Source organism: Mustela putorius, unplaced genomic scaffold (assembly GCF_011764305.1).
Source record: "Mustela putorius furo isolate JIRA1106 unplaced genomic scaffold, ASM1176430v1.1 tig00000145_pilon_pilon_pilon, whole genome shotgun sequence".
NCBI classification, from domain to species: domain Eukaryota; kingdom Metazoa; phylum Chordata; class Mammalia; order Carnivora; family Mustelidae; genus Mustela; species Mustela putorius.
In genome coordinates, this window is record NW_025421294.1 from 23,680,585 (window position 1) to 24,739,659 (window position 1,059,075).

General features: G+C 43.8%; 1 protein-coding gene, 4 long non-coding RNA genes and 1 pseudogene across 6 annotated transcripts; 3 read left to right on the forward strand and 3 right to left on the reverse strand.

The window, feature by feature from the left end:
* Positions 1-37,597: 37,597 nt before the first annotated feature.
* Positions 37,598-43,679, forward strand: LOC123390828. Its single transcript, XR_006605437.1, has 4 exons — positions 37,598-37,681; positions 38,445-38,553; positions 42,365-42,560; positions 43,641-43,679. It is a non-coding gene; the product is annotated as an uncharacterized LOC123390828 (long non-coding RNA).
* A 42,860-nt stretch (positions 43,680-86,539) lies between these two features.
* SPOCK1 (SPARC (osteonectin), cwcv and kazal like domains proteoglycan 1) lies at positions 86,540-586,542 on the forward strand. Of its 2 annotated transcripts, XM_045075472.1 has the most exons (12): positions 86,540-86,715; positions 87,350-87,535; positions 314,061-314,069; positions 320,154-320,199; positions 436,350-436,464; positions 459,377-459,503; positions 505,146-505,260; positions 566,880-566,996; positions 570,456-570,677; positions 575,791-575,853; positions 582,220-582,357; positions 583,006-586,542. In XM_045075472.1, the coding sequence occupies exons 2-12, from the start codon at positions 87,350-87,352 to the stop codon at positions 583,194-583,196; spliced, it is 1,329 nt and encodes a 442-aa protein (XP_044931407.1). In that variant the 5' UTR covers positions 86,540-86,715; the 3' UTR covers positions 583,197-586,542. The 2 variants fall into 2 exon arrangements, with proteins under 2 accessions (XP_044931407.1, XP_004744965.1); XM_004744908.3 differs by lacking the exon at positions 314,061-314,069.
* Positions 586,543-623,914: 37,372 nt separating this feature from the next.
* On the reverse strand, positions 623,915-625,987 carry LOC106005091. The gene is made up of 3 exons (XR_001178246.2): positions 625,786-625,987; positions 625,483-625,593; positions 623,915-623,962 (listed from the first exon to the last, which is right to left on the reverse strand). It is a non-coding gene; the product is annotated as an uncharacterized LOC106005091 (long non-coding RNA).
* A 166,075-nt stretch (positions 625,988-792,062) lies between these two features.
* On the reverse strand, positions 792,063-798,649 carry LOC123390829. Its single transcript, XR_006605438.1, has 3 exons — positions 798,458-798,649; positions 795,606-796,032; positions 792,063-792,193 (listed from the first exon to the last, which is right to left on the reverse strand). It is a non-coding gene; the product is annotated as an uncharacterized LOC123390829 (long non-coding RNA).
* A 17,412-nt stretch (positions 798,650-816,061) lies between these two features.
* Positions 816,062-830,534, reverse strand: LOC106005059. Its single transcript, XR_001178208.2, has 3 exons — positions 830,413-830,534; positions 828,077-828,290; positions 816,062-816,144 (listed from the first exon to the last, which is right to left on the reverse strand). It is a non-coding gene; the product is annotated as an uncharacterized LOC106005059 (long non-coding RNA).
* A 35,220-nt stretch (positions 830,535-865,754) lies between these two features.
* LOC123390848 lies at positions 865,755-865,856 on the forward strand (annotated as a pseudogene).
* The last annotated feature ends 193,219 nt before the right edge of the window (positions 865,857-1,059,075 follow it).

Below are 1,059,075 nucleotides of genomic sequence, written 5' to 3' on the forward strand. Positions count from 1 at the left end.
TCAATGTGATGGTATTGGAGGGGGGTCTTTGACAGATGATTAGGTCATAGAGAGGAGCCCTCATGACTGGGAAGAGTATCCTTATAATAAGAGGCCAAAGAACTAGCTCAGTCTTTTTCAGCTGTATGAGGATACAGTAAGAAGTTAACAGTCTAAATCCTGGAAAAGAGCCTTCACCAGAACATGGCAATGCTAGCACCTGATCTCAGATTTCCAGCCTTCAGAACTGTGAGAAATGAATTTCTGTGGTTTGTAAGCCACCCGGTCTATGGTACTTTGTTACAGCAACCTTGACTGCTGAAGACATCACCAAATTCTAAGCAATCCACTAATCTACTTTCTGTCTCTTTATTTGTCTGCTCTGACATTTCATGTAAATAAAGTCATATGATCAATGATATGTAGTAAGGTTTTTTTTTTTTCACTTTGCCTAATGTCTTCAACATCCATTCATGTTGTAACACATATCTGTACCTCATTCTTTTTTATGGCTGAATAATATTCCACTGTTTAGGTATACAACATTTTGCATACACATTCATGAGAGGATGGACATGTAGACTTCCACCTTTTGGCTGTTATGAATAATCCTGCTATAAATATTCATACAAATTTTTGGGTAGAAAAGTATTTTCATTTCTCTTGGGTATACACCTAGGAGTGGAATTGCTGGCTCAAATATTAAATCTAGGTATAACTTCTTTGAGAAACTTCTAGACTGTTTTTTAAAGCAGCTGTGCCATTTTATATTCCCACCAACAGTGTATGAGATTTCCAGTTTCTTCATATCCTTACCAACACTTCTTATTATTTGACTTTTTTATTACAGCCATTCTAGTGGATGTGAAGTGGTTTCAATTTGCATTTCTTGATAAAAATGATGTTAAACATCCTTTTAATGTGCTTATTGGCCATTTCTTTATCTTTCTTGGAGAAATGTCTCTTCAAATTTTTGGATCATTTTAAAATTAGGTTATCTGTATTTAAATTTTTTTTTATTTTTTTTTAATTAACATATAATGTATTATTAGCCCCAGGGGTACAGGTCTGTGAATTGCCAGGTTTACACACTTCACAGAACTCACCATAGCACATACCTTCCCCAATGTCCATAACCCCAAGGTTATCTCTATTTTTATTATTGAGTGTAATTATGTTTATATAGTTTAGATGCAAGTCTTAATAAGATATGATTTGCAGATATTTTCTACCATTCTGTGGATTGTCTTTCACTTTCTGGGCAGTGTCTTTTGAAGCAAAAGAGTTTTTAATTTTGAGGAAGGGTTCGATTTACCTATTTTTTTTCTTTTTTTTTGTTTATGCTCTTTGTGCCATACCTAAGAATCCATCATCAAATCCAGGGTCATCGAGATTTATTATTGCATTTTCATCTAAGTGTTTTGTAGTTTTTGCTTTTACATTTAGGTCTTTTTTCCATTTTGAGTTCATTTTTGTATGTGGTCTGAGATAAGAGTTCAACTCCATTCTTTTCCTTTGGCTATCCAGTTGTCCCAGTAGCATTTGTTGGAAAGAGTATTATTAGATACTTGTTGAAAATCAATTGACCATAAATGTATGGATTTACTTTTAGACTCTCAGTTCTAATCCATTAATCTATATGTCCATCCATAAGCCAGTACTACATGGACTTGATTACTAAAGATTTGTACTAAATTTTATTACTCTTATTCCTAAGTATTCTACTATTTTTGATGTTGTTATAAGTGAAATTGTGTTCTCAATTTCATTTTCAGATTGTTTATTTTTAGTATGTAAAAATACAATTAGATTTCTGTATATTGATCTTGAACTCTGCAATCTTATTGAACTTATTTACTAGTTCTAGTAGTTTTTTTAGTGGATTCCTTAGGATTTTCTATATACAAGATCATATCATCTGTGAATAGAGATAGTTTAACTTCTGCCTTTCCAACATAGGTGTCTTCTATTTATATCATTTTCTTGCCAAATTGCCATAGCTAGAACATTTGGTACAATGCTCTGTGAAAGTGGTAGGGTGGACATCCTTCTGGTTGTTGTTGTTGTTTTTGTAATGCTAACTTGTTGCTGTTTTATTAACATAATGTATTATTTGCCCCAAGGGTACAGTCCTGTGAATCATCAGACTTACACATTTTATAGCACTCACCATAGGACATACCCTCCCCAGTGTCCATAACCCAGCCACCCTATCTCTACCTCCCAAGCCCCAGCAACACTCAGTTTGTTTCATGAGATTAAAGACTCTTATGGTTTGTTTCCTTCTGACCCCATCTTGTTTCCTTTTTTCCCTTCCCTGTCCCCCATGACCCCATGCCCTGCCTCTCAAACTCCTCATATCAGAGAGATCATATGATAATTGTCTTTCTCTGATTGACATATTTCACTTAGCATGATACCCTCTAATTCCATTAATATCATTGATGATGGCAAGAGTTTGTTTCTTTTGATGGCTGCATAGGATTCCATTGTATATATATTTATCACACCTTTTTAAAAAAATAAACATATAATATATTTTTATCCCCAGGGGTACAGGTCTGTGAATCACCAGGTTTACACATGTCACAGCACTCATCATAGCACATACCCTCCCCAATGTCCATATCCCCACCACCCTCTCCTGTCCCCTCCCCCCAGCAACCTTCAGTCTGTTTTTTGAGATTGAGTCTTTTATGGTTTGTCTCCCTCCCGACCCCATCTTCTTTCATCTTTCTTTTCCTACCCCCCAAGCCTCCCCACATTGCATCTCTACTTCCTCATATCAGGGAGATCATATGATAGTTGTCTTTCTCTGATTGACTTGTTTCACTCAGCACAATACCCTCTAGTTCCATCCATGTTGTCACAAATGGCAAGATTTCATTTCTTTTGATGGCTGAATAGTATTACATTGTATATATATACTACTTCTTCTTTATCCATTCATCTGTTGATGGACATCTAGGTTCTTTCCATAGTTTGACTATTGTGAACATTGCTGCTATAAACATTTGGGTGCATGTGCCCCTTCGGAGCACCACGTTTGTATCTTTAGGATATATACCCAGTAGTGCAATGGCTAGGTCATAGGGTAGCTCTATTTTCAGTTTTTTGAGGAACCCCCACACTGTTTTCCAGAATGGTTACACCAGTTTGCATTCCCATCAACAGTGAAACAGAGTTCCCCTCTCTCCGCATCCTCGCCAGCATCTGTCATTTCTTGGCTTGTTAATTTTAGCCATTCTGACTGGTGTGAGGTGGTATCTCATTGTGGTTTTGATTTGTATTTCCCTGATGCCAAGTGATTATGGAGCATTTTTTCATGTGTCTGTTGGCCATCTGGATGTCTTCTTTGCAGCAATGTCTGTTCATGTCCTCTGCCCATTTCTTGATTGGATTATTTGTTCTTTGGGTGTTGAGTTTGCTAAGCTCTTTATAGATTTTGGATACTAGCCCTTTATCTGATATGTTGTTTGCAAATATCTTCTCCCATTCTGTCAGTTGTCTTTTGGTTTTGTTAACTGTTTCCTTTGCTGTGCAAAAGCTTTTGATCTTGATGAAATCCCAATAGTTCATTTTTGCTTTTGCTTCCCTTGCCTTTGGCGATGTTCCTAGGAAGAAGTTGCTGCAGTTGAGGTCAAAGAGGTTGCTGCCTGTGTTCTCCTTGAGGATTTTGGTGGATTCCTGTCTCACATTGTAGTTCTTCATCCATGTTGAATCTATTTTCATGTGTAGTGTAAGGAAATGGTCCAGTTTCATTTTTCTGCACGTGGCTGTCCAATTTTCCCAGCACCATTTGTTGAAGAGGCTGTCTTTTTTCCATTGCACATTCCTTCCAGCTTTGTCGAAGATTAGTTGACCATAGAGTTGAGGGTCTATTTCTGGGCTCTCTATTCTGTTCCATTGATCTATGTGTCTGTTTTGGTGCCAGTACCGTACTGTCTTGATGATGACAGCTTTGTACTAGAGCTTGAAGTCTGGAATTGTGATGCCACCAACTTTGGCTTTCTTTTTCAACATTCCTTTGGCTATTCAAGGTCTTTTCTGGTTCCATATAAATTTAGGATTATTTGTTCCATTTCTTTGAAAAAAATGGATGGGATTTTGATAGGGATTGCATTAAATGTGTAGATTGCTTTAGGTAGAATAGACGTTTTCACAGTATTTGTTCTTCCAATCCATGAGCATGGAACATTTTTCCATTTCTTTGTGTATTCATCAATTTCTTTTGTGAGTACTTCCTAGTTTTCTGAGTACAGATTCTCTACCTTTTGGGTTGGGTTTATTCCCAGGTATCTTATGGTTTTGGGTGTAATCGTAAATGGGATTGACTCCTTAATTTCTCATTCTTTCATCTTGCTGTTGGTGTATAGAAATTCAGCTGATTCCTGTGCATTGACTTTATATCCTGACACTTTACTAAATTCCTGTACAAGTTCTAGCAGTTTTGGAGTGGACTGTTTGGGTTTTCTACATATAGTATCATATCATCTGCAAAGAGTGATAGTTTGACTTCTTTGCCAATTTGGATGCTTTTAATTTCTTTATGTTGTTTGATTCCTGAGGCTAGGACTTCTAGCACTATGTTGAATTGCAGTGGTGATGATGGACATCCCTGCCGTGTTCCTGACCTTAGCCGAAAAGCTTTCAGTTTTTCTCCATTGAGAATGATATTTGCAGTGGGTTTTTCATAGATGGCTTTGATAATATTGAGGTATGTGCCCTCTATCCCTACACTTTGAAGAGTTTTAATCAGGAAGGGATGCTGCACTTTGTCAAATGCTTTTTCAGCACCTATTGAGAGTACCATATGGTTCTTGTTCTTTCTTTTATTAATGTATTGTATGACATTGATTGATTTGTGGATGTTGAACCAACCTTGCAGCCCTGGAATAAATCCCACTTGGTTGTGGTGAATAATCCTTTTAATGTACTGTTGGATCCTATTGGCCAGTATTTTGGTGAGAATTTTTGCATCTGTGTTTATCAAGGATATTGGTCTGTAATTCTCTTTTTTGATGGGATCCTTGGATGGTTTGGGGATCAAGGTGATGCTGGCCTCATAAAATGAGTTTGGAAGTTTTCCTTCCATTTATATTTTTTGGAACAGTTTCAGGAGAATAGGTAATAATTCTTCTTTAAATGTTTGGTAGAATTCCCCTGGGAAGCCATCTGGCCCTGGACTTTTGTTATTTCGGAGATTTTTTTTTTAAAGATTTTATTTATTTATTTGACAGATCACAAGTAGGCAGAGAGGCAGGCAGAGAGAGAGAGAGAGAGAGAGGAGGAAGCAGGCTCCCTGCTGAGCAGAGAGCTTGATGCAGAGCTCGATCCCAGGACCCTGGGATCATGACCTGAGCCGAAGGCAGAGGCTTTAACCCACTGAGCCACCTCAGTTTGGAGATTTTTGATGACTGTTCAATCTCCTTACTGGTTATGGGTCTGTTCGGGTTTTCAGTTTCTTCCTGGTTCAGTTGTGGTAGTTTATATGTCTCTAGAAATGTATCTATTTCTTCCAGATTGTCGAATTTGTTGGCATAGAGTTGCTCATAGTATGTTCTTATAATTGTTTGTATTTCTTTGGTGTTGGTTGTGATCTCTCCTCTTTCATTCATGATTTTACTTATTTGGGTCCTTTCTCTGTTCTTTTTGATATGTCTGGCCAGGAGTTTGTCAATCTTATTAATTCTTTCAAAGAACCAACTCCTGGTTTTGTTGATTTGTTCTATTGTTTTTTTGGTTTCTATTTCATTAATCTCTGCTCTGATCTTTATGATTTCTCTTCTCCTGCTGGGTTTAGGCTTTCTTTGTTGTTCTTTCTCTAGCTCCTTTAGGTGTAAGGTTAGGTTGTATATTTGAGACCTTTCTTGTTTCTTGAGAAAGGCTTGTCCCGCTATTTATTTTCCTCCCAGGACTGCCTTTGTTGTGTTCCACAGATTTTGAACCATTGTGTTTTCATTATCATTTGTTGCCATGAATTTTTTCAATTCTTCTTTAATTTCCTGGTTGACCCATTCATTTTTTAGAACGATGCTGGTTAGTCTCCATGTATTTGGGTTCTTTCCAAATTTCCTCTTGTGATGGAATTCTAGCTTCAGAGCATTGTGGTCTGAAAATATGCAGGGAATGATCCCAATCTTTTGATACCAGTTAAGACCTGATTTATGACCCAGGATGTGGTCTATGCTGGAGAATGTCCCCTGTGCACTAGAGAAGAATGTGTATTCTGTTATTTTGGGATGAAATGTTCTGAATATATTTGTGATGTCCATCTGGTCCAGTGTGTCATTTAAGGTCTTTATTTCCTTTTTAATCTTTTGCTTGGATGATCTATCTATTTCAATGAGGGGGGTGTTAAAGTCCCCTACAATTATTGTATTATTGTTGATATGTTTCTTTGGTTTTGTTATTAATTGGTTTATATAGTTGGCTGCTCCCATGTTAGGGCCATAGATATTTAAAATTGTTAGGTCTTCTTGTTGGACAGACCCTTTGAGTATGATATAGTGTCCTTCCTCATCTCTTATTATAGTCTTTGGCTTAAAATCGAATTGATCTGATATAAGGATTGCCACCCCAGCTTTCTTCTGATGTCTATTAGCATGGTACACTGTTTTCCACCCCGTCACTTTAAATCTGGAGGTGTCTTCGGGTCTAAAATGAATTTATTGTAGGCAGCGTATTGATGGGTTTTTTTGTTTTTTATCCATTCTGATACCCTGTGTCTTTTGATTGGGGCATTTAGCCCATTAACATTCAGGGTAACCTTTGAGAGATATGAATTTAGTGCCATTGTATTGCCTGTAAGGTGACTATTACTGTATATTGTCTCTGTTTATTTCTGATCTACTACTTTTAGGGTCTCTCTTTGCTTAGAGGACCCCTTTCAATATTTCCTGTAGAGATGGTTTGGTGTTTGCAAATTCTTTCAGTTTTTGTTTGTCCTGGAAGCTTTTTATCTCTCCTACTATTTTCAATGATAGCCTAGCTGGATATAGTATTCTTGGCTGCATGTTTTTCTCGTTTAGTGCTCTGAATATATCATGCCAGTTCTTTCTGGCCTGCCAGGTCTCTGTGGATAAGTCCGCTGCCAATCCAATGTTTTTACCCTTGTATGTTACAGACTTCTTTTCCCGGACTTCTTTCAGGATTTTCTATTTGTCGCTAAGACTTGTAAATTTTACTATCATGTGACAGGATGTGGACCTATTTTTATTGATTTTGAGGGGCGTTCTTTGCATCTCCTGGATTTTGATGTTTGTTCCCTTTGACATATTAGGGAAATTCTCTACAATAATTCTCTCCAATATACCTTCTGCTCCCCTCTCTCTTTCATCTTCTTCTGGAATCCCAATTATTCTAATGTTTTGTCGTCTTATGGTGTCACTTATCTCTCAAATTCTCTCCTCGTGGTCCAGTATTTGTTTGTCTCCTTTTGCTCAGGTTCTTTATTCTCTGTCATTTGGTCTTGTATGTCACTAATTCTTTCTTCTGCCTCATTTATCCTAGCAGTAAGAGCTTCCATTTTTGATTGCACCTCATTAATAGCTTTTTAAATTTCAACTTGATTAGATTTTAGTTCTTTTATTTCTCCAGAAAGGGCTTTCATCTCTCCGGAGAGGGTTTCTCTAATATCTTCTATGCCTTTTTCGAGCCCAGCAAGAATCTTGAGAATCGACATTCTGAACTCTAGATCCATCATATTACCAATGTCTGTATTGATTAGGTCTCCAGCCTTCGGTACTGCCTCTTGTTCTTTTTTTTTTGTGGTGAGTTTTTCCACCTTGTCATTTTGTACAGATAAGATTTGCTTTCTCCTCCTCTGGAATTCCACTGTTCTCCTTGGTAAGTGAAGTTGGTCTTGGCTGTGTTTCTTGTTGATCTTCTTGGGGAGGGGTCTGTTGTAGTGATTCTCAAGTGTCTTTGCCAGAGGTGGAATTGCCCCACCCTCATCAGGGGCCGGGCTAAGTAATCCGCTCAGGTTTGCTTTCAGGAGCTTTTGTTCCCTGAACACTTTCTGTAGAGTTCCAGAGGATGGGAATGATAATGGCGGCCTCCCAATCTCTGGCCCGGAGGAGCCGAGAGCTCGGGGTACCACTCCTCAGTGCATCCTCAGAGAAAAGCGCCCAATCACTCCCGTCTCCCTGGCCCCTGGTCAAGCTTGGAGAAAAGCACTCAATCGATTGCGCTTGGAGAAGAGTGCTCAGTGGCTTCCGTCTCCCTGGCCTCCGGCCACACTCCGAGCTCACCCAACCTGTCCCCGGTTCAAGGTAACCCTGAGCTGAGAGCTCACTCCTCGGCTTTGTTGCTGTAGCCGGCTTCCCCACTCTAATACCTATGAGCTCTGCGACACTCAGACACCCCCAGTCCTTCTGTGACCCCACGGGACCTGGGTTACGCGGACCCCACGTGGGCTTCCCCTCGGTTTAGCCTCTGGAGTGATGTCCCTCAGCAGAACAGACTTTTAAAAGTCCTGATTTTGTGCTCCATTCCTCCGCCGCTCGCCGGGAGCTGACCCCTCCCGCTGCGGTCTATCTTCCTGTCGCTTTGGATTCACTTCTCCGCAGGTCCAACCTTTCAGAAAGTGATCAATTTTCTGTTTCTAGAATTGTTGCTCTTCTTCTCTTTGATTTCCCATTGGATTTGTAGGTGTTTGCAATGGTTAGATAAGCTATCTAGCTGATCTCCTGCTACCTGATGTCATCTCAGCCTGCTACTTCTCCGCCCTCTTGACTTCTCCCCTCATCACACCTTCTTTATCCATGTATCTGTTGATGGACATCTAGGTTCTTTACATAGTAGTTTGGCTATTGTGGACATTGCTGCTATAAACATTGGGATGCATGTGTCCCTTTGGATCACTACATTTGTATCCTTAGGGTAAATGCCCAGTAGTGTGATTACTGGGTAATCATAGGGTAGCTCTATTTTCAACTTTTTGAGGAAGCTCCATACTGTTTTCCAGAGTGGCTGCACCAGCTTGCATTCCCACCAACAGCATAGGAGGGTTCCCCTTTCTCCATATTCTCGCCAACATCTGTTATTTCCTGACTTGTTAATTTTAGCCATTCTGACTGGTGTAAGGTGGTATCTCATTGTGGTTTTGATTTGTATTTCCCTGATGCCGAGTGATGTTAAGCACTTTTTCATGTGTCTTTTGGCCATTTGGGATGTCTTCTTTGCCAAAATGTCTGTTCATGTCTCTGTCCATTTCTTGATCAGATTATTTGTTCTTTTGGTGTTGAGTTTGATAAGTTCTTTATAGATTTTGGATACTAGCCCTTTAGAGTAGAGCTCTGGAGGACGGGAATGAAAATGGCAGTCTCTCAATCTCTGGCCTGGAGGAGTTGAGAGCTCGGGGCCCCACTCTTCAGTGTGTCTTCGGAGAAAAGCGCTCAGTCACTCCTGTCTCCCTGGTCTCCGGTCGCGCTCTGTGCTCACCCGGCCTGTGACCAAGCGTTTCTGTCTCTGGTACATAGTCCCGTTTGGGGTCTCCAAACCCAGCAGATTCCTGCTGTGCTGCTCCTCTGGTGGAAGAAGGAGGAGGTCTCATGGATTTGCTGCTTTTGGAGTCCCTGCCTGAAGAGCAGTGGTCTGATTGTGCCTTGGATCACGGTTTAAGGTAACCCCAAGGTGAGACCCTTTCCTCGGCTCCGTCTCTGTAGCTGGCTTCCCCACTCTGATACATGGGAGCTCTGTCATACTCAGACACCCCCGGTATTTCTGTGACACCATGGATCCTGAGACCACGTTGTCCCCACTAGGGCTCCCCCCCAACCCTTAACCTCTGGAGTGATGTCCCTCAGTGGAGCAGACTTCTAAAAGTTCTGATTTTGTGCTCCACTGCTCCATTGCTTGCTGGGAGCCTCCCCTCTTCCCAAGGTCCCTCGTCCTATCACTTTTGATTGACTTCTCCACACATCGTACCTTCCAGAAAGTGGTTGATTTTCTGTTCCTAGAACTGCTGCTCTTCTTCTCTTCTATGTCCTGTTGAGTTTGTAGCTGTTCAGAATGGTTTGATAACTATCTAGCTGAATTCCTAGGACCTGATGATATTTCAGTCTGCTACTGCTCCCACGTCTTGCTCCTCCCCCCTTCTGTTGTTTTTGATCTTAGGGGGAAAACATCTAGTTTTTGTATCATCTAGTATGATGTTAGGTGTGGGTTTTTGTAAATGTCTTTTGTCTTGTTAAAGAGATTTCATTCTGTTCCTAGTTTATTAAGGTTTTTACTATGAAATAGTGTTGGATTTTATCAAATGTTTATCTGCATCTACAGAGATCATCTTGTGGCTCTTATGTTTTGGGTTTTTTGTTTGTTTTTTTGTTTCCTATTGGTGTAGTATAACAATTGATTTTAAAATAGTGAATATCTTCTTTGTCTCTTTCTCATATTTTCCACCTTATTATGGCACTTATACTTTATTGTAATCTGTGTCTCGCCCCCAGAATATGAGCCTGATGAAGGTTGAGACTGCATAGTATAATAGATTCTTGACTTTATGGGAGATCTTTGTAGATTCTGAAATACATGAATCCCCTCCCTTCAAAATGCCCCTGAGAAAAAAGGAGAGAAAAACTAAGTTGAATTAAAATGTATATTCTGGATAATCAGTGGAACTTGGGAAATGCCTTTTTCTTATATACCAGTCTACAAGAAAAAATTCAGCTTTCAGCCTCAGCAAAACAACAAATCATGAGACTTTCAGGATCACTCTTAAATTCAAGGGTCACTCTGGAATAACATAACCATCCAATTCCCTAGGGCCATAGATTAGTAGTGTTCATCCCTGTAGTACCTGGCATGTAGTGGGAGGGAAAAAACGTTTGTTTATTTCCTTAGGATTCTGTACCCTGTACTAGGTGTTAGATTTGATGCTGAGATTATAGGAATACATGATATATGGTCCTTTACCTCAAGGAGTTCAGAGTCAATAGGAGTAGAGATGATTAAAATACAGGGTGAAAGTCCTATAGTGGTGTAAGCACAGGGGAGGGGAGAGGATGAAGTTTCCTGTAGCAGGTGAGGTCTGAGCTTTCTCACCACTTCTACTGCCATCTCTGCCACATTACCATCACCTATCTCTTAGAATAATGTAGGTCACCAAATGACCTGTCTGTTCCTACTTTGCTGCACAGGCAGTCCATTCTTAATAGAATGCCCAGAGTGTTCCTTATATCTCCCTTCTATTCTCTTCTACTCATAGACCGCACTGACTGCCAGTCTTTCCAGAGTTAAAGCCCAAGTTGCTGCCATGGTACACAAGTTTCTACCTGATCTGGCTCTCTACTGTCTTTCTGATCTCTTCTCCTCCCTTCACTCCTATAACACAGTTGTACACACTCTGATCATCCCATAGGTCTCCTAACACATCAAACTCATGATTCTTTCACTTAGGGTATTTGAATTTGTGGTTTCCTCTTCCTGGAATGCTCTTCCCAGGTTTCACTCCCTCACTCTCTTCAGGGCTCTGCTCAAAGCTCTTGGTAGCAAGGCTTTCTCTGACTACTGTACATAAGTTGGGAGACTCCATTTTCACTGTTCCCTCTCCACCTGAGCCTGCTTTGTTTTTCTCTATATCACTTAGTTATTTATTTGTTTATTGTCTGTCTTCCCCATTGAGTTAGATATTTTGGCCCATTTTATTCATTCTTATTGCCTCCATTGCCTGATATGCTTCCTGGAATATAGTAGGTGCTCATTAAATAATTTCAGATCCAATTAATGAAGGGTAACTAGGAGTGACTTGGAAGAAGTGATCTGGGATATGAGGTAGATGGGGGAGTTTATTGAATTGAATGATGAATTTCCCCATGTGTGGGGTTTTGGTTTTTGACGAGATGGTTGCTTAATCCCATTTTGTTCTGAAATAGCATAAAAAATGGAAATGTTGAAGCCCCAAATGGACCAATGGTCCATGTGGATGACACTGACAGTTATTAGCAGTCCAAGGGTGGAAGGATGACTGAACGTTGGTGGCACCAAAACACATTGCCAGGCAATGAATAAGGTTCCTGAGACCACAGCTGAATCATGGTTGCTAACCAGCAAAGTTTTGTTAGACACTTAGTTCTCTCATCCCAAGAACAGCCTCTGCACCAAATCTCAAAGCTCAAAGTTAATAAGAGTCATCTGCAGCATAATGTATTATTAATAACTACTGTTTATTGAGTGTTTCCCTTGTGCCATGCTCAGTGCTGGGAACTTCATAATGTTCTTTCTTATAATCCCCTGAAGTAAGCACTGTTGTCATCTCCATTTTACATATAATAAACCAGGTGCTCAAAAAAGTTGATAACTTGCCTAGGGCCATGTGGCTGTTAAGTGGCTGAGCCAGTAAATTTTAATTTTAGTCTACTAGAGTCTAGAAGCCATGTTCTTGGCCACATTGTATTTCCCCCAGATCAACCACCTGTAACAAATATTTTACCTCTTAGGGCAAGAACACGTCTCTCCAGTTTCCCTACTTTTCTGCTTTTGGAAATGAGGCTTGGGACATTCCAAAAGCGGGTGTGTGTTTAACCACAGCTCTGATAGGGTTATGCAGGCCTAGACTCTCTTCTAACTGTATTAGCTGTGATTTAACCTACAATATCATCATAACTCAATTAGGGAAGTTATTAGCAGTGCAAAGGACAGGGAAGATAGAGAAGATTACTTCTAAGAATAAATACATTTTTGCCTAGGAAATGTATTTTCTTTAATAATTTTGGGACTCCAGTTTCCATACACTTTATTGAAAGGAGCCCAATACATATTGGGAAGAGAATTTGGAATAGCCCAAGTTCTCTTGGGGAAGGAGCAGGGAGGTGTGTAATAAAGTGTGATGGTGAGTTTCCTGTTATTCTCTTGTAGAGAACTAGAAGGCTAGACAGAAGGGTGTGGGCTTCATAAAAAGAGAAGCAGGCCACAGGTGGTTGTAGGTTTTTCAGAGGGTTTTCAGACATTGTTTGCAGTTCAGATAATAATGGATTCTTCCTTTTGGGGGCTGATGTTTCATTTTAGGGGCAGTTGGGGATAGGAACTCAGACCACAGAGACTGTTCTAGGGATTAAGAAAACAGGTATTTTCAGAAGAAGCCCTGGTGTAATTTCTGGCTGGATTACATCATGGGCAATATTGCAACCTCCCCGGATTATGTCAAGGGACAGTATGTGCCACCTCTTGATGATGTCATGGATGGCACTCAGAGACCCCTTGGTGTGCAGCACAGTGGGAAGCATTGTGGAAAGTTGTGGCATCCAAAGTTAGAGGAGCCATTCATGAGAGACCTATCATCTTACAGCTTGTGTAAATCCCTCCACATATGTCATCCTGTGATAACATCTGCTTCATGGGGTGGTCCTCAGCATCTGAGACTAGAAGGGAACCCTGGGAATTTTAGGAAAGTTAGAACATTGTCTAGCTTTCTTGGCATTGCCTCTAAACCTCTTTAAGGCAAGGAAAATGCTCAGAATTGTTGTGAGGCAAAAATGAGTTTATGTAGTCTATTACTACATAATAGTTGTCAGCAGGTTTAACAAAATGAGTTTTGTGAAGAGAGGCATGATATTTTGGTTTCCAATTCAGATTGTTACTCTTGTGTCTTGTGCTGGGGTTGTACTCTGCTGGTCATGCAAGTTCCAAGGCAAGTCTGACCAACTCAAGCTCATTAACATTATCAGGCAACATGATACAGGATGTGTGTGTGTACACACTTGTTTAGAAGGCACTTGGAGGGAATCAATGTCCTTGAGATTCTCTGAGACTACTTTACTGCCTCTACATGGCATAGGTACCCTACAACAAGGGGAGATCTGTCTCAATTCTGAGCTACTTACCTTCAGAATGTCCCACCTCACACCCCAGACTTAGCTGTTCACGCTCCTGGCTCATCCCTACCTTTCTTTAATTTGAATTTGAGTTTTGTTCCTTCATTCAGTGTCTTAATTGAGTTTCCCCTAGGAATGAGTTTCCTTAGTCCACTGGAATTTGTTAACTCTTTAAAAAACATTTGTTCATTTGCTTTTATTTATTTTATTTGTTTTAATTTTTAATCCCCTCAAATCAAAACACAGCTTTTATTACAACTTTAAAATATCACAGATAAGTCTGAAGAATCATCCAGCATCTTGCTGTTTCTAAAGCTGGACAACTTAAATCTTACTCATCAGCTTGATGAAGTATTCCTTTTTCAGAAACTTCTATACCATCCCCAAATTTTAAAATATCCTTATTTTTAACTGTTGTGGCTTACTCAGTCAAAGCTGCCAAGTTTGATACAAGTTTGCTGTCATTTTCTTTAAGAATTAACTCATTTTGATGCACCTGGGTAGTACAGTCAGTTGATGATCTGATTTCTGGTTTCAGCTCAGGTCATGATCTCAGGGTCATGAGATCAACTCCCATCAGGCTCTGTGCTCAGTGCAGAATGTTTCAGACTCTCTTTCCTTCTCCCTCTGCTCCTCCCCTCTTCTCCACTTTCTCTCTCTCTTCCCCCCAAATAAACAAATAAATCTTTAAAAAAAAACAAACAAACAAGCCTCATCTTTCTGGACTTGAGATACTGCACAAACAATACCTGGGCTCATCTGAACTCTTCAAATGTATTTTTCATCCAAAAAATTTCAGATTTCATCAAGAGAAACATCATCCTGAGTAACAAACAACATTGCTGAGAAAGTAAGCATATACACAGTTCTCATCTTGTAAGGGAAGCCCTTGAAATGTTCTTGATCATGTTCTATATGTGACTCCCAATTCCTTTCCATTTCCCTACCATTTGTCCACTCAGTGCCTCTTGTATTTCTTTTACAGGAGACTGAGTTCTCCATTGACATGACTGAAGGCCTTCTGTAGGTTCCTTTGGGGCCCTTCACCATAACAGTGTGTCCCTTCAGAGGGATATTGGCATTTTCTGTAATGGCGACCATCTGATGGCTAAGAATGGTCTTCGTTCTTGCAGAAGATGCAGCAAAGAGTATTTTTAAATTTTTAATTGAAGTATAGTTGATATAGTATTAGATTAGCTTTAGGTGTATAACATTCTGATTCAACAGTTACACATACTATGAAATGCTCAACATATAAGTGTATTACAATATTATTGACTATATTCCATATGCTGTACTTTTCTTGAAGAAAGATTATCTGACAAACCATTAATAGTGAATAGTTGGGGGAAATTGGAAGGGGAGGTGAACCATGAGAGACTATGGACTCTGAAAAACAATCTGAGGGTTTTGAAGGGGGGGGTGGGAGGTCGGGGTACCAGGTGGTGGGTATTATAGAGGGCACGGATTGCATGGAGCACTGGGTGTGGTGCAAAAATAATGAATACTGTTATGCTGAAAATAAAAAATAAATTAAAAAAATATGAATAGTGGCTACTTAGTGTGTTCTAATAGGTGCTTTATGGAGACAATGTCTTACTCCATGGAATGACTCTAAAGATGGCTACTGTAGTCACTTGGCAGGCCTGGAGTCCAGGTCCATGGTCTCCCAAATGTGGACAGAAAGATCTGGCTGGAGGAGCCATGGGAACAGGAGGGAAGAATGAGGAATGTGGGAAGGAGGAAAACTCCATTCTGTGGGGGAGCAGGGGAGATCATGGAGAGAATACTATTGTGCAGGAAATGTTGGACCCTGTGTATGTATCTCAAGTTAGTTAGGAGAACAGATTAAGCTGCGTTGGTGTCAAAATAGCTGGGGTGGGGAATCAACCTTAATAGTAGGTTGCAGATGAAAGAAAATGAAATGGGAAAGAAATGAGGAGCATTTAAAAGAAGACAATCAGGCTGGATGGAATGGTTAGAAGAGGGTAGAACAGAGCATTTGAAAAATTAAGAAATTGGGATGGGATAGCATATGTAATTCTGATGAGCAGGAGGAAGAGAGACTAGCCTCATGTTTCCTTAGCCTCAGTGTCTGTCATGTTCAAGGCATTGAGTGGCTAGGGGAGAGGAGAGAGGAGACAAGAGAAAGGGGGTGGTAAGCAACTTTTGGGGGGACTCACCCAGGAAGAACAATTTCAGGTGGGTAGGCTGTACTGTGCCCATGCTCAGTCTCTGCTCTGCTACTCCCTGTGGTTCTGCCCTCAGTTTCCCTCTTCTCATTCCTTGCAGTGAGACATCTGGTCCTTCCATTGCTCTCAAGACTTTCATTGCTATCCCTTAGAGGATGGTTTGCACATGCAAGACTGTAGCACATGCGCATTTCCTGAATGCTCTAGCTTCTCCCTGCTCCGTGCTGCACTGTCTCAACTGCCACATCTACAAGGGACTCTCGGGGTACCTGGGTGGCTCAGTGGGTTAAGCCTCTGCCTTCGGCTCAGGTCATGATCTCAAGGTCCTTGGATCAAGCCCCGCATCGCGTTCTCTGCTAGGCAGGGAGCCTGCCTCTCTCTCTGCCTGCCTCTCTGCCTACTTGTGATCTCTCTCTCTCTGTCAAATAAATAAATAAAATCTTAAAAAAAAAAAAAACACAAAACGCTCCTCTCCCAAAGCTTCCCCAACATGCTTCCCTTCTGATGTTCCCCATCTCAGCATGGGGTACCATCATCCACCCAGTCACCTTAAGCCAGAAGAGTGAGACTCTTTTTGATCCTTCCTCCCATCATTCATTGCATTCTGTTGACTCTATGTTCTACGTATATCTCAGATCAGCTTGACATGTCTCTTTACCTCCCTGTCACTGTCTTGGTTGCCACTTACCTGAACAACTGCAGTAGCCCCACGGTTATTCTGCTCCATTCTCTCTACCTGTCAATCATTCCCCATGCAGCAACCTGAGAGCTCCTTCCAGAGCAAACCTAATCATGTTACTTCCTTTCCCCAAACCTCTCAATGTTCCTTTGCTGTCCTGGTATCCTACTGCTGCATAAAAATCCTACTCCAAAACTTAGTGGCATAAAATAACAGCCATTTTATTATATCTCATAAATTGTCAGGAATTCAGGCAGGGGTGAGTTGAGGGAGTCATCAGAGGTCACTTGGTGGTGTTCAGCTGGTAGTAGGTTGGTCTAAAGTCCAAGACGGTTTCACTCACATATGTGGCATTTTGGTTGGGAGGGCCAGCAGGCTGGGATTAGCTGGGGCTGTCAGGAGGAGCACCTACATGTAACCCCTCCAGTGTGGTAGTTTTAGGAATTTGATATTCTTACATGGTGGCTCATGGCTTGAAGCATGAGAGTTCCAATGAACAAGGTGGAAGCTGCATGTTGTTTCATGGCTTAGGCTCAGAAGTCATATGGCATCTTTTCAATAGTACTACAATAGCAGTTACAGGCCTACCATCTTTCAAGGGCAGGGGACAAAGACCCTGCTTTTCAGTGGGAGGAATGCAGCATGTCTTCTGAGGACAGCTTCTGTAGTATGGCTTGTGTGGGTCTTCATGGCTGGGTACTGCTGGCCTCCTCTCTGCTCATCATTTCCTAACTCACTGCATTTTTTGCTCCAAGGTTTCAGCTATCCTTAGCAACTTATAACTCTTTGAGTAGGCTGGGCTTTCTTCCGTTGTTAGAGTCTTCTATGCTTAGAATGGCCTTCTTGCCCCTTCTTCATCTGACAAACTGTTATTTCCCTTCAAGTCTTAGCTTAAGTGCTGCTTCCTGCCAGAGGCCTTCCATGAATCTGTTAGTCTAAGTTAGTTGGCTTCCCACATGGTCAAATAATACTCATTACAGAGTATTCTGAGTCATTAGAGAACAAGACTGTATCCTTTTTATCTTTTTATCTTTGGGATCTAACACAAGTCCTGTGACATATTAATTGCTCAACAGATGTTTATTGAATCCCTTAGTCTCTGTGGACCTCAGTTTCCCCACTTGTAAATTGGAACATTTGGTAAACATTGGGATGGAAAGTAGGTTTATCCAACGTGCTGTTGTTTCACTGCATTGCTTTCTTAGCATAGAGTTGTAAAGGATTCTGAATCTACAACTGGAATCAGTAAGAAAGATGGTGATCCATTGGTGATGTCTGCCATGGGCACAGTATAGGAAAGTGGGGGCTTATATGCAGTGCACTTGGCATGACTAGATTAGATCAACTCCAAGTCTTCTCCAACTTTAAAGGACTCAGAACTCTCCTTAGTACCATCTATTTCTTATCTACTTAGACTCCCAGACTGTAAGAGCTAGAAGTTTCCCATGGGATCACTCAGTCCAATAGTCTCGTTACATAGATGAGAACTAAGGCTCAGAGGGAAAGTGATTCACTTGAAGTCAGAACCTGAGTCCAGGTTCCAATCTAATAGAATTAATTAATTTGCATTCATAGAGGCAGAACAGGTATAGAATTCAGTACATAAGATAGACGCTAATCCCAGCTCAGTGTTAATTTCCTTCCTTGTCTCCTCTGAGGTTTCAAGCATCTTGGCAATAGAACAACCTGATTGTGAGTCCTGGGCATACTTACTAGCTATATGTTCTGGAAGAAATTACTTGACTTTTCTGAACTTCAGTTTCCCTTTCCATACAATGAGGGTAATAGTAATATCTGTCTATCTATATTATATACTGAAATAATATATCTATTATTTCATTCTATCTATCACATCTATCTTATAAATGAAATTTATCTATTTCTATCATACAAATGAAATAATATAGGAGAACTATCTCCCTATCTATCATATAAATGAAATAATACAGGGAGAAGTCCTTCAATTGTTTCTGGAACATAGTGAGGACTCATATGTTAACTATAATTGGTAGTAGTGTTAGTATTTTGACTGCTATTGTCACAAGGCTTTTACATGGCTTAATCCTTGGACCTAGCACAGAGGCCTGAGCAGCATGGGGCACAAGGTACGGGACAGAGGTTATCTGAATTCTCAGGGCTGACTTGAGACTTTGTTAAGGAAAATCTGAAGTGTCCCATTTTCCAACCAGGAGGCTTTGAAAGCGAACTCAGTGACAAATTGTGACTTGTGCCCAGGAAATGTCTCTAGACCACTATGGGAATAGCGACATTTTCAATCAGGATTTCTATAGGGGAGAAAAGGAAGCTCATCTAACAGGCCAGGTGCTTTATCAGATCTAAATAGTTTGGTCTACTGCAAAGAGAGGGAAGAAATGGTAAAAGTCAAGAGAAAGCAACTGACTTCAGGTTTTATATATATATGTGTATATGTATACACACATATATACACATCCCCCACACTATATATATATATACACATATATATATATATGTATATATATATACATACTCACAAACACACATATATATGCACAGATATATATGCTTCAGATTATATATATGCACACACACACATATATATACAAACACACATAGACACACATATATATATACATACGTCAGACTATCCATATATATGTATAGTATATACATGTATGTATGTGGGTATATATATATGGATAGTCTTCAGTGTGTGTATATGTGTGTGTGTGTTTGTATATATATATATATATATATTTATATATATCTACATAATTTTTTTAACCTATTAGGACCAGAGTCCTCTAGGGTTTGGGAGTTTGTCTCTAAGTATTGAATAGTAATGAGTTAAGGTGAGCTAATTTTGAAATTTAAAAAAATAAATACTTTGAAAAAAAAATCAGTAGCAGGTGATTGTTGCACCAACACCGTGGTGAGGATCTGGGGAGTGGCAGGGATGGTTAGGTGTTGATCTAATTTCTGGAGGGCTAATGCATGAGGCTCTCCAGGCAACAATGACAAATTCACTTCTAATCATCTCCATATTAAATTTATTACCAAGAAGAGGGACACTTCTCTCTCTTCAATTTCATATGAATGTGATTAACATAGATATAAAAAAAGTTAAAGGAAAGAGAATTTGATTTGAACTTCGGTCTATTTCAGAGTGAAAATTAAGATGTTTTTGTAAGGTTTTCAGGGATAAGTTTCGAGGGATTCTAAATTGCGATTGAAGCAATTCTATCTTGTACTTTGCCTCCCTCCCTTTCCCCTTTCCTGGGGGCTTATGTCTGTTGAGAATGGAGCAAAAGGAAGAGAGAGATAAACCAGCAGAGTGCAAGGAGGATGCTATGCTGGGGATGGGGAAGAAAACTGCGTTGCCAGCATTGCAGCGTGAAGAATTTCAGGCTCATGTAGATGAAAAATGAACTCCTCTGTTGGCAGTGAGTTCTTTATCAACATGAGATTGGGGCTCTGAATTTGGGACAAGAGAATTGGATCAAGGAGCAAGGAGGAGGATCTGTAGAAAAATTACAAAGCTGGTGGTCAGCAGTTGGATTCAGTGCTGACATGTAATGGGCTGTAATTCCCCTGACAGTCGTCTGGGCTGGGACACCTCCGAATCCTTCGCTTCTTCCTATATCTCTCTGTCACCTTCTGATTCAAATATTTAAGATTCAAAGACTGAGAGCTTGGAGAGTCCTCTATGGACATATGCACCTGGAACAATCCCCTCTCTCCTAAGATTGTCACCCTCAATATAATGATTCGGGGGAATAGTGAAGAAAAAAAGAGGGCAGTAACTGGGGGCTACCTTGACTTTGGGAGTGAAGGCACCTGTAGATTTCAAGTTACATCTTGAAAACAGACTGTGCTTTGTAGCTCTCATCCCATAGTGTTTTAGATTTATTTTGTATAAGAGATGATTTCATCGAGTACACTTACAAATTTATTTCCTTCTTTAAGGAAGGGCTTTCTTTGAACATGATCTACCATTAGCAAGTAATGAAAGAAACAGATCCTTGGTTTGGCCATAAACAGTAGAAAACAGGGCAATTAAAGGGATATGTTTAATTGGGAAATTGACCCAAAGCCCAGTTTAGCGGCATCATCTAGACCAGACAAGGCCAGGCTGACAACAGCAGCAGTCTGCCTGCTTCAGGAGTTGGGGACAGAGCTTGCTTGATTAAGATGTTTCCCAGGAAATGGAATTAAGCCTAATGATTTCCAATGGAAGGGACTGCTAATTGGGAAGGCAATACTGCTTAATTGGGACACCTGCAGGTAATTAAAGGCTCCTTTTTGATGGCCTTCTCTATACTTACGACTCTAGGAGGTTAAGACAATGTGGAGAATACAGGTGCTCTCAGCCCCTATACCATATCTCTCCCTTGACCATCTGCCCAAGGTCATGCAACTCGGTCATCTTTCTACTCCTTGGAAAACAGTGCTTTGAGGGAGGTCTTCCAGGGACCTCAGGAACTTGGGTGAGTATAGGCATCCCGAGGTAAGCTGCTGTCTGGGAGTTTTCTGAGCTCCCTGGAAATGGGAGAAGGCTCCAAGGGAACATGGCAGTTCCCAGAAGAGGCCCAGATTCCAGAGACCTCTGTATCATGTTACTCTGGCTGAATGGGATTTAAGGTTGAAGATGTCACCTTCTATGGAGACATGCAGGCCCAGCCCCTTGTGGGCAGGGAGTCCTGGTAGAAAATACTCTGGATCTTTGACATCAGCCACAACAACTTCTTTCAAGATATATCTCCAAAGGCAAAGGAAACAAAAGCGAAAATGAATTTTTGGGTTTTCATCAAGATCAAAAGCTTCTGCACAGCAAAGGAAACAGTGAACAAAACAAAGAGGCAACCCACTGAATGAGAGAAGATATTTACAAATGACAATACAGACAAACAGCTGATATCCAGGATATATAAAGAACTCCTCAAACTCAACACACACAAAACAGATAATCATGTCAAAAAATGGGCAGAAGACATGAACAGACACTTCTCCAAGGACGACATACAAATGGCTCCCAGACAGATGAAAAAAATGTTCATCATCACTAACCATCAGGGAGATGCAAATCAAAACCACATTGAGACACCACCTTATACCACTTAGAATGGCCAAAATTAACAAGACAGTAAACAACTTGTGTTGGAGAGGATGTGGAGAAAGGGGAACCACCATCTTACACTGTTGTTGGGAATGCAAGTTGGTGCAGCCACTTTGGAAAACAGTGTGGAGATTCCTTAAGAAATTAAAAATAGAGCTTCCCTATGATCCTGCAATTGCAATACTGGATATTTACCCCAAAGATACAGATGTAGTGAAAAGAAGGGCCATCTATACCCCAGTGTTCATAGTAGCAATGGCCATAGTCACCAAACTGTGGAAAGAACCAAGATGCCCTTCAATGGACAAATGAATAAGGAAGATGTGGTCCATATACAATATGGATGAATACCCAACTTTTTGTATCAACATGGACAGGACTGGAAGAGATTATGCTGAGTGAACTAAGTCAAGCAGAGAGAGTCAATTATCATATGGTTTCACTTATTTGTGGAGCATAAGAAATTACATGGAGGACATGGGGAGATGGAGAGGAGAAGGGAGTTGGGGGAAATTGGAGGGGGAGATGAACCATGAGAGACTGTGGACTCTGAAAAACAATCTGAGGGTTTTGGAGGGGTGGGGGTTTGGGAGGTTGGTGAGCCTGGTGGTGGATATTATGGAGGGCATGTATTGCATGGAGCACTGGATGTGGTGCATAAACAATGAATTCTGGAACACTGAAAAGAAATTTTTAAAAACTTAAAAAAAAGAAAAAGAAAATACTCTGGATTAGAAGTTGAGTAAATTGAAACTGATGTCTAGATCCAAGTCTACTGTCAACTGGCATTGTGAATCTTATCTCTTTAGACCTCAGTTTTTTCAACTATAAACAGGAATGATTTAACCATAATTCTGGACAATGCAAAGATCCTTTCATTCTACAGACTGGAGAGAGGACTGGTGAAGGATGAAATTTTAGCCTATGTTCTAAGTGACTAGTGGAGTAGACCAACACTTGTCATTTGGTGTTACATGTCCTACTGGTCAACAGAAGAGGGGATCAGTTATCAGAGAAGATCAGAGAAGACTTCAGAAAGAACATTTTTTAAAAAAGATTTATTTATTGGTGTGTGAGGGAGAGGGAGAGACAGAGTGGTGGCGGGGGGCAGAGGGAGAAGGAGAAAATCTCCAGCAGACTCTCCACTGAGCATGGAGGCTGACATGAATCTTGATCTCACGACCCTGGTGTCGTGACCTGAGCTGAAACCAAGAGTTGGACACTCAACTAAATGAGGCACCCAGACACCTCAGAGGGACATAATATTTAGGTGACTATTTTGAGAGAAGTTTTATGAATGGATGTGGCAGAGGAAGAAAGCATTCCAGGAAGGGAGAATAGCATACACAAAGGTACAGGCATGAAAACCTTGTGGCACATCCTGGGAGTTGTCGCTGGTTGTATGGTTCTGTCAAGTGGGAAGGAGGTGCATTATGGGGGAAGACAAGAATAGGGCAGAGGGGAAACTGGGATGGGGGGGGGTGGTCATGAGTGACAGATCACAAAAAGCCGTGCATGTTACTTTAGGCAGCTTGTTGGACTTCCTTTAACAGGCAGTGGTTGGTTGTTGAAGAGTGTTCACTCCGGGAGAGACATGGCCACAGCTGAGTTTGAGAAGAGCCACTCTAATGGATGTGTAGTCCCAGTCTGGGAGCTGGGTAGGAGGGGCAAGCCTTGAGATGGACACTGCTCGGATAGTCCAGAACACAGATGGCCAGTCCCTATGTTCGGCAAAGGCCATGGTAAGTGAGAAGATGGAACAAATTGAGTTTGTGTCATCGATTGCTTTGTTTGCTGATGTTTAAATTTGTAAGCTTTGGAGAGCTCTGGAATCACAAGCTTCACCTAACCCTTGCTTCCCTTTCAGCCAAAGGCCTCTTGTTCAAAGTTCAAAGGCCTCTTTGCCTGTTCTAACACCTTGCTGTCCAGAAAGTGGCTTTTGGGACCCACCTTTTCACAGGAAACTTTGGCAAGTCTTGGGACTCCCCACCCAATGTCGTCAAACAAGAGGTGTGATATAGGGCACGAACTGGGGCCTCTGACTTCCCCACGAGGCTTTGGTAAGAGAGCTCAGGCAATACACACCAACCCAGCTCAGCTTGGTTGAGTTGCAAACTCAACTCAGCTCAGCTTGAGTTGCAGTGGATTTGGGAAAACAAAAAACAAAAAACAAAAAAACACCTGATAGAAAGTCAGTGGGGATAGGGGAGCACAGAGATGAGCCAGAGCTGGTGGTGACCAGCCACCCATCACTGTGACCACCATTCCATGTTCTCTTTTTCATACCTGGCACTTTTGGTAACGGGCACAGTATTCATGCCTCAATGGGTAAGGCAGGGTCCCGTTTTCAGTTTTTCTGAAAAGCTCTTCCCAGGGATTGGGTCAACTTACAGGCTCAGAACGGGTTGTTGGTGCCAATGCAGACTCTCGAGACCAAAGCTATTACCTTCTCTGCCCCATCAAAAAAGCATCTCCAGTGTTCAAGTTTTTTGAAGTGTTCAGCTAAGATTCTCTGAAGAGTGCTTCTGTGAAAAGCCCATGCAGAGTCCGAGTTAATGGGGATGAGGTAAACTAGATGGGGGATTTCTTGCTTTTTGGTCTGAAAAAGCAGAGAGATCTATCCCTCCTTCTTTTCACTCTGACTGCCCTGACTTCTGGGTCACTGTTTTAGCAGGGAATTCCTCTGAAGGAGTTTAAAATATGGAAAAAGTATTGTGTGGTACATTTTCATGATTCTCATTCCAGTGTGAAGTTCATTTCCTTTCACATCATTTGTTTCCTTCTGAAATCCTGAGTTCCTTAGAATTGGAGTCTGATAGGGGCTTTTCCTGTTTGTGGAATCACAGGTTGACCCGCCTTTTCTCTACAGCCTTCTGAGGGCAGAAGCTATGTTTTTTTTCCCCAGGAAAATGGAGCTGGGATATGGAAATGTCCCTAGGCAGACTGAAGACCACAGCAGTTCTTTAGGACAAGCTTTCCTACTGACCACATGAGCCCAATCTCACTGGTGTTGTGGGAGAGTTAAGTTTTATTATTGTGGTATATAATTGATGGATGAATAAATAAACTTATTTTATTCTAGGGAAGTGTTCCTCCAAAGTAAAAAGAAGGGACTATGCTATAAAGTTTATGCCCAGGCATCTTCCTCAGACCATAGAAGGTGGTGTCCTGCATTAATAAGTAATTCCCTACTGTGCTCAGGAGGAAATTCAACCCTCTTTCTGTGGCCTGTCTGGTATGGCATAATCCAGCCTTTGTGGTTCTCTGGGCTCATCTTGTTCTGCTGTCCATTTTGGCTGGCTGTGTCAGCTGGACTAACTGCTTCTCCCAGTCTTCCATGTGCCCTGGCACAGAGGAGGTGCTTAACAATTATTTTTTAAGGAAATAAATGACTGATTTTTTCCTTTTAGTTCAGTTAGCAGCCCATTTGAGCAGAGCCAGGAAGCATTAGCTGCAATGCAGATAGCCTAACAGCTATGGTCACAATGCTTCTAGAACTTTCCTGCATCTATTCTATAGAGGCAATCAGAGTAAGGCAAAGAGGCTCATGCCAGAGCTTTGATATTTCTGACTCAGTAGTCTTCCTGCTTTTGCTCTTCCCATCCTCTTTGGGTCCTGAAAATGTCCTTGGTATTTTCTTTTGTTCTTGTAGGGTTGGGGGTCTGATGGGCTAGGAGCCAGGGTGGGGAGGGAGGAAGGTGGAAATTTTTTGGCCAGAATGGAGGCCCACAGAGCAGTTTTCTTAGCAGGATGTCTGTTAATGAAATATCTAGAGCCAGTTGTGAGAGGTTATTAATCTCAATTAAACCTGATTAGGACATGATTGGATTTGGGCTGAGACTGGCCAAGTCAAGCCAGTCCACTTGACAGTCTATGCAGCAGCAGGCTTGTCTCATACCAGCTGGCATCCACATCCATACAGAAGGAGAGCCTTTGGCATCGCTGGGAAGAAGGGTCCAGGTGCCGTGAATATTCAGATCCCCAGCCCCAGGGGCTTCACAGATTAATGGGGCCTAACTGGAATTTCTGGGAATAAGGTGAAGAAATGGGAACTGAAGTTAACCTACCTTTTTTTTTTTTTTTTTAACATATACTGTATTAGTAGCAACAGGGGTACAGGTCTGTGAATCATCAGGCTTACACATTTCACAGCACTCACCATAGCATATACCCTCCCCAATATCAATAACCCAACCACCCTCTCCCTACCCCCCTACTCCCCCACCCCCAGCAACCATCAGTTTGTTTTGTGAGATTAAGAGTCTCTTTTGGTTTGTCTCCCTCCCGATCCCATCTTATTTCATTTTTTCCTTCCCTATCCCCCAAACCTGCCACTTTACCTCTCAAATTCCTCATATCAGGGAGATCATATGATAATTGTCTTTCTCACTTGACTTATTTCGCCCAGGATAATACCCTCTAGTTCCATCCATGTCATTGCAAATGGCAAGATTTCATTTCTTTTGATGGCTGCATAGTATTCCATTGTGTGTGTGTGTGTGTGTGTGTGTGTGTGTGTGTGTGTATCACCTCTTCTTTATCCATTCATCTGTTGGTGGACATCTAGGTTCTTTCCTTCGTTCGGCTATTGTGGACATTGCTGTTATAAACATTCTGGTGCACATGCTCCTTTGGATCACTACATTTGTATTTTTAGGGTAAATACCCAGTAGTGTGATTGCTGGGTCATAGAGTAGTTCTATTTTCAACTGTTTGAGGAAGCTCCATACTGTTTTCCAGAGTAGCTGCACCAGCTTGCATTCCCAACAACAGCATAGGAGGGTTCCCCTTTCTCCGCATCCTCACCAGCATCAGTCATTTCCTGACTTAGCCATTCTGACTGGTATGAGCTGGTATCTCACTGTGGTTTTGATTTGTATTTTCCTGATGCCGAGTGATGGTGAGCACTTTTTCGTGTGTCTGTTGGTCATCTGCATGTCTTCTTTGCAGAAATGTCTGTTCATGTCCTCTGCCCATTTCTTGATTGGATTATTTGTTCTCTGGGTGTTGAGTTTGCTAAGTTCTTTATAGATTTTGGATACTAGCCCTTTATCTGATATGTCATTTGCAAATATCTTCTCCCATTCTGTCAGTTGTCTTTTGGTTTTGTTGACTGTTTCCTTTGCTGCACAAAAGTTTTTAATCTTGATGATGTCCCAATAATTCATTTTTGCCCTTGCTTCCCTTGCCTTTGGTGATGTTTCTAGGAAGAAGTTGCTGCAGCTGAGGTTGAAGCTCTGTATTCTCCTCAAGGATTTTGATGGATTCCTGTCTCACATTGAGGTTTTTCATCCATTTTGAGTCTCTTTTTGTGTGTGGTGTAAGGAAATGATCCAGTTTCATTCTTCTGCATGTGGCTATCCAATTTTTCCAACACCATTTGTTGAAGAGACTGTCTTTTTTCCATTGGACATTCTGTCCTGCTTTGTCGAAGATTAGTTGACCATGGAGTTGAGGGTCTATTTCTGGGTTCTCTATTCTGTTCCATTGATCTATATGTCTGTTTTTGTGCCAGTACCATACTGTCTTGATGATGACAGCTTTGTACTAGAGCTTGCGGTCTGGAATTGTGATGCCACCAACTCTGGCTTTCTTTTTCAACATTCCTATGGCTGTTTGAGGTCTTTTCTGGTTCCATATAAATTTTAGGATTATTTCTTTGAAAAAAATGGATGGTATTTTGACAGGGATTGCATTAAATGTGTAGATTGCTTTAGGTAGCATGACATTTTCACAATATTCGTTCTTCCAATCCATGAGCATGGGAAAATTTTCCATTTCTTTGTGTCTTCCTCAATTTCCTTCATGACTACTTTCTAGTTTTCTGAGTACAGATTCTTTGCCTCTTTGGCTAGGTTTATTCCCAGGTATCTTATGGTTTTGGGTGTAATCGTAAATGGGATTGACTCCTTAATTTCTCTTTCTTTCATCTTGCTGTTGGTGTATAGAAATGCAGCTGATTTCTGTGCATTAATTTTATACCATGACAATTTACTGAATTCCTGTATGAGTTCTAGTAGTTTTGGAGTGGAGTCTTTTGGGTTTTTCACATAAAGTATTATATCATCTGAAAAAAGTGATGGTTTGACTTCTTCATTGATGATTTGCATGCCTTTAATTTTTTTGTTGTTGTTGTTGTTTGATTGCTGAGGCTAGGACTTCTAGTACTATGCTGAATAGCAGTGGTGATAATGGACATCCCTGCCATGTTCCTGACCTTAGGGGAAAAGCTCTCACTTTTTCTCCATTGAGAATGATATTTGTTGTGGGTTTTTCATAGATGGCTTTGATGATATTGAGGTATGTACTTTCTCTCCCTAAACTTTGAAGAGTTTTGATGAAGAATGGATACTGTACTTTGTCAAATGCTTTTTCAGCATATATTGAGAGTATCATATGGTTCTTGTTCTTTTTTTATTAATGTATTGTATCACATTGATTGATTTGCAGATGTTGAACCAACCTTGCAGCCCTGGAATATATCCCATTTGGTCATGGTGAATAATCCTTTTAATGTACTGTTAGATCCTATTGGCTAGTATTTTGGTGTGAATTTTTGCCTCTGTGTTCATCAAGAATATGGGTTTATGATTCTCCTTTTTGATTAGGTCTTTGTCTTATTTTGGGATCAAGGTAATGCTGGCCTCATAAAATGAGTTTGGATGTTCTCCTTCCATTTCTATTTTTTGGAACAGTTTCAGGAGAATAGGTAATAATTCTTCTTTAAGCGTTTGGTAGAATTCCCTTGGGAAGTTGTCTGGCCCTGGGCTCTTGTTTGTTGGGAGGTTTTTGATGACTGTTTTAATCTCCTTACTGGTTATGGGTCTGTTCAAGTTTTCTATATTTCCCTGTTTCAGTTTTGATAGTTTCTATGTCTCTAGGAATGCATCCATTTCTTCCAGGGATTGTCAAATTTGCTGGTGTATAGTTACTCTTAATGTGTTCTTGTAATTGTTTGTATTTCTTTGGTGTTGGTTGTGATCTCTTCTCTTTCATTCATGATTTTATTTGTTTGGATCCTTTCTTTTTTCTGTTTGAAAAGTCTGGCCAAGAGCTCATCAATCTTATTAATTCTTTCAAAAAACCAGTTCCTAGTTTTGTTGATTTGTTCTATTGTTTGTTTCTATTTCATTGATTTCTGCTCTGATCTTTGTTATTTCTCTTCTCCTGCTGGGTTCAGGCTTTCTTTGCTATTCTTTCTCCATCTTCTTTAGGTGTAGGGTTAGGTTGTATATTTGAGACCTTTCTTGTTTCTTGAGAAAGTCTTGTATTGCTATACATTTACCTCTCAGGACTGCATTTGCTGTGTCCCACAGATTTTGAACAGTTGTTTTCATTATCATTTGTTGCCATGAATTTTTTCAATTCTTCTTTAATTTCCTCATTGAGCCATTCATTCTTTAGTAGGATGCTCTTTAGACTCCATGTATTTGGGTACTTTCCAAATTTCCTCTTGTGATTGAGTCCTAGCTTCAGAGTACTGTGGTCTGAAAATATGCAGGGAATGATCTCAGTCTTTTGGTACTGGTTGAGACCTGATTTGTGACTCAGGATGTGATCTATTCTGGAGAATGTTCCATGTGCACTAGAGAGGAATGTGTATTCTGTTGCTTTGGGATGGAATGTTCTGAATATATCTGTGATGTCCTTCTGGTCCAGTGTGTCATTTAAGGCTTTTATTTCTTTGTTGATCTTTTGCTTGGATGATCTGTCCATTTCAATGAGGGGGGTGTTAAAGTCTCCTAAAATTATTGTATTATTGTTGATATGTTTCTTTGATTTTGATATTAATTGGTTTATATAGTTGACTGCTCCCATGTTAGGGGCATAGGTATTTAAACTTGTTAGATCTTCTTGTTGGACAGACCGTTTGAGTATGATAAAGCATCCTTCCTCATCTCTTATTATAGTCTTTGGCTTAAAATCTAATTTATCTGATATAAGGATTGCCAGCTTTCTTTTGATGTTCATTAGTATGGTAAATTGTTTCCATCCCCTCACTTTAAATCTGGAGGTGTGTTTGTGTCTAAAATGAGTTTTTTGTAGACAGCATATTGATTTTTTTCCCATTCTGATACCCTGTGTCTTTTGATTGGAGCATTTAGCATATTTACATTCAGGGTAACTATTGAAAGATAAGAATTTAGTGCCATTGTATTGCCTGTAAGGTGGCTGTTACTGTATATTGTCTCTGTTCCTTTCTTGTCTACTACTTTTAGGCTCTCTCTTTGCTTAGAGGACCCCTTTCAATATTTCCTGTAGGGCTGGTTTGGTGTTTACAAATTCTTTTAATTTTTGTTTGTTGTGGAAGATTTTTATCTCTCCTTCTATTTTCAATGATAGCCTAGCTGGATATAATATTCTTGGCTGCATACTTTTCTCATTTAGTGCTCTAATATACCATGCCAGTTCTTTCTGGCCTATCAGGTCCCTGTGGATAAGTCTTCTGCCAATGTAATATTTTTACCATTGTATGGTATAGACTTCTTGTCCCGGGCTGCTTTCAGGATTTTCTTTGTCACTAAGACTTGTAAGTTTTACTATTAGATTATAGGGTGTGGACCTATTTTTATTGATTTTGAGGGGGGATCTCTGTTCTTCCTGGAATTTGATGCTTCTTTGCCATATTAGGGAAATCCTCTATAATAATTCACTCCAATATACCTTCTGCCCTCCTCTCTCTTTCTTCTTCTGGGATCAGAATTATTCTAATATTGTTTTGTCTTGTGGTATCACTTATCTCTCAAATTCTCCCCTTGTGGTCCAGTAATTGTTTGTCTCTCTTTTGCTTGGCTTCTTTATTCTCCATCATTTGGTCTTCTATAACACTAATTTTCTTTTCTGCCTCATTTATTCTAGCAGTAAGAGTCTCCATTTTTGATTGCACCTCATTAATAGCTTTTTAAATTTCAGCTTGGTCAGATTTTAGTTCTTTTATTTCTCCAGACAGGGTTTCTCTAATATCTTCCATGCCTTTTTTGAGCACAGCTAGCATCTTGAGAATTTTCATTCTGAACTCTGGATCTGATATGTTACCAAGTCCCTATAAATTAGGTCCCTAGCCTTCAGTACTGCCTCTTGTTCTTTTTCTGTAGTGAGTTTTTCTGTCTTGTCATTTTATCCAGATAAGAACATATGAATGAGAGAATAAAATACTATAAGGGTGGCAAAGACCCCAGAAAAATGTTCATTAACCAAATAAGTTGAGACCCCAAATAAGGGACAGAAGAAAGGGGGTAAAAAGTATTTTTAAAAAATTAAAAAGAAATATATATATGTATATATGACTGGTGAATAGAACAGAGCCATCCGCTTGATTTTGGGTATATTTTGATCTCTTAGAAGAAAGTACCACCCAAAATTTTAAAGAGAGAAAAACTTATATATATACAAAAATAAGGGTAAACACAATGGAGGGATGGAATATGACTGTAAGGATGAAAATTTTTAAAAAATTCTAAAAACGGAATTGGTAAAATAAGTTGGTTGGAAAAAGAAAGTGGAGAGAATTTGCTCAGGCTGGAGACTAGAACAAACCCTGTGCTAGATTTAAGGTATATTTTGATCTATTAGAAGAAATTATATCCCAAAAAATTTTTAGAAGAAAAAACCCTACATGTATACAAAAATTAAAGTTAGTTACAATGAAGGATAAAATATTACTATAATGATAAATGTTTAAAAAGATTTTTTTGAAAGGTATTGTTAAGATAAACGAGTTAAAAAACATTAAAAGAGGAAAAGTTAAACAAATTAGGATAAGAAAAAATAAAATTAAAAAAATTTAATTAATTTTGCAGAACTAAAGAATCATGGGGGAAAGCCATGAATTCCATGCTTTGCTTTCCCCTCCTCTGGAATTCCACTGTTCTCCTTGATCAGTGAGCTTGGTCTTGGGTGAATGCTCTTGCTGATCTTTTGTGGGAGGGGCCTATTGCAGTGATTCTCAAATGTCTTTGCCTGAGGTGGAATTACACCACCCTTGCCAAGGTCAGGGCTAAGTAATCTGCTCAGGTTCACTCTGGGGAGCTTTTGTTTCCTGAACACTTTCCACTTTCTGGTAGAGCTCTGGAGGATGGGAATGAAGATGGCAGCCTCCCAGTCTTCCACTCTGAGGAGCTGAGAGCTTGGGGCCCCACTCCTCAGTGCGCCCTCGGAGATAAGCGCTCAATCACTCCTATCTTCCTGGTCTCTGACCAAGGTCCGAGCTCACCCAGCCTGTGACTGAGTGTTTCTGTCTCTGGCACATGCCCTCTTTGGAGTCTCTAAACCCAGCAGATCCTGCTGCTCTGTTTTTCGGCGGATGAAGGTCTGTCTCCCCGGATATGCCACCTGTGGGGTCCCTACTCAAAGAGCAGTGGCCTGATTGTGCCACAGATCATAGTTTAAGGTAATCCTGAGCTAAGAGCTCACTCCTCAGCTCCATCTCTGTAGCTGGCTTCCCCGCTCTGATACCTATGAGCTCTGCTAAACTCAGACAGCCCTGATCCTTCTGTGACCCAACAGGACCTGAGACCACACTGCACCCATGAGGGCTCCACCCCCACTTATACTCTGGAGCAATGTCCCTCAGTGGATCAGACTTTTAAAAGTTTGAATTTTGTGCTCCGTTGTTCCACTGCTTGCTGGGACCCAGCGTCTCACCCTGCGGTCTATCTCCCTGTCGCTTCAGATTCACTTCTCCACATGTCCTACCTTTCAGAAAGTGGTCAATTTTCTGTTTCCAGAATTGCTGCTCTTCTTCTCTTCAATCTCCTGTTGGGTTTGTAGGTGTTCAGAATGGTTTGATAACTATCTAGCTGAACTCCTGTGACCTGATGTCATCTCAGTCTGCTACTTTTCTGCCATTTTGACTCCTCCTCCTGAAGTTAACTTTACTTTTATGTCTAATATGCATGATGTCCCTGAATCCAGAGCCTAACTAGATTAACTTCTTCAGAAAATAAAACTTTGATTTCCTTAGGGTGGGTAGAGTTAGTCAACTGGTTGTTTGGGGGCTGTAACCACATTTTGCAGCAAAATACTTCAATATTTTGACTTCCAATAAATCTTCCCATTTTCTGCTTCATGCCTTCATGCTTTCTACTTTCTGCTTTTTGTGGTATTTAGAAACTTGAGTCCTGAAGCTGTTCTGGGGTTCTGTGTTGAGGTGAGAGAGAAAGGGATTAGTTTATGTGTCATAGATATCTCCATTTTGTGGGCATATTGGTAGTAGCTTTCTTGGCCCTATTGTGCAAGTCACCAATCCTCCATCCATTTTCTGTCTTCTCAAAATTTGTGGAAATTTTTCATTTACTAATTATTCTTTTAGCATTCTTTTTTCCTTTGGATAGTTATACTTTTTAAAAAATCACTATTATTTTAGTGAGTTTTCAGAAGGAGAAAACATAAATCCTTGTGGTCATTTGGTCATACTTAACTTAAAGTCTTATATGTTTTTCTTCTTTTTAAAAATTAAATACATAGTGGTTGGCTTACATCCACTGAGTATTGTTGGGAATAAAGAAGTACTGATTTTAGTCCACCAAACAACTCTCACCTTTTTCTAATTATACAGAATTTATTTGTATTTTTTCCTCTAACAATAGCCTTTTGGTTTCCCACTTGTAATCTAATATTTGAGTATTTAAAAAAATATTTTCTTTATTTATTTGACACAAGTATTTATTTGATCACAAGTAGGCAGAGAGGCGGGGGGGGGGAAGCAGGCTTCCCACTGAGCAGAGAGCCCAATGCGGGGCTTGACCTGAGCCAAAGACAGAGGTCCAATCCATTGAGTCACTCAGGTGCCCCTATATTTGAGTATTTAAAAAATAAGGACACACGTACAAATGTAGGAAACCTTCCCAAACATAACTGTTGTTTAGGGAACAAGACTATCCAGTGATAGCTTGAAGTGTTTCCCATCAGTTAAGACAGTCCAAACTGGGAGTACAGGGCAGTTTAGAGTTAACAATGCATAAGGTACAAAAGTCACATATATGGACATTGAGGACTCTTAAGTGATAACAGGAGTTCAAAAATGAGGTTGGCCTTGAGCTTCTTTCTCACTACCTGCCTTCGCTCCCAGTATATCTGTATAATTCCAGCATCCCCACTAGCTGAAGCTGTTTTCATCCTTCTGCTGGGAGACCTTCCTTCTTTATCCTGGGCAGGGCCAATTTCTCCTTACATACTTGGCCCTCGCTTTCTTTCTAAACCCTCTTGTGGTGGTTTCTAAATGCTCTTCTGTGAACTGGTGCTGAGCTGTGACAGAATTTCACCAGTCTAGAAAAATTAGAAAAGGAAAGACATGTAACCCTATGTGTGTCTGTGCATTGTTGAGTATATACATGGTGTGAAGTTTCAGTTCTTTTTTCTTGGTAAGGATACTAATATCCTTTATTCTTATTAAATAACAGTGAAGTGGTTTTCTTTTACAAAATGATTATGATAGTAGATGGTGGTCAAATAGATGTGTACTTGGCAAAATAACAGGTTGGAAGCACCAGAAGCTGAGCTCCAAATTAGGGGACTGTTGTGATACACAAGAGAAATTGTTCCAATAAACCATCAGTGTACTTAGTCATATCCTCTCCACTTACGTTTTGCCTTTCTTTCTTTCTTTCTTTCCTCTTTCTTAAAGATTTTATTTATTTATTTGACAGAGAGACACAGCAAGAGAGGGAACACAGGCAGGGGCAGTGGGAGGGGGAGAGGCAGGCTTCCCGCCGAGTAGGGAGCTCAATGCGGGGTTCCATCCCAGGACCCTGGGATCATGACCTGAGCTGAAGGCAGATGCTTAATGACTCAGCCACCCAGGTACCCCTAGCTTTTGCCTTTCTTAAAGCACATGGCTCTGTCATGAGTTTCTATTCCTGAACTGCTCATGTAGAGTCCTTAGAAGACAGTATATACTTGGTAATTAATGAGTGCACTGGTCACATTCCATGGCTAGTGGGTCAGGCTCAAGAGCTTGCTCTCAGAAGGCTATTGTTCCTAGTCTGGGACTCAGGCCTTCACATTAATGCCATAATTGCCTGTTTTGTGCTGAGGTTCTTCTCTGTCCTCCCACCCCACCTGCAGCTTTCACAGGGCAGCAAGGTCAAAGCTTGGCAGCCTCACAGGCCTCAAAATTCTTCCAGCATTTCCTCCTCCTTCCCCCTCGGTATAACATGCATCCTCCCCTTGCTTCTCCCACTGATCCCCTTCAGGGATCCTATTTGATTCATCAACACAGCCTTCCTCGCTTTTGGCAACTAGCCTGGTGCCTGGAACATAGTAGGCACTTAGTGTTTTGTAGAATGAATTGTAAATAATCATGTCTAAAAATTTCATAATGTGTATATAATTTGCAAGTTCCTCCATGTTTTTGCCCTGTACTAAAAACAAACAAATGAACATCGGGTATCTTGAAAAGCATCAGTCTTCAGGAATTCGTGGATAGCTTTATGAATCTCTTAAAATTATATGCAAAATTTTGGGTATGTTTTGTGTATGTGTACATTTTTCTGGGGGTAGAATTTTCTTTGTTTTTTAAAAAAGATTTATTTATTTATTTAGAGATTGAGAGTGCAAGTGGGGGGAGGGGCAGGGAGAGAGGGAGAGGAGCAGACTCTGTGTTGGGCTCAGAACCTGTTGCAGGGCTTGATCTCAAGACCACTGAGATCATGACCCGAGCCAAAATTAAGAGTCAGATGCTTAACTGACTGAGCCACCCAGATACACCTCTGGAGAAGAGTTTTCAGTGCTATACCTTTAAAAGTTTAAGAACCACCAAGAACATGAGGTTTGGAGCTAAGTACAAATACATCTGAATGTACATTCTAAGATGGGACACTCCATAGGTTTTGGGTTTTTTTTTTTTTTTTTTGACACTACATCATTCTTTTTTAATATAATTTTTTTATTTTTTTATAAACATATATTTTTATCCCCAGGGGTACAGGTCTGTGAATCACCAGGTTTACACACTTCACAGCACTCACCAAAACACATACCCTCCCCAATGTCCATAATACCACCCCCTTCTCCCAAACCCCCTCCCCGCAGCAACCCTCAGTTTGTTTTGTGAGATTAAGAGTCACTTATGTTTGTCTCCCTCCCAATCCCATCTTCCTTCATTTATTCTTCTCGTACCCACTTAAGCCCCCATGTTGCATCACCACTTCCTCATATTAGGGAGATCATATGATAGTTGTCTTTCTCCGCTTGACTTATTTCGCTAAGCATGATATGCTCTAGTTCCATCCACGTTGTCGCAAATGGCAAGATTTCATTTCTTTTGATGGCTGCATAGTATTCCATTGTGTATATATACCACATCTTCTTGATCCATTCATCTGTTGATGGACATCTAGGTTCTTTCCATAGTTTGGCTATTGTAGACATTGCTGCTATAAACATTCGAGTACACGTGCCCCTTTGGATCACTACGTTTGTATCTTTAGGGTAAATGCCCAATAGTGCAATTGCTGGGTCATAGGGCAGTTCTATTTTCAACATTTTGAGGAACCTCCATGCTGTTTTCCAGAGAGGTTGCACCAGCTTGCATTCCCACCAACAGTGTAGGAGGGTTCCCCTTTCTCCGCATCCTCGCCAGCATCTGTCATTTCCTGACTTGTTGATTTTAGCCATTCTGACTGGTGTGAGGTGATATCGCATTGTGGTTTTGATTTGTATTTCCCTGATGCTGAGTGATATGGAGCACTTTTTCATGTGTCTGTTGGCCATCTGGATGTCTTCTTTGCAGAAATGTCTGCTCATGTCCTCTGCCCATTTCTTGATTGGATTATTTGTTCTTTGGGTGTTGAGTTTGCTAAGTTCTTTATAGATTCTGGACACTAGTCCTTTATCTGATATGTCGTTTGCAAATATCTTCTCCCATTCTTTCAGTTGTCTTTTGATTTTGTTTTGGGTTTTTTAATCCAAAAAACTTTTGGTCTTTGATTACTGGAAACCAATCCTGAAATCTTAGATTCGGAGTCACTAAATTCCGTGCATGAGTCTGAAACTCCAGGTGACTCAAAGAGATTTCTAGGTTAATAAGTAACTGGATTGGAGAGAGCATTTTGTTTCACAAACATGATCATAATTGGTTCTTATTTACTTTTAAATTATAAATGATTATTCAGTAGTTTTTTCCCCCTCCTTTTTAAACAAGCTCTTGAAAACATTGCTTTAATGAAAAATAAAACTTAAAAGCAGCTGTAGTGTTGGTATGTAATGCGTGAAGTATAATTAAGAGTTATAATTATTCCCAATTAGGCATTTGGCATGCCAAAGTAGGGACCCCAATCAACTCAACCCAGGCAAGGGAGCATAGGGCCTGAGGCAGGGACAAGGTACAGGGTGGGGAGGAGTTCACTTTGGGGCTCCTGATCATCCAATTGAAGAGATCTGGGCATGGGATGGGCACCTAGGGTTTGATTCCAACCTTCCCAGGATCTGGGAGTAAAGAAAGCTCTGTACAGGGGAAGATGTTTCTCAACAATGTGTCCCTGAAGACTTCTGAATCTTATCTACTTTAAAGCAGACCGACACCCTGAAAAAAAAACTTCTTCCTCATATGACAATGTATCTCATTTGAAGGCAGAGCAGGGGCCTGTATTCCCTTCCCCTATAGCCGCCCGAAGCCTCATGACCTGGTGTAATTTCTAGGTTGATAGGGTTCCGCATTGCCATAATTTTGTGCTGCCTCACCAATACCCATTTTCCCCATGGCCCTATTAGAAACCTTTACAGTCCCTACCATTTTTCACAGTTAAAATTACCAGACTTCCATAACCCCATGGTCCTATTATTTGTTCATCAATGAAGCTTAGCTGCAACTTGTTGCCATGGCCCTAGCATTGAAAGCAGTGAGTGGTATCTGGAACATTTAGCTTAATGGGCTGGTCCTCCTGATGGTGTGATTTCCTCTTGAGTCCTCCTTCAGCAACTGGTAATATTGATGCCTGGGTCAGGGTGGCCGTAGGAGGGGTATCTGAGGAATGGCACACCTAGTAGATCTGTTAGTTGGGGATGTAGGTTGAGTTATGGTAAAATATGGCTGGAAATTCCCTTCCTACCAGCTCACAACAGTGGACTCTGACACTTAAGTTTTATCTCCCAGTGTGGGCTAGGATGGGCTCACTGGAGGATTCTAAAAAGAAACCTGGCCAGAGTTGGGCTTTGGTCAAGCATCCTATTTGTGGGGGTCGATAGGTGGGGAGAACATGGAAACAGAAAGATGTGTGGAGACCACTGCTACAGCCCAGGGGAACGCGACAGCGGCAAACTGACAGGGAGCCAAGGAAGTGGTGGGGTCATGAGGTAGAGTGTGGGGAGTGGCCACACGGGAGACTGGGTGCCCAGCAGCATGGTTTGGGGGAGTGTGGAGGGAGGGAGGGACTGGTCAGTGACGTTGAGGATGGGATATCTTGAACTTAGATAAGTGGAAGCATTAAGCAGGGGAGTGGGGATGTTGGGGGTGAGAGGAAGGAGAGAATGAGTTTGGGGTGAGTCCTTTTACTTGAGAGAATGTCCTTTTGGAAGTGTCCAGCTGGCAAGGGGAATAGGGGAGCTGGGTGAGAGAGCCGAGTGGCCATAGAAGGGTACTAGGGACCAAGTCAGTTACAGGGATGCAGGGATGCTCTGTGAACCCAGAGCCGGAAAAGAGCCAGGAGAAAAGTGGTCCTACTGTGATACCTAATGGCTTTCCTTAGATCTTCATCCTGAATGTCTGGCAAAGCTGTGAGTTGCATCTCTTCTCTCTTGGGCTGTGAGAGGAAGCACCTGGGCTGGTTGGGAGGCTCTGACTCTGGAACTGGGCAGGTAGGAGTCCTGATCCCTTCTTTTCCACTTCCAGCTCTTGACACTGGCTAATTGACTGAACCTTCTGAAGGTTCAGTTTCCTTATCTGTAAAATTGGATAATAATAGGACCTTCCTCTTCAGTTGATATAACAAATATTTACCTCTTAGGTACTGTGAGCAGGGCTCCACCATGACCAATGAAATCAAGTTCTGGGAGGACCAGTGTGAGCAGATGCTCAGGCATTGGTATATTTTTTAAGGCATCCCGTCTGATTCTAATGTACAGCCAAGGTTGAAAACAACTGAATCAGCAAAAGAAAGGGGGGAATAGGGAAGAGAAGGGAAATCCAAGCAGAAAGAAAGGCACGTGAGAAATCTCAGACGGACGGAAGGGGAAGGCAATTTGGACAGACAGCAGAAATCGGTTTAGTGTATTGTTACACAAACTGTAGTTCATGATTTGCTAGTGGAGCATGGAACCAACTTAGCATGTCATGACCAGCTTTAAAAAGAAACAGAATAAGATGGGATTGGAAACATCGGGGCTCATGGTACATATTAAGGATCAGGGTTTCTTGAAACTTGTGTTTCAGAAACCTGTGTGGGTGTGTGCGCTGGGGCTCCTGCACAACGTACTCTTTGTCACGGGCACATGCTTCTGAGCAACACTGGTTCAGATGGGTTGAGTGTTGTGAGTGGGCCGAGATGGCGGGACTATAGGGCACTCAGACTTGGTCTCTAGGGCAGTGTGGGGGCATTGGGAGGGTGTGCAGGGGAGAGGACATTTGAATGACCCCTCCTCTGCAGTATGGGCTGTATGCCAGAGGAGCTGAGGCTGTCCCTGTGGGTCCCTGAGAGAGGTGGTCAGCAGCCTGGGAGACACCAGGCCGCACTGCTGAGCCTTGACCTCTGACCTCACCTTTTCTACTTGCTTCTTCCAGGGCAGGTCCCTGGGTCTCTAGTCAGGGTGCAGATGGTCCCCTCAGGCCCAGTCACAGAGCTTAATTCGGGACCTCAGTAGTGTTTGCCTCTCTTGTTTCCATCTGGGGAGCTCAACTTCGCTTCAGTGATTCAAGCAGGGGAGAGGGAGGCCTTGCCATCTTCCTTGAACTGAGGCACTGTTCGGGTTTCCTGTTCCTCTGCATGCAAAAATACCAGGATGTACAAAACTAATGCTTTGAGAGAAAATTTCCTTTGAGCTGATATCAAACATAGATGTTGGGCCTGAAGGGGATGTTCAGAAAGTTGTGGTTTGGAAAACACTCCATTTTATCTCCGTGAAGGCTGGGTACTCCATGGGGTTCCTCTTAGGGGTAGGGTCTAACTGGGTCTTACTGGTGCTGGAAGCTCAGGTTAGGGGTGGGAGCCACCAGAGTGAGCCTTTCTCCCACATGTCCCACTGGGGCCAGGACGTGGCTGGGATGGGGAGGAAGATGAGTGCTGGTAGCTTGGCAGGGAAGCCCCTCCTCCCGGGCCCTGCCTTTTACCTCAGCCACCCTGGCCTTAAGCCCTTTGTGCCTGTTCGTCGACTGCTAGGAACCCTCCCCCTCCGATCTTCCCAAGTGTCTCTGCTCAAATGTCACCCTTTCTGCAGGTGACCATCTAGATAAGTTTTCTTCCAACACGCTTTCATTTTCTCCTCTTGCTTTACTTCTATTTAGCTGCATCAATCCCTACCTGAAATGATTCATTCATCAGTTTTTGGTTGGTTTTCTCCCCTAACTAGAGGGCAGGCTCCATGAAGGCAGGGGCCGTGTCTGTCCATGGCTCCCTAGCTCCCTGCTGTATCTTTTGTGCTAGAGCCCTTGCAGGCTGTGTGGTACATGGCAGCTGGGGCCTTGCGAACACTTCTTCAGTGAATGAACAGTAGAGTGGCCCTCACTTTTTCCCAAAGATTTTTTACTTATTTATTTGACAGAAAATGAGAGAGAAAGCACAAGAGAGCACAAGCAAGGGGAGCAGCAGGCAGAGGGAGAAGCAGGCTCCCCGCTGCAGGGAGCCCGATGCAGGGGCTCGATCCCAGGACCCCAGGATCATGACCTGAGCCGAAGGCAGACGCTTAACCTGCTGAGCTACGGCCCCCGATGGACAGACTTCTTCATTCTTCATTCAGTCATGTCCCAGGTTTATTTCTTGCTGATGAAGGGGGTTTGTGAAACTTGCTTCGAGTCCTGGGGCTCTTGTGGGGGACCACCACCTGCATTGTGACATAGCATGGCCTTCTTACTGGGGCCAGAACTCTGCTCAGTGGGGGCTTCTTTGGGGGCTTCTAGGTGGCCTTTTGGTGGTTTGTCCTGGGAAACTGACAGCAAGTCTCCACATATCTACTGAGACCAATAGGGAAACCATATCCAAAGAACCACTGCGGTTCCATCAGCAAGCCTCTTTTACCAGTCCCAGATCTGGGACACGCACACCTTCCATTCTCTGCTCCTAGAGCCTGTTTTGCAACCTCCACCCACATGCTCTCAATGCCTCCCTCCTCTGCACCGAGGGTGAGAGCCCACACACTGTTTCTTTCCCCCCCCCCTGTGTCATTTATTGAGCTAGATTTGAGGCCAGTGGAAATTTCTTTGCACAAACTCAGGTGGGTAAGTGTCTTACATTCGGTAAATTGGAGCCCCTGTCCTACTGGTCTGGTGGGAACTGAGTCTCAGTCACTGCTGGGTGCTCCTCTCCTCCGGAGAGTGTCAGGGGTCCAAGGCTCAGGCAGTGCCAAGGGTTTGGAAATGCACTGCGCATTGGCCCATCCCCCAGCCACATGGTTCCCCAGGTCCACATTCTTGCTGTTTCTTTGCTGTGCTTAGAGCTCGAGGCTAATGTCCAGACTACTGCATGAGGGTGGCTCTTCCAGCAGAGGGCCCACCACATGTGTGCTTACGAAGAGAAGTAGGAGACTTTGTCCCACCTTGAGGGACCAGCTTGTTTAGCTTCCAGTCACTCGGGTCCCCATGTAAAAAGGATAAGCAATAACTTGAGGCAGCAGGTTAAGAGTAACATTCACCAAGGATTCCTGCTCTTGGGAGGAAACAGTGGGATGGCTGGAGAGAGGGTGGAGGGCTCCCTGGAGGAAGTGATGGTGCACCAGCATCTGGAAAGTGGGCTGATTTGAGAGTTCGTTTTGGGGAGAAATTTATCTCCATTCCAGTACAATGCCTGGCTGGCCAATGCCATGGCCCATAGCAGCTGGATTTGCTGGAAGAAAGAGCCACCATGAACTCTTGAACTCTGAAGGACTTGAGAAAATACGCTGTTTCTGCAGCAGCATTCTTCCTGCCGTTGCCAGGCAGGATTGGCAAAGTTGTATTTGGGCTGCGGCAAGTGCCCGGTTGAAATTGCCTCTTTATCTAATGGTGTGGGGCTTGGAAATGGAATATAACAGGTTCATCTGCCACAGGCCCCAGCAGCTCCTCAGCTGTCACCCCTAGCTCTGCTCCTGCTGCAAAGGGGCCACATAGGAATCCAGCCCCAGAGCAAGTGAATCTGGAGTCCATTGAGATGGCGGGTGCTTTTTATAGCTTTCAGTGGGTTTTGAGTGGTGCACAGAATTGACAAAAACAACAACAACAAAAAACCACACACACAAAAAACCCACCTCTTAAGTAAGCAACAACTTCACTGGACGCAGCATTTTGAAAAGGATTCAATTCCATTTAAGTGATGGTATTTTTGAGTATTTTGCATGTTCCGTACCCCTGTCTTCCCTTTTATTTTCTGTAGCAAAAGCACAAATGTGAATTAAAATTGCCTGGGAAAATCCAGGCATAAATATTAAAACGTTCGGCTGCTGGTTAAGGGGAATTTATGTCCGCATTTTCTCTTTGTTGCAGGAACGTGTTTTTATTTTCCGTGGAAGTTGTTATTCCAGGCTTCAGAAAATGTGTTTCGTGGTGCTTTCCCCCACCCTCTTTGGCAGTCCCTGTGTCCATCAACTCTGTGCCTACCTCCCTGTCTGGTGGTGTGGAAACAAGACCAGCATCTACAAAGCAGTGGGGGTCACACTCCAGGGCCCACAGGGCCCAGCAGGTAAATCAGGGAGGGGGAGGGAGTCAAGAGGCCTAGGATGAACTGAAGAGGATGTGTGCATTTGGAGAGATAGACACCTGTGCCAGTTCATGGTTGCCCCGGAAATGAAGACCCAAGGTGGCCACGTCCCCTGAGTTTTCAAGAGAATCTGGATTCCAGATTTTAAGATGAAATTTCCTGACTCTTAAATGTAGACAGCGAAAAACAACCCAGTTGTGTGGATTGAGTTAAACCAACATGCCAGATCCTGCCCAGAGGCTGTTGATGGTCAGGTTCTCCTGGCCCAACATAGGCTAGGCTTCCCTCCCTGTGTGAGGGAGTTCTCTCTGGTCACAGACCTGCTGGGCCTTGGGCTGTCTCTTCCAGTGATAGTTTTTGAGTCAAAGAGTAACCAGATCCACAAGGGGGAAGAGCCTTGGCTGGAGATGCATGGGACCAGAAACTCTCTTTGCACTCTGCAACTTCTGGGGCCGGGTGACCTTAAGAAACCATGGTTCTCAGTTTCTCTATTCTTTGAAATGAGGACAACTGTATCAGGACCACCCACTGGGTTTCTCATGAGACAAAAAGGATAGCATCAGCATTCATGATTTGAACAGTGTAAATGCTGATGGGTGCTCTTACTTCATGTGACCAGCATAGGGATGGGGTGGTGGTGGTGAAGAAAACATGAACTTGAAGAGGAAATTCTGCTCCACACCTGCCTGGGTTCCAGACTGGTTTTTCATTCTGGCATAAGCCTAAGGTCAGGGAGCCTTGGGGGCTTTCTGTGCACAACTGATTGGCATGATTTCCATAGACCCTGGAGGAAGGGCAGCATTGAGGCAAGTGGGAAGCAAAGCCTGGGCACAGCAGACCCCCTTCACATAATGGCTCAGAGCAGTTTTGAAAAATTGGGGTTTACTGGTTTGTTGAAATAGAATATTTAAAAACAGAAGTGGTATTCGTATCATGTTTCCCAAACTGGTGTTCCCAGGCACCCACCCCATTCTCTTTAGGATGTTGAAAGGAATGAGGAGAGGATCTCAGACTCAGGGAAAGGGAAACATAGGATTAAAGTTAGATGTTTCTTTCTTGCAGGACTCCTCCAAGTTAAAAATAATACGCCAGTGCATATTGTGAGGTGAGTGTACAGTGTTTCTCAAACCTGTGTTTACTGAGCACCGGTTAACAGTTCCTTAAGACACAGTTTGGGAAATGCTGACCTAGGTCGGCAGATCCTTCCTTCACTCCACCTGAGTTTTTGGTATGTTACCTGAGTAGTGCAAGACACAGGAGACGGAATGGTGAAGCAAAGCCAATCTAGTTTTGGCCCTGCCCTCGTGATGTTGACCATCTCGTTAATCACCCACTGATGTTAATCAAGTAAGCATGCACGTGGTATAAAGTTGTCATAGGAGAGATGTGTGTTGCTGTTGGGGGTGTGCCCCTCTCTGGAATGACCTGGAGGGAGGGAGGAAGGCTTGAGGGAGCTGTGAAGTATCCAGAGGCACTAAGCAGCTGGATGGGCCCTGAGCCATGGCTGTGGACACTTCCCAGATGCAGAGAGCAACCAGTGTGACCATAGATCTGGGGGTGAAGGCTCATGGGGGTGTCTGATGGAGGTGAGGGTGGGGGAAGCACAAGGGCCTCCTTCAGCCAGGGCTTGCTACGGCTATGGCCTGGCATGACTGGGGGCATATGTGCCCCAGGCAAGTTCGCCCTGTCCCACCCTAGGTTACAGGAGGCTCACACAGGCTGAGCACATGGAATGATGAATAAACGCCGAATGCCTGGGGGAGTACTTCATTTCTAGCTGCTGTGTCTGGTCCTTGACCTGTGGCTGCTGTCAGCTTGCCATGCAGATGTCTTGTGTCCCCCGGAAGGAGGCTGTTGCCTGCTGGCAAACTCATGCTGGGACCCCAGTGGGTGGCTCAGTGCACAGTAAGGTTCTCCTTGTTCTTGTTTGCCCTGGAATCAAGAATTTGTTGATTGTGCTTCCCTGGTGGCTAAGGCTCTTCCCAGTTTCATGCTCCTTGGAATGTACGCCCATCCAGCACAGCCTCACTGCCTACCGCATATTCACGATTCACACAGTAAATGTTTATTGAGGGTTATATGTGGGGCATGAAGGTAGAGGGACAAACGAGGCAGCCAAGACCCCCTGCTCCCATCGGGCTGTCCTTTAGGCAGGGTGGTGGGCAGGGTTGGGGGACAGGCAGCTGAACAAGATCGATAAGCCTTATAAGTGTGGGAGCATCTGCCCAGGATGAGAGAAGAGAATGGTCACTGTTCAGGGGCATGGCTCAGTCATGGGGCTGGAGAATGGGTGTGGGGCTGGCAAGGACACCTTGTACAATCTCCACTTTTCCTGGCTCCCCTGGAGAGGCTTCCCTAGAGTTTGTTGGGGGGGGTGGTCCTGAGCAACCTTGGTCATCAGTGCATTTGTATTTTTTGCTCAGAGCACACCAGTTCCCAGGCACACCAGACCAAGCTGAGTGTGTGTCAGCTACCGCTTAGAGGAGAGGGGGTGACACTTGAGATGGCGGAAGGTACAGGAAGTAATCACTGCAAACTCTCTGAGCACACGTCCTCCTAAGAAGCCTCTGCCTGGATGCCCTGAGCCCTGTGCCAATGAAATGATAGAATTGCCGTGGCAAGGGACAGTTTTTTCATTTAACAAGAGGAATGGGGGTAGTGGGAATACATCGGCTGCAGTGACCTTTTACGGTAGGCAGAGATATGCCAGTGTGGAAACAATTATCTCAAGTGCCCGTGGGTACCAGCTTCCTGTTGATAACATGTGGTGCTAATTACCTTGACGAATTCAGGACAGATGTTGGTGCCTGGAATTAATTGGCCAGCAGCGGGGCCGAGGCTGGCTCAGGACCAGGAGCCAAGGTGGGGCAGCTCCGCCTTCTCACTTCCCCTCTCGCACCTGCAGGTGTGGTTTCTCACCTCCTCCAGTCACTGTGCTCACTGCCCTCTCCTAACCTTTTCAAGGGAAACCAAAGCGTGATTGGCTGACTGTTCACCTCTCTCTGTTTATAGCCTTCTAGAGCTGCAGGGGAGGAATAGGATGCCAGTTAATCAAAACACTCTGTGTGGAAAAGGTCAGCGTGGTGGGGCTCCTACTATATATTTTCCCAGAATGGGAGGTATTAACATTCTGCCTCTGTGTTCCTGCCAGTACGGCCCAACTTGAACCATGTGGTCAGGAAATTGCTTCAGTGCTGCGGATCCCTGATGGCCATGATTTTAATTAGAGAGAGTCGTGTGCCAAGTGCGATCACAGTCTTCCATCCTCTTATTAGACATGTTATCTGGAAGGTGGACAGTGACCCTGGGGCAGGCTCTGTCCTTCCCTGATGCAAGTGCTTTCCTCTGAGCTCTACACTTGGGTCTTTCACTGCAACTCCTTACGAGTGTAAATACTTATGACAATATCAATTAACCTTTGTCTGGGGCTGCTGTGTGCCGGGCCCTGTGCTGAACATTCCACATGCATCATTTCATTTAACCCCCTAACAACTTAATGAGGTTTATTGTGCCCCTTTCACAGAAAGGTAAGCCAATGTTCAGAAAGGTCAACCAGCATAGTCATGGCACCCAGGTAGTCCATGGGATGCAAGACTTGAACTCAGGGAGTGAATCTCTGGAGCCACCTTTTTGTCACCCTTTCTTCCACCAGAACCTGAGTTCCAAAAGGAGACAGTGCTTGTCTTGTTCACCTCCACAGGTTAGCTGCTAATGGAAGCTAAGTCCTTGGGGGTTGGAGGGGGGAAACTCAGTCAATGTTTGTTAAGTGAATAAAGGATCTTAAACCCCAAGCCTTGCTTGGGTGTGAGCAGAAAAGGTGGGTATGAGGCTGAGGGTCAGGGCTGAATGCATCTGCTGTGTGTTTTGTAGACATAGTCTGGAGGGTTGGAGTGTAGGAGGGTGTTTTTGAAAATTTTTAAAAATTTAAATTCAATTTAATTAACCTATAGTGTATTGTAGTTTCAGGGGTAGAACTCAGTGATTCATCAGTTGCAAAGAACACCCAGTGCTCATTACATCACGTGCCCTCCTTAATGCCCATCACCCAGTTACCCCATCCCCCCACCCACCTTCCCTTCAGGAGAGTTTCCCACTCCAGCAGGATGAAAAGGAAGTGGCTTCCCTTACTCAAGGGAAACTCACTTCTGCAGAATGGAAAAATCGTTGTCATGGAAGGTAGTGGATACTGTGGGTCATTTGGTATTGTTTCCTTATTTTCCAAAATCTTTCATTTCTAATGCTCTAGTCCATAATAGGTAGCTAAACAGGAGGGAAGAAAACTCTAGACATAGCCATTCACCTTTGAGGGGATCCTTAGAGAATCCTGTGTTCCGTGTGAGTAGGAACATGTTTGTGCATGTTTGTATGCATGTTTGTGCGTGTACTTGTGAGTGTGTGTGTCTGTTGGTGGGAGTAAGTATCTTCATTACTGAACTTAGCACGATGAATTTTCTCCAGTGAGTGGCTCTCATTTTCACCAGAGAAAGCTCTTTCCTTTGGAAAAAATTAAATTGTACAAACAAAACAGAGAAGCATGAAGGCTAAAGTAAAATCACTTGAAAATGTACCACCTAGAGCTAACTGGTAAATCATTTGGTGAATATCCTTTCAACATTTGTGTGTGTGTACAGTATAATTTTACAGAGTAAAATACTGTAACTACTATTTTGCAACCTGCTAGTTTCCCTCCAGTGACTATTGTGGAGATCTTTCCATGTCAATGAATGTGGTGCCACATTATTCTTTTTAATGGCTATATAGCGCTCTGTTGTATGGCTGTTTCATGATTAATTTAACCTGTCCCTTATGATGTACATTTATCCACTTTCAGATGGCACTATAATTATCCATTTAATCACCTGTCCCTCCCTGTAGACTGTGAGCTTGTTGAAAGCAGGGACATTTCTGAATCCACATGTATCCAATAGGTGGATGGATGGATGGGTGGGTGAGTGAGGAGAAGAGGAGGTTTGGTGTTTTGTTTTGTCGTTGCTGTGGCTTGTTTCAGGCTCAACCCATGTTCAGAATGACAACCTATTAACCTACGGCTGGTGAGGGCATTTTAGTGATTATAGTGCTCGATGTTGACTGTTCTTTTGGTGTCATGAGTTTAAATCCTGGTGCAGCAAGGAAGTATTTCTGACACTGATCAGATTAAATTCTAATCGTTTTGAAGCAAAGTCCTTGGGTTTCTCAACACTGTGGGTTACTCTGCATGCAGTTAGAGCCTCTTTTCTGCTCTTCCCTTCCAGAGCCACACTGGCTGCACAGGGGAGATGTCTCTTACGCATTTAGGGAAACGGCAGTCGGCTTTTTTGGGGGAACTGGGGGGGCAGTGTCAAGCTTAATGGTTCCCCCCACTCCTCTTGTCTTTCCTTTCAGTTATGAGCTGGATGCCTTAGCCGCATTCCAGGGGGATAAAATGTGCTAAAAAAAAAAAAAAGGGATAAAATAAAACCCCCTTCAAGGTCATTAACTGAAAAAAAAAAAAGTTAAAATTCTAGATGCCTTCTTCTGGGGAGAGTGAAAGATGTTAATGTGGAGTTTTTAACCCAGAGTGCACCACTAGGAGACGTAAGGATTTCTTCACTGTGTCTGCTAATCCTTCGGAATAGTATCCAGGACTTTGCATTATATGCATACATATGATACATACATATATATATATATATATATATATATATATATAATATGCATTATATGTATACATGTATGCCTATATATATGCATATATTTTATGTTTCCATTATAATTTTTAAGCACATGTATTTTTCTGGACATGGGGTTCATAGCTCTTGTCAGATTCTTGCAGGGTTTCAAGACCTCAAATAGGTTTGGAACTTTTAAGTACCTGAACCTTGCTTTCTTCCTCTGTAATAGGGAGCAATAGCTTTCAGAGTTGTGTAAAGGCTGGAAAAGTAAGATAATTAAAGTACCTGGCCCAGGTATATAGCAAATGGCTACTATTACAGGTGTTCTCAGAGTAATTTTTCTTATCATGGGTGACTGTCCATCCCAACATTGCTGTGTGGATGTGGAATGGGCCATGAACAGAGGTGTGCAATAGGTGCCTTGCTCTTGTGAGGTCGTAGTCCCACAGACCAGAGAGAGGGGGAGGAGGGCTCAAAGACCCGTTAGGGGCTGTCTCACTGTCTGGGTGTGAGCCAGGCAGTGCTGGGGCTGAAAGAAGAGAAAAACAAAGCAGGAAATGCCCATTAGGGCTTGGTGACTGGGAATAAAGTTGAGACAGGAGTCAGGAGGACTCTGAGGGTCTGGCTCCCTCTGAGAAGGACAATTTTGCTAACGGACATAGATATTGGGTAGTTGTGGGGCAGAAACCAGATTTACAGGAAGGGTTAGTTTACCTACCACTGAGCATGAGGCTATAAGGGCCGTATGAGTGGACATAAGATAGCAGGAAATATAGATCTTGGAGATGTAATCACTTTGGACCCTCTTAACTCTTTATTTGCATGAATTGAAATTGATGGGGCTTTGGAGAATGTGGCTGAAAGGAGCTCACTTCTTGTGGCCAGAGCTCCTGAAGCAGTGTGAGAAGGGGAAGACAGGGAGGTGGAGAGGATGCTCTAGTGTCTGATCCCAGCCCATCCCTAAACTTGTTGGTGATCTTAGGGATGGAGGCTGAATTTGTTGTTTTCGCAAAGGACCCCATGAGCCATGGAAGTGCTGGGGAATGCTCTGGTGTCCACGTGACAGAGTGATGTAGGTCAGGCAGGGGACATTCTCCATGTGGGTATGGAAGGTGGTAGCTCTGAAAACACTGGGGGCATCAGGAGAGAGTGCTTTGGGCATGGACGTTGGCATGGATCCATGTGTTCATGATGGGTGCTGTCATCAACAGGGGTGAAGCTTTCTTGTTGTAACATGAGAGGAGGACATTGATAAGGCAAAGAAGAGATGTGGTAGGTCCTCCACACTAGCCACAGATGACAGTCTCAGGGATTGTTAGGGAATGGCTGTTTTTTGATGTCATGAGTTTAAATATTGGTGCCATAAGGAAGTATTTGTGACACTGATCGGATTAAATTCTGATCTTTTTGAAGCAAAGTCCTTGAGTTTCTTAACCCAAGGTTTTGTGGGGTCGGCTGTTGAACATCTCTGTTTTATTTTTCTGTTCAGTTGTTGTATTCTTCAGTTATGTGACTTCTGTTTGGTACTTTTTAATATTTTCTGTCTCTGTTGAAGTTCTCATTGTGTCCATCTACTACCCTCCTGAGTTTGGTGAGCATCATTGTGACCATTACTTTAAACTCTTTATCAGGTACATTACTTACCTCCACTTCATTTGGGTTTATTTCTGGGTTTGATCTTGTCCTTTCATTTGGAACATATTCCTCTATTTCTTCATCTTACTTTTCTTCATCTCTCTCTCTCTGTGTCTCTCATTCGTTGATATAACAATGTCAGTTTAGAAAGAACGGCCTTGTATGGACAATGAATTTATCTTTCAACCTTCCTCTCATTCTTGATGATCTCTTAGACCTTTGTGATTGTCTCAGCAGCCTGATTTATTCCTGATAGGTCCCAGTTGTTGAGGTTGTACCAAGCCTTATCTGTTCCAAAGGGAAGGATCTCACACAGCACCTACTTTCAGGATGATTTGGAGCTAGACCCTCAGGCAGCAGCTTTCAAGGTATGTAAGTTTATATTGTCTTATGGGGTCACAGTTATAATCCCTGCTGGATTCTAGACCAGGTGATTTGGAGGTATCTCCTTGGTGAAAGTTGCCAAACTGGGGCTCCAGACAAGTGTAGGAGTTCCTTCTGGGATGTACTGGTGAGCTGTAGTGAGGCCAAGCAGAGCACAAAGCTGGTGTTCTCCTGGCCAACATTCCCTGAGAGCTTCTGCATAGCCTCTGGTTGTGTGGCCAATCTGAATCCTGTCCCTCAGGCTAAAACTCTAGGACAAGTAAATAGGCCTTTTTCATAGGAAGACTAGGGCTGGGTTTCAGTCAGCCTTCTGGGCCACACTCTGGTGATGGTGGTCTGCCATGAAATGTCTCTCCAATTGTTTCAGTCCTGTGAGGTACAGCATCACAGGCCACAGAGCCAGGCATTCAAAGGGCATTGCCACTGTGGGCTGTGTATGCCTTCTGGTTTTAGCAGAGCCATGTGGGAGCCTGGGGTTAAATGGCAGCCGTGGAGCCTCAGGAACATGGGTGGGTAGGGCAAGGCTGCCTTCTTCAGGGGGACTATGGGAGAGCATGGGGGAGGGACAAGCCTGCCAGCTCCTAGCTAGCAGGTACCTCTATCAAGGTAGAGAGTGTGCAAAAATGGCACCCAACTGGGCCTCCCTCCACAGAGAAAGCCCTCTCAGACTCCTGTGTCTCTGACAGATGCTTGAAGATTTGCAAATAAATCTCTCTCGCATATGATGTAGGCGCTTTCCAAGCTGCTGCTTTTCTGCTGGGTCCTGGGGTGAGTAAGCTCGGGTACATGCCCTTTAAGAGTGGACTTGGCAGTTCTCCACAGCCTGTTGGTCTCCTGGACATAAGTCCTCTTGGTTTTCAGAACCAGATGTTTGGATGGATCTTCTCTCCAGTGTTGGCCCTAAGGGTTAGGGTGCCTGATGTGGGGTACCAACCCCTCACTCCTCAAGGACAAACCCTGTGTTTGTGAGTGACCTCCCAATTATGAGTGGCTGCTCTGAGGTTGGGCTAGTCAGCGAGACTACATCTCTCCCTATCTCAATGTGGCTCTTTGGTTCTTTGTAGTTATGTAACTCTTTAGCTTGTTTTTAGGTCTTTCTCAGAAGGAATTGTTCCGTGTGTAGCTTGATTTGGAGGCGAGTTCAGGATTTTCCTACATCACCACATTGAACCCTTCCATAATGTCTCCAGGGCATTTTTGACCTGCAGGAAGTTTTGAAAGTTCTATGGTGAAATCAATTTGGCATTTGCTTTATGTTTTCCCATTTTCCCAATGTACAACTTTTAATTCTGGAAAAGTTGGTATCAAGCTTCTTAAGATGTCTTATTAAACAAGAGTGGATGAGCCCGTTGGGTGGGTCTGTGAGATTTGTCTACACAGCACTGTGTGCGAGTCTGGTGACAAGTGTTTCAGCCCATTGAGATCATTGCTTCCCAAGTTTATTGTGTTGAAGAACTCTCTTTAAGGTAAAAATCACTGTGGACCTCCATGTGATAGTGATTATACTTTTAAGGTCTGTTCAAGGAGATCATATAATGACCAAAAACCATAAATTCAGTTACTTTTTAATATGAATTTGCATTGTACTAATCACCGAGTACTTACATACATTAGAGAAATAGTGCGCATAGTGCGCATATATGTGTGAAGCATGTATTCGGTCTACAAATTTTGGTGTGCTTGTGGAGGCTCCATTCCCTGTAATAATTTTAAGATCTCCCTGATTTGAAAATCCCAAGTGAGGTCCACATCTTACTAGGTCTTTTGTTTGTGTTGAAACCCGTGCCTCCCTCTACAGTTTCTTTACGTGGGAATTGTGAGAATGTGGACTTGGAGCTTTTGGGAAGCCTGAATTTGGGGTTAGTGGAAATATTACCAGGCTTTTAAGATATGTTGTCTTCAATCCATCTTTCTTGATTTTGAAGGAGTATGTTATTCAAGTGGGAGTGGGTGAAAAAGACATTAATGGTACTCCCTCAGCCATTTTCTTTCCACATGGATGTGTCTTTGCCCGTAATAATCAGCAAATGGCTTCTCCGGGTCCCTTTGTCGTTTCTTCTCGGGGAACTCAGAGGGCGCCTGCTTAAATGAGATAACGTACATGAAGCACCTAGCACAGGGCCTGGCCTACAGTTCATGGTCTTCGAATCTTTATTCTCCTCCTTCCAGCTCTGATAGCAGGTTCCAAGCTCACTTGCAAATGTAGCCTGGATCCCACAGCAAATATGTTTTGGCTTAGCGATGAGTCCACTCAAAAGAAGGGAGAGAATTACTTAAATTATTGAAACACCTTAATCCATAAGCTCACATAAATATTGTTTTGAACTAATAGTTTTATGCTCTTGGGCTTCTGTGTTCCATCATATTGGTGGTTAATGTCTCTTGCTGTCCCGTACTTAAAAAATTCAGGCTTTTTTGAAATTTTCTTTTGTGTTAAACTTGCAATGGAGTATTGGATTCCTTGGTTCATTTTTTAAAAAGCCTTTTATCAAAATGTTAAGCTTGGCTAATTTGCATAAAATATTTCCTCCGCAATTTACTCTCTATTACTTTTGAAACGCAAATTGCTTCTGCTGCAGCGTGGGGCTGTTGTAATGGCACTCTAGCTATCAGAGCTTTCGATTCCAGGGATGAACAAGTCTCAGGTTTGAAGCTCAAGGAAATAAATTGGAATCTTGCCTACTCTCACTCCCTTGGGTGATCTGAGCTCATCGGGAGAAGAAAAGGAAGAAAAGAGAGCAGGGGTTGCGAAGAAAGGGTTCAAAGGCCTGGCTGAGGCATGTAGAGGTGTGTGGTTGAAAGCTGGCTTATGGCTGTGTGCTCCTGCAGGCTCAGAGAGTGGAAGAGGGAGGAAGAAAAGCCTTGGGGCCTCTCCACAAAGAGGCTCAGTTACAGCAAATCTAATGGGCATAGAAAGCCAGGTTCTTCTGCCTAAAACCTAGCTCTCATCCTACCATTCCATTTACTGCCTCCCCACCGACCCAGAATCAATTCAACATTCACATAGGGAGCTGGTGGACTTCAGCACTGAAGGAAAGAGACAGACTTAAGTGCACTGGGCATGATTTTGGGAAACTAGAGGCCAAGAGACTCTGCTGGCAACAGAGACTCAGGGTCACACCCCTGCAACCTGGGCGTTGACACCTCCATGCAGGGCAGGGGAGTGGAGCCTTTTTTTTTTTTTTTTTAATTTTAATTTATTTTTAAAATTTATTTTCAGTGTTCCAGAATTCATTGTTTATGCACCACACCCTGTGCTCCATATAACACGTGTCCTCCATAATACCCACCACCAGGCTCACCCAACCTCCCACCCCACTCCCCACCAAAACCCTCAGTTAGTTTCTCAGAGTCCACAGTCTCTCATGGTTTCTCTCCCCGCTCCAATTTCCTCCAACTCCCTTCTTCTCCTCTCCTTTTTGCCCTCAGTAACAGGCTCCCATTAAGGTAAAGCTGCTCAGCCTCCAATAATAGCAGATGGGCAGGCCAGGCTGCTAGCAGGCGGCTGCTGGCTCCTCATACTCCCTTTTCTTAGAAAGGGAAAGACTCACAGGAAAGAGGGAGGGCTTCCTTTGGGGAGGGGTCTTCCCTCTGCACAGAAGAATCTCTTTCCCTGACTTGCCCTAGTCTTTTCTCTGAGAGCTCAGAGGAAGCTAATGTTAGTAGGAGTAAATGAATGTATTTGCAATTGAAAGGTGGGATTCGTGTGCAAGGAGATGGGGTTATATTTAGACCCGTGTAATTAAAGATCCATTTATGTCTGAGCATCCTTAAACAGACAAATATAAAACTCATGAATACCAAATTCTATTTGGGTAACTGGCTGGAAGCACACACGCTCACACATACATACTGTGAGCCCTGCCTCGGTCTGTGCAAGTAGAAGAGAAAAGCCACCGCAGTCTCAACTTGGGTCATCACTGAGGGCTACAATAAAAAAAAAAAAAAAAAAAAAAAAAAAAAACACCAACTTTGTATTTTTGTCTCTTTCCACTCTCTCTGATTTAGAAAGTCTCTTTCCCTGTTGCAGCACAAAACTCTAGATGATTCTAGTTTGATACCTACAAGAGAGAGACTAGCATTTCTTCTGGGTTACTTTTCACCTGGGACTCAAGTAGATGTGTTTCTATGAGAAATGATTTCTATGAGATCAATGATTTGAACCTGTGATGTAATAAAAAATACATTTGATCTTTGTCCCTGGTTATGACATAGAGCTCTGAAAACCCTTGAAATTGCCTGCGGGACAGTGTCTTGTGTTATTCTTTTTTTTTTTTTTTACATTTTATTTTATTTTTATTGTGTTATGTTAGTCACCATAAAATACATCATTAGTTTTTGATGCAGTCTTCCAATATTCATTGTTAAGGTTCTGCACAACAAAGGAAACAGTGAACAAAACAAACAGACAACCCATGGAATGGGAGAAGATATTCACAAATGACACTACAGACAAAGGGCTGATATCCAGGATCTATAAAGAACTCCTCAAGCTCAACAGACACAAAACAGATAATCATGTCAAGAAATGGGCAGAAGACATGAACAGACACTTCTCAAAGGAAGACATACAAATGGCTAACAAACACATGAAAAAGTGTTCATCATCACTAGCCATCAGGGAAATTTAAATCAAAACCACACTGAGATACCACCTTACACCAGTCTTGCATTATTCATAATTAGCTCCTTGTAGCCACATGTGTGTTTGTGCTAGTGAGGTGACTTCTGGGACCCTAGATAGCTTCAGGATGGGGACTAGTAGCCTGAGGAAGCAGCCATATGGTTAGAGGGTTAGAACTCTGAGTACCCTCCCTGATCCTTAGGTAGAGAAGAGGGGCTGGAGGTTCAGTGATTTAATCACATGCCTACTTAATGAAATCTCTATAAAAACTCCTGAAATAAAGGATTCAGAGAGCTTCTGGGTTGGTGAATGCATCAGGATGTATTCTATAGAATAAGGTGTAAGCTATAGAACTGCTGTGTCCTTTGCTTTGCCCAAAGAGGGCATAGAAGGTCCATGCCCTTCCCTCCATACCCTCCCCTATGCATTTCTTACATTTGGCTGTTCCTGAATTGTAGTCTTTATAGTACTCTGGTAATGGTAAGTAAAGGGCTTTCCGGAGTTCTGTGAATCATTCTAGTGAATTATTGAACCTGAGGAGGGGGTCGTGGGAATCTCTAGTTTACAGCTTCTTGGTTAGAAGTGTGGGTGGTCTGGGATTTGTGACTGAGCCCTTTAACTTGCAGGATCTGATGCTAACTCCTGGTAGTGAGTGTCAGAACTGAATTGAGTTACAGGATACCCAGTTGGTATCTGGGGAGTTTGGAGAATTGGTTGGTGTGAGAAAAACCCTTGATCACTTTGGGGTCCAAGTATGGCTAGTAAAAACAGCTCAGCACCTATTGAAAAACAATTTGTTTTCACTTAAAATACTTCAAAAAGAAGAAAAATAAAACCAATTCCCAATCAAAATCCCTGCTAGCATAGAAACTAGAAAAAGTTTCCATTTTCAATGACTTAGTGAGAGAAAAGCCACTGGTAGCCAACTTTCTGCATCCTATATCACATCAGAGATAATCATGTGAAATTACTGCAGTCATGTTATTTCCCAAAAACGTGGGCACAAGCTTGTCTTTGGATTTCAAATGCACTGGCGTTGAACTGCTGTGTCCTTTGCTATAGAATCCAGGAAAGGTCCCTTTCCCCTTCTCCCTCCCTCCACTGAATTACGCACTCTTCTCTCCTCTCCTGTCTGATGTTCGTACCCCCTATGATGCAGCATCTGAAGGTGAAAGAAAGCATTCAGGGGAATCATGACTCTGACTGTCATTCTACACCACAGAGGGGACTGCACGGGAGAGTAGACATGCTGGGGAATGTGGGGCAAGTGGCCAAGTCATCCTAGAGATTTCTTATCAAGGACCTGGATGGAGATAGAGAGGGTCTGCTCATCAACTCATAGATGAGAAAGATAGGAAGAATGACCAATATGTTGAGTGACAGATTTAGAAATCAGAGAGATCTTGACTGGATGGAGGCCAAGTCTGAAATCCAATGAAGCAAGTGCTAAGGGAGTAAAGGTAAGGTCTAAAATACCAAGGGTACAGACACAGCATGGGGAAAGGAAGGACTTGGTCAGTGGGGCTATAACCTGAGGTTTTAGCCAATTGTGAATACATTCTGAGTCAACAGTGGGATGTGGGGTTCAGGAAAGCCTGTGATCTTGGGCAGTGTTCTTAGAGGCATGATGGCTACAGTGAGGGAGCTGATAGGCTCTCTCTGTTGTGGTCTGGTCACTCTGGAGCGTCCTACTCACATCTGGACCTCCCACTGACAACTTCACCGACAGAAGGTATGTGTGAGAAGAGGGCCCTAGTGGAGGAACTGGAGGTCATACCACTGAGAAGAAAAGAAATCAGACTTTTTTTTGATCTAAGAAATAGAAGGGTTCTTGTATTCTTACAGGCTTTGTGGGACTGCCCAGTGAAGGAGAGATTTGACCTTGTTCTGGGTAGTCTAATGCAGGGGATGGCAAACCAAGGTCTGTTGCCTGCTTTTATAAATAAAATTTTACTGGAAACAGCCATAGCCATTCCATATATTGTCTATGGTTCCTTTGTGCTCCAATAGCAGGGTTAAATTGTTCCCAAAGAAACTGTGTGGTCCGCAAAACCTATTTGCTATCTGGTCCTTAAAAAAAAAAAAAAGGGTGCTGACCTCTGCATGGGAATAGGGCCTTGTTTGGAAGATTTGATGGTGAACTCTGTGAGAAGGCTACTTTTATACAATGAAAGGAAGAAATTGAAGGTATTAGTTGAAGGTTAGAATTGAGTTACTTTTTTGGTGGTATTGATTTATAGGTGATTAAATGTTAGTAGGTGTTGGGGCTTGAGTGGCTCTTGACCCCTTTCCAGTTTTGGAAGTGTCTGCTTTACTGCCTTGTGACATGACTTAAATTACTGTAGGTTTATTTTCTGACATATTTCAAATATGTCTCACCTTTACCCTTCCTTACACTGTTCGCTCTCCTTGTGAGCAGGACTCACATTCTGCTCTCCTGCTCCTGGTATAGCTAATTTAAGTCTTCCCTAAACTCTCTCCAAGTGTGTTTATAATGAAAGCTCCAAGAGGGCTTCCTCTTAGAAGAGTTTCACCTACGAGGATGTCTAAAGGCAGGCATTTCAAAGGCAGTATTATAACAAAAATCTTGAAATGTGACATGGACTAGAAATCGTAAAGGCCTTGGAGCCAGACAATCTTGGGTTTGACTATCATTTCTACTACAGTTTTAGAAAAGTTTCTTTCCTGCCTTCCTCCCTCCCTCCCTCCTTTCTTCCTCTGAATGTGTATTGAGTACCTGATTTGGGCCAGGCACTACTTAAGGCACTCTCAATGTATCATTGAACAAAGGAGTAAAAATTTCTGCCAGTGTGGCATGGAGAGTCTTTTGGAGGAGACAGGTAATAAATAATAAACAAGATAAATTGGAAATAATACCATATGTTAGAAGGTGATAAGTGGTCTGCCAGGAGAAAAAGCAGAGAAGGGTAAGGGTATTGGGGAGCTGGGGCTTGCAGTCTTGGTCGGGACAGGCCTCATTGAGAAAGTGTAATTTAATGGAAGACTAGAAGGGGGTGAAAGAATCACCACCCAGATCTCCAGAGAGGCTCAAGTTCGTATGGTGGGAAGTGCTGAGGGAAGAGTGAGGAGGCCTCAGTGGAGGGGCAGGAGGGAAAGCAGAGGGAGGCAATCAGGGAAGTAATGGGGTGGGAAAGAAGGTAGGAAGCAGATCATCCAAGACCTTTGGAAAGATTTTGGCTTTACTTGTAGGGACATGGGAAGCCATTGCAGGAACGTATCTCTTGAACAAAGGAGTGTCCAGAACTGACTTTTGATTTAAAAGGATCCTCTGGCTGCCAGTTGAGACTGGACCACAGAGACTTGTATTAGTTTTCTGTGGCTGCCCCAGCATATGGCCACACACTGGGTATCTTACATCAAGAATGCATCCTCCGACACTTCTGGAGTCAAGGTGTTGGTGGGGTTGCGTTTCCCTCTACATTCTAGGACAGTATCTGTTTTTGCTGCTTCCAGCTCCTGGTGGCTCCAAGCATTCCTTGGCTTGTGGCTGCATAACTCCGGTCTCTTGGAGTTCTTTTCACATGGCTTTACCTTCTCTTCTCTCCGCTATCTCCCAAATCTCCCTCTCCCTTAATCTTATAAAGACACCTGCCATTGGATTTAGGCCCTACCTACATAAATCCAGGATGACCTCATGTAGAGATCTTTAACTCATCTGCAAAGACACCTTTTCTACGTAAGGACTCATTCACAGCTTCTGGGGATTATGACATGTCTTTTGTGGGAGCATCCAATACATCTGCAGGGGGCAAGGGCAGAAGCAAGGAGACTGGGTAAGAGGCTTTTGCAGCAATCCATGCAGGGGATGCTAATGGTTTAGCTAGGGTGGTACCAGAGGAAATGGCGAAAAGCCAGAAAGGTCGGATGATACATGGGACATCAGCCTGGAGAAGAGTCAGGATGATTTCAGGTTTCTCATGTTTGTAAATTTGAAAGAATGGAGTCACCTTCCATGGGGTTGGCAAAGGCTGGTGGTAGAGCAGGTATTTTTTCTCTTGTTTTAGCTGGTTGGTTGGTTAGCTGTTTTAATTTTAGTAGGGGGTGCAGATCCAGAGTTGAGTTTTTGGCATGTAAGTTTCAAGTGTGTTGGACATTCATGTGGAGGTATGAAGCAGGCAGTGGTATTTATAGGTCTGGCAATGAAGGGAGACATCCAGATGGGGGATATGAGTTTGGGAACTGTTGGTGTAAGGAAGACATATAAAACCACCAGGTGAAGTTTCTTCACCTCAAGGAATAAGGATCCAAGTATGGGGGAAATTGTGTGGAATCAAATCTGTCTGTGGAGGACAATTTGATAGTCCATGGGATAAGACACGTATGTCTTATTACTGCTGGACCAGCAGCACTGGCATTGTCTGGGAACGTGGTAGAAATGTGGACTCTCACACCTCACCCTGAACCATTGAATCAGAATCTGCATTTTAAAAGATTCCAGGTGATTTGAACTCACATGAAGTCCGAGATGTGCTGGTCTCATTGGTGTAATAACTGACCTCACTTGAGGTGTTTCTGGCATGGGTTTAATTTAGATTTTCTGGGAATACTCACTTAGCATACCTACTGGGGTAAAACAAAAAAATCAGGAAACACTCCAGAAGCAAGGGCCAAACTTTTGTTCTAGGGACGTTCAAGTGTCTTCATTGTTACATTTTGAAAAGGATCCCTCCCCTGCCCCCAGCCTCCTCTCCATCGGTCCTACAGGTTGCATCAGCTTCAGAGGAAAGCAGGTGTGTGAGGACAGACCTGTGAGGTGAGAAGTGATCCTGCTTGTTCACCTACCTCCTTGATTCCATTCTGTTCACAGTAAGGCTTCCTTATACTAGTGCTTCTTCTCAACCCTTAAGGATCTGGGGGTCCTTCAGGTGAGCAGAGTAATTTTCTTAATAGATAAAATGTGATTTCTCAAAAACTCTTAAAACATGTGTTTTAGAAAGCAAATTTACCTCCCCCCACCACAGCTACAACCTCCCCCAGCCCCGATCAATGAGGTGTATGCCAGAATAATGGGTAAATCTTATGTGTGTGAATGGACTTATTTCAAATGCTCTCTTGGGAGAAGCTGGCTCACAGCCCGAGGACAGAGGTGCTGAAATAATTCACTTGAACCCATGATTTAAGAAATCCACTTTCCAATATTTGATTTATGAAGGTTTTAAAAATAGATATGTCTTGCTTTATGTAGTAGATGCATTTCAGAAGACTTGTCCTTAACTATAACTTGTAGAAATCAGGTTGTATTTCCCCCACTCACCTTTGTGATAATTTCAGAGAGACTTTGCCCTCTTTGCTCAGTGAGGCACAAACAGAACTCATCCTAGCATGGGAGTAAGGGGACCACCTGTCCCAATTTGCCCATGACTGAGGGATTTCTCAAGCTGAGGGCCCGCCCTTTTTTAAAAATAGATTTTATTTTTTAGAGCAGCTTTAATTTCACCGACAGCATAATTCAGCAGAAAGTACAGAGAGTTCCAATACACTTCCTGCCCCCACACATCCACAGCCTCCCGCACTTTCAGCAACCCTCCCCAGAGTGGTGCATTCATTACCACTGATGAACCTCCACAGACAAATCATTATCATGACCAGAGATGGTGGTTTCTATCAGTGCTCACTCTGGTGTTATATGTTCTACGGGTTTGGACAAGTATGACATGGATCCAAAGTTAGAGTATCACACAGAATAGCTTTAGTGCCCTAAGCACGTCCTTTGTGCGCCATCTTGTCATCCCCCACCCCGCCCTGCCCCGCAACCCTGGCAACACTGATATTTTTACTGTCTTCCTAGCCTTGCCTTTTCCAGAATGTCTTAGAGTTGGAATCACACACTGTGTAGCCTTTTCATACTGGCTTCTTTCACTTAGTAATGTGCACTTAAGGTTCTTCTATGCCTTTTCATGGCCTGATAGCTCAGTTCTTTTTAGTGCTGAATCACATTCTGCGATCTGGATGGACCACACATTATTTTTCCTTTCATCTATGGAAGGACATCATGGTTGCTTCCCCATTTGGCCACGATGAATAAATCTTCCATCACCGTCCTTGTGCAGGCTTCATGGGGATGAAGTTTTCAGCTCTTTTGAGTAAATCCCAAAGAGTGCAACTGCTGGATCGCATGTGAAGAGTATCTTTATTTTGTGAGAAACTGCCGTCCTGACTTTCAGAGTGACTACCATTTCGCATCCCCACCAGCCATGAATGAGCATTCCTGGTACTCCATATCCGTGCCAGTATTTGGTGTTGATAGTGTTCCAGGTTTTGGACATTCTAATAGGTGTGTAGTGGTATTTCACTGAATTGACTTATAATTCCTAATGACACATGATGGGGAACATCTTTTCATAGGTTGACTTGCTGTCTTTATATCTTTATATATCTATATATCTCAGGCAAAGTCCTGAATGGACAGTGTGGTATCTGTTCAGGACTTTGCCTGAACTTGTTTTAAAATTTTTTATTTGTTTATTAATATATAATGTATTATTAGCCCCAGGGGTACATTGTGTGAATCACCAGGTTTATACACTTCACAGCACTCACCATAGCATACACCTTCCCCAATGTCCATAACCCAACCACCCTCTCCCTACCTCCCTCCCCCTGGCAGCCATCATGTTTTGTTTTGTGAGATTAGAGTCTCTTCTTGTTTGTCTCCCTCCCAATCCCATCCTGTTTCATTTATTCTTTTCCTACCCCCCAACCCCCCCACATTGCCTCTCAACTTCCTTTGCCTAAACTTTTAAACTGTTTGTTCTTGTACTGTTGAGTTTGGAGAGTTCTTTTTATATTTTGGACAACAGTCCTTTGTCAGATGGATCTTTCACCAAATGATGTGTAAGGTGATTCTTGATATAGTTGGATTAATATCTACAATATTTGTTTTCTGTTTGTGGCTTTTGTTCTTTATTTCTGTTTTTGCCTACCCCTCTTTTTTTTTTTTTTTTCCTGTCTGTGGTTTTAACTGAGCATTTTATATGATTCCATTTACTGTTCTTTTTAGCCTATTCATTATACTTCTCTTTTTTACTGTTTTTTAGTGGTTGTTCCTAGTGTTCGTAATATATGTGTATAACTAATCTAAGTTCACTTTCCAAAAATATTATACTGTCTCGTGAGTAGTGTTAGTACTTTGTGTAACAAAATACTTCTCTATCTCCCTGTCCTTCCCATGCATCACTGCTGTCACTCATTTCACTTATACATAAAGTTACAATCCTTGAATAATATCCAACATAATCATTGACAATTATTATTTTGAATAAGCTATTATCTGTTAGATCAATAAAGAATAAGAAAAATAAAGTTTTTAATTGTACTTTCATTTTTTATTTCTCTAATACTTTTCCTCTCTTTAAGTAAGATCCAAGTTTCAGGGCACCTGGGTGGCTCAGTTGGTTAAGCATCTGCCTTCAGCTCAGGTCATGATCCCCAGGTCCTGATTGAGCCCTGCATCGGGCTCCCTGCTCCCTGCTCAGTGGGGAGTCTGCTTCTCCCTAAATAAATAAAAAAGTTTTTTTTTTTAAAAAAGAAGTAGATCCAAGCTTCTGGCCTATAAGGTTTTTCCTCTTTCTGAAGAGTTTCTTTTAACATTTCTAACAAGGAAGGTCTATTAGTGGTTAGTTCTCTCAGTTTTTGTTTCTCTAAGCAAGTTTTTATTTTTCTTTCACGTTTGAAGGATAATTTTGTACAAAATAGAATTCTAGGTTGTTTTTTTTCTCTCAATACTAAATATTTCACTCCATTCTCTTCCTGTTTAAATGGTTTCTGAGGAGAGGTCAGATTTAATTCTTACCTTAGTTCCTCTCCAGATAAGGTGTTTTAGTTCTTCTGGCTTCTGGCTTCTTTCAGAATTTTTTCTTTATCCTTGGTATTCTTCAGTTTGAAGATGGCATACCTAGGTATAGTTTTTTGGGGCATTTTCCATGGTTGGTGGTTTCCAAGCTTCCTGAGTTTGAGGCAAATTCTCAATCATAATTGCTACACATACTCCAAACTGTTCTGTTCTCTCTTTTCCTTTTGGTATTCCCCATTACATGTATGTTCTACTTTTTGGAGTTGTCCTACAGTTCTTGGCTATTCTGTTCCATTTTTTCCCCCCAGTCTTTTTTTGTCTTTGCTTTTTTAGTTTTGGAAGTTTCCATTGACATATCCCCAAGCTCAGAGATTCTTTCCTTAGCCATATCCAGTCTAGTAACAAGTCCTTAAAAGGGATTTTTTATTTCTGGTACAGTGTTTTTGATCTCTAGCATTTCGTTTTGATTCTTTCTTAGAATTTCCATTTCTCTGCTTACATTACCCATCTGTTCTTGCATGTCTTTTTCCATTAGAGCCCTTAGCATATAATCATAGTTAAAAAAAAAAAATCCTGATGTGATAATTCCAACATTTCTGCCTATCTGACTCTGGTTCTAATACTTGTTCAGTCTCTTCAAATTGTGTTTTCTGCATTTTAGTACGCCTTATCATTTTTTTCCCTGATAGCCAGACATGACGTACTGGGTCAAAGGAACTATGATAAATACCCGTCTAGTGGTTCAGCGGTAAGGTATAGGGGGAGTCCTACCATCCTATCCATGTCTAGGTCCCAGTCTTTTAGTGAGCTTATATCCTGGAGCTGTGTACTTTATAGTGCTTTGTAGAATCCCCCCCACCCCGTTTTCCGTGGGGCAGACTGGCTAGAGGTGACTGAGTAATGTATTTACCTTTCTCCCTGTGGAAGTCTGGAGTAGACTGTTTCTAGGTATTTCCCTCCCCCAGTCCCATTGGGCTCTGATAAAACCTCACTAGTTTAGATTCTAGTTAACTACTAAGTTCTAGTGAACTCGTTTCTCTTGTGGGCAGGCCTTGTTGAAAAGAATGGAATGTTCTGGTGTATTTCAATTTTATTTTATTTTTTCTTATTCTCTTGCTAGAAGCTTGGGGGAATTTTTCTTCCATCTTCACTGTGAGAACCTGGTTGGTCTCCAGGAAATGAAACTCACAAGCGTGTGAGGACCTCCTGTGACTGGGGCCCCTGCAGTTTTTAACCCTCAGAACCATCCGTAATCCATCAACTACAGTTCAGGTTTTCCTATCCCTGCCCTGGCTCCTGCAGAGCTTTCTTCTTATAGGTTTCTCGTTCAGTAGGTTGGGATTTTCTGTATCAGCCTGGCTGTCTCTCTGATGTTGAGGGTAGTAGTTTTCTGTGCCCTCACTTCTCTGAGGGATTTAAGAAAATTTGGTGATTTTTCAGTTCATTCTGCTTTTTACTTACTGTTAGGCCAGAGGGACAAATTCCAACCCCTTACATGCCAGACCAGCGGGGGGATGTTAGAGGAAGGCCTTCTAATATTAAAGTGAGCACCGTTCTGGGCAAACAAGGACGGATGGTCAGCCAACTTGGGAGTCAAGAGATCTGGGAGCTTGTTCTGGTTGTGGTGAATCCCCTTGGACATGATGTTCAGTGGTTTGGAGCCTCAGTTTCCTCTCATGCAGAATGAGAGAAGGTGCAATGTGGACTTATTTCCAGTTCCTTTTTCATTTCTCACAATCTCATTTCTTTATGCTGGATGTTCTTAAGGCAAGGCATTTCTGGACTTAAACTAATGGAGTCTCCTTGCTGGGAGATGAAACCAAAATTCTCTTGTTAACTCTCTCTTTTTTTTTTTTTTGGACTCAGGCTAATCTTGGTTTGGGAGACACAGTAATGCGTCAGTTTTAAAAAAGGCCTTCCCTGCTGCTTTCACCCATTATGATGTTTGTCACACAGCAGGGAGTTTTCTCCCTTTGGCACCATCTATTTGAAAACAGAACATTTGGTCCTTGTTAAGGATGGACTTAGACTCTTCTCTCCCTTTTGGTTGAATTTGCCTCAAAGTGTCCAGAGTTGAAGTCGGAGTGAGGTGGAGGCGTGCTGTGAAGGCCTGGCCCAGTCTCTGAGCCTAGGACACCATTCTTACAGGACAGCCCTGGTTTCTTTCTTTTCAAATACTTTCAGTCCCTACTTCTCCAGTTATTCCATGGTCCTTGATTTGCCCGGCAACATAATCAGAAACATTAAGCACATCATCATCTTCCAAAGTCCTCAGCATAGAAATAGCTAAGACAGTTTTTATGAAATTGTAATGTGCCCACTTGAACACAAACCTTAATTTCCTGAAGTCTAGTTCTAGTTTGAAGAATTGCCTGATTTATTCTAAAATTGAATTTTGCTGTCAGAGAAGCTGCCAATACTTACTACCAGGGTTGTTATTTTTCTTTACATATTTTAGTCTTAGCTCTTGAGTCTAAAAAGCTCTCTCCCTCCTTCCCTTCCAAGAGTTGAGTTTCAACTGCGTGACCAGATTGTACAATTTTACATGAGTTTAAGGCTTTGTAGAGAAATGGAAGGTGCTGCTAACTCATTGTTTCTTTTTGCAAATGACGGATTTTCTGGCGGCAAATAGACATAGGGCAAGGTTAAACAATTCCAGAAAGTAGAAAGTAGGAAGAGCATTAAGAGATCTCTTGCTTCAACTCTCTGTCCATTGGCAGAACTGTATTCAAGCCATTCTGACAGAAAAGGGTCAGTGTCACAGTGTCCTTTGGGAATCATTTCATTCCCAAGAGGTTATTGTAGAAGGTCTTTAATTTCAAGCCAATTCAGTCAACAACTATGGAGGACAACATTTATATAATAGGTGTGGTTTCAAGTACTTGGGGTATAGCAGTGTGAAAAAATAAACAGGTGAATAAATTAAAAAAAAATCAGGGATATGTACCATAAAGAAAATAAAACCGGGACACGTGTAGAGTTGCTTAGAGGCCAATACAACTTGAGAGAGAATGGGCAAGGATGGGTTGGTTAGCTAAATAGTGATAATTTAAGATGAGATCTTAATGATGACCATTTCCATTCTGTCCTATATAGATACCTGGGAACCAGCTGAGGTTTCTCAGTTGGGCAGCCACAATGTAGTGTGGTCAAATATCCATTACCCCACCTAGATAAGTGTACATGTCTTATTTTCTTAAAAGAAACTTTGTGAAGTAACTGTCATTTCCATTTCACATGTAAGAACACATATTCTGAAGCCCTCAGTGTCCTTGTGCCTCAGGACTCCTATATTTTCTTATTCATTTTGATTTCAAACATTGAGATCTCTTTTCCTTTGCTCATTTCTTTCCTTTGTTCAAGGTCATAGAGATAATGAAAGGAACTGGCTTTTTCCTACATGTTGGCTATTTGACCTTGGGTCAGCCATCTTTGGGACCAGTTTCCCAACTGTAGATGAAGAAAGTACCTTTAAGAGACCTCATAAACTTCAAATATTTTAAGTTTGAAGTTTGTATTTATGTGCCCCGTTCAGGCCTGTCAGAAGCAGGATGTTTGAAAGGGACTCTCTGGCTTACTTTATGAGTTGTCTTCTCCAGGGGTGATGGTAAAATGGGAGGCCATTTCTTCTCCTGTGGGCCTGAACGGAAAAATCACAGAATGCTCTAAGTTCCTTGCTGAGGTCCTGCTAGCCTAATTTGGAGTGTTTGTCTTTTTGGTGACCACACATTTTATCTGGTCCTTGTAATAAATAGGTATCCATACTTTATGTCTCCCTTTGCTACCATCATCATTATCGGGGGTTTAACACTGAACTATTAGGTTGTTTATTAAAGGTGATGAGTAAAAAAATTCTTTGTTCATTTCTCAAAAAGTAGGTCAAACATAGAAGAATCTGCTATCGTGTTATTTAATCTTCAGATATTAACTCCCATCTATTTTACAACCTCCCCTAGGGAGTCTGCAATGAGAAGGGGTGTTTCATAGCTTGCAATTTGTGTTTGATGATCTCTGCTTCATTAAATTGGAACAGAATCCATCATTAGATCTTCTAATAGATGTTTAACAACACACCATCTATTAAGACTTTTTGTTACAGTTTCTCTTTGAGACACCTAAATAGTCAGAGAGAGATCAAGGATTCCAAGCTCTGTTTTAGCCTTTTCCCACTCAAATACCCTGAAGATTTCTGGGACTGTTTACAGTATATGTGAGAAGACTCACCCCTCTGCCACAGAGCAGTAGCTCTGCCTCAGGAGACTTGTAACTTCTCCACTCCTTTCCCCTTTTTTGGAGGGGGTGTGTTGTGGTAATGACTTAAATTTTTTTTTATTGAGATAAAATGCATATAACATAATATTTAACATATAACCATTTTTAAGTATATAGTTTATTGGTATTAAATACATTCCCATTGTGCAGCCATAATGACCATCCATCTCCAGAACACTTTTCATCTTATAAATCTGAAACTTTATATGCATTACATTGTAACTCCCCATTCCATTTCCCTCCAGCCCCTGGCTGCCATCATTCTACTTTCTGTTGCTACCGTAACTGAACCAAACAGGAGTTCATTCACCTGATGCACAGCAAGCCAGTAAAAAGTGATACTGACCTTTTGCAAAAGGGAAGGAGGGCTATTGATTGGTATGGTGCTACATAGGAGAACAAAGAGCCAGAGCTCAAAAGTCCTGAACTCTCTGGTGGCTTTCAAGTGAGGGTTTTTAGGGACAAAATTTGGGGGAGGTGGGTCTCCTGAGAAGGTAGATACCATTTGTTGGGTACCTATGAGGTCATGTTAGCAGATGTCACTTGATCCTTTCTGGATTCCAGCTTTGTCTAGTCCCCTGGATGTCTCTGTTCCATCTCAAGATACTTGGAATCCCAAAACTATTTTTATTTGTCATGTTAGAGATTTCATTAGTTACATCTGGTGATGATATCTCTAGGGCAGTGCTGATTAACTACTTCTCCTACAGGTTCCCTTGAATGAGACACAGAATTCATATCCTTTTGGGTCTAGGCCTATGTGGTCCTTGGCTGGTCTGGTTGAGTCTGGGGGTGATATGACTTATAGTCTTTATTATTCCATCTGAACTGACAAGGTGGATACCAGCTTCACTATAATTTTGACTGTTCTAGATACCTCATATAAGTGGGATCATATTTGTCTTTTTGTGACTGGTTCATTTCACTTAACACAGTGTCCCCAAGTTTCATCCATTATGTAGCGTGTATCAGAATTTCTTTCCTTTTAAAGGCTGAATAATATTCCATGGTATGTCTATTTTGTTTATTCATTCATCTGTCAATGGACACTTGGATTGCTTCCATCTTATGGCTATTGTGAATAATGTCACTCTGAACGTGGAAGTACAAGGATCTGTTTGAGTCCCTGCTTTCAATTTTTTATTTATTCAGAAGTGGATTTGCTAGGTCATATGATACTTGTATTTTTAATGTTGGGGGGAGACACCATACTATTTTTCATAGTGGCTGCACCATTTTACTAAATTTATATATAATTATTTTTATCATTTCAATTTAGTAATATGTGATTCATTCTATATTCAAAAATTTTATAGAAAAGTTTCCTTTACCTTAAAATATTCTTTGTAACTTTCTTTTTTTATCCTTGTCAGATCTTCTTTTGGAGTTATCTCTGACTTGTCTTTTGTTTCCATATCCAACATCCAAATCATGAAGAAACAGCGTCATCTTTGTCTTCAAAACATATCCAGAATTCTAATCTACTTCTTACCACTGTACTCTCTTTGCCAGTGTATTCTCCCCACAGCAGCCAGAGCAGTCCTTCTAAAACTTAATCAGATCATGTCACTCATTTGAAACTCTTCTAAGGCTTTTCTCATTTCATAAAATCCACACACCTCTCAAAGTTCTCAGGATCCTGCCTGTCCTTCTGAACTCACGTCCTTTCTCTCCCTTAGCTCTTCCCACAGCCACACGCATCTTCCTACTGTTCTTTGAACACACAGGTGTACCATTCCTCCATGCTTAGCACTAAAGGGATCTTCTCCTTGGAGCAACCCCACTTGCATCACCTACTTGACAGAAGCTCTAAGGCTTGTTTCTCCTTTTCTTACTCTGCTCACAAGTCACCTTCTCAAAAAGGGCTTTCTGGATGACCCTACTTAAACATTTAAAACATCGCCTTCTCATTCTCCCCCTGTTCTCTTACTTGATTTTCTTCTTAGTCTTTATTTCCACTGTCACATTTGTCTGTCTTCTTCTACTGGAATATAAGCTCTATGAGTAATAGAACCTTGTCTGTTTGGTCAATTCTATATCACAGAACCCTACAAAGGGCCTCGCATATATAGGTATTCCTTTATAGCTGTTCTTCGATGCATGCTTGTATCTGCGTTTTCACATAGTAGTGATAAGTTTTTGAAAGATAAGCCTATGCAGTCAAATTTCCCTATTTTTTAAAAAAAGATTTTATTTATTTATTTATTTTTTATTTTTATTTTTTTTGAGAGAGAGCATGAGCAGGTGTGGGCAAGGGGCAGAGGGAGAAGCAGGCTCTCCGCTGAGCAAGTAGCCTGGTAAGGGACTCCATCCTAGGACCCTGGGATCATGACCTGAGGCGAAGGCAGACAGACGCTTAACTGACTGAGCCACCTAAGTGCCCAGATTTCCCTATTTCTAAAATGAGTTCTATTTTAATTACATTGGGCACTTGACTTAATCTGAGCCTCAGTTTCCTCATCTGAAAAGTGGGGATGAAATAATAATACCTATTTTATGGAATTGTAGTTGAGGATTCAATGATATAATTCATGTAATATGCTTTTCATGGTAAATGATCAAAGTTATTTTGTTGTAACTGATGTTATTCTTTTGTCCCCCCCCCCTTTTTTTTTGCTTGATCTTGTTTCATGTACAAAATAATGAATATAAATTTTGAGGACTACACAATCTCCCTCCTAGTGATCTAGAGCACTTGGCTTGGCCATTCCCCAGGTGGATGTTTCTAGGCTTTTCCCTTCATTATAAATAGTGCTGTGGTGAGCCCCTTTAATATATGTTGGAAATCCATACTTTTTATTTATCATTACTCCTTGGGAGATAGTCTTTTACTTGGATTCATGGGTGAAAGATGTAGTAGTGATCATTGCAGACACAAGGCCCTCAGCATCTCTCTAGTCATACAAGCTCAACAAAGGTGTTTCCGCTTGGGCCCCTTCTGGTTAAACTGGAAGGTGATGAAGGATAAGAGTTTCTGTGGAGGAACATGACACATTGGAAAAGGAGGGACTTTTTGCCTAGCCAGACCTGGGTTAGAATTATGGTGCCAATAATCCTAGCTGTAGGGTCTCAGCCAAATAGCCTAATCTTTTGGATTCCTTGTTGCACCAAGGAGACTAAAATCATGGACCTCAGAGCACTGCTGTGGGGATTGGACAAGCAGAAGTATGTCTAGTACTGGCACATAGTAGCTACACAGACGTTTGCTGGCAATGTTGCTATTGTTCCTGGTTTGCAGGCAGGTGGTCTCTATCTCATAGGAGGTTGGCTCATGGAAGAAGGTGAATAAAATGTTAAGATTGAATGATTACATTGTAACTTGACTTGATTAAAATTCTACGGCAGAAAAAAACCCCTCCCTTTCTCTCTCTCTTTTTTAAAAAAAAATTATTTATTTTTTTCAGCATAATAGTATTCATTGCTTTTGCACCACACCCAGTGCTCCATGCAATCTGTGCCCTCTCTAATACCCACCACCTGGTTTCCCCAAAGCACCCCCCCCTTTCTCTTTTAGCATAATCCTTCCATATGTGGCCCAAGAGCTAGAGCCTGTGTCTTTAGTTTCCTTTCCCAAGACTGCCGAGCTCATTGTGACTGGCATGAAAACACAGGTCATGGCAACCCAGCTGCCTCTCCTGTTAGAATGAACTTCCCAATTTAACCCCATAATGACCATGCAGGGCTTTGTCTCCCCAGCTTGCTATCCCTTTTTTCATTTGTTTTCGAGCTTAGAGAAAATTCAAAGTTTGAGTTTTAGAGGTTTCAAATGTGTGACACTTGGGGAAAAGGGTAGGTGGAACACCTGATTGCTCTGGGAAGAGGTGAGATTTGTACATGTTATCGAGATGCGAGATGAGAGGGAAGGCCAGGAAAGTGAGAGAGAGGGTAATTAGAAAAATTACAAAGACAGGATTATTCGTAATGGCATAATAGTAACTGAGTTTAGAGACAGATCTGGGTGCTGAAATTTCAAATGAAAGTTTTTTTGGTGGCTGGGAAATCTTTATTTTAAATTTATTACATTAGTAAATACTAGAAGCCCAATTACAGCCGACTTTAGTAAGGAAGGAAGGAGAGAAGGAAGGAAGGAAGGAGAGAAGGAAGGAAGGAAGGTAGGAAGGTAGGTAGGTGTTGACAAAGGTACCTGGTTTCTCAGTCTTTTCCTCTTTTAGCTCTGCTTTTCTGCCTTTTGGTCTCATTTAGGATCTCATCCAATATAACAGGAAGTTTGGCACCACTAACTCTGGGCTTACCTTAAATCAACTTTAGTGTCATCTATGAAAGAATGAGCCCTTCTCTTTCTTAGTAGTTCAAACAGAAGCCCTAGAATAGAGCCTTGTTGGCCAGGTTGGGGTCAATGCCCTTCCCGAACCTTCCAAAACTGTGGCCAGGGGAATTACATGCTACTGGGGCAAGCTGGAGTCATATGGCCTCCTAGGCTGCAGTGCCTGCTGCCCTCTGGGATCATATTGGTCAAGAGTAGTTAAGAGGTGCTGCCTCAAGGAAAATCAGGGCATATTTACAGAGGAAAGGGAAAAGAATCCTGGGCCGGCTACAGGGTTCCGCTCCATTTATTATGTGCTGATTTTACTCACTTGAACATTTACTCTGTGCAAATGAAAGGGTGCTCCATGAATGGCTTGTGTCGGATGAAACACCCAATCTTCATAGGAATATAATTATAATGTATCACCTTTTATAATTTTCCTACAGCCTTTGTGCACACCACAAATAGTGGAATTGTACATGACTATTGAATTTGAGTTCAATAAAGGATTTGTACCACCTGAATTACACCTCTATACACAAGATAGGATACATTAACTTAATTACTGCTGGACTCAATAACATAGGCCATTGCCCTGGGAATTTATCTTGTGTTGTACTCAGAGAGAGAAACTGGTCATCATTTCAAAAGGCAGTCAATTTCCAATTATCCATGTTAATGGAAGAACACAGCATGTGGAAACTTTAAATAGAGTTTCCTTTTGGCTTAAGGAGTAGATATGATTTTTTTTTATTTTTCTACCTGAGTTACTTGTTTTGCTTGGACTTAGGTAACACTAGAAAAAGTTTGCATTATCTTGGTCTATACGTTTTTCCCTTGGTTTATTTTTTGGATTTTATTTTTTGGATGTTTATTTTTTAATTTTTTCACTTTGAACTAATTTTAGACTTATAGGAGGGTTGCAAAAATAGTACAGAGAGCTTTCTTATATCTGTTATCTAGCTTACTACCTTAATGATGACATCATACAGAACCATAGTACAAAACCAGGAAACTAACATTGGTAAAATACTATGAATCAACTATAGACTTAATTTGAATTTCACCAGTTTTCTACCATTGTCTTCTTTCTACTCCAGAATCCCACATTTGCTTGTTATTTGTCTTTAGTCTCCTATAATTTTGAACGGTTCCTCAGTTTTTCTTATTTTTCACGATCTTACACTTCTGAAGAATACTGATGAATTATTTTGTAGAATGTCCCTCAATTTGGGTTTGACTAATGTGTTCTCATCTTTGGAATGGGGTTATGCATTTTTTTTTGAAAGAATACCAAAGGAATTAGTTATTTTCTTCTTGTGCATCATATCAAAAGGTCATAGATTATGGTGTTGATATATTGTCCATTACTGATGATGTTGTCTTTCTTCGCTTGCTTAAATGGTTTCCACTGGGTGTTTCCACTGTAAAGTTCCTGTTTTCCTTTTGTAATAAATATCTTGAGGGAGATGCTTAGAGACTAATTATTTTCTCTTCAAATTTCAACCTATTCATTTTACCATCCATCAGTAGATCTTGTCTGCAACAATGATTACCGCGGTGTTGGACTGATACTGATTTTCTACTTCCCTCTTTCCTTATACATTTATTAATTGGAATTCTACTATAAGGAAGAGCTATCCATGCTCACCATTAATTAATTAACTAATTAATTAATTCTAGCAGTATGGACTCCTGGACATCTATATTATTATTTTATGGTTTAAATCCAATACAGCAATTATTTATTCTGTTTCCAAAATTTTTCCAGCTTTGGCCATTATTATGAGCTCCTCCAGTTTGGATCCTGTTCTTTTGATAAGCTCACATCTTTTTGAACACTTACTTTCTGGCACTACAAAATATGCCAAGCTCATCTTATTTTTCCTGCTGTAGCCCAGTAATCAATAACTTCTCAAGGGGCCCTGGTTACTTTTATTAAAGAATAGTATTTAGAAACCAAGACATGGGCACTAGGTATGCTCATTACTAGTAGGATATAGTTGTACTAGACTCTTGTAGTAGCTGGGGCTAGGAATGTGTGTGTGTGTGTGTATGTGTGTGCTAATATATGCATGTGCATACATCTATAGTTCTTGCACAACAGGTGGATGAATGTAGTGGCCTTGGTCACAGAGATGAAGGCTATACATAGTTACAATAACATGGGTTCCCTTTCCCTAAGGGAAGTTTAGCTGCTGCTAAGTCAGCTTAGCTACTGTGAGGGCTGAATGTTGACCTACCAGAGGCAACGATTGCCAAACCTTGTATTTCAGATCTCTTCCGACTTGGAATGGGCAACGTTTCATTCTGACTGGGACTGACAGATAATCTGCCTTCAGATTTGCCTTTCCAGCATGCCTTGTCTCAGCCAGCACCACTAGCAGATGTAAGGATCAAATCAGTGTTTGATACACTTAGAGGGAATAACACATAGCATTGCCTTGGATCAGGAAACTATTTTATAGCAAAGGAGGTATGGCAATGAGTACATAACCATGGGATCCTCTGATCGTTTTGGATACAGCACCATCCTGAAGCTGCTGGCCTTATTAAGGATCAGAACAATCTCTTAAAGGTGTAGCTGAAGTATTAATTTAGAGGTGACACGGGCAAGGATGGGGTAACAGTCTCTAGATTGAGTATACATCTTCAACCAAATGCCATTCGATGGTGTCATGTCCCTAGCAGAGAGGACACACAGGTCTGAGAATCAAGGATGGTAAGAAGGAGCATCTTTGTTCATCATCACTCTCATTGACCCATCTGGAGAATTTGTACACTTCCTATCTTGAAGTCGAGATCCTATGTTCCAGATGGGTATGCTTCCACTTCAGTACATGGTAGGTGTTCCACTAAAGTATGGGTGCTCCCTTGTCACTTTGGGCTCCCCACCTCACACCAGAAGACCAACACAAAATGGAACAATTGATCTTCACCATCATGAGGAGGTGGGACTTTGGTACATGGTGGTGGTAAGGAGATGCCCATTTTGCATCACATGATCCCCTATGGTCCCTTGGCACTTCCATGGCACATTTAAATCATAGCTTTAAATGGGCAATGCTAGCAGTTACAGCCTGGAAAAGGTACAGTGATCTGGGGCTCAGACTGTTCATGGATGAGGGTCTGGGTTGCCCCAACAGGTGAGTCACCTAGGTTAGCAGAAGGACTAGACAAAGGGAGGGGAAGGACAATAATCAGTCATAACTTCAAGACCAAGTGCAGCAAAACCCAAGTAACCCTTCCCTTGTGTGATTTCCCAGAGACTATAACCTGTAAGAATCCTGGAGAAGTTGGGTGAATGGAGCAAATTTAACATGAGGAGCAGTGGACAGCAGTATGTCCAGGAGTCCATACTGCTAGAATTAATTAATTACCTAATTAATTAATGGTGAGCATGGATAGCTCTTCCTTATAGTAGAATTCCAAATAATAAATGTATAAGGAAAAAAACTTACCTTTTTTTCCCAGTCATTCGAAAAAAATAAATTCAACTTAGTCAACACACAGTGTAGTATTGGTCTCAGGAGTAGAAATTAGTGATTCATCACTAACATATAATACCCAGTGCTCATCCCAACAAGTGCCCTCCTCAATGCCCATCATCTGTTTTGCCCACCCCCCCACCCACCTCCCCTCCAGCAACCCTCAGTTTGTTCTCTATATTTAGGAGTCTCTTATGGTTTGAATTCCTCTCTGTTTTTATCTTTTTTTTTTTAAAGAGAGAGAGCCCTGCAGGGAGAAGGTCAGAAGGAGATGGGGAGGGAGAATCTTAAGCAGGCTCCACTCCCAGTGTGGAGCCTGATGGGGGAATTGATCTCTTGACTCTGAGATCATAACCTGAGCTGAAATCAAGTGTTGGATACTTAGCCAATTGAGCCATATATATATAGTATATAAATATAAATATATATATGTATATATATACACACATATAAAATGTATGTATTGTATATATACAACATCATCATCTTTATCCATTCATCAGTCAATGGACATTTTCCATAATTTGATTATTGTTGATAGTGCTGCTATAAACATTGGGGTGCATGCACCCCTTCTAATCAGCACAATATATCCTTTGGATAAATACCTAGTAGTGTAGTTGCTGGGTCATAGGGTAGTTCTATTTTTAACTTTTTGAGGAACCTCCATACTGTTTGCCAGAGTGGCTGCACCAGCTTGCATTCCCACCAACAGTGTAAGAGTGTTCCCCTTTCTCTACATCCTTGCCAACATCTGTTGTATCCTGACTTGTTGATTTTAGCCATTCTGCTCAGTGTGAGGTGGTATCTCATGCTTTTGATTTGTGTTTCCCTGATATGAGTGATGGTGAGCATCTTTTTATGTGTCTGTTAGTTATCTGGATATCTTCTTTGGAAAATTGTGTATTCATGCCTTCTGCCCATTACTTAACTGGATTATTTATTTTTTGGGTATTGAATTTGATTAGTTCTTTATAGATTTTGGATACTAACCTTTTATCTACTATGTCATTTGCGAATATCTTCTCTCATTCCACTGGTTGCCTTTTAGTTTTGTTGATTGTTTCCTTTCTTGTGCAGAAGATTTTTATTTTGTTGAGGTCCCAGTTGTTCATTTTTGCTTTTGTTTCCTTTGCCTCTGCAGACATGTCTCATAAGATGTTGCTGTGGCCGAGGTCAAAGAGGTTGCTGCCTGCTTTCTCTTCGTGGATTTTGGTGGCTCCCTCTCTTACATCTAGGTCCTTCATCCATTTCAAATTTATTTTTGTGTATGGTGTAAGAAAGTGTTCCAGTTTCATTCATCTGCATTTCAGGAGACTTACCCTTGGCAGGGATGTCTGAATTGGTTATATACCCTCATCCCTCACACCTCTGCTAGTCAGCAGTCAGTGCCATGGGGAAATGAAAGACCAGGCCCTCATAGGACACCAACATGAGGGTGCAACCCTGTTGCAAAGCTCCCATGGATCCAGGCTAAAATTCTTCTCCAGATTTGCTCCCCTTATCTTCACAGCACTCTCTCAATAATCACTTTCTCAGGAATCCTTGCCTCAGACTGCTTCTGTGGAACTGACCTCAGATAACACTGACAGGTTATTTTTATTTGGTTAATGTCATATGTTCCTGGCAGTTTGACATTTCCAAATAACCTAATTTAATGGTCACATATTATTTTTTTTAAAAATTTTTATTTAAATTCAATTTATTTAACATATAGTGTGTTATTAGCTTCAGGGGTAGAATTTAATGATTCATCAGTTGCATATGACACCCAATGCTCACTCCATCACATGCCCTCCTTAATGCCCATCACCCAGTTACCCCATTTCCCCTCCACCTCCCTTCCAGTGACCCTCAGTTTGTTTACTGAAGTTAAGAATCTCTTATGGTTTTCCTCCCTTTCTGTTTTCATCTTATTTTATCTTTCATTCCCTTCCTCTATGTTCATCTGTTTTGTTTCTTGAATTTCATGTATGAGTTGCTGACAAATCTTTGTAGGTTCTCTTAGTTATCTTACTAGGTTAAATTCCTATGGGTCTAGTTGAAAGGTCAAAGGTCACAAACACTATGGGTCAAGTTGAAAGGTCAAAGGTCACAAACACTTTGTGACTCTTAAAATACGTGTCAGGAACTCGGCCTCCAGGAGCATTGTGCCCTGGAGGGTGTGCCTCATAGTTTATGAGCCCACAGACAGTTTGGAAAGAAGACTTTTCCTCATATCTGTCAACCAGAAAATAATGAATAAAGACATCTTTGCAAATTTGATAGGTTGTTCTTTTTTTAATGTGCATTATTTTGGTTACTACGCAGTTGACTCATACAATTTGGCCATTTCTCTATCTTTGGTGAATTGTCGGTTCAAAGCCTTTGCCCATTTTCTCATTGATTTATTCTTTGCTTCACTGATTTGTTTGAAGTCTCTTTTTAATGGATTCAAAGTATATGGAAACTTCTATTGTTAATGTCAATGGTACCTCACACCTCCTCAGAGTTGAATGCTGGAGTAGAGGCACTATAGCCCTCTTCCTTCACTTTAGGAGAGCAGAAATGGAGTCCTGGGGACATGCAGGAAAATAGGCATTAATTGGGCCTCATGGAGCACTTGGGTGATGTAAACAGTTAAGCATCCAACTCTTGGTTTTGGCTCAGGTCATGGGTCATGAGATAGAGTCCCATGTTGGGCTCCATGCTCAGCACCAAGAGTGCTTGAGGTTATTTCCCCTTCTTTTCCCTCCCCTTCTGTTCCTCCTCCTCCTTGGGCTCTCTCTCTCTCTCTCTCAAATAAATAAATAAATAAATAATAAAATCTTTTAAAAAAAATTGGACCACATGGTGTGCCTGGGTGGCTCAGTGGGTTAAAGCCCCTGCCTTCAGCTCAGGTCATGGTCTCAGGGTCCTGGGATCGGGCCCCACATCAGGCTCTCTGCTCAGTGGGGAGCCTGCTTCCTTCTCTCTCTCTCTCTCTTTCTCTCTCTGTGCCTGCCTCTCTGCCTACTTGTGATCTCTCTCTGTCAAAAACAAATAAATTAAAAAAAATTTTAAAGAAATTGGACCACACAACCAATCTAATTCTCTTTCTACTACCTTCATTAGAACATGAGGGCTGACAAGAGTCAACACCATAGCAAAACTCTTGGCCAACCCCTGATGTTAAAGAGGAGAGAGGGGTGAGGAGTGAGGTTCTCCTTTTGCTTATGAACACTCATTTAAAGTTAATTGAGCAGGTGTGGTTCAAAGCACTGTTTGCCTATATTATCATCCCCAGATCCTTATAGGTATGTGCTATCATTACCTACATATCACAAATAAGGAAATAGAAGCAGAGAGGGAGTGAAAAACTTGTGGCAATCGTAGAGGGACAGAGCTGAGATCCAAACTCAGGTCTCTCTAAGTCTAGGGTATATGTTCCTCTTACAGGATATACTATTTATGCTACACTTCCACACTGAGATATCTTTGGAAGAAGGGGAAGAACACTGCCCACAGTTCTGCCTTAACATAGTCACTGCTAGCCTGGGTGTTTACTTGTTTTTTCTACCTTCTTTCCTGCTGAAATCCTTCTGGACATCCAATTCTACAACTTGATTTTTGCTTTTATTACACCATGTGTCTCCATATTGCTTCATAGGTTTCATAGCCATCCTTTTAATGACCTGTGTAATATTCCTTTGTTGGGCACTCACTAACTTTCTAAATTTGGTCTTCTCCCACTGAAAATCTTGGGAGAGCTTCTCAGGACCCCTGCTGTCTCCCCTACAGTTCTCCTTGGCTTGATAACTCCATTTTCGCTTCATGCCTTGAGTGAAATGATACAAATTTAACTTGCAAATTGCCTAAGGATGTCTTTCATAGTTGTAGGCAACTGTAAATTATAGGCGAATCTATGTGTAGTCAGGCAAATTCTTCCCAACACTTTGACTTTAAAGAAAAATCTACTGGAGAGGAGTGTGTAAGTGATTAAAATTTTTACTCTGAGTCTGTGTTTCTCAGTTTCTAAAGGGGTGAATGCACCTGCTTGTGTGAGCCGCATATGTGAGACTTTAATAAGAAATCACACGATAAGCTGTAAAGCATCTTATAGGAACAGCACTGACACTGACATATCATATTTATAGTGTTTCCCATGCATAGACATTAGGCAAGTTTTACATCCCTCTTAACCCTCCTCACAGCCCTATAAAGAAGGTAAACCATTATTTTCTTCATTTTACAGGCAAACAAATGGGGCCAGAGGGATTAATCAGTTAGTCTTTGAGTCCAGAGCTCGTAGGAGGCTGAGATGATGTTTGAACCAGGGTTCATTAGAGCTTCCAGGCTGTGTGTAGTTACCACAGTGATGGAGGTCTGTGTCATCCCACTGATGCACTAAGGCCTTCTGGCACTGTCTCGCCTTGAGATGATGCCTTCATAGCACTTTTCATTCCTGGGGGCTTGAGCCCGTTCAGTTTTAGAGGGGTGGTCTTTGCTGACCCATCTGTATTCCATCTGGGGAGTTTGGGTAGGAAATATTTATGGGAAGTTTGGTTTTGGTTCAAGCCAGTTGCTGAATGGTCTTAAAAATCTTTTCCAGTTAGTTCATGTTCCATTAAGACAGTTAATGCTCAGACTCCTCTGGGGACACAGCAGACTAGTCTGGTTCATTTCTTTATGTTTCTAAGGCCCACTTGGCTCTGCGTGGCTTCTCCAGCTCCATGTTTGCTCTCTCATCTCCATTTCAGCTTGAAAGATTCTTGGAGAGCTCCCTCCATGAAGAACTGCATTTTTGTGCTCAGTCTTGAGATCCTTGCTGAGCTGGGGCCCCTTTCCCCAGCCCTTTTTCTCTGGCGGACCACCAAGCTCTCTGTTGACTTCGTACGCCCTGGCCTCCACCTCTGCAAGGGGTGAACCTGCAGGATCCCCAAGCAAAAGCACTTCTAAAGGCAAAATTCCGATGTAGACCCTGAGAGGGAGGGAGGTCCCTGCCAGCCCACCATGAATCTTTGTATTGTGTATTAAGGCCGAGGCCAACATGTGGGTGCTTTTCTTATCTTTAAATGAACACAAAGTTAATGAGAAAAAAAGGGAGCTTAGATGGCTTTTCTGGGAGGAGAAAAGATAATTATCTTCAAGTCTCTAAGGGCTTGTTATTCAGTCCAGAGATGAGGTATCTTCCTATTTCCCATCTCAGAGCATAGTGTAAGGGGAAATGAGTGAGGCTGTCCCATCTCTAAGTGTAGAGAGGGACTTAGCCACAGTGCCTGGGATCAGATCCCTTATAATCCTGAGCAAGTTATTTAACCTCTGCAGGTCCTCTTGATAACCCTCTGATGTGGGCACTGCATTATTTTATTGATGAATGCTGTTCTAACTTCTCTGAAATGGGATGCATCTGACAGCTGATGGGGTCTTACAACCTCCAAGGATTGTTTTAGCTACTGAAGAGTTGGGAAAATATTCTAGGCAGAAGGGTGTCAGATTTTGGGGGACCTGTAAAAGCATAGAGGAATCAAACAGAGATGAATTCTCTCCAGCTGGCCCAAGCAAGCATGCCTCCAGGGCTGCAAACCAGCATTGAGGTCTTCCCTGTGAGAATAAGCTCCATGAGGGCAAGGCCTGTAACTGTCCCATTCAACTGTTGTGTCCCAAGGGTCCTCTAGCCTGGCGCTAAGGTTCTGCTCCATAGCTGATTGTTTAATGATGAAATGAGGATTCTGAGGTGGCCTCTCCATCCCCAGTGACTTTTCACAGATGCATCCATCCTTGGAAGTCTTTGACCTGCAATCGTTGGACACCTGATGAGATTCTCCCTGCAGGACCACAGAACTGGGTCAAGACAGCACCTTACTCTGTTTCACCAGGCATGCTGTAAGCAAGCAGCCATCACTTTCTGATGTAGAGATGTGGATGAGGACCACACATGGGACCCTGGCGCCCAAATGCTAATTTACACTCCATGCTGGTGAGCTTATATCCTCTTTGTGGATCCTGAGTCACGTTGAGCCCTTTGGCACCATGTTCAAGGAGCCCCCATTGTCAGTGCTTCCTGAAGTGCAGACAGTCAAGTCATTAATAATGAGCATGATTTCCCATTTTAACATCTTGCTGACTAGACTATACACTTCAGGGAACGGCCGCTAAACTTTATGAGAACAACAGATATTGTGTATAAGTGAATTAGGAACAGCCCATTTACATGAAAAGGTGACTTTTTACTTGTGTGAGTTTTCATGTAGGAGATGAGGGAAATGCAGAGGGCAGAGAGGGAAATGGTGGTGGTGAGGCTGAGTGCTATGGTGGGTCAGAAGGAACCTTCGACATCACGTAGTGCCTGGTTCAAATCCTGGCTCTTCTGTTTACTCACTGAGGGATCCTGGATGAGTGGTGACACAACTCTGGGACTCAGTGTCTCCATCTGGGAAATGGGGCGTACTTTATAGGAAGTTGTGAACATTATATAACACATGGGATTGTAGGATCTGTGATATGTCCGGTGTACATCAGCAAATGTTTCTAGTATTTTTTTTTTCTCTGTGGGCAGGACTTTGGCTCCTTCTGCTTTGTCCCCAGGTAGTTGCTTGGCCATTAGTCTTTTCTGAGGGCTATTTTCATTTCTTTGTGAGGTATTCATTTGCTTAAAATCAGTTTCTCCCAGGCTGGGTTGCCCGTGCACAATGGCTCTGCATGGTGGGAAAGAGAGCAAGACAGTATGTGTGTGGGGTGGGAATGGCCATGGGGGCTGCAGGGAGATGGAGTGAGCCTGGCTCGGCTGGATACATATAATCAATAGGAGAAATGGACATCTTCATGAAAGTTATAGGTCCTGCTGGGTGAACTCTTTTCAGTGGTGCCAAGAAATGTGCCTATTTCATTTTTCCTCTTTTTGGGGCCACGATCTGTTCACCCTCAAAGCAGCAGCCAGCCTGGGAATGGAGTGGTCATGTCATCCCTCATTGATCCCAGCTTCCATCGATGGAGGGTTTGGGGGTGAAGACACCGACAGAAACCTGGGGGCTCCTTTGCTTTTGAGAAGGGAAGGAAATAAATCCATTGAGCCATAAGCATTCACTGACTCAGTATTTATTGTGTACCTCCTGGGTACCAGATGCTTTTTTTAAGCACAGTGGGGTCAACAGCAAACAAGACAGATATGCCAGACCCTTGTGCCCTGAAGGTCTGGTGGGGGATGGACATTTGACAGCTGCGAAGAGTGCAGTGAGGACGCTAGGGTCAGGAGAGCCTTTTCTGAGGACTTTGTGTGAAGCCATAATTAATCAGAAGGGTGAGCAGGGGCTGGCTAGGAGAAGGGGAGCATCTAGGCTGTAGGCCCTGAAGTGGAGGGGATTGGGGGGCAGAAAATCAGAGGGAAAGGAGAAATGGGCTATGTGGGACCAAGGAGGCTGGCAGGGTCCAGGCTTAGCAGGGTGCAGAGGGAGTCTCGGTTAGGGGCTTGATCCTCATCCTGGCAGCATGGGCAGGCCAGTAAAGGAGAGAGATGTGGTCACGTTTCCACTGAGAGAGGGCTGTTCTGGTGCCCGTAGAGAGAGTGAATCACACATGTCCAGCGGAGAGACGAAGACCCTTGTCGGGGGCTCCATGCGGTGCAGATGAAAGGTGGTGGGGGAGTAGATTCTAGAGGTGTAGCAGTGGGCAGAGTGGGTGTAACCAGAAATACCGCCGAGGGGGACTTGGCATATTGGTGATTTGCTGAAAGTGGGGGCTCAGAAGGGGGTCGGAGTGACACTGGCATTTGGGTTGGTGCTGGTTTTCCTGAGGTAGGCACACAGGTGGAGAGCGGGTTTAACGAGGAGGCAAGGCTGAGTCATTTCAATTTGGACACGCCGAATTCAAAGTGGCGGCGAGATGCCACATAGGAGCGAGATAGGAGGCTGCAGCTAAACATTAATCTGGGTTGATGACAAGGTGAGTATCGCAGGCGCCTCTTTTATCCCATGGAGCCCAATGGGTGGTTCTCATTGCAGCCAGCCGAGCACCCTGGAGTGGGGGCTACACTTAGAACTTCCCACTCTGAGACCTGCCTTCCTCCTGTGACCTTCAGCAATTCGTCTAACCTTTCTCTGCTCCCCTCTCCTCAGCATAGAACGGTGATGATTATGTCTGCTTCAGACTCTCCAGGAGCACGTGTCTGAGGCTCCATTAAACTGAAAATAAAACACGTGGAGCACTTTGGAAAGAAGAACTATGTTAAAACAAGGAGTTATTATAGTCGTGCGTCAGCCAATGAAAAGCAGAAATACAGCCCCAAGGCTCAGTATTGATTTTGGTCCCGAGTACTTCCCGCAGCCGAATAAATCTGACATTTCTGCCCTCAAGAGCTGGCAGTGTTCATGGCAGGTCTCCAGCTTCCAGCCTCCTTGCCCCTGTTCCAAGGTTACGTCCTTTCTCGGCTCCGGCCAGATTCAGCGCCCCCACACCTGCCCGTGGTGCTCTGGCTGCCCTGCCCACCCCAGTGGGTGGTTCCCGGGAAGGTTCCAGTTGTGCACTTGGAGATGGGCCAAGAGCAGATGCCCTCTGATTAAATGGGGGACAGGCCCTGCCAGAAAGGCAGAGCTTGGATCGGTAGAACGAAGGATTTAAGGGCTACCAAAGGAAACGCCTCTAGACAGTTTCCAAACTTTGGAATGCATGAAGGGCGATGGAATGTGCTTCATTCAGTCATACATTCATTCATTCATGGATAAGTATTTATTGAGTGTACATTGACTGCCAGGCTCTGAGATAAGCCTGGGGGATACAGGAGTAAAAAAGATGCTATGTATGTCCTTCTGGAATTAACCTTCGGACTGGAAAAGAGACAAAGGAACCAAATACTTTTACGGGACAACCAGGTGCAAGGCCTAGAGAGTGGTGATGCGCTGGGCTGGGGAGGGCCTGTTTTTAGATGCGGTGGTCAGGGAAGTTCTCCCTGAGGGGGTGTGACACGGAGTTGAGCTGGGAAGTGCAGGGAGAGTGCATCCCAGGCCAAGCGCCTGGCCAGTGCTGAGTACCTGGGGTGAAAGCATGCTTGCATTGTGTGCAAGACCATGGCAAGGAGTACTGCGAGAATCCAGGGACTGGGAGGGAGGAGAGGGGTCAGGTGGTAGAGGCCTTCCTCAGTCCTGGGAAAGAGTTTGGGGTTTTGTTTTCATGTCATGATGAACCATTGAATAGTTTTTCCAAGGGAATGATTTCTGTTAGGAAGCGATTATCCTGCATGGATAATGGATTGGAGGGGAAAGCAGAGAATCGGGGAAGACTAAGGGAGAAGCCAGTGTGGTCCTCCAGGTAAGCAGCAGTGGCTGCGGACGCCTGGGGTGCCATGTGGGTGGAGCAAAGTGGATGGGCTGGAGGGGTGGTGGGCAGTAGAACAGGTCAGCTCACTTGAGAGGAGGTGAGGAGCAAGGACAAATAAAGGACAGAAGATTTCTCCCAGGTTTCTGGCCTTCACAGTCATGTATATGGAATTATATTTACTGTAGTAGGGAGCTCTCAGAGCACAGGTTCACAGAGGGAAATCTAGACTCCTGGTTTCATCCAGTCCAGTCTGACATACTCATAGGGCATTGGAAGAGATGTCAAGTACAAAATTGGATGTACAGCTGGAAGTCACCAGACACTTTGGGGCTGGAAATGCAACTGCCGAATCTCAGGGCAGGACTGGATGGGGACACCCAGGGACACAGTGTAGACAGAGTAGAGGGCCCAGGCCTGAGCCCTGAAAATGACCGGTGGGCGTGCCCAGCAGGGAGTGGCAGAGCCAGCTGGGCTGATGCCACAGGAGCCTCTAGGAACCTCTCGGAGGCCAAGAAGGGGAGGACTGAGGTCTCCCACTCAGTGTGATGACTTGGAGGAGGTTGCGGATGGTGACAAGTCACTTCAGTTAGTCAGTGAGGATGAAAAGCACATGAGAGTGGGCGGGAAAAAAAGTAAGAACTGGAGCTGAGGAGGCAGAATGACATTTGGGGACAACTCTTTGGAGAAGTTTTGCTGTCAAATTGGGCAGAGAAATGGCGAAGTGGCTGTTTGGTTGGGTTTCTCTGAGAACTAAGAAACGCTCTCTCCATCATTTCTAAACCTCTCTCCGACTCTGATGCAGCCAGGACAGGATCCTGAAATACCGAACATCTTTCCATAATAAAATAAACCGCGGATGCCATGGGGCCCCCAATACATAGCTGTGCCTCCACTCCTTTTTCTCCCTCTGATGAATGCTTCTAGGAACGTAAATCAGCCAGAGCAATGTTGGGATAAGCATCTGCTACTTTTTAGGAAGCATCACAATCCAATTTCCACACTTGAAATGACATGGAATCAAATTTGTTGCGGCATGACCTGTAATTGACCACACCATGCAGGTTGGGGAATGTTGGCCGAGTGTGGTCCCTGACCACAGCTGGGTGCCATTCATTCATTCATTCATTCACTCCTTCATCACTTATTTTCTGAGTCTTGCTGTGTGTCAGGAGCATGGCTCTGAGGAGTGGGGGCAGAGAAGAATGAGCCAAACATGGCCTCTGTCCTCCCCTTGTTACAGCCAGGTGGGGAGCACAGACGTGGATAAGGGATTTTAAGGGCAGTGAGCTGACAACTGGACAAATGTGTTCTCAAGGAGGGCCTCACTTAGCAAGTCTTGGCTAAGAGTCTTAGCAAGCGTTACTCAGAAGATGTCAGGATGTATAGGCTACAGAGGTGAATTAATGAAGCCAGTGTTGGCCTGAGTGTGGACCGTGGCCCAGGCAGGAGTGAGCACCCCGTGCGGCGGGGGGAGCCTATTTCCACTAGGGTCTGCACCAAGACCAACCTATCCAAGTCAGGGAAGGATGAAAGTGTAGCACCAGAGGCAGCCAGAGCAGGGACAGATGTGCAGGGTCTGGGGGCTTCACTCAGAGTTTGGTTTTCATCACGAAAGCACCACAAATGGTTTTAAGTGTGTTTGTGTTGACAGAAGAGAGGAGAAGGTATCACTCAGATGTCTGAGGAATGGGGTGTGGTTGTACAAGAGAAAGGTAGCAGGTGAGTGTCACCTGTATGCACACAGGGCACTGCATTAATTCCTTTCCAGCCCTATTTGACCAGGCCCTGGAAACCAGATGGTGGGGGAGGGGGAGGTCAGGTTCAGCCCCACTCCTTCCTTCCCTCCAAGCCTGATCTAGTTTTCCTCTTTCTCCTTCCTGTCCTCGAGGAAAATCCAACAGGCTGGTGCCAGGGCCAGTTCTCAAGGGATGGGAACAGAAGCAGACATGGGTTTCTCTGCAGAAGAACACGAAAAGATACGCACAGGTCCACCGTGGGGAAAGAAGGGCGTAGACATTATAGAAATGGAGGTCAGACGGACTGTTTTAAGGCACTGACAGATGTGGGCAGAGTCATGGGGCATGGAAGTGTAGAGAAGCAAATGGGCACACGACCAGGAAAGGCCAGGGCAGAAATTCACTCATCTGGGAGGAAGGGGGAGGGGAGGAGGGGGAGGGGAGGAGGGGGAAGGGGACGGGGTGCCTTCCTAAGGAATGCTGATTCAGCAGGTCTGGAGGAATCTGCATTTATAAGAAGGCCTCTCCTCCCCCCGACCTAGGTGAGTCTGACCTGGGTGGCCGGGACGACCTTCCTTTTGAGAATGTCTATACGCTGGCTGGCTTCTCGGCCTTGTATCCTCACTCGTCTCCGCCCGCCGTCAGCAGCCTGAGCCTGAAAACTGGTTTCAGCCTGGCCTTGAGCTATGGATAACCATGTCCCAGGCTCCCGGCCCAGGGGCTGCGCGGCTGTCGGGCGGGCGGCACGGCAGCGCGCGGCCGCCAGGGGTCGCCAGAGGCCTCGGCTCGTGCGCTCGGGCTCCTCCGCCCGCGGTCGCCGCGCCCGAGCGAGCCGGAGAGCGAGCGGAGCCAGAGCGCTGCGGGCTCACAAAGCTGCCGGACGCGCGGCGGCGGGTGGCAGGAGCGTAGGAGAGCGAGCCGGCAGATCAGCCTCCTCCGCGACCGCGCCACGCGAGCTCGAGCAACTCGGACGCGGGCACCCGGGCCGGCCCCCACGGTACGTGCCCCGCGGAACCCCGCGCCCCAACTTGGGGTAGTTGGGACCTCCCCGCGACCACCGGGAGGTTGGCAGGGTCAGGGCCTGGGGGTATCTCCGCGCGCCCCTCGTGCCGAGGCGGCAGGGCGGGCGAGGGGGACACCCACCCCCGCCGCGAGTACATCCTCCCCGCACCCCGCGCGCGGTTCAGCCGGAGCCTGGGCTGCTGCTCCGAGCCCGGTTCTCCCCGCTCCCTACCCCGGAGCTCTAGGCACCGTCTGTGGGAGTGCGGCTTGCGGATCCCGGGCTCCCGGTTTTTAGGGAGGGGTGCTGAAAACCCCGATCTGAGAGTAGCGGTCTGTGGGGCACCCGGAGAATAGGCGACAGGGGTCCTCTGTAGTTTGGTAGCAGCCCCTAATTTGTGACGCAGCCTCTTCATTTGAAACTAAGCCCCCCATTCGTGAGAAGGGTCCCCGGGTCTCTAGATCCGCGACAGGCGCCCCGGGTGTGCGGGGGATGACCGTTTCCCCGCAGTGAGAGCCCCAGTCCCTACAGCCCGGGCGGGTCGCCGAGGCGCCGAGAGCCGGGTGCAGCGCGAGGGGCTCGCCTGGCCCTGCCCTCCCGCCTCACGCCCCGGCGTGTCCCCTGCCCGCAGATGCCAGCGATCGCCGTGCTGGCGGCGGCGGCCGCGGCGTGGTGCTTCCTCCAGGTGGAGAGCCGGCACCTGGACGCGCTGGCGGGCGGCGCGGGCCCCAACAACGGCAATTTCCTAGACAATGACCAGTGGCTGAGCACCGTCTCCCAGTACGACCGGGACAAGTACTGGAACCGCTTTCGAGACGTGAGTACCGCTGCTGCTGCCGGGCCCTGCGGGGGCCGGGGAGCCTCTCAGAGACCGGGGGCCTCTGGGGCGGGGTGGAGCGGGCATTGATGCAGACCTGCTCATCGCAGTTCGTTGGTCGGGGTTCCGAGGCTGCCTCTTGCGGGAGACGAACTTTAAAGACAACTTCGAAGGCTTGATGTTCTTTGCCTGCGACCTGTGGTCCAGGTGTGTGTTATCATAGGACTCGGGGAGGAGACTGACTAACAGAATTTGAACAGAGAGAGGCTTCCTCAGGCTCTCAGTCCCCGTCATGTTCATGGTTGACTTTACCGAGGGCCCTAGAGAACCTTCCTGGGGCAGCAGTGATTTAGACAGACTCTAGGCTGTGCCAGAAGATTCCATGCTACAGATGTTAGGCTTGGGGCTGAGCTCAGCTGATGTGTTAGAGACAGGTGTTCTAGGAGCTTTGGAGGGTCGTGGCCATGGGCCTCATCCAATGTTGACAGTACTAGTGTGGGGGAGGTGTGGTGGTTTTGACCCTCGGTGTCTTAGGGGAAAGGGAGTAGATCGACTGTTCATGGGGTTGGTCTCCTGCCCTCTGGGGGAGCCCCGGCAGGCACATCTGCTGCCTGTTTCTGTCCCCAAGGCTGGCTGCTGCTCCACAGGTATGTCCCAGAGGATGCAGGACAAGAAACAGTGGCACAGTGTTTCCAGCAGATGGCAACCCCCTTCCCCCTGCCCCAGGTGCTATGGGGGCTGCTGACAGCTCTTCTAGAGGCTCTCCCAGGTAGCTGGGGCCTCGCTCTTGGAGGGGACTGGGAGAGAACTTGTATGACACTTAACATGATGGTTTCCTGCCCTTCAGAGAGATCTGCCCCAGGAGTCCCTGTTCTTGTCACCAGGCTCTTTTAGGTGAGAGATGTGCGGGGATCTCCCTCCCTTTCCTGGATTTGTCTAGCCCTATTTCTGGTAGCCTCACACCTTTGCAGGGGAAAAGTCTGAGGAAGTCCAGTGAATCCAGATATTTGCTTGTACTTGTAAAGAGCATCTCTCCGGGTCTCATCCCTGAGGAGCAGGTGTGCCCACAGTCTCCAGTGAGGGCTTCTCCCTCCTCTCTCTGTTCCTCTTCCTCCCCTCTTTAGTTGACTGTGGGCTGCTTCTCTTTGAAATGTGCTTTCAAACACTTTCAATGAACTTTCACAATAATTTTGAGCTTGGCTTAGGCAGCAGACTTCCTCTTTGCTTTCCCCAACCACGAGATGCCTGACACACCTCTCACTGTTCCTGACCTGCTCTGTTAACCATCTTGCATCCCCTTTCTGTTCCTTTCGGAAGAGTCCTGTGATGACTTTTTTTGCCTTAGGCTGAAAAAGATGCTGAACTGCCCCAAAGGCGCCCCCCAAAGAAGGCTTCATTCGCGGACTCAACAGGGTAGAAATAATTTTGCATTTTAAAATGTATTTTATCATTCCATTTTGGATAGAGTGGTGGGACAAGGCAGTTGCTTACTTCAGCTAGAGGTGGAAGAATTGGGCCGGATGTAGAGGAGAAGGCACACCTTTGTTAATGCCTTGGTTAGATTGGCACCTGGGTCAGATTGAAAACACCTGTGCTCGCTGGCCTTCACGGTGTGGAAAGGTTTACTGTGCTTTTGTGTGTGCTCAAAAGTTTCTACTCTTGGTGTATCATAAGTATGGCATTATTCTTATTTCCCATTAAGCTTTAACTTTTTGTAAGTTGAGCTTTCTCTATTTCTCATCTTGCTTGCAAATGGTGACATTTTTTTATCCTTGGTTCAGTGTTGTCCCGAACCTGATGAATCAGGAAGCTCACCTGGGGTGTTTGTTAAATTCTAGCACACAGACTCCTCTCCTGGAAAGCCTGATTCCCTACTTCCAAAATGACTGCTGGAAAACTCTGTTTTAAACGAACATTCTAGGAAATTCTTACGATATTTAGGAAAGACTGCCTTAACTATTGTAGAAATGTCTGAAACTTAATAAGAGAAATGCTTCTGTGTTCAAAGCATTCTTGAAATCATTTTGTTTCTGGAGAATTTTTTGTTGTTTCTGGAGAATTTTAGATGTTAAGATTTTTATGAGTATATATTCTTTTAAAATGATCATTTTATCCAGCATACCATTTAAAAACATCTCAAAATGTTGAGAAAGTCCCAGACAGGTTTTATCATCAACCATTTTATATGCTTCATGGGGTCTTGTGATACCAGCTGTGGCTAGTAACCTCTTCAAAGTTGTGAAACTCAAACTAGACACTCCTTGGCTCCACCTTAAAGCATCTTCATTGGGTCATTTACTCGGAGTAACCACAAAGCCTCTGTTCTCTGGGACCAGGCCACAAAGGTTGGTTGCTCTACAGACTGGATGTTCAGTAGACAGTGGATGAAGACCCAGCAAATGGGGCAGTTGCCCAGCCAGCCTGATTGTTTGCACTAAGCCAGTTCTTGCTTAAGGCTGACAAAGCTTGCTTCTCTGCTAGTGTTTTAGTTGTTTTGTTGAGGCCTCTGATAACTTACAGAGAGTGTGTCCTGAGATTACTGTTATGATGCTTGTCAATATTTGAAAGTCATTGTGAAAAAAAGCTTGTTGCCTCCAGGGAGAGAGATTTGTTTTAAATTTGTTAAATTTTTCTCTTTTAAAGGCTTATTTGTTTTTCTGAGAGAGAGAGAGAGAGAGAGAGAGAAGGAAAGAGAGAGAGGAGAGGCAGAGGGAGAGAGAGAATCCCAAGCAGACTCCCACTGAGCACCGAGCCCGATGCAAGGCTTGATCTCACGACCTCAAGATTATTACCTGAGTTGAAATCAAAAGTTGGCTGCTCAACCAAACGAACTACCCAGGCACTTGGGGAAGAAAGATTGAGAAGTGATTTTTGGTCTTGTGAAACTGAAAATGAGGTCCTAAAGTCTCCTTTTAGAATGTTGATCATATGCTTTGGTGATGGTTATTGGGCTTACTTGGAAATGGAAATGATGGGTTGGCTGTGTGCTCCCTGCTCTCCTGCATTGAGTGTCCTGTGGCATTGCCAGCGATGACCTAGAGCCACTACGTAGCACTTTGAGGTGATCCTGTTGCTCTAGGTACACACTTAATCACTGTCTCCTTGACAGAAACAAAACTTTCAGAACTACTCCATGGCTTGTTGCTGGAATGAGGGATCCAGGAGAAACAGAACAATGTTGAGATGTTGGGAGATGTTTGCTCCTAAATGTAATTAGTGGTCTGTTTGGTCATCATTCTTTTATCAAGATGAGCTATTGGATGGTTTAGTCAGATAGAGACTGGGATTTTTGCACAAATACAGTATTGCACAGGAGAAGACGAAGAAGGCAGGTGTTTGTATTAAGTTGTACAATAATTTCCAGTTTTCTACGGTTATACATTTAACTTCTCTGTGGTTTGAGATAGAGGGGTCAAGAGGCTATAGTCATTCTCTAGATTTTTCCTCAGTGTGATTTTGCTTTTCATAGTCATTCCTCTAAGGAAATTTTCCTCTGTTCATTTTTACATTTATTTGCACATTCATTCCCACACCTATCTGACTGGCTAGTATGTGCTAGGCAGCGTGGGCTGTAAGCATGCACAAGATAAATAATGTGATTTCTTTTCTCAGTAACCTCTTGTCTACTGGAGGAAATACTTGAAGGTTTTCATGCATTTCTATCTTACTTTTTAATTTTTTTTTTTGAGAAGTTTTTTCTTATAACAGTCATACATTCTGGTTGAAATTAAAAAATGAAAATATTGCCGAAGTAGGTAATACCTGATGTTAACCAACCACATTGTTTAAGGCCCTTTACATATATTACCTCATTTAAAATTCATAACCATCCTAGGGGAGAAGTACTATTATCGACCGTTATCGACTTCAACTGGGAGGTTGAGGCTGTTGCCCCAAGTTACACAGCTGGGCTGTGGAAGAGCCTGGACTGGACCCAGGCAGTCTGATTCCAGATTCTTGCTGTGTTTTGCAGTCAGTCAAGAGTGGAGTGGATTTAGGGTGTGAGGCTTCTTTGTTATCATGTTATAAGTCTTTCGTACTTCCTGTCTGAGGGCCATCAGTGAAGAATCTTAGTTTGAGGCAAACTGGAACAGAAGCCAGGTAGATACGGCTTACTGTAGGGGTCACATCAGGGCTTATCTTCTGCTAATAATGAGCTTCTGATGTGATTAAAATAATATTGTTGCTTACACCAAACATGACATTTTCTTTCTTATGCACACATGAAACTAGACTTGACATTTAACTCCAGGATAATTACCTTGAGCAGGCCTGAAGAATCAGAAATGTTGTCTTGGCTGGCATTTATCTTAGTCTGGAGTGACCTGAGTTTGTAATTCTAATGAGACCATAAGGACCAGCCTGCATTCTTTCTCCTCTTGGTGCATACTCTGGGGGATTTGGTGGTCTCTGTAGCAGAACTGGGGAGTCAGTGAGTGTCTGATCTGCTCCTTTGATCTTAACATCTCAGCTGTCATGAGTTTCAAGGGCAAATGGGGCTTATTGATAGAATAGTGGCTGGCTCTGTCAGTGGAGTTGGTGACAAGAGAGGTGGTATGGCTTAGTGTATCAGTCATTAATCTGTCACCACAGAAACTCGGCTTGTAATAGAGAGTAGCAGAAAATCATTTTGATTAAACAGGTTCAAGGAGACTTAAATGAGTTTGTGATCCTGATTCTCTTTAATGAACCTGCTGTCTTAAATCCCCTATACTAAATGACCACTGGTAGAAATAATTATTTCAAAGGAATCATTGTAAAGGGACCGTTTGGGAGTCTGTAGGCCTGAGACCATTCTCGTGTTTTCCGTCTTTACCTTCAGTTTGTCCTTGCCAGAGAAAACCTAGTTCTTGCCTGGCGAGGGTGGGAGAGCTTCCTGCCTCAGTCGACCTTTCTGGGCTGAGTTCCCTGCCTCTCCCGGTCCTCCCCCAGTGCTGCCCTGTACTGCTTCTGCTGAACTGGATTGCTGAGAAGATACTCCTTTCCTGTAGACTGATGAAATTATTTCCCAAAGCAAGAAGTGTCCCAAATGGATCATGGGGCCCGTTACTCCCCTAGAGGAGTAGGACGTAATTATGAGCTCAACTCTTTTATCTTGCTTGGAGAGAGACAGTAATGTTAGTAATAAAATATTTTATAATTGATCATATCTTATTTACCTAATATAGTGTGTTTCAGACCAAACACACTCAGTATCTAAACTTGAACACTTTGAGGATGACACTTTTTACTTTTTTTCTGGTGAGGTGACTGTAGATGTTCCTCAGGAAATTCCTCAGACCCAGGCACACCGCAGATGGATCTCCTCTCCCCAGATGAGGTAACTACAAACAAAATAAATTTCCCTAAGGGATTAAACAGTATCAAGGTAACAAGTATCTTCTTACTCTATTTCATCTAATATAAGATGCCATTACTTTTAAAATGCACCGTTTTTGTGTACTTCTAAGAAAGAAGACAGTGCCCAGAATGAAGAATTTAATAGACCCTTGGGTAAACCTAGGTCCTCAGAGGACTGCCCACTCACTGTAAAGGTAAACAAGAAATGAACCCGCCGTGCAGAAAAAGGAGCATTGGGAGGTGACTTGCCTGTCTCCACCTTGGCCCTCGTGGAGGGAAAAAATAATGCCCCTGTCATTTGAGCAGGCTGACTCAAGGCTTCCAATCGTGCGGCCTCCCAAACCTTGGTTAATTAAACCCAAGGTAGTCAGATTACTTGTCCTCTCTGAATCCTTGACTTTCCGTTCGTTAAGTGGGGATAGTAACCCTCTTATTGGTGAGAACTCTAGATTTCAAGTAACTGAAATCCAGTTCAGGCTGGCTTCAGGGGAGAAGAAAACCTCCTTTGTAACTGAAGATACTACTGATAAGCTATGCCTTTAGGTCAGGTTGGATCCAGACACTCAGCTTACCCGTAGGACTTGGGTGTCTGTGCTCATTCTTCTCCCCTCCCACACCCCCCAGTCTTTGGGCTCTCTTTCCCCCTATGTTGGTTTTATTCTCAGGCTCATTAATTCCATGTGGTAGCTCATGGCAAGTACAAATTTATATCATCATAAAGTTTTTATATCTCAGCAGTGCCAACAAAATTCCCAGAATTGAGACTTGTCAGATTTAGCCGTTTTATATACCCATCCCCAGTCAACAATTCTGGACAGTTGGGTAGAATATGCTAATTGTCCAGGCCTGGGATGGATGTGGGGCTAAAGTGGTGGTGGGGCTTCATTGAATCCCATGGTGCAAAGGAGGGTGGAGTGGTAGCTCCTTAAGGGGACAGGGTTATCCAGTATGTTAACCAGCCTTACGGGGCTGCTATGGAGAATAAACTGGCTAATGCCTGGGAAGCTCTTAGCAAAGTGTATGGTTAATAAAGGCTGAAAAGGTGGAGGCTATTTTTTTTTTTTTTATGTTAACAACAGCTCCTATAACACTTAATGTATTATTCCTCAATTTTAGTTGTATATATTTATATTTTAGCTTTTAAAATCACTGGATGCCTCCAGACGTCAGAGCCCAAGTCTTATTGTGCTTGGCACAATAAGTGTAGTAGGTGGTCAGTAAGCATTGTGTTGTAGGTGGTCAGTAAGCATTGTGTTGACTCACGTTTTTTCCTAAGCACACCTCTTGCTGTATCCCTGGGAAAGAAAGCTTATAGGAGAATTGCAGACATGTGCTTTTAGTTTTGGTAGTTTTGGGTAGGTAGGCATGATTCTACATCATACATTTTTGGGGGTTTCTAATCTCTATCTTTAAGCTTGGGCTTTACAACTTTATAACCCTTTTCAGGATACCCTGTGGTATAGAATTTGGTATTCCCAGACCTTTACCGTTAAGCTCAGCACAGAAAGCTGCTCAGTGAATGAATGAATGAATGAATGAGTGAATGAGTGATTCGGGATCAGGACTTTCCACATCTCCAGGATGGGGACAAGTTGTTTTTTTAGAGGGCGGGCTCCAGTAAGTCATGCTAGCTTTGGACATGTGTCTCATTCTTTTAGTAGCTGGTAGTGATTATGGGTACCAACAGATGGAGTGCTGTTGAGAGTCAGGGGGAACTGAAAAAGAAACGCAACCCCTGCACGAGTGGGACACAGCTCTTTGAAACTGAGTCCTGTTGTAGGGAAGAGCTCGCTCTTTGACCTGAGTTCACCTTGCGGTCTTGCCAAGTATAAGCTTGGGTCTTTGGCCAGAGTGTCACTTTCCTCATCTATATAAAATCGAGGGATCATATCTACTTGTTGGGTTTGGGGGAGGCTGAGATCGTGACACAAAGAGCAAAATAAGATGCTCATGATCTTTGGGTGGCGGGTATACCGGCTCCTCTGATTTGCTTTCTGAGGGTCACTTGTCTTCTGCCCTGTGAGGGAAATGTTGGCACACAGCTCCAGGTGTTGTTTACTGTCTCATGTCTTCAAGAAATGTTGGGGAGATTTCGCCCATTATCATTTAGCCTGTCTGCATTCCTTGCCAGTCTGGAAGGCTGTGAGAGGTTCCATATGATCTGTTCTCTGCTAATTTCCAGTTTCAGCTTCTGGCACAGAAGACTTTGCCATGTATTTCCCATCATCACTGGACCTCCTGAAACTGGCAACTCATCATGATGGGTATGAGAGGGTTTTGTGCCCAGCTGTGCCTGAAATCTGAGTTATGTGAAGGGCTCCCCAGGGAGCCCTGTTTTGCCAGCTCAGCCCTAATCAGAATCACTTTGAATGTTAAGCTCTGATGTCCAGCCCGTCTCAAAAGGTATAAAACTCATCTCGTCCTACAGACAGATAGATCCAGGCTGGCTTTAGGGTGGGTGGGGTTCTGCATTACTGTCCTTGAGGAAGTTCCTCCAGGGTCTAGCAAATGTTGCTTGTTGGAGTTCGGGAGTCCCCAAACTCCTGGTTTGGCCTCAAAACCAACAGGAATATACTGGTATGGTTGGCCAGGCCTTTCTTCCTTTTCTACTCAGGCCTCTCTCTCTGATCTCAATCAGACAGAGATCACGACAGGCTCTCAGGGGAGCTATAATTTACTAAAGGCAGAGCAGGTTAGCTGCGATTTAGGAAAACCCAAGCAGTCAAAAATCACTACTGTGGGCCATGATGGTTTGTTGGTGCAAAATCGTTCTCCAAATGCCAGCTCTGCACCAGGCCTTTGCTGGGTGCTTAGTGAAGAAGACAGAGGAGGTTTGTGCCCTCCAGGGGTTTACTATCTAGCAAACAGATAAACAGTCAAAAGATAATCACATAGGTACAGGGGCACCTGGGTAGCTCAGTAGGTTAAAGCCTCTGCTTTCGTCTCAGGTCATAATCCCAGCGTCCTGGGATCGAGCCCCAAATCGGGCTCTCTGCTTGGCGGGGAGCCTACTTCCTTTCCTCTCTTTCTGCCTGCCTCTCTGCCTGCTTGTGATCTCTGTCTGTCAAATAGGTAAATAAAATAAAAACGATAATCACGTAGGTACAATAGACAGAAGTGCTACAAGGTAGAGGTATAGATGCTTAGAGACTAGGTGAAGGGGAGGGAAAGGCACTAGTGAACACGTTTGGTCAGGGAAGCCCTCCCTGGGGAAGCCACTGGAGCTAACAGGTGGCAGATGACAGGAGCGAGCCAGGTGAGAAAATGTGCTTGTGTTCCAGGCAGCAAGTGGGAAGAGCAAGTCCCAAGGTCTTGTGATGAGTGGGAAGGACTCTGATGTGTCTCCATTAGATGTGTTTGCTCTGGAATTCTGTTAAACAGCAAGCTCTCTCCTAGTTTATTTAAAAAACTCACTTTGCCCATTTTCACCTCAGCTCCTATTTTGGGGGCAGGGGCATGAGTCGCCTGGGACAAATGAGGTATGCAGATGGACCAAGTACGCGGAAGGATGGCCTATTCTTTTCTTCCCCCCATCTCTGCCAGCTTTAGCAGCCTTCTCTGGTGGGAAAGTATCCATCCCCCTGCTTTGCCTCCCCCTTTCAGAAAGGCCTTCCTCTTCTAGGGTCTGCAACCCTTGAACTTCTCCGTCCCTCTGTGGTCCAGTGTCCTGGGCTATAGAGCTCCTACAGTTTCCACTGCTGTTTAAAAATAAAGGTGCCATGGAGTTTCTGGATGGAGTGATGATTTATGAAGTATTTATTTCAGAAATGAGAATGCCCTCCCCCATTCCTTCCTCCTGCCATCACTGCTGAGAACCAACTGGGTACCAGGCTTGGAGACTAAAGATGAGAACCAAGATTACCACCCTCAAGAGTCACACTTTAGCAGGGGAGATGGAAAAACACACAGTTCCTTTAGCACCACGTCAAGGGCTGAATAGAGTGGGTGCGTTTCATAACCCCTCTGTCTGGGTCCTCTCAGCGTCCTTCCAATAGAGATGAGGGTAATGGTTTCTTTTTGGGAAGGAGGAAAGAGGTATTGACAAACCAGTGATGTGAGTTTTTGGAGATTCTTCTGGAAGGGTACTGCTAAAGTCCACAGTAACTTGATTGGGCTGCTTTTCTTATGATGCTATACAAATATGTCCCTCAGGAAACTCTCTCTCTTGATCCTTTAAATAAGCTTGTTTTTATATTTGGCATACTGGGGAAGGGAAGGAAAGACATATTATACCACTATTTGTAAGAATTTGCAAACTCTTCCGTGTCCCACCGTGGAGGGCACTGTCAGCATTCCCCAGTGTAATTATGTGCCGGGAGAGCAGGCATTTATGCAAAGCCCATCAGTGCCTGTGATTGGAGCGGGGAAACAGAACTTAGTGCAGGCGTTTCAGACAATCTTTGCACAGATGAAACAGACAGAAAACAAATATGCAGCGAGTATAAGCCTCCACTCTTTCTGTCCCACTGTTGACATGGCCTCGCTCTCAGTTCTAAAAATGTCCAGGCCAAGGCAAAAAGAGAAAATGAGTGAGTGAGGTGCTAGAGTGGTGCTAGAGTGAGGTGCTAGAGTGGTGGTTTTTATACTCACGGCTCTGTAATCTTGAAACATCACTAATGCTCTCTCTTCTTTAAACTGTAGCTCTCTGGGCACCTGAGTAGCTCAGCCGGTTAAGCGGCTGCCTTCTGCTCAGGTCATGATCCCAGGGTCTTGGGATCAAGCCCTGCATTGGGCTCCCTGCTCAGTGGGGAGCTTTCTTCTCCCTCTACCGCTCCCTCTGCTTGTGCTCTCTCAAATGAATAAATAAAATCTTAAACAAAACAAAACAAAACAAAAGCCCTGTAGATTTCAGTCTCTGTGTCCAGAGCCTAGTCTTCAGTAGGTCGAAGGTGACACCCAGGAAGCTGCATTTTAAATAAGCAGTCGGGATAATTCTGATGCAGGTAGTTTTTGGACTGTATTTCCAGAAAAATCCTGGAGAATTATTATTCATCCTAAATAGCTGACATGATAAGATCCAATGAATAGTAACATTTTAAACAAAATGAGCATTTTGTGTAGTAGGAAATTATTATGGGTGCAGTGTTTTTCCCTTTGGCCAACAGAGCTACCTTTAATACCAATAGAAAGAAAGGTCTTGCTTTCCAGAGTGTGTGTCTGTGTATTCTCAGCAGCAGGCATTGTTAGGAGGTGTTCCTGGAGCAGAATAACATTTGACACTTGACTGGCTACTAGGGACACTTGTGTACATGAATATGGTGAAATTGATGTGGGGGCCTTTTACAAGAGAAACTCTTTTGGATGTCATCTCAACAAATCTTCCTATCTCTGGCGGGGCCTGAACCCAGCCAACTCTGGGCTAACTTTGCATATGTTTTATGCACAGATGACCTGAAGTAACTTGACTCTGACCCTGAATTTAGTTTACAGAGAAATGGGTATTGACGCTTAAGTGGTGCCGAGAGTATGTAATGAACAAGGAATTTTGAGGATCATCAAGGCATGGTGGTACTTCTTGTTCTGAAGCCATTCCGTTGCCCACTGAACCAAATCTCAAACTTTGCTTTACCCCATGTTGCTGAATTTCCTACAATTACTGGTACCTAAAATTGATAAAACCATTGCCAGGAGGGAGAAAATAGTTAACAGATAATAACTGAACAGATTTGTGTGGCTGTTTGGGGTCTTTCCATAACCCCGTTGTTAAGGGATGGTTGGGTAGTTTCCATGTCTTTTTATGGTCCTTAATATGCTGATTCCTTTGTGGCTTCAGTGGGCATGACCGGCAGGTTAGTGTCCAGAACTTTCATTAGGCTGAGGCATCACTTCCAACATCTGGACCAGCTGGTCTTAGTGTGACTCTGGATCTCATCTTCAGCCTTTGACCAGCCTACTTGAATCAAGACCTATGTGATTTTCAGTGAAGGAGAGCATAAAAGTGTTATCCGTAGTAGAGATAAAATACTGCTGTTTTTACTAGTGTGAAATAAATTGTGTGATTTTTCTTTATATGACAAGGTTGATGGTTTAAAAATTTCTCCTATCTCAGAAAGACCTTTGCATAGGTTTTTATTGTTTTGTTTCTTTCCATTGTCATCCTTGACCTAGATCTTGCCTTTCTAGTGACTAGGTGCTGGTACTCAGATTCAGTAGTTCTCTTTATTCACACATTCCTACATTCCTAGCACAGATGCTTATTAGCCAGGCTGCTCTAAACCATGCTGGCAATTTAGGATGTAGCAGGGAGCCAAACAAAGGTGACTCCTATCCTCTGAAATCTTTAGACTGCTTGTCTGAGATCAAGTGAAGAATAAGGGGTGCTTGTCAACCTGTTGGGGGTTATTCCACAAAGGAAGAGCTATGATCCACAAAGGAACCAGAGCAGTCCTGGCCTGCTGGACATTCAGGGGCATTGTGACGGGAGCCATGATTCTGTGGGAAAGTCGCACCAGCCTTCATCTCTCAATCTATCTGGCGGTCAGGCCACTTGAGTTCACCTCAACTCTTACACTTATGGGGTGCCTCTGATGTTCTGCATAAGTTTAAGGACCCACCTGCTGCCAATAGAAGGGTGTTGGTCTGTGTAGTCAAGGTGAAACATGTAGATGAGAGAGGACTTGACATGTACGAATGCTGAAGTTCGGTGTTGAGCCTTGTCTGTCCTCTAGGTCAAGGTCTGGATTGGTAAAGAGTATGTTTTACTGGAGTATAACATATATAGGGCAAAGGGTGCCAGTCATGAAGGTATTACCGCTTGATGTACTTTCATCAAGTAAACACACCTGTACAAACTTCAACCCGATCAAGAGACAGAATCTCCTCAGCATCTTAGAAGTCCGTTTTGTGTCCCTTGCTGTTGCTGCCTGTCCCTGTCCCAAGCAGGAACTGTCCTGACTTCTAATACTGTAGATTAGTTTTGTTTATAATGAAATTATAAGGATGTCTTTCTAGGTCTGGCTTCTTTTGCTGAACATCAGATTTATGATAGATTGTTGTGTGTTGCTGTACTTTGTTCATTCTCATTGTTGTGTGAATAGTCCACAATTTATTCCCCTGTTCTATTTTTTTGGTCTTTATTTAATTTTAATTCCAATATAGTTAACATACAGTGTTATATTAGTTTTAGGTGTACAATATAGTGATTCAACAATTCTATGCATTTTACTCGGTACTTATTAAGGTAAGTAGACTCTTCATCCCCTTCACCTATTTCACCCATTCCCCCTTCCATCTCTCCTCTGGCAACCATCAGATTGTTCTCTATAATGGAGAGTCTGTTGCTTTGTCTGTTTTTTTCTCTGTTTCTTTAATTCCCTATATGGAGGAAAACTGTATTGTATTTGTCTTTCTCTGACTGATTTATTTCATTTAGCATTATGCCATTCCTATGTATTCTTGTTGTTGCAAATGACAAGATGCCTTTCTTTTTCATGGCTAATATTCATTCCAGTGTGTGTGTGTGTGTGTGTGTGTGTGTGTACACCACATATTCTTTATTCATTCATCTAATTAATGGACACTTGGTTTGCTTCCATAATTTGGCTATTGTCAATAATCCTGCAGTGAACATAGATGTGCATATATCTTTTTGAATTCATGCTTTTGTATTACTTGGGTAAATAGTAGTGGAATTACTGGATCATATGGTAATTCTATTTTTAATTTTTTTAGTCTTTTTTTTTTTTTAGATTTTATTTATTCATGAGTGACAGAGAGAGGAGAGGGAGGCAGAGGCATAGGGAGAAGCACCAATGCAGGGCTTGATCCCAAAACCCCAAGATCACAACCTAAGCCAAACACAGAGGCTTAACTGATTGAGCCACCTAGGCATCCAGTTTTTAATTTTTTGAGGAACTTCTGTACTGTTTTTCATAGTGGCTTCATCAGTTTGAATTACCACCCATTGTGCATGAGGACTGCTTTTTTTCCATATCCTCACCAACACTTGTTTCTTGTGTTTCTGATTTTTGCCATTCTGGATTGGATTATTTGTGTTTGTGTTGAGTTGTATAAATTCTTAATATATTTTAGATACTGTTTATCTGATATGTCATTTGCAAATATCTTCTCCTTTCATTCGATTGCCTTGTAGTTTTGTTGGTTTCTTTGCTGTGCAGAAGCTTTCTATTTTGATGACATCCCAATAGCTTATTTGCTTTTATTTCCCTTGCCTCCGGAGACATATCTAGAAAAATGTGCTATAGCCAATGTCAGAGAAATTACTGTCTGTGCTCTTTTGAGAATTTTTATGGTTTCAAGTCTCATATCTGAGTTCTGAATCCATTTTGAGTTTATTTTGTGTGTGGTGTAAGAAAGTGGTCCAGTTTCATTCTTTTGCACGTTGCTGTGCAGTTTTCCCATCATCATTTGTTGAAGGGATGGTCTTTTCCCTATCGCATATTCTTGCCTCCTTTGTCGAAAATTAATTGACCATATAATCATGGGCTTATTTTTGGGTTCTCTGTTTTGTTCTGTAGACCTATGTGTTTGTTTTTGTGCCAGTACCATACTGTTTTGATGGGTATAGCTTTGTAGCATATCTTGAAATCTGGGATTATGATACCTCCAAATTTGTTTTTCTTTTTCAAGATTGCTTTGGCTATTTGGGGTCTTTTTGTGGTTTTGTACAAATTTTGGGGTGGTTTTTTTCTAGTTATGTGAAAAACGGTGTTAGTATTTTGGTATAGATTGGGTTAAATCTGTAGATTGGTTTGGGTAGTGTAGCTATTTTAAGACTTTTTGTTCTCCCAAATTGGGAGAAATAATAATCAAGACATTAAATATCTTTCTATTTGTGCGTGTCATGTTTAATGTCTTTTATCAGTGTCCTGCAGTTTTCAGAGTATAGGTCTTTAACCTCGTGGTTAAGTTTATTTCTAGATATTTTATTATTTTTTGGTACAATTGTAAATGACATTGTATTCTTAATCTTTCTGGTACTTCATTATTAGTATAGAGAAATGCATTGATTTTGTATCCTCTGACCTTAATGAATTCATTTATAAATTCTAGTTGCTTTTTGGTAGAGTCTTTAAGCATCCTGTCCTCTGCAAATTGTGAAAATTTTAGTCCTTCCTTACCAGTTTGGATGTGTTTTATTTATTTTTCTTATCTGATGGTTGTGGTCAGGACTTCCAATACTGTGTGGAATAAATGTAGTAAGAATGGACATCCCTCTCTTGTTCCTGACCTTAGGGGGAAAACTCTTCAGTTTTTCCCCAGTAAGTCTGATGTTAGTTGTGGGTTTTTCATATATGGCCTTTATTATGTTTTGTTATGTTCCCTCTAGACTTACTTTGTTGAAGGTTTTTATCTTGAGTGGGTATTCTACTTTGTCACATGCTTTTTCAGCATCTGTTGAAATGATCATATGGTTATTTTTTTATCCTTTCTCTTGTGATGTATCATGTTGATTGATTTGAGAATATTGAACCATCCTTGCAAACCAGGAATAAATCCCACATGATCATGGTGAATGATTTTTTAAAATGTATTGTTGAATTCAGTTTGATAATATTTTGCCGAGGATTTCTGCATCTATCTTCGTCAGGGACATTGGCCTGTAGTTTTATCTGGTTTTGGTCTCAGGATAATGCTGGCATCCTAGAATGAATTCAGAAGATTTCCCTCCTCTTCTATTTTTTTTTTTAATAGTTCAAGAAGAATGAGTCTTAAGTCTTCTTTAAATGTTGGATAGAATTTACCTGTAAAGCCGTCTCATCCTAGACTTTTATTTGTTGGGAGTTTTTTGATTACTGATTCTATCATTGCTGGTATTTTTTGTGTTTAAATTTTTTGTTTCTTTCTGCTTCAGTTTTGGGAGGTTTTAGGTTTCTGGGGGATTTATCCATTTCTTGTAGGTTTTCCAGTTTCTTGGCATATAATTTTTCATAATATTCTCTTCTAATCCTTTATTTCTGTGGTATGAGTTGTTATTTCTCCTGTTTCATTTTTCATCTTGTTTGAGACTTCTTTTTTTATGAGTCAGCAAAAGGTTTATCAGTTTTGTTGATCTTCTTATAGTAAGTACCAGTTCCTGGTTTCATGGATAAATTCTTTTTTTTAGATTTTTTTGTTTCATTTACTTCTGTTCTCATCTTCATTATTTCCTTCCTTCTGCTGGCTTTGTGGTTTGTTTTTTCTTTTTCTAGCTCCTTTAGGTGTAAAGTTAAGTAGTTTATTTGAGATTTTTCTTGCTTCCGAAGGTAGGCCTTTATTGCCATAAACTTCCCTCTTTTTTTTTTTTTTTTAAAGATTTTATTTATTTATTTGACAGAGAGAAATCACAAGTAGTCGGAGAGGCAGGCAGAGAGAGAGAGACGGAAGCAGGCTCCCCGCTGAGCAGAGAGCCCGACGCGGGACCCGATCCCAGGACCCTGAGATCACAACCTGAGCCGAAGGCAGCGGCTCAACCCACCGAGCCACCCAGGCGCCCCATAAACTTCCCTCTTAAAACAGCTTTTGCCACAGCCTAAGGATTTTGGATTGTTGTGTTTTCATTTTCTTTTGTCTCTGTGTATTTTTTGATTTCCTCTTTGATATCTTGGTTGACCCCTTCATTGTTTAGTAGCATGGTATTTGTGCTCATTCCAGATTTATTTATTTATTTATTTATTGTGGCTGATTTCTAGTTTCAGAGTGTTGTGTCACGAAAGGTACATGATATGACTTCAGCCTTTTTTAATTTGTTGGGGGTTGTTTTGTGGCCTAATATGTGATCTGTTCTGGAGCATATTTCACATGCACTTGAAAAAAATGTGTATCCTCCTGTTTTAGGATGAAATGTTCTGAGTAATCTGTTAGAACCATCTGGTCCAGTGTGTCACTGAAAGCCACTGTTTGCTTAGTGATTTTCTGTTTAGATGATCTGTCCGTTGATACACGTGGGCTATTAAAGTCCTCTACTGTTAATTGTATTACTACTGATTACTTCCTTTGTTTGTTATTAGCTGCTTTATGTATTTTGGTGCTCTCATGTTGGGTACATAAATATTTACAATTATTAGATCTTGTTGGATTGTTCCCTTTATATGGTGTCCTTCTTATAGTTTTTGTCTTAAGGTCTTTTATCCCCCAATATCAGTACTGCTACCCCAGCTTTCTTTGCCCTTCCATTTGCATGGTAAGTGCTTTACCTTCCCTTCATTTTCCAGCTGCATGTGTCTTTAGGTCTGAAATGAGTCTCTTGTAGGCAGTCTTGCCTTTTCATCCATTCTATCACCCTATTTCTTTTGATTAGAGTAATTATTGATAGGTATTATATTCAAAGTACTTACTGATAGGTATGTACTTACTGCCATTTTGTTTTCTTTATGGTTGTCTCTGTGGTTCTTCTCTGTTCCTTTCTTCTCCTGCTTTGTTGTCTCATGGTTTGCTGGCTTTCTTCAGTGATATACTCAGATTCCTTTATCTTTTTTTAAAACTTTAATTCCAATATAGATAACATACAGTGTTAAATTAGTCTTAGGTCTACAGTATAGTGATTCACTGATTCCATGTATCACTCAGTACTCATCAGGAAGAGTATACTCTTACTTCCCTTAACCTATTGTACTCATTTCCTTACCCACCTCCCCACTGGTACCCATCAGTGCTCAGTAGGTAAAAGTGTATTTTTTGGTTTCTCTTTTCCCCCTTTGTTCCTTTCTCTTAATATTTTGCATAAGTGTTACTGGTTTTTGGTTACCATTAGGTTTGGTGTAACATCTTATGTATGTAGCAGCCTATTTTAAGTTGATGGTTGCTTAAATTTAAACCTATTCTTTACTACTCTCCGCAACCCACATTTTAGCTATATGGTGTCATCCTTTACATTGTTTTATTATTATTTTGTGAATCCCTTGACTGATTTCCATAGATACACTTAATGATTTCTACTTTTGTTACTCCTACTTAAGGTCTTTCTTTTCCACTCAAAGAGTCCTCTTAATATTTCTTATAGGGCTAGTGTAGTGATCATTAATTCCTTTAACTTTTGTTTATCTGAGAAACTCTTTATTTCTCTTTCTATTCTGAATAATAGCCTTGCTGGATAGAGTGTTTTTTGCAGCAGGCTGTTTTCTTACAGTATTTTGAATATATCCTGCCACTCCCTTCTGGCCTGCAAAGTTTTTGCTGAAAAATCTGCTCATGGCTTAAGGAGTTTCCCATGTAGGTAACTGTTTTCTTTTCTCTTGCTGCTTTTATTTTATTTTTTTAAAAAAGATTTTATTTATTTATTTGACAGAGAGATCACAAGTAGGCAGAGAGGCAGACAGAGAGAGAGGGGAAGCAGGCTCCCTGCTGAACAAAGAGCTGATGCAGGGCTTGATCCCAGGACCCTGAGATCATGACCTGAGCTGAAGACAGAGACTTAACCCACTGAGCCATCCAGGGAGGCACCCCCTCTTGCTGCTTTTAAGATCCTCTCCTTTTTGACATTTTTAATTACTATGTGTCTTGGTGTGGATCTCCATGGCTTGATTTTATTGGGGACCATATGTGACTCCTGGACCTGGATTTCTGTTTCCTTCCCCAGATTCAGAAAGTTCACAGTTATTACATCTTCAGATAAATCATCTGCCCCCTTTAGTCTCTCTTCTCCTGGGTTCCCTGTAATGCAAATGCTATTACAGTTGTTGGTGTTGCTGGTTTCCCTAAATCTCTTTTCATTTTTTTATTATTAATTTTATTCTCTCTACTGCTCAACTTGATTGCGTTATATTACTCTGTCCTCCAGGTCACTGATTCATTCTTTTGCTTCCTCTAGTCTACTGTTCTCTCTGATGGGTTTCCAATTTCAATTAAGTTCTTAATCTCTGATAGGTTCTTTTTTGTGTTTTCACTCTTTTTGTTAAGGGGTCTCACTGAGGCCTTCCACTCTTTTCACAAGTCTAGTGAGTATCTTTATGACCACCATGTTAAATCCCCTATCAGGCATATTACTTATCTTCATTTCCTTTAGGTCTCTTGCTGTGATCTTATCCTTTTCTTTCATTTGGAACATATTCCTCTGTCTCCTCATTTTCCAGATCTCTGTTTTAATAAAGTTAGGAAATTCAGCTATATCTCCTGCCCTTGAAAATAATGACCTTACAAAGAACAGGTCCAGTAGTATCCTGTAGCACAATGTTCCCTGTTTACCAGAATCTGGCACTTAAGGAATGTTTCCTTTGTGTGTTGCATATGCCCTATTGTTGTGGTTGAGCCGCTTTTGCCTTCACTTGTGGGCCATGGCTCTCTTTGCCTGTTGTGGGCAGGGTTTGGTTCCTCTGTTGTTAGTGGGCCACTCTGGAGCCACCTTGGGTTTGAGTTGAGTCAGACCAGATGTATGGCAGAGCTGTAGTAACACCAGACTGCAGTGCCCTGAGATGCCTTTGGTGGTGGGTGGAGCCTGCAGTCAAGACCAGATATCTGCTCCCAGTCCACTGCTGGGGCTGCAGTTGGCCTGGTGTGTGCAGCTATCTTTGGATGGACTACAGCCAGGGACATTTTAGAGGGGGCAGGTCTGCAGGAGAACATGGGGGTGGGGCACCCTCTATTAGCAGAGTTTGCACAGGTCTGCTGTGGGAGGGGACCTGGAGCTGAGGCATAGCTAGAGGGTCATGTACAGAAAAGAATGCAGGGGCATGGTGCACTGTGGTTACAAGGACTCAATGTATTGGCTGTGGGAGGGGACCTGCAGTGGCAGGGAACAGAAGCAGACTGGTTGGAGGAGGCAGATCTGTAGAAGCTGGTCATGTTAAATGGAGATGTTAGATGTCACTGTGCTAATTCTCACAGATGTCTAGGCCTGGGAGCATGGGGGGAGGGGGTCAGGAAGAGAAATGGCCCTCACTCTGAGATTAGTAAATCTTCCTGTATTTCTCCTGTATAAACCAAGCATTTTAATTTTTTTAATTTTTATTTTATTTTATTTTTATTTTTATTATTTTTAAAGATTTTATTTATTTATTTGACAGAGACCACAAGTAGGCAGAGAGGCAGAGAGAGAGGGGGAAGCAGGTTCCCTGCTAAGCAGAGAGCCCGATGCAGGGCTCAATCCCAGGACCCTGAGACCATGACCTGAGCCGAAGGCAGAGGCTTAACCCACTGAGCCACCCAGGCGCCCTTTTATTATTTTTATATTTTTTAAAGATTTTACTTATTTATTTGACAGAGATCACAAGTAGGCAGACAGGCAGGCAGAGAGAGAGAGAGGAGGAAGCAGGCTCCCTGTCAAGCAGAGAGCCCAATGTGGGACTCGATCCCATCATCCTGAGATCATGATCTGAGCTGAAGGCAGAGGCTTAACCCACTGAGCCACCCAGGCGCCCAACCAGGCGTTTTGAAAACTGCTCTTCTATGCTGTATCTCTGTGGGGCTGTTTCTTGTCCTCTTTCTTTCTTTCTTTCTTTCTTTCAAGTAGGCTTCATATTCCATGAGGGGCTGGGACTCATGACTCTGAGGTTAAAAGTTGCATGCTCTACTGGCTGAGCCAGCCAAACACTCCGTTGTGCTATCTCTTTACAGGTGGGGACTCAGTCTCCTGTCACCCTCCCAGCTCTCCCAGAGCAAACCTGACTTTTAAAGTTCCATGGATTAAGCACAGCTTACTATGAAAGCCTGCGGAATGCAGCCCCTCTGGTTTTCAAAGCCAAATATAATGGGGATTCTCCATGTCTGGAGTGGCTGAGGTGTCTGTTTTTCTGTCCACTCAACTGCAGTGATCCTCCCTCCCCAGGCAGTCCTGCATGTTCATTTAGTTCCTAGCTATGTCTCTGCTCTTCCTCCCTCTTCGATGTGGCCTCTTGTTTACATTTAGCTGTGGAGAGTTTATTCTGCTAGTCTTTGAGTGGTTTTCTGGGTTATTTACACTGATACGTGTATTATCTAGTTAAATCCATAGGATGAGGTGACGTTATGATCCTCCTACTCCACCATCTTTCCCAGAAGTTTCTGCCAGTTCTATTATTGAAGGACCTTTCAGTAATTTCCATATTTTGGTTCTTATATAAAGCACCTTTTTGGGAATGTCTTTTGGTGAATCTATGTGTGCCTTTTTTACAGGTACATACTGATATGTAGAATCCATTGGTTATAATAAGACAGGTGAGCATTGTACTTTCAAGTTTTCCTAAGTAGTTATTCCAACTATTCTCTTCTACTCTTTTACCAATACAACATTTTTGCTTTATTGACAGAGAAATTAAAAAACAAACTCACTCAACTATCTAACTTGTACACTTAATTCAACAAACTGCATTGAGCATCTATTATATTTTTAGGTACTTGTCTACCCTTATTAAGCCTGTATTCTAGATGGAGGTAGAAATAATGCTGAGAATAAGACACAACAGCACAACTTTGTAAGTGCTACAGACAAAATAAGAGGGTATAATGGGGGAAAGGATAGTCTCTTTAATAAGTAGTATTGGGAAAACTGGATATTCATATGAAGAAGAATGAAATTGGACACATATATTATACCACTCACAAAAATTAACTTAAAACAGATTAAAGGTTTATTTTTTTTTTAAAGATTTAATTTTTAAATAATCTCTACACCTGTCATGGGGCTTGAACTCCCAACCCTGAGATCAAGAGCTGCATGCTGTACTGACTGAACCAGCCAGGAGCCCCTAAAGGTGTAAATGTGAGACTTGAAACCATAAAACTCCTAGAAGAAAACATATGGAAAAAACTCCTTGACATTGGTCTTGCCAATGATTTGTTTGTATATAGACCAAAAATACAAGCAACAACATAAAAAATAAACAAGTGAGATTACATCACACTTTAAAAAACCCTTGCACAGCAAAAGAAACAATCAACAAAATGAAAAGGCCATTTACAAAATGGGAGGAAATATTAGCAAACTATGTATCTTATAAGGGTTATTATACAGAATATGGAAAGAGCTCATACAACTCAATAGCAAAATACAAAGTGATTTCAAAATGGGCAAATGGGCAAAAGACCTGGACATACATTTTTCCAAAGAAGATACATAAGTGGACAACAGGTATATGAAATGCTCAACATCATAATCATCAGGGAGATCTGAGACAAAATCTCAGTGATATTTCATCTCATGTTTGTTCGAATGGCTATTGTAAATGAAATAAGGGATAACATGTGTTGGCAAGGATGTAGAAAAAAGGGAACGCTTGTACACTATTGGTGGAAATGTAAATTGGTGCAGCCACTATGGAGGGTCCCCCCCAAATTGAAAATCCAACTACCATATGATCTAGGAATGTTATTTCTGGGTATATATCCTAAGGAAATGATTACTGTCCTGAAGAGATATCTGTGCTCCCACATTCACTGCAGTATTGTTCATAGTAACCAAGACAGGGAAACTGACAAAATGTCCTTTGACAGATGAATGGCAAAGAGAATACATGCATACACACATACATACATACATACATATATGGGTTTACCATTATTCTTTTGACTTTTATTATTTTTTAAGATTTTATTTATTTATTTGAGAGAGGAGAGGGAAGGAGCAGAGGGAGAAGGAGAAGCAGACTTCCTGCTGAGGAGGGAGCCAGATAACGTACTTGATCCCAAACCCTGAGATCATGACCTGAGGCAAAGGCAGATGGCTTAACCATCTGAGCCACTCAGGTATCCCAGTTTACGATTATTCTTTTGACTTTAAATTGTTCTTACCCCATTGTAAAGAAATAGATGATTTAAAAAGAGAATTTAGAAGATACTCAAAAAGAAATAAATCACTTCCTTCCCATATGCAATCTTTGTTAACATTTTTTGTGAGGAGGGATCTGTTTGCTTTTTTTTTTTCAGAAGACTTTTTAATGCCAAAATGTTTATTTTCATGGTTAATGTCATATGATTTGGTGTTCTCTCTCTCTGTTTTCATTTAATGACATGGCATAAACATTTTAGTATCGTATGATGGTATTCTTTGTAAATGACATTTTAATGGTGTATATTAGTCTGGTGAACAGTACGATATAACAAACTACAGTACCTGACAATAGACAATTGGTGGTTTCTATTTTTCCTTATTGTCTGTGATCACATGATGAATATTTTGGGCTTGTGAGCCTTTCTACAGTTAGAATTTATTTCCTTGTGATTTAGTCCCAGAAGTAGAAATATGTGGTATTAGTGGCATGTGCATTTCAAAGCCCACTGATGGATGTTACCACGTTGTAGTGGTTCTACCCCCAGAACAATAGAATGTATGTTTTACTGCACCCTTGCCAGCATTGGCTATTAGTGAGTTTTGGGGTAAAGAAGAAGGATATGATAGAGATGTGCCATGCCAAGGTAGGTGCGGTTACTGAATTAGTGCTGGGAAGTTGATGCTTACCAGGAGTCCTGACTGGGAGGAATGTTTCTCTGATACCCTCTTGACTGTGTCAGGGAAACAGATGTGAGAGCCCAGCAGCTCACCCAGAATTGGGGAACATAAAGCCGTTGCCCTTTCTCACATTTGTACCTGGCCTTGTAAATGCTGTACAGAGCCCATTCTCTGAAGAGCCCTTCATTGTGGAGCTATTAATGAATCCTAGCCTCGTTCGTAATTAGGAACAGAAGCAGATGCTCCAAGCCAGATTTCAAGTCAAATTGCTGCTTTTGGATCCCCTGCTGCTGGTACGATGTATAGATACTTTAATGTGCTCGTGGTGGAGGAGGGTGAGAAGAGATCATTAAAAACCAAGTCCATCCCCACCACGGTGGTAAAGTGGTTTCTCCTGTCGAATACAGACAAGGCCTGAGCCCACATCTCCATCTTCATTTGTGTTCAAGACATCTGCCTGATTTTCATTAGCCAATATTTCCTCCCACTGCTCTCACCACGGGCCTGTCTGGTGCACTCAGCTCAGAGTAGGCAGGGAGAGGAGTTCCCCTGGCTGCTGTCTCAGCATCATGAATAAGATGAAAACACAACAGTTCTCTGGATCTGTCAGCAACTGGGGAGCTCTCTCCAGGCGTCGACAAGTGATTTCCATGCAGGGAGGGTTTTGCCCCCAGGGGACATTTGGCAAGGTCTAGAGATATTTCTGGTTGCCACAGCTAGGGAGGGTGGGGGGAGATGCTATTGGCATCTTGTGTGTAGAGGCAAGGGAAGCTGCCAGACATCCCACCATGTAGAGGACAGCCCCTCTCGCCTGAAATGTCTACAGTGCCACGGTTGAGAAATGCTGGCCTAGAGATGTGGTTGCTCCTTTTTTTTTTTTTTTTTTTTTTTTTTTTTTTTTTTAAAAAGATTTATTTATTAGAGAGAGAACAAGCAGAGGGTAGGGGGAGAAGGAGAGAGAAACTTAAGCAAACTCCGTGATGAGCACAGAACCCGACACGGGCCTCAGTCTCACAACCCCAAGATCACGACCTGAGCTGAAATCAAAAGTTGGACACATAACCGACTGCACTTCCCCAGCGCCCCATGGTTGCTCCTTTTATGATGACTTTTTCCCACCAATTTTGTCAAGAAACAATTGACATACCATATGTACTGAGTAAGTTTAAGACCTACAGCCTGATGGTCTGATTTACAGATTTTGTGATGTGATGACCGTGGTAGGTTCAGGTAATACGCATCTTTTCATATATATAAAATGAAAAGAAGAGAAGAAAGGAAAAAAGGGAAAAAAAGTCTTGTGATGAGAGCTCTTACGATTTACTCCCTTAACAACTTTCCTGTATCCCACACAGCCCTGTTAACTGTAGTGACTTATGTCATAGTTATATCCCTAGGACTTAATGATCTTATACAGCTGGAAGTTTGTGCTTTTGGACCACCTTCTTCCATTACTCCCCCTGTCCCAGCTTCCTGTAACTACAGATCTGATTTTTCTTTTTCCTCTGGTTTTGTTTAAGATTCCAAAATAAGCAGGATCATACAGGGTTTATTTTTCTCTGCCTGACATATTTCACTTAGTATAATGCCTTCACGGTCCACCCATGTTGTCTCAGGTGGTAGAATTTATTGTTTTTTAAAGGCTGAGTAATATTAAATTGTTTAGATAGATAACACAACTTCTTTACCCATTTATCCATCAGTGGGCACGTGGGCTGTCTCGTGTCTTGGCTATTGTCAATAATGCTGCAATGAACATGGAGGTGCAGATAGCTTTCCAAGTTAGTGGTTTTGTTTCCTTGGCTTGTATTCCCAGAACTGAAATTATTGGATCATATGGCAATTCTGTTTTTTTTTAAAGGTTTTATTTATTTACTTCACAGAGAGAGACAGAGAGATCACGAGTAGGTAGAGAGGCAGGCAGAGGGGGAGGGGGAAGTAGGTCTCCTGATGAGAGAGAGCTAGATGCAGGGCTCAGTCCCAGGATCCTGGGATCATCACCTGAGCTGAAGGCAGAGGCTTAACCCACTGAACCACCCAGGTGCCCTGGCAATTCTGTTTTTAATTAGGGTTCACCATAGTGTTTTCCATAGTGGCTGCACCAATTTACAGTCCTATCAGTAGTGCAGAAGGTTCTCTTTCCTCTACATTCATGCCAGCATTTATCTCTTGTCTTGCTGATTATGGCCATTCTAGTGATAAATCATTGTGGTTTTAATGTGTATTTCCCTAATGACTAGTGATGCTGAACATCTTTACCATGTACCCTTTGGCCTGTCATCTATCTTTTTTGGAGAAATGTCTAGTTAGGTCTTTGCCCAGTTTTTAATTGGGTTGTTTGTTGTTTTTGCTATTGAGTTCTTTATGTATTTTAGGTATTATCCCCTTATCAGGTAGATTGTAAATATTTTTCCCATTCCATAGGTTGTCTTTCATGTTTTTGATGGTTTCTTTTACTGTGCAGAAGCTTTTTAGTGTGACGAAGTCCTACTTGTCTGTTTTTGATTTTGTTGCTTATCCTTGAGGTGACCAATAAAAAAGGAATCATTGCTAAGACTGATGTCAATATGTTTTTTCATACAAGTTTTATAGTTTCTGCTCTTACATTTAAGTTTCTGATTTATTTCAAGTTAGTTTTGTGAATGTTGTAAGGTATAGGTCCAGTTTCATTCTTTCTCATGTGAATGTCCAGTTTTCCCACATTGTCTTCTATATACTGAGCATCGTTGGCTCCCTTATCAAATATTACTTGCCCGTTTATGGTTGGGTTCATTTGTGGGCTCTCATTTCTGTCCCACGGTCTGTTCATCTGTTTTTATGTCAGTACTGTACTGTTGAATGACTATAGTTTTATGATGTAGCTTGAAATCAGAAAGTATAGTGCCTTCTGCTTTGTTCTTTTTTCTTAGAATTTCTTTGGTTATTCAGGGTCTTTTGTGGTTCTACATAAATTTTAGGAGTGTTCTTCCCACTTCTGTGAAAAATTCCATTGGAATCTTGATAGGGATTACATTGAATCTATAGATGGCTTTTTGTAGTATTGACATTTTAACAGTATGAATTACTCAAATCCATGAACACAGGATATTTTTCCATTTGTGTTTTCTTTAGTTTCTTTTATTGTCTTATAGTTTTCAGAAGAGAGATCTTTCACATCCTTAGTTAATTTTATTCCTATTTTTATTGTTTTTGATGGTATTATAAATGGGATTGATTTTTACAAATTTTTAAGTCAAATTTTAAATTTTCCCAGAAAATTCTTTGTTCGTATATAAAAGCAGTATTTATTTTTGTATGTTAATTTTGTTTTCTGCAACTAAACTGAGCTCATTCATCATTCTAACAGTTTGTAGGTTGAGACTTTGGGATTTGTATATAGAAAATCATTTAATCTGCAAATGGAGATAATTTTACTTCTTCCTCTCCAGTTCTGATACATTTTATTTTTATTACCTGATTGCTTTGCTGGACTTCCAGTACTACAAGGACTGTCTTGTTCCTGATCTTAGAGGAAAGGTTTCAACCATTCACCATGGAGTATGATTTTACCTGTGGGCTTGTCATATATAAACTTTATTATGTTGAGATACGTCCTTTCTGTACTTAATCTGTTAAGAATTTGTATCATGAATGGATGTTGAATTTTGTCAGTTACTTTTTGTTTGTCAGTTGAAGTGATAATATGGTTATTTTCTCTTATTCTATTAATGTGATATGTCATAGTCATTGATTTGTTTATATTGAAACATCCTTGCAGCCTAGGGTTAAGTCCCATTTGATCATGGTGGATGGTCCTTTTAATATGCCGTGGAATTTAGTTTGCTAATATTTTATTGAAAATTTTTGCTTCTGTATTCATCTAAGATATTGGCCTGTAGTTTTGTTTTCCATTACCATCCTTTTCTGGTTTTGGTATTAACATGATGCTGGCCTTGTGAAAGGCATTTTAGAGTGTTCCTTCTTTTTCAATTTTTTTGAAGAGTTTGAGAAGGATTGGCATTAATTCTACTTAAATACTTAGTAAAATTCACAGCTGAAGCATCCAGCCCTGGGGCTTTCTTGGTTGAGGGGAGATTTTGCTTACTGATTCAGTCTCCTAAGTAGTAATTGATCTATTCAGATTTTCTCTGTTACAAGTTGTATGTTTCTAAGAATTTTTTTTAAAGATTTTATTTATTTGAGAGAGGGAGAGAGTGAGTGAGCATGAGGGATGAAGAGAGGGGCAAAGGGGAAGGGAGAAGTAGACTTCCCTCTAAGTGGGGAGCCTATACGGGGCTTGATTATGACCTGAGCTGAAGACAGACACTTAACCTACTGAGCCACTGAGGCACCCCATCAAGAATTTTTACATTTTTTCTAGATTGTCTAGTTTGTTGGCATGTGGTTTTTCACAGTAGCCTATTATGGTTCTTTGAACTTCTGTGGTATCACTTGTAATGTCTTATTTTTTGCTTGTAATTTTGTTTATTTGGATCCTTTCTCTTTTTTCCTTGGCTATTCTAGGTAAAAGTTTGACAATTTTGTTTATCTTTTGAATGATTCAGCTTTTCATTTCTTTAATCTTCTCTGTTGATTTTCTGTTCTCTTTTCATTTCTGCTCTGATTTTTATTATTTTCTCTCCTCTGCTTACTTTGGGCTTAGTTTGTTCTTTTTTTACTTAAAGTATAGAGTTATTTTTTTTGGGGGGGTGGGGTGGGTCTTATATCTTAATGTAGGCATGTTTGCTATGAACTTCTCTCTTAGAATTGTTTTTGCGGATTCTATAGGTTCTGGTATGTTGTGTTGACATTTTTGTTTTTCTCAAAATTTTATTTCTCCTTTATATTTTGATCTATTGATTGTTTACAAGAATATTGTGTAATTTCCATGTTTTTTTTTTTTAATTTCCCAGTTTTCTTGTTGAATTCTGGTTTAAAGCTGTTGGGTCAAAGAAGATACTTTGTATGACTTCAGTCTTGAATTTGCTAAGATTTGTTTTGTGGCTTAGTATATGGTCTATCATAGAAAAAGTTCATGTACATTTGAGAAGACTGTGTATTCTTCTGTCGTTGGATAAGATGTTCTGTATATGTCTGTTAGGTCCATTTCATCTATAATGTTCAAATCTGCTGTTAACTTATTGATATTTTGTCTAAATGGTCTATCCGTTGAGAGTAGGGTATTAAAATTCCCCACTATTATTGCATTATTTTTTATTTCTCATTTTAGCTCTGTTAGCTTTTGGTTGATGTATTTAGGTGCTCTTATGGACATATAAATATTTACAATTCTTATATCTTCTTGATGTATTAACTCCTTTATAATATAATGACTATCTTTGTCTCTATCATTTTCAGCTTAAATTCTATTTTGTCTAATACAAGTATGGGTACCCTTGCTTTTTTTAAGTAACCATTTGCTTGAAATATCTTTTTTCATCCCTTTGCTCCCAGTCTATATACGTCTTTAATGCTAAAGTGAGTTTCTTGTGGGCAGCATATTGTTGAGCCTTGTTTCGTTTTGTTTTTTAATCCATGCCGCCATTCTATCTTTAATTGGAGAATTTTATTTGTTTACATTTAAAATAGTTCTAGATAGGTAAAGAGCTACTATTGTCATTTTATTCTTTGTTTTCTGATTGTTACGTACATTTGTTATGACTTGTTTCTTATTCTTTTGTCTTGTGTTCTAATGTGTTTTGGTATCATTATGCTTTGACTTCCTTTTCTTTTATTTTAATTCTTTTGTGTATTTACTAAAAGATTTTCCTTTGTGGTTACCACGAGGCTTACCTGAAATACCTGAAACATATCACACCCTATTCTATTTTATTTTTAAAGATTTTATTTATTTATATGAGGGAGAAACAGAGAGCATGTGGGATTGCACAAGTGGGAAGGAGTCCAGAGGGAGAGAACTCTGTGCTGAGCAGGGATCCCAGTGTGGGGCTTGATCCCAGGACCCTGGGATCATGACCTGAGCTGAAGGCAGACACTTAACCTGCTGAGCCACCCGGGCGCCCCACACTCTATTTTAAACTGGTAACAACTTACATTTAATAATATTGTTATTTCTTCTTCCCATCACCTTTTAGGTTATTGCTGTTAGAATTTACATGTTTTTTATATTGTGTTACTAATAACAGTATTCTAGTTAGGGTTATTTTTGCTCCTTCTAAAAATTTTTAAAACTAGAATTGTAAGTGAATATGCACCCCTATTACCAAACTGTAGAGTCTAACAAAGACTATATGTGGCCTTACCAGTGAAATTTATGCTACCTTCTCCTGTTTATTTTTTATTTTTTATTTTTAAAGATTTTATTTATTTATTTGACAGACAGAGATCACAAGTAGGCAGAGAAGGAGAGAGGAGGAAGCAGGCTTGCTGCGAGCAGAGAGCCCGATGTGGAGCTTGATCCCAGGACCCTGAGATCATGACCTGAGCTGAAGGCAGAGGCTTTAAACCTCTGAGCCACGGAGGCGCCCCCCTTCTCCTGTTTTTTATGTTAGTGTTCTTCGACTTCCACTCAAAGAACTCCCTATATATCTCATGTAAGGCAGGTTTAGTGGTAGTGAATTCCCTCAGCTTTTATTTGTTATGGAAGTCTTTTACCTCCTTCGTTTCTGAAGGAGAGTTTTGCTGGGTATGGAATTCTTGCTTTACAATAACTTTTTAAAAAAATTTAAATTCAGTTGGCCTACATATAGTAATCATTAATTTCAGATGTAGTGTTCAGTAATTTATCAGTTGTGTGTAACACCCAGTGCTCATCGCATCATGTGCCCTCCCTAAAGTCCATCACCCAGATACCCCATCCCCCACCCACCTCCCTTCTAGCAGCCCTCAGTTTGTTTCCTGTAGTTAAGAGTCATGGTTTTTCTTCCTCTCTGATGACTCCCCATTCAATTTTTTCTCTTTTCCCCATGGTCATCTATGCTGTTTCTTATATTCCACATATGAGTGAAACCATATGATTACTGTCTTTTACAGTTACTTTATTTCAATATTTTGAAATGTCTCTCCATTCTCTCCTGACTTGAACAGTTACTGTTGAGAAATCCATTGAAAGTCTTATGGGGATTCCTTTGTGTGTAACTTTTCTCTTTGCCTAGTCTTAAAGTTCTTTGTTTTTGACACTTGACAATTCAGTTATAATGTACCTTGGTGTTGGCTTAATCAGAGTCATTGTATTTGGGATCCTTTTGGCCTTTTGGATTTGGATGTCCATTTCTTTCCAGGTTTGGGAAGTTTTCAGCCTTTTTGCTTTAATAGACATTTTATCCCTTTCTCTCTTACCTTTCTGGAATTCCCATAATGCAAATATTGTTTCTTTTCATTATGTCTCATAATCCCTGCAGGCATTTTTCACTCTTTGTCATTCATTTCAAAATTTTGCTCCTCTGACTAGGTAAGTTCTAATATTTTTATTTTTTTGTATCACTAATTCCCTCTTCTGCATGTTCGAGTCTACTTTTGAAACTGTGTTGAATTCTTTACTTCAGTTATTTATTGTTCAACTATAGGATTATATTTGGTCTCTTTTGAAAGTTGCTATTTCCTTGTTGAACTTCTCACTTTGTCCATGTATTGTTTCCATCATTTTGTTTAATTGTCTGCATGTGTTTTCCTGTATTCCTGTAATTGCCTAAACTTCCTTAAGAAGATTATTCTGAATTCTTTGTCTGACAGTTAATAGATCTCCATTTCCTGAGAGTCACTTATTAGAGTTTTATTAGTTTCCTTAGGTAGTGTCATATTTACCTGATTTTTTTTGTGATCCCTGATTCCTTATATTGGTATCTGTGCATTTGAGTGACTTCCTCTTCCAGACGTTGGAGACCCTTCTTCACTGATCAACTCACTGTGGGTTTACAAGTGTTTCTGCTTTGGCAGGTGGGGCTTACTATTATGATCTAGTTTTGGGCAAGACAACTGTTTAAGCTCTGAGGACAGGGTTGGGAGGGTATGCACCTAGGAAAAATTTGCTAGAACTGCTGACTAGAACTGCTGACAGTGGATAGGAACACTGTAAGGCTGTATGGTGGCTCTGTTGTTGCATGAATTCTCTGGTCAGGCTTAGTTGACGGTTGGGTCTTGGTACAAGTCAGCAGGGTGGGACCAATGCCTGTACAGCTTGTTGTTTGGAGGCGCAAATCAAACCAGAGTGTGCACTGAATTTCCTGGGCAGGTGAGGCCATTAGTTTTGTTCTGTAGGTGGGGAAAGCCACTTGCTGTGGTTTCTCTTCAAGTGCCGCTCTATGTAGAGCTATTAAATAGGCTACATGCCTTCCTCTGTGCTCTGGCTTAGGTTCTTTGGTGGGACAGGCTGAAAACTATATTCAGTAATGAGCAGGGTTATGAATTAGATTCCCTGCCTGGATGCAGCAGGAGAAGCTGCTCTAAACCAGTAAAACTCTTTGTTGTCTTAACTCAAGCTGACCCATACTCCAAGTTTGATAGCTGAACAGGGCCACTGCCTGCCCCTATCAAGATCAAGCACTGCTGGTCCTCACAACCTGCAGGAGTTGTTACCTTCCCTTATGGTCAGATGGGGCCAAAAGATACTCTTCAAAGTGGTTGGAGCTTTGTATCAGCATCCATGCTAGGAAGGGGGACAGGCCACTTGAGGCTACTCTCAAGTTCCTGAAGAGGCTCTCTGGTTGGGAGGGGTTGGTTTGGCAGTGAATTAATCCCCATCCCTGTGCATAGCACAGTAATATTCTATGCCTGGAATTGGTTTGTATCTGAGGGCAACCAGCTCTGCTTCCTACCTCTTGGCTCAAGTGGTCCTGGGCCACATAATTTCCTGGAGTTGTCTCCAGTCCTTCTGATCAGAAGTAGCTAGAAGTTGTTATCCACAGTGGGCAGGGCCATAATTCCATTCCTTGCCTGAGTATGGGAAAACCAGGTCTAGGGCTGCAAAATTTCTCATTTGAGAGTCTGAATCAGGTATATCTGCACCCCACCATATTTCCTGGTCAGAGTGCACCCCTAGTGTGGTTGTATTGATGAGCAAAACTGCTGGTTGGGACTACTTGGGTACCGAAGGTATGAATTTGGTCTTCCAGGGTCAATGTACTGATGTTTGCAGGTCTCTCCCTCCTTCTCCATTAGAGTCAGGTTCCCAGTCATGGAAACTTTCAGGTTCCCCTACAATATATGTGGAGTGAGTTCAGAATGGGAGCACTCACAAAGTGACCCCAGCGCTACAAGTGGGTTCTGGTATCCCCTGTGGGCTCCTTTTTCCCTTTGGAGGAACTGGAGGCTCAGAGGAGACCTCTTTTCTTGGTGTTGCTCTGGCCTGGGAGAGGGGCATTGTGTTCAGTGTGTATCTCTCCTCTTCTCTTACCTTCTAATGGTCTTGGTCTCTTGGTGGAGGGCATGCTTCAGTTTCCTCCTCATATTCTGGGATTCTCTTGGTGGTGTCTTATTCTTGAGTAGTTGTTCGTTGTTTTCATGAAGGGGAGCAAAGACAGGAATGATTTGTTTTGCTATCTTGGTGACATCACTCCCTGATAATGTAATGTTTTTTAATGTAAGTTGTAGTATAGCTAGATGAAGTTGAGCATGAGGGGCATATGATGAACCTTTCTCTCCATTGCTCATTTAAGAAATAAATCTACCAGGTACTGTCGTAGGCTCTGGGGTATAGTCATAAATGAAATATACAAAATTTTATGTCCTCATAGACTGTACATTCTAAGGCATAAACTCCTCTTGTTCTAGTTAGATTTGACTTTTCCAGAGCCAAGAGAAGAGGGGATCAATCAAATAAATACATTATATTTTACATCCTCAGGAAATGTGATGCATTATTGTAGTCAATCAGGTATAATAGAGATCCTACAATTTTTATTATTTTTGCCAGGATAAACAGCCATGGGGAATTTTTGTGTGAGACGTGGATTTACCTGTGAGTCACCATAAATTGGCTGCACTGTGAATCAGAGGGGCTGTTTGATTTTGTTTCCCCGAGGAGTGGGAAAATTCAGTATAAAAATATTTCTGTTCCCTAAAAGAAGTGACAGTCTCCAGATGGATGGCCTGGTTACTTTCCCTTGGATCTTGTTTCACCACACATCCTGGGGAGTAGCCATTATTTTCAACAAGATGATCTCTGTTCACAGCTCACTTCTTTTTCACATCCTCTACAGCAGATTTTAATGACCTACTCCTTTATTCCATAGCACTGATGGCCAGTGCCACGTGGCTCTCTCCTGGCTTATGCATTCCTCAGGTTGAGTTCTTGTTCTGTCTGTTGGAGACACACCTGGATTGTGAGCTCCTGCCTTCCAGGACCTAGGCTGATGAATTCTCGTCTCTCCGAGGCTGCTGGATGTACAGTACATATTTAAGGTTGTACTGGGAGCCTTTTCTTTTATGCAGTGTAATTGTAGCACTCTTCCTTGCAGTGGGAAAGGGGACACAGTCCACAAGAAGGTGGTTGAGTTGTCAGCTTCCCAGTGGATATCCTGTGAAGCCTTTGCTTCGGATTTCAGTGGGTTTGAGTCCACACTGAGTTCATATTGTTGTGGAGTTGGGGACAGTGATGTACTGTGTCTGTTTGGCTATTTCTGTAGCTTCTGTTCATGTATGTGAAGACTTAGTTCAGGATTATGGGGTGTACCATGCGTCCTGTCCCATGGAAATGCCCTTGGGCATTTTACTGTGTCCCTTTCCCCCCCCGTAAAGACCAATCTTCTATTTTTCCTTTACTCTGCATCTGTCTTCAATCCTCACCACTTACTGCCCCTAACATCTAGCATGGATTGCTATCTCCGCCCTGTTTGGTCTCATTCCTAGGAATGAGAAATCAGGCATGGGCAGAAGTATGGAGAAAAGGTCGTGTTTTTGTGAGAGTCTCAAAGACCCTTTCCACTTGGAAGATTAACTTCCTGTCAGCATAACTCCCGTGTGATGCTAAACCAAGCTGCTAAGCTCTTTCTCCTTTCTAGCCTTGAGGTCAAAAGTTCCACTGAATTCTGGGCCATACTTTAGGAGGAAGGAAGGAAAGAGAAGAAGACCTCTATTGTTACAGCTCTGTTCTCCTTCCCACAGCTCTGGAAGACAACTTTGTGGTGTTTATATAGACCTGTAGCTAACTTGGCCACTCTGTTCGTAGTTCTCTAACATGTGGCCTTCATACCCAAACTTATTTTCTACAGTGGCTTTTTCAGGTACTTTTCTCTCCTCTACACAGAGTTAGTATTTATGTGAGCTGTTTTCATAGCCCACAGAACCGGCCCGCAGAGTAGCTAAACCTTTGCAGAGATGACGACTGTTGATACATAGGCAGGAAACTCGGTTGTTCAGTGGATAAGGGGAGCAGGTTAAGAATCACTTTTCTCCTGTTATGTGGATCAAGTAAATTTTTGAGTTTGAGAGAGATTATATCATCTTAATTATTGAATGCCTTTGTGCTAGGCATGGTGCCAGACTCAGGAAGGTGGAAACTCAGGACTACATCTTGGCCCTAAGGAGCTGGTGCTCTACTTGAATAAACAATTACATAGGGGTCTCTGTGGCATTGTCTGTGGCTCACATAAATGCTTGGGTTCCATGGGGCCACAGCTTTGTTTACAGTTCCATTCACAGGTGCGCAGTCCTTCCCAGCCTGCAGAGGATTTCAAAAGGAATTCCAGTTTTCCCTTCTATCCTTCAGCACATGTTAAACAAGACCTAATTAGAACACACAGCTACAGTTCTCAAAAGCTGTATTCTCGTCTTTCTCATTCTTTGGGTCCCTGTGTTACTCAGGAGTCTTTTATATGACAGTACCTACCAGAAACCTCTCCTTTTCCTGCCTCTTCTCCCAGTAATTTGTTTTATAGTTAGTTAGACCTAGTCTTTCCCAGCTAAGAGCTCTGCAGCGTCCTCTGGCTTCTTAGGTTGTTTTCCTACCCCTCATGACGCCTAGGCTGAGAAAAGACAAAATTGTTCTGTAGAGGGTAGGTGGTGGATCGAACAGAGTGGGAAGTTGGAGAACCTTTACCCGTTCACAAATCGGCTCTTTGTGCCTGTGGTCCCTGTTTTGGCTTTTCACTGTACACCCTTCTCATGGTAATAGTTGAGTTCTAATCTACTTCCCTCAGATACATTATTTTCAGATATCTTAATCTTTTCACTCTCCCTGTAGGGTGTACCTTCTTTGTGCAGAGAAAAACAACTTCATCTCAAAGAGAAGCAGGAAGCCCACATAATAGGATTAACGTGCTATGGTTGGTAGGGCTGATTAGAACTGATTATTTTGGGGCAGTATTGATTGTCTTTTGTGAATTATTTTAGTAGTGTGTGTGTGTGTGTGTGTGTGTGTGTGTGTGTTTTAAGGAGAGCAAATGTGAACAGCTGCAGTTTTCTGAGACCAGTCATAAACACATGTCCTTGTTTATCAAACATGTATGAGCAACCAGCTTATTGAGGAATTTCAGTTTGGGAAATAAACATGAGGCAACTTTGTTTATTTTTAATTTCTGCTTTCTCTGAATAACATCTTGAAGGAGATTCCATAGTCTCCCATCATTTGGGGCTTTAAAACTACATCCCATGGACATGAAAACTTCAATCTCCTATCAGATTTGAAGAATCTTTTCCTCTTCTCCTGCACAGTATAGACTTGCAGCTTTGCTGATTTAGTAGTCCTCTTCCTCCCAGGCTGGGTGTCAAGGTGGGACTTTTTGGAGGGCCAGGCAGGGGACCTGCCTATTACATAATTTCCCCCCATGTGGTGGCTTCACCCAGATCAGCAGTTTTTTTTCTCCCCTTTTTATCAGTGAAGATGAGTTAGATTATACTGTGGTAACAACTTTAAAAATCATTCTTCTGTCTTAAAACAAGGACTGCTTATTTTTCCCTTATGCTGTACATCTCTTATGGGTTGGTAGGGGCTCTGATTTTTGTTGTCCTGAGGACAACAGGCTGATGAGGACTCCATCTCCATGCTTTCAGAGTCATTGTGCTGCAGAGCCTGCATTAGCAAGTCACTGCATCTGTTTAGATGAGCCACCATTCTTTTTTTCTTGAGTTGCATGGCCAAACTCCACTTCCAGCGGGCGTTTGAGGGTAATCATACCATGTACTTGGAAAGAGAAGTCCTATATTTGGTCATCAATAATATTCCAGGAGCATGTTCTCCTAGACATCTGTATCATATCCTTATGCTAATAAGACCATTTACTTTGTAGGGTGTCTCCATGGAGAGATACATACACCATGGTGCTAGAGCTGCTTTCTGTGTTGTTCGTCCTCTACACTCTCATCACTTTGCTTTCCTAAACACTGGGGACAGATGCTTCCCTAATGCTACGGCTTCTTTAGGTTTGGCCAGTCCTCTTGAGTTTTCTTCTCCCTGTTAAGTTAGTCCTAGGAGAGACTAGCAAACCCACTGCCTGGGAAAATTTTCATTTGGGGAAACAAATATTCTCCTCTTGTAGGTACCCCAATTTTTAGCTGTTTTCCTATAACACCCCTAAAATTTATACCTGAATGGGGGCATACACACGACTGGGGGAACCTGTTGAACATTGTATTTTCCAGAAGATTGATGACCATATGTCCTAAGGAGAAGGTGAGGGCCTATACAAGGTATTGGTAGCATCAGCTCTGCCCACTTCTAAAACCCTCTCTAGGTAGGTGTTGTTTTTGAACATCTGGAAGCTTATTACCACCCCAAGCCCTGTTTTGTTTTTTTTTTTTCCTAGAATATATAGGAATTTGATTCCCACTTTGGGTCTTAGTCAAATTTCCTGGAGAGCAATGTAAGTCCCACTGAAACAAACACTTTAGATACAAGGGGCCTAACCCTTTGCTTGACAACATAGTGGTTCTTTGGTAAATAGGAGATTGAACTAATATATACTAATTTAAAAATCCTCTAGACTTGCAACTTGTCTTGGTTAACCCTGAGACCTCTGCTGAATACAAATTTCATTTTTTGTTGTTAACGAGGGGCTTGAGAGAGAGTTTAATTAAAAAAAAAAAGATTTTATCGAGTCATTCAGTTTATGTTCCATTTAAAGTGAAACCAGTGATTATTTCAAATCTGAGCATCCTTGATCTATGTGGGACTTGGATGTAATTTTTTTCTTTAATGCAGTGATTTCTTCCCTCTTTGGGATACTGATGCCAGTCATATCCTTGGAGACTTTGGGTGTAGCCACACGGGGTTGGGGTTCAGACCCTTCTGTTTGGTTTATCTGCTCTGTTGGTGGATGACTCTAGCTCAGTCATCTTCGCTCTCGCAGTAATAATCAGAGCTAGTGTCTAGTGAGACAGTGTGTGCTAGGTGCTGTTCTGTGGCAGCCTCGTTACCATTTTGCTTTATCTGTCCTCCTTCTGTGTATGTGTATACTCACACATATACTCAAGCTGTTGTACTGAGCTCTCTACACATAGCTCATTTCATCTTTAGTACTCTCCTAGAGATAGATCCCTGAGGAGCCTGGGGCTCGGACTGAGTAACAGACTTGCCATGTAGGAGAGCTAATGGAAAGCAGGAGAGAGCTTCACATCTGGATTGGACTCCAACCCTTCATTCCTGAGCGTGCTGGGCATCTGTTGGAAATAAATCTCATTCTGTCTGCTGGCTTGGCAGCCAGCAAGCTGACAGAAAGTGGGATTTTCAGCGGTGTTCCTTGAAGACCGCATCCTTCCTCCCAGAGTCACGAGGACGTGCTGATAGGTGTGCGCTGCTTCTGTCAGCTTCTTACAGCAGTCTTTAGCTTCAGGTGCCGCCTGAGCTGACATGTGGAGCTGAGCAAGGGGTGCTCTGTGGAGATGAAGCCATGTTGCCCCCCTCAAGTGTGATCATTCCTTGGGGAGTGAGTGGGGAAAACATCATCACGGTCCAGTGGATGTTGACCTACTCTGGTGTAGAGCGGCTCATATGGGTTGCTGGCAGGCTGACAGGTTTGTTTTTGAAATCCTAGCCAGTGAGCTGGTTCCCAGTCACCCAGCCCCCACAAGTTATACTGAGAAATGTTCCACAAGCTCCCCAAACTCTGAGTATCCTGCAAGTCTCTGCCTAGCCTTGACGTTGATAGGAAAGGTATCTGGATTATACCTTTCTGGAAGCTTTCCACACAGAGCTTTTCCGCCCCTATTTACAAAAATGAATTTACTACTTAAAAAAAAATTATAGCCATAAAATAAAGCTCATATTTTTGTAGAAGTTAAAGCAAATAAATAGAAGGAAGAAAAAGTACATGCAATTTCATAGAAGCTATGTTGGTTTATGCCTTTTTATACCTACATGTTTATAATTTTAAATGAAATCACATCATAGATGTGCCCTTTTCATTTAAAAATGCTGATAAACATCTTTCTTTCTCTTGGCATATACTTTGACTGTATTTTCCTAATATCCCTTTGGATTGGATATTCCATAATTTATTTAAATAAGCTTTTGTTGTTTGCTTTCACGTTTGGGCTATTTTCCATTTTTCCCTAGTGTAACAATGTTGTGATGAACATTTTTGGTGATTAAATATTTGTTTATCTTTACCATTATTCCCTCAGCATAAATTTTAGAAAAAGAATTGCTGAACTGCTAGGAAACAAGAATGTGAAAAATTTTAAGACTCTTGACATGTTCTTTTGGACTCCACACATCTCTCCCCATTCTGCCAAGATGACCATCTTTTGTCATCCCAGGATGTCACTGATACTTCTAGAAAGAGATGAGGGCCTCTCTTAAACAGTTCCCAGTTTCCTTCATTGACCTATTCCTTCTACTTTCTAGTTTCTGGTTTTCTTTTCTAAAAACAGTATTCACTTTTTGGTATAGATAATACATAGTTATGGTTCCAAATATTTAAAAAGATATTTATATATTTCAGAATGAGAGGGAGAGAGACCATGCATGCATAATGGGGGCGGGAGGGGCAAAGGCAGAGAACCTCAAGCAGACTCCCTGCTGAGTGCAAAGCTAAGGTGGGACTCAATTCCAGGACTCAGGAGATGATGACCAGACCTGAAACCAAGAGGTGAACCACTGAGCCACCGGGGCATCCCCCCCACCCAGATATTTGAAGAATGCCCATTGAATACCTTTGCTTCCAGCTCTGTCCCTTATGTGCCCTGTTTCGTTTCCTGTTCCCCTTTGCTACCTGCCTCAGGTAACTGCTGTTAATAATTTCTTGTATATCATTCCCCAAATTCCATGTGTATATACAAGTTAATAAAGTTGTGTAGTTTATCCTATTTCACCCATTCTTGAAACCAAGGTGGGATTCTGTATACGTTTTTCTCTATCTGGACTTATTTGATGTGAAATATTCAGGAGGGTCTTTGGACGTATTAGAACAGAGAACTTCTCCCTTCTTTACTTTTTTTTTTTTAAGAGGGAGTGGGTAGGGGCAGAGTGTGGGGGAAAGAGAATCTTAAGCAGGCTCCATGCCCACTATGGTACCTAGTGTGAGGCTCGATCTCACAACCTTGAGATGATGACCGAGCTAAGATCAAGAGTCGGACACTTAACCCACTGCGCCATCCAGGCGCTCCCTTCCTTCTTTACTTTCAAGACAACTTTAACTTATGTATTTCCTACAAGTGAAATGATACCCCACATTTGAAATACTAAAATTATTTGCCATTAATACAAAAATGTTATCCAGTGTACATAAAAATTTCTTCTAGAAATATCATATGTAACTTTTTTTTACTCCAGAATCTAGGCAGATATTGAGTATTGATTTTGGTTGTAATGTTTCTTTTGTCTAGAAAAGAGTACCGCCACCTTTTTTTCGAAGGGGGTTTCCTTTCAGGACACTGATGTATTTGAAGAATTGAGGCCATTGTTGAGCTTAAGGTCCCGCAGTCTGTTTTTGTCTAATAGCTTCTTCATGATTCCATTCAGACTAGACATTTTGGCCCTGAGACCTCATGTGTGATATTCTGTACTTCCCACTGTATCATGTAAGGCTCCCAATGCCAATTTAGGGGTGATTACTTTGATGGTTTAAGGTGGTGTCTACCAGATCCCTTATTGCAAAAGCACCCTCTGCCCTTTGTATTTAATAATCTGTGGGGTTAATTTTGAGACCTTGTGAATATCCTGTTTTTTCTTTTTCAAGATTTTATTTATTTATTTATTTGACATGGAGAGAAAGAGAGATCACAAGTAGGCAGAGAGGCAGGCAGAGAGAGAGGGGGAAGCAGGCTCCCTGCTGAGCAGAGAGCCCGATGTGGGGCTCGATCACAGAACCCTAAGATCATGACCTGAACTGAAGGCAGAGGTTTAACCCACTGAGCCACCCAGGCACCTGTGAATATCTTGTTCTTAAAAACATTTTACACAATGGCCCTTGCCTGTATTATTACTACATTGGTGATAGCAAAGTAATCATTTTCCATTAAGTATGCTTTCTACATTTTTTTTTTTTTAGCTAGTATTTTCCAGTAAAAAAAGAACTTCATTACTCTTCAACCTTTTTAGTACCCTGGCACTCTGGACATGTGGATTTTTAACAAAATCCGTAAAGTATGAGTTAGTGTGTTGTCATCATTATTCTTCTTGATTCTTTCTTTCTTTCTTTTTTTTTTTAAAGATTTTATTTATTTATTTGACAGGCAGAGATCACAAGTAGGCAGAGAGGCAGGTAGAGAGAGGGTGGGGGGGAAGCAGGCTCCTTGCTGAGCAGAGAGTCCGATGCGGGGCTCGATCCCAGAACCCTGGGATCAGGACTGGAGCTGAAGGCTTAGGCTTTAACCCACTGAGCCACCCAGGTGACCCTATTTCTCTTGATTCTTAAATTGTCACAGGTTTGACAGTGTGAAACACTAAACGTCTGCTTTTATGTTTTTTTGGACACTCCCTTGCTTTCTGGCATAATGAGGTATCCCAGGGATATCTTGTATTTCTCCCTTTCTACTCCTGGAATCAGACATTTATTCAAAGAGTTCTGGTTCCTTCTTATGAGAACTGGTATTTAGAAACCTGAATTTGGGTGTTGGGTGTGCTTATTGGTACTGGGTCTTGTCATTACTTTTATACCCGTTAGTGCATGCAGTTTAGGAATGGAGTAAATTATTAGCTAATACTGATACTTTTGTTGTAAATCTCACAACATGCTACTAGATACCATAAATCTCTATTATTCCTAGAATGAGACCCCTGGTTCTTATCAATACAACTCATTTATTTTATCCTCTTGTATACACAAAAGAATCTAGGAATTATAGTACCATTGCTAGTACTCACAACAAGTTTTCTAAGTAAAGTTGAGTATTACTTTGCAGTTTTTCTTTTGTAAACCTTAGACCATGTGCCACCAAGAGTTTATAGTCAGAGTCATGTATGCAAAATTACTTGAATGGATTTTTATTTTCTAAGTGATTTTGGTACCATTTTATTTTTATTTTTTTAAAGACTTTATTTGACAGAGAGAGCAAGAGAACACAGGTAGGGAGGGCGGGGAGGAAGAGGGAGAAGAGACTCCCTCCTGAGCAGGGGGCCTGATGTGGGGCTGGATCCCAGAACCCTGAGATCATGACCTGAGCCAAAGGCAGACACTTAACCCACTGAGCCACCCACGCACCCCATTTTGTTACCATTTTAACATGCATTTAGGTTTATTACTGTTCATACTGAACTTCAGTCTTACATCTTGTGTCATTTTAAAATTTATTTATTGAAAATATAAAATATTTACATGTTTAAAATCAAGACTATATAAGTAGATCTATTTAGTAATCTTACTTCCTATTGCCATACTTTCCTCTGTCACATGTATGTTCTATAGGTAACCTTTTTCATTAGAGAAATAAGTGTATGTTTATATTTCTTCTTTTTTCATGTGTGTGTGTGTATCATATGTACTTTTGCACTTTGCTTTTGGCATTTAATAATATATGCTGAAAGGAGCCCGCAGTGGTTCATAAGGATCTTTCTTATTCTTTAATAAGGGTGCAGAGTTTGTCCCATTGTATGGTTTTATAGTAGTTTTTTCAGCCAGCTTCCTGGGAAGGGGCACTTAGATTGTTTCAACATTTTTTTTGCATATGCACGATGCAAGCGAATAACTTTTTGTGTCCGTAGTTTCATGCTGTTGGGGTTACATCACTGGGGTAGATTCCTAGAACTGGGATTGCTGGGTCAGAGTGAAAGCATTTGCAATTGTATTAGATATTATTAAATCCCCCCTCCATGGGTTTAAAGCATTTTGCATTCCAACCAGTGACATGTCAGCCTGGCTGACAGACTATGGGATGAAGCTTTTGGATTTTCACAACCATGCCAGGTAAGAAATGGTATTATGGTGTCGTTTTAATTTGCATTTTTCTTACGGCAGGTGAAGTTGGGCATCTTTCTGTATATTTTGTGTGTCTCTTTTTGTGGACTGCTTATGAATTTTGCCCACTTTTCTCTTGGGTCCTCATTATTTTTTAAGTTGCATAGTATTTCACTGTCTGCATATACTTTATTTACCTAGCCTCCTGGTTGGTGGAAACTGGAGTTGTTTTTATGTTTTGCTATTAATGACAGTGCTGTAATGAATGATGTTAGGAATGCTTCACTCACGTGCAGCTCCGTCTGCATGTTAAATCTCAGAAGTAGATTGGCTTGGTCAAAGGGTTTATGTGCTAGGGAGGTGAATAGGTATTGCCAAATTTTGTGCCCTTGTAATGGGTGGCCCTACTTAACACCCCCAGCAGCAGCGTATGTGAGTGCCTCTTTCCTCCCAGCTGGTGAGCCTTCTGGGTTGGTGCCTTTCTAATTTTTGTCCTGATAGAGAAACATGAAATCTCAGTGAAGTGTTAATTTGCACTGAGCATTTCTCTTATACTTGAGATACTTGTTTTTCTTTGTCTACATTATGGTCTCCTACAACATTCTTTTAAGCCCCCCCCCCATTGTTGTTGTTGTTGTTGTTGTTGTTGTTTTCCTGGCAGATGGTAATAAGGATGTTGAAAGGAAAAATTGCATGACTGGGTTACCATCACCTGCTCAACCAGGAATTCTGCCTCTGGGAAATTGCAACCCCAGAGAGAGCCATTCCAGAAGTATCCCCCTTCCTAAGGTCCCCTCCAAACACGCATATGGTCTGTTAGCAGTGCTTGAGGTCAGCGCCCTGATGTCATGTCCTCCCATGAATTCATGAACCCGAGTCCTTGGTCTGCTGCTCTCCAGCAGAATTCCTTGGTAGAGAGAGAGCCTGACTCTAGGACTGCCCCTGGCCAAGTGGGGGGATGTTTTGATCACTCCTCTCTGCTCATCCTCGTCAGTTTCAGGCTCCCCTTCTCCAGCACAACCTATCTGGGCTAAGTAACTTGGCCCCATTGTTTTCCATACCCTCAGGGCATGCGGACAGGTGATTCCCTCTGTGCTGATGGCCAAGCAGCAGAGTTTCCCGGAGCCCCTTGTGCCCAGCTGGCTCTGTGTCTCTCGAGGTGGAAGGAGTGCTGAACTCCCTCCCTTTCTGAGGAGAAGCCCCTTCCCTTACTGCTGCCAACTCTGCCTAACCCCCTCCCCCTCTGTCCTGTTGTCTGATCTGCTGATCTTTAGCTTTTCAGTGACTGAACCAAGTAGGTGCTATGAACATTTGCCTTTTTAGAGATGAGGAGGCTGCCCAAGCCCTCACAGCTATTAGGTGAAGAAGCAAGAAAGAACACACATAATTTGACTTTGGGAAATATTCTGACTTGGTGGGGAACAAGCAAAATCTCCAATAGTAACTATGTGAAAAATATTTTGGATTTCTTGAGCATATATTATGTGAAGAGGTTGGTGTAAGATTGCCCTGTGGGCTTGTGGAGACCTCAGCCTGGGCTGGAGATTTGGGCAGAGCTGAGCCTGGCACGAAGTCCAGTGTGGTTAGGGGAAGCAGTGGTTGGTAACCACGGCCAGTGTGCACTGAGCATTTACTCTGTGTCCAGTGTTGGGGGGGAGCCCTGTGTGTGCTTATCTCACACATGCCCACAGCATTCTAATGGAGAAGGAACGATTTCACTCCAATTTACATATGTGAGGAGACTGAGGCTCAGAATATTAACTGAATTGCGCAAGGACAGACAGCAGTTCCCTGGAGTGCGGTGATTCAGACCTGGGTTGTCCCTCTCCAGACACATGTGTTCTTCACTGTCCTGCTGCACCACTGGAGACATGCCACCAGGCCTCAAGGTAGTTTCCTCCAGGCACGTTCTTTCTTCAGGTATTAGAGGGAGGGAAGCCAGGATCTGTGGCCATTCATGTTGGTGATGGACTGGACCAGCGGCTTTTATAAGGTTGATTTCTTTCTTTTTTTATTTTTTTTAAGATTTTATTTATTTATTTGACCGACAGAGATCACAAGTAGGCAGAGAGGCAGGCAGAGAGAGAGGAAGGGAAGCAGGCTCCCCACTGAGCAGAGAGCCCGATGTGGGGCTCCATCCCAGTACCCTGGGATCATGACCTGAGCCAAAGGCAGAGGCTTAACCCACTGAGCCACCCAGGCACCCCAGGCCGATTTCTTTTCCGCCTCTTGTGAGCCTCTTAACTGGGGCCATCCCCAAATGGTGCTGACGCCATGGCTCTTGGGTGGCAAGAGCTACCAGACTCCTGTCAGGGCCTGCTAAGGCCTCGGGAGCAGCATGCTCAGCAGCTGTGCTTCAAAAAGTTTGGTTGCCTTCCCCGGGCACTGTCACAGCAGGGGGACAACTGTGCCATACGCACTGTTCCTGTGAGCCAAATAGCGTTGCACTTCTCTCAGATGGGCCAGTGTGGGGCTGGCTGGCTTGGTTGACTTCTTGTGATCATAGTACCCTGCATTTTTCTCTAAATTTTTCTCAGTCCATCAGCAAAAAATTGAAAGCCTATGTCCTTGCTGTCCCAGGGAGATAGAGTATCTCTGCCCTTGTGGAATGCATTGTTTAGCTGAAGGTATGTCCACAAATCCTTCCACAAAGAAATGGTCATATGGGACAGGAGTCCCAAAAGGAACCATGGGAAGGGTCATATGACAGTGCCCAGGTGGGTGCCAAGAACATCTTGCAGGCCATTTGTGCTTTTGAGTGGGGCAGGAAAGGGTCAATGTTGTCTGGAATCTTCTTAAAGGAAGTGAGACTTTCAAGTGTGTGGGATAAGTTGCAGTGGAGCAGCATATGGGGGTGGAACATTCTGGGGCTTCATGGCTAACATCTGGATTCCAGGTAGAGTGTCCAGATTGTGCTGCTCTGAAGGCCTTTCTCCCCCATCCCTCCCATGACACAGGTGGTTGTGCAGTGTGATTGGGTGGTGGGCAGTACTGCCACCATGACACAGCTCATTGTGCCAAGGGTGGCCAGTGGAGGGAAAGCGCTTTCTGTCCAGTTCTCCCTCATCTTCGGCCCATGGCCGTGACTCAGCCTCCTGATAAGACAATTCTGAGCCAGCAAGAGCATTTACTTAAGGAGAAAGGGAAGTGTATAGCATAGTCTTTCCAAAGTACATGGCACAGAACCTTAATCAATGAGAGAAATGATTCCCTAGAGAAGTAAATCATATCCTCCTTTTAGATGCTCACAATTCACATTAGTTTTTTAAGGCTGTGAGAAGTCCTATAGTAAAGAAGACTATTTAATTTTTCAACCCATTATTTCGCAAACTTATTGACCATGAGACCTTCTAACATTTTTCTTTTGGGGCATAATTCTTATTAATATCCAGCAGAACCATTTCTGTGGGGTTTTCTTTGAAAATCTTTGGAAATGCTAAGATCATATATTTCTGAAAGATTTCCATCTTAAAAGCACTTAGATGTGAAAAGCTCTTCTGCTTAAAATTTTAGCTCCCAGCTCTGCAAGGCCTTGGTAACAAGGAGTCAGTCCTGGCAGGTGCTAGAAAGCTAAAGTTTTAGTACATATTTGTTTCTAGTCTCAAGTTAAAATGTGAAGTTCCTTGAGGGCAGCATTGGAGCCTTAACCTCCTTTGGGTCAACTCCACAGCTTGTTGAGCACTGACCACATAGTAGCTACTCAATAATGACTTGCTAATTACTTGATTGAAGATGTTTGCTAAATGCCAAAGAGTTAATTACTTGAGGCTGGAATCCAGTACTTTTAACTTATAGCCAGAGGCTCATTTTGCTAGCCAAAAAACTCTAATGTAGGGTCTCCCAGTCTCCTGCTGTTTCCCATAGCTACCTTAAAGCTTACTCAACTCTTTCATTATGCTATTTTCTCCTGGCCCACCCTTCTTGACTCCCTTTCTCCACATTATCACGGAGGAAGCTGTGATGATCACGTGGTTGACCAGACGACCAGCTGGAGATTTTGTGTGTGTGTGTGTGTGTGTGTCCCTTCTCTCTCAGTTTTATCCCACTATACCTCATTGCTCCAGAAGAACATGCAATTTGGATCCCCTCTGCTTTGTTCTGCCTGTAGGCTTTACTTTGGCAATTCTATCCTGATGTTAAGTCTGTGGGGAGTGCAGCTGGGAGCATGCTGTTACCAGGGCTAGCTAACAGTTGGCATTCAACTTTTGAGTGCAATAAACATGTGTCACCTACTCCCAAAGCTTAATTATGTTCTTATGTATGGATTGACTATGACAGTGTAATATGGGTTTTCATAGCATCGATAGGAAAGATGGCCTTTTGTCAACAGGATTACAATGTCGGTTCTTTATCATAAGTAGCTCAGCTCGGGTTAGCATGAAAATAATGAAAATCTACTAATTTCCTCTCTGGTACAAATGTATTGGATTTTGGACTTATTGAAATGTGTCCTTCTGTGGCTGTTTGACACTTGAACTTGCAGCTTGCTAGTAAGCAAGAGAGGGCATTGAACAGAATTTGAATGCCCTGGAGGAAAGTTCTTTATTTAACTCCCCACTGGGCTGCAGCTGTTTCTGGGTCTGTTTTCTAACCTTGGGAATCAACAGAAAAGCAGCTTTATTTTTGAGTGTTTCGGTCTACCTCCTTCATGGATCAGCATTTCTGTGTTCTCTTTAACTCCAGGAGTCATTTAGCAGCATTATTTATGGAAAAATTGATTGAATTTAATGAAATGGAATGAGAAGGAGTCTTCATCGTTCTAACTGAGTGCTTTTCAGTTAGCAGTAATCTTTTGGAATAAGATCTGATTTTGGTTAAGGGTAGTGTGTCTTAGTTTGGATGCCTGTCTTCATGGACCAACCATTAAAACAACCCTATGCCCCCAAGACACTGCAGGTTTGAAGGTCTGGAAGATTGAGACCATCATGGGTTTTATTCACTGTTTATGCGGTGGTTTGTAAATCTAACTCAAACCATGAAGGACCAACATATCTGAATCGTGTTTTCTGAATTTAATGTAGCTGAGAATAGGAGTCAGTCAGAAACTTCCCTGTTTAGTCCTGCTTGACACCCTTCTGCCTCCACCACTCTGTTTATTGAGCCTAGCATGTGCAGGGTATGTCTGGCCTCACAGCCTTCCTGTGGTCCATTCCTTTGTGTCTGGATGTCTCTTCTCTTGCCTGGCCCTGCCTTTTGCCTGGTGAAATCTATCTTATCCTTTATGTCTCAGCCTGGCTCTCTTCTTCAGGGAAGCCCTCATGAGTTCTGAGCGGATCCCATTCTTCCTACAGTTTTACACAATGTCTTCCTCCTCATGGACCTTGTCAACTGTAATTCAATCATAGTTTATTTCTTTAATGTCTGTTTCCCCCACCAGAGTATCAGCTTCATGAGAGCAAAGGCATGTCTCTGTTCTATATTTTAGTCTCAGGGTACTTGATATGGAATAAATATTCAAATATTTGTTGAAGGAAGGAAAAAAAGAGTTACAAACTCATTGTGAAGATTTTGTCTTTTTCACCTTGCACTAGAGCCTGAAGATGACCTTTAATAATCCCCACCTCCTGGTATTCTTGCCCTTGTGTAATCCACCCCCCCTCCCCTGAGTGTAGGCTGGACCTAGAGACTAATTTCTGACAAATGGAATATTGCAAAGGTATAGGATGCTACTTCTGAAATTTGGTTACAAAGAGATGTAGCTTCTGTCTTGTGTGCTCTCTCTTACCCTGATTGCTTGCTCTGGTGGAAGCCCTGTTGTAAGCTGCCCAGTGGGAGGCCTAGGCCATGTGGTGAGGAACTGAGGGAGGCTTCTCATTGCCACCTAGGGAAGAACTAAGTCCCTCAGTCCATTTGCCCTTGAGGAACTGGATCCTGACAACTACCATGTGAGTGAACTGGAGAGGGGATCCTCTCTCATTTGAGCCTTCAGATGAGATGTCAGCCAATAGCCTGACTGCAGCCTTGGAGAAATTTGGAGGCAGAGGCACTGAACCCAAGAGCACTTGGGTTCCTGACTCACAGAAGCTGTGAGATCTACATGCTTGTTTTTTAAGGCACTGAGTCTTGGGGTGATTTGTTATACAGCCATCGCTAATGATTGCATGAATTTCTATTAGTTTATTAGCTAATATTCATGATAATAATGGGAACTTAATACATATCAGGTCTTGTGCTAAATAAACACTTATTATGTACACTTTTATCTTCTCCTCACATTAACTCTGTGCTGGAGGTTCTACTATTATCTCCTGTTACCAGATGAGACAAGTGAGGCTAAGAGATACTGAGTAACTTGTTCAAGGTCTTGGGAGAGTGCTGGTAGTGTGTGTAATCCTGGAGCCTTTGCCACAGGTAGAATATAACCTGTAGTGACTTTGGGCTCCTTCCTCACCTAAAGATTAGGAGTCCTGGCTGTGTGGATTTCTGGGACTCAGTGCAGTGGGGTGTGAGACTGTTCAGTATGAGGACTTGGGCGGTGGCTCATCTTGGACCCTGTCTCTTTAAGGAACTGGATTCAAGCCCCTTTAGGAGAGATCCAGCTGTCATTTTATTTACACATGCCCTTTTAATGCTCTGTGAATTAGCATGCTTAATGTGGAAGCCCACTTCTCTTGTATCTAAGAATAAAATCCAATCAGGAACAGAAAAGATGGTGGCTTTTGGAATAAAATGAACAGCGACCACTGTGATTACAGCTTGTTTTTCAACTTATGCAAGATGAAATTAAATTGAGTAATTGTTTGCCCGTATAACCACATGACTCTGTGGCAGATAGTGGCATTGTGAATATTTTAACCAGTAATAAAGTCTTTTAAGCTTATGTTCTATTTTATTTATCTATAGATCTAAAAATGCAACAGAACAGAATGCAAGATGTCTAAGAGAAAAGGTTAGTGTTGTGTAAGATCACCATGGATTTAGATTCTGAAGTTCCAGGACCTTTTCCTGGGAATTAATTTTTGGTGCAGAATGTTTCTAAGCCCTGAATTCTGGAGTTCGTGTTCTTCCCAAGATATTTGAAGACCAGGTTTGTTTGTTTGTTTGTTTGTTTTTGGTCCTCTGGTATGCCTGTGTATCTGTTGCCTCAGGATTGATTTTTGCCAACTTCTTGAGTACTGTGGAATTGCATCATAATTGCTAATTCAAAGAGATTCGCTTTGAGTGATGGACAAATAACCAAGCATGTACAGACTGCAAATAATTGTTGGGTATAAAACATATACTAGGCATGTTACTATATGAAGTGTTGCTTCAGATAAGACCTTATATTCTGGAAACATACTATGTCTCTTTTAGTAAAAACCTCTGACAGTTCAACAGAACTTTTCCAGATAAACAGGAATCAAACTGGGGCTCTTATGAAAAGATCATTTTATAATTTATCAAAAGTATAAGCTTGTACATTGGTCTTCATGTTGTTATGAAAAGAAATTTGGATGGAACTGGGATGTTATATTCCAAGCTCTACGTTGCCCACAATGTTCAGCTGTCATGATTTGAATCTCTCTTCAGCTGTCATGAATTTGGCAGCCTTTTGATGTTGGGATTACTTTCCATTCTCAATGAGATCACAAGTGAATTAAGTAAGTATGTTTAATTGGGTAGTCTCTTTAACTCTCTAAATTTGGAGAATTATGTTTATTTATATTAGTAGCTTACATTTTCCTCATGGAAGTATTTTATGAATGTAATCCAGTTGATGGCCTGGGTGCTTATTACTTATACCGTCTCTTTCAGACATGAATCCTAGGTTTTGGTATTACCTGCTATCTCCCTTTTTTCCACGGGCTTCCAGAACACTGTTCTCTCATGATTTTCTTACATGGCCTCCTTGGTTCTCTCTGACTCTTTTTGTGTAGGTCCTGTTCTTCCTCCCAGACTTTCATATTGGTGATGCCTCAGCGTTCTGTCCTCAGGCTGTTTCTTTCTTTGTCAATCTCCCCTGCATAATTTCATTCAGCAGGGAAGTCTTCACAACCACATTAACCTCACACTCCGAGTATCTGTCTCCAGCCCCAGGATGGAGATTCAAGACATGGCTGATCCAGTGGTGCAGTGATGTCTCTACTTGGAGGGCCTCTCTTTGATACAGTTCACACTCAAGTCTGTGTAAAGTGGGGTTTCTTTTCTTCTTCTTCTTGTTGTGAGTGGTATTGCTATTTATCTAGCCACTCAAGTCTGTGGGCTGGTTCTATTATTCCTGGTTGTGTTCTTTCTCACCCCATACCTGAGCCTGCCCCTCATACCCCCAGTGCTCTAAAGGCATCTTTTCTTCCCTGGCTTCCTGTCACTGTCTTAATTCAGCCCCCCACTCCCTAATTTCTTTCTACATCATTTTCGAGCCACCTTCTCTCTGGCTTCCAGCTCCATATTTCTGAAACCTAAATCTGGTCTTGTCCCGTCCCTGCTTAAAATGCCTCAGTGGCTCCCTGTTGTCCTCAAGATCAAGCCCAGATTCTTCCTGTTGGCCACAAGGCTTCTCTGTGATTTGGTTCTTGCTCACCCCTGTAATATCGTCTTTTGTGATTCCTGAATCAGACCCCATATCAGGTTACTCATAGTTTCCCAGACCTGATGTGTCATTTCTTGCCAGGGTGCCTTGACCATGCTCTTCCTTTTACCTAGTAGTTTTCAGCATCTTCCCCCCAGGAGACATTTGTCAGTGTCTGAAGACACTTTTGGTTATCACAACAGGAGGCAGATGCTACCAGCATCTAGTGGGTGGAGGGCAGGGATGCCACTCAACTTCCTACAAAGCATAGGGCAGCCCCACAATGATTGAATTAACTGGCCCAAAATGTCAAGAGTATTGACATGGAGAAACATGACCAAGCCACTTGGTGAACTTTTACTTTGTCCCAGGTCAAGCACAGTCAACCTCTTAAGACTTTGACCAGCTCCGCAACCTTGGATAAGCGACTTAAGTTCTCTGTGTCTCGATTTTTCATCTGTAAAATGCAAGTAATAATATGTCTATCTCATATGTATGTTGTGAAGATTAAGGGAGTGAAGTGTATGTTAGAACAGGATGGATCATAGTAATTACTCAGTATATCTTCCTTGCTGATATCATCATCATCATTATTATGTGATCTCTGTAAATTTTTTGTTATTTTTGACCAACCACTGAAGCACAGTTGATCACTCCTTCCTATGTCACACCTAGACTGTGAGTACCTTGAGGAAACGATCTGGAACTTGTTCATTGCTACATTGCAATGCCTAACATAAATTAGGCACCTAATGAGTGTTTGCTATGTGAATGAATGAATGATTCCATTTGCATATATTTTTATGTTATAAATTCAGCTCTTCACTAATGTAAAAATCAACAAAAGGCTAGCTCTATTAAGCAGTAGCTTCATAAGTGTTAGCTATTACTGTTAATATATAATTGTTAATGTAATTTAAATTTATATAATAACAAAAATATCTGCTGATTGGATTTTTAATTTTCAAACAGTTTTTTTTCCCACTGCAATGTTTTGATGTCACCCCTTCAATTATCAGTGAATTTCCCCCCATAAAAGTTTTTCCATGTCACGTGGCATTTTTCTATTGGGTGCTGGAGAGAGCCCCTGTCTCCTGCTTTGAACTGCTTTGATGGGAGTATAGGGTAAGACAGTTGTTAGTTACCTGACTGAACTGTTGGAGTGCTAACCTCTGGAAAGATCGAGTGGAGGTTCAGAGTGTAAGTAGGGTTTTATCACACTGTGAAGGCTCTTATCATGGGAAATTATCAAACTTCAGGCCAGAGACACTTTTGCCTTCATGGGAAAATCTTTTCTCAACCTGGAAAACTCCCATCCATTCTTCGTGAATCATTTCAGTGTCCAGTTATAGATTCTGCCAATGTTGCGCATCTAATTGGTGTTAGGCCCTGTTGGAGGCCCTAAGGAAGCAATAGTGAACAAAACAGTTTACGTTCTTGGCTACATATAGCTACTATTCTGATGAAGGAGTAAGCAGTAAGCAATTGAACATAGCAGATCATTTCTGAGGGTGATGACTACTGATGGGGGAAGTCTTATTAGATGGGCGGGGGGGGGCGGTCAGGGAAGCCCTTTGAGAAAAGGACATTGGAGCCAGGCATGGGGGGATGTGGGCATAGACCTTGCCAAGCCAAAGGAACAGCAAATGCAAAGGCCTTGAAGCTGGAACGGATTTGCCATTCTTAGTCAAGTTTTCCCTTTCTTCGGTGAGTTTTTGGTTTCCTATTTGGCTATTAATCTTCTTGGTTCAACTCTCTGAAATTTTATGAAGCACATTGCATTGTGAATTAGAGGTAGGCATGCTCCTTCCCATCCCTGCTCCTTTGCAAACTCTCTTAAACTTTCAAGAATACCGTATCTGAAATGAGAGCAATTAAGGGCCGCAGCCAGCATGTATGAAGGGCCTGCTTTACAGTGGTAGACGTTATTCTAAGTCCTCTGCAGGTGTTCGCACGTTTAAAACAGGAGTTTCATGGGGTTGACATCCCTGCAATCCTTACTTTTCAGATGAGGAAACTGAGTCTCAACCTAAGTCACTTGCCCTGGGTCATTACAGCTGGGAAGCCCCTGAGCTGGGGTTCTGAGCCAGGCGTTTGGACTGCAAATCTGCCCCTTGAATCCTCCAGGGTCCCAGTGCCTTGGCTCACGGGAGAGCTTCCAACCTGAGGGGCCCTCTGTCACCTAAGTGTGTGACCAGCAGCCTTGTCTTTGTCCAGCTGCAGAGGCCCCAACAACTTCACTGGCTGGAGGTGCCAGCCTCTGGCTGCCACCAGAGCAAGAGGAGGCCCAGTGGACATGGCTGCTGTCTTCTGGGCCTTTCTGCATCCTTGTGGCTGAGGAGAAACGAGCCAGTGGAGGAAGTAACCATCCAAAGAGGGAAGTTTTTTGTTTTTTGTTTTTTGTTTTTTTGTCTTAAAGATTTTATTTATTTATTTGAGACAGAGAGCACAAGCAGGGAGGGTCAGAGAAAGAGGGAGAAGCAGACTTCCCTGCTGAGCAGGGATCCGGATGCAGGGTTCCATCCCAGGACCTGAGATCATGACCTGAGCTGAAAGCAGATGCGTAACCGACTGAGCCACCCAGGCGCCTCTGCCCTGGAAGAAGTTTTAAAATAACAAATTCCATCAGCACAAAATAAGAGAAACAAAAGTGAGTGCCCAGGGCTAGCACAGATGTGAGTGCAGGGGGCAGAGCACGGGGCCCTCTAGGACCTTTCCATACCTCTCACGTCTGCCTCAAGAGCCGAAGAGCATTCCCTAGTGGGGGTCCCTTGCCTCAGTGGGCCAAGGGTCTTGCTTCCCATTCTGCCCCCATCTCTCTGAGCCTCTGTTCCTTCATCTGCAAAATGCTAATGATGCCAGCCCTGGCCTCGCAGGGAGTTTGAGGATTCTGGGAGACAGTGAGATATGAGGGTGCTTTATGTGTGATCAAATGCCACAGACATGGTCACAGTTGTTATTATTAGATCACAGACAGGTTTGCCGGAAGAGGTGTCTGAATTATCTGAAGGTTTCATTTATTGTCTTTCCGCCTTGTTAGTCCCACTAAGTGAGGCTTGGCTCCGTTTCACTCTTGCTAGGTTAGGATGAAATTTTCTTAAAAGGCAGCTTTTCCTAAAGCCTCATTAGAGCCCAGACATGGGGACAGAACAAAGACGCCACCAGAGAGCTCATTGCCGTGACTTGCATGACTTCAGCCTGGGTCTTCCAGGCTCTCTCACTTCTGTCGCAGGTGGATGCCTGAGCTCTTACCCCTCTCTTGCCTGGCTTTCATTCCACAGTGAGGGGAGTTTTATTGCCAGGGATATCATGTTTCAAGGGACTCTCCCCTAAAAGCCACTTCGTTAATGAAGGCATTTCTGGAAGTTTCTTTTCTCAGTGACGGTATATTGAACAAGTTCCCTACTGCTTTCCCCCATTTGATGTGAACACACACAATGCCCAGCTGCCAACATTTTAGATGCAGATGGTTAAAAAAAACAAAACAAAACACAAAAACTAGAAACTCTAAGGCTCTAGTCTCTTGAAGATGTGCCTCACAGCCTTTAACAGATTTTCTACTCAGGGGGATGGGATTTCATGGATCTTTAAGGCATGGATTGGTTCATTAATTATTTCACTTATTTGACAGATATTTTTGGACCACCAATGGGCCAGGCACCTTTATAGACACGGGAGAGACAGAAGTGAACGAGATGGAAGAAGGTCCCTGCTCCTCCAGATTTTGCCTTGTAATAGGGATGGACTACAGAGAAAACACTTAGCTCAGTTAGATTTCTGATAGATCTAAGTGCAAATAAGAAGATGGGGCCATGGAGGGTGGCAGGGAAATGAAAGAGGTGAAGGGGTCGAGGAGGTGCAAACTCCAGTTACAGGGGAAGTGAGTTATGGGGAGGAGAAGTACAGCATAGGTGATATTGTCAATAATACTGGAATAATGGCACATGGGTGACAGAGGGCAACTCTGCTTCCCATGGTGAGCATTTCATGATGTATATTAATATCAAGTCACTGTGTGTTGTGGCCCTGAGACTAACAGAACATTGGCAACTCTACTTCAGTAAGAGCAATTTAAAAAGATGGTGTGGTGTGGTGTGGTGAGGTGGTTGGTGGGCAGGTGAGATGTACCTCTTGTGTGGGCAGAAAGCTTGGAGTGATCAGGAAGCTCTTCTAAAAAGGGAGGAAAGCTGAGCGGAGGCAGCTGAGTTAAGATGTGAGGAAAGACATGCTTAGGTGGAGGAGTAGTGAGTGTGGTGGCCCAGAGGTGGGAAAGAATGTGGCACAGTTGAGGAATGAAAAGAAGAATATATGGAGTATATCAAGTGGGCAGATGTGTGGTGAGATTGCCAGGCAAGGCTTTGCAGATCATGCAGAACCCCTTGGCTGGTATAAGGAATTGAATTTTATTTGAAATTAAAGATGACTTTCTCCTCAAGTTCAAGTGCAACAGGTAGAAACCCACAGAATAAACTTGCCTGGAGAGTCTTTATGACCCTGTGTTACGAGCCTCTGTGTGGGACGCGGTCATTATTGTCCTCCCTGTGTCTGCAGGATCTGCCTAGACCCTTAGTCCAGTGGCTGAATGAACAAATTGAATGGGGCACATGGGGAGGGGTAGGGATTAGCTGCTGAGCTCTATTCTTTTGTTCCTGTCTGTCCCTTGTGAGTCCATTAGACAGGTAGATTCTTGACTTGTCCTTGACCTGGAAGAGTCTCTTTAGGCGCTTGCCTCCAAGAGGCTGACGACTCTTCCAGGAGCATGGATAAACAGAGAGGGCAGGAGGTTCAGAAGAATCATAGTCCATAACCTTCTCAGTCCTGTCTATACAGGAGTCAGGCATCTTGGACTTCTGGAACCTTCACCCATTCTCCAGTATAGGCTTCCCCTACTCTACACCATCTGCCAGGCTGCTCCATATTTATCTTCTATATTGTCTTTAAATGTACCTGCTCAGGTGCTTTCAAAGACTGCCCACTCCTGATGAATTAAATCCACACTTCTTAGCCTGACCTTCAAGACCCTTTATAATCTAATCCTACTGATTCATCCTTCTCATGCTCCTGCAGATTCTCTCCTCTACCAGATTTATTTATGTGCAGTCTCTAAATACTGCTTGTGCTTTCTGCCCTCCTGCACTCCTGCTTGCCAAGCCCCCCTTGCAGCATACCTTGTCCTAACACCCCAGGTGGACTATGAACTTTCACTTCCAAACCTACTCTTCCAGGAAGCTTTTCTCAAAGATATTTTGCTTTATATTTGCTTTAATTCTCAAAGATATTTTGTATACCTATGGTGGTGCAAGTGCTTACAGTTTTCCCCTGCAATAACTCACCAGGTGGTTATTTTTCCTTTGTGTTTCTCCCAGTATACCATCAGCTCCTGAAGGGAGCAGGGGCCTTAGTGTTGATGTTGATAAAAACCTCAGGGATGATAAGAATCTGGGAATGAGCTGGAAGCCACACACATCTTCAGGTCTGGGTGGAAGTATGTTCCAGATGAAACAGTCCCCAAAGAGGGGGCAGCATCATTTAAATTTGCAGGCAGTCTTGGTTAGCTCTATAGAGAGTTTGCCAAAGGAATCCCTTGCTGACATGTCTCCTCAGAACTCTGGCTGTGAGGAATGATGTTTTATTTTCCCTATAGCTTTGAATTAGCTTGCGTCTCTGTGTAGAGTACAAGGACATCTTGTTCTTGGGACCACCTTTTCACCGATGAGGAACCCCACCCCCCTACCCCCCGGGCTTTGGAGTTTGGAGGCGCCCATTTTCATCTGAGAAGGAAAGTCAGTCAGGTCTAGGGTTGGTGGGGCCTGGTCCCAGGGACAGTCTTGTTGTTTCCAGCATTTATTTGAAAAATGTTGTCTCAGACTTCAAAGAGCTTCCCCTGCCCTTGAATTTGGTAATGAGTCGTGTGTTAGTTCCTAGGAAGCCACATGGCTTAAACGTCCACACCCGCTTGCCTTGAGTTGGAGGAGGGCCCTGCTTGTTCAGCAGGTGGTCCGCAGCCTGCTCATTCAACCCAAGGGCTTTTAACCCAGGGCTGCCTTCTCCGAGCTGCTCACTCACTCCTAACTGTGTGTCAGTTTAGACTTTATCTAAATTCCAATCCATGCCAGAACCATGAGGGATACACACTCTTGCCACTTTGTGTGTTTTCTCTTTCCCTGTGACTCGACATCATTTCAAATAAGCACGACCAAGCTTGTGGTCTACACTTAGGGATTCAGAAGGTGGTAAAGCTGTCCAAGTCAGCTTCCTCTCCTCCTCATTTTGGAACGTGTTCCTGTAGCAGGGGGACTGATTGGTGTATTTTTGTTTGATGGTCGAGTGCTTCCCTTCTGTCCACAGGTCACATGAGTTTCCTCCAAGGGACAATATGATGTACTCAAGAATGCTAGATGCTGGGGCACCTGGGTCGCTCAGTTGGTTAAGCGGCTGCCTTCGGCTTGGTCCTGGGATCGAGCCCCGCATCGGGCTTCCTGCTCGGTGGAGAGCCTGCTTCTCTTTCTCCCTCTGCTTACTGCTCTGCTTACTTGCGGTCTCTCTCTGTCAAATAAATAAATAAAATCATTAAAAAAAAAGAATGCTAGATGCTTCCCCATTTTTACTGGGAAAAGCTGAGAATCAAGAACGTGAGCTCTTACCCCAGGAGAAATTTCGGTGGAGGAAATCAGATATTTGAAGAACAGAAATATTTCAATTTCATGGCATAAACTCCTATCATGGAAACTTGACAGAAGGCCAGATTCACGGACTTTTTTCAGAATGGCTTATTTTGCAAAGTTAAGGCATCCAGGGCCCAAAGATTTTGCCCCAAGCAATACTTAATTTTTTCTGTGGTTTTTTTTTTTTTTAATGTTTTCTCTTGTTACAAAGTAATATATATTCGCTGTGGGAAATCTAGAAGAATATGCAACTCCTTCTTTTTTTTTTTTTTTTTTTTTTTTGCCTTTTAATCCCCTGAGTCTCTTCCATGCTGATGAGGAGACTGTGATCTGGAAGCCATTTTTGGAAATGATGACCTTGTGGCTTCTTGTGGAATGTTTTGCTGGCCCAGTGCATATGTCTCAAATCTCCAGTAAAGTGTGTCCATTGACATAGATGCTTTGCCAGGTACCAGTTCACCCACAGCCTGTTCTTTCTGAAATGTACTGCCCTGAGCTATCAGTGAGGGTTGAGCCCAGTCTAGAATGAGGCATCACTGGAATGATGATGCTTAGTCCCCAAAGAAACCATGTCTCCTTAGAACCCAGGTCAGCATTTCTCTAAGTACCTGCCTATGTTTTTGGCAATGCACAGATTACTACTGTATCCTTCTTCATTTTCAGTAACCACTGAACAGGAGTGAGTTGTTCCTGTGGGTTATCTCATCTTGTGTCCTTTGGTTTATCCCCCACACACAGCTCCCACTTGGTTTAGAACTGAAGGAGATTTATGTTGTTTGAGGAACAAATTCCTCTTTTGGTTTTTCTGAGATCATTAGAAAAGCCAGCACATTTCTGTTGAAATGACAGGGATATGGTAGTACTGAGTGTGTCCTTTTTAATCTGTGCCTCTCTAATGTCTTCCACACTTTTTAGCACATAGTAGGTACTTACACCCAAGACTTGGCTAATTAGATTTTCTGAATTAAGTGCTCACACAAAACTTATTGGTTAATTTCCTTGATACAGGGCTTTCATCACTGCATGATGACTTTAGCAACATTGTCTAGAGGGAATAGTCATTCCAGGGTATGAGGTTTGAGTAGCTTTTTGATTCTTGGTATGGTTTTAATAGTCTCCGAGTGGTATTGAGTTGAACACCAGGAACTGCTCATACTCTCCCGCTGTCCCAACACTGACATGAAACATTTGTCTCCTGAGCCTAGGAACATTGTATTCTGCTCAAACTCATCCTGCATGGTTAGACTTTATCTAAATTCCAATCCATGCCAGAACAGTTTCCACTTCATATCATTCTGCTCCAACCCATTCATGTCTATTTTCTCTTTGATCTTCCTCTGAAAAATTCATGGAGACCTCTGCAGGTATCTGGTCATGTGTGGGGTTTTGCTCAGAATCAGCCATATGTGAAACTCTTCCTTGATAGTGAAGCCTCATCTTACCTAGTGATTTCCCCGTCAGTGAGTTGCTCTCCAATTTCAATTTCCTCTCTCCTGGATATCAAGCTAAACTGAGAAGCCCTAGACCATTAAGTGGGATGAGCACTGGAAGACACTGTGACCGAACTACTTGCAGCCTTGTTTCATATTTATTGAATAGTCTCTTGAAACAAAGGTTAATATACCCACTAGCAGATGTGCAGTAGTTGGTGGTGTGTGTTAACAATGAATTTCTTCCATAGATGTTAAGCTATATTATATTGAAGTAACATACTGGTATCATTATTATAGTCTCAGATAAAATTTGTACAAATTTCCCACTGTATTTAAGTGGTCTGTTATTTTTTGCACTCCATGGTATCCATTACAGACTTCTGTTTTAGTTCCTATAGATCATCATTTTACTGGTTATGGATTTTTGCCACCATCATTCATTATTAGCTCCTTGAGGACAAGAGCAGTCTCTTTTCATATCATTCCCAGGGATGATAATTATGCCAGAACATAATTTCTGCTCATTGAAAGTTTGTTGATTGAAAAATTCATCAAAAGCCTTAAGCTGGTCAGAAGATGGGTGATTGGATATGAAGATAGTATTTGGGTTGAGGTGTTACTGAGATTCTTTTTTTTTTTTTTTAAGATTTTATTTATTTATTTCACAGACAGAGATCACAAGTAGGCAGAGTGGCAGGCAGAGAGAGAGGAGGGGAAGCAGGCTCACCACTGACAGAGAGGCCCATGTGGGGCTCTATCCCAGGACCCTGGGATCATGATCTGAGCCGAAGGCAGAGGCTTAACCCACTGAGCCACCCAGGCGCCCCTCTTTTCACATTCATATAGCTGGAGACTCAGAAGGAAGGTATAAGGGGTGCATTGCATCTCAGTTTACCAGAAGGGGGGGAAGAACTCATTCTATCAGCAAATATTAAAAGATATACAAGTGGCTACATAAATTGTGATGCATGAATTATTGGTTATGTTAGTTTTATAGTACTATAATATATTTTTCCCTCTTATCAAAATGAGAGCTAAGAACATTGCATTGGGCAGTCTTACCTGATGTCAGTCTTGTCTCCTGATAAGTGGTAAGGAGTATCTGAAGATTAGGGGAAGCAGCTAAGCGCCAGGGAGCAGTCATGATAAAGGACCATGCATAGTTACCAGGGTTTCTCAGGCTCAGCCCATGTGACTGATATGGTATATTAAATTAGACTGGGAAAATAAATTAATACCTGAATTCCAAGCTGTGAACATAGTTGGTGGTTGGCAGAAAGAAGTGATCCCATTTTAATTAATTAATTAATTAATTCATTTATTTTAGAGGGGGTATGCAGGATGGGGCAGAGTAAGAGGGGCAGAGAATCCTAAGCAGCAGGATTGGAGAGAGAAGCACCACAGAGAAGAGGAAGAGGGGAGAGAGAATCCTAAGCATGAGGTGTGGAGAGAATCCACACCCATTGTGGAGCCTGACATGGGGCTTGATTTCATGACCCTGAGCCTAGATCCAGAGTGGGAGGCTTAACCGACTGAGCTACCCAGGCACCCCAGGAGTGGTGCTGTTTTAAGTACAGATCCTGAAGCTTCTCAGACTTTGGGTCTGCAGGTCTTAAAGATGAGGAGCAACCTATTGTGGACCATGTGGACACACACATCCATGAACAAATGGTTTCTACCATTCAGAACTTTTCAGGACTATGACATTGGCTGCCATTTCTCTAATATTATCTATATTTAGACTCCATAAAGCAGCTCTTCTTCCCATATACCCTGTTAGGCCAGCATGGCCCCTGTCTCCTAGGAGACATGTTGGATATTCTGAGAGCAGCTAACTTGGTTTGATTCAGGCAGATTTGGTGTCTGTAGTGCTGCCCTGGAAACAAAGCCATCTGTAAAGCAGGATCCTTCTTTCTTGATGAGTTACTGTGGGACAAGTCCCTTCACCTCTTCTAGTATCATAGCCCTCTCATTTGAAGAAAATAACTTCTTTATTGTCCTTAAAATAAAGTGAAATCTGTCAGTAGACCCAGATCTTTCAAGGAAAGATGCTCTGGAAGATGATAGTGAAACAGTGTTATGGTGATGAAAAATGGGTACGTTCTCTTGTGTAAGGCACAAAGTCTGTTGTTAATTCTTCACAACTTGCCTTCATTTCTTCTTAGTTCCCAGTTGAATGAACTTACTGTACAAGGATTTGGGAACTGAACATGCATCTGAAGAAGCCCTTTTAGGACAATGTATGTCTGGTTGGTGTTAAATTTAATTTGGAAAAAAGAGTACATTTTCTTATATATTATTTTCTCTGGGTTAAAAAAGAGGAACAGATAGATTTCTGCTTTATTTTCAAGTGTTCCAAATTACATGTGACAGCTTTTCAAAAAGCTGGTATCTAAAGGCAAAAAAAAAAAAAAAACAAACACTCTTTGCATATATATGATTTGACAGCATCCTTGGCCTGGAATTGAGAAGATCTGTCATTTATTGCTGTAATTCAGCAATTGTGATTAATTGTTCAAGGGCCTTCATTGTACTTTGCCAAAACAAAATTAAGGGAAAACAACATTCTCATCATGCAAATCATGTAACTTTCATGTTTATTAATGCTTCCATGGAGGAATCAATATCCACTTTTCATTGAAAGTACTAATCACTGTGAACCCCTCTCAAACATTGCTGAGTGAAATCATTTTGAATTTCTTTAGTGGACTCCCTTCATTACCCCAGAAAGTTAAATCCCCCCACCCCTTCAGCAGGCTGTTGAGATGCTTGTGTGGATTTATGGAGTTGTGACATTTTCTTCAGAGTCTATTGGTCATTTAAAAGATATTTTAAAAAAATTTTTCTTAACTAGGCTCCATGCCCAATGTGGGGCTTGAACTCATGATCTTGAGATTAAGAGTCATATGCTCTACTGACTGAGCCATCCAGGCACCTTGGTCATATAAAAGAGATTTTCAGTGCTCTTTCATGTGATTGTTACTGAACCACATCTAAGCAACAGCTGCCTGATCCTCTGAATGTGTTTTCCACTCTCCTGGGTATTTTGGAGGGCCTTTGTAGTCAACTCAGAGTCTACCCTGCTGGTACCAGAGTTGGGATAGAAACAGCTGCCCTCTTAGACCTGGCTTTCTGTCGGTTACCAAGCACTCATCCAGGCCAAGGTTTTGCTTGTCAGATAAGCTGGTCTCAAGTTGTGCAGACTGGGCCACATTGATAGAGACAAAATGATGTTATTTTTGTTCTGTGAGGATTTATATTCACTCTTCTCATCTACTCTTTCCTTGACTATAGTGGATGGCCTCAGAGGTTTTGTGTTTCTTACATTTTTTTCCCCCTGATCCTGGTTAATGCTCTTCTCTGCTTGCTTGTGACATCTTCATGCATCATAATATTTACTGTTGGGTAGCAAGGTATATGTTTGTGTTAATTCATGCACACACAGCTAAATTTAGTTTAGAGAAGTGAAATCCTGAGGGTGAGAGGATACCACCGCAGTCACAATAGATCAAAGATATTGATACATTTCTTTCTTTCTTTCCTTCTTTTTCTTTCTTTCTTTCTTTCTTTCTTTCTTTTTTTTTTTTTTTTTGTTTTTACTTTATGTTGTCTTCCAACAAGACAGGGCAAAATGAAAGACACAATGACATCTCCATTCCTTGTCTCTCCTTAATTACATCATTGGTGTGATGTAGAGATTCGTGACTCTGTGTCTTCTTGGAACTGTCCATGGTGCTGATAAACTTACTGTAAACCAGTGAGCAAAAACACAGCTTCAGACGAAATGAAACCTTTTGCTTCTAGAGCATAAAGCTTTAGATTCTCATGGCTAGGTTTGTTTGTTTAAGATTTTATTTATTCATTTGAGAGAGAGTGAGAGAGAGCGTGAGAGGGGAGAAAGTTAGAGGGAGAAGGAGACTCCCCATGGAACTGGGAGACTGATGTGGGACTTGATCCCAGGACTCTGGGATCATGACCTGAGCCGAAGGCAGTTGCTTAACCAACTGAGCCACCCAGGCACCCCTCATGGCTAGGTTTTGTCATACTGAAACAAGTAGAGAATCCAAGATAGTTATTGTACTGGTTTGAGTCAAAATAATGGTTTTAGCTTACAGTACATTGATATCTTGGGCCTCTTATTCTTAGGTATTAGGAGAGTTCCTCACTTGTGGGCTGTTTTTGGTAGATACGGCTCATGTTTTCATTTTTTCTTTCTTGTAGCTACCCCAGAGGATCACAGAGAGCACACAGGGAATTGACAATTATTTTTAATGAGAGGTGTATGTGAAGCAGTTTCTCATTCTGAATTCCCTGCACTGCTTTTTAGTGGAATCGGGGGGCTTGGGGATGTGTTTCTGGAGCTGTTTGCATTGACAGTGAATTCCATAATCACTTTCTGGCAGGACCAAATACGCTCTGGTTTTGAGTTTTATTTCAGAAGCATGCCTTATTTTGCTTAGCAAAACAACTACTTATGACATTTGAGGCATACAGAAGCCTGCTGATATTTGTCTTTGGTTTGAAAGAAGGTGAAGAACACAGTAAGGTGGAAAGGGATTTAAAAAGTCAAATAATATCCATCTTCTCTTTTCCTAAAACTCAGATTCATAGGCTTGAAGGTATCCTGGATTCATAAGCTACTAGTGTCCTAGAAGATTGTCAGGAAACAAGGGAAAGCTTCTTTTACACCCACATCTCTGTAGTACTTTGATAGCAGTACCATGATCAAAAGTGGAACGTATAGTTGAGTATATATATACACACATATAACTGAGTATATACCTATTATATAATAATCATCTATATCTATATCTATATCTATATCTATCTTTCTATCTATCTATCTATATATCTTATATCTGGACCTTCATAGAGCTAACAGTGCAGTAGAGAAAACAGACATAGGCTAAATAATGGCCATGTAGCCAGAGAATGAAACTTTGTGTTTTCATCTGAAATACTAGTCATAACAATACAAATACCACTGTCAGAAGTATGCCCAGGGAATTTGTTGTTGCTATTTTTCCACAAAGAACTACTATATGTGTACTGAATGGGGCATGTTAGCCATGCACATTACAGTCTCAATTATTAGGATGTCTGTTAGATACATCCAAATTAAAAAGGGGGGTTCTTCCAAAGTTACTGTGTTACAAACCTCGACTCAAATCTACTTTTACTGTTTTCCAAATGGCGGTACAGAATAGCCAACTCAAATGGGAGGAAGCATAACTAAATCATTTGGGATTCAATGAGTCCCACCCTTTCAAACTGACGGTTCCATAATAACTTGGCAAAGCAGACTATTTTTATTTATTTTCCTCTTTGCAACAGTAAGCCCTCAGAATTGGTACAAAAATATATTTTCTTGGCAAAAAGCTCTTCTAATCACAATACTATTGTGAAAAAACACACAGCACATGGTGGTAACACATACTAAAAATGTCGATCATTTGATTTCGGTTTATTTTACAAAACACATTTTTAAGATTCTCTGTTGGTTCATGGACTAAAATGGGCAATTATTATTATATTTGAAATTACCCTAATCTGTAGAAGTAGAAAACATACATGCATATTTACTGAGCTAAACCATTACAGGGCTCACTGAAGGAAACTCATATAAATGGATGAAGCAAGAAACTGGATTCTGCTGGTACCATTTTGTACAAACCAGAATTAATGTTCTGTGATAGGATTAAGACTTCAAATGGAGTTATAAAATGTATGTGCAAGGCCAGACACAGTCTGAATGAGCTAAATTCACTTTTTTATTTCTACATATCAAGGGAGAGAGGTTTACCAAGATGATGCTTGTTAAATATTCAAATGAGAACCAGATCTCAGTGGGTGTTGGAGGGAAAGCACATTAGCTGGATTAGTAAAGATTTTTCATTTTACACTGAGGTAGATTTCAAGAGTCTGTTTATGCCTAATGAAATTCCTCTGTGTTTATTGTCACTAAAAAAAGAAGGAGAAAAGGAGGTGACAGATGTCCTGCAAAATTGAGTACGTTGTAAAAAGTATCACGATGGCAGGGAGTTCACCCTGCAAAGGCTCTAACTGGAGCTTGGGGCAACACTGCAAATGTGCGTTGTGAGAAATCACTTAAAAAAAGAAATTCTTCCTTGTGCTGGAGTGCTGGGGGTAGGCAGAGCTGGAATGGATCAGGCATGGATTCTGACTGCAGGGAGCAGGCAGTATCATAAGGATGGTATGTAAATCAGGAAGAGGGCAGCATTCTGTTGTAGAATAAGAATCAAGGAGAGAGAGAGGGGACCCGGCTTCTGGCCTGTGGCTTTCCTAAAAGATTTAACAATCCTGGGCAGGGTGAGTCTCTTCCTAGACGGGTCCAGGGTGAGGCTTATCAGCAGCTTCAGAACAACAGAGCTGCTGCCTTGGGAGAGTGAGGCTCTTGGAGGGGCTTTGAGCAGGAGGGCGCTCTGATTATACTTGCTTTGGTGGCATTAATCCACCACAGGCAGGCAGAGTAGATGAGTGATAGAAGGGCCTAGAGGAGGGGAGACTAGCTTTCAGGGAGGGGTATTTTGTGAGGCCAGGTGTGGGAGAGAGAGGTGGGGCAGCCACAGTGGGGATGGAGAGGGGATACGGACGCACGATATAAATAGAACTAAAAGTGCCTGGCAGGTTTCCATGTGATGGCTCATGAGCAAGAGGGTGTCCAATTCCAGACCCAGGTCATGGGGAAGATAGCAGGGCCATTATCAGGAATAGGAAGAGCTGGTTTGGGAGAAAAGCTGAAAGTCGTGAAACAGGGAGCTGTGTATGTGATTTGCAGTGGCTGGTGAAACATTGAAACTTGCCGCCTCTTCACAAATTAAGAAGAAGTTAAAAATGGTGACAGCAGAGTATGTTTCTTTCAAGCCTGGGACCCTGTATGAATGGTCACTAGCCATGAGGGTAGCCTTGGTTGAATTGGGGGTGCCAGAGTGCCTGTGTCCCCCACACCCTTCCTGAGTACCTGCCCCAGTGCCTGGGAAAGCTTGAGCAAAGGACCAGGGCGGACTTGCCTGCAGTGCTGCAGGGTCAGGACCGAGGCCGAGGGGTGAGAACCACAGCAGTCCAGGAGTGGAACTGAACCCTTTCTGTCCCACTTGTTCGTGATAGGCTCATTATCCAATGTGATCAATTCCTCAGAATAGGTTAGGAGTCCACGATCCTCCCATATTTGCCTCAGTTGAAATTTAAATGAAAACTCTAGAAGTGGAGGCTTTTTAGAAGGCGCCCAGCATCTTTGCTCTCTCCACGAATCTTGCACTCCCCAGGTGGATGGCTTGAGGATTCCCTGGGCCTCCTGGGAAGCAGATACTAACATTGGTTTTGTTTTTGTTTTTTAATGCCTACTATGCTTCTGTTAGACCACCTATTCATGAATGCTGCCTTATTGAATCCTTTGATATGAGCATATTACCCTATTCTACTGTCAGGAAAACGGAGGTATAGAGAGGCAATCTACTAAAACCCGATAGCCAGTGGCCAGCAGAGCCCTTCTTTCCCTGTGGTGCTGTCCTTTTTTGTTGGCCATGAAAAAACACAGGCTGCTCAAGATTTGTTTAGAAGTTGTGGCAGGAGATACCTGGGTGGCTCAGTCAGATACACGTCTGCCTTTGGCTCAGGTCCTGGGATCAAGTCCTGCATTGGGCTCCCTCTCAGTGGGCAGTCTGCTTCTCTATCTCCCTCTGCTTGTGCTCTCTCTCTCTCTAACAAATAAATAGTCTTTAAAAAAAATAAAAGTTGTGGCGAAACTCATGTGAAAAGCATCTTCTGAGGGAACTGGCTGGTTTTTGGATGCAGGGCCAAGAGGAGAAGCTGAGAACTTCGTGGAGTTGGAAACTCAGTCAGGTGGCCCAGTTGGGGGGGAGGGGCAGTGTTATGCTGGAGGACACGGGTTCCTTTTTTTGTCTGACTAGGCACAAGTTTTGAGCCTTTGGGTTGGTTGAGGAGAAATCGTTTTCTTCTGTGTATTCATGATGAGCCAGTTGATGGGATGGGGAGCGGCAATAGGTCATTCAGATGTTCTGGGGACCAAAGCCAAGCCTCTTCTTCCTGGCTTCTTAGCCATTCCAATGCAGGGCCTGAGGGAGGGGGGTGATGGAGAGGTTCTGGAAGGGGTGTGGGCCCCTGAGTGGAAAGGGCTGTCTCCTCTCCCCTGGCACCCAGGTGACAAGTCGGTGGAAATAGTCTCAATCCACATTCCAGCTGCATGTCAGGTCAAACTTCCTCCTCCCCCTACTCCCCACCCCCCACCCCACAAGGCCATGGCTTTTCTGAAAAGAGGCTCTCTTTGATCTGGAGGAGGAGCACGAGGAGGGGCTGGGAAGTCAAACAGCTGAGGAGTGCAGGCAGTGTTTGTACAAGGTCTGCTAAGCTCATGATGTCACAACAACAGAGAACCTGCTTGTTTTGGAATCCGAAATCCATCACTGAATTAATTCTAAATTAGTGGTTCAAACTGACTGACAGGAAAAACACGCCCATAAGGATATTGCTGTTTAAAAACTGAAAGTTCAAGGAACTCTTAGTTGTCAAATTTCAAAACAGGTCTGTTTTCTTTTTCCACTCACACGTGAACTCAGTTGTATTCCAGCCATGCTTGGTGGCTATGCCTGGTGGGAAGGGGACTTCTCATCCCTGCGCTCCTGAGCCCAGGCACACTGTGGCTCAGCTGGTCTCTGTCAGTGCTGGGGATCTCACGGTTTACACGTGGTAGTGGATTTCTTCCATCCTAATTACCTCCCCTTGGGGGATCTGCTTTAACTGCCAGGTTTCTAATCAAATAATGTTAGAGAGAAGGGGCTGGACGCTGTCTGCTCTCAAGGGGGACCACCTCTGTCTGGCACTAATGTGAGGTCAGGGGTAGTTCTTTTTCAGGTGCTCGTAAACTTGGGCTTATTTTTTAAATACCTGTGCTTAAGGTTTACTTGATATTAAAGACTGAATGTGAACAGTAGGGTAAACCAGGCATCAGGCTGCAGGGCTCTTGAGCCTAGCCAGATTATATTCTATCCTTTGGAGTTATTAATGTTGCTGGCTGGCCTTACGGAGGTGTGTGGAGTTTATTTAGGACTTTTCTTGCAGGCATAGATTGAATTCTCATCATTTCTTCCAGTGCTTGTCATGCCACTCAGGTGTGGGCAGTCGGCCTGAATGGACAAGTAGGGTTGGCGTAGTGAGCCGGTCCCGCCCCTGGATCTTGGCTCCTGCATAGCTGGGGTGGAGGGGTATGTGTCCTCTGGGGGGTGATTTCTGTAACTGCATGTGCTTGCCAAGCTTTGCTTATGTTATCTCTCTATATTAGAAGATGCATCTGATGTAATGAAATACCAATTTATTTTAAACAACTCTGAATTACTAGTGGCTTGTCATCCTACTTTTTTTTTCTTAGATTTTTTTTTGTTGTTGTCCTTGTTGGAAGGAGTCTCCTTATACAAACAGACACCAGGTGGGGAACTGCTGGTTGAGGGAAAGACTATGGTCCCTGCCACTAGGTCGTGGGCTGGCTGGTGGATGGCATGTTTCTGGTATCACTGTGACCTCCCCAGCGTGCAGATAGTCTTCTAGCTGATGGAAGACCTTTCTCAGTTGTTGCCCTCCTTTTCTCCATGGTAGATAAGAAGGAATGGTAGTTCATATGAGAAAATAGTAAGTGAATTTTTCAATTGACCTTTTAGTTTGGAACAGTTGATGAGATTCTGCTTAGAGGAGTCATGGCCACACTTTACACACCCGTGTTCATGGCAGCATTATTCACAGTAACCAGGAGGTGGAGTCAGCCTGGTGTTTACCGATCGATGAATAGATTAAAAAATGTGGCATATCCATATAATGGAATATTAATCAGCCTTAAAAAGGAAGGAAATTCTGGCCCAGGCTGCAACCTGGAGGGACTGTGAGGACATTTTCTTTCTTTCTTTCTTTTTTTTTTTTTAATTTTTTATTTTTTATAAACATATAATATATTTTTATCCCCAGGGGTACAGGTTAGGTTTACACACTTCACAGCACTGTGAGGACATTTTCTAAGCAAAAAAAAAAAAATCCTGGTCACAAAAAAGATAAGTGCTGTATGATTCTGCTCAAGTGAAGTACCCAGAGGAGACGCATTCGTAGAGACAGGTAGTATAGAATGGCGGTTCTTAGGAACTGGGGGCAGGGGACACAGGGACTAGTTGTTGAATGGGTATAGGGTTTCAGCTTTGCAATGAAAAGGTTCCAGAGATTGTTACCCAAACAGTGTGAGTAGACTTCATAGCACTGAACCTTACACTTAAGAATGGTTAAGATGGGACTCTCTGGGTGGCTCTGTCGGTTAAGTGTCTGCCTTCAGCCCGAATTATGATCCTGGAGTCCTGGGATGGAGTCCTGCATCAGGTTCCCTGCTCAGCGGGGAGCCCACTTCTCCCTCTGCTTGTGCTCGCTCACTCTTGTTCTCTCACTGACAAATAAATAAAAAATCTTAAAAAAAAAAGGGTTAAGATGGCAGATTTTATGTTCCTTTTTTTGTTTTGTTTTGTTTTGCTTTTTTCTTTTGAACCACAATTTTAAAAAATACCATCACCTTTGGTGTCTCTAAGCCATGTTGACTTATGTGGGCCTTTCTTCTTGGCCCCCGTGTTGGCACGTTCTCAATTTTCTCTTACCTGTGCATCTCACATACCTTCCTCCTGTGGGAGTTCCTCAGAATCCAGGTTACACTGACTTTGGGATGGCTAACCGTGGCACCCTACAGAGACCAAAGGGGATGCTGCCTTCCCTTTGGGGTCCCTCCTGTGGTGGTTGCTGCTCTTCATCTCTGGGTATCTGTGATCTGTTTCTTCCTGGCCCAGCTGTCCTCTGGAGAGCCAAACAGTGTGTTGTTTTCTGCAGCTGCATTGATGAGTTGTGTCATTGTTTTGGTTTAATTGCAGTCGCTCTGCTGTTAACAAATTTATACAAAGTATATCAGGAAGAAAGTCTTTGGTACTTCCTTCTCCCCAACAGATAGAATGTTTTTTTTCCCCCTGCATCATTTGAGTTTTTTGGTTTTTTTTTTTTTTTTTAAACTGCTAATAAATGCCTGGCACTGGTTTTTTGTGTGATATTTAAGTCCATAGGGATATTGTGGAGCCTGTGTCTACATAATTTAATGCAGAACATAGAATTTTAGTGCTGGCTGGGATCTCTGAGACTTTGTATTGCAGCTTTCTCATTTGATAAAGGAGGGATTTGGGGTCCTTATTAGGGAAGTGGTAATGGTGGAGCCAGAACTAGGTCTCGGTCCCAGATTGTCTTGTCAGCTCCTTCTCTTCCTTGAGGCACCCTCTTGGAATTTAAAATGGTCCAAAGGCCATTCATTTCGGAGCATATTTCTATTAGCTCGAAGTGATTGTGTGCTGAGTCTGTCAGTGGCGAGAAGTGGTCATTACCGTGCTTCAAGTCCTGTGTGGGACACCTTCCTTCTTCCCAGGAGAGGTACTTCTGATGCTGTGTGCGAAAGTCAGCATTTGAACTTAATGCTTCCAAAGGGCCAGCTCTTAGAGGATGGCTGAACTAAATCATTTTGAAAATGGAAAACTTGCAGAACATGAAAAAATTCACCCTTGAATTAACCTTTCTCAAGAAATAATGTTTGCATTCACCCTTGACTCCCTCTTACCTTTACTTACTCTGACACGCAGAACGTTCTTCGCAGACCTCGTGAGTTTCTTCTTAAGAGTTGATAATACTTCCTGAGACTCAGAGGAAGCCTCTAGCCCAGGCCCAGCGTGCAGGAGGGGCCCTTTAAGTCTGGTCGTACAGAATTCAAGTAGTTGGTTGACAGAGTTGAGGAAAAGGTGTGACTACAGATAAAACACAGCTACCTTAAGTGATGTGAATAGTGTTTTGTAACTAGAGAAATTGAACCCTGTAGGGCTTCCTGGAGGAGGTGAGATTTGGTCTCAGTTCTGAAAAACGGGCCGAAAATTGAGGAAGACGACTCTAGCAGAGGAAAAAACAGCTTACTTAGGGGGAAGGGAATACGGAGAGAGGAGAGGGAAAAGTAAACTGTCCAGGGTGGAGGTAGGAAGCAGACTTTCTTCGTGGAATATTTCCAGAACTCACAGTGAGCTCTGTCATTTCCCCCTCACTTCCCACCATTTATACAAGTGAGACCCTCAGTGGCTACTCTGTTGTGAAGCCTGCTCCATGGTATCTGTCGTAAACTGAGCTGGAGATGGGCCCTGAACCCAGGCTGGGCTACTCGGAGTCCCTTTCCTGGGCTGTGGACTGGGAGCTGGGAAGGGAATTTGCATCACTGGATCTGTGTCATGGCAGCTGGAAGGCTGTTACCTGTCTGGATGTCAGAGAAGGCAGAGGAGGATCATTAGCAGAGGGAGAGAAAAGCTGTGAGAATGAGTAGGGTGACTTTCCACTCGCTGAGACCTAGCCCTGTCCTCAGGCCTGGCTGCAACCTTGTGTGCCTGCATCGTTCCTGTGCTTACATTGTAGATACTCCTTTTCTCCCGAGCTCAACTCTGAGCTCGACTGAGGCTGGCTCGGTTATTTGGACCTAAAAAGGTGTTAAGGAATAGAGGGAGAAGAGCTAGAGTTCTGGTTCCATCTCACAAGGTTCTTGGGGAGGTCTGGATTTGAGCTCCTTGGAGGCCTGCTCAGTGATTGGTCCCAATGTGCCTGGGTCAACTTGTCACCTCTGCTGTGACTCAGTGCCCACATCTCATCTGGACTCAGCACCAAGATAGAGGCTCATGGTTTGGATGCTTACATACTTGTTGGGTGAATCTGCATGTTCCTGTACCAGACATCACTGTCAGATGCGGCTGGAATCCAGCAGGAGCACACAGGTGGAGCCCATGTGACAAGGGCTCTGCAAGTGCTGTGTGTCAGGCCTTGGAGGGGAGAGAGGGTGGGAAGGCCTTAGTGTATTGGTGAGGGGGAGCAGGGAGCATATCATAGAGGAAATGTCATGGGAGGGGCAGTGCAGGAACTTGTGTCACAGACACTGGGGACAGAGGTAATAGGGCACACCAGGTCAGAGAGACGATGACCCTTGGGAAGAGGTTGGGAATGTCCACAAAGTCAGAGTAGTGGTGTTTGAGAGGCCACGGGAGCCAAGGTTGTTAGCATAGGCAGGACATGGATCATGGATCATGAAGGGCCTTTTAGGCCTGGCCAAGGGTGACCACCCTCAATTTCCTGGAATGGTCCCTGTTCATTCCTCTTAAACCATACAATTATGAGCAGTGGGCCAGGGTTGATAATAAGTGATGTGCTGATACATTTATCTTACTCATAGTTGTTGGGACCCACTGTAGGATTTTCAACATCAGAGAGACAGGGTGAGATTTCAAGTCAGGTGGATGATTCAGGAGGTGGTGGGGAGGTTGGCAGGGCCAGAGCAGTGGTGAAGGCCTGCAGAAGGCAGCGGTAATGGAGTTGGCCAGGAGAGCACTCATGGCAGAAGCAGTCAGAATGTACAGTCTGTGGCATTAGATGAACCTGTGGCTGTCTATTTAGGGGACTCTTAAAGGTCACTGAGTAAGAGCAGGCTTAGCGGGGTGTTTTTGGACGGGTGGCTTGAGAGCCCTGGGGAAGCCAGAGAAGAAGTTGAGCAAGGAGCTGGAAAAAACGGGCTGGAGTCTGGAAGAGAGGACTGGGCTACAGGCAGCCATGTGAGAGTCATTAGGCTGTGGGTGATTGTCTAGGAACAGCGAGTGTTGAAGAAGGAAAGGAAGTCAAAGATGACACTTTTAAGGAGAAGGATGGGGGGGAACCCTGAGTCTACAAAGAGCACTAAGAAGGACTAGCAGCACAGGTAGGAGGAAATCTAAGGGCTTGGCCAGAGGAGCCGTTACTTTAATTGGGGTCTCGTATGATCGAGGCACCACGCTGAAATCTTCTTGTATCTCACTCTCTACACCTGCACCAACAGACCTCTTGGCAGACTTGTCTTTTTTCAAAGCCAGGGTTCTTTTCCACCCTGGAAATGAACTTGTGGTTGTGGCAGGGATGGAGACACCAGAGTCCAGAAAACCCTTCTCCTTCAGGTGACCTCAGTGACTTGGGCAGATGTCAGGTGCAGGGAACTTGACCGTTGCAGGTGCACGTCTCCGGGGGGCCACTGCCTCCTTCCTCCCCTGGCCCCACTCTGCAGGCCCCATCAAGGAGACCTGGGCAAGGAGGCTGTTGAAAATGGAACAGGGGAAACAATGCCAGTGATTTAATTGCATCATGAATTGTGGCCAGAAGAGGAGCCTAGCAACAAACTCATTTTCTGTTGGGCACAAGACACAGAGGACCTACTATAATTAGTTCTGTTTTTTTATTTTCCTTGTTGGCAAGTGCCTCTTTATTTATTTTTTCTTCCTTGAGTGTACATGATGGATCAGCTTTTATCTAAGGTCCTGGTGTTAGAATTGTCTCCTGTTGTTATAAATTGTTTGTGCTGGTCCTCAGTTTGCATGTGTGTGGGTGCATGGCCATGTCTGACATTCAGTGAGCACCTATGGCCTGCAAGGTAATGGACTTGAGTTTCGTGCATGTCTTTTTATTTACCTCTTAGCACAACCCTGTGAGTTAGGTCATATTACCATCTTTGTTGTTCTGGTGGAAAAGTGGTCCTGAGGGAGAGAACAGGTTGTCCAGGATCCCATGGCTAGGAAGTGGCAGACTGGGGATTTGAACCCAGTTCATGCTGACCTTCCCCAGTTACTCTGTACCTCTTGTCTTATTTGTTGTGGGCTGGCATCTCTGTCAGTCAGAGCCTCCTTGGCTTTTTTTGACCCTAAACTATGATGCTCCTTGAGGACCCCAGAGGACTAGCAAGGCTGTTGCAGAAGTAACTGACTGAATGGCCCAAAAGAATTACAGCAGTCTGTGCAGAGGCCTGACTCTGGCAGGAGTAGCTGCAGCTGAGGAGTAGTGGGTCACACTGGTGGGAGTAGCCACAGCCGAGAAGAAGTGAGTCACACTGGTGGGAGTAGCTACAGCCAAGGAGTAGCAGGTCACACTGGCGGGAGTAGCCATAGCTGAGGAGTAGCTGGTCACACTCTGCAAGAACATCATCTGTGGGCAAGCGCACCATACTGGGGCTTTGTTGGTTTGCTTCTTTAGAGGAGGAGCGAGCTTATTTCTGAGACTCAGGGAATTATGATGCCATTTAAGTACCCTGTGGCCTGTAGGAGCAGTTCTGGGTTGGGGGAGGGGTCTGCTTTCTGGCCCTGCTGGGAGCTCTGCACCTGCCTAGTTGTGAATAGGTAACTGCGCATCCCCAGAGACCTGGAGAGAGTGTCCTACTAAAAGCCAACGTCTTAACCCCTGGAGACATTTTCTTTGTTTGAGGCCTCTTGCTTATGGATTTTCTGTTGTCACCGGGGCAGTTCTGTGCTCTCTTGCTAATGAATTATCCAGGAGTCAATGACCCATGCACAGTGGATTGGCGTTTGCCATCTCTGCAGTGTAAGACACAGCTGCCTGCTCTGTGTGACCGGAACCGAGGTCAGAGCCTCCGAGGTGATTACAAAGCTATACCATTAGCCATTTTCCCATTTCCTTCCTGTACGGGGGTAGTCCTGCAAATAGGCCTTTGCTCACTGGCCTGTGGTGAGCAGTGGTTTAAGCCTGGCAGGCAGCTAAGACTGCTGATTGGATTTATCTTCCTAAGTAGTGTGATTTGATCAAAGTTGGGATCGCAGACTTTGGGAGCTGAAAAGAACCTTGGTCCAATCCCTTTAACTTGCAGCGAGAAAACACACAGGCTAGAGAAAGGAGGTAATTTCCATGGCAATGTCTTGAGACCAAGAGCCAAGACAGCCCTTTACCACATACCCCTGGTTTTGGGGCTGGGCCCTTCAAATATCTCATTGGCATACATTTCTAAGGCTGGTCCTGTTGCCCGATGAAATTGGAAAAGGAGATTAGGAAGAGATTGGTGAAACCTCCTGAGTCTTCAGTGGACATTGGGTGGGCTCCTTCTCAGACGCTGATGTTGAACATTTGATTTTCTCCCCTACTTCTTTCCAGATTTGCAGGGATAGTTTTGATGAGGGCTCCCCTACTTGCAGCCCTGTGCACGAAGATCAGTTGTCATGTTAGAAAACTCCCTTGCTCTTCAGGTTATTAAAGAACTATTAGTGCCCCCCGACAGGCATGTAATAAATGAAGCCTCCCAAGGCTCGGAGAGCAGTAATAAGTGCCTCATTTGCACCCAAGGATTCGCTTGCTCGCTCAGCGGGATCTGGGTCAATAGACATCATTTTCATAAGTCATTTATCTTTCTTTTTCCACATTAGACAGGCATATATATATATATATATATTTTTTTTTTTTCCTGGAATTTGCTTTTGGGGCAATGGGCATTTGGGAAAAAGTAAAACTGGCAGATTGTAAGAATAAAGCTGGAATCAAATTTAGGTATGAAATGTAAAATGTAACTTCCAGGAAACCGAAGCATGTACGATTTCCATTTATATCAGCACTTCACTGTGATGAGGTTTAGATTCAGAATTGAATTCTGAGTCTTGTAAGATGATTGCTCATAAGGAAAGGTGCAGTTAGGCCTTCTGGATGGTACTCAGGGAGGCTGGAGCGGGCATTTGAGAAAGATGGTGAACAGCCAGTGGTAGAGGTTAACATCTAATATAATCAGACGATTCCATGTATCTGAGCCCTGTTACCCGACCCTTCCTAATGATCTGGATTTGGCTTTTTGATGAATACTATTCCAAAGCTAGGTGTACATATTCTTCCGTATCGTTACATTCTCAAGCCATGTAAACTCACTCTCTCTTTCTGTATGAACAGAATTGTCTCCCCCATCCCAAATTGTGATGTTGAAGCCCTACCTTCCAGTGTGACTATACTTGGAGATAGGGCTTTAGAAAGTGATTGCAGTTATATGAGGCCGTAAGGGTGGGATACTAATTCAGTAGCATTGGTTACCATAGAAAAAGAGGAAGAGAAATCTCTCTGTTTCTTTCTGCCACATGAGCACAGAGTGAGAAGGCAGCCATTTGCAACCCAGGAAAATGGTCTCACCAAAACCCACCCCTGCTGGCACCTCAGATTCAACTTCCGGGCCTCCAGAACCATGAGCAAATAAATTTCTATTGCCTAAGGCACTCAGGCTGTTTAAAGGTCTTTTAAAACAATATTTAATTTTGGGGTGCCTGGGTGGCTCAGTCAGTTAAGCATCTGCCTTTGGCTCAGGTCATGATCCCAGGGTCTGGGGCTCCCTGCTCAGTGGGGAGCCTGCTTTTCCCGCTTCCTCTGCTGCTCCCCTTGCTTGTGCTCTCACTCTCTCTCTCTCTCTTATCAAATAAAGAAATAAGATCTTTAAAATATACTTAATTTTTAAAATATTCAAAGAGAGTTTTTAAGGAGGCTCCAAACCCAGCCTGGAGCTCAAGGTGTGGCTCAAACCCATGACCCTAACATCAAGAGTCAAACACTCAATCAACTGAGCCGCCCAAATGTCCCCCAGTTTTTTTTTTTTTTAAATTTAATTTCAGTGTAACAGAATTCATTGTTTATGCACCATACCCTGTGCTCCATGGAATACCTGCTCTCTGCAGTACCCACCACCAGACTCCCCCAACCTCCCAGTTTTAAAAATGGTTCCCCCCCGTGTGGGGTTCAGACTTACAACTCTGAGATCAGGAGTTGCAGGCTCTCCCAACTGAGCATCCACATGTCCCCAGGCTATTGTCCTTTGTGGCAGCCTGAGCTGACTAATCCTTTGTCCTCCTTCTGTTTCTTTTTCCTTCTTTCCATGTTATTTCATGGCAGCAGCTTGAACTTAATGTGTATTAGTTTCCTTTGTTTGCTTATAGGTGATTGGTTAGGCAGCCTTGACGGCATCTGTCCTGGAACTAATGTTGGAGGGCGTGGCCAGCTTGCCAGGTGGCTCAGGAAAATCTGTGTAAGCCAGGACGGAGCTCATTCACCTGCGGGGAGGGGTCACGTGGTAATTCGGCACCATTAAAAAGTGGATAATACATTCACATTGTTCAACAAGGTCTATGTGAAGAATTTTCTTTTCTCCCTGTCCCCCATCTGTCCAGTTCCTCTCTTGGCTTCCCAGGTCCCTATTTTTATTAGTTTGTGCATACCTGTGTGTGTACCCATCCTTCCAGGGTTCCCAAGCTGAAGAAGGAAAAGCAAAAAGTTGTTTATATCTTATCTTTAAAAAAAAATAAGATAGGTTGTTATACTATTTTGTCTAGCTTTCTTTTCTTTTCTTTTCGTTTCTTTTCTTTCTTTTTCTTTTTCTTTTTTTTTAAACTTCTCAATGTATCTTAGATTTCCATATCAACACGTGGAGAATATCATCATTCTTTTTTATGGTTGCCTAGTGTCCCATCTTAGGAATATACTATAATCGAACCATGTAGCAAACCATGTTTACTTTTCTTTCCTCCATAACTAACTATTTTCTCTGGTCCTAAGGATTGTATTTCCTTTTGTAATTGCTTGGTTTTATATATATTTATTACTGATTTAACCTCTGGACCATTCCAAGGGGCAGATCTCCTCCGAAGATATTCAGGGGCATCTGGATTTCCATCAGTTCCCTTTTTCTGGCCGCTCTCTCCTGGGCCCCGGGGTCCGTGGTCACTCCGGACGGCTCTCCTCTGGGTCCTGGTGCCGACCTTTCTTCCTGACCTCGGGCGCTGCGCTTGGGGATTCACTGCATTTGTCTCCCATTCCTGTCTTTTTAGTTCCTGCGTTAGGTCCTGGCATTGTTTGCATTCACCTCCCTGGCCAGTGAGAACACTTTCCAGTAGTTGCCTGAGAAAGGCAGTGAGGTCTTGAAGGAGTACAGATGTCCCCTCATGCATTCGTGGTAGCGCGGCTAGATACACAGTTCTAAGTTGGAAATACTTCCAGAATTTTGAAGACAAGTCTCGACTGTCTTTGGTTCCTCCTGAGAAGTCCAGGCCTGAGTCCTGCTACTTTCTATGGTGCTCATTTCCTTTTCCCTCTTTCTATATTTGTCGGACTTAACTTACCCCTAAGTATTTTATTGATCTATCTATCTATTTATTTATTTTTTTAGATTTTATTTTTTTATTTGACAGCCAGAGATCACAAGTAGGCAGAGAGGTGGGCAGAGAGAGAGAGGAGGTGAAGCAGGCTCCTCGCTGAGCAGAGAGCCCCATGCAGAACTGGATCCTAGAACCTGGGATCACGACCGGAGCCGAAGGCAGGGGCTTTAACCAGTGAGCCACCCAGGTGCCCCACCCCCAAGTATGTTAAGATTTCATTTTGCTGTGCATTAATCTGTGCTGATTTTTGTTTTTTATCTGGGTAGAGGGCCCTTTAAATCTGGAAATTCCTGTTTTTCTACTCTGGGAAATATTTTGAATTCTTTTCTAAAATTGTTTTGAATGATTTTCATTTTCCCTTTATTATGCAACTCTTAATATTCAAACTTATGTTTCTAATTAAGTAACCTTCTATCTTCTATTTTCTGTCTTTTTGCTCTGGTTTCCAGGACATTTTCTCAAGTTCATTGTCCAATTACCTGTTGACTTTTTTTTTTTTTTGTGAATGCATACACATAAACTTAACTTACTTTCTTTTTTTAAAGGTTTTATTTATTTATTTGAGAGAGTGAGAGACAGCCAAAGAAAGCATGAGCAGCGGAGAGGGAGAATCAGGCTCCCCGCTGAGCAGGGAGCCCAATATGGGGCTCGATCCCAGGACCCTGAGATCATGACCTGAACTGAAGGCAGAGGCTTAACTGACTGAGCCATCCAGGTGCCCCTGAACTTAACTTTCTAATTTTTTATTTTTTAATTTTTTTTTTTTTATTTTCCAGGTAGTCTTTTGTTGTACCATGCTGTTCATTTCAGGGTGAGAGTTTCCTTACCTATCTTTCTGAGGATATTAATGGTAATTATTTTCAAGTTGTTTTCCCCTCCTTGTGGAGTCAATTTTCTTCCAAGTTCATCACTTTCTCCCCGCCATTATGGTCTTTGTCTTTGGTGTTCAAGGTTTTCCTCCAGTGTTTCACTCAGTAGTTGGCTCACCTATAAGAGGGACTACAAAGCTGGAGCCCGTGGTGTGTGGGTATGGCTCGTTGACATTGAATCTTTCTGTAGGGTGATCTGCCTAGCTGTTTGATTAAGAATTAATATTGGTGAGCACCTGGGTGGCTTAGTCATTAAGTGTCTGCCTTTGACTCAGGTCAAGATCCCAGGGTCCTGGGATCGAGCCCCACATCGGGCTCCCTGCTTGGTGTGAAGTCTGCTTCTCCCTCTCCCACTCCCCCTGCTTGTATTCCTTCTCTTGCTGTCTCTCTCTCTATCAAAAAAAGGAAATAAAATCTTAAAAAAAAGGAAAAAAGAATTAATATTCGTATCTTCAGGTCTTCCCTCTTGGGTTCCTTGTGCTGTCCAGAGAAGACTCACAGCCTTTCCTGCCTAGAAGGTGAAGATGGGACTGCCAGTGCTTCTTGAAGCCAGTGGAGATGAGAGGGCTGGGTGTGTGTTGGGGGGTTATCTCAGTATCCCCCTTTGTTTGCTTATCTCCCTTATTTTATGTGGGGCACACTAGCCTTTGACCTGTGCCTGGGGTCCTTTGATGAAGAGATCTTCTCTTATCCCCTGTCCTATGAATAAATCTCCTGTGTTTTGCCTGGGGAGAGAAGGCACAGTGCTTAGCTCTGTAGAGTGGCAGATAGCATTTGGGGGCCTTATTGCTTTTTTTTTTTTTTAATGTTATATTAGTCACCATACAGTACATCATTAGTTTTTGATGTAGTGTTCCATGATTCATTGTTTGCGTATAACACCCAGTGCTCCTACCCATCACAGGGGTCACCCATCCCCCTACCCCCTCCCCTCTAAAATCCTCAGTTTGATTTCTGGAATACATAGTCTCTTGTGGTTTGTCTCCCACTCCAATAGCCCCCCTTCATTTTCCCCTTCCTTCTCCTAAGGAAGCATGTCCTCCATGTTATTCCTTATGTTCCATAAGTAAGTGAAACCATATGATAACTGACTCTCTCAGCTTGACTTATTTCACTCAGCATAATCTCCATCAGTCTCATCTCCATCAGTTACATCTGTTGATGTAAAAGTTGGGTATTCATCCTTTTGGATGGCTGAGTAATATTCCATTATATGTATGGACTACATCTTCTTTATCCGTTCATCTGTTGAAGGGCATCTCAGCCCTTTCCACAGTTAGGCTATTATGGACATTGCTGCTATGAACTTTGGGGTGCATGTGCCCCTTCTTTTCACTACATCTCTATCTTTGGGTAAATACCCAGGAGTGCAATTGCAGGGTCATAGTGAAGCTCTATTTTTAATTTCTTAAGGAATCTCCACACTGTTCTCCAAAGTGGCTGCACCAACTTGCATTCCCACCAGCGGTGTACGAGGGTTCCCCTTTCTCCACATCCTCTCCAACACACGTTGTTTACTGTTTTATTAATTTTGGCCATTCTAACTGGTGTAAGGTGGTATCTCTATGTGGTTTTGATTTGAATCTCCCTGATGGCTAGTGATGATGAACATTTTTTCATGTGTCTGTTAGCCATTTGTATGTCTTCCTTGGAGAAGTGTCTGTTCATGTCTTCTGCCCACTTTTTGACATGATTATCTGTTTTGTGTGTGTTGAGTTTGAGGAGTTCTTTATAGATCCTGGATATCAGCCCTTTGTCTGTATTGTCATTTGCTAATATCTTTTTCCGTTCTGTGGGTTGCCTCTTTGTTTTGCTGACTGTTTCCTTTGCTGTGCAAAGGTTTTTATCTGATTGCTTCTTGATTAGAACTTCAGCGAATCCTTCTTACTTTAGACTCTGATCCCCTGTCTCTGGAGGACCTTAATAACATGAAATAGTGTGTTTTATTAATTCAAAGAGTGTCTTGAATTTGTCTACTCTTGTCCCTATCGCTGCTCTAGGGCAGCCATCATTGTCTCCTGCTGCGACCAGTGCAGGAGCCTCCCAGCTGCTGGTCTCTGTCCTTGTCTGTTTCTCTCCTAACCCCTCCTTCTTTATTATGCTCTTAAAAAAAAAAAAAAAAGCTTATAATGTATTCAGCCTTATAAAGGCAGGAAATCCTGACACATGCTACAACATGGATAAACCTTGAGGACATTTTGCTAAGTGAAATAAGCCAGCCCCCAAGATTCAAATGCTACGTGATTCCACTGCGATGAGGTATCTAGAGCAGTCAAAGTCACAGAAATGAAAGTAGAATGGCAGTTGCCAGGAGCTCAGAGGAGAGGAGAGTAGGGCAGTGTTATTTAATGGGTACAGAGTTTCAGTTCTGCCAGATGAAAAGGTTCCAGGTGTTGGTTGCCGAGCAGTGTGAATCTAAGTAACACTATATACAGTACACCTAAAAATAGTTAAGATGATAAATTTTATGTTAGATATATTTTACCATAGTTTTCAAACAGCTTAAAATGACTACAAGCTTTTTTTTTTTTTTTTTTTAATTTTTGTTTTTGGTTGGGGGGGGATGGTGATGGTTGCAAACCTCTTGGTTCTATATACCATAGCATTGTGCCCTTGAAATGGATCACCTGTCTGGCCTGTGGCCGGTATCACAGTAAAACTGTTCTCTCTCTTACCTCACATCACCTTTGTAATATCCCTCAGGGCTGACAATAGCCTGACTCCGTTCCAAAGGCCAGTGCCATTCTGTTCAAAGCTGAAGTTCACAAGAAAGACCTTGGCATGGTTGTGCCCACCTCCGGAGATGGCAGCAAGAGCAGGAGTGTGGGAAAATGTAGTTTAAGGGACAGAACTACTACCAGAGCTAGGTGGATCAATATTTGAAGACGATTTCTTTTTTTGTTGTTTTTTTTCTTAAGATTTTATTTATTTATTCGACAGAGAGAGATTACAAGTAGGCAGAGAGGCAGGCAGAGAGAGAGGAGGAAGCAGGCTCCCTGCTGAGTAGAGGGCCCGATGCGGGACTCGATCCCAGGACCCTGAGATCATGACCTGAGCCGAAGGCAGCGGCTTAACCCACTGAGCCACCCAGGCGCCCCTGAAGACGATTTCTTATTCTTTGAGAATCTCAAGTGGGCACTGAGCATGAGAGAAGCATCGGGAGTCTGCTACGGGGCCTCGCTCACCCCGGTCTTCTCTACTACCAGGGCCTCTGTAGCCATTTGTTACCATCCATTCATTCGCTCATCCATTCATTTCTTCATTCTCTTCATTTATTCCTGAACTGTTGAGCCTCTCTGTCAGGCCCTGGAGAGACAAGCAGATCTTTCACAGGCTGTGTTGAAATTTCGGCATGTCATTTCAGACTTCCCTTGCTCAGTGCGGTTTACTTGGAGTAAAAATACGTAAGACATAGGAATAACATGACAAGAAATGCTGCAGAATCCATATGAAGAAAATCACAAAAATTTATTGACTGACAGAAAAGAAGACTCGAATAAATGGAAGTATGTGCTGCCAGTTTCTCTCAGTGTGATAAAGATGTCAGTTCTTTCCAAAATAATGTGTCATTTCACCCCATTCCAATCACTGTCTCAGCTGGGGACTTCTTTCTTTCTTTTTTTGGGAATGTGTCAAATTATTCTCAAATTCTTAAAGAAGAAGCTGGCTGGAATTGCCAGAAAGTTTAGAAAACGATGTATAATCGGAGATTTGCATTTCCAGATTTAGAATGTACCCAAACTACGCTCATGAAGACCATGTGGTTATTAGTGTAGGAATCTAGTGTTGGATGGAACAGAAGAGTCTAGACACGGAGTCTGTTAACCAAAGAGGGTTTTAGCGTGTGATGAAGGTGAGAGATGAATTATTTGATGACTTCTAAAGTAACCACTTGGAAAGAAAATAGAATCCAGCCTTTCCTCACACAATATACCAAAACAAATTTTAGTTTTCTTAAAGGGTTAAATACAAAAGTTGCCATCATAAAAATAAAGCTAGGAAAAATTGTGAGTCTCTTAATACCAGTCAACAGGAGTGAGATTTCAAAGGAGGAAAATGACTGATGACTATACATAAAATGAACATCTCTAGAAGTTAAAAAACTTGCCCAAAGGAAAAAAAATGCTGATAAAATATCCTGGAAAAATATTTTTTTCCAGAGGATTTTGTCAATGTACAAATGCATAAGAATAATACTAAAGCCCTCCTGGGAAAATTGATAAAGGGTATAAACTGGCAGTTAACAGAAAAGGAAGCGCCAACAACTAGTAAACCTGAAATACTTGTCAGCTGTTCAACCCCAATCCCTTTAAAGAAATACATTTGAAGGGCACCTAGGTGGCAGTTGCCTTCAGCTTAGGTCATGATCCCCAGGTCCTGGGATGGAGCCCCATGTCAGCTCCCTGCTCAGCTGGGAGTCTGCTTCTCCCTCTGTCCCCTGCAAAACTTTGTGTGTGTGTGTGTGTGTGTGTGTGTGCACGTGTGCATGTGTGTGCACTTAAATCTGACAAAAACATTAGATATAATGGTCTTTGTGTGTTCAATAAGAGAATCATGTTTTAAAAGAAACTTTAAAGACCCTAATGTTAATTGTAATGTTAATGGAAATGGGACAAAATAGCAGAAATAGTAAAACAAGGAGAAATGTATGAAAGAAAACTGGTCAGGCATGCACTGAAAGTCAAATAATGCATTTGGAAAGAAAAAAGCTATTCATCGACTCTGTTGGTAGAAATGTAGATTGATATATAACTTTTAGTTAAAACAATTTGGCTGGTCTTATCAGCAACCTTGAAAAGTGAGTGTACAGGGTTCTAAAAGTGAGTTTATGAGAATCCCTCCTCAGGAATAAAAGATGTATATACAGGTTTACACATGTGGATGTAAGTCTGTTTATTGATAAAAGCTTAAATGTGGGAAGAAGCTGGAAATCCAGAAAGAACAGATTATTTAAAGAAATCATGTTAAAAGTGCTTGAGAGAATAACAATGAAACGAGATGTAAAGATTATAAATACAACATGGTCATGTTGTGATAAAAAATAGATGTGTTTAGAAAATACTTCGGAAAGAAAGGGGCCAAAGTTTTATATGTGGTTGGCGAGATTGTTGGCAGCTTTAATTTTTTTTGGTACCTTTGGGTGTTCTCTCTTTTTTCTTCTTTGAGCAGTTCTTAGTTTTTTAATAATCACAAGCTTGTCCACAAGGAACACTTAGTATTTAAACAGGCAGTTCGTTGGTATTTCAAGACTTGTAGAACCTCTCAATGCTGTTAATATTTGATTTTTAACATTCTTAAAAAATGGAGGAAGGACTTCTCTTTCTGTCATTTGAGGATTTCTACCTGTTTCCTTGAGTCCTGATTGAGTTTGGATGTAAGACATGAAAGGTAAGTGGTGGGGGAGTTTCCATTTATCCTGGAGAGCTGTTGAAGATCATTGGAATGAGGGATGTGTTTTAGGAGTCGAAGTAAATTCTATTGTGAAGGACTGAAGATCAATATAGAAATGTCTCTCTCTCTTTTTTTTTTTTTTTTCAAGTGACAGTTGAGGGAGAAAGATAGATCATTACTCACTGCCTATTTGGAGGCTGTTCACGAACTGCTTTTAAAAACCAGTGCATGGTTCAGCAACTTTGCCATTTCTTTAGTTGGCCAGTTTCGGTGGATCTATTTAATTAGATTTCAACACGGCATCTGTAGCCCCAGTAAATTCAGATAATTAAGCTTCATGATTTCTTGTGTGTTATAAATGTCACTAAAATTCCTGTTGCAGAACAGATCATTTTTTTGGTAATTGCAATTTCTGTCATGAATTGTTTCATCACTTATAGCGATCAGAACTTTGAAATAATTTCTTAAAATTGGACCCAATTGAATAATTTTTTTTTGCATTGAATCTCCTTATCCATTTTTCTGCTTTTATTCCTCAATTATTTGGGCTTACTTACTTGCTTTGAATGTAGAGAAGGACATGGGCAGATAGTCTCAAGAAGCCAGATGACCAGATTTGGAGTTGGGCTGGGAGGAAGGTGGGGCTGGTGTTCCTTCAGGGTGGTAGCCTGTTCTGTCTGGTGGGATCTCATCTGGAAGCATGCATAATAAGGGTTTCTGGGGGCCAGCACTGGCCTTTGGTGTCCATCAGTAACTGAAGTTTTTTTCGAGTGTTTGTTGTGGCTCCTCATTCTCTTTAGAAGTAGACCAGGCAGTAGAAGTAGATCAGGCAATACAGAAGGAGGTTGTGGCAGCTGAGTGGGACCTCAGGAAACCTTTGCTAGTCATTTGGAGGGTCCCTGCAGATGCCGCTGGTCACTGAGTGAGTTAGCAATTATTGAGAACTTGGGGTATGCTTAGAATAGTCTTCAGTGCCGTGACTACAGACACATAACTTAATCTCCTGCCCTCTGTGAAGCAGAGGTATGACTTTCTTGCCTGGCATTTGGGGCTTCTTCATCTGGCTTTCATCTTCCCTGCTCATCCTAGTGCCCAGTTCTCTCCAACTGCATGGGATGGTCTGCCATCTTGGCTCATGTTACTGTTATTGCTAGCTGGAAATGGCTTTAAAACCCCTTGTTTCTGTAATACATTGCTCATTCCTCAAGTCCAGCTCCCATGCCATCTCTCCTTTGAAACATTTCTCAGATTCCAAAGCCATGAGCAGTGGCTCTGATCTCTGAAGATGCTGCATTTTTTTCTCTCACTCTCTGGAACAAGTGTTACATTCTACCCTGGGTTGTGGCTCTTGGTTGAAATCTTTTTGCCTTCCTCAGGGCAGGAAACCAATGGACTCATGTTTAGTTTCCTAGAGAGACAAGTGATTGTGCGTGTTGGTTCCACAGATGAAGTATTCTGTGGATATATTGATCTGGGACAAATTCACGTGGGGGCAAGGACTACAGGGATGGTGGTCAGCTTGACAAGCTATGGGCGTGGTGTAGTCTGACAAGCGATTAATTCACTAACACCTCTTTTTATTCTATTTAATTTCTAAAATAATTAAAAAATTATCTTTTATTAGTTAAAATTGTTTTTTAAAAATTGTGGTAAAATATACACAACATAAAATTACCATTTTAACTGTTTGTAAGTATGTAGTTCAGTGATGTTAACTATACCCACATTAAGAGAAGCCATCTCACCATCCATCTCTAGAGATTTTTGTTCATCTTATAAAATGGAGATACTGTTTCTCTCTCCTCCCTGCCCCCGACAGTTACCATTCTACTTTCTGTCTCAATGAATTTGACAATGTACCTTATATAGAAAGAATCATGTAGTGTTTGTCCTTTTGTGATGGGCTCATTGCACTGAGTATAATGTCTTCAGGTTTGATCCATACTGTAGCAGGCATCAGAATTTCTTTCTTTCTTTTTTTTTTTTTAATAATTTTTAAAAATTTTTTATTTATTTATTTTTTTATAAACATGTATTTTTATCCCCAGGGGTACAAGTCTGTGAATCACCAGGTTTACACACTTCACAGCACTCACCAAAGCACATACCCTCCCCAATGTCCATAATCCTACCCCCCCCTTCTCCCAACCCCCCTCCCTCCAGCAACCCTCAGTTTGTTTTGTAAGATTAAGAGTCACTTATGGTTTGTCTCCCTCCCAATCCCATCTTGTTTCATTGATTCTTCTCCTACCCACTTAAGCCCCCATGTTGCATCACCACTTCCTCCTATCAGGGAGATCATATGATAGTTGTCTTTCTCTGCTTGACTTACCTGGCAGGGGAGATACCATGATCACGAATTTCTTTTTTAAGGCTGAATGATATTCCATTGTACACACATCACATTATGCTTACTCAGTTATCTGTTGATGGACACTTGGGTTGCTTCCATATCTGGCTCTTGTGAATAATGCTACCATCAGCGTGGGTGGGCAAGTACCCTTTCAAGTCCCTGCTTTCATTTCGTTTGGTTATGTACCCAGAAGTGATTGCTGCATCATAAGGTAACCTTGTACCTCATTTTTTGAGGAACTGCCCCATTGTTTTCCATAGTGCTATACCCTTCTACATTCTCACCAGCAGTTGTACAGTTCTCATTTTATAGAAGATGGAAAAAACTGGGGGCATCTGGGTGGCTGAGTGGGTTAAGCCTCTGCCTTCAGCTTGGGTCATGATCTCAAGGTCTTGGGATCGATAGCCACATCAGGCTCTCTGCTCAGTGGGGGGCCTGCTTCTCTCCCTCTCTCTCTCTCTGTCTGCCTCTCTGCCTGCTTGTGATCTCTCTCTCTCTCTCAAATAAATAAAATCTTTTAAAAAAAAGATGGAAAAAACTGGGGGTACCTGGGTGGCTCAGTGAGTTAAGCCTCTGCCTTCGGCTCAGGTCATGATCTCAGGGTCCTGGGATCAAGCCCCACATTGGGCTCTCTGCTTAGCAGGGAGCCTGCTTCCTCCCCCCACCATCTGCCCCTCTGCCTCTTGTGATCTCTCTCTCTCTGTCAAATAAATAAATAAATAAAGTCTTACAAAAAAAGAAGAAGATGGAAAAAAACTGAACACTGAGGAATTAAGTAACTTGTCCAGACTTGTGTAGTGAGGAAGGGACTGCACTGGTACCTAAGCCCGTGTGCCTCATTCAAAGGCATGTGCTCAGTCATGACCCAAGCTATGCATTTTAGGCCTGTGTGGCTGCAGGTAACAGAAAGACTCTCCTACAGTGTTGTCAACACCCAGGCCTTTGTCTTTCCTAGTTAATGAATGGCCTTGAAGGGATATAGCTGATCTCATTGGCTCTGTTCTCAGTGGCTCTGCACTAGCAATGAGAGTGCCTCTGGTTCTTTCCCTTTGGACTTCCTCATTGCCTCCTGTTGGCAAGATGGCTGCTACAGCTCCAAACATTACATCTCTGTGATGTGAAGATGGTGGGAAGGAACAAGGACCAAGGCAGCTGGAAGCGTCTTTCCTTGAAATCAGAGAAAAAGCTGTCCCAGATTCTTAGAGACATGATATGGCTGGAACTAGGTTGGATGATGACCCCTCACTAGAAGGGAGGCTGGCAAGTGTCTTTGTGAGAGGCTGTATGGAAAAGAGGGCTTTGCAATGGCTCTTGGGCAGCTGCTCAGCAGTCTGCCACACTCTTTGCTAGAGAAATTCAGGATTTGTTCCACCCACTTAGAATCCTAAAGCTAAAATGTAGGTAATTAAGCAATTCAGCCTAATTTTAACTGGTAACACATTTTGTTAAATTCTTCTCAGACCAAGAAAGGCATATACAATGCTAATAAAAGTGCCAGGAATGATGGGCTAAAGGTTTCATTGAAATCACTTAGTAGATTGTAAAGTGCTTTACAAGTATAGTTCACTGGACTGTGAGCTTCCCAGAGTAGAGGCTGTGTCTCATCATTGCTGAGTCCCCAGCGCCTCACACAGGGCCTAAAACACCATGGGTTGAGGGGGGGAAAGTAGGTGATTACAGGATTGGCTGTACCATCACTGTAATATGCCCGTGGTGACAAGCTTCCAGGACACAGCTTTCCTGCATGAGGCTGAGGCTGTCCAGACATGGACCGAGTCTGAGCTAGGCTGTGGGTTTGGCTCTTTCGCCAATGTCAGAATAGAGCTGTTGGTATATTCAATAATAATGCTTTCAGTACATTGAAATGAAAATTTAAATTCCTCATAAACACCTAGCTATGAAAACTGGAAGCCAGAAAACCAGAAGCTAGCGCTGGCAGGATCCCGGAAGCCAGCACTGCCATCTTGTTAAGCTGGATCACCTGTCACGTGGCTCTGTGTGCCCGATGTTGAACAGCCGTGATAGTGTGGTAAGAGCAGTGTCATGTGTTAATCATCATTGATCCCTGTTTGTTGCTGCATGGTGGGGGGCGGGAGCGCACAGTAACTGCTCATCACAGAATGCTTTCTTACCTTCTAAGGACAGGACTATTCTGGCCTGCTGAGGGCTGACACACAGGAAGCGGACAGCCTTCACAAGCTGTTCTCCAAAGAGCTCCATCCCTGGAGAGCTCATGTGTGCCAGAGCCTGTGACCACCACAGCAGGACATTGCCTAGTCTAATTTCTACCACTGCCCTGTGAGCTTTAAGTGGCAGATCCAGGAGTTGAACACAGATCTTTGGGGTTTATGCTGTCCTTTGGATAACTAAGTGGATCGATCTCTTGGGGCTGGAGTAATGTAGGCGTTGGTGTGGGCCAGGGATTCAACTGAAGATTAGTAGTCTAGGGTTTAAACCGTGGCTCTGACAAAAATTGCAGGACTTTGGGAAGGCCCCTTCCCATCTCTGGGTCTCTGTCTCTTCATCTCTTACACAGGAAGACTGAATTTATGGCGTCATCTGAGACTTTGCAAGGGCTGGCTGGGCGCCAGGGGTGTCATGGGCCCTGAGGATATGGCACTGAACAGCAGAGCACATTCCTGCCTTTCTGGAGTTTACGGTCCAGGGGAGGAGACAGCTATGAAACAGTTACCCAAATACATATTTAATTATAGTCATGTGAGTGCTACTTAGGAAAAGTACAATATAATGGGATTATAGGCATTTCACATTCATCTAGTTATTTAGATTATATAATCTAGTTACAGTCATTATTTTGGATCCAAAGCGCAGTATAATGTGTATGGTATGTAATGAGAAATCCAGTGTAATGGCATGGGGCTGGGGGTGGGCTTGAAGGGCTTCACTGAGCAAACTGTGCCTTAGGCAGAGATGAAGCATACGTAGGAGCAAGGACAGGCAACGGGGTGACATGCTCACCATGGGCTCCCAGAGACAGAACGCCCTGAGAGAGTTAGAATCCTGTGACATTTCAGGGAATGAAAGGAGGAGGCCAATCTGGAAATAGAAGGAGAAAAGCAAAAAGACCCCCGGAAATGTAGGCAGGGACCAGAGATCATTATGGTATTGTGAATACCCCATGTAGATTTCTATTTATCTTAAGAATAAAAGCAAACCACTCCAGGTTTTAAGTAGAGAGTGCCATGATCACATCTAAGTGGTTAAAAGGTCCTTTTTGGTGCAGTGTGGAAAGTAGATTGGAGGGAACAGGAATAGATTGGTACCTCCGGGATGGGAGGGGATTTGTGTAGTCCTTCTGAGAAGGTTGCCGCTGGCTTGGGTTCTGTGGTATTGTTGTAGAAGGATGGGAGTTGAAGGCCTTGAGACATGCTCAGGAAGTAGAATCTATAGGATTTGATGTTTTAGCCCAAGGTGGTGGAATCAGGGAGAAAAGTTGTGGATGGCTCCTACAGTTCTGATTGGTCACTGATTGGGGATGGGTGGTGGTAGGTTAGGGAACAGTGATGAAAGTCAGAAGGAGAATCAGAAGGCTGGGAGCAGGTCACTGAGGGGATGACTCCATTGAACAGGAGGGGATTACTCCTCTCTCTTTCTCTTTTTTTAAAATTTAGTTTTATTTTTTCAAAGTTCCAAGATTCATTGTTTATGCACCACACCCAGTGCTCCATGCAATATGTGCCCTCCTTAATACCCACCACCAGGTTCACCCCCCCACCACCAGGTTCACCCACCCCCCCACCTCGTTACCCTTTAAAACCCTCAGTTTGTTTCTCAGAGTCCACAGTCTCTCATGGTTCGTCTCCCCCTCTGATTTCCCCCAACTCACTTTTCTCCATCTCCCAATGTCTTCCGTGTTGTTCCTTATGCTCCACAAGTAAGCGAAACCATATGATAATGTCTTTCACTCAGCATAATCACCTCCAGTCCCATCCATGTTGATACAAAAGTTGGGTATTCATCCTTTCTGATGGAGGCACAATACTCCATTGTAGATATGGACCATATCTTCTTTATCCATTCATCTCTTGAAGGACATCTTGGCTCTTTCCGAAGTTTGGTGACTGTGCCATTGCTGCTATGAACATTGCGGTACAGACAACCCTTCTTTTTACTACAACTGTATCTTTGGAGTAAATACCCAGTAGTGCAATTGCAGGGTCATAGGCCTATTTTTAATTTTTTAAGGAATCTCCACACTGGATTAATCCTCTCTTAAAGTGCATTTGAACAAACAAAGGCACAGAACTCCCATTTAGTAAGTGGACAGAGCCTCCACATTTTTCAAGGAGGCATATAGAATGAGAACAGATGATACAGCCAGAGCAAAGTGATCCTAGATCCCATGCATCCCCACAAACCAGAGGTGCGTGCTGGAGGAGTTGAGGCAGTTGCAAGGAAGGATGGTGTGGGGACAGGAGATCATGAGGCCATTGTTCATGGCCGGCTGTGACAGGCTCCCTGCCTTTATATTTTCCCCACCTCACTTTGCTCCTGAGTCACAGATGTGATTGTGTGTTAGATTCCTCTTGCCTCACCCCTCTGAAGGCTCTCTGTTATCTCAAGGACGAAGCCTCCCATCTCACTTGTCACTTCTGTCACTGCCTCTCCACTTTCTCTCTCAGCTGCGGATGCAAACCCATTTGTAAGGTGAATCTGCCCAAGGTAGGAAAGAGGTCAGTATGTGTGGTTGTGGTCGCAGGGAGTAGGGGGTGGCAGGTCATGACTGGGCATGTCCATCCCTTTGACAGAAATGGAGAACTTCTGTGCTCCTCAGTTTGGACACAAGCTAGGGAGGTTGCTCCTGGCACAGCCATCATTTAGAGCCTGGAACCTGGAATGTGTCCAGCGTGATGTGATTTGCTCAATAGTCCAGGGATTGCCTTTTATGGTGGTTTAAGTTGTTCTGGGTTCTGAGGTGGTTAGAGGTGGCAATGAGACCACAGTTTAGAGTAGCCTTGTTCTGGTGGGCATCTTACTTCATTGGGGGTCCTTGGCCATCAAACTCTGGCCAGACCTTCGTGAGAAAACAAGGGAGACAACAGCTATATCTATACCTGTATCTTTGGTTTGTTCCTAACACTGGCACTCCTTATTTCTTATCTTAGAGTAAACCAAAGAAACAACCTGTTTTCCTGGGGGCCTTGGCAAGACTTGTGAGCACAGTCCACACTGCTTTGGGGCTGCAGAATCCCAGGGCCTTCCATACTTCAGCAGTGAACACACCGTGGTGATTATGGTGATTGTAGCTACTGTAAGATACAAATTCCCCAGTCTCTGCTACCCAGTCATCCAGGGACCCAGGCTATCAGCAGATTTACTAGTTTTAACCTGTGTCTGCTGGCAAATAGGGAAAGAGACAGCATGGAGACTACATACCCACTTCTTTTAGCCATTCAATCTGGAAAGGATGTATATTACTTCTACTTCATTAGTTAGGATTAGTAATGTGGTCCTACCTAGATGCAAAGCGGGCTGGAGAATGAAGTCCACAGTCTTGGCAGCTGCTTAACAAAACTTCTTATGTAAGAAAGGTGAACGATTATTTAAGTTATTGGAGTAGAAATATCCTTAGACTATAGGAGGGTTGTCACTGTTAGAAACATTCCTTGAAAACATGCCTCTGTCTTGGCTGTCATTCCGTACTTGCAAGGCAAACTTCTGATTGGTAGTGGTCTTCTGGGAGTTCCTTCTCAGGGAGAAGGGACCTCCTTGTGTGGATGGCAGACTCTTGATCATGGCTATTCCTGTTGTATATAAATACATAGCTGGACACTTGAAGTTCTCAATTGGTCTTACGTTTGTTCAGAAGCATTGAGTTACTACTTAAGCTCATCTGCATGGCATAACTGAAGACCAGAGTTTGCTTTGGGTCACTTTTTGAAGCTCAGCCAGAAAAAGCTGTTATTTCTTTTGTAGCTGTGATTTGATACCCAGGGAGAATACCATGTCTCAGTAAGGATTCCTGAAAGGCTGTGCATGCAGGCCGCGTGTCCAGAATTCTCATTACCTCCTCTCCATTTGAGAGTGGATAGTCAATAATCTATTACTGAATGGATTGCAGTTGGTAAATAAAAAGGTTATGCTATGGTATATAGAGATTAAAAACAATAATAAAACAACAGCAATGATGATAGGCAGCTAGCATTCACTGAGTACTCATACTGGCCAGGTAATTTAAGTGCACGGTACTTTATAAACTAGCTATTGTTGTCATCTCTGTTTTATGGATGTGAAAACTTGGGCAGTTCTGAAGTGGTATCAGAGATGTGGCTAAGTCAGGGTTAAAGATGTGGCTGCTGGGTCTAACATGTGACTTCTGCAGAACCCCTGGGTTAGAATGAGTTGGTGGGAATCTAGGAAAATGACAGGAGTGGAATTTTCTGATCCTCATCAGTTTTATTTATTTATTTATTTATTTGACAGAGAGAAATCACAAGCAGATGGAGAGGCAGGCAGAGAGAGAGAGGGAAGCAGGCTCTCCGCTGAGCAGAGAGCCCGATGTGGGACTCGATCCTAGGACTCTGAGATCATGACCCGAGCCGAAGGCAGCGGCTTAACCCACTGAGCCACCCAGGCATCCCTGATCCTCATCAGTTTAATGATTTTTGAGCATATTCTGGTTCTTTTAGCGGCCTTTTTGTTGTCATTCTAGAGTGTACCCTCAACAATATAGAAAATGGAATATGTACCCTAAAAGGGGTTTGAGGATTTTTGGAATTTAATCTGAAGCAGCTATAGCTAGTAGGAAATGTCTTGAAAGTGTCTTTCCAAAATCTTAACCAGGCATATGAATATTGCTTTCTCTTCTATAATATCACATGACTATTTTTTTACCATAGAAGCATTTTATTCATGTTGTATTTCCATGTAGAATTAATTGATGCTCCAGAAAATATACACCATGTTATTTTGTGGCTTGCTGTGCTCCTTGGTAAGATGCAGGACACTGCTAGGGCTTGAGAAGCTTCAACACTTGGTTGGGTAATATAGAAGTTACAAATGTGTTATCAGCCTTCAAGAACTGGGATGTGAACATGGCTGCCTGGGCAAGCCTGGGTACCACTCAGGGCCGTATTGTACTGTGATTCATCAACATTATGAGAACTGCTGTTTGCTTCCAGAAATGCAAACTATATTTCTGGTTTTGGAGATGAATTTGGCAGCAGAATACCAGGTCATTCTCTTTTGCAGCGCAGGTTGGAAAGGTTGTTTGCACAGTGACACAGATGGGAAGATACACATGGGACCAGGAAATTTTATGCAGTGGGTTATATTTGTGTTGAGTGTTTCTTCTGTGTCTTTGGCATCATAGTCTTTTGCCATACCAATGGCTTTATGGGACTCTGGAAAATAAACAACCAAGGCAGATCAATAAGTACATTAGTAATAAATGTGTCTTCACTTGGTAAGGCCATCCATTGTGCTAAGCCCAATCTTAAGTGTTGGTTTAAAATATTAGCCTTGTGAAAGCATTCTAGAAATAGTCAATAGAAATAAGAGGCAGCCAGCATGTTTATATCTGTAAGTGTGATTTTTCATACTTATGAATGTAAACAGACCTTTTGGTAGACTTTTAGAATAGAAAGTCCATACTGATAACAGGGAAGACTGCCTTTTAAAAATCAATTTTATTGAGTAATAATTTTCATGCAGTATGATTCACCAATTTTAAATGTACAGTTTCACTTTTAACAAATGTATACACCTATGTAAATACCACCACAATTAAGATTTAGAACATTTCCATTACTGTAAGTTTCTTCTGGTCCCTTTGCAATTAGTTCCCTATCCCAAGGAGATCTGATCTACTTTGTCACTGTGCATGAGTTTCACCATATAAATGAAATCATACAGTACATAATCTTTGAGTCTGGCTTCTTAGTATCATCTTTTTAAGATTTGGTCATATTATTTTGCATATAATAATTCATTATTTTTTATTGATGATTAGTATTAGTATTCCATTGTGTGTATATAACATTATTTGCTCATCCATTCACCTGTTGATGGACATTTGGTTTGTTCCCAGCTTGGGACTTAGGCTCTTTGAAACAGCTTATGAGGCAAATGAAGAAACAAGTCAGAGGCTGGGAGAATATATTTCTATCTATATATCTATAGCTATAGCTATATCATTTATATCTATATTTATATGTATGTGCATGTGTGTGTGTGTGTGTGTGTGTGTGCATACATATATATGTTTATGACAGAAGACTTGGATATGGAATATATAAAGAAATATAACTTTAAATATAATAAATTTAGGGGCGCCTGGGTGGCTCAGTGGGTTAAAGCCTCTGCCTTTGACTCACGTCATGATCCCAGGGTCCCGGGATCAAGCCCCACATCAGGCTCTCTGCTGGGCAGGGAGCCTGCCTCCCCCCCACCCCCTGCTCTGCCTGCCTCTCTGCCTACTTGTGATCTCTGTCAAATAAATAAAATATTTTAAAAAATAAAATAATAATAATAAATTTATAATAATAAGAAAACCCAGTTAGGAAGTGGACAAAATATTTGAACAAAATTTCATAAAAGAAGGTCAACAGATAGGCAGTGAGCATATGAAAAGATCAAAACCATTAGACATCATGGAAATGTACATTAAAGACATAATAATACACTGTTTCATGTTCATTACATGGGATAACATTTAAAGGACTGTCAGTGCCTGGTGTTGGTGAGGTATGAAATACCAAAACACTGATGGAGTGCTGTCAGTGGTGTAAAATGGTAAAATGACTTTGGGAAAATATTTGGCAGTTTCTTACTCATGTTATTTTTGATAGCCTTTTAATTTTTTTCAATGAGTTATAGGTTGCTTCTTCCACTGTATATTTTATTTATACCAGTTTCATAGTTCTTGAGGGAGAATAATAGATTTTCTGGAGTCCTGAGTTTTGTTATCTTTGAACAGTGTTATACAAAGCTGCTGTTTTGCTCTTCTGCTTAACTCACAACAATATCAGAGAAGGCAATACCATACAGGTATGAGCTAAAAAGTTAAAACATATTTTCAACAAGATAATTAGTGTAAGGAAAGCAATTAATTAAATATATATATATATTAAACAGGGTGGATTCTGACAGCCCATGTAGTTACTATTTCCAGAGCTCTTTGTGTGTGTCTTTGTATAGGTCTGTCTTTCCATTTGATGTAGCCTTCCTTCTGCCTGAAGTATTGCTTTTAACATTTCTTGTATTCCACGGCTGCTGGTGAGGAATTCTTATAGCTTTTGTTTGTCTGAAAAATTCTTTATTTCAGCTTCATTTCTGAAAGTCATTTTTGTCAGATATAGAAGTCTAGGTTGATGGGTTTTTTTTTCCTTTCATTACTTTAAAGATGTTGCTTCTTTATCTTTTTGTTTGTGTTGTTTCCCTGAAGAAATTTATTTTTTGCTTTTCCCTTGTTCTTCTATAGCAGAAGACATCCTCTTTTCCTATGGCTACTTTTGAGATCTTCTATTTACCATTGGTTTTGTGCAGTTGATTATGATGTGCCTTTAGTTTTCTTCCTGTTACTTGTGCTTGAAGTTCATGCAGGTTCTTGGATCTGTGGGTTTACAGTTCTTATCTGCATAGGTTTTTAAGAGTGAACAAGGTGACCTGAGATTTTATAGTGTTTGGAAGTATGTGATTTATCAGGGTTACCAAGGTAACACTGAAGTGGGCTAGCTAATGAGTTTTTCTTTCATTTGAATTAGTGGATGTGGCTTAGCAGAAGTTTTTCTTTTTTTCTGGAAATAGGTGAATTTGCTTCCAGACTCTGGGTTATGAAAATAAGGGCCTTTAATTTTGATTCATTTGGGCACTTGACCAGTTAGCCAGTTAAGGATTCCCAATTGTGACTTTCTGGCTCAGTGCTTATTGAGTAGAGCTTCTGGGATGTGATGAATGGCTTGTCTGGACCAGAGAATTCCTCTTTACCCCATAGGGGAATCCATACATCCATACATCCACTTTTCTTTACAATGGAGGGAGAAGGTAGGACCTAGCTGCCACCTTGATTCCATCCTAAGGGGACCTTTCTTCTACCTTTGGTGCATGTCATTCCCCCTGAATCTGTGAACTTAATAGTTTTTCCTTCTGCTAGTAACATTCAATAGCCATGTAAACACATGGGGTGGAAACCTCATGCTCTTTCAGAAATCCATTTTAAAAGCCAACCCAGGGAGTTCTTGGTAGCACTGATTCAACTCAGAACTGCCTGTGTGTAATAGGCAGGGACTGCCTATTGTTGTAATAGGAAGGGACTGCCTTTTATCATAGGAATCTCAAACACTGGGGTCCTTCTCTATCTATGTCACCTTCTTTCCTAGTCCAAGAATTATTCATAAATCTCTATTTACATACCTATCCTGAAATACCTTTTTTCTTTACCTACTTGAAATTTGACCTAACCCCCCCTCCCCACAATGGCTCAAATCCTCTAAGTAGGGCTTAAAAATGTCATCCTCTATCTCTTCTTCTGGTTTACTTATAGCTGTGCTAGTCCAAATCTGAATGCTTTTCTTGTCCTAATTGAATGTTCATTTGTGGATTCAGGCCAAATTCAGAATCAAGGAGGTCTGTGGTAGAACAGACTTTGATCAGCAAAACTACAGCACATGGGGGATAGGTTGTAAAATCCTCCAGTTAGTGCAAGGGGGAGAAAGACTAGGATCATCTATGACTCTATTTAGCACCAGAATATGCAGCATTTGACATTCTGGGCCGTAGGGGGTTAAAATATGAAGTCTTGGAAATATTTTCTAACACCTCCAGGAACACAGAGTGCTTATTTCAGGAATTACTGAAAATGTAAATCTCTGTTGTTTTCTTTTCCCAGTGATGTAATTGATAGCTAGACACATGGTCACATCCCAATTTAATAAAATTCCTCCAGCAATAAATCATGACCAGAAGGGTATTTTCAGTGTTTTGCCACCAGCAAGAGAATGTCTTGCACTTAATATAGGGAAATGTAAAGAGAGCAAAGCATTGCCTTTTCTTTGGGTTTTAAAATCATTAATAAAGATGTCTTTACTCTCGAAGGAAAGGGTGGTGAGCAGTCACATTTTTATTATTCTACTGAATAAGGGAATTTACCCAGCACATAAATTAGCAAATACATTTTCTCCCTGCAGCACATGTTGACATTTTCCTACAGATGGCTTGGCAGAAGGGGAAACGAGAGAGGTGGTTAGTGACAGGGGACAGGCATGTTTGGTCACTGTCTCATACCTCTCAGAGACACTGGCCTGCGTGCCCCTCTCACCCAGCCAGTGGGCTTGCTGGGAGCAGGAGGGTCCAGTGTTGCAGGCACTGTTGGGAAGGGCGGACAGGGGATAGGAAAGAAGTCACATCTGCCTGACCCCTTAGAATGGATTTTCCCCTCTTCTATACTAAATGTGTTTATATCATTATGAGTTGGAGAAAAGATTTTCTCTATTTTCTTTCCATTTGGAATCATTTCTCATAGTTTGTGTATGATGATCTTTTCTTGAACTGTCCATTAGTTGGGGATGGGCTATTGACCTATACAAGTGCTCTCATTTTGGTTTAAGACAGATTGGAGGCAGGAGAAGACATGAGTGGAGCAGGGGTGCTCTCAAAAAAAGACGAGTGCTGTGTTGATTGAATACAGCCTCTTGTCATCCATACACTGTTGGACCCTGGTGACCAGGAAGCTGGTGGTTGGTGGAACAGGTAGGGGCTCAGTGTGAGTTGTTTGGTGTTTCAGGATTGTCCAGGGTAAATGTTTATTCACGTATTTGGGACTGAAGTCTGTTGAGAGGCAGAAGATTTCCATATAGACTGTAAGATCTGGGTGTGGTACAGCTCCCGCCAAAGGTGGTAGTTACAGAGAAGCCACAGCTGTAGCTCAGGTCTCCGTGGGGGTCTGTGATTTGTGCTGGGGTGGGATTGGAGCTCATTCCTGGAGCTGGGAATGAGGAGGTGTGGAAAAGAAGAACCTTTAGGAAGGCAGCTGGAGCTACCCAGGTAAGTGAATTTCAATCCCCTCCATCTATCCACTCACCCACTAATTATCAACTTCTTAAGATGTTCAGTATCAAAGTCCCTTTTGAAATAGGAGAAGTTATGGATTATAGTGTATGTTTGGTTTTTGCTTATGACTTTTTCCCACTTGTCACAAATGAAAGAGAATTACTGTTTTCCTGTGCATTTTTATTTTATTTTTTTGACAGTTCATGATCAGATGAAGTGGAATCCTGGGGAAAAACTGAGGATACAGTAGGAGTGCTTTATGCTGGCCCCTGGGAAGCAGTGTAGTCTGTATTCAGCAGGATTGCATGGGAAGAGCTTTCAGTTAATGTCCTCAATTATGAGATGACATAATAGTAGTCATCTGTCCATCAAAGGGTTCAGTGAGATGACAACTGTAATTTCTTGGTACAGCACCCCCCCCCCAAAGTGAACTCTTAAGATTTCATAAAAATAGAATCCCACCATACACATTGTATTCAAAAGTAACTCCTTACCACTTGCCATTACATTTTGGACAGCTTTGTGTGTTAGAACATGCAGACCCAGGCACATGATCAGAGTTTACTTGGACTCTCTTTTCCAAATTTTCTGTTGAATGAAATCGAGTTGCCCTGCCCACCTATTCCCCCCACCCCTACAGGACCCCGGAGGACATTCTTGTATGTGTATGTCAACCTACTCACCACGCTCTTCCCCAGGAGGACCTCTCTCCATCTCTTACTTGAGGCCTGTTAGAAGACAGCACGCTCTCCCTGCCTTGGGTCACAGACCCTGATGGACACTCCACCGATGTTCCCAGGCTTCCCCTGAGGATTTGGAGTCATTCTGTCCTCTTTCTGTGCTCAGAGGCTCTCACTGAGCTAGCAGGGTTTCCTCCTGTGGGCCTGCGACTTCTCTTCTCCAGGCAGAGACCTGAGCTTTCTCCCGTGCTCCTGGTTAAAACAAAGTGGACAGCCATGCAGCTGGTTCATCTCTTAATGTCAAAAGTGGCACATTTTCGTTCCAAAAGCTCTCCCCACACATACTTATTGGCCCCGAGTCACCTTTTATCAGGCCTGTCGGCTACAGGTTGGAACCCCAGCTCATTTTTCACTCTGGCCCAACTTCTCTGTGGCCACTGGATGTTCAGTTTGGAGCCCGGCACCCAGTGGGCAGAGACTGGATGACAGCACCATCTGGAGCCCAGACACTTGTCGTGAGGTCCTGAGGCTCCATGGGCCTTCAGGTGCACCCCTGTGCTCTGACGAATTAGCAGTATCTTCTGAGCTGAGTGGGCCTGCGGTCCTGGACAATGAGGTCACTGTTGCATTGGGCTCCCGCACTCCGTCTTCATGACATGTGGTTTATTTCCCTCAACCTTTAGTTGCTGGGGAGGATTGTTTATCTTGGGGGTCATCTGGAGTCCGAGGGCTCTGCCTCAGAGTCCCGGGGTGCCTCTCATCCACATTCCTCTTTCTCCGTGGTGGCTATGTCAGGCACTCAACTTCTTTACTGTGGGGGTGAGGACTGGACACAACAGGGGAAATTCATATTCAATACTTGTTTTCTTTTCTTTCTTTCTTTTTTTTTTTTTAAAATCTAAATAGCGCTCCCCCCCCCCCCCCCGGAGAGGATTAAAGCCGTGGGATGAAGTGAGACTTTAGTGTTCTGGGGAATTGTCACTATCTGTTGCAGTTTGGGGTGTCCTCATTTACATGACTAGATCTGTGCCATGCCTGTGTCAGGCCCGCAGAACCTGATACGTGGTCATCGTGACTGACCCTGCAGGCCCCAGCCCACAGGCCCCCGTGGGAAGTCTTAGCTAAAATCCCTATCTGGGTTAACTAGCTCTTCCAGCTGCTCACATGCCACCTGTCTCTAGTGGCTTGTGTCCCCCACTGGACTTTGAGGACATGGAACACACGGGGTCCTCAAGTAGGGCCCAGAACTGTGCCTGGTCCCTAGGAGCATGCTGGGTAAAGTCCTTCCTGCTGGAATCCATGCTGCCACTGGTATTGGCAAGCATGGGAATTTGTGGCTTGACCCTGGGTTTTATCGAAAGCCAGATGCTAGAAAACATCCTTTCCTGTGGTCCCCAGACTTGGTGTGCTCCTTGGTGAAGCTTGTTCTTCTCAAGGTAGCATTTCTGCCTTTCCCACTATGTGTACCTGTCCTTCCCACCTCTAGTCCTTCAGCTCATTGCAGCCTCCCGCTCCACACAGACCTATAAGAAGAGAATGCCACTGTCCCGTGTGCGTGGGATAGCTCTGACTGTTACCTGGCTAGTGCCCGCTCGGGAGCTGGAGTGGCACACTCCCCTCCTGCCTCGAGCCCTGCTCAGGGCTGTGAACACCAGAGTCAGCACCCCTCCCACTCACCTGTTCTTTGCATCGTGCCCTAGACTGCGTGGGCCTTTGTCTCTATGTAATACTTACTGGCTCTGTTAAAATGCAGTGATGTCTCCTTGGCCAATTATCCAATGGGCACAAAACGGAACTTGTTGGGAATAATGAAACTAATAACAGATTTTGACAGCAGTGATCCGTGCAGCCACTGAGATGGTTATCAAAATGCAGACTTTTCCCTGCTTCCTGCAGCCAGCCTGCTTGTATCATCTTACAAAGGCCCGGTTGTCCCGATAAACCTCCCTGGCCATCAATTCCCAAAGTCTGGTTCCCCTGAACATCTTGATCAGTGCTTAAAATTAATTATCATCACGAACAAGTGAAATGATACCCCGGGAAGATCTTCTCAAACACCAGCGGGTGCCGTGGTGGAGCTGCCAGATAAGGGGAAATAGATCTGCTGGAAGGTGTCGTAATAAACCAGGCGAACACCTTGATTAAGTGTCTGTGAACACACAGTATCAGGAGCATGATAATAAGGGTATAAAATGGGAAGCGTGGAGAGGTAATAAGGTCTTGGTGTAGAGATGGAAGATGTGGTAAAGCCAATGGAAGACGTTCTCAGGGTGCGGGAAAGCTGGTCATGTGATGGCCCGAGCAGGCTGCTTCCAGTCGTCCGTTGCCCTGCCGTCTGCTGCCCTGCTGTCCACGTTGGCTTCGCTTTAGCATCCTTCCTTCTCCCCCAGTGCTTAGCCCGGGGCCCAAAATGCATGGGGTGCCTGCCCAATGCTGAACTGAGCTAAACTGAATGTTCACTGGGCCACAGGCTCCCCAAGGGCCAGACATCTAGTATTTAGTAGATGCTGAAGGACTGAGTCATTGCGGTGTTTGAATGTGTAGTCTTCCAATCTAACAGAAGAACCTCAAAAAGCAAGACGGAACTGACTTTGCCAACCCAGTAATTGCTGCTACAACAGCTAGCCTTCCATGAGCACCTGCTATATATCTCTTACCCATGTAATACTTACTGTGTGCTGAGTGTGTCTGTGCCTCCTCTCAACCCTCGCAAGAACTCGAGGAGTTGAGTACTGTCATTAAAACATTTTACAGAAGGGGAGGCAGAGTCTTGTACACATAGGACATGAGCAGATCTGAGATTTGACCTGGGCCCTGCGCAGAATCCCTTGGCTACACTGCCTTTTCCTCTGGCCTGCCGCCCAGTCCCATATTGGTTTGGGAGCCCCATGCCAGTGTCTGGGTGCAGCCTCCCTCTCCACCTGTGTTCTGTTCCTGGATTTAGGATTTCCCTGAACTCATGGATTCTGTTCAGTTCTCTTTTGGATTTCAGGGCCCGTGTGCCACCTGTGAAGGGCATAGCAGGGCTCAAACATACCCATTTGTTGCATCAGCAGTACAGTATCCTTCCAGGCTGTGAATGAAGAAAGGGAAAATCATCTTGGAGGATGGGGGAATTTGGGGACCACATCTGGCAGTTCTTGGATGCTGTTGACAGTGGGTGATCAGGACGCTTTGGAGAAAGTATGATGACCTGGGGTTCCCTCAGACTTAGAAGTTCCCACTCAGGGCCTAGAGGGCTGTATTCACAGCTCTGTATCTGGGGAAGGGGTTGAGAAGCAGATGGGACTGACCTTGATACAGTGCCCTCTGGGCATCAGCATCAGACACAGCATGGGGCCTGTCCTCCCACCTACCCAGGGAGATAGTGAAGTTACCCTCCCATTTTACAGTCAAGGAAGCTGAGCCTCAGAGAGGCTAAGAACCACTGTCAAAACTGCACAGTAAGTAGTAGAGCTGGGACGTCCCCCAGTCCGTTTCCTACTGGAATACATGTTCTTTCCTTGATATACCATTTCACTTTCCCAGGGAATCAGTCCTTGGGGGAGGCTTGTGTCCTCTTCCACAACATAAAACTGGAGACTCACTGCGCTGCAAATGACCTTAGAAGTCCTGCAGTCTTAAAAAAGAACATTAATGGGAGTCCAGAGATGATGTCTTCTCTATGTGGTGGCCACATCTGGTAGCTTAAGATGTTTCTCTCTCTCTCCTATACTTTTCCTCAAGGACAGATTGGAATTAAAGACCAGTTCTTTATCCTTGAGAAGGTGGGCAAGGATTGATGGGCTTCACGGTCAGGAATCCTTAGGAGGTAACATATTCCAGAGGTGGAGCTCACAAAATGTTAATGTCACGGCAAAGTCGTGTGGTTTTTCTTGTCTTTTTTTGTCTTTGACATCAGTGGGGTGAGGATCGTGGTGGGGCCTTTTGAGAACAAGATCAGAGAGTCATCCCTGAGTCTGGGACTGTGTCTCTCTCTTCGTTCCTCATCTCCACTCTCTTCCATCTGGTTGGTCAGACCATTCTATCACAGTGGACTCGGGGAGGCCTGGACCCTTTGCTGAGTGCTGGGAACATGGCAGTGAATGACAGAGAGAGGCTTTGGTCCTTATGGGACCTACCATCTAAGAGGTCAAATAAATAAATAAATCATGTGTTTTCAGATGATAATAAGTGCTAGGAAGGTAATAAATCAGGATACAGTGAAACAACCTTTCAGGGAGATGAAACAGTGTTTGCAAAGGTTCCAAGGTGGTGAGAGTTGGGCCTCTGGAGGGGAGCAGCAAGGAGCAGAATGAGTGAGAGACAAGGGGGAGAAGGGCCAAGCAGGCACAGACCCTATAGAACCTTGTGGCTTGGCAGTGGCCTTTTGGAGGCCATTCTCTGCATGGGGGAAACACGAATGGGTTTTAACTTAGGGAGTGATGTAACCTGATGTATGTCTCCAAATATTCTTAACATTCCTTGCTCCATTTTACTCAAAGCTGGTGGGTGTACAATGGACTGTTTTTTTCTCAGAGCAGAAGGACTTGGGATCCGGTTTTGTGTTAGGAGAATGAAGATCTTTGTGTTAGCCTGGTGATAGGAATTCTCTGTGTGGTCTAGCCAGGATCAGTGTTTTTTTATTTTGGGGTCTGGATTCACAGAAGTAGTGCTCTGTGCTTTTCTGGTCATCTGTTTTCCTCAAGGATCTTGAGGAAGAGAGGAAGATGGGCCCAGGCAGGATTGAAGCATCCCTGGGTCTGGGGCACCTGGGTGGCTCAGTCAGTTGAACGTCTGACCCATGGTTTTGGCTCAGGTCATGAACTCAGACTCATGAGATTGAGCCCCGTGTCAGGCTCCAAAAGCAACACAGTCTGCTTGTCTCTCTCCCTCTGCTCTTCCTCCTGCTTACTCACTCTCTCCAAAATAATAATAATAATAATAATAATAATAATAATAATAAAAGCACCACAGGGTCACCATCTAATGGGCTCACTGAATACTTCCCTAATATAATCACCACTTCCCCTTTTGGGTACACCCAGCCAGTTAATGACTACAAGAACCTGGGGGTCCTAGGTCCCAGGTGTCCCAGGTGACATCCTGCCCTTGGGTTCAGCCTGTCAGTGCTGCCCTTTCCCTGTCTCCTGTCTCTTCCCAAGTGTCTCCGCAGTTGTGAAGTATGGCTTAAAGTAAAGCATAGTGTTGTCACCTTTCCCCAGAGGGGGAAAAAAAAAGATCATTTCCTTTAAAATTGCCCATTCTCCTCGGACAGGAGTTGGTTTACAGTGACAGCTATGGACTTGAAGTATAGATCTTATATCTCTTTTTTCCAGACCATGAAATTATGTCCTGTTCCAGTACATATCTCATGGATAGAATTAAGCTGTTAATTCTCTCTAAGTTTGTTTTAACCATTTTAGGCAGGATCCCAGGATGCTCTTCATGTCTCACAGTGTGAAAGGATGAGACTGTAGTCCGAGACCCAGCTCTGCTACTTCCTAGCTCTTTGGCCTTCGGCAAATTACTTTTTCCCACGCACTTCCTTGTTCTCAATATAAAATTGATATGATAACTGAATTAATAGTACCATATATGCACACTTAGGCTTCTGAAGCACTGACTTAAGTAATTCATTTAATCCTCTTAAGAGACCTACTTGGGGATTACTATTGGCAGTGACTGTTTTATTTCCATTTTGCAGAGGCATATATTGAGGTACAGTTCAGTTGTTGGCCCACAGTCACTCCGCTGGAAAGTAGAAGAGCTGGGATAGAGAGCCAGAGTCTGTGCTCTGAGCACCTAGGCAAGCTCCTTGTGGCTCCCCCCTTAGAGACTTTCAGTGGAAAATGCATGCGTTGTCCTTATCATAGTGCCAGACACGTAGTTGGTGCCCTTCCCATCTGTCTGCCTGTAATTCTGAAGAGTTGTCCTCTTGGAGGCCTTCTAAATAGAAAGATAGAAGCTTTGAATCCAAATGGGCTTTCTGTTCATGGCGACAGTCCCTTGGCACCCAGTGCTCAAGACGGATTGCAGGCTGAGCAGGTAGGCGTCGAGTTGTCAGGAAACTGGTGTTCTGCCATGCCCCCCGGTCACATGGTCTGCCTTCAGGATTGTGGACACACCTGCCTGGCCTTCCTGCTCTTGGGGAGGTCCTCTCTCACTGACTCACACCTCATCCTCAGAATTAATACCTTCTTCCAGATGTCTTTAACACCTACGGGGGCTGGCGTCCGCATGGAGTGCCAGGGGTTGATGCTGCTTTTGTGTGCGACTGTCTAGCAAGCAAGCCTCTGCCTTTGTAGATGCCTGGCTCCTGGGCTATGAGGTTTTGTCAGCATCGAGTCCGCTCTGTAGGATGCTGGGCTCCTTCAGCGAGGAGCCCACGACCTCTTATTTTACCTCCCTGGAACTATGGACCTTCTCCTGTCAGTGGGACCAGGATGGGAGCCTGAGAGCAGCAGCTCACCCGGAATGCTGAATTGAGGGTGATGGAGTCAGGCTTGCCTGGTCCTGAAGACTTCTGTGTCTTCTCTCTGCTCAGCTGTCAGGGCCAGATGGTGAATAGAGCTGAGTTCGGGGCTCGGCCATTGCAGGAAGCCTATAGGGTAACTCTGTGAGGCTGCAGGGTTCATCCACGACACAGCTGTGGGCTCCTTGCTTGGTTTTCTAAGCCTCAGTAAAGACAGGTCCTCTCAAATTAGGCCTTAAAATGCATTTGGTGTGACTGGGAAAGGAATTAGCCAACCTGCCCTTTTCTTTGAGCTCTGCAGTCTGCGTCTTACAGCAGACTGGTCCCTCTTGGTCCTTCTGGTTGGGTAGCCGGCAGGAGGGGGGACAGTGTGCAGCCTCAGAGAAGCAGGAGCACCCCCTTTTGACCCAGCGGGGGCAGGACAGCCTGTAGGCTTGTTCATGGTGAGCGGGGTGTCTGGTGGAGCTTGTCCCTCTCTGTGGCTCGGAGAGGACCTTGGTTTCTGCCTGGAGGAAAGGGCATGGGGCAGCAGTTGCCCTTTGTGCCTTCTGCCTCCTGCCCAGGCCCTTCTCCCACAAAGCACACCTCCAGCTTCTCTCCCCTTTCAGACACTTAATAACTTGTGGTTCAGCTGATTTATGAGGCTAAGATAAGCTCATTATGCGAGGTGTCAGTAATTATGTGAATTGATGAGGAGGTTTCCCTGTTCCTCCCCTTGGATGCTTGCAAAATCATTTCAGGTGGATTTTGCATTCTTGACCTAAACAGTGATGAATTTAGACATTAGCTTCTTTCAGCTTGGGATAGCTTCTGCTCTGCTTCCATTACTTTGTAACAAGCTCTGTCTCGTGTGGGGTTTCTGATGATGGAGTTTTCCTGCACCGTGAGGGACAAAGGCTCCCGCATCTTTGACGAGCTTGTGTCATCTTTATTTTCCTAATTATTAATTATTAAGAGCGTTCACCTGGAAGGAGTTCAGCCTGGCAGCTCCTGTTGTAAAGGCTTGCTGCATTCAGAGACGGGTTCGGAGTGAGCGGCGGTATGTTCTTAAGGATAAAAAAAACCGTAAGCCTCTAGGAAACAAACTTTGTGGATCGTCCTGACATAGTATAACTCATCACATGTGTGTTGGCTCGCTTTTCAAAGATTAAACTATCAGTACGCGTGCATCAGCTGTGACAAACCCAGGCGTTTGTCAAATCCAAAAGGTGGATTTTACCTTCAGCTCAGGTCATGATCCCAGGGTCTTGGGATGGAGCCCTGGGTGGGACTCCCTGCTCATCAGGAAGCCTGCTTCTCCCTCTCCCCTCTCTTTGTGCTGTCTCTCTCTCTCAAATAAAAAAAATAAAATCCTTTCAAAAAAAAAAAAAGAAAAAAAATATGAGATGTCCCCCCAAACCCCACAGATTTGGTTTTCCTATTGTGGAAAATCCTCAGACATAGCCATTTGGCTCCCAGTGCCCTGTGGAGACAGGTGGCTGGTCAGCGGCCACCCCTTCTCACGGGGCGCTCGTGCGCTATCTAGTTGGCCTCCACGTGAACCTGGTCGACCTTGTCAATTCAGTTCATCAGTTTGACTCCAGCTGGCATTTGAGTGTGTGGCTGCAGGAGCAGGGGCGTGAGCACTGGTCTGCTGGCTGACTGACTCCTCACCTCCGCGGCACCCATCCTGGCCATCATTAACATCTCTCTTCTGAAGAGCGCACATGCCTTCCACCTGCTCTGCCTGCGTCCCCAGTGGCAACCTCCCTGTTCTGCAGTCGTGTCCTTGTACAACACATCAGAACGTTTCACTCCTCTGCTCAAATCCTGGCTAAGGTTCCCCGTGTGTCTTGGAGGAAAATCCAGAGCACTCTGTGTCCTGCACCCCCATCATGATCCGGCTTCCTGCAGCTTCTCTGATCTCCTCTCTCCCTGGGAGCTCTGTCCCTTGATAACTGCTCGGCTCACTCCCTCACTTCCTGCAGGTCTTGGGTCAAGTCCCACCATATCAGTGAGGCCTCCCCACATCACCTGATTTATTACTCTAACCCATTTCCACCACACTTCGTGTGTTTTTCATCCCCACCCACCTGGCTCTACGTTTTCATTTTTGTGTAGTACTTACTCCCTTCCAGCACGTTCAGTGCTCTCTTTATCACATGCATTGCTTGCCTCTTCTCTCTGCTGGAATGTGAATTTGACAGTGACAGAGATCTTTGTTTTGTTCACCATTTTATCCCAGGCATCTAGAACAGTGGCTGGCACTTCATAGACATCCGTAAATGTCTGTTGTTGGATATAGTTGGGAAATCACAGAGTGTTTTTTTTAAACATCAAGGTGATTGAATTTAAAGAGGATGGAAATGGGGAGCTGTTTTCGTACCCCTGTCTATACTTCCCAGAAGGTAAGCTCCCCAGAGGAACCGGCAGTGTGGGTGCTGTCCAGCCTGCCATGGGAGGGCCGAGGTTCCAGAACTTTCCCTGGAGCTTGATCCCTGCGTGGCCCTCTTGCTCCTTTCTCTTTTCCTCTGTCATTGAGGATATAGTGGTAGCCTGTTTTATGTCACATGGAGCCGAGAAGAAATGGGGAAGAGGTAAGAAGAAGAAGGGACACGTGTAGTGGCTGTTGTTCTGAAGTGACCTTGCTGTGTGACCCCAGGTGCGGCGCTGACCTTCCGTGTGAACAAGTACAGAGTGAGCCCGTTGTTTCTGATCTGCCTTGAGGGCGGGCACCGCTCGTCCATGCTGCGGACTGATACTTCTAAGGAGGGCTCAAGCCGCACCACAGGAGTTCACGTTTAGGGGAACATCTCAGTGAACTTGCTTGTGCCTCTCAACTTGTCCTATAAGGCTCAGAACTATTTCCAAAATCAGGACTGCAGCTATAAAAAAATAGACTTCTCTTATTTTTCGTATTTTTCTTATTATTTTGTATATTAGAAATCACTTTTTGAGCTCCTTTCCCCCCTTCACTCAGTGAAGAACAGCATGCTTTTGGAGCCCCTGCCTTATGCAGCCCCAGATTTCATGTTGCTGGGAGAACCAAGATCTGACTTCCTGGGGCTGCTTTTGGGGAGCCCCCATATCTGCCCTGTGGTGTCTAATGTTGTCGATCACATTTTCACCTCCCTTCCTACTCAGTAAGAGAAGATTAATTACAGTGAAATAGGAAGTAACACAGGCCAAACATCACCTCGGCCAAGTGGCATGAAATACACCTTATCCTCACTCCAGATGGTTGTCAATAAAAAGTGACATTTAAAAACGCTGACTAAATTCAAACCTATGAAATGCTTCCTTCTATAATTTAAATTCATTTTAGGGGAGATGCACAAGCCTGTTTTGCTATTATGTCTATAAGCATATTAATCTCACGAGAACTAGCTTATCTGCAATGGTCGTACATTTTCCTAAAAGCTTTTTAGAGAGAAACCGAACAGCTTCTACTGAAACAAATGAAGACCCACCTCTGAGTGGGGGGAACTAGAGTAAACGGGCCTATCTTCTCCCAGACACGCAGTGTTGGACTTGTAACCCCTCTTCCCTGGCTTTCTGGTGTTGACTTCAAGGTGGAATCTTCAGGAACAGGCGGGACTCTTTGCAGCTCCTTGGGAGGGACAGAGAAATTCCTCTAAGAGAACAGTAATAAAGGACCCCCTTTTTCCCAGAGAGACCTGAGGCCTGAGTCTCGCGATCTCAGATGGAATGCAAGCCTTTCTGGACTAAAGACCCCTTTAACTTTCTTCTAAAAGAAAGAGGTGCTGGGGGGCGCCTGGCTCAGTGGGTTAAGCCTCTGCCTTCGGCTCAGGTCATGATCCCAGGGTCTTGAGATGGAGCCCATGTAGGGCTCTCTGCTCAGCAGGGAGCCTGCTTCCTTCTCTTTCTCCTCCTGCCTTTCTGCCTAAATATGGTCTCTCTCTCTCTTTCTGTGTCAAATAAATAAATAAAATTGTAAAAAAAAAAAAAAAAAAAAAAAAGAAGGAGGTGCTGGGATCCTGGGATTCACAGGGTGGCAGGGGACTGTGCATGCACTGTGTGGGGAGAAGGGCATGGAGAGTGTGCACACCTATACACACAGGGGCTATGGCAAGCAGGCTTTTCTTGGAGTTAGCTGTGTCGGCTGGGGTAAGTTACATAGCCTCTGGAAGCCTCCATTTCCCAGCTTCTGATGAGAATGCGAGTAGTGCCTCCTGCAAAGCATCATTGTTAGGACTCAGTCCGGCGTTGTAGGTAAAGCCCGCACATGGCTAGCACTTAATAAATCTTAGCCTTTATTGGCTATCATTTTTTAAATTAGCTATCATTTTGCCAAGTTTCCCCAATCCCCCAGCTTGCATCTGTTCCTTATGCTTGTTGGAACAGTGCAAAGAGACACTGATGCATTATTGCTTTTCCTCTGGTTACAGTGTTTCTCTGAGTGGGACTTGGTACACACCTCCCCTCTTGTTCTAGTTCACCGGAACCATCAGGGATGGCCTCTGGTTCTTGGCCTCTCAACTATGTTGGGTTTGGTGCAAGGATGCCTGGCAGCCTCAGTTGGAGACAGGCTCTCTCTTTGCTCTGCCCCAATATCTATCTATTGATTCTGGTTCCAGCTAAGTAGGTCGTTCATGGGTGAGCTGGGGAGGGATTTCACAGTGGGTGCTCTGCTGGTAAGTGTGTGAGTGGCAGTGGAAGAACGTTCCGTTGGGCAGTGGACTTTCTTCTCTTTGATCTGCCCTTTTCTTTCCTCCTTGCCAGCTGTTCTTGGCACCATTCGTGTTTGGGTGTGTGCCCGTGTAGCACCTAGCTCCTTGGCTGGGAGCAGTGCTTGCCTTCTCAAGAGCCATCTTAAGTCCCAAGGGCTGTGCCAAGGGCCTGGTAAGGAGCCTCTGGATGACCACCATGGTGTCACCCTACCATACTCTCTGTGTGACCCCAAAGACAAGTTATGTTAAAACCTCTTCCTCTTGATCCCTCCAAATAGGAGTAAGATATTCTAATTCCAAGGCTCCCCTTTCTAAAAAATGCAGTGTATGTTGCAGATTTGCTCTTCTGGGTAGATAGAGAGTGTGGACGAGCAGAGAACAGGCATCTCTTGGGCACTGGTGAGTGGTCAGGACTCCGCCTAGCTTCCTTGTAGGACTCACTGGTCTCCTTGTCCATTTGTGAATCTTCCTGTCCCAAGCTGGCTTGATCCTCTTCCCATTGGAGGCTCCAGGAGTAATGAGAGTCTCTCCTGGAGTCATTCACACATGTCACCGGGTCTGCAGGGGCTGGTGGGCGTTATGGTGGCCTAGCTAGGTGCAGCCTCTGGCTGTGGGGACAGGCAGTAAGAATGGTTCCTTACTGGAGCTGCACTTAGCACACTGTTGTCTTCTGCCCTATGACCTGGTGATTACCCCACTGTCCAGTGCTTCAGGGTCCCTGGTCGCAGCTTTGGAATGCCACGGTGAGGGCAAGAAAACCTCAGTCATCTTAAAGTCTGTGAGTAGAACCCAGGCCTTTGACGATGAGTTGCCTTATGCAAGCTGAGTGGATGAAACTTGCTTCAGGACAGTTGTGAGAGCCTGAAGACTAATTATGTTATTTTCAGGGACTGTTGACCTCTGAGAGGGTGAGTCCAGCAAAGAAGTTAAACTCTCCTGGAGTGTGCAAGCCTTGTGGTTTCTTATTCTTTATGGAGAAAAAATCTTGCTCTTGAAAATAAACATAAAATTCATTAATTTATGAAATATATTTTATAAATATATATATAGAAATTTTAAGTATATAAATATATAAATTAAATATATAAAGGCTGACTTGTCCCTATGTGAACCTTCCGTCTACAGTTGGTGAGGACTCGGTGCAGATGGTCTGTCTGGTCTGCCCCCAAGACCCCGTTTGGCTGTGAGCTGTTGTGGTGTGGACCTCTGCAGGCAGGAAGTATTTTTTAATAATGGAAACAGCCACAGATTTTTTTTTTTTTTTTTCCGTAACCCCGCAGTGAAGAACTGGGGCTCTGAATTCTCCCTGGTAGGTCTGCTGGAATTAAATGAGCTCTTGCTTGTGAAAATTTGCTTTACATATTGCCCAGCTCTCAGTAAGTATTAGCTCTAACGGTTACACTATAGAGTCTTTCCGTGATGTCCTGACTCCTGGCATATTTCAAACATTTTCTGGCATTATTGTCACCATCCTGCGTGGGCTTCTGTGACTTAGAAAAAGAGAACTTTCAAGAAAAATAAAAAGCTTAGTTAAATATAAATGGTAACTACCCATCTCCGAGGGGACATACATATTCTTGCCTTCCATTGTGCGTTTTTCAGGATCATGTCATTGATACACAGATGGTCCTACTCTACCCAATTCCTTTGGCTAAGACCCCTGGCCATCTTGGGGTCTTCCAGATGTCTGCAGTGTCGGACTGTTGGGAAATCAAATGGCTTTGTCCACAGTATAACTCCTGGGTAAGTCTCTCTGCCCTGTCTAGGGACGCCAGGTACGGCAGGCTGGTGGTACGGTCACAGTTTTTTTCTCGCTGCTTATTCATTTTCAGGAATAAACAGGTGCTATAGTGTTAGATTTTATCGATCACTTAACTAGGAAGAAATTATGGAAATATTATCCATAAAATTGCAGTAAAACCCTGTTAATCTGCCAAATTCCCAAATTAGCGAATCAATTAGATTTGTTGAGTATTTGTTTAGCTGTGGTTTCCTGGTGACTCCTGCTTTATTTACTCTCATAATTTCCCTAAAGATTTGTTTCTGTCTTCCTGAGAGAAGAATGTGTTCTGCATATCCTATCAGAAGCTGCTAGAAGGGCTAGGGGCAGAGAGATAAATTCAGCAAATATTTCAGATTTGTTACTGTATTTTCGTCAGCCGTACAAGTTAATGATCCAAGGCCAGATACATTGCTTAATGGCAGGCACAGCCGGGCTATGTTCTGCTTTTCCTTGGGTGGGGGCAGGGAGGCACAGACTGATGGCAGTTCGGGTTTCTCTGGCCTGGTCCCGGGGTGATGGGGACCTGCCTCTTGACACTTTCTCTTGGACTGAGTATAGTCTCTGGGCACCAGTTATTTCAGAGGCACAAATTATTGCCATTCTGCTACCTTGTCCCAACCCATCAGCTAACAAGGCTGCCTCGCTGAGGTATGCACGTACCTGGAAAGGGCTGGCAGGCAGGCCAGCCTCGTTGTAAGTCTTGTCAGCTTGCAGAACAGTCCTGTATGTGGGTGATAGAGGCAGTCATCAATACAGTGTGCACTGGTCGGGGGGGGGGGGCTCTGGTGTCCTACGCAGTCTCCCTAGGCCACTGGAGAGGGGCCCTACCATTGGCATCCCAATAATTAATCTTTCTTCTTCTGGGCTCTGATGATTCTCCTTTGTTTAGGAAATGCCCTTTAAACATTCACTTGATAAATATTTATTGATCACACATTTGCTGTGTGGTGGATGTGGAACTAGCCACCATGCATGGGAAGGTAGGCGTGTCCAGGAAGGCTTCATGGAGGAGATTGTTTCTAAACTGAGTCTTGAAGAATGGATAAAGGAGCCAAGGGAAGGGATTCACACAGATTAACTCAGTTGGGCCCCTCAGACCCTGAGTAGTGGGCATTAATGGCATTCCTCTTTGATGGAGGAAGAACTGACCCTCAGAGAGGGTAAGTAATTTGCCCAAGATCAAGAACTGGTTTGTGAATTTAGGAAGTCTCTCCAGAGCCCCCACTCTGAAAGTCACTGGAACTCAACAGTAGACAGGCAGGCAGAACCCACCATCTGACCCATCATTAACAAAGGAAAGAAGAAGGCATTAGTGAAGACCAAGAGAGCATTGAATACATCTCACCTCCTTCAGGGTTGGTTTTGTGAAGGGAAGGAAGTTGGGGTGCGGAGAAAGAGTGTCTTGATCCCCTTCCTGAAGGAGTAAATGATTCAGCTAGTAAAGGCCAAGAAAGCTCTAGTTGATAGGAATAGTAACCATGGCCACATGTACAGCCAGATGTTGATCTCCTGGGGATAACGATGTGAGCCACCTTTAACCACTGGCATCAACTCACTGACCATGTGAGGACACCGTCCTCAACTACGGAGAAGGGATGGACATTGCTCTCATGGACTCTTGGACCAATCCTTGCTGGGTGGGATGCCACTGTAATTCTAGAGATCATAGGACATCCATGGAGCTTCCTTCACCCCCTCTCTGAGGGAGTTCTTTGACCTGGTATCCTGGAAAGAGCATGGAGCAGGATTTTGAGCTTCTAGATCAACAGACTAAAAACCTCCATTCTCATCCTGCCTCTATTGCTCACTTACTGGGTGACCTTGGGCCCCTTGCTCAACAGTTCTGGGCCTGTCTCTTTATTGGTCAAATGAAAGCAATACCTCAAGGTAAGGAGATGTTGATGGTTGTGAAAGCATTTTGGAATTTTAAAGTATAAAAGTTCATGTTCTTTGAGGAGTATGTTCTTACTGTTCTGTTTTCTCGTTCTGCTGGGTAGAAGGGAGGTAACTCACCACTGAGATGCCTTGTCTTGGGTGAATCCATGCAGCTGCATTATGAGGCCAGATGAGACACTTCATATGCCTGGGATGGATAAGTGTGTTATGTTGGAGGAGTGTTGAACCTGTCTCTCTCTCTTGCTTGTCGATAAAGTAAGGAGACCAAGCTGTCCTTTGCAGGATCACTATGGAAAATGTGATGACGCATGAAAGGCTCTGGAAGCAGCGTTGGTGCCTGGAGAATGTCAGAAGTGCTCCTCCCCCAGCCCGTGACCCACCAACCCCCCCCCCCCCCACCTCCCGCCCCCACTCCCTGCCGTCCAACGTAGTTGTGCTCATGCTCACAGGTAGCTGCTGGTGCCGCTGCAGGAGCGGACCTCCGCTCTCACGTCTAGTCCCATGTCTCCCAGACTTGTGGGTGCCTCTCTTCCTGGTTTCAGCCACGTTCTTCAACCCCTGAATTTATTAAAATTTTTGTTCTTTAAATCAGTTTCCCTTTCTCTCCAATTTCGTCTTAAATAATGATGGATCTGAAATGACAGGTTTGATACATAGAACATAAATTACTTAATGAAAAAATTTTGTGTGCTTCCCAAATCCCCTGCAGTGTACGTGCCACACTTTGAGAAACGATGTGCTCATCGGATGTTTCTGAGATCCCTTCATGCTTGCTGCAAGTGTTTTCTCTGATATTTCTCGAGAAATACTGGAGGCATTCTGGAGGTTGTTTGGTGAAGGGAACATTTTTATGTGAGGAACTCTGAGGCGTAGAACGGGCTTGATTGCTGGGCACATTTTTTATCTGAGTGCAGTGTGAGGAATCAAACTGGCTGAATTGAGATCCAGTTTGGTGTTATTTGGGTCCTGAGGTTTGAAAGCCCCATCTCTGCAGATAGCGAGACCCGGAGGTTTGAGGCAAGGTAGTCCTTGACAAAAGCAGAGTATTATAGACTGCGCAGAAATGTAACCTGGGTTGGAGAGACTTTCAAAGCTCTGATTGGGTGCCACTTGCATGAAATCACAGGTTTCAGGCTGGTGCTGGGGGGCCTGGATCTTTCTGGGAGCAAACTAAGGGAGTAACCTTAGCTTGGCATTCCGATTCAGGCTCTTCACAGGCAGTGCACACCCAGGATAGAATTGCACCCTGGCGGGGTGCCTGGGTGGCTTAGTCATTAAGCGTCTGCCTTTGGCTCAGGCCATGATCCCAGAGTCCTGGTATCACACCCCACATGGGGTTCCCTGCTCCGTGGGAAGTCTGCTTCTCCCTCTCCCCCTCCCCCTGCTTGTGCTCCCTCTCTTGCTCTCTCTGTCAAATAAATAAGTAAAATCTTAAAAAAAAAAAAAAAAAAAAAGAATTGCACCCTGGCTAGCAGCATCCTTGGGATCGGCATCCTTGCATCCTCTATTCACATCTAGGCAGTGCTGTCTGAAGGCCTTGCAGGGGCTGAACTTGAGCCTCTTCCAAGCTGCACTGCAGGAATGTGATTTCTGCTCCGTCAACCACCTCCTCTCATCACAGCCTGTTTTCACTGTGCGCACACAGTGTAGCAGCTGCCTGTAATTTGGCTGTAGATGGGTGATTATTGTAGGTATTAAATGCCGTCGGTTGGGAAGGAGTCGCCAGGCACAGATCTCATGTTGGTGGGAGGAGAGAGACACGCAGGTCTGGACCGGGTAGCCTCCTGTTTACCACTTTGCTTACTGACTGCGACCCGCTCATCCCAGACCAATGAAAATGCATCCTGTTTGTCGTGACTGCGCTCTCCTTCTCTTGTGAAGAGAGAAATGTGGTTTTAATTCCAGAGATCAGATGGGATGACTTGTGTTCATACGGCCGATAAATCATTTCAAAGAAAATTACTTTGGCATGCCTGACATTTGTATGGATTGCTTATGAATTAAAGGAATGAATTCCCGGCATGTCAGAAATATTTTACCATTACAAAAAATTGTGGTCTGCGGAAAACAAAATTCAATAAAGCTATAAAGCGGTCTGACCATCTTTCTGAGCTGCAGAAATGCAGCATTCTGGGACCTTGTCATGGACAGTAGCACGCAGCAAGGTGGACAGTCTATAAGAAGAGAGGACTCAGGCTAGGAATGAGGAGGTCTGAGCTCTGGCCCCAGGTCTGCCCACTGACCACCATTTGTCACTGGGCAGAAGTCATGTCATCTTGCTGGAGCTCAGCTTAGCTGGGTTATTGACTCTACTGGAATATCTGATACAAGCTTTGCCCTCTCCTTAGAAAACAGGAACACAGCCAGAAAGCATTTTTCACACAATGCCCAGACTCGGAGCCTCTCTTGAAGCTCATCAGTGAGACGGGCTCTGTCACCTGGTTCAGTGCAGTGGACATGAATTGAGCCCTTTTTGGATGGGAGACAAGCGGGACAGATGAGTGGGTACAAAGATGAGTGAGGCACATAGACAGTCTCTGAAGGGCGGCCATTCACAAGGGCAAGGCGTCCTTGCCGGTGATGGCCGGGGACGGCGCTGGCACCAGCACCGGAGAAGGAGGCTGAATTTCAGTCTGATTCTTGCCTAGTGGTGAGTTCTCATTCTGCCTTTTGTCATCCCAGACAGTCCCCTGTGCCTTAGTTTCTTCATATGTACAATAAGGTCAAGGACTCTAGGACTTGGTTTTTTAATTCTCTCAGGGTGACATGAAACATTATGTTTCGGTGATCTGACATCTCTACACACAGCGAAACGATCTCCCTAAGAAGTCTGGTTACCATCTGTCTTCATACAGAGTTAGAAAAAAAAATTTTTGGAAGCTTTTAAGATTGACTTCCTTAGCACTTTTCATATTTGCCGTACAGTGTTTTTAACTGTGGACTCCATGCTGCATGTTACCTCCCCGTGACTGACTTATTTCACAGCTGGAGGTTTGTACCTCCCCATCCTAGGACATTCTGCTTTTCTGAATTATTTTTCAGAATTGAGAGGAGTAGATGTACTCCTGTGTTCATCTGTTTATTTATTTTTTTTAAAGATTTTATTTATTTGACAGAGAGAGATCACAAGTAGGCAGAAAGGCAGGCAGAGAGGGAGAGAGGAGGAAGCAGGCTCCCCGCTGAGCAGAGAGCCCGATGCAGGACTCCATCCCAGGACCCTGGGGTCATGACCTGAGACGAAGGCAGAGGCCTCAACACACTGAGCCATCCAGGCGCCCCCGTGTTCATCTGTTTAAAGATTTTATTTATTTGCGAGAGAACGGGGGAGAGAGCACAAGCAGGGAGAAGGACAAAGGGAGAAGGAGAAGCAGACTCCCCACTGAGCAGGCAGCCCAATGTGGGGCTCAGTCCCAAGACTGTGAGATCATGACCTGAGCCAAAGGCAGATGCTTAATGGACGGAGCCACCCAGGAGCCCCTTCTGTATTCATTTTTAAGAGTTTAGCCATCTACTCATGGTAAAAAGATCTCTGCCAACAAAAAAGCAAACACAAGTGTAAGAAGGGTTGGGAGTGCACACTGAGAGTATAGAGAAAGAAGGTATTACTCCAGGTTCTCCTGATGGGGAAAGCCTGTGCTCTGAATCCAGGGACCTTCACCTTGAAGAATTTATTGCTTTATTATATAACTCATCATGTTAATTGTGGAAAAATAGAAAATACTGTTTATTAAAAAAAAAAAACAAAACTAAAACCTATGTCATTGGTCATCGAAGCAGCTGGGGATGACTGCTTCTGATAATTTGTTATAAAATCTTTAGGCCTTTGGATGCGTGCACACCGGGGAAATCCACTTATTTATTCATCTAACAGTATTTATTCAATGTCTACAAGCATTCCTGGCTTTCTGTTAGGCACTTAAGTCTAAAATGGTAAACAAAGCAGGTGTGGTTCCTTAAGGACATATTCCTTCAGCCTGGAAGACAGTTACATAAATAAATAGTTGCATTTGCCACTTTCTATGAACGTAAGCATGCACACACACACGTATGCACACATACACTCACTCTCACCTGGAACAGTGTATGTTCTTTGTTATTGCTTTGCTTTGGGTCAGTTACCCCATCATACACTATAAGCTTTTCTCCATGTTGGTCAATGCATGCGTCGGTTACTGTTGCCTGTTAGACAACCACAGAGCATCACTGACGTACAACAGTAAATCTTCATGTCTGGAGATGGGGGGGTAGAGTTTTCTTGGCTGGTCTTGCTGGCATGTCTGTGGGTCCTCTCGCTGTTGGCTGATCTAGAATGGCCTTGGCTGGGACAAGTTGGTATTTATTGAATAATCCAAGGGTGGGCTTAGAGGTAGACAGAAGTGGGAGGAGCTGAACCGAGACTGTGGAATTAATCATTTTGACTTTCATTAATTGAATTCTTACTGTGTGCCAACAGGTACTGTGCGAAATGCTTTGCCCTGTTATCTGTAATCCTCACGACCGTCCTGTGAACCAAGTACTCAATATCATCGCCCCTTTATAGACAGGGAAATTGAGACACAACAACGAAGCAGCCAGGCACGGTCCCACAGCTTCTTAGTGGCAGCCCCGAGTTGTGAACGTGTGCAGTGTGTCTCTAGAGGCTGTACCTCCCGCTTTCCCTTCTGGGGGCGCTCTTGCTGGTAGAGGATCCTGTTGAGAGACCTGTGATGAGACTTGGTAATGGTTTATGGAAGAAAAGAGGAAAAGATGTAGGCTGTGGAAATGAGCTTTCTAGCTGTAGGAGTGGTGCTTTTGGCAGAGCAGAAAGGCGGCGTGCAAGTCCGTCTGTGTCCTGGGGTTGGGGTTTGGGAGTTGCTGGAATTGAGAGGGAGTGGCCCATCTCTGGACAGTGTGTGGAAGCAGTGGTCACGGGTGGACCTGTGGCATCGCCCAGCGGAAGGAAACTAGGAAGAGCTGAGGGCACTGAGAGTAGAGCTTTGGGGCGGGTTTTCATCCCAGAATTAGGAAGAGAAAGGAGAGCCAGCGAAGGAGTGAGCTGAAAGGTAGGTGGAAACTGCCTAAATTTAGTTTTCCATCCAGACTGAAGGAGGGGAGTTTTACAGCAGATGGATGGCCTACGGTCAGGGGTGGAAAATGCCACCAGGAGGAGGAAAACTGAGGATTTGGCAGTAGGAAGGTCGGGGGCACTGCCTGGCAGAGCGGTTTTGGAGAAGCTGTGGAAGCAGAAGGCAGGTCGCACTGCTGCCTGAACTCAGCGAGTGAGGAGGACAGGACTGAGGGTCAGCTTTCAAGCCTGTACTTAGGGTGCCTGGAAGCCAAGGCCAGGGCCACTGAGGGTGTGGGGGCATGGGTTGTCTGAGCGTGGGTCAAGAGGAGACAGTCGGGGATGACTAGGGATGTCTGAGAGAGGAGGGCCCATCAAAGGAGCCCACGCAGGAGGGTGCATGACAGGTAGGGTTCAGGGACAGGCAGGGAGGAGGTAGGGAGGGCTGAGTAGAACCATCCGGAAGGCAGTGAGCACAGGTGAGGTTAGGTGTGACTAGGAGGAAAGGGTGTCCAGAGGCAGGATGGAATCTTTATTGCTGCGTCTTCCCTTGGCTTCATCTTTCTCACAGTCCCCCACTTGCTACACAGCAGCTAGAGGAACTTTTGAAAAGAATACCATTGACATTCGCTTTTGCCTCAGCATAAAGCCTGCTCTCCTTAAGGTGGCCTCCATGCTAGTCGCCTTTTGTGACGGGGTTCCTGCCAGCTTTTCAGCCCCATCCAGCCCCACCCTCCTACACTTCCAGCCCCTCTGTTCCTTTTGCCTGGAGTGCTTGACCCCCTGTACCTATACCTGCTCCCTTCTAACTCTGGGCCTCCGTTCAGATGGTTGACCTCTGGCTGCTTCCCTGCATCTCTTCTCTGGAAAGCGCCTTGATCTCTGCTGAATCCCTAGCATCCAACACCATGTCTGGCACACAACAGGGGCTCAGCAGAACCTTCCTAAAGGAAACTGACATGGGCGGCGTTGACACACGAGGAGTCCGTGCTGTTTCTGGTGGCTGAGAACCTCTTTGCAGGTAGGGTTTTCCCTGGTGCTTTTAAGGCCCTTTGTGAGGCTCGCCACAACTCCTGTGTGTTTTTCAAGCCTGACCGGCCGCCCTCTGCCCTGCAGTCCCCTTTTTCTCTTTTCTTTTTAAAAATGGAAATAGAACAGGCAAAGCAGACCTCACAAGGACCTCTTTCCTTTAGACAAATAGCTGGCATTCCATTAAAATGGTAATTTCCTTTGTTTAAAAAGGCAGATGTGGTCAAATTAAGCTAATCTAATTTGCAATTTTTCATTAAAAATATATACCGAGTCAGGCCGGGAGGCTATTTGGGTCCCCAGGGTCATCGTGTTAGCAGTCACGGGAACAAATGTCCTTTATTTGCTTAGAGATACATAGAGCTTCCAGGCAAGCATCATTTCCTCACATTGACTCCTCCGTGACCTTGTTTCAGACCACGGGGGATTTCTGTCTGCCAACTTGTCTTATATTTTGCCCTTTTTATTAAATAGAAAAATCCCTAAGTACCCCTGGATTGCAGAGTCCCTTGTAGAGAGAACAGGAGAAAGGTTCTCCTCTGGCTAATAGGGAACACGAGACAAAGACATGGGATTCTATGCAAGAGCAAGGAAGAAAGTAGAGTCCAGTGTGGAGCCGAGGGGGTGTGGGCACGCGCCCCGGCCCATGTGCATGCGTCGGCGTGGGCGGGATGCCAGAGCACGGAGGAGGATGGGGCCGTGGTCCCTTGACATTCTCACATCCCCGAATTTCTTGGTACCACTTATAGCTTTGGGTATCTCCCATGAAATGCATCATTCATGCCTGGAACTTGCGTGTCCCCATCTGAACCTTAAGGAGAGTTTATCTGCTCTTGGCCATTTGCGCAGCAGTTAAGCTGTGTGGAACCTGGGTGAAGCGGCCCACCGGGGTGGCGTGGTTTCTCTTCTACACCCCAGCCCTGTCAGACTTGCGTCTAGTCCATTCCTTAGCAGCACTTGCACCATCTAAGAGACCTGGATCCAAGTGCCAGCCCTGCCTCTTGCAGCTTTGGGGGTCTCCATCTGAGAAGTGGGGATGCCGCCCTGTGGCCCTCTGTGCGTGCTGGGCTCACAGCAGTGGTCCTCCGTGGTGCCTCTTCCCAGCGCCCCCAGCCTTGGGTTGGCTGGTCCGGGGTTGGGACCATGCCTGTAACATCCACCAAGCCAGGGTTCTTCCTGCTTCTGTTTTTTCTCAGCAGTGACACCTCGAACCCTGATGAACACTGCTCCAGTCATTCATGGTGCCATCAGGATGTAAAACATGGGCTATAGCACAGAGAAGTAAAAGCAGTGTTAGGACACAGGGATGAAAACTTGTGGGGCCCACAGAGGCAGGCAATGCCTAGCAGAGAAGCCAGTAAGCTTCCAGGGTCGGGGGCAGGCAGGACCTGGGCAAAGTGTTCTTGGCACCCTAGAAAGCTCTTGGCTCTCCTCATCCTGGGTGACCATAGAGCATGGGAGGAGCTGGAGGTGCTTCTATACTATTTTAAAGAGGGCTGAGATCCTTGGATTATCATTTTAAGCCTGTGATAAAACCCATCTCCCAGGAAGTATGTGGCAATGTGCTTTATTTGTCCTTCTCACATCCTGTCTTGATTGGTCTTTGGAATGAGCCTTAGGTATTTTGCTGTAGCTGCCCTATTTTCTTGCCTAAATTATGCCAATTTGTGCAGAGGATGGTACGTGATGACAAGTGAATGGTCTGCGGCGAATTCTGTCTGCTGCCGCCCTTTTCTTGTCACTGTCACAGCTGTGAGCATTGGCAAGCCCTCCAGATAGATTTTCCTTTCCTCTTCAATGTTTGTCTAAAATTAATTTTGACTGTTTTGAAGAAGTAGCTGAGCACTCAGAGGGTTTTGCAGAGCAGAATCGGCAGCCTGGGCAGAGGAGCCAAAGGTGTCTGACTTGGAATGCTGTGTGAGTGCCCCCACTCAGAGAGGGAAACTGGGTCCATGTCCATGCAGAGCTGGAAGGGGTGAGTGGCCAGCGTACCTTCGAGCAGACCTGGAGAGGAACCCTTGAGGTTGGAGCCTTAAATGCCAGGACACCGCATGGGCTCCAAGGGCACAAGATGGCCCGAGTTCTCATGGACTTTCCAACCCTGGACAGTTGGCTACCTGTCAAGAAAAAGTCATTTTCTAAGAATATAATTGGGTGACTTTGCTTTTGCTCTGTAGTTTCTAGTGAGATCACCCACAGTTCCCTCTGTGCCCTGTATCCACAGAGATCACATCAAAGGACATAGATAGAACATTTGGAAGGGATGCCAATGTGTTTCATGGGTTTCTCTGTATTCTGTGGTTTTGGATGGTCCGTGGTCCTTTCAGTTAGCACTAGCTCCACGCTTTCATCCAGGGAGTGGTACTCTTCTCTGTTCGATGTGGGCCCTGTGAGGGACTGGGTCTGCTGTGCTCACATCCCTACCACCCAGCAGAGCCCTGGCACACAGCAGGTGCCAAATAAATTCTCATTGAATGTGTTATGAACAGACTCTTCCTGTTTGCTGATTGGACTTCATATTAGAAATATCTCCTCTATGCTGTGAGTTTTGGCTCAACTTCTCCTGTTTCTCCTTGGCTTTAAGTGCAATTTTAATTGATCCTGGGTGGACAAGGTAGGACCTCATTCAGCCCGAGGTGGGAATGAGAATGTTCTGTTCTCGGCTTGTCCCTTCTCTGTAGGAGTTTTATCCGTCACTGTGTGGCTCCTGAGTCTCCCTCATTCAGAGAGGTGGGGCCCCAAACTATCGCCCAGCACCTGTTTCTTAAAGCAAGTGGTGTTGGAACACGGCCACGCTCACTGGTGGACAGGTTGTTTGTGGCGGCACTCATTGAGCGGTTGCGACAGGATCCATACGGCCCAGAGAGCCTCCCCTGACCCAAGTTGTTTACTGTCTGGCCCTTTATAGAAGAATGTTGGCTGACCCCTCTTCAGGAGCACCAGGAGGTGCTGGACACATGGTGAATACCTGAGAGATGGATGAACGGAGTGGTTCGTCATTCTGCAGGTGGGGTGTCCATTCCGAGGGGCTGTGGAGGAGGAGAGGTTGTGGACTCAGTCTCTGGACTGAGGCCCCGAAGCCTCCCCAGAGGTGTCATAGCTCAGTGTGACCTGGTGCCTCTCTTGGAAGAGGAGTGGCTGACACTACCCATTCACTGATTTATCAGGTATTTATTGAGCCAGACAGTTGGCGAGCACCAAGGAGGTGACAGTGGTCACGGGGCACATACAACTTGTTGGCCCCCTGGTGCTGCCTACGTGTTGTCTGAGGTATTCCTCACAACCTCTCTGTACGGCTGCAACATTCCTGCTCCTCAGATGATAATGTGAGGCCCAGATATGACTTTGCATGTCCAACATCATGTCATGAGAATACCAGAGCCGCATTCCAAGCCTGGCTCTGTCTGACAGCGGAGCCCATGATCTCATGGCTGAGACCATTCCCCTCGGCTCATGGAGTGCTAAGTGAGCGGGTGCCCACAAGCCTGACCCCTGATCTTAAGGGGTTTGTAGTCCAGAGGGGAAGCCTGAATCGTCTCAGATGCTTTTTGGAGAAGGGTGCCAGGCAGTCAAGGAGACGTCCCAGAGAAGATAAAGAAGGCAGCGGTCAGCGTATTACCATGGAATGTTCCTGTGTACCATGGGACTGGTATCATGCAGAGCATACTCCAGGCATTGTTTCTTTTAATCTGAAGAACCCCACATGCTGGGCGCTGCAGGTATGAACTGTGTCCACGTAAAAGATAAGTTCCGGTGCTTGAATCCCACAGTACCCCTGGTACCTGTGGAGGGGACCCAGCTTGGAAATAGGGTGTAGGGGCTTGCTGGGTTAGAGTGGGGCAGAGTGAAGCAGGTGCCTGGCCACCAGGCCTTCAGGTGTTAGGTTTGGCCCTGAGTTCCCCAGTTACATCAAGTCCTTTCCCTCCAGTCAGTGCTGACGCAGCTTCAGGGCATCTGCTTGTGAGAAGAGCCGGTGGTCCTCTTCTGTCTTAGGTTGTGTTCTTCAGCAAGCAGAGGGGAGGGCGTGAAGTCACCCTGACGAGATCACCCTGTGGGAAAGGCTGCATTCATCTGGGGGAGCTGCTGCCAGCTCCCTGCTCCCCAGTCTCCCTTTGCAGCCCCTCTTCTTGGGGGAAGCAAGTAGTTAAAGATCAGCCCACCAAGTAGCTGCTTGTACTGTCAGAAAAATCAATTTGTCAGATCAGCCATAGAAGAGACACGGTTGGAGCCCACCACGTGCTAGGAGGTGCGCTAAGACTTTTTGTTCTTGTTTTTGCTCGTTTTTTATGTTGTTAAAAATCACAGCAGCTCTTTGTGATGTTCTCATATCCTCATTTTACAGATGGGAAAAAGAGGTCTGAGGCCTTAAGGTGACCGAGCCAAGGAGTCACAGAAAGTGGTCATGCTGAGATTTGAACCCAGGGTCTTTCTGACCCCCAGGTCATGTTCTTAACAGCTGCTTCTGGAGTAGGAGGTGCTCTCAGGGAGGGGAATGCAAGGTGGGGCTGCTCAGTATGGGGGGGGGGCGCTCTATGTGGGGACTGTGGAAGAGGGATAGAAAACCAGGGGACCCTCTTGGGGTTGTGCTTCACAGTTTGAACTAGTCCCGACCCAGCACCTGATCAGACTTCTGAGTGCCACGTCACGTGCCTTCATTTTAAGGTGAGTGTGGATAGGCTGCTTTGTTCACCTGGGCCGTGTTGCCCAGTCTTTTCCCCCACCTCCCTGGCTTCCTATTCCTCAGCCACAGTGTCTTTAAGGAGCTCATGCTCACATACTGGATATACAGGGGCTGTTCCGTGACCTGCTTAGGGAAACGTACCCAGAAGCTATTGTCATGACTTCACCAGTAAAGCAAATCCATTAATGAATTTTCTGTGGTTACAGCCATTTCTAGCTTCGGGTATACCTAACCTGCCCCATTACCTCCCCCATGCTCCCCCTTCCCCAACTCTCCCCCCAGCGCCCCCCATTCCTACCTCTCTGCCCTTACTGAGTTCCTTAGAGTGGACGGTGGATGTATTAGAGCCCAGATGAGCCGTGATTCACGCGCACGGCATTTACCCACCAAGCTGTCGGTCTGCTGAGTCTATTCGGTGTGGGTCTCAGGGAGTTGTTACATGAATATCTTAGAGGAAGCAAAGGAGAATGATGAATGCTTGGAAAGCTCTTCCCTGACATTCTAATTCTTACTCACTAAGTGTTAAAGTGGCAATATTTAGTCTGATGACTCAGTCTGTGCAGGGGAATTGGTTTTAGTGCTCTCAGCATTGGGGCTCATGAACTGATCCACCACTGAGGTCTGAATTACTCGAGAGGTGAGTTTATTTGGACTCGGGAAAGAGAAGACAGGCTCCAGCCTCGCTCATCCCACAGCTTCTGCTGTCTTGTCGAGTCCTGGCTGGTGACTTGGCTGATGGTACCGCCAGACATGTCTTGGCTTCTTGAAGGAAAATTTCACATTCAAATCAGATGCTGACTTAATGTATGATATATGGCTATTAAGCCAAAGAAAGGAGCAAAGACTTTAAAATCATTGGCTTATCTTGTGTGAGGTTTGAGCGACATCAGTACCGTCCAGTGAGCGAGAGATGCCACTCGGGAGAATTTGCAGCTTGTTTGGGAAACAGAAAAAGTATTAAGAGACCTTGTCATTTGAACAGTGTTTTTTTTGAACATGAAACTCTCCTTTTTTGTTACTTCAAGCCACAGGATGGCACAGAAACACACTCGCGTATTACCCAGAATTTTTTTTTCTTTGCAGTAAAGATAAATCTGTGTATGTTTGATCTCTCATGTCTGAAGGAAATTAAAACAAATTCATTATGATGAAACTCTTTTCAGATGGCTAATCTCTCTTTGTTGTGATAGAAAGCCAGAATGAGTTTTCATTCTAGTGGCTTGAAAACATGATCCTGACTTTAACAGTCCTGGCAAGTGGGTGGTGGGCTGACACTCCTGGCCTACCGCTGTGTGCACCCAGCACCCCCAGACCCCAGACCCAGCCGCCTGCCGTTGAGGTTAGACGGGAGGATGTTCTGGTCCCTTTTAGGCTTTCTCTGCTTCCTGTGGGAAAGTAGGGTATACTGCATGGCCAGAACAGGGGGGTAGGGGAGGAGGCCCAGGAAGTCCCAGTCTTGGGAAAGGTAAGTCTGTGGAGAACTGTGAGGTGTCTGGAGTGCAGGAACCATTGATCTCATGACTTCACCGGTAAAGCAAATCCATTAATGAATTTTCTGAGTTCTTGGACACCTCAGAGTGTAACAGGCTGTCCTCCTGGTGCCTTTCCATGCCTCTGCTGCTTCTCTCTTCCCAGTTGCTGACTTCCCTCAGGTCTCACGTCCTCGCTCCCCAGGAGGGAATTGAGTTATCAGGGGCTGCTGGCTAGACTGTGGAGGACAGCCCTGAGGCTGGCCATTGGGCTCTGGTCTGGCCACCTGAGGTGAGGGAGAAAGGCTGCCTGATAGAAAACACACTCACCTGTGGTCTTGAAACCCCATCTGGACACTTTTCCTAGAAAGGGGGCCGTCAGCATGTAGCCATTGGTAGCATCTTCCATCTCCTCGCTGGCTCAGGTGGGGACTGTGATCTCATTTGCACGAAGAGCCCTTGGCCACTTGTGTTTCCAGCTCAGAACCTGTAGCCGCCCATGCCTGAGACATAGGGCAGCTCATTAGCTCAGCCTTCGGCTTTGGTTCTGTTGGTCAGCTGGCTTATCCTCATCTTACAGAGCTGCAGGGGCTGGGCCAGTCCCACCTGGACTCCCATACCACTGCTCTCTCACTTCTGCCACACTTACCCTCTCGCTTCCTCCCGCAGCTGCAAAGCTGTGCTAACCCAGCCACTGCCCTGACTGTCCCTCAGGCAGCAATTCCTGTGCAGAGCGAAGCTGAGACGGGGAAGGGGCAAGGTGATCGTGTTGCATTTCTGCCAACTTTGTCTCTTGATTCTCATATGGTCTTGTCGGATTTCTTTTGGACTGGTCTGATGGCTCTTCAGGACAAGGACTTACTTTCAGGACTGATTTGATTAATTTGCTGACTGGAATGTGTCCCTTGGAGAAAACACCAGAGTTTGCTCTCAACCCACTGGAAGAGAAGACTGAGTGCCGCTGCAGCTGGTGGTCACGCGGACGCAAAAGAAGTAGCCCTCCTCTCACGATGTAGCTGGCAGCTTATTTAATTGCTTGTGTCTTGCCTTGTGCCAAAAACTTAATTTATTATTCCACAAGTAATACATGTTCCTTGTAAAAAATTAAAAAAAAAAAAAAAGAAAGAAAGAAACAGGAACAGGAACAAATTGTTCCTTGATACTTGGAGAGCAAAACAGCACACATTACATTTCCCCCTGAAGTTAAATCAACTTTCAGCACAACTTGCCAGAGATAGACAAGGGGCATGGTGTCATGCTTGCCTCAGGGCTCCTTCCCTTCGGAAAGATGGGGGGGGGGGTCGCCCTACAGAAGAGACCGGAGGGCCTGGCACTGAATGCTCCCCCTTCTCATGGGGACCCCCGTGGCCTGCCCCACACCAGCAGTCAGGCTCCCAGCCGTGGAGGCCTTTGTGTGCTCCCCCCTGCCCCATCCCACACCCTGTGCGAGGCCGTTCTCTGGGTCTCAGCTTGAAGCTTGGGCCTGCATCGCTTGCCTGGTGGAGACGGGTCAGGAGATCGAAAGCGCAGAAATAATATTTACTCTCCTGTGGAGCAGGGAGAACCCAGCCCTGGAGAACTGTCAGGCTGGTCATCTCCTTCGTGTGTCAGCGAAGCCGGGCCCCTGTCCCTGAGCTGCCGCAGCAAAACAAACAGGAGCAAAAAGACGGCAATAAACTTCTGAATAATGTACTGTTTGGATGTACGTGGTCGTGAAAAGAAGAAAGCGTAAGCTGCTCCTGCTTCTGTTAGCCACGCTTGATGGCTGCTAACATCTTGTTGCTGACCTTCCAGTCTTCTTTCTCCCGGGGAGGGGTGGGGCACATGTAACGAGGTGTCCTGGGAAGGCAGGGCATGGAGAGCTGAGGTAGGGCAGTACTGAAAGAATAGGCAGAGATCGGGAAGGGAACCCAGGGCATGGCAATCAAAGGAATCCAGGAGCTACTTTTCCAAAAGGCACACTGGCTTCCCTCCAATGCTGGCTGTTGGTGTGGTGGGGAGGTAGTGGTGGGGAGCCCTCTTCATCACCAGGCAGCTTTGGGAGGGAAACCTGTTGGTAGGATGTATCTCATTTCCTTATGAAAAGCCCACCTCCTGCTCCATCCCAGGGGGAGCTCTGCTGGCCAAGGACCTTGTAATTGCTAAAGTGCAATTCAAATGCGAGTGTGATTGTGGTCCAACCCAGTGACTCTCATTATTCCTTTGCTTCCTGCATCAAAACCACTCTCATGGACAGCAGCAAAGCCAGCGTTCTGGGCTCCTGATAACAGGCAGGCCAGCTTCGCTTTTATTTTTGTAAAATTTTTTTAGAAAATATTTTATATATTTATTTGACACAGAGAGAGAGAAAAACAGCGAGAGAGGGAACACAAGCAGAGGGAGTGGGAAATGGAGAAGCAGGCTTCCCATGAACAGGGAGCCTGATGTGGGGCTTGATCCCAGGACCCTGAGATCATGACCTGAGCCAAAGGCAGAGGCTTAACGACTGAGCCACCCAGGCACCCCTGGCTTCACTTTTAATAAGTGGGGGGAGCGTGGGTGGGAGAAGTGTCTGCTGGTGGCCCACAGAGCCTGTGCTGCTCTCTTCCTGTGACCAGAACACCTGGGGCCTGGGTTGTTTTCTGGGGCTGTAACTGGGTGGGGTCCCTGGTATTTATTCTAAGCTCTGTTTGTTCCCAGACCTGGAAATAATTAGAGGCAAGTGTGCCTGGAGTGGGCTTCTCTGTGTGAATGGCTGGCGGCTGCTGCTTCCCTTTTGTTGGGCGTGCCCATTTTACTTCGTGTACCCGGCTGCTGAGATGACCAGCAAGAGTTTTATTGCATTCAGTGCTTTTGAGATTGCTTTTGAGTTTCTGGTGGTGCCTTCTGAAAAGGCCTGATGCTCCTGGGCGCAGAGAAAAGGCATATTCTTCTAAGATCCTTTGAAGTGGCTTGGCGGCATGGGCTTTGTTCTCTGCAGACATGTCTTTGGAGATTCCAACTGTGGATCTCCCCAGCAGACAGGGCTGGGGGCAGCTGGAGGTCACTATCACCTGAGTGGACCTGGAGCCTGGGGGCTTCTGCTCGCTCATTTCCACTGCTCACGAGCTTTGCTGTTGGGATGGAATTTTTTTTTTTTTTTTAACAACAACCTTATTTTAGTTATTGTTTCAACAAGCAGGAGAAGGCATTGCCTTCTTTCTTAAAGGAGAATGGGTTCATTTTTACCTAAAGTCAGGATGGTGGATTAAATAATTTATGGAGATATTTCTGAATTTTTAAAAAATCACTTTATGGAGGTATGATTGACATGAAAAGCTGTATGTATTTCATGTATACACTGAATGAATGTGTAAGTAAGTATATATCCATGAAACCATCACTACAGTCTATGCCATAAACATATGTATCACCTCTAAAAATTTCTTCCCACTGTAATTATTATTACTATTTATTTATCGTGTGAGATAAGAACACAGCATATGATTTACTCTCTTGCAAATTTTTAAGACTACAACACAGTATTGTTAACCCCAAGCGCTATGCTGTACAGTAAAGCTCTAGAACGTACCTCATGTCACTAGAGCTTTGTACCTAATACGTCTGTGTTTTCCTCTCCCCACCCAGGCTCTGACGTTGCGATTTTATTCTCTGCTCCTCTGAGTTTGACTATTTTAGGGTCCTCATATAAGTGCTGTCATATAATATTTGTTCTTCTGTGTCTGGCTTATCTCACAAACATAATGTCCTACAGGTCCATCCACATTGTTGCAAATGGGAGGAGGATGTCTTTCTTTTTTTAAGGCTGAACAATATTCAACTGTATGTATATATCACATTTTCTTTTTTCTTTTCTTTTTTTTTTTTTTTTTTTTTTAGATTTTATTTATTTATTTGACAGACAGAGATCACAAGTAGGCAGAGAGGAATCAGAGAGAGAGAAGGGAGGAAGCAGGCTCCCTGCTGAGCAGAGAGCCTGATGTGGGGCTCGATCCCAGAACCCTGAGATCATGACCTGAGCTGAAGGCAGAGGCTTTAACCCACTGAGCCACCCAGGCGCCCCTATATCACATTTTCTTTATCCAGGCATCCACTGATGAACATTTGGGTTATTTCCACGTCTTTGCTGTTGTAAACAAGACTACAGTGAACATGGAAGTGCAGCCTTCTCTCTCAGATCCTAATTCCTTTTGATATATATCTAAAGGCGGTATTGCTGAATCGTAGGGTAGTTCTATTTTCTACTTTTTGAGGAATCTCCATATTGTTTTGCATTATGGCTATACCAGTTTACATCACTAACATGTGCAAGGGTTCCCTTTTTCTCCACAATACTTGTTATCTTTTGTTTTTTGATGAAAGGTATTCTATTTTTAAAAATATTTTTATTGAGATATAATATGGGAAAACATCCAGATTGTAAGTGCACAGGTCAGTAAGGTTTACCCTCAGTACTCTTCTGTAATCTTATCTAATTAAGATCCAAGAACCTTTCCAGAACCCCACATGCTCCCTTATGCCCTTCCCAGCCACTGCTGCCTTAGCAAAGGTACCTGCTTTTCTGACTTTTATCACCATTGATTAGTTTCGCCCATTTTTGATCTTGATATAAAATGGATTCATCCAGTATATATTTTTCCTCATCTGTCGTCTTTCACTTCTCATGTCTGTGAGATTATTGTGTCGTATCTGTAAGGAGTTCCCCATCACTCTGCTGTATTCCATTATACAAATGTGTAAATGCTACTTATCTGTTCTGTCGATGGGCATTTGGTCGTGATGTTTTTTAAAGTTTGATGGATAAGCCATCTTTTGATATTGGCCATCATTTATGCCAGGGATTAAAAAAAAATTAGCAGTGATGTTCCCCCCCCCCAAATCAAATGTCATCTGGATTCTCTTGGTAAGAAATAGACAGAATATGAAATGGTGCACCTTCACTGGGGGCTGATGGCTTTGAGTCCTCAGCCGCTTTGCTTCCTCTGGCCCCTGGGGAGTCACTTTAGCTTATTGGCTCATCTGCTGGAGTTGGACTGTCTCCCTGCTTTCCACTTGCTCGTGCATCTTTGGACAAATTACTTAACCTCAGTTTCATTATCTACAATGTGGATATTAAAAAAATGAACGCTGCTGTCGTAGGGTTATTGGCCACAGTACGTAAGACCATGCTAGGCAAGCACTACACACAGCATGGACACTTAGCATGGGCTTCATGAGTGGTGTGGGGAACCCTACTGTCTTTCTGGGCATCGTCATTCCCATCTTGCAGAGCCCTGGTACTCCCTGGGGCACCACTGCAAAGCCACAGATGGATGCCAATGGCAGGATCGCAGCCCTTACTCTCCCTCCAGCCCTGGGAGAATGTGATAACCCACAGTGTGTTGGTCCATAGTGTGCTAGCGTGTCTCCGAGGCACTTCTCCCTACCAGTTTGCAAGCATTTTGGAAAAGGGCATGTCACTCCGCTTTGGGGGCTGGTAGAAGGCTGGTGCTCCACTGGTCGGTAGAACGGTGCCCCCCAGAGCCCTCTTTCTCGCACCCAACTTTGCTGTACACCTGGGCTTCGTGGGATAGTTAAGTCTGCTCAACGAAGACCGTATGGTACTTCATCCTTATGGCGGGACGTCCTTGTGGCCCAAATCCAGAAAGACGTTAGGAGGGGAAGAATGGAGTGCCTTTCTGGCTTTTATCCTTCCCTGGCTTCTGGCCAAATTGGAGTTTTGGAGCCAGACCCAGGCCCAGGTGGAGCTAGAAGGATTAGATGTAACTATTACTACTCTTCCTAATAACAACAGCTAACATTTATCTAGGGCGTACAGTCTGCATTAGATGTGCTGTTGAATTGAGTTCCCACAACACCCCTGTGAAGTGTAGGTACCATTATTCTGTGTGTTTGTACGCGCTCATCTGCCCACTGGGCGCCACCTCCTCTAACTAGAATTAAGGGTCGTGGGGAGAGAATTTTTTTCTCCTTTTCTTCACTGTTGTATCCCCAGAAGCTAGAATAGCACGGGTTTAAGAGATACTTGTTAAATTAATGGATTTATTTATTCTTACAGAAGAAGAAATTGAGGCCTAGAGCCATTAACTCAGCCAGAGTCACGCTGCTAAGAGGCAGAGTCAGGACTGTTTGAGGCCAAGCGCCTGCTGGTGACCGTCTCCCTGGACAGGAGTTGGAGACCCTTCCCAGAGGGACAGAGTTTCAGGTTTGGAGTGGGATAGAGACCTCATGGAGGCCTTCCAAGCCATCTTGGTTCTTGGATGCACTTTTTGTCACAGTACAGTTGGCAGCAAGTCATTACCATTATGCCATTACACTACAAATTATAGCTGCAAAGAGCTTCTGTCTCGAATAATTTCTGCATCTTTCAGGCAACAACTGGACCCTGAGCTGAGACATGGGCAGGAGTGGGGCTGCTGACCTGTAGGTCCCTTCCCCTGCTGTGTGGCCGTGCCCTGCTCTGTCTCATGTGAAATGTGCATTTGTCTATTTCCTGTTCAAGTATATGCTACCTCCTCTGTTACTACATTCCCCCCTCCCCATTTTTAGCATTGTTGTTTTCTGGCATTTTACTTTGGAATCCTTACCAAATCATAGCTAATCTCCGCAACACTCATTCTCTCTTCCCTTCCCTTCCTGGGAATTTCTGACATAGAGTTGGACTTTTTTTTTTTTTTGGAACAGCTTTGAACCAACTTTGGATGTCAGCTGGGTGCTGTTTTTAAAAGAGTGCTTGTCTCCTCTTTAGCTGTTCCTCAGTCTGGGGTCATTTTTAGCAGGTTTCAGGGATGGTGCCTTATCAGGATCTTATCTTTAAACACATGTTTGTGGATGTCTCTTGCGTTTTCCCTCAGCATTCACGAAGGGATTGGCTTCTGCTCCTTAGCATGAAGCTACTATTTGTTGTGGGCAAGTGGTGGGCTGCAGAATGTGGGACTTAAGGGCCTTAGGAGGTAAGAGGCAGGACAGTGTAGCAGCTACGACCTTGGCTCTGGACCGACTGCTCTTGAGGGACCCTGTCCAAGGTTTCTCAAGACTTTTGCTCATTCTTGAGACCTCCACAGTGCAGGGTGGTGACCACCAACTCCATGTGCCTGCTGAGTACTTAAAATAAGGCTGGTCTGAATTGAGGTATGCTCTGCATATAAGACACACACTGGATGTTAAAGCCTTAGTGGTGAAAGAAAAGAAGTAAAATAGATCATTAACATTTTAAGATACTGATAATATGGCTATGTGATAATATTTTGGATATGTTGGATTAAATGAAATAGAAAATTAATTTCGCCTGTTTTTTTTTTCACTTTTTAATGTGTCTGCTAGAAAATGAAAGCGACATACATGATTGATTCACAATTGTGCCCCATGTGACATTTCTCTGGGACAGCACTGGGACAGTGGGACTGAGGCGGTGTCGTGAGGACAGGCAAATGGATGGGGGTGTTTAGTTTGATACTTGGCACGTGGTAGGCACTCACAGCATCGAAGGGGCTCTCACCGTCTGCATCATGTCATCATCAGGTTGGATATCTAAGCTAGGAGGAGAGCATTCGTAATTGGAGATGTCTGAGTTCCAGAGAGTTCCAGGTAAAATCATCTCCTTCCTTCCAAGAGGTTATGTATGATTTAGGGTTCACGAGTGTTCCTGAGAGTCCCACTCCTCTTGCCTGCCCATTTGTGTTCATAATGGAAGGTTGTTTGTACAATTCATGGTAAGCCTCTTACCTAAAGGGATGACTGCTCATTGTAACCCAATCGTAGAATCCCCTGCGGCTTCTTTATTTACCCAGCTACTTTGACTGTTGTATTGGTGTGGAAAATCCATTTTTTAATGAAACCTCTTATATAATAGCTAACCTTTGCAAAGTGCTTCCCATATTCCTAGCTCTATGCTAAGTGCTTTTCACGGTATTGACATGCCCCATTTGCAGTGGAATAAAGCCAGGATTTTCCCTAAGGGAGAACCCCAAGTTTTACATCACATGAGGGAGCTGGGCCTTGAATCCATGTCTTTCTGATGCTGAAATGACACTATTTATTCCATCTCATTAGCACTCAAAGCAAGTTTCTCTTCATCAGGAAACCTAGGGCACCAGCGGACCAGGTGTCTGAGAAATCAGAGAGACCATATGTCTCACGGCACAGAAAGCTCAGGAACTCATTGAGAATCCTCTGACCAAGGCTGATTGTGCAAGCAGAGTCAAGTGCAGGTTGGCTGGCCACGTGCTGCTGTCAGGTGGTCGGGTGAGCCGGGAGGGCACTATGGCCCTCGGCCCAGGCCGTCCCTTCATCTCAGTGAGCAAGGTTTCATACGGTTCTTCTGTGGGCCTAAAGTCCATTCACCAGAAGGGTTTTCTTCACCAAGCCCCTGGAGAGGTAGAGAAAAATGCCGCCCCAGACACTTGACAAATACATTAACTTTGGCAGGGCTGCTTCAAGAAGGCATTCGATAGAATGTTTCCAAGGCCCCAGTGTTTTCTGGGAGAAATTTCACGACAGCTAGAACTCTAATGACTGCCTGTGTCAGGAAAGGACCTTATCTTTCACTTAGGCCTGATGTAAATTTGCTGGTGATTTTACCACGTTAGCTAAAATGCCAGGAAGGATACGTGTGATGGAGCTGGGCGTTTCTGTTGCCGCGGGACACTGAGCAGCACATTCTTTAATGAATGAGTGTCAGTGATTGGAGCAGCTGCCTTTCAGGGAAGCCGTTCCTCTTGAATAAAAGATTTCTATTTAGTATCCCGATTATTTCCTCTTTGACCCCCTTTCAGTCAAAATATGCAAGGCTTAGTCCTCACCTCTTGACATCCAATGCCTGTTAGAACCTTATTAGCATTTGTTCTCATTGATGTTCGTAGCATTTTCTACCCGGCAGGGACCTGATTAAGAGGTGGAAAATCACCGGACTGGGTCCACGTGCGACTGTCAGCCTGTGGCAGGATGACCAGCTCAGCATTTAATCACATCTCTTGTGTTTTCAGTTTCCTTTCATACCCCTGGAGGGAAAAAGTTCAATTCCAAGTCACGCTCTGGCTTGGCAGGGGGAGGTGGGAGCCAGAAGGAGGGGTGCAGAATCCTGAGTGCCGTGCAAGGCAGGCTGGGGCCTGGATGACAGATTCCACCTGCCGTTTGCACAAGGCACCTTCCCTGTGTCAGTCGCAGCAGGAAGATGCAAGGTAGCAGTGGCCTGCTGTCACCAGGCAGACCCATTCTCACAGGGCATTGGTAAGGGCTAGTCCCTGGACTATCTTGTCTGCCTGTTGGATCTCAGTTGCCATGCTGGTCCTCTGTGGTTGGTAGTTGCTACAGAATGAACTGTGTCTCTTCAGAATTTCTGCGTGGAAGCCCTGCCACGTGATGGTATTTGTAGGGGGGACCTTTGGGAAGTAATCAGGTTGAGATGAAGTCATCAGGGGGAGGCCCTGCCGGTGGGATTGGTGATCTCTAAGAAGAAACAGCAGGGAGCTTGCTGCATCTCCCTCTTTGATGTGTGAGGACCCCGTGAGAAGCTGGTCAGCCAGAAGCCAGGAAGCAGGTCCTCCCCAGGAAAACAAATGAGCTGGCCCTAGTCCTTGGGCTTCTAGCCTCCAGGACTGTCAGAAACCCATTCCTGTTGCCTCAGCTGCCCCATCTGTGGTGGTTAGTTGTGGCAGCCCGAGCTGACCAAGACCGTGGTCCTCGTGGATCTTCGTGTCGTTTTACCGATGTAAGATGTTTGGCTGAGTTCCCCAGTCAGCCGCTCGCAGGGAAGTCTGGGACCTCAACCTGCAGCCCAGTCTCCCGGGCTCCTCTCTGGCTCTGTGGGGGTAGCACCTGTGGGGGTTTATGCCTTTGTATTCTCCCAGGGCAGATCTCTTCCAGGCTGTCCTTTATCTCTGGGTCTGTCACAGAGCCTGTGCGGAAGAACTGGTGGATAGAGGTGGGAATAAATGCATGGGAGGAGTGATCGTGGCAAAGGTGTGAGATGAGACCCCCTAAGGAAAGAGGCAGCTGGAGGGAGCACAAGTCATTCACCTTCTCCCTTCACTCATGACTTATGTCCGAGTCTCCATGAACACAGGTCCCTAGAGAAGTCTCTGCTGCAGCTGGCCTCCCCAGAGATACTCTCCCATAACGGGGGACACCACTGTCCTGGCCATCTGGAATAGTACCCAGGCATTCTCCTCACTTGTCAGCTCAGCAGAGTGCACCCTGTCTGCCCCTACCTCCGTTCTCTACCTGCACACCGGGCTGGATGGAAAAGAGGGGGTTAAAGCCTGCAAGTGCGAGTCTGTTGTACAGAGCAGCATCTAGGTCATTCCTCCAACACAAAAGAAATGAAATACAGCTCGCCCAGCTGCCGATTGCTGCATAAACCCCGCTGCTCTGTGTGGAACACCAGGCAGGCACCAGGCCATTTAAATAAGATACAACGAGATTAATAAGGAAACAGACCGCATGCTTCATGCTTCTACAGAACATGCTATACTGTGCACAGTCGTTGGGGGGGGGTGGTGCCCAAGGGGAGAAGCTGAAGCCATAGGGACAGAGGGTTTGGGGGGGCAGGTGAGGGAGGCACCGGGGGCATCAGCCCACAGAGCATCTATGGGGGATGTTTTGCTTACTGCAGCAGTCCCATGCCTGGGTCCAGCCTGGGTTTGTGATGGTGTAGGGCCTCCATGGAGCTGTGTGAAGTGCTCCCAGGCCTGGCCGGCTCTGCTGGGGTTGCATGGGGCCTTTGCATGTGGTGTTCTCCCAGCCTGGATCATCCTCTCACGTCTCTGCCTGGGCAGCTTCCCCTCCTCCTTCGGGTCTCATTTCCTGTGGAAGCCTTCCCAGACCCCCAGGCTGGCTCATAGGGGCCATGCTCCACCCTCGGGGCCCCGAGCTCCCCTCCTTATGGTACTTTCTCCAATTGTAATTTTATTTTATTTTTATTATTTTTTTAATGGCATGACATTTTTAAAAAAATTTATTTTTTATTATGTCACCATACAGTCCATCATCAGTTTTTGATGTACTGTCCCAGGATTCATTGTTTGCGTTTAACAAACTTTACCCAGTGCTCCATGCAATACGCACCCTCCTTCATACCCATCACCGGGTCAGCCCATCCCTTCCACCCCCTTCCCCTCTGAAACCCTCCATTTGTTTCCTGGAGTCCATCGTCTCTCATGTAATTTTAGCTTCAAGTATCATGTCGTCTCCCTTCCTCACCCTGCTTTGCTTGCCTGGTTTGTTCTCCTGCTTCACTAGGGTAGTAATTTGCAGAAACTGAGTTTGTCTGCCTGTTGATTAGTATGTTTGTGCTTGAAAACTGTTCTCCCAGCCTGAGCTCCCCAGCACTTTCTGGGTCAGAAGCCCGTCGTTAGCTGCCCCCGGTCTGGTGACTATGAGGTGCCGAAAGGCGTTTGAGGGAAAATTTCGCCCAATGAGTTTGAGCTCCTGAGTGTGTCTTCTAGGATCAGGGTTGCACTCCAGTTCAAATAGCACTCTGAGGAGAGAGTCATGAGATGGTGAAGCTGCCTATTGGGGCTGGCTGGATAGGCTAGGCAGTGCGGGGAAGCCCGGGGTGGCAGGCATCTTGGTCACGGCACGTCTTCTGCAGACATAGCAATAGAGTCTCTGTCTCCTGCCCTGGACATTGAGGGCAGAGCTGTGCTGTCTCTCTGAGCGTCCTGAGACTTTGGCACAGTTACTAGCAGTTACCTAACAGGTGTAGGTCTCAACAGTGTGTGTAGGAGATTTCTAGACTTTGTGTGCTGAGAAACTTTGTTGGGCTGTCTGGTTTATACAGGTCAGCATGAAAGACTGTGGGCAGAAAAAAAGAAGGGGAGGCTGATGGAGCTGAGCATGGGATGGTAGTGGTGCTGTTGGATCCCGTCCCTTCCTTGCTGTATGCCTCTTGTCTCTTTTAATGCTTGCAGACCTCTGTCTACTGGAGTTACTTATATTTCTTCCATGAAGCTCTTCTTAAGCCCAAGTGTCTTCCACGTGCCAAATCTGGGCCACCATCTCATGGGGCTTCCCTAGGCATACCCAGAGACTTGCTTTGGTTTAAACTTCTGCTGTATGGAAGATGTGGTATTTGTGTACAGTGGAATATTACTTGGCCATAAAGAAGAATGAGATGTTGCCATTTTCAATGACATGCGTGGAGCTAGAGAGTATAATGCCAAGCAGAGTCCGAGAAAGACACCGTATGATTTCACTTACATGTGGAATTAAAGAAACAAAACAAATGAATAAAGCGGGGGGCGGGGGTAGTGAGAGACAAACTAAGAAAGAGACTCTTAGTGATAGAGAACAAACTGATGGTTACCACAGGGGAGGTGGCCGGGGGGAAGGGTTGGATAGATGATGGGGATGAAAGAGTGCAGTTGTGATGAACACAGGGTGATGTATGGAAGTGTTGAATCACTATATTGTACTTCTGAAACTAATATCCCACTGTACGCCAACTAACTGGAATTTAAAGAAAAACTTTAAAAAAACCCCAAACCTTCTACCTTACGGTGCTCCCCTCCAGTGCTCTGTGGCAGTGATTACTAAAGGGATGTGGAGGGCTTGACAGGATGCAGGAGAGGCCAGGGCTCCCCCTGCACACCATAATTTCCTAGCAGTGGTTCTCATGTGGGATGGGTGCGGTTCACTCTGGAACACGGGGGAAGGGCATTAACTAGAGCAGGGAAGGTCTAACGGAAGCAAACCACATGTGCAAGCTGAGCCCCCTCCAGGGATGATAGAGCAGGGATGATACAAAGTCAGAGGAACCCAGGTTATCTCGCTTCATCTACTTGAAAAGATAGGGACAGATGAACAAAGAAAACCAACCGAGAGCGCTCCACGCAAGGAAGCCCGGCAGACCGTTGCGTGTCACTGCGTTTGCACTCTCTCTGTCTCTGGCTCAGGAATGGTAGCAGTCTAAGGTCTGGTGTTTAAAAAACTGCACCCCCAGTCTCGTTTACTTGGGCTGATTTATTTTTATTTATTTATTTTTTAAAGTAGGCTCCACACCCAGCATAGGGCTTGAACCCTGATATTAAGAGTGCCATGCTCCATAGCCTGAGCCAGCAACACCCCCCTACTTGGTCTGATTTCTTGTTTTGCACACAGTTGGACCTTCCTTAGCTGGAGCATCTGTCTCCCATTCTCCCCTCCCCCAACCTCCAACCCCCAACATTTCTTAGATCCATGCTCTTTCCCCGCAGAAGGGATGATGGAAGGTCTCTAGATTTTCCCTGTGAAAGCAATGATGAACTCCCCTGCTTCTGCTGCTTCTAATTACATTCCTGCTTAATCATTGATGTCTCTGCATAACTCAGCAATCCGTCCATTTGAAGAGCAGAACTACTCTGATAGTTGACAGTAGTAAATGACGCACACTGAGGCGGGGGTGGGAGAGGACTTGAGCCTTGACCTTCTAGGCCAGGTTGGTATAAGTAGTTAGGGCCTGTGTGTTGGTATCCAGAAGGTCCCAGCTCCCAGCCTGGCTCTGCTATTTTTTTTTGGTGGAGTGGCCGTAGGCAAGTCTGTTAACATCTGTGTCTTTCTTTTCTTATCTGAGAAATGGAGGTGATAGTGCTTATCTCATAGGATTGTCCGGAGGATTGAAGATTTTAAATCTCTATGGCATTTAGCACAATACCTGGTAGTGAGCGTTCAGTATACAGGAGCTATTTGTGGCCTTATCATCTAGCTTATAGATGGCGATGGGACAGTTTCAAGTTCTCTATTTTGAAACATAGTAATTGTCCTATTACCCACGTGACATCCTGACTTTTAGTAGGATTGAAAGATGCTATCTCGTCCTTGGAGCACTTGGAGAGGATTCTTAGAGGATTCAATGGAGTTCTAGGTTAAAGTGCAGAGAACCCAGATCTCAGTCTGTTTGCCCACCTACTGAACTTCTGTGCAAAGAGCTCTTCTGGGGGCCCAACCTTGTGTTTGCCTCCCATGGTATCGGTTGGCTGGCTGTGCCTTTGCTGCTCCTTCTGGGACATTTCATGCAGATTCCCTTTTTCCTAGTGCTGCCAGAAGCTTTAGGACTGTACTTTTACATGTTGTTATGTGTAAGCGGTATTACGGAATATTTAATAAGGTCAACTATATTACATGTTTGAAAACTGTAGAAGTTGAATTGGGGAAACAGCTTTGATTGCATGAGTAATATTTAAAGTGCTTGCTAAAAATACAGTAACTTTTCTGTCAATAATAGAAAACCTTCTGAGCTCTGGAGAAATTTTTAAAGCAAGATCCAGTGGCTCTTGCCCATCTTGGTGAAAGTTTCCATTAAACAGATGATTCATGTTATGAGAGTAGAGTGATTAACATGAATTATGGGAAAATTATTCTGAGACTTGAATGGCTGAGTTATGAATGGGTTAGGAGGCAGATTGCTTTAGCAATTGGTGTTTTTAAAGGAAGATTTTAGCCTACAGTGGAAGACCCTCAAAAAACAAGGTTTGCCCGAATATTGGTGTTCCCTCTGAAGGACATGTCCGAGAGTCCCTTAAAGAGGGAAAACTTGCTCTTGGGTAGAGGAATTACTTCTGTCCATTCCTGAATAGATTCTAGAATTCCTCCCAAACTTGACTCTAAGTGAGGTTTGAGAAGGTCTTGAAGGGTGAGCCTTTAAATCCAGGCTTTGTGCAGAAGACTGGGAGGAATCCAAGATTACTTGTAGTTGGCCAGAGATTCTCGTGTGCTGACTCTTATGAAGGACAAGGCGGAGGCTTTCTTAAACCTTCTCAGCAGCCTCAGCACTGTCCCCAGGAGGGTTGCAGCAAGACCCCTGGGCTGAGAATTGCAGCCAGAGGAGAGATGGCGACAGAGCTGGACAATGGCCAGGGCAGACTGGGTATTGTGCAGATGCCGCCTACGAGCTTGAGTAAGCGTCCTCATTGAAAGCATGACCTGAGGCCCTCCTGTGTGCCAGGACCTGTGCCAGCTGCTTAGACATTAAGTGGAACCTCTCATGATTCCTGCCCACGGGGAGCTCCCATTTCATCAGGGACAGAGGTTGGGGGTGACCATTGCCATGCAGCAAGCTCGAACGAGCAGATGGCCTGTGTTCAAGCCATATCAGCCCAACAGCGCCTCTTGGAAAGGGGGCATTAGGACTAGTCCTGTCTTACAGAGGAGGAGGCATAAGCCCACACAGATGGTGGCAGGTGACGGAGCCATGTGTTCAACCCAGCTTTGCCTAACTCCACCTTCAAGCCTTGGCCCTCAAATCCTGCCTGATCCTAGAGGTATAAAAGTGATGCGCACACTCCTAATAGTACAGGCCCTGTGCAAGGACAGTCCACGTTTTGCCCTGATTATGTATCGTCCCCGATTAAGAGGGTGAACTTACCCCCTTGTCTGTCAGGCATTGTCAGAGCTGTGGGACCTTTGTGTAAAAGCTAGTTAAATTCTGCAGCCTGGTGTGTATCAGCCCCTCACCCAGTACTTTATTAAAAAAAAAAAAAATTGGTCCATTTTGCCCAGTTGTGTGTGCCTTCTTTCATCAGGCCACTTGAATGGCAATGGCGAAAAAGCCAAAGTGGCAGAGTAGTGTCTAGAAATGACATGAGCAAGGTTCAGCATGGAAATTGCAGGGTAGGGCTCTGTTATCATCTGGAGTGGCGGGTGGTTTGTAATCTTGGTTTTCCAGAAGTTAGCATGAGTGGTAAATTGTGTATGCATGTGGGTGAGTCATTAATGCTTATGCTAAACTCAAGGAAGATGATGATGTTAGGGCCTCCCAGAATGTCTGGGGCATGTGTGTGGGTGGCCCTTGGTTCATTTGTTAGCTCGTTCATTCATTCCTTCATTCCTTCATCAGATACATTTGAATACCTGTGTCGTCCACTGTGGGAAGTGCTTGCGTTTAGTAAAGGACAGACATTGTTACTGCCTTTCCTAGAACCCACTGTCCTGGCTGGGAAACAAGCCGTAAAGCAGTCTTGTCCGCCTTACCATTGGATTACAGTGCTAGGAGGGAAAGACCCCGGGGCCACAGTAAAGGACACAGTGATGAGGGTAGAGGGTTAACCTAGGCTCTTGTCCTGGGTGGTGGGTGGCGGGGAGGGGTGGACGGTGGGGATCTTGCTTAGGAAGTCAAAGCTACTGAGCTGAGAGCCACAGGCTGGATAGTCAGATAAAGAGAAGGGGTGAGAACATTCCAGGGAAGGGGAACACCAGGTTCCTGGAACAGAAAGGAGGCCACTGTGGCTGGCATGTCGTGGGCAACGGGGACATGGGACCAGATGGTCTCGGTGAGGCGGAGCGGGACCGCCCGGTGCCTTGGCTGTTGGGTGAAAGTGAAGTGGTGAGCCCTTGAACTCATATCTAGTCCTTGCGCCTGATTTGTCCCCTACTAGTTATGTGAGGTTGGACTTCTGCTATAACCTCTCTGAGCTGAGGCTCCCTCTTTTAAAATGTGAAGGAAAATACCCACCTCTCAGGGTTGCCGTAGGGATAAAATGGTATCATTTGACTGTGTAGCTCTGGGGCCAGTGGAATGCTGCAGGTGCAAAAAATATTACTACACCCCCCCCCCGCCCCCACCGCCGCAAGTCTCTAGCCTTGCAGCTGATGAAGGAGCCACAGGTGTGCAGGTGGTGGTTCTGCATTAGGGAAGATTGCAAATTCATGTTTAACCCTTATCCTCCTCCAATTAGGCTGCCCCCCAGAGAGGCCTGTGGAAGGGGTATGTTCCCTCTGCTGTTTGCTGGAAGTTAATAAGGTCAGGGTTCATTCTAGGGTCTGAAGCAGGAGGCGGCAGCTTAGGGAAAGGCAGGAGCCACCAGACTGGAGGTGGGAGCAGGGTGTCCTTGGAAGCTTTGCTGTTCCCTCCCTGCTCACTTGAGCTGCCATTTCCGGCCTCTGGCAGGGAAGGGCCTCCAGGGCTCTGAGGGAGGGTAGGTTTGTGCAGCTCAGGGGTGGTCGCTGGTGTCTGGGGCTCAAGTTCTAGGAGAGCTGGCTGTGCTTCTGCTGCTGGACTTCTTTATCGGGAAGCTGTTCACAACGTAAATCTTATTTTCCTGCTGACTTATAATGCAAGTTTTCAGAGATAATTTATTTTTCTGCCCTTGATTTTGAACCTACTGTGTGTGCCCGCTACTGCAGGTAGGACGCTGAACAAAACACACGCAGCCTCTGCCCCCCCATGTTGTTTCCTAGCAGCCCCAAGACGCTGAGGGATTTCAAACTTCCATTTATAGGGGAGCTAGCTGGAGGCTTAGGTCATTTGCCCAAGATCACACAGAGCTGGGATTGCCATCCTGGTCCATCTGACCTTGGGTCATATACTCTTTCTTTCTTTTTAAAAAATTTTTATTTATTTATTTGAGAGAGCGAGAGAATGAGCTTGAGCAGGGGGAGCGGCAGAGGGAGAGAGAGAAGCAGATTTCCTGCTGAACAGAGAGCCCCATGTGGGGCTCCGTCCCAGCACCCTGAGATCATGACCTGAGCCAAAGTCAGATGCTTAACCGACTAAGCCCCCGAGGTGCCTCTCCGGGGGTAGAGTCTTAACCATGAAGCTGAACTGGGACCCAGTACAGTAACTCTCAGGTAGCGGTTCCTCATGCTGCATCTTTCCTGTTGGCCTCTGCACTCAGGACTCAGAGATGTGTAAACCAATAATTTAAAGCCCCATTGAGCTCATTTTCTAGCAGTGTCCTTGTGTGGGGGGGTGAAACCCTTTTGTAAAGGAATTTGGTCAACTTGTAGTATGTCTCTGCTGTGGATGGGAGAGTTCTGGACACCTCTTCTTCTGCTGGGAGGGGGTGCTGGGTAGGTACTTTGGGAGCAGATGTCGATCCTCAGGAACTTGGTTGGGATGGTGAGAGGTCTGGACCTTGTTCATCCGTGGTCCCCACCATCAGCATGCTGCTGGCCACAAGGATGGTAAAGAGTGGGTTCTTTGGAGTCAGCTGGATGTGAGGTTGAGACAAGTCATGCCAAAAAGGAAATTACCTTTTGAAAGCACAGCCTGGGGAAGTGATGTAATCTCTGCGGGCCTCAGTTTCCCCATTTGAGGACTGTAGGAGTTAAGTTAGTGGTTCAGCAGTGCCTGCTGTGTTAGGTCAGTTGTCCGCAAACCACAGGCTCCCGCCACACCTGGCTGCTGTTCCTTAGGTAGAGTTTTAATCGAACACAGCTGTGTTCATTTTTGTCTGTATTGTTTGTGGCTGCATTTGCACTGCAGTGGCTGAACTGAGTGACAGACGACAAGGCCTGCAAAGCTGACGGTAGTTGTCATCTGGCCTGTGTCATCAAAGTTCACCCACCCCGTCTCGGGCCCCCAACGGATGGTTGCTGCTGTTGTTACAATTGGTGTCATTACCTATAATGTGGGCCCTTCTCCTTCTTAAGCAAGTACCTGTTGAACTAGAACCTTCTTCTGTACTTGGTGCTGGGGGAGAAACTCTTCAGTTGCTTGGCAGATGCCTTTGGGATTCCCTTGGTTTTGGTCTTTATGGCTCTCAAGATCTGGGTCAAGTTCCGTTCCTTGCCTTTTTTCTCCTGGTCTGAGGAACCCTCGTAGTTTTTGGTTTGTCCCCAGACGACCTGCACCTCTGCGTAGCCCTTGCTTTGAAATGGCTGAGGCCAGGGAATGCCTGCTGAGAAGGCATCTGAGCAAAAGGGGGGACTGAGGATCCTCTGCGCTCCTGGGAAACCCAGAGACTTGTAAACTCCTGAACTCTGGGCTGTGAATTCACCCATGTCTTGACTTGGCCACCCTGAGTCTCTCTGCCTTGCTTTTAGAGGAGAAAATCCCCTAAAACACAGAGGTTGGTTGTTGTGGTTGTTTATTTTTTTTTTTCTCCTTCTTGGTAATTTCCTTTTTAAAAACGTAATCTTATTTTGGATCATAAATGTAATACATGCAATTTATGGAAACATGGGGAATGGAAACTCCAACAATCAATCCTAATCTTACCACCCAGAGATAATCATTATTAGCATTTTTAGCATATTTCCTTCCAGATTCCTAATCATGTGTAAATGTTTACATAATTGAAATCACATTGTTTATATAATTTTATTTCCTGCATTTTTACTTATTATGTCATAACCATTTCCTCCAGCAATGAATGTTTTTCAAAACCATAATTTTCCTCTCTGCACACATACGTGCATTCCCTCACCCATCCCCCACCACCGTGTGTGCGGGGATGCAGCCCTCCCCCTAACATGTCTTTCCTGTGTGCTAGGCGCCGGGGTGAGCACCAGTAGATTCTCTCCTTCCCCAGTCAGAGCTCCTGGTTTACCAGAGAGGAGAGGGAGAAAGAGTCATCATCACATCGTCTTCCTTTAGGCTGTGGCAATAAACCCCTGTAGCCTGGGGGGCTTAAATCATAGCTGTTTGTTTCTCACAGCTCTGGAGGCTGGACGTCTGAGATCAGGGTGCAGCATGGTCGAGTTCTGGTGAGGGTTCTCTTCCTGATTCGTGTGTGGTCGCCTTCCCTCTTCATCTTCACGCGGCTGAGTGAAGGAGGTCTTGTATCTCTTCCTCTTCTTAAACGGTGCTCATCTCAGGCAGCCCTTGTGGCTCAGTCAATAAAGTGTCTGACTCTTGGTTTCAGCTCAGGTCATGATCTCAGAGTGGTGACTCTTGGTTTCAGCTCGGGTCATGATCTCAGGGTGGTGAGATGGAGCCCTACCTTGGGCTCCATGCTCTCCTGGTCCTTCTCCCTGCCCCCTCTGCTCCCCACTCCCCCAGGTTGCACTCTTTTTCAAATAAATAAATCAAGGAATCTTAAAAAAAAAAAAAAAAAAAAGGCACTAATGTCATGGGCTGCAGTCCACCCTCATGACTTCTTCTAAAGCAGTTGACTTCCCAGAGGTCCTCTCTCCTAACACCATCGCATGGGGCTTTAGAGCCTCAATGCAGGAAGTCTGAGGCAATACACCTGTTCAATCCATGACAAACATCATATGATAATGCTTTAATGTGGGAAAGGGATATGTAGGAACATACAGCGATGGGTCCCGTCCCTGAAATGGTGTCAGAAGTCTTTTCAAAGGAAACTAATCCCGGTTTCTTTGGTCAACTTTTTGGAGGAAACTCTGGGAATCCTGACCTCCAAGTTCTTTTGGAAAAGTAGACATTCTTCTGAGAAATGTGCACGTGAATGAGATGGAAGGAAAGGAAATTAGTGTTATGATGAGTGATATATACAGCAAATATTGTTGTGCTATGGTATTACCAAGACTGTCTTTAAAAAAAAAAAAAAAAAAAAAGACTGTTTTCTTAGCATGGGGCCCTTCCGAAATCACGGGAGGTACTGTGGGGTTAAAAGCCGGCAGGCTTATTCGGAAACATTGCACTCATTTCTGAAGTCGGAGGCAGTGGTCCACATAGAATTGCTTCCCAAGACTTAAGGACAACATCCTGGGATGGGTGGTACTGGACGATGCTCTTGGTTTTCAAGGTTTACCAGCACGGCTGAGAAATCACGGCTCCACTCTGCTTCCTGGAGACTTGGAAGATGATCAAAACTGGATCAAGAAGATGTGGTATATATACACAATGGAATACTATGCAGCCATCAAAAGAAATGAAATCTTGCCATTTGCAACAACGTGGATGGAACTAGAGCGTATCATGCTTAGCGAAATAAGTCAAGCAGAGAAAGACAACTATCATATGATCTCCCTGATATGAGGAAGTGGTGATGCAACATGGAGGCTTAAGTGGGTAGAAGAAGAATAAATGAAACAAGATGGGATTGGGAGGGAGACAAACCATAAGTGACTCTTAATCTCACAAAACAAACTGAGGGTTGCCGGGGGGAGGGGGTTTGGGAGAAGGGGGTGGGATTATGGACATTGGGGAGGGTATGTGATTTGGTGAGTGCTGTGAAGTGTGTAAACCTATTGATTCACAGACCTGTACCCCTGGGGATAAAAATATATGTTTAAAAAAATAATAATAAATAAAAAATAAAAAGACGACTACCTCGGAAAACTGATATTAGAAAAAAAAAAAAAAAACCCACGTGGGTCCCAGTGGCCATTGCATGACTAGCAGCAAGGCTCAGAGGTGACAGGGCACATCAGTCGCAAGGGCAAAGCTCAGACCCAGGCCTTTGCACAGGTTCTGAGCTCACAAATGGTCAGCTTCTGCCCTTCATGCCTACCTTTGCCTTTTGTCTTGCTTGCAGTGTAAGTGTGTTTGTTTTTACATGTTTCCCCCGAGGAGTGACAGTGGGAGAGATGGCTGTTGTGACAAACTGATTGCAGTTTGAGTCTGGCACATTTATGTTTGGCAGCTGAGCTGGGCCTGAGAGCCGGGCACGGGCAGCAAAGGGAGGGGTGTGTGGCCCTGAGGCTGTTTTTCTTCCCTGGTCTCAGAGTGAGTGAAATGGACGTGGCCCTCTTTATTCCTCGGACACTCAGGGACAGCCTTATGGGTACGCAGCAGTGGGTTTGTCCCCACAAGGTTCTAAGCTGTGGTCGCAGGCTGATCCTGTGGGTTGCAGGTGCCTCCCAGCAGGGGACAGGGTGGCCACAGAGATGTGTGCATGGTGTGGGGAGAGCTTGGTGCTACGGGATGTCCAGCACAGAGGGGAAAAAAGTCCAACTCAGGAACTGCATCTCTGTGTTTCCTTTTGGCTTTTTAATCTCTGCTGGGCAACCATACAAAAATGCTGACCATATTTGCTCCTTAGTGTGGAGGGCATTGTTTTATTAAAGGAAAAAAAAAAAGAGTTTTCATTAATGAAGGCCTGCAAGCAAGACAGAAAGTAACAGAATTTGCATTTCCTCCCCTTTGTCCTTACGATGTGGGAGTTGCTGCTACCCTTTAGGGTTTGCTGTTAGGATTGCATTAGAGAGAGCAAGTCTTTGACCTGTTGCCTGTGCACAGTAGGTACGCAATACATGGAATTTGTAATTATTGATATAATTCAGAGTTCAAAATTCCGTATAGTCACTCTCTTAACCCATTTTGTATGCTCGGGATCACTTATCTTGGTCTTTAATCAGAGACGGAGTTGTGTGTGGAAATGCATGCCTGTGCGCTGTTCACCTTCCTGGGGGCAGCTTTTGTCCTGATGATGAAATGTCAGAGAAGTATTTTATAATTAAATGAGCGTATTATCCAAATGTAAATTTCCAGTGCAATCCCCAGATTGCTTTCTAAGATACAGTAATATTCCCATTAAAGAAACCTGGAGTCTTAAGAGGGCCTTGGGTCCCACTTAGAGGGAGAATTTGTATTTCCTAAGGGTGGGAAACTTAAAAGGTCGCTTCTAATGTAGGTCTCAGACCTCTGGCTCTCGAGTGGGCTTAGTTTGCTGAGGCTTCTTGGGAGGCTAACAGGCTGTGGTAGACAATTTTTAGCCTCCATCCCAGGAATGATGCCTTGACGTGCTCTCTTCCGTTCTCCCATCCTGTGGGCTTTGCGGTGAGCTCATTCTTCTGGTACCATCCGAAAGCGCCTATTAAATTGGAGTCCAAGATATCTAGGTCCTTGATTTGATCGTGTTAAGTCTTGAAATTTTGTCCAGGAGGCATAGAAAAACCCTTCACAGTTTGGAGTGTTTAATCTGTTTGAACACGATTTCAGAAAGGGTTTAGCCCAAGAATATCAAAGTCTTCTATAAACAGTTTATCAAAAACCAACAGAAAGTTTCTCTTAAGTACACAACCACCTGGAGCATTTAAGTTTTGGAGGAAACCGCTGCAGAACTGCTGGACAGATTGCCTTTTTTTTTTTTTTTTTTATCGTGGCTGGTGGAAAGTTAGGGCTGTCTGGGGAGATATTATTGGTAGAGGAAGCAGTATATCCACCCACCTACCTCCTACCTGTCTCCCTGCCTATGTATCTGTCTGTCTAATTTATTATGTGGAAGTGAGCAGAGCTAAATGTGTTATATAGATGGAGGGCAGAAGAATCATGCCCTAGGGGAGCACTGTGTCCCTTCTGTCATGTGGGCGGTAGTCTTGGCTGAATTTTGCCTGGACGCAGCTGCTTGTGCCAGTGCATGTGGTAGGTATGAAGGAAGGTAAAGAAATGCTTGCCTTGGGAACGTGACTGGTCTTAGTCTTTGCTCCATGTTGTCTCTTAGAGACACACAGCCACAGCCACACCCCTGCACCCTACCCTTTTCCACTGAGCTGACCTCTTTTGCTTACTTGCTGCTGTCTGACATCTGCATAGAAAAACCTTCAGGGTTTGCAGTGACTGGTACAGCTCCCAGGAAGGGAACAGGGCTCCAGAAGCCCTTGGCTGAAGATGAGGTTTCTGTTGTTTTGGTTTTTTTGTTTGTTTGTTTGTTTGTTTTGTTTTGTTTTTCATTTGTGTATCAGGATGAGGTGGGTCTGGCAGTGATTTCTTGGCTCCCAGGAAGAATCTTTTAAACAGAATGGTATCTTATGGGCATAATAGTTGACTCTGCTGGGCAGTGAATTATTAACAGAGGATGAGGACAGGGGGCTGCGAGGGTTTGTATTATTCTGTTAGGAAAGAATGGAACAAATCCCATTTCCTTCCAGCTTCACAAAGATTCTGTAAGAATCATTAGTCCCAGATGAGGCAGAATAGGGCATAGCTAGCCTGTCGAGCAGCAGCAGGGGTGCTCTGTGCCCCTTCCAGCATTACTATATTCTGATCCGTTTGCGGTCCCGCCCATATGTGCCTGCACGTACGTGACTGGGAGCTTTTGCCCATATTGGTCCTTCTTCTGAAAATGCCCTTTCTCCTTGTGTGCCTGGCAAACCCCCACTCCTCCCTCCAGACCCAGCTTGGGCGTCTTTTTCTGGGCAGCTTTCCTTGGCCCTCTTCTTCCACAAGCAGAACTGATCACAGACTCTTGGACGTCCCCACTGACCTTGAACCTGGAATTGTTACATACAGTTCACATCTCCGCAGCCTGTGCTTAGAGTGGGTGTCAAGTGGGCATCACAAAGTGGGCGTCAGGGCTAATTTGTTACGTAGTGGTTTGCGGGCACGAGTACCTTCCCTCTGGTCTGTGAACTTCCTAATAGCAGAGAGTGTTGTCTTTTTATCTCTGTCTCCTCAGCAAATAGCGCAGTACTTGGATACAGCAATAAGACGTTCAATGATGATGAGTCGAATGGATGGCTTCAGTTCGGTGGCCTCAGAGAAGGGTGTGTGTATCAGTGTTGGATGTCACTATCGATGAATGGTTTGCAGTGTAAGCACCTATTCCCTTTTCTGGGAGCATCTGTATCAGGAAGGTAGAGCTGTGGGTGAGCAGAAAGTTAGTTCTTTGTATCAACTTGAGGAAAGGAAAGATGCTGCTAATTCCCAGGTCAGGAGGTAGGTGAGGTTTCCCTTTGTGTTCTCCGGAGACAAAACCCACTGATGTGATAACTGTGCCCTCCAGCTGTTGTGACAGTGCAACATGGTGGGGGTGGGATGGGGGCGGAGGGGTTGGGCTGAGTGGCCGCCACCCCCAGCCCCAGGCACGCTCTCCAGCGGTCTTAGCAAGAGGGGGAACCGAGTCCATCTGCTCAGGTTCCTGGCGAATAAAACAGCAGCAACAACAACCCAGCCAGCACTCTGCATTCTGACATGACGCTGGGCAAATGCCCGCTTCTCTTTTAAATGTGCCCCCAAGTTCCCTAAATGTCCAGATGGCAATTTGTGGGTGAATAATTTATAACAAGAGAGCTTATGCATTATGCAGTGCAGATTTAAATTATAAATGGACCTTAGTTGGCAGCTTACCTCGGTTAATCAGTGGACTTTGTGGTGGTGGGCTTGAGAAGTTAAATGGGGGCTGTGTTAGGAACAGGGTGGGTGGCCTTGCCCCCATGCACCGGGGAGGTAGAGCAGGTGGAAGGAGGTTCCAGAGCCTGGGGATCTTTGACTTGGCTGAGCTGAGGCCACATGGGCCCAGGCCCCCCAGTCATGGTCTTGGCAGTCCGCAACTTCCCTCCCAGGAAGAGCGGTGGAAGGAGTCATGGTGGGGGAACAGAACTTCCCTCCAGGCTCCCAGCTTTCCCAGAAGGGAGATGCCCTGGCAGGATGTACTCGAGGAGGGCGAGGTCCCAGAGCCTGGCCTGGGGTCCTTGGAGCCTGTGGTGTTCTGGATCCTCCACGAGGGAGGTGTATGGAACCCTGTCTGGGGGTGGAGTGTGTCCAGAGCTGAGGGAAGGAGTGGAAACAGGGGGACCGACCGGGGATGCTTCCAGGGAGGGGTACAGAGGCCGCTGGGGACACAGTCCCAAGCACTGAAAGGTACACTGAATCAACCAGATTTTTAAAGCAAACTGGAAGGTGGAAGAGGTGTGGTGGGGACATGGGTGATGCCAGCCCATCTCCTGCATGGTCATTGCGGACGTCCACCTTGTCCAACTGCACGATAAGCCCTTGTCCGGAACTGCTTTACTGACGCCCTATGACAGCGCTCTGAGATGACCCTGTCCTGTTCTCCCATTTTACAATGGTGAGGATGAGGATGTAGAGTGAGTCATTTACTCACACTAACACAGTTAAGTGGCAGAGCTGAGAGTTGAAAGCAGATCATTCAATTCACAAAATATTCCCAGGGACCTCGTAGGGGCCAGATCCTGTCCTGCATGCTGGGGTCCACCAGGGACCAGGCAGAGAGGCCTCTGTTCTCTGAAGGTTAGGGGCTGCTGGGGGAGGTATGAAATAAAGCCGTCAACAGGCAAGGTACCTGCTATTTGTGGTTGCTGCCCAGGCCCTCCCTGTAAGCGTTATGTTCTATTGATTGATTAGACAGTATGTTCAAATCCTGATCAAAAGTGTATGGTGTGTACAAGTGCACCATGAGAGGCATGCTCAGGGGTGAGGAAGAGTTAGCCCTCCTTCTGGGGAGCTTAGATTTGGGGGTGGTGAGGGAGGGAAGCGGAGCACACAGCAGGGCAGCACAAGGGAAGCTCTCCTCCGGGTAGCTCTTGAGGAGCAAGGGGAGCTCTGGTGAGGGCGGGTCCTGGCAGGGGCATGGGGGTTTTGGCTGGAGTGGAGGGGATAGGTAGGAAAGTGTGGGACCAGACAGATGCTGGCCAGGACCAGGGATCTGTGCTTAGTGGGATGACGAGTGGGGAACCAAGCCCTGGATTTCCCGCCACAGTGCTTTCAGAGGCCCACCTCAGCCTGAGCCTGGGGAGCCATTGGGAGGAAGAGGATGTTGGAGTCAGGGAGATACGATTTTAGTGCTCTTATTCTATGTCCGAACTTGGGCGAAGACGGTGGTGTGCAGACGAAGGTTGAAACAGAAGCTTCTTGGAGGTAGCATCATTGAGGCTTTTTAAAGTGTGTACGTGATTTGGGGGGATCCTCAGAGTGGACCCCCAAGGCACCTGTAACAGATGCCGAGAAGTCCAACTGGCCATACGGGTTGGCAGGGAGCCACGGCATTCAGCTTTGCCACTTGGTGCCCGAGAGGCCAGCGGCCGTCAGCCACCTGGAAGAAGGTGGGCTGCCAGGGAGAGTGCCCTGGGACAGACCACTGAGGAGGGGGATGCCTCTGCTGCCCCCTGCTGGGTTTCCCCTGTGGGAGGGAGCTTTAGGGCATGAACTTGAGCTTGCTGAGTGCGCTGTGTTCTGGGGAACTTTGATTTGTGCCTTGCTCCTGTCTCTGTTGCTCGGATCATCAGGTACCTCCCTGGAAGGTCTGGTCCGTGTGTGCAGGATTCTACTGGGTTGAATAATTGGTGTCTGTCAAAGGGCTGCCATATCTGATCAGAGACACTGGTTTCTCCGGTGTAAAGGGAGACCATCTGCTGCATTGTTGGGTGGCGGTGGTGAGGCCAGCGAAACCCCTGGTGAGTGGGCTGCCCCCTGGTTTGCTGGGCAGAAGCTGATGCATCCGCTTCTCATCCCATGTCGCTTCTGGGAGAATGCTCTGTATTTCCTGTTTGTCCTCCGTCAGCCTGTCTTCTGTGACTTGACCACAACGGCGGTGGTGTTTGATAGCTTCAGAACTGCAATGCTGTTGGCCACATACATGCTAGAAAACAGCCTTCCAGAGGGCTTTTGTAGGGGATTCTCAAATACAGAGTCACAGGTGTGTGTGTGGTTTTGAAGAGCGGTGAGGATGTGGGGATGCTGCCCCATGACACCCACAAGTGGAAAATCCCCCATTCTGCCTTTCTCTGTCCTCATGTTGAACTAGGAAAGTTATTTTATTTGCCTTTTCAAACGCCGAGGAGTTGTTCTTGGCTCCAGCCTGTCAGTGTCTCTCAGCATGGGACATGGCTGCTTCTCCAGGGGATCTCTGACTTGCCCCCCCCCCCCCCGCCCCATCCCTGTGTCTTCCCTGCCCCACTGCTTGCTGACCTTCTGTGCGTGCTGTCCTGGGCACTCTCCTAGCCCTGTACAGACATGGTCCAGTCCTTCCAGGGGCCTTCCCTGTAGGGAAGCCAGTCACAGACGTAAAAAGATGATTTACAGGTTGGTGAAACATCTAGAAAATTCTTTCCACCTCATGGGAGCACGTGTAGCAGTCATGCCTGATGTCATAGCGACCTTGAGGTGAGATGGCACGCCTCTGAGTTGTCTTTCTCCCCCAGTGTTTGACTACATCTGAGGCTCATTGCAGATTTAATGAGTGATTAACAGAGATGTCTTTTTAGATGGAATTGGGTTCTGTGCCTTGAAGAAAAAGTCTAGTCTATTAAAATACTTACTGGCACCATGATAACAGTAACAGTAGTTGACATTCATTGGGGCTCTTCATTCCATCAGCTCGTCTTCCTGATTATTTCTCCCACTTTCTCTCAAACTTTTTCAACAACCTGGCAAGTCTGAATTTGACTCACGAGGAAAAGAGAAGGCACAGAAAAGTTGAGAGACTTATTGGAGGTCATGCAGCCAGTAAGTCCTTCTGATTCCAGAGCCTGAGCCCGTCCTGTCTCCCTGCCTGGCCTTGCTGTTATCTGGTCTCCAGCTCTTCTTAGAGCCTCAAACAAGGTTCTCACTCAGGTTCTCAGCTATGCCTTTGAAAGTAAGGCTGTTGAGAGGCTGCGTTAAGATTAATGTTTTTTCATAGCTGTCATATAATTTTGGTTTCACTGGGCCCCACAGTGTGTGTGGCTATTCTGCCCCACATGATAAAATCGTGTATCCTTTTTAGTGTTTCATATGTGTTGCTTTTAAAGGGTATGTGATGGGGCATCCCCGGTGGCTCAGTTCGATAAATGTCTGGCTCTTAGTTTCGGCTCAGGTCATGACCTCAGGGTCCTGAGATCAGCCTTGTGTTGGGCTCTGCGCTCAGTGTGGAGTCTGCTTGAGATTCTGTCTCTCCCCCTCTCTCTGCCACTCTCCCTTCTCATGCTCTTTCTCTCTCTCTCAAAATAAATCTTAAGGGGAAAAAAAAGGGGGGGGAGCCAACACATGCTGGGGACACATTTTATCTCCATAGGATCATGGCAGTGTATGTGAACTTCCTGCCATTCACTGGAATCTGCACTTGAAATGGGCTCTGCATTCACAGCCCTAGGTGTCTGGCCTTTTTGCAAGGGGCTAGTGGTAGTGATGCAGGACTGGAAAGGCATGGAGGGCAAGATGCAGGCGTTTCTTCCTTTCCGGGAATGGAGGACATGATCCTTCTCAAGCTGGCCCAGTCTGGTTCAATCCCAATCCCAGTTTGGGATTCTCCTGTCAGGTTTTAAGGAGGACCACTGAATCAAACACAAAGCCTGTGACCGTGACAATACCTCCCACAGAGGGTGGCGCCCAGAGACCAGCCTGCTGGTGCAATCTCATGAGACGGATGCATCGGGAGTGCATTTGATCAGTGAGGAGACTGAGAGGCTGAGTGACTTGCCGCAGCCCCGGGCCCATGAGCGACCGTGTCGGTGAGCAGACTCCGCTCTTTCTGCAGCCTGTTTGCTCTGCTGGGAGGTGGGACTCCATCCCAGATTTCCTCCCTTTCCTGGCCATCCTGCTATGTCCCAGCATTCTGCTTCTCGGATGCTCTTGTCTTCCAGACACTTTCCACTCTGGGGTCCTCTCAAGAGTTGTGGTCCTTGCTGGGTCAGGGTTGTGCTTCAACCTGTTTCCTGGGACCCCTAACGTCCACCTGCTGACCCTGCTGCTGAGTCCTGGTTGGAAAATGTGACCGCCTGCACTTGACTGGATCCTGATGGAACTGGCTTGTCCTGACCTACAATGAAACCAGTTCTTCGTGGGCAAGTCATTGGGGAGTGTGCCTCTTGACACATGGCCCAGCCGGATGGCCTGCTGGCCGACCCCAATGAATGCTCTTAGGACAGTGGTACTCTCGTGCTCACTTGGATGCCAAGTTCTATTTCTCCTGATTTTTTAAAATATTTGACATTTAACCATGTAAAATAGGGTCAACTAAATTTAAACGTAAAACATGCTGCTGAGTTGAGTAACATTTTATTTTATTTTTTAAAAGATTTTATTTATCTGACTGAGAGGGACACAACAAGAGGAAACAGAAGCAGGGGAGTGGGAGAGGGAGAAGCAGGTTCCCCACTGAGCAGGGAGCCCGATGCAGGGCTGGATCCCAGGACCCTGGGATCATGACCTGAGCTGAAGGCAGACGCTTAACTGACTGAGCCACCCAGGCGCCCCTTGAATAACATTTTAAACCAATACGTTTAATACAAGTTTGAGTGATATGGATGCTGCGAATACCAGGCATGCCTAAGTAACTTCATGTCTTACCTCCAGTGCACCCAGTAGCACAGTAATTTCTCAGTAAAACCCTTTTCAGGGAGAGTGTTGCATCTTCTCATTAACTTTGAATTGCAGATTTTCTTTAAGGGTTAGCTTCCTATCTATCCATCTATCTATCTAGTCTTAACCACTTTCAAAGCTTTTTCATTTTTGAATTTGATCAGACTTAATCTCTTTATGCACAACCCATCCCTGACGTAAAATAATGCTAGTTTATAAAAATAGCTGCCGCCATGCCTCCAGGGAGAGGGAGATGAATGTGTATATTGCTTTTCATAACAAGCCTTGTAGAACTGATTAAGTCATAGCGCCCATATAATGGATGATTAGCACTTGCCAGACTCTGGGCTGAGTGTTTTCCTTGGGTTATTTCATTAAATTTTCTTTTTTTATTATTATTATGGTAAGAACACTTCCTTTTCTACATTCAATGACACTTTTTCAAGCTTTTTCTACAAGAAGTTCTACACTGTCTATTTTGCCGCTGAAGATTGCTTCTGCTGAGACCGGGAGGGTAGAAGAGTATGGGCCGGGAAGAGCCTGCCCCTCCACTCTGCCCCTGAGATCTTGTGTCTGAGTGGCCCGAGTGGGCGCCCTGCCTCACAGTGGCAGCTGACTCCAGCCATCTCCTCCCCCCTGCCCCTGGGGTTCCAGACCTGTGAAGGAAGCAGTATTGGAATCCCTCCAGACCATCCCTCATCCCTGACATGAATACCAGCAAATGTGGGGGGTTGACACCTTGTGGTGCAGAAGCGTTGCTCAGCTAAACCCCACCTGCATTCCTGAGCCACGGAACCGTGAGAGAGGACCAATGGCAGGTGTTTTAAGCCGCTAAGTTTTGGGTGGTTTGTGGTAGAGTGACAGACACCTTGGAGCCCTTCACGGAAGCGGTGACCCGCCTCCTGACCATTTCCCTTGTGTCAGCGATGTTGCCCTTCTGGGTCTTTCCCCCTTGTTGGCAGCCCTTCTCAGACTCTTCCGCGAGCCCCTCTTCTCTTGTCTGCCTCTGCGGCCCTGATGTTTTGAGGTTCTCTTCTTAGCAGCCCTTTACAAAGCACTAGAACTTCTCTTGGGGGCACTCCCCTATCTGTGGCTTCAGCCATGCCATTCTCACTCAGTGCCTGACCTTTCAATACTTATTCCTGTTTGAGCAGATAAATGGGTTACAAAGGTATAAACTTAATATCTCTCAACTCTCTGTCCCAAGTGCAAATTTGCCTTCTGATCTCAGGGTCCATACATGCACGGCTAGCTCACCCTCATCAAGCTGAGAGTTGGACTTCTTTGTTCAAGGATGCAACGCGTCCCTCCCAAAAGATGCATTGAAGTCCAAACACCTCCTACTGAGGAATGGGTGCTTATTTGCAAATAGGGTCTTTCTAGAGGTAATCAAGTTAAAGTGAGATCATTGGTAGTGGGAGGGTAAACCAATATGACTGGTGTCCTTAGGACAAGAGTAAACTGGGCCAGAGAAGTAGACCATATGAAGACACACAGGGTCATGTGAAGGTGAAGGTCAGGATTGGGGCTGTCACTCTTCAAGCCAAGGAATGCCAAGATTGCTATTAAAACCATGGGACTCTAGGAGAGAGGCCCAGGACGGATTTTCCCCTCACAGCCCTGGGAAGGGACCAACACTGCCATGCCTTCATTGGGATTTCTAGCTCTGGAACTGTGAGGAGATCCATTTCTGTTGTTTCAGCCGCCTGGGCTTGTGGTCGTGTTTGCAGCAGCCCGAGGACGCCAACACTCTCCCTTACACCATCTTCACCGATGGTTCTTATTCTTCCTCCTAGAGTCTTGGTCTCTGTGAATGGCTCCCCCCATCTCTCCACTTGCCCAAGCCAGAAACCTGACTTCTTGGTCCCCAAAACTGGGCTGGCTGGATCCAGGTACTCAGTACCATAGACTCTTTAAAAGAGATGCCCTCAAATACTGGCAATAGTAGAGATTACCCTGAAGATAGGCAGAACTGGAATTAGAGCTACAAACCCCAAATATCTTTTATCTCCGGCCAGTCCCTGTGTACTGCAGGTTTCCCAAGAGAAGCTATTGATGCCTTCTTTCAGCCAAGGGGCAGGCCTGGACTGAGAGCCACGTGTATGTAAATAAGATCTCGGCAGCATGCCTGCCGCCTTATTCTTCAGAGAAATATCGATTTTTGACTTGGGAGGCTTACCTAAAAGTTCTCTTTTCAGCCAGCTTTTCTTCATTGTGTCCAATTCGCATCGGTGTGTTGAGTTGCACAGTGTGATCTTTGTAAGGAATCTTGCAAGTCGGACCCGCTGCTTTGGAAGGCTTAGGACGGGGAGGGCTGTGTTAGAGTGCGGCATTGATTTGCAGCGGGTTATTGAAGTTCCTCCAAATGCTTTGCCTCCGTTTTTTCCCCATTCAGTGATATTGAAATCACTGGTCTGCAGAATTAAGAGTCAAGCTTCCAAAGAGATGTTGTGCTCCTTTACTCGCGACGGTGATTTAAACAAGTCCCTGTGCTCTGTCCTTTCCGAGCATCCACATTATCCTTGGCAACCGAGGAGCAATGTAATTGTTGCAATTTCATTTTATACTGAAAGTACTTCAACACATTTCCTATACTTGGCCTATGCAAATTGTTTCTTTCTTTTTTTTCTCCTCCCCTTGGTAAAGAAATTACGGTTGTGTGTAGAAGCCCTAAGCAGGGCACAGAGACATCAAAGTCGGCCCTAATCATAAAAAGCACATGCAAATCTTTCACATTAATAATTCACAGTTAGACCCAGGCCCGGTGCCCCCTGTCTGAGACTGTGGCAAGGAGCAATTTGTGTAGCTTTGGTAAAGGGCACGCAGTCATCCAAGTTCAGATGTTCTGTGTTGGTCTTGCACTTGCTCTCTGGATTGAATTCACACAAATTGCCAGCATTATAAACAGATACTTACATGTTCATCTGGAAGGTTTGATCTGTAGGGGACACTGTGAATTTTGTGGACCTGGTCAGTGTTCTTATCTCCTGAGGCCCTAATGGAACTGTTATCTGAACCGTGAGTTTCCTGAGTGTCTCCATTCTTCCCTTCTGCCCTCCTCCTGTAGTCATTCTGTAGAAGTTTATTGAATGCTCACATGTGCTAGGTTTGGGCTTGGTGCCAGGGATGGTTGGTGACCGTGATGAGCATGGCCCAGGGTACACCCGCCCGGGGCTGCAGCTGGGAATCATCGGCCTTGGTTGGGAGCCGGTTAGAGGGATGGCATCAAGCTCCCCACTCCAGACTGAGTCAGTTTTCACCAGATCACTGGGTGATGCCGATTTCTGTGAAATACCTGTGGAGCAGGTCGTCATAATGCTCACCTGGAGCGCATTCTTGGGGGGTGGAGCAGGTTGTGCCCCTGCTAGAATGTCAGGAGGTGGTGCCTGGGGAAGGAAGAGCCGGTTTCAGCGGAAATCCTAAAAGAGCACAGCACGGGGTGAGTGCTGGTGTTTTCAGGCCCCAGAGAGCCACCTGTGCTTAACCCCTGCAGGGAGGGATTAGGGCCTGTTGGAGGACTGACCAGCTTTGTGGCTGGAGCTCAGAGCACTACGGGAGGGCCAGAGATCAGCTGTGAGCTAAAGGAGGGCTCCAGGCCCACAAACAAGGACTTTGACCTTTCCCCAGAGAGTTACAAGGAGCCCTTGAGGTATTTAAATAGGATTGGATATAAAAACACCCTGGGTAGTTGTAAAATCTCTTTCACTACCGTGTGGGGGATGAGTTGGGGCAGGGCTGAGCTCCCCCATGCAGCCACTGAGGGTGCTGGCACTGGGGTGGGGCTGTGGGAGGGCAAGAGTGGAAGCCTTTGAGACAGAATGGAGGGTGGAACTGGAAGGTGGGGAGGGAAGAGTCAGGAGAGCAGTGGCAGCAGGTGCCCGTGCTGGGGGTGCCCAGTGGAAGGTCTGGGTGCCGCTTTTCACTCTCCCCTCCTGTAGACTGTCCCACTAGGCACATGCACTCGGGGCTGGGGTATTTCTCTTTTCCCCTCTCTCCCAGATCATCAGCCTTTTGAGCGCGGGGCCCTGCCTTGTACTTTTGTTTTGTTTTATTTTGTTTTCATTATAGTGCCTGCACAGAGCCCGGCACTCAGGGCTACCTGGGGTCCTCTTGCAGAGCTGGGACCCAGTTCGTGCGAGAGCTTGCCCCTCTTCAGCGGCAGAACGTGACTCTCAGAAGAGAACTGGCTGGAAAAAGCTGTGTTTCCCTGTTTATGTGTCTGTGATATGAGGGATATGTCCTGTCTGTATGGCGCTTCATGGGGCCGCGGCGCGTTCACAGCCACTGTCTCATCTGCATTCCTCCCCACAGCCCTCCATGTGGCGTTGGCAGGGGTGGTGTGTTCCCAGCTCAGCATTAATCAAGGGCTGATTATCTCAGTCTTTCCTTCTCCCTGGTCCGGCTTCCTGCCTTTTGACTTGGGAGTTGAAGCTGGAAGCAGGTTGGGGTCAAACAATGCAGTTAAGTCAGATAAATCTTGTCCATTCAAATTAGCCATTTGGGAGAAGGACTGTGGAGGGAGAGGCTGAGTGAGGAGGGGAGAGGGTTTCTGCTCACTCTTTGGCTCAGGCTTACAGGTCCCTGGATCCTGGGCTAAAAGAGACCGTGGGGGAAATGCAGGCTCCCAGCCTTCCTGTGCTTCTTACTCTTGGGGATCTATTCTGCTATGCTCCTAGAAGAGGAAGCCTGAAAGAATTTGGTGGAAGATGGAAAATCCAGGCCTTACTAATATTGCCCCTTGCCTGTCTAAATGAAGAAAGGGACTTTTCATGGAACAGACTTAAGTTTGAATCCTGATTCAGTCACACTCTAGCCCCAAGGCCTTGGGTAGCTACTTAGCTTCTCCAGGTCTGTTTCCTTTAAAAAAAAAAAAAAAAAGTGATAAAATGGCGGTGACAATCCCTTTCACACAGGTTTGTGAGAACTAGATGAGGCCGAGATGAATGCTAACAAGCCAGATGCCCCCAGCGTCTGGTGGAGTGCTTGCAACAATGCTAATAGCTTTGTATTTATCCAGCAACCCCTCATCCTTGTTAGAGATGAAGAAGATGCTTCCATAAGACAGGGAGTGACCTCAGGTGCAAGGGTTCTCAACGTTAATATGCAAAAGAATCGTTCAGGAGGTTGTAAAAATGCACATTCCCACTGCAGTGGGCATCTAGAATGGTCCGATCTAGAATGGTGCCCATTTGAGTCTCACAGGGACCACATTTTGGAAGAGTTTGGAAGGGACCCACAGCTGAAGAACCACCTAGCCTAGTGTTCGCTCAAGTAGATTCTCAGTCCTGCTCCAGACCTACCACAAGGGTTCTTCAGGGATAGGATCTATGTTCCCACCAAGCCCCATGTGATTCTTAGGACAAAGCCAAGGGTGCATAAGCCTGGGCTCTGGGATCCAGGTAATGTCCACCTTTGTGGGCATATTTAGAGGCAGACAAGTAAAGACCATAAGTGGGAAGGAGTTCTGTTCCATGACGTGCCACTGGGCACCACCTAGAAACCAGCTCTGTGACCTGGTTAGTTAAACCGGGGCTCGAGGACTGGATTCCTTTGGTCTTACCAGCTCTGAAGTCACTGGGTTCTAGAAGATTGAGTGGAAGTTAAATTAGGCAGAGGTGATTATATGTTAGCAGGGTGTCCCCACTGTATGGTATTTGCATTTATTTAAAATATTGCACTATGTTATGTGGATTTATTCTGTTTCTGAATTCAGTCTGTGTTGGCACTTAACCGTGGTTATGTTTTTGTGGGGAAATAGAGCTGCTCTGGTTGTGTGAAACTGCCTGGGAACTTGGTAGGTATTTTACCCAAGCTAACAGCAGTGCTCCCTGGTGGCAGCTCCTGGAATTGCAGGGCTGTGGTTTTGAGGAAATAATATGGAAACCAGCTGCTGGGTAGGCAGAGAGGTCTTTGTGTAGGGGGTGGTGGAAAATCAAACTCCCACTTCAGCTGAAATAGAGTCTCTGGGATTGGGATACAGAAACCTGTATTTATAGTAAATCCTTCGTGTAAACCTTATGCCCAGTGTCATTTGCCAACTGGTCTGCGTCAGGGTTTCTGAACCTCGGCACGATAGACTGTTTGGTCCCTGTGGGGAGATAACATGTGTGAGGAGCTCTCCTGTGCAGGGGCAGATGTTTAGCTGCATCCTTGGCCTCTACCCACTAAATGTCAGTAGCGCCTCCCCTTCCATAGGTGACAGTCCAAATTGTCCCCAGACACTGCCAGTGTCCCTTGGTGGGCAGAATTGCCCCCACTTAAGCACCACTGATCTGAAGTGTGTCGTGAACATCCAGCCCATTTCAGTGACAGCACAGAGCGCAGGGTCACTAAAAGCTAAGATGTGTCAGCTGTCATGATGTGAGGTCACTAATGCAAACGTGCAGTGACTTCTGACTGGTAGTAGAAAATACAGCTAGCCCTATGACCTGGGTTTTGATTTTTACATAGTCCTAGGGGAGAATCATGAAGTATGGGTGCCGTTCTGGACTCCCAGCACTTGAACTGGGGCATCTGATTGTCCCCATGGAGCCCCCCCACATACCCTGTCCAATTCATTCTGCTGGTGCATAGGAGCCCCAGAGACGGGGATGGGGCAAGCATCATTTCTTCGAGATTCTTTAAAGTAACTATGTTCTGTCAGCTTTTCCAGTAGGGTAAAAGGGATGTTTATTGTGTGAAATCGAATTCTGTATAGTAAACACCTCTTTCAAAAGTAGGACAAACAAGACTGGGAATGGGGAAGAGAATGCAATGGGCATCCGTGTGGGGCACATTTTGGTTAAATGGATGTTGCTTGTTCTGTGGGATAGAGCTGAATTCATCTCGGGTGGGCACCTGGGAAGTCTGGAGGGGAACACTTGGACTTAACGCCTCCAGTGAGAATGAGTTAACTGGGGAGAGCACCTCCCTTGTCCTGATAGCACTGATAGGCAAGGCTGCTGGTCTCTTCACACTGGGACGGAGGGTCTAGTCAGTAAGACACCAGAGAACCTGTGACAGGATGAACGCATGAATCTTGCAGAAGGCCTTGACTTACTCTTCTCTAAAAACAGAGGGTTGGAATGGGATTGGCCCTAAAGAGGGTCTGTGTGAGTCTGTGTACTGTGTCACCCACCAGGCCTGAGAGCCACAAGCCTCCCAGGTTGTGATAGAGGATTTGTATAGAGGCAGGTGACTGGGTTGGAAGCAACAAGCTATTTCTTTAAGGCTCTCCCACCAGTCCTCTGAGGGACCCTAGGGAAGCCCCTGCCCTCTGGGCCTCGTTTCTTCCACCGTTGAATGGGAGTGCTGAGCTTGGACTTCTCCAAGGCACTTACGACTGCTACGTTGTGTGACTCTTGTGCAGAGAAGGGACATGGCTTCTGCACCTCTAGCCTGGACAAGAGGGTCCTGAGCAGGGGTGGGGGGAGGGAGAAGGAAATGCCATGGGCTTTCTGATCTCATTCTTCTTCCCTGTGTCAACTCATCATCCCCCTTCCTGAAGGACTGTGGATACGGTCAATCTCCGCATCAGCCTGCACACTGAAGTTTGACCTGGAGGAGGTGTGGCCAGCCATGCCCCCGCTCCCCCAGCCCACCTCCCACCTCAGTGCCTGTGCTCCTGCCGCATCTTCGGGGGCGGGGGGATGTTGGGGAGACAGCTTGGATGGTCTTGGACTTTAACCAAAGGCCTTCCATTCAGAGACTCCCCCAGCAGCTCCAAGATGGCTAAAAGCCTGTTTCAGGAATGCTGTTCTTTTACTTCAGTGCTTGATCCAGCATAAAATCATTCATCTAGTGCTAGTCATTACGTTTTGGTGTGAATGAATTTCAGCTCATTTTCAGAGATGAGATTTTGCTGGGAAAGGGAAATGTAGATACTGCCCTCCCCAGAGGGCCGGTAAGAGCAAAGCATGGAACAGAAACCCAGGAAGAATGAAAACAGCACACAACTTGGAGACAAGAGCTGATAAAAAAGACTTCTACTGCCCGGTGTTGCCAAGGGGGCAGGTCCTCTGGCGGCTTCCTTGGCCACATATCCTTGTCTGTGAATAACCAAGTGACTTCCATTTCCTCCTGCTCTTGCTGGTCTGAACCAAGCATTTTTCATTGCTGTCAATAATCGGTGAGGTTCTTCTTCCCGCCCCGAGACCCTACATCTCTGTCCTCCAACACTGGGCGTCAACCCTTCTGCCAGCCCGGCTTCACCGAAAGTTCACTTTATCTGATCCTGGATGGGTGGGAAGGAGGTCCTGAAAAGGCCTCTTGAGAGGACGGTTAGGACCACCCTCAGCAGATGCCGTAGAGATTGGCTGGACCACTCCCTGAATTTCTGACTTATGCTTTTATTTATTCACGGGGGTCAGCTCTGTGGGGCAAGCTGAAAGAAGTGCCCAGGACACGACAATTCTTAGCGATGGAAGGGACACAGTGGCTTTCAGATTCTAGTATATGTGCTGCTGAAGCGAGCACGGCTTTCAGATTCTAAATTGTATTTTATTCTGTGGAAAGAAATGCTTGTTCTGAGAGAAACATAGGAGTAAATACGGGCCTGTCGGGAACATGGGATACGAGGTGAGGAAAGGACATGGTCATGCTGGATTTTCCTGCCGTCCTTGATTGTAGTGTCTCTGAAGAGCTTTCAGTGGGACACGGGTCCTCCAGAATCATCTACAGGAAAGAGCTGATCACACACATTCTGACAAACTTGCGCTCACCTCCTGGGGTTGGACCAGCTCCATGTGCCCTCATGCTGCGGCCTTGGCTCTCCTGGAGTGTCTGGCTAAGCACCTTTGCAAGGTGAAGGATGGGAGAAAGCCTGTACTGGAGAAGCTGGGGTCCAGTTTTAAAAACAGGCATTCTCCACTAATTGGGCCCCAAACGCTTTTTGTTTTCTTCCCTTGACACCTTATTAGAAGGAACACGTTCTTAGAGATGTGGCTCCCTGAAATGATTTTCTCCTGGGACGAGTTGTTACTACTACATCACCGTAAGAATGAAGTGTTGGCAAACCTTTGTTGAACCCTGGGCAGGGGATCCAGGCCCCTGAGAGGCACCAGTTGCACTGCCAGCCCGAGGCCCCAAGCCTGGCTCTTTGGGGGCTGGGATTGGGATGGTCTGCCACGGGGCCTGGCACACAGCAGCTCAATGAAAATGTATGGAACCAATGACTAAATTTTTTTTTTTAAGGTTTCATTTGTTTATTTGACAGAGATCTCAAGTAGGCAGAGAGGCAGGCAGAGAGAGAGGGAAGCAGGCTCCCTGCTGAGCAGAGAGCCTGAGGTGGGGCTTGATCCCAGGACCCTGGGATCATGACCTGAGCCACAGGCAGAGGCTTTAACCCACTGAGCCCAGGTGCCCCAAGAAGGTTTGTTTTAACAATCGGATAGTCCTGTGAACCTCAAGTGGTTTGCAGAAATGTCTTCTGTGCTTGTAGATGCAACCTCGAAATCCAGAGAGGGCTGTGTTTCATTTTTCTCTTTTGCAATGGTTTCTTTGTTTGTTTGTTTTGTTTTGTTTTCGCCACCCTGAGACATGATGATGGCATCCCTCATGCCTAAGCCACCTTCCTGGCAGCATCCTAATGTCCTTTGTCTGGTGACACACCTATTCGATTACTGGGGCATCTTGACACTTAGGAAGAGAAAAGGCTGTGGGAACAGGTTTGTTTATTCTGAGCTAACCTGAAAACACAGCTCCATTTATAAGGGGCCTGCCAGGCACCCCAAGCAGACACACACATTAGAGAAAGACAGGGCTTGCTTCTCACCTCTGAGATCCTGCCTCCCAGAGCATTAAGTTTCTGCAAAGTCTGTGCAGAACGTAACACTTGAAGCTGTCCGCCCTCGAGGGGAATGCAGGCTTACTGACAGGGCACGTGCGTCAGTGGGGACGTTCAGAGAGGGGATTGTCACACTCGTGCTCCAGCCCACTGACTGTCAGTCACAGGTCCAGCCTTGCAGGTACAAAGAAGGGTGACCAGAGCTCTGAGGTCAGACCTGGATGCAAGCCGCACACCCCCCAGTTAGGGGCTCTGGGACCTGGCACAAGTCACTCAGCCGCTCTGGCCTCTGTCTTACACACAGAACTGAGTGAAGACCTCCTACCCACCCAGCCATTGAGTTCCTCCTCGCTCCAACCTCAGGACTGCCTGGTCAGAGAGTCAGATTATTAGCCTCCATTTACAGCTACCACTGTCAAGGCTCAAAGAGCTGGAGTGACTTGCGGTAGGTCCTCATTAGGAAATAGCCGAGTCAGGAGTGCGGTGCTGGTTTGCCTCCATCGTGTGGCACTGACCGTTCCCGGCATTGCCTCTCGGTAAGGATCCTTGTCCAGGCTTCAGTAAGGATCTGGGGTGACTGTGGGTGCTGGCTGGCAGAGATCATCAAGAATTCAAATGGCTGCGATGTCTGAATAGACCTGTGACCAGCGTGTGGTGGAGGCACACCTGTCATCCCAAGTGTCCCCAAAGTCCTTGTGACAATCCAGGATCGGGATCTCATTCAGGGAAGACAGCTGGAGATCGAGATTCCCTTGGCCGTCCAGCTTCTCTTATGTGTGTCTTAACCAAGAGTCGTTTTGTTTTGTTGCCTGGGTAAAGTAGAATTTATGAGGGGCTTTGACATTGTGTGCTCCAGGGAGCATGACTCTTGTCCGTGCCATAGTTCCTGCCACATGGAGGAATGGGGCAGACGGGAGGTCAGAGGCTCTGCTGGGTCTGGGCTGACCCCACGGGCAGACCTCAGGTGCTCAGGCTGGCGTGCCCTTTCAGCCGAGCAGCATGCATCCCATGGCTTTTGGATTTGCCGTTTTCCCAGTGTGCCCATCTCTTGAGGACATCTTTTCCACAGTCCAAAGTGAGTCTGAGTTTAGCAAGCATAATCCGGACTCCTGTGCCCAATCGCTACCTCTAATCGGCCCCAAACACTCTGACTCCGTGCATTACTTAGGACTGTCCCAGTGGCTTGAGACACTGTTCTGATTTCAGATTGGTGGAAGGGGAAGAAAAGATCTCTAAAACACAACCAAGAATTTCAGAGGTATTTCTGACTTGAGATTGAGCTGGATGTAGGGGCTTGTAGAGGTCATTACAGCCTGGATTCCCACTTCCCATCTCTGACATGTTGTCTGTGTACCCGCTCTGTTCTCAGGCGGGCAGTATCCCTGTGGAGGGAGTGGGGGCGTGTGGTGGCAGCAGCTTCCAGCTTCCAGCCTCACACATGTACATTGAGTAGAAAATGTCTTCCAGCCATCCTGGCAAATGCCTCATTGCATTGCATTGGCTCTGATTTCAACATGGCGTCCATCCATGAACCAGTCGCTGTGGCCAGGAAAATGGAGTACATTGATGCGCTTGGGTCTGGATCAAATGCTCCATCTCCTGGAGCTGGGGGTGGAGTTTGATTCAAAGCTAAGAACTAAATGTGGGGGAGAGCTTGTGCCCCAAAGGTACACATAAAAGGGGAGAATGAATGCTTGCGGCATGATGTGAACCCCATTCACTTCCTGTTCTGCTAGCTCTCCTTAGCCCCCGGGTTGCTGACTAGGCTCTGGCATTGCTAGAGGAAGGGGCTCCATTTCTGATCAGATTCCAGAAGTAGGTATGTACTTGTGGCCTGGTCATGTGCTTACACTGACCTAACAACGTTCAGTTCATAACACCAGAAGGGATCACGACTTCCATTTGTTGAGGTCTTACCATTGGGCAGCCACTGCTAAACACTTCAGTGAGTGTTCTCTGAATTCGTCTTTGAAATTACACTCGAAGAGAGTATTGTTAGTCCCAGTTTACAATGGAGAAACAGACTCTGTGAGATGGAGTGCCCCGCAGGGTCACATGGTTACTTTAGGTGTTGGGTGGGGGGATGCGATGGTGAGGAATTATTTTGATCTACTGGCAACTCCTCCTGTCAACAAATTTCATATTCTCTCCTATAGACATACTTATTTGAAAGATAACTGGATGTTTAGGAATGTTTCTTGCTAGACCAAAGCAGCAGAGGTGTCTGCATTTCAAGAGGTCCAGAATTCAGGGCACTTTTCGACTGAGTTTGGGTGTGCATGCATGAGCACATATGTACATGTGTATACATTTGGGTATCTATGAACTTTTGAGAAAATTGAAAGAATTGAGTGGTTGGTCTTCATGTGAATTGATACTTGGCCTTTAGTGGGGTGTTTGTTGAAGCTGCTTTGATGTCTCTTGATCGGTCAGATGGTGCCTGTGGCCGGCCTGTCCAGAGGTGGAGGAGGCTAGGGAGTCTGAGAATACAGGGTTACAGATTGGGGATATTCATGATACTGGTATGGAAGGAGGATGCTACCAAGTCTTGGGGGTAAGTAGGAACATTGAGAAGGTAAAGTGACATGACAGAGTACAAGTGGGGGATTCAGGAAGCACACAGGGAATGTGGTTTGGTCCCTAGCAATGTTAACTGTGGTCTGGGCTGACCTGCAGACAGGACTTCTCTAAGCTTCCTTCTTTAGCTTGATACTCAAGGCTCTCTCTCTTGTTGTTACAATCTGTGGCTCTGCAAGTATGCTTGGTGTTGGCACCAAATGGGGCTTTCCCCTGTCCTTGAACAGACCCTGTACTTTCCTACTTCCATATTGGTATATGGAACTTCTTAAACCTGTGCTTGAAAAGGACTTTGGCAAAAAGTTGATGGTAAGTATTGAGGCATCCACTAGTTAATTCAGTGGGGACAAGTTGAGGCCCTGCTAAGCACTAGACATGTACTAGGTGTGTGGGATAGAGTGGAGAGCAAGGCAGGTACTGTCCATGGTCCCTACTCATGGGGAGGTTTTCTTTTTTTTTGATCCACTGAGTAACTCGATCCCTCTGGAGGCTCCACTGGGCTTCCGGCCTGGACACCTGCCACGGGAGCCCTTTTCTTAGGAACTTGGACTTGAAGTCTCTGGACCTCTTTCCGGGGAAGGAAAGCATTGTATTCCTCTGGCCATACCTTTGCCCATGCCTCTGAATGGAGAGTCCTGAGAAGTGTTTGCTATTCTCACAGAGGCACGTATTTTGCAGCTCTGCTAAGGTTCCCTTGGATGTGACTCACGAAAACTCAAGCTCAGTTCAAGCCAAAAGTAGGAGTCATCAGGATGGGCACAAGGTGGTGTACACATCCCGAGAGCTGCCCTCACAGGAACTGGTGGACAGTTGGGGATCCAGAATTCCACTGTCAGTCTCTTCCATCTGTTGTCTCTGTGCTCTCTTCCACCCTGCTCTCTCCCAACCTGGCTTGCCAGCATCGCCAGGTGCATGGGTGGGAAAAGGCTGCCCCAGAGCCCCAGAACGCATAGATCCATATTTTCAAGGACCAGGAGAGAGCAATAGTATGGCTAATCGCAGTTCTCATGTCAGGAGAGAGGATACTTGGATCAGAGGTCTGCCTATAGCCCCAGAAGCTGGGATCTGAGAGGAGTAAGTGGGTTCTGTAGTGCAGACGAAGCTGCGGGGCTCATCCCTATGACAGGCAGAGGAGTGGTTCTTGGAAAAACGCTGGCAGGTTGAGGATTCCACCATCCAGATTTCCTACTGGGCCGTGTCAAGGAAACATACCGTTAGCCTCAGTTCAGGATAATTCAGACTGGCACATTGTAGGAATGGCCTCAACTGACCTTGCCCTCAAGCTTACCACCTGCGGTGGAGAAACACCTGTGTTAGCGTGGTACCAAGTGTTTATTGTTTTTAGAAAATTCTGTATCAGCAAAGTACCTGGAGATCCAGTGTGTGGTATTAATTCTGAAGGATAGGAAATCATTAGTTGGGGCTAGTAAATCCTCTGTTCCAGTAATGCTGTATATTCCAAGAAAATAAAGAGCCCTTCTCGTGGGGGGATAAAAGGCGTTCGTACAAATAGGCTCTGTTCTGGGTTGGTGATGGGCACCTCGGGGCTTCTGCTTGCTAATGTCATTCCAGCTACTCTCGTCCATATTTAATTGAACTGAACACGTTGAAATTTGTTCCAGTGTGTTAACAGGGAGCTCGTGAATGCATGTGCAATGCGTGACAATTAATGTTTGCTTTCCCCTGTGCTGACCCCCTTCTGGGAACACCCACAGAAGACCCACTGAGGAGAGGATGTGCTCAGTTGAAAAGAGAGGGCTTAACACTTTCAGGTCCTTAAATTTCAGCAACAGCCGGGAGTTAGGAATCCTCTCTGTGTCTATGGCTGGGAGTGGAGTCTTCTCAAAACATGGCTATGAACTTGTGCTATTATGTGTAATTACTTCACAGGCAGATTCCTGGGTAACAGTTTTGCTTATTTTATTTTAGAGAGAGTGCATGCATGAGCGCGGGCTGGGGGAGAGGGAGAGACTCTCAGGCAGACTCTACCCTGGGCACGGAGCCTATCACAGGGCTCCATCCCGTGACCCCAAGACCATGACCTGAGCCAAAACTTAGGGTTGGTGGTCCAATCAACTGGGCCACCCAGGTGCCCCAGCGGTTTCATTTCTTAGTCACAAAAGCAATGCATGTTGATGATCAAAATCTGGAACACATAGAAAGTATGAAGTGACAATATCACCCATAATGTCATTATATAGAAAATAATGACTATAAATTGTCTGGTATGTTTCTTTCTTTTATTGCTCTTATGGCTAGCAAGTATATGTAAAGTAAATTAGGAGCCTGTTATTTCATATCTGATATTCTCTCTTTTTTAAAGTTGTTTCTCCTATCATTAATGAATGCACATGCTTTTTATAGTCTTCCCAAGGTCTAATATCATAGCATCAGCCCGTTTTAAGGGTGCAGTTCAGTATATTGGAGTACAATTTTGGAATTGTGTGACATTGCCTCCGTCCAGTTTGAGAACGTTGCTGCCTCTCCCTCCCAGGTCTCTGAGTCCCCACTTCCACCCCTGAAATCTGTCTCTGTAAGTGTGCCTTTTAGAAACAGGGCTCAGAAACACAGTCCTACCACATGTGCTCTTCCTCATTGGACTTCTTTGCCCCAGGATCATGGTGGTGGCCCCGCCGCTGAGGGGGCTCTTTTGGAGACGACACTGGAGTGCCTGCCTCCTCTCGGTGGGGGGTGGGGGGCACCCTGCTCTCCAGAGAAAGATAGGACTGCACCCATATCTGTCTTCAGCACTGGGTTGGATTCCTGCCTAAGTGCCGAGAGGGCAGCGATTACAAATGTTAACATGATTGTGAGGAGAAAATGAGGTTTCTGTGTCAGCGTCCCGTTGACCTCAACAGGGGACCTCATCTTAGGACCAGCGCTCCTGCTTTATTCTGAACCAAGGACTGAGTTATTGCTATTGATTTTCACCATGAAGGTTATCTTTGAAACCAGAAGGGCCAGGAAAGCATTGTCTGCTTTGGAGACAATGTGGGGCGACAGGGCCAGAAGCACGGGGACCTGGTTCCGTGACAGTGTTCTCCCCTGAGCTTGGAATTCAAACATGTTTCGCTCTCTCTTTGCAGTCTGCTCACTGGAAAGACCTTTCTCAAACCATTTCTTTTCTTATGGGGAACTTCAAGGACACCCCCAAAATCTTTCTGGAATATTTCCAGCCTGTCTGCCTCCAGACTGGGAGAGATGATGTAGTTTTTTTTGTTTTTTTTTTTGGCTGGAGCCTGCTTATTGCATTTCAAAGAGCAAAGCTTTTTAAAAGTCACTGCTATTTTATTTATCTCAGCAGAAAAGGAAGTGGTTGGGGTGCTCACATACTTGATCATTTGGAGTCCAAGTTGTGCAACTGCATTGTTCTGAGACCAGTCTATCTCACAGAGTCTGTGTACCCGTGTGAAGGCCGTAAATTTGGCATAACTCAAAATAGGAGACCCACATGGACGTGGGGACGGGGAGGAGGCAGGATCGCTCCCTTGCCAGACACCCCTGGAGGCCGGGGTTCTGCTGGGCTCCCATGGAGGGCCGCTTTTCATCTCCCCAGTCAGGAGAGAACCTGCCCCCTGCATTTTTAATAGTGATGGTTTGCCCGTGATGTTTATATATCCTCCCACTCCTGGTTTCTTTCTTTGTTTCTTGAATCATAGAGGCCATTGAGATTCATCTCGCAACCAGCAGACACGACTTGTTTAGAAAATATCACACTTACACTCAGCATTCACAGAAATCTCTGTGTATTTATGGATGCAACATGCGTGTGCCAGCTTTCCCCCCAAAAGCAGGTTCTCGGCTTTGACCGGATTACAGTTACTATTTATTTGTTTCCAGGAATTGGGCGCCTGGCACACTGCACATCTCTGGCAATGCCAGTGTTGGAGCACTTGAATTCTGAAGGATCGCTTACTCTCTTGGCCCGCAAATAAGATTTTCTCACTCGTGCCTTGAGATCCTGGGTGTTTCCCTTTTTTTTTTTTTTTTTTTAAGATTTTATTTATTTATTTGACAGAGAGAGAGATAGATCACAAGCAGGCAGAGAGGCAGGCAGAGAGGTGGGGGGTCGGGGAAGCAGGCTCCCTGCTGAGCAGAGAGCCTGATGTGGGGCTCAATCCCAGGACCCTGAGATCATGACCTGAGCCAAAGGCAGAGTCTTAACCCACTGAGCTACCCAGGTGCCCCCCTGGGTGTTTCCTTTTGTCAGAGCATCCTCAGGCCTGGATTTTCCAGGATGGCCAGAGCAGGTGCCTGTGAAGGAGGCGGTGGTGTCGTCTTCTTGATGTCTGTGCACGGTCCTAACAGCGGCCACTGGGAGAATGTGGAGGACTGTGCTGGCCTGGTGTCTACTGGAGTCTTCTGTGCCTTCCTGAGACTCCCTCTGCTCTCACTTAGCTGTTTTCTTCCTCCCTCCTGAGCTCTTTGCCTCGCTTTCTGGAATAATGTATTTACCCGGTCACTCCTTTTCTCCAAAGTCTTGTACCTAGGGACTCTGGACCCAGCTCTTGAACCTGACACACAGAGTCTTTCTCTGTCCAGCCCTGACCTGTATTTCTGACTTTTTATTCCCTTTATTCTAGGGTCTCCTGCATGACTAGCCTATAAGCCACAGCGGGGTGCTGTCAGGCCCTTTGATCCGGTGTACTTCTGTTTTGCTGGGTGATGACTGGGGATGTGATGAGTTGTCTAGTCTCCCAGAGCTCCAGCAAGTGGGTCAGGTGAGGCCCAGGGATCTGTGCTTTTAGCTGGCATCTGGGGGGGGTCAATGATGTTGGTGGGGAGGGGCCACCCCTGAACTTCTCCAGCTGTGGGCATCTCCAAGTCTGTGCTGTTTGTAGGGGCTGGCTTCCCTGGGCCGGCTCGCCTGCTCCTCGCCCTGCACTCATTCTCCCTTGTTTTGGTCCTGCTTTTCTGTGACGCGGATTTCGCACTTAGCATATTCTGCCTTGGACCATGACTTGAATGTGTCATAGATGTATTTTCACACCAGCTATATATGCCTCTACAAAAACCACCTTATATTTGCATGGCCCTTTTGAGTTTGGAAACACTTTTGCACGTGTCCCCGAGCTGCTACAGAGCAGAGACCTTGCTTTCTGCCAGGGCCGCAGGATCCTGTCACTCCCTTACCTGTCCAGCCTGCACTGGCTGGGGCAGACCCAGGACATGGCTTATCGAAATAGGTGGTGCTGTTCTTTGCCATGTTTGGCGAGTCCTCACTGAGGACTGCTTTTGGGCTGGGCACCCTCCTGGGTGCAGATGGTGGCGGAAGCCGAGCCTCAGGGTGGGGAGATGAGCCAGGAACTGAAGCAGAAAGATGACCAGTGATGATATCTGCTCCGAGGGACCAGACGGGCCAGAATCGTGACTGCGCAGTGGGAAGGCTTCTCTCAGAAGTGAAGACCTGGGGCCCAAGTCTGAAGGGCAGGGGATGGTCCTATGACTGGGTTGGAGGGAAAGGGCTGCACGCAGGGAAGGACAAGGGCTGAGGAGGGGAGGACTGAGGTCGGAGTGGAGAGTGAGCCAGGCCTGGGTGAGGCCAGAGAGGGAGCATAGGCTGCCCTGAGGGGTTGTCATAACCAGCAACGGGGCGGGGTGGGGGGTGAACTTCGATGCAGGGGTAGGGCGGGGGGGGGGTGATGTGCTCGGAGTTGTATAAAACTTGACTACATAAGGCGCCGTGTTGACTCAGCAAAGGAGATGCGACGAGGGGGCAGGGAGGAGTGTGAGGAGCCGTGAGGTGTTTGGTGCGGGGGGTTCTGTCTGATGGCACCCTAGCTGAAGCCCCTAGGCTGGAACCCACTCATCTCTATGGAGCTGCTTGTTTTTTTGTTTGTTTGTTTTGGTTTTTTGGTTTTTTTTTTTTTTAAGATTTCATTTATTTGACAGAGATCACAAGCAGGCAGAGAGACAAGCAGGGTGGGGGGAGGGGAAGCAGGCTCTCTGCTGAGCAGAGAGCCTGATGTGGGGCTCAATCCCAGGACCCCAAGATCACAACCTGCGCTGAAGGCAGAAGCTTTAACCCACTGAGCCACCCAGATGCCTCTGTGGAGCTGCTTGTTAAGGCCTTGCTGTGATACTCCCTGTCCTGGGAATGAGCTAGAACCTTTTTTTTTTTTTAAATCTTTTAAAAGTTTTTATTTATTTAAGAGAGATGGAGAAAGGGAGAGCATGAGCAGGGTGAGGGGTAGAGGGAGAAGCAGGTTCCCCGCTGAGCAGGGAGCTCAATGTGAGACTTGATCTGGGTGTCTGGGATCATGACCTGAGCTGAAGGCGGACGCTTAACCGACTGAGCCACCCAGGCGCGCCAAGCCAGGACTTCTTGTCTGCGTTCTGGCAGCTCCTCCAATGGCAGGGGTTTAGAAGACCCTGAGGGTGAAAGACACCCAGGGGGTCACTTTATTGACCTTGCACATTCCCTAGATGACAAGACAGACTCCAGAGAGGGGAGGCAGCCTGCCTGGGCACTGTAGCTACAGCCCTGCTGCTCACGTGGCTAGTCCTTTTTTTCTCAGGAATAAACAGTCCCGGAGCCTCAGATGCCAGGGACGAAGGATACTGTGACCGCCGAGCAAGGAGCAGGCCTCTTTGGAACCCCTGGGGCATCCCAGTGTGCGCACCTAGGAGACACCAGAGCTTTGCCACTGCACAGATGAGGGCTTTGAATCCTGGCTCTACCACCGTTTGCTGGTGAGAGAACTTGGGGCCAGTCGTGTCATCTCTCCGGCTCTCAGGTGTAAGGTCATAGTCCTCACACTGAGCTTGCTGAGACATCCGGTGGAATAAGTGGTATCACAGGCCCCATACGTGTCATGGGGCCAGAAGTAGCAGGTGCTCAAGAAATGAACAGATGACAGTGCGTGCGGCTGAGTATCGCCTGGCCCCTGGCTCCCGTAGGTGAAAGCCGTGATTGCAATGGCGAATATGGGGCTGGGCGGGGCTCTGCAGAGTCAACTTGAACCCTTTCTTGGCACCTGAACGGGCTCCGGTGGCATCCTTTGGGGGAGAGCGAGCTCTTCTAGGCCCCATCTCTGTGTCGCCCCTGGCCCGTGCCTGGCACACAGTGACTCCTCTGCATGTATTTGTTGAAATGTTACGTGGATGCATAATTTTACTCTCAAGAACTCACAAGTTCCATAACCGAGTATCAGCCCTGCATTGACACTCCTTTGTTTTTTTTTTGGCTTCTAGCTTTCCATGTGAATTTTCACAGTGCATCCGATGATAGATTTGGAGCAAGTTCATGTCTTGAGATCTGAGAGATAGGTGGCTTTAAAATAAGTGCTGATGTGTTCCAGGAATGAGTTCAATTGGCTTTTTCCTAATCTGACTACAGAGGCAGTGTCAGCTGGCATTTGGGGTGAAGCTGGTGGAGGGAGCTGGGAAACGGAAGAGCCTGGCAGATGTGCACCCTCACCCTAAAAGTCACCCATAATTGGGAGTTGCAGTTATAATTTCCATCCCTGCAATGTCTGGCGATCTCGGATGCAGCCAGCTAAAGGTACCGAGTGGAGATAGAAGGCAGGGAAGTGGCAGCAACATACATATTATGAATCGCGCCCACAGGTCATCTCTTAGCTCCAGTGGTTTGGGCAGCTCGTCATGATGAAAGCTAATTTTGAGGAGCAGCAGGCCTGCAGGGAGGCCGGGCAAGGCAGAGGTGAGGTCTCAGCTCTGTTCTCCAAGCCGCATGTGATAATTGCTGGTCTGGCTCTGGCTCAGTGATGGACTGATCCCCATGGAGCCTGGTATGAGGGCCAAGGGATTGTGCCTTGTGAAGAGAAGGAAGAGGAAGCGACGGCAAAGAAGTTTCTGACCTGAAAATGACTTGCTCTTCCGCCATTGGCTCAGATATTTCCAGATAACGGCTCTAGAATCCGGGAAGCTTGAAGACACGTGAGCGATCAGTTGGGTGAGCCTCAGGGAGGGAGGGAAGGATTCTCAGGCTTGTGTATGGGATAGCATTTGTGCTCAGAGGGATGTCCTATGTTAGGAGCCCCAGAACAGCAGTGGTGTGCAAAGGCACAGCAGGGTCAGAGGAGCCCACCTCCTTCCTCCCTCCCTTTCCCCCTCAATCCCCTACTTCAGATCCCTACCCATTTTATTTTCCAAGCACCATTTCTTTGGGTCAGACATTTATCTAAAATTTAGTTGTAAAAATGGGCCATTGGATGCTTAATGTGTCAACAACTCATAAAAAAGCTCCGTTGTTAACAAAGTCCAACTAAATTTAGTCGGACTTGTGTGATGCTTGGCGTTTGTATTAGGCCGGGTTCTCCAGAGAAACAGGACCAATAGGACAAAGATAAACGTACATAAAATAAGGCATTGACTCAGGCAGTTGGAGAGGCTGAGATGTCCCAGTATCTGCTGTTGGCAAGCTGGGCACCCAGGAGAGCTCGGGGTGTGATTCCAGTCTGAGTCTGAAGGCCTGAGAACTAATGTTGGAAGTTCTGGTCCAAAATCCAGCAGGCTTGAGATCCAAGAAGAGCTGATTTTTTTCCACTGAAGTACAAAAGTGAAAAAGGCCGATGACCCAGCCCTATTACTTAAGCAGAAGGAATTCTTTCCTATTTAGGTTTTTGTTTTACTTAGACTGTCAGTTGATTGGAGGAGCCCCTCCCCCCACCTTGGGGAGGGCAGTCTGCTTTACTGAGTCTACCTTTCAGTGTTAATTTCATCCAGAAATACCCCCCCCCCCCCGGCACACTCAGGATACTGTTTGGCGGTAGGTCTGGGCACTTCACGGTCCAGTCCAGTTGACCAGTATCATAACCATCACCATATCCCGAAGCTGGTATGGGGGAAATCTGATAGCTGAGGGGCCATTTATGTCTTCATGTATCCTTTTCAGTCCCCAAAAGACTTTAAAAAAAAAAAATCCCTGGTCCATGGAGGTGGTAGAGTTGGGAGCTAGTGATGTGAAAGGCTCCGGTGGGTGTTACAGCTTTGCCGTGTACTGGCTGTGTGATCCTGGCAGGCCTCCTCGTCTAAACTTCAGTTTTCTCAGCTGGAAAGTGCCGATGATAACAGCACCTGGTTCTTAGTGTCGTTATGATGAGTAAATAAAATAACACATGTAAAGTGCTTAGCGTAGCTCCTTGGACTGTGGCAGAACACAGGTACTATTGTCCTAGCAGTGGTCTACCGTGAGCGGGAGGGGAATGCCTAGAGTCACTGTGCATGATGGGGACGTGGCGTGCCCAGAACCGAGTTAGAGGCTTTCTCTACGGGGACTCCCTGGTGGACCGCCCACCCTGGAAGTAGGGTCAGGTCTCACTACTCGATCTGTTCCCTCCCCTGCCCACAGCATGGATTGTTTTCTTATTTTTTTTCTTTTTTTTTTTATATTTTTTTATTAAAAGATTTTATTTATTTATTTGACAGACAGAGATCACAAGTAGGCAGAGAGGCAGGCAGAGAGAGAGAGAGAGAGAGAAGCAGGCCTCCTGCGGAGCAGAGAGCCCGATGCGGGGCTCGATGCCAGGACCCTGAGATCATGACCCGAGCCGAAGGCAGCAGCCCAAACCACTGAGCCACCCAGGCGCCCTGATGGATTGTTTTCTTTTCTGGAATTTTTCTTCTGTCATTTAAAGGCGAGGACACTTAGTTCTTTGGAGGAGATAGGTCATCCTTGGGATGGTCTTGGTCAACTGTCCCCCTTTCCCAGGCCCATCCTCATAATCTTGTGCCTGTCCCCAGAAGGAGCTGGAGGACGGGGCACTAGAGCATGGCAGCTAGGCCCTGATGGTGACATGGTTAAGGACCTTGAGCATATTTTGCCATCCAACTGGGTTTAGTTTATAGATTATGTCAAATCACCAGGTTGCCTTTCAGGTGCGCTCCTGGCATGTGCTGGTTGGTCAGGCCAATCGTGGTCCACAGGTAGTTCTTCAATGACCAGCAAGGAGGAGCTCAGCTGTCAGTTGGATGTCAGGCAGCAGAAAGCGCTGTGATGAACTCCTCTTGTTTACATTTTAAACAGCATTACAGGTAGTCATGGGCAGTGGGCGGTTAATTCCAAGGTCTTAACAATCTGAGGGGTCTCTGTGGGATTGATATATTCGTGTTGTTTTTTCTTGCCAAGACATTTTCCTTCTGTGCGTTCAGCTTGAGAATCTGGACTCCTTCCCGAATTATTCAGCCTACTCTGGAAAAGGCAGGTGGATGTACACCCCAGCAGCTCATGTTGGCAAATGCTGTGTGTGTGTGGGGGGGGCAGGACTTACCTGACATACTAGGCATTGTATTCGGGTAACCCCAGGAGCAGGTGTATTTTTCGTGTTCCTTACCTTACACTTGAGAAAGATGATGCACAGACTAGTTATTTGCTTTGCCTAAGGTTTCACAGCTTATGTGCAGAATCAGGCTTATATTTAAATAATGGACTGGCCTTTTGGGACAGAAAGCACCCCCCTCCCAAACACCATTTGTAGAGCTGTGGCAAGCTGAGCATGTTCCTCTGTGTTCCATTCGTCTTTTCTGGGATAACAGTTTTCTCAACCACTGGTGTCCTTGTTTTGCTTTCGGCAAATGGGGATCACCGTGTGGGCTTTTGTCAGTGTCACAGGGGTATTTAAGATTTATTTTCTGATTTATTCTTGTGGGTTGTTAATAAGGTTAGGAAAATAATTCCATATCACTCAGACGTGAGAAAAAGGAGGGGTTTTAAAATTTTTTAGTAGCATGTTTTTGCTAATATCAGTTTGCATTATTGGGATACACCAAAGAATATGGATTACGGCTGACACGCCACACTTACGGTGGGGCAGGCAGGTGGCTTCATAGGTGATTAACTCACGGAATCTTTAGCGCCCTCCCCTCCACAATGTGGTGAACATTTTTGTTTCCCATTGTGCAGTAGGGAAGAAGCTGGAGCCGGGGCAGGAAATGATTCCGATGCAGGATTTTGTGCTGGTAACCAAAGTTCTCCATCCTTCCCCACAACAGAAAGCATTGCATTTGGGTTTTTTGAAAATTTCCATTAAATTTTTTTTTAATTTAAATTCAGTTCGCCAACATACAGTCCATTATTAGTTTCAGATGTAGAGCTCAGTAATTCATCAGTTGCGTTTAACACCAAGTGTGATGAAAAGTTCCATTACAGTCAATGATGACTGCAAATTATGATTTTTCAGAATTTTGGTGAAGTGTACTCAGATTGAGGCTCTTTTGGCCTATATTTCATCCAAAATAATGAGGTTTAATGTGGTATGTGTTAAAACGCACCCCATTTGAGAATATCCTGAGAGAAACTACCTGGTTGATTTTTACAGTGGGCATAAACACAGTGGAATGATAGATGAGATGAATTCAGGTAATCTTCAGATTAAAATTCTGAACAGTCAAAGAGCATCTTTTGGGAAAGGTTAGATCTCCGGATAAGCTCCAAATTATATTCCCACCTTATTTAAGAATTTGTGTTGGCAGGTTTAACAAGATCTTGGCACATTCTAATTTGAGATTTATTACAAGATGTGTGCAAGTTTAATAGGGGCTTAATTATTCATATCCACATCTTCCCGACAGTAACTTACTTCAGCTCTAGATAAATTCCTGGTGCATTGGGAAATATTGTCTTCCACTGTTGAAAAAATACAGTGAAAGGAAAATTAAATGCATATGCAAGAGATTACCCAGGCCAACCACTCAAGCAGGAGCTTAGAGTGAGTAGGTCTCCACATGGCTTGAATGGGGCTGCAGAAAGGGAACTGTTCTGTGCCCCTGCACTGGGAATTAACCCATCACCCCGGAGTCCAGGCTCTGGAGTGAGGCCCACTGGAAGTCAATTCCAGTGATAGCTTAAGGATTGAGTACCTATGTTCACTGGGTGTGGTGCTTAAACAATGAATCTTGGAACACTGAAAAAATAAAATTAAATTTAAAAAAATCTTGAAGTCTGTAGGCTTCAGGTTTTGTTTTTGTTTTTGTTTTTTGTAAGCAGAAGAGGGTAATTAATGTCTCTCAAAAAGTTGTGCATATGAATGGAAACATCTATAAAGTAAGGAGCATTGTACATGTTATAGAAAGCACAGAATGGATGCCACCTTCTTTTATTTCCTCTACTGCCATCATCCATTCTTCAAGTCTATTGATCCAAACCTTTTGGAGAAAATAAAGTAGATATGTATAAATGAAGTGCTAGTGAAAATGGTAGGGCAGTAGGCATTCTAGGTGCTTCTGGTGAATGTGAATTGGTACAGCCCTTACAGAAGTCAACTTGTTGATATCTATCAAGATAAAAGACCTCAGGGCCTTTGCACTTGCTGTTTCCACTTCCTGGAATGCTTTACACAGACTTGTTTGCATGGCTGGCTCACTCTGTATTTCATCCCTTGGCTCAAATGTGACTTTATCAGAGAGGTTGTAGCTAACCATTCCATGTAAACTAGCTCTACTCTTCGATCTATGTATTATTTACCCTGCTTTGTTTTTTTCCCTAGCTTTTAATACTCCCTGATATTTTTACTTACCATGCATGAGTTTGTATGTCTATCTCTCTAACACTTGATTTCTAAGAAGGCAGGGTCTTTGTTCCATTCCGTATGCCTAGCACTGAGAGCAGTACTGTCTGGCAGCGTGGGTACTTATTAATGATTGTTGAATACTCTAATTACAAGTTACTGCCTTTAAGCTCTTGGCTTTAAGCTCTTGGATAAATACTTCATAGAGTTGGGCTATTAGCTCCCAGGAACCACACACATGCTACTGGTTTGAGCAAAGGTATAGGTGCTTAAAAAAAAAAAAAAAAGTACGTGAGAGCTGGCTCCCTTGATGACCAGAGTCTGGGGTCATTTGTGCTGGTCTCAAAGAACAAAGGACAGTGAACTGAATGGCCAGAAACCGAATGCCTGGTCGGGGACAGAAGGGTAAAATATCTCTGACTTGAGGAATACCATGCAAGGGAGGGCTTGTGTCATTTTATATATCAATGACACGTATTGATAATACCTTAGCTAATAGGTAGATAGAATTAACCCTTGAGAAACATGGGAGGTCAGGGGCCCCAAACCCTGTGCAGTCAACAACACATATATAAATTTTGTCTCCCCAAAACTTCACTCTTTACAACCTGCTGTTGTGGAGAAGCCTTACTGATACCATGAGCAGTGAATTCATTCAATTTTGTATGTTAGATGTATTATATATTATATTCTTATAATAAAGTAAGCTAGAGAAAATAAAATGTTAAGAAAATGATGAGGGACAGAAAATACATTTATAATAGTGTATGGTATTTATACAAAATTCACATAGAAGTGGACCTATACAGTTGAAACCTGTGATGTTCAAGGGTCACCTGTCATTTTTTTTAACCAAGAAATTTTATTTTCATAATTTTAAATTTCACAATTAAATCAACTTCTTTTAAGAGATTCCAATATGACTCCTAAGGCTAAAGTGTCCTGACCACCTCTTACCCTTACCCACCTCCCCTAACGTTCTCTCTCTGCCCCACAAGAATATCAGTTCTGTTAACAGTTTGCCGTATGTATTTACAGATGTACTTGGGAGCGTTCCCACACACAGACTGCTCACTCAAGGGCTGCAGGTGGGCTGAAGAGTGTTCATCTTCCTCGATGAGCACCGACTTCTCAGGTTGTTTTCAGGGTTGAGCCATGAAACTTATCTACAGGGTCAGTGATAGCAGTGCTTTGCTCTCTTTTTCTTCGAAAGTGAAATTTTGGGATGGGGGGAGACTGCTTTTGAAATGGTTTGCATCCAGATTCTTCTGATACTTCCAACCTAGACAGGTATAGTTTTTGGTTTTTCTCTCTGCTAATATATACAATATGAAACCTAACTTCTTAAATTTTTAAGTGTGCAGTGTGGTATTAACTATATGCACTTCTGTTGTCACAGAAGATCTCTCAAACTTTTTCACCTTGCACAATGGACATGGTATATCCATTGAACCGCAACTCCTCGTTTCCCACCGTCTCCCCGACTCTTGCCCCATCCTCTCCCTCGGCGACCACTGTTCTTCATGCCTCTGAGCTTTGATTATTTTAGATACCTCATATAAGTGGAACCATGCTGTAGTTGTCCTTCTGTGACTGCCTTATTTCATTTAGTGCAGTGTCCTTAAAGTTTATCCAGTTTGGCATATGACAGGATTGCCTACCTTTTTTTTTTTTTTTTTTTTTTTTTTTTTTTTTTTAGATTTTATTTATTTATTTGACAGACAGAGAAATCACAAGTAGGCAGAGAGGCAGGCAGAGAGAGAGGAGGAAGCAGGTTCTCTGTTGAACAGAGAGCCTGATGTGGGGCTCGATCCCAGGATCCTGAGCTCATGACCTGAGCCAAAGGTAGAGGCTTAACCCGCTGAGCCACCCAGGTGCCCCAGGATTGCCTTCCTTTTAAAGGCTGAATCATAATCCACTGTGTGTATATACACACACTTCTCATCTTCCTCATCCATAGATGGACACTTACATTGTTCTACCTCTGGCCTGTTGGGAATAATGCTGCAATGAACAAGAGAGTGCAAATGTTTCTTATTTGTGTCCTTTAATTTCTTTGAACACACTTTGTAGTCTTTTGTGTAGAAGTCTTTAAGCTCCTCAGTTTACTGCTAAGTATTTTATTCTTTTGGATGAGATTGTGAATGGGATTATTTTGTTCTTATTGTGCTTTCCCCCTCCCTTCCTTCCTTCCTTGTGGCCTGCTTTGATTCTTAATTTTAATTTTGTGGATCTTCTCTAGATACTTCCTTTGTGATTACTATGGGACTTAAGTACAACATTCTAAACTAATAACTTGGCTTCAATCACACTCTACTCTTTCACTTCTCCCCATAAACTTTGTTTTGATTATTATTGATGCTACAAACAAAACCTTTTTTTCCCCCACTGTGTATCAGTTTACTTATTTTTAAGTTATTTTTATAATTTTGTCTTCTAAGTCCTATATGAGAACTAAAAGTTATTTACATACTACCATTATGGTATTTGTGCATGTATTTTTATCATTGGGTTTTATACTTACAGATGCTTTCATGCTGCTGTCTAGGATCCTGTCATTTCAACTAGAAGTATTCCCTTAAGCATTTCTTGCAGGGCAGGTCTCATGATTTTTAAACTCCTTTTGTTTTTTGTTGGTCTGGGAAAGTCTTAATTTTCTTTCATTTTTGAAGGACAGTTTTGGTGGATATAGCATTCTTGGTTGGTATTTTTTTTCCCCCTTGGTGTATTTGAATGTATCATCCCACTGCTTTCTAGACTGTAAGCTTTCTACTGGTAAATCCACTCATAGTTTCCTGGGGTTTTCTTTTGTTTGTGATGAATTGCTTTTCTTTTTGCTTTCAAAATTCTTTGTCTGACTTTTGGGAATTAGATTATAATGTGTCTTGATTATTTTTTTTTAATTCATCTTAGCTGTACTCTGTTTGGCATATTAAATCTGGATGTTCATTTCCTGTCCTAGATGTAGGAAGTTTTCACACATTATTTCCTTAAGAAAGCTTTTGTGCTCTTTTCTCTCTTCTTTTTCTTAGGAATCCTATAGTGTGTATTATTAATGAATTTAGGTCTTATTAATGAACTTCTCTAAGTCCTCTAGGCTTTCTTTACTCTGTCATTCCTTTTTATTCTTGCTCTTCTGCCTGGATAATTTCAAATGACTTGTCTTTGAGTTGTTGGATTCTTTCCTCTGTTTGATCAAGTCCGCTGTTGAGCCCTTCTGCTGAAAATTTCAGTGCAGTGAAGGGGTTCTTAAAATATTCTGTCTCTAAGTCGATATTCACATTTTGCTCATGCATCATTTCCCCAAGTTTGTTGAGTATCTTCTTGATGGTTATATTGAATTCTTTGTCAGGTGAGTCATTTACCTGGAGATCTATTTTGTGCATTTGATTGGGCAATGTTTCTTTGGTTTGTAATCTTCATGTTGCAATATGCGCATTTGAAAACAACAACAACAACAAAACAGCCATTTCTCGCAGTGCTTATAGCTTTGGACCAAATGGCAAAACTTCACTCATCAGTCAGGCTAAAATTTTCTGGGGGCCCCTCAGATCTTTCTGGGGATGTGTAATCTCTGGACAAATGTATGTAATTTCCCAGTTAGATTACATTTTTCTCTTTGTTTGTTTGTTTTCCAGGAGATTGTTGTCTCTTAATCCCTCTGGTGTCTGAGGTACTCGAGGTTCTAAGAGAGCCACTGAGCTCTCTCTTATTCTCTCTGGCCTCCAGGTATCTAATAAATGCCAGTTCCATCAGCGTTCTGAGTCCTGTGAGACAGAAGCCATTCCCCCAGGCAGCCTTCTGAAAAGCTGGATTGTGTGATGCATGTTTCACCATTCTCTTTTTTAATAAGGGAGAAGCCACAAGCTGGGCCCTTGTTCCCAATTGCAGTGAGCTGTGTCAGTTTCCTTTTGCAGTATTACAAGGTCTCTGGTGCTGTCACAAGCTGCTGAGCTCTGTTTTGCTCTTTTCAGCCCCCAGGCATCCGAGGTATGCTATTTCTTCATCAGTGCTCCGAGTCACATGAGATAGAAACCGCTGCCTTGGGCAGCCCCTTGGAAAGTCACAGCGTTGATGTATATTTCGTTCTTTCCCTCCCAAGGTTGAAGCCACAAGTTGGGCCTTTCTTTCCAGTTGTTAGCAGTGCCAGGTTGAGGGAACGTTGGACATGGTTGATAGGAAATGGGTTTTGTTACTTATTTCAGTGCAGTTACTCATGGCCTTGAACTTGCCTGGAGTACTATGACTTCTTAATTGATTTCTGGAGTTCTTACAAAGGATTTTTGGAATGTGGGCTATTGTTAGTGTTTCTGTGGGGAAATGAAATCCGGGGCTTCCTGTTTTGACCATCTTGCGGACATCCCTTGGATACAAAGTATAGTTTTATAGCACTTCCTAATACTGGAACCCAGTATTACTGTGGTGGTAACATAGCTAGTTTGATAATTGATGCCTTTCAATAAACCACTTCATAAGTATTAAGACATTCTCTTCAAGGGATGTCAATCTATTACTTATAATGAGCAATAAACATATTGGGAAAATATACTGGATGAAAGAAAGGGATAATGAATTGCTTTAAATTAATAAGTATTTCATCCAATACTAGCCACAGACTCTTGCTTGCAAATCAATTAAAGGCCAAAGGAAAGGTCAGTCGTTGAACTCACTGTGGGTTTTTAATTACACAGAGATTTCTTCCTCCAGATGCACTGTGCCTGGGAATCCATGAATACTCAATTCTCTGGGGGTAGAGGCATATTAAAATTCAGCTGGGTAGTTTTCATGACGTCTCAAACAGGCTGCATAATCTTTGTGATGTATGGCCTTGGAACTTGTGTGCACCTTCTCTTTTCTCTGAGGCAGAGATTGGACAGACTTGAACTGCTGAGGTGGGGAAAGTGACTTCTTCTGCTTTTTAGCTTACAGCAGTGTTGGTTGGCAAACGTTAGGGGCTCAGATGTGAATTGTAAGTCCTGAGCAGAGTGGTATCCACACAGCCTCCTCTGTGACCCAACAAGTCTATAAACGAATGATGTTTTATTTCCTTCAGTGAAGCAGATGAATCGGTCAGTAAATCCACAATATTGAACCTCTCTGCCCTCAGCAGTATATCTCAGGGTTAGGAAAAATTTTCTTTCTACCAGGTGAAACGTCCAAAAGGGGACCGACTGTATGCTTTCCTCTGCGTGCTGTGGTTCTTAGAGTCCCAGCTCTTGCCCTCAGCCCCTTACATGTAACTGAGGACAAATTCAACAAGAATTCCCTTTTTACGAGGGGCTGGTTTTCTTAGTAGCGTCCTCGATCTCTTCGTGTACCCACTTAAGATCCACTTGTCCAGCTAAGCAGTGATGGGTTTCAGTACTCACCAGAAACTTCGTTACAGAGAGAACTGCCTTGAGTACTCCAACGTCTTCACAAGGTACTGAAAGCAGTTGGTTCACAAGAAGCAGGTGGGGTCTCTCACTGTTGCTGCCTGGAAATAGGAATTCTGCTTGACATTCTAAGCAATAGAGCCATACTTTTTTTTTATTATTTAAAGACAGCCTTTTCTCTCGTAGGTAGTGGACAGCTAGTAATTTAAATGAGCTCGGTTTATGGATGGCTGCAGAAACCCTCCTCCCTCAAACCCAGTATCTATCCATCAGGCATCACGCAGCACTTTACCGCGGAGGCAAGGAGGGGGACGGCTCATCAGAATCACCCCAGTGGAATGTTATGATAGAAAAAGAGAGGAAGAGATTACATATTTATGTGGTCTTTGAAAATGCAGTGGGACAGGAAGATTGCTTGTACCATATGCAGTTACATTAAATGACTATTCACCTTCACTGGTTGCGAATGTCTGGTGAAGACGTCTGTGCCTCTGTGTGTTGTGTGGCTTGAAAAATTAATGAGACATTGAAAATAACCAAATTAAAAGGACTCGTTACCCTAGGTTCTGGTGAGCCAACAAAACTTAGTATTAAAAAAAAAAAAGTCTGCCAAGAAAAAGACAAATATACCTGGGGATAGTGATGGGAATTAGAACTATGTTGATATTTTAGGGACACTGGATGGCTCAGTGGGTTAAGCATCTGCCTTCAGCTCAGGTCATGATCCCAGGGTCCTGGGATGGAGCCCTGCGTCGGTCTCTCTACTCAGCAGGGAGCCTGCTTCCCCACCAACCCCCACTCTCTGCCTGCCACTCTGCCTACTTGTGATCTCTGTAGGTCAAATAAATAAATAAAATCTTAAAAAAAAAAAAAAAAAGAACTATGTAGATCTTGGAAGCTAGGTTCATCCGAGGGGTAGAAGGAAAACGTATCTATTGCAACTTGGTTTCCTGTGTAGGTGGTTGGTGAATTATGATCTTTGTTATAAATGTATCACACTCTGGTGGAAAAATTTGCAATAACATGTATTTCTGTGGGGGTCAGACTTTTCTCCAACCTGATGACTTACAGGGTTACTTTGCTAGACCTGGTGAGGAAAAATACCAGCCGAGCTGAGCTTTCTACTTGCGGAAATGGAATGTTTCGGAGATGCTCTTTCCCCCACAAAGACAGTTTGACTCTGCAGACTCACCTGCGTTAGGAAGCAGTCTTTAACAGCCGCACCTGACTTTCATAAGAACACCTTTCATCCATTTTTTGAAATTCATCTCTTCCTGATACATTGGAGCCCTCCTTCTCTCCAGTACCCCGCATGGCACCAGAGCAGCAGCAGTTTAGGTAAGAGACAAATTTGTGGAGGCCCCGAAGGTTAAAGACGATGGATTCTCTCTGCTCTCATTCCGTGGCTATGAGATAGGAGGGGTGAGGAGGTAAGGGGTTCCTCAGCTGCACGGTAGGGACTAGGAACAAAGAACTTTTCTGTTTCCCACTTTAACATGCCCCCCCCCCTCCCCAAGCCCTCTATGTTTATGTAGCCGTAGCGGAATCTGGGGAGGAAGAGCAAAGGCTGTCCGTTGGTGACCAGGGACTCTGTCCGTGGGACATCAGCTCTGCACGCCACCAACAGAGATGACCCTCTGACTCAGCCAGGCAGTCCAGTGAGGAAACAATTGGGTTATACCAAGAGCCCTCTGAAGAAGGTGGGCTGTTTGTTCTTCCTGGCCCAGCGACCATTCAAAGGCCTTCCCAACTTGGAAAAAAGGATAAACCTTAGAAGGATCAAAGCGTCACCCCTTTTAGATGACACGGCACTGTGGGGGCTCTGGCTCTTCAACAGATCTCCTCTAAAGACAGGTAGATGTGTTCTCCAGGTGCGCACAGCAGGCTCGTGATGAACACAGAAACCTTATCATTCTCACTGTTAAACGAGTAAAAGAGCATGTTATTCATTAGGCTAATTGATCTGCAGAATTTGAGTGTCCTGCAATTTAAGAGTCTGTCCTGGGCGTGAGTGAAATACTCAGAGGGCAGAGGAGCTGGGGATGAAACCTGCAGGGAAAAAAAAATCGTAGTTAGAATGCGGTTTGGCAGATGCTGTTCTGAATTCTAAGGATTTAAAGGCAGAGGCGTCTGCTCCAGAGTCTGTGCTTATAGCTGGGTTGTTAGTGAGGAACTGAGCCCTGGGCCTGGTTGTTGGCCTGGGAGCCGGCACTCGGGGGATTAGAGCTGCAGGACTGTCCAGCCCTTCGCTTTGCAGGATAGAAGCTCTGCTCTGAATTTTGAGAATCAGGAGACCAAGCGCCAGGAAGGGAGGTCTTCTGTCATAGCTGAGAGAAAGGACAACTCCGGGCGTCCAGGAAGGAAAACCAAAAGTTGTTCATTTTGAAAAGAGGATTGGCTCCAGCTGGTGGAGACTCCAACCCCTTGCCTTAATGCTCAAAATGTGGCCTTCTTTCCAGCAGCCTTGACATCACCTGGCGGCTTCCTAGAGATACTGACTCTCACCATCCACCCCAGGCTTCCTGAATCGAAGTCTGGTTTTTACCAGATGCCCTGGGGACTGGGAGGCACAGTGAGCTCTGAGAGGTGCTGTGGGGACAGGTGAGCTGTCCCCATTCTTGCCCTGAATCTTTATGGGGATACACCTTAGCTGCCAGGTTAGTGCTGGACCCAGTGAGAGGGGGCAGACTCTGGCCTGAGGGACTTCACCGACTAGAAGAAAGGGTAGCAAATAATCGTAAAATGAGATAAACTGATCTCATAGATGTGTTCATGAGAGTTTTAAGAGAGGAGTCCCACGTGGGAGTGCTCAGCCTCTCTCAGCTTCTGTTTTCTCAGGTAGAAAATGAGGGGCTCAGAGCCGTGTCTACTTCCCAGCGCTAAAATAATTCACTGGACGTTTGCAGAGCATCTCTACCCCAGACTGTCCTTGCATAACACTGAAGACCGCTCACAGCTCACAGCCTCAGGGGGACGATAGGATGAACGGAATTTAACCCACTGGAATATGAATTGGACAGTGGCCCTGGTGATGAGCATCACATTCTGTCCACGGTGAATCCTGGAAGGCTTTCTAGTGGAGAGAGATGGATTTACAGTGAAGATGCTGTGGCGCTTCTTGGCATAGTCCTGGCTCTAGCTGATGTGAGAGTTTGGCCCTCTCAGAGCTTCCTGTGATCATTGATAAACTCCCACAGAGGATACAGGGGACCTGAGAGGACTGACAGTGGTAAGCACACAGACGAAGGCTCTGCTTTTTGAGATGCGGTAGAATTTCTCAGGAAGCTAGGTTTAACGCGTCCCACAGATTTTCCCATACATTCGCAAAAGATGCCTCTTTTTGCTGGGTGTTGAGACCCGGCCAGTGCATATGGATGGACAGACAGCACTTGGCCAGCTCAGGAGAAGATGGGCTTAGGGGAGTCAGGAGGAAAAACATGGTCCATGTACTCGAAGAACATTAAATACGGCAGGGTCGCATATGTTTTTCTTTTTTTAAAGATTTTCCTTATTTATTTGAGAGAGACAGAGAATGAGTGGTGGAGAGGAGCAGAGGGAGAAAGAGAGAGGGAGAAGCAGGCTTCCTGCTGAGCAGGGAGCCCAATGCAGGGCTTGATCCCAGAACCCGGAGATCAAGACCTGAGCTGAAGGCAGACACTTAACTGACCGAGCCACCCAGGTGCCCCCCAACATATACCTTTGAAATAGAGCCAGGCTATATATAAAATTCTAGCTGGAGAGAAACAACAGACAGGTGACAGATGCTAGTACTCCCTTTCAAGGAGAAGAGGCATTGTGCTCAGTAATTCATATATGGCATTTCTAATTATTTTGTTTAATCCCCCAAGCATTCTTTTAAAGATTTTATTTATTTATTTGACAGATACAGATCACAAGTAGACAGAGAGTCAGGCAGAGAGAGAGAAAGAGAGAGAGGAAGCAGGCTCCCTGCAGAGCAGAGAGCCGGAAGCTGGGCTTGATCCTAGGACCTTGGAATCATGGCCCAGGCCGAAGGCAGAGGCTTTAACCCACTGAGCCACCCAGGTGCCCCTCCCCCAAGCATTTTTTAAAAACGTTATCTCTGTTGTTCACATGGGGAAAATGGGGCTCAGAAAGCTGGTGAAGAGCAGAGCAGAGATTTGAACACACGTTTCTCCCCGTGGCAAGTTCTGACGTCCTGTCTTCTTTCTCTGGGATCTTGCCTTCATTCTAAATCAAGCCAAGAGAACCTGGGGCCATTACTGTCATGCAAAGGTGGGCATGTTGGTTTTGGAGTTCTCTGAACTATATCAGGGGAGTGGGGATTATCCCATTATCCTGTGTGGGAGCTCAGTTTCCTTGCTCTTATTTGCCCGGAAGCAGTGACAGGCTTGGGTACCTTGTGCAATGATTCCAGCCAAGCAGAGGGAAATGAGGTAGTGACCACTTACTGTCTGTAGAGGCTTTGGGCACCAGAGGGGCCCTTAGAGTCTTCCTTTTGGTAGGGTTTGTGGGAGAATAGCAGAAATAGGATGGAAATAATCAAGCTGCAGGGCAGGGAAGCCTTGAGGAGTCAGGCTCAGAGCCTGAGGCCAGAATGAATTGAGGTGATCCAGGGGCCAGACCCCTCTCTGAGAGACAGGCTGGAGGTCTGCCCTTTGCCCGGAGCCTGGGGGGTGGGTGACGCAGGATCCATCTGGGGTGGTATTGGGGATTTTGATTTTATAATGTAGTTGCCTTTGGATTATGAGAAAGAAAACAAAACACCTCGCTCCTTCCTCATTGGACATGTAACTCTCTGAGGGCATGAGTCTGGGTCAGAGCCTGGTCTTTGCAGTATGCAAGGCACCCTCTGAGCCCACCTCCCATCCTGTGCTCGAAGCTGCCCTGAGCCGGGCACTGGGAACTCTCAGCACAGTGCTGCTGCTGAGGATTTAAGGGAGCTGAATCAGAATATTGAGCCATATCCTAGGATCTTTCCAGGCTTTTTTTTTTTTTTTTTTTTTTTGAAATAAGAAGTGTCTAGGATCCCTTTGAAGGAGAAGTACCCTAAAGAAATGGCATATTAATGCCAGCTACTTGCCATGCAATGAAAGGGTCTCCACATTTTCAAATACCTGAGTGCCTGCTCTTTCTGGTTTGGGTATCAAAAGATAACTTCTGTCAGATAGCAGCATCTAATTCAGACGAGCTAAGTAAATTGGGACACAGGCATATGCTGCCATGCTGAAATGATGCTGTAGAATATTTAAGGACATGGGGGTAGGGTCATGCTTGATTAAGTGTAAAAAGCAGGTTACAAAAGACTGGGTACAGAGTTATCCCATTTTGTGGTAATGTAAAATACGTCAAGGAAAAGACTGATGAGGCGGATGTCAAAATGGTAGAGTGGCTCTTCCTGGAGGTCGCTGTACCCAGGATTACTGTGTTTCTATTTTTTTTTTTTTCCTTTGGTATTTTGTTGTCTTTTGTGTACATGTGATGTTGCTCAGATAATGGGGGAAGGGGCATTTAAAGTGTGTGTGTGTAAAAATGAGACTCAAGGAAGGAATGGATGTTTGAACTTATCTCAAAGTATGTTGGACGAATGATCTGCGCTTGCAGATGATGACGAAACCAAGATGCTGCGGAGCAGGAGGGGCCCTGTCTGTTCTTCCAGCTTGTTGTAATTGTCAAAGGAAGACATCCTTTGTAAGGAATCGAAGGCATTCGTATTTTTAATACTCTCCAGGTGGCTTTCATGTACAGTCAGGACTGAAAACCAGCCATTATCAGGAATAGACCTCAATTTGGAGTCACCCTTCTCGCTTAACTCCCCCTCCCCCCGCAAAGAAGAATTAAGAATCAAGGGCGGTGCTTAACCCATAGTAAGTGCTTAGAGAATTTTGTGCCATTTTTCTCTGCAATCTTTTCCCTCTGCTCAAGAGAAAACCATGACGTTCTGAAGCTAATGGAAGAAAGAAGTGACTTTGAATTTGTCCCTCTTGGGTTAGTTCTGTTTATTAAACCAACACCAGAGGCTCTGTCTTGTGGCCTGAGAGATTAGTATGCACTTTGAGGTGTGTGCTTTTAAAGATGAAAACGGCATAGATTTCTAGACCAGCCTGTGGGAAGTTGGCTCTTCGATAAGCGGAGGGTTCCCCGAGGCCTGTCCTCTTTTGAGGAGTGTCTGTGTTTGGGAACAGAGCAATCCTGTTACCTTCTAATATATGCCAAATTGATTTTAAAGCATCTGCCTTACCTGCATCAGGGGAGGCAGCCTCTCCTCCCGTCTAGCCTCTCTGCCTCTCATTTGCTTGGTTGCTTTTGCAGTATTTCACGGACATCACTCAGTAGAAACTAACCAGTAAATGTTCTCTAAATTTTTAATTTGCTAATAAGCCCATTAAACTGCGGCGGCTCTACAGTGACTCATGAGGGAGGTCCATCCTCTCAGGCACACATTCCCACTGCTGTGGAGGGAGGCAGGCCAGAGATGGGGGAAATGCCGATGAATTGTTGCACGACACAGCTGTCAACTCGTGGGCAAATTCTACTTTCGTCACCGAAGGTGAGCTCTGTGGAGGCCCGCTTATCACATGCGGATTACGGTTTTTGATGATTACTGATTCTGGTGTGTTGACCTACCCTGTTTTCTTCAAAGCAATTATTTCAACTCTACTCTCCAACCCCCCCCCCCCCGGGAATTGCTTCAGATGGTTAATAAGCTAGCCGATGATATAAAATTCCTAAATGATGGTGACACTCGTGTGGTCCCACCTGGGTGTCATTATGTTGTGCTGCTTAGAACTGCAGCGAGGTTTCCTTGCTTTTTTCATGAGCCGAGGAAAGACTTGGTAGTGTTTGTGTCAGTGGGAGCCACAGAGGTGAATCCTCAGAGTCCGCTCCACTGAGATCTGGGTTAAGTACTTCATATGCGTTTTCTCTCTTAATCCTTAGAACAATCCTTTTAAGGAAGGCGGTATCATCTCCTTTGTACAGGAATGGCTCAGAGAGGTTCAGTAACTTGCCTGAGGCACACAGCTCCTGAGGGTACAACCTGATTTCAAAACACAGGACATTGGTTCCAGAGTCCAGGCGGTTTCTAAGTTTCTGTGTGTCTGGGGTTATTATGCAAAGGAGTAGGCATTTTCGGCAGGAGTGTTCTCTGATGACTGAAAGAGTGACATTTGTGTGTAAAAAAGTGTCCTTGAACAACAGCTCTTCCCGGAATGCCTTTGCTGTGCGAGCCCCTTGAGTGGAGGCTGGACCTGTGAATGGTGGTGGTGGGGGGGGTCCCACTCTCTGAGACCCCACTACTTGGCACATGCTACATAGTTCACCTGAGTTTTCCCTTTTCACCATCATTATAATCCTGTGTGATAATGTCCATGGCCTTAACTCAGAGCTCAGTGAAGAAAAGTCATCTGCTAGAGGACTTGGAGACTTTGAATGGCAAAACCAGGATTTGGACTCCTTTGGAGCTTTTCATAAACAAATGATGGCAGTCAGTGGGAATCACACCATAATAGCACGCTCCACCCAGGGCAGGGATCAGCGTGCTTAGCAGACACTTGGGTACTGTCTACTTGTGCCGAGAAGAAAAAGTAAAGGAGCAGGCACCTTGGGAAAGGGAGAAGCTGGCTGAGAAGAGCAGGAAGGCTTCTGGAGGAGGGGATTGATTGTGTTCCCACGAGGGAGCTGGAGGAATGGTAGAGAAGCTATGGCTACGGACAGAGTCCTCAGGACCAGTCTGGAGTGACCAGGAGGGCCACTCAGAGCGCGTACTGGTGCTGGTTACCCAAGCAGGGATTCTTGCAACTCTGGCGTCCTTCCTTGTCCTCACCCTTGCTGTCTTCCTGGGTCATCCCTGCCACCGCTGTCACCTTGCCAGGGGTGGGTTTGGAAGGCCTTCTCCATCAGGAGTCCCTGAGCTGTGCAGAGGTCACAGAGTGATGCCGATTAAATATGTGACCCTTCCCTTCTTTCTGAAGATCTCTCTCCTTTATTTTTCCTGTGCTTTCCTGCAAAATGGAATTAGCATTTTTAGCATTCTAATAGAAGAATAATTTCTACCAAAGACAAAAGAATCACACTTTTAAAAGCACAGAGAATTTTTAAAGAATTCCATAATCTTACCACCTGGAGAGAACCCAAATCAAAATTGTGTGTATATTTCTACAGTCATTTTGTAAGTGCATATATGAATGTATCTTTTAATGTCTTTTTTCTGAGGATAATGCTGTTCCACAATCCTCATACTGTCTTACCCCAGCCCTCAGTCTCCTCTCTCTGTCAGTACACTGAAGTACGTATCATCGTTCCTAATGGGTACTGAGTGCCCCATTGAGTGGCGGTGTAAAAATTCTTTTTTACATGTATATCGGTCAAGGTTCAGTTAGGAAAACAGAAACCACTTCAGGTGTTTTCACCGGAGAAGAGTGAATAGGGAGCATTGTTTGCACAGGGGAGGGAAGAGCTGAGACAAAGAGAAAACTTTCACTCAAGCTGCAGGGTCACATGGGAGGAGAGGGAGTGCAGGGGTCAGGAGCCGGGACCCTCTGGCAGGAGCCTAGACCATGGCGAGGGCTGTGCTGCCCAAGCATGACTCTCCACAGGAGCTGGGCCACGAAAGAGACACGGTTACTGCCAAGATGCCCCTGGAGGCTTGGGAAGTGGCGTGGAACACCCTGACTTCTCCCTAGTCCCTGCTCTTCATCACTCTACCTGTGCCTTCTATTGGACAGGATGACCTTGCTTGCAGCCAGAGGTCGAAGAAGTCAAGAAACATCTTTCCTTCTGGTACAGAGCAGAGGAAGAGCAAGGAATTGCTCTGACATCAAACAGGAAATGTCTGGCAAGAGAGGAATTGGGCACCTTCGTCCCAAGATTTTTTTTTTTTTTAAGATTTTATTCTTTCCTTTGAGAGAGCAAGTGAGCAAGTGAGAAAGAGTGTGTGGCAGGAGTGGCAGAGGGAGAGGCAAAAGCAGGTTCTCCGCAGAGCTGGGAGCCCGATACAGGGCTCAATCCCTGGACCTCGGGATCATGACCTGAGCTGAAGGCAGACGCTTCACGGACTGAGACCCCCAGGCGCCCCCCAAGTAGTACTCTTTCCCTGTGTTGGGCAAGGCTAGGTAGAATTAATCAGGTGCTGTCTCTCCTGCATGGTAGGATGTCCTGCGCTGGTACCAGTACCACTAGGGGTGCAGAGAGCCAGAGGCCGTCACCCCCGCTCTGCCGTCCCGTTGGGCTATGGGGATTAGAAGAAAGCTAAGAGCCGCTGCTCGTTGAGCGTTTACTAACCACAGGCGTGGGGGCTCAGTACTTCTGTGGATTGTCATTTATGTCTCAGGGCTTACCGTACCGCATTCCGTTTCTTCTGAACACTTGTCTCATTGTGTCCTTTTATAAATGCACCCTCCTAGTTCAGTGCCAGGATGTGTTCCTGGAGACGAAAGGACTTCCTGAATCAGCCCTCCGCAAGGTGGCGCTCCCTGAGCCCCTCCTGCGCTGGGGGTAGCTTTCAGAGGGTGTGCGTCCCCCTCAGGGCAAGCCTGCGAGCTCCCCCAGGCCTCTAAGCTTCCTTCACTCCTGTTCCCCTTGGCTGCGGGCCCGTCCATCCAGACTGTGGTCATCATCCCAGTGTCCTCCCGAAGTCTTCCAAGTGGTCATGAATCCTGAGGGTCTGCTTGCCTGTGTTCTCTGTGTCCTGGAAGTTTTTATATGTGAAACGCAGATTTTCTCTTCCTAGGCCCGATTCTTGCTTTGCCTCACCCTTTTTGGCAACCACGACAGGTATTAACCACACTAAGGAAAAAAATCCATTGACCAAAACACACGTAGTTTGTGGGGAGAAGGAGGAGGCCCCAGAGTAAATGCATGGTGCAGGGTTCAGTCAGCCCAAGACTGTGTGGGAGAGCCCCTCCCCACCTCTGGCAGACAGGGTCAGCTCCGCAGTATGTGGGTTCTCCCTGGCTGGGAACACAAGCAGCAACTGGAGAGGAGAAGGTGTGTATTGAAACTACCGTAGTGGCTTGTGGGAATGTCTGGTTTGGGTTGTGAGGAAAAGATTTCAGAGGCAGTGGTTAAGTGGAGAGGCCCCTCCCATTAACAAAGGCCCAGTTCCCCTCCGTCTCTTTGCCTCATGACAATAAGGCCCTTACGTCTGTGTTTGCTCATGAACACATCTCTGGTTCCTAGCACAGTACTTAGAAACTTGGAAAAGCGATTTACTTGGGTCTAAAGGTCTACTGCCATATAAACTCTCCCCATTTTACAGCCGAGAAAATTGAGGCTCGAAGAGTTAAACCATGTCCAAGGGAGTTAGATATATAGGGGATCTGTCTTGGTGCCTGAGGGGTCTTGCCTGGGGATACTGTGTATGTGCACAGTCTGTTCTAAGACTACTCAGTTTTCCAGAGACTGTCAGCTCAGAGATTTATCGTAGCACCAGCATGGGTGGATCCAGGTTTTGTAGGGGCTTCTCCTTAATGACAAACACCACAAAATGACCTGGGCCAAATTAGCAGTAAAATTATCTGTAGTTCAGGCTGAAAAAAATAAACCATCAAAAAATTACATGTTGCACAGACCTGATGCCTATTACAGCCATGCCCCAGTCCAGGAAACAACAGATTGTAAATTAACTGCCTGACACACTCCTATAATAAATTTTCCCTTGTTTGTTTTTTGTTGCCTGCTTTTTCACCATCTCTTTCTATGATGTTAATTTTGTAATATTTTCTACAGAGAGATTAGAAAGATAATTCAGTCTTTCCTCTAGCATGGCTGATGAAACCTGTTTTTTTTTTTAAATTTTTGATAATGGCAGGCACATGGCATAGTACTTCTCACACAGATGTCCTCACTGTGATGTACCCCTTGAGCTTGGGGATTCTAGTTAATTCTGCATCATGTCACTCCCCCCATGAAATAAAGGGGTGAAGCTTGGGCATTTATAATTGTGTATGCTGCATTATCCAGTGTTCTCCTATTGGGAGAGAACTTTTTTTTTTTTTAAGATTTTATTTATTTATTTGACACAGATCACAAGTAGGCAGAGAGGCAGGCAGAGAGAGTGAGAGGGAAGCAGGCTCCCCGCCGAGCAGAGAGCCCGACGCGGGACTCGATCCCTGGACCCCGAGATCATGACCCGAGCTGAAGGCAGTGGCTCAACCCACTGAGCCACCCAGGCGCCCTGGGAGAGAACTTTTGATTAGGACAGAAAAAGCAGTGTTTTACAGGTCTGCTTGCTGGAGGGTGGTTCCACAGCCCAGAATCTGTCTCTGGAGGTTTCAGACCTTGGTTCCTCTTTACTTGAATGCCTCTGGTGCTGGGTACTGTAAAACCTCTTCCTATCTTGACTTGACTCCTGCCCTGCTCTGTGTTACTATGATAGCAGGTAAATGCGAGATCACTGCGAGAGCCAGCAATAATTTCCCTGCCCATAGGCTGGACCCACAAACGCCATCGTCCTCCTGCCTCCATGTGTCTCCACCTGGTTCCTTTTACCTGGCCTCCATGGGTAGCTGGAACAAGGCAGAATGGGACAGGGGGACGGATCATGGAAGGGATGGAGCTCATAACTGAGTGTGGGTAAAAGATCTTCCTTTTGCACCTTGGATGCCGACGGGGATCTTATGAACCATATTGACCAAGAAGAGGGTGCAGAGCAACCTCTGGGTGGCTTTTTTGGGTCTTAGGCCTTGCAGTGCAGGAGACAGTCCACCAAAATCTGCTAAGCATACTCCAGATTGCAAGCAGGAAGGGCAAGATTTTAAAGGCCCAAACCACAAGGTCACAGGTCCCGCTTTGTGGGAAGGATGATTGGTGCCAACAGAGTTAAGTCAACTAATACACGATTGGCTATTTAGCTAATGCATGTTCTCTTATCCCTCTTCCAGTCCAAAGTAGAAGGAATGTTCCAGGAGAGGGTAGAGGTGCACTCAGGAAGTGGCAGTTGAAAGAAAGAAGGCCATGGGGTTCAGAATTGAGGCAGGAGGTGTGCATAGGCTGTGATTTTCAGTATCCTCCCCACATTCTTTTGAATGATCTCTTGGCAAGGCTTACTTCACTTGAGAATCTTATTAGCCAGCATATTGCCAGGCCCATCCTAGGCCTGTGGGAGGAACATGTGTGAGGAGGGGCCCTGAGGTTTACAACCCTCATCAAATGCCTGCCTTGAGTCCAAGGGACTCTGGAGTCCTGTTGATGACAGGGGCGGTCGTTCCAAAATCTGTCCGTGTTGCTGATAGAAGTCCACAGAACTGCTAATTCCAGGAGCACGTCCTGTGACCAGGTACTGTTTGAAAGACAGCCAGCTCTATCTCACTGAACTGTTAGGTGTTGAATTGGGGCTTCCAGAAGCTGTGTTGAAGTCAGAACCCCTGCTACGTGTGAGCGTGACCTGATTCAGAAATCGTGTTTCTGCACGTGGACTCCAAGTAACATGAGGTCGCTAGAGTGGACTTAAGTCCTTATAAGAGACACAAAGACGTGGGCACCTGAGGGAGAATGCTGACGGAAATACAGATGGAAAGACTACGGCTGTGAGCCAAAGCATACCACGTGTTTCTGGCAACTACCAGGAGAGGCAGAGAAGGATTCTCGACATGTTTCAGGGCGAACACCACCCTGACAGCGCCATGGTCTTGGACATCTAGCCTCGGAATCTGTGAGACAGTAAGTTCCTCTGGTTTGAAGCTGCCTGATTTGTGGTAGTGTGTGACAGCAGCCCTGGGAAGCTAACAGGCCCCCGACAACCATGTGAGGTAAATGAAATCCTGGCCCCTACGGTCAGATGGGGAGCGGAGGCCCAGAGAAGTCAAGTTGCTGAAGTTGCACATCTAGCCACAGCAGGGCCTGGTCAGCCTCACCCCATCTCTTCTCCGGAAGGAGGCGATCTTGGTGGTAAGGACGCCGTGAATAAATCATTAGCCAGCAGCAGTGTGGGGACCCACTCTTCAGAGGACCCAGACCTGGTGCCTGCTCACCCACCTGAGGGTCAGCCTGCTGGTTCCTAGTGGCATGCATACATAACGTACCCGATTTTCCGCCACTCCAGAAATTCTCTTTCTGCCTGTCTGGCACCTTCTGCAGGTCTTGTGCCCCAGCCCTGCACAACTAGGCTTACATCTCCCAGGGGGGTACTTAAGACTGTTAGACTGAGCAGAGTATGTGTCTTCCCTTTGAGAGCTCCTGGAAGATTGTGGAAACTGGAGTGCTGGGAGGCCTGCACCAGACCTTCTGCACAATTGCTAACAAGGGTTTATAGGCAAACCTGTTGGATACCAGAGCCTGGGGGAGGTAGAGAGACAAACAGAACATAGGTCTTTCCTACCTTCAGTGTTGGGTGTGGATTCAAGCCTTTGATCACCAAAACCTAGTTTCCCATGGATAAAAATACTTCAGTAATTTTTTTTTTATCAGCAATGCTATCTTTGCTCTTATTAGTAGGTAAAGACTTCTAGTGTTTTAAGTTTTGCTCTCCTTGTTTGAAATTTCTGTTTTCTGATATGGTAATAGTATTTTCTACCACTTGTCTTTATTGAGCACCTAGCTTGTCTCAGCCCTGTACCTGTTAATGATTCCAAAAACAGAGTGGTGAAAGTGTCTGGAACAATCCTAGCCTTATGAGTCCCCCATTGTTATGCACCAGATTGGGGTGATAGGGTGGGAAACCAGAGATGCATTATGGAGTTCATTAACCTTGAGTCATGAACTTCTGATGAATATGAGAGCTCTTGGACACTTTAGAGGAAGTTTCTCATTTGTAATGCATGTGTGTGGATATGTGCTTTTTTTCCCTTAGGAGAGAACATAGAGTTCACTTAGAATCTCAGTGGGATCTAAAATGGATTTCAAGGAGTCTCAAGGCTAACTCCCTTTGTAGGATGAAGGGGGTCTTCTATGATGTGCGCCCTCCCTCCCATAATTTACTGGTTCAGAACTACTGAAATCAAACTTGATTTTTCTTCTCTGCATTGACATTCTGATTCTAGCAAGTCCCATTTCCTCATGAAGCAGGGCCAGCGTGAATTTCTGTTAGTCTGTTTATGGGTCCTGCAATACTATGCACTAGTAAATTTAGGCCATTTATAAGATTCCTCAAGAGCCAGTTATATTTTATAATGGTTGGAAGCATATCATTCTAGAAATGCCCTTACCCTCAGCATTGTGGGCCACCTACAGTGTACTCCTGGATGTCAGTTGGCATGTTTAGAGTCCTTTGCATCTTAGCATTTACATTATTCACTTGTAGGTCCGGAACTGTGCTGTTTGGGGAAACTTCATGAATGTGGACTTATCAAAACATAGGCCAGAGAGACTCATGTCTTTTATTCTCTAGATGGTCTCTTCTTACAGGACACTGTGTAAGGCAAAGAATTATCTTGCCAAACGAAGTTCACGAAACTGGGTGAGTCTTCTTCCTTTTGTGGCCTGAGTAGCGCTTGCCCAAACGAGAACCACTGAGGCCGTTAATGATGAGTTGCTTGATGAGTATGTTTGCTGATAGAGTTCCTAATGGCCTCAACAGAAGTTCAGACCCAAGAAAAAGGACATGAGTTATTGCTTTAGTATTTACTGTTATTCCAGAAAAGACTGGGGGGCTGATGGTGGAGGTAGAAGGGACATTCACATGGAGTCACTTCTGTCTCTGAAGCAATTTGCCACTGGTGTAGGATTGTCATGGATGCCTCTTGGTTGATAAATTGCTTTGAGCGACAACAGTCCCTAATGGGTCATGGGCCGCCACGAGCAGCTTTAGAGAGCTGTTCTTTCATTAAGCATCCAGGGGCAGAGCCTGAGAGCATGAGCAGAGAGGAGCTATCATTCTGTGTTGCAGAGGGAGATTAATTCCCTTGGGAAGGCTCCGGACATCCCAGAGGTGGGGGTTCCAAGACCAAGAGGCCAGAGATGGTGTGGTTACGAGAACAAGAGGTCAGTTAAGGGACTGGAAATTTCTTAAGGGTGGGTCTCTTTCTTCCTGTTCTGCTAATAATGAGCATTTTCCTTTATCAAGACCTTCTAGTCTTAAACTATTAAAGAAGTCTCTTCTCTCTGAGGAACAAACCCATTGGTTTAGGTTTATCAGAAGAAATGACAAGGAAATTGATTCTTGAAGAGAATTGCACTTGATAAAAGTTGTATTTATATGGCTTTTTACTTGAGGTACTCTTTAGTTATTGGAACTTGGGGTGGTTAGAAATCAAGTAAAAGACTGTGCTAATAATAAGTTGGGAAGTTGGGAGCCAGAACACTGGAAAAGGGAGGGAGGAAATTTCAGAAAAGAGGGAAGCACAGAATGGGGACTATGAAGATCATTTTAAATTTTGTCCAAACCATTAGTTGACTTCTGAGCTTACATGAATGGGAGACTCCAAGGTTCCTGGCAAAAAGCAACTGATGAAAGGCTAAAGGAATTGACATGTTTTAGCTGCTAGCCTTTGGAGGGGAGTTTGAGTGTAGCCAAATTTGGAGTTTGAGTGTAGCCAAATTAATTGCCTGCTAGAACATAAAATATTTTCCAAAAAAATTGAAGAAATGAAATCATCTATATTTTATCCTATATAATATCAATACAATAAAAATTAATATAAGAAACAGGAATATGTGAGCCATGGTTAGGAGACAAAGCAATTAAATGAAACTGATCTGAGATGATTCAGATATTGGAATTAGGACAGTTAATTTAAAGCAAGTGTGCGCATGCGTGCGTGTGTGTGTGTGTGTGTGTGTGTGTAAGTAATTCCAAGACTTAAAGGACAAGGTGATCTTAATGCATAAACAGATCACAGAACCTAGGCAGAGAAGTGAAGCTCTTTTAAAAGTCCAGATTCTAACATTGAAATATATCTGAACGGAAAAGTTGATTTGATTGTGTTAGCAGCAGATTCGAAATGGCAGAGGAAATGTCCGATGAATCTGAAGTTGGATCAATAAAAAAAGTAACTCACTTAAAAAAATTAACAGAGCATCAGAGACCAGTGGGATACTATAAAGTGGTTTAATAGATATGTAATTAGAATTGCAGAAGGAGAGAGGAGAGGGAGAAATGGGCAGGAAAAATATTTGAGGAAATAATGGTCTAACATTTCCTAAAATTGGTGAAAAAAATCAACTTAGGGGTATAGCCAACTTCTCAAACACAAAGCAGGATAAATACAAAGAAAGCTGCCCTTAGGCACATTACAGTCAAAGTATTAAAAACCAAAGAGAAATCTTGAAAGCAGCTGGGGTAGAGGAAAAGAGACATTACATAGAGTGAGAATAATGATCCTAAAAATGAAACTAAAAAACTGGAAATAATGGAGACCAGTTGACAATGGAACAACATCTAAAATACTAAACACACACACACACACACACACACAAACTTTAGAAAGATCTATCATCCCTTAAATCTATATCCAGCAAAAGTATGCCATGGAAAGTAAAATATGTGTTTTCGGTTGAGTAAAAGCAGAAAATTTGTCATCAGCAGTACTGATGAACAGGATATGCTAAAGAAAGTTCTTTATCCTGAGGGTAGATGACAACACAGATCTATAGCAGTGAATGGTATATTTTATAGGACTGTTTATATATGTTTTTTCTCTTGATTTATTTAAAAGGCATATGGCTATTTGAAACAAAAGGTAAACTACTGTATTTGATTTATAATGTGTGTAGACTATAATATATAGAACATATTTACATGTATACTATATTCAATACAGTGTATCTATATTTTCATGTATATGAACTTCAACAAAGGCCCATAGGAACAAAATGAGGGGAGGGAGTAAATGGAATTATCTTGTTTCTTTTCTTAAATGTGTAAAATTTTTAATTTTTAAAATGTATTTATTTGAGAGAGAGTGAGGGAGAATGAGCAGTGGAGAGGCTCAGAGGGACAGAAAGAGAGAAGCGGACTCCCTGCTGATCAAGGAGCCCAATGTAGGGCTCCCTCCCAGGACCCCGAGATCATGGCCTGAGCCAAACGCAGATGCGTAATCGACTGAGTCACCCAGGCACCCTGAATTATTTTGTTTCTTATATTAATTATATAGTATGAAATAGACTGTTATAAATTAAGGGTATGTATTGTAACCATGGTAGCAGTCACTAATAAAAATAAAGCAAAAGATAAAGCCAAAATAGCCAGAAGAATTAAGATGGTACACTAAAAATTTGATTTAACTCCAAAGAGAGAAGGAAAGCAGAATGAGAATACTAAAGAACAGGTAGAATAAAACACAAATAAGAACTTGCCAGACCTAAATCCCACTTATATCAGTGGTAACATTAAATCTAAATCAATTAAACATTTCTAGAAAAAAAGCAGAGATTGTCAGGTAGAAAGCAAGGCAACTAAGTCCTGTGTGCAAAGCTGTACTTGAAGTACCGAGGGACAGATAGGTTGAAAGTGAAAGCATGAAGAAACAGGTACCATGCAAAAAATAAGCATAAGAAAACCAGAGTGACAGTATGACTATCAGAAAAAATGGACCTCCAGAAAAAAGGAGTATTATGTGAGATAAAGAGGGACATCTCGTAATTTAAAAAAAGGATCCATTTACTCAGAAGATCTAACAATCATGAATGTGTGTGTGCCTCATAACATAGCTTCAGCATAGTTGAACAAAAACAGACAACTGAAGGGAGAAATGGACAGGTTCTTCATTGTAGCTGGAAATCTCTCCACTGCTCTCTGTCATTGACAGAACAGTCAAATAAGAAATGAGAACACGGCCATCTTGACCGAGCTGGTTTTTATAGAACACTATACCCAGCAGAGGAATATTCTTATTTTTCAAGTGCACATGGAATGTTTGCCAAGAAAGACCATCATGTATCATAACATAAGAGTTAAATTTCAGAGGACTGAAGTCTTTGATCACACTGGGAATTGAATTAGCAAGAAAAGTCCAAGTAAATGTGTATTGAATCATGCTATTTCTGCAGTCTGCACAGGAGCTCAGGGGGAGCCCCATTCTCATGTCTGAAGCAGAAAGGCAGCCTTCACTGAGAATGGGCTGTGATCAGCCCACCATAGTGAGAGGAGAAGGCAGTGACATTGACCAAGTCTCATTATACACACAGCACTGTGAAAGGGTATCTTATATACACTGAGTCTTGTAGTGTTTTAAACAGCTCTCTTTGTTGAAGAGCCAACACTTAATCGACTTTCCCTAAGTTTCCTAGCTTGTGAGTAGGAGAAATGGGGTTGGGCTCAGGTCAGTCTGGCCCCAGCCATCCTTCTGTGGACCGCATTACAGTATGGTCTCTTAATCATATATGTATGTTGCATTTCCTTCCCTGATGAGATTTTGAAACTAGGGTCTTCCCTGATGAAAGTTTGTCCTGTTGTCTGTCCTTACAGGTTATAGCTATGCTTTTTCCAAATTATATGCTTTTTCCATTTTTATTAAAATGAAGTGTGCATAGGACTCCTTCTTCAGTATCCTCAGTTGAAGTCACCTCCTGACCTTCTTAGATATAATCGAACACAGCTTTCTATGTATATATGCACACATGTATGTATACATGTGTATTATATGTATACCACACATAAATATGTACATATGTATATGAACATAGATATGTCGTACAGATAATATATAATTGAATTGTATATATATATATATATATATATATATATATATACACACACACACATACTTGCACACATTCTTGTCTCTTAATTTTTTTTTGCCTTTTCTTGAGGTTCACTCAAGCTGAACTTCTTTAAGCAAATGTATTAAGCTTCATTGGGGTTAGCTATTGCCATTCACCCATATGCTGGAGGCCTCAGGTGGCCTCATGTCAGGCATCCTGCCATGGAGGTCTGTCCTCGTCACTCTGTGTGCTTCCTCAAATCCGTGGTTCCTGGGCTCTGCTGCCTGAGCCTGTGTCAAGGTTTTGCCCGGTGCTGAGTGCACCTTCTAACCCTCTGTCTGGGGTGATGAATTATACTAGTGGGGCATTAGGATACCTCCACAAGACCTTGCAGAGGAAAGCCCTAAACTGGGATTTGTCTCTGCTTGTCACAGATGAGTGCTGTTTACTTATGAGGGCTGCATTAGTTTCAGGCCAGTGGAAAAGCCTTTCCATCTACCAATTCACTGGGCAGCACTTGTCAAACAATAATGTTCATGGGCAAAGCCAGGAGCACAATTCCACAGCCTCAATGCTCCCTTAGTTCATATTCACCCACCCATGCCACGTTTTGTGCCTGCCCATCACAACTTCTCTGTTGTCTGGACATCTTACTGCTTGACTCCTGACTTTCATAAATAGAGATTATGTCCTTTAACTAAGCACAGGCTTTGAATTTGAATTACGGATTCACCTCTGTTTATTGACATGACTTGTGACATTTGAGAAGCTCTCTTTCCTCTCTGTGCTTTGGTTTCCTCTGCTTCTTACCAGGAATCATAATAAAAGCTAGCTTACTGAGTTGCTTACAAGATTCGATAAGATGATTCATGAAAGACCTTTGTAAAACGAAGTGATTACCATATGAATTTATTATTTTATGTATGATTTAAGTTCACTGATAGTTGATGGTATAAATCAGAACCCACATCCAACAGTTACCCCCCCACACACACACCAGTTAGAAAAAAGCATTATTTAAGCATGCCTGGTCAGTGAAGTTGAGCATATCCCAGCTGCATGATACCAGCTTTGTCAACAGTGTTTACACTTGGCCTTTATTTGGGGGAAAATGCATAGCTACTTCAGCAGGTACTGGGACCTTGAATTCTTAGCCCAACATGCAATGGTGGACTTGTCGGAAGTCTTTTTAAACATTTAAAAGTTTTTAAGCAAAAGGACATAAGTAGGACTCACTGGCACACCTTTGTAGTTGAAATTCTTGTATCTAGCAGGTTTGATGAAATACAAACTTGACCATCTCTGGGGACATTACCTTTTCCCCTCTACTAGTAGAGCTCAGAGCAGAAAGGCTGGAGAGTAGGGGCAGGTATAAGACTTGATGGAGGTGGTGACTTTAGGGCCACACAGTGACAACCTAGTAGGATTATGTGATGAACATTTATTGATTTAATGACTGCAGGGACATGGATGTTTATTGTAGAATATTGGGGAAACCTAAAAAAGTGTGGAGAAAAAATAACCATGCAGGTCAACTCTCATTGTATATCTATGTCCTTATTCAGAGTAGTAACTGAGTGCCTTTTAGGGGACAGGTGCTGGGAGACATCAGAGAACAAGACAGAATTCCTGTCCTCATGCAGCTTAGTTCCCAGTGAGAGCAGAAAAGACCAGTAATAACCAAGTGGGCATCACTGCGGGAAGAATACAGGAGTCAGTGCCAGGAGCACTGGCTTCTGGGGTAGAAAGGGGACTTCAATAGTAGTGACAGAACTCATGTATAAAGGACAATTGAGGGGTGCCTGGGAGGCTCAGTAAAGCATCTGCCCCCGGTTCAGGTCATGATCCCGGGGTCCTGGGATTGAGCCCTACATCTGGCTCCGAGCAGGGAGCCTGCTTCTCCTGCTCTCTCTCTGTTCTCTCCTTCTGTCTTTCAAATAAATAAAATATTTTTTTAAAAAAAAAAAAGGACAAAGGAGCAGGGATCTCAAAAAAGAGTATGTCATGTGGGTATCTGAAGAAGAAGCATTTTAGGTGAAAAGTAAGGTGGTGCAAAGGTCATGAGGCAGGAGTGTGCCTGTTCTGTTGCTCCAGCAGAAGGCCATTTTAAGTGGAGCAGAGTAAGCAGAAGGCAGAGAGGAAGGTTGGGGGGTGGGCACTGAGGGCCAAATTCTGCAGTATGTGGTTGGCTCCTGGGAGCCTCTCCTTTTTCTGTGTGATACTGTGTTTACTTAGAGAGCCCTATGTAAGAATGCTAATTGATACATGGGAAACCATGAAAAATGTCAGGAGCTGAGGATAAGAAAGGTGACAATTCCATGACCTCTTCTTTGCATTTTGAGTTGAGCTCACGTGTGTGGAGGCAGCATGTCATAGTGGAAACAGCATGGTGTTGGAATCTCAGGATTTGTGTTCAGGACACTCGGACTCTGTCATATCCCGGCCCTGTGACCACATCTGTAGCCTCTCTGGGCCTCAGTTTCCTTATCTATAAAATGTACCTATTGGAGTTTTTGACCATGCCATTTTGTTTATGTATGTAGATAAGACAAAGAAATTGCTGAAAATTTGTCAAAGATGGAAAAGGCTCTGATGTTCTCATCCAGTTAACTTCCTATTCCTAAATGCTGCTCTTCCATCTAGAGCTACATAATTCCATAAATAAGCCAATAGACACTGTGCCCATTTAAGTTAAAGTGAAATGAAGTAAAACGAAGCATTCCATGCCTCAGTCTTACTAGTTCTGTTTCAAGAGCTCATCACCCACATGGCTGCTGGATTGGGTAGCACAGAGCACAGAATGTTCCCACCATCACTGGAAGTTCTCTTGGATGTTGCCACTCTCCAGCATGTGGCAAACCTCTACTTGTCCTGACCTCTTGTTCATGTGTGTGGTGAGTGATAATACTGTTACAGCATTTCATAACTCTTGTTTCTGGACCTCCATGATCCTGTTCTCTTTGGGGAGCAGCTGGGGTAGGATTTCTAAGACCCACAATAGATTACCTGATTGCAAATTTCTGAGGGCAAGACAGATGTCTCTTAACCATTTCCTCCATGACTGTGGTGTAAGCTAAAGTGCGCAGTCTGGGGCTCCAAAGGGCATGGTCAGAATTAATTAAGGCATGTTTCATAGCCTCAGATGCTCCTGCGGGCGACAGAGTTGCAGAATATTGTTACTAATTGCATTTTGCTTTGGTGCGACTGTTGGCTTCCTCCTGGTCCACTTGAGATTAGACTAATTTGTTGGGCTCTGTTAACTCCCCTGCAGATAGCATTTCATGTGCTCTCATAAAAGCTGCCTACATGTTATTTGTACTTTCAACATATTCCTGAAATAAATGGTTCTCGGTGTTGGTTTATTAGATTTATTTAAGAAAAATAAGCCCAATACCCAATGGCCCATACAGTATACATTGAAAACCGCATTCCACCAACCAACCACAGAATTGAATTAAGCAACAGTGGCCACAGTTGTCTTACAGGAACATGCCAGATGGGCAGTGGCCACAGGGGATTACTAGACCAAGAAGATAAACAAGATGAAAATGGAATTATTTCTCCTTCCAAATCAGGATTTTCCACTGTGTTTGCAGCAACGACTCTGGGGGAAATACAGCCCATGAAGAGAGTTCACGGTCGTGGTGTCAGTTCTGTGTGTGTGCAGAGATAAATCAGTGGATTTATGGATTTAATTTCCCCTTACTGCTGACCCCCTTCCTATCTGAAGGTAGGAATTTAGAAGTTAAGGTGTGTATCTACAGGTAGTAAAATACCATTTTGTTTTTTCTCGCCGCCTGGCTCTTGTATAGAATTAAAATTGCAGGAGAATCTTGTTAAAGATGGGTCGATTCATTACCCCGTACAGTCATTTGTAGGAGCCAAGCCTGGCTGTGTTGGGTTCTGCTGTGGAGGGGGGCTTCTTTCTGATAGCCGTCTGCTCGGAAAGATGATGGGTGACTCACCCAGGTAGCTGCCCCAACATTTTGATCTGTCTCCCCTCTACTTTTTTTTTTTTCCCTTCCTGGTTTGTTTTGCTTTCTTTTATCCGCTTCCTTCCCATCCCAACTACACCAGTGAGTGGAGACACCAGAGTTTTCTCATGAATCCTTTCCCATGAAGCTAAGCAAAGGTTTTAGGGGTTCAGTTTAAGAAAGTTCCCTTATAGAACCTTCCTTAGAGTCATTCATACTGCTCCATTTTCCCTATTTAAGCTGCCATAACTTATTTTGAAAAATGTCCCTAAATCATATCTTACTCAGAGACCTGTGCCGTGTTAGATCTCTTATGGTTGCATGGCACTGAAACCCAGGTTAGCCTAGCTTAAAGGTTATAGTCCACATAATTTGGAAGTCCAGTGTTGGACTTCAGGCCCAGCTGTATCCAGAGCTTGACCTAACTTTGTCTTTGTTTCTCTAGTGTATCTCCTTTGACACACTAGCTTTATTCTTAGACATGCTTTTCACTTGTGACTGGAAATATGTTCTGGAGAAGTTCCAAGCCAACTCTTCCTAATAGAGGCATGTGGAGAGAACCGTCTCTCTCTGGCATCCCTATGCAAACTCAGGGAGGACTCTGAGTGATCTGTAGGGTCATGTACTGATTCCTGCGTGAATCACTGTGGTATGGCCAGGAGGGCAAACTTGGCCAACTCTGAGTCATGGGACCCTGAGTGTGGCTGGTGGGTATGCCAATCCAGGCCAGAATCATGGTAGAGGTTCTCCTGTAAGAAGAGGGGGACCCTGTGGTACAGATGTCCACTCCACCACTCCAGATGGGACATCTTTGTGTCTCACTCCAACTGTTGGTTGTGCAGGGATCCTTACATGTCAGCCCCCCTCCCCCAACCAAAGCAGGAGGGCTCCATTCTAGAAAGCAACTGGAGGTATGAACTCTCCCTCCGAAACCCCACTTCAGTGATGGCGGCTTCCCTGGACTTGCCATGGAAACACAATGACACCAGGACCTATCGTAGCTTGTAGACTTCACTGACCTTTCAAGTTAGGGGAGTTGGGCGTTCACGTCCTGCCTGTGCCCTTCACTGGCTGTGGGAACTTATTACATTTTCCCAGCCTCACTTACTATTTCTCTCCAGTGGGGATGCTTATAGTAGCTGCTTGATAATGCTCTTGTGAAAATCAAATTTGGCTTGGGGACAGTCCTTACCCCATTGCCTGGCACGGGGTAGGTGCTCTGTAAACAGTGGCTCTTCTCCTCTTGGCCTATCTTCCCTCTCCCCATTGCTAGCATGAGTGCCTCTGCCAAGATGGGTGGTTAGATTTACTGTTCTTCCTTAGATGAACAGGTGGTTTCGGGTATTGACACAGCACAGCCCTAAGCATGTGAATTCTGGAGCAAGACCACCCAAAATGAATGAATCCAGGCTCTGTCCCTTGCTAATTGTGTCAGCCACTTAATTCCTCTGTGCTTATTTGAAAGGGAGGAATTGACAACTACATGAGTTAATCCATTTTAAGTGTTTAAAACAATGCTGGTGCTTAGGGAACAATTAATGCATTGATTATTAGTTGTGCTGGTCCTAGGTCTCCCTTGTGCTTTTCTGGCTTCCCAGACGAGGATGGTGGCCCCCTGTCTCTGGGGGTGTGCCTGTCCAGCAATTCATACACAAAACAGATAATCATGGCAAAAAATGGGTAGAAGACATGAACAGACACTTCTCCAAGGAAGACATACAAATGGCTAACAGACACATGAAAAAATGTTCATCGTCATTAGCCATCAGGGAGATTAAAATCAAAACCATATTGAGATACCATCTTACACCAGTTAGAATGGCCAAAATTAACAAGACCATAAACAATGTGTGTTGGAGAGGATGTGGAGAAAGGGGAACCCTCTTACACTGTTGGTGGGAATACAAGTTGGTGCAGCCACTTTGGAAAACGGTGTGGAGATTCCTTAAGAAATTAAAAATAGAGCTTCCCTATGACACTGCAATTGCACTACTGGGTATTTACCCAAAGATAGAAATGTAGTGAAAAGAAGGGCCATCTGTACCCCAATGTTCATAGGAGCAATGGCCACAGTCGCCAAACTGTGGAAATAACCAAGATGCCCTTCAACGAATGAATGGGTAAAGAAGATATGGTCCATGTATACTATGGAGTATGATGCCTCTATCAGAAAGGATGAATACCCAACTTTTGTATCAACATGGATGGACGGGACTGGAAGAGATTATGCTGAGTGAAGTAAGTCAAGCAGAGAGAGTCGATTATCATACGGTTCCGCTTATTTGTGGAGCATAAGCAATAGCATGGAGGACATGGGGAGATGGAGAGGAGAAGGGAGTTGGGGGAAACTGGAGGGGGAGATGAACCATGAGAGACTGTGGACTCTGAAAAACAATCTGAGGGTTTTGCAGGGGCGAGGGGTGGGAGGTTGGGTGAGCCTGGTGGTAGGTATTATGGAGGGCACGCATTGCATGGAGCACTGTGTGTGCATAAACAATGAATTCTGAAACACTGAAAAGAAATTAAAAAAATAAAAATTAAAAAAAAAAAACCTACACCCATTCTGCTATGTGAATGTTTCCCAGAAATTTCTTTTTCTGACTCCTAATATGTCTTGATTTCCAACCAAGCAGAGACCCGCCTAGATCACATACACCTACAGTGGAAAAGACTCTTTCTTTCCTTTAGTCACTCAGGATACCTTACCTTTTTTATTAGACTCTAGCACATTTGTGTACCAAGTGCCAAAAGGAATAGACTTCCCACCAAGGGACCAATGGAACCCGCACCTAGGGGAAGAGATGTGCACCCGTATGTCTGACTTGTCCTCCCTATCCTTACCCTCTCCTGACTTCTTCCCCCTCACTTCTTCCCAGAGGGTACTGCTCTTCTGACTTTCCATCATACCTTAGTTTTGCCTTTTTGAACCTGATGTGGGTGATGTTGTGTAGTTCACATTCTTCCATGTCTGGTCTTTTCCCAGTGGGTACAATGCCTGTGGGGCCATCCGTGCTGCAACACTTAAGTTCACTTGTTGGCGCCGCTGCCTGGCTTTCCTGTGTGTGAACACACCACAGCGTATCCATTGGCTATTGGTGGATATTTGAGTTGTTCCATTGAGGCTACTGGGAGTGTTGCTGCTGATGAACACTTTTATCAGCTTTTTTGTGTATCTGTGCTTATTTCTGTTGCATATCTTCCTGGGAATGTAGTCTCTGGATCAGAGGGGGGACCTGTAACTGTCTTCAGTTCGTCCCATCCAACGGTTTTCTGACAGCATGTCAGGACCACACTCCTGCTGGCAAGCATAAGCATTGCGGTTGTCCAATGTCTTTTTCTGTGTGTGGTCGTAGTCAAATGTTTTAGCCTGTCTGCTAGATTTTGGCCTAGGAGTAGCCCGTATTGTGAGTGCCTATGCAAATCTTTTGAGGGTATTTTTTCAATAAGGTCATCTTTCTATTTCTTGTGGATTTGTGTAGTCTTTATGTTTTGGATGCAAGCCATTTGTTGGTTTCAAATGATGCAACTAACTATCTTCTCCCACTCTGGCCTGTTTCCTTCATTCTCCTGGTGTTTCTTGATGAAGAAAATGCTTTATGAGTTTTCTTCTTTGTGTCCCGTTTCCCTTATATATTATGCTAATTAACTTATTTATTAATTAAATATTTTATTTGAGAGAGAGCACAAGTTGGGGGTTGGGCAGAAGCAGGGAGCCCGACACAGGGCTCGATCCCAAGACCCTGAGATCATGTCCTGAGCCAAAGGCAGATGCTTCACTGATGGAGCCACCGAGGTGCTGCTCCCTTGTATATTTTGAAGCCGCATCTACAGGAAAATGTGCATTTCTCCTCTTGTTGGGAATAGTGGACTGCTTTCTGCAGTTTTGTTCTAGCTGCAACCGACACACCCACAGCTGGGAGACTTGTGGTCTGTCCTCCACAAGAACTGCTTTTTCTCTATTTTAAAGCAGAACCACCTTTCCTCACCTTTGCCTCTGGCTTACATGTTAGGGAGGGTTTTTGCTTTCTCCTTTTTTAAAGACTCTAAGTCACTGACTCTTTGCACCTGTTTTCAGACGATGAAGTCAGAGAATGTGATGTGTTAAAAGAAAAAGTGACAGGCCAATCAAGCATTCCCTTGAAATTGTTTTTTCCTAAAGAGGTAACGAGGGAAAGTCTTTGAAAAGGAAAGGACTCCAGGGTTAAGATGCATGTAAATGGGGGATTATCTATTAAACAACAATGCTACTTACAGTGGCTACTGTTTCTGGTCATTCATCCATCCTCTGCGCAAGCATTCTACATGGACTCCCTCATTTGGACTCGGTAAAGTCTAAGAAGTTGGCCTCATTAATAACCTCACTTTATAGCCTGGAATAGCGGGATTCAGTACCTTTCCAAAGGGACACAGTTAGTACATGCTGGAGGCCGCTTCAGAGTGGGCTCTGCTGGGCTCCAGAGCTCTGTTGTCTTCCCTGCTGTCCTGGGGGTGAACAGGCAACCTTGCTCTTGGCAGAACCACATTCCAGGCCTCCTGCTAGGAATAGTTCAGTCCTGATATAAAAAATTGGGCAGCTTCTCCTTCGCCAGTTCTCTCTCTAAGAAATAAATCACCGAAGCTGATTGTCTCCTCGGGGCCTTTTCAAGGTCTTCTCTTCCTCCTCATTCTAGAAGGCGCCGCGTCTTATTCTCCTCATGTGATCAGGAGGACCTTAAAGTTTGTGATAAAATTTGCCTGGCTTCAATACTTAGCAACAACCTGGTCTAGAATCGTGGATGTGAAAATCATTGTGGGTCTAGATTTCCCTTTTAAATGTAACCTGCTATCCAAGCACAACATCTAATGATGGCCTGGTCTCAGAAACCTGGAAGAAACCGATGTTGACAATCTCTGGCTGTTTCCAGATCCTCACTCTAGTCACTGCTGGAACCTGAGTTTCCAGCCTCCTGGTCAAGTCCTCACAACTATGATGGTGGGAATTGGCCCTGGTTGTGGGGAGAGGACCCTTCTAGGGGAAGCAATGAGTAGGAGTGCGGATATTGTGCTAGGCCCTCTAGGTTGTGGGCAGCTTATTGGCGAGACTTGGTGGAAAGTCGGTGTTGGGTGTATCCAAGGGTTCCCAAGTCTCTAAGATTCTTGGCTTATGGCTGGAGGGCTAGAGCAGCTGCCATTACCTGGCCTTTTAAAATGTCAGGAGCTCTGTGCCTTGAGCCGCACAATTTACTCCAATTGATTGAGAAGCTAACTCTGTGTTGTCGAGTTTTGTGCATGGAGGGAGAAAATCAGAGAGAAGCTTGGGGCAGGCCTGGCTCCCTTTGCTGGGTGAGGCACCTTGAGCACCCTGGGGACCATAACAGGGGTGCCTTCACTCTCTCTGGGACTGTTGTAGCTCACTGACTTCATTTGGGGGTGACTCTTGCCGCTTGCCTTCTCTCTGTAACCAGAGGGTCTTGTCTTTTTGTGCTCCCACCTGACTATTGATTACCTCTTGAAAAGGGACTTACCTTCACATTTAGCTTGAAAATAGTATTTTCTCAATTTTATGGCTTCTGCCTACCCCCACCCCCCCACCCGTTGCTTCTCTCCCCACGTAGGAACTGCCTAAAGCATAAGCAGCTGTTTTCTGGGTAATTTTCCACAGTGCCTTTCGAACATTTAGCCGTAGCGGAGGGCTCAGGGAATGATTGCCCTCGTCTGAACCAGCCGTCCGTAGACACAACTACAATGGCAGCATGAAGATTGGCTGTTTAGGGACTTCAAAGCTTAGTAATTGCGGAGAGCAATTTGCTTTCTCTCTTCACTAGTGTCTGTCTAGAGACAATTGCAGAAACTTTTAGGGGCATCTGAGAAATCTTGTCCTTGGAGTTGGAGACAAAAAAGGGAAAAGGCAATGCAGTTTGTTTCCCTGGTTAACTCATTCCTGACAATTTAACTAGGTTTTTCGCCCAGAGAGGTCTCAAGAGGACAGTCATGAGTGTGTGTGTGTGTGTGTGCGTGTGTGTGTGCGCGCGCGCGCACACCTTTCCCAGTTGCATAGGATCTGGGAGAAAGGGAAGTCTCGTGGGTCCTTAAGGACCCTTCCCCAGTGCTATCCCTTCATGGAAGTGTCTCCCAAGTGCTCAGTCAGGAGCAGGCCTCTGTGGGGCCGGATTTATCTCCGCTTGAGACAAGTGTGGACCAAAAAGTCTGAGTCCGGAAGTGGAGCGTGTGGCTCTGCTCACACGGGTGGTCTGAGGGCTGGGCCCCGGCTGTCTTTTGCAAGGAACTCCGGGCAGAAACCGTGGACGCCACGACAGCTGTCTGGGGCCTTTGTAAGTCTGCCTTATCTATGGGTGGGGGAGAGGTCAGGAGAACCGTGGCTGAGGAGCTCACAGGAGCACCTGAAAAGTCATCAGAAAGAGTCTCCTCCATTTTGCTTTCAGGTTAGAGAACCTGTTTTTCTTAAGGATGGAACCTAGACCGTATAAACCTCAAGATGCTAGGGAAATTCTCCAGCTGCTCCTGGCTTCCTCTATTACACCCTGAGATCCTAATCACCAAGAGAGTCCACAGACGTCTGTCGAACCGGGTAGAATTTGTGTAAATCTTCCTTTAAAATACCTCGTTTTTAACCTTTTGTGACAGAGCCCACAAAGGCAAACAGTATTTGCCTTCTGGCTCTTTAAAGAACAGGTTTGTAGGACCCTCGCTGGGAGGGTGGGCCCTGCCGGCACGAGGTAGCAGCCCTACACCTCCTGTTTTCCTCGCCCCCATCTCTTGCACGGTCTCTCCCCAGGTTCTCCTCTGCCTGGGCATTTGGTGCAGTGGGCTTCCATCACCAAGATCAGCCCCAGAGGCCAGAGCTGGCCTAAAATAAAGATCTGTTCAACATGGAAATGTGTAGCCGTTTTGTGTGGTAGGTATTTTCCCCACCTTTAAATAAAAACTCGCTGAGGACCACATGCACTTAGGGTTACCACAGGTGTGTGTAGCTTTCACCACTTCCTAATAAATAATCACGTTTAAGCTGAGGATTAGTGAAACATTTTTCTGACAGTTTTTAAACTGGTTATTTATTTTCTTGGAGAAATAGAACCCAGAATGGCATGGTAATGAACTGCCGCTGTTGTTATGGGACTCGTTCACGTTACTGGGGGCGGGGGAAGGGGGAGATTTATTTTCCCAGGTACCTTTAAGTTGCAAAAGACTTAAGAATAATGGGGTTCTCTAAAGAGCACAGAGACAGTGTTAATAAGCCCAAAAGGTCTGGGTTGCTGTGGTTGAGTATGCGGTCATAATTTATTAGAGATTTTCTCCAGTTCTACCATTCGGGCATAATTGTTGTGCGGAAGAATGCAAGGATGAGCCGGAAGACAAGCAAGGACCCCTACCAAATCTGCATCTGGTTTTTAGTAAGGTGTCCTCCCCCCCCGTTGGTTCAGGTGTGTGTGTGTGCTCACACAGTGATTGCTTGGGGGCCCCCCGGGGCCTGCTGGGCTGTGGGTCAGGTCCAAGGTTACGCTGTAGCAGGGGGGCAGGGAAAGGGGCTTAGTGGTCAGGGATGGTTTGTGGATCATACTGAAGACTCCTACACTTAGCCAAGTGGTCTCCCCCCTAACGTGAACGAGCCCTGCCTGCACCTGGTCCAGGCTGTGCGTCTCGTCGACCAGACTCCTGCTTGCTCTTCTGTCCTCCAGCTGCACCCAGCAACCACGAAGCGGTTCAGTGTAATAGCATGTTCCCCCCATCCCTCCCACCCCAGTCCAAGGTGTCTCCTCAGATTTCAGTTCTTCTCCCTTTTCTCACCCTCTGGCCTCATCCAGATCCTAGCCCTAAAGGCTCAGCTTCCCTGGCTAAGGGTAGGCCTTTGCTTGCAAAAGAACCAGAAGAAGCCATCGTTTTTCCCATCACAGCTCTCATGGAACCAGAGTCCCAGCTAGTTGCTGAGGTTTGAGCTGGGGCCAGCAGAGTCTACCCTTGGGGATCAGATGGGCCAGGACACCCCACTGTCCTGGGCGCTTGCTGTTCATGGTGTTTGGAAAGAGTGCAGGCTCTGTGGTTGGACAGAGCTGGATTTGGAACCCTGCTGTGTGACCTCAAACAAGTTAACCTTTGAGCCTTAACTGTGAAAGGTAGCTGACCTCTCCATCCTTGCGAAGTCCTTGTGAGAACACAGGCATGAGTTGCTGTTTTCTTGAAACTGCCCCCCCCCAACCCCTTAGAAAATGGCAGGACACCAGCATCTCGCTAGGCCCTGGTCCTTGTTCTACCACCCCGTGGATCTATAGCGGAAAATATTCTCACATTGCTTGTGGTCACTCTTCTGGTCACTGTATCTTTTCCCTTCATGACTCTTCGCAGACTCTTTCATTCTCTTCCCCTTCCCGGCTCATTCCCCATCCTCCTCACCCTTCCCTGGACCAGGCTGACCAGATACACCATAAATTCAGGGGGCAGCCAAGGCCCTATGCTCGAATATCCCTCTCCTTTGTTTTGGCAGCTGCTTTGGCAGGGTATTGCCACCTTAGGCTTGGATCCTTCATTGACTCTGAATGGCCTGCGAGCTGTCACGGTCCTCTTGACCTGGCTGTGAAGGCAAGTTCAGGAGTAAGTTTTTTGTTTTTTTTTTTTTTTAAGAATGTATTTATTTATTTGACAGAGAGAGATCACAAGTAGGCAGAGAGGCAGGCAGAGAGAGAGAGGAGGAAGCAGGCTCCCCGCTGAGCAGAGAGCCTGATGCGGGACTCGATCCCAGGACCCTGGGATCACGACCTGAGCTGAAGGCAGTGGCTTAACCCACTGAGCCACCCAGGTGGCCCCAGGAGTAAGTTTTGATGAATGAGCACAGGGAAGAAGACCACCAGGGCACAGAAACCCTGGTAGGAGGTGGAAGTGGGAAGGGCAGAGGTTCTGAGGAGAAGCCTTGCTTCGATCAAAGCCACCCATGTTTAGGGAACTCCATCCCAGAGGAGAGGTGGCTGGTGCCGTGGTGAACCTAGCTTTCATGTTTCAGGTGGATTCTGAAATAGCTTTTCTGGAGGCTCTGCATGTATCCAGAGCACAAATGATATAAGGACCTAACACTTCCCAGTCACTTCCTGGCGGTTTTCAGGGAAGGTCTAGTCACATGGAAAACTCTGGATTTCAGAGACCCTCATCATACAGGAGGGAGATTTAGCACAGCATTGCCTGGATCCCTCCTTCAGTGCTTGGTCTGGCCCTTGACACTGCTAAGTGGAAAGTGGACTACATCATAGCCCCCAAGGAGGCTCCATCCCTACCTTATGCCGGCCGGCCGGGAGGATTGAGCTAGAGATTTGCTGTGGCCCAGACTATGTTGGGAGCCCCTGTGAGCTGAGGATGGCACCTTTAGCAGCTGACTTAGACCCTGACGGCTCTCCCCCAAGCAAACAGGTTTGTGTGTATTATCACCTCATTAGGAAGGCATTGCCTCCTCCCTGCCAAGTCTGGTCCTACTGATAGTGGGATTGCGGGTCCCATCAGGAGGTAATGCAGACGTTCCCAGGCAGGACGCCTGTGGACGGTTGGACGGACTGCAGCGGCAGCCGACAGATAACAAGAAATCCGTCACACGCGTGGGCTGGCTTGGTGCTCTGGATCACATGCATTAAGCTGTGAGTAATGTGATTATTTAAGTGGCATTTTATTTACACTTCTGCGCAGAGTGGCGGCTGCTGCTTTTCCAAAGCCACCATACCCAGATTTCATTTCTTAAAACATCTCCTCAGAGTCAGGATGGCAGGATCAGAAATAGATGGATCCAGAGGGTGCTGGCAGTCTGATTTTAAAACTCTTGTCACTGGCTCAGAGCGCAGGACGCACAGAGGTCAATTAAAAAAATAGAGTTTACCAGGTTCAGGTGTGTGCCACATGCCAGGCATTTTGCATAGACGTCCTAGGTAACCCTTGCAGTCATCCCGATGGAGGAGGCACCCTGGCCCTCATTGTACAGGCGAGGAACCCAGTTTGCAGAGGTTGAATCGCTTGCCCAGAATCGCTTAGGCAGTGGCAGCGGAGACATCAAGAGAAGTTACCACTGAAGAGCGTGCCATAGGCTTTTGTGCTCTTGTATGTTTCTGATCAGGAAGTAGAGCCATTGATCTCAGCTCCAAGCTGGGCTAAGAGCTGAATTCCGTGAAAAGAGAGATGTGGGAAAGGAGCCATGAGGCTTTGATGGGCAACCCCAAAATAACCCACATGCGGTATTGTTCCCAAATAATTCCAGCGGGCGGCCCTGACAAGGGTCCTCCGATTCTAGCGGGAGTTTATGTGTCCTGCTGGTCAGTCAGATGAGGGGTCTGAACCTCCGATGCCTTATTAAATCGAGATGCAATTTGGGTGAGTTGCTGGAGCTGTCACCGCCTCGTGGGTAAATGTGTGATTTCTGCTGTGAGCCCTGGGCCCTTCAGCGTGTTTCTGCACCAGGGCTGTGGGCCATGCACACATGGTCCACAGACAGAGGGTCACCCCCTGTTAATCTTGGGTCTTTCATTCCCTAATAGGCAATTTGGGTGAGTTGCTGGAGCTGTCACCGCCTCGTGGGTAAATGTGTGATTTCTGCTGTGAGCCCTGGGCCCTTCAGCGTGTTTCTGCACCAGGGCTGTGGGCCATGCACACATGGCCCACAGACAGAGGGTCACCCCCTGTTAATCCTAGGTCTTTCATTCCCTAATAGGCAGTCCCAATTCCAGGACAAAGGAACAATGGGATGGTGACCCTATGTGCCAGCCTACAAACAGGCTCATTATAAGGGTTTGTGGCTCCATTCAGCTGCCTGGCAGTGCCCCAAGTCATTATCCTTGGTCATGGCCCAGGAAGCTCTTCATTGGTCCTTCCTCTGTCTGGGACATGGGTCCATTTTTCAGCCTAAACTCTTGGTCTCCATGCTGCAGATTTCAGTACTGTGTGAATTCTTGTCCAGGTGATTGTACCTCTGTACCCTAGAGTTTCCCCATTCGTAATGTTACAGCGATGCTGGCCCCGTTTTCCCCATCCCATAGAACTCGGGATGAATGAATGTGTGAACAGACCAGTGAGTAGACAACAAACACACGAAGTCCTTCCTGCCATATTTTTTCAATGGGAAAATAATAAAGTAGAAACAGCTTTGAATTCCCCCAACCACTGATAACCATTCTGATTTTTCTATAATCCTTTTCTGTGTTTTTGTTTTTTTCCTGCTTACTCTGGGTTGTGGACACTAGTTGAGGATAATGGGATACTAGAAAATGCGGCCATGCAGCCGACTGGATGAGAAGGCAAATATAATGAACAGGATCCAGCACCGCTCTGATGTAGCCATTGTCCTGTCACTGGCTTGTCGGTGCCATGGCTGCCCCTTCTTCTTGCCAAGGCATCTGAGGAGGAGGGCTCTGGGCCCCGAGATGGCATAGTTATAGTGTGGATGAAGTAACTACCCTTGCTTCTTTGGCCTTCTTGACTGCTTTTTGGTTTTCTGTATTCTCCCCAAGCCATCGTATGTGATTTCATCCGGGCATCTCGCCCCCTCTCACGAGAAGGTAACTGAGCCAGAGAATTGGATCTTGGAAATTTTTTCCCCAGAGATGCCATCTCAGTACCTCTGGGCATCATGTAGAAAAGAAAAATCCAACTGGACTCTTTCTTGAATGCTTGTTAGTTATTTCGTAGAAAGGTTTTTAAAGACCTAGGACATAATTACTGTTTGTGTTCGTATTAGGTCCTTCCATTTGGAAGCAAGAATAAAAATCACAGCAAAAGCAGGAAAAGCAGCTTACTCCTTTGCTCCCTCTTGGATTCCTCTAGTACATTGTAGTCCTTGCTACTCTGTGGAAATTGCTGCCACCTTATTCATATAGAGCTTTCAGGCAGAACTGATTATTGGGCATATGTAGAATCACTAAATTTCGTGGCTGGAGGAGACTTGCATTATTATCATCATTCTTGTTATTCCCCCAAATAATAAATGTAAAAAAAGAGTGTAAAAATTAAGGTGTTAAGATGGTTTCTGCCAGCTAAGTGTTCCTCCACCAGAAATAAAGTGTGTTGAATGTGTGGTTTGTTACCATGTAAGTGAGCTCACTTTTTAAAAAGATGTTTTTAATCAATTTATTTGAGAGAGAGAGAGAGAAAGAGAAAACTCAAGTGGTGGGGGGAGGGGCAGAAGGAGAGGGAGAAGCAGGCTCCCCACTGAGCCAGGAGCCCAACACAGGACTCCATCCCAGGCCTCTGGGATCATGACCTGAGCCAAAGGCAGATACTTAACCGACTGAGCCACCCAGGCGCTCCTAACTGATCCCACTTGATAATTTTGATCTGGAGGATTCTGACTTTAAAGAATAGGTAGAAGAACTGATGGTTCACCTCTCTCCCTATCCCTGTTCCCTGCAAACTAGAGTGAAACATTTTGAAAGTTGAGGGAGAGCCTTAACTCATATCACTGACTGAGGGTTGGGATGGGGCATCCAGTTCCCAGAGCACAGTCACGCGGCATGGCCTGTGTTCTCAGGAAGCTCACCTCCAAAGGTAGAAGACGTGAAGCTGGCAGTAAGTCTCTCTAGGTTGGAGAGAAGGGCAAGCATGCAGACCAGCTGGTTTCCGTTGGGGTCTATGATGACTGCCATGTCCCTGGCAGGTGGCTGGTGGCTCTCAGTTGATGAGGTTGAGAGAGCTGGGTGTGAGCTGGCTCTTGGCCCTGGGGTGGCATGCCCACAGGCCAGCATGGCTCCCGTCAACCTGGTGTCATTGCTCAGCCTTCCGGCTACAGTAGACAGGCTGCAGTGGTGCCGGTGGCCAGCCACAGTAGTTGCAGAGCTTCCTAGTCCCAGACGAAGGGATGAGCAGAGCAGTGCGGTGATGGCAGTCTGGGGAGATCCTGAGCAAAGCCGGCTTATGTCTCTGGTGTCTTGTCTCTGTGGCTTCACGTGGGTTCATGGTTACTTACTGCCTTTTGCCTGAGCCCATGGCTGTTGCCGCGAAGACTCGTGCTCCTTGGCACCGCACCTGGTGGTTCCCTTGCCTGCAGTACCCCTTCCATCCCGGGGCGTGTTCTTTGCCTGGAACCCGACTCGCCTGTCCAGACCCAGCTTGAGACGCACCACCTCAGGAGAGTCTGTTCAGGTTTACGGGAATAATGAGTGGCTTCCTCTTCTGTATTCCTGCAGCTTTCACGATTATAATAATTATTATTGAAATCACCACACTACCAGGTAATACTTGGCTTCATCTGCTTGTGTTGCTGCATCTCTCTCCCCTGGTCGGGCTGTGGGCGTCCTGAGGGCAAGGGCTGGCTGTTGCTCCTCCTTGTTCTCTAGCACGAGGGCAGGTAGGTAGTAAACGTTGCGTGAATGTGACAGTGAACATGCAGAATAGACTTCTTCACTGGTGTCCTTGGTTTCACGTGGACTCCCTCTCATTTGTCCCCCCACCCCCACCCCCCAGTGATGTCAGCTTGCCTCATCAACCACCAGTTTGATGGGGTTTCCCCCTCTAAGTGCGCCCTCTAGTGGTTCCTCAGTGCCTTGAAGTCGGCCTCTCTCCTCAGGCCTTGAGGCCCTCCAGCCTCTGGCCCCAACTTCTTTTGCAGCTTCCGCTTCAGTCTGTCTCTGTGGGAGCTCCAGGCACTAAGCTAGAGCATGGCCAGATGGTAGCAGTTTCCCTGGAGAGGAACGGGACCAACCCATGTTCAAGGAATAGGACTCCACGTGGGTCCCACAAAAGAGGGGGCTGGACCCCTGTTAGGGGACTCAGTGCATGTTGCCCTTGGTACGAGGACAGCTGTCTTGTGGCTGCTCTGGGTCCTCCATCCTGTCCCCTGCCATCAGTACATCATCTCTGAGACCCAGAGGTTCAGTGAGCAGTTTCTCAAGAGGGGAGCCTGGCTGCGGCGCTTGGTGTGGTCCTCTGAGTCTCCCGCTCTACCAGGCATCTTTTTGGTAGTGCGGGGTGGGGCGGTGGTGGGGAGAGCCCATGTTCCACCCACCACAGAGCTGCGGAAGTGCTGGTTGAGTGAGAAGAAAGGTACCTTCTCCATAACGGTGTTCATTGAGCCCAGCAGCTGTTGGCAGCATGGGTGCTGTGGGAGTCCTCCCTTTCAGAGGGTTGTTCTGGTTTCAGCAATGGCTGTAACCTCAGCAAAGGCCCCCCACTCCCCCTTCTCCATGGGAAGCCTTGTTGGCCATCGGTGAGGTAAACTGTTGCTCAGGAGCGTGGATCTGGTTTTGGCAGGCTTGACTGCTCTGATTACCACTTACCATGGGGGAATGTCACTTCAGAAGTTGTGACTATCACACGAGCGCTCACAGATCCCAATGCCGACAGCATTGGCTTGAAGTAGACAAAAAACATTGACCAGTATATTTCTAGGGCTTTTTTTTTTTTTTTTTTTTTTGCTGGGGGTGGGTATCTGTTGTGTAAGTGGTCCAAGGGCCAGAGCCCTGGGATGCAGAAGAGGGTGGGCAGGGCCGCTGCTGGGACACTTGGGGACACCATGAATGGAGTGTTTATTGCTACACCTCCCAGATGTTCCCTTGAAGAGAAGAGGCTGAATGGCAGGGCTGGGAGGAACTGTAGCAGGCCTAACTGTGCAGCTAATGAAAATTTCATGCAAAGTCTGTACCCATAGCTTCCCAGAGAGATGGCTGGTGCCAAAGCCACCACTTCTGCCATGCTGTGCCTTGATGTTGTGATGGATACTTCCCTTTGAACTGGGCTCCAGGGAGTGCTGGCGGCAGGCAGGTGTGAGTGCTCCATCCAGAGCACACAAAGACAGGACTTCTTAGGCTGCTTTGTCAGGGCTGATGGCCATGGTTCTGAAACTCTGGCTGCCATCTTGGGTAGGGGTGGATCAGGGACTGAGGGCGTCTTCCCTGCTTCCTTGGAGCCAGGTGCATGACAGGTGGACTTGAACTCTGATCTCACAAAGACCCTGTGAGGCAGGTCTTTACACTCCCCCATTTCACAGATGGGAGAGCTGAGGCTTCAGACACACATGGGTCATGGCAGCAATAGAGAAACCTTTTAGGAGGCCAGTGGTCTACATGCTCCTCTCCCGTCTGTTGGTTTCTCTTGATGGCGTCTTCCCAGCCCCATTTCCTCTCTCCAGGGTCTCCAACCTGCATAGGCCCCTTCATATGGGGCCATTGAGGTGACGGTTAGAGCATGATTTTCAGAGTCAGGCAAAAGTGTTCCAGTCCTCTTCTGCATCTTATTCACTGCATGATCTTGTGTAGTCATTTGCCCTTTCTGAGCTTCCATCTCCCCAGCTACATCTCAGCGGTCCTGATGGTGCCTGTCTCAGTGGGCTGTTGTAAGGGTTCGTCGGAGTAAAACAAAGGGCTTAGCACGGTCCCTGGGACATTGTGGCCATTCATACATAGTACCTACTATTTTTAGTGCATGATTATTATTAAGACTTTGATTTCTTGGGTTTGATTTCCACCATCTCATGTGAACTTTAATTTGCTGTGGGGCCTGACTTCTGGCACAGCTGTGGTGAGCTGAGTCACGAAGGCTAGTGGTTCCTTGGGGTGACTCAGTCATGAGTAGATGTGGGGTGAGGGTGCTGGACAGAGCTCCACCTGCAGGTCTCCTGTACAGCTTGGTCAACCCTTCTAAGACCTTTCAGCATCACCCCACTAGTCCCAGGTTTCCATTTCTGTGCCCTTCCCCTCCTTGTCCCCCTGCCCTTGAAATCGCTGCTGAAGGAGTGGGGAGGGGAGGAGTCCATTCTGAAGCCTGGGTTCTTGCTTGGGCAACTGGCAGACAGAAGGGCTGTGAGTGGAACTGGGGAAGCCGTGAGGGGTTAGCCTGAGAATGGAAGAGAGAGCTCTGGAAGCTTCTGGTGGGGTGCCCCTGGTTTGCTACCCTTGATGGGTCTGGCCATTCCTGGGTCACCCTTCATTTCCTACGGTTGAGTTGATCTGTGACTTCCTTTAGCCACTGAGGGCTAAATATTAGAATCATCTGGGGAACTTAAACAAACAAACAAACAAACAAAAAACCCAGAACACTGTGGAGGCCACAGCCCAGACCAGTGAAGGAAGGAGCTTGTCCTGCCTGAGGCATTCTTGTTTGGCAAGCCCTCCGGTGACCCCAGCAATCAGCCGAGGGTGACAACCGCTGCTTTGCCCAGGTCCCTCTGAGAGCACCGCCCACGCAGGATGGGTGGGGAGTAAGGAGCCCATGGTAGTTAAGAGCTGTATCTTACACTCTAAAAGGTAGTGTCTGGATATTGATGGAGATCGCCGGCCTGGGGTGTGGCAGGAGTGGCCTTTGCAGAAAGAGGGCAGAATCTATTTAACTTGGAATCTGTGCCACTCGGGCAAGGCTGGGCCTCATACCAGTGTAACTGGGATGTTTTTTGAAGTAAAGGCTCACATGCTACAAGGTTATAGGGGCCTTGGTTGGTGTGTCAACGAGACAGACACTTTCTGGGTGTCTGCATCCATTTTCTCCATGTAGTTATGACACCAAAATTTTGCCTGTTCACAGCATGCCCAATTCCTCTCTCAGGATATAGTTATTCATGATTGGAACTTTAATTTACATGTTATATGTAATACTTAACAATGGTTCAAAACTCACTGGATACACAAAACAGCTTTCTGGTGTATCTTTTTTTTTTTTTTTTTTTAAAGACAGGGTCACTGGATCTTAGAGAATCTAAGCCTGACCTTTAAACAGAGACGTGCCTGGAAGTCAGGTTTTCACATTTCACTAAATTTGTCTTTTTCTCAGCCACTGTTCATATGTGACAGTAATAAAATCACATGCATTTAAAATATTTCATAATTATTGTTCCTGGGTATGCTTCATCTCCCCACACTCATTGGTAAGATTCAAATGCACAAGAAGTCACATTATGGAAACCTTAAGCATATTACAGTTAATTCTTGAACAACATGGGCTTGAACTGTGTGAGTCCACTTGTGCGTGGATTTTTTTTTTTTTATAAAGTACGCTCCTATAAATATATCTTCTCAAGATAATCTTCCCATTTTTTTTCTTGAGCTTACTTCATTGTAAGAACATTGTTTCTCATACATGGTAACATACAGAATTATGTGTTAACTGACTGTTCATGAATTCAGTAAGGCTTCTGATCAATAGTAGGCTACTAGCAATTATATTTTGAGGAGTTGGATTTTCAACTGCATCGGGGTTTGGCTCCCCTCACCCCCAGAGTTGCTCAAGGGTTGACTGTATTTCCACAAAAATCCATTTTTCTCCATGTTCCTGGGACGTCTCAGTACTCCAAATCGCTGGCGGTGGACACCAAAGTGTACATCTTTTATTTATTGAGTAATTGTCTGTGTCTGACAATATCGCAGGCACTTGGCCACGTTAACACCGGTCCATGACCTGTCCTTTGAGGTGGGTGCGGTGTCTTGTTCTGTAGCAAGATAAGAGGAAGATAAGGGAAGCTGAGGGGCTGGTACAAGGCCAGTGGGTGCTGGAGGCAGAATTTAAACCTCTATCTGCTTTGGGGCCTGAGGTATCCTGCCTATCCTGTCTCCCAGGCCTTTGCCTCCATAGTCCCTGCTGTATCTCTCCTCTGGGCTATTCGGATCAAGGGATCAAGGCTCCTGGTTAGCAAAGGCATTTTGGTAATAAGGCTAATAAGGTCAGGGAGATGGATGAGGGGAGACACCCCTGGTCTTGGTCAGAGTACACTTGGGGCCTCACACACTCGTTCCTATTCCCAGAACAATAACCATGTGTAGATCATACTTTTGGGGAGGAATTCTCTCTGAGAAAAGAACAAGTCAGCAGGTCACTTCCCCTGACCTCAGCTTGGATGGACGGATAGGGAGACACGCAAAGTCTTGAAGAACTCTGCGGTGGTGGTAATCCTTTAATTGACGCTCTTACTCATTTTACTTATTTCTAAAACCCACATTCAAGTCTTTCTCAGGTTTTAGACCCCTTCAAGCTATTTTGGAGCTACAAGGCAAAACGATTTCTTTGCAGAAATGTAGAAGGTCTGACACTCATGGTCTCTGATATCCTCTCTGAAATTTTACTGAGTTTCATCCTTTGCACAGGAATGTGTCCGATGTCACGGGAAATTATTCACTTAAAACTCTCATAGATAGTCATCATGATGGGGTGTTGAGATCGAATCATGATTTTGCTAGCTGTTCTACCATAAGGACATGAGTCACTAGTGCACAGTCAGATCACTCCCCACTTGTGTTATTCTATTTGATAACCTCATGTTTTTTTCCCATGAACTTAATGGACAATGGAACTTTTTTAAGGGTACGATGGTCTGTGACTTGATGGAAGATACCTGCCTATGACCTTTCTAATGTTATGATGATATGAAAATTTGATGCAATTATCGAAAATGTTTACATTCCTTCTGATTGTTTGATGTGATTCTTTTATTTTTTTTCTCATTTATAATGCTTTCGTACTCAGGAAGTTGAGGTAGGTTTTTGACTTTTCAACTGTGTGTAGACATAGCCTCCCCATAGTTGCCAAATAAAATGTAAATTTCACTCTTAATCCTAAATCTCAGTGGTAAATATTTGTTTTACTTCAGTGAACCGGCACAGCACACATTTATTTCTCATTGGTTTATCCAGGAGATGCAATTCATCAAACGCATATAAACAGTCCATTTGCTGCTTTATCTTTTCTCATTAGTTATAGTACAAGTATGATTGTCAGTTATTATCTGTGTTTTACTGGTGTGTTATTTATTGAAGGAGCAGAGCAACTGACATGGTTATTTTCTAAATCATTTTGTCTAGGGCCTGCAGGACTTTACACCAAATGTCAGACCAATTTATCAAAGACTCGCTCTATTCAGGAAGAAAGTGATTTAGAGTGTCTCTATACACATAGACCCACCTGTATTTACACACTTACTGGTAACAGTTGGGGGAATTTTGCAGGAATACAAAGATGTTAAAGCTGAAACACCTTACTTCTATTTTATACAATTTGGGTAGGATTTATTGGGTGCTTCTGAGTGATGCCTTGGGCAATATGCAGGTGAGTAAGATCTTCCTTCCCTGCTCAGAGGTAGCCGAGGCTCAGGTGTGTGGGAGTGATGTATTAACACGGAATTGGATTCATGCACACAGCTCCCAGTCCATGGTGTACACAGTTCTCAAGAGTGGGGTCTGTGGAGGGAGGCCTGGTAGGACCTTGAGTCACTGCCCAAGCTGGGCTACTTGTGTGAGCTGCTTCCTTCAGAAGGACTGGATTCCCACTGGGTGGGGGTTTTCGCCTGGGATGGGCGGGATGGGCCTGGTGGAGAGGAGACCGGGAGCGCAGTCTGGCCCAAAGATAGAACCAGAAACAGCTCAGCGATAAGGTTCTTGAGCAGGAAGCCAGCTCCTATCCCAGTAAGTAAATAGAATGTTTGGTACCTCCCAGTGGCAGGATTAGTACACATTTCCATGGCACACCAGTTAAAATTCCAGTCAAATGTTGAATTACACAGCCGATGCACTTAAATAACGTCATCTTGGAAATCTCACTTTTCCTGTGACTTCTGTTACATTTTAGAGACTCTCTTTCCACCTGCCAACCAGCCCTTCTTTCTATTCTCCCCAGTCAAGTAGTGTGAAAATTAACCCAACTACTTTGCACTGAATCCTTCTGAGAGTGGTTTGCTTACAGTCCCTTAATGGATCGCTTGGTAAAGATTTTGGGTTCTGTAAAGGGGGATGCCCCCTAGCCAGGATCTGCAAACTGGACTTGACTACCTGACCATGAAGGGCTTAGCATTCACTGGTGAAGGCCACAGATGACCCAGTGGGGGCTGTCTGCCTTTGCCTCACCTTCCTTCCTTCTGTCGGTGTCCCTGTGGCCCACTCCTGCTTGAGACAAGTGAGGCTCCCATTTATTTTCCAGGCTGGGAGTCTCAGGTAATCTCCAGATGGAACTGCAGCTTCACATTCAGCTTCCCTGAAATATGTATGAAGCAGAAGTGATCTGTTCCGTGAGAGCTAAGGGTCTTTGATCTATAATATCTGGAGCCGTAAGGTAGCTAATGAATGATATCATCATGTTGGGAGGTGAAAGTAAGGCAGTTAGGTTTCAAAATCAGTCTCCATTTTGTTCTGCCTTCCTGTCGCCTCCTCAGAGTCTGTTTTGACATTCTGTGGGGCTGAAATTAGCACCTCTGGAAAAGCAAATCCCTGGGGAATATTTGAACTAAATTGCATCTGCCATTTTGGGGCTCTGGGGCAATGTGAGAAAAATTCAGGTGCCCATTTAAATGGGATGAAACCAGAGGTTGTTGCAATTGGTTATGATCGTCCATGATGAACAGACATAATCACTCAAATTATCTCAGAAATATATATCTGTATCTCCATCATTTCATGTTAGGGAGGCTTAAAGACTTTATTGGAAGATGAATTACAGAAGAGAATAATTGTATACTAATTGTGTAATAATATACAATAGTGTCCTATATATGTATTTTGAATGGACTTCCTTTTCCATGACTGTTGATCAAAACAGACCACTCTGGAGTGACCTCTCATCTTCCTGACCTCTCATCTTCCTTCTGGCCCAAAAACCCAGAGTTAAAGTTCTCAGCACTAGTCACTGGCTGAGAGTACTTTAAAAGAATTTTTCTTTTTTGGGGGTTAGTAGGATATTTAACTAGTGAAATCAATAGAGAAATATGTCATTTTCTCTCTTGATCAGCTGCAGAGAATTAAATAATTGGGGCTATAATCTTTCCCAGGCTCTGACTCTGTGTCTACCACCAGGACCACACCTCCTCTTTCTCATTCTACATGGGTCATGATGTGTCACTTTCTTACTATAATTTTTTATGCAGACTTTTCATGCTTTCTTACAAAGGCTTTATCCTGCCTTGAAACACTTCATGATTTTGGACATAAGTCAATGGGCTCAAGTTTGAGACTGCTTCAGTTTCTAGGTTCTTACAGATTTTCACAGTCCCTGAAGAGTTGGGTAATTTTCATGTATGAAGTGGGGTAGTAAAATGGAATCAGCCTTTCCTCCTCTGGTGTTCGACTTTGGAGGAAGACTGTTCTCAGGCCTATCCGGTAGAGGCCTGACATTCTTTTACGCAGTGGGCTCCCTGAAATATACACCCATAGTAACACTGCCATCTTTCATTCTTTAGCCTGTATAATGCACCGAGTTACTGAATTTAATAAACGACTATATTTAGATAGGTGTCTTTCTACTGAGGTTTATGTTTTAAAAATTAACCCTTGCTGTGGTCCTTGTAAGTCATTTTTAAAAGCCTCATCACTAGATGATAAAAGGACCTGTGAAGAGGCCATCTCCATTGCATACACATCTCCTGGCATGTTTGTGGGACTTATCTGGTGTTTCTTCCCCCACAGGCTGAATGCCAGCAGGTCACCACATTTTTGGGCCAGAAGGAAGATGAGAGGTCAGGGGCCTTCAAGTCCTGCATTGTGAGAGTATCCGGAAGGGATTCTGGGGTCCGTGCAGCAGGAGCACACTTGGGTGCAGTGCAGAATTGGGGTGGTATGGGGATAAGGACAGTACTTGCCAGCATGGGAGTTGTAGCTCAAGGAAACTGGCACCACTGTCCACAGCACAGGAGGCCTGGGTCCGTTTTAGGACAATATGCAGAGAATGTAGCTCTATCGATTTAGATAGAAAATAAGAAATGAGTTGGGGAGGTAGCTCTCCTCCTTGCCCTCACCTCCAGTCTTGGGACCTGGAGAAGTGACCAGCCCTGGTATTGATGGAGTGTTGGTTCAGTACCCACAGACAGTTGTCCTAATGTGCCCTGAGCATCCGAATAGGGGGACTTCTGATATGAGCACATGGTCAGGGGATGCAGGTCTAGAAGTGGCAGTCTTCTGGCTGTGGCTTTTTCCACTTGAGTGGAGATGCTGCTTCCCTGGGCATTCCCGCATACATGGAGGTGATGGAGGGAGCCAGCCCCTACCTGCTTGGAGTTGCCCCATGTGCAGGCCAGTCAGACCCAGTGGGTACAGTGTCACAGGGTGCTCTTTGTGCCTGGACATCTCAGCCTCCAATTGGCTGCAGCTGTGCCCCCTACCCAGGGCTCCCTGACCATCCCCTAGGTGGGCTCTGGTTCTAGCATGCTTCCCACATACTCATGATCTTGGCCTCTGGTAAGGGTTTCTCTAAGCTCTAGCCAAAGAGTGGCACTCAAGGTTTTACCTGCTCCTGGCTCATTGGTTTTTGCTTAGGCCATCCACTTTGCTAACGCTGAGCAAAAAGCAGTCAGATGCCAGGAACTGTTCTCCTCGTGGACTTGGCCTTGCTGGGCCAGGGGCTGCTTGAAGGACTCACTTTGCATAATGAGCATTCACTCAAGGTGCACTTTTACATCTTGGCAGCAATTAGGTGGTATTATTACCTTTGCAATCAGCTTAAAATATTCTAATGCAGATACCTGCTTTTATGACTGAAAGGCTTTGTGTTTGAAATTGGGGTTTTTTTTCCCCCCAAGAAATTTGTAAAATTGGCTGTTGTAGTTAACCTGGAAAAGTGACTGGGGGCCCAGAAGCGTGCTTCACATGCCAGCCAGGTTCCAAACTTGGTGGAAATCATTAGCGAATATTCACCTCTTGAGACTTGCTCAAACCTTTCCTTGACATCAAAGGGAATGTGGCATGGGAAATTACAGTAAAGGGACTTGTCTTTGGTTCCAGTCCTTCCCTGTCAGACACACATCTTAAGCTTCCAAGGACTTCCATGTTTCAGAACAGCATGTTCAAGTAGAAAATATTTCACAAGATTCCACATTGCCATTGGACAGGAAGCTGGCCTCTGTATGCGGAGGGGATATTGACGGACCGTAGCTGGAAGGTTGATATTTTTTTCTCCATTGGTGAGGATGGGTTCTTCCTGGATTAATTCTTCCCATGTCCTCGTGAACAGAATGTGTGGATAACACAGTTGTGTCTAGGGCTGAGAGCCCATCGGCCATCCAACTAAGAAATAGGGTGCTAAATTTTTCCCACCTACTGTCCAGTCCTTAACTTATTTAATACTAGCTGTTGAGTCTCAGGCCACGCAGTTCGAAAGATTAGGATTGTATTTAAAATCATAGGGGGACAGAGATATGGCAGAGGGCTTGTTTGTAACGTTCTCCATGACATTTCATGGTGTGGCCCTTGGAGATTTCCTAACCAGATGGGTGAGGAGGTCATTTATGCCGTAGCATTAAAGCTAGAGCAAAGTGGGCCAATTCCATGGAGTTAAAAATAATTTAATGCTGAATCCCCAGGATCCAGAGGAAACAGTTCATGTTTATTCATGCTCTGGAAAATGGAATCACTGCCCAAGAAGCAATATGTTATGATTTTACTCCAAATCCAGTTTCCTAAAATCTGTTTAAGGGCTTAGGTGAACTCAACAAGGATATAATAAGGCCAGGTAATTGAACAACACAGAGGCTGATAAAATTCACGGGAGATCATGTCAGAGATAAACTGCAGCAGGAGGCAGTGTGGACAATAATTTAAACTAATTGTGCACTTTGATGTAAATTAACTTCTCAGGAAGAGAAATTGAGGCCTAATTGTAAGCAGCTCTCTGAAACTGCGGCATGTAGAGTACCTGCCCGAAATACATGCAGCAAATGTTATCAGCTACATGGAGGAGGAAATTAACTGAACAAGTGCACAACCCTTAAAATGATACGGGGAATGATAAACACAGGTGGAGCCTCTTCACCTGGCAGTCTGATTGCGGGGACAGTGGGTGTGCTAATGCCGGTGGCTGAATGCTCAGCTGGGGGTGGGGGGCAGAAGATAAAGAGAACAGGCAGCCTTTAACAAGGAAAGGTTATTAAAAGTGAAGTAGTTCCTGTAACTGTGAATAAGTGAGTGGCCTAGACCCTGGGAATTTCAAAGTAATGAAGTGTCTAGCCTTAGAGCATAAATTGATACAAGCAGCAGGCAAGAAGGACATGGTTTTGAATTGGCCAGCTTGGCCGACCTCTATTACTTTATTGTGACACACCTAGAAGGAATGGTGGGGAAGCTCAGTGCATGCCCATGGCTCATTCTAACACTGGAGGGGCCAGTCTGTTTTTAACTTTAGTGAGTGTTGGAAAACTGGAACTGCACACCACGAATTCCATGTCTCCACATGAAAGGAATGTTGACAGTTGAAATTATCAGCTGTTACAAACACAGAGGCTTAATCATAAGTGAGGGCAGCAAGGCATCACCTGCGGGATAATTGATAGCAAATCCACCTTACACTTGGAAGGTGTCGTGGTTTATCTGTCAAGCCAGGAGAAGCAGCGTTGTTGCCATATTAGCCTGAAATGTTTTTACTATTCCCGGTGTTTAATCCATACAGTTTGAAGAGACAAGAATTTGAAAAGTAACTTGATATTTTTGATTTTACATGCATGTCTGTTTGGGGAAAGGTTTCTAAGCTGTGTGTGTTTTCCTTTGTGTTTTGGGAGGTGGGGAGAAAGGCTGGTTTTTATGCAGTGATGTGAGAAGCTTTCTGAAATCTGACCTTCGTTTTCTATTTTTTTTTTTCCTTATATAGGATGATTATTTCAGAAACTGGAATCCCAACAAGCCCTTTGACCAAGGTAAAGGATGCATTATTTCTTGTTGTATATTCCATGGGAAATGCAGTCTCATTTTTCCTTCTTTACATGCTGAGTTACTGTTCCTAAGAATGCCAGAGAGCTGTCTTACTTGACTGACTTGGGGGTCTGAAGTGAGCATGGTGATAGAAACTGTCTTGTCCGTTTTGTTATTTGTCTGAGATCACCTGAGACATATTCTTCAACATGTATTGAATTGACTACGATCATTGGAGGTTTATTTCTTTCTTTATTTAAACACCACCACTACTAAGAGTAAAATGCTTATCAGAGTAACCTGGTGAGTTGGGTAGAATCCAGTGATTTCTTTTGTGGAACGGCTGGCCTGGGAATGTGCAATTGACATGAGCTATAAAAATGAAACTTTCTTTGTAGAAACGGTTTCATCTCAGGAGGCTTTCAAGGGCACTAATATTTCATTTGTTAAATAACTTCTTCATGACTTCTAAATAGAAGCTTGTTTCTGAGTCTGCTCACTGACCACTTGGGTGTAACCTTGGTCCTCAGAGGGCTCTTGGCACTCATGCCAGCAAGGAGGAAGCCCGTCTACCGATGGCCATTGTAAGTCACTCCCAGGGTGCTCCTGTGAGTTACTTAAGACAGACTGAGGACCTGCTGTGAATCACTTCCCTGTCCCTGTTGTTCCATGTGTGGCTACGGTAGCCACAGAACCAGCGGCTAAAAATGATGCTAGGTTGTACTTGAAGTATGTATATGCAGGTAATACCGAAACCTGGAGGAAAAAGATTACTGACCATGCATCAAAGGTTCACACTTCTGAGGATGAAGTTTAGTTCTGTGGCTTGACTGTTTGATGCGATCCTGATGGTCGCATCATCGACAAAAAAGAAATCGAGGAGGGAATTGCCATGTAATAAATGTGTTAGAAGGCACCCCTTTCTCCTCTCTCCTTTGTCATTCTAATGGGTCCCTCTGTCCCTGGACTCTGTTTTTTGTTTGTTTGTTTTGTTTTTGTTTTTGTTTTTTAAACAAAATTGGTGTTAGGATTTCTTCATGTGCATTTTAGTTCATGCCTCCAAGTCGGGCAACATTGTATTTCATTCACTCATTCATTCATACATTCACTCATTCATTCATTCTCAAAGTTGAATACCCACTGTGTACACAAGCACCAAGCCTGGTTCTGGGAACAAAACAAAAGCTGTGGTGCCCATGCTGGGGGATGCTGAGAGCAGGGTGTGGGGAGGTAACCCGGTCAGCAGTTTCGGTGGGATGTGTTCAAGGCCCTTAAGGTAGGTATGGGCAGGGCAAGTGGTGAAGCTATAGGTGGGTACCTTACTGTTTGTTGCATGCTTCTTGGGGAGCAGGTCTCAGGAAAGGCTTTCCTTTGGAGATCAGTCCGGACTTCCAGTATCTTAGCAGCCTCCACGAGCCTCTCTCCTTTGTAACTTTACCAATGACTGAGTTGTCACAATAAGCCACATTAAAGCATACGAAGATATTTCTAATGCAATTTATAAATTTCCCATTGAAAATGGTTGAAATTTCTCAACATTACTTTTGAAAGGATGTACCTTCATTTTGGAACAGCTCTGATACACAACATCACACCCTCTCTGGGCCTTACAGATGCACCCTCCCGTAAACATGCCCTCTAGGATTTTGCTTTCAGAGGCCTCTGAACGGAGAGTGGCAGGGACTGATTGTTTCCAGCCCTGAAGAAGAAATGGGTTCTTGTCCTTTGAGGATCAAGTGTTGTCTAACCACCAGATTGACTCTGCCCCAAGACTTGCACACAGATACTTAAACATCACCAGGGGAAGACATTTTCATTTTCACTAGTATACACTGGAAAAGATAAATACTTGAAGGTGAGTTTCATTTGCCACTTGGGGATGTATATGATCACTTGCCTTGATTGGGGGGTTAGCATAAAAACTTTGAGCATCAAAAAGAGCATGAGACTTAAATCTGCTGAACCGAAAAGTGCAAAGAAGGATTTTTGTCTCCTAGGAATGATGGCAGGCATATCCAGCAGATTCCCACCCCTGCTCCCTCTTTTTCTAGCTCTGCAGGCATGAAAACTGGATCTGCTTAGATAAATCTTCCTTCGACAAAACCTCTTGACTTTATGGGGTATAATTGAGGACCTTAGCCGAGAAGCCCCACTTTGTAGCTCAGGTGTAGCTGCTGTTGGCTATTTATATACAGAGCCATGGGGAGAGCAGGCAGAGCTGAGAATAGCCTTCACTTAAAATATCAGCCCCAGCAGATGTCATCAATTACATTGTGTGCTGCTCAATAAAAATGGGAGGTTACTATATCAGTGTTGACACCACTTGGTGAAATATAAACCGTAGGCATGGAAGATGTAGAGCATTTCATCTTCCAGATAATAGGAGAATTGCTGAACTCCAGTGAAAGTTGTCAGCTGCAGCGAGAAGTCATTTCCCTGCCTATGCTGAAAAGAAATCAAACATGTTTGGAGTGGTTTTGGGTTTGGGGAGAACTTGGAACTGGTAGCAAGGGCACTCGTTGAAAGACATCGCAGGGTTTTACGTGACAATTACGCAAGGGCATGGCAGTGGACATGGCTTTCCGATGGCCTTGGGGCGAGGTGGGCTGAAAATGCAGAGGAGAAGGTGGGAGTGGGTCATGAGGGATCGTGGTGGAGAAGAGCCAGAACGGTGGGTCTGAGGCAGGTTTTGACGGATCCTTGCTACCAATCTGTGAAGTTTGCCCTTTGTTTTCTTGGCAGTGGGGAACCAGAGAAAGGTTTTCAGCAGAGGAATGAAACGGTGAAGGCAGTATTTTAGAGGACTGAGTTTGGTGACTCAGCAGCTGTGATGAGGAGCCCAAGGCGCAGCTGCTAGATGACGTCCCTCCCACGGACTCCTGCGTGACTCGTCCCTTGCCCCTTCCATCGCCTTGGAGCTTTGGGCTCTGGCTGTCGCAGGTGGTCAGACACAGCATCCAGCCCTGGAGCCGGATCTCTGAAATGCCCCCGGAGCTCCGGCTTCTCGTAGGTGTTGGTGCGAGTGGTTAGGACACTCGTAGTGTTGATGAAGCAGTTACTTGTAACTGTACTCTCTGCTTCAGGATATTTACTGACCTTGGAACAACAGGACTTTGTAGAGAGCCCTTACCAGGTAATTGACTCAGAAGGAAGTCACTTGGTGGTCTCCTTTCAAGAGGCTGAAAACGTCTTTAACTTGTTATCCTAAAGTGAATCCTGAATGTTTCTGTCTGTGGAATATAAGAGCCATCAACTTCAGGCCTTTTGGAGAATTCTTTGTGAGATTTGGATAAGTGGTATACACCCTTTTGGGTATGATAATGATTTAATGCCAGGTCTCCTCATAGAAGGGACAGAGAGGAGTTCAGAACTGAGGGGAACACTCAGATGAGACATTGCCTTTGTGAAGTCCACAATGCCAGTTGCCCTGCAGGGAGAGCAGGGCAGGCTACTGGGTTGGAGAGGGCACCACGGGCTGTTGTGTGTGGTTCTTGTCTTGTGTGGGCAGGAATGGAGGTCCCGGGGTGGACCTCGTTCGGACACGTTCCCAGAGACTTGGGTGGCCTCTCTTGCTCTACCCTTGATATTTCATCACCTGGCCCCTAGCAAATCTGAGCACACATAGTGGGTGAGGAGCAGGTATGAGGTTTCTGTTTCCAGAAGTGGTGTCTGGTCCAGCAAAGTGCTTCTCTAAGAAAACAGTCCTTGGTGCAGTAAGTTCGGGATGCACATAAACTCTGTGCTTCTCCTGGAGATTCACCTCATTCGTGATTGAAAAGCTCAGAGAAGTCTTTTGGTAAAGAATCCCATTTAACTTCCCATTTTTCTCAATCTGCCTTTGACCGCATGCTTTCATTTTTATTTTTTCGCTCCACGCCTATCAGGTACCCAGAGAAAGTAGCATGTTCTGTGGGATGCGCTTTGGTAAGTGTGGTGTTGGTGGGGGGGACTTGGGGTTTGCATTCAGACTCTCCACGTTTGGAACTTGACCCCACCAGCTCTTAGCTGAGTGATTCTGGCAAATTGCTTCACTTCTCTGCATCGATGCCTTCAAATGTGGTGACAGCACCAGGAAAAGGATGAAATGAGTTAATGTCTGGCATACAGTAAGTGCTCCATGAGTGCTCCTTCAGCAATTAATCTTTTTCATTCCCTCTTCCTCCTGTTAACCTTTGTCTCCCCCTGTTGCTTCCTTCCTTTTCCACTTGGGTTTTATTTTTCTCTTCCTTTCTTCCCTTCTGGGGGGCCTTAAGACTTGTGATGCTCTGGAGCTCCCGGGGTCAGGCAGAGCTGGCCTCTTTCACACCGGGAGGATAGGTCACCACAGTGGTGCACCCCAGATCCTCATTTTGGGGGCTGAAGAGGTTCAGGCTCTTAACATGCTCCTTTCTTCCTTCCTCGCATCTACCCATAAACGGTTGTCAAATGCTCCACATTTCACCGTGCTGTGCTGGATAATAGGGACCCTAGTAAGAAAGGGCTCTCTGTGGGATGCTCCCAATTATCAGTCAGTCAGAGGCCATCCATCTAAGGTCTTAAGCTCAGAGAGCGTGTATATACTGGGAAGGGGGCTGCTGGGGGCTGGCAGCAAGAACTGGGGCTGGCGGGGGTGGGTCGGGCGAGAAGTGTTGGTCTCAGAAACTGAGAAATCCATAAGATGTCAAGTGTTACTATGACTGACATAGGTCAGTGTGAGTTGAGGGGGCATTTTCTGTTACAACTTGGCCTCACTCAGCCTGTGCCTGTGGATCAGGCTGCCTGTGCTGTAACTACCAACCTTCCCTAGTAACAGTCACCTTCAGTGTGGTAATAAGGGTGCTGTCCCAAGGGTTCTCTTTTTCCTTAGAGTGGGGTGGCTGAGGAAGTGGGGCTTGGAGCAGAAAGGCAGAGACAATTTACCAGACCACGGTGTTGTGTTAAAAGAATAAAAGGTGTTGCTTTCTGTTATAGAATAGAGAATGAACGAGAAGCAAAGCGAGTTCTAAAAAGTCATTTCAAAGTTTCTTGGCCAGTCTTTTTTGAAAAAAAATAAAAATAAAAAAATTGAAGCTTTCATCACCAAAGTTTTTGCTGAATCAAAGGTTGTTTTTGTTTTTTTTGTATTGGGAGGTTGGGAAGGTCATTTATGTGTGTAACAAAGACCTTATTTTTGGAATGGAATTCTGATTACTTGACGGAGTCCTCAAGTGATGGGGACATTAATTAATTGAGATTCTCTCCTGTAGCCATGCATGGTTCACTCAGGAAAGAGCCCGCCGATTTGTGTGGGTATGAAGTTCTGCTCGATGAGACAAGCCTTTTGAGGACAAATGGCTGAAGGGAGATTTATCAGGGAACTTTTTGAAACAAGCGAGTTCCTTTAATGTGGAATAAATGAATGTTTTAGATGGAGTGTACAGCTGTTGGTTTTAAGGATAATGTTTTTTCTTCTGTAGTGAATACTAATCGTTCTTCCCGAGCGGCCAGGCTGTGACTGAATCTCCAATGATGCTGGTGATGTTCAGAGCAGAATATGAACTTGTAGGAATTGATCTCCAGATAAAATAAAGCTCAGAAAGTCAGGGGTCCTTTTCACTCACGCTGTTCACTTGAATTGAGGAAAAGAAGAAAACCCTTGCCCTTTGACTTTCCATCTATTTTCCCAAGATCCCAACAAGCTCAAATTCTGACCAAAGCCTTGAACTGTTTTGAAGCAGAAATTCTAAGACTCAAAAGGAGAGAGTCCTTTCCACGTTCCGGCTGTGTTTCTGGAACCGGAGCCCCGTGGATTAGGGCGGCATCCATGTTTTGTCCCAGTTCTAAAGGGGAACCCAGGGGGGCAAGATTGCTTATCTGTAAAATGATTGTTCAGAAGAGGATTTTTTTTTTTCCCTCCTCTAGATTAATCTGAAATTTTACATGTTAGGCTTAAAAGAAACCTTCAGTCCTCACAGCTTTCCTCTTGATGTGGAATTGAACCTCACCCCCCAAAAGAGCCTCTGATTTGCATTCATACTGCCTTGAACATTGCTCAGTGTTTAAGTATCTGTTCACCTTATCGGATCGCTGGAGCTGCTGATTTTCAGAGGCATCCGGTCTGGTTTGTGGAAAGCATCTTAATATCTTAATAATTTCCCCCTGGTCCTTTCATGTCTGGTCTGCTCGGTTTCTCCCTCTTTGCCTTTCGCGTGACGTCACCTTGACACTTTCCCCTAAGTGACAGCCCCTCTCACCTCCCGGGAACCCGTTTCCCACCCCATACCTTCCCGTTCCATTAGCTTCTCTCCTTTTGTTGTCCCTTCTCTTTCCTGATTATGGCAGTAAAATAGTTACTGCTTTTTTTTTTTTTTTAAATTTTTCAAGTATTGATTTTTAACTTTTCAGAGTCAATTCTGCCAGAGAAGAAACAGAACACTGCTAATTCACATCTTCGTCTGCTCCCGTTTTTTACACAGCCTATCTGCTTTGAAGTTAGAGCGAGTTAAAAGTCACAACTTTCATCTCTGGCTGCCTTGGCCTGTTTGCTTATTTTAAAGAAAGAAAAATCACATAAAAGATTGAAATCCAATGGGTGCCCCTTCTTGCTCCTTTTCCCTAAAGGGCCACCTCATTAAAGCACTTTTCCCTCCATGTTCTTATACTTTGAGGTCACAGGGGCATGTCGGCAAGCAAGATGTTACATTACATGTTGACCTCTAGAAATAAATGTTTTCCTTCTCTAACCTGTTCATTTCATTGAAAAATTGTTTCCGAGGGTCTTTGGTGCGGTGGTTGTAGATCTAGTTAGTGCCTTTCTAGTGTTCTGTCGCATTATATTAATGCGCTACCATTTAGCCACTGTTCCCCCATTGGCAGACAGTTATGCTGATGCTGTTTTGTTATCCAGACTGCTTTCCTTAGCATCTCTAACCCACTCCAGCTGATTCTGACCTGAAGTCACTTGGCTTGGAGAGCCTGGTATTTCAGGAAGGGACTGAGGTGGGTCTTGACTCTGCCACTATTTCAATGTGGTAAATTCAGGCAAATCACGTGGCCTTTCTGGACTTCACTTAGCCTATTTCTGAAGTAAAAAGGGGCTTCCCGAGGTCTTTTCCATCCACGATTGTTAAGCTCTCATGGTTTCAGACAGCACAGAGTCTGTATGTTTAACTCGTAAAAGGAAGGAAACATGGAGAATCTGAGCCCGATGCTCGAGTTTCAAAGGTTACAGTTTAGCCAATGAGGTATGAATATAGCTGCAGTAAAACCAGTGGAATTAAACGGGCCTTTAAACTATCTGGGGTGGGAAGGGAGGCTCAGAATAAAAAGCAAGAAAGGCCAAAGTCGGAGGTACTTGGTCTTCTCACGGACCTGCGGGCCCCGCTGGGGGCGGAGGGAGAGCAGGGTCTCAAGGGCTCCAGCTGTCGTCTTAGCCCGCCATTAGCTTGCTGCACACTGCGGAGTACCTTACTCTGCGTTCTCCTCCGGGGCTAGCGACCCCCGCCTCGTGGGGCATTCGTGGAGACTCAATGACGTCGTGCTGCAGAGGGCCACGAGTCAGTGTATGGCTCGTGCCCACTTAACCTCACTTTGTTGCCAGCCAAGTACCCCCAGCTATGACTGTGGGCCCCGCTTCCTCGTGGGGGTGCCAATGGCTCTGTCAGTGTTGTGCGTCGGCCTCCCCCAGGCTTCGCTAGGAACTCCCACTCCCCTGTGCCTCCAGAACCAAGCTGTTCTGGGTTGCGTTCTACCCTTTGGGCAGAATGATAGAGAATCATGAGGGGTAGTAAAATCCCCCTTGCAATTATGAGGCTCTGTGGCTTTTCTTACTGTGTTTAAGAGGTTCCTTCAGCACGGACAAATCCATTTAAAAGACGTGTTTATTACCTTTTCCCAAACTCATAAAATGTACTGTTAGTTTTATAAAAACGGGGGGGGGGGAATCCATTCTGCTGTATTCCGCCTGCTAGAATAACAGCCTCTGAATTAATTATATGGTATTTGTGGAGCCCTAATGAAACAGCCCTGGTTTGGGGAAATTCTCAACAGGGAAAAAATGTCAGCTGAATTTTAAAATCAATCAATAATGCTGTTTAAATTTTCCTCATCGGAGACTGTAGAATGGATTAGAGCATTTTCACAGCCGGGAGGCGGCTGCTGGGAGGGAGGCCGCCAGCATCACCTGTGTCCCCACAGGTCCCATGCCCGAGATGGAGACTTTGCTTTTTGTAGAGGTCCTCAGTTATGTTACATGGCTGAGTTCACTGCAGGAGGCCTGTCTGATGTCCATTCGGCCGTAAATGCCACGCAGGATGAGAGGCAGTGTGGTATATCAGAAAGGTCCTCGGTTCTCAGGCTCAGTGCTGGGGTTCAATCCCCAGCTCTGGCCTTCAGGAAGCTGTGTGTACTGAGGCAAGTGCTTAGCTTCTCTGAGCCTGTTTCTTCCTCCTCTACAAAAATAGAAATGGACATTGCTTGCACCTACAACCTGTCAAACTGCTGATGTAAGGCCCGACCCAGTCTTAACAAAAAGGATCACAATAAAGGTGACAAAGCTTTGGTAAAAGATGAAGGGACAGTGTTTTGTTCTGGATTCCTAGAGTTGGAAGGCTCTTTGAAGTTTTCCCCATGCCCGCTTACCTGATCCAGCGCACGAGCTAACTGATCAGGGAATTGTCGAATCACGTGCTTGACTGATGACCTGGTAGGGGCTCGGTGGTTCCATGTGTGAGGAGGAATGTCGAGGAGGCCTTCCTCAGCGCATTCAGCACCTGTGTGGTGAAGAGCGGGACCTGTGGGCAATGGGATCCGCCCGAGGGTGTGTTTGAGGCACTCTGGACGCTCCAGGCCGGTCAGCAGCTGCTTGGTGAGGCTCAGAAAAGGGATCCCAGGAGGTGTCATGGGGGCCTCTCAAGGCTGAGTAGCTATCTGGAGATAAGCCAGGGGGAGGTGGGCAGCAGTGGATGGGAAGTAATGTTTCCTGAGAGCTGAGCTTTCAGTTGCTCCCAAGTGGAGTTTGATAGGATTGCTTCTTTTGAAAAACACATTTATTAAGAGAGATAAGGAAAGTGTAAGCCATTGCTTTCTCAGGCTGTTTCACTCTTTCTCCATTTGTCTCTCAAGATCTCTCTGGTGGGCGCCTGGAAATACCCCCAGAGCAGAGACGGTGAACATTGAGGTCCCCTGTGCAGCAACAGGGGGAGAATGGTGTGCGGGACAAGACAGCACCAACTCCGTCTCCAGAGAGGGACCGTGATGCAGCGTCAGCTGAGGCTGGTCGTGCGGGTCTGGGACCCAGGGGTGACAGAATTTCTCATTCCTTGAAGGGAGCAGGAGATGAAGAAGTTTTGACATGTGTGTGGAACCTAATTTCTTCAGTGTTTGTGCATAAGTTGTTAAAAACAACAACAACAAGCCTGTGAGTGGGTAGGTGTGTCTTTGGACTTCTAGTCTGTGGCTTCTCTCAGAGAGGAAGCCAGAGACCTTGTTGTCAGACCTTGTCTTTGACTTGCGGTGTGTATGCTCTGGAGGCTGGTGAGTCCTTGGGGTTCCCCCTCTCCGGACCTGGAGGCAGTGTCTAGCAGAGCTGGGGACACACTGCTTGAGTGCAAGTCATCTGTGCGCAGACTGCTCTCGGACACTGTGAGGCCTGACGCGAAATGTCAGGAGCAAGGAGCCTGATGGAAACCCGAGCCCCAGGCAGAGTGCTGGGTTATTACTGCTGTGTCTCTGTGGCCTCCCACACCACCTTGAGATGGATTGTTTTAATCTTGAGAAGAGGGACACACACCCCTGCCCACACGGAAGCACACTCAAGCTCACACAGTTCACGACACAGGTGCCTCGGGGATTCGGAAGCACAGGCCACACCCCGAAGAGCCCTAGTGAAGGCACGTGAATCAGGAGGCATTTAGTCAGGTGCTGAGTCTCCTTGCTCTGGGGTGGGGGGTATTTGGGCCATGCCGGGGGTACCAGCAGCCTGGCCTGGAGGAGCGGTCGGCAGGGGATGGGTGTCACGTTCAGCACCTGGCCCTGCGTTGTTCCTGCTCTTTTTTTGGCCAAGAAGAATGACAGAAAGGGATGGAGAAGGTAGACATCATGAGAGGCGTTCACTGCCAAGGGGAGAAGACCCCAGTAAGGGGAAAGATGGTTCTTCTGAGCCCATGGGAGCCAGTGTGACATTCCAGCCCTGCCTGGTTTGGCCCCGGGCCAGTGCCATCCAGAGAGCCCTAACTCACATTTACTCCAGCCTCTTCTTCACCTGCTAATGTCAAGATCGGGAGAGAAAGACACCTGTTTTCCCACTACGTTCATTTCAGGTCCACGAATGGTCACTTTCTTTGCAGAAATTGACTTGAAATGTCACTTAGTGACCCTCAGATCTGTAACCAAATGCATGACAGCCTGACTTTTTTTTTTTTTTTAATAATTTTCTCTCTCCCATTCTTGAAAATGGAACATTTGGGAATATATAAGTATCAGGTAAAAGATGAATAGATGGACACTATTTGGATATAAGGAAACAGAAGTAAATTAAAGCTGCAGCAAGGGGAACTACTCAAAACATGTCCATTTCCTTGCACACTTCTAGAGCTGGCCCTAGAGTTTCCTAACAACCAAAGGAAGGAAGGAAACACACCATCATATATGCCCTTGCAGTGAAAGTAAGACTGGAGAGATTTGAGGGGTTCCTGGTACTGAGGCTAGAGTTGCCTTCCTCCACCTGAGTTCTCTAACAGGGCTGTCCAGGGCTGTGCTCTTCATTGTGGCTGACAGTAAATACCACACCCACTAGTTCTAACTGCTTCCTCCTCTGACTCTTCCTTACATGATGGCTGACAGCCAAAGTGCAATTCTGCAAGTTAATTCAATGATAAGCCAGAAAAATACAGAGTACACAGACTTCGTAAGGCCTGGCTTGAAACACGGATAAAATTGACAACATCAGGAAGAATGGATGCCCTGTGTCTCCATCAGGGAATACTCTGATTATTTTGTTTCTGGTAACTGATTAGCATTGGAAGTGAGAGTTCTGGGCTTTTCCTGGCAGGGACAAGAAGTTCAGAAGATCTTGGTGCCAATTAGCAGAAGCAAATGGATCTCTTCTTATCAGCCAGGTGGCAGGTAGAGCCAGTGTCCTTGGTCAGAAATTCAGAATCTAAGCTGGAATTTTGATGCCTGAATGTAGTCACCGTCCTCTACGCTGAGACTGTAGATCAATTCAAACCCACATGCAAGTGGGTGATGATGAATGTCAACTTTCTTTCCTGTACCCTGCTGCAAGCCCAGGGAATGCAAAGGTATCACATGGGAGCTTCACATGGGGGGAGACACTTCCCATGTGCACGCGTGGACACATTCATCCCTGCTTCTCAGATGTGTCCAGATGCTCATATGTTTAATGAAATGCACATTTTATTTGAAGATATTGCCAAATTCATGTTACATGTTGTAGCAAATTCTGAGCTGCCCACAGAATTCTGAGCATGATGGCTAATTTTTTTGGTGGGGGGAGAACAGAAGGATGCAGTTTACACATGTTACAGCTTGATCCTGAGTTGTCTTTTCTGTCAGTGGTTAGGCAGGAGGAGAAGTTACGCTGTCGGTGTAGGGGTGAACACTCTAACCAAGGGACAGATTTGTTCATTTGGAAATGGTTTCAAGGGCTTCATATGTAGTTTTAAAAGTAGGGGGTGAGGTGGCATAAGCCCTTGGGTGGGGACAAGCCTCCATATAAGCCAGCATAGTGGGTGGAATTTTGAACTCCTTTGGATATAAGAGCTATACTCAGATGTTGGTTGGGTTCTTGTAGAGAAGAAGCAGAAGATTGTTTGGCACCCAAGGATAGTTCCAGAAAAAGTGAATGGGAGTTAGTGATAGATTTCATCTCACTCTAAACGATTTTTTTTTAAAGATTTTATTTATTTATTTTACAGAAAGAGATCACAAGTAGGCAGAGAGGCAGGCAGAGAGAGAGAGGGAAGCAGGCTCCCTGCTGAGCAGAGAGCTCGATTCGGGACTCAATCCCAGGACCCTGAGATCATGACCTGAGCCGAAGGCAGTGGCTTAACCCACTGAGCCACCCAGGCGCCCCTAAACAATTTTTTTTTTTTTTTAGATTTTATTTATTTATTTGACAGAGATCACAAGTAGGCAGAGAGGCAGGCAGAGAGAGAGAGAGAGAGGAGGAAGCAGGCTCTTGCAGAGCAGAGAGCCTGACATGGGGCTCGATCTCAGGACCCTGGGATCATGACCTGAGCTGAAGGCAGAGGCTTTAACCCACTGAGCCATCCATGCACTCCTCATCTCACTCTAAGTACAGGCTTTTCATAACTCAAGCTATAAAGGGAAGGGGTATCTGCTGGGAGGGATGAGTCACCATTGCTGGAATGTTCGTACCTAAGACTGGGCAGCCACTCTGCTGGTTTGCTGTTGGAGGATGGGGTACTTACCATGGACCTTCCTTTTGACTTTTAATTTACATCATTCTATGATAAGGCAGGTCTGTTGAGAGTTGATAATTTATTTTATAATAGCAGTTACTCCCTGCAGGATGTCTTCAAACAGTTTGCTTAACTGGTACCTCGAGGTAGATTCATTTTAACCAAGTGCAGTCTATGCAGCTTTAAAAGAACACCTGAGAAGTAAATGGGTTCGGTTGTATACAATTGAAGTGTCAAATACAAGGGACTTGTGTGAGAAAAATAGCAGGATTATTTGGTGTTCCTTATAAAGGAAAGTGATCTATCCAGTCCAGTTTAGATCTTCACTTCCATCCTTTGGAAACAATCCTACTTCCATGAATGGATTCTGGAGTTTTTGGCAAGAATGGCAGGGGAATCTCCAGCCTTGGTTCCATGTTTTATCTTGCTAGATCTGCAGACACCGTCATAAATTTCCAAATGCATGGAAGTTGCTCAGTGTAAGACTGTCCTCCATGGAGAGAGAAAGGGTTTTGTTCTCCGTTCAGATGCTCAAGGGTAAGGGCAGTGCATGAAGGAACTGGGAAGCCATCGTCTTTATAGAGAAGCCCCCAAGGGCCGGAAGGTGTAGATGAGGCTGGTCTCCACGAGCAGGGAAAGCCTAGTCCTCCGTGTGTCTTTTTGTCTATTTTTGAAAGCCAAAGCCACATGGACAGATTCCCCTGGCCCAGCCTCCAGAGGGCACTCTTGCACGAATTCCTGTCCTCCGACAGCTTGTGGTGTTGGAGAGATCTGAAGCACAGGCAGGATTCAGTGAGGTTCTGTTAGCCTATCAACTATGCCTCCCTCCGTGTTTAGAACCTCCTGCTATCCCCGACAGCAAAGACGAGATCATGAAACTCAGATAAAGAGGGATTATTATGTAGTTGGGAAGTTTGTGCCTTGTGTTTGCATCAGGTCACCGAGGGGGTCTGCCCTGGAAGAGAAAGGGGAGGGGCTGTCTCTGTCTCCAGGGACATTTAGGCTGAAGCGTCAGAGCAAGGAGGTGCGGGGTCCTCCTTCGAGATGATCCTGTGAGGCCGTTGGGCTAACTGTGCGGCAGGAGATTTTCTGTAGAGTAGCTTCAGTGGCTCCTGTCTTTGTGACTGTTATTCACATTTTTCTTCTTCGCTCTGGATGTTTTCATTTTTCTTAGAACCTTGATTTCTGGTCTCTTTGATTGTTTCAGTGTGCACAGTGGAAGTTGATCTGGGTGGTAGAATTTTCAGATAGCACAGAGGGAGTTAGAATTGTAATTGAGGGTAGGGTGAATCGCAATTATTTCATCGTTGAGTTGTGTGACCGCTTCTTTAAGAATTTACTGTACTACTGCAGTAATTAGCAAATACCTTGCGCTGGAGCCTGCACACATTCCCATTCTCTGTGCTTAGAATATTCCTGCCCTCACCCATACTACGTGATGTGTCCAGCTCTTATTTATTTATTTATTTATTTGACAGACAGAGACACAGTGAAAGAGGGAACACAAGCAGGGGGAGCAGCTGAGGGAGAAGCAGGCTTCCCGTTGAGCAGGGAGCCCAATGCGGGGCTCGATCCCAGGACCCTGAGATCATGACCTGAGCCGAAGGCAGAGGCTTAATGACTGAGCCACCCAGGCGCCCTGGAAATCTACTCTCATTGGCCCTAGATGCAGTTGGCTCACTCTCTCCTAATAGACTATACCTTATATCATTACATAGTTGTGATTTAATAATTTTTCTAGAACTATTTACTATTTGATTCCCTGACTGTGTCTTATGTATTTGCGTATCTCCTGGGGCCCAGTGCAGGACTAGGCACAAAGTAACTGCCTAGTTTAGTAGTTGTCCAGAAGAAGAGTAATTCCCATTTATGGAGAGTATGCAAATACTGTCTTCTCTTTTTGAAGAAAAAAGTGTGTACACATGCACTGTCTTGTTGCCACTGATACCTGGATAAGGAAAACATGGTTGCTCCCATTTTAAAACTGGGGAACTTTTAAAACAGGTTCATATCCTGAGAGCAAAATACTCAGCAGCTTCTTTTAAACAAGGTTCAGGAAGTGTATACACCGTCACCTGGAAAAACATCCCTGATATTGGTGATAGCCTTATAAAAAAGCACAGCAGGGTATCTAATAGGACTTGAGTCACTAAAATGGAATGTTGGTGTATGTCTGTAACTGAGGGGGCTTGTGTTTGCAGGTCAGATACCTGAACACCAAACTGTAACCTTTGATCTCTGAGGAATGGGCGGGAAGGAAAAGAGGAATTTTAGTTCTTACTTGATAATATTTCATATACTTTCATTTTAAAAGGTTACTGTGAGTCCCTCTTTAAAAATAAAAAGCATAGGAAAGAAAAGGACTTCCCCAAGGTCTTCAAGGTGGTGTGGTGGCTGATGGGGGCTTTGAACCCCCGCCTGGCTTCTGGCTCTGAAGCCTGGGTTTTCTTCCTGACGCGCATTGTGTGTCTACAGCAGTAGTGTTGACTGGGAAGTACCTCCACCCCTTCCATGCTGGGGGTATTTGGCAATTTCTTTACACGGTTTTGGTTTTGGTTTTTTCAGCCCACTGACTGGGCTGGAGGCCTCCCACGGCACCCTAGCCTAACATGTCAGTAGTGTCAAGGCTGAGCCACTTTGCTCTCCAGTAGCAGCTGGCTCTGAGTAGGCCCTGGTGCATCAGGTGCCCCAGTCAGCCCCACTGGACCATCAGCCCCATGTCTGTGGAATGTCTGGCTTTAGCCTAAGCCCTGGGCACAGAGCCCGCTCTGACATCACATCCTTTCAGTGCCCAGTGGAAATAGCAAACATTAAATCATTTTAGATGATTTAACACAAAAACTGGTGGCAGGCCAGTTCTGCCCCTGGATTTGGCCCCTGGGCCACAGGTTTCTGTTCCTGGTTTCGAGTCTCCTAGGGTTTAAAGCTCTTTAGAGGCAGAGATGAGGTCTTTAGTCAAAGAAAGGTTCTGAGGAGATATAGGACTGGGAAGGAGCATTTGTGTCTTACCACAAACTGAGAGAGAAATAAGCATTCTTTTAGGACGGGTGATGATGTTTGGATTTTCCTCATCATCTCCTCGGATGACACACAAGTTTATTTACTACCTGAAACCAAATGTCATGCAGGCATTGGAAGCTGACTGGAGGCATCCTTCTAGTGCCTGTGTGATTCTGTTTCTGTCTGTCCCTAGCAGATCATTCAGCACTGGGGGGACCCCTTGCGGGGGAGGGGGGGCACACCCTGCCTGGATTTACAGTGAGCACAGAGGGGAGGGAGGCTGCTCTGCCCCAATCAGGGCCTCCAGTTTGTTGCTCCTCTAGGAGCTCTCTTGAGAATCATTCATTGCCTTTTGCCCTTCACAGGGAGGAAACTGAGCCCAGAGAAGGGAAATCATTTGCTAAGAACTAATGACTGGCCAGTCAGGACTGATGGTCTTGTAGTCAGCCCTAAGACAGCAATGGGAAGAAAAGAGTGATTTTCTTAAAGGCAGAGAGGCAAACAGACAAGGATGTATTCTCCTATGTAGGTGCGGTTGGGTAGGATTTGGTTCAAGGAGCAGGAGGTGGAAAAGCTGATGAGGGAGCGAGGGTCTTACTGTTACAGTGACTCAGTACTGGTTCCCAAAGTGTGGCCCTCAGACCATCAGGCTGGTCTCACTTGAGAACTTGTTAGAAATGCAAATTATCCAGCCTTGCCTCAGAATGGAGGAATGTGGAATGTGGAGGCTTTGAAGTTTGGGACCCAGCAATCAGGGGGATTCTGATGTGCTCATTTGAGAGCCACTGTGGAAAAGGATAGAAGACAGACTACTCTTTCTGGCGTCCCCATTCCATGAGTAGGGACCTTAGCTCTATCATGTGACCTCAGTGGGCCTCAGTTTCACTGTAGAATGGGGATGGTGCTCCCAACCTACAGAGGTGTTGGAAGGATACACAGAGAGGCAGGAGAGTGTGATTTGCACAGCGTTTCCCAGATAATCAAGCTTGGGGCATTTGCTCCCATTCTCTTGGACTGGTAGACACTGTCCCTGTTTCTCATGATGTGCCTTGGAGCCTGCTCTTGTTCTTCTTGGGCTGTAGAGTAATACAGCCTATGCCTATGTGTTGAGGACATTCCATGTGTCTTCCTGACCAGCTCTCTGAGATTCAGCTGCCCAAAGCTGTGCTCAGAAGCCAAGGCAGCTTCAGGGAAAATGGGGACGGTCTGGCTCAGGGAGGGGCCTGGCCGTGCTGTAGCACTGATCCAGGCTCTGTGAACGGCCCCTGCGAAAGACCCAGGAACAGTGGTTCTGGGAACGAGAATCATGATGATAAGGGGCAGGTGTAGGACCAGGGAGCGTGGACACGTACCCCTGAAGGTAATGGTCCTCACATTTATAGCCCAAAGTGATAACCTGCATGTGGCAGTCTCTGCCCTCTTTCACCTGATCTCTGATGCCATCAGTGCAGAGATATGTTTGTTTAGGTACCACGAAAAAAAATGATAATGCCATTGGTTATTAAAAGAAAAAAAAAAGAAAGAAAGAGAAGTGTGATTTTAATATTGAAATGTGAAAAACAGGGGCACCTGGGTGGCTCAGTGGGTTAAGCCTCTGCCTTCGGCTCAGGTCATGATCCCAGGGTCCTGGGATCGAGCCCCGCGTCGGGCTCTCTGCTTGGCAGGGAGCCTGCTTCCTCCTCTCTCTCTGCCTACTTGTGATCTCTGTCTGTCAAATAAATAAATAAAATCTTTAAAAAAAAAAAAGAAATGTGAAAAACAACATTTAAAAACGTCCCCCCCCCCATGATTATATTGTCTTCACGTGAGTATTTTCCCCACGTGACTACACACTCAGTCTTCACAACTGCCCTGTAAAATTGGGGCTATTGCTGGTATTATTGTATAGTGAAGGAAACTGAGTTAAGTTAGTTGTATCGGGCAGAGGCCAGCAACCCTTTTCCATAAAGGGACAGATAGTAAATACTCTAGGATTTGGGCCCTGTATGATCTCTTTTGCTACAACTCAATTTTGCCTGTAGTGTGTAATCATCTGTAGATAGTATGCAAATGAGTGGACCTGATTGTGTTCCAGTAAAACTTTATTTATGGACACTGACCATTGAATGTCATAAAAATGTCACATGTCATAAAATCTTTTAATTTTTCCACCGTTCGAATATGGGCAAGTTATTCTTAACTTGTGGGCCACAAGAAAAGTGGCGGCAGGCCAGATTTGGCCCCGGATATGGCCCCTGGGCCATAGGTTTTTGTTCTTGGTTTAGAGTCTCCTAAAGTTCAAATCTAGTTCAAGTCCAGGTCCAAATCCTGATGTGTCTCTACAACCAGATTTTAATCTGCATTATACCGAGAGGTAGAGGTAGCTATCGACCTGTTTTTTTGGTCAAAAAAAATGAAAAACTAAAAAAAAAAAAAAGCTGTGCTAAAAGTACTATTTGCCTTAATCATGAAGTTTGTCAAGTTTTTCAAGGAAGGTCTAATTTTAATTTCCTCTGAACTTGTGTCTTTGTAGCTCACTGTTAATTATAATTTGGGGAGGCATTTTGGCTTTTGAGCTGACAGCTTGAAAATGTAAAGTCTCTTTTTTAAGTGAAACAAACAGACACATGGTGTAAAAAATTCACTTCAAAAGTATATAAAATAGGGGCGCCTGGGTGGCTCAGTGGGTTAAGCCTCTGCCTTCAGCTTGTGTAGTGATCTCAGGGTCCTAGGATTGAGCCCCCCATGAGGCTGTCTGCTCAGTGGGGAGCCTGCTTCCCTCCCATCCCCGCTTCTGCCTGGCTCTCTGCCTACTTGTGATCTCTGTCAAATAAATAAAATTTTAAAATCTTCAAAAATTATATAAAATAAGAAGTAAAGGGCTTTAACTCCCTTGTTTCCTTTTATTCCGTAATTATTCTTCCCATAGGTAACCACTCCGAACAGCTTCTCTGGCCACACTTCTTGAAATTGTCCCCAGGACTAGACTGGTGTGTGTGTGTGTGTGCACGTTGACTTCGGTCCGCATCCTTCCGTGTTCTCAGCAGCTCTTAGAGAGCTCTCCTTTGTCATTTCATCCATTTTCAGTGGATGCATAGAATTCTGTGTACGTACTCCTAAAGCACTGCTCTGTGTTTAACCATGCTCCCATTCTTGGGGTTTGCGTTATTTCTGGGTTTTTTTCTAATTATTACCACATCGGATTCATTGACTATTGCTGCAAGTAAATCTGTCATGCTTTTAAAAATATTTCTGTAGCATATTAACAGGTTATATGCCTGAGCCAACAGTGTCCACAGGGGTGGGGGTGGGGCGGAAATTGACTCCTGTAAGGTTTGCACTCATCCATTGTGTTTTGTTTGGTGAGGAAATAGATCGTGTTTCATCTGTAGTAGTTGGTAGAGAATTAGTATGTAGAGAATGGTGACAGAGGGGTTTTGGGCTCTGGATCTCAACATGATCTTCGACTTTGATGTAAAGAATAGTTTCCTTTTCTTGAAGAACCCAGGAAATGTGCTGTGGGCCTGCCTGGCCAGGATTCTCTGACTGGGAGACAACAGTGGTAGGTGAAAACTATCATCAGTCTCTGTGAATTTTTCTCAAAGCCTCAGGCATGATCGTTAATAGCTGACAGACATCATTTGACACCTGGTGGTTCTGAGTACTGACTCTTTTCCGGCTTCTGTACTAAGCCATTTATAGGAACTCTCTCCTCGAATGTTTACAGTCACATAAGAAGGCTGGAAACAGGTTTGCAGAGGCCCAGAGTCACAGAGCAAGTTAGGGCTACAGCCAGACTTTGAACCCAGCTTTGACTCCAAAACTCCATTCATGGCCGCCAAGCATACTGTTTATTCATATTAGTTGTCTTAAGCTTTTGTAAGTATCCTCTACTTTGTGATAGAGATGGGTGTCCGTGGGTATCTGTGAGCCCATAGAGGCAGGTGTTGCTTCTGCTTTCTGCTTCACAGATGATGATGGAAACAGGCTTTTCTTCTAGACTGTGAGTTCCAAGGACAGCATGGTATGTCACACAGACCTGTGACCCTAGCCCAGAGGATGCTTGGCAGATGTTGAGTGAATGAATGAATAAAGTAGACAATTAGAGGGAAAATACTTAGAGAACAATTAAAGACTTCATTTTGTTGTTATTAGGGGCTAAGTATCAGTATATATAGCTAAAGATGCTATAGGATTTAAAAGGGGACAAGGGCTGAGAAAACGTATACTTGTCTTTGTTTCCTTTCTTAGAAATGAAACCCAAAGAGTAAATTTTCTTATATTTCAACTTAGCTTTGTAGCCAATTCTTGGCCTCCAAATAATGTGTGGGAAGATAGAAAAGAGTTAACACACGGCCTTTTTTTTTTCCCCCAAGAAAGAAGCATCCTTTCTTTTTTTAAAGTTCCTTGTAAACTTACATGGTAATGCGTAATTGCGTAGCTGGGGTCCAGAAGAGATGTATCTGTAAGGTTTTCTGTGCTCTGGATCATTATTGAGAAGCAAGCAGAAGGAAGATTGCTGCAGAAATAAGGTATTTCCATTCATTCTACAACCAGGGCAGAACCCAAAATGTCTATGTGGCCGATGGCACCTGAACCCAGGGCAAGTCTAGCGCAGGTGAGGTTGCCAGTAGGCTACGCAGTGGATATGGTGTATCCAAGGCTGCTCCTGACCTTAGTGTGGAAACCGAGCTGGCTACATGCCAGGTCTTGGGCCATGCCCTCCCTCCCCCGCCATCTCTCTTGCCCTCACTGCTCCCTGCCCCACCCTTTCCACTGTGCCACCCAGCCTCCTCTCCTGGCCTTGTTCTTAGCCTGGGCTGTGCTCAGCCCCCGCCTGCTTCGGTCCCTCCTTCCCTCCATGGTTTCTTCATTGACCTGGCTCAGGCCTCTTCATTTTTCCGACTGCCCTTCCTTGTTAGTCTTCTTATTTAGAATCTTTTTTTTCTTTCCTTATCATAGATCCCATTCTTAAAGACTATCTTAGGTTATTCAAGCTTCTTAGAAGACATTTTTTAACCAAGGAAGCTGTGCGAGAATTCGTGCTTCAGAGAATTTGTGATTGGGCCATGTGACCACAGTTCCCCTGCAAGGTGGTTTGTGTCCCCATAATTTTGAGTCCTAGCCTCCTGGGTGCCTTTGCAAAAAGCAAGAGCCCCTGGTGCCTGGGAAACTGCACGCAGAACTGGAACTTTTTCACTCCTGCCACATCTGGATGCTTATATTGCCTTCAATTTTGCTTTTATTTTTCAGGAGTGGTATTGAGTGTATAATTAATTCCCTCCTCTGCTTATGTCCTTAACTATTGATTAGAACCAACAGTTGGTATAATAATCATTTGGAGTATAATTATTTCTTATAAATATTATATGAGTCCTGGGAATGGCCTTGTAAAGCTCCAGAAAGTAATGGCAAGGTATACTTGCGTCCACGTGTTTTTTTCCATTTCTGAAACCAATTATTTTTCTAAAATTGCTTTTCAGATTGGCTATTAAGTTGAAAAGATCATTGATTTTTTTTTATACTAGCATCAAGGAGAATCCTAATGAAACATGATGTGTTTACAATTAATTATGGTAGCTCTCACCTGGCTGCTTAATGCCCAGAGTGTTAATTTTCGGGTTTGAGTGGGACAGGTGGTCCCGTTCACTAATACCTCCTCAACTTTTGCTGGGGCGGGGGAGAGAGAACGATGATCATTTTCATTGAAATTCTTGGAGGACTCTTTTGTCTTGCTCACTTTTACTCATTTTGGGGAGCTGTTTTCTCGTATTAGATGAAGATAAACTTCGTCCTGGATATTGCTCAGTTGTAAAATTAGCCTTTAAGACACAATTTGTCAAATCATATTGGTCTGAAAGAATCTGACTTCCCTGCCCCTTTGGGGTTTGACTTCAGTTCCCCTGTGGGAGGGCAGTGGGCCAAGGTGACAGGTGGGTGGAGCATCTGGTGAGGCCAGGCCGGCCTGGATTGCCCGTGCTCACCCGGAGCCTTGCCCAGTGGACTCATTTGCCCTCGTAAATGGAGGTCCACCAGTCCAGATTTCTTTCTTCACGTGTGTGCACTCTCGGTTGAGATTGGAACAAAATCCTGTCGACCACTGTCACTTGGGATTCTGTCTTCTGGCAGGACACTCCTACATGGAGACCCAGAGATTTGATGTTCTTGCGATTTTATCTTATTTTTATCTTATTTTATTTATTTAAATTTTATTTATTTATTTGAGAGAAAAAGAGCGTGAGCACAAACGTGGGGAACAGCAGGCAGAGGGAGAAGCAGACACCCTGCTAAGCAGGGAGCCCGGTGCAGGACGACTGTATCCCAGGACCCTGGGATCATGACCTGAGCCAAAGGCAGTCGCTTAATTGACTGAACCACCCAGGTGCCCCTGTTCTTGTGATTTTAAACTTGAGATCGCCCACCCCATTTTTCAGATGTCAGGAAGCAGTTTTCCCATTTTGCTGCCGTGGTGTTGGGAAGAAACCTAGAAATGGGCTCCAATTCACGCTGATACATTTTCAATACCTGGTTCTTTTTTCTTCTTCCAAATTCTTCAGCGTGTCTTTCTTGTTAACGTCTTTCCTTTTGTAAATCCCGTAGAGGAAGCAACAGGCTGGTAATTACCCGAAGGACACGTATTCAGCGGCGCCGTCTCTCCTCGCCGCAGCCTAAATCTGAATTTTGTGCCTCTTGAACTTCGGGGGTTCATTTTCTGCGGATCCCTGTGCCACCAGCAGCCTCTCTAAGTGCCTGGCTTTCATACCTGTCTCGAAGGCAATATTGTGTCTTTATAGCCAACATGTTATTTTTATGTGCCTTACTTTATTACACATGAAATGAAACCATCTTTGACACTTTTTATACTCCCTGAATTTTTATTAGAGTTCTATCTTTCATCAATAATAGCATAAGCTGCAACAGCCTTCCCCAGAATATTTACTGAGGTTGTTGCCACTCCTTGGAAAGAGTGCTGTTGCCACCCTATTAGAAATGGCTTCATCCTCATCGCTTTCATCTCTGGAGATAATCCTTTAATCCTTGTTGGTAGCCGGGGAGGCTGTCTCCCCTTGCCGGTGCTGCTAATGCAAGCCCACAGCTCAGGGTGGTAGGGGAGGCCTGCCAGTGGCTGGTTTATCAGTTTCGAGTCATTAGGGTCATTAGTTCTGGTGGCTGCAGTGATTAGGACCAGAGGTCTCGTCCCTGAGGCCAGCCCCACTCATTCATAATAAGGGATTACCAGATATTTATGCAAACAGAAAATTGAATCAACAGCCCCATCAGTGCATTACCTACAGAATTCCTGTAAAAATGTCATCATGGATTTGAACAGAACCATTACCTTAGGCAGGTTCTTTGAGGGGGAGGGGTCTTTTGATAAGCCAGGAAGCTGGGGCGTTTTCCAGTATCTCAGACCCTTCAAACCAACTTGTTGCTGACTGGTCCCCACGTACGCATGTGGCAGTCTGTGGTTGGATACGAACCTCTTTTTCTATCGATTGTGCAAAATCACTTTCTTAATGATGTCTTTGGTCCCAGGAAAATGAGACTGAAAACAGAAGAAATCAGAGGCTCAGGTGCTGAATTTAAAGTACACAACCGTAGCCTGCCTTTGACTTTCTGGTAGGTTTCACTGTAATTTGGAGACCTCTAAAATAGCTCCCAATGGCAAGGGAGACTGCGACCTCCACATACTTTCCCCCAGATGCTGGCTGTTGGGGAAAAGAGAAGACCCAGGGGAGCTTCAAGGGGTTCAGATCTAAGTGGGGTGAGGAAGCTGCCAGGCATGTCTGGAGAAAATTTTCTAAAAAAATCTTCTCCCAGGAGATCCCATTTCTTCTTATTTTCTTTGTTTTCTAAATGTAGTTTTTAAGTAGTGGGATACATTCACATGGTTCAGAAATGAAAATAAATAGCAAGGAATACAGTAAAAAGTCTCCGTGTGCCCAATTTTCTCACCCAGTAACCACTGTTATTAGTCTCCTGTGTATCCTTCCAGAAATATCTTTAAGCATTTATTACTTAGTGTGTGTATGTGTATTCTTCTTCTTTTGTTAAAACATAACAGATAGCTTATTATAGGCAATGTTCTGTACTCTGCTTTTTGCAACTGTCAGTATATTTTGGAGCTCCTTCCATATCGGTGCGATCATTGTTCCCTCTTTTTTCTTCTTGTAGAGCTGTGTCGTACTGCAGGGTACAGATGACTTATTTAATCCGTCTCTGTTGATGGACATTTAAGTTTCCAGTGTTTTACTGTTGTAAGCAGTGCAACAACAAATAACCCTCTGCATGTGGCATTTCACACATCATGCGCACTTCCTTCAGATGGTAAACTTTCAGAAGAGCAATTACTGGATTGGAAGATACATGCATTTTTAATTCTGAAGACTACTGTTAAATTATTCCTTGCCCCTTGATAATGGTAGGCGTTTGAGAATAACTGTTTCCAAACAGCCTTGCCTAAGATACATCTGTTCTAATCCTTTGCCCATTTTCTAGTAAGTCCCAAGTGTTTCCCTTGTTAATTTCTAGAAACTCTTTATATATTAGAGAGATTATGCCTTTGCCTATAGTTTGAAAACAAATAGAAGATTTCCAGTGGTGGTGTTTACTTTTTAACTTTGCTTATGATATATTGCTAAGTAAACATTTTATTTTTATGTGTTTATATTTATTGGTGTTGACTTTCATGGCTTCTTGGATTAAAAATTGGAGGATATTTTAGGCATGACTCAAAAGGCCTTTTCTGCTTCAAGGTTAATAAATAATTTCCCCCCTTTTTTTCCCTCCTCCCACCATATTTAAACGTTGAGAGTTTATTTTGGTGTGTGTTGTAAGATAGAGAAGCAATATTTTTCTTTAGATGCTATTCATTTGTGTTTACATCGTTAGTTGAAAATCCATTTTTCTCCCCTCTGGTAGTGATGCTCACCTCTACTGTGTACTGAATTTGGATTGATTTTTGGACTTTGTGTTTTGATCCATTTGTCTGTGTTCATAGTCAAATCCAGTGTCAGCAATGCTATTTTAATATTTTAATAAGTAAGCCTTTATAATACGTTAGACTCTCTGATAGGGCTGCCCTTTTTGTTACTTCTCTTTTTCAGAGGGTTTTTTTTTCTCTTTTCTTGATAGTCTTATATATTTTTCTTAATATGCCGAAGAATAAGCCTGTGTAATTCCTAAACTAAAAATGATATTTTGTTTAGGAGAGCATTACATTTATAAATTATCATAAGAAAAAATGGATGTATTTGTGAGTTTGTTTTACTATCTAGGAACATTGTATGTCTTTCTAATTACACAAGTCTTCTTTGATATCCTTTAAAAGCATTTTAAAGTTTTCTTCTTAAAGGTTTGCATATTTATTATTCAGTTAATTCCTCAGTATTCTATTTAATTTATTGTGGTATTTTATTGTATTACGGTATTTTATATTTTATATAATGCGGTTTTTTTGAAGTACATCTTCTGATCAGTGGAGGTTTGTATACAAGGAGGCTGTGGATACCTACATGTTAATTTTGTATCTTGTTAGCTTTTGGAATTGTCCTTTTATAGTTTTAGTTGACTTTTAAAAAAAATTTTGTCTTTCCTAGAATATGATCAACTTGTCTTTAAATAATCCTAGTTTTATGTGACTCCTTTCTAATTTTTACAGGTCTTCAGGCTTTCCCTGGTTCCCACTCATGTGATGTAAAATAATCAGGATGATAGTCAGCACCCTTGTTTTCATCCTGATTCTTGTTGGCTTGTGTTCTAGTGTTGCGTCATTAAGTACGATGCCACATCGGGATTGAGATAAGTGTTTTTTATCATGTCAAAGAAATATACGTTTATTTCTGTTTCAGTGATTTTTGTTGTTGCTCTTAAGAATGGTTGTTGAATTTTTTCAAAGGATTTTATGTATTTATTTGGCAGAGACAGAAAGCACAAGCAGGGGAAGAGGCAGGCAGAGGGAGAAGCAGAATTCCGGCTGAGCAAGAAGCCTGATACGGGACTCGATCCCAGGACCCTGGGATCATAACCTGAGCTGAAGGCAGCTGCTTAACTGACTGAGCCACCCAGGCATCCCGAATGGTTGTTGAATTTTATCCAGTATTTTTTCAATGTCTATGGGGGTAGTTACATGATTTTTCTCTTGAGTTCTTTAAGATAAACTGGTATGATGGATTTACTAATATTGAACAATCTTTGCAATATGTGTATAAATTCCATTTGGTTGTGGTGTAATAACCTTTTATTGTGCTTCTTGATTCTTTGTGCTATTTTTTGCACGATATTCATGAATGAGAGTAGTCTTGAGCTTTCTCTGATGTGTAATTGTTATGAGGTTTTGCACTTTGATGACAAGATTCTGTATGTGAAGGGTTTTTTTAAAAAAATAATTTCATGTTGCGAACTCAGTTTTAGGAAGCATGTCTAGCTTAAAGGAATATGTAGTTTCAAGAACTGCTTAGGAGTGTATTCATGTCTGTGGGTGCAAATTTAAACTCTTAAGGTCTCTTTGGGGAGACAGTTTGGGAAATAATTTACAAATATTTTGTTAGTATTAATAAGAACAAACAAGAATAATCACTTGTTAACTAGATTAATTAGCTAGCTGAATATGCAGTAGGTTGGATTTACGTTTGCAGTTCATTTCGTTCCTCCATATGGCCCTGGGAGGAGTTGCTTTTAAGTTACAGAAGGGAAAACTGACTTTGAAGAAGTGAACTTGACCCCGCCAGGGTCCCGCAGCTAGGCAGGGGTGGAATCACGCTGGAAACCTTGATCTCTTTGACCCTGCCGTCCATAATCTCGCCCATGCTATCTATATCTCTCTATATATAGATATATATATATGTTTTTTTTTTAAGATTTTTTTAATTTATTTGACAGAGATCACAAGTAGGAAGAGAGGCCGGCAGAGAGAGAGGGGGAAACAGGCTTCCCGCTGAGCAGAGAGCCTGATGCGGGGCTCGATCCCAGGACCCTGAGACCATGACCAAAGCTGAAGGCAGAGGCTTTAATCCACTGAGCCATCTAGGGGTCCCTATATTATTTTTTAAAATAAATTTGAGTTGTTATAGGTAATTAGAAGTAAGGCTAGGGTTTCCTTAAGCAGTAGCTTCCCAGTGTGGTCCCCAGAACAGCAGCATGTGTCTCCCCTGTTAGAAATGGAGAGTCTCAAGCCCCTGCCAGAACTCTTGAAGCAGAAGCTCCAGGGATGAGGTGTAGCTCTGTTTTATTTAATAAGGCCTGCAGGGGATCCTGATGTACATACGCTAAAGTTCTAGAACCACCGCCCTAGAAGGACATACTGTTTTTCCCTCTGCAGTCTGCATATTAGGAGTTGTTAACTTGTCAAATATGAGTAAGGGTAGATAGTCTTTACTTTCTCCATTTATCTCCAGAAATAAGGGCTAATCCTTTGTTTCACACCTCATAGCCTGTTCACAAAAGTGCATATTTGCTGAGCCCAGCTCCCTGTGAACTTGGGACAATTAAGCACGGTCATGAAATGCCCTCTCAGCCCAGGCAAAGGCCTTAAGCAAACGAATTAGACTTGGCTCCAAGTGTGATTGGCTCTCAGATTTGCCTGTTTTCTCCTGAGGCCCTCCATGCGTGGTGCACCTTCCCAGGACTCACTAGAAGGGGGTGTGGAAAGAGCAGGGGCCGAGCAAACTCAGCTCTGCCTCCCAGACAGGCACCCAAGGGCTCCGTGCCATTTCCTGGAATGAACGAATGCCAGGAGGGAGGTGATAGCCATGGTGGGCAGCCCACTTGACCTCACTGTCACACAATGCCACCAAACCGAGGAAATAATGATAATTCACTTAACCTAAAAAGGCTCAAGCCAATTAACGATTTCCATGCAGTTGCCAGTTGCTGGCCGTTCCCTTCCAGGCGCAGAATTCATTTCCCTGGCATCACTGATTTACAAAAGGCAGAGCGCTTGCAAGCTAATTGGGTAAAGTCATTATTGAGGGCAGTGTGGCTGTGAGCTGGAGCAGTGCTAAAGTGGTTTTCGATAATGTGCCTCGTGTTCTTGCACCGGTTGTCACCCCCAGAGTAATTAGACCTGAGCGGCATCGGTGGGGGGCTGCGAGGATGCTGGGAGTTTACCAGTGACCTGGCGTAGTTTGCTGAGACTAGCTCTGAATTATATTCGTGTACCTTGCCCAGGTCTAGGGGTTTCCAGACTGACATATTCTTGTAGTTAGTAGCCGCTTCCCTGGTGTGTGTGTGTGTGGTGGGTTAGAATTGATAGGCTAAGTGCAAATTGAGTTGCAACAGAACCACATGAACATGCTGTGGATGGTCACGTGTGGTCTATCCTCCTGCCTCGACAAGTGAACCTCCGTCAAGACCTGGGATGTGTGTGGCAGGTGCGGCGAGATCGCCCCTTTTCTTCCTACTCACGTCATCCTGCTCTGTGAGGGGCCTTGCATGCCTGCCTGCAGATATCAGCCTCCTTGTCTGGATCCTGATCCTAAAACCATCTCCTCCCTGCTGACTGCTGTCCTAGAGCCTCTCCTTAGGCACAGGGGGGCCCTCACTGGAAGCTCTGGCCACCTTGAAAGGATGGATGTGGAGAAAAGGCTCAGACAGGCCTGGAAGTTGGCCGAAGCCCATTGGGCAGGACACGTTGGTTTTACGGACCCAGGACATGGGGTAGAAAGGGGAAGCATGGGCTGTGGATAGGCGTGTCTCCTCAGCCCCACAGAAGCCCCACGCCATTGGGGCAAGGGTAAGGACCCCCTCGATGGGTGGTACTAGGATGGTGCTGGCCTTGTGAACTCTCCGTAGACTGACATCTTCCCAGCCCTTAGTCAAAGGAGAGGCCTTTGGCATAGGTTTCTGTACTCAGGTACCTAAGCCCACAGCCATCAGCCTTCCTGATGATCATGCACTGACCACCTGTGAGAGTGGATAGGGTGCTTGCATGCCTCCCCGCCCCCCGCACGCTCATGCTCATGGTGACACATTGCACTACTCTTAGGTAGAAACTCACAGATGTTGTCGCTTGCCTGCCATTCTGCGGCACCCATACCCCCGTCCTAAATTTTTACACATACTAGTGTCTCATCACAGACATGTGTATCTAGCAGTCTTGCACACGTAGACACACCCAGCTATTTCTGGTGTGTCCACGTGCCTCCAAACTGAGGCATCTTCTCTCCGTGTGCCTGTACCACGCAGCCGTGCTTTGTTCACCTGGGATGTTCCTCTGACCAGGTGTTGTCACCACTGTCGTCCTCAGGGCTCCGGTGATGTCAGCCACTTCAGTGAGGCCTTAGGGTTCCAGGTGCCCTGACGTCATTGCAGGTCCATCTTTGGCTCACGTGGGAGTTACTGATGGCTGTGAGGTAGTCTGGACCCAAACGCCCCAGTCTCCACGGTGTTGCACGGGTGACATGGTCCCGCTGAAGGCTGACACGTGTCGTCCAGCAGGGGCACGTTGCTTAGCCATGGCTGCCTTGTCTGGACATTTCAGGATTCTGAGATTCTGAGTAGTGTTCCATAGCCTATCTCCCTTGATACAGGGAGGACTGAGTGCCCCAGGATCTTCCCAAGGGCTTCACCTCCCACTTAGCCAGTGATTCAGCCCCATATGTCCAGTCTCCAGATGACTGCCCCCTTGAAGGCAGGTGCAGTAACTCACTCTTTATATTCAGGAATGGAATGCTAGGTGCTTTGTGGAAGATTCCCAGGTGAGCTGTGTTTGCCCTAAAGCCCTTTATTTTATTTTATTTTATTTTATTTTTTTAAAGATTTTATTTATTAATTTGACAGACAGAGATCACAAGTAGGCAGAGAAGCAGGCAGAGAGAGAGGGAGAAGCAGGCTCCCTGCTGAGCAGAGAGCCCAATGCAGGGCTCGATCCCAGGACCCTGGGATCATGACCTGAGCTGAAGGCAGAGGCTTTAACCCACTGAGCCACCCAGGCACCCCTATTTTATTTTATTTTTTTAAGATTTTTATTTATTTATTTGACAGAGATCACAAATCTCTGCAGAGAGGCAGGCAGAGAGAGAGGAGGGGAAACAGGCTCCCCGCTGAGCACAGAGCCCAATGCAGGACTTGATCCCAGAACCCTGAGATCATGACCTGAGCCAAAGGCAGAGGCTTAACCCACTGAGCCACCCAGGCGCCCTGCCCTATAGCCCTTCAGTGCCGGTGCCTTGTCCACCCTAAAGTATAAGCTGTGTTTGTGAGCAGAAGTTTCTGTGGAAGATAGGTTTCATATTTAGTAGTAGGTTTATTTTTCAATGAATTTTTTAAAAAATGAGTGTTTATTTTGGAACCCTCTCAGATTTATGGCACAGCTGCACAGACACACATGCAGAGGGCTCTGCGTGGCTGTCATCCGGCTGGACCCATTTGTAGGATCTTGCCTCACTATCGTCCATTTGTCAGAACCGAGCCTGGCATTGAGAAACCACTGTTAAGAAAGTCTAGACTTGCATCGCTTGACGGAAGTAGTCTTTTCCACTCCTGTCCCCCGTAAGAGTGCTACTTTACCTTTCCCCTGCTCGCTTTTTTGAATGCAAGTCGCTGCATTTAGCCCACCTTTAGGGGGAAAGCCAGGCATTAATCTCCACCTCCTGGAGGGAGCAGTAGTCCCAGAATTACTTGGAATTCTACTGAAAGAAAGATTTCACGCACTCTCACCTTTAGACAGATGGAAAGGGGTTTGGTACAACTTCCTGTCTGGACGAGATGGCATAGAGCTGCTTTTCCCTGTCCCTCCTGGCTACGTGTAATAGTAAACCCTGGAAGTAGCGCAAGAGGTAACCACAGGAAAACTCTGGAAGGTGGGAAGCAAAAAGTGATTCCTTTTGGGGTCCCAGCAGTGGAAGAACCGCACAGTGGCTGGGCATCTGAGTTCCTCCTCACAAACCTGACTGAGGATGGCTTAGGCACAGTGTTCTTTGACTTACACCTTAGCCTCGGAAAGCAGCCTGGGCTCATCCCTCCCTTGATACACTAGGAATTCTCAATAACACCACTGACCCCAGCACCTCAGCTTCACTGAGGGCGGCAGCCAAGGCACATGTTTCTATTCCCTGCTGGCCCAAGATGTCTGAGATACCAGGGTGGCTAGGGCATGGGGTCACCCCCAAAAGAGGCCCATCCACAGTACAGGGTCCAGCCTAGGAGACTTCTTTGTCCCTGGGAGCCTGAGACTCCCCTCATCCACCCAGAGACCCCTGGCAGCTGGGAAAGGCCCATACGACACTCAGGGACATCTCTTCAATGCCATGCGTCTGACTTCCTTCTCAACCAGCAGACACCAGTTGGCCTGAAGTGAGGAAGGCCCTCGTCTTGAGGAATGTGGCAAAGAAGTCTTCACTCACCACTTGTGGTCGACAGAAGTTCTAGTCGCTGCAGTAAGGTGAGAAAAGATAAGTCATTGGCAAGGAATGCCACATTTCACTGTACCCATTGGTAGATGACATAGTTGTCTATGTAGAAACCCCCTGGGAATTAAAAAAGAAGGGAAAAATTCTCCTCGAACCAGTAAGTTAGTTCAGTAAGGACACAATATGCAAGATAAACACAGAGAAATCAACCATACTTCTGTATACTACAATGAACATGTGAAATCTGAAATTAAAGGCATCATTTATGATCACTGCAAAGAAAATAAAATACTTAGGTGTAACTTAAATCCTATATAGGATCTGCTTTTTTGAATATTACAAAACTGATGAAAGAAATAAAAAAAGACCTAAATGAATAGAAAGATATATCGTACTCATTGAATGGAAGACTCAACATGGTGTAAAGATATCCCAGATTGATAACACAGTTTGAAAGAAATTCAAATTTTTTATAGGCATAAATAACGTTATTCTGAAATTTATGTCGAAAGGCACAAGCCCTCAAATAGCTAAAAGAATCTTGACAAAGATAAAACAGCAGGAATAAGTCTACCTTGTATTAAAGCTTACTGGATGGCTCCAGTAATCAAGACAGTGTGATATTGGCAGAGGGACAGACACATGGATCAATGGCACAGAATAGAGAGCCTAGAAATAGAACCAGAGAAATAAGCTCAACTGATTTTTGACAAAGGTGCAAAAGCATCTCCACGGAAGAAAGCTAGCCTTTTCAAGAAATGATGCTGGAGCAGTTGGATGTCCACAGGAAAAAAAAAAAAAAAAAGACATTGCCTTAAACCTCATACCTTATATAAAAGTTCCCTCAAAAAGGAACATGGGCTTCAATCTAAAACTGTAAAACTTGTAGGAAAAAAACAATATCTTCAGGATCCAGGGTTAGACAAAGAATTTGTGGACTTGGCAACAAAAGCATGATCCATAGGAGCAAAATGGGTAAATTGGACTTAATCAAAATGTTGGAAACCTGCAGTCTGTGAGCAACCATGCTAAGAAGATGGACAAAGAGGCTCTAGACCAGAAATACTTAAAGACCATGTTTCTGACACCAGACCAGTATCTGGAATATAAGAGGATCTCTCAGAGCTCAAGAGTAAGAAAGCAAGGCTATGGTATAATGCGCAAAAGGCATGGAGAGTCGTTTCACCAAGGAAGACACACAGATGGCAAATACCCACATAAAATGAGGGTGGCCATCTTTAGCCATCGAGAAAATGCAAATTAAAGGGGCAAGTGGGGTATTATGACACACCTGTCTGAATGGCAGAATCGAAAAGGAGCTGGGAAGCATATGGAGAAAGCAAGTCCCTTGTGGAAGGAAGAGTCACTTGTGACAGTGTGAAATGGTGTAGGTCCTCTGGGATGCAGGGACCGTGCAGCCCAGCAAATGCCTTCCTGGGCATTTATCTCAGAAAAATGGAAATTGACGTTCATATGAGAAACCTGTACACAAACTTCTTCTTAATACAGGAGATTGTTTTATGTGAATGACCAAGACTGAAATGCATAGGCGATAATCAAGTTAAATGAACTTTGTAACCACTGACCTGATGAGCATAATCAAATATACTGTACAGCTCACAGAAAAAAATCCATTTCCAAAGGGCCACATGAGTTCTGTCAAACCTTTATTGTATTCTTTTTTCTTTTTCTCCCAGGTTTATTGAGATAGAATTGACATGTAACACACTGTGCAAATTTAAGGTGTGTGTGCGAACGTTGATAACAGCTCTATTTGTCAGAGCTAAAAATTGGAATTGGGCCAGAATCCCTTCAGGGGGTAGATCTGGTTAAAGTGTGGCATATCCATACTGTGAAATAAAATAGGAATGCCCCACTGATGGAGGGATCAGGATGAAGTCTCCAGGGCTTTGTCTCATGAAAAAGCCAGTCCTCAAAGATCACATGCTGTCTACAGTTCCACTTCTAGAACATTTTAAAAATGTCAAAGTGTTAGAAATAAGTGAAAGAGGAGTTTTTTTTTGCCAGTGGTTAGCTGTGGTAGGGGACTGAGGAGGGTCAGGCGGGAGGAGGTGTGATTATCAGTTGTTGATATCGGGGGTCCTCGTGGCGATGGAACTCTTGTATTTTGGCTGTGTATTTGGTAGAGCGCAAAGCTACACGTGATGAAAATATATAGAACTAACACACACACACACACACACACACACAAGTGTCATTAGTGAAATCCAGATAGGATGAGTGGATTGTGTCTGTGTGAAGATCTGGTTGTGATATTGTATTGCAGTTTTGCAAGATGTTACCATTAGGGGAGGTTGGATAAGGGTATGTGGGATCACTGTGGACTGTTTCTTACTACTGTGTGTAAATCTACAATGATTTCCATAGAAACTTCCATGTGAAAAGGTACGTAATGTGGAATCAAGTTTAATGTATTTTGAAAGTATGAAAAATGATTAAACAGGCCCTACCATGAAACATTCAGAGAAGTACGCTGAAAAGGACGGTGCAATAGACCATCTGAAAGTCCTGTCCCAAAGTGGAGAGCTTACTAGACATCAATATATACATATGCATTTTGTTCTGATCTAATGATTAGATAATGATATTATAAAAATAATTTAAAAAGTGAAGCATCTTTTATTTTTCTCCTTGGAAAGTGCTGAAGGTTCGTCATAGTTGGAATTTCCAAATAAGCCCAGAGAATAAAATAACCGTTACCTGTGTGTTTGCATTTCTGTAGATGGTTAAGATTGCAATGGGTTTTGTTGTTGTTGTTGTTTTTCATTTATTTATTTTCAGCATAACAGTATCATTATTTTTTCACCACACCTAGTGCTCCATGTTTTGTTTTTTGTTTTTGTTTTGTTTTTGCTTTTTCTCTCACTGTTTCCTCCTGTGGTTCATTATGCAGCTGGCGGTTGGGACCACCTTTTCTTTCCAAGGAGAACCCCCACATCTTTGGGTGTGAAGGTCTTTCTCTGCCTGGGCCTTTCTTCCCAGATGCTGGTGGTTTGAGAGAAGGCTCTTAGGTATTTCAGAAGCTAGCTAGCTGCTCATGAGACATAACCAGACTCGCTTCCTGTGTGCCTTCAGCTGCTTGGAGCTGCTGTTAGGTGATAACTGGAGGGATGTCAATAGATATTTGCATATAAAGAAAGATGGGGAGAGCTCAGGGTCCAGAGTATCCAGTCCTGTCCTTGCTTGTGCTTCTGCAGGAGTGGAGCCCTAGGGAGTGCCAGATTGCTTTCCGCCAGAGGCGGTCTTTGTTGTCTGCCGCCCTACAGCAGTGACGGTTTTGTTCTTGGCTTGCTTTGTCTCTATCTGAGCTCTCTCTGCTGGGTCTCTTATTTTGTCTGCCCAAACAATAGCCATCCACCTTTCTAGGAGTTTTGCTTCTTTTCTTCTGTAACCTTGTGATTCAGGTGAGAAAGAAGGTCCTCTTCCTGGGCCCTGTGTTTCTTCAGTCTGGTGGCATTGGGGGCCTGGGAGCTTTCATGACCAGTTCCTGAGACACGTCCTCCCCAACACTAGGCACCCTTGGAGCTCTGTTGACATGAACTAGTAAGATGGGTTCCTAGGCTTGTCGGGTTTCCTTCACGTGCATTTGGACATCCTGATTCACACTCTGCCTAAGATTGATAGCCTTGATTTTCTTCCTTTATTCTCTCCTGTAGCTTACTGTTCTTAGCCGTGGAAGGAGAGGCCGAAATAAGTACATCCTTCTTTTTTTGTTTTTGATTTTGTTTTTGTTTTTTTCCAGTATCTCGCTGTGTCCTAGACCAGATCAGTTCAGGATCCCCTTTGTGTCTAGGGAGGATCAGGTTCTTCTCTAGGAACAGCTCCAGCCGCATCAAGAATCCCCCCACAACCAGAATGCACAAAGTCTGGTGCAGCGTGGCCTCTGTTCGCAGTGTGTGAGCTCATCTTGTTGTTGGAGAGATGGATGTCATCACCGAGGCTAAGCCTTAGAGAATTCTCGCATCAAGACCTCTGGCGATCACGGAGGTATATTTAGATTGTTCCTGAATCCTGACATTGCTCCGAGGTAAATCCATTATCTGGGCAAGAAGCGCTGTGTAGTAATTAAACTGAAAATATGATATTTGTATATGCTTTCTGCCCCCTGGCAAAACAATACTTAAAATGCTGCTAGAGGTGAGCTTTTACAGTCTTTGCACTTTTGTACCACATTTCCACTTGAGCAACATGCAAGTGCTTTTGGGAAGTTGACTGGGGTTTCTGTCATGGATTGAATGGGGTCTTGCCTGGAGGTCCTGTGGGGTTTCTGCTCAGAGGTGTTGTGGGATCTTTTGGGAACCGTGTCTCCAGAGAGGGCGCTGCTGCTGCCGCCTCTTGGTCATGGATATTGACCAGAGCCCTCTCAGCACTCGAACCAGCCATGTGCCCCTCGTGAGTCCCCACGCTTGTTTCCTTCATGGCTTCCCGGGTCCTCGAGGGCAGTGGTGCCATTCCTCTCCACAGGTAACTGAGGAGGGAGAGAGAGAAGATGAAGCCAGGCCAGCTTTGTTCTTCCTTGCAGTCGGTTTCATCAGCCCTAGCAAGGGAATGGGATTTATTCTTGGTCTATGTTACACATAGGTAGGGAGAGGCCCAGATGGCAGGGCTGTGTGGTTTCTGTTCAGAGGTATATCCGCTACCCAGTGGCCGATGTTCATCATGGAAGCTCCCGGGGAGGAGGACAGCAAAGACCCAGAGGATGGCAGGGTCTGAGATGTGTGATCCTTCATCACGAATCTGCTGTAGTGGTCTGTAGTCTGGAGTTGGTGGTCATACTGGCTGTAGCTTTGCCCCTATGAGCCATATGATAGTTTGCTCTTATGTCTGTTGGCAAAGTCCACAGGTCTGCCCTATGGACATGGACCTTTTCTTTTCTAAGAGAGTCACTGAGTTAGGGTCATGGCCTATGTTCTCTCACCCTAAAGACACTGCCATGCAGGTTGGTTTGTTCCTTCAACCACAGTGGCAGGCCCTCGGCCTCCTGTGCACGTCCCAGCATCTGGCACCAAGTTGGGCAACAGATGACAAGTTCCCAAAGCCTCCTATTTTATTTTGATCATACCAAAACCAGAGGGTTACTAGGCTTTCAGGACCCTATGAAATGATCTGACGTAAAGCATCATATAGCAAATAATTCCACTTGCTATCCTTAGGAAGTTCTTCTCCAAGGCCAGTGGGACTGAATGGGGCTGAAGCTTTAGAAAGCAACCACGACTTTTAGATTTCATTTTCTCTTTTTGGCAAGCAGTGCAATCTGTTTCTCTGGCAAATGAAATTTCACTTAAAACCTAGTACATACAACTGATGAGGGTGGAATTTCTTTCTTTCTTTCTTTTTTTTTTTTTTTTAAGAATTTATTTATTTCTTTGACTGAGAGAGATCACAGGTAGGCAGAGAGGCAGGCAGAGAGAGGGGGAAGAGAGAGAGGGGGAAGCAGACTCCCTGCCAAGCAGAGAGCCCGGTGCAGGACTCGATCCTAGGACCCTGGGATCATGACCTTAGCCGAAGGCAGAGGCTTAACCCACTGAGCCACCCAGGCGCCCCAAGGGCAGAATTTCTAAGGTTACCCTAGCCCTCGTCTTCCACAAGGGATCCTGAAGCTCTTTCTTGGAGGCCCAGGGCTGTGGGCTCTCTGCTTTGAGGCTGCTGCTTAAAGAGTCCTACTGCATTGCCTGCAAAGCTCAGTAGCTCCCAGAGTCCAGAAATGGCCTGGAACAGGATCTTCAGATTCCTCACATGCTCTGAGCTTCATTTTTTGCAGCTTTTCTGATGTCACTGCTATGTTCCCTGATGGCAGATCTTGCTAGAAGTCCTCAGTCGAGATGCCTCTTTTTGCAGACGGGGAGCCCTGAAAGAGGCAGAGGGTTGCTCTCCATTAGCCATTCATTCATTCATTCATTCATTCATTCATTTATGACCCATTTATAAATAGTTGCTGAACCCTTATACCTATTTTAAAGCTTGACTATGTTGTGGAGATACCCTGGTCAGTAAGTGTCTCTTGGCCTCCCGGGGCTTATAGCCCAGATCCGTACAAGTCTCAGAGCCCCAAATACTACAGGGGCCCTGCACTGGCCGGCTCAGGCTGCTCTAACAGGACACTGGAGACTGAGTGACTTAAACGGCCGGCACTTCTTTTTCACGGTTATAGAAGCTGGATGTTTGAGCTCAGGAAGTCCACAGACTGGATTCCTGGTGAGAGCTCTCTTCCTGGCTGGCAGGTGGCCCCCTTCTTGCTGTGTCCTCACATGGCAGAGATAGAGAAAGTTCTGGTGGCTCTTCCCCTTTTTAAAAGGGCACTGATCCCTTGGGGGGGGGCACCCTTATCTGAGCCTAATTAATACCCAAGGGCCCCACCTCCAAATGTCCCCATATTGGGAGTTAGAACTTCAGCTTAGGAGGTTGGTATGTGTCTGTGTGTCCCAGGATGGGGACACATTTCAATCCACAGCAGATCCTATTCCAGTACACAGTGTTGATGCCTAATCTGAGAGTAGAAAGATGAATAGGAGTCGAACATACAAAGGAGGTGGGAGAGGACAGGACAGTCTTCTAGGCAGAGGGAACAGCCCATCCAAAAGCCCAGAGATGGCAGAGTCTTACACCCTTTGGTACAGGTGCCTAGTGCTCAGGAAATGAGAGCTGAGGACTGTGGACATAATGAGTCTGAAGCTGTGGATGTAACGAGTCTGGCCATATAGGGTTCATACACCTAGCATGAGGGTTGGGACATAACCCCGAGGAGGTGGGGAGTCCCGCAGAAGGGAAGGCACACCTGAGGAGGAGCCGACCCTCAGTGCTGTTTCCTTCCATTGCATTAAAGCCCCCTCCTGTATACGTGGTGCTTCACGGTCTGGCATCACCTAGAATAAATGCAGATGCCTCGGCAGCCTGGCACTCCAGCCCTCAGGGCAAGAAGATCAAGCCACATTTGGTGTGGTAAACAGATTAATTTGGTCAATAGTTTAATTCTGGCAGCAGCTGAATGACATTATAAAGAATGCAGCGGCATTTCCACTGGAAATGTCTGCCATCATTTTCCTCTTGACATGAGGAAAATAAAAGCTTCCCAACTCCGGAAGGATTAGCATGAAGTGTGCCCATCAGTCTCCCTGGGAGCAAACTTGAGGCTCCAACGTTGTGTTAACATGGGGAGGAGGGAAGGAGTGAGCAGGATGGTGGATGGCCCATGGGTAGTCTCTTTTCCAGACACCCACCCGTCCTTGGGGACCGGCTGCAGTCTGGATGTCACCGTCAGGCTGTGGCCTTGGGTCAGCTCTGGGTGGCTGCTTGCACGGTGGGAGGAAGCCGGCTGGCAGACATTTTTGCTGCTCCCTTGGGAGCCGGCCCCTAGATTTGTCAAGGGCTCGACTTCCTTTGGTTCTGACCTTTCCAAAACTGGTTTTGTTTCCCTCTACCCCTCTTTCCATTCTTGAGCTTGGCTCATATCTTGTTCCTGCAGCATAGTGCTTCTCGAAATGTGGTCCATGGGCTAGTGCACCAGACCTGCAAATTCTCGCGTCTCAGCTCCGACATCCTGCATGCACAGCTCTGAGGATGAGGCTCAGAAACCCACTTAACCAGCCTTCCAGGTGACTCTGCTGCACACCCAAGCCAGAAAGCTCTGCTTCAGCTCATGTATGTGCTGTGTGCTTGTGTACCCCGTGCCTTAGCATGGGGGAGAACTAAGTTTGTGTGTGAGCCTGGGTGCACACATCTGAACCATTCAGAGAAGGTTCTATGCAGGGAAGTAAGCACAGCGGGGCCTGGGGTAAGGGCTGAGTGAATCCTGAAGGTTCTTCAGTATCTGCTGTACCTACTCGTGATGTTGATGGTGAGAGCTAACAGTGGTTGAGCAGATGTGGTGTACAGTCCTTCTGCCCAGCCTGTGCGTGTGACCTCATTCCCACGGTTTCCTCCATCAGGTACTTTTCCTATCCCCTTATTATAGTAACTCGGTCAAGGTCACCCAGCTAGAAAGTAGCTCAGAGGGAATCCCCGAGCCCATGTCTCTGCCGTGTCCGAAGCCTGTGTTCTTGATGGCTTCTGTCTGCACCTCCTCCCGCTCTTGGCATGCCAGCATTTCAGGGCGGTGTGGGGAGGCTGGCCACATTTAGCAACCCCTGCCTTTTCCTGTGTATGGCTCTTGAGCTGGCTTGGCTGAGCTGTTTCCGTATAGAGTCCTGTGGAGGGTTTGAGCATGAAGGGCTTTCATGCTCTTGGAAGAGAATTGTACTTAATCTCTCCAAGAATACCTTTAGAAGCACAAACAGGAACCAAGGAAATGAAGTGAACTGTTTTACACTTGAAATGCACCATGTGTGAGCGAGTGCCTGTTAAATTGGGCTGGGTCTGCGCTCCTGGTCTCCCATGATTGGGGCCATTAAAACCTGCAGGGGGTGAGCTGGTTAATTGTCTTCCCGGGCTGGTGCAGCACTGTGGGAGAGGACAGGGGTCTCATGCTGCCTGCACATTTCTCTGTGGACTTTACTCTCATTTTAAATAGGCAGCAGTGACGATTTTATTATATTTAAGGGTAGCAGAAAAAAAAGAAGAAAACCTGGGCTGAGATTTAGAAGACTCCATGAAGGCATATATGTGTGAGATAACTGTTCTATTAGGCTTAGCAGAGACAATTTCCGAACCTCAGCTTGCTGCTTCCAGGGTGATTGGTGATGCCTTTTCAAGTTTTTGCTGGCTCTCAAATCGGTGGGTAGATGGGTACCTTGGGACTCAGATATGAACTGGTCCCGTGGTTTTTATACCAGCTTCTTTTCCCAGCTTGAATTCCTTAAAGATTTCTATTTGGCTATTTCCTCCTTATGACCAAAATTTTGCAGTCTGCACTTTGAAAGTGTGTCACTTATTCCAAGAAAAAAATGTAGCTAAGTACACGGTAAGTCACATATACTCATATATCTCATATATCCTGCCTATATTGTAAGTGGTCCTCTGTCCACGAAGTGTCTCACCATTTTCGAGATTTGTATTGGAGGCATCCGGCAGTGGGCTACATTTCCCTGTGATTTCTCTTCCCCAATTAGCTTGTAGCCAAGTTCCAATAATATATTAAGCCGAGAGCTTTTCTTGTTAATTTCCCCATAGAAAAGATGTGGCAAAGCTACAGGGAGACTGAACTTAGCCTACAAACATTGCTGAGCTGTACTGTTCTTCCTTTCAAATCATAAGTTGCTCCCTTGGAGAATAACTTTGTTTAGCATCTGGAAAGATGCTGGAAGATGTTACAGGAAGTTGGAAACTTTGTAGCATTATTAGGGGGAGAACACCTTTGGAGTAAACTCCTGGAAGTGACTCTTGCGACTTACTATCCAGTAGGTGAGTACAGGAAGGTAGTTCAGACTTTTGAGATCCAACTTTTGCATAAACTGAGTAAGTACATTTTGAATTGATGACCATGGATGTCCTTACCTTCATGGGTTTTAGATCACTGTTCAGATGTCCCCTGGCAGACAGACATTCTGAACTCTGGCAGGGAGGGCTGGCTAGCTTAGAATTCATGTTTTTAGATCATCACCTTTGCTTTTACAACTTGAGGTTGTAGTGTGTTTTTTCCCCGCTTATTATTTCATAAACACATGTGATAAAATGAGAATAATGATATTGAAGTTTAGATGTCAGGATTGTGGAGGTACCACCAGGAATTATGAAGCATGCCCCAAATGGCAAATCATTAGTCTCAAACGGGCAGACATTGGAATTAAGACAGTCAAGTGGGTATTCAGTTGTGAGGGAAAAGGAAATTAAAGGGCATGTATGAGCCTCTGCAAATATGTCATCAAAGATGGTGTTTAAAAATGATGTCATTAAGAATTTCATGTTGCTTTTCATTTTTCAGGAATAAGTCCCCCTGCCATCCCTACAACATGGAAATCTGTTGTTTGACCATCACACGTTTAATTTTTCCTTTCCATGGTATAGCACCTTATGTACTACTTAGTGAGCTGCCTTTGGTTATGGAGGCATATGTGTGAGATAACTGTTCTATTAGGCTTAGCAGAGAAGTTAATCAGTAGAGATGGTCATTTCCCCTGGTTTCCATCTTCTGTCCCTTCCTGGCCAGACTTGACTTCCTCTCCCTGCTTCATTTCTTCCCATAACACTTAGGCTTAATTAACTATCCATTATACATATTATTTGCCACCTTGCTGCTGCAAGTAGAATATTAGCTCCATGAAGCTAAGAATTTTTTGTCTGTGCCTTAGTCTATACTAGTGTCTCTAACCATTTTCCCCCCTATTATCACTCTCCTATAGAGATTAAGTGCACTCTTTGCTCCATATTGCCTCTTCCTATTGGATACCACAAATATACCACGTATCTCAGAAATTAGTCTCATCTCTTGAAGAGAACCCTTCCCCCTTTCAAGAATGCACATTCGAGCTCGAAGCCACCAGGAGTGCCTGGAGCAGACCTGGTGATTAGTAACAGTTTCCAAGTATCTCTTCCTAAAATTTCACCCTTCTCTCTTTTTTTCGTTTTCGTTTTTGTTTGTTTGTTTGTTTGTTTTTGTTGTTGTTGCAGTACAAATGTTGGCTAGGCCCTTGATAGGTATGGGAGGGAAGTCCTTCCTACAATTATATTGAGTTTTCGTTCTTCTTTTATGAGGCTGCAATCATTCAAGGAGGGAATACTTTAATGGACAGTCTTATTTAAACCCGTAGACGATTCTCCTTGATGATCATTATGTGCATAAACCAAAAGCCAGTGCACACATTTCCTAAATGCTCTCACTGGCTCCTGGCATGAGCTCTGTTCCCACTTAAACTGTGGTACTGAAACCGACCAGTTTAGTGACAGAGCCCCTGGCATTCTTTCATGGGGTCCTCGGATCCTGGTGGTGGCCTTACCCAAACAGAGGTGTTCCACAAGTACTCCTGAAGCAGAGATGGGAGCCAGCCAGAGGCAGTTTGGCTAATCTGCTCAGTATGCCCTGGGTTTACCCAGGCCCCTAGTGTGTCCTCAGATCACTCAATATCTGCCACCTCTCCCACATTCTTCCTGATAGCCTATGCCTAGGGCATGATAAAACCCAGCAGTTTCTACTGCATTAAATAAAACAAGAAAACTGGAGGCTTCATGCTCTCCTGTGTGATTGGAATAGTAATGGAAGCCAGACAATTGGTGTGTGTCCTTTAAGATGCCAGGGAAAAAGGAGACCCTCACGGATGAGAGTCTGTGACTTTCCCAGCAGACACGCACAGACCCGGTGCCCGAAGCCTCGTGCAGGAGTGTATGCTGCTTTCCTTGCAGTGCCTCAGGAGAAGTACCGGTGGTGTGCATTCCCAGAAAGGGAAGCATTCATTCATCATTTTAGGTAGCTTTGTTTCTCCATAGAAATATTTCAGATGCTAATTTTCTTGGGAGAGAAGATTGACATTCGTGCTTGCTTTTATACCAACAATTATGCAGAAATATGAATATTCATGTCAATAAAATGAATTTAATTATAGTCTAAGAAAATATAATGAATGGTTCTGATAGTCTGACCCTCATAGCAATAATAATCAAGTTAAGTTCCTCAAATTGGGATCTATTCTTGTCTCCATCATTGACTAAAAGTAGAAAGCCTTTGAATTTTTTGTTCTGATTCCCTGAAATTAGACCTAAGTGTGTTGTAGAAGGCTGCCTTGTAACAATTCTCATTTTAGTGGGGTTAGTGATGTTCCATCTGCTGGAGTTTGGTTACTACTGCCAGATGTACCTGTAAGTTTCCGCTCTTGGCCTGGATTTTTAAAACCTGAGGCCATGTATGCTTCCTGGTAACTGTGACCAAGGGGTCATTCTTCCTTGTGATGGATAGAAGTTAAAAAGATGGGGTTTTGGGAAGCTGTCAAAATTAGACATTTAAAACCAAAATTTCCAAGGCAACAGGCTATTTGTAGGAAATGTATGGTGAATCCTTTTTATAATTGAGTGCCTCTCCCTGTATATATTTCTACAGAGATATGTGGGATTTTTATTCTCTTTCTTTCTTTCTTTTTTAAAGATTTTATTTATTTATTTATTAGAGTGAGAGAGTGAGCTTCCAAATGAGGGGAAGGGCAGAGGGAGAGGGAGAGAATCCCAAGTAGACTCCATGTTGGGCACAGAGCCTGACATAGGGCTGGATCTCATGACCCTGAGATTGTGAACCAAGCTGAAATCAAGAGTTGGATGCTTAACTGGCTGAGCCACCCAGGTGCCCCCCTATATCATGGTTTTTCTTAAAGGGTGAGATGCCCATCTAAGCAGATGTGATTTTGTTGTCCATGTTGCTATGACTGTTTATACTGTAACAAGGTTTTAATTTAAATGAGTCATTTTAATAGAACAATTGAGAAAATGCTTTGAAAGTATGGCTGATAAATCAAACATCAATTAAAATTGGGAGACTTTTTACATGAGTTTCATTTGCACATGACTGTTTTCTACTTTGTGACATAGCTGAGGATTCAGCACGGGGACCGGCAACATTGACTTACTGGCTCACTCCATTACCTGCTCCCTTATCCTCTTAGTAACCATTTGCTGAGTTCCTGCTGTATGCCGGTCCCTCTGTAAGGTGCTGGGGAAGTGGAGAGAGCCTGACTCAGTCCTGGCTTTCAGTTTCCTCCCGGTTGGTGGTCACGGTGGTAGGAGACTAGATTTAGGTATCAGCCCCACATAACCGTGGCCAAATGACTTACATACGTCCTTTGCGGCTCAGTGTTTTACCTGTAAAGTAGGATTAAAAATAGTACCAACTTCCTAGGGTTCCTTGAGGATTAAGTGATGCTAATCCACGTAGAGCATGGTGCCTGGCACCTGGTCCTTCCCAGAAAAAGATGATCCATCCAGTAAATGCTGGATTTACTGGATCATGTGCCACAGAGAATGACTCACAGTGCATCTGGGGACATGCCACCAGGCAGGGCACCTTGAGGGAAAGAGTTCCATGTGTGCCCAGAGGAAAGAGATGGGAAGGGCGTTTTCTTGTTCTGCAGAACTTGACAAAATAGCGCTTCTGTGGAATGTGGACTGGTTGGCATGGGATATGAAGGGCATGATTCTGAAGTCATCTGATGCTGCTCTTGTCTTCGTACCCCTTTTCCTCTCTCTGCCTAAACCATGACACATGAGGTTATCTGCAGTGGACCAGACAGGGAGCTCATCCAGGGTTGGGACCCTGGCTTACGAAGTGAACAATACAGGGCCCTGCGCTTGACCAACATTTGATGAGTGAATGAATGTATGGTTAGATCACAGTGAGGTGTAGAACGTTAAGTAAAGGCACTGTGCCAGTTAGTGTTTTTCCACATCTGTGTGCATTTCTGGTCATAAGGTATATTTTTTCATGTAATTTGACCTGGGATTTTGTTTGGCAGTATTTTGAGCTTCTATTCATTTGGAGAAGAAAAGGCATGATTCTTAATTGGTGTAATTTTACCTTCATGAATTCAGAAATGCAATTTCTAGAATAATGAGTTCTCCTTTTAGAAAGAAACATATTTGCAGAAATGCCAATTCCTGGCTCATTAGGCCTGGCCTAGCTCTGGAGCTGTATGACTCTCCCTGGGGCTGGCCCTGTCAAGTGTGGGGATCCTCTCACATTTTCCAGTCCTTCTGCCCCCAGTCAGCTCTGCCGCTCACAAGGAAGAGTTAATATTTAATGAAAGGACCTTTGAGACGTGCACTGCCAGAATCCTGCTTGCTTACCACTCTGCAAATGATTTTGGATGAGTGATTTTTATAATCTTAGCATCATTATTCTTGTTTGCACAAAGAACACAGTGTATTTATGTAAACAGACCACAGGACAAATTGATGGGGCAATGATAGCATTTCCTGGGTGCAAATTTGCCGTTAGTCCTCTATCTGGAGAGTTCCCAGGGGAGCTTGGAGGGAGGAGAGGGAAGAGAGGAGGGAAGAGTCAAGCAGGTTTCTTTTTGCGTGCCTCTTTAAGATTCTTCCCACCCAGGGATTGCAAAGCGGGGTGCATTGGAGACAACCCTACATTTTCTGACCCCCTACTTGTGACCCGCTTGGAAGAGGCCTGGGCACTACTTTTTTTCTTACTGATGATGATCTTTGCTCTTTCCATGCCTGCCTCTACCCTCTTGTTCCTGACTTTGGGCAGCGCTGTCTGGGCTCCCCCATCCCTCCTTCTGACCCAGTGTCAGATGAGGAGCACCTCCTGGGCCTGTCGGGGGACACCTGTCCTGTGTGTGTCACAGGTAGAGAAAGCGTCTGGCTGTCCTCTGCAGGACTTCTTGCTGGGAGCTTACTTCTGCTCTGTCCTGGGATTGAGACTCACAGCCTGAGTCACACAACTTGTCAGTTTTCCCTGCAAGACTTGAAGAAAATTCCTTCCAGAAGGAATTCAATGAGTGGTATTATTGTTCTTTTGTTTAATTCATGAATTTTCTGGGATTCCCAGTTCAAATATTTGTTAGCTTGGAAAAAAATAACCCCACTAATTTCTCAGCTTTACCAATTACTCATTGAAGTGAGATAAAAGCAGAAATGCTGTTGTGGAGTGGGCCATTAGCTGGCGGACTTGTAATATCAGAGAACAACGTGTTAGGGCTGCACGTGGGAACTCCTCCTTCTGGAACTTAAGGGCATGGTCATCTTCTGTATCTCCCTTTACTGCTGATGTCTGTTCCTTTAGAAAGGGCCCTGTCCTTTATGCAGGGAGACGTCTCTCCTGCTTGTGTGACTGGCAGAGAGATCACCCCACCTGCTTGGTGGAGAGACCAAGATTGTGTTCCCATTCTCATGAACAAGCTGTGTTACCTTAAACCAATCACATCCCTCTGACAGGTGTCAGTTTTTGCATGCAAAGATGAGGGTGAAGGCAAGGGATCAGGTTTCATCCTGAACTCTGACTTGTTAGAAATGGACCTGGGTCATAAGTTAGTGGGAAAGGATTCTGTGATCGATGAGTGATTTCTGGCACAGGTAAGGAAGGCATGAGTGGTGGCATCCCTCAGGAAGGCACTATCAGAGCCCCCTTCATTTGTGATGTTCTCCCCGTGTGTAGTGGCATGGAAGCCGTGGGAGAGTACCTGTGCGATGCGACCACACAGACAGCAGGAGTGGGCTTGGACCCTGTCCCAGCTCCACCACTGATAAGCTCTGACACCTTAGACAACTTACTTAACCTCTCTTAGCTCTACTTCCCTCATCAGCAAGAGAGAAATGCTATAGTCCCTTCCTCAGTGGAATGTTACGAGGATTGGGTCAGGCGTTTTAAAGGACTTTGCGTAGCAGGTGATCAATAAAAATGTGGTTGGTTTGGGGCCCCTGGGTGGCTCAGTTTTTAAGCAACTGCCTTCAGCTCAGGTCATGATCCCAGGGTCCTGGGATTGGGCCCCACATTGGGCTCCCTGCTTGGCAGGAAGCCTGCTTCTCCCATTCCCACTACCCCTGCTGTGTTCTTTCTCTTGCTGTGCCTCTGTCAAATAAATAAATAAAATCTTTTTTAAAAATTTAAAAAATATAATAAAATAAAAATGTGGTTGAGCTGTTATTACTGATATAAGAATTATGGCCAAGACTTTCTCCAGTTGCAGTGGCCGACCTCCAGACAGCCCTTGTTTCTGCCCACAGAAGATTTGCCCACTTCAGGGATGTGAATGAGGACTTGGGAGCCATGCAGAGGTAGGTTCTGGACCAAGCCTGAAAGGAAATCCCTTTTTTAGAGTCATGGACCATGTGAGCTAGAAGCCATGTTTTTGCAGATGGGAACATCTATAAACCTTAGGCCTGGGTAGGGAATGGTGTTGTCTAAGGTCACCGAATGAGGTGAGGGCTAGGTGGGTTCTGTCCTAAAACTCTAGCATGTCCTTGACCTCTGTCTCTCTCCCCAGGGCTCATGGCTGCCCAGCTCCGGGGCTCCTACCAGGAGAGGAGAGGCTGCCCAGTGGGATGGGTGCTCTCTCAAGGCTCACAGTGACTGGCTCTGGGGAGCGATTTGAAGGGAAGCCAAGTGCTGCTTTGTAGTCACTGGAAGCATATTTATTTATTCATTATGTTTGAGAAGAGCCTTTAGTATCGGAAAGCAATGCTTCAGTCAACTGAGTTTTATTTTCTTTGTCGGTTTATCTTGATTCCCTGTGGCTTCCCACAGGCTTCCTGTCATTTTTCCCTTCCCAGCCTCATCTCCACTCCACTCCTGCAGAATGAGGCCCTCAGAATCTCGCCTCCCTCCCTCTGGACTCCCTTTCCCTGCCCTCAAGCCTCCAGACTCCTGCCTCATGCCCTGTTCTCAAAACATGCCTCTGACCACAGCATGCCTCTGATTAAAATTTGGCCCACATGGCCTCCTCAGTCCCCTGCAACAGGCCCCAATACAGCCCCTCCTGAGCTGCACTCCCCAAGCTTTGGCCGGTGCCCCCTCCCCCCCGGAGCAGCTTTCCTTCCTTTTCCTTTCCTTGTGGTGTCCCGTTTATCTGGAAAGACAGTCCCCGTGTTGTCATTCTGAAGGCTTCCCCAGAGAGGGCTTCACAACCTCCCCATCCTTGACCCTTAACCCCTCCAGGCAGAACTGGGCTAAGCTTTAGTCTCTTGGACTCCTTGCTCTTGTCCTTACTTGTTTCTTTTACTGACATATTGCACACTCCCTGAAGGAGATAATGCTGTACTGTGCAACTCTGTATTCCCTGTCGGTAGCGTAGCACCTTCCTGAAGCAGGTACTGAATCCATGTCTGAATGCCGCAGGAAGCCATAATGGCGAGTGCTAGGCCAGCCATCGACATCTGATTCTCTGGGGGTCCTTGTGAGAGCTGAGGACATGGAGGCCAGAGAGGGTAAGTTGTCCACAAGGCCTGGCTAGTCATCGATAGGGCCAGAATTTGAATATGGGGTATGAGATTTCCCATCCCCTGCCTCTTAGGCTGTGGTGAATGAAAGTCACAAGTGGTAACCAGTCTTTGCTCAAGGTGGTCTTTGCTCCGCAGAGGCACCACCTGTTGTCCTCATCCATCTGGGTCCTATCTGTCCTTGAGGATCTAACCGTCTCAGTATCCCATGCCCCGCCATGCCCAGGATCGCACGCAATCACCGCTTACTCCACAGCTCATTTACTAAGGAGCGTCTGGCGACAAGACATCATCTCATTATTCATTCCCATGTGCCACCTGGATCTTCTGCTCCTGTAAGAGAAGGACTGCATTTTGAATTTGAAACTGGATTGGGCCTCTGCTCTGCCACTTTTTTTTTTTTTTTAAAGATTTTATTTATTTGTCAGAGAGAGGGAGAGAGAGCGAGCACAGGCAGACAGAATGGCAGGCAGATGCAGAAGGAGAAGCAGGCGCCCTGCCAAGCAAAAAGCCCGATGTGGGACTCGATCCCAGGACGCTGGGATCATGACCTGAGCCGAAGGCAGCTGCTTAACCAACTGAGCCACCCAGGCATCCCTGCTCTGCCACTTTTTGACCTTGGGCCAGATGCTGAACTCTAAATCTCAATTTTTTTTTTTTTTTAATCACTAGAACAGTTTTTTGCTTCCAAGAACTTATAACTGGCCTAGTGTCTGGGAATTCATTTACAAATGAACCCTCATGTGCCAGATCAGAAATGTGCACTCAGGGGTGCCTGGGTGGCTCAGCAGGTTAAGCCTCTGCCTTCAGCTCAGGTCGTAATCCTGGGGTGCTGGGATTGAGCCCCGCATTGGGCTCTCTGCTTGGCGGAGAGTCTGCTTCCTCCTTTCTCTCTGCCTGCCTCTCTGCCTGCTTGTGATCTCTCTGTTCAATAAATAAAAACAAAATCTTTAAAAAAAAAAAAAAAAGAAATGTGCACTCATCCCAGAGATTCTGTGTAGCTTCCATATCTGCAAAGTTTTACTAACTGGAGCCTTAGAGAACTTCCTACCACACCGCCCCATGGTGGAGAAACAGGAACCATATGGCTGGGCAGTGTGGGGGTGTGGCCTGAAGCAGTCTTCCACAAACCTTAAATCCCTTTGAAGTCTTACGTTCCATCTTTAAAAATTCATACACATTTTGAATTCTTTTTCTTAATCTGTCAGTGTGTATCTTGGTATAAAAATACATGAAATGACCACCCACTACAATCCACACTCCAGGATGGAATGCTCTAGTTTCCATTGCACACTAGCTCTGGTGGTGCCCCAGCTTTCTCTCTCGTCTCTGAGTGCTTGGTTGATGCGAGTCCTCTGCAGGTCATTGGGGGAAGTTGGATCTCAGGGGATCTTCAGAGCACGGTGTCCCTCCTAGTGGCCAGGAGAACAGACCTTGCTGGAGGATGAGGAGGATGAGGTTGCTTAGAGAAGACAGTTGGCGACTTTATCCAAGGGAAGGCAGACTCTTGACATTAGGCTGAAAGAGATGTACTTGTTCTCTGTGGAGGTAAAAACAGGTTCTTTATGGGTCCTAGATGAGAAAGCCTATGAAAAGCTTGGTTCTTGGCACATAGTCAGTGGTCAAAGATGTTTTGTCCCATTGAAACTATAGACCTTGCCACCCATCCTTCCCAGCCCATAATTATCCAGTACTTTGTCTGGGCAAGGGTTTGTCTTTCATTTGTGAGAGTCAGTGATTATTGATGTTTAGTACATGGTATGCTTTTGGTCTGCATCTAATTGTGGAGTAAATATTTATTTTTCCTTTGAAATGGATACATTGAGTTTCCTTTTTTAAATGAGGAGTAGGACTTGCTAATTAAAATATATATTTGCATAGGAATGGAATATTTCTAAAACAAAATGATCATGATTTAATGTGCTGTAAATTTTGCTTCCCATCATCTTTTAATCAGATCCTGACTACCTTAAAAATTCAGCTCGAGTTCAGTCTCCTGACATCCTCAAGCCCCACTAATCTCTCCTTCCATGCCAGTTAGACCTCATCATTGGTATCCTGAAACTGGCACTTGGTGTGAGACATTGTGTTTGTTGATCTTTTTTATGCCTTTTTATTACTATACTCCTAATTGGTGTGAGGGCGTAGATCCCAGCTATCAATAAATGCTTACTCAATCAGTCGTGGAACTCTTTTTTTTTTTTTTTTAAGATTTTATTTATTTGATAGACAGATTACAAATAGTCAGAGAGAGGCAGGCAGGGAGAGAGGAGGAAGCAGGCTCCCCACTGAGCGGAGAGCTCAATGCAGGGCTCGATCCCAGGACCTGAACAGAAGGCAGAGGCTTTAACCCACTGAGCCACTCAGGCGCCCCAGTCGTGGAACTTCTTGTTATTGTTGCATGCCCATTGTGCAGAAAGTGTGCCAGACTCTAGGGGAATCATGGTGTTACAGGTAAACATTATCTCTTCTTTCTGAATGAAGGATGAAACCAATGCCCCTGTGAGGGGACACTCCCACCCCTGGAAGTGAGAGAAGTTTCTGGTGTCAGAGCAGTTCTGACTGTACTTGGGTGTTGGTGTTGTGGAGGGGCCTTGGGTGACCTTCAGGTGGGCCTGGGTTGGAATCCTGGCTCCAACACTTTCTAGCTCTGTGACCTTGACCAACGTCTCCTCACTGAGCTTGCATTTTTTTCACTTATAAAATAGGAATGAACGTGGTCTTTCCTTCATAGTTGGAAGAGATGAGGATACCACAGTGCATGGTTCATGGCAGTGAATTCTAGTAATCTGTTAACTATTTACTATCATTTTGAAATACTTGTGTTCCCAGTACATATGGTAGGCTCTGCGCTGAGTGATTTGCTAAGTATTGGGGAGTATGTGCAAAAAAACCAAAAAAGGTTTTTGCTCTTAGGAAAGAGCTTGGTAGTAGTTTTCTTGATCTGAGTTGCCTGGTGCTGGTATAAACCAGATGCTGATGTGAATGCATAGATGTATGTTACACATACAGCTTTCTTCCCCCAGAATGTTCTGTTGACATTGTTACTGCTTTGAGATGAGGGTGAGTTAAAATGATGGCATCAGGACAAGGTTTGGTCTGACCTAGCTGCATCCAGAAATAATCCCAGATGCGAAAGAGGTCACCATCATTACAGTAAAAACCACTCCCCACCAGGTGTGTTTCTCCTTCCCCATGAGACTTGGTCTTGCTCCCTGAAGCAGGCACTGTTGCCCTATTGCACACATGGGGAACCAGGGCCCCACCAAGGTTACTGACATAGCATGAAGTCAATGAGAGGTGATGGTGGGACTGGAACAAGGTTTCCTCTGTCCCTAATTGAGTCCTCTCCTGAGCACGGCCCCTGGGAACTCAGAAGCAGATGCTAGCCTTGCTACACGCCAGCATGGCATGACTTGGGCGTCCGTTTCCTGTTCCGTAGCATGAGAGATAAGGACCCGCGTGACAGGTTTGGTGGGGAGGCAACGAGAGAATGTGATGGAGGTGTGCAGAGCTCGGCTCATAGACTCTGCACTGGAGCCATGGGTAGTAGGGTGTCACGGCTGTTGTCCGGAGACTGTCGGGGGCCGCCTGAGTGTAAAGCCTGTGTCTGCAACTTGTTGTGTGCCCTCCAGTTAGCTACCCATCCTGGCTAAGCCTCTGTGTCCTCCTGAGGAAAATGGGGACAGTCATGGTGAATGCACATGGTCCCAAGTAGCAGGTACTCGTGGAGCTTAGTTAGGACTCTGACAGCGATGCCTGATGATTTGGGACTTCACCTCTCTCCCCTCATCAGAAATGAACCCCGTGACCGTGTGCCTCGGACCGTGTGCCTTTTATGTTCTCTGACTGTTGTGTTAGCTGGCTCCTGCCTGACCCAGACAGGACCCTCCGGGAGGTGCGGAGGCCACGGCGGGGCCTTGAAACTAGGATTCATTGCCTGACCTCCCCCTGACTCTGGGGAGGGTCTGCGCATGCCTCCCAGATGGCAACAGCTAGAGTCTGGAAGGTCAAAGGCAGAGCCTGGGGCTGTGGAGGTCTCCATCCTCCCCGAGCTTTCCTCCTTCAATAGAGAGTGTCGTGTCCTTGGGCCAGCCACCATAGCATGGAGCTATTACCCACGTGCAAGATGCCGGGCCTCTGACCTTGCCCACCTCAGGGAAGCTCAGCTGTGCGGAGAAAATCCAGCAACACACCTATTACGAGTTGGGGGGATGGGAGCACTGTAGTCCTAAAGGGCTGAGACTCCTTGTCCCTGGCTCAGGGCTTCTGTGTCAGTCATGGACCAAACAGGTGACCACATGGGACCTTTGCCTGAGCACGAGGCGATGGTTCACTAGGTGCCAGCCTAGCCATTCAGGCCAGGGTTGACCACACAGTCCTGTTGCCTCCCCGCTGAATCTGCCCAGGGCCTGGCCTTGGGTGTCTGTTCAGCATATCGTTGTTGTGTGGAAGGAAATGAATTCTGAAAGCGTTGCTGTTTGGTAGGTTGCAAGGAAATGACATCATCATCACTATGTTTGCTGCGGTTTACTGCATTCTCACTCCATGCCGGGTACCATGCTGAACACTTCCTGTGAGCTGTCACAGCTTTGTAGCAATACCCCTGCTGAGGAGAGCGCACCCGCACACTCGTCCCCTCACCCACACTTGGGGAACTACCTGAGTAGTCTCTCAGGTGCTGAGAGACTTGTCTGAGGTCACGTAGCTCAGGGGTAGCTGAGCTGGAAATGAGAGATATATTTAACTTGGAAGACCTTGCTCACGTGTGGGGTGATAGTCCCTTATGTCTCTAGGCCTCGCTTCCCTCATCTTTGGAGAAGTAGTGGAGAGCTGGGGCTCAGAAGGTCCCTTCCAGAGCTGTCATCCTGGGTCTGCTCTCCCTCTGGGCTTCTGTGATGTCCAGGATGGGGCTGAGCTCACATCGCTGCTGCTGAGGCTCTGTTGGGGAGACAGCTGCGCTCCATGTAGCTTTGGCTCGCTGGTGAGGATCCTAGCAAGTGGGCTTGGGAACAGAGTCCTCAGGGAAATAGAAAGTAGAATGAGCCCACCTCTTCAGGCAAACCACGCATGCCAAGCTTATCGGCTTCTCTGGATCTGGATATCTCTGTTTCTTAAGTGCCTGAAATGCGACTGGGGGAGTACAGACAAGGCCACAGGGCTATGAGAGCGCTAACACGAGTCCTGGCACCCCTCCCTCACCTCCTCCCCCAGCTGCTTCTGCACACCTTACCCGGTGGTTGACTCATCCGGAAGAGCACAGGTCGGGGCGCCTGGGTGGCTCAGTAGGTTAAAGCCTCTGCCTTCGGCTTAGGTCACGATCCCAGGGTCCTGGGATTGAGCCCTGCATTGGGCTCTCTGGTCAGCAGGGAGCCTGCTTCCTCTTCACTCTCTACCTGCTTCTCTGCCTGCTTGTGATCCCCATCTGTCAAATAAAAAAATAAATTCTTAAAAAAAAAAAAAAAAGGAGCAAATCTCTGGGACTTCCAGTGAGGACTTGCCAGCTAAATTCTGGCTTTACCTCCTCAGATGCCCTCTCCTCCCAGACTGGGTGCCCTGAGATCCGTTCTTCTCTCTTCCACCTCCCTGAGCTACTAAACAGGGCTGCTGGGAGGCTCCGAAGAAGAGAATGACACAACTCTTAAAACCGATCATTTGAAGGTGTTTCAGAAAGAAGGACAAAGGGCTCAGTGTCAATTCTGCAAAAATTAAGATGGGATAGCCTCCAGTGCTCCAGTCCTTCTGGTGAATGCATGTCCTCAGCCTTGAAAGTAATGGGAAAGCTGGGGACTGTTGGTTTAGCTCATCCCATTTGCAGTGTTTCTTTGAGATGGAGTCATAGAAAACTTGGCTCAGTTGCTTTTGCCTGCGTGTGTGTGTGTGTGTATGTGAAAGAAGAGGGGAATTATACACAACATGGAATGAAATTGGAACTCACTTAACTGATATTAAACACCTGGCATCTCCCATCACTCTGCTTAATTGTCCTATGTATAACAAGGTGGAATGTCACCTGACAATTCTATGGAATTGGAAACACGTGGAGGAAACCTGGCTCCCCCGGATCATAGATTGGGTTCCCTGCTCTTTTCAGTCTCTGGCTTTGTAACAAAAAATCAATATCAAATCTAGTTGGGTTGGCAAATACACAGGTTTGAAAAGGCTACAGTGGAACATTTGAAATCACTAAAAATGCTTGGGTCTTAATGCCCAAGAACATAAATATGGATTTATGGCATTTAGCATTTGGAAGAGTTCACCTCTCCCTGCATTGCTTGCAGTTCCATATTTGTGTACAAAGCGTATCACATGCAGTCCCACTGATTGCGTGCTCATTGGCCACAGGGATCAATTTTTCACCTTCTGATAGGACTTCCCTGGACATCCTCAGACTGGAAGGTTGGCTTCTTGTTGTGTCTCTCATGACCAACACTGGCTTGAACTCTCAGGGGACCCATCATGAAAAGCAAAGCACAGTCCAGCAATCTGTGGTTTGTGCGATTCAATCAAGCCGGGCGCTGTCTCAGCGGTCACGCAAGCCACTCCCGCAGTTCTGAGCTCCCCAGATGATTATGAAAATGGTTTCACATTTGCCGCCGACAGCAATGTTGTCTGCTTCCAACTTTGGGGAGGATATTTACAATGTTTCTATCAGTTTAAGTCATATGGGAGCAAAATCAAAGTACCTCCATATCTACTTACTTTTAGAAGCAATTCATTTAGAGTGTGTGGGTCATGCAATGCCAGCTGTGATGTGGCCTGGTTATTTAGGGCCTCGGCAGCCTTAATAGCTTTGAATTACCTAATGGAAAATATATTTTGGAAATAGGAACTAGTAAGCGCTCTTTTTGAGTAATTCTTTCCATGGTGTGGGATTTGATAGTGAATGGGAGAAAAAGTTGTTACTTCCACATTCGGGAGACAACATATAGATTTTTTTTTTTTTTTTAAATTGGCTCATCAGGGTAAGGGGAGGAAATGCTGTACTCTTTGGATTCTCACAACAACCTTATGAAATCAATATTATCATCCCCGGATTATGAATGAGGGAGTGGAGGTAGGAGGGTCAGGGAGGCTGGGCCTCTCGCGGGGCCAGAACCACCTCCACCAGTGGAATTCTGGATGGCTTTATTTCACAAAGAGAAAAGGCATTCTGGATGGCATAGTTCTGTTTGGGAAGCTGAACAGAATCTCTTCCACTTGTGCGTGCGTGGCCTGGAAGTTGTCTGTACCCCTCTTGAGCTTCCTCTCTCTGTCTTGTGAAAATGGGGACAGTCTCCCCAAATGACGTGGTTGTCCATATTAATGACACTAGGATAGGACAAAATTATTAATAGGGCCATGTCCGTAGAGCTCTGTGCTCTCCCAGCTACCAGAGAGAACACTGTCATTGCCGACCCCATTTCTTCTCCACGCCCCCTTCTTTGTAAATAGGGAGGAGATGTCTTCCTGGTGGGAGGAGATGCTAAGCCCTTGAAAGCACTTAGGGGCAAAGAAATAGAGACATTCAGATGGAGAGTGAATGAGGGATTTGGAAGGCATGCACCTAATGAGGCTGGCAGTCTTTGGGAACAGGAGTCCGTGGGACAGGAAGGGGTTTTGATCAAAGTTGCAGGGACTGTATATTTAGATCCTTGCGAATGCCTTTTGGAGACATTTGAGGATGCAATTTCTTTCTTAAGGTTAAATGAGTGAGCCGTGCTCTGATTTTGAACCATGCAGGATTTCAGATTCATCGAGTATGGTAACAGCTAAAAATAATAATTGCAGGAGTAAATCACAGTAACCACACAGTCAGCGTTTCTGGAGCCTGTGCTGGGCAGGCCCGGGGCTGAGCCCTTCAGGTGTCATCTCGTTGGATCCTCCAGCAGCCCCAGGAAGCCTCTAGCACAGGGCCCAGCCCTGCTCTTGTGCTCAGTAGATATTGATGGCTGCCCTCCGCACCGCGCCCCCCCCCCTCGTTCCTTTGCCCGCCCGGGGTCACAGCCAGGTTAGCAGCTGCCTCCCCTTCCCGGACCCTGCCGTGGGCTGCCCGTCACCCAGCCCGCAGGTGAGGCCTCCTCTGACTGTCTCATATGGGGCCAGTAGGAACCCAGGTGACTGGTTGGGATGTGCAGGAGAACCCAGGGCCAGCCTGCAACAGAGTGCTGCAGCCAAAGCCTAGACCTCTTCCCTGACAGTTAAAAAAATTCCATGGAAAAGACTATGAAGGAAATCGAGGCGTGTCTATAAATCATTTACTTACCATCCGTTATACTTGTAAATCGAGAGAACGCTGGAGCTGGTATTGGGGTTCCACTTCAGAATAGCCCCCATTAGAAGAGTTCTGTGCTCATAGGCCTGTCCCCCGGCCTGCAGGGGCCGTTCCTGGGGAGTGTAGGAAGACAGCAGCCTGGGCAGAAGGACAGCCATGCTGGCCTGTGACAGGCGTGGATGGGGCTTGCCAGGAGGCCCCTCCGCGTTCCCAAGCTGGATACCATAGAACCTGGATGAGAGGAGACTGAATTAGAGGAGATCCGTGTCACTTAGGACGAAGGACTCTGCTTGTGAAAATACATACGTCGAGGGACATCGTGCCCTATTCTCCTGTTCCTGACAGGCTGGTAAGGTACGGCTCAGCCTGTGGCCTCTGCTGTCCCCTCGTTGGGTTCCTACCTGGGCTCTGACACTTACTGGACGTTGTGTCCCTAGGCCAAGTTCTTTAATTCCTTGTTCTCAGTTTCCTCGATTGTGAATGGGGTTAGTTGCCCTATCTTGAAGGGGGAATTGGAGAATGAAGTACAACAACCCAAGTGTATTTCATAAGACGTTGCCTGGCATATAGTTAATGCTTAATAAATGTCAGCTAGGATGGTATTTATGTGAAGTTTCTCCTACTTATATTAATTATACTGTTTGTAATGTAGTAAAAGCAATTATAATTTACTGGATTATATCAGCAGTTCCTGATCGTGTCTATTAACTTACATATCACCATGGCTCAGGATGCCGTTGTGTTAGACAGCTAAGCAGAGACCCAGAAGGGCAAGTCACTTGCCTCATGTGTCCCGGCTGGGAAACTGTAGGGCCCCAGAATCCAAACGAGTGCTCCTTGGGTTTTGCCGATGAGTCTGTGTGCATCCCTAAAATAATGTCCCCCTGTTGGGCTTTTCCAGGTAGCAGGGACTCTTAGAAGCGCCTTGCTGTGTTTGACAGGCCTGTGCAGTTTGAAGGCCTTGTGGGGATACATGGGGGAGCTCACTGTGGGCCTTCTGGGGCGAGCTGGTAGAGCCCCTGTGCGAGAAGCTCTGGGGGCTGGACCGGGTTTCTCAGAGTCTTCTGGGACTTTGTATTTGCCTTCTCAGGAACCCCCTCCTTGAACCTCACCCTCACTGCTCCGACTTAGGGTTATTAATTCACTCCTTGGAATCTGTTGCCATCTGGCATCCTTAACAAGGATGTCCAGTGGGTTTTTGAACACCACCTGTGGTTTCCCCTAGAGGAACTGAGAAAGATGGTACATACTGAATTTTCTGTCCCATTGCTGTGCTGCAGATAGTGGTAGGGTTGGGTGTGTGTTTCCTGACTGCCTGCCTGGGACCTCATCCCGCCTTCGCTTGTAGAATATTTGACCTTGGGTGCTGTGCAAGCCACCTGGTGATGGCTCTGATGGTGCTGGTGTCCTGGGGCTGCTGGGGAGGCCCAGATGAGCAAGACCCACACCGGACACACATGAGCACGCCGCAGAGCTTACGCATGGGTGATCTGCTTCTTCTGACTTCACTGTGTGTCTTTCCAGAGACAAGCTGGGCTAACCGGGCACAGAGATGGTACTCACTGTGTGTCTGGCGAGCCTGTGAGGCATAATGGTTGGCCTTCAGTGGTGACTCTGACTGAACAAGCGTCTTCTCCAAAACTGAGGTCACGAAGCTGGGGGCATGTAAAGCTTCCCTTCCCCCAGTCCTGCCCCCCCCTTTCCCTGTCCTGCCCCTGAGGGTCATTGTGGCCAAGGGCTAAGCTCCTTTGTGTCCTGGAGTCGTAGACATGAAAGTCCCTGCCAGCTTGGGCAGCCTAGTCGCTTGTTTCCTGTGAACTGTTGACTAGTCCCTGCTTTTGAATGCTTTCAGGGCTGGGGACCTTACCACTCACAAGGCAGGCAGCTCTCTGAGACAAGGGTACCTTCCCCTCCCTGAGATGAATAGGCTGCCCCCCCAGCGTCACATGGGTTTGCCTTTGTCCCTGCCACCATGCAGAATAAAGCCCAGAGCTCACCCTCGCCCATCACAAGCCTCGAAGAATTCAGATCAGGTCAGTAAGTGCTTGTACGGCATATGGTGCTATGTATAGGCAGTCTGGTGGCGAAGGAAGGAGGACACCCCAGTCGTTCTTGGGAAGCCTGCAGCAGAGCAGAGAGACCCAGGGGAAAAAAGCCACAGTGGCGTTAAAATGGAGAACTGTTGTAAAATAACCACCACCACCAAACAAGTGGGGGTGCTGAGAGAAGAAGAGATCATCTTCTGCTGAGTGTTGGATTCTCTCTTCTGAGGAGCCGTGAGAGGGTGTTAAGCCGCCTCTGGCTATAGGATGGAGACTGGCTTTGGGGAGACTGGGTAGAGATAGAAGGTGAGGTGTGGGAGGCCAGCTACAGGGTTCACTGCTGTTTTGCTGGTGTGGAGACAGATGATGGCCTGGGGCAGAGCCCTGTGTGTGCAGGAGGAGAGCGGGGAGAAGGTGGGATGTGTTGGAAAGATAGAATCTATGGTACAGCATGATGGGCTGAGAGATGAGGGAAAAGCGGTGAAATCAGGGGTGGCTCCTAGATTTCTGCCTTGATGGTGACTGGGGGGATGGTGCCATTTATTGATGACTCTTGGAAGCCAATCAGTATGTTTTGTCAGTCTGCTGCCTTGATTCTCTGGGAGAAAAAGCAGGGTAGGTATTTCTCCCAGACACAGTGTAGGGATGCATGAAGTCTGTAGGTCTTACTGGATCAGGTTTACAAAAATCTCTGCTCTTTTCAAGACTGCTGTGCTACTGGCATAGAATCCTATGGACATTACTAACATAACATTGCTAATAGTATTACAGATAAAATAAAAAATAATATTAGCATCTAACATTTATCAAGCCAGTGCTATAGACTTGGTAGGCACATTAATTGGTGCCTTATCAGAAGCCAAGAGACGAGGGTAATTATTCCCATTTTACAGAGGAGCAAACCAAGGCTTGGGTTGGCTCATTAACTGGCTGAGGCCACCAAGAAAACATGTATTACAGGACTACAATCCAGATTTGTCAGCGTCCAGAGCCTAGGCTCTTACCTGATAGGCAGACTTATTTCCCATGTTGCCTGAGTTTGAGGTTTTGGAAAAATTCGACATCTCCTCTCTCGTGGGAAGGGGCAGCACATCGGTAATCCACATTACTTAGGGGAGATTTTCCATAACGTCCCTCCAGGCAGCCTGATTAATTTCTGAAGGAAAGACAGTTGAGCAAGAATGAGCAAGAAAGAAAGGTGTAGTTTCTTGTTTACACATGCAACGTTAGAAAGCACCCTGTAAATCAAAAAGTTGTGAGCCAGGTAGAGTAAGTAATTTTTGTTGACGACTTGGTGAGATATTTTAAATTCATTTAAGCAGCATCGTATGCAAAATTCTGAAGGATTAGAGCAGAGAGAATGATTTTCTCATTTAGCTAAAGCATGCATTACCCTTCAGGTAAACATGGTAATGCCATCCTAAGGAAAAAAGGGTAAATAGCAGTAATGATAAGGAAATCATACGCTGAACATCAGTAATTAGAAGCAGCTCCTGGGGACTTCCCCGGGGAGGGAACCAGAAGATGCTCAGGCCCGGGATCCTCTCATCGTTCTTTTTACTTCAAGAGTAAGTCTCCTGCCTCGCCACCTTGATTTTGGGAAGTGTTCCCCTCTGATGCAGGGGAGGCATAGTGAAGCTGTCCTTTCCCACACCAGATTAGCCTCCACGAGGCTGAGCAGTGACACGGGGGGTTACCGGGTCATTCCTGGACACTCAGCGGTCAAGACCGGAAAAGTGTTCCGAGTTTATCCGTCGTGTCCACAGTGTCCGTTACAAACTTGGGGGAATAAAGACCAGGATGTCATCCGTTAGTTATTGGTTCAACCAAGGTAATCATTAGCCTCAGTGGAGTTTCATTAAGGGTAATATACTCATGAGGCATAAAACGGCTCGGAAAAGCTTAACTATCATCATTTCTTAGAATAACTCAAACCTTGGCTAAGATGGTTGACTTTCACCCTTGTGCAACAAGCAATCAGCATTTAATTAGTGGAGCACTTTGATTTGTTGATTAGGGCGCATTCAGGACGTGAATATGGATGGCGTTCTTTAAGCAGGATCAGACTTCGCTTTTCCGAAACTACGTGTCCAGCGAGTTTCAAAGGCTCGCCATGAATATGGATGCTTGTGATTATTTATAGAACAACCGTTCTGTTCCTTAGCCTTTACAAAGTTATTTTTGAGTTTACTGTGACCTGATTTTTTAATTCAGGGAAAAGAATGCTCTGTTGTTCTTTCCCTCGGCTGGGGCCGAGCTCCTCACGCGAAGGCGACATCTCAGCCTGTGAGCGTCTAACTTATTTACAAATGCAGGAGAATCTTTTTGAGCTCCGGTCAAGCCTCTGAGCATTGTTCAACACAGTTGTTACTCACTGCTTCTCCTGGAGACATTCCTATATGCCGGGCACGCCAGGAGATTGATACGTCGTGTGCATTTGTGTGTGTCTGCTCTTGTCGGCCTCAGTATCCGGAGGCATAAAATCAGGTCTTGAGTGGAGCCGAGTCCCAGCTCGTCCTGAACTTGAGTCTGGTTCTCCGGTTTGTCTCACATTGTCACACCGCGTGCTGCCTTCTCGTTTTCTCTGGGATTCCCAGCACCAGGACAGCAGCGAAACAGAAGCGTCTGTTAGCAGTCTGCTCCCCTGATAGCTCCTTTGTCCAGTCGACGCACAAGTGGACAGCCCTACCTTCCTTCCCTGCTCCTTTCTTCACTTCTCTTTGTCCTCTTCACTCTTCTGTGACTCGCTTTTCCTGTGCTGTGATGGGGAGTCCTGCAGGTTGGCTGCTTCCCCGAGGGTCCGGGCTGTCATTAGAGGCTGAGTCCTAAGAATGGGATCTGGATTATTTGGAAATGCTTGCAGATGACACGCAGCCTTGTTCTGCTCACGTGACTGATGGCATATTCTGCCTGGAAGCCTGGAGTGCCCTGGGATGATGAGGTGTTCTGGCAGTGATGGAGAAGCTCAGGTGTGGGGCTGAGGTCTGGGACCCATGGGCCGAGGCCTCAGTTGTGTTGATAAGTCTGCATCCAGTGATGCAGTGTGGCTTTTTTTTTTTTTTTTTTCTTTTTAGGTAGAGAGGAAGGGGGGAGGGGCAGAGGGAGAGAGAATCTCATGCCAACTCCACACCCAGCACCGAGCCCGACCCCAGGACTCCATCTCATGACCCTGAGATCATGACCTGAGCTGAAATCAGGAGTCAGATGCTTAACCCACTGAGCCACCCAGGCGCCCCTCCTGTGATGCAGTTTCAATCTGTATGAGAGTCTCGTAGGTTTTCTCTGCTTTCCCATCTGTGGAATGGGCTCGGCTTTATTTATAATACAGCTCCTTTAGAGCTGAGAGAAAAAGATGAGAAGAAGAAAGAGAGAGAGAACGAGACAGTATGTACCATTTACCACCATAGTCTTAATCCAAACTGGGATTAAGCAGCCTTTCTCAAGGGGGTACAGAACTACCTTTTTTCTCCCTTTCCCGTTTTTCTAGGAAAAGCTAATGTTGCCGTACTTGTCCAAATGAAGTGTGCACAGGAGGTATTTTCAAATGTTAACATTGCGCTTGGCACCAGGGCCTGGATTATATCCCAACTGTGGCATCTCTGGGACTTAGTTAATAAGGTTCTGTTTATATCAGCAGGGAGAATATTAAAATTCTCCCAAAACAGCTTGAAATGTTACAGTGGCTTTGTTTCTGAGGCATAACAGAAATGAAGCACATTATTAATTTAGAAACAGCTAGGTGGGGCTGCTTTCCGCCCCCCTTAGAGTTAAGTGATGAGAATGGGCATTTGTGAAATTGACGGAGTGCTCTTTGGGGGATGCTTATTAAAATCCTAACATCGTTCCAGAGTTTTGTAGCCGATTCATTATCGGCTGTAATCTTATTAGGACTGTTTTGTTTTGTAATCACCGTTTCGTCCCTGGGGCCCCTACGAGAGCACCCCGTTTCTCTGCTGGCCCAGACTTCCTGGTCTCTTTTGTTCTGATGTATTAATACCTCTTCTCTCTGTCAGTCAGATCCCTCACTGGCTTTCTCACTCTGTGCCGGGCTTTGTCTTGCTGATGCCTTTTTCCCTTCCTGGGCCAACTCAAGAAGACAGTTGCCTTGAGATTCACATTGTCCTCCCTTTAATTTTTTTTTCCCCCCAGAAAAACTACATTCGAAGGATGCCAGTAGACAAGGGGGCCTGCTGCATTGTAAAGCAGAGCCGGGCTTGGCAAATAGATCTAGTTTTGATCTGTAGCGTACTGCCTTAACCCCTCACTTCCTGTTCCCAGTGTTGTAAACAGAGACCCCCTGACACAGTCAGTTCTGGGTCAAGTTCGGAGCCGGTGAGGCTTTCTGACTACTCTGTTTCCTTGCTCGTCAAAGAGGGATTTCTTGATCCATCCAAGTATTTGTCCATTGGTGCACAGAGGAACTAAGACCCTACTGTGTGCCGAACACTGTTCTGGTTCCATAGGTATAGCAGTGAACAGACAGAAATGCTTGTCTCTGTGCGGCTTAGTTTCTGGTGACGGGGGAGAAGGCAAGAGTCAAGCTAAGTAAGTAAAATGTAGAGTCTGTTCAGTGTCAGTGCCAGAAAGAAACAAGTAAGGCAGGAAAAGGGAGCATGAAGTGGAGAGTTGCTGTTTTATTTCGGGAGAATCGGCATTCCATTAGGACCAGGGAGGGCCTCCTGGAGAAGGGGACCATGAGGAAAGAGGCGATGGAGCAGGAGTCCTGCAAAATGACCACTGGGGAGAAGGGGGTGAGCAGCAGGTATGAAGGCCCAGGAGAGGGGTGTGCTCATCTTGTCTGGGGACTCTCAAGGCATCAGGAAGAACATGAACAGGGGGCAGAGTGCAGGGAAATAAGAGCAGAGAAGTGACGTAGTGAGGACTTTGACTTTACTCTGCAGAGGGTCTCAGGGCGGAGCCAGGGAGACTGGGAGACGGTGGGTGACGGCTTGTTCCAGCATGGTCATAGTGTGGGCAGAAAGATGGAGTCAGATTCTAACTCTATTTTGGGGGATTGCTGAAGGGCTCTGATGGGGAAGACCACAGGAGGAGCTGGTTTGCTGGGGAAGGTGAGTTCACTTTGGGACACGTTCGAAGTCTGGCTCTTGATTGTTGGATACACCACCCTGAATATCTGGGAAACACCATCAGCCTGTACTTGGTGTTTAAAATCCTGAGACTGGATGAGATCACAGTGGGAGGGAGTAGAAGCAGAAGGGCACAGAGGTCTGAGAACTAGGACTAATGCCTCAGACCTCCAACATGCAGAAGTACAGGAAGTACTGAAAGGCTAGGAGGGAATTTCCAGAAGCAAGGTAGAGATACAGGACAGTGTGTTGTCATGGATCCAGGTTAAGAAAGTATGGAGGGAAATGGAGACATCAGCGGGCTTACTTGAGGCTGAAGGAGCAAGTCAAGTAAGGACTGAGAGTCAGTGAGATTTAGGGAATAACCACAGATACCTGAGAACTATCCTTGACACTTGAACTTCTTGCTCAAAAAATTAGCTGTGTGGTGACTGAGGCATCCCTATAGGCTCTTTTCTGACGAGGCTAGACTTCAGACAATATACACAGGGAACAGCCAGAAGCCATGGCTTGGACAAGAACTCATAAGGTGAGGGTTCTGGGTCTGAATGGTATGAAGAACACCAAAGACATATGTTGCACTGACACCGTGTTCTTCTCCTGCAGTGGGGTCTTGGTGTTAAGGCACAGGCTGATGCTGTCACAGATGGCTGTCATCTGAGGGAAGACACCAGTACTGATGTCCTTGGGGTCACAGTATGACAGGATCCACTGACTCACGCTCTGAGGAAGATGAGTTTTCCCCCTGAAGAGCTGATGTAAAATTCAGCAGATGTAACAGTGGGCTAGAATCCATGAGTCAAAAACAAATCCTGGTAGTCAGTGGTAGGTCTTTGGCTCATGGTTATAGCAGCACCAAAAGAATTATTCTATTCACATGGTGCTGGGAAATTCTGCAAAATACTTTAAGGTACGTAGGTGTCTCCCGCCAACCAGTGAGACACATTTATTTAGGAAGAGTTATGTATGAAAAATGAGAACACAAAAAAGTTAGATGAGGTCATGATTGAATTTTCATCCAACCCTAAGAATAGGAGATCTTTTAACTAAAATCAGACCATTTGGCTTTATTAAAATTAAAATATAATTTGTGTCAAAAGTAAAACAAAGTAAATTAAGAAAAGTACTGTCACAAGGAAGTGAAGGTGGTAATAGCTTTAATATATAAAAAGTGTTTATAAATTAATAAAAGTACTGAAATTTTACTAAAGGCATGAGTACAAAATTGCATGAAAGAATAATTAACATGAAAAAATAATGAACATAAAAAAATGAACGTGAAAAAATGTTCAACTCCATGGGCATTCAAAGAAATATAAAAGATAAAATCTTTCTTCTATTCAGTAAGTCTGTTTTTTTTTTTTAAAGACAGGGCTTACTCTATTTTCTCCCTATGACAATTCTTCATTGAGTCCGTCAGCATGTTAAGTACTGTGGTGAGCACCATACAAATCGAGGAAAGCACTTGGCTATATGTTAAGAATAAAAAAAAAAAGAAAGAAAAAGAAAATCCATGTGCTCTGTTATACAGGAGTTCATTGTTTAGAAGTCTGTCCTAAAGAAATAATTAGAAGTGAAGACCAAGACGTATGCAGAAATACGTTCATTGCAGCATTATTTATAAGGCCAACATCTGATAAAAATTATTATGTTGAGTTAATTTTAATAAAACCATATGTTGGAGCGTTATGGAAGTCTGACATTATGTTCTTAATAATGGTGGCATAAAAAGTGAAAATACTAGGGTACGGCCAAGTTTACAGTGTAGGACCTCAATTTTGTAAACGTATTGATTAATTATTAGAAAAAAAATCCTGGAATTTTTTTATTGGTGGTAGCATTGTGAATTTCATTTTCTATGTTTCTGGCTTTAAAATATGTCACCGGGAGTGACAGTGAGAAGGGTGACAACTGAAATAATGTTTACCAAATCCTCGCAAGGTGTTGTGTGCTGTATCAAGAACCTGACATAAATTATCTCATTTAATTTCTGCAGCGAGGCTATAAACTGGGAAATGCTAGCATCTTCATTCTATGGATGCAGACCCTGGAGGCTGCGGGCTGAACTAGCTCCCCCTGGGCTCTGCAGCTTAGGAGGTGGTACAGATTTGAATCCATTCAGTGGGTCCTTATCTCCTACCCCCTATTGCCTCTCAGTGAAAATGTATTACTGTGATAATCAGGAAAGAAGAACCTTAATTTTTTTTAAGGAAGTACAATGTATCCCCCAATTTGATTTTTAAGCTTATCTATTTTTGTAGAAAAGCAGAATTGGGATTTTTCTCTTAAAATGGAAAGCAGAATTAGCGGCCTCTGTGCCAGGCGCGCGATCCATATTATTTCTCTTATCTTTGCAACCACTTCAGAAGGTGGGGACTATGATTCTTATCCTGACTTGAGACGTGACAAAACGGACCTGTGGCAGAGTGATTTAGTGGTGATCACCTAGCCTAGTGCCCAGTAGAGCTGAGATCGGAAGGAATTGTGCTTTCATTCTAAGCAGGTTCTCTTCTACCCCTTTTCTTGGAGAATCATGATCTTTCTGGGAGTTCTGGAGTGACATCTCTGCTTTAGTGGAGCAACATCAAACAGGCACCAGCAACTTGCTCAGGATAGTTGCTCAGTTTAGATGCCCGGCACTCCCAGAGCTCCTGCATGGGCAGGGTACCGAGTAGGGTTGGGTTGTGCAGTGGGGGGAGACTCATGTCTAAGTGCATTCTTGAGGCTTTATGGACTCCGTGAGCTTCCCACAGTTGCCCACAGGGCTCAGGATCCCTACTGTGCCGTCAAGATGAAGGTGGTGGGTATCTTCTAACAGGTATCCTGCTGTGGAGATTCTCTTAGGTCACAGGGCAGGTGGAGTCCTCCTCATCACCCAGGGGTTCTTCTAGCTGCTTTGGGGAGCTCTTTTATTTCCCTTTCTGGATGTCTAGATGTGAACCATCATGAACTAGACTATCTCTTGCAATCCTCTGGAGGTCAAGATTCTTGACTCAGCAAATATACACTGAGTTCAACGTGTGTGCTGGGCACCCTTGTGGAGTGTTGATCACACAGTGACAACAGAAAGCAGCCCAGCGCTTGTGATCCTAGAGCTCACAGGTTTAGGGGGGAGACCTATTAGTCAAATGATTACATAAAGAAACAGCTTCTAGACAGTGATAAAGTGCTGAGTAGGCACACAGCGTTCCAGATGGTTATAAAAGGAAGACTTGACATAGGATTTGGGATGGCTTTCCGGGGGAAATTCCAGCTGAGATGGGAGGGAGTTGAATGGTGGAAACAGAGAAGGAAGAACATTGCAACCAGAGGGAGTAACAAGTTGAGATGCCCTCTTCTGGAAAGTAGTGGGGGTAAGTAAGAGGGATTGAAAGAAGGCCAGAATGCGGAGGAATCAGCTGAGGCCAGACCACAGGGCTGAGCAGAGCGCTTGAAGGAATATTGTCGTTATCTTAGCAACAGTGGGAGACCACTGAAAGGCTCAGGTGGGTGTGCAAGCTCCGATGACAGATTCGCATTTTGAAAAGCTCCCACTGGGTGCTGCGTGATGGATGGGCTGCATTGGGAGGGCTGGGTTTGGGGTCTGCAGTGAAGATACTGTTGTTGTAGATGAATCTTGGGTGAGACTGGAAGATAGTGCTGGGGATGTCAGCAGGTAGATGGACTCAGTGTGGGGGAGGGAACAGGAGGGACTGAGATGACGATTGATGAGATACTGAGCATCAAAGGAGAGTTTCCAAGGCTCCTATTTCTTAGGGCACTTAGCTATGTTCGGAGCACACAGTAAATGTTCATCTGATGGACTAAGGGGCATTTGAGTGGCTGAGAAGAGTAACTGCTTTCCTCAGTAACTTTTTCCACCCTCCTGTACCCAGGATGAAGCATCTGTTACCTTAGTCTCCTTCCCCCACCACTTCAGATGCCAATTGACTGTCTCTAGATAGGGGGTTCCAACAACCCCTACCCTTGGGTATGATGAGTTTGCTATAGTGACTGACAACTCAGAGAAACGTGCTGATGAAACTATTGGTCTTTTATACAAACTGTCGGGGGACCCTGGGTGGCTCATTGGGTTAAGCCTCTGCCTTTGGCTCAGGTCATGATCTCAGGTCCTGGGATCGAACCCTGCATGGGGGTGGGGGCAGTCTCTGCTCAGCAGGGAACCTACTTCCCCCTTTCTCTCTCTGCCTGCCTCTCTGCCTACTCGTCATCTCTGTCTGTCAAATAAATAAAATCTTAAAAACAAACAAACAAACAAACAACGTGTAACTCAGGAACGGCGAGATCCAGGATATGCACAGGGCAAGGTGTGGGGAAAGTGCGAAGCTTCCATGTCCTCTCCCACCACACCACTCTCTCTGAATCTCCATGTGTTCACTAACTGGGAAGCCCTCCAAACCCAGTCCTTTAGGATTTTTATGGAGGCTCCGTTCCATAGGCACAATTGATTCAGTTGTTGGCCATTGGTGATTGAACTCATTCTTTAGTCCTTCTCCCTTCCCTGGAGGTCGGGGTGTGGGACTGCAAGTTCCAACTGTCTGTTCACATGGTTGGTTCTCAAGGTGACCAGCCCCATCCTTAAGTGCTTTCCCAAAGGAACTTTTCTCATTAATGTAACAAAAGTCACCTTTGTCACACTCATCACTTAGGAAATTTCAGGGGTTTTAGGTGTTCTGTGTCAGGAACAGGGTTGAAGACCAAATAGGTATTTCCTACGATAAGTCACAGTATCTCAAAGGGGTCCCTATTATTTGGCATCCTTACTGCCACCTAGAGTGCTAAGATCTGTGTTCCTGCCATGGGGGAAGGAGTCTATACCAGCTGACTCCGGAGGGAGGTCCACCCTGGCGGTTCAGTGTGATGAACATGCAGTCATATCTGTCTTCTCATTTCCAACTCTAGGGGGCAGTGAACTTGGTGACAGTCCAGGTGAGGACTGACCTAAAGTTCACACATCTGGAACTGTGGGTCACCCCTGCCCCTCCCCACATCATGCCATGCTACTGGGAGCTGTTCAAGCTCAAGGCTGACCTGCTATAGTCATCCTCCTCAGCCCTGTCCTTCAACCACTGTATCGGCTCCCGTATCTTCTGCCTCCTGCCTAGTAGGCAGGATACTGATGTTTGGGCTGGATCCCAGCTAAGGTCATGGCCACCCATTTGGTTTGTTAAGAGGTCTTTGCCAAAAAAGTTCACATTAGGCAAAACCAGAGCACGGGATCTTGACCTTTTAAAATGTCTGTGAGATTCAGGTCACTCAGTGCTCACTTCTGTCCAGGCAAGCCAGCAGGGTAGTACCTGTATGATGGAGCTTTCCCTGGAATCCAAAGGACTTAGTTGGGCAGAGAATCATTAAAGTTGGAAAGATTGATGGTTACAACTAGTGGAAGGGGTGTTGGAACCCTTGCACGGGCAGTGGGTCCACTCACTGCGGAGGGGAATTAAAGGGAGAGGCCAGATCACCTTATTTACTTGGTATTTTAAGAGGGTCATTTTACATTGTTAGAGGGCAAATAAAAGGCAAGCAGTGATGGATGAGCCCTTTGCTGTGTGGTGGGTTTAATCATGGACTGCAGCCAGGCCCTTCTGTCTCTCTGGTTCACGTATTGACCGTGGACAGGGACTGAACTGCATTAGGGAGAGAGGGGCTGCTCTTGGCATTTCGTTGTCCTTCTGGTGAAGCTTGTTGACCTTGTGCACATGGGCTGGGGTCCCTTGTGCTGCCATACGCTCTGTTGGTATGCATCTTCAGGAAGCTCTGACCAGAAATGGGGACTCTTCTGTGGACGGACCAGGTAGGATCTTCCTCCGGACCCTGAAGGATCATCGTCAGCAAGGGCTCTCAGAAAGCAGCAGGAGCTGCCTTCCTGGAGGGAAATCGAGCAGGGTCTGGCATCAGGAGCAGGCCTGTCAGGGAAGTAGGGGCTGTGGAGGATGAAGTGGGGAGACCTTGGCTCTGTCTGTGAGCTCCTAGAGGGCAGGGCTATCCACATCTCTCCATCTTTCAGGGCGGGGTGGCATAGGACTGAGTCCTGAGAAAGAGACCCAGGTGCCCTTGTTGATCCTTCTGCCCTCAGCTCTGCACAGTCCATCTGCCACTCTGTGCTTCAGCAGACCTGAATTGCTGTGGATGCAGGGCCAGCCCATGTGGTCTCTTACCCCTGTGCCTTTGCACATCCTGTTCCCTCTGCCTGACACACCCTTCCACACCCAAGCCTGGCTAATGCCCTCTTGCTCTTCAGGTCTCACCTTGCCCTGGGAAGAATCGCCAGCTGTGAAGTGGTCTACCCTAGACATCACCTGTCTCCCCCACGCCCCGGAGCCGCAGAGCTTCTCCCACAGTTCTCGTGTCTGTCCACTTGTCTGTCTGTCTTCTGTATGGCGGGCACATCAAGAGCCAGGCTTCTGCCCGTCATGGTCAATACTTAACACCTCGTTAGTGAATGTGAATGACGAGCCCCCCTGCAGCTTCTCTCCCTTTGGTGATGAAAAGGGGTTATCGATTTGAAAGCACGAAGGAAAGGAAGTTCTGTAGCATCCATCTCTTTGCACATCTGTCAGTGGTACCGTGTGGTGTGGCGGGCCCAGACTGCCCCTGCCTTCTGGGAATGTTCTGTCTGGAACAGGCACATTGCCATTACCAGGTACCCTGAAAACCAAGACCCCGGGCAGCCCGTGAATGAGAGGAGCAGTTGTGCACTTGCCCAACCCGCGTGTCTCGGCACTTGTGTGGGAGAAGCAGCCTCCACGCTGGGTCTGGGAGAGGCTGGAGTGCAGGCCCAGGGCGGTTGGGGGCCGGGAGAGCCTGACTTGTTAGCTGCATGGTGGCGCTGTTCTGTCTCCCCCAGCCTCATTTCCATGCTATTCAATCTGCCTTTCCCAGTGTATCCTTGAAGGGGAAATAAATCAGCAGCACTCTGTACCTACAGCCCACCATTATTACCGCTGATGTGGCTTCTCAGGGGCTGCCAGGTGCTGCTCACATTTCACGGTCATCTGGGTCCCAAAAGCCATATCGAGCCATCAACTATTCATGGGCACCATCTCGACCGCCCATTTTTCTCTGCTGGTTGTACCCAAAGGTTTGCGGGCAGAATTAAGTGCGGGCTGCCTTCCTACTCCGGGCCTTCAGCTCTGTCCTTTCCTTCCCTTTCTTAATTGGGTTATTTTATCAAAGGCAGGCACCAGGTGTGACCCATAAAGGGAATCCTCCTGATAATCTGTGGTGACAGCCCATGATGGGTCTGGGGAGATGTCTGTGTCCCACTTCATTTGCTAGAGAGTGGTGCTGAGGGTGGTGGCTTCTGGATGTCCCTGGGTTGACCAGTTGGCTCTCGTCCACTGCCTTCAGCCTACTTCGGTGCTTCCCCTGCCCACCCAAGCCCCCCAAGTCAGTGTGACCAGGAAACAGGCCATCAAAGTGCCTCCTCTCCATCCATCTACTCCCACCTGCCCTGAACATCCCATCAATACCTCAGGCCTGCTGGGTCTTCTCCAAGACCCACGAGGACTCTGTCCTCATCTCATTATCTCTAGTGCCATCCTCTCTCTCCTCCTGTCTCTTATCTGAACTATCACTGTCACCCCCACCATCAGTCCACCGGCCTCCCATTGGGCCCCCTCCCATCCACTTGCCTCACAGCCACCCCAGTGACGTGTCCTTCTTCATAAGTGATATATGTCTAAATACACCTCTGTAGCTGCCCACTAGTTTTAACACAGCCTTCTTGGCTATGGATCATTGACTTCAAGAAACAAAACAACATAGATTGGTCAGTGAGGACCCCAGTGTGTCCTCCCGGGATCTCATTCCCTTCTTCCCTCCCCAGAGGTACTCGAGTCCTGAGTGTTTTCACTCTGTGTGTATCTAAGTAAAGAACGTGTGCTAGGTTTTACATGTTCTAACCCTCATACAGATGGGTTGTTTTTTGTTGTTGTTTCTTTAAATCTCAAGTATCTTGAAGGTTTACCCATCTTGGCTGATGTAGTTCCGGCTCATTTACTTTAGTGGCTGGTGGTCTTTTGCGTGCATGATTCCCCTGTCCATCCTTGTATTGATGGATAGCTCAGTCAACTTTTTAAAGTGTAGCTCAGATTGTGTTTCTCCCTTGCTTATAGCCCTTCATCGCCTGCAGGGGAGATGGTCCCAGGCTGTATGGCCTCGTTTGGCTGTGCCCCTGCTGGTGACTGCCCAGCCCAACACTGGCAGACACCAGGAGGGCGGTTGCCTAAGGAGTGAGGATTTCTCCCACTGGTCCCACTTAGACTAGTCATACGGTTGTCTTTATTCCAACCCAAGTGGCTGCACTTGCTGGGTCACTAACAGGTAACCCTGGGCTCCGTTGCTGTGGGCTTCATGTCTGTAGAGGTGGCTTTATGCACCATTGCCAGGTTGTCACGTATGCTGGGCTCTGTTGCAGGACTCCTTCCCTCTCAGTCCTGGGAAGAAGTCTCTCTGAGCTGGTTTTGCATATCACTCTCTTTTTCATCACTCCCTTTCCGTATCTCTTCCATAAGGGCAGATGGTAAGTTAGTTACAATGCAGATACTGGGAACATTCTGGAGATAAGCACTTCCCTTTTAAGACCCATGGACTTTAGGGACCGCCCCCTCTGCGAATATATCCACCCCTCAGTGTCTCCACTGACCTTGTCTAAAGGCAGGGAGACCCCGTCAGTGGAGTGGCTGGCTCTGGGCAAACTCATTTTCCATGAGAAAGAAGCAGCTCAAAGCAACTCTGTCCGAGAGCCCACTGTGTGGTTACTGGGAGGGTATGAGTGACATATTCATACTACAGGTCAGGTTCTACAGTCCTCAAAAAGGAAAATTGTGATTGATGCAAAGGTTTTGAGCCATTTGATGAAACCTCGCTTATTTTAAACAAAGGATTCTCTGTTCGAAACCTGAGGACTTTGAACTTCCCAGCTTAGCCCCCGAATACATGCGAAGCTGTGGAGTCCACTAGCAGGCTCCCAGCACAGAGCAGGCCTCCTTCGGACACAGGCGGGTGTGAGGTGCTCTGCTTAGTGAGACTCGCCACAGTGGGGGGTGGAGGGAAGGGAATAGGATGTTAACTGAGGACTTACTGTGTGCTCTGTAAATCCCGTGTTAAATTATTTTTCATAAAACCCACATGTGGGATGTTTTGTGTTTCTGATTTAAAGAAGCAGAAACCCTCAGAAAGCCCGAGAGCTTCAGTAACCAGCTCAAGCTCACGTAGGCAGGAAGAGTTGGAGTTTTTCTTCTGTGTCTGTTAGTTCCTGGCCCCCTGCAGACTCTGTGTGGAAAGAGAAGACAGAAGAACCAAGAGAGAGGAGGGGAAAAAACCCCAGCCTAGAACATTCTATCCTCAGATGAAAAGGGTAGAACAGAGATAGGAAGCTCATTCAAAGCTCCCTCCTCTGGTCCTGGGAAGGCTTATTTTTCAAGGCTCTGCAGGATGTGGACCCTACAGTGCGTTCTTGATTGGCTCAGGAAATCGATATGGAGCTGTGTGCATTGCCAGGGGCTGAAATAAGCTTTGGTAGAGAGGGCAGGATCAGACAGCCACCCTGCCCAGCCCTGTTTTGGATCTTGTGGAGGAGGTGGGGGAGAAGACCACACACACATCACAACATGGAAGTTCGGAGGAGCGAAGAGGTTGGTCGAGCTTTCCTGGGCTGTAACGTGTGGCTTGAAGGATGGTACATAGTGTGGAAAAAGCATTCCAGGCTGGAGATGACAGCTTGAGAAAGATCCCCAGGTCTTGGGAGTATAGTCAGAAAGTGGTGGTCAGGTGTGGCTCAAGCAAGGTGCACACTGGAGACAGGTATGAGATGCAGTAAGCTTATTAAAAGAGCCTTAGCCGCTATAATGAGAGTGTCTGAAAGGCCAGCAGCTTCCACCCTCTGTTCTCGGGTGACTCGCTGACCCAGGATGTCTTGTGGACTCTCCTGGACCCGTGCTCATGGTGTAGGGTAGTGACTCATACCCTTCAGGCTGCAAAGAAGTGAGAGGGCTATTACTACCCCAAGGCCTGGTGTCTGCTCTAATGTATGGCAAGGTAATGACCTGAAAACAAATGTTCTTGGGCCATTACTCCTTTCACTGCTTTATACTTCCTAATTACTTGGGATTCCTCCTAATGGATCACACCCTCCTGGGTATCATGGTAGTACCACTGGTGGCTGTGTTGATGGCATCCCCTAGGGAGGAGGCCCTGAGGTTGTTGCTAAGTGACTTGAATGGCTTTCTCCATCTCTCTCAGGCTCTTGTGGAAATCCTTATAGATCCTCATTTTTAACACACTGAATCTGAACAGCTTGCTTATGTCTTGTTTGGAATTCAGAGCCGCTGGGAACACGCCCAGAGTGAGAGGTGCTTTTTGTCCATGTTGCCCAGTGCATTGTGGGTGCTCGGTGCATACACGGGCTCTAGCCAGATAAGGACGCCGGGTGGAAGGTAGATTACGGGGAGATCTTGATAAGGACGTCTGTAGATCGGATGGGAAATGGTGACAGGCTGGTGGGGAGGGCCTGGGGTACTAACGGGAGGCTGGAGTGAAGGGTGTGAGGCTGGCGAAGGGAAGGGGTTACAGGTGACTATCTTCCTCGTTAGGATGCCTCGACAGGAGGCCAGAGGGAAGAGGTGGCTTGGGGAGAGGAAGGCTGAGGCCAGCTAGGGCCCTGGGGGCTGTCCTACTGCCTGCGGATTGTCCTCCGGATGAGGAGCAACAGGCGTCTGGACAGGTGGGCCGCAGAAATGTCTGGGAGCCGTCCCTGTGAAAGCTGTTTGAAGCCATGGCACGGGGTGGAGGGTGGCTGTGCCCTTTCTGGGAGAGCAGACTGAGAGAGAGTTAGGAGGGTACCCCAAGGAGCAGTGGCAGGGAAGAGATAAAGAGGGGGAGGAGCGTTCACAGGTCGAGAAGTTTCCAGAGAGGCCAGAAGTTGACTGGGGTGAGGCATGAGACACATGGTGAAGGAAGAAGGCCGTGGTCAGGCAGGGCTAGGGAAGCTGAGAGCCAAGCCGGGGGAGGACTGGGATGTGGCCTTTGGAGTGACCTGGAGGTTGTGGGCCTCTTGGTCAGGACAGTTTCTCTGGAGCCAAATGATGGAGGATGCAGCCACATCAGAGGTGACCTCGTCCCTTCCCCAGCCAATGCTAAGGACTTGGAGATGGACATCTGTGTGGAGACATGTGGATCACGACTAGGGATATTGTGGGCCCTGCCTCTGTCAGACGTGCCCTTGTTTAAGCCTGACACGAACAGTGAGACTCTGTGAACTTGCAGTAACTGCTGTGTCCTCACCCCCTCTACCTACACCCACCCCTCCCCCAACACCTGCCCCGGGTTCTGTCCCTTTCTCGTTGTTGCCAGTGTGAAGCTCGGTGCAAGGCTTTGGAGGTGTTTTCCTGGTGTGGAACTGAGTCCTTCTAGGATTCTGCCGGTGAAAAAAGTCAACAAATTAAAATAGTTGCCAAGACTCCCCTAGTGCCGGAGCCAGTGCCGTGGCCTGGAGTGATTCCAGGGTCCTGCCACGCCCAGGCGCTGTGGGATGGGGGCCGACGTCTGGGGGTAACAGCTTCAGGGAAGGTGGCCTCAGCCCTGGAGCAGGTCCATTCTAGCCGTGGAAGCTGTGTAGTGCCTTTGTGGCCTCTGAGGCATCATAAACAAGAGATAAAAATATCCCTGACCACCCAGGGTAGAAGAAAGTCTCTCTTCTGTTCGGTTTTGTTCCAGCCTCTCTCTGTCTCCTCTCCCTCTCCCACTGAACCCGTCTGTTTCCTCTTCTCTGTGCTTCGGCTTCACCCCTGCCCCTTCCCTTTGTTTGTCCTTCCCCGCCCTGCCCTGTGTGCCGCCTGCTCTGTGGACGCCGGGCATCCAGCGGTCGGCACGGCAGACGAGAGAACAGAGGGGATCTGCACCACGGCTTCGGTTCCGTGAAGGGGGTGCACAGGTTCCAGTGACAGAGAAGTGAAGGGAAGGGTGGCCAGGGGTGGGCTCTCCGAGCTGGACATATTTCAGAAGAGGCCTGGAAAGTGAGGCAGAGGCCAATGTGAGGCAGTTTCCAGGGACTGAGCTGTAAGAGGATGCAGCGGGGCCAAGTCCTCTGAGCAGCACAGATCTGGGGATCAGGAGAGGGGCAGGGGAGGAGGGGAGAGATGAAGATTTTCAGGAGGGAGTCACTTGTCTCAGTGTTGTTTGCTCTCTGTACTCCTCTCTCGAGCTGGGAGCTGGCTTTTGGTGTTGCTGCCCAAACACTCCCTTCCCTGGGTAATGGCCTCCTATTTGGTTTTTTTCAGCTTCTGGACGGGATTGTTGATTTTGTTTGAAGCCTGGCAGAGCTGCAACCAGAAGCTTAGGCAGGGAGTTCTTGACCTTCTCCCAGACTTGACAGGGGTGTGAGCCATGTTGGGCGGCAGGTGCCGGGACCTAATGGGACATCCTGGGGCAGGGAAGAGGGCAGAAGTCACATGTCTAGGGTGGGAGTGAGAAGGGCTTCCTGTGGCTGTGTGCTAGAACCAGTCGAGGAGAGTGGCTTGAATGTTTTGCACCCAGCTTGTGCCTGCTTCCATGGCTTTCTTTAACTCCAGATCTCTGAATTAAATCTATTCATGAGCTTACTTCGCTGGTCTCCTAAACACAGCTATGTACCCTTGGGAGAAAGCAAAACCCCCAGTGCTTACTGGAGAATAGGTACTTTACATAGTCATTAAAGAAAGCAAAGCTCTGTTTTAAACCTTGAATAAGGTTGGTTCCAATCCTGGGGAGCCCTTCCATTGGTGGCCCCTGGACTCCATCTTAAGGCCACACTGCCCTCCCATGGTGACGATGATGATCATGATAGTTGATAAGCGTCCAGGGAGTGTCAGGTGTCGGCTGCTGTGCTAAGGGTGCTAGATGGATTGTCTCCTCCAAGGTAGATGGTACCACAGCTCCGTGTTAGAAGGAAGGAAAGGTAATGTGCAGAGATGGGATGGGTGATTTGCTCAGAGTCACCCAGCTTGGTAGCAGAGCTGGGATTTTTATCTGGGCAGTCTGACCTCAGCCGTTGTGCCTCATGGCCCCTGGAAATGAAAAGGTGTAAGAAGCTCAATGACTTGTCCTTGTCTACACAGCCAGCAAGAACAGGAGACTGGACTTCAGTGCGAGTCTTTTGGCTCAGTCTGGGGCTCTTCCGGCCTTCCCTCATGCTCCTTGGTGTTCTCTTCCAGTCTGAGAGCTGTTGCTGCCACATGTCGAGCCTAGACCAGGGCCAAACAGAATGCAGAAGAGTCAGCTTAAAAGCATGGCACTTTGGGCCTTGCTACCCGGATTCTGGTTTCAGGAAGTGAGATAGAAGAATCTGTATTTTGCTGTGCTGTGGAGTTTGAGAACATGGACCTTACACTGCGAATAATGGTTTTGCAGGCCGAGATGTCTTCTGGGGCCCTTTTCCTGACTTCGATCTTTGGAGAACTGGCTTCCTCCTTTGGTAACCCCATGAAGGTTGTCCTTTCACCCTGTGTAGACTTTGACGCGTGTTCACCCCCTTGGCCAGGTGCTCATGAGGGCAGATACTGCGTCTTTCTCATGTTTATCCAGTCCCTAAAACCATAGCTAGTCCTTCATAGAGATCGTTGGCATTAAGGGACATTTGAAAGGATGTATTGACACAAAATGTGTCAATGCATGTGTTTACATAGAGGGCTCCCTGTTCGTTCCTGGTAGAGACTGGCAGGGGGGCATGCACTGGGGTTCCCAGGTCATTCATACCAAGAACACACGGGCTTGTATCTCCCAAATGCATGAAAAGCTGTTGCCCAGTCGTGGGAGTGGCTCTCTGCTAAGATATTCTCCTTCCTTCACTACGTCTCCATGCACGTTGAAGACATGAGCTGCACCGGCCTGTGGCTGAGACCTTCACCTCTGGAACTCTCGACAGCCCTTGAAGCAGTCCAGTATCCCCACTCAGGATACCCAAGGGAAGGGTTTGCACCGTCTCTGCCCTCAGGGACTAGGTGGTCTGGTAGGAAAGACGGATCCAGAGAAACGCTGACCTAGAGCTTCAGTATGAACAGGGAGGTCGTTCAGACAAGGGCTCTGAAACCAGGGATGGAGTGTGGGGTGAATCTGGGCTGTGTCTCTGCGCCCTCCGGCATCTTAATCTCTCTGGAATCCCTCCTTGCTAAGTAGGGGTCATAATAGTGCTGTCCTATGCATATAGTAAACACTGTCAAGTACTTGTCACATAACTGAGGGCCAAGACACTGTTCAAGAAAAGCTTCCCATTGATATTTGAGTGGTGTTTGGAACAAAACTAGGATTTAGCCAGTGGAAAAGGGGGACTTGGGTGGAGAAAACTGTATATGCAAAGGTGTGGAGGGGTATGTGGTATATGAGGGAAGGTTCTGACAGCTCATTTATTACCGAGACATGAACTTTTAGGTGGTAGGGAGCCATGGAGGGTGAAGGCTGGAGAGGTGTGCCTTCCGGAGCATTTTAAACATTGTTTCAGAATTGATGGTAACTATCAGAAGATGGTAAGCCCACAAGTGGCACAATCAAGCTGCTGCTTTCTATATGGTCTTTTTTTTTTTTTAAGATTTTATTTATTTATTCGACAGACAGAGATCACAAGTAGGCAGAGAGGCAGGCAGAGAGAGAGGGGAAGAAGCAGGCTCCCTGCTGAGCAGAGAGTCCAATGTGGGGCTCGATACCAGGACCCTGAGATCATGACCCGAGCCGAAGACAGAGGCTTTAATCAACTGAGCCACCCAGCCACCCCTCCATATAGTCTTTATACAGAGAAAGACTCTGAACGCTTTGACTCTGTGAGTCTCTTCCCATGAACCCACCACTAAAACATTCTTGGCACGAGATTGTCCTCATGTCCCTTTTAGCCAACAGTGGAAGGTTGGCAGATGAGTGCCATAGGTATTGGAGCACTGGGAGCATATCAGCTTCCTGACTGGGTCTGGTCTGCCATGTCCTGCATGGTCCCAGAGGATGACAAGTGATCGTCAAGCAAATCGTAATCTGATTTCCCAGGCAGACATCTGCCCAGCCTGATTTAGGTGATCATCCATTGTCCTTAGCCCAGAGCACGGGTGATGGTGGCAAGATTAGCTCCCACTTTGCATTGGCCCTGGGAGTTTGCACAGCAGCAAGCCTGTTTGAGAGCTAATGCTCCAAAGTCTGCAGCCTCAACGGGGACCACAGTTCCAGCTCTGTTTTATACTTGATTCAAATGCAGCAAAAGAGAGGTACAAAGCTGATGGCAAGCTTCTAGAATTGGGAAGCCAGCAGCCAGGTCCCTCCAAGGTTTGCCTTTTGACCATCCCTCTCGTTCTATGAATCCAGCCTGGAGTTTTCATTTCTAAGGCTGAAATTTGAGAGAGCACCATTTTGTGAGCAGAACCATAGTCCCTGGTTGACCGGTGCTTCTAGTCCACTCCAGCCCTCACGGCTAATGGAACGAAGGATCCTAAAGCAGATCCCTGTGTGTCAGTCCCCTCCCCAGAAACCGAGAGTGGCTTTCACTGACTATGGAATAACATCTGAACCAGAGCTTGTGCTCTCACACACATGCAGACTAGAGCTTTCTGCATCACGTCTTCAATTTCTTCTTTCTGTGTTTACTCTCTGGGCTGCTTCTACCCAGAATACCTCATTTCCATCTGCTGGAAATGGTATGTATTCTTCTTTGCCTAACATAATACTATTTGCTCCACAGAGCCTTTCCATTGGTGCTCAGTGGGTGTCTCTGTGTTCTATTCAACATTTCTGGACTTGGCTTGAATCTTGGGCACTCTAAGGTGGAAGATCCTTGAGCTTAGGATCTGGAGATGACCTTTATTCTCCATCTCTTCCTCCAGGGCTCAGCCCAAGATCTCAAATGCGTATAGGCTTGGATTCTGGATACTATTCCAAGCCATCTACTTGAACACATAGTATTTCTGTTTTGTTTTGTTTTGTTTTGTTTTGTTTTGTTTTTGAGAACAAGGGTAGTGAGTGGCTTATTTATGCCTTTTGTGTTTTTCCATTCTCCCAATGTCTGAACTCAAGGGCTTTCTGTTCTGAGTCTGTGCTCATCAGTGTGTGGGAAAGAAGCAAGCTGGAGTGGGGAAATGAGCCCTTACAGCCCTGACTTGAATATTCTGGAGCCCCTGGCTCTCCTGGGTTTCTTTCAGCGCAAGGGAATCAGAGTGGGGGGGTGTCTTGACCACAGTTGGAGGTGTCCATTGAGTGGCCAAGGGAGTGGTGCCCGGGACTCGGGCCAATCCTCAGAGCAGCGACTCACCCCTGAGAGTCTTACAGCAGGGTCTCTGGGAAAGAAAACCCACTAGCTTCAGGCTTCGGAAGCTAGAGGTTTCTTTGAGTTTGATTTTCTTTTCTCTAAAATGATCATAACATCTAGCCCAGTGTGTTTGAGGAATAAGATATGGTAATTTAGGTAAGACGCCTGGTGCTTCCGAGAATCAGCTCTCCCTTCTCCTTTCCCACCTCACCTCCTTATTTAAAACTGGCTCAGGCCAGGCTTACAAACATTATCATTACAAAAGTTAATATCATTTAATAGCTTATCATCAAGTCGTGCTTGCTTGCTTTACAAAGTAGGTGATAGGTGACCCAGTCAGTGCTCATGGGTGACGGGTTTCTGGGCCCACTGTGGGGCAGGGGGACAGGCAGTAAAGCTCGGTTGCAATGTGATCTTGGGCAAGTGAGACAACCTTTCTGTTGCTCGATTTCTTCCTTTAAAATCATGACTCAGGTTCTCATTCCGTGGCATTCTGAGGAGGCTTGTTGTGAGCTCTTGTCAAGCTCTGGTGCCCGGCATCTAGTGAAGACACAGTGGCTGTCAGTGAGGGACCCTGTAGGAGGGAAGCTGGGCCTTAGGCCTCAAGACGTGCATGGCCCAAGGTGGGGAGGGATGGCTTCTTTTAGCTTCCGTCCTCATAGAAGGTCACTGAAGTAGACAGAGCTGTCCTGTACATCTGTCAAAGCCAGGGGTCTTCCCTAAATCTCACTGCTAGCAGAAGGCTGAGCTGGGGCTTGGAGTGGGTCTGGTGCCTCGACCCTTTTCTGCCCAGCTTGAGGAGGGAACCTCATTCCGTCTCTGCTGTGGAAAGAACAGAACAGGGCAGACAATGTGTTAGTGCTCTGCAGTGCTTAGACCACTGTCGGAGGAATGTTTGGCTATAGAACTGGTTAGAAAAATAGGTGTCCCGAGAAGGTATCCTTCTCTTAAAGACAGGAATGCTTCTGAGGCCTCCAGGATCCCCCAGGAAGGCACAGAGGGAACAGCATGAGCCCTGTTGGTCTGCCAGCCCTGGGAGGCTGTAATCTCACCCGTGTGACAACTTCAACCTGTAAGTTAACTAATTGGTGGCATCGTGTCCTATTAAGGGGAAGCAAATGGCTGTGCCTTTTCTGAGACAGAAGCAGATCTTAGATCAGATGTTCCTCTGAGTTCCTCTCACAGGAACTCAGAGCCGGGCCTTTATTTTTAGATCAAATGGGGAAAAAGAAGGACAGAGAGCTTATTTTTTCACTGGGCATGGTCCCTTTAATTTTCTTTCTTTCTTTCTTTTTTCCCCCTAACCCATGTGGGTGTGGTTCTGAATGGAATGGGGGTGGATCCTGCCTTTCCTGCAAAGTCCCGTTTATGTCATCAAAACCTGCTTTCCATGTCGGAGAAAAAATAATACCAGAGTTTAAATAGCCTGAGTGACCTTAGAAGTGCTCCATAAGCCAGCGCGGAGTAGAAGCCACTGGTCACGACCCACCATGTCGTGAGTTTCCAGTGTACCTTCTCTTTCGGGGTAGCTGCTGTGCCAGTCCCTGGGGACGCTAAGGGGCACTGAGCTCTTTGCTGAGGTTGTGCCGAGCTCTTGCCATGTTCCAGGCACTTTCCTCGGCCCAGGGGCTACAGTGGTTCACACAACAGAGAAGATCACCGCTCTTTCCTGAGGAAGAACTGCTGGAAAACTTGAAGTCGTGCTAAATGTGACCAAGAAAAGCCAGGATGATACAAGAGAGGCAGCTTTAGAAAGGGTGGCCTAGGAGGGCCCTTTGGAGGCAGGCTGAATGTGAGTGACAAGGGGCCTTGCGGAGGTCTCAGGAGGAGAATTTTAGGTGCAGCAAAGGCTCTCCAGCTAGAACCAGCTTTCTTGCAAAGGGTCAGAAGGCAGGCAGGCTTATGGTGGCTACACCAGAGGGTGAGGGGAGGGCCAGAGATGAGGGCAGGGTGCAAATTGTGCAGGGTTTTGTGGGCCATGGGAGAGGCTTTGCAAGTAACTGGAGAGATTTCAAGCCGGAAAGGATTCATGTTTTTATTTATTTTTTAAAATTATGTTATGTTAGTCACCATGCAGTACGTGATTAGTTTTTGATGTAGTGTTTCATGATTCATTGTTTGCATATAACACCCAGGGCTCCATGCAATCCGTGCCCTCCTTAATACCCATCACCGGGCTCACCCGTCCTCTACCCCACTCCCCTCTAAAACCCTGTTTGTTACCCAGAGTCCATAGTCTCTCATGGTTCGTCTCCCACTCGATTCCCCCCTCTTAATTTTTTCCTTCCTTCTCCTAATGTCTTCCATGCTCTTCCTTATGTTCCACAGGTAAGTGAAACCACATGATAATTGACTTTCTCTGCTTGACTTATTTCACTCAGCATAATCTCCTCCAGTCCGGTCCATGTTAATGTGAAAGTTGGGTATTCATCCTTTCTGTTGGCTGAGTAATATTCCACTGTGTATGTGGACCACATCTTCTTTATCCATTCGTCTGTTGAAGGGCATCTCAGCTCTTTCCACAGTTGGCTACTGAGGACATTGCTGCTATGAACTTTGGGGTGCATCTGACTCTTCTTTTCACTACATCTGTATCTTTGGGGTAAGTACCCAGTAGTACAATTGCTGGGTCATAGGGAAGCTCTATTTTTAATTTTTTGAGGAACCTCCACACTGCTTTCCAGAGTGACTGTACCTGCTTGCATTCCCACCGACAGTGTAAGAGGGTTCCCCTTTCTCCACAGCCTCTCCAACACTTGTTGTTTCCTGACTTGTTAATTTTTGCTATTCTAACTGGTGTAAGGTGGTATTTCAATGTGGTTTTGATTTGTATTTCCCTGATGGCTTATGATGATGAACATTTTTTATGTGTCTGTTAGCCATTTGTATGTCTTCTTTGGAGAAGTCCGGGACCTGATGGATTCCCTGGGGAATTCTACCAAACATTCAAAGAAGAAATAATACTTATTCTCCTGAAGCTGTTTCAAAAAATAGAAACAGAAAGAAAACTTCCAGACTCTTTTTATGTGGGCAGTATTACCTTGATCCCCAAACCAGGCAAAGACCCCATCAAAAAGGAGAATTTCAGACCAACATCCCTGATGAATACTGACGCCAAAATTCTTAACAAGATCCTAACTAATAGGATCCAACAGTACATTAAAAAGATTATCTTCCGGGGCGCCTGGGTGGCTCAGTGGGTTAAGCCTCTGCCTTCGGCTCAGGTCATGATCTCAGGGTCCTGGGATTGAGCCCTGCATTGGGCTCTCTGCTCGGCAGGGAGCCTGCTTTCCCCCTCCCTCCCCCACGCCTGCCTCTCTGCCTACTTGTGATCTCTCTCTCTCTCTGTCAAATAAATAAATAAAATCTTAAAAAAAAAAAAAAAAGATTATCTCCCTCCACCAGGTGGAATTATCCCTGGAATGCAAGGGTGGTTCAACATTTGCAAATCAATCAGTGTGATAGAATACATAAATAAGAGAAGAGAGAAGAACCACATGGTCCTCTCAACTGATGCAGAAAAAGCATTTGACAAAATACAGCATCCTTTCTGGCTTCCCATTTATAATCGATGACTCTGGCTGTCCATAGTGGGGAGATGGGAGGGCCCAGGAGGAGGAACGGGAGTCCAGCTGGGAGGCTGCTAGAGGACGCTGGTGAGGCAGGGAGGTTGGAGAGAAGCAACCAGGTGAAGAGGACCAGAGAGACCCATGGGTGGTAGGTGGTGACAGGGAGAGAGTGATCAATGTGGCTTCAGGGCCTAAAGGGTGGTATATCCTTCCCTGAGATGGAAAAGACGGGAGGAACAACAGGTGTTCTAGAATAAAGAGCGTTGTTTTGGAACGTTATGTGTGAGCTTCCTGATGGACAAGTGAGGTCCCATCGGCAGTCACTGGGGGTGGGGGGAGACTGAGCAGAGGTGAGGCCTACAGATGTGGACATTGGGTGCTACTTCTGTGAAGGAGCCCAGGTCACTCAAGAAACTCAAGGCGCCTTCTTTCCTTCCTCTAACCAAGCTAGCTCTAAAATGCTGCCCCTTTTGCAGGCTTGTCCTGTGACACTTGCTGTCCTCTCAGAACTGATCCCTGCCTCCACTGGGGGTGGGAATCCAGAGGCAGAGACGTGGGTCAGTGTCAGGCCAGCCCACAGTGGGTCACTGCTAGTCTGGGTCTGAACACATTATGCTACTTATTTCTTCCCTCTTGTCACCTTGAGGTCAGGGGCCCATAGTGGGGTGGCTCCAGCTTTGCACTCTCAGGGGAAGTGAGCTGGTTGGGCTGCTGTACTACTAGACTCTGTTATTCCCCAATCTCTGCAGAGAAGGGACATTGGGTTTCTGAATTTGATGCCCACTCTGCTATTCAATTATGCAGACAGTCAAGTCCCTTGACCTCCCTGAGCCTCGGTCTCCTTAAAAGTCACACATGCGCAGCGATGCGTTCCTTGAGGATGTTCTGAAGGGCTGACTCGTGAGCAGGTGCCAGGTGCCTTGGGCAGCCACCACAGGCCCAGCACCACCACCCCCGCCACGCTCCAAGATGGCAGTGCCCACGGCAGTACTCCTAGGACTCACAGGAAGATTGAAGAGATTTTCTCGCTCGTTCCACTAAGTGCTGTGCTTACCAGTGTGCTAAGCATGGGGAATTGAGACGTAAATGGGCAAGTCCCTCTTCTGTGGAACTCATATTCCAGGAGGGGAATCTGTGGTAAATAAACATGGATAAGTTGATTTCTGGACAGTTCTGTGTGAAACAGCTGGACGGTCTGAGACTTCTTGGGCAGTGTGATGGGCTGTTTCAGGGGCTGGGGATGAGGTGGACTCGGAGATTCACCTCTCCAGAGCTGCCGCCTTCTCTGCTCACCTGCCTGGGGTGTGGAGGTGATTTCCTGAAGGGAGAGCCCAAGGTGTGTTGCCCTCTTCTCTGGGGGTCTTTGAGGTCCTTCCATTTCCCAGTCAGTAGTGAGGGAAGTGGCCTTCCCTCACTGCTGACTCCAGGTTGGAGAGGAGTCCAGGGGGGTCACCTGGTTTTCTTCTTTCAACCCTCGTTTTGAAGGCTTTGGTCTGACTCCCCCCCCCACCATCACCCGGTTCCTCCCTCACACGTGAAGTCAGAGAACTCCATTCCCTCCCATTCCTCATTTCTCTCAACTGGCTGACACCAAAGACAGTTCTTAAAAAGACTCTTCAAAGTGAATGCTTGGGGCTCCCCTTCCTCTTATCTTTGAGTCCGACAGCATTTTTTGTGGAAGTTATTATTATTTTTTTTATGTGCGTTAATGTGACAGGGAGTTTTAAACTTTGTTATCTTACAAGCTCTCCATTTTCATTCCCCTCCTTCCTGAGCCCCTACATCTCTCCCCCGCCTGACCTCCTTAAGCCTCTTTTCCTGGAGTACCTTTGTCTGCTTTTCCCTTATCTGTTTCTCCCCTCTCTTCTATGTCACTCCCTCTGGACTCCCAACTCTTCCCCTTGTGCATTCCTCCCTGGTTCTCTCTTCACTTTATTTTCTCCCCACGCTGGGCGCCCCGAGCTCTTTAACCCAGCTGCTGCCGGGGGCTGTTTCCCAGTGAAGCAGCCTCTGGACTCCCTCTGTGCATTATTTATCCCGCCCTGGGATTCCTTTGAAGATGCCTTTGATAATGTGGATGGCCCGTGGCACACCTGTGCCATAGGACACCTGCTTTGCCTACTGGCTGAAGTTGCCCTGATTTCAAAGAAAGCAAATATTGTCTTTAACTCCATATGGTGGGTTTTCTCTGGGAGGAATTTCTGCAGATACCAGAAATAATGCACACCCCACATTCAGTTGTCAGGGGATAGATGCTGCTCTGCGAGGCCTTTCATTCACCTCCTTTCTCCGAGCACACTGTATCTAGCCTTACAGTAATGGTAATCGATTAATTCCTCTTGTCTCTGGGGTTTTACTCCTTTCTGAAAGTTGTCCTTCCAGGTTTTAGGTGCTACCGAATAATATCTGGCAGAGGACATGATCTGAACGTGCAGAAAAGGAAAGCAAAGGGAATTGGGGTTAGGCCATTAGGTTGGCATGCCTGATCATCCCCCCAATGACTCCACCACTGGGAATGCCTGTTAGGAGAGTGTCTCGAGAAGGGGACACAGGGTCCTTAGGATTTTGTTGGCATTGCATCAGCTGTCATTGCAGCTGGTGAACCATACTCTGTTTATTAGCTCCATGTACAGGTTATTAGCATCATGTTTCTTTTCTGTCCTCACCAGCCTTTAGCCTGCCCTGCGCCTATGGCTGATTTGTATTGATGAGAGCATCATTTTGGGTTATTGCCTTTTCTGATGGAGTAATCATCTTTCTGAGGACTTAACAGGTGATGAGTTCTTTTTTTTTTTTTTTAAGATTTTATTTATTTATTTGACAGGGAGACAGCAGAGAGGAAACACAAGCAAGGGAAGTGGGAGAGGGAGAAGCAGGCTTCTTGCCAGGCAAGGAGTCTGGCACGGGGCTGAATGCCAGGACCCTGAGATCATGACCTGAGCTGGAGGCAGACACTTAACGACTGAGCCACCCAGGCTCCCCTAATGGGTTTTTAGAGTCAAGTTTAATTACTGATGAAACAAGTATTTATACGTGCATGCACACACACACACACGCGCAAACACAGTGCATTGTGGTGAGGGAGATGTTTGTCATTGCTGGGAAACCTTGGGATTTTGAACCTTTCAATGACAGCATTTGAAGTTCGCTTTACCCACATCTGAATGTCCATGGTGACACTGAAGGATCTTCCCAGCTTCTAGGGCATGTGCGAGATCAGGTCAGTGCCCGGCTTGTTGCTGTGCCCACTGCCAAGGAAGGAGTGGGTTCTTTCCACTAGGAAGTAGTTTAGGGCCTCGGGAGAGCCCTCCCCCTGAGCCAGTTCAAGATGACCTTGATGGCAAACATGGAAGAGAATTGAAAGCATCTTGGCCATTTATGTGATTAAGGGACAGGATCTTCCTCCCTTGAAGATAAGTAGAACATTGTTTTGGGATTTGCGCGGTGCTTCTCATTTTAGGAGCTTATAAAGCAAGATGGGCTGGTGGTTTTAATGGTTGTTGCCTAAGATTAATTCAGTCATTAGGAAGATTGGGTAAAAATTTAGTGCTATTGGCATTCCCCTGGGGTTGATAGCCTGGTCTAGAAGCCTCTTTCTGTAGCATTAAAGTTAGCATCAGTGGACACAGAAAATAGACCTGGGCAATGTCCGCCTCCTGCCTTGGCTTTTTTTCTCTCTCTTTTTCTTTTTTCTTTTTTAAGTAGGCTCCACATGGGGCTTGAACTCATGATCTGAGCTCAAGACCCAAGCTGAGATCAAGAACTGATGCCCATGGACACCTGGGTGGCTCAGTTGGTTAAGCAACTGCCTTCAGCTCAGGTCATGATCCCAGAGTCCTGGGATTGACCCCCTGCTCAGCAGAGAGTCTGCTTCTCCCTCTCCCACTCTCCCTGCTTGTGTTTCCTCTCTCACTCTCTCTCTCTCTGTCAAAAAAATAAATAAAATCTTAAAAAAAAAAAATTGGATGCCCAACCACCTGAGTCACCCAGGCCCCCCATCCCCCTTTAACTTTTGTTGTAGATGCATTTTATTTATTTATTTTTAAAGTATTTTATTTATTGGACAGACAGAGATCACAAGTAGGCAGAGAGGCAGGCAGACAGAGAGAAGGAAGCAGGCTCTCTGCTGAGCAGAGAGCCCGATGTGGGGCTCGATCCCAGGACCTTGGGATCATACCTGAGCCAAAGGCAGAGGCTTTAACCCACTGAGCCACCCAGGCACCCTGTAGATGCATTTTAATTTAATTGTGAGCTTTGACCAATTATACATTTTCCCCCGAAAGAGTCATTGCTTAGTGTTTGTCATAAACAAGTGTGTATGCACACGTGTGTGTTGAAGTATATCCATGTACACAGATCTAAATCATGCTCATCTCCATGGATGTCATGGGGGTGGGTACTGGGATGACTGGAAGGGATAGTTTAGGAGCTCTGGGGAACACATTCTGTATGCCAGGTACTCTGCCAAGCACTTTATAAGAATTGCCTACCTTATTATTTGACAATCCTATGACATAGGTATAGCTGTTTTTTTCCTTTTCAAAAGCAAGAAATTGAGGTAAAGGAAAGTTCAGCAACTTCTCCAAGATGATACAGCTAGTCGGTGGTAAGCCTAAGATTAGAGCCTGGAGCTCCTGGAACTGTGCTCTGTTGACTGACAGTAACACTTGAGGAAACAATCCACCTGTTCCCAACCCAATCTCTTCCTCTACTTTTCCTGGCTCAGCTGTACTCTGCCACCGACCAGCTTCAGTGGGCCTTAGAGAGATTGAACGTTTGCATGTTTGCTTGTAAAGATGTTATTTTCAGTTTACTTGTTAATCATGTACAGCTCCGGTCCTATCAGGATTTTACTCAAAGGCCTCAGTTTCCCCCTACCCAGCCAAACCACTGGGGTTTTTACTGTCACCCCTGGTCACGTGGTTTCCCTGTGTCTTGTACTAGCGCCGACTGTCCAGTGCCCACTCCCATCGTCCCCACGTCCCTTGTGCCTATTTCTATAAGCCCCCTTCATGCCCACAGGTAGTGATTTTTCTCTCTTCAGCACATTCATTCCCATAGTAATTTGTCATTTTTGCCTCATGACACCTGTTGCCTTTTTTTTTTTATATAATCTTGTAAGGTCTTAGATGGCAAGGACTAAATGAGTCATAGGTATCTGTAGAAGGAATAGGAATTAGATCTGCATGGCTGTGTGTGTGTGTGTTTATGTGTGTACACACCCACACAGTATGATAAAAGGTGGTGGCTGCCTTTTCCCTGGTGGTGCACCATTCCTTAGGTGATGCCTTCTCCTTGGGGCACGTCATATCCCTTTCCCTTCACTCCTTTCTGTGGATATGTGCTTAAACCCCTCTTTTCTGGCTTTCTCTGTCATTCCTTAGAAGTGATGGGCCAGGAAGTTCCTGATGCCAAGTCAGGATGGTCTTTCTTCCCTTTCTTCTGGCAACTTCTGGGTGCTTGGACCTGCCAATGAACCAGTTGGGGAGCAGAATCAAGGCAAAAGTTCTCTTTTAGAGTGGGGGCCATCAGCCACCTTCTGGAATGGGCCTTTTTACCTCTGCCCCTATAATGGAGGAACCTGAGTCAAGCCTAAGCGGACAGATGAGACTGGGAAGCAGCGCCTTGATGCCCACATGTCAGCACTGCTAACTGCAGAGGACAGCTAGGACATGGTTCAAAGGAGAGCAACAGATTTGATTGTGGAGTTAGAAATGAGGGCATGTATGAAAAATAATTAGGAATTGTAGCCTCAGGAAAAGAAGCCTGCAGGGAGACCTCGTAATTGTCTTGAAGCATATGAAAGCCAATTATGCCACTGAGTTAGGTCAGCTTGTCTCCTCCCCATGGAGAGGAGAGATGTATGTTTGAACTTGAAGAGGAAGGGCTTTTGCTAACTGTGGGACTTTTACTGGCTGGCACGAGCTGCCACAGAGTGCTCCCATCAGAGGAGGAGAAGGTGTCCCCTTTCCAGAAGGAAAGCTTAGGCAGAAACCGGAGGCTGGCTTAGGGAAGCTCAAGTTTCTTTTAGCCCCCAGGACTTGGTCCTTGGATTTTGCTGTGGAAGATACCAGAATATGTGCCTGAGAGTAATCATTAAGGGGCATGACTTGGTTACTAGGTTAGATCCAGAAGCTCTTGAATCCACTTAGAGTAGGTTTTGGTGTCAGCTCCACCTTTTACCGAGATAGGTAAATCAGGGCCAGTTCCCTGGCTTCTCTGGCCTCTATGTTTTTCACCATGAGATGCTTTTAAGGGTGTGGTACACTTTGTGGCATTGTTGTTGGGATTAAGTGTAACCAGACACGTATGGGGTTTAGTAACTACCTAACACACAGAGGGTGCTGCATACATGGTCTTTAGACATTTAGGACCAGAAATGTCCTGCCTTTACACTATAGGAGTCAGTACCCTGGTTAAGGAGACGAGATAAATGCAGAGATAAGTGTTCACTGAGCAGAGAAACAGGCTAGAATTTTTTAGATTCCTGAGCTCTGACCCCCACAGGCAATTCAAAATAAAAACAATGCTAAACTCCAAAATACTGGCAAGGCAGACACATACAATTCTATCTTCCATGATTCTAGTCCACAGCTTGGTGGTATTTAAGCTTTTGCTTTTGAAATATCAGTCTTTTTTTTTTTTTTTTTTTTTTTTTTTTTTTTTTTTTAAAGAAGAGGCACATGCACCACAATGATTATAGCAGCTATGTCCACAATAGCCAAACCGTGGAAGAGCCAAGATGCCCTTCAACAGACGAATGGATAAAGAAGATGTGGTCCATGTATACAACGGAGTGTTATTCAACCATCACAAAGGATGAATACCCATCTCCCCCCTCCCCTTCTCCACCTTCCCATCTCTCCCTCTTCATTTCCTGCTGTCTCCCCCAACCCCAAGAAACAGTTTTTGAAGAGGCAGCTTCTTGGTTGCAAAAAGCAGAAGCTAGCTCTCTTGGTTTGAGAAGGCTTAAGAAGCAGAGGATTGACTAGAAGGATGGCAGGAGCTCAAAGACCCACTGGGAGTCAGGGGCTCGGACTGTGGGTAGAAATGGAGGGCCCTACTGAAGTCCAGATGTTGAAAATGATCAGATCCAAGTGGGTTCACCTGCGCTGTGTGGTGAGCTGGGTTTTTGGATTTCCCCTGAGTCACTCCTTAAAGACTCCTAAGGACGTCTGGGGCTGGGCTCAGACCGTGTACCTGATGCCCCTCTGTGCCAGGTCTCAGGAAGAACACATTTCTGGCCCCTGCCCCCAAAAGGTGAAAGGCAGGAGTCAATGGGAACTTCATTCCCATTAGCACTACACACAGAGGGAAGTCTGGTGCCAGAGGGAGGGGAGTTAAAGATGGCATTGGAAGAAGGATGCAGATCTGCACCGTGCCTTTGGCATGCCGGACTCTGTGGGCCACCAGTGTGATAGTCATGTGCTCAGCTGGTTTGTGGGTTCCATTGTTTACCTGTCATATATTTCCCATTGTCTCTACGAAAACCCTTGAGGTTCCACGAGGACAGGGATCCAGATTCCTAAGCTTTGTATTCCCCAGCGTGACACTCACTAAACATCTGGTGATCTGGTGACTGATTGCATCAATGTTGATTGGATTCTGAGGTGCGTTCCCCTCCATCAGCAGGAACACACAGTGATTGGGTGTCCCTGGAGTAGGGAGTGTGTATTAGACACCAGGAGTATGCAGTCAAGACTAGAAGCAGCCCCCTGGCCTAAAAAAAAAAAAATCGGCAAATACATCTCTCTGCTTGCCAGCTGAGTTCCAGCCTTGTGTACTGGAGCCTGGGTCTCTGGTGGAGAGGTTGAAAAATAAAATAAACTCATTCCTCAATTGCTTTATTAAATAATGCACAGATGACAGTGCATGAAATATTGATGCACGGAGGGCTTGTCCTCCTGCAGGGGAGAAGGGCCTCTGGATAATTGGTTTTTCTACCCAGCAACTTGAATTGCTTGGCAGTACTGTTACCATTCCCCTCGCCGTATCACGCCCTATCTATTAATGGAGTCTTGTTTTCCAAATCCTCATTATCCTGCCATCACGAGGCCTCACAACGAATGGAGGGCGCTGCGGAGTAACGGTGCAAGTCACATAAATCAGCTTTGCAGGATCGGGCACTCTCTCTGGGCTACGCTGGAGGGCCAGTCCGACCATCTTTTTAGAAATTGGTGGATTGTTCTGTTTTTCTTATCCATCTGAAAAACTGAGGAACGCTGCGGGTTTCTATTGAAGGCTGGGGCTGCACCCTGCAGTGGAAAGGGTTTGAGTGCCTTCACCACTGAATTCCTTGGGAAAGCCCTTTTTCTGTTTTGTTTTGTTTGTTTTGAGAAGTAAAATAGAGAACTTACAGTTCGAAGGCCAGATGCTCAGACCACTTGCTGGCCAGGGAGCCAGATTGTCTGTGGTGGGTTAATAAATGAGACACACGCAGGGTCCCAGAGCAGCTCCCCTGCTCCTCCTAATGGAATTTTAAGTCATGATAACCTTTCTAATTGGAGGCAAAGAGATAACATATTTTTACTAGAAAGGTACGGTGCTGGTCATGGTGTCCTCTCACACATGAATGGCACCCCAAACCCTAGCACGAGTTTCTCTTCATAGGAATTGGTCGCCGATGAGTTTTGCGGGTCAGGGAGCGGTCGTGAATGCCTCCTGTGTGCCAGCCTGGGATTTCCCTCTCTTGTCTTCGTTTGCTTTCCTTGTGTCATTTGTAAGTTTTTATATCGGCCATTTGGAGCCAAGAGTAAGTCAACGCTGTCTTAATGTGAACCCAGGTCTCCATCCATGGCTTAGAACCGATGAGGACAGTGTCCTTTATTCAGCCCATGTTTGCAGAGCACCCTTCGAAGGCCAGAGTCTGCCCCTTCCCGTCTCGCAGCGCTACAGTGTGGCCCACCTTCTGTGTGGTGGTCGCAAGAAACTTTCCTCCCAGTTCAGTTCAGCAAAGCATTTCTGGAGCAGGTACAGTGGCAGCCAAGGGGAGCACAAAGACAGGTAAGAGTCATTCTCTGCCCTGGAGGAGCTCACGGTCAAGGAGAAGGATGAACCAGAATGGTCAGTAAGTGGCCATGTGACTTGCCAGGCTCGTGGGATTGAGTGTGAGCCCCCGGGGGTGCTGTGCAGAGACCAGAATGAATTCAGAGACGGGATAGTCCAGGGGAGAAGCAGAGCACGTGTGCTGGTTCTCTGTGCACGTGGGGGCGGGAGAGGCTGCGGGGAGTAGTCTGGGCTTTGGGGCCACCTGCAGGAGGGCCCCAATCACAGTTGCCTCCTCTGTGCACTCAGGGGACCATCACAGGCTCTCTGAACTTCAGGTCTCATAGCTTCCAATGCTAATGGTAGGAGCGCCCATGGTAGTCTGCCCACTTCCTAATAAACTGCCCTGCCCTGGGGGGCTTGGACGACAGAATCTGCTTTCGTCACAGTTCTGGAGTCCAAAAATCAGAGACCAGGTCAGCATGGTTGGCTGTCTTCATACCTTGCAGGCGCATGCTTATAACTCTGCACTCACCTGGTCTTGCCTCCATGCACACAGAGAACAAGCAAGCGAGCGCCCTTTCTTAAAGGGGACGAATCTCATCATGAGTTCCCCACCCCACTCTCAAAGCCTCCTGTAACGCTACCTCCCCAAGGGCTGATCTCCAAACACAGTCATACTGTGTGCACGTTAGGGCTTCAGCCCGTGTGACTTTGGAGGGGAACACAAACCAGTCCACAGAAGCACCTCCTTTACTTGGTTGCTGTTGGCTGATGTTTGCAGAGAGTCTAGTCCAGTGCCTGGCATGTGGTACGTATTCTGGAAATGGGAACTTCTGGAGTTGTATGGGTGCCTGTCAACTGGAAAGGGCTGTATTGTCTTTGTGGCTGCCTCTCTTACGTGGTCAGTATAATGGGGACACCAGCCAAAGGAGAGAAAGATAAAGAACTTGGATTTGGAGTAATAGGTTTGCATCTTGGCCTGCCCATGTCCTAGCTGCATGTACTGGGGTGGCGGCTGAACCTTTTGGAGCCTTACTTTTTTGGGCTTAGTGAGATGGGAGAAATGGCTCTTATTTCTTAGACATCTGGTGAGGTTTAAATAAGATAACTTGGGTGACAGCTCCCATGTTTTTAGATATACAGTGGGTGTTGTCTAAATGGTGGCTGAATGAGATTCTTGTGCATTTATCCTTGAAGTATTCACAGGCCCAGCAGACTTGGTCTGCTTATGGTCTTAAGTCCCATGTTGCCCTGACTTTGCTGCTCTGTATATGGACCTCCTGACCACAGTGGTTACGTGGCTACGCCTAGAGCTGTCAGATGAGCCATCGCATCAGATGACATTCTTGATAAGATTTTTAAAAAACTTAATCTGGTAGAGAAGTAATGACTTGGATCTAATATTCACATAGAAAAATGGGTTATTTTGGATGTTCTTAGTCCCATTAACAAAATTTAATCTAGTGGCGAAAATTTATGGAGCAGCAACCAATCTGTTTTGCCTGATGGTGTTGAAAAGTGCACATGAAGACTTCATATAACCTCCCTGCTTTTCAGAGTTAAATAGCGTACAAACATTTCTATTTCAGACAGGGTGGTCCTCGGGCCACGGTGGCTTTTTATGGTCTGTGTGAGCTACATGAATTTGAAATAGATGCTCTGATGACAGTCGGAATTTTCTGAGAAGTCACATTCAACGGAAAGAAATACAATATGTGTTAATGAAAGTAGTTGTGTGTTTGCTCTGTGACCTTATGGGCAGACTATGGGCCTGCCATTATGGCTGTGGAAGAGGAACAGGAAGTTGAGAGTCCCACATCGGTCATGCTGACTGGCAGATCTAAGTGTGAAAAGCTTAGGAAGTCTCAGTGCCCTCCAGCCTAGTTGTTAAGAGCTTACATCTTGGTGGCATACAGACCTGTGTGTGAGTTGCTCTAGTTCTGTGACCTTGGACTAATTATTTTGCATCATTGAACCCTAGTTTCTGCATCTGTAAATTGGGGTAATGATACCTACATCCCAAGTTGTTAGGAGGATTTAATGAGATGGTTTGTGTGAGTGCATGCTGTGGTAGCTAACATACAGACCTGTGTCGGGGAAATATTGGCTGTGATGATTAGTGCTACTGTGGCATTACCTAGGAATGCATTACTGGGTAATGAGGTAATGTGATACCCAGTGATCTATGAAAGGTTTAGAGCCTGAAGCAAAGTGTTGCATCATCCTTTTTAGAGGTACTTAAGGAGTTGGCCTTTTTGTAGCTCTTGGAGCCCTGGAGGGTATATTAGGGTACTAGGCTTATTACATTTGGGTCTAGTGTTGGTCTTAGTTTTTCTCCCTTTCCCTAGTGGCCATGACGTCCGCTCTTGCCAAGTATTACCAGAGGCGAAGTCACATGACAGCAGGCACTATGTCTCCCCCATTCACTTTTGTATTCCTGGCATCTAAACCAGTGCCTGGCATATAGTAGGTCCTAAATGCTTATCTGTTGCCAAATAAATCCCTTGCCTTCTAGTCTCTAGAATGTGCAATTGATTCCATTCTGGATCAGGAAAGTCTCTTTCCCCCACTTCCCCCCCTTTTTTTAAAAAAAGATTTTATTTATTTGAGAGAGAATAAGAGAGAGAGTGAAAGAGAGCAGGGGCAAGGGAAAGGGAGAATCTGGCTCCATGCGGAGCAGGGACGCGATGCAGATCCCCATCCCAGGATGCCGGGATCATGACCTGAGCCAAAGGCAGACGCTTAATGACTGAGCCATCCAGGTGCCCCTAGAAGGGTCTCTTTTTACTTCTGATCTCTCTTAATGAATTTAAAGGCCAATGGTGGTTTTCGAGATGTCTCCACTTTTCTCCTCTCCTGGGGATCCGTGTGATGGAGCAGATAGAACTCTGGGCTGGAGGCATGAGACCCAGATTCTCATGTCAGCTCTACAGCCAGCTTTCCTGGGAGTCTTGGATAAGTTGGGACTTCAGTTCCTCTGTAGTATCATGAGGACATTGGTTTATGTGGTTTCTGGAGGCCCTTCCAATGCTGACATGGGATAGATGTGTTCTCTGGAGGTTCTCTAGGAACAGAACCCCTGCCCTCCCTTTTTCTTTGGCCCCTATTTCCATGTAGGCTCACTTATGTTTCATCCCTCTTGTATAAATGAACCTAGCCCCGAAGACTGTTTTAAACAGTAGCTGTTACCAACGCACCTTGTATACCTAAGCTTGGGCATCTGCACCTTGGAACTATTGACATTTGGGGGCAAGATAATTGATTGTTGTGAGGGGTAGTCCTGTGGACTGTAAAATGTTTAGCACTGCATCTGACCCCTGCCTACTAAATGCCAATGGTATTGTTGCCTGGCGCCCCCCACCCCCAGTTGTAACAAGCACATTGCCTCCAGACATTGCCACGTGTCTCCTGAAAAGGTGAGTGTGTACGTGTATGTATGTGCAGATAATCCCCAATCTAAACACAAACTGTTCTTAGCATTAGTTCAGATGACTCTGTAAAGAGACAGGTTTTCTCGGGAGACTAAAGCAAATGGGAATAGTATATCCATTAAAAGCTTCTTTTTCCCTAGGGCATATAGGAAAACCACTACCTTACCAGCTTGAAAGTAAAGATACAAAACTAGCCCAAATAGTGTGCATGGGTCCTGGAGTCACGCTGCGATAATTCCATGTATCTGGTACTCCCGAAGATGCAAATAGGCAATGACAATGCTTCGATCTTACTCAGACTATGATGGCTGTTGGGTCTTTTCCTGACATCATGGAAAATGGGTAGAGGTGGCTGTGGATACTTGATGAAAAAAAGATAGTTTTTAAAATCTTCCATCTTGCTCTCCTCTTAGATGAGAAAAATCCTAGGGATTTTTGAATATAAAAGCAGTTTGGAGGGGGAAAAAATCTCACTGGTGCCAGGATGTTATAAACAATGTGTTTATTATAAACTTGTTGGTAATGTTTTGTCAACAGAAGTAGGATACTGGATGCTCCGAGAGAGGTAGAAAATATTTGTAAGACATGGCTCACAGTCTGGTGGGCGACAAGGAAAAATTGGTAGAAAGATAAATCATGACTAAATTTGTGGATGAAAGCAGTAATGCTTTTACAGCCTAAGAAGTGATTGGCAGTCGGAACCCAAAGAACTAGAAGCATGAGCTCAGAGTGACAGGACAGGAAGTCAGCCGTCCTTGTGGAGAGGGTTTCGAGGCTCTGGAGGAACATGGGATACTCTGATGCGTTTTGTCTGAGGCACCTAGAGGTTGTTTAGGATCCTGATTTGCTGTATTTGGAATTTGGTGAGTAGCATACTCTTGACATCAAGTGTCGCCTCTATGGTATTTATTCCAGTGGCTTGAGCTCTTCAAAACAGAGGTGATCCCATTTTTGAAGGCTTTTTTTTCTCCCTCCACATATAATTCCTGAGGTTGATATTTTTGGAGGTATCTTCCCAACTCAGAAGTATCCATTCTCTAGGAATATTTATTTCCATCCAAAAAAAAAGGAGAAGAAGAAAGTCCCATGGGTAGGCTCCTGGTGGCCACACTTGCTTTCTGAGACTGGAAACTTTACCTCAGGCCATATTTGATTGGGTCCAGGTGGACACCTGATTCTAGTCAGATCTGATTCTGGGCGGAGAATTTGATCCTAGGACCAAGAGGCACACCAGACTCTTCATGTGCCTGGAACTGCGCCTGTTAATCTGGGAGATGATATAGCCATCTTGCCCCCAGCAAGCCCCCATCACCATGATAAGGTGGTGATTTGCCTCCTCTGACTGAGACCCTGGGTGTTCTGGTCACTGATATCCCTGGACCAGATTATCCCACACACAGCCATCCTGAGAAGGATGAAGTTTGCCTGGGGGTCTTCTCATGTCCTTTTTCCATTGGCCCTCCCTTGTCACAGTGCCCTCAAGACTCCTGCCCTGTGGCACAGCCGATGTCCCCTCTCCACTGACCTTCATAGCAGTGTTCTATGTAAATCTCAGTACCACATTCCAGGGCTAGGCACAGTGTTATGTCAAGGGAGCAGCTTTCTACGTACAGGCTGTGATGTTGAGGAGAGTCGATTGGCTCCCGTCACTCTGAGCCTTCAGAGCACTGACGGCTCAGTGTTCACTGGCTTAATTCGGGACTGTTCACTGCTTTGAAAGTGTGGTTTCCAGCCACAGAACCCAGTGACGTTTTCCAGATGCTGTGACCTTGCTCAAGAGTTCTCTGGCAATAGAGCCTGACTCTCACATACCATGGGCAGGGTATGCTAGGCTCATAGAAGCTTTGGAAGCTGGAGTAGAAGACCTGGTTTGGAGCTGGGATGAAGGGAGCACCAGGCAGCTAGGCAGCAGCACACACAGACTAACAATGCCCTCTGAGGGCCTCTCTTTCATGGTTCAGTCTTAGAAAGGTCAGTGGCATTGAATGCACAAGGGCAGGAAGAGGTAGGATCACTGGGCACCCAACTCCCATGTCTTTTTAGTGGGAAGGGACATTCTGAACCACTGGCCTGCCTAGCCTTTGCACAGATTCTTTGTAGGGAAACGGGATGCTGCTAGGAAGGGGGACTGAAGGATTCAAGGTAAACACTCATTCTGGGTCCTTGACATCACAAAAACGCACATGAAAATTTGGATTCAGGTTTTAGACTTTCTGAAGCATGTCCACAGACCCCTGGTTAACAACCTTTCATCCAAAGGAATTTGTTCATTCCTATCAATTCTAATATGAGTGCCCAGGGAATGGAATATCTATGGGCTGGGATGTTGAGAAGATGTTGGTTGCAGACCAAGTGATTAGCAGAAACCTCTGAAGATCAGGGAACCATGTAGGAGACATCTTTCTCTGCCACTTTGGCATACATGAAGGGGACAGCGCAGCCCTGGGGAACTACTAGGGAAAGAGGTCCCCTTGTTGTCCCTCCATCTGCCCTTACCAGAGTCACCTCTGAGATCTGACCACACTAAGACTGACGTTCAGCGCAGTCAAGACTCTTTAAGAAAGGAAAAAAAAAAAAAAAAAAAAAGGCAGACTAAAGCCTGTTAAGAGGGGGAAATTCTCCAGGGCAGAGGATTGCTAAATTAATTATGCAGATGTGAAAATTCAAAGGAAGAATAATTAGACAGGCTGTTAAAGCTAAAAAAAAAAAAAAAAAAAGTTATCATGTTGTTTGCCAAACACTGTGGACTTGGGAACTGCTTTTAAACTCCAGAAAACTAACCCTTCTGGAACATTCTATCCCAATTGTCTTGGGAGTCTTTGCTAAGTGAAAGAAATATGGAATGTGAATGGTGCAGTTATTTATTTTGTGAAGAAAAGATAAATTCTTAGGAGCTCTGTGGGTGGTACGAATGCCAGTGCCTTCAGGCCCCGCAGGCAGTGAACATAGAAGAGAAAGAGAGAGGGAGAGAGGGAGGCAAAACACAGTGCACGGGGCGGAGGTGGGGCACGGGACACATGTAGATGGCTGGGGTAAAGCAGGCAGCCAGCCAGGTGTGAATACAAGCCCGTGTAGCCAATCTTCCATTTAAAAATAATCCAGAAATGTATACTGGATTTTATGTAATATTTTCTCATTTTTTGCTGCTAGCAAGTTGCAACCATATGGACTGGTCAGAGCCCACCTGTAGAGTCATCAGGTTATCCTGACCATAAAAGGAACATGATGGAAACACCAGTCATGTAGGGTTGTTTCTGGATTCCATGAGATCAGATGGGGCAGTTACTTTCTGGCTCTCAAGGGTCCGTCACTGCCACAAGCATAAGGGTTGGCCTGTTTGAGTTAGCACCCAGAATGATGCCTGCCACCAAGTAGGACTCAATGAGGGTCTGTGCTTCATGAATAAATGAATTACTGAATCTTTGACTGCTGTAGAGTCAACCCTATTCTCCTATTGATTCCTTTTATTATTATTATTGAGGAATAGTTGACATGCAATGTTATATTAGTTTCAGGTGTACAACAGAGTGAATCAACAATTCTTAGTTGATTCATTGCTCACCATGCAAGTGTAGTCACCCTCTGTCACCGTGTAGTGTCACTGAATTATTATTGATTATCTTCCCTGTGCTGGACTTTGATCTCTGTGACTTATCCCTTCTCATCTCCATGACCTATTGATTCCATTTTGAAATCCACAGGGGAGGGGGTTGGTTGCAAAGGAGGTGTGTTCTCTTAAGGACTTGTGCCCTAGGAGATGACTGGGCCACTCTTGACGGGGATGGGGGTGGGCTGAGATAGTATTCACGGCCTTGGAAGTGCAGAGTAACAGATGCGCTCTATGCACCTCGGACCACAGCCAACCCATCGTTTCATTTTTGTAGCCACACTTGGCCATTGTTCTGCCACGGCCCCTCTCCACATATCAGGACACAGGGATACTTCTTTTTTTTTTTTTTTTTTTTTTACAATGCTATATATCAATATATTGGAATTAAAATTTTAAAAATTAAAAAAAAAATAAAAACTCAAATAGGATATCAAAAGGAGAAAAATAACAAATGTCCAAATACTTAGAAAGTAACATTCTAGATTATCAAAGATAAAAGAAAAAATCTCAATGCATTGAACTGAAGGAAAATGAAAATACAACATATTAAAATTTGTGGGACACAGCTAAATTAATGGATAGCAAAATTTATAGCACTCAATGCATACATTAGAAAGGAGGAGGAGCATCTGGGTAACTCAGTCATTTAGTCCAACTCTTGATTTTTTTTATTATTATTTAAAAAAATTTTTCATAAACATATAATGTATTTTTATTCCCAGGGGTACAGATCTGTGAACCGCCAGGTTTACACACTTCACAGCACTCACCATAGCACATACCCTCCCCAATGTCCATAATTCCACCCCCCCTCCCAACCCCCTCCCCCCAGCAACCCTCAGTTTGTTTGACAGAGGGGTACTTCTGCCGTACCCCTGAATGCTCTCCTGATGTCCCCTACTTTGTAGAGTCCTGGGAATTTCTACCCTCTCTCTGAAACTTTGTCTCTGTCCATTCAGGCCATTGCCAGAAGCCGTAGTGAACTTCGTCTGAAATGTTGATAACTTCCAATTTAGAAACGAGTTAAAAATCAGGGGGCTGCTTCATCAGTCTGTACTCACAGTCCTGGGTTTGGGCATGGCATCCAGTGCAGGAAGTGTTCAGGAGGGAGGGAGATGCCCCACGGGTCTGTCTTTATGCTGGTGACTTGTGGCTCTTAGTCAGCCTCAGGGGCCTCTCTTCCTTGTTGATTGGACAGTCCCGCAAGGAGACCAGACAGTTTCTGTTTATCAGAGGAAGGAAGACACCAGGGAGATTTGTTGCCCTTTTAAAAAACGATTGGGCAGGAAATGGATACTCTTTGGATTACACGGAAACACATCCCCTCAGTAGCTATTTCAGGATCACGGAAAGCCTGATGGCCGCTCCGGTCCCAGCCAGTGGGGTGATCTGGGACCAACAATCTTGGTTACACATTTGCATCAGGAAGAAGTATTGGCAGAAGAGGGACACTACTTTAGTTCATTGTTTTCTCCTCCTTCTACCCTGTGGTGTGCATTTCCAGGGCACTGGGTATATTAGTTTGCAACTCAACCTCACAGAAGGGGGTGGGGATGAGGAGAGCATCCTGGGCAGGGGAGCTGCCAGCCAACTCCCTGGAGGGCCTACAGCAGAGCGCAGGGCCAAGCTGGCAATGGAGGCAATGGAGACTCACTGGAGTCTCCAGTAAAATAGGTATTAGCAGCAAGGCGGTCTCCAGGCCACATTTTGGCATAGAGCTGGCAGAGAACTCTGCAGAAGAAGAGAGGTTCTGTTTGGACTGGTGGGTCTCACAAGGCCAGTGGCTGGTTCCCCTGCTGCTCCGTTAGATCTCCACAGGTCTCTGGTGTCTCGGGACTTCTCTGAGGACACACAGCTAAGACTTGGCCTTTCTTAAGTCATGTACTGGTCCCGTCCTAGCCGCGTGTCCTTGAAAAGCCCATGTGACCTCTCAAGACCTATCTCTTTATCCAACACTCCAGGATCCCTTCCTACCTTGGGGCCTTGGCAGGCCTTCTTCCGCAGTGTTCCTCACCTGAACTGAAGTCTGGCTCCTTCTTGTCAGATTGTAGTTTAATGTACCTCCTCTAAGGTCTTGCCTGACAACTTCATCCGGAGTGGCTACTCAGGAGCTCTCTACTCCATCGATCTTTTTTTTTTTTTCCTTTAAGATTTATTTATTTATTTATTTATTTGACAGACAGAGATCACAGGGGGGGCAGAGGGGCAGTCAGAGAGAGGAGGAAGCAGGCTCCCTGCCGAGCAGAGAGCCCCATGTGGGGCTCGATCCCAAGACCCTGAGATCATGACCTGAGCCGAAGGCAGAGGCTTTGACCCACTGAGCCACCCAGGCGCCCCACCTGCTTAGTTCTTATTATTATCCATCACTTCCTCCTCATCTCCCTTCCTTCTTCATTTCCTCTTGCCCTTCCTTCCCCTCCCCCTTCCCCCTCCCCCTCCCTTCTTATTATCCCTCTACCAGAATGTCACTTCCTTTAAGGACTTGTGTCTTACCTGTCTCTGAATGCCCAGCTTGGCACATAAATGTAGTTTCATAAATGATTGCTCAATTGATGGGTTAAAGTCTTCCCTTTATTAAACATGAATTTGTTGGTCTGGAGGCAAGTGCTTCAGGGACTCTTCTAGTTCTGAATCTTTGTGACCTAAAAATTCCCAGCTTGTAAGATTCATCTGAAGATAGTATTTGCATAGAGAGTTTAGCCGGGGAGCTTGGGGTTCAGAAATGATGAGCCAGACTTGATTCCTACCCTCACAGAGCAAGAGAAATTATAGTGAGTAGGTCTGTTAGCTGGGGGCCATTCGTGCAGGCACTAATTCAATGTGTCTTCCTGAGCCCTGTAATAGTCTAGAGGCTGCTTAGGTGAGGGGCTTGCAGTAGTGAGGACAGACCCTCTCTGTGGTCTCCTGAAATTTATAATTGATTACAACAGACTTAAAGTCACAACACATCTTTGTCACATATTAGTTACCTGATCTTTGGCTAGTTCTAAATTTTTTTCTTATCTCTCAAGTGGAGATTATTGGTCTCGTAAGGCATTTGTAAGAATGGGGTGGTTCATGGGGCACCTGGCTGGCTCAGTCAATTAAGTGTCTGCCTTTGACTCAGGTCATGATCTCGACTGTGATGGAGCCCAGAGTCAGGCTCCCTGCTCAGCGGGGAGTCTGCTTCTCCTTCTCCTTCTGCCCCTTCCCCCTTCTTGTGATTGCTCTCTCTCAAATACATAAAATCTTTAAAAAAAATAAATAAAAGAATGGGATGGTTCATTGTATTGGACACAGCAGTCTAGGCTCTAGAGGCATGAAAGCAAATGAAGACTTTGAGAGTTTGTGAGTCATCCAATGTAACTGAAGGTAGGGTAAATCTTGGAGGACGAGGAGGAGACAGGCTGAGAATATGAGCCAAATTCTGGAAAGGAAGGGCTAAGGCCCAACTATGGAAGACTGAGTCATGAAGCTCTTTTTTAAATTGAGTTGTAACTGACATGCAATATTATGTTATTTTCAGGTATATAATATAATTCAATATTTTTATACATTATGAAATACCTCATAGATCTAGTTAACATTTGTCACTACACAAAGTTATACATTATTGACTATATTCCCTGTGCTGTAATTTTCATCCTCATGACTTATTTAATAAGTGGAGGTTTGTACTCTTAATCCTCTTCACCTGTTTGTCCTGTCCCCTCACCTACCTCCCCTCTGGCAACCACCAGTCTGTCCTCTATATTTATGAGCCTCTTTCCTTTTTTTTTTTTTAATTTGTTTTGCTTTTTATATTTCACATGTAAGTAAATTCACGTGGTAGTTTTCTTTCTCTGACTTAATTCACTTAGAGTATACTGTCTGGGTCTGTGTTGATACAACTGGCAAGATTTACTTCCTTTCTGTGGTTGGGTAATATTCCTCTGTGTGTGTGTGTGTCTGTGTGTGTATACCATCTTTATCCATTCATCCATAGATGACCACTTAAATTGTTTCCATATTTTGGCTCTTAGAGATAATGCTGCAGTGAACATGAGGTTGCATATGTCTTTAAAATTACTTTTTTATTTTCTTTGGCTAATTATCCAGGCATGGAATTGCTGATTCATATAATAGTTCTGTTTTTAATTTTTGGGGGGAGCCTCCATACTGTTTTCCACAGCGGATGCACCAGTTTGCATTCCCACCAACAGTACATGGGGTTTCCTTTTCTTCACATCCTTGCCAACACTTGTTCCTCTTTGTTTGCTTTGATAATAGCCATTATGACAAGTGTAAGGCTATATCTCATTGTGGTTTTGAGTCGTATTTCCCTGAACCTCTTTGCATGTACCTGTTGGCCATCTGTATGTCATCTTCAGAAAAATGTCTTTTCATGTCCTCTGCCTGTTTTTATTTTTTAATTGAGTTGTTTGAGTTTTCTTGTTGTTGTTGTTATTGAGTTTTATGAGTTCTTCATGTATTTAAGATATCAACCCCTTATTGGATGTATCATTTGCAACTATCTTCCCCCAATCAGTAGGTTTCCTTTAACAGTCTCATCTCCCATTCAAGCAGCCTACTGAATGGGAGATAAAACTCTTCTTAAAAATATATATGAAATTTACAACCCATAAATTTCATGAAAATGAGGACATTATTCTCACTCCTTTAGTGAAAGAAACGTTGCAGCCATTCTAGTATCCAAAGATGATTATCTCTCTGCTCTGTTTTACCTGCTGGGTACTCAGCATTTATTGCTAAAGAATGAAAATGAAAGATTTTACTCCTTGTGTTTATTCCATATTTGTCTTAGGAAACCTCATAGGTGCTTTTTCATTATTTATTGTTGAATCCGTCTTCCATGTGCAGTTAAGACCTGATTTATGTTCTATATTAGCAGTATAGTCTTTATCTTAGAGTAATGGAAGGGAGGTAATTGGCCATTGAGGGACACACTGGTAAAGAGGCAGACAAGAGAGCTGGTTATAGGCCAGGTTGAAACTAACTTGCTTAGCTGATTTGGATGCGCATGGAAAGTATTTTAGCAATGATTGAATAAGGTGGGACACAAAAACAAAGGAACAAGAATACGCAAGACTTAAATGATACAGATTTACTGAATCCTGCATTGGGAGATACAGCCATTCTTCTCTCAGTTTGAAGTGCTCTCTAATAGCTTAGAAGGTGCCCAAAGAAATCCCTGTTCCAATCAGCACTAACTTTGTCATGACTGCTTCAATGTTATCAGTTAAGGAATGGAATTTAATAGCCTTGGGAACCATCCCACGGAAGCAGAAATGAATCTGCCCTAATTGAAGAAAGAAAGGACTTGGAAATGTGTAGTCTCTGATTACCCATTTATAAAGCCGGAGCCAAGTGTTGCTAAAAAATTAACAGTGGGAGGGATGAAAGTCATAAAAGCTTTAATTTTGATATTCATACCTAGGGAGCCACAAATGCTTTGTAACTCTTTTGTAAACCTCACCCAGTGCTTGGCACATTGAAGGCTCTCAGAAAAGCTTTGGATTATGCAGAATCGGTTCTCTGAAATATCCTGGGGCCTTTCACTGGTGGGACTGAGATCCCTGCGAACAGATGCCTGGGGAGTCTGTTCCAGGATGGGATACAGTTTTGATTCACTAGCTTCAGCTGGTCCTGCAAGAATGAAGAATTTACTTATGAAAGTTCTTTGAATGTACTTTTCCTCCTATTGATTTTTCCATTGTAGGTATCAGTACCCTGGAGAGATCTCCGCTTCATTCTTAGGACCTTTTAAACTTGGTGAACACTTTCAACACTTCTGAAACTTTTCTACCAGAGAGCCTCTGAGGACAGGCTAGAACAAGCATCTATCATGAGGTTCAGGGGACAGAACCTACTGAGAGCACATACAATTCTGGAGTCTCTTTATACAAATTTAAATGAAGTTTGTATTGTGTTCTCTAGTAGACTGGTGATTGCCTTAATACTTTAAAAAAAGTTTTAGGGGTGCCTGGGTGGCTCAGTGGGTTCAGCCTCTGCCTTTGGCTCAGGTCATGATCTCTGGGATTGAGCCCCACATCGGGCTCTCTGCTCAGCGGGGAGCCTTCTTCCCCCTCTCTCTCTGCCTGCTGCTCTGCTTACCCTCCGATCTCTCTCTGTGTGTCAAATAAATAAATAAAAATCTAAAAAAAAAAAAAAAAGTTTTAAATTGCTTACCCCCCTAGGAAAATAAATGCTACAGGAATAACCACTATAGATTTTCATTCTCCTTGGCTTGCTCCAGTCTGAGAAGCAAGAACTAGGTTAGATTTTGGAAAACAGGAAAAGGAGACAGGGCTGTAGTAGACACATGGGGTGTGGGACTGTTTGGCCTTCTCGTACTGATTTTTGGACTTGGAAGGGAGGTGGCCGGTGAGTGAGCATCACACTACCTCACTAGAGCTCTGGGCTGAGGTTCTGCTTCTCACGATGCCACATTACAGAAGTGACTGCCTCATCTCAGGCTCTTAGAGGTCCTTTGAATGTCCCCGTGTCTAATTTGGGGCAGTATTTCCCTGCAGACTTTATTGTTCTGGTTTCAGTTAACATCTGTCCATGACAAGCTTTATAAGACAGGGCAGAAGCAGTCAGATGGATAGCCTCTGGCTAAGGATTGGAAGGCACAAAACTTGGGCACAAAGCCTTCCTTGCTAAAAACCCTGCTGCCCATTTGTACCCAGCACACCTCATGTTCTCTGCACTCGTGTCCTTGTCTGCTTGGATCAACAGTGTTTGTCAGATTCTTTATCCTTAGTTGTTGTGCCCCCTGCCAACATTTAATTGGTGGTGCCTGAATGTAGGCCTCAGAATACCTTAAGACTCAAATTCCATGACTTTCCAATAGAGACTTTTCAAAGCCCAAAAATACCTTCTCTCAAAACAAACAGAACAAAGACTGTGACCATGTAGGTTTGTTAACAAGGCTTTGTTTGTATTTAGTGCATGTAATTTTGAGCAAAAAAAAAAAAAAAAAAAAAAAAAAGGTTTCCCTTCTTCACTCCCAGACCTAATCATCTCTGAGATGAGACAAGGCAGAGCACAGCTCTGCTAGAGATGCATGAACTCCTTCATTGTCATATGGTGGGTCTAGCAGTGGTATGGGGTTGGTTCCTCAGCACACGTTTTCTGGATAAAGGAGACCCTGAGCCTGATGATCAATGAGAAATGTTGAAGTTTCTCTTTGTACAAGGAGGTCTTCCATTTGAAATTGGAAGGACTGAAAAGAACTGTAGCTCCAGGATCTTTTTAAAATTAAATTACATTTAATTAAATTTAGCTTAATTTATTTTTCATCACGATAAGTGTACTCTTTAATCCTCATCACCCATTTTACCCATCCTGCCTCCCACTTCCCCTCTGGTAAACATCCGTCTATTCTCTATAGTTAAGACTCTTATTTCTTAGTTTCACTCTCTTTTATTTTTTCTTTGTTCCTTTGTTTTATCTCTTGAATTCCACATGTGGATGAGATCGTATGGTATTTGTCTTTCTCTGACCTCTACTGTCTCTTCTCCAGCTCCATCCATGTTTCTGCAAATGGCAACTCTTTATTATTTCCTATGGCTGAATATTTCATTGTATGTGCCTACTGCATCTTTATCCATTCATCTCTCAGTGGACACTTGGGCCGTTTCCATGGTTTCGCTAGTGTAAATAATGCTGCAATAAACACAGGGCTGGATGTATACCTTTGAATTAGTGTTTTTGTATTTTGGGGATAAATATCTAATAGTGCGCTTACTGAATGATAGGGTAGTTCTATTTTTAATTTTTTGAGGAATCTCCATACTGTTTTCCAGAGTTGGCTGTACCAGCTTGCATTCCCACCGACAGTGCAAGAAGTTTCATTTTTCTCCACATCCTCACCAGCGTTTTTCTCTTGTGTTTTTTATTTTAGCCATCTCACAGGTGTGAGTTGGTATCTCACTGTGGTTTTGATTTGCATTTCCCTGATGCTGAGTGATGTTGAGCATTTTTCATGTGTCTGTTGGCCATCTGGATGTCTTCTTTGGAGAAATGTCTCTTCATGTCTTCTGCCCGTTTTTTGACTGCCCTGGTATCTTGTGTCTCTGAAGTGTGTAGGGTTCCTTGCTCTCCATGCATATCCACTTTCCATATTTGAAGAGAGAGCTAAAAGAGTGGTGAGTGTAACTGAACACGCGCTATGTGGCAGGCCTTGTGCTGGGCAACCTTCAGGCATCAGATCCTCACAATACCCAAGTGAAGTAGATCGTTTCATCTGCATTTGAATCCTAAAGAGTGACCCATTTGGACCACATAGGCAGGAAGTGGCATAGTTGTGCCTCTCCTCTTAAACCCCTCTCCTCTTTGATCCAAATCTGTAGGTGTTCTTCTTCTGGAAGGAATATGTATATATATATATATTTTTAAATTTGTGGAGTTTCTGTATTTCCCTATTCTTACATGGTCAACTATTAGGACTGCTGAATCATGACAGAGCCATGTTCACCAGCAGAAAGGAGTTCATTCTTTGTGAAAACCTTCATGTATTATAGGAATTTTAATGGGTTAAAAAGTAGAGGCACCTGGGTGGCTCAGTGGGTTAAAGCCTCTACCTTCAGCTCAGGTCATGATCCCAGGGTCCTGGGATCAAGCCCCACATCGGGCTCTCTGCTAATCAGGGAGCCTGCTTCCTCCTCTCTCTCTGCCTGCCTCTCTGCCTACTTGTGATCTCTGTCAAATAAATAAATAAAATCTTAAAAAAACCCACATAGACTTAATGAGCTACAAGACTCTTTTAAGTATACCCTTTTCTTGGTAGTACCTCTTATTGTGCTTTTTCTGTCTTCTTGTTTTCCTAGGTTATAGAACTGGTCTTGGATATTTTCAATAATTCTCTCTCCTTTCTTCATAAATGTTCTCTGAACAATTTCTGCCAATTACCATGAAGTAATACCCGAGGACCTTTACCGTTACAACATGTTAATGCATTCTGGCCATTCTGATGGATGGGAAGGTTAAGACTTCTCTGTAGATGGTGTCTTGTCCCTCCACAGAGAACTGAGGTCAGGTGCAGGTCCTGTTGCTTGAGCTGGTCATCCCAAACCATGTTGCTCAAGGGGTCATGCATCTCCTCATCAGTGATGTGGGCCATAGATTGGCTTCATAGAATACCTCACAGAAGGAACAGCAAGGCTCACCTGGTCCGTATTGTTTTTTAAGCCAGAAAGAATGTTAAGTTCTCTGGGCATGAGCATCACCTTGAAAAGAAACTTTGACTCTCATATTCATTGTCAAAGTGCTGTCAGCTTACTCAAATGTCCAACTGTCTGGCTTTGCCTTCTGATAGTACAATGTTTTCTTCATAGTAAGAAATTCGTAGTGGGAGATCCCAGGGACGAATGATTTTTGGGCGAGGGGGACAGAGGGATTCAACATACTGCTGCTTGGTACTATAGTTGTCACCTTTATCCCTGTCACATGAGTGGCCTAGTGGCTGTGGACATTGGCCTTGGTGTGAGACTCCTGTAGTTTCAAGCCCAGATGTAACCAGCTGTGTGACTAGAGACAGGTTACTTACCATTTGGTGTCAGTTTCCTCATTGGTAAAGAGGAAAGAGATATGAACTAATCTCTGCCTCCACGTCTTCATTGGTTACGTAGAATAATAGTACATTATTCTACAAGTTGGTAGATGTCGCTGTCACCATTGTCAGTCCCCTAAATGGATGCTGCATTATGTCATAAAATGCTCTCTCTTTCCCTTTCTTTCCACTTAGTTCTCCATCTTCTCCCCTTTATTCTCCTTTTCCCCATCCCACTTTCATAGGGAGGTCAGTTTTTTGGCAGAAACAGAGTGAGGGTCCTTGTCTTTACCATCCCAGAGCAGCTGGGGAGCAGAGGAAGGTATAGGATGATAGCTTTGAGGAGGGGGGATTGGCTGGCCAGGCTCCTAGAATTCTGTGGCTTGTGATCTCTGGAGCCTATTTTCACTGCTGCTCTAGTAGACTTTTCTTAATGCATTCTTTTCTAGTGATCAGAACTTGTAAAACAGCCCTGTCGCACTTATCAGTGGTTGCTTTTAATGTCTCCTCTTGCACATGACCTCAAAGGTGGAGAAAGCCCTTTCTAGCCAGCATGGGGAATACTTAACTTTTACACCTGGGAGGCAAATTGCAAATTCTCATAGGACTGGACACTTGTTCTTGCTCCCAGCGATGGTCCTGACTTCATTGTTGCTTTGCTGCCAGCACAATTCTCCTAGAAGCAGGAGACTGCTTTTTTTGCAGGTGGTGTTTATAAACCCATCAGTGACAGGCTACAGCAGTGGTGTTGGCCCCGGGGCATAGGGAGTCTGAATTCATTTGCAGATTATTACAGGGATAGCCCCAGGAGGGGGAGGCCAGTGGAGAAATGGAGAGTCCTGTTCTGTGAGTGGGTGGAGGCTAGGACTTTGTGGTCAGAGAGACTTCTTAGGCAGGAGAGCAGAGGGAAAGAGATCTCCCTAAGAAGCATACAGACCTGATTTTTGAGTACTGGCTTTGCTATTTATTAGCCATACAGTGTTGGGAAATTACTCTGCCATTTCAAATATTTTAACATGCTTTTTCACTTAATTTGTTATAAACATCTACCTGTGTTAGTACGTACTGATCTACTTCCTCTTTTATAATAGCTGGGCAAGATTTCATGAAGACATGTCTTGTAATTGAGGTAGCTGTTTCCCTATACATGGTGATATGGACTGAATGTTTTGTATGTTGAAGCCTTAACCCTCCTGCGGCTCTATTTGGAGGGGAGGATCCTCTAAAGACCTAATGAAGGTTAAGTAATATCATCAGGGTAGGGCCCAAGTCCTCTAGCATAGGTGTCTTTGACTTGCTCTCTGTGTGCCCTGAGAAAAGGCCATCAAGACAGACTGAGATGGTGCCCATCTACCCGCAAGACAGGAAGAGAGCTCTCACAAGAGCCTGACCCTGATGGCAGCTTGATCTCAGATTCCCCTGCCCCCAGAACTGTGAGAAATCAAAGTCTGTTGTCCAAGTCACCCAGGCTGTGTTATTTTGTTAAGGCACCCAAGCCGGGTAAAGGAGATGGACATTCAAGTTGTTGATGACTTTCCCTTACCGTAGACCATTAAGATGTACATGTTTGCCTAACGTGCTGACTTGCTGGCTCATAGGATATTTCTTTTTCTCTCTCCTTTCCTTTAAATTCTAGAATTTTCATATGTACTAAAAAGTTGAGGGGGTAATATCCTGAACTCCTATATGCCCATCTATATAATATATATAATATATAATATATATATTATATATATAATATTTGTTATATATATATATAATATATATATATTATATATAATAATTGTTAGCATTTAGGGACATGGCAGATTAATTGCCAATCCCTCCAAAAAAGGCTGTTACCAGCTCATACCACCCTAGCCCTTACCGCCCACCAGACACACACACACACACACAGTGTAAGAGAGAGGATGTTTTTAGTTTTAACACAAAGAAGAGTGTTCTCGGCTTCTCGTTTTGGAGGGGAAAGAAAATCTCTCTTCTCAGGAGGGGTGCTTTTGGTCAGATGCAGCTTTTTATCTTCTACCCCTTTGTCCTAATCTGTCCCTGTCCCCACCCACTGCCATTCGGCCATCTTGGGCACACAGGGTCACCTGTCTCTACCACTCAGCTGCCTGGCTGACTTAGCCGCATAGCCCATGGGCCCCTTGGTTCGGCCTCTGATGAACATGGCCGGTGCCTTGCAGAGAAAACTGAAACCGGTGACAGAGGTCTTCCCTATGGCCATTCTTGTCTGGTTCCGGCACAGTTCTGTGGGCAGAATCTTCTCTTTTGTATTCTGTGAGGCTCTGCCGTCAGCCAGTGAACAAGCCCCTCCGTAGAGGAGAGGGGAAGCGAGACGCAGGCACAGGTTACCATGGGGACAGACAAGCTGTAATAAATGTTTGGCATCTTAGCTTGACGAGATTTTCGCAGTTTGGAGTCATTTCTTTGTCATCCATCCATTAAGTCACTCCTAATGAATCACTGGGAGTGTCTGCTCTTCAGATGAACCGCGGTTGAGTGTGATTCAGGCAGAGAGCAGCCTTAAAAGCAATGAGGAGACAACAAACATTCATTAATTTGTCAACTTTTTGTAAATTGAGTGGCCTCTTGTCTGTGGAAGTTTCCAGGAGTTACTGGCATGGACCACAAGTTCATACGGCTGTTTGAGATGATGTCTTGGCTCGTTTGACTCAGCGGGTAGGCTTGTTGCCTCCCAGGATCCTGTGTGGCTTCGAGTCCCCAGAGGTTCCTCACAGGAGGAAAGAGGGCTCTGAGAGGTGGCCACAGAGACCTCTACCCCAAGACCCCTTCTTCTTTGGAGGCCCAAAGTTTGCAGCTTGTCTCTTCTTGACAAAGTGCTATTTGGGCTGAAACGGGTGTATGCCCTCTCCATTCACGTCAGTTTGGGAGGCTGGGTTCTGCTGTGTGCATCTCCCTGCAGCACTTGCAGGGCCATGGTCCTCTGGAGTCCTCCATGTGCTCTCAAGGCCCTTCATGGTGACGCTGCCGCCCTCTCCTGTTGTGTCATCTACCAGCCCTACTCCAGCCCATCAGGAGCCAAATGAAACACTTCCGTTCCCCAGACTCGCCTTGATCTCTCTGGTGAAGAAAGGCGCCTCCTACCTAGAATGTTCTTTTTCATCCTATCGTTGGGCTTGAACCCATTTTCCATAGATGGCTGTCTGTCAAGGATGTCTCACTCGCTGAAGATCCAGGCGAGGTCCTGCACCTCTCCTCTACCACACTGAACTTCGCCTCCTGTTGCCTGGCCTCCCTGAGAGCTGCGAAGCCCTGGGGCCAGGAACGTGGTCCTGCTCCCTCTGGAGGTGCCAGCCTCCAGCCCGCACAGAGCAGAGACTCTGCGGGTGTTAATGGAATAGATCCACATGTGTGTCAGTGCCCCAGGTACCTCTCAGGGATTCTGTGGCCAATGAACAAAATGGAACCTGCCCTCCTCTCAGAAGCTCTGAGGGGGTCTCCCGCTCCACTCTCACGGGGGTTCTGGGCCTCTGTCCATGAGCTTACAGGATATGCCCTCAGACAGTAAAAAGGCTTGGTTCTGGATTTTCAAAATCAATGTAGCTAATTAAAAAGTAACTCGAACTGGAAAACAAGTTTAGAAACAATTAAGATAATTAAAATATCACAACCTTAATTGAGACCAAGCCCTGAGCTTAAAAATGAAAATGAATTAAAAAAAAAAAAAAAGACGCGAAGCCTATAATGAACTTGCTTTCAAATTCAGTGTTTTTCAGCTTACTACATCTCTCTTGAAATTAATTTATTCCTCTTTTCTTCTTGGAAAACAATTTCTTTAAAAATTATGAAACAAATTAATCGGGCATGTGTTCTGTGCCAGCTGACCTTTGATTGGTGTTGGGGAATGGGCAGGAGAGAGGACATGGAGCACTCGTGGGGGAGCGCTCTAGGTCAGGGACACTGGCCTCGTGGAGTCCACAGAAGTCCTGTGGGCCTCAGAAGTCCTGAGGGGACGGGACTGGGGCAGGCGATCCAGGACTCTGCCATCCTGTGGGCAGTGCTACGTCCTGTTGTCAAGCCTGTGGTGGGAGAGGGAGAAACTTGGAACACAGGTTCCTGAAATCATTAGTCCCTTGACAAGGAAGCTTCTAGGCCTGCTCCTGGTCATCACTAACACTCAGCTTTCTCTCCCTACTTCTTTCCCTGAGCAATTTCCCTGCCCCTTATTAAAGGGCCTCTCAAATGCCACTTACTATTCTGATCTGTTATCATTCCCTTTACAAAGTGGAGCCACATAGCTCTGTCCACTGCGGCTGTCGGCTGCTCTCCGGTGTCACCGTGGGCACTGGGGTTCCTCAGAAAAGCACCGCTGGGAGGCCGCATTTAAAGGCAGATGACACACTCCCTTCATCATCCTCATCCCCTCTTAATCTCAGCGTTGCTGTTTTTCAGACACAAAATGCACCGTGGTGATTAAAATGAACACCGACAGCTTGATTTATTACTGTTTTGTTGTTCTGCAAAGTTCATTTACTCAAAATAATTCGCATACATGTTTGAAGTATTCAGACCCTGGTAATTAATGTTTAGCAGACTTTATTTCTGTATGCAAATTGTTAAGTATGTGTATGGAGTTAAGGGACTGGTTTTCATTTCGTAGTCTTTATGGTTGGATTTTGGGTTGTTTGTTTTGAAGAAATGCCGGCTTCGTGAATTAGAGGAGTGGTGATTTATAGTTGTTCACTATGTGCCAAGGCTGCAGAAAGAAAACTGACCAAATCAGTGGTCTGTGTTGTTAGCTGGATGGTTGCCGCCTTCAGAGGCGGCACACAGAGCATGCGGTTGCCCAGGGCCGGACTCCTCACCTTCCCGGGAAGCCCTGGGGCTGTCAGGCCATGGTTCCGGCCTGGGCACCAGATTCCCTAGCTGTCCTTGTGTTAGACCCTGAGCCTCTTTCTGCCCTGAGGACCTCCCAAGAACCTGGTGCACTTGGGCTCTCGACTTGGTGTGAGGTGTGGCCCCACGGTTAAGTCCTCACGGGAGATCCTAGGTGATTCTCACCCCGCTGGCCTCTGAAGGTGAGAAGTTTGTGTTCTGGAGTCAGGTGGTTGGGGGTGACATTCCCTCTGCACTGCTCATCAGTGACTCCTCTTTAAGACTTTCGTTTGTAAAATGGGCACATTACTAGCAGCTGCCTCTTTGGGTGGTTTCACGAACTATATATGGTAATCCAGTTAGAGGGCTTGGTTCATGACCCGCATGTCTGAAGCCATGGGTAAGTGTCAAGCTATCCTTGTTAGTACGAAGTCGTCTTATTCATTCTGGGGACACAATGCTCAAAAAAGGAGCAAACACCTACAAGTGGTATAACCTAGACGAGGTCTGTTACATACTCGCAAATATGAACTCGTGGACTCCTCCTGACAACCCAAACAACAGCAATGGCATTGTATATCCCACGTAGAAGGAGAAACTGAGGCATGGGGGAGCCGCAGAGCTGGCATTCAGACTCCGAAATACTGGGCCTGGAGCCTGCTCTTCCGTACTTCGTCACCCAGCAGCTCACCCAGTCGCTCTGAGATGGCACCGTACATGGAGGTCATCTGGGCCACAGTGTGGATGTGGATGTTTGTGGAGTTGCCTGCAGAGAGAAAGAGAACCCCAGGTTTGGCCCTGAAGCGGGTCCTACAGTGCACCAGATTTTGCTATGCATCGCCCTGTCAGTTTCCACCTTGGCCTCACACTCCAGTGAAAGTCCCCGGGGTTCTGCAGCGCTGAGCCCCTGTCAGGGAAATGCTGAAGCTGGTACCTTGGTGGGGGCTGCCTGTGATCTGGTCCCTGAGTTCCTGGAGCTCCCTGATGTCTGACTTTCTCCTGCGGTGAGGAGGGCCCCGCAAAGGATTGGCATGGTGGTCATCAGTGCTTGTCCTGCAGTCATTCTGCAGGTGGGCTTAATTTTGCATGAGTCTTGGAAAGCAGGTCAGAGTTGGTGGGGCGGCCACTCTAGGGGTTGGGGTGGGAGACATTGCCCACGGAGGAGGCCTGTGGCCTGAGGCCGCGCCAGGCTCCTGGCTTCTCAGGTGGACATCCTGAGGACGAGGAGCATTCCACCTAGGACTGGGAAGACTTTGCTGTGAGTTTCCAGAAGGCCCAGCCTCGGGGACTCTGTGAGCAGACACAGGCTTCCCCCACCCACCCCTGCCCCGTCGTTTGCCTGCCGGATGCAGCCCTTAGCTGAGGAGTTCAAAGCGAACACTCTGTCCCTGGGGCTTGAATTAGCCTCTTTTTTCGTCCTGCAGCTCATTTCCCTCTGCTAAGCTTCAGGCAGACAGACAGTCCCTTGGGGAGAAGGCTGTGCCGATGACTCCCTGGGGACCAGGACCTGGGACTAGTTGCTGACTTGACTGGCCAAACCAATGTACCCTGCTGGTGTGGACGGCAGCCGAGGCTGCTGCAGCGGAGCGAGCCTCCTGAGCTGTTCACGCAGCACAAAGGCCTCTGAGTCTTGTGGGTTCCCATCCCCTGAGACATACCCCGCAGCCGCAGCCTTTGGAGGGAGGTGGTCTTGAGACTTGGGGTCCATGTGGGCTGAGAGGAAACAGGACTTCTCTAAGCGCAAGGGTTTCATGGTCACCGAGGGACCCAGCCTGTAGCCGGGACGATGGCATTTCTCCGGGCAGGTGTTCTGTCCCTGCTTGGGATGACAATTGGTGTAACTGCCTATCTCTGTGGGGAGGACATGGGGCAATGTCCCCTCCTCTGGCTGCAGAGAGAAGTTATGAAAGATTTACTGCCTAAATAGGCTTTCAGCCTGGAGCTGGGAGATGATACGATTGCTTTTGTTTTACGGAGAAATCCCTACGGCCTCTTCTCTGCTCTGAGCATCTGAGGAACGTGGGTTCCTCAGCTTGCCGAGCACGGATGAGCCCAGGGCCGGCTGCTCAGCCGGTTCTGGGAAACATTGTGGTCGAGGAACTGCTGCTGTGGGAGACCCTCCCTCCCTCTCTCCACTGCCTGGGTTGAATCGACATCCCCTCCCTTCCCCTTGTCATCCCCACGTGCAGGCCACACTTGCTCTTCGGGGGAGGGGGGAGTGCCTTGCCGGTGGCCCAGATGTGCCTCCCTGTGCCGGCGTGTGCTGGTCTTCATGCCTCGACTGCTGCCCCACTCTGCTCCCCCGTCAATATCCAGTTCACATATTAATGCTTCATTAATCCGTGTCCCAGAAATTGATCTCTATTTTTCTCTCAAGCTCTGTTATCATTTTATATGCCCGGCAGGGCCCTTATCTCCTCCCGCCTTGCACGATAAATATTTATGTGTCAGCTTGTCCCCCTCCTTATTATACCGGAACTCTGTGTGGCACAGAACGGTCTTGCACATCCTCAAGTTCTCCCCAAATTTAAAATAAGCTCATGGATGCACACAGTCCATGTTGATGGAACCGGGGCCAAAAACTCTGTCCTCAAGGACTTTTGTAGTTGCAGGGAATAAGTAAAGGTAGGCGTGGGTGAAGTCATAAAAAGCAATTGCAGACAAATAACGAGAGAGGGAAAAGTAGCTCTTGGTCCTTGGAGCATGTAAGCTTCTAGGATTTTTAAAGTAATTCCTGCCTGAGATGGAGATGCTGAAACTCCCCAAAGCACAAAGGAATCACTATCCTGATGTTGAAGAAGCGCACGTGCACAGATACAGAATTCCCCCTGGTTTGGGGGTTCATTCTGATCCCCATCAGCCGAAGAAAATGGCATGGAGTGCAGACACATGGTCTGTTTATTTCCCACTTGTTTATTTGAGTAGAAAGAGAAATCAAACTTCCCTGGAGGTCCTAACCCCCACCTCTTCTTGTTCTTTTTGCCTTAGCCCTGGACCCATCCAAAGACCCCTGCCTGAAGGTGAAATGCAGCCCTCACAAAGTATGTGTGACCCAGGACTACCAGACGGCCCTGTGTGTCAGCCGCAAGCACCTATTCCCCAGGTAAGGCAGGGGGCTGGGAGGCCCACTCCAGCTGACAGATCTGGGGGTACCTAGTGTCTGACTGGGAGACAGTGGTGGGGGGGAGGAGAGAACATGTTTCTGTTTTTAAAAAGATTTTGTTTATTTATGAGAGAGAGAGAGAGCACAAGTTGGGGGCAGAGGGAGAGGGAGAAGCAGATTTCCAAGGGAGCAGGGAGCCCGAGGCCGGGCTTGATCCCAGGACCCCAGGATCATGACCTGAGCCGAAGGCAGACACTTAGCCAACTAAGCCACATGGGTGTCCCTTGTCATCCTTTGATTTTTTTTTTAAGATTTTATTTATTTATTTGACAGAGAGAGATAGATCACAAGTAGGCAGAGAGGCAGGCAGAGAGAGAAAGAAGGAAGCCGGCTCCCCGCTGAGCAGAGGGCTCCATCCCAGGACCTTGAGATCACGACCCAAGCTGAAGGCAGAGGCTTAACCCACTGAGCCACCCAGCCACGCCCCTTGTCATCCATATGGTGTATGGTGCCTGCCATCCTGCTGGGTATGAATCTCAATTCTCAAACACTGATTTGCAAAGAATTTCAATATCTGTATTTGCTTTAAATCAACTTTATATGTCTCTGAGCCCACATCTGAGCAGATGAACAGAAAATCCCTTCTTGGTCATTGTGAGAACCATTCCTCCTTCCAGAATGACTCCAGAGATCCAGAAGCTTATAGCCAAGGGAACAGGTCTGAGCCTTTTATCTTTTGGTTACCACTGACCTGCTTACCTTTGAGGTTTCTTGAGGTCTGCAGGATGTTGGCTTTCACGCCCACATAGGTTGTGGGCATCTTTGTCAGGCTGGGGTTTGGGGTCTTTCCTCCTCAGGCCCACTGCACCACCATTCCTCCTGAGAACAAATCTTACTGTTTTCTCAGTCTGTCGCACCCGGTCTCCCTTCTTCCCCAGCCTGGGGGAGGTAAGTCTCCTCACTCTCCTTTAGGATCCTTAAGCCTTTGCCTCTTGCCTTCTCCCAGCTTTGTCCATCTAGTGGGCTTAGGCTTTTGTAGATGACAGAGAGAACCTTTGAGTGTGGCCTACTTGTGCATTCAGTCCTACAGAAATATTTGAAGCAAGAACCAGCACATGCATGTGTGCGCACACACACACACACACACACACGCATGCAAGGCTTCCTTTACCAGTGGGGTTGGGTGGGTGGAGGTGGGAGAAAGGTGATTTCAGTGCCTCATCTCCCTTCTTCCTGTACTGCTGTACGGTGGAGAAGTATAGCCGTGGGCCTCGGAGTCTTCCCACCGGTTTTGGATATGACTGTGTGCTCTGCCATGACCTCAGGTGGAGAACACAGCCTTCCTGGGATTTGATTCCCACTGAAATGCACCTCCTGTGGCTTTTGCTCGTTAATTCCACTTTGCCCCTGGGACCATGTAGGCTGTCCTGTCCCTTCCTGCACTTCTTGAAGTCTAAGCAATGCTGGTCCCTTTGGCTGCTCCTCTTGGGGCATGTTCTAATTTCCTTCCTTCAGTTCTCTAAGTGGCTTTCTCTGAACTGCCTGGGAAGCTCCATCATGGTCCAGCTCAGAGACTGCCAGGAGCTAAGCCGTCACCCTTTCTGTCTCTGCAGAGCTCTTCCCTGCAGCTCCTGACTCCGCCTCCATGATCACATAAAAACAGTCATCCTTTGTCTCTGTAAAACTGAGATGCGAGGTATAATGGGTTCTGCTCTTTCCTGCAGACTGGAGCATTCTCCCTGGAAGTAAAGGCAGATCTCATCCCCAGACTCCTATCCTGTGCCAGGCATGGTGCTCAGACCCACACGCTTTGAGTTCTTCTAGTCATTTTGTCAAGTTGGTATTTGCTGTTGTCTCCACTCTGAAGACAGAGAATTGAGACAGGGAGAGGCAGTAGCAATTGGCTTAGGTACCCAGAAAGTGGCAGCCGTGATTCAAACCCAGGACCGTCCAACCCCAAAGCCGATGTTTCCCATGACTGCAATACCTTGGCCTCTCCGTTTTTCCTGTCCTGGTCTGTTTGTTCATTTTCTGTCATTTAACCAAAAGGTATCGAGTACCTACCATGTTCCAGGCTCGCATTACCCACTGAAGCTACGCGCTATGCTACCCTTGAGGAAAATCAAGTTCACGGTGGAGTGGGATGTACAAAAAGTTGATTGTTGTTATTACTAGAAAATGTTCTTAAAGCATACAAACTCTGAGAAAACTAGACTAGATTCTCCAGCTGCGCGTGATTTCTTCCTTCTCTGCCAGTGGTAAGATGAAGACTCTTTTGCCACAAATACCCAAATGCCCTTTTTGGGATAGTGCTCCAGATTTAAGCCGTAGGGTTGTGTATGTGTGTGTATGGACGTACAGCAGGAATAGTCTCTTGCCTGTTTCCTCCTGGAATGTAGCCCCTCTGGGAGTGCCACGTAATTGTCAGCATTACGCTCCAGTCTGTGCAAGGGGGAGGCAGAAACCGGGCATGTCTAGGGGTGAGTGGTTTGTGCCCGCGTGGGAAACACCACCACTTGTTTGCTTGGGTTCCAAGTGTAACCCTCATCTCCCACCTCTCCTGATGGCCACAGAGTTACAGTGACAAAGAGCAAGGCTTTGGGAATGAACCCAATCTGGGCTCTGTTCCCAAGCTGGCTGCTTTCTTGCTCTGTGACCTTGGCAAGTCACTGTACCTTTCTGAATTTGTGCCTTTTCATCTGCAAAGTGGGTTTAATGAAAGCACTCACCCATCCCTCTTTCCTTTTCCTTGGGATACATCCTCTAAGGACTCTTCAAGAGAGAGTTTCCAGGTAATAAGTGTTGCTAGTCCCTGCACAGGGTATTTTGTACACGCATGTCCTTGTGTGAGAGTTCAGTGGGATGCACGTGCGTCAGGAGCACAGTGTAGACTCACATTGTGACGGCTCGTCTTCCAGTTGCTTAAACAATTATGATCATCATTATTGCTAGTGTCTCGTTCATTCGGGAAGGTCAGCCAGGAAAGCCCACAGTAGCATGCTCCTGAGAAGAAGGTAGCCCCCTCCAGGTGCCCTCCCTCCTTCCCAGCCTGACTGTACCTGCTTCTCCTTCCTTTTGGAGGAAGCTGTGAGGTTCAGCCTGAGGATTACAGTGTCATTTCTGCTGCCCTCTTTGTGATTCACAGCAGGTAAGGACTAAGAAGATGACTGCATTTCTCATGATAGGGACCTTTTGTTCATTGGAAAAACAGCCCCAAGAGGAGGCTGTGATTGAGACAGCATGTCTACTCCTTTAGCAGGATTTGGGAGGTGGTCTGAGCCGGGGAAGGTTGGCAGTGGTGTTGGCTCTGGCTGTGGACCCATCCTCCCCCGTTCCCTTTCGGAGGCTGACTTGCTCGGCCTGCCATATCAGCCTAGCACACACCTTTTCCTCGGGTCTTGGACACCTTCCCAGATGAAACATCTGTCCTGCCACATTCTGCTTCAGGGGTCCCCTCTGACCAGGGAGACAGTGTTGACAACTCTATTTATTCGTCCATCAGGGAAGTAATCTTTCCCTCCGTGAAACATCTGTAGACAATCCCATCAGCCAGTTTGGCCTCTGCAGCAGCTCAAGAGGCAAACTCCGAGTGCCAGATCGGCAGCAGCACACACACATGGAGAGGCGGCTGGGCCGGCGGTGGGCTGATTACGAGTGAGGCTCCAGACTTTAGCAGTCTTGTCAAGTGTATTGAGGCAGAGGACAGTGAGCACGTCAGCGAGAAAATTTCATTAGCTTTCCTTGCCCGTGGAGAGGGAGTGAATGGAGAAGCTGTTTGAAATTCACGTCTGTGAGCACCAAGTGTCTCGGAGGACAGGCCACCATTTTGGTGGGCGGCCAAGTGACCCAGCCGGCCTCCCTCGGCTGGAGTTCGCCTCTTTAGAGTGGTGTTTGGATTCAGGTTTGCATCTGGTCTCATCCAGAGGCTTCAGCTCCTCCCATGTTCTCTTTGGAGAATTCTCATTGGAAAAATCTTTGTTTCGTCTCTTCCTGCAGTTGAGCCACACTGAGCAGTCTAGGGAGAAGGTGAATTCTTGGTAGCGTGTTCACCTTTTAGGTTCTACAAAGGGGCCATTTATGCATTTCAGAGCCCTGTGAAGGCTGCGCAGAGCTGGAAAGCCTTCTCTGAGATGACTTTTTAAAAACATCTTAATTGATTTTTGGTATAGCAATCTTTGATGCTTATTACAGCAAACACTAAAGATACAGAAAAGTAAAAAGTAATGGGAAATAGGCAGTGCTTGCACAAGCGAAAAACAGTAATTAAACATTCCTCCCATTCTTTTTTCTAGTCAATGGGTTTTATCCATTAGTTTGTTTCTGGTAAAACTTGATCATCAAGTGATGCCTATCTTATAAATAAAGATTTGTATTGGGTTCTCTTCAGTTAATTTTTATAAATAAGTATCTTTGTGATACTATAACTCTTTGTAGATACAAATTTTATAGACTGTCATAATATAGTATACAGAAGATTAACTTGAAATGGATCATAGATCTAAATATGAGTTAAGAATATAAAACTTCTGATAGAAAGCAGGAGTAGTAACCTTGGGTTTGACAGAGATTTCTTAATTAGGGCACAGAAACATCATGAACTATAAAAGGAAGAGATAATAATAATAAAAAATAAAAACAAATTGGATTTCATCAAAACTGATCTTCAGAACACATGGTAAGAAAAGGATAAGCCATACTAAGGGAAGATATTTATGAAACACAGGTCTGAAAAAAGGTCTGTATCTGGATTATGCAATGAAAATATCTGTCCCTACAAACACTCACTCATGAATATTCATAGCAGTTTTACTCGTGATAGCCAATAGCTAGAAGCAACCTCAAATGTCCATCAGCAGGTGAAGGGTTAAACAAATTGTGGTACATCCATACAGTGGATTACTACTCAGCAATAAAAAGAGATAGGCTATTGATGCATTCAGTAGCATGGATAAGTTCGCTAATAACTCTGCTGAGTGAAAGGACATCGTCCAGAAAAGAGTATATATGCTCTGAGTTCTATTTACCTGAAATCCTAGAGAACACAGGCTAATCTGTGGTAGCAGAACGCAGAGCATTGGTTGTCTGGGAGAACAGGTCAGTGGGGTGTCTGAGCAGTCTTTAAAGCTAGATAATGCAGAATGGATCTGTCGGGAAATAGTGACACTCTGGGTTTCAATGCCAAAAATGCCACCGGCAAAAGACCTCTTTGGGGGAAGAAGAGTTTTTAAGGCAACAATGTATCATTCTCTCTGACTTAGATTTTGGAATTGCTGTTTTAGGCTTTCTTAAAGAAAATGCCCTCTCAGGAAACAGGGGTGGACAGAAAGCCATACAACCCACAGAGGGCTCTGCTCATAAGGATTCTCTGCCCATCAAAATGGCTGGTTCTGATTTATTGCTCTGGGTGGGCGGGAGCTAAGGGTGGGATTCTCCCTACAGAGCAATGAACATTGATTTTACCTCTCTGTTGCCATTGATTTTCATTTGGAGAATGGAAAATTGAAGCATTTGTTTTAAGCCTTGCAGACAAGCAACATTCTCAAATTCTGCAAGTGCAATGTGAGCGGGAGGAAAGGGTGTCAGGATGGGACTTAGAACATCTGAGCGTACCCTTGGAAGCCTTCTGGGAGCAGTGGGAACTAATCTGTTTTTAAATAAGGAACCGGCGGCCAGTCTTCCCAGTGGGGCTAGGCCTCTCTAACGTAATGGCCCTTTATCTCCGCTTCCTAATTATCTGGAATAACAACGAATTCTCTGCACCGGCGAAGAATTCAGATTGAGTCCAGGCTCGTGGTGCTGTAGACCAATCTGAGAGCTTTCTGTCTTTTATGTGAACTTGGAAAAAAAGAATCAAAGTGTTTGAGGTCAGAGAGAAGTACATGACAGAATGTGCCTCAAATACCAAACTCTCAGAGGATATTTGAAAGGATGATGGTTATTTCATCTCAGTTTTGTTTTACAACAAAGCACTGCCTCCTGCTACAGGGGCTTTGAACGGGTTGATTATACATACACATATCTGGCTCGGTTTGGAAGACACACGGCCACGTGCAAAGTGGGTGATTCCTCGGTGTCTGCATGGCGACCTCGTACTTTCTCCAACTCCAGGCCTTGCCCGTGACCGAAGTGTGATCGTGCTTGCATTCCTTGTTTATGTTTCCATCTTGATAACGCTCACATTTCTTCTCCCGAAGGCCCAAGCATTGCCTTGTGTTCTGTTTTAACCTCATGGGATCTTCCCTTTCCCTGCTCTGGGCCCAGGTAGAGTGCTGATGAGAGCTTGGCACTGTTTATAAGCCGTTGGTGGAAATTATGGAGCTGAGTTTTGGGTTTGAGCCCACTTCTAAATCAGCCACCTTATTAAACAGGAAAACCATCACTGGGATTTCTTGATTTGTGGTCACTGAGGCAAACAAAGGGAGAGTGGTTGATTCAAGAGATGCCATTTCTCAACCACCTACCATGATAGGCACACTTGGCAGAACAGATCTTGCTGAATTCTCACAGCAGTCGGATAGGTCTGCATTATGACCCGCATTGTATGGATAGGATTATTGACGTCCTGTTAGTAACTCCTTTCCTGGCCAAGGGCCTGCAAGGGATGGATTTGAACCAGAATGAAGGAACACCACAGGGACCCCTCTGCTGCAGGAGTCACAGGTATGAGCTCTCGCTCTCTAGTTTGCCTTTTCCATCAGAACTGAAGCCCACCTGTCACCCAGCCAACCTGCTGACCTACTCCTGGCCCTAGGGGTCCTATGCTTGAGCTGGTGCCCTTCTGACCTAACTTGTGTCACCAGTAGAGCCATCAGTGGGGGCATGGCAGACACCCATTTCTGCCTTTTCTATGCCCACAATGGTCATTCTGGGTTCATTTTTCCCTTCACTGGTTTATCCAAAGGTCGTCATTGAAACCACATCACTTAAACATAAGAGATACTTATTTACTTTCAACTGAAGCCTTTCCCCCCCCCCCACCCCGCCCATGGAAGTATTGTATGCCTCTGCCTGGAAGGACCTAGCTGCTCCTGGAGACTTCAGTGAGCAAGATTTCATAATTCAAGCAAGCCAGTTACCTTCTCTGTTCCTTTGTTTTTCTCTCTGAAATTGAGAGTATTGATTACACGAGCTTGACAAGAGCAGCAGAGAGTAAAAAGCAATTCATAATGGAGATATGAGTAATTGCGTAGAATTTTTAGTCCCTTGGAACAAAGGGGACGGAGTGAGAGGCAGACATTACTTGGTGAGGTGGATTCACTCGGTGAGTTTTAGGAACACATTAAAATCATGACTGTCAGTACATTTTCCCAAACCCAAATTTGCCCCTGCCTTGTTCCCCCCACCCAACTTTTTTCTTTTTTTTTTTTTTTAACTTTATTGCCCGTGCCCCACAGGTTATACTCAAAGACGGAGGGCAAATGTGGGCGATTACTGAGTGAGTGCTCCCAGCAGCGTCTGATGGCATCTTGCCGGCTGGACAGTTGTTTCTGAGTGTGACTTTTAAGGACAGGAGCCTCTGCTCTACCTGAGCCCTTTCTGGCCCCTGCCACCCACGGCCACATGCTCATTTCTCCCTCCCAAGTTGTACTGCTCAAGATCTTCCAAAGAGGCTAGTTTGTGTTTCCCATTGACCCCAATGCATTGGATTGTTGTCTCTCTCTCTCTTTCTTTCTCTCTCTCTTTTGAGCGTATTCTCTCTATAGGAGATTGGAAAGGTTTTATCGTTGAATTCCCAAAATGTGCATGTGCCCAGATACAAAGTTGCTGGAAAGCTAGGAAACCGAGCGTGTATAGAGCTGGTCCGGGCATGGACGTTCACGCCACCCTCTCGACTCCTCCCTCTGTGTCTCTCAGAGATCCCACGTGCGCTAGGCTGCTCTGAGGTTCTCCCCAGGATAACGGGCTGCGGTTGCTGTGTTGATTGCTGTTCTTGCCTGTTAAGAAATGGACAGAGAGGCATGTTTCATGCATCAGATTTAAGTGGATTTAGAAAGCGGAGGTTGAGGTGGGTGTGCGGGTTTTGAAGAGGTAATCACTAGATGTGATTTCCACAGGGGCTCAGGGCGTGTTGGGAAGCACACAGGTGTGAAGCATTACATTGGCACGTTCATCCCTAAATACTAGGAAACAGACAAGCTCCAGCCCCCTCAACCCCACGACTCACTGAAGATGTTCCATTGCCCACGCATTCTGGGGGCCCTTTATGGTATCTAGAAAGAGGAGTATCCAGGTATCCCAGGGTGGGGAGAGGGTTGGGGAACAAAGCCTCTGTGGCCCCTCACAGAACACATCATCTTCTTTTACAAAAGGGGTCAGACTGAATTTTCCCACTTAGACTAACTTCTGCTTTAATTTTCTGCTTTAATTTCCTTTGCCTCTGTTATTAATAAATCTGCTGTGGCCTGCTTGCTTTTTTGCCAAAACTCATGATTCCAACTTGTAGGTTTTCAGTTTAGACATTTTTATATCAAATTAATTCAACCCATGAACCATGAAAGACATTCTTGATGGGTATCAGACACCCCAGTAGGGTCCATCTGGGGGCACTGACCATGCAGGTTATGGGGCCAGGAAATGGACTCAGGATGATTTAGATGGGTATCTGAGGCTATCTTTAGAAGTACTTTTGTTTTAAATACAATGTTCTCAGGCTAATGTCCTATCTTTAATGTTCCTCATGGAGAGGGTAGGCAGAGGGCGAGGCCCTCCATGCACAGAGGGACAGGAGAGATGAAAGTTAATTAGTTGGGGGACTTTGCCACCTTTCCAAGGCATTCTTAAATGATGTTTTTAATGGGCTCACACTGAAACGGATGCAGGTCTGTAACAGAGCTGGGAAAGGTCCTCCTTCCAGCCCGCCTGCCTGTCCGTGATCTCACCACAGCTGGACATGCTGGTGTGTCCTGCTTTCCACTGAACTGGGAGTGTTGCTTTCCATCACCTAGTGGGAAAGAGGAAGCCCCGCCTCCAACCTCCACTGGCAATCAGTAATTCCCAGGTAGAGGGGCAAGATAGCAGGGCTCAGGTCCAGCCTGGAATTTGAGCCTTCGTCTGCAGATGCCAGGGAAGGCCATCCATGAATACAGTGATGCTGATAAAGGGCTTGAGGACTCGAATCTCTCCTGTCATCATTTTGGCAGGACGAGCCTCGGGAAACAGCTCACGTACACCGGTGATGGTGGGTGAAAGGTCCTTAATTCAGAACCCACTAAGTTGGAGTCTGTGATAATTTCTTGATTTAGCAAATATTTATGGTGCCTTCTATTTGCCAGACCCTGCTGCGTGTTTGGAATTCTGCGATGAAGGGGCATGATCTCGCCTTATGGAGAGCAAAGTCTACAGGAGAAAGGAGATAAAAAGGAAACTAAGTATCTAATAAATTGTCATAAGCACTAGGTAGGGTACGGGCGGGGTGTCCTAACAGAATCCCTTTAGTTGGTTGAACGCAGGCATGCTGGGGAGGTGAAAGGTGCCAGCTGGGCAAAGAGTAGGGACAAGTGTTGGGTGTGTGTTCACGTGACGCTCCTGCACATCTCACTGGAGCTTGTGGCCTAGGTGAGGCGATGGGAGACAAAGATTGTATATAGTGAAAGCTAGAAAATTTAAAACAACAACAACAACAACAAAACAAAACATGGAATAGAGTTAAGGTTCCAAGATGCAGGCAACCATTTCTAGCTGCAGTTAGATTGAGACAAGGGTGGGAGGTAGTGAAGGGGCAGCGCTCCCTAGTATTTCTAGTGCTATAAGAGCACATGAGCACAGTGTGTCTCAGGCACGTTGAGACTTGCTTAGCAGAGATGGGAGGGCAGGGGGGCAGGGCAAGTTCGCCCCGAAGGCCATCTACTATCCAAGGGCCACTCTGCCCTCAAGACACTTGCCTACACAAAATCTCCATTTCCTTATTAAGTGCTGACTTGCACCCTATCCTGGGGCATTGTGATAAGATAGCAGTAGGCATAGTGCTGGTGAGTCTCCCATCCGAGTCTCTAGTTCCTCAGTGAACATCTAAGTGGAGGAATAAACCTTGCAGACTTTGCAGAGTCGCTCGGGCCTACGCGAGGTCACACATGCAAAGGCCCTATTATTTGTAACATTCCAAATGGTATCAGTTGTCATGATTGGTGAGTTCCTTACTGGCAGAGCGCCCTTGCTCCTCATTAGCTCGTTCTCCTACCTGCACCACCCACACTCCCTCTGGGGCATAGGCTCAGGTCTTGGTACGTGTTCGGGACGTATTGAACGAATGAATGTGTCCTTTAAGTCTAGAAAGAGGCTGGAGATGCATAGTCAGGCTGGTGTCTTTAATTAGAAGTTCTGAGAGGTCAGCGAGTGAGTCACAAAGTGGTGCTCCAGGTCACGTCAGGGCTGTTCATAGGAGGGCAGGGTGCATCCCGTTTCCCCTTATAGAGCCTACCATCCTCTTGACTGTCCAGGAAAATGCTCAGATGGTGCCTGTGAATTCCCACAGGGAAGCCAGAGGCAGCGTGTGTGAAAGTGGTCTTGTTATTATGGGGAAGGGGCAAATGTACTCCAGACTCCGTCCTCACCTGGTGGCCTGCTCCCGTGGCTCCCTGCCTCTTTGCCGGCCTTCGCTCTCAGCTGAAGGGCCCATGCCCCGTGGGCCACAGGCTTGGCCTTGGAGGGGATAAAGGGTCATCTGTCTTACAGACCCTTCGATTCTCTCAGAGCTGGAGGTCTGTACTTCAGAGGTGCTGCAGAAGGGCCTTTGAATCTGCCTGCAGAAAGGAGGAGCCACGTGCTGGGCAACCTGTCTGGCAGCCTTGAGCAGGGCCTACCTAGGTTGGCACTTCTCTCCCGCAGCTCCCCTGAGAGCAACCGGCCTCAGTTCATCCTCCTCCTTCATCCAGGAGTCTTGCACGCTCCAGAATCTCTTCTCTGTGAAGTCTGACTCCTCTCTCTTTTGACCCATGGGACTGGCCCTTCCGGGCTGCTTGTCGCCCATGATGCCTGCGCAGCCAGGAGGAAGCCCAGCAAGGCAGCAGGCATTGTTCTTTTGGGTCCTTCTCTGACCTGGAGAGAGGCCTGGTGCACAGAGGCTGGGCGATGAGCTCCCTACTGCCGGGAGAGCCTTAGGCCTCCAGTGTGAACTCACAGTGCCCCTGCCAACCGACTGCAGCACAATGGGGTGACATTGGATTTCCTGCTAATCTACTCACTCTCCAACTTCACCAGTTCTCCCTCTGGTATTATGGGCCCAAGTTGGATGGTTGCTGTTCATTACTCTGTTGATGACTGTAGACCTTTGGTGGCATGTCCAAACGCTTGGCATCAGATTGATAGCTGGTAGATATGTGCAGAGGAGAGGGTTGGGGTAATGGAGTGATGGTCCTGGCAGGGTCCTGTTGAGAGGAGTATGAATTGGTACATTTCTGGTGGGTGTTTTGTCTTCATTGACCCCATGATTCCACTTTGGAAAATCTATTTCATAGAACTTGAGAGAGAGGCACATTAAGATTTGTGTACAAAAGTGTTCAGTGCACTTGACTACAATATCCTAGAAACGGAGACAACCTCCTCACTGTCCAGTCATAGAAGAATGTTTACGCCGGTCATCGTATGCTTTCTGGAAAATCCCCTTCCTCTAGGGTACCTCTGCCTGAACTCTTGTGGTATTGGGCGCCTCCTTTCCCAGCCTTCTCAGGCAGATACCCTCACTGTCTGAAGTGTCTTCCTTACAGTGACTTGAATGGTTTTCCCATTGGTAACGTCTGTGTGTTGGTCCAGGTTCTGCTATGGAATAGCACTGGGACCCATGGATTTATTGTTCCCTGTGCGAGTGCATTCTGGAGCATCCCATCTGTCTGTAGAAAGGGCTGGGAACCTGACTGAGGATAGCTCAGAGTGACTGGTTGTGAAGAGCTGCAGGGCACATCCAAGGGACTTGGAACAGGGGACAGACGTGCTCAGAAGAAGGGGACGCAGTGTCTGAGGTAGCCTCAGGGGGAGGTGGCATGTGAGTGGCTGCTTGCACAAGGACGGTGGGGGGGATCGTGGCAGCAGAAGATAAGTGTTCGAGAAGACCCATGCCACGTATCCAGAACATTCCCTACCAGTGAAGGCCACAGAGCTTTGGCAAGGTTCTAACTTCTTTCCCGTGACACTGTGAAGCAAGCTTCCGGATCAGGGGCAAAGTGATGGTGCTGATGGGGCTCTTTCTGCCTCCCGCAGCGCTTTTGGGGCATGGGCGGCTGTGGACGGCGTGTGGATAATGATGCTCAGCTTCTCCAGTGCCGGGTGCCTGTCAGCTTCCTGTCTCCAGCCCTGTCCTCCAAACCACAGTGTCCCTGACGTCATACTCTCTCCCCACTTCTGCTTCATTTCGCTCCCTTGTTCTTCCCAAGGTCGATCATACCGGCTACCTCAAGACATGATGTTTTGTTGCTGGTGACTAGGAAACAAGAGTGGGCATCCTTTCTCTCATACACACGCCCACAGTCACGAGTTGTCCTCCCAGGAATGCCAGCTTGTGTTCTCTAAGATGAGAGTAGAACCGATGGTGGTCTTGCATGTGCTTGCCCGCACCCTGGTCTGCACACCTGAGCTTACAGACAATAAGCTGGAAGCCCTGTTAGCAGAGCCTTTCATTGTTAGGGCCCCTCCTGCAAACAGTCAAGATCATGAATGCTCAAGGTGGGAAGCCATATGAAATTCTCGGCCTTGGGCTTGCTTGCTTATCATTTGATTTTTTTTCCCCAATTAGTGTTTCCATTGCTAACGATTTCCATTAAGATCTCAGAGCTGGAAAGGGACCTGTCTTTACTGGGCCAGCACACAAAGAAGAGCAGTAAAGCCAGACAGGAATGCTTAAGGTCAGTGGGTAATAGTCACAATTTCTTTGCTGCCCCCTTTTAGGAAGAAAAAGATTTTTAAAACTGAGTACTCCGCTCTCCACTGTCCTGCGGGAGTAAAGAAAGCTCAGCTGCTCACTTGTATTTCCCTAATAGCTTGCCATGACACTGCTATCTTGGCGTTTTCCTTCAATAAGCAGAATCTTAGTTGGGCCCTGTGTGGGTACATGTGTCATCCACGCATGCGGACGGTGGACATGTGTAAGTCCCCGTGGCCAGGTTCCTGCATGGACCTGAACTCTGCCTCTGCCTCTGCCTCTCGGAGCTCCTTGGCGCCTCTGGCCCAGCTCTGTCACTCTCTTAATGGGAGAGGACTGCATCCTGGAGTCTCCAACCCCTCAGTGGAATTTACATAATCACATCAGCCTGCTAATCTTCCTGATCTGCTCCTGAAACACCTAGAGAGAGCAGGGTCTTGGCTCAAAGTAGGTTTGATGAGGATCCTGAACCAATATTCGCTTTCAAGTATAAGGAAATGTTGATATCAAGTAATGTCTAGAAATGTGAGATAGGTAAGAGATCTGTGTCATCTGGCAGGTTCTTTGTCTTCCTGCTTTTTGTGTGCTTTCGGCCACACACATGGCTTCTGATGCTTGGAAAGCAGGAACGGCTGGGTGTGGTAGGGGGCGGTTCTGAAGTGGACAGCACATTGCTTCTGGGTAGGGATGTTCTTGGATAAGGTAGCAGTCTGTGAGAATCTTCAACGTCTCAAGAGTTAAGGTAACACCTACCTCACATCTGTGTTGATGTTCAGAGTGATTAAATGTGACCCTTACCCTTTAGTAAGAGGGGTGACATGTGATATGTATTAGAGAAGTCTGTCAGTTATGATGCTAGCATCATCTTTGAATTCTTTGCCCAATTTAAGCACGTAGCAGGTACTTACTGTTTATTGAAAAAGTACAGATTGTGTTTAGAATCGTAGCCGTGTTTAGAAGATTTATACCTTCAGTTTTGATAGCTTTTCTTGAATGAATGCTCAATATAACTTGAAAATTTTGTTTGGATACAGTGATCTGACCCCTGAGGCTCCCCTGAAACCTTTGAGTCCTGGTCACGTTTATCTAGGTGAACTAAGTCCCTTTTTTCCCCAGCAGAGAGAGACAGAAGAGCACAAGCAGGGGGCTCCGGCAGGCAGAGGGGGATGTAGGCTCCCTGCTCGGAGCCGAATGTGGGACTCGATCCCAGGACCCTAGGATCATGAGCTGAGCCGAAGGTAGATGTTTAACTGCCTGAGCGCCCCAGGCACCCTTAAACCACCCCAGCTTCTTAAAACCTGACTGGAGGCATGGGGGACTGGCAGTCAGGTATGGACTTGGCAACCTGTAGTTCTTTAAAAAATTGTGAAAATCATTCCTTTTTTTGTTTGTTTTTTTTTTTAAGAGTTGAGACCAGCAGCACAGGGTTGTCAGAGAGTTAGGCAATAGCCATGTAGAGTCACCAGGCAGAGGTTCCCTTTCTCAGACCCTCAGACCTCCCTTGCCTTCTTTATGACCTTGAGTTGATTTACATGGTCACAGAGTGTTTTTGGAATCTCTCACCTGGCTTTTGACCCTGCTCATCTAGGAGTAGAGTCATCCCCACCCGCCTCGACCAGAATACAGCTCAGGGGACAGGCAGGTCATGGAGCCTCGGAGTAACCTTCACCCACATCTTAGAAAGATGTTCTTGCTTTTGGAATTGCTTGTGTACCAGGCACATAATTTTCTGGTGGCCCTGATTCTACTCTAAAACTGTAAAAATCACGCTTTTCCCGGGGGATTGAAAGCGCTTCACAAGCCCTGTCAATGATGCTCTGGAATCATGCCTGTGAACTGATGGCTCTCTCCTTATTTCCGTGGGTTGCGTATCTCCTGAGGTGTTTGCGCTGTGACTTGGAATATGTCCCGAGCTTCACCGACCTTACTTGGGTCAACTCCGATGGGGGGAAGCCACAGAGAGGGGCTAGCTTTCCTGGGGTGCACAGGCCAGCTTGAATCAGTGAATCAGGGGGCAAATGGGACCCATACTGGGAGCGTGGTCTTTCCCAGCTTCACAGGTCTATTCTGGTCCCGAAGTCTCCCCACCTCACTCCCCAACACAGCTTCCCATGTTCCACCATGCCTCTTCTCCCTCTCGGGGATGTTGGGAGGAGTAAATGAGACACATTACTGTATAAAGGGCTTAAGACAATGCCTGGAACCAGAGAGCTTAAAACATGTTAGTTCCTCTTGGTGGTAGTAATAATAATAGCATCAGGATAAGAGTAAGTCCTCCCTAAATGCCTGGTTCCTGTTACTGTGCGTTTGCCCTTTTAAATTTCAAACATCTGTACACAGCACGTCTTTGTACCACGTGAGTGCCCAGTAGCACTCAGGACACCCCCAGGCACACCCTGGTGACTCCGGGCATACTGAGACCTCTTCCTCTTTTCCTCTAATGGACATCTGTTCATTAGGAAGACGGGGCGCTCTTGGGACAGGATCTTCCATCTGTAATCTTCTTCCTTTGGAAGAGGATGGAGACTGTTGAGCCCACAGATACCACGATGGAGAGTGTCTGACATGAGAGCTTGTCTCTGTCATCAAAGCAGCTTTTGTAAATGACACAGGCCATTATGCTCTCCCTGTGTAATTTTATGACTTTGTATAATGACTTGAATAACCCTAACAACGGAGGAATTATAGCACCATTTTACATGACAGATTATTTCAGTGGTTAACATGTTTTTCATTTCAATTAACATTCATTATTTTGTCCCTGGTTCAAAATAGCCACCACGTTAGCTCTCTGAGTATCTTCCATCCTTGTTTTAGAAGCAATTAGTTCGGATTTTGCCAACAAATTCAGTGTTGTTTTTGGATGGGCAGCTTGATGTTAACAAGGGAGTACAAGGCTTGTGATGCTGGCTGCCAGCAGCCAAACACCGGGATTGCTGGAAAGGGGCCCTTCTTGGGTGGGTCCTTCCTGGCTCTGAGCTCACAGGTCTCCTTTAGAAAGCTGATGAGAGAAACAGACACAGGATGGAAGAAAAGGTCCTGGGATGGTGACCGGCTTTTCCATAAGTCTCAGTCTCTCCCTTCTGTAAAATGGGTAATGACAGTAACCGCTGTCAGAGGGTCGTGGGGTAGGAGGAGTCAAGGAGATGTGTTCAGGGCCCTTAGACAGGCAGGTGGCTGTCCCATAAAACCACTGAGGCTTGCTGGCTACTGTCACTTACTCTCTGGCTACTGTCACTTACTTTCTGGACTTGCTTTACTCTTTGACCCACAGTTCACACAGAGTAGAGCAGTTTTGTCTTAAGTTATGCATACCTGGTAGAATACCAGGGCTTTAGACAGTGAAGGGCCTTTCTTCAATAACAAAAAGAAAAAAAGTTAACAAGGCTACATAGGCCCTAAGCAGCCCCCGCCTCCAGTATAGCCTTAAATTGTTTTTGGACACTTAAAAAGTTTTTAAACATTGTTGAATTTCATCATGTGGGTGGATGTCAGGAAATGTATACCTGCCCATCTCTCACCAAAAAATATTCTTCCGTAAGTGTCTGTCCTGCACCAGTTTTGCCTTAGGCCTTGGTTCTGGTCCTCCTTTGGCCATGGCCAAGTGAAATGCTGGACCACAACTGATGTCATCAATGACCTCGTTGGTGTCAACCGTGGGGAACTGGCAGGAGAGAGGACTTGCCCTGAGGAGTGAGGGTTGGGATAACCGAGTGAGGAGTGGCAGGCCCCCATGGGTAGCAGGAGTGAGTCATTCCTGGTGTGTGAACTTGAAGGGTAAGGTTGACGTGTCTGGGAACTAGGACTGGAATGTGTTAGAAAGAGTGGTCACAGTCTGGTCAGTCTTGGTTGTCACTGCTGTCCTCTTGGAAGAGTGTGAGTTGCTCTTGTAAATAATACACCTAGGATATGTTTCTTTACATACTATGCTGAGGAGAAATCCTCTGAGTGGTGTTCCAAAGAATCGTTTCAGAACAAAGTAAATCTTGAAATTGAGACTGTCGACGTGCTATTCTGTGCTGTGCTGTTCCCTTGCCAGAAGATCCAAAGGTCCTGTCATTTGAGTACGACCCAATTGTGTTTGCTGATAATTTCCATTGTTTGAATTTTCACTTCAGGGTATATTTCTTTGTAATTAATACTAAACTTAATATTTCCTGTATTTAAAAAAAGCCTGTGAGTGCTGTGAAGAATGTAGAAAACCTTACTATTTTAGCAATTCTTGAGGATTCCTGAGAATTCTGATTTCTTATTCCTAAATCCTTAAAATTGATATCTGCTGGGAATTTGGAACCACCCCATCCAAGGTCCTTATCCAGCTTGGGAGGCAGTCTGACCTCTGGACTAGGAGGAACCTTCAGCCCTGAGGAGCAGAGCAAGAGTTGCCTCCACCCACTTCTCAGTTGTCTTTAGAAGAAAAAAAAAATTTTTTTAAGAGAGAATGCTGTCTACATCTTTTTTTAAAATTTTATTTTATTTTTTCAGTGTTCCAAGATTCATTGTTTATGCACCACACCCAGTGCTCCATGCAATCCATGCCCTCCTTAATACCCACCACCAAGCCCTCCCAACCCCCCCCCTTCCTCCCCTCCAAAATCCTCAGTTTGTTTCTCAGAGTCCACATTCTCTCATGGTTCATCTCCTCTGATTTCCCCCAACTCACTCCTCCTCTCCTTCACCCAATGTCTTCCATGTTATTCCTTATGCTTTGCTAATCTTTTTTTTTTTTTTAAATCAAGTTTGACTTGGGATTTCTGAGTCTGTTGAATTCTTGGTGCTTAAAACCACACGATAGGTTTGTCTTCTTGTTAGTGCTGATAATTTCCAGAAATAAAAGGAGGAAGTTCTAGAGGTTCAGATTAATAAATTCACCTTTTTCAGTGAACAAACTCACGTGTTAAGGGTTGACCATGTTTCCAAGCCCTAGGAGCATGAAAATGGTAAGACCCAGGGACTAGCCTTGAGCTGTGCACAGTGAACTGAGGACGATAGACTCAAAAAGGACTGCTTTACACTGAGTGGATGTCACAGCTGCGTTGGAACCAGGGGTAATAATGGAACATTACTGGAACAAATGATGTCACCATCACTTCTCCTTAAGGTCAGGCTCACAGGTTCAGGAGAGACATCATGAAAGGCAGTTGACTTGAAGCTGGAATGAGGGTCGGACATCTTCCAGGCAGGCAGAAAGTGTGAAGTCATGTAGGCTTGGTGTTGGCATGGCTCATATGAGAAACCTGGAGGAGGTTCATAGGGCCGGCTGGAGTTGGGTCAGTAGGACTGAGGGGTGGGAGAAAGTGGTGAGGGCAGAAAGGGGAGGCGTCCAGGATGGGTTCTAAGGCTTTTAGCCTGATTCTGCCCCCACATCTTATCAGAGTAATCATAGTCACTTATCTTTTGGTCAGGTCAAAGCAAGGTTCTCACTGGGAAACCAGTTGGCAGCCTGACTGGAAGTGATGGCAGGACCCTGGGGGTGGGGCATAGGCCTGTGGCCAGACTACCTGTGGGGGGGCCTCAGGAAACTTCCTGGGGGAGGGGCATATTGAACTGGAGCTTGTAGAATTTTGCCTTGGGAGGCAGAGAGAGATGGAGGGGGGAAGTGTGGGTAGGAAAGAAGATGTGTCAGATAGAAGGAAAATCACATGGTGGTACGGGTGCACAGAGATAGCTGGTGGGCTCTGGGGAGCCGCAGGTGGTGGCTGGAGCAAAAACACTTGGTGGTGGTGGTCCATGTGCATGTGTGTGTGGTGTATGTGTGTGTGGGGTGGGGATGGGAAGCAGACACCCTGTAAAGGTAGGCTCAGTCAATGTAATACCAAAACTAGGAATTCGGCCTGTGCCCCAGGAAGGCGGGGTAAAAGACGGAGAGAGGTTTTAATTATGGGAGTCATGTCATCAGATCTATACTTAAGAACCATCACTCTGCTTTGGAAACATTAATGCTGGGAATTTTGGTAATCTTAAAAAAAAAAAAAAAAGATTAAGAATAAGCAGTTAAGCATAAGAGATAAAGAAATGCCTGTGACCTGCCAGTTGTCTGTGTGCTCTCCTTGCTGGGGTCCTTGTGGGCTAGGGTTTTCTTTGCGGGGTTTGTCAGTAGGGTGGCAGGTTTGGTTGCCCCTAACACTGGGCAGGTCAGGGTGGAATTAGGGCTTCGTGGCTAGCTGAAAGGCTGGCAGGACCTGCTTCCCAATTAAATTGCTCGTGTCATGCCGGGTGATGAATGCCTGTGATGTTGGGTATAGCATTTCCATCAAGACACCTTCATAGGATTTCATTCTTTGACTTAAGAAGTGAAATACCTTATAGTCCAAACACTTAGGCCCTTCCTTGACTGGGTTGGTTAAGTTTAAGGGTTTGGACTGGATTGTAGGGATTGAAATATACACATAGTAGCCAGGGAAGTTCTGCCTCCTTGAGGTCACACAAACTTGTCCATAACTTTATATAATTTGTACCCAGATGAAGACTGTAGTTTTGGGGGCTGTGCCCAGTAGAGTCCTATTAAGGTAAGGGGCATCTGAGTTTTCTCTGATACGACAGGTTGGCTTGTTTCACTGGAAACACGAATGTTTAGATTGGGTTAGCCTTCTTACCTCTACTTCCCCAGGCACCCTCTAAGAGAGAGGTCAGACATGGTGGCTCCACAACCACCCAATGTTGGGTATGCTCACCTTGTTCTTTTGTAGGTGTGGAGCCAAAGGCAGTGTTTCAGAGGAGACTTACTTATAAAATTGAGCCCTGATGATGAAAATACAAATGCCAAAATAGGAATTAAAATGGTCCCCAAGCCGTGTCACCATTTCCAGGATAACTTCATTCTGACAAATGCATATGAGGTAGCTTTGCTGTATTTCTGTGTGACACTGGCCAAGTCACTTCCCGTCTGTGCCTCATTCCTCATTTATAAAAATAGAGTTGTTGGACTAGATTTGTTTTAAGGCATTTTCTTATTCTGACTGTCTGTGGTTTTATGATGAACTTCTGAGCGACCGCTGCAGTGGTCAGTCCAGAGAGACCCACCCACTCACCCCACAGTGGTCTAGGGAATCTCCATGGTGCACCCGGCCCACTAGCAAGCACCAGCCAGCCTCATCTCTTTGTGTCCCTGTGATGACCTCAGTTTTTTTTTTTTTTTAAGATTTTATTTATTTGACAGACAGAGATCACAAATAGGCAGAGAGGCAGGCAGAGGGAGAGGAGGAAGTAGGCTCAATCCCAGGACCCTGGGATCATGACCTGAACTGAAGGCAGAGGCTTTAACCCACTGAGCCACCCAGGTGCCCCTGAACTCAGTTTAATAGTGAAGTTCAGGTCCAGGAGTAGGGATGGCTGTGTCATTAACCAGTCGTTAATAGGTGATTCCATTTCTTCCTCAAAGCCATTGGCTTGGTGTTCACTTCTCCCTCCTCTCCCTTTGGTTCAGCTCCTCCTTTCCTCTGGGGCATCCTTGTACATGGTTATGTCTGCACAAAGCTACCCACTCTTTGGGCTTGATAGCCTCTTTCTGGGAACTCATAAAAAGAATTGCTTCAGCACTGGCCATGTGTACTGGGGACTGACTCAGGAGAGGGGTTGCCAGATGCCAGAGGTGCTCCCTGTATTTGTGGATTCATTATCAATGTCAGACAGTCTGCCGCGTGAATGATGATGAATGTGCAGCGTTCTGCTGAGGGAATCCTGGACTCTCGGATTCACCCCATGCCAACAGCCTGCTCTGCCACTGTGTGAAGTCCCATCACCCATGCTCCCGTCTTCTTTAGTCCGGAACAGACCTTGAAGCAATCAAGTATGTTTGGAAAAGGGTCCTAGGAGACCTCATGTCCAGGTGATTTAAGAATGCAGACATTTTTATTCCAGACAGACCAGGACAAGTTGGGCAGCTCCTACGGAAGCAGAGAGGCATTGGAGAGAGGGCCACCCCCAACAAACACATGGGTGCCCCCTAGGAAGTTTCAAGTTAGTAATCTAGGTGGGGCTGACAGGGGCCACAGAAGAGAGATCCATCCTTGGTCCCTGTGCAGCTGCATCAGTATCATCATAATCATAGGCCTGGCCACCAGTTGTCTTCATGACTTTGGCCAAGGCTCTTACCCAACTGGGGCTTCACTTGTCACCATTCATAGACTGAGCAAGCTGAACTAGGGAGGTGATCTCATGGTGTCCTTGTGGGACCTCCTTTTTCAGTTCCTTGGCCAGACAGGCCCAGCCCTCTGGCCTTGCCAGCCTGGGATCCCCCTCATGGCCCCAAAGGTTATGGTGTGGATTCATGGTCAACCTCAAAGGTAGTTTCCCAAACAGACCTTCCTCCTTGGACTGCCTCCTCCAGAATGTCTAGGGAAGGTTAGAGATAGGGTAAAAACCAGGTTGGGGGGGATACTCTTCCTAGATCGCTTTTCTTTCATTTGGAAGAGGGGGGGTTACCTCAGACTCCAAATCCAGATCCATATGGAGCTGGAGATTTGTTCCCCAGCTAGTAGAAAAGCTTTCCTTCTATGGCTCCATGAATTCTTCCAGAGACTTAAATGCCATTCCAAGTCTTGGGCCTTGAATTGAAGTCACCTTTTTCTGGCAGTGGTAGTTTCATCCTCTATACCCCCATCTGTTATTGGGGCAAACACCAATTACATTAAATGAGCTGATGCTGAGGCACCTGGGTGGCTCAGTGTGTTAAAGCCTCTGCCTTCGGCTCAGGTCATGGTCCCAGGGTCCTGGGATTGAGCCCTGCATCGGGCTTTCTGCTTTGCAGGGAGCCTGATTACTCCTCTCTCTCTCTCTGCATGCCTCTCTGCCTACTTGTGATCTCTCTCTGTCAAATAAATAAATTAAAAAAATAAAATCTTAAAAAAAAATGAGCTGATGCATGCATGTACTCAGTATAATGCCTAGACAACTCATATTTTTGTGGCCTTCTGGTGTCTAGGCATTTTACTGAGTTCATGTATCAGCTGATTTACTCCTCATGCCACTGGCTTGAAGTAGATTCTGCTTCCCCCCATTTTACAGATGAGGAAACTGAGGCTCACTTATAAGTCCAGGGTGACATACCCTGCCAAGATCGCACAGTGAGTAAGTGGCAGAGCTGAGATTTGTACTTGATGCTTTGTGACTCCAGAGCCCAAAGGTTAACCACCAGGCAGCACTGCCAAGGGAGAAACACTGGCAGGGCACCACAGTCACCTGGTGGATGGACTGTCTAGAGACACTCCTCCTCCCGCTGGAGCTCATGCCACAGCCATGAGAGTCACTCCCTGCACTTCGTGGGGGAAGCAGCTGGGTGACAAGAAGAAGGGCGTAGTCACTGCAGGCCTTTATTTCAGTGGCCCATGATTCAGGGTGGGGTGCCTTCTGTGGACATAAGCCACCCTAATAGCACCATTTGTCATTATGACACAGGTTAGGTTGGGGGAAACTGGAGCTGGAATGGAAGAGTAGAATTCTGATTATTTTAGCAGTTGAAAGTGACATCACATCAGAGCCTCTATAGAATGGCAAATTGGAAGCTGGACCAAAATTGCTTCCAAATGTATCCAGGGATCGTTTGCTACAGCTGTGATAAAGTCGTTTGGTTGTTTGGGGAGATGCGCTTCTGTCTAAACCGCTGTCTGGGTTGTGTGTATGTCAGCCCGCTGGGAAGGCTGCCCGTCAGCCCCAGAGGAGGGAGAGCTCCGGGGTGCTGTGCCTGGGTGCCTGGACATGCCACACCCTGGACGGGGGCGGAGAGGGGTGGCTCTGGGGCGCTAGGGCGGCCGCTCCCTCGGTGTTTCTTTGAGTGCACTGTGAATGTCTTTCCGTGTCACCGAGTCATGTTTTCTGTTTTTTCTCATGGTCATGTGGTTGTCCTGGTGCATCTGGTGGATAGATCTGGGGCTTTCGGAGCAGACCCTCTTGTCCCGGTCAGCCCCTAGGCACAAACAGGAACACTTGCGAAGGCCTCCAGGATGCGCCTGGCTGTTTGACCAGCCCTGTTGTTGGTGGAGGGTTTTTCTCCAGCCAACTTGCAGGTGAGACTCATGGGGACCAGAGCTTCAGTGAACTCACTTCCTCTCTTCTCCTTTTTAGGCAAAAGAAGGGGAGCATGGCTCACAAACACTGGGTCGGACCCTCGAATCTGGTGAAATGCAAGCCATGCCCCGCTGCACAGTCAGCCATGGTCTGCGGCTCCGATGGCCACACCTACACTTCCAAGGTCAGTCATCCCAGTTCTTTTTTCTTGTCATCAAGAGTATCCTGGGGCTCTGTGTTCTCCCTAGTCTCTGCGCCAGCATGAGGGCCTGTGACTCTCGGTGAGCTTTGGGCCTTGCCCTCGAGAGGCTGCTGCATGGGGAAGTTCTCTAGTCAAAGAGACAAATGCCTCCCGTGGAACTGCAGTGATCCAAGGCTGTGGGGAAAGGAGGGTTCTGAGGGTGGCATGTGATCCTGAAGTCAATCCTGGCGGGCTTCCTGGAGAAGGTGAGGTAGGAAGCGGTCCCAAAGGTTTGAGTCCTATAGCTGAGCCAATGGGTGTCTCTGGAGTTTGCTGTAAGACGTGGCCGCCTGTTTACCACAGCTCAAGCTGCAGTGCTTCTCTCTCTCCTCCTGTTGTCTCCGTGAGGCTCACTTGCACATAGATTCTGGGGTTGAAGACAGTGGCCATCAGCAGCACCCTGGCCGCCTGTGGCCATACTACCATGTGGTTGTTGGGGTGGGTCCCATCTTGGTCCTTACCCCTCTGCACACACAGGTGACAGCATCTGTTCCTATGAGCCCCTCACCGTCCTAACTTTTATACCATGGAGATCCCCCAGGGCTGCGGGAGAGGGCGGCTTACTACTTGCTGTCCTCAGAGGCTTCTTTGGGTTATTTCAATGCTGTGCCATACTTTCCTGCTGATTCTGTTACACAGATGATATATTTTTGCTCACTGAAAGCAGAATTGTATCCTCTCAGATTTTCACATTTTTCTAACTAAAAGGGATATGTTTAACAAAACAGGAAGCCAGAAGGTATGTCTAGCTTGTACTCAGGCCCCTGTAATCTGCTTTTAGGACCTCAATATTGTAATCACTCTTTGAGTGTTTGTTTCTTCTTTCAACACATATCCCCTGAGCCCACATTTTTATGTGCCAAACTCTGTTCCATGTACTGCGGAAACTTAGAGTGGAAATTTAAAAGGTTCACTTATCTTCATAGCCAGAGTCAGGAATCCCTGCATCTCCAACTCAGACCTGCTCTGGGAATTAGGGCTTCTCTGCCCAGGGTCACAGTCAGTAAATCCTGGTGAAAGAGCCCAGGTCGGCTCAGTATACCCACCCTTGCCCCTTCCCTTCATTTCCCTTCCCCTGATGAAATCTGTTTGAGATATTTGTAGTAGGAGGGCTTGCTGCTGGTACCCTGCATACGTCTGGAATTGTGGGTTTGGGGGAGGGGGTCATGACTTTGTTCTGTCCCCTATCCACAAAGGCAGATGAAGCCAGCATTGTCTTCCACCTAAAGCCCAGCTTCTAGGGATGTGAACAGTCACCTGGAGATTCTGCTGAAATGCCCCTTGTGATATAGCCGGTCTTGTGTGGGGACTGAGTTTCTGCATTTCTCACAAGTTCCCAGGTGGTGGTCATGCTGCCGGTGGTTGGACCACACTAGGCAGTGAGGACTTTGGTTTTTAGAGACCCCTCCTGATAGATCTCATTACCTCCCATCTGCCCTTCCCCTGCCTCCAAAGGCCCTTTCTGCATGATGGAAGAGGTGGGGAGGATTCTGTAATACAGGTCTGTCTGTGTGTCTCCCCCCTTAAAATGCTTGGGTATCTTTCCTCTTCCTGCTGAAACTAAGCCCAGAGCTGTTGTCATTACTAACAGAGCCTTCCAGAGTCAGCTGCCTTCCTACTCCGTTATCGCTCCTTACAGAAATCTCCTTCCTTCACTGGTTCAGCAAGTAGCTTGTGAATGCTCCTAGCTGTTCTAGGCCCCGTGCAGAACATGGCAGCAGAGCACAGGGCAGGCACCGTCCCTGCCCACTTGCAGGTTGCAGTCTGGTTGGGCAGACAGAAATAAGTAAGTAACCAAACAGATAAATCTGCGCTTTGAAATTTGGCAAGTGTTACAATGGGGCTGAATGAGAGAGAGAGAGAGAGAGAGAGAGAGAGAGAGAGAGGATGCTTTGTAGGGGATGGTGAAGGAAGGCCTTTCTCAGGAGGTGTCCTTTAATTAAGAGTGAAGGGTAGAATGATCTAGACAGAGAATAGCCTGGGCCAAGACTCTAAGGCAGGATGGTGTGTGTGAAGAAGGAAGAGAATGCCTGCCTGGCTGTCATTGGGGGACCGGGGGAGAGGGAAGGCGAGAGAACAGTCCAAGAGGAGATCTGTAGCTGAGGCTGGAAGGTGATGGTGCCGTCCGGCAGTGCCTGGCTTGGGGGACACTTGTTACTGTAGCGGCCGCCTTCTCTGTGTCGGATTCAAGAATGTGAGACCGCAGAGACAGAAACAGTGCCTGTCCCCACCTCCACCAGACACAGGACGCTGTGCGGGGTAGGTGCTCAGTGAGTATCATGGACGAGAGGGGAGCCTCCAAGGACTCGGGCTGAGACGGAATGGCGATAACCCGGTCTGTGTAACCCATCTGGGCTTGGGAGTGAATGGATTGTGGAGAGCTTAGTGATGGAGAAGAATAAGCTGTCCCCTCCCTAGGCCAAGTCGCTTAGCTCAACAGCCAGCCCAGGGCTCCAGCAGAGCGTCACAGGCTCCTTGCAGTGCTTCTCTCTTTTTGAAGATCCAGTTTGCACTGTTCTAGATTATTCCCTCCAGCTCTGGAGCAAACGGTCTGATCCTCGAGCCCGAGACTGGAGGCAGGCCCTGAAATGTCAGTGGGTGACCGGGGCTGTTGGGACAAGGGGCATGCTGCACATCAAAACCAGCCAAAACCTGCCTGCTTGCCTCTGTCTCTCATTTGCGAAAGGAGCTTCAAGTGCCGGCCCCCTGTGACCCACCAAGCTACAAGGAGCGGTAGTTAACCTGTCAGCCGTGGCTTGAAGTGCTGTCAGTTGCTCAGGGAATGTCTCTGGAAATGCTCGCTGGTCACAGCCCCCTGCAGTCTGGGCCGGAGAGTTGGCCTTTTGATAGAGAAGGTGGCCTCCTCACCGGTACTCAGTAAATAGCTTGTCTGCGAGGCAGGATCGGGGTTTGGAAGATTCCTCAGAAGAAGTATGATTTCCAGATACTGCTGGGCCCTCAAAGCTTTCATTGGCCTCAGCCCGCTATGGCACTGGTGTCCTTGAATTCCAGCGCCAGCTGAAAGAGAGTCCTCAAGTTTCCCAGACCTGCTCAGCTGTCTTTTCTGGAAGCAAATGAAGAGACCTAAAGCATTCTTACTAGCAGCTGTAGTTTCATCCTCCCCATTCTCTGTATGGGGTATACCGAGGCCTGCAAAGCCATGGACAGCAGCGGAGTTTGAAACCCAAGGTTTCCTTCCTCCAAGTCTGTAATCAGCTGCCTCTGTCTGAAGTTAAAACAAAGGGAAGGAGTCAGGGAGGGGTAGCACTGCAGTGGAAAGTGGTGTGGGAATTGGTCTTTGGCCTTAGACCAATAGTTTTCTACCTCGGCATTTTCCTTGTCCTGAAGAAACAAATCGAACAGTAGTCCATCAATAGCCGCGTGTTGACTGCTTTAAGATCTCTGACCCTGATGATGGTTCTAAACTCCAGTGGCATTCAGCAAGGCTTCCTTCCAAGGGGGATGTTCCAGTCTGGTCTGGTTTACTACTCGAAGTATTTGAATTATCGCTCCCAATGTATGGCCACCTTTTAACAGAGAGGAGGACATTTTAGTCTTATAGACAAAGCTGTTGGAGGACCATGAGTAGATGGTCATTTAATAAGAGTGAATGTGCATTAATGAACTCCATCCCCTAGAATTATGGCCTTTTCTGAGGTCATTGGGGTCAGGAAACAAAGGACAGATGAGACCATGAAACATGTTTAACAGGAGGGATTTGATATCTTAGGTCAAATTCACAGAAATTAATGTTGGCAAAATATATTGCTGCTTTGGTCCCCATCATCATCAGGGAAACCCACACCCCCTAGTAAATGATCACAGTACTCCATGGGGAGTGTTTGCTTTCTCCTGCATGGATCTGAAAACTATGGGACGCACTGTCAGGAGGAAGAAGGAGCCCACACGTCAGCTCTGCTATGGCTGCTGGGTGTCTGTCTTCAGGTGACGTCGCGTGAGCTTTCTCTCTGCTCCTACACCCATAACGGTCAGACAGGCGTAGAACTTAGGAGCAGCCCCCATCTGTGGCAGAGCTTCCTGTGTCCCAGTGTTGGGGACACCACTCAGAGATTGATGCTGCCCTCCGGGATCAAAGAATGCACAAAGCCTAGATGAAGGGATATGAGATGTTTCTGGCAATAAATGTTTATTCAGACTCTATACCCCTAAAAGAGAAGGAACAGAAAACCACTAGGGAGGACAGACACATTGAAGGCCAGTCCTGCAGCTCATCTGAGCATCTGATACATACCGTGTCCCTTGACATGGGTTTGAGACCATACCACCCTAGTCATTTCATAGCCCTTGATGTCACGTTCTCCCTGCCAGGAAAACTGAAGTATTGTGGAAACTCAGTCACCATTTATTTTCTTTCATGCCGTGTCAAGCATTGTCCCACTTGCCGTGTTACGGCAAAGGACAAAGCACACAAAGTTTTCAGGGAATTTGAAGGTAGGTGAGTGGGAAAGCAGTCTCCTGTGTTAGCAGAGATGGTCAGCGGAGGGACATCCTGGGTGTGGCAGGCCACAGAGTGGGGCCACCTCTGCTAGTTTAAAGGTATGAATGGGTCTTCATAGTGGAAGTGATGGTCCCACTGAGAGCTTAAGGCTGCAAGTAGTCAGCCAGAATAAGAGTGGTGTGGGGGACAGCTCATCCATGGGATGGGAGTGGGGGTGGAAGAGAGAGAGGAAGGACAGCATGGCCCCTTGGGGAGCTGGTGACCGTGTCAGTATGACTGATCACAAGTGGACCGGGGACAGGGGCTTAGCTACAGAAATGAGGCTGGAAAGTAATCAGCGGCCATTTCTTCAGGGCCCTGAAGGCCATGTGAGGGGGCCAGAGTTTTCCCTGTCGGCCCTGGGGATCCTGTTGAGGGTTTCTGGTTTCAGATTCGCTTACGCTGGCTGAAGGGTGGGAATGCTTAGGGCCAGGACTGGAAGCGTGGTGGCTGTGAGGGGCCTGCTGATGGGTGTGAGGCTTGGATGTGTGTCATCATTGCAGAAATGGGCAGAAAACCATCTATAGAGACACTCTAGTCCTAGACTCCCTAGTCCCAGCTTGTCTTGGGATGGTGTGGATTTTGAACGCAGAAAGTCATTTCAGCTCTCAACTCTGCAAAAGGTCTTCTTTGCCATCCTAGTCCTGGTGGGACTTGCAAACCCTCCTGCCAACACCTTCATGGCCTCAGCCTGGGCCCGCTGGGAACCCCTGTGCTTCCTCTCCTCGCCATCCACATAGGAGGATTGAAGCTTATTGGGGTCCTGGATGCCAGCTCTTCATCCTGTCTGTGTGCAGAGGGGTTGCACAGGCACGGCTGACCCAGTCCAGCAGCCTGGACTGCAAGTGGACAAGCTTAGCTTTCTTCCCTCTGGATGGGAGAGCTGTTTTGGAAACTGGGGTGGCCCTGGGGTCCCTGGCAGCTAGGAAGGGTGAAGGGCCCGGATGCTCCACATCCAGTTTGTGGGGGAAAGGCCTCTTTTAGCAGGACTTGATTGAGTCCCCTCTCCGTCTGGACTCAATTGGCCAAAGCTCAGATGTCAGGGCTAGGACTGCTCACTTCCCAGGGAGAAGCTGACCTCGAGGAGAGGCCTCCCCAAATGGAGCTGGGAGCCCCTGAGTGCCAGCTCCGTCCTTCCACCTCAGCCTGGCTGTTGGTAATTGGAAAAGAAGCAGACACCCTTCTGCCGTCTCCCCCCACCCCACCCCAGAACGTTTACTTCCTTAATCACTGCTAAACAATTAGCAAATGGCTCATTTATGTCTAGCCGCAGAAGAGAGAGGCAGAGTTAAGAACCGCTGTGGAGAAAAATGTTTCTCCTCTGTTCTGAGTGTGCACACACGAGGGAGGGGCAGAGAGGGAGCTTGCTTTACAGGCTTGCCATTTCTTTCAACATATTGTCGCTGCAGATTATATTATTTTCAGAGTCATCTTAATAGTTTCCAACAATTGCTACCAAGTAAAGGTCATGTTTGAAGTTCTTGGCAAATGGAGTCTCTGTTGGCCGGCATTTCCCGTGCACAGGCTGTTTGGAGGGTTAGAGCATTCCAGAATGTGCACTGTAAGACTCTGCATGATGGCGTTGAGCTTACTGCCTCTTCCCGATCTCCACCAGGCTCCTGGGGCCCTGTAGCCAGGACAGGCATGGGACCTTTTTAGGTACAACAACTCTTCTTTGCTTTGCAACAGAATGGAGAGTGTGAGTATTTCGGGGGTGTTTTTGATAGCCCTGCCTCCACAGCACCTGCTGGATGAGGACTGTCTTCCCTTGCCAATAGCTTGTTGGTGAGGGCCTTGGTTCTGGCTGAGCAGAGAGTCAGATGATGGGCAACGAAAGATGGCGGGCTTGTTTTTACCTATTCTGTGCCTTGAGGAACTGGAACACAGTGGCAGTAGTATTGGCCCAAGGAAGAGGACAGTAGCAATTAGGGGAGCCATTGGATGTGCCCAATTGGTGGCCCTGTGGAGGGATAAGAATGGTTAAAAATCCCAGTCCCATCCCCATGTGCTGTCAGGTAGCAGCAGGGGGAGAACGCAGTGGTGTGTCCGTGGACCATGTGGATGCCAGAGGTTTGCGGAGGGATTCTGGTGGTAGGTTTTCTGTTGTTTTGATTTTCTGTTGCTCAGAGAAAGCCAGAAAAACAGATTTTATGGCTTTGGACAAAGAGTCCATGGGTCTAACCAACTCTCAGGGGTTGTGTTTTACATGTTAAACAGTTTAAGATTCGGGGACACATCTCCCAGCGTAGGTGCCCCCAATTTTGCCTTTTCCACTCAGGCCTCATTCATTCTCACCCTCCTTTTCTCGGTCAGGAGCAGTCAAGTATCATTTAGAATGAGAGCTGGAATTTAGGGTACGAAACCCTTCAACTCTCGGTTTCGGTAGAATTCTTGCTCTAGTTTTGTTATCTTCCCCTCTTCTCCTTCACAGGGTTTTGGAAGAAGCAAGTACGAATAATACATAAACTAATGATTGTGTCTAGTTAGGAGATAGGGTCTGACTGCTGCAACAAAACCCCCATGAAACAGAGGCTTAAACAGGATGAAGTCTTATTTCTCTCAGGCACAAACATTCCAAAGCTGAGCAGCCCAGGGAGGATCGCCGACCAGGATCCTTTCAGCTTGTTGCTCTTTCTCAGCAAATGGAATTGTTGAGGGTCTGCATCTGGGTCCAAGGTGGCTGCTGTGCCCCATCCAGAAAGGGGGAGGAAAGAATTGGGGACACAATTCAGAAGTCACCAGTGTGCTGTCGGATGCAACTTCATCGCGAGGCTCCATGAGGGTGCAAAGAGGTCTGGGAAATGTAGTTTTTATTCCAAGCAGCTCTATGCCTGGCTAAAATTTGAACATTAAATAATCAAAGGAAGGATAGAGTGGGTAGTGGGGTTACCAATCAGTCTCTATCCTGGTGATATTTTGAATAATCCTAATCATGACAAGAACAACAAAACAATAGCACTGAATTACTAAATAGGTATCAAGTACCATGACCTTGTACTAAGAGCCATAGTATTGTACTTCTTCTGTTACTCCACCCAGTTTCCACAACAGACCTATGAGGTCATACTTTTATTAGTCCCAAATTAAAGATCCAATCATTAAAGCTGGAAAACTTTTCCAAGGGTGGCATAACTCTTAAGCAGCAGGCAGATCCTTGAACATGGGTCTAACTCTTGAGGCAGTCTTTACTTTGATGAGTGGGAAGCCGTCTGAAAAGTAATGTAAAGTAGCAGCTGTATCATCAGGACCCTTTTGATTTCGAGTGACAGAAACATAACTCACACTCTGCCTAATCCCCAGATGAAAATTTGCTGCCATATAAGGCTGGAAGCATACTGGGGTAGGCAGACCTCAAAGAAAGAAGAGGAAATTCGGCGTTGACAACATTGCATTTCCTTCTGTCTCTCTTTGTCTATCTCTGCTTGGCTTCATTCGCAAAGAGGCTTTCTCCCCTTGGCAGAATATAGGGAATTTTGACAGCCCCGGATTCATTTCCTCTCTGCCTCGAAACTCGAAAGGCATTTGCCAGTGTCTCTGCTTCAACCCCAGGGAAGGATTCCACCTTGGCTCTTTACGAGTCCTATGTCCATCCTTTAATCAAATGCCGGGTCACGTGACCGTCTTCCTCCCTCCTGTTCACTAAGATCAAGTGTAGTATTTTCTTTTCCAGAGTAGAGGGAGGGCAAGATTATTTCCTGGATCGAGGGAAATTTAAAGAGCAGTATACTACATAATCATCATCTCCTAAAATGTCAAATAGAACCTCATTAAAGGCTTTGGCTAAATGACACTAGCTTGAGCCTATAAGAATGTATTAAGGCATTCTAGGTTTCTATGAATGACAGGTGTAGATGGGTGTCTAAGCCAAGTCCATACCAGACATGTTAGTTAGCCAGTTAAAGAGAAAGTTCATACAAAATAGAGTCGATTCAGCATGATTATAACTCCGGATTCTTTTCAACCATTTGGCCTAATGTTGTAATCTTTCCTTCTGATCCTGTGGCACATCTGTCCTCAGTTATATTAAGCATTTATTTCTTCTTGGAACATGCCAAGATAACACAGGCTTTTTTGGCTCCGGAGGATAAACTTTCAGGCAAAATGGTTATTGTGACATTTTCAGGAAGCACAGATGTTCAAACACCATCCGTGGTGAAAACGCATCCACAGAATTTACACAGACTACTTCCACATGCAGATTAGCTATGAAGTTACAGCAGAAGGAAGCAATTCAGCTAATTATTTTACTACTTATTTCTATGTTCTATATGCAAACATGCATTTAACCAAGATGGGAAGAATAGGTATTCATTTCTGCTTCTCAAATGCCCTGAATAGGATGCCATGTAATTAGTTAACGCTTTTGTTAAAAACACATTAGGAAGAATAACCTTCTTGTTGTCGGTTCTCTTGAATGCACAATTAAACCATTTGATAAAGCAATTACCTGAACACAATTATGTTCATCCTCACCCCATCAGGAGATGAAATTAAGGATTAGGTAAAATTGCAAAGCTCATGAGGTCTCTGCCAACCCTTCCCTTAGAAGACAGGGAAGTCCCTGGCCAGTGTGAATCTGCACAGTGCTATAAATCTAATTAAATCATTACAAAACAACTTTAATTAACTTCACAATCATACTGCTTTTCTCCTTCCTTAAAAGAAACAAACAAAATATTCCCTTTTGGTGTTCTGTCAGTCGGGCTTCTATACCACATGTTCCAAGAGAACAGTGGAGCCCCAGACAGGGGTAAGTCTTCTAGAAACTGCTCTCATTGTCTGAGTCTTAGGCTAGTACCTTCTCAGGCTAGCTGGTATGTCACGTGAGGGAGTGAGGTAGGTTAGAGTTTAGCATGAAGCGATGCCATAGCTGCATATCAAGGGAAATGGCTTTAATGATGCTCTTGCTTTCACCAAAGCAAGTTGTTGGGGTTTTCCCCTTTCTGAACCAAATGGAGCAGTTCTCCACGTTTACATACGATTGTTTGGAACAGAAATGCCTCATCCTCTGGTCAAGGATCTTTCTTGAGATGCTGGCTTTTGTCCAGTACTGTGCTCAGAACACCAGACTTAAACATCAGGGAAGATCCTATGTCCAAAAGAGCAACTTGCCTAAGTTCTTATCCAAAGGTACTGAGGACTGCTTTGAGACCCACCTCTCTGCAAAGGCTGGCTGTGTCCAGATGAGAGACTAGGGGCTACAGGAACCCGGAGACCTGGACCAGATAGGTCAGATGGAGTACATGATAAGGGTTTATTTGCTTTCTCTTCTCCTAGTAGAGAGATCAGAAGATACTACTGTGCATCAGTGTGGTGGGATGCCCCAAAGTTGGTACCAAGCCAGGTGTCCTGCATCTGTCATGTTATGATCTGTATTTCCTGCTGGCAGCTCTCTAGACCAGCTGCCTAAACCCTCTGGTGAGCACACCACATCCCACCCAATTCCCTGGCACCTAACAAGCAAGATAGAGGTGGAATAGAGAGGATGCCTCCTTTGTTTTTATTTGCTGGTTTGGTTGCTTGGTTTGTGTTGTGTTGTGTTTTTTTGCTTTTTATCGTACATGAGAAGGTAGAAGGGATTCGGCCCCCTTCTACCCACCTCTCTACCCCTGCCAGGAAGGGAATAACCATATTCTTGAGAGTTCAGCTGTGAGGCTCAGCCTAAACATCTCCTCAGTGAAGCTTCTATGAGCCTTTCATGCTACGTCCAGCCATTTCTTTCTTCTGTGCTCCAGCAGCACTGGGTCTACACTCCTGCGGGCATATTTGTTATACTGTCTTGGCATCATTCATAGGTAAGTGTATGTCTAGCCCCTTGATTAGCTGGAAAGCCTGAAAACTCTGACACAGAGCCCCCTGATAGAATATCCTTTGAAACAGCTGAATTTATAAGATGTAAGGGAGATCCTGAGGATGTCCTCAGTGGATCCTGACCACTGCCTTGGGACCTCTGGGGCATTGGATGGTAGCTGGTTGCATCAAGAGTTTTTAGGGGTCACAGCTTACCTGCAGACTGGAAACAGTGCCATAAGTTCTTACAAGGTGGGAAATTGGAGGTGAGACCCCCCCCCACACGTAAATCTAAAAGCTTACCCTGAATTGAAGGGTTGGCTTAATTTAAAAAGAAAAAAAAAATCTACCTATTGATAAATTCAAATAGCAAGAACACATGTCAATTTCAGCCCAGATTCCCATTTGAGAAAGAAAAGATCTCCCGTAAAACCTCGAAAGAAAGAACCCTTGAAAGAAAGAATGCTGGTACACCAAACATTTCATGACAAATCTAAGACACAGACATACATCAGTCCAAGTCCTGTGGTGTACTGGGTAGATGGTGACCTGAGGATGGGGTTGCCATTTACATACCTGGTATGGGATCAAAAACCCAAAGCTAGTTAATTGACTTAAAGCAGTCTTGTGTGGGAATGCACTGAGGTTCCTGCAGGAGTAAATGGTCTCTGGGGGGCTGGGCCATCAGCTCCGGCTTCACAGGAGTCCCTCAAAACCCTGCCAGACAGGACTCATAATTCTTTAAACCTAGAGTGAAGTAAGCCACCAGGAACAAGGGGTCGCTCAGACAGTAAACTATAGAATTCAACCCCCAGGAACTTGAGAGGTGGATTTGCATGTAAAATCAATACACGTGTTCAGAATGTTTAAATAAAAATAGGACAGTTTAAAAATTAAGCAGAAAATGTCCACTCCAAAAGGGAGAAATGGAATGACTAAAAATATATTTTAATGAAGGAAACACATGAAAACCCCTTTACCATGGGAAAGAAACCAAGGCTTCGGCTCCTTATTCTAAATTTCGCGATTAAAAACAAGCAATTGGACAGATACTATTTCTGTAGAAATCATATTTCAGAGTAAGCCTAAAGCTTTGCTCAATAGGGGAAAATTCTTTACAGAAGATGTGGAGGTAGTAAAAGCAGGAGGAATTACAGAACTAGAAAATCACCATTTTTCAGCCTCCAGTGGCACAGCTGATGTTGGTGATGATCGGGTATGGGTGACACCATTGAACAACCGGTAGGTAATGAACTTCAGGCTATTAACTCCTGAACCTTCAGAGAGATCACAGAATCCCTGAAACTGGCAACTGGCATTGTTTGTCTTGTGACGTCTTCTGGTTGGATGGGGGCCTCCCAGGTCTATTGAGTATTTTTGCTGAAAGAAGTTAAACTTAAATCTAGTGAAGTCTCCAGGGATACCTTCTGTTTACAAGATGTGCCAGATGAAGTAATGAGTAAAAGGAGGCACCGCAGAGTCAGACTGACGTATTCAGAACCTGAGGTGTTCGGGGAGCCAGAAAATGGATTCGCTTAGTGCCTGAGAAAAAGGAGGAGTGGGACACACAGCTGCCAAATGTTCATCCACACTGGTTGAACCCAAAGAGAAACAGGCCAGCAAAATAGTAAAGGGAAAGGATGTTTGGAGGACTCTTAGGAAAACTGATTAGGAAGGGGGAATGGGATAGGATAGTAGCATTGCTGTTGAGTGAGAAAAACCCACAGTTTGTTTGTTTGTTTTTTAAGATGTTATTTATCAGAGAGAGAGTACACAAGCAGGCAGAGTGGCAGGGAGAGGCAGAGAGAGAAGCAGGCTCCCTGCTGAGCAAGGAGCCAATGCAGAACTCAATCCCAGGACCCTGAGATCATGACCTGAGCGAAGGCAGAGGCTTTAACCCACTGAGCCACCCAGGCACCCCCAAAACCCACAGTTTTGAAAGAGATACACTGTGAGGAACCTGGAGGGTTTGCCATAAGATAATTTAGCGAGAAAGGGGGGAAAGGAGGAAGAAAAGAAGAGATAAGATCAAGGCAGTGTTGTCAAGTCTTAAAAACTATTCAGCTGAGATTATGGAGACCCATTGCGCTAATTTCCCTACTTTGGCCTATATTGAAAATTTTTCATAAGTTAAAAAAAATGCAGTCTTCGAGGGGAGAAATGATCTCCTGTTAATCTTATCGCCAATGCTGAACACATAAAATTAATATTAGCAAGAGGAAGGAAGCTATGGGTGCAGAACAGTGTTAGGAAAAACCAAAGTGATAAATCTGCAAAACTATAAAAATACATACCTCCCTAGACTTAAATACGAACCTTAAAACTATAAAACTTCTAGGTTTTTTTTTTCTAGGAAACAATAGAAGAATCTTTATGGCCTTGGATTAGGAAAATACTTCTTACATACAACACCAGAGGAGTGTTGCCTAAAATATAAAAAGGATAAATATTTTTCATTTCTGCCTTCAAAAGACACTGTTAAGGGAATGAAAAAAATGCAGCCACAGCCTAGTACTAAACACTCGCACATCGTGTGTCTGGCGTAGGACTTGCGTCCAGCATATATAAAGAGCTAAATTCAATAATAAGTAATCAAACCACCTAATAAAAATGGGGAGAAAGTCTGAGCAGGCATTTCATCAGAGAAGATAGGTGGATGGTACACAAGCCCATAAAAGATGTTCAACACTGTTGTCATCGAGGAAATGCAAATTACAACCACAGCGAGCCACCATGACCTTGGAGTGTCTGAAATTAAAAACACTGATCAGTTCATGTGCCGGCACAGAAGTGGAGGAACCGGTACACTCCTGTGTTGCTGGTGGGAATGCATGATGGTGTGGAAAACCATCTGCACGTTGGTCTGGAAAACACGTGGGAAGTTTCTTTAAGTATCATAGGGATGATCTGGCTGTTTTAATTGTAGGTCTCCACCCCAGAGAGGGCAAGTGTGTGTGCCCAGAAGTAGTTGTTCACACATGCTCATAAAACCTTTATTTGTAACAGCCAGAAATCACAAATAACCCCAACACCTGTCGGGGGTCTACGTGAGCAAACAGGGGTGCATGGATACAATTGCATACTAAGCAGAGATAAAAAGGAGTAAACTCCTGATACATGGAACAACATGAATAAATAATAAAATAATTGGGCCAAGTGAAAGCCAGTCCAAAAACAGTGCTTACTATTTGAGGACATTAATAGGAACTCCGAAAACGTAAGCTAGTTTGTATTGACAGAAAGCAGATCTTTCTGTTGGGGGGAGGCAGAATTATAGAGGGGCAGAAGAACCTTCTGGGGATGATGGATGGATATGTTGATGATCCTGATTCCAGTGAAGGTTTTCTGCGTGTGTATGCATTTATATTTATCAAAACTCATCAGATTGGATACCTTAAATATGTATGGTTGACTGTGTGCCAGCTGGGCCTGAACAACAGTTGTCCAGAAAGTTCTTTTTTTTTTTTTTAAGATTTTATTTATTTATTTGACAGAGATTACAAGTAGGCAGAAAGGCAGGCAGAGAGAGAGAGGAGGAAGCAGGCTCCCTGCTGAGCAGAAAGCCCGATGTGGGGCTCGATCCCAGGACTCGGGGATCATGACCCAAGCCAAAGGCAGAGGCTTTAACCCACTGAGCCACCCAAGCACTCCATCAAGAAAGTTCTTAAGAAGACGACCGGACGTGTGGAGTAAGTCTGCAGTCTCGCACATTCATCCATTCATCCACTTTGCCACAGGGGGTCTGCGTGTTTGTCTTGACTAGTGCTGGTCCACCCCCCCAACCCCCACACTTGGTAGCCTCATCTAGGCTGAGTGATAATGTCAGAAAAGAGAGTTGGCTCTGTCCAGAGGTTTGCCGGTAAAGCACTGCGAGTTACTCTAACACTCTGTCACTTTGGGTTCTCCTTTCCTGGAGAATTCTCTCTACTTGAAGTGTGCCCTGGATGGTCACATCCCTGGGATATAGAGCCCGGGGCTCATTTGCTGCACTGCCTTTCTGCCCCTAATCGAGATGCAGAGGTCTCGGGAAACTCTGAGCAGTAGCCAGAAGCGCAACTCTGGGAGTGGCTGGGATGGTGGAAGGCAGGTGTCCTGGGGTGGCCCCTGGAGCCTGCAGACCGATTGGCCTTTTAGGCCAAGTGCATAAATGCCTAAGAGATGAGAACCAGCGGTCAGTGCAGGTGAGGGAAAAGATGACAGGTGATCTGGCCACCATGACTGATACAACAGTGCCGTCAGTCCTGTAGGTGACAGGGAAACAAGGGAGGTGGTGCCTCTGAGGGCTGCATACTTAGGAGAGGGGCACCCTCAGTCTTCTGTCTCTGTACCTGTTCAGCTCCGTTCAGATTCCTATCTCAGACCCCCAAGCGTGCAGAGGTGGAGAGCCCACAGAGTTTTCTGGGCCAGCCTTGGACCCTTTTCTGGGGGGGCTCCTCCACTCATCGGACATACTGCTGTGTACCAGAACCCTGCCAGATGTGGGTTCTGTCCCCAGGCTCTTTCCTGATTTGGGAAGATAGATGGTAAACAATGAGGGTTTCCTAGGTGAGCCAGGGGAGGGCTGTGGGGGGGGGGGCATGTGTGGGGCAAGGTGCCGTGTCTGAGAATGGAGGGAAGATTCATGCATCAGTGTCTCCGTTAGGCACTCGTCTGGTGGGGCTGGACAGCATAAGCTCAAATCCGAGGTTAGCTTGTAAGCTGCAATCTTGAACAAATTCAGGAGCCTCTTGGTGCCCCGGTTTCCCTGGGCACAAAATGGAAACGAGGACACCTACTTCAAAGAGTTTTTGCAAAGGTTCAGTCAGTGATTGCTTAGTAAATTCTTAGAATGGTATCTGACACATAGAAAAGCCGTCTATAAATATTATGTGCCCCTTCCCAAAGGAAGTCGCGGGACTTGTTCTAGAAAACCTGTCCTCCATCTGGCCACGATCTTCTGCACCCCAGTGGAAAAGAACTCTAGCTTTTACATCATACTTGACGCCATCTTCCTGTGGTCTTGAGCAGGAGGGATGGCTCCACGTTCTGATGGTGACGGTCATGGTGAGAACAGTAGCAGGCTTCTTTAGGGGAGGGCATCCTCTGTATTAAGGAGCAGCGGTGCAAGGATTTTTCTGCTCACTGTTGATCTCTTGGCAGCACCCAGCATGGTAGATGCTTGGCCTGTTGGCATGAAATGGCTCTTGGGTCCATTCTCCCTCATCCCACTGATAGGCAGTGAACACCAAGCTGCAGCCTGTTCATGGTGGGCCTGAGCTGAGACCATCTTACTGAGCTGGTGGGATGGTGAGGAGGTAGTGGCAAGTGGGCAAAGATCCCGCAGCCTTGCAGGTGGGAATGTTCTCTGCATGCTCCCCACTGCGCTCCACTCACCCTTTCATCATCTCATCCCCTCGCCACTCTTGGTTCATTCATCAAAGGCTTGCTGAGCCCCTCTGAGACACTCCGTATGTGTGCAGATTGCCAATGCAGGTGGATAGAGCTGGCTGCCCTTTCTAGGGTTTGGGAGTAGCTCTGCCAGGTTTGGTAAACCAAGATTCCTATATCTCTGAGGCAGGATGCTGTTGGAGGACTGAGTGACGGCAGCTTTGGCCATGGCCTGACCATTCCTGGGATGGAAGGAGTGGACGGAAATGTGACCCTAGCCCCACCTGCCACATAGGTGAGGGGAGCATTCAACAGTCTGCTCCTTCCTGGAAGGCTCCCCACTCTAAGGATCTCAGCAAAAGCAACCTCTCCAGTCACATGGCCAGAGACACATGGCCTGCTCCAGAGTCCCTCTCCTGGGACCACCTTTATGTCTCCTGACTTGAGCATTATATTCCAGGCCCCCCTTGGCAGAGCTGACCTTTTACACGTGATCTACACCAGTAGCCATGCCCATCCCATACCGTGTGTCAACCATGTGCCGCTCGCCAGGCTACACGCCCCCTGAAGTGACAAGATCACACTTCGTTCTCACACCGGCCCTCTCAGGTGGACGCTAGTAACTCAACCCCTGCTTGGAAAAAGGAAGAGAGAGAGTCTCAGCTGTTTACCCTGCTGTGGTCCCTCAGCTCCGAAGCGGAGAAGCCAGGCTTCACCAGAGAGTCATTGCAATGGGAAGTCCAGACGGTCCTAATGGCAACACCACTGGAGTTAGTCAAATAGAACTGACTGGCTCAGAATAATCTGGGGCAGAATTCAATTAGTCCTCCCCAAACCAGATCTTAATTAAAGAAAGTTCTTTTCCCGTAACTTGGAGAAAATACTATGGCTCTAGTCCGAGGATCCGTGAATCCAGTGTTGGCAGTTAAATGTAAATAATGGCCTGGGCCGGCTCATGGATTTCTTCAGCCCAACTGTGCTGCTATCAATGATTTGGTTTCCAAGTGTCTTGAGTGGCCCCTTTTCCCGAGGAATTGAACTGTTCCCTCACAGTGGTGTCTGCATTCATACCCCGCCCTCCCCCACTTCTGCAGACCCTTTCATTCCCGGACTGTGATTGGATGACCCAGGCCCCAGCTTGGAGAACTGACCAGGGTGTGTGGGTGTTGGTGGCCTGCCGCGGAGAGCTAGGTCTCCGTAGATGACAGGTGACCCCACTGACACTGCCTCTGTGTGACGTTCTTGCCCCTCTCTGAAGTGGTTGTCATGGAAACATGTTTTTGTTTGGTCTTGGCGATGGGCTGTTATTTTATTATAGGCACGTGGGAGGAGTGGAGTGCCCACCCAGAGAAAAGGAGCACAGCTTGCGACTGCCCAGTTTCGGGGGCTGCCGCAAATAGAGGCTGAGGATGAGGTGGGTCGTGGGGGTACCCCTGGGCCCGCCCTCTCCACACTTCCCCATTATTGTGTCACATAAACAAAGAGCTTCTGTCACATACCTCAGTGCTAACAGCCTCCCCAGTCCCAATCTCTGAGGGGGGGGTTCCCCTCTTCTCAGTGAGAGTGTGCCTCCTCCCTCCCACCAACCCCTCACCCTGCCAGGTCCTTGGGTAGTGCCAGGAGCTGGTATTGTGGGGGAGGGAGTCAGGGTTCCTGAGGTTACTTGGTTTTCACAGCTCACAGGTTTTCTTGATTGCATGTTTTGTAGATCCACATTTTTATCCCTGTAGCTGTCATTTTTTCTTGACCTGCTATTTCAGTCACTCAAAACAGTATGACTGTAATGCGTTGGAATTTCTCGAGCTCTTTTCCTTCATGAAGTTTTCATCAACCTGGGGAGAATAATAGCTAATGATAAGAATGGGGGAACCGCAGCTCTCGCCGGTGGGCAGGCCTGGCTGTCAGGAATGGGGCCAGCCAGCCCGAGCCTAGCACTGGCCATGCACCTGCTGCTGCCCTGGGCGCTTGCTGCTCCCCGTCCTCTCGGGGCCTTGCCACCCCAGGGTCAGTCAGTTTTGGTCTCAGAAGAACTGAGCATCCCAAATGGGTTGTTTCCTTACCTAAGATCCTACAGCCATCAGTATCGGATTTGGATCTGAACCTAGATGGAGCAGAACCCCTACAGTTCTAGGGTTTTTCACTCCTCGAAGTCCGTGAAGTATTCAGATACGCTGGTTTAATGGCCGTGAACATGAACAGTGTGGCGTGTTGACAGAATGGCGTGCTAGGACTGTTCCCCCAGATGTGTGATTGGTGTCTCCCATTCAGTGTGGTTCAAACAGATGATTGTCTTCATTGCCCACAGTCTCTCTCAAGCTGCTGTGACTCCACTCTCCACCCGGGGACTCACACCGCAAACCTCAGAGTCCTCTTGGGCTTGTCATTTTCTCCCATCCTCTTCAGCCACTGTTAGCAAGCCTTGTCCTCTTCATCTGCAAACTGTAGCATGATCATCAATGATACTCTCATGACACTCTTAACCCCGTTGTCTTGTACCTGGGCCCCTGCTCAGCCTTCTCACTGGTGTCTCTGTTGCCGGTACTGTTCCCTGGGGTGGGTTGGTTCCTCACAGAGCAGCTGAGCAAACATTTGAAACAACTGTGTGCTTCCCATCACCTGTAGAGTGATGTCTAAAATCCTTACCCTGCCCCCCAGGTCTGCCATAATCTGGCCTCTGTCAAACCTTGTCTGTCTCTCCGTCTCTCTGTCTGGCCACCTTGATGTGCATTTCTCCCCCTGGCATGCCGAATTTGTCCCATATCAGGGATTTTGTACATGCTGTTCCCTCTACCTGAATGCTCTTCCCCCAGTACGTCACATGACTGCTATTCTCTCATCACTCAGATCTTAGCTGGAAGGTCCCCTCCTCTGAGAAGCCCTCTCTGATTCCCATACCACAGAGCCAGCTTCACCATCACTTACTTTCTAATCCATTGCTCTGCTTTCTTCAGACCAATTATCTGTGTCTGTGATCATCTTATTTCACTTGTTCCTCTAAGCTGTATGCTCTTTGAAGGCAGGGTCCATGTCTGTCTTGTTTCCTGCCCGGTTTCTAGAATAATGTGTAATGTATGGGAAGGGCTTAGTAAATATCTGTGAATGAAAAATTTGATGATAGATTGAGTATAGAGTTCTTAAAATGTGCTGGAGTGGCTTCAGAGTGCAGCCCCACGCTTCTTCCAGTCCAGAAGCTCTTGGGGCTGGGGGATGATTCTGCCCTTCTGCCCATTGATGAGGATGACAGCGTCTCCAAATGGACCTCTGGGAGCCTGGGGAGACAGGTAGAGCACAGAATCATGATGCTAAACACAGAAATACCGTTGACTGCCCAGACACTGACATGTGTGCATGTCAGATGTCAGTGCAATGACAGATGTGCATGTTTGAAAGAGATAGGAGAGCTGGATGCAAGTGACCAGTACTGCGTCCATCCATCTGTTCCTCTGTCTCTCCTCCCATTCATCAGGAATGAACTGGGTGCTTGTTTCTCTCTGGGCACTGCTGATGGAAAAATACATTAGGTGAAGTCCCTGCCCTCATAGACTTGCCATCTCAGAAGGGGAGATGGAAAGTCCTGTGTTGTTCAGTGGTTTCATAAAGATGGGCCTGTGCAGAGCAACAGGTGGGCACACAGGAGGGCTTTATACCTCACCCAGAAAGTGAGGGAGGGTTTCCTGAGCATGTGAGAGCTGAGCTGCAAATGAGAAATGTGAGGGATGTTGGCAGAGGTTGGAGTAAACCCCTCAAGGGCCCCCCTCCTTTCACACAACCGCAGCAAACTCCTCCTCACCCTCCAGATCCCAGCTTTAGGTCACGCCCTCATGAATGCCTTCTCCGATGCCCTCTACATGGTCAGGTCTCTTGTCAAACATCTCAGCAGGACCAGTTGCATTTTATGCTTGGCAGTCACTGCAGTTAAGGTCTAATTTTGTATTTGTAAGTTTCCATTTCCTTCATTAATAACTCTGTCTCCCAGTAATCTATGAGTAACTAGGATTGGGCACTGCACTTATTTTTGGCTCACTGGTTCATCCCAGCAGCTTACACGATGCCTTGTACGGGGGAGTGACTCAGTAGACACTCGTGTATTGAACATAGGGTGGGTGGGGAAGCGGGAGAGAGGAGCCCAGAGAGGTGAGCAGGGCACGTTGTGAAGGTGTCCACGTGGCCTCCTGATGGACTTGACAGGAGAATAATGGAAAGGCGAGTTCATTGTTCTCTAAGGACGGATATGATGGAGTACTCTGGGGACTCTTTTTTTTTTTTTTTTGTCATCCTGGACGGAATGGCTTTGTAAGCAAATGTCATCGAATGTAAAAAATCTCCAAGGACAAAAGAACTCCTGTTTCTGGAGCTCTCCGTCCTGGAGGAAGGACTTCAGTTCACCATTTACTATACCTGTGCCTTCATGCCAGCCTTTGTGTCCAGCCCTGGGAATGACAGAGATGAACAGTTCAGGGCCCCTCCCTGGTGGGGATCTGCATTTGGAGGGCAGGGTCCATCTGGGATGCTCCAGCAGAGAGCTGCAGATACTGAGGAAGGCTCAGAAGGCCCAGGAGCCAGCGGGACCCAGAAATGAGTGTAAACGTGGCCGTCCAAAGAACTGATATTTTTATTTGCTCCTACCTGGAAACCAAGACATAAATGTAGAGGATGCCAGTGGGCCCATGTCTCAGTGGAGATGCTAACAGGCCCTTTCCAAGGACAGCCTAGGGCATGTGGCTTCCCGGTATTGATGCTTTTTATGAAGGAAATGTTTCTGAGTCTCACCTACAGCAAGGGTTTTTTAATTTCCATTTAGTAGAACCCTTGGGAGTATCGTCTTGTGCTGGCTTGGCGCTGTTTTGCTGGCCCCCTTACTTCATGTTCCTAGCACCTTCTGCAGTGCCTACAGCTAGTAGGTGCTCAGTAAATGGTGGGGGCAAGAGGGGGTGGAGTTGAGAAGCCACCGTCCTTAAAGAGAGAGAGAAAATGACTTACAGTCTCCCCAGTTCAAAGGTGGAGTCCTCGAACACGATGAGGATTCCTCCATGCACCCTGTATGGCCACTCTACCATCCCTGTCCCCTGTGTTTCTGCTACTTTTTGCCTCTTGGCCCCAGAACACAGAAGGGTGGGAAGGGAATGTGGGGCCCCATTTCCGTTGTTCTTGTGTTGGCTTTTCCCCGTGACTTGGCTCCGTTCCATGGCTGCATAAGCATGTCAGGCGCTGAAGGGAGAGGTAGACAGGGATCTGAAACCGAGCCCGAGAGTACCGCAAGAACGAGAAACCGCTTCCTGGTGACAGGTGCCTGAACGTCTCCGGAGAAGCAAGTCGCTTCTTGTCAAAGCCCCTTGCTTGAAAGCCCAGGGGAACAAAGGGATTTTCCTTTTACAAAATCCGCCTATTCTGTTTGTGCCATGACCCTTTTTCCTCTTCCAACTTGGGGACTAGGGAGCATTTGAGAGGTGTTTCATGCTTTCAAGTGAAACTCTGCATAGCATCTGAACTTCACTGATTCCGCTCTTCCATTAACTTTCGGCAGCAAAAATATGTGCTGTGTTCTTTGATCCCTGTGCCTGGCTGTGCCTTGGAGAGTGTGGAGACAGGGTGGACATGGTGCCTGCCCTCTAGGAGTTGGCACTTTCAGCTGCCACTTACTTAGACCAAATGTCCCCAAGCAGTCTATATGTATGCTAGAAGCCTGCCATACACACAGGGAGGAAGGCCTGGAAATGGCCAGAGTCAGGGGCCAGCGGTTCAGAATCTTTCTTGCAGACCAGGACAGCAGAGGTGCTCTGAGGTGGAGAAGAGAGCTGGGACTCTTCTTCTCCCATTGTGTCGTGGCTCCACGGATGTGTTTGTTGGCTAATTACTTCTCTGGGACAAGTTTGGAAATTACACAGCAATTTTGTTGACAAAAGGATGAACTTCAAATTGCTGTTCTGCAAAAAAAAAAAAAAAAAAAAAAAAAAAATTGTTGTGTTCTTGAGGCAAGCTCAACCCTTTTTCATTGAAATAGAATCTTAAAACTGGCAGCTTGTCTCACGTGGGATTTGCACATTTTGTTAGAGAAAGTATCACTTCCATTTCTGTTGTTCTAAGTGAGGGACCATTTCCAAGTTGACTCCATTTCTCCATGGATTCCCAACCAAGTCAGTGAGTGAACAATGGCTAGCACCCAGTGTTAGACACAGGGCTTAGCTCCCAGCCCATTATCTGGGGAGTAGAATGCTCCTAGCCTGCTCCTAGCCTCTGTCACATTCCTTTGTCACCACCTGGGTGTATTTCAGAAGATGTCCTTATTGCAGCTCAAACCGTAGAGCAATCTTTTTTTTTTTTTTTAAAGATTTTTTTTAATTTATTTATTTGACAGAGAGAAATTACAAGTACACTGAGAGGCAGGCAGAGAGAGAGAGAAGGAAGCAAGCTCCCTGCCGAGCAGAGAGCCCGACGCGGGACTCGATCCCAGGACCCTGAGATCATGACCTGAGCCGAAGGCAGCGGCTTAACCCACTGAGCCACCCAGGCGCCCCCGTAGAGCAATCTTTTGTGGCTACTGAGCTCTCTAGCCCAGGACTTGACCAAGTGTCTTCAGAAATGAGTTTTTAAAAGCTTATTCTCAATTTCTGAACCTATTTCCCCCCTAAAAATTAGTGTAGGTTTGGATATTTTTGTCTCAGGGTGAGATGATGCATCTGATTGGACTTTGGAGTTGAGTGGACATCCGAGTTCAGTGGAGAATGTCTCTTGACGAAAGCCGCCTCTGCTTCATGGTTTCTAGAGGTCAGCCCCTGGGGCTCTTGTTGACTGCAGTCATAAGCAGGTGGGCCAACGAGGTCACTTAGGAGGCCCTGAGAGGCAGTAGCCTAGATCTCCAGGCCCTGGGTATGAAGGAGACCTTGTTGGTGGCACACTGCCCACAGGTCACTGACACCAAGGTCCTTCTGCTATCACATTGTAGCAGGTGTGGGGGAATGAGGATGGTGGCCACATCCTGGGAATTAAGCTGTTGACCACTAGGGTTAGTGTATCCAGTAGGAATCATGGGCTGTCACTACAGTTTTGACTCTGGAAGCCTAAAGGCATTTCTTCTTGCCTTTCCCAGCAGAGCTAACAGAAAATTAGAAGCAGCTGTTGAGGTAGAGCGACTTTGAAGGTTTTTGGTTTTATGTTCTTCCAGTTTGATTGAGAGTGAGTGTCAAGGCTTTGATGCTCATGAGCAGGGACGAGCAGGGAGATGGGAGACCCGGAGGGGTGGTGATGGGCTGGCTCTGTCAGGAGCAGACACACTCATCATCTCTCTCTTCCTGCGTTTTTGTGCTAGCTCCTTATTTCTGTCCCACGTGGTTTGGTGGTGCAGCCTGCTGGCCAAGGTCAGAGTGTTTTTCCTGTTATCCTTTCCAGGTGCATAGCCTGTGTTTCTCTTCTGGTTGAGCCTGTGGCTTCTCTTGGCTCCTTATATTAAAAATGGGCTGTAGCTTGCGTTCTAAGCCTCTTTCCTGATCTCCGTCTTTGCTCCTGGTCTCCCCCATGCCTTGCTCTTTCCATGTCTTCAGAACCTTGCACCAAATTCCTTGGCCACCAAGAAGACATGCCCCATGTGGGCTTGCCATCTTTCAGTTCCCCCAGTGCTGTGGGTCACTGGCCATGCTCTGCCATGTCATTGTGGCCAATCTGGTAGCACATGCTAGTGGATCTGTTTGTTAATCTACTTGAAAACTCTTTGATGTCCTTGCTCCTCCATTGGGACTCTCTCAACGTATAGTTTCTGCCAGGAGAAAAGCACGAAAAGCTAAGGACATCGCTGGGGGTTGACGGGGATGGTGGATAAGATGAGGGGGAGGGAGGATTAGCAAACTTGCCCTACAAGACTGATGGACTTGACATCCTGATATCGCTCTTTTTATCTTTCTTTGTAAATGCCTTGGCGCAAGCCAGTCAGGTGATTTGTACCCAGAAGTAGAAGCAAGCCCATTTGGGAGATGGAAACCGCTTGTCTTTCACCTCTGTGCGAGATCGCTGAGCAAACAAGGAATGCACAGCCAGCTTATGTAGATTAAAACCAGTGGTGGTAGGAAGTTAAATTTACCTAATGAGTACGCAGGAGGCGAGCATGTGACTTCACATTCGTGACGTGGCTCTGAGACTTTAGTCACATCTGTGGGTGGCTTTGTGTGAAGAGAAGACGTAAGCCCTCCCTGGACAGGAGACCACATCCATTTTGAGGTGGAATTTTCTTTTGGTAAATGAAGGCACAGTGTGTTTGAGTTGGAGGAAAGCTTGGAGCCTAACTAGTCCAGCCTCCCCTGGTCCTCACTCCCTGACTTCCGCCAGTGTTAACAGATGTGAAGACTAAGACTGGGGGAAGTCAGCTTATAGTCTAAGCAGAGAGCAGAACCTGAGCCTCCTGACTTCCACTCAGGAGCTTTTCCTCAGAGGGTGACAGATGCCTGTCAGCACCAGGAAGCTCAGAGAAAACACATAGTGTCAGCAGCCACGTGTGTAGAAATGCTGGATGGAAAGTTCCAGTTAAATGGAGCTCCCCATGCTTTTTCCCTGGTTCACATGCTTATGTTGGTTCTTTTCCCCACCCCCTTCTTTTTTCTGCCTACTACCGGATCACTCTCTGAGGTCTTTTCTGTTCTATCTCCCCTGAGGTGAGGGAGCCATGTCTGGGCCCCTGAAAGACCCAGCTGGTGCTGTGCTTCTGACTCTCATCCTGCCTGCGTGTCATGTCCCAGGGCTCCCCGGGTCCCCTGCCCTGCCAGCCATGCTGCGCTGTTCCCCAGGACAGATGTTTCCAGACACTGCTTCAGAGAGAAGCGAAATCTTGCACCCTCCCTGCTGGGCAGAGCCCCAAGGGTGTAGGAGTTTTGAGGGCAAGAGCTCTTGGGGAACTAGCTCTTTTAGGCAAAGCTGGTGATGTGAACAACAATCTCGATAGCAGTAATAATAGCGTAACAATAAAGAGCAAAGAGCTCCTCTCGATCGATGGCACACCATGGCACAAGTGTTACCTCTGTTCTCTCACTTAGAACATAGCTCCAAATGTCAGTGCTGCTGTTTTCCAAAGGAAGATGTGAGAAGCTCAGAGAGCTGAGGTGACTTGTCTGATCCATGCATCAGGACCCAGACCTTGTCAGGGCCTCTTAGGAAGAGCAGGGGTCTGAGGGGTGGAGACCTCCAGCCAGCACTCCCTTCAGGTGCAGCCTGCGGATGTGGCCGTCACCTCTAGGGGAGAAGGGAGGTCACTCTGACTCTTTTTGTCCTCTGGTCCTGCTGCATTGACTCTGTTGGAAGGGAAGGAAAACAAGGCTGTGTGCTGTTCCCATCACCCTCCTCCTTGGGAAGTTTGCCTGATGTAGCCTTATTGTATTGATTTAATTCATTTCCACAAATATCTACAAGGACTTCCCCAGCCTCTGGGGGAATGACAGTTTGTTACCTAATAGGAGCATTTGATCAGGACTCAGAAGACATTAGTCAAGTTTCAGCTTTCCTCTGTGTTGTCCCGGTAACCTTGGACAAATTATATGATTTCTCTGCATCTCCCTTTCTTCATCCATCACGCAAAGCTAATGATGACAGAGGCAACGTGGCTGTCCTCGCTCAGTTTCCGCACTGAGGTAGTGGCTGGCTGGGGATGGTGAGCCCTGACATCTTATAACCTTTGGGGTGGCTCATGGTGCCCCCGACCAAGAAAGCTTCTGGCTGGGGCCCAGTGGGAGTCATGGGGAGAGACGACGGAAAGGAGCAGAAAGAAGGAGTCAGAGTTCAGGAAGCAGTTCGTTCCATCCTTCGTGGAGCTCAGGTGTCCTCCGCTGTCAGGCAGCAGGTTAACCCAGGGAGTGGGACAGGAAGATGCGGAGCCCTTGGTAGGAAAAGGAAGGAGGACCAGATGGGGAGTCCCGGAGCGCAACACTTCCAGAGCATTTTTCATTTCACTTGCTTAAATATAACCATGCTCGAAGGGAGTGTTGTTGTTATTTTCAGTCTCCAGATGGGTGAAGCAGACTCAGTTAGTACGTGGTGACACTGGGATCAAGCTGAGGTCCATCAGCCTGGGAAGCGCATGGCCCCCAGCCCTGAACAGCGCCGCCCTGTGGGAGCAGGGTGGGGGAGGGTTTTTGTGCTGGTGCAACAGTGTGGTCTGATGCCGTTTTCCATCCCATTGCCAGCCCCTGAGCAAATGAGGATCAAAGTCAATCAGAACCAAACTCTACTTTAAGTAGGTATTGGCCCTGTCGTTTCTGTCATTGTCATCCACATCTGTAGAGATGGAGCCGGGAGTGGGCTTGGCCATTTTCTTTGACGTGGGCATGCACCCAGCTGTCATTTTCTTCACTCCCTTAGGAAAGACAAGGTCCTTCCTCTCTGGTGCCCAGAGTGAAAGTGTTCTTAGTGGTGGCCAGGATGCAGGTCTCTTTCTGTAAACCATCTCCTCCCAGCATTCTCCGTTGGTAGCCCCACGCTCCTTCTGGTGTCAGAAAGCCAGCAGGGAGGCCGGCCAACAGCTTTACACCCGGTACAGATGGCGAGTGGGTTCACTTCCCCGGAGCTGAGCTGTTTGGGGAAATGTCACTTTCCTGCTCTTGCCTCTCAAGTGCCTCTGAGCTGTGGTTTGTCATGGCCCTAAATTTAAACCTTGGTTTTTCCTTTCTAGTCACTTGTGCGGGTCCTTTCTGACAGCTCCCCCATTCGGTCCATGTCCCACATTGCTGTCCTTGGTTACCTGCTGTGTGTGTGTGTGTGTGTGTGTGTGTATGCGGTAGGCTCAAGTAGGGGCAGTTCTGGATGATCTCGGGTGCTGCTCAGGGAACCCAGATCTGTGACCTTCTTTTATGGTTTGTCACATTGGAGGCTGAGATTCCCTTCTGTTAGGATTGCATGTTTTGTTGTCTTCTAGAAACGTAGACATTTGAAGATTTTTTTTTAAAGTTTCATTGATTTTTTCTGATGAAAACTGCAATAAATGCAGAATATTTGTGTAACTGTGGAACGTCATGGGCTGTGCATGAATCCCTTGCCTTCTGCCGATGATGGATCCCTGATAGGGCCCTTTACTGCCCTGGAAGGATGAGCTTGTAGATCCAAAAGGAAAACATTCAGAGCTGGGGAAGGTAGGACTGGTGCCTGAGGGAGGCACTGGGTCGTGGATAGCTGAAGAGAATTTTTGGAAGAGATTGAACAATCTGAGGTTTCCTTTTTGATAGAACCTCCCCGGTGGTCTTACAGTTTCTTCAGCAGAATGTTCACTTTTCACTAATACCTCTTACAGGGGCCTTTGTGTTGGGGAATCAAAGTGACGAGTTCCTCTCTCTCAGTGGCTTCTTAGTATCCCCCTGGAGTGGTTGCTTCAACTCATTTTGTCCCTCTCATGCTATTTTGTGTCCCAGAAACATACCAAATGTACTGAGAGGAAGACTCAGAGGAGGGGAGGTGAGCCTGTGCCCGCCAGGACCTTACAGTCTGGACGGGAGAGACATTGGTTGCCTCACTGTGGCTCCAAGGTGACATGAAGTCTTGGGCAGTCCCTGGACTGGGGCGCAGCTTCTGGAATGTGTCCTGCTGGCCAGCGCTACCATGGTCAAGCAGAAGTGGTGAAGCCTCTTTGTCGGGAGGGGATTCACGGCATCTCCCTGGATGACAAGTAAAATGATTCAGGCACTCTGGGCACCATCTCCAAAGTAGAATGGAGGCACACAGCAGCTGCAGCCACTGAGCCTGTGTGGGGGTGAGGGTGTGTTTGGCAGAAGGGAATGAGCACTCCCCTGTGTCAAGTGCCCAGCTGAGCCCTAACCAGCATCCTGGCTGATGCTCCCATTTTTGGCAGGTGGGTGCCATAATTGTCCCCGTTCTACGTACATGGAAACGGAACATCATAGAGTTAAGTGACTTGCTCTGGGTCAACGAGTGAGCAAGTGAGCGTTGATATTTGATCCTGGGTCTGTCTGTCTCCAAATGCCTCACTTGGGACTCCTGCAGAATTCTTATGATGTCATTGCTCACTTCTGTCTCTGGAGGGAAGGAAGCCAGACGAAGTTGCCCAAGGTAAAGGCTGAAGGAACATCCGTTCCTTCCGTGGACAGGCATGGTGGGAGTGACAGATAGTATAAATGTTTCCCGTGTTTTCTGTCTCTCTCCAAGCCTGTGCTCTGTGTCTGGCCTCGTGCCAACCAGTTTATTCACATCATTTCATTTCGTGTTGATTTTTTCCTAGTATCTGGCTTTCTTTTTTTAGAATGCAACCCATTCAAGGACCTCAGACTTGCTTGTTGTGTTCACTGCTGTGTCCCTTGCAACTACTACATTGCCTGGCACATAGTAGGTGCTCAACAAAAATGTCGCTTGAACATATGGACTGTAGCAGGCTACTGAGACTGGCAGTGTGATTTCCTCCCTTTTAGAAATCAGGAAAGTCAGGAGCAGGAGGGTTAGCTTACTTTCCCATAGCTCAGAAGTCTAGAGCCAGGGAGGATTGGAACGCAGGGTAGCTCATTCCAGAGCCTCCGCTCTAGCCAGTGTGCTCCTGGGAGGTCACCAGTCCACTTGTGGAGGGTGTACGTGGCTGATGTACCGGCTTTCCTGTGAACTTCACAAGTGGCATCCTCCCCAAGCAGTAGAGGGAAGGAGATAATTGATGAGCTTAATTATCTGTGGCAGCGACATGATGAGGGTGACATGGTGCGAGTGCTTGTTATTATTTCGTGGAGCAGGAACCCCCCACATGGGAGGGAGCATGCACGTTGTGACAGACACTGCGAGACAGGAGCTCTTCCATTTCGTCCGTAGGGGTTCCCTCTCCCCGAGCTTGGTATTAGAGTGTTTTAAAAATCACTCGGCTGTATGGAACACAAATTATGTTCAATGGGGAGCAGCTAGCTTCCTGGAGAACACAGTTGGCCTTCCTCACTGAATTTTGGCCTGATTAACACAGGTTCTGGACTGACATCAAAATAGGCAAGTAGAAACTTGGTAGTGGTGAGAGGAGACCTGTTTGAACTTGCTGACATTGAAACCACAGGAAGGGAAGGCCTGTGTGAAGCCTGTGGCTGGGGACCGTGCCTGGTGGGCTCCTGGATCTTGGAAGCGATGTTGCTTTGCTCAGCCCACACTCTATGGCCTTCCTGGCCCCATTCCCAGCCCTAGGACACTTGGTCAAGGTGAAAAACTAAGGCTGATGAACCCTTCGAAGATGCACCAGCTTCTTCTCTTGGTTCTCATTCCCTTGGTACCTGGATGGGTGTCATGCATTGTCATCTAAACCCACCCTTGAAGTCTTCACAGGGACTTCAAGTGCCTTGTCCCCAAATGCTTGCCTCTTTGTAGCTGGGTCTCTCTTCCTGCCCTCCTGTGTGGACCCTTGCTGGTTGCTTACCTAAACATCCCCACCCACCCGGTTGGGGTCGTGGCATCTCATCACAAGATTTGACTTTTTGTATGTACTGGACTTGTCTCTGCCCCCTCGCTCCCCATGGCTGACCTCCTGGGCTCAGATTTAGATCTTCTCATACATCCCCAGAAATTAATCAGGTACCTGCCTTCCAGCCTCAGATGTCTGTATGTCATCAGCCTGATCATCTCAGTATCAAGCCACGACAACCTCAGGGTCATTGGCACTACACTATGGGCCTCAGTAGAAAGCACAAAAGGAGAAGGGGCTCCCCATGGTTGATGGGACTTAGACATTTCTGGCCATGGGATGAGCAGTAGGAATCTGCAGCTCACACTCACCTCCCGGGGGCAGAATGGCCACGAGGGTCAGCTTCCTGAGACAGCTGATCCAGCTGGCTCACCTTCCGTCATGTTCTAGGAGAAATGAGATGAGATCTGTTTAGGGGGGAAACCCTGTGATCCAAAGAGGATAAATGACTGTCCGGTCCTTGCCAGTTCCACAACTCAGCTCTGTCATCACAGAATGAACTCTCACAAGGGCATTTTATTACTTAAATGTATTTTTCACAGAGGCGATGCCAAGCAAAGAAAATCCACTTTGAGTTATATTACCTTTCCATTCAGCGCTACAGTGTCTTTCTTCTCGAAGCAGTAAAATGAGGCAGTAATTCAAAGTTTAAGTTACTGTTTCATTGAAAAAAATACCACCTTCATCTTGTCGCATCTGGTCCCAAGTCTGCTTTGGCCTTTTTGGTCACCTTTACCCATGGCTTCATTTCTGTTGGCTCTTAGGAGCAAACGCAGGCTTTCTTCAGAAAGGCATCTGGGGTCGATTGTTCCAGAACAAGTAAAGGCGGAGAGAGGAAAAGATTGTCTAGAGCAGACACAAAGCAAGGTTGCCTGGCTGGTGATGTTTATCTCCTGTCAGGCTGCAGGGGATGTTAATGGCTTTCTCTGACATTGGGCAGTGTTAGCTTTGGAAAGAATTGCTGGATTTGCTTAGCTGGCAGCAGTTTTCTCATCCTGCTGAATGTCAGGGGCTGCTGGGGGTATGACACGGACCCTTCGTCACACTGGAAATCTGCGGCTCTTTCTCTGTCTCCATTTCTTTTTCCTTATCGGTGAGGAGAGAGGGATTTGATGCAGACGCTCTAAGAGGGGGCCTCACTCGAGAAACCACGAGTCACCAGAGTCTGCCTATACTCTGTGGTGGTGATGATGGAGACGGTGGACAACATGGGGAAGGTGGCCCAGAACCACCCCTCAGAAGGCAGATCCATGGGGATGCTTTGGGACAGGAGGCAGCAAGGCCTCTGGAGGAGGATCAGAGCAGAGAGGTGTTCCATTGTCTCTGCTCCACAGATGTATTACTTGGAGCCTGCATTCTGAGGAGTTCAGAACCAGGACAAGATTGGCTTGATGCCACAGAAGAGGCCTTGCTTGTGTTGCTTTATGGAGGTTATGGATTTGATGCGGACCTCTTTTCATTCTGAGCTGCTTTTCCATGAGTGACACGGTCATCCCACCCATACCTTTGGGCGGCGGTGAAGGGCTCTGTCCCATAGAGCCATTTAGAATGTCGAGGTTGGGGCGCCTGGGTAGCTCCGTCAGTTACGCATCCAACTCTTGATCTCACCTCAGATTTTGATCTCAGGGTTGTGAGTTCAAGCCCCACATTGTGATGGGTGTGGAATCTCCTTAAGAAAAAAAAGAGAGAGAGAGAGAGAAAGGAAGGAAAGAAAGAAAGGGAGGGAGCGAGGGAGGAAGAAAGGAAAGGAAAGGAACAGAACAGAACATCTGTGGTTGTTCTTTCATTTCTCCAAGAAACTCATTTTTAATTTGCTGGTAGTTCTGGTCGACCTCCGGGAGATTGTTTCCTATCTCATTCCTTTTTTCTTTCCTTGAGCGCCTATGGGCACCTGCTGTGTTCTGGGCACTGTTGGAGATGCCTGAGATGCAGCTGTGAATGCCAAGACCAAGCTCCCCACTCCTGTGAGGTCCATGTTCCAGGGACACCATGACAAGAGCCCTCCAGAGACCCATGGGAGAGGCACCTCCTCCCTGCTCTTCTGCATGCAGAGTGGTGTAACTCAGTGCATGCCACCTCAGTAACCAGTCCAGGGAGAACTCCATACACACATGAGACTGAGCTTTCCTGGTAAGAGATGAGCTCCTGCAGGCACGTAGGCTGACCGGAAGGACCACTGTCAGTGCAGCTCTTAGCTTGCTAAACGTCTTGACAGGGGACCGTGTAATTAACCCGTTCAGAGGACAAGCTGTAGGGTCAGATGGCCTGGGTTTGAATTCTACCTCTGCAGCTTAGAATTGGCCTTCATTACGCAAAAGTTTCTGAGCCCCAATTTCTTCACAGGTAAGTTGGCTGCTAGTGGAGTTCTTGTTGTACAAAAGCTGGAGTGAAAATAAAGGGAGAAAGGTGTTGGAAAAGGCTTTAGCGTAATACCTTTTCCATGACTAACTGCAGTGAACCTTTATGTACATTATGATGACTTTGGAGGAATTTCTACCAGCACCACGGAGGCTCGAGATGGACTTCATGTTTGTAGCTTGACTCCAAGGGATAGGCACGTGTACTGCATAGAAGCTGGGCAGCCCAGCAGCTCAGTCATAAATGGGGAAGAAATGCTAGGAGCTGTGAGGAGCGGGCATAGACTGTGGAGGGGCAGTGGCATGGGTTGGAAATGTGCCTGGGGCCAAGGGCATCCTGGAGGGACATTGCCCAGGTGGGGAGTCTTCGGGTAGGAGGAGAGGCTGCCATGTGAGAGGGGCATAAGAGTGGGGCAAGGCCTGGGAGAGGAGATGGGGGCTGCTGTGAGAGGACTAGAGCAGGGTTGTTGCAGTGCCAGGGTCAGGACCAGAGGGACTGTGCCTCAGAAACAAGAATTTGAATTCAGTCTGGGCATGTGAAGATGACTCCCCAGTAAGCAGAGAGGATCACACAAGGGAGGAAGGACCGGGCAGGTTTTGCATCTGGTGGACTGTGAGAACCTAGGTGCCATCCACAGGGCCAAGGAGCATCAAAACCTTGAGTTCTTGGTGAGAGATCATGGCCTCCATTTGGGCAACTCCACTGCAGCTTGTGGCCCCCAAGCCGTGTGTGACTGCTTAGGAGATAGTGAGATATCTGGTCCTGTGCCCAAGTGTCTATTCATCCGTCAGTGGTTTTTGTTTTTGTTTTTGTTTTTAAACTACCTGTTCTTTTTCAAATCTTTTCTGAGGCACTGAGGCTAAACCAGTAAAATACAATATCATCTTTGTGGAACTCCTAAGGGAGACAGGCATGAAAGCAGTCATTGCAATGCAGGATGGTGTGCTGGGGAGGTGGGCACCCTCGGGGAAATTTGCCCTGGGATTCCCAGGGGTGCGACAAAGCCAGGCATCAAAGTGGACGGTGTCCAGGGGGCGTGTGGAGGGTCTGTTTAGGTGGCAGCAGGTCACAGCAGAGCGAGTGTGTCACAGCAGAGGAAGCGTGTGTTGGAAAGAGATGCAAAGGGACAAGGTTCGAGGGATACCTGGGCTTGGATCATGGAGGTCCTCTTCTGGGATCACATCTTCACATTCCTCTGAGGATGACAGGGGCGAGGCATGGGCGTGAACTGGGACAGAGAAGCACAGACACTGGCATGTCACAGAGATCCTCCAGGTGCAGAAGAGCTACTGGAGGAATGGCAGAACAAAGGCAGGGTTGGCAGGACTGGAGGCATGAGCTGAGATTTATTGTCTGTCGTGTGCTGGGGTTTGCCCAACCCTGGGGATCCCCCTGTCACCCATTCTGTCCTGTCAGCTGTGGGGGGAGGGGTGGCTTTATCTAGTGCTAAGGAAAGGAAGGCTTGGGCAGGTTGTGTGAATTAGTTAGACTCTGCTCTCCAGAAGCAGTGGATGTCTGCCTCTCTGAATATCACCTCCTCTTTCAGGCCTGTGGGGACAGAGGCAGGCAGAACCTGAGCAGAAAGCCTCTCCTCCCCCATCATCACAGCTAGAGAGGCGAGAGTCCTGATGGAAAGTAGGTGCCCCTCTCGCAGAGCGCCACCTCCCATGAATCCTGCCTGTGAAGGGCAGTCAGTCCTGGCGGTGTCCGGGGGAGGGGGACAGGTGGCCCGGAGAGGTGGCTTCGCGTGGACGGGGTCCCTCCGAGGAAGAAGCCTGGACAGCCTGAGAAACAGGCATCCTGGGGGCATTTATAGCAGTAGAGACATCTATATTTTAAGCAGGTGCCAGCTAGGAACATTCTCTTCCTTTCTCCTGGAGCTGCCTGAGCCCACACAGCCAGGCTGGGCGAGAGACTGTAAACGAGCCCCTGCACGCTCTGCTCCTCCTGCACCGCCTGGAGTCTCTCCTGGAGGGCTGTGGCTTCTGCCTCTGCTTGCAGGACCCCTCTGCTCTCTCCTTCTGCCTTGCTTCCTCTGCTGCTTGCTTTTCTTCCTCTCTTCTCCTTTCACCCCCGCCCCCACCACCACCCACCTTACTCTGTAGAACCGGTTGGTACTCCCTAAGCTCCTAGAGTTGCCGGTGAGACGATGAATTTCAGCAAGCCCTTTCCGCCCCCTTTCCACCTGGTGGGGGTCAGGTTCAGAGGCCTGATCTTGGAGCCCTCCCCAGCTGGGCCGCTCTGGACAGCAACCTCCTGAAATCACAGTGCCTAGGAGTGCCCCAGTATAATGTTTAGTGGTTACTCTGTTAGCCCAAAATTGCTGCAGGCCCTCGTGCCTCCTGAGCAGGTAAGCCAGGCGCCATCAGCTTCCTGACCACATAGGGAAGGCGCCTGCCTTACTCAGTTCTGTGGGCTAATCTGCTTGAGTTCTGCAAGTGATCTTAGCTGATTGGAGCTGTTAAAAGTGACTTTGGATGACATTACCAGCACCAGTGCAGTTGACGAATAAGGGTTTCATTTGGCCTGAGTTAGTGGGGAGCGGCCGGCTGCCTTCCTTCCCTTTCAGTAGCTCAGCCTCGTGCGGCGTCCCTCCCTTTCTCTAGTTGCCCTGCCCTGCAGTCATTCCTTCCCCTCAAAATCCTCTTCTTCTTCATTCGGCCATCCTGGGATACCTAGAAAGACTTTACCAGACCCCTCAGTGTCCAGAAGATTCTTAGGCAATGCACACAGCAGTGGACTAGGGAGAAGTAGAATGATCTGGATTAAAAAGGAAGTTTGCCATTTACTGACCTTGTGACCTTGACAGTCATTTGCTTTCCTGAGGTTTCACTTTCTTCATCTGCAAAATGAAGCCCCCCACATCTGCTCTCATGTAGTGTTATACAAAGTATATCCCATAAGTAAGCCAGCATGTGAAGAACTTGCTATGTGCTAGGGTCCGGACAAAGATGCATGTTTTCGGGGTACCTGGAGGGCTCAGTCAATTGAGCATCTGCCTTCAGCTCGGATCATGATCTTGGGTCCTGGATCGAGTCCCTCATTGGGCTCCCTGCTCAGTGGAGAGCCTGTTTCTCCCTCTCCCACTCCCCCTGCTTGTGTTCTCTCTCTGACTGTCTCTGTCTCTCTCTGTGTCAAATAAATAAAATCTTTAAAGAAGAAAAGATGCATGTTTTCTTCCAAGGCAGCTGTGTAGACAGATGAGTATGTGCAGTATAGTAACGCAGTGAGCATGAACGGCTCTGGGGCACAGAAGCCCCCCTGGAGGCCTGTCTGGAGGGGAAACAGAGCTAGGCCAGGAAGAGGGGAAAGTCTAAATCTGTTGTCACATTCGAGTGTTTGCATGGCTCTTCAAATTCTAAGGAAATCTGTTTCATTTCTACTTGGAGCCCTTTTCCTAGAGGGCTGGAAGGAAACTGGAACTCATTTAATGAGATTTGCCTCCGTCCTGGGGTCCTGTCGCTTGTTGAAATTCTTACTTAGTCACTCACCTGTGCACATGGGCCATGGCTTTTGTTCATTCATTCCTTTACCCCACATGTTTCTACTGAGCAACTACTATGAACCAGGTGCTGGACTAGGCACCTCACATAACAGCAGTGAACAGAACAAAGATCCCTGTCCTTGTGGATCTTATATTCCAGCAAGGGGGAGAGACAGAAAACAGTAACTAAAACAAGAAATTCATAGTGTATTAGAACATGATGTGTGTATATGTGTGTGTGTGTGTGTGTGTGTGTGTGTGTGTACACAGGAGAACAGTGTGGGAGAGTCAGGAGTGCCTATTATGATCACACAAGGGTACCGAGAGAAGGCTTTGTCGAGAAGGGACATCTAAGCAAAGGTTACTCTATATATGAGTGAAGGAGACCTTTCCTTAGCATTAGACCCCAGGCACAGCAGATATCAGGCAAAGGTCTGAATTATATGAGGGGGGTTCTGGGGAGGGACAATGATCTGTTCCTGTGTCCAGAGCTGCTTTGGTTGTGGGGCTTTCTGCTTCCTGGCCACATGTGGACAGGCTGTGTGGGGTCCCATGTTTCCTGATGCAGATCTGGCCGTTCTCTCTCCATGGGTGCTATGGTCTCCCCAACAGGCTGATAGGAAGCAGGGCCTGGGAATTGTGTGTCCTTCTGCATCTGTGCCATCTCCCCCAAATTCTAGATAGACAGAAAAATATCACAGAATTGGGAAATTTCAGGACATGATCCAGCCTTCCGAGGATCCCAGGCACAGCAGATATCAGGCAAAATCCCAGAAGGGAGAAGCAGTGGAGGTGATATGTGGGAGCCCAAGGCAGGTGAGGTTGGGGCACATAGAACATAGACCAGGGACAAGGGAGTAGTGGCGATGAGCCTGGGGACCCTGTGGGCTCGGGCAGCCACCCCACAGTTTGGCTCTGCTCACCAGAGTGGGGTCACTACTGGACGCAAGGCACAAAGGGTGCTGCCAATCAGAGGCTACAGGGGCGGGCTGGTTCTGAGTTGTAACGTGTCCCTTGAGCTCCTGCCCCTGTGGAGCTCTCGACTTTTCCTTAGGCTCCCTCACATGGGGCCTTGCCCTTTCCTTTGACAGTTTCATGAGCAGGAGTTTTTGCGTGGGTCTTGTTGGACAAGTTAGAGGAAAATGGTTGCAGCTTTGCTTCCAAATGCAAATGTGTGACAACTTGCACCCAAACTGGGCTGAAATTTGTGTCCTCATTTGCTGAAGAGAGGTTTGCTAGATGGTTAACAAACTGAAGAAGGTCAGGAGAAGGTAGGGGAGTTTCTTAGGAGAATGACCTCGTGGTGATACGTCTGCTGTATGCACTACCAGAGAGGGTCTTTGCAAGAACCAAAATGCTGCCGTTCACTGCACCTGTGTTTACCCTTCGCATCGTGGCCTTGCTTGCTTCTGTTGTGTACGAGAATCTGTGCTCCAGAAAAATCTCAGTCATTGGTGGAGCAAGTTCTCACGAAAGGCCCCCTCCTCCTGCAGACTTCGGTCTACAGGGTCCTCATTGCCCTCCAAGAGCTCGCCCCCTGGTGGGGAAACACAGCAGGACATGTCGTTGCAGTGTGCCCTTGCTCCATGTGGGGAAGTGTTCAGGGGAGCACATAGGCATGGTTGGCATGGTTTCTGGAAACATTATCCCAGCACCACTGGGAAAAGCAGGTTACACTTATTTTTATCCAGCTTTTGCTTTAATAATTTTTTTAATTGAAGTATGGTTAACATAGTGTTGTATTGGGTTTCAAGTATATAATATGATTCAGTAATTCCATATTTTACTCAGGGCTTATCATGGTAAGTGTACTCTTAATCCCCTTCACCTATTTCACCCAGCCCTTGAAGACCTCCCCCTGGTAACCACCAGTTTGTTCTCTGTATTCAAGGGGTTTTTGTCTTTTGTCTCTTTTTTCATCATTTGTTCATTTTGGTTTTTAGATTCTATATATGAGTGAAATTATATGGTATTTCCCTTTATCTGCTGACTTATTTCACTTAGCATTAGACCCTCTATGTCTACCCATGTTGAAAATGGCAGGATCTCGTTCTTTTTGTGGCTGAGTAATATTCCAGTGTGTGTGTGTGTGTGTGTGTGTGTGTGTGTGTGCGTGCGTGCGTGCATGCTCATCTTCCTTACCCATTCATCTATTGATGGATATTTGGGTTGGTTCCTTATTTTGGTTATTGTAAATAACACTGCAAAAAACATAGAGATGCATATATCTTTTCAAATTAGTGTTTTCCCTTTCTTTGGGTGAATTCCCAATAGTGGATATACATGGTAACTCTATCATTAAATTTTTTTGAGAAAACACACCATTTCCCACAGTGGCTGCACCAATCTGCATTCCCACCATCATCTGAATAGGTCTCCTCGGGCAAGGAAAATGAAAGCAAAATTAAACTATTGGGACTACACTAAAATAGAATGCTTTTGCACAGCAAGGGAAACCATCAACAAAACAACATATCAGTCTACTAAATGGGAGAAGATATTGGCAAGTGATATATCCAGTTAGGGGTTATTATCCAAAATATATAAAGAACTCATACAGTTCAACACCAAAACCAATCTGATTAAAAAAATGGACAGAGGACCTGAATAGACAGTTCTCCAAAGAAGATGGACAACAGACACATGAGAAGGTGCTCAGCCTCGCTCATTGTGATGGAAATGCAAACTAAAACCACTGTCATCTTTCACCACACACCTGCTGGAATAGCTAGAATCAAAAAGAAAAGAAATAATAACTGTTGGTGAGGATGTGGAGAAATTGGTTTAATAATTATTAAATGTATGGAAGAATTTAAAAATCTGAGTGAGGGGTACTTCCATACCCATCACTGAGTTTTGGCAGTTGCTAACGTTTTGTGAGATTCACGCCCTCCCCTCTCTTTAACCTACTTGCTTTCCCCCTTGAACCATTCAGAAGCAAATTAGAGGCACTTCCCTGGTAAGGAAACAGACATTCTCCTCTATGACCACTTTCACAGGTGTTCTTACACCTACGAGAACAATAACCTAGTTATGTCAGGTAATGCGCAGTCCTTGTTAAAACCACAGCACTTTTTCCCAGAATGTCTTTTACAGCTTTGTATAATTGTGATTTTCTAAGAGCCAGTCAAGCCTCACCCCCTGTGTTTGTTCCAGCTTTTTAATTTCTTCTGCTCTAGAAGAGGGACCCACTCACACCAGGGTTGGTTTTTTGGTTTTATTTTTGTTCATGTTTTTTTGTTTGTTTTTGCTTTTTTGTTTTGTTTTCGTGGTGGTTTATTTTTTGAAAGTCCAGGCATTTATCTTATAAAACATGTTCAATTTTAGACTCATTCTCTAATGAATAGATTGAGGTGAGGAGCTTTTGGCCCTGCCCCTCAGAGGCACTGTTGTGTAATACTTCCTTGTGCAGAAGGAAGGCCGGGCCCCCTGCTGCAGGTGCTACCTTGGCCCCAGGGTCCCTGCTTTAAGGTGTGACTGTCATGTACATTTTCCTTGTGTAATAATGAGGTGTGTTTTCTGCGGGAAGCCCTTAGAGACCCTGTGAATTCCCTATTCCCCAATTCCTTTTACCCACGATTTCTAATAACCATCAAATGATCGTTTCCTAACTCAGTTATTACATAGGGAGTTGCCAAGTGATTTCCTAATTCCAGGCTTCCTTCTCAACGTATTTAGCTGGCATTCTTCTGTTAAGATGAGCTTTTCCTTTTTCACATTTTTAGCAACTTGATTTTAAGGGGTAAGGTTCTGCCTTCTTTGGAATTTTTAACAGTGTGGGTGCATGCATGTGCTTGGGGGGGGGCAGGGAGTGAGCCCAAACCTTGGGGGGAGGGCAGGGAGTGTCACACACAGGACTCTGCACACTCAGCTGAGAAGGTCCCTTCCACTCTTCTCTGTAGTTACACTGGCTTCCTTGATGACTTTCATGTGCAGTCGGCATCTTCCACCACTGGGCCTTTGCTTGGAATCCCCTGACCCCAGAGCGCTGCCTGGCCCACTTTATTCTTTACCCAGATGTCATGCCACATTGCCTGAGAGCACCCCATGTCATATACCTTCCCCTCCCCATTATTCTCTGTCTCTTATTCTCCTTTGTGCTGTTTTATGGTCCTCATCAGCACCTGCTCTATAAACTTCATGGGAACAGTGTTTTTGTCTTGTCTGTTTGGAGCCTGGTACAGTGCTGGCCCATAGTAGGTGCTCAGTAAATACTTGTTTGATGTGAGAAGGAACACACACATGAGTGCCTGTTTGGTAAACCTCTGATTGAGCCCAAAGACCCTTCTGTTGTATCTCTTCACTCCTCCTTTCCCATGACCCCAGGGACAGTCAAGCCCCAGAGAGACAGACAGCTGTTCTTCCGTCTGTCAGGAATAACATGGGGAGCCAGCAGCCACACTCAGTTCCTGCCCACTCATTAAAGCCAGCAGAGACACGAGATTACCCACCCCCCCTTCTTTGACAGGATTTTGGGGGAATAAAAACAAATCAAAATTCATCAACTGTGAACAAAATTGTCAACTGTGAACTGTCAACAGTCTGGTTTAAAAATAGATGATTGGTTGATGAAATAGAGTGGAGAAAGCAATTTAAATAAAATGTTAAAAATAATACCCAAAGCATGCAAGGCAAAAGCAAAGAATGCGGGGCAATAGAGAAACGTACTCAGTGGAGATCTGTGTGAGCAGTGAACCAGAGAGAGGTTATTAGTTTTGCTTTACAAATCACAGAAGAGAAAGATTTACTGGCCATTCGCAGGAACATTCCCTCATTCCTACGTGTTGGTGTGTTATGCAAAACAGAAGGAAAAATTGGTTGGGAAATCTGCTAGCACATTTATTTTTAAGTAGGTCAACGTTTTGAATATTTCTGCCCATTTGCAAAATCTTTGGCTCCCTCCATCTTCTGCGTTTCTGTGAGGACTGGGGAAGACATTTCTCTCCCAGTGGGTCAAGGGATATAGAAGCTTCCAGGATGTTATGTCTGTGTTTCTCTTTGTGTTTCTGTGAATATGGGTTCCAGTACGAAGTTTAAAAGTCGTTTGAAAGTTGTTACTTTCCCACATTCTAGGATCTCATCTTTTAAATACTTAGGGCTTATTATTTGTTTCATTCCTTGATCATAAAATCATTATAAAGTCTTGAATGTTTTGTAATTCTGCCCATGAGTCATGGTTGATAGTATTTGGCCAAGTTCTGTATGTCTACCTGCCCAACATCCTAAGGCTGCTGTTCCAGGTGTTTTTTTTGTTTTGTTTTGTTTTGTTTTGTTTTAACATGCTTTCCAGGAGAACTGAGTCATCTGGGCACAAAGGTCTATGTTTTATGAACATAATATGTAGCATTTCCATCCCATAGAGACTTGTCTGTTTTTAAACATCTGGGCGGACGGTGTGCTAGTCTGTTAGGGCTGCAGTAACACAGTACCACACACTGGGTGCCTCGGACAATAGGAATTTACTGTCTCACAGCCCTGGAGATAGAAGTAGAAGCCAAGGTGTGGGCAGGGTTGATTCCTTTGGAGGCCGTGACTGAGAATCTCTCTCCTGCCTTTCCTTAGCTTCTCGCAGCCACGGGCATTCTTTGCAGGTGGCTGTCTTCTCCCTGTGTCACTTCACTCCTCCATCTTCCCTCTACGTGGGTCTGTCTCTGTGTCCAGCTCTCCCCTTCCTGTAAGCATGGCAGCCATATTGGATTAGGACCGGCGCTGTTGAGCTCATTTTAAGTTGATGATCTCTGTAAAGACCCTCGAAGATACTGGGGGTTAGGACTTACAAATGTCTTGTTGGAGGGATATAATTCAATACCTAACACAATGTGCAAAGTTGTCTCTTCTAGAAAGAAGTGGGGTCAGGGCGGTGGTGACTGCTCTCTGCTTAGACCCACTTCTGATACAGGTCCAGGGATGGAAGGGCCGCCGAAGGTGGCAGTGACCACCTTGAGGGGTCTCTCCGTTTGTTCAGTGTGTCTCCTTCCCCCGGGAAGGAGCTCCTGGGCCTGCCTCTAGCCTTGGCCCTATGGGAGCTTTGAGTAAATGACTGGCTCTCTACTCTAAATCCCCAAAATGCATTTATACCTCTTTCCTCCTCTTCTCTCCCCACAATTCTTTATTTAAAAAAAAAAAATTATGGGTGCTCCTTTATCTATTCCCAAGAGTGTCATTTTGTAGTTCTTTTTGATTGTTTTGTTTCATTTTTTTGCTTTTCCACCTCCAAGCCCAGACTCTAAGGGGTAGGCCCCCAGTCTACCCTCTTTAAGTTGGAGCCTGCAGACACTGCTTTGATGCAGGTCAACGAAGGCCAGCAGATGCTGGTAGGCGGCATGCATCCCTAGTACCTCCGGGGCTGGTGTGGAGGGAGCCAGTAAGTTCCACCGGAGCAAGTCCTTCCTGCCAACAAATCGCCATCCATGATTTTGCCACCTTGTACCTGAAGCTCTGAGCACACTGTGGGAGAGAAGGTGTGGCCATTCTGGAGGCTTGTCATGTGTGAAAGGAGCCAGTGCCATCCCTATGGTGTCAGGAGACACCTGGGTCTCCCTCGTCACATCTCTGTAGGAGAATTTGCATTCTGACTCCATCTTTTCCAAAGGAAGCTGCTCCTGTCCTGATAGGTCAGAGCCCAGTGTCTGCTAGGTCCAGAACCTAGTCATGGGATGGCTGCCTGGAAAAAGTACCATGAGCTGTCTCTTTTTCTCTTGGCCCCATTCTCTTGGCAACCCTCTATGTGAGGGCTAGCATACCTGCCTAGAGTTTTCAGAATCGTTCTATCCACAGCACAGGGCACACTTCTGCAGAGCCCAGAGGCTCTGTGCATTTTCTCTACTTGGGATTGAAGGTGAGTGGGCAGGACGTTCTTGAGCATCTGTGGCTTACAGGTTGGGAGAGGGCGTGGGAGCCCTTTGCTTGGTGTGACAGCCTCTGTCAGGGTAGCCACTCTAGCGGGAAGCACTGTACTGTGGAAGTGGCCTGGCCGCTGTGAGGAAAGCTGGTGCAGTGACCACCTTTTGGCCTGTGTAATTGTTCTTCCCTAGCGAGAGCCTGGGGCAGAGGGGTTGGGCCTTAGGGAAGTGCTATGGGACAGGGACATGCGTGAGGTGCCCCGAGGAGGCCCCCTGCCCAGCAACAGTCCCGGCCAGGCTCAGAACCAGGTGCCCTCTCCCCTTACCCACGGGTGCCCACGTGTGCCCTCATTTACTCCCCTTAGCTCGGTCATCACTTTGATGGAGGCATGTCAACTTTGTTTTATATTTCCTCATGAAATATTTGATACACAAATGTAGATGTCTTATTTCTGTAAGTTGCCAAGCCCAATGACCAAAGCCTTGGAATCTGTCACTGAGCTTTGGGGAATAAACCATTCTCAGGCTTCACGGTGTTTTTCTGGGCTCCTGTCTAGGGCCGTCGTCCTGCCTCTGCCCTAGAGGCCACCCCTGTCTTGGTATTTGTCACCCTACCCCCCCCCCAATATATATTCACACATATGTAGGTATCTCTAAATAGCACGTGCTGAGCTTTATATTAAATGGAATTCTAGTCCTTTGAGCTTCATTTAAATGACACATACTATCTGGAAGATAAAAAAGCAGGCCTGTGCCCTTGAAACATGGGTTTCCACTGATGCAGATAAATCTTGTTTTCTCTGGTAGCACCTCCCCGGGGTCCGGGAGGAGGCCCGGCTGCCTCCGCAGATTGTGACAGCGGCTGTCCACAAGAGGGGATTCTGGGCCAGCCGAGGAAGCGGAGTTACCAGAATCACAGTCTGCAGAGGCTCTCGGGCGAGGGCAGGCCCCCAGGGAAATGGGTGTTCCCGAGCATCTGGGAAGCAAATGGATGAGATTCTGAGTCTATCAATGGATGAGGGTGAGCAGGGAGGCTAGAAGGCCGAGTGCTGGACGGGAGCTCGAGGAGAGGCCTCAGGCAGCCGGTGTGGGTCAAGGATGCTTTGCCGGGAACATCCCGAAGGCTGAGCTCCAGCACCTGTGTTCCTTGTGCGGGTGAGGTGGTTGCAGCTGGGGACCGGGGCGGAGGCCCCAAGGAGCCTGGGGAGCACCACCCATATCCTTTAGCAACTGTTTACTGAACACCTACTGTGTGCCTGGGAGAAGACGTGACTTTCCAGCTGATGAGTACCTCATGGGCTAGTAGGAAGTCAGTGCTGCCACCCTTGGCTACGTTATGCTGTGCTCAGGAAGGGTCCCCAAACATCCGTGGCTTATGGCAGCCAGCAGACAGTAACTCCTTGTTCCTGTTTCATGTTGGCTGCGGTCTCGCTGCAGCTCTGGTGCTTGCCCTCGCCCTCTGGGCCCCAGGCCACAGGAGCGGCCCTAGTGTGGTTCGTGTCATTTTCATGGTAGAGGGAAGAGCAAGAGAGGAGATACGAGTAAGCAGTGGTTCTTAAAACAGCTGCTCAACCCTGGCGGGTCACACCTACTCGCAGTCCCCAGGGAGAGCAAGTCTCGTGGCCTAGGACAGAGGTCCGAGGGGAGGGGATCCCATTTTCCCAGGTGGGCGGTGAACGAAGCCAAGATTCCACTTTCCGGGAGGGCCAGGGAATGTCTGGGAAGAGTCTTACAATCTATCAAGGATACAAACCAGCAATTTAGTCACAGTAGGATTTTTAGTAAGTAAATGTATTGAGTTTTGACTTCACAAAATAATTTTTCATACACAAATATACTGTTGCCCCTAAATTAGCTTTGGAGAATCTCTTGAACAAATAGTTTGAGAACTGAAGCAGGATTGTTTCAGAGCAGGGGGGTGGAGGGAGGAGGTGGGGCTGGCCCCAGTGGTCTTTTCTCCAGCCCTGGGCACATGCACACCGGCTGTGGGATTTGAGAAGAAGCTTTTTACACGGACACCCCTCCCCGCGCCCTTCCAGTCTTCCTCTTGGCTACGTTCTGTCCCTCTGGCTGGTGGCAGGCCATCCCATTCCTATGGGGCTTCTTTGTTCCATCCCTCCATACACACCACTCCTGACCGCCTCACAGTCGTGGTCGCTCGGCTTTAGAAGGACGTGGTCTTTTTTGCCTCTTCATGGAGTTGTTGAGTTTGGAGGCTGAGCCATGGCTGCCTTTCATCCAGTCCCCACCACCCCTCCGGCCACACTGCGCACATACTAGATGCCTAACAAGTCTGTACTAAAGGCATTTGCCTCAAGGGGAAGTCATCACCTCATGGGCTTGTCTGTCGCGCTCTCTCTCGTGAGGCTGGCCACTGTGTGAGTGACACTTGGAGTTACTCAGAGTGGCTCCCGTAGGTTCAGAGCCAGGTTTGAAGCACTCTTGCCCTGGGTTTGTAATCGGGATGGGAATGGAATAGCGGGGTCTTCTTGGTATTCAGCTGTCCTCTGGTGTGCTGGTTTGCAAATGCTTGTGGGCTTTTCAGAAGTACACATTTGTGTTTTCCAAGGGCAAGGACTCTAACTTCCCTTTTTCTTTTTTCCCTTGTAAAAGATTCCCCATGGCCTCTGATAAGAATAACAGACAAAGTGGGTGCTCAGTAAATTTTGTCTGCCCCCTCTTCTTTGGAACCTCCACCAGGTACACACGTGTTTCTCAGCCTGTGGGCCTTAGCAGAAGGTTGGTTACATGCAGGCCTGGATCCTGAGAACTGTACAAGTGGAAAAAGAATAAACTGTCAGACAACTGAGACGGAGGCCAGTAGCAACCTGGGGTACCGTATGGGATATGTGCTCTCCACGTGGAAAGAGCAATGTTGTGGAACCAGGGTCTGAGCCCCACACTCAGACATGGCTTGGAATCCACCCCAAAAGAGCATCATGATTATTTCGTGGGTTATTTAACTGCTCTGAGTCCGTGTCCTGTCCCTTAGATGTCAGGATCCTAAAAATTCTGTTAACTGTTATGCTCTTTTGCACCTGTAAACAACATTCTTTCCGGCCTGTTTTCTGAACCGGTTGAGACTTGACGATAAAAGTAGCTGAAGTAGTGAAAAGGGCAGGAAGTGACCAGAACACTACCAGTGTGGCTGGCGAGGGTTGACATGAAGAGATGGTGACTTTTGAGCTTCACCACTGAATCTTAGAATTAGATGGGTGCTTGCACCCAGTCCCGTGCTAGAGATACCCATGGGTATCCTCTAGGGGGAAGGACTGTATAGCACTCAGGTTTGGGATGGTTACAGCAAAAGCATTCACTCCTTGCATGTCCTGGGTGGGTCAGGGCTGGGCCTCACACATATCACCCAGGGTGTTAACTCGGGATTACCCTGCCCCTGTGCCCAGGGAGATTATATGAGCAGCTGAGAGAGTCTAGGATCCCTGTACTGGGGCAGAGGCACCCTAGGGGAGGAGTAAGGAAACGGAAGGAGATGGCCTTCTGTGGAAGGGGTGGGCCTTGATGGACCCCTGGGACTCTGAGATGTCATTTCAAATGAGTACTTCTGTAACAGTTACAGCTGCATTTATCACCTAGTGAAGTAAGCACCGCAGTGCTCTCCAGTGGTCTCAGAGGTTACCCCGTGCCTTCGGAAAGACATGAAAGGCCATTTCTTTTTCAGCACTCTGCCATGTGGATCTTGACCTGAGATGTACTCCTTCCTTCTCTGTCTTTGCTCCTGTGATCCCACCTGGTTGGAGAGAGACCAGCTGCTTCCTGGGAACGCCACATGGGGTGTCTGCTTGGCTGCCTTCTTAACGGCTCTTCTGCCTCTCTTTTGCAGTGCAAGTTGGAGTTCCATGCTTGTTCTACTGGCAAAAGCTTCACCGTCCTCTGTGATGGGCCCTGTCCATGTCTTCCGGAGCCCGAGCCACCAAAACTCAAGACACAAAAGAATGGTGAGTGGGGATCACAGGAGACACTTGGAGGGAGGTCGATGTGGCCAAGCTCGCCTCCCTGCCACAACCCCTGTTCCTGGAAGTTGGAGGTTAACAGAGCTGTTTGAGTCCACATGGGGGAAATAGAGGGGCTTGGCAAGTACTCCAGCTTGTGTAGGGACTTGAATCTGAACTGCCTTCAGCTACCGTTAAAAAGAAAAGGAAGAACTGAGTCTTGCAGAATAATTCCATGAGACCAAGATATGCATTAGGTTCTTTCAGAGGTTCTCATGTCGGCTGTGACATGAGAAGCGTGGGTTTGTTCACCTCTCAGACCACAGCCTGCCCTGGGGTACGTCTTGGTCTTCCTTGACCTTGAATCTCTAAGTCCTTTGAACTTCTCAAGGGCACATTTTAAAACAGACACTACAGAGAGGTCACAACAGTGATGCCACCAAAGGTGTTTCTTCGCTTGTATATTCTGCTCAGAATGTAGCACAAGCCAGGTGACACACGAAAGGAGAAAAACTCTCTAGCGACAGTGGTTTCTCTCTCATGGCTGAGGGGGCAGGGAAGGTTGGCCATATTTAGATGTTTCAGTGATGGAGAAAGGAAGGCTGTCACTCTGGACTTGGCCTGTTTCTGAGCCTTCCTTAAGGAGACCCAAGCTGGAAGTTTGCCTCTTCCTTCTGTGGAGCTGGGATTTCTCTGTCATCACTGCTGGTCCATGGAAAATGTTGCACGTTTCTGAGGTTGAATGAATGTGTGTGCATAGGCACGCATGTCTCTTCTAAGGCATCTTCTATAGGTAATGAGGGAGGGTGATCTGGGCGAGTGTGTTTATGCCTTCCCTGGTTCGTGGTCCCATTGACTTTTCCAGGGCACATATGTGAAGATGCTGGAATGTGCATTTGTTCATGGTGGCCATCACAGGAATACTGTGCTAAGATACTCTTTGGAAGATTTTGCTCAGAATGTGGAAGCTCTAGGGTCATAACTAATCTCCAGAAATTCCTCTTGATGAGCAAAAAGCTGATCTCCCTGTGTTTGGATCTGATTCATTTATACAACTGCAGTAAGAAGTGTTCATTTGTATACTTGTGCCCTTTGGCATAGGGTCTGAAAACCTAAAGCCCTATAGTGTAAAGAAACTGCAAAACCCAGAAAACTCACTTCTGTCTGAGGATTTCTTAATAACTGCAGGATGTTTCAGTAGTCTCTGTTATTCCGGGTGTATTGTTTACTGGTCTTATTTAATCCTCTAACCTGAGGTGAAGAAACCAAACCAACAAAGTCACCTCCACCATTTTGCCTGTGGTATCTACATGAGGTGGTGGCTTCACCTCTCCTCAGGGTTCCCAAATCTGCTCAGGCTCCCTGATTTGCCATGGTGAGATAACAGACTGGTCTCCTGGGAAGCCTTCAAATGAAGTACAGTGCCTGTTTCTTCCTTTCTTTTTTAAGTAAACTCTGTCCCAACATGGGGCCTGAACACCCAACTCAGGGATAAAGACTTATATGCTCTCTTGACTGAGCCAGCAAGGCACCCCAGTGCTTATTTCTTAATGGTGGGCTTGTCACACATGATTAAATGAGATTAACTCCCAAATACGACACTCCAGGTACAGCCTTGCCTATACCATGCATTTATTTAATTATGTTCTGGTAAAAATTAGAACAGATTCTTGCTGAACATTTGCAAGTTACTGCATTACCATTAATAGCAAAGAGACTTAGAAAAGAGCGTGTTCGAGAATCCGGAAAGGTCAGTGAGAACAAGAATGCTATTTAAAAGTGTTTCATTTGAAAATGCTTGAAAAAGGGTGAACTACTAAGTTAATTGTAAGAGATAAATCAGGAAGAATGAGAAGCGACTTCATATACCTCTCAGGAATGACAACAATAAAAAAGGAATACTAACAGTAACCCAAAACAAATAATCAAAATTATATGTCCTTCATTAGTTCTTTTAGTCGTACCTAATTATTTTTTGTTCCACTGGCTCTCGGACCAGTGATTTGCTTTTGCGAAGTCCTCTGCCTTTGCCCGGAAAGGAGCTCTCTAACTCCACACTGTGTCTCCCATCATCTGACGCTTGTCTGAGAAATACCACCTTGGAAGCTTGCAATGATGAGTCTGTTACTGGAAGTATCGATCAAACTTGGTACAGTTCTTTGCCTGAGGCTCTGAGATTGTCCTCGTTGGTTGAAGACCCACTTTCTGAGCTGTGACTTACTGCAGAGTTTTTATACAGTGTGTGGGGGAAGCAGAAATTACCTGCCAAGAAGGCTGCATGGCTGTCGTTAACTAATTACACATGCAATTACATAGGCAACAACATCCTATCAGGGTATAATGCTTAACTATTTAATACAGATTTGATCAATGTTCACTTGGGGGATAAGAATGCACTACGAGCTGTGAAGGCAGCAATGAGTCCCTGGGGTCATTAGATGAAATGCAGTATTGAGCTTAATAACATTTTACCTGGGCAGAGTGGAGGGAAGGCCGGCCTTTTCCTTTGATTTGACAGGTCTTCCCCTGAGGCTGTCACAAGCAGTGGGGATGAAGGAGAGGGAGATGGTGTGAAGTAGAGGTCAGAGGTGAAATGAGGGGCCGTGACATCACAGAAGCTGCAGGCAGTGGGAGCGGAGACCTCCACCTTCCTGAGACATGTCGGGGGGCTCTGGGCTTTGTCAGAGGCAGTCCTGCTTCTGGGCCTGCTACCGAAACGACATTTCATGGTCTCGCAAACGCAGGTGTGCCAGAAGTCACACAGTGAAGTCACACAGAAGTCACACAGTGGAGCAGTCACAGTTGTCGTTGATGACATTTTCTTTTCAGTCTGATCTCTCTTTCGAGCTTTGGTTCCATGTGGTGGTGACAATAGTCATGGAGTCTCTTCTAGATAGATTCTGTTAATCCCAGGGGTAGCGAAATGCTCGGAAGTCAGCAGTGGCTTATGCATTGTGGAACTGAAGGGCAGTGGCTCCTGCTATTGTCTGTCCCTGTTATCCATCTGCAGAGAGCTGTCACCGCCTCCAGTGAGCTGGCCTGCCGTGTGCACGCTCCCTGTGTCCGATGGAGGACATCTGACTCCCGTCGTGAACTGTGCTTACTGCCACCATTGGGTCAGACCTGGTGCCCGCTCTTCTAGGTCCTGTTCTTCTGGGTTTACTCGTCCTCCCGCAGCCCCCGCTGGCCCCCCTCAGGGCCACAGAAGACTTGGGCATGTCATTCCATAATGTTTTAGTGTCCAAGAAAGACTGGTGAGGGTGATCTCTCAAGCCCTCTGTCCTTGGATCTGCTGGGCAGCCGTTTCTATTTCATGCAGATGGTAGTTCCACAAAGCTTGCCCCCAGTTAGATTTCCACATGGTAGGTGAGCCCAGAGCTTCTTTGTTGCTGGAGCCATTCAGCTGCCTGTGGTTTCACAAGCATCTCATCCCTGCCTGGGACCCAGAGTTGGGCTGGAGAACGGGGGTGAGCAGAAGCTTTCCCAGGGCCTCACCTGCCTTCATCTGTTCTCCTCCTTCCCGAACGGGTACTTCCTGTAGCCTCAGCCTGGCTCAGGGGTGGGTGTGAGTGTCGCAGGCGTGTGAGGCACGGTCTGACACCTGGTCTTGCGAGTCTCGGAGCGTTCTGCTTCTTCTAGCCTTTGGTCTTTGCATTACATCTCCAGTTCTTGCAAATCAGAACTCTCTTGCCTCAGTTTCAAGTTTTAAGAGCTTTTCTAAGAAGTCCAAGCCAAGTGGTTGATTATTTGTTCTCTTGATTTTTATTTTTTCTCTGGCATCTCTCCTTTGATGTCCCCGAAGACCTCATAGAGGTTGGGGTCATCCTTGAATATCTAGGAATATTTCCTCTCGCGCCTCTCAATGACTTCATGACCTCGGATGGGTCACGTAATAGTTTTTTTTAAATCTCTCATCTCTGTGATGCCAGCCTCTGGAGAGTAGAGAAGCAATTGTTTCAAAATGTGTGTGTGTGGGCACCTGGGTGGTTCAGTGGGTTAAGCCGCTGCCTTCGGCTCAGGTCATGATCTCAGGGTCCAGGGATGGAGTCCCACATCGGGCTCTCTGCTCAGCAGGGAGCCTGCTTCCCTCTCTCTCATTCTCTCTCTCTCTCTCTCTCTCTGCCAGCCTCTCTACCTACCTGTGATCTCTCTCTGTCAAATAAATAAATAAAATCTTTTAAAAAAAAAGTGTGTGTGTGTGTGTGTGTGTGTGTGTGTGTGTGTATTAGGAAGAGGAAGTGAGACTGAAATCCGGTGTTAAGCCTGAATTTCTGTGCTCTTTCTAAGAGTTTTCCAGGAAAGATTTGCCACAAATTTCTCTTGGTATTTTCCAGTCCTCAGTAGCCAGCCCAGTTAGAAAGTCAGTTCTTATATCTGATGAACTCTTCAGCTCGGGGCTTATTTCCGCTGCTTTTTCTTCAATCCTCTGTGAAGGATATGAGGAGTGTGAGGCACTTGTTTCTTGATTTCTTCACAGTGGTTGAGAATCTAAGAGAAAAGTAGAATTTTCTTCCCATTAGAGTTGTCAGGATGCATTTTTAAACTAGCCAGTATTTCCCTCCTTTCCAGCCTGAGCCGGGCTGCCTCCTGCCTGTCCTCTACTCTCTCACAGAAACAACCCCCTCCATCCCTGACCTGGGCTTGGCAGCCTTATTCCATCCTGAGGTGGGGTTGAGGCTCCCCCATTGTAGAGGTGAGAATTTTGCAGTTGTATGATATAACATCAGGAAAAGCATCACTTCTGTTTTGTCCATACTGTGTGGAGGGGACCCTTGTGTTCCTGAAGATGCCTGTTTCCCATGAGGACCAGGGGATGGGACCTCAGACTTCCCCTAGAGTGATGCTGTTTTATGCTTTACCAGGTTATACTGACCACCGGGGACCTTTGCGCTGGCCCCATTTACCAGCGCATGGTCTGGTAAGACCCAGTGAGAGAGAGAAAACCTTCCCTGAGGTCAGACAGTGGGTGGGGACGGAGGTCTCATAGTGGAGAGCCTCTGGACCCCCAGGCTAGTGCCTTTGTCCAACTGCCTATGGAGTGTACAGGCACTTGTCCAAATCTTAGAGTGTCAGCCATCAAACAGAGAATGTCCTGGTGTTCTCCACAAGCAGCAGTGTTTTGAAGGCGTTCCACAGAACCGCTCTGCCTTCCCTCGTCATCTGTCTTTGTAGGAGGAAATGGAGACAACATTACTCCAACAACTACAGCTCCTTGTTTGCTTCTCTTATGGAAGGGTGCTAGGGGTCAGCAGGCAACCTGGAATGCTGGACAGGGGCTGGGAGGTGGGGGCACACCTGGTTCGGGCCAGGGAGGAAAAGGGGTGACATGTCGGTCTGTGCAGCGGGGCGTGCTAAAGAAGGAATAAGTAACAGCTTCCCTGCCTCTGAGCTATTTGAAACAGTAGAAAAATAGTTTACAGTGATTTTCTTTTCTCAAATGGTGATTTCAACCCGAGGGCTAGATTCTGGGGGAAAAAAGTTCTGGGTTGACAGACGGTTGTCTAATTCCATTACTTATCACAAGTGGAGTTGGGGAAAAGTGTTTAACTGAGAACAGGAGGTGGTGCCAAAGAGACGGGCTCAGGAGTTCTTCCTAGCTGTAATGTCTCAGTGGAAAAATCCTACCAGAATCCTGCTGCAGAAGCTTCTAGCAAAATGGAGGTTTATCTTTGTATCCAGGAAAGAACATTTTTCTTTAATGCCTGTTGTGTAACAGAGAGAAGGCCTCAGGCTTGCAAACTTGCAATTTAAAAGTGGTTTGTCTTAACCTTCCCATATCCGTTCAGCTTCCTTCGCTTCTTACTTGGTCCTACACCACAGCCAGAAAGTAACCATGTAAAGGAACGTTTAATTTTTAGGACCTTGTTACTCTAAATGTCATGACCTTGGGGTGGGGGGGAGCCTTAAACTGGCAACCGCAAAAAACTAGTCAGGTGCTTAGAATAACTGCTGACTTTGGCTTTAAACTCAGGTTCTTCCTCTTCTGTGAGTTCAGCTCTGCCAAAGCAGAGGTTCTCCTGGTCATGTGGAAGCCCATGGGGCAGCAACTGATGGGAGAGAGTTAAAGATACGAAGGGAGAGAAGGGTAAACGGGGCAGAGGGTGGCCACAGCCCAGACCAGAGAGAAGGGTCTGTGCTAGCAATTAATGGCTTTGAAAGTTCACCTAAATGGCAGTCTTCCCTTGGCCTGACTTTTAAAAAATTTATAAATTAATACATCTTCTTTGACATCTAAATGACTTGGCAAAATTTTCCTCAGATTTCAGTTCTGCTCGCTTTTCGCTGTGTGTGTTTTCAAAACACATATACTAACGTAGTTTATAAACTCTACTTATCCTAAATCAGGATTATATTCTGTGTAATCTTTTGTACCTGCCACTTCTGTATGTCATAGATGTGATTTCATCGAGGCACACAGATAGGTGTTTGAGGGGGTCCGTCTGTCCCCCCTTCATCCTTTCCTCTAGCTAGCCCGCCCACACCGCTCTCCTGAGCTCCAGACTTAAGTATGTAATGACCGCTCAGCATTTCCATTTGATGCCCGGAAGCATCTCGGGCTTCATTTCCCAAATCAGACCCCTGGCCTTTGCTCCCAGACTGTTCCTCGTCCTGCAGTACTCACTGTCTTGATAAATGGCACCTCTGTATTTTGATTTGCCGAAGTGAAAAGGAAATCCTCTTTGACTCGCACGCCACGATCACGTTGACTCTGCTTCCAAAGAGACTTCCAAATCCATCTGCTTCTTCCCACTTCCCCTGCCACTCCCTGAGTGGTCCAAGAGATCCTCCTCTTTTATTCTAGTAGCTTCCTACTTGAACTCTGGGGCCATCCACTCTCTTTTGAATGTAAACATTAAACCAGTTCTGTACAACGTAAGTCAAAGGGTGCCATCCCCTGTTTGAGACCCTCCAGTGACTTCTCACCTTGGTTAAGGGGAGGAGCTGACATCCCTTCAGTGACCTGCCAGTTCCAGTGGGATTGGATGGGCTGCTGCCTGCCTGTACCCATCTTCCGCAGCTGCACGCTTTGCTTGCTCGGCTCTGGTCAGACGGGCTTCCGTGGGTGCCGTCAGAGGAGCCCTCCGTGCTCCTGCCTTGGGGTTCACACTGCCATACTAGCTTCCCAGACACCCACACAGCGTGCTCTGTCAGCCCCTCTTCAAATCTCTACACAAAGGTCACCTAATTGGGAGCACCCCCCCCCCAGCAATTGCTATCCCCCTTCCCTCCTTTGTCTCCCTCAGTCCCACGCATCCCCTTCTTGTACACCGCATTGACCTCTTGTCTGCACTGTCTTGTCTCGCCCACCCAGAATGGAAGTATTAGGATGGTGTTTTGTCTGGATTCTCAACAAGTCTTTGTCAAGCCTTGAAGGACGCTACCTCATTATAAGAGTTATCCTTTATGTAGATGTACCATAGTGTACAGTGTTTAAAATGGCAACAAAACAATCTATCAGGACAAGAGATCAAGAGTACAAGGTGCTTCCTGTGCATACCGGCTAAGCAAGTGACGGGTACATTTATTTCCTCGAACCAGAGAATGTCCTCTCTGTTGCTGGTGGGAACATTCGAGATCTGGAGTGTGGGGTACCTTGCCCAAGGCTGCACGGCTGATAAATGACAGAGTAGGGATCTGAAGGCTTTCTGGAACTTGCTCTCCTACGCTCACATCAGACTGTGTTGCTAACCTAAATCGAACCCACGGCTGTACAGCCACACAGTTTCAAGTGTCTCTTACTGGGCAGTGCGGGCAGCACGGGCAGTGCGTGCTTTCCGCTCTCGGAGCCCGCCCTCCTTCCCTGAGAGCCCAGCACTCTCTGGCAGGTTTTGTGCAAGGAGAGGGAACGAGCGTCCTTGCTCCTTTTCCTCCGTCCCTCTCTGTAAGCACACTGCACTCTCTGCAGTTTATCTCAGCGCTGGCACGGGCTCATGGCTCACCCCCATCCCGGGCTTTCCTTGATAGCCCCACATTTCCCACCCAGCTCCTTGAAGATAAAAATTCATTTGTAATCTGTCCTGAAGTCGACTTTTCTTTCATTGCCCTGCTATCTGTCGGAAAGAAAAGACCGCATTACAATTAAAAAAAAATCAAAATTATAATCGGAACAAAGCAAGGGGCTGCCACCCCGCAGAGCCAGCTGCTTCGTGACAGGGTGGAGGGTCTCTCCCTTCGGAGATCCGAGAGACTCCGTGGGAGCCGCCACGTGGGCAGCCGGGGAAGGTGGGACCCCGCGCTCACAGGTGTGGTGAGAACGGAGGAGCTCAGTTCCAAGTGTAAACATTGAGCTCAGAACCTACAGCTGTTTTGTTATTATCATCATTATTACCTTAGTGGGGATGATGCTGATTCTCTGTTTAAAAACTGAAAGTGGCAATTAGACACGAAGGAAGCAGGAATGTCGCTCTCATGAGTTAGCGTGAGGAATGAGTAACGATGGCAGATAAAGCCCGGAACAAGCAGTTGGCTGCATGTGCGATCCTAGACATTCCCATTGGTCGGGAGTGCAGCCAAAACAGACACAAGACAACCAGGCAGCACTCTTCAGTCTGAGGAGACCGAGGGAGGAGACAGATGGAAATCATGATGGTGTCATGGCGGCTAAAAGCGTGTCTTCCTCTCCCAACCCCAGAAGAGTTAGCCCCAAGGGCACCTCCTACTTGACAAGAAGGAGTGTTGCTGCCAGACGAGGCAGACCTACTGACACAGCAGGAGTTCTGCTGAGGAATCTCATTATTTCAAGACCTCAGACGTGCTCCAGGGAGAAAGAACCTCAGAACCATGGAAGAGAAGTTCTGGGAAATACAGGCGCCATGATCCTGGGGCGGAAGCAGTGGCGAGGATGACCAGGGGATCATAGTGGAAAGAACTCTGGCTTTCCAGTTTCTCAGGGGTGCAGTAGCAGGTGCTGCTGGGGGCACGTCCTTTGTGCTAACTTCTGTTGTGTAGAAGGATCGGTATAAAAACCCAGCTTCCCTATGTGCATGGGTATCCCAGGAAGGCAGTTATACGTGGGCCTGTTGATTCCCACCCCAGCTTCGGGACCCTCAGTTTATTTTGGTCTCCTTGGCCTGGCTGTGCTCTCTCTGTGCTTGAGTCTCTTAAAAGGCTCTTTCCAGCAGGTCGCATCTGGAAGTGAGGCACGGTTGGCAATTGAGTGAGTCTTTAAAGGTCCCACCCCAGTGAGAGATGCGAGCACAGCCCCGATATCACAAATCCTCTAGGCAGGGGATACTGATGTTGTGGAACACGATTTAGAAGTTGGATGTCAAAGACCAGAGAATTAGTGCAGGCAGGGGATTTGATCAGAATTCTGATCATGTGCCAATGCACAGGGACAAGAAATATTCCCCAAAAATGACTTGCAAAAAATTACTTTGATCCAAGTTAAAAAAAGAAAAAAAAAAGGCCCTTCTTTTCATGAGGGTGCTAATCCTTCGGAACTGGTTCCCTGAGAGGCATGACTGAGGCTGAAGAGGTCTGGACCCTTGTCCCCACATCTCTCCAGATTTTAGGATTTAGGAGACTTTGTCCTAAAGCAAGATGATACCCAGGGATTGTTCAGAGTGCCAGGATGGTGGTTTTGGGGGGTGGGGGACAGCTTCAGGTCACCCTGCCGCATTGGCCTGATTGGTGTCAGGATTCCCACCCTTGACTGACTTCCTCCAGGTGGGGATACTGCTGGCTATCCCCAGCACCAGGACCCGGCATCTGCCTTTCTCCCAAACCTTCCCCCCCTGTCCCAACCCACCCCCCCACGCCAACTCTTAAAGGGTCGCCACTGTGGGGTGCCTTCACCTGGCAGGCTCCTGTCTGTGACTCTGGATCTGGCAGTGTGTCCTCTCCACTTGGGACTTGCGCCCCAGCTTTCCCTGTAGACTGTTCACTCCTGTGTGCCCTGCATGCAGCGCAGTGCATGGGCAGGTACAAGGCACAGATGAGGCCATCTTCAGTCATCGTGGAATGAGTTAATTGATCCAATATATAGACTAGTATATTTTTCAAACCACCTTTCCATACTTGAAAAGGTTGGCTATCATGCATGAATTAGGTCCTCAGCTTGAAGAGGCAGACTCAGTGAGTCCCAGCTGCCAGTCTGTGGCCTTCTTGGGTCAGTAGCCTCAGGCTGGAGCCTGACTGCTGTGTGTGTTTCCGGGTCCTCTGGAAAGGGAACAGATGGTGTCGTCCACACCGGCCCCAGGCAGATCTCTCTCCCGTGTCCTGCCTCCCTGGCTTAGGAAAAAGGCTCAAGGTGTCTCTGGAAGCCAGTGTATTTGCCTTGACAACAGAAGTGTAGTGTCCTTTGGAACAGAACGTTCTGTTCGAGTTGACTCAGGCTCTCTTGAGAACACAGAAAACATTTTTCCAGAGCTAGCAAAAGTTTGTTCTCATTTGGATTGGGAGCGTCTAGTACAAGAATCATACACATCTCTGTGTTGTGAAATCGTTGGATTAAATACTGATTATTTCCGTGTCTAGTAGGAAGTGCCTGTTCGGGTTCGGGAAAGGCATAGTGAACTGAAATAATGCTGACCTGTGACTTCATGTACCTTGCCTGTGGAGTCCTCTAAGCCCTATTTGAAATGAAAATTTACATATGCCTGAGTAGCTCAGTTGGTTAAGCATCTGGTTAAGCATCTTGCTTTTGGCACAGGTCATGATCTTGGGGTCCTGGGATGGAGTGCCCGTTGGGTGCCCTGCTTAGCAGGGAGTATGTGTATCGCCCTCTCCCTATGCCCCTCCCCCCGCTCATGCTTGCTCTCTGTCTCTGTCTCTCTTAAATAAATAAATCTTTAAGAAATTTTTAAAATAAAATTTAAAGCTTAAGGTGCTGCTCTGATATCTAGTGTGTTTTGTTTTCTAAAATCAAGGGCAGTTATTGAATTTGGAGGTAGTGATAATGTGTCTACATCCATCATCCAACCATCTGTTCATCTGTCTTTCCATCCATCTGTCTAGCCACCTGTGTGTCGGTTCATCTGTCCATCCATCCACGAGTGACCCATCCAGCATTTAGTAAATGCTTATTCTGTGCCCGGGTCCTGTTCTGTCTCTCCCCTAAGTGGGATGATAAGAACTCTTAACATCAGATACATCAATAACATGTTGTCCATGTGTCTTCATGTGGAGATCACTTATGTCCCAAGGTGACAATTGTCTAGAGCTAGGATGTTTTCTCTCTCTTTACGGATTTGGGTTTGTAAGTCTAGTGCTCCAAGGGCTTTTTTTATTACCTTCTGAGTACTTTGTTAGACTTTTAACCTACTGCTAGCATAGTCTCAGAGGTCAGGGAGGCAAGACTTCATCTCACATAGTTAAGACAAGGAAACTGACTTAAAAATATGGGCACTGTTATATTTTGGAACATTTGATACACTGGCATTGTAGATGGTGACCTCCTTGAAAGTAGGGATTATGATTAATGTATTTATCATTATATCCCCAGCCTAGGGTCTGTTCAATGAACAAGCACAACTAAGTGTAACTGTAAGTCTATAACATATCTATTGCACATTTAATTAGAGCAGTATTTAAAGAAATAAATATCCAGGTTAAAATGGGTGGCTTTCTATGTCTTGTCTGTGTTCCTGTTCATTCTGCCTGTGGTAGAGACAGACCTCCTTCTTGGTTTACTCTGCCAGTTCTGATTGAGGTTGGCTTCGGAAGTCTCTGCATTGTTTTCCCCAGTCTTTTCCTGTGATAACCCTCGCCAAATAGTTGGCCCTTTGGATTCCTAGTGTGCTGCCTCCTTGTCCATGATTGATCCCAGTCATCGTGGCTAGCACACCTAACTGCCCTCCGTTTCCCATAGAAGGTTGCTCTCTGTCAGGCCTCCTGGGACTCTGGAATGACGTATCTTCATGTTTGGATGCAAACTTCCTCAGACTTGCTGTGCTGCATTATTTGCCGACCAGGTACCTATGCTAGAACTTGCTGAAAGACAAGGTGTGTATAGTTCCTGTGTGTGAGAGAAAGCGTGGGCTGTGGAGTCAGGCAGATGGGAGCCTGAAGCCCAGCCCCAGGACTTCAGAGCTGTGTGGATTTGGGCAAACGACTCAGTTTCTTGGACTCTCTGTTTCCTCATCTACAAAAGCACAGAGAAGGGCTCTTCGGGGAGGTTGTTGGGAGAGTGAAGTGAATTCTTGGAGATAATTACAAAAGAAGCTGATTCTAATAGGTGCTCAATGGAGATGAGTTTTCCATCTTTCATTAGGTAATACACGCACATGCACTCACATGCACACACAAAGTATGTGAATAACTTGATCTGTTCTTTGTGCAGTTTGACAACATCTGCCTTCCCAAAGACCTTGGGCTTCTATAGTCAGTCTTGTCAACATGTTGCTGTCTTTCCCATACTCAGTTCTGATTTTGTTTAAGGACATATGTCCAGCTACATCCTAATTTTCCAGTCTCTCTTCAGCTGAGGGAATGGCCCTTTGACTCAGTCCTACCAATAAAACAAAAACACAGGCAAATCTTCTGGAGCTTTCTGAGAAAGCTTTTGCTTTCATGCACAATAGATGCCATCCTTCCTTCCTGCAGAGGTATGCGTGTGGAGCCCGAACAACCGTTTTGTAGCCACAAGGCCAAAAGCCTATGGATGAAGGTGTCCCTATTGAGGATGACTGAGCAAAAAAGGGAAGAATGTGGATCTCTGCTGAACCAAGGACATCACTACTATCTGACAACTCCTTATGTCACCTAGTAAAGCTCTATGAATGTACGCCACTGTTAGTCAAGCTTTCTGTTCTTGCAGCTAAACATAACTTTCTAATCAACATAGAACACATTCCTTTTAAAGACCATTTCCTTCAAGACAGGCAATATTGGTGTGAAGCCAGGAGCTCCCAAGAAGTCAGGGACAGGGCCGTCCTGGTATCTGGGACTAGGGAGACCTGAGATGGCTTCAGGAGTATCACTGAGTGCAACGAGATACTCTGAGGGTCTCGAAAGCATGTAGATCCCAGAACTAGGTGCAGGGGATTGGGTTGGTTTGGAGTGGGAACATCTCATGTGTAAGTGAACTGTGGTCACATATCAGATGTTCCTTATCCCTTGTGAAGACTACTCATAGGGGAACAGAAAGCATGTTCCAAGGTGCAGACCAGTGAGGCAAGTTGGACCAGAACACACTGTCCATGTAGGTGAGCAGAAGGAACCCCCAGATGGAGCAGATAACTCTGTGGCCAAAGGCAGTAGACACATGCAAATTATTTAGTGACACTAAAAAAATTGAGAGGAGTTATGCATGTTTTTGTTTGAGAAATTCTGAAAAATACACGAACTAAGTGTTAAAATTCTCCTGAATGGAGTAGAATCACATATTACTTTAAAATATTCATTATTAGCTTAATACTTACTAGTGTCCCCATATCATCAATTATTCTTTTAAAACTTGATTTTTAATGACTGTGTGGTATCTGATTCTATAAATGTACTGTAATTTTTATAACTCGTCCTCTATTATTAACATTTAGCTTCTCTCTAATTTTTCATTATTACAAACACTGCTTCTGTGAACATCATTGTATATTAATTTTGCACATATCCTAATTTTTTTTCAAAGGATACATTCTAAGCAGTAGAATTTCTGGGTACAGGGATATGCCGTTTGTAACTCTTTGGTTGTATACTAGCAACATTTCTCCCAGAAAACATATACCATGAGCAGTGTATGAGAATACCTATTCAGAGGACACTTACCAACTTTAGAGACTATGATTTTTAAAATATTTTTTTATGTGTGGATAAAGAAAAAAAGGAACTTTCTTTAGTTAGAATTTGAGCAGTATATAATTAATACTCCGGTGGTCAAATAACAGTGGTTTAAGCAAAAGGGGGTTTATCTGATTTTCCTATAAAATAAATCAAGTAGTAGGATGTTAGGGATGGTGTGGAGCATCTAAATTGTCAAAGAACCTTGTATCTTGTTGCCTTGGCTACATTGGCATATAACCTCAAGGGCCAGCACGCCTGCTAGAGCTCCAGCCATCTTGTCTGTAATCCAGCCAAAAGGAAAAAGGGAAATGCAAAGAACATGCTGCTTTACGTTTAGCAAACCTCTCTGAACCCACATGTAATCTTGTTTCCATCTCTGTGGCCAACTCAGTCTGCACTTGAGCTGTTTAGTCATGTGACCCTACTGAGATGCTGAAGAATGTAGCCTTCTTGCCTCAAAGGCAACAAGCCCCCTAAAATCAAAGTTCTTGTTACCAAAGAAAAGCAGAAGAATGGATCCTGGGAGGTAATTACCTGACTCTGTCAGAGTTTGATTTTTTTTTTTTTTTTTTTTTTTATTCTCTAACTATAGTCCAGATTTAACTTTTATTTTTTTGTATATATAACCAAAAAAATAGAGGCTACTTGTAATTCTTCTTTATGGATTGCCTGCTATACCCTATGCTTTTTCCTTTTCAGGGTATGAGTCTTCTTCTCAGTAATTTACAAGGTGATTGTTTTACATATTAAGGATAGGAATCCATCCTACGTATTTCACATTTTCCCCTGATTTGTCATTTGCCTTTAATGGTGCTTTGTGATAGACTCAGATTTTGATGTTTTCACCCAGTCAGGTCTGTCATGCTTTTTCTTTTGGAGTTTCTGTCTTTGATGTATGTTTAGAAATCTCTCCCCAACTTGGAGGCCAGATAAAAAGTTCACCTATGTTTTCATTTTGTTCTTTCATGGCTTGAATTTTTCATGTTTGAAGCATTAGGCCAGTGGCATTGGAACAGGAAGAAATAGTCGGTACTGTGAGCCAGTCTGATGGAAGCTCACTCTGACTCTGCGTAATGGGCACTATTTCCTCTTCTCTGTCATTATCCTTCATATTTCAGAAAGCTATATTCATAACCCACTCATGGATTGTGACTGGGAGTTGAAAAGATACTGTTTTAATCCATCTAAAGCTTATTCTGAGGTACATGATGAGAAATCGAGCTATGGGTTCTTTTTTTTTTTTTTTTTTTTTTTTTTGTCTTTTCTAAATAGCTAGTTTTTGTAATGATTTTTCTCTGTCATTCATCTTTTCGTGTAACAAGTCACTCCCCTTTTTTTTTTTTCCAAAATTTTTATGGCTCTTCTTGTCTATTCTCCTAGATAATATTAGAGATCATTTTGAAAACTTTGAGAAGATGAGATTTAGATTGAATTTCACAGTAATTTGAGATGAACTGATAACTTTACAGTTAAGTTGTTCCATCTGGAAGCACGACACTCATCTCTCAATCCAAATTTCTTTGGGAAATGTCTGCAGTTTCCTCTGATAGTGGCTCCTGTATTTCTCATTACATCTGTAGCTGGAAATGTTGATGTTTGGGGTTGCTTTTTGTGAATGAAATCTGTTTTCTGTTTTTGTTAAAATGATTATTTCTTTCAAATAGAAGGTCTTGATTCTGATAGTTCCTCATTTTATCATCTTGGATCTTCTACAGAAGATGATCTCATCTACAGAGAATGGACATTTTATCTTCTCCCCGATGTAAATGTTAAGAAGAGCTGCCATTTATTGATGACTCACTCTTGCTAGACACCGTGTATCATACGTATTAGCCGTTCTGAAAGCCCAGGGTTGGGTGGTACCATTCTGTCAGTTTTAAAGGTAAAAGAATGGACCATTGTCCACTGAAATTGCTCAAGGTCCATGCATCTAGCAAATGGCAGAGGCAGATTTTGAACCCATAGCACTCTAACTCCTGAGCCTGGGATTTTCATAAAGTACTTCCTTCTATTCAGTGTGTGTGTGTGTTGAACTTCTTTATTCGTGTCTTACTCCTTTGGCTAGAACTTCCAGAATGGAATAAATTATATTCCTTTACCAAGAAACCCATAGTATGGTGACTTCATATTTTTTTGATGCACAAAGGTGAATCAGGGGTTGTGAAGACCTTTGGCCTCATTTGACCCTCTAGGATTGGTTTGGGGGAACTCCTCATGCATCACTTGTGGAATGGCCTCTGCTCATTTCCTTGGGTGCATTAATTTTTGGTCATTCTTCAGGATTTGGTCAGTGTGCACTTTTTTTTTTTTTTTAGTTTTTTTTTTCTTTATTTCTTTTCAGTATAACAGTATTCATTGCTTTTGCACCACACTCAGTGCTCCATGCAATCCGTGCCCTCTCTAATACCCACCCCTGGTTCCCCCAACCTCCCACCTCCCACCCCTTCAAAATCCTCAGATTGTTTTTCAGAGTCCATAGTCTCTCATGGTTCACCTCTCCTTCCAATTTAAAAAAAATATTTTGAGTAGAGTTGGCACACAGTGTTTTCTTCCTTTCTCGTGTACAACAGTAGTGATTCCACAAGCTTATACATCATGCTCGGCTCATCACCAGTGTGGCTACTATTTGTCACGATACAACACTGTTCAAATATCACTGAGAATATTCCTTTTACTGTGTCTTTTATTCCCATGACTTACTCATTCTGTAACCAGTAGCCTCTATCTTCCACTCCCCTTCACCCATTTTGCCTGTCCCACTCCCACCCCATGCTCCCCGTCAGTTCATTCCATTTATTTATTGGTCTCGTTCTGCTTTTTGTTGGTTTATTTGACTCTTTTAGATTCCACATATGAGTGAAATCATATGGTATTTGTCTTTTTCCACCTCACTGATTTCACTTAGCATAATACCCTCTAAGTCCATCCATGCTGTCCAAAACGGCAAGGTTTCACCCTTTTTATGGCTCTGTAATATTCTACTCTGTGTGTGTGCACACGTACATGCATGTGCATGTGAGTATGTATATCTACCACATCTTCCTTACTCGTTCATCAGTGGACACTCGGGTTGCAGAACCCTTGGATACTTTCGGTGGGAATGCAAACTGGTGTAGCCACGATGGAAGACAATATGGAGGTTCCTCAAAAAATTAAAAATAGAAATACCGTATTATCCACGAATTCCACTCCTGGGTATTCACCCAAAGAAATTAAGACACTAATTTAAAAAGATAAATGCATTCCTATGTTTACTGTGACATTATTCATAATAGCCAAGATAGGAAAGCTCATTATGTACCTCTTATTATCAGCAGTTGGTATCCAACAAAATTCTATTTTCCAAAGTCATTACTTTAATATTCTTGTTTCATTACATAAACTGTTTATTTTAGGGAAGTTTTAGGTTCACAGAAATATTGCAGAGATTATGGAGTTCCCATACACCCAGAATCCATTTTCTTCTTACTGACTTTTTTTTTTTTTTTTTAGTATGGTACTTTGGTCATAATTAATGGACCAGTATTGATACATTATAATCCATTGAAGTCCATATTCAGATTTCCTTAGTTTTTCCTAATTTCCTTTGTCTGTTCCATACTTTCACCCATGATACTACAATATATTAGTCATTATATCTCCTGAGGTTCCTCCTAGTTGTGCCATTTTTCTTAGACTTTTCTTGTTTTTGATGACCTTGGCATTTTGCTGGTTTATTGGTCAGTTGTCTGGAATGTCCTCAAGTGGGGTTTGTTGGATGTTTTTCTCATATAATTAGACTGGGGTTATGGGTTTTTGGAGAGGAAGACCACAGAGGTAGAGAGTGCCAGCATCTCATCATATCAAGGGTCATGTTATCAACGTGACTTAACACTCTTTATGGGAACCTTGATGACCTGGCTGAGGTAGTTGTTGCCAGGTTTCTCCACTGCAGTGCTATTCTTTTCCTCCCTTTTCATACTGTCCTCTTTGGGTGGAAGCCACTTGGTACAGCCCACACTTAAACAGTGGGAGTTAATGCTCCATCCCCTTGAGGATGGAGTGTCTACATAAATCATTGGAAATTCTTCTGCACCAAAGATTTGCTTCATCTTCCTGACTCATTCATTCAGTCTTTTATCTCTGGCCTCATAAGTGTTTATTTTGTACTGGAGGTTATAATTCAGTACTAACTATTGAATTAGTCCAACCCTAAGATTTTGTCATGCAAATTGTTTTTCCTTTGGACATTGAAAGCTCTTTCTGTTAACTCCCATGTCCCTTTGATATAATCTCACTGGGGTTTATTTTATTTACTTACTTTCAAGCACTTCTTTATTTTCTGGCCCTTCCTGGTGCCTTGGTCTCATCTTGTATATTCTTTATCTCTGCCATGGAATCCCAGCCATTTCTCCAAGTTGCTGTGGTTCCTTTTACTAGAGAATGGTATGAGAAGCCAAGATTCAGGTCTTTGGGTACTAGGTATGCTTGTTACTACTGGTATGTTGCTTCTCTGCCCTTTCAGCTGGTAGAGCAAGGTAATAGATATGTGTATACTAATGAACTCACACATACACCTGTAAATTCTATTCAAATCCATCCTTATCTATATTAAGCTCTACAGGAGTTCATACTCTTATCATCAATTCTAATCCATTAATAATTCTAGCCTTCATTCTAGCCTCCTCCCTTGTCTGTCTTTAACTTTCCACTCCAACAGTGGGAAACTTGGCTCCCAGCATCTGCCATCCCTTTCCTTAATTCTTCCAGTATGCTTGTAGAGTGGTATCAGAATCGCTAACCCCTGCCTCTATAGGAAATGACTTTATCATTTAGAGCATAGTGCTTATGCCTACTTCTTTTGCTTTTAGTCTTATAGTCTCCACTCATTTCCAAAGCTACTCAGGTCAGCACCTCTGTCATCCAGTTAGATTGATTTTTCACATTCTGCATCTCATACCAGGGTTTCCCGGCTTGTAAATGATGTTCAAACATTTGCATACATTAAGGTTCTCTATGCTGCCATGTTCTGTGGGTCATGACAAATTTATAGTGTCGTATATCTGCCCTTATGGTGTAATAAAGAATGGGGTCACCACTCTGAAAAATCCCTGTGCTTCACTTTTCAGCTGTTCCCACCTTCCTACCTCACATCCCTGGGAAACACTGATCTGTTTAGTATCTCTATGGTTTTGCCTTTTGTCAAATGTCCTATAAATGGACCCATACATTATGTAGCCTTTTTTATGAGCGTTTTTCCCTTAGCAGTATTCATGTAAGACTCAAGGATTTTAGTGGTTTGATAACCATTCCTTTTTTTTTTATATCACTGAAGAGTATTCCATTATGTGAAATTTCATATCTTTATTTATTCACCTAAGAAAGACATCATTGCTGTTTCCAGTTTGTGCAATGATGAGTAGAGAGGTGATACAAATAGTTGAGTGCAGCTTTTTTGAGCTGTTATCATCAAATTTCAAATTAAGTGGGAAAATACCTAGGAGTGCTATCATGGGGTCACATGGTAAGATGTTTAGATTTTTTTTTTAATTTTCTTTTCTTATTGATTTTAGAGAGTGAGAGTGAGCAGGGGACGGGCAGTGGGAGGAGCAGGGGGAGAAGGACAATCAGACTCCCCATTGAGCCCAGTGCAGGGCTGGATCTCAGGACCCTGAGATCATGACTGCAGTTGAAATCAAGAGTCAGACGCTCAACCTACTGAGCCACCCAGGCACCCCAAGATGTTAAGATTTAAAAGAAATGACCAAACTGTTTTCCTAGATGGGGATGTTTTATTTTATTCCTGCCAGCAGCAATGAGAGCATTGCTTTGCATCTTTGCCAGCAGTTGGTATTGTCAGAGTTTTGTGTGTGTGTGTGTGTGTGTGTGTGTGTGTGTGTTTAACTTTTAGACATTCTAATAGGTTCCGTGGTGGTGTGCCATCGTTTTAATTTGCATTTCCCTAATGAGAGCTGATGTTGAGAATCTTTTCATATGGTTATTTTACATCTTACTCAGTGAGGTAGCTCTTAAGATCTTTTGTGTATTTTTTTAATTGGGCTCTTTGTTTTCCTCTTGTTGAGTTTTAAGAGTATTTCCTTTTGGATACACATTCTTTGTCAGATACATGTTTGCAAATATTTTCTCCCAGGCTTATGTTTTGGTTCTTGTGACACTGTCATTCACAGAGCAGGAGTTTTAATGTTAACAAAGTCCAACTCCTCTTTGTTTTCATGGGTAAGGCTTTTGGCGTTATTTCTAAAAATTTACTGCCAAACTCAAGGTCACATAGATTTTCTCCTCTCTTCTGGAAGTTTTATGGTTTTGCAATTTACTTTTTGGCTTATCATCCACTTTAATTAAATGTGTTAAGGTATAACGTCTCTGAATAGGTTCATTCTTTGGCATTAGGACATCTCATTGCTCCCGCACCAATCACTGAAAAAACTATCCTTCCTCCGTTGAACCGAATTGCAAAGTCAGCTGACTACATTTGCATGGGTCCACATCTCAGTCTTCTCTTCTGTTCATTGATGTGTTTGTTGACTTTCTTGCCACCACCACAATGTCTTAATGATCGTAGCCTTAGAGTCCATCTTGAAATGTGGTGGTTGGAGCTCTCCTACTTTGTTTTTCTTCTTCAGGATTATGATACTCACTAAAATTTTTGTAATAGAGAATATTTTTTAAAAACAAAATAGGTTTGGTCCCCAGACTTCAGGCGCAGAACTCATATTTCGCCTTGGTCATCCCGCATTGGCCAAGCACGTGGTGGACCCTCATTTGTCTCTTGTTGATTTCCTGGAACCAGGCCAGTGCAGGAGGCCAGGAGATGGTCAGGCATGGCCTCCTCTTGGGGCGGGGGGGCTACTTGTGTTTCAGCATTTCTTACTTGCGGTTCCCAGAAGAAAACTCATGCTTCATGGAGATCTTTCACGTGAAGAGAGAGGAAGCGGTCTGTGAAGTCAATGGCACTTCACCAAAAAGTCGAGATCTGAGCTAAAATGGAGCTCAGAACTGAGTGAGAATGAGAACACTGAGCACCGCCCGGAGAAGCCAGAAAGGCACGTATGGAAACCGGTTTGGCTAAGGCTCCAGCCAGTGTGAAGACTTAGACGGGTCACATGTATGCTCTGGTACTGATTTGGGACTTGGTGACTGTTTCAGGAAGGGCCCAACCCTTAGGCATTCTGTGGGTCCACGGTTGCAGAACGTTCTTTCCCACCTGCCTTCCATTGCTCGCAGACAGGAGGCCATCTCTAGCATTTGCCTCCTCTCTGCAAGGCGTCTACGTGCTCAGTGATGAATTTACCAGCCAAAATGCGGTGCCGGGGCGAGGAGACATATGCCCAGTGTGGATTGGCAGCAGATGGAGCTCATCAGGATGCATTAGAACAGTTGTCCAAGCCCTCGTGTAGTGCTAGCCTGCTGTTAACACCACCCTTCCTGCCTCTTTGGATGCTTGGGCGGGCCCACCTCCACTGGAAGCCAGCCAGTACTGACGGCCCTTTTGCTCCAGGCTCTGAGCCCCGTCTGCTGAAACCACTGCCTGGCGGGCCCTGGGCTGCTGCTGCACAGAGACAGAGCCGGGAGTCCAGTGCAGGAGGAATGACAGAAACCCAGGGGAAAATCTAGCTGTGCACGACAGCGACAATTTAACCTTCAGAGAAGCTCTCAGAAAAGCCAGCCCTGGCAGACCCAAGCTAGCAGCTGGGTTGATTCCTCTTCAAGGCATTGAGGCAATGAGTGGGTTCCACGCGGGGACCTTTGGTCCTCCTCCCCTAGCCAGAGGAAGGCTGGCGTGGGAGGGAGGCTGTGGCTTGGGTGATGCTCCTGCCACCTGCATAGCGTTGCCCCGGGTGCACTGGGGGCAGGAGCCCAGACTTGCTCAGAGTGTGCTGCTCTTCCTCTCCTGCAGGCCTGCCCAGTGTGGTGGCTCAATAGAAGTCACCAATGGGAAAGGATACATAGCCTCAATCATCCCCAGGTTCCTGAGGCGAGGACCCTATCTCCCTGAGGGCTGTGGTTGACAAAGCCCCGCCTGCCCAAGGTCTGGGGCCTGTTGGTGGGGCCAAGGCACCCAGTACAGGCCTGCTCTAGGATTGGAGGAGAGCCAGAAGGATGGGGGATGGGAGTTGCCATCTGATTTCCCATCTTCCAACTTGGGTCTTTGGCAAAGCCAGTGCGTGAGGTGGAGTGACACACAGAGTTGTCAGTGAAATGCAAGTACCCCACTGGTCATCATCAGCGTGGGTGGGCACTGAGGTCCTCGAGGTGCAAGGTTCATAATTTCTTTGTCTGTATACACCTCAGTCCTGCCAGGGCTCCTGGTGGAGCACAGAGTCCCTATTGCAGGAGACTTGGCATGGTAAGCAGAAAAGCAGAGTGCTAGAATATCAGGTTTCCATCTTCAGACAGATCTGTGTTCAATTCCAAAACCTACTCTATCGGTTGACTTTCAGCAAACACTTGGACCACTTTGAATTCATGTCTTCCTTGGAGGAATGGGATCCTAATAATGATACCTCCTCATGGATTGTTTTGAGGCTTAAATGGAAATAATCACTGGGAAGTTCTTGGAATGGGGCCTGGTATATAATAACCTCATACTAAAAAAAAAAAAAAAAAAAAAAAAAAAATTGTAGGTAAATCCTACTCTCAATGTGGGGCTTGAACTCATGACCCTGAGATCAAGAGCCACATGCTCTACCAACTAAACCAGCCAGGTGCCCCATAATAACCTCTAATAAACACCATCGTTCCCACCACTGTCGTCGTCGTCATCATCATCATCATCATCTTCAGCGTTACTGACGATAGGAAAGTTTCTGGAAAAATATCCTTCCCATTCTCTATCATAAGAGCATTGCATTAAGTCATTAAATCGTAAAACCCTCCTTGATTCCAGATGTCGGCAAGAATATAGATTGTACACACAGAGTTGCCGCTCTTATAAAACTTATACCTTCTAGGGGTGAAAACTCATAAATTTATTAGATGTCAATAATAATGATAAAAATAAGCAACGCCATATGTGGTTATTGATTGCTGGCAAAGCCAAAATAATGGTATTTATCTGTTTACAAACAACCCTCACCTACAAGGTCTTTCCTTGATTCCCATCACCGTCGATCTGTGTCACAAAGATAGTATTTCCATGAAAGGGGGGGAGAGCCAGAGAGGAGAGATGGAACCAAATCAGAGCCTTGGCAAATCTCTTCACTATTCTTTTGTTGTGGCATAAAGTAGATACTCCCTTTCTCCTCTCCTGCCTTCTTCTCTGTTTCTTGAACCTCCCCTTTTTCCACTCGTCCTTCCTTCACTCTCAACCCCCCCAGTCCCTTAAAACCTTGGCACTCAGCAGCGGATTTCTGCAAGAGCAGAAGGCAAGGGGCTGATGACATCTACTGTGAGCTCCCTCTGTGCTCTATGTGGTTCTCCCCTGCTGGGATGCCTGTGTTCTGTATCCATGGAGTTTCCATAGGGTCTCAGAAGTGCAGATTCCCCCTGAGACAGAGCAGTCAGGCATCCATTGACATATTGCATCATGTCACTTACATGATGTCAGTGACATCTTGCATGGAGTTAGGTGACCTGAAGAATGATTCTAGAGTAGCTGCTTCAGTGTCTCACCTTCTGTTCAGAAGGGGAGAGAATTAATTCAGTGGCTGTTGTTCCTTTAGCCCAGTCCTGAGGGCTCCCCCTAGTGTTTGCTGTAATAATCACACCCATAGGAGGGATGGATCCCTGCCCAGGCAAGAGCCCACCTCTGAGAGCCAGCTTGCAGGTTGGCAGAAATGTCTGCTGGTCCCTGATGTCTACTCTCCCAAAAGCATGTTTCTGTTCAGCGACAAACCTGAATTGGCCTCTGCCACAAATCCCATTCATGTGATCATTAAAATATGTAAATCAAGGGGCGCCTGGGTGGCTCATTCGCTTAAGTATCTGCCATCAGCTCAGGTCATGATCCCAGGGTCTCAGGATCAAGTCAGGCATTGGGCTCCCTGCTTCTGAGGAGCCTGCTTCTCCCTCTGCCTCTGCCCCTCCCCCTGCTTACGCTCTCTCGTGCTTTCTCTCTCAAATAAATAATTTATTTGACAGAGATCACAAGTAGGCAGAGAGAGGAAGGGAAGCAGGCTCCCCACTGAACAGAGAGGCTTAACCTACTGAGCCACGCAGGCGCCCCATAAAATATTTTAAAAATAGGGGCACCTGGGTGGCTCAGTGGGTTAAAGCCTCTGCCTTCGGCTCGGGTCATGATCCCAGGATCCTGGGATCAAGCCCTGAGTCAGGCTCTCTGCTCCACAGGGAGCCTGCTTCCTCCTCTCTCTCTCTCTCTCTGTCTGCCTCTCTGCCTGCTTGTGATCTCAGTCTGTCAAATAAACAAATAAAATCTTAAAAAGAAATATATATATGGCTGCCTGGGTGGCTCAGTTCATTAAGCAACTGCCTTCAGCTCAGGTCATGATCCCGGAGTCCCGGGATCGAGTCCCGCATTGGGCTTCTAGCTCCATGGGGAGTCTGCTTCTCCCTCGGACCTTCTCATCTCTCTCTCTCTCTCTCTGTGTCTCAAATAAAAAAAATAAAATCTTTAAAAAAAAAGGGGGGGAGAAGGGTTGGGAGAAGGGGATTGGGGTTATGGACATTGGGAAGGGTATGTGCTTTGGTGAGTGCTGTGAAGTGTGTAACCTGGTGATTCACAGACCTGTACCCCTGGGGATAAAAATATATGTTTATAAAAAATTAAAAATTTAAAAAAAAAAGGAAAAAAATATATAAATAGAGCCATTGGCAGCACTTCCCCAGTGTGAGGCTAGTCTCTCAGGGTCACCTCTGCCTGATCAACTGTGCCATGATCTAGGGGACTGGAGTTTCTGAAACTTCATTTGTATGTTTTACTATTTCTAGTGCACATTTATGCATCAGAAGAATATTTGGGGGGGGGTGGTTGGGACCTGTGAGTTTAAGGAGAAAACCCCACCTCAAAGAAATCTGTAAATGAGGCTAAATGATGATCTTGCAAGCCCCTTGTCTTAGTTGGAGGGGACAGTCAATGGTCATCTGCTCCTGTATACGAAACCACTTAGGTCCTATGGATTGTCTGTTACAGTAACTGTCATGTCCCTGTCAAAGTACAGAAATTAATTAAAAGAATGGTGATTGAACATCTGTTATAAGACAGGCATTGTGCTAAGTGCTAGGACCCTGCCTTCACTCGGGCTGCTTTAACAATGCTAGACTGAGGGCTTAAGCAACAGATATGTACTTCTCACAGTTCTCTAGGCTGGGAAGTCCAAGATAAATGGGCCAGCAGTTTCTGCTACTGGTGCGGGCCTTTTTGCCTGCAGACTGTGCCTTTTTGCCCTAATCTCACGTCACAGGTACAGAAAGATTGGGCTCTGGTCTCTTCCTCTTCTGGTAAGGGCACTAATTCCATTATAGAAGCTCCGCCCTCAGGACCTTATCTCAACCTAATGACATTCCAGAAGCCCCTTTTCTTAATACCATCCCACTGGGGAGAAGGGCTTCGGCATGTGAATGGGGGTGGGGTGGGCACATACAGTCAGTCCTATAGAGACCCCAACAGCAAAAAACTAGCAGGACTGGTTGGCTGTCATGGAGCTCATAACGCAGGGACGCATTCAGCCTGCCAGTGTGCACGTTGCCCCCAAGAGGACACGGGCTCTATTTTTACACACCGTCATGCCCCCCTGTCCATCCGCATGTATGCCCCTACCCAGCGCCTAGCAGGTGCTTGAAACTGTTGTGCATGGTGCCTTGACGTTGACCAGAGGCTCCTGGCTCTTGGAGGAGAGATGTGACCTCCTGTCAAGGAGAGAAAGATGCCTTGCAAACAGGTCCACTGTCTGAAATCAGGTTTATTTTTCTCATTGTCTCGTAGAAAAGGGAGCTTAAGCTTCTAATTGCTGTTCTTGGAGCCAGGGCACCTGCTGGTTCTAGCAGCTTCCTCCATTAGCATGTTCCTCTCTCCCAGGGCTGCCAGCCTGGTAATCTGAAAGGGAAATAAATTCTCTGGTTGCGGGTGGCAGGGGCTCATTGTTGCTAATGGCTCACCATGTCTATCACTGTCTCCCCTCTCCTTTTGAGGAGAGAAATCAATAGTATTTTAAATGTCTTGCTAAGTAAGTGTTTATGAAGCAGCTTCCCTAGGGCTCAGCCCAGGGCAGCACTTGGGGCAGGCAAACTGCCTGGAGCAGGAAAAGCTCCCACTCCCAGCCCAGTCTTGTCTGTTCTCAGGAGGGGCCTGACAGCTTGAATTGGTGTGCTTGGAGGGTAACAAGGAAGGGCAGTGGTCAGTCCGGAATAGTTTCCTGGCAGCTATGTTGCATGCTGGGCACCATCCCTGCTGGGCAGGAGATGGATGAGCAGGTCTTGAGAGTGTGTGATGTGTCACACGATGGGGATGACAGACGGTGCTGAGGGATCATAGAGACAGAGCCTGGGGGCAGAAGATGCACGGAGATAGGGGAGTCCAAGAGGGCTTTCCACATGTGAAGGGAGAGTCTCTGCATTTCTTTCCTTTGGCGACTCTTTACTATTTCTCCAGAACTCCTGGTGGTGGCTAAACACATCAGTCGGGGCATGGCAGGGCAGAAACGCCTGGGAGCGGCTGATCAGCCCCTGCTCAGGGTTACCTACTGAAAAAGAGTTTCTAGAAAATGCAATGATGTAGGTCACTTCTGGTGCCTGGGGGGTTATTAGGTCCCTTCCCTTCCAGAAAACAGGTGCACAACTCCTCAGCCTTTCTGTGGCTAGGGGCACCATGTGATTTCTGCTATGAGCCCAGCTTTCTCTCCCACCCCATCTCACCCTCATGCTTTCTCACTGTAGCCGCCTTTTTGCCTTGCTCCTTGCTCTCCTCCTCACAGGGAACTTCCGGGGCCCAGCTGCACATCTGTCTTGATCCCTGATTAACTCAGCATGGAGCCCCAATGCGACACATTGAGGGCTTGCAAAGAGAGAGAAAATGCAACACTGTTCCCACCCTGCTGATTGGTCTTTCTGGTCCCATATTTCTCACCACCCCTGTTGGGCTTCACCGGGAGAGAAGGCGAGTGGGGTGGTCACCTGGGCACCGTGGCCGACAAGTGGTCAGCAGACACATTGCCCCCCTGCCCCCACCCATGGCCCCAGCTTGGCTTCATTATGGTCCCAGCAAGGCTTGACTAAGATTCAGGAATGTGACAAGGGAGGGCATGGGCTACAGTGACCTCAGGACCCTGCTCTCCTCCCATGCAGTGACAGAGGCTGGCGGGGCGTCGGGGCTCACCAGCCACATTCGTCCTGTTCCGGGTTTGCCTTCCTTCTTCGCATCTTCCCCGTCCTTCTGGAGAAGGCGGTGGCTGCCACTGTGCCTTCTACACAGGGATCTGCTTGGAAGCACTATCCTGTGCGTCTCACTGGAGGTGAGAAGACCCATCGTGCTCATCTGGGCTGATTTCCATAGAGGTGCTCCCTTGTGTAGTCCTCTGCATGAGGGCGCCCAGGGTCTGTACGCTCCTTCCGGTCTCCCTTAGAGGGAGGGAGGCCCACCTGCCAAAGGACTGAGTTGATGGCGAGTCCTGAGCAACAGAAGCTGCCCTTTCCCACTGCCCACCCCAGCCGGTGCCAGCCTGCCCCTGGACCCTGTGGACCGTCTGCTCTACCCTTCGGTGCTGTCTGATTTTCTGCAAGCCTTGTCAGGTGGAGAACACAGCTGCCCACCACGCATGCCCCTCGCCCATGCCAGGCTTGCTGGACCACGCAGGGGCCTTTCTCGACCATCAATCCATCATCACCGTGGGTTCCCCTAAGGACTGTGGTTTGATATCACTATCGTCTCCTAGTTAGCTCTGGCTCCTTCCGACCTGGGTTTCCTTCTTAGTTCTGTTACGCCCAAGCTTAGTGCCTGAGCGAGTCTCCTTCACCTCCCTGAGCCAACCTCACGTCTCCCAGCTGGGGTAGAATGATAACGGGCAGCCCACGGGGGTCTGACAGAACCCTGAGGTGAGGTTCACATATGGCCTGGAACCTGGTAAACGCTTATCTTGCCATCTGCCCCCAGGATTGTTTCCAGCGGCTGCCTGTGCAGATTTACAACCCCCTGGTTCACCTAGCGGGCTCAGGAGGAATGACAGGAGGCCATCTTGGAGAAGCACTTCCATCAATCTGAAAGTTCTCTGTGAGTGGTGCAGGCTCCCCTCTGTGCCAGACAGTCTCACTGTGTTCTTCCCGCTGTACTGGAAAGCCTGGTTTCTGTCTGTCTTCCTCCTTGAGGGCAGAACCTGTCTGGTTCTCCGCTATCTCCCTGTCCCACTCTGGGGCCTGGCATGCAGGAGTAGACACTCAGCCGGTGAAGAACTCCATTCTCACAGGTCCCTCTAGCCACGAAGGTCTGAGAGCTCAAGATCTCTAGCTCTCCTGTTAGCAGACTGGGACCTGAGGCCCCAGCAAGGGTAACTACCACATCCAGGCAGCGCGTCAGCCAGCAGGTACTCAGCGAGGACCTACTGTGCGCCAGGCCCGAAGGACCACACAGGGCTGAGGCAGTCTCCCCCACAGAGCCAGCCGTGCTGCCGTGGGAGCCAGGCACTGTACCGAAAGCCCAGGTATCACAGTAAAAAAGCAAAAGTCTTTGCCCTCTTGGAGCTTATGGTCCAGCATGAGAGGACATTCGTGACACAGCTCTGAAGCACATCACAGGATTGGGAGTGAGATAAGCGTGAGAGAAGTAGTGAGGACAAGTACAAGGCGCTGGGACAGAGACAGGGGGCAGCACCTAGCCTTGCTGGGTGTGGTATTTCCATTAGGAAGTAGCATCTGATCTGCCGTTGGAAGAATTCGTAGGTATTAATGAGGCCAAGGGGAAAAGGTCCCCTGGGGAGCCACCTTAATGCGTTTGGAAGGCTCTACGCTTGTGGGGTGCATCCTCAGGAGTGAAGGAAGAATGGACTGACAGACGGACGTATAGGAGGAGCGGTGTGGAAGGGCCTTTGTTTTCCCACCAACCCCAGCCTGAGCCCCGCCTCCAGGCCTGACACCCTCCATTTGGCAGCTGCCCTTCCTCCTGCTGTGATTGCGCTGACGTCATAGGGCTTGGCTGTTGGACTCACCGCCCTTGGGTGCTCCTTTATCCCTCCTTGTCAGGAACAAGGAGAGTTCCTTCTTCCTGATGACTCTCCCTCTTCTTCCCTGTTGTCCCTCCCTCTCTGCTTGTTCCTCTGTCCTTTGTACGCAGCGAGGTCCTAGCCCCTGTCTTGACATCTTGTACGCCTCAAGCTTCTTGGCTCATTGTGTGGAAGACACTTAGAGCACCCCTTCTTGTCAGTTCACGCTTGTGAATGCTGACCTTTGATCTTCAGGCCCACCGCCGCAGTCCTGAGCCCCAAATCCTGGGGTACATTGAGGCTTCTTCCAACACAAATTCTCTTTGGAATTTGGGGATGTTGACCACCACTTTCCTTTTGAAAATGCTTCTCCCTTAGCCTCTGCAGAACACTGGGCTTTGCCACCTACCTGTGCTGACTTCCCTTCCTGGCTTCCCCCACCCGTCTGGACCATCACTTTCCCTCTGGGACTAGCCCACAGCTCATCCATTTCTGACCTGTCCTCCCTTTCTTCCACTGACATCCTAGTCCTTGTCACCGCCACCTGCTGCCCTACAGAGCCTGCTTCCAGGGTCTCCTGCTACTTTTTTCCTCCTTTCCATCCCCCAAATCTCACCTCCAGGTGAATCTTGCAAAAACCATTACTTGGTGAACAGCTGTATGTCTCTTTTGGTATGATCAGCTTCATAAATTCACTTTCCCCTCACCTCATTCTGACTTGTTTTGACCCTGGCATATGTGGGCCCCAAGCCTCAGAATATTCTCTCCCTGTGTCAACTCACAAAACCCCCCTGGGGACTAAGAGAGAGAGAGTCTCTCTCTCTGCCATTCAGAGCTCCCCAGCAAACATTTATCAGGCTCTTCCCACAGATCAGGTCCTCCAGAAATGTCTAGTGTGTTTTAGGACATGGACAGACCTAGAGGATGCTAGAGAAATGATTTCCTCCCTGGGGAAATGATTCACACGGATACACTCTGAGCTCCTTCTGGAGGATTCCCCACAAGCTAGGCCCATACTAAGGACAGTTGCACGTTGTTCTTAACACTGTTATTTTCATGATCCCATTAATTCCTGATCTTACAATGGTCATGAAGAGATTTTTCTGGAATGAAGCTAGCCCTTGAGAATATGATATTGATCCCCCAGGTAAGACCTACCCATTAAAATTAGAATTCACTAATGTGGACGTGGGTTTTGTTCACAGAACTTCCTTGTAGCCCCGCAGTGGAGGCTGGGAGTGTTCAGAGTTTATTAAAGAGAATGCTTTAAAATGAAATCACCATGCAGTGAGACCCAAAGCACGGCCCATGTTCTTGTAATTATACTGTGTATAATTTACCGGGAAGAACATGCTTTCATGATTCTGGGGAAAAAACGCTTACAAAACAAAACTCTTCATTACTATACAGATTATAAATGAAAAAAAAAAAATCCCGGGGAAGAATTAGAATTAAAAACATGGTAGTGCCCAGTTCTGTTCGTGGAGAGTATTTACATCTACACAAATAGCATCATTGTATTTGCCACTTTGCAAGGCAGTTGGGTTAATAGGAACTCCGAGAAGTTCACCGAGAGGTCTGATGAATTTTGGAAATTGGCACTGCTTAGTGCACGTGGCAAACCCAACCTTGGTGTAATGCAAAGAATTCTCGTGAAGCCAGGGAACTGGGTGTGAGCCCTGACTCTGGAGTTGAGCTAGGAGGAAGCCACAGACATCGCCCTTTCTCACCTCCAGTCCCACCAGGACTGCGGGGTGGAGAGAGAGAGCGAGGCTATGGTCTGAGATCCCACGGGAGCGTCAGGGGTTATTGTCAGTTATGTTTGTGAGACACAATTTTCTAAACAGATTGATAGAATAATGTGTGGGAATTCCTCAACATAGGAAAAGAATATACACACAAAATACAGAATGTGTGGACTGTGGCAAACAATGTCGTTTTCTGGGCAGTGCTTCAAAATTTTGGTTTTGTGTTGTTGTTGTTTTGTTTTGTTTTTGACTTTGCAATATATTACAGACTTTCCCTGAATAATTTTTTTTTTTTTTTTAGAAATTAATGTTTGACAGCTGCATAAGGTTCTGTTACATGATACATTTTACTAGTCTCTTGGTTTAAGTTGTTACTTTGGGTTTGTTGTGTTGTTGTTTTTTCTTCTTGCTCTTATAAACACCTCTTTCAAGAACAACATACATAAGTTTTTAAATACATCTTTGGTAGGATGAATGGTTATAATGAAATGAATAAGTCAAAGATAGAGATAATTTCAGGTCTTTTCACCCATACTGCCATCTGACCTTCCGAAATAGCATGTGTCAACCTACACTCTGTCCTACCCATCATTTGCCAGCATCCTTCCCAGTATTGAGTCTTGTTTCAAAAGACACCAAGAAATCTTATTTTAATGTTGCCCAGTTGCTAAACCTCTCCTCCCTCAGTCAATGTTTAGTTTTGTTTGTATTATTTTGATGACTAGTAGCTAAAGCACCTTTTTTGTTTGACTCTATCTAGCTCTTCTGTGAATTGCTCTTTCTGTCCTTTGTATCTCAAGACCACAGTGAACATCTTGGCTCTCGGGTCGATTTGCTGAAGCATCATCATTAGTGGTTCATTAGGCTGTGTTGAGTCATCTTGGATCAGACCTTTAAATGAGTCACTTGTCCAGAAATAAATGTTTGCTGAATAAATGCTAAATGAACCATAATACCATACTTGGGTGGCCGTGGGTCAAGAGCTAATGGCTGTTGTCGCCGAGAGTGGCAGGACATCACTTCCTCTGTTCATCCATTCATCCATCACTCTGCCCAATATGGCTTTTAAGTGCACTGGGCTGTGTATTAGGCTTTGGTTCCTGTTCCCAAGAACTTCACTCTAAAGGAAAACTTATAATACACTGTAACAATGCAATTCACTGTAAATGAATGCAGTAATTCCTTAAAGGAATTCCTTCACAACACAAGTACATCTTTAAGAGGATTCGTTTGACTCATGGAAGGTGAACATGATTTCATGAACTATCAGGAACTTCTTCACTCACTTCAGTTTTAGTGGGCGTGTGCACTGTTGTCATTGTATTTTTTTTTTAAGATTTTATTTATTTATTTGACAGAGAGAGATCACAAGTAGGCAGAGAGGAAGGCAGAGAGAGAGGAGGAAGCAGGCTCCCTGCTGAGCAGAGAGCCCAATGCGGGACTTGATCCCAGGACCCTGAGATCATGACCTGAGCCGAAGGCAGCGGCTTAACCCACTGAGCCACCCAGGTGCCCTGTATTTTTTTTTTTTAAATGCTTCCTCTATGAGGCTAATCTCAGCGCCCAGCAGGTTAAATTCAGTTGGTAGACAACTAAGTGAAATTTCCTCAAGTCTTTGAGGAGTTGGGTAGGTGACTAGTACATACCTCACTTCCCTCCCTCTCCCATGACTATCTGTGACTTCCTACCTTACGTACACGTATGGGATATGAAACGTGTCCCCAGAGATGACCTCCTCTCCAACATACATGTTATCTCTAGTGTCTCCATAGAGCGGTGAGAACCCTCTAGAACCCGCTGGTGCTCAAAGGTATCACCGAACATGTTAGTCAACACACTGTAAACCACCAGCACCATGTTTCCATTCTGGATTTACGAACATTCTCTGCTAGGTCTTGTATTCTGTCATTTAGTTAGAGTCAGCAAGTGATGGTGGTATGAATTATGTTTCCTCTGGAACACAGCATTTTTCCCAGTGAAAATATGGTTAAATATTTTCTATTCTTTATCACAGAGCTGGAGAATTTGCATTCTCCTGCTGTAATTGGCACTCATAACAGCCCGTCACCTCTGTTCCTGGGAATGTTGCTTGCCTTTTACCGAGGAGATTCACAACTCTGACCTGGGGACACGTCTCCTGTGATGGCTGGAATTTCCAATGTGGCACACTCACCTTGACTTGAAGACAGGATTAAAGGAGGTATAGGCACCCTAAGGCAGAAAATCCCTCCCTCAGCTATAGCATTTCAGAGTGGTGGGGGTAGGAAGGGAGAGTTAGCTTCCTATAGTGTGAAGGAGACAGGACCTGGAGGGTAGTAAGTTTATTCCAATCATAGGAATTCATAGACACCAGCTCTGCATGTCATCCACCCCATCATCCATCACATTATCCTCATAGGTTCCTTGGCCAGTGGGCTTTTCAGCAGGACAGTCACAAGTCTCCTTGAGGTTTAGCTTCCTGCCTGCTCATGTGCAAAGGAGAAGGAGCGACACAGAGGGGCAGTGCGCACAGGGACAGGAGGAGAGACCCCAGGGGACCAACCTGGCTGTAATAGGGTTGATGGAAGAAGGGACCCCATGCTGGACAGACCGAGTCTGTTAAAATACCCTTCTACCTACACCATTCAGTTAGTCTGAAGCTGGGCTCTCCACATATGGCTATTAAAATGAACTGAAATTAACTAAAACCCAAAGTTCAGTTCCTCAGTCATCATAGCCACATTACCAGTGATCTATAGCCACCCTTGGCTAGTGGCTACCATATTGGGTACTGTGATATTTCTGTGATCACAGAAAGTTCTGTTGGCACCATCCCAAGCAGTGCTCATAGGCTCTACAAAAAAAATTCAACTTAGGGTTCTTTACACACTAGAACATTTTTATAAGTGTTGATTTTATATACAGCTGGCCTAAAGCTTTTGATGACTCCATTATTTGTGTCAGTTGGGGCCTGTTTGTTTCTGAAGACGCTCTGTGGCACACACACATTCCCACTAATAGAAGAATCCAGTTCAAAAGATAGAACTTAAGGAGAAAATCTCTAGCTTGTAGAGTGGGGTCCCAGAACGCCACGTCTCTCATCAGGCATTCCTGCTGCTGGTACCCTAGCCTGCATGGATCCTTGCCCTCCAGGTAACCTGACTTTCAGACACAGTCACCTGACTTGGAACTCTTCCGAAAATGCAATGACCCTAAAAATAAGTGAGTTTAAATTTTTTTGGTGGAAGATTTTATTCACACCTCAAGTACTAGGCAGAGCCCAGCCAGATTCTCCAGTACTGAACACAGGGCATGGGACATAGTAGGCATTCAGTACATGTCTATCAACTGAATGGATAAATTACTCCTTCAAAAAAAAAAAAAAGTTGACTAAGCCATTCGGTCTGTTGGCTTTGCTCACATGAATCTCCGTGGAGGTGGTAGGTCTAGCTACTTACACCCCCCGGGTGGGAGCAATCTTTGGATTCACCCCATTCTAGGTGTCCTAGGGTTCCCAGGGCCACATAAGCTGGTCTCCTAGTTCCGTGCTTCAGTGTAGTTGTATTAGATAAGTCTCCAGATAAGGAGAACCAATAGGAAGCATGTGTGTGATATGTGTGTGTGTGTGATATCTATCTATATGCGCATGTATATATTATAGATAGAGATTGATTGATTTTAAGGAATTAGCTTGTGCCCCAAAATCCGTAAGATAAGCCGGTGGACAGAAGGCCAAGGAAAGCTGATGCTGCATTTTGAATCCAAAGACAGTTCACTGGCAGAATTCCTTTTCTTTTGTGTGGCGGGGGAGGTCAGTCTTTTATCTTGTCAGCTCTTCAACTCATAGGCTGAGGCTCACCCACCTTATGGAGCATAATCTGCTTTACTCCGAGTCTACAGATTTAAATGTTAATTTAGCTTAAAAAAAAAAATTACCTTCACCTTCACAGAAATGTCTAGAATCATGTTTGACCAAACACCTGGGTGCCATGGCCAAGTCAAGTTGACACATAAAATTAACCATTATGGGAGTCTTGTTGTATACCTGTGTAGGGGAACTGGGATGCTGATCCTGTCCTACTCCGTGAGCATGGATGTCCTCCCCTTTGTGGTTTGTTTGGATTTTGGTTTTTTGGTGTTTTTGTTTTTGTTTTTGTTTTTTTGAGAGAGAAGGAGGGTGTGTTCGAGCTGGGAGAAGGGTAGAGGGAGTGAGAGAGAGAGAATCTGAAGCGGGCTTTGTGCTCAGCATGGATCCGGACACGGGGCTCAATCTTATGATCCTGAGAGCATGACCGGAGCTGCAGTCTAGAGATGGAGACTCAACCGACTGAGCCACCCGGTTGCCCTCCCACTACATGGTTTTCCCCAACCAGTCCTGCTCCCTCTTCTGTCCCATGAGGAGGCTACATGACTCAGGCATAGGGAAATGCATCTCCTGCAGATGTATTTCTCTGCATTTCTTCCTTCTACTTAGTGATGACTTAAACTCATCAAGTCTCCTTCTTCACACGATTTTTGTAGGTTACTCCTTGAGCCCACTTGTCCTTAGCTACGTCAGCCTGAGTGTGGGGCGGGGTCATCTCCCCGTCTTGCCTTCACTAGCTTGTTCCTCTTGTAGAAGCTTGCAACATATTTGGGTAGCAGCCTGGGTCCCACCACCTGTCAGCTCTGACCTCCGGCCCTCATTTGCCTCATCTGTAAAATGGGATCATAGTTGTTTGATGGCCACCTCTCCAGTCCTTTTTATTCAGTTTTGGCATTCCCTCTGGATCTCTTTGTCCTTGTTGTGTCGGAGGACAAGAACTATGTTTTATTTACCATCCTGTCTATAGAACAAAGTCCTTAGGATGTAATAGATGCTGAGGAAGTGTCTGTGGAATCAACGTGGAATGAATGAGTCCAAAGAGGTTGGTAGAGGCAGGAGCATCAGTGTGCAGCAAACCCTGTGGGTGTAGGTCTCTTTCCTGCTGCCCGTCCGGCTTAGTGGTAAGGTCTTCTTTCCAGGCCTGTCTCACCTGTGCTGCCTCCCGACTTTACTGCACTTGCAGAGTAGAGATCAATAGATCGTGGTATCAGGGGCTCTTCAATCTTTTTCTTCCCAACCCCCTAGCTCTCTGTTTCTGCTACTGTTCTTACATGCTGGGTGGCCACCTTCCTGGGAATTGTATGGTACTCTTGTGAGAGATCAGTTTTCATCATGGACATGTCCAAATTATAGAGTGATGGTGGTGCAGATGGCAGGAAGCAGGACATTTTCTCCCATGATCTGCATGACTACCTTGTACCTTTCTATGGATCTGAGATTGGTGCACCTTTTATTCCAAGGACCTCGTGAGATTTCATTAATGACAGTGAAGTTCCAGGATCCCAGTGTTGTATTGCACAAGAAATGAGCAGTCAATTGTAACTTTTTTCAGTAACCTGATGCAGTTTAGTGCTTATGGAATTTATCAGTCTGGCAGATCAGCAGCCGAACATAATTTTAATTACAGCTGTTACCCTCGGCCACACTTCCTCCTTCTGGGTAACCTTATCATGGGAGCGGTACCTCCCCTGCTGGATTCTGCTGTTCAAAAGCCAAAGTTGGCTTTCTGCATGACACTTGAATTTCAGAGAGAAGCTACCTTATTAATATAAAGCGACTTAATAGGAAGTACAAGCTGTTAGGTTGCGTGTCTAACGAAATCGTCCGCGGACTTCTTGAAATAGCCAAGGATGCAAGTGTTCAAGTTAGCAAGGAGTGCTATATTGACACTGCTAATTAGATCCAATTTCAACAGGTAGCCTGCTATGGTTATGTGAGTTTTACTGCCTCTATTTGCATTGTGCTATGGAAGCATTTCCTGCTAACGATACTCCGCGTGTTTGGGGGAAGCCATCTTTTAGAGGAGCCAAATCAGCCCTGTTCTCTTGTCATTTCTCTGAGAGCAGAACAGGGGAAGGGATGCTGTCTGAGCTTCACTTACGCTGACAAAGGATCGGCGTTTTTTCTTCGTGTGTGACAATTAGGGTATTGAACACGTCTGGGCACCTCACTGCAGATGAAAGGGTGCCTTCTTGCCATCGGTGGACCAATTTGATTCTCATTTTCTAAACTATTCTTCTAGACACTGTCTGGTATGTGAGTCACACTTTTCATGTCAATTATTTCGGGGCACGAGTTTTCTCTTGCAGACTTTTAAGGTAGCCAACTCTTAGTGAATCCCGTCTTGCCCTCAGCTCTGTCTTTAGCAGCTTTCGAGCAATGGCTCCTGGCATTTCTCTTCAAGATGGCACTGCAAAGCCCACAAGCCCCTGGCCAGAGCTCAGTCCCTGGTCTCCGCTGGTGGCTGGTTGAGAGGAAAGCCAGTCCTTCTGTTTCCATTGAGTTCTACTCTTTGAGTCACCAAAATAAGTCACTTTTCTCCAAGGTAGTGACTGAGTGCTCTCAATGCTTATGAAGAACTTGCTGTGGGGCATCTGGGTGGCTCAGTGGGTTAAAGCCTCTGTCTTGGGCTCAGATCATGATCCCAGGATCCTGGGATCGAGGCCCACATTGGACCCTCTGCTCAGCACAGAACCTGCTTCTCCCTCTCTCTCTGCCTGCCTTTCTGCCTACTTGTGATCTCTGTCTGTCAAATAAATAAATAAAATCTTAAAAAGAAAAAAAAAAAGAACTTGCTAGGTGCCAGTCAAGATTCTAAGCACTGTACATGTTAACTTACTTAATCCTCGTAATAATGCTCTGCACTAGTTAAGATTATCAATTCCATTCTTCTGATGAAAAAAAAATTGAGGCACAGAGAACATACGAGATCACAAAGCTAGTGAGAGCCAGAGCTAGGATTTTAATTCAGGCAGCCGGACTCCAGAGTCTGGGCCCTTAGCACTGCACTGTGCTGCCTCTCCTACTTGTTAGGCTTGACTGTTGAGGAGACATGACCAGTGTTCAGGAGTTAGGAGAGCAGAGTTGAGATCAAGAGTTGGACCAAATAGTCCCTCATGTGAGAATTACAGACAGAGTCAATGCCTTCCCAGCCCGTAAGCAGGGGGAGAATTCACTCCATGGCTCATAAGGATGGAGGAGGTCTGGAAGAAAATGGGAGCCAGCCAGATACCAGACCCAACCACAGTAACATCATCAGCTGGCCTTTATTTATTCCACAGTATATGCTATGGTGATATTGGATTCCTTGTTTGAAAAGCTTTGGGAGGTATAAGTTGATATGAATCCCTAGTTTTTCACCTAGGGAAACTGAGGATCACAGAAGTTAATATAGCTAGTTAGTGGCAAAGTTGCCTCTTACATTGTGGGTTTCTGGAATCCCTTTAATATTCTGGATCATCTTTTCTTCACTTGAATGGAGCTTAACATCATAGTTTCTTGCAGTTACCCATTGCTTTGTAACAAACCACCCCAATCTGGGTGACATACAATAATAGTAAATCACTTACTTTTATGATCTGTCATGGTTCCTGGGGTTGTCTGGACTCAGCTGGCTAGTTAGCACTTGGAGTCTTTCCTGTGGCTCAAGTCAGATGGTGACTGGCACTGGAGTCATATTGAGTACGTTCTTATGTGTTGGTACTGATACTGGCTATCTGCTAGTACCTCAGCTGGGCTGTTGGCTGGAACACCCATGAGGTCTCTCTTGGCCTTCCACAAAGCTTAGCAGCTGGGTGCCAAGAGCAAATGTCCAGAAAGAGAGAAACTCAATCACATTTTATGAGGTACACTGAGAAGTCCCAAAGCATCGCTCCTTCCATACTCTCCTGTTTGACAGAAAGCTTCAAGTTCAAGGAGAGGGAAGAGAGACTCCAGTTCCCTATGTGAGTTATGTCCAGGTCCCATTAGAAAGGAAGAATATGTGGTAGACCTGTTTGGAAAATACCGGCTGCCACACAGCTTTTTCTAAAATATATTCTGTTCTTCTTCTACAAGTCAGACTTCTTCATCAAGCAACAATTTCTGTCGGCATAGATACTTTCCTTTAAACTCATTATGGTTACCAGGTCTTTTCTTGGTGAAACATTTGGAGTATCCAAAAAATCAGTATACGTCTCAAGCAGTATGAATCAACTGAAAATATTTTCTACTTCAAGCCCAAGCAAAACATAAATAATTTAGACTCACCCCAGGGATGGGAAATACAACCAGAATCATTTGTGATATAACCACGTGCCCTGTTGGCATTTTCTAGTTCACAGAGAGATGCTCCCTCATGGTTACCATGATGCTGCGACTAGGGTTGGGTGAGAGCTACACTTACGAATGCAGATTCTTCACTAGCATACTTACTATTTTTTTAATTTTTAGAATTATTTATATTAATATAGACCAGTCATTTTTATCAATGAACACATGAAAGCTATAAACAATACAAATCTAATACTGGGTATTGTAACAATATAGAGGGCACCAGGGTATCCATTGGCAACACTAGGTAATAGATCATTGCCTTAACTTTGAAGTCCCCTTGTGTCCTCCCCTTCCCTCCCCACTTTGAGGTAACCGTTATTATGACTTCTGTGTTTACTGCTACATTAATTTTCTTTATAGTTTGGCATCTATTTGCATCCCTAGATGGTATTTTGTTGAGTTTTGCTCGCTTTAGAATGTCTTTGTCATTGGCACTGTACTCTGTCTGTTCACTCAGTGCTATATTCCTGAGATTTATCTATGCTCTTGCAGATAGCGGGATTTCAATCATACTCTCTATAATATAGTATTCAGCATTGTAAACAATAACATATTCCACTGCTTGCACATTTATTTTCTGCATTTTCCCCATCATAAACAATGCTGATATTAACATTCTTATATATGTCTCCAGGAATACATGTACAAACGTTTTCCCAGGGCATATACCTAAGAATGAAATTGCTGACACATAACAAATGCTTGCTTTCAACTTTATTAGAAATGCCATGTTGTGTTTCACAGTGATTGTTCTGTTTCTTTTTCTACCCTCAGTATAAAGACATTCTGGTTACTTCACATTCCTGCCCGCCAGCACTTCTTTTCTGTGTGCTTCTAAAAAACTTTCGCCAACGCAGTGCATATGAAATGGTGTCTTATTGTGGTCTTCTTCGGAGTTTCGGAACGCCTTTCCTTAAATGTGTTGGTCATCCTGGCTATCTCATTTGTTGAATTCCTGTTCAAGTCTTTTGTCAGTTTTGCATTGAGGTGTCTATTTTTACTTATTTATAGGAGTCTTATTCTTCTCTTCTGGATACTAACTTTTTTTCAGTTATGTGCTCCAAATATCCTTTCCAGTTTGTGGGCTGCTGCTTTTTACTCTCTTTGTGGTATCTTTTAATCTGTAGAAGTTGTTCATTCAGTACTGTCCAGTTTTTCAAACTTCCTGTGTTGTCAGCAGTTTTGGGTCTTACTTAAAAATTCCTTCCCTGCCTTGAGGTCATAAGTATATTCTATTACAGTTGCTTCTGAATACTTATACTGTCTTCATTGGTATTTAAATATCCAGTATGCCTAAATTGATTTTTTTTAATTTAAATTGAATTGGTCAACATATAACACATCATTAGGTTTTCTTTTTTTAAAAGATTTTATTTATTGATTTATTTGACAGAGACAGAGACAGGGAGAGAGGGAACACAAGCAGGGGGAGTGGGAAAGGGAGAAGCAGGCTCCCCATGGAGCAGGGAGCCCAATGTGGGGCTTGATCCCAGGATCCCAGGATCATGACCTGAGGCAAAGGCAGAGGCTTAACTTACTGAGCCACCCAGGTGCCCCATTAGGTTTTCTTTTTAGATAAGTTTTGTTATGTTAGTCACCATACAGTGCATTATTAGTTTTTGATGTAGCGTTCCATGATTCATTGTTTGCGTGGAACACCCAGTGTTCCATGCAATCCGTGCCTTCCTTAATACCCATCATGGGGCTCACCCATCCCCCCCCAAAACCCTCAGTTTTCTCCCTGGAGTCCACAGTCTCTCATGGTTTGTCTCCCTCTCTGATTTCTTCCCATTGAGTTTTCTCTCCTTGTCCCTATGATCCTGCTATTCCTTGCATCCCACATATGAGTGAAACCATATGATAATTGTCTTTCTCTGATTGGCTTACTTCACTCAGTGTAATCCCCCTCAGTTCCATCCATGTCGATGTAAGTGGTAGGTATTCACGCTTTCTGATGGCTGAGTAATATTCCTTCGTATATATGAACTATACTATACTTCTTTACTCATTCATCTGTTGAAGGACATCTCGACTTCTTCCACAGTTTGGCTATTGTGGACATTGCTGTTATGCACATTGGGATCCATGTGGCCCTTCTTTGATTGACTTTTGTCTTACTAAGTGCATACATGTTTAGGAAGACTTTTTTCCTGGTGATAGAAACTTCTTGTCGTTGTTTTTGACCCTTTGTTTTCAGTAGTCCTTATTCTTTAATTTTGATAATTTAAATTTTAATTTTCTTTAAATTTTGATAATTAAGAATCCTGAGGGTAAAATTCCCATACTTCCAATAATATAGCCACCTCAGCTCTCTTGCTTGGTATGGACCTAGTATACTTTTTTTTTTATCCCTTTGCTTTCAACCTTCCCCCGCCCCCCAGTCCTTTAGTCTTTGTTGTCTCTTAACAGCAATAGTTTGGTTTTGTGTTTCATTCTGGGTTCTAATCAATCTTTAAAGCATTTGGCCCAAACATTTTTGGTAATGCCACGGTCTTACTCATACATTCTACTTTTTGTTTTGCCTTACTATGTTGCCTCTCTCCCTTTTTCTCTTTCTTTGGATTTTTTTTCCTAACTTAAGCTTTCTTTGTGTATCCATCACTTTTGAAATAGTCACTCCTTTTTCCGTTTTATTAGCAACAAATCCAGAAATTTGGGCACATCTACTTGTCTAGTACCTGTGCCCTCCTCCACACAATACAGGGACGAACCTTACAACACCTTCGCTCTAACTACCTGCTGTTGTTGGGGTGTGTTTGAGTTCTACACTCTTGTAACTTCCAAGCTCTTCCTCTTGTTTTATACAGTTAACATTGTTTAGTGTTACTGCCACTCACATAGTTGCCTCTCTCTCTGCCCGTCATCCCTTCTGTACCTAATAAGTTGTGTCGGGGTGTCACTTTTTTTTTTTTAATTTTTATTTATTTATTTGAGAGAGAGAGCGTGAACAGCTGGAGGGGCAGACGGAGATGCAGTCTCCCCACTGAGCCAGGAGCCCGATGCGGGACTCAGTCTCAGGACCCTGGGATCATGACCTAAGCCGAAGGCAGATGCTTAACCAACTGAGCCACCCAGGTGCCCCCAGTCACTTTCTTTCTGTCTAAAGTAGATCCCTGGGAAATTGCTGTCATGAGGGTCTGTGGGTGGCAAAATCTCTCAGGTTTTGTCTGACTCACAATGTATTTGTTGTCCTCTTATTCTAAGAATAACCTCAGCTAAAAGCAATTATTGAAGACACAGAAAATATTGAGTCACAGGGATGTGTGCATAGCCTTGTCGATGACATACAGAAACAAAAGAGTAAAACCCCTACATGTCTGGTAGAAGGGGAGGGGCTTATCAGATGAGTACATCCATCTGACCTATGAAACAATCGTAAATTATGTTTTTAAAGATAACAAGATGGCACAAGATCATGCTGTCACACAACCCTGAGAAAAAGCAATATACCAGACTGTATGTACAGTGTGGACCACCAACAAGGACACCCTCAGAAAAGACAGGAAAATACATGCAGAAAATTAACGTTATTTGTTTCTCAGTTGCTGTCGTGCTAGCTTATTCTGGTTTTCATTTTTATGCTTTTCAGTATTCTATGAACTTTTTGCAAAAGCAAGCCCAGCATTTATAATTAGAAACTGGTTATTTATTTTTAAAATTACTCACAATCAAAATAATGTTCAAGAAGGTTGGATAATTCACACTTAAACATTCCACACCAGCAGTGTATGAGCAGCAGTTACATTTTTAATGTTTGCCAATTTTATAAGTATACACTAGCATTTGTTATTTCCATTTCCATTTTTTCATTAGTATTGAAGTGAAATGCTTCGTGTGTGTGTGTGTGGGTGGGTACTGACCATTTGTGTCTTCTTTCCCCGAAGCATTTGTTCATACCCTTTGTCAGTTTTTCAGTTACATTCCTTGTGATTTCCCTGTTAATTTGAAAGCACTCTTTATATATTAAGAATATTGAGCCTGCCTTTTTTCACAGTGTTTTCCAAATATTGTTTATAGTAACTTGGGTTGTTTTTAATGTTTCATTTTATTTATTTATTTTTTAAAGATGCTCTTTACTTGAGAGATAGAGCAAGCATGAGCAAGGGAAGAGGCAGAGGGTGAGGGAGAAGAAGACATAATTGAGCAGGGAGCCTGATACGGGGTTCAGTCCCAGGACTCCAAGATCATGACCTGAGCCAAAGGCAGAGGCTTAACCGTCTGAGTCACCTCAGTGCTCCTCACGTTTCACTTTAAAAATAATTCACGAACACCTTGTGGGAGAAAAAGGGGAGAGGCTTAATTGCAAATAAAGGTAAAATACACATTCAAAAAATATTTGAATATACATTTGGATACCAAGGAGAGGAAAAGTAAATAGACCTCTAAAAGAAGTCGCAGAAAAACAAAAGGAGAAGAGGCAGAGTATTCCTTCAGAGCTTCTAGCTGATGGGAGCCTGGGGTGACTTGTCTCCTCCATCGCCCCTCTCTGGACGTACAGATGCGTCCATTCTGTCTGTATACTAGTAGGCTGTCTGCACACCTTTCCACGAGTGTGGTACTCACAGTCACTGTGAGCTGCGCCGAGGGGCGTCAACAAAGTAAAGGTGGCAGAAAGCTCCGGGTATGCAAGACAAAGCTTTAACTGCAGCTCCTGGTAGGGATGGACCTGCCGGTCATCCCATGGTAGGGACCTGTGTCTGTTTCTTTTCCAGGGCAAGGTTCCTCACGTTGGCTCTATGAATATTTTGGGTCAGGTCATTCTTTGTTCCAGGGCCTGTCCCCCGTACTGGAGGTGGTCTTCAGCGTTCCCGCTAGTGATACTATTGCTGCTATGACAGCCTAAAGTGTCTCCAGACTATACCACCTGTCCCCTGGAGTGCGGGGGTGGGGGCAGGTGCCAAACTGGCCTCACTTTGCAAACCCCTTTCTAGGTGAAAGTTGACACAGGGCAGGGGAACCCGGGGCTTCCCTTTGGAGCTTCGGGGCCTTGAAGCTGAATTGTAATTTACAGAGCTTTCAGGCTCAACTTGCTCTGTTGGCAGTTTGATGGGACAGTGGCTATCTGTCTGCGGGTCTCTCCTCTACACTGTGGGGCTCTGATGAGTCTTTTAATGAATACTCACCTTTCATTTTTGTTCTAATAGTTTTTTGTTTCTTTTGTTGCTTGGACCTGTGCAGAGTCCTCCTTTACTCATCTTCTAATAATTCGTACTGTTAATTGTTTTGACCTTAAGCCTTTAATCCACGTGAGATTTTCATTGATGTACATTGTCAGGTGAGGCTTTAACTTTCTGCTGTTTCTTTTCTTTTAAAACTGCAAATGTAATGATGGCCGTTGGTGGAATAGTTTTATTGTGACGTTCCTTAAGACACTAAGTTCTTCTATAGGGTTACATACTGTTTGTTGGTCCCATTGAGTGACTCCTGCAATATTATCATGCGTTTTAAAAAATTATTAGAGTGCAGAAGCTCTTTATATAATACTGGTTTATAGGCACACACACATAGCTAGGTCGGGGGACTAATAATAGAATCCTGACCCTCTTTTTCTTTTGTGACTTTTTTGACCACTGCCACATTTCCCTTGGAATCGGACCCAGAGAAGTAGCCAGAGTGGCGGCCTCAGTCCATCTTAGTTGGCGACCAGTAGCAGCTGTGTATTAAGCTCCTACCGTGTTGAGTCTTGTGTCATCCGCATACCATCGTCAGAGATGGGGGCCCAGTGCTGCGTGTGACTGCTGAGGTCTTGTTCTCTGGTAGTAAGACAGAATCCGGACCTGGTGACTCTGTTTCACTCTCCATTCTCGGGGAGCTGAGGGCCCCGCCTTGAGTCACGTGAGCCCCACACAGCCTTGAGAGTGGTGCTCGTAGCTGACTCAGGCAGAGTGATGGGATGAGACGCTTCTCTTCTTCTTGGTCCTCTGATCTCCTACCACCTGTTTTGGGCTCCCTGCTCAGCGGGAGTCGGCTTCACCCCCTGCCCCCTTATAGCCCCCACTTCCCCACCCATGTGTGTGTTCACTCTCTCTCTCTCATGCATTCTCTCTCTCTCAAATAAATGAAGTCTTAAAAAACAAGCAAGCAAAGAAACCCATGGGAGAGTCAAGAAACCCCTTCCTGTGATGCTGGTAGACCGTAGTTGGTGGCAAGCTGACCAGTCTGATCTCTCCATGTCCTTAGACTCTGGGTTCTGCTTCTTGAGATGAATCTGTTTCCCACAGATTTATAAGTCTGCTTGTTTTAGAAATACCATTTGGGCTTGAACTTGCACATGCATTGATGATTCAGCTCCTCACTGGTGAAGAGTCTTAAGTAAGCAAGGCAGAGTGTGAGTATTCTAGAAAAACCCCACCTGCTCACCCCCCACTGGGTACTGTGCTCATGCTTCAGGCACTGCACGCCCATCACTGTATCTTCATGGCAGTGAGAGGTGGGTCTCCACGGGACTGCCTGCTCAGCTCCCAAGGAGAGCGCAACAGATGGTGAGTGAAGATAATGTTTGTGAAGGTCCCAGGATGAACCCACGAGGGTCTGTCATTGGTCTGGTTTTGCAGCATGTGGTGACCTTGATCCAGAGAGGCACCTGCGTCACAATTCCATAACCCTATCTTCCTTGGGTTTTCTCCCACGTGCAGCAGCAACATCGGCCTGCCTAAATCGAGTCATTTCAATAAGAAAGTCCTTAACACTGCAGGTCTTAGATCTAAGACGTGGAAGCTTTGTCTCCTCCTTCCCTCCATTCCCCTCCCATCTGACTGGATTCCTTTCAAAGCCACATGTTGTCAGGCTCAGTGTCATGTCCTCCCAATCCGGACCTGGTGACTTTAAGAAACAGTCCTATAATGTGTCTTCCTTTCCCCACATGCCTCCAGGGGTGCACAGACACAGCCCAGAGTCCACCTGTCCCAGTGCAGTATGAGAACCTGTCCCTCTGCAGTTGATGACCTTCACATATGTGTGCGTCCAGTGATTGGGGCCTATTGACCTTCCCTGTGGAGATCCAACAAGGAAGCTACAGTGTCAGAAGCAGGACCTTGTCGAGCCCTGACTGTTCTTCCCAGCAGGGCTTCCAGCTCCTTCAGCCCTCTGTGTGGAGAGGAGACTCTCGGGTCAAAATGTGCCCTGAATGGCAATGTGAGTGTCACCAATTCCAGCGTCTGGATCCTTGCTCGGCCCTTGAAAAGGCAGGCGGAGTTCTCTTTCCCAAGATGAATATGGTAACCACGGTACAAACCCTTCTCCACAGCCACTTAAGCCTTCTCTTGGTAAATGTGGAAAAATGAGTCTTTCTGAATTCACTGTTGTCTGAAGAGACTTTTGAAATCCGTCCCTGCCCGCTTTCATAGGGACTCATGCATCCTGGAGAAGTCACTTCCAGACCAATTTGGCCGCTGTCTGTCTGCTGTGGCAGGCTTTCCTGGCAAGACCATTGCTGTACACAGAATACACCTGTCAGAGAAATGGGTGGTTTCTCCTGGAGTCGGTGGGGGCTTTCACGTCATTACACAGGATTAAAAACGAAAATCAAACTAAATTCAGAGGCTGTATTGTGACCCTCTTGGGAATCTGTTCCTGTCAGGATTTTTATATCCCTTGATGTAGAACATTGGATTAATGAGTTTTAGCTGTGCACATATTCCATTATGAGTGATAAGCTCAGGCATATTGACACAGCAAGTCCCCTTTCCAGATGGAGCTCAGGGACCTAAGAGGGTTTCTCCCCTCTCCCTCTGTCCTAGACCCTTAGAATCTGGACACTGCAGGCTTAATTAAGTGGCTTATAAATGATGTCCGGGACCCTGTTTCCAAAAACACCCCAAATCTTGATGTTCTGAGACCACTGGACTAGCAAGGACATATGTGTAAATCTGAATGTCTTGAGGCTACACGACCCCTGGGGACCACATAGCCCAGTAAAACTGGGTTCAACAAGGAACACACCTCCCAGAGCCATCCGTACTGCCCCACTCCCTGCTGTTCCGGCATATTAGCCACCAGTCTCAGCCACCTGCTGACCTTCTCTGAGAAGGATCCAGGCTTGCTGATAGGGTGCCAAACAAGTTCTCCAAAAAAGTACACTGCTCAGTGATAACACTTGTGTTGGCAGCAACAGCCCTGAAGAAACATGCTGTTCCGCGTATCACCAAGGATGCTGACCCACGATGATGTCCACAGCTCCAGGTGTCCCCCGTGTAAAAGGAGGAAGAATGTTTATTCTGCTTTTACTTCAATTCTGAAAATATTTACAGGAGTTGCTGAGAGGAAAAACTTCATTAGTGTCACAGGTGTCAGAGAAGCAAATTCCTAGGAGACAGAGGATGGCATTTGGACTGCGCATAGATTGGAAAGAGAAATAAATAATGAGCTGCAGGCAAACACTTCCCAGTGTGGGCTCCTCAGAGCTGGAAGATACTATGTCCTACCACTTGGAATCGTGTGTGTGTGCCCGCCTCTGTGATGGGGAGGAAGTTCCGGAGAGAAAGAAAAGCATTGGGTCCCAAAGACCAACATGACTCCCACATGCCCAAGTTCCTCCTTCCCTGGCTTGTCTTCATTTGCTGGCAATGGGGAGCTCCTTTCAAACAGTGATAATGTGGGACATGGCAGGACCAGGACAGATGTGGCTGTGGCTGTGACTCGAATGTGACTCCCAGCTCTAGAACTTCTTCTGGTTCACAGGCTGGACAGTGGATATTAATGAAAGTCTCTGCTTCTCTACCTCATGGGTATAATGATTCGGTGAGAGCCTCCTTGTCTTCATAGCACCTGTCGTAGAATAAGCACTCAGTGACAGCTAGAAAAAAGTCACTGAACCTCTCTCTGCTTCAGTTTCCACCTCAGTAAGAGAAATAATAATGACTCTGACAAGTTATCCCCAGAATTAAATGAAAACAGTGAAGGCAAAGCGGTTGTTAGCACTAGCAGGTGTTTAATACGTGGCAGTTCTTGGGACAAATGATTACTCCAGCTGTTATTGCGGATGAATGGGACCCAAGCCAAGCTGCACGGGTGCCACCTTTCCGCACGGGTGACAGCTGGCCAGCAGAGCACCACAGATCAGTTAGAGAGGCAACGCCTGCAGACAGACGGTGTGCAGACTGGAAGCCCTCAGGCCTAGGACTCTTTCCTGTCCCGCCCAGCAGCCCTCAAGTCCACTACGCTGGCTTGTAAGGTGACCCTCAGTGGAGGGAGACTCGTGATCACCTCTCCAGCACCATGTGTTGCCAGTGACATCTTGGAAGAGACTGAAGCCGAACGGGGTAGGTGTGGCCCAGACGGCAGGTTCAATGGTTGTGATGCTGTTTGAGCTTGAGGTCATCCTAGAATTCTCTCTCTAGGCCCCAAAAGAAAAACGTATGCTGGGAAATTGTGTGAGGCAGAAGAGTCACAGTGGAATTGAGTTGGAAATGTGCAGCCTCATGACACCATGAATTCAATCTCAAGGCATGCCGTGAGCTATAATTCTTGGAAGTCCTTCGAGATGCCTTAACTCCGCTTAAAATGAGACCTGTTCACAGTGGGCTTGTGGCCACTGCATGCTGCACATCAAAAACCATTATTTCCATCCGTATCTGAGTCCCAACAGTTTTCACAAACCAATGTCTCTCTATTCTTTTCAGAATGACTCTGTCGTGCTAGAATTTCTTTCGGAGGTACTTTTGTTTTCTTCAGTGCTCTGAAGTGTGAAGTCTACATAATTTGCTAAATGCATCATGTTTGCATATGCATAAGCCAGTTACCTCCAAATCACCATTTCCTGCCTGCACTAGTGGCTGGTGCTTAAAGAAAATGAAGCTTAATTTTCTGTAAGCAGCGTTCCATGGTTTCCAAATAAGCTCGCGGAGACACAGATAAACGAAATTACTTAGTGGTAACTCTGCAGACAGGAGTGAGAAGCCAGTGGTGAAACCAGCCAGGTGTGTGGGCTCGTTCGAGCATCCCTCAGTCACAACATACAAAGAAACAGGAAAATGGGATGCCAAGGACCGCTGGCTGCTGCCAGCCTGGCTGTAGGCCACTGTGTTTGTAGTTGGGTTAGTGCCAGTTGGTGCCAGTCTGGAAGCCCATGGGCCTCATTTAAGACTATGGATCCTTGAACTCAGAGCTGCCAGGCTTCCCTTTGCTTGGGACAAGGGAGTGTGCATGGTATTTGTGCCGGGAGAGTCAGGCCATCCTTTCCCATAAGCAAGTCAGCATGGGTAGAAGGAAGAGCCTGGCTTGAGTCATTCAGTCCAGGGTTCAAAGGCCAGCCAGGGCCTGTGTGTGTGTGTGTGTGTGTGTGTGTGTGTGTTGGGGGCACTGGAGGTGAGAATGGGCGAGGTCTCCCACATGACTGTCTTGGTATTCTCCAATGTGAAGTGGAGAATAGGATCACCTTCCCAGGCATCCTGAGGCTTCATGGACACAGTATGTGTCTCCACATACACTCAACGGAATTGAGTCAGGCTCATGTGCATGTCTCCCGCCTCTTCCCCCAACGCAGTCTGGTCTTCTTTTGGCTGGGAGTTACTTGTCTTGGTGGTAGTTAGGGCTGGCTCTCCCCTGCATCCATTCTCAGTGGCACAGGACCAGCCACTTTGTTACTTGACCTGTTCATCATGCTTATTCTTGGTGTTTGTAGGGTGGTGGGGGCACTGTGGTCACAGAGCTCCGGGTACTCCTGTTATTTTCATGGTGCCTCAGCAAACATACGTCCTTGCCTACTGGTAACCAGACACTCTGCCAGGAACTGGGGATAATTACACTCAGGATGACTGCAGAATCCTTGCCACATCGGCTTTCAAGGTCCAGAAGGAACAAAACAGGTTGTGGCATAGCATGGAAAAGCAGAACCGGAAGTTGGAGGCCCTGGGGATGCCCCAGAGGGGGGCAGTCAGGTCCTCCTGGAGGGTATTGGGAAGATGCTACAGATGAACACATAATTGAACCGAACCTTGGTTCTCCAGGAAAGAGCGTTTGGGGAAAAAAAGCAGCTTGGGTCTTCATCATTAAAATTCTACCAACTCAGTAGAGGGAACACGCTCTCCTTTTACAAATAAGGAGAGAGGAGGCTGCGCACCAGGCAGGGGCAGTGTCTTCATCATCTCTGCATCCCCCGGAGTGTCTGACTCAGGGAGTGCTGGAATTGATCACAGGGCAGGGTAGAGACTAGCACATAGATTGTGTTGATTTAAAAAATCCAGAGTTTAGGGATTGCTTTTCCCCTTCGGGTTAAAAAGGAAACGTTAGCACGTGGCGGTGCAACTGATGGGGTGGCACGCGCTCTCCTGAGTTGCACGGCTCCCAGGACTCCCGCGGTCACAGCACTGAGGCCTTTTCCGACCTCAGGGCCCTCCCCTAGCACTGCATCTATTCCTTGCTTTGTTCATTTGTTCTTCCGGTCAGCAAAACTCACCTGGACACCTGTGGTTTTGGGCCTTGAGCTCAGCGCCGAGGAGACAGAGGGCTTTGTGGGGGAGACAGACAAGGAGCAGACTTTAATTTTCCAGGGAGATACAGACTGACATCACAACGGAAGAGTATTTCAAGGAATACAGGAATTCTCCCTCACGTTCTGGCTACAGCCTGTCCAGCTGCCCCTTTCCATAAAACAGGCCATTCTTACTAGTTTATTGTATATCCTTGAAGGGTTCTTCATGTATCTTGAAGTAACAAGTTCAGCTTCTCAGTTTCTCCCTTTTAGCACAGATAGTAGCATGTGATACACTTCAGTTTTTTAACTTAAGTTATCTTAGAAATCCTTGGGTCTCATACATGTAGCTGTTAAGAGTTTTTCATCGAGCGGATGTACTGTAATTGATTTAACCATAGACATGTCAGTTATTTTCAGCCTTTTGCTATTTCAAGTAATGTAATGGATAGCCATATATAGGTTACTTCAAATGCACATTTATGCATACTTGCAGAGTAAAGTCCCACAGGGGGATTTTGGAGTCAAAACTTATCTAGCAACTGGGGGGTGCCTGGGTGGCTCAGTGGGTTAAGTGTCTGACTCTTGGTTTTGGCTCAGAACATGATCTCAGGGTTGTGAGATCAAGCCCTGCGTCCAGCTCCACACTCAGTACGGAGTCTGCTTGTCCCTCTCCCTCTTCTCCTCCCCCTAATCATCCATGTCACTCTCTCTCTCAGATAGATGGTATTTCCTCTAGTGTCTCCTCCTCTGTGACTTCTTGTATATTGTTTAATATTCTTTCTTCATAAAGATGATTGTTTCACTTTAATTCATGGTATCATACTTGGTCCACATTTTCACCTTTTCCAACTTTCCTGCTGAGTGTCCCGTGCCAAGTTTTGGTGCTCTTTTCCGGTTTCTTCATGTATTATATAAATGAACATGTCAGCATCTTTAAAAACAAAACAAAACAAAACAAAAAACTATTATTGGAATAAGTTAGACTTGGCCGGCCTGCAGGTTTCAAAGGGAGTGCAGTAGATGGAAAGGAGGAACTCATCTGTCTTTGTAGATTCCAGGTCACCTGTGAAAGAGGGCTTCCTGATAAAATGGCTGCTCTGTGTGGTTTTGGTGCCTTTTTTTTTTTTTTTAATCTTTTTCTATGAAACAGCTCTGTCCATCCTTTCTCCAGTTCTTTTGCTAAAACTGAAGCTGAACTTTGAAGTTAGCCTCTTGTCTATAGAAAGAACAATTTTGTGGGCATTTTCTGAGACCAGCTGCCCTAGGCCACTTCGTTCTTTTTCTGCCTTTTTATTGATTTTTCTTCCTGTGCAGCTTCTGCTTGATCTGTACCCCCATCCTTTCCTTTAGATTCCTTAGTCCTTACTGAGCAGGAAATATTGGTCTGTGACTTCAGGAGGAGCCTTTTGCCTGTCAGAAACATATCTTTGTTTTGTTTTGTTTTTGTTTTTGTTTTATTGGCCCTGGACATTTTACTTCTGTCTGGGTGACTTCTTCTATATTGTTGGAAGTTTGGGATTCTATGTCTCTCTTGTAGTTTCAGTAAAAGTGTAGTTGATGGTTATATTCTGTCTATATTGTTGATTATATGATATTCAGGAGGGGAAGAGGTATATTGCTAGCTTTGTCATGCTGCCTTGTTAGATACTAGGTCTCTAAACAGGCAATTTTGATCAAAGACAGGCTTTCTAGCTCTAGAAATAATAGTGGCTACTGTTTCATCTCTGTGCCTGGCACAAGGTCCTCTCGGAACCCACAGGATGTCCCGTGGGACTGGGATACCATCTTCTTTTCTCGCTGGGTCTCTATACCTGTTCATGCCCTAAGGCTTCCAGAGTGGAGGTAAAGCTAGAGTGTGTTACACAGTCTGAAGGGTGAGAAGACCAGTGAGTCAAACACTGAACCTGGCAGGATTTAGGATAGCTTAAGACACCCTTTATGGTTTCTGGAGGCAGTTCCTCCTCAGATTCTGTTGTATCTCTCTGGATTGTCTGTCAGCTTGTCTACCAGAAGGATGAAAATGAAGATGCCAGGCCATGTCTTCTCCAGGCATCCTTAGGACCATTCTGTTCTGGCCTCAGTCCCACATGGGAGTTTTCAATCCCAGCTCCAACCTCTACCCTCTTACTTGAGACTCTGGCAGCCCTGGAGGCTCTACTGGACCTTTGTCACAAGAAGGGTGACATCCCATCAGTCCATATACCCATGTCACCATCCCCTCTGGTTGAGGAGAGGGGGCAGTGGTGAGAGGAAATAAACTAAGAAGAGCTCATGTGTCTCTGTATTTGGCCATCTACCTGGTCCCCCACCTAATTGTGAACGAAGGTACACTGGCAGCCCCAGGTTCCACACACATCCTAGACCATTAGGATCAGATCTCCAGTCCCAAGCTTGGCGTTCATGTCCTCCACAAATCTTTTGTGGCTTCCTGGCCCATTAAATAACAATATAAGTGTATTTCATGTTTAAGAGTAAAAACATACATGTGCGTACTGATGCCTTAGGTGATGAAAAACATTAAAACTTAAATTACATTCAATAATGCCCAGATTTGAATGCTAAATTTGAGTGGGTTAAACTGGACACAAAGTGCCAAGTAGGTGTGGAGATGCATCTTCTTTGTGCCCTAAAACAACATTTTCTGCTTAGTTGGTTAAGCATCTGACACTTTATTTCAGCTCTGGTCGTAATCTGAGCATCATGAGATCAAGCCCCATGTCAGGGTTGGCACTGGGTATGGAGCCTGCTTCAGATTCTCCCCTCTCTCTGCCTCTCCCCCTTGTTCCTGCTCTTGCTTTTGCTCTCTCTCAAAAAAAGAGGGGGGTTGTTTCTGTCTCTAAAACCTCTTGAAGATTTAAGTTTATATATGCAGTGTGAAAAGCAGGGTTGGCATTTCCAACCAATGGTTTGCACTTCCACCTTTTTTTTTTTTTTTTAAATACCCTGCAGTATAGAAAAGGCTATGGATTTTATCTGAAGCTTTAAAAGTTTATTTCATCTAGCTAACCTCCCTGCTCTAGATTATTCAGTGGGAAAAATAAGTGTTACTCTGCTAATGCACATTTACAAATGTTGTGTAAGTTCTAAATGTATTTCTTTTTCCAGATGAAGGATTATCATTTGAATCAAGGGAAACATTAAAGTCTCCTCAAATCAGGTTACTAAGGATAGTTGTAATGGGGTTAATGGGGATATTTATCCATCTTTGCTTGTAGGTTCTACCATTAATTAGTTTAACTCATTTTCCTCCAAGTTTCATGTCAGTATTTTAAGCTCTTGCAAAGACTGCTTTTTAAGAAGGACTTTATTAGCAAGCCTCTGAATAAGGAGGCCCTAATTCCTTTGCTCAGCCCCCTTTTTGCATAAAATGGTATTTCTCCCAGGACAAGAGAACATGCACATAGGCTGGTGTTTTAGGCCCTGAAAAGTAGAAACTGGATTTACATGTAATAACACAATTTAATTTGAGCAGGTGTAAGCTGGCTCAGATCTCTGTTAGATGATCTCCAATTAGAAATGGGGATTCACCTCAAGTAAGCTGTAGAAATCCCCTGGGGAAACCTCAGTTGTCTTTCTGGTCACCAAATCGGCTTAGGCTGGGAGTTGATTACCCATTCAGTCTCTCTGAGTTCCTCAGAAGGGAAGGTGGGCGTGGCTGCCGCTGGATTTCTGAAAGCTTAATCTTCCCAGCAAATCCTCACCGCAGCTAGGTGAGGATGATACTCTTAGGATACCTCTCTTACCTATTAAAAAAAAAAAAAAAAAAAAAAAAAGAGGCCTGGAGAAGAGCAGAGACTTAGGTGGAGAACAACAGCTCAGGCACTGAGAGCTGGGATTCCAACCCAGGGCTGACAGACCCACAAGCCACAGGACCACCGGCCTGTCTGCATGCCCGGGAAGGAGTGCCAGTCTGCTCCGGCTCAGGCACACACCTCATGATCTTTATCTGGTGGAAGAGGCTCCAGGCCTGCTGGGGAATGGGAGCACGAGCAGGTGCAGGCAGCTGGGGTTGTGGAATGAGAGCCCATCAAGTGACCTTCAGATTCAGGGACCTGGATTTGAATCTCCAATTTGCTATTTGCCATCTGTAGGACCTGGGAGGTGTCACTCGACCTCTAGAAAAAAACAGAGGAAAATCACACCTTCCTGGCTAGCTTCAGGGAGACATCTGATTAGAAAATGCCACACGTGTGATCTTGATTTCCGTACTTTGCCCTCTGGTGGATCACGGGGCTGCCCCGTGTCTGCAAACACTGACGGTACGAGAACCAGGAGCTCCAGAGTGCTAAGTGTCTTCTTCCAGTGCAGTCTTCCCATGATGCTCCGAGCTCCCCGTGCTACATCTGCCCATGAGGAAGCTGCAAATGGGAACAGTCACTCAGCTGCTCGCAGCTGGCACGGCTGAGCACACCTAGCTAGAATCAACCCTCTCCTCTGTGAGTTCCAGTTTACTAGAGCGTATGTTCCCGGGGGATGGAGCCTTGCTCCCTTTCCCGCTCGTTCAAGCTCCCAAAGAAGGGCAGCACCGCTGCTTATCATTTAGACACACATCCCCAGCCCTGAGCCACTTGCTGTGTGTTCAGCATGCCGCCCCACGCCCACTCAGGAGGAGGAGCCTGCATGTCCCTGAGGATGACATGGTGTCCTTGTGGTCACTCCCATCCTGGCTCTGCTCACCTCTAATCTCTGCCCTGAAGAGGGCTCAGCTGGACTTCCTACAGGAGGTGCTAACTGTGCACACTCACTGCGCACTGATGCAGTGTTGCTCTGAGTAAGTAATTAAGCACGACAGCACCTAGGAGGGCTGAAGGAGATTACTTTCAAAGGTCTCCATTTCTGAGAAGGCCTCCCGGCCTGCTCCAGAGGGACCCCCTGGTCTGGCCCAACTCCTTAATTACTTTCAGAGACACTAAAGTTTAAATTAAATTCTAGCTGTTTTCCTATTAACTGCTTCCGGGACCCTGAGCTAAGCATTGGGTGAGGCCTGGGTGGCAGAAGGCAGTGGGTCCATGTGACAGGTGACGTGTTTCCTTGTTTGGCTCTTTAGCTGAAGGATTTCATGAGTGCCAAGCGTCTGCCAATAATTGGTGCCCTGGCAGAGGTTTACAGGTGGCCTACAATGCTTGCCTGTTGGATTTGCTATTTTCAAACAGCCCCAATTGGGTGTTCAAATGGGGCTCCAGGTAGGATTTTAACATCCAGACACACACACACACACACACACACACGCTCACTCTACTAGATACTAACACTCTAGCTGTGAATACAGAATTTCTGTCCCTACCTGCACTTTCTATCATCCAAGTATGTTTTATCCTTCTGGTTGTCTCCTTGCCTTTGGCTTTTTGTCTAATCCTCCAGGGGCCTTTATAGACAGTTCTCATCCTTCCGAGTCCTCATAAGCCAAGCGCAGCCTGAAAGACCAGTTTCCACCTTTGGGAGCACTTTTCAAAGAAGCTTGGATTTCCTGGCTCCTGCCTGCCCCCTTCTAGAACCATTACCCATTTGAAACTTCCTCACCAGCTTTTTGCTGGCCCTTGGCTTTGTCTGAAGGAGACAGGGAAGATGGCGCCATGGTGGCCGGGGAAGGCTGACCCCTCACTGGTGCTTGAGAAGCAGCCTTCCCTCTCCCTCAGGACCTACTGGCCAGGCTCACTGCCCCACAAGCAGATACTAATAGATGAGAGCATCCTTTCTTCCTTCCTCAGGACCTCACCCGGGTTGCAGAAACCCTGGGACAGCTTCTCGGCCCTCTTGTATTGGCACCAGTGCCTCCTTTTCAAGCCCATCACTTGGGTCACTCATTCTGTCCTCCTGTTTTGTTTGAACACTGTCTGCATTCCGAGCCAATCTAGCCCAAGCGCCTTAAAGCTCCAGGCCTTGGGTGGAGTGGAGAGATGGTGCCCTGGTGGGAAAGCGATCCCGTTTTCTTCCCTGGGCTATCTCCCTTCCACAGAGGCCATGTGTGCCTTATTTACACTTGCTGATTGCATTTTGTTCATATTTTCCAAACAGACAGGAGAAGTCCCCTGGGAGAGCACCAAATTACCTGGGCCCTTCTCTGCCCAAGCGCTGTGCTTTCCTGGGGGAGAAAGCTGTCTTTTTGTACATTTTGGAGTAATGTGCAGTGGCACTCTACTTTTCTCTAATGAAGCCCCAGCGGCTGCACATGTGATCCATGCTTCTGGGAGCATAACAGGAAGGCTGCGTGCTCCTTCCGCAGGACCGCTGTTCTCACGCCAAAGCTAATGAAGGCAGAGCCTGAATTCATCCCCGTAATGCACAGCCGGCTGCTTCACGTGCATCATTGGCAGAGCTCCCTTTACATGGGAGGGCCTGATGTTTTGATTTTTTCCAACCCAGAAAATGGACCCAGTCAATTAGTTGCCTCAGTTAATACTGGTTCCCTACCAGGCCAGTCAATGCAGGGAGCCGGTCTAGCACCCAGGGACGGCCCAGCAAGTAACAGCCTGGATCCAGATCCTGTCACTGTCCCTAGATGACTGTGTGACTTAGGGAGCTTGGAACCAGGCTGTTCGTGCATTCCCGTTTCCTTTTAATACCTACATTTTGAAAACCTGTATATCCACCCTTGGTAAGTGCTGAGAATACAGGCAAAGGGAATCATTGTGTAGCTTTTCTCTTCAGGAGAAGGCAGACATCTGTTACAAGCTGAATCCTGTGGACTTGTACTGACCCACCTACAAAATAAGTAAAGGAGAGATATTATTTTCCGTATCACAAGCATCTCCTGAGGCTTGAAAAGAAGTGTGCGAGGATAAAATGGTAAAGCGTTGTGCAGACAGTTCGGATATGGGAAGAGGAACATAAATTTGTTAAGTCCCTGCTATACGCCGGGAGCTGTGAGCTTTCTTTTGTGGATATAACCATATTCCATGCGACAGTGCTAGGAGCTGAGCTTTATTATGCCATTTTGCAGACGGATAAATTGAAATTTGCAAAAGGCAACAAGAGGGTCACGTTATGTAGAGTTAGTAAGTATGTGTCGAGAGCATTCCTCATGCTGGGTACCGGCTTCCCAGGATGATGGGCCTTAGGAGCTGAGCCTGACTCAGGGCTGTTTTATGCTGCTACTCTCTAGAGAGGAAGAGGGGCCGTGAAGGAGAAAGTACGGGTATGCTGAATGCCACCCAAGGACCGAGACACTGAAAGCCCCTAAGAGGGGAAAATCCTCCTGTAAGATCTGATGGGGAAATTGGCATTAGCGAGACAAGGAGATTAGGGGGCTCAGGATGGAGCAGCATCTGGAAAGGACGGTGAGGATGCGGTCCAGAGTCCAGGAAAGAGAGGAGGGAGACCAGAGGTGGCCCAGGGCACCGTGATCAATACATAGGCCACATGAAGGGTATGGATTTGCTGGCAGAGGGTTGAGGAGCCTCTGAGAAGACAAAAGTGGGGAAAAGACAGGAGATCAATTAGGACCCCGATCCAGTTTTCTTGGTGGGAGGTTCTGGTGGGGATGATGGGAGTGGAGACAGTGGAGCCAGCAAGAAAGTGGGGAACCTTCTGTAGGGATCTGGGACACTTCCGTGGTGTGTGCCCTACAGACAGGAGGGCCCAGTAGTGCCATTTGCCGACCACAGGGGAGGCAGGGATGCAGCCTATACTCCAGCCATGCTGGAACAGACTGAGATCCTGTGAAAAAGTAACCTGTGGGAACAGGCAGGCAACACACAGTCCGTGATGAACAGGAGACTAACAGCGACACTGGTGGAGGGCAGGAGGGGAGAGAAGGAGAGGTAGGGAGCAAGAGGACAGGCTGGCCTCATTCACTCTGGAAGGTAACCCAGTGGCCCAGGGGATCAGGTCCTAGCCTTTGTGAACTGAGTCCTCTCCCAGGACAACACTCTCATTTTCTGAGGATGCTGAGGCTGGTGGCCTGAGGACCAGCTTCTGTCACCAGGAGGAGAGGAAAGCTCAGATTCCCCTGAGAAATCACAAGGATGGCTCCACCTTAGGACACCAAGTGAAAATGGCAGGCGGATTTGGTTTTATAAAGATTTTCTTTTTCCCCAAAAATTATTTTTCCCCAGGAAGGAGTTGAGTGTGTGGGAGGTACTCTTTGAGTCCCCCATTTCTGAAAACATCAATCCTCTGTTCATCCCTTTATCAGGGGCTCTGATAGGCCCCTTAAAAGGCAGGCATCCTTCCCCCTCCACAGCCTCCCCATTCACTGCCAGCATGTCTTTTGTGGCTAGAATCCCCAATCTGAACAAACAGTGCTCTGCAGGCTGTCATCTTTATTTTTCTCTCTGGGATGTGTCTAGCTCTAGGCCAGCTGGGCCGGACTTTGTCCCCATGAGGACCATTCAGTGGAGGACACAGCAAGTGAATAGGGCCCACTAATTGAGTGCCTCCTATCTCTGTCCAGGCTTTCTGATCTCTCTCCACCCAAGCCAGGGGTGTCTTGCTGGTGCGCTTTTCCCTGAGTGACACATTGGCTCTTTTGAGATTCCAGTGCCTGATTCCATTAGCCATCCAGAGCCTGTGTACTTTGGAAAGCCTGTGGGAAATTCAGCAGTCTTCTAAAGATATAGATTACCTGCACATCTGTCAGGGTTTAGTTAAACATGACTGACTAATTTATCCTGCAGTGTAAGACGGGGATTCATTTCCTTTGCAAGTTGACTTGGTAATTTTCTCTGCTCAGAGAACATTTAGAATAGATGGTGTGCATGGCAATTGAGAAGAAATAGATGCTATTAATTTTCCATTTTCAAATGTAAGATTGACTCTAGAGCCCACATCCCACTCCCATCAGGAAAACAGACCACATCCTTTCTTGATTTGAGCTGCTTGGCATCTGAAGAGTCATGAAAGTGAGGGCTCTATCCCAAGCTTCCGAGTTGGGGCTGTCAGTCTGTGTGTCCGTGTGGATCTGCTCCTGGGTGAGCCCATGAGTCCCGCCCGACCCCTTCCTGGCTGTGTGCGTGGCTTAGCAGAAGATTCTGGTTCCCGGCTTGAGCAGGCATGGGTTCTTCCTCAGCCCCTCTTTACACACCAAAGATGTTGGGGTGGGAGGGTGGAGGAGGCATTCCGTTGAGCAGTTGAGTATCTGCCTCTTGGTTCCGCCTCAGGTCACATGATCTCAGGGTCATGAGATCTTGATCTTTCTCCCCCTCCCCCGTGCACATATGCGCCCGCAAGCTCTCTCTCTAAAACACACAAACACAATTGAAAAACACCAAAGGGAAGGAGTAGAGGTATCAGATATTAGGATATCATGATGAACCTCCAAAAAGTTGGAGTTCCCAAAGGGATAGCTGATGTCATCCACTATTTTCTGGCACGTGGGAAACCCTCTGTAGCTGTGCTGTCCCCCATGGTGTCCTCACCCACGGGTGACTGGCACATGATGGGGGTGGGTGAGATCAGAACACTGCATTTTAACTATTTTACTTACTTAAATTAGTGTTCATATAAATAGGCACATCTGGCTAATGGCAACTGGACTAGATTGTACAAGTATCCATTTTCCCCAATCTCTTATGCGGACAAAGCCAGTTTCATAGAGGTGCATTTGTCTTCTTGGTTTTCTGAGTGCTGTGATGAGTGCTCTGAGATTACCTGCAAACCTTCCATTAAATCATAGCTGGCACACTCCGAACAATTGTTATGTGCCATGTGCTCTGTAAGTCCTTCACATACTTGGTCTAATTCATGGCCATAGAGTGGTATCCTGGGTTTATGGAGGAGGACACCGAGGTGCTGAGAAGTTGAGATCTGTGGGGTCACCCCGCCAGGCAGTGGTAAAGCTGGGAGTCATTCCAGGCGCTGTGAGCCCAGAGCTCTTATACTCTGCATCCAGTGAAGACAGTTCTGGGTACCATTTCCTGGCTGATGTCTTAAGATGAATCATGGCCCAGTTGTCAAAAGCAAGGCTAAGTATCTTGAGGTCCTTAATAGCGTGCATATAAAGAATGCATACATTCCATGCCTGGCAGGGTATAGGTCTGGGTCCCGACTGGAATGAGGAGAGAGTGGTTGGGAGAGTGGTTAGGGGAGCATTAACATTCCACAGATCCAGCCTGGGTCTGCTTACCAACTCCAGCCCCCACAATGGAGAGTCAGGAAGACCTTTACACCCGAGGTCTGAGAAGTTTGGCTCTGTTGTCGGTCAAGTTCCAAACACCAGGCTAGCTAAAGGTGGGCTTTCTTAAAAGCAAAAATGCAAAATGTAAAAATGAGGGGAAGATCTGTATGATACTATTCTTTTCTTTGGGAGACAGACAGGGGCCGATGCCTTCAATTCAGTGAGAGTATGCATTGACTGAAGGTTGGACCAGACTTTTGGCAAGACTCTCTACTCATTCATCATTGCCCCCATGCCTTTCAGTAGAGAGCCTGATGCTGGCAGTCTCTCTAGACCAGTAGAGTCCAGCCTTAATCTACATCCCATCAGCTCTGTAAGATATTCAGGACTTGTTTCCACTTTATAATGGTGTTTTGCTTGGTTTCTGTGCTGTCGCCTGTGGGTTCAGAATTTGGGAAAAGCAACTGTTCTGGGTTTGTGTCTTTGTCCCTTCTTATTGGGACTTTGGTCCCTTGGGTTTCTAATTTCTTACCCTCCAGATGCTAAAGGCTGGTTTGTCAGCCACTTAGAGGTGGGTCACTGTCTGGACCCTCATCGGGATTCTTTATACCCAGAATTAGGGTAATATATGGAACGAGGATGTATTAGCCCCATTTCCAACACCACTGTTCCTCCTTTGGGGATTTTTCCCCTCAAGCCTCACTTCTGCACCCTCAGAGACCTTCACAGAGTATGTACCCCTCTACCCAAACATGCCATTTGGGGTTTCTTCTTGTTCTCAGAAGCAGTATTCCTTGGCTCCAGTTCCTATCATTTACCTTAAAAGGTGAGCCTCATAGTTAGAGATGGGCTGTGTGCCAATAGAAAGGACTCTTGCCTGAAGGTGGCATGCATCTGTCTCTAGGGGAAAGTCAAGTCAGCCTACCATAAGGCCAGCAGCATAAGCCCCGCACACAAATCCCAACCTTGGGCTAAAGCAAAATCGATTGTCGTTACTGGGAACTCTTGGTGTGCCAGGCAGCCTCTTGTTGAGGACATCCACTCTTCCTGAGTGTTGATCTCTTGGCATGAGTTTAGTGGAAAATATGATCTCCAGCAAACTGTACTAGCGAGTTCTGTTGGGTTAGCAAGAGAGATCTGTTAGTCTTTGGAGGCCAGTTGCAGAACCGGGAGACTGTTAGCGTTGGTTTTACCTGCTCGGAGGCAGTCCAGATTCAGTTCTGAGCAATGCTGCTTACCCTGTGGAGTCCCAGCTTTCTGTCGTGCTCCTTCCCTGTGACTGCAGCATCTTTGGGTGGTTTTCCAAGCGTGGGGAAAGTGCTGCACTGTGCTTGGAGAGGGGGGTTAGTGTTGAGCACGGCTCTGCGGGTGGCATTGCATGTTGAGAGCTAACAAGAGAAGAAAGTTGGTGGACTCACTGTTTCTTCCTTTTGCTTTTCTGCAGCCTGCACAGATAAGGAGTTGAGGAACCTCGCATCCCGCCTGAAAGATTGGTTTGGAGCCCTTCACGAGGACGCCAACAGGGTCATCAAGCCCACCAGCTCTGATGCAGCCCAAGGCAGTAAGACCACTCTGCTCTCACTAATTTATTCCAATTTATGCATCACATTTCCTTAGTTACTAGACAGCGTTGATTTAACAGTAGCCTTTTGGTGTAATCAAAGAAACACTATGTCAGATGCACACCAGTTAAAATATTTTCTTGATTCCCAAGCATTTCCCCCTCCTCCATGTAACAACTTAATTTTTAAAAGTCTGGCCACAAAACTCTCATGTGTTTAGTATAGAGACTTCGGAAAATACAAAAAGCAATCTAAGAATCCACCACTTTAACCACCATAAGCATGTTGTGGCATATATGTGAAGTTTTCTCCTTGCCACACAGGAGAAAAAAATCTGTGTCTTTGTACATGCATACAGTACTCACCGCACCATCTGTCTGACAATCGTCAGTCACTCAGCAGCACACTCTGGCCTCCTGTGTTGAGTAGTGTTGCACTTTGTCATAGCCACCGAGAATTTCAATTACAGACAGAATGTATGTAATTAGACCTCGATTTTGGCGCACTGAAGTCGTTCCTAATGTTCAGCTCTTATAAGCAACTCTGTACAGAACATCTTCGAGAATGTCTCCCCTCCTCCATCAGTGCATTGGCAGAGCCCATATTCAGAGCCTCTTCATAACCTAAAGAGAAAACTCAGAGTGGGCCAGCATGTTTGTACCTTGAAGGACTCTCTTGTTGTCTTGAACTCAAAAACGATGAGCAGTAGCCTTCTCCACGCTATGGCCCTGTTGCTCAGAATGACTTACCCAACGACAAAGTTGTTCAAATATCTGGACTTTGGCAACTGTTGGGATCCAGAGCTCAACCACTCTCTGGTCTTTGGCCAGAGTCTGAATGATCACCTTAATTACAGGTTATTCTTTGTGGCTGGTAGTTGTAGATACTGGGAGAGAATACTGATCTAGGGGACAATTCTTTTGCTAGTCTGAATGTTACAGTTTAAGGGAAAGATAGTGTCCGCTTCTCAGGATCTAAGTATCCACAGAGTGGTTTCAGGTGGTTGAGTGGATGGGAAAGGAGGAGGAAGATAGTTTCTTCTTCCATTCTTGCCTTCCTCCTACCATTCCTGCCAAGGCTTGGAAATTTGTGGACAATTAATTCACAGACAGTCTAGAGGAACTTTTCCTGGGGATCCTCCTGGAGCAGCCAGGCCCTTGGGCTTTCTGAACAACCTTTCCAGGAAGAGCAAAGAGCAGATGGCTGTGCAGAGAGTGGCTCCTTACACCCTCCAGCCCCATGAGACTCCTTCTGCAGACAGTTGGGGAGCTAGCAAAAGACCTGCCCTTGGCCAGAAGCAAATTGAGTCCCCAAAGAGGCTTTTAGGTTTGATGTCCTGAAGCAACTGCAGTGAAAGGAATAAAAAGGAGCAAGGCTTGGTTAGCCCATGAGGCCATAGGAGGGAGAGATGTTTTTATCAGTTCAGGAGTTGTGAAGAGGAAAGCATGGGGCATTAGAAATCCCACGTGCTTGGGGGCAATTAGAAGGGCTGTTCTGTTCCGCCCTCCACTTCTAGATACTAGATGCAGGTGCCTTTTCCTTAGAACTTTCCAAATGGGTATTGGGGAGGTGGGGCTTGACCTTCAGACTACTGCCTGACCAGCATGGCACATCTCTTGGCTAGTCAGTGAGCAGTGAGCTTCTCTTGGTCATGTATTAAAATGTTAATGTCCTATAAAATTGATACATATTACGTAAAATATTCCATCTAAAATAGTGGAGCCTTTTAGTGTCAGAGTAAATGATCTTGCTTTGCTCAGCAGCCCCAAGGACATCCCCATCATAGGGATGGTTCAATCATGAACTTCAAAGAAGAGGCCACATGATGTCCCCTAATCTCCCTTGAGAAAGGAATTTTCTAAGACATGTTATAAGGTGTCAGTGGGAATAAATTTAAAAACTGCTTTTATGTCTGAAGGGCCAAACTCTGCAATAGTTAGAGAACTTCTTTCAACTCATGCTTTTACTAAGCCCTTACTACATGGCTGCATGGGCCAAGGCTACTCAATGTGGTGTTTGCCCTCAAGGAGCTTAGCATCTGAGGAACATGAACTGACAGGAAGGGGAAGCAGAGGGTTCTGGAAGAGCTCAGAGGTGGAGGTGCTACACTTATCTCACTGGTTTCTGGACAGTGAAGACCATTTTTTAGGAAACCAAGGCTTTCAACAGTTGGCAGTATACACAGAAACCTGCTGAGCAGGGAGTGGGCAGTCAAGCCCATCAGGACCTCAGCTGTGGCTGCTGTATCCACCCTGCCCTGCACTGCCCATCCTCAGGCATGGCCCCCATACCAGCTGGATGTCCTCAGGGTAGGAGGATCATGGGAGGTACAGACAGCCCTAGGAGAAAAGCGACTGAGAATGTAGACTCAGGCCTGGGCCTCCTGCCTGGGAAGCCCACCTCCACAATTAGAGGATCTTGAGCAAGTCACTTAAGCCTTGAGCTTTCCCCCCCCCATCTGTAAAGTAGAAGGAATACAGTATTTTAGAGGCTTCTTGGAAGGATTCAGTGAGATGATTAAAAATAAGGGGCTTAGAGGACTACCTTAAATAACAGAAAAATGAACTTTTATAGTAATTTTCCTGGGAAAATAAAACTATTTCTACCAATCCAACTTATGGAACAACTTGAAAGTGCATAGTGCTTTTGATTCTGAAAGCAAGACCAATTTTAGATTTGGGGCAGGCCTTCTCTGGGGGTTGTCTACAGTAGACTCAATATCCTGAGTGTTAAGCAAAGTGTTATTATTCTAGTGCGTACAGTTCCCATTTTGGAAACAAATAATTCTTTAAGAAAACTACCCCTCCTCCCCCAGGGAAATAAGAAAGAAATTATTGTCTGAGTCAATTTGGATTCCATATCATGTATCTCTTGAGGGAACGGTAGAAAAGAAGAATGGGGAACAGAGGCAGATACCTGGCTAGTTTTCCCATTAATGTTCAGACAGCTTGGATTTAACAGTCCTTTGGGACATAATCAGTGCTTCTGGATTGTGCTATATAGTTTCATTTCACTGCCATCTTTTTTTTTTTTTTTTAAACAATAGTTTCTTTTGTTTTGGTGATTCAGGTATTTTCCCCTAGATATAAAAGTGTAGTTTGCAGAATTACAAGTTTCTCCTTTTACTCACCAGGTTTGTATTTTTCCTTTTGGGCATACCCTGTTTTAAGCAAGTCTGGTAAATGAAAACTCATATTTACATCCCAGATAAATTAGTGTGGGGGACTTGTTCCCTTTGGGACATAATTTCCTCAAATGCTGACTTCTGTTTAAGAGCATTTTAAAATATTTAAACCTCTACTCCAACATTAGTATCTTTTAGTAGGGTGCCCCTGAGACTCACCCTTGGAGGGGAAGTGCCTCAGGAGAGGAGGAGGTTGGGGGGGTGGGTCCTGGGCCTCCTCGTGTCAGCCCAGACCAGGCTTAATGGCCGCTGAGATGCACCCTTCTCTCTGCAGGATTTGACACCAGCATCTTGCCCATCTGCAAGGACTCCCTGGGCTGGATGTTCAACAAGTTGGACATGAACTATGACCTCCTGCTTGACCACTCAGAGATCAATGCCATCTACCTGGATAAGTATGAGCCCTGCATCAAGCCTCTCTTCAACTCCTGTGACTCCTTCAAGGATGGCAAGCTCTCCAACAATGAGTGGTGCTACTGCTTCCAGAAGCCTGGGGGTGAGGAGGGGATGCGGGGCGGGGGGGGGGGTAGTTCCTGATGCTCAGGGCAGCCACACTTGGCACCGAAGGCCTGTGTATCACATAATAGGGAGGCAGGTGGAAGTAGTCAAGCCAAAGGACATGGCTAGAGAGTAAGCAGTCATCTGACAGAATGCCAGACCCAAAGGCTCTTTTCTTCTCACTTATTTTATTTTTATCATTGTATATTAGAAAACCCAAGAGCATAACGAAAGGGCCTATTACCTCACTCCCCCTTGGAGTGAAATCTCCTTGGAGGAAATCTCTTAACCATTTCATACCTCAGCGTTTACCTCTGTAAAGGGGGTGTAGAAACCTTTGCTACATCATTCCCAAGGTCACTGTGTGATCCTTTCTGTGAGGAATACTATACAAATAGCAGAGTACTGTAATGCCCTTGGTCACACGAAGTCTCCTCTTGTCAGAGAAAAGGCTCTTGTCAGCCTCTCTAGGGTAAATACAGCTTCCTCCTGAATCTCATAGGCAAGGATTTCTTGGTTATACACTCCAACTCACTTACAAAAGAGACCACATTTGAGGAATATGGCGAAAGAACGCAGGAGTATCTCACATCATGGCAAGTCAGAGGACTGAGTTCCCCTGCAGCCTATCAAGAATGCAGAGGCAGGAGCTCAGAGTCTCTGGGAGGTGCCGCATGGTCTGGCTTAGCTTCCTGGGCTTGTGCACCCAGGTGTGGTGATCCACAGCTAGCTGGACTAGCAGAGAGTGGCTTATATCTGAATCCCAGTCCTACATCCCCAAGCTGGCTCAGCTTGAGTCAGGGATCATGGATAATCTAGTCTGAGCATGGCTGTGGGAACCCACCTGAAGGAATGGAAGAGGGCTATGAATATTATAATTTTAAAATTATATGCATCTATGCCTCTCTGCATTCAGAGTCACTGTACACACAGAGCAGAAAATGTGAATCATTGCAAAGGGCACTCAGTGTCAAGTACATGTATCTGTTGATAGGACTACAAGATACTTTCCTCAAAGCAGAATTATTGGTCATAGGGCTTGTGCATTTTTTTTAAAGATTTTTTTTTTTTTTAATTTGACAGACAGATCACAAGTAGGCAGAGAGGCAGGCAGAGAGAGAGCGAGGAGGAAGCAGGCTCCCCACTGAGCAGAGAGCCTGATGCGGGGCTCGATTCCAGGACCCTGGGATCATGACCTGAGCCTAAGGCAGAGGCTTTAACCCACTGAGCCACCCAGGTGCCCCAAGCATTTTTAACTTAAGTATTACTTCCCATTTCCCTCCCCAAATGGTTGTACTAATTTTTACTTTTACAAAGAAATACCTAGGTCTCTGTGTGTCCTTTTTGGTGTGTTTTTAGGGATTCTCCCTGAATGGAGGACATTAGTACTGTTCTGGCCAAATGTCTTGCAAATAATTTTATCCCCCAACTTTGACTTGGTGCATTTTTGCTAGGAAGAAATTTGTCAATTTAATAATGTTAAGTTTTTCCATCCTTTATGGTTTCCTAGAAGCCATGAGACTTACCATAGGCTTAGAAAGGTATTTTGTGCCATGAAATACTAAAGCAATTCTCTTGTGTTTGTGTTTTCATCAGTACCTTTTGGTTGATTGATCGTCTGTTGAAATCCTGTATTGCTTTAGATTTCTTCTGTATGTGGTCAGGTAGGGGCTGACTCCTGGAGAGGGTTGTTCAGTTACCTTCCTGTCATTTTGTGACTAAGCCATCTTCCTCCTCTAATTGAATGCTCCGTCTATTGTATATAAAACTTCTTCATGTATAGTTGTCTATTCCTACATCTAGTGGAGCCACCCTCTCCTGCCACTCATCCTTCAGGGTTTCCTGGATATTCTTATGCTTATTGTTATGGGTCTTAGTAATCTAGGGAGAATTGATAGCTAGGTAATATTGAATCCTTTGACTCTAGGACAGCATCTGCCAACCAACAGAAGTACATTTTTAAGTTTTGTTCTCCCAGATACTATACTTCCCTCGTATTTATCTTCCTTGTAAACGAAATTGAATTTTTTTTTTTCTATTGTAGTTCCTTGCTGGGGGTTGTTTCAGGATTAATTTTCTTCACAGCCACCTTACTAAATTTTCCTTTTGTTGGTAATAATTATTCTGGTTGGCTTCCTTTGATTTTTTTCAGGTGAGCCATCGTATCCTCTGCAAAGTGATCATTTTTTTCTTTTTCTATCTCCTTTCTCTTTTCTCCTCCTGGCAGATGCAACTTCCAAATCAGTGTTGACTAACAACCATGTTGTTATCCTAACAAATACCTGGGGTCATCCAGCACTGGGTACGAAGATGGCTTTGGGCTTGAGTTCATAAAACCTCATGTGACTGTAGCCAGAGTTCAGGTTTAACCGGAATAAGTAAGCTAAGCCTCATACTAGCATCTCCCTCAGAGCTGTGAGTGCCAGGATCTTGAGAGGAAGGTTGCAGTCCTTAACATGGGACAGATGTGGTTACCATGCCATGTGGATGTCCCTGGCTGGGCCGGCCTTTGAGCAATGGCTGAAGGAGGCCAGAACCCCCTCACAGGGCACACAGGAGAAGCTGAATCAAGGACAATTGACGTCCATTCATTGTAGTTCCTTTTTTGTTTCTCATTGTGGCATTTCCCTCGCTTTTTTGTTTGGGTTCCCACTGCCTCCCTCCTTGACCCAGAACTCACGGTTTCTTCATTATTTCCTATTGATTAATGTATGTATTCAAGGCTGAAATTCTCTCTAAGGCACTCTTTTAGCTGTAGACTGTAGGTATTCCATATGTGGTGTTTTTGTTAGGATAAATGTGTAGATTATCTACAGTAAAGGCTCTGAGTCCCTCTCAGGCCCCAGAAAGTTTGGGAGAATACTTTATAATTCTCCATGTGGTAGTATTATTTGTTGTCTGGCTTTGATGTTTTTTAGTGTTCTGTTTGGGTTTTAGAACTTTTTTCAAAAATTCTTACTGGAATTATATCCCTTAAAATAACAGTTGAATATTTGTAAAAAAACAAAAACAAAAACAAATAATTGTTTTTTTGTTTTTTTGTTTTTTTTTTTTTTAGTACAGAAAGAAAGGTGCTAAATAGAACTTCCTGGAGCAAAAAAGTTTGTTATACTGCTATCTTTAAACATGATTCTCCCAGTACTGGGTTTAGCTGTACAATAATGGAAACCATTTCCTAGGACATGTCTTAGTTTGGCTCAGTCTATATGTAGCCCTTTTCCTGGGGACATGTAATGTATTTTTATGCTGTGGGATTAAAACTTTGGTTCCATTTGATTAGTCTCTCTTTTTTTTTTTTTTTTAAGATATTCTTTATTTATTTGACAGAGAGAGAGAGAGGTCACACGTAGTCAGAGAGGCAGGCAGAAAGAGGAGGAAGCAGGCTCTCTGCTGAGCGGAGAGCCCAATGCGGAGCTCGATCCCAGCACCCTGAGATCATGACCTGAGCCAAAGGCTGAGGCTTTAACCCACTGAGCCACCCCGGTGCCCCTTGGTTAGTCTTCTTGAAGAAGCATTAGTAACCTGGATCTTGAGCCTGAGTTCTGCTGCTTCAGATACAACCTTCATTCCTTTCAGTGTATAATTTTGTCCTTGAGACTTTGTATTTGCATTGAGCTCTGGTCTCACAGTGTCTTTTTCACAAGCATCCTTGCCTACTTGGAGGAGTCTTTGGTAACTTGTCATCTGCTCAGCAGCCAACATTTTTTCTGTTAGAATTCTTTATCTGGAATTTGGTCTAACTCTTCACTGCTTTTTTCACAGCAGTTTCTTGTATGTCTCAGCCTGATTCATGTTTCCTTGCTGAAAAAGAAGCAGAATTTTTACAATTACTGTGGGACAGTTTGAGGAACTGACCCAGTGTTATGTAAATGAAGGTGACTTGTACGTCTTGGAATAGTCTTCCAAATGCCTGTGGTTTCACACAGAGATGAACCTTTCCAGTTGCAAAATAGGAATAATAATGGTACCTACTTTGTGGGATTGTTGTAAATATTAAGACAAAATTCTAGAACATTTTCTGGTACCCGTGTCCTAGTAAATGCTACCTTTCATCTTCAAAGATGGACTTTATTTCCCTTTTCCTTGTTTTCAGTTGGCATCTTTCTCCAATACTCAGAAAGCACCTTAACCCCAGCAGTATCCAGATTTTATTAGCTTTTCTCAAGGAACAAGCAGCAAGATGGTGTGGTGTGCAATGCACAGGCTAATAGATGTAAAGAGGTACTCTGGTACTTACTACAGGTCCCAAAGTTGCTTGGACAGAAGTAGTGTAGGGCCTTTGAGCACAGAGCAGAACCTTGCCAAGCCACAGGGTGTGCATGGCCAAGTCATGGTAACACTCAGTATGGGTGCAACCGTATTCCTTTAAGCTCAGAACAGAGTCAGTTCTCCAGACTGGAGAACTGTGCACTCCCATATGCTCTACTTAGCCATGTGGTTCCCACTGTATCAGTCCTTCACCACAACAGGTGTTTCATAATTGAGGACTTGGAGGCTGAGAGAGATTTACCCAAAGCATTTTACTGTGAGGTGGCAGAGTTGAGAATTAAGGTCTCCCTTTTCTCTATTTGCTGCCTCTCTACGTATCTCGGATAGCTTCAGAGTTGGCCCTTGTGGCCTGTGTTGTCCTACCCTGGGGTACTGAGCCAGGGTAATCCAAGTAGCCATTCAAATCCTCTTTCTATCCTTCAGCAAGGCCTGGGGTACATCAAGTATTTGTCACCTTCCCTCTGGTTCGCGGCTCCTGTGTTGCATTCAGAACATTTAACCACTAGGAAGCTTTGATCCTAGTTCTCAGCTGACTAAAATGTCTATTGCCAGATCACCTAGTTGGCACCTAGCATTTGCTTCAGTTGAAGGTGGGCAGAAAAATTAGTATACAGTGCAGGTAGCCCCCAAATACTATTTAAGTACCTTGCAGGGTAAGATTTTTTTCTTTTTTAATTAGTAACACTAATGGTCTGAATTTGTTTTGCTGTATAATAACAGCATATGGAGTAATTCCAGTCCCAGGTGTGTCATTGTGTACATTTCACATCAAGAGTGGAGCCAATCATTAGAGATTATGTCCCACACCATCTGGAAACTGACTTTCATAAATTATTTTTTAGGTCTCCCTTGCCAGAATGAAATGAACAGGATTCAGAAGCTGAGCAAGGGGAAAAGCCTGCTGGGTGAGTACAATTTCGTGTCACTCGTTTAAACAACTAATTAAACCATCCATGTCTCTTGTAATATTGAGCCACAGCAATGGTTATTCAATTAGGTACCTGCGTTTCCTGAAAGAAACGCGCCCCTTCATCCCCAGACAGCTGGCCAGAGGTAAGTTGAGGCGAGGGAGCTGGTTGAGAAACGCTGCCTCCTCCCTTAGTGGGGGACTAGTGGGCGGGGCCCCAGCACCATTGCTACCTCCAACTCCTCCCTGATGTGGTCTGGAAATTCCAGAATTATTCCCCAGATTAAGTTGTCTGTGCAAGGAGGAAGATGCGCTGGGCCCTCTTCTGGTTCAAAGACTTTGCATTTCTTGGTTTCGCCTGCATAATCGTAGAGGAAAGCATAAGGCTGTTCAGAGAGTGTACCTTTCCCTGTCTGAATGTTAACCGTGTTTTTTTCCTGGACCTGCCAAGCTGGGGCTGAGGTAAAGGTAACATAGGCCGGCTTGTCGAGGTGTCCCTTGCAGCCGCATGTCCTCCTTCTCCAGCACTCAAGGGGCCTCCTGGCAGAGAGTGGTAAGGCTCATTTGTTGGCCGAAAAAGGAGTCTGTGTTGCTTTACTTGCTTTTTAAAAAAAGAACTGACAGCTGCAGTACAGGAATTCAGAATTATTCTTGTTAGGCCGTAAGAAGCAGGTGCCTTGCCTAAGCAGCTTGCCATTTCTGACGTGTACCTATTTACTGGAAGGAAACGGGCAAGTTTGCTGCAGCTTGTCAGAAGTAGGCCGCCTGTGAACTCTGGCAGGTTCTCCTCCACTGCTTCTTGGGTCACCTCAGAATACCTAGCTGCTCCTTCATTCTTTTGAAAGGTATTCACTGGCTTGCCTCAGATGTCCCGCTTCTGATAATCCCTGCTGTTCAACTCGGAAAGAACCCCGAAGTTGTAATTCTGACCTGGGTGGACCCAGGCTCTAAAAAGACAAAGGCATCTTTCTGGGGTGAAGGCCAATGGCTGGCTCCCTCCTTCCATAGGTATTTCCAGCACAAGGCCTTGTGCTCACCTACATGATGTCTCCATGCTGGCGAGTATTTGGGATTTGAGTTTTGTACTGAAAGACCCCCCCCCCAGTCTTTAAATAATTAACTGCTCTTTGCGGGTCTTTCAGTACCTAAGGTGCACAGGTATAGAATAGTATAAATCTGTTTTTAAAATTTTATTTTCATGGGCTATGGATCTCCTCTGAGTGCTTTGTTATTTAATAATGAGACATTTATAAGTTACGGAGTCCAAGATAAAATGTCTCATCTTCTGTCTTCCCTACAAAGTGCCTATGTTTGTCCTATCATGAATCCCACCTAGTTCTTAAGCTTACTTTATCACATCTCCCCACATACAGAGATTATTCTGGCTGACTCCTAAAAAATATCACTGACCTTCTTGCACTTTATTTTTTTCATAGGGAAATCTCCTAATATAATACATGTGTTTTCAGGGGTATTTGAATTTAAAAAACAACCTCCCATCAGTTATAGTTACTGCTTCCTTAGGAAGAATGGTAATTCTATTACCTCATTGATTTAGAGCAACACCTGCTTCTTACCAGCCTGGAGGCTAAGCCCAGGATCCGGTTTTCTTTTTTGTCTATCAAGTGCTATTGTTTTCCAGCGGCAGCACTAGGAGAGGGGTCAGCATTTCTTCAGCTTTCTAGTAGGTCTTCTTTGCAGACTTTGATTGAGAATGTATTCACAAATCTCTCTGCCTTCTGGTCATGGGAATCATCTGTTGCTTTTGTTTTTCCTTTTCTGTCCTCCTGCTGTACACTGGCAGAGATTCTGAGTGTGTGGGTACCAGCAGACTTACTTATCCTTTAGGATGGTTCTCTGTGGTTATCTATTTGATCTCTGAGAGCCTGGTCACCTTAGAATAGCCTGGTGACAGGGCGTTGAAGAGTTGTTGCCACAATCAGCAGGATCTGAGGTTAAATCCAGTTCAAAAGAGTAAACCCATTGCTTCCCATGCTACACTTCCTTCTGGAGTCTATTACTTGAAATAAATTAAGGAGCAGAAAGCCAGAGAGGTAAGCAAACGCTTTGCTTTCATACCAGTGTTATTACTCTGGTCACATTCAGGAGTATTTTCCCCATAGAAGAGAAGTATGCAATTATGAAACACATACACTCTAAGAAAAACCAAAACTGAGAAACAGAGCATTCAAGTGTGAGGACAGAGGTATTCTCAAACCGTAAGTTAAGTTTACTAACCCCAGGCTTACTGAAATACCACCAAAGGATTTACTCTATAGAAATGAAACAATCCCAGAAGGAATTATTTAGATCCAGTTGTGGAGAAGAAATAAGACATGCTGCTATTGACCATAGAAATGTTCTAGAGCAAGAATGAAAAGTTCAGACTGTTGGGGGGCAGTGAGGATAAAAGGTGGTAAGCTTCTAGTTTATTCTGGAAAAAAAGAAAACCTAGATTAACTTGAACTCTTATTGTTGAATTTCCCACAGAGAAAGAGAGGTATAACAATACTGGAAATAGACTATAGAGTGGTTAAACCTATAGAAGAAAAAGATGGGACTTAAAATCCTGATCATTTCAACAAAATGGGGAAAAAGAAGAACATGTGTATCTGTAATCAGAAGAAATGTAAATGGACCAAAACTCATTATGAGACCAATTTTTACTTTTAGAGGTAAAGGTAAAACCATCACACTAAAAGTTGAAACTAAAAGATATTAAAGACTTCTTTCCATAAAAATCTGATCTAGCAAATGCTTTGTCTTGAATTCTATAAACAATTCTATAAACAAAGAGGTGCTGAAATGTTCCTTTTTCTATCACCATATTATGGTATGCTTGCAACTTTAAAACAAAAGAGAATTAAAAGAAGGAATCATCATACCTACAATTGTTACCAGACATATACCTCTTGAAACTTAGCTCAAGTAGACAGAAGAAATGAATAACCTGATTAATTTGCATTTGTATATAGCCTTAGAATACATATATATGTATTCCTGTACATAATCATGAAATGTATTGTCTTTTCAAACACCAATGGAGTATTTGCTTTGGATTACACCACCAAAGAAAACTAAACAATCCCCCAAACCCCACACATGAAGGGGGCAGGGGGAGCATATAATTTTTAAAAAGTACAATAAAACAATTAGAAGTAGAAGAAAATGAAAATTTTGTGTACCAAAATCAGAGGGAAGCAACTAAAGTGAAACTTACCTTCAAATGCATTAAAAAAAATAATAAAAGTTCTAATTAGAAAAGCTTTATAGGAATATTATGAAGTGAAACAATCAAGACTAATGTAGAAAACCATGAAATAGACAACTCTTTGGCAATTGGAAAGGCTCAAATACTGTTTTGAATTTATGAGAATGTGACTTCAGATATAAGATGCTGTTATAAACTTGTGGCTTTCAAATTTCAGCACGTATTAGAACACAGGGAGGGATTATTATATTTTTATATATACAAATATGTATTGTATTTTATTTATATTATATATATGTATATATATATATGTGTGTGTGTGTGTGTGTATACACACACACATTATTATAATATTATTTCTAGGTCCTTTTCTCAAAGTATCTGGTTCAGCAGACCTGGGGTGGGGCTCACATACTTGCTTTTTTCTAAGATGTTTCCAGGTGTAAACCAAACTCAGAAGTACATTAAAAGGATAATTTCCATGATCAAATGGGATTTAATTCTGAGATGCAAGGATGGTTCAAAATACATCATAGTAATAGAATCTGGTATCGTAACAGACATAGAAAATATATTTGACAAAATTCAACATCCATTTTTGACTTTGAACACAAATTAGATATAAAAAGAACAAACCTCAACATAGTAAACACCATATACAACAACCAACATCATACCCATGGTGAAGGGGTGAAAGCTTTTCCTCTAAGATCAAGACTAAGACAATACTACCCACGCTTAACACTCCTATTCAGCATAGTACTGCAAGTCCTAGCCAATACAGTCAGGCAAGAAGAAGAAACAAATGGCATCCAAGTTGGAAAGTAAGAAGTAAGATTTTCTTTGTTTGTAGTTGCTGTGTTTTAACCAATGAAGTGAAAGATCTATACACTGAAAACTATCTGACACTGATAAAATAAATCAAAGAAAACACAAATAAACTAAAAGGAATCCCATGTTCATGGATTGGAAGAGTTAATACTGTTAAAATATCCATATTACCCAAAGCTGTCTACAAATTCATTGCTATACCTACCAAAAGTCCAATGGAATTTTTTGCAGAAGTAGAAATAACAATCCTAAAATCCATACAGAACCACAAAGACCTCAAATAGGGAAAGCAGTCCTGAGAAAGGAGAACAAAGTAGGAGACATCACATTTCCTGATTTCAAGCAAATTATCAAGGTATAGTTATCAAAATGCCATGGTGGCATCAAAACAGAAAGATCAAGGAAACAGAATCAAGAGCCCCCAAATAAATTCACATATATAAGGTCAACTTAGACTTAGTAAGGGAGCCAAGAATATTCACTGGAGAAAAGACAATCTCTTAAATAAATAGTGCTAGGAAAATTGAATGTATATAAAAGATTGAAACTATATCTCAATTTTTATGAGTGGTAGAAGATAAACTCCAAATGGACTAAAGACTTAAATGTAAGAATGGAAACCATAAAACTCTGAAAAGTAAACATAGGGGAAAAGCTCCTGGACATGGGCCTCGGCAATGATTTTTTGGATGGGTCACCAAAAGCACAAACAATAAAAAATTACAGAAGCTTCTGAACAGCAGAATTATCACTAAAATTAAAACCTACAGAACGAGAAAAGAATATTTGCAAACCATGTATCTGACAAAGGCTTAAAGAACTCACACAATTCAATAGCAAAGAAAAATCTGATTTAAAGATGGGTAGAATATCTGAATAGACATTTTTTTAAAGATTCATTTATTTACTTGAGAGAAAGAGAGTAGGAGGAGGGGCAGAGGGAGAGAACCTTTAAGCAGACTCTCTACTTATCACAGAGCCTGATTTGGACTTGATTTCACCACCCATGAGATCATGACCTGAGCAGAAACCAAGAATCAGACACTTAACCAACTGAGCCACCCAAGCACCCAGAATGGATAACATGCAGATGGCCAACAGGTACAACAAAAGATGCTCTATGTCATTAATTACTAGGGAAATGCAAACCAAAACCACAATGAGATAACCACCTCACAGTCACAGTGGCTATCATCAAAGCAACAACAGACAACAAATATTGGTGAGGTCACAGAGAAAAGGGAAGCTTCGTGTGCTGTTGATGTGAATGCGAACTGCTACAGCCACTATGGAAAGGAGTATGGAGGGTCATAAAAACATTTAAAATAGAACTACCCTATAACCGAGCAATTCCACTATTCAGAATATATCCCAAGGAAATAACATCATATCAAAGAGATATCTGCACTCCCGGGTTCATGGCAGAATTATTTACAATAGCCAAGAAATGGCAACAACTTAGGGGTCTACTGACGGATCACTGAATAACTATTGTGTGTGTATGTGTACACAATAGAATATTATACACCATAGAAAGAAGGAAGTCCTGCCAATTGTGACAACATGGAATGAGACGGAGGACAAGATGCTAAGTGAAGTAAGTCAGACGAGTAGCATACGATCTTACCTGTATGTGGAACCTAAAACAACTCATAGGAAAGGATGCCAAACCGGTAGTTACCATAGGCAGGGAGAACTGGAGGAAGGTGGTCAAAAGGTACACACTTCCAGTTACAAGTTAGGACTAGGAATTTAATGTATGGTGTGAAGACTATAGTCACCACTGCTGTGGTACATATTAAAGTTGTCAGTAGCAAATCCTAAGAGTTCTCATCATACAGAAGGATGGATGTTAATTACCTTGACTGCAATAATCACCTCACAGAGTACGTAAGTCAAATGTTGCTGTACACTGGACATTCCACAGTGCTCCATCTCAATCCTGTCTCCATAAGACTGGGAAACTCTTAAGAAAGAGAGGTTGGGAGAACCAGGTGGTGGGTATTAGAGAGGGCATGGATTGCATGGAGCACTGGGTGTGGTGCAAAAACAATGAATACTGTTATGCTAAAATTTAAAAAAAAAAAATTATCAGCATTTTAAAGGGAAAAATAAAAACTTAACCACGAAGGGATCCTGTCTCACCTTGAGCCCATCCAGGACCCTGTAAATCTTGATAAAACAATAACCAGCCGCTCCATTCCCCCTACTATCTCTGCTGGAAATCCCATCTGATGTGTTCAGCCCTCTTTTCTTTCTTGGGGGTCATTAACCCTGAGTTTCTGAGCACGTGTATTCAGTTTGGACTTTGTCTTCCCTCAGGAGTGTTCATCCCTCGGTGTAACGAGGAGGGCTATTACAAAGCCACACAGTGCCACGGCAGCACGGGCCAGTGCTGGTGTGTGGATAAATACGGCAACGAGCTGGCCGGCTCCAGGAAACAGGGCGCTGTGAGCTGTGGTGAGTAGGGCCTTCTGCGTCAGCCCCTCAGTGACCTCTGTTGAATGGCAGGTCTTGACTGTATGAAGATCTGGGCAGAGGAGTCTGGAGACCTATCTGTGGTCTAGAGTGAACAGTTGTGTCTTGTTTTAAGATTTTATTTATTTATTTGAAAGAGAGAGATGCAATGGGAGTGGGAAAGGGAGAAGTATGCTCCTTGCTGAGCAGGGAGCCTCATGCAGGGCTCGATCCCAGGACCCCAGGATCATGACCTGAGCTGAAGGCAGAGGCTTAATGACTGAGCCACCCAGGCACCCCCACAGGGAACAACTTTACAGTGCAGACACAAGAACCCTGAAATCACATGAGGTTAGGCATAGCTAGCTTTCTGAGGGGCAGGGACTCACCGTGACCAGGGGACTGGATCACATTTTTTGACAGCGCACAACTTCACTAAACCCCCAGGGTTCTCCCCAAGAAGGCAGAAGCATCTCCGGACCTCTGGGGCTCACAAAGCTTGTGGCCCATGCCATGTCAACTAACCACATCCACACAGAGATGATCCAATATTCAGAGAGTAAACTGCATGGTTTCTCCCTATGCTTAAGTTGCATGAAAAGGACCCACAGCAACTAACCTCCCATCTCTCCTTTCGTCTTCTCATTTCAGAAGAGGAGCAGGAGACCTCGGGGGATTTTGGCAGTGGCGGCGCTGTGGTCCTGCTGGATGACCTGGAGGACGAGCGGGAGCTGGGACCAAAGGACAGATCCGGGAAGCTGAGGGTGCACACCCGGGCAGTGACAGAGGATGACGAGGATGAGGACGACGACAAAGAGGACGAGGTGGGCTACATCTGGTAGTCCCCACGAGGAAGAGGACACGAGGTTTGCACCGACCGGCAAGTCACTTCCTACTCCGGCATTTGTATCTAAGACCCCACAGCACCAAGGCCTCTTCTCCATTGTTGCTCTCTGTACCCGACCTGAGGTTTGGAAGACCGCTCCTTGTCCCCCGAACATTCTGGTCTTGCATACAGTTGTGTGGGAAGAAGGGTGTTGTGTTCTGTTTTTATTTAGACAGGGGAGCGGCTGGCTGAGCTGGATTGGAGCCTCCTTCCCTCCCGTGAGAGTTGTGCAACGCGCATGTGAAGGTTGTGGGATTCTGACCGTGCAGGGAGCCCCCCACCTTGTAAACGTCCAAGATGCTTTTCGATTACCCACACCAGTGGTCATTCCAGCATGGTTCCCAGCCTTACGGTGTCTAAGTGCTTTTCTTGTGTCCTGTAGATGTCGTGGAAAACACACCACACTGTACTTTCTTCTGCCCTATCCCCACCACCCCTCGTGGTAATAATTAAAAATTCTTTTTTCATATCACTCTATCTGGCTTCCTACAAACAACAGCCTTAATTCAGTCAAGAGTTCCTTCGGGGAATTGATTTTCCTCATGAACAAGGGTGTCTGGATGCTTCTCTGTACATGCCTAAGGATGTCTGTATGTACAGAGTAGATTGTGTGTACAAGACACACACACACCACTCAGAAAAAGCACTTCAGTATCTTCTTGAAACTCATTTGAAACACAATTATAAATTTGTCAGCTTGTCCAGACCTGGATCACAATTTCTGGAATAAGAAATGTAGATCAGAAGTTCTTTTTTTGCACTAAGAGTTAGCACTTGTAGCCTGCAGGCTGAGGAGGTTCCTTTCCCTATGCATTAGGAGAGTTACTGGAAGCCCTTTGATTTGGATAAGCCTCTGTCCGCCTAAATCACTTTCCTTGCAGAAGCCATGAGACTCCCACATGGGCAACTTCACAAGCCATCTTTTTCATTTCGGCTCAAAGCTTCCCTTCCCCTCCTCCCCGGGGCTGCAGCAATCCTGTCTGCCACGGGTTCCTACCTTCCCTACCGACGCAAGGGCTTTTCCCAAGGCACGGATACACGTCCCCTGCTCCCCAAGAAGACAATACCACAGTGTTCCTTAGCAGAAGAAAATTCAGGATTCTTAACCTCATCTTTTGCTTTTGCCCCATTTCTATCCACAGATCATAGCAAGGGTACACAAGCTGTACAGATTTTATACCACTCATCGTTACTAAAAAGAAATCCCAAAGGGAGGCCACAAAGAACTTCATCATAGCACCTGGAAGCTAGGGTTGGATCTTTAAGAGCTACTCCTTACCCCATCCCCACACCTGCAGAAGTGTCAAGAGGCTGATGAAGCAAGCTGTCCACCAGCGTTTCTTTTCCCTAAGTCAGCTCATGATTACAGTCTGTCTCCAAATTTGGTAGGGTCAGCCTCTCTATCGTTTCAAGGATTTCTGCCCCTATCAAGCTGGCTCAGATCTAAGTACCAAAGACTAGTCTTCAAAGTGGCCCCATTTAGTTCAGGACCTCAGACCCTTAAGCACCTGCCCCACCGGGTTCCAAGTACCTGGTGACCCTCATCAACGCCTCCCCCGCCAAGGCTCTGTAGCCCACATTGGTTTATCTTCCTTTCCTCCTGAGCTCCAGCCCATCCACAAGACAACCACGTAAACTCAGGCAAAAAATACACTCAGCTGAACCATGGTCATGGCAGTAGCTGACCAACCCCCCGCCCCCACCTCAAATGGACCATTTCTTTGTACTTTACCAAGCTGCCTTCAAACCAGCATTTTCTAACCCTAGCATTGGCCACAGTGGCATCATTCCTAGACTTAGTCTCAGAAGGGAAATGAATATACGTGATACAACCAACTTCTTTGGCCCGGGAGACATGGGTACCACCAGGACCCTCCGTAGAGCGAGAATGGAGACGAACTCTGTATTGGGATGGCAACTCCATCACCTCTCTTTCAATTGTTTTCCCTCACTTGAACAAAACACTGAGGTGGTAATTCAGAAAACAGGTGCTTAATTGCAGCTAGATTATAATAGAGTGTATACAAGAATCAAGACATATTAAAAAAATTCAGTTTAGGCCATTAAAGAAAACCATCGTTACTGTCTCCTCTGAGCTTGGAAAAACGCACAAGAGAACAAATTAAAAGCGACAAATTGCTTTCACTTAGAAAAACTTCCAGGAACAGAGAACCACTGATTCTAATTTGCCTAATTATCTTATGACAAGTGTCAAATTAAGATGACACTTAAAGATTCTTAGCATTAACTTAACGATGGAGAAGAGTGGGCTCAGCAGTCAGTTCCCAGTAAGGTAACGAGATGCTTGTTTTCAAAGATATTCCAAGAAGATGTTTTGATTCATTAAAATAGTAAATAAAAAGCCCTCCTAAGACTGGAACCCCAAATCAATGGAGCAACATTAACACCACTTTGCATGCCTCACTTTGGCATGACAGATTTTTAAAGGGCTTTGCTGCTTTTCACAAGAACTAAACATTCGATTTTCTAGTTACCTTATCCTTAGAGGTAGAATTTGTGATTTCCTCTTTTTGGGCAGGAGTCCTTTTGCTAGTGACTAAGTATACATAAAATTCTTGATTAAACAAAAATAATACCGTGATAATCCAGTCCCTTTCTTTGAGACAGGTATTGAACTGAATCCTCACTCATTTCTGCGCGCACTCTACTAAACAGCTTTATTCTTATTCCACACGTGGTTCTTTTATTTAATACTGTTGCCTCAGCATTGACCCTAAATCCCAGAATTTTCTTCCACCATGGTTAGTTGTCTGCCATATTGATGTCTTTTTAATTCCACAGATATTCTAGGCATGGGAATACCTTACTACTCAACCTGAGATTTTGTTACCAGTTTTCCCTTCTTTACACCCATTTCCCCATGCCCAGCAGTGAATGACTAAGTGTCTGTCCAGGTCTGCCCCTCTACTTTTCCCAGAATGCCATTCACACTTTTTTTTCCCCACCTTGACCACATTGTACAGTAACATCTAACATCTAAGAGCCCTTTCTACAGTGGGTGGTTTTGGTCTTTTTATACCTTTTTCTCAAAGTCACCGATGTTTGTCCCTGTTCAATGTGTAGCATTGTAATGAGAGCCCACCAAATCCTGAGTGTCATTTTGTTGTCCCTATTGTAGATGAAATAGTGATGTAGAAAAATTCTAGTAAATTCTGAATGCTTTTCCACGTAGACTTCTCTGGAATGTGAACACGACTCTTTGGTTAATAGTAAATGCTTAACTGTAGTCCTGAGTAGGTGCATTTCTGTCTGTCTCAATAAATTTTGATTTGTCTGCAACATCTGAGTGTGTGTATTTTCTCAGCTTGCATGTCTTCTCACTGAGCCGTGGCCATGCTCAGTCTTTGGAGGACAAACAGCATAGGCAGACGGGGGAGGTAGACCAGTTGGCAGTCCAGCCTGCCCTGGCCCCTCTCAGTGCATCCTGTGCCCACACAGTCTAGAACCAAACCTCCTAACCCCTATGTTTGCAGCTTTTCCACTGTGTTACTTCATTTTTACCTATCAGATTTGTGTTGTCATCCTGTTGACAACCTTAAACTTTCCCAGTTCTGCTTATTCTTTCCCTCCCATTAGTTATTCTCCAATTCTCCTAAAGAAAAGAAAAGAGAAAGAAAGAAATTCTTCTTTACAGGGGATTCTGAGTTTTCTTCAGTTCATGGATTAACATACCAGAGGCTTGTCAAACATCAGAAAGCACCCAAATTGGAACAGGAATTATTTCCTTTCCAGCTTTATTCACATTTGGGCCAGTGTGCCTATGACTTAATTATACCCTTAGTGAGTAATTTTGCCAAAAGCTAAGGTAGACACTGTCTTATGAATAATTCTGTTCCTTTACCCCATGGAGTAGATTTTACAGACAATCTGTGGATTGACAATTCAGGGAAAGGTGTTTCACAGGTCCACAAAATAACTAATGTTAGCAGAACAATGACCAATATGAACCCTCCAGGGTAGTTTCAGGACACATTAAGGGAAAGTTGACATTTGCGGATACTCTCCAAATCCATCTCAAATCAGCACTGTTGTGCAGGTCAGCTATCACACTTCTCCTCCAGCTGTGACTTCATGGATTCCACGGGGGTTCATTTAAAGGTCAAGCCCAAACGAAGGAGAGCTGAGCCAGAGCTCCAGCTTTGGTAATTCATGGTTAGCAAGAAGGTCATTGCCCCTTCTCTTACAAGGCTCACTCATTTGTATGATTTATGTGGGCAAATTGATTCAAGGAAAGAGGAAGATTTTAAAATGTATTCACTCTGCAAGCCTTTATACATTTATAAGTGAATATGTGTTGGAGTGACACATGCCGCTGTGGGCAGGCCCCACACTGAGTTCTAGGAGTATCGGTGTAAATAAAATGTGGTTGCTGCTCTGTCAAGTTACCTCCTTGATAACTTCTCTGGCCCACTTCTCTTTGACTTTACCTGATTTCTCTGGACAGTACTATGTATGCCACTGGTTTCAACCATCTTCCCTCCTCTGAGAAGCCCCCAGTCTATAGCTTGAGTGTGCATTTTGATTCTCACTCCATCCAGAAACATCACCTGCCATTTACATAATTTTACCCGAATTTCCCAATGATATCTCAATTCCAAACCTTAAACAATGAAAATGATAAAATGAAACCCAGCATGAATGTGCCTAAGGCAGCGTGAGTCAGCAGGGCTGTTCTAAAAAACACGAGCCATAATGACAAGGACTGATCATTTCCTCCCATCAAAATTAATAACATCATAAACAAACTGAAAAGATAAACAAGATACCCAAGAAGATACTGGTGACATAAAACAGATGAAGGATTAGTACATAATTTTTTTTAAGCTCCTAAATTTGTAAGAGAGAGACAGCCCAACAGACTAATGGGAAAAGATAAAAACAAGCAACTCACAGCAGAAGGACAAATGGCAAGGAAACCATTCCTAACCTCACTGATGATCACATAAACACAAATTAAGGATCTATCATTTTTCACTCAAAAAAATGTTGAGTGTTGACAAGAATGTGGCATAAAGAACACCTGCACCCTGTGTATAGTCAGAAAACCCGGAGGGAGGGCAGTTTGGCAACAGCCACTGATATAAGAATATAAGCCGTAGGACCCCATTATTCCACTTCTCGGTAAATACTACAAGACAGGGGAACAGTGCATGATTTACAAAGGACATGGGCATGTATATCCACTATAACATCACTGATAGAACAGGCAAACTGCAACGGAACTCAACATCCATCCATAAGGAATTCTACTCTGGAATATTATGCAACAGTCAAAAAAGAGTGGTGTAACTTCATACGCACAGAGTTAGCAAAACTTCTACAATATCAGTTGTGCAAAGAAAAAGTTTGGGGGTATGTACATATGGAAGGAAATATCTAAAGTATGGAGAACAGTACAAGGCCTGAATGGACACCCACTAAGTTGGTAGCAGGGGTGACTTCTAAGAGCAGGACTGGGATTGTGTCTATAGCCAAGAGGGACATCAGCCTCATTGCCACGTTTCATGATTTAAAAAAATAAATAAATAACACAACCAATACACTAGAAGGTTTTAGGTCATTTCAAAGCTTATTAATTTTTTTTTAAAGATTTTTATTTATTTATTTGACAGAGAGATCACAAGTAGGCAGAGAGGCAGGCAGAGAGAGAGAGGAGGAAGCAGGCTCCCTGCTGAGCGGAGAGCCCGATGCGGGACTCGATCCCAGGACCCTGAGATCATGACCTGAGCCGAAGGCAGCAGCTTAACCCACTGAGCCACCCAGGCGCCCCTCAAAGCTTATTAATTTAAAAATAATTCATCAGCTTCCTCTTTGCAATGTCTCCCTCATGATTTCAGGAATGGCATCATCACCTCTGACCTTCTGCCCCAACCTGTATTATGTCCTTAGATTCTGTCTGTTCATCCTTCTAAATATCTTTTCTTCTCTCTGTCACCGCCACTGTCATGATTCTGACCCCCATCATCTTTCTCAATCGCACAAGGACGTTTTTAACTAGTGACTGCTTTATCCTTACCCAGTTCCCGCTGCTTCCAAGGAGTTGATTCTCAATGAAAATATGATCATGCCACTACCCTACTTAATTTTTAAAGTTTCCCCTCACTTTCAATATAAACTACTGAACTTGGCAAACAAGCTACTTTGTAATTGATTCTTTTGTGCTTCTTTGTCCCCTTGCATTCTTCACTTCTCAAATTGTAATTTTTTTCCTAAGCCCTTCCACGCTTCTCAAGCTTCAGCCTGTTTTCTTGATGGTTCCTTTACCTGAGATGCCTAAGGAACTCAGCTCAATTATTCTCTGGGAACCCTTCTCAGTTTCTCCCAGCAGAACCAGGTATTCCTCTTCTCCTTTGGCACCCTATGTACCTCCAATATAGTGCCTTGTGTCATATCCAGTTCTCTCACCAGGAGAGCAATAGATGGAACCCTCTTCTGCTGTTGGTGGGAATGCAAGCTGGTGTAGCCATCGTGGAGAACAGTATGGAGATTCCTCAAGTAGTTAAAAATAGAGCTTTCCCATGCCCCAGCAACTAAACTACAAGGCATTTATCAAAAGCATATGAAAATGGTGATTTGAAGAGGCACCTGCACCCCAATGTTTAAAGCAGCAATGTCCACAATAGTCAGAATGTGTAAAGAGCCCAGGTGTCCATAGACAGATGAATGGACAAAGAAGATGTGATATATATAATGGAATATTAGTCATAAAAAAGAATGAAATCTTGCCATTTGCAAAACGTGGATGGAACTAGATGGCATTATGCTAAGTGAAATAAGGCAGTCAAAGAAAGCCAAATAGCACATGATTTCACTCAAATGTGTAATTTAAGAAGTAAAATAAAAAGATGATGCTAGGAGAGGGAAGGAAAAATTGAAAAAGATAAAAACAGGGAGGCAAACCAGAAGAGACTCTCAAGTGCAGGGAACAAACTGAAAGTTACTGGAAGGGAGATGGGTGGGGTGATGGGGTAATGGTGTGATGGGCATTAGGAGCATGCTTGATGTAACGAGTACTGGGTGTTACATGCAAATGACGAATCACTAAATTCTACCCCTGAAACTAATAATTTTAAAAAAGCAAGAGATGGAGCAAAATGGCAGACAAAGAAGCTCCAAGGCTTCATTCCCCCACACAGAAATATTTAAAAACACCCAAAACTAAAATAAAGTTGTAATGTCTCTGTAAAAAGTTAGAAGTCTGCAGCAACCAAGTGAACATCCAATCAACAAAAAGCCACATTCAAAATGGCAGGACTTTCATGGTGTTTTTGCTTGCCCAAGACCACTATCTTCGCAGTGCAGCATTGTCTTAATTTAGAGCAGATGGCAGCCCAATTTCCAATTCCATAAAGCACAAAGGAAGAAAAAAACTTTTTTTTTTTTTCAATATTCTACCTGTCTGGAGACAGCCCAAAGACCTGGTCTTTGGCTTACCTAACTCAAATTCCATACAGAGATAAAGGATAGGCACACCTCATGAAAGATGCAGAGGGATTACAGACTCGCAGATGCCTCGGACAAGAGATCATGGGTAAAGGCAGACAATAAACCATCTAAGACTCTGAAGAAAAGCTGAAAGGAGACTCTTTGGGAAATTAAGACAGTCGAAACCAGTTATGTACGTGGGAGAGGGGGAGTCACACACAGGCCCAGTAAAGATGTAGTGAGGCAAGATGCATGAGAAAACCTCACATTTCCACCTTGGGCTGATCCCAAACCTCAGACATGCCCAGTTAATTAGCGAAGGACTACACTGGCACAGAACTAGTCTACAAAGACTGAGAGATATAGTTGTTTTTCTCAAATGCCCTAATGAAAAACAAAAACAAAAAATCACAATGTACATAAGCCATCAAGACCCATTCAAAGGAAAAAAACAAAGTGGCAGAAATTGTTCCGGGAGAGGCAAAGCCAATGGACTTAGAGGACAGAGGATTTAAAGCAACTTCATAAATACGTTTGGATAGCTAAAAGAAAACATGAACAAAAGACTATGAAAATCAGGCAAATGATCAATGAAAAAGGAGAAGACATTTAAAAAAAACCCAATTAGAAACAATGGAGCTGAAAAATACAGGAACTAAATATAAAAATATCACTGGAAGAATTTAAATAGCAGATCTGGGCAGGCAAGAAAAAAAATCATTGAACTTGAAGATAAGACTTGTGAAATTATCAAGTCTGATGAAAAGAAAGAAGAAAAATGAAGAAAAGCCAACAGAGCCTAAGGGATTTCTGAAACTCCATGAAGTTGACAATATACATATTACGGTAATGGCAGAAGGAGAAGAGAGAAAAATGTAGAGAGATTATTTGAAAAAATAATGGCTGAAAATGTCTGAATTTGAGGAAAGCATGGATTTATATATCCAAGAAGCTCAGTGAATGGGAAGTGTAATAAATTTAAAAAGAGAAACGCAGCAAGATACATCATAATCAAATTTTTGAAGTCAAAGCGAAAGAGTATTTTAAAGCAACAAGAGAAAAGGGACTCATCGCATATAAGGGATCCTTTATAAGACTATCAGCAAATTTTCCAGGAGGAACTTTGGAGGCCAGAAAGCAGTATCATAAAATTATATATTAAAAGAAAGAAAATAAAATCTTATCACCCAAGAATTCCTTAACTGGTAAAAATGTCCTTTAGAAATGAGGAAGAAATTAAGATACTCTCAGATGAAAACTGAGGGGGTTCATTACCACTAGACCTGTCCTACAGGAAATGTTGAAAGGAGTCCCTCAGGTTGACATGATAGAATGCTAGACAGTACCCCAAAACAATATGAAGATACAGGATTCTCTGGCAAAGGTAAATACCTGGGCAATTATTTTTTAAAAGTACTATTGTAATTCTGGTTTGTAACATTTTTTATTTTCTAAAGGAGTAAAAAAACAAATGCAGAAGAAGTCATTATAAAGCTATGATAATGGGTATATAATATATAAAGATATAATTTGTGACATTAATAACATAAAACATAGATTACTAGCAGAATGGATTAAGAAACAGTAATGACAAAACATGATCCAACTATTTGATAGCTACAAAAGACTGACTGGGGATGTGGAAAAAATAGTTTGAAATTGAAAAAATGGAAAAAGATAATCCATAAAAGTGGTAACCAAAAGAGAACAATGTGGCTACACAGATATAAGAGAAAAAGAATATCATCAGAGAATGATGAATTCGGGTTAATTCGCCAAAACATCCAACAATTATAGACCTACAGATACCAAAAATCACAGCACCAACATAAATGAAAAATACTGGCATAGTTTAAAGGAGAAATAAATAACTCTATAATAAATGGAGACTTCAGTAGTTCACTTTGAATAATGAATAAAATCAGACAGAGTATGGGTTAGAAAGAACTTGTACAACATCATCAGCCAATGGACCTAAAAGACACATACAGAACACTTTACACAACAGCAGCAAAATATACATTTTCCTTACATGTAAAATATTCAGGATAGACCACATATGAAGATGCAAACAAGTTTTATTGTCTTAAGATTTTAAACTGGATAAATTTTAAAATATTGAAATCATACTAAGTATCTTTTCTGATCACATACACTGAAAACAGAAATCAGTAACAAAAAGAAAAACAGAAAATTAAAAAATATGTGAAATTAAAGAACACACTCCTAAACAATCAATGAATCAAATAAAAAACTACAAAGGAAATTAGAAAATATCTTGACACAAAAGGCAATGAAAATAAAAACATACCAAAATTTACAAGATGCAATGACAGCAGGGGTAAGAGTACAGATTATGGCTCCAAATGCTTATGTTATTTACCCAAAGATCTTGACTCAACAACCTAACTTTACACCTTCAGAAACTAGAAGAAAAAGTAAACCCAGAGCTAGCAGTTGATAGAAAATAGATTAGAGCACATAAATAAAATAAAGAATAAAAAATGCAGACTGTCAACAAAAACAAAAGCTCTTCAAAAAGATTAACACAGCTACGAAAATTTAGTTAAACTGGCTAGGAAAAAAGAGAAAAGACTCAAATTACTAAAATTAGAAATGGAAGTGGGGAAAATTGCTACTGATTTTATAGAAATAAGAAGTATTATAAGAGAGTTGTGAACAACTGTATGCCAACAATTGAATAGCTTAGCTGAAATGAACAATTCCTAGAAACACAGAACCTCCCAAGACGGAATTATCAAGAAACATAAAACCTGAATACACTTTTAATAAGTAAGGGTACTGAATCAGAAATCGAAAATCTCCCAAAAGAGAAAAACTCTGGATCACACTGGTGCACTGGTGAATGTCACCAAACATTTAAGGAAAAGTTAGCATCAGTCCTCAAATTCTTTCCAAAACACTGAAGAGGAGGCAACACTTCTTAACTTTGTCTAAGAGGCAAACATTACTGTGATACCAAAGCCAGACAAAGACACTAAAGAAAACTATAGACCAAAATGCCTTATAGCTATTCATGTAAAAATCCTCAAAAGAATATTAGCAAACCAAATTCAGAAACATATTAAAGATTTATAAGTCATGACCAAACTATTTATCTCTTAAATCCAAGATGTTTCACCATATAAAAATCAATCAACATAATGTATCACATTAACAGAATGAAGGAAAACAATCACATGATCATTTCAAATGATGCAGGAAATATTTTTATGAAATTTAACACTTTTTTTTAGATAAACAGTCTATAAACTAAGAACAGAAGGAAACTACCTCAACATAATCATATCCACAGATGAAAATCCCACAGCTAACATCAGACTCAATGACGAAAGACAAAGCTTTTAGCTTATGATCACAAGACAGACAAGGATGTCCACTTTTACCACTCCTATTCAACACAGTATTGGAAGTACTAACCACAGCAATTAGGCAAGGAAAATTAACTAAAGACAACTAACTAGGAAAGAAAGAAGCAAATTTCTGTTTGCTGATGACATGATCTTAAACACAGAAAACCTTAAAATATCCATAGGAAGAATTTAGGATAAAATATTTGAAGGAAACTGCAGAATACAAAATCAACCCACAAAAATCAGCTGTGTTTTTGTACACTAACAATGAACAATTTGAAAAGAAAATTAATAATTTCCTCTACAATAGCATCAAAAAGAATAAAATACTTAGAGGAGTAAACTTATCCAAAGAACAAAAACTTGCCCACTGAAAGCTACAAAACGTTGCCAAAAGGCAATAAAGAAGACACAAGAAAAGGGAAAAATATTTAGTGTTATCAGTTAGAAGGCTTAATAAAATTAAGATGTCACTATTACCAAAAGTGACCTAGAGATTTCAAAACAATCCATACCAACATCCCAAAGATGGTGGGGATGTATTTTCTTTTTCAGAAACAGATAAATCTATCCAAAAATTTACACAGACTCTCAGAAGACTCTGAATTGCCAAAACAATTGAAAAAGAAACAAGCTTAATTTATACTTCCCCATTTAAAAATGTATTACAATGTCATGGTAATCAAAATAATGTGACAAATATATATTTATATATATATATATTTGGATACAAATTGGATACAAAGCCCAGAAATAAACCCTTGCATATATGACTAAATGATATTCTCTGAGGACACCAATAATATTCACTGGATAAAGAAAAATACTGAATGGGTGAAGAACAGTCTTTTAAACAAATGTTGATGGGAAAATTGAATATCCACTTGCAAAAGAATAAAGTTGGGTCTTTTCCTTATACCATATACAAATATTGTCTCAGAACAGATCAAAACCTAAATATAAGAGCTAAACCCATGAAACTCTTAAGAGAAAACAGAAGACGAAAGTTTCTTGGCGTTAGATTTGGCAATGATTTCTTAGATATGCCAAAAGGCACAGAAAACAAGAGAAAAAAAGATAAAAGGAACTTCATCAAACCTCAACACTTCTGTGTACCAAGTGATACTATCAATGCAGTGAAAAGGCAACCCGTGGAATGGGAAAAATATTCACAATCAAATAACTGATAAGGGATTAATATCCAAAAGATATGAAGAACACCTACAGTTCAACAACAAAATAACGAAGAATCAAAGCATAAAATGGGCAAAGGACTTGAACAGGCATCTTCCCAAAAAATATATACAAATGACCCATAAGCATGTGCAAACAGGTTCAACATCATGAATCATTAGGGATATGCAAGTCAAAACCACAATGATATATCACTTCAAACCATTAAGGATGGCCATTAATAATAATAATAATAATAAATAATAATAATACATGTTGGCCAAAAATTGAAGAAACTGGAAGGTGGGGATGTAAAATGTTGCAGGCACTGTGGAAGACGGTGTAATAGTTCCCCAAAACAATGAAACATAGCATTACCACACACTCCAGCAATTTTACCTCTAGGTATACGCCCCCAAAATGGCAACCAGAGATCTGAACAGATCATTGTACAACAACACTCACAGGGGCATTAGTCACGAAATGAATGAACTCATCCAATGGATGAATGGATAAAGAAAAGGTAAACATTCTGATACATGCCCCAATTTGGATGGAGCTTGAAAATGTTATGCTACATGAAATAAACCAAACAAAAGCACAAATATTATATGATTCCACTTATATCAGGTATGTACCTGGAATAGTCAAATTCATAGAGAAAGTAGACTAGAGGTTACCAGGGACTGGGGCAGTGGATGTAAAGTGAGTACAAAATGGAGGTGGATTTTGTGCTTTGGATGATAAAAAATTTCTGGAGATGGAGGGTACTGATGGTTGCAAAACAATGTCGATATACTTAATTCCACTGAACTGTACACTTAAAAATGGTCACAACACTGAACTTTATGTTCTGTATATTTTTTACTACAGTAATAAAATAAAGCAGGAGATGTCCTATCCTCTCATTCTTCAGTGCCCAACACAGAGTTACCACTGACTGTCTGTTAGATGAATACTGAAGACAAGCAAATGGTAATGGGAACCAAAAAAAGACTGATGAGTTAATTCTGCCTGGAAAGGTTTTAAATAAAAAAAATGAAAAACAGAAAAGATCTCATATAAAGGATGACATTTGATCAATACCTTCACGCAGGTTGAATTTCCCCATCAATTCATAGTTTGATTTTTTTAACAGCTTTATTGAGGTATAATTTACTTAGCATAAAATTTATCCATTTTTAAGTGTGTCTTTCATTAAATTTATAGAGCTGTCAACCCCATCATAGTTAATTTCAAGAGATTAACAGGAAAGTACATGCCCAGCCATAGTCCCTTCTCCTTTCCCATCCTGAGCCCATGCAATCACCACACTGCTCTCTGTCTCTACAAATCTACTTGTCTCTTCTGAACATTTCATATGAATGGAATCCTGTAACATGTGGGTTTGTATAGGACCACTGATCCCCAATCCATCATGTCACTGGGTTCTCCGGCTCACGGGTTTGAGGACTAGAAATTCAGATGGCAAATTCAATACCAAATAATGATTTGCCAATTTTCTCAACCAAGGGTCTGGAGACTCTAAACAGCCATTAACCGATGCTCTCCCAAATCAGAAGACTATCCTCTTTTCCTGACATTGCTGTTGGTTTTACTATTCTATTCACCCCTTTCTTGCTTTTTAAAAAAGACTTAGGTACCCCACGATTATATAAAAGTGTTTTCTTCCTGCTGTTTTTCACAAATTTGAATGTCAGTCATATAAAACTAAGCTTCATTTTTAAAACCTCTAGCACTAATCACATTCTGGCAAAAGAAACAATGAACCTAATTAAAACCTAAGACAGTTCTTCCGGAAGTTCTGGTCGTTTCTTAGAATAGAGACCTGACCAACATTGTTTCTGTGGCTTTTGGAGAGGGGCTTTCGGCAGCTTTTCCTTAGGCCCTGGCCATCTGGGCTTGTTTTCAAAACCCAACATAATAGGCTATCAACCCAAGTCTCCTCTGTGGTTCAGGTTCTTTTCCCATGGAGACAAACCCTAACTAGAATCATTCTGATGCGTGAGGAAGAGCTGTACTGCTCCAACCAGAGCTGGGCACATGCTGTGTCTCCAACGGTTCCAGATCGACCTCTGCATGTTTCAGCTCGTCCTAGGGTGACTGGTCCAGGAGCTGCTTACCTACCTCTACCTTGTCTCAGACAAGCCTCACAGCAGACCTGCAGGGAGATATGATGAGTCTTCCTATTGCACAGAGAGATTAAGCAGCTTGTCTCAGGCGATACAGACAGCAAATGACAGAGCGAGGATCTGCACTCGGGATGGGCTCTCTCCAAAGCCCGAGTTCACAACCCTTGCGCTGCTGGACAGTGTGCTCACAGAAATGAAACGAAGATAGGTAAATAAAGCAAAAGGGAACCACACACCCACACACAAAATGACCCTCCGGACCCTGGGAGAAGTTCTGACAATACACCAGTTGGCAACATGTGACAACCAGTAGACACAAAGCACTGTCTGATGATGAAATCACACCCTGTTCCCCAAGTCATGGTTTCCATGTAAGAACAGCAGACAGACAGAGGGAGATGCAGCCCAGACTCAGCATGGAGGGAGCAGGCCAGGCTCGTCTGAGTGCGGGCCATTATCAACGGAGACTTTAACTGGCTCTCTGTGATTTCTTAGGCGAGTCTCTTCGTTTCTGGGCCTCAGCTTTTGCACCTGGGGAATGAATGGGCTGGACGGACAGGTCTCTGCGGCCACGTGATTCTGTCAACACTGGCAGCTTCTGGGGTACACCATTTCCACACATCAAATCCTCACCCTGGGGGTTTCTGATTTCTGTGGCTTTGAGGACCACAGAGCCTCACCTGTTCCTTAAACGCCCAGTTGTACTGTGTGGCACAGCTTTCTCTTTGAAATTGGGTACATGAAGATGAATTCTGCTTGGGATTGCTTCACACTTTAATCACATGTTGCCCTCCCCTCGCTCACTTGATCTTAGCCTCCCTGTGGTTTCTTCGAGCCCAGATCTCAACCTCACAGCACGCGGAGACTCATTCGCCACAACTGCCATATTTCACTTGTGGCTGAGTGGAGAATTCATTTCATTTCACTGTTCAGTCTCAATAGCGCAAATATATATTCAGGGCTGACATATTTTCATTATGGAAAAGCCAGGCACTCAAACAGAAACGCTGCCCATAGGGATTAATGAGGGGAATGGTTATTTATTCTGCCTCTTGACATTTTGTGCAGAATAATTCCCAAGTTGTTTTCTACTCTAACAAATAGTTCCCCAACAAAGGATCTTAGCACTTTGGATGAGCACCAAGCCAGGATTTAGGATCTGACTAATGTTAACCAACAGCAATGAAGCCACTTCCCAGAATCACATTTAGTGTAATGATAATACACAATATCACAGCCAGCTGGCCAAGGGAGACAGCCAGCGACTGCTGACACAAGACAGTCCCTCCTCATGTCAACCAACTGTTCCAGTCAACTCTGAGGAGAATGCTAGGGACAACCGGAAATCCCCCTACCCCAAAATAAAATATCTGGCCTGCCTATGGGTTCAGTCAACCACCTCTATTAAAAAGAAAATATTCTGGACCATTTTTGGTCAAAAGCTTGTGGTTCCCATTTGTTACATAAATAATACTCAACCTTCACAACTTCCCTTCAAGTTCCCAGCACCATCAGCCCTGATCTGCTTTTCCATACTCATTCTTTTGCCTTTAACCTACTGTACTTTTTTGCTAGAGTAGTTTTTTCTATTTCTGGAATACTCTCACTTCTTCCCAACTCTACATTTGACTATTCTTCACATCTTTCAGGTGGCAGTCTACCCATCTCTTATGGTTCCTTTAGATCATCAGAAGGGGTCATTTCTCCACTGTCTCCCAAAAGCACAGCCCTGAGCCTTTTGGCTGGTGAATGCTTGGAGAATGAACTAAATACACTTCAAAGAGCAAGAACCAAGTCTACTTTTATGCAACTTACCCAGCACATAGTACTGGAAAGATGCCCAATAAAAGCTCACCTTGAAAGAACCATAAAACAGAGTAATAAGATGGGGCCAGTCATGGATTGGAACCTCCCCTTAAGGTCCTAAGGCTCAAGGAAATCATTGTGAACTCATGCATTTAAAAAAACATATTGGAAAGTCCCATGCTGCATGAAAAAATAAATAAATAAATAAAAATTAAAATAAAAAAAATAAACATTTTGTACTTATTAGTTGGGTTCTCCCCTGCCGCCAAGCAGAGGGAATTTCCAAACTACAGGACCACCTCTGTAGGTATTAAAATTTCTAGTTCTAGACCCAATACATTGTTGCCCCCACTCCACCATTTCTGACCTGCATCCTATCTTGTGTGTGGTTCTGTGACACATTTGGGCCTGCCCCTTCTGGGCTGAGATAGAAGGGACAATGTGGGGACATGGACCCCAAAAGCCCACAACCTACAATTTGGCTACCAGGTTATCTTAGGCCAGGATCCTTTGGGGAAACCAGGGTTAGGACTGGGCTCTTTTGAACAAAACTCCTACAAGTTACCCAAGGCATCTGAACCTGCCTATCACCCCACCTCCTTAAGCCGATGAGCAAATGAATTCTCCAAACTATCCACTGAGTACTGAGACTAGCAAGGTCACTAGATATACCATACTCAAGGAAGAACATGGATCGTGATAAGAGGAATTCAAGTGATCTTAATGTTTGGAGAAAGGGCCGACAAGGCACCCAGAGAAAACACTCTTAGTATAGTATTTCCCAAAATACTGAGTAAAATTAATTTACTTTCCTGACAACTCAGCCATCAAGCCATCACTGATTAATTCCTTAATTGGCAGAAAAGAAAAAAAAAAGCAAAAACTCACAGGTTAAGTGCATACTAGAGCTAGATTTTGCCAGTTTTTTGACGGTCTCTAGCTGTGTTTTAACAGTCTTTAATTTTTTTTTTAATGTAATTTTTTTTTTCATTGTTCCAAGATGCATTGTTATGTGCAACAGTCTTTTAACAGGAGATAAAAAAACAAAGACTAGGCCTCACCAAGATGAAATTAAGCTCACCAACTCCAGGAAAGCCAAGACCCTCCAAAGGCAATCACCTCAATGGATGAGTTTGTTAAACACACACACACACACACACACACATACACACACACACACATACACACACACACACACACACACACACAGGAAATTAGGGGTGTAGGATACGCATACAAGTGTTGGCCTTGCTTCATTATGAAGCAGAATGACAAAGGAGGAAGACAGCGAGGAGCAGGGTGAATGTGGGTGGTGGGGGAGAGAGTAGAAAGACGAAACACTCCCATGAGAATTTCTAACACAAACTGAATTCATATGGGTTTGAGGGCAGAGTTCATGTTACCTATGTGATCCAAAAATCCAAGATGTAAATCCCACTTAATGTGCCTCTATCAGAAACAAATACCTATGATCTTTGGGAAGCACCTGAAGAAATGACCTCAGATACAATGAAGATAACAAAGGTATGTAAGATGGAAAACAGTTAAAAACATGGGGCGTAAAGTAGAAGATACAACAGAAGTCTAATTAAAGTTCCAGAAGAACATATGAGAGGAAAAAAGGAATAAGCTGTATTTATTTATTTATTTATTTATTCATTTTATTTTCTTTCTTTTCAGTGTTCCAGCATTCATTGTTTATGCACCACACCCAGTGATCCATGCAATATGCGCCTTCCACAATACCCACCACCAGGCTGTATTTAAAGAGATAATGGGTTATAATTTTGCAAGACTAATGGAACTACAAACTCTTAAATTCAGAATGCCCAGAAAATCTTAATCAAAATAAATAAAAATAAATTGATTCCTGGACTCATCATAATCTATAGGATACCAAAGGTAAAGAAGAAAAACCTTCAGAATAACCATAAAGATAAGATGGACACCTTAACCCATCAAAAGAGTAACAATTAGATCAATGGCTCTCAAAATTTATCATGCATCAGAATCATGTGTGGGACTTTTCAGGATGCCTATTCCTGAGATACAGCTGCAGAGTTTGGGCTCAGTAGGTCTGAAATACCACCCTTTGAAAACCACTGAATTAGACTGACAGTTGCATTATAAAGAGCGACAGTTTAAGAGAAAAGAAAATTGAATGATATCTATAAAGCACCAAGAGAAAAATAATAGTCAACCTGGAATTGAAACCCAGGAAAACTATCATTCAAGAACAAATGCACAATACAGATATTGTTGGATGAACAAAAACGGAGAGTCTGTTACTCAAAGAGTTTCACTGAAATAACTTCTAAAATATGTGCTTCAGCAAGAAAAAAAATTAACCCATAAGGAAGGTCTGAGATGGTAAAAGAAATGTGCAAGCATAGAAAATGGTAAACATGGATAACCTTAGCTCAACATTAATTGTGCAAAAGGAAAACATTACTCTCTTATCTGCAGGACTATAGAAGTTAGTTTAGAATTAATATTCTAGAATGCAAAAGCATACAGGTCAAGATTGGAATGATCAGATTTAAAACACTCTAAGTTCCTTGTTTTATATGGTAAGAAGAATGCATATTTATTAAATTTACACTTATTAAGTAAAAATCTTAAATTTCCTGCACATTCATATGTGAACAGAACCAGGGTATGTAACAACCAAATTAGTTGAAGAGAAAGTATGAAATGAGACTAAAAAGAAAAAAATACAATCCAAAAAAATTTAGAAAAAGAAAAAAATAAAGTGGCAGAAAAGAATCCAAATATATCAGTAATCATTGTTAGTACACATGAACTAAATTCTGTAGTTAAAATACCACCTGACAGATGTCAAAAATTATGATTCAGGCACCTGATATATAGGATATATCTAAAACAGAAGGGTTTAGAAAAAGGGTTAAAAAATTCTATCAAGCAAATACAGAACAGGATGTTATAGCTATGTTATTTTTAGCCCAAATACACTTTTATAGAATCACTAAATTTATTGATCAAAAATTCAATTTATTCATACAAATATTTTTTTACAGTCTATGTGCAAGCCCCTACTTTAGACGCTACAGATACAGCAGTGAACACAAAAAATTTCAAGAGGTAAATTTAATACTTTTGAGTTTATGTATATCTAATATCATACTTCAAACCCTAAAGAGCAAAAAAATGAATTGAACTACACGATGAAATTGATAAATCCACCATAATAATAGGAGATTTTTAAAAACACACCCCTCTGGTAAATCAAATGGGGATTTAAAAAAAATTAAAAAAGAGTAAGGCTTATGTCCAAATGTCAGTGTAGGAAGATCCTAAACTCCCATGGACACATGGACTCTGCGCCTACATATACAGCAATTTCTCCTAACAAACACTTAGGGCTAATTGAACAGCTTGTGTGCAACAACAGAGGGACCAAAAAAGACGGGTAGGAAAGAAGGAGGCATGGTAAGGTTGGCAACCACACCTCCCTGTGCAACAACCTTGCAGTTAAGAAGCGATATTACTGAGGGCCCTGTAGACACACTCACCTGCCCTGGGACTTGCAAAAGCAGCAGTTTAAAAGGCAACTAGACTATAAGAGAAGGAATTCTATTTACTAATCATAGGGTGTCCACCAAATGTGCAAGGAACTGTTCAAACTTGCTCTTAAGTCAAATATGCCTGACAGCATCACTTCTTAGTTCCCCATCCACCTTGATACTGCAGGAAGGAGCAATGACTAGGTGCTCCAGCTGGCCTGCTAAGCCCACCCTGACCCAGGCTCCTAGTCCACAGCAGATCTACCTGTCTTACCAAGAAAGCCCAGGTGTATGTGTTCTAGAAATCCCACCCACCCAGACATTTGCCTGAACCCAACCCAGCCACCTCGCCAAGGAGATTCTGGCATACCCTGCTCTGGGAACCCTCTGACCTGCACCCAGCTGAGCAGTTCTGCCAAGTTAGCTCCAGCATATCACACCCAGGAATGCCCCTGGCCCACGCCTGCTCCAGGTCCAGCCAACCTGCCAAAGCCACCCAGCACATAGAGTCTACACAGGGAATGCTCCTATACGAGGCCACCCAAGACCAGAGAGAGCTGTTTTGTTTAATTCACAGAATCAAACACAAAGGCAAAATTGAGAGAGAGAAATGTGTTTCTAACAAAAGAACAAGATAAAATCCCAGAGAAAAAACCCTAATGAAATGGAGATTATTAATTTACCTGAAGAAGACATCAAAGTAATGGTCATAAAGATCATCAACAAACTCTGGAGAAGAATGGAGCTCAGTGAGAGCTTCAATAAAGGATATAAGAAGGAAGTGAAGATTATGAGAACTGGAATGAAAAACATTAGGGGGAGTCAAGAGCAGACAAGATGATACAGAAGAATGGGTCAGCAACCTTGAAGACAGAATAGTAGAAATCACCTTATCAGGGCAGCAAAAAGAAAAATGAATTTTAAAAAATGAGAACAGTTTAAGGCACCTTCGGGACAGCAAGTATTATAATATTCACATTATAGGGGTTACAGAAAAAGGAGAGAGACTGAAAGCTTATTTGAAATAATAATGGCTGAAAATTTTCCTACCCTGGGAAAGGGAACACACATCCAAGTTCAGGAAGCACAGAGAGCCCCTAACAAAATAACCTCAAAGAGATTCACACCAATACATATAATAATAAAAATGTCAAAGTTAAAGACAAAGAATCTAAAGGCAACAAGAGCAAAACAAATAGTTGCATAGAAGGAAAACCACATTAGACTATCAGATGACTTTTAGGCACAAACTCTGTAGGCCAGAGGGAGTGGCAGGATATATTTTAAGTGCTGAAAGGGAAAAACTTACAAGCCAAAATACTCTACCCAACAAAATTATCATTCAGAATTGAAGGAGAAAAAAGTATGTTTCCAGACCAGTAAAAACTAAAGGAACTCATCATTACTATACCAGTCTTACAAGAAATGTTAAAGGGTCATCTTTATATAGAAAATACCATATCTAGATTAAGAAAATATATGAAAAAAATCTTACTGGTAATGGCACATAAGTAATGAAGGCAGTCAATCACCTACTTAAAAAGCTAGCATGAAAATGAAAGACTAAAATAGTAAAATGAGCTGTAACTACAATAAGTAGTTAAGGGATACACAAAATAAAAAGGTGTAAAATGGGGGCGCCTGGGTGGCTCAGTGGGTTAAAGCCTCTGCCTTCAGCTCAGGTCATGATCCCAGGGTCCTGGGATCGAGCCCTACATCGGGCTCTCTGCTCAGCAGGGAGCCTGCTTCCTCCTCTCTCTCTCTCTGCCTGCCTCTCTGCCTACTTGTGATCTCTGTCTGTCAAATAAATAAATAAAAATCTTTAAAAAAAATTTTAAAAAGGTGTAAAATGCATCAAAAACATAAAATGTGTGTGAGGCAGGAAAGTAAAAATGTAGTGCTTTCACAGTGTCTTCAAACTTAAGCAACTATCAGCTTAAAATAGAAAGTCAATATATATATGAACCTCATGGTAACCAAAATCCCAACACTTAACAATATATACATACTACAAACATACATACATACATACATTCAGACTAAGGAGCCCAAAGATAAGATGAAAGAAAACCATCCAAACACTCAGAAAAAAAGAACAGAGAGCCTCCCAAACAACCAGAAAACAATGAACAAAAATGGCACTGGGGTACGTGAGTGATTCAGTAAGTTAAGTGTTTGACTCTTGATTTTGGCTTAGGTCATGATCTCAGGGCTACAAATTCAAGCCTGGTGAGGTCAGGCCCAGGGTTGTGAGATCAAACCCAGGGTTGTAAGATTCTGTCTCTCTCTCTCTGCCATTCCCTCTTTCTCCCTCTCTAAAAAGAAAAAAGTGGCCATACATACATACTTAACAATAATTAATTTAAATGTAAGTGCTCTGAATTCTCCAATCAAAAGACAAAGGGTAGATGAATGGGTTAAAAAAAACCAAAAACCCAAAACCAAGACCTACCTATATGTTGCCTATAAGAGACTTACTTTATTTTTTTTTAAGATTTTATTTATTTATTTGACAGACAGAGATCAAAGTAGGGAGAGAGGCAGGCAGAGAGAGAGGAGGGGAAGCAGTCTCCTCGCTGAGCACAGAGCCCATGAGGGGCTCAATCCCAAGACCCTGGGATCATGATCTGAGCTGAAGGCAGAGGCTTTAACCCACTGAGCCACCCAGGTGCCCCTGTAAAAGACTCATTTTAGACATAAAGACACACACAGACTGAAAGTAAAGTGATGGAAAATGATAATCCATGCAAATGCAAACAAAAAGAAAACTGAAGTAGCAATATTTCAATCAGAAAAAATAGACTTTAAAACAAAGATTATAACAAGACACCTGGAAGGGGATTACATAATGATAAAGGAGTCAACCCAAGAAGAGGATATACTGTTCATAAATATTTATGCATCCAACATAGAAGCACTTTAAACAAATAAAGGAAATAATAAAGATAAAAGGAGAAAATGACAGTAATAATAACAGTGGGAGAATTTAACACGCCACTTATATCAATGAGTAGGTCATGGACATAGAAAATCAATATGGAAACACTGTTCTTATATGACTTACTAGACCAGATGAACTTAAGAGATAGATATAGAACATTTCACCCCAAAGCTAAAGAATATACTTCTTTTCAAGTACACAGAACACTCTCCAAAACAGATCATGTTATGCCATAAAACAAATCTCAATAAATGCAAGAAAAAAAAATCACATCAAGCCTCTTTTCTAACCACAATGTATGAAACTAGACATCAATTTTAAGAAGAAAACAGAAAACAAAACCAACCCACCAAAATGTGGAAAGTAAATATGCTATTAAACAACAAATACATCAATGAAGAAATTAAAGAGAAAGTTAAAAAATAACATGAGACAAACTGAAATGGAACACAACTTTCCAATTATCTATGAGATGCAGCAAAAGCAGTTCTACGAGAGAAGTTCATAGTGATACAGGCCTACCTCAAGAAACAGAGAAACAAAACTACCAAATAAACTACTAACTTTACATTTAAAAGAATGAGAAAAAGAACAAACCAAGCCCAAAGTTGGAAGAAGGAATTAATACTGATCAATACAGAAAGTGATGAACTAGAGGAGTGCCTGGGTGGCTCAGTCATTAAGCTTCTGCCTTCAGCTCAGGTCCTGTTCCCAGTGTCCTGGAATCTAACCACACTGGGTTCCCTGCTCAGCAGGAAGCCTTGCTTCTCCCTCTTTCACCATTCCCCTTGCTTGTGTTCCCTCTCGCTGTCTCTCTCTCTGTGTCAAATAAATACAAAAAATAAATCTTAAAAAAAAAAGTAATGAACTAGAGACTATAGATAGATAGATAGATAGATAGATATATCTATATATATATATCATTGAAACTAAAAGTTGGATCTTTGAAAAATCAACCAAATTGAGTAACTTCTTGCCAAACTCATCAAGAAAAAAGGACAGAAGTCTAAATAAGTAACAGAAACAAAAGAGGAGAATTTACAACTGACAATACAAAAACACAATCAAGACACTACTGCCAACAATTATATACCAACAAATTGGAAAAAAGAGAAGAAATGGATGAATTCCTATAAATACAAATCTTCCAGGAATCACAAAGAATTAGAAAATCTGAGATTGATTATAAGTAATGAAATTAAAAACAGTAATTTAAAAAAAAAACCAAACTAAAGTCCAGGACTTTACACTTCACAGGTGAATTCCAAAAATCATTTAAAGCATAGTTAGTACCAGGGTGCCTGGGTGGTTCAGTTGGTTAGTATCTGCCTTCAGCTCAGGTCATGATCTCAGAGTCCTGGGATTGAGCCCCGTGTTGGACTTCCTGCTCAATGGGAATTATGATTCTCCTTCTCCCTCTGCCCCTCCTCCCACTTGTACTCAACTTACTCTCTACCTTTCTTTTCTCAAATAAATAAATAAATACAATCTTCGGAAAAAAAAAAAAGGAATAGTTAGTACCCATCCTTCTCAAATTATTCTAAAACATCAAAGAGGAAGGAACAGTTCCAAACTCATTTTATGAGGCCAGCATTATTCTGATACTAAAAGCAGACAAGAATGTCACAAAAAGGAAAATTATAGGGCAATATCCCTGATGAACATAGACGTAAAAATCTGTAACAAAATAAAAGCAAACTGATTTCAACAACACATTCAAAGGATCTTATACCATAATAAAGAGGGATTTACTCCAGGAATGAAAGAATGGTTCAATACCTGGAAATCAAACAACATGACATACCATATTATCCAAAAAAAATGACAAAAATCATATGATCATGTCAATAATTCAGAAAATGAATTAAGAAAATAATTCAGAACATGAATTCAACGAAATTCAACATCCATTTATTAAAAAACAAAAAACAAACAAAAAAAAGCCTCTCAACAAAGTAGGTAAAGAAGAAATGTATCTCAACATAATATAGGCCATATATGACAAGTCAGCTAATACCATACTCAATGGTGAAAAGCTGTTAAGTTTTTTTCTCTAATATCAGGAACAAGACAAAGATGCCCACTCTCACCACTTCTGGAAGACCTAGACATGTCAACCAGCAAAGAAAAAGGAATAAAAGACCTCCAAGTTGGAAAGGAAGAAACTTGACTATCATCATTTGAGATGACATGATGTTATATATAGGAAATCCTAAAGACGCCACCAAAAACTATTAGAATTAACAAACCAGTAAAGTTACAAAACATAAGACTGACATAAACATCAGTTGCATTTTAGTACACTAATAAGGAGTTACCAGAAAGAGAAATTAAGCTAGCAGTCCCATTTATTTATTTTTTTTAAAGACTTTATTTATTTATTTGACAGAGAGAGATCACAAGCAGGCAGAGAGGCAGGCAGAGAGAGAGGAGGAAGCAGGCTCCCTGCTGAGCAGAGAGCCCGATGCGGGCCTCGATCCCAGGACCCTGAGATCATGATCTGAGCCGAAGGCAGCGGCTTAACCCACTGAGCCACCCAGGCGCCCCTAGCAGTCCCATTTATAATTGCATTAAGAGAAATAAAATATGTAGGGGTAAGTTTAACCAAAAAGGTAAAAGACCTATACTCTGAAAACTAAGACATTAATGAAGAATTTGAAGATGACACAAATAAATGGAAACATATACCATGCTCATGGATTAGATGAATTAATATGGCAAAAATGTCCACACTACACAAAGCTATCTACAGATGCAGTATAATTCCCACCAAAATACCAATGCCACTTTTCACAGAACTAGAATAAAGAATCCTAAAATTTTTACCACACCATGACAGACCTTAAAGAGTCAAAGAAATCTTGAGGAAAAAAAGAACAAAGTTGGAAGCATCATGCTCCCTGATTTCAACCTCTATTACAAAGCTATAGTAATCCAAACAGTATGGTTTTCACTTGAAACTGTTTTCAAGTCATGTAGAGCAAGTGAATAAAATAAGAAACATAGAAGTAAACCTATGCATATATGATCAATTAATTAATGATAAAGGAGACAAGAATACACAGTGGAGGAAAAAACATAGAGTTTCTCCAATAAATAGTGTTGAGAAATCTGGATAGTTACATGCAAAAGAATGAAACTAGGTTTAACTATCTTACATCATATACAAAAATAAACTCAAAATGGATTAAACACTTGAATATAAGACCAGAAACCTTAAAAATCCTAGAGGGAAAACCAACGTAGTAAACTCTTCGACATCACTCTCAGCTATATTTTTTGGACCAGTCTCCTAAGACAAGGCAACAAAAGCTGAAATAAACAAATGGGATTACATCAAACTAAAAAGCTTTAGCACAGTGAGGGAAGCAAACAAAAGAAAAAGATGATGTGATAATCTGGAAAATATATTTCCAAATCATACATCTGATAAGGAATTTATATCCAAAATATATAAAAATGTATATAACAATATAAAAAAAAAAACACTGATGAAAAAATAGGCAAAAGAGGGACACCTGGGAGGCTCAGTCAGTTAAGAAACTGACTCTTGGTTTTGGATCAGATCATGATTTCAGGGTCCTGGGATCAAGCCCCAGGTCAGTGTCCACACTCAACAAGGAACTGGCTGGAGGATTCTCTCTCCTTCCCTCTCCCACTGCCCCTCCCACCATGAGGGTTCTCGCTCTCTCTTTCTCAAATAAATAAATAAAACTTTAAATAGGCAAGGGGCACCTGGGTGGCTCAACTGGTTGGGTATTTGACTCTTGATTTTGGCTCAAGTCATGATCTCAGGGTCCTGGGTCTAGTCCCATGTTGGACTTGGGCTCAGTGGAGGCTATGCTAGTCTCCTTCTGCCCCTTGCCCAGCTCAAGCTCTCTCTTTCAAGTAAATCTTTAAAAAAATAAAAAATTAAAATTAAAAAATGGGCGAAAGACTTCAATACATATTTTTCAGAGAAGACATACCAATAAACAATAGGCACATGAAAAGATTCTTATCACTCATCATCAGGCAAATGTAAATCACAACTACAATGATGTATCACCTCATACCTGTAAAAGTGAATATTATCCAAAATACTAAAAAAAAAAAAAAATAGAAGTCTTAGTGGGGATGTCCAGAAAAGGGAACCCTCATACACTGTTTGTGGGAATGTAAATTGGTACAGTCATTGTATAAAATAATACAGAGGGTCCTCAAAAAATAAAAAAACAAACTACCATAAGATCCAACAATTCTACTTCTGGTATTTATCTGAAAAAATGGAAACAATTCAAACATATGTACTCCTATATTCGTTGTGCCATTATTTACATAGCCTAAATATGGAAACAACTGAAATGTCCATCCATGGATGTATGGATGAAGATGTGGTACGTTTATACAATGGGACATTACTCAGCCATCAAGAAGAATGAAATCTTGTTATTTGGAACATTATGGATGGACCTAGAATGTATTATGTGAAGTGAAATAAATCAGACAGAGAAAAATACTGAGCATATAATTTCACTTACAGGTGGAATCTAAAAAATAAAACAATCAAACAAAACAAAACAGAATAGAATCGCAGGTAAAGGAGACTAACTACTGGTTCCTAGACTAACAAAGGCCCGAGGAACGAGGGAAAGAGGAAAATGGATTAATAGGTACAACTTCCAGTTATAAAGGAGTCATGTAGATGCAGTGAACAACACAGGGAATAGAGTCAATAATATTTGAATAACTTTGTATGGTGACAGATGGCAGCTACACTTATCATGGAGATCATTTCATAATGTATAAAAATATCAAATCACTATGATATACACCTGAAAGTAACAGGATATTGAATGTCAATTATATTTCAATAAAACAGACTAAGGCGGGACTCCTGGGTGGCTCAGTTGGTTGGACGACTGCCTTCAGCTCAGGTCATGATCCTGGAGTCCCAGGATCGAGTCCCACATCAGGCTCCCAGCTCCATGGGGAGTCTGCTTCTCTCTCTGACCTTCTCCTCGCTCATGCTCTCTCTCACTGTCTCTCTCTCAAATAAATAAATAAAAATATTTAAAAAAAAAACAGACTAAGGCTATAGAAGAACGGAAGCCATCATTAACAGCTGATTTAATAGACAGGTATAGAACTAATGTTACATAAGAAAACAAATGAATATATCAGGCCATATAAAAGAGAGCTCAATAAATTTCAAGCAATATATATCACATAGACCTTTCTGAGTTCGATGTTAGAAATCAATAACTAAAAAAGTAAAAAAGAAAAACATCCATATGCTTGGAATTTAGGAATAACTAATAGAAAAAAGATACAGCAAGAAAAGCAAAACTCAATCAAGTTCAGTTAATATTGATTATTTTATTTTTTTAAAGATTTTATGTATTTATTTGACAGACAGATCACAAGTAGGCAGAGAGGCAGGCAGAGAGAGAGAGGAGGAAGCAGGCTCCCTGCGGAGCAGAGACCCTGATGAGGGGCTCGATCCCAGGACCCTGAGATCATGACCTGAGCCGAAGCAGAGGCTTAACCCACTAAGCCACCCAGGTGCCCCAATACTGATTATTTTAAAAGATGTAAAATACACAAATTATCCAGCAAGAACAAAGAAAGAAGAAAAACAAATATATAATATTAGAAATGAAAATGGGACATAAACACAAATGGATCAGAGATTTAAAAGCAGTAAGAATAATTGTGAACTTTAACCCAGTGAATTTCAGAACATAAATGGAAGACTTTCTGAAAAAAAATATGAACTGTGACAGTTGACTCAAAAAATTAAAACTATTAAAAATAAAATAACTAATTTAAAAAAATAACAACTTTCACTCAAGCATGCCTGGGCTCAGATGATTTTAGAGAAGCATTCTACAAAACAATGAACAAACTGAGTATAATGTTACACAAACTTTTTCAAGAACAGAAAACAAATAATTCTTTCAAAATCTTTTTATGAAGTTAACATAGCCAAAGCCAGAAAAGGATATTATATGAAATAAAAAAATTATAGACTAATCTTACTCATGACCATAGATATGAAAATAATTTTTTTAAAAAAAGGCTACCAAACCAGATAGTTCAACATAAGAGAATAATGTAACACCAAATATTAAAAGTCAGGTTTTCCCCAAGTAAACCAAAGCAGGACCATGTCAAGTTTACACCAGGAATGTGAAGTCAGTTTAATATTAAAAACCATTAATCCATCTCACCAAACTAATTAATTGGATAATGGAAAAATCCATATGATCTTATCAGTAGATACAGGTAAAATATCACAAATAATTTAATACCCTGTTATTTTTTTTAATTAGCAAATAAGTAAAAAGAAACTTTTTTAAAATGAGAAAATCTCCCTTCATAAAAAACACATGTACATATGTACTCACACACATAAGAGAAATATTACAAGTCTTACTTTAAAATCTGTAGCAAGAATACCACTATCACTGATGTCACTAATTCTATCCACTGTTTCATGAAGGGAAATAACCTGAGCAACTGGACAAAAACAAACAAACAAACAAAAACCAAGAAATTAAACTGTATGATATTCATATGATATGATTGACCTGCACAAAATGACCACCCCAATTTCTATAATGATTATCAGCATTATTAAGAACTCATCCATTCATTCAAATACTATTTACCAAACACCTAACATAAACTGAACACTATTCTCAACACTAAAGATATAGTAAGAAAGAGACAAAATTCCCACCCTCATGTAACTGACATTCTAGTGAAGGAAAACATACAAAAACCAAAATAAGTAAGAAAGTTACATGGTATATTGGAAAGTGCTAAGTACAGAGAGAGATCAATTAAGAGAAAGGATAAGGACCGGGGCCAATGTAGAAAGACAGTAGTTGAGCAAAATAACTGCAATTACATATACTAGCAAATTCTTAGAAAATATAATAAAGACATCACTTAAAATAGTAACCAAATATATGTCACCTATACTAAAGCAACTATAGATGTGAAAGACTTTTGGACTACTATAGATGTGAAAGACTTTTGGACTACTACTGAACAAATTTCTAGAAGGTCTAATAAAAGAAATGATACAATATTCATGGGCTGTAAGCCTATAATGATGTATTTCTCTTTATATAGTTTTTTAAAAAGATTTTATTTATTTATTTGACAGACAGAGATTACAAGTAGACAGAGAGGCAGGCAGAGAGAGAGGAAGGGAAGCAGGCTCCCTGCTGAGCAGAGAGCCCGATGCGGGGCTCGATCCCAGGACCCCGGGATCATGACCTGAGCCACCCAGGGGTCCCCCTCTTTATATAGTTTTAATTCAATTCCAATCATTTGCAACTTTTATGAAATTTGAGAAGCCATGTCAAAATTTTTACATAGATTAGGCCAAGAATAGACAGACACTCCAGGGAAAGAAAAACCAGGCTGGGATGAGAGTAGACTGACTCACTGAGACATCCAGATTCGTTATACAGTTGGAATAATGGAGGCACTGGATGATTAGCATGTTGACAGATAACAGAACAAAGAGCGCTGAATGGGAGCCCCGCTTAAATGGACACTTGACGTGACAAAACAGACACTGCAAATCACTGGGAACAGAATATGGAATGCAATAAGGCATGCCAGGAAAAATGGGTATCCATTTGGAGTGACTACGGTTTCCCTGTTCACGTCATGCTTTAGAATAAATTCCAAGTGGATTAAGTAGAGAAGATAAGCCCACAAAAATTCTGGATTACAGGAGAAGATACTTCTGAGCATTAACCATAAAAGAAAGCATCAATACATTCAACTTTTTATTCCTAAAAAGACTTCATAGAGGCAAGAAAAAAAAAACAACTACAAATAGGAGATGTTTACAATGTTTATATCTGACAAAATTATAATAATCTGGCTGCGGAATCACAAGGCAGAGGACGAGCAACCCAAAGGAAACATGGACAAGAGAGTTGGGCAAGACATAGCTGAAAAAGAAAACTAAGTGGTGATTATTTATATGATAAATGTTTATTTAGGAAAGTGGGAATTAATCCCATGAGACATCATTCTAGACTTCCCCCCAATGGAGGAAATGAGAATGTCAGACATTACCAAAGAATAATGTCACATAGAAGTGACAGGGGAGTAAACAGAGCTCTTATGTACTGAGCAACACACTGTTGTATGCATAAATGACTTGGCATTTTGAGATAAAATTAAAGATGTGTAGACTCTACAGCCCAGCAAATCTACTCCTGGGGGTACACATAGGAGGTACTCTTGAGTGTCTACACCAAAAGGACATATAAAAATGTTCACAAATGTGAATGGAAAATGGAAAAAAAAAGTTTAGCAGTTTTCTACACAACTAAATGTGTGCTTACCATGCAACCTGGCCATCTCACTCTTGGGCATTTATCCCAGAGAATTAAAAACGCTTCTATACAAAAACCTGCAAAAAATGTTCACAGCAGTTTCATGAACTATGCCCAGACTGGCAGCAACCCAAATGTCCTTCACAGCTGAATAAATTGGGCACAGTTATTCCATGGAATACTACTCAACAAAAAAAGAACCAACTATTGGTGCATGCCATAACTTGGATAGATCTCAAGGGAATAATGATGAGTGGGGAAAAGCCATCTCAAAAGGCTACCCAGTATGTGATTCCACTTATAGAGGAGGTTTGAAATGACACAATTATAGGGATGGAGAAGAGAGCACCAAGAGTCAGAGAAGAAAGGGAGTAGGTGGCTGTCATATCAAACAATCACATAAGGGATTACTGTGATGGACATTTTCTGTACCTTGACTGTGTGATGAACTAAACACGCACACACAAACACACACACACACACACACACACACACACACGTGCCTGAATACTGGTGATATCTGAATAGGGTAAGCGGATTTTATCAAGTCAGTTTCCTGGCTGTAATACTGCTATGCTTAGGCAAGATGTTGCCACTGAGACGTACTGGGAGAAGAGCATAGAGATCTACTTGTATTAGTTATTACAACAGCCTGTGAACATGCAATCATCTCCAAATAAAAAGTTTAACAGAGAAAAACTGTTTTTATATAAGATCTGGATATTCTTTTGATAGGAAACAGGACCAGTAAACTATAATCTATTTATGTACTTGAAGACTATGCAGGAGGAAAATGAAAAATGTATACTTCACATACCAATCAATACAAGTTAATCTTGAGAAGAAGAAAGAGGTAGAGGAGGAGGAGGAGAAGAAAAAATAGTGGGAAAAAGAAATTTGCACAGGCCACACATAACAGTTCTATATACAGTCATTTACATTTAAGACATAAGGAAATATTTTGGTTAGGATGTCTACATATGTGGCAAAATTATAAAGAGAGCAAGAAAATGATAAGTACTATATTCGGGAAAGTAGTTATCTCAGGATGGAAGGAGTGCACATGGGGGGGAGAGAATAGACTTAGAGCACTGATACGTTCTGATGTTTGTATATCTATCACCCAGTTTTTTTTTTTGTATGCATTCAGTCCTTAATTTAAAAAAACATAGAACAACTTATTAGGATAAAAAGGTGCTGGGGAAAAACAGAGGGGATGTGAAAGACTATGGAGTCTAGGAACTTATGAAATTAATCCAATTCCAAAGCCAATGATTGGAATTTAACTCCAAAGTCCAAAGTCTCATATAGGAAAGGCATTAATAACATAGCAATCATTTATTTTTTAATAATTTTTGTTACATTAATCAACATACAGTACCTCATTTGTTTTTTTTTTAAATTTATTTATTTATCAGAGAGAGAGAGCGAGCGAGCACAGGAGGACAGAATGGCAGGCAGAGGCAGAGGGAGAAGCAGGCTCCCTGCGAAGTAAGGAGCCTGATGTGGGACTCGATCCCAGGACGCTGGGATCATGACCTGAGCTGAAGGCAGCTGCTCAACCAACTGAGCCACCCAGGCGTCCCACCTCATTTGTTTTTAATATAACGTCCCATGATTCAATTGTTTACCTATAACACCCCGTGCTCCATGCAATCTGTGCCCTCCTTAATACCCCTCACTGGGCTCACCCATCCCCTACCTTCTTCCCTTCTAAAACCCTCAGTTTGATTCCCAGAGTCCATAGTCTCTCATGGTTCCTCTCCTCTTCTTATTTCCCTCCCTTCATTTTCCCCTTTCTTCTCCTGATCTCTTCCATGCTATTCCCTATGTTCCACAAATAATTGAAACCATATGATAATCGTCTTTCTCTGCTTGACTTATTTCACTCAGCATAATCTCCTCCAGTCCCATATACATTGATTCAAAAGTTGGGTATTCATCCTTTCTGATGGCTAATACTCCAATGTATATATGGATCACATCTTCTTTATCCATTCATCTGTTGAAGGGCATCTCAGCTCCTTCCACAGTTTGGCTATTGTGGACATTGCTGCTATGAACATTGGGGTACAGATGGCCCTTTTCACTACATCTGTATCTTTGGGGGAAATACCCAGTAGTGCAATTGCCAGGTCATAGGGTAGTTCTATTTTTAACTTTTTGAGGAATCTCCACACTATTTTCCAGAGGGGCTGTACCAACCTGCATTCCCACCAACAGTGTGTACCCTTTTCTCCACAACCTCTCCAACATTTGTTATTTCTTGCTTTATCACTTTTTGCCATTCTAACTGGTATAAAGTGGTATCTCAATGTGGTTTTGATTTGAATTTCCCTGATGGCTAATGATGTTGAACATTTTTTCACATGTCTGTTAGCCATTTGTATGTCTTCTTTGGAGAAATGTCTGTTCATGTCTTCTGCCCATTTTTGACTTCTATTCTTTATAAGGGAAATAAAGAAATGTTTGTTTTGCATGAACACCCCATATATACATGCCATATTCCAGTATGATTACTACTTTGAGTTTCTCTGTTATACAGTTAATAATAGAAAAAATACACATGCAGATAAAAGATAGATGGCTACAATACAGAAAAATAATATGCACAGTGTTTTTGTATGTGGACTATGCAGTCAAACAATGTGGTGTGCCTCTCACTGCCCCCATTCCCTAGCTCAGACCCTTGGGTGAGTCTCCCATGTAAAATGGGACTAACACTGCAGTTCTCAAACATTCTGGTTTTAAGATCCCTTTAACTCTTAAAAATTATTAAGGACCTCAAGGAGAAACAGTTTATGGGGTTCATTATATCAGTCTATATTGATGCTTATTCAAATAATGAAAAGAAGCCTATTTCACATTAATATAAATATGTCTTATGAAAAATATATATTATGATTCCATTTACTATAGCACCAAGAACCATAAGATACCTGGGAATAAACCTAACCAAAGAGGTAAAGGATCTGTACTCGAGGAACTACAGAACACTCATGAAAGAAATTGAAGAAGACACAAAAAGATGGAAGACCATTCCATGCTCTTGGATCGGAAGAATAAACGTTGTTAAAATGTCTACACTGCCTAGAGTAATCTATACTTTTAATGCTAGTCCGATCAAAATTCCACTGGTATTCTTCAAAGAGCTGGAGCAAATAATCCTAAAATTTGTATGGAATCAGAAGAGACCCCGAATCACTAAGGAAATATTGAAAAACAAAAATAAAACTGGGGGCATCACGTTACCTGATTTCAAGCTTTACTACAAGCTGTGATCACCAAGACAGCATGGTACTGGCATAAAAACAGACACATAGACCAGTGGAACAGAGTAGAGAGCCCAGATATGGACCCTCAACTCTATGATCAAATAATCTTCGACAAAACAGGAAAAGATATACAGTGGAAAAAAGACAGTCTCATCGATAAATGGTGTTGGGAAAACTGGGCAGCTATATGTAGAAGAATGAAACTCGACCATTCTCTTACACCATACACAAAGATAAACTCAAAATGGATAATAGACCTCAACATGAGACAGGAATCCATCAGCATCCTAGAGGAGAACATAGGCAGTAATCTCTTCGATATCAGCCACAGCAACTTCTTTCAAGATATGTCTCCAAAGGCAAAGGAAACAAAAGCGAAAATAAACTTTGGGGACTTCGTCAAAATCAAAAGCTTCTGCACAGCAAAGGAAACACTCAAGAAAACAAAGAGGCAACCCACGGAATGAGAGAAGATATTTGCAAATGACAGTACAGACAAAAGGTTGATATCCAGGATCTATAATGAACTCCTCAAACTCAACACACACAAAACAGACAATCATATCAAAAAATGGACAGAAGATATGGACAGACACTTCTCCAATAAAGACATACAAATGGCTATCAGACACATGAAAAAAATTTCATCGTCACTAGCCACCAGGGAGATTCAAATTAAAACTACATTGAGATATCACCTTACACCAGTTAGAATGGCCAAAATTAGCAAGACAGGAAACAACATGTGTTGGAGAGGATGTGGAGAAAGGGGAACCCTCTTACACTGTTGGTGGGAATGCAAGTTGGTGCAGCCTCTTTGGAGAACAGTGTGGAGATTCCTCAAGAAATTAAAAATAGAGCTTCCCTATGACCCTGCCATTGCACTCCTGGGTATTTACCCCAAAGATACAGATGTAGTGAAAAGAAGGGCCATCTGTACCCCAATGTTTATAGCAGCAATGGCCATGGTCGCCAAACTGTGGAAAGAACCAAGATACCCTTCAACGGATGAATGGATAAGGAAGATGTGGTCCATATACACTATGCAATATTATGCCTCCATCAGAAAGGACGAATACCCAACTCTTGTAGCAACATGGATGGGACTGGAAGAGATTATGCTGAGTGAAATAAGTCAAGCAGAGAGAGTCAATTATCATATGATTTCACTTATTTGTGGAGCATAACAAAAAGCATGGAGGACATGGGGAGTTAGAGAGAAGGGGGTTGGAGTAAATTGGAAGGGGAGGTGAATCATGAGAAACTATGGACTCTGAAAAACAATCTGAGGGGTTTGAAGTGGCAGGGGTGTGGGAGGTCGGGATACCAGGTGGTGGGTATTATAGAGGGCACGGATTGCATGGAGCACTGATTGTGGTGAAAAAACAATGATACTGTTATGCTGAAAATAAATAAATGAAAAAAATAAATAAAATAAATAAAAATGACCTTGAAAACTGAAAAATATATATATATATTATGAAACAAGAACAAATTAATGAGAAGAATAGCAATGCTCAATATTTATGCAAACCTCTTTAATATCTGATTTAATAGAAGACAGCTGAATTATCACATCAAGTTAGCATTCAATCTGTTGCAATATGTTGTTTTGGTTGAAGTATATGAAGAGAATCTACTTTGTACAAATACAAAGTTGAAAAAGGAAAGACTCTGTGAATCTCTGAAAAGGTCTCATGGAACCCCAGGGATTCTTGGACCATACTTTAAGAGCAATTAGACGACATGGTCTTGAATGGGTTGCTACTGAGGACTCTCATGGTCAGTGTTTTATAGGAAACTGACCAGGGAACTTAAATCTTCTTGAAGTCACCCCTGGTAGCACCATGCTTCTTTCTCCTTTGAAGTTTGGTCACTTCCAATGGCCAATTTGTAATTTTCATGGAAATATCTAAACTATAATATTTAAGACAAATAAAGTGGATTTGTAACTACCATGAAAATACCTCGCCTATAATATTTAAGATAAACAAGGTGAACAAACAAGGTTGTCTCTTCTCCTGACATGAAAGACAAGGTTGAAGATTTTGTTTTAGGTGCAGAAGTAGGGATAAGATAGGATGTCATGGGAACAGAGGAGTACTGCCCCATTTCAGGTGGGGATAAGTGTCCAGGAGTCCTCTCTAGTATAGAAAGTCCCATTCTAGAAAGACCCAAGTGAGCCAAGGTTCAGGATTATGGCTCACCAAGCCCATTAACATTTGTGTGATGGGCCCTTTGGCATTCACATAGTGCCCTTTCAGAAAAAAACATGTGTAACTTCCTGAAGTAAAATGTATAAGATTTGAGCAAAATCAATTATATTGGGACATACCCTCATCAGCATGTATTTTAAAAGCTTTTGTAATATAATACATTCCTTGAAGATATTATAGATTTGACTTCAGACCATCACAATAAAGCAAATATTGCAATAAAAAGTCAAATTAAAAAAAATCACAACAAGGCTAAAATTTTCCAGTTTCATGTTTTCCAAATAAACACATAGAGCAACCTTCTGTTTTCCCAACTATTTGAAATAACTTTTCATTTCATTTTACATTTTTATGGCTGTGCTCAAAAAACTAGGTGTGTGTGCATGGCAGGATATAGGAGACTCTATGAAGGAATATTCTAGCATAAAAAAATTGGAAATGGCATTACAGCTGCCCCTTGCATTGAGGTAATGAAAGTCAAAAGCTGAATGTAACCCAGAAGCAATGAATCGAGCGCTAGCTAAGTTGAGGCACTCCAGGCAAATAAAATCTTGTGCCTCATTCCTGCTCTTCCTCAGGGACCAGGGTGGCAGCAGTAAGGGGTATCTGTTTGCAGATGGAAGCTAAGATCAAAGAAGCTAGAGAGCATGTCCAGTGCCAAGACAAATGGGTGCTCATGCACAGAATACCAGGTGTTCACCCAACCATTCATCCAGCCTTGGCAATTCTCACCATATACATTTCATTCAAAACAGTAACACCTGCTAAGGTCCCAAAGCTAGAGACCAAGGATAATTTAACAGTAAATTTCAATTGCTGAGATAAACACGCAATCAAAAATCATCCAATATTGGAGGAAATTCAGAAAAAACATCCAATATCGAAAGAACAACAAACATGACCAATGGCAAAATTTGTATCTGAGGACAAAGAGTTAATACAGCACTCAGAAGGCTTTAAAAAAAAAAAAGATAACGCATTGAGAGAGAACCTTTTACACAAAACACATCAATCATTAACTTCTTAGAGTGAAAAATATAATTAATGGAGGTAAAATTCTCAACAGATGGACTAAAAAAGCCAAATAAATGCATAAAGAGAAAGAAAGAGTAACCTGGAAGACTTGAGTTAAGGCACTTTTTCAGCTGCAGCCAGAAGGATAGTAAGAGGAAAAGGAAGAAAGTCAGAAAATAGGAAAGATAGATCCAGAAACCAGTAAGCTTCTAATGGAGGTTCTGGAGAGGGTGGGGATTGATAACGGAGAGAGAGCAATACACCAAGAAATAAAGAGTCAAGAAGTGAAGGTGGATACTGATGAGTCCTGAGTTTGAAATAGACCGCTGAGTGTCTAGCAAGATAAAGAACACATGTCAGGTCCTAAAATCTGATAGGCAACTTTGAATACCTACACATGGCATAACATCAGAATGACATGAAAGACTGAGCATACACACAACCAGACTACACGTAAAAACAGAACTCTAACCCACAGCCTGCAGTGACCAGCCCAGTTAGTTATTACCAACATTATTTACACCATCGTCTCCACTACCCATCCTAGGAAGCCCACTGGTAAGGAGCACTGAGAGGACACAACTGCCAGCTGACCTGTGAGTTTGAATCATGAGACTGGAGGCTCCTCACCCCGACTCTGTCCTTAGAATTTGGGTTCTTCTTGCCTTTCCCCCTTTTAAAGGCTGCTCCAAAGACAGAGCCTTGCGATAAGGAAGTAATGCTGAGAACACCTCCATGGGATACATGACTGAACCCAGTTAAGGCCTCTCCATGACTTCCTAAGGTTTGGTGGGCAGGCACAAGGGTGCTTGATGCCACCCAGGACAAACCGTGTAGACAGTTTCCCTTTGTTTACTACAACAGCCACCTAACAAGCAGGAGGACCTGTCCCTTTTCTCAGTCTCACCCCGCCCTCTGCCTATGTGAGCCAGTTTCAAATAACACTTTAAAGCTCTGGAGGAGGTTACTAAGCCAAGGAAACTAGGCTGCTTTCTAGAAGTTGGACTTGCCGAAAACTAAACATCAATTTCTGTACAAGGCCAACTGACCACACAAAATAGATGCCAGGGCAGCTACACTCCAGAGCAGTGTAGCTAAACTCGCAACACATACCCTTAAACAAATAGGATTAACTATCAATAGGGATTCATCCTCATCAACTCTCAGTGTTAATCACATTAAAAGCAATACTGTGCTGCTCTTTGCGCTTTAAAGCCTGCCACCCTCATTCAACCTCTCCCTCCAAGTAAAGATGACACACAGGCGGTGCGTACTTCAAGTAACTATCCAGTAACAGGTCTTCCCTATCTCCATGCCCTCTACCTAAGGTTTGGGTCCTTGACTGAAAAACTTTTCTTCCTGCTCTGAGATACTATCTGTGAAAAAAAAAATTTTTTTAATAAACATATATTTTTATCCCCAGGGGTACAGGTCTGTGAATCACCAGGTTTACACACTTCATAGCACTCACCAAATCACATACCCTCCCCAATGTCCATAACCCCACCCCCCTTCTCCCAACCCCCCTCCCCCCAGCAACCCTCAGTTTGTTTTGTGAGATTAAGAGTCACTTATGGTTTGTCTCCCTCCCAATCCCATCTTGTTTCATTGATTCTTCTCCTACCCACTTAAGCCCCCATGTTGCATCACCACTTCCTCATATCAGGGAGATCATATGATAGTTGTCTTTCTCTGCTTGATTTATTTCACTAAGCATGATACGCTCTAGTTCCATCCATGTTGTCGCAAATGGCAAGATTTCATTTCTTTTGATGGCTGCATAGTATTCCATTGTGTATATATACCACCTCTTCTTTATCCATTCATCTGTTGATGGACATCTAGGTTCTTTCCATAGTTTGGCTATTGTGGACATTGTTGCTATAAACATTCGGGTGCACGTGCCCCTTTGGATTACTACGTTTGTATCTTTAGGGTAGATACCCAGTAGTGCAATTGCTGGGTCATAGGGCAGTTCTATTTTCAACATTTTGAGGAACCTCCATGCTGTTTTCCAGAGTGGTTGCACCAGCTTGCATTCCCACCAACAGGGTTCCCCTTCCTTTCTCCGCATCCTCGCCAGCATCTGTCATTTCCTGACTTGTTGATTTTAGCCATTCTAACTGGTGTGAGGTGATATCTCATTGTGGTTTTGATTTGTATTTCCCTGATGCCGAGTGATATGGAGCACTTTTTCATGTGTCTGTTGGCCATCTGGATGTCTTCTTTGCAGAAATGTCTGTTCATGTCCTCTGCCTATTTCTTGATTGGATTATTTGTTCTTTGGGTGTTGCGTTTGCTAAGTTCTTTATAGATTTTGGACACTAGTCCTTTATCTGATATGTCGTTTGCAAATATCTTCTCCCATTCTGTCAGTTGTCTTTTGATTTTGTTAACTGTTTCCTTTGCTGTGCAAAAGCTTTTGATCTTGATGAAATCCCAATAGTTCATTTTTGCCCTTGCTTCCCTTGCCTTTGGCGTTGTTCCTAGGAAGATGTTGCTGCAGCTGAGGTCGAAGAGGTTGCCGCCTGTGTTCTCCTCAAGGATTTTGATGGATTCCTTTCGCACATTGAGGTCCTTGATCCATTTTGAGTCTATTTTTGTGTGTGGTGTAAGGAAATGGTCCAATTTCATTTTTCTGCATGTGGCTGTCCAATTTTCCCAACACCATTTATTGAAGAGGCTGTCTTTTTTCCATTGGACATTCTTTCCTGCTTTGTCGAAGATTAGTTGACCATAGAGTTGAGGGTCTATTTCTGGGCTCTCTATTCTGTTCCATTGATCTATGTGTCTGTTTTTGTGCCAGTACCATGCTGTCTTGATGATGACAGCTTTGTAATAGAGCTTGAAGTCCGGAATTGTGATGCCACCAACTTTGGCTTTCTTTTTCAATATCCCTTTGGCTATTCGAGGTCTTTTCTGGTTCCATATAAATTTTAGAATTATTTGTTCCATTTCTTTGAAAAAGATGGATGGTACTTTGATAGGAATTGCATTAAATGTGTAGATTGCTTTAGGTAGCATAGACATTTTCACAATATTTATTCTTCCAATCCAGGAGCATGGAATATTTTTCCATTTTTTTGTGTCTTCCTCAATTTCTTCCATAAGTACTTTATAGTTTTCTGAGTATAGATTCTGTGCCTCTTTGGTTAGGTTTATTCCCAGGTATCTTATGGTTTTGGGTGCAATTGTAAATGGGATTGACTCCTTAATTTCTCTTTCTTCTGTCTTGTTGTTGGTGTAGAGAAATGCAACTGATTTCTGTGCATTGATTTTATATCCTGACACTTTACTGAATTCCTGTACAAGTTCTAGCAGTTTTGGAGTGGAGTCTTTTGGGTTTTCCACATATAGTATCACATCATCTGCGAAGAGTGATAATTTGACTTCTTCTTTGCCGATTTGGATGCCTTTAATTTCCTTTTGTTGTCTGATTGCTGAGGCTAGGACTTCTAGTACTATGTTGCTATCTGTGAAAATTTAATAGGAGACTTACTTAGCAAGCTGAATTGTAAAATCACACACCAGAGGGACTTACTGTTTCAGGTTCTAGGGCACTTTTTGATCCATAATCCAATTGTGTCTGCTCTAGATACACCTTTGCTTCCACCATTATTTTTTTTTCTGAAGATTTATTTATTTATTTGAGAGAGAAAGAGAGAGAGAAAGTGCATGTGTGCATGCAGAGGGAGGAACAGAAGTAAAGAATTTCAAGCAGACCCCCAATGATTGCAGAGCCCCATGTGGGACTCCATCTCACCACCCTGAGATCACGAGCCAAAACCCAGAGTCAAGTGTTTCACCCACTAAGCCACCCCGGTGCTCCTCCATTATGTTTAATACACATGCCAAATAGGGATCTTGTGACTGGGCCTGACATTCTATGGGCTAAACATTTTACATATAATAGACAAAATGACTGGAAGAGAAAATATAAAAATTCAGACAGACCCTACCACACCACCATTACCTGACCTTCTGCAATATTCCTTAAATCCAGAAGCAAAGAAGGATCAAATCTATTTGGAAGGCTTATATCCAAAGGTGGTTTTCTCATAGCCTACCCTACTCCTTATAACATTTCCATCCTTCCAGGAAAGAAACCAATGAATGGGGATATCCATTTGTCAACAACTCAGGACCACCAAGGAAATTACCATCCCTCATCTCTCAGAAGTACCCAACCCAAATAGATGCTATCATCAATTCTTCCTGAAGCCACTTGCTTCACTGAAGCAGATCTTAGCTCTGCCATCTCCCCAGGGTGCCTCTAGACCGAGATGTTCAATGCCCTTTTGCCTTCCCCTGGGGAGGGCAATATGGTATCTAGACAGTTATGTACTCGGGGTTCACTGACACCCCTTGCTCCATGTTCCAGGTCCTCAATAGAGACTCAAAGACCCCAATTCCCCCTTGTGATTCAGTTCTGACTCAACATGTAGATGACTTACTACTTTGTGCAGAGGACCAGGAAATCTATGGAACAGGATGCCATTTACTTGCTCTCAGACTTAGGAGAAAATAGACCTCAAGTTTTAAAAGCTGTATTTCAAGTCTGTCCAATAATTTATTATTTAGGGGATGACCTACTTAAAGAAGGAAAAGTACTCTTTCCTGATAGACCAAAGGCTATGGAAACATATCTTAGACTCCTCACAAATGACAACGGAGAGGACTCTGATTTTAACTGGATATTGCAATGAGTGCTATACTTTTCTGTGATTACAGCACCTCTTTACGAATTGGCTAAATCCCCGGTGAGAGCCTCTCTGCACAGAAAGCCCAGACAAGAACCTGCTGACTCTTATCTGGAGGAGGTTCGTCAACAGTCGGCTTCCCGGAGCACTCCTAACTACAAGAAGCCGTTTCATGTAGAGAGGTGGCTATTACGAAGGTCTTGCCCATGTTAAGAGAAAATATGAAAGCTAAAGGAAATGCTCTAAGAGAGGATTATGCCCAACACGCTGCTTTACCAAGGTTATGCTCCTACCTCAACCCTCAAAGGATCCATTTCCGGAGGGATTCAAAGAGGCCATTTGTAAAATATCAATGTGGCAAATACCAACACAGTCACCATCACCAGCTTGCATAAGCAGCGCATCTGAAACAAAATGATACGGGAAGGTTGAAAATAATGGGATAAAAACATGTGGCAAGTCATAACAGGAAAGTTAATTACTAACACGCGATGAAGGAGAACAAAAGGCAAAAAGACAAAATAGAAATAATTTTATACCGTTAAAGACACCAGGCAGGAACCTACCGAGCTTATCTCCATCATGAGTAGGCCTACCTTGTTGTGGAGGGTTTCACTAGGTGTCTGCTCCCTGCTTGGCATTAGGTCTCCTCTTTACCCAGCTTCTCAGAGAAAATCTCTCTTGTGCTGCCCCGTGTGATGTTCTTTTCGCACTGGGCAGTGTGGCTGTGGGAGACGCTGGGAGGGAGAGGTCTGAGCCTCGGGTGTGCGTGTTCACCGTGCACCTGAGCGGGGGTGTGGCTTCACCAATGGTCTTGGTCCTGTGCCAGTCCTAGTGCTGGGACATGCCCTATGCCTGCCCTTCTCCTTGCCCTTCCCCCTTACACAGCTGCAATGGATTGTCTCCAACCCACCACTGTTACCATTTTTGTTGCTCTTCCTCAGAAAGAAAAAGGCTTTTGCTTCACAGGGGAGATAAAGCTCAGTGGAGTTTCAACAGGGTCTCCCATCGGCCTCCACAAGCCAGCACTGAGCTGAACACCTGGGTGGGTGGGTTCCTGAGAGAAACAGCCTACAAGTTTGCAAGCCTCTAACTGTGTCTGAGATTCACACTTCATGTAGCCCACACCAACCTTTAGGAATTCCTTAAAAGCTTCTTTCTGCCTGTATCTATGGACTTCTGTGGCACCTGGTGGTCTGCCCTAGGTGACCAGCAACAGACTGTTAGATACTTGTAGACACCTGTCTCTCCAGGGAGACAGGGAGACGCTGCATTTTACCTGGTCCTGTGTTTCCTTCACACAGCAACACTTGATAAATCCCCCCACCATTTTGTGTCCCAGAAAGTGATTTAGCACAAAGAACCCCCCTTCCCCCTCTGACTCAGATAAACATTTCTGTCTACTCTCTGTCATGACTAGCATAAAACTCTAAATGACTGCGTTTACTTGTGAGGGGGCCAAACACACACCTTTCCCCTTGCCCCCTGAACCTGCCAACAAGGCCAGTCATAGACCTTTCCACTTTCAATCTAGTCAATTGCCTGTTTTTCTGTATTATGAGTGAATAGCTAAAGTTAGAATTGTTTATCCCGCCCCTCCCCCAAATCAGCTAGAGGCAGAAATAGCTGTTTCTAATACAGCTCCTGTGACTTTAGATTACAAAACATTCCCACCTATATATCTCCCACTTGTAACCTGCCTTCTACTCCCTATAAAGTCTAAGGCAAAGACATCCTGCTGAAATAGACACGCTGATCTTTGAATCCGAGGTGACGTCCCTCTTGCTATAGTCTGAATAAAATTATCTCCTTAATTGTCTGCTGCATTGTGTCTCTGACACCGGATTTCAGGTTGGTGATATACCCTGTGACCTCATTCGGAAAATTCAAGCAAACGCATTTATCTCTAGTTTCTCCACCTAGCTTTATTCTCCCTCTCTTGTTTTTCCTGCTGTGGGGGAACAATGCTGCTCTTTTCCCAGCTTTCCATCTCTGAGCTGAACAGGAAGTCTTGATTCTTTTCTCTTAGTTGCCACTTTCAGGTGACCAATACAAATATTTTAAAAACTACTCTTATGAACGGATGGATTTTAAGACTTAAAGGCTTTCAACCAATTTTAGTTAATCTTTTTGCACATAAAAGGCTCCATCTTTGGCCAGTGGGCATCCCTTCAAGGTGACCTTTTAAACCTCTGGATACAACTCAATTAGTCTTTGATTGCTTCATTGCTTTCTGTTTAATAAAACACTCCAGTCTTATCCTCCCACTCCAGATCTGGCATCAGCCACTTCTCTAGGAAGCCTTTGTTTGTTTTACCAGCAAACGGTGTTTAAAATCATAATCTGGGCTCCACTGCTATTGAAACTCTTCATATGAAAAATAGATTCATTTATTTTCTGAAGTTAAAAATGTGGGAAGAATACATTGTATTACTCATAGTATTGTATTAATGAGGTAAAAGAAATAACCAAGACGTATTAAAGGTTAGCATTTCCATGTGTTCAAAAATATTCAATGAGCACATGACTTGAGTTGGACATATTCCACTGAGGATATAGGTAGAGTGGAGTGGGAGAAAGGAATAAAAGACAAAATCCTTTGTCTGCATAAGGCTTCCATTCTAGTGGAAGAAGATGAACAGTAAACAGGTAAAAAAATAGTGAATACCATGGTAAGTGCTAGGGAAGAAAAGAAAGCAAGGAAGGGGGCTTAAGGGAGTACTACTATTATTTATTATTATTATTATTATTATATTTATGTGAACTGTTCCAAGCAATATAATTGGGCAGGCCAATCTAATTTATGGATGCAAAAGTCCCTTTTCAATGTCCTATCAGGCCTCCTTCTTTTTTTTTTTTTTTAAGATTTTATTTATTTATTTGACAGAGAGAGAGAGATCACAAGTAGGCAGAGAGGCAGGCAGAGAGAGAAGGGGAAGCAGGCTCCCCGCTGAGCAGAGCCTAATGTGGGGCTCCATCCCAGGACCCTGAGATCATGATCTGAGCCGAAGGCAGCACCCAGGTGCCCCAGGCCTCCTTCTATAAATAGATGATACATGAATCATTTTGTAAAGTCTTTATATCATCCTCCTTCTTAACCCTATCCAGCAGGCAAAGATATAGTTATGGACTGAGTTTGCTTAAAGATAGGGACACCTACATACTGTTGGTGTCTGGAGAGTAGAGATACCTGTGCCCTAAAAGTACTCCCTCTCAACACTGGCGGAGAGAGGAGACACAGGGATATGACAATCCTTATCTGGACAGGTAAGGGTATATCTCCATAAAATTCTATTACGTTCCTACCTTCCCAGTAAAGTTGAAGTGGCCAACAACCTAAGCCATCCTTTGAAGAGGTAATAACACCCTCCCCCCAACTCCACCTCCTCATTCCCACTGAAGAGTCTTCAGAGACCCTCCAGCTTCCTGTGCAAATATTCTGAAGGGGGCTATGGCCCCTGAGTACAAGGGCGTTTTTATTTTAATGTCTATTGACATATCATCAAAGAACCAAATAAAATCATTTTATTTGGTGATGCTTTCTTAAGGCAGCAACTATTTGTGAAAAACATTTAAGTGCCAGGGATGAATGACAGCCCTAACCACATTTCCAATGTATCCGCATAAGAAATAGGAACATTGCTGCCTGAATGCTATAAAATATTTTTATGGAGCTCTAAATTCTGTTGGTGTATAGTAAACTAGGCACTAGAGACAAATTTCTGAGATTGTGTATATATCAATATAATAGAGAGTTCAATCTATTTCTAGGGTAATCGTTGTGTATATCTTAAAGATACATTTTTATTAAAAATTAGATTTATTCTGTATGAACAGCGTTGCAAAGTAGTTGTCCAATGGTATGGCAGCCACTTTTTTGGGGGTATTATGCATAGTTGGTACTTCTGATGAGTGTCTTGTTTTGGGTGCTGGATCACCCCCAAGCCCCCCAAAGTCTGTGCCATTAGATTATTGGGTCTCTTTTTAAAATCTCTTTAGATGTCCTTGAAAATAATAAAGACACATTGAGACCTACAATCGTGATGTCCTGGGCTTCATCCTCTGCCCTCCCTACTGCCATGGTGAAACATGGCTCAGAGACCGAGAAACCAGAAGCCACAGGAGACGTTTTAACCTCCGAAATGAGTGAAGAGTATGCCTGTTGCACTCACCATCTGTTCTTCCGTCTGCTAGATTGTGGGCTTCTCACAGTCTGAGCTGCACCTCATTCATCTCTTTGCCCCCAATGCCACGTTCTGAAGGCTGGCATATCATCATAGGGGTCAAGATATAAATGGAATAGAAGGATAGTGATGATTTTATTAGTGTGTGTTCCTACTACACTTCTTTCCTACAAAATCCTCTACTCCCAAAGTGTTTCTGCCTCATTTAGACCAATCACTTGAATGTCCCCTGCACAAGCCATGGTCTTTCCCACTGCCAAGCCTTTGTTCATATTGTTAGAGCCACCAGAATGTCCTTTCCCTCCAGGAAGTTTTCTTGGGTAGCATTTATCTCACAGGGCTATGGAGAGTCTGGAATCAGAATATGTGAACACATCTAGATGATGCTTGCCACAGTAAACTTCATTTTCCTTCTCACTGCCACAGGCCCTACTCATCCTCTGAACTTCTGGAGACTGCACTTGGGCCACATAATTTAGGCCTTGCATAAACACTGTTTTGTAATGCTCAGAAATTGTCTCTTCTAGGTCTGTCTGGTCAATCCAGATATCCCCTTAGAGGATCACACTTTATTCCCTATGTTCATCAGAGCATCTAGATCACAGAAACACACACCTAGTAGGAACTCAACAAAAGTCAACCAGATGCCTTCCTCCTCTGTCTTTCTTCGTCTCTTGTTTTCTGTGGTATATACTTTTTTTGAGGGGATGTCTTTTTGTTTCCAGCCGACGCCTTATTTACTCTGGTCCTGCCTATCTGGATCACAGCAGCCTAGACCAAGAGTGGAAGGCTCACCCGTGCTGGGCCAAACAGGTCCTATGTCCTAGGGATGGACAAATGGAATTAAAAATAGCCCAGAAAAGTCTCTGGACAGCTGAGACATGAACAAGTAACTTTGACTCTGTGGGGCCCCCATATTCCAGCCTGTAGACTAGACAGACAAAGGAAGTGTATATAGAAAGAGAGGAGGATGAAGCCATTAAGCCATTAAGAGAGTGTTTCCTTCCAAACAAGAGAATGGGAGGCATCCAGACCAGCTTCAAGTTCCCAGTTCTGCTAGCTCTCTTCCCAAGGCCCAGCCACTTTTCTGCCCTTGATTTCTGTAACATACCAGTCTTCATTCATTAAATCCCTCCTCTCCCCTACCCAAGGTACCTGGTGACTCAAAGATTCTTACTTGATATCTTTTTCTTTTGCTTCCCCCTAGCCAATACACCAAAGAGCAACTTTTGGGAGAGCTGAGGGCTTGGAGCACCTGGAATTTCTCTATTTCTTTTATCTAATGAATCCGGTCTGGGGTGAGAGGAGCGGGGAGAAAGGGGAGAATAATATTTGGTAGTATCCTGACGACTGGGACATCAACTTGGTCCCTGAATTCTTATACCCATTCTTGGCCAACCGAAGCACCTGTGATAAGTGGCTCTTGAGAGAAGCATGATACAGGCAGAGAGCTGTGCTAAGAACACTAGCTTTAAAGCCACACACACTAAATTCTGCTACTTCAGGGAGATATGGAACAGGGCTCCTTTGCTGTGCTTCTGCCACTATTGTGGATATGAGGATCAAAGGGGCAGATCTCAGGCTGTGGTAGGACTCAGTACGTAGCACACAGACGTCCTCACTGATCCTTCTGCGCAACTTCACATGACGAGAGTGAAGGAGAGAAGGAGGGATGAAGAAAAGAGATGTTGGTTCTCCAAGAACACTGCTGTCCCTATGCCCTTGGGTCCCTAGAAGCGAGTTCAAGGGACACAGCCTTCTTCCCTGAGTGGACTATGTGTCGAACGCAGAAAAGACCATTGAGACGAGAGACAGGAGGCAAAACTGGAATATTTTTTAAAAGATTTTATTTATTTATTTGAGAGAGAGAGGGAAAGCACGAATGAGTGTGCAGTGGGGATGGGCAGGGACAAGCAGACTCTGCACTGAACATGGAGCCCAATGCTGGGCTCTATTTCATGACCCTGAGGTCATGACCTGGATGAAATGAAGAGTCAGAGGTTTAGCCGAAGGAGTCACCCTGGTGCCCCTAGATTTTTTTTTTCCCCTCATAATCCAAGCTATCCTTTTCTCTCCTCACCGAGTGTCTTAGTCTACTCAGGCTATCATATCAAAATACCGTGGCCTGGGTGGCTTAAACAATAGAATTATATTTTCTCACAGCTCTGGAGACTGGAATTTACAAGTCATCCTACCAGCATGGTCAGATTCTGGAGAGGGTCCTCTTCCTGGCCGGTAGATGGCCACCTTCTCACTGTGACCTCTTTACAGGCCCGTTCCTCAGGGTGTGTACATTGAAGGATCAAGAGACAGACAAGGATCTCTTCCTCCTCTTAGAAGGCCTCCAGTGCTATTGGATTAAGATGTCATGCCTATGGCTCTCCTTTAACCTTAATGTCCTTAAAAGAGCTGTAACCTCCAAATACAGTCACACTGAGGGGTTAGGGCTTAAACATATGAATTTTGTGGGGACACCATTCAAACCACAGCGCTGGGGACCGGGAGACTGGGCATGGGGTGGTAGGGAAGGACAGAAGTGAATGCATCTCTCCTCTTCACCACAGTCATAAATAAACATTAGAGGGGAGATGGATTCAAATACAGGAAAGCACAAGATATTATCACTATCCCAGGAGGGAAGAGACTGTTACATTTCCAATTATTAAAGATTCAAACACATGCATGGAATAAATGTATCTCATTTAGGTCTGGAAGTTTTCTGCCTTTATTCTTATTTAATTAGAGCATTTGCTATGTAACGGCCTCATATTTTTGTGAGAAGCATCATCAGCAAATTTAACTCCAGAAGAAAAGTAATTAATTTCAGAAATGGAGGCTGTCAATCAGTTACATGCTGGCATAAACCATGTCACTAGTGAGCAACCACAGCCTTGGGGGCGTTATTTCTCTTATTTCTGTCAAAGCTGTTGGGCAAGGGATTGGGCAGAAAGGGTGCCTATGTTGGTTGCAAGTTTTATGGAAAGTGATACCATCTAAAACTAGCCTGGAAGAGATGGCCAGTTTACATTTCCCTCCATACACACACATATACCCCTCCCCCCTTTTTTTAGTAACCTTTAAGGTTTGCTTATTTTAATCTTCATACCAAAAGCCTTATAACTTCCAGCAAACCAACCACAGCCAGGAATAATAAAGAAAAGCCTTATTCTGAATGTTAAACACAAAGGTAGGATTTTTCTACTTATAGATGATGCAGATATAGTCTTTCTCCTTTGACCAGCTGATAGAATAAATTATTTTAGCTGACTTCTTTGGGCCAAGCCACCTCTGGAATCTGGGAATAAACCCATTTGGTTGTGGTAGGTTATCCTTTTCCAATGCTGCTGGATTTCATTTGCTAGCATTTTATCTAAGATTTTATTTTTTTAAATTTATATCTACTGACCTGTAGGTTGGCTGTGTGTTCTATGTTCACTATTCTTGGTCAGTTTAGAGAATCTGACTTCAGCTAATTTTATAAAAATGTATCAGGAAATTTGGTAAGGACCAGAACAGATTAACAAGGTGTTTGGCCAAGCCTCTTCTGATACCATGTTGTGGGGCTGGAAACAGGAATAAGGCAATGTACTTAGCCAGTTAGCTCCTGTCCAGTTGCCACCTCTCTGCTTACTCTATCCATGGAGACCTCTCTCCATCATTTCTCCCCAAAGCATTTGGCTTATTTCCCTAAGATGCTTATTCTCTTTTATAGCTAAATATTAATTGGTTTGCTTATTTGTTTTTCCACATCCCATTGAATTTTAACCTCTATGTGGACAAAACCAAGCCTGTTTCATTCACCACAATGTAATCTAGTACCTAGAACACTGCCTGAAGCATCTTAGGGGTTCTAGAAATACTTATTCAATGAAAGATAGATATTAGGCACATTTCAATTTTACCCCAGGTAAGCTTTATTGCTGAACTTTATGGTAAGAAATTTATAATACTAATAATTATGAATAATTACCATTTACTGAATGTTGGCTGTATACTATGTGTTATAATGATATGCAATATACTATAAAAGCACACTATGCTCATCATTTGATATGTGTTCTCTTATGTGATCTTTTAAAAAATCCTATAAAGTAGGCTCACTAACTGTAAATAATTGTCTTCAAGCTGCCCAGTTCGTAAAGCTAGAATTTGAACCCAGGTTTTTCCGAAGTCTGTATTCTTGACAACTATAAGAAAGTGTAAGGCTGTAATCTTGACAACTATAAGAAAGTGCTTTCTCCCCAAAACAAGTTAAAGCAGAGAGGAAACTGGGCTCAGTAAGTTTTCACTATCGTGAGGCTATAGCTTGTTCATTCCAAATATAAGGTTCTCAGACCCATGTTACATTTGACATTTATTAAGAATTTACAGTACATATAATGAAACTATTATTGCATATAGAATCAATAGGGTCATTTAAATGCCAAAGAAACTTTTTTTTTTTTTTAATGCAGCATTCATCAGGAAAAACTATTCCTTCTTCTGCCTCCTTTTTCCGTATTGTGCACAGAGAGGGAAAGAGAAAGGGATGGAGTCTTCCTCCCTCCCAGCCTCCTGCCCTAGTAGGGAGTCTAGCAGGTGGGGGACCAGAGGCTGCACAAGTGTGTCCCAGACACCACGGGAACACAGAGGAGATGGGAGGGAGGGCTTGCTAGTTAGAAGGGGAGGGCCCACTCCTACATTTTTCCATCCTAAGCCAACCCTCCTGGCTTTGTGCATTAGTGATTCACTTGGGCTAGCTCAACAGAGGAGCAATTCTACGACCAACATAATGACAATTTTCTCTATTCTGGGGTGGAAAGGAGGAGGGCCAAGAGAATGAGGATGGTCTGTACAGGCAGGTGGGTTGTCTGGAGCTGATTCATGCAATAAATATTTACAGAGCAATTATAGATACTTGAAATCAGGGATACAATTTGAGAAGAAACCCAATGGAGTAAGAATATCCATTTTTTTAATATAAATACACTTGGTTATATTCTACGATGGAAAAATCAAGGGTGCTCTGGGAAGGAAAGTAGGGACCTATTATACTGGGGCTGAGGATGGGTGTCCCCAAGGCAGTGATATTGAGAGTAAAGCTAAAATAAGAGTAGCATGTGGCCAATATTACTGTCACCTACAGTCACAGCATTCTAGGCAGAAAGAACATTATAGACAAATTCTCTGAGGAATAAAAGACATAGGTCAAAGTACAGAGAGCAGAGATGGGGCTGATGTTGCTAGAGTGGGAAGTAAAAACAAGGTGAGTGGCAGAAGGCATAGGCAGAACCTTCCAGATATTAAAAACTGTGGCAATGGAGCACTGAATAGCCAGTGACAAGCTTTGAGCAGTGAAAGGACACAGTCAGACACACTGTCCCATTCAGTTGGGTCACAGGGAAAAAAACCAAGTGGAAGAGGCAAGGTGGGTGTTTGAGCCCAGCTGGCACTTCCCTGTAGAGAGAGACCTGGTACCTGGTAGCTGACGGAATCAATGAAGAGACAAGGGAAGGTTTGAGATTCAGCTTAGAGACAGAACTGTCAGGTCCTCATGTCAGCCAGGATGTAGGAAGTGAGTGAGAAATGTGGAGACACAGCCTCTGATGAGGTTCAGCATTCTGAGCTGAGCAGTCAAGTGAGCACCCAGAGATGCCACTGCTGAGACAGAAGAAGACTGCAGGAAGGGGAAATCTGCTGGGTTAAATCAAGACCTTGTTTTGACTGTGTTTTAACTGAAATGATTGAGCCACCATATGGATCACCGAATGTTCTCTATCTGGAGCTTAGAAGGAAGTTTGGGTCTGGAATGTTATATTGGATTGAATGTGGTAAATACTGAACACTTACTCCCATTGTAGGAGCACCAGCCCCATATCTGCTAGGACATTGTCTTCCAGGGAGAATCAGTCTCAAACATGAGACCATATTCTGGAGACATCGAGTGAGAGATACATGGTTACCATAGAAGGGGCCCTAAAGCTTGAAACTAATTGGACCTAGTGGTCAGAAGGAGGGAAGGAAAGGGAATGAGAATGAGAAAGGAATCCAGGAAGGTCTATGGAAGAGTTGGAAAAGTCAGTCCAAACCTTAAAGGTTGAGGAGGACTATAAGAGGCAAACGAGTAAAGGCATTCCAGGCAGGATGCAAACCCCTAACTAGGTATCATGTACACACAAGGTGTTATGAGGCTAACTAGCCCCATCTGGGCCACACAAGAAAGACAGTACGTAAAGCTGAGAAGGCATCCAGGAGCCGGACTGCCCAAGACCCTCAGGTAAGATCAAGGAGTCTGGGTTTTAGGACTCTTGCAGCCCATCAGAATTACTTAGGAAATCATTTAAGCTCTTAACCCCAGGCTTTGACCATTGACATTCTGGTTCTGTAATTTTAGGAAGGAAACTAGAGAACCTGAGAGGCTCTGACTGAGCTTATCTGGATACTGGCATGTGGGTACCACAGATGCTCATGATAGAGGATTAAAGTCCATGACTGCTCATAAAAGTGGCATCATACAATGTCTGACTTTTCGTATCTGACTTATTTCTCATAGCATAATGTCCTCAAGGTTCACTCCTGTTGTCTCGTGGGTCAAAATGTCCTCCATTTTTTAGGATGAACACCATTCCATTGTCTGGATGTGCCTCATTTGTTCATCCAGTCTGGACCCTGGCTGGACCCTGGCTGGACCCCTGTGGTGCTTCCAGTCTGCCATGACCTTGGATGCACCACCAGGGAGTTTCACCACAATGCAGGGTCCAGGTCACAGCTACACTATCCAAATCCAAATCTCTGGGAATGGAACCTAGCTATCAGCACCTTTAAAACCTCTCCAGGTAATTCCAATGTGCAACCACACGAGAGACACACCATTTTAAGTAGAAGGTGGTTGTTCACAGTGCAAACAGAGGGAAGGAAAATAGAAGGATGTGGGTCTTGGTCTTTCTTCACTGTCTTCCTGCCAAGCCCTTCTTCCTGACAACTGAGGACAGAAAGCAACAGCCTTGAGGGAAGCCCTGGGATGAGGTCACGGGCTGTACACGGGATGGTACTTCTTTAAATTCCTTCAACCCTCAACTGAACTGTATGTCAGCCATCTGAAAAGTGTACATTCATGGCAATTTCCAAGTGATGTCATTTGCCTAGGTGACTGGGATTAGAAATAGCCTCAACCTCCTCCTTGGTTTCTGGAATATGTACAAGCCAAGAGTGAGCCTCGGGTGGTGGTGAGGCAGGTTCCATGGGGATGGTGCCTGGCTTTCACCAGCTTGTCCTCCTTCAGCAGGCAGGCTGAGGTCTTAGGATAGGAAGAACCAAGAGGGCCAGACTGGGAAGGCAGAAACAGTTTCTAGAAGTGCTGCCCTGGATGGCCACAGAGACTTCCAAGTGTGGCTAGTGGGACTGGGGGCAGATGCCTGGATGCAAGGATGAAATTAGAGGAAGCAGGAAGTATCTGCAAGCAGACCCGGGGCAGAGAGAGGCCAGCATTCCCTTGTTACTCGATAGCACAGTGGAAAGCCTTCCTAGACAGAATCTCAGCTGACAGGGCTTCCTGTCTAGGCCTCACAGGTGAGGACCACTTTAGTAGAAGGCCAGTAGTTCATGCTGGCTACTTTTAATTTTCCAGCTCTTTCCAAGCAATTGTTCTATCACAGGAGAACTCGTCTTCCCCAGGTAATCTGGGTGAAGTCCGGCTGTGGTGAGCTTAGAAGTCAACGGGTCTTATGTTACTTTTTGTTGTCCGATGATTCCACTGAGTTCATCCTTCATATAGAGTTAAGAAAATACTAAATTTTCTCCACTTGCTTCATTTATTATGATTACACAGCCCAGTGCCCCAACTCCTATCTTTATGTAAAGGTGAGAGAGAAAACAGATCAATATTTATAATTTGCTATGAACACGGTGGCTTTTATCAAGACGCCAGCAGAACAGGGGAAAGTGCAAAGGGAGAGACCTCCCAGGAGCAAACTTTCTGCATCTCAAAATCCTACAGGGAAAAGTGATGAACTGTAGCGACATTCAAGAGAAAATATGTCCTTCCAAAGCAGGCGTGGGGCTGGGGGACAGCAAGGCCAGGGAGAAGGGTATAAATCCACTTGGAGCAGAACAGCATACAAATGACCTAATTCAAACTCTCATAAAGACAGCGTCCTCAACAGTGCAGGGTGGCAGTGGACCGGGGTCCTGGGACACTCCACGCCTGAGTCTCAGGCCCTGCGGTGCCACTTCCCAGATCGTGGGCAGGTGACCCTCTTTCCAGTCCCCTCATCTCTACGCCGTAGATCACAGTGCCCACCCTTAGGGGGTTTGTGAATGTGAGCAAGACCATCCACTGAGGCAGAGGCCTCCGCCCCCAGGGTGCTGGTTACTGATCTTGGCAAGAGGAGGAGATCCTGTTGTAGTCTTTCTGTATACTTCCATGGCCTTCCATCTTAAATACGCTCAACCTCACTCCACAGAAAAATGCAAATCAAACTACCCTGATGCGGCACTTCTCCCCCCAAGATTGGCTCATGGAAAGAAGCCTGAGAACACGCTCTGCTGTGGAAGCTGTGAGGAACCACGTGCTCTCCGACGGCTGCCGCGAACATCAGTCGGCACAGCCGCTAGGAAGGTAATTGGCAATATGTCAAAATTACAAATACACAAACCCTTTGTGTATGTACCATGCTAGCCATTAAAGGATTTTCCCCCTAACATCAAAAGATTAGAAATAGCCCAAAAGTCCGTCAGTAAGGGACCATTTAATTAAACTGGGTTGCAGCCATCCAATAGAATACCTTGTAGCTAAGAGGAAAAGTAGCTCTTTCTGTATTGATACCAGAATTCTCCAAGATATATTTTGCATTAAAAAAAAAAAGACGTTGCTCAGTATCTGTAATATGCTACATTTTGTGTAGTAAATGGGAGGTACACAAGAATATTTATTCACATAGAACCTACCCCTGTTTAGAATCATCATGGCCCACTCTCTGTTTACTAAAAGACATTTTTCGTGTAGATGCTTCTTTGTGTTCCCAACTTTGTTCCCTGACAGAACTTGGGCAGGCACTGTGTTCTTGGGAGGAGGCAGGAGACTTCATGAGATGGGCACACAGCCCAAACCTAGTTTCTGACTCTACCTCTGCCACCATAACTGCTTGATCTTGGTTGGACAAGTTGCTTCTGTGGGTCTCAGCTTACCATTCTGTAAACATAAGGATGTTGCTCTAGAATTTGCTCCTCTTGGTTCTGAAATTTTAAGGCAAATGCCCTTTCCCACATAATCTCTCGCTTCCTTTGATTTCTTCATCACACCCTTCCTTCTCCAAACATTCAGCAAGTATTTATTATGAGCCTGGGAATGGTGCTGAGTGCTTTGGGAAGGTGAGGACGAAAGATAAAGATCCTGCCACCAAAGAGCTGATGGTTTGGGGAAAGAGAAAAGTGCAATATAGAAAAAAGTTACAATATAGAGGGAAAGTTCTACAAGTTCTACAGAAAGTTCTATAATCAACTAAACCCTCAAGTAATAAAGCAAATTTATTTCACAAACCCAAATATTGCTGCTGCCTTAACACTGGAACACCTTTGGTTCCTTTCCTCTACTCTCCAGCTCCTTTCTTGGCCAACTATCTTCCCTTCCTCTTAAAAGCTCTACTGTCCTCATCCTTGTCAAGATCCTCTTCACTTCCTGCCTGCATGCATTCTGGACCCTTCCAACTCACCAGTTCTTTCCCACTCCCATTTCTTCTGAATCCTGTCTATTGTATGTACGCTTGCAAGGCAAATATTCCTGCATTTCATTCATGTAGGCTTCTGAACAAACAGTCTCTGAATAGGAAAACAGGAGATGAGCAAAATGCACAGTGAGCTGTGCTATTCAGCATTTAGAAATCAGAGCTCTCCACTGTGTTTTTTTTTTTCATTTGTTTGTTTGTTTGTTTGTTTTTTTGAAGGTCAAGCAAAGCTTTATTTTGTGCCAAGCATCAAGAATCTAACTGAACGTTCGGGACCGCACCTCTTACAAGAGAGGGCAACCTTCCTCTGTTTCACAGGCTAGCTTTTAAGGGCAAAGGCCGTGCGGTTGGGCCTGGCCACGCACAGGTGGCCAATGAGATTGTAACACACACAGGAAAACCTAGCATCACTGTGGAGTTTCCTGTGTGTGCTACAACCTCCACTGTGTTTTATTTCTGTGGGTCTTCTACGTAGTCAGAAATGATGAATGGAAACCCCTTGAGGCATTCTAAGGTCCTGAGGTGCTTCCTTAACATCAAAGAAAAATATCTGTGTGATCTTCATCTGGAAATATATACTTTATTGTGCTCTGGTTCTATGTGTGCTCATTCTTTATTAACCGGTGTATTTGATGAATGAGGAAAGGTAGTTCTTTGACTCTGCAAGCAGAGTTTATACTAACTGCCTAATAAAAATTTTTGTCCTGCACAAATAATTTTCAAGATTATGGATTTGTAGCTTTTGTTAATGGAGAAACCAAATTGATTCTGATTTTAAAAATCAAGAGACTTACTATAATAACCTTGTAAACAGTTTCTCTGAGGTTGTTACCACCCCTTCAAAAAGAAAAAAAATGCAACAACAGATAAATAACAACTACCAATAACCACCAATAACACATCCACAAGGACTAGAATAAATATTATAATCACCTGTTTAGGAAAGAATGCAAAACAGTTAGGCAAATTGCTTAGCAGATTATACAATGGGTGTTTGGGAATTTCAAATGTGTCTCAGTGGAAGCGTAAATATTTATCCGTTCTATTTCTCAGTGTAATATATAGCCAATAAACATTTCCCTCTGATGTGCCAGCTACCTGTAGTATCAGTCACTGAGACTTCATTCATTTGCAAATCCTTTCTCACTGTCCTGGAATGATGTGCTTCCAACCTAACTACTGGGGTCCAGATGTGATCAAAGATAGTTTTTCCTTTGATATTTGGACAGTGTCTGACTTGCCAGGGTCCTGGTAGGCACTCAATTTTTATTCTACATAGAGGAAAAAAATGGATATTTTCACCAGAAAGCTCAGGGAATCATAGAATTTAGAAAGAAAGGAGAACCCTGGCTCTACCTTCATTTACCAGAACTTCCCTTGGTGGGGCAGGGGATTGGGGAAGCAGGGACAGAAAAGTGTCCATTTAAAGCCACACTTGAGAACTTAGGCTCCTTTCAGATGCCTACATTACAAATTATTGTTTAGTTCCAGATTCCCTGTGTTAGTCCCACTATCCCCATCATTGAGGTCAGAATCTTATTAATTGGTCCTTAGTCTTTCAAAGCCAGTGACTCTCACACTGTGGCACATTCAGTAGGCTCCTCGCTCCCTAGCAGGTTCAATCTCATCCCTAGGGGACCTGATGGGAGTCCACTGGAGCTCTGCTCAGGGAGAGCGGTGGGGGTCTAGCAAAAGCCCCTTCTCTGGGGTTTCTTATCCTCTCCCTGCTGAAGGCAAGTTGACCAGCAAGGAGCCTTGTGCTCTGGCAAAGCACCCTTGATTCTACTTACACCTTCCCTTTCCAGCCAAATACCAACACCAGAGAGAAATGTTGGGGTGGGTTTCTACCACCACAGCCGTACAGATCACTGAATTCAGCGGAGCGCTATCAATAGCCCATTTCAAAGAGGAAGAAACAGCCTTAGAATGGCTAGGTACCCAAGGACACAGCACAGGCAAGGGACCCAGCCAAGGTTAGAAGCCTGGCTTGCCTGCTGTAGGACTGGTGTTTTTCGACTCTTGACTGCAGGCCAAGGACTCAAAGGACATGAGCTTGAGCAGCAGATCTCTAATAACCCTGTAGTTAGACCTACGCAGGGAGGCTAGAACCAAAAGCCCATTTCCAGCCCTCCTCTGCCTCCTACTGATGCACTGATCAGTTCAGCCCACTTCCAGTGCTTGGCCTGCCTCCTGGGGGGTTCCTCCTAGGGGCTTCGTGGGGGGACATGCTCCACACTGGCTGCTGGGCTTCCATGTTCTCTTTTCTCAGGTGGGGTCTTCTCTCCTTCGTGCAGGTTCACACATCCCTGGGCTTTCCTGTTGATCACTCACCAGACTCACTTTATTCCAGACCTGAACATGCCTCTGAAGCAGAAGGGATCCACCTGTGGGTTATCAGGGACTCCTGATCTCACCCTGCTCTAGCCAGCATGGCCCGGTGGCTCCTACTTCTTTGCCTCGCTGTGCCCATGATTGCCGAAAGGCTGTCAAGTGTGTCTATAATATTAATACTTGAATATTCTTCACAGGGTTTACTTTATGTGCAACCCACCCACTCATAAACACAGGTAGATCTGGACAACAGACACATAGGCATCTGGGCCACTAGTCCCAAGCATACTCAATTTTTTTGACGGTCTCACTCAATAGTCCCCTGCCTTGGAAAAAGAGCCAATCCATGTTCTCTCACTCATTCTGAACACTATTATGGATGCCTCTGGTCCATATTAGCCATTTTCCACCAATGTGTCCAAAGAGCAAGTGAAACATACTTGCTCCTCCAATCTATCTGAGTCATACCCAGGTCTGAGCTTAACCAGGTGATTTACAGATGGAATACATTTATGCTGGGAAAACTAACTGCTGATTGTATAGGGCCACTGAGCAAGGCTAATGTAACTGCCCAAATGTTAGTGTATCTGCTCTTTCTAGATCCCCAGAATATGTGCCCCAGCTAGATGGAATGTATTCATTTCCACAGAACGGCCAGGATCTCTCTCTCTCTCTCTCTCTCTCTCATTTCTGGGTCTTTGCACATGCTGCTTTCCTCTTCTGCCGACTCCCACTCTGCTGCCCATAACTCCTGAACTAGGTCCTGCAAGATACAGCACAGGTGGCTACCGCTTATGTGCTTTCCCTACTAGTCCCCAATTCCTAAGGGCTTCCAGACTGTGCCTTTCTTGCTCCACACTGTGCACCCAGTGCTTAGCAGGACACCTGACAAATGAAGATTTTGGAGTTAAATGGATGACGGAATAGAGTGACTGATAACAATTTACTCAATATCAAGGACAGGTCATACCTATTAACATTGCTAAAGAAAGAGACAAAACCCGTTGCCAAGTGAAAAAAAGTTAGCTCTGAAAATGCATGGCTGGCTAGGGAGGACTGGGTAGTTCAGTGTTTTAAGGATCTGGCTGCTGACTTTGGCTCAGGTCATGATCTCTTAGGTCATGAGATAGAGCCCCACACTAGCCTGCATGCTCAGCAGGGAGTCTGCTTGAGATTCTCTCTCTCCCTCTGTCCCTCCCCATTGTCCTCTCCCCCTCTCTAAAATAAATTTCAAAAATTGCATGGCTGCTCTAATCCTATCTATAGAAAATTATTTTTCTTAGAGAAAGAGAGAGAAGTTGCTCTGTCTGAAAGATGTTTACCGAACTGTTAATATTGGGATAGAGAAAGTGGGGGAGATGTTTTCTTACTTCCTTTAAACAACCCCATATTGCTTGAATATCTCATATGAGAACAAGTCAGATTTATATAAGACCTCCTAAACATGACTAATTCGAAAAGACAAATAAATGCAAATGTTTGTGCTTTGTCCTCCTGGAGCCTGCAGGATGGAAGTAAAGCCACTTGAAAGGACAGCACTGGTCGCAGCCTTCAGCAGGCACTGTGGGGGAGGGCGGGGGCAGGGGAGGGGCAGGGTGGGTGGTGGGGCTATGGGAAGCAGCCTGAACCTGGAATGTCTGCAAAGAAACAGGGCATCCACATACCTAGCATGCTCTTCTTAAGTAAGAATTTGTTCTCATCACCACTGGAGCTTTCTGATGGTTTCTAACTAAAAACACACAAAACCAAAACGAAAACAACAATTACATGTTTCCTATGGATCGGTTGTCCTTTTCATTCGTCTGATGAATATGTAATTGATCCCAGAGGTGGCAGCCCAATAGCTATGCTTTGCATTTTCAGCTTTTTTCCCTCCTTTCCTCCCTTCCCTCACCACATTTGAAATAAAATGCAGATCACCCTGTCTATAATCTAGTACTAGAACTGAGCTTTTAAAATCTATGTACCATGTACACTAGGCTCAGTCTGAATACCAGCACCCTCTTGCTGGTAACAAGGATGCTAAAAAAGCACTAAAGATTATAGAAATTTACCCTTGTGTGTAAAGCAAGAGGAAAAAAGTTGGGGGGTGGGGACAATCCAATTCTGTTTTAACAGGGAACAGCTAAACAAAGTTTGGTGTTATCTTGTTTGGATAATGAAACAAGAATTTAAAAAAAGGGAGTCAGAACTCTCCTATCAACATGGGGATAACCTAGATGTACTTGTGAATGAGAAAGGCAAACTGCAGCATGAAAAATAGTGATGATTCTATTTATAAAACAAAATCCATACATATCCCTTCTATAGCAACATATGCAAGTAGGTAGACAATTCTGGAAGGACACAAAAATGTGAAAAAGCAGTTACTTTTTGTTAGGATAGCAAACTCCCGGGTGAGGACAAGGATGGAGATCAAACTGGACTCCAGTGTTACTTGTTTGAATTTTTATAAGAGGACTGTGTTTATCTATAATTTTTACAGCCAAAAATTAATTTAAAAATTATATAGTATTTGTAAAGTGCCTAAGTATTGCACGCCACGAAGTATGCTCCCAACGAATGTAGCCGCATTTTTCATTTCAAAAAGTAAACAACCATTGCTGATTTGATTAGCCCTAAAGTTTCAAAATATATTGCCAAAAAATTAGTTTATGTGTGTCAAAGACGCGTGTCAGCAGAGAAATTTCATTCACCCATTTATGGACTTTGTAATCCATGTAGAAAAGTAGAAAGAGACACAGATAAAAGTCTAGGCAGTGATGCTATCAGCGGAGCAAACAGCCTCCGAGCTTCTCAGAGAATGCCTGTCTTTATTCCGGCCTCAGCCAAATCCCATTTCAACCCCGCATCCCTCTTAACGGGCCTTGGAGACTGGAAGAGTATTTTAAATATTCCATTCACTCCCTGGAGGAGCCAATATGACATTTCCACGGAAAAGAAACTTACACCATATTACCTTTTAGAAGTATACAGGCTCACGACTGTACAATTTGATAATTGAGAAATCCAATTGGCTCTCTGTGAGGCGGGGAAAATGGATTTTAGAGGAGATGGAATCCAGGCAATGATTTTCAGGCCGACGGGTCAATAGCTCTAAGAGGCCAGATTGATTGCAGGCAGGGCTGGGCCCAGGCGGTGGAGAGGGGCTGGGAGTGGCTGGGAGAAGCCAGTCTCTTGCTGCTCTGCTCCCAGGGCCCAGGAAACTGATTCAGCTTCCTTCCTGCTGAGTCCCTATGTCTAAATAGGGGCCCTTTCCCTTTCCCACGGATTAACACTTCTTGAGTACTTGCCCCTTGAAGTATGGGGCTATGTTACCTGGTAGCCCAAATAACCTGTTATGAATAATGATCAAGTTGCTATAATGGGGTAATGGCTTTTTCTTTCTGTTCTTAAACAAATTGAGATTCAAGGCTAATTTTTAACAATGGCAGTCTTGCTCCTTTGCCTTTCAATTTGCTTTCTTGCTTAAATGATAAAAGATACACTATCTGCCTTATTTATACCATAGTAAAGACAGAGAACCTCTGATGCAGAGAATTGTTCCACTTGTCTCCCCTGCCATGATGTCCTGCCTGTTCCAAGGCCCAGCAGGTTGCGATTCTTCCTGGGAATCTGCCACTCCTGGGATGTGAAATATCGGGCAGGTGATAATAATGGTCCAAGGTTCAATTTCTTTTCTGTCAAAGAGGGACAGTAAGGGGGCCAGAGCAGCTCCACAGCATGGTGGGCATTCAATATCTAGTTATCATCTCCCTGTGGAGTGCAAGCCCCAAATAGACCCACTGAGTAGCCCTTTGCCTGCCCGTAATTCGCTCCTGACTTTATTTCCCAGATGGCTCAGTAAGTCAATACTAAATAAGCCCTAGTGCCTTCTGTGTTTCTATTTCCCAGTGTGAATTTCATGGTGGGCCTTGCCTTTCTTCCTCCAACTTCCAGCCTTTACTGATTAATTCTTCTGTCTCTGAATTCTAGGATACCATTTGCTTACTGGGGAACACTGGAGACAAAGGTCAGGAAGAGGTCCTCATTGGACTTAACTCATGTCCTACTGAGTATGTCTGAAGCCCAAGAACTGTCCAAATAAAGTGTGGATGTATTTGGACAGTTCATCGGTGTGGATGAGTGTCTTGGGTCTACTTTGAGACTACATGCTCAGAGGTCGAGGTATCTGAGCATTTTGGATAGGAGGAGAAGTAGTCTGATTCTGTGGCCCATATTCTAGCATCAGAAACAAGGAAATCTACTGCTGAAGTATTTGTGGTGCAGTAGGCCAGGTTGAAGCCTGACTCACTGCCACTGAATTTCTCCTCTCCTAATAATGGTATTCTGAGAAAGACTCTTCCACTTCTGGTTATTATAGGCTAAGACAGCCCCATTCCCCTGCGGAAAACAAATACTAATCCTTGACATAGTAGGAAACCCAACTGCCTGACCACACCGCAAAGTACACAGAAACAGACGGGCTGGTGGGGAATGCATGCTAGCTTGCAAGAGGGAGCCAGACGGCTCTAACAATAAATGTACACATCCAAGGCTTTTAGCCTGGGGCTAAGCTGCCTGCGCAGAGGTAGGCAAGGTGGCATGAGAAAAACCTTGTACTTTTTCTAGCCTTGGGAACCAGACAAGTGAAACCAAGCAATCATGGGCGCTGAAGAGAGTAAAGGACTCTCAAAAGGGAAAAGAGCCAGATAGAGCATCTTCAAACTCTTGCTTACTCAGATCTCTCTAAAATCCCTGCATGACTCAAGCATGGACCAGATTTAGAAAAGCTAAGATAAAGACAAAAGATCTGCATTAAGACCAATGCTGCTCTCCAAAAATAAAATTTTCAACTCAAGCCCAGCCAAGGAAATTACCCACTGGAACAAACTAAGCAACAACAACTGCGTAAAAATAACAAATTCCAAAACTCTCCTAATTTAACATGCATAATGTTCAGGATATAATCTGAAATTACCTGACTTTCAAAGAACTGAGAAAATGGAGCATATTCTTAAGAGAAAACAGCCAACTGAGTCCAACCATACAATGAACTAAATGTTGAAACTAGCATAGAAGGATCTTAAAGCACTGTTATAACTATTCTCAATTACATTAAACAAAACACATTTCCACAAAAGAACATCTCACCAAAAAAACAGAAAGAGTAAAAAAGAAAGAAATGGAAAAATCCCAAACCAAAATTAATTCTTTCTTTCTTTCTTTCTTTTTCTTTATAATTTGGGGGAGAGAAAATGAGAGAGAGAGAGAGCATGAGATGGGGCAGGGTCAGAGGGAGAAGTAGACTCCCCGCTGAGCAGGGAGCTTGGTGCAGGATTTGATTCTGGAACTCCAGGATCATGACTTGAGCTGAGGGAGTCGCTTAATCAACTGAGCCACCCAAGTGTCCTCCAAAATGTATTTCTAAAAATAAACGAAAAAGTCATGGGATGGACTTAAATAGGCCAGTGGACATGACAGAGGAAAGAATAAGTGAACCTAAAGACAGGGTAATAGAGGCTGTACAAGATGAAGAAGAAAGGGAAGATTGAAAAAGACATGATCAGAACCTTATGAATATGTTAGATGATATCCAATAGTAATCATACAAACATCTGAAATGACATAGAATAAGGGAGAGTCAAGTTCAAAAAAATTTTGAAGTAACCAATAACGATTAAGTAACCAAGAAAATCTCCAGTATTCATAAATTAAATAACACAATTTAAATGATCCTTGGTTCAAAAAAGAAATTACATGAGAAGTCAAAATATATTTAAACTGGGTAACAAAAATACGAATATATCGAAACTCGTAGGCTGTAGTAAAGCAATGCCTACAGGGATTTTATAAGTTTAAAAGGCTATATTAGTAAAGAAAGGACTCAAATTGACGATCTACATTTACATGTTTGGGGTGCCTGGGTGGTTCACTTGTTTGAGCATCAAATAAAGACAACTAAAAAAAATAAACTTACATATTTTTTAATTCAAAATTTTTTAATTAAAAAGTTTCTTTAAACTTTTAAGAAACTACAAAAAGAACAAATTAAACACAAAGTAAGCAGACTGAGATAAAGATAAGAGCAGTTGTCTTTATATACTCAAGAAGAAATAGGAAATTTAGACCTATAGTACCTAAGGAAATTCATAGATAATGATTTTATTTATATATATATGTGTATGTGTGTGTGTGTGTGTGTGTGACACATATATATATATATATATATGAGGCTTAAATAATCCACAAAGAAATGAAAATTGGAATAATTGAGTTTAGAAAAATCATTGCTTACAAGATCAGAATATAAACATCAATTGCATTTCTATATACCAGTTAGTAAGTGGAATTTTAAAAGGCACAATTACAATAACGTTCAAGTTACCAGATATATAGGAATATCTAGGATTTAAGAGCTTCAACAAAAATCTATAAAATATTATTGAGAGAAATTAAAGCAGACCTAACTAGAAGGTAGAATGTGCCATGTTCACAGATTGGAAAACTCAGTATTGTATAGATAGATGTCAGTTTCCCTCAAATTTGATCTATAAATTTAATAAAGTTCTTGCATGTGTAATTCGATAAATTTCTTATGAGATTTATATAGAGATAAAAGGGGCCAAGAAAAGCCAAGACGCACTTGAAGAACCAAGGCTCTGCTTGATATCAAAATGGACTATAAAGCTACAGACACACAATCAAAAAGAAGCACACCAGTGGAATGAAATGGAGAGCTCAAAAACAAATCCAGCTGTACACCGACAGTGGATTAATGGTGTGGGGAGCACTGCAGAGCATTGAGGGAAATGATGGGCTTGTTAGTTACAGGTACTGCAACTACAGGATATCCAGTGGCAGAGGGTGGGGAACACTTGAGCTTACATCACACACATAAAAATCAATCCTAGGAAGATCAGAGATCTACACAAGAAAGGCAACATGACAAAGCTTCTAGAAAATAAAGTAGGAGAAGTTTTTTAGCACCTCAAGGTCCAGAAAGACTTCTCAACCAGACAGCAAAAAGACAAACCATAATGAAAAAGATTGGTAGTTGTGACTAAGTTAAAAGTAAGAATGTCTACCGTCATAAGACACTTGGACAGGAATGAAATGGCATTGCCATGGAGTCTGAGGAGGTATTTGTAATACAGTAGCAACTGAAAAACTGCACTCAGAAGACACAAAGACTTCTTGCAAATAAATAAAACAGATTGTACAAATTTAAAAATGAAAGGTTTGAGCAGGTAATTCACAAAAGATGTTACCCTAGTAGCTAAAATCCATATGAAAAGGTGTTTAACTATATTAGCAACTGGGGAAAATGTCAATTACTAGCACAACGAGGTACCACTGTTCACTCACCAGAATGCTATACAACAATGAAAACAATTTCTCCGTACAACTAAATGGGTTGATGTCAAACATGTAATGTTGAGAGAAGAAATGAGATGTATAACGACACATACTGTACAAATCCATTAATAAAAAAAAAAAAAAACTTTAGGACAGGGGCACCTGGGTGGCTCAGTGGGTTAAAGCCTCTGCCTTCAGCTCCAGTCATGATCCCAGGGTCCTGGGATAGAGACACACATCGAGCTCTCTGCTCAGCAGGGAGCCTGCTTCCCCCTCTCTCTCTGCCTGCCTCTCTGCCTACTTGTGATCTCTGTCAAATAAATAAACAAAATATTAAAAGAAAAACTTTAGGACAGACAATACTGAACTATAGTATATTAGGATAAACTTAATTTATAAAACTCTTAGGAAAGTAATAAACTGACAACTATGAAAGCCAGGCTGGTAGTTTTTTTGGGGGGAGGGAAGAGGTGGTGTTTAAACTAAGTGGGAAACTAAAAGAAAGCTTCTGAGGTGCTGGCAATGTTCTATTTCTTGAGCTGGATATTGATTATGTGTTTGTTTGTTTCATGATAACATGTTGAAGGGTGTGGGTGTGTGTTGTAGGAGGAGGACTATGTAGCACGGATGATGGTTAAAAAATGGGGCCCCTGAGCATCCTGGAGATGTGACGTCAGCCCTGGATAGCTCACCGCTGAACTCCTTGTAGGCTACAAAGAAACCAACCTCAATCTTGTTAAGTCACCTGTTAAGGCATTTCTGTTCCTTGCAGTCAAATCTACTCCTAACTTCTACAAGATAAGTCTGAATTTTAATTCAACTCACACACAGCAAACACTGATTACCTAATAGGCCAGGTGCGTGGTTTGGGGGACAGCATGAGCAATATTGAACTTCAGGATTGTGGGGGATCAAGAACAGGTGAGACCCGCACGAGGAGATCAGAGAGAAGCATTTAGCCCATTACAGTCTGAACTGGGCCACAGTCAGTTGTCTATTTCATGGAAGAACTTAGATCAGCTGTTAATTTTCCAGGGCAGCTGCTCTACCCACGCGCTGCTCTTGCACTGTGCAAGGCTGGTCATATGGTCACTGCAGCAAAGTAAATATGCTTTTGTTAAATCCATCTGCAGGCCAACTCTTTGGTTAAAATGGGTTTCTTGGGCCATTTTGACTCTTCTTGGACCCCAAGCGCAATTGGACGAGGACAGTGAGACCTTTGCTTTTCAGAACTGAGCTTCATTTAGCTTCATGTGCTGGGTGCAGGGTCCTGAAGTGAGCACCGAGCAGAAAATGGGGATAGGTCACACTCATTGCCAGAATCAGATTGAGCCCAGGTTATTTGAAAGTGAGCTATGAAGCAAATCGAAGTTGTTTTTAAATACATAAATCCAATAAGCCAGTTGGACCTGGGACTAGGGACTAAGCCTGTATCTTTTCTAGAATTATTCAACCAGAAAATCAAAATATTCCCTAAACTGAATCTGAATTGAATTGTACCGCTATTTCATTTGGTTCAAGTCCCTGGATTGTGGAAGGAGGGGAGGGGCCCGTTTGTGCAGGAGGCGCTGACGAGTGGGAGGGAGCCTACGTGGGTGGCGGAAGGTTCTATGAGCCTGTTGTGTTTGGAATGTAAAACAAAACCCGTTAGGGATCTGACATGCAGGAGCTCTGGCTGCACGGTAGCAATTCAGCCATCAAAGGGGAGGATGACCTATATTTGCCGGTACAGACCATGCATTCGCCGTTTAATCAGCGCTTGAGAAATCAGCACAGTCCAGGGAAGATGGCAGAGTTTGGCCCCCTGCTTAATGCTCCCAGAGATGGGCAGCCTACCTGACAGGTATGATTTATTACGCAGAGAATGCAATGTTTTCTTGTTGAAATACACTCCTCGGGCACAGCAAAGAAAGTGTCACACTGTTCCAAACGATAGCTGAGGTGGTGATCAAGGGAAGGTTTCACCAGCCCAGACACCTTGGCTGGGAACACAACGTATTGTAATGCAAATGGTTCAGTCCTTCTCCAGGAATCAAGAGCTTTTCAAAGAGGTACTGCTGAAATCAAAACATAGAAATAAAACTAAGCAGTGTCACAGCATTTTGTCTCTGTGAACCTCACAGTTTCCCGACCTCAGAAACAACTTTGACTCATGCTGTGCCAGGGCTTTGGGGAAAGAAGCCCGACGGGCAGGCCCTCTGCCCCAGGCATAAAGAACAGGGTGAAAAGCCGGGCTGGGTGTGGAGGGATGAACTCCTGGTGACATCCGCACAGTGCTGGTTCCCAACATCCACCATTTATCCATGGGTCCAGTTATAACACGCCTTCCATACACCGTGTGGGGCTCTGGGGACGTGACTAGAGAAGAAAAAGTATGTGTCAGTGTTTAGCCCTGAAGTGTGTCCCCTTGTGGCAGAAGCCAGACAGCAAGGCTTGAGGTTTGAATGTTGAGCCCCATGAGTTTTCTCACATTCGTCCCCGGCACTGAGACTGCTGGGACTGATTAGCTAACAGCCATGGGCTGAAGGAGAGCATTTAGATGACCCAGGGGCCAAAAGGCCCTGTCCTAATCACCCCTTACAGCACCACAGATAGAGCAAGCCTGGGGGAAAGTTGTCACATCGCTCCCTGCTTAAAATCTCTCACGTTTGACACTCTTGGGATCAAGCCTAAAACCCTTAGTTTTGACTCCAAAGACTGCCAACCCGGTGCCCAGCCAATCACGCTGTCTCCTAGCCACAACACCGGTGCCCTCTTTTTTTTCTAACTTGCTTTTATCCTGTTTATGCCAGGGCCTCTCTCCTGACTTTTCTCATTACGTAGAATTATGACTTTTGCCTGGCTGAATGTCCCCGGTTCTCAGGAATAGGCCTGATGGTCCCTTTGCTGGGAGGTTTTCCACACACCCTTTCTCCACGCATTCCTGGTGAAGTCTGCCCCATTGGCCCACAGCCTTCATGTCACCTCCTTCGTCCTTACTGACAGCTATAAGAATTGTTGTGTATTTGTTGGCAAGCCCTCTTGCACGCTGGATTCCAATGTCTGTTAGTTGTGCGATTACATCTGTTTTTACTCGTGGCCATATCCTACGCTCTAGCCCAGTGTCTGCCTCATTAAGTCAAACAGTGGCTCATACTGGGTATGTTGGGCTCACACCTACTGGGTATTTTCCACCTTCTTAATGCATTAACTTGATTAAGGCTCACAATCACCTATGAAATAAATGCAATCGATACACTCACTTTGCAAATGAGAGTTTGGGGAATAGAGAAACTAAGCAACTTGCCCAAGGTGACCCAGCCAGTAAAGGGTTTAAACCCAGACCCGGGAACTCTGAAGTTTGAGGTCTTAGCAGCTACACTGCAGTTGGCGCAAGAAAGATCTGTTGAAGGAATGAGTTTATAAAGATGTGCAGGAAATTTGTTTTGCATAATGTTTATGAAACTAACTGGCCACTGGAAGTAAACGGGCGAAAGGTATTTTTTTTTTTTTTTTGCCCATTACAGATGTTAACATTTATTCAATATTCATCACATTCCTTTGTTTTGCCAATAAGGAAATTGTGGCTAAGAGAGTTTAGTAACAGGTCATACGGCTAATGAGTAGCAGAATTTGGATTCCAAATTCGTTTAAATACTGTGTCATGCCGCCTCCCACATCAAGTCGAGAATGACACATGCTACAGTAAGGAAGAGGAAGCACCAAGCTCGAGAACATTAGTCACTCACACCCAGGCACGGACAAAGCCCTTCCAAGTGAAAGAGCGAAATGGGTGGGGGGGCTAATTCCTGTCTCCCTTTCCCCTAACACATTCTACCCCAAGTCAAGGTCTAGGCAATGGCTGTTGAAGACAATTGGAACTTGCGCTGGCAGATACAGAATCTTGGCCTCCGTATGTGACATCTCGGACCAGGAGATTCCTACTTAGCAGGTTTATTCGTCTCCTCCTCTTGTAGGTCACAACTTCTTCCCCAAATCCATACTACACCCCTCTTCTCCCAACTGGTCATCTGGGATGCCCTGGCTTCTGGTCCCCAATTCCAGTCCCTGAGTAAAAACATAAAGGAGCACCGGTCAGCCCTGCAGCAGCTGGTGGAACTCACCACTGTGGACAGGCAGGCTGTGACTTTGGGCACCAGGTGGATCATTCACTCAGCAGATAGGAACTGAGCACCAGTGACACGGCAGGTCTGGTGAAGAGTGTCAGGGATCTAACAGCATATGCTGTGAACATACCACCTACCCGGACAGACAGCAGACTATAAAGCGACTGATCACACAGTCAGTTGTGGAATTCTGGGACCAGGTGATACGAATTATCACCAAAAGATGCCTTCCCTGCTAACTCTGTCTGGTTATCCACTAGTCAGTGTGGTCCTCCCGCCGGTACCCAGTTATGGACACGCAAGCTCACAGCTGATAACCAGAGAGGTTAAACTCTTCGTCTTCTACACGCATGGAGATGCGCTTTCTGTGACCAGACTCCCAATCGGCACTGAGCAGAAAACGAAGCACGACTGGTTTTGCGACCAAGACAGATGGTAAGAAAGGACAGGGAAAAAGAGAAGAGGCGCTTTGGGGGAAAGTCAAGCAGGCAGGAGAATTGCATCTCCTGAATGTTTTTACCTCTCTGGGTGACCTCCAAAGAATGTTCATAACAGTCCAGGGGGTGACTGTGAACAGGGGTCTGGTTCCTGCTTCTCAATAGGTACTTTGTAAGCAACAGTTCTGTGGGGGAAGGAGCAAAGCAGCAGGGGTGGCCAGGTGGCACAGGTGAAAAATATGGCAAAGCTTGTCCCCAGCCTCCTGCAAGCCAGAGCTAGTGTGACCAATTCCTGCGGGCCTGCAGCAAGCTGGCAGATAACCGGAACATGGGTCAGTGTGCCAGGAAGCACCAAGGATGCTCAGGAGGGCAAAGGCCAAGACAGAGAGTATAACAAAGGCACCTGGGTGGCTCAGTCGCTAACCATCTTCCTTGGCTTAGGTCATGACCCAGGGTCCTGGGATCAAGCCCCGCATCGGGCTTCCTGTTTAGCGGGAAGCCTGCTTCTCCCTCTCCCACTTCCCCTGCTGGTGTTCCTTCTCTCGCTGTCACTCTGTCAAATAAGACAATAACAACAACAAAACCACAAAGGCTCCTGGTACCTTCTACGTCTCCAGTTCTAGAAGAGTAGGGAAGGAGTCCCCAGAGGGACACCCACAACAAGACTCCCCCTCTGCCTTTCTGCTCTGTTTGGTGTGAGACGTCAAGAAACTTGGGATCAATAAGCATACATGTGTGCCTGAAGGTGGGTGTGTTAATACCTGGGGGTGGGGGGAGCTGTGAATTGGGAATGATACCTAAATAATGGCAGAATGTAACTGTAACTCAATGCCTGGGCAAGATTTTTATGCCTGACTAAGATGCTACAGGTTGCTTGTAGGGCATCAGGCAAAATTTCGTTTTCTCTTGGCCACACAGAAGCATGAGAGCTTGTCTGAGCCAGTCCTTTCCTAGCCCAGAGGTGAGGATTTGTCCCCCACTGGAGACCAGTCCCTCCCTCTCTGTCAGCCTTGTCCTGTGTGTGTCCAGTGTTGGTCACCAGCGGGCACCACCATTATAGCAAGACGGGCCAAGACTTTGGGTCTCTTCTTCAAGATCAGCTCTGTGTCTACAGGTGACAGAGGCAGAAGGTATGGGAAAAAGTGAATGAGCTAAATTCTGAGAAGGAGTTGATGCACCAAAACCTTCAGATCCCAAAACACTGCTGGTAACAGAATTGGTTGAAAATCCCTACCAAAGGGGCGCCTGGGTGGCTCAGTGCATTAGGTCTCTGCCTTCGGCCGGGGTCATGATCTCAGGGTCCTGGGATCCGGCCCTGCGTCGGGTTCTCTGCTCAGCGGAGAGCCTGCTTCCCCTCTCTCTCTCCCTACTTCTGGTCTCTCTCTCTGTCAAGTAAATGAATAAAATCTTAAAAAAAAAGAAGAAAGAAGGAAAGAAAGAAAGAAAGAAAAGAAAAAAGTATCCACTACCATGGATACTCTGGAACGCAGTAAGAGCTCTCCTCTGCTTAAGGGAATCTCCAATGTCTGATTTTCCTGAGCCCAGTGGAACAAAAGGACCCTATCAGGGTGCCAGCCAAGCAGGTAGAGCCCAGCCTGGGGATTAACCTACATGCAACCTTTGCTTTGGACGGCAAACTCCTTTCATGAGATGACAACAGGCTCCCTGGAGGCCAGATCCAACAAAATGCAGGAATGGCAACAAACCTTCAGTGTCTCCCTGTTTCCGGGTGTATCGGGGCCTAGAGGCATGAGGGTGGTTTGCAAGAGGGAGAAGACATGGAGAGGGCTGAAGGGGGAAGAAGGAAGAGAGGAGAAGAGAAGGTGAATAGGGGTCAAAGAGAAGACGAAACAACGTAGACGCTGTGCCGTATTTATGGAGTCCGGTTTTCCCATTCAAATTGCGACCAGTTTTACGCCTATAACGGAACAATAGCGATAATGACATTATTTATCCTGGAGAGACAAAACTATACATAGCCTGACTCTCCATCAGTAGGAAGCTGGTTGAAACAATTATAGTGGCATTATATTCTGCACTGATTACATTATGAACAGGCTGTTTAAGATAGCACGTGGCTCTTCAAAAGAAAAAGTTTGTGGGTAATAGGGGCCTAAAGAGACAGTTATGAAAGCAGAAAGAGTATGTATGTTGCCATTTTTGTAAAACAGTATCAAAAACAACACTCACACACATATACTCAGGTAGAAATAAAGTCCCTGACATTCATGTATGTGTTGAGAGCAGAGAGGAAGGTGAGAGATCACCCGCATAACTTAGCAACGGGGGCGCCTGGGTGGCTCAGTAGGTTAAGCCGCTGCCTTCGGCTGAGGTCATGATCTCAGGGTCCTGGGATCGAGTCCTGCATCGGGCTCTCTGCTCAGTAGGGAGCCTGCTTCCCTCTCTCTCTCTGCCTGCCTCTTTGTCTACTTGTGATCTCTCTCTGTTAAATAAATTAATAAAATCTTTAAAAAAAAATGTAGCAACGGATACTTCTGGAAGGGAGGAGGAGGTGCTGGAAGAAGGGAAGGAGGGGGAAATAGTAAGGTTGCCTTTGCACAATGCTGTGTTATGCCCAAGTTTTTGTGTCTGAGAGACGACCAAGGAGCCAACACCAATGCAATCACATGAGGGTTTATTTGACAAGCTTAAGCTTGGGCCCAAGTATACCCAACACAGCGGAGTAGGGACTTGGACCCCAATTTGGATTACAGAGTTTCTAAAGGCAGAGTGGGGGTGGACTTGGCAGTAGATAATGGGGCCATGACTGCTGGCTCAGCAGTAGGTGAGGACCAAGGGGATGTTTAGAAGGGCTATCAGGATAAAAAAGACTGTCAGGATATTGGAGGCCTGGTTATTATCAAATCAAGGCCGTTTCTCCCTCTGCTGAGGCACTAACATGACGACAATTGGGAGTTTCCTGGTGGAATGTCACATTTCTCCTACCAAGTGTTCTTGTTAGTGAGATTTAGGTTTAACTTTGTTTCCATTTTCTTCCTCCTCGCCTCAGTCTCCTTCAGTTTTATGGAGGGGAGGGCAACGTTAGGGCTAGACTCGAGGTGGGTACAGCCTTGTTTTTCTTGGCCTCTACAGCTGTATTGTGTGACTTGTCATGATGAGCACACATTAGCAGAATCTGAGATGGAAAGAGCAATAAAAAGGGTAAAAAATAGCAAACTACTTGGCATCTGGGATGACATAGAGTCCTTCATGGTCACAGCAAATGCGGACTCTTAGCAGCCACTGCTAAGTGTTTCAGATGCTCATGGGCATCTCACAATGACCCCGTGCTCCCATTCTGCAGGCTCAGAAATGCTAAGTCGTACTATTGCAAGGGGGAAGGCAGACCGCTGTTTTTTGCTTCCAGCTCTGGCTTATCACAGAAACCCTGGAGCAAAGGTGAGCTGGAGGGAAGACGTCAGGCCACAGGCTGCTGGACAGGGCTGATCAGGTGACAAGTGAGCAATTTCTTTCTGTGCCCAGGAGCAGGGTAGGGTAGGTGGTAGCTGTCAGCTAGACCCAGGGGTAAAAGTGCTTCCCCAGCATATCAGCATATCAAACTTTAATATCTCAATTCTCATGGCTGGGTTCGGCTGAGCAAGCTGCTATTATCCATCAGCTTTCTACACTGCATTTCCCAGCGAACGGGTGGCTTGGAACATTCTATGTCTGGAAGCATTTTATCATTGAGAGGACTTCACCAAGATGTGGGAAAACTGTCTCACCTGCTTTCCTAGTCCTCCGAGCAGGACAATTAAGGGCATTCAGGTCCAGCCGATGAAGGGCAATAGGGAGTCAGATCTTATTAATTTGGGGTTTTGCGACAGTTTAACATAACCCTCACTGAAGTCTGCCACTGCAACATCTGTAACTTAAAAGATTTGCCGGGTTTCTTGATGAATAAGGAAAACACACAAGAGAGAACGGGAAACGTTTCAGCTACTTGAGGGATTTAAGTGAGTTTTTGTTTTACTTGCAAAGAACTGACACAAGGTGTCTGTCTGGAAATGCCGACGCCCAAAGGTGGTTATTAATGGCAAAAGCAGATTCAGCAAGATTTCTAGGTCATCACTTTTTAGAAGTAGCCAAGTAACTATAGCTGCTTTAAAGTATTGCCTCTCTGTCTCCAGCAATGGTGTCTCCTGAAATGACTAGACGGTCTCCAATCCGAACTGATGATATCTCCACATAGCATCCCTGAGACCGGAAACCCGACCGCAGCAGGTGCCCCAATCTATCTTGCCATTTACTCATTTCTGGAGATGTGAGCCTGAAAACTTGCGATTTCCGTCTCCACGGGCCCCAGCAGGTGCAAGCTGCTTGCTGCCTCAGAAAAGACAAGCCTGCTTACTTCCCCTTCCGATCCCCTTCTGTGTTTTCAAAATGACACTTTGCCTCGCCTAGCTGCGGCTCCTGGACTCCGTTTCCTTGTCTCCAAGGTTGTTCCAGTCTCCTCTCAAAGTTCTCGCTGCGTCTCCTCTGGAAATGTGCACACGGGAGAGAGCTGCGCAGCTCGGCTGCCTAGGCGGTCTCAGACCTCCTCACCACCTCCTCGTCTTCTGTCCCCACCGTCGGCTGCTCTCCCAAAGGTCACCAGTGACATTCTATCAGCAAGTGCAGTGACCTTTTCTCAGTCTTCATCCTGCTTGACCTTTCTGAGTGTCTCACACCACGGGCCATCTCCTGTCTGCCTTTTTGGAAAATCCATTTTTACTTCATGTCTCCTATTCTGTTTCTACTTCTGGTTGTTGTTTTTATCCTCTGGGCGTCTTTGCTCCTCTTTCTTCCCCTTATTCCTATATATAGAAAAGTTCTTCAGATTCTCTTTCTTCTGGGTGTTGAGGGTTGTGTCTCACTCTCTCCCATATAAATGTGTCTTTGTCAGGGCGGTGGGGTGCGGGTACTTGTGTGGTTCAGTCGGTTAAACATCTGAATCTTGATTTCGACTCCTGTGGTGATAGGGTCGTGGGATCGCATCTCACATCAGGTTCCGCGCTCAGCACAGAGTCTGCTTGAGATTCTCTCTCCCTCTCCCTCAGCCCCTCACTGCCCCCACTCTGTCTCTCTCAAATAAATAAATAAACCTTAAAAAAAAAAAATGCATCTTTGTGGATGACTTCTAAAGCCACACCCAAAATCAAGTCCCGCATTTCCACCGAAAATGCTAGCCTGTTCTAGCCTGTTCTTTCTGGCAATACCACCACTTTCCTGGTCTGGAAGTGGTATGCCCACCCACCCAGACGGTAAGTAAAACCCTGTTGGGTTGTGACTCTGAAATGTCTGTGGCAAAGTAACATTTGTCATTTCCTCACTAAGTGATCACAGATCAACTCCATTCTGATCTTGTCTCTGAATCCTTGCCATGTGGATGATGGCAAACACACTGCAGGTACTACAAGGGTTAAGGCACTCACGCCAAAGCACAGAGAACCTAGGCCACAGGAGACACCCCCAGCTCTTCCTACAGTAGTCACAGCTGATTCTTGTTCTTCCTGGTATTGACATTCCACGAAGACCCCAAGAACAATGAATTCATAGACACTGAGCCATTGCTCCCTGGGAAATACAGGATTAGGTTCCTATGAGCCCTTAATCACATTCTCATCAACTGATCAATATATAACCTTGTGTTATGTCTGCTTCTACCATAAAGCACCTTATTTAGGAATCACTGCTGATTCATTAACATTGAATTCCCAACCAATAGCACCATGACTCATGCCTGAACAGAGCTTATTTGAACACTTTTTTCCCATTAGGCATGCCACACCCTTCTTGCACTTATGAACACCAGAAAGCACTTCAGCGCTACACTTGGGAGCCATCTTAAGTTGCAAAATCACCAAGAAAAGGAAAAAAAGTTCACAAAAATGTAGCACTACTAAGTAAACTGCACAAAGGACCCGTGCTTCCATCCTAGAGCTGAAACAGTAAGACTGGGCACCGCCTTGCTCTACCTCAGCTGGGAGTGCAGGGGGCGGGGGGAATATAGGGGAGTTGGGGGGGAGGTGAGGTGGGCCAAAATTTGTCACTGCTCTGCACAGCTCCGAAAATCAGCAAGTGCACCCTCAGTATTGATTTGGGGCTTAGAAAATGCATCTTTTTTTTTTTTTTAAGATTTTATTTATTTATTTGACAGAGAGAGAGGAAGTGAGAGAGAACAAGCAGGGGCAACAGCAGAGGGAGAGGAAAAAACAGGCTTCCCCTGGGCAAGGAGCCAGATGTGGGGCTCGATCCCAGGACCCTGGGATCATGACCCAAGCCAAAGGCAGACGCTTAACTGACTGAGCTACCCAGGCACCTAGACACCCCATAAATACACTTGAGCAAGCAGGTGAACTTGTAAACATGGAATCTGCCAATGATGAGAATTATTTTGCCTTTCTCAAACCCCATAACTTTGCCTTTGCTGAGGCCCTTGGTTCCTCTTATCTGATGACCTGCACTAGCACTACTGAGATGTTTCTGTCTGGACCTTTGTGGTGCTGTGCCCACACTATGCTTTCCGTCTTGTGTGCCTGAAGCTTCTGGGCAACAGGAATTCTCTTTACATTTCCCTCTCCCTTCCAGTTCCACCTCAATGAATAATATCCTAACCAGCTGCCACGGTACAAATGCATCTTCAGATGCAACCTCTTCTATGTCTGGTGTCCCAAATTCTAAAAAGGCAGGGTCGTGTTTGACCCACCTGCTTTATAAGATTTTGTGAAGATCAAGTAAGGTAGTCATTCTCCAGTTTTCATGTCCATAAGAATCACTGGGGAAGAGAGAGTGCTTGTTTAAAACTCAGGTTTCTGGGGTGCCTGGGTGGCTCAGTGGATTAAGCTGCTGCCTTCGGCTCAGGTCATGATCTCAGTGTCCTGGGATCGAGCCCCGCATCAGGCTCTCTGCTCAGCAGGGACCCTGCTTCTCTCTCTCTCCCTCTCTGCCTGACTTTCTGCCTACTTGTGATCTCTCTCTCTGTGTCAAATAAATAAATAAAATCTTAAAAAAAAAAAAAAAACAACTCAGGTTTCTGGGACCCAATCTCAAGTTTTCTGAATCAGTGGACTGGGGCCAGACCCAGGGATTTACTCTTAACAATCTCTGTTTCTTGGATGACTCTCTGAGAAACACCAGTATAAATCAATGGATGCAAAAGCATTTTGTAAAGCAGAAAGCATCCTACCTTCTTCCTTCCGCAAACAGCAGGTACTCCCTTGTTCTCTGCCGCTCAGGGGCAAGCATGGGAACATTATCAGTGAGAGGAGCAGAAAAAAACAGCTCCAACAGGAGAAGAGAAGGGGTGGTTAGGCTGTTTTTGTTGATGTCGCTTCCTCCCCAAGAACACTTGCACAAAGAAAAAAGTAGGTAAGCACAGAGATCCAGAAGTAAGTGTATAACCAAGCCCTAAATCAAGTTCAAATGCTCCGCCCACTGTCTGCTTCTGTGAAAATGGTTTGCATGCAGTCATCTTGCCTGGCAGGTAGGGTCTCTTTGAGGACAGGGGTCAACAGTTAGTGCCTCCAAAGACCACACTGTGGGTCTGGTAGTGGTGCATGGTTAGTGGGTGTTTGAATGGATATCTGTGTAGACCTATGTTAACTGAAAAAAGCCTTAGTGAATACAGTTAGATGGCCATTAAAAAAATTAGCCAATTATGACTAATTTAATGGTCTTACAAGTGGGATAGCCACTGACTTCTCAAGGAGGAAGAGAGGGAAAGGGAATCAAGAAGTTAAGAGACCTCTATTAAATCATCTACTGCACACAGTCACTGTGCTTTCCCTCTTGCAACCGGAAGCTCTGTGACCCGTATTTCCGGCTCTAGGCAAGACGCCTCAGGGAGCATCTGAGAGCACCAGCGAGGTCTTCTGCCTGAACAGAGCTGTCTGTCTGATCCACAGCTTTTGCATCAGGGGCATTTAGCTTAACTCGTGCCATGGGTTCTTTTGGCATTTTGGTGAAATCTATTGAGCCCTTTTCGGAATCATGTGGTTAAACACATAAAATTAGGGTAACACAGGATTCCCAAGGAAACCATGATATTGAAATATGGTTAGCAAAGTATTTTTAAAAAAACAACATATGATATGGCTCTATATATGCTTCTTTATTACTGCATTCACTAATAGGACTAAGGAACAAATCTAGTAATTGTCATAACTTCCAAGTAATAAGAACATGAATAATAATACAAACATCTGTAATATGACATGAAAATATATGGGCTTTCTCTTGGGGCCAAAGTCATAGGTGCTGCTAAACTCACAGTTGATTTGTCACCTACATTTACAACGGAAGAAATTCTAATTTGTAGTTAGACATTAATGAAAATTAAGATGCAGTTTCCTTCTGCTCAAGTTCATGGACTCCCTTAATTGCATTCAGGGACCTGCTGTGCCCTAAGTTTAGAATCTCTGTTCTAGATGGAAGCACTTGAGTAAATGAGCAATTCAGCTTCAGAGAGCCTTCTTTTTTGCTTTTTATGAAGCCACATAGCTCTACAATCTACCTCTGCTGTGTAATTCAATTTTTACTCACTGCTAGTCAAGAAAATCTTTAGGAAGTCAAACTGAAACCTATTTCTCTTGGGTCTATTTTGTTTTATTGTCTCCTGAGTACATCGCTCTTGAGTCTTCAATTTTCCACTTGAGATAAAAATTAACAACTATTAACTCAGTTCTGTTTTTAATTTTTTTTTCAAGACTTTAGGGTGGGGAACAACATTACACATTAAACAAGTAAAAAATGTGTTTAATGCACAAAAAAAAAAGAAAAAGTGATCAACAACAATAAGAAAACAAATTCCATACACAGTCCCAACCTCTGGACATAAATTCTATTAATATTTTGATTTATCTATTAATATTTTGAGAATTTAAAAAATGTGTTTGTATATACAGGAAAATATTCAGACACCTATTTTTTAATAAAAAAAATGAGATCATATTGTATATACTATCTTATAATCTATTTCTCACACTTAATACTTATTAGTCATCTCTAATGTCAAAAATACTCCACACCACCATTTTCTGGGTCAACATGGCTGAATTCATTACATGATCGTTACATCATTTAACATAATCTCTCTCTTAGAATTCTAGCTGTTTCCATTTTTTTTTTCATATTTACAGTAATACTTAGTGGGAAGCAAGTATTTCATTTGTTAACTATCTACTAGTTGAATGATTCTTCTTTCCTCAAACAAAGCATAGGACATAGCCCCAGTCTCAGGGTTGTTGGGAAGATTAAATAGGATAAAGTAGGTAAATTGCATGGAACAGGGTCACAAACACAGTAAATATGCAGTAGGCATTACCTGTAACCTAATATTTTTATTATTCCATACCATAAATCCCCCCCACACTTTTTTTTAAAGGATATTATTTATTTATTTGAGAGAAAGAGAGGTAGAGAGTGAGCATGAGCAGGGTGAGAGGCAGGCTCTCCGCTAGCAGAGAGTAAGATGTAGGGATTAATCCCAGGACTCCAGGATCAAGACCCTTAACTGACTGAGCCACCCAGGCACCTCGCATATGATAAATTCCTAAGTGTAGGAATTCTAGGTCAAAAGATCCACCCAAATTTGAAATGTGCTGCTAAATTATTATCCAGAAAGACTGTTTCCCAGCACCAGTGACTATAAGAGTCTATTTCTCTTAGCATTGTTCCTCTTTAACTCTTTTCTGTTATGCTACATCTTTGGCATTACCACCAAGGGAGGTGAACACTTTGTGCGCATTTATTTGAATTTTTTTTTAAAACTTATTTCTGCCGTATTTGTCTTTTGTCATAGATCACAAATGTTTTTCCAGCTTTTACAATTTTCCTTTTAGTTTTATTTACAGTACCTTTTGTATGGAGAAGATTTAGTAGTAATTTATTGGAGTCAGTCCTGTCCCTTCCCTCCCCATTTCTGTGGTGAGTTCATTCTTTGGAATCACATTTGGAAAGGCCATTCTCTCCTCAGTTTATAATATGCTAATTATGTTTTCTTTAAGTGCTTTCAGCTCATCTGGAAATTATTTTAATAAGATAATGTAAAGGAGAGAATTAACTGAGAAAAATATAACAGTCATCCAGTTGTATCAAGGCAATTACTGAATATGTGGATCCTTTTCCACTTTGAGATGGCTTAAGAATTTGTGCTAATCCTGTCTAAAGTACATTTCAAGGAAACATATTTGATTACATTTTATTCACTTACATTTTATTTGATTTCTTAGTTCACAGTGGTATGGAGGAGTAATCACATTAAATAGGATAGCACTAATTAATCTTTCCTACAAATCTAGTTGGTAATTTCCACTGAACCCCTACATGTAGCTCTTCATTTTCCTTCTCTTCTCTTCTAATCACCTTTACATCTCTACCTCTGTCTGAAGCCTCCACTGACTTGATCGAGGAAACTGAAGAAAGAATAACATAAAAGCTAAAACAGCAAAGCTTGCTTGGCCATTTTCACTAATAGGGTTGATTTTTTTCCCCTAATACCTCAAAATATAGCCTACTGTGAACTTTTGTAGAGATGATTAACTCCTAGAGAACAGAGCTGTGCCACTGGGTTATTTCACACGATGTACATATTTTATAATTTTTGGAAAGGAAAGCACAGCTCCCTGCCTCCCACCAAGTATTTGATACTAGAGATCTTGCTTTTTTGTCATTGCCACTTGGGGCAATATTCTGTTGAGCCAAACAAGAATTATTTCACACTTGCTATATACTGTGCCCAGGCTCATCTGAGATCCTTCTTAAGGAAGATTTATCCAGACAGTACCTCCTGTTATCCCAAATGGAGTCCGACTGCTCTTGCATGGGAACGTGGTGGAAAGAATGACAGCAAAGCTGGAACAAAGATGTCCAAGAGATGAAGAGTACCTCAGAAAGATACTTTACTGACCAAGAAGACATTTAAGATGTCAAAAGGTCATAGTGCCAGAAAGCATAGATTCCTACCTTCCCAAGAGAAATCCACTCTCCTCACCATGCTAGAATCAAAGTGATGAACTCAAGAAATGTCCTGCTGCCCCAAGGTCTTTCGAAAGGCACCTTGGGGACTTTGTGTCTGCTTCTATTGCATGTATTCCCTTTCATGTAATGTGTCCATGGTATTCTATCTCAATAGTTCACTCCACCGACAAACAACAGGGCCATTTCAACTAAGTTACTACTGTTCCAGACAGAGCTGAGCTCCTTAGAATTCTCTCTGTTTATCAGTCATCTACCTGCTTATGACATCTCAGCCATGTATCACAGAGCTAAACTTCCAGTGGAGGAGTGGAAGGCTATTGAGAGATACCAATGGTTCCCTCTCCCTTCTGTTCACACACCTCTGATTTGTGTAGGACATCTGTCACAGCCCTGCCTCCAACTGGCTTTCTTGTAAATAAGATGAAGAGCCAGAGTAATTCCATGCCCCCCTTCTCATAAAAATTAACTTGTTCCTATTTCTAAGCTATGAATGAACTCAGTGTCCAGAATGCATCCAGAGTCTCTACATTCTGCATTTTACCTGCAACAGTTGACCGTCTCTCCCACTGCCCTAACCTTCACTGGAGGACACCCCGTTTGGACAGAAAGAACTCTTCAACTCTGAAAGTGTCTGTTAGTATGTTCAGTCAGGGACAGAAGGACACCTACAAACTAGGAGATATATCTAAAACATAGGAGGAGACAGTGACAGTCAGAGAATCAGTGATATACTCCGGTATCTCTAACCCTTTTCTCCTAACTTACCCTTCTCTATAGTGTTGGCTCTAAGAGGGGCTCAGAAAAGCAGTGTGATTGGAAGTCAGGTGGGGTGAGGGGAAAGGTTATAACTGCATTTGTCAAAGCTAAGAAAATGTCCACGGTGCATATCCAAAACTGCAGAGAGGCAAGTGGGGATGAAGGGAGCCGCTCAGCCTTTCCTTGTCTACCATTGACTGCTTCTCGAAAGTACATCTCCTCCAACCCCCACAGCCCAGATCATCTCTGGTACACAACCTTCGTGGGGTTACTTCTTGGTCTCCTCCCCTTGAGTTAGGCGCTGATATAAAGAAGTCTCTGCTCAGTTATCTGAACCGAAATGGACATGACCCTCCTGGGAAATGTAGAATTGTTCTTATTTCCTCAGCGCTCTTCACTTCTGAGGATTCCCTGGTTCTCCCTTTTGCCCAGGTCCTACTCTCAAAGGTCCAGCTGTGCTCCTACCTCTTCCTGGAAGCCCTCCTTGGTGTGTTGAAGTCGTGGACTCCCAGAGCCCCATTACTTCGACTGATTATCCTGACACCACACCAGAAGAGACCCCGTAACTCCTTAGCCACGTCCGTGCTTCTTGTACTCTGTCTTGCTATTTGGAGAGTATATGTGGTTCCTTAACCTAGTGAAGTTTGCAAAATCCCAAAGTCAAACTTATAATTTCTTTTTACCTCTGAGACATCAACTCTAGGGCAGACTAGAAATAAAATGGTGTGCCCTGAAGTCCAACAGGTACCAACAGTAACCAAGATCCCAGGTCCAGAGAACCATTAAATTATTCTAGGTCTTAGTCCCCGCATGTTAAAAGTAATTATGGTTCCTACCACATGAGAACTATTTTTAAGATAAGAAATATAGATATACACAAAATGCAGTGCCTGCTCTATTCTTTTCTTCCTCCTTTTAGTCACTACCCCCCACCTGATCCTCTCCCACTTTTACTGAAAGCCCAGTCTCTACTGACACTACTTTCCTTTGTTTTTGCCATTGAAGGCGAGGACTTAACACTTGCCCTAGATCCTAATAAGCCTACGATGGGCGTGGCCCACATCCAGTTCTCCTGGCGCTTCCCCCATGCTCCCGTGCCTTGTGAATGGTGTGGACTGGCTTGAATGAGCAAATGAATGAATGATTGCCAATGACTTTGTTTTTAAAACTGGCTCCTGCTTTAATATATGTTTGGCTCAAAACTTGTTTTGTCTCCCACATCTGTGGTCTCTGTGTCCAGAGGACAGGGACTGTCAGAGAGTAATTGGTTTTGCACCAGAGAGCATGCAAAAAAGAGGACTAATTGATGATGACATTTCAGTAGCCAACAACTCCTGAAGTTAGGAAGGATTTTATTTTTAGCAACATCTTTATGTTTAATGAAACGTTCAATCCTCCTCCTCCAGAGTTTTATTTTCTCATTTCCCCAAACTGCATTTTTAGTTTCTACATGTGGCTTGTCTCATGGTGACAGTTTCAGGCATTTTCCCAAATGCTAATGATACAAGGGATGAATGATAACACGGGTAAATTGCTGGGGAGCCATGCTTTTGAAAAGATAAAAAGAACAAGAAATGGGACTTCTCTAGCTTCTGTTCAATTTCAATGACACATTTCTTATTAGCTGCCTTTGTTTTTACTCTGTGGGTATTTAAATTTTAGCAAACTGAATAGTTTCTCCCAGAGAACTACCAATTGAGCATTTTTCAGCAATGGCAAATAGCATTTTTCTCTTATGAAGCAGATTACAGTATTGCTCCAGAAAAAGTGAAAACAGCCTTGACTTGTTGACTTGGTTCCCAAAGTGGCTTTTACTTGTAGGAGACGTGGAAATGCAGACTGTTTGGAGTGGACTCCATTCTCAGTCCCAGATCGCATTTCCAGCATCTATACGGGTCCTCTGCCCTCCTTTGATTGTAGCCCTATCAGAGCATGTTTTCTTAGACGCATATCTGATCATGTCACTCCCCTCCCAACACTCTGTAATGGTTCTCCGTCATCTTCCGTGTGAAAGGTAAACATCTTTCTCTGTGGGCTCAGCTATAATGTGCACTTTATGTCTCAGCCAGAGTAAATTAATTTCCATGGCTGTTCTAAAGGTATTCTGTGATCTTCCTGGCCTTCAGAACTATTATATATAATGTGCTCCTGCTGTCTAGAACCTAGAAGAGTTGTTAAAAAGAAAACCACAGTCCCCAGATGGTGCCACTTAGGCCAAGTCCACAAACCAAGACTTAGTATCTAATCTAGCTGCAGTTTCAATCATTCAGGAATGTAACTAACCAGAACACAGAATTTCCTGGGTAATGCTAAGAAATTTACGAATAGACCCCTCCCACTCTCATCAGGAGGGTGACATGGCCTAAATAATGTACTTCTTGCTAATAGGTTCCTGTCTTAGTTGTTTGTTTTTGTTTTTTTTAAATGTCCCCACCCCATGGCCATTGTCTTTAAAAAACTTCTTTTGTTTAGCTCTGCAAAGCTCCTGCTACTTGCTAGATGGGGTGCTATGTAATTTATGCATTAATAAAGCCAATTTGATCTTTATATTTACTCAGTTGAATTTTGTGTTTTTAACAAGATTTTGCATGTGACTTCCCAACCCTTACCCAGCTCAAGCCCAATTCTCTTAATGCTTGCATATTGTTTCAAATGTGATCTGATGTCACTTCTTCCAGGCAGTCTTCTCTCCCTGCTGCTAGGCTAGCAGCACTTCTCTGTGATTTTGCAGTGCCATGGACCTCTGGTACCATAACCCTGTGTTGTCATTACTTTTTCTTTCTTTCTTTTTTTTTTTTTTTTTTGTCATTATCTATTTGATTTCCCTCAGAAGTCTGCTCAGGAGAAACAGATGTCTTATTCAGAACTGTGTCCTGCAGGGTCTAGCATAACCAATGGCTCACATATTTCTTGAATGATGTCTTGGTGGTGGTACATTAGGACAAAAAGTAAGATCTGAGCAACATTTGGATCCTACGCTCGATATGCTGATGGTAGACATTTAGCGTATACCCAGTTTGTGCATTCTGACCTCATGACATGTTTCCTCAACAAGAACGTAAGAAGAGCCTCCTACAGGCACCTGCATGCAATAGGCCATCAATACATACTGTTAGTTATGTGAAACTTACTTCTCTGTAAATTGTTACTTTCTCTCAGTGGTCCACCAGTGCTTCATAGAGTTTGAGCACCTAGTTCTTAGTCATTTTTGCAACTAAGAATAAAGATGTTGAAAAATACATTTAAAATCTAAAGGAAGATCTTGATTGTGAGGACTGTGAACATTACAATTTGTAGAGAGAGAGAAAGGATCAAACATCGCCTTAAGCTACCACATTTATAGCCATGGGTCCTATAGGCAAAGGAAGTACCAATCTGTCCTTGGCTCCCATGATGAATCATTACCTTAGAACAAGGAAAGACCATTGCTATGGTGACAAGTAGACACTTAAGTTGTAATCATGTGCAGGACAATATTCCACATTAACTTAAGGATTTATCCAGTAGGTTCTGATGTAGTCCTAACACTGGTAGGACGTAGCTTTGGCATTCAAGATTTTTCAAACAGCAGCTGGACCAGAAGGAGCTATTAAGGGTGAAGATCAGATCAGAGCAATTATCCACTTAATGTGGCATTAATCTGAAACACTAACTCTGTGCAAGGTCATTTAGACTAACCACCACTTATTTCTCAAACATTTTCCTGAAACTAGCAATAATCATAAAGATAATAATTTACTGCAAACATAATCAATTCAAGAAAGGTAATTAGCACGAACAATTATTATAGGGAAATATTAGCTGTCCATAAAACATATGCCTAAATCTGTTTCTTGCTCCCTTTGGAAGAGATTAGTTACATATGGTTTCTATGGTATGCCTCTTGCAGATGTTGATACTTAAAAAAAATATGAACTAGCATTATTAATCTTTTTGTGAAGAACAAAAGAATTAATTGAGAGCATCATTATCATAGATGATTGAGGTTTTAGATGATAATGGCATTTTATTTCAAAAGTTCATCAAACAGAGGATTTTAATTGTGAGGCTTGACTAATCATGACCACTTTGACTCTGCTTAATTATGTATCAAGATGGAAGTTTTTAATGACTCTTCTTGAAATTAAGGATACATTGTGCCATTGTGCATTTGATACAGAAAAAAATGCTCCAAATTTCAATAACTGAAAATGTCAAAAACCTACTTCTTAGCATACTTGTTCTAAAAATACATTCTAAGAATTTAGATTAGAAGTAGATGAGCTGAGAAACAGGATTTTTAGAGTGGTTTTCGGCCTTTGAGAGCCAACAGTCATAGGGCCAACTTAAATAATTAGCTAACAAAGGAAATCAACAAATGCTTTGTTCAAGGGATGACTTCCTGACTCAAACCAGAGAGGTTAAGGAGCGTGCCAAAGAATTCCAAATGCCACCTACTAGTCAGAACCGCTAGAAAAACATTTTAAGGCAAGTTTTTCTATTGCTTGAGCTCTCCGTGACAGATGACGTGGAAAAGCAAGTTCCTTCTCATTTAGAGACACTAAACAGGTGGCATTCATGGCTCCAGGACTGACCTCTAAGATCTGCGACAGGAGTATACAGATATTCCTGAATGGAAGCTTCTCGCAGGTTTGTGTAACTCTTGCAGCAGAAGCTAGATGAGGACGACATTGATTTTCCTTCAGATCAATGATCTCTCTTTTGACACTGATCTTCACTTTGGTTCGGATGGAAACATGATTAGTTGGAAGACTGATCAGCTTTCTTATATAGGCTGCTTTCCTCAAATGGGACTCAAGAAATAAGGCCATCTCTCTTTTACATATATGAATGACGAGCTCAAAAAGAGGACAAAGGAGTAGAGGGCCCCAGGTCATCTAAACCTTCTCTAGGGTTCCACCAGCTTCCTGAGTGCAGTCAGCATTTTCACAGTGGGATAGAATCCCTGATCAACCACATTCAAAACCAGCTATTAACAACTCAGACATCAGAAGAAATTTAGGCCATTTTAAAGAGTCAACTAGATCAGGAACATATTGCTGGAGAACACCTCTAGTTTCCCCTGAAACTTACTGGAAGTTCCGTAAACTGACAGCTTTTCTGGAATCCTCGTGTCCACAAATATAGGCAGAGAGCAATTTGGTGTCACACAATAGACTACTTCCTTTAAAAAACAGAGTGCCCTCTGAAGCAGAACAAAGAACCTAAGAAACAAAGTTCCAGGTTGATGAAAGAGGCTCTGTCAGCTAATGCTTGGAGCAAATCCACCCAAGGGCTGAAACAGGAAAGTGCCAACTGATTCCACAAGAAAGAAAAAACACATGGAGGTTCAAACAAGCATTGCCTGAGCTGTGTCTGGTAAAGATGTGTTCAAGGATCTGTTTAAAACCTTCTGAGGAAGTTCAGCAGGCACTTGCTCCATTCTATTAATAGCCACAGCTGCCAGAGGGCATACTGGTAGCCAGGATTTGGATGAAGACTGATCAGTAATTGTATTAGGAAAAGGCGATAAGCTTGTATTGGACAAATAAAGTGGACACTGACTGAAGACCTTCAATAGCCTCTATTGTGGTTTTGCGCCAAGACATATACCCAGCACCAGTGACTCCAACTTTGAGAAGCTGAGCAAACATGTGATGTCCCTGGCCAGAAAATGTGGTGTGCAGTACATTTGGAAGATGGGCTCGGGGCTAAGATCAAAATGAGAATCAAAGAAAATCAACATACACTTGCTCATTGGTGCAGTTACTTACTCTCAGTGGGAAGGATATACAGGCCCACAGCTCGAAAGCCACAGTTTATTTTTGCCTCAAGAATGCCAGAGTTCACACTGATTCTGCGGTCTGTTTGGGCCTATCAATCACATTACTCACCCACACTTGTGCAAATATGCATTTTCCCAGCCAGGCTGTAGAAGTCTGTGTGCTCACTCTTCTACCTTTCCAGCCCCACCATGACCTACCCACCAGTTGCACAGAGGTCGATATGGGCAAGATCACTCTGGGCTCTCTGTTTCTCCCATTTTTGCCCCCCACTTCTGGCAGATGATTACTACCTCTGGACCTTTGTGTGAGCTCCCTATGGCTTCTTGGCATTGTCTTCTGGTCCCTTGTCACCTTGTCTCCAACTTCAGACTAGCTTTAAAATTTCTGCTCTAGCTCCCCACAGGGCTCATCTGTCCTAACTGTATTCTACTCAGACTGATCGTGGCTGAGTTGACATTCCTTTAATACCCAACTTGGACATAGAACATAGCCCTAGCTCTGGCATACATGAGGTAGATACATAATATTTGCTGAAATACTGCTAAATGAATTGGGTAACTGAATATTGCCAATGGTCCTTTCTGACCTACTGGTTGATCTTACAGGCTTCTGGATTTATCTCATTTATTGAGCCTCAATTAGGACTTTGTTAATCAATCTATCTTAAAAACATATTAGCTGCATGGTTAAGCTTCTGATGAGGACAATTTATCCACTGGTGAATGAGATATGATTGAATTAGCTAAAGACGGTTGGACTAAATTAACTGAAGAAAAAAAGGAGAGCCTTAATCATTGGGGATTTGTTTGTCATCCCTTGAACAATTCACTAAACCTTCTAGACCACGACCTTATCAGGGCCACCAATGTGACTGAACACCAAATAGCTATCATTCGTTGAAACAGGCAATGTGCTCTGTGTGCCTTAACAGAGAAACCTCACAGCAGAAGGATAAGCCTTACTTTGCTCACTTTATAGAGGAGAAGCTGAGGCAAAGACATCAAGTGAATTGTCCAGCATAACGAGGTTGGTAGATGTTGGGGCTGAATTTAAACTCAGGTCCAGACGATTCCAAAGACCATATTTTCCCCCTATTTCCACTAGGCTTCCCTACTGTGGTCAGGCACAGGTAAGGACCCAGGTCTCCTCATCTCAAAACTCAGAGCTCTGGGTCTTAAAGAATCCACAGCCACATTTAGAACAGACAGACACATGGGCGGAAGGAGTCAGAGAGATGGTCACGAGATATGGGATGGTCCACCATCGGGAAGAGACCTATGGATGCTCATTGCCTGCCCTCTGGTCCCATTTGGTTTTCCTACTCTTTGGCCAGCCAAAGCCCCAGGATCACTCAGGACAGCTGCCAGAAGCCACATCATTCCTTGATGGGTGATATCCACATTCTTATGCCTTTGTTTGGCTCTCTGTACCCTGCTGCCCAGGCACAAGGGTGCCTGAGATTCCCTTCACCCTTCTGAATCTCTTGACTTCCTGCAAGCTGCTCATAGCCTCCAGTAACACCTGCAGATCGGTACCCATCAGCCCTCATGCCTGGACTTCCAACACCAACAGAGGCCGCCTGGTTCCTAAAGCTCCAGACCTCAAACCTGCTCATTTTTCTTTCTGCTCAAGTGCTACACCACTGGAGCCATTTTGTATTCCTCAGTCATTAGTCTGGGGGAACTTGTGATAATCTTAATTCCACCGGTGCCCCTGTGTCGTGGATCTTCCTGTCAACATGAAAATTTGATTATCGTGGAGGAAACTGGGTAGAGGGAGCAGTAAGTGGAAGTCCAAAGGAGTCAGCCAGGTCCTTGGCCTCAGGGGTGGAAGGGAAGAGAGCATAAAACAGTTTGAGATGGACATAGGCCGAACAGAACGAAATGTTTGCATGGTTGGAAGTGACTGGGGAATGATAATAATGATTATTTCTTGAGTATCTACTATGTGCCAACTGGATTAGTTCCAATTTCCTCAGTAATAGTGTTTGGCATTTTATCCCCATTTTATAGAGGGAGTCTGAGAGATGAATAAACTTCAGGAAACAGTTTATATGCAGCAAAGCCATTTTTCAAGCCTGGGTCCACTGGGACCATGTTCACATTGAGCCACTGTACCATGCTACAAGAAAAGTGCCATGGATAAAGTTGACACTGCACATCTAGATGGGGTTTCAGAAGGGGTGAAGGGCAGTGTGAAGCTGGAATGTGCAGCTTTCCCCAGCAGGAGAGAGGCAGGGGCTGCAGGCGGGGATCACACCAACCTTCACCTTTCACCCTTCACCCTTCTCCTTTTGCACAGAACACACCAGGATGCCCCAGCCAGAATCTGCTGTCATGCAGAGCTCAAGCCGAGGCCCAGAAAGATGAACAGCCTTAGACCCACAGGCAAAGCAATGCCTACAATCCAGCTCTAATTTCCATCCACAGGAGCCCAGACCTAATCAAACGCCCACAACACTTTTAAAGAGAATGTTAGTTACAATCCAGAGCTAATTAAAACTTTCCATAAAATGACTCTTTAAAATTTAAGTGGCCTTGAATGCTAACAGCCCAGGCTTGTCTCTAACTGCAGAATTATTATTAACACATTAGCACAGCAATGCCAACCATTGAATTTGCCTGGCAATTTCGAAATAATGATGTTTTGAGTGTTTCCAGCTGAAATGATATGTCCCTTTCAATTCTGACACAGCGGGTCATCAACTTCTTTCCTCCGCCACTTCCCCGGTGTTGGTGGCCTCCTTCTTCTGAGGCCAACATAGGATTTCTTCGTTTTTTGCAGCTTTTCACAGGTCCTATGTTTTTCTCCCCCGGGATGCCCACCTCTCTGAGTGGCTGTTTTAGATTTATCTTCTTTTGAAAGCAGAGACTGTGTTCACAAGGGGTACAGTGTAATGTACAGTGAGAGTATGGACATTAGAAACAAACAGAGCTCACTCCAGTCCTAGTGACATCCCTTGCTGGCTCTGGGAGTTTAGAACAAACTATTACAACATTATTGCTACTGACCGTTATAACTGTTACTGTTCATTGAGCAATATATATATATATATATATACACATAAATATATATATATATACACCAAGCACACTTTACACACATTATCTAAATCCTCCCCTCCTTCCAGCAACCCTGATGTTTAGGCATCCCGTTTAAGAAATAGCTATAAAATACTCATGGTGGTATCTTATGTACATTACATCCTCACGACAATCTCAATGAGGTAGGTACTGTTTTTAAAATCTGCATTTCACAACTGAGTGAACTCAGATTGAGCTGAGATTAGGTAAGCGAGATCATACAGCTAAAAAGAAGAGTCTTACAGGATTCAACACAGTCATGCTCCAGAATCCATGTGCTTAAACCTCTCCACCACCGGCTCTCCACCTCCAGAATGCTTCAGAATCACCTGGAAGGGTCATTAAACACAAATTACTGAACCACCCCTCTCTGTGGTTCTAGTTCTGAGATGAGACAGAGAAAGCTAGTTTCTAAGACGTTCCCAGATGACACAGTTGCTGCTGGTGGTACAAGGCTGCGCTAGATTAAGTTGCCAATTATCCCATCAGCCTCCCCTTTTGATGGATGAGAAGACTGTGTCTCAGGTTACTTGACTTACCCAAGATTATACTGCAGTAAGGAACTGAGATCACAATCTGAAAGCATGTTGATCTGATATGCATGAAACCCCCTGAGTCTCAGCTTCCCCGTGTATACAATGGGGATACTAATATCACCTCACTACACACTTATTAACAGTAGCTGAAACAATAAAATGAACATTATAGTCTATGGTATACAGTAGGTACTTACTGTTTGCTTTCCCTCTGTCACACAGAACTTTGTCTTCAGGGTGTGCCAAATGTAGGTGAGTTGAATGGCACTGCATCTATCCCATCACTCCCACACAGACTTTTGTTGGTGTGAGGCGAACGTGATAACCACTACACTACAGAAACGGGACTTTTGTTGGTGATACCATCTGGAGGTTCCTTGTTTCTTCAAACCTTAGTGCCAACCTTCCCTTTTGTCCACATATGTCAATCATCTGAATAGCTCTCTCCCTCTCTGGAGTCCAAGTTCCCAGGCATGCCATATACCTTAACTCCTGAGGGCCACTATTTAAAATTTTATTCCATATGAATAGCTCCCTTGGAGTCCCCGGTATGGCCACCCTACTGGGTGGTCCCCAGCTCTTTGAGGTCTGGAGGGAGGATAAAGCTAGTTTTCTCATTACTCCCAGGTTTAGGCCTGCGTCCTGATTGAAAGTTCTACACCAGAGAAGTTAAACTTATATATTATTTCATTTAAGAGTTTGCCCCAGCTTTGACAATTTCGCAAAACCAAAATATTTACATCTTCCTCCCCATCCCTCTACAAGCCTCTACCCAAAAAAAGGAAAGAAAAGAAAAGAAGAAAAAAAAAACTGCCTTCAAAACTGAACCTAAGAGTTCATGTCAAGTGAAAAAATAACAACAACGACAACACAATAAAACCTGGAAAGCCTTTAAAGATTTTATTTATTTATTTATTTATTTGACAGAGATCACAAGTAGGCGGGGGGAGCAGGCTGTCTGAGCAGAGAGCCTGATGCGGGGCTCGATCCCAGGACTCTGGGATCATGACCTGAGCTGAAGGCAGATGCTTAACCCATTGAGCCACCCCAGTGCCCCAACCTAGAAAGCCTTTAGACCCAGCAATCTCACTTCTAGGAATTTACCATGAATATTTATCCCCACCATCATCAAAACCAAACACCTAAGTGAGCAAGATAATTCACTGAGGCATTATTTATTACAGCAAAATACTTGAAAATAAGCTAATATGTCTACCTTAGAATTTGGAATACATGTTATGAATGCATCCACACAGTGAAATAATGGGCATCTGTAAAAACAGATGAAGATACCTGTGATCGAATGTAGAATGATTGTCAGGATATGTGTCAGTACATGAAAAGAAGCAAAGTACAAAAGACTATTTTTAGCTTTTACGTAAAAATAAAAAACATGAAATCAGAAAATGTGTGCATCTATTACTTTTGCAAAAAGAAATATGAGAAAGATAAAAAAAAATCAGAAGTGAATAAAATTAGTTAATTAATAACCCAGAGGTGAAGGGTAGGAATAGGGTGCAGGATCGAGGTGCAGCTGTCTATTGGGACAACTTTGACTATATCTTTTTATATAGTTTTGGCTTTGATACTGTGTTAATATTTTACATGATCAAACAATCCAAATAAATTAGCAAAGATGAAAAAACATTAAACACAGACAACTGATCTAAATATCAAATATATATTGACATCACACAAAAGAAAAACATGATTTGTTCAAGTAACTTTTGAATTCTTTGCTCTAAATACCCTCATTGAGATTTATTCTAAAGGCAAAAAGAAGAACAAAGATATCTTAAACTTTGTTTAGGAGATTTGTTGTTGGTATTGGTATTGGTGTAGCAACTCTGAAATTCGTACTATGTGTATTATAGATCTGGGCAATGAGTAGCTATATTGATGCTGGGAACCAGAGTTCTCACTGTGCCTATTCATACAGTACTGGTCCTCACGAGGGGGGAAGAGAAATACAAATGCGGAGAAATACAAATGCAGAATGTAGGACAAAGAGGAAGAATTCTGCGGTGTTGGACTAACAGGGACATTAGTGTGAACTCCTAATTCAAAATATGTTTTAACTTTGTCCACAGAAAGGAGCTAGGAGCAATGACACTCTAGTAGCAATGAACACATGGAGTGCCCAGATCTTGATTTCTAAATACCATTTCCCACTAAAAGGAACCCAGGCTCTTTGAGAAATGGCTGACACTAGGTCTTCTACATAGAAAGGACAAAGAAAGTGCAGAACATCCTGTTGTGATGGAAAACAAGAGTGTGTTCAAAGATTAAAAGCAGCATGTCGGAAGGATTCCACAACCAGATTTCAGGGGTACTCACTGGTGAAACTAGAGTATATTTGAGTATAAAAATGAAAAATCATAAGAATGGATTTTGGTAATTTAATAAAAAGAGGTCCATGAACCCATGCTGATAATGTCTGTAGCTGCAGGTGCCAGCAGCTTCAAAATTCTCTAATGTAAATTGTGTATACACACACACACACACACACACATACACACACATATTTATTTGTATTAAATATATATATATATATGAGGAGGGCAGGCTGGAAAGATGGTGAAGCAGGAGGACCTTAAGCTCACTTCAATCCACGCATCCAACCAGATAACATTCATATCAGCATAAACAATTCAGAAAATGACCTGAAGGCTAGCAGAACAAAATTGATACTTAAATGTACAGAAGAGGCCATATCGCAAAGAAGGTTGGAAGGGCAGAGATGCAGTTTGGGAGTGTAGCGGAGATGAGATCCTGGCTGTCTGCTGTCAGAAGGGAGCTGGTGGCATGGAGCAAGACAAGAAACAGATTGTCACACCAGGGAGCACACACAGAGAAGACAAATCCCTGTGACATCTGGCTTTGAAGGCAAGAGGGGCCAAATTTTGTGAGTCCTTACAACTGGTAGGACTTAAAGCTTGGAATTTTAAAAATCAGAGGGCTTGGCTCTGGGAGAGCCTGGAAGGTGTTAGGAAGGTAAGTCCCTGCTGGTAACAAGAAAGTAGGACAAACAGCCCACAGAGATACAGCATGGAGGCAGCAGTTTAAAAAACACCCAGGGGCATATGGAGGGAGAGTTATTTACTTTACTCATCTCAGAGCATGTGCCAGAGACATAGGATCACAGGGACAACCCTCCAGCAACAAAGGAGCTGGCAGGTACCATTTCCCTCTCCCACCTCCCCACCGGTCCCCCAAAACCCCCATATAAACTCACAGCCACCTTCAGGAACCAGTGTAGTGCCGACACTCACTACCTAACTGGTTTACACCAAGCTCTGCCCCACTATGATTCAGAGGCTCTGCCCTTCCCAGTCATGCTTTCCTCAGTTCCTCTGTTGTGGGCCCCCTCCCCCCAGGAGACCTGAAGAAACCCTACCAACTCCATGTCTCTGACCTATGCATGTGGTGGGGCCTCTGTTTCCTATAGCAGCACCAGCAGGTCTCATTTTGTAAGACCAGGGCACACCTTGTTAAAAAAATGCCCCACCCAGCAGGGGACTAGGCACTCCCCATAAGAGGCAAAGAGAGCCTCTGCAGATAACAGGACTGAAGGAAAAAGCAGCCAGGACTCAACAGCAGGGCACATTCAACACACATAAGAGATATTCCTTGAAGTGCCAGGTCCTAGGGAACCAGGGACATTACACTGTGTGTCATTATAAGCCTCTTCTTCACAAGGCCATCCTTCAAGAGCAGGAGAAAGAGATGTCTTTTGTTACACACAGAAGCAGGTACAGAGAGGTAGACAAAATGAGAAGACAGAGGAGTATGCCTCAAATGAGAGAACAGGACAAAACCACAGCAAGAGACCTAAATAAAATGGAGATAAGTACATTGCCTGATGGATAACTGAAAGTAACGATCATAAAGATACTCACTGGACTTGAGAAAAGAGTGGAGGACATCGCTGAGACCCTATCAAAGAGATAAAAAAAGAACAGATCAAAGATGAAGAGCACAACAAAGGAAATTAAAAATACACTTGGTGGAATAAATAGAAGCCTGGAAGAAGCAGAGAAACTAATTAATGACCTGGAAGACAGAGTAATGAAGAGTAATCAAGCTGATAAAGTGAGAGAAAATATATGCAAATTAGAACAGTCTTAGGTACTCAGTGACTGCATCAAGTGTAATAACATTTGCACTCTAGGGATCCCAGAAGAAGAAAAGAAAGAAAAAGGGCTAAAATATATTTGAAAAAAATAATTGCTGCAAAATTCCCTAATATGGAGAAGGAAACAGAGATCCAGATCCAGAAAGCACAGAGATCCCCCAACAAATCAAATAAAAGAGGTTCACACCAAGACCTATAGTAATTAAAATATCAAAAGATAGTGAAAGTAATGATTTTTAAGCAGCAAGAGAAAAGAAGAGTTAAATACAAGGGAAACCCCATTAAGCTATCAGTAGATTTTTTAAAAAGATTTTATTTATTTATTTGACAGACAGAGATCACAAGTAGGTAGAGAGGCAGGCAGAGAGAGAGGGAGAAGCAGGCTCCCTGTTAAGCAGAGAGCCCGATCCCAGGACCCTGGGATCATGACCTGAGCCAAAGGCAGAGGTTTTAACTCACTGAGCCATCCAGGCACCCTATCAGTGGATTTTTTAGCAGAAACTTCCTAGGCTAGAAGAGAATGGCATGATATATTCAAAGTACTGAAAGGGAAAAATCTGCGGCCAAGAATGCTCTATCCAGCAAGGCTATCACTCTTAATAGGAGAGATAGAGTTTCTCAGACAAAAAACAAATAAATAAATAAATAGCAATAAAATTAAAACAATAAAGGAATTCATGGACACTAAAGCATCCTACAAGAAATAGTAAGTGTATTCTTTGAGTGAAAAGGGAAGACCATAAGTGAAAATATGAAAAGTAGGAATCACAAAAGCAGTAAAAATAAGTATATTAGTCAAGTAATTCACAAAATAAAAGGACGTAAAATATGATGCCACAAATCTAAAACATGGTGGGGGAGGAGTAAAGAATAGGCTCAAACTTAAGCAACCATCAACTTAATATAGAGGACCATACGTGAAAGATGTCATAAACCTAACGATAACCACAAATCAAAACCCAGAAATAGATATGCAAAGAATTAAAGAAAGGAATTCAAATATAAAGAAAAGCAACAAACTATGAAAAAGAGCAAGAAAAGAAAGGATCAGAGAAAAACTATAAAACAACCGCAAAACAAGTAACAGAATGGAAATAAATACAAATCTATCAATAATTACTTTGAATGCAAATGGACTAAATGCTCCAATCAAAAGACATAGGGTGACTGAGTAGATAAAAAATAAGACCCATCTATATGCTGTCTACGAAAGACTCATTTTAGACCTAAAGACACTTGCCAATTGAAAGTGAGGGCTCGATGTCAAAAGAAAGCCAAGATAGCAATACTTAACACTGGACCAAGTAGATTTTAAAACAAAGACTGGAACAAGAGAAAAAGAAGAACATTATATAATCATAAAGGGGACAATCCAACAAGAAGATTTAACCATTGTAATTAGTTATGTACCCAACATGGGACCACGCAACTACATGAAGCAGTTAATAACAAACATAAAGGAATTAAACAATAGTAATACAGTAATAGTAGGGGGACTTTGACAATCCACTTACATTAATGGAAAGATCATCCAAACAGAAAATCCAATAAGGAAACAGTGATTTTTAATAACACAATGGATGAGATGGATTTAACAGATATATTCAGAACATTCCATCCTAAAACAGCAGAATACACACTCTTTTCATGTATATATATAACATTCTCCAAAATGGGTTACATATTAAGACATAAAACAAGTCTTAACAAATTCAAAACAATCCAAGTTATACCATGGATCTTTTTTTTTAATTTATTTTTTATTTATTTTCAGCATAACAGTATTCATTATTTTTTCACCATATCCAGTGCTCCATGCAATCTGTGCCCTCTATAAAACCCACTACCTAGTACCCCAACCACCACCCCCCGCCACTTCAAACCCTTCAGATTGTTTTTCAGAGTCCATAGTCTCTCATGATTCATCACTCCTTCCAATTTCCCCCAACTCCCTTCTCCTCTCTAACTCCCCATGTCCTCCATGCTATTTGTTATGCTCCACAAATAAGTGAAATCATATGATAATTGACTCTCTGCTTGAGTTATTTCATTCAGCATAATCTCTTCCAGTCCTGTCCATGTTGCTACAAAAGTTGGGTATTCATCCTTTCTGATGGAGGCATAATACTCCATAGTGTAAATGGACCATATCTTCCTTATCCATTCATCCGTTGAAGGGCATCTTGGTTCTTTCCACAGTTTGGCGACCATGGCCATTGCTGCTATAAACATTAGGGTACAGATGGCCCTTCTTTTCACTACATCTGTATCTTTGGGGTAAATACTCAGTAGTGCAATGGCAGGATCATAGGGAAGTTCTAATTTTAATTTCTTGAGGAATATCCACACTGTTCTCCAAAGTGGCTGCACCAACTTGCATTCCCACCAACAGTGTAAGAGGGTTCCCCTTTCTCCACATCCTCTCCAACACATGTTGTTTCCTGTCTTGTTAATTTTGGCCATTCTAACTGGTGTAAGGTGATATCTCAATGTGGTTTTAATTTGAATCTCCCTGAGGGCTAGTGATGATGAACATTTTTTCATGTGTCTGATAGCCATTTGTATGTATTCATTGGAGAAATGTCTGTTCATATCTTCTGTCCATTTTTTGATATGATTGTCTGTTTTGTGTGTGTTGAGTTTGAGGAGTTCATTATAGATCTGGATATCAACCTTTTGTCTGTACTGTCATTTGCAAATATCTTCTCCCATTCCGTGGGTTGCCTCTTTGTTTTCTTGACTGTTTCCTTTGCTGTGCAGAAGCTTTTGATTTTGATGAAGTCCCAAAGTTTATTTTTGCTTTTGTTTCCTTTGCCTTTGGAGACATATCTTGAAAGAAGTTGCTGTGGCTGATATCGAAGAGATTACTGCCTATGTTCTCCTCTAGGATTCTGATGGATTCCTGTCTCACATTGAGGTCTTTTATCCATTTTGAGTTTATCTTTGTGTATGGTGTAAGAGAATGGTCGAGTTTCATTCTTCTACATATAGTCGTCCAGTTTTCCCAGCACCATTTATTGAAGAGACTGTCTTTTTTCCACTGTATATTTTTCCTGTTTTGTCAAAGATTAATTGACCATAGAGTTGAGAGTCCATATCCGGATCTTTTCTGATACAACACTATGAAACTAGAAATCAACTATGAGAAAAAAATCTGGAAAGAGTACAAATACATGGTGGTTAAATAACATGTTACTGAACAATGAATGGGTCAACTAAGAAATCAAAGAAAGAATAAAAAATTACATGGAAACAAACAAAAATGAAAATACAGCAGTCCAGGGGCACCTGGGTGGCTCATTGGTTTGGGCCTCTGCCTTTGGTTCCAGTCATGGTCTCAGGGTCCTGGGATTAAGCCCTGCATTGGGCTTTCTGCTCGGTGAGGAGCCTGCTTCCCTCTCTCTTTCTGCCTGCCTCTCTGCCTACTTGTGATCTCTCTCTCTCTCTGTCAAATAAATAAATAAAATATTTTTTAAAAGATAAGAAAAGAAAATATAACAGTCCGAGTTCTTTGGAATGCAGCAAAACCAGTTTTAAGAGGGAAGTTTATAGCAATACAAACCTATCTCAAGAAGCAAGAAAAATCTCAAATAAACAGCATTACCTTACATTTAAAGGAACTAGAAAAGGAAGAACAAACAAAGCCCCAAACCAGCAGAAAGAGGGAAATAATAAAATTTACAGCAGAAATAAATGAACAATAACAGAACACATCAATAAAACCAGGAGCTAGTTCTTTGAAAAGATCAACAAAATTGAAAACCCCTAGCCAGACTCATCAGAGAGAGAAAGAACTAAAACAAACAAACAAACAACAACAACAACAAAAACTAATAAAAAAAAATAACAACCAACACCACAGAAATACAAACAATTGTAAGAGAGTATTATGAAAAATTATCAACCAAAAAATTAGACACCTACAAGAAATGTGTAAATTCCTAGAAACATGTAACCTACCACAACTGAAGCAGGAAGAAATAGAAAATTTGAACAGACTGATTACCAGAAATGAAATCAAATTAGTAATCAAAAAACTACCAAAATAAAAAGTCCAGGACCAGACAGCCTCACAGGCAAATTTCCAACATTTAAAGAACAGTTAATATCTATTTTTCTCAAACTATTCCAAAAAATGGAAGAGGGAGGAAAGCTTTCAAATTCATTCTAGGAGGCCAGCATTATCCTGATACCAAAACCAAATAAAGACACCACAAAAAAAGAAAACTATGGGCTAATATGTCCAATAAACATAGATGCAAAGATCTTAAACAAAATGCTAGCAGGCTGAATTCAATAATACATTAAAAAAATCATTCACCACAATCAAGTGAGATTTATTCCTGGGATGCAAGTTCATTTAATATTTGTAAATCAATCAATGTGATACATCACATCAATAAGAGGAAGGATAAGAATCATAAGATTAAGTCAATAGTTACAGAAAAAGCCTTTGACAAAGTACAACACCAATTCATGATAAAAACCCTCAACAAAGTAGGTTTAGAGGGAACATACCTCAACATAATAAGGCCATCTGTGAAAAATCCACAGTGAACATCATATTCGATGCAGATAACCCGAGAGCTTTTCCTCTAAAGCCAGGAACAAGACAAGGATATTCATTCTCACCACTTCTTTTTAACATAGTAGTAGAAGTCCTAGCCACAGAAATCAGACAACAAAAAAAATAAAAGGCATCCAGATTGTTAAGGAAGAACTTTCACTATGTGCAGATGACACAGTGTTGTATGCAGAAAACACTAAGGATGTCACCAACGAACTACTAGAACTGATGAATCAATTCAATAAAGTCAGAGGATACAAAATCAATGTAAAGAAATCAGTTGTATATCTGTAGACTAAAAATGAAATAGCAGGAAGAATATTTAAGAAAACAACCCCATGTATAACTTCACCCAAAATAATAAAATACCTAGGAATAAATTAACCAAAAGAGGGGCAAGTCCTGTACTCTGAAAATTATAAAACATTGATGGGAAAAAAAAAAAAAAGAAGATGACACAAAGAACTAGAAAGACATTCCATGCTTCCATGTTCAAGGACTGGAAGAACAAATATTGTTAAAATGTCTATACTACCCAAAGTAATACACAGATTCAATGCAATTCCTATCAAATTAGCAACAGCATTTTTCATAGGGCTAGAAAAAACAATCTTAAAATTTATATGGAAGGAAGAAGAAGGTCAAGATGGTGGAGAAGTAGAAGACCCTGTTTCAACCTGTCCCCTATAGTGAGCTAATTATCTACCAGAACACTCTGACCACCCATGAAACCAGCCTGAGATGAAGGATTATACACTGCTGGATCTCTACAGGGGCAGAAGATACCAGTGGAGAGGTAAAGCCAAGTGGGAATGATCGGACAGATATCAGAGGATAATCAGAAGGGGGAGGGAGCCACCAGAACCTACCCATTGGAAAGTAATACCCCAAAGAAAAGTACCCTGTGACTGGGGACTAGTATTAACTTAGAGTCTGGTTAAAAGCACTCAAAAAGAGCAAAAGGTCTTAAAGAGCAAATGGTGGAATTGGGAGGTCATGGGCATGGGCCTATGCCCATGGACCCAGGACGGCCACCATGGGCGACCACCCACACCAGAGAGTGCAGTGGCAGAGCCTTGGAGCCCCCTGGGTTGCGAGCCTTGCATCACCACTCCTGCCAGGGCACACTCCACCCCTGCATGAGGGAGCCTGGTGGGCGCTCTCTAGAACCACAGCCTTTGCAATCTGCACACACACTGCATGACTGGGATCTGAATCACACTCCCCACCTGTGCCTACGAGAGGTCTGGTCTCTATGGGCACTAGCCAAGGGTCTCTAGCACCAGCAAAGAGTCTGAACACTCCCAGCTGGGGCTTGAAAATCTCAGTGTGTTATCTCTGGTTGGGATCTCTCAGGCAGGCAGCAACCTTTGAAACCTGAGGTCTGGAACCCAGATAGCAGTCCTGGCAAAGGCAGCCACTGGAAGCAGGATCCCTAGACCAATATCGCTCGTGGTTTTTGTGGCATGGGGGTGCAGAGACAAGCGGGCGCTTCAGGCGACCCATGAGACAGTGGCTAGGGACATGCACCGCCTGTGGGAGGTTGCATGGCTCATTGGAGTTTGCAGAGGGTGAGTCTGTGTGTTCTGGACCACTCAGAGGGGAGCAGACTGAGGGTTCTCTCTAAGATGGAGGTCTGGGTGCAGTTTGCTTTCCACTAAACCTCCTAAAAGCTGCAAAAAGCTGCCAAAGAACAAAATCCTCCAGAGAACAAAAGCCCAAAAAACCAGTTTCCACAGAGCCTAGCCCCTTGATAGGGAGCAGGAGGACTCAACACAAGCAAGACTGACTGGAAAACAACGTGGCAGGCCCCTCTCCCAGAAAGCCAGCCAAAAGAATGAAAGGACAACCACCCAGAAACTACTAGAATTCGTACAGCAATTAAGTAATGTGGCCAGATACAAAATCAATGTACAGAAATCAGTTACTTTCTTATATGCTAACAATGAAAATATAGAAAGGGAAATTAGAGAATCGATTCCATTTACTAAAGCACCAAGAACCATAAGATACCTGGCAGTAAATCTAACCAAAGAGGTAAAGAATCTGTACTCAAGGAACTACAGAACACTCATGAAAGAAACGAAGAAGATACAAAAAGATGGAAGACCATTCCATGCTCATGGATTGGAAGAATAAACATTGTTAAAATGTCTATACTGCCTAGAGAAATCTATATTTTCAATGGCATCCCAATTCTACCAGCAATTTTCAAAGAGCTGGAACAAACAATCCTAAAATTTGTATAGAACCAGGAGAGACCCCAAATTGTTAAGGAAATGTTGAAAAAGAAAAACAAAACTGGGGTCATCATGTTGCCTTATTTCAAACTTTACTACAAAGCTGTGATCAACAAGACAGCACGAAAACTGGCACAAAAACAGACACATAGACCAGAGGAACAGAATAGAGAGCCCAGATGTGGACCCTCAGCTCTATGGTCAAACAATCTTTGACAAAGCAGAAAAGAATATACATTGGAAAAAAGGTAGTCTCTTCAATAAATGGTGCTGGGAAAATTGGACAGCTATGTATAGAAGAATGAAACTCGACCATTCTCTTACATCACACACAAAGATAAACTGAAAATAGATAAAAGACCTCAACGTGAGGCAGGAATCTATAAAAACCATACAGAAGAACATAGGCAATAACCTCTTCAACATCAGCCACACCAACTTCTTTCAAGACATGTCCCCAAAGGCAAAGGAAACAAAAGTAAAAATGAACTTTGGGGACTTCATTAAAATTAAAAGCTTCTGCACAGCAAAGGAACAGTCAACAAAACAAAGTGACAACCCACAGAACTGGAAAAGATATTCACAGATGACAATACAAAGGGCTGATATCCAAGATCTATAAGAAACTCCTCAAACTCAACACACACAAAACAGATAATCACATCAAAAAATGGGCAGAAGACATGAACAGACACTTCTCCAATGAAGACATACAAAGGGTCCTTGAAAAAATGTTCATCATCATTAGCTATCAGGGAGAATCAAATCAAAACGACACTGAGATACCACCTAACACCAGTTAGAATGGCCAAAATCAACAAGACAGTAAACAAGTTTTGGACGGGATGTGGAGAAAGGGGAACCCTCTTACACTGTTGGTGGGGATGCAAGTTGGTGCAGCCACTTTGGAAAACAGTGTGGAGATTCCTTAAGAAATTAAAAATTGAGCTTCCCTATGACCCTGCAATTGCATTACTGAGTATTTACCCCAAAGATACAGATGTAGTGAAAAGAAAGGCCACCTGTACCCCAGTGTTCACAGAAGCAATGTCCACAGTCGCCAAACTGGAAAGAACCAAGATGTCCTTCAACAGATGAATGGATAAAGAAGATATGGCCCATATATATAATAGGAGTATTATGCCTCTATCAGAAAGGATGAATACCCAAGTTTTGTAGGACGGGACTGAAGGAGATTATGTTTAGTGAAATAAGCCAAGCAGAGAGAGTCAATTATCATATCGTTTGATTTACGTGTGGAGCATAAAGAATAACATGGAGGACATTGAGAGATGGAGAGGAGAAGGGAGTTGGGGGAAATTGAAGGGGGAGACAAACCATGAGAGACTATAGACTCTAAGAAATAAACTGAGGGTTTTGGAGGAGAGGGGGGTGGAGGGTTAGGTGAGCCTCATGGTGATTAAGAAAGGTACATATTGTATGGAGCACTGGGTGTGGTGCATAAACAATGAATTTTGGAACACACACACAAAGATTAAATTCAATTAAAAAATTTATATGGAACCACAAAAGACCCAGAATAACCAAATCAAACTGGAAAAGAATAACAAAACTTGGGAAACCACAATTCCAGACTTCAAATTATATTACAAAGCTATAATAATCAAAACAGTATGGAGGGGGGGGGGCGTCTGGGAGGCTCAGTGGCTTAAAGCCTCTGCCCTTCAGCTCAGTCATGATTCCAGAGTCCTGGGATCAAGCCCCACATTGGGCTCTCTGCTCCATGGGGAGCTTTCTTTCTCCCCTCTCTCTCTCTTTGCCTGCCTCTCTGCCTATTTGTGATCTCTGTCTGTCAAATAAATAAATAAAATCTTAAAAAAAAAAAAACAGTACGATACTGACACAAAAATAGACTCATGGATAGATAGAACAGAACAGAAAACCCAGAAGTAAACCCATGATTATATAATCAATTAATCTCTGACAAAGGAAGAAGGATTATGTTTGGGGGGAAATTATGTTATGTTATTTCTCAACAAATAGTGTTGGGAAAACTGGTCAGCAACGTGCAAAAGAATGAAACTGGGCCACTTTCTTACACATTACACAAAAGTAAACTCAAGTCGATTAAAGACTTAAATGTGATACCTGAAGACATTAAAAAGTCCAGAAGAGAAGACAGGCAATAATGTCTCTGACATTGGCCTTAGCAATATTTTTTTAGATATGTGTCCTGAGGCAAGGGAAACAAAAGCAAAAATGAAGTAACAGGACTACATCAAAATAAGAAGCTTCTGCACAGTGAAGGAAATAATCTAGAAACCTAGAAGGCAGCCTCCAGAATGAGGACAGATATTTACAAATGTATCCAAAATACATAATGAACTGATACAACACCCAAAAATCAATGAACCCAATTAAGAAATAGGCAAAAGATGTTAACAGATATTTCTCCAAGGAAGACATCAGATGGCCAACAGATACACAGAAAGATGTTTAACATCACTTATCATCAGGGAAATGCAAATCAAAACCACAATGAGGTATCACCTCACACCTGTTGGAATGGCTAAAATAAAAAAAACACAAGAAACAATAAGTGCTGGCGAGAATGTGGAGAAAAAGGAAACTTCTTGCACTGTTGGTGGTAATGTAAACTTGTGCAGCCACTGTGGAAGACAGTATGGAAGTTTCTCAAAAAGTTAAAAACAGAACTACCCTATGATCTAGTAATCAAGCTATTGGATATTCAGCCAATATTTAACATTTACAAAAATAAAAATTAAAAAATAGAAAAATTAAAATATGATTATAGAAAAAAAGATTTATTTATCAAAAAACACTGGTATATACCACCTTAAACAAGGTGATTAAATGTCACCAATGGAGGGAAAAACAGACATCCTATGTCCCCTGAAGTAATTCCTTAAAATGACGCAACATAACTAATACAGTATTTCTGCTTGAGATGCTTAACCTTAACTGAATAATCAGAAAACAATCACACAAACACAAACTTAGGGACATTCTGAATAGAAAAACATCCTGGACTCTTGGAAAATATTAATATCATTAAAAAAAACTCTAAAAAGTTGGGACAGCTATTCTAGATTGAAGAAAAACAAAGACATGAAACTAGATGAAAAGTTTAGTAAACTAGAAAAGTACCTAGATGAAAGTCACTCTCTGTGATTGAATAATGGATCAAAACATTTCAGCAAATGGCCTTCGTGGGATAAGCGGGGGGATTTGAAATGAACTGAATACTACATAATCATATTAATTCTAAATTAAATTTTCTGAGTGCAATTACTATATTATAGTTAATCAGGAAAATTCCTATTTTCAGGCAATATATAGAGTAGCAATAAGATATCTGCAACTAATACTCAAATGGTTCAGAAAAAAAGCACCTATTTATATATAAAGATAAAAAAATGATGCAAACATTAACAAGTAATAAATAAAATTACTTTGGCTCAATAAAAGAAAAAACAATGCTTGCAAATGACAACAATCTGTTTTCCAGCTCTGTGCCATCTGCTAGAGCATATAATAGGACACAGATATTACGAGCAGTCCGCTCTGTCCCTCTATGCCACATCCAAGGAAAGCCTATAAAATCTGCCTTCTCTGATGTTTAGTGGCCTCAAACTGGGTGAAAAGACGTCTCAACATCTATCTCTATGACTAAGCATCAACATCTTATGTTCATAGCCAACTTCATTCAATTGGAGAAAAGTGGGACACAGCTGAAAATTCTTTCTGAGCCTAACAATCAAAATTAAGAATCTGCATCCCCCTTGTCACTCACTTCCTTGTCTTGTTCCCCCAAGGTCTTCTGGTTTCAGTGCCAACATGTACATACTTCGAAGTCATCACTCTCATCCTTACAACAACCTCAAAAGCTGAACAAACTGAAAATCAATTACTTTTCTCAGACTCATCAGAGAACTAAAGTTGCAAGGCAAATCATCATCCCCCAATACAGGCAAACACAGCTAGGATTGTGCAGGAATCCAGGGCATTCTACTTCCCTAGCACTGAAATCTCTGGAGCCATAATGTTGTAGGAATATTTAAACAATAATTTTTAAAAATTTTTTTTAAATTTATTTTCAGCGTAACAGTATTTATTGTTTTTGCACCACACCCAGTGCTCCATGCAATCCGTGCCCTCCCTAATATCCACCACCTGGTTCCCCCAACCTCCCACCCCCTGCCCCTTCAAAACCCTCAGATTGTTTTTCAGAGTCCATAGTCTCTCATGGTTCACCTCCCCTTCCAATTTCCCTCAACTCCCTTCTCTCCATCTCCCCTTGTCCTCCATGCTATTTGTTATGCTCCACAAATAAGTGAAACCATATGATAATTGACTCTCTCTGCTTAACTTATTTCACTCAGCATAATCTCTTCCAGTCCCATCCATGTTGTTACAAAAGTTGGGTATTCATCCTTTCTGATGGAGTCATAATACTCCATAGTGTATATGGACCACATCTTCCTTATCGATTCATCCATTGAAGGGCATCTTGGTTCTTTCCACAGTTTGGCGACCATGGCCATTGCTGCCATAAACATTGGGGTACAGATGGCCCTTCTTTTCACTACATCTGTATCTTTGGGGTAAATACCCAGGAGTGCAATGGCAGGGTCATAGGGAAGTTCTAATTTTAATTTCTTGAGGAATATCCACACTGTTCTCCAAAGTGGCTGCACCAACTTGCATTTCCACCAACAGTGTAAGAGGGTTCCCCTTTCTCCACATCCTCTCCAACACATGTTGTTTCCTGTCCTGCTGATTTTGGCCATTCTAACTGGTGTAAGGTGGTATCTCCATGTGGTTTTAATTTGAATCTCCCTGATGGCTAGTGATGATGAACATTTTTTCATGTGTCTGATAGCCATTTGTATGTCTTCATTGGAGAAGTATCTGTTCATATCTTCTGCCCATTTTTTGATATGATTATTTGTTTTTTGAGTGTTGAGTTTGAGGAGTTCTTTAGAGATCCTGGATATCAACCTTTTGTCTGTACTGTCATTTGCAAATATTTTCTCCCATTCCATGGGTTCCCTCTTTGTTTTGTTGACTGTTTCCTTTGCTGTGCAAGGATGGTTCAACATTCGCAAATCAATGTGATAGAACAAATCAATAAGAGAAGAGAGAAGAACCACATGGTCCTCTCAATTAATGCAGAAAAAGCATTTGACAAAATCCAGCATCCATTCTTGATTAAAACGCTTCAAAGTATAGGGATAGAGAGAACATTCCTGAACTTCATAAAATCTGTCTATGGAAGACCCACAGCAAATATCATCCTCAATGGGGAAAAGCTTGCAGTCTTCCCGTTGAGATCAGGAACACAACAAGGATGCCCACTCTCACCACTCTTGTTCAACATAGTATTAGAAGTCCTAGCAACATCAATCAGACAACAAAGAGAAATAAAAGGTATCCAAATTGGCAATGAAGAAGTCAAACTCTCTCTTCACAGATGACATGATTCTTTATATAGAAAACCCAAAAGAATCCACCCCCAAACTATTAGAACTCATACAGCAATTCAGTAATGTGGCAGGATACAAGGTCAATGTACAGAAATTAGTGGCTTTCTTATACACTAACAATGAAAATACAGAAAGGGAAATTAGAGAATTGATTCCATTTACTATAGCACCAAGAACCATAAGATACCTGGGAATAAATCTAACCAAAGAGGTAAAGGATCTGTACTTGAGGAACTACAGAACACTCATGAAAGAAATTGAAGAAGACACAAAAAGATGGAAGACCATTCCATGCTCTTGGATTGGAAGAATAACATTGTTAAAATGTCTATACTGCCTAGAGCAACCTATACTTTTAATGCCATTTCGATCAAAATTCCACCGGTATTTTTCAAAGAGCTGGAGCGAATAATCCAAAAATTTGTATGGAATCAGGAGAGACCCCAAATAGCTAAGGAAATATTGAAAAGCAAAAATAAAACTGGGAACATCATGTTACCTGATTTCAAGCTTTACTACAAAGCTGTGATCACCAAGACAGCATGGTACTGGCATAAAAATAGTGGAAAAGAGTGGAACAGAGTAGAGGGCCCAGACATGGACCCTCAACTCTATGGTCAAATAATCTTTGACAAAACAGGAAAAAATATACAGTGGAAAAAAGACAGTCTTAACAGTTACTTTGATGATGAAGCTGAATGTGGGATTCTTTGAGAGTGAGAAGACCCTGGGGGCTGCATTCTTGGGCAGTTTATACTTCTGTGGGTTTTAACTTCAGGTACCCACAAAGTTCTCATCATGAAGAGAAAAAAATCAGCTCCTGGGTCTTTTAGGATGGGAAAAGTATACTCTTTGAAATGCACTTGAAGCCTTCTCTGTAACAACAAACTACTGTCTAGTGATAAAGACTTTATCAGTAACTTATCTCACTGAGGCAGAAAGTAGAAGGGCAAATACCCAACTCCAGCCACCTTTTGCCTTTCTGACTCACTTAAAGATGTGGGGGGTGGAGGTAAGACACACTTGTGAGGGTCACAGCCCAGGGACACAGGCCCACTAAAAGGCGGAGAGCTAATTATGAAATTATAGGTCATCTTCTCTCCCCTCCTCCTTACCACCACCACAACAGTGCTCTAGTTGTAACGTATGACTCTATTTCAGGAATTTTTAGGAAAACCTGAAAACATAAGAGGATGGGGTGGGGGGAAGCAAAGATACTAGAGTAATTTGAAGCTCCTGACACCCACTGTTACACTGTATTTTAAACATATTCCCACTCTAGCCAGGTTAATATAAAACCTCAAATTAAAGGCCTATTTACCTGTTTTTATTACATAATATATCATGTTTGGCTTTCAAAAAAAAAAAAACTACAAGTCATTCTTAAAGGCAAGAAAAAACAAAGTCTGAAGAGAAAAAACAAGTATCAGAATCAGACTCAAATATGACACAGATTTTGGAATTATCAGACTAGATATACAAAATAACTGATTAATCTGTGAAATACTCTAATGGTGAAGGTAGGCAACATGCAAGAACAGATGGGTAATGGCAGTGGAGAGATGGGAACTTTAAGAAAGTATCAAAAAGAAATGCTATAAATAAAAAACATGGTAACAAATAAAATGCCCTTGATTAATGCTGTAGTGTCTAGTGGATTACACAGCAGAGGAAAACATCAGTGAATCTAAAGATAAGTCATTATTAGCTTTCTATACTAAAATACAAGAAAAAAGAACGTAAATAATAAATAAATAAATAATATCTGATAACTGGGATTATTTTTAAAGGCTTAACATATACTTAATTAGAATACCAGAAGGAGCAGAAGACTAAACAACGCAGAATAAATACAGAAGTAGTAATGGCTGAGAACTTTGTAAAGTTAATGACAGACACAAAACCATAGATCCAGAAAGCTGAGAGAACACGAAACAAAATTAATATAAAAATTCCTCACCAGGGTATATCACACTCAAATTTCAGAAAACCAAAACCAAAGCAAAAATGTTAAAAGAAGCCAGAGCAAAAAACAACTTATTTTTAGAAGGAAAAGGAAAAACAAAACAAAAAACAAAACACAACTTTGGATTTCTCGTAAGAAACCATATAAGGAAGAGAGTAGAATGAAATATTTTAAATGTTGCAAGAAAAAAATTCGCTGCCCTAGAATTCTATATTCAGTAAAATCTACCTTCAAAATGAGGAAAATAAAACTCTCAAACAAATAATACCTAAGGTAATTCATCAGCAGCAAACCAGCTCTGTGAGAAATGTTAAAAGTTTAAGTTCTTCAAGGGATGAGTAAAATGATATACTCAGATAGTAGGACCTACACAAAGAAGGCAAAACATTAGAAAATGAATAACTGAAGGAAAATAAAATTTTTCTTATTCTAAATTGATTTCATAGATAACTGTCCAAAATGATAATAACCACATATTGCATGATTATATCATGAGGATAAGTAAAATAAATGATAGCACTTTTATAAGGATAAGAAGGCAGAACTGGGAATACTGTGTTATCACATATTTGTACCATTTGAGAGGCAGTACGGTTTTATTTGAAAGTGGACTATGACTCTAGGGAAACCACCAAAATTGTTCGAAAAAGAAATGTAATTAATATGGTAAGAAATGACAGGGATATGGAAGTATTATAAGGTGGTCATTTTAAACCAGAAAAGACAAGAAAAAAGGAAGATAAGAAAAGAAACAGAGAAATGCAATGAAAACAGCTTAACACCACAGTAATTATTATCCAAGTAGATCAAGTTACCTTAAACATGAATAGTCTAATTACACCAATTAAAAGGCAAAAATTGTCATAGCAGATTAAAATCCAACACCAAATTGCATGTTATCTACAAGAAACACATTTCAAGCATAAAAATATAGTCAGGTTAAAAGTAAGGGAGTGGAAGAAATCAGAGAGGGAGACAAATCATGAGAGACTCAGGACTCCTGGAAACAAACTGCTGGTTACAGAAGGGAAGGTAGTGGAGGGATGGGGTAACCAGGTGATGGGTATTAAGGAGGGCACATGATGGGATGAGCACTGGGTGTTATATGCAACTAATGAATTGCTGGACACTACATTAAAAACTAATGATATACTGTATGTTGGTTAACTGAACATAATAAAAAAAAAGCAAGGGACTGGAGAAAGCTGCATCATACTAATTCTAATATTTAAAAGGATGTGAATTAGCTATATTAATTTCAGACAAAGCCTACTTTAGAAGAAGGAAAATTATCAGAGATAAAGAAGGCTATTATATAATAATAAAGGGCTCAATTCTCTAAAAAATCATAACCTCTAATATATACAAATCTGAGAACAGAGGATCAAAATACATAAGGCAAAAAATAATAGAATTACAAGGAGAAATAAATATATCTTAATCAGAAATTCAATAACCCTCTATCAGTAATCTACTGATCAACTAAGCAAAAATCAGCAGGAATAGAGTTGGAATAAACAGCACCATCAATCAACTGGGAAATGATATTTATAGAATACTTCATCCAACACGAGCCGAATACATATTCTTACCAAGTTCACATGAAACCTTCACCAAGTCAGCCCATATTCTGGGTCATGAAACTTAACAAATTTAAGTCCTAAAATCATACAAAGTATATTTTCAGACCACCATGAGATTAAACTAGAAAGCAATAATAAAATGATAGCTGGATAATCATCAAATATCTGGAGATTAAACAACACATTTCTAACTAATAAATGGGTCAAAGTGAAGTCTCAAGAGAAATTTAAAAATATTTTAAACTAACTTAAAATTAAAATCAACATCAAAATTCATGAGATACAGCAAAAGCAGTGTTTAGAGGATAAGGTATAGTACCAAAATATATGTACGAAAAAAGCAAAAAGATGCAAAATCAATAATCTATCTCAAGGTCCACTCTAAGAAAACAGAGAAAATATAAGAAATAAAGCAAGAAGAAGAAAAGAAATAATACAAATTAGAGCACAAGTCAATGAAATTGTGCAAAGGGAAAAAAATGGATAACTTGGCTAACCAAGCAAAAATAAACAAATTACTAATATCAGACATGAAAGACAGGTCATCATATGGATCTCAAAGACAAAAAGAAAAATACAAGAATACTATGAACAGCTCTATGCCTACAAATATGAGAACTTACATGAAATGGACCAACTCCTTGACAGACACAAACTATTAAACTCACTCATGGAGAAGGAGATAATCTGAAAAGGCCTGTGCCTATTAGTAAAATCCAATCAATAACCAATAATGTCATAAAAATAAAAGCACCAGGTCCATATAATTCCACTGGCAAATTTTATCGAATATTTAAGAGTGAGGTGATATCAATTCTCTTCAATCTCTTCCAGAAAACAGAATCAAAAAGCACACCAATGTGATGGTTAGTGGTATGTGTCACCTGAGGTAGGCTACAATGGCCTCTTATTTGGTTAAACACTAGATCTGATGTTGCTATGAAGGTTATGTATTTTAACTATGATTAACATTAACATCAGCAGGCTTCAAGTAAAGCAGATTACCCTTCATAATGTGGGTGGAGTTTATGCAATCAGGTGAAGGCCAAAAGAGCACATGCTAGATTTCCCAAAGAAGGACTTTAGCCTTGAGACTGCAACACAGACATTCTGCCCAAGTTTCCAGCTTGCCGGCTTTGCTCTGAAAATGTTGGACTCAAGATTGCAACGTTAACTCTTACCTAAATTTCTAGCCTACCAGCTTGCCTTACAGACTTTGGATTTGTCAGCCCCACAGTCCTGTGAGCCAATTCCTTAAAATCTCACTTCTTCCTCTCTCCCCCTCTCCCTCTCTCCCTCTCTCTCTCTTTCTTTCTTTCACTCTTTCTCACACACACACCAATGTAATCTTCAATTTCTATGAAGAATTGGAATTTTAACATTTAAAAGCACAATACCATTTACAATAGTACAAAAATGAAATATCCAGTTGTAAATTTAACAAAATATGTACAAGATCTATATGCAGAAAACTACAAAACTCTGGAAAAAGAAAAAAATAAGATCAAAATAAATGGAGAGACATTCTGTATTCACGGATTGAAAGACTCAGTATTTCTTTTTAGGCATGAATATATCTTTTTTAATTACTGTTTTGTTTTCTTGGTTGAGTGCAATTACTTAGGTATATGGTATTTCCATTTTTAATTTTTTTGAGGAAACCCCATACTGATTTCAACAGTGGATGAACCAATTTATATTTCCACTAACAGGGCACAAGGGCTCCCTTTTCTCCATATCTTATATCTTGTCTTTTTGATTTAGCCATTCTGACTAGTGTGAGGTAATACCTCACTGTGGTTTTTGTTTTGTTTTGTTTTGGGTTGTTTTTTTTTTTTTTACATATAGAGGTGATTTATTAGTACTCAATGTACAAAATATCATATATTTCATTTTTGTTTATTGCAAGGACTGCCAAGTAAAAAATATTAGTGACAGCTCAATATTTCAGGATGGATAATATCAAAAAAGCAATATAGAGAATACCATACACTGAGTGACAAATCTTAGCCCATACTACTAATAACACAATTCCCCACATATATGTCAATACATACACACTAGAACACAATGCAAACAACAGAGTTGGTAAAACAAATAGAAACCCCTCTTCTGATTCCTTGTTAGAAAGAATGCAATCAAAATCATGAATAAACCACCCTGACTTCACTGTACAAATGCAATGACATGGTAGAGACAATGTACTCTACAGAAAAAATGATAACTAATCCACAAATATATTTATCTCCCCTAGTAATGAAATCATTTCAAAGCAAAGTTCCTTCATATAGTTTTCATTTTTAGATAATTTTTTTTTCCATGTGAATACCCAGAGGAACAGGGGATGCTGTGAAAAATGTATGTCTCATGAATTACTGTTGCAGGGTCCTACTGCAAGAAATAAATTGGTCTAGGTTTTTCTCATCAGTATGGAAACAGAGTCCAATATGTCCCATTTTAAAGACAAAAAAGAAATGTCCTGACTTCACTGGACATCCCTTCATACCTAATATTCTTATTCTGTTTAATTGCAAAACTCAGTGGTTGTGTTCTCTTTTTACTGGAAGTACTTTATGTCTCCCATCTTTTCACTTCATTTTTTATTGGGACTTCTCTGATGATTAGTGATATTCCAAAATACACTACAAAGCTATAGTAATCAAAACAGTGTGGTACTGGCACAAAACTACACATATTGTTTAATGGAACAGAATAGAAAGCTCAGAAATAAACCCACATGCAAATGGTCGATTAATCTATAAAAAAGGAGACAGGAATAGCCAATGGGGAAAAGACAGTTTGTTCAATAAATGGTGTTAGGAAAACTGGACAGATATATGCAAGAAAAATGAAAGATGGTGTAAAAATTACTACTTTTTTACACTACACAGAACAATAAACTTGAAATGTACTAAAGATCTAAATGTGAGACATGAAGCCATGAAACTTTTTTTTTTTTTAAGGGTAAGTCCTTTACATTGACCTTAGCCATATTTTTCTGGAAAGACTCAATATTTTTAAATGTCAACTATTCCCAAGATCTCTTCTGAAGAGTCAGTGAAATATCAATAAAAAGCCAAGCAAACTATTTGACAGATATTGACAAGCTTATTCTAAAGCTTACATGGAAAGGGGGAAAGTCCCAGGACAGCCCATATAATGCTGAAGAAGAACAAACTTAGTGGACTGACAGTTGATTACTACAAAAAATATTTAAAAGTACACATATTTAAAGCTACCATAATCATGATGGTATGGTATTGGTGAAAAAAATAAAAGTTACATAGGTCAACAAACAGAATAGAACACAGAAACAGATTCACTCAAAGGTAGTCAACTGATCTATGGATCAAAGGTAATTTAATGGAGAAAAGATAGTCTTTCCAGTACATGAGGCTGGACAACTGGGTGTCCAAATGAGGACAAAGAGAAAGATTTCTGGAACAACCTTGTACTATTTACAAAAATTAACTCAAAATGGATTGTAGGTTTTATTGTAAAATGGTAAACTATAAAAATTCTAGAATATATAGTAGAAAATCTAAGTGACATTGGATTTGTTGATGAGTTTTTAAATGCAACACAAAAATCATGATTCATGAAAGAAAAATTGATAAACTGAACATTAAAATTAAAGCATACTGCTCTGTGAAAAGCACTATTAAAATAGAAAGATAGCCATGCACTGGGAGACATTTGCAAAACATGTATCTGATAAAAAACTTGTATCTAAAAGGCAAATATTTTTTAAAACTCAACAACAGAAAAATAAAGAATGCAATTAAAAACAGGCAGAAGATGTAAACATACACCTCATCAAAAAGATAAACAGATGGAAAATGACCATATGACAAGATTCTCAACACTGTCATTAAGGAATGTCAAATTAAAACAATAATGAGATACTACCAAATCCTAATTAAAATAGCTGAAAACATGGGGCACCTGGGTGGCTCAGTGGGTTAAGGCCTCTGCCTTTGGCTCAGGTCATGATCTCAGGGTCCTGGAATTGAGCCCTGCATCGGGCTCTCTGCTCAGTGGGGAGCCTGCTTCCTCCTCCCTTTCTCTCTGCCTGCCTCTCTGCCTGCCTCTCTGCCTAATTGTGATCTCTGTCAAATAAATAAGTAAAAATTTTAAAAATTGGCTGAAAACAAAACAAAACAAACACAATAATAGTAAATGTTGGCAGGGAAGCAAAGGAGAAAGAACTTTAATTCATGCTGGAAGAAATGAAAAGTAGTACTGTCACTTTGGAAAACAGTTTGGCAGGTTTTAAAAAAAGCTAAACATATTCTTTTTAAAAAGATTTTATTCATTCATTCATTCATTCATTCATTCATCTATTATGCAAGTCAGGGGAGGGGCAGAGGGAGAGAGAGACTCTCAAGTGGACTCTACACTGAGCTTGGTCCCAGGACCCTGAGATCAAGACTTGAGCCAAAATCAAGAGTTGAATGCTTAACCAACTGAGCCACCCAAGCACCCCAAACTAGACATACTCTTAGTATACAGTCCAGGAATCATGCTCATAGGTATATTTGATTTACTGGAAAACTTAGTCCACAGAACCTTCAAGTCAATGTTTATTGAAGGTTTACTCATGATCGACACAAGTTGGAAGCCACCTAGATGTCATTCAATAGATGAATGGATAGAGAAGTATGTTGTGTCCACAGTGGAATATTATTCACTGAGAAAAAGAGAGGAACTATCGAGCCACAAAGAGATATGGATGATCCTTAAATGGATACCACTAGGTCAAAGAAGCCAGCCTGAAAAAAGCTACATGCTATATGGCTCGAATCATAGACAATCTATAGGAGACAAACAATAACCAAGGGTGCCTGGGTGGCTGAGTTGGTTGAGTCTGCCTGATTCTTGATTTCCACCCAGGTCACGATCTCAGGGTTTTGGGATTAAGCTCTGCATGGGACACCCCAATTAGTGGCAATCTACTGAATCATGAATCATTCTCTCTCTCTAGCCCTCCCCTCACTCATACTTGCTTGCACTCTTCTCTCTCTGTTTCATTTCTAAAATAAATAAATATATCTTTAAAAAAAAAAAAAGACAAACTATAAATATGGTGGCCTGAGTTTTGGTGGGAGGGATAGAGGGTCAAACAGGTGAAACACAGCAAGTCTTCAAGGCAGGGGGAGTATTCTTAAAGATACTGTAATAGTGGGTATATGATTTTAGTTTCAAAGCCCAAAGAACTTCACAGTATAAAGGGTAAATCTTCACATAGGCATATTTTTGAATTAAGAAGGCAAGGGATCCCAGGAAAAAAATCCAGATTGCAACAAGAGAATCTAACTGGATCAAAAGAATATGAAACTACTTCCTTGAAGGGGGAGAGAGGGAAAAGTATGTAACTTTGGAGTCTGTAACCAGAATCTGTAAGACTGAGGGCAAATGGAATACACATTAACACCATACACCAGCAGACAAAATTGCTCTTATGGGGTGCCTAAGAACAATTCAAATACTGGAAATGAAAAGTTAACTAAACGGATGGTGGACAGTGGTTACCAGGCTTCACACTCTTCAATGATGATTACAAATAAGCAAGGGGCAGGGAGGCTGGACTCATCCTTATGGTAATCAGAGCAGAAGACATCAGTATGTATGGAGTATTAATACACATCCAGATGGCTATATAAATATTTATAGATAAATGTATACACATGGTTTAGTACACCCACATATATTTCCTTGCTCTGTTGGCTGAGATGGCCAAGAAGTGACAACACCCAGATCTTGGTCTGCAATACCATTCTCCATGAAAAGAGATCAGACTCTTTGGAGAAATGGCTGATTCTACTATTTGGGAAGTAAATTCACAAGGTATCCCTGGAGTATCTTGCTATGAAAATAAGAAAGTGGTCAAAAAATTAAAAAACAGGGGTACTTGAGTGGCTCAGTGGGTTAAGCCTCTGCTTTTGGCTCAGTTCATGATCTCAAGGTCCTGGGATCAATCCCGGCATCAGGCTCTCTGCTTAGCGGGGAGCCTGCTTCCTCATCTCTCTCTGCCTTCATCTCTGACTACTTGTGATCTCTCTCTCTGTCAAATAAATAAATAAAATCTTTTTAAAATAATTAAAAACCATACAGAACAAAACATTACAACGATGGGGATATTGTCAGAAGAACACAGAAACCAACTTAAAGAGCTCCTGGTGTCCAAAACAGAACAATTTGAGCAACAAAATAAATAGAATAATACAGGATTATAATCCAAAGTTTATATCCATAAATAAATACCCATAAATACCTGCTAATATAAATAAATGACTGAGTAAATAAATAATTGATGGAAAGGAGCAAATTTCTCTTGCTTGATGTAGACACTCTGCTCTTAAGAGGGGAGAACATAAATTCCCACTCCTTAAGTGTGGGCTTCATATAGTGACTTTCCCCCCAAAGTGTATGGCAAGGAAAAGGGAGAAGAGAGTAACTTTACAGAGGAAAACCTGACAAACAGTATTTCAGTCAAGTGATTGAGATAAACATCTACAATTGATAAACTATGTTGATTATATATACCCATTTTTAAAAAAATTATGTTCAGTTAGCCAACACACAGTGTATCATTAGTTTTTTTTTTAAATTTTTTATTTCTTTTCAGAGTAACAGTATTCATTGTTTTTGCACCACACCCAGTGCTCCATGCAATCCGTGCCCTCCCTAATACCCACCACCTGGTTCCCCCAACCTCCCACTCCCTGCCCCTTCAAAACCCTCAGATTGTTTTTCAGAGTCCATAGTCTCTCATGGTTCACCTCCCCTTCCAATTTCCCTCAACTCCCTTCTCTCCATCTCCCCTTGTCCTCCATGCTATTTGTTAGCTCCACAAATAAGTGAAACCATATGATAATTGACTCTCTCTGCTTAAATTATTTCACTCAGCATAATCTCTTCCAGTCCCATTCATGTTGCTACAAAAGTTGGGTATTCATCCTTTCTGATGGAGGCATAATACTCCATAGTGTATATGGACCACATCTTCCTTATCCATTCATCCATTGAATGGCATCTTTGTTCTTTCCACAGTTTGGCAACCATGGCCATTGCTGCTATAAACATTGGGGTACAGATGGCCCTTCTTTTCACTACATCTGTATCTTTGGGGTAAATACCCAGTAGTGCAATTGCAGGGTCATAGGGAAGCTCTATTTTTAATTTCTTGAGGAACCTCCACACTCTTCTCCAAAGTGGCTGCACCAACTTGCATTCCCACCAACAGTGTAAGAGGTTTCCCCTTTCTCCACATCCTCTCCAACACATGTTGTTTCCTGTCTTGAACCTTCTCAAGAATAGACCACATACTGGGCAACAAATAAAAACTCAACTGATACCAAAAGACTGAGATTATTCCCTGCATATTCTCAGATCACAATGCTATGAAACTGGAGCTCAATCACAAGGAAAAGTTCAGAAGGAACTCAAACACCTGGAAGCTAAAGACCACCTTGCTTAAGAATGTTTGGATCAACCAGGATATCAAAGAAGAACTAAAACAATTCGTGGAAACCAATGAGAATGAAGACACTTCAGTCCAAAACCTATGGGATACAGCAAAGGCGGTCCTAAGGGGGAAATATATAGCCATCCAAGCCTCCCTCAAAAAAATTGAAAAATCCAGAATACACCAGCTGTCTCTACACCTTAAAGAACTGGTGAATCAATGACAAATCAAACCAACTCCACACATAAGAAGGGAAATAATCAAGATTAGAGCAGAGATCAATGAGGTAGAAACCAGAGATACAGTAGAACATATCAATGAAACTAGAAGCTGGTTTTTTGAAAGAATCAATAATATCGATAAACTATTGGCCACACTAATCCAAAAGAAAAGAGAGAAATCCCAAATTCATAAAATTATGAATGAAAAGGAGAGATCACAACTAATACCAAGGATGTAGAAACAATCATCAGAAGTTATTATCAACAGTTATATGCCCATAAGCTAAGCAACCTAGATGAAATGGATGCATTCCTGGAAAACTATAAACTCCCAAAATTGAACCAGGAAGAAATTGACAACTTGAATAGACCAATATCTGGTAACATGATTGAAGCAGTGATCAAAAAACAAGAGCTCAGGACCTGATGGATTCCCTGGGGAATTCTACCAAACTTTCAAAGAAGAAATAACACCTATTCTCCTGAAGCTGTTTCAAAAAATTGAAGCAGAAGGAAAACTTCCAGACTCTTTCTATGAAGCCAGCATTACCCTGATCCCCAAACCAGGCAAAGACCCTACCAAAAAGGACATTGAAGACCAATGTCACTGATGAATATGTATGCTAAGATTCTCAACAAGATCCTAGCAAACAGGATCCAACAGCACATTAAAAAGATTATCCACCATGACCAGGTGGGATTCATCCCTGGGCTACAAGGATGGTTCAACATTCACAAATCAGTCAATGTGATAGAACAAATTAATAAGAGAAGAGAGAAGAACCACATGGTCCTCTCAATTGATGCAGAAAAAGCATTTGACAAAATCCAGCATCCATTCCTGATTAAAACACTTCAAAGTATAGGGATAGAGGGAACATTCCTGAACTTCATAAAATCTATCTATGGAAGACCCACAGCAAATATCATCCTCAATGGGGAAAAGCTTGCAGTCTTCCCGTTGAGATCAGGAATATGACAAGGATGTCCATTCTCACCATTCTTGTTCAACATAGTATTAGAAGTCCTAGCAATAGCAATCAGACAACAAAGAGAAATAAAAGGTATCCAAATTGGCAATGAAGAAGTCAAACTCTCTCTTCGCAGATGACACGATTCTTTATATGGAAAACCCAAAAGACTCCACCCCCAAACTACTAGAACTCATACAGCAATTCAGCAACGTGGCAGGATGCAAAGTCAATGTACTGAAATCAGTGGCTTTCTTATACACTAACAATGAAAATACAGAAAGGGAAATTAGAGAATCGATTCCATTTACTATAGCACCAAGAACCATAAGATACCTGGGAATAAATCTAACTAAAGAGGTAAGGGAACTGTACTTGAGGAACTACAGAACACTCATGAAAGAAACTGAAGAAGACACAAAAAGGTGGAAGACCATTCCATGCTCTTGGATCAAAAGAATAAACATTGTTAAAATGTCTATACTGCCTAGAGCAATCTATACTTTTAATGCCATTCCGATCAAAATTCCACCAGTATTTTTCAAAGAGCTGGAGCAAATAATCCAAAAAATTTGCATGGAATCAGAAGAGACTCCGAATTGCTAAGGAAATGTTGAAAAACAAAAATAAAACTGGGGGCATCACATTACCTGATTTCAAGCTTTACTACAAAGCTGTGATCACCAAGACAGCATGGTACTGGCATAAAAACAGACACATAGAACAGTGGAACAGAGTAGAGAGCCCAGATATGGACCTCAACTCTATGGGCAAATAATCTTCGACAAAACAGGAAAAAATATACAGTGGAAAAAGACAGTATCATCAGTTTTTGATGCAGTGTTCAATGATAGGGTGCGTTGAAAGTGGAACTTTAGGGGTGCCTGGGTGACTCAGATGGTTAAGCATCTGCCTGTGGCTCAGGTCATGATCTCAGGGTCTTGGGACTGAGTCCTATGTTGGGCTTTCTCTTTGATGGGGCACCTGTTTCTCCCTCTCCCTGTTTTCCTCTTCCACTCATGCTCTCTCTCTCTCTCTCTCTCAAGTGAATAAATAAAACCTTAAAAAAAGAAAGTGGAACTTTACCTCTCTCAAACTGATAATCTTAGTCTAAGTATAGTAAAAACATCAGATAAATCTTATTTGAGGGGAATTCTACAAAATACTTGACCACTATTGTTCAAAATAGTCAAGGTCATCTGAAACAAAGAAAACATGAGAAACTTCCACAGCCAAGAGGAGCTGCAGGAGATACAACACATAAAGTAGTGTGGTTTCCTGGATGGGATCCTGGAAAGGCATTAAGTAAAGCTAAGGAATTCTGAAAAAGTATGGACTTTCAATTAGTTAATAATATCATACCAATATTGGTTCATTAATTGCAATCAAAATACCATGTAAGCTACAATAATATCATATATGTATATATTTTTATATATGTAATATATAAAATATTTTCATATTAAAATATATGTATTTTTATATAGTATATATTTTTGTCATATATAAATTATGTTATTAACAACACATATTATTTTTTAACAACATATATTATCATAACAATATATATTACCTATAATATTGTACAGTATAATAGAGGAAACTGGGTATGGGTATATGGGAACCCTGTACCATCTTTTCAACTCTTGGGTTCAATTAAACATATTCTTAAAAATAAAGTCTATTATTATTATTATTTTACAAGTAAGCTTTCCAGGTTCTGATTCCTTCGACCTAGAGATTTTGAAACTTGAGAAAGAACTCAGTATTTCTCTCTTTGACCCAGTTCCCTTTTTTCTTTTTTGTCTCAGATGGTTCTTGCTACTGTCTTGCTGAACAAGATGTCTCATCTTGTTCTCCTTCTGCCACTCTTGATTCAAACACTGGGCAGTCTTAATAACTGGAAAATCCTACCATTGTGCTTACTTCTTTATGGCTTCTGCCCTCCTAAAACGCCATAGAATGAATTTGCTTCCACAAAATAATTTTCTAGTCCTTCAAAGACACTTTTGTGAAGTCTTTCTCCCAGGGTTAAAATTAGGCTAATGACCCTCTGTTTTTCTTCACATGATGCAGTTTCCAAATGGTCACTTTCCCATGAATATTTACTTTTGTTAAGAAGAGGATACCAGATCTAAATGCATTTTTTCTATTCTATTCTGATCAGAATTGAGCAGAATATTACTTCATGGATTATATCCACTGCTTAAAATATACAACATGTCACTCTGGTTTTAGATCTCCATTTCAAGAGAGTGACCTGAATAAAATGAAGGCTCCTTTATACATCCTCTCTCTCAGTAAAACCATTGCATTGATAAATTTCACACAATTCATTTAAATTCCATACCTCATCCAGATGCCACTGTTGGAAATTACAACTTGTTTGACCAATTTTCTAAATAAGCTGACAGGTTATGTCTGAATGACTGAATAAGACATCTCTTGCCATAGCCCCCACTCAACAACAACAAACTGGAATCCATCCACAGACAAAAGTGTCATTGTGAGAGGTGTGGCATCAACCATACATCAAGTGTCCCAGGAGGACACACTTGCCCACCGAGGCATCAGGTAATATACACATGAACCTCAGTCTGAGAGTGAACCCCCCAATGGCTCATGAACTAGCCCCAGCCCTGCTCGGGCCTGGTCCAGGAGCCCCTGGAAAACACTGTCTTAGGCAATCACTCACAGAGAAGAAAGCCATTAGAAAAGTCCAGGTTTCTAGTGGAGAAGTTCAAAACTCCACTGGAGCAAAAAAATATATATATGACTTTGGACACATTAGAGACTTTTCCCACATCACTCCTTCCCCAGAGCAGCACAGCTCAGGGTCAAGAGAGATTTTCTCAGACTATGATTTCCCTTGTGGGAGAAAAAGAGATCGCGTGTGTGAGCACCCCACTTCCCCACCTGTGCAAGACACAGCCAAAGGCCCCCTGTTCTCTTGCCCAATACAAAAACCAACTGGTAATTATATAAGGTGATGGAGATTATCTAGCCCTACTGTGATAATCACTTCACAATACATTAGTCTATCAAATCAACACATTGTACAACTTAAAGTCACACAATGTTATATGTCAATAATATCTTAATAAATCTAGAAAAAATGGAAAGTTGCTAATTTTTCTTTTTTTGTTGTTTAATTGCCAGACAACATTACATTATTTTCAGGTGTACAATGTAGTGATGCGACTTATCCATACATCATGCTATGTTAGTTATAAACAAAGCTATCATCTATCACCAAATGATGTTATTATAGTATCATTGACTATATTCCCTATGCTGTGCCTTTAGTCTTGTGACTGAATCATTCCATACCTGGAAGCCTGTACTTCCCACTCTCCTTTACTCATTTGGCCCCTTCTTTCCTCTAGCAACCGTGAATCTGTTCTCATTATGTAAAGTCTGATTCTGCTTTTTGTGTGTTTATCCCTTTGTTTTTTAGATTCCACGTATGAATGAAATCATACAGTATTTGTCTTTCTCAGTCTGACTTATTTCACCTAGCATAATATCATGTAGGTCTATCCATGCTCTTACAAATGGCAAGATCTCATCCTTTTCAAGGCTGCATAATATTCTGGTGTGTGTGTGTGCACGTGTGCACATGTGTATCTTACATCTTTCTTATCCATTCCATCTATCAGTGGACACTTAGGTTGCTTCCATATCTTGGCTATTATAAACAAAGCTGCAATAACCATAGGGGTGCACGTATCTTTTTGAGTTAGTTTTCATATTCTTTGGGTACATACCTAGGATTGTATGGGAGGAAAAGACAGTCTCTGCAATAAATGGTGCTGGGAAAACTGTCTAGCTACATGCAAAAGAATGAAACTGGACTACTTTCTCACATCATACAGAAAGACAAATTCAAAATGCATTAAAGACCTGAAGGTGAGACCTGAAACCATAAGGATCCTACAATAGAGCCCAGGCAGCAATTTCCCTGATATTGGTCACAGCAACATTTTTCTGGATATGTCTCCTCTGGCAAGGGAAACAAAAGCAAAAATAAATGATTGGGACTACATCAAAATAGAAAGCTTTTGCACAGGAAAGGAAACAGTCAACAAAATGAAAAGGCAACCTAGTGAATGGGAGAAGATATTTGCAAAGGATAGATCTGATAAGCAGTTAATACCCAAAATATATAAATGACTTACACACCTCAACACCAAAATAACAAACAATCAAATTTAAAAATGGGCAGAGGACCCAAATAGATATTTTCACAAAGAAAAAATACACAGGGCCAAAAGACACATGAAAAGATGTTCAACAACACCAATCATCAGGAAATGTAAATAAAAATTATGAGGTATCACCTCACACCTGTCAGAATGACTAGAATCAAAATGATAAGAAATAACAAGCTTTGGAGAGGATGTAGAGAAAAAGGAACCTTTGTGTACTGTTGGTGGGAATGCAAATTGGTACAGCTACTATGGAAAACAGTATGAAGATTCCTTAAAAAACTAAAAATAGAAATACCATAAGGAAGTCACTATTTCAGTAAACAAAGAAACGAGCAAACAAATAGATTCACATGTTCCTCATTGGGTAAAGAGACTTACTCTCATGCCAAGGATATATAATAAACATAATCAGATACATGAATTTTATTCAGCAGTGGGCTTTGTGTATATTAACAAAATCACAGCTCTCTCCCACAGAAATATATCTCAATAGTACTTTCCCCAGAGGAGTTAACTGATGTATAAAATACACCGAATCAGCATCATGGAATTTGGTGGTTCAAAGTTAGGTTTTCATGTCATGCATAAAACTGAACCAAGTAATAAAATAACACTACAGTAGAATAACTCCCAGGGGAATACAGAAGTTATAGTGCTCAGATATGAAACCTGGAATGAGTTGCTACCTTTTCGTGTTCCAGAGTAAACCTTTCTGAACATGGCGGAGAAAGCAGTTACTTGCGAATTCTAGTGTTTGGGAAGAAGTGTTTACCTGTTTGATCATTCTTTCAAGATGTGTCAATCCAACCCACTTTCAACTGTCTCCTTGAAAAGACTGATCTAGATGCAGGGTGCACAGTGTTAGCTAAGACTCTCCATACACATGCAATGACGCTACATAGGTATCTACTGGATGACTTGCTCAACTATTCAACTTATTTTTTTTTCTTTTCCATTCTAAGCATTCATCTCAAACCTCCCTCTTCCTGTGAGCCTGCAGCCTCCGTAAGCAATATTGCACTTACTGCTAAACTCGGTTATGTTCTGGATTGTTCACTATGTCTTGTTTGTTCTTCCTCCCATCCCAAACCCTTTTGTTTGGCTGTTGGATGTCATTCCCTATCTCTGTGTATTAAGAGTCTTCCATGGATATGCATCTGCTGATATCATATGGAAAAATAAAATGTCCCTTCAATATGTGGCAAGTGTGTTTGGGACTGGAGCTGTGTGTAGGACTGAGTTTCTTGATTGTCCCTCTCCCTTAAAGGAAACTCAAATACAAAAGTGTCCAGTGGTCTTTTTGAATCTACCAACTGGGTACATCTAATGCTAACTTGGGACAAGTCTCTATAATTCTAAGATAATGAGGCTGATTCATTCAAACATGTAACCAATTTCATTTGATTATAGTCAAGTATCTGAGATTCCAGAGAAAATGCTTGCTCTTGAAAGGAATGACCAGGTGTTGGATCTGGCACAGACGGTGGCAAGCACAGTTTTGTCATTCACCTCTATACACGTGTTGGAGAAGGGAAAGACTCATCCGCTCTTTTAGAAACAACTGAAGGAAAACCGAAACTGGTTACTCGTGAGCCTGGGAACCTTGCTTGGCTCAGACAGTCAGGATTAATTCTGTGGTGTTTGACAGCTTATCCATCTCTGTCCAAGCCAGTAGTAGCTGAACTTGTCCAGCTGCTAAAATTGTCTTTCTGAACCGCTTCCAGTCATCCTTCTCTGCAGACCCGGAGGCAGCTCTGCGGATTCAACGGAACAAATAATTTCTCAGAGAAGTCTCTGCTGTTCCTTCCCCAGGCCCCTGGTGCTTCGGTGAAAAGCAAGCCTTCGGAGTTGGTCTCTACTTTCCCTCTTTTGATTGGGGAGCCTGCTGTGTGACCATCACTGCCTCTTGTGGCCAAATTCCATGGGGGTGTGATTCTCGCTGCTCCTGGAAAAGTATTCCCAGCAGTCAGGCTGGCAATCCTGGGCAAATACATCTGAACCTTCAGAAATGTTGATTGTTGGGGCCTCTGGGTGGCTCAGTCAGTTAAGTGTCTGCCTTCAGCTCAGATCACAATCCCAGGTCCTAGGATAGAGCCCCACATCAGGCTTTCTGCTTCTCCATCTCCCCCTGCTTATACTCTCTCTCTCTCTGTGTGTGTGTGTGTGTGTGTCAAATAAATAAATAAATAAAATCTTAAAAAAAAAAAAGAAATATTGATTGTTACTGAAATTGTCTTTATGCCTTGCTCAAAGAAATGAGGGGTGGCAAGTTGATTTAATGCTGTGTGTCTAATCAGATCAATTGGTATACACTGGAGGACTGTGTGGGGAGTCTCAGGCCACGTCTCAACTCAGACTAGAAAGGAGCCTGACTCATCAGAGACGTCCTGCACAAGTAGGAGCTAGCCCCACCCAGGCACTGTGTCTGAGTGTCTCAGACATGCCCCTATGGAAAGAGACTTCGTTAAGCCATGCACTGACTACGGAGTGGACTAAACATACTGAGCACTGTCTCAGGGGCAGGCAGGAGCCCCAATGTAGTAAAAAATGCAGTGATTGCTCTCAAGGAAAGTGTTCACAGAATGACATAATGACATGTGCTGCCATTAACCGGATTTCGCGGATGGGATTTACTATCATCCCTCCCTGATACTCACACGCATGCACACATACTCGATAATGTGTTTTGAGCTGATGTTCCACACTTGACAATTCCTACCCTACCTGAAAATGTTCTAAGCCAGTGCTTCTCAAACTTTAATATGCATACCAATCACCCGGGAAACAGATTTTGTTTCAAGGATGGGGGCGTGGATCTGAGATTTTTTTTTCTAACATGTTCCTTAGGGATGCCCATGCTGCTGGTCTGTAGACCATATCGCTGTGTAGCAAACTTCTGAACCCACTCATGGCTTCTTGTTGCTGTGGGGATACATGCAAACCTTCACATGGTTGAGAAGGTCTTCATGGTTTTGTTGGCCTCTAACTCAGCAGCCTCATCCTCCCTCCAAGACTTGTCGTGGTCATTCCAAAGCACTGGCATTGGGTTCTATTCAGGCCTTCCTACTAGTCAAGCTCTGCCCATCTCAGGGCTTTTGTACATGCTGTACACTCTATCTGGAACATTCTTTTCGCCCTACTTTCCTGGATAAATTTCATTCACTCTTTGGATCTCTGCTCAATCATCACGTCTTCATGGCAACCTCCCTGGACATCCCAACTGAAAAGTTCTCTGTATTATTTGCTTTCATAGCACAGACCATGTTCACCCTTCCATTTGTTGATGAACCACCAGTGTCTGTCTCTTGTTATGGTATAACTTCCATCAGAGCAAGGATCTTGTCTGTTTTTATCCACCAGTGTTCTGACCACTCATCAGACTGTTTCCTGCTTCAATTCCCAGACTTTGATCATCTTGGAAATGGTAACTCTCACAGTAGATTTTTCAGGAAAATGAAGCCCCTTATCCTTCGAATGACACTGTGTTAGGGCAGGAGGTAAGACGACTGGAGTAGCCACTACTTGGTGAGAAATGTGTCCCCTGGCTGCAAGTTAAGACATGGGATTATGTTGTTTCGGAATGTTATTGATTTATCCATCATCCTTTTAACCTTCAAAGGGCTGAGGACACAATCCTATTCTGCTTTATGTCAGTTTCTTATAGGCTTTTATGAATGCCCTCCATTTACTATCCTACTAATGTGCTAGACGTTCTTCCTGGGCAGAAATGGGGTCTTTCCTTATCTCTGCTATGGTCAGCCTTGTATGCAGCACAAGATATTTAATAACATACAAGGCTAAGTCAAATCTGGGACCACATAAAGAGAAACTCTGAGCCTATGGGAGTGTATAAGCTGGCCTGGTAATACCTTCCCTAAGTTTGCCAGGGTAAAAGTGGGATTATTTGCCTTGTGGTTCTGTTAGGCACACAAAAATGTCATGTTTCCCTTTTTGCATTGGATAGCAGGAAGCTTAGCCTCAAGTTCTGTGCAAGGCTGTCATGCTTTATGGCAAGAATTTGTTATGCCCTCTCAATTTCTTTGCAGATCAAGGCAAGATACGAAAATAGGTGTCAAATATTTAGAGAGATGCCTGTAAAAGCTTGTGATGTACTAAGTGTTCCACACATGCAGATGCTAATTCTCTATTCAAAAAAGTAATTTATATTATTCCCATTTAAATATGAGGAAATAGAGTGAACTATAAAACTTAGCAAATAGATAGGCCTAAACTCTGGCCTAGATAAAGAAACCGAGGCCTAGAGAGGCTAAGGAACGAATTCACATTTCCTCAGCTGAAGAGTGACTCTGTCAGGGGTCTCGGGCTGCCACAACAAATTACCACCAACTTAGCGGCTTAACACAACAGAGGTTTGTTCTCTCATGGTACTTGATGCTAAATCCAAAACCGAGTGTGGGTAGGGCCATGCTGACTCTGAAGGCTCAAAGAAAGAAGCTTTCCTTGCCTCTTGCTGTCTTCTGGTGGCTCCTGGCAATCCTCAGCCTGCCTTGTTTGAAGCGTTTCATCTTAGTCTCTGCCTCTTTCTTCACAAGGCCCTTCTTCCTTCTCTGCGTCTCCGTGGGCCTCTCCTCTTCTTCCAAGTCCTCACTATGGCCCACCCACATCCAGTTATGACCTCATTCCAACTCTATCTGCAAAAACCGTATTTCCAAATAAAGTCCACTTTGAGGTTCTATGCAGACACAAATTTTGGGGGCCTGCACTGTTTAACCCAGTAGGGTCACTGAGCTAGGACCTAGAGTTAGCTCTAACGTGAGGCCATGTTCTTTATACCACACCGAATGAGCTGCCTCTGGAATTCCCTGCCTTCGTGATGTTTCTCCCATTTCTTCACCACCGACAGGTCCTCTCTCTGGGGAAGAGGACTCTGCCAGACTCTAAAGCTAATTTGGCAGCTTCTCTTAAAAGTGATTGGTTGTTTGTTTGGAAGAATGGTTGAATGGTCAATTTAGAGAAGATGCATTTAGCAGATTTAGGTTTAAAAAGGAAAGAGGCTTTGAGAAGCCAGAAACTCCGAGAATAGGGATGTCTAGAGAAGCCTGGGTTGAGTCAACATGGAGCTCTGATCCTCACAGAAATGGCCTCTTCATCCATAATCATTTCTCTCCAACGGGCATCCAAACCCCATTGGTAAGAAGAGTGCTTACCTTGCAAAATACCTCCTCACTTGCAAGACCAGAGCAACACTGCCTCCCCATTGCTTGTTTGATGTTAACGTTATTCTGAGAGTTACATCCCATCCAACATGATATTTTAATGAGCCTTTGTCTGTTCTAGTTAAGGCATTTGGAGCTGAGCTAATGAAACACAGGCATGGGGAGAGGCGGTCCTCAGTGGCTCTGCCTGTTTTGTAATTGCATATGGGTTGTGATGGCAGTTCCCTGAGCCTCTCTGCTCACCCTGGGAATGAGAAGCTACATATTCAGGACTACCTCTGGGAGTGTCCTTTTCTAGGTGTGATTCCCCTGTACACTTTCTCCTGGTGATGAAGGAGGAGGAGAGAGGTATGTGTCCACAGAACTCCTCATCCAGGGTCTGGATAAGTCAGTCATGGCAGGTGAGGCAGGACACGAAGCAGGAATCCAGATCAGCTAAAGATGGCAGGAAGGGCACAGAAAGAAGACAATGTGGCCATTTCCCGGGCTGGGCTGCAGCAGACCACCTTGGGAGAAGGAAGAGTATTGCTACCTGGTGGTTTCAAAGTCAACTGCAGAGTCTCCTGTACTCAGTCTACCACCCACCTCTTCTCCCCCCACACCCTTCATCACTGCAATGACACCTCAGTTCTTCTTGGTGACTGGCTCCTTTCCTTGGTGACTTAACCTCTGCTATGATCTGATTTCTTCTGTGGTCTTGGCCTTTTGGTGATATTTTTTTTTTAAGATTTGATTTATTCCTTTGACAGAGAGAGAGAGTGAGTGAGTGCAAAAGTAGGCAGGGGCAGAGGGAGAAGCAGGCTCCCCATTGAGCAGAGAGTCTGATTTAGGACTTGATTCCAGGACCCTGGGACCATGACCTGAGCCAAAGGTAGATGTTTAACCAACTGAGCCATCCAGGTTATGGGTAATTCTTGGAACCCCCTTTATGAGACTCATCAACCATTTACACTTCCCTGTAAACATTAGATCCTCAAAAGAAGGTTCTGATAAGCAAAGAGTGTCAAATTACAGAAAGAGAGAGTACGATCTTTGTCCCAAAATAGGAAACCTCTTGACACAGGGAAGAAAATACCCCTTTCAATATTACTGCTTGGGTCAAGGGGGAGGGTCAACAGGTGTAGAGGGCAGAAAAAAAAAAAAAGGAATGGGAAGAAGTAAGTAAAGAAAACAAAGGGAAGGAGAGATGAGAAAGGAAGGAAAGAAGAAATAGCTCACCCCAGAGCATCATACCTGCCTGTCAAGGTGGCCAGAAAGCCTGGGCCCTCTCAATTCCTCGGGCAGCACCCAAGCAAGACTGCCAAAAGGGTTGGCAAGTTCTTATAGAGCAAACATAATGCAAGAGATAAGCAGCCCAATGATTTAGACTGTGGGTTCCAGGGCCAGAGAGAACTTAGTTTGAATCTAGGCTTTTCTCCTTTATACACGTGTGCACTGGGGATGATTTTTAACTCTGTACTGTTCCACGTCTTCATTTAGAAGACAGGGATAATAACCTTCCTCCGAGGTTTCTGGAGAAGAACCAATGAATGCCTCACGCATAGAAAGAGCACCCAGTCCAACACCAGGGAAGGCACTGAGCCCACAATGTCTTCACTACCTGTACAGCGCAGTGTGCCGCAGAGCTGGGAGGGTTTAGGAGGACCCCTGGCCCCCACCACCACAGGTATTACCAGCTTCCTTCAGAAGGACCCAGCAGAGGCTCCAAGCACAGGATTCAATGCCATCCCCATGTTTCTTGCATGGCTGATTATCTTCCATTTCCAAAGCCTTGCTTTCTTCATCCCAGGGATTTACAAGCTGAGTTCAGGGAATTCAGCTCCTTCCTTTTGGCCTTTTCAGCCCACACTCTCACAGCAACACACACCTGTGCTGTGGGGAGAAACCTGGCAGGGAGATGGGATTTAGTGATGTACTTGAACTTCTTGCCCGTGGCTCCAGCACTCCTGGCCATTACAGAGCGTCCGTCTCTCTCCCCTGCCTTGCTGGCTTCTCTTCAGCTTATTATTCCTATTCTTTTGTCGTCTGGCCTTCTGCCTCCAGACAGTGTTGCTCCTCAAATATGACACGCCGCTGGTCAGGGATTTGCAATGGCAAGCCAGGTGAAGCTGAGTGGATCGTGTTTGTTCGAGCTAATATTGTGCTTGTGGGTCAGCGACTCAGAGGGTGGACAAAGCATTGGTTTGAAAAGCAGCAGTCTTTCCCTTTTTCTAAAACGACTTGCATTTCTTAAGCCAGGCCTCTGAGGTCCTGGAAACATCCTTCTTTACAAACCCCATCAGTGATTCATGAGCGCATTTGTCCTAGATTGACTTGGCTCTGCAGCTGGAAAATGCAGTGGGCAGAAAGCTAACTTTGGAACAGTCAGAGGGTTTACCCCCTGACACCAGCATACATTTTCTCTTCTAGCCGAGGACCAATTATATAAAGGACCATATGGAAAAACTTCATTGGCAATGAAAGCAAGTAGGTCTCATTTAGATTCAGTTAGGCAAGTGGGGCCTGTCGCAGCCTGGGGATGACTGAGCGTTAGCAACATATGGAGACTGCCTGAGGAAGGTGGGGTGTTGTGGGGCTTCACACTTCTGGACAGCTGAGGTCCACTCTACCTTTGTCCTAGATCCCTATGAGGCCCTGGGAAAGTACATCGCTTGACCTTCTTGGGCCTTGGTTTCTTCCTGGATCAAGGAGAGGACTGGACCTAACAGTCGAAGTCCCTTAGAGTATAAATATGCTACTGGGAAAAGGCTAAATACACCTGGCCAGAGGAGGACAGATAAGAATAGGATTTGTATTCCAAGTGACCTTGTTTTAGATAGAACATCCCTCAAAATGTGGGGCTCCACAAGCTCTGCTTCACACGTCCCTGGGGAGCCTTGCTTTTATAGAACACCAAAAATGATCCAATCTAGTCAGGGGCATGTGTCTTTTCTGGAAGAGAACCCACAGAAGCCTGAACAGATCGGCAGCTGAACTTCTGGGGGCAGAAGATGGGAGCGCGCGCGCACACACACCCCACTCCAAAACAGGGCTGACTTTCATGAGACAAAAACTGTCCTAGTCAGAGATGACGGATAGTGAGGAAAAGACGTCCAGTGAAATGAGGACCCCTTCAACGGCATTCATCACAGGGAGGCGATTTCACAGGTGCCCCTTGGCAAGTCACTGCATACAACCACGCGGGGCTCTTTCCTCCTTGTTCTTCACCTCCAGGGACTCCTGTCCAGCTCCTCTCCCAATAGCCTGGCTGTCACTACTCACTGGCCCGTCCTGCCCTTTCAGCGGGCTCTGCATGGATGGAGGGAAGTCCCAGAGAACAAGATTGTGGGAAGAACCACAAAACTGAAGAAAGTTTATCGAGCAAAAATACAGGATGCATAACAGAAAAACATGGAGTCACTTTTTTGCTTCCCTGCCTTCTGGTCTACCCATTCCCTCCCAGAGGGAAGCTACTGACATACAATAATCCCCTAAGAGTAGAGTAACAGTGAACTTAAGACTCGCTTTCCATGGAGCCCCTAGGTGTCCAGTCTTATTTACCAAGCAGGGTTATAACTCATAAACCAAATCCTGAAGAGTAATTCAGAGCTAAAAGAGATATTCACACTTTCTGTCTTTCTCCCCATCTTCCAAACCCTCTTACCATTTTCAAATAAAGAACAATCTTCTTGTTTCTAAGTGGGGTTTAAAAAAAGCATCCAGGGGCGCCTGGGTGGCTCAGCGGCTTAAAGCCTCTGCCTTTGGCTCAGGTCATGATCCCAGGGTCCTGGGATTGAGCCCTGCATCAGGCTCTCTGCTCAGCAGGGAGCCTGCTTCCTCCTCCCCTCTCTCTGCCGGCTTCTCTGCCTACTCGTGATCTCTGTCTGTCAAATAAATAAAGAAAATCTTTAAAAAAAAAAAACTCATCTAATATTATCAATTCAATATACTTTCTCTGATTGTTTACTACATCCCGGCCTGGCCTTGCACGGGAGAACCAGGCAACTCACAGATTTCCAGGGATCGGGGCGACAAGCTGGATGTGGGCAGTCCCAGCACAAGCAGTGACCATGTGTGGTGGCCCGGCCTCATTCCTGCCAGGGGGCAGGGGGGACGCTCTCAGGGCTGGCATAACGCCTGCTGGAAACACACGCAAACATGACAAAAGGCAGGTGTGAAGATCAAGACCAAGCCAAGGCGGCTCGTTTTCCAGAGTTCATCCCCCAAGTTCTACCAGTCCCAACTTGCTCCCAGCACCCAAACGTCGCTTTACCCCTCTCTGAAAACTCACCCACACCGATAAGTGATCACCTGCCTTCTACGTTATAACAAATGTAATTTCACTGGAACGGATAACCTCTTGGATTCATTCCACCCCTGAGATTCGGGGTTTCTCTGGTCACACCACATTATCTGTGTTTACAGGAGAGCTGCATAACTTCCACCGTTTATCTGTGTTTTGGAACCCAAACTCCACATTATCTTTGCTTGCATTTTTTTTTCTTTTTTAAAATAAAAATGGAGGTGCCAGTATTCAGCTCGATAAACCATAAAAGACAACTTCTCCCTCCAGCCCGGTCTGTTCCCATCTGTGATTCCACTTATCAGAGGCGCGCAAAGCCCAGTAGCTGAAGACCGAAGTCGTGTCCACATGAAGGAAGGGCAAGCAGCTGACCTCTCCTCATGGCACACTGAAGAAAGCACAACAATGCTCAGAGGAGGAGGGCTGCCCAGGAAACAGCCCAACACTTGGTCACATGCAAGTTTCTTATTCTCCTCCAGTTAGTCATTTGATACATGGATGTTAATATGTTTATGTATTAACTAGCAATGTATTAATGTATTTCAATGTTGCCTTTTACATGGGAGTTGTCATTCAATGCACATTCATTGAGTGCCTGTTGTGTGCTGAACACAGTGCTGGGCTTTGGGGCCAGTCCCATACACAGAGCACAGCATGCTGTGTCTGCACCTCATGTAACACATTGTCCCTGTCTTCTGTAGACCAGTGAAGGAAAATCATCTGAATGTACAGCTGGGATGGAGATGAGGCACAGGGTGCTATGAGCAGGCAGAGTCAGGAAGAGAGTTTAGGATGGAATTAGGACATAATTCTGTATGTGGCATGCATGCGTGCGTGCGTGTGTGTGTGTGTGTGTGTGTGTGTGTGTGAGTGCATTGTGTGTGCGTGTGTAAAGGGGTCAGGGAGAGGTGGCTGAACTACTAGCTTTGGGGGGAGGGGAGGGGAAGAGACAGAGAGAAATGAGATGCTCTGATGGCCATCCTTCCAGTCATGCTTCTATGCAAAGCACGTATTTTTGTTTTCCCTTCATAAAATGGGAATCGCGTTCTAAGAGTGGTTCTCTGACTCTCCTTTCTTACAGACAGATAAAAATGCCTTGGAAACACTGGTCAGTACATATATCTCTCCACATTCTTACTAATGACCACAGTTTGTATATATCAACAGTTTATTTATTCCTATAAAGATGGGCGTTTTTCCCACTGTCTTGACAAGAATCTTGAAGAAAACATGTCTTTCTTTGGAATACAACAGAGATACAAAATTTCTGGATTAATGAGTGTGTACATTTAAGATGTTCGTAGTACTGTCAAACTGCCCTCCGAGAGGCTTCCTAATGAACACTGCACAGAAGAGTGAGTGACAGGATCTGTTTCCTTAACAAAACAGAATATGATCAATATGTTTAATTATTTCCAATCTAATGGCTAAGAAATGTTAGCTAATTGTTGATTTAATTTTCATTTCCCTGATTACTAGTCAAATGGAACAACTTTTCATATGTTTATACTCTGTTGGCCTTTCTTCTTAACTGCTTCTCTTTATTCTTTGTCAGTTTTTCAATGTTTGGCATTTACAGGTGCTTTTTATATATTCTGAATATTAATCCTGCCCATAAGTTACCTCGTTTTCTTCTGGTCTGTTGTTTATTGTTTCCAAATTTTATTCTGAAAATGTTCAACATTCAGCAAGTTGAAAGCATGTTGCTTATTTTTTAAACTTCCCTTCAAATGCCGTTTGCATCCAGAGTTTAAATTCATTTTACACATGCATTAATAGTTTTTTTTTTTTTTTTTTAACTTTTGGCCCTGATTTCCTACCTAGAAGACCTAACTTACTCTAAGGTTTGTCAAAATATTTTCAGTCATGGGGCACCTGGGTGGCTCAGTTAGTTAAACACCGGAATCTCGATTTTGGCTCCGGTTACGATCTCAGGGTTGTGGGACTTAGTCCTGTACGCTCAGCCCAGAGTCTGCTTGAGATTTTCTCTTTCCCTCTGCCCTTCCTCCTGCTCACATACTCGCTCTCTCTCTTAAATAAATAAATAAATAAATAAAATCTTGAAGAAATATTTTCAGTCATTTTCATCAAAGACCATCATTATCTTAACTGCCCTCTAGTACCTCTCAGTAATATTTGGGTGCTGGGGTGGGGAGCTGGGGCAGGCCTAACTGTATTAAATTAATGGTGTTGGGACAATTAGCTCTCCATTTGAGGGGAACAAAGCTCATCCTTTGACTACCTGTGTGAAATTGCATCTTTCCCATAAGCTAAACTCTTGCACATACATTTGTTTCCTCTGTTTTATCCCAATAACCCATTCATTAATTTATTCTCTTTTAATTACTCTATATTTGTTGTATATTTTGATACATGTTAGGTCAAGTGTACTTCTGTTCTTTTTGAATAATTCTTTCTTTTTTAAAAACAGTTTCTCTTCCATATAAACTTTGTAGTCAGTGTGATGTCTTCTATGAAATATCCTGTGGGGTTTTTGACTTGGAATTCACTGAACTTTTAGAAAAATTAGGGAGTGTTGACCTCTTTACAACACTGGCTCTTGTCATCTGGGGACACTGTGTATCTTTGTTTTGGCTCTTAATCTCTGAGAAAGAAACAGTGCTGGTTCTCTAAGAGGAATATGCTGTGTCTGCACCTCAAGTGACTGCCTTGTCCCTGAGGGCTCAGCATCCTTTGGCTGTCTGGAGCACTGGAAGATAAACTTCTCCTGGTTTGATAGAAATCATCTCCCATTCCTTGCCCCAGAAAGAGAACGAAAAGAGCTACCTTACTAGACTGAAGCCAAGATGTCATGGCAGTTTATGTAGACCTCTGGACCTTGTCCAAGGCAAAGAGACTGTGGGGACATTGGACTTAAATCTCTCCCTAACCAAGAACTTGTGAGGGTGACCATAGCTTCACAGAGTCACAAAGAAGAGCATTATCTTATTGATACATACCTGAAATGCACTCCCTTCCCCATTTGCTAACTTATTCTTGTCCTAGTTTGTCTATCTGCTTGCCTGGCCATCCATCCATCTATCCACCCATCCAACCATCCTTTCAGAAGTGATACGTGGAATTTGTGAGAACTTGTCCTTTTCCCATAATCTGTTTTCTGGAACTGTCTGAGGGGTTCATATAATTTCTTTCATCATCCTACTATCTTCTCAGATCTTCAACTTTGGGATATATGTAGCCCCTACCTCTGTCCATATCAACGTAATGCTCTAATAGAACCTGTGTGTGTTATATATATATATAATTTTTCAATGTCTAAATTTCAGAAGAATATGGAGAATAATATAACTAAGAAACAGAGCTTTATAATTTTTCTATAACAAGGCAGTGCTGCCTAGTTCAACAGTTTCAACAATATCAGTCATCACTATTCACCTATGGGTAAAATAAAGAAGATAAAATCACCATAGCCAGAGGGAAAGGAATCATGGTCTCTTTGGCAATATTCCCACCCAGATTCCTCAAGTGGCTGCATTGATTCCTGTAAAAATCTATGCAGACTCCAGATAAAAAGTTAATTCAGTTTAAACAACTGAACAGTGAGTGTGAGTGATCTCCAGACCATTCCAATTATATTTTAAGGAGTGGGTAATTGAATTGCATATCAGGGTAAGTAATCAGGCTTCACAGAGAAAGACACAGTTTTCCATTGAAGCCCCCTAAAATCGAGTCGGAGTCAGATTCTGTACAGAACTTAGACTAAAGCAACAACCAGTGGAACCAGACAGCTACCTGTTGTACTCACCCAAGGGAAAACTAGATGAAGTTCAATGTAGTAGCGAGGAGCAAGGACCCCGAGATGTTCTGCCTGAGTTCAAACCCTGGCTCTACCCCTCTATCAGCTGAGTGACTTCAGGCAAGTTACTTAAACTCCCATGGTCTGGGGATGCCTGGGTGGCTCAGTCAATTAAGTGTCTGCCCTCAACTCAGGTCACGATCCCAGGATCTTGGGATTAAGTCCTGCATCGGGCTCGCTGCTCATCCGAGAGCCTGCTTCTCCCTCTGCAGGCTGCTCCCTCTGCTTATGTTCTCTCTCTCATTCTGATAAATAAATTAACTAATAATTTTAAAAGACCCTCCCATGGTCTCAGTTTCCTCATCTGCAAAATGGAATTAATAGGTCTACCTATCATGCAGAAATTCCATGAAGACTAAGTAACGTACTAACATGTAGAATGCCTAGAAGAGTCCCTCAGCTGTAGCAGGAAGTCCAGTCAGGTCAGCAGTTGCCACTCCACAATTAATGTTAGCTATTCTTTTTTTTTTTTTTTAATTCTTTTTCCATAATGAGCACTTCTGCATGGGCTCCCAGAATGTGACTGGGCCAATGCAGGCAACCCACGGCAGGCTTTTCTGTCAGGCTCTCCTGTGATTCAGGCAGGTATGAGGAGCCCGTTCAGTGCTCCTGCAGAGCAGACGTCATGGAGGACCCACTCACAGACCCCCAGCGCTGCTTGGCTGAGGGCACTCGGGGGAACTGATTACACAGGAAGCAAACAGAGAGTCTTGGCAGATGGGCCCTACAAACATCACATCCACACCGGAGGGCTCCGGATGGCAGGGGCTCTAAGATGACAGGGAAAGAGCACCAGACCATTTCCTAAGGCAGCAGGAGCCTTTAGTTGGGCTGAATTAGGAAATGGCTCATTAAAGCCTTGCCAGAATCTTCTAGAGCCTGGCTGTCTCGGCGAAGGTACTGCCACTCTCAAAATACCCTTGTCACAGTTTCCATCCAATAATGAATTGCTAATTTCTCTGCTCTCTCAGGCTACAGCCCTGCCTCATTCTCTCACTCCCTAATTGCTCTTCCCATTCCGACCTGAATGGGAATAGAATAATGGCAAGGTTGTGCTACCGGAATTTGAAAAGCGAGGCAAGATTTTTCCAATGCAGAATCCACTCCAGCTCATCCAGATGGCTGGTGGGGGCTGTCTAAAAGGACACTCAGGTAAGTGACAACATCTCCTGGCTCCAAAGTGGCATGTCTGGGCGACAAAGTAGGTGAGATGCTCTCCACCTCAGGGGAAGTCGGCCAAATTGCCAGAGAAGCATGAAGAGACCACCTCTGGCCATTCGAATCCCAATGTGTGTGCCTTATGTCCCCTCCAAGTATGCTTGTACTGAAGACCCCACACAGATGCCCTCCCCTGCCTTCTCATACATGCCCTCATTTGCCCTTTGCTTTCCTCCCCAAATGCCACCCAAGGAATAATAAGCCTTGTTATCTTTTTTGTCCCCATTACTTTCAAACTTTTTTTTTTTTTTAAGTAGGCTCCACTCCACACCCAGCATGGAGTCCAACATGGGGCTCGAACTCATGACCATGAGATCAGGACCTGAGCCAAGATCAAGAGTTGGGCGCTTAACTGACTTAAGTCACCCAGGCACCCTTCAAAGTTATCTTTTATTGCTGGGAAGACTATCAAACTCTTATCATCAATATAAATATATTTTAATAAAACAAAATTTTACCCACACCATAAACTGGAAAATTATGAAGCCAGTCAGGGAGAACATTTTAATCCCTGTGCAGATAGTACTAACCAGTCCATAGTGAAATACAGAGAAAAAAAATGAGGCAGCTCTGGCATGAATTACACAAAATAAATATCTTTGAGGAAAACAAAACAAACCCCATGTCTATTATCAGGCCACAATTTGCTGCTTTGAATCAGGAATACCTGAGTTTATCATCTAGCGATAGAAATAATCAAGAATTTAATGTGTAAAGTATCATTAAAATCATTTGCTCGTCATCGCATACTCTCATGTTTCCTGAAAAGAAAATGTTTTTTTCCAGTGTATTTCTGGTACTATTTGCCAACATCTTATTGCAAGGGATAAATACACAAACAGATGGAAAGTAGTTTGTTCAGGCGTAAAATACATGAATAAGTGAAACCTTCAAGGAATACCCAATCTCTATTTAAATTAAGAGATTTTCTTAATCCCCAACTATATATACGTAAAATTCAGGTTAGCATTTTACACAAAATCGACCAATTTCATCTCCAAAGCCATTTGTCGCCCCTTTTGCTAACAAAGGAGAAGGAAAGACAAGCAGTGAGGGGAAGAGCGTGAAAAAAAACTGAGTGGGTGATCAGCCTGTACGATTGGCGTCTCTAGGGTCTGGTCCTGGTTCGCAGCTGGACACACCACTCAAACACCCTCCAATAGCCCCATCTTTTCCCTGTGGTGCAGAATCAAAACTGTAAGGAACAAATGTTTATCCCGTTAGCATTTTACTCACAAGGGATACCTTCAGATTGTTGAATAATTGAATATATTTCTCCGTAACTATCAGAAAATTGGACGCTTTGATCTTATTTGCCCGACTTGCAAAATTTCCTTCTCCTTTACCATTTTATTCAGAACCACTTTGCTTCTCTGATAGCAGACTTCTGGTTGGGTTTTGTTTTTCACGGAAATACCCATTTTCTACAGTCTGTCCCACAGCCGTTCACTATCTTTACCTGTGTCTGGTTAGGAACAAGCTAATAATATTTAAACGGTTATCAGTGCCCCTCCCTGCCTTCCTATTTTCCCAATTTACTTTGATCTTAGATTTTTCCTATTGTTTTCTGATGACTAAGAATTTTTAAAAATCACAGGATGCTAAACTGAAATTTTTAATACTACAACATAGTTAACAAATAGTATTTCAATGTATTGCTAAACAATGTATACCCTAGTATGGGATATAAAGACATTTGTAAGACTCTTTCTTTTTCTATGAAAGTATAGTTGGAAGGTAAGAAAATAGGTATCTTATTTAGCAGCATATTAGCTTGGTTTACTCATATTTATCTATTTATTTTTATTCTATTTATTTGAACTAAAAAAAAAACAACAACAACACAGCTTACCCACTTCTTGCACCTTCTGCTCATTGCTTGCAAGCCCTGCCTCTGGCAACCATCAATGGGTTTTCTGTATCTATGAGCTCAAGTATGTATGTATATATTTTTATTTATTTATTTATTTAAAGATTTTATTTACTTATTTGACAGAGATCACAAGTAGGCAGAGAGGCAGGCAGAGAGAGAGGAGGAAGCAGGCTCCCTGCTGAGCAGAGAGCCTGATGTGGGGCTCGATCCCAGGACCCTGGGATCATGACCTGAGCCAAAGGCAGAGGCTCTAACCCACTGAGCCACCCAGGTGCCCCTTTATTTATTTTTTAAAAGATTTTATTTTTATTTATTTGTTGGAGAGAGAGCACACAGGCAGGCAGAGAGGCAGGCAGAGAGGCAGAGGGAGAAGCAGGCTCCCTGTCATGCAGGGAGCCCGATGTGGGACTCAATCCCAGGACACGGGGATCATGACCCGAGCCGAAGGCAGACGCTTAACCGACTGAGCCACCCAGGCATCCCTGTATGTATATATATTTTAAATTTCACATGTAAGAGAGATCATATTGTGATCTCATTTGAGGGCTTACTATACTCTAAACACTACATGGATAGAAACTCAGCAGTGGTGGGGAAGGGAGTGTGGTTTTTCTTTTTCTTTTCTTTTTTTAAGATTTTATTTATTTATTTGTTTGTTTGTTTGAGGGAGAGAGAAAGTGGCAGGAGGAAGGGCAGAGGGAGAGACAGAATACTTAGCAGACTCCTGTCTGAAGATGGAGTCCAACAAAGGGCTCAATCCCACGATCCTGAGATCATGTCCTGAACTAAAACTAAGAGTCGGGCCCCCAACCAAGTGAGCCACCTAGGTGCCCCAAGAATCCTACAAGGTACTATCACCATCACTATGTTATATAAAGAAACCAAGCCTTAGCAAAATTAACTTACCCATGATCTCACAGCCAGCAAATAGTGCCAATGGCCCTCTAGGCAAGCTGTCTGATTCCACACCCAAAGCTCTGAGGCACTCTTGGTGGTCAAACTCCTAGGCTCTGAACCACCATCCCCAATGCATCTGCATTGTCCTCACATCTGTGTGGACCTGTTGCACAGAGTGTCTCAGGCTGAACTGATGGCTCACGTGTGGAACTGGAACCACAGTGAAATGTGTTCTACCAGCTCTTCCGTCGGGAAATAGCCCCTTCCATCTGCCCCTGGCTGATGGCTCAGGGGCCCCATCACGGCTGGTATCTGAGCACACAGAGCCTCTGGTGCCTCTAACCCCTGCTTCCATCACTTCTTGGCTTCAGACAACCCTCTGCCCTCATCTGTTGATTTCTCCATGACGGGGGACCCACCCTTCCTCTTACTACCTGCAATAGTACAGGAGCCAAACTACAACTTTGAGATTTTACCGAAGCATCAGGAACAATGAGAGGAAAGTGTAATATAGAGGAACAGAAGTCAATCACGGTACAGTCACCCCCATCCTTGGGTCTCTCATCCCGTTGCCTCTTTTACTCATAACTGAGCTGGTTCCTTTTGGCTGGTTGAGGTCCCCACTGTCCCATCCACATGTAAGTCAGGATCCTTCCACGGCCAGGGTCCAATGGATGCTGGAAGGAAGGAAAGCTTTGCCTTCCCCCTAGTCTACAGTCTACCTTCTAAATCATGTCTTGCCCTGGATGATGGGTGGTACGTGTTTTCAATCCCTTCAGGAGGAACTCCATCACCAGTCTGACCGTAAGGGCCTAATAAATGGAAAACCATACAAGAGACCAGCATCAATACATTCCAGAGTCTGGGTTATTTAGTCTCAAGAATCCATGAGATCTGTCTCTTAGACAAGAAACAAACGGTTTAGTCCAGGCAGGCCCATACATCCAGCTTAGTGCCTTTCCAGGCCCCTCAGCTTGAATCTCCTCCTGGTCAACAAAAGTCTCTCACAACAACTATGGGTCCCTTGAGGGCAGAGAGCTCCTCTCTCTCAAGCATCTTGCTCAGCTTCTAGCACACAGTTCTCTCCAGAGGCTGGTTGTGGGAACTGAATGCCCATCCTCTCCCCACGGCTTCTGAGGCCCTCTCACCTCTGAGCCCTGGACAAATATTAGCTTTCTGCCACGGAACAGCTGTGGATTCAACAGCCTGGGGCTAGAGAATCAATCCGAACATGTTGAAGTGCTGAAAAGAAAAGGTATTTTCTTCATGCCGCCCTGGGGTAGGTACCAGCCATACCCTGAGATTCTGGACATGAGGTAGAGGACAAGAGATGGAAAAGACAGGGTTGAGAGAGCTGAAGTTTAACGTTCTTTCCCTGGTCTGTGTTGACAAGACAAATAAGAGCTCTCAGACAGTATTACCCAAGGATGTGACAGAAGCAGATTCAGAAGCAGGCAGGTCCAGGCTGAAACCCTGAGTTCTCTAACAGTGAGTTCATTTGAAGATGCCCAAGGACTTGCTCTGACTGGTGCAAAGGGAAGAGACCAGCGTGGCCAACATCCGTGTATGGCATGTAAATTCTTTAATCCATTTGGCATCTAGAGACACTAGCCAGAAAAAAAAAAAAAAAAATCACAAGGGAGCATGGGAAAGGAGTTTGCCCTAGACAAGAAAATGGTTTAGAATATTAACTATGGAGATGTGGCCAACTTGAGAATCTTCTAGATAAAATTATTTTTATGAGCCTCCATTGACTCAAGAACCATGATAGCTTATTACAGTTGAACAGTTACCCTCCGCCACCCAGATTCATATGTTAAAGGCCCAACCCCTAGTCCCCGAGAATGTGACCTTATCTGGAGATAGGGTCTTGAAAGAGGTAAATGAGGTCATTACAGTAAGCTCCAATCCAGGATGAGTGATGTTCTCATAAAAAAGGGGGAAATTTGGACACAAAGACATACATCCAAGAAAGACAATGTGAAGAGATCGGGGGAGGAAATGGCCATCTACAAATCAACGAGAGAGGCCTGGGCCAAGTGCCTCCCTCACAGTCCTCAGAACCAACCCTACTAACAACTGATTTTGGACTTCAAGTTCCAGATCTATAAGACAACCTGTTTCTGCTGTTTGAGCCCCCCAGTCTGTTGCATAGTGTCATGGTAGTCCTAGGTAACTACTACAAAGGGCACCTGGGGGTTGACAGTTAGTAGTATCTGCCTGCTGCCAACCCTGGTGGTGGTCAGAAGTCCACCTACGAGCTGTGACTTACTACATCACCAGTAAGAGACCTCTTCTGGCTCCTAGGGTCTGACCGTCATTTCCACCTAGGACAGAACTGGAAAAGACCAATAAACCATACACTTGCATGCTTCATAATTAATTACACCCAGAGACAGACAGTATTTTCCAGATCTGTCTTTTACCCTCCTCTAAGGGAAAACTCAACAGTACCAGACCTGTTTGGAATGGCCACTCAATCTTGGTGATGCCTTTGCCGATTAACATCATCCTTCAACTAGGCTCCTGCAGCCTGAGCCAACCAGACAGTTGAGGCAAGGTGCTGGTTGTAGCCCCTTGGGGGAGTTCAGGGGGATGGACCCGCTGCTGGTCCAAGGCTACACACCACACTGGCCTTGGGTCCTCTAGGAATGTCAGCTCTAGGAAAATGTCCATCACCTCACTTACTTTTGTGAATGGAACAAAAGTGGAATTAGGAAGAGGAGTGACTGCACATGTTTGCTGACAAAAGGGAAAGACACCTCAGAGAGAGGGAAGCTGCAAAAGCAAGAGAAAATACAGATACAATGACGAGCACACGGGGAAAGATGGGCCTCTTAAGGATATGAGCCATTTATTGAGGTTTCCAGTGGGATAGGCCTCACCCTATGGGCTTTATACCCACCACAACAGCCTCATAAAAGCCCTATAAAATATACACTACTTTGCAGATGTGAAAACTGAAATGCATATAGATTACATTGTTCGCTTAGGATCAGCCAGCAGGTAAGTAATATAAAACCATAAATGTGTGTTTGTTATACTATGCTGCTTCCCTTGGAACAAAACAGTCACCCTGTTCCTCTTCCCTGAGTCAGTAAAGAAAGAAGGTAGGACAAGAGGGAGAGTGTCTTGGACAACATTTTCTTTGCTCCTCCATACCCGTACCCATCTCCCTTCATCACCCCACCCCATGGCCAGAAGTTTGGCCCCTGTGTATTGCTTCAATGAGTGGCTTTGCCTGTTGGCTTCTGTTGAGGTAAGCCAGTGGCAGTCTACTGCCAGAGGTCAGAAGACATGGGGAAAGTGTTGGTGGAGAGTCTTTCCCTGCCTTTCTCTCTGCTGGTGGCCCACTTGTTGGCTGCGCCCCCAGACCACAGGCCAGAGTTCTGACCAAGTGGCTGCCTCCATTGAGTTCCCACTCCAGATTCCAGTTAATATTCACTTCTGTTCCCAGTCACAGTCCTCTGTTGATTCGTCTTTAAACCCTAAACCAACCCTTTCTAAAAGTTCCTTTATCAAATTTTCCTTAAATGGTCCAGGCTGTGTATGCCATGGTCCCCTGTGGGGGGCCCCTGCCTGGTACAGTGAACACAGCAAGTTTTAGATGGAGATGAGGTCAGGTCATCAGTGAAGCAGGCATGTGATCATCCCTGAGAGAGGGGGCCAAGGTGGTAGTGGAATCCCTGTCTGGTAGAGAATGTGGGGAGAGGTCATATGGGGAGGGGGTCATTTAGACCAGAACCAGGGTCATGCTGAAAGGTGTTGCAGACCCTTTTCATGTGATGTGCAAGGATCTGAAGCAGAACTAACCTTTCTGACTTTCCTTCTGATCATGTTAAGTCTGAGAAAGGAAATAGGAAAAAGAGAAAAAGAGCTCCTAGAAGCTGAGGGCCCACCAGCCCAGCAGAGGAGACAGGTGTGACAGGAAGCCTGAGCAGCCCAGTAAGCCCAGCTTTATGCTACGCCCATCACCCAGAAGGTGCCTGAAAGGCATGTGGCCCCTTCTCAACCTGGGGCCTTCTTTCCCATATGTGGGTCTGTCACAACCACCTCTGCATGGACGGCCTGGGAAGAGACTCTGTACTCTGTGCCTCAGCCATTCAGGTCCTGTGGTTTTGGGGTACAGCCTGTGAGAAGGCCCACCCCTGCCAAGTTTCACCGAGGACTCCACTTGACATTGATGGTGACACTGGGGTACTGATAGATACTATGGCATCACAGTAAAACTATAAGCTGTTGTTTTGCCCTCCAACTCCAAAACAGAGAACTCCAGGAAGCTAATAGCCTTTTCCCTCAGCTAATGAGGCCTCAAGGGAGTGGGGGGGGGGCAAAAGTTGATCCAGTACAAACCCACCACCAAGAGGAATGTAACCAGAGAGAAGAGGTAGCACAAGAAAGGGTTTGGGGTCCCAGTACTTAGTGCTGAGCAATCCTGGGCCTCAATGGGGGCAGACATCCCATACCAGATGTCCAGCCAGAAACCGAAGAGCAATTGGAAAGAAACAGATACTGCCTAAGTCAGCTAAAGGAGCTGGCCTGGGTCTGCTCACCCCTCTTGCCATAGGAAGGGAAGAAGCTAAAAAGAGAAGGGCACCCATGTACCAACCATTTAATTCATAGACTCTACATTAGTATTCTTCCTTCTTGGTAGGACCCGAGAGGGGACTGAGGAGGAGGGAACATGGGCGCTTGAGAAGATCCCTCTGCCCCAAGTCCGGTGCCTATCCTCTGCCCTAGAACCACCTAACCCTCCTGCAGGTAAGAACTAGACAGAACAAAACACCAAAAAACAAAACAAAACAAAAAAAAAAAAAAAAACGTACACAGGCATCTGAGGCGAGGGAGTACACAAAATCAGGTGGACACTCAACGACATGATGATATCACGTGAGGGTGAGATTTTTAGGGGGTTTGGGCCCAAGGACAGGCTGAAACCTGCAATCTGTGGGGCAGCGAAAATGTCAAAAGAAGCCAAGTAATCTTCCTGGTATGAAAAACCAGAGGACTGAGTTTGGGGCAACCTCAGCTGCAGGGTTCAGGGGGATCTCAGAAAGGAAAGGGTGGGAGGGGGCGAGCCCCACGTTCTGTGAGTAAACTCTATCCTAGTCTCTCTCCCCTGAGCCCTGCACATACACAACAGACTCCAGAAATGCTTTAGGCTTTTGCCCAAGAGACAGAACTTGCTGTTTGAGCCCAAGCAGGTACACGGTCTGCTGGGAAATCAAAACAACAAAACTCTCTTCTTAGAGGATAACATAATCCTGAGTCTCCTAAACTAACATTCACAAGGCCCAAGACACAGCTCAAAACTACTCTGTACGTGAAAAAACTACCACTACCTGCCATACCTCCTCCTCTAGGTAGATGGTGAGGCGCACTTCTCAAAGTGAAGGTCCTTGGGACCCTTCCAGGGACATGAGATCAAAACTATTTCTATAATGACACTAAGGTGCTATTTGCCTTTTTCTTTCTCATTCTCTTACGTATGTACAGTGGAGTTTTCTAGAAGCTTTAGGACATGTGATGTCAAGACGTACTGAATATAAAAATCCCAGTGCAAATCCAGCTATCTTCTCATAAAACCAAACACTGAAGAGGTTTGCAAAATATATGAAACAAAACCACTTTCCTAACTTTTTTCTAATTTTGAAAAGCTAGGTATTTTCCATGAAAACTATGGGCTTCTTTTTGTTATTTCATATCCACTGACAGACCAAATTTAAAACCTCTTAGCTTTGATGTCTAATGTGGGTAAATACAGGCAGATATTACCCACATAAACAGAAGCTCGGTGGGGTTCTAGGCAAGTTTTCCAAAATCAGGGTTTGAGACCTGCGGCTGGGGACAGGGATTCTCAGACTCCAGTCCATATCCCAGTCACCTGGGGAGCATGTTACAACAGAGTGAGTGTCTAATGTGGTAGGTCTGTGCTACGGCCTAAAAAATGTGCATTTCTACCAGGCTCCTAGCTGACCTGGTTTGGGACTGCTCTCTGCCAAGTGAGGCCTCCTACAGAACCCAGGACCCTGCGTCCCAGCCCTGCTGCCACACGGACAGACTGTTTGAGGGCATCTCCTTAAGCACGGCCTTGTGTGGAGGTGGCTGCAAGTCCAGTGTTGCAGCTTCTCTCCAGGGATAGCTCATATCCAACCACCGGGAAAGAGAAATTCCAGAAGCTCCCTCCAAGCGTCCCCGCGGGGTCAGTGGGGGCCCACAATGCATCTCTATTGAACCTTACCTTCGTGTTTCCCACAGTCCTCCCGCCTTCACTCCCTCCCAGGGATCCTCCCTAATAAACACAGATCGCCATTTTGGAATCTCCCTGTGCCCATGCCGTCCCACTCACCCACACACGTGGGGGCAAATGCAACTTAACCACAAACAGGGAAAGGACAGGGACAAACCTGTCCGGGAGCCTCCACAGCCTCCAGTCTGATGGGAGAGAGGAAGATCCTCCGGCGGGCCAGACTCCCTCCATTTTCGCGGACACCGGAACCGGGGCAAGTTTGAGGCCCAAGCCTGCCATCCTGGCGTGTGGATGCTCTGTGGTGGGCGAGTCCTCCAGCCATGGTCCCGGGGCAGTGATCAGAGTCTGTCACCCTAATAGTCCTGTAGCTGGATCTGGCCCACACGGGCTTATAAGCACTGATTGTTCCTGTTCGAGGAGTTTTCCAAGCTGGTTGTTAAACAGAGCACATTAAAAATTAAATCATTCATATATATATATGTATATATATATATATATATACATATATATGGATATACACACACACACATATATGATTAAATAAATTATATTAAAAGCAAAGGTAATATGTACTCAAAACAGCACATTCTGCTTACTTGGCTGTGTTTTATTAGCTATGCTTTTAAGGTTTTTTACATCTGTTGTATAGGGACGATGTATAGTATTTTCACCTTGTAGACACAGTAGATGTAAATAACCTTGAGACCTTAGAAAAGAGTAAAGTGTAGCAAAACAATTAGAAAAAAGGCAATGGCCTTTTTCCAGATGGCCAGGAGACCAAAGGGTTATGAAGCTCTGCGGGGCCAACAGCCAAGAAGGGCTTGGGCTGGGATCTTTTATGTCAGCTCGGGAGGTGTCCATTGTGCCTCCACTCACCAGGGACATCAGGAGAAGCTCCTCCACCCCTCCTAGCTATGACTTCCCCCACTAGTGTGTCTGAAATTATGGTCTCACATGTATCTCCCTGTTCCCGTTGAGTCATTTCTTATAACTCCAACTTTGTGCTGGCATCTGAATGGGGAAGCAGACACGTCCTTGCCTTTGGGAAGCTCAAGTCTAATAGAGACATGTACACAAATCATAAAATGTAGTGGCATCCGCACACAAAAGTAAAAAGAGAGCCTCATAAATGTTTATTGAATGGAACTGGAAGCATCAAGTGACTGATAGCATATTAGGCAAAACTTCACAAAAGACAGGACATACAAGCACAGTTTCTCCAGAAGAGCAGGTCTGTCAGGTGGGCAAAGGTGCCAGTTGGATAGCACATTAGCTACAATGGCACAGAGATAATTCAGGATGTATCCTTTGATTGTTGGTCTCAGAGACCGTGCAGAGCCGCCCACGCTCTCCGCTGGGGCCCGAAGACCACATGTTGTCCAATCGGCATCAGGTCTGCAAGCATCAGAGACCAGCTGGCTTATATAACTACCAGCCCCGGCTAAGGCTGTGCTTGCAGGCTATTGTAATCCCCCAAGCTAACTGGATACTAGTCCTCTCTTCCTGTGCTCCCACAGCTTTGTATGATGATTCAGAGGTTTTACTATTAATCTTATATTACAAGTCACTCTCCCCACAGTGGAACTGATTCCCCTGAAAATCTTCCAAAGACAGGACTTCTTTTATTCCTTGTCTGGGATGGTTAAGACAGAGCCTTTAGGTGGAAGGGGTTGAGAGGTCTTCATGTGATCTGTAACCTTTGCTGTCTGGCTCTAGGATCAAATCCTGAGGTGGTTCACTGACCGTCAGCTCGGAATAATTGGTTTGGATGGATTAAAATCCTGGCAAATTTCTGAGAAGCTCTAGCAGTCTGAGCTAAAAGTTGCTCTTCCATTTCCCATGCAGCAGAAGAGGAGGTTATGGTGGCATTGAAATCAGAATATAGCACAGGTCCCTCCCGATCTCTGTGCAGCCACAGCCTGAGCTCTCTCTCTCTCTGGGACCAAGAGGCTTTGATGAGCAGCCTGGAGCAATGAAGGGACAGCGTGTTGCTGCCAAATGAGAAAGTGCTGTCCTAACTCTCACATCAACAGGGAAGAGTGACAGGTTCCAAGTTGGCATGCCATAAGCCTTTCGGACCCATCACATCCTAATGACCTTGTATACATTTCTGCTTCCCTGCTAAGACTGCCAGGTCCTTGAGGGCACAGACAGGGTCTTGTTTATCTCTGGATCCCAAGTGTTGGCATGGAGAGAAGGACAGATGACTACATGATCAATCTGGTCCCACAGGAACATACAATGAAAAATGTAAATGACTTAGACAATGTTTATTAGACACTTAACTTTGTTTAAGGCACTTTCCTGCATTCTTTATTGATTATCTTATTTCAACTTCATAGCACTCCTACGAGATATGTATTAATTGTGTCCCTTTTACAAAAGAGGAAACTCTTTCTTAGAAAGGATTAGCCACTTTCCAAAGATCACACAGCTAATGAGAGGAGGAGCCAAGATCCAGATTCATTCTGTCTGATTCCAGAGGCTTAATTCTCAAACACAATAGAGTAAGGGCAGTAAATTTACTTTGTGCTGGGGTGGGAGACAGTGACAGATGCTTCCAGAGGAGGCTGGACTGCAAGTAACGTCTAAGGGATGGTTACAATCTGAGGAACTACAAAGGAAAGGGTTGTAAGAATGTTCCAGAAGGAAGGGCAGGGTGGGCAGAAGATTGTTGAGACCATAATGGTCTTGCCAGTCAGTGAGAAGATGGGTAGAGTGCCTGATATGGCTCCAACCCAACCTTCCTCCTTTCCTATAAGGCTTGTCCAATGAGTTGAACAAAGATGTCAGTACTGGGCCTTGTACAACTTAGTCCAAGGGACTGAGTAAGGCAGGAATGTCCATATGGATGCCAGGAGATACGGGAGTTATTTCCATATGCAGTTCAGCCAGCCTTCCTTGAGGTCCCCACGGGAGCTACCAGTGATCCTCTGAGAGGCAAAGACATTAGGGTGGATCAGAGGTAAATTTGCAAATAAGCAGCAGGCTATGTAGAACCCTTGCTTAGAGGAACCGCGGAATTCAGTGCTCTTTTAGAAAGGGGACTACAAGAGGGCACGTGGAGTGCGACATGGCACAGAAGAAAGGCATTTCTTAAGTCTGACAACAGAGCACAGAGTGTGCCCCATTTCAGATCATGAGGTCAGGGTGTCAAACAGATCATCGGGGTGGATGTTGAAGACTCTGTGAAGGTTGAAGAGAATCAATAGCTATAATCAGGGTCCACACGCCAGGCAATGTGTCAGGCACTCCCTATGTGTCATCTAATTAAAGTCTTGGAACACTTCTATTAGGATATAGATTCAGAAAGGTTAATTGACTTACCTAAAATTATCTAGCTTTTAAGTCATTGATTCATATTTGAAAGCCAATTCTGTCAGGCTCCAAGTGCTCTGCTTGACAAGCCCCTCCTACAAAAATATTCCACAGACTCTCTTCCTGGGGATAGGGATGAGCTCATTAGACTCATGGTTGGGACACCTGGTTTCCACTGGAGTCTATCGTGTTGTGATTCTTTCCTTTGAAACACCAAATTCTCCCAGATTTCTCTAACTAGGATGAATTCTATGCAACAATGGAGAGATCGTCCCGCAGCAATGAGTTGTGAGAGTAATCATTTTCTCCTACATGTCTCTAATTTACAAAACATAGATATCATCAATTCCTAATGCAGTAGATAGTTACGCTTAATTATTTTTTACATCATTTCCCACTAATGTGTTTAGGGGAAGTGATTATTGGAGATGTGATTGAAGCTCTAGAAATGCTAGTTGGGAGACAGATGGTTCCTGTCAACCCAAGAGGTCCATCCATCAGCTGGAAAATGGAGCCATCCCCCACATGGGATGGTGGATGCGTGATGGTGGATGCACATTTGTGCTTGTGCATTTGTGTGTTCCCTTGTGGTTGTAGAGGCTGCTGGTCATGACTCTCTGTGAGAAAACAGGACTACCATTAAGAGCTTCAAGACTCAGGAAAATACTGTACAATGTGAAGGGACAAGCTCTATAGATCTCTGAGGGGAGAAGTTTTCCTTTAGTGACTTTCTACATTCTGAGATGCGATGATCATTCAGAACTCTTCTGGAAGAAAATGGGGAGTTGTAGAAAGTTGGCCATTGTCTTTCACAACATTAAGTCCTGCCATGAAGAGCAGAAATGGAAGCTGGAGGAGGAAGAGTAAATGCTCAAATCCGTGCCTTTCTCTCCTGCCTAATTCGCTCCTGTCCTCCCCCGGCTCTCCTTGCCTACAGTTTGGCACACCTGCTCTCAAAGATCATTGTTTCTTTCTCCACACTACCTTGCTGCATTCTTCTGCCAAATGCTTGGAGCCAGTTTCTCTTCTTACCCATTAGAAAATCTCTCCTTTCATGGAAATTCCATCTCTTTTAAGAAACTTACATTGGCCTTGGTTCAAATTTGGTGTCAGGTATCCTCTTTCCAAATAAAATCATCAAGAAGAAGAAAGGAATGAAAGTAAGCATACACAAACATCATCAACTTAAGTGTAAATTGTAAAATTATAAGTAATGACAGCTTAGAACTTCAAACAGTTTTAGAATGGTATTTAGGGCATGTTGCTAGATTGCTGAAGTTCATACAGTGCCTCTCTATCCGAAAGGTAATTAATAATGATAATAATAACAGTAGTTTACTTAGAGTCTATTACATGCCAGGCATAAACTTGGATTTGGAAATAAAATGAAGAATGATATATGGTCTCTTTCCCGTAGAAGCACTCTGTCCAGAGGTACTGATGAACAAACAGAACAAGAAATAACATGGCACCAACCTGCGATCACCCACAGGAGTACCAACAGAAGAGTGGCTATCTTTATATTTAAAGAAGATGGCAGGGAGAGATGACTTGTTGCCTATGTTCTGAAGAACGGGAAAAATGTGAAGGGCAGGTTGAATAAAATGATGGAGAACTTGCCAGGCAGAGGGAAGAGCAGGTGCAAGGCTATGGCAAGGTCAAAGAGCAAAGCATGTCTGGGGGACGTGAGCTCAGTGTGGCTGGAACACGGAAGCAGGAGAGCATGTGGGAAGAGGCATAAAAAGAGGCTGGGAAAACCGGGCGAGGCCGGGTTTTGATGGTAGAGCACAACATGAGAAGCCTTTTACCTTACACATGGTGGGGAACGACTAGGGGCTTTCAGGAGGGTAGTGATGAGACCGAATCTTACAGAGAGTTCAGGGGTGGGGAAGCAGAGGAGGGGATAGGGGCATGGAGATATGGCAACGATGGTCTGGGGGAGAAGGGAGAAAAAACAATCAGGAAAGTATGGCCGAGGTCCAGGCATGATCGGAACTCAGATCCCAGCAGGGGAGAGCTTTGTGCCTCCTCAGGGAGCAGAAACAAACCTTCTGCTCTCAGCTAACATTTACAGGACATCAACAAGGTCCCAGGAACAACACGTGGCAATGTGGAGAGATGGTTTCTGATCGTTTCTGACATACTCGACACTACTAAACATTAAAAGGAAATTTCGCATGTGGCCTTATTTCCCCATTTGCATTTCACTGTTGTCTGCCATCGTAAGAACTAGGCTAAGAAATCCACACGAAGGTTTCCACTTAAAACAGTTCAATGTCTCATCATGGACTCCACTTTCATTTCGAAACAAGGTAATTCGTTTGTGTGCATAAATCACCTCAAGAGAGAACCCCAATGAGGCTCATTGGGAAACTGCTCTGTATGCCAAACACCAGCTTAATATTCCTTCAGTAAAAGGTCTCTCACTCTCCTAGGGAAACCATTTCAAAAACAGTCAGCCTCCTCTCCAGAGCTTTTCTGTTTGTTTCTGAAGCAGACTATGGGCCAACAGTGCCCTCTCCTGGCATCATGGGGTTATAGCGTGATAGTCCCTTTCGGGGCACTAAGGAAATCTCTTTGCCATAGTAGGAAGCCATCGTTAACACTAATTCCACTGATAGACCTAAATGAATAAACTATTTGGGGCCAAGAGTTGTGGCTGAGATAGGGATGAAGGTGAAGGCCACTCTTCTGTGGGTAGTGTGAAAGAGACAGGCAAAGTGTCAGACAAAACAAAGAAAATGCTGACATTTGTGGCCCAAAGCTGGGTTTGAGTGTCAGCACTGCTCCCTACGTACCAGGTGACTCTGGACAAGTCATTTCCCCTTTGTTCAACTCACAGGACCCCTGTGAGCACTCGATGCATCTGAAGGGATCTGCAGATGGTAACTGCCCAAAATATGTCATACTAAAATCTGAAACTTCCCTGAAGGAGTATCATTGATATAATTTGTCTGGGGAAAAAAAAAGAATCTGCTGGCAAATATCAAGGACCTTTACAAATCTTGACCTAACAATTACATTTTTAGAATTTATCCCCAGGAAAAATAATTGAAGTGTGGAAAAAGCTCAACGTACAAAGATGTTCACTATGGTGTTACATATAATTCAAGTCAGAAATCCAAATGTCCAGAAAACTAAGGAAATGGTTTCATTAACTCAGTATATCCTTACCATGTGTTCATGCTACCACTGAAAATCAAGGCTTAAAAACAAAACAAAACAAGTTTCATTAGGGGGAGCTGGGTGACTCAGTCATTAAGCATCTGCCTTCAGCTCAGGTCATGATCTCAGGGTTCTAGGATCAAGCCCTGCATTGGGCTCCCTGCTCAGCGGGGAGCTTTCTTCTCCCTCTCTCAATCCCCCAACTTGTGTTCCCTCTCTTGCTGTGTCTCTCTGTGAAATAAACAAATAAAATCTAAAAAAAAAAACCCTTTCATTAAATTAAAATATTTATGATGTTATAAAGAATAGGTTACATATCATGTTAAATATAAAATCAGAGATGTAAGTGTGAAAAATAGAAAAATCTTTGAAATGAAAATATTTGACGATATCAAGTATTAGTAAGAAGATGGAGAAAATAGGTCCTTTCATACACTGCTGATAGAAATGAAAATTTGTAAAGTCAATCCGGACAGTCATTAGATATATTTGTTATGTAAAAAGTATACATACAATTTTATTCTGGAGTGATTACCCCACACACAAAACTTGCATCTGAACATAAGACATGCACATAAGGATATTTATTAACATGTTTTTAAAAATATTTATGCATTTATTTGAGAAAGAGAGAGACAGAGAAAGCATAGGAGTCAAGGATGGGGGCAGAGGAAGGAGACACAGACTCCCCGCTGAGCAGGGAGCCTCACGCGGGGTTCAATCCCAGGAACCTGGGATCATGACCTGAACCGAAGGCAGACTTAACAACTGAGCAACCCATGTGCCCATATCAACACGTTTTTTATAACAGTGAAAAACTGAAAATTATTTGCATGCCCATCCATGGGAGAATTATGATATCAAGAGAATTATGATGCGTATGTCTGTCTGGACAGACCAGCAAACAACATTCAAATCTTGATGCCTTAAGAATCTCAACAAGGCTTCTTTCTCACTCACACTGCGTGCCATGGATTCAGCTCCGTGGCATCTTGGGACCCAGGTAAATTATGTGGTAGCCACCATATGTGGCTCCTGAGGGCCGGTAATATGGCTAGTTGGAACGGATACGCACTGTTAAGTGTACATTACACATAGGATTGCAAAAGGCTTAGTATTAAAAATATAAAATATCTCAGTTAATTACCATCTTGATTGCAGGTTGAAATGAGAACAGTGTGGACATACTGGGTAAGTAAAATTTATGATCAAGTTAATTTTACTTGTTTTTTAAATTAAAAAAAAAGTGGTTTCTGGAACATTTAAAATTACAGACCAGATTTTACTATACTTTTATTGGACAGAGCTGGTCTAAAATATCCCAATCCCCCTGGCCAAGGAAGAGAGATGGTGAAGCTCTCCTTGGCTCTTAAAATTTTTGCCTGGAAGTGACATGTGTGAATTTGGTTTAAATGTCCTTGCTCAAAGGAAATTACATGGGCACACCTGAGTTTAACAGAGTGGGGAACTACAATGCTGGCACATCCCCAGGAGAAGAGCACAACTAAGATATAGGGAAACGACCCTCCCACAGACCATGCTGTGGAATACCTTGCAGGGGTTAAAATCTTGTGCTAGGTTACACGAACAGACATACAAAGCGTCTAGGACATAGGGCTGAGGTACAAAAGCAAGCTGCTTAAAAATGCACGCTGTATCATCCTATTTATAAAACACCACACCCATATGGGCAGAAGGAAATTGCATGTTTTATGAGGGCACGTATTATACAGGTGACTCCATAGAAAAAGGTCTGGAAGGATCTGTACCAAACTTAAACAAATGGTCACCTCTTCAGGGAGGGGTAGCTTTATCTGTCACCTTTGAATATTAGACCTCAGGAACGTGCTCCTATTGGGGCTGGCTGTCTTCTGTTCGCCCCTCCATATCGTCCCTCTATCCTTGTCCACCTGTCCCGTGTTTGGCAAGGCCGACTGCACTCATGGGCGACCATACTCCCTGGTTTCCGGGGGGCCACTGGCCGGGAGGACAAAGACCCAAACAAGGTATGTATTCTTTTCCCACGGGGTCCCATGGGGTCTTCCCCAGGCGGTTCTCAGGCTCCTTGTCTTGGGTCTGACCGTTCATTGTTTCATTCCCTTCTCCCCTCTCCCCTTTTTAGGGAGTGGATGGGAATGGCAGCCCCTTGGTCCTGGACACACACAGCCCCGCCCCCAGCTTCGGGTGCCCTACAGCCTGCCCGCTCCCTTACACACAGTAACTTTACAAAATTCTCTTCAACTTACTCAGTGTATCATTTGCTTTTTTTTTTTTTCTTTTTGCCAGGATCGCAATACGGTATGTTGCTTATATCAGTAAAAATAAATAAACGTTCCAGAAGAGAAAAACCTGGGCAGAATTATGATGAAAATGGCGGAATTACTTAGTTCACCTTCTCTGGTGGTAGGATTATTTGTGAGCTATTTTCTGAGCTGTTACCCTTCTCGGTAGATACTTTCTCTATAACAAATGTTGCCTTCGTAACTCATTTTATAAGTAAAAGGACTTGATGAACAAAACCGGTAAACAAATAAAGGTTACTCTAAATGGAATTGATTCAGAATTTGCTGATCTTTGTTGATGAAACGGTGACTAACAGAGAAGAGGTCCCTTCTTATCTGGCAGAGAACACCCTGCTTCCTTGACAACATCCAAAAGAAAAATCACGACTCGCATTTACTGAATGCTTGTGACAGGCTAAGCACTCTCTCTTCCCTGCTGCGTGTGACCTTCCTGTGACCCACGGCGAACAGCGCCACTGTTTTCTCTCTCAGGGAGGCAGGGAGCTTCCTGACTCATGAGCTGACTCTCATGCACCCCGCCCCACAGAGACACACAGCAGCGTCCCTGGTGTGGGAGTCCTCGGATGCCATCTCCTGTGGCCAAGGCGGACACGCGGCACGGAGGCAGTCCTCAGGACACCACTGGTAGATTTTCCTAGCACTGCAGCTACAAGAATCCCCTTTACCTGCCTGGCCGGGGCTAGAGCACTCACCACCCACTGGTACCTCATTTCTTCTTTTGTCTGTGTCACTGAGTAATGCACTGACAATGTCTGGAGGGCCCGCGGGGCGAGATAGGGCAAGTAAGACAAGAGATAGGGCGAGTCTCGGGTAGGAATTGCTCCCTTCTTCAATCCAGTGTGGGTCATTCCTAACCATGTTCCAGCATCAGCAGCACCCCAGGCTGGCAGAGGAGGAGAAAGACTAACCACAGAGGGAGGCTAAGTACCTGACCTCACGAACCTCTTCCTGCAGAGGTCTTCCCTTAGGGCACTGGTTCTCAACCAGGGGCGATGTGAGCATCAGCATGCCCCCTCAGGGAGCAAGTGGCAGTTTCTGGAGAAGCCCCGTGTGAGGTCAACACACAGATGTGGCTGCTCACCCTCCTTGGAGTACTAGGGGCCTTAGAAGGAATGGTGGCCACCCAAGACAGAGCCCAGCTTCCTGCAGCCACCTGCCCCTCAGGGACAGGGGCAGAGACCACTGGAGATAAGACCGTTTGATAGAAACTATTCTTCTTCTGCCTGAGGATGCCCATTTCCTGGGCACCATCATTTACATAGAGTTCCCCTTTAGCAGAAGACCCAGTTGGCCCCCAAGGCACTTGGATTCAACCAGTACTTTCCTGTTATCTTAACTGGGCATCCTTCCAGACTAAACAAGTCACGATCTGCCCAGACTGAGGGTACTTCCCCAAGGAGGAGACTCTGGAAGCATGACCTGCTTAGATGGACCTAAATTCAAGTGCAGCCCCTCCCACCCACTGGTTGTGGACCCGAGAGAAAAGCACCAAAACTCTCTTCCGTGTAAAATGGACATGACGGCTTCCATCCTCGTGGGAGCAAAGCACACACAGCAGGGCCTCAGTACCTGGGAAGATGCTATTATTTGTGGTGAGAGCAGTGTCCATAATTAAACAGCCACAGCATGTCATCGCAAAATGACTTCCTCGTTTGATTCTTGGACTTATGTCCCCTTAGACCACTTTCTAAGCTTCTGCAACAGAGCTCGGCTTCCAAGGATGTTTTTTAATTAATAAAGTTATTTTTTATGGTAAATATACATAAAATTTACCACTTTAAACCATTTTTGAAGGAAAGGACTTGGGGCCATTAAGTCCATTCACAACGCTGTGCAACCATCCCCACGATTGATTTGCAGAATGTTTTCATCTGCCGGCACAGAAACTCTAGCGGTGAAAGGATAGTCCTCATTTCCCCCTCCCCCAGCCCCCAGCCATCTCTCTTCTACTTCCTTTCTCTACGTCTGACGCCGCCCCTAGATCCCTCATATAAATGGGGTAACACAAGAGTTGTCCCGTTGTGTTTGAGTGTTGTATCTTCAAGGTTCGTCCATGCTGGAGCATTCCAGGGTGCTGAAAGTCAAGTCCATGTAATTGAATTCTGGCATCTTTTTCCTGCCAGACGCTGTAGGGAAAGCAGTGAAGCTGCCTGACTTGACCCTGCCCCACCGAGCTCTGTGTGCCCTCACCCCTGTGTGAGCATCACAGAGGGAGAAGAGGCAGGGCTTCAGCCTGTTTCGGACTCAAATCCAGATTCGTTGCACTTGATTGTCCTGCCAACCAAGAGCCAGACGTGTTGTTTGGTATTTTCTATCTTTTCTTGTTTTCATGCCTTGGGGCTTCAGAGTGAGACCGATGCAGATGCGGTTTGAATTTCTGGCTCTGCCACCTACTGGCTGGTCTTCAAATAAAGGCAGGAAGAGCATTTACACAGCGCTTACCAGAACATGGTGAGCACTTGTAAACATTAGCTCTGCTTTTTATTCATTCATCAAATGCCTCTCTTCTAGATGGAACTTTGAAGGCTTCATGAGGGCAGCAACCATGCTTGTCTTATTACCACAAGGCCCCCAAATGTTTGCTGAATGAGAGAGCACAGCCCAAGGCCCAGAGGTGGGTTGTGACTTCAGGGTCTGAACTCTCTCTGGGATGGCTCACTGTCTTTCCAGGAGCCTTCAGCTACCCCACAGTGTGGGAGGTGATAAACATACTAGCCAGTCTCTTTGACCCACGGTCTCAGATGCCGCCTCGGAACTCAGATGAGAGGGAATTCACAATGCTTGACTTGGGTCCCTGCACTGGCTCTGATGAAGAAGGGCTCTGAGCTCAGGGCTGCCAGGAACCTCAGTACGGGCTTCGGACAGGTGGAACTTCCGTGATGCTGAGATCAGAGGAAAAGAGAGGAGTGAACCAACCCAAGAGGTCCAGGAAGGGGTCTGGGCAGGAGTTCGCAGAGGGAAGGTGTTTGCTCATGGCTCACGAGCTTTGTCTCAGCTGCATAGCTCCTGGTTTCCGCATTTCAGTATCTCAGGCTCCTGGCCTGTAAAATGGGACATCAGATTTCTACTTCTGTCATTCTAAATACGTTTTACTCCAATTCCAAGGAGCTTGAGGGATACCTCCTAGATTTAGAAGCAGAAGGTTCAAAAGGGCTTGGAAAAGGGAATGGTTCAGACAGGTCAGTTTTATTGGCTAAGTAGTTAATGACTCCTGCAATGTGTCAGGCACTGTGCCAGGCACACAGAGGCTAGAAAGCTATTGTCCTGCCCTTAAAGATGTACTGTTCAGCAGTTTCATTTAAAAATGAAAACACATTTAAAGAATAAAGGGGCACCTGTGTGGCTCAGTTGGTCAAGCCTCTGCCTTCAGCTCAGGGCATGATCCTCAAGGTCATCGAATTGAGCCCAGCATCCACTCAGCAGGGAGTCTGCTTCTCCCTCTCCTTCTGCCTGCCACTCCCCTTGCTTGTGCTCTCTCTCTTCCTCTGTGTCAAATAAACTAATAAAACCGTAAAAAATCTAAAAAAGAAAAATAATATAATAATAAAATACAATTTTTTTAGGCATTAAGAAAAAAAATCAAATTTAAACATCAAAAGCAGAGGTTACTGTGTGACTCTGACATCCTCCCCCACATACCTGATAATGAACATCAGTTCGGAGCCCCAGTTGCAAATTTTAAAGAGCCAACTAACCAGTTAAGAAGTTGGGGATACGCTGTCAGGCAGCTGAACTTTCTTTGCCCTTCCAGGAAAAGGATCTGAGTTGCACAGAGAAAGTCACAGCAAGATAATGGGTGACAATTAGGAGCATGAAGATCTGTTGCTTGGAGAGTGATAGTGCCCTGAAGGCATCAGATATGCACTTTGCAGAGAGAGCTACAGGGCACCAGCGGGGGAGGCAGGCCAGACAGGGCAGCTCGCTGTAGGACAGGTGCCCCCTCCAACCTTCCCTGGGCTCATCAAGTCCAGCCTCTCCCTCCACAAAACCTTCCTTTATTGATACAGAATAGACCATACTGCATTATTAAGACGTTGAAAAGAGGAGATGAGCCAAAGGGAAGAGAAAGTGAGTTTGGTGTCGGAAGAGGTGTGTGTCTGGACGTGACCCTGATCATAAGTCAGTGTGAGCCTTTGAGCAAGTTACGTGACCATTTGTGCTGTTTCCATACAGTGTGCAGCTTACAGACAGCAGAATGTTAGTGTTCACGGGGTTGAGGCTGCGAGTCTGAGCCAGACCAGAGTGTCAGGGTGGCTGAGCAAGGGCCCTCTTCCCAGGTCACAGACGCATTCATGAGGGCTGCACCTGTCACCTCCCAGTCATCCCACCACCTAATCCCATCATCTCTGGGTGTTAGAGTTTTAATAGATCAATTTCGCTGGGACACCAACCTTCAGATCAGAGCAGTCATGTTTACACAGTCTATCTTTTCTCATCATTTTACTTTGAATCTCTCTTTATCCTTAAATATTGAAGTGTATCTTTTGTGGGCGGTAAATAGTTTTTGAGAAATTTTTCACCTGGTCTGACAATTTTTGTCGTTTCACTAGGGTATTAAGTTTACTCATGTTTAATGTGACTGCTGATACATTGGAGTTTAAATCTACTATCTTTCTATGAGTTTCTATTTATCCCATTCTATAATCTTGGTTTTTAATCTTAACTTCTTTCTGAGATACTTATTTGAATTACTTTTCTCCTATATTTTTTGTTAGTTACAGATTCTTTAGCTATTCTTTTAATGATCTTTTACTGATTATATACAAATATAGTATAGTATTTCCCAATATAAAGTGTATTTTTTATTTTTCTTGGACACTACAAAGTATTAGGACATTTTAACTGCAACATTTTAACTCTGTCCTATCTACTCGATATTGTTATTACTTAAATATACATATGTTATAATTTTATGTTTTCCTATAATACATATAAAAATATTTTATCTTAATACATATATAGAGATATGTGTGTTCATGCTCAGATATATTTAAGTCTCACAAAACAGAATTATTGTTGTTTAATACAAACTTTTTTAGATTTACTACATTATCTTTCATTTTCCAGTGACTATTATCTCCCCTACAGTTAAGCATACTCTGATTTTGTTCACTATAAATCTAAACTGATTTCATTTCATTTACTTCATGATTTTTATGGACTTAAAACATATGCTTTCTTTTTGGCATTTTGGCGCCTGGCTTCTTTTACTCAAAAAGTCACATTATGCATAGAGATTAAGAAATTTTCTTCCAAGTAATTCTAAATTGTTTATCCCTACTGCTCTAATATTCCGTAGTGTGAACATATCACAATTTATTTGTCCATGCCTTTTTTTTACTCTGTCCCCAGACCTGTTGCCTCAGATTTTTTAAATGAATTTCATTATGATGTACTTAGTTGTGATTTTCTTTGTACTTATCTTATTCTGTTTGTAGCGGTTCTGGGTGGGATATATAGTCTGGTGTCTTCCATCTGTTCTGGATAATTCTCAGCTATTGACTTTTCCAGTACTGCCTCTGATCCATTCTTTCCCATTTCCATTTCCAGGACTCAAATTATATGGCTGTTTCCTGTCCTGTTTTCTATTACTGTCTGTCTCTGCTTCAGTCTTAATATGTTCTTCTCATCTATTTTATGGTTTATTAACTCTCCAACTTTATCAAATCCTTATTTCAGTTATTTTTCAATTTTAGGATTTCTAACATCTCCTTTTTATGTTTTATAGTTATTTAGTCCATGTCTCTGTGTTTATTTTATTATTTTTTAAAGATTTTATTTATTTATTTGACAGAGAGAGATCACAAGTAGGCAGAGAGGCAGGCAGAGAGAGAGAGGGGGAAGCAGGCTCCCCGCTGAGCAGAGAGCCCGATGCGGGGCTCGATCCCAGGACCCTGAGATCATGACCTGAGCCGAAGGCAGAGGCTTAACCCACTGAGCCACCCAGGTGCCCCTCTGTGTTTATTTTTGAATGCTGAATCATGGCCCTTGCAAGTCCTCATCTGATTAACTCCCATATTTTGATCTCCCACTGGTTTGTTCCTATTGTCTGGTTGATTTTTTTTTGCGGTGGGTGGGGGGGTGTCATATTTTACATTCTTTTACGTCTGGTTAATTTTGAGTATGAGGCTGGTATTTCAACAACTGTAAAGATCATTCAAGGCTCTAGAAGATGTTACCCTCCCCCACAGAAGATCCTGTGTTGCTTCTGATAGGCAGCAAGCCTACCATAATGCACCATGGATTGAACTTCCTCCTTTATGAAGGGATGCCTAATGCAGTGTGAAATCTTGGTGGAAGGGGGTTATAACTGCAACTCTGGGATACTTACCAGCCGCCTCCCAAACCCCTGGCAAGCTCTATGATCCAGTTTTCCCTCCATAGCATAAGACAGAAAAAATATCTCTGCTCAGATAAGAACCTTCTCATCTGTTGCTTTCTGCTCATCTTTCTGTCTCTGTCACAGATTTCCAATCTCCAATTGCTTCAAGTTGCGCTGGGGAGTTTTGCAAATGCCCGGCTCCCCTCTCTGGGCTACCCATCTCTAAGAAATCTTGCATCTGTGAGTTTCAATTCTTTCTCCAACTCTCTAACACCTTCAGAAACATTATTCTTCAAGTATTTTCTTTTTCCAGTCTTTCTAACTGTGGGAAAAGGATCTATCTCAAATAACATACTTCGATATTTCCAGATGCAGAAATTCACTACTCTATGCTTTCTCTTTCCCACATTGACAGGCTAAGTAATACCCATCATGATCCTATCCCATGTCCAAGATTACCACCAGAACAGCAGAGTCCACCTTCAGATGACTGGAAAATGTAATCACTGTGTTTAAAAGTGACTTTAACAGGATATGATCATAAAACAGCTTTCTCCCAATAACTGCCTTTTCAAACCTGCTTGGTGGGTCATTGTTTGTCCCCCTACACATTGGTTAAACCTAGGGTAGGTTTCATGACTTCCATGGTTACTTTCAGATACACAAATGACCTGTGATCACTTTTAAACACAGTGATTAAATTTTCCAGTCATCTGAAGGTGGACTCTGCTGTTCTGGTGGTAATCTTGGACATGGGATAGGATCATGATGGGTATTACTTAGCCTGTCAATGTGGGAAAGAGAAAACATAGAGTAGTGAATTTCTGCATCTGGAAATATCGAAGTATGTTATTTGAGATAGATCCTTTTCCCACAGTTAGAAAGACTGGAAAAAGAAAATACTTGAAGAATAATGTTTCTGAAGGTGTTAGAGAGTTGGAGAAAGAATTGAAACTCACAGATGCAAGATTTCTTAGAGATGGGTAGCCCAGAGAGGGGAGCCGGGCATTTGCAAAACTCCCCAGCGCAACTTGAAGCAATTGGAGATTGGAAATCTGTGACAGAGACAGAAAGATGAGCAGAAAGCAACAGATGAGAAGGTTCTTATCTGAGCAGAGATATTTTTTCTGTCTTATGCTATGGAGGGAAAACTGGATCATAGAGCTTGCCAGGGGTTTGGGAGGCGGCTGGTAAGTATCCCAGAGTTGCAGTTATAACCCCCTTCCACCAAGATTTCACACTGCATTAGGCATCCCTTCATAAAGGAGGAAGTTCAATCCATGGTGCATTATGGTAGGCTTGCTGCCTATCAGAAGCAACACAGGATCTTCTGTGGGGGAGGGTAACATCTTTCAATAAAATGCTCATATACCTATAGCAGTGAGAACAACAACAAAAGACACAATTAGTATTTCAACAAATTATTCTGCCACTCATTCATTTATTAATTCAATAAATACTGATTTAATACCTAATATGGGCCAAACTCTGCAAAGTGCTTGGAATGGTGTTGTGGGTGACAAGGACCTGGTCTTTCCTCTCTCCCAAGGGATATAAAGGAGCTTGGGGGCAAAGTTTAAATTAAGAACTCTGGCTCTGGACTCAGAAAGATGTAACTTTATGGCCTTGGGAGACCTCAGAGAAAATGACCTAATTTAAGGGGCAAAATTTTTACCCATATTATACAATAAGATGAACATAAGCAGTCACTGAATGAATGATTAATCCTTCCTGTGCTGTCTCTAATTTTGGCAGGCCGAGCACGTTCTTTCCTCTCTCGTCTTTAGTTTCTCACCCATCCCAAAGGGTGATGATGTTCACTAGATTATCTCTAATGGTTTCTCCATTGAGTTCTAATATTTTGTGTTCTGGGACCCTATAAAATCTATGGCCAGGGGGAGCCTGGGTGGCTCAGTGGGTTAAGCCGCTGCCTTCAGCTCGGGTCGTGATCTCAGGGTCCTGGGATTGAGTCCCACATCGGGCTCTCTGCTCAGCAGGGGGCCTGCTTCCCTTCCTCTCTATCGGCCCTTCTCTGTCTACTTGTGTTCTCTGTCTGTCAAATAAATAAAATCTAAAAAAAAAAAAAAAAAAAAAAAATCTATGGCCAGTTGTGGGTAAGAAGGCATTTTTAGGTTTGACAAGTTCTTAACACTCTGAGACACTAGAGGGCAGGAAAACCACACTCATAAAATATGTATATATATTTCCCTGATGCCGAGTGATATGGAGCACTTTTTCATGTGTCTGTTCGCCATCTGGATGTCTTCTTTGCAGAAATGTCTGTTCATGTCCTCTGCCCATTTCTTGATTGGATTATTTGTTCTTTGGGTGTTGAGTTTGCTAAGTTCTTTATAGATTCTGGACACTAGTCCTTTATCTGATATGTCGTTTGCAAATATCTTCTCCCATTCTGTCAGTTGTCTTTTGATTTTGTTAACTGTTTCCTTTGCTGTGCAAAAGCTTTTGATCTTGATGAAATCCCAGTAGTTCATTTTTTCCCTTGCTTCCCTTGCCTTTTGCGTTGTTCCTAGGAAGATGTTGCTGCGGCAGAGGTCGAAGAGGTTGCTGCCCGTGTTCTCCTCAAGGATTTTGATGGATTCCTTTCACAGACCTGTACCCCTGGGGATAAAAATATATGTTTATAAAAAATAAAAAATTAAAAAATATATATGTATATATATACATGAGCACCAGGCATGGATTTTTCTTAGCACTTTTATCTCTGACATGGGTCAATTATGCAGCTATTTTCTTGCTCTCCACCATCACTACTATACATGACTATTTTCATGATGGACATTCAGAATTCCTGACTAGGAGACAAAATGTCTTATTCGAAATCAGGACTCTTTTGGGAAATCGCCAACCTGAGGATGTCATAGCTAAGAGCCTCTTGTGTCTGGTGATGGGCCCCTTCTAGTTCCACTCATTCACTGAATCAGAGTGGAAAAAAGTAAACTGGCATATTGTGCACCTCATACTTGTCTGTGTGAAAGTGATGGAGACAGGGCACAGAATAAAAGCACCCAGGGGATCCCCTACATCTGTTGGGGAGCCACAGAGCCGAGATTGGGAACCTCAGTGTGAGCGAGCAGCAAGAAATAAAAAACCAGAAGGAGGGTGTATCTGGGCGCTGGGAAGAGTGAAAAGCTTTCCTTCTCAGTCAAAAGAACAGGAAGTACAGGGACAGACTTCAAAGACAGCAAGAATGATGTTGATTTAAAACCAAGGTAAATATTCTTTGATTCTGATATATAAGCTGCCATGGGCAGAGCCTGATTATGTTGTCGATCAACAGGACGTAAGAGAAGGGTGGGCCTTTAACTGTGCAGGCCCAAGCCGCTCAGTGTGTAGATGGGCACATGGGGGCCCAGGGAGGGGTGGTCTCACAACATTGCCCTATTATTGCAAGTCTTGGTCCAAAATGATGATTCAAAGCCCAGGTTGAAAGAAATAAGTGATTTGGGGATTGGTACCCAATTATTGTTGGCATGGTTTCCAGAATGTGCTGAGGTGGTCCACCCAGAGCTGGGAGGGGCACGTTCTAGTTGGCCATGATTCTAAGACTTGGAAGACCATCCTGCTCTTAGAAAATACTTTCAGATGAGAGTGTCTGCTCCATGGGTCAGCTCCTTTTTTGGGGGTATCCCAGTCCTTCCATTGCCTAAAAGGTTCAGAGGTCATTGGGAGAGGCTGATGGGCTTCTGTGACACACGTCTAACCCTTTGCTTTATTAAAGGACCAATAACTATTTCATCCAACCTCATATTCCCACCTTTCATCTTGCCCAAGTTAATCTTTTTTCCCTCTTCTATTAGTGAAGATGAGCTTGTTAATTAGTTGAGATCACGCAGAGAGAAGTGGAACTATTGTATATCTTATAATCAGTACGAACTCTATAGATAGTAAGAATGCTACTTTGAGCCTACGGCTATATTCAGCTCTCAAAAACACCCCTGTAAGTGGAGGATTTTCATTCCAATTTTACAGCTGCAGAAACTGAGGTACAGAAGTGTTAAGAAACTGGTCAAGGGGTCAAGGAAATTGTAAGCTGCAAAACCAAAATTCATGGTGGATGTTATTCTAAAATACATTTTTTAAAGATTTTATTTATTTATTTGACAGAGAGAGACACAGTGAAAGAGAGGGACACAAGCTGGTGGAGTGGGAGAGGGAGAAGCAGGCTTCCTGCTGAGCAGGGAGTCCGATGCAGGGCTTGATCCTAGGACCCTGGGATCATGACCTGAGCTGAAGGCAGATGCTTAATGACTGAGCCATCTAGGTGCCCCATAAAATACATTTTTGTCCAAATATAACAAGAGCCTTGATTACCTAATAGGTACCAGAATAATGGGGTACCCAAAGCTGGGCAGAGAGACCCAGGAAGGAAGGGGTCCCCAGATAGGAAGAGGATCTCTTCAGGTTGGCTGAGGCCGAGCTGAGGTCCTGCAATATAAACTTAGGTGGACAGGGAATGTGTGTGTACTGTAGAGGCATACCAGTATAATAATGCTACACACTCATGTCGCATGACGCTTCGTGCTTTCTGAAGCACCATTAATGTGTATTATCTTGTTTCTCACTGCAATTCTGCAAAACATGAGGAAATGATACTGCTAATGTTAGGCTGTGTTTGAATAGATATTTATATAATTTGATAGAGTTTGATAATTTTTTAGAAGGAAGGAAAAGGGCACCTGGCAACTGCCTTCAGCTCAGGTCATGATCCTGGATTCCTGGGATAGAGTCCTGTATGGGGGCTCCCTGCTCGGTGCGGAGTCTGCTTCTCCCTCTGACCCTCCCCCCTCCATGCATTCTCTCTCTCTCTCTCTCTTGCTCATTCTCTCTCTCAAATAAATAAATAAAATCTTTTAAAAAAGTAGGAAGGAAGAAGAGGCTAGGCCTGCTGTGGTGCCCCACCATGTGCAAGATGGAAATCTTGGGCTCGTGAGCATGAATTTCACTGCTTTAGTAGGAGCAAAGGCATTTGTTGAAAAAATAGAAAAGTGGAGAGGGGATCTTGACTGCCATCCTCAGGGAAGAAAAACCACTCAGGACAATGCCCAAAAGCCCCTCTATTTTGCCAGGTATGTGACACTGCATGTAGTCAATAGCATGGAGGCTCTTGGGTATCTCATTCCCATGCATTTGTTCACTCTTTTATCCTTCTGCAAATGGGCACTGAGCACCTACTAATTGTCTGGCATTGTGCTAAGCTTATAAAGAAAATGGGAAGCAAAACCAAATATGGTTTTGCCAGTCCCTGCCTCTGTGAACTGGGACTTTATACTTTGTGACAATCTGATGAGTGTGTACTGATCTCTGATTGTGGTTTTCCCCAGGCTGCTAATGAAGTCGAACACCCCTTCACGTGGGAATCCACTAAAATGCCTTATGTGAGGGGATGAAATGAACAGACCCGTGTATCTGTTAAGGTCTCTCAGGCTGCAGGAACCCGCCAAGAGGCTGGCAGGCAGCTCAGGTCAGGGGTAGACATGCAGCACCAGCCTCTCAGAGAAATTTAGGAGACAAAACTGAGAGCAGTATTTCCAAATTCCTGAAGATCTTTAAGATTTGAAAAGAAGAAATCAGAATCATGGGAATTCTCTGGAATTTCTGAAATCATAGATCTTCCTTTTTTTTTCTGTTTTGAAATCACAAGTTTTTCTTAAAATACCTCTAACATTGTTTATATTTCTTAATCACTATTATAGTTTTCTGAAAAAATCTCTTTGGTATGGAAGAATAAATAAGAATAAGAAATTTTCACTTTAAATGTCTTCACAAAGAACTGTAGCTTGTTGCAACATTCACATACTGGAAAAATGCCAGCAAATGTTTTAGGATAGTATCCCAATAACGTAATAATCAGATCTCTTAGCCAGATTAAAGAAAGCCACTACACAGAATCACATGTCAAAATTGCCAATTGAAGCACTTAATTTGTTTGCAAAACTCGTTATTTCTTGGAATACCCTTCACTGGTTTTGTATAAAACATTATATGGGTATAAGCCTATTAACATTCATTTTATTTTCAGGGATGACTCACCATTAGCAGCAGGCAAAGCCAGGGACCCCACTTAACAACCGTGGCAACAGTGACGAGAGGAATAGAGTAGGTTGTTTTCATCCAGGTTCCCAGAAATGTCCTACTTAACCTTTCTCCTTGTCAGTCTCTGCTCTTGCTTTAAACTTGAAGTCAGCAGATGACTCCTTCCAACCAGTAATATCTCTATGATTTGTTAAGTTTTAAATCTCAAAAGAGATTTGTAATACTTGTTTCCCATTTTCCTGACTTCTGCATCCATTTTTTTTCTCAGAAATAGGGATTCAGAAAACTGCAAATTCCCTGAGAAATGAAGTGAAGGAATTCCAGTGTAGAGACACAGGGTTCAAAGTGGGCTGGTGTGTTGAACAGTCCGGCTGAGATTTTTGATATCTGAGTTCTCTCTATTGTTAAGAACGGCTGGTCATCCTGGGGCAGGTCAACAATGAATACGATGAGATAAATAACATGCCCCACCCTATTACCCAAAATGAGAACAAAATATCCCAGCAATGAATGTTTACTCTTCCTTGAAATGTAATACACCATTAAGAAGAGCACGGAATAGACCAAAACACAAGTCTTCCTCCCTAATCTAGGGCTTTTCTTCTGGAACCATCGAACCCTAGACTTGGGAAGAAGACAAGATGGGCCAGCTAGAGATCTGAGAATGATTCCTGGAGGATAATTTTTTTTAGACATATTACTAAATTACTCTTTTATTTCAGCCCTAAAAACAAAACATTTTGCCCAGTCAATACCACTCCTAAAGTTTAGGTGGCTGACAGCTTGAAAGCATGGCTTCGCATGTCATACAGAAGCATACACAATTTGAAAGGTAGCATCATGATTAAAATCCTAATACTAAAAATAAGATGAATCAACTGAGATTTAAAAAAAAAAAAAAAACAACAGTTTGACTATGTCCATTGTCAATAAACAAACTCACTAAGTCACCAAATAATCTCAGTCCTTTTCCTTAGGTTCCGAATCAGGTTTTCCCCAAGATGCATTAAAGATTCAGAGCAGAGGTGAAGGCAGAGACTAGATTGTCTGTCTTTTGGCTTATGGCCATGGCCACTGGCAAAGTTTCTAATAGCAGTGTTTTCTCCAGGTATTTTTCCAAAACTGTGACAGGTATATTTTCTGGGAATGTGTGGCAATTCACAGCACTGAAATCTATACCAGGGCTGGGAAGACACTGGGCTATTTCCCACTCATTCTTTAGGGAATCAAGCACTATCTGGGCACCTGGCTGGTCCATTTTATTCTAGTGCATTTGTCCCCGCTTTCCCCACAGGGAAATATTTTTTAGGCTGTGTAGGAATAGGGAAACTGGGAAGAAAATGAACACAGCAGAGAGCAGAGAGTACAATGTGCTGGTAGAATCTTAAAGACCCACAGCTATTTATAGATGGTGAAATAAATGGCCTTCCTTTGATTGGAAGAGGCACTTCTAAAAGAACTTAAAAAAGAAATAGGACAAGAGATTGGTGGTGAAGTGGGAAAAATTATCTAAGACCTGTCTGTCTGGTATAATTTTTCTCTAAGGAAAAAAATCAGAATTGCCACATTATCACACATACCAAAAGAAAAAAAAAAGTTATTTGAAAAGGTGGCAGTTCTTCCAAAAAGGTTTCTTTTCCTTTTTTCTTTCTTTTTTGAGGCCAGAGATAAAAATCAAGAAACTGATTGAAAATAGCAGAAGAAACATTTGGCTTGCTGGGTGTATTGTAGGGTTGAAGTTTATTTTGCAAAGGCACTTGTGGTTAAAGAAGTTGGAGAAAACGTTACTGGGTTTTTAGAAGACATTATGCTCTGGGAGAAGTGGGAAATACTTGTGCAATTCTACTTATTCATGTTTCAAGTGTAAATTAATTACTTGACTCCGGTTGATGCTCATTTTGAGAAATCAATGCAATGAAATAAAATATGGAGCAAAAGAAGCAGGCAGTTCAGAGGATTTGGGGACAGGTCTTCACGGACTCCATGGGTGGTGGCCATAAAGCAGATTATGAAAATCTGCCAAGAATCTAGGAAATTGTCATTAAGAGTATTCCAGACCAGGGATTCAGGGATTCCCACCCTTGACTGCCCACTGATTCACTTACGGAGTTTTCAAACATTTTTGATGCATGGTTCTCCACAACCTAAATTTAATTGGTCTGCGGTTAAGACTTGTAAGTGAGCCCCAGAGAATTCTGATCCTCAGCCAAGACCCAGAGGCACTGATGTAAGAAGCTAATTAGGGCAGTGCCCTCATAGCATCTTCTTGCCCTTCTGCAGCCTCTTCAGAGCCCGGGAAAGCTGAAATCTGGACCCTTCCCTAGGCCCAGGCAGGGCCAGACAGGAAGACTTGCTGTGAATGGCGATGTCTCTCTCTGCTGGTCCCTGACTGCACTTTTACTTTCTGTAGATTTAAAACTGGGTCTTTGTTATTCACCGGTGTTTCTCCTTCATCTGGGATATCAAACATTCTGCATGATCTGAGCAGCTGGGGGGGCAACTCCACCATTGTACATGTAGATTTCCTCCTCCTTTTGCTTTTCCTTCTGCTTTGTTTTGTTTTGCTTTGTGTATCCCTTGATTTAACAACTTTGTGGGCCTCAGACAAAAAAAAAAAAAAAAAAAAAAAAAAAAAAAAACCAACAACAAATAGAATGGTGGCTTTTGCTTCCCAACCTACATAACTGGTTTTGTGTAAGGGCATGTTTTGTATACTAAAAGCTTTCTTTTTTAAGATTTTGTTTGTTAGGTAATTAATTAATATATTCATTTACTGAAAGAGAGAGAGAGAGCATGAGTGGGAGGGACAGAAAGTGGGGGAGAGAGAATCCCAAGCAGACTCCCTGCTGAGGGCAGAGCCCAACATGGGGCCCGATCCCATGACCCCAAGATCATGACCTGAGCTGACATCAAGAGTCAAAAGACGTTTAAACGACTGAGCCACCCAGGCGCCCCTAAAACCGCTTTTGGAAAACCATGTATGCCTTGCGGTTGGATGCCGCCATGTGATCCACCATGGCTCCAGTGGCTGTGCTTACACTGGACATCTGGGCAAGTCTGGAACTAACCTGTGGCAGCTAGAGAGCCATTAATGGTCCCCACAGGCCCTTAGACAGAGCTCCCACAAACTCCCTGCCCTGTGATTCTGCACTGCTCTGTTAATGAAGGTCTGAAGTGTGGAATTGTTAGAAAGCACATTTGCCTGCCTTGCTTGCACACACAGTACATGTGCTTTGGGATTGTCTGTCCACGTGACGAGCCTAGGATCAGGCTGGCCTGAAGCAGAACGAAGAGAAGCAGCCACACATGAAACAGCAGTTACAGTTAATTTAAACTTCTTGCCACCACCTCCAACTTGACCTTAGCCAGTCCTCAACAGACAGGCGCAGTGCCTAGGACGAGAAGGAGTGAGGTCTTCTCAGCTCCCACATGGACCATCCCTGGCTGCTGCCTCCTCCTCCTTCCTTTTCTCGCTCTTGCCAAGTGTCATCCTCTCTTGTCTGGCTGTGTGCAGGCTCGAGGTAGAGAGATGGCCACACGCCCTCTGGGCACTAGACAGGGCACCTGTGCCCACTGCTTGATCCTGAGAAGTGAGACCAAGTCTCCAGGGACGCACAGTTCAGATTTTTGTGGTTTGGACAAAATGAGGCATAGCATTTATTTGCCCTTGGTCAAGATCATGGCTGGCCATGTCCCCCTGGCTTGGTCTCTGGCCCTCCCCGCCTGTTAAGGCCCATGAAGCCTGTCACTCTGGCCTTGTTCACACCTGAGGGATCAACCCACTGGAATCCCCTGTTTGGGCTCTTTTAAGACTCAGTAGTGTAGAGCACCCTTCTCTGCCTTCTCCATGGGAACCAGCCCTGAGGGCCAGTATCAGGTTCACTGATAGCTACCGCTATAGCTCAAGAAGCCCATTGGCACCACCAGCCCACGTCACCCCAGATGCAAGATGATACACATTAAAGGAAAAAAATCTCTTTAACCATGTCCTTGGATTTTTTTTTAAGATTTTATTAATTTATTTGACAGACAGATCACAAGTAGGCAGAGAGGCAGGCAGAGAGAGAGAAGGGAGGAATCAGGTTCCCAGCTGAGCAGAGAGCCCGACGCGGGGCTCCATCCCAGGACCCTGGGATCATGACCTGAGCTGAAAGCAGAGGCTTTAACCCACTGAGTGACCCAGGCACCCCTGGATTTGGTTTTGAGCAAACTATTCATTAGCCATCCCACCCCTAAAGCAGTGGTTCTCAAAGTTTCCAGGTCACCTGGGAGCCTGCTAAAAACGCATATTCTCAGGCCCCACCCAGACCTGTCAAATCTGAGAACTCTGTGGACGGCGGATTCTGACAGCCTCTGCTTCAGGGCACTATTTCCCTACGGGTGGGAAGAAAGAGGAGGGAACCAAACTGACTGGCTTATGGACCCTTCACAAATGCCCTAAGCTTCCCAAACTTCTCTCTTCTCACCTATACAGTGGGAATATGGAAATTCTGCCCTTACTGACTTGTTGTGAGGTTTAGATGGAGTAAGCATGTCCAGTGCTTAGCAGGTAAAATTCCGATAAACATGAGCCCTGGCTTTGATCCCGTATCACTTGAATGGTGGCTTTGTGCTGCCTCTTGGGTTCCTGTCCTGTAGTCACCCTGAAAACCACACTCGGGATGGCCATCACTGCAGCCCTGTCTCTGGATGCACGTCTTAGCCTGGCACGCTGTTCCTGTTGCTGCAAGGTATTTCTCATGGGCAAGCCCTCTAAATGGAGAGAAGAATGCCCTCTGGTTTTTAGCTCCAAGGGAAGGGTTCTCAGGGGAAACAGCAGGGGATATTTCCGATAAGATATACCTGGGGCTCTGCCTGTGGTCACAGGGACACTGGTTCTGAACGGAACTCCAGCCCAGAACCCAGGGGGTGAAATGCCCAAGGACAGCAGTACCAAAGCCCACAGTAGTACCGGCCATGCATGCTGACGCAGGGAGGACTCTGCTTGGAGGGCACGTGTCGTAGACTGCCCATGAGAGGACAGAGGCTTAGGGATGGGGACAGATCTTAGGCGACATCCAGCTTGCGCTAGGAGATAGCACAACAGCTTTTCCAGGAAAACCTCAGTCCCCAGACTTCAGTGGCAAGTGGGGACAAGCTAGAACCCTGTGGTGTCATGGAGGGTCCTGGGTGACCAGTACAGCTGTGTGTGAATTTTGAATCTGAGCCCAGCTACCCACCAGACAACGTCTGAGCCATGAGGGCACATGATTTCCTTGAGATTTTCTTTTCTTCTCCATAAAATAGAAAGAATACCTCCAGCTCTGTCGGGTTTGCATGAGGATTAAATAAGTAAGGGGAGAGCACCGGGCAGACTGTGAGCACAGAGGCAGGGACAGCCCGCTGAGGAATCTCAGGGGAGTAAAAGTGTTGCTTGATCATTTACCAGCTGTGACCTTACACCTGACCTCTTCAAGCCACACAGTGTTCCCTCAAGAGGGGCCCATGCTGGGTCTGGGTCACAGGCAGGCATCCGTGGTGATTTCCTCGTGAGCTGTGGGCTCTGGATCAACCCAAACCGGCTCTTCCCCATAGCAGCCTTCAAAACCCAGGACACTGCACTCAGTGAGACTCACAGCCCACTTCAGCCAAGGTTCCTCTGGCAGTGAATGACACGGACCCACAGAATGAGACTGTTCCCTCACACTTGCCCCCCTGCTTTCATTAGTGTCTTGGTTTTCCCCTGCTACAGTGACAACTTTTGTGGTGACCAGGGGTCTCAGAGGCATTTTCTGTTGCCCCTGCCTACTTTCCCCTTTTCTAGACAGTTTGGCAGCTAGTGGCCAAAACTCACATGGGCCCAGATGTCAGCTTGGTGTAGCATCAAGGCCCAGCCCAGTGCTTCCTCTGACTTTTGCTTTAGCTAGAACACAGAGCAGTCACCAGAGGACTGTATGTTTAGCTTGCTTCCTGTTATTCTGAGTTTCCTTATACCTCTAGTAGTTCACCTCTCCTGGAGCTGGGTCCTTCTCTATTCCACAGATAACTTTGACCTCCAGTAACCGAGTACAGCACAGCTCATGCTCTGGAGCACAGGGGACCACGTGGACACCGAGAAATCACAGGTTCTCCAGCACCCTCCATTCAGGTTTCTATGACCCAGGGCTGTTCTAGCAAATCACATGTGACCCAAGTAGATCTTAGACCTAAGATCTAATTCCAGTGTGTGAGGGGAGTGGGGGTCAGGACTCCACCCTACCATCAAGCAGTCCTTGGACACCAGCTGGGCATTCTACAACTCAACAACGCATTCACATATCCACCCTGAGACGGCATCAATCCCACAGACTAAGGGCTCAGTCCTAGGAGACTTCAGATGCCAGCCTCAGGCCCAAGGTGACCTGGCCACAGATGGTTCCACTGACTGCCTCCTTGGGTTCGATTAATTTGCTACAGTGGCCCATAGAACTCCTAGAAACACTTGACTTACTAGAACACTGGTTTATTTCAAAAGGGAGTAACTCAGGAATAGCCACAAGAAGGGCAGGCACAGGGCAAGTTGTGGGGAAAGCAGGGAGCTCCCATGCTCTCTCTGAATGCACCACCCTCCCCAAATCTCCATGGATTCACCATCCCAAAGCCCTCCGATCCCTGTCCTCTTTTTCCGTTTTTTTTTTTTTTTTTTTTTTTTTATGGCAGTTTCATTACACAGGCCTGATTGATTAAATCAGTCACCACTGGTGACTACTTCTTCCACCTCCAGTCCTTCTCTTTTTCCCAGAGGTCTGGGGGTGAGGCTGAGAGTTCCAAATCTCCAGTCACAGGTTGGTTCACCTGATAACCAGCTCCTAATCACAGGGGCATTCCAAAAGTCACCTCATTAACCTAGCAAAAGACACCATGATCACGCTCCTTACTCAGGAAATTCCAAGGGCTGTAGGAGCTCTATGCCAGGAACAGTGGACCAAGACCAAATCTATATGTCTTACAAATCACAGCATCACTTTCCCTGAAAATAGATGCTACTCTATTTGGCATCACTGTTCCCATGAGGGTATGCCTTCACCTCCTGGAGAGAATATCATCTTTTTAGGGAAGGTGCTACATCCCTTACAGCCCTAGGGAGAGGGTTAGGCATATGGAAGGAATGGGATTTCTATCATGTTTGAGGGAATTAAGGAAAATAAATAAATAGCATGCTCAGCAGTCAGGGTGCAGTGAGCGAAGACAACCACTGGGGGGCAGTGGAGGACCAAATTGTGACCGTGGCTGTGGCCTCTGGAAGGTAACCTAGGTGGGAATCCAGGTAGCAGCCACCTCTCACAGCCCAGCTAGGCAGGACGACCCTCGGACAGGTTCTCCCACAAGGTCTGGAAGAGCGCTAAACGGGGGAGAAGAATGGCCCACAGCCAGGCCCTTCCAATTTCCCCACACTTGTACCTATGCCACCATCACCCTTGAGGTACCTGGAGGGTGATTCCGGGGTGCCCAGAAATCAGGTGTGGGGAGTGGCGTTTCATCCAATAGAGCATGACCCCTTGGTTCCAGACACAGTGCTGATACAGTGGGGTCCTGTCCTTCAGCGCAGCCGGCTTAACCCTGGCACAGAACCCAGCCAGAGTCATTGAGAGGAGAGACTGTACTGCCTAAGCCTTCAGAAAGCCAAGAGAAATATCCCGGAGCATAGGACTCCATGGGCTCCACCAAGCTTGCTCTGAAAGCCGCTTCTACAGGCAACCAGTGCCAAGAGTTCCCAGGAAATGTGCCAGACTGCCTTTATCCCTGGTGGCATTGCCAGTGTGGCTGTCCTGTCCTACTACAGATGCCCGCTCCCTGCTCCCAGCGGACACCAACTGAGTCCTTCAGCTAGAGATGAGGCCCCACCTCAGAGAAACCTCTGCCCGTGGGGTGGGGGTTGCTGGGCATACACTGTGTGGGTGGGGTTGAAACACAGAGAGTGCTTCCACATCCTCCAGTAGCTGCTTCTGCTTAAGGCCTTGACCTTGGCCGGAGTGCTACTTTCCCACCGTGCTCAAGGCAAGGGTTTCCAAGGTCAGAATGTACCAGCAGAGAAACTCTGAGTGCAGTTGCAGGGGGTTGGGTGAGACCACACAGTGGACTGGCTGGCCCCAGTGGCTCAGCCCAGTGGGGTTTCTTTCCCTCAGTGTCTGAAAGGATGTGCTGGGGAAACCACCCTTTGCCTGACAGCTGCAGTTAATGCTGATTTATGACTGCTGTCCCTCCCTCTGCCTCCTGGGGAAGGAGCTTTTGGAATGGCTTTCTGGCAGCCGATGCTGGTAGTTCCATTCTTGGTGCTCCCTGGCCTGGTGGAGTGCTGCGCACCCTTCCTCTGCATGCTGGGTGGGGGGAAAAGGCCAGCCAGCCTGTCCTGCCCGCCTCTGCCTCCTCCAGGGGATCCTAGCCCAGCTGCACCTGCACCTGGCCTTCCAGGACTTATTCCTCCTGCCGCCTGGGGGTGCCGTGCCTCCTCTAGCTCCCAGGCTCCCACTCCAGCCAGTCTTGCGAACACCACCCCCTCTGCCCACGCCACCACACCCTATCTCTGCCCCTCTGCCAGCCTGTGCTCCTTTGGCCCCAGCTGCGCTCACTCTTTGTCACATGTGATGACTATCCGGGGACACCTCCTCTCCCAGGCTGCGAGCCCCTGCAGTATAGGGCCATCGTTCCTTCTTATTAAATTCATTTGACAAATGTTTATTGATCAAGCATCACATGCCAGGCACTGAGCTAAGTGCTCAGGAGCAGGAGAGCCGTGGTCCTGACTCTAGTGCCGCCAACAGGCTAGCAAATAAACAGCAAACAAACAAATAAAAAGGTGACAGAGAGTGATAAATGGTACCCAGTGAGAGTACAGCTTATGTGATTGTAAGGGCATGGGAACTACTTTCAGCATAGGGACAAGAAGTGACAGTCCCAGGGAGCCCCTGAAGGAAGAAAGTGCCTGAGGGTCAGAGCCCTGTCTTTCTGTCAGCTGGCTGCTGCCACCATCCACGCACACCAGGGAGGGAAGGTGGCACATGGCACCACAAGCACAGGGCCCTCTGATAAAGTGATTTGCTAGAAACTGAGGGACAACTGGAGGGGGGAAGCACAGTGACTGGGGGGTAATGGTAAGAAATGCAACAGTGAGACCGGCAGGTCCAAGAGGAGCTCTGGATTCCCCTACCAAACCTGCCAGTCACACTGCCTTCCTCATCTCAGTAAGGAGAAAAGCTATTCTTACGCTGCCCCAGTTCCAAATCTTGGGGTGACTGCTGAGCCTCTCCCACACCCTAGAGCCAAAACTACCAGCAAGTCCGGGCAGCTCCAGGGGACTAGACTGGGGCCACATGTTCCCACCTCCACTGCGGCCATCCCAGTCTAGCCCCATAGGAGAATACCTACCAGGTCTTGGGCTTCCCCTTCTACCCCCACCCCAAAAACAGAAGTCAGATATGGCACCTGATTGCACAAACCTTCTCAGAGCTCCCATCTCACTCAGACTGTAATGTAAACCCCTGTGCATTACACAGGGGTGTAATTCCCCATGAGACCCTCTGTTTTTCTCACTCTTCCTCCATTCCTTCTCACCCACTATGCTCCCGCAGCCACCTTGCTTTCCTAAAACAAGCCGAGCGCACGCCCACCTCAGGGCCTTTGCGCTTACTCCTTCCTCCGCTAGAGGACTTTCTGCTCCCACTCCCCACACCAGATATCCACATGGCACCCTCTCTTAAAGCCCTTTATGTCTCTGCTGAAATGTCAGCTTATTGTAGACACTCTGTCCCCTCCTTTTCCCTGCTACCCCCCAATCCAGCCCTGGAATCTCCCTTTTTTCCTCCATGACCCTTACCACGATCTGATCTGACACAGTTGTTATTTGCTTGCTTGTCCTCTGTCTCTCCCCACTACGATGGAGTTTCATTGGAGGAAAGAACTTTGTTTTCTTCACTGCTCTATCTCCAGCATATAACACATTGCTTGGTGTGTGGCAGCCATTCGAAAAATGATTTGCTGAAGTCTGATACATTGGCGGGGCCAGACCACGGAGAACACCCTAGACCATGTTAATGGTATGGATTTTATTCTAAAAGCAGTAAGAAGCCACTGGAAATTCAAGAGTGGATGCAGTGATCTGCCGTGTAGTTTGCATTTCTGTGGATGTGGTATGGAGAATGACTGGAAGTAGGAGTCAGAGATGGAACTGGTGGGAAAGGCCACAAAGATGACAGTGGCTTGGACCAGGATGGTATCAGAGAAGAGAAGGCTACGAGCCAAGTTACTGGCAGATCAGCTGGGAAGAGGCTAGTGTCCAGGGCCAGAAGTTCTCCTAGTGTGGTTCGAGTCCTGTGCAATTCACCATCAGCAGCCTGAGCACCAACGACAGCCCCACCAAGCCAGGTCTTGGCAGAGGGAAGAAGTTTCTACTCTGAGCTCATCTTCTGCAGGTGGGAGTTGGAGCTGAGCCACTGACACTTCTCCCCTTGTGCCTGACCATGAGCATCTTCATGGCAAAGGTGGTGCTGTTCCTTTGTGTCTCTCTCCGCCGGCCCACTGCTCATACACATGTATCCCTGAAGGCGTTCGGTACTATTGCACATTGGTGTCTCTGAGAGCAGATGCTGAGACAGACAGGAGTGCTAGATACTTGCTGGGGTCAACACCAGTCAAGGAAAGGGAGGAAGCAGCAGTGAACAGTGGGAGAAGTTCATTAGGATGTAAGCCCCACAAAGCCTTGGCCAAGCTGGTGGGGAGTCTGGGGACCAGAATCATCACCCACTCCATATGGGGCCCATATGGCCAGGCCTGGCACCACTGCATCTGGGCTGTCTGGGAACGGTGTAGCCCCAGGTGAGATGCACTCTGCAGCTGAGCTGAGAGCAGGAGACACAGATGCTGGACTGCAAGTCCTCCCTTGAAGTTTCTGGCCGGTGAATCTCCAAGTCTACCAGTATCTAAGCACAGGCTGCTCAGCCAGGACCCATAGTCCCTCCTTCGGCTGTGTGAACTGGCTCTCAAGAAGTTTCTGTAGCAGCGCGGCTCTTTGAAGGCTTCTCAGCCAACTGACCTGATTGAGCTCATGAACAAGCCACAGGCCTTGTATCAAAGCATGTCTTCACTCTCTAGGAAGGCTTACAGCAGAGGCAGATAATCTGAAATTCACTTGGTGAACCATTTCAGAGTTATTGCAGCATCTGTCGCATCGTGGAAAGACACAGGTGTCTCAGTCAGATGCTCCAGGCTTCCAGTCCTGCATCTGCCACGCACCTACCCCGCCACCTTGAGCAATTAATAAGCCTGTAGGGAGTGTGTTTCCTCTTTAGTAAAATGTGTAGAATGATGCTCCCAAAACAGGCACTCGAGATGAAAGGCTCTGCCTTACCATCCTCGCCTCCTCATTGGCCTACAGGTGTCCACGAAATGAACAAGTGTCACTTAGATGAGTGTTACACCCTGTCTGTCTGGTGCAGGCCATAGCAGCTGTCAGCGCTGGGGGCCAAGGGGCTCCTCTTCACACTTGCACAGGTGTGAGTGGGAGCATCCCTCCTTCAGCACATCTCCTACCACACGAGGCTCATCCACCCGACCGCTCCCTCACAACCCAGGTCGTGTTCATGGCCAGATGCAAACACCCAGCCAAGAGTCCCACCCAAACCTGGTGTTTGCGAGAACATGATGGGGCCTCCACAGCACTCCAGAGCTCAGCTTATGACATCCTCTGGGAATGAGTCCCCAATTTACCCTGATGGCCGCCCATCCTTCTGGAATCTCATTTGCAAGGCAGGCAGGATGCCACCCCCAGCTGGACAGTCACGTGGTCGAGAAGTGAAGCCCCTGCTGTAGTTCCCTGGGTTGCCAATGACCGAGCGTCTCTGAAGACTGCCAGAAACTCTGAGAAATGATCAACGAATTCAGTGAGGTTGTAGGACGCAGCGTCAAGAAACAGAAATCTGTTGTGTTCCCATACATCAAGAATGAACTATCAGTACTATTGGGTATTTACCCTAAAGATACAAACGTAGTGATCCAAAGGGGCACGTGCACCTGAATGTTTATAGCAGCAATGTCCACAATAGCCAAACTATGGAAAGAACCTAGATGTCCATCAACAGATGAATGGATCAAGAAGATGTGGAATACTATGCAGCCATCAAAAGAAATGAAATCTTGCCATTTGCGACAACATGGATGGAACTAGAGCGTATCATGCTTAGCGAAATAAGTCAAGCAGAGAAAGACAACTATCATATGATCTCCCTGATAGGAGGAAGTGGTGATGCAACATGGGGGCTTAAGTGGATAGGAGAAGAATCAATGAAACAAGATGGGATTGGGAGGGAGACAAACCATAAGTGACTCTTAATCTCACAAAACAAACTGAGGGTTGCTGGGGGGAGGGGGTTTGAGAGAAGGGGGTGGTATTATGGACATTGGGGAGGGTATGTGCTTTGGTGAGTGCTGTGAAGTGTGTAAACCTGGTGATTCACAGACCTGTACCCCTGGGGATAAAAACATGTTTATAAAAAATAAAAAATTAAAAAAAAAAAAGAATGAACTATCAGATAGAGGAATGAAGAAAACAATCCCATTTAAAATGGATCAAAAAGAATTAAATACATAGGAATATGTTTAACCAAGGAGATGAAAGACCAGTGTCCTGCAAGTTCTGAGACACTGAGGAAAGAAACTGAAGAGGGCACAAACGGGGGAAAGAGAAAATGGAAAGGGACGATCCATGCTCTTGGATTGGAAGAGTTAATATTGTTGAAATGTCCATACCACCCAAAGCAATCTAGAGATTCAGGACAACCCCTATCAAAATTCCAAGGCTGGAGCGCCTGGGTGGTTCAGTTGATTAAGAGTCTGCCTTCGGCTCAGGTCATGATCTCTGGGTCCGGGGATCAAGTCCTGTGTCAGGTTCCCTCCTCTTCGGGGAGTCTGCCTCTCCCTCTCCTTCCACCCCTCCCCTGTGCTCGTGTTCTCTCTCTCTCTCTCTCTCTCTCTCAAGTAAATAAATAAAACCCTTTTTAACAATTCCAATGGCATTTTTCATAGGAGGAGAAAAAACATCATAAAATTTGTATGGAACCACAAAAGACTCTGGATAGCCACAGCAGCCCTGAGCAAGAGGAGCAAAGCTGAAAGTATCACACTCTCTGACTTCAGACTCTATTACAAAGCTATAGACAAAGACAGTTTGGTACTAACGTAACAACAGACACATCGATCGGTGGAATAGAACAGAGAGTCCAAAAGTAAACTCACACATATACGGCAAATATATCTGTGGCAAAGGAACCAAGAATATACAATGGGGAAAGGACAGCCTTTTCAATAAGTGGTGCTGGGAAAGCTGGATAGCCATGTGCCAAAGAATGAAACTGGGCCACTACTTTATACCACACACATAACTGAACTCTAAAATGAATTAAAGATTTGAATGGAAGACCTAAGACCACAAAACTCCTAAAAGAAAGCACGGGTGATAAGCTCCTTGATAGCAGTCTTTGTGGGGACTTTTTGGAGTTGGCACCAAAAGCAAAGACAACAACCATCAAAAGTAAACAAGTGGGACTCCATCACACTAAAAATCTCCTGCACAGCAAAGGTAACCATCAAGAAAATGTAAAGGCAACCTGTGGATTAGGAGAAAGTACCTGCAAATCATGTATTTCATAATGGGTTAATATCTAAAATATATAAAGAACTCATACAACTCAATAGCAAAACAACAATTCAAGGAAATGATGGGAAGAGAATGTAAGTAGACATTTTCCCAAAGAAGACATCCAGATGGGCAACACACACATGAAAAGATGCTCAACATCTCTCACCATCAGGGAAATGGAAATCAAAGCCACAGTGAGGTACCACATTGCATCTGCCAGAACGGTTATTGTCAAAAAGTTAAGAAATAACAAGTGTTGGTGAGGGTGTGGAGAAATGGAATTTCTCCTTGTGTTCTGTTGGTGGGAATGTACATTGATGCAGTGACTACGGAAAACAGTATGGAGGTTCCTCAAAATATTAAAATATTAAAAATAGAACTACCCTACTGACCCAGCAATTCTACATCTGGATAATTATCTGCAGAAAATAAAAACACTAGCATAAAAAGACATATGTAACCCTGTGTTCACTGTGGCATTATTTACAATAGCCATAACATGGAAACAACCAACCTAGGTATTCACTAATGGATAAATGGATGAAAAAGATGTGATGTAGACACACACATCACTCAGCCCTAAAAAGGAATGAAACTTTGCCATCTGAAGCAAAATGAACGGATCTAGAGTGTATTATGCTAAGTGAGACAAGTTGGACAGAGAAAGACAAATACCATATGATTTCACTTATATAGAGAATCTAGGCAACTAAAAACGAAAAGCAAAGCCATAGGTCATAGATCCAGAGAACAGATTGGTGAGGGTCGAAGGGGGCCAAATAGGTGAATGTGGCCAATAGGCATAAACTTCCAGTTATTAAATAAGTGTGTCATGGGGATGGAATGTACGGCACGGTCGTTGCAGTTAATAATAATGTACTGTACATTTGAAAGTTGCTGAATGTTGCTAAGACAGTGGATTCTAAAAGTTCTCATCACACACACACACACAGACACACACACACACACATAGATGACAGATGCTAACTAAACTTACTGTGGAGATCACTTCACAACAGAAGAATAGTGAATAATTATGCTGCCCCCCTGAAACTAATATCATGTTGTATGTCAATTACACCTCAGTTAAAAATAAGTAGGGATTTCATGATCTAAGAAACAAGAATAATAAATAAATTAGACATTAGTTGTAAATACCAAGAAAGATGTCAAAAGGAGATTTTATAAATTGAGAATGTGCAAGCATGTATCAGACCATATGTATTTGAGGCTCCTGTTGGGAAGGAAGCATTTTAGTTAGATTGATACTTTCTCAAGGAATACGCAGGGAGACTCAGTCCCATGAAAGAATAAAAACTGAAAAACGACAATTCAACAGGAATGGTTTTAGAAATGCAATCATTTGATCTACAGAAGGGAAAATGAATGTATATTATCCTAGGAACCCCCATGATTTTCTTCTTTTCTAGAATTTCTCTCTTAACCAAAGTGGTATGTACTTAGTTTTAAAAGACAAACAATGTTGTCTCAAGAAGTCTGTTAAAAGGGGACTCTCTTACCTGGTAGGAAGAAGACACTGACCAACACCAGGTACTGGCAGTTGTAGGGAGAGGCGCCCACAAACTCACCTGCAAGCTGCTTCAAGGTTCTGCGGGTTTGGAAGCCAGGGCGGGTGTTCCAGGACTGAAGGTTGGGAGGGAGGCAGCAAAGATGGCAGAGGTCTAACAGATAGGGTCTCGGTCTGGCAGAAATGAAAGGGGAAAAACTTCATGCTAGAGCCTGGGAAAGGAGGCCTCTGGCAAATTACAGAGGACCCTTGAACAATGTGGAAGGTCGGGGTGCCAACCCCACACAGTCGAAAATCCCCATGCAATTTCTGACCCCCCCAAACATAACTACCGATAGCCTGCTGCTGACCAGAAACCTGATGATAATATAAACAATCGATCAACATATATTCCTATGTTATATGTATTATATGCTGTATTCTTGCGATAAAGAGAGGTGGAGAAAAGAAAATGTTAAGCTCATAAGAAAAAACACACTTCCAGTACTGTACTGTAAAAAATCTGCATCTAAGTGGACCCATGCAACTCAAATCCATGTTGTTTGAGGAGCAACTGTATGTTCTTCTCATTTACCAAGGCAGGGCCTTGATCCACTTGCAACATCAGTGTTTACCCATCTAGCCATTTGCCTGGGAGAGTTGCAGAGGATGGAAGTTAACAGGAGGGGATGAGGCTTGGCGAAAGTCTACCTTCTGTCCTTTTCTAAGATGGACACAGGGTGATGTTCTCAAAGGGATGATGCCAGCCTATTTTTTGAAATCGCAGTGTAGTGACACTAAAATGCTATGTTTTATTCAAGCCAGAGATGGCTGGGTCCAGAGACAGAATGCCTTTTTGTCTTTTTAGCTCAGTCTTGTGATTTCTGGCAGTGTCGTGGGCTTGAGCACGCTGCCTTTTGGGACAATGACTCTTCAAATGTCAATAAGCTACTCTCCTTAGGGGGAAGGGAGGAAGAAAGTCAGTCTGGGCATGGTATGTGGAACACCTTAACCAATACTGTTAAGCTTTGTGAGTGCCCTTATTCACAGTAAGAATGTTCTTAGTCACCCAGGTGTGCAAAATGCAACTGTATTTTTTCCATCAAATATCTACTCTATTAGATACTGTATTCAGTCTCACCCCACTCCAGGGAGTGCTTCCTTAGCTGTGTAATGGTGGAACAGTAGTGCGAAACTCACAGAATGAGGACTGGATGAGGCAGTGTTTCTAGAAATCTGGAACCCAGGGGTCTGGTCTCTGTGGCTGTAATGATGTATGACCCACGACATTCCATGTAACTTTCTTGGCTCATTTTTTTTTTTTTCTCAAAGGCAAGGTAATAATAATTCAAGTGGGTGCCACTTAGTTTTATTTCAATTTTTAAAGCTTGTGTTTATGTAGTATTTTCGAGCTCCTCCTGTTAGGGGAATAAGAGCATTAAAATGAGAATTGCAAAGGTAATGATTCTAAAACCTCATTCAGTAACAAATGGCAACTGGGAGGCTGTAGACCATCCTGGGGCAAGGCTTCCTCATTGCTCATTTGGAGGCAGCCCGCACCAGTTCAGCCTGTAATAAGACCAGGCCTTTAAAAATTCATACTAAATCTCAGTTGCTGTCCATGTACAGATTCCAGGCTGGCTCAGGGTAATTTCTACAAAATGACTATGCCTTTCCCATAATTTATGTCCTCTTTTCACTCTGTGGGGGCTGAATGGAGATGCCTGCAGGAGTGTGAGTCTCATGAAGGCATTGCAGGCTCTGTGTGAGGCAGGGAGGTGCTCTATGCTGTTCGTGGCTGGGCTGACGGTGCTTCCTGATCCCACGAGGGCAAAAGGGCTCAAGGTGGATAGTTCTCAGTCGGCCTCAAAAACGGTGTGATGGCTCAGGGAGCAGCCGCCGTAACCAAACAAAGGAAAGACTGGCACTCCCGTCCTTAGCCAGACCAATACTTTAGGATTCCTCCAGGGACACCCTGGATCTATGGGAAACCTGAGGAATTCAAAGGCAGAACCTAAGTTCAATGTAATGGGTCTTGAGGCTGCTGGAGAATTCGCTGATCTAGGAAGCATAAGGGTGAGATAGAGGGAGGTGTGTGTGTGGTGTGTGTGTGTGTGTGTGTGTGTGTGTGTGTGTGTGTATGCACAGTCACACCCTAGGAAGGTAGGGATAGAAGGGCCTGCCATTGCTAGAATCCATATGCCTTTTGGAATTGGTTACTTGAGACATCTGTCCCAGAAGTCATCAACCCCTTCCTGGGAGAAGCAGGGTTGCTTAGTTCTTTGACTTCTAGATGTTTTGGAGGAAGGCCTCTGGAAGGTAAGCCTCTCTGGGTAGCTTATCTCACTATCAACACCTTGCTCTTTTATTTCTACTTCTGGTCCCACTAAAGGGATGGTCCTCATTGGCTCACAGTTCTGTTCAAGTCACCAAATGATACCGAGCACTTACTCTAGGAAAGGCATTATCAGACACCAAGGACAGCGGTGATCAAGATGGAAGCTCTCATTTCAAGGAATTTACAAAATAATAGCCTCCCACCTGCTAACCATATCCCAAGCTCTGTCCTAAGCCCTTGATATTTGACCTTTACCACAGGGATAAGTAGTAGATGCATTCACCTTATCCCTTTTTACTGATGAGAAAACAGTCACAGAAAGATCAGTTAACTTACTTAAAAGAACACAGCTAGTCAGCTGCAGAGTCAGGATTTGAACCCAGGCAGTCTGACTCTAGACTTGATGCTTAAACTATAACGGTTTGCTGCATTAGACCTTCAAGGGGAATGTAATGTGTTAAGTGCTGTGACATTAAGGCCAGAGGTGAGAACAGAGGAAATCACCTATGAGAAGTGAGGCGACCAGACATTACTTCCAGAGGAGATGATGTTGAAACTCAGGTCTAAGTAGGGCTGCTTGCTAAACCATCTGGATGGACACGTGGACTCCAGGCCAGGGGAAAGGAGATGGAAAAGTCTTATGGCAAGAGAAGAAGAGAGAGTGGCTTCCTTATATTTAAAGAAGAGAAGGAATTCAGTGTGGCTGAATCCTAGATTTCCCAGCAGGAAACATTCAGAGATGAGGTCAGGGAGGTTTATTCATCTGCTGAGCAAACGTTCATTTAGCATCTGCTGTGGGTCAGGCATTATGCTAAGAGAACATAAATCAAAACAATTAAGGTGATTCCCTCATGGAGCTTACTGTCTAAAAAATGAAGTGATACTTCCTTAGCTCACCTGTTAAAAAAATTAAACTTGGAAAGAAGGCAAAAGGTGAGTAGCGTGTTCTATCTATATCCACTGGGCATTGTAGAGCAGACTGACGTGAAGATGATTTAAGTGTCTAGAGTCCTGCTTGTCTCTGACTTTGACTTTTTTTTTTTTGCTATTTGCCAGTAGTTATGAAATCACTCTTACAAAGCCGGATGCACTATGTAGGCATCCATCAGGTAGAAACTGGAACTCAAAGGTTATAGTCTTACTGGCCGATAGCTTGTTAACAAATTGTATCTGCCTCCGTGTTTGTTTTCTGTTGTTGCCATAGCAAATTACAACCAACTCGGTGGCTTAGGACAACACAAATTTATTATTTTACAGATTTGAAGATCTAAAGTTCAAAGCAGGTCTCACCGGCAAAAAAAAAATCAAGATGGACATGGACTGCCTTCCCTTCTAGAGGCTCAACGGGAGAATGTTTTTCCTGTTCCTTCTGGCTCTTGAAAAAATTCAGTCCCTTAGAGGTAGAAAGCAGAGGTCCCTGTGCTCTTGCTAACTGTAAATCAAGGGCCATTCACAGCTGGCAGGCGCCTCTGTTTCTTGGCACATGGCCCTCTCCCTCCATCTACAAAGTCAACAAGAGCAGGTCCTCCTCCATTCTGACCTACATTTCTGCCTTCCACTTTCTTTTTTTAAGACTTGGAGTTAAATTCTGCCTGTCCAGATAATCTGGGATTATCTCCCCATCTCAAGATCCTTAACTTAAATCACATCTTCAAAATCTCTTTTGCCAGATAAAATCACATGAATACACGTTGTGAGGATCAAAGTGTTAACATCTCTGGGGAACCATGTTTAGCCTACAACATTATAATGACTACCATTATTTCAGAACACCTTTTTTGGTAAACTATGTGATCCTGTTCCTCAAAAGGCAATTTTAACTACCTTCACCAATCTTACTGGTTCCCTTATTGATGAGTCAGTAAATCTTTAACATGTTTATTCTATATTTGTATGTTTTAAACTTTTGGAAAACTATAGTAATTATGCTTGTTCTAGAGGCTTCATTCAGACTACCAAGTGGACTCACCTGTCAGTGCCCACTCACCTGTGATACACAGGAAGTGGATTTCACGGGCTGATCAGCCAAACATGCTACATTGGCCCCTGAGATGGAGCACAAGTGATAATAAAACTTTATCATCCCTGACTCTCTCTCTTTGACCTAAGTCTGTGTTTTTCTTTTAATTTCTGGGTCCTTGACCAATTTTAGTTCTGGTTCTGATCTGTGCATGGTCAGTATCTTATTTGACATTGATGGCTACAGTGACCAGAGTCCTGGTTTTATGGGCTGATCATTTGGTGATTTTTACTGGAACGATGGTATCTATTCTCTGTTGGGTGAGAAACCAGTTTCTTAATCTCTTCAGTTTGTCTATTTGGCCATTTGTGATCTCAAATCAATTAAGAAAATATTTTGTTCTTCCTGGAATGAGGAACAGCTCTTTGAGGTCTAGACCACTGAGTTTTTATATTTCTGTCTATTCATGACCAGTGATGGCATTTCTAGAAATGAAGCTACAAGCTCTCTGAAGTTTGTGTGCAATTAAGAAAAGTCTTTACTTTTCTTTGAGTGTGAAATATGTTCCTTTTCCTGAAGGGTATTAGTTAGATTATAATATCTCATAAATGAAATTAACTGCTTTGTAGAGATTTTTAGCACTTATATAAATTACATATATTCCCAGAATCACCCCCAAAATAAAGAAACTGAACTTCCAATACTGTAAATGGGTTGGCTTACAAAAATCCTTCCTTACAGAAAGTACTAGCTAAGAGGTGTTTTTCTAAGAATCAAAATTCAAGCAATCAAGGTGAATCTTTAAGTAAATCATATTGATTTAATCATTTTGGTTTAAAAAATGTTAAACATACTTTCTCTGGTTTTATCAGTAATGAGCTATAAGCATCTTTAAAATCAAGGTTTCAGTATGTTTTTCATGAAGAAACTAGCTAATCTGAATTTCCTAAACTTTTTAAACTAATTGACTGATTAGATAAGCTAATATTACTCTTACATAAAATTGAGAGTTGTGAAAATGTAAAAAATTCTAACTATACTGAATGGTAATTCTAAGAAATCTTTTATATCAACAGCAACCATGATGATAGTGTGTCAGTGCGAATATAATTTCCAACACCCTTAGTTAAATTTGAAATCATAGACTAATATTAAATTGAGTAAATTAATGAATTTTTTGGATATCTAGGTAATTTCTAAATAAAATAGAATACAGAAGTCTTGGTTACTTAGTAGAGTCTTAATATATATCTATTTTTGCTTCTATTTTCATGGTATAGAGTAGTGATATCTTTGGGTCCTGTTAACGGATGTGTTCCTTTGTTCACTTTGAGAAGATTTAAGATCGATGGGGGTAGTCTAGGGGCTCACACTACATGCGTCTGGTCAGTGTAAGTGCTTGATTATATTGGGTAGCTCTCAATTACCTATCTAGCTCTCATTTCTCTACGATAAAATTTAGTTGCTTTGGCTAGAGGTCTTAATCAACATAAACAATTAAGACTGTATGCCGGGAGTACTGACAAAGAGCTACTGCACGGAAGGCAGTAGGGTGTGTCTCTTAAGGGAAAGAAGGGGTCGGTTTAGCTCGAAATGGTCTGGATGTTACTGGACGTGGACAAAAATAATGAAAGACAAAACGTGAATATAGGAAGTGGTAGAAGGCTTATATGAGTTAGATTTCTTCACCTTGGCTTAGACCACCTACAAATAATGAGTCTGAAATAATCAAAGGAGTGTGCTAAAATTTTGAAAAAGTTTGCTCCAAGCTGTTACACTTATTCTTAAGTGTAACAAAAGAGGTGTGGGGGAGATGCAGAATCCTTCCTGTCAGATCTTATATTAATTTAAAACTAGAAGTTGATTTTTCTCTGTTAAAATGATAAATTGATCTTAGAGCTTGCAGCCTGCTTTTACAAGTGAAGGGACAAAGTTATTCACTGCCTTCTGTGTTCTCTGTCTCGATAGCAAGACTTCTGATTCCCACCAGCATAATTTTCTGTGCTGTGTGCTTACTTTATCATTCCTTGGATTCTTAAGGATCTAAGGTTTCAAGAAACTGTGTCTCCTTCTTCTATATTTCCTTAAAATACTCCATTGCTGCTTTGATTGATAGGGAATCAAGCTATTGTTTCTAATTTAATCAAGCTACCAAATTATAAGTCTTGATGTTGTTGTCCCCAAACTGGGACTATAACTTAGGGGAAAGATGGATATATATATTATTTTACAGCAAAACATCTTTGTGAGGTCCCAAAGTCCCATGGGAACTCACAAAAATGTATTCTACAATCTTATTTTAAAAAGGATGCTAGAAATAATGATTGTTTTGCAGATCTCTTAATTAGCTCAACACCACTGTAAAAGCTAAACAAGAACAAATGATCTTTCAAATCAAAGTAGAGTTTTGTATAGGTAAAATGAGATGAATGTTTTACCAAGTGTCCATGTTACAGAAGGGAATGGTAGGTGCCAGGGATCTATTAGGGCTCTCATTGTCCATTACATGTTCCTGCCTAAGAGGGAACATTAACTGAACTCTCAGGAGAACAGTTATGTGTTCAGGGCGTACAGATAATTTAATCCCTTTCCATTTTGATATTATTTCCTGCACAAAATGAACCACAGATACATAGTCACTTCTACAGGTGGTTTTCAGTTTCCTCTGACATCTACCTGAAGTCCTGCAAGCTAGAATCTGTATCTTCAACAAAGAAAAACTCAGTCTTGAGGAAAGAACGGTACTGGATACCAATAACTATTAACATACAAAGACAAGACTTATGGGTACATGTTCCAAAGTATAAAGCTGACATTATCTAGACAACCATCAGACCGTATCAGGGAACTGGAGAGAACTTCCAGAATTCCTTTTAGTTCAGAAGCCCACAATTTTACGAAAGGAGCTGCTGGCCCGACTTCCAGGGGGAATAAATTTAGTTTCATAGGACTAAATTAACTGATGAGAGAAAAATAGACTTAAATTATAGTAATTTACTTTGGAATACTGTTCTTTTTTAAATATCCTATTCTGGGGGCGCCTGGGTGGCTCAGTGGGTTAAGCCGCTGCCTTCGGCTCAGGTCATGATCTCAGAGTCCTGGGATCGAGTCCCGCATCGGGCTCCCTGCTCAGCGGAGAGCCTGCTTCCCTCTCTCTCTCTGCCTGCCTCTCCATCTACTTGTGATTTCTCTCTGTCAAATAAATAAATAAAATCTTTAAAAATAAATAAATAAATAAATAAATAAATAAATAAATATCCTATTCTGATATGTATAAGAGGAAATCTTTTTTCTTCCTGTTTAATCTATCTCACTCGTACACTGTGCTTTAGCAAACTGAAATAGAACACTTCTAATGATAATCTGATTCTTACTAACACCTCTGAACTCAGAAACTAATGCATTTTATTGAGTTTCTTTACTTTGCACAGCAATATAGTTATTTGCGTAGGTTCAGTGAGGATTTGGTCTCCTTTTCACTAAGATATAATTTGACAAATCAGCTGTGCACCCAAGGCCATATCTGGAGTGTCATGTTGAAAATTAACCTCGCTTCGCTTTACAAACGTGTATTTAACCTGTGGCACCAGTGTTTATAAAGCCGTCCCAGGAAACCCAGCCTGAGATGTGTCCTGTGGCTCTCAGGCTTGCAGGCTCATAGAAGGGATGGGAGTCACTTCCTGGCATGCTGGTGATCTTAATAAAATATATATGATCTTGAAAAGAAATTCAGCAAAAATCTATTAGTACTACATGTGAGATCTAGTGGAGTTTCTTGGGCCTTGGTGTCTAGCCTTAAATTTAGACAAAAATAACCAAGCCTTTTAAAAAGCCCAGTCTGAGATTCTTTAATAAAATTTCCAGACAGAAGCTAATTCTCTGGCCTTAGTACGGCTTTAGTATCTTACTTCCCCTTTGTAAACAACCAAGCTAAAACATAAGGAGACCAGCCTTCTTGGTGGTCAAGAATAGTCTCTGGGTATTATTTCTGATCAAACCAGGAGGATGGTTCAGGCAAACCTTCTAAAACTTGGGAAAAAAGCAGAGGGGGCACCATGTTTCTTCAATGTTACACAGGAGAATGGTTTCCCAAGCTTGAGGATTACTTAATTCATTATCCAGGGAAACATACCTGTATTGGACTCTGCTTTCATGGCATCAGATGCAGTGAAGTCACACGGGCCATGTAGATTTGTCTAATATAAAAAAGATCACCCTACACGTTAGGCTTCCCTGCTCTATAGGATATTCCAGTTTTATGTCTGGCTCAGCAGATTTATTTCAGAACGCTATGTCTAATAGATGACATCTTCCCTGTTTTCCAAAATGCTCCTTGAACTACCTTTACCATTGCGCTGATTCCCTCATTATTTAATTAATAATCTTTGACAGATATTCATTCTATATTAGAATCATGCTTTTAATTGTTTGAAAATTATGACTGGACACCCATGACCTCATAGGATGGAGAACGGGGTGGAAACAGCCTCTTTTTTCCCCCACCAGGTTCCAGGAAGGGTCATCGCCCTGGCTTCCTACTGGATGGCACTTCCCCATCCTCTTCCATTCCCTTCCTCCCTCCTCAGGAGCTGGGCAGCCACTGCGGTCAGTCTCTTCCAGAGCTTCTTGTTAACTGTCTCACAGGGTCCTAGGCCTGCATGATAATTTAGGTCTCACTCCAGCCAAGTAAACCAGGGCTTGCTCGAAGCTGTTCCAGACACAGCGAGGAAGGCAAAGGGAAGGAGACATTTTTGCCATTTTATCCACTCCTGACAGGGCTGTATTTTGTTTATTTCTTTATCCAATGACTAATTTATTTACCTACTGTTATCCGATGATTTATTTGGTATTCATTCACTCATTAAGACCCCAGAATCTGGCATTAGAAGCACAGTGGATGGTTTATTGATATAATTAAGTGAAGTCTTAAAAGCTGTCCTAACACTGACTATAAGTCATGGAGTAATTGATAATGAAAATACTTTTTTTTTTTTTTTTTTTTTTTTTTGGTACGAAGGCGGGTATTTTCTAGCTAGCTGCTATAATAAGTAGCCAATTTCTGCAGGTGAATGCACATGTTTATTTCTTACTCTTGCAGAATCCAGTCTGTGATGGAGACATTCATTCATACACTTAGGCTAGAGATTCTCTGCTGTCTTAAATGTGAGACTTCTTCCAAATTGCCCTGGACACTGGTATTCAATTGTTGGCTGCTGGAGAGGGATCTGGGTGAGAGGTTTCCACGGGTCTGGCTGGAAATGGGTATCTTCCACCCATATTCCATTGGACAGAATTCAGTGACAGAGTCACAGTGACCTGTAAGAGGGACTGGGACACAGCTCCCCCACACCCGTGCTCCTAATAGAAGAAATGGTCTTGGTAAGTCACTACCAAGTCCCTGCCACAGCTCTTAGAACTCAGAATCCCAGAGTCCATTCACTCTTCACAGACACTCACTGTTGAGGTCCCTAGAAGAGGACTTGAGGTCGTATCTGTTGGAAACCTCATTTCACTAAGTTGACCTGCTGGCGCGGCAGCAATTGCTATGTTAGAATGTTCAAGGGTGAAAGTGACTTTCTTATCTGCAGATCCTGGGGGCAGAGAGAGTCCCTTTCCATCTTCTTTTCCTTTATCTGGACAGATAGGAAGCTTTCAAGGTTATTCCCAGAACTTTCTTCAGTAGGCCCTGGGAAATGCTGACAGTTCTGGGCTGGGGATTGAGATGATCCCATTAAGCTCCTTGCAGGTAACTCAAGGCTTTTCTCTTCCACTTCAGGTTCGTACCTAGCAGGTGATTCTGTATAGGGAAGCATCCAGAACTGCAGGGTTCCAGACAGTCTCTAATTTCCGCATCCCGTATTCTGAGCTTCAGAGAGGTTAAGCAGTTTTCCGGAAACACCACACTAGTTCGTGGTAGGTTGTAAACAAAGCCAAGTTGCTCTGTTTCCAGCCCACACTATTCCGCCAGGCAGCATTCCATCAAACAGTGAATGATTTGTCTCTCATTTTAATGCAAAAGATAACAAAATGTCAAGTCAGCAGCAGTATGGGTAGACAGAGTATTTTCTGAACTGAATTTTCTGGTTAACTCTCTTTCAGCCAGATAGGCTTTTTACATCAACCTGTGGGGCTGAATATTCTCCTGACCCATACCAGCTGGCTTTCTGGCCTTAATAAGCAGCATTTCAAAAAGCAGGCACATGACCTTGCCTTAACACTGCTTGAAAGGACAATTATTATTCCCAAGTGGGGAAGGGAACGACAATTTCCAATAACCTGAAGCTCAATCATGGTGACCTGAATAAATTCTGAGAACCTGTTGTCAGGTACTTTCTCCCTTTAACAGTCTTTCAATTTCAGAATTCAAATCACAGTACAAACTGCTTACTGAATGTACCAGACGCAGTGTTCCTGCCACTAGCAAAGGGAACCTGGGAAGTGAGTACACTTTCACCTCTGCCACTTTGCCACCCACACTTCGGGAGGAGGCCCCAATAGGTCTGTCAGAACAGGGCAAAAATAACAGGGTTCACTTCGTGCCTTGTCTTTGAACTAGACTCATCAAACAAGCACCATGCTCACTTTGCTCCCCGCACTTTTACTTCATGAGGACAATGTCAGGAAGTTTTAGGTCATATATCCACTTTATGACAGTATATACTGAGTAATGATAAAAGCTTTCTCTTATTGTTATCATGGCTTCTCCCTATTTATTGTACATTGTTCTGTTCTTTTTTTTTTTTAAAGATTTTATTTATTTATTTGACAGACAGATCACAAGTAGGCAGAGAGAGAGGAGGAAGCAGGCTCCCCACTGAGCAGAGAGCCCAATGCGGGGCTCGATCTCAGGACCCTGAGATCATGACCTGAGCTTAAGGCAGAGGCTTTAACCCACTGAGCCACCCAGGTGCCCCTACATTGTTATGTTCTTAAAATCATATTATCTTATGGTTATAAAGACTTTAGGCATGCTTCCTTCTAGCCATGGAGAAACGGATGCCTGGAGATGTGGCGCAAGGTTCCCAGGGTCACACATGGAACGTGTGGTAGTTCTCCTGACTCTATCTCCATGTCCATGTCTGCATTTGGAATAAAGATTTGCACAAAGTCATCCATTTTCAACGAAAGCCTTGGAATGTGTCCTCCCTCTTTCTGGATCCTTCGATAACAATCATTTGTGCAGCAAAAATTCCACGGCCATAGAATCAAGTACTGGGATGTTCTATTGGAATTTGCCCTTCCGAGGCGGGAAGGACGCCAAAAAAGAGACATTTGCTGCTTTAGTGGGGCCAGGCAGCTCTGCCGGGCTGTATTACCTCATTTTCCCAAGGTTCTACAGCAGAGACGAGGAAACGGCAACCTGGGGTTACAAACTTGTCCCAGATCACGAAACTTGCACATGGAGAAGCCAGACCAGAACCTGGTTTGTCTGGCTATACCTAGGAGGATGACTCCTCTCTGTCTTTGAAGACACCATTTATAGGTCCTATTTATGAGCCCATTCCCATTATTCCCGGGGTTCAGGTTCTATACAGAGAGGGTTTCCTAAAGAGTGACTTTCTTCCACGCTGACCATCAGGCTCCCCTGAGATAGAACCCTCCCTGAGGGGCCCCAGATCCTCTTGGTGCCTAAAGAAACATAGGGCTAGTTTTTTACATGCCCAAGTACACAGAGAAAATTCCCCCAAACCTAACAGCAGCTGTATATTCTCAAGAGAATTTGCTTTGCAGAGACCAACTAGTCACCTGGACATGTATTGAGCCTTCAAACCAGCACAAGCCATTGTTTCCTTCCCTCGCAGAAACATCTCACAAAATCAGTTTGCACACAAAGTACCCCCCCATCCGGTATTTAATTTTCAAGTCAGCCTCTTGTCATGTTGACTTCTAATTTGTCTTTTTTAAAGGCAAATCTGAAATGGATGTTTATTATCTTATCCTTGTTTTTATGACTACACTGTTATATATCCATGCATGACCTTGTTTTGTCCTTTAAAAATTCATAAATATAGTTTCATCTTTTGCAACTTTCTTTTTGCACTGGACATTATGTTTTCTAGGTCTACCTGTATTGATATATTTAGCTCGGGTTCATGCATGTCTCCCAGTGTATGAATATACCACAATTTATTGATCATCTCCCTTTTGAAAGTTATTTAAGTTATTCTGAATTTTTTTGTAATTATAAACTGCAATGGTTAATTTTATATGTCAAGTTGACTTGGCCATGGGGTTCCCAGATATTGGTGCCCAGGTATTGGATCAAGCATTATTCTGAATGCTAATGTGGGTGTTTGGGGATGAAAGGAACATGTAAACCAGTAGAATGAAGGCAAATGGCCTCCCTAACGAGGTGGGCCTCGTCTGATCAGTTGAAAGCCTGAGGAAAACAACTGGGCAGACTTATTCTCCCTTAAATAAGAGAGAATTCCCCTTCCCTGACTGCCTTTGAATGGGGACATCTGCTTTTTGCTGCCCTTAGACTCAGACTGAAATATCTCCTCTCCCTCAGTCTCAAACCCGTTCATCTTTGGGCTGGAACCACAGCACAGGGGTCTCCTGGGTCTCTGGCCTGCCAGCCCACACTACCAGGTCTTGGGTCTTGGCAGCCTCCACAGTCCTGAGGGCCATTCCTTCTAATTAAACTCTCTCCATACATACATGCATCCTACTGGTTCTGTTTCTTTCTAGAGCCCTGACTAATACACAAAGCTGGGCCTTTTTATACATGGCTTCTGTGCACAGGGGTCCGAGTTCCTCCAGAGCGAAGACCTACGAAGACCTACAAAGACCTACGCAAGGCCCTTTGGAACCACCTATCTGCCTGATCTCAGGGATCCCCTCCTTCATTCGCGCCATCTTCCCTGCGGGCAAGTCAGAATCTCTGCTTCCCTGTGTTGCTTCACCACTTCCTCTCCATTCTCCACACATGTTCGTGCTGGCCTCTTAACAGCAGCAGCGGTACCTACAATGTACAAGATGGCGCCCTTCCTCCCGCACCCCAAGTCTTCTCAGGTAATGGCTCCAGGCAAGCCAGGTGCTCCCTCTGTCTCTGCAGTGTGCTCTTTCCCTCCCACTGGCAGTTGTGGCCTTACAGCAGTGCAGACAACTTCTGGGTGTGGGAGAATCCAACAAATGGTAACATAGCCCTGCTCTGGAGCAGCTCCAAGTTCAAGAGTAGTGGTGGGCGGGTAAACAAACTAAAAACAAACCCTCGGAACTAAGGCAGCGCCTGCAGAAGGAAAGCCAAGCTGGGTGTGGGGAGGGTGGCGCTGTGGAGGGAGCCTGGTCAGGCCAGCTGCCTGGAAGGGGAAGACCATCCGGGCAGCTAGATCTGGGGGAAGTGTGCGGACTGCTCCTCTGCACCAAGGAGAAGAAGAAGAAGAAGAAGAAGAAGAAGGAAAAGACGCTCTAGTGGAGAGAAGAGCTGGAACAGAGCATAGGGCTAGGAGAAGCTGAGCCAGATCAATTCAAAACAAGCAGGATGAAGCTAGGAAGGCCAACGAGGACCAGGTGTTGGAGGCGTGCCACCCCTGAGGAAAGGCCTCACCCCCAGCCCTGAGCCATGGAGACACCCGTCACCTGAGTCATCGATCACTTATGACACAACTGAATTAGGTTGTGTGATGTGCCTACCCATGAGGGTGAGGTTTATAAACAACAAAGATGAAGCCAAGCTAGAAACCACCTGAGGTTTTTCCTACGTTTCCAGATTTTTCATAGCAATCACATTTCTGAGAGAACACAGCTACGAAGTTGGCATAGGTTGGCTGCCCTTATTTAAGGTGAGGAGGGACTTGGTTGGATCCTGTGATCTGAAAGATAGAAGAGCTTCCATTCAACAGGAGGGCTCTAGGGCCTCACCTCACCATTAGACACACTACTTTCATATTTTAGAAACACAATTAGTGGGTCCTGCTCATTTGATCGGTGTTGTCTAGCACTAGGAAGGAAAAGAAAATCTATTTTGAGAACCTGCTATTTTATTTGGTTTTCCTGGCACATTCTCCCAGGAAGGAGTTTCTCCTATTTTAATTACATCAAGTTGGGTTTCAGCACTGCTGCCAGGAACTGAGGGCTGGCCATTGGCAGCCTGACTTCACAAGGCGTTGTCACTACAATGAAATTCATTTACTGTAGGAGAGCTTATTTCTACCTGCTGTTAAAATCACCTCCATTCTACCACACCAAGTAACCCATGCATTTTGTGGGCTCATTGGCTTCTTTCCCGTACATTCCCGCCTCTGGTTGTTTCTCACAGTAGACAAACGGGAAGGGTAAACAGAAGGTGTCAGTGAGAGCCCGCAGAGCGACATTTCTCTTTGCATCTACGCTGCTATGTTCCTTCGCTGCTGGCAGTGACCCTGGGACTTTGTCTGGATCATCCTGCTGGACTTCTCCCCCCCTTCCGACCCAGCTGTCAGTAGAAGGGCAAGGACTTTTCTTTTTCTCTTTTCTCTCTGTACCCAGAGCTCCAAGTTTAAAAGACAATTTTCAATACACTACTCTTGCCACTGGATACTGTTTGGAGAAATCTCACCTGGAAACTGAGTTTTGCCAGGAGTAGTTCAATAAAGCGTTCTTTATTGAACTTCTGCTGGGCATGCCATACTTATTATAGGGGAAAGCACAGTGGTTCTTGCGCTCTCCTTGGGTTAAGTGAAATGTATTGAAAAGTGTGAATTTACACAAAGCTGAAAGAACGCAATAGGTCTCCAGGGCATTGAATAATTAAATCAACAATAACCACCCATGTTGGCCCACCTACCATGTGCAGGGCACAGTGTACTCTGAGAAGCTGGCTCCAAGTCTGAGCTCTGTGGGGTAAGGAGCATGTTTTCCTTATTGATTGCTGCACTTCTAGGATTTAGCTCTGCTTTTGGCCCAGAGAGGTGCTCGGGAAGCTTATGGAGAACAGGAGAAAGAAAAGAGGGCGCACGTGACCCCATCTGATTAATTTTATCCTCAAAGCTACTCTTATGCACACTTATGGTCTTCAAATTCAGTTTTACAATAGAGGCATTCTCTTTTCATCACCTCACTTCATCTTTCCAACAAAGTAGTGGGTTCAGTGATCAGGGTCTTGTGTCTAAAGCCCACATGCTGGTAGTAGGATGTGATTCTGTTGCCAAAGACCATGTTCCTCCCGGTACACCAGCTGTCCTGAGTATAAGAGGCCCCTGCAAGTACACTGTAGAGGAGAGTGGAGCTGGGTGTCACCCGGGGCCTCACCCCCACGGTGCTCCTTGCAGCTGACAATGGCCCGGGGCTAGGAACTTGTATTTCAGGGAGGGGAAATGCTTGTGCAACCTGAAGGGAGAGTTACTCCTTAACAAATACTCTAGCTAGTTCCAGCATCAGAGATGGAGGATTCCTTTTAGCTGTCCAATGGTTCCCAGATTAGGCTGCAAGCACCCACTGATCAGAGAATCCCTTCACTGATGTTCAAGGTCTAGTACAGGCATTGCAAACTGGGGCCATTAAAATGAAGAGAATGGATCAGATGGCCTCAGGGGGATGGGAGACTGGCCACCTCTCTTTCCTGTCCAATCACTTATCACTTAATACAGGAGAATTGTATGGAAGTTATTCTCTAGGAGCAAAGAGATATCATGAAGAGAGAAAAAAAGCATAACATAAACATGCTTATCCGGCATTCCTTTGTCATGAGGTATCTTGCCTTTTTGCTGGCTATTTTGACCCTTGAAAATCTCATTTTATGGGTTTTTTTCCCCCTCAACTTCAAAATGAGGCAAAAAAAAAAAAAAAAAAGTCAGCCAACCCTACCGGGCTTTAGAGAGTGGGAGACTGGTGGGAGCATGCTAGAGTGTTTGGGAAGCCTGAGACTGTCTGTTCCACGGGGGAAAATCAGGCTGGTGCAGAGAGGTGCTCAGGAGATACTGGTAGAAGACAGGAGGAAGGCAAGAGGCGGCACACGGCACCTTCTTTTTCTCTCCGAAGCTACCTGAACACTGGTCATGCCTGTGGTTTTCAAATTTAGTCTGACGATGCCTCAGGATAAACGACTCCTTCCAAATTCATGACAGACCATTTAAAATCTCCATGAAGTAAACGGCCCTTGCTACTGCATATCCTTTCAACCTAAAGAAGGGCAGTGAAGCTCAGTGCGACCCTGTCCCACCACGAATGTGCTATTCCCTCCTCTCAGATATAGGACCCTCCCGGGTTGCCTACACAATGCTGAATGGGGCTAACACCTCAGCCTCCAGCAGACACTAGTTTTGGATGTCTGTGACTTTAAGAGCAGAGGAAATTATCAGAAGAGGGAGACAGAAGATGGCTTTGGCCTCTAGCCTTCCATCCCCTAGAAGTGATTGTTCTCCTAGCTGGCAAAGGATCTGTCCTGAAAGCTGGCCCTGACTTCCCAACAAGCACTGTTTGCCCTTGAATCTGACCCCAAATTCCAATTTTCTCACAGTGCTCAGATTAGATGTCTCTTTTGGAGCTGACCTAGCCTCAGCCTCCAGACCCCTCCACCCTCCCTGCCCCAGACTGGCCTCATTTCACACTCCCACGCCTGACATTAGGTCCCACCCTGCCTCGCCTGCACCTGCCCTCCATTCCCTGGCTCTGGGCCTCTCCTGCTTAGGTGCCGGCAGCAGCTGTGACTGTCTCTAGCTGAACTGCTAAGGGAAAGAAGCTCCTTCCCACATGGCTAGCTCTGAGCTGCTTCTTCATCACCCCCAGACTCCTGGAATGGGACACTGAACAGCCTGTACCCTCCAAGCCATGCTCTTGGATTCCCCCACAAAGGAGAACAAACCAGTCTTCCCTGCTGGGGCACAAAGCCCCATGATCCTGTCTACAAGCGGACCTAGACTTCTCTGTTCAGAATGCAACCACATATGCACTTACTAAACAATTCAGAATATGTCCTCTTATAAGGGTTGACTGATTTTGCCAAACCTCCAAATTTTTACTTTAAAAAACTGTTCTAGTTCCTTTTTTTAAATTTTTCTCACCATCCTACTTCCCCTCCCCCTAGCCATCTACCACCTCCCTGCTGGGGAGGCTGAAGTGCATGGGACTCTTTACCAGAATGTGAATTCTCCAATAAGTCACGGATTATGGGTACACAAGGGTCACTGTCCCCTAAGTAGAACCGCTTCTCTGAGCCCTCTCTTTCTCACAGCTCTCTATGTGTTTCACTTTCCAAAGCAGAAATAGGAGCACATGCACATTTCTTAAAATCACTATGGTCTCAGGGTACAGAATGGATCAGAAGTAGGCAAGGCTGGAGAAATCGAGGCTTGTAAAGAGTTAATGTAAGGGTCCTGATAAGGAGGGCACCTGGGTGGCTCAGTGGGTTAAGCCTCTGACTTCGGCACAGGTCATGATCTCAGGGTTCTGGAATCAAGCCCTGCATTGGGCTCTCTGCTCAGCAGGGAGCCTGCTTCCCTCTCTCTCTCTGCCTGCCTCTGTGCCTACTTGTGATCTCTGTCTGTCAAATAAATAAATAAAATCTTAAAAAAGAAAAAAGAAGTCCTGGTAAGGGACATTCAGGACACCCGTTGTCCCAGAACATTTGCAACTACTTAGAGGAGCCTAAGTAATTTTAGACAAAAGATGACACACAGCAGTCTGCCAATTCCCTATCGTCTACTTCCCTAGCGCCCAAATCTTGAATCTTCTTCTTATTATGTAAGAAAGATGTCTATCAGCTGCAGGGTGGATAGAAGCAAAGAGAGACCCTGCCTGTCCACCGGCACTTCTTTATAGTCTTCAGGCTTGTCACCTACCGGAAAGGAAGTCCCTGAAAGCTGACCCATCAGATTAATACCCGCCTCTGAGGGCAATCAATGGAGTCAGAGGGAAATCCTGATTTGAATTCCATCTTCTAAAGGAAGCAGAAATGAGTCCATTTCTCAGAGCCCAGTCACTGGCATCTTCCTCTGACTTCCTTCCAAAGTGCAATAAATGGAGATTCAGGCCTAACCTGGGAATCCAAGGGGAGATGTGGTCAAGCAAAAGCCAAATTTTCTAAAGAAGGCAAAGAGGTTTGAGGCTCCATGGAAAGGAATATTATTTAACAAGTGTCTCAGAGACGTCATGAGATAGTGGGACATAAAGTGTCCCTGCAACAGTGGCTGAGAGCATTTTCAGTTATAAATTAAGAGACTCCAGAGTCAGAGGTAAGAATGTGTCCAGCACATAAGCCTCTGCGGGTTATTAATAGTGAGAGAGGAGGTTTAAATTATTCTCTGCGTAACCTTTTGGAGATTTGATTTTTATGAAAACCATTAGCAAATATGAGCTGATCAGGGGGAGAATAAATAAAAGATAACCCAAGCAGAAGGACATAACTCAAACCAGGGGGAGGGATAACACAAATGGAAGACCAAGAGAATGCAATGCTCACTCTTCCCTTGGTTGGTAGGAATTAAGAGAAGAGAAAGGAAGGAGAGGGGATACTTGGCAGAGCTCCAGTAACCCAAGTCCAAGTATAGGACATCTTCCTTCATAGCATGAAACTCGTGGGTACCCAGTCCAGCTTAGAAGAGCAGGAAAATCCCAGGAGAAGCAGTGAGACAAGGAGAGTACAATGCAAGTTTCACTCATCCTCTAGGCCAAAGATGGCAGACAGGCTTAATTTATGGACGAATTTTATGAATTAGGAGTTGCTTCTTTACATTCTATACTCAACATTCTGTACACAAGTTTAGATCTGAGATCAACAGTAGAGTACTGCAATGGGCTAGTGACGTCTGCCCGTGGCCCAGGATTGGAGAGTGTGTTCTACTAGTGTGGACGACAAGAGTGCTGTCTATTGCCCGGTCCAGTGTACTGGCTTTTTCTGTATTGTAGTTTAGGGTCAAAGGCCAGGCTAACACTAAGATGAATTGTTTATCTTTGTCCTGTACATTATTTCTCATGGAGATTTATATGAGTGATGTATTATTAGCAGGTGATGTTCCTGGATCTCTTGGCACCCAAAAAATCTAATAAAACCTACTCTTGATCCCCCAAATTTTATATGCAGATGTTTTTGGAATCTGGGACTTAAAATTTTCCCTTGTAGGGCCAAGTAAAGCTTCCAGAGGTCTTGTTGATTACTTGGGGAGCGGGCTGGAGACCGGACCTCTGGGTAGACGTCAGTGAGCAAGGATTGTTCCTGGGCTCTTGCCCTCCCTCCCATCCATGAGACGTGATGAGGCTCCAGTTCCTCGTCCTACGGTCCAGAACACCATCGATCCTGGATGCCATGGGGCCAGCTCAGGAGGGCCTAGGGAAATGTAAGGACTTGAGATGAGATGACTTGATTCACCTTCGCTTAACCCACAAGTGTCACGTGGGGGATGTCGACGTTATCTGTCTAGATCCAGTGATTGCTTTTTCCCTCTGACGGCCAGAGACAGATGTTCAGGCATCTCCGTGAAAAGCTTCTTGGCATAAAAGTAGAGTTATTGATTCTTATTTATGGTTACAGGGATCCCCCTTCAGAAACAAAATAAGGAATCTACATGACAGACCTCATCGCTTAACTGCAAAGACTGACCTTTCTCAGAATGACAACTCTTGGAGTACCAGTGAAGTGTGAGTACAAATAGAACACCACCCACCGCCTTTGGGTCAGAGCTCATTTCATACTGTTCAAAAGAACATACAAATCAAAACCTTCCTCAAGTGCTAAGTACCAAGCCAACAAGACTGGTTTTGTTGTAATGTTTGCACTTTGTCATCAGGAAAATAAAACAGAACGACACAAAACAACGAGCATTTTCTTTTTCAAGTCAGCAATACAAAGGTGAAAGGATGGCTTAACTCTGGCCTGTGCACTGTCTCCTTTCCCAGGTAACAAATGCATCTTGAGGGCATTATATAATGCATTTGTGTATTCCCCCACATCCCGTGCACAGTAGGTACGTTTGATTGAGTACTTAATTTGAAAAGATCAGTTGCAACACTGAAGAGTGGAGAGGCCCATGCACTTCCAAGTTTCGTGCTGTACTCCCAGCGCCTACCAGAAAACCTCATTAAGAGCCCTTCTTTCCAGCGATGTGGGCAGGATGGTCACGGGCCAGTTTTACCTGTCTGAGCCTCATCTTTCTCATAAGTAAAATGGGATAAGAACGTCTAAACCGCTTCATGTCATTGCTCAATGTTGCTTCCTCTTCTAGTAAAGTCTTGACTCTTATTTCAAAACCTTGTTCAGGGTCTGTTTTTCTTTGAATCATTCCTTGATATTCTCTTTTTCCCTGGGAAAAAGTGGCATCCCCTTCCTTTGGGCTCTGCTAAATTCCATAATGACTTTCATTAAAACACCTAGAGTCCTTTGTGACATTTATCTGCTTAAAAGTCTATCTGCTTCTGTTGCACAATGGTTTTCCACAGGGTAGGAACTCTGTCTCATTCATTCCTGAGCAGCAGAAACTGGATGTATAATTTCTGAATGCATATAGGAACAGGTAAGAGAGGACTACAACCAACCAAGCAATATGACCCATTCTGGGTTTTAGGAAAATTCCCCTGGCATGGTTGAAGCACACAGGCTAGAGTTCAGAGAGGGTTAGATTGAAAGCATCAAGGTTCCTTGGGACTCAGACATTGTCTCTGGAATGCTTCTGTTAACCTGCAGAAGTAACCCTGCGTCATGTAAGCCATTACTGTCTCCCTGGTCTGAACACTGAGTCTGCGGAGCCAAAGACAGAGATCACATGTCACGAACAGACACAGAACGGCATAGGAAACACTGAACTGTGAAGCCCCTTGGGAAGGGATCAGCCTTGGCGTGGGGGGGGGGGGGGCATGGCCTGCCGTTGTAGCCAGGGGTGGCACAGGGTGATCAAGTTGGCACCTGAGCTCCTTCGTCCACTGTACAGCTCTCTGCCAGGGCTGGTGAGCTCCAACAGATAGACCTGTACACCCATTGTTACAGACTGAATGGTGTGCACCAAAATTTCTATATTGAAGCTCTAACCTGCCAGTGTGATTGCACTTGGACGCAGAGCCAAGGACAGAATCCGGGTTACGTAATGTCACAGGGTGGGGTCCCAGTAAGATAGGATTAGCGTTATTATAAGAAGAGGAAGAGACACCTGAGCTCCCTTGCTCCTTTACCGTGTGCCCTTTGGTCCTCCCCTGCTTCTCTCTTCCTCTTTCTCTCTCAGTGCCTCCCTCCCTCTCCCGCCTTGTGAGCACACAGTGTGAAGGTGGCGGTATCTAACCCAAGAAGAGGGCTCTCATAAGAACTTGAATTTGCTAGCACCTCTATCTTGGACTTCCAGCCTCCAGCACCGTGAGACAGGAACTTCTGGTGTGTAAGCTCCCGGGTCTATGGCAGTTTGTTACAGGAGCCTGAGAGGACCCATACACCCATGAAAATAGTCAAGATACAGAACAACACCAGCACTCATTTTTTTTTAACTCCTTTTTATAATAGACTGAAAACCTCTAACCTTGAAACTCGCAAACAGACGAAAATACACAATCCTTCCCCAAATGCCTTTTGACATGTTTTGTCGCCTATGATGTCATCATGCCAAGTTTTAATGAAGAAAGGAAGCCATTATGCAATTAAGGCAAAGAATTCATGGTAATTCAGCCCCAAGTATCCAATTAAGTTTGGCACAGTCGCCAGCTCTCAACTGGTTCTGGTGACCTGCATAAAATCTCCTGCGGAAGCTTCACAGTTACTCCCCAGAGGCAGCAGTTTCTCTGAGCAGAGAGGATTCCAGAATGTTTTGGAAAAGAGATATCCTCTCTGGTGTCTTCCTCATTTCCCAGGAGCCAAATTCCCTTTTCTTCCTTCTAGGAATGGTTTCCTATTCCTTGTCACTCCTCTCCCAACCCCCATTCCAGGAAGGATCAATGCAGCCTCCAGTCCCTGAGGGGACCAGTCTCCTGTGGCTCCCTGCTGGGCGCCTGGGCCCAAAACACTGTCCAGCAAGAGCTGCTGTGCAGAAGGGGTTTGTGGAATGAGTCCCTGATCAAATGAGGTGAAAAGATTTGACCAAAGGCCCGGCAGCCGTTTGAAGTCACAGAGCTTGAGTTGTAATTTGTGAAGCCAGCCTAGAATGTTGTCTAGTGAAGCCTTTTGATTTTTTTGAGATCTCTGGGTAGGGTTGGGGGGCAGGGCCAGCAGAACAGAGAAATTATTCTCACTGCCTAGAGAACTGGCCTGTTTTGTCACAGCGTGAAAAGCCCCTCTCTGCCCGGTCTAATCTGCATCTGCTCCCCGTCTCCCCACTGCGCTCTACGTAACTAATCATCCCAATCTCCCCAGACAGCTTCATAGAACTCAACTACATTGCGTGTGTTCTGTTGCTGCTTTTGCCCATGTTGTTGTCCTTTGGAGAACCAAACTAAAATGGAGTCACATGTGTTAGGAACAAACCAGAGTCGGCCCATGCAAGCGCATTAAAGAAAACAAATCCACCTTACCTAAGTGGCAGAATGTTACAGCTCTCCTCTGGGATCAGCAGAGGATGCCAGCCAATCCCCAGACACCAAGTCTGCTCATGCTGCCCCTGCGCTTGCTCGTTCCTGACTCGGCTCCCCGATCCAAACATCAAAGACGACGACTAGGTAACCAACCAGCTGAAATAGTCAAACACTCCCGCACTTACCCCATAAAATCCTGTGGTCTGTGAGCAGCACAGAACTGCTTCTTCCCTCAGCCTTGAGTTTCCCAACATGCAGGTAGAAACCCTCAAAATAAACTCCTTCTGCTTCACTTTACTCGGTGTGCAGTCAGGTTTGGGCACCTTTCACACAGGCACTTCCCACTTTGTCTGCTGTGGCCTCCTACTTGGTCTTCACGTCCAAGCTCAGTCTCCTTCCCTTTGGAGCCTTCTCGACCCCAGCCACGTACAGACTGCATGTCTGCCATAGACTCGTGTGCACGCTTTCTACTACCTGCCTCTTGTTTGTCTTGCTGCTAGATGCTGAGCCCTCAAGGGATGCTGTTGAGTCTTAATCATCTTGTAAACCAACTGCCTAATCCAGGGCTTTGTACATCAAGTCTCTCAACAAACACTTGTAGAAGGTAGGGGTCCGGGGAGCCCTTCCCACTTTTCCCCTTCACCCCCGAGTACAGGCCGCTGCTGTGGGGTGGGGGAAGCACAGCCTTAGGTCCAAACAGCCTCCAGTTTAAATTCCGGTTCTCCGCCTTTGGGATTCATCACGTATTGTTGGGTAACCAATTAACAACAACGAAGCCCTTACAGCACACCTGCTGGCCAGCTCCCGGCGCCTGCAGGCCAGAAGCCCAGGAACATCTGAGTAGGGTTCCGCACTCAGAGTTTCCCAAGACTGCATCACAGGTACTGGCCAGGTTGAGTTCCTTTCTGGGGCTTTCAAACACATGTGACTGCTGGCAGAACTGAGTTCCTTAAGGTTGTAAGATGGTGGTCCCCTTCTGTGGCTGGCTTGTGGCTGGGAATGCTTCCATGTGGCCTTCTCCAACTTCAAAGCCAGCAAGGGAGTCTCCCTCATGTCCAGTTGACCTCATTCCTCTGACATCCTTACTACTTCTGTCTCTGCCTTCTCTGTCTAGATTTAAGGAGTCATATGATTAGCCGGGTCACCAGGATAGTTTCCCTTTCGATTAACTCAGAGTCAAATGATCATGACCTTCATACCATCCGCACGATCCTTTCTCCATTTAACAAAACCTAATTATGAGAGCACTGTTTCATCACCTCACTGGTTCTGCCCACACTCAAAGCAAAGGACTTATGTAAGAACAAGGATCATGGGCAGTCACCTTGGAGTTCTGCCCACCTGCCTTCTCGGGCTACATTATCCCTTTGCAAGGTCAGTTTTCTCGGAAGAAAAACAGGGAAAAATAAACCTACCTCCCAGACTCTTGGTGAAGATGAAAGAAAAAATGTGAAAGAGTCACTCAGTGGCCACAGGTCTCTTCCTATTATTTCTGGCCAGCTGCCTCATCACTGTATCTAGGGATCAGACACTAGCTGGACTGGATGCCCGGCAAACAACTCTGACATCCTGAGTAATGAATGCAGATCTAAAAGAAACAAAACAAAAAACCGATAATGTCCAGCGATCTGATTTTTGGAAGGCAGTAATAGCTGAGATCACCCAGGATTAGCCCAGGACCCAAGTTATGCTAATTTCATAAAGACTGAAGTCTGAGCTCTTCAATTACATTACTTAGACCATTGTTCATCTTGATTAAACAAAAAACACTTGTTTATGGCACTTGAGTTTTAATAAATTAGATGCTCTAAAAAAGAAAACCCATGGCACTGGGTTTTAATATACTAGAAGCTCTGAGTGCAGAAACAAGGATGCTACTGGCTTTCAGGATCCAGCCAACATGGGATCAGGCCAAGTCAGTCCTCTATTGCTCCCCTTCTCAGTCACTCTTTGCTGCTGGCATTGTCTTATGGTGCTGACTCCGAGCCCTACAGCCTGGGGACCATGATAGTGCTGTCCCACCTAGGCAACTCCTTCTCCAGACATTGTCTGATTCTTCCCCACAAAACTTAACAGTCCTGTGTTCTATCCCTTTGATAGCCATCTGGGCACCTGCCTAATTAGGTACAGGAACAACAGAGACATCAGTCAGTGAGAATGGCTAAATATGATAGCTCTTTCCCGGTTATATCTATGCTTTATGGGGGTCTTCAAGCATTACTCAACTGAAGTAGATTTCCTTCTCTATCCAAAGCAGAGTTCCACGCTTCCCTGAACACACCAAGTCATTGCTCTCTGCTAGAGCCGAGACTATTGCTGCCATAGGTCCGTCAAGGGTCCGGGACATGCCACTCCTCCACAAGGACAAGTTCCATGACTCCAGCCCTCACCTGAGATGTGACCTTAGCATATGCATTTTCCAAAGGGCCGCTGTTCTTCATTCACCCCTTGGAGACAAGATGGCATCTCCAGGTCAGAGGACTACAAATAATTCCCAGTTAAAAGCAGTTTTTAAGTAGGACTTGGTACAAAACCATTCTGTACTAGTGGGTTTTTAGGTGCAAGAATAATTGGGCATTATCCTCTAAAACTCGTATATTACAAACATCTGTTATATTTAGATAACAAAGAGAATTAAAATACAGATATTCTTCCCTTTTGGGGCGGCCTTTAATAATGAGTTTAGAGACACAAAAATTCAATTAGCCCCCATCAAAGGTGTGTACGTTCCATCCCAGCAGTGGTCAGCGACCTGCACCTCAAGGGCTGAGCAGACCAGCGGCAGGTTCTGCCAGCTGGAAGCCCTAGGGCACCTGTAACACTGAAGGGGAATCAAGGGCTCTGGCTGGATGGCTAGGGAGGGCTAAGGCTTAGTCATTTGAGCTGTGTAGTTTCACTGTCTGCTTTGGGGACTTTGAGTGCAGTCTAGAAGCAGTGAGTGCCACTCACCTAGAACTCTGCAGGCTCTACCAGAGAGCTTTCTGGATGCCATACCTTCCCCACAGCCCAGCCCTAGCTCCAGCCACCATTTCTCACTTAAATTCTGCCTGCCATTCCATGCTTTCCTCTGTGGCTGCAAACACATCCAGGGTATACCTTAATTGTGCCCCCTCCCTGCCTCTCTCAGGCTAAAGTTGATTGCTAGGTTTGGCTAATGCCATTTAGAACCTATAGCCTTTCCATTTTGTCTACTTCTGGTCTTGCTGTGATTGTCACTCTCACACTCAAGCACGCCCTCATGTACTCTCTGGATCCCACATACAGAACAGCCTGCAGTCCCTCAGGTGCACCATGTGCTTTCTTACCCACAGCCCTTTGCACAAACTGTTCTTTCTGTCAAGACAGAAGGCTCTCCTTCTCCTCCTCAGGCTTCACCTGGTTATTTCCTCCTTGGTCCTCAGGATCTGATTTCGAGGCCACCTGCTTGAGGAAGCCCCTCTACTCTGCAACTCTGCGACTGCTGCCCACCCCTGGTTCCCTCAGCCATCACATCTTTACCACACTGGGGGAGAAACAGCTTGGGGACTGGCCTGTCACTGCCACCAGGAGGTGAAGCTGTGGATCTCTAGTAACATACCTGCCACTGGCTTAATATTCAGAAAATTCTGTGGAAGCTGGGGGAGGGAGGGAGGGAAGGAGCGAGAGAGAAAGGGAGGAAAGAAGAAAGGAGAAAGGAAAGGACATTGGAATGATGTGGCCTTTGAGGCAAAGAAATTGAGTGGGGAATATGGAGGAGTGATAGGCTATCCCGAGCTCCTGGAACATCCTGAAGAAGGAGCAGTCACAGACAGCCTGAATCAACATTTCAGGCTAAAATCAGACAGGCAGCCAGTTCTAGCCAACAGGCTCTGCCACACACTCACTGCAAGATGCTAGATGAGTCCTTTCCTCTGAGGAAAGCATCAGCTTCCTCCTTGAAAAATGCATGGTTGGTTGGTTGGTTGGATTATTTATTTACTTATTTATTTAAAAATGTGTGGTTAAGCTGGACTCTCTGGCTTCTGCCATCAATGAGAAGAAGTTTAGAGAGAGCAGTACTGCCCGGATCCACGGGACCCTGAGCAACTTCTCTGCCTCAAACCCAATCCTAATCTTTCTGCTTGTTGTTTAGACTGAGAGAGCTCGTGATTGGGTTGATGAAGGAGCTTCCCAGACCTGAGATTTCACCAATTAATACCAAAGCTCATCTCAGCATTTAAAGGGCCAAACCAGCCACAGCAAACGAAAACTGTTGGGGAACGATCAGGAGTTTTCTAGGTCACAACTGTCAGTCTCTCCATTAATCTGCTCCATCAGCAGTGATAATTTAAGGTTTTGGGGAGAGGAGCCAGGGAGCAATGGAGAGGAGGCAGGGCTGCCTTCATCACACACCAGTGTCTCCCTCAGTGAATCAGTCCTCACCAGGCACAGATGCTGAAGTAGGGCAGTCTGTGGGCACGTACGAGTTGTGAAGGTTGCACACGAGGCAGGAAACATAGGTAGACAGCCCACCCTCTGCTCTCACCTCCCTCGGCAACAAATCAGGTGTTCATTTCCTGCAGCTAAATATTACACCTGATAAAAGGGAATGACACGTTAACCAGGAACCGTGCCCTCAGATTATGTCATTTACTTTTGAAAATATCAGATAAAACACAGGAACATCTTCAGAAGATAATGTTAAGGGAAGGACCAAGATATACATTTATATTTATAATGTGGATATAATTATGCAAACAAAAGCAAAAATCCTAGAAGCCTGTATGAAAGGACGAATGACAGCATAGAGATCTCTCTGGCTGGTAGAGTAATTATCATAGAAAATTTCTATTACGTCCACTTTTCTTATTTTTCTTAAAAATGCCTATATTTTGGGGCACCTGGGTGGCTCAGTCGGTTAAGCGTCTGCCTTTGGCTCAGGTCATGATCCCAGGATCCTGGGACTGAGCCCCGCATCGGGCTCCCTGTTCAATGGAGAGCCTGCTTCTCCCTCTGCCTGCGCTCTCTGTCTCTCTGATGAATAAACAAAATAAAATAAAGTCTATGTTTTATGGTGTCACAACACAATTAAGTATTTTAAAAAGAGTTCTATGAGAAAGGGTCCTCAAAGGTCATTTGGTTCAGTGGCTCCTAAAGGGGTTTTGATGAGAGCCCAGCTGGGTACTTCAGCATCTCCAGTGAAGCTCACTAAATATAGGCACAGACCCAGGCCACAGCCCGAGTGACCCCGACTTACCAAGGCCGGCATGGGGTCCAGAAATCTGCATTCATTAAGTTAAAAATGAAAAGCTTGCCAGGTAATACCCAAGTGGAGCTGGGGTTGCAGCAACTGCTCCAGCGAGCCCAGCCTCACACTCTGCAGCAGGAGGAAGCTAAGGCCCCACCAGGGGAGTCACCTGCCAGGTGAGTGGCAGAAACAAGACCACAGCTCGAAACTCAGTCTGGTGAACAGTTGACTCTGGGTAATTAGACAAAGAATTTTGAACTGTGCCAACTCTTTGCCCCTTCTGTGTTCCTTGTCATTCTGTGGTGTGGCTCTGCAAAGGCCAATCCTTCTGGAATGGCCTGACCCATGAGACTGTTTAAGAATGCTTATTGGAGTCAACGTGCTCTTCTTGTGACCTTTTCTGAACAAAGGCATCTGGCCCTCTAGATTTGAAATGCTAATATGGAGGAACTGGATAAAAGGGCTCTGATTCTGCACCTCCCTTTTCCCTAAGGGCTAGCGTTATGATGTCTGTTTATTTTGGCCTTCAGGGCACTAAGCGAAGTTGCTCACCCTCCTTTGATGTGCAAGGTTGGTGTGTCTAAATGGGCTGCTGGAAGGGCAGGCTGGCCCCAGCCTTCTGGCTAGACCTCCCCTGAGTCAGGAGGGCTTACCTTCAGCCCTGGGATGGAGCAGAAAGGCCAGGAGCAGGGGGAGCTGGCCTTGGAGATATGGCAAGGGGAGCGCTGCTGACTCAGTTCTGTGTGTGTTCCCAAGAACTCAACAGCATGCCTTTCAGCTGGCTCCTTCCCAGCAGACACCGGTCAAAGCTGCCTTCTTCCTCTTGCATTTGTCATTAAAATAGAAGTCATCAGAGATGGTAGGGGTCAAACTCTGCATTTCTCTGCCTCCTGTGGAAACAGCTGTGCCTGGATGGTGCTTCCCTCTCCTCCTGCAGCATAAGCTGTCCCTTCCCCCACTGAGGGAAGGAGATTGGGGCCGGGGGTGGGGGTGGGGGTTGGACATCAGCTGGTGTTCTGGCGAGAGGCACATCTGGTTACTTCAAAGGGGAAACGTGTTTCTTGTTGGGATACGCAGGGCCTGGAGAAGCAACAAAAAAGCAGTCGAGCAGCAGATCGTTCTGGATGCCAGCAGTAACAAGAACAGTGACAATAATAACAGCTAGCGTGGCAAGGCAGTGCTTCCTTTCATTCCACAGGTCTTCTTCCCTCCCCACTTTTCCTTGGGGAAGAGGGTATCTACTCTTAAGACAGTGTGTAAAGAGATGGTGGGCTCCCACTCCACAATATCTCGACCCACTGAGGGCAGCTAGCAGGAGATGCAAAATGGGCACAGAGCACCTGAGGCACTGCTTTGCCCAAGGACTGGGAGGATAAGACTCACACTGGCCGGGAGGATGGAAAAGAAAGACTGAAGCTCACAGTGAGTGGGGAACATGAGGAGGAGGAGGAGTCTCCTGGGCATCCCTCCAAAGCAAACTTGATTTATACTGTAAGTGCCTCAGGGGAGAAATTAAGAAATAGTCTGTACCACCATCTGAATTCCTTGTGTTTCCTCTACCCTCTTCTGGGGGAAGGGCTGCCTGCCAGCCATTTCAGGACATGAAGACAGAACGGAGGGGTCACACACCTTTTAAGTCACCAGATCTCTTAATATACTTAAAGATGGTTCCAATTCCAAACCCTAGTGTACTATGAAACTCACAACTACCTTACAGCCATCATCATCACCACCAATTCATGTGGAAATCCCAGGGAAGCACTGTGTTGTGCCTGGCCACCGCTACTTAACTTTTTTTGAATTAATCCTAAATTTGCTTCTGGCACCTCATAGCAGCAATCATTCACCCAATGCACAGTAGCCTTTTTCCCTCAAATGCCATCAACACACCAAGATCTGTATACTCCACATTTCTTTTCAGTTAACAGACTTGCCTTTTTACAACAGATTTAGAATCACAAAAAAGTCGAGCAGATAGTAGAGAGTTCGCATATCCCCCCTCTTCCCACACATGCTTTCCCCTATTATCATCTTAGCTTCGTGTGCTACATTTGTCACAATTAATGATGAATATGGACACATTAATTGTGAACCAGTTTGTATCTTCATTTGCTCTTTGTGTTGTATAGTTCTATGGATTTTGACAAATGTATAAAGTCATGGATCCACCATTAGAAATATATTGGTTAAGGTTAACAGAACCAATAGGAAATATAGACATAAAGGTTCAACAGATATATACACACATACACATACTGAACATATATAGATAAGGTTCAACAGAACCAGTAAAGAATTAATTAATGCAATTATAAAGGCTGACATGTCTCAATATCCTCAATCAGCGAACTTGACACCCAAAACAACTGATGGGATAGTTCGAGTCTGAGTCCAAAGGTCTGCAGGTTTAAGACCCAGAAAGAGCACATGTTTCAGTTTAAGTCCAAAGGCAGGAAAATACTGGTGTCCCAACTCAAGACAGTCAGGTAGGAGGAAATCCTTTCTTACTCAGGAAGGGGTTGGCCTTTTTGTTGTATTCCGACCTTCAAGTGATCAGACAAGGCCCACCCATGTTACAGAGGACAATCTGCTTTACTCAGTCTGCCCGATCCAAATGTTAATCCCATCCACAACATTCTCAAAGACATATTCAGAATAATGTTTGACAAAATATCTGGTGTTCCATGGCCTAGTAAAGTTGACATAGAAAATTAATCAACATTAGGTATCATATAGAATAATTTCACCACCATAAAAATCTCCTGTGCATAAATTCCTCATCCTTCTCTCCTATCACAAACCTTGGCAACCACTGATCTGTTCACCATTTCTATAGTTTTGACTTCTCCGGGAAGCATGTAGTTAGAATCACATGAGAATCATAGAGAAAAGCCAAAGGCTGGTAGAAAATATTTGCAAAACCTATCTGACAAAGGATTTATCCAAAATATACAAAGAACTCTTAAAATGGTAAGAACATAAACAACCCATTTAAAAAATGGGCAAAAGTTCTGAAAAGACACCTTCTCAAAGAAGATGTAAATAGGCATGGGAAAAATGTTCAACATTTTATATTGCCAGGGAATTGTAGATGAAAAAAAATGAGGTACTATTAGACCCCTACTGGCATGGCAAACATAAAAAAAACTGATGATACCAAATACTAGCCAGGAGCAACAAGAATGCCTTCATTCTGATGGGAACACAAATGGTCCAGACGCTTTGGAGGACAGTTTGGCAATGTCTTACAAAGCTAAACAAATATCCAGCAATCTTACTCCAAGGTATTTACTCAATTGGGTTCAAGACTTACCTTCACACAAAAACCTGCATATGAATCTTTATGGCAGCTTTATTCATAACCATCAAAAACTGGAAACAACCAAAATGTCCCTCATTAGGTGAAAGGATAATTAAACTCTGGTGGCACAGGGAAGAAGGAGAGAAGTAGATGAAGTTGTGAAATATCCAAGACTACAGACAAGGTCAAAGTCGCATCTTATACCTGTGTGCCTGCAGTATCACTGGGGAAGGCTAGGCTGTTGTATTAGAAAGCTGAGTGCAGTCAGCCTAAATATGGAAAGCAGGAGGTGCTTAGTATGTTTGCTCTTCCACATATTCTAGACATCAGATCGAGGGAGGGGCTTGCTGCCTTCCTAAGGTGTTGTCTTAGCCCCCTCTGCTTCTTGTCCTTGATCTTATTTGTCCATCTGCAACAGAATGGTGGAGTGACCAAAGTCTGACTTGAAAGATAGCATAAATCCTCCCACTCATTCAGTTCAGCTCACCCAACACTTGTTCACAACTGCTTTATGGCCAAGACCAGTCTCAGAGTCATGCTTTGGATTTTCAGGACCTCCAAAAGTGGGCTACAACAGAGTGAACTAAAGGACCCATTGAATTCAACACTGTTATTAGGCAGAAGTAAGAGATGAGTACCCAGGGACAGGAACCAGGAAGAGTCAAGGTTTAGAGAAGATGGGTTGGAAGTATTAGGATTTGGCAGAAGAAAGGACTAGATAGGACTCAAAAGTGGGAAGCACAAAGCTGAAGCTGGAGAGACATTTTGATCTAGAAGCAACATGTGGACTTCACATAAAGAGTGTGGATTTCTTTCTTTTTTTAAAAGATTTTATTTATCCATTTGAGAGAGGGTGAGAGAAAGCACAAGTTGAGGCAGGAGCAGAGGAACGGGAGAAGCAAGCTCCCTGCTGAACAGGAAGACCAATGCTGGGATCAATCCCAGGACCCCAAGATCATGACTTAAGCTGAAGGCTGATGCTTAACTGACTGAGCCACCCAGGCACCCCAAGAGTGTGGATTTCTAAAGACACACTTAACTGGCTCTCTGTTTGCTAATGTGCTGAGTTCTGAAGACTCTGAAAGAATGTTTATCTTGGTAATTTTAAGGGAAAAGCAAGGGGACTTGATCATAGTTACCAAAGGAATTCACTGTAGGCCTAGGTCAAGGACCCACGTGTCTACTCCCCATCTAGGAGCCTTTCATCTAGTTATCGTGATTGCTAACCTCCCTTCTTGGAATGTAAGTCATCTCTCAATTGGCCCTTTTCGATGTGATGGAAGGTAGATGAAGGAATTGAAATGGTCTTGGGATGAGAAGACCAAAGACCAAGAAAGCTGTGAGATAAGAGCTTGGTGATAATAAAAGATAAGTTGCTGGAGCCTGAGATCAAAGATGAGAACTGTGAGGGAAGCCGAGGGTTCACGGGATGGTCTGTGAGCAGGGCCCGAGCAGGGCCTCAGGGAGTTACTCAGGGAACTTGAGAGAGGCCAGGCTTAGAGGTCTCAGGGAGTCACAGGCTGTCACCAGGGCGCGAGAGACTAGTCCAGTCACTGCCGGCTCATTTCTACTGACAGACAACTTGCGGCTTCAGTGAGGCATTTATTACACCTCTGGTTAGGTGTTTTTCATTCCATTCTGGCCCAAATGAATTTTATGTTTTTCTGATGTAAATCAGTATTCTGAGCATCAAACTCTGCCTTGCAACTTCAGTTTTCAACACTCATGATACATTCGTCTCTACCACTGATGGATCTAATGTGACTGACTGAATCTGAATGACCATCAGCTTGATAAAATAGATTATTTTCTTTGGAAGAGAAAAGGAGAGCAAGGATTCAAATTATAATGTGCTATATTTATATAGTTATATCTACTAGGAATAATGTATATTTAGACAAATTCTAGGATAAAAAGATCATTCGAAGAAATGTGGAATGTAGATCTTTACAGAAGAAACTCACTTCTCAATCATGGTGACTGAAGATAGCTTGTCTAAATCATTTGAACTCACTGAGAATATCTCCTAAAGGGTTTTACATCCTAAGAAAAAGAGCAAACACCCAGAAGGGAGGTTAGCTGGTCACAGAGTGTAGATCCATCTCCACTGGATGGAGAGTGGAGAGTTCACTCCTGACCCAGACCTGTAACAGATTCCTTCTCTCCTCTCTCTACACCATGTTCCTCTCCTCTCATCTGCAGTGATGGGGTACGTGCAGGGAGAAAAACAGGTTTCAGCTCTTGTCCCTCCTCCAGTGATCTGAGAGTCTAAGGGAGTGTTTCCAGAGGCTTTAGGAGGGCTGGAAGGGGTATGCTGATGAATCAAAGGAAGGAGAAGGAAGTCAGCTGAGCTCTGGGAATCAGAGAACACTTCAAGGAGATGGACTCACAGAACACTGAAGGGCCAGTCCGTGACATGCACAAGGAAGAAACACAGTTTAGGCTGAGGTGATAGCAAAGGCCAATAGCTTGGTGTCTTGCCTTGGTCCCCCAGAGGCAGTTGAGTTGGGACTGGGCCATGGAATAAACATGAAGAAGAGGAAATTATTTATTAATCATCCTCATCATCCCATCCATTCCCTCTGTTCCCGCCAGAAAAAGTTTAGCCAGAAGCAAAGGAAGCTTATGATTTAGGTCTAAAGGGCCTGGCAATGTCTTCACATTGTCAGATGTTTCATATAGGTGAACTACAAAGGGTTGAGACCATGGTCTCTTTCCTCGGCAACTTCCCTCTGCTCCCTTTTCCTCTTGTATTGGGCACTGGTAGAGTAGCTGTGAGAACAGTTTTTGGATCTGGCTCAGGAGAAGTTGATTTCTGAACACAGTCTGGGTCTAGTGGGATATGTTTACGGACTGTGCCATCCTCTCTGTGCATCGTATTGCTAGCCATCTGGTGTCTGAACGGTATCCAGGCTTACCACGGCTGTGCCTGGCCAACTCACCTGGTCTCACGGCAGCAGAGGCACAGGAGCCTGGCTTTGGAAGTATGTGACCCGTGGAGGGGAAGCAAGGCTTAAGAGGTAGAGCCAGAAGCCAGTCTGGGAAAACTTCTTCATCGGGTGTGTAAGATTCTAAGTGGAGGACTTCATTCTCAGTGACGCCTTGTCAAAAATGGGAGTTGCCTCCTGTCAGAAATAGACCCCAAGTGGAATTATAATTATGCCATGCATGTTTCTTCCTTTGCTGACTGGAATTGTGTGAAATGGAATGCAACAGAATGCCCGTGTTTGTAGACTCAACTCTGAAATAAAACAACAAGCAGAGAGGATGTGTGATTGTGAAATGTTTCATGCATTCCAATAATAATCAAGAATATCCTTGTACCCCTGAAACAAATAATACAGTATATGTTAACTTAAAAAATAAATAAACATAAAAAAGAATATCCTTTGGTACAAAAATATAGCCTTTGTGAACCAACTCTGCTCAATGACTGAATTATCCTCTATGCTCCCTATGAAAATCAGTACATTGTAATTGATAAGAAGAGGGATTGAGTGTATAGGCAAAAACTGAAGGAAGAATGATTCAGGATGTGTGCCAGCCAGTTAATAAAAACAATGTCTTTTTCTGAATTTTTGTCATTTTCCTAAAGTTTGTAACTTATATGGATTTCTTTCTGCCTTCTAAATAAATATTTACTTTCAAACCCAATTTTATGCATTTTGCACCTTTCTCCCCCTTTTTCTTACAGAATTACCTTCAGACTAGACAAGGTTCAGATTCCCCAAGACCTGGATGGACCGACCCCTGGCCACAGGCTGTCTTCCTTCAGGTTCCCTCACTCCCAAAGGCCCCCCCTTCCCCAAAAGACATTGCTGAGCCTCTCCATAACTCTGTCCCTATGAAAATAACAGTCATTAAAAAAAAAAAAATCTCACTCCGTCCTCCCAATTTGCTCTGATTTCCCCTTTCCTTTTTCTATTTTGATTCCTTAATGTCCCATTCCTTTGTTCTCCACTTTCCCTTCCTTTCGCAGAGATGTTTTTCTCTTCTGCTGCCTATACCTCACTGTAAGACCCCTCAACCAGTGGATCAGAAATTTGATAGAGATCTTCAAGCCTTACTTCGTATGCCTCCAAAAAGATTGCACAGAGATCTGACTTTTGCCAGGCACCACCTTCTCCACTCTTCAGGTATTTCTCCTTCTGGATCTCTGCAGCAGACGCCCTCGCCTTGGCTGCCTCTCCATCTTCCTTGCCAACAGAGCTGTATTGTGTTGGGCTTCAGCTGAGCAGCATCAGCCACAGAGAAGACTGGCATTTTCACATTCTGAGGGGAAGGATTCAAGCTGGTCCAGGTGACCCTAGTCATCTCCCCTGGTGATTCTGCTGGACATAGGTATGCAACCCAGTTGTGGCCAATGAGACTAAGGGACATCTGCTGAGGGATCTTCTCTTTCATAATGAAAGAAAGAATATTGCAGGAGTAATGACCCCTTTGCCACCTTCTATGTAGACCTTATTGTCTGCCAAGAATGGGACCACTTAAGAATATGTTGCTTAGGGCGCCTGGGTGGCTCAGTGGGCTAAGCCTCTGCCTTCAGCTTGGGTCGTGATCTCGGGGTCCTGGGATGGAGTCCCACATTGGGCTCTCTGCTTGGAGGGGAGCCTGCTTCCTCCTCTCTCTCTCTGCCTGCCTTTCTGCCTACTTGTGATCTCCCTCTGTCAAATAAATAAATAAAATCTTAAAACAAAAAAAAAAAAAAAAAAAGAAAGAATGTGTTGCTTACAGTTTCCATAATCATCTTGTCACTCCTAAAGAAAGACCAAGAGCATTGCCATGTGTAGACACACAGCCCTGTCATTGCTCATCTTCAGAATCCACCCTGGGATCAGTTGTCTCCAGACTTGGATCTGTTGTTAAAAAACCAAACAACCTTCTAGATTTAAGCCTCCTTGGCTCTGTTCATTGTTCTTGTTGTAGTTACTTGCAGCCAAGGTCAACCTAACAGATAGAAGTACCCAGCACAGATTCGTCTATTAGACCAAAGTCACTCCCAGCAGGGCCCAGTGCTCTGTGTCCACCAGTTTGCAGGATCTGTTACTCCTGTGCAACAAACAGATTACCCCAGTGCTGCAGCAGAGAAACGCTGTGCTACAGGGTTGCTTACTGTACTGGAGGGCAGAGATGATGTGCCAGAAGATGCTAATTCAGGAAGGAAAGAAGCAGGAAACTGCAGGATGCTGGAATGTTTTTAGCTATTTCTTTCAGCCCTCAGCAAGGTCACACAAGAGATAACTTTAGAACCCTAAAAGCAGAGAGAGAAGAAAATGCAGCTTTATTAAAAGGAGGTCTTTTTTGCTCATGTCCTAAAATCCAAGCAGAATGGAGAACCAATAATTTGGAGACGATCAAGGTCAGAAAAGCTGGATTCTCCACCCCAAGCTAAAGTTAAGCCAAGGAAGATGCTGAAGATGTACAAAGAGATATCAGTGGGGGAAAAGATAAGCCTATTTTGACAGGCTTCTTCGCACCACCTTCTTGTGAGTATTCCCTATGCACTAACTGGGAAGTTATATCTAGAAGGAAGCTTGGGGTCAAAGAGAGGATTATTGCTGCTGCTTTTGCAAATGAAGCCATCAGTTTGAAATGATTCAAGGTAAGGTTAAACTTGATGCCGCGGGAAGAACATGGCACAGTGGCAGAGAAGACACCTAGCTCTGGGAATCTGAGTGCCCACTGAATTTCCTAGAAGCAAAGAGATGAAACTACTAAGTCTACGAGGGACCTCTGTTGTCAAAGAAAGCCCTGGGCTGGCTGACAATAACTTTCATGCCTACCTCCTAAGCAATCCCTTGACCTTAGAATTCATTACTTCAGGAAACAGACTACAAAAGCAGTGCATTCCCAAAAGGAACACTGACCATCCCCCAGTGCACCTGTCAGGGGTGACCATGGATGAAACTGGAAGAGGACATTGTCCCAGACAGGAGAATCAATAAATGCCCAATTGGCTGGCCAAAGATTCATTCCATTGCCTGGGCAGAAGGTTCTTACCATGTCTGCCCAGCACCAGGATAGACTAGGATTAACAGCCACTGTGTATTGTTTCCTTTCTTTCCTTTCTAAATAGAAAGTGTTAGGATTGATTACTAGCCCATTCTTTATTCACTACTGAATAGCAGTTGGTTTGGAAATTCTAAAAATAACTGTCCGCCATAGGCACAGATACTTCCTGTGAAGGTAATGGAGTTTTGGTGCCAGTTACCCTCACTTCCAAGACTCTGTGTTCTTGGTGTCGTGAGAGAGAGGATGCAGCAGGGTCAGTGGGCTATCAGCTCTGCTTCTGTATGTGCCCAGCTGCCAGGAACAGCTCTTCAACTCTGGAACACTTTTTAGCATCTGAAGCTATGCTGGTTAATTTTATGTGGCGACTTGGTGAAGCCACAGTACCCAGATATTGGTCAAACATCAGTCTAAATGTTGCTGTGAAGGTATTTTTTGGTGAGATCACTATTTAAATCAGTATACTTGGAGTAAAGCAAATTATTCTCCACATCGTGAGTGAGCCTCACCGCATCATTTGAAAGTCTTAAGAGAAAAAAGATGGTGGTCCCCCAAGGAAAAAGGAATTCCTCCAGACTGTCCTCAGACTCCACACTCCAACATCAACTTTTCTCTGGGTCTCTAGCTGGCCCGCCTGCCCTGCTGATTTGGGACCTGCCAGCCTCTATCATTGTGGAGGACAACTCACTTAAAACAAACTTCCCTCCCTTCATGTATATACACACAGTTTCTGTTTCTCTATAGAGAACTGGATAATACAAGATTCCTCATTACCTGGCCATCGCCTTTGCCTCAGCTGAGTGTGGTGGGGCTGGGAGGACTGGAGATGCCAAGGACCAGGCAGAATCGGCTGCCTAGTTTTATATTTATAATTTAGTATTTTCCTTAAATAAGGACTCCCAAATAGCAATAAGCTCAGCCCACAAACCCCAAATCTCTCCCTAATCTTCTCTCACCAGATCATTCAGATTGGAAGGGAAAGGCTGCCCATGATCCAGAAATCCTGGAGCTGGCTCTGGACTGATCAGCTGGATGAGACTGAGGCACGTGAGTGAGTTTTTCCTGCATGAGTCTGGCTTGCTGAAGTACATCCTTGGGAAGACAGGTAAGGTTTATATATTGGGAACCACAATGATGATTGTGGTGAACACTACTGCCTTTTCACTCAGCAACCATTTCCTCCCCTTTCCTTCCTAACACAAGCCCAGTTTTGTTCAGTTATCCACCCTTGCTCCATAGCGCTCAGTTAATTAACTCACTCCATCTTATGAACTTGGGGGTAAATGATGATTAGTCAATGAAGAATTAGATGGCATATCCTTGGCAAGTGTTATGGCTCAGGAAGTTCAGGATGGAGGCACATGAGTGGACTTCATCCATTGAAGAGAAGGAAAAGGACTAGGATTCCATAATTCAGTGGATATGAACATGGAAGCTTGTTTCTCCAGTTATAGCTAGCAACTATCACAAAACCATGAGACAGACCAGCCTTAGGATGACTTGGATGGATGAAAAAAACATGGCTCCACTACAAAATGGTTGAACTCCAACTCCAACAACACCGAATCCTGCCTTACCTCCTGGCATTGTTATGCAAGGTAAGTATTTTCCTTACTTTAAAAGTCAGTTGGAGTTAATATTTCTTGCATTCAAAACCACCTTAACCAATATAGTGTGTGGTTTAGATTCAATGGATCAAGGTTCTTGTCAGCCTGTTTTCGTCAAACTGTATCATTCAGGAATTTTACAATATTCACATAATACGTTTATTTCACTGCTATACCATTTGTGCTGATAAGATGCTTTTATACCTCGTGGCATTGAAAGTACATGCATTTCTCTCCAACTTGATACTACTTGGTATAGTGTTCACAGTTTGTTGCACATGCCATCCTTTTCATCTCTGAATGAGTAATATGCCAGTTGTCAGGTTTTTTTTTTTTTCAAGATTGTATTTATTTATTTGAGATAGAGAGAAAGAGTGAGCAAGCATGAGTGGTGTGGGGGTAGTGGACAGAGGGAGAGAACGAAGCAGGCTGCCTGCTCAGCGGGGAGGGTTGGATCCTAGGCTACTGAGATCATGATCTGGAGCCAAAGGCAGACACTTAGGTGACTGAGCCGCCCAGGTGCCCCCTAAAATGCCAGTTGTTAATCTTTCATAGTTTTTAGTAGTTAATTAAATTGCTACACATTTTTTTTTTTAAAGTAGGCTCCATGCCCAGGGTGGAGTCCAATGTGGGGCTTTCATTCACCACCCTGAGATCAAGACCTGAGCTGAGATCAAGACTATGACATTTCACCGGCTGAGCCACCCTGGCTCAGGTTAGCCCCTAAAGGGCTACGCACTTTAAAACCTATTTGAATGGAAACTACTTATTTGCTTTCTGAAAACAAACAAACAAAAAAACCTAGGAACTCCATTTTTAACTGTTTTTTTAAAAATCTGCAGAAAGGAGGCTTCATTATTGTTTCTGTAACGAGCCTAAATGTAAGACTGGCTTGTATGAGAGAGTTAAGCAATTCACCAGGAATCTAAGGATCGATTTCCCTTGAATTGTTTCTGTAAAACGCAAGTAGCTAAATTCTGCACAGTTACTGTGCTTCCAGATGATGTGGGACAGAAATGGGGAGCTGAAGACTAGACTGGCCACGGAGGTGATGTGAAGGGGGCATGAAAGCAAATGATCACTTTCCCAGTAATCACGCTTGAGCCTTTAAGACTTGGATCAGATTCCTCGAGGACTGCGAAATCCAGGCCCCTGACTCGCTAAGCTAGCCTGCAAAGGTAGTGTCAGTTTCCTCTTTGAAATGTCAGGGTCAGAAATCCCTTTCTCAATAGCATCCAATTCTAGGTTTAAAACTCCTGACAGCCAAGAGGCTCTACCTTAGGTCTCCTTGAGGTTTCTCACTTTTTCAGTAACATCTATTCTTATCTTCTTTTGTACTCCCTGACCCCACCTCAGTAACTGACAAGAAATGATTCCAAAAACATCCATGTAAAGAAGTAGGGAAGTAATCCTTCTTTCTACATGAGGCAAAGCTAGAAAACTCAGGCAAGCCTGTTTTCTTTCTAGTTCCTCATTTATAGCCTATAGGATCATAAAGTTGGCTTCTTCCCTACATGCACTTTTATACTCTGCTTTTTATGATTAATATCTTGGTAAATCTTTATCCTATATGATATTAAATATTCTTAATCTGAAAACATTTTTCAGAGCTGCATATGGATTTGCTCTAAGTATGTATTTATTAAACCATAGCCCCAAACTTTACTTATTATAAATAAATATTGTAATGCGTGTATATGAGCATGAATCTTTTCCTGGATTTTTGTTTTCCTAACATAGACTCCAGAAAGAGAGATTTGTATTTCATAAGAAGTGGACGTTCTACAGCACAGTGGTTATAGCTGTAGGTTCTGGAGGCACAGATAGAAACTTGAATCTCAGCTTAGGCCTTTTTTTAATGAATGACTTCAGGCAAGTACATAAATCCTCCAAGCCTCAGTTTCTTTATCTGAAAACAGACGAAAGCAGACTGTACCCGACAGGATTGTTATTAGAATTAAATGAAATGATGCATGTGCTAGTAGAATCTTCAAGACATAAGTAACACTCAATAAATGATATAAGAATTATTGTAGCAGAATAGAAAAGAGGAACAGAACATGTATCTTGAGAATTTCAAAGATGCAGAAGAGCAAAAAGAAGAAAAAGGCCATCGTCCGTGTTATATTAACTTCTCACATATTGAGATTTGCTTCAAATGTTTGCTTTCTCAACTACTTGAGTAAGATACGAATACACTCTTCCTTATGAAAATGGCATTGCAGATAAATAGAAAGCCACGGTAGAACCTTCCCAATCTTAGTACAGTCCCAAGCTCAGTTATACTTGTTTTCCTAAAATCACCTTTGTTCCAACAATTTGACCACCTTAGGACCCTTGAGTCACTTTTACCATCATCTATGCACTAAGTTCTTATCTAGGCCCTAAAACATCTTAGGTAGGCCTCAGTTACATCAAAATGGATGTAAAACCCACTGCTGCCTTTCACTTTTGCTCTTACTTCTGTTTTTCCCTCTTGGGCTTCTCTTCCCATTCTAGCATGGAAACACATCATTCTCCTAGTTCTTCTCAAAGAGTAAACTGCATCTATGCTCTCTGTTGCAGTTTGAATGAACTGGGAGCAGTTGGTCAAGGTCTTAACACAGGATTGTCAAGTGTGTTGCTGTCAAGAGGCTTGCCCAAGGCACACTCACTTTCCTCAGAGTAAACCACAGTCCAGGGGCTGGCCTACAGTCTTACAAGTTCAAAATCCTGATTTTAAGCAGGAGAACTGCCTCTTGAGGACACACTCCTACCATTTCCGCTCTTTTACCCTGAAAAACACTCATAGGGCCAACTGTTAAATTTCCAATGAAAACTATCACTCTCCTTATGCTGTGCCAATGCTTACCCCCACCCACAGAGGAACAGAAGAATCCAAATTTAAGTTAGAAGTTGTTTGTATATACAAAATCAAGCTGTTTATATATACAAAATAATTTTGCTCTTGAAACATCTTACCCAGACTCCTTCGAGGAGGGTGGTACCAACTTACAACTTCACTGGCGGATTATCAGTGCATGTTTAAGACATTCTCGTCAATTGGGGCACCTGGGGGGCTCAGTGCATTAAGACTCTGCCTTCAGCTCAGGTCATGATCTCAGGGTCCTGGGATTGAGCCCTGTATCGGGCTCTCTGCTCACCGGGGAGCCTGCTTCTCCCTCTCTCTCTGCCTACTTGTGATCTCTCTCTCTGTAAAAAAAAAAAAAAAAAAAAAAAAGACATTCTCATCAAAACTGATCATTGGGAAATACTTTTAATTAATTTGTAGGCAACCACTCATTCTCCTTGTTTCTACTGGCACCAGATGACATTCTGACTCTTCTTTCCATGTTCTGTATTAATAGGATCATGGTAATCAATGCCATATACAGTTCTAATGAAGGGGCGGTAGTCTCTGGGAGGCTCCACAGTGAGACAGCCGGATGGAGCTGACCTTCACAGCTTTATCTGAGGGAGAGCTCACTGGACATCCCTAAAGCTGTATTTGGATTATGATAAGTGAAACAAGTCAAGCAGAGAAATTCAATTATCACATGGTTTCACTTATTTGTGGAGCATAAGGAATAACATAGAGAACATTAGGAGAAATGAAAGGGGAGAAATCAGAGGGGAACATGAACCATGAGAGACTATGGACTCTGGGAAACAAACTGAGGGTTTTGGAGGTGATGGGAGTGGGGGGATGGGTAAGCCTGGTGATGGGTATTAAGGAGGGCATTTATTCCAGGGAGTGCTGGGGGTTATACGCAAACAATGAATCATGGAACACTACATCAAAAACTAATGATGTGCTGTATGGTGACTAATATAAAAAATAAAAAAAAAATAAAGCTGTATTTGGAGAGAAACTTTTACCAAGGAAAAATATGAAAACAGTTCTGACTCTGACTTTAAAACTCCAGATTATGATCCTTTGTAAACTACAAGCACATCCCATGCGTAAAAGACTAGAGCACAGAGTTCTGTTTGTGTCAACTTCTATACATCCATAAGAACTTTGACTATAGCGTTTAAGCCACTCCTTTTTTTTTTTTTTAATTTTTTCAATTTATTTATTTTCAGAAAAACAGTATTTATTTATTTATTTTTTTTTTAGCTGTTATCCTGGAAAAGAGAGATTAGGTTTGGGGACAGAAAGGAGAGAAGTAGAATGGAGATGTTTGAAGAAGACTTGGGAGGAACGAAGAAAACCTGACGGAAGCCAGTCGTAGCGCAGACCCATGCTCCGATGTCTGCTGGGGAGACAGGGCTGAGAAAAAATCCCTGAGAGCATACTGATGTATGCTGTGCTTCGGGCTCAATCCCTGGCACCACAACAAGACCAGGAAGTCAGGACTCAAGAAGTCTGAGTCCTCTCTTCCAGGAATCAAACACTTGGATTAATGATCAAGTAGGAAAAAAATGATATGAAATGTGTGACAAAGCATTATGAATTTCTACACATTCTTCTGAAGCTCCAAGGAAGGATCATATAAAACTTTTTTTTTCCATGACACTTAAATGAATTGTATCATACTGATTACTGTTAATTTAAAGTATATTAAATACAGTTGGTACTCTTTCTATTGGGTTGGGTTGGATTAATTTTGCATTGACAAATGTGAAAGTTTTATAAGGTGTTCACAGAGTTTTCTGTGACTTTGGTCCTCTTAACTGTTTTTACTATGGTTTTAAGATTCTCAACCACGCCTTTTTTTTCAATCATGAATGTTTTCAAGAAGGGTTTCTTTAGTCTGAGTGATGCTAGATTACATGGCTTTCTACCTCCTGGTGTGGGTTCATTCCCACAAGTATCAGACTGCTTGAATCCGGTCATCACAACACAAGGGTGTGCTTCTACTTCTCTCTTAAGAGCCTTTGGGGGGGGGGGGGCATCTGGGTGGCTCAGTTGTGAAGTGTCTGCCTTTGGCTCAGGTCATGATCCCAGGGTCCAGGGATGAAGCCCCACATCTGGCTCCCTGATCAGCGAGGAGCCTGCTTCTCCCTCTTTCTCCCTCTCCCATTGCTTGTGTTCCCTCTTCTCACTGTCTCTCAGTCAATAAATAAATAAAATCTTTAAAAAAAAAAAAAAAAGAGCCTTTAGGAACCAGCGGATCCACAGTCTCCTGCAGAAGACACCTCCTGGATAGATGGCTGGGGACTTTCCCTTAACTTCTAATCATTTGATTCGCTCAGTTTCCTCAATCCATTACTGTTGTTTGGCTCCATGTTTGTCTTCTAACACCGCTTCCTGTCTGTCCCCCACACGCATCCCCCAACCTCGTCCATAAACATTCCATAGAGAGTCACACCACAGAGCACCCTGGGACTATAAACTTCTGCCTCTCCTATCTTTCTGCTGCACCACTCCCTGCCCTCATAAGCCTCCCTGCAGAATTCTCTAGTCCCAAGCCACTGAGGCTCACTGGATCACTGGACAAAGTCCCAAAACAAAGGGATGCGTTGATATGGCAGAATGGTTAATTCATGATCCTGAGCATCAAACTGATGACAGCTTTAATTCAAAAATGAGTGTTTATGAATTATGTATATGTGCTGCCGAAGTGAGCACGGGTGTTTATGAATTATGTGATCTTAGGTGAGTCACTTAGCCTGCCAGAATTTCAGCTCCTCATCCGTCAAACAGATATAATAAAAGTCTCTCCTTAGACTGTTAAGCCAAGTGTCGGGTATATAGTTGGTGATCAATAAACACCAAGTGGCATTACCACCACATGATAGTGGTGATAAACGAGGTCCTCTGCTAGGCACTAGGTCATTCAATCTTCACAACAGCTCTTTGAAGGTGGTGGTGTCTCCATTTTACAGATGAGACAGACAAGGCTCCCAGGGTAGCCAAAGAATAACTATTAGATAGTGCCACCAGGTCACAATCATAGGACTCAAAAGCCTGTTTTCTTTCTCCCAAAGTGCACTGTGCCCTCACCGTACACTGTAAAGTGAAATAGAAAGTTGTTGTTTTTTTTTTTAAACCACTGTTTTCTGAGCTCAATACCGGGGACTGTGCTGCCTATTTTCCTTGCCCCATCTCACTAATCCTCAGTACACTTCTCCAACTATCAATACAGTTGTTATTACATAAATAACTTTAGGAAGCCTACCCACAAGTTTGATGAGAGCTTTAGGCACAAAGGAAAATCACTTTTCCTGTCCAACCAGGGGAATGTTCTAGAGGCTGTTGGTGCCACGTGGCCCTTCAGCTTGCCTAGCCAGATGCTGGCAACCAGATGCTGCAATTTCTAGTTCCTTTTATTTTTTTTTTTTCCTGGCTCTACTGCCAGCTTATTTGGTGTTATTTTCCTGTCCCCCTCAAGCTGGGGTACTTTGAATTACTGCCACACAGATGCCAATGTTTCAGGGGTAGGTAGGATTGCAATGAGAGGGAAATTAACAAGTATGTCAATAGTGATGTATCACAGAAGGATTACTGGTGTTTCCGGTTAGGTGTTGCATTTTGTTTCATCATGGGATTTAGATTAACTCATAAATATTGGAAGGTACATGATAAATATCATTTGTAAATGAAGATTCTTCGTAAGTGCCAAATAGATGGGATTTACATGCCCACTGGGGAAACCCCCACTGGAGCTTACAGGGTGTCATGACTAACTCATAGCAAATCCTCACATGGCCATGAGGCTGCTCTCCTGAGTTCACATTGCTCTGATGTAATTTGGGTGCGGTCTTAGTGGAACACTAAGCTGGGGTACTGAGAGGCAGGGGGATAAAAGTCCATTTGCATGAGAAATTGAAGATCCTCATAGGAAAACACTCATCAAGAGGGAAAGAAGAGCCAGGCCCCATGAGCTTCACCAAGATACCAAGCTCTGTTAATGGAGTGGCATGCTGCCTGGCCCCCTGATGTCCTGAGCTTAGCCTTGCCCCCATGCACTCATGCCTGGGTTTTAAGGAGAGAGGACACTGTCAGCAAATAATGAAAGCATTATATTGCTAAAATAAAGCAAAACAAAACCCAAAGTGGGTAGCCCCTTTAAGACAGTGGGCCACCATAAAGCAGTGAAGACGTGTTCCTCCCCTCAACCCAGACCACCACATAGCTCTGGAACCTCTTGAGGTTGGCACTGATGGTACCATGCAAGTAGGTGGAAGTGAGAGCAGTGAATTATGGGAAATAGCAGTGTTTCATGGAAACGTAGAGGCAAACCTGGCAGGAGATGGCGAAGAAGTTCGAACAAGGCAGTAGCATTCCCTGGTCTGTTGGCACCCTGTCAAAACTGATGACGGTTCGTGTGAGTTAACTACAGTGACTGAGTGAACTTGCCTGAATATAAATGTGAGGCCCCCTGGTACACCCGGAAATAGTGCAGGGACTTTACAGAAAGGTGCAGCAAAGGAAGGAAGAACCTGTGAAAGTTAGCTTTTTACCGTAACCATAATTCCAGACATGGGCAATCAGGTGAGGCCTGCCTCTCAGACTTCAGGCCACAGCACAGAACAGTAGTAATTATAAAAGTGGGTGCCACAAAATATATTGAAGACCTAAATGTAAGATATGAAACTATAAAATTCTTAGGAGAAAGCAGAGGAGAAAATATCAAGGCATTGGATTTGGCAATGATTTCTTGGATATGAAGCCAAAAGCATAGGCAATAAAAATAAAAGTGAGAAGGACTAGATCAAAATTTAAAACGTCTATGCATCCATCAGAATCCTAGAGGAGAACATAGGCAGTAATCTCTTCGATATCAGCCACAGCAACTTCTTTCAAGATATGTCTCCAAAGGCAAAGGAAACAAAAGCGAAAATAAACTTTTGGGACTTCGTCAAAATCAAAAGCTTCTGCACAGCAAAGGAAACACTCAAGAAAACAAAGAGGCAACCCACGGAATGGGAGAAGATATTTGCAAATGACAGTACAGATAAAAGGTTGATATCCAGGATCTATAAAGAACTCCTCAAACTCAACACACACAAAGCAGACAATCATATAAAAATATGGGTGGAAGATATGAACAGACACTTCTCCAATGAAGACAAACAAATGGCTATCAGACACATGAAAAAATGTTCATCATCACTAGCCCTCAGGGAGATTCAAATTAAAACCACATTGAGATACCACCTTACACCAGTTAGAATGGCCAAAATTAGCAAGACAGGAAACAACATGTGTTGGAGGGGATGTGAAGAAAGGGGAACCCTCTTACACTGTTGGTGGGAATGCAAGTTGGTGCAGCCTCTTTGGAGAACAGTGTGGAGATTCCTCAAGAAATTAAAAACAGAACTTCCCTATGACCCTGCCATTGCACTCCTGGGTATTTACCCCAAAGATACAGATGTAGTGAAAAGAAGGGCCATCTGTACCCCAATGTTTATAGCAGCAATGGCCACGGTCACCAAACTGTGGAAAGAACCAAGATGCCCTTCAACGGACGAATGGATAAGGAAGATGTGGTCCATATACACTATGGAGTATTATGCCTCCATCAGAAAGGACGAATACCCAACTTTTGTAGCAACATGGACGGGACTGGAAGAGATTATGCTGAGTGAAATAAGTCAAGTAGAGAGAGTCAATTATCATATGGTTTCACTTATTCGTGGAGCATAACAAATAGCATGGAGGATATGGGGAGTTAGAAAGGAGAAGGGAGTTGGGGGAAATTGGAAGGGGAGGTGAACCACGAGAGACTATGGACTCTGAAAAACAATCTGAGGGGTTTGAAGTGGCGGGGAGGTGGGAGGTTGGGGTACCAGGTGGTGGGTATTATAGAGGGCACGGATTGCATGGAGCACTGGGTGTGGTAAAAAAAATAATGAATACTGTTATGCTGAAAATAAATTTAAAAATTTTAAAAAATACAGTTAATGGAGTGAAAAGGCAACCTATGGAATGAAAGAAAATATTTGCAAATCATATAGCTAATAATAAGGGGCTAGTATCTAGGCTATATGAAGAATTCCTACAGCTTAGCAGCAACAACAAAATGACTCAGTTTTTTAAAGGGCAAAGGATTCAAATAGGATTCAAAAATTCAAATGCTCCTACTAGCCTCACTGTGAGTTAGAGAAAAGAAACACAGGCCAACCAGCATATGCAAAGATGCTCAACATTACTAATAATCTGGGAAATGGAGATCGAAACCAAATGAGATCTCACCAGACCCCCATTAGGATGGATACTATAAACAACAACAAAACAAGATAGCAAACGTTGGTGAGGACATGGAAGACACTGGAATTCTCAGGCACTGTTGTTGTGAGTGTAAATGGGTACAGTCACTGTGGAAAGCTGGTATAACACTTGCTTAGCAAATTAAAAACAGAATTACCATAGGATCCAGCATTCCCACTCCTGGGTATATACCCCCAAAGAACTGAAAGCAGGGAACTGAAGATATATCTATACCCCCATGTTCATAGCAGCACTATTCAAATCACCAAAAGGAGGAAGCAACCCAAGTGTCCATCGATGAATAAATATATAAACAAAATGTGATACATACACACGCACACACACACAGAGTGGAATATTACTCAGCCTTAAGGAGGAGGAAGAAGGAAGGAAATTATGGTACAGACTACATTATGGATAAACCTTGAGGGAACTGTGCTCAGTGAAATAAGTCACAAAGAGACAAACACTGTACGATTGTAATTATTGAGGTACCTAGAGCAGTCAAGTTTCTAAGGACAGAATGTAGAATGATGGTGGCCAGGGGCTGGGTGGAGGGGGATCTGGGGCGGGTGTACAGTTTCAGTCTAGGAAGAGGAAAGAGTTCTGGGAACTGGCTGTACAACAATGTAAATAGATGTAACAGTACTGAACTGTCAACTTAAAAATGGTAAATTCTATGTTATGTGTATTTTAGCACAATTTAAAAAAAAAAAAGTGTGCCCACTTGAGGGCAACGTTTAGAAACAAAGCTTTTTTCAGTGTCATCTGAGGTCAGCGGGGTGGGCCATCAGCTTATTACCTCACCCTACCCACACCGTTTCTCACCGGCCATCTCTAGAGCAGGGCTCTTCAAATGCAGAGACTGACCATGTCTGGAGGCATGTCTGATCCACGACTAGGTTGCTGCTACTGTCACCCACTGGTAAGGGACCAGGGATGGTGCTAAACACTCTACAATGCTCAGGACAGTCTCACAGAATGAAGAATTAACTGTCCTCCCCCCACAAGCTCACAGAGAGATTTTAATGTACCTCCAGGAAGAAGTCTGCAAAGCATAATCTGTCTCGTTTTGTCCTCAGTGAATATGCCCCAGATCAGCCATCATCTTCCACTAATCTTCAGAGAGCTGAAGCCTGAGAAGAATAAAAGGAAAAAGCTGTTATCTCCGCAGGCCTGCAACGAATCTGTCCTGGCCGTGTGTGACAATTTTATCCACACCTTCAGATTGCTTAGTCACACACTCAGCTTCAGTGCACAGATGTGGCCTGCTCTGGTAGGAAATGCTCCTACTAACCTCTCTGTGAGTTAGAGAAAACCGTGGCTCACCTCTGAAAGGTTGTCCAGAAGGACACTGGGCTGAATTATTTGACTCTGGGATTCACAATGGGAAGTATGTATGTAACAATGGCAACAATGAATTCTGTTTACCCCAGCTAAATCACAAATTCTCAAAACCAGGCAATTAAGTCAGGCAGCCAGTTAAATTCCTGCTCTTTGCTGGCTCATGTTTAGGTGGATACTAGAGGCATGTTGGATTAGAATAAATTATTTCTCACATCAGCCACAATGCAAGGATCAGGGACACAGAGAGAAGATGCCCCTTTCCTTTTTCCTGTCATAGGTAATTGTAGGTGCAGGAGTTTATGTTAATTGGAAAATTACTGGTTTTAGACTGAGAGGGCTGGAAGGGCGAATTGTGGCAACTGCTCATTTTTATAGACAAAGCACAGAGGCCCAGAGAGGGGAAATGATTTGACTGAAGGTAAGAGAGGTAGTAAGTTGTGAGGGCTTTCTACCCTGAAGGGCATCAGGGCCTGGCATCTGATGTGTGGGTTTTCACACTGTTCCTTCCACTTACGAGAGCCCGGGCAAGTCAGGATTAGATGACAGAGAACAGATAACAGTGTGGGGCACATTTAAGTGACCAATGCGTGACTTATTACTATTTCGAATTTCCCTAAGCAAGCTGTAAGTTCAGTAAAGTTGGCAACAATGTTTTCTCTTTGGTCATGTCATTCACTGCTGGGCATGAAAGGTTTTTTTTTTTTTTTCCCCAATATTTTATGAAAATTGCAAACACACAGCATATTTTAATTGCCTCCTATTCATTCCATCAGCGAGGGTGGGATTCCTGCCTTAGGGTTATAGGGATGGCCCATCCCAGAACACCTGACCCCGGACAGACTAAGATTTCCTAGTCACACATACCACCTGGGGAGGAGGGCACAACAGGACACGCAGGGTCACATGGGGGCTGCACTCAGGTGACAAGCAGGGGCTCTGTGGGAGCAGACTCTGCGGCATCAAGATGGGGTACCCCTTGGCCTCACGGAAGGATGTGATGGACTTGGTTGAATGATTCTGTGGACGGCGTAGAACTCAAACCCTCTACTCAGGGAAAGCAGGGACTGTGTCTGGTCCAGTAGAAGGAGGCTTAGTTGGCCAGGGGACCGTATTATCTGGGAGGGGAGGGAAGCTGCCAAAGGCCATCGCAGGCCCTCTTCATTTAATTAGATGTCAGCAGCACCTAACAACGAGCTTGACTTCTGAGCTTTATACTACACAACAAAGCTGGAAGCATTTTAGAGTGAACACCTGTACAACCCTCACCAAAATTCTAGCACTCATGCTCCGTTTGTTTTATCACTGATTCTCCCTCTTTCCACTGATTCATCTTACATTTTATGTTTCAAAGTAAATTGCAAACAACAGTGTGCTTCCTTCTAAATATGTCAGCATGAAAATCATCGAGTCTAATATCTGCATAGTTTTCTTTCCCCCTTTGGTGAGAACTTGCAGACAATTGTATGCACACATTTTAAGTGGATATTCCAGGTTTTGACAGATGCATTCACCTGAGTCACCAAAGCACCTATCAAGCTATAGAACATCACTCTTATTGCAGAAAGTTCTGTCTCTACCTTTCCCAGGCGATGCCTGCCCTCAGCTCCCTTAGAGGAAACCACCCTTCAGATGTCTTCTATAGCAAGTCAGTTTTGCCTGTTCTCCAATTTTCATAGGAATCTCACGCAATCAGATCATATACCCTTTTTCACTCGGCCTGTTTTCTGGGTTCATCCATGTGCTGGCTATGTGTTCCTTCTACTGCCACACAGTCGTATTCCCCCCACATGGTTACAGATTATATGAATATTCAGTCTATTCACGCATACTTCTGCTCGAGGACACTTAGGCTGCTGTGTACCTTTAAGCAGAAGTCTTTCTACAGACATATTCTCATTTCTCTTGCATAAAGACCCAAGATCATAGGGTAGGAGACAGGAAACAGAAAACCTCTTTTTTTTTTTTTTTTTAAGTGGTGATTGTACAATGTTAGGTTTCCACTGATAATGTGCAAGCACCCCTGTTGCTCCAAATCCTCATGGATGTTTGGTATGGTCACTCTTTTCATAATTTGGCCTGGCACTGAGTTTGGAAACTGTCAAGGTATGTATGCAGGAAGGTAGGACTCCGGGGAGCACATGGTGATTTAGTGGAACACTGCCCTGAGACTGTCCATTGTCATCAGACATTTTCCGGGTTCAGTCCAGGGTGGCACTGACCTCCTTTCCTTTGACATTTGAGAATCGTGCTGTCCTGAACCTGGCAAAGCTCCTGGAGAAACCCGTGACCAGAGCTGCAGGGTTGGAAGCCAGGCCAGTCAGATGCCCCAAATATGCCTTCTGATGCTGTTAGGGGCATGTTCTGCTTGAGCTAACGCTGTGCTAGGGCCTCCTGATGTGTCCACTGAACACTGGTCTGCATACTTGGGAGCCTGTGAACCTTCAGGGTTCACGTACATAGCCTCTTCGCTCCCTTCAGTGGGACTGAATCAACAAAAATCCAGTTCACGCTACCCATGTGTGGCCATTAACAATAGAACAGGTGAAAATGGAACGGGTCCTTCTCTGCCTTCTCATCCCTGAGGAAGCGACGGTGGGAGCTGAGCAGCTGACAGTGTGGAGGGGACATTGCAAAACACTGGCAGAAGAAAGAGTCCCTGGAGCCTTACATTCTGTTAAAAGAAAACACTGGCTGGTATGATTAGTGCTTCAAGAGACAAAGCAGGATGAAAAAGGAAGCAGGCATCTAGCTGTACAGGATGGGGACGTCTCTCGGTGCCACCCCGCTGCTGAACAGGCAGGGCTCCAGGAGGAAGGGGCCAAAGGGGGAGAAAATGGCAAGTGCATGTGGCCGAATGTGCTCCGCATTTCCTGACCACGGGACTAAGATGGGCAGCATCAGGGAGGGATGAGCTCTGGTACGTCCCTCGTGGAACACGCAGGATAGTGTGGGTGGCAAAGATCAATTTTGAGGCTGGGCATAAACACCAGGGGAAATGTGCCCTTGTCCTTCACGGGTGGGAAACATCACTCAGTTCTGACAGGCAGGGTCAGTTCCAAGGACAGGCGACAGGACAGCAAGGGCTGTGGTTCCAGAACAGAGAGCGGTCCTATGTGGTCAGTCATGGGAGGTGGGGGTGGGAAGGAGATGAAAAGGCAGAGGCACTCTGGAAACTTGAATGCAAAGGTTAAGAACTTCAGTTCCTCGTTCTGCAATGATGAGCCACGAAAAATCAGCAAAGTGGTGTCCCGAAGGCCATGCTTTGGAACGATAACGTCAGATTTTAAGGGAGGCCTGATTAGCAGGAGGTCAGGGAGGTTTGAAAGCCTGTGCCAAGGCGGCTAGAAATCTCCTGCAGCAAACCAGATCAGGGGAGGTCAGGGCCTGGACTGAGATGTCAGCAGAGGCTTGAAAAAGGAGACAGACAGGAGAGACGCAGAGGGTGAACATACCGCGGTGTTTGTTCACCACTGAAGGGCACAGACAGGAGGCATGTTCTCAAGGACACGAGTTCTGCAGGTCAGCATGGAAAGACAGACCTGCCCCTCTCCTGTGTCCCAGAAGCCAGCAGGGATGACAATGGGCAATGCAGAGGCACAGGCAGCCTCTACCCTAGCCGCCTCACACCTCCTGGCATGGAAAACACAAGCGCTGATACGCAACAGGTATACTTACAGCTCCCTCACCCCTGGGATCCAGGCACCATCCCTCTGGTGACCTCACACCTGTATACACTTTTCAATCCCTCCTCCTCCTAGCAGACAGACGATGCTCATGCAACTTGCCCTCCCACCCCTAGCCTCAGAGCCTCACTCAGACTGCCTGGAGGTTTCCAGTGGGTCTCAGGATAAAATTCCAAATACTTCCTCCTGTTTTGCAAGGCCCTGAGTGATCTGGCCTTGACCTCACTCTTCCATTTCTCTTAGTATCCTTCTTATCCTTGCTCACTGCCTCTAGTCATGTGCATTCCTCCAGGAAAACACTAACAATTCCCCCATAGTGCCCTCTTTCTAGACTACTCTTCTCCTACTTCCCCCACCATGTTCCACTCACCCCCTGGCCTGCAGTAGCTGCCTCACCCACCACCCAATCTCAACAACACGCCCTCCATTATTCTCTCTCATAGCACCTTTCCTCCCCTTTCCCAGCATTTATCACAATTTGTAGTTCTATATTTATTTGATTTCAATCACTAAATGTCCATCTTCATTAGCCTGTGGACCCCAGAAGAGGCAGAGGCCATGCCTGCCTTGTTCACTGCTGGTCCCAGGGCCTTGTAGAGGCTGAGGCAGGTGCTCAATAGAGTGAACATGTTAGCAGACCAGCTGGGTAAGGGAATCCTGAGTTCTGGCTTTCCATGGCTCCCTCTCCAGCTGCGGCAGCCCAGGACACATGGCTTACTGGAACCCACCTGCATTTCAGACTCTTTTCTGGAAAGGGGGTTAGCGTCCCTGGAGGGTGCAGATGGTCACTTTCCTGGGTGAGGAAAGTGAGGCTTCTCACAAGCCCTTATGCTCACTGACATACTGAGATTTCACCTGCCAGTGTGAAAACCACATGTGCCAAATGCTTTCCTGGCCCTGTTAGGTGGGAACGGCTTCCCAGGAGCACCAGCAGGTGTAAAACAGAGATAAGTAAACATTTAAAAAAAAAAAAAATCTTTACTACAGTTGCACCGGGGCTGTGCGTATTCCACAGTTCTAGTTGGCACAGAGTTCGGAAGATAAAAACACTATTTTTGGAAAAGCCCATCATATTACAATGGCATTTACAAAGCGACAGCTTCAACAGCTGTAGGATTAGTATAAATAGTCTGAGACACAGCCCCACTCTATTAAACCCAAACACAAGCCCTTCCAGGGCCTAATGCTAAAGGATGTACAAAAATAGGGATCCAACAACTCCTGGCACAAGTGTGATGCTGTGTTAGGGAACCGGGACGCACTTGACCCTCCCCTTCAGTTGTGTGTCTAAGCCGATACATTTTCTGTGTGTTGGCTTGTGTCATCAACACCTGCAAATCAGGTTGGACGGAGGGAAACTGTCCTTGCCAGTCAAATCAGCTGATGCTGGTGCTCAGGCTTATCAAAGCAGGGGTTCTCATTAGAATTACCCGAGGAGCTTGCAGGAACCCGAATGCCCATAACAATACCCTCAGAATCTTTGGGAAAAGACCCAGATATTACTATTTTTTACAGCTCCCAGAGTGATTGCCAGGGGAAGCCAAGTTTGAGAATCCCAATCCATTGAGAGAAATGGCCTGAACTAATCCAGTACTTCATGACCCTAAACATAAATCAAGTCCTCACTGCCAGGGCAGACAGAGTTCATTGTATAATGGGAGAAAAGGGGAACTGATGCTGGGTGAACACTTACTAGGAGAGGCAGGGGCAAGGTAGTAGCTAAGAGCACTGATGCTAACTAGACTTCTTAACATCAAATCCTGGTTTGACCACTTACCAGCTGTGTGACCTTTGGCAACTTCCTTAAACCCTCTGTGCTCTATTTCTGTCTAGTTTCAAAGCAGAAGTGCAGCCCACAAGAGTGCCTACAGCTGCCCACCTCATGCACGGAGGAAGGTCAGGTGCTGGGAAGAGCTGCATTCCCAGGAGGATAAAGAACTCTAACAGGCCCAAGTGCATGAGGGCAAAAATTAGGGCACACAGATGAGGAGTCCAAGTATTCTCACAGGAAGTGTATGAGAAGCCAGAGACATGGGGTCTTGTGGCTGAATTAATGATCTGATAGGAATAGAACTATTACCTGCATTTAAATGCAGGGAGGACGAGACAAAACAAAGTAGTAAAGCTAGAAAATAGGATTTCAAAATAGGATTTTGAAATGCATCTTATTTGTGACCGCTATATATACGAAAAAGCTTGGCACATATAATATGCCCTTCCCTCCCTATCTGTCTGAATTGTTCTTTTTACTGCAAATATGCTGAGCCCAAATTCTAGAGTCTGCATGAATTATTTGAACCAGAAACATTCCTTCCTTCCCTCCCATCTCCCAGCTCACCAAAGCAGAGAATCCACTTCTGACTGCTACCCTCAAGATCACAGGGCTCTCTCTCCCGCAGCAACCAGTCAGGGGGTGGAGCAAGGCTGCAGGTACCTGTTGCAAAGGCTATGTCCCAGCTGAATGCAGGTGAGAGGAGGGAGCTCCTTTCTTCCACCCAAGCCCCACTTGTGGAAAGGAGGCTCCATCTTGAACATAGAGAATACTGATCCTCTCATCACTCTCATCTGCCTGTGAGGCGGTGCTTCCATGCCACAGGCAAGCTAAGAAGACCATTGCCTGCTAGTAGCCCTCACTACCGCCCCCCACAGTGAGTACTCAGCTCCCAGAGCAAGAGTGTCACTTAGAGAGCAGCTTACCATCATCTCTGCCCCCGCCCCACCCGCACCAGCTCTGGAGCCCTGGCTGAGAGATTTTGCCTGAAGTGGGAAGGAGACCATAAAACGGAGAGCTCATAATCACTTTGCAAAGGAACTGACTTCATTTGCAACAGAGAGCTGAGAAGCTCAGAGGTGCTCCGAAGAACAGAGCAGGTTGTAGTAAGAGGTGATTAGAAGACATGGGTGAAGATACAGCTGGCACTTCAGGCTGACAGGTTTGTGGTAGAGACCCATGGAATAAAATAGCTGGGAGAGACTTCCCGGAGCCAGAACAAAAATCAAACACAGGCGGCTCTCCTTATCCACAGCTTCCGTTACCTGTGGCCAACCGCAGTCAGGGCAGTGACCCTCCTTCTGAGGTATCCACAGAAGATCAGACTAGCCTACTACTACGTCACAGTGTCTGCTACATTCGCCTCCTTTATCTCATCACACACAAAGGCAGGTCTCTATCGTCTCACATCATCAAAAGAAGAAGGGTGAACACTATGTAAGTTAATGAGAGAAACCAGATTCACATAATGTTTATTACAGTATATTGTTAATTTTTCTCTTTTAGTATTAGTTACTGTTGCTAACCTGTTACTGTGCCCAATTTATAAGTTAAACTATCATAGGTATGTATATAGGAAAAAAACATAGTATATATGGGGTTGAGTACGATGCAGATTCACCTGTCCACTGGGGGTCTTGGAATGTATTTCCTGTGGGTAAGTGGTGGGGGGACTATGGTACCAAGCTCAGAAACCTCCCCACGATTTGACAGGTTTGGTTTGTAAAGCAATTTATGCCCAGGACATTGTTTAAACCAACAGAGCATTCAATGGAATGTACACCTGGAAGTGATCAGGAAAAGAGAAATAGGCAGTCCCCCAATATCACTGTCACCCCCAGGCGACCATGGACACACCAAAGCTGTGCCTTCCTGAGGAGCAACAGCAGAGGCTTAACTAACACTATGTTGTGTGGGAGGGGGGATAAATTCTAGTACAATAACCCTGCTAGTCACTAAAATATAAACAAGCCAGTAACAACAACAGTCTCCAGAGGAGGAAACTAGTGTCCAGAGTCCCTACACTGAGTAAAAGAGAAAAACAGGCAACACAAACCACTTGTGAAAGATCAGACATCAGATGTGGCAGAAAAAGACTTGATGATAGCTATTCTGAATGTGTTCATGGAACTAGAGGATAATTGAAGTAAAGGAAGATGTTATATCAGAGTCACATCAAATAAAGAATATCAACAAAGAGACAGGAATTTTTTAAAAAAGAGAACCAAGTGAAAATTCTGGAGCTGAAAAGTACAAGAACTGAAATATAAAAAATCATTAGAGGGTGCAACAGGAAATCTTAACTGGCAGAAGAAAGAATTGGAGAGCTCGAAGACACATCAGTAGAGCTTACAAAAGACAAAGAACTCTGTGAAAAGTAAGAAGAAAAGTGGACAGAGACTCAGAGAAATGTGGGACACCATTAAAGGCATCAATTGCATGGAAAGAGAGTACCAGAGAAAAGGAGAGAGAGGAGTAGATGAAATATTCTAAAAATGAATGGCAGAAAACTTCCCAAATTTATTGAAAAACAACCTACACATCTAGGATGCTCCATCAACTCCAGGTGTGATTCAAACAAAGAGATCCACAAATAGACATATTGCAGTAAAAATTCTAAAAATCTAAGACAAGGAGAAAATCCTGAAAACAGCAAGAAATAAATGGTATCACTTATAAAGGAGTCCCAATAAGAGAAATGGATGACTTACCTGTAGAACCAATGGAGGCCAAGACTGTGGGATAGCATCCAAAACTCTCAATTAAAAAACCATCAACCAAGAACCCTATACCCAGCCAAGTTCCATTTCAAAAGTGAAAGCAATGAGTACTGAGTAATGAATAGAATTGCTGAATCATTACATTGTACACCTGAAACTAACATAATACTGTATGTTGTTATAATGAAATTTTAAAAAGTTTGTATTTTAGATGACATTGGGTGTACATTTTTTTTTTTTAAAGAGAGAGCTTCTGAGGAGAGTGGAGAGGGGCTGAGGAAGAGAGAGAAGAGAGGAAGGCAGAGGAATTTTAAGCAGGCTTTATGCAGGCTCACAGCTCAGCGCAGAACCCAACCTAAGGCTTGAACTCATAACCACAAGATCATGATCTGAGATGAGATCAAGAGTTGGATGTTTAACCAACTAAGCCACTCAGTGCCCCGTATTGTTTTGTATATATGTCTATTAAGTCAAACTTGGTAAAAAAAAAAAAAAAAAATGGAGATGAAATAAAGACTTTCCAAAATAACAAAACTGAAAGCAATTATTGCTAACAGGCTTGCCTTATAAGAAGTACTGAAGCACATTCCTCAAGGTGAAAGGAAATAAGCTCAGCCAGTAATCTGAATCCAAACGCTAAAAAGCACTGGTAAAGATAATTATAAAAAACAGTATATATATGCATATTTTTCTCCTTCTGATAACTGATTTAAAAAGCAACTGTATAAAATACTATGTACATAATGTGATGTTGGACTTCTATCAAAATGTAATATATATGCAATACACTTGCCAATAAATAGCACAAGGGAGGTAGGTGAAAGCAAAACTGCAGTGGGCTAAGGAAATTACTACAGATGGTAAAGCAACAACCATAATACAGTATTTCTTTGGTTTGTAACATTAGTAGATACACTGTGTATAACACAGTACCACAAAACACTATACCACAAAAAAAGAGGTAAAGGGAATACAGTTTTATAGGAATAACATCCCTTTCTTTCTTTCTTTAAGATTTATTTCTTTACGAGAGAGAGAGAGAGAGAGAGAGAGCCTGCAAGTAGTGGGAGGGGCAGAGGAAGAGAATCTCCCCTAGACTCCACGCTGACTGCAAGCCTGATGCAGGGCTTGATCCCACAACCCATGAGATCATGATCTGAGCTGAAAACCCAGAGTCAGATGCTCAACCAATGGAGCCACCCAGGCGCCCCAGGAATGACATTTCTATATAACACTGTAATTAAGCTAATGCATGTTTAAAACAGACTCTCCTCTAAGTGCAGATGGTAAATCCTAGAGCAGCCGCTAAAAAGATAACTTAAAAATGCAAGGAAAAGAACATTAAAGGAATCAAAATGACATTTTTAATTTTTTTTTAAGATTTTATTTATTTATTTGAGGGAGAATGAGTGAGAGACAGCATGAGAGAGGAGATGGTCAGAGGGAGAAGCAGATTCCCCAAGGAGCTGGGAGCCTGATGCGGGACTCGATCCTGGAAGTCCGGTATCATGACCTGAGCCGAAGGAAGTTGCTCAACCAACTGAGCCACCCAGGCGCCCCAACATTTTAATTTTTAATTTTTAATTTAATTTTAATTTCCATTTCAGTGGAAAGACCTGAAAAGTTGAAAAGTGGTAAGAAATCACTTAAAGTTTTAAGGAATTTGTTTAGAGAGGAGGAAGGGTCTCCTCTGAATGTGTCTGAGTTTCTTGCAAGAAATCAGGATTCTAGGGGTGCCTGGTTGGCTCAGTGCGTTAAAGCCTCTGCCTTCGGATCAGGTCATGGTCCCAGGGTCCTGGGATCGAGCCCCACATCGGGCTCTCTGCTGAGCAAGGGAGCCTGCTTCCTCCAATCTCTCTGACTGCCTCTCTGCTTGCTTGTGGTCTCTGTGTGTCAAATAAATAAATAAAATCTTTAAAAAAAGAAAAGAAAAGAAAAGAAATCAGGATTCTAAAGGGCATAGTATTTTCAAATTTCCTTCAAATACTAGTCTTTTGTCTTGTGGTCTGAAACAGTCTTATTTTTATGTAAATAATGCCAAGTAGATTGACTTACACTTGCCAATAATATTTTAAAGCAACAGTAAAAATGGTAGTATTCACAATGTATTGAATTGAGGTTCAGTATGTTAAAGGGAGATGCTGCAAAAAGCTTGTAATTGGTGTGATCATCATAACCTTTCTAACCCCTGAGAGAGTTCAGGTTTATTAGATGACAGCATCTTTCTTTCCTTCTCAAATAAGATCGTTTACCACCTTGGCATTAGCAGAAAGTTCATACCAGTGAGGACACCAATGATAGCTAAGTGTCTACTTTGATACTGCTTCTGTCTAATATGCATTAATATTTTCTGAAAGATTGAAAACTGCAAAATTAATTGGCTATATTTAGTACTGAGGAGTTGCTACTGACATCTGTATCATACAATTTTTAAAAAAACAATGATTTTTTTTTCTCTGATAACCATGGAGCCAAATGTAACACTTTTGAAAACATCGGATCATTTAGGGGGGGAAAAAGTGATGTATAGGAACTACATGCTGGAAATTAAAATGAAACACTGGCAAAAAAAATCAAGTAAGACTGAAAAGATTTGGCAAACGAAATGTGGTCGTGAAGAATAAGTCACTCTATTATAAACATGTTACTTCTCTTCACATTATTATTTTAATGTAATTAAAAAGGTTTGTAGAATTTTGGGGGACACTTAAACACACATACACATAAGAAGTCAGTGAGACAAACCAAAAAGAATTTACAAAATTACAGTGCAGCTGGGTTTATATTGTCTAAAAATTAACTATATGAAGAGTTAGTCACTAAAGCAGGATGACACTATATAAGAGAACAGATAGGTATCCACGAACAAGAAGAGAAAATTCCACAAGATTTGTAAGAATCCTACAAACCAACGGGGGATGTTTTGTCCTTTCAAAATAGTGTTAGAATTTGCCTACCCTTTTAAAAAACTGGATCTTGATTTCATATTATTCACCAAAATGTGTATTAAACAATTATTGTAAAAACTAAGACCATGAAAGAGCTAGAGTAAAATACAGATGAATATATGTTCTCTGTGTTTCAGAATACATACTAAGCATAAAAGCAAATAAAATCAGAAAAAAATATTCCTATGTCAAATAGAGAAAAGTTTTAAGCTTCAACATGTTGAAAAGTTTGGAAATAGGAAAAATATCTGTAGCATTTACAACATAGGGTGAATATTTTAAATAAAAAGATATTTTTTATAAATCACCATGAAGGCAATACCCCCCACAGAAAAATGAAAACAGACATAAAGGCAATCCAGAAAAGAAAAAGAGTAAGTGACCAAATTAAAAAAAAAAAGAGTTCAAGTTCACTGTAATCAAGAAAATGAAAACTAAAACCATTATATATCAGTTTTGCTTATTACCCAGGTGGGATGTTTTTCATTGTAATTACACAAAACCTGACGAAAAGGTGGCTCAGAAACCAAACATGTTATTATCTCACACAGAAGAAGCTGGTCTCAAGTTGGTCCCTGCTTATTAACTTAGTTACTCACCATGCTGTCTGGGACCCACTTTCTCCAGTTCTGTCATCGTCTGCGCACTTCCTCTCGTCCTCCAGGCATCCCCCTGTGGTCATGTTCTGGATACAGCACCTATCATTCCAAGAACTCTCTTTCCACTGTAAGAACTGGAAGAATGGACTGTGTTTCCCTCTGTGTTTTTTAGAATCAAAGAGTGATCCACTTCCTAGGAGCCTTCAAGGAGTCCCTGCAGGTTCAAATGGTCAGAATCAGGTCATACACCCATAACCAACTGAGTCACCGGGAAGGGATACTGAGTTACCGTCGCTGGCATAGACTGGCTAACATTTACACTCTGTGTGGATTAAGCCGTATATGCTGCCAGTGGAGTGTAAGTTGATGCAAACTTCCTAGATAAAACAGATCAGAAGTTTTTGAACTCCATAGATCCATTAACCCACAATTCTAGTTTCTTCCTAAGGAAATACTATTGGATGGGTTCATAAAAGGCTGTTCACTTATTTCTTTATATGAATTGAAAAATCAGAAATAGGCCATGTGTGCAAAAATAAGAGGTGAGTTAAATAAGGCTATGGTTCTAAGGGAGAATACTATGGAACCAACAAAATTATGTTTTATATACAACGATTTCTATGCACATATATTCATGTTCTATTGAGTGGAGAAATAAGGCTTAAAATATATCATCTTTTAAAAATATATGCAGGGGCGCCTGGGTGGCTCAGTGGGTTAAAGCCTCTGCCTTCAGCTTGGGTCATGGTCCCCGGGGCCTGGGATTGAGCCCCGCGTCGGGGTCTCTGCTGAGCAGGGGGCCTGCTTCCTCCTCTCTCTCTGCCTGCATCTCTGCCTACTTGTGATCTCTGTCAAATAAATAAATAAAATCTTTAAAATAATATATATATTATATATATATACAATATATATATATATGTAAAAGTCTGGAAAGATATATACCAATATCTTAATGATCTATGAGTGGTGTGATTACGGCAAATTAACTTTTTTTGCTCTATTTTGGGGGCATTTTCCAACCTTTTTTTATATAAAAGTTATTTTGTAATTAAGATAGAGAAAATATTAAAAAGGAAAAATATTCAATTCTATTTTTTCTTCCCTTTCATAGTCTAGATGAAGGCACTGACAAGTACCTTAGTCTGGATGTTGGCATTCCGAGATGTGCTGCCTGGTGCCTGGTGCCAGGAGTCTGCAGATGGACAGATGTCCAGCAGAGCATGCATGTGCAAGAGCATGAAGGCCCGGCTCCTCTGAGCCAGGGAGCCCCATCATTACCTCCGCAAATATCTCTCCTTCCTTCAGTTCTTCAAATGAAATAGGAAAGTGATTTTGTGTTCTTTTTAAGTAGAAATTTAAGCAGGTGTTTATGTTGCATTAAGAAGCAGCTGGGGCAATGGAAAGAAGCTGCAGGAAAGAATCTATGCATCTGTCTAGCAATTTCGTGTTACTGTTAGTACAAATGCCCACCCTTCCTGTCACCCTCCTTTCTGTGCAGAGTTTGGGACCAGTATTCCTCTCAACCTCAGAGCCTTTTGGAAGAGTTTCCTAGGAATGGTCATAATGAGAACTTAAATTATAGCATCTGGGCCTCCTTGCTAAATTCTTTGCACATTTTATCACATTTAATCCACATGACTACCTTGGGAAGGTGATGCTATTTTTATTTCACTGAAAAGGAAACTGTTAAATTTTTTTTAACGTTTTTAAAAGTTACTTTTAAAGGTCACAGGGCTAGGAAGGAGCAGAAGCCAGAGTGTGTCCTTATCTGTTAGGTCCTGAAGTACAAGCTGCCCTCTTCTTTACTGTGTTGCCCTTAAGTCTGGAGCAAAGGGGTATAAGCATCATGATGTGTGGCTGAAGGGCAGAGCCAGGAAAGGTACAATATCAATGTCCTCTGTACCTCCCAGCAAAGTGCGCATGACAGTTGGCTGTGAAAGACAGAGCTTTCAGAAGGGGATGTATTCATGTGAGTGTATGTTGGTATGTTTGTGTAGGAGCACTGGGCCTGTGTCACTTGGGTGAAGCACACAAGTGTCTCACTTGGCACTGGATCTTAGAGAGAAAGCAAATTCAAATGCAGCTGCATTTTTCAAATTCTGTGGCCCACTCTACTCCTTTAAGGCACCCAGGTTTGCAACCCTTGACCCTTGCTTCCTAAAGTTATGGGGCGGTCACCTTGTCACCATGGACTTGCCCGTGTGCTCCTATAAACACTTGAACACATTCATACAGACTCACATAGCAGATCTGTCACTGTAAACCACTTGGGTCCAGGAGGGGTGAATGAATAGGGTCTGATGAGGTGTGGATGTGGGTGAGCTCTGTCTGATCACCTTTGGCAGAGGCTTCCTTCTGAGGTTTCGATTTTCGATGCGAAGTCTCGGGTCAAGGTAGGCATGGAAGTCACCGTGGCCACCATTCATGCAACAGATTTTGTTGACTACACCTGTAAAACTGACACAGAAATGTTGTAAGATTGGCCTTCTCATATACATACACACACACACACATATATATACACATACCCCTCAAATATTATGCATATAATATATATGACATTTTTAGATACCTGTCAACTTGCAAGTTTCATTATATGACTATTAACTTAAGGCTCTGTAAGTCTGACTTACAGAGTGTTTTCCAGATTCTCAGGAACATTCTGGAAACTGGTACAGGTAGTATTCCTTGGTGGGCTATCATAAATCTTTGTATTTTAGGATGGAAGGGTTTTCATTCATTGTCTCATGAGGGCTACTTAGAGCCTACCTGCTTTATTTCCACCACTTGTTATTACCGGGAGGCTTCGTCCTCAGCCTCATCCACTGTCCACAGCACAGCTGGCATCTCCAGGGCCCGCAGGGTTCTATGGGACACAGCTTCTGCTGTGAACTGTCTCCCACTGCTGTCACATTTTGTTTTCTTCTCAGTGCTGAAAGCCATCAACATATTTTAAAAGGAACGATATTCCCATCTTCAGCCCACAGCTCATCGATTCTTTAATAGAAGGAAAGTTTAGAAAAAGCAGGTCACTAAAAAGCAAAAGCCAATACATGTGTGGAAATGTTCAAAGACACATAAAGCAAAATAGGACTGAAATACCAATGTCATTTTTCGAGCTGGCGAGCGTTTTTAAACGACTGCACCCTAGCTGGCAATGGTGAGGGGAACTGGAATTCACCTGGCAGAATATACATTGCTTTAGAATTTCTGATGGCAAATCTAGCAAGATGCAACAAAAGCTCCAAAAAAGCATGCATAGTCTAGGATCCCACATTTCAACATCTACTAGTTTTTTTAAGAACATAATAGCAATCAAGTACACACATAAATGTTTCAAGGGACGTCTGGGTGGCTCAGTGGATTAATGCCTCTGCTTTTGGCTCAGGTTATGATCTCAGGGTCCTGAGATCAAACCCCACATCGGGCTCTCTGCTCAGTGGGGAACCTGCTTCCCCCACCCCCCGCCTGCCTCTCTGCCTACTTGTGATTTCTGTCTGTCAAATAAATAAAAATAAATCTTTTAAAAAAAATAAAAATAAATGTTTCAAGATCCTTACCAAAATGTCATTAGGATATTTAAAAAGTAGAAATAAATTTTGAACAATTGATGAAATCAACTCTGACACCATACAGTATTAATTAGGTAAAATAATCTTTAGGAAAATACTGCCAATATTTTGACTCTGGACTAAAAAAGATAATGCATATTATTATCCTGTTTGATTTTATGTAATACATTGTGCGTGTTTGTGTGTGAGTGTAAAGAGAGGGTGGGTGTGAGGGAAACAGACCAGAGGAACAGATACCAGAAGATCATGTATGGTGTTCTCTAATCTAGTGGTATTAAGAGCAATTTAAGAATTGGGTAAGGAAAGATATAACAAAAAAAATATTACCTTGTGGGCACAGTTTCTGTGTGAAAATAACCAATTGTGCTGTGACCTCAGTGATTCAGTCAGTGCCTTGTAGAAAGCTGATATTTAATTTCTTGCAAATGTCAATTCAAATACTGGTTCACCCAAATCTTGATGTTAGGGTCTCAGTCAATAAGAGTCTATGAGACTGGCCAGCCCCCTCACTAAAGTCCTTTGTATTAATAAAAGCAACCTTGTCGTGAATGCTTAATATATGCTGAGCTTAGGGCTAAGTACCTTTTGGTATAAATTCATATAATCCTTTCACTAACCCTATGATCTAGGTAAAATCAATCCCCTTAATGTTGAAAACTCCAAGCTTGGGAGACATTAGGAGGCCTGCCCAGGTCATGGAGCCAGTCAACACCAGACCAGGAATTGAAAACCAGCTCTGTGTGGCTCTATACCTTTAGACATAATGCCTATAACACAGCCTCCTGCCTGCAGGCCCTCTGTCACTGCGCCAGGAATCTTCAGGGCAATGGCCTCAGAAGTCTCTCAATTCCATCATGGACCCAAAGCATACCAGCTTCCTCTATTTCTTCTTCTGGCTGATTGAAAGTCAACTGAGTACTTTATTATAGATAATCTGATAGACATCTAGTGAACCAAGAAGAAAAGGAATATGTTTGCCCCAAATTCTTTAGGTATGTTTATAAGAACATACATCTTGGAAATAGGAAAAGGCCCAATGAAGCTAATGTGTTTTGCATAAATATCATTATTCTTGTACCTCAGAGCAAAGCAAATATTGGTTTACACGTTGCCTAAAGAGCCTTAGGGGAGAAATTAGCATGAAAACCATTTGCTTCCTAAATACAAAGCTTAACTCACAAAATCCGGCTGAAATAAAGATGGCACAGTGAAATAAATCTGAGAGTAAACATCTTTGAGATGACTCAGGACAAACAGAGAAACTGAGAAGAGCCATATTGTCCAGTAATCTGGTGGGGGGTCCCCTGGGGCCAGACGCTTCACCTGTGGCAGGATGTTATTTAACCAGGTAGGGGCAAACAGGAATCTGGGAGGGCTGCCTCCAAAGCCAATGCACAACACCAGGAGGAAGTAGTGAACACACCAGACCTAGAAATAGCTTCTCAAGGCCAGAAGGAGAGACCGGAATGCTCATCATTCTTAAGGCTGGCCCTTTGGCATTCACAAAATTCAGTTCTGCCCCAGGACCTCATCTGCAATAACATGAGAAGTGGTCTTCCTATCCTCCAGCATCTGCCCCTAAATTGCTCTCTCTCCCGAGGCTGAGTTATGTTGTACTTGTAACAGAACAGCCAGTCCAGAGCCACGAAGGCCCTGAATCTTCCTACTTCCCTGTATATGCCAGAGTCTGGGTCAGATGAGGGCGTGGAGGTGGGAGCTGGGCTGCGAATCAAATTGCTGGCCAAATACTCTGGGGAACCCCCACCTTGGAAAACCCCTTTGGCTTTGCATTGCCATGAGCCACTCACCCTTTTATTTACCTTGTCATTTTATACTACTACCTCATGCCACTTCATTACGCTACTGCCTAAGGTCTGGCATTTTTGTCGCCATCCTGATCAGCCAAAGATGAAAAGCATATGAGATGACAGAACAGAATTTTCAAGCTCCTGCCCAAATCCATTTTCTACTGGGAGCACATGGAACCAGCTGATCACAGGGTTGGCAGAGAGAAGCTCACTAAGAATTGGTGCCCTGCAACAACCCTGGGAAGAATTCCCAAACAGCACCATTTATAAAAGATCCAGAAATGACCCTTTCCTGACATAGCCCACAGCTTGTCACAAAATCCATATGTGGCATTCATTCCAAAGCTCGCTTTGATTTTATGCATTTCATTTTCCTCCTTAATGATGCTTTTTGGGTAACTGAGATTTTAGAAATATGATGAGTGCTTTAAACACCCTAAGATATGTATATTTCTATGGCTAGTTTTATAAGTAATGACGTGCGAACCTTTGTGGCTTTAAAAACATCTTTACTCCATTATGCTATTGATCAGTATGGCCCAGGGAAGCAATCTAAAATAATACTGGGAAAAACTGGGAAGGAATTTGACAATCGATGCATGTTTCTTATGGATGTTGAAGGAGATAGATCCAAAATAGGTATTTCATAAGACTTTGGTAGAAGGAATTGATTTTCAATTAGTCAGAATAGAAGAAAATAAAAGTGCTCTCCTCAGAATGCAAAGAATCAAACAAGTAAGCACATTAGGTTCTAATTAACCTTAGCAAGATGTTTCATCTCTCTAAGACCCAGGGTTTTTTAAATCTATAAAGTGAGAATAACAACTGTTACTGCATGGCAATTACATTTTAAAAGGGGGGTCTTGGGCCATAGGAAGCAACTCTTAAGTGCTCACCATCACCAACATCATCATCACAGCTGCCACTGTCACTTGGCACTGGAACAAGTGTTTTTACTCACTGTTCTTACTGAGTAAAAGGAATGGTGTCCTATAGGAACTTTCTTGGCTACAAGATCAGGACAATGAGGCAAGAGCCTGCTTCTTCCCAAGTGGACTAGTGGATCTGATCACCACGTACTGCAGTCCAGCCTCAGGGAGGTGTTTCAGAAACACATACCTCCAGTCAGACGAAGGTCTGGGTAAATTCATGGTCTGCCTGTCAAATTTTTATCCCTGCGCCTCAAAACATGCCTCTGTTGCAAGTACTGTGTGGACAGTATTGGCAAGTCAGATGAATGACTGAGTTGGGCACTCTAGCCACCCATCTGCCTCTATTTCTAGATGAAGGAAGTCTGAAATGACGTATTTCCACTAGGTAGAAATGGGTAATAAAAAAGTTACCCTGGAGGACACAATTCCATAGGCATCCAAACCCCCTGAAACTCTGCCTATTTCTACACAGTGATCTATGATACTGCTTTTTGAGAAAACACTTGGTCCTCTTACATGTGAAATCTCACAAAAGTTTTTTTATCTGCCATTCATTCATCTACCACTTACTTACTATGTTTTTTTTTTCTTCCTTATGAGAGGTAGAGACCTAGTTATTGGACCTATGGCCTCACAGGGATCAAGGAATAGTGTCAAGGATTCATTTGGTGGAGCAGGGGACACTTCATTACGCTACTGCCTTATGAGGGGTTTATGGGGTGCCCACTTTCAAAATCATTGCTCCCTTTTCTGCCCATAACCACACGCAGCTCCTTTTGAATATCTGGGGCCTGGATCCCACATCCCTCCATTCTACAAGGTCAAGTGAGGATTAGTTGTTCTTGAAAGGTGGACTTTTTAATTTCTCAAACAGAAGGCATAGGTGGGTATGGTATCCAAATACTGGAAATCGACGTTTTTTTTTTTGCAGCCCAGGCTTTGAAGGCCTGTGGGTTCACACAATGTGACTAATTGGAGTGGTCAAATAAACAAGAGTCGCATATAGTTTCCTGCCTCTGGATGTGTGGTGATGTACAGCCCCATACACAGAGAGTTCTTGAGAGAGATGGATGGAGGGTGTTGGTGTGAGGAGGACATGGCCTAACATAGCCAATAAGTCAGTCCCAACTAACTGATAATGAAGACATCAATAATTTCATCATCCTTGAATGAAACGTTTGTGGACATCTTCAAGTAACAAGGACAATGTTTGTCCTCTACAAAACTTTTTTTTTTTGCATGAAAACACTGATCACACAATTTGTGGAACTGGAGCTATAGTTATTATTGAAGGGAAGAGAGATTTGTAAAAAGATGGGAAAGGAAATTTGACCTTTCCATTCATTTTCACATGTGGTCAGATGAAGCAGCAAACCTTGTTTGCCAAGAATACACCTGGGGAGGCACCTGGGTGGCTCAGTGGGTTAATGCCTCTGCCTTCGGCTCAGATCATGATCTCAGGATCCTGGGATCGAGCCCCGCATTGGGCTCTCTGCTCAGCTGGGTGCCTCCTTACCCCTCTCTCTCTCTGCCTGCCTCTCTGCCTACTTGTGATCTCTGTCAAATAAATAAAATATTTAAAAAAAAAAAAAAGAATACACCTGGGGAGTCATCTCATAAAGGTTCTGATGAACACCTTTCAGTGCCAGCAAATAAGGGGTATGTGTCACCATGTTAAGAAGTTAAGTCACTAAGGGCTCATGAAAAGAATCCTTCAAGGGACTGAAGTCCTAGGGAGGTCAATTACATAGACAGGGCTACCAGCACCAAAGTACTATGTGTTTGGCAAAGCTACCTCGCTGGTGCTTTCAGTCATATATTACTTTTGACAAAACTAGCCCTCTTCTGTGCTGAAAGAAGGGCCATTGTGATGCTGAAAGGGCTTCAGGTAAGAGTCAATCTGAATCATCACCACATAGTGCATCTAGAGCCCTCAGCATGAGGCTAGAACATAAGAAGCAGGGAGTGGTGGTCTTGCTATCATTAATTGTGTATCATTTCCATTTCACATGTGTGTCTGTTAGGCCAACAGAGCCTCTATGAGTACTATGAGAAAACAGGATTTAACAGAAGACTTGTTTGTATCAATGGTGAATGGGAAAGTGAACATCTTACGGTGGGTGTTGTTCTGATGTTCTGATGGGGGAGGGGGGAGGAACCAGAGCTCACAAGGAAAGAGGAGAAGCTGTGTGCCCTTGGCTGTTAACATAGGACCACAAAGGTGGGGGTTTTCTGAGAGGACTGGGGAACTCTGGCCTCTGTAGAACCAACCAGTCACCCCTTTGAAATTCACCACCTGCAGTCTGCAGCTAAGCATGTGGTGGGGGGCCCAAGGCTGCTGTTGGTTGCCAGAAACAGACCAAGTGCACAAGCAACAGGAAGAGTGCAGAGGCTGGCCCGGGCCCTCCATGCACCTCATCACCCTCATCATCACACCTGCTCAGCCAATGTGAGGATGCCTGAGCTTCACCTCCACTTCCCAGATCTCACACCAGGTCCTCCTCTGGCTCTAACTCGGAGCCATATGGGGAAGGGAGACCTGGGAAATGTTCCTGACCTTAGACAGGAGAAGCAGTGGTAAGTGAAGAGAACATCTGTCTTAAAGTCGTGATGTCACATGTGAGCTCTGGAGCCAGAGGTCTCCTTCTGAATACGGCTCTGTCCCTACCCAGCTCAGGAACCTTGATAGATTTCTTAACTTCGAGAAGCTTCAGTTTTCTGTATGGAAAATGAAGGCAGTAACAGAATCAATCTCATAAAGGTTGGGGGAGGATTACATGAAATAAGAGGGCCTTGTGTAGGCACAAAATAATATGTCAAGGTCTTTGTTCAGGCACAAAACAACAACAACAGCATTATACAGTTTGCTTTGTAACAGCAAGGGCATTCAATCCAACATGGCCTCTCCACTCAGTGCCCCAGAAACAGGCCAGGATTGTACTGATTAATAGCTAGAGCCATCTAGCCTGCTCCCAATTCTGTCATTGACAAGACAGATGTCAGGGTCTGTAGGAGAATATACTTCATCCTATATTTCTAAGCATGGCCCCTAGCCAGTAAATTACATGAGAAAATGTGCTTGGATGCTAAGAAAACCCTTTCGGTTAGCTATGTGTTCAGAGTGACATATGGAAGAAGCAGATATGACTCTCAGTATGTTGTGTGACTTGAGAGATGCCACAGGGAAAGTGACTCACTGTCCAGCTAGACACGAATAAACCAGCTTTAACACTGTGGAGTTACTTCTGATGGTGTCGAGTCAGTACAATTCTCTTCAAATCCATCAGTCATGTCTGAAGACACTTAGACTGTGTGTGCGTGATCACTAAGCTGAGAGTTTCCATTCACTGAGCACCTACTAAGTGTGGGCATCATGTCAGGCATGAACTACTTAATTAAATGAAAGTTAAAACGTAAAGTTATCCCAAAATGAGGGATAAATAAAACATAGTTCTTGCCCTCAAAAAGCTCATAATCTCACAGATTAGAATAGGGAGTGGAGGCGAAATAAATACCATGTAGTTATAAGAACGATTTTACAAGTCGTAGAAACACCGTGCAGTTTGCCCCAGGAGGAAAGAGCACAGGTTCAAGAGATCAGGTGTCAGCCCACATGCATCTCAAAAAGGCCTTGCCCAAATGGAAGCAGACCACCTTCCTATGTTACAATGTTCTGCTTTATTATCCTCATAGCCATTATCAGATTTGGTGATTAAAAACACTTTTGTCTTTACTACCATCTCCTTCAACTGGAAGCTAAACTCCACGAGATGAGGGGATTTATCTATTTACCTCTTCAGGGACTAAGACACTGCTTGTCACTTGAGAGATGCTCCTTAAGTACTGGCTAAACCAATAACTATGTAGCTGGCAGGCTCAAAGATGGCTTCATAATGGAAGCAGAGTAATCTGCCTTCACACTCATATTCATTCACAATATGTCTGAAGAAACGAAGACTTTCGAGTGGGGTTTGGAGTTAAGAGAGAGGAGTGATTATAGGAGAGAGGAACAGGTGACTGAAAGTCCAGAAGTAGATGGCTCAATTCCCAAGCAAGCAGCAGAATCAGAATACACACATGTTTTGGAATAATGTATGAAGGCATGTGTTAGTTCAAAGAAAATGTGCCAAAGGAGGCTGTGGTTGAAAGAGTAGCTGAGTTTCTGATGTGAACAAACTTTTTGAAAGGATATTTTGACAACTGACAATTTGTGGTTGACTTAGTGGTAAATATTCAAAAAACTAAGCAAATAAAAGAAAAAAAACTGAAAAGAAAAAAAAAAAGCTAGTTGAGTTTGATGTCAGGAACTCATTGGCACTGTAGACAGACTCATTCCCCTTGCAGCACTCACATGGGTGACCCCAGGCACCAAGCTGCCACAGGAGGTGCATGAGCTCTCTCATGGGAATAAACTTTAAACTTGAATACAACAGTTCACTTCCTGCTTGTGGCACAGGTGTCAGTCCTCTCCAAACATTCAGTAACTAAGCACCTTTTAGTGGGTTATCTGAGTAATTCTTGAATCTATTGGATCTGTTGCTTCTAGTCCTCTGGGTCATTAAGAATGGGAATACCTTCTCTTTGGTTCCTCTCTCCACCATCTTTCCAAAGAGTCAGAAACAAAAGATTCCAGGATGATAGAATGGCAGAACAGAAGATGCCTGGGCCCCTGAGTCACTGCCTGGAGAAGGGTCACTCAGGAACATCCCCGATGCACATCAGATGTAAGAGGGGGATAAAACTTGGTTGTTGCAAGCCTAAGACTTGGGATATCTATTTTAATGCAACATGGATTAGAGGAGTCATCATTTATACTTAAAACAAAACAAAACACAACAAAACTAGACCACTTTTATCCTTTGTTTCTTTTGGCAGGAGGCTTAGTTTTGTTTAAGTCTTCATACATACCATCATCATAATGGGCAACCACTTAAACTATTCTGCCAATCAGGCTAATGACCTTGCTTTAAACCTCCCGTTCCCATTCAGACTTGGCACAGCACAGTATAATATTAGTAATAGACAATATTGATTTGATCACCATTTTCCATAATTGTAGAGTCAGTAGACTCCACATAAGGAAGTAAGGTTTAAAATACTTATTTTAAAGATTACAGAATCTGATTTCACAAAGTTTGTCCCAACTTCCCTATGTTTTTGACCACCTTTTCTTCCTCCTGTTAGTTCATGCTCACATTCTAGCTAATATTAACAACTGAACCCAACTAAATAATGAAGTTTGATAGGAGGAGAGAATTGAGGAGGCAAGCACAGCAGGAATGTGGGTAAAACTCAGGGCCCCTCTACTCCAGGGAGCACTGCCCACCAGAACGCTACGTAAAATATGCTTTCTGCAGAACGATTCCCTGAGATGTCTTGCACTGAGGACTCCAGGTTGGGCTGTGCACAGAACGCTGCCTCTCACTGTGATACAGTTTAGCGGCAATGTGAGAAATGCAGCAGCAATCTAAAACCCATAGTGAATTGTAAATGCTAACAGCCTCAAATATAAATAGATCAAATTAGGACGTGGTCTCTGAGTAGAGTAAGCATTTCTTTAGAAGAAGACAGGGGCTGATGAATGCACATAGGAATATCTTCTGAAAATGGTTCATTTCAGTCATGTGCCCTGCACTCATAATTAACATGATTTCCAAATAACTGGTAAAATTATTCCGGGTTTTGGTTCAATAATAGCATAAAAGTTCAAGCTTGAATTTAGGAGAAAAATCAAATGAATATAAAAACGTACATTCAGGGTGTTTGGGTGGCTCAGTCATTAGGTATCTGCCTTCAACTCAGGTCATGATCCTGGGTCCTGGGATCGAGCCCCTCATCGGGTTCCCTGCTCAGTGGGAATCCTGCTTCTCCTCCCACTCTCCCTGCTTGTGTTCCCTCTCTCGTTGGCTCTTTCTGTCAAATAAACAAATAAAATCTTAAAAATCGTTAAAAAAACATGCATTCACTTAAGCCTCAATTATTCTCCTATTTAAGCAAGCAAAACTCTAACTCTAAGGGTTTAAAGTTCTTTCTGTTAATTACTTTCTCAGTAAGTATGTGTGTGTATATAATCCATGTTCACTAATGAAAAGTTACACAAAATAGGAAAGAAAAAACATGGGAAAGAAAAGTCCCAGAATCCCTTGAGATTCTGCCACCGAAAACTACCTACTAAAGATTGTTCTGTGTATTTTACAGAATTCAAATTATATTCAAAAGTATTATAATATAAATAAAATTTGTAATTTGCATTTTATTTTCATAATATTTACTGTGCTTTCCTCAAAATCATTAAAAATCATTTTTAATATCAATGGAATACTACTCAGCCATAAAGAAGAACAAGGTCTTGCCATTTGTGTCAACGTGGATGGAACTGGAGGGTATTATGCTAAATGAAATAAGTCAGTCAGAGAAAGAATTACTTCACTCACATGTAGAATCTAAAAAACTAAATAAGCAAAACAAAATTAAAAAAAAAAAACAGACTCTCAAATACAGAGAACAAACTGGTGGTTGCCAGAGAGAAGGTGGATGGGGGAACAGGTAAAACAGATGAAGGAGACTAGGAGGTACAAGCTTCCAGTTAAGATAAGTAAGTCACAGAGATGAAAAGTGCAGCATAGGGAATATAGTCAATAATACCATAATAATGTTGTATGGTGATGGACACTGACAATACATATCATGGTGACACAATGATGTATAGAATTATAGCATCAACACGTTGTATACATGAAACTAATGTAACACCATATATTAATTATACTTCAACCTAAAAATATAAAAGCTTAAAACCTTTTAAAAAATGTTATATTTTACACTGTATTCTATTCTACAAGTGTATCAACATTTACTCCTACATATCCTTATTACCGCACATTTACACTATTTTAAAAAGTATAGTTTGTTTACAAGTTATTGGTTTGTTATATATCATCATTTATACAGAAATATATTTTATATGTTTTAAATTATGAACCTAGTATAGATTGCTAGAAGTGGAACACTAAGTCAGAGGCTATAGTCCTTTTTTGAAATACACTTTTGGTCATACAAATATATTTCAGAATATAAAAGTAATGGTGGAAAAATATAATGATCCATGCTATTCTCTACCAGAAAATAATCACCCCTGGCTGTGTTTGCTTTTTTTATCGATACACATGTTTCTTTTCATATGTAAATATAAATTAAAAGATAAATGGTACTATGACTAAGTGATCATCTTTTATTTAGCTTTTTAAAGACTTATTTGAGAAAAAGCATGAGCACATGCGAGCTGGGAGAGGGACAGAGGGAGATGGAGAGAGAATCTCAAGCAAACTCCCCATCTGGTGTGGAGCCTAAGGTGGGGCTTGATCTCAGGACCCTGAGATCAGGACCTCAGCCAAAATCAAGAGTTCAACGCTTAACTCACTACACCACCCTGGTGTCCCTAAATGATTACTTTTTGTATTAAAATGTTCTGGTGCCCCTCTCTCTTAGCCTCCAGAATCCCCAGGATTAGGGAAGATGCAGAGAAACTGAATGACCAGTCCCAAGGCCAGGACTGGATTGGCCCATGAAGGAAAGAGGAGAGCCCAAGTGGATAATGCTGGCTGTGTTTAAAGCAATCTGCTTGCTCCTCCATATTCAATGTTCTCCTCTCAGAACCTCATTAGAAATAGGCTGTCACTTCACTCCCAAATGCATTCTGCCCAGCGGGATTGGCTCCTCTCCAGATACCATCAACTTCACAGAAATCAATGTGGTGGGGTTTGCCCATTCCAAGAGTAAGCACTTTAAAGACTCCTTGAATATATAAAATCAATAACAGAGCAAGTCATTGCAATCCATATAATTAAATCACTTCCAAACACCCTCATTTTTTCCCTCCAAACAATTGTGATAAGAGTCTGAGCTGAAAGAGTCTCCACAGGGCGCCTCATCTGAGCTCCAGAAGGACCCAGACTTGATTCAGACCCATCTTGATCCTGCAGTAGTTACTACTTCTGACCTCAGACGACAGAGCCAGAGCACTGGACTGATAGACACGGAAAGTGGCCAGGTGGCAAAACAAGCATCCCTGTTCTTATGAGAGTGACTGACTGTGTGTTTGGTGGGGTAACTAATTACTAAAGTCAGTCACTGTCCATCATCGGTACCGGCCGACAGTGGTTGGTGCTTACTCAAGAGATATGACCAGCAGCAGGCTAACTTGTCAGCGGTGCTGGAACATATCTCTGGCACTTCCCCCTCCGTGAGAGGTGTTGAGGTGAGGAACAGATGAATTACAATATGATGCCCTTGGTGCAGAGAGGGGGGAGGGAGCAAACAGGAAAGAAGCAGGGGCATAACTCCTATTGTTAGAAATACAGGAGCCAACTGAGCTATGTGGCAACAGAGACGATATGCTGAGGGATGGGAATTGAATGGGATAATGAGGGAAAGTTTTAGGGAGAAGTAAGTCTTTATTTGATATTCAAAAATAAAGAGGAAGTTTGGTGAGTGCTGTGGGGTGTGTGGACCTGGCGATTCACGGACCTGTACCCCTGGGGATAAAAATACATGTTTATAAAAAATTAAAAATTAGGGGCGCCTGGGTGGCTCAGTGGGTTAAGCCGCTGCCTTCGGCTCAGGTCATGATCTCAGGGTCCTGGGATCGAGCCCCACATCAGGCTCTCTGCTCAGCAGGGAGCCTGCTTCCCTCTCTCTCTCTTTCTCTGCCTGCCTCTCTGCCTACTTGTGATCTCTGTCTGTCAAATAAATTTTAAAAATCTTTAAAAAAAAATTAAAAATTAAAAAAAAATAAAGAGCAAGAGAAGGTCTGCTTCTGATAATGGGGGATTAAATATTTTAGACAAAGCATCACTGAGAACAACCAGAAAATGTGTGTATGTATGTGTGTGTATGCACGTACATATTCTTCTAGTATCCTAGAATATCATGTTTCAAAATTAAGAGACACAGCTTTATACAGACAATAGAAATCTGAAAATATTTGAAACAAATAATAAAAAGGTAAACATTGGACTTGTAACATGAAGCTAAAGATGTGCTTGGAGAGACATTTATGATATGAAATACACATTTTTTTTAAAAAAAGGTATAACATCAGTGACTTAAGAATAAAAAAAAAGGCATTCTCAAAAAACTAGAAAAAGTAAATTGAATCCATTAGTAAAAGGAAACAAACAATAAAGATATGATCAGAAATCAATGAAGAGAAAGAGATGGTTTTATAAAAAGACTAATAAATTAGATAAACCATGACAAGACAGATCAGGTTAAAAAAAATAAAAAAATAGGAGACGGCTGCCTGGGTGGCTCAGTAGGTTGCAATCTGACTCTTGGTTTTGGCTTGGGTCCTGACCTCAGGGTCATGAGATCAAGCCCCAAGTCAGGCTCTCCATGCACAGTGGAGAATCTGCTTGAAGGTTCTCCCCCTCTCCCTCTGCCTCTCCCCAACTCACATGTGCACTCTTTCATGCTCTCTCTCAAATTAATTATTAATTAATTAATCTTTAAAAAATAAGAGAGCTAACACAAGTAGCAAACATCAGGAATGAAAAAAGGAATACCACAAGATAAGGACAGTATAAACAAATACATGCAAATACATTTGAAAGTTTAGATGAAATAGTCAAATTTGTATAAAAACAATTGCAAAACTGACAGTAGAAACAGAAATATAAATGCTCCTGTAACTATTAATGAAACGTAGCTCTTAATTAAAAACTTGCCCCCACCTCACCTGCCACCAAAATGTAGACTCAGGCAGCTCCTGAGGTAAATTCTACGAAACATTTAAGGAGATTAGAAAACAATTTTCATCTTGATGATTAAAAAAAAAAAAAAAAAAACCCTTCCCACCTTGATTAATGAATACAGCTGTAAAAGTTCTAAACAAAATAGTGGGAACTCAAATATAAGCAATACACAAAAAGGAAAATACATCCTGATTACACTTACTCCAGGAAGGCAAGGGTGATTTAACCCTGGAATTGATCAGTATATTTTACGACCTTCACAAAATGAGATAAAAACCATATCATCATTTTTAAGGATGAGGTAGAAGATATACTAAAATCCAAAATCTATTCATAACAGAAACTCTTAAAAATAGAGATAGAAGGGAACTTTATAAATATCACACAGAGTATTTATATACTTAGTGGTAAATTGTTGAAAGCTTTTTCTCTAAGATTAAAATGAGAAAATGATATGGACTGTAGCAACATCTACTTCATATTACAGTGAAAGTCTGTGGAGTAAGGCAGAATAATACATAAATGTGTAAGGACTAGAGAGGAAGAATTAACATGTCATTTTTCACAATAGATATGATTTTGTGCATATAAATTTCAAAATAATCCATATAAGTTTACTATGATTAATAAGTAAAATAGTAAGGTCTCAGGGCACTTGGGTGGCTCAGTTCATTAAGCATCTGCCTTTGGCTCAGGTTATGATCCTGGGGTCCTGGGATCGAGTCCCACATGGGCTCCCTGCTCAGCGGGGAGCCTGCTTTTCCCTCTGCCTGCTGCTCCCCTGTGCGTGCTCTCTCACTCACCTGCTTTCTCAAATAAAATCCTGAAAAAAAAAAGTGAAATAGTACATTAGATGTAAATTCACTTTTGACAAAAATCAACTGTATTTTTAAATACCAGCAAAAACAGCTCAAACATACAGTTTTAAAAGACAGCATTTATGGAGCTTAATTTCTTAATTTCTGCCTCAGCCATCCCTGAAGGTGGGCTAACTTAGTGACTCATATCTAAAGAATAGAGGATAGAAACAGGGAAAACATTAGAGAGCCCTGGCAAATACCACTGCAACCAAGTGATGAAGCCTAACGTCACCAGTGTTGTCATGTGGATGTCATGTGTCCCCTGATGTGATGACACTTTGCCTCTCTGTATTCCTTCAAAAACCCCAGAACCTCAGTCTAATAAGGCAAAACATGTGAGAAAAACTCAGTCTGGGGACTTCTACAGAATACCCGACTTTATCACTTACAATTTGTAGTGAACTTTCTATGGATTAACCTGATATTTCTATGCACAAAATCACATCTTTGGTGAAAAATGATATTTTAATTCTTCCTCTCCAGTCCTCCCACATTGAGGTATTTTTTGCCTTATTACACAGACTTTCAGTGTCATGTCAAGACTATCAAGGTCACAAGAAAGGAAAGACTAAGAAACGACTACAGACCTCAGGAGACTCAGGACGATGTGGTTCCCTGGATTCGATCCTGTAACAGAGAGAGGATATTAATGGAAAAACTAATGAAATTCAAATAGTCTAGAATTTACTGGACAGTAATGCAAACTAAGCTGGCACTGCCAATCAGGAGTCTTGAAAAAGGGAGGATGACCTTCATCAAGGTGAACCCCTCACCTAGGTTGATCCCCTCTACATCATGACTAAGAGGTCACCTGACCTCAACTTGCCTTCTAATAAGGACAAGAAGGTCACAGCCTGTATGTGGCTCATCATTAGGAAGTTCTTCGCTAAGGGCTCCTGCTGTCCCCTCTGGGTATGGATGGGCACTTAGGGCTGGGTGCTGAGAAGAGAGCGCCAATTCCTTGCAAGCTCCTGGACGGGTGCCTTCCTGCAGGCTGTCTCCGAATCTCAGTTATTTCCAAAGCTGACAGCTTACAAGCCATGGAGTCTCATGGTGTAAAATGGCCCAGAGTAAGCGTAGAATGCAGCCTTTATTAGAACAGCTGCCAGGGTCGCTCAAGTGATTCACGCCATGTCAAAGAATGCATATAAAATTTGGGCTGTTTTCTCTTAATCCTGAAATCCTGTAAGCACCTTTTATTGCTGTCACACAGGAAATATGGACTCATTTTCAACAGCAACCTGAACAAAATATAATTTGGATTGAAAGTCAGATTTCAGAATTTTTGATACTTGGATTTCAACTCTAAGTTTTTCTTACTTCTCATGTCTTCCAAGGAAGTTTTAGTAGTAACTGTAGTACATGTCTTACAGGAAAATGGTTTGGTGATGCTAAAATTAATATAGGTCATGAGTAGCAGTCTTAAAATTAATATATGTATTGAATATAAATATGTAGTTTCTAGAAAAGACTGAGTTAAGGCTTCATTGGAATAAGATTCTTTTGCGGTGAGGTGGGGTGGTCATTCTGTGTGAGCTTGAAATTATCAGTGAACAACCACCATGGGTCCCTTGACAGAACCAAATCCGATCATTTCTTTTTATAGAGGTGAGTCCTAGGATCCAGAAAATGGAAGGGATTCACCTTGGATCATGCTATGAGTTACTAAAATCTGGACTAGAAAACATTTCCAGCTCTTTGAAGTCCAGGGCCCGTTGTGAATGGCTTCAAGATACAGTAGAAAATACTAGCTTCCAATTATCTATAAATAATTGACCACTGCTAGGAGGGGGGAAAATGCCCTCCCATTCTCACGGTTTTTCTTTACTTCTTGGGATTGCTCTCCTTTTGTCCACAGATTTTCCCCCCTAGGTCTCATAAATCATAACAAAAACAAAAAATAAAGTGAAAACTAAGAAACAGCACTTAATCTAGGCAACATCATAGTAGCTACCATTTAATAAGTGCCTCCCCAGGGGTCATGGTAACCGATGTTACATAACCCTCACAAATCGATGAGGTAGATAGAATTTCATCCATCTTGTGTGGGAACCCACATTTCAAGAAACAGGTGTCCAAAGTCAGATCACCCTCGGTCTGAACTACTTGCTAACGTCAACCTTGGTTTTCATGTCTGTATAATGGAGAGGACATCTAGTCTATGATGTATATAAAGTACAGGGCACAGCTGTTGGCACAGAGTAATTAATGGCAATTATTACTTATGTGACTACAAAGAAACAGAATGTTCAAAGAAAAATGAATTAAGTTGTTGAAACTCATATAGTGCTGGGATTTGAAGCCAAGCTTGTCTCGTGTATGAACACATATGAACATATGTGAACACCCACACAAACTGTAAAACAGAGACTTTTTCTCAGGTCAAAGCGGCCCAGAGTTGATAGTCCAGATAGCTCGGATGGCTCTCTGATGCCTCTGATGGTCCAGCATCCTTCTACTTTTCTGTCCCGTCTCCTTGGGGCTTGGCCCCATCCTCAGGGTATTCTCATGGTTGCAAAATGGTTGCTACACCATCATCGCATTAAGAAAAGACAAAAAGAGGAAGGGGAAAAGGGGAAGAAAAATAGATGTCTCTTAGATGTCTTCTTAATATTTGGATTCAAATATATCACATATCACTGCGTTACGCCAGGTCGGGGGATGCTACTAGTCCCCAAAGCAAAAGCTTACTAAGGAAGCTTTCCTCATTCAAGACATTTCTCTTGGCATGTGTAATTAAGTCCAGTGAAGAACAGAAACACAGAGTTAAGAATGTGGTTCCTTGGGGTGCCTGGGTGGCTCAGTAGGTTAAAGCCTCTGCCTTCAGCTCAGGTCATGATCCCAGGGTCCTGGGATCGAGACCCGCATTGGGCTGTCTGCTCAACGGGGAGCCTGCTTCCCCCCACCCTTCTCTGCCTGCCTCTCTGCCTACTTGTGATCTCCCTCTGTCAAATAAATAAATAAAATCTTTAAAAAAAAAAAAGAAAGTGGTTTATTAGACCATGTCAACCCACTGAGGAAGCCAGTCTTTCTCCAGTATCTCAGTTTCCCTCCTGGGGGAACGTGGTCAGAGAATGAGATGATCTTTCTAAGCCCTGTCCCATACATTTCTCTCTGCCAATATCTCTGGCATCATGAGGAGGAAAAAGATGGAGAATTCCTGCCAACCATGTGGGCACCAGGGGCACAGAACAGATCATCACTGCCCGTCACACAACTGGCCAGTGGAGCTTAGTGTGCCTGGCAGGCCCATGTCCACATCTTGCTCTGAGCCATAGTATCAGGAAGCTGAAGTTTTCTCTGGAGTATTTCCATACTCTTCTCTGCACTTTTTTATTTTCTCACATGACTTGGGGCTCCACACTTGGTTACTTACAGCCAGTACCGGTGCCGTGAGCCTGCGACCGCCGTGCTCTACATATTTCTGAATATTCTAGCAACTTTCCAATCCTTTTTTTTCTATTCCCCACCACTGCCCCCATTCCTAATCTAACAGGACTAATCTAGTGAGTTACTCATCCTATGGTGTTAATAGACTGTGGCCCACAAGAGCAGGGGAGGCAAAATGACATTTTAAAATACTCCCCTAAGTTCCTACACCTGTACTATTACTACCTTCCCCCCGTAATCCTCACAGGAAGTTTCTGGCAATATCCCCACTTTATGGATAAGGAAACTGAGGCTTGAAAAGAGTAAATAAGGTCACAAAGCTAGTGTGGTGCCACAGTCAGTCTACAAATCCAAGTCCATCTGATTCCTAAGTTCATGAAATATTTTCAATTTCATTTCAGCAAAAATTTGCATTTTATTAAGCACTTCCAGGGGTAGACCCAATGGTCTACCCAATGGTAGAATTTATGGCTACCCCTTAAGCTTGAGGTGTGAAACATTCTGTGCACAGGATCATATTCGTGTGCCCTAAGGTCATCCTTTTCCTGGTCCATGCTCTGCTGGGTAGTTAGTGGCAATGGATGAGCCCCATTTATCTTGGACACTAAGGTTTGCACACTGTGCTGCTTTTCTCACTCTTCTTACCTGCTGGTGCCGATCAGGGAATGCCCAGTCCTCTTTGCCAGCTGGCCTGGCCTCACTGTCATTTCTGAATTCTAAACAGGACGTCTGCTCTCCCCACACAGGTCCAGATGCCTCAGGCTGGCTCTAGGAAAATGATGTCAGGGCTCCACGCTGTGATGCTTGCTACATAACTCACGTGAGTTCACGGCCCCTTGAAAAGCATCTTTTTCACCCCTCTGCAAAAAGAACAGAGTGAAGACTAGTTTGCTAACAAAGAGACGTGAACAAATGTACCAAAAAGAAGTCCAAAGAGAGAGAAGAAATCAATAGCGCTGAAGAGAAACGGGATGAATGTGACACCTGGTAAGACATTTTTCACCAGCGGTATTGTCATTATAGTCTAAAGAATAACCCCATGAAAGATTCCCGCCTCGGGCTGCCAAAAAGAGCTAATTACGCAGAAGTATTAGCTTAGTTCAGGTCTCTGAAATGTGTTTGGTAGAACACTAATTTTAAAAAGATGATTAAAAGTTCTTCTGCAGAGAAAAATGGTATGCAGTCAAAATGATCTGGCAAAACCTAGGATAAACAAAATTGAATGGACTTCTTTCCTTCTTTACTGAAGATTTCTCAGTCTTTAATATGTTAATGAACATGATGAATTTCCAAGAGGGGAACTAGAGTATGCAGAATTCTCTACACTTCACAACCTTCCTTGACCTTCTCAAAGTAGGTCTCACGTGTTACTACCACTAAATCACGTTCATTTAGTCCCCAGACTGTATTACAGTTTGTGATGTTAGATTTATTTCTTGGTTGCTTGGCTTGTGGGTCCTCTTCACTGTACTCTGCAGTCTCCATGTGGTCTGGGACCAGATCGGTTTCATTTACCACAGTATCCCCAGCAGCTAGGGCTAGCTCGACACACAGAAGATGCCACGTAAACATTAATTTATACTTTTTTTTTCTTTTTATGCTTAACATCATTGAGTGTCTTTTACATGTTTGTCATGAATTATCTCATTTAGTTTTCAGAATAACCCTAGAGTGTAGGTAGCATTATTATTCCCTTTGTACAAATAAGGAAGGAGATCAAGGCTCAGAGAATTCAAGTAACTCATCCAAGATCACATTGGCTGTAAGTGAGGGAGACAGGATCTGAACTCGGGCATTCTGGTACCAGAGCCTGCATTATTATATTAAATGAATGTATCAGGTTTTTGTCCAATCCCAGGAGAGGGGCAAAAGTGAAAGATTACAGTAAGTTCTGCCTCAGCCAGGTCCTTTGAATTAAGAGGGGATGATCTAGTAGGTTCTCATGAAGCCAGCACTATGTGGCAGACCCAGTTTCACACCACGTTTACTCATTTTATCTTCCATGCTGCACTTCATGGATCAGGTAGCATCATCTCTCCACAGACAACCAAACCAAGGCTCAGAGAAGCTAAGGAACCTATTCAAGGTCACTGGGCCAAGAAGCTGCAGGATAGAGGTTTGTCTAATTCCCAAACCCCTGGTTTGGGTAGAGCCATGCACGGGAGGTGGCTCAGCTAGAGCTTGAAAGAGATTGGAAGCCTGAAGGGACTTTTCAGGACAAAAGCTGTCATTCCTAGATTCCTCTGTCTTCTGTGGTGGGTCATGACTCCATTCAACAAAGACAGGAAGCACTGATACCTAAGCCCAGATTCTGACCAAGGGACAGATAAAGACCACTCCTGACTCTCACATGGTTACCTGGCTTACCTCGCCTTTCTGACCTGGTAAATCATGTGGACTCTAGAGCCTGAACTGGCACTCATTCTACCACCTCCTAACTCTGTGGCCTTTAAGTCCTTGACATCTTTGAGCGTCATACACAGTAATAGGTCCTACTTCACTAGATTGCTGGGATGATTAATTGAAATAACATTTTTAAGTCAAGTACTTTAGCTTGTTGCCTGGGACACTTTACATACTTATTAAGTAGTTATTATTAATAAATTAGTTCATAAGCCCTTGTGATCCATAGGAAACAAAGGAGGGTTGCTGGAGAGGAGAGGAGTAGGGGGATGGGGTGACAGGTGATGGGTACTATGGAGGGCATGTGATGTATTATATGAGACTGATGAGTCACTAAACTCTACCTCTGTAACTAATAATATCGTATACACTAATTAATAGAATTTTTTTTCATTTTTAAAAAAGATTTTATTTATTTATTTGACAGAGATCACAAGTAGACGGGGGGGGGGGAAGCAGGCACCCCGCTGAGCAGAGAGCCCTATGTGGGGCTCGATCCCAGGACCCTGGGATTGTGACCTGAACCAAAGGCAGAGGCTTTAACCCACTGAGCCACCCAGTTGCCCCTTGCTCCATTTTTTTTCTAAATTCTATACAACTTGCATATATTCTCAAATAAGGAAAAAACAAAGCTATGTTTACTGCAGAGTGGTGATCACACTTTTGTATCTTTAAAACACACTGCTCCCCATAGTTTATAAAATGAGGGAGATCTGACTTTCCTTTGAACTGATACATAATTGGTGTTAAATAGTATTTTTTTTAAATTTTATTTATTTATTTGACAGACAGATCACAAGTAGGCAGAGAGGCAGGAAGAGAGAGATGGGGAAGCAGGCTCCCTGACGAGCAGAGAGCCCAGTGTGGGGCTCAATCCCAAGACCCTGAGATCACGACCCAAGCCGAAGGCAGAGGTTTTAACCCACTGAGCCACCCAGCTGCCCCAGGATTTTTATTTTTTTTTTAAAGCTGTCTTCACTGATGCTTACTGTGTCCTCTAACTTCTGCCCTAGATCTAGGTGTGTTAGTCACCTTTAAACTAGCTAAAGCCTTCCTCGAGGATGCTTTCCTTTCTGGCCTAGAATGTGGTAGGTGGTAAGTCATCAGTAGATGAACACACACGGTGGACCTGCCCTAGTCAGCGTAACTGAGCAGACTCTTGCTACACTTGCAAGGGGAGGGATTTATCACCACACCTAGATCTGATTAGAATACATTTCAGCTCCTATGACACAGTCCTATGGCATGGACTTTGAGGATAATGCCACAGTGGTTCTCAAGAATAGCCCTATATTTTGCATAATGAAGAATGGGGGACTTGAAGATTTCTTGGTTTCTATAAATTGAGGGTAGGAGTGCCATTCTGCCTTACACAGATCTTGGAGATTAAGCCATTTCTACTGGATTATATCAGAGCCATACTTGTTATTTTGTAAAAATCATGTATGAAACCAAAAGAAAAATGGGCAGTTGTTGTAATATTTGGGAAGATCCTAAAATTAAAAAGTTAACTTTCTTAGTAAAAATGATACTAAAAATTAATTCCAAAGGGATTAAAATTCCTTCCTTTCCTTCCTTTCTATATATGTTGAGAGAGAGGAGGAAGCAGGCTCCCTGCCGAGCCGAGAGCCAGATGCAGGGCTCGATCCCAAGACCCTGGGATCATGACCTGAGCCAAAGGCAGAGGCTTTAACCCACTGAGCCACCCAGGTGCCCCTTCAATAGTAATTTCAATCTAATAATCTAATACTTACCTTATGAAAAATGAGAATGTCTGCCATTACTCTGAACGGGATTGTGTAACTTCTGCTGAGAAGTCACGAAGTGTACAAGTGTTACTCTTTACATAACAAATTTCTAAGCCTCAGTGGTTTTGTTTTCCTATTAAAATCATCAAGCAGAACTGCCAACAACTAACAATGTTGATCAAGTTAAAGTCTGTGCCCTCCTTCAGCCCCTGCTTGCTCCCTGTTATGGGAGAATCTGGTCGATAGTGAAATGGTATGTGTGTGGAAGCAAGTGACCTCGATTGTTCCCATACCAGACAGCTCCCCTTTGATCCCTGAAGCCTGTCTGAACACTCGCTCAGTCAGTGGTCCTAAGCAGGAGCTCCACTACAAGAAGTACTGCCCTGGGCAGTGTTGCTTAATTTTGTGATTTTCAAGGGCCATGAGATGAAAACTCTCTCGTATGTGGGTATTCTTATCATTAATACTGACAGTCAATTATCAATGTAGCTGCTCCTAGTAAAAATGGATGAGGTCTTTGGACATAAACTGGCATCAGTCTCTGGTCAGCACGATATAAACTAGGTTGGAGGACTATTGTCTAATTTATATAGAAATAACTACATTTCCTTAAATTTTGATAGGAATGGCAAGAAAAAGCCATTTCTAAAAGTCTCCTTTGTGTCGTGAGCAGAAGGTTATAGAGGTTAAGTGCTCTGTGTCTAATTAATAGAATTTAAATAAAAAAAAATAATAACCCCTCATGATCTAGGCTGGTGACCCTGAGGAGGCTATGGCTCCTGCCTTCAGCTGTGGGTGCAGGGATGTAGCAGTTAAGTGTAGCACCCAGAATGTGCCCGGAATGTAGCAGTTAAGTGTAGCACTCAGAATGTGTAAACGCTGTTGAACTGACTGGGCTTCTTCCTCAGTATGAGCAAAAAAGAAAAGACAGGAGGGGATGGAGGTCACTGTGGATGCCCAGGACAGCATGGAGCAGGGCTTCCTGCTTTGCTGTGCAAATCTCAAGGGCTCTGGTGTACAGGTAAGCTCTGTCTGGTGGGGCTGAGTGGCAGCATTCAGAGTCCTTCTTCAGGAATGCTCTGCTGTCTCAGGCAGAGGTGTTTACTTGGCTCTCCCCAGGGGGACACCCAATCAGCTCATTTAGGTTTGACACTTCTGTGGGCTCTGTCCCCAATTATGCTATAAAGCAACCTTCTGTCAAGTAGTAACACTCAAGACCTGTTTTTCACACAAATGCTGCACCTAGGGCCGGAGAGATTCAGAGCTCTTGTCCAAGGAATGTCTTGGCGTTCCTGAGGGGTAGCCAAAGCCTGCCTCGGAGACATTATACAACTCCTCTTCCTTACCAAAAATTCCATTTCTCCCCAAAGGTGAAACATTTGGCTGGCTGTCAGGAGTTGAGGTTTCTAGTACTAATGCAGCCTCTAATTTTTGTAACCCTGATAAACTATTTAACTTCTTAAAGCATCCATTGCCCTATTAGCAAGTTAAGAGAAATAGTTAGAATAACAACTTATTAAGCCACTGTCAAGCACAGCACAGAATACCTTCCATGGGTCACCTTACATGTTGCTCACAATTGTACTCTGGGGCAGAGTCAATAATTCCCCTCCTTTTAAAGAAAGGAAAGAAGGCCCATCAAGAGCAAGTGAATGCTCACTTCCAGACCCTATAGGTGGCTGGGCAGGAGCCAACATGGAGACTGAGATCTCAAGTCCTGTAAACTCATCCTCTGTTCCCAGGGCGGAGGGATGACACCAAAATCTGGCCCCTTTAAGATCAATCTCTGGGATTCTAGAGAAGGAACCGAGACAGTACCCAGGGGTCTGAGACCAGGGCCCACTGGAGAGGCAGTGCACAGCCCATACCTCATTTCAGCCTGTCCTCCTGATGCCCAGCGCCTGTACCCCTGCCTGTCCCATCCTGCACTTCTTGACATGCTCTGAGCTTCTATCCTTTGAGCCACAAATCTAGTCTCACTTCCCACACCAGAGACTCTTGGCAGTGACTCTGCTCTTTCCACTTACTCGACACACACATCAGTGACTCTGAATCCATACTTACCTGTCAGCTCCCGAGCTCGGACGTGGCAGGTGCACACTGAGGATGACGCATCTGATGAATGCATCAGAGGATGACGATGTCACAAGCATGTTCCGCACGTGCGCCTGCAGCCTTTGATGACCAACATCCTCAGCACCTATGTGCTATGGCAGTAAACAGCTTAACGCGATGTTTTCAAACAAACATCTATTTATGACTTCCAAATTCAGTGTCCTTTTGTGCTGTTTGTCATCTTCCACCCTCTTCTAGTGCCTTTGGGGGAGCTGAGGTCTCCATGGTCACATAGCTCCAAAGCGGTAAATGGCCATGGCAAAAGCTGAGCGAGGAAGGAGTGCATACTGAGCTTCTCCATTTTAGGTTCCCAAACTCAGGAGGGCATGGGTAGCAGGCAAAGCTTCCGTGTGGCCCCACTAATAAGGATACCTTCCCATTCCCTCTTCACCAGAGCCCTGCCAGCCTCTTCCAAAGAAGCCACACACACAGGTGGACACGTGGGGAGGACGGTCAGTAACTGGAGGGGTCTGGGGTCTGCCACCATGTCAGCACCTCTACTCTCCAGGGACATGTGCTCATCTGAACAACTGTTGTCGCAAAATATCTTGTAGCTCCAGGTTTTCAGAGAGCCCACTGAGGAACCATGTCACAAGCTAGGGTAGAATCCCATGTTTGGTTAATGTTAACTGCCCCTCCTCCCTCAGCCAGACCTCTCTGCCCTAGTATGTGACATCAGCAGGGGACCACAGACACCTACAGATGATAGAATCCAAGCGCAGAGGGACTTCATCAAGGGAACTTCAGAAGAGGCATCATGTCCTGGGTAGGGAATGGTCATGGCTGTACAGGCTCAAGGCTCAAGGCTGTACAGGCAGGGCGCAAGGAGCAGATCCCCGTATCCCTACCATATAAACCTGAGAAATCAGTAGTGAACAAGCGTAATGAGGAGGGCTTCTTGATGTTAATGATTTATTAGTTCTGGAAAACTGGGCTAGAAGGGGAGTCCCATAACAAGAAAGGCCCAATGGGCTTGATCGATTCAATTCAGTTCAACAACCAACATGCAGGGAGCCCCCATGCTAGGCAGTGGGGATGGCGAGCTACAAAACAGTGCTATCACACTGAGGGTCTCCTAACTTACTGATGGAGCGTGGAAGGTGTGGGAGGTGCAGAATTTAGGAAAGAGGCAGGGAATCAGACCTGTTCTGTCTGGCACCATTACACTGGGTGTGTAACTGGATCCCAGAATCACCTGTGGAGACTCTCTGAACAGTGTCAAATGGTTCTCAGATATCAAAGAAAAACATGCACTTGTTTTGGTTTTTCGTTGAACATTAAGGGATATCTGCCAGGCGCCTCTCCTGGTCCATGCTCCCTGTTGCCAGAGGCTACCTTTGCCAGGGACACATAATTTGGGGGAGGCTTGACCAACCTGCTCAACAGGTACCTGCAGCCTCTTGAGGGGTCCTGAGCCTCATATGAGGATGATGGCAAAACCCTTTCCTCTGGTCGCTTTGCCTGTCTCAACACTCCCTATTCTTGGAGATGCTGCCCTTTCCCTAACTTTCATTTCTGTTTTTCCCCTGGATGAAAAATTTCATGTTGAGGTGGTTCCACAATGACCAGAAATGAGAGAGATTTCCTCAAAAGTAACCCCTCCCTGGTAGAGGCCCCTCTTCCCTTTGGATTTGCTTTTACTCCCTCTCTTACAGTCTCAGGGAAGAAGCCCCACCACCCCATTTTCACTTTCATCCAAATGTTTGACCTTTATGATTAAGTGGACCTGCACATGCCAGTAGGCATTTCACAATGGGATCAAAGCTTCTGAGTGCACCCCACGTGGCACCCACGTGAGGGTTTATGACAGTTGTCACATGGGGCCACACAACGCACGTTATACTCAGAAATGAGGGTGGCACGGCACCATCTTCTCTGCCATCCAAGTGCCTAAATCAGCCTGCATGAAGACTCTTCTCTGAAGTGTCAAGCCAGGAAGACTTTATGAACACACCATGAGTCACATGCACAGAGGACCCCTGAGTAGCCACAGATGCTTCCCCCTTCCAGACTTAGTGTCTATCCTTTGAAAACAAGCAAGCAAGCCAAGGCCTGGGAGGAAACCCAGGCTGCACCATGGATTGCTGAGTCTATGTCCTGAGGAAAAGTAACCTAACCCCTCTCAGGCTCTGTTTATTCATCTGCAGGATGGACATGAAAATAATAGCTAACTTGTAGGGTTGCTATCAAGGTCTAATCTGACCATGTAGAAAAAGTCCCATCTGTCAATGCCCAATACACAGTAGCTGTCATAGGTGAAGAGAGGAAGATTAATGACTCAAGGAGAAGGCTATTCATTGCTGTCATCTCACCCTAACTCCAAAAAAAAAAAAATCATATTACCACAATTTCAAATTCTCTTTTTGGCTTTCTACTATTAAAAAAAAAAAAGGAGGGGGCAGGGACACCTATGACACCTGGGGACACTCTCCACAGAGGAGAGTGATGTCACAATAATGGGGAAAGCCCTGGAGAAGCCCTGAACACAGGCCAGGTCTTTCAACATACCTGATTGGACCTTGAAGCTGCTCCTAAGAGAAGCTGAGCTCCTCCATGTTTCTGTGATCTGCCAGGTTCCAGCGGGCAGTGGAGCCAGAGGGCTGGCAGAGAGCATCCCAAAGCATGAGAACCTTCCCACTTGGCTCACTGGGTCCTTTCTGCTCCCTCTGTCCTCTTCACGATGCCCGTGGGGTATGGGCTGTTTCTGCAGGTGGCTGAGATGCTGATAGGGATACAGGAGGTGCTCTTGAATTCTTGGTTAAAAAGGTACTTTTCTAATGATTCACAGACCTGTACCCCTGGGGCAAATAATTCATTATATGTTAATAAAAATAATTTTAAAAAATAAAAAAAAATTTTTTAAATGTTGCTTTTTTTCCCCTCTTCTGAAAGACTCTTCAAAGAGATTTTAGGGGTTCTCAGATGGGCAAGTTCCTTCCTTCTATTTGTGACTGATGGGCACCATTTTCCCTGGTGTTTTTGTTTTGTTATTTTGTTTTGTTTTGTTGTTGTTGTTGTTGTTGTTGTTTTCCTGTGTCTGCTTAGTCTATTTGTCTCGCTGACTGAAAGAAAAGAAAAGGAAATTTTGGAGAGAGATATCTGCTCACAAAGAGAAATCACAGAAAGGATTTAGATAACATTTTTTTTAAAATGCCACAATTCTAAGAAAAATTTTTATTTATACACACATGCATATGTATGACTAGCGGGACAGTGCTTCCACTTTATCTGCAAACAGAATGTATTTTCCTGCCATGTTTAACAAACAAGATCAGAAGAAGAGTAGAAAGGGAAAATAAAATTTGATAAACGCCTATTATGTGCCAGGAATAGGCCAATGGTTTTCAGGTTATTATTCCTCCAACAACCCCATAAAATAGACACCATTACTATTCCCACTTGACAAAAGGGGAGATTGAGAATATCCCCCAAATTATGTACTTTGCAAGTGGCTGAGCCTGGATTTGTCTCATCTGAGAATCCATGGTCTTTTTTTTTTTTTTTAAGATTTTATTTATTTATTTGACAGACAGAAATCACAAGTAGGCAGAGAGGCAGATAGAGAGAGAGGGGGAAGCAGAAAGCCCGATGTGGGGCTCGATCCCAGGACAGACAGAAATCACAAGTAGGCAGAGAGGCAGATAGAGAGAGAGGGGGAAGCAGAAAGCCCGATGTGGGGCTCGATCCCAGGACTCTGAGATCATGACCTGAGCTGAAGGCAGAGGCTTTAAACTGAGCCACCCAGGCGCCCGAGAATCCATGGTCTTGACCACTCACTATTCAGTGTCTAGACTCCAAGACAATGGGGTAGAAGAAATTTTGCATTTCCCCAGTAAAATAATAACATAAAAAGAAATACTGGCACTCAAATACACATGGCCTTACTGTTGATTCTTTTGGTTTTGTTAAATTTGCATGCCTATTTCACATTTTAGAGGTTGTACACAATGATTGGATTCTGTTGAGTTACAAAGAAAATGAACTAGGACAAACAAAAGCTAATAAGGTTTTAATTAAAATTATTAGTTTTATTGTGTATTCTTATTAACAGCTACTCAGTTGTTATCTGCCCAGGTGTACAGAAATGGAACAGAGGAAACTAGGTGTGGTGGACAAGAATTTAAAACTGAATCAACCGTGGGGAGCCTGGGTGGCTCAGTCGTTAAGCATCCGCCTTCAGATCAGGTCATGATCCTAGGGTCCTGGGAATGAGCCCCACATCGGGATGCCTGTTTGGCAGGGAGCCTTCTTCTTCCTCTCTCTCTGCCTACATCCTGCTCATGCTCTCTCTCGCACTCACTCTCAAATAAATAAATAAAATCTTAAAAACAACAACAAAAACCTAAATGAACCTGAGTTCAGATCTCTCCTATTTTACTAGTCAGTGGTGTCACCTTAAGGCAAATGACTTATTTTTCTATTCTTAAATTTGCTTTTCTGTTAACCAAAGAAAATCTTATCTCCCTCAAAGGGGTCTTGAGTGAAAGGAGTCATTTAAAGTACGTAAAACTCTCTGTGGCAAGTATACATGACATACGGTAGACTCCAGGAATGAAACTGTGGTCAACATTTTGATTATTTATTCACAAATATTTACTGCATCCAATGTATGGGGACTTCGCCACCTGCCAGGTTTCCTCTTCAGTAGATCAGCCGTTCACAGACAGCTGCACTAAATCCGGCCCATCAACTGGTAACTATTATAGACTGGGAACATCTCCACCAGAGGAAAGAGTTCTCAGAAATACTCTGCTGGGAGAGATTTACAGATACCACGGGCACTGCAAAAGTGAGCACCATCTCTCCATGGATGGCTACATTTATTTTCCTTCTCATATTTATCTATTCAGTTTTCTAAATATTTATATCTATTGCTATTTATTAATTTTCTTCATACACACATATTTCAAATTTCCCGTCCTTTCATACTCACTGAATATTCAAGAGAAAAAAAAATCCTTACAAGATATTTTCAAAAAGATACTTGGAGAACAGATTTGCAGCTGTTTGGAGGAATTCCTCATCCTTTTCTCTTTTTGATCTCAAATTCATGAAGCACTTTACTCTTGCTAAGATATTGCCAAGCTGATTTTCCAATTTTTTGGCCTTGTTCTTCCCAGACAGAGAGCTCCTATTCACAGCTGCTTAATTAACGTGGGCCCAAATGACTGTTTTTTGTTTTTGTTTTTGTTTTAAGATTTATCTATTTATTTATTTGGGGGGGGGGGTGGAAAGAGAGACAGCAGGGGGATGGGCAGAGGGAGAGAGAGAATCTCAAGCAAACTACACACTGAGGGCAGAGCCCAGCTCGGGGCTCCATCTCACAGCCCTGAGATCATGATCTGAGCCAAAATCAAGAGTCAGATGCTTAATCAACTATGCCACCTAGGTGCCCCCATATCCCCTTTTTTTGGTAAAGATTTATTTATTTATTTATTTATTTGAGAAAGAGAGAGAGACAAATGACTATTTGTTTTTTTAAGTTGCTTGTTCAAATTTATGGAGTGTCCAAAGTAAAATTTAAGAAGCAAACGAGGGAAGGTGCTATTTTCCCCACAGTCCAAGAACCTTACTTGCTTTTTCCTTCTTTTGCTGCAGACCCAAGAACTTCTTCCTGAAACCCTAATTAGCCATCTCCTACTATGAAAGGACTTCTCACCTTGCCAACTAATTAATAATACTCTTTCTGAGGAAGACCAAAGGCCTCTGGCCAAAGCATTTTGATCACTTGTTCTGAATGATATAAAACAAGTCAATAACTGTAAGTTCGAGATAGCAGCGTCTAAGACATTAATTGAGGCTGTTTTGTGAGAAAAGAGACATTGAATGAATTTTCATGTTTTCCTTTCCTATGCTTAATAACATTTTGACATATTTGTAGTTTGCCAGGGGAAGGTATTTGGGAGGTTAGGGAGGAGGAATTAGCCAAAAGGAAACAAGGCTGGCTCACTTAATTACTTCTCTTTAGGCAGAATAATAGCCTGTGCAGGAAAAGAACTGCAGTATATTAGCCTGTGTAAGTTATGTTAGTTTTCCTACCCAGTGAGAAAGAAGGAGGAGTGAGCATTAGTCTAACCAACACTGCCTAGGGGGATGGCATCATGGGAGTGTAGTTAATGGGATTTATTAAATGCATTTTTAGTTTCTGGGCAAAAAAAAAAAAAAAAAGTCTGAATAAAGGACATTATTGTTTTTATCTTCCTAATCTGAACTAATTCCACCTTCGTGCATATCTTTATTATAGGATAACTCAGGATGTGAAAGGTCCACTAATGTGGGGAGATTAACACTTTTTATGTCCACGTTTTGAAATCTTCAAACATAAGCAGGTCCTGCACCTAATAATCAGTGACCACTCATTCATTAGAAATGTTTGAAACTGTAAAACCGTCTAAAACATACACATTCAGCTTTCCCATGCTCACTCCCAACTTGCACACTGCATTTTTGGTCAGAAGGTCTGCTGGGCTCCGGGGTCTGTGTCTGAGCCCCAGGTGATTCTCCTGGTCATAGGTGTTGGAGAATGGGAATCTTGAATCAGAATCTTTCGAACTATAGTGCACATCAGAATTCCCTGGGGACGAAGTGGCTGAGCCCCTTCCCTAGAGCTTTTGGTTCAGCAATTCTGGGGTAGAGCCTGAGAATTTGCTTTTCTACCAACTTCCCAAGTCATACACTGTGGATCTTGGAATTGTACCTTGAAAATCTGATGTAAGACAGGAGTCAGCAATTCTATGACCTGTGGGCTAGTTCCAGCTTGCCTCCTGTTTTTGTAAATAAAATTTTATTAGAACACAGCCATGCTCATTCATTTATATATTCTCTATAGTTGTCATCACAATATAATGGAAGAGTTGAGTAATTGCAACTCTGGGCCTTTACAGAGAAAGTTTGCCAACCACCGAGGTGGGAGAGAATGATCTGATCTTGGGCTCTTCCTGGCGATAGTGTTGTCAGATAAAATAAAGGGCATCAAGTAAAATTTAAACATCAGATAAACATTTTTTTTTTTAGTATAAGTATGTTCCATGCATTGTATGCATAGAATCACTTTGGAAAAAAGTCTGGCAGTTCCTTACAAAGTTTAAATAGATGCAGTGAATGATGCATTCCTTACTCCTATGTATTTACCAAGATAAATGAAAGATATGTCTATATAAAGACATATATATAAATGTTTAGAGCAGCTTTATTTTTAATTGCCAAAACCACAAACCAACTCAAATGTCCATCATCAGGTGAATGAATAAACAGACTACAGTATACAATGGAATATTACTCATCAATAAAAAAGAATGAGCTGCAAAGAAGACATCCAGAGGGCCAACAGACACATGAAAAAGTGCTCAACATCACTCAGCATCAGGGAAATACAAATCAAAACCACAATGAGATATGACCTCACACCAGTCAGAATGGCTGAAATTAACCAGTCAGGAAATGACAGATGTTGGAGAGGATGCAGAGAAAGGGGAACCCTCCTATACTGTTGATGGGAATGCAAGCTGGTACAGCCACTCTGGAAAACAGCATGGAGGCTCCTCATTAAGTTGAAAATAGAGCTACCCTATGACCCAACAATCGCACTACTGGGTATTTACCCCAAAATTACAAATGTAGTGATCTGAAGGGGCACAAGCACCTGAATGTTTCTAGCAGCAATGTCCACAATAGCCAAACTATGGAAAGAACCTAGATGTCCATCAACAGACGAATGGCTAAAGAGGCAGTACACACACACACACACACACACACACACACAATGGAATATACTATGCAGCCATCAAAAGAAATGAAATCTTGCCATTTGCAATGACGTGGATGGAACTAGAAGTTATTATGCTAAGTGAAATAAGTCAGTCGGAGAAAGACAATTATCATATGATCTCTCTGATACGAGGAATTTGAGAGGCAGAGTGGGTGGCTTAGGGGGTAGGGAGGGAAAATATGAAACAAGATGGGATCGGAGGGGAGACAAACCATAAGAGACTCTTAATCTCACAAAACAAACTGAGGGTTGCTGGAGTATGGGGGGCTAGGGGTGGTTGGGTATGGATGTTGGGGAGGGTATGTGCTATGGGGAGTGCTGTGAAGTGTGTAAGCCTGACAATTTCCAAACCTGAAACCCCTGGGGCAAATAATACATTATATGTTAATAAAACGTTTTTAAAAAAGGAAAAAAAAAGAAATGAGCTGCTGGTTCATGCAACATGAATGAATCTCAAAATAATTAGGCTAAATGAAAGAAGTCTGACAAGAGCTTATACTGTTTGATTCCAATAGGTAATGTTGTAGGAAATGTAAACTAATACACAACAGTGTCAGAAAGCTGACCAGTGGTTGCCTGGGGACAGAGCTAGCAGGGAGGGATGGAAGGGAGAATTTACAGAGGGGCACAAGGAAACTTCTGGCGGTGATGGACATGATCATTATCTTGTTTGTAGTGTTGATTGCACAGGTACACACAGATGATAAAACATATCAAACTGCACATTTTAAACATGTGCAGTTTATCATGTGTCCATTGCCTGTCGATGCTGGGGAGAAATGAGCTCAGCAATTCACCTTCTGGTTCCAGTCACTCTCTACTACTCTGAGCTCTGATCTGAGACTGCAGACTGAACACGTGCTGACTCCGTCCTGCAACAACTACATTTACCTGAACTCTTTGTAGCTGGGAGTCTAAGGTCTCCTGTTAGATTATAAGGTCCTGGGAGGTTCTTAGATGCCCGTGGGCTTACACCTGCTGACTTTCTGCTCCCTGGTTTGCCACCTCACTGGCCACTTCAGTGTGAATTAAGTATGTCCCAAGTCTATGCTGTTGTAATTAGAAACCACGTTGGCCCCATTTGGCAACTGGTTCTAGCCCTACCAAAAAGTACCTGCCAGCTGCCCAGAGTCTCAAATTCTCATTCCTGGTCAGAGCCCACCTCAGGCCATGTCACTGAAGGACACACTGCCTCTTACCAGGATGTATTTACATCTCTCAAACAGCTTCTGTTAGCTCTCTGGGCAAGGCTTTTCCACCATGTCACGGAGAACAGGTTGAGAGTAAACCTTGATCTAATTTGTCCCTGAGGGAAGGTCTAAAGGTTAAAAATTGAAGCTATTGTCACTGAATCAATCATTCCCCTCTGTTATCTGCCTCGATGGGTCGGCAGGATCTGATGAGAGCAGAGATAAGCAGAGAAATGCCTCAGTGCTGTCGAGGCCCCAGAGAAAGGCTGCCTGTGGGCCCAGCAGACATGGGGGCTCTCTCTCCAGCAGCAACCAAGTCAGGGAATTCCAAGGGGACAATATACTATGTGAGAACAGCATTGCCCCAGATATCTTTTGAAACACTAATAATTTTCCCCCAAAACTGATCTCTGTATGGGTTTCATCAATATTCTCAATATTAAATAAATCCATATAAAATAGAATGGTAGATGCAAAAATTGTGAAATGATGTGGTGCCGTCCCCATGTTGGATGGAATTATGAATCCATATGAAGGTCTAATTAATTTTTTAAAATACCCAATCCAAACAGCCACAGCTTCCCGTTCTGCAGCCTGCTAATGGATGAGGTGCTGGCTGCTCTCAGATCTCTCTGAGATCCTAAAGACAATTTCACCCAGTCTGGATAAGGGACTTGACAAAGTAAGAGAGATCTGGGTGGGCTTCCGGGGAGCCTGACTCAGAAGAGCCCAATATTATGGATCAACACACTCTGGCTCTTGGCAGGGATGAAGGTCCCTTAAGAAGCAGAGCAGAGGGGCACCTGGGTGGCTCAGTGGGCTAAAGCCTCTGCCTTTGGCTAAGGTCATGATCCCAGGGTCTTGGGATCAAGCCTGCCACATGGAGCTCTCTTTTCAGCAGGGACCCTGTTTCCCCCTCTCTCCTTGCCTGCCTCTCTGCCTACTTGTGATCTCTGTCTGTCAAATAAATAAATAAATAAAATCTTTGAAGACGAAGAAGCAGCAGCAACAGCAGCAGCAGAGCAGAGATGGGAGGCCCTACTCAAACCCAGGCCATGGTAACACACTGCCTTCCTTGTTCGCCCTCTCCTGCTAAGCCCACTCCAGCTCCCTCCAGAACTCACTGGGGTAGAATCCAGACCCCTTACCTTGGGCCACTGTAGATGTCTGTCATCTCTAAGAGCAGAAGCGAATAACATAAAGAGTCTGGAAGTTTTCCTTCTGCTTCGATTTTTTGAAACAGCTTCAGGAGAACAGGTATTATTTCTTCTTTGAAAGTTTGGTAGAATTCCCCCAGGGAATCCATCAGGTCCTGGGCTCTTGTTTTTTGGGAGGTTTTTGATCACTGCTTCCACTCGTTACTAGATATTGGTCTATTCAGATTATCAATTTCTTCCTGATTCAGTTTTGGAAGCTTATAGTTTTCCAGAAAGGCATCGATTTTATCTAGGTTGCTTAACTTATTGGCATGTAACTGTTGATAATAATTTCTGATGATTGTTTCTATTTCCTTGGTGTTAGTTATAATCTCTCCCTTTTCATTCATAATTTTATTAATTTGGGTCCTCTCTCTTCTTTTGGATTAGTTTGGTCAATGGTTTATCAATCTTATTCTTTCAAAAAAACAGCTTCTAGTTTTGTTGAGGCATTCTACTGTATCTCTAGTTTCTATCTCATTGATCTCTGCTCTAATCTTGATTATTTCCCTTCTTGTGTGTGGGGTTGGCTTAATTTGTTGTTCATTCTTCAGTTCTTTAGGGTATAAAGAGAGCTAGTATATTCTGGATTTTTCAGCTTTTTTGAGGGAAGCTTGGATGGCTATGTATTTCCCCCCTAGGACTGCCCTTGCTGTATCCCATAGGTTTTGGACTGAAGTGTCTTCATTCTCATTGGTTTCCATGAATTGTTTAAGCTATTCTTTGATTTCCTGGTTGATCCAAGCATTCTTAAGCAAGTTGGTCTTTAGCTTCCAGGTGTTTGAATTCCTTCCAAACTTTTTCTTGTGGGTGAGTTCCAGAAGGAAAACTTCCAGACTCTTTTTATGAAGCCAGCATTACCCTGATCCCCAAACCAGGCAAAGACCCCACCAAAATGGAGAATTTCAGACCAATATCCCTGATGAATATGAATGCTAGGTTTTATTGCTTCTCGGCCTTTTGGCTAAGATCAAGTGTAGTATCTATTCTTAGCAGTTTAATGAATACTAAGATTCTCAACAAGATCCTAGCTAATAGGATCCAACAGTACATTAAAAAGATGATCCACCATGACCAGGTAGGATTTATCCATGGGATGCAAGGGTGGTTCAACACTAGCAAATCAATCAATGTGATAGAACAAATCAGTAAGAGAAGAGAGAAAAGAACCACATGGTCCTTTAAAATGATGCAGAAAAAGCATTTGACAAGGTATAGCATCCGTTCCTATTCAAAGGATAGGGATAGAGGGAACATTCCTCAGCTTCATAAAATCTGTCTATGAAAAACCCATAGCAAATATCATCCTCAATGGGGAAAAGCTGACAGCCTTCCCTTTGAGATCAGGAACACAAGAATTCCCACTCTCGGGGCATCTGGGTGGTTCAATGGGTTAAGCCTCTGCCTTCAGCTCAGGTCATCTCCCAGGGTCCTGGGATCGAGCCCCACATTGGGCTCTCTGCTCAGCAGGGAGCCTGCTTCGCCCTCTCTCTCTGCCTGCCTCTCTGCCTACTTGTGATCTCAGTCTGTCAAATAAATAAATAAAAATCTTAAAAAAAAAAAGAATTCCCATTCTCACCATTCTTGTTCAACATAGTATTAGAAGTCCTAGCAACAGCAATCAGACAACAAAGAGAAATAAAAGGTACACAAACTGGCAATGAAGAAGTTAAACTCTCTCTTCAAAGATGACATGATACTTTATATGGAAAATCCAAAAGATCCCACCCCGAAACTACTAGAACTCATACAGCAATTCAGGAATGTGGCAGGATACTAAATCAATGTACAGAAATCAGTTGCTTTCTTATACACTAACAATGAAAATATAGAAAGGGAAATTAGAGAATCAATTCCATAAATGATAATTCCCTTTGGTTAGGGAATCAACCTAACCAAAGAGGTAAAGGATCTGTACTTAAGGAATTACAGAACACTCATGAAAGAAACTGAAGAAGACATAAAACTATGGAAGACCATTGCATGCTCATTGATCAGAAGAATAAACATTGTTAAAATGTCTATACTGCCTAGAGTAATCTATACTTTCAATGCCATCCCAATCAAAATTCCACTGGCATTTTTCAAAGATCTGGAGCAAATAATCCTAAAATTTGTATAGAACTAGAAGAGACCCCAATTGCTAAGGAAATGTTGAAAAAGAAACACAAAACTGGGGGCATCATATTGCCTGATTTCAAGCTTTACTACAAAGCTTGCATGGTACTGGCACAAAAAAAGACACATAGACCAGTGGAACAGACTAGAGAGCCCAGATATGGACCCTCAACTTTATGGTCAAATAATCTTTGACAAAGCAGGAAAAACATACAGTGGGGAAAAAAGACAGTCTCTTCAATAAATGGTGCTGGGAAAATTGGACAGCAATGTGTAGAAGAATGAAACTTGACCATTCTCTTACACCATACACAAAGATAAACTCAAAATGGACAAAAGACCTCAGCGTGAGGCAGGAATCCATCAGAATCCTAGAGAAGAACATAGGCAGTAACCTCTTTTGACATCGACCACAGCCACTTCTTTCAAGATATGTCTCCAAAGGCAAAGGAAACAAAAGTGAAAGTGAACTTTTGGGACTTCATCAAAATCAAAAGCTTCTGCACAGCAAAGGAAACTGTCAACAAAACAAAGAGGCAACCCACGGAATGGGAGAAGATATTCACAAATGACAGTACAAAGGGCTGATATCCAAGATCTATAAAGAACTCCTCAAACTCAACCCACACAAAACAGATAATCATATAAAAAATGGGTAGAAGACATGAACAGACACTTCTCCAAGGAAGACATACAAATGGCTAACAGACACATAAAAAAATGTTCATCATCATTAGCCATCAGGGACATTCAAATCAACACCACATTGAGATACCACCTTACACCAGTTAGAATGGCCAAATTAATAAAACAGTAAACAACACATGTTAGAGAGGATGTGGAGAAAGGGGAAACCTCTTACACTGTGGGTGGGAATGCAAGTTGGTGCAGCCACTTTGGAAAACAGTGTGGAAATTCCTTAAGAAATTAAATATAGAGCTACCCTATGACCCTGCAATTACACTGCTGGGTATTTACCCTAAAGATACAGATGTAGTGAAAAGATGGGCCATCTGTACCTCAATGTTCATAGCAGCAATTTCCAGGGTCACCAAACTGGAAAGAACCAAGATGTCCTTCAACAGATGAAAGGATAAAGAAGATATGGTCCATATATACTTTGGAGCATTATGCCTCCATCAGAAAGGATGAATACCCAACTTTTCTATCAACTGGATGGGGCTGGAAGAGATTATGCTGAGTGAAATAAGTTAAGCAGAGAGAGTCAGTTATCATATGGTTTTACTTGCTTGTGAAGCATAAAAAATGACAGGGAGGACATGGGGAGATGGAGAGGAGAAGGGAGTTGGGGGAAACTGGAGGGGGAAACAAACCATGGGAGGCTGTGGACTTTAAGAAAGAAACTGGGGGTTTTGGAGGGGACAGGAGTGGGAGGTTGGGTGAGCCTGGTGGTGGGTATTATGGAGGGCATGTATTGCATGGACCACTGGGTGTGGTGCATAAACAATGAATTCTGGAACACTGAAAATAAATTAAAATAAATAAATGATAATTTTATAAGAAAAAAAAGTGAATAACAATGGCTTCATCCTGCAGGAGACACCTTATGTTTCCTTATTCACGCCTCCCAATAGCCCCTTAAATCAGCCCTCTGTCCATTTCACAGCTGAAGAAATTAAGGAATGAGACTAATGATGTTTCTCAGACTTTAGTGTGCATTGGAATCACTTGAAGAATCTTGCTAGCTGCAGATTCTGGCCTGGGGTGGGACCTGGGATTCTGTATTTCTAAGCTGTGGAGGTAAGTAGCCAAAGGCTGTGTGGGTTCTGTCCAACTTCAAGGCCTAGGTCCTTGGACTTGACAGTCAGTTGTGTGGGGCATGGGGACGCTGTGATGAATGAGGATGAACTCTGCCCTCGAGGGCCTCCCCAGCTGGTTGGGAAGGCAGATGCCTCCCCAGAATGTCTTAATGATGGAAACAAATTCCTGCAGGTGGAGAAATTGGTCCTACCTGGGGAGCAGAGGGTCAGGGAGGAGCTCACACAAATCTTAGCCTCTAAGGAAAAGTGGAACTCAGCTCCTCAGGGGATGAAAGAGTTGGCATCAGGGGACATTTCAGTCTGAGAGGGCAGCACAGGCCTAAGGCCCAAAGCCGTGACGGGGAGTGCTGTGTTCCGGAACGGTGAGAATTCTAGTGTGGCTGGAGTGTGTCTTCTGCTCCCCATCTGCACAGTATTTGGCTTTGTTAATAATTTCTGCTGTCCTCCAGGCCTGAGGCCATCATGCTTCAGGCCCTGGGTAAGTAGGTCAGGAGGGGGCGGTGAGGACTGCAGCCAGGTGCTGGAGGGCGGGGGATTGGCCCTGCTTCTGTCTGGTTCTGGCCACCTGCTCAGGCCCATTCCCTCCCCGTTTCTGCTCCCCGGCTATCCCAGAGCCGATGAGACAGAGCATAACAGGAACGAGGCAGCTGAGGATGGGCCTGATATGCACAAACTCAGAAAAGCCTGGGGCACAGGGAGCCGGCCCTGTTCCTGGGGGAGTAATAAATGTTTCAGACATTGGCCCAGATTGAAAATAAAAACCAAAGCAGGCTTCTTTGATAATATAAAGAACTGAAATGCAAGAGGGAAGAGGACGGAGCCTAAACCACCGGCCGATTATCAGGATTTTCTAAGATTAAATTCTGTTTTTAATAATATTTACGGGTTTCATCTGATTAGATCAGAAATATTCTGCCACTGCAAAGTATTTGAACAATTTAAAAAAAACGTAAAGGAGAAAATAAAAATCTGAGGACCAAAGATAACCACCCTTGTGGGTATACCGGTCTTTCTAGTTTTCTTCCTCGGCACATTGGTAACAAGCACTTATCCATAGTAGTTAGGGGTCTAGATCACATGGCCCACTCAAGTCTCATTCCCTGATACTATAGTTCATGTTTATTTAATTGTTCATTGCTCCCCCGGTCCCAAAAGAAGTCTCTACAGGCGGGAACTTTGTGTTCCTCCTCCATATCCTCAGGGTCCAGAGCACCTGGCTCACAGCAGGCTCTCCTTAACACTGGCCGAATGGTGAATGTACTGATTTGCTGAAGGTCAGGGCTATTGAAATGTGCATCTGACCCCAGCTCTGCAGTTTACTTCAGCAAATTACCTAAACCCGCTAACCCTCGGCTTCCCTCATCTATCCAATGGGCATAAGAAGAAAACTGGTCTGACATGGCTTTTGTAATACTGCTCAGTACAGAGTTTGGCATATAGTAAGTCCTCAGCAACTATTATGTTAACTATTATGTCATATATTTTATTTCTTATTATATTTTTTCCCAACTGACATCTTTCTTTTTTAAATTTTTTTTATTCAAATTCCATCAGCCAACATATAGTAAGTACATCACTAGTTTTTGGGGTAGTGTTTGTTCAACAACTCACCAGCTGGATACAATACCCAGTGCTCATCACTACACATGCCCTCCTTAATAATGCCCATCACCCAGTCACCCCATCTCCCACCCAACTCCCTCCTCACAAGCCTCAGTTTTTTTCCCCAGAGTCAAGAGTCTCTCATAGTTTGGCTCCCTTTCTGATTTCTTTCCATTCAGTTTTCCCTCCCTTCCCCTATGATCCTTTGCGCTGCTTCTTATATTCCATATAGAAGTGAGACAATATGATAATCGTCTTTCTCTCATTGACTTATTTCACAAAACTAAAAGGCAACCCACAGGGGCACCTGGGTGGCTCAGTGGGTTAAGCCTCTGCCTTCGGCTCAGGTCATGATCTTAGGGTCCTAGGATCGAGCCCCGCATCAGGCTCTCTGCTCATGGGGGAGCCTGCTTCCCCCTCTCTCTCTGCCTAATTGTGATCTCTCTGTCAAATAAATAAAATCTTTTTCAAAAAGTTAAAAAAATAAAAATAGAGGGCAACCTGCAGAATGGGAGAAGAAATTTTATTTTTTTTAAGATGTTAATTATTATTTTAGATAGAGAGAGCAGGGGCGCCTGGGTGGCTCAGTGGGTTAAAGCCTCTGCCTTTGGCTCAGGTCATGATCTCAGGGTCCTGGAATCGAGCCCCACATCAGGCTCTCTGCTCGGCAGGGAGCCTGCTTCCCTTCCTCTCTCTCTGCCTGCCTCTCTGCCTACTTGTGATCTCTGTCAAATAAATAAATAAAATCCTTGAAAAAAATAAAGAGAGCAAGTAAGTGAGAAAGTGCACAAGCAGGGGGACAGAGGGAGAGGGAGAAGCAGGCTCCCCACTGAGTAGGGAGCTGGATGTGGGACTCGATCCCAGGACCCTAGGATCATGATCTGAGCTAAAGGCAGATGCTTAACAGACTAAGCCATCCAGGCATATCATTATGTCACATATTTTATGGTGGATAAATCCTTTAGAAAGTTGGGAAGGAAGGGATGGGCCACAAAGTCTGCTGGTGTGGAGAGAGGATTTGTATATCTTAGACACTCAGACCTGAGAGAAAGAAACACTGAACTTATCTATAAAGTTCAGTTTTAGAAGACCCCCCCAAAAATGCTTATTCAGCGTATGCTCTCTCCTTGGATCCAAGGTGCTTTCTTCGAGACATAGGAAAAGATGAAAAGCATCCTGGGATAATGCTCAATAAAAAGCCGAGTGCTATTTCAATAACCATTATTTTTCCTTTTCCCAAATCCTTATTCAGAGGGCAGAATTGTGTCCTGGTAATTATTTAGCAACACCCCTTATCTGCCATGGAAGGGGCTCCTCTGTACGTACACATTCGTGAAGAAGAGCGTCGCTGGTTCATAGTATCAGTGCTCCCACAGGACCCCTACTGTGAAGAGGAAGGTTCGTACCTGGCTCCAGGGAAAGCAGATTTAGATCCCATGTCATCTTTTGGTCAACACTTGTTGTCCTTAATTACATTATGATCTGAGAACCATGAGAGAAGCTTAAATAGAGGGGGAAAGAATCTCCAGCATGTGGCACAGAGCCTTCCACAGAGTAAACTAAATACTCAGTAAAGATTTCTTGACTACATGCCAAAATCGCACATACTGATGTGATGTGACCAAATTTCTCTTTACCAAATGCTGTTTTAGCTACATGAACACATGATTGGCCTTATCTGAGGATTCACTACTCTATTTTACACTGAACATGACACACTTTCTCACACATATCTCTACATCCCTTTAAAGTGCTTAAACCAAAGACCGTGTTTCTCCTTTGGTTCATGTTTCCGATGTACCTGGCAAGCATTCTTGAAACATAGTTCTTCCCTTCAGCCCGCACTGTCCTGAAGGAACTGCCACCGTGATGGATGAGCCCTGGCAAGTCTGCAGGTTGTGGCCCCAAAGAGCTACAGAAAGCACAGCAGACTACGGTCTGGGACAGGCTGGTGGTAGCAGCCACCTGCATCAGAACTGCTGGTGTTTCCTAAGTCTTGTTTAACCTGCTTTTGTGGAAACTATCACGGGGGTTAAAAGGGAGTCTTCTCCACCAGACAGAAATGGGTAGAAGTCTCAGCATTGGCAATCCCTTTCCTGTGACTATGAACGAGTCATTTAACTTCTCCCAGCCTTAGAAAGTGACAGCATGGTTGTGGGACTTAGAGGGTCACTGGAAGGATTAAATGGGATAAATGCCTGGCAAGGATTTTTATAGCAAAAGGTCAGAACTACTGACAGCTTGCAATAATGGTAATATCCAACTTATAATTACAAATGAAAGCAACTATAACCAAGGTTCACTCTCGCAATAAAAACAGGATGAAGTGTTGCAAATGGCCTTCAATGACCCGGCACATTTATTCCTTTCTTGTTGTCCATCACAGAAGCTGAGCAGAGCACAGAATAATGCAGAGACAAGCTTGGCCCCGAGGGGAAACTCTGCCGCCCCACACTGAGGCATGGCCTCCCTGGACTGCAGCCAGAGCCCCTCCGCTCTTCCTCTCCTCTGCTTCAAGTGTCACTGTCATGAAACCCCAAGTTTTGGGGAAAAGGAGGAAAAAAAGTGAGCCCTGTATAATATTTCACCTTAGGGGAAAATAAGTTCCTGGGATGAAACTAGTACAAAAAGCTGTTTTTCCATTATAGATTAAATACTTTGCAGATTCAATGTAGAATAAATTTAGATCATAACATTCAAGAGCTAAATAGCTATACAGCTAACTAAAATGAATAAAAATCTAACATCGCAGCACCTCTGATGAATACAGTTTTTGTGCAGGCTGCTTTTTATCATTTGCTTGCTTATTTCTTTCAAGGTAGAACTGGCTTCAGGTTGAGTCTTGAATCGCTTTTCCTCCCTGTAAGAACGTTTCTAACGCAGAGTGTGGGGTCAGAACAAGATGCAGATGGAGAAGGTGTTTGCATGGGGCAGGCTCTTGATGCCACTGGGTAGAACCTGGCCAAACACACCTCTCTCTAAGAAATGGACTCACATTAACTAAGTGCCCAGAGACTGATGTATATAGGTCAGAATACCAATGTCCTACTTTCCTGGGAAAATGCGAAATTCCTAGGGGATCACACTTTCAACCCGCAGCCTTCTCCCTGGGCCCATTCTCTTCACATGAAGGCCAACGATCATCAGAAAGTGGTCACCTAATAAACAAAGGATCACAACAATGAACTTATACAACAACCATTTCTTAAACAGCAGCTCTGAGGGGGGCTCTATGAGAGGTACTAGGAATCATGAAACAAATAGTACCTCACTCTTGCCAGCATGTAATTGACAACTTACTAAAGGATACACACAGGTGCCTAAGTAACTCTGAAATGATGTGGAACATGTATAATGAGGCATGGGAGGTGTATGACACTCTGGGGACCCCAGGCAGAGGCATCGATCCCAGAATGAGGGATTGATAGGCATGGAGCATGGTTGGGAAAGCTTGGAGGCGATGCTCCTGAACCTAACACCTAAAGAATGATGATGACAGGCGGCAAATGAGGAGGGGCTGGAGAGGGGTGGGAGGGACGGGAAAGTAGGGAAGTATATCCTGTGGTTCTTAGTTCTTGTGGCTCATAAGCTATACGCCTTTTTCTCTGCAGTGATGTTTGAAGTCGGTATTATTTCCTCAAAGTCCATACTAGGTGTCCTGGGGCACCTTTTCTCTGGACAATGCTGGAACGGCTAATGTCAGGGTCTCCCTTGGTGAATATCATACTGACTAGCAGTCTCTCATTGAAAAATCAAACAAATATTGCTAGCCTGAAGTGCATTCTATCTTTGACTTCATGTCTATATACCTTGAATTATTATGTTTGGGTGCTTTCCTCATTTCTCAGAGAGCAGTTAAGTATTTGTTATGACCAAGTTTTCATCCAGGGAACATATCCCTTGGTGTAATACCTATGTATTACCTATATGATAAATTTTGAATATGGTAGGGAAGATTCTCCCAGATTTGAGGACCAGTGACATGTGGTAGCCTTCTCTGGACAATTATTCATTGTTTCTCCACTTGCTTGGTAAGTTTACTCTCTGGGTGTCCTGTCCCATAGAGATAAGGTGTTGAGCAAAAAAGACAGAGTTGTGTCCCTAAAGGGGTTCACAGATGATAATCACGTGGTCAAGGACCTCACTGTGAGACTACGACCATGCTAACATCATCTATAAATAAGAGACTGGAATAAAGATGGCAAGGAAGAGAGGAGAAGCGAAGATACAAGGAGGGTAGAAAGCTGCTATGTTATTGAAAGGGGTGAGTTTCAGTTTAGGCAGGACAAGTAAAAACCCCTCAAATCAGGCAGTGTAATTGTGAATAAGGTTACAGTTTTCTGAGAACTCGGAGGGGAAGCAGGGCCTGACTATAAAATAGGGCTCATCTTCTCAACCTGAGGCTCTGGTAGATTTATTCTACACATGCAGCCAAATCCATCAGTATCCCACATCTTAAGCCAGTGACCTCAGCTGGCTAGAGATGGCACATCTGCTCTCCTTATTTGGGGAAGTGTCTTTCCACCCTGGGAAGTCTGGAAATAAGCCTACAGTGGATGAAACAGGCAAAGCACACCCATAGAATTAAAACATTTGTATTGTCTTTGAAGGGTTTATAATAACTTGTGTGTGTTTATTTGTTACTTATGGAAGTGCTTCCCAACCTTTACCATGTCATAAGACAATATTTCAAAGGAATACAGGGATTGCTAACTGATGGGATGTGGAATTCTCTATGAGGCTGCTCTGGACAGGATGCAGTCTGACCATGGACTCTGGCCACCTCAAGTCTCACCTGCCTGCCCATGGATTGAGGGCATCGATTATTGAGCCATACTGGGCAGTCTGATGGATAAATGCCGATTTAAGTTATATGAAATGAAAAAGTTCACAAACCCACTGGACCTGCTGTTTTGATTTTAAATGGTTAATGGGTAATAGACTTGCAATTTTATTTTGACATGTTTATAATAATTTGACTGATTATATTTGTAAATGATATTTTTGATAATCTGATCCATTACATCTAAAAGTTGAGATTTATTAATTTCAAAAACAATGTTTGAGTGCCTAAGAAACTTGTGTTTGACTTGTAGGTCTGCCTACAGATGTGCTCTGGGAGGATCAGATCTATAATATTTGTGATTGCAATCTAAAGCATCTAGGGAGCTTTGCTTAATTAAGTAAGACCAATTAAACTTTATAGAAAACTTAATCTGTTAAATTTATAATTAACATCCCTATTAATCAAGTGACACTAATCAAATATTAAATTAAACATTTGTTTTATACAGAAATTAACTAGAGTCATAAATTAAAAAAACACAATTCACCATTCAGATTAAAGCTTAAGGAAACCTAGTTTTCAAAATATTTCAATTGTAGTCATTTAGTATTAATTAAAAATAAGTAAATTGTAAACATTTCCTTGAATGTGTGAAGTCCACACACATACAACACAAAAATAGACAGCATGAAGACAAGAACACAGTCAATAAGAATACGTAATAACAGAGTTTGATTTGGTCTAGTGGGACAGAAAGGTTTTCCTTAAGGAAGTGAGGTTAGCCTAGAGCTGAAGATTAATAAACAAGTAGGTCCAGTGAAGGCAAAGGAGAGGAACATTCCAAGTATTAAATGAGGAGAAGAATGCAAAGAAGAAGAAACAGGGGAAAAAAGAAGAGGAGGAGGAGGAAAAGGAAGAAGAACTGGGGGCATGTGTAAAGGCCCTGAGGCAGCCTTAGACATTAGGAAATTTAAAAAAACAAAAAACAAGAAACAAAACAAAACAGAACAAAAACAAAACTACAATTGGCTAGTGTAGAGCGGGAGACCAAGGGACAGCAGGCAGCGAGAGCCCCAAGTATGCCCTCACCTTCTTTCATGTTCTGCTCTTTACAGAGGCTTTTTCCTCCTCCTTTCTAAAATTACTCCTAGCTGGTTACTCCCTAACTTCTTATACTAAGTGTTTCTTCATAGTACTTATCATCCCCTGAAAAGATAGCTCTATTTTTTATACTTTTTTAATTGTTGATCTCCCCCAAGAGTACATTTCTTCCACAGCTCAACAAGGGCAGGAATTATTTTGTTGACTCCTGTTTCCGTGGTGCTCTGAACAGAGTGTGCATTCAAAATATACAGGCATACCAGGTTTTCTTGTACTTTGCTTTACTGAGCTTCACAGACGCTGTGTCTTTACAAAATCAAGACTTGCGGTCACCCTGTCTTCAGCAAGTACATGGGTGCCATCTTCCAACAGCCCTTTCTCACTTGGGGCCTCCCTGTCAAGTTTTGGTAATTCTCGCAGTTATCAGATTTGAAAATTTTTTTTTCTTCATTATCATATTTGTTATGATGATCTGTGATCCGTGATCTTCAATGTCACTTCCGTACCTGTTTCAGGGCACCTGGAACGGTACCCATATGAGATGGTAAACAAAACAAATGTCAGGTGTGTTCTGACTGCTCCACTGACCAGCCCCCTTCCCTCTTTCTACCTCTCCTCCTACCTATTTCGTAAGACACAACAGTGCCTAAATTAGGCCAATTAATAACCCTAGCACGGTTTCAAAGTGTTCAAGTGAAAGAAGAGTCACACATCTCTCACTTTAAATCAAAAGCTAGAAAGGATTAAGCTCAGGAAGGCAAGGTAAGAGCTCAGAGAGGCAGAAAGCTGGGCTTCTGTGCCAGTTAGCCAGTGAATGCAAAGAAAGAGCCCTTGAAGGAAAGCCAAGTGCTACTCCAGTGAATACATGAATGATAAGAAAGTCGGTCTTCTTGCTGATATGGAGAGAGTTTGAGTGGTCTGAATGGAAGACCAAACCAGCCCCAACATTCCCTAAGCCAAAGCCTACTCCAGGGCAAGGCCCTCACTCTCTTCAGTTCTGTGGAGGCTGAGGGAGGTGCAGAAGGTGCAGAAGAAAGACTGAAAGTAGGAGAGGCTGTTCATGAAGTTTAAGGACAAAAGCCATCTCTCTAATATAAAAGTGCAAGTGAGGCAGCACATGCTGACAGAGAAACCACAACAAATCATCCAGGGGATCTCACTACAATAATCCATGAAGGTGGTTACACCGAACAAGAGATCCTCAATGCAGACAAACAGGTTTCTGTCAGAGAAGATGCCATCCTGGACTTTCATAGCTACAGAGGAGAAGTCAATGTTTGTCTTCAAAGCCTCAAAGGACAGGATGACTCTCTTTGGGGGGCTAATGCAGCCAGTGATTTTAAATGGAAGTCAGTGTTCATTTGCCATTCAGAAAACCCCAGGGCCCTTAAGAGTGATGCTAAATACACTCTGCCAGTACTCTGTAAATGGGACAACAAAGCCTGGATGACAGCATCTCTGTCTCCATCAGGGTTCAATGAATATTGTAAACCCCCTGATGAGACCTACTGCTCAAAAAAAAAAAAAAAAAAAAGATTCCTTTCAAAGCATTACTGCTGATTGACAATGCACCCAGGCACCCAAGAGCTCCAAGGGAGAAGACAACATCCATTCTGCAGTGCATGGATGAAGGAGTCATTTCTACTTTTGAGTCTTATTCTTTAAGAAATACACTTCATAAGGCTATAGCCGCTGCGGAGAGTGAGACCTCTGATAGGTCTGGGTGACGTAAATTGAAAACTTTCTAGAAAGGATTCCCTATTCCACATGCCATTAAGAACACTGGTGATTCACAGGGATAAGTCAAACCATCAACATGCATGGGAGTTCAGGAGAAGCTGATTCTGACCCTCCTGGGTGACTGTGAGGGGTTTAAGACTTCAGGGGAGGAAGCCGCTGCAGCTGTGATGGAAACAGCAAGAGAACTAGGATCAGAGATGGAGCATGAAGGTGGGGCTGAGCTGCGATCTCCTGACAACACTTCAGTGGATAAGGAGCTGCTTCTTCTGGATGAACAAAAAAAGTGGTTTCTTAAGATTGAATCTACTCCTGGTGAAGACGTTGTGAAGATTGATCAGTTGCTGCTGCAAAGTTCACTGTTGTCTGGTTTTAAGAAAGTGCCACAGTCTCCTCCCCAGGCTTAGCAACCATCACCTTAATCAGTCAGGAGCCATCAACTTTAAGGCAAGAGTCTCCACCAGCAAAAAGCTGGTAACTTGCTGAAACCTCAGATGATGCTTAATATTTTTTTTTAGCAATAAACCATTTTTAAATTAAAATGCATACACTGTGGGTTTTTTTAAGACATAATGTTATTGCATACTTAATAGACTACAGTATAGTGTGAACAATTTTTATATGCACTGAGCAACCAATATTTTTTTAACTTGCTTTTTTGGGCAATACTTACTTTCTTGTGGTGATTTGGAATAGAACCCACAGTATCTTCAAGGTATGCTGTATTTCTTAAAAGAATGAATCAAGCCACAGTAAAAAAAGAAGGGCCTTGAAGACCATGTTAAATATTATGATCGTCAAGCTAAGAGCAAGCATGAGGCCTGGTCAGTGTGCATTCTGAAAATAGTTGGCTAACCGCATAGTGAAGATGAATGAAAAATGACCACTTTGACTAAGACCCTGGCAGTGGCAAGAGACATGCTTCTAAATCTTTAGAAGTTGAGAGAGCTTGTTGATAGATTAGATGTGCAGAGATGAGGAGAAGGAGGTCAAGTTTGGCTCCTACAAGTCTGGCTTATGATACTGGATGGATTCAGATCTATTCACTGAGACAATTCATTAGAGAGGAACTAAACTCAATACTCTGGATATGCTGAGATCAAAGTACTTAGAAGCATCCAAGTATAGATGTCACATAGTCAGTCAGATATATGTGTTGGAAACTAGGCTAAAGATTTAAATTAATGGGTCATTGTACTGCAGTGACATCTGAATCTGTGGGACAACCTAGTCAGAAAGTATAGAGTCAAAAGTATAGAGTGAAATGTACAGGGGGCCTATGATTAAGACTTGACTGATTCTAATAGAAAAATGACCTAAAGACAGATTGAATGGAGATGCTAGGGAACATCAAGCACATGTCATGTCACAGAAGCCAAAATGAGAGTGTGGTTCAAGGAGGGATGGGGACGGAGAAGTCGGTTATCACCAAAAAATACTACAGAGAGGTTAAATAATGGAGAGCTGGACAATGGTCATTGGACTTAGAAATGTGGCTGCTGCTTATCTTAGCAAGCACTATACTACTGACTTGATGTGATCAGAAGTCATTTGGAAGTGGGTTGAGAGTTAAGAGGTAAGGAACTAGAGACGGAGTAAAGGCAATTCTCACAGAACAGTAGGGTATAAAGGGAAAGTTAAGTGAAGGGGGGGGTATGGTATCAGGAAGTTTTTCTCAGGCAGGATTGGTTTTATTGGTTTTTACTATAGATGGACTTGAGCATGTGTAGATGCTGATGGGAAGGACCTGGTTTCAAGAAGAAGACTGACGGGGGAAAGAGAAAGACTCCGTAGTCCTTATAATTCCCTGAGAAGAGCAGAGTGGAAATAAGAAGAGAGGGTGAGACCAGGTGGAATTAGGTCTAGATTTCCAGGTGGGAAGATGAAAGCATTTCCTATGCAATGGCTTCAGTTTTCCTTATGAAGCAAGAGCTGGGATCAGCTACTGAGAGAGCGAGGGAACAAAGATGGGATGGAGGAGGCCGATGATGGAGAAGGCTGAGAGGAGGTCTGAAATAACGGAGCTGTTAGTCGGCAACTATGCACAGCGGGTCTGTGAGAATCTTGAAAGTCTACCTCATTTTAGGATTCCTCGTTTTTAGTGCAACACCCTGTCCTACCAGGTGACTTTGCCTGACCCTACGCAATTACCCAGTGCAGACAAGGAGAAAAGACATACTGTAGTACCTTCCAAATCAAGGGTCCTTCTAGATGGCTATTTTGAGAAGAGGCACAGAGGTGTGTGAGAAAGCAGGAAGGGAACTGTTGGAATGTTAGCTGGGCGGAGAGAAATGTCAAGGAAGAAAAGGATGTTTCAGTGTGGCTGAAGAAGACACAGGGTGGCAGCTTGGGGACAGAGAAGATGGCAGGGATGCCATGGAGCCATGGACAGGGATGCCTGAACTTACAATTCTTAAAAACTGGCTATTTCCGTTGATGATAAGGATCAGACTGGGAGTCTTGGGTAGAGTGGCCATGGCAGGAAAGATAAGGAGGTCAGGGAGCTGAGAGGCCAGGTGGCTAGACGGGTTGTCCACGTTGCCACTAAAATCCTCCAACACAATAGCTGAGCTGGGAGCAGAGAGAAAGATGGTAAGATGGGGAAGCCTCCTTCTGATACCTGAGAGAGGGTGACAGTGACAGGAAGGCATCTGACAAGCAAGAAGGAAGGAGTCTGGAGGGCACCGGGCCTAAGAAGAAAAGACGGTTTTTGTCTGATGCCCCTTTGCTAGTTGGATGGGAGGAAATGGCTCAGAAGAGACAATGGGAAGCAAGAAGGGTCACACACTCCACAGGCTGACCCTGAAGTGCTGGGTAGAGAGAGAACTAATGAGCTCTCCACACAGCGGCTGGAAAACCAGGTCCTGAGAAAAGAGAGTTTAAAAAGGGGGAAAGGTTTTGTTTATCCACTTAAATTTTCTCTACTTACTTTACCCACTGTTACAGATAAGAAAATTGAGGCTCTAGACATAGGGGTTAAAACCCATTCCTGTGGGATTTTCTTTCAAATACTGTTCATCTACTATCTCTATACAGAGCATCCAGAGGCAAAGCACATGCCACGTTGCCCTGCATGTGTATAGAATATCACAACCATGCATGTCCCGTATCTCCTAGTCAAAAGACACACCAGCATTAAGCACATGCAGCACTAAATGCAAAAAATAATCTCATAAGAAATTTGGATTTAGGGGGAAATATATTTGACATTCTTGAATCTCTGTGATAAGTATAAACTTTCTTTAAAACATATTTTTGCAGTAACAGTGAAATATAGAACGTCTAAATAAAAATATGATTTCTTAGCAACATGAAAACAAAGTAGACCCCCCACCAGGTTTTTCTTTCAAGTAGGAACATGAGATGAAGCAGACCTCATCTTTACCAAGCAAACTTGGTGACAGAAGGAGAAAATTCCCAAGGACCAAGACACTGAGAGTCTACCTTTACATTCTGTTTCTCTAATAGCAGGGAGACTTACAAATATCTGTAAGGCCAATAACGCAACCACTTTGATTCTAACTAAAGACTTTCTTTTAAAGCTGAGATGACACTTTCCTTTTGTTCTCATATGTCCTCTTCTTTAAGGAGACACAATCCTGAGCTCTGTATTTTAAAAAGTGTTCATTTTTCAGAAACAAAGCAGCATTGAGAAGGGAGAGAACATGGTCTAATAAATGTGTTACATCCAAAACTATTCTGAGTATTTCTTTTCTTCTTCTTCTTTTTTCTTCTTTTTCTTCTTTCTTCTTTCTTCTTTCTTCTTCTTCTTCTTCTTCTTCTTCTTCTTCTTCTTCTTCTTCTTCTTCTTCTTTCTTCTTCTTCTTTCTTCTTCTTCTTCTTCTTCTTCTTCTTCTTCTTCTTCTTCTTCTTCTTCTTCTTCTTCTTCTTCTTCTTCTTCTTCTTCTTCTTCTTCTTCTCTTCTTCCTCCTCTTCTTCCTCTTCTTCCTCCTCTTCTTCCTCTTCTTCCTCCTCTTCTTCCTCTTCTTCCTCCTCTTCTTCCTCTTCTTCCTCCTCTTCTTCCTCTTCTTCCTCCTCTTCTTCCTCTTCTTCCTCCTCTTCTTCCTCTTCTTCCTCCTCTTCTTCCTCCTCTTCTTCCTCTTCTTCCTCCTCTTCTTCTTCTTCCTCCTCTTCTTCTTCCTCTTCTTCCTCTTCCTCTTCTTCTTCTTCTTCTTCTTTTTTTTAAGATTTTATTTATTTGTCAGAGAGAGAAAAAGAGAGCATGCACAAGCAGGGGGAGAGGCAGGCAGAGGGAAATGCAGGCTCCCCACTAAGTGGGGAGCCCAACGTGGGAATCAATCCCAGGACCCTGGGATTATGACCTGAGCCAAAGGCTTAAACGACTGAGCCACCCAGGCATCCTGTCTCGAGCATTACTTAACCTCTCTTTCTTATAACTCAAAATATGCTCTTAAACATCAGCCACCCTGCCACTATGCACTGGGTTCAGATAATGTAATCAGCATCAAGGTGAAGATTCCAGATGTTGGGATTAGGGATGGTTGGAATCACAACCCTTGCCCTGACCTTTAGGTAACCTTCAAAAAGTCCTTTGAATTCTGAAGGTCCTTTCCTATCCTTAGAAGAATACAATAGGGCCACCTTCCTCAAGGGGCTACTAGGTGGAGTGGATAAGTGTTGTGGGTAGTCTCTGCCAAAGTGTATGATACAGAGCAGGTCCCTAGAATCAATTAATGATAGCTAATAATATTATTAATTATAGATAATTATAAATAATTATTGACCCTTCTTCTCTCAAGATCCCACTCATGTTCTACTATTTTAATGAAAATCCATATCCCACCAAGTGTCTGTGACCTTTCTTCCAGTTCCTGAATTCATAGAGGATATAACGTCTGAACTACATGATCCACTTCTTGATTATGTACTATCATGAATTATTCTCCAGGTGATTTACACATGTAATTCCTTTACTGTTTTGGATTAATCCCCTGTAATGTCATATGAACCATTCCTATCACTTCCTCTTAGAAGTCCTCCATGATAGCCCTTACATCTCCATCATCCTTAACCAAGTGAGCCCTGTGCTTCCCTGGTATTCTGTGCTTCCCCCAACCCCACTACATCAGATAATACTGAATTATAAATTTTAATTTACATGTAAATGCTTTCCCCATTATATGTATCTTCCTGTGGCTTACTCATCTCTCCCTGCCCCGACTGTTACAGAATGGGTACAAGTAAACTGAACTGACTCATATTCATATTGTGAATTCCTAGATTATGGATGTTGCTTTTTGACTGTCTTTTGGCCACTCTCTAGTAAGGCTGAGTGTTTCACTGATAATGCTTTCTGTTTAACGATGCCCCCTCCACTGGCTATCCTACCCATGTGATAACGACTGGAACACAAGTAAGGTGGCAGGTTCCTAAGGAGGAGGGGGGCAGAATTCCATATCAAAATAAATTTGGGTAATTATTAGTAAAACAGGTATTGTCGGACTTTCCAGAAACTTTCATATGGTAATATCAAGTATGACTCTTCACAAAGGGGAGTATAATTGAAACTTGATGCTCTTTCTATTGCGGGAGTGAGGAGTAGAGAGTTGTCTCCATGTCACACAGTCTTTTAGGAACATTGCAGAGAGCAACATGGCCATGATCCAGCAGTGAAATCTCCCTGACCTGCTCGGTTACCAAGGTCTCTGACCTTTAAAATCACATGGCTCTAATTTATATGTTTCTCCGAACGAGAGCTGTGAGCATACAAACGCCATGGTTTATATACATATATTCTAGCCCATGTTTCCTTCAGAGTTCTTACGGCCCCTTCCTTCCTTCCTTCCCTCTTTCCCTCCCTAACTCCCTCCCTCCCTCTCACCTTCCGTGCTCTTTTTTCTTCCTTCCTCTCTTTGTTGCCTTTGCCCTCTCTCTCTCTCTCTCTCTCCCCCCCCTTCCCTATTTCTTTCTGCTAATTCACTTACTGAGGTTCTTCTCCAACATACTCATACACATTGTGACAGAAGAAAGTTTATCTGTCTTTTTTCCCACCAAAATTCCAGGGCCTAGAACATCACCTGGTGTAAACTAAGCCCTTGATAAATATTTAGAAATGAATGACGTATCCCTCTTTGAGCACGCAAAATTTAAATAAATGCTGACCAGACATCAGCCCTAAGAGATCTCTTTGCTAAACTGACCTGGTATATGACTTTTAAGGCAAATCACTTAGTTGTTTAGCACACACCTACCAACAGAGTAAATCTATTGAGACACTGAATTAGTTCCTAGACAAATGATGCCTGGCAAGAAAGGAAAATTCCTGAGGCCATGCCTGGGGTAAGGCACAAACTCCATGAAGTCAGGGCCTTGGGATAGGAGCCAGCTGCTTGTCTTGTACAGAAAAAAAGAGAGCTACCTATTAATGAGACAGAAAGCTCTGAGTGATGGGCCCAGGAGTAGCATGGGGAATTTCAATTTCGCTTGAGGTTTTTTTTTTTTTTTTTTTTTTTTCCAGTTTCAAACTGCATTTGGGTCTTAATATAAGATGACTGATTGTAAATCCCTATTCCTCTTGTTAGTAAGTCATTGATTATTTGCACTGTCATTACCACTCCGGAGTAAAGACCGATTCAGTCAGTGGATGGAAACATGAATGGAATGGTGTTCATATTCCATCACGCTGCAGTGAAACAAACAAAGTTTCACAGATGGATTCCCTTGCCCCTTCATAAGCTTTCGCCTAACCAGTGGCTATAAATGACAGCACCTATCCCAACATCTCGGGAAACCAGCCAAAGTAATTTCTTTTTTGTGTCTCTGGTTGCAATAGCTTGAATGGTCAGATAGGGAAACACACATGACTTAGATGAAAGGGAAAAGCAGTGTATCATAGTATCGGGGAAGCAATTCTTGCAAGCAAGGACATTTACTAGAAAATGCCCAACTTAAAATTCATCTTGGTAGGAAAAATGATGTAAAACCTTCTCCCAGAATCCAGTTTCTTTTTTAGTATCACAAAGGGAGAGAAAGCTTCTAGAGCTCCCCCTCAAAAGCGTATTTCTAAACCATTCCTCCAGGAAATTTGTTTCTTCACCTAATAATGTGTGCATTTCCCCTTTGGCCCTCTTAAAATCTCTTAACTTTTTTGAATTCTTTAATTAATTCTGTCTGGTGAAATTTCTATTGCCAAGACTTAATCATGATGCTGGCAGGGGCACTACCTGAAGAAGGACAGCGAGGGCCACCACAGCCAGTCCCAATGGGTGAAAAATGAGGTCTTCATTACTTTAGTTGAAAGTTTAATAGACAGAGAGGAGTCTTGTTTCCTTTTTCTCAGATAATCTGGAGATGGGAAAGAGTCCTACAGTGTAAAATTTGGTATACTGAAGATCCATGTGTTCTAAATTATGTCCAAATTTATACTTAACAGACTGCAGGAGGAAAGGGGAAAAACGGATTTAGTCATCTTAAGTTGAGGGCTCTAAAGGGTAGAAAACTCTGAAACCCAGATAATATACATCACTGAGCAGAAGCATAAGGTGTATTGGGTGATGATATTCTTTAGAAAGAAGTCAAACCAAATATTGTACCCCGTATACTCCCACAAGGCCTAGCAAAGCCTTATCACCAAAGGTGCCCATGTTTATTTTTGAATTCTCCTTATATGAGTAAGTGAACGAGTGAGTGAGAGAGGGAATGGATGAACAAATGAGGCAGCAAGATAGAAAGGGAGGTGCCTTCGAGCTCAAAGGTGGCTATTTCTCTAGCTAGCACCTGCTGACACTGGGGCATCACGAAACTGGGGAAAATGTCCTTAAGTTACAGATTCGCTGAGAGGACTTTCAGCTACATCATAGGGGTTAGACCCATGCAAAGTAGCTGTTCTGCTCACCATAGTATTCTACTAGCTCTTATAGGATAGGTTTTTTTTTTTTTTTAAATCAATGAATAGTTTTCCTTGGTCATATTCTAGGATAAAATAGTGCTCATTCTTTAATATTTCCTACCAATCCTATATTTCTCAGGCCTCTTGTTTGAATCCTCAGCTTTACTTTTTTTTTTTTTTTATTTCTTTTCAGCGTAACAGTATTCATTGTTTTTGCACCACACCCAGTGCTCCATGCAATCCATGTCCTCCACCTGGGCACCCACCACCAGGTTCCCCCAACCTCCCACCCCCTGCCTCTTCAAACCCCTCAGATTGTTTTTCAGAGTCCATAGTCTCTCATGGTTCACCTCTCCTTCCAATTTCCCTCAACTCCCTTCTCTCCATCTCCCCTTGTCCTCCATGCTATTTGTTATGCTCCACAAATAAGTGAAACCATATGATAATTGACTCTCTCTGCTTGACTTATTTCACTCAGCATCATCTCCTCCAGTCCCGTCCATGTTGGTACAAAAGTTGGGTATTCATCCTTTCTGATGGAGGCATAATACTCCATAGTATACATGGACCACATCTTCCTTATCCATTCGTCCATTGAAGGACATCTTGGGAATCCTCAGCCTTACTTTAAGGGAAGTAATGTTCTGTGTCCAGAGTTAGCCGGGGACTCTTAGGAAAGGATGGCCTTCTAAAATCTTATTTTTTAAAAGATTTTATTTATTTATTTGAGGGGGGGAGCAGCAGGAGAGGGAGAACAGACACATCACTGAGCAGGGAGCCCAAGGCAAGGCCAGACTCCAGGACCCCAGAATCATGACCTGAGCTGAAGGCAGAGGCTTAACCTACTGAGCCACCCAGGCATCCCCAGCCTTCTAAAATCTTGCATGGGCTTCACTCAGAAAGGGAGTTAGAGAAGACTGTTCAGTTTTAAGATGAATTTAGGCTACTGATATTTTGAGCACCTTTCCATATTCATCCCAAGTTTTGGCCTCTAGGATTTTATTTCTTCCAGCAGCTCAAAGAAAGCAAGTCTGGGCAGCAAACGTGTCCACTCAGAAACTGATCAACAGTGAGAACTAAGATAAAGGTAACCATGCACACAAAATTGGAGGCTTTGTGCCTGTACACCCCAAGCTTAATTCCACCTGGTGAGAAACAAGTATCATTCAGGCACACAGGGAATAAAATGAAAGTAATAATTACAGGGCAGGGCACACACAGGCAGGCACTGTATACAACCTGTCTTAAAGCATTTTTATTATGATAAAACTAACGCATAAACAATGTAAGCATTTTGAAGAGAATAAAGAAGGAATGAAAAATAAATGGTACTATATGTTGGCTAACTGAATTTAAATAAAAACAGATAAATATGTGGAGAAAGGGGAACCCTCTTACACTGTTGGTGGGAATGCAAGTTGGTGCAGCCACTTTGGAGAACGGTGTGGAGATTCCTCAAGAAATTAAAAATAGAACTTCCCTATGACCCTGCAATTGCACTCCTGGGTATTTACCCCAAAGATACAGATGTCGTGAAAAGAAGGGCCATCTGTACCCCAATGTTTATAGCAGCAATGGCCACAGTTGCCAAACTATGGAAAGAACCAACATGCCCTTCAATGGATGAATGGATAAGGAAGATGTGGTCCATATACACTATGGAGTATTATGCCTCCATCAGAAAGGATGAATACCCAACTTTTGTAGCAACATGGATGGGACTGGAAGAGATTATGCTGAGTGAAATAAGTCAAGCAGAGAGAGTCAATTATCATATGGTTTCACTTATTTGTGGAGCATAACAAATGTCATGGAGGACAAGGGGTGTTAGAGAGGAGAAGGGAGTTGGGGGAAATTGGAAGGGGAGGTGAATCATGAGAGACTATGGACTCTGAAAAACAATCTGAGGGGTTTGAAGTGGCGGGGGTGTGGGGGTTGGGGTACCAGGTGGTGGGTATTATAGAGGACATGGATTGCATGGAGCACTGTGTGTGGTGAAAAAATAATGAATACTGTGTTTCTGAAAATAAATAAATTGAAAAAATTAAAAAACAAACAAACAAATAAATAAATAAATAAATAAAAATGCCATGAGTTGCAATTTTAAAGTATTAATATTTTGATATGTTCCCCTAGTATTTTTAAGGTCCACCTGTATATTTGTATAAGGACAGAACTCAGGTCATATTCATGCTTAATTTTGTAACTTGTGTTTTTTCACTGAGCATAATCATATGAATACCAGTTTACATATAACATGCCGTGATTGGGAAGTGATGGTGGCTGACAATGGTTCACTGTAGTAATCCCACTCAAATGCTTTCTCAGAGGATTTTTTTGCCTGCTTTCAAGGCCACTGGTGACATGAAGACCTAGTGGAAGCTCAAAGAGAGTTCATCCAGGGATGTAGCTCCAAAGTAGTACGGTATAACGTAAAGACCACAGCTCTTACTCTGGCCCATCTAAGTCTTTGGCAGGTGTGCTCATTGTATCTGTAACTTGACAAGATCTGACTTTGCCGCCATTGTCACTCCTCCTTCCTAATATTATATAGCTGGGAGGTCACCCAGCTTTCTGTCTGTCCTTCTTGTAATGGAAACATTTATGAAGAATGGCCAAAATAGTTTCTTTTTTCAGAAGTTGTCCTAGACTTCATTAATTACATTGAAGAACAGATTACAGAAGATCCCATTTCATGCTGAGCTATGCATGATGACACCACCCACTACATGGGCTGGGTCCTTTAAATGACTGGAATCTTCATAGAGTTCTGGAGAGCACAGTAAAAAGGAGGGAGGGACAACAGTGCTAACAGTATAACCATAAAACTCAGTCTTTAAACTCAGTGCTTTAATTAGTTCCATGTAGACTTTTTCTCACAATAAAGGTTTATTATCACTCATCTTCCCACAAACTCCCTTTAGTATAATAAGGAATTTGTCTGGTCTTTGTTCCTAGTTCCTAATGCAGTTTCTAAAACCCCTGAAATTCCCTGAGCGATGGGGTGTCTGTTATGCTATTAAGGGGACTCATGGTGGAGACCATAGATAGCTTCCATTGTGCCAGCTGGGCTGGTCACAAGAAAGATCTACCATGCAATTAGAGAGGGGTGACATGGACCAGCCCAACCTCTGGGACAGGAGGGAGCTGGAGACTGAGTTCCAGCACAACGCCATTCATGTCATGAACACACCTACATATTGGAACTTCGGTAAAATCTCTGGACACCAAAGCTCAGTGCAATCTGGTTGCCAGTAAACACATTGATATGCTGGGAGGGTGACACCCCTGACTCCCCAGGCCGAAGGCAGAGGAGCTCTGTGTTTCCCCCCAGACCTTGTCCTATGGGCATGCTTAATATTAAAACTGTGATCATAACCACTGTTTTTCCGAGTTCCATGAAGAGTTCTAGACAATTATCAAACCTGAGGAACATCATAGCAACTTCATGTGTTGGTAGCCTGTGGTCTCTTGTGTTAGGGGCCCAGGAACACACAATGGCTCATGTCCGAAGGGCAGACTTGTTACAGACCACACACTCAAACTTGTGGAGTCTAGTGCTGGTTAATGGCAGAATTCAAGTGTAGCATAGTGGATCCTGCTGGGTTGGAGGCAAGAAAGCATCCAAATTTCGGAGGTAGGAATTATATTTGCAGTTTTACAGGGGAAACAGCAGGTAATAGAGATACTAAGCAGCAGAACTAGAATTTAAACCCAGATCTAGGTGGCTCCAAGGTCTGTAATCTTTCTGCTTCATGCCAACTGATCTAACACTCCCAAAGGTCAGACACTACAAATGCTTATCCCAGGGCCATTACCAGCAAGGAGGCTGAAAACAGAACCACTAAGGGAAACACTTCTGGTTCTAACTCTTCAGTCTCCTTAGGGTGAGAAGTATTCAGAGTAATGTAATTTTGCAGAATAAAACTGTAAGCACTCAGACAAAGGAGATGTCCTGGGATGTGGCCTAAATAAACAGCTTTCCCACGTGGCACGAAGGTCTCCTGATGTCCTCTAAGAGGTGAGAGTTCCACAGACTCCAGTGATAATCAATAATTACTGAACTCCTGATGTTCCGGATGACTTCGATAGACTAAGGATACAGAAAGGAGAAGCCAAGGCCCCTGCCCTCGAGCAGCTAACCACCCAGCTAGGAAGACTGATCAAACCAGAGCAGGACAAAGAATGTAAACAAAAAGTACCATCCAAGGCAGATATTCCTGAGAGGGACTGCAGAAGGCCCCCTGGATGAGGAAGACCTAAAGCCAGGTCTTGAAATGTGTATGGAATTTAATGAGGAATGACTTCCAGGAATGAAAAGAGCAGAATGCAGTGTGCCTAGTACGATATTCTGGCATGAACATGATGATGATGATGAAGGTAATTCATGCAGTTCTGCAGTGCAGATACACACTCCCTTGCTGGAGTACCCAGGAATAAAAGACCTAAGTGTATGTCTCAAAATGAAACATACAATATTTAATTTTGACAAGATAGTTCAAGGACATCCATGAGCTTGCAGTTAGCAGCAGCCATTTGTGAAAAAGAACAAAGAGCTCAGAACGTGGACAAGTGCAATGTGTGAAGCCCGAAGATGAAGCTGACCCTCCAGGGCAGAGCAAAACAGAAAACCAGGCTCTGGTTACAACACAGGTGTTACTGGATCAAGCGATGCCTGAACACAGAATTATTTCTAAGTTTTCAGATCTGTGAGCCAAGAACTACCCTCCCCATTCCCATTTTCTGCCTAATTTCAGTTGAGTTCTGTTTTCTCTTTCACAAACAAGATAGGCCTAAAAAGTAATGACAGACAAGCAGGCTCTGAGATTATTTAATTTGGCTCAATTTACTGTATGAGAATGTTGACTCCAAGTATTAACTGTCGGTGCAAAGCAAATACCTAGCAACATTTTCAAAGCAGAATTCACTATGGATATTTGCAGTTGCCTATATTTGGAAATATGATATATGACTATCTGTCAAATCTATCAGATCATAACGATTACTGCATAATGGCATATTCTAATGAGGTTTTATATTCAAAATTCAAGTTCATCAGTTAAGATAATTACATCTGGAATATCACGGGTTGATAGAACATTTACCTGTTATGAATTTTAAAAAACTATGTACATGAAATAATTTAGGTGAAGCACTTACCACCTCTTAGTCTCCTTTTGAATTTAATGACTTGCTTTTCATTCTAGCAGTTGGGCCCTGCCTGATATTAGAGCCTTTAGGGTCTCTTCAAATGAGAATCTCAGTTTGGAATGTGAGTAGCTACTGCCAGGGTGACAGCCAGGGGTATGGGAAGCAAGGAGAGGGGATGTGCTCAAACAGCAGCACCCTGGCTTATTCCCAGATGCCCACGCTTGGCACAATCCATTATAATTCTCATCTCTGCCATTAAGGCCCTAAGGCTATGTGATGCAAAGAATGAAGGGCTGGTTGGAGGACGGAGAGGACCATGGCAACCACTCCATCCTCACTGGTAGCTCCACGACTACACATCAAAACCTTCTCAACCTCTCCAAGTCCCAGTACTGTCACCAGAAGAGAGTCACTCCCAGAAACCACATCACTCCTACCTTAAGAAGGTACCTCTTCTCTCTTTGCCTCTGCTCTTTCCCATCATCTTTGCAAAGGGTAACTGATGGGGTACAAAGAGTCCATCAGTGATTTCTCATACAGACTCAGGGGTGCTACAGCTCAGGCGGTATAGCTCTGTTCATGTGCTGAAGCCCTGCTGGGCCTTGACAAAGAGCTTCCTGGGGCTATGGTAGAGAAGGATTCCTCTGACTGCAGCATTCCTGGGTCTGCACTCCTACATCTGGGTGGGAGTGACAGTCTGTAAGCCCAGTGCTACACGGAAGAGTCTGCTCCTTCTTCAGGACTTTACCTTTGTGCCTAGCATTCGTCTCTCTGGCTAGGACAGCAAAGGTTAGAAACTGTTGTTTTCATGGAGGCCAGAGCCAACAGAACAGCATGTTTAACCTGCTGGATGAAAATAAAAGGTCACACACATCCTTATTAATTAATGATAATTAATAATACTGTATGTAAATATGTTTATATATTTTTATATTTCTTTAGAGTAGCATACAACTTTTCATTACTTTCTATATACATAACTGCTGAAGGACTAGTAACTTTTTCTCATTTGCACCTTTCTTTTTATTTATTTATTTATTTAATTTTTTGATTTTTTATTTATTTTATTTTTTTCAATTTATTTATTTTCAGAAAAACAGTATTCATTATTTTTTCACCACACCCAGTGCTCCATGCAATCTGTGTCCTCTATAATACCCACCCCCTGGTACCCCAACCTCCCACACCCCCGCCACTTCAAACCCCTCAGATTGTTTTTCAGAGTCCATAGTCTCTTACGATTCACCTCCCCTTCCAATTTCCCCCAACTCCCTTCTCCTCTCTAACACCCCTTGTCCTCCATGATATTTGTTATGCTCCACAAATAAGTGAAACCATATGATAATTGACTCTCTCTGCTTGACTTATTTCACTCATTTGCACCTTTCTTTCAAAGATATGTTTATGTTCATGGTAAAATTAAGGACAACATATTGGGGTTCATAACAGATGTGAAAGTAAGTATAAAAGAATAAGAGCACAAAAGTCAGGGGGAGCTCAACAGAAGGGCCATGTCACAACCCTGAAGTTGATTGTAAGAAGCTGAAGTTGCAGATCGTGATCTCTAGAGCAACCAACTAAAAAGCAACCAAAGAGGTATAGCTCAAAAGTCAATGTGAAAGTAAAAAGATGGAGTCCTGGAAATATACCTGATTTATCTAAAAGAAAGCAGGGAAGGAGGAACAAAGGAACTCAGAAGTGACAGGACATTGTTATTGGCTGAAGTGTCCTTCAAAATTCCTATATTGAACTTTGAAGCCCAAATGATCTCAGAACTTGAGTGTATGGAGAGAGAGAGTCTTTAAAGAGGTAATTAGGTTAAAATGGACTCTGAAAAACAATCTGAGGGGTTTGAAGTGGCGAGGAGTGGGAGGTTGGGGAAACCAGGTGGTGGGTATTAGAGAAGGCATGGATTGCATGGAGCACTGGGTGTGGTGCAAAAACAATGAATACTGTTATGCTGAAAATAAATAAATAAATATTTTTAAAAAAATAAATAAATAAAATGAGGTCAGTCATTGAGGGTAGGCCCTAATCCACTATGGCTGGGTCCTTATAGGAAGAGGAAATTTGGACACAGACAAGCAAAAGGGGACAGTGGTTGTAAAGACACACAGAGAAGATGGCCATCTTAAAGCCAAGAAGAAAGGCCCAGGACAACTTCCTCCCTCCCTTCCCATTCTCAGAATGAACCAACCCTCTGACCCCTTAATCTCAGATGTCCAGCCTACAGAGCTATGAAAAAATGGACTTCTGTTCTTTAACCAGCTTCTGGTACTTTGTTATGGCAGGCCCAGTAAACTAATATTAGACATTAAAAAAAACGAATGTTAAGAGGCCAAACATAAAATCCAACTGTATCGGGGCACCTGGGTGGCTCAGTGGGTTAAAGCCTCTGCCTTCAGCTCAGTTCATGATCCTAGGGTCCCGGGATTGAGCCACGCATCGGGCTCTCTGCTCAGTGGGGAGCCTGCTTCCCCTCCCCTCTCTCTCTGCCTACTTCTGACCTCTCTGTCAAATAAATAAATAAAATCTTCAAAAAAAAAATCCAACTATATCAATACTTGGTGCTATATGCAAAATGCAGGCACTGTCAGAAAAGATGAAAATGCAAGACTGTTAATAAGAAACATACTTTAAACATAAAGACACAGACAGGTTGAAGGTAAAATAACTGGAAAAGGTATACCAAGCATACACAGAGCATAAAGAAGCCATATTCTGTCAGACGAACTTGACTTCAGAACATGGAAATCTACCAGAGGGAAAACAAGGACATTTCATAATGATAAAAAGGGTAAGTCATGGACAAAACACAAGCATTATAATACGTGGCATGGATCAACTGTATTTGTACAATTTTGATAATAAACAGTTGGAAAATATAATTAAACTTATAGTAGTGCTGAAATATTAAGCATATTAGAATAAACCTAATGGAATATATGCAAGTCTTCTGTACTGAAAATTACAAGATACCTTCTGAGAAATTAAATAAAATCTAAATAAATGAAGAGGTATATAATTGTCATGGATCAGAAGCCTCAAAACTGTGAAGGTCCCCAAAATGATCTGTGGATTTAATATAGTCCTAAGCAAAATCTCAGCAGGACTGTGGAAGGAAATGACAGACTAATTTTCCTATATGGAAATTCCAAAGGTCTAGAATAAGAAAAACAATCCTGAACTAAAAACTAAATTGGAGAACTTATATTCTCTGATTTCCAAATAAGTTATAGTGATCAAGACAGGCTGCTATGGGTAGAGGATAGATCAGTGGGTCAGTGGGAAAGAACGGGGAATCCAGATACAGGCCCACACATCCACGGACAACTGAATTTCAAGGCACAAAGACAATGCAGGTAGGAACACGATTTAACAAATGGAGCTGGAATAACTGGAAGTTCATGTGGAATAAAAACTTCATTTCATACAAAAACTGATTTAAGTTAGATCATATATCTAAACAGAAAGCTTAGGGGGAATAAAGCTTCTTGAAATAAACACAGGAAAGAGTGTCTTCATGACTTGAAGGCAGAAGTTTTCTTACACAGAATGCAAAAAACAGTCGTGACAAAGGGGGAAACAAAAGGTAAATGTGACTTTATCGAATTTAAATTTTCAAAAGACCTCATTCAGTACCTAAGTAGGCAAGCCAAAGACTAGGAGAGAATATTTCTTAAACATATATTTGATACATGATTCATATCCAGAAGTAAAAAGCAACTTTATAAAAAAGAAGAAAAAAGGACAAAAGACTGCAAGTGATTCTTCACGTAAGAAGATAAACACATGGTCAGTAAGCTTCTTAATGTCACTGGTCATCATGAAATGCAAATGAAAACCACTCTGAGATATCATTTCACAGATACACATGAATCGCCAAAATAAAGACAGCAATATCAGAAGTGGGCAAAAATGAGCGTGGAGACCTTCCTACGCTGCTGGTAGAGTTTAACATGATACAATAATCTCAGAGAAGCATTTGGCAGTTTCTATTAAAGTCCAACACTTTCATGCCTCATGACCCAGGGTTTGCACTCCTAGGTATGTACCCAAGAGAAGTGAATATACGGGCCCACAAAAGGACTAGTACCAGGTTGATCACAGCAACCTTATTCAGAATAGGTAAAACTGGAGAGGGGATGAAAATCCATTAGCCTGAGAACAAATGAACACATTTCATAGAATAAAATACTACTCAGCAATGAAAAGGACTATTCATGGCATAAGTACACTGTTATTCCATTTAATTATGTAAAAGAATATAGAAGGTTGAGGGGTGCCTGGGTGGCCTGGTCCGTTAAGTGTCTGCCTTCGGTTCACATGATCTCAGAGTCCAGGGACTCAGTCCGGCATCGGGTTCCCTGTTCAACAGGGACTTTGCTTTTCCCTCTTCCTCTTCTCCTCCCCGTGCTCTCTCACTCTCTCTTAAATAAATAAATGAAATCTTAAAAAAAAAAAAAAAGAATATAGAATATTGATATATGGTCACAGAAATCAGAAAATCATTGCCTCTGATGTGTGTATGGTGGGGCAGGGGTTGGGGGTAAAAACTGGAAGGCTGCATGAGACAGTTTTCCAGAATGATGGAAATATTCCACAATATGATCTGACTGGCCATTACAACTCTCAAAACTTATCAAACCAAACACTTACAATCATATAATTGTTTAAAAATTATATTTCAATTTTAAAAATCGCTGTTCTATGACAAAATGGTCAGAGAATAGCTTGATAGAGCTTTACAGTTAAATTATACCATACTTCTACTTTTAGTTATAATAAGCCCAAAGGGAATGTGACAAAAAATGATGGAGAATTTTTGCTATCAATGAGTTAAAATCCAGCAGAGAAGAGAGCTTGCATGTGGACACTAGATCTCGAACACAAGAGATTCAAGCTTAACAGTGGCAATGCAGGAACCCCACTGAGATTCAAAAGAGGGAGACCTAAGGGTAATGCTAGCTACCCATGAAAATAAATGAGAAGATCTGTACGTCTAGTGTAGAATAATCTCCAAAGATAGATGCTAAGATGAAGAACATCTGGGTGGCTTGGTCAGTTAAGTATCTAACTTGGTTTTGGCTCAGGTCATGATCTTGAGGTCCTGGCATTGAGCTCCATGTCAGGCTCTGCACTCTGCGGGGAGTCTCCTTGAGATTCTCTCTCTCCCTCTGCCCTTCCACCACCTCTTGATCTCTCAAATAAATAAAACTTTAAAAAATATATATATGCCAAGATAAAGGAGGAAGGGGGCAAAACAATGTGCAGAGGAACTGTCTTTGGAGACATTCAAGAAGCTAAAAAGAGGAAAACTGAGGCTTGGGTCATGGGGAAATGTATTTCACTGTACGCCTCCCGAATTACCTAGGGAGTACTACATTTTTTAAAATTAGAGTAAACAGGGGCACCTGGGTGGCTCAGTGGGTTAAAGCCTCTGCCTTTGGCTCGGGTCATGGTCCCAGGGTCCTGGGATCGAGCCCCATATCGGGCTCTCTGCTCTGCGGGGAGCCTGCTTCCTCCTCTCTCTCTCTCTCTCTCTCTCTGCCTGCCTCTCTGCCTACTTGTGATTTCTCTTTCTCTGTCAAATAAATAAAATCTTTTAAAAAAATTAATAAAATTAGAGTAAACAATGATCAGCAAACACCCAGAAAAAGATGTAGCTATTACCACTGCCTCAGGGGGATGAGAATCAGAGGAGTTCAGGATTGGCTTTATGAAAGAGTGGGCTTCTGTGCTGCGTCTTATATGATGGGCAGGAGGTGGGGCTCAGACGTACAAAAAAAGGAAATCGTAAGAGCAAAATTTCCACCAGCAAATAGTGCACCATCTTTCTCTGTATACCACATAATCCAACAGACTCTTCCTTGTGTCATCCTGAGGCTAAGAAACAAATATATACTCCATTCCTTGCAACAGGCTCTTACTTAGGAACAGTTTGTATTTTGAATGAATTGCATGTTCTGATTTAAATGTTTGCTGTTGGTAATGTTTTGTTACCTTCTTGGCATTTATAGAGGGACAGAAAAAATAAATCTACCCAGCTGTTCTTAAATTGCCTCTCGATATGCAGTCCACCTCCCCAGGGCTTTTCCTCTGATGGAACGTCTGCCTGCTGGCTGAGTCTGCTGTTGACTGATCCCCAGTGTAGGAGGAACCCAGAGGGAGACCCCTCTGTCCTGCAGCTTGCCCTACCCGCTCCCAAGGATTTAGTTCCCTTAAACCCATTCCATTTTCTATACCACCAGTGGAAATTCCTGCAAGTTTCTGACATGGGCATGATGCCATTCTGCCTTCCTGTACTGATGCGGGTTTTCTTCTCCCCATTTTTGGATTCTTGTGGTCTTTTTGGTCAAATTATGGAAAGAGAGGGAAGAGTTCGATTTCTAAACCTTAAGTCAGCATCTTTCCTAGATGCCAGCCTGAGCTATTAACTTCACAGTACTGGACAATACTGGGAACCTGACAAACCCTGCCCTGAGGCTTCTATGTTTTAGGGAATTAATCTTATTGTGTTGTATTGGAATTAAAAAGAGTACATGCTTGAGTTGTATAGACAGGATTCAGAACCTAGCTTCATCACAGTCTCAGGCAGTGAATGAACTTTTTTTTTTTTTTTTAAGATTTATTACCACTGCCTCAGGGGGATGAGTATCAGAGGGGTTCAGGGTTGGCTTTATGAAAGAGTAGGCTTTTGTGCTGGGTCTTATATGATTGGCAGGAGGTGGGGCTCAGACGTACAAAAAAAGGAAATCGTAAGAACAAAATTTCCACCAGCAAATAGTGCACCATCTTTCTCTCTGTTTTGTTTGTTTGTTTGTTTTAAGATTTATTTATTTGAGAGAGAGAGAGAGAGCATGCAAAGGAGAGAGAGAATCTCAAGTAGACTGCACAAGCAGAGCCTGATGACGGGCTTGATCCCACGACCATGAGATCATGACCTCAGCCGAAATCAAGAGTCAGATGCTCAACCCACTGAGCCACCCAGGTGCCTGATGGGAAGCATTTTTTTAGTTTCATTTTCCTCACCTGCAAAATGGGGATGTTAACAGCATCTCCTTCAGAGAATAGTTATGAGGGTAAAATGAGACAGTGTTTCTAAGGCTTCAGTACACTGCCTGGCACACAACCCTTACTAAATATTTAAAAGAATATTCTCAATTTTCCCTCAGCATTGGATATGGTGACTAAACTCAAATGCTCCCATCTAGATTCAGATTTTTCATATCTGAATTTTTTCAAGAATAGGTTTTTTAGAAATGATCATTTATTGTCAGGTTGAATCTGGTCTAATCTTAAAAGCAGTATAAGAAAACCTGGAAAAATGCATCTTAGCTGTCTAGACAGGGCTCCTTGGAGCCCCAGGGCCTCTGGTTCTCACTTTCCTCATCTGGCAAGCAAAATTCCATTTTCATCAAAATTTCACAAAGATGTATTTGGCCGCAGTCCTGTACAGATGGAACTACGTTCTCAGGTTATGGTGCTACGGGTTTTTCTTCATAAATAAGGGGATTTGCGTTCTCCCAAGCTTGATATGTAGAGAAGGAGCCGAGGATTAAAAGGGTGACACGATGGGGATTTAGGCGGATTTATTGCAAATCATTATTGGAGTGCATGAGTTACAGGTTCCAGATTAAGGGAAGTCTCTCTCTCCCCAGAACGTTTTCTTCAGTAGTAATAGGCAGGCAAAGCCTTTTTCTTTTTAAATCATTCTCTAATGAGAAACGGTTTAAGCTTGGGGAACTTCTCTGCACAATAAATTGGACAGATTCAGGGATATGCTGAAAGCTGATTCAGGAACATAACTACAGCACTTCTGTCTAGCGGAACCACATCAGCTAGAATTAGAATGAGAGGCTCAAGACAACTGCCCATGAGCCTGCTGCAACACGTGCCCCCAGAATCGACCAGAGACAGGTGCGCTCATACGAAGTCTTCCGCAGACCTCTCCCCACTGGCACCCCTCTGAACACTGTCCAAAACCCTCGAATGGAGCATCTGGGTGGCTCAGTCAGTGAAGCATCCGCTTTCTGCTGGAGTCATGATCTTGGGTCCTGGAATGGAGCTCCACATTGGGCTCTCTGCTCAGTGGGGAGCCTGCTTTGACAGCTCTGTCAAATAAGTAAATATTTTTTTTTAGATGTCATGCTTTTTACGCATTTTTGATGAGGGCCCTACAGTGAGACATCAGAACCCATGTTACCACACATTTAAACCTAAAACAATAATCAATACCTACTTTTACTATGTGAGATAACCCCTGATATTTCCTGCCCTATTTTATTAATTAAAAATGTTCAAAAGTTGAATTTCATGACCAACTAGGGGACCTGCAGTCGCACCTTGAGAAGCACTGTAGTAATGGCAGTGCAATAGCACGGCCGAGGCATAATAGCATTGCCTTTCTTGCTATGAAAGCAAATGGAGATTTTCAATGCTTATAACTCACTCCTGGTATCCTGATTGGTTACACTTGCCATAACATGTATATTTGATTGTTTACTCTGTGTTTCTTGTGACATGAGTATAGGGCTCACACAGGCAGAGCTCCCGTCTGCCTTGTACACCACTGTATCACAAACTACATATAAACACAGTGCCTGGTTCATATCAGACATTCAGTAAATGCTCATTACATTGATGAACTCATGAATGAATAAATACCGAGTATAACAGTTTCCAGGCCCAATAATATTACATGTAATTTTCAATTTTTTTCTAAACAGCTTTCATTTCTGAAGTCCTAGTCAGACAGTTTTTACCCTCTTGAAGAACTAGCTACGTCATTTTTGTTTTTCAAGTGACTGCTAAGGAGATCCATGACATATTCTGCGGGAAATGAGCTGTGGGGCTTTGCGGCTCATCCCAGGGTTAAAAAAAAAAACTAATCATCTTTACCTTTAAGTTCATGGCCCTAAAGCCAAGTAACCGCATGAACTCAAAGAGAGAGGGAAAAATCTATCTTCTCAATGTTTTTCTGGGAGTAACAGTTCCTGAGTATCTTGGCAGAGAAGCAGGCAGACTTTGGAAGTAAGACAGCCATCAAATCAGGAGCCTGGGAGCAAGGTATGATGAAGGCCAAGGAAGCTGCCAAATCTTGGGAAGTTCCTGGCCCTTGGGAAGGAATTGAGTAAAGGAGAAATAACTGGTAATAGGCCCAGATGGTGGAAGTGAAGAGACAAAGGGCCACATAGCAGGGAACTTTAAGAACACCAATGCAGGGGCGCCTGGGTGGCTCAGTGGGTTAAGCTGCTGCCTTCAGCTCAGGTCATGATCTCAGGGTCCTGGGATTGAGTCCTGCATCGGGCTCTCTGCTCAGCAGGGAGCCTGCTTCCCTCTTTCTCTCTCTCTGCCTGCCTCTCTGCCTACTTGTGATCTCTGTCTGTCAAATAAATAAATAAAATCTTAAAAAAAAAAAAAAAGAACACCAATGCAACCCCAAGAGAGAGAACAAAGGGTGAGAATAGAGATCAACTGCTATCCATCCAGCCACACACAAAATACAACACAGATACTATGTAAGTATGGGTCAGCTAGCACTCATGGAGCCCAGTGACTCCTAAGTTTCAGTTCAAAGACTGGTTGTGCTTAGAGATTTATAACCCAAGTTTCTGGTCCTGATAGAGGAGAACCCATTCATTCACTTCGTCAGTGATCATTTCTTGAATGCAAACAGTAGAAATAGAACTGTCAATGTAGTAGACACAGTACCTGTCCTCAGGGAATTTCTCTTCTAATGGGGAATGTATATGCAGGTAATATTAATAAGTTAATTATATAATTAATCATTGATTGCAATTTGAAGAGTTATGAAGGTGCCCAGTGGTACCATAAATACTTGAGCTGTGCTCTAACGTGTGAAGAGGGGGCAAGTGGAACACTGTAAGCAGAGAAGACAGCATTTGCAAAGGCCCTGCAGCAGTGGAAGTATGTTGCAGTTGAAGACAGTGTAGGTGGCAGGTACTGAGTGGGGGCAGAATCTTGAAGCCATGTAAACAGGGTCCAGACCAGGCAGGAATTTGCAGGGCAGGCTGAGGAGCCGCTATTTTCTCCCATGGTGAAATATGGAGCCATTCAAGGGCTCTAATTTTTTTGTTTTGTTTTTGTTTGTTTAAGATTTTATTTATTTATTTGACAGAGAGAGCGAGTGAGCACGAGCGGGGGAGCGGCAGGCAGAAAGAGAGGGAGAAGCAGGCTCCCCACAGAGCAGGGAACCCGATGTGGTGCTCCATCCCAGGACCCTGGGAACTAGAAAATACTATTAGTTGAACACATGCTCAAGGAAAACTGAAAGTAAGTAATCATTCAGCATACGAAATTTTAAAAATGACACTATGTGGTGGGAAACACTGGTAGGCTCTCCTAATTATAGATTATAGGATTACTAAATTACTCAATTCATTCAGTAAGTCTCTATTGGCTATCTACCATGTTTCAGGCAATGTTTCCAAAAAAACCTTGCATGGTTCTTACTCTCATTCTGTTTATAATCTTACTCTTCACTAAATTAGGGATCCTCAATCTGGCAGCAAAATACAATTACCAGAGAAGCTTTTTAAAATTACCGATTTTCATTCCCAGAGGTTCTGGTTTAATTAGTCTGGAGTAGAGACCCAGAATGATTTTTTTTTTTTTTCAGCTGTCCAGGAGATTCTAATATGCAGGCAGTATTAAGAAACAATGGTCTGCAAAAGACGGTAAGAATCTGATCAGTTTGTATCTTATTTAATGTGACCTAAGTTACCTAGGACATTTTCTGTCTCAGGGTAGTAAAATGCAATTTTCTTACTAAACTAAGGACTTGAAAATTCTTCTAAAAATGTCAGCATCTAGAAATCCTTGAGTTTTTTTTTTTTTTTTTTTTAATCATTAGTCACTGGCTGAATACTAGGTAGCAACCAGTTTTTCATTGTTTTTAAAAATCTTAATGTTTTCCTTTCACTCTTAGTTTTGAATCCCATTTATGAAAGCCTTTCAATTCTCCATTATTAACCGCTCCTCCTAAGTGATTAATGTTAAGGTCAGAAATTACCCTTGAATTTCCATTTTTAGTGTCAAGTGTCAAATGGGTATATATTCTTAGATGAAACTGTCAAATTGATCATCAGTTAGATATTTGTTTCGTTTCTGCAAACCTTTGTCCCATTAGTACTTTAATTGCTCACTCGTCTTCACCTTTCAATAGTGAATCTCCATACAGTGAAAGTTTTATCAAAAACTTGAAAAAACTTTCTACCTGATTCAAGCCCTCATTTCCCTCAGCAACCTTTTTGTTTCAACTTTTCAAGAGTTTTTCACAGGGTTAAAAAAAAGAAAAGAAAAAAGAAAGTTGCTCTCATCTCTAACACCATGTTTTGCCTTCCCTGAAGGATTAAAGTATCTAGCTGAAGAACCCTATTCTTCCTTATTTCCTTTTCAGATAAAGCTGAGCAAACCAGATGAAATATCTGAGAGCTTTCTGAGTTTCCCAGCAACTTAGGTTCACTGCCTACTGATGACATTCCTCTTATTTCCCTTCTCTGGAGACATCTAGAGATACCTCCCATTTTCTTTCATTTCTTGATTTGATCCTTAATACCGCATATGAGCTACTGAAACAGTTGCTTTGGCTTGGCATCTCCCAGTCTTTGGTCTTGGCCTTGCCACACCAGCTATCTGAGTCCTAATTTCAGAGAGATAAGGTGGGTTAGGTATTAGATATAATGAATATGAACCCCTCAGCACAATGTCTATACTTTCTAGGACACAATAAAAGGTAGATAGGGTTAACACCAAAGTATATGACTCCCCCATTTAATAGCAATCCATTATATTGCTGTAGGCCATGCAGCATTCTTTCCCATAAATAATTTCAGTCCAACTCCCATTAGAGAAAGAAGGCTTAAACACTGGAGAATTGGTTCCCCAGGAGCACATCTGTCACAGGAACATTTGTTCTTTCGTTTGACAAATATTAATCAGGTATTCTCTCCAAGCCAGGCTCCGGGCTGGGAGCCAGGGTTCCGGCAGGGAACAGGGCAGACACGTACTCGGTGGCTCCTTGGAACTCACAGTCTTACCAGGGAGACTGATATTCTCGTGAGCATGCTATAGTTTGATGTGGAAAGTGGCCTTGAGGGACCCCGGGGCAACCCTGACAAGCACAGAAATCATGATGCCAAAGATGATGATGATGGCAACAAAGATCTGCATTTTTTATTTGAAAAAGTAGGGGCATTCCCCATGATCGCTCCTTTTAAGGAGCGTTCAGATTCTTGCTGGAGTAAGTGAACCAAGGACTGAGTTTTATAGACACTGTCCAGAGTGAACCCAAAACCTCAGGGTGCTGAGTGCCGCCTGCTGACTTGGCCTCAGGGCTGCCCTTCTCACAGGCTAATGGGAGAACTGCACTTCGACACTGGTTTGTACTGATTTGTACCAGTTTGCACTGCAGTACTTGCTCCCCAGGGTCTCGCTCTTCCCATTTTGAACACTAAATTGTTTCTTGCTTTAAAAAACAAAACAAACAAACAAAAAACAAACGAACAAAAACAACACTCTGCTTATAGTTCAAGCATTGATGCTTACTACATTTTTTCCAAAGGCGTCTTTGAATTTATAGCATGCTGTTCCGCTTCTTCCTTTATGTTTCGCTATTATATGCCCTCCCTTTCTAACTACTTCCTATGATACTACATTACCACGCTATAAATCTTTGTATATAATCTTCTATCATGTCACTAATTATTCCTTAGATCTGATATCTACAAGATATATGACAAAGAACTCTACAGCTTTTAAGCTTCTTAAGACTTTATTGCCAAATCTCCTTCCAGGGAAACAGTACTGACACAGACTATTTTTGTACCGTATTTCCATTAGCAGTGCCTGAGTACCAGATCTGTCCTGCCTTCACTTATTCTGAACCCACACACACACACACACACACATACAGAGTTAAATTCTATAAAAATTATAAGAGTTACACAATGCCTGAAGTATCTCTCATTTTATGATGTTAGCAGTCTTTTATGTTCAAAGCCTAGATATACTTTTTAAATTGGGGGTTATAAATGGCTGTATTCTATGCCTATCTTTTCATTTTTGTTTATGGTGAGATCATTCTGAAAGACAGGATGGATCTCATCCAAAATCGGTTTGGATGACAAGACTGACAAACACCATACACACACGAAGAGGGAATGAAAGGGTTTATTATTTATATGATGGGAGCTTTTGGAAGAGCATGGCTAGCTTTCTCAGGGGGTCCAAAAATGAGTTGAGAAAGCAGGGAAAGGAGACTGGCATATGGTTTTTATGGCAATTAGACAGTGGGGCTGAGGATTCCGGGCAGATAGAGCTGGGATTGTCTGAACCACTTCCAGGTGCCAAGGGAGAGAGCACCAGGCTCTGCTGGGTTGCCCAGATATGGGCCAAAAGGCAAAAAGAGGGAGAATGCAGCTTAAATGCTGGCTGCAGTCAAAGATCAGAACATGGAGTGAGATATTTTATGAGTTTATCTGTTGGAATATTTGATAAAGAGACACTTGTCCGCTTCCACTCTTGGATTACCTGTGGTACAGTTCATAGGAAAATTCTTGGCCCTTTTCATTTACTCACTGTTTTTAAAGATAATAAAGTAATTTCCCATCATTTTTCTGAAGATGATTAATTTTTTAAAGCTATAAACTCATGGATTTAAACATATTTGATCAGTTTCAACCTATCATAATTATTAACATTATTAAAATGCAATTTGTCCCAACTTTTGCTAGTGGGAGACTCTTTAAGTTGCCTCTGGAGTCCTTCTGTCTTGACCCAAGTAGGATCTGGTGGTCTCCCAGCAATCCTCTCTAGGTGTGAGACAAGATGATTCATGCTTATCGTGGCTTTTCTGCCCCAGACCTGGAATAAGCTATTTCTTAAGACGCCCAGGTTTCTCTCCATTACAAATTTTATTTCAAGACCACAATCTGGGTACTAACTCATTGCAACTATGCTGTTGATTATCTCTAGGCATTTTCAGTGGTACACAGAGCTAAGAAATACACACACATACACACACACGCACACAGGACCTCATGAGTTCATTTTGTTCTTATAATTCAAATTTAAGCCTGAAGGATGTTTACTTAAACTTTTCTCTATTACATATGTGCCCCCTTTCTTTCACATGGAGAATCTTGGCTCTCAAGGATGGCAGGAGTGACAGACTAAGAATATTCCATAATTACTCATTTGCTTATTCATGTATTATATCCATGACAGTATCATAGTAACCACACTGACATTAGGAGTGATAGTGGTGACAGTATGATTGCTGACAATGTGAAAATTGTTTAGGCACATGCTCTGCCCATCCCCCTCCATTTACTGCAGTTCTCCTGTATCTATGCTGCCATGGTATCAAGTGATGATAAACTACAACGTATCCTTAGCTCTCACTGAGTTTGAGTTTTAGGAGGACCTATATAGCTAATACTCATGGGTCCTCCTACATCTATGTCACTCTAGTCATTGGGTGGGAAACAAAACAAAACAAAACAAAAACCTCTGAGCACCACAGATTCTTACATCCTTTTCCAAGTGTTGCCACCTTATTTCTCACTTTTTTCTCATTCTGATTTTTTTTTAATTTTTTATTTTTTATAAACATATGTTTTTATCCCCAGGGGTACAGGTCTGTGAATCACCAGGTTTACACACTTCACAGCACTCACCAAAGCACATACCCTCCCCAATGTCCATAATCTGATTTTTTAACGTTCTTTAAGGTCTTATCTCCTTTTCTTAATCTCTTCAAGTTTTTTTTTTTTTTTTGAAATAGGTTACAGTTTTAATCTATTTTGAGAGCTTATCTTTCTGGCACGCTTTCATTGTCTGCAGGGATGCTCTTCTGCTCCTTGTTCTCTTTTGCTGACAGTAACTTGGTATGGATCTGACTTGCATACTTCCCTGTGGCTGATTTTTGTGTAAAACTGGTTTCCTGAACTTTTCAAAGAAGGTATGGTTCAGGATAGCTTTTATAACTCCTCAAAGCTCCTTTTACTGTTGTTTTACAATGCTCAATAAGAGCCACCTGCTCCTGGCTTTCCTGGCTCTTCCCCTCCCCCTTTTGTCTTTGTCCCTCTGTCTCTGTTCTGCTCTGTTTGCTTCTCCCAGCAGTGAGGTCTCAGAGCTGGCCCCTGCCCTGCCTGGAGCTCATCTGGTCCGCGTAGAGAATTCACAGGGGCTGGACTATTGGTGATACCTCAAAACTTTTTTTTTTTTTCAGCGTAACAGTATTTATTGTTTTTGCACCACACCCAGTGCTCCATGCAATCCGTGCCCTCTCTAATACCCACCACCTGGTTCCCCCAACCTCCCACCCCCGGCCCCTCAAAGAGGTAAAGGATCTGTACTTGAGGAACTACAGAACACTCATGAAAGAAATTGAAGAAGACACTAAAAGATGGAAGACCATTCCATGCTCTTGGATCAGAAGAATAAACATTGTTAAAATGTCTATACTGCCTAGAGCAATCTATACTTTTAATGCCATTCTGATCAAAATTCCACCAGTATTTTTCAAAGAGCTGGAGCAAATAATCCAAAAATTTGTATGGAATCAGGAGAGACCCTGAATCACTAAGGAAATGTTGAAAAACAAAAATAAAGCTGGGGGCATCACGTTACCTGATTTCAAGCTTTACTACAAAGCTGTGATCACCAAGACAGCATGGTACTGGCATAAAAACAGACACATAGACCATTGGAACAGAGTAGAGAGCCCAGATATGGACCCTGAACTCTATGGGCAAATAATCTTCGACAAAACAGGAAAAAATACACAGTGGAAAAAAGACAGTCTCTTCAATAAATGGTGCTGGGAAAACTGGACAGCTATATGTAGAAGAATGAAACTCGACCATTCTCTTACACCATACACAAAGATAAACTCAAAATGGATAAAAGAGCTCAACGTGAGACAGGAATCCATCAGAATCCTAGAGGAGAACATAGGCCGTAACCTCTTTAATCCCTCAAAACTTTTTAGTGTGGCCTCCTTACACTCATCCAGTATCGGAGAGAAGGACCCCCTCCTCATTTCTGCTGCCGTGCTTTCCAGTGAATACCTATTGACTATGGGGGGTTCTCCTAGTCTCAGCTCTAAATGTCACCCTGTGGTTCCACTCTTCCGCCACAAAATATGTCAATACTGTGGAGATCCTGTGGTCACTGGTTTGTCCCTATCTGCTTGGATTTAATATCTCTTAAGTATTAGTTTGGCTCTGAGAGATCCCAGGCTTAGAAGTTTCAAAGAAATGAATGTGCTATCTCCCAGCACACCCACTTATATTTATATAGGAATCATGGTCTTGGAAACTGTACATATCTACTACAAGAAAAGTGGCAGAATCTTACAAGGACAACCTAGAATTATAATGATCATTATGGAGAACATTCCCACTAGGTAGGATTGTTCATGTAAGGAATGTGCTTGAAAGCAAGGGCTCCCAAGTCAAATGAACTTGAATAGAATAGGATACCTATTTTAATTGGATTGCAGGGGACTCCGAGAGGCTTCAAGATTCCAAAAGTCATTAATTTTCATTAATGATACAAGAGGAACCTAGAACAAGACTATGAGACTGATGAGACTTCTACTGCTCCCCTCCACCCTCCTTCACCTGAGTAGTCAGTCTACTATTCCTCTATCTGAATTGTGTGTCCCTTCTCAAGAGGCTCTAAGACCATAATCGTCAGTCCACCAAGTTAGTAGTCCCATGGCTGAGGGGACTCTGAGGAACGCTCCAGTAAACAGCTATGAGTTATTCCCTTAAACAGCCAAGAGGAAACTAAAACTAAAATTAATGGTAAACCTTGCTAAATTCTGGTAGATACCAGGGCTCCACAATGTATTTTAAAACTCACTCACTCCAGAGCCTGCAGAAGGGCTTCTGGGGAAAGTGGGAGGAGCCAGCAAAAGGTGAGAATTCTTACCAGAGTTGGCTCTCCTGGATCTCTGTACTGTCCAGTAGAGGTAAAATTTCAGGTTGCCCCCTTCCATTGCAAATCCAGACTCTGATGAATTTAGTTTTGGGGGGTACCTGATGGTTGCTGATCCTTTCTCTCTCAGGGACAATTATGTCCTTATTTGCCTCATTTTGTGTCCCGAGAACCTGGCCTGGCCTTCTGCCTGGCTGGGTCATGCAGATTGCCGGTTTAAGTGTATGCAGATGGCTCAGTCATCAGGGTGGTGGCCCCAAAATAAGGCTGGACAGAAACATGGGCTGTATTCCATATGCAGTGAGGATCCTACCAACTGTTGCCAGCTCTCAGGTAAGCTAAGTCTTCCTTTCTTTGGGCTATTTCATGGAATGGCACTGAATCTTCGAGGGTAGCATCTTTTTCACCCTCTTTGGGGACACCTCTTGTGTCTAAGGGTTTGTTCTATACTGCCAAGAATATTTACTGTTTGTCCTGGCTGAAAACTGGCAAGATATCTGAAAGGATTTTTTTTTCTTTTTTAGGTAGCTCTGTGGCCAGAAATTGCACAAATTGGAAGTAGATATTCAAAGCCTAACCTTAGGCCTTCTTCCCTGAGCTAAATGAAACTATGTACCCAGAGGGAAAGAAAAACATTCCAAAGACAAATAGTTCTAAATTACAATACAGGAACTGCCAAGCAAATGATTTCCCCAAGACAGAAAATGAACAAGAAGAACTGACTTCCAGAAGGTGAACCCAACATTATGACCTATGAATAGCTCAGGGAGATTCAGCATAAAGTGTGAGAACTCCAGAGCAGTAGCTGGGAGGAGCTGGCAAGCTACTGCCTTATTTATTGTTATTATTTTTTTAAATCACATCTCTTAGGCTGAGAGTCTAGTCAGAAACAGGGAGTTCTTAAAAACATGACAACGGGCCCCAGGTGGAGTTGCTCATGCTAAGCCTCACCTCACCAAAGTGAGACTTAACTTTATCACAATTTTGGCTCTCCCGGAAACGGAATTGTTCAGGAAACGCCTGCTAGATACCTGCCTTCCCCTAAAGGAAAGTAACCTCACAATAACCACCCTGCTTTCCCGCCTAGCATAACTGCCTTATTCCTGCTCCTTTCTGCCTCTAAAAGTTTTCCATTTTGTACAGTTCTTTGGAACGCCCTTGTATCTGCTGTATCAGATGCCCCCTGATACACGAATCACCGAATAAAGCCAATAAAATATATAAAATTACTCAGATGAGTTTTGCTCTTTAAGAGTAAACGGGGAAGGACCTTTTAAACATAAAAACACTGGAAACAGTCACAAAGGAAAGTAAGATAGAGCCACCCATGTGAAATGTAAGGTCCCTCCTAGATATCCAGTTATCTAATCGCCACAGCAATCAGCAAGGATTCACAAAGAGAGCAGAACTTTTCTGATACTCAGAAGGAAGTGACCTGAAGATGTCCTCTCTTGGCTATAGTCTTAGAACTTAGACTCATCCTTGAAATGGCCAAGATCGACTCCTGATTTACACCAATAGGTTAAAACCAAAGGATTTGAATCTTATCACCCAGATTGATGGAGATGCCCTGGTTTGGCAAGGTGCTAGCTCAAGAACTAGAGAATGAAAGAATCCATTTCTCCAGGTAGTTAATAGGTCCCCAATTAATTCAACCCTAAGAATCCAGGATCGGTCGGGTATTATGACACACTGTAACACAGTATATAGCCTTGACCTAGAGTGTATGCAGAATGGGTAGGCAATAAAGACAAGTGACAGTCACTCTTAACTTTATTTAGTTTCTTGTGTTGGTCTGTGTGACAGTGAATTAGAGGAATCCAAATTTGCCACAGGTGGTCTCAACTTGCTGAAAACCAAAGCGAGAAAACAAACTTATGAAACAGGTAAGTTTGAGAGGTGATTGTTAACACCCCAAGATTATTTTTCTTTTATCGATTCATTTAATGTCAACTTCCTGTAGTGTTTCTAGTTTTTCTGTGTGAAGCAACAAGGAAAATAGGGGGTTAACGTGGTTGGGGTCATGTACAGTGGAAGATCCTAAGAAACAGATGAAGCTTGTCAATATTTTTGAATAATATTTACAAAAATATCTACTGGATAAATGTTGACCCAGTTGCATAAAATGTCAAGGCAGAAAGTATCTGAGTGTTTGCGAATGGAACACTGAATGTTTGTGAATAGAACATTAAGGCAGGGGCAGGGATTGGACTTGGGGAGTCAGCACTTGGGGAGTAAGAATTTAAGGGAGGCTCTCAAGGTTGACCTTGCACGTCAGTGACACCCATGAGTGATTGCCCACTCAAACTGTGGCCTCACGCCCCTTACTCACCTCGCTGACCACCTTGTGCTGGACTTGCTGAGGCTGACTATTCAGCCACAGTAGCAAAGGAAGTCTCTGATTCCTAATTGTGCCCTTAGACCTTTGTCGGTGGAAATTTACCTCACACTGCCCTTATAGACCCAGCCTGAGAAAGCTAGTTATGTGCTAGCCTAAGGGGAAATTTCACTCAGCCTGCGAGGGTAACCGAGGGCTCCATCTAGTCCCTGAAGAACACCTTTTCTAAATTCATACCCATGTCACATGCAAAGAGCTGTTAATAGGAACAACAGTAAAAATGGCAGAGAGAAAAAAATAATCCCGTCAAGACATGTGCCTTGATTTCTAAGACCTGAAACTGACTGCACAAGAGACAGTCTATATCTGGTTGCATCGGGACAAACAATTCTCCAGTGTAGGGGTGCAATCTGTCAGCGTGAGCCCTACTCTGCAGGTTTCTCTTGCTGTCCTGGAGGGATGAAACTGACTTTCCCAAAGAAGACAATTCTGCATGATTTCTTTCCTATTTCCTCCTTCAAAACACTTGTGGGCAAAAAGGGCTCACATCTGGAGTGCTTTTTTTGCTCTATTTTCCAGTAATTAGGTCTCTTTCCCATTGTCTGGGGTTCCTCGGCCTCCTGGGGGAAGGGTGTCAACGCATTGCCCACAGGCTGCCTGGAAGCTCTCAGATCAGGAGGGAAGAGAAGCGCTTTAGGGAAAAGGGAAGAAATTCATTGAGCTGAAGACACAGAGCAGAAGTGCAAGCTGGCTTTGCCTCTGAGCCCGGACAGGATACGCAGCCATCAAGGAACTGAGCTCAGCACTTGCACCTCCACCTCTCCCCGGACCCCCTTTCCCAGCACCCACCTCGGCCTTTCTTTCCTGGGGACACTGCCAGGAGAAAGCAGATTTTCTCTGCTTCCACAGGTCTCTCTTTAAGGAATGAGTATCTTCTTATTCTGCCCACTCACTACCTCTCTCCTCATTATTCTCAGCAGGTTCGACATCAAAACCTGGCTGCCTCTATCCCGGGAACTCATTCTTTTCCTGGAGAGCATGGTTTCATGTGTACTGTTCTGCTGCTGCACCAAGCCTTGGGACACATTTCTTGCTGAAAATTGCAGCCCTAAATTTAGTTGCAAGGCCATCATCTGCATCATTTCCCCAGGCAGGTCTTACTAATTCTAATACTATAAGAATTACAGTTTCCTGTGTGTTTAGCTCTAGTCCCATATGTCGGCATCATTTGCATCCAGCCTCCCGCAGCCCAGTCCCATCCCTCTCTCCAGCCTGCATCTCCTGGTCTCCTTTCCTAGAGCTGACTGCTCCCTAGTCCTCCCGAACACCCACATACATTCCCCCTGGAAGTTGTTCCCCAGACTGTGCTTTCCCACTCCTTTAGCCCCACCTGGAGGGTCTTAGCCCCCAGGTCTACCTTTCCCATTGGTGCCCTGCACACTGAACTCTGAATCATTCTCAAGGATGCACCCTGCCCCGTGAAGCCTTCCCTAAGCTCCCACTATGCCCTGTAGACACAGAGTTCTGACTCTGGGCCCAAGGCCTTTTCCAAATTTATCTCAAAAGACCCCAACTGACAATTTTGAAAGAACAGGATCAGAGAAGGAGCCCCACTATTCCTTGGGGCTAGCCATAATGAAATACACTCCACTGCTAGACATTTGGAAATCAGAGGTTTCCATATGGGATGTGATGCTGTGGCCCCATTTGCAGATGGAATGTAAGGTACACACAGAACTCAACAGACTGTGTGTGTCTCAGTCTTGCACACCTGAGGGTCTCAGTACACTCCACCCCTGTATCAGTTTCTAGATCTGCCACAAGCTGGGTAGCCACAGGAGTGGGTGGACTCACACGTCTGGAGGCTAGAAGTCAAAGATCAAGGTGTCAGAAGAAGTGATTTCCTTTTAGGCCTCTCTCCTTGGCTCATAGGCAGCCGTCTTCCAGCCATGCTCCCACCTGGCCTTTCCTCTGCGCACCTGCCTGCCTGCTATCTTTCTGTGCATCCTAATTTCCTCTCTTAATAATGATGCCAGTTGGAAGAAATCAGCGCTCACTCTAACCACCTCATTTTAACCTAATCACTCCTATAAAGGCCCTATGTCCAAACCCAGTCACACTCTGGGGTCCTGGGGGTTTAGGGCCTCAGCATCTGAATCTGACCGGTACACAGTTCAGTCCATAACAACTCCTTGTATCAGGGCTGTTTTTCCCATTCACTTAACTAAATCTTAGTCATCTTCTGCAACCCAGCTGAAATACCACTTCCTGAAAACAGCCCATCCTAACTGGCTCTTGCTCTCCAGAGACAAGTTCAGGCCCCTTTTGAGGCCCCCTCTTACTTCTGTTTGTCATGATTTTTACCAAATAAATCACTGTGTCAGTAACTGGCTGGCTTTTGTCTCCCTCCGTGAGAATTTCCTCTTCCACAGCGCAGGAAGACGGCCGGTGTTGCTCCCTGCTGCACCCTCAGAGCCCAGCCAGGATCTGGCCCAGCTATCAACCCCACCCACAAGTAAATGAGTAAGGCTTTCAAGAAGTAATTAAAATCACAGAACCCTCTTTGGAGTTATTGCTTTCAAACTATCCCTATGTTTTCTCAATTTTGCTTAGGTTGCCTGCTAGAAAACTCTCCTCAGGTCCCAAAGCCCACCTCAGACAGCCTCCTCGCTCTTTCTCCTTACCCAAAGCACAACTGAGTCTAGCTTCCTCATTAATCCTGCAGCACCTTATTCCTGCAGTTGGTTTTATGCTTAACTGTGGTGGAGAGGGGCTTGTTAACATGTTTCTCCCTCACACACACCTCACTCACCTAAGCTGTGATCTCCTTGAAGGTAAGAGCAGACTTTCACTAGAAATCCCTGGTACACAGCATCATGCCTGCTTAATAATGACTTGGTGGTTTTGAGGAGGTAGGGCATGGCCATGGCCCAATGTGCCTAGATAGAGCCAGTCGTGAAGGCTGTGCAGTTCTTCTTAATGGTTCTAGAATCACTAAGGGGGCTCTTCACTGCTGTGCCCACCCAGAGGCTTTGGCGGGGCTAGGTGAGCTGCTGCTCACTCATTTCCCAGAAACAGCTATGGAGCTGGCTCTAGAAGGACTCTGATGACTCAATATCCACATTCTTGCCTTACAAGAAAGGAGGAGGAGGAGGCAGGGAAGGAGAGAAAGAAACCAAGAATAGGAAAGAACAAAGAAATCCTGTGAACCCTTTGGAATCTGATTTCAATTCAGACAAGAATTGGCCCTGGTCTTTGGTCTAGGGTTAAACAAACTGAAGCACAAACGGCTGGACCAGCCTGGAGGGAAGGGAAGGACCAGGGAGGCAGCCAGTGCAGACTCCATGTCGTCTCCTGTGGCTCAGGCTCCTTGTCTGTGAAAAGGGAGTAGTTATGTCCACTCCATACTTCACAGCAGTATGATGAGACGCAGACCAGACATCTCCAGAAAGAGCTCTTGGAAGGTTCATGAGCTCTTCTTGTGGAGGTCCTTGTTTAGCTTCAGAGTGGTTGGCAAATAAATGAGAAAATAAGGGTTCCCTGGAAGGACATACCCAGGTCTGCCTGGCAGCCATATGCCCCAAGTTCAGAGCTACTCCATGCACTGGAGCGTTCTGAGGTTTGCGGAGAACCTAGTCTTTATACAAGCTGAAGAACGTTGCCTTTATTTCTCCATCTCTGGACATATTTCTGCCTCTCACCATCTTGACCTCTCCATGAAAATCACTCTTTTACCTTATCCCTTGTCTCAGCCCGGAGACAGAGGTGGGGGACAGCCACGCCACTAGGTTGAAATCATGGCTTCTAGGGTCCCTGCGGTCAGAGTTCAAATTCCAGACCTGCTGCTTACCGGCTCCGTGATCTGGAAAATATCTGATCTGCAGTCCCCTCTTCTTGAACATGATAAAGTAACAGTATCTGCCCTGTGCACGGGTCAGGAAGCTTAACCCAGTGCATGCTTCTGAGGAGCACAGGTCTGATATGAGTGCTCCACAAACAGGAGCCCCGACGTAATACTGTAACTCCAACTCCGGTCAATACTCTCCTTCCAGATGTGCTCACTTGGTCTATTTTCTCCATTCCTCTCTTCCTCAGACATTCTTCCTTAAGCATCATGAACCTAATTCAGCCCCAGAATTAGGTCTCTTAATGGGCACCAGACATCCCACAGAAGAGGTAAAAGTTTCTTAGGCTGTCTGGAGGTAAAGGACAAAGAAAATGAAATTCCCCTCTTGTAATAGGGTGTCTCTGGTAGTGAAGGGGCTTTATGACAGACCCCCCAAAGTTTTGGAAGGTGCCTTCTTTTCTCTTCCCTTCATACTTAAGCAGACCCCTCTGCTGCTCCTTTATAAACCATGCTCAGAAAATGCAGTCAAGATATAGGAGCTTTCAATTCAAAGTTCTCAAAGAGTTCTCAATTCTAGATTCACTTTTTTTCTTAAGCAAGCAGCATAGTTATTAGCTATGGAATATGTAAAGGGCACAGAGAGTTACCGAAGCATCGAGTCAAGAAGTGCAAATGTCAAAGGCAAAAAGAAAACTATAAATATAGTCACAGACTTGAACGTATAGGTAGCCGAACAGCTGTGAATGTCCTTGAGAAAATGTCCTTGGAAAATAGCCAGATGCTGATTCAGGTGTTGCTACTGACAGTGGGCAATGCTACCTGGCACATGGTAGGAGTGCAACAAAAGTTAGTTGAATGAATGAATGAAATGTAGATACACTAAACATTTATCTTTTTGATAAAATAGGAGTGGAAGACTTGAAATGGTTTAAAAATCACACTATCTCCTTAAGCTCTTTCTTTCATGATATATCAACCCTTTAATGTTCTCCTTTTTTACCGTTACATCAAATGCCCTTCTGCTTCTAGTTATCATGACTATTTAGATGGTTGGCTCAAACCAAGACAATGCACTGAGGTCTGGATTTCCATCCACTTTATGTGGCACTGGCCCCAGAATGTGGCAGCAGCCTCCGCAAGATCATGAAGCAGCCTCGAATGCTAGGAGGTGATCGACGCTCCCGTTTCTCTATTCATCCCCACCCTGTGATATGTGTTAGCGGCATAGTTAGCTTCAGTATTTTTACGTAGCATCACCCTTAGTCTCAGGTTTTAGTCCACTTCATCTCCTGGCCCATCCCACTTCATTCCATTCTTTCATGTCTGCAGTGAGCACTGCCTGCTAGAGGCCCCTTCTTCCCAGTCCGTATGCACTCCATGTAGCTCTCTGTGTGGAGTGTCACTGTGACCCAGGCTTCAGCCCCACCAAGGCTTGTCCCAAGTGTACTGCCCCTAGTACCTGCCTCCTCTTCAAACTGTCAGCGATGTTTAAATGACTAAACAGGACTTACTGATTTTGAATCAAACAGGTAGTATTTTCTTCCATGTTCATCAACAATGCCACCTCTTGTTAGGATCACCTGAAGGTTGCAAACCACGGCAGAGGCAGCTGTTTGTGAGTGAAACTGCCTGAACCCAGCAAAGGGCTGAATGTCTGCTTTCGTGAGATGAACATTTTCTGGACAGCCATTGGCCTTTCTTTCTCTCTTCCTCTATGCAGGGAAGAGATTAGATCATAGGATATTTTTCCTTTAATCTATCTTCCTCTGGCAGTGATAGATAACTTCTTTGCATGCCACATTTAAGTGAATTTATGGTTGTCATCTTGGTTGTAATTTTTTTTAAGAGAGGGAGAGAGTGGGGGAGGGGCAGAGGGCTAAGGAGAGAGAGAACCTTAAGCAGGCTCCACACCAAGTCCATGCCCTACGATCACGAGCTGAGACAAAATCAAGAGTCAGGCACTTAACCAACTGAGCCACCCAGACACCCTTAGTTATGATTCTTAAAAGGAAATATGGTTGGATAGAATAGCACACAGAACAGAAAAGAATGAACTACTTCATGCAACAAGGATGAATCTCATAGAAATAAATGTGGAGCAAAAGAAACCAGAAACAAAAGAGGATGCACTGCCTGATTCTGTGGTTACAAAATTCAAGTACATGCAAACCAAGTATCTAGCAACAGAAGTTAGAATATGGTGACCTCTGAGGAGGAGGTTAGTGGCTAAAAATGGGCACAAGGAAGTTTTGGGGGTGCTGGAAATCTACATATTGATGTGGATGGTGACTGCACAGATGTATTCATATATAGGTATTTATTGAGTTACCCACTGAAGATTTATATATCTAACTATATGCATGCTATGCCTCTATAAAGAAGCTAAAAGCAGAACTTTGCAACATAGACACCTGACAATTTGATACACCACCGCAAAATGATGGGTTGCCAAGATAAGATCCAGAATTCAGCTTGCAAATTTGTCTTCTAGGTGGAAAGGGAGCTTACTTCAGATGACCATCATACACCATGGCTAAACACCATGTACTGACTGTCCCTTATGGAAGAAACCCTGGGGAGATGCTAAGCATTTTAAGGTCGCTCCTTTCCTTACTCAACAGAATCCTAGTGCATTGCTGAAAACATCCCTGGGGAAAAGTGCATTGGGGAGAAGCGACCTCAGAGACATTTAATTCACATCTCCACTCACAGAATATTCTTTCTAAAACTTGTTCATTTCAAACCCAAAGCAATGAATCTTTGTAATAACAAGAACTTATATTTCTGCTAATGTCAACCAATTCTGAAAAATAATCCATCTGGAAAAACTGTATTAGCTGTGAAAATGACATTTCAATATTTGGAGTGCAGCTGGCTTAAGAGGAAGATTCCCTGAGTGGCCACATGTAGGCTGCGTATTTTTCAAATAATTCAGCCTTTCGGATCTTCGGAAATCCATTTAGTCTGGAAATTACTAGGGGCTAGTTCAATCAAAAAATAAGCCTGGGTTTCTAAGGGTACAAGAGTCATCCTAGGAGGCAAAAATCAATTTTGGAAGGCCTTACATGGCTCTTGGCATTGAGATCTGAAAGCTCGCTGTCCATGAAAGGTAACAGCTGCTGTGAAAGGACATTCCCAGGCAACCCTCTTTGACAGCTGTGCCTACCTGGGCAGCTGTTTTCAGAGGTCGTTTAGTTGAGCACATTAGGACATGGATTCCTTAGTATCTTGTTTTCACACAATCTTCTCTGCAAGAGCAAGTGAGGCTTTACTTTAATGCATGGTGTGGTGGGAGTAGTAATGCAGGCAAAACTCATCTGTAATGTATATTACTGTGTGTGCCCTACATCTCAGTATTCGTTTGCCTCATTTACAAAAAGGGCTGATAACTCATACTTTTTTCAGAATTACTTGGGACATCAGTGATCTGGTAGAACCTGACACTTAGAAAGTCATATTACCCAAAGGGCCATAACTGAGCATAAGCACCTCTGAATGTTATTGATAGAAGTATGGTGTGCAAAGAATACTAACCATTCAGTTCCATGGGCCACGTTCAACAAATGTCACTGGGTAATACTTACAAAGCACTGTAGAGGCCACAAAGGCGATTCACTCAAACTCCTTCCCACAAGGAGCCCAGGGTCAAGGAGACGAGACAGACATGCTATAAGCTATACCCAGTACAGTGACTGGCACATAGAGATACTTCACTATATATACTGAGTGACTCCCTCTAATGTTTTTCTATTTTCCATTTAATCTGTCCAATCTTCATTACTGTCATACTTGTTGCTTTGGGTCATTTGCTCTTCGTTTTCTAGTTTCTCAAGATGAAAGGCTAGGTTACTGTTTTGACATCTTTATTCTTTTTTAAAAATTTATTTAACATAGACATTGACAGCTACAAATTCCCCCCTAAACACTGCTTTAGCTGCATCCTGCAAGTTTTTTGCTTCTAGTTATCATGACTGTGTCATGTTAACTGTGAGCTGTGTTTTCCTTTGCATTCATCTCAGAATTTTTCTAATTTCATTTCTTCTTTGACCCAGTGGTTATTTAGGATTATGCTACTTCATTTACAAATGTTTGTGATTTCTCCAAATTTCCTTACTTTACTGATTTCTAGTTTACTTCCTTTGTGGTACTGGCACAAAAGCTGTGTGATTTCAATTGTTTTAAATTTGTTAAGGCTTGTTTTATGGCATAACATGTGGCCAGTCTTGAGAAGGTACCAGGGGCACTCAATCCAATTGTGCTTTCTGCTATCATTGGGTAGAGCATTCTACAGGTAACTATGAGGTCAGCTTGGTTTATAGCATTGTTCAAGTTTTCCATTTCCTTGTTGACTTTCTTTCTAGTTATTCTATTATTGAAAGTGAACTATTGAAGTCTTCAAATATGATTGGAGAATTGTCTATTTCTCCCTTCAATTCTGTCCACTTTTGCTTCATGGGGATCTGCTGTCATGTGCATATATGCTCATAAGGATTACATCTTCTTGATGCATTGATCCTTTTGTCATTGTAAAGTATCCTCCTTTGTCTCTACTAAGAATTTTTGAATGACAATGTATTTTTTTCTTATATTAATATAGCCAGTCCAGTTCTATTATAATCTTCATGGCACATCTTTTTTCCATCCTTTTTCTTTCAACCTATTTGTACTTATGAATCTGAAGCGTAGCTCTAGGGGACAGCATGTGGTGGTATGGTGTTTTCTTTTATAGATTCTGCCACAGTTCTCCTCAGGCTTTGTTTATTTTCCTTCATTCCTTTTTCTTTCTGTTCCTCCGAATGAATAGTTTAATTGACCTATAATCATTGTAAATATGCAATATTGTGGCCTCATCATAATTACTACTTAATTCAGATTTTCAAAAACCGTAAATGACTTAGCTCTGAAATCTTCCCCACCTCAAGTTTTTCAAGTTCTTTTCTTGGTGACATTTTGTTTTTCAGCCACATCTTTTTTTTTTTTTTATATTTTATTTATTTATTTGACAGAGAGAAATCACAAGTAGGCAGAGCAGCAGGCAGAGAGAGAGGGGGAAGCAGCTTCCCCACTGAGCAGAGAGCCCAATGTGGGGCTCAATCCCAGAACCCGGAGATCCTGACCTGAGCTGAAGGCAGAGGCTTAACCCACTGAGCCACCCAGGTCCCCTTCCGCCACATCTTTTAAGGCATCTCACTGTATAAGGAAAACAACATTTACCTAGACATCAGTTTTATCAAGACTAACACAGTGCCCATTTGCTGCAAAGAAGAGAGTTTCTACAAGTGTGCAGGAAGATACTCTCGTCTTTATTTCTTTGTTGTTTGTCCTGCTAGAAAGATCCATGTCCATCTCTCTGCACATCCCAATCATTTTATGACTGTCTTAGCAAATGTACTCAGAGAGCAGCTGATTCGTTCCCACCAGTCCTTAATTCAGTAGGCTGTTTACTCCCTCTTAGTTCTTAGTAATCAGATTGCCAAACAAGAGTTGGCCTTACCCTGTGCACTTTAGCCTCCTTCCCCAAAACCTTCTTTCATTTCAGCATCAATCAAACGCTGCTTCTGTGTGTTTTGTATTTTATTATTCTCATTTGCTAGCAGATTTGTGGACCATGAGACATAGGCCACTCTCACCCAACATCCTTTGAATTAATTTATAAAAAGTTTCCAGATGACTATATTCACATCTGCCTGATAATAAATATCTCCAGCAGAGATGATCCGAAGGGGTCCTGTTTCTGTTACCATCCCATTGTGTGATGCACTCAGCACTGTGCTTGCAATTATTGAGCAGTTACAACATATAATTGCAGAGTTATTTTGTTCTGCAAATTCTATGGGAGGACAGTAATCAGAGAAAATAAAAGAAAGGAAGAGGCAGAGTATGAGTTGGGAGAAAAATCAAAAAGTACTCAAAGAACTATATAAGAAACACACAAAACAATTTTCCCCGAAAATGTAGTTTATAAGAACTGAAAACAAAATTTTCTTTGTCCTTCAAGAAAAATACATGCACAATTTATACTAACTAGACACTGACCAAATTTTAAAGGAATTCTCCTACAACTAATATATCAGAACCCAAGGAGAAAGAAAAACCTATTATGTTGTTAAAGAAAGGTAAAAAACTAAATATATTAAAATAAATAGAAAAAATATACAACTCTTTTAAAGAAAGACCATAAAACAATCTCTAGCAATGACCCTCATACTGACAAAGCCTTATCTCCAAATAGCTTTCTTACTAAATAAGGGATTTTTTGCAGTAATTATTTCCCTCCCTAGGGAAGAGAACCTAACTACCACTGATGTCTCCAAAGTTCTTTTCTCTCAGCTTTACAAACCATTAAGAAATACCCTGGCTTTTGTAGGTCCCAGACAACATTCTGACCTGAGGCTAGTTAATAGTCACTTCCATCATAAATTTGTAAGCTTCTGCTGGGGGGAGAAAAAAAAATACCAAAAAACAAAAAAACACGAGAAGGGATTTTCCTCCAGGACAGTTATAAGTAGGTCTGAATGGTGTGCTCCCATCTTACAATGCCAGCAAAGGCAGACCTTGATGATAGAGGACATCACATCTTCCAAGAACCCTCCATTACCCTCCACAAAATACAGCACTTAAACCTTCCATTCAAACCTGATACCCTCTATGTGTCTCAGAAACCACACATGTGGGTTTTCACCAGTCCAGCATTTAGAGGAGAAGCAGACATGCATAGCTATTTCACTTTTCTTAAATTCCTCATGGAGTAGAGAATGCTGCCAGCAGCCATAAAAACTAGTTTGCATTTTGCCTTATCCTTTGAGTCTGTGAACCAAACAAGGTTTTAAGCCAACGTGACTGGAGTGAACTATTTTTTTTTTTAAATTTTTAGATTTGAAAAATTTTTAAATTAAACTTGCGTTTTTTAAGTTAAACTTCATTTTGAGTTAATAGTAGATTAACATGAGTTCTCAGAAATAGTACACAGGGGTTCTGTGCACAGTTTACCCGCTCTACCCACATCTTGCCAAACCAGGATATCACCATGGATACAGTCCGGCTGGGGAATGTTTCCATTCCCGTAAGGACCCTTCACGCTGCTCTTTTAAAGTCACTCTCACCTGCGTCCCTGCCACATTTCCCTGACCCCTGACTTCATCCACATTGGTACTTACACTGTGCTGTCTTCATTCATCCCTTCCCTCATTCATTTAATAACTCAACAAATATGTCTTGAATCTCTATATGCCAAGCACTGAAGATATAACAATGTGCAAAACTCAGACGTGACTGAGCTTCACAATCCAGTCGGTGAGGCAGACACTAACCAAGTCAAATAAAGTGCAAATGTAATAAATCCCACCACTGAGCAGGAGATAATCCAAAGTCGTGATAACAGCGAGGGTTGGGGGGAAGGAGGACAGAGTACTTTTCCCAGAGAAAGCCAAGACTGAACTGATATTTGAAGGGAAACCTGGACAATCGAAACAAAGGCTGTGCTGACCACGTCAGGCAGAAGAAAGGGAGGTGCTGGGTAAGGACATCAGCTTTCCACCCTTTGGTGTTTCTTCTCACTCCCCTTTGCACTCTCATCATGGTGAATTTTGTAGAATTGACAGTGTAATCTGAGGACAGAGACACAGAGAGCAGAAGATGGCAAAGCCCATTAAGGAAATTACTACCAAGCTCTCTGGAGGGTCTAACTGGCAAGACAAAGTCACTGTCCAGTGAATGTGTTCCAGCCTCTCCTAAAAGAGAATTTCCAATAGAAAGAACCTTGTTGCTTAGTACTGAGCTGTTCTCTTACAGTTTAATTTCACTCGAATTTAATGGAGAGATTTAATATTTAAGAAATGTCAAGTGCCTTAACAATTATGACGGCTTTGACCCTGCAGCCCCATAGGAATATGTCCTAAGGAAAATCTCATAAATGTAAGAGAAGATTTATACATAAACTTTTGAAACCCCATTGCTATTTACTATTGTAAAATCAGCAATTATTCATATGTCAAATAACAGGGCATCGATTAAATAATTTATGGAATATGCACGTGACTGCAGCATCTTACTGTTATTTCCAAAGATTTTAAAACAGCATGGAAAAATGCTCTTCTGATCTAAGTTTAAGCAAATTAAACCAAACGACCAGAAACCAAGGACAAAAACGTATATACATATATGATTCCAGCAAGATTAAAGACAAAGAAAATAGAGCCAAGTGATGGCAGAAGGACAAAGTGGTCATTTCTGGGTAGAGGGACTTTAAATCACTTTTATTTTCTTGTTTAGACTTTTGGTTATAAGTTTTGGTTATAAGCATCCATTTTATATTCAGGGGGAAAAAATCAATAAGCTATTATATACATGTAAAAGCCAGCAATACAATAAATAGGTGGAAGGAGTCATCATGAGGGCTTTTAGCTTCACCTCTGACTGGCCCAGATTTATGACCTTAAATAGCCTTTGAACTTCAGCCTCTGTCCCTCACTCCTGCGTTCAGGCCCTGGCTCTCCCACAGCACTGTGTATGAGGAAAGAGACTGCAAGTAAGAATGCCTCATATAATAAAAATGCAAAACTTCAGAAGTAGCACCAATGACAATATGCTGCTAAGCACCATATGGGACAAAACTCAGTGGATTTTCAAAGACCCTGCCCTCTGATCCCTTTGGCATCTAAGATGAAACACTACAGAATGCACACAACAGCAGCTGAAGAAATAACGGATCAGCGTCATCATTTTGAGGCTGCCCCTCCTCCTCCCAGAGACGTGTGACTCGGCTCACAGCCAAAGCCCTCTTCCCTTTTGCTTTACACTTAGTTTTAATCAACTTGATTTTCTGGTTTCTAAGCCAACAGAAGATGAGAGGATGAATCCAGTGTGCGGACACCCATTTAGTGGTTAGAAATGAGAGATGAGGGGCACCTGGGTGGCTCAGTGGGTTAAGCCTCTGACTTCAGCTCAGGTCATGATCCCAGGGTCCTGGGATCGAGCCCCGAGTCGGGCTCTCTGCTCTGTGGGGAGCCTGCTTCCTCCTCTCTCTGCTAGTCTCTCTGCCTATTTGTGATATCTGTCAAATAAATAAATAAAGATCTTAAAAAAAAAAAAAAAGAAAGAAAAGAAAAGAAATGAGAGGTGATTCTCCAAAACTGAGGGGGCAGGGCCTGGAGTGGGGAGAATACTAAAAATCGCATAGGCACTCAGGTAGCAGAGGAATTAGTACAAGCTCCAAATCCCCACGTGTGCCAAGAAATGGTGGGTGAGGGCACACCTTCCACCTATTGCATTATAGCTTGATGCGATGTATCAGTAAATGTTAGGAAAGGCTTTCTGCTCGAGCGGGCCTGGACTTGCTTCCACAGCTGGCTCCCTGGCTCATTTGTTCATGGGAGTTTTTTGGTTTCTTTCTACTTCTGCGGAGTTCTCCCTTATACTCAGAAGCTTTCTGGGAGAGGAGGACAAAAAGGAATGGAAGCATTGTTTGCAGCAAGGCCAAGGTTAAAAGTCTTGTTTCTTTATAAAAAGCCACAGAAACCTACTCGGGAATACTTCTGCTGAAAGAGAAATCCTGAAAGGCTAAGGGGTGGCCTGAGATAACAAAGTGAAGGCTGATGGGCTGGGCTGGGCTTGTTCAACCACAAAAATGGGAGAGCACATGCCCTGGGTTTAACACCACATCATGACTGCACACTGTGTGGTAAGGTAATTCCCCCAGGAGAAACTGCGGTGCTTTCAGGAATAGATGAGGAGAGGAGGGAAAAGCCAGCAAAGGCCATCCGCACTCAGAATGGCATTTTGGGGCCCCCACTGTTTCCAGCTGGGAATCCTGAGGGGACCCTGGCAGTGTCCACCTACCCCCAGGGCTGGAGATGGTGGGGGAAGGCAGACCCTCTCTGCTGTGTCTCTGATTCTGTAGGTTTTACACTGCATCTCAGCTGTATGCCTAGAAGCCCTGTAACTCTCACGGGAGCATTTCCCTTTGAATCTGCTAACTTGGATGAAAGGTAATTTTTCTGTTCTGGTCCCTGTTAATGCCTCTGCCTTATCCTCCCAGGGGCTTCTCCTACAGGCCCTGTTGAGGGTGACTGGATCAGACCCCGCGGGGCTGTGGCAGAGGTCAGTCACACATTCAGTTCCAGGGTAAGGAAGCCCTGTATCTCCTCCACAGCTTCGGCTCACTTAAACCTGGGGAGCAGCTTTGGGATGAAGGGAAATACCTGCAACCCCAGCTGGATTGACAGCAGAGCCCTGCAGAAGATCAGAGGGTTGGCTGGATGGCACAGTACAAGTACGCAGGCTCAAAGATTTATAGAGCTCACAGCAAGTCCCCTGCTATTGACCTAGTATTTGGGGTTGAGCAGACCTTAATGAACAAAGCCTCCCACCGCCTCTGCCAGGTGGCCCTGCTCTCATACCCAGACTGATTTATTTCTCATTCATTCTTTTTTTTTAAAAGATCTTATTTATTTATTTGACAGAGAGAGGGGGCACGAGTTGGGGGAGGGGTCGGGGGAGAGGGAGAAGTGAGAGACCGACTCGGGGCTTGATTCCAGGACCTGGGATCATGACCCAAGGTGAAGGCAGATGCTTAACTGAGCCACCCAGGTGCCCCCTCATTCATTCTTTATAACTGCCATTCCTCAGAAATGCTGACGGATATAGACTTTTCCAGATTTTATGTTGGTTGAACTATTCCAAGAAATGCATATTTTCCCTTGTGACTCTTGTGTATTTTTAAAAAATACCTGGGGCGCCTGAGTGGCTCAGGTCATGATCCCAGGGTCCTGGGATTGAGCCCCCATCCGTCTCTCCACTCAGCGGGGATCCTGCTTCCTCCTCTCTCTCTCTCTGCCTGCCTCTCTGCCTACTTGTGATCTCTGTCAAACAAATAAATAAAATCTTCTAAAAAATTTTAAAATAAAATACTATATATGTAAACCCAATCTTCTTCCTTAGGCTCTACCTTTTCATTCTTTCACATGTCAGAAATCTTCACTCCAAAAACTGAGGTTGGCAAACTTAAATATTAGAACACAAAGGTTTAAGAATCCCACTTGACAAACATTCATTGTACCCATGGTGTATAGAAGTGTGAAAAGCACCATGGAGGATCCAAATAAGGAGCCACACATATTTCTTCCAGTGGGGAGCTCATGGTATAATGTACAAAATAATACAAACAATGAAAATAATATCAAACACCTGCAGGGTGCTGTCTCCCAGGCACTGATATAAATGGTTTCCTTTATATACAGCAATCCAATGAGATGCCACAAGCCACCTGATGAGAGGTAATTTCAGTTCCCAGCTTTACAGATGAAGACACCAAGCTTATAATGAAGCCACGTTGCAAAATCAATGGGCAGGATTTGGATGGAGGGCCTGGACTCCTGACCATGATGCTACGTGGCCTCCCTACCAAGACACGGGGAATAGAGGACGTGGAGTGTGAGGGAAGCTCCCCATGAGGGGCATCAGGGGAGAAAAGGAACACTTCCTGATGGAAGAGTCAAAGCAGTCTTCAAGAAAGCAACAGCAGCTGGCTTCATCCACAGAAGGGGAGTAAGGTTTCAAAAGACGGTAATCCGGCGGGGACACACAAGCCCAGGGACAGCTGCACGGGTGTGTGACAAAATAGCAGGTCTTCGGGGGTGCCAGAGCAAGGGCAGGAAAGGCTGGAAAGGGGAGTCGAGAGGGGCTTCCAAGCACACTGAGGTGCTGGCTGGCAAGCTAGGCTTCTCCTGAACGCAACAGGGATTCTTCAGACATGAGGGAGCATGACCCGACGGGCACTGAGGCGAGGATGGACCCAGCAGCACGCAGGAGATGGCCCGGCTGGGATGAGCAATAAGGAAGGCAGTCAGAGGGGCTCCTGCTGACGCGTGCAGATAATGGGGAGACAGAGAGTGGATGCCCATGGTCCTTGTAGGAAGGTCTACAGCTCTTCTCCACAGTTCTGAAATGCAGGGAGTTCTGCAAATAAGTCCGTGATTTATTTACTTATTTCGAGTACCAGGCAAAATCACATGGCCTCAAACCCAACATGAGGCCTGTGCATCATCTCTACTTCTCCCTGGAGAGTAAAAAGTCACACACTTTGCCACAGAAATATCCCTGCACCAATTACAGTGTGCTGTCCCAGAACCCCTGAGAAAGTTACATCATGGCTCTCATACAGTAGAGACACCCTGCTGCCTTTTTACACTCTCCCAAATTCCGAATTCTAGGGCATACCTGGCTTCTAGAACTCTCAGTAAGAGATTTGGGAAAACAGCAAGCTGAGCAACAATTGTAAAATCTAATGATTACTGAGGGCTTCCTCTATGCCTAGCACACTTCTAAGCACTTTATTTTACTTTTTACAACATCCGAAGTGGGAACTATGTATGATCAGCTCTATTTTATAGATCAAGGATTTGAGGACCAGGCATGTTAGAAGTTAACAGCCAGGGCTTGTCCTTACCCCAGGCATGATGTATCCTGGGACCATGCCCTTTATCACTATGGCATACTGTCTCCAAATTAATTTATAAAACAACTTAGAAAAGATCTACTCGATCCTTAGATGAGTGAATAGCAAGGAACAAATACATGACCAAGGCCATGGTCCACCCAGGTTGTTCTCTCATTTACTTCTGGCAAAGCAGAGGGAGCAATATTTTTTTTTTTTTTAAGATTTTATTTATTTATTTGACAGAGAGAGATCACAAGTAGGCAGAGAGGCGGGCAGAGAGAGAGAGAGGGAAGCAGGCTCCCTGCCGAGCAGAGAGCCCGATGCGGGACTCGATCCCAGGACCCTGAGATCATGACCTGAGCCGAAGGCAGTGGCTTAACCCACTGAGCCACCCAGGCGCCCCCCAGAGGGAGCAATATTAAAGGACAGCCCAGGTGCTTCTGTGTGTGCTGTGTCCATACACAGAGTTTTCATAGTTTTTCTTGCCAGGTAAAGAAGCTAGGGATTGAAGCAGCAAATAGAGCTCATAGGAGCATAAACTCAGCAGTCGTATTTCTTTGGTTCTTTGGTTCTACCATCTCATAGCTTATGGCCCTGGTCAAGTTAGTTAACTTCTCTGTGTCTCAGTTTTCCCTTCTGCAAAATGGGAGTAATTTCAAACTCTATCAGAAAGTTTGGATGGTCTTAGAGAACTCATATAAAGTTTTGGAGAGTGACAGGCTGAGAGTGAATTTTCAGTAACCTTTGAATCTCTGTGTTTGGCAAAGCTCCCACAGGGCTAGAGTCCTGGTGGGGACTTCAGATGACCAGTTAAGTTTGATCTGTTTCTCTGATGGTAGAGTTACTGTTTGCCAAATGTAAATCCTGTTCTCTTCCAGCTTCTGCAGATTCAAGGGCATCAATCCAATTTAAGGATTCTTTTCAATTTAAGGATTCTTTTCAAGACAAATCAGTTTACTTCCATCTGTGAATAGTACAGCGAAAACTTGGAAGGATGCTTTTCCCTTGGTTTTCTCCACAGTGTTTTCTTTGGCTGTGTAGTCCACTGGACATGTGTCTGTATTCGTGCTACATATTGGATTCATCCCTCCGAGTGAGTCCAAGTGAGCCTGCCCGGAGCACTGGGACTAAGCTGGATGTGTGTTACCTCATTCCAGATGGATTCCTATATAGTCTCTCGACATGGGAAGGGGATTCTAATTCCCCTCCCCCCAGCTTCTTCCTAAGTTAGATTTTGAACTGGAAAGGTTGGTTGGGTTTAATCCATATTCTTTTCATTGATGATGACGTTCGCCACACGCTTTACCCACAGTAGGCTTCCAGTAAGGGTCATATGGTACAGGCTGTGACCAAACAACAAATGGGACTGATCCAGAAGTCTTGTGCTCTGTAGCCCTGAGTTGCCATAGTAATACATTCCATGGAGAGTGGTTTGTCAAATGTTAAGTGATGCTCATCTTCCCTGATCAGAACAGGTTGTTCTGGTTTAGGGAAAATTCATTGTCTCTGAGTCTGTTTTCCTTGTTTAGCTGTTATCTTCCAGTCAGCAGTGCAGCAACTTGGCTTGCCTCGATTCTGACAAAGAGAAGGAAGATGGAAGGATCTAGCAAATACTTAATGGGATGCCTGGCAAAGTCAAACTAGGGCTTATTCATGCAGCAGAGGCGCTGATAATTGCCTTTATTATTCTAGGCTAGATTGAGGTCATTGTCTGATAAAACCGGACAATTTAGGAAATGAGGAAAAATGAACACAACATTTAAGTTTATTTAGACACAACTGGTACATTTTATTCTAATTTCTTATCAACTTCTGGCGTTTAATAAGATGCAACAGGGAAAATGGAAGGAGAAGGCAGAGAGGGAGACATATAATAAGGAAAAGAATCTTTGACACGTTATTTCTTCCACTGAAAATGGAAGTGGTGGAAAAGCAAGTAAATATAAATAATTTTGCATTAGGAGAAATATATACTATTGTATTCCTGGAACAGAGCACAGCGATGATTTTATGACACTGTCATTCCACTGTCACGGGTTGCACTTCCTAATCCTGGCCTCTCCAACTTCATGAATATTGACTCTAGTGTTAAAGGGAGAAAGGCAGGGGAGGGGGAAGGGAAGGGAAGGCAGGGTGGAAAGCGGGGCGGGGGTTGGGTGGGTGAGAAGAAAACTTCATAATCCACAGTTCTTCCCACAATGAGTAAACCTCAGTTAACTAGAATTTTGCTCATCAGATTCTCTTCTCTTCACATTAGTCAATCGTTTGGCTAAAGTCACTCTTAATTCCATCATCCTTTTCTTCCCCTCCTTTCCGTCAACTTGAACTGTATCAATTCTACCTCAAGTATACAAAGTCAACTTGAACTGTATCAATTCTACCTCAAGTATACAAAGTTGAAAAAAATTTTTGACAGAATTTGGCCCCCCTGAGACCAGAGCTCATAACTGACTCGTCTCCATGTCCTTCACTGCACAGAATGGGGTCCATTTCATCTTGCCAGTGATCAATACCCATGTTTTGATTTTTACTGAATAAATACCTTTTTTGAGAAGGTCATCGGATATGTAGCCCCTTCTGTGCATTTCAAGAGGTATGTCCTCTGGATTTCCCAGCAACTGTGTGACCCTGGGTTAATTAGTCTCGTTCCCTCTCCAGCCCTCAGGGTAGCCTTCTATGGTACTTAGGAATCTTTAGAGCCTTCTCAACTGCTGACGATGGCCAAGAAGCCCTGTTTTCTATGCTGGGAGCTCTTTAATTATCTTTGTTGTCATCAGAAACTGTCAAAAGCAAAGGCCAGAACCCAAGCAAAGCATTCTTAAGAGGGAGAAAAGGAAATTATTTACTCAGGTAATTGAAAAGTCTGAAGAATGGTGATAAGAAGGCATAACCTCAGGCTTGTCTGATTTTAAGTACTAACACCATGCCACCAAAATTAGCCTCCCTCTATCTCTGTGTCTGTTTCTGGCTCTCTCCACCTCTGTGTGTCTTTTTCCTCCAGTTTTCCACAAGTGAGTTCTCTCCAATTAGAGGCCAAGGCCAGGCTGGAGTAACTGGTGGGAAGAGAATCTCTCTCCCCCAATTCCACCCAAAGTCCCAGGCCTGAATGTCACTAGCTCGGAGAAGTCACCTGTTTATCCTTTCCCCAATCACTGGAGGCTGGAAGCCTCTAGTCATGTACCTACCGCTAGGGGCGAGGAGAGAGTTAGCCTCATGCACTCACAGGAACTCAAAATGGAGGTGGGGTGATTCCTGAGGTAAAAGAGGGGCACTGTCACAGGGCACCAGAAACTGTCTTCTACAAGCCCCTTCATGACATCACCAGCTAATGCACAGTGACCTGCTGAGCTCCCTTTGGCCACAGCCCTTGTTTTTCCCCAGACCCCCACCTCTAGTGCTCTGAAGCTGAATAGACCTGTGACAGTGACCTTCCCCAGCCAGTCCTAGAAAAAAACAGGCAAAACTCCCTAGAAAGGTACACTTTTCCCAGAAGGACTAAAGAGAGGCAAGAATTCGGGCCTGTGCTAGATTCATCAGATGAGACCCGGAACAGCTCTTTTTGAATTTTTAGTCGCTGTGTGGTGCTGCCCAGACACCCACTCAGTATCAAGGCCCTCATTCCCCAACTGTCAGGGGAACTGCCTGTCTGAAAGCTCATAGGTGGGTCTCCCCAGGGAAATGCCTTTGGGCCAATGGAACTACTTCACGTAAGACAAGCCACCATGTGGGTAGGCCAACGTGCAGTGACAGGTTTACAGGGCTCTGGCCTTCTCAGCCCAGCTCAGAACACTTGGAAGTAACCCCTTTACCACCATGCGGACATCCGAACTCACAATGGCGTCAGCTGAGGCCTTTGTCACAACTGCTTTGGGGTTTACCTTCTCCCTCTGCCCCATTCTGCTTCTCTGCCCTTGCCCTGCACCCACAGGGGCTGGGCCCAAGAGCACTCCCCAGTAATCCTTCTGCATGCAAATTGCCCTAGTCTCAGAGTCTTCTCATGGGGAACCAACTTCAGACAGTTTACGTAGCATCTACAAACTTTAAGTCCTAGGATGTATCTACTACTGAAGCAGGTTGATTTTGTCAGTAAAAACTCAAGCTTTGAAATCAGACAAGAACAGTTTCAAATTGGCCACGTACTAGCTGTGGGAGTCTAGGCAATTTACTTAGCCTGCCTGCCTGCCTTCTTTCCTTCCTTCCCTCCTTCTTTACTTATTTTAGGGGCAGGGGCAGAGGAGGAGGAAGAGAGAGAATCCCAAGCAGGCTCTATGCCCAGCACAGAGCCCAATATGAGAGCTCCATCTCACAACCCTGATACCACGAACAGAGCCTAAATCGTGAGTCAGAGGCTTAACCAACTGAGCCACCCAAGTGCCCCAGTTCTTCATATCTTTAAAAGATGGGGATATTAGTAACATTATCTCCAAAGATGGCAGGGAATTTTAAGGGAGACATTTATATGTAACATGCTCAGCATAGGATCTGGCCTGAAGAAGGGCCCAGTGTATAGCTGTTAATATTTTATAATCCTGTACTATGGCTAAATGAATATGATTTCAATACAACCATCAAAACGTACCAATGGGCAATACCCAGGGTAGTGACCGCAACTATTCAAACTGCTCCAGAGTCCAAAACTGAGGTTGAGTTATCTTTCTGGAGGGTAATTAAGTAATATATAGTAGAAGCCCCTAAAACACTCAGGACCCAGAGTCCAATTAGAGACATTTTCTCTCAAGGAAATCACCGTGGCTGTGAGCTCAAACTGATGAACAGGGGTATGTAAAATAGTGGTATTTTTTAAACAAAAATCTGGAAATCACTTAATGTCAAATAGCAGAGAACCATTTCAATCAATTATAGTACATCCATATGATAGAATCAAATGCAGCTATTAAAAATATGCTGTAGAAACAAAGTTAATGATGTGGAACTAAAATCATGACAATTCTAAGCAAAACAAAACAAAACAAAACAAAAACAAAACCCAAAAAACAGCCCACAAAATAATGGTATGTAAGTTGTGAGCCCAGCTTTTATAGCCGTGGAAGGAGTATGCATAGACACACACATATACACACACTCACTCAGGCACACACAATATGGGGAAAAGCCTAGATGGTCACAAATAAAAATCCAAAATGTTAGCAGTCATTATTCTTGAGTGGACTACTGGTAATATTGATTTTTTTTTCCCTTCATACTTTTCAGTACATTGAAAATGTTCTACAGTGAACATTTACTCATTATGTAATTTTTTAAAAGTGTTATTCCTTAATTCCCATCTACCAGATTAAAATGAGGACCAAAAGTGCCAATGGCTAAATACAATTGTCCTGTCTTACTAGAAGTCTGACTTCTAAAAACTTTAAAAGCATTTTAGAAATGCCAGCTACATGAGGCTCACACACACAGTTCCTAAGAAAAACAAAACATCAATACAGCATAAGTCAGTTCCAAGAAGCCCCTGCCAACTATAATTAATTCGGAGAAGCAATCACCAAAGCTAATGTTACCTATTGTAAGATGCAACACTCACGCACTCTCAGTAATAGGTTCCATTCAGTATGCTCATGGGGACCAGGAGGGGACTGTCAGTATGTCTGTGGGGTCCATGTTACTTGCAAGGCATTTATTTTCATGTGCTTTCCTTCGAATGACCATATTCCTGAACCTACTTTTAAGCTCTACAGTGTGACAATAAGAACAGTGGTTCGAAATGAAAAATTTCCTGGAAAATCCAGGCCACAGGTCCTCATGGCCGTGCCAGTGAGGAGGCCAGACATGTTAAAACTGCAGCTGCAGACATCAGTGGCTCTCCCTTCCTTTTCCTTCCCCACAACACAAATCTTTTTGTTCCTTTTTCTCCTTTATTGTTCTTATTTCCAGGCCCTTCTGTTTTCTCTGCATTTGTCTTCCTCTCCTAGCACACAGCTGCTTCTGGGCATGAGTTTTCTCTGCCAGGGGCTTCTGAGGTTGTGGAAAGCCCTTCCCTAAGCCTAGGCAGTATCTCAGAGAGGTGGCTATAAGCCTTGGGCACAGTTAGCAACCAGATCGAGTTCCACACTCCTTTCCTCGAAGCAATCACAAAGCTCCATCACACACAGCTCCTTCCTTTCTCATCGGCACTGGAAAAGCAGATGATAAGCAACACCGGTGTTATGTTAGGAATGGTTATCCCTAAACCATCCTGATGCACGCCGTGGATGGACCAGACAACACTCTTCATAAGGTACTCTGCATCAATCTTGATGTCTTTGTGAAGCCATCCTTGAGCACCCATGAACAACAAATCCAGCCGCCACCTGTGTTAGGTATCCCCTTAGTTCAGGGGCATCCTTGGTTGCACAGCAGGGAACAAGGTTGGGGCACTAGCCTGGGAGAGGCAGGAGACTCTGTCTTTCTGCTTAGCCACAAAAAATTCTAAGTTGACTTAGAAATGGATGAAGCCAGAATATTTTGGATAGCAGAGAAGTCATAAGGCATAAAGATCTTACTGTCTCCAACAGACCAGAACCAGGGCAATAGTAAACTAATGCTCAGGGAAACAATGTGGGGCTGGAATGAATGGGGGGGAGTGAGATAGTTATTCACAAGGCTGTTTAAATCAAGCTGTGGGTCTTTAATCCCGCTGTCACTTTTACTGTGATTAAAACCCCAATGGGCTACATCACATGAGGTTTTTATTTTCCAGGGCAGAACAAAATATCTTAATAAAAACAGACAACCATGCATGCTGACTCTGGGATAAGGTCAAGATTAAACCAATGGAGGAAAGAGTCTGTAAGGATGAGGAGTGTTTGTTGTTGGGTTTTTTTTTTTTTTTTTTAAGACTCTTTATTTATTTGAAAGAGAGAGAAAGAACACAAGCAGGGGAAGGGGCAGATAGAGAGAGACAAGCACACTCCCTGTTGAGCAGGGAGCCCTAAGGACACAGGACTAGAGCCCATGACGCTGAAGTCAGATGCGTAGCTGACTCAGCCGCCCAGGTGCCCCAGGACAAGGAGTATTTAAAGTGAAAATGACACAGAAAATTACATCCATGTAGGTCCATGAACCAAACAGCCCTGGATGTATATAGGACTCCACAGGCAGGGAGAAGATGGAAATATGGGAAAGATTAAGCAGTTCAGTAAATAGCTTAGTCATTTTGTAATTAGGGTGGAATACAAAGTAGAGGCCAACTGTCTTTTATCTGTTTTTGGTGTGATTGATTATAAAATGTAAATTGTGCATTTTTGAGAAATAACTTTTTCAGTAAGACTCCACACTGTCATTCTGCATTTAATTTTCTTACCTATCTTATTTGCAAATGCAGCTGCGGCTATGGAATATTAACACAATTGGGCCAGCAATTGGTACTACAATGGGCAAATTTTCCACTGGCTTTCCACAAGTTTCTCCAATAGAAGTCTGGATTGTTTGAGATGAGAAAATGCAATCTTCTCTTCCATGCTGTAGAACCTTCCATCCTGTGTGGGGGACCCTTAGAGGAGGAAGAATGCAGCCTCATTTCTAACAAACTAGTCCAGAGGAACCCTTTTACGATCTTACCATTCCCAGAGATGAAACTATTTAAACATTCATCGCCACCCCAACTGCCTGTCATCACTAACAAGCCTCTCCTTATTGCTTTCTGCCCGAGCTTGGACTATCAGCCCGTCTTCCGCAGCTGTTTCCCCTAGGCCCATCCCATCAGCCAGCCCGACCTTATAAAGTCAGTCTTTGTAAGCCAAGACCTTACAAAGTGCATTCTTCTCTCTGAACAGCTGGTCTCCTCCCGCTCCCCAACTCCCAAACATACACACACACACACACACACACACACACACACACACACACCTCTGCTACTGCTGTTCCTCTCTGCTGGGACAGGTCTTCCCCTCCACCTATTACACTGAGTGGCCACCTACCATGTATTATCTTTCCATGTTTTATCTCACTTCATCTCTGCAACAGCCTGTCATAGAAGAGGATTATTTCTCTTTAACAGACAAGAACACTGAGGCTGAGAAAGATTTAAGAACCTGCTGAACCTCACAAGATGTGGCTCGAGGACTTGAACCTAGGTCTATACCATGCCACAACCTGAGCACTTAACCACTGCCTCTCCTCCCCTTTCTCTGATCCTAGTGCAATTCCCAGAGTTAGGCTCAGGCCTAACTCTTTTTGGAAGTTCAGACAGGTAAGACTGGCCCATATTATGCCCAAACATCTTGTGGGTCCGAACCACAGATATGAACATGGAATTGTTATCTGACTGCTCTCTATGCATTTGTTTGTTCTTCCAATTCAGTATTCATCTCCTCAGGGGAAGAGAATGTCTCCCATAAAAGTCCTTACACACATGCATACACACACAGTTCTGAGCTGACTGGGTACACTTCAGGAAGGATCTAAGTCTACTCCCTATGGAGGGAAAGAATCATCCACCCCTCCCTATCCTCCTCTCTCCCTGAGAAGAGGAAATAGTAATCAGATTGGATTGGTTTCCAAGACTCCAAACCATGGTCACTTGTTTGGGGGGGTGGTCAGTGTAAACTTCTAGGATACCCTCTTTTGCTCCTCCTTTTCTCCTTATGGCTCAGCTGATAAAAGAAAGCAGAATCTAATACTCATGTGGGAGGAGGCTCAGCCATCTTGCTCTCTTTTCTTCAAACACATGGGCTTGGTTACTCTTGCCTCCTTGTCTGCTGTCCCATGTGTCTGGGTGAAGGGTAGTAGATTCTGGAATCTAGGAATTTAGGTTGAACCTAAAGATTTTGCAAAGTCCTTTAGGAACTTAGGCTAGGTTGAATGCTTAAGCTTAGTGCAGTCCAGTGAGTTTGAACCAGCCAATGGGAAACATAATAAATATTAAAGTGGTACATTATTATCTACTTGTTTCCTGTAGGTATTTTTCTCTTAAGGACCTCTAGAGATAGAAGTCATGTTCCCTGATTCCCTAACTACATACCACTTAATAGTGTGCCAAACCTCATCATCTCTCAAACATCCCCCTTCCTAAGCTCTTGGTTATTGAGTTCCAGAATTGCTGGAACTGACCCTTGTGGAAATGTGTGGTATGCATACTTTTTGGTATGTGTTTTCTTTGCAAGTGACAGTCAACAAAATAATATGAATCATGAGCTTCCTTCCGTGTCAGTCTGGGTCTTCCAAAAAGATGCCAAGATGGTTGTGCAGGGACTTTCTTAGGAAAAGGGAGTAAGGAAGAAGCCAGCATAAGCTGGGAGAGCCAACAGACGATAATGAGAGTCAGACCCTCAGGGAGAGAGAGGAGAGAGAGATGGGTAGCAGTGTCTGTGACTGCCACAAAGTCAAAGGAAAACCTAGCAAGCCCATCAGGGAGTTCTTGAGACGCAGGTGGCTGTCAGAAGCAGACAGCTGCTCAGGGGAAACGTGGCTTCAGTGCAAAACCAAGCCCATTTTCAAAGAGGAGCATCCTCTTCAAAGAGGAGCATCAATTCCACTCCACAAAGTAAAAGAAGGTAAGATGCGTTCTCGTGCCACCTCAGCTTCCATCTTGTGTCAGCAAATGCTGCCTGCCTTTACTGTTCTCTGCAAAACCATTCTCATTTCCTCTTACACTTCCATGTGGCAAGAAGAAACACACCTTTGGGACAAGAAGTATTGTGAAAGAAAAGCAGAACCACAGTTTATTCAGGAATGCCTCAAACTGGGCACATGCAGTCTGTCCAGAGCCTATTATCTTGGGAGTTCTTGGGATAATGCTGGAGACATTACTCTTTCTGTTTCATACTCTGAAAATAAATGGGGTTCTCACAACCCTCATGCCTATTCCTAACACCTAACAACTTCTGTTGTTGGAAAAGTGCGACCCAGGCCACATACTCAGGGCTGTATCACCTCTGAGGCCTGATTCTCTGAAGCGCAAGCTGCTCGAGGACACTGTTACTATGTGTTGGGAGCCACAAACAGGAAGCTATGGTCTGTAGAGTGTTCTCATGGTAAGTAATAGACATGACGGGCTTTGCCTCCTCAGGCACAAGGCCTTGCTAGAGTACATAGAGGTTTGTTAATTTGGTCAACTGTGTAGGTGCCATTTAAAAAGTAGAACTGTGTAGAGAAATCTGGTCCTCACCACAAGCCATGAGCTCTTTACTTCTGCAGAATGCTTGGCAGGAAACTAATCTGGTCCTATGACTAAGTTCTGGCCAGTGGAAAGTGAGTAGAAGGAATGTGCCCTTTTGGTCCAGCCTTTCCTTCTAACGTGTGTTCCTCTCTCTTCTTCGTTGGCTGGCAAGCTGGAAAGAGCAACTAGAACCCAACGAGATTGGTATCTGGGTTCCTAAATGACTCCAAACTCTCTTCCCTTAAGAGCCATGACCTGCTCTGGTCAGATTTTTCTATGTGTTGACTGCATACAAAACAAGCTAAATGTAAAAATTCTAAAATTCATAAAAAGCCATCATGCACATTCCAAAAAAATGTTTTTGTGTAAACAGGATCCTAAATGGTGTTTCTTTGTCAAAAACAGCTTTGTTGAGGTATCACTGTTACACAAAATTTTTTCTGGACTTATTTAATGTATACAATTCGATGCATTTGGAGATTTGACTTCACTCATGAAACTGCCCCCACAATCAAGGTAATAAACATCACCACATGCCCCTTTGTTACCGTCTTGCAGTAAGAACACTTAGCGTGAGAACTGCCATCTGGGTGGAGATGTGCACAGCCCAGTGTTGTGGAGCAGATTCATCTAGCACAAGTAACAGTGGAACAATAATGCCCCATTTCCCTGCCCCTAGCCACCGGAAGCCTGATCACCTTATTTTCAATTTCTGTGAATTTGCGCATTACAAGTAACTCACTATGCCGTACTTGCCCTCTGTGCCTGGCTTTTTTTCCTGAGTGTAACTCCAAGTTCATCTACAGTGTCACGTATGGCAGAATTTCCTCCCTTTTTAAGGCTGAATAATATTCCATTATGTGTATATGCCACATTTTCATTGTCCCTTCATCTGCTGAACGACATGAAGGTGTCCACGCCCTGGTTATTTTAAGCAATGTGATAAGTGGGCTTTCTGTATGTATTCTGTGTCCCAGGAATGTTAAAGTCATTCAGAGTCAGTGGTTTATCACTGGATCTGAAAAAGAGGACACATCTTCTCACGTGTGCCTTACCCAATTCTTCATCTTCTTTTTTACCAGCACCTTCTAAATGCATGAAGCTTATGGCTTGCCCCAAACAGGCATGTTTTCACTATTTTGTGGAGGTGGACTGACTGGGAAAGAGCACCATGCTGGGGGTGAGGAGGCTTGGTTTTCAGGATACGTTCAAACCTTTCTATCTGAAAGTTCAAGAGCTTCAGAAGCTGTGTCCGTGTGTACAGGTCTTGCCACAGAGTGTGCCAGACGCAGAGATCAGCAGATTGAACTTCCAGTGCTATCATTTAAATACAGGCCATCACTAGTACTTACAGGTTCAGCACAGGCTCACCTTGACACTATAAAGGTCTGATTTTTAACCACCGCTAACAGGTCTAATGCAAGAGAAAAACAAAGAGCAAAATCCTAACTCTATGGTCAAATTTCACTTGCTAAATGAATGAGAGATTCTGGGAATGTGATCTCCACACAGTTCTGTAGAGAAAGAAGCACAGAGGTGGATGATCTACAACAGAGCCTCCCAAATTCCGGACTGTCACACTTGCCACAGATGCATTACAAATTCCCAAGATACTGAGCTGATGCTGCCAAGGGCCCCAGGGCCGCCTGCCTCCGAATATGAGCAATATTATCCATTTATGCCAGTATGTTACAATTGCTGCCATTTTTCTACTATAGCCAGAAGCACAAAAATGAAGGCAGCACAGATCCGCATTAGCAGTCTGTGTCCTAGACAGTGATTCAATCAGGATGCGCTGGACTGAAGTGCCAGAGACACCAACTCACTGAACGGTAAGGAAATGCATTAAAAGTCCGATTAGAATCAGTTTAATGTTTAATAGAGACTTCTCTGAACTTCTCTCAATTTTGTCCTCAGGGGAGGCTGACTTTGCCCTCAGGCTGCCTTCTCTTAAGGTACCGATGCAAAGACAGTTTCAGTCTTCTTCTCTGCAGCCTCTCCATCCACCCAGAGAGAGAGACAGAGAGAGAGAGAGAGAGGAGGCTGCTGTTTCTGTGGGCTGGCTTTTCAGACTAAGGAAACTGCTTTCTCAAAGTGCCTGGCAGATGTCTCCTCAGTGGACTGAACTGAATCCCGTGCCCTTTCCTGAACCAGTCTGGCCAGGGATGTGTGACTACCCCTTTATATCCTGGGAACATGAGCCACTTGTGACAGGGGGCACAGCGGCATGATCTGCACTCACCCATTCTGGACAATGAGTCCGTGAAGTCATGGGTGTGATGTGATAATTGCCTTATTCCATGATACCTAGTAAGGTTTTTATAAGTTCAATCTCCCACCTAATTGTGTGACATGAGAGATATGCATACTACACTTGGGCAACACTGAGCTTGACAGAAGAGGGAAAGAGAGTGAAGGGTACTGGGGAGTTAAGGCCATGGCAGAACAGGGTAGACCTCGTTACAGGGACAGTGACCCCCTCATTTGTGACAGAGAATTCACTGAGGAATAGTGGGAAACGAGGACAAAAATGTGTGGACTCTAGAGGACCTTAAATTGCAGGCTGAGGAATTTTGGACAGACCAATGGCAACCTTTTTGAGCTTTTCATCATGAAATGATAAAAGAATAGTTTTAATGACATGAAACTGACAGGTCTGTGAAGGACTGATTGAAGTGGGAAATCTTTGCAATAAGAAAGGAATAAAGGTAACAGGATTTAAAGTAAGAAGTAGGTAAAATACAGGAGGGGCACACTTCAAAGAGACAAGTGACTAGAGGGGAAAAATCTGATATGCAACATGAAAAGAATGAGTGGCCTAGAAGGATTCGAAGGTTTATTAGGGTAAACTCTCTGATACAAGACTCCATCTGGTTTCTTCAGAGTCACTGTGTTTGTGTGCATGCGTGCGTGCGTGTGCCTGTACATGTTTCTATTCTCATGCAGATTTTTGGCTCATCTGGACTCACGTTCCCTATCCAGCAGGCTTTTGGAGTCCTCCCTAGTACATCTTCTGTTCTTAAACAAGGAAGTGAGGAGAGGGAGCTTGACTTTAGAAAGGTAATGATGTCACTGAATAAGTCGATCCACTTAGTCAGTCCCCAAAGGCAGACCCCATCATCCACCCCAAATCTCCCTCCCCCATCAAGACCACGGCTGGACATCTGCCTTCAGACCAAGGACTTGTCCCACTTCTAGCCCTACCCCTTAGAGGTGTCACATATCTCTCCTCCCTTGAGGAGCTCCAATCTGGGCCCCACACCAGGGAACCAGGACAAGTCTTCCATGCAGAGGACTGTCAAATCCCTGCAAGTGTGCCATCTCCCTGAGGCCTAGTGGGCATCTTCATAGAAGGGTGGGCAAAGAAGCCGGTGCCACAGAGGAGCTGCTGTGCGGTCCGTCTCCCTCAGCACAGAACAGCAATGGCGGCCTTCTTGCTCACTCACTGTAAGCTATTTTATGACCATTTCCACCCTATGTCCTGGATTCTGTGACTCGGGTCTCTTAGTGTGGCTGGTTGCCAGCCAGCACAGGGCTCTGGGAGCAGCTCCTGGCAAACCACACGGGCTCCAGGGGAGGCGGCTGCCCCGCTGCTCCCACAGCTGTGGTCTCAGAAGTCAGGAGCCCACCAGGCGGCTGTGCCTGGAATGAGGGCAACAGAGCACTCATGCTCCCTGGCCAGATGCTGAAGAGCTCAAGGTTCCAACTGCTTTGTCTTTGAAGTGCAAAAACATGTCAAACAGTCCAGGTGAGTTGGGAGGTCATCTCTTGACAAACATCTGCTCACCTGGCTGACACCACTTAAGCAAACCTGGCCACTGGCTTGTAAACATCTTGATTCTCCTTTTCTGAGACTGTGTTCTGAAGTTGGACATTTGTGGAATAGAAACAATACAGCTGGTCAAGTCTAACATTCTGCTTCCTAATTGCTCTCACTACTCTGCCTAGAAGGAAGCCCTGAGTGCTAGCAGAACTAGTAGTAATAGTAGTAATAGAGTAACAACTATTATATTCAGGTTTTCTATGTGCTAGACAATGCACCAGACGTTTTAAATGTGTTACCTCACTTAATCAATACAATCCTATGAATAACATAACATTTTCGCCCATTTTACAGAGAAGAAAATGAAATTTAAAATGTAACACAGCAAATAAGTAGCAGAGCCAAGATCTGAACTGAGGTCTGTCACAGTCCAGAGCAAGAGCACTTCCTGGGCACGCCATCTGGACCATCTGTAAGAACTTAGTCTCCCCCTGAAACTCTGTTTTTGCAATAGCCAAATCTATCATGTAGATCAGTATATTTTGGCATATCAAAAAGCCTTCTTCCCTCCCTTAAAAGTAAAGAAGAACACTGTCAAATACCATTAGTGAAAGTGTAAATTAGGACAACCACTTGGGAAAACTGTTGGCATTATTTACTGAGGTTGAAGATTTGCATATTCCAGGACCCAGCAAAGCTACTCCTGGGTGTATGCCCAAGACAGATGTGTACACATGTGCATCTAAAGAAATGAACAAGCATGTTCAGAGCAGCATTATTTGTATTAACCCCAAACTGCAAATAATCCAGAAATCTATCCACAGGAACAGGGATACCAATTGGGATGAACTCACCTAATGGAGCGCCATGCAGCCATGACAAGAATGCTGTGCGCAGGAAGCCAGACACAAAGAGGACATACTATATGCTTCAATGTATTTACATTTCAAATAGAGAAATAAGCTAGAGTGTTTAGAGATTTATACTTGGTGATAAAATTATCAAGTAAAGCAAGGAAATGATTACTACAGAAGTCACAAAAGTGGAGACGGGGAGGCAAGTGGTCATAATGGGTGGAAGCTGGACAAGGCTTCCGGAGAGCTGCAAAGTTCTGGGGTATTTGCTTGAGAAGCTACATGTAACTTCTTTTGTATTAATTTTCTTTACAATATTCTGCGGCAGAAATGGCTTAAAAACAGGTTTAAGGGAGGTAAAGGCAAAAAACAAATTAAGCAATGCAACTCTTGCTTTAGAACTGAGGCTAAAATATCTTGGTTGGCAGCCCATTTTAAGACAGATTTTCTTGATAGAAGCTGCCAACTCTGGACTCCTTCCCACTCTCTTCATTGATCAGACACTCCCCCCACAACCACCCGTTTTAATTATTAATGTTTTTCTTGCTGAAGAAATGTTTCCTCGCTCCCATACAGGTGACCACACTCGAGCATATGTCTCCCAGAAGGAACTGAGTGTTTTTTCTGGGCTGCTCTTCTGGAAGTAAGCCTTGACTCAAGGATGCTTCTGTAACAGGAACATGGGAGCCGCAAGGGTTACTGTTTTAACTGACACATCTGAATAAAAGCAGCGATGATACTGGGAAAGACATGTGGACAGAGCCAGGGATGAGGTGAAATGGGAGGAGGGACTGGGCGCCATCCAGACGGGTGAACGGCTCAAGCGTGCAGGGGGCTAGAGCCCAGCTTCTCTTATGTGCGTTGAAAGTCTCAGAAGGTGGCACATGAAGACATGCAGTTGGGGTGACACTAAACTCTAACTTCTAAAAGACATGGATTTCAAAATAAGTCAATCAGAGAAAGACAGTTATCATATGAACTCTCTGATATGAGGAATTTGAGAGGCAGGGTGGAGGGTCATGGGGAGAAGGGAGGAAAAAATGAAACAAGATGAAACCAGAGAAGGAGATAAACCGTAAGAGGCTCTCAATCTCAGGAAACAAGCTGAAAGTTGCTGGAAGGGATGGGGTGGCTGGGAGATGGACATCGGGGAGGGAGTGTGCTATGGTGAGCGCTGTGAATTGTGTAAGACTGACGAATCACAGACCTGTGCCCCCAAAACAAATAATACATTATATATTAATTAGAAAAATTTAAAAAAATAAATAAAAGACATGGCTTTTAAGCTAAGAGAATTCGGGAGAGGTTTGAGGATTGAGTCCAAGCTTATCAAGAGAGAGGAGTAAGTGGTAGTAAACATCTTGCCGTGGGTTCTGTGAAATGGTAGGCTACCTTGACCATGACTTTCACTCTCTTCCTCTGATAGCAGTTACACATATCCACAGGCCTCACTGAACTGAACTTGGCATCCTAGTTTTCCTTGGTGAGGAAGAGGAATGAATAAAACTTCAGCAAAGCTTGTGCGGCCTTGTATACTTCATTCCACATAATGCAAGTACGTACCTGCAAACGCTGAGCAAGCCTTTACTATCTCTAGGCCCTTGTTCTAAGCTACAGAGATAGAGAATTTGACCCCTTTTCACAATAACCTCATGAAGTTGGTTCTACTTTTGTCATCTCATTTTACTATGGAGAAAACTAAGTAAAGCACAGAAAGGCTTAACAGATTATCTTATTATAAGCCACATTACAATCCTGAGAAGAACGCAGCATGCAAATTGGAATTAATCTCAGTTTCTCTTTCTTCCCTTTGCTTCTCTAAATCTTACTCTCCTTTCGAGATCCACTAAAAATGCTACTTTCTTCATGAAGCATTAATTGTTAACAATTACTCTCCTTTGAATTACAAAATGTCTTCTTAAACTATACATCTTTTTTTTGGCTTTTTTTAAAATTTATTTATTTTCAGCATAACAGTATCATTATTTTTTCACCACACCCACTGCTCCATGCAATCCATGGAGATTCCTCAAGAAATTAAAAATAGAACTTCCCTATGACCCTGCCATTGCACTCCTGGGTATTTACCCCAATGATACAGATGTAGTGAAAAGAAGGGCCATCCGTACCCCCAATGTTTATAGCAGCAATGGCCACGGTCGCCAAACTGTGGAAAGAACCAAAATGCCCTTCAACAGACGAATGGATAAGGAAGATGTGGTCCATATACACTATGGAGTATTATGCCTCCATCAGAAAGGATGAATACCCAACTTTTGTAGCAACATGGACGGGACTGAAAGAGATTATGCTGAGTGAAGTAAGTCAAGCAGAGAGAGTCAATTATCATATGGTTTCACTTATTTGTGGAGCATAACAAAAAGCATGGAGGACATGGGGAGTTAGAGAGAAGGGGGTTGGGGTAAATTGGAAGGGGAGGTGAATCATGAGAGACTATGAACTGAAAAACAATTTGAGGGGTTTGAAGTGGCGGGGAGGTGGGAGGTCGGGGTACCAGGTGGTGGGTATTAAACTATACATCTTGACATTGTTGTGATTCTATCCATGCTCTATCTCCCCAAACAGCCTATAAGCTCATGAAAACAAAAGCCTTTTTACACACACCTGTATACCTTCTACCTCCCACCCTCAGCTTACCCTAACTTCCCAAATGGTGACTCTTGCAGACACAAAGCATGGACTTCAATTGTTAAATTGAGTCACCTAATCAAAGTCTATTTTTGTTATCTTCTGAAGTACCAAGAGGAGCATTATACATATATACAGAAATTTTGTACATGAGGACTCAAAGAGAAATATCAATTTTATTCCATGTACTTTTGGATTACTTAGATTTTTATAATATTTGTTTTACTTAAAAAAAAAAAAAACCACCTGTACCCCTGGGGATAAAAATATATGTTTATAAAAAATAAAAAATTTAAAAAAAAAAAAACCCTCAAAGTGTTTTTTAACCCTGAGCTTAAAGTTTCTGACAGGAAGAGGGAGGCACTAAATTGGAAGAGAATGAATTGAAAGTAGAACTGTTGATTCTGTCTTGGATAAACATTAAAGCTCCCCTGGGCTGAAGAGAAGGGACTAAGCAGAGAGACTATGGAGTCCTGCCCCTGCTCCTTGACTTTAGGCCTAAGAATATATTCAGTTCTCAAAATTGCATTACTCAACCATACATGTTTTAGGTGACATAATCCTATAACTTAGTATATTTTCAACTTTTCACATTTATTGTCAGTGCCGTTTGCTACGTGCGTGTGTGTTTGCGTGTACATGTTTCCTTAAACATGCTTAGGGAAAAAATGAATTTTCAGGACCCGAATGTGAAAGTGTTATTGAAGTTCGGGCACCCAAATTTCACTCTGAGTTTTCTCAGAGTTAAAACCAAAATACAAGTATATTAAGCCATAACTGTTTAGAATTATGATTCCCATTTAAGGATATTAACATAGAGCATTTGCTTCTTACAAAGGAAGCAAATTCTGCAGGATGTGTTGTTCCGGTGTGCCATCTTTCCAAGACGAATCTTTGAGCTATTTAGGTTGAGAGCCTTGATAGTCAGTTACCTCCCAACCCAGGTCTGAGTTTATAATATCCATTAGTCAAAGGGAAACCACAGCCGATTCAGGGATTTTTTTTTTAATTTTTTATTTTTTGTAAACATATATTTTTATCCCCAGGGGTACAGGTCTGTGAATCACCAGGTTTACACACTTCACAGCACTCACCAAAGCACACACCCTCCCCAATGTCCATAATCCCACCCCCTTCTCCCAACCCCCCTCCCCCCAGCAACCCTCAGTTTGTTTTGTGAGATTAGGAGTCACTTATGGTTTGTCTCCCTCCCAATTCCATCTTGTTTCATTGATTCTTCTTCTACCCACTTAAGCCCCCATGTTGCATCTCCCCGATTCAGGGATTTTGAAACTGTTGAAGACTGATGTCCACATGGAACTTCTGTTTGTATTTTTTTTCATGGAAGGTCATTCAACAACTGATAAAGAGAAAATGTGAAATGTGTGTAGACAATTATTTCAGAATCAATACACTTTTTCTATTAGCTTTTAAAATCTGTTTGCATAAAGTTTCTTTTCAACCTAGCTTTTCTGAGGGTTTTTGTGGGCAGAAGTGACTAGGGACATGATCTTTGCAATATTTCATTTTGTTATCTCTTATTATTACATGGTGGCCCAGAGCATGGCATGAATAAAGCTGTCTTGTCATCAAAATGCATTCATTCATTTAACAAGTTCCTGAAAATAATGGAACAGTTGCTAAGCAATGGAGAAATTATACATTCTCAGGGATCTGTGCAGATTCTAAAAGCAAAAGTAGTTCTGGGAATTGGTATTAGTGTCTCTTGAATCCAACTAAATAAAACTAAGAAAGTGGCATGCTTACCTAATAGTCAAGAGGCCATATCTTTATTTTTTTCTTCCCTCTGACCCAGGATTCTAAAGTAATAATATAGGTAGCAAATTTCCTATCAAACAGTGACCTGTGTCCACTTATGGATTATAGACAGCTGGCAAGTTTTTAAGACATTTATTTTTTTAAAAAACTATGGTATAGTAAAATGTATTCTTTGAGTTAGGAAGTAAATTTATCTTAGATATAGTAATCATATTTTAATTGAATATTAAAGTTTATATCACATTTATATATGGGTTATATCCCTAATCCAACCCCTCCCACAAAGAGCCATTATTAATATTTTGGGATGTTTAACTGTCACTTCTACAGATATGAAAAGTTATTACATATTATTATTTAATGTACTACATATACATTATCTATACACATAAATGCTGTTCTAAATGCTATACATATATCATTCTTCTTAAAACAATTTTTAAACATTTAATTGTTCCCAATTAATCACTATTATAAATAACTCTTAATTATGTTGTACGAACATTTTCAAAAGTACTTTTTCCACTGCAAAAGTAATACCTGGAGAGAAGTACCTCCGGAATGGCAATTAATACCCTGGGGACAGGACTCCTATTGAGCAAACTCTGAGTCAAGTCAAATAAAGGCTAAGGCTATGACAGGAGTTTGTCTGAGGAGCTGCCAGATGGGTCAAACAATGGTAATCTCAGGAGACTGGGCTTTTGGGAGAGCTGCAAATCATTCTGCCCCCTCCAGTGGCTGCTAGGCTGCTGGCTTTTCCAGCATCACTAATCATGAGGCTGCTGCCCACAAGGCTTACTGCAAGGATCAGGAGAGAGGGATGGGAACAGTGCTAGGTAAAACTCCACAAAACTGGCTGTTCTTACTGAAATTCAGACATTTTGCTTAAATGGGCCCTTGTATTATTCCAAGTCTTTGGTTAATTCTCAGAATTCTCCAGAGAAACAGAGCAATTGAAGATATATATATAGACACACATGAAGAGATTTATTATGGGAATTGATTCATATGATTATGGAGGCCCAGAAGTCCTACAATCTGACAGCTGCAAGGAGAACCAGAAAAGACCGTGATGTAATTGTCTGAGTATGAAGGCCCAAGAACCAGGGGAGTTTACAATTTTGGTATGGGTCCAAAGGCCCAAGAGTAGAGGAGGCCAATGATGTGAATCCCAGTCAAAGTCCAAAGACCGAATAACCAGCAGCACCCATGTACAAAGGCAGAAGACAGATGTCCTAGCTTAAACACAGAAGGTAGATTCACCCCTCCCACACTTTTTGTTCTGTTCAGTCCTTTGACAGGCTGAATGATGCACAACGTTATTAATGGAAGCGATCTTCTTTACTCAGTCTACCTATTCAAATCCCAATCTCTTCCAGAAACACCCTCACAGACACAATCAGAAATAATGATTTTACCACCTGTCTGCACTTCCCTTAATCCAGTTAAGTTGACACATAAAATTAGCAATCACAGTTTAACATCCAAAAATCAAATTAGCAGAATAAAGGACAAAACCACAAGATCAGATCAATAGAGGCAGAAAACCCATTTGACAAAGTCCCACACCCTTTTATGATAAAAACCCTCAGAAAACTAAGAACTTAAGGGAATTTACTCAACCTGTTACTGCATATCTATAAATAACCACATCTAACATCATTGTCAATATGAAAGACTGAAAGCTTTTCTACTAAGATCCGAAATGAGTCAAGGATATCTAGGATATTCAAGGATATTCAAAGTTACATCATGACCCTTGAACAACATATGGGTTAGAGGCATAGACCCCTGCAGAGTTGAAAAATCTCTGTATAACTTTTGACTCTACAAAAACAACTACTAAGAGTCTGCTGTTGACTGGAAGCCTTAACAATAACATAAACAGTCAATTAACATACATTGTGTATGTTATATGTGTTATACACTGCATTCTTTTTTTATTAACCTATAGTGTATTATTTGCTTCAGTGGTACAGGTCTGTGATTCATCAGTCTTACACAATTCACAACACTCACCATAGCACATACCCTCCCCAATGTCCATCACCTAGCTACCCCTTCCGTTCCAGCAGTTTGTTTCCTGAGATTAAGAGCTTCTTGGCTGTTGTGATCATGACCTAGAAAATTTAATATTGTTAAGATGGCAAAATTCCCCAAAATGATTTTCAGATACATTGCAATACCTATCAGAATCTCAGCTGGCATCTCTGCTGAAACTGACATTATCCTAAAATTCATAAGGAAACACAAGTGTCACCAAATAGCTAACAGTTTTTTAAAAATTGAAGTTGGTGTGGTGCCTGGGTGGCTCAGTGGGTTGAAGCCTCTGCCTTCGGCTCAGGTCATGATCCCAGGGTCCTGGGATCGAGCCCCGCATCTGGCTCTCTGCTCAGCGGGGAGCCTGCTTCCCCCTCTCTCTGTCTCTGCCTGCCTCTCTGCCTACTTGTGATATCTGTCAAATAAATAAATAAAATCTTTTAAAAAATCATGTAAAAAAAATTGAAGTTGGAGAACTCACACTTTCTTATTTCAAAAACTAGCTTGCAGTAATCAAGACTGTGTGATTTTGTCATAAGGATAAACATATATATATCAATGCAATAGAATTAAAAGTCCAGAAATAAATGCTTATGACTTATGGTTATTCATGATTAATTGATTTTGACAAGGTTGCCCTGATAACTGAATGGGGGAAAGAACAGCATTTCAACAACTGGTATTAGAATGCCTGGATATACATATGCAAAAGAAAAGAACAATGAAGCACTTCTTCACACTACATACAAAAATCAATTCAAAATAGGATGATATACCTAAATATGAAACATAAAATCTTAGGAGAAAATATATTAGCAAATCTTTGTAACCATGGGTTAGGCAAAGGCTTCTAAATGGGACATTAAAATCACAAGTTACAAAAGAAAAAATGAGGTAACTGGACTTCATCGAATTTAAAAGTTTTATTCTTCAAAGGACACTATCAGAATAGGAGAAAAGATTTTCAAATCATATAACTGATAAGATACCTCTTTTCAGGATATATAAAGAACTTTTACACTCAACAATTTAAAGGGGCACCTGGGTGGCTCAGTGGGTTAAGCCGCTGCCTTCGGCTCAGGTCATGATCTCAGGGTCCTGGGATCGAGTCCTGCATCGGGCTCTCTGCTCAGCGGGGAGCCTGCTTCCCTCTCTCTCTCTCTGCCTGCCTCTCTGTCTACTGTGATCTCTCTCTGTCAAATAAATAAATAAAATCTTTTAAAAAAAACAATTTAAAAATGGGCAAAGGATCTAAACAAACCTTTTACCAAGAATATCTACAACGGCTCAATATCAACATGAAAGATGTTCAATATCATTAGCCACCAGGGAAATGCAAATCAAAACCATAGTGAGGTATCACTTTATACCCACTAATATGGCTGTATCAAAAACCCAGATAATACCAAATGTTGGGAAGGATTTGGAGAGAGCTGGAGAAATTAGAATTCTCATACTCTTTTGATTGGTTATATAAAATGGTATAGCCATTTTGGAAAATAGCCCGGTAGTTCCTCAGAGATTAAACATATAGTTACTTATCGCCCAGCAATTTCATTCCTTACCTACATATCTGAGATAAATAAAACATATGTCCACACAAAAATCTGTACATAAATGTTCATAGCAGCATTATTCACTATAGCCAAAATCGAGAAACAACCCAAATAAATGTCCATCATCCTGATGAACGGATACATAAAATGTGGCATATCCATACGAAGGAATATTATGCAGGCATGACAAGAAGTGAAATACTGACACATGCTACACCTGGATAAACCTTGAAAACATGATAAGTGACAGAATCCAGACCACATGTTGTATGATTCCATTTATATAAAATGTCCAGAAAAGGCAAACACATAGAGACTGAAAATATATTAGATGTTGACGGCAGCCAGGGGAAGGTTTAAGGCTATAAACCTAAACTTACAAGATTTAAGATATAAAATATAAAATTTCTTTTTGTTATGATGTAAATATTCTAAATTTAGATCATGGTGATGGCCCCTTTGAATACACTAAAACCCACTGAATTATAGACTTTAAAAGGGTAAGTTTTATGGTATAACCAAGCTGTTATAAAGAAAATTAACACATGAACTTGACTTTAAAAAATCAGATTATAGGTCAAGATGGCGGAGAAGTAGCAAGCTGAGACTGCTTCAGCTAGCCGGAGATCAGCTAGATAGCTTATCTAAAGATTGCAAACACCTGAAAATCCATCGGCAGATCGAAGAGAAGAAGAACAGCAATTCTGGAAATAGAAAAACAACCACTTTCTGAAAGGTAGGACTGGCGGAGAAGTGAATCCAAAGCGACGGGAAGATAGACCCCGGGGGGAGGGGCCGGCTCCCGGCAAGCGGCAGAGCAACCGCGCACAAAATCAGGACTTTTAAAAATCTGTTCCGCTGAGGGACATCGCTCCAGAGGCTAAACCGGGGCGAAGCCCACGCGGGGTCAGCGTGGCCTCAGGTCCCGCAGGGTCACAGAAGGATCGGGGGTGTCTGAGTGTCGCAGAGCTTGCGGGTATTGGAACGGGAAAGCCGGCTACAGAGACAGAGCTGACAGTAAGATCGCAGCTCGGGGTTACCTTGAACCGGTCGCAAGCTCGGTGAGCTCGGAGCGCGGCCGGAGGTCAGGCAGACGGGAGTAACTGGGCGCTGTTCTGTGAGGGCGCACTGAGGAGTGGGGCCCTGGGCTCTCGGCTCCTCCGGGCCGGAGACCAGGAGGCCGCCATTTGTATTCCCGTCCTCTGGAACTCTACGGAAAGCGCTCAGGGAACAAAAGCTCCTGAAAGCAAACCCGAGCGGATTACTCACCCCGGCCCCGGGTAAGGGCGGTGTAATTCCGCCTGGGGCAAAGACACTTGAGAATCACTACAACAGGCCCCTCCCCCAGAAGATCAACAAGAAATCCAGCCAAGACCAAGTTCACCTACCAAGGAGTGCGGTTTCAATACCAAGGAGAGCAGCAGAATTCCAGAGGAGGAGAAAGCCAAGCACGGAACTCATGGCTTTTTTCCTGTGATTTTTTTTAGTCTTGCAGTTAATTTAATTTTTTCTTTTTCATTTTTTTTTTTCTTTCTCGCCTTCGGGTAAAATTTTTTTTAACGATTTTTTACTAGTTTATCTAATATATATATATTTTTTTTTTACATTTTCTTAGGTGTTTTCTTTTTTTATTTTTTTTTATTTTTTTTTTTTTAAAGATTTTTATTTATTTATTTGACAGAGAGAAATCACAAGTAGATGGAGAGGCAGGCAGAGAGAGAGAGAGAGGGAAGCAGGCTCTCTGCTCAGCAGAGAGCCCGATGCGGGACTCGATCCCAGGACCCTGAGATCATGACCTGAGCCGAAGGCAGCGGCTTAACCCACTGAGCCACCCAGGCGCCCCAGGTGTTTTCTTTTTTTAAAAATTCTTTTCTTTTCTTTTCTTTTCTTTTTTTTTTTCTTTTTCTTTTCTTTTTTTTTTTTTTTTTTTTTTCTTTCTTCCTTTTTGAACCTCTTTTTATCCCCTTTCTCCCCACTCACGATTTTGGATCTCTTCTAATTTGGTTAAAGCATATTTTCCTGGGGTTGTTGCCACCCTTATAGTATTTTACTTGCCACTTCATTTACTCTTATCTGGACAAAATGACAAGACGTAAAAATTCAACACAAAAAAAAGAACAAGAGGCAGTACCGAAGGCTAGGGACCTAATCAATACAGACATCGGTAATATGTCAGATCTAGAGTTCAGAATGACAATTCTCAAGGTTCTAGCCGGGCTCGAAAAAGGCATGGAAGATATTAGAGAAACCCTCTCGAGAGATATAAAAGCCCTTTCTGGAGAAATAAAAGAACTAAAATCTAACCAAGGTGAAATCAAAAAAGCTATTAATGAGGTGCAATCAAAAATGGAGGCTCTAACTGCTAGGATAAATGAGGCAGAAGAAAGAATTAGTGATATAGAAGACCAAATGACAGAGAATAAAGAAGCTGAGCAAAAGAGGGACAAACAGATACTGGACCACGAGGGGAGAATTCGAGAGATAAGTGACACCATAAGACGAAACAACATTAGAATAATTGGGATTCCAGAAGAAGAAGAAAGTGAGAGGGGAGCAGAAGGTATACTGGAGAGAATTATTGGGGAGAATTTCCCCAATATGGCAAAGGGAACGAGCATCAAAATTCAGGAAGTTCAGAGAATGCCCCTCAAAATCAATAAGAATAGGCCCACACCCCGTCACCTAATAGTAAAATTTACAAGTCTCAATGACAAAGAGAAAATCCTGAAAGCAGCCCGGGAAAAGAAGTCTGTAACATACAATGGTAAAAAATATTAGATTGGCAGCTGACTTATCCACAGAGACCTGGCAGGCCAGAAAGAGCTGGCATGATATTTTCAGAGCACTAAACGAGAAAAAACATGCAGCCAAGAATACTATATCCAGCTAGGCTATCATTGAAAATAGAAGGAGAGATTAAAAGCTTCCAGGACAAACAACAACTGAAAGAATTTGCAAATACCAAACCAGCTCTACAGGAAATATTGAAAGGGGTCCTCTAAGCAAAGAGAGAGCCTACAAGTGGTAGATCAGAAAGGAACAGAGACCATATACAGTAACAATCACCTTACAGGCAATACAATGGCACTAAATTCATATCTCTCAATAGTTTACCCTGAATGTGAATGGGCTAAATGCCCCTGTCAAAAGACACAGGGTATCAGAATGGATAAAAAAAAAAACAAAACCCATCTATATGTTGCCTCCAAGAAACACATTTTAAGCCCGAAGACACCTCCAGATTTAAAGTGAGGGGGTGGAAAAGAATTTACCATGCTAATGGACATCAGAAGAAAGCAGGAGTGGCAATCCTTATATCAGATCAATTAGATTTTAAGCCAAAGACTATAATAAGAGATGAGGAAGGACACTATATCATACTCAAAGGGTCTGTCCAACAAGAAGATTTAACAATTTTAAATATCTATGCCCCCAATGTGGGAGCAGCCAACTATATAAACCAATTAATAACAAAATCAAAGAAACACATCAACAATAATACAATAATAGTAGGGGACTTTAACACTCCCCTCACTGAAATGGACAGGTCATCCAAGCAAAAGATCAGCAAGGAAATAAAGGCCTTAAACGACACACTGGACCAGATGGACATCACAGATATATTCAGAATATTTCATCCCAAAGCAACAGAATACACATTCTTCTCTAGTGCACATGGAACATTCTCCAGAATAGATCACATCCTCGGTCCTAAATCAGGACTCAACCGGTATCAAAAGATTGGGATCATTCCCTGCATATTTTCAGACCACAATGCTCTAAAGCTAGAACTCAACCACAGAAGGAAGTTTGGAAAGAACCCAAATACATGGAGACTAAACAGTATCCTTCTAAAGAATGAATGGGTCAACCGGGAAATTAAAGAAGAATTGAAAAAAAATCATGGAAACAAATGATAATGAAAATACAACGGTTCAAAATCTGTGGGACACAACAAAGGCAGTCCTGAGAGGAAAATATATAGCGGTACAAGCCTTTCTCAAGAAACAAGAAAGGTCTCAGGTACACAACCTAACCCTACACCTAAAGGAGCTGGAGAAAGAACAAGAAAGAAACCCTAAGCCCAGCAGGAGAAGAGAAATCATAAAGATCAGAGCAGAAATCAATGAAATAGAAACCAAAAAAACAATAGAACAAATCAACAAAACTAGGAGCTGGTTCTTTGAAAGAATTAATAAAATTGATAAACCCCTGGCCCGACTTATCAAAAAGAAAAGAGAAAGGACCCAAATAAATAAAATCATGAATGAAAGAGGAGAGATCACAACTAACACCAAAGAAATACAAACTATTATAAGAACATACTATGAGCAACTCTACGGCAATAAATTTGACAATCTGGAAGAAATGGATGCATTCCTAGAAACATATAAACTACCACAACTGAACCAGGAAGAAATAGAAAGCCTGAACAGACCCATAACCAGTAAGGAGATTGAAACAGTCATTAAAAATCTCCAAACAAACAAAAGCCCAGGGCCAGACGGCTTCCCGGGGGAATTCTACCAAACATTTAAAGAAGAACTAATTCCTATTCTCCTGAAACTGTTCCAAAAAATAGAAATGGAAGGAAAACTTCCAAACTCATTTTATGAGGCCAGCATCACCTTGATCCCAAAACCAGACAAGGATCCCACCAAAAAAGAGAGCTATAGACCGATATCCTTGATGAACACAGATGCGAAAATACTCAACAAAATACTAGCCAATAGGATTCAACAGTACATTAAAAAGATTATTCACCACGACCAAGTGGGATTTATTCCAGGGCTGCAAGGTTGGTTCAACATCCGCAAATCAGTCAATGTGATACAACACATCAATAAAAGAAAGAACAAGAACCATATGATACTCTCAATAGATGCTGAAAAAGCATTTGACAAAGTACAACATCCCTTCCTGATCAAAACTCTTCAAAGTGTAGGGATAGAGGGCACATACCTCAATATCATCAAAGCCATCTATGAAAAACCCACCGCAAATATCATTCTCAATGGAGAAAAAGTGAAAGCTTTTCCGCTAAGGTCAGGAACACGGCAGGGATGTCCATTATCACCACTGCTATTCAACATCGTACTAGAGGTCCTAGCCTCAGCAATCAGACAACAAAAGGAAATTAAAGGCATCCAAATCGGCAAAGAAGAAGTCAAATTATCACTCTTCGCAGATGATATGATACTATATGTGGAAAACCCAAAAAGACTCCACTCCAAAACTGCTAGAACTTATACAGGAATTCAGTAAAGTGTCAGGATATAAAATCAATGCACAGAAATCAGTTGCATTTCTCTACACCAACAGCAAGACAGAAGAAAGAGATATTAAGGAGTCAATCCCATTTACAATTGCATCCAAAACCATAAGATACCTAGGAATAAACCTAACCAAAGAGACACAGAAATCTATACTCAGAAAACTATAAAGTACTCATGAAAGAAATTGAGGAAGACACAAAGAAATGGAAAAATGTTCCATGTTCCTGGATTGGAAGAATAAATATTGTGAAAATGTCTATGCTACCTAAAGCAATCTATACATTTAATGCAATTCCTATCAAAGTACCATCCATCTTTTTCAAAGAAATGGAACAAATAATTCTAAAATTTATATGGAACCAGAAAAGACCTCGAATAGCCAAAGGGATATTGAAAAAGAAAGCCAACGTTGGTGGCATCACAATTCCGGACTTCAAGCTCTATTACAAAGCTGTCATCATCAAGACAGCATGGTACTGGCACAAAAACAGACACATAGATCAATGGAACAGAATAGAGAGCCCAGAAATAGACCCTCAACTCTATGGTCAACTAATCTTCGACAAAGCAGGAAAGAATGTCCAATGGAAAAAAGACAGCCTTTTCAATAAATGGTGCTGGGAAAATTGGACAGCCACATGCAGAAAAATGAAATTGGACCATTCCCTTACACCACACACAAAAATAGACTCAAAATGGATGAAGGACCTCAATGTACGAAAGGAATCCATCAAAATCCTTGAGGAGAACACGGGCAGCAACCTCTTCGACCTCTGCCGCAGCAACATCTTCCTAGGAACAACGCAAAAGGCAAGGGAAGCAAGGGAAAAAAATGAACTACTGGGATTTCATCAAGATCAAAAGCTTTTGCACAGCAAAGGAAACAGTTAACAAAATCAAAAGACAACTGACAGAATGGGAGAAGATATTTGCAAACGACATATCAGATAAAGGACTAGTGTCCAGAATCTATAAAGAACTTAGCAAACTCAACACCCAAAGAACAAATAATCCAATCAAGAAATGGGCAGAGGACATGAGCAGACATTTCTGCAAAGAAGACATCCAGATGGCCAACAGACACATGAAAAAGTGCTCCATATCACTCAGCATCAGGGAAATACAAATCAAAACCACAATGAGATATCACCTCACACCAGTCAGAATGGCTAAAATCAACAAGTCAGGAAATGACAGATGCTGGCGAGGATGCGGAGAAAGGGGAACCCTCCTACACTGTTGGTGGGAATGCAAGCTGGTGCAGCCACTCTGGAAAACAGCATGGAGGTTCCTCAAAATGTTGAAAATAGAACTGCCCTATGACCCAGCAATTGCACTATTGGGTATTTACCCTAAAGATACAAATGTAGTAGTCCAAAGGGACACATGCACCCGAATGTTTATAGCAGCAATGTCCACAATAGCCAAACTATGGAAAGAACCTAGATGTCCATCAACAGATGAATGGATCAAGAAGATGTGGTATATATACACAATGGAATACTATGCAGCCATCAAAAGAAATGAAATCTTGCCATTTGCAACAACATGGATGGAACTAGAGCGTATCATGCTTAGCGAAATAAGTCAAGCAGAGAAAGACAACTATCATATGATCTCCCTGATATGAGGAAGTGGTGATGCAACATGGGGGCTTAAGTGGGTAGAAGAAGAATAAATGAAACAAGATGGGATTGGGAGGGAGACAAACCATAAGTGACTCTTGATCTCACAAAACAAACTGAGGTTGCCGGGGGGAGGGGGTTTGGGAGAAGGGGGTGGGATTATGGACATTGGGGAGGGTATGTGATTTGGTGAGTGCTGTGAAGTGTGTAAGCCTGGTGATTCACAGACCTGTACCCCAGGGGATAAAAATATATGTTTATAAAAAATAAAAAATTAAAAAAAAAATCAGATTATAAGGAACTTTTTTCTAAATAGGTATCCTAAAGCAAGGGAATCTAAAGAAAAATAAACTAAAGGGACTATCATCAAAATAAAATCTTCTGCACAGTGATGGAAACAATCAACAAAACGAAAAGACAACTCATGGAATGGGAGGAGATATTTGCAAATGGCATATCCAATAAAGGGTTAGTATCCAAAATATATGAAGAACTTACAAAACTCAACACACAAAAAACATACAATCTAATTTAAAAATGGGCGGCAGCCATGTCTCCAAAGACGACAGCCAGATACCTAACAGACACATGAAAAGATCCTCATCATCACACACTATCAGGAAAATGCAAATCAAAACCACAATGACCTATCACCTTACACCTGTCAGAATGGCTAAAATAAAAACAAAACAAACAAACAAACAAACAAAAAAAACAACACACAAGACACAGGTGTTGGTATGGATGTGGAGAAAAAGGATCACTCCCTGCACTGTTGGTGGGAAAGTCAAGAGGTGCAGCCACTTTGGAATACAGTATGAAGCCTCCTCAAAAAGTTAAAAATAGAGCTACCCCACAATCCAGTAACCACATGACTGGTTATTTATCCCCCAAATACAAAAACACTAATTCAAAGGGATACATGCACCCTGATGGTTATAACAGCATTATTTACAAGAGCCAAGAAACAAGAATAGACCAAGCACCCAACCACAGACAAATAAATAAAGATGATGTGATGAGATATGCATACGCATATATAATGGAATATTACTCAGCCATAGAAAATAATGAAATCTTGACATTTGCAAAGGCATGGACAGAGCTGGAGAGTATAATGCTAAGCAAAATAAGTCAGTCAGTGTCTTTCTCTGACTGATTTCACTCATGTAGAATTTAAGAAACAAAGCAAACAAACAATGAATAGGGGATAAAAAGAGAAAGAGAGAGAAACCAAAATAGAGACTCTTAATCATAAAGAACAAACTGATGGTTAGCAGAGAAGTGGGTGAGCAAATGGGTGAAATGGGTGACGGGGGATTAGGGAGCACACTTGTCATGATGAGCACCAGGTACCGTAAGGAATTGTTGAATCACTATATTGTACACGTGAAACTAAAATGACACTGTATGTTAACTAACTGGAAAAAACAAAAGCTTTAAAAATCATATTATATGATGGAAGTTCCCTACATCACTTCAAACTTGCATTGCCCATCCCCCTTCTCAGAGAGACATTCACCACTTTTCTGTGTGTCATTCACCACATATTCTCTGCATTACCAAATGTAAATAATGGATGGATACATTTCTCAATATATTCCTGCTGTAAGATAAATTTCTAAAAGAAAAACTGTTAGACCAACCTAATTGTACATGTTAAATTAGCTACATACCTATTTATCATTAATATACAGCCAAATTACCTCACAGAAATACTGTATCAACTTCCTTTAAGTTTAGCTGTGTTCAAGTTCACATTTCCTTATACCTCCTATAGTTCTGAATATCAACGTTCATTTTAATCTTGGCATTCTTGTCTGTGAAATACCTATATCTTTTCATTTGTGTCATTTGTGTTGCTTAATGCAACATTAGGAATTTCTTTTTTTCATATGCAGTGTGGTTTTATTTTGCAGTTTCAGGTTTTTATTTAAATGCCAGTTAGTTTACATATAGTGTAATATCAGTTTTGGGCATAAAATGTAGTGATTCATCACTTATATATAACACCCAGTGTTCATGATAACAAGGGGCCCCCTTAATACCCATCACCCATTTAGCCCATCCCCCTACCCACCTCCCCTCCAGCAACCCCCATTTTGCTCTCTATAGCTATGAGTCTGTTTTATGATTTGCCTCTCTTCTCCCCATGATGTTCATCTGCTTCATTTCTTTTTTTTTAATTTTTTAAATTTTTTTCAGTGTAACAGTATTCATTGTTTTTGCACCACACCCAGTGCAATCCGTGCCCTCTGCTTCATTTCTTAATTTCCCCATATGAGTGCAATAATAGGAATTTTCTGCTCATGTTCTTTGCCCATTTTTCTTTGGGGATTATTGTAGCTTTCATGCTGATTATTTCATTATTCCACTCCATTATTTTATTATTTTTTTTAAAAATATAGACTACAAAGGATAATAAATATCCATGTACTCACTATTCAGAAAAACAAATGCTAACATTTTTTATCATATTTGCTCTGTATTTCTTAAAGAAAACTCTAAAAATGAAGGCAAAGTCTCCTCTGTTTTCCACAACACCTCTCCCTATCATAAATTTAATATATATCCATGCCATTGCATACTTAAACTATGATACATGCTTTAATTAACAATATGGAATATTTCTATATAAAACATATTATATTATACATAGCATTTGGCAATTTGCTTCTTTTAAAACCAATATAGTTTTCAAGAGATCTACCTATATTGATCAAATAGAGCTTTTTAAAAACTGTATTGTATTTATTACTATATATGTTTTTTTAACTGCATCATAATATCTCATTTTATGAATAGATAAAAGTTAATTTCTCCTTTCTTTTACTGAAGGAGATCTGGTTTATTATCAGGGTTTTTTTCTGAAACAAATGACTCTGAAATGAACAGATCTTCATTTAGGTTTCCTGGTACTTATGTGCAAGAATTTCTCTATGATACATTCTCAGGAATGAAATGGCTGGTTTATAGGCTTTACTTGTCTTTAATTTTAGTAGCTATTGCCAAATTGCTTATACCAAATTCATGTTCCCATTTACACAAGCAAAGCCCTTGCCTCATGGAATTTTGTGTTCTGGTGCATGTCTAGAGGAGGAGGGGAGATTATAGAGCCTCATCTCTTTGCATCCCTCCCACCCTCCCAGCATTATCTGACTTTTTAAGCATCTCATTATTGTTTTAGTTCATTTTCTTCTGATTACCAGTAAGACTGGGGGCATCTTCATAGGCTTACCTGTAAATTTCATTAATTTTTAAAACATAACTCTCATTTTAAACACATGCTTTAAATTGGGCACCATTCTAAATGAGCCAGATGCATGGATCTAACTATTTAAAAAAGCATTTTGTAATAAGCATACGAAGTAATCTGACTGTCATAAACCATGAGTGGGTTCTTTTTTTTTTTTGGACAGCTGGCCTTTTGAAATAGTAATAATTGATAAAAATAAAGAACCAAAATTTCTGCTTAAAAAAACAAGTTAGGAAATTGATTTTAAATGAGAGTAGCCAGTACTTTTGGTTCCTTTTTGAGTGAGGGAATATTTTTTTAATCAACGAAATTAGTCTATTCGATTCTGGAAATATCATTTAACAGTACGTTTTCCCTGAATAATGCTTGAATTATTCAGAATCAGGTTGCCTGTAAAAATACGTGTGTAGCTAGGGATGCACAGTACACTGTCCAGGTGGTAGAAGCAGGACTGAGGGTCCCCCAGGTCATCTCTGAGAGGGGAAGACAGGAAAAGAGTTTTCTGACATAATCTCTTAGACCTGAGTTCAGCCTGGAAAGCATTTTCTAAATTTGAACACTGGACAGAATCCTGCCCAAGGCCACTTATCTAGCATTCAGAGGAGATCTTTAATTTCAATCGATTTCAAATAAATGGCCTAATAAATTACTGGGACTCAGCACATAGCCCAGAATATTATTCAAGTCTTATCAATTATGACTAAGTTGTGATTTAGTAGAATTTTTCACAACATTATTAAACTGATGGATTATAACAATTATAAACCAGCAATCCCAAAACATAGCAGTGTCCTTTTAAGAGAATTATTTGAAGGAGGTGTCAGTGAGGCTTCATCGTGTCCATCTATTATATTTTGATGGGTGATACAGAAACACCCCTGCAATTAAGATTATAGTCACATTAGGGCTGTAGTTCAATTTCCTCAGAGCACACAGATAGTTCTTTTGGACTCTTTCCATGTGGTTATTCCACTGTATAATAACAAATAATCTGAACCTCTTCAATGATCACTCCCAGACCTCTGAAGGCATTACTTTCTGCTTCTTCTTGCTAAAATATTTATTCACCAGAAGCTCTGCTAATACTCTCCCTCTTCACCCCATAGTACCAACTCCCTGTTAGAAACTGCTAAGCTCCAAGAGGACAGAAGTCACTTCTTCTGCTTTCATTCTCCCAAAGAAGCCCAGCCAGAGAGTAGCACATTCTGACCCACAACCACACCAACTCCTTGGATTTCCCTCAACCCAGGCTCTGACTAGCATATATCATTCTTACTCCTGGACTTGCCCAAGAGCCCTACCTACCCACTGGCTGCTGATGGTAGCCAGGGACATTTTTGCAATGAATGCAGCCAGACTTTCCTGATGATTTGCCTCTGGAATCTTGTCCTAGTCTTGCTGTAGTGGAAGCTGCTGGAACCACCCAAATCTCTTCATTCAGATTCCTTACTTGTTCTATGGACCCATTTCTCAAGCTTCTGTTCAGTTTGCTCCTGGTGGCTCAGAGCTTCTGGAAACCCTCATCAGAGAACTACCTCTTGGTTACTGGCTCTGCTTCACCCAGATACTGAGAGCCTAAAATCCAGGGAGTTAACATGTTCCTGGAGTAAACCTTAGCCAGCGACTGGCTGCTGCAAGAGGATGAAAGCCCAGGTCCTATGAGGATGGAAGACTCTCCTCTTGATCCCCTTGGGGGATTGGGCAAGGCTGAGAATTAATCTTGCCCTCTTGCTTAGCAAGAGGTTACAGGATAGAGGCCAGTAAGGGAAGGAGGGTCACAGAAAACTTCACAGACCAGAGGGACAATCCTGTAGATTATATTCTAAATGTGACAAAAATCCACTAAAAGGTTTTAAGGAAGGGAGTGGCATGATTTATGTTTTGGGACACTCTTTCAGACACCTGGGTGGAAACTGATTTGTAGATAGCGACTTGGGAGCAGGCAACGCAGTAAGAGGTTTTCCATTGTGACCAAGTCAGCTGTCTTGAGACAAATACTTTTGAATACATGAGCCTAAGAGTGAGATCACACAAGCAGGCTATAACACAAGGAGCATTGTTATGGGGGTGGAGGTGGGGTCTAAGGAAGGTAGATTGCCAGAGAAAATATAGGATACCCAATTGAATTTGAATTTCAGATGCACAGTGAATAGTCTTTCAGTCTAAGTAGGTCCCAAATATTATATGGAAGGAAATGGAATGGAACATTCTTATATCAAAAAATCATTCATTGCTTATCTGAAATTCAAATTTCAATGGGCATCTTGCTGTTGTTGCTGCTGTTCCCAGTGTCAGGCACCCTACTGAGGATTTCTAAATGAAGATGGTGAGTTAGCCATTAGGAGAAGAGTTGCACTGTGCACGAGTCTCTTAAATCTCAGTTTTGGGGATGCCTGGGTGGCTCAGTAGGTTAAACCTCTGCCTTTGGCTCAGGTCATGATCTCAGGGTCCTGGGATTGATCCCCCGTATTGGACTTTCTGCTCAGCAAGGAGCCTGCCTTCCCCTCTCTTTCTGCCTGCCAGTCTGCCTGCTTGTTATCTCTGTCAAATAAATAAATAAAATCTTTTTTTTTTTAAATCTCAGTTTTGTTTTTGCATTTTGTCTGGTTCTGTAGGCTAAAGTCAAAATGAAAGCATCCTGTCACTAAGAATTTACAATTACATACATGTGCTCATTTGCTAATAAGCTCATAGGAAGATTCCTTCTCCTACAAAATTGTACTAACCTGAGGGGGGCGCGGGGAAATACCTTTAAATGCAACCTGTATAGGTATGAGAATAATTTAGGAGAATATTGAGTTACACACTGCCTGGGCCATCAGTGTGCACATACCTTAGATTGTGGCTAAGAAGGCCTAGAGGTCCTGAGAACAATTTCTGTCCTTACCCCAGCAATTCCCAAGCCTCTTCTCAGGCATAATTATAGACCTTGGGCTCTGGAGTCTGCCAGATTTGGCTTTGAGTCCCATTTTGGCCACTGAGAATCTATGTGAACATAAATTAAGTTTAGTTTTCTTGTCTGGAAAAAAAAAAACAGAGATACCATATATGGTGATAAGATGAGATATTTCATGAGAAAGCATGTATCAATGTGCTAGATTCATAGTAAGATCTGAAAAATGCCAATTCCTGTAGCTATTATTCGCCATAAGAGTTCACAATATGAACTTACCTTCCCCGGCACATTTCTTGAAGTTCTAAATGTTGATACATGAGCCTTAGGCAGCGTATCCCAGAAGCAGACCCAACAACAAGCATTTGAATGAAAGTGATTTTGCAGTAAATGTTCTTAGAAAAGTGGGAGAGGGCAAGTGTGAACTAGGAAGGAAAGAAGTCAGGCTAGGCTGTGAAAGCAAGCAAAATCCCAAGAAGAGTGGCTTTGGCTCAGTCCACAAGGGAGCTCCATGATGGGATAAGTCACACCTCAGTGCTAGTCCTCTCAGGGGACAAAGGGGCTATATGGTTACAGCAACTGGCTTTGGAAATTCCCCAGGCAATGTGTCCATAGGTCCCTGCAGAGAAAGTGAGTTAAGACAGCAAGAGGGCAGCACTTCCACTAAGAAATGGGAGGAGCTGGCCATTTGGAGTGAAATGCAGGAACTAGTGAGCATATGGGACCTACCATGAGAGACTGTGGACTCTGGAAAACAATCTGAGGGTTTTGAAGGGCCCGGGGGCGGGGGGAGGTTGGGGGAGCCAGGTGGTGGGTATTGAGGAGGGCACGAATTGCATGGAGCACTGGGTGCAGTGCAAAAACAATGAATTCTGTTACACTGAAAAGAAATTAAAAAAAAAAAAATATATATATATAGGGAAGGGATTTAAAGAGAAGCATAAGTGTGGATAGCATCCCCAAAATCAACTTCAAGCAAAAATCCTATGTAAGAGAAGAAAGATCTATGGTTCTCATTCACTTACTAGAGTATATCACTGAAAAAGTGAAGAGGCATGGTATTTTCTGAGATGGTAAGTAGTGGAGAATTATTTTCAAATTTTGTTTAATAAATGACAGCTATTACAATCTAACTATAGTATAAGTATCTTCAGTGTTTATTAACCATGAATGCAGGATGGTTGGCTCCTTTACTCTACTTCAACTATTAACAAATATTACATAGAAAACCATTTTGTTATGCAAATCCCCAAAAATGAAGACTACTTCAAGAAGAGAGAGTTATACACATTGACAGAATAATAGACAAAGAACAAGAATAGGCAATTTACAAAATGTGAAAATGGAGATTAAACATAAGAACATTGCTAAAACTCACCAGTAACTGAAGAAATTTAATTTAGACCATGAGATACTAGTTTTTACTTCTCAGAATAGGTAATGATTTTTACATTAACAATACCTAAAATTGCCAAGTATGTAGAGAAGATGAGTACCTTCATACAATATTATTCTAAGTGTAAGTTGGTATAACTTTCCTAGAAGACAATTTGACAATATTTATCAAAATACACAAAAATGCAGGCCTTTTGACAAAGCAATTAAACTTTGAGCAATTTTTACTTAGAAAATAATTGACAAGTATAAAAAATTGATGTCAATAACATTTACTATTATGTAACATGTAATATCTAAAAATTGGAAATACTCATATGCTCACTGAAGGAGGGTTCAATTAAATGGACAGGGGTATACCATGTACCATAATGAACTATGGTGTCATTTTTAAATGTGAAGTAGTTCTATCAACAGAGGAAGTTTTAAATCAAATATTATTAAACAAAAAAAAAAAACCAGAATTATAAAATACGAAGGTGTGGTCCAGTCTAAGCACAAAAACAAATCTGAGAGGATGAAAAATCAAAATGTTAACATTAGTTATCTTTACGTATATCTTTATTTCTTCTTTCTGCTTATCTGTATTTTTCTAGTTTTTCTATGGTCAACATGTTTTTCGTGAGTAATACAGAATGTTATAAAATAACAAGGTATTATCAGCTCTCTGTACTTAGTTGAAAATGAAGTACTCTCAGAGATTGGGTAGCAATACATATTTTTCCATTTGTTAATTTCCCGTTCCATTAAGCATATGTCATGTCTGCCCTGCCTCCCACTGGTTGGAGGAGATCCAAGTGCTACCTAACAAACAAGACAATGGAAACCATGCATCCCCAGCTTTGACCTCGGCCAGCAAAACCACGGCCTCAGGACTGAAAACATCAGGTTTCACGTTTGGAAAAAAGATTTCAGTCATGCTAAGGATTTATGTGAACTAAGGGTGTCCCTGGATAGGCATCCCTTTCTAGAAAGCAGCCGCTGCCTCCCTGAATTCCAAATGTTATCCACGACTTCACAATTAGGAAAAACTAGCAACATGCCCTGTATGTGGTAGGTGCTCAAAAATGTTTGGACTGAAACCTTTTATAGGAGTGACAGAACCAAATTTGAAAAGCCGGGATGAGAAAATATGTTGTAGGCACCACCAGGAATGCATCAAGCCGTCACATAGTAACAGTTTTCTTCTCTCAAAATTCAAAAATTGTAAGGCAATTCCTGACTGACAAACTCCTATCCATTGTTCAGCTGTTGCTTATCTCAAACAACAAAAACATCAACAAGACCTTGGTACTTTAGGAAATCTGGAGGCTGAGAAGCAGTAGAAGAAATAAGACCATGAAAATCTAAAACAATGATAAGCATATCCCAACAGCAGAAAGCGAACTGATTCATGTGATCACCTCTTTGTCCAAAGTATACATCCTCTCCTCCCTATCACCACCCACAGAGATAGGACACTTACTCATCTGAGAATCATCCGTCTTACCTTTCTCTTTTTTAAAAAAAAGTAACCCTTCGGGGCGCCTGGGTGGCTCAGTTGGGTTAAGCCTCTGCCTTCAGCTCAGGTCATGATCTCAGGGTGCTGAGGTCAAGCCCCGCATTATCGAGCTCTATGCTCAGCAGGGAATCTGCTTCTCCTTCTCTCTCTCTGCCTACTTGTGATCTCTGTCAAATAAATAAATAAAATTTTAAAAAAAGGAACCCTTCGTCAATTGCCTGGCCAGGCATTTTGTAAACTTAATATTGAGAGTGCACTGGAGCTCTAATTTGTCAAATGTCTAAGCAGTTGATTTCAAAAGCAATTTTATCTCCAGCCTATGTGTAAATTCAGAAATTCCTTTGGAAAGTGTTTTGTTTACCTAGCAAATCAGAATGGAACCCATCAGAGAAAATCTGTATTCCTCCATAGTGGTTTAACTAATAAATCCCATCACGGAACTATTTCTGCAAATGAGGCACTGCATTTTAGCCCCCCCTTTCCACTCCAATAATGTGCAGGAGTGAAACATTCCATTAGCATGTTGACTACAGTTGGGTGGCTAAGAATGAATTTTGAGGTTTTAGTGATCAATTTCTAGATGGAAAAACAAACAGAGGTACACTGTCTCACCACCCACAGTACAATCCAGCTGTGACCGTGTGCCGGAAATCTAAGTTGGCAGCTTGAAGTGACACTGCGGACACATACTCAGAAGTAAATAACTGGATGTCCGATCCCTCCAAAATGTGAGTAACGGAAATGTGGATGACTCAGGGACCCAGTACCGAAACCATTACACGAGAAAATACTTGGAAGTGCGTGCAAAAACATAGAGGATTTTTCAAAGTACACGGAGTCAACTATGGATGCATGATGACACAGTCGTAGAAATGAAAATTAATGGAAACTAGTCATTAAATGAAAATTTAGTCTGCGGCATTGCCACACCGTGTCCTCCTTACTTTTCCACCTCCTTTCCTTCCCTTGCGTGCTTCAAGATGCCTGGAAAGAGTCCGAATGGGTCAGAGGAGCCCATGTAAGGAAGCATATAGAGGCTCTTCAGAGACAGAGACAAGCACACACCTGCCCCCCAGACTGCACTCACGCTATGCTTCAGTCTACCCCTGCCACTGCTTTCTGTTGATGAATTTGGCTCTCACGTTCTTCTGTCAAAAGGCATTTTCTTAAAGGGGCTGTACACATTCGCAAAGTCGGAATATCTGCAATCAAGGTTTTTACCCTCCATGGCCAAGTTTGTTTCTCCTGCTTTAACTAAGGCTATAAGTTAAGGTCTTTTCATTCCGTAATATATTCTGTAAGCACATAGAACAATATCACGGAATATGAAAAAACTCCGTAAACAACAATCCCTTTAAATTAAATAGTCCCTTTCCCTCAATTATTGGGCATGAGCCCTCTTCCCCGGTATGATCAAAAGTCAAGTGAGCTCTCTGCAGCAAGGCCCTAAGTCACTCACTCCAAGTCACTTCCCTCAAATTGAGGCCTGGTTCCCTGTCATCCAATATTCTCCAGAAACAAGGGCAGAGGCTACTCTCACTTGATTTTCCAGCAGGAGACTCGGGTACAGCTTTTGTTCCAAAGCCCCTCAGTGAAACAGAGGAGGCCAGCTAACACACCACGCAGAAAGATGGCTAGCTACCTCCCCTACCGCCCAGGAAACTTCTCTCTCTTGGCCACATATCACAGGAGTCGCTGCCCCATATGCTCTTTATTTTATTAATGTGGTGGACATCCAGAAACTTCACCTCCCTGGAGAAACGGAACAGAGTCTGTATGGACAGCAGTGGGCAATTTTTTTTAACTGATTATCATATAATTAGGCCTCTTGTTCTGGGAAGAACTTTTATTTTTTACTAGAACTATTTGGCTTTTAAGTTCCTCGTATCCAGGACTTGTGTTTTCAATGACAGAGACAAATGAATACCACATTTAAGAAACTGAGATTTCTTTAAGGAAACAATTCACTCATATATATCAATTTAGGGGACTACAAAAAAAGTGGCACTAGCTAGCAATATAATATTATGATTCCTAACACTGGATTAGTCTTAACACATTTTGTTAGATTTATACATAAATATTTCATGGTTTGGTTTTTTGTGGGGTTTTTTGGTGCTTTTATAAAAAGGAGTGCCTTTTTTTTAAATCTTCAGTTATTCATTGCTGGTATATAACTATACATTTTTTTTATACTGACCTTATATTCTAGAAATTTAATAAATTCACAAATTAGTTTTAAGAGCTTTTATAGACTTTTTTGTAGATTCTTTGGGATATAGATACATACATATTTGATACGTATATCTATAAATCTGATACATATATCTGAAATTAACACACGCATATATATCAAAACCCCTATCAGATGAAGTTATATTTTAAACCTTAAATAAATTAAATTTATTAAAATTTCAAGAGTAGTAACATTTAATTATATTATATTTACCAGAAGTTTACCATTTCTGTTGCTATCCCTTTGTTTCTGAAGTTCTAAGCTTCTCTCTGATATCACTTACCTTTCACCTGAAGGACATCTTTATGTGTTTCTGATAGAACAAAGGTGCTGGCCACAAAAACAAAAACAAAATCAAACAAAAAAACAACCCAAAAAACCCACTTGTATGTTGACTCTTCAGGGTTAAGAATTACAGCCAAAGATCCTGGGGCATGTTCACATTCTGACAGGATCCAGTTCTGTGACCACTTCCCAGTCTTCCTTTTTTACCATCTCACCAGAGCAGGAGATGTACTGGTTAACTATAAAATGAGGGATATTCGGAATGACTAGTTTCATGAAAGTATATATCGTGTTCCTGAATCCTATTATCTTGTGCTCCTGGGATGCAGCAGGCAGTGACAGCAGCCATGGCCCCTGCTGTGAAGGAATTTTAACCACTGAGAAGTAGACATTAATCAGATTATGACATAAGAAGTGTGTGTGTGTGTGTGTGTGTGCACGCGCGCGCACCCATGTGCACAAATGTCTGTTCAACAAAGGGCGATGAGAACGCTGAAGAAAGTCAATAGAGTACTACAGAATTCTTCAGGGAGGGCTGCCATAAAGAAGTGATGCCTGAGCTGAAAAGATTGATGAGAAGGAGTTAAGAATGTAAAGAAGGAAAAAGTTTATTTCAGAGAAAGAGAAATGCACATTGTTGCAGAGGCCCCACAGCAAGAGAACGTCTACTGAAAGAATGCCCAATACGACTAGAACACAGAAAGGTAGGGAGGAGGTGGTAGGAGATGTGGCCAACTAAGTGAGCAAGGACCAGACAATTGCCAGCCTTGTAAAATTCAAGTCCAGGTCTCCCACTTTCTACCTACCTGACCATGGCCAAATCACTTAACCTATATGAAGCTCACTTTGCCTAGCTATAAAATAGGGAAAATAATACCTACATCTCACTGATGTTGTGAAAAAGCCTAAATGAGATATTACACATAAATATACAGGAATATTTAATCATACTAGCTCAAGAATTAAACAACAGAATTATTAGAAGTTATTCCTAATGGTCTTCCTACTCCTTCTCTCCTCTACAATCAACCCTCTGATTACTGAAATCCTTCCAAAGCATTGCTAATCATATACTTACATTGCTTGAAGAAATAATAACATTCCCTCCCTATCTACATCAGTAATGGCAGACAGGCTTCATTTGGCTCAAGAATCAATCCCATGTCATTTACAGGAGATTTCTGGGTTGAGGTTTCTGGACTCAGTAGTAAATATTCCTATAACTGATTGGTAATGTCTGTCCCAGGCAACATCCAGCAACTGTACCACTCCTCAGCCCAGAACACAAGTACTTCCTCCATCTAGTTCTTTCCTACTCTCCACTCACCTGCCCAACTCTGCTCTTTCCTTTTTCTTATTAGACATGTACCCCCCAAAATTGTGTCAATGTATCCTAGGACCATGAACCCCAAAATAGCAACAATGTGCTACTCCTTGCACAGATAGTGAGACACAGCACACTAGTTCTTGCTGTTTCTTCTTCCCAACTCAGGGAACTCATTCTCATCCATCAAATTCTTCTATTTGAGAAGTATATGCTGCTGTTGTTCTAGCTCAGGCCTCCTGATATATGCTGTCATAGCAACATGCCTCTTGCCTTCAGAGACTGTACGTTAGCATGAACTCACAGAATGACCAATGTAGATATGTGATTACTATCTGTGTCTCTCTTCACAGTCACACTCCCAGGTGAAAAGAGAGGGAACTGTACCCATCCGTGCCCTCCCCATCTGCCTCTGCAGCTCTAGCATGAAGCACCCAGATAGCCACAGGGCCCTGATGCATTTTTGGTGAGTGGGTGGATGGCCCCAAAGTACTTCGTTTCTCATATACCCTTTACTAAATTTCTTGCCCACCAGTTCAATATCAATGCCAAACTTCAGGTAAGAAAGGAAGGAAAAAAAGACAGGTGAAGTATTTATTTTAAATTCCCATGGTCTCTTGATGGTTCATACATTTCAAGGAGCATCAGTTGTTATACCCTGACCCTCTGTACCTCAAACTCGCCCATTATGCTTTATTGAAATCTCTGTCTAGATTCTCCAAATCATCACTGAATGGATGGGCTGAAATAATCCAGAGATCCAAAGGAAAAATTGGGATAGCTCTTCCTTTCTGTCATTGGGCTCTTTTGATGTTCTACTTTGTGCCAAGTCAGAGGCTTTGTTGTAGAGTAACTACAGAAGGTCCAACAGAGAATTCTAACTCTGTACCCATTATTAATTCAAGAGTCACATGGAGCTAATTTGAGGTAGCATATGGAGTAGGTTACTAACACCCAGAGTACAGACAGATTAAAATCTAGGAGAGAAGAGGTAAAGGAAACGTTCTTCTCAGGGACATTCTGGTTCCGGTGTCTGCCAACTAATAAAAACCCTCCACCAATAAACCTTAGATTTTATTGAAAATAGATTTCCAGTTCTTAGCAAGCGGTGGGGAGAAACAGCTGGAATACTTACTGGGAGAGACTCTATATGAAAGTATAAGTTGAGGAGTATTTTGTAATGTTATAGACTCAGGGTCACCTGGAGAATCATGTCCTCCAGTACTATATTTAACAATACATGCATGTTGCTTTAGAATTCACAAGGGTCTCAGAAAGGTTCCAGTCTAGTTGTTTTTATTCCATAGATGAGAAAACCCAAAAGTAGTTATAACTCAATCTGTGAGACACTCCATAAAACAGTGTTTTTTCCAAGAGTATTCCTTAGAGCCCAAGTTTTATGAGATGTTAATATTTGTTCCATGAAAGGAGAAAAAAGAATGCCATCAGATTTGTGGACTTAAGCAAAGTCCAACAAGCATCTACTACAGGGATTCTCAGAGCCTTTAATTTGTTAGAAGATGAGAAAATCCTCCCAAAGTGAGAATACAGTGAGCAGTTTCATCAAACCATTTTCACAAGTGATGTCAGGATGGTGACTGTGGAGGGGTGCTGGGCTATACCTGCTGCTGTGGCCTGTGTTACAAGGGGTTCCCCTCAGGTGAGAGCTGGGAACTGGATGAGGGTAAGACAGTCAAATTAACTGAGTCTCTGAACAAACTGACTGGCAAAACAAGGCATAAACAAAGAGAAAAATTCACAAGCAGATTCCCAACAGTGAAAGAGAGAAACCCAACCAGTTTGGTGAGACACTTCTTACTAATGAGACCTCTGCTCCCTAGTTCACTAAAGCAAGTTGTACCCTGAGGTCAAGCAGATAGCTTTCCCATGTAGGAACTTAGATCACTTGACCTTGCTCAACCCCAAAAAGACTCAGAACAGAACCAAATATAGAATTGTGTAGTAACTGGACTCCTCCTTAATGTCTGTTCACATGGGAAGGAAAATGCTCAGGAGCATCTGAGGTAATTGCATTCTGCCTGAATCAATTCTGCCTTTGGTTGCAACTGGATAATCTTGCCTGAAATTGTTGTCTAATGTATCTGTGGATTGTTAAACAGCAAGCGCCTTTCATTTCACAGGAAATGGTTTTTGACTGTATAAAACAATCTTTGGGGGAGTTTGCATCCCTCTTTATGTTTGTGAAGTGCTTTGGGACAGAGGTCAGTATAAAATCCAGATTTATTACTATTATTAGTAATAGTAAAAATGTTATGAAGCCATTTATTCTCACTTTGATATTGATAGCTGAAGAAAAAGCCAATTCTCCTACATGGAATGGGAGCTCAGCCTCAAATTATAAACATCCATCTTGTCCATGTGCACCCGGCTGCAAGTAGACAGGAGCTGGGTGAGGGCTTGAACAACTGAATTCTAAGGCATAGGCTTTCTGCAGTTGAAAGCCAAACTTTCCTACTCGAGCAGAGCCACGGAATACATGTTCAGAAAGGGTTATCAGAATGTGCCAATGTTTGCCCCAAACTCTCAGGAGCAGTTTCGTTTGGGTGCCCAGTTTTGTCTCTTGTTCTTTTCTTGCCTTGTGTATTTATTTGTCTTTACTATCATGATTTTAATGAAATTAGGTTTAGGATTTTAACACAATCCAGAGTACACAGACAAAGAATGATTTTTCTGGCCCACTGGAAATTAGATTTAAAAAATTCTGTTCCTTAGGTCTTTTGAGTCCAAGCCAACCATCAACCAAGCACTCAGACAGTGGTTTTTCTTATGTGTTCTTTCCCTTACATTCTTATCCTTTCCTTTTCCTATGATCAAATAAATATTCTGCATTCAAAGTTGTGTTCTTGGGGCGCCTGGGTGTCTCAGTGGGTTAAGGCCTCTGCTTTTGGCTCAGGTCCTGGGATGAACACCACATTGGGCTCTGGGCTCAGCAGGGAGCCTGCTCCCCCCTCCCACCTGCCCGCCTCTCTGCCTACTTGTAATCTCTGTCAAATAAACAAATAAAATCTTAAAAAAAAAAAAAAAACACATGTTGTTGAGGAAAATGGAGAAAGATGCGCCTTGCACAGAGGTCGACTTCTAGCAGCCTTTCACTATTTAATTTGTTATGCTTGCTAATATTGGTTCTAGGAACAGAAGGGTTGCTTCAGTAAATATCAGTAAACAAACACCTTCTATAAATCACAGTTCATGAAGACTTAAAGTTCTTCACAAGAGTTATTAAGACTGAAAGACACACATTTTCCTCAAAATCCACTTTGCAAATAGCCAGCTCAACAAAATCACTGCCAAAATGAAATCCGCATTGTAGTAAACTAGAGGAAGTGTAATGAGGCTGGAAGAATGTTCAAGGGAGAGTTGTTTCTAACGTGGTAGAAACCAGAACCTGTTAAGTGCCATCGAAAAGATAACAAAGATCACACTGATGAGACGGAGAACACAGAAAACTAGTAGCAGTAGGTTCCAGAGAAAATGGAAGAGAGAGTATCCAGAGTACCAGTGGAGTTGAGAGGAAGAAGGCAAAGAGCCTTGCAGAGGCGGCCATGGGAACTCCTCTCCTATGTTTTCTGCCTCCTCTTCAACAGATCACCTGCCTGAGCAAGTGAAGGGCAGAGAAGGAAATTGAGACCTCTTCTGCAGATACAAGAACAGAATGAGCCCAAATAGGTCCACACTGAAGGCCCAGTTGAAGCTGAGATCATGAACTTACAATGGAACCAACCTACCAGATGGCATAATTTTCTCCAGCAGCGGCAACCCACAGAAGTGGCTGGGCTACCAATTTCTGACAGTATTCAGGGTCAGAAATGTTTAGACAAGGAACATCAACTTGAAAGTGGTATTACAAATGAAACTAAGTGAAATGCAAAGGAGGGGACCACTTCGCTGCCCTGAAGTGGAGGGTCTGCCTCTGACCCCACCCTGTAAGGGATGCAAAACCCCACAGGCTTTCTCCCTGTTCTGATATAAGGGGATATAGGGGTATATCCTGGCTTGGATATAAGGGGGAAAATGACTATAGCTTAGCACACAGTAGGTGTTCGAAAATGGTGAAAATGGTGACTGAATGATGAACGAGTCTGTGATGGTCTTTTTAAAAAAGCAACAATGGAAGCTCAGAATTGTTTTATTTATTATTTAGTCTGAACAAGGGACTGTTTGTTTGTACAGCTTCACTTTACCTTCGCTGCTTCCCCAAACAATCAGGCCTCTTCTCTGCTGGTAAAAATCAGTGGAAGGAAGACCGGAAGAAGCCAAGGAAGGGAAAGAGGGAGGGGAAGGGGCAAAGTGGAAGAAGAAAGAGAGGAAAATAGAAGAAAGGCAATTTCCACATGTTTTAAAATATGCCTAAGAAAGTGACTAATAAAATGGTTAAATGAATTCCTACGTATTTCCAAGAACTCAAACTGTCACCATTCATTATGGGTTTAAATTCATTTTAAAGTCCTGTAAAGCTCTTCCTTGGCCTTATTACCTTTCTTTATGTTCTCCATTTGTTCTGATGAAACAGTTTTGTCCACACAGTAGCCCGTATGGCATAGCAGCTTTGTTTTACAAGGGTTTTAAAGACCAAGAGCCATGGGAGTTTTGATGGACAGAGGATGGCCCCAAAACTGAGGTGTATGAGGTCACGTAAAGGAAAGTCGTATTTACTAATTATGTCGTAATGTCTTAGCACATGAGCATTTTTTGTGCTGTTAGAGCAGCATCTTTCCCCTGGCTATTAGGTATGGAACATAACAGACAATCAGACAGTAGAGCACTTAACCATAATTCAGTGCAGTGCAACTTTAAAATATACACGTGAGTGTTTTTCTTCTCCTGATTGTAAGGGCATTTTTTTCTTTGGCATGCCTTCCTTAGGAATTATTTTAAATTATAGTGATGAGCAAATCAAGGAAAGCATTTTAAGAAGACACAGGATGCCCATTTTAAATGGGTTATAATTGCAGGAAAAAGAGCTGGCTGCACTGGCTGTGTTTTTCTTTTCCTTCATCACTAGAGCTGGGTCTAGATTTCTATAACACAGAAAACCTTGAAGGCTACGATAATTTTTTTTTCTTTTTTTAATTTCTTCTTTTTTTAAATTTTTTATTTTTTATAAACATATAATATATTTTTATCCCCAGGGGTACAGGTCTGTGAATCGCCAGGTTTACACACTTCACAGCACTCACCAAAGCACATACCCTCCCCAATGTCCATAACCCCACCCCCCTTCTCCCAACTCCCCTCCCCCCAGCAACCCTCAGTTTGTTTTGTGAGATTAAGAGTCACTTGTGGTTTGTCTCCCTCCCAATCAAGGATTCAATTCCAATCTAAAGATAGCTGTACCATTGCTATGCATTTTGGCCTTATTACTGTTTAAAATGAAGGAGGGGAAATAGGAGGGGGGTATGAACCATAAGAGACAATGGACTCTGGGAAACAAACTGAGGGTTTCATGCCGGGGGAATGGGTGAGCCCAGTGATGGGTATTAAGGAGGGATTGCATGGAGCACTAGGTGTTATATGCAAACAATAAATCATGGAACACTACATCAAAAACTAATGATGTATAAACAATGAACCTTGGAACACTGAAAACATAAAAGAAAAGAAAAAGAAAATGACACATAACAAAAAAAGGTAAAAAATACTAATGATGTACTGAATGGGAACCAACATAACATAATAAAAAATAAATTAAATAAAGTAGGAAAAGAAGATGGCCTACATGAGAGCTACTGGATTCTTAGTTTGTCCCATAGATTCGAGTTTGTTCTAGCTACGTAGAATGCCTCAGTGTCTGAGAGTCATGAGTTTCTGTAGTTCCAAGGATCACTTTTATTTTTTTCTGGCTGTAAAAGCAAGAACACTTGTTACATTTTTACCTTTTCATCCACAATAATTATATCTGCTTCGTAGAGAGAAAGTAGTCATAGTAGCTGAGGGCAAAAATCTCTGGAGTCAGGCCGAAACCAGGTTCACATTCTGTCCCTATCATTTATTAGAGGGGTCACTTTAGACAAACAACTCTACCTCACCAAGCTTCAGTTTCTTCATCTGCAAAAATGCGCTGAAATTACCTATCTCTTGAGATTACTGAGGACCCTCAGGTAAATACTTAGCAAAAATTCTAGTACCTGAGGGACACTTAATCAACAGGCTATATTAGCAGGAATGGGGAAAGGCATGGAGGAGCTTATAACCACCCTTAACTGATTTGTTTAAGAACAGCTTGGCAGGTTCTCCCCTCTTGGCTTCTCCAAGTATCTGGGATTCTCAAATGAAATAGCAAGACGTGTCTGTCTTCTCAGTTCTACAGCTTCAACTTGATGGGATCCAGACATTAAGTTATCTCTTAGACATAAATAAGCCCTAACTCATTTTCCTACTGGTTATTAAAAGAGCAAAATAAAATTAGCTTCGACTAGGCTGTGCCTGCTTTCCAATGTTATGTTGTGGATTTCAATCTTGCTTCAATACATGATCTCAGAGGTTCCCAATGTCATTAGAGAAAAGTCCTCCCCCAGCCCACATCTTGACAAGACCATAATATCCTGATATTGAAAGGTATTTTTCAGTTTAAAGAGCATTTTTGAGTTATTTCACTCTAACAGTTTTGGGAGGTAGCAGAGATGGCTCTCCTCAAAACTATGGTAGCCATGAGATAGCTAAGTTCTGGAACTGAAGTGATTAGCTCAGGATCTCAAAGCTAATGAGTGGCAGAACAAGACCCAATCTCAAGATCTCCAGAGATAAGATTTCTGATTTCTTATTCATTGCCGCTCTGCTCTTGTACTCCAGTCTTAGGTAAACATCTTGGCCGGCAGTTCTCAGATTTGGGTTTGCACAAGGATCATCTGAGGAGTCTGTGAAAATGCAAAAACATCAACCCCGTCTCCAGATATTCAGATTCACCAATTCTGGGATGAGGCCTGTGACCTTGCAGGTTTCACCAGCTCCCAGACAATTCTGATGTGGAATCACATTTGGAGAAGCATAGAACTCTGTTGTTCTCTAGGCCATAAGACCACTCTAGGTCATGGGACCACTCATCTCAGAACACCCCCTGAGAAGACCAGACCATCTTCTCAATACCCTTTATAAACAAAGAGAAAATTTCATCAGCTTAGACTAAGAGCTGTCCAGTAGTAATAAAAGATTTCCAACATGAGTGACTTGTAAAAGCAAAGGTTAATTCACTGGGCTCACATTAATGTCCTTACGAGTTGGCTATGAATATACTACATGTCCTTTTCTTTTGGGGACCTGGACTGAAGAACAGTCCTTATCTGGAACATCTCATGTCACAATAGAGGGAAAAGAGAGATGGCTGAATCTCATGACGGCTCTTAAAGCTTTTGCTAGGAAGTGTCATATCCCATTTCCATTTAAATTTCACCAGTGAAAGAAAACTGTATGCCTAAGCTTGCTGTCAAAGAATCAGGAAGTAGACTCCTCCCTTAAAAATGGGCTGGGAGGGCCGCCTGGGTGGCTCAGTGAGGGGCGCCTGGGTGGCTGGGTGGGTTAAAGCCTCTGCCTTGGCTCAGGTCATGATCTCAGGATCCTGTGAGCGAGCCCCATATTGGGCTCTCTGTTTGGAGGTGAGCCTGCTTCCTTCTCTCTCTCTGCCTGCCTGCCTCTCTGCCTACTTGTAATCTCGATCTGTCAAATAAATAAATACAATCTTTAAAAAAAAAAAAAAAGAAATGGGCTGGGAGTTAGTTCTAGTAATTATTTTCACAATAAGATAATGAACCATAGAGACCTTTACTATAGCTTCAGGTGGGTCTAATTGTCCATTTTCCCAGAACTAACCAAGATTTCTTCTCCTAACCAATTGTTGCTGGCCAACTTAATATTTTGCCACCATAATCTCCTCCCATTCTTTATTTTCCTATCCTTTTCAGTTATTATGTTTTCTACCTTGTTTTGTTCCTATACCTAACTCCATTTGATTAAAGATTTAAGTATCTAAGTTCCAAGTTTTAAAATTTTATATTGTTGTTAGCATTGTTCCATATTAAGAAATGTGCTTTAATATATTTAAAGATCACTCTGGGTCAAACAATGAGTGATCCTCTGTATCATATAATGTCTATTTCTGGTTTGGAGCATGCCAGTGGCTGCTAGCCACATGCTTCAATCAAAGGCAATTTTCCTTCCTCTGTTTAGCTCTGGTTCCCAACCAGCAGAGAGAATAACTTTGAAGCTTTCCCATTTCTGTAATAAACAGGCACTTCAAATGCCAGTGTCCTGTTCATCATTAAAATTCATCTTATAGTTTTCCCTTCTCTGTACCCTCCCAGGTAGATGATGGTTGGCTGGTGGTGGAGCTGAACTGTCCATTTTATCCCTGGGTCCACAAAGAATGAACATGACAGTAATCTTTCTTATTTTCTCTGCTGAGTCAGTGGTTGTTAGGTTATGTTTGAATCCAGTATATCTACAGACAGGAGAATATCATTAGACTAATAAGATACACCACCGAACGCATTCACCCACTTCAGAGTGACCAATACTGCAAACATAAATAAATAAATAACTAAAAAGAGGCTGACAGGGAATCAGTATGAGTTTGCACAATAAGCTGTATTTATTTGCAATTTGATTTTCTGTTCTCGGGGGATTGCAAATTTTATTTGAAATTTTAACTTTAACCTAATAAACTACATAAAATCTCTATAAGATCAATGTGAAACGGGACTGAGCTCTGAAATATCAATACTTACTCATTTTCTCTCTTATTCTTTCTTCCTTCCCTGCCTTCCCTTCTCCTTAAAAAATCTAGTAATATCCCTAATCATTTTATTAATGGGCTCCAATCCATCCAATGCATAAATGTATACTGAAAGGCTATCATGGTTCAGGCCCTCGTCAGGGCACTGGAGGCAATATTGAGAAACAAAACTTAGTTCCTGCCCTCATGGAGATTACATTCTAGTGAGCACATGTGTCACCTTGTTTTTTTCTATTCATAATACACATTTATTTATAACACATTTCACCAAGTTCAGCTCAACACCTACTATGTGCTTCAAATGCTGGGGATAGAATAGTGAATAAAACTGACAAAAGTCTCTACACTTCACAGACCTTACATTTAGCAAGGGGAAACTGATAATCAACACATATGTAAAACAAAAATATACATCAGAGTATGTATGTGCTGTGGAGGGAAGTACATCTGGGAAAGAAAAATAGGGAGTGGTTAGGGTTGCAGCTAAGGATGCCTGAAGTTGAAGAGGAAGAGAGTGATGCCAAGAGTATTCCACAGAGATACAACAGGAGATGCAAGGGCCCTGAGGCAGAAGAGTGCCTGGCATTTTCAAGGGACAACAAGACAGTCCTGATGAAGTTAAGAACATACATATATAGCGATGACATGTCTAAGGCATCTTCTATTTGAGGACTAATAAACACTGAATCGTTAACTGGAGTAATACAGAAGTGGGCAGAGAGCACAGGATTATAGCTGAAAGAGTTTTGTAATTATTCTTATCACCTAAAATAGATTCATCACGATGAAAATGAGCCTATTAGAAATGACAGCAGGAAAGGTCTTCACAACCTGTCTTTGCCTGCACACAGTATACCCTTTAAAAAAAAATTCACATCCAGATGTTAACTGCAAGATAATTAAAAAGTTTTAACCATTTTAATCCAGATGTTGAAAGTATTCAGCTAAACGAAAACAAGTTCTCTCTGGAAACAATCAGCTTGTGTGTTCAGTACTGAGCAAAGTACAATAACTTGACTCTCTTTTTTTCCATTTTACAAAAGCTGTAATTCTCAAGAAGCTCTGTAATTTCCTAGGTAGCTTATTCCTAAAATTCTTCTTGTTTTTCTCCTTCCTCTGCAAAATGACAGAAACAGTTCTCTGCACCAAAGTCCTGACACTGAGCTAATTTTATAGTAAATGCTTAGATCATAATTATATATGTATATACTATAAAATAATAAGTATGATTACAATTAGTAGCCCTGACAATGACTACACATGATTATTTTCAGTGCTTTGTGCTGTATTATAATAAACACACAGTTTTCAGGTGCCATTCTTATTGGTAGTGGTGGTAGTAGGAACTCAGGTCTCATGTTAAGTATGCTCCTTCCTACTTCCTTTTTTATAAGGCCCATCACTATCAGGTCTTTGAAGACTGACTGTTAGAGGTAGAAGTCCTATAGTTTTATCAAGGAAAGTAATAAAAATATCTTTTGATATTTTTAGCACTGTGCTTTGAGGATGGACCAGAATTTGGTTGCTGACGTTGATATTAAGAAGCTGTTTAACGTTGGCAGTTACTCAACCCCTCTGGCCCTGTGTAGAATGAAAAAAAAACATCATTCCTGCCCCACAGGGCTGATACAATAAAAGGTAATACTGCTTATAAGATGCTTTGCATAGTCCCTCCACTCAATGCATGTCGGCTAGTATTATGAATAAATGACTTCTAGTTATCTGCTCATCTAACACAAGGATCTGGCCAAAAGCCATAAAACAGGGATATTGCTTTTACATATAGCTTTCTCTGGGTCTTCCTTGTTTTGGGGGGGGAGGGGTGCGCAGGGGAAGGGAGGGTCAGAGGATAAAGAAAGTCTTCCAGTTTCACAAACAGGACATTGAGCACTACATTAATTTCACCTTAAGCTGTCAATCACCCGAGTCACACTTTCCCTGACTGTCTCCTGGTGTTGTCCTCCCAGGAGGAACACATTGCCACTTGGTGAAAATGAGATTTGCCCTTTGTTAATAAAATTCTACCTTATCTCACATCAGAATTCTAAAGTGTATTAGTTTTAAAATGGTTAAATCATTTCTTCAATGGTTTAAATTCTTTTATGCAGAGAGCATCCAAGAGGAGAATCGTTATTAAACACTCAAAAGAAAAAAAAGTCTCTCAAAGCAGGACTGGCTGTTTAATAAATAATCCATTGAATTCTTGCAGCCCTTTCTTTCAGATAAAAAGCAACAGCGAGGCCTGTTAAAGAAACCCATCACGGCAAAACCCACACCCAACAGAAAGTGTCTAATAGATTGAGATGACGGCACAAAGGGCTGAAAGCAGTTTGTCTTTGTAAGGAGAACAAAGATGTCTCTGGCAATTAGAAGCATGTTCTGTTTTAGCTGCGCTCGAGGGGAGTCTGGGAAAACCACAGTGTTTGGAAAGCTGTCGGGATGTCCTTCCTCCAAGGCAGGTGGCAGGAGCATGTTAGTGGGGGAAAAATAATGATCAAATCAGTCAGTTTGGCATGGTATTATTTTAAATACATTATATTATATTATATTATAACTATAGTCTTGTGATTTTTATGGTCCAGCTGTTCTAATGTTTTATTTTTATCTACTATATGGATGTATATTTGTATGCTGACATGAAGATGAGCCACAATGGAAGGAAAAGTCTAGAACAAATCCATCCCCTGGGGACCTGTACTCTTCTGGCAGGCAAGACTCTTCAGATCTAGGACTGTTCTTCCCTCAGAGAGTCTCCTGTCTCTACCTTCAGATCTGTACCCAGTGCTTTGGCCAGACCAACGAATTTGTGGGCTCCAAGGAAAACATGGCCTCTGATAATTTTAGCAGCCCTCTCCTCTCCTGGCCTGCCCCACTAAGCCACCCACAAGCATGCTGTCTTGCTGGCTGCAATTTCACTACCAGGAAGCCCTCCCTCACTTCTACCCACAAAGTCCCTTCTTTCCTGATATGTCCCTAGGCCTACCAATGCCACACTTTCCTTGAGCTCAGAGCATCACACAGCCCTGTAACTGTTCACTTATTATGTCTCCCCATGAAGCCAGAAACAGTCATCTCCTTGTGCCAAGATCCAGCATAACTCTTAACACAGAGAGGGACTCACCCAATATTAAAATGAATGAAAAAAATCAATGACTATAAATTAATGACTAAAACCTATCACCAGAGGATAATAAGGTATTTCTGGTTTGTCTTTAGCTTTTCTTAGACTGGCATTTTCCCTAGGGCTTCCTAGAGGTAAAGATGTTGTAGGCTTTTGCTTGGGCAGTGAAGGACTGGCCTCTCCACTATCTTTTACTATTCTCTTGACAAGCAGCCAGAGCAGGTCTTGTTTCTGGATAGGACTGAAAAAGCCAATTTAGAAAACAGAAGAAAATTCAGTCTGGAGTAGCTAGGTAATCCCATTTTCTTCATTAAAAAAAAGAAAAAAGAAAAGATGTTTTAAAGTTGTCAATAGACTGATATAAATTACCAAATATGCAAAATAAAAGGATTTCAGATATAGAGCTGTTAAAATGAATAACCTTAGATCAAGAATAAAAAAAATCTTGAAAATGGAAAATAAACGCATTCGCCTGAGGTCTTCTCTGACTCGGGGAGTTCTCCAGGCTCCGCCCCAGATAGCACATGGCAGCTACTGAGCAGACGCTGGGCACAGAGATTAGAGGCTACCTCGAATACACCCCAACAATATGCCCTGAAACTGGGAAAGCCACATACCACTCTGATGATGTCAAGGGACATCCCCAACACGATCCCGCTTCACTCCAGATACAAGTATTATAAAAGAAGCCAAGCTTTAAAATGCTAGCTCTATGACCACCCTGTCCTTAAGTCTGCCCAAGAAACTAGTGATCTTGGTATTTCACATTAAAAATATTCATTCGGGGTACCTGGGTGGCTCAGTGGGTTAAAGCCTCTGCCTTCGGCTCGGGCCATGATCCCAGGGACCTGGGATCGAGTCCCTCATCGGGCTCTCTGCTGAGAGGGGAGCCTGCTTCCCTTCCTCTCTCTTTGCCTGCCTCTCTGTCTGCTTGTAATCTCTGTCTGTCAAATAAATAAATAAAATCTTTTAAAAATATATTCATTCAATATCATTCAATGGCCCAAGTGACACCATCACGCACATGATTGCCCTCTGCCCTAGAGAGGTTGCGAGGCTAATAAGGAGAGACCGAGAAGTAAAGGAGTTAATGCAGTCATCGGCTCTAAAAACCATTATAGAATGGGATTAGGTTGCTGTGGGGCCATTAAGAAAAACACAGATAATCCACCATAGTGGCTGAGGGTTCAAAGAGGAGGCAACTCCAGAACAGAGGTATGAGAGGTGATTATGAATGTTCTGGAGCACAGTTCCAGTGCAAGTAGAGTGGATGAGGGGGCCCCAAATGGCAAGGCAGGCATGCTCTCTCGGAGTGTGTTTGAGGGACTTGCAGCAGTTGGTGGGACTAGAGTATGGTGCATGTGGGGGGACTGGAGGGGAGTAGGGGCAGGTGGGAAGTTAGGCAAATAGACAGATTTGATTATGAAAGCTTTGATGTGCCAAACTGGGGAGTATGGACTCTAGCCTGTAGGTAATCGGAGCCCTTCTTTAAAAGATGAAAAAGGGTAAGAGTACCCAGAAATGAGGCAAGTCCTTTACTCTTCAATTTACTTATGTTATCCTTTGGCCTTCTGACTCTCTTTCATAGAGAGACTTCGTGCTGGACACCAAAAGCTTTCAACACCTGTAACTCACTTCCCTTCATTGGGCCATAATCTATTTGAGACTTGCAAGCTTTTAATTGTCTGAGGTATTTAACTGGCTCAGAACCAAACCCATGCCTTCTTGCCTCATGGTATTGTTTCCCTATTAGATTATGGAACATGGATATTTATTTCTGTTCTTTTGCCTGAACTTCACTTACCCAATTACACAACTTAAGGACTACAATGCAAAAATCTTGCATTGCACACCCTCACATATCACCAAACATGAGTCCATACTTCTCCATAACATATCCAAAGCCAGGCCCAGGCATGTCATCCCTAGATGCACCTGCCTCAGCAGTATCTGAACCCGGCCCAGACCTCCTAAATGAAGATGAATGGAGAGTAAGGCCTGGGACTCTGTATACAGCAAGCTCTCTAAGAGGTTTTCAATCTCAGTGATGTGTGCAACAGTCTGGTCTAAATCTAGAGAAACTTATGGAAAAATAAGCTCCTGAGTATTTTGAAAGTAAGTGGCTCCAATTTAAGGAAAATCAATTTAGGCATTTCAGGGAAATAAATGCACAGAGTTCCCCAAAATATGATGCTTCTAAGCAGAAAAACGCATAATAGAAACTGCTACAAAGGCTTGTGTTAGTCTGTCAAATCAAATGATCTTTTGGTGGCTCATTTCTCCCAACCTCACTATCCTCACTTCTGATGTTGAGGTCAGTGACTTCACACCTCTTCTTTCCAATGTCAGTTTCTTTTTCCCAAAGTCTTACTTGAAAGTGTGGGGGAAATGTGTTGGTATCTCTTCTCTTGGTGCAAAAATCACCTTTTAAGAGACTGTCATTAACTCAACTGTGCACTACTGGCTTAGCTAGCCATTAAATATGCTTGATGGGCAGTAAAGGGTGCTTAGAAGCTGTGGGAGAGATTGCAAGAGAGAGAAAGAAGGACCTGGATCCAAGCAAGATGGGCTGTAGTTCATTAAGAACAAGGAATGCGGGAAGACCCTGGGAGGATCGTAGCGCAGTGGAGGAACCCTGGTCAGCAAAGAACTGGCAGTAATGACCTTAAGATAGAATGTGGCATTATGGGAGTTAAGAGCAAATTTAATATTGTTCAGTGTTCAAAGGAGCTTTCTTCTTTGTGGAGTAAAAATGAAGCTATTTCACTGCATATAAAAAAATGGCAATATTTCTGACTGTCCCTGTGTATTTTTAGCTGTCGAGATGAGATAACTATCTTATAACCATAGTTAATGCATGATTTTCAATGGTTCAGATTTTCCATGTTGCAGATTTGGGTATGACATTTTAGGATCTCTTTGTGTTGAGCAAAGATAGATGTCTTTCTTTGTTAATGATTTAGAATAATTTTTATCTGAGTTCAAACAGATTTTGTTCTTTTTGAAGACCCTTTTCTCTTTTTAAAATGACAAAGAAAGGGGGGGAGAGGGCTGGAAGGCATATCAAAGCTATCTTACCCAGACCCCTGCCCCATGTGGGAACATATTTCCATTTGAGCCATTTCAGATACTAATTTGTTTGGACACAAATGCCGAGACATTCAAACAGAACTTCCAAGTCTGGCTTGTTCCAGACACCCAGACCCAGAGGTGCTAAAATGAGAAACACATGAGGTTTTGAGCATAAAACATATGTCAAGTCAAGGCATAAAAATACTAGTTTATCACTTTTAAGGATTCCATATTCACTTCTAAGAACTTTGGTAAATAAAAGGTCATCATTTTCTGACCCATCATCCCAATGCACTGATAGTCTGGTGATACATCTTCATATAGGACAATGTTGGAACACTAGGCGAGTTTTATTTTGCAGTGCACCAAATGTACATGAAACACTTATAAAGGCATTTTGGAAAGAATCAATTCACATTTTATGAAAGACACTCATCTATTTGGCTTGCAGGAGGAAAAACTAGACTATATCATGAGACTATAAGTATAAGCCTTGTGAGAATGGAGACTGTACACTTTATTCAGGTGATTTTTCTCTGGGACTCTTACTGCCTGAAAGTAAGAGGTACTTAAAGATAACTGTTAAATAAATACATGAATTAGTGGGAATCATGTTGTAAGTGGGGACCCACCATTTTGCCCTTAGAATGTCAACCTAAAGAAATAAGCATGAAAGAGATAAAATATTTGGCTATGTAGATTCTCACCATTATATTGCTAGTGACGAAAAAAAATCTGAGGTATAAATGTAAAGAATGGGAGGGTGGTGAAGGTTACATGCTTCCAGTTATGGCATGAATAAGTCACGAGATGAAACGTATAATGCAGGGAATTTATTTTAAAAAATTTTTAAATAGCGAGGTATAAAGTTATGGTACATCCATATAGTAGAGTACTATGAAGTTATTAAAATGGTGTTATATAACTGGGATAAAATAAATTGAGCTAAAGAAAAAAAATTATGTTATATAAAAGTTGATTACTTAGGCTGATAAAGTTGATAAATATAAAAGTAGACTACTAGTCTTTAATAACTATCAAAATGACTATAGCAGTTATCAGAGGGTCTAGGTATTATAAAGAATATTATTTCCTTATTTTTGTTCATTCTCTACTTTCTATCATGAATACATATTACCTATTACATTTGTAACAATATATTAAAAATGTAATTAAAAAATTTCCTCCTCTCTCTACCTCCCCCCTGAAAACTGTACAGTACAAACTAATATAGATAACCTCCAATGATTAAGCTGTATTAAAGATCATTAGTAAATTCCTTAGTTATTATTAGTTTCTGTTTAGATTAAATAGAAATTCATTTTTTAAATATTTTATTTATTTGACAGCGGGAGAGAGAGAGTGCACAAGCAGGGGGAACGGCAGGCAGAGGGAGGGGGAGAAGCAGGCTCCTCGCTGAGCAGGGAGGCTGATGCGGGGCTGAATTCCAGGATCCTGGGATGGTGACCTGAGTTAAAGGCAGACACTTAAGTGAATGGGCCCTCCAGGCAACCCAAGATTAGACAGAAATTCAAAGAAAAAGTCTGTGTTAAAAAGATTCAAAGAGGTAGGATCTAAATATATATAAAGAAATGGCCTTTCTGAAGTTAATCAGAATTTTTGATGCCAATGTAAAACATAATAATAAACTACAATTTAATCAAACAAAAGGAGGTTAGGGGTGCCCACATGGCTCAATCAGTTAAGTGTCTAACTTTTGATTTAGGCTAAGGTCACAATCTCATGTGAAATTGAGCTCCACACTGAGCTCCATGCTGGGCATGGAGCCTGCTTAGGATTCTCTCTCTCCCTCTTCCCTTCCCCCTTCCCCACCAAAAAAAAGAAAGAAAGAAAGAAAGAAAGAAAGAAAGAAAGGAAAAGAAAAACCAAAAGAATACCAAAAAAGGAGATGTGACTATAATTCAGAGCTCTACAGAAGTGAAGACTGCTTTGTTCTAGGAGCACCTGCTGTATTTGCCTGGGATCTGAAGTCCCCACCTCTGTCAAGGTACCTATGAAAGAGAGACATGGCTGTAAAAACCCCTGCTAAGATGCCAAGTGACTATCAGAGAGGATCACTGTACTCAAAGTGATGGTACTTTGGATGGATCCCTCCATCCAAATGGATGGATCAGCACCCATCACCATCCTACTGTCATCAAGCTCACTCGTCTTAGTCTGCTCAGCCTGCTGTAAAAATATACCATAGACTGGGTAGCTTAAACAACAAACACTCCCTTCTCACAGTCTGAAGGCTGAGAAGTCCAAGGTCCAGGTACCAGACGGCTCTATTCTTAGTGAGAAACTTCTTCCTATCTTTTAGACAGGCCTCTTCTCACTATATGTTCACATGACCTTTCCTCACTACATGAAAGTTGAAAAGCTTTAGTGTCTCAATAGCCAAACTATGGAAAGAACCTAGATGTCCATCAACAGATGAATGGTTAAAGAAGATGTGGTATATATATATATAATGGAACACTATGTAGCCATCGATTTGCAATGATATGGATGGAACTAGAGGGTATTATGCTAAGCGAAATAAGTCAATCAGAGAAAGACAATTATCATATGATCTCTCTAATATGTGGAATTTGAGAGGCAGGGTGGGGGGTCATGGGGGGGTAGAGAGGGAAAAATGAAACAAGATGGGAGCCGGAGGGAGACAAACCGTAAGAGACTCTTAATCTCAGGAAACAAATTGAGGGTTGCTGGGGGGTGGGGGGCTAGGGGTGGTTGGGTTATGGACATTGTGGAAGTCATGTGCTATGAAGAGTGCTTTGAAATGTGTAAGCCTGATGATTCATAGACCTGTACCCCTGGGGCAAATAATACATTATATGTTAATTTTTAAAAAAGAAAGAAAGAAAAGAAAAGCTTTAGTGTCTCTTCCTGCTCTGTAAGAGCACTGGTTCCATAATTAAGACCCCACCCTCATGATCTCTTCTCACCTTAATTACTTCTCAAAGGCCCCACCACCTAATGCCATCACATTGGGGGTTAGGGAGTCAAGAGATGAAATTTGCAGGGATGCAAACATTTCTCTTCTTTCTGCTAGTTTTTAGCCAGTTATAACTGAAAATACAACCCTGAGAAAAAGAGGAGGGAATTTTGCACACTGAGCACAGAAAAAAATGCCAGGGTATGGAGCTGGCTGAGGCACAACAGAAAGCAAGGTCATGTGTTGTGAAGGAAAGTCAGGATAAAGTAGGAGGTAGCATTTATTGAGGACTTCCCAAGGGCCGAGCACGGCTTTATCCACTCTCTGTTCTGAGCCTCACATGATCTCTCTAAGCTAGATTTCTAGTCTACATTTTACTCATGAGAAAAGCAAGGCTCAGGCAGGTATGGTCATGGCTACGAAGGGGTAGGGCTTACTTCAGAACCCAGAGACAGTTGGCTCCAATGGTAGTGTTCTTTCGGCTTACTAATGTAAACTGATGGAACTGAATCTCTATAAGAGCAAGAATCTTTGTCTTGTTCACAAATTCATTCCAAGCATACAAAACTACCCACATAATGAGTGTTCAGAAGTGTTTACTGAATGAATGAGTAAATGAATTAATCAAGACAAAACTATAACCAGCATGGAAAGATCAAAAATCCTACATCTTTCTTCTTGAGATGAATCTTCATAGACAGTACAGATTGAACCCATTAAAAATGGGTAGCTATGTCTTGGTTTGCAAAATATTCAGAGTGACAAAGCACACATATCTCAATATTATTCACAAATATAATTAAATGCTAAAAGAGGACATCACTAGAAAAATATTCATTCTGGCTGGAGGAATGATTCCCATCTGACAGTAATAACATGCCACTCAACAGGCTCTTTCTCTCCTGGGGCTGCCCATTCAGACTTTCACCTCTCCTCACTGCAGCTGCCCACTGGGACAGGAGAGCTGCCAAGCGAAGCTGAGACCAGGGCAAGCTGCCATCAGCTGAGGCAGCCGACCTGATGTCTTCCTCCTTTGCAGCAGCTGGCTTTACGCATTTTATTTCAGCTCTGTCCTCGAATATGGTTCAAGCACAGTGGCTTAACATTTTAGTCAGTTCCCTCTTTCAGCATATCCCCAATTTAATTTAAATGATGCCAAACAGCATCTATAGTCATCATGCATAGACAGTTCCTTCAAGCAACTTCATTTGAAATCTGCCCCCGCGCAATTTTTTATTAGACTTTAGTTCAAAATCCCACCACCCCAAGGACCATGTGTAAGACCAGAACTGACTGAATTGGGATCAATTAATTACTATTTGTATGTCTAGGACAAGGCTAGACCTCTCGACTTGCGTACATTTGCATTTGTGATAAAAAATCAGCTTTGCCTGGAAGGTGCCAAACTACAACAACACAACTTGGAAGAAAATGTGAACTCTCTAAGCTTCAATTCTCTATTCAATCAATTGGGACCAATGTAACCTTTCAAACCTCTTGTGAGTATTCAATGAAATAATGCAGTGCCTATAGTCCTCCTGTTCCAGGAACAGTCATGATGAACAGTCATGATGTGTGGCTTCCTCTAGTCACACAGCTGGTGGGAGGCACCTCTGGAATGAGTGCCCAAGTTCCCAACACTATATCCACTTGTCCTCCTGTCAAACCTCCCAACTTCACACAGGAATTAGAGCATACTTTGTATCACAACCAGGCAACTGCCAGACTAAAGAATCAATGTAGTAGTTTTTAAAGGGAGAACAATATATAAAATTATATTTTGATCTAGTGCTTTACTCTCAGGTTGCTGACATACTTCATCCCTTACTTGTATCATTTTGTTAGTCATAATATGGGCCTGGAGGATAATAATTATTTGTATTATTCATAGAAGAGGAACTCATCCTGAATTCAAAGAGTAGGTGTTTAGAAAATATTTTTTCTTCCTACAGAGAAAAAAGAAAGAAAAAAAGAAAAAAAAAGCTGTGGTTTTTTTTTGTTTGTTTTGTAATTCAAAAAATGATTCCCAAACCTGATCCTGAACTGGGGTAAATTTGTACTGCCAGATATTTTAGTAAGTATTTAGATTCAATCAAAATATTACTCTAATAGGTTTAAAAGAAGTACCTAATAGTTAATAATAAAAAGAACCCAATGTGGGGTGTTCTGTTTTGTTGATGGCCAACTTTATTGCAGAATTCACTAATGAGGGATCCCTGGGTGACTCAGTCAAACACCTGCCTTTGGCTCGGGTCATGATCCCAGAGTCCTGGGATTGAGTCCTGCATCGGGCTCCTTCCTCAGCCGGGAAGCCTGCTTCTCACTCTGCCTTCTGCTCCCCCTGCTTGTGCTCTCTTTCTCTCTCACTCTCTCTCATAAATAAATAAGTCAAATCTTTAAAAAAAATAAAAAAAGGAATTCACAAATGAACCGTCAAGTTACTTGGGAAGTGTAATAGTCAGGAAAATTTTTAAAAACACAGAAACAGTACCAACACAAGGGGGGCTGCGGGAGCTCTAGATGTTTCCCTGCGAATGTCAGCTAATGCAGGAGCCCTCAGATCAGAAAGGTAGTCTGTCAACACAGTCAGCATGTTAATTAGTCTTCTGAGGTTGGAGAGGCCTGGATTCAAGTTCTGGCTATGCCACTTACTGTGATGTGGGACAAGTTAACATTTAAATATCAGCTTAGCACTTGTAATGGGGATGATAATGGTAGTCCTAACAGGGTTACTCTGAGAATTGGATGAGATAATATGAAAAAAAAAAACCCAAAAAACATTAAAAAAAAAACCCAAAACAGGGAATTACTTAGCATGTGGCAAGCACTCTATAAATGTCCTATGTTGATTTCTTTGCTATTTATTTAAATAGATGCTTAACACCAGGTTGATTACATGTCCAGCTGGCGTGTTCATGAAACGCTGGTGGATGGCCTCCAACCACAGTTGTAGGTGGTTGAGCGTGATGAACTTCCTATTCCAGACTCCTTTCATCTGTGTTCACTGATCCAGCATTGGAAAGACAATGCAGACCAACTAGGTTCAATTTATTTTTTGCTGGTATTTTAACTCTAGGCCTGGGGCAAGTCATTTAAACTCTCTTTGGGTTTCCTCAACTGCACAAGTAAGGGAATCTTTAATAGATGTAGAAAGATAGATAGAAATAAAATATGTAAAACACCTAAAACATGGTTAACTTTTGTCAAGCCCTCTTGTAAACTTTTCTTAGCAGTATTGTAAAAGCCACACCTGTATCATTATGTATCATGCCTATTTTATAGAAAAGGAAATGGAAGTACAGAAATGTCAACTCCCATGTTCAAGGTCACAGAGTCAACAAGCACCAGAACTAGGAACCGAACCCTTTCTGTCTCACTCCAAAGCCTGGTACTCACTACCATTTCCTCATACCACCTCCCCAGGTTCCTTACCAACACATATCAGAGTTCAGTTCATGGTCTACACAGTAAATTCACTAAGCATTTGATGGTTCTCTAAATTGTGTCCTCTGTGAAATTTCTTCATCCTGATACCAATACCAATTTTTGGTCCAGTGGAGCATGTGGTGTGAAACTGCTTTCAAAATCAGTGTGGCACCAGGATAAAACCACACACACACACACACACACACACTCACTCACTCACACTATCCACAGACTACGGACTGGCTGAACTCATAAAAATGATACATGCAAGAGGCAAATGCAATCATTTTAAGGATCTCTGGAAATCAGCTAAGTTTCCTCTGAAAATCCTTCAGGATTCAGGGAATTAACAAGTTATAGGATAATGAAAAGGCAAGATCTTCCTTCTACTGTGGGGAAATGTATCTATCACTGGTGGGCAATGGGAAGGGCTTACACTACAAAAAAAGATGTCCTATATTCTTAGCTTGCTTCAATTTGGAGCCCAGCAGTGTCTGTTTTGACCAGAAAACTCCCTCTCCTTATCCCCACTGTCAGGAAGAAGACAAAGCTCTTTGGAGAAATACTGTGCTGAGGTTTTCTAGATACATTAGGTTAAAATGTCTTATTGAACCTTACAACTCCATAAAATCTGAATTAAAGTGTAAATAGTACAGTGGTCTGTTCCTTATCTGCAGGGACCCAGGTAGATGACTGAAATCATGGGTATATACGTATCCACAAATCCTACAGAGACTGTGTTTTTCCACAAGTATACATAACATACCTATGGTAAAGTTTAAGTTATAAATTAGGCACAATAAGCGACAAAAACCAGTAACTATTATCATAACCATTACAACAATATACTATGATGAAAGTTACATGAATGTGATCTGTCTCTCAAAATATTTTATTATCTTGTATCCACGCTGCTTCCTGTATGATGTGAGATGATAAAATGCCTATGTGATGAGAGGAGGTGAGGGGAATAATGTAGGCACTGTCTGATATACCTTTGGGCTACTGCTGACCTTTGATGATACATCAGAAGGAGGGCCATCTGCTTCCAGACTGGACGGCCAAAGGTAACTGGAACTGCAGAAAGCAAGCCACAAATACAGTGGGACTAACGTACCTATTCACGACCCGGTTCATCTTCCCAGAGAAGCACAGCATTCTTCCTGATCATTTCAAAAGCCTGTTCTTTTGCTCAAAATATAATTGGGAAGCAGTGATTGCAAACAATCAGTAAGAACTGTGCCACTGTGCTTCCGAATCCAACCACACAGCCCTAACTTGCTCTAGTAGCTCCACATCCATCAAATGGAAGACTGTGGAAGGGAGGCCACAGATCCTCACAGGGCTTCCTTTTACATAAATTCTCAGCCCTGGCACTAATGCCTTAGCTTGGGATATAGGTACAGAGCCAGGTGGAAGAATGAGATGAATCACTGCAGGGTAAGTACACACTACGGAATTAGAAAAATATCACTCCACATGAAGGTGAAGGGAAGCTTCACCAAGTAGAAGTCAGAAATTTTATGCAATCTAGCAAATATTCCCTGATTACCTACTAGTTCCACTCTGCCACCTAATAGATATAGGAGCACTCAAGAGTTATCCAACTTTTTCAAGTTGCAGTTTTCTCCTCTTGTAAAATGGAGACAGTAACAGAGCTTTTCATAAAGTTATTTTGTGGCTTAAATGAGATACTCAGGGTACATAAACTAATATTTATAAGGGCTCAGAATAACAGTTGGCACATGGGAATGCCATACAGATGACTGTTCATGACATAAAAGGTCTCGTCTAGCACCAGGCAGATATGCACCACTGTCATCACCATCAGCAAGTCAGGCATTATGCTCGACATAAGGAGAGGAAATAAAGATTAAAAACATATAGTCTTTCCTGTGGAGGAGCTTCCCTCTGATGGGGGAGAAGAACATGCAGCATGTGGGAATGCATCCTTCCAGATGTTGAAGCGCAACCAGAAATGCTGACAGGCCTTCTCCAGTCCTGTCATTCCAGAAGAGACCAGTCATGAGGTATAATACAATGATGGCATGCTTTAGATAAGCAAACCTAGGACTAGACTTCTTTCGTGCTTCATTGAGATCACAGAAATGCAAGAACCAATGGACGTGAAAGGGAGAAAGACATTAATTCTGCCTGGAATTATTAGAACCTACTTCAAGGAAGAAGTAGTGTTTAAGAGGGTCCTTGAAAGACAAGAAAAAATTAAAAATATGGTTGTATTGGGACTTCTTTTTCGAGCTATGACAGAGTTATTGGCCCTAGAATTCAGGGGGCCCTCCCACTGAAAACAAATATATAACTGGACAAAATAGATGAAACAACTGTTTTTCGACCTGGGCTCACACACAGTGAAACCACACAATACCTGCAGAAAGGAGTCATCTGGATAAGGCCCACGATGCACCCATCAGCTGCTGAGGAACAGATTTCTGATAGGGCACATGCACCCAGCATGGCATTCCCACAGTGCTGACGAGAAAAAGATCACAGTTTGGGCATCCAGAGCAACTAAGATCTGAAGAGTGGGGTCCCAGCTATATGGGAATTGGGCAGAAGGGTCTCCCAAAGCCTGTTTTGGAGTTTCCCACAGTCTCTGGCTGAAAACTTGGCTGTGATTATACATGGTAGACAATGTGAGACCTACTAGCTGCTAAAGAGTTGAGATGAGAATAAAAAGAAGAGCAGTCAGTCAGAGGTGGGGAGCACAGGAGGCCAAATGTAGTCTGAGATGTTAAAATTGATTAATACCTCATTCACATCCCAGATGCAGAGCTGAGACACCAGAGATGCTAAGTCAAAGGAGTAAAGACTTCATGCTAAAATAAGGCATGCTTTACACCTATCCTAAAACGCCTAATGCCAAGACCTGACAAGATCTGTTAAGGGGAGATAAGGTTTGGAGGCTGAAACCCACCAAGTTAGAACAGCTGAGAGAATACCTAAGGCTTCTTACTGATTCCCTGTGAATAAAGCATAATACCAAGTCTACATAGGTTAAAAGCAATCACCAGTAAGTGAATTGGCTACAAGAACAAAAATTAACACTCTTCGGAGAAACTTAATGGACTTGACAGTTTCTTAAATGTAGTCTTAGTAATATCCAGTACAAAATCAAAAATTGCTGGAGAGAGAGAGAGATGAAGAGAGTTAAAGAGACAGAAAGAGACTAGGAGTGAGACAGAGAGAAAAGAAAAATGGAGATGTGTACCCATATACTCAAGAAAGAAGCTATCACTAAAAATGACTCTAGATGTTAGATTCAGCACAGAAAGACATTAAAATACATATGAATGAATATGTTTAAAGAAATAAATGAGAATATGTTTAATGAATTAAAGAAATATTATCTTAATAAAATTAAGTATCATTAGAAAATAAAATCCTTCCTAGGGCATCTGGGTGGCTCAATTGGTTAAGCATTCAACTCTTGATTTATGCTCAGGTCATGATATCAGGGCTGTGAGACTGAGACCTGTGTTGGGTTCCACATTGGGCATGGAGCTTGCTTAAGATTCTCTCTCTCAGTGAGTTGGGGGCAATCAGAGGTGAAGACAACCATGAGAGACGGTGGACTCTGAGAAACACTCTGAGGGTTTTGGAGCGGGGGGTGGGAGGTTGTGTGTGCCTGGTGGTGGGTATTAAGGAGGGCATGGATTGCATGGAGCACTGGGTGTGGTGCACAAACAATAAATTTTGAAACTTTGGAAAAAAATTAAATTAAATTTAAACAAAAAGATTCTTTCTCTCCCTCTGAAAGAAAGAAAGAAGGGAGGGGAGGAAAGAAGGAAGGGAGGAAGGGAGGAAGTCAGTCAGTCAGGCAGTCAGGCCTTTTTTTATCAGCTGGCACCAAGCACTATTAAGAGAACCAAAAGATAAGCACAAGTTGGGAGAAAATATTTTCCAAAATACCTATCTGATATAGGATTTGTAACCCAAATATACAAAAGACTCTTAAAACTCAACAGTAAGAAAACAAATGATCAAAAAGTGGGAAAACAGAACAAAGGTTTCACGAAAGATATACAAATGACAAATAACTCTAAGAAAAGATGTTTGACATCCGCATGCTTGATGTGCACTAGGGAACTACAAACTAAACAACACTGAGATACCACCACACACCTATTAGAGGGACACAAATAAAAACAGACCTGACAAGATCAATGGCTAATGAGAACATGGAATGACTGGTGAGAAATGAAAATGGTGCAGTACTTTACAGGACAGTTTGATAGTTTCTTACAAAGCTGACCACAGTTTTGCCATTCAATCCAGCAATCAGGCATTACAAAGCTGGTTGGAAATTTACATCCACACAAAAACCATACATCCATTTCTTTGGTAGCTCCATTCATAATCACTGCAAACTGGAAACAACCAACAAGTCCTTCAAAAGGTGAACAGATGAACAAACTGGTACATGCACACAACGGAATACTACTCGACCATAAAAAGAAATGATGGTAGATCCCAGCCCCTGCCAACCAGAAAGCCTGTTCAGGAAACTGAGCGTTGCCTAGCATGACCCACCTTGCCTGTCTCCTTCCTAGGCAGGCAAGGGAGCTGAGACACAGCCGCACCGGCTGTGGCCCCCAGTCGCATCCAACCAGAATGGCTAGTGAGAACACCCAGTAGAGAACACCAGGTAGTGTGCCCCCTAGCAGCTGTAGAGCCAAAAGAAGGGCAGGCAGAACACACAGTTCACAGAGCAAAGCTAGTGTAACTGTTCAGTCAGAAAGCTTGGGGTGTGGGTCAGCATGAATTAAGACAACAAAGACCTTTATTGGCTAGAGCATCTTTTCCCACCATACCAGGTCAGGGAGACCAAATTGCAGCCCCCTTCATTTCTGAACACAGCCTTCAATGTGCCCAACCAGGACCAGGAAACCTAACCAGAGCACATGGGAAACTGTATAGCCTGCTTAAAGTGACACTTGAAAAGAGAGTACAGCCCATGGCTTTTCCCATCTGCAGGAGAAAACCAGTGGCCTCACCTGACCAGAAAATTCAGTGCACACTCTCTTGATTCAGGTCCCCAACAATAAGCCATGCAGGCCCTGGGTCCCCCTCCTGCTGACCTGGCAAAATAGAGAAGCTATTTGGTACATTTGACCAAAGAATCCCAGCAACTGCATATGCCATCCTACTGCCTCACATGGGTAGGGAATCAATCCAACAGTCCTAGCCAACTGTTTTCACCAAGTGGCACACCCTCCCTTGCATCTCTGTCCTCAGGGCTCAAACTGCAGCCCTGTCTCAAAATTGACCATAACAGTGACCCCACCAAACAGTGACCCCACCAAAGATATTACCAGCAGACATGCCCAGACTCCTAAATGAGCTGACTGGCGAAGAACCACCTCTACCAATGCAAACATGTAAAGGCTGGGGGAAAAAATCGAATAACTCAAATATGCAGATACCAGTGTAGTGAATCAAGGTTCACAAGTAAATGAAATTAGAAAAATAAACATGAACAAAATGAGAAGTTTGAAGAAGCAATAGAAACCATCAAAACCAAACAAACAACAAGAACAACAAAAAAAAAAAAAAACCCCAGATATCCTAAAGTTGAAAAAGACACTAACTGAACCAAAGAATTCAATAGTTTCAAAACCAGACTTGACCATGTAGAAAAAAGAATCGATGACATGGAAGATAAGATACTAGATTTATTGAGTCAGAGGAGCAAAATACCAAAGGAATAAAAAAGAATCAAGAGAGTTTATGGGAATTATGGGATATGATGAAAAGAAACAATGTTTTCATTATAGGAATTACAGAAGGAGAAGAGAAAGGGACATGATATATACTCAAAGCAATAATGGCTGAAATCTTCCCAACCTGGGAAAAAGAAATAGACCTCCAGATCCATGAGGCTCAGAAAACCCCCGCTAAACCTTAAGAAAACTATACTAAAACATATTAAACTTTTCAAAATGAAAGACAAAGAAAGAAATTTAAAAGCTGAAGAAAAAAAGAAAGAAGTGACATGCAAAGAATACTGTTAGACTCTTGCTGGATTTCTCAACAGACACACTTTGAGTCACAAGAGAGTAAAACACTAATGGATCACTGAACACTACATCAAAAAACTAATGATGTACTACAGGCTGGCTAACTGAACATAATAAAAATTTTTTAAAAAAGAAGAGAATAAGATGACATATTCAAATGTTTAAAGAAAACAATGGTTAACCCAGAATACTAGACCCAGTGAAGCTGTCATTCAGAAATGAAAGTGGGATACAGACTTCCCTAAACAAAACATCTGAGGGAATTTATCACCACATACAAAAAATGCTAAAGTAGGTTCTTTGTGTGGAAGGAAAAAAAAAGCCAATTAACATCATCAAACCACAAAAAGATAATGTAAAGTTACTAGTAATGGTAAATACAGTCAAGGTTAGATTCTGTAATTTGGTAATGGTGATGCATAATTTACTTACAATTCTAGTTTATGACTTTAAAAAATGGACAAAGTGAATGACTTTTTTGATGTATAGTTGGATTTGGTTTGTTAGTATTTTATTGAGAATTTTTGCATCAATGATCATCAGAGATAATTGGTCTTCAGTCTTCCTTTTTAGTAGAGTCTGTATCTTGTTTTGGTATCAGGGTAATGCTGGCCTTACAGAATGAATTTACAAGTTTTCCTTCCTTTTCTATTTTTTTGGAATAGTTTGAGAAGAATAGGTGTTATTCTTTCAGTGGTATAATTCACCTATGAAACCATCTGGTCCTGGTTTGTTAAGAGTTTTTTGATTACTGATTGAATTTCTTTGCTGGTGACTGGTCTGTTAAAGTTTTCTATTTCTTCTCAATACAGTTTCGGTAGTTTATATGTTTCTAGGAATTTATTTCTTCCAGGTTGTCCAATTTGTTGGCATATAGTTTTTCACAATAGTCTCTCATTACTGTTTGTATTTCTGTGGTGTTGATTGTTATTTCTTCTCTCTCATTTGTAATTTTATTTATTTGGGTCCTTTCTCTTTTCTTTTTGGTAAGTCTGGCCAGAGGTTTAGCAATTTCATCAATTTTTTCAAAGAATGAGCCCCTGGTTTCCTTGACCTGTTCCATTGGTTATTTTTGGTTTCTATATCATTTATTTCTGCTCTTGACTTTATTACTTCCTTCCTTCTGCTGGCTTTAGGCTTCATTTGTTGTTCCTCTTCTAGCTCCTTTAGGTTTAAGGTTAGGTTGTTTATTTGCGATTTTCCTTGCTTCTTGAGGTAGGTCTGTATTGTTATATACTTCCCTCTTAGGACCCTCTTAGGACCCAAAGGTTTGGGAACCTAGTGTTTTCATTTTCATTTGTTTCCATTTATTTTTTTCTTTGATTTCCTGGTTTACCCACTCATTGTTTACTAGCAAGCTGTTTAACCCATGTATTTGTGATCTTTCCAGATTTTTTCTTGTGATTTACTTCTAGTTTCACAGCATTGTGGTCTGAAAGACACATGGTATGACTTCAATCTTCTTGTATTTGTTGAGGTCTATTTTGTGACCTAATATGCAATCTATTCTGGAGAATGTTCCATGTGCACTTGAAAAGAAAATGCATTCTGCTATTTTAGAATGGAGTGTTCTGTTTAGAATGGAATGTTCCCTTTAGAATGAAATGTTCATCTCATCCAATGCGTCACCCAAAGCCACTGTTTCCCTTGCTTATGTTCTGCTTAGATGATATGTCCATTGATACTTATTGCAGCATTATCAATAATATCCAAATTATGGAAACAGCCCGTGTCTATCGACTGATGAATGGATAAAAAAGATGAAAAAAACTGATGAATGGTGTAAAAAAAAAAAGACATGGTGTGTGTGTGTGTGTGTATATATATATATATATCTATATGTACATATATAAAAATGGAATATTATTTAGTCATTAAAAATAATTAAATCTTGCCATTTGCAACAACAGGAATGGAGCTAGAGTATTATGCTAAGTGAAATAAGTCAGAGAAAAACAAGTACCACATGATTTCACTTATATGTGGAATTTAAGAAACAAAACAGATGAGCAGAGGAGAAAAGAGATGCACCAAGAAACAGACTTTTATAAATAATTTTTTAAAGATTTATTTATCTATCTATCTATCTATCTATCTATCTATTAGAGTGAGTGAGAGAGAACAAGCAGGGGGCAGGGGGAAAAAGCAAAGATAGAGAGGGAGAAGCAAGCTCCCCGCTGAGCAGGGAGCTTGACTCAGGGTTCAATCCCAGAACCCTAAGATCATGACATAAGCCAAAGGCATACACTTAATTAGCTAAACTGCCCAGGCACCCCAAGAAAAAGACTCAACTACAGAGAATGAACTGATGGTTACCAGAGGGTAGGTGGGTGGGGCAATGGGTGAAATAGGTGATGGGGATTAAGGAGTGCACTGGTTGCGATGAGCACCAGGTGATGTTTGGAAATGCTGAATCACAGTATGGTCACCCTTAAACTAATATTACACTGTATGTTAACTAACTTGAGTTTAAATAAAACCTTTAAAAAGTGAACAAAGTAGAAATAACTATAACTACAATAGCCTGTTATTAGTTATACAACATTAAAATATGTAAATTGTAACAACAATAACCTAAAATGTGAGAGAGAGGAGAAATAAAAGTAAAATGTTTAAGAATTCTATTGAAGTTATTAAAACAGGGTGCTATAATTTTAAGATATTCTATAAGAGTCTCACAATAGCTACAAGGGGAAGTCCAGTAGCAATTACACAAAATAACTTGATAAAGAAATCAAAATATACTGATGACAAAAGACAGCAAAGGACAAAAGGATAAGTAAAGATGAATAGATCTATAAAACAACTAGGAAATAATGAACAAAATGGCATTATTAAGTCCTTGTCTATCAATAATTACTTTAAGTGTAAATGTATTAAATTTTCCAGTGAGAAGACAAAGAAGAGCTAAATGGATGAAAAACAAAATCCAACAATAGGCTGCATACAAAAGCCTCATTTGGGCCTTAAAAACACACATAGTCTAACAGTGAGGAGAAAAAGAAGTCATTTCAACAAATGGTAAAAACAACAACAAGAATCAGATATAGCTATACTTACAAAACTCAGAACAGATTATAAAAATGATAAAAAGAGAAATAACAAGTCTTTACAAAATGATAAAGGGAACAATCCATCAGGAAGATAAAACAATTGTAAACATTTATGTGCCCACTAGGAGAGCACCTAAACTTAAAGAGCAAAAATTAAAAGAGCTAGGGACACCTAGTTGGCTGAGCTGGTTAAGCATATAACAGCTCTTGATTTTGGCCCAGGACATGATCTCAGGGTCATGAGATCAAGCCCTGCATCAGGTTCTGTGCTCAGCACCAAGTCTGCTTGGGATTCTCTCTCTCCCTCTCCCTATGCCTCTCCCCACCCCACCTCTATTCACTTTCTCTCTCTCTGCCTCTCCTGTTCTCCAAAAATAAATAAATAAATTTTTTGAAAAGTCAAAAGAGCTCAAAGAAGAAAATAAACAGCAATACAAAAATAATTGGAGACTGTAACATGCCACTCTCAACACTAGATACCCAAATAAAATCAGTAAGAGTGGATTTGAACAATACAATTGGCCAAATGGACTTAAAAGAAACACACATAACATTCTATCCAACAAGGGCAGAGTACACATTCTTCTCAAGCACACATGGAACATTTTCTAGGATAAACCATATGTTAGGCCACAAAGTAAGTTTAGCAAATTCAAGAAGACGGAAGTTATATGAAATATTTTCTCTGGCCACAATAGCATAAAGCTAGAATCAACAACAAAAGGAAAACTGAAAATTCACAAACACACTGACATTAAACAACACTCTCCTGAACAACCAATGGATCAAAAAAGAAATTAAAGGGAAAACAAAAAAGGTCTCTTGAGGAAAATGAAAATGGAAACACAACACATCAGAACTTACGGGATCCAGCAAAAGCAGTTCTAAAAGGAAAGTTCATAGCAATAAATATCTACATTAAAAAGCAAAGAAGATCCCAAATAAACAATCTAACTCTATGCCTTAAAGAACTAAAAAAATAATGAACTGAGTCCAAATTTAGCAGAAGAAAGAAAACAATAAAGATCAGAGCAGAAATAAATAAAATGGAGAATAGAAAAACATCAGAAAAACTAGCCAAAATAAAAGTTGGTTTTCTGAAAAGATAAACAAAACTGACCAACCCTTACTTAGCTAGACTAAGCAAGGGGGGAAAAGAGAGGATACCAAATCAACAAAATTAAATGAAATTTGAAAACAAATGAAAAAAGAGATGTTACACCTGATATTCTGACATTATAACATAAATATAAAGAACCTTTAAGAGGCTACTAGGATGGGGCGTCTGGGTGGCTCAGTGGTTAAGAGGCTACTAGGAACAATTATATCCCAACAAATTGGACATTGTGGATGAAATAAATAAATTCTCATAAATATTCAATTTACCAAGACTGAATCGAGAAGAAAAAGAAAATCTAACAGACCAATTACCAGTAAGGATATTGAGTCAATAATCAATATTCTCTCAACAAGCCAAACCCAGGACCAGAGCTCACTGGTACATTTTGTCAAACATTCAAAGAATTAACATCAATCTTTCTCAAATTCTTCAAAAAAAAAAAAAAAAGGAGAGGAGGTGACATTCCCAAACTCATTTTATGAGGTCATTATCTGATAAACTATTATCTGATAAAACTATTAAAACAAAACACCACTAGAAAGGAAAACTATGGGCCAATATCCCCGATGAATATAGATGCAAAAATTCTCAATAAAATATTAGCAAACCAAATTCAGCAGCATATTGAAAAGATCACTCACTATGATCAAGTGGGACTTACCCCTGAAATGTAAGTATGGTCCAATATACATTAACCAATCAATTTAATACATTACATTCACAGAATAAAAGAAAAGGTCATATAATCTCAAAAGATACAGAAAAAAATATTTGACAAAATCCAATCCACTGATGATTTTTAAAAATCTCTTAATAAATTAGGCATGGAAGGAACATATCTCAACATAATAAAGGCTGTATATGACATGCCCATAGCTAATATACTAAACAGTGAAAGGTTGAAACATTTTCCTCTAAGATCAGGAACAAGACAAGGGTACCTACTCTCACCACTTCTATTCAACATAGTACTGGAAGTCCTAGATAGAGATCAGGCAAGAAAAAGAAACAGAAATCTAGTATCTAAATTGGAAAAGAAGTAAAATTGTCTTTATTTGCAGATGACACGACTTCATATATGGAAAATCCTAAAGACCCATTCAATAAACTGTTAGAGTTCATGAATGAATTCAGTAAAGATACATAATACAAAAATCAGTACAGTTACTATACTAACAACAATTTCCTGGAAAAAAAATTCCATTTACAACAGCATCAAAAACAACAAAATACTTATTGAATAAATTTAAGCAAGAAGGTAAAAAAATCTGTTCTGAAAACTACAAGGTGTTGTTGAAATAAAGGACACACAAATACATGAAAAGATATCTCACGCTCATGGGTTGGAAGAATTAGAATTGTTAAAATTCACTATCAAAAAATAGAAATGGAAGGAAAACTTCCAAACTCATTTTATGAGGCCAGCATCACCTTGATCCCAAAACCAGACAAGGATCCCACCAAAAAAGAGAGCTATAGACCAATATCCTTGATGAACACAGATGCGAAAATACTCAACAAAATACTAGCCAATAGGATTCAACAGTACATTAAAAAGATTATTCACCACGACCAAGTGGGATTTATTCCAGGGCTGCAAGGTTGGTTCAACATCCGCAAATCAGTCAATGTGATACAACACATCAATAAAAGTAAGAACAAGAACCATATGATACTCTCAATAGATGCTGAAAAAGCATTTGACAAAGTACAGCATCCCTTCCTGATCAAAACTCTTCAAAGTGTAGGGATAGAGGGCACATACCTCAATATCATCAAAGCCATCTATGAAAAACCCACCGCAAATATCATTCTCAATGGAGAAAAACTGAAAGCTTTTCCGCTAAGGTCAGGAACACGGCAGGGATGTCCATTATCACCACTGCTATTCAACATAGTACTAGAGGTCCTAGCCTCAGCAATCAGAAAACAAAAATAAATTAAAGGCATCCAAATCGGCAAAGAAGAAGTCAAATTATCACTCTTCGCAGATGATATGATACTATATGTGGAAAACCCAAAAGACTCCACTCCAAAACTGCTAGAACTTATACAGGAATTCAGTAAAGTGTCAGGATATAAAATCAATGCACAGAAATCAGTTGCATTTCTCTACACCAACAGCAAGACAGAAGAAAGGGAAATTAAGGAGTCAATCCCATTTACAATTGCACCCAAAACTATAAGATACCTAGGAATAAACCTAACCAAAGAGACACAGAATCTATACTCAGAAAACTATAAAGTACTCATGAAAGAAATTGAGGAAGACACAAAGAAATGGAAAAATGTTCCATGTTCCTGGATTGGAAGAATAAATATTGTGAAAATGTCTATGCTACCTAAAGCAATCTATACATTTAATGCAATTCCTATCAAAGTACCATCCATCTTTTTCAAAGAAATGGAACAAATAATTCTAAAATTTATATGGAACCAGAAAAGACCTCGAATAGCTAAAGGGATATTGAAAAAGAAAGCCAACGTTGGTGGCATCACAATCCCGGACTTCAAGCTCTATTACAAAGCTGTCATCATCAAGACAGCATGGTACTGGCACAAAAACAGACCCATAGATCAATGGAACAGAATAGAGAGCCCAGAAATAGACTCTCAACTCTATGGTCAACTAATCTTCGACAAAGCAGGAAAGAATGTCCAATGGAAAAAAGACAGCCTCTTCAATAAATGGTGCTGGGAAAATTGGACAGCCACATGCAGAAAAATGAAATTGGACCATTTCCTTACACCACACACAAAAATAGACTCAAAATGGATGAAGGACCTCAATGTACGAAAGGAATCCATCAAAATCCTTGAGGAGAACACAGGCGGCAACCTCTTCAGCCTCAGCCGCAGCAACATCTTCCTAGGAACAACGCAAAAGGCAAGGGAAGCAAGGGCAAAAATGAACTATTGGGATTTCATCAAGATCAAAAGCTTTTGCACAGCAAAGGAAACAGTTAACAAAATCAAAAGACAACTGACAGAATGGGAGAAGATATTTGCAAACGACATATCAGATAAAGGACTAGTGTCCAGAATCTATAAAGAACTTAGCAAACTCAACACCCAAAGAACAAATAATCCAATCAAGAAATGGGCAGAGGACATGAACAGACAATTCTGCAAAGAAGACATCCAGATGGCCAACAGACACATGAAAAAGTGCTCCATATCACTCGGCATCAGGGAAATACAAATCAAAACCACAATGCGATATCACCTCACACCAGTCAGAATGGCTAAAATCAACAAGTCAGGAAATGACAGATGCTGGCGAGGATGCGGAGAAAGGGGAACCCTCCTACACTGTTGGTGGGAATGCAAGCTGGTGCAACCTCTCTGGAAAACAGCATGGAGGTTCCTCAAAATGTTGAAAATAGAACTGCCCTATGACCCAGCAACTGCACTATTGGGCATTTACCCTAAAGATACAAACGTAGTGATCCATAGGGGCACGTGTACTCGAATGTTTATAGCAGCAATGTCCACAATAGCCAAACTATGGAAAGAACCTAGATGTCCATCAACAGATGAATGGATCAAGAAGATGTGGTATATATACACAATGGAATACTATGCAGCCATCAAAAGAAATGAAATCTTGCCATTTGCGACAACGTGGATGGAACTAGAGCGTATCATGCTTAGCGAAATAAGTCAAGCAGAGAAAGACAACTATCATATGATCTCCCTGATATGAGGAAGTGGTGTTGCAACATGGGGGCTTAAGTGGGTACGAGAAGAATAAATGAAAGAAGATGGGATTGGGAGGGAGACAAACCATAAGTGACTCTTAATCTCACAAAACAAACTGAGGGTTGCTGGGGGGAGGGGGTTTGGGTGAAGGGGGTGGTATTATGGACATTGGGGAGGGTATGTGCTTTGGTGAGTGCTGTGAAGTGTGTAGACCTGGTGATTCACAGACCTGTACCCCTGGGGATAAAAATATATGTTTATAAAAAATAAAAAATTATATTAAAAAATAAAATAAAATAAAATAAAATTCACTATCAAAACCAATTTAGAGTCAATGCAATCCCTTATCAAGAGCCCAATGGTGTTTTTTACAGAAGTAGAAAAAGAAAAAAAAAACACTACCAAAATTTATATGGAATTACAAAAGACCCTGAATACCAAAAAAAAATCCTGGGGGAAAAAACAAAGCAGGAAGCATTAGGCTTCCTGATTTCAAGGTATGCTACAAAGCTACAGTCATCAAAACAATATAATCCTGGCATAGAACAGACACATAAACCAACAGAATTGGAAGCCCAGAATAAACCCAAGCATGTAGAGTCAGCTAACATTTGCCAAAGGAGGCTGAAATAATCAGTGGAGAAAAGACTGCCTCTTCAATAAGTGCTTCTAAAATAATTAGATATTCATATGTAAAAGAATAAAAACTAGACCCTTATCTTACAGCACTCACAAACATTAACTCAAAATATATTAAAGATTTAACTGTACACCTGAAACCATAAAACTTACAGAAGAAAACATAAGAATGAATTTCACTGGCATGGGTCTTGGTAATGATTTTTTTGGACATGACACCTAAAACACAAGCAACAAAACCAAAAATAAACAAGTGATACTACATCAAATTAAAAATTTCTGCACAGCATAAAAAACCCTCAAGAAAGTGAAAAGACTGCCTACAGAATGAGAAAATAAATTTGTAAATAATGTATCTAATAAAGGGTGAATATCCAAAATATATAAATAAATCCTACAACAACACAAAAAACGCACACAAAAAACAAATAACCCAATTAAAAAATAGGCAAAGAACCCAAATAGACATTTTTTTTAGAAAGAAGCTATATGAAAGGACAATATGAAAAGATGCTCAGCATCACTAATCATTACGGAAATGCAAATCAAAACCACAGTGATATATTACCTCATGACTATTAGAATGGCCATGATCAAAAAGATAAGAGATTAACAAATGCTAGAGTGGATGTGGAGAAAAAGGAACACAGTGCACTGTTGGATCAGATTATAAATTGGTATAGCCACTGTGGAAAACAGCATGGAGGATCCTCAAAAACCTGAAAGTAGAACTCCATATGATCCAGCAATTCCACTTCTGGGAATATATCCAAAAGAAACAGCAATTCAAAAAGATATCCACATCCTCTTTTTTCATGGCAACATTATATACAATAACCAAGACATGGAAACTATCTATTCATGGATGGATGGAAGGATGGATAAAGAAGTTATCTCTCTCTCTCTCTCTCTCTCTCTCTCTCTCACACACACACACACACACACACACACACACACACACATTAAACAATAAAAAATGAAGAAGTCCTACTACTCACAATAACACAGATGGATCTTGAAAGCATCATGTCATGCTAAGTGAAACAAGTCAGAGAAAGACAAAACTTGTATGATCTCACATATGGAATCTAAAACAAAACGAAACAGAAATACCAAAAACTCAAAATCATAGAGAAAGAGATCAGACTTAAAGTTATAAGGCAGGGGGAGGAAGGAAGGAGTGGTAATTGGAGGAAGGTAAAAAGGTACAAACTTCCATTTACAATGTAAGCAAATACTAGGGATGTAATGCACAACATGATGACTATAGTTAAAAAGGCTGTATGATATATAGGAAAGGTGTTAAGAGAGTATCTCCTAAAAGTTCTCATGAAAAGGAAAGCAATTGCTTTTCTTCTTTTTATTGTACCTATATGAGATTATGGATGTTAGTTGAAACTACTATAGTAAAAATTTCAGAATATACATAAATCAAGCCATCATGCTGCACACCTTAAACTTATATGGTGATGTATGTCAATATTTCTCAAGAGAACTAAAGGGAAAAAAAGAGTTACCAAGTTTTGAAAAGATGTGGATGAATCTTAAATATGTATTGCTAAGTGAAAGTAGCTAGTCTGAAAAGTATTCCACTTACAGGATAAAGCAACACTGCAGAGATGGTAAAAGTATCAATGGTTGTGGGGGTCTGAGAGGAGGAAAGAGGGTCAAACAGGTGAAGTACAGGGAATTTAGATGGTGATGAGATCATTATGTATTATATGGGTGAGTACATAGCAATGAATACGGTGAATGCATAACATTATACATTATACTTGTGGTGAGCATGACAAGATACAATAGACTTGTTGAATCAGGCTGTGGTACACCTGAAACTAATATAACATTTTGTGTCAGCTAAACTTCAATTTTAAAAAAACCATAGAGGGGTAGCTGGGTGGCTCAGTTGGTTAAGCATCTGCCTTTGGCTCAGGTACTGATCCCAGGATTCTGGGATTGAGCCTTGCGTAGGGTCTCTTTCTGCCTCTCCCTTTGCCTCTCCCCTCCTAGCCCATGCTCCCTTGCACACGCTCGAACTTTCTCTCTCAGATAAATAAGTAAAATCTTTAAAACAGAAACAAAACATCCCATAATATTCCATAGAATACGGCACAACGACTGACCTTTATTTTTTTAAATTTTTTTATTATGTTTGGTTAGCCATCTTAAGTTTTTGTTGCATATAGGCAAATGTTAAAAATCCCTTAGGAGACTGGAAGAGTCCCAAGATGAAATACAGAAATGACAAAATAATTAACTATGTTACAAATGTATATAGTACAACCTCATGGAAGGGTATACAGTACTGACTTATGTAACTTTGAAATGAGGGAAATCTGTAAGACTAAAGGCAAAAGAAACTATAGATAAGCCTGGACTCCAGCTGATAGTAGTTCCCCACATGAGTACAGACTGAAATTCTGAAACTGCTACAAACATATACCGGAAGTAAACAATTTAGTAAATGGTTAGTAAACTGTTGGAATGGGAAGATAGAGATGTGCAAGGACAAGAGGCTAGAATGATCTATGTGGTACTGACCCAGGGTTGGAGGCATCGATGTGAACTCATGGTTACCTAAATATAAACACAGATGGCTACATACAGAAATACTTACAGATATGTGTACATATACACGTTAGTATAAACACATACATTTCCTTGGTCTGTCTGCTAAAAGAATCTAGCGATAATCAGCATCTAGCAGCAACAAACACACCTAGAACCCAGAGCTCTGTTTAGTTTTTAATACCATTCTCCGTTGTAGGGAACCAGTATTCTTTGGAGAGATATCTGGTTTTAGGTTAGAGGCAGGAAATGTACAAAATGAGCCTTGATTATCCTGTAGTATCAGAAAGTAAGGAAGACCTTGGGGGGAAAAAAGTGGAACTAGAAAGTATTAGGCTAAGTGAGATAAGTCAGTCTGAGAAAGACAAAATACTGTATGACTTCACTCATAGGTGGAGCTTGAGAAACAAAACAGGGGAAAGGGAAGAAAAATAAAATAAGATGAAAACAGAGAGGGAGACAAACCGCAAGAGACTCTTAACTACAGGAAATAAACTGAGGATTGCTAGAGGGGAGTGGGGTGGGGTAACTAGGTGACAGGCATTAAGAAGGGAACTTGACATAATGAGCACTGGGTGCTGTATGCTATTGATGAAACACTGAATTCTACCCCAAAACTAATAATAATACAAAAAGGTACACAGCAATGGAGGTATACCAAAGGACAGAGGAGCAAATGAAAAAGCTCCCAGAGTCCAAGGCTGAAAAAAACTTGAGCAACAAAATAAGTAGTATTAGATTATACATCAAAATTTAAAATAAATATCTTTAAATCCTACTGAAATAAATAAATTATTAAGTCAATAAATAGGTATAAGGAGACAAACTCTTGTGCAGTGTAATTTCAAATAATACATGTGGATATCTCACCCTCAAGAAAGAGGAAGCATAGATGCCCACTCCTTAAGTAAGGGCTACCAGTGGCAATTTCATTCCAAAGAGTGCAGTGTGGAAGAGGAAAAAGGGAGTAACTTTACAGCAGAGAAACTTGGCACACACGACACACACTCCCTTGGCCAGGTGGTCAAAGTCAATATTAACTGTGATAAGCCTATCAATTATAGCTATGGTTGGTAAGATGTGATGAACATATTAATTTATTTCTGTTGTCTTCCTTTCAAGAACATATAACTCCCAACTAACCATGTGAAAAACATCAGAAAATTCTGAGGGACATTCTACAAATCACCAAAATCATCAAAGCCATTCAAAACAAAAGTCAGTCTGAGAAATGGTCGCAGGCAATAGATAAGGAGACATGACTTCTAAATGTACTGTGATATCCCTAACTGGATCCTGCAACTGAAAGATATTAGGTAAAACTAAGGAAATATGAATGGAGTATGGACTTCAGTTAAAAATATTTTGTTAGGGTCCCTGGGTGGCTCAGTGGGTTAAGCCACTGCCTTCAGCTCAGGTCATGATCTCAGGGTCCTGGGATCGAGTCCCGCATTGGGCTCTCTGCTCGGCAGGGGTCCTGCTTCCTCCTCTCTCTCTGCCTGCCTCTCTGCCTACTTGTGATCTCTCTCTGTCAAGTAAATAAATAAAATCTTTAAAAAATATATATATATATTTTGTTAATTATGACTAATGTAAGATGTTAACAATAGAGGAAACCAGATGCATGGTAAAAGAGAACTTTTTGTACTATCTCTGCTATATTTCAATAAATCTAAAACTGTTCTAAAATAGCACAACTGAATCATTGAACACTACATCTGAAACTAATGATATACTATGTTTGCTAACTGAATTTAAATTAAAAAATAGAATAAGATAAGACATTTGTTTTTCAAAATATAATAAAGTTTACAATAGCATCAAAACCATAAAATCCTTTGGAATAAGTTCAATAAAATAGGTGTTAAGACTACTACTCAAAAAGCTAAAACTCATTTCTCACAGCAATTGACCCAGAGAATCAATATAATAGCAATAAAAATCCTAGAGGCCTTTTCAACAAATGAAATTATCAAGCTGATTGTAAAGTTTAAAGAACCTAGGAGTCCAAAACAATTTTGAAAATGGAGAACAAAATTAGAGGAATTTTATTATCACATTTAAAGATAAATTCTAAAGCTACAATAATCAAGAGAAAGTGATACTGGTATAGATTGACTATAGATCAGTGGAACCAAGTAGATAATCCAAAAAAGACCTACACATATATAATACATTGTTTTTGTTTTGTCTTGTTTTGTTTTTGACACAAGAGCCAAGGCAATTCAATAGTTAAAGGGTAGTCTTTTTGTAAAATGATAGGAAGCAATTAAATATTCAGATAAAAAATGAACTTCATTCCCCACCTTATGCCATTCATAAAAGCTAAATCAAAATTAATCATTCACTTAACCTTAGAAGCTAAAACCATAAAACTTACAGAAGAAAACAAAGGAAAAGATATCCAAAACCCTGAGGCAGTCAAAATATTTTATATGGGACACACATTAATAAAAGGAAAAGAAATCCAACAACATATGGATATTTGAAGAATATACAGCAGGAAAGAGACCATATAAATGAGCAAAAATGAAATGATATTAAACACAGAAACCAGCAAACTACAACCACAACGATCTACAGCCACAACACCCTGAAATGACTGCAATGAAGAAGACTGACAGCAGCAGTCCTAGCAAAGTGGGGAGCAGCTACAACTCTTGTTATGCTCTAGCAGGAATGTAAAATGAAATAATCACTTCAGGTCATCATTTGACCACTTCTTAGAAAGTTAAACATAAACTTACCCTATGACCTAGCAAGTTTACTCCTAGATATTTTACCTAAGAAATATGAAAATATTCACCAAAAAGACTTGTATAATTTTGGTAGCAGTTTTATTCATAATGCCTCCAAACTAGAAACAACCCAAATGTCTATCAACAGATGAACAGAAAAACAGGCTACAGTATATTTACACAACAGAATACTACTCAGCAACTAAAAGGAACAAAAAATACTGACTCACATACCATAGATGAATCACACAAGCTTGCTGAATATAAAAAGAAAGGCACAAAAGGATATAAACCATGTGATTTCATTTACATCAAGTTTTAGTATTGGCAAGAATAATTCTACATACACAACAGATCAGTGTTAGACCCATAAGAGGAATAACAAGTTGGCTGCAAAGGGACCTGAGGAAAATTTCAGAATGCTTAAAGTATTCTATATCTTAACTGGAGTGGTAGTTATGTTATTAGATACATTTATTAAAACACGTATATTAAAAATACATACATTTGATTGTATGTAAATCAACCTAAAATGTTGACACCTGTCTAAAAATGATGTGGTGTGAGGACAGGGATTGCAGTGACAGACCAGCAGGTGGTGGGAAATGTCCAGACACACACAGCAGGACGTAACCTCTTGCTCTGCCCTATGTATTCTGTGACAGGGAATCCTGTGACAGGGAATCAAACACAGTTGCTACCCTCAGTGACACCACTGAGTACTAAAGTAAGCAAATAATTAAATATCATGAGAAAAACATTCTGATGGGACTTGCAGAGGTGTTCTGGGAACACTGGAGGGGACGTCTGTCAGTAGGTGACAGAATTTTTTTTTTTAATATTTATTTATTTATTTATTTATTTATTATTTTATAATTTTTTATTTTTTATAAACATATATTTTTATCCCCAGGGGGTACAGGTCTGTGAATCACCAGGTTTACACACTTCACAGCACTCACCAAAGCACATACCCTCCCCAATGTCCATAATCCCACCCCCTTCTCCCAATACGACATGCTCAAGGAAGGAAGGGTACAGGGTGCTGAGAAACAAAATTACAAGCAGAGGCAAAGGAGTAGAAAACATACCTTGCTTGGGAGACAGAAGAGAGATCAAGAGAGATGAAAGAAGAGGGAGTGACAGAAGAAGAAAGTAGACAAGGGCCAGGCACTACACAAGGGATTTCAATTTTACTCTGCAGAGGACTGGGAGGCATTCACCTGAGAAGAATGTGGCCAGGTTTCATGCACCCTAGCATGGATTAGGGAAGGAACAGGGAGAGGAACCAGGGGCCAGAGGAGACTGGGACAGCAAATGAGACAAGGGATAAGAACCTAAAACATGGGTTGGCAAGGAAGAAGGGCAGGAAGGAGGGGCAGAGTCCATTACCTGCTAAAATGCCCAAAGCAGGTCACAAACTCAAGTCCATTATCCCTCCCAGAATGAAGACTATCCTAACATCTCAACTATGATGAGATCTTTCAGCTATGGAAACTACTTCAGTGTACCAAGTTACAGAGCTCTAAGTAAAGCCAGAGTCTCACTGTGGCTGGAAAGGAAGGGCTACAGCTCTAAGCATTAGCTCATTCAAATTCTCTTTTACCGGCAATACACCCAATAGGGGTTTCAAAGTGTTCGTCCCCATGTTTCAGGGACTGATTGCCTTTCTACAACAACTGGGTGGGAAACTTGTTTTTCACCATGCTGTTTGGTCTTGGCTGATTGCAATACCTGTGCACCTAATCTTGCCATTTATCCATCTCCCACAGCCCTGGGATCAGACCAGCCCTCTTAATGCTAATGAGATCTGACTGCAGAACGAGCCACTCTATTTAGTGTCTGCCGGCTTGGGCAAGAGGCTATCCCCTCATGTCACGGCATGCTTAACTACACAGAGGAAAAAGGAACAACTCACTTTAGGATATTCAGTGGGGATAGAAATGCTCCAAGTCACTCTTCTACTGAGTGTCCTGAGAATGAAGACACCAGCCAGGATTATCTTAGGTGAGGAGTGTGGTAATGACTCCACTTCCAAAAGTCCAGTACTTGTCCATCCAAGAAATAATTAGGAAGCCCTGCAATGTGCTGGGCTCTGTGCTGGGCACTGAGGGCCGCCAAGAGGGGTGGTCAGTAGAAGGCGGTTCACATGCTCCCCTCACAGCCCTGTGAAGGCACACAAGTGCTTCCCTTGCTCCCCTAGAATGTGGGTCTGGCTGGAACGCACGAGGCAGAGATGTGATGGCTCTTTTAGCATTCAGGGTGTTAGGATTCTCAGCTCAGACACTCTGATGTACTAGGATGCTGACATATAGGAGTGAAGACCCTTCTGCTCTTGGGGACTTGTGGGCGAGAGAAATCATTGGACCTCGAGACTCTCATATCCGAGACAGTGGGAGGAAGCATGCTTCTTCTTTCACCTCTTCCCCTTCAGGTGTACCCCTTCCTTCCTCTTACACAGCCTTCTCTCTCACCTGCTTCTTAATCCACACACTCTACTCATACGTGGCACCTCCTCCATGAGGATGGAGATGACCTAAGGCAAAGTCAGATTATGTGTCTTCTGCATTCACAAAATTCCTGTAGGTCACGGAGATGAGGGTGCCATAGCTGAGCTTTAAGGATGGGAAGGATTCTGGGAAAATTATGTCTCCAAAATATACTCAGGGGCAATCACAGTGTGAAGTGTGGGAGGAAATGCAGTCACTTGGTCACTCATTCATCCATCCACTTAACATATATTAGTGAACTCAGACTCGGTATCAGGCTCAGTGATCAGTGTTAGAAGTCAGTCAGGGGCCTGAAAGACAAGGCCTTGACCTAAACAGACAAGCAGGCTAGGGAACAAGTACTGGTCACTCTTCCATGAACACATCTGCTTTCAGAAAACAATGATCAGCTGGGTCAGCAACCGTGGCACCTGTGTTATCTTGACCTACAACTTCGATGTCAGGAAAAGAATTGGGATTTGAGAGTGGATGAATGGAAAACTCCCAAAGGGATATGTGTACAGCAGAGAGAGCTACAATCTCTTCCCTCAACCACCACACACAATCTCTATTTGGAAATAAAAATATCGCTTTTTCTTTTCTGTTCTTACTCTAGGCTAGATAAGAATCTCCTTAGAAATTTTCTGTCTCTGGAGTGAACAGCATGATGTATTTTTCTGAATTTCTTTCCATTTACTTCTCCACAGAAATAAATGTTTGTTTCTAAAGGAAAAACGCATCTCCTGGTAAGTTATGCATCCCCAGAAATACTGATGAGCTGAAATACTCTGATCGAGTCAAATGCTACAGTATTTGTCACAGAGTAAAAGATTGTTTGGATGTGATCTTTCTTCAAGAACTAGTTAGAAAACTTAGAGAAGAGGTTTTCAGATATTCCTACCATTCCCTAGGGCTGTGGTCTCCCAATGTCCATGGGTCTGACCTCTGTGATTTTGTTAAAGCTGTTTTCAGCCTCCTGCTCAATGACTTCTGCGGTTATTAATTAATCTTCAGTAAGTGAACTAAATGTAGTTTTCTCTGGGAAGAAGACATAGTATTTTTTTTAATAACGGGGGTTCCCTGGAGAGAAAGGGAATGGTCAGAGGGTCCGTGAACCCAGAAGGCGGCCTTAGCAACACTGTGGGGGGCAGATGGTAAGAGTTCACCAGACCCAGCTCAGTTTGGGGAGGGAACCACCAGGAGACTCTCATCCTTCACTCATCCAACAATACATTACAAAAGGTTCCAGAGGTCATGGGCCCCCTTGGGGAACAACCAAGCACCTTGCCTCATGTAGTAGACAGAAAGGAACCTGAAGGATCTCTCCTGTGCCAGGGCCATGAGGGAAATGCCCTCCAGGGGGACGGGAGGTGGAGCAAACGAGGGGAGGAAGAGATGGGACTTGAACAAACCTCAAAGGGCAAGCGGAAGTGAGCCCAGGGAGCAGGGTTCCAGATACATGAAGGGGAGCGGAGGCAGCACATGCAAAACCATGGGATCTGAAGGGATCTTCAGTGCAAACTGAAGGGATCTGCCGTGCAAACTGCAGGCCACTCTGCTTGGCTGGAGTACTGGGGCTTTAAGGAGTGTGGGTGATGAAGAGGCCTGACACTTTAATCCTTACTGGGAAAAACCAACAGTCCACTCCAAAGTCCTTCTTAGTGAGCCTGGCAAGTCGCCTCACCTCACTGAGCCTCGGTTTCCTCCTCTATAGAACAGGGAGAGCAGCAGCACCTGCTTCCCAGAGGTACGAATGTGGGAGTAACAGACACATAAACAACACAGTCCTGCCCTGGTGGACTTTACGTCCAGGTAAATAACACATTCAGCAGGCCGGGCCCAATGACCAGCACAGCAGGAGTCCTCAGAATACTGGAACTGCTCTCTCTCCTTTTTAAAAAAAACTTTTTGTCACCATCACTATCATTACCCTCTTGGCTTTTCTCAAGAGAGAATGTTCTTTCTACTGATCTGCTTTTTCTGAGGACTCAAAAAATAACCTTGTGGAAAAGCCAATCTGATTTTTCTAGCTTTCCTAATTCATGCTTCAACGTGAAGGTATTACCTTATGTGCCTATTCAGGGATAATTACAAAACACATTTATTTCCTTTTTAATCAGTAGACTAAAGACATCCCATGCAGAGAGACATGAACAACACAGAAAGTAAAACTATTTATACAGGGAACTCAACCCCTATGAATTAAAAGGAAATTAAATGAACTAGAAAGAACTTCCTATGTTCTTCTGAGTTTTAAGGAAGTAGTCTGTCCATCTGATACTAACAAAAGTCATAAATAAAATATTAGCAAATTGAATCCAGCATTAAATTTAAAGAATGAAAACGGATGTCAGTACCAGAATGGTTCCATATTAGGAAATGTAGTAATGCAATTAATGACATCAATATATGGAGAGGTAAGGGGAAATGATGACTCTGGTACTGTGGGCAGTCTCCCGCAGTGGTGGAGATGGAGCTCAGAGCTTGGACTGAGTGGCTCCAAGAGCGAGTCACAGAAGGAAAAGGAGAGAGCAGCAGCAGGAGTCTTTCTAAGCTCCAGATAAATAAGCATGGGGAAAAGAGGGATGGAGGGGTAACTTGAGATATGGGCACTGGGACAAAGGACAGTGCATGTGCGTGTGTGTGCGTGTGTGTGTGTGTGTGCGTGTGTGTGTGTGTATGCACCCATGCCCAACCACTCGTGTATATCTTCTAAGATGGCAAATATTACAACACATTTGTAGCCTACAAGAAGGAGCTGCTGTAGAGGGAACAGGCATCTGAGTATTAGGAAAGGAAGAGGAAAAGAGGTGAACTGTCCATCAATGCACAGCTGATAGATGGTTGTGTACATAGTTAAGAGCTCAGACTCTAGAGCCAGACTGATGGGTTTGGATCCTGTCTCCATCATTCACTAGCTGTCTGACCTTGAGCAACTTACTAACCTTTCTGGACCTTATATCCTCACTTGTACAATGAAAATATGAGTGATGCCCTCCCTCAGAGCTGTTAGAAGGATTAAAAGAATTAGTATTTCTAAAATGCATAGTTCCTGGCAGTGTGTTAATTAAGACAAAGTCAATGTCTTCAACTGAGTACAGTCTGTTTAGTACTACTGAACATAATACTTGATCCGACTAAGTAGAGAGACGATATTATGTATGTATATTATATTACACACTAGGTAGTATTTTTTTCTCACTGGGTACACAGAAGCATGGAGTCAGGCACGGAGAGGCTATAGGACAGTCAGAGGAGGAGCGGAGATGGAGAGCTCCTGATGTCACCTACACTCACCATCAAAGAGGGGGTTCCACAGAATTCAGAGGATGTCGGATCAGTCAGAAATCCCAAAGTTCCATTTTTGCCCCAGAATGGCCCTGGCCACTGTAACAACAAAGAAGGAGAGGAGCGCTACAGAGGAAGGAGGTCCAGCAAAGCAGAGTAGGGCCCAGATGAGGAAAGAGTCTGGAAGAACAGGGTTCAAAGTGGACCTTCATGCTTTGTGCTATGGAATTCCATATCATCTGAACCTAGGACAATGAAACTGAATCTAAAAACATAATAAAGTGTAAGATGTTATCCTCAGGGTAACATGACTAGAGGGTATGTGGGAAATCCCTGTATTATTTCTTAAAATTGCATGTAAATCTACACATACCTCAATGAAAATTTCAATTAGAAAAACAGTAACAAAGAAGTGTGTGCATGAAAGAAAACCCTACATTGTCTTCCTCACTCTGATTCTAGCCACCACGGCAGAGAGGGGCAGAGGACCATATATTTCATAGGGAGAAATTACAATCACAACAGAAGGCACATTCCTCTCTATATGTGTGATGATGCACAGAGGAAAAGGCTGGAAGGCTGTCCCTCAACTGTCTGTCAGAATATCCTTTCTTTGCTGTGGTCTCTTTGGCACGATCCATGAGCTTTCTTCAGTTTTGCCTTTCAGAATGCCGGTGTTGTCAGTGGGCTAAAAACTAGCCTAGAGTTCAGAGGCGATCACACAGGAGTCAAATTCACAACATTTGCCAAAGAACCCACAATGCTGGGACCACTATGTAGCCAAGAACATGGGTTTTGTTAAAAAGCAACCTTGGGTTCAAGTCTCTCTGCTGTTACTTACTGTGTGGCTTTGGGCAATTTTCTTAACCTCTATAGCCTCCGCTCATCTGAAATAATGAGATTATAATAGTACCACCGTATTCAGAAGATGAAATGTCACAGAGACTTCAAGATAAGCATAAAGGATTGAAGAAATACATCAATGTCTGAAATGTTACTAAACTTCACTACAATAACAGTTAAGGAAGCAAAGGAATAAGATAGGCAAGGCCAAAGAGAATAGAGAGTAGACAAATGGGAAGAGAGACACTAACAATATTTTTAATATACAGACCACTGTAGAAGGGAAGTAACAAATCAGACTGAACAGAGGAAGGGGAAGCCTAAAAACATCTAGCTAGTTTTCCTTGCAAAATCAAGGAATAAAATAATGAGAAGGAATTTTAGGAATTCAAAGTTCTCTTTTAAAATGCATAATTAAAACCTAAGGAAGGACAATGACTTGTCCAAAGAGACACAGCAATTAGTGTCAGAGCTGGGACTAGACTCACTACCTGACTCAAATCCCAGGGCTTTGCCATCGGGCACATCTCCTTCCTTGACTTGGTATCTAAGCGGCAGTGTGTACACCAAAGCCAAGATTTTCTGTGTTTCTGAGTGTGTGGCTTTAGGGACCTGAAGGAGGAAATGCAGGTCACTGAGACGGGAAGACAGGAGAGTCTGGGAACCAGGAGGGGCACAGGGGTACCTTCTATGGCCAAACAGAATTTTGCATTCTAGCTGTTTGATTTTTCCCAAAAGCATCTGCACAGGCAGAGAAGCAGTGCAAAATACAGCCACATGAAGGAGGTTGCTCCTGATGTTTTGAAACTAGGGGAGGCTCAGAATTAATTTGCTGCTTCTCTGGTCCCAGGTGACAGCGCTGCTGGAAGCCTGAATGAAGTTCAGCAAATTAATCTTGCATATTTTATGGGTCCTGAATGCTATATACACAGTATTCCTGATGTTGATTACTGCCTCAGTCAGTGCAGGGGGGATTTGTTTTATGATGATTTCAATTACAGATAACTGTTATACCCGGAATCACATATCAGCAGCTTGTAAACTGGAACGTGATATGAACCCTGGCTGCCAAAAGCCAAGAGCTGCCCAGGACACACTTTTTAATTTAAAGCTCATGATAAAATGACTGTTTGTATAGAAAGAAGCTCTGTTCCTCCCATGTTTGGGGTGCTTTCCCATCAGTCCTGTCCTTGCTCAGAATATGGAATCATGCAGAAATGACACCACTGCTGCTTTATGCTCCTTTCTGATTTTCTATTGAGAATACTCCATAATACCACCTCTACTCAGCATTTGAATATCACTATTTTGTATGCAAAGTTGGGCGGAGGGAAATGACCCAGCAATCCTTGCATCCTCAAGATGAACTCCCCAAATTATGTAATAGGTTCTGGGCTTCCTGCAAGTGACCAGGAGGCCTAAGTAGGATGCTCAGAAACACCAGGGGGCGCTGCAGAGAGACAAGGGACCATCCATCCAGCATCCAGGCTGCCCAAGTCACAGGCCTTTTCAGTTTGTCACACTTGGAGCTGAAAGCCATCCTTCCTCTACTTAAGCCACCAGCATATGTGTAGCCAAGGGCAGCGCTCTAAGCCTCTCAGTCTGAGAAAGACCAGGCGTCCAGCAAGTGGCAGTCCCATTACAAAGGCCTACTAGAACATCACCTGGAAAGGAATGGGCTCTAGCTAAGACTGACCTCTCATTCCACTGGGGCAAAACAGGTCCAGAGTAAGGCAGGACACTCCTCCAAGTCAAGGATAATTGGAGTTTCCCCTCAAATTGGAATCACACATCAATGCTCAAAGTTCAGTAGGAAGTTTAGAAACCCATTATTTCTATTTCCATACCAGTTTCTCACATCAGAGTCTCTGAAAAGGCCAAAGGTTGTTAACTTATTTCTATAATCACACCTCCTTCTAGCTCTTAACATTTTTCACAAATGTCACATTCTCTTTTAAGAACCCAGTGGTCAGGCACCTGTGTGGCTCAGTTGGTTAAGCATCTAGTTTTGACTCAGGTCATGATCCCAGAGTCCCAGGATTGAACCCCACATTTGGCTCCCTGCTCTGTGGAGAGCCTGCTACTCTCTCTGCCCCTCACCCTGCTTGTGCTCTCTCTCTCTCTCTAATAAATAAATACAAAATATTTACCCCAACGTTCATAGCAACAATGGCTACCATTTCTAAACCGTGGAAAGAACCAAGATGCCCTTCAACAGATAAATGGATAAAGAAGATATGGTCCATGTATACTATGGAGTATTATACCTCCATCAGAAAGGATGAATACCCAGCTTTTGTATCAACATGGACAGGACTGGAAGAGATTATGCTGAGTGAAATAAGTCAAGCAGAGAGAGTCAATTATCATATGGTTTCACTTACTTGTGGAACGTAAGGAACAACACAGAGGACATGGGGAGATGGAGAGGAGAAGTGAGTTGGGGGAAATTGGAGGGGGAAACAAACCATGAGAGACTCTGGACTCTGAGAAACTGAGAAACAAACGTCCATGTTTTGGAGGGGAGGGAGGCAGGGGTTTGGGTGAACCTGGTGGTGCGAATTATGGAGGGCACGTATTGCATGTGTGGTGCATAAACAATGAACTCTGGAACACTGAAAAGAAATAAAATAAATTAAAATGAAAAAAAATCTTTAAAAATGGAATAAAATAAAATAAAAACCCAGTGGTCACAACAGCCTAACTGTGAAAGGAGCCAAGATGTCCTTCAACAGACGAATGGATATAGAAGATATGGTACATATATACAATGGAATATAACTCAGCCATCAGAAAGGATGAATACCTACCACTTACGCTGACATGAAAGCAACTGGAGGTGATTATGTTAAGTGAAGTAAGTCAAACAGAGAAAGACAATTATCATACAGTTTTACGCACATGGGCAATATAAGAAATAGCACAGAGGGGACGCCAGGTTGGGTTAAGTGTCTGCCTTCAGCTTAGGTCATGGTCCCAGGGTCCTAGGATTGAGCCCCACATTGGGCTCCTTGCTCAGTGGGGAGCCTGCTTCTCCCTCCCCCACTCCCTCTGCCTGCCTCTCCCCCTGCTTGTGCTCTCTCTCTCTGGCAAATGAATAAAGTCTTATAAAAAAAAAAAAGAAATATCATAGAGGATCAAAGGCGAAGGGAGGGAAAACTGAATGAGTAGCAATCAAAGAGGGAAACCATTAAAGACTCTTGACTTTGGGAAACAATCTGAGGGCTGCAGAAAGGGAGGTGGATGGGGAGATGGGATAACTGGGTGATGGGCATTAAGAAGGGATCATGTGATGTGAAGAGCACTGGGTATAATATGCAACTAATGAATGAACACTACCTCAAAAACTCTATGATGTACTACATATTGGCTAACAATTCAAATTTAAGATAAAATAAAATAAAACCCTAGTGGTCAGTACTGTAACTATCCCACTCCACAAACTATGGTTTGCAATAAATCAGAGAAGCAGAGAGCCAGCACTATGGATGCCAGAATGAGCAAGTTTACGGAACAAATTTTTTTCCCATCCTCTACACTTACATAGGCGTGACCCATGTACCTATGTGTCCTAACCCCTCAGCTTCTGTCTTTTTGGTCCTGCGTACTCCCTGTGTTCTCCACTCCTGAGCCTTGGCATGAATCCCACACACTAATGTAATCTTAATCTTGAGTTTATGAAGAGAAACAATGTATTGTTGATATTTGTGGGGATCCCCAAAGAAAGGACCAAGTTCACATTCTCACCAGTCTGTGATTACAAAACAAAGAAACCATTTTTTTTTTTAACTCAAATTCTTACAGAGTAAGCCCCACTCATATAAATCCCTCTATCAAATTCCCTGCAACTTCTCTGAGCATTTCCTCTGGAACCTGCTGTTTCGACCAGACACAGTACCTCCTCCTCCCAGTCTCTGCAGGTGATCAGCACAGCTTCTCAACTTCCAGGAGAGGGCATCCGGCTTTCTCACTCTCTATAGCACACTGTGATGTTAACAAAATGGTACAGGTTCAGAGAAGTATAAGTTATTCCCCAAAGGTAATGACACAAACCTGGAACTGTTCTAAAGACCCTCGGGTTCAACTTCATTCAGCATGCGTATGGCAGCTGGATCTTGCCTACCTCTCAGCCTGTCCTAGATGGTGGGGCCCAACTCATTGTCTTCATGCTCCCAGGCATCTTCAGGCCAATGACCTTCCCTGCCTCCTGCTTACTCCTGGCTCCAACTTAAAGAAGAAGTCCTTCCACACTCCCATCCAACACCAGTGCCCTTCCTGCTCTAGGATTAACTTCTCAGGTTGACTGGAAACCCCAATTTCTTGAAGAGGAAACCTACAACCACACCCTGGAAAAGACAGTCATAATGGTCAACAGGGAATTTAGCAGCATCTGGCCTTTTACTAGATGAAGTAAAACAGCATGAGATGTACCAATGGTCTTACATGCACTGTGCAAGCCTGGTCTCAGTCCACTTTATCACCTCACCTCACTGGAAGAAAGGAGCTGAAGCCTGTGCCCACACCCTCCTTGTCTACTTCCAGCTTCCCTTGAGCTGTGAGCAGAGGCTGGAGTGATAAGACCCATGGGCCCTCTAAGAACAGGCATGGGCAGGCAAAGTCCAGAGGCAAGAACAAAACAAAATGAAAGAAAACAGGTCTCTCCCTCTACAGGGACAAGACACACTGTCAGCCCTGACAGCTGCCTTTTTGTAACAAAACACTTAAAATCTCAGTCTGCAGCATTTATGTTTTGTTCTTTGGTTCATGTGAACGTAAGCCTCCCAAGAAAAATGATGGGGTAATTAACTGCTCTACATCTGCATGACTGGAAGGGCCCCCTCCAGAGAGATGGCCCTCCAAGAATTTTAGGAGGTTCTAGTCCAAATACAAATGGCAGCATTCATCCAGAAATGTTGAAACGGTCTTCAACTCTACAATTGGTAGAATTTCTAGCTTCTAAAAAAAAAAAAAAAAAAAAAAAAAAAAAAAAAAAATTGTGTCCATCAGACTTCCTGCTGATTCAGAGGACAATCTCAATGCTGTCACACAGAGATCCCAACATGGATGGCTTCTAGGCTCTTCAATCCACAAGAGGTTGCTGGAAATATAGCATTCTGTTAAAAATGTGTTAAAAAAAAAAACAAAAAACTTTGAAAAAACCCCAGAACTTAAAAATGAGGTCACAAGATGGCAGAAACACAGCAGGACCAAGTCTGAAGGCGCAGTTTTGGTAAATTGGGGCCTTTAAGAAACAACAGTATAACAACCTTGATGGACCAATTTGTCAAATAATTTCCTTGAAAATGCCTCATTTTTTTTCCCAAATAAAAAAGTAGAGTTCCAAAGCTCGGAGAGTAGGCAGGAAGGACCAAGTATTGTATACTTACATGGACAGCCAAAAAGGAGAGAGATCAGGATTCAATGATGTTACAAATGTTAGGAAGACACTGTGGGTGGGCTCCACCACTTCCTCACCCAGACCCTGCTGGCATTTCTAAGTGGATGCTGCCTTTGATGTGGCCCCTGGGATACTCAAAATGGCACAGGTGGTTACGAAGTCAGCAGGGCTTCAGTTGCTCTCAGAGGGGTCCAGAAATAATGCTCTTTAGTCATCTCCTTTTAGACCCATCTCCAGCTCCCCATACCCCACAGGGACTTTAGTCAAAGGTCACAACCAAGGCCCAAGCCCAGAAACAAGGGAGAAAATCTTCTACTGTCCAGGCATGCCTTGTTTTTGTTTTTATTTTCCAGGCATGCCTTGTTTTACTGCACTTTACTTTCTTGTACTTTGCAGACAGTTTATTTTTTACAAGTTGGAGGTGTGTGGCAACCCTGCTTCAAACAAGTCTGCCAGTGCCTGTTTCCCAATGGCATCTGTTCACTCATATCTCCATGTCACCTTTTGAATTCCTGCAATACTTCAAACTTTTTTATTATTATTTTATTTGTTATGATGATCTGTGATCAGTGATTTTTGATGTTACTTTTGTAATTCCATTTTTTTAATTCATTTTCGGCATAACAATATTCATTATTTTTTCACCACACCCAGTGCTCCATGCAATCTGTGCCCTCTATAATACCCACCACCTGGTACCCCAACTTCCCACCCACCCGTCAATTCAAACCCCTCAGATTGTGGGGGCACCAAGACTCACACCCAAATAAGATGCCGACCTTCGCTGATCAATGTATGTGTTCTGCCTGCTCCCACCATGAGTCCTTCCCCCATCTCCCTCCTTCTTGAGTATCCCCATTCCCTGAGATACAATAATACAGAAATGAGGCCAATGAAGAACGCTACAGTGGCCCTGGGATGTTCAAGCAAAAGGAAGAGCCACACGTCTCCCTTTAAATCTGAAGCTAAAAATGATTAAGTTTAGTGAGGAAGGCATGTCAGAAGTCAAGAGAGGCTGAAGGCTAGGACTCTTGTGCCAAACAGTCAGCAAACTGTTGATGTAAAAAAAAAAAAAGTTTCTGAAGGAAATTAAAAGTGATACTCTGGTGAACACACAAACAATAAGAAGACAAAAGAGCTTTATTACTGGTGTAAAGAAAGTTTTAGTGGTCTGGACAGAAGACCAAACCACCACAACATTCCCTTAAACCAAAACCTAACCCAAATCAAGGCCCCAACTCTCTTCAGTTCTGTGGAGGTTGAGATAGATGAGGAAGTTGGAGAAGACAACTTGGAAGCTGGCAAAGGTTGGTTCATGAGGTTTAAGGAAAGAAGCCATGTCCATAACATGAAAGTCCAAGGTGAAGCAGCACGTACTGATGGAGAAGCTGCAGCAAGTAATCCAGAAAATCGAGGTGAGATACTTCATGAGGATGGTACACCAAACAACGTATTTTTAAAGGACACAAAATAGCCTTCTGTTAGAAAAGATGCCATGCAGGACTTTCACAGTTAGGACTCAGAACATGCCATGTACTGACTGAATGGGTTATTCTTTAAGGAAGAAGTTCAGAGCTAAATACCCAGGAGAGCTAGAAGAGGGATGGCTGGCTTGTGAGATGTCCCTTCTGCCAGCAGTTGAGTTGGCTTTCCTCAGCATCCTGCAGAGGTAGAGGTCGGGGTGGGGGTGAGGGGAACAACTCACTCTTCATCCTCTTTTCCTCTGATTCTCTAGGAGCCACAACTTAAAATGGCAGCTGGCTATCCCAGGCAGAGATGCATGACACTCTGCATAGAACTCAACACACTGAGTTGAGCCCAAACCCTAACCTGTCCATGTTCCAGCATGTCCACTCATTCAGAGATCTCTCCCATTTCTTAAGCCCCATGTACCACATCATCTGAAGTCCCAATATTGGGGAAATGAGAATATAAGAACCATCACAGACAACACTTCACAAACACTTCTTCTTCAGGAAGAACTCCAAGACAAGCAACATCCACTGCAGCCAAGATGTTCCTCTGGTGCCATTAGGACTAGCCACTGTCCTGGGCACGTGGTTCCTGGTCCACCTTCCTCCAGCTCTCTAGTGAATTTAACTTTGACCCTTTCATTATGGTTCTAGATGCCATCAGCTCCTGTCTGGATTGACAAGGAAATGACTCGATGGGGTGTTGTAGTATTCCAATAAAATGTACATAGGGGGACATATGTTGGCTCTATAAGTCAACAATCTCCAGTGTGACCACAAAATGATTATTTCCTTTTTTTTCCTCAAAGAGTCCATGAGGGGGTTACTAACAGTGGTGACAGAGGGTGAGGACGGAAATGAGATTCTGAGGCAAAGCAAACACTTTCTTCTTTTGCCTCTCTTGCCAATGTCACTAAATATATTGATGGCATAATTGGAAAGTTGGGCTTTGAGCCAAGTGCGTTGCCTTCTGAGTGAGAAGCAGTGGGTGGAAGAGTCATAAAATGTTAACTGCTCCACATGTGATCTCTGGGCCACCTGCCCCATGCTCTTATGTCACATCAATCATCACAGCCCCTAGTCCAACCAAAGGATGAGGCTTCTCTAGCAGACTCCCAGGGATGAATAATAAACACTGACCTTCCCTAGTGCCTACAGGTCTTGACTGTGTAATTAATATTTACAATATGGGCCCGAAGGTAGTTCCAAAGTTCCAGCAACTCCATTTTCCAGACTGAGACACTGAGCACAGAGCGAAGCAGTGGCCGGGACCACTAAGCCAACAGTTCCAAAAGTTACAGAGACCCCATCTGTCATGGCTGAAACCCTAGCCCATTGCTCAGTCTCTGGGGCTAGAAAGAACACTAAAAATTCCTGGTCCCTCCCCTCTGACTATTGTCTTCACTTCTCTTCCTCCTACACCCACAGACATACACAGGGAAACACAGACACACAGAAAGGCTCGGACACTACAGTACACATACACATAAATAGATGGGAGGCATGTATCTGTGAGTGTGTGCATGCACACACACACACACACACATGTAAATGTCTATAACTCAGTAACAAGGTTTGGGGCTAGAACTACCATTACTTGTGTCATCAGTTTGACACTCCACTTTGCTGGTGAAAATAGAGCAATTTATGCCAATGAGGTCCTGTCTTAGTCTATTAATTTTTCAGTTGCGCTGGAAGAGTCATGAGAGTTTTTCTAGGCCAGTTCCTCATATTCAAGGTGGGGAAACTAAGGCCCAAATGGGGAAGGAAATTGCTTGAAGTGAATCAGTGATGGTCAGGAATGAATCTGGCCCTGTGTTTCCAAACTAAATGGTCCTTAGCTCCTTCTGGTGATGGTTTTCACCCCGGTCCCAACCAGGGTTAACCTGATAAAGAACAGCGCTGCCAGTTCTTAAGAGGCCCACTTGCCAGCCATGGAACCAGGCCTTTGACACACATTACTTATAGCTGCAATCTCAATTCTTCAGGGTATATATTATCACCTTCATCTTAAAGCTGGAGAAACCAAGGTTCAGGGAGGCAAAATACTCATTTGAACCACATGAAATTAATTATATTTTATCAGTTTTATCTGATAGAAATGGCGCATTAATAATTTTCCCCAGGCCTCAGAACAGGTGAGTGGTCAAGCCAAGTTATGCCTCCAGGACCTTTTCCCAAGCATTGCACCCCACCCTGTATATTCAGCCCAGGCCCAGGGTCAGCTGGCCCTCACACCAGCCAGGGAGCTGGGCTTGTTCCCTCTCTCACCTCACCATGGCTGATCCTGCTTGCTTCCTGCTATGCTTAGACTACTACCCTCAGAGCTGCTGCCCTCCACTCTCCACGGTGAACCTCTAACACAGCCAGCCTCTTCCTTTCCTGATCTCAGCTCTTCTTGCTTTCAAGAAGTCAGGATGGTCAGGATGCTCTCTGACCATCGCTTTGATTCTTCTTTTATCCGTCAGGACCCTTGTGCCCACACTGAGCATCTCCTGTCCACACTGGTCAGACAGCTTCTCACCTCTCCTGTCTGTCCTCTTCCTCATCGAGAGCCTCCTAAGCACTAACTACTAACAGTTTTTGCAGGTTAAGCATGGGCACTGCCTTGGTCTTAAAAACATGTCCACAAATTTTTGCTGTTCCTGTTTTTAAGAGGTGAAGCTTACCTCCCCTCCTCCTGAGTGCAAGGCTGGACGTAGTGACTGGCTTCCAACAAAGAGAACACCACAGTAGTGATGGTTTGCCATTTCACAGATAAGGTTATAAAAAGACTGCAGGTCCCAGTTAGACTCCCCACCCTCACCCCCGTCTCGTCACTGTGCCAGAGGAAGCCATGTCATGCACAACCCAAGGACAGGTCCACACGGCCGTCCTTGCCAAAAAACACATGAATGAGTTTGGAAGAGGAACTTCCAGTTCCCAATCAAGTCTCAGAGACTGCATCCCTGGCCAAAAGCTTGATCTGAAAGCCAGAACCACCCAGCTAGTTTGCTCCGGGGGTCCTGATCCATAAAAGCTGTGAGGTAACCAATGTTTGCTGCTTTAAGCTGCCAAGTCAGGGATAACAGAATACTAATACAGGCACCTTTGGCTTTGAAAGAGGCCACCCCCCATATCGACAATCACATGTCACAAGTGGGCTTCTTTATTCATTCCCTCTAATTATTGCCCGCACTACTTCCGCAGCTGGCCAGTGGACTAGACTTGCTCCCTTCCCAGTAACCTTCCTTGCCCAGTGCCCTTTGCTTCCAAGACCTAAGCAAATGGGTATTTTTCAGACTAACCTTTATTTGTAGTTCTAAGTAGCTAAAAGGCAAAGTAAGGAAGAGTCAAACAACAACTACATCTCCAAAGACATGATGTGCTTGTCTGACATGAGCCTATGCTGCTATAAAACAACTTACACAGCTACAGTGGCACTCAAAACCTCTCATTGCTTCGTTCCTCATCCCTGACTTTGAGCTACAAGATGAGAATTTTCCAGTCCACTGAAATGCATTCTGGCATTAAAACATGTCAGAGTGGTGACAGGGACAAAGATGTGAATATCTGAAAATTTAGTCTAATTCTTGGGAGTGGACACCTTGCCTTGTGTGGGCAAGGAACATTTATGCAGTGGAACATTTATGCAGAGATAAAATCCTATAACTATGAACACAAAATGTCCCTCTATATTATTCGATGGTCATGGGATTCTACTGAGTAAAAGCTGATTTAATGTAAATAGACTTAGAAACCCTTGTGGGAACTCGGAAGTTTTCACTACAGGACTGCTACTGTGATAAGACGGCATATGCTTCCTTTAGGCCACGTACACAGATATACACAGTATCTTCCTCTCATTCCCTTTATTCCTCTTGTCCCATCCCTATGTCACACACCTTCATCTCGGTGTTAAGGCACTCGAGTCTTTTCAGAAAAGTTAGCGACAGGTTTCATTACTTGTGGAAGGTCTAGTATATGGAAGCAAGGCATTATGCCCTCCTTATTTGTGGCATATGCCTATCAGGTCTTTCAGTTGATTTGGAGCAGTATCATTTCTAACCTCTGGTAACAGACAAGAAAATCAACCTAAAATTTCTAGCTATTTAGCCCACAGCAAATAGCTTTTGTTGTGGGCAACATCATTCCTCATTCTTGCTCTATTTCGTCCCCCAGCTCTGCCTGCTCCAGCACACATCTTCAGGAACCGAAGACACTGGGCAGGAGCTGATATTAAAGATCCGCTCATCCTCAGAACCCCCAGGCCTAACCCTCTTGTAAGAGGGTTATACTGAGACTGCCCAGCTCTCAAGTTAAGCCTCTCCCATTTGACAGAAACCAGGTCCTTGGCTATCAAGGTAGAAAGCTGTCCTTTAAAAGGATACCTAAAAGAGGTGACATCATCTAAGGTAAGACATGGCTTAGAGAAGATCATGTCAAGTGGATAAAAGCAAACCTTAAAAAAGACAAAAATTTAGAGGTGCCTGGGTGGCTCAGTGTAACGGTTAAGCCTCTGCCTTCGGCTCAGGTCATGATTTCAGGGTCCTGGGATCGAGCATCGGGCTCTCTGCTCAGCAGGGGGCCTCCTTCTACCTCTCTCTGCTTGCCTCTCTGCCTACTTGTGATCTCTCTCTGTCAAATAAATGTATAAAATATTTTTTAGAAAAAGACAAAAATTTAGTCTGTTGGATTTGCTTTTGAAATTATAGATAAGAGAATAGCAAAATACAGCTTATAAGACCTTCCTCCCATCACCAATTCCAATGACAGAAAAGATTTCTGAAGCAGCCAACTAGAAAGGAAATCTCTATTTCAAGAAAGTAAAATCAGCTTTAATCACTCATATTTGGTGATTTATTGTTTCTATACATGCTAAAGCATGAAAAAGACTAAAACAATTAGAGATCAAAACCTGAAAACACAAGTAGAAGAAAAGAAAAGCAACTGTGCCTGTAACAGGGAATCATTTTACTGTTCCAACTATCAACAAACTCAAGGATCTAGCTGTGAGACTTCAGTTTTGTTGCCTCTGTGCCTCTGTCTCATTAACTTCCATTGCCTCTAAAATGGACATATTATTAGAATCTTCCTCAAAGGATTATGGCAAGGATTAAATTAAATCACATACTAGAACAATTCCTGGCACATAGTAATCATTCTGTAAATATTAGTAATAATTGTTGGTATTACTTTTATTACCATCCCATTCTGTCTTTGTAAGCAAAGCCACATCATAAGCACAGCGTTGCTTGGTAAGCAAGGTGTCCACACATTAGGATGAATCCGATGTCTATTGGCATCATCCAAGATGCAAGGCACTCCCATCTCTATTATATATGGAAGGTTTTATCAGTGGAGTCAGAATTTTCTACATCCGTTGCTTAAAGCTTCCTGTATTTTGGCCAGATGATCATTGCTTATGTACCATTTTAGCTCCTCTCCCTTTCTCTTTCCTATTTGATAATGCCCCTATTCCAAACAGTTTTTCTGAGTGGAGGACCACTATTTATCTTTTGGGTCTCTTAATCTATCTCTGTTCTGACCAGTATACATTAATTGTAACATTTACCTCTCAGAGGGTTCTCTTATTTCCTTTCCCTCCTTTTCCACTTTGTGGAAAACCTAAATTCTTAGGTTTGCCCTAAGAATTTAATATTTTTCTCATAAATCTTTTGTTCACAAATTTTTTTTGAAATCTGTAGAATTATCTGAAGAATTCAGTTTAGATACTCCATTAGTTCCTAATAGTCTGATAAAATATTCTCTTTTCTGAGTTTGATGAAGGCAATTTGCCCTGACATTTAATATTGTTGTTTATTTTCTATTTAAAATGCAAAGGATCAGCCACAAGGATAAGGTGACTTGAAACTACAGTTATTATCACATAATCCTGCTAGAATTTGGGTTTACCTGGGCTGATCATGAGGCATTACAGCATAACTGTCTGAGGGGCCACATTTAAGACTAGTAAAAGTAAATGAATAATATCAGTAATAAGAGTTTTCATTATTTTTCTATGGATTTTTCAATTAATATTTAAACTGTCCTTACAAACAAACAGATGATCCTACTTAATTATATCAAAGGGGTACTTCAAATCAGATGAGATTTCCATATCAATTATGGCAGTGAATTCACTTTCTCTGAAATATTATTTTAACATAAACATGATTGGTTAGGTCGAAGTTTCGTGGCTAATACTGAAAGAGGGCTTTCTGTGTACAAGAGATGCTTTATATTCTGCACCATTAGGTTTTCACAACAAACCTCTGAGGTTGGCATCATGTTGATGAGGCACACATAGGTCATTAACTTACCAAAAGACCAGAGCGGTAACAGATAGAATTGGGAATTTTTTTTTTTTTAGTCATAACTCAAAAGCAGAAGCCACTCTAGATATTTCAAGTAAAGAGGGACAGAATGCAGGGGTAACTGTCTACAGAAGAATACTACTGTGACATTTTTACCAATAGAAGGCATCGATAGCTTCATATCACATTATAATTGATATATGTCAAAAGTCTATCCCTACCTCAAAATTCGTGGCTACTAGATCCATCACTAGATCCCATTATTTACAGCATTAATAAAGAAGCATATATATTACTATATCACAATTTATTATTTTATGTGTTTTCATAGCCAATATAATTGGTTTTCTATAAAATCCTATGTTCTTTACTTTAGTCATTTAAAATCATTATTTGAAAAGGGGTCCAAGAAATTCACCAGATACTAAAAGGTCCGGGGCCCAAAAACATGAATGTCCCTTAACCTAGAAAGAAAGGGCTGATTCCTAGAATCCACAATGCAGAATCTGGAATATGAACTCCTTTCTATCAAACTCCATTACCTTTGCCTTAATCAGCACACTCCACAGGGCTTTGAGAGTGAGAGCAATCCTTTTAGCTTTTTTGAATACCATCAAAAACCTGAGGGATCCCAGCTTGCTTGACACTAATGCAGCCTTGGACCCCCTTCCCCAACCACTGAATTTTTTTTTTTTCCCCCATCCAAAAGACCAGTCCTTTTCAGGTACGGGAGTGGTCTCATCTTTTTTTTTTTCCCCTGTGAAATAAGTTTTGTTTTATTTTTGTTTTTTTTTTTTCATTTATTTATTTTCAGCATAACAGTATCATTATTTTTTCACCACACCCAGTGCTCCATGCAATCCGTGCCCTCTATAATACCCACCACCTGGTACCCCGACCTCCCAACCCCCACCACTTCAAACCCCTCAGATTGTTTTTCAGAGTCCATAGTCTCTCATGATTCACCTCCCCTTCCAATTTACCCCAACTCCCTTCTCTCTAACTCCCCATGTCCTCCATGCTTTCTGTTATGCTCCACAAATAAGTGAAACCATATGATAATCGACTCTCTCTGCTTGACTTATTTCACTCAGCATAATCTCTTCCAGTCCCATCCATGTTGCTACAAAAGTTGGGTATTCGTCCTTTCTGATGGAGGCATAATACTCCATATACGGACCACATCTTCCTTATCCATTCATCCGTTGAAGGGCATCTTGGTTCTTTCCACAGTTTGGTGACCGTGGCCATTGCTGCTATAAACATTGGGGTACAGATGGCCCTTCTTTTCACTACATCTGTATCTTTAGGGTAAATACCCAGGAGTGCAATGGCAGGGTCATAGGGAAGTTCTATTTTTAATTTCTTGAGGAATCTCCACACTGTTCTCCAAAGTGGCTGCACCAATTTGCATTTCCACCAGCAGTGTAAGATGGTTCCCCTTTCTCCACATCCTCTCCAACACATGTTGTTTCCTGTCTTGCTAATTTTGGCCATTCTAACCGGTGTAAGGTGATATCTCAATGTAGTTTTAATCTGAATCTCCCTGATGGCTAGTGATGATGAACATTTTTTCATGTGTCTGATAGCCATTTGTATGTCTTTATTGGAGAAGTGTCTGTCCATATCTTCTGCCCATTTTTTGATATGATTGTCTGTTTTGTGTGTGTTGAGTTTGAGGGTCATTATAGATCCTGGATATCAACCATCTTTTATCATCTTTGAAGAATTCCACTCTATTTCCTCACATACTGCCTTCACATTTGCAAGGTACCTCCTCCAGTGAATTCACTAAGCCATCTCAGCACTACACTGCTGACTCCTCTTTTCATCAGGCAGAGTAATGACATGTGTAAAGACTAAACACTGGGGTGCTCAGAGGAAGAAATGAACGTGTTATCTTTAGACTTTTCCCATGAACCATTCAACTCAAAATGCATGTGTGTGTGGTATTTTCCTTTCTGATAGGGCTTCCATCTGTGAGTATGGCTAAAGATGTGGATGACCTGTTTGTCCTCATGCATCTGAGAATGACAGAGTTGGAAGAGACCTCATTTAACACATAAAGAGACCAAGAAAAACCCTTTGTCATGGGTAAGGGCTCAACTTTAGAGTCAAATGGGCTTGGGTTTGAACCCTGACTTCTCAGAGAACTTGTGGGACAGTGGCTACAAACCCTACCTAGAGGGTCACTTAATCACAGGTTCATCATCTGTGAAGTAGGGGAAATTCACTTCTCAAGATATTTTCCTTTTTTATAATAAGTGAAATAAAACATGTGAGTTGACTAGCACTCACAATGAGCATGATTCACACAAACAGAGACAAGACTAATTAAGGTCATAAGATGGGATGGGACAGAGCCAGGTCTGAGATACAGGCTTCTGGCTCTTTCTGCAGTGTTCTTTTCTGCGTGAAGACCTCCTATGTGATATTTTTTCTTGCCTCTAAGACTTGGCTGGGAAGCTGGTGAACCGCCTGACCCCTTTCTACCTTGTGCCTAGAGAAGGAAAGGTGTAAAAACAACATGTTTGTGTAACAGAGACTCCATAAACAAGACTTGTTTCCTCCATTATTACAAAATGAAAGGATAATACCTAAAGAGCTGCCAAGGATGTTTTCATCTTATACCTGCTAGTAATCAGATTTCTGGACTCTAAGCTCCCTCTGATAAATTATCTGTTCTCTTTTCACATATTTGCGATCTGTTTGTAGAACATAACTCAGCCAAGTCTTCTACTCAAGTCATAATCATCCTTGGCAAACTTATTTCCAGGTGATTCAACAGATTTTTGAGAGAAGATGTGTTCCAAAGTTGTCCTGTCACCAACAGGGGACTCCTTACACCGCCCTCTTGGCTGAATAGACTCAAAGGAGAGTACCTCTAAACAGCTCAGAACTCACAGTACCGGGGAGAACATATACAAATAGGCCATGACCCCATAACCCCCAGGATTATGGGGGAAAACATGGCAGGAGGTCTTATCTTCATGAAAGAGGTAGTTAGAGAGAGCTGCCTGGGGTATGTAACTTAAGCTGAGGAGCAGTTTGGCAGGTGAAGGAAAAGATAAAGAAATGCGAAGCAAATAAAATGGCATATTCCAAGGCCCAGGGGGAGAGAAGCAGACTGGGTTTGGGAAACTAAAAAATATATAATCTGTGAGATTCTGAGATTGGTGGGCATTCAATAAAATCTTGGTTCATGGATTAAGAAAATTTATTTCCCCCCAATACCTATATACACTAAAGTTGTTTATGCTACAATGAGATGGAGTCTGTCTTTTTCAGAATGAAGGGATCATCTTGTAAACCTGTAGCTCAAAGCTGGGAAAGCAGTGATGAGCATCCAATCGCTGCTGGGGTTTGTGGGAAACAGAGACCCATTGGGCTGGGCTGGGCTGGGCTGGGCAGCTGGACTGCCATCACCATGCATTCACCACTCAATGAGAATGACTCCTGCAGGAAAAAGACAACACCCCCATTGATAAAGCCACCAAGAGACTCCATAGTGGATGGTCTGAGTAGAGGTGCAACTGAATTTCCACTGGGCATTCACTTAAATTCTCAAGTTCATGATAGCCAAAGGCAAGAATGCAAGCTACTATTAGTGGTCAGGTTTTGTTCATTCAGCCTCGGGTGTCAGTTTGCCTGGGACTTGGGTCCTCTGGAACATCGGGTTTTCCATGCTAAGTCCAGGAAAGTACCAGATGAACCAAGACAAACTGGTCACCCTAATTTAGCCCATTACAAGTATACTGACTGGATGTATACTGTGCTGGATGCCAGGTTAAGTGCTGAGGATATGGAAATAGATAAGACACAGTCTCAAGAACATTACAACACAATTATTGGAAAAGACAAACATGTAACCAGAATAAGTCCCAAGACCCCCACATACTCGGTCTTGATTAAGTAGTGAATTCAAAGAAATAAGTACAACTAAAAGTAATTAAATTGCACTTCTATGTTCTGTCTTTCAAAGAATATCAAAGGAAATCCAGTTCATCGCCCACATTCTTCTTCTTTTTAATCCCCCCTCTCCCCTCTCATCTCCCAGTTTCTCTGAAGCTCAATGTACCTGAACCTCTGGGATCATTCTTGCACTCAGCTCCCTCCCAAGGCTTCCCCAGCACCCTACTTACAAGCAACTTTCTTCCCTCTCTCTTCCCTCAACATGCAACATTACTTCCCTACTGGAAATGGCTGCTATGACAAAGCCTCCTCCGGGCTGTCCCAGGAAGGCTGGAGACCCAGTGACTCCATATCCCCAGTTTTCTTCTCTACTCAGAAAGGAGAAGAACAGTTGTTTTCTCATGTGATTGTTTTTCTTGCAATAAATTCTCCACCTCAGTTCACTCAGATAAGCGCATCACTTCCAACTTCCCTGGTAAGTGCTGTGATGAGAATAATATGTATACATGGAGCTGTGTAGCCACAGAGGTGGGTACTTAGCTCAAAAACAAAGCAGACACTTGGTTGCTGGAACCAAAGAAGATTTTGTCCCATAGATTTGGGGTTTCTCACTATTCCAGACCCAAAGGAACTCTAATTATGGAGGAAGGGAAGCCCTTTAAAGCTGTATCTATCCGACCCACAAGCAAATCAGTTTGAATGCAAAGTGAAATGTACAAAGCAAGCCCATTGTGTTCTATTTACTGAATCACTTAAGAAAAATAGTACTTTTGTAGGGGGTGGGGAGAAGGAGAGAGAGATCTTGAAGCAGACTCCACACTCAAAGTGGAGTCTGGCATGGGGCTCAATTTCACAACCTGCGATTATGACCTGAGCCAAGGTCAAGAGTCAGACAATCAACCAACTAAGCCACCCAGGCACCCAAGAATAACTTCTTAAAGGGGTGACAGGGATAGAGACAGCCAGGTCTTCAGGAAATCATTTGGTCACTAGAAATGTGGATTTTTAAAAAAGTATTATTATTTATTTAAATTCAATTAGCCAACATATAGTACATCATTAGTTTCTGATATAGCATTCGGTGATTCCTCAGTTGCAGATTATACCCAGTGCTCATCATATCACAAGCCCTCCTTAATGTCCATCACCCAGTCACCCCATTCCCCCAACAACATCCCCTCTGGCAACCCTCAGTTTGTTTCCCAGAGTTAAGAGTCTCTCGTGGTTTGCCTCCCTCTCTGATTTCTTCCCATTCAGTGTTTCCTCCGTTCCCCTATGTTCATCTGCACTATTCCTTGTGTTCCACATATGAGAGAAATCATATGATAATTGTCTTTCTCTGACTGACCCTTAGCATTATTCCCTCCAGTTCCATCCATGTTGATGTAAATGGTATTTTTTATTATGTTATATTGGTTACCATATAATATATCATTAATTTTTGATGTAGTGTGCCATGACTCATTCTTTGTGTATAACACCCAGTGCTCCATGCAATATCTGCCCTCCTTAATACCTATCATGGGGCTCACTCATTCCCCAACCCCTCCTCTCTAAAACCCTCAGTTTGTTCCCCAGAAATGTGGATGAATTTTGTCCCTAAAGAAACACAGATCCTCACTACACTAAGTATTAGCAACATACTGGTTGGGGTGGAGGCATCTCCTGCATTCTAGTTCATATTTACACCTTCTTGGCCCTTCACCTTTATTATTATAATTGAATCATTATTATAATCATTATTATAATTGTGAGGCTGTACAGACTGACACTGAGCCAGACTGCCATGGTCAGAACCAAGTGACTACCTGCATGACCTTGAACATTATTTCACCTCTCTGTGCCTCAGTCTCCACCTCTGGAAAACAAAGACAATCACATTATCTCCCACATAAAGTTGCTAAGAATGTTAAAGAAGAAAATCTCTCTGAAGTATTTAGAAAAGTGGTAGATAGAAAGTTATCACATAAGTATTTGTTAAATGACTTCATCATTTTTAGCACCATTTAATTTGTACTTAATTTGTGCCAAGCACTATTCTCACAACAATTCCAAAAGACAGGTAGTTTTAAATTACCTCTGGTATATAGCCAGAGAAATCGAGGCTTAAGAAGTAACTTACCCACTTGGCATCAAGGAAATACAAATCAAAACCACAATGAGATATCACCTCATACTGGTCAGAATGGCTAAAATTAATAACTTAGGAAACAATAGATGTTGGTGAGGATATGGAAAAAGGGGAACACTCTTACACTGTTGGTGGGAAAGCAGACTGGTATAGCCACTCAAGAAAATAGGATGGAGGTTCCTCAAAAAGTTAAAAATAGAGCTACCCTATGACCCAGCAATTGAACTACTAGGTATTTATGCTGATTCAAAGGGGCACACACAGCCCAATGTTTATAGCAGCAATGTCCACAATTGCCAAAATATGGGAAGAGTCCAGATGTCCATCAACAGATGAATGGATAAATAAGATGTGGTATATATATACAATGGAATATTATTCAACCATCAAAAGAATGAAATCTTGCCATAACAAAGTGGACAGAACTAGGGGTTATTATACTAAGCAAAATAAGCCAGAAAAAGACAAATAAAGGATTCCACTCAATGTAGAATTTATGAAACAAATCAGATGAATATAAGGATTCCACTCATGTAGAAATAAAGCATTCCATTCATATGTAGAATTTATGAACCAAAATAGATGAATATAAGGAAGGGAAGAAAAAATTAAATAAGAGGAAAACATAGAGGGAGGCAAACCATAAAAGACTCTTAACTAGAGGAAATTAACTAGATGCAACTGATGAATCACTGAATTCTATCACTGAAACTAATACTATAGTATATGTTAATTAAATTGAATTTAAATTAAAAAATTGTTTAAAAAGAAGTAAACCACATGATTGATAAATGGCAAAGTCAGAAGCTAAATCCAGGTCTGTCTGGCAACAAAACCCATGCTCTGGGTTCTTTTGTCATCCTGACTCCCTAAATCAAGTTTTGGAGAACATTCCCTCCAAAAGTTTGTTGAAAACCTCCCTCCCCACCCAATTCCCTCAAAAATCCAGGGCTAGTCTTAGAAGAACCTCTGGGATCTGCAGTTTTAACAAAGAGAGACATAGCCATGGGGTCAGCCAGCCTCTACCTGGTCCCTGGCAGGTGGAGTCTCAGGCCGGTCTCTATTACATGAGGATCAGCATACACCCTTATGCCCTTGCGGAAGCCAGCACCATCATTTCTACCCAAAAAACCTGTTCCTTTCCCGCCCTCCTGCTAGTTACACTCAGGAGAGTGCCTCCTTGAGAATGCACTCCCATGTTCATTGCCAAGGGACCCAAAGGAAATCTAAGGTCCCAGGAGCCTGTTCCCCTCCCTCCAGCCCTCCATCCCCAGGGGAGGAGTGCACTTTTGACTCTGGAGGCAACTCGGGGGAGAAGCTCGGGCAGGGCAAAGGTCAAGTGAATTCTCCCAACCTAATGCCACAGCTGTGTTTGCAGATCAGCAGTAAGAACAGTAGTGACAACAACGATTATGGAAATAGGAGCTAACGTGAGTTGAAGGAGGAGTTGTACGCAAGGAGCTATCCTGAGCAACTTATACTCCCCTTCCTATCTTCCTCACAACCACCTATGGAGGTATTAATGACCCAGACTTCAAATATAAGATGAGACCCAGAAATGGAAAGTTTACTTGACCAAGACCCCACAGCCAGCAAGCAGCAGAACAGGGCAGAGGGCGCAGGTCACCTGATTTCACAGAACATAAGTCTCTTTCTTCTGCTTGAGGAGACATGGGCTGAGGTCCCCATAAGGCCATTTCCCTCATGGTTCTGGGGCTCCATCTTCCAAGCAATAGGTTTTGTTTCTCTGCCCCACCCATGCACCTGTCTGCTACTTTACTGGCCAAGCTGCAACTGCCCAAGAATTCCCCAGAGCACATCTGACCAAGCCAAATAATGTTTCAGAGATAATCTACATAAATAATGGAGTCTGTTCCAAGGTGAGAGACTGTACCAAAGCTTTCCCTGGGGAACATCAGGCTGGCTTTGCAAGCTTGGCAATCAGGCAGGATCCCGCCACTCCATGCACTGCCTGCCTCCCTTGCTAAGCGATTTTGGCTATCACCCAAATGGGCCTCACCAGGGCATGTGTACCTTTCCATGGACCTCGGCTGAGAGAGCGTGCAGCTTCTGCTTTCTCCCACACAGCCTCAGCCTGGGCTGTAGATTCCCCTGCTCTTCCACCAGTGGCTCTACGCTGAGAGGTTTTTGCCCAGGGCTTTCCTGAGCATTCATGATAACTGCCCCCTATGCCTGTTTTTTGTTGTTGTTTTGTTTTTCGGATTGGACAGTCCGGCTCAGTACCACAATCCATCCTCTGGGTGATGGCCATGAATAGCGGCCTGTGACAGGCCAGATCATCCCTCCAACAAAAGGAGGAGTCCACTTGGGCATGGAAACAAACCTTCACAAATAGCTTCTCAGCTGATAGAACCATGCCAGGGCTGAGGCTTAGCTTCCTCCTCTCCCTGGAGCTGACATCCCAGCTCTCTGGCTAACCCTCCAGGCTGCGTGGGGTTTATGGTTAAGAACAAGTTCTGATTCCGGTGAGGCTATGTGCTGGTTGTGGGACCTCAAACAAGTTGCTTAGCTTCTCTTAACCTTGGTTTCTTCACCCGAAAAACAGAAACGGTAGTAACGCCTACCTCTGAGAGTTAATGATTAAGTGATTTAATGCACACAAAATAATTGCCGCAAGGCAAAATGGAATTAGCATTCAGAAACTGGTAACTGGCCATTCCATGCTGGTTGGGTAACTGCTCAGGGCACTAACCCCCTCATGCAGGCGGGGGACCCCCGGGTCTGTATTTCCATTATTCACTGCCTCATGGGCCTCTACGTGTGGAGTGTACAGATACTTCTGTCTCAATAAATCCACAAAAGGAACCTCCTCCTCTTCTCAAATTAGCCTTAATGCATAAGAACTTCACAACCTAGCCCACTCCCTTCTTAGACATACATAGCTTTAAGTCTCACTCCACAGGACTAGCTACACATTTCCAAAAAGAAAATGGTATATTTCATGCCTCTATATCTTTGCATGGCTTCTTCCTTTGTCTGGTATATCCTTGCCTACCTTCTTGGGCTAGCCCGCTCCTGTTTCTTTCCATCCAACCATCACCTTCTCTGAAAGCCTCCCCTGACATCCCCTCCCACACAAGCTGTCAGGTGACCACTCAGGAGTTTTCATAGGTCCTTGTCCTTCTCCCACCAATGCCAGTATCACACTGAATCAGAATGGCCAGTGTAGCAATTACAAGTATCTCACCCTACAATCTAAAGTGTGCACAAAGAATACCTTCCCTTTGTTTCTCAAAAACTGAACTTAATTTCCATTGGAGCTTCCAAATCATAATCTCAGTCACTTCAGATAACATTAATGACCTTAAGACAGTGCCAGCCAAACTGGCTACACCTTCAACACCCACATCTTCCCCAGTGTGACTATGGTCTCTGAGAGCCTCATTCGGTATTGAGGCATGGGTGGGGTGGGGACAGAGATGGATGGGGCACTGCTCTTCAGCTGCTGTCATTAATTCATGCTGGCATCTGCTGAGATGCAGCCCATGCCCATCACGTCCTCTGTTATTGATCTACAGAGGACTTAGCTCTGCTCCATGATCTGCCTCTCCAAGTCCAGCACTGTGTGCTTACTTCTGCATCTCTCTGGGTACATGCAAATCATGTTCCTATTCTCCATGCAACGCTGAGCTCTAAGAAGCCCTCTTGAGGCCACTATCCCTGCACACTCCACATGCTCCTCTCTACTGCCCATAGGTGTTTGAATAAATGAAGAACAACTCAGGAAGTCTTGCCACCCTTCTAGGCTCCCCTAAGAAAGTTAAGTGTAGATATCCTCCCTCCAGGTTGTCCCCAAAACCGCTGGATATACTGTCAATTACTTCACCCAGCCTCCCTAAGAACTCATCCCTGAGAGTCATGGGACCCTTTTAAGGGAACAGCACCAATGCAAACTTCTTTTTTTCCCCAATGTACATTTCTGTTGCATTCCCTCCAATTCTCCTCCTTTAGCCTAGATAAGCTTTACCTTTTGTGGAGCAGGGGAAAAAAAATCCCAAACTCTGATTAGTCCTCTATTCTGTAGACCTTGAGTCTCTTCAAGGCAATGATTTTTGGAGCCTCAAATCCCTAAGCTTTAGAAGTCGCAAGTCTTCCCTTTCAAACAATCATCTGTGTCTTGAGTTTTCAAACATATCTTGAAACTCCACCCCAAGATTTGACTCCTTCAGGCTCATATCTTTCTCATACCTTTCTGTTCTGCTGTAAAAATTCTTCCCAAGGCAAAGAATGCCTTAAAGTGTGGTTTGACTAGGCAATGTACCACAGGACTCTCCCCAAAATGCTAATAACAAAATACAATAGTATATACATCAAAATAGTATCTCACTGCCTCTTAACTTGTCTCATTCTCTACCAGACTGAGCTAACTAAAAGCAATTATTTCATGTCTTTGACTAATACCATGTGCTCCATAAATTTCAATTGAATAAATAAATAAAACATTGATTTCTGTGCATAGTATTTAAGATTTTAAGCAATAAACTATATACTGGACTATTAATCAGGGTATAGATTAGCTCTACAAAGAAAGTAAAGTTCCTTGTATTAGAATGGTAGAGCTGGGCACCTGCATGGCTCAGTTGGTTGAGCCTTCAGCTCAGGTCATGATCCTGGAGTCCCAGGATCAAGTCCTGCATCAGGCTCCCAGCTCCATGGGGAGTCTGCCTCTCTCTGACTTTCTCCTTGCTCGTGCTCTCTCAAATAGGTAAATATTTAAAAAAAAAAAATGGTAGAGCCAACAGAATGGCTAATCTTGATTCTTCCACTCAATATTTACTAAGTTGTTTTATGAGTCAGACACTTGTTTCATACACAATCTCCCTTAATTTCATCTTAGAAATGAGAATGTGCATCTTTTAGAGAATGAGACTCCAAGTGCTTGGGGCCCAGTTTTTTCACAGAAAATGGGAAGGCTCTCTGTCCCCACAGAAGAGCCACCAAGTCCAAGCAGAGTGAGACGGAGAACACAGGAAGTTACAGAAAATGAGCATCTTTTGGGGCACTTATGGCTCTGACCTCATTAGATCTGCAAGTGAAAACCCAGGGAACATATTTATCATTTCATTTCATGTTTTATATTATCAGCTCTTGCACTGAGATAAATTCATGGAAGTTAATATGGGGAAACTGGTAATAAGCTCAGGAAGGCTCTTGGAAACCTCATATTGTATTTGCCCTGAGGCTCATAATTTGACTTTCAATCAACACAGCTGAAATACGTGGCATGAAAATTTTATCGCGAAAGGATACTGTGTGCCAGAAGGTAACCTCCTTTCTAAGCTAATTATTTACTGTTAAAGGGAAAATATTGTAATGTAAATCACAGGTGCATTGTTCCTCGGATTCTGGCTGGAGTATGAAGATGACTACGCTTTCTAAAATCCGATGGAGTCACTGAATCAGGTTCATCCCAAAGTGACTGCTGCCCAGCTATATTACCAAACTGGAAACCAGGAAGGAGGCAATTTAGTATAAGGGAATAACCATTAGACTTAGACAAAAGACTTGAAATCAAGCCTTCCTCCCTTGCTAAGTCACCAATGACCCTAACCCTGTTTTCTCGTCTCTTTGCAGGGGATAATAATATGGACCCTCCAGATAGCACATGGTTTCTGGGAAGACCCAATCAGTTACTACATGTGAAAGAGATCTGTGCACTATAAAATGTCCTGCCCTGTGAAAGGACAGAAGGCAACCTGGCTAACAGGCTAATGCTTCCTGTCCTTGTAGGAACTCAACAATAACAGCCCACACTCTCAAAGTGCTCACTTTGTACAAGCACCTTTCTAAGTGATTACAAATATTAACTCACGTAATCCTCAAACAACCCACTGTGGTAGGTTCTACTGTTATTCCTATTTATACATAAGGAGATGGAGTTAAGGAGAGGCTAAGTCACTTGCCACATGGCTCCAGAATCCCTGCTCTTCATACCCTGGGTAAGGATGTCTTCCTATCTCCCAGCCTCCCCTCAGACATCTTTATCTTTGATCCTACTGTAAAGCCCTCCTTCTTGGGCCATAAAATAGCTAAAAGAATCTAAATACGTCAGGAACTTCATTGATGAGAAGCAGGAGATGGAGGGTGGACTCCAGAAAGAAGGGACAGGATGGAGGACATGAACATGCTCTCAGCAAGAACACGGTTAGTGTGTGAGAGAGCCTCACCTGGCTGAGCCTCGAAGGCCTTGGCAAATGGGACAGCTTTGCCAAAGATTCACCAAGTGACTGGGGTAAAAAGTCTCCTAAGCCCATAGAATAAGATCCTATTTCCCAAGCCTATAGTCAAGACACTCCACAATTTGGTTTCAACTTACTTTACCAGCACTATCTCCCAAAGCAGAATTACATGGAGTAGGTAACTAAAGAGCACATTCTTCACAGAGTAAGACGGTTAATACACATGTGACTCACAAATTAAAATACGTGGGGCAAACGCGACGATTGTTTTTCCCACCATGTACAGTACGACAGTTGTGCACTGCACAAAGTTGTTCAGTCTCTCCAAGCCATGTTCCCATGAGGTATGTCTGCCTGAGGGGGGCTACCTTCTCACTGCCCAAAACTCCTGCACAGGCTAGCAGAATCCTGATTGCTTCATAAGATTCTGCAAGAATTCACTTAGATTATGATTACTATGTGTTTAGCCCTATGTATGAAAAGAATTACGTGTTCAATAAATGTTCATTGTCATTGCTCTATCATTCTTGTTGATGTATGATCTCCACTCAAAAGAATTTTTTTTCCTTCTCTGTCCAGTCAGTTTGCCCACTGCCTGCGCATTGCCCTCCAAGTTTCTCATTGGCCTGTTCAGTGTACCCACCAATGGTTAAAGTCTTTCCATGCTCCAAGCCCCTCTTCAGTCCCCACATTCTCTGTAAATCATTCCGACAACTCTTGCCTTCCTCTTTTGAACCCCCAGAGCATCGACTGTCGGCATAATTCACTTGGCAATTAATCATTCCGTGCCTTGTCACAGCTCCCTATTGTAGTTAAGCCAATTATGCTGAACCGTCTTTGTACCTTCCTCAATGCCTGTGTCCTCACCCCATCCTCCCAACTTCTGGATGTCCTTAAAACACCCAACCCAGTACCGCACCCAGGAGGAACTAGGTGTATTCATCGGCAAAATCTCAGGAGACACGGTAGTGACTTGAAGAGTTAGGAGCAAAGTGCTTTTTGAAGGTTTTTAGATGATTAAAAAGAAAACCACAAACAGGAAAATTAATCAGCACATCGATTTATCAAAATGTCCACTTTGGAATGTCTGCGTGGACAGAGTCTGTGCAGGTGGTTCATGCCACGTGCTGCCCATTTTCCAGGCTCCTCCCAAATGAAACCCAGAGTCCCAATGAAACCCTGTAAATTCACAGTGAAGTTCTGACAAACTGTTTATTAACCAAGAGAACATGGAAGCCTTGGGCATGACTTAATGTTCCTTTTGAAATTGGGAAGAGAGAACCTCTTGCTTCATACGCTATTACCCCTATACCTCACCTGGTGTCCTATTTAGTGAGTAAGCAGGTCCTGAGCATTGAACAAACTACAGAAGAGAACATGAGACCAAGATAATTTACACAGACCCCCACCCCATTCCTATCTCTTTCACCAACAACCCCTTCCCCACCTCTAAGACTCATTCCAGGCCTAACTACTTCCAGAGATTTTCCTGGATTCTGCAGCCACAGGAATCACTCTCCCGTTAGGATCCGTCAACCCTGCAAATTCCAAACCATCTCACCAAACATTCCACCTTGTGCTATCAAAATCCCACCAAGGTTTTGGTCTACTTTCATAAGATGCTGACGTGCATGTGAGCACAAAAGTACCACCATAATGTCTAATTTGAAATATTTCTGTTCATCAGAGCAGTTACATTGACTGACTATAGAAATGCATAAATGAATCATAAAACACAAAATCAATCTTTATTAATAAAAAGCTTTAACTGTTTTAAAATGTGTGAAATCTTATTTGAAAATAGGTCCCACTGCAGACAACAAAACAAAACAAAAGCTTGAAAAAGACTGCTTCCCATGATGCATCTGGTAATTAATCCTTGATGTCCTAAAGATTCCCTGGCATTGTTACCATTTTCAGTATTTTCAGTATTTAAAGACTATGTATTAATTATTAATCATAGTGAACTTTTTAAATGTTCTATAAACTGGGTTGTTCCAAGAGCAGCAGGGAGCCGAAGCTGGGGGTGGCATCATTCTGACAGAGAAGTTCGGGCTCACCTTGCCTCTCTCCAATTTAAGGAACTGGACCTGTTCACTTCAGAACATGCACAGAAGATGGGAAAGGTGTTGACATTATTTTCAAAGCTTTTACAGAGATAACACCATCTGCTGTGCTCCCCTAATCCATCCTAACAGTGATAAAATCAGTAATCCCAGAGGGGTCACCAATGTTTCACCTCCTCTGATGGAGCTAATTCTTCTTAATCAAACTGGTGTTCCAGACCTCCTTCTCCTAAGGAGCCTTCAGTCTGTTTCTGGGTTTGCAGACTCTCGTTTGAAGACTACTGGGGGCTGTGGGCTAGCCAGAGTTCTTTCCATGGCAGAGATCAAGCAGCACAGGCTGCCATGACATTTAACCAGGTATGTTCCAAATCATTTAACACCAGAAATACTTCAAATAAGAGTTAAAATACTGGAAGGCAATTTAGCATGGACAATACAAGCACATCTTAGAATCAGACTGATTTTTCATCCCTGGTTTCTTCACTGACTGGCTGTATGACCTTGGGAATGACTCTAACCTCTCTGAGCTTCAGTTCCCTCATTTTTTAAACAAAACAAAAAATAGTAATAATAATACCTGCCTCTCATACCTTTTGAGGATTACCTAGAACAATACATGGAAAGTGCTCGGAGAGCATCTGGCACTCAACAACTGTTAGCTATTATTTTTAATGAGTGAAGTTTATGAATTATGTGCTTTTCTGAAGCTAAATGCACGAGGCATCACTTTCATTGACCCACATTCTGAAACACTTTCTCGAATGACCAGGAAAGGCTGGAGGCGCAGTTAGGCTGTGGGAAATGGCTCACCATCTCAGGAATACCAAATAGAGCGCCTTGCACACATGAACACATCATTTGTCGCGACCTTGGGTGGGGAGGCTCAGACATGCCCCTCAGGGTACAGCCAGAGCATTTCTTTGCAAGTGGAATTCTCAAGGCTCAGTGGTGATTTGTCTTTCTTTTTAAAGTGTGAGAACTCGGAGATCATGTCTAAAACCCAAAGATATCCAGATGCTCAGCAGTAAGAAGACATAGCTTGAGGGACAGAGATACAGGTTCTGAGCCAGCTTAAGCACAAATTGTGTGACCGTGGACAAGCTACTTAAATTCTATCAGTCTCATTTTTCTTTTTTGTAAAATGTAACAGGTAAAACATATCTTTGTGGACTGTTATAAAGATTAAGTCAAAATACATAAAGCGCCTAAGCTGGATTTTTTTTCCCTGTGTGACATTAAGCAAGATAACCCCTGAACATCAATCTCCTTACAGATATGAGGACGAAAATAATCTCTCAGGGTTGTTTGTTTTACACTATTATTGCATCGTAACTGACATGATAAACTATTTCAAGTGCACAATCTCATAAATTTTGACATATGTGTACACCGACAAAACCACTACCACAATCAAGTTAATGAACATACATCCATCAGCCGCAAATGCTGCCTCATATGTCTCCTGGACCCTTCCCAATACATCCCAACCTATGAATTCAGGCGACCAACAGTTGTCAAGTACAGTATGTGCTCTATTTCTGTATAATATGTTTTGCTCAGCATAATTATTTTGAGAGTAATAATAGTGTCAATCCACCATTCATTATTTTTATTGTCAGTAACATTCCTTTGTATGGATAGGACACAGTATGTTTGTCTTTTTGCTACTGATAGGCATTTGGGTTGTTTCTGGCTTGAGACCACTCCCAGTAAAGCCATGTTGAATATCTATATACAAGTCTCTGATACTTCTCAGGTAAATCCCACTCCTAAGAGCAACATGGCTGAGTCATAGGGTATACACAATGTCTGACTTTTGAAGAAACTAAAAAACTGTTTTCCAGAGTGCTTGTGCCATCTGCCATGTCTATCACCCATGCATGAGATTTCCAGTTTCTCTACATCCTCACCAGCATCTGATGTGACATTCCATTTAACATTAGCTGTTAGAATCAGTGTGTAGTAGTATCTCAGTGATCTTCATTTGCATTCTCTAATGATTAATTAAACTGATCAATTCTTTAAAGGCCCATTTGCTGTATTCTTCACTGGAGTGCATAATTAAATCTTTTGCCCATGTTTTCACTGGGCTGTTTTCCTCTTTTTGAGTTTTCAGAATTATCTTTATATTTTGTATACAAGCCCTTCATCAGATACAGGTTTTGCAAATAAATGTTTTCATATTCTAGGCTGTCCTTTCATTATCCTACGGTGCTTTTCAAAGAGCAAAGTTTTCATTTTGATGAAGTCCAACTTATCAATTTTTTGTCTTTTATGGATTATACTTTTGGTGGCATTCGTGAGACAGGTTGGCTTAGTCCAAGTTTACAAATGTTTCCTTCTATGTTCTCCTAGAAACTTTACAGCTTTAGGTTTTACTTTTAAGTTTATGGTCCATTTTGAATTAATCTCTGAATATATGTGACATAGGATCAAAACACTTTTGTTTGCTTGATTGGTATGTTCTGTTTTGCATATGGATGTCCAATTGTTCCAGCATCATTTAAAAAAAAAAAGTACTATTTTTCCACTTGCTTATCTTTGTGCTTTTGTCAAAGATCAGTTCTCTGTATATGTCTTGGTCTACTTTTAGAGTCCCTATCACATTCTGTTTTGCTATATGTCCATCTTTGCAGTGATTTCATACGGTATTAAATATAGCAGTTTTGTAAGAAGTCTTAAAATTTAGTAATGTTAAGGGCACCTGGGTGGCTCAGTGCGTTAAAGCCTCTGCTGTCAGCAGAGGATCCCAGGATCCCAGGATCCTGGGATCGAGCCACACATTGAGCTCTCTGCTTGGCAGGGAGCCTGCTTCTCCCTCTCTCTCTCTGCCTGCCTCTCTGCCTACTTATGACCTCTCTCTCTCTGTCAAATAAATAAAATCTTCATCAAAAAAAAATTAGTAATGTTAGTTCACCAATTTCATTCTCTTTCAAAGTTGTTTTGGTTGTTGTATGTTCTCTGATTTTCCTTTAGGATCTTAGATTCAGTTTGTGAAAAATCTTTAAGAAAAAAAAGAAAGCCTCCCAGGATTTTCACTGGGATTGAACCTATGAAATAATTTGGGAGACCTGTGTTTCATCAACAATATCTGATGACCAGTAGTATTATCTTAACAGTGTTGAGTTGTCTAACCCATAAATAGAGTTTCTCTTTCCACTTTCTTAAATCTTCTTTAATTTTTCTTGGTGTATAGACCTACTTCTTCTGTCAGACTTCACCCTAAGTAATTAACATTTTTGGTGTCATTGTAAGTTGTATTTTTTATTTAAATTTCCAGTTGTTTTCTGACAATACAGAAATGTAATTTATTTTTATACTGTATATACTGTTTATACTGTATATATTTATAAAAATATAATTAAAAACAGCTTTTTGTCTTTGTTTCCAATATGGATGCCTTTTATTTCTTTTTCTTGCTCTTTGCCCTGGCTAAAACATCCAGGTTGAAAAGACTTGATAACAGCAGACATTCTTGTCTTGTTCCTATTATCAAAGGGAAAGCTTTCAGTCTATCACTGTTAAGTATTTATCTTCTTCCATAGGGTTTTGTACATATCTTTTCAGTCAAAGAGGTTGTATTGTCGCTGCTTTGATGAAAGTTCTTATCAGGATTGGACTTTGAATCTTGTCAAATGCTTTTGCTCATATATTGAGGTGATCATATGGCTTTTTTGTTTTAATTGTTAATATGATGAATTACATTGACTGACTTTTTAGCATTAAACCAACTTTAAATTCTTAGGATGAAGCCAACGTGGTCTCTTTGACAAACTGAATATAACTTGCTAAAATTCCGCTTAAGATGCTTATATGCATATTCACAAAGGATACTCATCTGTAGTTTTCCTTTTTTTTAATTTAGTTTTTATTTATTTTCAGCATAACAGTATTCATTGTTTTTGCACCACACCCAGTGCTCCATGCAATCCATGCCCTCTATAATACCCACCACCTGGTACCCCAACCTCCCACCCCCCGCCCCTTCAAAAACCTCAGTTTTTTTTTTTAATTAATTTTTTATTTTTTATAAACATATATTTTTATCACCAGGGGTACAGGTCTGTGAATCACCAGGTTTACACACTTCACAGCACTCACCAAAGCACATACCCTCTCCAATGTCCATAATCCCACCCCCTTCTCCCAAACCCCTTCCCCCCAGCAACCCTCAATTTGTTTTGTGAGATTAAGAGTCACTTATGGTTTGTCTCCCTCCCAATCCCATCTTGTTTCATTGATTCTTCTCCTACCCACTTAAGCCCCCATGTTGCCTCACCACTTCCTCATATCAAGGAGATCATATGAGAGTTGTCTTTCTCTGCTTGACTTATTTCACTAAGCATGATACCCTCTAGTTCCATCCATGTTGTCGCAAATGGCAAGATTTTATTTCTTTTGATGGTTGCATAATATTCCATTGTGTATATATACCACATCTTCTTGATCCATTCATCTGTTGATGGACATCTAGGTTCTTTCCATAGTTTGGCTATTGTGGACATTGCTGCTATAAACATTCGGGTGCACGTGCCCCTTTGGATCACTACGTTTGTATCTTTAGGGTAAATACCCAATAGTGCAATTGCTGGGTCATAGGGCAGTTCTATTTTCAACATTTTGAGGAACCTCCATGCTGTTTTCCAGAGTGGCTGCACCAGCTTGCATTCCCACCAACAGTGTAGGAGGGTTCCCCTTTCTCCGCATCCTCACCAGCATCTGTCATTTCCTGACTTGTTGATTTTAGCCATTCTGACTGGTGTGAGGTGATAGCTCATTGTGGTTTTGATTTGTTTTTTTTTTAAGATTTTATTTATTTGACAGACAGAGATCACAAGTAGATAGAGAGGCAGAAAGAGAGAGAGGGAAGCAGGCTTCCTGCTGAGCAGAGAGCCTGATGCGGGACTCGATCCCCGGACCCTGGAATCATGACCTGAGCCAAAGGCAGCGGCTTAACCCACTGAGCCACACAGGCGCCCCAAACCTCTCATGGTTCACCTCCCCTTCCAATTTTTCCCCCAACTCCCTTCCCTTCTCTAACTCCCCATGTCCTCCATGCTATTTGTTATGCTCTACAAATAAGTGAAACCATATGATAATTGACTCTCTCTGCTTGACTTATTTCACTCAGCATAATCTCTTCCAGTCTCGTCCATGTTGCTACAAAAGTTGGGTATTCATCCTTTCTGATGGAGGCATAATACTCCATAGTGTATATGGACCATATCTTCTTTATCCATTCGTCCACTGAAGGGCATCTTGGTTCTTTCCACAGTCTGGTGACCGTGGCCATTGCTGCTATAAACACTAGGGTACAGATGGCCCTTCTTTTCACTACATCTGTATCTTTGGGGTAAATACCCAGGAGTGCAATGGCAGGGTCATAGGGAAGCTCTATTTTTAATTTCTTGCGGAATCTCCACACTGTTCTCCAAAGAGGCTGCACCAACTTGCATTCCCACCAACAGTGGAAGAGGGTTCCCCTTTCTCCACATCCCCTCCAACACATGTTGTTTCCTGTCTTGCTAATTTTGGCCATTCTAACTGGTGTAAGGTGATATCTCAATGTGGTTTTAATTTGAATCTTCCTGAGGGCTAGTGATGATGAACATTTTTTCATGTGTCTGATAGCCATTTGTATGTCTTCATTGGAGAAGTGTCTGTTCATGTCTTCTGCCCATTTTTTGATATGATTATCTGTTTTGTGTGTGTTGAGTTTGAGGAGTTCTTTATAGATCCTGGATATCAACTTTTTGTCTGTACTGTCATTTGCAAATATTTACTGCCATTCTGTGAGTTGCCTCTTTGTTTTATTGACTGTTTCCTTTGCTGTGCAAGGATGGTTCAACATTCGCAAATCAATCAATGCGATAGAACAAATCAGTAAGAGAAGAGAGAAGAACCACATGGTCCTCTCAATTGATGCACAAAAAGTATTTGACAAAATCCAGCATCCATTCCTGATTAAAATGCTTCAAAGTATAGGGATAGAGGGAACATTCTTGAACTTCATAAATTATATCTCTGAAAGACCCATAGCAAATATCATCCTCAATGGGGAAAAGCTTGCAGCCTTCCGTTGAGATCAGGAACACGACAAGGATGCCCACTCTCACCACTTTTGTTCACATAGTATTAGAAGTCCTAGCAACATCAATCAGACAACAAAGAGAAATAAAACGTATCCAAATTGACAATGAAGAAGTCAAATTCTCTCTTTGCAGATGACATGATTCTTTTTACGGAAAACCCAAAAGAATCCACCCCCAAACTATCAGAACTCATACAGCAATTCAGTAACATGGCAGGATACAAAGTCAATGTACAGAAATCAGTGGCTTTCTTATACACTAACAATAAAAATACAGAATGGGAAATTAGAGAATCGATTCCACTTACTATAGCACCAAGAACCATAAGATACCTGGGAATAAACCTAACCAAAGAGGTAAAGGAACTGTACTCGAGGAACTACAGAACACTCATGAGAAATTGAAGAAGACACAAAAAGATGGAAGACCATTCCATGCTCTTGGATTGGAAGAATAAACATTGTTAAAATGTCTACACTGCCTAGAGCAATCTATACTTTTAATGACATTCCAATCAAAATTCCACTGGTATTTTTCAAAGAACTGGAGCAAATAATCCAAAAATTTGTATGGAATCAGAAGAGACCCCAAATTGCTAAGGAAATGTTGAAAAACAAAAATAAAACTGGGGGCATCACGTTACTTGACTTTGAGCTTTACTACAAAGCTGTGATCGCCAAGACAGCATGGTACTGGCATAAAAACTGACACATAGACCAGTGAAACAGAGTAGAGAGCCCAGATATGTACCCTCAACTCTATGAGCAAATAATCTTCGACAAAACAGGAAAAAATATAGAGTGGAAAAAAGACAGTCTCTTCAATAAATGGTGCTGGGAAAACTGGACAGCTATATGTAGAAGAATGAAACTCCATTCTCTTACACCATACACAAAGATAAACTCGAAAAGGATAAAAGACCTTAACATGAGACAGGAATCCATCAGAATCCTAGAGGAGAACAGAGGCAGTAACCTCTTCGATATCAGCCACAGCAACTTCTTTCAAGATATGTCTCCAAAGGCAAAGGAAACAAAAGCAAAAATGAACTTTTGGCCCTTCTTTTACTTTTGACCTGTGTGTTTTCATATTTCTTGTAAGGAGTATATTACTGGGTCTAGCTTTTTTATCCAATATCACAATCTCTGCTTTTTTAAAAAAACAAATTTTATTTGAGAGACAAAACAGGAGCAGTGGGGAGGAGAGAAGGGAGGCAAAATCCATATCAGACTCCATGCTGAGGGCAGAGCCTGACACAGGGCTCGATCCCAGGACCCTGGGATCATGATCTGAACCAAAGGCAGACACTTAACTGACTGAGCCACTCAGGCACTCCACAATCTCTGCTTTCTAATTTGAGAAGTTATAGGTAATAGGATAATTAATATATTAGGTTTAGGTCTTTCATCTTGCTATTTGTTTCCTATTTTTCTCCTTTATTTCTTGTTCCATTTTTCTTCTTTTTCTGCATTTATTTGCATTGGGTATTTTTTTTATGATTTCCTGTGTTGGTTTATAGCTTGCTTTGTTGTTTTTGTGGTTTCTTTACAGTTTACAGTATACACCTTCAACTTATCACAGTTTTTCTTTAAGTGAGTTTATATCACTTCATACAAAGTTTAAGAACCTAACAACAGCATTCTTCCATTTGTCACCTCTAGGTTTTATATTATTATTGTAAATTTGCATATGTATGTAAATATTATAAACTCCAAACACATTATTGTTATTTTTCTTTAAACAGTCAATTATCTTTTAAAAAGATTTAAATAATTTAAAAAATATTATATATTTACCTATGTAATTACAATTTCTTATTCCTGAGTATAGATTCTTATTTCCTTCTAGTATCATTGTCCTTCTGTCTGAAGGACTCCTCTCAATATTTCTTATAAAGTAGAGAAGATGGTAATAAATTCTTTCAGCTTCTGAATGCTTGAAAATTTCATTATTTTTTCTTCATTTTTGAATGATATTTTTACATAGACCAGTGGAACAGAGTAGAGAGCCCACAACTTTATAGTCAAATAATCTTCAACAAAGCAGAAAAGAATATACAGTGGAAAAAAGACAGTCTCTTCAATAAATGGTGCTGGGAAAATTGAACAGCTATGTATAGAAGAATGAAGCTTGACCATTCTCTTACACCATACAAAGACAAACTCAAAATGGATAAAAGACCTCAACATGGGACGCCTGGGTGGCTCAGTGGGTTAAGCCTCTGCCTTCGGCTCAGGTCATGATCTCAGGGTCCTGGGATCGAGCCCCGCATCTGGCTCTCTGCTCAGCAGGGAGCCTGCCTCCCCCTCTCTCTCTCTGCCTGCCTCCATGCCTACTTGTGATCTCTGTCTGTCAAATAAATAAATAAAATATTAAAAAAAAAAAAAGACCTCAACATGAGGCAGGAATCTATCAAAACCATACAGGAGAACATAGGCAGTAACCTCTTTGACATCGGCCACAGCAACTTCTTTCAAGACATGTCTCCAAAGGCAAGGGAAACAAAAGCAAAAATGAACTTTTGGGACTTCATCAAGATCAAAAGTTTCTGCACAGCAAAGGAAACACTCAAGAAAACAAAGAAGCAACCCATGGGATGGGAGAAGATATTCTCAAATGACACTACAGACAAAGGGCTGATCTCCAAGATCTATAAAGAACTCCTCAAACTCAACACTCAAAAAACAGAAAATCACCTCAAAAAATGGGCAGAAGACATGAACAGACTTTTCTCCAAAGTAGACATACAAATGGCTATCAGACACATGAAAAAATGTTCATCATCACTAGCCATCAGGGAGATTCAAATTAAAACCATATGGAGAGGGGATGCCTGGGTGGCCCAGTGGGTTAAAGCCTCTGCCTTCGGCTCAGATCATGATCGCAGGGTCCTGAGATCAAGCCCCGCATTGGGTTCTCTGCTCAGCAGGCAGCCTGCTTCTCCCTCTCTCTCTGTCTCCCTGCCTCTCTACCTACTTGTGATCTCTGTCAAATAAATAAAATCTTAAAAAAACAAAAAAACACATGGAGATACCACCTTACACAAGTTAGAATGGCCAAAATTAACAAGACAGTAAACAAGATGTGTTGGAGAGGATGTGGAGAAAGGGGGACCTTCTTACACTGTTGGTGGGAATGCAAGTTGGTGCAGCCATGTTAGAAAACAGTATGGCGATTACTTAAGAAACTAAAAATAGAGATACCCTATGACCTGGCAATTGTACTCCTGGGTATTTACCCCAAAGATACAGATGCAGTGAAAAGACGGGCCATCTGTACCTCAATGTTCATAGCAGCAATGGCCGCAGTCACCAAACTATGGAAAGAGCCAAGAAGCCCTTCAACAGATGAATGGATAAAGAAGATATGGTCCATATATACTATGGGGTATTATGCCTCCATCAGAAGGATGAATACCCAACTTTTGTATCAACATGGATGGGACTGTAGGAGTTATATTGAGTGAAATAAGTCAAGCAGAGAGAGTCAATTATTATATGGTTTCACTTACTTGTGGAACATAAAGAACAACACAGAGGACATTTGGAGATGGAGAGGAGAAGTGAGTTAAGGAAATTGGAGGGGGAAACAAACCATGAAAAACTGCTGACTCTGAGAAACAAACTGAGGGTTTTGGAGAGGAGGGTGGTGCGGGTTGGGTGAGCCTGGTGGTGGGCATTGCGGAGGGCATGTATTGCATGGGGCACTGGGTATGGTGCATAAATAGTGGATCTTGGAACACTGAAAAAATAAAATAAAATTTTAAAAAAGAAAGATATTTTTACAGAGTATAGAATTCTATGCTGACAAGATTTTTCTTTGAGTCCTTTAAAGATACTGTTCCATTCTCTTCTCACTTGCTTTGCTCCTGATGAGAAATTCTCCTGCATCTTTCTCTATACACAATGTTTCGTTTTCCTCCTTTTAAGTTTTTCTTTTTATTACTTATTTTGGGAAATGTGATTATGTACCTTACAGTAATTTTATACTTCTCATGCCTGCAGTTCATTTAGGTTCTTAGATTTGTGATTATCAGATGAGGAATACCTCCTCTGGAGGTTCAAATAACATAATTTTGCACAATCCAGAGGTACTAAATATAAGGTAATTTATAATTTTCCAACAGCCAATCTGAAAATTTTTCCTTTTTAGCTCTCCTGGATCAAAGGCTAGAATCAGGGATGGTACCAGGCCTCACAGAGAAAGTGTCTCAAACCTTTTCTGGGGATCATTCAAGTACCATAAGCATTTCTAAAAATGGGAGACATTCCAGGCAGATTCTTGTGTTCAAAAAAAAAAAACAGGTTGCAGAAAAAAACGAGAGACTAGGCATAGTGAGATGAGGGAGTTTTGGCAATTTGACAAACATCAAATGGAACTTACCCCATTGAAGAAGTCTCAAAATGCTTCATTGGACTGGCTAACTTCACATACTTTTAAGGTACATGTGTCTGTGGTCTAGCTGTTTCTAAAAATTTTAGAGTACACTATTAAATCCTAATGCAAAAAGGAAGAGGAGAGGAAAGGGTGAGAGGCGGGAAAGGCAAATATTTGCTCAAGCTTATGACTGCATTCTAAAATCTTGGTTTTTGGGTGCCTGGGTGGCTCAGTGGGTTAAGCCTCTGCCTTGGGCTCAGGTCATGATCTTGGGGTCCTGGGATCGGGTCCCACATCGGGCTCTCTGCTCAGCAGGAAGCCGGCTTCCTTCCTCTCTCTATCTGCCTGCCTCTCTGCCTACCTGTGATCTCTGTCTGTCAAATAAATAAATAAAATCTTTAAAAAATAAATAAAATAAAATAAAATAAAATGCCTCTTTTCCTGGTAAATGATCACACAGACTGGTGTGGAAATTACAGAGCTAGGTCTAAAAGGGAGGGAAAATAATTATGTTTCCAAACTGTTGACTTCCTATCTTCTCAGTAAGAAAAACAAACTTATAAATAGGAGAACTCCACAAAGAGTTCATGAAGAACACATGTATTACTGTCTGCTAGCATGGACAAAAGCTGGACTTGGGCAAAGTAACATGTGAATCCTGGAGCAGGCAAAATCAATACAGATGTGAGGCACTGGCTGCTGACACTGCTGATGTGGAGAGGCCTATTTCTGCTGTAAACTCAGAGAAAAACTTGATAAAACATTCTTCACAAAACGTAAAAATCAAAGTTCATGTGAAAGAGGGAAAGAGAGAGGAAGGAAGGGAGGAAAGGAGAGAGGAAGGAAGGAGGGGTGGAAGGCGGGCAGGCAAAACGGAGGGAAAGCCCCATAGGTCAGAAATGAACAGGAAAGCAGCAAGGGGAAGCACTGCTGTGTGGAGTATGGACCAGAGATAGGCTTCAGGGCTTGGAAGCTGGGGCTTAAGATCACTCAGGAAGCCAGGATCACATGGGACACAGATCTATTGGATAAAGATTGGGTATCCCATGGCACATGGCTCTCACAGAGGCACAGAATCCCTGATGTCTAGTACTCCACTGTATAATTACACCAGAATTTATTTGTCCATTCTCCAATGGAGAGACATTTGGGTGATCTCTGGTCTTTATGAATACAAGACACTGCTGCTATGAAGAGTCTTATAAAAGTCTCCTGGTACACAAAAACAAAAATTTCTTTAGGGCATATGCCTAGGAGAAATGCTGCTGAAACAGCAGGTATTATAAGTTGTTTACAAAATATGATATTTGCAAATGTTTTAGTTTTTACTAACTGGTGTGTATAAAATGGAATTTCATTGTACTTTTTAAATTGCAATTTTTGATTATTAATGGGATTGATCATCAGTTATATGTTTACTGGCGACTTAAGTTTCTTCTTCTGTAACAGACCAGTTTATCTTTTGTCCATTTTTCTATTGTGTTTTTGAGAAATTATTTGTAAGCTCTAGGAATTAATTCTTTGTCAAGTACATGTGTTATAAATATCTCTCTCATTTTTCACTCTGTTCATGGCAAAATATTCAACTGTCATCAAATGTAACTATATTTCCTTTGTAGTTTAGAATTTTTGCCACTATTTTATATCATTTCCTACTCCAAAGTAATACTATATTCTCCAATATTGTTCCCTAAAGTTTTATGATTTGAATTTCACCCTAATTTTTGTGGTATTTCAAGAAGGAATCCCATCACATATATTTAATATTTAAACGAACACAGTACCATTTATTAAAAAGCTCATCCCTTCCCCCACTGATTTGCAATTCTAATTTTGTCTGAAATCAAGTTTTCCATGTATGTGAAGTCTATTTCTGGATTTTTCTATATAGATTCACTGGTCTATTTCTCTATCCATATACTAATACCTCACTGAATTACTTTTATAGTTTTAAAATGAATCTTGATATCAGTTAGACCAATCCCCTCCACCATATATTTCTCCTTTGGGTAGTTTGTTTGTTTGTTTGTTTGTTTTTGTCAGAGAGAGTGAGCACAGGCAGACAGAGGGGCAGACAGAGGGGCAGGCAGAGGCAGAAGGAGAAGCAGGCTTCCTGCTGAGCAAGGAGCCCAATGTGGGACTCGATCCCAGGACGCTGGGATCATGACCTGAGCCGAAGGCAGCCGCTTAACCAACTGAGCCAGGCAGGAGTCCCGTCCCCCCTTTGGGTAGTTTGACTATCATACCCTTTTGCTATTCTGCATAAGCAAAACACCACCATCTCTCTCCCTCTCTCTCTCTCTCTCTCTCACAAACACACACACACACATACAGTAACAAACCTCTTTTTACACTATTTTTTAAAGTTTAGTAAATAAAGAAAGATAAAGGAAAAAATATTAACGGAAAGGTAATATGATATTATCAAATTATACTAAGCAAAATGAATCTTTAGGGATAAAATAGGGTCTTACTTAATGATGAAAAAAATTCATCAGAAAGGTACAAAAATATCAATCTGGTATAAATACAACCAGACAGTCTCAAAATGTTATCCAAAAAAAAAAAAAAAAAAAAAAAAGTAGACTTGAGAAGGAAAACTGATCTAAACTGATCTATCACCATGGGATATTTTAGCACATTTCTCTACAAAACTGTCACATCAAGCAGGCAAAATAAATAAATAAAATAAGACAAGTTTGAACAAAAAAATAAACAGTATTGATCCTGGAGAATCCTACAAATAGAGTAAACACGTTCTTTTCAAGCACACATGCATAATTCACAAGAATTGACAAAGTTCTGCACCATAAAAGAAGTTTCCACCAAGGAATCAATACCAAACATTGAATTCTCTAAGTACAGGAAAATAGCATTTGAAATCCATAGCAAAATGGCAACCTTTCAAAGTCCCTATGTCCAACTCTCACAGGGATTTTCATAAATTGCCAACCTCTTAGAAAGGGACACAGCGAAGGGCCTCTTCCTTGTGAGTAAAGAAAAAGGACTTTAAAAGGTAGCCTGGGGAGTCAAGCAGAGTCCAGTGGGGATTCTCACTCATTATTTAATAGCCATGTGACCTTAAGGAAGTGACACAACCTTTGTGTGTCACAATTTCCTCGAAGTCAGAATGGAAAGTGTCTTTTTCCCAAGGCTATGTGAGAATTAAATGAGATGATACACAGCACTTGGCATTAAGCAAGACCACATAGCTATAGCTAATGTTTGGGGTTTTTTTAGGTTTTCTTTACATTTGTTTCATTGTTGGTATTCTTATTATACTAAATCTGCTCTTCAACATAACAAATTGAATTCCTCTTAGGTTTTCCACCCAGTCATAAGGCACCTTTTTTCAAATCTGTACCATGGGTTTCAGGTTCAAACAGAGCATCACAGCAGAGGAGGCCAAGCAAAGCAACTAGCTTCTAATTTCTCATTCTTGGTTTCTCCAGGTGTTCACTGCTCCCAAGGAAGCTCCTTTTCCAGTTCCCTAGTTAAAACATCCAAAGGGGTCATTTTGATTTGACTATTTTTTACCAAACATGTGGACTTCTTTCCCTTCTTTTTTCCTCTTTGAAATCCTTTAAACTCTGTGGATGAGTGTGGAGCTGTGGATACGTGAAAGGCTGATGAACTAGCAACAAAGTGACTTGGATTAGAAAACCTGCCCTGTCGGACTCTTAGCTCTAGGAAACAAGCTGAGGGTTGCTGAAGCCAACCTATGGAGAGTCATGAATGCCAAGGTTAAACACTGGAGTTGCCTGTAGTTCAGTTTCCCCACAGGGCCATGGACTCATGGTGGAGAAAGACTGTACACAATTTGTCATTTTGTTCAAATACTTGGAATCTAGGCTTGCAGGTAATATCTGTCCAAGAGAAAGAAAGAATGGCTATTCTTTGGATTGAATGGATGTTCAATAAGGTTCATAAGAAAAAGTTTAATGAGAAGGTGCAAACAATACATGAGACAAGCTCAAAGAGTGGGATGTGACCAAAATGCACTTTACTTTTTTCTCTCACTGTCCCTCTAACTTTTTCTTCCTTACTGAAGTATAATTGACATATCATTAACCACAAATATTTAATTGAACTATGTTACAATTTTGACACAGACACATCCCCCTTTAACCATCTGCAAAACCAACAACATGAACATCTCCATTGCTCCCAGAAGTTTCCTCCTCGTGCCTCTTTAATGGGCTCTGAAACAGAGGTCTGTATGCAGCCTGGCCAGAGCGCTGTCAGCAATAGTACCCGTGTAGGAGTGAGGGCAGCAGGACTGAAGGCAAGAAGGG

Coding starts and splice junctions, on each gene's coding strand:
- SPOCK1 (XM_045075472.1), top strand. CDS start 87,350: ATGCCAGCGATCGCCGTGCTGGCGGCGGCGGCCGCGGCGTGGTGCTTC. Junction 436,465..459,376: donor CGCAAGCACCTATTCCCCAG/GTAAGGCAGGGG, acceptor TCTCCTTTTTAG/GCAAAAGAAGGGGAGCATGG. Junction 575,854..582,219: donor CAAGGGGAAAAGCCTGCTGG/GTGAGTACAATT, acceptor GTCTTCCCTCAG/GAGTGTTCATCCCTCGGTGT.